The 1,153,433-nt window shown below is 38.5% G+C and overlaps 6 protein-coding genes across 17 annotated transcripts in view; 3 read left to right on the top strand and 3 right to left on the bottom strand.

Annotated features, from left to right (window-relative positions):
- Positions 1-67,067, top strand: part of LOC124167569 (protein jagged-1b) — a 508,514-nt gene extending 441,447 nt beyond the window's left edge. Inside the window, exons 7-19 of the mRNA XM_046545538.1 lie at positions 15,020-15,355; positions 53,947-54,060; positions 55,573-55,779; positions 57,518-57,645; positions 58,030-58,180; positions 60,121-60,306; positions 60,521-60,634; positions 61,539-61,766; positions 62,898-63,248; positions 64,157-64,362; positions 64,821-65,180; positions 65,297-65,438; positions 65,649-67,067. Coding sequence (XP_046401494.1) covers positions 15,020-15,355; positions 53,947-54,060; positions 55,573-55,779; positions 57,518-57,645; positions 58,030-58,180; positions 60,121-60,306; positions 60,521-60,634; positions 61,539-61,766; positions 62,898-63,248; positions 64,157-64,362; positions 64,821-65,180; positions 65,297-65,438; positions 65,649-66,472 — 3,347 coding nt within the window. The 3' untranslated portion in view covers positions 66,473-67,067. The remainder of the gene's footprint in view (positions 1-15,019; positions 15,356-53,946; positions 54,061-55,572; positions 55,780-57,517; positions 57,646-58,029; positions 58,181-60,120; positions 60,307-60,520; positions 60,635-61,538; positions 61,767-62,897; positions 63,249-64,156; positions 64,363-64,820; positions 65,181-65,296; positions 65,439-65,648) is intronic.
- Positions 67,068-68,229: 1,162 nt separating this feature from the next.
- On the bottom strand, positions 68,230-69,428 carry LOC124167571 (serine palmitoyltransferase small subunit A). The gene is made up of 2 exons (XM_046545543.1): positions 69,135-69,428; positions 68,230-69,026 (listed from the first exon to the last, which is right to left on the bottom strand). The coding sequence occupies exons 1-2, from the start codon at positions 69,232-69,234 to the stop codon at positions 68,884-68,886; spliced, it is 243 nt and encodes an 80-aa protein (XP_046401499.1). The 5' UTR covers positions 69,235-69,428; the 3' UTR covers positions 68,230-68,883.
- A 46-nt stretch (positions 69,429-69,474) lies between these two features.
- LOC124167570 (leucine-rich repeat-containing protein 74B-like) lies at positions 69,475-108,720 on the top strand. Of its 6 annotated transcripts, none has more exons than XR_006866721.1 (10): positions 69,475-69,698; positions 69,794-70,246; positions 77,500-77,621; positions 79,153-79,328; positions 91,615-91,883; positions 99,018-99,171; positions 101,532-101,724; positions 101,808-101,968; positions 105,556-105,873; positions 108,681-108,720. XR_006866721.1 is itself a non-coding variant. In XM_046545539.1 (9 exons), exons 2-9 carry the CDS (start codon positions 69,802-69,804, stop codon positions 105,809-105,811), a joined length of 1,776 nt encoding a protein of 591 aa, XP_046401495.1. In that variant the 5' UTR covers positions 69,475-69,698; positions 69,794-69,801; the 3' UTR covers positions 105,812-106,172. The 6 variants fall into 6 exon arrangements, 4 of the variants coding, with proteins under 4 accessions (XP_046401495.1, XP_046401498.1, XP_046401497.1 ...); XR_006866720.1 differs by lacking the exon at positions 108,681-108,720 and adding an exon at positions 106,195-106,365; XM_046545539.1 differs by lacking the exon at positions 108,681-108,720 and having other exon boundaries at positions 105,556-106,172.
- A 71,347-nt stretch (positions 108,721-180,067) lies between these two features.
- Positions 180,068-1,119,714, bottom strand: LOC124168443 (leucine-rich repeat and immunoglobulin-like domain containing-NOGO receptor-interacting protein 4). 7 transcript variants are annotated; one of them, XM_046546685.1, is made up of 14 exons: positions 1,119,663-1,119,714; positions 987,201-987,259; positions 854,560-854,607; positions 756,726-756,805; positions 656,191-656,285; positions 613,496-613,570; positions 527,868-527,914; positions 515,182-515,184; positions 389,763-389,876; positions 332,455-332,500; positions 213,065-213,117; positions 188,292-188,338; positions 186,029-187,397; positions 180,068-183,718 (listed from the first exon to the last, which is right to left on the bottom strand). In XM_046546685.1, the coding sequence occupies exons 13-14, from the start codon at positions 187,379-187,381 to the stop codon at positions 183,368-183,370; spliced, it is 1,704 nt and encodes a 567-aa protein (XP_046402641.1). In that variant the 5' UTR covers positions 187,382-187,397; positions 188,292-188,338; positions 213,065-213,117; positions 332,455-332,500; positions 389,763-389,876; positions 515,182-515,184; positions 527,868-527,914; positions 613,496-613,570; positions 656,191-656,285; positions 756,726-756,805; positions 854,560-854,607; positions 987,201-987,259; positions 1,119,663-1,119,714; the 3' UTR covers positions 180,068-183,367. The 7 variants fall into 7 exon arrangements, with proteins under 7 accessions (XP_046402641.1, XP_046402640.1, XP_046402639.1 ...); XM_046546684.1 differs by lacking the exons at positions 515,182-515,184; positions 527,868-527,914; positions 613,496-613,570; ... (3 more) ...; positions 987,201-987,259; positions 1,119,663-1,119,714 and adding exons at positions 281,525-281,582; positions 505,188-505,190; positions 507,292-507,753; XM_046546683.1 differs by lacking the exons at positions 515,182-515,184; positions 527,868-527,914; positions 613,496-613,570; ... (3 more) ...; positions 987,201-987,259; positions 1,119,663-1,119,714 and adding exons at positions 505,188-505,190; positions 507,292-507,753.
- LOC124168426 lies at positions 716,750-719,579 on the top strand. Its single transcript, XM_046546647.1, has 4 exons — positions 716,750-717,770; positions 717,858-718,670; positions 719,322-719,422; positions 719,511-719,579. Exons 1-4 carry the CDS (start codon positions 717,380-717,382, stop codon positions 719,577-719,579), a joined length of 1,374 nt encoding a protein of 457 aa, XP_046402603.1. The 5' UTR covers positions 716,750-717,379.
- Positions 1,041,457-1,046,849, bottom strand: LOC124168444. Its single transcript, XM_046546690.1, has 5 exons — positions 1,046,341-1,046,849; positions 1,045,991-1,046,204; positions 1,045,790-1,045,846; positions 1,045,387-1,045,449; positions 1,041,457-1,043,522 (listed from the first exon to the last, which is right to left on the bottom strand). Exons 1-5 carry the CDS (start codon positions 1,046,524-1,046,526, stop codon positions 1,043,269-1,043,271), a joined length of 774 nt encoding a protein of 257 aa, XP_046402646.1. The 5' UTR covers positions 1,046,527-1,046,849; the 3' UTR covers positions 1,041,457-1,043,268.
- Positions 1,119,715-1,153,433: the final 33,719 nt, after the last annotated feature.

Here is a 1,153,433-nt window from a genome sequence, read left to right as displayed (position 1 = left end):
TAGATAAGGTGAAATTTTCCTGCATGCTGTTCAAGGAAAGAAAGATTGCTTTGAATTCATTTCTCTATCGTCCGTAATCTTTTATAGAAAATTGATTCTTTGAAAAGATGGTCCCTGGTATCCAGAGGTTTATTGAACTTAATTTTGCCGCAAAGCTGAATTACCCAGAAGTTATGTATCGAATTTATCGTGAGTTAGACGTTATTTTAGCAATACATGGTCCCCCTTAGGTTTTCGGCCGTGAAGTAAAATTTAAGTTGGAAATACGGTTGTGAAATTAGATGCGGAGCCCTCTTCCATTTTTTTTTGCTACGTCGCACTAAAGTCGTTTTAATGGTGGTGGAGGGCTAATTCTCACTCAAAACCTTCAGCCTCTATAAATGGAAAATTGCGAAAGAGGGTATTTAATGATTTCTCTGAAAGTTGTCGGCTCTAGGTCGTAAGTTCCATGAAAATCGTCTGATGGTTAGCAAATTTACACTCATTATCTTCAGGAAAGCCTATTTTTTGCTAACTTTGGAGGAGGATTGATGAATTTAATGTCGCCATCAAGAATTTATCCCTAATCGCAGGATCTGGGTTTCCATATTTAGTGGTGGCTCTTAGAGAAAAAAAATCGAAGAAAAATCGGATATGATTGTCTGAAATGTGTGGCTGTTAAATACTTCAGAGTCATGATAGTATTGAATGCCTGTTCCCGCTTTCATTGACTTAACAGGTTTTGGAATTAGTTTATCAATACTTCTGTAATTTATTAAAAGTAAGCCTAAAATCACGCGTAGACATGTTGGCACGCCGTCAAAACGTTTTGCGAGTTAAATGCGTTAATATCTCCAAATTTTCTGTGCTTAAAATTATTGGAATATTCTTTTTTATAAAAAAATTATGTCCTTACTAATGAAAAGACTGACTAATACTAAGCACATTCCAGAAAAATATTACCCATTCAAGAAGAAAGCAGCACCATCGCAATTTTCAATCCGATAAAATTTAAAGTTTCACTCATGAGTAATTGGGGTGAGTAAGTGTGCGTTTTCTTGAGTAGCTGAATGAGTATTAGTAATTGAATTTTATCATTGACAGACACTTTACTTCCACAAAATATTTCTAAAAATTTCTATTTTATGACCGGTTTCGGCCGTTTCACCATAATCAAATACAGAAAATATTTAAAATATGGTGTATATAGTTCATATATGGTGCAATAATGGTATAACAGCCGAAACCGGTCATAAAACAGAATTTTATTTAAATATTTTGTGGAAATAGCAAAGTTTCCGTTATTGATAACATGGAGCCCTTCCGCCACTTACAGGCTTCAAGTTTTGATTTAATTAGTAATAGAAATTTATAATTGTGAAAAATGCTGCTTCCGATATCAGTCTCTTCTCTTATCAATCCTTCCTCGTAAAACGTGACAATTGCTTCCGTTGATATCTTGGCCTCTTGGTCGGCTCCTCTGGTTCATTCAGATTACGTCCCCACGGTTTGAGCCTTTGACTGCTCGCTATCAGTTTCTCCCACACCGAAACGGACACAAGGTTGAGTAAGTCATTGTCGGCGCTGGCCAGATGCTCAATTTTTATCTCATCCTCTCGCTGGACCGTCTAGATCGCTCCAGATACGGTTGGCTCCAAGGTTTGTTTTCGGCTTCTCCACGCCCGTTGCAGGGTCTTGCCCGGAGCGACCTCTGACGAGATGATAACGAAGCAAACCCTTGAGTACTATTTTTATCAATGAAGCGTAACTAGGCGGGATTTTCTTCGCGTCCTTGAGGACCCGTGACTATTGCTACTGCTTTGATTAGCCCATGAAACTCAAGTGTAGGTGCTGGTTAAAGTATCGCAGTCGCTCATTTTTGTAAACCTCTGCACAAAATGGCTAATTTGTAGCACAAACTGTCCTCGCTCTGCTCATACGGTACAAAATTTTTATACTTTTTCTCTTTGTTCATAGAGGCACAAATTATACTTCCTCGACAAAATTCTTTTAATAAAAAAACAGTATTACTTACACATATACACAATACGTATTGCATCCATAATATTTTACATATTTATCTATTATATTTACGCATTAAAAACATATTTTAATTGCATTTGACAAAATTCTTTTTGCTGCATTTAAAAAAATCTTGTATTATAGAAAAAAGAGCAAACTTCGCGATTTCGTTTTGTGTTCGCAAGCTGACGTAATATACCGAAGAACGTGGGGGTCTTCTTTTCAGCGTACCTGCATTTTCGTAAATTGTAAGAACTAATAATAAATGAATGATATCTACTAAGGACGTAAGGTGAGAAAAATTAACATTTTTGGTTAGTACAAATTTGTCTGATGTAGTTTCCCGAAGGTGAGCAGTACTCTCTCAAAAGGTGGTCCATTGGATGGTTTTTGTGAACGGGCGCATTGCCTGGAGGTAAGAACCCGGATTATGTCATGAGAATCGTTCCGCAGTTTTTTTTTAAACGATAAGTTCTCCAAATTTGATCGGATCCCTTTCATTTAGGGAGAAGATTGCGAATTCGTTCTCATCCAATCGGGGTGGCGGTTTTTCCTCGAGGCAAAAGTTCATTTCTGCCAAGTTCTCGCCCCTGAAGTTCGCAAAAACTCTCCAACCGTGTCCTCCCCACTCGAGGGAACATTTTGGAACGTGATATGTTTGCGAGTGGAAAGATTAAAAAAAAAAGAAAATTTTCGGTCTCGAGTTAGCATTCATGTGTTGGGTGCAGCCGGCGTTTTTAAGCGTGCAACCCCCGTCATTTGAACCGTAATTGCTCCTATAATGGCCACCTGCGCTCGCTTAAATTGCCTCGCCGATGAGATGCATCGAATTCAAAGATGTGACTCGGCCCCTTGGTAAACTGCATTTAAATCCCTTCGGTAATGTCATAATCGGTCGCTCGTATCCTTTTCACACGGCAAGCGATGGCACTAATATTCCTCAGCACCTGTAAGGATACAGTAGTGCGAGTAAACATAGGATCATTAAGTTTATACTACTCCTCACTATAATTCTAGGTCCAGCAGAGGATGTAATTGACTGTGCTTATCCGAACGAAAAGATACAAAAATTATTTCCAATGGCTATTTAATGGTTATAAAAACAAAATGGATCGTGACTGCGTAGGTTTCCGCGGTGTCGAGGTTCCAAAATCTCCATTGTTTCGGTGTTACCGCGTCGTTTGTTTCTTGATGACAACAGTTTCGCTGGTACTGCCACTGAAAGACGACGAGAAACAAACGACGCGGTAGCACCGAAAGAATGGAGATTTTGGAACAAATTGGATTGTACCGAAAACACTAGTGAAAGTTACCTCACCTTCTCCTCCCTTTGTTCGGCTGATGTCCTTACGCCGCTCCTAGAGTAGTGCCGAGATCCGAAAGACAATTCTTTTTTGAGGTTAAGTGAAACTCCACAGTCCAAAATGAAATATTTCGAAGAACTATTGAAAATTTTTGTAGATATCTTGTTAAATATAATATTTTTTTGCTTAAAACGCATTCTTTGCCATTCTTATTTTCAAACTAGACACTTTAGACTCGTCCGGTTGCAATACTCTTGCGTAATTCTCAGTTATTAGCAAGAATTGGTTTTTTACCTTTGCCAAATAATATCCGTGAACAGCAAATAGGGTGTACAAAATAATTACTCGTATTCCGGTGCCATAGTTGAAATTTATCGCTCTAAAAGTAATAATATCTCTTAATAACTTTGGTTTTTATCGAAGAAATTAATTATTTTTTTCGGAAGTCGTTCGTTGAAGGCAACTTAGAAGAATATATCGCCTGAAGTTTCATGCCTTCTCATGCTTGCTTCGGCGAAATTTTCGGCGCTTATTGGATCGCAATATTTTTAAATGATCGGTGAATATCACTATTCTCTCAATGCTCGCGACACGAAGACCAAGGCAAGTGGCTCGGTAGCACGGCCTAGTAACATCACTCTATCAACATAACGGATAACTGTTTCGGCTTAGCATGACAATTAAATACTTTCAGAACGAATTATAGAACGAAGAAAAGTAAAACGAAGAGGCTACTTTGAATTTTTTTGCATAACATTTCAAATGCGACGATAAAAAGTATTTGCGCCCAAGTCCATCGGAGGAATCATTGATTCCTATTGATGCGATGCTCACAATCGCACAACACTGGAAATCAACCCTGCTTCTTTCTCTGGTCACACTCTTCCGCCTTGTGCATCCGTCATAGTTTGAGCGCCGACAGTCGCTTTGACGTCCATGAGAAAACGTCGACCGAGAACTAATCGCAAAGACACGCCTCCTTGTCGTCGCTCCGAGGATCACGGCTGAGTATTTACGCCGCGCCGTGATTAATGATGCCGTCTCCTCCGCTGCTGGGTGTGCTGCACACCACCAACCTCCCTCCCTGTCTCCCCCTATCCTCAATAATGGGCATTCACTCGAGGGCGACCGTTGAGATGGTCTCAATCAGCCCGAACCCCCGTGCAGCGCCTCCAAAGCTATAGTCTGTTCACTTTATGTTTGCGGGTGAGCTTTCGTGAGAGCCGGATGGCTTCGCTGATGGGGAAGGGGTATCACCGAGAGAGAGAGAGAGGAGGAGCGAACATAACGTTGCCAAATGTACATAGCCGCCCTACTTTGTCACAGAAAACGTGTGAGTCATAGGTAGCCACCGGTATTTTGGCCCCGGTGCCGAGGCAATATACCTACTCATTTGGAAGGCATTGGGGATAATCCTTTCACAAAAGCCCATGACATTGTTAGCTAAAGTGTTTAATGAGGCACCATTGGTGGATTTCATGCTTACAATTAGTTACCTACAAGGATAACGCGTGAGGTTTGGCAACACTACTCCACGATCAAATTCACGATGCTCACACGGTTAAGGTCAGAGAAGACTCACAGACTGCTTGGTGCAAAGGCAAAGTGACATGTCGAGAAACTTTCCCTCCCCTCACCCCTTGTTTTGACCACGCCAGCCTACCCGCAGAGATAAAATGAACAGAGTATAACGTACCCGAATTCCGCGACACTTGTCCACGTCGAGCCGACCATTACGAGCTGGCGGGTCTCGTCTGGTGCAGATCGATTGGGTTTGATTGGCTGTTTGTGCGACAAGTTCGATTTGGAAGCACGCCCCCAGAGGACGTACATGTCGTTTGCTGCTCATCTTCCGGCATTGCTCAGTGCTTCGGAACCATTTTGCGATTTGAATGCGGATATGAGTGTCGTCGTTGACTGCAGGGAACATTCCTGGCGCAGATATTAATGGATGGGGAGGGGGTTGAAATTTCGGAGAGGATATTGCTAGAGAGCGTGGAGCCCTTTCATATTCCATCTCGTAAAATATGTCGTCGTCATCGGTGCATAGGTAGCACAAAAATGATTACAGATTCGGTAAAAATTAGTTGTAAATTAATAAGGTGAAATCATTTAAGTGATCATTTTCCCATTGCTATTACGCCGTATAAAAAAGCGTACAAGCTGTAGAAAATCCGTATGATTGAATTGCTGCTGCAAATAATACGAGACGTTAAAAAAATTCAAAGGCAGTTAGTTATAGTATATAATGTTAGCAAAAACGGGTGGGATATATGTTTTTAAAAAACACATCCATGTGATTACGATTGAATCTGTTAATTTCGTATTGTTACGAATTATCATGTCGCTTCGACGTGCCTGAGGTTTCAAGGGGAGGTCTATCTTGAACGCGGAGGTGCCGGCGGTTGCACGGGTGGGTGTAATCGTGGCCCGAGGGAATCAAAGCGTGCTGCTGCTCAAAGAAAAGAAACAAATGAAAGAGTTTTGCGTGCTACGTGAGTGTCATGTGCCTCCTCCACCGTCACGGTGCGGTAACCAGGCAACCCGTATTATGCGCCTCTTGGGGGGAAGGGGGGGTCAACGATCACGCCGCTGCGTCAATTCCACACCCCTGCACCCAGCGGCGTTACCAGTTTATTTCTGCGCTAAATCATCAATTTAGTGATTTAATTTTTTAGGGAAATTAGAAAACAGTGGACGTAGTTAGGGAAATCACAAATAAATCAGGACACAGAGTGATTTCGATTTTCATACTTCTTCCATCATTGAAGGCGAACCCAAACTTAGATGTCATTTTTTATGGGGAGGAATAGCCCTCATGGATGGAGCCAGGATTAAATACATAGCACTTTTCTGCCACATTAAAACTTAATTATTAGTGGTGATTCTGAGTAACTAAGTTCAGTTGGTGGTGTTTTTTGATACCATTCAATTGAAGTATTTATAGAATTTGTTGTTAATACTTGTCGTTGGTATGCTAGTGCTTCTGAAATAATAAATTATAATATAATAACTCCTATTATGGAAATTGATCTACCTAAATTAGATACAATATTTCATGCTGTATATGAATCAGGGTAGTCTTAATATCGTCGTGGTATTCCAGCTAATCCCATCTAATATCCAGCTAATCCTAATTCTATTCATCGTATCTCCGTCAATTATTTTGGCGTGAAGTTGCTTTCCTTCCGAGTTAAAGAACTTATTTCGGCACTCTTGTGTCTATTATAAAGATAGCGTATTTCCTATGACAGTTTTTTCTGTTATTCCAAGTTTAAAGTAGGGTATTTATTAATAATTAAAATTATACAATTTGTTTTTAGTGTGTGTATAATCTCTCAATTGCAATATTTCTCTCTGACCAATTATTTTTATGTTATTTTCCATATTCGACAAATATTTTCCGCATTATATCCCGTATTTTTATGTTTGGAAATGCCGGGCATTGTAATTAATCCTAGAGCGCATCGTCACTGTCAATCGGAACTCCTCGAATAGTGCGTCGCTAGTCTGCGTTCTTTGAGGACTGTCTGCTCCCCTCCTCTAAGGACGCTAACCCTCCTCTTACTCGTGTCTGCCTTGGCATGTATGTCGTCGTGCCTCGTCCTATCTCGCCGTTGTCGTGTGCTCTCCATTCTATTTGGCTCTCAGATAATCATTCTCTTCGGAGGTCTCACTCGTCTATAATGGTTCTTCGCTTCTCTCTCCTCATGGCTAACTCAAAATTAACTCCTCAGTCCTCACCTCCTCTCGACAAGTTCATTCATTAATCACTTTCGAACTTAAATCACACGATCATAGAACTTCATGTCTGCTTTTGAGTTTGCATTATTCTTCCTCATGTATTCACCCAGCTTTCGCATACTCTCGTCGTGTTTACTCGATTACCTTGCATTTCAAATCCTCGTGACTATTTAAGAACTGCGCGCTTATGAACATTGAAAAGAATTTAAGTGAGTAAAAGATGTATCTTTTGCGACTTTATCTTCGATTTCATTTTGGTGGTACTGAATCCCTTTTTAGGACCTATTGTCATATGATTTGATTCGAAACATATTTTCTTGTCGTTACATTGGCTCCCAAATATGTCACTTATGTCTTTAGCTGCATATCAAGAAAATTTGAGTAGTTTTATTTTCTTGTAGTGATGTTCTTTTGATTCATATGCTTCCATTTTATTAAATTATTCGATGAAAATGCCGGAACAGTAAAACTGGTATTTTGTCGGAATATATTTTAATTTTTAGCATTTCTAGGTGAGTAATTTCGATAGTTGATCATGTGTATTTGCTCCGCGATATGAACAACAAGCACGTCTTTGCAATATATTTTCTGAGGTAAATCGAAGATACAAGAAATAAACGCATGAAGTTTGAGAATGTACTTACAAAATTTCCTCTATTTTCTTTGAATAAGCACAAGAAAGATAATTATCGTTCCAACTATAATTAAAGTCTATGTGAATTTCAATGGTGTTTTTTGGGCAATGATTAATTATACTTGGGTCATTTTAATTAGCCTTCGCAATTACCTCTAGTTAAATGAACAGGTTATCGAAGTGAAAGAAAAACTCTTGAAAGTTATAAGTTATTTAAAAAAAGGTTGTTTTAATTACGTTTTACTGGTTAAGTTAACTCCTACCATAATTTTGCTTTGGGTGCATGTTGTGGTTTTTTCAAAAGCGAAACCACAAATCAGTAATTCCATTTCCTGCACACTCTTGCAATTCATATCATTTACACTTTGAAATCTAATTAGCCTCTCCGGAGTAAAAAACGTATATTTCTGCTTTTCTTGGCACAAAAAAACGCGAATGGTTAGTTGAGGACTGTTGTGGTGCAAAAGGTTGTATCTTTCATGAGCATAAATTTGTTGAGTCATCCATGGTCTGATACGATATCGTACTTTCCGTCGCAAATCGTCTGAAGCACTCAAAAATCTGGAAAGAGTTTGGGTTAAAATCATTGTGTGTAGATGCTAGAAATTTTTTTTTGCCGTCAGTAACTATGTGAGAAACAAAAGCACATTAAATGCACCCTCTGATTCCAATTAAAAGTAGCGGAAGCGCGACTTCCTCCACGTGAAGAGAAGTGGCCGAGACAGAACTAAGTATTTTGCCGACGAAGGTGACCGCACCTCAGACAATCCCTAGTTATGTGTCATTCACGCGTTTCCATGTTTTAAAATCTTTTCTCATCGCCTTCGCCAAAGTGTAAACTTCCAAAATTCATTCAAACAATATTGCGATTGCGAAATATTTGGCTGATTTCTGTTTTTTTTGCGTGTGCGGTATCTTTTTGGTCCATAAAAAAGCCTCCAACTAAACCTCTCGAGAGTTCATGGTGAAACCCAGTACTGGTCCACAAACTTTTTATTATTGGCTGTCAACTAGTTACGTCTTTACCGTCATTAAGACTAACAGTCTTGATGGTCCTGTTAGTCTTCATAATGACGGAATAGGCGTTGAAACTAGTTGACAGCTACTAATAAAAACCCAGTACTGTTCCACAAACTTTTTATTATTAGCTGTCAACTAGTTTCTACGTCTTTCCGTCAGCATCAAGACTAAGAGTCTTGATAGTCCTGTTAGTCTTGATAATGACGGAACAGGCGTTGAAACTAGTTGACAGCTAATAATAAAAAGTTTGTGGAATAGTTCTGGGTTTTGTTTCACCATGAACATTTTATCGTTCCACCAAGTAACGCCCAAATCAGTTGATTTTACTCTCGAGAGTTGATTGAGAGATGAGGGTTGGTATTTACCAGTCTTGTGGCTTCGTAGGAAAATTGAAAATGTGTAAAAATTTGTGTTATATCTCACAAATGTCAAATTGTCAAAGAATGTTTCCTTGATCACAAAGATTACCCATTGCGGCAAAAATTGAGAGATGGAGAAAATAGCATCTGTTAAGTCGCCTTCGCCACTGCTTAATTAAGCGTAACTTAGGATAGCATGACCATTAAGTGAAAAATTTCATTAATCTCTCATTCGTTTCGATAAGTTAATTTGTTGCGAATGAGGCTTTGGGCAAAACATACCACGTGAAATCATATCATCGATTGGCCGAATGGAAACAGCGTCTGAGGTTTGAGACCCTCTGCTGCTATCTTCTCCATTTGTCCTCTCCGGCATCGTCGGAAGTCCTCATTGAGATTCACCGGATCTCCCGCTCCTGAAGCGGACACCCTTTCTGCCTCGAACGCCTCCTATTACAATGGATGCGGAATCTTCAGTTCCTCTGTTTTTACCCATATAACTCGCGACGCCACCGCCTTTGTCGTGAATCCCATCGTCCGCCGACTTGCACTTGTCCTCCTCCCGACCATCGGCTCCTCAAAGGAACGCCGTGTATTGACTTGCAAAGTGATCCCTTTACTCAAGCAGCCTTCCCTTACTCAGATTTTTTCCTCATCTCCTCCACGGACCTGCGGAAATAGCTTCGCGTTCGTAAGGGTGTACGCGTGAGTTACAGAACCCAACTGCTCAAATGGCGGGCGATATCTATCGGCGATACCACCCTATTTCCCCGATCCCCACGATAGTAATACATGTGAGGTAATTCATGGACATCGAAGTTGTTTCGCCATTGAAACGGGTGCAAAAGTTAGCTAACGAAAGAACCATCGGGAGGCACCAGTTGAAATTAAACGCAAAGAGACGACAAAACATAAATCTGGAATACTGCTTGTTGTCAAAGTTAATTATTTATTATGTTTTTAACAATTTTTATGTAAAAGTTGAAAATTTTAGCTAACGAAAGAACTAGCGGGTGGTACCAGTCGAAATTAAACGCGAGGTGACGACAAAACATAAATCTGGAATAATCAATTCTGCATAGTGCCAAAATTAATTATTTATTATGCTTTTAACAATTTTTTGCGTGAAAGTTGAAAATTTTCGCCGCATATAACACGGTGCATTCTTCATCACGGAGAATACTCTCTGCGTCCTTCTAATTTATCACTATTCTCTCTTGCTCCTATTTCGCGAAATAAGTATCCATTCGATGATTTGGATGTTTTTAAGGATATATTCTTTATATGGCTCTATCAACCCAATTTTCCTTTCCTAGCGTCGAGTAAAATTGAAATTTTATGCCGTTAAACCACCGAATGCTTTATCTTCCAAAATCCTTTCGTGGTTTATGGTACTGAGTATGCATTTCTGCGGAACTTTACCAAGCTTTAGCTTCTGCAACTCAACTTTTCTAACCCGCGCTCAAACCCGAGAGAAGTTAATTCATTATGTCCGCCGGGAAAGTGTTAAATTATACTTAACAAATACTTTCTTATACATATCAAGTTTTATGTATTTTTATGCTTGAAGAAAGTTTTTATTTTAGCATGAAGGACCGTACGTTTCCTGGAGAGCTCATTGCTAATGTAAATGTCATTTGGTATCGGGTGGAGTAAATATGTATTTTTTCCCGAGGCTTGGCTTGGCTTTCTCTGAAAAATGCGTTAATTTTTCCACTTACATTCTTCGCGAGAGTAATTACTCAACCGTAAGGCGACTAATTTGTTACTTTACAAGTTTCTTAATAAAGCCATTGAAGAGAGGATGGTGTCGATATTCAAATTCTCCGCTGTGGCGCTTCGACTTTCGTTAAAACCCTTGAACGCTGTTTTCTCCTGGGCGGGCGGTTGAGAAGAGGTTTAGAAGTTGTGGCTATGCATATGAGCTCACACTCCTGCATTCATATGCTAATGTACAAATTTCCTTGCTAATTTTTTTGCGTCACCAAGCGTAAGCGTCTGGTACGGTGGCGAATTCTAAGAACGACCTTGGAATTGTGATTCGTGAAGGATGATTGTGGTGGAATATGCTTTGCGTGGCCCTTTCTTAAATGCTCTGGACTATAATTTTTTTGTGGGTTTTTTTTCATCATTATGATCAGATTTAGGTGTCGAGTGATATGTTAAAGTGGACATTTACTGCTAGCAATCCATCAGTTATTTCCGATCTTTGTGGTAACCATTTTGGTACATTCCAAGTTTAAGCGCTGCATACTTTTCATGAAATGGGAAGATTATATTTATCACTATTCGCAAAGGCTGTGGATATTTTTGCGATGACTTATATGGATCGGCAGTTGAAGTCCCCGCCTATACAATGAGAAGGTAGCGTACGTATACCGGTGAAGTTAGGCTTGAATTTTTTCACTAGCTCCCATCATTTGAGGAAAAAAATAGTCAATTGAAACTCATTTCCTCAATATCGCCAGTTGTTAAAATTTTCCAAAATGTTTAGTTACATTCCACGCTTTCCGACGAATTGCAGTATTGAACTCCTCTGGGGATCAGTACCGGGTAAGCAAATGTAAGGCAGAATTAAATTCACTCACCCGGCATATGGCCCGAGAAGTGTTTAATCTCTAACAAATTGTTCTCAAATGATGAGATTATCTTTCTCTTACACTGTGAAAAAGCCTTGGTGACAGATTCCGTCATTTTTGTGCAATTTAGATCCGCCGAAATTGGATTTATTATTTTTGATCGGGTGGGTTTTTTAAGCATCGAACGGCCTCTAGGAGGATCTGAGAAGGAATTCTGGAGATGTCTATTGACTCTCCTCTCTGACACATTTCCTCACACTTGAAAAGTCTTTTTACTCTCCCATTTAATTGACCTTTACTCTTGCGCGAACGATTTCATGAGGGAAATTTCGCGGAGCAGTGAGTCAAATCGTGTGAATGTTTGCCATAGTTTTTTTCAAGTATAGCTACTATATACTATATAGGTACTAGCCACGGTGGAAGCTTTGCGGAGTCACCTGCAATGGACAAATTGTGCGATTTGCACGTATTCCACAAGGGGAAAAGACATCTCGATAGCTTAACTGGCTGAAGCACTCGACCGGAAAGCGGGAGATCCGTGTTCGAACCCCGTTCAAGGCGAATGATTTTTTTTCTCTGGTGGAATTTCCGTACTGGTTGTCATAGCATCTGAATGAGTAGAAGAGGTATGGAACGTGTCCTTAATGTGTTCAGGCTACTTTTTAGTTTCGGATTTGATCACTGGCACCAAAGGTAGCGGCATATCAATCGTCTTTACGGCTGTTGAAACCTGTTTGAGCGATTCGTTCATTTGAATTCACAGGGATGACCCTATGCAAAATGTGTGTTCGGATTCAGGAGGTTGTGTGTTGGGTGTAGCCAGATGGATGGGGGAAAGGAGTGACAAGGGGCGCAAACGGCTCTATCTGTGCGGGTCCTTTCGTTGAACGTGATTGAAGCCGAGTCCACGTAGTTGGCAGTGGAAGATGAACAGGCTGCATGGGCGAGGAAGGACGAAGAGATAAATGGATAAGCCACGGCGATAAACTCGATTTTCATCTAATAGCATCCGATTGCCATGTATCGACTGTTACCGATCTGGTTTTTAGTGCTGCCATTACAATACATAATGTGAGAGGCATCTGGGATTCGACCGTGGCAGTAATTGCATCCGCAGTGGAGGGGATAAGGTTTTCAGCTCTGAATTAACAATCGATGGGGTGCTCAGGCGCTGCTGCGGGGGACTGTTTTCCCAATGAATGAGACTTAAAAGTCCCTGGGCCCTGTTTTTTTTTAACAGTCGATAGCTTAATAGGGGATTTTATTCCCGGGCTATTATCACCTACCGTGCCTAATGCGTACATATTTGATCGCGCCTCTTATGAATAAAATATAGCCGCGGCCACATTCATCATGTCGACGGATCGATGTTCCGAAGTTGCTCTCGCAAAGAATGAGCTCTGTTTCTGATATGGCGTTATCTAAGCTTTCATTGGCGATGATATACTCCTGTAAAGTGTGATTATGAAGTAGAATTGTATTGTTTGAACCGAAAAGTGTAAATTTGTGATAAGAAAATAGTAATAATTTTGTTCATAAATTGAATGTGAGCTTCATTCAATTCGTGATCCGATATTCAATCCTTCTGATCATTTATAGCTGATATTTCAGAACAATGATATCAATAGGGAGTAATTAAATTTTCCGAAATCTATAAATGATGTGAATTTTCTCTGCTTTACCAAAGCTTTTATCCGTCCTCTAACTCGTGAAAATGTTTTATGCGTGCTAAGGTATTTCTTTACGTCATGTAAAATTTACGCATGCAATTTTCAAAATATGTTATTACTAATTTTGGTGAAGCTGATTATATCTTTCGAGAATGATATCGTAATTTTTGGTAAATTTAATCGAATCCTCCGTTTTCCGACGAGGAATTTTATTAACAGAGGTGATTCTTGTACGTAATTCAAATACCTATTTAAGGTCATTAGAAAAAAAAATGGTCTAAAATGAAGAGAAAAAAATCTGTTTACCAAGGCAAAATTATAAGTTTACAATCATTGATTTTCAAATATAATTGATCCTCCTGTTTCATGGATTAAATTGTCAAAGGATAACCTCTTGGCGCTACTAGTATCTGGAGGATAGGAGTTTTTGTTTACTGGAAGTAATAAATATGTAATGCTGGATCTACTGGCTGTATTTTTTATTCGCGATTTGGGTTTTGGCACACCTGCTGTCATTTGTCAGATGGAGATGAGAGACATTCAGAGAATGGTGTCTTGAGTGAAAAAATTTCATGTAGAATTAAGAATTATTAATTAGGCAGCCAATGAATTTTATTCTCTCCTTTATTCTAAAATAGAAGATGGAAAGTCATTCCTTGTGCGAAGTAAAACCTCTTGAGTTTTATCATGGTCATTTTGTTTTCTAGCCACTGCAACTCATTATTTACCACCTCTGCTTTTTGGAGAGGCAGGAGATGTGAATATTTAGATAGTTTTTTGATAATTCAAGAATATTATTGAGGTCATAATGGAAATTAATTTAAATACGTTATCAATATGTTATGCCGGACTCAGTAGCGGCGAAGTAAAGCCCTCGCCTGCCGAATAAGAGGTCGCGGGTTCGTGTCCCGCCCGGGTAGACTTCCAGGGTTCGTGTACGTGTGATTGTTATCGTTGAAAATCCCGATTTAAGAGGCCAACATGTCCTTTCTTCGGTGGAATGGGAATAAATTAGGGATGGTCGGATCGGATACCTCGGATCCAAATATCCGCGGATATTGCCCTTCATCGGATACATCGGATCCAAAGTCGCAAAAGACATCGGATCTGGATCCAAAATTTTAAACGATAGCTTCAGTGAATGCAATGTCCCTTAAGGGTGGAAAGAGTTCCGATTCTATCTCCGAATGTGTCGTGGCATGCGATTATTGTCCTACGCCACTGGTCAGTGGTTTTTCCGAAGATTTTTCCTATATTCATTTCCAAACCCAAGCATAACAGTTTAGGTCCTGAGCATATAAATATGTTTGAATAAAAACAACTTGAAAGTCTATAAAAATGATTTTTAATTTATAAAAATATTAAATTGCGTATGAAAATCTACGTACCCAGAATAAACTTGAATAATTACTTCGCTTAATAGCAGGAATTGAAGGAAAATGCATTTGGATCCGAAAATATCCGATCCGAAAGATCCGGCTCCGAATTCAAGGATCCGATCCGAATCCAGATCCGAAAATAATCCTGGATCCGTCCATCCCGAAAATATCCGATGCGAAAGATCCGGCTCCGAAAATCAAGGACCCGATCCGAATCCGGATCCGAAAAAAATCCTGGATCCGTCCATCCCTAGAATAAATAAATAAATTTGTTTTTTTTTCGATCCTTATGACCTTCACTGATGTTCTTTTTTCCGTTCCTATTGCAGATCTCAACTACTGCGGCACGCACGAGCCGTGTCTGAACGGCGGCACGTGCGAGAACACGGCTCCCGACAAGCACAACTGCACGTGTCCCGAGGGCTTCTCTGGCCTCAACTGCGAGATCGTGGAGAACCCGTGCGCCACGGCGCCCTGCCGCAACGGAGGCACTTGCATCGAACACATGAGGGCCACCAACGCGTCCCTCGCCTCTGCGTCGGCGGGGCCCGAGTCGGGGGCCGCGGGGGGCGCCACGGGGCCAGGGACGACCGCCGTCGCCTCCTCCGTGGGCCAATTCAGCTGTGAGTGCGCACCCGGATGGACAGGACATACATGCTCCACAAGTAAGTACCTATCAATTTTAGTTGAACAAAAAATTGCAATATTATCTCAGGATTTATTCAAACACGACGTGTAACAACTAAACTCGTCGTGTTGATTTTTTTAAATCTCACAATCGACAACTTTAAAAAATTTGCTCGAAATTGAGTTGAATCGAAGACAAAAAAATACTTTTACGTATTTTCAACTGAAATTCTGTTTGGTTTGTGACAAATATGATGTAAGTATTCATCATTTGTGCACAAAGTCTTAATCCTTTTTACATTTCTCATCAAGAAATTAATTGGGATAAAAATTTTGCATCTTAATAATGTATCACCAAATGAACGAAAATAAATCCTGTGGAAATATTGCAATGTTTAATGTAACTAATGTTATGAACTTCCTCCAAATCGTCCCGAATATCGCACGACAAAAGTACCAATTGACATCATTAGACCGAGCGACGATTTTAAAAGGTATTTTCCATTTTGTTGTTTTAATGTGTTGGTGAATTTTCCTAATTTCTATATTGTTCATGGAAATAGACGCGGATGTTCAGTGACATACCATTATGGAGTCATCCGATTTTGAGTCTTGTAGCCTACTTGAATTTTTAATCGTGGTTGAAAGTAAATGAGTGCAATCGAAGGCAAAAAAAACGTGACATGTTTTCATCTTTAATTATCTTAGGTTTGTGAAAAATATTACATAGGCACATTTCAAATTGTGTACCTTTTGTAGACCTTATTACATTACTTATAATAAATTGATTAGGAGAATTTTTTCTCATCTTATTAAGAGACTTTAAGCAATGAATTACGGAAAAATGGTATTGAAAGCTTGAAACTATGAAAATAATAATTGCAATATTATTTTCAAAGGTAGATATCGGATATCAAATGCCAAAATAAAATGAAGAATAAATCTTTCCGCTTAGCCAGCGATCACGATTTTTTGCCTCATCTCTCGCCTTCGCTCCCGCTACCTCCGTCAATGCACTCCGAGTCCTCTTTACCTCCTGTTTCATTTTTCTCTTCTCGCCCGGCATCTATAGAATTTTTTTCCATCTCACCTTCCTCGGTTGCCATGGAATTATTCCTACCATTACATCAATTCCTCTCAATGGGATGGCAATTTTGTGCATATATATCGATATCTTTACTAAATTGAGTATCTTTACGTGGTATCTGGACAAAATAACTGCGCGACCATTCTCTGGAAATTAGGCTTACACGCATGTCTCCACCTCTCCTGCCAGAAGCATAATCTTTAACGTTTCTTCCGATGATAGGACATGTCTTTTAGTTCGCTTCCTTCGGACTTAAACCCAAGCGTGTCGTTTACTGCAGAAGGTGGTGTAAATGTATTAAGTTAAGAACGGATAAAGAGTTTCTCTCCAGCCTCGATGGGAGTGAAGGAGAAGAAGGAGGCGGCGTCTGAGATCGTCTCTCTTCTTGAGCTGAATTTGCATCGGACACTCACTTTCCATTTCGTCCGAAGCATGCATGGCCTGAAATTGAGTGACGCACTTACGTTCGAGTAAAAATTTGTATCCCCTCGTAATCTCTCCCCTCTCAGAATCGAAGATCGCCCCGCACCCGAGCACACAGTTTCATCAAGCGCAAGATGAAGGTCGTAGGTACAATCTCCCCCCCCCCCCCTCGACGCGGTCGAAAGTGTTTTATTTTCGAAATCCGAGGAAATATGTCGCGATTTTTTTCCTCCCGCCACTTTACAAGTCCCTTTCGGAATTAGAAGGCCTTCCCTTAATTAACAACGCTCGGGATATCTCCAAGCATCGTCCGCTTCCCAGATCGACGATCCATCGGTACCAACATTTTTATGAGATCATTCTTACTTCCTTTCACTCTCTCTCTCCATCCCCGGGAATTTTCCCTGCCTGTTTATTACTCTGGTAACAGCCCTCCGTGCCGAAGATACGATCCCCATTCCTACCAATACCACCTCTCCCACACCCCTCCACAACACCACCCAGTCTAATGGTACCAGTGCGTGGCGACCCGTGCTCCACCTTGTGACGAGGCGATAAACTAAAGAGTGATGTGGATGGGAGGGTTGGTGGCTGTGCACCCAGAGATCTCTTTTCCCCTACTTCTTCTTCCTTTTCTGTGCTTCCTCAACTCTTTATCGGCGCTCCCTTTTCTCGTCCTCTTCTTCTTCGCAACGCTCCGTGCTTTCCTCCCGCCCAGAAGAGGTCTTGGCGGGAAACGGTGAGTATAGATGTCGCGTCGGTCGGGGGTGTGCCATGCCTGCACGCCCGACGATCGTGATTAGTGAAATCCGTGAATTCGCCTCCCTGCACTGGCTTTCTTATCTTCACCTTCTTCCTCTCTTATTCAGCTCCCGATGACTTTTCTTTCCCTCACCTTTCCTCTTCCGAATCGGATCGTAAATTTCGGCGACTCCCGCGTAGCGTTTGCCGGCTTCCAAGGAGTCGATTCCACTAGATGCTTAACCGTATGAGATCGATATTCCTGTTGATAATCTGGGAATCAAATCTGGCTCAGAAATTAATCTTGGCTGGTATACAGAGTCCGCATCAAATCGAAAAGAACCCTATCAGTTGTTTGATCTAATTTGAGGATGTTCAATCAATCCACATTCGAACGAAATAGAGATTTGGGTGATATAAGTAAAAATATAGATTACCGTGTTCACTAGAAAGATATCTGAATACCTTGCGCTGGTTTAGTTTTTAAGAGCATGCAGTGAATAAATCTTTAGTCCGATCAAATGAGCAGTGGAATTTATCGATATTCCGGTCCCTCATTCGAGAGATGATGCGAGATAAATAGATAAATGGCCTCATAAATGAGACTTTGAAGTTTTATGAGCATTATCGTCCGGTAAATCTTAGATCTAATTCCGATTCTCATTTATTCTACATGTAATGGAAATCATTTTCTGTGACTTTTTGGCAATTCATACGGAAGATGGAATACGTATTTTAATAATGGTCCAGGTTTTGGGAATGATGATTTTGCACGCTTGCGAGGGATTTTTGTCTTTCTTAGCTCATCATGTCATATTCAGACGTTGAAATCTCCTTGAGTGAAGTCAGAGGGCCACAACTAGTCTTTCAGTCTGAAAATTGAGCGTCTCGCATTACGATATCATTCGTTCGCACTGAAAATGAAAATTCAACAAATTTAGGGAATTCAGCTTAAATTTTTTGCAAGTTGATGTAGAATATTTCTTTTTTCTTGTATGTATGAAGTTTTCTTCTTCCAAAAACTCTGCATTTCTACTTGTTACTGCATTTTTGTCAAAGAAATGATTTCTTATTACGTCTTCCTGCTTGCATTTGGTCTCGTGATACATTGTTGAGATAAGCTTAATTCATTCAAAAAAAAATTCCGCTTTTTTTTAAAGAGCACTTGATTTTCACTTTTTGAGAACGTCGAGTGCTTGCTAATTACTTACTGAAATTTCTCTCCTTTCTAATTAGAGAAGTGGGACGTAACCCTTGATCGTTTTCGTTCGGTAGCTCTCTTGAGAAAGCGAATTCGGGTTTAAAGCATATCACGACGCAGAAAAAGGCTTCTCCCTCACGAAATTGTTTTCTCTTCCCTCGTTAAGGAAACGCAGAGCCGCCTCTCTTGCGTTTGACCTTTGGGGTTCGGTTTCTTTTTCACGTTGGAAGGTTTAATTACAGAGGGCACCCTTTGAACCTTTTCGTCATTGTCGGAAGTGGGATTCGCAGTGCCTCCTAGTGTGTTTCTCTGGCAAGATTCGGGCATTTTTACCTGACCAGTGACCACGGTATAGGTATCCATGCCGCCTCGCTCCCGTAGTGATAAGTATTCGTGCCTCCAAACATGGACGTTGAAAGTTCAGCGTGGAAAGAATATTGCTCCACCTTTTTAGTTTGCAATCCACTATCATGATGTGGAATGTGAGATATATACATGCCTCGCTAATAATTTTACCCCGGTTAAATACACGTAAACAGCATGAGCCAATACTTGTTTTTGATTCGACACCTATTTAATTTATTTCGTTTCATTTTTTTTAAATCGAATGATAATCAGGGAAGATTCAGGGAAATTGAGAATGGGGAGTTGTTCAGTATTATTGGTTGACGGCTGCTGTCCTTAAACATCCCGCCACGTGCCTATTGATGAAGCATACGGGAAGAATGCATATTTTGATGGATCATGAATAACTAATCTCAGCATTTATAAAATAAAAAGTGGCATTTCGTAATGGGCATACCGAAGCAAAGCGATGGTGTGGCTCGTCGCTGCTCCCTTTTGAATGATAACAATTGTATTAACCTTCAATTTTACCACGCAAATTGTTAATTAAAGAGATGCATATTATAGCATTCATAAAAATTGATGTAATATACATATTTGGGTAATTTCAGTGCCAAGGCTTGCAGAATATCTAAAATACGAAAGCAGTCTCGTGATTTTCAAATTCATTTAATGAATAGAAAGACTTGTATGCATAGAATATTTTATGATAAAAATAATTTTTTACTATCATTCAGTATTTTGATTGAATCGGGTATCTTGCTGAAATAATATTGAATTCCATTGTACAGTAAACTTTTTTCATAAATTGTTAGATTTCTGTGATACATATTATTAAAATTATCAGGGTGTCTGGTTTAGTACATATGTTATCTTAGGTAGGGAGAGTTAAAATGATAATAATGATTTTTATTCGAGGTTAGATAAATAAAACTATTATTTTTTACAATGATTTTAGTGGAATATGGGTTTATGATTATGCATGTATTATTATATATGATTTTAGTGGAAGGCATCCTCGTTTTGGGGTCATCGACTCGGCCATCGCAAATGAAATGCTAAATAAAGACATAAGTAGCATGAGGGTGTTCCTACGACAAACACATAGATTCTATAATTGGTGCTGGAAAAATTATGTATTAACCGATGGTTTGAAATAAGTAACTAAAGCAAAGCTGTAAAATACATTATTGTAGTTGAAGACTTTGTGTTCGAGGTAACTGAGAATTTGAATCATTTTTAAAACTAAAATTATGACCATTTTTCACAAATGTTATTATGCTAAATATTAAAACGCTAGTAACAATTAGTATTTCATATTTTATGAAATGTTGGACGGGAGACGTGATATAAATTCCCGCCTCTGCCCCTCGGGAAGTGTGAAGGGCCTCCATTCGTCTTCGGTGGCGGAAGGGAGTTGGTGGCGGTGGGAGGGAGAACTGCTCGACGGATGCTACGCGCGGAGATGTTGTGAAAGCGGCGAGAAGAGACACGCAAGGGGCGATACACTTCGGATTTATTCTCGGGACAAGATAACGTGCCCTTGATTGTACGTTCCCCATAAGTTACCTGCCCACGGTTTGATTCGCGCTCTGCCCGTTCAGGGAAATGATTGTGTGCCGCGGCTTTCTCCTCTTCGGTTTTAATGCTCTCCGAAAAAAATCGTGGCATCCCTCGATTCCAATTCACTAATAGGAATAGAGGTATAAGAGGAATAGGATAGTATCCTTCATCAGAGAAAACGAAAGGCATTGATTGCGATTCCTTAACCACCATTAGTGTATTCATAATGTACAAATTATTTGGTTTTAGAAATCCTATTTTAGACGAATGTTAATGGTCAATTTTAACCTCATTTGAAAAAGGCCAGATTAGCGCCAATGCGATGCCACTCCACGTGACGTCACAGGGACTTAGATTCTATACGAGTAGATAGGAGTTTTACATCGTCTGAGATTACCAATGCATGCATGTGGCACAGAGCTCAGGGAAGCATTTCTTAATAATCACCTATTAAAATTGCCTATGGTCAGACATTTTCCTTCATTTGATTGTAAGAAATTTTCCTTCGTTTAATAGGGTGTTAATAATCCTTATTTAAGCCAAGCGGTACCTGATAGCAGGGTACTCTACGCTACCGCCATGCTCGGCAGCAAGCAGCCTGCATCGTAGCGGCGTTCATAGCCTCGCACCCAGGTGGCCTCACACAGCAGCCAGACGTCACACGGTCTTTTCCCAGCATTCATACTTAGCCGTCGTATTTTCGCGCGCCTCCTTTCCTCCTCCTTGCCTCCTTTCGTCAATAGTGCAAAACGTTGGCGACAGGCGTGTATTTTTCAATTTGCACTCCACTTAGACATGTTCGCCGAAAGCAATTATTCGGTGGCGTTGGCGTCGGAGTACCCTTTGAGCGTCGTGAGGCGTCCACAACGTTTGTCTCAACGACGCTAATTGGCCACAAATGACTAAAAATCAATTTCCAAGAGTTAAGGAGCGAAAAAATAACATTAAATATTTAATATTTATTCTATGAACGATTTTATTCTTGGATATTACCTATCTATTTTCCGTGGAGTCGGAATTTTAAACGGTTTCGGCAGCGCCCGCCTATGATTCCACCCTCCAAGTCAGAAATTATTTATTCCATAAGAATACTTCCATTGCGTCGACGCCACGAGAGCTCCCGCTCCCCCAGCAAATTTTGCCCTTCACAGCTCTGCGTTGCGAAACGTGGATTCAAATTCGCCGCGTAGCGTGCCTCTTGTAATCGGGGCTCGCTACATCAGCGCCGCTATTTGATGCGATCGGTGGGAATCACAGGAACCAAGGGAGTGTAGAATCCTGTGTAGAGTATTTATGAATACTTCACTGAAATAGTGGTAGAATTGAGGATTAGGGTGCGTCGACGGGGAGGTCAGTTTGCACGACTACCCAGTCATTTAATTAAAATCATATAAGAGGTTCAAAGCTGCGTCGAAAATATGAGTATATTTACTGTAATCGAATGTGAGGCCTTCATATGTTACACTAATTCCTCAACCCCACGAATACATTGTAGTCATTTTTTTAGTGAGAAATTGTTAGTTTTAAGTTTTAATCGATACACCTATTCGAATAGCTGGACAGATTCTGTAATCAGTCCAGCCCGTACTTAAGTAATCTAGAGTATCACCACAATACCGTTTTTCTCCATATGCCGTGAAATAATAGCAGTCACGCGAAGGACGTTATGTAGAACCACAGAACTCATTCTCAGGGAAGAGCGGGAACAGTGGTTTGGGGGAGATGGTGAAACATCGGGAGAGAAAAACGAGGTGGTAGTGGGGAAAAGGTGGGGAGGACGGAGTGAAAGAAAGAAAAAAAATTGAGCATCGCCGGGGCGAAGTCGTGGTGAGGTCGATCAATTCGGAGAGTGCTCTCCTTAATGAAGAAAGTCGGTTTTTGCGGCGGCGGCAATGGGATGTGCCCGTGTGCCTGCGTTGTTGGTTGTGGGTGGGGGTAGAGCTCGGGAGAGCGTGACGAAGGGCGGGGGTAGAGGTGGGGCACCCTCAGGAGGGTGGGTAGGGTCAGGAGGAGGTGGGGGGGGGAAGATTGCGGCCTCCCGAGGAAGCAGTGTTTAAGACGTGCCGATCGTGAGCATTTGGTTGTTGGGGATCGCGTCTTATTGCCTGCCCTTCCCACGATGCGTCCCTTCCTCTCTTTATACATACCTTCTTCGCCCATTCCCTCTTCATCTCGCTCCGTGCAGCATCGTTTCATCTTATTTTTCCCCTTCCCCTCCTCCCGCTGCTATCGGAGCGGCCGGAGCTCGGAGCGTGGGCTCCGGAATATCAAAAGCTGTTGTGGAGGCAGCTTCTCTCTCTCTCTCTCTAGTACGGTTTGTTTGCGCGCATGTTTTTTCCTCCATAAATGGAAAACTGAAGTTAAAGCCTTTGTTAACTTATACTTTTATGATATATCAACTTTCACTTGTTTCATTCATTTTGCCTTCTATCGGGTACTTGTAATCTCTTCTGTTTATGAGAACTATCGTGGCTTTCACGATCTGCACAGATCTCATTCAGTAAATTCACATTCAATTTTGACAGACGTCATGGTAAAAACGTAAAAAAAGGAAACATCTCACAAATTTCTCGTACATTGATATATTACACATTTTTTCAACATTTTATAGCAAGTACATACGATTTACTAATGCATGGAACTGCTCCCTTTAGAAAATTTTAAATGGTACTAGGAAATTGTTACGAATTTTAAAAATGGCTGTTGTAACAGCATCCTGATCATATTTGTAAACATATCCGCTCTTTTGCACCGTGCACTTGGGACCAACTTCGCCCAGCTCCGCTTAACGCACATATCGTCTGTATTTTCAACTGAGAAGCCCATTCATTGCGTCATTATCAGCTACTTTTTTTCGCATTGCGCATGCGCAGACTCATGAAGGGGAATGCGACGCTAGTGGTCCAGTTGAGCTCCTCATGAAAAAGTTTTCATGACGGGATCAACATTTTGCACCAGCATCGTATCTATTGTTCATGTGATCCAAGGATCTAAGCATTATATCCACTTTCTTTCTCCAATTTATTTTTTATAACATGTATACATTTTTTCTTTTTCATTTCACACTGGTTATGAAAATCAGGGAAATAAAAATTTGAGGTGGAAGTCAGGGAAATTATATTGTAGTCAGGAAAAAACTCCAGAGGCGCAGCAAAAAGTTGGCAGTTGTTGAAAATGCTGAGTAAGTGATTCTGTGTTTGAGCTGAGACGCATAGCGCGTCCCTTGGAAGACATAGCGTATCCTGATTTCATTTTTATTGTATTAATACGGGCGTGTTTAAGATGATATTTGCCTTTGAATGAGTTGGATTTGAGTGACGTATTGGTGAGCATGTTATTGACATCCTGGCTGGCTTCCTGGCTTTCACGGGATAGCGACGATTTGGAAATACTTGACTTTTTATCACACAGTACACCTTTCTGCGTTTTTCTATAGGGTCTCTTTGTAGGACTGCTTTTCTATCGAACTAAACTGAGGAAATTTTTTAAAAATTACTAACTGAATTTCTGAAAAAAAAATCTGAAATCCGAAAGTGAAAAAATCTGAAATCAGGGGAATTGAATGTTAGTGCGAACGCTGAAAGAGAAACTGAGTTTTCTTAATCGTGTTTTGCTCTTTGCTTCTGTTCTGCGAGGATAGTTTGTAGTGCAACTATTGCTGCAGTTACACTAACAACGGGATGAATAGACTCTCACACCCAGTTTGAGTGCATCCCCTGCCCCTCACCATCGGTATGCAGTGCGGCCGGTGGCCAACAGGGGGCACAACTACCTCTCGCAGGGTCACCCCTGGGTGGGGTTATACCCTCCCCTCCTCCCCGCAGCCCCCTCCCAACATGCACAAGAGGTCAGCTGTTGTTCGTTGAACTCTCCCCCTCCATCATGCAGCTCATCATCCAACTCCCCCTCCTCCTCCTTTGACCACCGAGAAATTTCACATTTCTCCCCTCACACTGTGCACCCACGGCTCCGTCTCCCTCCCTCTCATTACATACCCGTCCGTCCTCCATGTACCTGCGTACGTATCCCTCTCATGTCTGAACTCACTGGACGTGCCTCTCTTGATTGCGAACCGATCTTTTCTCTATCGCCTTGTTGTTGAGGTTCTCACTTCACAAAAATTTCCATCTTTCCTGCAATAGTATACATAATTATTCTTTTTTAAAAGTGTGTAGTGATTTATTTTTAATGCATTGTGAAGCCATTCCGTAAATTTACACCGAAAACTATTGTTTTTTCGTCAGCAAATATGCGCTAAAAATGCGGATTAAATCAATGGAATTGTCAAATACCGATTTCTTAACAGGTCATATGAATGAAATTGAAGCATTTTTTTACTCCCATGTCTTTACGATTCCAATTTTTTATGCAAGAGCATATTTATTCATATTTTATTGCATTATGCTCTTCGTGTAAGGATTAATGCAGGGTTTGTAGCCTAGCTGAAACACGTGTATCCATCATATTTATATCACGTGGCATTGGAAATTTAAACATCAAAGAGCCCGGAAGGGAAAATTGGGCACGTATCAATGTGAAGTGCAATAAATTAAAATATTTTTACCTTTCCTCGCCAATGGAAGGTCACTGAGCTCCCCCAATAATGATTTTCCCTTTCACCCTAATGCACAGAAATAATGCACCATTTCACTAAATGTAGGCAAGTCACGTGACGCAATACCAGATTGACATTGAGACGATCGAAGTATGTTGGGATCAAGGCAATTAATGAAGTCACTCGCCCTCTACCGATCATTAAGGCCGTTCTACGCGGGGCGCGGAATTGCGCAGGTTAGAACTGCATTAATATCTAAAATGGAGAGGAATTGCGCGAATGTATGAACGAAATTAGAACAGGGGCTATTTTTCCATCTCACGTCCACGCATTCTCGCATGTGTTCTAGCAATTCGCCGCTTTACACGACGCAATTTTGATTGCGCATTCGTGCACACGTCAGATTGTGCAAGTACGTGCTCCGTGTAAAACGGCCTTTACTCTAAGACTAGGATGCCATTTCTTAAAGTTACCAAGGAAGCCATTCATTCATTGTCCATGCAAACAAAGTAAAAATGCGAGATAGATCGGTGTGAGGCAACAATTATCGTTCCTTGAACGTGAGCATAGCATTATAAAAGCTACAAATTCGAAGTTTTCGCCTTGTAGTTTTGCCTGAAAACATTTTGGCACTCGCACCTTCGACTAAATGACCCTCCTTTTGCTTAAATTAATGACCATCTTGTCGTTCGCGTGAATTGGAGGATGCATGCGCCAACCTACACCATCGTCTTGATTGATCATTTCAGCAAGCGCGAACCCTTGTTACGTTTCCTCTGCCACTCCGCTTGCTTTCCTTTTGTCGTCGGGCTTCTCTCGAGTAACACGCGGGCAAGCGCCCGTCTCGTTGTTCCGACTCCTTGCATCCGGCTGCATGTGCTGTCGCACGCCAAAAAGTATTCGTTCTCGAGGGTTTACAATATGACGCATTCGTTTAACAGCAGTGGATTGTGGAACCGTTGAACAAGACCTCCATATCTTCCCCTCGTGAAGAAGACTGAAGAGCGGATTGCGTGCTGCTCTTTCATAACTTTGCCGAGACTGCTTCGATGTGCAACGTTTGCGGACCACTTCGTCGCACTGTCAATGATGAATCTGTCATCAGCTTCCGTTTTACGCTTCGGTAAAGCAACATTCTCACTTCCACTGGCTGCATCAACTTTGTATGTCAACGGTTCTTCCTCTCCTAAATAACTTTACCTGTGAACGCTTAGTTCTAGGTCTTTAATGCTCAGAATCCTCCCCGGTTTTTGGATTTTAATCAGTGCTTTCACACACATATATGGTATTTAAATTATAAGATTGGTATACTGCAGCCCTTCAACTCTCCGTATATATCCCAGCATAGTTCTTTTAACCTCCCTGAGGCTCCCCTTCTCCGTATCCTTCCTGATCTGTTCTAGGTATGTACTTGTCCCTTGGTTCTCCTAGGAGGACTTTTCCATCAATTTTCCATTTCATTGTGTTTCCCACGCAACTGCTGGGTCTAATTATTTGGCCAATACACCGTGCTCTACTTTGGCGTTCGCAGTGTCCTTTCTTCTCCTATTCTTCCGCATACCTCCTCATTTCCCACCCTTTCCGTCCATTTTAGCATATTCAGCATCCTCCTCCAACACCAGGTCTGGAGGGCCTCCATTCTTTTCTAATCACTTTCTCCAGTGGTCCAAGCCTCTGAACCGTTGAGTGCACCACTACCTATAGCGAATATTTTCCTGTATTCACGCAATTCTTTTAGCTCTCTCATGAATATATAATAAAATAAATTAGGAAAGGCCGCTAGCTTTCCGTTGCCTCCATCAACACTTTACGTACTTTTTTCTCTTCAGAGAATCGTTTTTTTTATTACAGTCAATAAATTTGGTGGTGATTTTTTAAATTTTCCATATCGCCTATATTTAATTCCATTTTTTTGAAAGTGTATGTCCTCATGATGCGTGGATGTGGCCGGTAAATATTTCTATTTAATCCTTATTCCTATTTTGTGTCCAGTAACGCTTGAGTTTTATGAGGTCAGTGATTCTACATAACTAGTGAATTGCTACGCTCGTTGGTTGCTGTAGAAGAGCACTTTAATCTCTCACTAAAATTAAATATTCTTCTTTTAATTTTTTAATAAAATCCTTGTCTTTTAGAATCGCGTATTCATACACTTATTGACCTGAAATATTGGCTTGCCTTAATTTACGAAATTGAGCACATACATTTGTGCTCTGAACGTCATACCGCGGCGTACTTAGTTATAGCGATCAACCCTGTTGATTGCTTCTAAGGTCGTTTTGTTATCTTTAGGCTTGAGCTCATTTCGTGATCAGTGGAGCGAAGCTTTAACGTGTGCATGGCATACTGGACCGACGATTTTTTTCTGGTTTAGGTCAAGCTATCGTTTCATTTTTTTACGCTGAGGAAACAGTAATGTGGGAATAGTCATAGAGACTCGTATCTTTCTTTTATTACCTATCACGATTGTGATTCCTGTACAGGTGTACTCATAATTTATGCACTTACTGACAATAAAAAGGATGAAAAACACTCGATGGCTGTACTTATTCGCAGCAATGGTGCATGGCACTATTGCTTCCTGCACTAATTTGTCGTTTTCCTTGGTGAAACTTGTAATATTTAATCATAAAATTAATTCTTTCGTATATTAAAAAATTAAATATCGTATAGAAAAAAGATAAAATACAAAGCTGGTTCTGCCGAGTAAAATTACCAGCATAAGCAAAAGTGGAACTCACTCAACCATATCACGAATATGTGTAGTGTGAACATTCAAAAGGACAGTGTGAACTTTCAAGAGGAGATTCGTTATGTGACTTAGTGGATTTCTATTTTCCTTATGTTTGTAATTATGTACGGCGGTACATTTTTTTGCGAATCAGAATTCTCACAAATTTCAATTAAGTATTTTTAACAACAGACCATTGATATTGTTCACAGTGAAATATTTTGTATCTTAAAAGTCGCTTCCTTATATTTTTTTCCGTTGCATAAGAATTGCTCACGCTATCTGTAGGAGGTATGCTTTAAATTAAATCATGTCAGCATCCATAGCGCGTCATCATTGAAGAATGTAGTGCCCGATGCCTTTGCGATAACTCGGGAGTGACATTCCACCGGACGCTTCCCAAATGCGCTGCTGTTCATTTTTTCCTCGGGGGTTGCTCCTTTACGCGTTCTCCTTCGTATTGTGCTCGCCATTATCCTTTGTTATATTTTTTATCCTGTCCGCAGGCTGGACTAATGTCCGAAATTTGCGTGTTTAATTTATATCTTTCACGTAGGCAGCTCCTGGCGCCTGCATAACTTATAGTTGTGGGTCCAGGCCGTAAATAAGAGATAAGAAAGGGTGAAAGTGTGACACCCTTTCAGCATTCCAACAAGGGCGAGCGTCGCCGTAGCTGTACGTACTGCTCCAACCCCTCAATCCGTTTCTTTTTTATCTTCGTCAATGGAATCCAGTTGAGGAAGTAATGCGCCCTGGTAATGGTAGGTTGGAAAGGAAAGTACTTCTAATTTCATATTAGAAATACCAATATTACGTCAGGGAATTGAAGTGAGATTTTAGAACTATGTAGGTATTTGTTTCAGTTTCATTTTTTAGATGTTAAAAAACCTGAATAAAATTTAAACGGCACCAATCTATGCTTTTTTGACCTGAAACATTAGCTTGTCTTTATAAACTTTACGCGCTAGGATGCAATAATCAGTGCAGAATATCGACAGTCAGTCGTTGGCAAAAAATATGTTGGTTGGAAGCTGAGTTTATTCTGATATCATTCTTGATAGTGACTTTTGAGTGATAAATTAAATTGCTACTCGTGTTTTAAAGAAAATGTCTAAATTATAGAGGAGAGTACGTAGAACGTAAAGAATATATGTGAAATGGCGACGATTTTATTCGGCAGAAATTATTTGACTACGATAAGGAAATAGTTCCTGAATTGTACGTTTCTGATTTTTTTATAAGGAGCCAATACGTGTATGAAACCTGGTGACTTCTTCAACGTTAAACAAATTGGATAAAATCGCTCTATTCGTTCAAATAAGAAATCGCCCAATGTTAGTTTTCAAAAGTGAAGCGTGTGAATAACACCAACGATGCATTGAGTAATTTACGAAATTACTTATTACTTTTTTATAGGGATTCTTGGCTACTCAGTTGTGATCGATTACATATTCTTGCCCTTATGTCGACAAACTTACCAGAATCAAACAAGCATTCCAATTGTCAAACAGCTCTGAATTATCGGCAAATTTATGCATTGAATGAAGTTAAATCGCGCAAATGAAGTCAAATTCTTTAATCGCCACAGTTTTTTTGTGTATGTATAAAATCGTATAGAAATGATCTAGGAGGCAAAGAGTTTGAGGGTCCAAGGCGGACCCTTCGAAGGATACAACACACCGGGGCCGGGAACCAAACCAGTGGCTTATACGCCCGATCACCCGGGGAGGGGGAGGAGAGGAAGGGAAAAGGATAGAGGCGCCGCCGCGATAGGAGCCCGCCGACGCCTCTGGGAAAGGATAGGAGGGGAAGGGACGGGACGAGGGAAAGCACCCCAACGCTATAGAAGCGAAAGGGGCCCTACTAATTAGCGAAACCAAGCGTGAGCTATTAATATTCTACCAATTCTAGTGGATTTTCCTATGAGGAAGAAAAATCCATCGATCGAATCGGTAGATGATCTAGGAGGCAGTTCAGTTAGGAAAATCGTCAACTATGCGAAATTTCGCCAAGTACGTATGATTTCAAATTGGCGCGCTTGCAGATTGTCGCTGGCGCGGTCCACGCCCAATTCAGATTTGGGTCCATGCGGAGATGGAGTGGAGAGATTCTCTTGTCGCTGCCGGCCTCCCGCTTGTGTCCTTCCCGCGCTGTCCTTCACCACGTCAGCGACACAGAGGGGGGTGGGGAGAGGAATGCGAAGCAATTGAATAGGGGCTAGGGATTAGATTTGTGGTGGAAAAAGGTCTCTTTATTGATTCGCAACTCATAACACAACATATTGATATAGCATAATGTAAATTTACATATAATCCCTGAAGCTGTGAAACTAATGTTTCCGTATAATTCATTCATATTTAAGCCCCAGAAAATATATATGAAAACAAATATAAAATAATTAGCTCGGACCGGACGCCGTCTATTATTCTTCTGTAGAAATGTAACAGCAAATCGCTGCACATAATGATGATGAAATCGAATAGAGCTTTTTCTTAGTCGCATCCTATTCTTTTCCGAAGTGTACTTCTCAATTCCATACTATGTCCATGTCATTTTCCTGTTCCGAAGTTCCGAGCGATGGTTACAGATAACAAAAAACCGCAGCAAATCGAATGAAAAAAATTAATGTGACACTGCGCGTGCCATAGTTTCTCGTCAAAATTCCCAAATCGCCCAAATCCCTCGCTATCTTTCGCGGTAGGCTTTCTCTGAACGTTTCAACATTGACGTTTCCATGGCTACTGAAATCTCACGCTAAGCGCTCCGTAAGGATAATCTATTCATAATTTGTTCTATATATGAATCGCTAACTGCAGAAAGGCACCATGACTAAGTCGCCCGATTTTTCTTTTTTCTACTTTAAGTTGTTGCAAGGTGCAAGGCTCAACGACTCCTACTAAAAGGAAGCATGTTATGGAAACATATTCTCGGTGTTAGTAGCGTGCAGTTTCCTTTTAGTAGGGAACATTCAGTCTTGCACCTAGTGTCAACTTAAATTTTAAAAAGATAATTCGCCCAATTTGGAAATGATGCCTTTCTGCAGTTAGCGATTCATATCTGTAGGCAGGAAGTTTGCATCATCTATCCTGTCCGTGGATACCTAATATCGTGCGTCGCAAATGTCGCCAAGTACAACAGATGTAAAATTCCAATGCAAAGGGGCTAAATATTTTTAACCCTGTATCATGTTTCGGTACTCCCAATCGCTAATTCCAAAATCCATTCCATTATGTTTATCCAATATAAATAGACTTTAAATGAGTGATTGAAATCCATTTCATTTAATGTATAGTTAACGCTTTGAAATGCATTTCGCAGCTCAAAAATGCGGTAAAATGAAATTTCTTTCTTTTATAAGAGAAAGTCATTCCATAAGATTCGTTCCTTGGCATGTTGGAAAAATGTTGTAGACATGTTTAGTATTCCTAGGTTAACCGGAAAACCCTGCAGAAAACCTTTCAACATTAATAAAACGCTTTATATAGCACTATACTTTAGAATTGCTTTCCTGTAAAAATTTCTGGTCTAGAAATCGCGTAATCGTGAACGTGATTTTTTCAGTTTCCCTGATTGCCGCCCTTAATAAAGAAGGCGCCATGTGTTATGGTCTTCCAGATAATTCTTTCCTAATCCTTTCTAGCCGCTGCTCATCTGAAATTCTATCCATAACATGGCCTTCCACTTTAACTTCCGCTCAACATGCGTGGCATTAATTTTTTTCCATCAACTTTGGGACAAGATTGCCGGGCGCCATTCAAAGAGTCGCCCTCGTTGCTGGGCAGTCCGGAGGCAGGAACGAGAGGGTTGAGGGGGAAGGTGGGGGGTTTGCGTCTGAGAGACAGAGATCTTTTTAGCTGCCAATTTGGTGGATCCGCACAGGATGCCAGAGGAATTTCACTCGCAGGGCGTGACGACGATACACCCCAGAGCATTGGTGGTCGTTGTCGTTGGAATATTTTTTAGATAAGGCACAAGTTGTTCGTGTATGCGATGGCCTCTCTCTGAAGATTATCGAGTCATGATTCAGACCATCGACGAGAAAGAAAGGTTTGGTCCTCCGAGCAATGTTGGCAGCGAAGGTTATTTTTTTTGCACAACTCTTCAAGTCAACTTTAGACAATCACTTATTTTAAAATGTGAGATAAAGTACTTCGATTGCAGTTAAAGATAGTTCATAAATGATGCTTTCAATAATCTGGCTGTGTAAATAAATTATAGGTATTTAGTTTTATTAAAGCATAGTTGGGACAGGTAATTATTTATTTATTTGTGATGTTCAGTCCAGTTTTATTAAAAGATTTTGTTTTAGTGCAGGACTTTTCCGTTCAAATTCTTTGAGAAGGTACTAGGCCATACATGAGGGCATTTAAAAATATATAAATGTGGTTGATCTTCAATGGTGATTTACAAATTAGTCTATTTTCACTTTCTGAGTGAAAATTTCATTTATTTACAGCCGTTTGAAAAAACACCATGAATGGCCCTTTAAGGCGAGCGTGGAAAAATGTTCAATTTTAAAATGTCTATCATTTGGAGTGCAATGAGACTAGGTTGTCAAAATTATATTTCTCTTGAATCGATAGCTCAACATTTTGGCTTTTTGATGAAATGGAAGTTATACTCAGCTCTGTGGTAAAATCCATGGATCAAGGGACAGCGGAATGACCGTGTGTTTAAAAAAGTAATGGGTCTAGCGATCACATTTTAGGTCACTGATTAGCTATTACTGTCACCCAGAAGAATGGAAACGAAATAGCCATGTGACTCAAGCTTAAAAGTTTATTCGTAAAGAAAAGGTTGCTCAGATTTGGGACCTAAGATTATTTAGTATCCATGTGTGCTGCCAATCAAAATCTACATTGCGAACGAAAGTTATTCTTATCATTTGACTTCGAAATACACGCGGCTCGGATTAAATCCCGGTTCATTCCGCGATATCTTTTATTGTTTGGCCAATTGTCGTCTTCGGCGGTCGTGTAGACATTCTCGCAGGAATGCATTAAAACAATGAAGCATCCTCCACTCAGCCTCGGAATCTTTCCGTCGTCACGGAACAAAGCAATCGGCGATGTCCTGATTCTTCAGGGGGAGAGAGAGGGGCTCGGAGCGGGCGAGACTCGCTTTAAAAGGGCCGACATTGAGGTGCTGCTGTCAATTGCACAGAGAGTTACAGGATGTGAACACTTAGCATCCGCGGACGTAACTAGACTCGCTGACCACTTGTGCAGCCATTCCGACGAGGGATGGGAGGGGGTTGGGTTGACTTCGTCCGACATTTCAAACCACCCCCGCGTTGTACCACAGCCTCTCTGGAATCCCGCCGCGCCGACGAGTCCAAGAGAACTCCACTGCAATGTTGATAATTCGTTAAAAACCTCGAAAGAAATAAATACTTGTAGAACACTATTTAAAGAACGCGAGGAATTCTACGAAAAGCGTCATCGGTTGTGTAGAACGCGTACCTATTCTAAAGGCCGTTTTATACGGGGCACGGAATTGCGCAGGTTAGAGCTGCATTTATTTCTAAAATGGCGTGGAATTGCACGAATGCATGAACGAAATTAGAACAGGGGCTATTTTGCCGTCTCGCATCCACGCTTTCTCGCATGTGTTCATGCATAATGTTTTGTGTCTTGTGCTGACGAGTGGTGCCAAATTTAACGGCCATTGGAGACGCTTATTTTCTTTTAACTCATGTTAATTTCATTCCCGAGAACATTCCCAAATACGCTCGAAATGTATTCTACCGACTATCGTTCAGACGAAGAATAATCTAACGATTTGATCGTTGGATTATTCTTCCTCATAGGCTAATCCTCCAAAATTGTTAGAATAGCAATGGCTGTTGCCTGGTTTCGCTGGTGTTAGGACCCGCCCGCTTCTGTGACGGTGCAGGATTTTTTCGTCCCATCCCTTCCTTTCCTATCTCGTCCCAGGAGGCGTCGCCAGGCTCCTATCGCGGCGGCGCCTCCTTCCTTTTTCCTTCCAGTCCTCCACTCTTCTGAAGTGCAGAGGTGATAAGCTAACGCTTCCAGACCCTGCCCCCAGAAGAGTAACCGGCGAGCCCGCCCTAGGGTTTCGTATCCACTGTCGTTCAGACACACAGGAAATTCTATGTTATAGTTCTTGGCAACTTCGATTGAAAATCCGCTTTGGTTCACTAACAATTATGCGTTCTCTGGCCAGCGCCCCGCTGACGCTTAGCACTCGAGCGAACTCATCGGTTTCTGCATTTCCTCCTTTTTCGCCTCATTCTGCCACTCAATTGGCGCTTCACGATCGAAGTAAAGTTTGGAATGGGGAGATTATTGCTCATAAATATCCTTGCTCCGTCCTTTTATTTCCACTTCCGTTTATAACTTTATTTATAACAGCATATATCTCCACTCATAAATCGAACCATTGGCCATTGGATATATGCTATGGGAGATGTTTTGAGACATATACAGTGCATTTTATACGTTAATTCATTCGTGCACGAGGCTTTAATTCAATGCTATCGTCCATATATTTAGAATTAATGTTTCCACCATAGGTTTTCTCCGTCACAGCCTGATATGATAAAATATCAAAAGGACATAGGTAATGTACTTTATTATGCGATCTTTATTTCATTCACCAAACTGCAGTTAGACGGAAGGCAATGAAAGGTGTGGGGAGGAATGATTTGCAAGTGTTCAAGTATTACCTTTGCTTGTAAAAGCAGCGATAAAAGCTTCCAGTAAATAATTTTGCTAAAATCAATTCATGTGATATAATTCTCTTGTCTTATCATTAGTACGGGGTGTCACGTTTGAAATTTTAACTCCATTATCAAACATTTTTATCAGCCATCGTAACCTTTGCAATTTTAAAAATGGCAGCCGTGCTCGCAGCTGCTAAAAAATGTTTTCCTCTTCAAATTCTCTTCCTTTAATACAATTGGATTCTAAAAATTTGCGAAAAAAATGGCTAAATAAGTGGTAAATTAGACGGCAATAATTGCTACTACATCGAGAAAAACACATTCGAGAAATAGGATTTAATTTTAATGTTTATTTACGGCTCCATAAATATGAAACAGAATTACCGTTTTTTTTTACGTGTTATGAGAGGATGGGAACATTTATTCAATAATAAATGCGTTGAACTTTATATACGCCTTGATAATCATTGAACGGTTTGGTAACTTACTATTGAATGTCGTCTCCACATCATAAATAGACTTCTTGTGAACATCATATTTTTCATTCGAATATGTTCACGAATTCTTCCTTATTACTTTTTTGCTTACGTTCAAGTTTATTTTCTGAGCATGGTAAAAATTAACCTGAAAGCTAATCATCCTTGTGACTGATCACGAACACGCCTACGGTTGTCAAGTATCTTCAATGAGCGTTCATAACGATCGGACAACTATCTCGATAAATAAGATTGAAATTTTTACACCGTAGAAAAAGAACAGCCATTATTGCCGGTTTAAGAGCGGCGGACGGGAGGGAGCAGCAAAAACTGAAATGGCTGGGTCGTGATTGATGCGCTATTAGCGGCCCAAAAAGGCCGTTCATAAACGCGTGAAATAGGGAATCTCTTAGCATATTACGTGCGTGAAGCGTTCGTCGCTTTTTTCGGAGCGCCTGTCGACCTTCCATTGCGAGAGAGGGCTGCTGCTGCTTGACTCTTTCCTTTTTTCGTGAACAACTGAAGCGGGTGAAAAAAATCTCGTCATGTTTCCATCACGTGCCTATCCTTTCCCAGAATGACCCAACACACTCACCTTCCTCATCTACCGAATGTCCTCCCCACCCTCCCATGTGCCTTCTAGTCCCACAGTCTTCGAAACCTGCAATTTTCTCGCTCTATCGAGGGCTTAAAATGCCTGTTCCAATGCATCCGCGTCTCTGCATGTAAAGAAATAGAATGATTCAGTGGGTTGCCAAGGTGATTCGGAAGAAACGGTCTTTTATTCTTTGAAGGGTCCTCGAAGCTACGGTGATGTTGGAAGAATCTTCAATGCAATGAAATTCTTTTAAGTTTTTTCTCTTGCTCTTTCACTGTCGTGATATGCATTCCATTTAGAAACGTTACGAGTATTTATTTTGCCGAAAGGGAGAGAAATGTTAGCTTATGCTTTGATTAACTGTTGACTTGAAACCGCGATTGTTGATATTTATGCCGCGATTACTTGAATTAATAATAAAATAAAAATAATATTAATATCAAAAACTACAGTTTTGGCTTGCCTATGCTAAGGTGCCAATCGATAGGATCGCCCCTTGCTGTTTTACTGTTGAAGTTGCTATTGTGAAATGGAATGATAAAATTTGTTATTCGCCCGATTTTTTTTGGTCATAACACTTCTGTCGGTCGAATCGGTCAATAGCAGAGCTAAGCTAGCAACAGTGGGAAGTTAATTCCTTCAAAAGTAATTTTTCATATCGAATTGATTCAAAATAATTTCAATATATTTTGAGATCATAGTCAACAGTAAATTCACGATAAATTTATGGATAAAGAATTACGCAAAATAATGTCTATTAAATATTTGCTGACTAAAGTATTACCACTACTCTTAGGAGAAATTTTAACTTGGAATAGTTTTTAAGTAACTTTACTTTTTTTACTCTCCAACGACTTGCAGTCATCTTTTCATCACAAAAAATCTCAGGACCTTTTCACTACCTCATATGAATAAAGGCGAAGATGTTAAATGTTATTTCCCTACTTCAGATCCGGGGGGCATGATGCCAATTCCTTTATCTGTTCAGTTTATGCATATTTTTCAACGTCGAACGCGCGCCGATAAGCTTGATTTCATCTCATTTGAATTTTGGGGCGACAGTTTAAACAAATCTTCTTTTAAACGATTGCTCATGTTCTAAAGTTTGATCTCATCGATTGAAAATTAGGAAAATTTCGTTAAAAAACTCGTGCCCAATGGGGTCGCTAACATAGGCTCAAAAATCGCATTTCAATAGGGTAGATGGATAGGAATGATAAGTTGCAACGAAAAAAAGTCTTCCTCATTCAGCTATTTTCTCATAACTTTAAAATGAAAAATTTGCTACCCATTTTTCATGAGCTAGAGACTTTAGAGTTGGAGCTCATCACAGTGTTAATGAAAAGCGAGCCACGTGAGACGGATGTGCCAAACGGAGGAGAAGAAACGCTCGACAAGAGTCAGTGACGTCATCAACTTATCAGCGAAAGGGTTAAACCGGTCTATATGTCGCCGCTAATAGCCCGAAAAGTAGGTGACGGATAGAAAAATGGAAAATGTAGGGGTTTTTACTATTCAAACTCAATGATAATCGAAAAAAATTTTAAAGTGGTGATCGAGCTCATTATTTTGATTCGGTGAGTGGACCATCGATGGCTATGGCGATTTTTGTGTTTGGTTGCATAGCAACGATCCCTTGGCCAGTCATCACATAGGGTCTCCACTCTCCTGCCTGTGGAATGCAGATGGCACGCCTCGTAGTTCACTGACAGCAGAGATAGAGAGTGTCCTCGTCTCTTGTGTTTCCGCAGCGCGTTCTTCTGCCCCTGCCGGGAGGGAGAGCTTACGCCGGGGATGGTGTACAGTGTACATTAATGACAAAATTCCGATGTTAGATAATATGCGTTCCCTGAAATGTCAAAAAAGCATTGGATATATTAGAAGAATATCATCGGAAGAATTAATAGCTCAATTAGTCGAACTACTTTTTAAATAGGAAACAAGATGATAATAATCCAGTGAAATGGGCCTCAAATACCCTCCTAATAAGTGAACCAGACAAGTAGATTCAAAATATGGAAGATATAAAATAACCTTAAAAATGGGCTCGTTCCTTATTTTTTTAATAATAATATTATCGATTGCGATAGAGTTTGAAAAATAAAGAGACACATAGTTTTCAGTTTTTCCATCCGTCACTTACTTCTCGAGCTATTAGCGGCGACATATCTACGGGATTAACCTTTTCGCTGATAAGTTGATGACGTCACTGACAATTGCCGTGCGGCTTATGACTAGTAAAAATGGTGGGAAATAATTTTTGATACGCCACGTGATGTTTAATGTAATTTTATATTTTTGCATATAGATACTGTTTGTAAAACATTTAGATACAAAATGTGATCACTTATTAGGAGGTTGTTTGAGGTCCATTTAACTGGATTATTATCATCTTGTTTCCTTTTTAAAAAGTAGTTCTACTAATTGAGCTATGTCACCAGCTATTTTCGTTAGTTCATTTTATCCTTCGAATAAACCGTCCGTGGCTAAATTATATGTACAGTTCATTGTTTATAATTATACAACCCTTATCCAGTTGTATTTCTTTTCATCTTTCACTTATATATTCACTACTTTCAATGGCGGAACAGAGGTGCTTGGCTTCGATTTTCCTTCGAATGCAGAAAGCTAACTTTATTTACTCTTTTCAAGAGGTAATTTTACATATATTCAATGCTAATCACACATTTAAATAATCGCGACGAACCCTAATCCATTTGTGTTTTTGGGTGAGTGTGGTTGGCTCTATGTAAACACAGGAAGGCCCTTTAAAAAGCTATACGCGCGTGGGAAAAATGTATCGGAACCTGCCCACTACATCAAGACGTCGAAACAATGGTATCGTCAAAAGTAATTGCCCGTCACCCGCCAAGGAGACACACTCACGTTCGGGAACATATTAATTCCTCCTCCTCTTATGCACACTAGTACGGCCATTAGTCGTGAAATCACCATTTCCACCCTCCCACACCGTGTAATTTCCCATGCACCCCTGAGTTCACCCCCCCTGGTCCCAACGGTGTGTCCATAGCAGGGGTGAGAGGGTGCGTTGGCCTCCCACGATGTCTCTGACAATGGCCAGCGTGCATGCGAGAAGGAAGATCATTCTCGGGAAGAGACCGACTTCATTATGGGCTGGCTCTCCTTATCCATCTTCCCCTATCCACTAGGGCCTGGCCCTTTCCATTCGAAATACGAGACGGGGACACGCCCTATATACACATATAACATATGAAGAGGGAATCCCTATGTATCCCTATTACCCATGCAGACTAAACCTTCCCGTTATGAAGTTCTCAATGTCGGATTCGTTATTAAGTTCTCATTATCGATTTATCGATATCGATTAATCTAAAGACGAAATTATAGTAACGTCGTCATAATAGTAATAGGCAATAATGTCGTTTCATTTGTTTTTTGGTTGCTTAGTAAAATTGTTACAATTAATTTGGCGTATAATACTATAATAAATTTACTAAAAAGCATAATGTCAGTTTCTTTATCGCAGCTGTTTTAGTATTTTAAGGAAAATATATTTCTTTTTGCATATTACCATCTTCGATATCGATAAGTCGATAGACGACATTATAATAACGTTGTCATAATAGTAATAATAATAATAGGCAATAATGTCGTTTTATTTGTTTTTTTTTCGTTGCTTAGTAACATGGTTACAATTGATTTGATGTATAAAACTATAATAAAAATTCACTAATAAGCATAATTTCAGCTCTTTTATCGCAGCTGTTTGTGTATTTAAAGTATAATATATTTCTTTGCATAACCCTTTGTAAAATAATGATTATAGTAATAGTTGCATCGTGGGGATATTCTTGGCTGATGAGATAATTTTACCGTATTTATTTTACTCAAAAAAATCCGGAAAAAACAAAATGCAAGTTGAAGTATAAATTTTATTATAAAATGAAAAAATAAAGCGAAAAGAGAAAAAAATTGTCCCAGTAGTTAACGTTTTAGTAATATCAAGCGTTATAAAAATAACTGGAATACTACGCCTTTGGTCATAGTTGAGATTTATAATTCCTTTTTTTCCAACTTTAAGTCAGTGGAGATTTTATCGTTCCTGTGATCGTATTCTCCTAATTGAGACTGTGAATTCGAAGAAAAACTTGATGAAACCTCACACATGCAGATTTTCTCTCCCGTCATCGGCGGTTGATGAATTTATGTCCTGTCGCTTTTGAAATGGCCCAATGAAAAATTGCTGCTAGCATCCCCCGTCTCCCTTTGAAAGGAAAAATAATTTGGAAACTTTTTAGAGTATTTGAAGCTTGAAAAAAATGTATAAAAAAGTAAAGCTCTTCCCATTCATAATGACTGACCCTATGGTTATTACCATATTCCGAAGATAATTGATTGTGGCCGAAATTGGTTGAAATCAATCTCTATCAGTTATTGCCGAAGCACCAGTTTCGTAAATGCTTGAGGTCTTTTTTTTTCGTTCCCTCGATCCCATAGCATCGAAACCGGGCGAGCCCCCTTGGATAATTCCCGCCTTCCTTTTACGTGGCCACTTACGACGTTTAGCGCTTATAAGCTCTCGGGAAAGGCAGAGCTCCGTAATGAATCTTATTAGCCATTCCTCTATCACGAGCTATTAATTAGCACCGTGCCTTTAATTCCAACCCTGTCCCATAGAGGGTGTTGTGATTGATCGCCGATCCTAGGGCCAATTTGCATCCTTAATAAGTTCCGCGACGCGTGTGTCCAGCGGAATACGTGTTTACTTTTCGTCGGATCAACACAGGGTATCATCCAAATTACTATTGTGACGCCGATTCACGACCTTTGGCAATCTGTGATGGTCCTCTTTCGAGTTCTGAAAGTGAAAAAAATAATTTCGTGGAAGATCGACGATAAAAGACTAATCAATGGACATTTGATTTCAATATTTATGGCTTCGGCCTGATGGAAGGAACCTCTTAAGGAGGCATTTGAACATCGTTACGTTTTTGTTATTTACCTTAGAGACGGTTACGGCCGAATTTTTATTGGATCGTAAAGTTCGAGACTTTGTTGTTTTATTTGTTCCTCTGCACTCCATACCTTATTAGGAAGATTTATGATCATATTGGGTCTTTCCAATAGCTTTGGCGAGATTTTTGTGGTGGTAAAATGCATAAAATGATTGAATCAGGATATTAGTTTTATACTTTCACTTCCAGTGGATAAAATTTTGATTTTTTTCTCACCAGTTAGGAATAATCAGAGCTTTCAGTATTCATGCCTCACTCATGTGTAGAGATGTTTTTACATCAACACGCCATTTATTTGTTCTCTCTAAACTATTAAAGCTGAAAAAGCTCAAAATCATTAATACTTAACCGCTCTGTTGTCATGCAGATTTCGGAATTTCCTTTCGTTAGATACATTAATGTCGGCTCTGTGAAGTTTAAGGTTGATACAGCGTAAATCTGAGGAGAATATAGGCTACTGTGGAGTCCCGGGGGAACTTGAGTATATATTTCGAAAACGTTTTCAACATGCGATGGAAATCTGCTGAATTTATAGGAATTGACGTTTGATAAATGGCTCACTCTCCTCAGCCCTGAGGTCGATTTGGTTTAATGTAAATGATTAGTAAAGATGTTAGAAAACTTCAATTGAAATAGTTCTCCTGGAGTTATGGGTACAAAATATCAAAGGATAGTGGAGGGTCGTTTACCAGTTTAGGCCGTTAGCTTCACAGTTTAATGCATGCAACTCAAAAAGAGCTTGTTTATATTAAGGAATATCTGCAGGATTTTTAATTCGTTTATTTTTATGAACTTCTAGGCCTAAACAAGGTCTTAAAGAGTTGGAGTTTTGACTTTCCAACTAATTGGTCCTGGTTCAAATCCCGGCGGTGGCTGATGTTTTCCAGAGACCCCCCCCGATCCCTGCTTGAGTTTTTTGGAGGGACTTCACGTTCAGAATCAAATCAATGGTTTGCGTGTTAACTTCATGGAATGGTGGCACGATTGAGTCAAAAAATAAACTTTGTTGTAGTAACAAACTCGGTTCCTGGACGATATAATTCTGCATCGTGTTGAAGCAATGACTTCCAAATTCGTGTTTTTCTGTAGAACTTAATTATTCCGCTAATATTTAAACACCTTTAGAAATATACTGCATATTCTATATTACCGTATCCCTTAGAAATACCTAAAATTTAATGGTAAAGGGGATTCCTGGGGAATCTCTTCAAAGTTTGCAAGTTATTGGTTTTCGCTTACAAAAAATATTCAATTAATTCTGGTATAGAGGTAGTTTATCATTAGCCTCGTGAATGCTATCGGCATCATCACCAATTAAATGATGGTAAGCAACATTGCCCAGCTCAACTCACCCTCAGCATCAACTCTTTTGGATATGGAAGATGAAAATTTTGCTTTTGCGAACGAATCTTCAGCATTGATAGCATACTTCAGATAATGTCCTTTTAGTTACTTCCTTCACAGTGTATTTAAGTAGTCTTCCTTTGCAGATATCTTAAGTAGTCTTTAGTAGTACATTATTGAAGTAATGTCTAACTCAGTAAATTGAGTATCTTGATTGCTCGCTTCGATTTCCGCTTGAGCCATTTCCTTTTTTCTTGATTCCTTTACATTCAGTGAACTAATATAGCTAGGTACTTGGAGGAGGCGACCGATAATTAAGGTCATTTGCGCCATGATAGAAGGCTTGGGACGAAAGCGTGGAGAGAAACCCGGTGTCAAAAAAGCCTGCTTTAAAAGAAAGACGCCAAGGGGAAGACGGTTTGACGTCTCATCCGACAGACAGACTGCTGTACTTGAAGTGATAGAATCAAAAATAAAAATTGTTATATTCCATACCGTATTTATAAAAAAAAACTCTACCGGTTTCAATATAATCAGATCATTATCAAGAGATGTCCTTTTACCTCTTGATAATGACCTGAAAGGTTGAAAACGCCATAGTTTTTAACAATAAATACGGTGTGAAATACAACAAAGTTTATTTTTTTACTCTATCGTGCCACCATTCCACGAAGTTAACACGCAAACCATTGATTTGATTCTGAACGTGAAGTCCCCCCAAAAAACTCAAGCAGGGATCGGGAGAGGGGGGGGTGTGTCTGGAAAACATCAGCCACCTCCGGGATTTGAACCCGGTCCAATTAGGTGGAAAGCCAAAACTCCAGCCACCACACCTGCCCGGTCCGTTCGAAGATTATGCATCTAACCGTCGCATCTTAGGCACTTGAATCAATCGCGGAGATTTTATGAGACTCTCTCCTCGAGGGGAAAAAATCCGCTGTCATCCGCCTTGAAAAGTGGCTCAATTAACCCCTTCAAGAATTTCCCTGGCGACCGGGGGGGATTCTCCGTCCGTTTCCCTTGGTGATGGGAGTGGGGGGGGGGGGGCGCGGCGGCAAGGTCAGGGGGTGGAGAAGGGGCGGCTGTGCGTTCCACCGCCCCCGCAACCGCCTCCTGCCCCCACCTGACCCTACCGAGCCTGGGACTCTGTTATTTCCCCGGCTTCAAATTAATTGGATTTTCGAGAAGGCATTCGGTATCCCCCCCCCCCCCCATACTCTCTCGTGGACGGGAAAGGTGAGGTGGGTGGGTGGGTAATCCTCGCCCGACCCAGCCTCCGTGGGCGGGGCACCTTGGGCCGACTGGTGCGGGGCGCCAAGGCTGCCTGCCCGGACGACGACGAAAGCTTTGGAGGCGAAATGTGCTCCTTCTTCGCCCTTTGCCAGGACCGCGGATTTCTGCGACGCGATGCTGCTCTTTATATTTTCAACCTGTCCATCCTTAACAGGGTGGTGAGAGAGTCAGGAAAAGCCGGGAATTTTGAAAATTTGGAAAAGTCTGGAAATAGGGTGGTTTCCTATTATTTTTTTACTGACTAAATCGAAAGATTATTACTCCTTGAGTACGCATTTCATGCTTTTTTTTTATTTTTAAATGACGATATCTATTTTTCGCGATTAAATGAAAAGTGAAAAATTTCAAGCGCGTGAAAACGCGACGGCTAAGTACGAATGCTGGGAAAAACCCGTGTGACGTCATTATCGTTCTCGCTGTCGCCGTGTGAAGTGACCTTGGAGCGAGGATATTGTGCGCCGCTGCGATGCTGGCTGCTAGTAGTTAGGAGAGTACCCTGCTAGCAGGTAGCGCTTGGCTTAATTAAGGATTATTAATACCTAATCAAACGAAAGAAACTTTCCGACCTTAGGCAGTTTTAACAGGTGATTATTAATAGATGTTTCCCTGAAGTACCTATGTGCCTCATGCATGCATTGGTAATCTCAGACGATGTAAAACTCCTATCTACTCGTATAGAAACTAGGTCCCTGTGACGTCACGTGGAGTGGCATCGCATGGTTGCCAATCTGGCCTTTTTCAAATGAGGTTAAAATTGACCTTTAACATTCGTCATAACTGCGATTTTTTTAAACCAAATAATTTGTATATTATGAATACACTCATGGTGGGTCACGAATCGCAATCAATGCCTTTCGTTTTCTCTGATGAAAGAAACTACCCTATTCTCACAAAAGTCGGGGAGGAACTTGTATAGGAAATTCACCTTCTGCTACAACCGATGTATTTACACGGCAGCCTCTCCCTTCCCTTAATTCACCTGCTTAAACTAAGTTTCATCATTTAGATCCATCTCTCTCTCTCTCTCGCTCTCTCTTTCAATTTTTTGGTATAATCACTTTTCATTATTAAATACACCAAAGGATGAAGTTCGCCATGAAAAAATATTTGAATTAGCCGGGATTCGAACGCGGATCTCCCGATTGCCGGTCACGTGTGTTGTGTAACTGGCCAACACACCTGATCGGCAACCGGGAGATCCGGGTTCGAATCCCGGCTAAGTCAAATATTTTTTCATGGCGAACTTCATCCGTCGGTGCATTAAACTTGCACCCGTCCGTTTGACTGCGTTCAAAGTTCCTGCAGTGCTTTGACATTTCATTATGTCCGTCAAAACGACGAATTTAGCTGCTACCATTATACAAACAAAATATATGGCAGGTATAAGGAAATTTATGATTTTCCAATTGTTGTGAATGGGCAACAAAATATCAGTCTAGGCAACACGAATTATACCCAAGCTCCCCCCAAGCGAATTTCTGGCTGTAGCCCTTGACGAATCAAGCCAGCAATTTCTAAAAACTAGGTTTATTCGCGAGTAAACTACTTCTCACCATCTTTTACGGTAGGGAACCAGTATCGTCAAGGCCCCTGTCTTTGTCCCATCTTTGTCCACGCATGAATGTTCCTTAAGCACTGTTTTCCACATGTGGTCGAGTCATTCTTATGTGTATCGCCTGCCCGAAGTAGGAGTCCTTTTAGCACACCACACTCGCAGAATGCACTAAAATACCAAGCTGTAGGATTTAAAAAATCTTTCAACATAATGGCAGACCTAGAAAAAAAACTCCACTTAATTTCTGTAGCACATTCACCATCAGCTGTGTTTTTGCTCCTAACTATGGTCTTTTTCATAAAATACTTTTAACGTGACTATCTAGTCTTAAATTATATCACGATATACATAATTAAATATTCTCTCTCTGAGTTAATAGCCAGAGATGACACACGAGTTGGGCACTTTAGGTCATCATCATTTTCATGTATTACTTTAGATAATGAACATGGCTTACAAGACATTATTTTGGTATTTATTTGGGAAATAGTCTTTTTATCAATGGAACTCCCTACTCCAGGCCAGGCTTATTCAATGAATATTTATAAACCGCTAGTCTACAGAGTTTTATTTTGTGCTCGCAGTTCATGGAAAATCTTTTTAACCAGAAGCACGGCAGAGGGATTGGAAGGATTCCTGAAGAGCAGGAATAATAAATTGTCTCTCTGGGAATTCATTTGGACGGGCTCTCGAATCTTCTTTTTCGTCAGCCTTCGCGAAGGTGAATACCAGCTCAGTTCTCCATTATCCACGACCTTGAAGAGGGCAGTTTTCGGCTCAGGGAAGCCGAGAAAGAACATCATACGGAATCCAGAAGGAAACCTGATTAAGCTGTATTGAAGGGTATGCGATGAAGGTATTATTGCCGGCGTTTATCTCGAATCGGTTGCGTTTTGCTAATTTTTCAGCCGGATTGCTTATGAAATGGAAAAATTAATTAATCAAATTGTTATTCTTATGATTCAGTATTAAAGTTTTACGAAATTTTGATGCAATGACTTTGTTTCATAAAATATCTTACTTGCAGAACCTTGCAATATCGCAAGTTACAAAAAACAATTTGGCTCAAAATTCACTGTTTAATGTCTTAAGGTCGTTTTACACGGGGCATGTCATTATGCTGGTTAGCATTGAAAAAAACTTTTGAAATTGCGAGAATGCGAGCTTGGAATTAGAGCAGGGGCATCTCGCATGCGTACTAAAATTCACCGATTTACACGACCCAATTTTACTGCGCCTTCGTGTCTACATCAGATTGCGCATTGACGTGCAGCGTGTAAAAAGGCCTTCAAAATGGACTGGCTCGAGGGCATAGTATGTTTTTTATGCGAACATCTTCTTCAGGCTAATATTTCGCAAAATAATTTATCAGCTACCACGCTGATTCCATCGTATCAAATTAACGTGTGGGGAACTTCACAGTCAATTTTCTCAATCATGAACCTCACAATTCGGTGAAACTTAAAAGTTATATACTTAGGTATATTTCGGAGAGCTCTCTTTAGAAACTAGGTTTCTCTTCGGCCGCAAGAGGAAGACGAGGAATGGGATCATTTGGAATGTGGAGATACAGGATATGACGAAGATCTGACAAAGGGATCAACGGACAGACAAAAGAAGTCTAGTGGAGCGATGAAACTAATTGTGAAATGGAGAAAGGCTTAACCTTACAGACACCTTTTAAGGCACATTTTCCCGCGGGTGAAAGCTGCACCAAACATAATGGCTTGAACTACTCTCAAAATTTTCCAAGATTATCTGATGAGTGGGTGATTTTAGCTTTTTAAATGGTTCACGTCGCATCGTTTTGGTTTGACTTTAGATGGGAAACTTGAGTGTAGGTCTCATCTTTTAGTGATCTCCACTCGTAGCGATAGAAAAAAATGTAATGGGGCACAATTCGTTCCACACACCATTGTAAAAAGTCAATTACGCGCGCTGTAAAAGGCCTAGGCGCCTAAATACTTCTGCTTACCGGACATTGAGGAGAGTTTGATATTCTCTCTAAGATTTAATAGTCCAAGATGACCGTTAGTTAAGCACTTTGGGTCCTATAGAAAATGAACATGACTTAGAATACTACACATTTATCTCTTACCCTAATAGTATTTACTATCACCAGGGAAGTTTCACCAATATAACTCCCAAATCCAGGCTAGTCATGCAAATTTTCGATTGATTTTTAGAAATCATTTTAATGCTGTTTAATCTACTTGTAACTTTGAAACCTTTCCTAACTTCAGAGAGAAAAAAAGTGTTAAAAATTATGTTATTTACGCCTTATGAATATTGGCGAATAATTTTCAACAGTATGTAATTTGACAAGTCTTTTTGGGTCCTCCAATGATTTCGTGACTCCATTTCTCTCGACGCCACCACTTTTTGATTGCTGACTCGATAATTGTGATCGGGAACTCAAGAATGCTTTAAAGTTAGTCCTCGATACGGCACCAAGGGGTTCCTAATGACAATTCACGAGTCGAAGCGTTGAAAAAAAGGAGTGATTCTCTAGGTGGAGGACCCGATAAATCCACAAAAAGGAAAATATGTTTTTCAAAACGTCGCTTCGGCATTATGCTTTTTCTATGGTCTGTGTTACTGGGACGCTGTGGTGCAGCGAGGGGGGGGGGCTTTGGGGGATAAAACCACCCAAGAGCTCGGAGAAATTTTTAAGTTTAATCCATTTTAATTAATTGGATTAGCTTTACTTATGGAATGGTGTTAGGATTAATCAAATATCCCTCAGAAAGCCATAAAACTTGCCATTTTGAACCATTAATCTTAAAATTTTTCTGGAGGGCCACCGAAACTCCCCCTTACCCTGGTGAGTATGCAATACCCTCATAACCCTTAGTATTAAGGCCTGGTTACACGATACATTAACACCTATGGGTTAATATCTAAATGTATGAATGCGAGAATGTACGCCAAAAAGCACCGTGTAACCACCCAACTTGTGCTAATGCATGCACAGAAAATAGAACCTGTTCTAATTTGGTTCATACATTCGTACATGTTCCGTCCACCAAAATAATTCACGCAAACGTACATTAACTTGTACGTGTTAATGTACCGTGTAACCAGGCCTTTAGTTGCGCCTAAAACCTCCCCCCAGCCTTAATTCTTAGCTGCGCCCCTGCTGGGACGTAACTTCAGTATCAACAAGTTTGCATTAAAATTAGTTCTTATTGTTAGTACTACGAGGGCCACATTTTGGTCAAGATGAATCCCCGACCTAGTGGGAGACCTCTTTGAAATGAAACTTTCTTCCTTAATGAAAAGACCGTCTCCCATCCGAAGACCCAATTTTCATCTCCGGCTGACCCCCCCCCCCCCCCCCACCTTCCCTCCGCCTTCTCCACATCCATCTTGTCCCAACCCTACCGTACAACAGCCTCCCACACCACGAAATCAGTGCAATCACCGAACGACGCAAGTATCAATTACGAACAAAGTTCAGGGCTCGGGGGCACGCCCATGGCGTGATTGCCTGCGGGCCAGGTGCACGAGGGAGAGAGGGATGGACCAATCCCCTCCCCACCCCTTGTCTTACCATCTTAAGTAGTGTTGCCAAACTTCCCGGAACCTCCGGGGATACTTCCGGGGTGGGGAACTCCCGGAGTCGGGCCTCGTCGATGGTGCAATCCACGAATATTACATTATTAAATTAGAAAATTCTCGAGTCCATCGCTAGAATCGTTGCCGCTCCGCACGCATCAAAATCAGATTTCAAAATCGCCACTCGCGGCGCTAACAGTCATCTATATCCACTATTCACGAGGAAATACACAGCAGTTATATGAAACTGAGCCACTGTATCAAATATACCGCAATTTTACGCATGCGAGACGATTTTAAACTAAAGAAAAAACACCACTTCCACTACGGTTAATGGCGAAAGTCGTACATAACGAGATACAGCAGACAAGTGGCGCCGCGAAACGGCAACAGATATAACGCTCAACCGCCATGTTCTTGGGCCTCCTTCAATAGATTCCCCATGACTAACGCAATAGAATAGATTCACTGGAGCTTTGCGATTTTCCGGTGCACCTCTTCAAAGGTTCCGTTTTATTCAGAACCGGCACTGCCCTTCTCTATGCTTTATACACATCAATACATGCAATCGTAGTATAAAATAATATTGAATAAACAACCCCCTCTCGCATATTGATAATTTATAATCTACACTTCAACTCAAATGAGCCCCAGTAATCGAATCGATCAACAATTTTTTAAACATGATTGGGCTACATCTCCCCACAATCTATTTAAGTTCGCTCGTCGTGTGATGATCTGTTTATGTTACAATGGTTGTTCGCAAATTTATCATGCTCTTGCTGAACAGATTGACTGTTTGTCCAGAAACCCTTTTATAAATCTCTCTGGTGTGTGCCTGACGGTGCCATGTGCCCAATCTATAGCCTCCCAGCGGAGGTATACGACCTGAAAGAGGCAGGGGAAATCATTCCTAACATCATCTCCCTTCGGGGGCGGTGAGTGTGTGCTTGCTCGACCTCTGGTGAGTTCGGCAGCAGTCTCGCAAGCGCCGATACACAGACCTTCATTTGTCTAAAATTTCGACTGTACACAGGAGATCGGGGGACGTTTGGAGAATCGTTATTTATGTCCGCGGGTGGTCCGCCCTTCCTTTCCATCTACCTCCGCGGTTCGTCCCGCGCACGAAACACCTCTGCCCCCGCGTGGCGGAGTCCGCAACCAAAAAGGCGCCGTTGGACCTCTCCGACGCTATTAGTCAAATGGCGCATCGGCGTGGGCCGCTTCTACGGACGTCTTCATGTCTCCGCAGCGGGAGGAGGCGCACGCAACCCCCCACGTATTAGAAAGGCAGGCCCAGCGAATGGTAGCAGCAGCATCGCCGGATCATCGTTTCATGTGCCTGGGAAATCTTGCGTTGGGGTGGATTGAATCCAACGACTGCTGTAAGGGCGGACCCCCCCTGATGGAGCCAACTCGAGACGCCGTCGGAACTTTTCAAAACCAGTCGCGGCGAAGATGTTCAGTTTCCCTCAGCGGAATCATCAATAACCCCGTGTGCGTTTGACAGATGGATCGGCGGATCTCTTCGGAACGCCTGGTTGTGCCCTGCGGTGTCCCTCCTCCCAAACCCCTTTCGCTGCTCCGCCTAACCCTTTCCTTTCGTCTCAGATTAAAGAGCCCATCTCTCTTCCATCATCACAGCAGTCTCGCAATGTCTTCCTCAATCCTCGTCTCCGACTCTGATTCCTCCTCTCCTGAAATTCGCGTCGGTCCCTGCAATGCATTCGCGACTTTTTCTTTTGCTTTGTTCCCGGGCAATTGCCATTTGGTGTTCTCTCTACCAAGCAAGTTCGAGAGAATAAGGTTCTCTTATCTAACGCGAAGTAGATAAAGCTGTTCCTATCCTTTTTGGCAGTGGAAAAATTGGTGGCAGTTGACGACAACCATGCCAATGAGTCTAGGGAGCAAGGGTGGTCAAGAAAAGAGTACAAGGTGTTGTAGCAGCCCAAATGGTGAAATAAAAATCGTTTTTCGAGGCGTTGACACTTTCGCATATCATCAGCCTGCATGATTTCTAAGAGACATTTTTAAATGAAGATAATGACGACAGACATGCCAATGAATCCAAGGAGCGAGATTAGTCAAGAAAAGAATATATGGCGAGCTATCTTTTGCATTCGTAGCATGGGCGTACCCAGCGAGGGGCAGGAGGGGGCAGGTCCCCCCCTCCCCCTAGAAGCAAAAATCGAAAATGTTGTTAAGGAAAGTAATATTTTTTTAAGCAAATAGTTTTAAAAAATAATGAAAAGCAATCACAGTTTCCTTAAAATTTTGGTTTCATTCACCTTTTCCATGCTTAAATCTTGCCTATAACCTGAACAACCATGGCTTGCCCACCTTAATTTTGATCTTTGATACGCCCTTGACTCATTGCTTCTACCGTCTTTATCACTAGCTTATGCACACCATCAAAGACATCTCGATTATTGAGTAAGAGAAATATTAAAATTAATTTTTATGCCGAGAATATCTGATGTAAAATAATTGCATGAAATATTTAAGGTTGATTTAAATATTGCGTGTATTTTTTTTCGAAAGAGATTTGGGCTACTGGACTCAATGAATTACGATTGATAAGTAAATATAGCGAGGAGATGGATAAAACCTTTCCCTTTGCCGTTCCAACGACGCCCGAGGGCATGGCTACCAGAGCAGCAGATGAGCCTCGTGTTTTCTCCTGCGGTTGTCGGCTTTCTTTCTTTCTTTCCTTCCTCCCACCTACGCCCGCCCTACAGGTCACGAATCGCTTGGGAGGCGGGGGCCCCCGACCCTTCTTCCCCCGCCTCCACTGCCCCCACGGCTGCCGCTCTTCTGCCCCCCTATCCCCACCCTCCATCTTTCATGCCATCGGCTGAAATTCTGATCCACCTCTTTCTCCTCCCTCGTATCAACTCAAATATTCTCTCGGAGCACCAATGTGATGGCTATGGAACTAGGAAAAAAAAACTTACAGTAGGTCCACGTAGGTTTAATTCTGATTCGATCCACCGAAGCAATAGGGTAGTTTCCTTCATCAAAGAAAAAGAAAGGCATTGACTGCGATTCGCTACCCATCATTAGTGTATTCATAATATAAAATTATTTGGTTTTAGAAATACCAGTTAGATGAATGTTAATGGTCAATTTTAACCTCATTTGAAAAAAGCCAGATTGGCGCCCATGCGATGCTAATCCACATTACGTCACAGGGACTTAGTTTCCATACGACCAGATAGGAGTTTTACATCGTCTGAGATTACCAATGCATGCGTGAGGCACAGAGCTCAGGGAAACATGTCTTAATAATCACCTATTTAAACTGGCTATGGTCGGAAAGTTTCCTTCGTTTAATAGGGTATTAATAATCCTTATTTAAGCCAAGCGCTACCTACTAGCAGGGTACTCTGCTAACTGCTAGCCGCCTGAATCGTAGCGGCGCTCAAAGCCTATCACCAAGGTGGCCACACATTGCGACAGCGGGAACCAGAATGACGCCACACGGGCGTTTCCCAACATTCATACTTCGGCGTCGCGTTTTCGCGCGCTTGAAATTTTTCACTTTCCATTTAATCGCGGAAAATAGATATCGTCTTTTTTAAATCTAAAGGCGTGAAATACGTACTCCAGAATTTATAATCTTTCGATTTAGGCAATAAAAATATAGGAGACCACCCAATTCAAAGATAAGCTGGTTTGCCATCGCGGAGGGTCCCGAGTTGATCGTCGTGAGACGTATATGGATGAGAAAGTAAAAGAAAGGTGCTATTTCGCACTCGTCCGACCGCACCTTGAATGTGCAGCGAGTGTATGGGATCCGGTGCAGAAACTTAATCCGCGAACTGAATAAAATACAAAGGAAGGCTGCGCGTTTCGTCAAAAACTGCTACGGGCGTACAGACAGTATTACCCAGATGTTAAGCAAATTAGGCTGGGAGCCGCTGGAGACTCGGAGGCTGCGCGCTAGGCTTAGATTGCTTGAACAATTGAGAATGGATGTCTTTAAGAGCGACACAGAGAACATAATATTAGAGCCCCACTATATTTCCAGGTCCGAAAGAAGCGATAAATTAAGAGAGATGTTTTGCCGAACGGATAGATATGAGAGTTCGTTTTTCCCCCGAACTATAAAGGATTTTAATAAATGCTAGTCCCAACTTCGTTAGAGTACTTTATTTTTTTTAAAGTTGTAAACGGCTGGTGTCCTAACACCCCCTGCCACACGCCTTTTAGGCGGTTTGCGGGGTATTATGTAGATGTAGATATGAAAGGTGTAATGAAAAAAAGACTCGGATTACTTGGACGTAAGTGTTTTTTTGCTATTAACAATTTCTACTTTTTCATTAGTTCCTTTGCAGCATACTCAGAGCAAAAATTATGTAATAAAGAATAAAATATAAAAAGGTTTCAGAAGAAAAAAGAATATCTGATGTCTTTTTGAAAGGGTTATTCGAAAAGGTTAAATTAGAGGTTTTTTAGATTTCAGTGATATTTCATGGAGATAATTAACTAAATATATAAAAGAACCATTCATTATACATTATTCAATTTAATAAGTTGTGTAATTATCACTTTTCATAGTATTTTTACTTACGAAATTGCGATTAAATTTTATCTACTTTTAAAGAGCTAGAATAGCATCAAAATCCATTTACAGACAAGAAATTTCTTAAAATTCATAAGTAGTATAATATAAAATAGATATATGATGCTAGAAATGAGGCTTTCTATTCATGGATGTACCTAGCGAGGGTCAGAAGGGGGCAGCTGTCCCCCCCCCCCCCCCTAGAAGCAAAAATTGCAAATATCTTCAAGGAAAATATGTAACATTTTTTCAAGCAAATAATTTTAAAAACTAATATAGAGCTGTTACAGTTTCCTTAAAATGTTGATTTCATTCACCTTTTCCATGTTTAAACCTTACCTACAACTTGAACAACCATGGCTTGCCCCCCCACCCTAGTTTTGATCCTGGGTACGCCCTTGTTTCTATTCCCAGGTTTAATATTTCCACCAGAAAAAGGACTATTATTTTTTCAAGGAACATTTAAATTCAGGCATTTTCTTAGGAAATGACCCCTGAACGGCCAGCGGTAAAGCTGAACCAAGAAATCTGCTAATGCATTCCTATCCCAAAAATGTCATGGTTAAATAAATATCCTCGCTTGGTCTGGAGTGAACTCTAGCCTTACCTCTTAAACAAATAAAATAGAATTTATTATCAAGACAATAATTTTGTTTTTGTTTCATTTTTATCCCAACAATGCTAATTCTCAGAATCATTGCTAGGTCATAAGACTCATTTATATTCAAAATCAATATGTACCTTAGTTGTCCCTGGGCACAAATGACCCTTGAATTAAGCACGCATTCCATGTCTAATGCTAAGGACTTTATTTTTTATATTCTCTGCTGGAGCATTGCGCAATCTCCTCCTCTACCTACTGTTGGTCTCACAATTGGTCCCCCTGCTCATCAATTGTGTTTATTCTTTTCAGATCTTGATGAGTGTGCCTCATCCCCTTGCACCAATGGAGGGACGTGTGTTGACCTTGTCAATGGATTTCGGTGCATCTGTCCTTCAGGGTGGGAGGGAAATTCATGTCAGTATGGTAAGTATACAAATACCTACTTCTTTTTTATCCAATATTTTCTCATGTAAATGCAGTATCAGCTGCATTACCTGTTCCCCAGTAATGAATCAACCATCATTTTCCAAATATCCATGTTATCTTTTATTGAGCAATCCAATACATCTGTATCTAACAACTAAATATATATGTAATATCAAATTTCAATTTTTTTATATTAAATTCTATCCAAGATTTGTGATTTTGGTACTCATATTATATATTTTTTAACCTAACCTCAGATATAATGTTTCCATTCTGAAAGAAAAAAATCTGTATTTTCCATTGATGTCCAGGAGAAATTAAATGCTTTTGATTAATTTAACTAATATTTAATCATTTAGGAATTTTTCTCTCTGGCTTTGCTGAAAAATCTGACAATGGATAACATACTCTGATTTTGCCACGAAGTCATAGTCCTCACTGCGCTAAAAATTATTTACCTTTTATGTTTTTAAAATTAAATTAGTAGTGCGAAAGATCCACAGAGAAAAAATCATTCGCCTTGACCGGGATTCGAACCCGGATCCCCCGATTTCCGGTCGAGTGCTTTAGCCAGTTAAGCTACCGAGGCGTCATTCTTCCCTGTGGATATTTTCGGACACTGGATATCTCCGGCTGTGGCACTGTGTGCACGATTTGGACTGCTTGTGGCATCATATGCTCTGCAGTCCAGCAACATCTTGTCCGGTAGTGTCCGAAAATATCCACAGGGAAGAATGACGCCTCGGTAGCTTAACTGGCTAAAGCACTCGACCGGAAATCGGGGGATCCGGGTTTGAATCCCAGTCAAGGCGAATGATTTTTTCTCTGTGGATCTTTCGCACGATTGTGCATTGCGGGTGACTCCCGTAAAAGTTATCACCGCGGCTAGTCCCGGTATACTTTGAACTATTAAATTAGTAGCTTTGAGGGTGAGTAATGAGTGGGAGTACATAGTATATATATTTAGGCTGACTTAATTTTTTTGCCTTGTAAGTCCATCTGTTTGACTTACCTACATTTATGTGACTCAAGAGTCACATAAATGTAGGTAAGTCAAAAGAGCTTATTTTACTAATGACTCTTTTTTTTAATTCTCACTTTCAGTGAGTTTTTAAAGGCAGTGTTGTTTTAAAGGTAGTTTTTGTTGCTCTAATATCCTTGTTTTGCAAAATGGGTATCCCTTGTCCCTTGCTCAATATTGCGTCTCATTTTGCCCTTAATTCAAGAAATGTGCCCAGGTTATGTGATTTGTTGTGTATTGTTAAATTTCTCTAATATGGTAAAATAAAAACCTAATCATGCACAATGTCAGTTTTACGACACTCACTGAAATGTGCACTGTAGAGCCTTCATGTTGTTTTATTGTCATCATAATATGTGGTTTTCCCTATTTTTTCCATGATGAACTCCAAGCTGTTTCTCTAAAATGTTCTTTTCATCAAAATTTACAGCAGAGGCTTGTTTTGCATTCATTCAGTGGCTTATTGGAGTATTTTCCTCTGTTTCCAGATGTTGATGAGTGCCAGAATAGCCCATGCATCAATGCCATAGCATGTCACAATTTGGTTGGTGGATTTCACTGTGAGTGCCAGAATGGATGGTCTGAGAAGACTTGTGACCGCAATATAAATGACTGTGTGGGCCAGTGTGAGAATGGCGCAACATGCATAGACCTAGTGAATGATTATCATTGTGCCTGTCAGCCTGGCTACACTGGTGAGTAGTTTGCCTAAGTTGCCGATGATTTAGGGTGATAATTTGCACTATTGCCCCTTTTCAGCTTAACAAATTCAGCGTGGAGCAAGTCAACTGAAGTGCCCTTTTTCTTGGCCAAGTATTCTTTTCTTCGTTTTCAGACAAGGATATTTATCCTTTATCAAGCTTCAGACTGCACCCAGGGGCAGATTCAGCATCAAATTTGATGGGTTCATGACCTGGATCCAGGAAGTATTGTATGCCCCCGAAGAGAGGGGTGTTCTCCCCCATAAAATCTTTTAAAGTGCCCAATCTTTATGTATTTTGGAGCCTAAAACTTCATTTTTATTCCAAAAATCAGATGAAATTGAACAATTTTAGACATTTAAGGATACAAAACTACTAAAGTAATACATATTAAAAAGCTTTGATAAAATTTGGGGGTGGGGACGTGATGACCCCTTTGAACCTCCCTCCCCCCCAAAATCCACCCCCTTCTGATCCCTCAGTTGTGACTACAACTGTGTTATCAACTGCGTGAAGTCCATTGTTTTTTTGGTTATCTGCTCTTGAGCCCTTGTGGAGTCTGCCTTTTCTTTGTCTTCAATTTCCAATCAAAAAATCAACCCAAATCCACTAAATCAATAATCCACTAAATCAGTTATCCACTATATCAGTTATCCATAAAATCGGTTCTGCATTGAATGCGTTAATGAAGGCTCACAGTCACTCACTATTTTCTTACATATGCTATGCAATGTTAGAATGGATGTTGATGCTGTGTCATAGAAATTGTGGGCCTCGCAGTGGGACTACTGAGAGCTTAAGTGGACCATATGTTTGAAAGAGAAGCGGAGATTTTAAAATATATGATAAATATATATATATATAATATAGATATGTGTATCTGTACATGATGCATACCAGAATCTTTAAAATATACAATTAATATCCTTATGGTGTAACCATGGATCATCAGACATGTATAAAATATGTATGATATACAGATTTGCAAATATGTATACCGATGTATTTCGAAATCTTAAAAATATACAGATATAATCCTTTTTGTGCTACTAGGGATGGCACACTTCTGCCATGCCCCCAACACTTGCTACCTCCCTCTCCCAATGCCTTCAAACCATACGGATTTCCCCCTAGCCCTCCCCTCTTGATCATCACTATGGAGTTAGAGGCCTTGCCTATCATCCTGAGGCATAGGGCATAAGTTTTTGAAGGTTAAGGCCCTGGAAAGAATTCAAATGCCTTGGTCTTTTATAGTACGTATTGTATTTCAAGTAAATACAATGGGAGGCAAAATAGATTTTAAAAATTATTTCCCTTTAATATATGATTGCTCTTAATTCAATCCATGCTTAAATTTTGGAGATGTTTTTTCAGTGTGTCTTGAGGAAATGATAGCAGGCATATAAGATACTTTTTGTGCAAAGTGAATCCTGAAAGTTTGTTCCCACTACCTGCTGGGGTTACTTCTAAAATCATGTTATTCTACATCAAAAATTCAATGTATTTTCATCCATTTCTGTTAATAATTTGTTTGATGTGAATATGGTAGAATGTTTATTTAGTGATTATTCATTTTTTAAAGTTATTTTTTCAGTTCTTGTAGAACTTTTCTTTTATTTCCTCTGAGGGCAAACTGAAATTGGGTTTATATATATGTAATTTCAATTAAATTATAATTTCCATTCTATAGATTATATCTTTCTTAGCTCATTTCTATGCTTATTTGTTCCAGGTCGTAACTGTCACATTGACACCAATGAATGTGAGAGTAGCCCATGCAGAAATGGAGGTGAATGTGTGGATTTGATTAATGGTTTCCGATGCATTTGCCCAGTTGGATACATGGGACCCATGTGTGAGGTAATGTCACCGAGACATAAAAATGATTTTTCTTGACTATCAGTGATTTATTCATTACAAATTCAGCCAATTATACTTTTTTCATTGATTCTTATAGTTTCCAATCCTTTACTCAGTCAATAATTTCAATGCATGTCTTATACTTTTTGGACATTTTTTAGACTGTGTTTCAAGTTTCAGACAATATTTTTGGGCTAAAAAAGTTGACACCTGTGCCTTTGAAAATGTATCAAAATTAGGAATAAAACTTCTTCTTATTCTTTACGTTAAATTTAATAGTATGAAAAAGCACATAAAAAGACTTAGTTTGTGTATTTTTAAATGAAATATACTGCAGTGTCTCAATAACTTCATGTTTAAAAATATAATTTGCTTATTTATCAGGTGGACCATGATCAATGCAACCCCAATCCTTGCAAAAATGATGCTCCATGCTTTAATACACAAGCTGACTATTACTGCCATTGTTCTGAAAATTGGGAAGGAAAGAACTGCAGCAGCCCTAGGATAACTTGTAATTCACCTCCATGTGATGGTAAGATTTCTCCTTTTCAATTTTTGCCTGGATACCTGATAGCTAGATTGGGATCTTAGTATTTATTGCTTTTGAAGTTAATACTTCCTAAAACCTTCTGTGCAGCACTGCATGTGATCTCCTCTGGCAATTCCAACTTCATTTATCTAACCATTGAAAAAATAGTCAAAAATAAGTAGGCATCTTGTTTCAATTATACTTAGTCAGAAAATAGTCCTGCTGGCTCTTACAAACCCGGAAAATTAGGGAAAGAAAAGGTGTCCATGTAATTATTGTTTTGTCTACCAGGTGTGGAGGATGAACCCTGCTCATATTTTTTTTCCTTCCATCACTAGGCCATATGCTAGTGTGTACGTGTTTGGGTTGTAGACATGTCATATTCGCATGTCAAGTTTTGTCACACCCACACTGTAGGTGAAGTGTGTGATTTCACTGCGGAAAAATTTATCGAATATTTTTATTTATTGATTATTCTTCTATTTCAGTAGAAACATAAAATCATGGTTTTACTAGTAGTGGCCCGCGTCACCCTGATGACGAAGTAGGGGTCTCCCTATCCTCACCCTCGAGGTGTCGGTGGCAGTGGCATAGCCAGGGGTCTGGACCCCCCCTGAAATATAAAAATACAATTATTTTCCTGCATAAAAGAAAACGAAATATGTTTTGGAAATCATTAAATAACAAAATATTTCTTTAACAAATGAAGTTTTTTTTTTTCGATTAATAAAAGTGTTAAAATAATTTTAAAACACATTGCTTAGTAACCTATTTTTTTTTATTTTCCCCCCTGGTTTTGGACTCCCCCCCCAAATGAAATTTCTGTCTACGCCACTGGTCGGCAGTCTCCTCATAGTGGCAGTGCTTCTTTCCTTTTTTTCTCTCCTCTCTCTTTTCTTTTCCTCTCCACTCCCCTCCTGATGATGACTGTGTGAATTAGTTTAAGGTACTTGGTTCCTGGCCCTCATGTGTTGTATTAACCTTCGAAGGACCCCACCGTGGGTCTTCATCGCCTGTGCGATTTCATTCATGTTTGATGTTTTGATTCCTGTGACAATGAATGTTTAATGAAGATGAACAAGCCAGGATAGAATTCTTAATGTACCCCTTTGCCATTTTTAAAATTATCATTGATTTCATTAGAGTGAAAAATCAAGAGATCCATATTTTTTTATCCATGTCTTATTTCTCCAGCTACGCACAGTGAAACGTTGATGGGCTTATTACCCCTTTCGCTGATGATTTCATGACATCACTGGCTCTTGCATATCAGCTCACTGCTCCTCCACTACTTCTTGGCCTTGCTCATCGATGCCATGCAGTTAGCTGTCATGAATTCTCTCTAAAGAGCAATCCTTTCCATCAAGGAACAACTTAATGAACCAGAACTTTAATGACATCTTTAACTTGAGGCACAACATCCGCCACAACACGCGTGGTGCTGGCATTCGCCGTTACTAGATAAACAAGCAAGCTTGGCCAACAATGATTCAGCCAGTTCAGTCTGTACTTTGAAGTGAGAATAAACGCTTCACAGCAGTAAAGACACAAGTGTGTTATTTAGCCTACTAAAGCATTATTTAGCGTAGTAAATCACTACATTGGTGACCCCGACCCGATTACTACTCGCTCCGGCCACACCATCCGTCCTCCTGACCATTTTGGGGTCGACCCTCTTCGACTTTCTCTCTCTTCCAAGGGGGGGAGTATGTGGCACAATATCCGCCACAAACTCATGAAAAATGAGTGGCAACTTTTGCCTTTTTTCACTTTCATGTCACTCAAACATGGCTGAATGAGACTTTTTTCATCATAACTATCAGTCTATGGATGAATTAATTTTTCCCTCTCTTGATATTGTTTAAGTTACTACAAAAGATAATGATGCATTAATTCTTTGATGTTTCATCTCAGTTTCAATCTTTACATTATTCTTTCTGCAGCAATGGTTAACAGCTGTGCTGGGCTAGGGGATCTGACGAATTCCACTGCATTGGTGGTGGCTCTGGGATCTAAAGACTTAGTCCCATCTGGAATCTGTGGAGAACATGGACGATGCATTAGCCAGCCAGGAGGGGGATTTCGGTGTGCCTGCGATCCTGGCTATACTGGCCAATACTGCCATGAGAGTGAGTGCTAATTCTCTACATTTATTTTTCCACACACTTGACTTCTCTTCAATTCCTTTATTGTTCATAGCTGAGACTGTTTATCAATTAGAAGGAGAGGTTAGATGTTTCATCATCAGTGTTATCTTATTACTTAGAAAATAATATTTTTTCTGGTGATTTGTAACGGTTTTTTTCCTTCCACTGAAGAATTTATTCCAACATTCCTTTTCAGATATCAATGACTGCAAGTTAAATCCTTGCCAAAATGGAGGAACTTGTGTGGATAAAGTGAATTCCTTTCAATGCATCTGTAAAGAAGGCTGGGAGGGGAACATTTGCAGCATAAGTAAGTACTATTCATTTTTTTTTAGAGATACATATTGCATTACTGCAGTGAAAGATTATGTATAAGAAACTATTCAATGCCCCAATGGTTCCTGAAATTTGTTTTATGGGCTGAAAATTCAGTCATCTATATAATGAGGCACTACTTAGTCTCCAACTTGTTGAGGACAATTTCCTGTTCAGCTCATTGCATTAAGAATTTTTTGCATTTAGCTTATTTTACCTGGAGAGTTGAGGATATAAATGGTATTTCTCAATTATATACCATTTTACAGGACATTTTTTGCAATGAACTTTATCCATCGCTACATTTAAAATTTTTGCATCATACCGTTTGCTCCAGATTAAATCCATGGATTTTGTCTGAATTACAACAGATGTATACAATCATACTTCCTCCTCTGAGATCAAGTTCATCATTTCACCTGGATTCTAAAATAAATTCCCTTGTAGATAAGTGGCTCCTAACCCATAAAAGCCTTTGGACCACTAGAACACCCAAATATGTATACATACTCCCTATTAATTGTAATCTTTCCTCAGGCCACTTCCCAAAACCAAAATTCAAAGGTGATTCAGTTTAACAGTTTTTTAAATCATGAAGCATTGATCAAGACTCATATTTGACCTATATAGATCATCATGTATACCTCTCAATATCAGCATTTATTGTTTTCATATTTATGTATTTATTTGTTCTTTGCACCTCTGTTGAGTCTACAAGGCAGCAGGCCATTGGTTGGGAACTGATGTAGATGTGTCTAGCTAGAATCCAGCTATGAATTTGAATGGCATTATCATTTTCATGGAGTTATATTGATGTATTAAATACTTGTCCTCCTGTAATTACTAAAATTATAGCTGTGTCTTGAACTATTTGTCTCACAATGATTTTTCTTTTTCAGACAAAAATGAATGTGAGCCAAATCCCTGCCGCAACAATGGCACATGCATTGATGGGATAGCAGACTTTGTTTGTTCTTGCCGGGATGGTTGGAAAGGAAAAACATGTAACTTGAAGGATAGTCACTGTGATCGCAGCACTTGCCGCAATGGAGGCACTTGTCAAGATTTGGGCGACACATATGTGTGTCGCTGTACTGAAGACTGGGAGGGCACAACATGTCACATTGGTAAGTAAAGATAGGTACTCCTTTCTCACTTAATTCCTTAACTCACTCATTTCACATGCTTTTGAAGAATTTAGTCTCTTTTTCTCAGCATTGGAGTGAAATAGTCTCTCTTACAATTATGTTCGTATATCCTTCATCATACCAATTTAGGGAGAGATTTTTACTCAGCTCTGGTCAAGGTCCTCAATATATAGCAATGTCCTCTCATGAGATAGTGAGACTATTTTATGGTAAAGATATGATTTTTTCCACAATCAAAATAGTTATATAATGGTGTTTTTTAATTAAACGATATGTCACTAGAGAAGTTTCTGAATCAATAATCAATTATGATGGATACGAGTGTAGGGTAGTCTCATGCAACTATTTGTGTGGGGAACTGTATTTCTATTGGCATGCCTGCACCTATTACTGTACCATCCAAAAATTGTTAACAGGGATTCAAGAAATTATTCAGCCAAAAAGCCAGGCATAAGCTCTTTTCTTATCTCATTACTGTCCTAACTATATGTATCTCAGTGTTATTTTTTCCCTTCTGTAGTCTGTCAGTTCATTTTATAGTTCTCTTTAAACCTTCCCAAATTACTGTCTCCTTTTATTGACATAGATTGAGATGCATGAAATTGAATTGGGTAGTTTATGCGGTAGAAGCTGATGCTAATCAATTACTCACTTTGAATGCATTCAGTACAATGGATGGAGGAAAAGTCAAGTTTTTTTTAGTCCTAAGACAACGTCTATTTTTTCTGTGCTACTATAAAGTTACTTTATCAATGAATTCAAATTTTAGCCTGTATTTTATGATAAACAGCACTTCATCATCATGAAAGAAATGCCAGAACCACAAATATGCATAAATTGCCTGCAATCATCAGAGTTCAGTAATTGAACATCCAATGCTATTAACATATCCTACATGTTTATTCCATTATAAATTTTTAATTACTGTCCATTAATTTATCTCACATTTTTCTGATTGGGAGGATGATAAGTCCTCGTAAGATGCTAAAAGTCATTCAAGTGATTTTTAATTTTGACTAATATTCATACGTGCTAATCTCAACTCAGAAGGTTATGGTGTGATGAGTGTGAAGTTTTGTATACTTTACATCACTTTTGTTTACCTTTCAGCTAAAACGCATGCATGTAAATCTGATCCATGCTTGAATGGAGCCACATGTGTCAACACCGGTGGAGGTGATCAATATTCATGCATTTGCAAGGAGGGCTTTGAAGGCAGTCACTGTGAGCAGAATGTAGATGACTGCAATCCGGCCCCCTGCTTCAATGGAGGTCGGTGCGTGGATGGGGTCAATTGGTTCCTCTGTGAATGTGCCCGAGGTTTCACTGGCCCAGACTGCCGAATAAACATCAATGAATGTGCCGCCAATCCCTGTGGTGCCGGCGGGACGTGCCTGGATGGCATTGGGGAGTTTCAGTGCATCTGTCCAACCGGTCTCAAAGGAGCGAGGTGTGAGGAAGGTATGTTGTGTAGGAAATAGCAGAAAAAAGGAATTTACTAGTAGGAAGTCAAGAGAGTTAAATAGATCATAAATTTTAAAGGATATTGAATTCGCCACCACAATGCTAGCGATGCGATTGGAGGGCAAATTACGCTTGGGGCTGGAGGGGAGGTGATATTCCTTCACAGCCTTGGTTGCTGAAAAAAAGAGCATATGTATTAGAATTTCCCTAGTCTCATTCCTAAAAGCGATATATGTACCATCATAAAGGAAAGCGAATGTCTAAAAGAGCAATTTCCGTAGTGCAAATTTTGTTGGGATACTTTTTCTCTAATAATACATACTTATCATCCTGCTTAACATCACAGTAATTGATAACTAGGTACCTGAAATTCAAAAATTCTAATCTAAATCCAAACTGAATAAATGACCATTTCACTTCCTAACCCCATGAGTTGCTGCATTCTTCAGAATGACTATTTTTCCATAAATTTTTCCAATGAAGATCCATATTTACATGATAATTTAGGCCTATCAAGGCCTCTTAAATGATAAGCATGTTGAATAGTCATGAACATCTATGATCTGAGTGGTGAAAAACCCACCCAGGCATGATTCCAGCCAGTTACCTGTGGTACCGCAGACCAAGACTTAAAGCCTTATTGCCCCAAGGCCAGTAAGAAGTTTACAAAAGAATTAAATGAAATAATGTCATCTAATATTTTGAAAATTTTAATGCAATTATGAAATATTAATTTCCTCTCTTCTGCAAAGAAACTTTAAAATGAGAGATAAAAATGTAAACTATATACATACATATGTGCATGAAATGCTCTTGATTTTGAATAAAAAATGTTACCTAAATCGTGCATGATTAAATATGTGCAAATGAGTAAATTCATGAAGTTTCTTATTATCTCTTTACAGTTGACGGAGCTAGCATCAACAATAAAGCTTGTTACAAGTCAGGCAAATATTATTTACACAACCAAACTTGGAATGATGGTTGCAACCAGTGCACTTGTCACTATTCCAAAGTTCAGTGCAGCAACGTTTGGTGCGGAATGGGAAACTGCTTGGGACAATCCAATCCAAACGAAATGGACAACTCTGTCACTTGTCAACCAAATGAGGTGAGCAGTTTGTTTCAGAGGGTCAAATGTTACTGCCTAAAGGATGTCTATATATTTCCCATAAATTTCATCAAATTTTGAAGCCCACATTGAAGAACTTCGACTTATGAGCCAGGAAAGCATCAAATATTACATTTTTTTACAATTTCTCAGATTTCTGCTCGTATGTTCACCATCAAGAGATTATTTATTTTTGTATTTCTGGGCAAACAATCTGAAAATATGTTTCTCTGATTTATTGAAAAATATGTGGGAAATAGAAGAGCCATACTATTTGTGGTAATGTGAATACACCGAAAAGTGTCATCACTTTATTTCCTCTGGGGAAAATTTTCTTGTTGTAAAAATTAGTTATCATTATCATATAGTTCAATAAAAAATAATAATGCACCTCAAGCCGAGAGGGAAAAATAGCAAGCCGTTGAGTTAATGTTGCTTCAATATTTCCAATTCCTCAGGTGTGCGTTCCCACGCCCCAGGAGTCTTGTTTGTCGCCTGGATGCATGCCGTGGGGAGAGTGCAGGGCCGTCGAGAGTGGGCGCAGAGTCGGTCCCCCAGTGGTGCCTGCACCATCCACGTGCTGGCCCAACCAAGCGCAGTTGAGCAACACGTGCTCCAGACTGGGTCTTCTCTTCGATCGATCAAAGCTGCAGCCTGGTCTCTCCGTCGAGGGACTATGCTCTCAGCTGAGGCAAATTGTAGCCCATCATCAAAGCATCATGCGGTCCTCTTATGAGGATCAATTCTTCGAAAATAAGAAACTGGTTATCCTATGTGACCTCAAAGCAGGTTATAATGACACAGTGGAAGTTACAGTGGTAAGTTTTATTTTTATCAATAAAATGAGGTTGATGTATTTCCATACATATGTTTAATGCTTCCATTCAATGGTATTTGCTGTGGTGATTAATAACTCGAATATTTAATGTTTCAGTCATCAGAGGATGGCCAGGCTGTTTCTAAATGGATTAAAATTCTTGGAGAGTACATAAGCAGAAAACAAACTAATGTCACTGCATTGACTGCTATTGTTGAGGTGAAACTAGAAACGGCTTTGATTAGTGAGGAGAAACAAGGTAAGGGTGTTCATGACTTGTATCTATTATTGATACATGAAAAGAAAACATATAATTTTAATTATCTGCAGTAATTGTTTTAAGTAATCATATGCTTATGATAAAATTTATCGTATTTAAAGGTAAAAGCCATTTTTCTGTAGATGTAGAAAAAATAAGAAATTTTTTCCATAAGAACGATTATTCACGATTCCATTCTTCACATTTTAGGTAATGGTTACCTCATTGCTCTCATCTGCATAATCCTGGCAATAATATTACTTGTCATTGGAGCCATCCTCTTCTATTGGCGGCAGAGGAGGTGCACTGTCTTGGAGGATACGTCCCGGGGCATTGACGATGGCACAGATTTGGAGAAATCAAATAACCTCCAGAATGAGGAGAATCTGAGGCGATACACAAACCCCCTCAAAGTGTCCACAGCATCCACAGAGGAAGGATCTGGAGGGAGCGGCAACCTTAGCGGAGGCGGTCGTTTGAGTATCCGAGGGATGGGCGGAGGGAGCAATTCTGTCGTCATGACAGGGGGCTCTGAGCACATAGGCCTCGGGGCTGGCTCCAGTCTGGGAGGGACGACGGGTGTGGTTGGTGGCAGCGGGGCAGTCTCCGTGGGAAGCAGTGTGAGCCCGTCCTATGGCACCGTCCATACCAATCCAAAGCCTTTGGAAGTGCAGGAACTGGTGGGCATTGCGGCGAGTGGATCGGGAGTTCGACCTGGTAGTCTGGGCCTCAACACGAGGGACAGTATGCGGGTCGTCTCTCCCCAGTCGCCTCAGAAAATGAGCGGGGGAGATTCGACCGAAATGATGGAGATCATCTCGGAGGCAGCAGCTGTATCAGCTGAAACCCCCTCCCAGGGCATCTCAAGTCAGATATTCAAGGCTCAGAGCCCTGACGTGAGAAAAAACACCCTTCCTCCCGTGGGAGACAGTGCGTCGCACAAAGACTTTGCCAAGCACATGAACTTGAAATCCCTTCCCCTGCAAAGGACACCACATCAAGACAGGGGTGATGTGCTCACGGTTATTGTATGAGGTTCACACCATCACCTTTAATTAAATTGATGGTGAAAGTGTTGATAATTACAGTGTTTCTGAGGTTAAACTAAATTCCCAATTTATGCTGAAGACTAGTGCAACGAGAGGGATACAAAAGTAGCTCGGTGTTCTTCAAATGATATTTTCTAGTGTGTTGGGAAAAGTGCAATGTTGGTCTCCTTTCAAGCACAAAAACTTAAACTTTTGTGTTCAAACACCATCTTGTAGCTCGAAAGTTGGCTCCTGAAAGTGAATTACTCAGTACTTTATATTTTGTCAACGATGGACAGGTAGTTCTATGCTAGCTGACGCTGAAATCGTAATTAGAGGTCTATAGGAGTTTCAGTTGTTATTTTGACGAGCATTGAGATCTCAGAGATATACTGTTTGGTGCTATTGGCATTCTAGAATTTGGAAAAGAAGAAATGCTAAATTGTGATATTGGGTGCAAGTGAATTGCATCTTTACTTTTAAATGAAGTTCAGCGTTAGAGTGAGACGTTGTTCACAACATCTAAATAAGTAAACAAGACTGTTTTTTTAGAGAGAAGCTGGATATACTTACCTTTTTCTTACTTTTAATACGTGCCACAGACTGATAAAAAAACTGCGTAATTTCTGAATGTTACTGTGCTTTCAGTTGGTAAAGCATACGCCAAACAAAGTGTACATAAATTCTTTATATTTATTTTGTTCCTATCACAGAGATTGTGTTTTTTGTGAGATGAAAATAGTTGTGAGTTAGTCTTGGATGTATTTTAAATTTTAAAGTTGTAAAATAGTGTGTGTGCAAAAGATATATTTTACTAAGAGAATTTCTCAGCTTTTAAATCATGACATGTCATACACCAAGTGTATATATGTAAATATTGTTTCTTGAGCTAGCAGTGAATGTATATGGAAATTTTAATTTATACTTGGGCATTTGGGGTGAAGACACCACAAAGCTTATTTTTTAAGAGCTTTTTTATTGACAGAAATTTATATCAATTGTATGAGAAAGCATTTCAAATAGCAACATTTAAAAAAATATTGGGTGATTCTAGTTTAAACACTGATACCTTATTATTTCCATGACATATTTTCTTTGACTAACTTGGGAAACCAGAAAGCATGGAAAACACCCAAATCTAACCACTGATTAACCAGAAAATTGACCCAATTTAAACAAATCATTTTATGCATCCCCCGATAGATATGCCCAAATTTTTTGCAGCAAACTTGGAAAGTTTCTTTCCATTCCAATGACTAAAATGGAGTGATAAAAGATGATTGAAAGGATGACGTCAAGAGCTGCCTCGGGGGTTAACCTGAGGCTGCATGTCATGCAGTTCACCTCTACTATGCTAAGTGACAACGTGATAACACTCTTGCCGGAAGTAACATTTACTTACTCAAACTTTTCAGCAGTATTGTACACTTGTTTGTTGCACCGTATTCAGTTGCATTTTTTTTCCTATTTTTCCAAGTGCTTTCAATATATCTTGCCAGGTATGTTCGTGCTAATAATTACTGTGAAATATATACTTCTGTCATGGTATCTATGTAGGGTTTTCAGTGCATTTGATTCTTCAAAGTGATTAAAGCGTGTGCCTCACCACCCTTAGTGCATGTCACATCTCTGGACTATGTTGCAAAGAACTATGCAAATTTTCTAGTGAATGTATCACATGTTCATGTAAATAAAATTATATTGTAAGTCACATTTTGGAATGGTTTCCCAGAGTAAATTTTATATTAATGCAAACAAACAAATTTGGCAGTAAATAAATTTATTCAGTTGGCCCAAAGTTGTGGTGCATATAACACTGTTAATAATTGAAATGAGTGTCTAGCATGAACATCATGTAAAAAGAAGTAAAACAGCTTATCATTGTAATCACTTTACTATTGTGTAAGATATGCTTGTGATTGTGGGAAAAATAAAAACAATGTTGACATGAAATAAATACTATTTGAGTTATTTTGTACAACTCTTGGAAGGAATCTTTAGAGTCAAATTCATTGGAACAGCCACAGAGGACGAATTAGATCAGGCTGCATGCTATTATTAGTGGCAATCAATGTCAGCCTTAGCAATAAAAAATATAAATGCAGATATCACACTTGATTAACACAGCAAAAAAAGTAAAAATATGCACTTCAGTCTTCTCTTCAAACGACATGTTCTTCCAGCTTTCACTAAACATTAATTGCATTAGCACATACGTCACTAACCACCAAAATAACAGCAGATAATGCACACACTAAGCTTGTACCAATTACAAGCCATAAAAGCACTACCAATAAACGCTTACAAAAATATATGTGCCCAAAGGTTACAACAGTAGAGGTTATTATAAACTATATCATATATACGAATAAGGTCTCTTAAGAACAATTATTTTCTCACAGCAGTCTAACAAATCACTACGACGGGTTGTCCCGGTGGAAGTCATTCCCTATTTCTGTCTTGAATATATCTACATATTGCAACAGAGACATAGTGTAGTGTGGTAAGTACACATAAGAGGAGTAAGTAACTAGCGCAAGGATGAACAAAATCATACTATCTAATATTTCATTAAGGAAAATAGGATTCTATTTAAAAAAACCTGGAAGTTAGAACTTACACTAAAATAGCACTATCATAAGGAAACTCAAATTATTTTAAAGGATACTCATCAGCTGCTTCTCCCATGGTTCAAACATGTGGATGCAAGTGATCAACTCATAGCGAAAGTACCAGTAATTCAACCACTTCCTCAATTTCTGAAACATTTTACATTGGCTTATTCCGAAAGCAATACCACTCTTTGAGCTGCTCGCTGGAGGATACTCCACCGGTTATGTACTCCGAGTTCACTTAACAACTCACACCACGGGGACCCACTTCAATATTTTAAAGGAAAATACGATATAAACAGAACAGGCAGCCAGCAGAATGACGCAAACAAAAGATAATAACAAGAAACAAGTGACGATATCTGTCATGCAATCAGCCACCGTTGCGATAGCGCCACTGCATATGGGAATTACGAATGGGGTAAATGACCCAGGTTATGTATGCACTCAGAAAAACGTTATTATATGGTATTTTTAAATTTATTATGGCTTTTCAAATTGATTATTCCTGAAATTCGTGGCTCAAAAGATAGGTTCTACGTAAATGAGTTATTTTCCACGTAAGTGTTGCTATGTTAGGTTGCTGTCAACTCGTTCTAGAGTGGAGAGGAGCCTGTGATGTAGGTATTATGTCTTCTCAGACCTTACCCTGGGGCATCCATTCACCGGCAAATTACCTATAAGTTTACTGTATAATGTTGAAACTACACTTCAGGATTAAATATGATGGAGGAGGATCAGGAAAGTCCCAATGGAGTCGTGGAAAGCGAGGATGGGAACACGCTAGATTCTGAAGGTGTTGAAAAATCGACCTCCATGGAGCAGACTAGCGTGGATAAAGTTTCTGAAACTTCGCACAATAGCGATTCTGCGGAATTGATTGTAAGTCCGGAAGGTTCGGCTGAGAAATCGCCAACCGTGAGTCAGACGACGGACATAAATGTTGACAATTCCGAGACTCAACTTCAGGACGAATCGCTTGAATTCATAGAAGGAAGCGAGAGAGACGATGCTGCTCCATCCATAAGTGCTGATAACAATATTTCCGCTCATGAGGAATCAAAGGAAGCGGTCGAGGAGGGATCTCCTTATTATATTATACCCGATGATCCTCAGTTCCCTGTCATTCATGACCCTGGATTAAGTACGATCTTCTCAAAATATGAAGGTATAATTTAATAAAAATAGTTTTAATCCTTATAACTATATCTTAGCTTGGATCGTTTATTGACGAATGCTAAATTACGTAGTCAATATATTTATTGACGCGCCTAAGTATGTTTAGGAATCTAGGCTGGAAGTAGTTGAACTGCAGGCTGTTTCATACCTTTCCCAATTTGCTACGTATGTACTCGTTGGCGTAAATGTTCATGCATAAAATCTCATTAGTTCATGTAGCGAACCTCTTTTTTTAATCATGGTTGTCACCTATATTTTAGGAAAGATAAAAGTTCTAGCCAAAAAATTTATGGGAACAATGAGTCACAAAATTTTTAAGCCTGCTCATACCCATTCTTTTTCATCTCACCCCCACCATTTTACCTCATGCTTGCATCTTGGTTGCCTCCAGTCTTTTCCCATCCTTGATCAGCGTTCACATTTCCACGGCATGAGCACACCCAGATAGACTACTCTCCTGCTGTTTCTTTTCATTCGTACATAATGATCCCCTCATCAGTCCTCATGTATTCAAAATTGCCTCTTGTGATAGCACTTTGTCATCCTCCTATCCTATCTCCTTTGTCCAACCAGTTTTCCTCATAAATACTTCCCAAATTTGCCTATGATTCTTTACAAAGCTGTGTGATATACTTAGGTCTTCTTGTGATTAATCCTCTTATTTTACTGTTTGCTCTTATTACAGAAACCAGCCTCAATGATTTCAAATGTCAGTCCCTAAACCTTAACCCCCACATCTAATTATTTGTCCCTCTCCCTCCCTATAACTTCTGAAACTTTATTTGCTTAGGTGAACAGCCTCATCTTGTGCCTCGGCCTATTCGTGTACAACCTGATTTTGCAATAGCTACCCTCACACTAGAGGTGGGAATTTCGATAATTCAATTCATGTGATTTGGTTCATGCCTAGGAATTACTCGTTTGAATTGTTGAAAAAGAACCAAATTAACTTAATGAGCCTTGAGATGAAAATGAACAATGGCGATCAAAATGAACGTTGCGAACCGAATGGTTGCATGATCCAAAAAAATATTACGCGAAATTAATCCATCAAAGAATGTGCTTTGTATTGCTGCCGGTGATGTGGATGGTGAATCACAATTTCAGAAATAGCTCATAGTTTTGAGTTGCAATTTTAAGTTTATTTGGTAGAGAAAAATATAGAATTGTTACTAATACAATAGTTAAAATTTCTAATGCTTCACATCAATTATTAATGCCCAAATTTTCCTGTAATATTATTTTTAACCCTTCTTTATGTCATATCATCCTTGAACATTTCCAATGGTATTATTATTTTTTAACTATTGATTTATGTTTACTAATGCAAGTATTTACAGACAATGGCATGTGTATAAAATTAGAAGGATGAATCTTTGAATCTTCTTCAAGCCATGTGCAACTTATTGAATAGTTGTTTCCAAAACTGATAGTACTGTGAGAACAGGCAGGTCAAAGTGTGATTTTCCATGATGCTACACATGGTATCACTGATGCCTTTTTTAGTTCCCCCAAAATAGGTAGTTATTCATTTATTGAATACAAAGAGTATGTGGGCATCAGCAATTTACTCATAGGCATAGAAGGCATTGGGTGTACGCCCAGTTTAATGAATGGCTTCATTGAACAGCACACCTAAAACACACCACTTTCTACCATCACACACTTTTAACCCCATCTATCAGAAGGAGAAATAATATCAAGGGAGAATTTAGTGAAGCTCAGGATTTAATTGGGCTCAGTATGGGTATATTGAGCTTTTAGTGCTAAAGTTTCTGCATTCTATGGGATTCTTATTTTTTGGCTGCAAAGCAAACCACTCAATAGGGTGGTTTCCTATTATTTTTTATTGCCTAAATCCAAAGATTATTACTCCTGGAGTGCACTTTTCACGCTCTTAGATTTTCGAATGACGATATCTATTTTTCGCGATTAAATGAAATTAGTGAAAAATTTCAAGCGCGCGAAAACCCGACGGCTAAGTAGGAATGATGGGAAAAGTCTGTGTGATGTATTTCTTGTTCCAGCTGTCGGCGTGTGAGGTGACCTTGGGGCGAGGCTTGAGCACTGATACGACGCAGGCTGCTAGCAGGTAGCTGAGTACCCTGCTAGCAGGTAGCACTTGGCTTAAATAAGGATTATTATTCCCCTATCAAACGAAGGAAACTTTCCGAACTTAGGTATTTTTAATGTGTGATTATTATGAGATGTTTTCCTGAGCTCTGTGCCTCAGGCATGCATTGGTAATCTCAGACGATGTATAACTCCTATCTACTTGTATAGAAACTAATTCCCTGTCACGTGGAGTGGAATCGCATGGGTGCCAATCCGGTCTTTTTCAAATGAGGTTTAAATTGATGGTGGCCATTCATCTAAACTGGATTTGTAAAACCAAATAATTTGTAGATTATGAATACACTAATGGTGGGTAAGGAATCGCAATCAATGCATTTCGTTTTCTTTGAATAAGGAAAGTACCCTATTGTCACGAAATCATCCAGCGTAGACCGTCCCCTCATACACTGAGAAATGATTTTGAATAGAAATCTCCTCCTGAGCCAAAGGGCGTTTTCATATGCAGAAGACCTAACGTAGGGTATAGCTGGCACGGGTTTTTCTACACAAACGACCGAATGTCGGCTATAGCTGGCACGGGGGAAAGGTGCAATGCTGGCTGGTGGCACTGGTGGCTTTGGTTGGATGTATTCAGGCCCTGTCGGAGACCCAGCTTAGGGAGGCCTTAGGGCCACTCCTCGGCAATTTAGCCTGACTCCCACACTCATTTGTGATCCTCCTCACTGCTGGAGTCTGTTGTTAATGGATTATATTGTCAATGATTCTTGCAAAGAAATATTTTGTTGCATGCTCCCATTTTTCCAAACTTTGAAATGGATTCTTTGTTTTGTCCTGCGCATAAGCAATTTTTAAATGAAATTTTAGTGTTACTATTAACATGCATCTTGAGTCTTAGCACCTTTGTAGCCTTAGTACATCTGGATTTAGAGTCTTAATAATGCTAAAAATCCCTTTAACCTTCTAGCTGTGTGGGTGCATGATTTTAGCTACCAGCCTGTGCAAGAGAAAATCAATAAATATTTTTCCCTCTGGCCTGGCCGTGTGTCTTCCAAGGATTGAACCTTTATAATCCGAGGCAACCATTCTTCCTTTCTTACCAACAGATGGGCCTAAATTTGGGCACTTGTCAGAGGAATATTAACCGTGTGGAGCGGGAAGGAAACAAACAAAACAGGCAGTATGATAAGAAATTCCCAGAGGCACTCCCTGGCGTGAGGGATGGCTGGGCAGAGTTAAGCTGCAACCCTACAGTGAGGGAAATGCACTTATGCTCTACCTGGGTAGAAATCAAAATCTTGGGACTCCCGTAGGTAGTCAAGCAATGGTCAAACATTTAAAAACGTTTTTCCCGGAGTCAGGGTTCAGAACGTAGAAAAACGTTCCCATGGTCTAAGGGTTAAGATTCCACAGTGCTTCAAAAAATTTTAGTTATGCTTAGAGAAGAGTTACTCTTATTCTTACCTGAAAATCAAAAGCACTATTTGGTTTAAGAAATTGGTTTGGTTTGGTAATGCAAAAAATTGAATAAATTAAATGTGGACTTGTGCTAAGATAGAGTTGGAGGGCAATGGCTGGGTTTGATTTGGGTCCCTAATCGGAGGGACAAGAATAGCAGGGCAACTCCACCCCAAAAAATAGGTATCTCCGTACGGAGAGGTTTAAAATATTCTTATGCTACTTGTAGCACGGAAAATATTTTCCTCTCACAGGCGCCAGCAGGAAAGTCATTCCCATGTCAATGGAGGAAGGGAAAATTGCTTGGGTGAAGGAATAATAGAGACCATTTCAACTTTTATTTGTGTGTTCTGATTTCTGGGATACTTGACTGAATATGTAACCTGTGCGAGCTGTTCAACCTTTTCTAAACACTATTTAAATGAACAAATTTTTTTATTTTACTTGGAATAAATCATCAAATGTGAGTTTCTACCCCATAATTTATATTTATTTCAAAATAAATGATTGTTTACCCTTCATCATAGGAATGACTTCCCTCTAAGGGATCATTGAGAAATTTATAAAAGGGATAATGTTAGGAAAAAAAAATTTCTGCAAATTAAGCTGCCAAAAGGCAAGGTGAACTGATGCTACACGCAGCAAGACAATTTATTTGGTGTGCGGGTTGCCTACACTAAACATTTGATCATCATTACTTACACATTGCAAAATCATAACATTCTTAAGATAAACTTTTAACTTCGTAGATATAATGCTGTAAGTGATATTCATCATTTCCAAATGGACTTGGTTGCGGTGATTCCTTCTCCACAGCCGTGGTCTCCATCTTCAGCCTAAATTTTCGCAAAATTTTAAACGATAGTGCTCGGACGGCAGTGGTTCGTATCAGCCGACTTTTGAAAAATTACGAATCTGAGACCCTATGTAGGTGGACAGCTTTCCAGCACGGTGCTTTGACCCCGGATAAAGTTATTTTTCTGTCCACTTTAATACACAGGACATCCTTGAGCTAGTAAGTGTACAAAAGAAAGCTTTTCCTCATACAAGCTATTCAGTTGCGCCTTTGTTTTTATCGAATTACTGCATCTCCCTCATCTTGTTAATTACCGCTTTCTTTTACATTTACCAGTTCGGATAGGGTTTTGATATTGATAGCGCTTCCCGTATTTTTTTCCGAATTTCAGTAACCCCGTATTTTGCCCTTTATTTGGATGGTAATGTAACTTGTTTTTTCTTACCAGACGCTAACTTATCGATATGTCAGCCGCAAGACATGCAGGTTTCTCCCCCAGTTCCTCGCGGATTGGGGAAGTTTTACGGTGGCACATATCGAACACATAAATCGACATTATCAATATACATTTTCCTTCGAGTGACTTGAGCAACATATTCTTTGTACATTATTTTTTTATGACTGAGGGACCGAATGCTGGAGAAAATTTTGGCAAATCTTTATTTTCCATTATTTTACGTATTACATCGCGATAGCATGGAGGTAAATGACCCCTTCGCCGTTTCGAGTGCGTGATTCTCGTTATATAGAGGCATATGCCTTAGCAAATTTTAATACTTTATTGGAGAAAGCAAGTCGTTCTATTTATTTCCATGGATTTGACTATGAATTAAAGAAATTTCGGTCAATTTTGCAACTGACTTTTTCATCTGGAGAGAGTTCCGAGGTGCGCGATAGTTTCTACTCTACTCTACCTAAGCCAGTCTCGGCTGTGGGCGCGTGAAGACCTTCACACGCCAAGTTGTTGCAGCCTGCAGTTGTCTGCGGCCAAGTTTTTGCTTATTTTGTCCGCATTGTTATCGCACTGCACCAATCAGCTTAAGCATAAGAAGCTGTTTTAATTTTTGACTCAAATGACGCGATTTTTAACGTGAAATGGCATAAAAATCACGATTCCGTTTAATTTGCTTAATTCACGTTATTTAGCGTTTTTCGAGAAATACAATCTAAATCAATTCAATGATTATGGAAACAGTGAAAGAAAATTTGAAAAATCAAACAAAGAAAATATCGTGATAAGATTAAAAGAAAATAGTTATGAAAAATGATGGTAGTAATGAACCTCTATGTTTGGCTACAAAGATACAATCAGTGGGTCCAAGTTGATGACCAATCGCTGAAAGGGGAAATAGAGTATGATGGTAATTTTGGGTCATCGGCTGTTGACTTACATTTTTTATTCCATGGGCTGTATCCATAGAGATATTGTGTATCCACCAGCCCACTATCTTTTTCCTTCTCTTCTTTTCATCATTCGATATTAGATCTTGCCATTACTGCTGCACCTTTGGCAAAAAAAAGATAATGAGATGATTCCCAAAATACTGAATTCCAGTATTTGATACTGTTCAGAAAATATAGTTAACATATTCATATATGAGGTTTCAAGTATAAATGGACCACTTCTGGACAAATGCTGATGCTCCGAAAAAGGATTGAGGAAATGGGTTTCATGGGGTTGGACATGGTGAAAGAATATTTGTAGTATACTTTGGAGTGCTTCATCCTGTCAAGTGGTGGGTGTTGTTTTTCATTACTATGTGATACCTATCCATAGAGAGGAGTTGCATTGAATGGGTTAGTGCTCTTACACCAATTTTTTTGTCAGACCCATCCATCTTCTGCAGTTGTTCCTGCTCCCCGGGTGATTCAGTGTAATTATTTGATTAATTTATTTAACCTTGATCAACTGTAGTACTTCCTGCATCCCATCTCATGAACCACTGAGACCACTGTCTGAGGGAGCCATCTGGGGTGCACCACCCAGGCCTGGTGGCTGTTCTTCTGTTTTGCAACAGTCTGTTCTACTCTGCTTTCTAAAAGGTTGGCTGATGCGGAGACTCATGTAGTTGTTCAGCTTGTCACAACTTATTTACTGCTTTCCTCAGTTTCTTGAATTTTAGGTGGCATTTTTTTTATCACTTACTCATGGTTACTGTTGATACCTGGCCTAGGGTAGAAGAAAAACATAGCTGTGAATCAGCGTGGACCCTAAAAATACTCAGCTACAGAGATCTGTGAAATTGAGTTGCTTACAACAGATTCTAAGTGCAGTTCCTGATCGAACTGACTTAACCATCAACTGTTAATTAAATAGTCAAAGCCAATCATGATCATAATCTCAAGAAGGGATTATGATTAATCGGCTGGCTGGTGATAAAATTAATGTGTGTGCTATAGAGTTCTAGATTTGAGCTTTGACCTCTGCAATGTTTTTTCTTCTTGAGTCCCTACAGAATCATTGTAAAATTCCCAATTATGTATAAGTGAAGCTGTAATTACAAAGAGTTGATGACCCCTGAAAGAGTTTCATAGTCTGGTGATTTAAATCCAGATCTATTGGTGTCTTACAGTAAAGCAATCCTCTTATGTAGTTTCTTATAGAAGTCATGTGCATATTAAATTATTGCATGACTATTTTTTATCAACTCTAGATTTTTCATCATCATTGCTGTGAGACAAAAAAGAAATTTTCACTTCAGGATATTTATCGATATGATAACTGTTCCATACTTGCCTACAATACTTTGATAGATATTTTTCTTCAATTTATCTATAAAAAATTCTAACCAAAGGCCTTCACTTTATCCAAGTGCTTCATTAAGCCATGCCATTACTAATCTTTGCATAACAGGACTAAAGAGCAGAGCAACAGTCTGATATTTATTGGCATTTTTAACCCTCCAATTCAATAGCCCTGAAGCAGAAGCCTCCTCAAAGCGATGAAGAAAAGTACCTAGAGATTTGTAAAATTAGTGGAGTTGCTCCTATTGAGTCATTCTACAAGTCTCTCGCCAAGGAAGATATTGATTTATCGGTTAGTTCTAATTATATAGGATTTAAGTTTCTCTTTCTCCCTCTTACAGTTACTTTTTCTGAGAAAAGGTATTGATGCATTTTGTGGTCAGATGATATATTTTAATTCATAGGAGTGTTTAGATAGGTCCAGATAAAATAGACTGAAAATTGTTCAGACAAAAAAGTACAAACATTATAACGCTACCAAAAGTACTCTTCCACACTATAAAAAGCAATCATTTGAATACAGATGCTGCAGGAATGATTTGAAATGCATAGGGATATTGTAAAATTTTATCTATGCAATTCTGCAACCTGACAAAGAGTTATATAACATGTCATTATTATTTGGCATGAGGCAATTTTCATGTGAAAAATTTTAACAGATACACATTATCCCATTCAAAAAATGTGCACTGCGACTGTACTAAAGCTGCACTGTGGCTGTGCTAAAGGGACTGTACTGTGACTCTACTTAGACTGCACTTAAATTTAGACATCACAGTGCAGTTATAGCACAGTCACAGTGCAGTTGCCATAGCATAGTCACAGTGCAGCCACAGCACAGTTTGTACTATAATACTCTTTCCTTGAATCAATAATTGACAGCCTAGATGTAGCTATTGCATTCCCTGGAGATCTTATTGAAAACAAGAAGCAGAATTAAATCAAGATAGGCCAATTAATAAAGGGAAATGTATAAATTAATAAAGGGAAGGGTATGTAGTTGCAAAGATGGTGACTAGTGAGCTTTGACACACTCAATGCGGATGACTTGAATTCAAGGCATCGGTCCCCTTATGTTTCATGGCCTGCCATCTGTCTCCGCGTCTTCTGCTAGACGCTGCAATTGTGCCCAGCGTCTCAGAGTGTCTTTCGCAGTGATCGGAAACAGCAGAATTTTTGCCTCCACACTGAATATGATATTATTGCAAAAAAGTAGTGGTTTGATAATTTTTTCAGCATTGAGTGTGTTAAGGCTTTGTGTTTCATAGTTTGCAAAGATTGAATCTGTAGTTATTGTGCAACATGCATTCCATGCATTACTTGTGATCCTCCAGATGATAATTACCTATATCCGTCCCTCCACTACCAGCTGACCTTAACGAATTAAGGAACAGAATTGAAGCAGCTTTTGCAGCAGATACTTGTGAGACACTTATAATCGTTCGGGAAGAACTTGCATATCATCTTGACTTGTGCCATGTGAGGAATGGTGCTCACGTTGAACACTGGTTGGCTACTATGTGTAAATTTTTGAGTTTCTCTTTCATTTTATTTGTGATTTACAGCTATAAGTTTAGTTTAATTAATATTAGAAAGTAGTGAAACCCCGCGGTTCATTTTGAAACACCCGGTATCATGGCTCTTAGAGAACCATGGGCAATAATTATGAAGGCATAGGTGTATTTGGAACTATGTATGTGGTTCAAAAAATTTAGCATTTTTGTCAGTTATTACATGCCCTTGTGATCTAGCTCTTTCAATTCTTTGAAAGATCAAATATGTCACTCAAAGTCATGCTAAATAATGTCCTCCTTCAATTACAGTTTTATGGTGTTGATCCTAAGGGAGTGCGAGCCATTTCCAAGACATTATTTTACAACGTTGATGTGTCCAAATTGAATCTGGAGAGTAATTACCTAACATGCGATGCTATGTATCATTTGGGTGAAATGTTAAATGTTAATGGAGCACTGACGGAGCTTAATCTAAAGGGTTGCAGGTAAGAGTTGCTCTTCAACTGCTTACAATCTTCCAACATAAAGAATATGTTCTCTTGACTGCCTTTATTTTTGGTGTATTAGTTGTTACAGCCCTGTTGTGTTCATGCTTTTCATAATCTAGTAGGTTCCACCATACATAGCTCATAAGAAATTATTTTAGGCATTACAAAGTGTAGTAGAAGTTGTTTATCGTCACAATGATATACTATAGCAAATTCCATACTTAATTTATTTATGATAGACCTGTAATTTTTTTGTTTTTTCCCGGCGAACAATTGCAGTGAAGTTTTCTCGGGTTTCACACCGGGTCAGGTCCTCCATTTCTCCTTCCAACGTTTCGATGGACAACTCGCCCATCGTCTTCAGGGATTCAGGAATCCAATACCAATTCCTCAAAGTCTCGGGGTATATATACAAAATTCTGTGGTTGAGGGCGGTTCAGCGTCTCCTGATTAGCTGCCAGTCCCCTCGTATTTTTAGGAGGTGGTCCCATATATGGCTTAAATTATAGCCGCAGCCTCTGTTGATGTTATTGCTGTTTTTCCGAATCTGAATAGATTCTTTTATTATGCGGTCCCAGTATCCATTAGATCGACAGAGCAGCTTCCCAGTGAATCATCAGTATTTTTATTCTTGCTCCATGTAATAAGGCCACAAAAAATTTCAATTCATGCTGGAATTGTTTTTAATAAAACGTTAAAATTTCCTTATAGTTTATGTATCATAAAAAAAACAACTGTCATCCTTCACCGGACTATTTTTTTAAATATTTTGTTATGCATTGCGAAGTTCAAGTCAAATCACGTTAATTGCATGAATATGATGCAAAGGCCGGATCGATACCAAAACTTAATGCAATAAGAGTAGATAAAAAACAACAATGTCAGTATGTACGCCTTCTGCACCATAGTGTTGCCATTTAACCTCGATCGATGTCGTCTGTAATGCAAAAAAAAACTTTTTAAATGACAAGTGAAAAAAAATGTTTTGACATGCACAGTCTCACAGGTGATTTTGGCGATAAGATAAGAATAATGGTGAGCGTTTTATCAATCTGGACCGAGGCGACAGTGGAAAGGTACGAACTAGATAATGAATCAAAGTCGCAAGGATTGCTGCAGCTGTCAGTGCAAGCGAGCAATATCCGTCCTCTCCCGCCGAGGCGTTTCCAAGAGCACATGAAAAAAATTGATAAATAAAAATGATAGACCTGGGTTTTGCTTTAGGCCTAGAAAATGGCCCTGAAGAGCTGAAACCCAGATCGGTCACTATTAAATTAAATATGGAGTCTGCTATGTATTGTGTTTCATTATGAATATAAAGTATAGTGGAAGCTTGGTTTAACAAGTGCTCATAATACCCAGAATATTTCTCGCTGTATGAGGCTCTCATTACACCCGAATGTGGAGGGTGAAGCCCTTCAATTCCCATGTTCACCTTAATTACCCCTTTTATGTTGTATTGGTGCTATTTCATTGAGGCATAAGATTTCTCTTTTTGTTAAATCGCATATTCGTACATAATTTTGCGAATGAAATATCGCAAAACATGTAATGGCACTTGTTTACAAACACCATGCATCGCTGATTGTGAGTGTGTGGCGATGTGATCATGGATCTGGTGTCATCAGGGATTGGCATGTTGTGTCAAAACACTGTGCAAAGGCAGGAATCATGTTGCATATACCCAAGCCATAATCCAAAGATTTGCATTGCACAAAGTTGCGGGAGTGGGAGTCATTGTAGGGGACGGTTTGGTGAGCATGCAGCACAGTCTTGCCATCCGCAATACTTGTGAACAATAAACAACTTCTTGTGATGGCGAGTAACATGCGTTTGTGCCAAGACTGGGACAAGTTGTTGGTACTGAGGCAATGTTCGTACTGTTAAAAATGTAGACGTGGCACATCTTGCATTCTACCTTGTAGTTGACTAATGATATTGCTAGAAAGCGCATTAGTCTGTGGCAAAATCTCTCCCCAGCTCTGGTGTAGTATTGATCAGCCTGGTGTGGTCGTGGCACCAATCAGCCGAGCACACTACCTTGGTAAGCTCTCGGTGCAGCTCCTGATCAATCATCTATGTGCAGACTGAGGCTTGTCCCTGCATGGAGCTATGCTGCCCTTAACCCCTCGACGCCGTCATGCGTACCCAGTACGCACCCTTTAAATTTCGTTTGCCGCCATCATGCGTACCCAGCACGCTTCCTGACCTATTGTATATAATATTTTTTCTTCGCTATATATTGTTTTTTAAATTAAAATTAATTGCTCTATCTTTTGAAGAAATGTTTTTCCTCTCCTATAAAATATTCATAGTGACTTTATGTCTTCAGGATATTTTTAAATGTTTCGATGAAATTCCATTTTAAACCAGTGCATTGACGAATTCGGTCCAAAAACTCGACGCCTTCCTTCAACTCTACTATCTTGAAAACTGCCACCTATTCTGCTTGTGGGACGTCAAGAAGGGGCAGCTACTATAGCTTGAGATACGGTATCTTCTAACAGTGGTGCAGCGAGGGGGGGGTTTTGGGGGATAAAACCCCCCCCATAGCTCACAGAAATTTTTAAGTTAAATCTATTTTAGTTAATTAGATTAATAATGGTGATAGAATAGTGTGAGGATTAATAAAATATCACTCAGAAGGCCATAAAAATCACCATTTGAACCATCTATCTTAATTTTTTTCCGGCGGAAGGCCTCTGAACTTCCCGCTTACCCTAGGCGGGTGTGCAATACCCCTAAGCCCCCCAGTATTAGTTGCATCCGAAACCCCCCCTAGCCTTATTCCTGACTGCGCCCCTGTCTTCTAAGCTCACTGCCTTCGCTCCATCTTCTCCTTGTGTGTCGTCACCTCGAGCCCCAAGTGTTTGGTTCGCCTCATTAGTCCTAAGCAAAGGGGCCATGTGCCTCGTTCCGCATTTATTTTTTTCTTTTTTTTTTCTGGACAGTAATCAACGAAGTCAGCGAATACCAGGACCCCTTCGACATATTTTCTCGTCTCTTGATAGAGCTCCCAAATCACGCGCTTTCGTCCACTAGGGTCATTCATGCTGTGTGGTGTTCTTTCAGGCAGTGTGTTGAAATTCTCATCGCGTGTACTTCCTGTGTGTGGTATTTTTATTTATAATTGGGGATCCTACGAAATGGGAATAGTATTTAAAGGCAAAAAAGAGGCTCGGAACTATGTTTGTGTGTTAGGTTATAGTAAATTCATTGGTGGGGTGAATTTCAAGGACCTGTTATTGAATTCATACCTAATGGAAAGAAAACGCCATTACAAGTGGTGTATGAAGTTATTTAGGAGACTATTGAATGCCGCATTCCTAAATTCATATGTTGTTCACAGAGAAAACACGTATAAAAAATTGACTTATCATTTTGCGTGCCATTGGTCGAGGTAATATTTTTAATATATCCAACTTCATACGGACTGCTTGGACATGGCCGTCACTCCTTACACAATTTAGCACCAAGACTCACAGAAAAACATTTCATAAGGACAATTCCTGCAGCTGGGAAGAAATCAAAGTCTCAAAGGAGGTGTGCAGTTTGTGCCTAATATGGGAAATGAAGAGACTGCGTGTTCTGGTGTGAAAAATGTGCAGTGGGATTATGCTTGGATTGCTTCAAATCGTGTAACACAAAGCAGATTTTCTTAGGTAAAATCATTTGAATATTAACACATTGACGTTTGAAACATTAGCACGTGATTACCTATATGAAATGATACGGTAGTAATAGAACAAAGTCAGAGAAATGGGCGAAGTGATAAATTTTCAAGTAGGCGAAACGGGTAATCCTATTGAAAGTATCCAATCTGTTATGAAATTTTCAACCCCAAATAACTAAAATACATAATGTAATTGTATTTAAAAAATGCATGGAATGTTAGAGATCTCACAGCTTATTCTAAATGAAATTGGAATCTTTCAAAACTGAAAATTTATACATTAGTTCATAGAAGCTTCTATGAACTAATGTATAAATTTGTTTTTTTTTCAATCTCCTAGGAGATACCTAAAACAATAAATATTTATTTAAATTGCTCAAAAAATTATTATATAGTAGTGCAATATATAACGTCATCATCATCATCATCACTGGTCAACAATCCTAGGATTGGTTTGACGCAGCTCTCCACTCAGTTCTCCTATCAGCTAATCGTTTCACACCTACGTATTTCTTCTCTTTCACATCTCTCTTTACTTGTTCCATATATTTTGTTCGGGGTCTTCCTTTTCCATTCTTGCCTTCCACTTGTCCTTGGACGATTGTCTTCATCAGGCCATCATGTCTCAAGATGTGGCCTATAAGGTTGTTCCGTCTTCTTATTAAGGTTTTCATGAGGCTTCTCTTCTCTCCTACCCTTCTTAGGACTTCCTCGTTACTAACTCGGTCGATCCATTTGATTTTCATCATTCTTCTGTAGCACTACATTTCAGAGGCCTCTATCCTTGCTTTCTCCGCTGCGGTCATTGTCCATGCCTCACTTCCATATAGGAGCATACTCCAGATGTAGGTTCTTAATGTATAAGGTAAGTTTAGAAAAATTTTCAACGATACTGATAGCATATTACGAAAGATATAAATCATTGAACCATTGTATGCCAAAAAGGCGAAGTCATTTTAATCTCATCTGGCCGCTGGGATGGGATTTAATTAAATGCCCGCCGCACTTGAGGGGTTAAAAGATCTTTCATAAAGATCTGTGCCGGCAAGTTGGAGAGTCATTCAGTTGAGTTGTGCCTAGCAATTTAATCAGTGCAGTGATGTATTTTTGATTCTTCAACATAGAATGCACATGATACTTCAAATCGACTTTCTGAAAAAATAATAGCCTTATGGAGTTTGGAGGACGAACCTTGGTACGCAAATTTCCCTACACCAAGAAAATAAAAATATGTATTTAATTAACGACTTACCTATTAATAATTCAATCAAAGAGGTTTTCTCACAATTTATCCTTCCAAAAAGGTATATTGATGGCTAAGTTCTAACAACACGTATCTCAAATTTAGCTACTTTTCATGAGACCAAAAAAACTATTAATTTTTTCTAGTTGTACGCTAAAATTAAAAACAAAAAATTCATAAAACTGAAAAAGAAGCATACATTTGTCAACAAAGAGTTGTTTTTTGGTTGAATTTAATTTTTTTAATGTTATTACACTTTGTTTAAGATACCTATGTCAAACCAGCCAAATTTTGAGACACACGTTGTTAGAACTTAGCCATCGATATGTATCTTTTTCTTTTCATGTATAAGATGCTGGAAACGCAACACTTCATCTTCCACCAATGGCTGATTCAGGGCCTCTCTTCAGTTTTCCTGTAGTATGAAAATGTTTTCAAACTATTTAGTTTTAGCAGCAGCCAGCACCCAGGAATTTTTGCTGAATTAATCTGGTTTGTAGGGGATGAATTGAGTAATCTAGAATCTACTTCTGACCAGATATAGCACATTTATTCAGAGCAATGAAAAATCCAAAAGGTTGATGAATTGCTGTGGGGTTTGCAGCTGACTCAGGCTCTCCATAATTGCCGGCCTGGCATTTCGATAGCCTAGTTTTCCACCATCCTCAAGGCTGGATAGCGTGTCATTGTATTTTCTGGTATCTACGTATACAGTCAGATGTCGGATCATGCTTATATTTCGGTGGTATGAATACTGGACAATTCCATATTGCAACATCTAGCTGTTAGGGCGATGGACAACTTGGGCATCTAAATTCTGGCTATAATGGAGACCCTGACCCAGATGCAAAGTCGACAGTAATGTATCGCAATTAGAATGGCCTTCCTGCTGCTCTTGCAAGACTGCAAGCATCTCCTCTATGGAGTGAAGTGGCCTAGGAGCCATCACTGACGAATGCTATATGCTTGACATTTGGGTCAAAACCAGATATGATGTGAATGATATGTGTAGCACAAGTCCATTTTGGGAAAGGGTAAAGAAGCACTTGTTTTCAAGAGGGCTCAAGTGGAAATTGTATATTTCTAGCTCTTCTTACATAAATCCACCTCCATGGTGTAGGGAGCTATAAATGCCTCCCCTCTTCCATAGTTTGGGACAGGGGTGCAATTAGGAATCAAGGCTGGAGGGGGGGTTTAGGTGCAACTAATACCAGGGTGTGTGGGGGTATGGAATACCCACCAGGATAAGTGGTAGGTGCAACATTAATAAATTGCAGAATTTTAAGATAAATGGTTCAAAATGGTGAGTTTAACGGCTTTCTGAGGGATATTTTATTAATCCTTACACTATTCTATTGGTAATATCAATCCAATTAAGTAAAATGGATTAAACTTAAAAATATCTCCGAGCTCGGGGGGGATGTTTTATCCCCTTAAACTCCCCCTCGCTGCACCATTGGTTTGGGAAAACTTAAGGTGGGGTTTAGGGTCTTATGGTGTGCGTAAAAGATGTTTACATCCCACCACTTGGTAGGAATCTTATGAAAGGACACGTGTGGCAAAAGGAGTTGACTTAGAAATGTGGAGATGGGGCTTTGGATAATGCAGCCATAAATTCAATGATATAAAAATATGGATTGGAAAAAGCTATGGGTTCCTCTTCTATTACATCACAAACTTTTGACCACTCTTATGAATCACACCTATCAATTTTTCTTGTTTGATGAAAAGAGGAAATCGGAAAGGATTTTTTCAAGTCGGGATAAGCACAACCTGTACCCATGGCTTTGAGAAGTGGCTTGCCAACACTAAGGGGATGCAAGGGTCATACATATGTATTTCTGGTGAGAGGTTTATTCAGCAAAAGACTATCTTTTTAGATTTTGTCATTTCTTGGCCACTAGGTATGGAAATGAAGGACAAGATGCTTATATTCCTGTCGAATAGCTTTCAAATTTTGTGATACATATTTCACCACTCGTGTAATGGTCAAATGAAGTCGAAATATGTTTAACATTCTTCCATGGCCTTCTCCAAATGCATGTAAGAATAGTTGAGTTTGATGATGAACATGAGTTATAAGTCTAATTCTGTCATCCCATCTTTTAAGACTCGTTTCATTTTATCTTTGCTGGTGAGGAGGTAGGGCTGAAGCTTGAGGAGAGGGAAATTTTCTCGACATGTGACTATCCATTCCCCTTCTGCCAATCGAAGGAAAGTAGGCATGGCATAGCGCTTTGGTAATTCAGTTGCTTTCAGGCCTCCATTGTGTTAACAATGTGGATCCGCTCGTGGAGCAATGTTGCCTAACTTCATGTGTCCTCCATGTATGTCTTTTAAGTATGCTTTTCACCAATGCTGTCGCATTCAGCATGGTAGCTGACGATGTCATTGGCTTCTGTGAGGGGATTATCCTCAATACCTTCGGAATGAGTAGGTATATTGTCTTGGCACTGGGCCCAAAATACCTGTTGCCAACCAAGACTCATACCTTTTCAGTGAAAAAACAGGCGACAATATACCGTATTCCTCCGAATATAGTCCCCCTCTGAATATAGTCCCCCCCCCCCCTAATTTTAAGGCTTGAGTTTCGGGGAAAAATTAAAAAAATGGATCTGTATGTAGTCCCCCCTTAGCATTTACCACTGGCAATTTGGAAAAAAAGGGGGGGGACTATATTCAGACAAATACGGTATGTACCGTATTTATCTGAATATAATCCCCCTTTTTTCCAAAAATGCCCATGGAAAAAGTGGACTATATTCAAACACATTTTTTTTTTAATTTTCCAGAAACTGAAGCCTCAAAATTAAGGGGGGGACTGCATTAAGAGAAATACCTACAGAATATGCATTTGGCAACGTTAAGTTCACTCGACTTGCTCTCTCTCTTGGTACTACCCCTACATCATTAGCGAAACCCTGTGAGAATGTCCGGGCTCTGATGAAAGCTCACCCGCAAAAATTTAAGTTAGCAGATTATAGTTTTTATCATAGGACTACTATCGCTACACTATGAAGCCCTCATTATAATGAGATTCTTCCCATATGCCATACTCACTAAAATGAGTGTCCACTGCATACGTAGCAGTATGTACATATTTCTAAATACAGGGCCGGTTCTTGACATTTTTCTGGTGAAAGTGGACAACATTCCGGTGCCCACCTCCCTTCCCCCTCAAAAATGACCTAAGAAGTAGTAGGGATTCTTCCTGGATGAATTTTAAAATAAATACTAATACTTTAGGAAAAAAGGTTAAGACTTAAATGTCAGCGTGAACCTATAACGTCCTTGCTCTTATATATTGAATGTGATATTTTCAGAGCGTAAAAAAACCTATTATGCATAAAAATTCATAGTACTGTCATGCAGTGGTGCAGCGAGGGGGGGATTTTGGGGGTTAAAAACCCACCCAGAGCTCAGATAAATTTTTAAGCGTAATCCATTTTACTTAATTGGATTGATATTATTAATAGAATAGTGTAAGAATTAATAAAATATCCCTCAGAAAGCCGTAAAACTCACCATTTTTGAACCGTGTATCTTAAAATCTCGCACCTACCACTTATCCTGATGGGTATTCCATACCCCCACACACCCCAGTAATTGTTGCACCTAGACCCCCCCCCAGCCTTAATTCCTAGCTGCGCCCCTGCTGTCATGAATGAGTCTGTAGGTGACAGAGGGACAGACAACTGGAAGAGTCCATTTGGGAATGGCAATAACCCAAGTAGTGAGAGCATGGATATCCACTGTATGTTATATCCTTTCTTCTACAGTAATTTTGTGTAGTAAATCAACCTTTAAACTCCATGTTTGATTACTCCTTAGCTTTGCGAGTGGTAATAAAATAATTTTTTTTCCTGCTATACATATTTTTGGAAATTTTATCAGAAAATCAGATTTTTATATGGGCTCTAATGACACCATTAGCCCCAAGTATTGGAAAAATGTTTTTTGACCCTTGCCTGCTGGTGCCAATGAGAGGAAAACGTTTTCTGTGTAATTAGTAGCGTAAGAATATTTTAAACCTCTCTGTACAGAACTGTTTTTTTTCTGGGGAGTTGCCCAAGCATTCTTCTCCCTCTGATTGGGGACACAACTCAATGGGGTACCCGACCACTGGACTAGACCCTCTAACCCCACCATAGCACGAATCCTGGGTAAACTTATTGTGTTACTGGTGTTTTTTAAACCAAATATTGCTTTTGATTTTCAATAACTTACTCTTCTGTAAGTACAACTAACATTTTTTTAAGCATTATGGAATTTTAAATGGATTTTTGTCATTGATAATAACAAATTGGTGAACGCAAGGTACTAAGACTCTAAATCCAGAAGTCTGATATTAGTAGTGCTAAAATTTTGTTTTAAACTTGCTTACTCGCAGAAAAAATGAAAGATTCATTTCAAAGTATAAAAAATTACTGTATGCAACCAATTTTTCTTTGCAAAAATCACTGCCTATTCAAGCAGTTCACTGAGGATTCCTGCTGTGAGGAGGATCATAAATGAGTGAAAGGGCCAGGCTTAATTGCCAAGGAGTGGCACTAGGGTCTCGCTTAGCTGGGTCTCAGGCAGGGCCTGAATACCACTGACCATGGCTACCTCAGCGATCACTTCCCTTCCCCTGCAAGGTTCCATCATTTGCGTTGAAAAAGTCACGCCCTCTATACCCAATGTTAGGTCTTCTGCATATGTAAATGCTTGTCAGCTCCACCTGACATCATGGAAGGGTTAAATCAATCTGTACTACTTTACGAGGGACGTTTTTTTTTCAAGCTCCGATAGGCCATGAACAGAAGACGAAATGATTGATTAAACATTTTTTCTTAGGTAAATCTTGAGTACACTTATGGTGTCCTTTTGACATAATCGCCTCGGCAATTGAGGATTTTATTGTGCCTGTGGACAAGCTTTACTATACCTTCTTCATTGGATATTGCTGCTAATGCTGCCAAAATGTTGCCTTTGTCCTGAAGCTCATTGTCCATTTGAAAAAGCTTACATCCTAGCCACATCTTCATTTCAGTGGTTAGATGGGAGTCACACGGCACTAGGTCAGCATTGCACGGCTGGTGATTGAAAATGTCCCATTGAAACTGCTCAAAGAGCAAGTTGGGCTGCATCAGCACGAAGATGAGGGGTGTTGCCATGGATCAGAACCCTTCCAAAAGTCAGCATGTCTCTTCTTGTGTTGATGGAGACTTCTGCGGGGTGGTGCAGCATGCGTAGCAAGGTTTTCGGGTTGACCTCCGCGTCGTTTCATCTTCATGGCGACAGTTTCGCTGGCGTTGTGTCGTTGTTCCTTCCTATACGTGCTCGGTGGCATTGGCCAAACATCAAGAGCCATGAAATTCAGAATGCAAGAACACCTAAGGGCCACCAAAAATAGACAGTTTCGGTTATCCGCTATCTCCGAGCACATATGGGAAGGACCAGCACACAATGTGGACTTTGAAAGGGTGAAAATTATCGCTAGAGAAAAGCATTACTTTCCCCGACTCATACGAGAGGCTATCGAAATAGCAAAAACATCCACTTTCAACAGGGAGGACAGCTATTCGCTCTCAAACACCTGGAAGAGACTCTTACCCAAACGGCCCAAACCAAGGCCTATATGAGACGGGTAAAAACCTGCATCAAACACTTCATACCTGAAGACGCCAGCTACAACGCCAGCGAAACTGTCGTCATGAAGATGAAACGACGTGGAGGTCAACCCGAAAACCTTGATATGCAGCATTTCTCTTCGTTTGTTTTGAATGGGAATGGGTATAATGTTTCACTCTGTTTTACACTCTAGCCTCAGTGCATTAAAAAATTCTCTTTTATCGGTATAAATGTGAAGACATGTCAATGCTGAAAATGGTCGGCGAGTTTTCTGGCTGTCGCTCTGCAGTGCACACTTGGCAGGAGAATCAATTGACGCAGTGTTGTTGATGAGATTGCCACTAACCTTAAACTAACAACATACGGTCAGAAATGACTTGGGCATGTGGTGCGGAGAATGGGTTGCCCTATGCGTGCAGTACTCGCCTGTCGCTTGTATGGTATTTTTGCTTAGTTATCGGAGGTTGAAAAAAAACGTACCTTGTATAATTCAACCTGGCCGATTTAAAATTAATTATACAGTTATATGATCCTCAAGAAATTTAGTATCCCATTCCTTGCTATGTTTAGTGGTACATATTGTGTCAATGAAAACATTTCGGCTTTCGGGGTAATATTCAGTTTCTGAAAGTGATGATGCAGCTACAGTGAGCACATTTTCCTGACTTACCTATAGAACACTATTTTTGGCATAATCCTGAAGAATAGCAAAAGTCATAAATTAGTTGAGTGACAACATTCAAAAATATGGAATGAAGGTTAGAATTTGGAAAATAATAACTTGAACTGAGAAAATTCAATTATGATGATAACCATTTGAAGTATGACGTAGGGATACTAAAACGATAGCTTAAAACTATTGAATCAAAAGCTTTGTAAGACATGAAGTCTTTACTAATGAGCAATTTTAATGCAAAAAAAGTGTTAAGCAAGTTTAAAAAGTACGTATGTAATGAGTTAACCGGTATTGTAAAAAAATTTTTTTTTTCATTCTGTCTGCAAATTTAACACTTTCAAAATGCCATTGCCTGGAAAACAGTAAGGTAGCCTGAAACTATGTCATCATCAACTACACACAATTCTGTATTTGATAGGTAAATAATATTACTGTTGTTACATATCAGGCAAAAAATGGAAATGTGAGTGCTATGTTACTGAGTGGCGGATTGTAAGTTGTACCATACTTTATGGTTGTACCTACTGCAGTTGTAATAATTTTTAATTTTTATCCTACAATAAGAGTGAATAAAGTTAGTAGCATTTCAAGTAATTCCATGTTCTAATCACTAAACTTAGTGTATGCTCAGCCATTTCACTTACAATTGCCTTCTTTGACGTCCTTAACCATTTTCGTCAGGAGTTTTTTGTACGTAATTTTTCTATACATCCAACCAATTCCTTGCATTGCATGAACCCAATAGCAGTGGCTGTGCTGCAGTCCATGATCCCAGTGCAGAGACAGGTTTTCGAATAAAATACCTCAAAGAGATCAATCATGATACCAGCCTGTTGTCCTAAAAAAGGTCGTTTATTGCCCTTGCCCTATGCTTTTTGGGACAAGTTCAACCTTTCTCAGCACCAAGGTGGCTCATTTCTTTGTACGGGACTTCACCATAGTACTTTCAGCTCTTCTGCACATCCTTTTCATAATAAATATAAAAAAATTAAACTTATTTACTGTGTAACTTCTAAAATATTTATGTACTTGTTGACGAGTCAATAATCATACAGTTTAATTGTTCATTGTTATTTAGAATTGGACCTAGAGGTGCAGAAGCATTGGCTGAAGGTCTGCATGCAAATGCATCATTGTTGACCTTGAACTTGACAGGCAATGCCCTCACAGATGAAGGTCTGAAGTTTTTGATTCTGCCAATTACAGAACATGAGTCACTGACTTATGTTATTTTGAGAGATAATGCCTTGACTCAAAGATCAGCTCAGCGTTTGAGTAAACCCTTGGAAGGAAGTAGTGTGCTTCAGAAATTGGATTTGAGTTGGAATTATCTCAATTCTACTGATGGTAACATCATGTAACTTTATCTTAATAGAAGTAAGATTATCCATGTAGAGATGCTAAGGGAATAAGGTGGATATTTACATGTAGTCTTTTGACTTCCTAAGGCCTTACATTACATATGTCCTTTTAGGAATGATTCAAGCTTGGTTTTTATATTCAAGATCTTCTACTGTCGTTCCAATACAAATAGTAAATTTCTGAAAGATTTATGCTACAAAGAATTAAATTCCCATCTGTTTGGGATACATTTTTATGTTGGCAGGAGGGTTCTCCTTGTGTCATTTGATTTGATGGGAATTAAACATTAATTTTATTCTCTCATTAAAATCAGATCATATTTGCTGCTCCCCAGATCAGCCTGTAATTATTGGCGTAAGTTGCTTGGAAAATATTCCATGGAGACGGAAGTACCCAGCTAAAGAAAAGAAAGGAACCAGAAATTCAATTTAATGGTGGCACTCACACTGAGAGTGGCAATAGACTATAGAACACTATTTTTAGCACAATCCTGAAGAATAGCAAATAGTCATAAATTCGTTGAGTGACAACATTCAAAAATATGGAATGAAGGTTAGAATTTGGAAATTAATAACTTGGGCTGAGAAAATTCACTAATGATGATAACCATTTGAAGTATGACGTAGGGATACTAAAACGATAGCTTAAAACTATTGAATCAAAAGCTTTGTAAGATATGAAGTCTCTACTAATGAGCTATTTTCATGCAAATGAAGTGTTGAGCAAGTTTAAAAAGTACATATGTAATGAGTTAACCGGTATTGTAAAAAAAAATAGGTATTGATGTTGTTGTTGCTATGAGAGGTGTTTTGCTAGGCTCTTGCGGTGTGAAGATAAAATGTTTAATGTTCTCCTAAGAAAAGAAATCATCCATCAGCTTCACTGGTTAAGGTATAGCTTACTCCAGATTTAGCCGCAGAAATGTAATTTTAGAAATTCAGGGTAGGGGACCAGTTCCCTTCTTTGTGCCTCCTTGCATTTGGAAATGTTTTTGTATGGTATGGTATTTGGAGGAGGCGACCGACAGCTTAGGTCATTTGCGCCTTGAGGGAAGGGTATGGAAGGAAGGGTGGAGAGAAACTCACCGTTGGCATTAGCCTGCTCTGAACGAAAGGCGCCAAGGGGACCACAGCTTAACGTCCCATCCGACGGATGGAGTGCAGCGCTTGAAATGTCCTCTACACATCATTCAAGCAGGGATTGGGCAGTCTATGCAAACTCTCTGCCACCACCAGGATTTGAACCCAAGCTCACAGGGTGGGAAGCCAACACTTTAGCCACCACATCAACCCGATCCCCTTCTGCAATGATTTTGTGTTGGTCTGTCCTAAAGCTTGACCAGAGATTTGAGCCTTGTACCCATTGAACAGTTGCTTTATCTCAGGGCTGTAACTAGGAGTGTTGTCAGGGGGGCAAAGATCACTTTGCCGCCCTCCTCCCCTGATCCCCCTTACTCCCTCTTTACCCCTTCCCCCACCACTATAATAAATGATGTTTAAGAGGAATGTACGAGGTGGTGACGGAGGCAATTTTAAGCTTTTTTCGTCCTATTAACATGGGTTCACAATTCCTTAGTTACTTAGCTATGGCAATGCAAACATTTCTCTAAATGCACTTTTCAGTATCCATGAAAATGGTTTTTCTTGCGTATCCAGTCTTTTTGATATTTTATTTAATACTCTGGCTTTTTTAAGGGCATTAAATAATTTAGGTTGGACAAATACGTGAATATACCTAATTGTTTGATATAATTAATCTCAACATGGGTGAGATTGCACAATCATATTGTTGGTACTTGCTCAAAGCTATTGTTTAATTAAGTTCAAAGATTAATCATGTCAGACAATAATATTAGCATATTTTTGTCCATCCATATTTGTTGAAAGATCTTAAGAATCCAAAGTATTAAATAAAATATCAAAAAGTCTGGATACCTTAGAAAAAACGTTTTCATGGTAACTGAAAAGTGCATCCAAAAAATGTTTGCATTTGTTCAGTAACTAAGGAGTTGCGACCCCATTATTATAGGACTAAAAATTCTAAATATTGTCTCCCCTACGACCTGAAGTATTGCAGATTCCTCCTGATACACCCTCTATAATACATCAGTAAGCTTTTTTTTAGATGCAGTAATTGAAATTACAAACTCTAAATTTCCTATTAAGAAGTTTTATTAAAATTATTCTTTTACAATTTATAAATTTTGATATTTTTAAATATTGCCATTAGAAAAATTAAATATCTATTTCAAATAAATTTAAAATATTGCTGCCCCCTGAAATCTGCCGCCCACGGCATGTGACCCCTCTGCCCCACCCTATTTCTGGTCCTGCTCTCTATACTTGGTTATCATGCTCCCCTATTTTGTAAGGAATCAGTTGTAATTTTTCCGGTATTCCTACTGGTCCTGGCAGCTAGATCTGAAAATATGGAAACGCCGATGAAAAATTTTCATTGCTTATCTATTAAGGTGTGTTTTTTTGGAGGTTGTGTAAGAACTAAGATAGGTTTACATGAAACATGTATTTAGTGCATTATTTCCTGTTTACCTGTGTTCATTGATGACTGAACAAAGTAATTAGGCTCAATTTCAGTTACTTTTACTGAAAGTTTATAGATTACAAGTAGGTATCAGTTACTTATCTAAAAGCTTTCCAAGAAGTATCATTTCAATGTCAAATTTCCTGGAATTTAAACTTTCTAATTTTGATAACCACTTTCCTTTGTTTCATGGCAATTTAAAATGCTTTTAAGATAAGATTTTCATTTAAGCCTTCAGTCTACATTTTCTCATGGCTATGATCTTCCTTTGTTCTTGTGCCGATAATTCAAAAAGGGGCCACTTCTTTGTAATATTACTTGTACATAATTTATTCTAAGTTTCCAGACTACAGATATCCTCCAGGACTTGCATGTATATGCAGAACTTTCCTGGAACATTAATGGGTTATAATTCTCAAAAAATAGGCTTTTGAAAGTAATTTGGCACTATGTTTATGAGATTCCTCTCCCAAGTTATATGATGTCCTCCACGCTGACATAAAAATTTTCCTTCCAATTCGCAGCTCACAGAGAATGGACCTGTGCGAGTTGGTACAATTCTCCTGCAATTCAAAGAAATTGCCCAGATAAGGAAATGGAGATACCCTATCACTGGCGATGGTTGAATTTCTCTGCCCCCTGAAGTTTCCTCATTATTCTGCCCTCTTGAAAATCACAATTTTTTCCACATTGTGATTGAAAAGAATGACAATGGTGACCAATGATTACAACTCCCTGGTGACAGCACATATAACCTTGGGTAATACTCAGCTGAACAATTTAGAAGAATTCACGTATTTAGGAAGCAAGATCACCACGGATGCCAGAAGCAAAAGGGAAATTAGCAGTAGAATACAACAGGCAAAAATAGCTTTCAACAAGAAGAGAAAGATATACGTTTCAAAAAACATGAGTATCAAGATTAGGATGAATCTACTCAAAACTTTTGTATGGAGCATAATGCTTTATGGTAGTGAAACTTGGACAATTGGAGCAGCAGAGAAAAAAAGAATTGATGCTTTTCAATAAATGCAATGGTGGTTGGCGTAACATGGTGAAACTCCTTCATGATGCACAAAGGTTAAGAAAAGACTTAGCTGTTTCACAAAATAAAATATATTTGCGACCGGTTTCAATACAGCGTATCATCATCTGGCCTGTTGATACGCTGTATCGAAACCGGTCGCAAATATATTTTATTTTGTGAAACAGCTAAGTCTTTTCTTAACCTTGTGCATGATGCTTTTGAACTATGGTGCTACCGTAGAATGTTAAAAGTTTCATGGGTAGACCGGGTTACTAATGAAGAAATACTAGACAGACTGGGAGTGAAAGCAGACCTGTGGAATATTTTAACTGCCAGGAGAAATAAATGGGTTGGTCATTTACTGAGACATGATGGATTGGTAAAGACAGTTTTAGAGGGCACCGTGGAGGGGAATAGCGGCAGAGGAAGGCCGAGGTTGAGTTACATTACCCAAGTAATGAAGGACGGGGGCTGCAACAGCTACCTGGAGCTGAAGAGGCTGGCGGAGGACAGACGGAGATGGATGACTGCTGCAAACCAACCCAAGGGTTGACTACTTAGAAGAAGAAGGTGACAGTCACGAGAAGGATAAATTCATGAAATCAATCAAAACCACAAAAAATTATCTTTACCATGTGAGACATCAACATATTGCTGAACCCGAACCCTGAGTGGACACATTGCCATTGGACAAAGGCACACAAATTATGTCATGACAGTGGGATCTCAAATCTTGAATGAATTCTTTTTTTTCTCAAAAAACTCAAAAAAAAAATACTGCAAAAAAAAGAACTTACTTAAGAAGAATTACTTTAGGAATCACTCAGAGTCAGGGGCACAGCTAGGAATTAAGGCTAGGGGGGTTCAGGTGCAATTAATACCAGGATGTGTGGGGGTATGGTATACCCATCAGGGCAAGCGGTAGGTGTGAGATTAATAAATTGCAGAATTTTAAGATAAATGGTTGAAAATGGTGAGTTTTACGGCTTTCTTAGGGATACTTTTTTAATCCTTACACTATTCTATTAGTAATATCAATCCAATTAAGTAAAATGGATTAAACTTAAAAATTTCTCTGAGCTCTGGGGGGGAGGGGTTTATCCCTCAAAACCTCCCCCTTACTGTGCCTCTGCTGAGAGTACTTCAGGAATAGATTACAAGTACAATTACTTTTCTTTTAAAAGTAGCAAGTTAAAAAAATCACCAAAAAGTAATTGTTACCTTTAATTGGATCACTTTCACTTGATTACGGTGGTATGGTATGGTATTTGGAGGAGGCGACCGACAGCTGAGGTCATTTGCGCCATGAGGGAAGGGTATGGAAGGAAGGGTGGAGAGAAACCCGGCGTCGGCGTTAGCCTGCTCTTAACGAAATGCGCCAAGGGGACCACGGCTTAACGTCCCATTCGACGGACGGAGTGTTGCGCTTGAAATGTCCTCCACACAACATTCAAGCCGGGATCGGACAGTCTCTGAAAATTCTCTGCCACTGCCGGGATTTGAACCCGAGCCCACCGGGTGGGAAGCCAACACTTTAGCCACCACACCAACCCGATCCCCCCACTCAATTACCAGCCATCACTGCTAGTGAGTCATTCTCAAGGGCATAATCTCGGAGAACCAGTATTTTGAGATTTTGCCCTTGAGTATGATACATTAGCACCAAATGTAGAGGAATGTAAAACAAATAATAGTGGAAGGTTACAAAAGACATCCTTTCCTTATGGTACGACGGAAGGGTTTCCCAGGTCCATTTCAATGTTTTCCATGTGGTATCATGATGTAGACCTTTTGTCTGGCTGCTACCCATCAGTCCAAGCAGCATTGAAAATCCCATTGGAAATAATATCAGTTATCACCACCAATCCGATTTAGGGGCCTTGGGAATGTGTTAGTCTTTCCAACTCAACAAGGCAGTACCTCAAGGGAGAGACCAGTTGAAAAGAGGATTTCTAATGGAGATGGGATTAGGAGCCAAAGATTTCATCAATTACCATGGATCATGGACTTGAGATTCATTTGAAACCTAAACTTGAGATGCCATTTCTAGATATCAGATGGACAGTTTAAATACGAGAGAACTCACCACTCTGTTTTGTATTGTGCTGCTCTTTATTCTAGTTTGGTACGAGTTATAATAGGGTGGTTTCCTATTAATTTTTTATTGCCTAAATCGAAAGATTATTACTCCTGGAATACATATTTCTATTTCTTTATTCTAGTTTGGAACGAGTTATAATGGGGTGGTTTCCTATTATTTTTTTATTGCCTAAATCGAAAGATTATTACTCCTGGAATACATATTTCAATTTATACATTATTATGCATATATACATTAAGAATACATTTATATTTTTAAATGATATGTATTTTTCGTGATTAAATGAAAAGTGAAAATTTTCAAGTGCGCGAGAATGCGACGGCTAAGTATGAATGTTGGGAAAAGTCCGCTTGACGTCATTCTGATTCCGGCTGCCGCCATGTGAGGCCAGCTTGGTGCAAAGCAGGCTGCTAGCAGGTAGCAGAGTACCCAGCTAGCAGGTAGGGTTTGTCTTAAATATATTAGATTATTAATACCTTATCCAACAAAGGAAACTTCCCGCCCTTAGGCAATTTTAATAGGTGATTACATATTAAGACATGTTTCCCTGAGCTCTGTGCCTCATACATGCATTGGTAATGTCTGATGATATAAACTCCCGACTACTTAGCATCTAGGTCCCTGGAGTGGCATCTCATGGTCGCCAATCTGACCTTTTCCAAATGAGGTTAAAATTGTGGTTAAAATTCGTCTAAACTGGGATTTCTAAAACCAAATAATTTGTATATTATGAATACATTACTGTGGGTAACGAATCCCAATCAAAACCTTAAATTTTCTTTGATTAAGGAAACTACTCTATTGGCATTTTTCATAAAGGAGATACAATTTTTCCTTATAAACAGGAATACATTCAAAATGGAGAGATGGTAGGATTATTATTAGAGCCTCTAAGTGAGATCAGCAAGATTTCATATTTAACTTTTATCTACTAAGTTATGGACTATCACCCTTCATTTTGCTTCTACACATAGTAGAAGGGTGTTAGCATGTCTTTGAGTTTCTTCATGGTCTAAACATGACTGTCCTATAAACTGTCCTCCTGCATGCATGTGTTGTATTCGCCATTATTGGTTAAGGACGTGAATCAGAATGCCTATATTTGTGGAAGAATTCAATATAATTTTTTTCTTAATTAATATGATGTTGAAGGAAAAGGTGCATACCGTATTTTTCTGAATATAGTCTCCCCTTTTTTTCCAAAAAATTCCTGTAGTAAAAGTAAAGGGTTTCAGGATTCAAACATTTAAAGGCATTTTTAAAATGTTTTTCCTGAAACTGAAGCCTCAAAATAAGGGGGGTGATTATGTTCAGAGGGGGACTATATTTGGTGAAATATGGTAATTTTTTTCACCTCTAAGCCTTTAACTATTGGGACATGCTCATAATAGTATTTGTCATAAATTTTGACCAATTAGCATTTCTTGATGGGCGTCATTTACTTTTCTAGGATGTAAAAAGCTTTTTGGAGGAATCTTGAAGAGTAAATCAATAGAATCAGTAAACTTATCTTGGAATGGACTGAATGAATATACTGCCAGACATATTGCCCTTTGCCTTGGCAGAAGTACCACTCTGGAGACGCTTGACCTCAGCAACAACAGGTAAACTAACATTACCAAAAAACGGGACTACATATTTGTATTTCTATGATAAAGGTACCTAACAGCTTTTATCAATGAGAAATGTCCATAGTTGATTTTCTACCGTTTTATGGCATTTCAGTTATTGTCTTCACTATTTGCTCGTGAAAAATATCCTCTTTGCCTATGAGATCATTTCATTCAGGGGTTAGATTTGGGGAGCCATAGGAATCAGGCCACCCCAAAAGAGCAAAAATTAATAAAAAAATTAGTATCCTCTTATGAATATGGTTAATTAATGTGTAAGGACATGGTGGCTGTATGCCATAAACTCTGTTGTTACTAGCGAAAGGTACCCATTGAAAACTCTTGCAGTTTCATGGTTGTGTCCTTAGTGGTTAGCATTTTTACATAAATTATGAGTGTTAATTACTGTATTCAAAACAAGCCTAACATTTTTTCTCACAAAAATCATTCCCTTTTTTTCTGTTGACTGTAATGGGAAAGTATTTTGAAAATTGCTCCAATGAAATTTTCAAAATACTTTCCAATCGTTTGAATTTTCAAAAAATTGGTGATACTCCAATGAAATTTCTTGAATTTTGAGTAAACTCAAATGGGCTTTAATTGATGAGCTTGGTTTTAAACTTTAAAATCGAGCTCAAATATCATTTCCCGAAAATATCCTCTCTTATTGCACTTGTACATGGCACATGTAATATACCTGGAAAATGTCATGGCTCTCTCTCAAGTAGTTGTGGGTATGTGTTGATATGTGAATGAATGAATCAGTCAGTCTAGACACCTTGCTGTATAAAACATATTATAATTTGTATATGTTTAAATACAATACATATATTATGAGGTGTCCTTATTTAACGAGAGTTAACTTAAGTTATGGTGAATGTGTTTAAGATTAATTTTGGGTAATATTGATCGTGGACCCATACTGTTATCTAGCCTTCATCTTAGGTTACTGCTAAGCATTATTAGCCTGGGCAAGATCATTCCTTTTGCCACCTATGGCTTTGCTCTGCTTTGGGGTCTTACCATTGTTTACAGTTGCTAATGGTAGTCTATTTAATGGAGTGAATGTAAGGCAGGGGGCTCCCCTCACTTGGGGATCTATTTACGCCATTCATTATTGTATTTGCTCCAAGTAGTCTGTCCCTCATCTGTCCTGGTTGAAGGATGTATTAAAACTCATCACAACTAATGCCTATTGGTATATGTGCATGATCTGTTTTTGCTAAGTTCCCCTTCCTCATCAATACAGTAGATGAAAGTGGGGCAAAACCGACCGGTTAACCTTTTTTCATTTAAAACTTGATCCTTCTGATGCTAATATTCGTTTAAATGTGGTTAATAGTAACATTTATGTTAATGTAAATGCATTTCATGATAGTAATTAAATATAGTTATGATTTTTTTTCAACCATTGACAAAATGACGATTTTGCCCCATAGGTGGGGCAAAACAGACACCCATTGAATTTGCATTTACAAAAACCTTTATTGTACAATTTTGAAAGATTTATTTTACAAACACTCTTTTAACACGTGTGTGATATTTCTCAACATGAAATAGTAAATTAACAATATGTGAGGTTGGATATGAACTTACGTACATAAATCGCAAATGACATTGTCATCTTCTTCTTCACAATTTGAACACGCCTCGTGAGCCCATCCTTTGCAGTTCAAACATTGTATTCAACCCACTTTATTCTTGGAACTGGAATACAACTAAATGCAAAATTTGCAAGCCTCCTCGTCTCCTTCGTTGCAATCATCCCTATCTTTAAGAGTATCCAATCTCTGTCGGTCCTGCCCCACTCTCCAGTGACGGTTTTGCCATTCGACACACAACATCAGAAATATGGCAATACAAGCGTATCCATAATCAACTACTCGGCTACATGGGCTTAAAACACAAATAAAGACACTAAATTATCATATCAACTTACCGTTGGTAAATCAGATCGGCGTTATAGCTGTCAGATCCAAAACAAACATAATAAAAATCCTTAAGAAAACTGTATCCAAGTTTCAAAATTCACAGAAACTAAACGGCGGCCACTACGCAAACGGAAACAAGCTCTATCTGCTGGCAGCCACTTCAACTAATTTATAATGTTGCTGCTTGAAAGCAAAAACTACTGGGTGATTTTAAAGGGGTCGGTTTGACCTGCCCAGTCGGTTTTGCCAAACTCTCCCCTACTTTTAATGCATCGTGTATGAGAAGTTTAAATTTAGTATTTGTTTTTAATCGCATAATTGTGGTAGAACCTCGTATACCAAAGTTAATATGCATTAATATCAAGTTTAGAGTATCTTGTATAGATAACCATGTATGTTTTGTTTTATTTTTTGTACTTACAGCTTGAATGACAGTTGTGTTTTGACAATTTCAAATGGATTGAAGAAAAATGGGTTCCTAAAATGTTTGATATTGAGCATGAACCCTTTCACAAATGAAGGTGCCATATCTTTGGTGGAGAAGCTGGTTAACCCTAAGCCAGTACTTGAAGTCCTTGATATGGGAAATAAAATGCTTGAGAAAGACTTCAAAGAGGTGCAGTTATTAATAGAATCAGCAATTTAAACGTATTTTTGGTGTTATAGTTTTATTTACTAACTTACCACTTGTGATTTTAGCTACTTAATAAAGTGCAAAAGGTCAGGAATGTTCAAATTATATTTGGTGGATATCGCAGTAATTACAATATAAAAGGTCCAAACGTAAAAGAACTACTATTAAAAAGGGCCAAATATGTGGCTAAAAAGAGTAAACAGAAGAAGAATAGAAAGGATTTTGGGTAAGTTTTCATTGTTTGCAGTTGTGATTCACACTTTTATAAGAGTTAGGATATTCAAATCCTAGTGGAAAACATCTCTCACATCTAATCTGTCATGTCTAATTCTTAAGTATATAGAAGGTGACCAGCTTAATCTGGAAAGGCCCTCCTCTTTAGATGTTTGTCTGTTGTCCAGGCAGATTTTTTTAACACGTTGCGTACGGATGGCGAGAATTCTCATAATTTTTTTCCCGAACGTTCCGGACGGATGACGAAGATTCTCGTCATTTAGGCACGAAAACCTGAACAATTTTAAAGCATACGATACATATTTGTCAGTACGTTTTCAGTTGTTGTTCGTTATTCATAATAAATTGATGCATCATAACGTTTGATTGGATAAAGTTGTATTCTGAAAATTAGCTTTTTAACCATGTTTAAAACAAAGGCATTACACCCTAATAGGCACATATTTCCAATCTCGGCGTTCCTAGGAATTTAAATACCCGGTACGCAACGTGTTAATACTAGAAAAGCCCTCCTTTTTGGTTATCATGATAGTAAATCTGTTGATAGCCCTTCCGAACTTCTCAAAATGTCTTAATATTTCTTCAGCATACCAGGCTAATGCAGACAGGGTATTTCCTCTTAATGAGTTCAGTGTATTTAGAAGGCTAAGTTATTAAACGTTAATAATCGAACAGGTGTAGGTAGAGTGGGAAGAGACGTGCGTTACTTTCGTGATTTTTACAGGATTCTGGCGATCAAGACAAATCTTACAAATATTCTGGGAGTTTATATCCTGTAATTAATAAAAAAAGTCCTCTGGGTTTTGAAATATAAAGGATATGAGATAATAAGTGACGTGTCTAAGAACCCAACGCCGCTTTGGAGGTAAAGCAAGAAGAGCCGCTATTTTTTTCCTACCGTGGAGCCCCATTCCCTCACTGAGGGCATTTCCTTAGAGGTGAACTGGTAAATGTGATGCGTGGGAGTGCACCAGATGAGGTTTTACTCCTGGATTGGTGGGAAATCAAAAAAAATAACTTCTTAGAAATATGGGTTATAGGTGTTAGGGGAGAAGGAACAGGTGCCTATTTTCTTTCGTCCAGCTCTGCATGAGGGACTGAAGGAAGAATGTTCTGGGGTGACAAAAATACACTCACGCTGGAAGGATATCCCTAACCTTTTCTTTCCGTGGCGTTTCACTGACCCAAACATTGAAACTATCCATACCTTCCCACTAAGCTTCCTTATTCGTCATTCACCGCCTTCTTCCCCCCTCCCACAAAACGTGGTTGAACTTCTCTCCACCCTAATGACCCACAATAGCTGGACCTTCTAAGAATGAAGGGAGGGCCAGGGCGGGGCGTTTTGACATGGCTATTGTTCCCTGTCCCTCATACAGGGATGGAAGAATAAGGAAAGAGCAGGCTTTTGTGTCTAATTGCCTCCATGCACTCCCAACCTTTTTCACTATATGGGTTTTCTACGCTTACCTGGCCTAACGATCTGGGTATTCCCTGATCCTTGGCATTCAACACTCTACCACGTATTATCTTCACCCCTTCACCTCCAAACAGCCTACCTGGCATTCCTACTCCTTTCTCCTCCTCCACTCTGTCACGTTAGTAAAAACCCCGATGAATAAAATATCTGTGCATTGGAGTACACAAAGAAACGAGAAATACATTTACAAATTCTCACTTCACAGTAAATTGTCTTTTCTCCTATTCATCATCAAACGATTTTTATCACGTAAATGCTAAACTATTTGTCAGGAAAAAGAAATTATTTTCTATCACACAATTAGGTAGTAATCTTGATTTCACCCCAATGGTTATCTGTAATTATATGAATGCCAACAATTTTGTGTTGACTATCGCAGCTGCAAAGGAATATTTCGAATGAGAGGTACAAGACATATAACAGTAGCCATGGGATATGTTCTTCATGGTGATCGGTGAAACCTCTGAATCTCCAGGCAAGTTACAGTTACTCATTCAACGAGATTTATTCACACGACGGCAAGGAGCATTATTCTACAAATTCAGAAAACATATTATGTTAATATTTTCTAAGAAATGCAGCTTGGTGTAATTCTAAACATAGTAACCATGGGATTTGCCCAAAGGTGACTATAACCACGGCAAGTGCGTAGACGCGGAGCAGAGAGGGTGCCCAAGCAAAACTAAGATGGAAGCCGACGAAAGAAAAAACGACCTTGGCTAGCCATGAGTTTCTATAAATAATTCTTGCATAAAGATGAAGTTTTGTCAATGAACATTATAATGAGGCAAACATAATGATTCTTAGCTAAAGAGAAAGAAAAATTAGTATTGTAATATTTTCCTTTTTTAACAATATATTTTGTTTATAAAGCTTAAAAAATTAAATAATATGATTAGAAATGGATTATATCATTTCATACGAAACATAATTGCTTTGACTTTAACATAGAGAGTGCAGTCCCAGACGTAGCGACGAGGAAATTCTCGGTGCCGCAGCGGCGCCGTAAATCCAACGACAACTTTTTTCATTATAGGCCAATAAAATGTAAACTATCAACACTATGCAAAGGAATTATATCTGTAGACGAAGAAAGAAGAAAAAATAGACTACTGAAAATTTCAAAATGGTCCATCGGAATGGAAAATTTTTACACCACTTTTAAAACGACTAGCGCCACTAAGGCGCAGCTAATCCATATGAGGGTTAATGGTCAACTTCAACCTCATTTGAAAAAGGCCAGATTGGCGCCCATGCGATGCCACTCCATGTGACGTCACTGGGACCTAGTTTCTATACGAGTAGATAGGAGTTTTACATCGTCTGAGATTACCAATGAATGCATGAGGCACAGAACTCAGGGAAACATCTCTTAAAAATCACCCATTAAAATTACCTAAGTTCGGAAAGTTTCCTTCGTTTCATAGGGTATTAATAATCCTTATTTAAGACAAGCGCTACCTGCTAACTGGGTACTTTGCTACCTGCTAATAGCCTGCATCGTAGTGGCGGCTCATAGCCTTGCACCAAGGTCACCTCACAAGGGGAAGAGAGAACCAGAATGACGTCACACGGGGTTTTCCCAGCATTCATACTTAGCTGTCTTGTTTTTGCGTGCCTGAAAATTTTCACTTTTCATTTAATGGCGAAAAATAGATATTGTCATTTAAAAATCTAAAAGCGTGAAATGCATACTACAGGAGTAATAATCTTTCGATTTAGGCAATAAAAAATAATAGGAAACCATCTATTGCTAGAGAAAATTAGATCTGCAGGAAAATATATGTAACCTTAGAGCTAATTAATTTTTGTCATTTTTAATTATGGAAATGTCCCTATTTTTCTGGTGTCCTACTTTTTCCCCCTTTGTTACCTTCTGCACAGGGTGCTGTCCTCTTTTTCATCCCCTGGCATTTGGCCACCTGGGCATCTGGTCAACCTAAGTATAAATTATCTAGTCTATTTATTGAGGATAATATCACTGGGCTCATGATCATGCTATTGGAGTTTTGGTGCATAAAGCATAAGGGAAGATTATTTTGGGAGCAGAAAGCTTTATTTATGATATAGTAATGTATAGTATTTTTATCATTTTGTAGACAATTCATTCTGAAGCTTGGAGAGAAACCTGTTGGCAGAGATGACTTTGAAGAAAACTTAAAGGGAGCCAAAATAAAATTGGATAATGATTTAAGTGAGGAAATCATGAATGCGTTTAAGATTAAGAAGAAGGTGGCTGTTCAAGAAATGAAGGATGAGTACATGAAAATATTCCCGGAGACAACTCTTGTGGAAGAAAAGAAAAAGAAAGGAAAGAAAGGCAAAGCAAAAAAGGGAAAGAAAAACAAAAAATGATTTTTCTATTTTTCGTCAAAAACCATTTTGAAAGAAAAATTGTTAGTCACTGAGTCAAAAATGTGAGCTATCCGATTATTTCACCTACATTTTTTCTATTTCAAGCCATAGAATTCTCTCAGCTTTTTGTCCATGAAATTACAGTTTAGACCGGTATGATCACTACACACCGTTTTACGTACGGCTTAGGAATATGATAATCTCATAAAATAAGCATAAAGTAGTTTTCTTGTGTTCTTCATTATAATAAGAGACTTAACTGTGGAAGTACTTATCTTTTATTAGTCAGTAGTAACCTTTACCCAATTGTCAAGGTTGGCCTCTGTGATTCATTGTACTAAATCAATGTTCATTTTTTTCTCTTTGCACATTGGGTCAAATAGATTCAATGCTGTGTACTGCTTTTAGGGGTAAGGCAGTACATATTAAGAGTGTGAAATAGTGAATGGTGAGACTTGTGAAGGCTAGAGAATGGTGAGAGTTGAAATATTTATCTGATTTAATTGGTTTTCTCCCCCAATATGTAACAAGGAATTTCATTTCCAAATCACAATTCAATTTTTTCACTCTTCGTAGTGAAATCGCGTTTATAACAAGGATTTTCATATCCAAAAAACATTTTAAATTTTTTCACCCTTCGCAGTGATATCACGTGTAAATCAAGGATGTCCATATACAAATCACATTTATAACTTTTTAAATCTTCCGAGGGAATTCGCGTTTATAACAAAGTTTTTCATTTCAAAATCACATTGTTAATTTTTCACTCTCCGCAGTGAAATCGCGTTTCTAACGAGGATGTTCATTTCCTAATCACTTTTTTAATAATTCACAATTCGCATTGAAATCGCGTTTATAACAAAGATTGTCATTCCCAAATCACATTTTTAATTTTTTCAATTCCTTCGAATAAAAATCGCGATTAAAACAAGGATTTTCATTTCCAAATCACATTATGAATAATTTCACTATTCGCAGTGAATTCGCGTTTATAACAAGGATGTTCATTTCCTAATCACTTTTTTAATATTTCACTATTCGCATTGAAATCACGTTTATAACAAAGATTGTCATTCCCAAATCACATTTTCGATTTTTTCAATTCCTTCGAATAAAAATCGCGATTAAAACAAGGATTTTCATTTCCAAATCACATTATGAATAATTTCACTGTTCGCAGTGAATTCGCGTTTATAACAAGTACTTTCATATCCAAATAACATTTTAAATTTTTTCACTCTTCGCAGTGAAATCGCGTATAAAACAAGGATGCCTATATCCAAATCACATTTTTAATTTTTCACTCTTCGCAGTGAATGAGGAACTTGCATGGGTCGTAGATTGCTCTAAAAACTATTTTGAATAAGTCAAATGGATACATTAGCTCGCAAAAATACCTTCAGTTTCTCCATTCAACATCAAAAGAAATAAAAAAATTGCATTTAAAATCGAGAAAAATTTTTCTGAGCCGACCACTGCGCGAAGACACCCGAACGTTGCCGAGGCCAGGCGTGACGCCATAGGTGCCTAACCGTAGGGAGTAGGGAAATACGCTGAGCGCATGGTGTAAAATTTGTTTTGAGGGAGTATTTACATATCTCTTCGCAGTGTAATCGCGTTTATAACAAATATTTTCATGTCGAAAACACATTTTTAATTATTTCATTCTTCGCAGTGAAATCGCTTTTATAACGAGGATTTTCATTTCGAAATCAAATTTTTAACATTTTCACTCTTCGCAGTGAATTCACCATAACAACAACGATTTTCATGTCTAATTTTATTTTTTATTTTTTTCAATGTTGAAAGTGAATTCGTGCTTGTAACAACGATTTTGATATCAAATACACTTTTTTTTAAATTTTTTCACTCTTCGTTGTGAATTCGCGTTTACATCAAGGATTTTCATTTCCGAATCACTTCTTCATTTTTTCACTCTTTCCAAATCACATTTTCAATTTTTTCACTCTTCGCAGCAAATTCGCGTTTATAACAAGGATTTTAAATTTAAAAAATTAAATATGTGATTTGGAATTGAATATTCTGTTATAAACGCGAATTCACTGCGAAGAGTGAAAAAAAATTAAAATTGAATTAAATATGAATATTCTTGTCATAAACGTGAATTCAATGCGAAGAGTGAAAAAATAAAAACGTGCATTACATATGAAAACTGTTGTTAAAATCGCGAATTCACTGCGAAGAGTAAAAAATTAAAAAATTGAACTAGAAATTCAAATCGTTTTTATCATCGCAAATTCATTGCGAAGAAAGAAAAAATTAAAAAAGTAATTAAGATATATAAATCTTGGTAATAATCCCGAATTCACTGCGAAGAGTGAGTTAAATTCTAGTATTTAATTTTTTAAATTTTATTTGATTTTAAAGAAAAAAAATTAAAACATGGTGTTTCTATTCACCCCGCAAATGGGGGTGAATAGAAACAGTACTTCAATTTCATGTTTTTTTCTATTGAAACGAATCCGGGGTGAATGGAAACAGTTAAATATGGTATTTATTAATTTGTAATGGATAAATACAAATTTATTTCTCAACATAATGATTTAATTCAGTACATAAACAAAACAAGTTACATAACTGTAAGTAAACAAATTGAATAGGTAGACAATTACCGTATTTACTAGATTTAATTTTGATAAATAAATTGTGAGATCAGACCGGTCATCTTTGAAAAAAATTTCTTGCGGGGTGAATAAAACATTAAAAATGATTTGTTTCTGTTCACCCCATAAATTCTGAAAACCTAACCTAAAAAATATGTATAATTTTTGGAAATAATATTGTTAAAGTTTAAGTATAAAATAAGCCTGAATCTTTCATATGAATAATTAAACTATGTTTTTTACAGCTATTTACTTTTAAGAACACAGCGTATTCTGACTTACCTGGAAAGTTCAAAGTGGATAAAAAAAAAGAATCACGTGGTAAAATTCAACATGACAAGGAAACAGGAACCAGTGCTGCCAACCAAACAAACCATTATTTCACTTTCAGCCAAAAGTGTACCAACCTAAAAAAAATAATAGTTGCCGCTATTTACCCATAGTTATGTAGGAAATAGATTATACATAAAAAAAAAGAATTTTCGTTTCTATTCACCCCAATGTTTTTTTCACCCCGTTTTACGGTAGTGAATTCACGTTTTGCAACAAGAATATTCGTATCAAAGTAGCATTTTTAATTTTTTTTTACATTTTGTAGTGAATTCGCGTTTGTAACAAGAATATTCGTATCTAAGGCACATTTTTAGATTTTACACTCTGATTAGTGAATTCGCGGTTTGTAACAAGAATATTCGTATCAAAGTCACATTTTTAAATGTTTTTGCTTTAAATATTGAATTCGCGTTTGAAACAAGAATATTCCTATCCAGGTCACATTTCTTATTTTTTCAATTTGGGTAGTGAATTCGAGTTTGTAACAAGAATATTCATATCCAACTAACATTTTTATTTTTTTTTCACTTTGAGTAGTTAATTCGTGTTTGCAATAAGATTATTCCTATCCATGTAACATTTTTAATTTTTTCACTCTGGATAGTGAATTCGCGTTTGCTGCAAAAATATTCATACCAAAGTAACATTTTAAATTTTTTCCCTCTGAAAAGTGAATTCGCGTTCGTAACAAGAATATCCGTATCAAAATCACATTTTTAACTTTTTCACTTTAAGTATTGAATTCGCGTTTGCAGCAAGAATATTCGTATCCAAATCACTTTCTAATTTTTTTACTCTTGGTAGTGAATTCGCGATTGTAACAAGAATATTCGTATCTAAGTCATATTTTTTATTTTTTTACTTTAAATAATGAATTCGCGGTTGTAAAACGAATATTATTAAAATCCAAGTTAGATATTTATTTTTTCACTCTGAGAAGTGAATCCGCGTCTGCAACAATGATATTCATATCAAAGTCTCAATTTTAATTTTTTCTCTCTGAGTAGTGAATACGCGTTTGCAACAAAAATTTCAAATCAAAATCACAGTTTTAATTTTTTTCACTCTGAGTAGTGAATTCGCGTTTTGCAACAAGATTATTCGTATCAAAGTCACATTTCTTATTTTTCCAATTTGGGTAGTGAAGTCGCGTTTGTAACAAGAATATTCATATCCACCTAACATTTTCAATTTTTTCAATTTGAGTAGTGAATTTGTAGTTGCAAAATGATTATTCATATCCAAGTCACATTTTTAATTTTTTCAGTTTGGGTAGTGAATTCGCGTATGCTGCAAGTATATTCATACCAAAGTAACATTTTTAATTTTTTCCCTCTGAAAAGTGAATTCGCGTTCGTAACAAGAATGAATGAATGCTTTATTTTGATGCTCTGGGAAACCCATAAGAGCAAAAAACCTAAATACAATTAAACATTCTGCTCAAAAATACAATAATTATGAAATAGCCCAACATAAACAAAAACAAAATTAATCAGCTCAAAGATTTGTACAACTCAAAACAATACATTCACGGTTTTAAATATTCATACAGTTTACTCTTGAAAGATTCCTGGGTGGAGGAGCGTTTTATTAAGGGGGGTAATGAATTCCAAAACTTAGAAGCAGTGATCTGGAAGGAATTTAGGTATAGGTTGGTACGGGCTTGGGGTATGTGGAGAAGGTTAAGGTCTGACCGGGTTCTTCGGAGGGAAACACTAGTCCTGTAAGTGAATAAGTTATACAGGTATTCAGGCGTTTGAGTACGAAATAGGGAGAACAGAAGAGACACCAGGAAGTACTTCCTTCGCGAGCCAATAGGCAGCCATTTCAAGGCAACAAAGTGCTCAGAAACATGATCGTCTCTGCGAAGGTCGAATATAAATCTAATGCAGCTGTTAATTAGTCGCTGGACACGTATTTCAAGAACATTTGTTAAATCACAATACACTAGTATACAATAGTCCATAATTGGAAAAATTAAAGAGGTTACAAGTGCTATTCTCGTGTGGACAGGTAAATTTTTCTTTTGAAGTTTCAATACATAGAGAATTTTATTTCCCTTATTGCACATTTCCAATACATGCTGATCCCAATTTAAAGTAGTGGAAAGAGTGATGCCAAGCTATCGAACAGTTTTTTTGAATTTAACAATGCTCGTGTGAACACGAATAGGTGGAAGACTATCATGATGGATGCTATTTAAAAGTCTTGAATTTCCGAAAATGATTGCTTGAGTTTTTAAGGGGTTTAATTGTAGGCAGTTGATATTGGCCCAAGAGATATCGCTGTTAATTGTTTCGATAAAAAACAGAAGTTCGTCACGAGAGCAGTGAATATAGATTTGCAGATCATCTGCATAGAGCATATAGTTGGCGTGACTAATGGACTTAGCCAGGTCCAGGGTGTACAAAGTAAAGAGGAGAGGTCCAAGGACGGATCCTTGAGGTACGCCGCATGAAGTCGGGAGCCATGGGGATAACTCGTCACCTGAGCCCTTGACAGCTTGACTTCTGCCCGTCAAGTAGGAGTGAAACCAGTTTAGGGCAGAGCTGGAAAAATCGAGGGACTTTAATTTGCGTAAGAGAACTACGTGATTAACTCGATCTAAGGCCTTACTAAAATCGAATAGAACCATAATGGTTACCAATTTCTTGTCGGTGGCGAGACGAATATCGTTAGTGACTTTAAGCAGGGCAGTCTGTGTGCTAAAACCCTTGCGGAAGCCAGATTGGAAAGGGTCTAGTTTACCAGATGATGTTAGAAATTCCATGACTTGAGAGTGCACAATCCTCTCCAGTGTTTTAGAGAGGGCACAGAGAATAGAAATGGGCCTGAAATCAGATGGGTTTTCGGGCTTGTTAACCTTTCTGACGGGCGTGATAAGTCCTTTTTTCCAGGCAGCTGGAAATCGAGCGTAGGATAAGGAATAATTAAAGATTTCAAGGATAAATGGAAGTAGGAACTGAGTGGCTTTATGAACAAACATAATAGAAATATTATCGTGACCTGGGGAATTAGATTTCGTCTTCTTAAGGTACTTCAGGGCAACATCCGGAGTGATGTGTTGAAAAAAGAAATTATTGGCATCAAACGGAACATGAAGGTCGTCAATGGTCGGTGCATCTGTTGCAGTGTCGCTGGTACTACTCGACAGAGAGGTAAAAAATTGATTTATTTGATCAATGTCAATATGACCTGATTCCTCAATTCACGCCATATGGACTTTTGGTCACCGAATTTTGAGAGTTTTGATGTATAGTAATGGTGTTTAACTTCCGTTATGCGGGCTTTGACCATATTGCGATAATCCTTAAATGATTGGAAGTCTGCAGGCTTTCTGGTGCGAATATATATTCTACGAAGATGATTACGTTCGCCTATTAGATTACGGATTTCTTCATTAAACCACGGTGCGTGAACGCGATTAGGATAGCACGTCACTAGAGGTGCCAGAGCATTGATACATTTCAGTAAATGAGAATTAAAGCAATCGACCTTAAGGTCAATACAGTCGGACTTAAAGATATCGCTCCAATCCAAAGCCGCAAGTTCATTCTGGAAAATACATTCGTCAAAGTTTTTAAGTTTACGGAATTTAAAAGGCTTTGGGGGTGTAGTATAGAGTTTAAATCGATAGGAAATGTGAATGAGATCATGAGCTGACAAAAAGGGGACAGGCATTTGAGAGTATGAGATCACCTTATCAGGGTCATCAACAATAAACAGATCGAGTAAAGTATGACTGGTTGCTGTATGATGAGTTGCAGTAAACGGAACTAAATGAAGATTGTTACACAAGGTAAAATTCCTAATATACTGACTATCAGATTTGACTTGGAGGAGATCAGAGTTAAAATCTCCAGTTATCACAACGTTGTTGTAGGTGGGAAGAAAACGAAGAAGGTCGTTTTCGAAAACACTCATGAACTCAATTTTGGGAGGACGATAAACAACACATAATAATAGCTTTAAAGTATTTGGGCTGATGATGTCGACAAAAAGATACTGCGGTCGGGAACAGTAAGTTGAGGGAGAAGAGGCAACGACTGAGACCTGAAGATCCTGGCGAATAAATAGTCCAACACCACCTCCCACTTTACCGAGACGATCATGCCTCAGAAGATTGAAGTTGGGCAAAGACACTAGGACATCAGGGATGTCTGGTTTAAGCCAAGTTTCAGTGAGGCATATGATATCAAAAGAACATTGGGAAAAGTAAAGTCTGAATTCGTCAATATGGGCATACAAAGATTGGCAATTAACACAACATATCATAATGCAGTTAGATTGAAGAACTCTTTGAGCCAGATGGCAGCCATTGGGTTGGCAAGTTGGTTGCTAATCCACCAATGAAGAAAGTTTATCAGTATCCTCAGTCGAAGAAATGGTGAGGCGCTCGAAACCGTCTTCTTTGCGAGCGTAAATCCTTCCATTGCGCACGCAAACATACTTGATTTTGCCATTTTTCTTCAAGTCGCGAACCAATGAGTACAGTTTACGATTGAAAGGCGTAAGGGATTCATTTACGTACACTGGGGCCGCTGGAGAGAGGCTGAAGCCTATATCTTTGGTAGTGAAATTTCTCTTCCTACTACGGGCGGCGACAACCTTAGAGGCGAGTGAATGCCGAAGAAAACGGACTATCACTGGGTTAGGTGAATCAGACCCTTTGCCATGCAATTTAAGGCGATAGCAATAATCAAGGTCGGACACACTGATGTCCACACCAAGCGCTTGCCCTACGATACAGACGATAGAGTCAAGGGATTCACCATCTACGAAGGGAACACCACGAAATTCAACAACATTTCGTAGCCACTCTTGCTCAGCCCTATTGAACTGAACTTGAAGACTCGAAACACGATTTGAAATTTGGATATTGTCTTCAGATAGGTTGTCAAGGCGTTGGTTAAGGCTAGTGAGAGAAGCCGAAATACCTTTGAGGGCGTCCGCATGATCAGTGATGCACTTTTGGATGAAGAATATCTGTATCAAAGTCACATTTTTAATTTTTTCACTCTGAAGAGTGAATTCGCGTTTGTAACAAATATTCGTATTAACAAATATTCGCATTCAAATGACATTTAAAAATTTTCACTCTGTATAGAGAATTAGCGATTGTAACAATAATATTCATATCAAGATCTAATATTATATTTTTTACTTTGGGTAGTGAATTCGCGTTTGTAACAAGAATATTCATATCGAAGTCACATTTTTTTTAATTCTTTCACTTTAAAGAGTGAATTTGCATTTGAGCTGGAATAATCCTAACCAAATCACATTTCCAATTTTTTCAGTCTGAGTAGCGAATTCGCGTTTGTAAATACATTATTCATATTCAACTAAAATAATTAATTATGTATTTCACTTTGAGTACTGAATTCGCGATTGCAACAAAAATATTCACATCAAAGTCAAGTAGTGAATTGGCAACTGCATCAAGAATATTCATACAAAAGTAACATTTTAAATATTTTCACTCTGAGTAGTGAATTTTCGTTTGTAACAAGTATATTCATATCAAAGTCACATTTTTAATTTTTTTTCACTCTGAGCAGTGAATTCCTGATTGCAATAAGAATATTCATACCCAACTCACATTTATAATTTTTTTTCTCTGAGTAGTGAATTCGCGTTAGTAAAAAGTAATATTCATATCCAAGTCATATTTTTAATTTTTTTCACTTATAACAGTGCACTCGCTTTTGCAACAAAAACATTCATATCCAGTTTAAATTTTTAATTTTTTCACTCTGAGTAGTGAATTAGCGATTATAACAAGAATATTTGTATCCAAGTCACATTTTTAATTTTTTTACTCTGAGTGGTGAATTCGTGTTTGTAACAAGAACATTCGTATCCAAGTCACAATTTTCATCTTTTCACTATGAGTAAAGAATTCGCGATTGCAACAAGAATATTCGTATCCAAGTCACAGTTTTCATCTTTTCACTATGAGTAGAGAATTCGCGATTGCAACAAGTATATTCATACCTAAGTCAGATTTTTAATTTTTTCACTCAGAAAAGTGAATTCACGTTTGGAACAAGAATATTCAAATCCAAATTTCTTTTCAAGTTTTTTTACTCTTTGTAGTGTATTCGCGAAAATGGAATATGAATATCCGTATCAAAGTCAAATATTTTTTACTTTGAGTAAGAATTCGCGTTTGTGCCAAGAATATTCGTGTTCAAGTCACATTTTTATATTTTACACTGAGAAGTGAATTTGCGTTTTGCAACAAGAATATTCCTATCCAAGTCACATTTCTAATTCTTCAATATGGGTAGTTAATTCGCGTTTGCAGCATGAATATTCGTATCCAATTCACATTTTCAATTTTTTCACTGTGAGTAGTTAATTCGCGTTTGCAACAAAAATATTCATATCGAAGTCACATTTTTACTTTTTTAACTTTGAGTAGATTAATTCGCGAATGCGACAAAATTTTTTATATCAAAGTCACATTTTTTATTTTTTCACTGTGTGATGTAAATTCTCGTTTGCAACAACATTATTCGTATTCAAGTCACATTTTTAAATTTTCACTCTGAGTAGTGAATTCGCGTTTGCAATAAGAATATTCATTCCCAACTAACATTTTTAATTTTTTTACTTTGAGTAGTGAATTCGCGTTCCAACAAGAATATTTGTATCCAAGTCACATTTTTAATGTTTACACTTTGAGTAATGAATTCTCTTTTTTTGCAAGATATTAATATCAAACTGAAATTTTTTATTTTTTCACTTTGAGTAGTGAATGGGGTGTTTGCATGGATTTTTTTAGCGATATATGCGGAAACTTCACTTCATCCTAGATACGGAAATGCTATTTAAACTTAAATTAGGGTAATTTTGGCCATTTCTGGCTGCGTAAAAAATTACCCGGTTCGAACGTCCGCGAAAACAAGAAAAAATGAACATGGCCGCCTGTGACATCACGTGCCCGTAACTTCGAGTACTTGCCGCACGGGTATGCTGTAGTTAATGGTTACGCGCTCTCTTGAACGAAAGTCAGAGATAAACTGTGCGCAATGTCGGCATATAAATGGTGTTTTGTACCAGAGTGTACAAATACAAGCAGCAGGAACCCTAGCAAAGTGTTTTTCGCGGTTCCGAAGGAAGAGAAACGGAGGAAGAAATGGTTTAGAGCTGCAAAAAGGGACTTCAATGTCTCTCTGAAATCAACCCTTTATTGCTGCGAGGACCATTTTAAGGTATTTTAATATTTATTACTGACGCTTATTGAATAGATGCTAATGTAAGTATATGACACGTAAATTATTCATGATGAAGAGCCTTTAACATCTGCTGAATGAATCCATTAATCGTACAAAATAGCCAACGTAATGAAATGGAAAATAGATGCTTCCAAAAAACTGCAATTCAAAGGATGTAATTTATTGACGAAGAAAACCTTGGAAGAAGCATCTAGTAGATCAGAAGTAAACAGTTTGAGCTATGATTTTGGCATGTACAGTTAAAAATATATACCTAATGCTTTTGTTCCTTTCCCTTGGGCTACAACCTTGTCGCGGTGGAAAGGCTTGCGCGTTCCTATGACCCCTATAGCTGCACTGGCGGGATTAATTCTAAATTATTCCCGTTAGGGCCACCCATGCCAGATAGGTCGAAGGGTAGGAGCCAGACGAAAGGTAGTCCACGTGATGGTGTCACGTAAAAAACACTGTTGGAATGGAAGCGGGAAACCCTACCAACTATCTCTTCCCTGAACACATGGAGTACAACCAAATGAGCCTTGGAATCTCATCGCCCGGGACCCGTCCGCAAAGGGCGGGTGTCGGGCACGGCAGCGAGGTCGGCAAGGTCCTCGGGGTCGCCAACATGCGAAATCCTTGCAGAGACTTATCATCATCATCATCAGCTGCAGCAGCAATGGAGAAGGAAGAAAAGAAGACCAAGAAGATGGAGAAGAAGAAGTCGGCTATAAATGTGGGGACGTGGAATGTGAGGACTATGATGAGGGCGGGAAAGTTAGAAAATATCAAAAGGGAAATGGATAAAGGGAGGATAGATATATTAGGATTATGCGAGGTGAGGTGGAGGGATGGCGGGGACTATTGGAGTGATGGGTATAGGGTTATATATAGTGGAGGGGAAGAGAGCCAGCGAGGGGTAGCTTTAGTATTAAACGGGAAGATGGGTAAGCGTGTGGTAGGTATAGACCAGGTAAGCGATAGGATTCTGGTGGTAGAAATTGAGGCGCGGCCCACCAACCTGGTGGTGGTCCAAGTTTACATGCCCACTAGCAACGATAGGGAAGAAGAAGTAGATGAGGTGTATGAACAGCTCGAGGAAATAATTAGAGACACACCGGGTAAGAAAAATCTGGTAGTGATGGGGGACTGGAATGCCTCAGTGGGGGAAGGGAGGGATGGGCACGAAATAGGAGATTTTGGTCTAGGAATACGAAACGACAGGGGAGAGAAAGCAGCAGAATTTTGTAGGAGAAACAAATTATTCATCACTAACACGTGGTTCAATCATCATAAAGGGCGAAGGTACACGTGGAAAAGTCCAGGGGATGTGGGGAGATATCAAATAGACTACATTATGGTAAGACAGAGGTTTAGGAATAGTGTGAAAAACTCGCGCAGCTTCCCCGCAGCGGATGCGGATTCGGACCACAATCTAGTACTCATGAAATGCAATGTAAGATTCAAAAGACTTATGAAAGTTAGGAAGGCGAAGAAATGGAACGTAGAAGCCCTGAAGGGCTTCTAGGAGGAGAGAATGAGGAGAGAATATCAGGAACTAGTGGACATTAGTATACGGGAGATTGAAAGTACTAAGACTGTTGAGGAAAGATGGGATAATATTAAAACGGGAATAGTCAAAGCGGCGGAGAAGTCAATTGGTTACGTTGACAGTAGAAGGATAAGGAAGCCGTGGATAACGGAGGCAATGGTAAATGAAATGGAGGAGAGGAGGAAGTGGAAGAACGTGGACACGGAACAGGGAAAAAGAATGTATAGGGAACTGAATAATCGATTACGACGTGAAACTAAGAGGGCAAGGGAGGCTTGGTGGAAAAGACAGTGTGAGGAAATGGAAAAGTTCCAGAAGGATGGAGAAATAGGCGCGTTGTACGCCAAAGTTAAGTCGCTATCGGGCGGCAAAAGAGGACAAGCCATGTCTAAAATTAAGGCTAAAGATGGGAGGATGCTAACCGAGCGAGAAGAGGTACAGAGTAGATGGAAGGAATACGTGGAGGACCTGTATGACGGAATGAACAGACCAGAGAGATTGACTCTAGAGGAGGAAAGTGCAGTGGAGGAGGATAATCTTGGGCCGGGGATATTAGATTCGGAAATAGAGAGAGCACTTCGTGATATGAAGGCTAGGAAAGCAGTTGGCGTGGACAATATCCCGTGTGAGCTTCTGAAGAATCTAGGGAAGGAAGGTAAGAATAGGTTTTTCGAACTAGTGCGCAGGATCTATGAGGAGGGATGCTGGCCGGAAGATTTCGTGAAGACGGTTTTAATTCCGCTTCCGAAAAAGAAGAAATCTGTGGAATGCGGAGATTATAGGACTATCAGCTTAATATCGCATGCGGCGAAAGTGGTGCTGAGGATATTGAACAGACGAATGGAGGCGAGGGCAAACGAGTATTTGGGCGAAGATCAATTTGGTTTCAGAAAGGGGAAGTCAACTCGTGATGCAATAGCAATAATGAGGTCCCTCGTGGAGAGGAACCTAGAATACGACCAGGACGTATATGCGTGTTTCGTGGATTTTGAAAAAGCGTTTGATAGAGTGAACTGGGTAAAGTTAATGGATATTCTGAAGAGAATAGGTGTAGATTGGAGGGATAGACGACTGATTCGTAATCTGTATATGGCCCAGACTGCGCAAGTGAGGGTAGCGGACGGAGAATCCGGGTGGGCAAGCATTGGCCGAGGTGTGAGGCAAGGCTGTCCTCTATCGCCGCTGCTCTTTAACGTGTACGCTGAAGAGATGGTAAGGGAAGCATGGGATGAGTTAGAAGCTGGAATAAAAGTGGGAGGAATGATGTTCAAATCAGTGAGATTCGCGGATGATCAGGCGCTGATTAGCCAGTCAGCAAGGGGGCTTCAGGCTCTAGTGGATGCGTTATACGAGCGTTGCGAGGAATATGGGATGAGGATTAATCACAAGAAAACTAAGGTAATGCGGTTTTGTAAAGCATCACGAGCGAGGAATGTGAGACTTAAGATAAAGATGGGTGGTGAAAAACTTGAGCAGGTTGAGCAATTCAACTATTTAGGCAGTACGTTAGAGGAAAACGGATACAGTAGTAAGGACATTAGGAAGAGAATTGCATTAGCGAAGGAGGCGTTCATGAACCGGAAGGAGCTTCTAAGAGGATCGTTATGTAAGAGTTTAAAGAAAAGGTTAGTGAAGAGTTTGATCTGGAGTGTAGCTCTCTACGGTGCGGAAACGTGGACACTAAGGAAAGAAGACGAGAGAAGATTGGAGGCATTCGAGATGTTGGTATGGAGAAGAATGGAGAGGGTGAAATGGACGGAGAGGAAACGGAACGACGAAGTGCTGGATATGGTTGGCGAGGAGAGGCAGCTTTTAGATGAGATACGGAGGAGACAGAAGGTATGGATGGAGTTAGTGCTTAGTGGTGAGGGGATGTTGAAAATGGTGCTAGAGGGTAGAATGTTAGGGAAACGAGGGAGGGGAAGGAGAAGAATAGGATTTTTAGATAGATTGAAAGAGAGTAGGCCTTACTGTGAGTTAAAGAAGGCAGTGCTGGAAGGAAAGGGAGGCTCCCAGATCACTTCTTGCGTACTCCATGGAAACCTACCTTAATCGGTAGAATACTATAATAATAATAATAATAATGCTTTTGTTCATAGATGGAGGACGACATGGAAAATTTCATGAGGTGCAAAATAGTAGGAGGGCATAAGCTATTGAAAAAATGTGCTTTTCCCCACGTATTTGGCTGCCAGGAAGATCGGCAGAGAGCATTTGCATCAACCACCTTTGTATTTGCCCTTTAAATAAATTAATACTTTAATTAATGAATAAAATAAATGATAATCACTAAATAGAAACAGTTACAAAGACAAATGTGTTCTACAGTTATAGACTGACTAATATATGATATGCTGCCACATCATAAGCGGATCCAGGGGGGGAGGGCACGGGGGCACGTGCCCCCCAGACCCTTAAAAATGAGCTAGATTTTTAATGGATCCGCCCCTGTGCAACATTGAAGCCTAAAGGCAACAGAGCAGTTAATATTTCTGAAAAATATTTCATATTAAAATGTGGCATCCATACTCTTGGCTTCTAACTATTGGCTATACTTGGATTCTAACCCCATCATATCTGAAATAAAATGGGCAAAATAATAAGCTTGAAAGTGAAATAAAATGGTGTTAATCATACATTTAATTCTATACTTATATGCCCAGTAGGACTTTGAATATTTTCATATAAGCTCAAGTGATTATTGAAAATTTGAAGTGAAGAGTTTGGTGCTGCTCAGGTACTCAAATTTAAAAAAAAATCAACTTGGTACTATGGAGATAAGGGTCTCGTTAAATGTATGTCAGTTACTTGCAAATTATTGCCTGAATTATACAACTCATAAAACATATGCTTTTCTTTTAGGTTGATAAACATATCCCTCCCCATATAACCAGTCATGATTTGGATGAGGAGTCAGTGGACATAGAACTAGACTGCTCTGAAGCTCATGACGGTGGAAATGCTGCATCCAACTATGAGCAATTGACTCTTACTATGACATTTAGTGATGCTAGTGTCCAAACTTCTGTTTCTCACAGGAGTAAGGGTATTAATTGCAATATGACAAAAAAGGAAGAACTTAACATTGCCACATCACCCATCAAGTTACAGAGAGATGTGTCGACATCTCCACTGAAGAGAATAGGTGAGGCTGTGGATGAAGAGGAATTGGAGTCTGTCAAAACAACTGAGGGTGTGGAAAATGGCAGTGGGAGTGAACATGAGCCATGCTCATCTGAGAGTGATGAGTCTGCTCATGAATTTCAGGACCCTGATGCAATTCTCTCTTGTGTAAATAGGAAATCCAAAATGTATATTGGCGTGCCAGATGAGTGGTTTCCTCATGCAATGTCTTTGATAATGAAATACACTAAACTTGGCCAGAGAGACATTGTATTTACTCTCATGAAAATCAAGGTAAATGATTCTTTTGGAAGGCTCGCGGATCAATTTTGCATATCATGTGGCCATGCATGTAAAAATTTTAACAGAACTGTGCCAATCCTGGCACACACATTGAAGGAACTGATCTATTGGCCTGATAGGGTGACTATAAAAAGGCAGCTTCCCATACCTTTCATTGTACTAAAAAATCATCAGGTAACTTACCGAAGTGCCTTCGTTCCTCTAACTTCCGGAATGCTGTAGCACTCATTTCCCTTCAAATAGCCGCCAGCAAAAATATATCTACTTTTGGTAGATTATTTGTATTTCCTTTATCAAAATTTACCTCTAATGCCATGTTTTCGACAATTTTCCAGTCACAATGTGGCCTCATACGGGTAACTACGGGCAAGTGACGTCACCAACCGTATCCTCTCCCGCTGATTTCCTTGGCATTTTAGCGATTTTATTATTCATTTAATAATATATTTCTCCATTTTACTGCATTAAAACCTATGTTTTCTTCATCTACTTCCTTTCCTCTATACGATGAAGAAATATTTACGCACAAAAAATTTTTATGCAAACACCCCATTGGCGTTTGTAAAATTAATATTCGTATCCTAGTGGCATTTTTTATTTTTTCACTTTGAGTCGAGAATTCGTGATTGCAACAAGAATATTCATACCAAAGTCACATTTTTAATTTTTTCACTCTAGAAAGTAAATTCGCGTTTGGAGCAGGAATATACGTATCCAATTCCCATTTCTAATGTTTTCACTCTGCGTAGTGAATTCACGTTTGCATTAGAATATTCGTATCTGATTCGAATCAAAGTCACATTTTTGAATTTTTTCCTTCAAATAGTGAGTTCGCGTATAAAACAATAATATACCTATCCAAATCCCATTTATAATTTATCACTCTGCGTAGTGAATTAGCGATGGTAACAAGAATATTCGTATCCAAGTCATGATTTTTATTTTTTTCACATTAAATAGTGAATTGCCGTTTGTAAGAAAAATATTCATATCCAAGTTAAATTTTTAATTTTTTCACTATGAGTAGTGAATTTGCGTTTGAAGCAAGAATATTCGTATCCAAAACCCTTTTCTAATTTTTTCACTCTGGGTAGTGAATTCTCGAAATTGAAACAAGAATATTCGTTGTAAAGTCACATTTTTTATTTTTTTACTTTGAGTAATGAATTCGCGTTTTCAACAAAAATATTCGTATCCAAGTCACATTTTTAAATACATATTTCACTCTGAGTAGTGAATTCGTGTTTTGGAACAAGAATATTCATATGGAAGTCACATTTTTTTTCATTTTGTCACTCTAAATAGTGAATTCGCGTTTGAAGCAAGAATATTCCTAACCAAGTCGTATTTCTAATTTTTTCAGTCTGATTAGTGAATTCGCGTTTGTAAATACATTACTCATATTCTACTAAAATAATTAATTATTTCACTTTGAATAGTGAATTCGCGATTGCAACAAGAATATTCGTATCAAAGTCACATTTTTAATTTTTTCAATCTGGGTAGTGAATTCGCGTATGCTGCAAGTATATTCATACCAAACTAACGTTTTCAATTTTTTCCCTCTGAAAAGTGAATTCGCGTTCGTAACAAGAATATCTGTATCAAAGTCACATTTTTAATTTTTTCACTCTGTCGTGTTTGTCACATTCGTGTTTGTAACAAGAACATTCGTATCCAAGTCACAATTTTAATTTTTTCACTCTGAGTAGTGAATTCGCGTTTAGCAACAAGGGTATTCGTATCAAAGTCATATTTTTAATTTTTTTAACTTTAAATAGTGAATTCGCGTTTGAAACAAGAATATTCTTATCCAAGTCATATTCTTATTTTTTCAGTTTGGTTAGTGAATTCGCGATTGTAAGAAGAATATTAGTATCCACGTCACATTTTTAATTTGTTCACTCTGAAAAGTAGATTCGAGTTTGCAACAATAATATTCATATTAAAGTCACATTTTTTATTTTTTCTCTCTTAGTACTGAACTCACGATTGTAACAAGAATATTCGTATCCAAGTCTCATTTTTCATCTTTTCACTATGAGGAAATAATTTACGATTGCAACAAGAATATTCGTTTCCAAGTCTCATTTTTCATCTTTTCACTAGGAGTAAAGAATTCGCGATTGCAACAAGAATATTCGTATCCAAGTCACAGTTTTCATCTTTTCACTATGAGTAGAGAATTCGCGATTGCAACAAGTATATTCATACCTAAGTCAGATTTTTAATTTTTTCACTCAGAAAAGTGAATTCACGTTTGGAACAAGAATATTCATATCCAAATTACATTTTGAATTTTTTCACTTTGAGTAGTAAATTCTCGTTTGAAGCAAGAATATTCGTATCCAAATTTCTTTTCTATTTTTTTACTCTATGTAGTGTATTCGCGAAAATGGAATATGAATATTCGTATCAAAGTCAAATATTTTATACTTTGAGTAAGAATTCGCGTTTGTGCCAAGAATATTCGTGTCCAAGTCACATTTTTATATTTTACACTGAGAAGTGAATTTGCGTTTTGCAACAAGAATTCTATCCAAGTCACATTTCTAATTCTTCAATATGGGTAGTTAATTCGCGTTTGCAGCATGAATATTCGTATCCAAATCACATTTTCATTTTTTTCACTCTGAGTAGTTAATTCGCGTTTGCAACAAAAATATTCATATCGAAGTCACATTTTTACTTTTTTAAACTTGAGTAGTTTAATTCGCGAATGCGACAAAATTTTTTATATCAAAGTCACATTTTTTATTTTTTCACTGTGTGATATAAAATTCTCGTTTGCAACAACATTATTCGTATTCAAGTCACATTTTTAAATATTAACTCTGAGTAGTGAATTCGCGTTTGCAATAAGAATATTCATTCCCAACTAACATTTTTAATTTTTTTACTTTGAGTAGTGAATTCGCGTTCCAACAAGAATTATTGTATCCAAGTCACATTTTTAATGTTTACACTTTGAGTAATGAATTCTCTTTTTTTGCAAGATATTAATATCAAACTGAAATTTTTTATTTTTTCACTTTGAGTCGAGAATTCGTGATTGCAACAAGAATATTCATACCAAAGTCACATTTTTCATTTTTTCACTCTAGAAAGTAAATTCGCGTTTGGAGCAGGAATATACGTATCCAATTCCCATTTCTAATGTTTTCACTCTGCGTAGTGAATTCGCGTTTGCATTAGAATATTCGTATCTGAGTCGAATCAAAGTCATATTTTTATATTTTTTCCTTCAAATAGTGAGTTCGCGTATGAAACAATAATATACCTATCCAAATCCCATTTATAATTTATCACTCTGCGTAGTGAATTAGCGATGGTAACAAGAATATTCTCCTCCAAGTCATGATATTTATTTTTTTAATTTGAGTAATGAATTCGTGTTAATAACAAAAATATTCGTATCCGAATCCCATTTCTAATTTTTTCACTCTGCGTAGTGAATTAGCGATTGTAACAAGAATATTCGCCTCCAAGTCATGATTTTTATTTTTTTAAGATTAAATAGTGAATTCGCGTTTGCAAGAAAAATATTCATATCCAAGTTAAATTTTTAATTTTTTCACTATGAGTAGTGATTTTGCGTTTGAAGCAAGAATATTCGTTTCTAAAACCCTTTTCCAATTTTTTCACTCTGGGTAGTGAATTATCGAAATTGAAACAAGAATATTCTTATCAAAGTCACATTTTTAAATATTTCACTCTGAGTACTGAATTCGTGTTTTGGAACAAGAATATCATATCGAAGTCACATTTTTTTTTCTTTCACTTTAAAGAGTGAATTCGCGTTTGAGGAGGAATATTCCTAACCAAGTCACATTTCCAATTTTTTCAGTCTGAGTAGCGAATTCGCGTTTGTAAATACATTATTCATATTGAACTAAAATAATTAATTATTTCACTTTGAGTAGTGAATTCGCGATTGCAACAAAAATATTCACATCCTAAGTCAAGTAGTGAATTGGTAACTGCATCAAGAATATTCATACAAAAGTAACATTTTAAATTTTTTCACTCTCAGTAGTGAATTAGCGATTACAACAAGAATGTTCGTATCCAAGTCACATTTTTAATTTTTTTACTTTGAGTAGTGAATTCGTGTTTGTAACAAGAATATTCGTATCCAAGTCACAATTATAATTTTTTCACTCTGAGTAGTGAATTCGCGATTAGCAACAAGGGTATTCGTATCAAAGTCATATTCTTATTTTTTCAGTTTGGTTTGTGAATTCGCGATTGTAACAAGAATATTCGTATCCATGACACATTTTTAATTTTTTCACTCTGAAAATTAGATTCGAGTTTGCAACAATAATATTCATATTAAAGTCACATTTTTTATTTTTTCACTCTTAGTACTGAACTCGCGATTGTAACAAGAATATTCGTATCCAAGTCTCATTTTTCATCTTTTCACTATGAGTAAAGAATTCGCGATTGCAACAAGAATATTCATATCAAAGTCACTTTTTTAATTTTTTCACTCTGATAAATGAATTCACGTTTGTTACAAGAATATTCGTATACAAAACACATTTTCAAATTTTTCACTCTGGATAGTGAATTAGCGATTGTAACAATAATATTCGTATCTAAGTCTATTATTACATTTTTTTACTTTGGGTAGTGAATACGCGTTTGTAACAAGAATATACCTATCCAGGTCACAAATCTTATTTTTTTTTCACTCTAATTAGTGATTTAGCGACTGTAACAAGAATATTTGCCTCCAAGTCATGATATTTATTTTTTAAATTTGAGTAGTGAATTCGTGTTAATAACAAAAATAATATTCGTATCCCAGTCACATTTTTAATTTTTTCACTCTAAAAAGTGAATTCGCGTTTCAAGCAAGAATATTCGTATCCAAATCCCATTTCTAATTTTTTCACTCTGCGTAGTGAATTAGCGATTGTAACAAGAATATTCGTATCCAAGTCATGATTTTTATTTTTTTAACATTAAATGGTGAATTCGCGTTTGAAAGAAAAATATTCATATCCAAGTTAAATTTTTAATTTTTTCACTATGAGTAGTGAATTTGCGTTTGAAGCAAGAATATTCGTATCCAAATCCCATTTCTAATTTTTTCACTCTGCGTAGTGAATTCGCGTTTGTAACAAGAATATTCGTATCCAAGTCACATTTTTAATTTTTTTGATTGAGTAGTGAATTCGCGTTTGCAATAAGAATATTCATATCCCAGTCTTTTTTTTATTCTTTTCACATTAAATAGTGAATTTACGTTTGAAGCAAGAATATTCGTAACCAAAACCCTTTTCTAATTTTTTCACTCTGGGTAGTGAATTATCGAAATTGAAACAAGATTATTCTTATCAAAGTCACATTTTTAAATATTTCATCTGAGTACTGAATTCGTGTTTTGGAACAAGAATATTCATATCGAAGTCACATTTTTTTTATTCTTTCACTTTAAAGAGTGAATTCGCGTTTGAGGAGGAATACTCCTGACCAAGTCACATTTCTAATTTTTTCGGTCTGAGTAGCGAATTCGCGTTTGTAAATACATTATTCATATTGAACTAAAATAATTAATTATTTCACTTTGAGTAGTGAATTAGGGATTATAACAAGAATGTTCGTATCCAAGTCACATTTTTAATTTTTTTACTTTGAGTAGTGAATTCGTGTATGTAACAAGAATATTCGTATCCAAGTCACAATTTTAATTTTTTCACTCTGAGTAGTGAATTCTCGTTTAGCAACAAGAATATTCGTATCAATGTTCTATTTTTAAAATTTTTAACTTTAAATAGTAAATTCGCGTTTGAAACAAGAATATTCCTATCCAAGTAATATTCTTATTTTTTCAGTTTGGTTAGTGAATTCGCAATTGCAACAAGAATATTCGTATCCAAGTCACAGTTTTCATCTTTTCACTATGAGTAGAGAATTCGCGATTGCAACAAGTATATTCATACCAAAGTCACATTTTTAATTTTTTCACTCAGAAAAGTTAATTCATGTTTGGAACAAGAATATTCATATCCAAATGACATTTTTAATTTTTTCACTTTGAGTAGTAAATTCTCGTTTGAAGCAAGAATATTCTTATCCCAAAACCTTTTCTAATTATTTCACTATGGGTTGTGAATTCTCGAAATTGAAACAAGAATATTCGTATCAAAGTCACATTTTTTATTTTTTCAACTTTGAGTAATGCATTCGCGTTTGCAACAAAAAAATTCGTATGCAAGTCACATTTTTAAATATTCTACTCTGAGTATTGAATTCGTGTTTTGCAACAAGAATATTCATATCGAAGTCACATTTTTTTCATTTTTTAACTCTAAATAGTGAATTCGCGTTTGAAGGAAGAATATTCCTAACCAAGTCGTATTTCTAATTTTTTCACTCTGATAAGTGAATTCACGTTTGTTACAAGAATATTCGTATACAAAACACATTTTCTAATTTTTCACTCTGGATAGTGAATTAGCGATTGTAACAATAATATTCGTATCTAAGTCTATTATTACATTTTTTTACTTTGGGTAGTGAATTCGCGTTTGTAACAAGAATATTCGTATAGAAGTCACATTTTTAAATTTTTTCCTTTAAATAGTGAATTCGCGTTTGAAACAATAATATACCTATCCAAGTCACAAATCTTATTTTTTTCACTCTAATTAGTGATTTAGCGATTGTAACAAGAATATTCGCCTCCAAGTCATGATATTTATTTTTTTACTTTCAGTAGTGAATTCGTGTTAATAACAAAAATATTCGTATCCCAGTCACAATTTTAATTTTTTCACCCCAAAAAGTTAATTCGCGTTTCAAGCAAGAATATTCGTATCCAAATCCCATTTCTAATTTTTTCACTCTGCGTAGTGAATTAGTGATTGTAACTAGAATATTCGTATCCAAGTCACATTTTTAATTTTTTTGACTCTGAGTAGTGAATTTGCGTTTGCAATAAGAATATTAATATCCAAGTCATATTTTTTTTCACATTAAATAGTAAATTTACGTTTGATGCAAGAATATTCGTATCCAAAACCCTTTTCTAATTTTTTCACTCTGGGTAGTGAATTCTCGAAATTGAGGCAAGAATAATCGTATCAGTCAAATTTTTATTTTTTTTTACTTCTAGTAATGATCTCGCGTTTGCAACAAAAATATTCGTATCCAAGTCACATTTTTAAATATTTAACTCTGAGTACTGAATTCGTGTTTTGGGACAAGAATATTCATATCGAAGTCACATTTTTTTTATTCTTTCACTTTACAGAGTGAATTCGCGTTTGAAGCAGAAATATTAGTAGCTAGTTCGCGTTTGTAAATACATTATTAATATTCAACTAAAATAATTTATAATTTCACTTTGAGTAGTGAATTCGCGATTGCAACAAAAATATTCACATCAAAGTCAAGTAGTGAATTGGCAACTGCATCAAGAATATTCATACTAAAGTAACATATAAATTTTTTTCACTTTGAGTAGTGAATTTTCGATTGTAACAAATATGTTCATATCAAATTCACATTATTAATTTTTTCACTCAGAGCAGTGAATTTGCGTTTGCAATAAGAATATTCATACCCAACTCACATTTATAATTTTTTTACTCTAGGTAGTGAATTCGCGTTAGTAAAAGGAATATTCATATCCAGGTCATATTTTTCATTTTTTTCACTTTTAATGGTGAATTCGTTTTTGCAACAAAAACATTAATATCGAGTTTAAATTTTTATTTTTTTCACTCTGAGTATTGATTTAGCTATTCGAACAAGAATATTCGTATCCAAGTCACATTTTTAATTTTATCTCTCTGAGTAGTGAAATCGCGTTTGCAAAAAAAACATTCAAATCCAACAATCATTTTTAATTTTCAACACGGATTTTCATACCCTTGTCACATTTTAATTTTTTTCGGCTTTCGCAATGAAATCGCGTTTTTAACAAGAACATTCATATCGAAAACAAATTTTTTATTATTTATTTCTCCGCAGTGAATTCGGTATAAGAACATCGATTATCAAATCTTAATCAATTATATATTTTTTTCACTCTACGCAGTGAAATCGGGATGTTGTTGAAAATGTTGTTGAAAATGTTGTTGTTGAAAATGTCAAGAAAATGTTGTTGTTAAAATGTTGTTGAAAATGTTGATGAAAATGTTGTTCAAAATGTTGTTGTTGAAAATGTTGTCGAAAATGTTGTTGAATATGTTGTTGATGAAAATGTTGTTTAGAATGTTGTTGAAAATATTGTTGTTGTTGTTGTTGAAAATGTTGTTGTTATTGAAAATGTTGTTGTTGCTGTTGTTAAAAATTCTGTTGTTGTTGAAAATGTTGTTAAAAATGTAGTTGTTGAAAATGTTGCTAAAAATGTAATTGAGAATGTTGTTGTTGAAAATGTTGTTGAAAATATTGTTGTTGATAATGTTGTTGAAAATATTGTTGCAAAATGTTGTTGTTGACAATGTATTGTTTGAAAATGTTGTTAAAAATGTTGTTGAAAATGTTGTTTCTGAAATTGTTGTTGAAAATGTTGTTGTTGAAAATGATGTTGTAAATATTGTTGAAAATGTTGTTGAAAATGTTATTGAAAATGTTGTTTAAATTGTTGTTGAAAATGTTGTGGTTGAAAATGTGGTTGTTAAAAATGTTATTGAAAATGTTTTTGTTGAAAATGTTGTTGATTATGTTGTTGAAATTGTTGTTGAAAATATTGTTGAGAATGTTGTTGTTGAAAATGTTGTTGAAAATATTGTTGAAAATGTTGTTGTTGTAAATGTTGTTGAAAACACTTGAAAATGTTGATGAAAATGTTGTAAAATGTTATTTTTGAAAATAATGTTGTAAATGTTGTTGAAAATGTTTTTGTTAAAAATGTTATTGAAAATGTTGTTGTCGAAAATGTTGTTGAAAATGTTGTTGCTGAAAATGTTTTTGAAAATGTCGTTGTTGAAAATGTTCTTGTTGAAAATGTTGTTATTTTCAAAACAGATATGTTCAACAAAAACATTTAAAACAACATAATTTTCAACAACACTTTTAACAACAACATTTTCAACAACATTTTCAACAACAACATTTTCAACAACAATATTTTCAACAACATTTTCAACAACAACATTTTTAACAACATTTTCAACAACATTCTCAACAAAAACATTTTCAACAACATTTTCAACAACAAATGTTCATCAACATTTCCACAATATTTTCAACAATATTTCAACAACAACATTAAAAAATATTTCAACAAAAATAATTTTCAACAACATTTTCAACAATATTTTCAAGAACAACATTTTCAATGACATCACTTTCAGCAACAACATTTTCAATGAAATATTTTCAACGCATACATTTTCAAAAATTTTAAACAACATTTTCAACAACAATCACAACAATATTTCAACAACAACATTTTCAACAACATATCCGACAACATTTTCAACAACTTTTTCAACAACATTTTCAACAACAACATTTTCAATAACAACATTTTCAGCAACAAAATTTTCAACATTTTCATTAAAAATTTTCAACAACAACATTAAACAAAATTTTTAACTACATTTTCACCAACATTTTAAACAACAACATTTTCAACAACATTTTCAACATTATTTTCAGTAATATTTCAACAACAACATTTCCGACATCATTTTCAAAAACAACATTTTCCACTATGAGTAGTGAATTTGCTTTTGAAGCAAGAATATTCGTATCCAAAACCCTTTTCTAATTTTTTCACTCTGGGTTGTGAAAAATCGAAATGGAAACAAGAACATTCTTATCAAAGTCACATTTTTAATTTTTTTGACTCTGAGTAGTGCATTTGCGTTTGCAATAAGAATATTCATATCCAAATCATATTTTTTTTCACATTAAATAGTGAATTTACGTTTGAAGCAAGAATATTCGTATCCCAAACCCTTTTCTAATTTTTTCACTGAGTAGTGAATTCTCGAAATTGAAGCAAGAATATTCTTATCAAAGTCACATTTTTTATTTTTTTTACTTTGAGTTATGAATTCGCGTTTGCAACAAAAATATTCGTATCCAAGTCACATTTTTACATATTTCACTCGGAGTACTGAATTCGTGTTTTGGAACAAGAATATTCATATCAAAGTTACATTTTTTTATTCTTTCACTTTAAAGAGTGAATTCGCGATTGCAACAATAATATTCACATCAAAGTCAAATGGTGAATTGGCAACTTCATCAAGAATATTCATACAAAAGTAACATTTTAAAATTTTTCACTCTGAGTAGTGAATTTTCGATTGTTACAAGTATATACATATCAAAGTCACATTTTTAATTTTCTTCACTTTTAATATTGAATTCGCTTTAGCAACAAAAACATTAATATCCATTTTAAATTTTTATTTTTTTCAATCTGAGTATTGAATTAGCTATTCCAACAAGAATATTCGTATCCAAGTCATATTTTTAATTTTTTACTTTGAGTAGTGAATTCGTTTTTGTAACAAGAATATTCGTGTCCAAGTCACAATTTTAATTTTTTTACTCTGAGTAGTCAATTTGCGTTGAGCAACTAGAGTATTCGTATCAAATTCATATTTTTAAATTTTTAAACTTTAAAAAGTGTATTCGCGTTTGCATCAAAAACATTCAAATCCAACTAACTTTTTTTATTTTTTCACTTTGAGTCGAGAATTCGCGATTGCAACAAGAATATTCATACCAAAGTCACATTTTTAATTTTTTCACTCTAGAAACTGAATTCGCGTTTAGAGCAGCAATATTCGTATCTGATTCGTATCAATGTCACATTTTTAATTTTTTTTACTTTGAGTAATGAATTCGCGTTTGTAAAAGAATATTCGAATCCTAGTCAAATTTTCACTCTGAGTAGTGAATTTGCGTTTCGTAACAAGAATATTCATATCCAAGTCATTTTTCTTATTTTTCATTTTTGGTAGTGAATTCGCGTTTGTAAATACACTATCATATTCAACTAAAATTTTTCAATTTTTTAACTTTGAGTAGTAAATTCGCGTTTGCAACAAAAATATTCGTATCGAAGTCACATTTTTTCCTTTTTTACTCTAAGTAGAGCATTCACTTTTGAAACAAAAATATTCATATCAAAGTCAATTTTTTTATTTTTTCACTCTGAATATTGAATTAGCTTTGCTAACAAGAATATTCGTATCCAAGTCACATTTTTCATTTTATCTCTCTGAGAATTGAAATCGCGTTTGCAACAAAAACATTCAAATCCAACAATCATTTTTATTATTTAACACGGATTTTCATACCCTTGTCACATTTTAATTTTTTTCGGCTTTCGCAATTAATCGCGTTTGTAACAAGAACTTTCATATCGAAAACAAATTTTATATTATTTGTTTCTTCGCAGTTAATTCGGTCTAAGAACAACGATTATCATATCTAATTCAATTTTATATTATTTTCACTCTACGCAGTGAAAAAGGGATGTTTTTGAAAATGTTGTTGCTGAAAACGTTGTTGTTGAAAATGTTGTTGAAAATGTTGTTGTTGAAAATGTTGTCGAAAATGTTGTTGAAGATGATGTTTAATGAAAATGTTGTTGAAAATGTTGTTGAAAATGTTGTTGTTGAAAATGTTGTTGATAAAAATGTTGTTGAGAATGTTGTTGAAAATGTTGTTGTTGTTGTTGAAAATGTTGTTGTTGTTGAAAATGATGTTGTTGTTGAAAATGTTGTTAAAAATGTAGTTGTTGAAAATGTTGTTGTTGAAAATGTTGTTTTTGATAACGTTGCTGAAAATGTTGCTTTTGAAAATATTGTTGCAAAATGCTGTTGTTGATAATATTGTTGTTGAAATTATGCTAAAATGTTGTTTCTGAAAATGTTGTTGTTGAATATGATGTAGAAAATGTTGTTGAAAATGTTTTTGTTGAAAATGTTTTTGAAAATGTTGTTTAAAATTTTGTTGAAAATCTTGTCGCTGAAAATATTGTTAAAAATGTTGTTGTTGAAAATGTTGTTGAAAATTTGGATGAAAATGTTGTTGTTGAAAATGTTGTTGAAAATATTTTTGGGAATGTTGTAGTAAATAATTTTGAAAAAAAATTGAAAATGTCGTTGTTGTAAATGTTGTTGAAAAAACTTGAAATTCCTGTTGTTTAAAATGTTGTTGAAAATGCTGTTGCTGAATTTGTTGTATAAAATGTTTTTTTTTTTAATGTTGAAAAAGTTGTGGTTGAAAATGTTGTTGAACATGTTGTTTAAAACATTGTTAAAAGTGTTGTTGTTGTTAATGTTGTAGAAAACACATGAAAATGTTTTTGTCGAAAATGTTGTTGAAAATGTTGTTGCTGAAAATGTTGTTGAAAACGTTTTTTGAAAATGTTGTTGAAGATGTTGCTGAAAATGTTATTGATAAAAATGTTGATGAAAATATTATTAAAAATGCTGTTTAAAATGTTGTTGTTGAAAATGTTGTTGTTGAAAATGTTGTTGACAATGTTGTTGAAAATACTTTTGACAATGTTGTTGTTGAAAATTTTGTTGAAAATGTTTCATGTAAATGTAGTCGTTGAAAATTTTGTTGATAATGTTGTTGTTGAAATTTTTGTTGAAAATGTTGCTGTTGAAAATTTTGTTGTTAAAAATGTTGTTGTTGAAATTGTTGTTGAAAATGTTGTTGTTGAAAATGTTGTTGTTGAAAATGTTCATGAAAATGTTGTTGAAAATGTTGTTGTTGAAACTGTTGTTGAAAATGTTGTTGTTGAAAATATTCATCAAAATGTTGTTGAATTGTTGTTGAAAATGTTGTTGTTGAAAATATTGTCGAAAATATTGTTGAAAATGTTGTTGATGAAAATGTTGTTTAGAATGTTGTTGAAAATGTTGTTGTTGTTGAAAATGTTGTTGTTATTGTCGTTGAAAATTCTGTTATTGTTGAAAATGTTGTTTAAAATGTAGTTGCTGAAAATATTGTTGAAAATCTAATTGAAAATGTTGTTGTTGTAAATGTTGTTGAAAATTTTGTTGCAAAATGTTGTTGCTGATGATGTTGTTGTTGACAATGTTGTTGTTGAAAATATTGTTCAAAACGTTGTTGAAAATGTTGTTGTTGAAAATATTGTTGTTGAAAATGTTGATGAAAATGTTGTTGTTGAAAATAATGTCGAAAATGTTGTTGAGAATGTTGTTGTAAATGTTGTTGAAAATATTTTTATTGAAAATGTTGTTGAAAATGTTGTTGAAAATGTTGTTGAAAATGCCGTTGAAAATGTTGTTGTTGAAAATGTTGTTGAAAATATTGTTGAAAATGTTGTTGTTGATAATGTTGTTGTAAATGTTGTTGAAAATGTTTTTGTTAAAAATGTTGTTGAAAATGTTGGTGTCGAAAATATTGTTGAAGGTGTTTTTGTTAAAAATGTTGTTGAAAATGATGTTGTTGAAAATGTTCTTGTTGAAATCGTTGTTATGTTCAAAACACACATTTTCAACAATAACATTTTCAACATCAACATTCTAAACAACATAATTTTCAACAATTATTTTTACAACAACATTTTCAATAATATTTTCAACAACAACATTTTCAACAACAACATTTTCAAAAACAACATTTTTCACATTATTTTCAACAACATTCTTAACAAAAACATTTTCAACAACATTTTCAACTATATTTTCAACAACATTTTCAACAACATTTTCTTCAACATTTTCAGCAACATTCTCAAAAACATTTTCAACAACAACAACATTAACAACAACATTTTCATCATTATTTTCAACAACAAATTTTCATCAACATTTCGAAAATATTTTCAACAATATTTCATCAACAACATTTTCAACATTATTTCAACAACAACATTTTCAACAACATTTCCGATTATATTTTCAACAACAACATTTTCAATAACATTTTCAACAACATTTTCAACAACATTTTCAACGAAATATTTTCAACGCATCTATTTTCAAAATTTTTAAACAACATTTTCGACAGCATTCACAACAATATTTTAACAATATTTCAAGAAAAACATTTTCAACAGCATTTCCGACAACATTTTAACAACTTTTTTCAACAAACTTTTCAACAACAACATTTTCAATAACAATATTTTCAGCAACAACATTTTCAACAACATTTTCAGCAACATTTTCAACAAAAACATTTCCAACAACATTTAAACAACATTTTCATCAAAAATTTTCAACAACAACACATTAAACAACATTTTATTCAACAACATTTTCAACAATATTTTTAACTACATTTTCAACAGCAACATTTTCAACAACAAATTCAACAACATTTTCAACAACATTTTCAACAATATTTTCAACAATATTTCAATAATATTTCAACAACATTTCCGACATCATTTTCTACCACAACATTTTCCACTATGAGTAGTGAATTTGCGTTTGAAGCAAAATATTCGTATCCAAAACCCTTTCCTAATGTATTCACTCTGGGTAGTGAATTCTCGAAATTGAAGCAAGAATATTCTTATCAAAGAGTCATTTATTATTATTTTTTATACTTTGAGTAATGAATTCGCGTTTGCAAGAAAAATATTCGTATCCTAGTCACATTTTTAAATATTTCACTCGGAGTACTGAATTCGTGTTTTGGAACAAGTATTCATATCGAAGTTACTTTTTTTATTCTTTCACTTTAAAGAGTGATTTCGCGTTTGAAGCAGAAATATTCCTAGCCATGTCACATTTCTAATTTTTTCAGTCTGAGTAGCGAATTCGCGTTTGTAAATACATTATTCATATTCAACTGAAATAATTAATTATTTCACTTTGAGTAGTGAATTCGCGATTGCAACAAAAATATTCACATCAAAGTCAAGTAGTGAGTTGGCAACTGCATCAAGAGTATTAATTCAAAAGTAACATTTTAAATTTTTTCAATCTGAGTAGTGAATTTTTGTTTGTAACAAGTATATACATATCAAAGTCACATTTTTAATTTTTTTCACTTTTAATATTGAATTCGCTTTGGCAACAGAAACATTAATATACAGTTTAAATTTTTATTTTTTTACTCTGAGTATTGAATTAGCTCTTCTAACAAGAATATTCGTATCCAGGTCACATTTTTGTTGTTGTTGTTGTTGTTTTTCAATTAAATGTTGTTGTTGTTGTTGTTGTTCATCTAATTTGTTGTTGTTGTCGTTGCTGTTCATCAAAATTGTTGTCGTTGTTGTTCATCTAAATTGTTCTTGTTGTTCATTTAATTTTTTTTGTTGTTCATTTAAATTTTCGTTGTTGTTGCTATTGTTATTGTTCATCGAATTTGTTGTTGTTGTTGTTCATCTAAATTTTTGTTGTGTTTCATCTTAAATGTTGTTGTTCTTGTTGTTGTTGTTCATCCAAATTGCTGTTAATGTTGTTTACTTTAATTGTTGTTGTTGTCGTTGTTGTTCATCAAAATTGTTGTCGTTGTTGTTCATCTAAATTGTTGTTGTTGTTGTTGTTGTTCATCTAAATTGTATTGTTGTTCATTAAAATTTTTTTTTGTTGTTCATTTAAATTTTTGTTGTTATTGTTGTTGTTCATCTAAATTGTTGTTGTTGTTGTTTTCATCTAAATGTTGTTGTTGTTGTTCATCTACATTGTTGTTGTCGTCGTTGTTTGTAATCTAAATTGTTGTTGTTGTTGTTGTTTTTTGTTTTGTTGTTGTTGTTCATCTAAATTGGTGTTGTTGTTGTTGTTGTTGAACATCTAAATTGTTTTTGTTGTTTGTTGTTGTTCATCTACATTGTTGTTGTTGTTGTTCATCTTAATTATTGTTGTTGTTGTTATTAATCTAAATTGTTGTTGTTCATCTAAATTGTTGTTGTTTTGTTGTTCCTCTAAATTTTTGTTGTTGACGTTGTTCATCTAAATTGTTGTTGTTGTTTTCGTTGTTGTTCACCTAAATTGTTGTTGTTGTCGTTGTTGTTCATCTAAGTTGTTGTTGTTGTAGTTCTTGTTGTTGTTCATCTAATTTGTGTTTGTTGTTGTTGTTCATCTTAATTGTTGTTGTTGTTGTTGTTCATCTAAATGTTGTTGTTGTTGTTGTTGTTCATCTAAAATGTTGTGTTTTGTTGTTCCTCTAAATTTTTGTTGTTGGCGTTGTTCATCTAAATTGTTGTTGTTGTTGTTTTCGTTTTTGTTCACCTAAATTGTTGTTGTTGTCGTTGTTGTTCATCTAAGTTGTTGTTGTTTTCGTTGTTGTGGTTCATCTAAATGGTTTTTATTGTCGTTGTTTTTCATCTAAATTGCTTTTGTTGTTGTTGTTGTTCTTCTTAATTGTTGTTGTTGTCGTTGTTGTTCATCTAAATTGTTGTTGTTGTCGTTGTTGTTCATCTAATTTGTTGTAATTGTAGTTGTTGTTCATCAAAATTGTTGTTGTTGTTCATCTAAATTGCTGTTGTTGTTTCTGTTGTTCATCTAAATTGTTGTTATTGTTGTTGTTCATCTAAATTGTTGTTGTTGTTCATTTAAATTTTTAATTTTGTCGTTGTTGTTGTTCATCTAAATTGTTGTTGTTGTTATCATCTAAATTGTTTTTGTTGTTCATCTTAATTGTTGTTGTTGTTGTTGTTGAGTTTGTTCATCTAAATTGCTGTTGTTGTTATTCATCTAAATTGTTGTGATCGTTGTTGTTGTCGTTCATCTAAATTATTGTTGTTGTTGCTGAAGTTCATCTTAATATTTGTTGTTGTTCATCTTAAAAGTTGTTGTTGTTGATCAAAATTGTTGTTGTTGTCGTCGTTGTTCATCTAATTAGTTGTTGTTGTGATTGTTGTTCATCTAAACTGTTGTTGGTGTCGTTGTTGCTCATCTACATTGTTGTTGTTGTCGTTGTATTTCATCTAAATTGTTGCTGTTGTCCTTGTTGTTCATATTAATTTTTGTTGTCTTTGTTGTTCATCTAAATTGTTGTTGTTGTCGTTGTTGTTCATCTAACTTGTTGTAGTTGTCGTTGTTGTTCATCTAAATTGCTGTTGTTGTCGTTGTTGTTCATCTAAATTGTTATTGTAGTCGTTTTTGTTCATCTCAATTTTTGTTGTTGTCGTTGATGTTCATTTTAATTGTTGTAATTGTTGTTGTTATCGTTGTTTTCATCTAAATTGTTGTTGCTGTCGATGTTGTTCATCTAAATTGTTGTTGTTTTTGTTGTTGTTCATCTAAATTTTTGTTGTTGTTCATCTAAATGTTGTTGTTGTTTTTGCTCATCTAAATGTTGTTGTTGTTGTTGTTGTGATAGTCCATCAAAATTGTTATTGTTGTTGTTCTCCATCTAAATTAATGTTGTTCATCTAAATTGTTGTTGTTTTTGTTCATTTAAATTTTTGTTGTTGTCGTTGTTGTTGTTCACTAAGTTGTTGTTGTTGTAGGTGTTGTTTTTTTCATCTAAATTGTTGTTGTTATTATTCTTAATTGTTGTTGTTGTTGTTCACCTAAATGTTGTTGTTGTTGTTCATTTAAATTGTTGTTTATTGTCGTTGTTGGTCATCTAAATTGTTGTTGTTGTCGTTGTTGGTCATCTAAATTGCTGTTGTTGTTGTTAATCTAAATTGTTGTGATTGTTGTTGTTGTCGTTCATCTAAATTGCTGTTGTTGTTGTTCATTTAAATATTTGTTGTTTTCGTTGTTGTTGTTCATCTAAATTGTTGTTGTTGTTGCTGTTGTTCATCTTAATAATCGTTGTTGTTCATTTTAAAAGTTGTTGTTGTTGTTGTTCATCTAAATTGTGGATTTGTCGTTGTTGTTCATCTAAATTGTCGTTGTTGTCGTTGTGATTATCTAATTTGTTGTTAATGTCGTTGAGGTTCATCAAAATTGTTGTTTGTGTCGTTGTTGTTCATCTAAATTGTTGATATTGTCGTTGTTGTTCATCTAAATAGTTTTTGTTTTTGTCTTTGTTTATCATCTAAATTAATGTTGTTGTCGTTGTTGTTCATCTAAATTGTTGTTGTTGTCGTTGTTGTTCATCTAAATTGTTGTTTTTGTCGTTGTTGTTCATCTAAATTTTTGTTGTCGTCGTTGATCATCTAAATAGTTGTTGTTGTCGTTGCTGTTCATCTAAATTTTTTTTGTTGTCGTTGTTGTTCATCTAAATTGTTATTGCTGTCGTTGTTAATCATCTAAATTGTTGTAGTTGTCGTTGTTGTTCATCCAAATTTTTGTTGTTGTTGTTGTAGTTGTTGTTGTTGTTCATCTAAATTGTGTTTGTTGTTGTTGTTCATCTTAATTGTTGTTGTTGTTCATCTAAATTGTTGTTGTCGTTGTTGTTGCTGTTGTTCATCGTAATTGTTGTTGTTGTTTTTCATTTTAATTGTTGTTGTTGTTGTTGTTGTTGTTATTGTTGTTCATGTAAATGTTGTTGTTGTTGTTGTTTTTTATATAATTTGTTGTTGTTTTCGTTGTTGTTCATCAAAATTGTTGTCGTTGTAGTTCATCTAAATTGTTGTGTTTGTTGTTGTTCATCTAAATTGTTGTTGTTCTTCATTTAAATTTTTTTTTGTTCATTTAAATTTTTGTTGTTGTTGTTGTTGTTGTTCATCTAAATTGTTGTTAATGTTGTTTACTTTAATTGTTGTTGTTGTCGTTGTTGTTCATCAAAATTGTTGTCGTTGTTGTTCATATAAATTTTTGTAGTTATCGTTGTAGTTCATCTAAATTGTTGTTGTCGCTGTTGTTCATCTAAATTGTTGTTCCTGTCGTTGTTTATCATCTAAATTGTTGTTGTTGTCGTTGTTGTTCATCATAATTGTTGTTGTTGTCGTTGTTGTTCATCAAAATTGTTGTCGTTGTTGTTCATCTAAATTGTTGTTGTTGTTGTTGTTCATGTAAATTGTATTGTTGTTCATTTAAATTTTTTTGTTGTTCATTTAAATTTTTGTTGTTGTTGTTGTTGTTCATCTAAATTGTTGTTGTTGTTGTTGTTTTCATCTAAATGTTGTTGTTGTTGTTCATCTATATTGTTGTTGTCGTCGTTGTTTGTAGTCTAAATTGTTGTTGTTGTTGTTGTTCATCTAGAAGTTGTTGTTGTTGTTTTTTGTTTTGTTGTTGTTGTTCATCTAAATTGGTGTTGTTGTTGTTGTTGTTGAACATCTAAATTGTTTTTGTTGTTTGTTGTTGTTCATCTACATGGTTGATGTTGTTATTCATCTTAATTATTGTTGTTGTTGTTATTAATCTAAATTGTTGTTGTTGTTGTTCATCTAAATTGTTGTTGTTATCGTTGTTGTTCATCTAATTTGTTGTAATTGTAGTTGTTGTTCATCTAAATTGTTGTTGTTGTTCATCTAAATTGCTGTTGTTGTTTCTGTTGTTCATCTAAATTGTTGTTATTGTTGTTGTTCATCTAAATTGTTGTTGTTGTTCATTTAAATTTTTAATTTTGTCGTTGTTGTTGTTCATCTAAATTGTTGTAGTTGTTTTTCATCTTAATTGTTTTTGTTGTTCATCTTAATTGTTGTTGTTGTTGTTGTTGTGTTTGTTCATCTAAATTGCTGTTGTTGTTATTCATCTAAATTGTTGTGATCGTTGTTGTTGTCGTTCATCTAAATTATTGTTGTTGTTGCTGTAGTTCATCTCAATATTTGTTGTTGTTCATCTTAAAAGTTGTTGTTGTTGATCAAAATTGTTGTTGTTGTCGTCGTTGTTCATCTAATCAGTTGTTGTTGTGATTGTTGTTCATCTAAACTGTTGTTGGTGTCGTTGTTGTTCATCTAAATTGTTGTTGTTGTCGTTGTATTTCATCTAAATTGTTGTTGTTGTCCTTGTTGTTCATCTAAATTTTTGTTGTCTTTGTTGTTCATCTAATTTGTTTTGTAGTCGTTGTTGTTCATCTAACTTGTTGTAGTTGTCGTTGTTGTTCATCTAAATTGCTGTTGTTGTCGTTGTTATTCATCTAGATTGTTATTGTAGTCGTTGTTGTTCATCTAAATTGTTGTTGTTGTCGTTGTATTTCATCTAAATTGTTGTTGTTGTCCTTGTTGTTCATCTAAATTTTTGTTGTCTTTGTTGTTCATCTAATTTGTTGTTGTAGTCGTTGTTGTTCATCTAACTTGTTGTATTTGTCGTTGTTGTTCATCTAAATTGCTGTTGTTGTCGTTGTTGTTCATCTAAATTGTTATTGTAGTCGTTGTTGTTCATCTCAATTTTTGTTGTTGTCGTTGATGTTCATTTTAATTGTTGTAATTGTTGTTGTTATCGTTGTTTTCATCTAAATTGTTGTTGCTGTCGATGTTGTTCATCTAAATTGTTGTAGTTGTCGTTGTTGTTCATCTAATTAATTTTTGTTGACGTTGTTCATCTAAATTGTTGTTGTCGTTGTTGTTCATCTAAATTGTTGTTGTTTTTGTTGTTGTTAATCTAAATTGTTGTTGTTGTTCATCTAAATGTTGTTGTTGTTTTTGCTCATCTAAATGTTGTTGTTGTTGTTGTTGTGATAGTCCATCAAAATTGTTATTGTTGTTGTTCTCCTTCTAAATTGTCGTTGTTGTTGTTGTTCATCTACATTGTTGTTGTTGTTTTCCATCTTAATTGTTGTTTTTGTCGTTGTTGTTCATCTAAATTGTTGTTGTTGTCGTTGTTGTTCATCTTAAATGTTGTTGTTGTAGTTGTTGTTCATCTAAATTGTTGTTATTGTTATCGTTGAACATCTAAATTGTTGTTGTTGTTGTTCATCTAAATTGTTGTTGTTGTTCATCTAAATTGTTGTGTTTGTTGTTCATCTAAATTGATGATGTTGTTGTTGTTGTTCACTAAAATGTTGTTGTTGTTGCTCATATAAATTATTCTTGTTGTTCATCTAAATATTGTTGTTGTTGTGGTCCATCTAAATTGTTGTTGTTGTTGTTATTCATCTACATTGTTGTTGTTGTTGTTATTCATCTACATTGTTGTTGTTGTTGTTGTTTTTCATCTAAATTGTTGTTGTTGTTCATCTAAATTGTTGTTGTTGTTGTTCAACTAAATTGTTGTTGTTTTTGTTGTTCATCTGAATTTTTGTTGTTGTTTTCGTTGTTGTTCATCTAAATTGTTGTTTTTGTTGTTGTTGTTGTTGTTCATCTAAATTGTTGTTGTTTTTGTTGTTCATGTGAATTGTTGTTGTTGTTGTTTTCGTTGTTGTTCATCTAAATTATAGTTGTTGTCTTTTTTGTTCATCTAAATTGTTGTTGTTGTCGTTGTTCATCTAAATTGTTGTTGTTGTTGTGCATCTTAATTGTTGTTGTTGTTGTTCTAAATTGATGTTGTTGTTATTGTTGTCCATCTTAATTGTTGTTGTTTTTGTTGTTGTTCATCTAAATTGCTGTTGCTGTTGTGTATCTAAATTGTGTTCGTTGTCGTTGTTGTTCATCAAAATTGTTGTACTTGTCGTTGTTGTTCATCTAAATGGTTGATGTTGTCGTAGTTGTCCATCTTCATTGTTGTTGTTGTTATTCATCTTAATTATTGTTGTTGTTGTTGTGTCTCATCTAAATTTTTGTTGTTGTTCATCTAAATTGTAGTTGTTGTTGTTGTCCATCTAAAGTGATGATGTTGTTGTTATTCATCTAAATTGTTGTTGTTGTTGTTGTTCATCGAAATTGTTGTTGTTGTTCATCTAAATTGTTGTTGTTGTTTTCGTTGTTGTTCATCTAAATTGTTGTTGTTGTCGTTGTTGTTCATCTAAATTGTTGTTGTTTTCGTTGTTGTTCATCTAAATTGTTGTTTTCGTTTTTGTTCATCTAAATTGTTGTTGTCGTTGTTATTCTTCATAATTGCTGTTTTTGTCGTTGTTGTTCATCAAAATTGTAGTTGTTGTCGTTGTTGTTCACCAAAATATTTGTTGTTGTAGTTGTTGTTTATCTAAATTGTTGTTGTTGTTCATCGAAATTGTTGTTTTTTTGTTTTTGTTCATCTAAATTTTTGTTGTTGTTGTTCATCTAAATTATCGTTGTTGTTCTTCTAAATTGTTGTTGTTGTCGTTGTTGTTCATCTTAATTTTTGTTGTTGTCATTGATCATCTAAATAGTTGTTCATGTCGTTGTTGTTCATCTAAATTTTTGTTGTTGTCGTTGTTGTTCATCTAAATTGTTGTTGTTGTCGTTGTCATTCATCTAAATTGTTGTAGTTGTCTTTGTTGTTCATCTAAATTGTTGTTGTTGTCGTTGTTGTTCATCCTAATTGTTGTTTTTGTCGTAGTTGTTCATCTAAATTGTTGTTGTTGTCGTTGTTGTTCATGTAAATTGTTGTAGTTGTCGTTGTTGTTCATCTAAATTGTTGTTGTTGTTGTTCATCTAAATTGTTGTTGTTGTTGTTGTTGTTGTTGTCGTTGTTATTCATCTAAATTGCTGTTGTTGTCCTTGTTGTTCATCTAAATTGTTGTTGTTGTCGTTGTGGTTCATCTAAATTGTTGTTGTTGTGGTTGATGTTCATCTAAATTGTTGTTATTGTCGTTGTTGCTCATCTAAATTGTTGTTGTTTTCGTTGTTGTTCATCTTAATTGTTGTACTTGTCGTTTTTGTTCATCTAATTAGTTGTTGTTGTGGTTGTTGTTCATCTAAATTGTTGTTGTTGTCGTTGTTGTTCATCTTAATTGTTGTTGTTGTCGTTGTTGTTCATCTTAATTGCTGTTGTTGTTGTTCATCTAAATTGTTGTTGTCGTTGTTGTTCATCAAAATTGTTGTCGTTGTTGTTCATCTAAATTGTTGTATTTGTCATTGTTGTTCATCTAAATTGTTGTTGTTGTCGTTGTTGTTCATCTAAATTGTTGTTGCTGTCGTCTTTTTTCATCTAAACTGTTGTTGAAAATATTGTTGAGAATTTTGTTGTTGAAAATGTTGTTGAAAATGTTGTTGTTGGAAATGATGTTGCAAATGTTGTTGAAAAAGTTGTTGCTGAAAATGTTGTTGAAAATATTGTTTTGAATTGTTTTGAAAATGTTTTCGTTGAAAATGATGTTAAAAATGTTGTTGTTGAAAAATTTGTTGAAATTTTTGATGAAAATGTTGTTGTTGAAAATGTTGTTGAAAATATTGTTGAGAATGTTGTTGGAAATGTTGTTGAAAATATTGTTGAAAATTTTGTTGTTGTTAATGTTGTTGAAAAAAAAATTAAAAATTCTGTTTTTTTTTTTAATGTTGTTGAAAATGTTGTAGCTGAAAATGTTGTAATAAATGTTTTTTTAAATGTTGAAAATGTTGTGGTTGAAAATGATGTTGAAAATGATGTCGTTAAAAATGTTGTTGAAAAATTTGTTGTTGAAAATGTTGTTGAAAATATTGTTGAGAATGTTTGTGTTGAAAATGTTGTTGAAAATATTGTTGAAAATGTCGTTTAAAATGTTGTTGAAAATGTTTTTGAAAATGTTTTTTTAAAAAGTGGTTGTTGAAACTGTTTATGAAAATGCTGTTGAAAATGTTGTTGTTGAAATATTGTAAAAATGTTATTGTTGAAAGTGTTGTCGAAAATGTTGTTGAAGATGTTGTTGAAAATGTTTTTGAAAATTTTTTTGTTGAGAATGTTGTTGAAAATGTAATTATTGAAAATGTTGTTGAAATTGCCGTTGAAAATGTTGTTTTTTAAAATGTTGTTCAAAATGTTGTTGTTGAAAATGTTGTATTAAATGTTGTTGAAAATGTTTTTGTTGAAAATGTTGTTGAAAATATTGTTGTCGAAAATGTTGTTGAAAATGTAGTTGCTGAAAATGTTGCTGAAAATGTTGTTGTTGAAAATGTTCTTGTTAAAAATGTTATTTTCAAAACAGACATTTTCAACAACATCATTTTCAACAACATTTTCAACAACATTTTCATCAACATTATCGACAACAATTTCAAAAACATTTTCAACAACAACAACATTTACAACAATATTTTCAACAACATTTTCAACAACAAATTTTCATCAACATTTCCACAATATTTTCAACAATATTTCGAAACAACATTTTCAACATTATTTCAATGACAACATTTTCAACAACACTTCCGACAATATTTTCAACTAAAACATTTTCAACAACATTTTTAACAACATTTTCAACAACATTTTCAACAACAACATTTTCAATACCAACATTTTCAGCAACAATATTTTCAATAACATTTTCAACGAAACATTTTCAACGCATACATTTTCAAAATTTTTAAACAAAATTTTCAACAACATTCACAACAATATTTTGCAATATTTCAACAACAACATTTTCAACAAAATTTCCGACATTTTCAATAACCTTTTCAACAACATTTTCAACAACAACATTTTCAATAACAACATTTTCAGCAACACTTCCGACAATATTTTCCTCTAAAACATTTTCAACAACATTTTTAACAACATTTTCAACAACATTTTCAACAACAACATTTTCAATGACAACATTTTCAGCAACAATATTTTCAATAACATTTTCAACGAAACATTTTCAACGCATACATTTTCAAAATTTTTAAACAACATTTTTAACAACATTCACAACAATATTTTGCAATATTTCAACAACATCATTTTCAACAAAATTTCCGACATTTTCAATAACCTTTTCAACAACATTTTTAATAACAACATTTTCAGCAACAACATTTTCAACAACATTTTCAACAATATTTTCAACTCATACATTTTCAACATTTTTAAACAACATTTTCAACAACAACATTTTCAACAACTTTTCAACAACATTTTCAACAACATTTTCAACAACAACATATTAAACAACATTTTATCCAAAAACATTTTCCACAATTTTTTCAGAAACATTTTTAATTACATTTTCAACAATAACATTTTCAACAAAATTTTCAACATCAGTATTATCCAAAATATTTTCAACATCTTTTTTAACAACAACATTTTCAACAACATTTTCAACAACTTTTTCAACATTATTTTCAATAATATTTCAACAACATTTCCGACATCAATTTCAACAACAACATTTTTCACTATGAGTAGTGAATTTGCTTTTGAAGCAAGAATATTAAAATCCAAAACCCTTTTCTAATTTTTACACTCTGGGTTGTGAAAAATCGAAATAGAAACAAGAAAAATCTTATCAAAGTCACATTTTTAATTTTTTTGACTCTGAGTAGTGCATTCCCGTTTGCAATTATAATATTCATATCCAAATCATATGTTTACTTATTTCACATTAAATAGTGAATTTACGTTTGAAGCAATGTTTTCACTCTGGGTAGTGAATTCTCGAAAGTGAAGCAAGAATATTCTTATCAAAGTCACATTTTTAATTTTTTTTTACTTTGAGTATTGAATTCGCCTTTGCAACAAAAATATTCGTATCCAAGTCACATTTTTACATATTTCACTCGGAGTACTGAATTCGTGTTTTGGAACAAGAATTTTCATATCGAAGTTACATTTTTTTTATTCTTTCACTTTAAAGAGTGAATTCGCGTTTGAAGCAGGAATATTGCTAACCATGTCACATTTCTAATTTTTTCGGCCTGAGTAGCGAATTCGCGTTAGTAAAAAGAAAATTCATATCCAAGTCATATTTTTAATTTTTTTAACTTTTTCACTTTGCAACAAAAACATTAATATCCAGTTTAAATTTTTATTTTTTCACTCTCAGTATTGAATTAGCTATTCTAACATTCTAACATTCGTATCCAAGTCACATTTTTAATTTTTTACTTTGAGTAGTGAATTCGTGGTTGTAACATGAATATTCGTATCCACGTCACAATTTTAATTTTATTTACTCTGAGTAGTGAATTAGCGTTTAGCAACAAGAGTATACGTATCAAATTCATATTTTTAAATTTTTTAACTTTAAATAATGAATACCGCGTTTGCAACAAAAACATTCAAATCCAAATAGCTTTTTTTATTTTTTCACTTTGAGTCGAGAATTTGCGATTGCAACAAGAATATTCATACCAAAGTCACATTTTTAATTTTTTCACTCTAGAAACTGAATTCGCGTTTGGAGCAAGAATATTCGTATCTGATTCGTATCAATGTCACATTTTTTTATTTTTTTTACTTTGAGTAATGAATTCGCATTTGTAACAAAAATATTCGAATCCTAGTCAAATTTTTAAAATTTTCACTCTGAGTAGTGAATTTGCGTTTCGTAACAAGAATATTCATATCCAAATGACATTTTTATCTTTTATACTTTGAGTAGTGAATTCGCATTCCAACAAGAATATTCGTATCCCAGTCATTTTTCTTATTTTTCATTTTTGGTAGTGAATTCGCGTTTGTAAATACACTATCATATTCAACTAAAATTTTTCAATTTTTTAACTTTTAGTAGTAAATTCGCGTTTGCAACAAAAATATTCGTATCGAAGTCACATTTTTTCCTTTTTTACTCTAAGTAGTGCATTAACTTTTGCAACAAAAATATTCATATCAAAGTCAATTTTTTTATTTTTTCACTCTGAGTATTGAATTAGCTATTCTAACAAGAATATCCAAGTCACATTTTTAATATTATCTCTCTGAGTAGTGAAATCGCGTTTGCAACAAAAACATTCAAATCCAACAATCATTTTTAATTTTTAACAAGGATTTTCATACCCTTGTCACATTTTAATTTTTTTCGGCTTTCGGAATGAAATCGCGTTTGTTTCAAGAACATTCACACAATGTTGTTGTTGAAAATCTTGTCGTTGAAAATGTTGTTTAAAAATGTTGAAAATGTTGTTGAAATAGTTGTTGTTGTATAAAATGTTGTTTATATATTGTTGTTGAAAATGTTTTTGAAAATGTGTTTGAAAATGTTGTTGCTGAAAATGTTGTTTTTGAAAATGTTGTTGAAAATGTTGTTGTAAATGTTGTTGAAAATGTTGTCAAAATGTTTTTGAAAATATTGTTTCTGATAATGTTGTTGAAAATGTTGTTGCTGAAAATGTTGTTGAAAATGTTGTTGAAAATGTTTTTAAAATGTTGTTAAAAATGTTGTCGCTGAAAATGTTGTTGAAAATGTTGTCGCTGAAAATGTTGTTGAAAATGTTGAAAATTTTGTTGAAAATATTGTTGTTAAAATTGTTGTTGAAAATATTTTTGAGAATGTTGTTGTTGAAAATGTTGAAAATATTGTTGAAAGTGATGTTGTTGTAAATATTGTTGAAAACACTTGAAAATGTTGTTGAAAATGTTTTTGCTGAAAATGTTGTTGAAAATGTTGTTGCTGAAAATGTTGTTGAAAATGTTTTTTGAAAATGTTGTTGAAAATTTTGTTGTTTAAAATGTTGTTGAAAATGTTGTTTGTTAAATTTGCTGTCGAAAATGTTGTTGAAAAGGTTGTTGAAAATGTTGTTGAAAATTTTGCGATTTTAACAAGAATATTCCTGTCCAAGTAACATTTTCATCTTTTTTCACTTTGATTAGTTAAATGGTTTGCAATAATTCATAACTTTTTTCACTCTAGATAGTGAATTCGCATTCGCAACAAGAATATTCGTATCAAAGTCACATTTATAATTTTATTTTCCTTTCAATAGTGAATTCGCGATTGAAACAAGAATATTCCAATCCAAGTGACATTTCCTATTTTACCAGTTTGGGTAGTGATATTGCGTTTGCAGCAAAGTTTTCATATCGAAGACTTATATTTAAATTTTTCTCTCTGAGAATTTGCGGTTGCAACAAAAATATTCATATCAAAAGCTCATTCTTAATTTTTTCACGTTGAGTAGTGAATTCGCGTTTGAAAAAAGAATATTCATACCAAAGTCACATTTTTAATTTTTTCACTCTAGAAACTGAATTCGCGTTTGGAGCAGGAATATTCGTATCTGATTCGTATCAATGTCACATTTTTTATTTTTTTTACTTTGAGTAATGAATTCGCATTTGTAACAAGAATATTCGAATCCTAGTAAAATTTTTAAAACTTTCACTCTGAGTAGTGAATTTGCGTTTCGTAACAAGAATATTCATATCCAAATGACATTTTTATCTTTTATACTTTGAGTAGTGAATTCGCATTCCAACAAGAATATTCGTATCCCAGTCATTTTTCTTATTTTTCATTTTTGGCAGTGAATTCGCGTTTGTAAATACACTATCATATCCAACTATTATTTTTAAGTATTTCACTTTAAGTAGTGAATAGGGAAGTGCACTAATTTTTTTTTATTGCTGAATTTGAAAGTTTAGCCTAAAAAAGAAACATTAGTATAGTCACTTTTATTTTCTGCATCTGGGGTATGCACTTTAAAACGTTTTGAAAGTCGGAAAATTTTATGTTGCGCTGAAACACAGTGCCTCCATCTTGATTGAGATGTGACGTCACAAGGCAGTAGTCACCAGTGGAGTATCGCTGTATTCCGTCGCCTTCTTTAGCGCGGCGAGAGTTTCCGGGAATCGGTGGAGTTTGCTTCCTAAAAATGTCGTCTAGTACCGAAAACATGAATTCAAAATAGAATTATAAATGATTTTTTGTTCCAAATTTCATCTCGACGTCGAAAGAAAACCCTGGAGAAGATATTCATTCCCGTGCCTTAAGCACAAGCTATACGGAATAAATGGTTCAAGGCTGCTCCTGACTCTTACCTATCGATGATATTCTGTTTTGAAGATCATTTGAAGGTATTGTAAGATCAAATTGATATTTATATTATAATAATTTACTTAATAGGTACCTCAGTCACATCAGAAAGTGTGTTGAGTCAAAATATAGCATCTTCCGCGTAGACCTACGTAATTTATAAACTGAAAGTAGTTTGGTTAAAGAATTATGGCGCGACTGTTTTTTTACACTACCGGGCAAAATGCGTACTTTGCCCATGATATGTGCATATATGATAACAAACGATTATTGTTAAAGTTAATCTTTATTTGTTGAAATTAGTACATTTATAGGTGATACAGATATAAAGGTACACGGCAGGTCGCGCGGCGTAATTTGTACTCCACTGGTGACGGGTTCATCTTGCTGATCTAAAAAATTAGCTACAATACCTCGAACTTTGAAAACTCGCAATATAGGCAATCAAAGTACATTATAAGAATACACGAGACCATTATAGCCCAGAATGTACGTACAATGTCGAAATCCTTGGTTTTCAAAGATTGACGTATTTTATACGCCAGCGCGCCCGTTCCAGGGTTATCAACTTTTATTTCATCCTATTTGTTAGTTGAAATTATATTTCAGAATGGTTCTTTTAGCACTGCTACTGAGGTAAACTGGTAGGTACTGAGTACAAAGTACTGAGGTATGTACTGAGTAAGTAAACTCCCTTTGGAGTATTGTGAATTACAAGTGTTCGAGATATATGGCATTTTATATTCGCTTTGTGTTCTTATTAATTATGCCTGTACGCATATTGTTGCTTGCCGCGAGCCTTTAATGGTATGTGCTCTTGCAAGTGTGGTTTTCATTTTTAATGTGGAAGTTGGTCGGTATAAGCAAAGAAAAAATTAACATTTTAGCGCACACCAACCCTTGTAGTCATCGTATCTCGGCGTTTGTAATGACACTGCTAAAATACCTAAACGCCATAATGACGATAAAAAAATTGTCTCATGTCAATGATTGCTGCAATTATAAATAATGATAAACTTGATGTCGTATGATCACAATGAAGACAACAAAAAATAATGCCGTGACGTAGTCTTGAACCACGGTCTTTCGGGTCAAATCTTTCCTTTGAATTGTGCACGCTACCACTACCCCAACCGACCCACTAAGAAATTGAGGATATTTTGGTTTTATATATATAACTTGTAAAAAGTAACGCATGAAAATTAATTAATTGCAGCCTAACTAACGCCCCAATTGAAAAAGATGCAGCAAGGTACGAGGTCTCCCCTTGTTAGACTTAACGTCTCGCATTTCTATGGAGCGTTGAACCTGTCCTCCTTATTCAAAAATTCAGTAACCATAAATACATCAAAGTTTGGTATACCATTTATAAATCGTTGGAATTTTCCTTCTCCAAACCAAGATTATCTTTTCTTGAACCCATCCTGGACAGCGAACCATTGCAACAACCAGCCAGCTCGGAAATAAGGCTAACATCCCATGATTCTAGTTGCGAAGGGCGAACGTTCCGGCCGGCGTGAATACATACGCAACGAATAAGTCTTGCAGCAAACGTCTGAAATAGGTTTATTAGTTTGACTCGGTTCTCACAAAAAAAGTTTTGGCATGATAAACGGCATTGTGCCAAAATATACCCAGTGAAAAATAAATGCCATCATGCATTTATTAAAGATTCAATGTGCTATTCGTACTACTCTTTCCAAACTTGAAGTTGACACGTAAATGAATATTAATATATTACGCAATGATGAAGTCGTTTACTTAAAAGAGAAGCAGCCACATATATATTCTGAAGATATTTTATGACAGCAAAAAACCGATACCTTCTAATTCTGAAATTTTTCAATGCAATAATAGTGGTAGAACTAAACGGTGTGGAAGCTGCCTTCTGCTACTGCCTTGTGACGTCACGGCCAATATTCAACATGGACACCCGTTTTAGCGGCCTTTGAATTTTTCCATATTTCAGACGGTCATCTCGAATCAAGTATTCACTATTAGGATTTAAACTGTGGTTTTACGACATTATGTTATTCTGAACTCTAATTTAAAAAATGTGTTTGGTGCATTTGAAACACTAGTGCACTTCCCTATTCACCTAAAAAACAAAAATATTGATAAAGTCATTTTTTAATTTTTAAATCTGAGTATTAAATTTGCGATTGTTTAAAGAATATTCGTATCCAAGTCGCATTTTTCTTATTTTTCATTTTTGGTAGTGAATTCGCGTTTGTAAATACACTATCATATTCAACTAAAATTTTTCAATTTTTTAACTTTTAGTGGTAAATTCGCGTTTGCAACAAAAATATTCGTATCGAAGTCACATTTTTTCCTTTTTTACTCTAAGTAGTGCATTAACTTTTGCAACAAAAATATTCATATCAAAGTCAATTTTTTTATTTTTTCACTCTGAGTATTGAATTAGTTATTCTAACAAGAATATCCAAGTCACATTTTTAATATTATCTCTCTGAATAGTGAAATCGCGTTTAAAAAAAACATTCAAATCCAACAATCATTTTTAATTTTTAACAAGGATTTTCATACCCTTGTCACATTTTAAGTTTTTTCGGCTTTCGCAATGAAATCGCGTTTGTTTCAAGAACATTCACACAATGTTGTTGTTGAAAATCTTGTCGTTGAAAATGTTGTTTAAAAATGTTGAAAATGTTGTTGAAATAGTTGTTGTTGTATAAAATGTTGTTTATATATTGTTGTTGAAAATGTTTTTGAAAATGTGTTTGAAAATGTTGTTGCTGAAAATGTTGTTTTTGAAAATGTTGTTGAAAATGTTGTTGTAAATGTTGTAGAAAATGTTGTCAAAATGTTTTTGAAAATGTTGTTTCTGATAATGTTGTTGAAAATGTTGTTGCTGAAAATGTTGTTGAAAATGTTATTGAAAATGTTTTTAAAATGTTGTTGAAAATGTTGTCGCTGAAAATGTTGTTGAAAATGTTGAAAATTTTGTTGAAAATGTTGTTGTTGAAATTGTTGTTGAAAATATTTTTGAGAATGTTGTTGTTGAAAATGTTGAAAATATTGTTGAAAGTGATGTTGTTGTAAATATTGTTGAAAACACTTGAAAATGTTGTTGCTGATAATGTTGTTGAAAATGTTGTTGCTGAAAATGTTGTTGAAAATGTTTTTTGAAAATGTTGTTGAAAATTTTGTTGTTGAAAATGTTGTTGAAAAGGTTGTTGAAAATGTTGTTGAAAATTTTGCGATTTTAACAAGAATATTCCTGTCCAAGTAACATTTTCATCTTTTTTCACTTTGATTAGTTAAATGGTGTTTGCAATAATTCATAACTTTTTTCACTCTAGATAGTGAATTCGCATTCGCAACAAGAATATTCGTATCAAAGTCGCATTTATAATTTTATTTTCCTTTCAATAGTGAATTCGCGATTGAAACAAGAATATTCCAATCCAAGTGACATTTCCTATTTTACCAGTTTGGGTAGTGATATTGCGTTTGCAGCAAAGTTTTCATATCGAAGACTTATATTTAAATTTTTCTCTCTGAGAATTTGCGGTTGCAACAAAAATATTCATATCAAAAGCTCATTCTTAATTTTTTCACGTTGAGTAGTGAATTCGCGTTTGAAAAAAGAATATTCATACCAAAGTCACATTTTTAATTTTTTCACTCTAGAAACTGAATTCGCGTTTGGAGCAGGAATATTCGTATCTGATTCGTATCAATGTCACATTTTTTATTTTTTTTACTTTGTGTAATGAATTCGCATTTGTAACAAGAATATTCGAATCCTAGTAAAATTTTTAAAATTTTCACTCTGAGTAGTGAATTTGCGTTTCGTAACAAGAATATTCATATCCAAATGACATTTTTATCTTTTATACTTTGAGTAGTGAATTCGCATTCCAACAAGAATATTCGTATCCCAGTCATTTTTCTTATTTTTCATTTTTGGTAGTGAATTCGCGTTTGTAAATACACTATCATATCCAACTATTATTTTTAAGTATTTCACTTTAAGTAGTGAATTCACCTAAAAAACAAAAATATTGATAACAAAGTCATTTTTTAATTTTTAAATCTGAGTATTAAATTTGCGATTGTTTAAAGAATATTCGTATCCAAGTCGCATTTTTCTTATTTTTCATTTTTGGTAGTGAATTCGCGTTTGTAAATACACTATCATATTCATCTAAAATTTTTCAATTTTTTAACTTTTAGTAGTAAATTCGCATTTGCAACAAAAATATTCGTATCGAAGTCACATTTTTTCCTTTTTTACTCTAAGTAGTGCATTAACTTTCGCAACAAAAATATTCATATCAAAGTCAATTTTTTTATTTTTTCACTCTGAGTATTGAATTAGTTATTCTAACAAGAATATCCAAGTCACATTTTTAATATTATCTCTCTGAGTAGTGAAATCGCGTTTGCAAAAAAAACATTCAAATCCAACAATCATTTTTAATTTTTAACAAGGATTTTCATACCCTTGTCACATTTTAATTTTTTTCGGCTTTCGCAATGAAATCGCGTTTGTTTCAAGAACATTCACACAATGTTGTTGTTGAAAATCTTGTCGTTGAAAATGTTGTTTAAAAATGTTGAAAATGTTGTTGAAATAGTTGTTGTTGTATAAAATGTTGTTTATATATTGTTGTTGAAAATGTTTTTGAAAATGTGTTTGAAAATGTTGTTGCTGAAAATGTTGTTTTTGAAAATGTTTTTTTTTAAATGTTGTTGAAAATGTTGTTGAAAATGTTGTTGTAAATGTTGTAGAAAATGTTGTCATAATGTTTTTGAAAATGTTGTTTCTGATAATGTTGTTGAAAATGTTGTTGCTGAAAATGTTGTTGAAAATGTTGTTGAAAATGTTTTTAAAATGTTGTTGAAAATGTTGTCGCTGAAAATGTTGTTGAAAATGTTGTCGCTGAAAATGTTGAAAATGTTGAAAATTTTGTTGAAAATGTTGTTGTTGAAATTGTTGTTGAAAATATTTTTGAGAATGTTGTTGTTGAAAATGTTGAAAATATTGTTGAAAGTGATGTTGTTGTAAATATTGTTGAAAACACTTGAAAATGTTGTTGAAAATGTTGCTGAAAATGTTGTTGAAAATGTTGTTGCTGAAAATGTTGTTGAAAATGTTTTTTGAAAATGTTGTTGAAAATGTTGTTGTTGAAAATGTTGTTTGTTAAATTTGCTGTTGAAAATGTTGTTGAAAAGGTTGTTGAAAATGTTGTTGAAAATTTTGCGATTTTAACAAGAATATTCCTGTCCAAGTAACATTTCATCTTTTTTCACTTTGATTAGTTAAATGGTGTTTGCAATAATTCATAACTTTTTTCACTCTAGATAGTGAATTCGCATTCGCAACAAGAATATTCGTATCAAAGTCACATTTATAACTTTATTTTCCTTTCAATAGTGAATCCGCGATTGAAACAAGAATATTCCAATCCAAGTGACATTTCCTATTTTTCCAGTTTGGGTAGTGATATTGCGTTTGCAGCAAAGTTTTCATATCGAAGACTTATATTTAAATTTTTCTCTCTGAGAATTTGCGGTTGCAACAAAAATATTCATATCAAAAGCTCATTCTTAATTTTTTCACGTTGAGTAGTGAATTCGCGTTTGAAAAAAGAATATTCATATCAAAGTCACATTTTTAAATTTTTTCACTCTGAGTAGTGAATTCGCCTTTGCAACAAGAATAATCTTATCCAAGTAAAATTTTTTATTTTTTCACTTTGAGGAGTGAATTAGTGATTGTAAGAAAATATTCGTATCCAAGACACACTTTTAATTTTTTTCACGTTGAGTAGTGAATTCGCGTTTGAAAAAATAATATTCATATCAAAGTCACATTTTTAAAATTTTTCACTCTGAGTAGTGAATTCGCCTTTGCAACAAGAATAATCTTATCCAAGTAAAATTTTTTATTTTTTCACTTTGAGGAGTGAATTAGTGATTGTAAGAAAATATTCGTATCCAAGACACACTTTTAATTTTTTTACTTTGAGTAGTGAATTCGCGTTTTGCAACAAGAATATTCGTGTCAAAGTCACATTTTTAAATTTTTTTACTTTAAATATTGAATTCGCGACTGTAACAAGAATATTCGTATCCAAGTCAGGTTTTTCATCTTTTCACTCATAGTAGCGAATTCGCGATTGAAACAAAAATATTCATACCAAAGTCACATTTTTAATTTTTTCCACTTTGAGTGGTGAATTCGCAATTAAAAGAAAAATAATCATATCGAAGTAACCTTTTTACTTCTTTAACTCTGAGTAGTGAATTTGCGTTAGCAACAAAAATATTCATATTCAAGTCGATTTTTTAATTTTTTAACTCTTAGTAGAGAATACGCGTTTGCTACAAAAATATCATATCAAAATCACATTTTTAATTTTTTCCCTCCGAGTAGTGAATTCGTGATTGTAACAAGAATATTCGCATCATAGTCATATTTTTCATTTAACCGAATTCGCGTTTGAAAAAAAATATTGTAACCTAAGTCACATTTTTAATTTTTTTCGCTTTAGAGAAGTGAATTCCAGTTTGTAGCGATATTATTCATATCCAACTATTACTTTAAGTAGTGAATTCACCTAAAAAACAAAAATATTCATAACAAAGTCATTTTTTATTATTTAAATCTGAGTATTAAATTTGCGATTGTTTAAAGAATATTCGTATCCAAGTCGCATTTTTATTTTTTTCACTCTAAAAAGTTATTTCGCGTTCGTAACAAGATTAAACATATGCACATGACATTTATAATTTTTTCACTTTGAGTAGTAAATTCGCGTTTAACAACAAATCTAAGTATTTAATTTGCGACTGTTAAAAGAAAATTCGTATCCAAGTCACATTTTTAATTTTTTCACTCTATCAAAGTCACATTGTAATTTTTTTTACGTTAAATAGTGAAATCGCGATTGTAACAAGAATATTCGTATCCAAGTAACATTTCTCTTCTTTTCACTCTGAGTAGTGAATTCAAGATGGAAACAAAAATATTCGTACCAAAGTCACATTTCAATTTTTTCACTCTGAGTAGCGAATTCGCGTTTGAAACAAAAAAATTCAAATCCAAGTCAAATTTTTATTTTTTTTAACTCTGAGTAGTTAATTCGCGATTGTAAAACATGTCAATTGCTGCAAAGGCGAATTCACTACCCAAAGTGAAAAAGTAAGAAATGTGACATGGTTACGAATATTGTTGTTACAAACACGAATTCACTACTCAAAGTGAAAAAATTAAAAATGTGACTTAGGAATGTATTTTCTAGTTGCAATCGCGAATTTACCACTCAGAGTGAAAAAATTAAAAATGTGGCTTTGAATGTTATATACTTGTTGCAAACGCGAATTCACTACCTAGAGTTAAAAAAAGTGACTTCACAATGAATATTTTTTTTGCAATATTCATATCAAAAGCTCATTCTTAATTTTTTCACGTTGAGTAGTGAATTCGCGTTTGAAAAAAGAATATTCATATCAAAGTCACATTTTTAAATTTTTTCCCTCCGAGTAGTGAATTCGTGATTGTAACAAGAATATTCGCATCATAGTCATATTTTTCATTTAACCGAATTCGCGTTTGAAAAAAAATATTGTAACCTAAGTCACATTTTTAATTTTTTTCGCTTTAGAGAAGTGAATTCCAGTTTGTAGCAATATTATTCATATCCAACTATTATTTTTAAGTATTTCACTTTAAGTAGTGAATTCACCTAAAAAACAAAAATATTCATAACAAAGTCATTTTTTATTTTTTAAATCTGAGTATTAAATTTGCGATTGTTTAAAGAATATTCGTATCCAAGTCGATTTTTTTATTTTTTTCACTCTAAAAAGTTATTTCGCGTTCGTAACAAGATTATACATATGCACATGACATTTATAATTTTTTCACTTTGAGTAGTAAATTCGCGTTTAACAACAAATCTAAGTATTTAATTTGCGACTGTTAAAAGAAAATTCGTATCCAAGTCACATTTTTAATTTTTTCACTCTATCAAAGTCACATTGTAATTTTTTTTACGTTAAATAGTGAAATCGCGATTGTAACAAGAATATTCGTATCCAAGTAACATTTCTCTTCTTTTCACTCTGAGTAGTGAATTCAAGATGGAAACAAAAATATTCGTACCAAAGTCACATTTCAATTTTTTCACTCTGAGTAGCGAATTCGCGTTTGAAACAAAAAAATTCATATCCAAGTCAAATTTTTATTTTTTTTAACTCTTGAGTAGTTAATTCGCGATTGTAAAACATGTCAATTGCTGCAAAGGCGAATTCACTACCCAAAGTGAAAAAGTAAGAAATGTGACATGGTTACGAATATTGTTGTTACAAACACGAATTCACTACTCAAAGTGAAAAAAATTAAAAATAATAGTTGGATGTGAATATTCATGTTACAAACGCGAATTCACTACTTAAAAAAAAATTAAAAATGAGACTTTGGAATGTATGTTCTAGTTGCAATCGCGATTTACCACTCAGAGTGAAAAAATAAAAAATGTGGCTTTGAATGAAATATCCTTGTTGCAAATGCGAATTCACTACTCAGAGTTAAAAAAAAGTGACTTCAAAATGAATATTGCTTTTGGAATCTCGAATTCACTACTCAAAGTAAAGAAAAATTAAAAATTCTAGTTGGATAAGAGTATTCTTGTTAGAAACGCGAATTCACTGCTCAGAGTAACAAAAATGAAAAATGTTAGTTGGATATGAATATTCTCGTTATCATCGCGAATTCAACACCCATTCAATTTCCATTTATTATCACCAATTCACTACTCAGGATGAAAAAATTGAAAACGTGATTTGGATACGAATATACCCTCTGCAATCGCGAATTCACTACCCAAAGTCAAAAACTTAAAAACGACTTTGATACGAGTATTCTTGTATTAAACGCGAATCACTACTCTGAATGATAAAATTTAATATATGACCTGGATACAAATATTCTTGTTGGAACGCAAATTCACTACCATTTGTAAGAGTGAAAAAATTAAAAATGTGACTTCGAAACGATTTATTCTTGCTGTAAACGCGAATTTACTGCCAAAAGTGAAAAAGTTAAAAATGTGACTTTGATATCAATATTTTTGTTGCAAACGTAAATTCACTCCTCAGTGTGAAAAAAGTGAAAATGTCAATTCGTAATGAATATTTATATTGCAAACTCGAATTCACAACTCAGAGTGAAAAAATTAAAAAAGTGACTTGGATACGAATATTTTTGTTGCAAACACGTATTCACTACTCAAAGTGAAAAAAATTTAAAATGCTAGTTGTATATGTATATTTTTGTTACATACGCGAAGTGTCTACTCAGAGTGAAAAAATTAAAAATGTGACCTTTGTATGAATATTTTCGTTCAATCGCCAATTCCCTTCTCAGAATGAAAATCTCTCACTCCTCAGAGTAAAAAAAGTGAAAATGTCAATTCCTAATGAATAATTTTGTTGTATACACGAATTCCCTTCTCAGAGTGAAAAAGTTAAAAATATGACTTGGATATGAATAATCTTATTGCAAACGCGAATTTACAACTCACATTAAAAAAACTAAAAATTTGACTACGATACGAATATTCTTGATACAATCGCTAATTCACTTCTAAGAATGAAAAAATTAAAAATGTGACTTTGATATGAATATTTTTGTTGCAAACACACAAGTCACTACTCAGATTGAAAATATTAAAAATGTAACTTTTGTATGAATATATATTTTTTTCAATCGCCTATTTCCTCCTCAGAGTGAAGAAATTAAAAATGTGACTTGGATACGAATATTGTTGTTACAATCACGAATTCACTGCTGCAAGTGAAAAATTGAAAATTTAATTTGGATGCGAATATTCTTGCTGCAAACGCGAATTCGCAACTCAATGTGAAAAAAATTAAAAATATTATTTGGATATAAATATTCTTGTTACAAACGCGAATTCAGAACTCAAAGTGAAAAAAAATTATATGTTACTTTGAATTGAATATCCTTGTTTATAAGAGTATTCACTACTCACTACTATTCTACTAAGTAGAGTGAAAAAAATTAACATTTGGCTTGGATATGATTTTTTTTGTTATAACCGCGAATTCACTAATAAGGGTGAAAAAATTAAAAACTTGATTTCTATACAATTATTTTTTATGAAAACGCGAATTCACTACCCAAAGTGAAAAAATTAAAAATGTGACTTGGATAAGAATATTTATGTTGCAAACGCGTTTTCAATTCAATTTAAATTTACCGCTAAATCAATACTCAAGGTGAAAAAATTAAAAATGTGACTTTGATACGAATATTCATGTTACGATCACGATTAATTACTCCGGTTAAAAAAATTGTAAATGTTATTTGGATACGAATATTGTTGCTGCAAAGGCAAATTAAAAATGCTGCAAACGCGAATTCGCAACTCAATGTGAAAAAAATTAAAAATATTATTTGGATATAAATATTCTTGTTACAAACGCGAATTCAGAACTCAAAGTGAAAAAAAAGTAACTACCCAAAGTGAAAAAGTAAGAAATGTGACTTGGTTACGAATAATGTTGTTGCAAACACGAATTCACTACTCAAAGTGAAAAAAATTAAAAATAATAGTTGGATGTGAATATTCATGTTACAAACGCGAATTCACTACTCAAAGTGAAAAAATTCAAAATGTGACTTTGGAATGTTTTTTCTAGTTGCAATCGCGAATTTACCACTCAGAGTGAAAAAATTAAAAATGTGGCTTTGAATGAAATATACTTGTTGAAAACGCGAATTCACCACCCAGAGTTAAAAAAAAGTGACTTCAAAATGAATATTTTTTTGCAATCTCGAATTTACTACTCAAAGTAAAGAAAAATATAAAATTCCAGTTGGATTCGAGTATTCTTGTTAGAAACGCGAATTCACTACCCAGAGTGACCAAAATTAAAAATGTTAGTTGGATATGAATATTCCTTTTATCATCGCGAATTCACTACTGAGAATGAAAAAATTAAAATCTTCATTTTGATACCAACCCAAGTAGCAAAATCTTATGTAAAAATTATTTTAAAATATATTGCGAGAACATTTTAAAATGATTTTAACATAATTTTGAAAACATATTAGTTTTCTCTGTTTCAACGTTACAAATCTTTTTTTCACCATTTCAAAATGATTTTAACATAAGTTTAAAATATGTCCTATTCTTGTATGAGCTATGAAATATAGATTTTAAAATAGTTTTAAAATATGTTGTAACTAATTCAGCCTCTTTTTAAAATGATTAATTGCTATGTTAATATGATATAAGTAAACACATTTGAAATTTTGAACTGAGCCAGGAACAGTAAAAAACAAATTTCCCACCTAACAATTATTCTAGCGTCAACAGATATTAATGTTTTGAAGGAAGTGGTACATGAATCGATAGAATTAGAGAATCTCCTTATCCATAAGCTTTCACGGAAATCCCACCATTACCATGACCTCTTTGACAACTTGGAAATCATACGTCAGTGATTAGCTTAGAAACTAATTTCTATAATGTATCTATTTACTCAGGTCTTATCCCTTTTCAGTATGCAATAAAGCACATATTGGGAGTGTATTCAGGTGTTCCTTGATTGCATTCTCGTATCGTTCAATGTCCAGTTTTTGATGATATGCCTTCATATTGGGATATTTTTCCCGGAAATTCATTATTTTATATTTCTAGAAATATTATGGAAAACTGCCAAAAAGTACAGTTTTGTGGATTTCAAGATGGCGAAATTCAAACTCACTTTTGAAAAAAGGGATTCATTTTTGGTAGACAAAGTCTCCAAAATCATCTGTATTACTTGTTTTTTGTAAAGCTACTTGTCAGTTATCCACAATCACCTCCAAGGAATGAGAATTTTTTTACTGGTTAATTTTATCACACTGGTATGACTAAGATTACATGTACCAATGTAAATTTATATGAGCGTTTTAAAATGATTTCAAAATAATGATCTAATTAATTCAAAATTATGTTAAAATGATTTTACTATTATGTTAAGATGATTAGAAAATAATTATCAAATTATTTCAAAATTATTTTTAAATTATTTTAAAATGTGTGTAAAATAATTTTGAAATTGTTTTAAAATAATGTTCACATAATTATTTTTCTGTGAAATTAAAAAAGGAGCATTTTTGGCAAAAATAAGCCATTACTTACTGCATATCCAAGAATATACTATCAACAAAGTGAGATCAAATGGTACAAGACTTAAAAAGATCAACGCCTAATACATTATTTTAAAATTATTTTAAAATCTTGAAAAAGTCATGAATTTAGCCATCTTATGATATTTTGATTTTAAAATCATTTGAAATAATTTTTAAATCATTTTTCAATATTCTTTTGCTACTTGGGAATATTCCCTCTGCAAACAAGTGAAAAAGTTAAATATGTGTCTTATACATGAATTATCTTATTGCAAATGCGAATTTGCAACTCACAGTGAAAAAATGCAAAATGTGACTTGGATACGAATATTGCTGTTACAAACGTGAATTTACTACTCCGAGTAAAAAAAATTACAAATATAATTTGGATACGAATATTCATGCAGCAAACGCGAATTCAGTACTCCGGTTGAAAAAATTAAAAATGTGACTTGGATAGGAATATTCGTGCTGTAAACGCGATTTCACTACAAAAAGTGAAAAAGTTGAAAATGTGACTTTGATATGAATAATTTTGTTGCAAACGCGAATTTACTACGCAGAGTGAAAAAAGTAGAAATATGACTCATTTACGAATATTCTTGTTATAATCGCGAATTCACTGCTGCAAGTGAAAAATTGAAAATTTAATTTGGATACGAATATCTTGCTGCAAACGCGAATTCACAACTCAAAGTGAAAAAAATTTAAATGTCACCTCAAATTGAATATCCTTGTTTCTAAAAACGTATCCACTTCTCAGAGTGAAAATATTAAAAATTTGGTATGGATATGAATATTCTTGTTAAAATCGCGTATTGACTTATAAGAGTGAAAAAATTAAGAAATTGATTTGTATGCGAATATTCATGCTGCAAACGCGAATTCACTACCCAGAGTGAAAAAATTAAAAATGAATTGATAATGAATAATCATATTGCAAACGCGAAGTCGCTCTCGAAATTAAAAAATTAAAAAAAACAAATATTTGTGTATCAAACGCGAATTAACTTTTCAAAGTGAAAAAATTATAAACGTGCCTTTAATAGAATATCCTAGTTGTAAAAAACGAATTCACTACTCAAAGTGAAAAAATTGTTAATGTGTCTTGAAATCGAATATTGCTGTAACAAACGCGAATTCACTATTCAAAGTGAAAAATAAAAAATGTGACTTGGATAAGAATATTCTTGTTTTAATCGCGAATTTACAGCTGTAAAGGAAAAAATTGAAAATTTAATTTAGATACGAATATTCTTGCTTCTAACTTGAATTCACTACCGATAGTGAAAAAATAAGAAATGTGACTTGGAATGAATATTCTCGTATCAATCGCCAATTCACTCTCATAGTGAAAAAATTAAAAATTTGACTTGGATGTTAATATACTTGTTTATAACGCGAATTCACTACTCAGAGTGAAAAAATTTAAAATGTGATTTGGATACAAATATTCTTGGTGCAAACATGAATTCTCTACCCAAAGTGCAACAAATTAAAAATGTGATATGGAAATGAATAATCTTATTGCAAACGTGAATTTTGAACTCGCTGTGAAAAAAATAAAAATTTGACTTGGATATTAATATTCTTGTTTATAACGCAAATTCACTACTCAGAGTGAAAAAATTGAAAACGTGATTTGGATACCAATATTTCTGATGCATACACGAATTCACTACCCAAAGTCAAAAAATTAAAAATGACTTTGATACGAATATTCTTGTAGCAAACGCGAATCACTACTCTGAGTGAAAAAATTAAAAGCGTGACCTGGATGTTGGGACGCGAATTCCCTACTAATTGTAACAGTGAAAAAATTAAAAATGTGACTTCGAAACGATTTATTCTTGCTGCACACGCGAATTATCTACAAAAAGTGAAAAAGTTAAAAATGTGACTTTGATATGAATATTTTTGTTGCAAACGCGAATTCACTCCTCAGAGTGAAAAAAGTGAAAATGTCATTTCGTAATGAATAATTTTATTGCAAACGCGAATTTACTACTCAATAGTGAAAATATTAAAAATGTTATTTGGATACGATAATTCTTGCTGCAAATGTGAATTCACTACCCAGAGTTAAACAAATTAAAAATGTGACTTCCATATGAAAAATTTTATTGCAAACGAGAATTCACCTCTCGAAGTGAAAAAAAAATATGACTTGAATATGAAATTTCCTGTTACAATCGTGAATACACTACTTAGGTTGAAAAAATTGAAAATATGATTTGGATACGAAATCGCTACTCAAAGTGAAAAAAATTCAATATGTAAATATAATATGTATATTTTTGTTACAAACGCTCACTACTCAGAGTGAAAAAACTGAAATTGTGACTTTTGTATGAAAATTTTTATTTCAATCGCCAATTCCCTACTCAGAGTGAAAAAGTTAAAAATGTGACTTGGATACGAATATTGATGTTACAAACGTGTTTTCAATTCAATTTCAATTTACCGCGAAATCAATACTCAAGGTGAAAAAATTAAAAATGTGACCTGGATACGAATATTGATGTTACAATCACGATTAATTACTCCGGATAAAAAAATTATAAATGTTATTTGGATACGAATATTGTTGCTGCAAAGGCGAATTCACTACCCAAAGTCAAAAAGTAAGAAATGTGACTTGGTTACGAATATTGTTGTTGCAAACACGAATTCACTACTCAAAGTGAAAAAAATTAAAAATATTAGTTGGATGTTAGATATTAAAATATTAGTTAGATGATGGTGAAAAAGTTAAAAATGTGACTTTGGTATGTATTTTCTATTTGCAATCGCGAATTTATCACTCAGAGTGAAAAAAATTAAAAATAATAGTTGGATGCGAATATTCATGTTATAAACGCGAATTCACTACTCAAAGTGAAAAAATTAAAAATGTGACTTTGGAATGTATTTTCTTGTTGCAATCGCGAATTTACCACTCAAAGTGAAAAAATGAAAAATCTGGCTTTGAATGTAATATACTTGTTGCAAACGTGAATTCACTACCCAGAGTTAAAAAAAAGTGACTTCAAAATGAATGTTTTTTTGCAATCTCGAATTCACTACTCAATGTGAAGAAAAATATAAAATTCCAGTTGGATACGAGTATTCTTGTTAGAAACGCGAATTCAAAATTAAAAATGTTAGTTGGATATGAATATTCCTTTTATCATCACGAATTCACTACTGAGAATGAAAAAATTAAAATCTTCATTTGGCTACGAATATTGATGTTACAATCACAATTAATTACTACGGTAAAAAAAATTGTAAATGTTAAAAATGTGACTAAGATATGAATAATCTAATTGCAAATGCGAATTTGCAACTCACAGTGAAAAAAAGCGAAATGTGACTTGGATACGAATATTGCTGTCACAAACGTGAATTTACTACTCCGAGTGAAAAAAATTAAATATATAATTTGGATACGAAAATTCATGCTGCAAAAGCGAATTCAGTACTCCGGTTGATAAAATTGAAAATTTTATTTGGATACGAATATTCATGCTGCAAACGCGAATTCACTACCAAGAGTGAAAAAATTAAAAATGACTTGATAATGAATTGATTTGGATACGAAACGAATTTTTGATATTGCAAACGCGAAGTCACTTGTCGAAAATAAAAAATTAAAAAAATAACTTTGATACGAATTTTCTTGTTCGAATCGCGAATTCAAAACTCAGATTGAAAAAATTGAAAATGTGATTTGGATACAAATATTCTTGTTTCAAACGCGAATTAACTTTTCAAAGTGAAAAAATTATAAACGTGCCTTTAATAGAAAATCCTAGTTGTAAAAAACGAAATCACTACTCAGAGTGAAAAAATTATAAATGTGTCTTGAAATCGAATATTGCTGTAACAAACGCGAAATAACTATTCAAAGTGAAAAACTAAAAAATGTGACTTGGATAAGAATATTCTTGTTTTAATCGCGAATTCACAACTGCAAGTGAAAAAATTGAAAATTTAACTTGGATACGAATATTCTTGTTTCTAACGCGAATTCACCAGCAATAGTGAAAAAATAAGAAATGTGCCTTGGAATGAATATTCTCGTATCAATCGCCAATTCACTCTCATAGTGAAAAAATTAAAAATTTGACTTGGATATTAATATTCTTGTTTATAACGCGAATTCACTACTCAGAGTGAAAAAATTTTAAATGTGATTTGGATACGAATATTTTTGGTGTAAACATGAGTTTTCTACCCAAAGTGCAAAAAATAAAAAATGTGATATGGAAATGAATAATCTTATTGCAAACGCGAATTTTGAACTCGCTGTGAAAAAAATAAAAATTTGACTTGGATATTAATATTCTTGTTTATAACGCAAATTCACTACTCAGAGTGAAAAAATTGAAAACGTGATTTGGATACCAATATTTCTGATGCATACACGAATTCACTACCCAAAGTCAAAAAATTAAAAATGACTTTGATACGAATATTCTTGTAGCAAACGCGAATCACTACTCTGAGTGAAAAAATTAAAAGCGTGACCTGGATGTTCTTGTTGGGACGCGAATTCCCTACTAATTGTAACAGTGAAAAAATTAAAAATGTGACTTCGAAACGATTTATTCTTGCTGCACACGCGAATTATCTACAAAAAGTGAAAAAGTTAAAAATGTGACTTTGATATGAATATTTTTGTAGCAAACGTGAATTCACTCCTCAGAGTGAAAAAGGTGAAAATGTCAATTCGTAATGAATATTTATGTTGCAAATTCGAATTCACAACTCAGAGTGAAAAAATTTAAAAAGTGACTTGGATACGAATATTTTTGTTGCAAACACGAATTCACTACTCAGAGTGAAAAAATTAAAAATGTGACTTTTGTATGAATATTTTCGTTCAATCGCCATTTCCCTTCTCAGAGTGAAAAAATTAAAAATGTAACTTTAGCATGAATATTTTTGTTAAATTAAAATGTGACTTGGATACGATATTTCCATTACTGAAAAGGAAAAATTAAAAATATGACTTGTATACGAATATTCTTGTCACAATCGCGAATTCACTACTCAGAGTGAAAATGTTAAAAATGTGACTTTGATACGAATATTGATGTTACAAACGCGTTTTCAATTCAATTTCAATTTACCGCGAAATCAATACTCAAGGTAAAAAAATTAAAAAAGTGACTTGGAAACGAATGTTCATGTTACAATCACGATTAATTACTCCGGTTAAAAAAATTGTAAATGTTATTTTGATACGAATATTGTTGCTGCAAAGGCGAGTTCACTACCCAGAGTGAAAAAATTAAAAATGTGACTTGGATACGAATATTCCTTCTGTAAACGCGAATTCACTACCAAAAGTGAAAAAGTTAAAAATGTGACTTCGATATTTGCGTTTGCAGCAAGAATATTCGAATCCAAATCACATTATTAATTTTAAATCACTGATATAAGGGAAAGAATTAAACATTCGATTTGGAAATGGAAATACTTTTAATAAACGTGAATTCACTGTGAAGGGTGATAAAATTAAAAATGTGATTTGGATATGAAAATCCGTGTTATAATCGAGAATTCAATGTGAAGAGTGAAAAATGAAAATTTGATTTGTATATGAAAATCCTTCTTATAAACGCAAATTCACTTCGAATACTGAAGAAATGATGCGGTGATTTAGAGACAAAACCGTTGCTACAATCACGATTTCACTGCGAAGAGTGAAATAATGAAACAATTGAACTTGATATGAAAATCGTTGTTTATATAGCGAATTCACAGGGAAGAGTGAAAAAATAAAATATGCGTTTTGGAAATGAAAATCCTTGTTCTTAACGCGTTTTTACTGTGTAGAATGAAATAATTAAATATTTGTTTACGATATGAAAAACCTTTTTAAAACGCAATTGCACTGCTAGGAGTGAATAAATTAAAAATGTGAATTAGATCTCAAAATCGTTGTGACAATCACGAATTCACTGCCAAGATTGGAAATAATAAAAAATTAAATTGGATATGAAAATCTTTGTTAGTAGGGCGAATTGACTGCGGAGAGTGAAAGAAATAAAAATGGTAATTGGGTATGAAAGTCCTTGTTAGAAACGCTTACTCAATGCGAAGACTGAAAAAATTAAATAATTGAATTAGTTATGAAAATCGTTTTTACTATCACGAATTCACTACGAAGAGTGATAAAATTAAAATACGATTTGGAAATAAAAATCCCTGTTATAAACGCGATTTCACTGCGAAGAGGGAAAAAATAAAAATTGATTTGTTTATGAGAATCCTTGTTATAAACGCGAATTCACTGCGAATAATGAAAAATATTAAAAATTAAATTAGATAAGAAAACCGGAGTTATTATCGCGAATTCACTGCGAAGAGTGAAATAATTAAAAATGTGTTTCAGTTATGAAAATCTTTGTTATAACCTCGATTTTACTGAATAAAATGAAAAAAATAAAAATGTGATTTGGATATAAAAATCTTAGTTTTAAACGCGAATTCACTGCGATGACTGAAAAAAATAAAAGGTAAATTAGATATCAAAATTGTTGTTACAATCACGAATTCACAGCGAAAACTGAAAATATTAACAATTCGATTTGAAAATGAAAATCCTTCTTATAAACGCGAATTCACTGCGAAGAGCGAAAAAATTAAAAATGAGGATTAGATATCACAATCGTTGTTATAATCACGAATTCACTTTGAAGAGTGTAAATTATAAAAATGCGATTTGGAATTGAAGGATAGAAGGATATAAATACCAAATCGCATTTTTAATTTTTTCACTCTTCACAGTGAATTCGCGTTTATAACATGGATTTTCATATCTATATCACACTATCAATTTTTCACTCTTCGCATTGAATTCGCGTTTGTAAAAAGGATTTTCATATCTAAATCACATTTCTTATTTTTTTCACTAATCGCAAAGAAAAGCGTTTTATAACATGCATTTTCATTGCCAAATCACATTTTTAATTTTATCACTCTTGGAAGTGAAATCGTATTTGTAACAACGATTTTCATATCCAAATGCATTTTAAAACTTTTTCCCTCCTCGTATTGGTATCGCGTTTATAACAAGAATTTTCATTTCCAAAATTCATTTTTAACTTTTTCACTCTTCACAGCGAAAAAGCGAAGGAGGATTTTCATTACCAAATCATGTTTTGAATTTTTTCATTCTTCGCAGTGAATTGGCGATTATAACAAAGATATTAATTTCCCTAATGGCATTTTTTATTTTTTCAATCTTCTCAGTGATTTCGCCTTTATAACAAGGTTTTTCATTTCCAAATTATATTTTAAATTTTTTCACTCGTCGCAGTGAATCCGCGATTATAACAAGGTTTCTCATTTCCAAATCGCAGTTTAAATTTTTTCACTCTTCGTGGTGAATTCTTGTTTAAAGCAAGGATTTTTATATCCAAATCACATTTTAAATTTCTTTACTCTTCGTAGTGAAATCGCGTTTATAACTAGGATTTTCATATTCAAATCATATTTTTAATTTCTTTACTCTTCGTAGTGAAATCGCGTTTAAAGTAAGGATTTTCATTGCCAAATCTCATTTTTAATTTTTCTCTCTTCGCAGTCAATTCTCGTTTATGATAAGGATTTCCATTTCCAAATCACATTTTCAACTTTTTCACTCTTCGATGTGATTTCGCGCTTAAAACAAGTAATTTCATATCTAAATCAAAATTTAATTTTTTCACTCTTTGCAGCAATTTCGCATTTATAACAAGGATATTCATATAAAATTTAGAGTTTTTAACTTTTTCACTCTTCGCAGTGAATACGCGATTATAACAAGGATTTTCCTTTCCAATTCGCATTTTTATTTTTTTCACTCTTCGCAGTGAAATAGCGTTGTTAAGAAGGATTTTCATTCCAAGGTCACATTTTCAATTTTTAACTCTTCGCAGCGATTTCACGTTTATTACCAGGATTTTCATGTCCAAATCACATTTTTAATATTTTCACTCTTTGCAGTGAATTCGCTTTTAGAAAATTTCAATTTTTTTACCCTTCGATGTGAATTCGCGTTTATAACAAGATTTTTTATATCAAAATCACATTTTTAATTATTTCACTCTTCGCAGTGAATTTGCGTTTTTAACAAGGATATTCATATCTTAATCGCTTTTTTTAATTTTTTCACTCTTGCCAGTGAAATAGCGTTTATAAGAAGGATTTTCATTTCTAAATCATATTTTCAATCTTTTCACACTTCGCAGTGATTTAAGGTTTATAACAAAGGGTTTTCTTATCCACATCACATTTTCTTAGGAACTGACATTATCATTCACATATCCCAAATTGCCTACATTGAAAAAGTGCTAGCAAGGTTTAATATAAATGAATGGAAAGCCCTATTAATAGGTTATAATATATATATAAATAATAATAGGTTATTAATACATATAATTAAATATAGAAATTGAAATAAAAGTTAAAGAAAGAATTAATAAATAGATATTAATATCATAAATATACATTCACACGGCGCCTTAAGCGCAAACATACATATAAATTCAGAGGTAAGGAAAGAAAGGGATAGGAACATGGAAAGAAAAAGGACGAGGACAATGGTGCTGTGGTAGATGGAAAAAGCCAGAAATCAGAGGGTAAAAATACTTATATATATTTAATTATTTATTATATTATTATTATTTATTATATATATATAATTTAATTATAAATTATATATATAATTAAATATTACGTAATAAGAATTTGATGTTGTTAAAATTATTTATCTATTAATAGGTTATAATATATAATTAAATAATAATAGGCTATTAATATGTAATTAAATATAGAAATTGAAATAAAATTTAAAGAAAGAATTAATATTAGATAATAATAATAGATATTAATATAATAATTATTTATATATATAATTAAATATTATAGAATAAGAATTTAATGTTGTTATAATTATATTTCTATTTATAGGTTATAATAGGTTATTAATATATAATTAATTATAGAAATTGAAATAAAATTTATCTTTAAAAAAATGAATCTACTTCTATTATCCTAATATTCGCCTATTCCCATGTATCACACGACACATGACACCCATCTTGACTGCATGCGCAATAACTAAAGCGCACATTCCCCCATCATTACTCTGAGGCATAGTAGCAGTCAAGAATATTACATTAATGTAGTCACCTTGGTGATTTTAGTAGTGGGTAGAAGTTTCAAACAATCATTTGCAAAAATTTTACGCACATGATCATTCATCATGTTGAAACGATATTTACATTTTGGCATGAACGATAATTACATACACAGCTTGCAGAATGCTTCCAGGTCATCTGTAACAGCCTAACGTCAGACAGGGATGTGATCGGTTTCAATAGGCACTGCAGCTATAATGATCTCCATGCCAGTTACTAAGTGAAATAGAAGAGAATTGATTCCAGAACTTGACGTGGAGTTTATGTAGGAATTTTCACAACGGAATCATCAGATACACACAAACATCAACCAGATGAAACAGCATAATTAACTGAAAACACTACCTAGGGAATAACATTTACAACTCCTCTCATAGATTTGTACTATTGCAAAACTGTTTGATAAAACACTGTCAAAATTGTCATCATGTTTTCATAATAGGGAAAACATGATTCCTCATTGTAACTTTTAAAAGAAGCTTAAAAACATCCGAAGTTTTAGGGGTGGCGCATTACATTTGAAAATTGTGTGTGGGTATGAATTAAGGAACCTAAATTTTCAGAAATTAAGTATTGTTCTGAAGTAATGTACTAAATATTGTACCATTAAATAACGGTTCACACAACAAAACCAATCAGAAACATATTCCTAGGCTGAACTGAAGACTTAAGTTTCTTTTGTTTGTCTACCATATATACCCATGTATGACTACACAATGGATGACTACACAGGCCAACAAAAAAAATTTTTTTTGGTGCTGGGAGTTTTTGAGCTGATATTAACAATATGTGTGGTGCTGAATCCAAATATGATATCAGTTTTTATGTAACAGCTCTATTTTTTTGGGTACGGCGCATTTTATGATTAGATTCTTTTAAATATTTAATATATTTCAGAAAATATTTTTCAAATTTAAATCAATCTATAAATAAAGTAATTCATAACCACTCTGCAGTATTTACTTTGAAAATCACCTTTATACATTTGAGATAGGGGATGGGGAGGATTTGGCGTGTTTGAAGAAGGTGGAGACAGGCGTAAAGAGTGGAGACAGTGGGAAAAGAAAGGGTGTGGGAAACCACTGTGGAAAAAGACCCTAGTCATAACTATAGATAAACGACAAGTGGGAAGAATCACAGAAAAGTGGAGAAGAGTAAAACATGGGGGATAGGGTAAAAAGAGAGAATGTCTTTGAAAATGGAGAGGTGGGAGTAAGTAAGGAGTAAGGGGATTTCCGAAAACAAATGGTCAAATTCTCAAAGTTTTTGTAAAGCAACCTCTAAAAATGAGCTCAATTCGAAGAAGCTGTGTAAATCATTGTGATGTGTTTTGTTACATTTGTTACATTTTGCATACTTTAAAATAAAATAGAAAAAACATTAGACTTTGTGAAACGTGCATACCTAGGATATTTTGGTGTTCAACTTGGAGACCAAGGTAAAAAGTGGGCACCGCATGTTGTGTGTAAAACATGTACAGAACATCAGAGGTAGTGGACTTCAGGAAATAGGAAAAGTTTAAAGTTTGGTGTGACAATGGTTTGGAGAGAACCTACAAACCATATTGATGTCTGTTATTTTTGCATGGTAAATGTTTCAGGAATTAATCGAAACAATCGCCACAATTGGAAATATCCAGATTTGCCTTTAGCTAGACCCCCGGTACTCCATTCAGAAGAAATCCCGATCCTAATATTTCAGACATTACCAGATGTATGTGAGGATGAATATGAGCTATGTGAACACATTCCTAATTCTATTGACGATAGTGACAGTGACTACGAGGCAGTATCAACAAATCCTCAACTATTTAATCAAGATGAACTAAGCGACCTTGTTAGAGAATTGAACTTATCGAAGGAAGCATCTGAACTACTAGCTTCAAGGATGCATGAAAAGAATTTAATGGAACAAGGTACAAAAATTAATTTTTATCGCACAAGGGAAAAGGATCTGCTACCCTTCTTTACTCAAGAAGACAATCTTACATTTTGTTTACACGTTAGAGGTCTTCTGAAAGGAATGGGACTACCGCAATATGAAGTTAGTGATTGGCGTTTGTTCATTGATAGCTCCAAGCATAGTTTAAAATGTGTTCTTCACGATGTTTTCACGATGTTAACAAGTTTGGCTCAATACCAATCGGTCATTCAACTGAAATGAAAGAAGAATATGATACAATAGTATTGGTCTTACAGAAGATAAAATACCTGGGACATCGCTTGGTGATTTGTGTAGATTTAAAAATGGTGAACTTTCTTCTTGGGCAGCAATTTAGCAACACAAAATATCCTTGTTTCTTGTGCCTCTGTGCTAGCAGGGACAGACAAACCACTGGGTTAAGAAGGAGTGGTCAAAGAGAGAAAACTTAATTGTTGGGTAAAAACATTGTTGCTGAGTCTTTAGTTGAACGGGAGAAAATCACCTTACCACCCCTTCATGTTAAACTAGGCCTAATGAAGCAATTTGTACAGGCTCTTGTCAAGGATGGACCATGCTTTGGCTACATAAGAATGAAAATGCCACAGATAAGTATAGAAAAACTTAAAGCTGGTATTTTAGATTGGCCACAAATCAGACAACTTACAAAGGATCCTGCTTTTGTCAAGTCAATGAATGAGATTGAGAAAAACAGTTGGCTTTCATTTATTCAGGCAATAAAAATTTTTCTGGGAAATCACAAACGAGAGAATTATCTTGAGCTGGTTAACAATATGCTCACTAACTTTAAATCACTTGGATGCAACATGAGCATAAAAGTTCTCTAACTACACAATAAAAACACTGTTTTCCTGAAAATTTAGGCAACATAAGGGAAAAACAAGGTGAAAGATTGCACCAGGAAATCAAAACAATGGAAGATCGCTACAAAGGAAGATGGGATAACCATATGATGGCAGATTACTGCTGGTGCTTAAAACGAGACTGTTTTAACAAAGGGCACGCAAGAAAATCATGCAAAAGAAGCTTTCGAAATGTTGAGTGACGTTTTTATGTCTTTTTTTTTCTAAAAAGTGTGTTATTTCAGTAAAAAATGTTACTATTTGTATTCAATTGTATTGTAAAGCTATTGTAATTGTAGGTGATTTAACATTCCTAAAAATAAATCAAGTCTTTTATGTATTTTGTGGGTTTTATCATTTACGTAATTATCCCATATCATCATATTGAACATTTTTTTACGTAAGTAAAAACATATCTGTATCTTGAAAACTAGAGCTGATAGGAAAAAACTAATATCATATTTGAATTCAGCACCTCAAGTATACTTGAAATCAGTTTTAAAAGCTCCGGCACCAAAACCACTGTTGACCTGAGCTATTGAAATAAAACAGGGAAAAAGAAAGTAGCACCACAGTTCCAGTTTCTTCTAAGGGAAGCAGGAACCAGAAGCAGCTCTAACATACACAGGAGTCTTCAAAATTTTATCATTGCAAAATTTAAAAACGGCTGGATGGGGCAAGTAAGCTGATATCTTTTGGTACAGTAGTAGGAGTTGCTTGGGAAACTGGGAGAGATTAAAATGGGAAGTGCCAAAGTTAACAATGTGTATTTGAAAGGAGGGATAGATAGAAATGTAATTTTTTTCTTAACCTTAGATGATGTTAAAAATTATTGCTTTAGAAAAAATATTTCCTCGTAATTGTAAATATAGAATTTTCACACTAAGTTCAACAAGTGGTTAACATAAAATAAATCTAATGGAATAAAGGACTATAGTCTATGTGGATTAATGACTTTCATTGTTTCTTTGTCCACATTAAAATTTCTAGTGTATAACCTTTGTAAAAACAGTGTAGTCCAAATAACCATATTTTAGTTCACACACTTCAACTTCCTGAGTGGGAATAAATTTTGCTTTGGATTAAACAGTAAATTTATAAATTCAAGTTTAAAATGAAAGCAAAAATTTCAAATACACACAGAAAAAAATTCTACCAATGCTGGCAAATGGGGCACTACCCTTAGTAAGCTATTATTTCATTTTCAACAGGGTGTGGTGTTACGTCACCAAACATTGGTAATTCATAACGTAAGCCCAGTCAGCTCCTTTCATCTGTCACTGACTAGGTGAGGGAAAAAACTCCACAAAAACGAATAATAACCACCACGAGAAACAATTGTATCAAAATTTAGAGGTCATGCTCAATTAAACTAGCAAGTCAAAGTGAAAATATACAATGTACATAACAAGTATTTCGATAATAACCATTAATAACTAATAATCTCTAGAACGAACCTTGACCAATACAAAAATAAGTTGAGAATCGCCGTCAGAGGTTGAGCAATCCTTCTGCGTCGAAGGCCAGTACACAAGAGAGAGGCTGCGACAGGGCAGAGGGAGAGAGTGGAGTTAAGAGAAGGGGGAAGGGGGTTACTTCAATGTCCAGGTCAGCTCCAACGGTCCAAATTTCCTGAGAAGTGCCCGTGTTGAAAGGAAAACTCTGGGACACTTCTTGTCCTCCAAGCAGGGGTTTGGGGAGAACAGCATACCGCCGGGTTTCCTCTCCTCTATCTTCTGGATGGGAGAGACAGCCAAGTGGTGTGATGAACAGTGCAGGCAAGCCATTGTAAGTCAAGGAGGGGAAAGGCATAGTAGGATGAGGTGTTGGAGGGAGAGAGAGTTTTGATTGGACAAAGTGGAGTACATACTTCTCACTCCAAACTGCGGTCTTATGCCTCAGCCTCAACTTCCCCTGGATTTCCCAGTGCGGGCATTCTTCCGCCATACTTGCTTTATAAGTCGTGATCTCAAGGTATGAATGGTTCAGAGAGCAGAGTTCGGGGACCTAGTTCCGAGACTTAGTCTCTCCAAGCCTTTGAGTCGAAGGTCTTAGTGTGAAAACCCTTAGAGTGAAAAACCTTAGTGGGAGAAGTTCTGTGGATAGGTTCGGAGAAATTTTGGAGGTATTTCTGGGGGGGTCAAGCAATACCACAAGGGGTCAAACATACAGGCTAACCTGAAGTCAAGTGGATGATGAGATGGTCAAAACTTTATTTTCTCTCAAGTAATTTGATATTTCTATTTTTATCTGAATATAACCCCCTTTTTTCCAAAAATGCCCACAGTAAAAGTAAAAAGGGGGCTACAATCAAAATGCATTTTTTTTAAATTTCCCGACACTGAAGCTTAAAAATAAGGGAGGACTATATTCTCAGGGGGACTATAATTGGAGAATTAATGTAATAACCCTACCAATGCTAGAATGCCAGTGTTTGCAGAGTAAGATTACATGTCATATGGATTTACTTCATACCAGGGGAGCAGCTAGGAATTAAGACTAGGGGGGGTTATAGGTGCAAGTAGACCTGGGGTGTGAGGTGCATTTTTTTTAAGATAAATGGGTCAAAATGGTGAGTTGTATGGCTTTCTGAGGGATATTTTATTAATCCTTACGTCCTTCCAAAAGTATATTAATCAAATGAAGTAAAATGGATTTAAGTTAAAAGTTTCTCTGAGCTCTGGGGGGGTTTTTATCCCCCAAAACCACCCCCTCACTGCACCACGTTGCTTCATACACTCCCATCTCATTGACTTCAAGTGCAGCTAAAAAAAAGCTATGTACCTTAAAAAACAATTAGAGACCACGGTTCATTCTGTTCATTAGCAACGTACTGGATTTTACAGTTGAAAGAAAACATAGAAGAAGAAAGAAGCATCAAGTTCCTCCTGTTTGGTCTTTTAGAGAAGGAACTACAAGCAGCTCTAATATATGTACTCTTCTTGAAGTCCACACCCCACTTCTCATTTTTCGACTCATTTTAGTTTAATGTGGTTTACTTATTTCCATCAGGTCTGGTTGGCAGGAAAGCATCCAAAATGCATTTCAATATCTCCACAGGATATTAATTAAGTGAATATGTATGTAATAAAAAATTTGATCAAAAATTAAGTTTGCCAACTATAGTCAAAGTTAATTAATGATTACAATTGTTATCTTGCCCACACATTAAAATTTTTACACATGTAATCTATTTTTAAAATCATTGAAATCCGTATTATCACACTTTAGTAAAAACATCTCTTCTTTAAACAGGAATAACTTTTTTGTGAATTTCTCAGTAATGAGAACCTTAGTATTCCTCATGGGAAGATCAATAAACCTTGCTGACATTCATCCCACGCTACAACACCCATAGCATATTCTTATCAGATTTAGTATGACCATAAGCAATGGAAGATGAGAAACATCCTAAATATTACCTGGAAAGTTGTTTACAATGGATTATTGATCAGTGATGCTACCTAGAAGCTGAAATAATCCCCAGCAATCACTGGCAACCAGGTCTGTAGGCTGTCCATTAGTATTGTTACCAATAATACATAATTATTATTAGACATGGATATATCTTCCCAGGAGTAATCGAAAGCTTTTTTTACAAACATTTAAGAAGGTCACTGAACGATAAAATTGAAGTTTACAGTTAAGAATTAAGTAAAGAAGATGACACCCCAAGTACAAAATTTGAAAATGTACCAATTTTTGCCTGCTGCACAGATTTTTTTAAGTGTAAACATTTATAAAGCCTTGCCGTTTTTGTACTTTGCAAACAAAGACTCAACTTCATATAGGGGTGGAACATAACACACCTTCATCAGAGTGGAAGATGTGCTTTTTTTGCCCAACCCAAAGATATGGTTATCTCAGATCTATGTTAATGCTTATTGAATTACGTACTTTAGTAACTTGAATGAAAAATGAAAAACTTAGAATGTAAATCCTTTGGGCCTTTCCCACCAATTTTGTTTTCAATTGCAATGGAGATTTAAAAAATTAAAGAAGACCCATATTTTTCAGTTCCTTGATCCATCACCTCCTCCTTATTCCACTCTTATTTGCAGAGAAAAAATTATGGCCTTTTGAAGACTAGCTGATGGGATCATAAATTCATGTAGAGTGGTTTTGCACTACTCCTCACAGCATGCAGCATGAGAGGCAAGTGAGGTGTGTAGTTGTGTACATTCCCTCCTCCATAGAGTTCTCCTCTCTCTCTACGAGTAAATGAGCCAAAATGCCAATAGCATAACCACATCAGGAAAATAAGTAGGTGCCAATGATTACATTTTTTCACCATCAAAATTATGGAAATTGACTAATTTGAGAAGATTGAATTTTTACACTAATCTTTCCCTCCCTTATGACTATTTAAAAAAAAATGAATCATGATTTCAGGCCTGAAGGCCTGTTTACACAATACATTGAAATGCACAAGTTAATGTCCGTTTGCATAAACGATATTTGTGGACCAGAACTGAACGTGTACGAATGCATGAACAAAATAGAACAGGTTCCGTTTTCTGTGTGTGCATTTGTACATGTTGGATGGTTACACGGCACACTATGGCGTTCATTCACATGGTCATACATTTATACGGTCTCCTTGCGAGATGAACAAACCAATAAATACCCTCAGGAGAGGAAAATTCATCAATTGCTTAGTTGGTTAGCACGTTCACTGAGGAATAGGGTGGTTTCCTATTATTTTTTTATTTGACTAAATCGAAAAATTATTACTCCTTAAGTACGTATTTCACCCTTTTAGATTTTTAAATGAGGATATCTATTTTTCTCGATTAAATAAAAAGTGAAAATTTTCAAGGGCGCGAAAATGCGACGGCTAAGTATGAATGCTGGGAAAACTCTGTGTGACGTCATTTTGGTTACCGCTGCCGCAAGTGAGGTGACCTTGAGGCGAGGCTTTGAGCGCTGATACGGCGAAGGATGCTAGCAGGTAGTAGAGTACCCTGCTAGCTGGTAGCGATTGGCTTCAATAAGGATTATTAATACCCTATCAAACGAAGGAAACTTTCCGACCTTAGGCATTTTTAATACGTGATTCTTAAGACATGTTTCCCTGAGCTCTGTGCCTCATGGATGCATTGGTAATCTCAGACGATGTAAAACTCCTATCTACTCATATAGAAACTAGGTCCCTGTGATTTTCATGCAGAGTGGAATCGCATGGGCATCTGGCCTTTTTGAAATGAGGTTAAAATTGACCATTGTCATTAATCTAAACCGGTATTTCTAAAACCAAATAATTTCTATACTATGAATGCACTAACGGTGGGAAACGAATCGCAATCAATGCATTTCATTTTTTTTGATGAAGGAAACTACCCTATTGTCATTGCAAAATGAATGAAGTATGAGAGCTATTGAATATCCAAAGAGGCCATCGAGCCAACTCATTTGCAAAAGTTCCCTTAATAGTCTATACAGACAATCACCCTCATCAAAGGGCGGGCTTGGCATTGATTGGGTTCAAGCACTCAACATACATTCAGGGTCTCAGATTCGAATATGGATCACTACATAAGATTTCTTCTCTTGGGAAAGCAGCAGACCCCTGATAATCCAGCTGCGGTTTATCTGGGTTGCGGATTATCCGTGCATGATTTTAACTGTCACTCAATTTGATCGCGATCTTTATAAAAAAATAAAATCGCACACAAAATCATCGGAATTACTGCATTAATGCTGGGATAAACCAGGCTTATTATTTCTGTTAGAATCCCTTTTGTAAAATGGAAGCGATCGCGTGCTGGCTGCATTCACGGGAGCAACTTGTTCCTGTTTTACAAGCTTCGCAACTGCTGCGCGACCGCACTCCGTGATCACGGATACACGTCGCGCAGCAGCTACAACCCGGGCAACTTGTGCGAGAGGCGACCGTGGCATGGCGTGGTGCCTGAGAGGACGTCGAGCAGTGGTTTTGAAGCATTCATGCAAACCACTTTTCTGTATCCGTGATCACACAGCCACGGATGTGTGGTTTTCGAAACCAGGACCTACATAAAGCATTAATAATACGAGTACAACCACGTAATTGCCGCTAAAAAGATCATGAACTGGCAATGAAAGCTTTCAATGAGTCCGGGAAGCACTCTAAAATAACAGAATAACGGCATTATTAATAAAATTTTGTTTGTTTTACGTAAATTATGAACATTTCAAGACATTTACGTGAAAGTTTGGGTTATCCGTGTTTTCCAATTATTCGTGCCGTCTCATCATTAGCCCGGATTATCGGGAGTGTACTGTATATTCAAATCAACAATTTAATAAAAAATCACCCTAGGTAACCACTAATTCTTAGATTAACATGCCTTAAAACTGACCAGTATTGGTAACACAAATTTCCTGGGTTGAAAAGCTGCCAAATCACAACCACGTTTCATCACCAATTGTCACAGAAATGCTTGAGGATTACAACACTTTCAAAGAAAGCAAAGAAGAAGCACTTTTCCAAGGTTTTTATTGAATTCTTCACTGGATTTTAATAACATTATGTATGTACAAATTAAAACAATGTATGTACATATATTACCTCGGAGTGAACATTATGTTAAATATTTTGGTTTTATTTTAGATTTCATGATATTGATGGAGACATAATGAAGAAGGAAATCATTACGACTGTACTCCAGTCAGCCTGATTGAAGCCTTTAGAAATTGATTCACCCAAACAACATCATTAATGATCACTGATGCATGAAATGCATAGATACAATTAAATATACACACTTCTTGGTAATAGAAAAAGCTATGTTATCCATAGGGAAATATTAAAGGGGGTATTGCTTTGTATTTAAGGCAAATGTATAGAAGAAAACACCTCCATATTTTTTACCCAGGTGTTTAGCCTAAAACTGTAGTGAAGGCAATGTTTGAGTACGAGTAACTTGCACCAAAACTGAAATGAATGTGATTCTTGTATCTGTAAACTCACAAACAGAAATAAATTCCAATTTAAAGTTGCCAATTCAGCCTTAAAATGCCGTCAAAATAATATTTCACTCAATTAGCATTCTAACCACAATTGTATGCATTTGTATCTAATTTAAAGAACTTTTGGCAGAGGTAAATAAATTTTTAACTCTGTAAAGAAATGCAAACCTTCACAAAGAGGCACCAGCACATTATGGAAGAGAAAATTGATTACAAATGACAGACTGTCACAGACATCACAATCATTCTTTGATTTATGCAGGAGGAGTCAGGTATATGAAATAACATACAGTTTTGGCAGAATTGCCAGGCAGAAAATCACAAAGAATTAAAAAACTCATTCTAACATCCTATTATCATTGAAAGACTGCACACCTTCAGAAGTTGAGTTTCAATGAATGACGATTCCCATTCACACAAGCTTCCTCAATGAAAAGAAGAGTTTTTCAAGACACATCCAACATACTTTCTTTGGGCCACTTGTATCGTAGAAAAATCTTCGGCAACACTCTTCAAGTTAACTAGGCTGACAATCACAGAATCCATTTCAGCCAATCATTGCTAAAAACTCTTGCATTAACAATAATAACTCATACGATGAATCGTTGGTTGATATTTCCATTCGCTCACTTAATTCCCATGGAGCACTACCTACCTTCACAGTCTCTAATATTGTGCAATTCAAATTGTATCAATGACCCTGAACTTTTTCAGCACTCAGTCTAGAACCTCGGCACTGTACGTTTCCAGCAGAAAGTTGATAAACTAAACACCTCTGTGCATGTGGAACTCTCTTGCTTTCAAATATGGCCAACCATATCAACGTTTTTAGGTTTCAGCTGAGCCCATGATGTTATTTGATATATATTTGAGGAACGTATGCTTCACTTTGCTTCAAATAATAGATTTTTATCACTAGACTTTCTTGCACTCCCCTAACACAACAGCATTAAAAGCGCACAACTAAGGTTAATGACCATTACTTCACTCTGAAGATTCATAAGCAGACAATCAACCTTTGCATGTTAGCATTGTGAACGTGTATAAAAATACACATTAGCCTACAAACTTATAATGCTGTAATTACCGCAGATTCAGGACAAAATATATTTAGAATGAAAAAAACACTTCAATCATTTATCCATTCATTTCATACGTCTTTAGAATCTTTCACTTGATAATATTTAGATGTACACTGCTGAACAAAGATTTTTCATTATACAAAATCCCAGCAAATTAATTATATATATTTTGTCAGCTATGTCCAATATGCCAGGGACATATTAATGTCAATACATGACCTATATGTACACATCCATACGACTTAGAAAAATACTTGTAAAAGACAATAAATATATAAAATCAGTCCAATTATATTCAGTTATTCTAAATCCATTTTTTACAACTGTACACACAAGCTAAAAGATAAACTAATGACTGTCAGACTATGGGCAACTGCAGAAAAAATCATAGCAAAACAACAGTGTTTTGGGATTTAAGGCTGAAAATAATGCATTCTCCACATCTTAAATGTTTAAAAAAATGGGAATAGCATCCTATAAGGCTCAAAAATGATTAAACAAAGGCAAAAACCAAGGATGCCTTTTCAAGGATGAGCATAATTAATTTGACACTACAAATGGTGGTAAACAAATGATTATTAAATTTTGCGCCAAAAAACTGAAGCCCTAATATATGCATGACAGTAAACTGGCTCTGTGCTTCTGCCAAAAGAATAACTTATACTGGAAATAAAAATTTCCAGGATGTAATCCGTAAAAGATGCTTCATTTAAGATTCTGAGAATTAAAAGTGAAAATAAAATTGGGCGTAATAACTAAAAACCATATGCAATTACCTATTGAAACATTAATTAACTGACTTTTGGATCAATTCTAATTGAAAAAAAACTTCAATTAAAAAGATCATGTGAAGAAAAAATAACCCTGTAATACTGGATATGTCACTCGGAGTGACTTAATGGGCTCCCTTCAAAAGAAATTACTAAACAGTGAAACTATTTAAATAAGAAACTGTATCACTATCCCAGTGAATAGTATATGCTTCAAGAAATCAGATTAACACATGAAATTATAATCTACTGTATAAGCAGCTACAATCACTTTCATCAAATCAGAATAACACGTAAACAACTAATGACTATATCCTGGGGAATGAGAAATTAATTTACATATATTGCCCTTAGTTTTGATGCATTGCTAAGCATTTACCCTCTATGCAAACACATATATGACGCATTTGAAACCTTTATAACATCAAATTGTTAAATTCAGACTCGGACTTCTTATTGCACTAGATACCTTCATAAATTCGAAATTCTCAATTTTACACGAGCTTCATCGACTTCTGCTTGAAATATTTGAGCGTTTCTCAGGAAAATATAACTGGAAAATGGAAAATGTCTCCCAAATGAACGTCTTTGATCACTGGTGTTGCCTCCCATAGGTGCCATCATTTCTTTGAAACAACAAGGATTGCATCAAGGCAGCTTACGATTTGTCCCGTGAAGTCAACACGTACCATGAAAAAAACACTTTCTTTTTCATTTACTCTGATGAAAAACGTACCAGAAGAAGAAGAAGGAGAGATCGTTAGGCCCATGAAAAAAATTTAAGGCCGTGCCTCTTTTTTTGAAAGAACGACAAAAGCTTGACTTAGCTAGTCCATTGTCTCTAGGTACCTTGCTCAATGACGCCACAGACGGTCCCAACCATTGGACGAACACTGCTTCTGCCAGTGGGGCGGGGGGCCCTTCCACGGCCCCTGCGGGCCCCCGCCCCTTGCCGCCACTAGAGTTCCGTCACGGGGATGGGCTTGAGGGCTGGAGGAGGGGGGACCATGCCGGAGGGGCGGAACGCCGTCCCCCCCGACAAGTGGGGGGGTGGAGCGATGGGGGCCCCCAGTCCGTGCAGGTGATTGGGCGGCAGGATGTGATTGTTGTGGTGTTGCTGAGGGGCCCTTATCACATAGTCCTCGTCTCCAAAAGTCTTCTGGTACTCGTGCTCCTTGCGCGATATGGCACGGTTGTTCCAGCGGTAGTCTTTGAGGGCGTCTTGCACCCGTCTCCTGTAGCGGTACAGGAGGACGACTAGCGTGATGATCAACACCAGGACCACGGCACAAATTGCCCCAATCACGGCCTGCAATAGACACAAGCACATGATGCTTGATATGGTGGAAATTCTTCACATCCAAAGGAATGAAGCTCTTTTGGGCTTGTTTTATTACACATACACAAATGAAATTTGATATTTTAAATGTTTTCAATTATGCATGTATATGTATCTGGAGGGTATGAATATTTGAATTGTAGGCTTGTACCATAAACCGAATTATAATGAACCATGTAAATTTAAGCAAGCAATAACAGTGCAAGAATATACACTGTATAAAAATTGTAAATCATAAGCATTGTAATAATTCAAATAAAGATTTAGGAAGGATAAATTCAGTAAAATCCTCAAGAAAGGGAACTTGCCCATTCCTGATTATGGGGGCTGGTGCGAGGAAGGAGGAGGAATGCACAATGTGAAGTGAGGGGCAAAGATACCCTCAGTGAAGGGACTAACTTCCTCAGCATTCCATTTTCTTCTTCTTTTTAATAAAAAAAAATGTCTTGTTACGGTCAACTGCAACATGATTATGCTGTACCCTTAAATTGAGAAAATTTTAAAGCTACAGTAAAGGAAAGTAGTTCTGAATTACGTTTAGTTAAACTAGAGGCCTAGCATGGAGGTGCTTAGTTACTGCAGCATTCGAAGTTAGTAAAATTTTAACTAGACATCATAAAAAAATAGCCTTAAATAGTGACTATCGTTTTTGCAAATAGTGCCATTATCAGGGTAAAGAATATTATTTTTTAATTTCACCATATTTGAACAGGAAGGAGAATGAAAATATTTGGTGGCTAAATATGGTGAATATTTGGGTCATTGGTGGTGATGGTCACTCAATGTAGGCATAAAACAAAATAGGTGACTGGTTTAAAAAGACAGTAATTTACTGGCAAGGCAACCCTAGCCTTACATCAAAACAGCACTGAATCCATTAATTAGTTCCACATTTTCTCTCTCTTTTCAACAATGTCTATCACACAAAAAAAGAGGGTAGAGCAAGCCATCAAAAGCACGCCATGGTGGCTTAGTCACCCAGCTGTTGTGTCCAGACAAATTTTGATGTTCAACCACACTTAGGTTCCACCAATCCTTGAATAATGAGAAAATTTGAAAGCTACAGTAAGGGAGAGTAGTTATGAATCACATTAATTTTAATTTTTTTTTAATTTTAAAAATTAATGTAATTTAGTAAAACTAGAGGCCCAGCGTGGAGACGCTTAGTTACTCCTCCATTCGAAGTTTGTAAAAGTTTAACTAGACATCATAAAAAGCCTTAAATAGTACATAAATAACACACAACATAATAATCTTAATCATTAGTCTTAAATAAAAATAATTATGGATTTTACATTTTGTTGTAAAAAATTCCAACATAATCAAGCACAGATTAACTTGACTTAGCCATAACCTTTTGCAAGAAATGGTTAGTAAAATAGTAGCTGCTTTATTATTCTGATTCCACCTCTACTATGCATATAAACATTTCATGAATAACTCAAATCTCTGATTTTCTTCATATTCTTCTAAAATTATGTTTTGCTTAAGAGTTTTGTTGGTAACTTGATAATGTTTGTATAACCTTGCTTATTGCCATACTTTACCTATGTAATATTTTTTATATGTTATTTTGTTTACATATTATTGTAAATTTGATTCATGATGGTTATTGGTAATTTGATATATTAATGTGAGAAACCTGCAGAAAATTGCAAATTGTTCTGGTTTTTCCTTTGCATTTTATTCTCTCATTATTTTGACCACATTGTACTTTCGTGTTATTGTTCATTTTAACTCATTAACATCCTTTGCTAGTGTAATAATTTAATGTGTAGCATTTTATAATGTTTAATTATATATTCAGTTATCATGTAAAATGACCGTCAAAACACATGGGCTTTAATTAACATATTTACGCAAATAACACATATTTGGAAAGGTATCCCCATCATCCACTAATGACAATGGGAAGAAAGAGGGTAAAATATTACCATGACATTAATGGTATCAGGGGCACAGCTAGGAATTAAGACTGGGGGGGTTTCAGGTGCAAAACACTGGGGCGTCTGAGGGTGTGGAATACCCACCAGGGTAAGCGAGAGGTGAAGAGTACCTCCCCTAGAAACTTTTTCAGATAAATGGTTCAAAATGGTGAGTTTTACGGCCTTCTGAGGGATATTTTATTAATATTTACACTTTTCTATAAGTAATATTAATCCAATTAATTGAAATAGAATAAATTTAAAAAATTCTCTGGTGGGGGGTTTATCCCCCAAAACCCCCCCCTCGCTGTGGCACTGAATGGTATTGTAGATAACTCCCTATGACGAATCTCACCTGCTTTTGCGTGGAGTCCCATGCTACAGCACAACCCATTTCTTCATCGGACAAGGCCCTCAGGGCCCGGCCCCTCACCGTCGATGGTGCATCACACAGCGCTTCCCCACCAATGCCACCCACAACATCCTCTGACGCCTCATCCACACCCAAGCTGCCTGCCTCTGGGTGCCGCGCCAACATGTCCCTCAGCCACCGCACCCCACAACCACACTCCAACGGGTTCTCAGACACATCCACAGAGCGCAGCGCTCCCCATGCAGCCAGAGTCCTAGGCACCTCCCGCAAAGAGTTTCCCCGCAGGGACAACCTCCTGAGCCTCGGCAAGCCGACAAAAACACCCTCACCCAGTTCCGTGAGTCTCCTGTTTGCGTTCATGGCTATTGCTTCCAAGTTGAGGTTTTCGGAGAAGGCATCTGGCGCCACAACCGTGAGCTCCCTCGAACCAGACAAATCCAGCACCCTGAGGTTCGTCAGACCTTTCAAGGCCTTCGATCCTATCTCCTGGAAATCATTCTGACCCAAAGAGAGCTCTTCAAGTCTTCCCAGGAGGGACAAAGGACCGGTCGGCACTGAGCTCAGCCTGTTGTCGGCCAGGGAGAGGCGTCTCAAGGCCTGGTTCAGACCGCGGAACGAATTCTCTCCCAGCGACGTCAGCTCCGCCCCTGAAATGTCCAGGGCCGAGAGGCGACCGAGTGCCGAGAAGGCATCGTCGGGAAGGGCGGGTCCCAACGCGTTCAGACCCAGGTGGAGCTCCGCCAGGGCCGGCAGCGGCGCGAGGGCCGGAGAGGGCACGGAAGATAGCTGGTTGTCGTCCAGCTGGAGTATCCTCAGGGCCGGCAGCCCCACGAACGCGTTGGGCGCCAGTCGGGAGATGCGGTTGCCGCCCAAGTCCAGCTCTTGCAGCTTGGGCAGGGCCGCGAAGGGCCCCGCGGGGACCTCCTCCAGGAAGTTACCCCTGAGGCCCAGCACGGAGAGGGAGCGGAGGCCGGCGAAGGTCCGGTTGTGCAGAGCGGAGATGCGGTTGTGGTCCAGGAGCAGCCTGGCCAGCTGCCGCTGCGCCTCGAACGACCCGGCCGGCACCGAGACGAGGTGGTTGTAGGAGAGGTCGGCGTGGGCCAGCTCGCCGTAGAAGTGGAAGGCGGCGTCCACGGCTCGCACCTTGTTGTGCTTGAGGACGAGTCGTCGTATGGAGGGGTTGAGGGTGATGGGGACCACGTCGAGGTTGGCCTCGACGCAGGAGGCGACCAGGGTCTGGTCGTCGCAGGCGCATCCGCTGGGGCAGAAGGCTTGCGAGGGAGAGGCCAGCTGCAGCAGGGACAGGACGACGGGGAGCATCTTCAGGGCCGCCATCACCACTCAGGACATTCTGCAGAAAGAAGAGCAGACATCTGGATTAATATTAATACTACACTAAGTAATAGGGTAGTTTCCTTCATCAAAGAAAACGAAAGGCATTGATGGCGATTCGTTACCCAACATTAGTGTATTCATGACATGCAAATTATTTGGTTTTAGAAATCCCAGTTTAGACGAATGGCAATGGTCAATTTTATCCTCATTTGAAAAAGGCCATAATGGCGCCCATGCGATTTAGGCATGCGAAAGCGCTTGACTTAAATAAGGATTATTAATACCTTATCAAACGAGGGAAACTTTCCGAACATAAGCAATTTTAATAGGTGATTATTAAGAGATGTTTCCCTGAGCTCTGTGCCTCATGCATGCATTGATAAGGAAACTACCCTATTGTTATGATCCATGACAACGGCCGTTCTCACAGTGCTGATGAAACCCAACAGCTCCTCGAGTGCTTTCAGTGTGACATTTTCGATCATCTGCCCCGGAATCCCGACCTAGTGTCGAATGACTACAATCTTTTACCCGAGATGAAAAAATAGCTAGTAAAACAGTGTTTGCAAACGGTCGATGCGGTTCCGCATGGCGGTAAAACTTATTGAAAGTTATTATCGGCAACATTAAATAAAAAGGGTATTGTGTAGCTTGTCACAGGCACGACAAATTTTTTAATCGTAGAGGCGATTATGTCGAAGAGCAGTAACAAGTGTGCATAAGTTTTGGCTATGAAATGCTTTTAATCGTTCACTTTGCCTTCTATTTACGGAGCGTTATAGGTTGATGAATAAACTGCCATCGAACTTCACTCGCGTTGCCTTTTTAATTAAATGTAAATATTAATCGAGTCACAGGGTTAAGAAACTAGCCTTCACTTAGATAGGGAACGGTTGATTGATACACTTACCTCGCCCTTCCTTAAAATCCGACCACAATGGATGTCCCGCTCAAGACCTGCGAAAGACAGAGAGGAAAATATGAGTGACAAAATCAAAAGCATCACGACAGAGCAAGATTAAAAATCAGAGCAGTACACGTGTTGTCAACCACCACGCAATTCAATGGTTATAGCCATTAAAATAACTTTACAACCAGTAATTCAAAATATTGATAATTGATTTAATTATTTTTCATCAGTGAAAGGTATGAATCCCCCCGGACATACAGGGAGACGAAGATACACTTTAAATAATTTTCTAGTCTATGATGTTCCTCCAATTCTATACTTAAACTACCATTGCTTCTACATAAGTATTGAGCAACTATCACTACATTGCTGATGCATAATGCCACAATTATTTCTGGTTTAGAGGCACGACGAGGTTAATTTAATATATCTGTCGACATTTTGTTAAAGTAATTCGCTAATGTCTTTGTGGACCAAATTTCACAATATACTAAACAATTCTAACAGTCATCTTCCTCATAGACACGATTTAAGTCCCTCCTAATTTTATTGCTTAAATCTGGGAATGATGCTATGGAATATCCAAAGTTTATAAGTATACGAGCGTGATGCGCCCGCTCCCAGCGGGCTTCCCCCGCTCTTTTCAATACAGGTCCGCAAAAAATATAATAATATGTATCTGAAACTAAATTGGCATCAATTAAATATCCTGAAATAAAGGTTTGCTCTGCACCATGGAGCAAGTGCGTGACGTCATGATGGCGGATCGCCTCATCCCCTGAGAGAAATATCAAGGGCCATTTTTTTAAACCAATTTTAGGAAACAATAGCAATATTTAGGAAGTAAGATATGACGTCGCATGCTCTCTGATAAATTATGTGCATTTTTGTACCTCATTTGTAGAGTTCGGTTGCGTATAAATTGAGAAAAAGGAATCTATACAGTAGAAATAATATAAGTATATTGTATCGTGTTCTTTTTTCGTGAGTGTTATTACCAAACCTGGGTGCCGCGGTTTTATTTAGCAAACAACGGAGAAATAATCAAACCCTAATCGATTCTCCCAAAGATTCATGTCTAAATCTGGGGATCCAAAGAGACCACATCCTTTTACTGCGAGGGTTTGTAGTGCAAACTTTGAAAGGGCCGATGGCCGATACGGCACAAGCAGCTTCCCCGACGCCAGAAGATATATCAGCACCGAGTCTAGTCGCGCACCCGGGAATATCCGTCGACAAGAAATTTTCTCTTTCCGTAGCAGGAGACAAAAGAAGGGATTTGTCCGCTGCTGCGATAATAATGGCTTCTGTGGATGAGGATACGTACTACAACCGTGTGTGTAGTATCTACCTGGAGCTTCCTGCTTCCACGTTGCCATGGAGATCGATCCGGAAACGATGAGCAAGCGAGAGTAAACAAACGTCCCTCGGCGATTGCGACGTCGGTGCAAATGCAGGTCAGTCGAGTTTAATCCGCCGCGCATTCCGACGACGGAACAGAAATGAGTACATACACATATATTCATACATAGGGCATACAGGCCCTTCTGGATCGGCTTTTGAGATGGCCACTCGGTCCACGGCAACGGATGACCCACCTTCAAGGCGAACGAATAGTCGGGGCATATCTATTTAACAAAAAAATTCGTTCACTATGCGACATTCAGTTCGTTAACTAGAACAAATTAGCTATTAATTATACTCAAGGAACAATTAACAAGTGAGATTCCGGTGACGATACCTCAATGGCGTCGCCCGTAGAAAATTAAATAGCACGGAACCCGATGAAATTAGCGTGAGAATTTGCGCGGAGTTCGATCGATTGCAAATTAATGGCCAAATTAATTTATGACACTTTTTCTAACCTGGTGTGCGCGCGAGCGTCCAAGATTTTCGACTTGAACTTTTAAACTTCCTTTGAATTGCAAGCAGATTAAATGAAAAGTGAAAAATTTCAAGTGCGCGAAAACGCGGCGGGCTAAGTACGGATGCTGGGAAAAGCCCGTGTGACGTCATTCTGGTTCCCGCTCCGCCCTGTGAGGTGACCTTGGGCGAGGGTATGTGCTTCACTGCGATGCAGACTGCTAGCAGGTAGCAGAGTACCCTGGTAGCGGGTAGCGATTGGCTTAAATAAGAATTAATACCTTATCAAACGAAGGAAACTTTCCGACCATAGGCAGTTTTAATAGGTGATTATTAAGAGATGTTTCCCTGAGCTCTGTGCCTAATGCATGCATTGATAATCTCAAACGATGTAAAACTGCTATCTACTCGTGTAGAAACTAGGTCCCTGTGACGTCACGTGGAGTGGCATCGCATGGGCGCCAATCTGACCTTTTTCAAACGAGATTAAATTGGCCATTGCCATTCGTCTAAACTGGGATTTCTAAAACCAAATAATTTTTATGTCATGAATACACTAATGGTGGGTAACGAATCGCCATCAATTCCTTTCGTTTTCTTTGATGAAGGAAACTACCCTATTTTGCACAAATCGCTAATTTTACCCATAAATGCCACGCAAGCCCAACAGCAAAACATAGCTCTGACGGATTCGTGTTGTTTTACAGTTCATTGACAGCCGCATCGGTTCGTGAGGGCTTTGGTCGTACGAGCTTACTTTCCCGTTTGCCATTGCAACCCTTAGATACTTAAGTCATTAAATGGTATGCACTAAGGTGTTTTATACAGACTGCAATGCACTCAGATCCGAAATCACGGTTGAAGAATATTATAGGGTACATGGATGGGAAAGGTATGTTGAGACGAAAAATAAGTCCTCATTCAGGCATTTACTCATAACTGTAAAATAATGAAAAACGAAAGTTTTAGCCCAGTTTTCATGATTTGGTGACATCATTAAGTTCTCCCTTCATTAAATCATTCTAGAGGGCGTAACCTTGACGGAAAGTATCGCTCACTAGAGTTTAAATGACAACGAACCACGTCATATGGATGCGAAAGGCTGAGAAGCAGCGGAGAGGAGATGAGCTGCTCGCAAAGATTCAGTGACGTATGGTCTGGTATTAGGAGGACGCGACCGACAGCTGAGGTCATTAGCGCCATGAGGGAAGGGTATGGAAGGAAGGGTGGAGAGAAACCCGGCGTCGGCATTAGCCTGCTCTCAACGAAAGGCGCCGAGGGGACCACGGCTTAACGTCCCATCCGACGGACGTAGTGTTGCACTTGAAATGTCCGCCACACAGCATTCAACATTCAGATCGGGCAGTCTCTGAAAATTCTCTGCCACCACCGCCGGGATTTGAACCCGAGGCCACGTGGTGGGAAGCCAACACTCTAGTCAACACACCAACGCGATCGCTGTCAGTGACGTCATTAACCCGTTAACGCCTAGCGGTACCAAATGGTACCGGCTGGTAGTGCAGTGCTAAACGTAACTTTTTTGTCATTTATCGTAATGTATTAGGGTTTTTGAGAGTTTTCAATTGATATGAATATTTTTAATAACATTTTTCCGAAAGGTTTGCCATTTAAAGCCGTAATTAACGCATTTAGAGCCGTTCGAAATTTGTGAATTATCAACTAGCCTGAAAAAACGGAATTTTTATACCAAGCATTTCGATTTTCTTTACTTACGCCTTAAGTACTGTTAATACAAAGGTTATATTATGAAATTACGATTGTTATAACATGTATATCTCATATAAAGTATGGTTATTTGGTGTGAGTCTAATATTTGGGATGTAATGGTGCAAAACATTTTGGTGGTAGCACAGTTACCACTTATAGCGGTACCATAAGGCGTAACTATTATTAGTGGTAAGAGAATAAATTTTGCACCTAATGACTCCGAATTTCAATGATAATTAGATACATGATCACCACAAAAATCGCAGAAACTTTTTAATTCAGGCGTTACCGGGTTAACTTCTCCATTGGCGTCGTCAGCATCAACACTTTGGGGGGGGGGGGATAAATGAGGAGTCTGGGGGTCCTCCCCCGGAAAATTTTAAATATTGGGGGGGACGCGTCCCCCATGTCCCGTATGGCGGCGACGCCCGTTAACTTCTCAGCGAAAGAGGTAAGCCCGTCGATATTTTGCCGCTAATAGCTCGAGAAGTAGGTAGCGAAATAAAGACAGAAAAATTAAAGTATTTATTTTTATTTTTCTACCTCTTTCGCACTAAACGATTATTTTAAAATATGTTGAACGAGCCCCTTCGGCACAAATACTGGTCCCGTTTTCTCAATAGGCACTACCCTAACTTTAAATGCTGTGCATGACCCTTGAGTAGTTTGCAGGGCATACAGTGTGCCTCCTGTTGATTAAGGAGACAACGCCAGGGCCTATCGGATACGGTCTGAACCCTTGGCCATTTGACCCCCGAGCAATTTCGACCCTATCTTCGTCCACTGTCCCTGGGGGATAAGACCTTGGGCCTCGCGCCCTTTGACCTAGGATGGGAGCCGTGGTTGAGAATATCAAGGGACATCTCTAGATAGACGAGAAGAGGAGAGGCTTCAGCGAGCGTATCTACCACTACGGATGGACCGAGTCCGGGGTCCCGCGGGGCTAGCGTGACGTGGAACTCGAATGTGGACGAATCAGGAAGAGAAGCGAATTGGAAATTTCACATTCGCCGCTGCGGCCTTGCATTCTTTTTCACTCGGACTGCGGTTTTTTTTTCGCCATCCACTTCCGTCGACCTGGCGAGGGAGTAGCCAAAATCCTCCGCAAGAATCATCACCAAAAGTATTCACGAATGCAAACCCTTTGAGTACCAACCGATCTTCTAGGTGCTAAAAGTGCAGAGGCATTTTTTATTATTTTGCAGTAGGTTAGGGAAAAAATTAGGTCTCAAAAACAAGTAAAGGTAAATGTTCAAAAACTTAAGGAAATCTTTATTATATGTGGTTACACCTTTTCATTATATTATTTGACGAATTTTTTGTAATATGAGTTAATTTTTATAATTTAAAGAAAATAGTCAATGTTAAAATAAAATGAATATTGACAAATGTATGATTAGTTGTGTAATATTTCAAACCCTGCCGCGTGAACGGCGGTGAAATATACAAGAATTGCCATCAGAAAAAAAAATTGCCATGTATAATTGTATAATTGCCATGGGAATTAAGGAACCTGGATAGCGTAGTGCTCTGCGCATTGGCCCGGAAAGCCAAAGGTCCGTGATTCGATTCCCGGTCCAGGGGAATTTTTTCTCATGGCAATTCTTGTATGTATGATTAGTTAATTGTCAGCATCTAAGAGTGACATTGCATGAGGACCGCGATAGCGCTCCTGGCACTTTTCGCGAGAGATATGCACTCTAAGGGTTAAAACAAAGGATTCTCCAGTTTGCCACAAAGCGTGCTGGTTAATTCCTGAACTGCTACTAGCATTGGTTGGAGAGAATCGCGTGCGATAAAAATGTGTTAGCGAGGACATAGAATATGTGACACGGCAGGTCAATGTATTCCAAATTTTGCGCTGAATGAGACAACAATCCCACCTGTTCCCTCATACTTTTATTCTTTTTATACACAGTCAGACAACACGAAGTATCCATTCATTAAAAGAATCCGGAATATCACCGAGCTAATTGAGCGGCTGAATGTGTAATTTGACTCGTTTGGAGAAAAGTGCTTGAAAAATTGCGGGAAAAATAGGCAATCGTTCGTGAAAGAGTAAATTTGAACGGAACTCGGCGAGGCCCTCGCACAAAGTTGCTGAGAAGTTGTGATCAGCCCGGCAACAGTTGATGACGTCAACAACTTACGTGCGAAATGGTTAATGGTTATGGAAATGGTTGTGATTTTTCGCCGCGAGTAGCTCGAGAAGAAGATGATAGATCGAGAAACGGAAAATACTGGTCTATTCATATTCCAAACTCTATCGATAGTAACATGACATTGATTTACCTGCCTTAATAATTTCCCTTGATCCTTGGCGCACACAGCAAGCAAAAGGAATACAGCATCTGCGAAGTGGACAGAGGTCGAAGGTCAGAATATGAGGACGAAAGCAGCACTCTAAGCGATGAATGATTAGAATTGATGTGAGGGGCTGACAGCACGAAGCCATTCTTAGCGACGGACGTCAATCTGTTAATATTCCATTCGAACGATGATGTCGCGACAGTCGGCGGCGAGTCTTCTCCAATGCCAAGTCACATTGTGATGTGACATACTGTGAAACACATTCAAATATAACCTAATTAAGGGTAAATTGAAAAAAATCATGCTCGCACATCGTGTATCATGGATGGAAGAGTCTTTTAAAGCTATAAGCCCATATTTCTCACGATTGCACGAATTGAACAAATATCCAAACTACTTAAAACAACTAAGCTTTCGAACTATTTAAGATACTTGACCTACATTCAAACTACCGTAGATTTAATGATATTTTTTTCAGGAACACACTATCCAGAGCCCAATTAAAATAATGCATTCCAATCGCACTTAAAAAAGTCTCGTGAGACTCATTTTTAACTGTATGGAAAATCCTTCGAATGCAATACACCAATTCCTCAAGACCAAATCCCAAGCTAATTTTCACGCTAATTTTTCTTTGAATCTTGAAACTGACGAAATAGTACTGAAATTTCACGGTAATTCATCTACATCTGCATAGTACCCCGCAAACCGCCTAATAAGGCGTGTGGAAGGGGGTGTTAGGAAATTAGCCGTTTACATATAGAAAAAAAAATTCTCAAGAGAAAATTACGAAAAGAATTTTTAAAACCCTATATGGTTCGGGGGAAAAACGAATTCCCATTCCTTTCCCTTCGGAAAATCTCTCTCTTAATTTATCGCTTCTGTCGGACCTGGAAATGTAGAGGGGCTCTAATATTATGTTCTCCGTGTCGCTCTTAAAGATATTCTATTCTCAATCGTTCAGGCATTCTAAGCCCGTAATTTCTCCGTACGGTAACTTTATTGTTAATTCTTTTCAATAAGCCGGCCTTAATTTAGCTTGGGCGGCTGAGAATTCTGACAAATTCGCAGATGAGAAATTAGTGCACCGCGCGCTGAGCTCGAGAATGGCTAATATATAGCAGGTAGGAAGTACACTCTCGAAACGTCGTATTAGTCGAAGCCCCCAGATTACAGCCGTAGTCGGGAGATAAGAAATTAGTTCGACACAAGTGAATCTCGCCAGCTTCCGTCTTGGAAAGAGGTGATTTTTTTCCAGTTCTCTAGGTGGGATCCGTTACAGATAAAGTCACCAGTAGGTCGATCCGGCGTCTCGAAGATTACTCTCCGTTTATCACAGAGAGCCGAGACATTTCTGGCACCACGTATGTACTCTCTGCAATGTATGTACCTATATACTTCCTCCAGGGAGCCATACCCACATACAGCACCCAAGACATCAGGGCCTTGCAAAGAGGGGATGACCCCATCTCCCCTTCTAACCCTTACAGTATATAGAACCCCTGACCCCCGCTCCACCCCCCCCCCCCAAAAACTCCACTTTTGCAACATTCATGCCTTATCGCTCACACGTGTCCGGAATCCGACGACGCTCCTGCCATCTCGCGGCCAACTCCCGTATCACCTGAGCGCAATCTACATTTCCCCGAGGGGCTGAGGAAGAATAGATAGAAGGAGGAGATGAAGATAACGAGGAGGCAGAGGAACAGAACGGAGGAGCAGAGATAAAAAAAGTAAGAAAACGATCGTGGAGCCAAAGCAAGAGGACTACAATGAGAAGGTCCCACTCCGTCGCATAGGAGCTTAATTGTTGCTACCACTTAGGGTGCACTAAAATCGGCTTTCAAAAATGTCCGCAGAGCGACGCTGAGTTCAAATTCATTCCATTCATTCTCAATATTTACTACATAATATTTGAAATCGCGAGTAATAGCAATTACTAGTCATGAAATTAGTATAAAACAATATTCACCTTAAGAAAAAAATACCAATCAAGATGATGACGTGTCTCGTCGAATCCTATGTCCTACTTTAAATTATTTATGTGGAACAACAAAGTTTTCTACTCTTCATTACACCCATTAGTTCTTGTGCAGCCAATGGCTCGACAGCAGGAGCTTTTTTATGCCTTTTACACCCATTGGTTTTTTCCAAAATCTAAATTCACCCAAATATGTATTCAAATCCTAGAATTTATTTATGTGAATACTGTTTATAGATTCCTGATTATTTGCCAGAAAATAGCTCTAAATATAATGTAAATGAATAAAGATTAACAATATGTAATGAAAAACTATTGACAAAGTCGAAACACGGTTGAAGAATTATTCTTTCAAAACATAAAACAATATCAGTTTCACAAATATATGTAGCACTGCTCTGTGTGATAACACATAGAAATGACTAAAGATAGGGATTTAAAAATAAGTATTTAATAAATGCATAAAATCGCGAGGAATAGCGTTGAAAAATTATGGATTTCAAGAACCACATAAACAATGGTTTTCAGTCATTTCGGTTAATAGTCATTATTATGCCTAATTGCTCCATGCAGGTAAGACCGCTTCCCCCGTCAGCGGCGGCGAGTAGTGACTTAAGTAAACAAAATTGAATGCGCAGAACAACATATTTGGAGGCCGATTGGATGTCTTCTTTTGTGATATTCGTGTGCCAAAGCCTATGCGGCTCTTTATCATATTTGCGCAAAAATATGATCCACACATAGCATAGCAATCTTGCGCAAGAAAGAAGACTTAACAAGTGATGATATTAAAAAAAAAACATAGTCGGTTCCCAGCGATTTACTCTGGGGGAAGGAGTTGGAAAACTTATGAGACGGGAGAGACCAGCCAGTCCTTTATGGCATTATGTTAGCTAAATGAGGGCCGTATTTTATTTTACGCATATACGGCAACATTTAGCGAAACTTTTATACAAGGAAGTATTGTGGAACACTTGGTTCCATATTGATGTTAATCTCTATCATTGAAAGCTAGAATCTCTATACATTCATTTTATAACATGAAAAGTAAATAAAAGGTAAAACAATAAGTTGATATTGAGCAAACAGAAATCGTGAATCACGGGAATACTAAATATGATATATATCTGATATATATTATATAAATCTGATTTCCATCTGATTTCCCCGTGGTTTTCGAAAGATTGAAATCACCGTGTTTAATTCAGCTTACGGGGAGGAAGGCTAAAAGAAGAAAAATAGTTAGCCTAAGTTAGTTAAAGAAAAATAGTTAAAAATATATAGACAGCCCCCAATAATGGCTCCAGATATGCGATTATCAAATGAGTGATAACCTCTTGGCTCTAGAACTGCTTCAGGGGTCGAAATGTTTTGAGTATCCATTCATGGGACTTCGATAATATTTGCACACCGTGAGGCGCCTCGGAAAATGACCTTTCTCTTCCTCATCGCCTTATTCTCTCACCTTAGCAATGCCCCCTCATTCATAAGTTGAAATGTGATGATGGTCGCCCGAAATGAATTCTTTCCCTCCCGAAGCTTACTCCACAGCGGCCCATGGACAGATTAGCAATGGGCTGGTTGGGAGAAATAACTTGCGAACAATTTTGTACACATGTTCTGCTGACTTCAATTTTTGACCTGCTACATGCTAAAATAGGCATGCTGATTACAAAACCATACCATTTGATAGATAACCTACAAATTTCCTGTATGGACAGCATATCAGGTAAGATTTCCCATTACATTCCTTCAGTTGCACATTTTTTACTACGTAGGAGACAAAAAAGAAGGTATCCTGTAACTTAAAAAAAGTGACGGGATAGACAAAAACTGAGGTAATTTTCTTATTCAGAAGCCAAAAGTTAGTCAAAAACGAGTCTCATATAAAAAAACAAAATAGCTGTTCCCCATTGTAATTAAACACCAAAACGATGTTTCTTGCGATGCAAAAAATATTAATCTAAATATATAACGATATAACAATAATCGAAATAAATAACGATTAATCTAAACATGCCACTGCTTCATGTTCTGAGGTTTTACCTCCATTACTGTTGTTCACGCGCGGAATGAATGGTGTAAGATTTGAGGATGGCATTCTTCCGTCAACGCACGGAAATATGTCTGCCATTTCGAACGCATAAACACCGATAACATATGCATTTTTAATTCTCTTGATCCACATGCATTGACAGTTATTGTGCAACCGGCGTGAATAATGGAATTCCCCTGCACGTGGTACCCCACGCGCTACACGTTCCGAGTTATTTTTTCCGACGTTCATTCATTTTTAACGAGAGTCAGTTGGTGTTTTTTTGTTTACATACATGATTGATAATTCATAAAACTCCGCGGTACCTGAATTCTTGAAGCGTAGTTCTTGTGTTGGGGTGACGGATGATTGCGTATCTATTGAAACTAAACTCAGTTAAGCATTGATTTTTTCGCTGGGCTGGTTCTATAGTTACTATATTACACGAAACTTCAATTTTTTTTCGGCAGTAACACATTATTGCATCCTTTGAGAATTATTCTCCTCTGTAGATCCTCTCATTTGCCAGTGACCTGCATAAACTCCATCAGTATTGCGGTTATCGCTATGAATTGTAACAATACTACCTCCAAACTCAGGGCTAACCTCTGGTTCTCTGGAGTTTCAGTCACCAATTCAATCCTGGTCAGTGCACTGGTCCTTTGGTGTACATGTATTCTCCGACGATAATAATAATAATAATATATATACCCGTTTTATTTAATAGAAAAAGAAATTCTATTCAAAATTCTAGTCTTAGTCTATTCTAATTTAAGTATACCGGGACTGGCCACGGTGATAACTTTACGGAAGTCACCCGCAATGCCCACTTGTGCGAAAATTCCACAGAGAAAAAATCATTCGCCTTGACCGGGATTCGAACCCGGATCCCTCGATTTCCGGCCGAGTCGAGTTTCCGGAAATCGAGGGATCCGGGTTCGAATCCCGGTCAAGGCGAATGATTTTTTTCTCTGTGGAATTTTCGCACAATTAGTCTATTCTATTCAAAAAGACGCGGCTAACCCGGAAAATATATAGAGAACTTATATTATATAGGTACTTCAATCCTTCACGAGCGGCTTATTAAGATTACACATTTCGTTGAAAGCATGGGCTAATCTTATAAAGAATCATTTCCGATGTTTCCGCCAATAAGCCCCCCGATGGGTTGTAGCCAAATCATATAAACAGAAAATTGCGCTATCCAACAATGTCTTAGGTGCATAAACTTACGCTAAATCACTGGAGGAAATATCTTTCCCATAAAATAAATTATAAAAATTATAATAAATATTTTCGTTGTCATCCGCGAGTAACTTTTAACTTAATCCCGTTCTATTTCTAATCACTCTATTTCTGTCAACTGATTCCTTGCATTAGCTTTAAACTTTTAAAGAACGTCTTTTTTTTACTTTCTTCTCCACGATGAAGTGCGTAACTTCACGATAAATTGATTCATGATTCCGCTATGGGTAACTAAATTACTTTGGAACCAAAATTTCGTAATTTTTATTCGACTGAAATTCAAACCGCAATTTAATTTTTCCCCCCTGATACAGTAATCTGGCTGTCGCTCATAGCATCTGGATGGGGATTTCGCTAATCGACCTGCAGATTAAGGTCCTCGTCTCGGCATTCCTGGTTTTGCATAATCGGCTCCGTGTTAAGATAATCACTCGGAGGTGTTCCGCTTCCCTGCCGATCACAGCTGACGTGCGAAGGAACGAATGTGTCTCTGTATTGGAAGGATTGAGGAAAGTCTAGAGGGGAAGGGGGATGACTTTCCCTACACCCCCTGTAATTGGCCGGGACGATTCCGTCAAACGGGGCAATTAAATGGGGCACCGAGAGATGGCTCTGGCGGCGACGTATGAGTCAAAAGGGACCCGCACGTAGCGGCCGTAACGGAGGTCACAAGATGACTCCCAGTCGAATTCCACGTGGAAAGGGTATGCGTGCCACACGGTATCCCTTAGGGCCAGGTACCTTCTCTGTCATTGATGATCTGCACGGCATTATTCTAATTGCTAATTTTGCCAACGCCGCGCAGTTACGATGGGCTCGTTCTGCATTTTTAAATTGATCGCTCTTGCAAGCATTAGGAAGGTAAGATTGACCTTTGGCTCCTCAGTCATAAGTGCCAGTTATACGAAAGATCGGCTGTGATTTGAAATGTATACGATCCTTTTTTCAATATTCAATCTTGAAATAAACACCAGAAATATCTCACCCTTCCCTAGGCTACAGCAAAGAAAAATATTTGACGAGGTAAAAAAGCTTTTAAAATTCATTGCAAAGCATTCAAAGTATTTTCGTGAATTTTATCTGGACCTCCACCGGTTCAAATCGTTAAATATCACCAAGGTTTCGTCATCGTCTCTCATCAATCACTCATCGTCATCAAGGTGAATGAATTATTTTTTGTTTGTTTCATAAACTGTTCACGTTTCCAAACGAAACATTCAAAGCGCATTCATCCACTCGCTATGCTCGATGAATTTATTAATTGAAATAATTGAGTAGAAATCCAGTATTTTTCTAAATTTGTATTTTATACCAAGATTTGCAGTACATTAATGAATAGAGCTATATACGTTAAAAATTGTGCGTAGGTGAATAAAGTCTTGTGACATGGTACGATTTTGAGGCCTACTTCTGGATTTATTTTAATTTTCACTAGAAATATTTATGAGTAAAATACATTATTCATCTTGTGTTCAAATTATTTTCACTATAAAATACTTTACATATAAACATTCGATGTGAAATTATCGACCGGTTTAATATGCTTGGACGTTACGCAGCAAATCTGTTCACGAACTACTTGCGCTGGAATTTACGTAAAATGTTATATTATTCATATTATAAATATTCACGATGGAATTTTGGTTATCAATAACGTTTATATTTATGAGTTATTTATGGTCTTGTAATTGATTCTCATCGCAAATAGTAATTATTTTCCTTGAGAAAGTAGTTTTTATACACCGAAACTTTGGCAAAACTAGTGTAATATATTATTTCAACGGAGAGCAACGTATCGACACTGAACATTTAATCATTAATCTTGTGTTCATGAATACTTCATGGATATTTAAATTTTCGATACGAAAACATCGACGCGTCGCCAGGGCTTCGCTTTGAAACTATTCATCTTTTTTTTTACTAATAATGAACTTTATCTAAACTGCATGTATATTTAAAAATAATATTATTTTATATTATTATTTGATTTACAAAAAAAATTTCTATATGAAAACATCGACGCGTCTTCCGGGCTCCTATCTTTGAACCTATCCACATTCCTACTGGAGCTGAAATTTAAGTGAACTGTATGTATCGTAATGTCATATTAGTATCTTTCGTAAGATTCACATTAAATTTTCGATATGAAAACACCGTCACACCGCCTTCAGCGCATAGCTTTGAACCTGGGCACGTTCCGTCGTATGTATCTCTCAGTGGGGACTCATTCTCTTGCTTCCGTGCGGCCATTTAGGCTTGAGGGGTGGGAAGGTTTGATGCCTCAACCCCTCCACACCCTCCCCCTCCCTGGGGATGAGGCAGGCCTTCCCTCCCGCTAGCAATTTTCCCGGGGATCTTGAGAGAGGCGGGAGATTGAAGATTTCTGAGGAACGCACACTCTGCCTCAGTTGAGTTTTGCCGCCGCCGCCGCGCGCGAAATGACGAACTAACGCCCTCGTCCCCCTCCATCCCCGAACTTCTACATCCCGCCGCTAGAGCTCACCACCTCGTCTTTCCTCGCCGAATACAAACAGAGCAGAAGGCGGTTGCGTAGTAACCATGATCTAGGAGCAACCCACCACCTTATTAACCCATTTCCGGCCAGGAAACTTTCTGCTTGTGATTGCGAAGATATTTTTAGGTAAGTTGCTCTTTATGTATTTTTAAATGAAGTGAAATATTTTGGTGATACATTAATTCTTTCTTCAGAATAATGATAGATACAGTCGATGATAGACAACAGATGCAAAGGTTATTCCATTAATATTTATCCATTATAAACGAGGTTATCCATTATGTAACGAGGTTAGAATCTAATTATGCCCAATTCCTACGAAAGACCTAGATAGAGAGGACGAATCTTCAGGGAAAGAGAATACTTTAGTGTGAAGGACAGTTGAAATAATATATACAATGCCATTCTGTTTCCTTGTAGGTTTTAGTGTGTTAAATTATAACAAGGGCAGAATCGTGTGCTTTAACATTTGTTTACGGATATATTTCTGGATTGAGGGCACTTAGACTACTAACTAATCTTCTAACTATATCTAACATAAAACTGTAACCCATTCTTAAGAACGTAGTGAATGCTGAACTCGAGTTTGGCCACAAATAAGATGTACGTAACTTACCATTTATTACGCGCTGGAAGCGGGAATTAGAGTGGGGGAAAAGATGTTTAAATCAGTGAGGTTCACGGATGATCAGTCGTTAATTAGCCATTCAGGGAAAGGGCTGCAGGTTCCAGAGGATGCTTTGGACGAGCGTTGCGAGGAATGAGGCATGAATGAGGATTAAGCAAACGAAGCCCAAATTTAGGCGGTTTTTGGAAAGCATCGCGAGCAAGGAATTTGAGATTCAAGATGGGTAGCTGGGCAAATCTTGAGAAGGTAGAGCAATTCAACTGTTTAGGCAACACAAGATGAAGACTCATGCAACAGCATGGGCATAAGAGAGAGAATTGCGTTAGCAAAGGAGGCCTTCGTGAACAGGAAGGAGCTTATGAGAGGATCGTTACGTAAAATTTTAGAGAAAATTCAAGGGAAGATCCTGGTCCGTAGTGTAGCGCTTTACGGTGCGGAAACGTGGACACTTATGATGAAGGATAAGAAAAGGTTGGTGGCGTTCGAGATGTGGGTATGGAGAGGGTGAAGTGGATGGGGAGGAGTAAGAACGACGAAGTGCTGGACATGGTGGGTGAGGAGAGGCAGCTACTAGATGAGATAATGAGGAAACAAAAGGTACGGATGGGGGGAGTACTAAGCGGGGAGAGGATGTTGAAAACAGCATTCGAGGGAAGTGCGTTGAAAAAACCAGGGACAATAGGAATTTAGGAATGAAATGGAGTAGGCTACACTGTCAATAGGGTGGTTTCCTATTATTTTTCTATTGCCTAAATCGAAAGATTATAACTCCTGTGGTACGTATTTCACGCTTCAAGATTTGTAAATTACGATATTTATTTTTCGCGATTAAATGAAAAGTGAAAATTTACAAGAGCGCTAAAAGTGACGGCTAAGTATGAATATTGGGAAAACTCCGTGTGACGTCGTTCTGGTTCCCGCTGCCGCAAGTGAGGTGACCTTGGGGCGATGCTTTGAGCGCTGATACGGCGAAGGATGCTAGCAGGTAGCAGAGTACCCAGCTAGCTGGTAGCGCTAGGCTTAAATAAGGATTATTAATACCTTATCAAACGAAGAAAACTTTCCGACCTTAGCCAGTTTTAATAGGTGATTATTAAGACAAGTTTCCCTGAGCTCTGTGCCTTATGCATGCATTGGTTATCTCAGACGATGTAAAACTCCTATCTACTCGTATAGAAACTAGGTCCCTGTGACGTCACGTGGAGTGGCATCGCATGGGTGCCATTCTGGCCTTTTTCAAATGAGGATAAAATTGAACATTGCCATTCATCTAAACCGGTATTTCTAAAACCAAATAATTTGTATATTAGGAATACACTAATGGTGGGTAACGAATCGCAATCAATGTCTTTCGTTTTCTTTGATGAAGGAAACTACCATATTGAAGAAGGAACCCCACTTTTTGGAGAGGATTCTTCTACATCAACATCTACATGCTCCCTCGCAAGCCGCCTCAAAAGGCGTGCGGCAGGGGGTGTTAGGGTACCCCCTGTCTACAAATAAAAAGCAAATTCTCAAACAAAATTACGCCTAGCATTTATTTAAGTCCTTTAAGGTTCCGGGGAAAAAGAAATTCCCATATCTATCCGTTCGGAAAAATATCTCTCTCTTAATTTATCGCTTCTGTCGGAAATGGAAATACAGTGGGGCTCTAAGATAATGTTATCCGTGTCGCTCCTAAAGATAATTATTCTCAATTGTTAAAGCAATCTAAGCCTAGCGCGCAACCTCAGATTAGGCCGGGGTGATCGGTAAATGTTCCCAGTAAATTTACCTCGACCAGTATAATACCTAAATTTAAAAAAATAGAGACAACCACGGATCGCGGAAAAGCAGATGCATGCAGTGGCGCAGCGAGGGAGGGGGGGTTTTGGGGGTTAAAACCCCCCCAGATCTCAGAGAAATTTTTAAGTTTAATCCATTTTGCTCATTTGAATCAGTATTACTTATAGAATAGTGTTAGGATTAATCAAATATCCCTCAGAAGGCCGTAAAACTCGCCATTTTGAACCGTTATTCTTACAATTTTTCTAAAGGAGGGCAACTCCTGCTTACCCTTGCGGGTATGCAATACCCAACACCCCTAAGTATTATTTGTGACTAAAACCCCCCCTAGCCTTAATTCTTCGCTGCGCCCCTGGATGCATTCACATATCTAACCTCTTCGTTGGGTAGTCTGCACCTAATTTCAATGCCCATCGTCCGCTCGGAGCTTTGTGTCCGTCCGCGTGTTTTGCACCCTCGCAAGAAAACGAAATTGGGCACGAGAAAGATATGCTTTTCAGTTTTAACGGCCGTTCGGAGAGTTTAGCGAGCGAAAGGGAATTGCTTTTAGCGGCCGCCGACAACTTTCCACCTCTGCCGCTGCGGAGGATCAAGCACGTGAGAGCCGAAAAGGGAATAATAATTACGGGACCAACCAACCAACCCTTTCTTAACTTTTTGCCAACCCACATCGACCGAAATTAACGCGCTCTCCGTGCAAAAAAGCGGAGAGCGTTGGGATGCAGATGAGCAACCCTTTCGACACGAAGGCTCGGGAAGGAAGGTTCCGCAAGAAAATTGGCATTTCAAACGCTGCGAGGTTTGCGTCATGAGAGGGAATAGAGAAGGACAGCGAAATACAGATAAACCCTCAACTTCTGCGGACATTAAGCCCAAACATTTCCCAACTCACCCAACTCATAACAAATTTTCCATTTTCCGGTTACATCTACATCTACATAATTCCCTGCGAGCCACCTCTGGATTGTTTGGCAGGGGGAGATAAATTACAAGCATCCAGCATGCAATCGCCACCTCTAGGGTGTTTGGCAGGGGGTGATCAATCACCAGCATGTAGGATGCAATTGGACTCTCACATTGGACTCCCCTCTGATCATTTGCCAGAAAACAGCTCTAAATATAATGTAAATGAAAACAGATTTAAACTATGCAATGTAAAACTATTAACAAAGTCAAAGCACAGTTGCAGAATTATTCTTTCAAAACATAAAACAATTTCAGTTTCACATATATATATAGCACTGCGGTGTGATAACACATAGAAATGACTATAGATAGGGATTTGAAAATAAGTATTTAATAAATGCATAAAATCGCGAGGAATAGCGTTGAAAAGTTATGGATTTCAAGAGCCACATAAACAATGGTTTTCAGTCATTTCGGTCAACAGTCATTATTATGCCTAATTGCACATTGCCTCCCACATGCACAGCACACAGTCCAAAAAACGTCACGCATACTAACAAATTATACTACCATATGCTGTTGGAAATAATAATAATAAAATTAAGAAAAATGCATTAAGTTTTACATAGGTTAGTAGGCTACACTACAAGTCATCTAATGTATTTACGAGTTCTATCGGTGCCGTTATAATCTCTTATTGATCGCGGAAAAAAGACATACTGAATCTGTCTGTTCTAAAGTCTGTCTTATTTTATTTATATGATTTGGGTTGGGTTACAACCGCGTTGGCTGCTATGTAGGAAAAGGTGCCATTAAGGAGCCCGCCTGCACCACGGGACACAGCGTGAAATTTGACCAAGCCAGGATTATTATAGTGAAAGAAGGCAGACATTACCCCAGACTTATCAGAGAATCGCTTGAGATAGCCAAGAAGGGCAATTTCGAAGGAGACAATGGATACCACCTATACCCTAGTTGGAGCATGCTTCTTTAAAATGACCAATGGGAGAGCGGCAACAAGAACTGGCGGGAAAGAGACCTACAACGAGAGCCAAGATCGTCTTTCGTATGTCTTAAACCTTCTTCTAATCATAGGTTAATAATTAGTAATGTCAATGTATTACATTTTTTAAATTGGTAAAAATACTATGATAAACAAAAAATAGGATTGATTTTTTTTTAATCTGCAAGAAATTCGCAGCCACTATTTCAAGTAAAATAAATAAAAATATCCAAAGCAAGTTACCAGTTTGGTAACAAATAATAGAAATGAAAAATAACTACAAATATCGATCATAGCATTACGTTGCCATTTGTTCAATAATTTCATGTTTTTGTTCAAAATTATTAATTTTAAGTTTCGTTTTCACACAAAAATCATTTTAAAACCGACAGCGCAAACACATGCGAATAAATTAACTTAAATATTTTGTAAACTGGCTGATTGGGGTGAGTTTTTGATTCACTGGTGCAGCATGGAAACGCGCCTTTGACGTGGAAAATTGCCGTGAGGTGGACCTGAAGAAGCTGGTAGCTGTGTCGCCAAAACTGTTGTATTTTACTGTAACACGTAACTGTTGTATTTTACTGTAACATTTACAGCAACCGACGCGGTAGCAACGGAAAAGTGAACAGTTTGGAACCACAGCAAAGCGGCAACCTTCGTTATCACATGACTAAGTAAAAAGAAGGTGCTATTTCGTACTCGTCCGACCACACCTTGAATATGCAGCGAGTGTATGGGATCCGGTGCAGAAAGACTTAATCCGCGAACTGAATAAATTACAAAGGAAGGCTGCGCTGTTCGTCAAAAACCGGTACGGGCGTACAGACAGCGTTACCCATATGTTAAGCGAATTGGGCTGGGAGCCGCTGGAGACTCGGAGGCTGCGCGTTAGGCTGAGATTGTTTGCAAGATTGAGAATGGATCTTTAAGAGCGACACAGAGAACATAATATCAGAGCCCCACTAAATTTGCGGGTCCGACAGAAGCGATAAATTAAGAGAGATATTTTGCCGAGCGGATAGATATGCGAATTCCTTTTTCCCCCGAACCATAAAGGACTTTGATAAATGCCAGTCATAATTTGGTTTTATCATTTCTTCTTAAAGACAAATGGCTGGTGTCCTAACACCCACTACCACACGCCTTTTAGGCGGCTTGCGGGGTATTATGCAGATGTGGATCACTCATCATATTTACCTTTTCTTCATTACGGTTCACTTGGATTGAAATTTATTTATTTATTGGTTTTTATTGTTTTCCCAACAATATAATTACAGGAAAAACACAATTGGTAGAAATGGATACCAAACTTTCAAAAGTTTTGAGAAAGAACAAGGCGGGCAGTGAGATATGGATTAACTCTGATTTATGTGGACATTATACTGAAATATTTTCCATCTTACTTAGCATACTGCTTCTTTTAGGCTCGCTTGAATAAAAACGGAATTCAAAATTGTAACATTATTTCCATTTTTCATGTCAGTGAAATACTTTCCTATTTGATGTACTTGCCTTCGCTGTTTGCATTTGCAGAGAAGGGAGGTGAAAGCTGCTGTGGTCACAACGCGTGTAAAATAAGAAAATAATTTTCATAATATCTGCCGGGAGAATCTCCTAAAAGTTGCCAATCGGTCTGAGAAAGAGATTGGAAAACTTTCGGCTGAGTATGATAACGTTGGCCCTTGCCGAGACGAGGGTAAACTTGGGAAATAAGGGCGAATTTTAGCAAAAAAATATTCCGTAAACAAAAACTATGCGTTACCCAAAGGGAGTCATTATTTCATTGAGTAACATAATTCATTTTAAGTTTTATTTCTGTACGGCTTTTCATAAAACTGATAGATTTTAAAACATCTAGCATTTTCTTGGTTAATCCTTGATGCATGACTCTCCAGGTTGACTTTATATACTTGTGCCTAATAGCATCTCCAATTTCATTCACAACTAATTTCCAACATTTGACTTCCCAATTATCTCTCCACCTTTCGAGTTCTCGCCGCATAGTGAGCCATACGGTGACAACAGTTTCTCCTGGGTTTTATTTTTCGTATGGATATTCATGATTAGTAAAATTATTAAGCAGCGTTTGGCATTATTTCGGATCGGGCGGTGAACATCCTCCCAAATAAAGTCAACTTTCTTAGGAGAGATGTCGTTGAACATAAATAATGATAATGGTAAACGAAGATATCGTACTGTCCACATTTAATTAACCAAGTACTACACGAGTTTCAATTGTTATAAAATCATCCTCAGGTACTAATAGAAACTAACAAAAAATTCCGTTTCCAAAAATAAGGGGGGAGGAGGGGTATACAGGGTGTCCCATTTATCTTGGCCACCCGAAATAACTTTTTGTCCAGATGCAAATTCAAAAATGTGTCAAGCAAATGTTCATTAGCCGTCAGGGGGACACTAATCAGCATAATTGCCTTCCTTGTAGCTTTGTTATTTACAAAGATATGAACAGCGGTATGTCTTTTTTAAATGGCACCCTACATTTTTTATTCGGCAATTCATTTCATCTCCTAAAGACTTATTCAAAAATGTAGCTCAGTGGACCATTAACATAAAAACAACGTTATGAAAACATAAGAAACTCGTCCATTTACCGGAGTTAGCAGTAAATAAATGAAAACCAAGTCAAAACATGGTCAGTTCATAGTTCAGTTCATGTCATAGGTTCAGTGACATAATACTGAAGTCCAGAGCACAAACAGATCTGCTACTAAGCTCCCAAATGTAAGCTGTAACTATATGTATACGTAAATATTTAAAATCAAGTATACTTATCGAAACATAAAATTCTTGAGATGGAAAGTTACTGTCAAAGGAGTTTTCATTGATGATATTAAGATTTCTGGGAAAATTATTATCTGTATAAATTAGATCCAGTGAAAATTATGTCATTCTTCGCTTCGGGCGCAAGTTTCGGGCAAGTAGCGAGAACTCAGCGCATAGCACTACTTTTAAGTGGACGCTGCATGCATAATAAACAGATTTTTCCATGGCGATCACCGAATTCTCTGAGCTATTGCAGATTACCGAGATTCCATTGTTCCAGATTTTCCCGGTTATCAATATTAGCGGTCACCCTGGTTTAAAAAATTCCGTCCACCTTCCATAAAAATTTTCCGATGGATTTAGGAAATTGAAAAAGTTTGTAAAAAAAAGTCTTAGCAAAATGAACTTAAACTTACTTAACGCATAGCGGGACAGAGCGCATTAACTTTGTAGGATAGAGGAATTTGGATTCATAGGGCCGAGTAATCAAATCTGATTGATGGTCCTTACCAGCCCCCATGCACCCGCACAATCCCACGGAAGCATAAACAATGGCGAGGGGAGGATTGGCCCGGCAAGCCAATTTTCAGGATGCCTGATCCGCCTGGGAAACCACAGGCGACAGGGAGATAAGAACAGACCAGCCCAATCCGATGACATGGGGATTACCATTAGCGCCACGCGACTTCCACCACAGCCAATCAGAAACACCAACCTATCGCATCATGCAAGAGACGGACGGATTTTTAGGAATCGCTTCCAATAAGTAAGAATCGTAACCGTAAGGAAAAAATAAACAACTTATTTTCTCCATACGGTTCAGAATAGATGTAGCTTCTTTACATCAAAACTGCAAATTATTGGAACGAAATTAATGGAAATGTCAAGCGCTCAAAGTTGGTCAGCCTGATTTTTCGTTCAAAAAGGGTTAGCTTTTTCTACAAGAAATTTATTATAAGAAATGCCACGAAGCAAAGAGTTTTATAAAGCATATGATCTAACGGGGAAATAAAGGGTCTCTCTCTTATGCGTCTCAGGAGTCGCTTAGAAATTGGATGATCAGTTTAGAGCTCCTCCATAGAGAGGTTGTACCCTCGAATGAAGTCTACTAATTTTCATAAAACTGCCAAAATATTTCTCATCTATATGCTATAAAGCCCCTAAACAACTACTCACGCATACATATGTTTGGGGCGAACGAGACGAGATATGACAAATAGTCCTATGAAGACCCCGTCTAAAATTGTCTGAAACCCCAGGAAAAATTATGTAAACACTAAATTTCCAATTATTTATCTGTCTATTCAATTAAAATTGAGTACGGGAATTAGTTCAAAAAATGGCCACCAAAATCCACAGGGAACATAACAGGCCGCAGGCCTTTTCTGTAGGGGTCTGGTGCGAGCAAAAGCGATTTATTGTATACTTACGCCTGATGACCACAGAAAAGGCTATCCGCGATATATTTTCCAGAAATAGTATTTGAAAATGCGAATTTTCGCGCAGGTTATCATTCCCGATGAAAATTGGTAAATTTCAAGAGGTTTCTGAAAATTTCTACTCGGCGATCGAAGAGGTTTTGCGAATGTTAATGCAAACCTCTGTACAGAACAAATTGTAATACGAAGTGTTTTTCTTAAGTCTCTTAAAATCCGTGTCCCAAGGTTAATTCATTCGTTAGTTTTTTTTCACGAATGTTCAAGGAGTCACACTGCACATGCGCACAGAGATGTTCGGTAAATAATGTCGAAGGAAGTCACTTATTGAACTTACAAACAATGCCAGCATTCGGTTAACTTTTGACGTCATCCAAAATACGAAACCAAAGTCGGAAATAAAGAATAAACCGCCGAGGGCAAAATAAGCATACAAAGCCCAGGGGCCGGATTCCGTATCACGTTCGTTCGTGAGTAAAACGTGCAAGCCAAGTACGCCACGAGTCGCACACCTAGTAATAGGTTAATGGTCAAAAATCTACGAACCGCCGATGCATAATTGGGGCGCGCACGACTCGAGTCGCTTGTTTGGCAGCATTCCTATGGCAACCCCATCGGCAGTTGCGAGTTGGGATTCTCCTGTAGATTTGAGCAACTTCCACCTCGAGGCCATGGACGTCCGGAACATTAAAGACACTGGCGCCATTCCCACGAGAATATACGGTACTTGTTTGTTCCTCATCATTTCATGCCTCAGTAGTAAGAATTTTAGGCTTAACGTTAATAGGTACTACCAGTAAAGCATATCCAGTCATATCATCACATGGCTATTTAATAAAGAAGAACATACTTTCGCCATACTAACAATTTTTCCCATTGCATAAGCCAAATAATCATATTCCTTCATTCATAAATAGGGATTTTACTTGGGGATTATACACCAAAGCATGGGATCGATATGGTCATTGAATTATTCCTATAAAAGCATTTGGTCAATCTTGCTAGGCGAAGAAAAATCAATATCCTTGTGCTCAAATATAAATAAATATCGTTCAATATTGGACATACTACTTACTTATATTCAACCTCAGTACTCAAGGTACCTGTGTTCAGTATACTTTACATCACCCAACGTTACCAAGCGATGTTCAATTGAGCCATGTAGATCCGAAGTTAGCAGAGGTTTTTTTGTTTACATTAACTTTTATTGTTATAGTATAATCCATTTATTTTCTCCATACGGTTAAGAATAGATGTCGCTTTCTTATATCAAAACTGCAAATTATTGGAACGAAATTAATGGATATGCCAAGCGCCCAAAGTTGGTCAACGTGATTTTTCGCTCAAAAAGGGGTTACCTTTTTTCTAGAAGAAATTCATTATAAGAAATGCTACGTAGCATAGGATTTTATAAAGCATATGGTCTAACGAGGAAATAAAGGGTCTCTCTCTTATGCGTCTCAAGAGTCGCTTAGAAATTGGATGCTTCGTTTAGAGCTTCTCTAACAATAAGTAGGACGTCTTGCTTTTTTTTTAGACACAGTAGGACCTCCAGTCACAGAATGTGACACATGGTCCAAAGGACAGAACATTATCATGATGCGATATTAATTTCTTTTCCCATTCTGGAGACTTAAAGCATCACGAGTGAGGAATGTTAAGCTTAAGGTAAAGGTGGATGGTGAAAAACTTGCGTAGGTTGAGCAGCTCAACTATTTAGGCAGTAGTATGTTAGAGGAAAACGGATACAGTAGTAAGGACATCATGAAGAGAATTGCATTGGCAAAGGAGGCGTTCACGAACAGGAAGGATCTTCCGAGGGGTTCGCTACGTAAGAATTTAAAGAAAAGGTTAATGAAGAGTTAGATCTGGAGTGCAGCGCTTTACGGCGCAGAAACGTGGACTGGAAGATGGACGAGAGAAGACAGTAGGCATTCGAGATGTGGAGGTGACGAAGAATGGAGAAGGTTAAGTGGACGGATAGGAGGAGGAACGAAGAAGTGCTGGACGTGGTGGGTGAGGAGAGGCAGCTTTTAGATGAGATACGGAGGAGACAGAAGGTATGGATGTAGCGAGTACTTAGCGGGAAGGGGATGTTGAAAACAGTGTTAGAGGGTATCTAGAATGTGAGGTAAATGAGGGAGAGGAAGGAAATGAATAGGATTTTTAGATAGAATGAAAGGGAGTAGGCCTTATTGTGAATTGAAGAGGGAAGTGGTTGATGGGGAGGAATTCTTCTCAAGTACTCCATGGAAACCTACCTTAATCGGTAGAATACTTTAATAAAAAATTCTGAAGACCTTCGAGATGTGGGTCTAGGGAAGAATGGAGAAGGTGAAGTTGACGGAGAGGAGGTGGAACGACTAAGTCCTCAATTCTAATATTCGTCCGTATTAATAAACAAAACCACAGCCTAGAGAAAAAAATGAAAGCATCGCCAAGGTAAGAGGAACAGGTCGAGAGGGTTGAAGAGATGGCGGACTTGGACAAGTACATTCTGAAGCAGGCAGATGTGTGTCAAGGGGCGGTCGGTGAAGAAGAAGGCACTTACTGGGCAATCCTTGAAGACATGGACCCTCGACTCCACCCAACGGTCACCGAATCCTGCAACAGAAGAGAAAAAAGGAGACTATAAATTAAACGGTCAACGAAAAACAAGAGGGACTCGACATAAGAGATTCCCAGTATAAATAATTCACAAGCACAAATTTTAAATATCAAAACAAATAAACAAATGTTACCCCTGTCACAGAGCCAATCGCTATCAATTGTCCATAAACAATAGGTGTGAGATAAATTGAAATTTGCTCACTTTACAGAAGGACCGAAAATATCACTGGGGGTTGTGAAAAATGCTGTCCTTTTAAAAGGCATGAACGACAACTTTGTAGCAGATTCATAGTATTTGGTGAAAGTCTTCTCCTACGAATTTGCGTTGAAAGAGGTTTGATATTCGCGACATTTAAAATTCACAATGCATATAAGAATAGAAATAAATAAGGTTTGAAGTCAGTCAGCTTAAAAAACTACTAAAAAAACCTTACCTCCCAACCTAAAATAATCTTTAAAATATTTCTTCACGCTATTCCCCTGAAATTGATAATAAGAAGTGAAAATTACAATTAGGATCGTTGTTTTCCTGGTGCAACGTATTACTGAAAGCTTCGAGACGAATGTAATTATTTAAGGAGAGGAGAGGAGCCAGTCGTTTTCCAATCACGCTTGACCTATCACACTTTCTAATAAAAAATAAACCGTGCCATTTATGAAAGACTATTCTTCAATATCTTAAAAAAACACGATACTATCCTTGATTAATAAAAGGTTCGTTTACTTCAATAAAAAGTGATTAATGTGCGTGTTGAAAATAATATCATTGCATAAATTATTGTTTTGAACTTCTTATTACTCCGTTGCATTAAATTATATTCAAATAATATTTTGAGGCGTAACTTGGGGAAATTGCTTCACTGCAAATTAAAAAAAAAAACTTGGTCACTTCCTCAAGGGCATATAAGTCTTTATCACCATTTGAATGACGAAGAAAGTTGAATCTTAAACACTTAAACACTCATGTATGTTACTCTTTAGTCATCATGAGCCACGATAGCTTAAATCAAGAAGCGCATTCAAGAAAGAAAAATCTTTCGCCGCGCAACGCCGCCGTAAAGCTTTGTTTAGGGCTGTATTCATCCGATACTTACTCCTTCCGTTAGCTGAGACGCATTTCCACCAGAAACCTGTCCCGGGCGAAAGGAGGTGACAAGGGAACATCATGGATCCATGGCCAATAACCACAGGCTCCGTGAAATGCGGTTCGCGTCACGCCCAGCGCACTCAAGAGGTGGGGAAACAACCGAATGTTTTGACGATGATTCGGGCGGAGTGATGTGGGGAAGTAAGTTGGTAGCGCGGCGGAGTTGAGGTCAGGCGATGAGACAAGATGCGGGCCTGGAATCATGGGATATATTCCATTCCGACGAATCAGGACGCACGACCGCACTTCCAGGTATTGCTGGCAAGAGAGTAATCCGGTTGACGTGTGGTTCTGAAGATGTTTCATTGCGGTGGCTGTTGAAGGAAGCGTGAGGCGCAAAAAAAACTCATACTAAAAAATGCGGATGAAATTGATACGAACAAAAGCGAAAATGTGGACGATTCCAGTAGCGTAACTAGGAATTTGCTCATGGGGGGAGGGATCGGGGGTTCTGGGGGAGAGACCCCCCCCCCAGGCAACTGGGGTCCGGGATACTTTTTGAAAAATGACATGTCTGGACATTCATTTCGCATCATTTTGGAAATTAAAAATTAACTTTAACGAGATGCAGTTATTATGTGACAAAACTAGACAATAGGGTAGTTTCCTTCATCAAAGAAAACGAAATTCCTTACCCACCTTTAGTGTATTCATAATATACAAATTATTTGGTTTTAGAAATACCGGTTTAGACGAATGGCAATGGTGAATATTATCCTCATTTGAAAAAGGCCAGAATGGCGTCCATGCGATGCCACTCCACGTGACGTCACCGGGACCCAGTTTCTATACGAGTAGATAGGAGTTTTACACCGTTTGAGATAACCAATGCATGCACGAGGCACAGAGCTCAGAGAAACATCTCTTTACAATCACCTATTAAAACTGGCTAAGGTCGGAAAATTTTCTTCGTTTGATAAGGTATTAATAATCCTTATTTAAGCCAAGCGCTACCAGCTAGCATGGTACTCTGCTACCTGCTAGCATCCTGCGTCGTATCAGCGCTCAAAGCCTCGCCCCAAGGTCACATCACTTGCGGCAGCGGGAACCAGAACGTCACACGGAGTATTCCCAGTATTCATACTTAGCCGTCGCGTTTTCGCGCGCTTGAAATTTTTCACTTTTCATTTAATCGAGAAAAATCGATATCTTCATTTAAAAATCTAAAAGCGTGAAATACGTCCTTCAGGAGTAATAATTTTTCGATTTAGGCAATTAAAAAATAATAGGAAACCACCCTATTGTTTTAAAGATTTTTTTAAATTCCTCGGAGGCTTTGGGGAGGGGATATATATCCCCTTCATCCCTGGTTCCGCCACTGGATGAATCACGTCGTTGGAGCTGGAATCCAGGGAGTTGGAAAGGTATTTTCCGATATTTTATTTTCCGATAGCTTTTGTTATAATTTTTATCGAAAAACTATTGACGCCAATGAATGCAGCATCTTTTTCTACATTAGAATGCAATTTTTAATCAGTGCATAGCGCAACATTAATTTTCGTGCTGTTATTGACAACACCGCGCTCCCGGCCTTATGGAGATTAACATGGGAAACGATTCTCCATAAGCCCATACGGTCAACTAATTGTGGAACGCTCTATAGAACTGCATTAATTTCTAAAATGGCGTGGAATAGCGCGAATGTATGAACGAAATTAGAACAGGGGCTCGCGCCATCTCACGTCCACGCATTTTCTCATGTGTTCTAGCAATTCACCGCTTTACTCGACGCAATTTTGACTGCGCCTTCGTACACACGTAAGGTCGTGCAAGTACGTGCCCCGTGTGAAACGGCCTTTATAAGTCTGACACCGGCCCAGGGGCTGTGATTCGTCAGCTACAGCACCCCTACTATTCCTTCGTTTATTTAAACGCTTTTGCCTCAGGCATGATTTCGTGGAGTTGTTTAAAATTTCAAATAGACGCAATATCTTTATTCCGCATGGATTCATGGACTTAAGGCTACAACGAGTAATATCAACAGGCAGATTGTGCATAAAAAACTTTAATACGTGAGGAAACTTTTGCTAAACCACAAAAATAAAACTAGAACATGACCCGGGTTTCAACGTCTTCGCGTCATCACCTGATGACCCGGGTCGTGTTCTAGTTTTATTTATGTGGTTTAATAAAAGTTTCCTCACGTAATAAAGTCTGTGATGGAATACCACTAAGTTTCCCAAGTTGTGTTCCCGGTCATGTTTTATTCTTATATTATGCATCACCCAAACCTTAAAAATAAATTAATTATTCGTGGAGCTGTTCCCGCGAGCCTGCAAATGCTTACATTTTGGACCAAAACCTGGCCATTGGAAAAAAAATGCATTAAAAATTCGTCGCCTATCATACTAACAACAAAAGCACCAACGCTAAAGGAACTCGCGCTTATCTATTATACTAAATAGATGCAGAAGCTACAACGAAACATCTTGGGGTAATAGCTCGTTCTCTTAGCGTTTACCACGATGGAAAAGAACTAGTAGGACACTTTTGCACCGAAACAATTCCGCAACATTTATTTACTTCCAAGGAAACTCAGGGGGGGGGGGGTCTCGTCGAGTTTGGGATGTCGTCCCCCCTGTGTGTGAAACGAGGCAAACTTTAACAACGGCCTCCGAACACACGACTCGCAACCTTCCCCAAAAGAACTTCTCATTTATTTCCCAATTAGACTAGCGACCCTGCCGGCTGAAGGCCCGCCCCATTCAACCCCCCACTTGATTGTGGCCGGCGCAATAAAATGCCCCTGTTCCTTCGCTACTCCTTAATGCTTGCCGCGGCAAGGGCCAGCCGACCCTTACCGCAGTGGGCACGCGCGAGTGTGAAGGCATCTGGCGGAGACCCCGAGAACGAGAAGGCGCCTGAGCGTTGCCTCCGCGATGTAAAGGCCAGAATAATACCAATTACGGTTGTCATATGTTTGAAATTAGTAAGCCTGTTTTCGTGTACGTCGTCAGGTGACACTATGAAAATGTTCTGGTATAACGTTAATAATTGGTTAGTACGGTGAATGTCTAGTCTAAATAATGCTTATCATAGTTGCCAAGTAATCACAAGTAATGTGCCATAAAGCGTTTCATTGTAATTTATCCTATACAATAACAAGTTCAAAGAAACTGTTAGAATGTGAGATATTCTTTATATTGCATTCATATGATTCATAATGATGCCACGTAAATTGTCTTTTCGGATTATTGCCTTCTTTTTCTTTAAAAGCACAGCTGTATATTGATATTTCTTAGTATTGTGCTCGGTTGTTAATGTTATGTGAACGCATAAGTGTAACTATGTTCTTTAACGTCTAATAGTTGTTGTTTCGTGTTATACCCTCCGATGTAAAAGGCCTTAAGTGAGCTGTTTTCGGGGCGATGAAAATAAATAAATAAATAAATAAATAAAAGTCGGCAACGAAGTATTACACCTGTTTTTTTCTTAAGCTCTGCTCCGCAAGAAATTAGTTGATAAGAAAAAATGAAGCAAGAATTGCAACAGAAACACCTCGATCGGAATGTTATAATGCAGCGATTGTCATTAATTGCTATTTTTTCCTTAATCCGCAGGGAATAATACTAGTTATATTTTTGCTGCTTTAATGTTTTAAATGAAGGAGAAGTGGATCACAAAATACCACGTACCGTTACGGTTACTAAGCATAATTATTTACGTTAATCGAACTCTGCCGTAAGAATACTGAAGGAAGCGAAAAACTTTTCCTTGTTTTCTGGTTATTACTGCCTAAAAGTACGCATTGAATAATTTTAATGCTTTCCCTAGTGCACGGATGTTATATATTATAGTAAAATTGAACTGCCACACAAAATGATGCGTGCGACGAGATAATTATTAAACTTCATTGAACTCTGCCTTAGCAATACGATTGGATGGGCATTACCAGCGATTAATATAATTGGGGGAAGTATTTTTAATACAAAAAAACTTCTTCCGGTCTAACAGCGTGATCAGAAAAAATCTTGTTATTCAGGCTTGCCTGTCACGTAACCATACTGCAAAATAGATGCAGAAGCCACAACAAAGAATTTAGCTATAGTAGGTCATTCCCGCATTGTTTAGGTACCTTCAGGGAAGAGACAACTTGGGGAAACTTATGTATTGAAAAAAAGTAAGCTCGTAAGCCTGTAAAATTTAAAACGGGTGATACGGAAATAAGATTTTAAAAGGTCAAGGGACAAGGTATTTTGAATTTTTTTAAATCTCTCGCGAAATAATTCAATACATGCAGCTTTACATACGTTACGCCTAAGTTATTGCTTAGTTCTTGCGCCTCAGAGAAATTCGCATGACAGGATAAAATGATTACTTCAATATTTATATCTATAATTTCATTAATAATTTACGTCTTAAATGCATGATTTGACAAATTGTGAGACATATGCTAGGAGGTATATGATTTAGGACGCATTCATAACGAAAGAGAAATGAGAAAATGAGATAATATTCCTTGAAACTTCTGCACTCCCAGCGTGAAATTTCGCCTTTTTTAATCCTTTCCATTGGCCACGGCTTCCACTATTCGCAGTATAAAAAAGAAAATGGAGATTTTTTTAACGAGATTCTCGTTAATTTCGGCGCGCGCCTCATTAGCACCGTGACACAAAATCAGGCCCACAAATAATAAATTACAAGGCTACCGAATTAGTGTTAATTTGTCTGCATCAACTGAAACTGAGAAATATCTTGTAAACATCAGGGGGGGGGGGCAGGAGCGTCATTAGTAGGACCTGGATGAATAAACAAGACGCGCTGCTGTCACAAAAAGACGAAAAGACCTTTTATATCATCATTTTCGTCTTTTAACTTATAAGAAATCCAAACTTCAAAGACCCTCGGGTCCATCCTGACTGTGTGTTCGTATCACTTAGCTTTTTTCCTTTGAGAACACATCCTTTGAGCGTGGAGCGACGCCAAACATTAATAACAACCGAATATCCACGCTTCAAGGGGAAATATCAAGAGAGTAAACGCGAGGGGTCAATGACTTCATCTCAAAGGAAATGGCTCGAGAATAATTCGAAGACCTTTAGACCTAAAGTGAATAATTTCATTAGCATTACAGTAAAGGCATTTGCGATATAACGAAACATCGAAGTACCGAAAGGTCTCACGTTATAATTCAATATTCTCGTCACAAGAAACCCAAAGGAATACGATATATAGAATAAATACCACTTAGTGTCATTGGTATGCGAATAATCGGACATGAGACAATTTTAACACTGACAATGAGAGAATATTATTTATATTCTTTTTTCCATTGACCACGACTCAAACTCCGAATTATCCGAACTACTAATCACCCAAGATCACCGATTAAAAATATGGAAGAAGATGCCTTGCCGCAATTGAGCGAATACCTGATCTGTACTATTCAGAGTTCCAGTATGTTCAAGAAAAAAATGCGTTTTTCTATTATTCACAAGATTTCTTCAGGGGTCAACAGATTAGCGAGCAACGTTGAAGCAAATAAGAATCAGCTTACGTCATCAAAATGATTTTTTTCGAAAATACCCCAGGTCAGCAGTACTAAGATTAGTTAGACACAACCCTACTCTAAATTATCCTGTCAGTTAATCTTTTTGATCTACGAATTTCCCTTCTTTCACAACCTTCTTAATCAGCTCCATATATTTAATTCTAGGCCTACCTTTTTCCGTTCTTGGCATCTACTTGTTCCTCAACAATGGTCAACATCAAGCCATCATGTCTCAAAATATGGTCGATTAAGCTGTTCCGTCTTCTTAGCAAGGATTTGACGAGGCTTCCTTTCCCTCCTACTCTTCTTAAGATATCCTCGTTACTTACTCGATCGAACCATTTGATTCTCATCATTTTTCTGTAGCACCACCCTTCCGAATACCTCCACCCTTCACCTCTCCTCCGTTGTCGTAGTCCATGCCTCACTTCCGTATAGGAGCATACTCAAGATGTAAGTTACGATAAATTGTTTCCTTACTTCTGTGCAGGGATGCCGACTTACAAAAAATATTGGGGGGCGGCCCAAACCGGGGATCTTACCTCGGGAAATTTTATAAGTAGTGAGTTTTAAGTTTTTTAAGCATTTTAGAAGGGTCATGTGATCAACATTAGAACCCTAATAACTGGAATCTCGATATCTGCACACTCAGGGGAAAATCGAAAAGCCAGACACATTTTCTCCTCACACTCATCACGAATTTTTGGGGGGGCTCGGGCCCCCTCAGGCCCCATGGAGTCAGCGCCACTGCTTCTGTGTTTATGTTTCCCACTGGGTGTAGATATTTCTGAATCGGAAACACCACATACCGTTATCAGAACCCATGGTGATTTCCTGTGAGATACGTAAGGTCACAACCAAAAAAGGAGTGAAAGAATTGTTGGCCCAGGTGGACATGATTCACCATCGTGTTTTTCTAATTCACGAAATAGCTAATTCACTTCCCCCGTTTAAAGATAGGAATGGTTTCCCCGAAATCTTTCCTTCATTGCTTATCTCTGGCCACGAGCGATAACGATCGACTAGAACTACGTAATCGCCATAAAATTTCAATTATTCAGCGCATTCCAAGTCAAGCTTTGGAAAGATATTTTCATAACCTAAAAATGATGATGAATGGTCGAAATTACCAGCATAACGGAGTATTTAACTCTTTCTTCGACACATCCCTAAGTTTACAAGCGAATTGAACGGGAGGCTCAAACATGCATTATAAGAGTGAAAAAGAGAAACGGGAAATTTTAAAATACCTAGCCGGAAAAGTTTTTGAAGGAAATTTCATGAATCAATTTAATGCTCTTCATATGGTCTTAGATGTTGAAGTCATATTCTATGATTGGGCAGTGTGTTCGGGGGTCCAAGGGCGGGCCCCCGCAAGGATACGCTCTCGAGGACCGGGAACCAAGTCAGAGACTTATACGCCCGAGCCTCTCGAGAGGGGGAGGACAGATAGGAATAAAGGATTAGAGGCATCGCCGCGATTTCTATGATTGGGCAGTCATATTCTCCATTGGAGACGATTGCGATAAAGTTTGAAGAGTAAAGATATCCGTATTTTTGCTCCGCCAAGATTTTGGAAGCGCCCGAAATGTGGTAGCACCTTAGAATGATGAACATAATCGACCATAGATCGAACGAGTATGCAAAAATAAAATGCAGAGAAGAGTAGAATGGCAGAAACGTCTTCTCAAATTCCTCAAGAGCAGACGGGATAACTCAGCACTTTTCAATTATGAGGGTCAATAAAATAATTGGTTTTGAAAAAATATTTAAATTCTTTTTAAAACGTATTTAAGTGAAAACGTATGTTGCTTATGTAAAATGTATGTTTAATATTTGTCAAAATATATGCCAACGTATTAGTAACACTTTAAAGGAACCAAAAATAACGAAAAAATGAACTTAAAAAAGCAGTAACTCAATTTATTTTGCAAACTTCGTTGCTGCAGGGCAGTATCACAAAATCAAGCTATCCTAGTAGGTACGAACAGATAATATGTCCGAAGTCACGCAACATAAACCATTAGAATGAGAAAACATTAGCACATTGGATGGCATATTTCGACAATTATTTGGGAAATTCGAGAAAACCTAATTTGTCTTAACAAAGTTAACTTCATCAGTCATCTAGTCATCTACAGAAAACGTTAAGTGCTTCTTAAGATAATATTTAACTATATTCAGGAAATAAAAATTCATTTAACACACACAAAAGTTAACACGGAGTAATCTTGGAGAGATTTTGCTATGACATTCTGAGTAGTTACATGGCAACGTGAAGTTTTAAAGATTTGGAAATTTGAAAAAACATATTTCTTCCAAATAGATGACTAAAAACTTCAACGAGTTTTTACATGCAATAAAAGCTAGCTTTTAGTGATATTTTAATGCAATTCTGAGTAGCTATTTTTTCACGTGCAGTCCCTCGCCGAGTAAAAGAAAAACGCAGTACATTTCCGCCATCCGATTTTAATTTTTAACGTGGAATGGATAAAAGCAGCTTCAATGAGCCTTCGGCACTCAGTTATCCACGAGATTATTTAAATTTTCCCGTGAACACTTGCTGTCAAGCTCAAAGTGAGCTTAACGCGAGTAAATATACTGTTTCCCTTTGATATGTTTCATATGACGAACCGCACCACATATGGATCACAGTTCACGTTTTCAATATTTGGCATTTAAAATATAAAATTTTATTTGCGAACCGATAATTTCCTTTTATATCCAGAAAAAAATTGCTATTCAAAAACGCAAAACCAATACATGACAAAAAAAAAAAGAAAACATGTATTACTGGACGAAAACTCAGCATAAAAAAGCTGTGCACGTCAAAAAACAAGGGAAGCCAAAGAACACTGTGCGAACGGATATCACATGAAAAAAATTCATAAATTTTGAAAATAATTCAGCAAATACTGGGGTAAACCTTTTGGAAATACGTTAATAATTAAATCATATTTATAAATGACAAAATAAATACCATAAGATCAAGCTTTTTCCCTTTCATCCGTGATAAACAGTTGAAAGAAGAACAATGCATTTTCACAAATACAAAAGTTCACATAACACTACATAAGCCTAATCAATAAACTCAATGAATATTCCAATGCAAATTGGATAAAAAAAGAGAATACACCACAGCATTTATTTGCTCATATTTCAAGAACAAACGGCATTGAACAGAACCAAACGTTTAAATTCATTGTAGATATGCAGCAAAAGCTAGTATGGGAGATAGAACTCTAATGCATATTATTGAAAGAATATTTAAAACTTCAACGCTTAAGCACACATGCTCATTGAATTAAAATTCCGACTTCGAAACTACTGAAACAAAACTCAACACTTAAGTAAAAAAAAATCTAAGTAATCGTCATTTAAAATTTATTCCTACAGTTACAGCGGAAAGGTAAAATATATTATAGTAATATGAAGCGGTTCACTTAGGTTTTTGTTTACATCAAAAGTTATATTTTATGCGAAGAACAAAATTAAAGAAATATTACTTTTTAAGAAAGTATTCTCAAGAAAGAATAACTTTTCCGCGGTTAGAATTCGCGAGGATAAACGAATTTAAGAGACTGAATTTTTGCACTCTATGAAACATGGATGATTTAAAGACAAATAGTTAATTTCCACTACCCAACATATGTATTTTTTCCACAGCTACGACTGAAGGTAAATTCTAACAGAATTCATTTGCGAACTTACAGAGAAGATGGAGATATTTTTTTTGTAAAACCGTTATATGGCGACATAATGAAAGAAAAGGCGTTTGTAAGTTTTGTTTCCTCACCTCTGCTGGCGTGTCTCTTCAACTTCAACCGAACACATCAATTGTTTTTCCATGAGAATGTTGTCCTATACTCCTTATTCCTCCCTCCCCCAATTTCCAAGAAATGTTTATATTATATTATTTCTACGATTTCCCTCAGTTCTTCACGTCCTGATTCGCATAAATCTGTTAGACGTCACTGCGAGGGGAGATGCAATGTATGCATTTATTTATCAGACAATTCTTGACAACAATACATTGCCATGGAGTACTGTTGTTGTTTACCCCGCGAGAAATAAAATCACGTGTGAGATCTTATATTTGGTTATTTCAATGAAATGTACCACAGATAATCAAGGATATTCTATGGTTAATCGCTAGATACCCACCCAGAAGTACAATTTAGATGCCATGTCCCTCGTCCACCTCCAAAACAATTGCAAAAATTTGTTCCCATCATGTTTAGTTCCACCTTCAAAATGACGCAGCTTGTTGACATCTAAGTAAGATTATAATTTAAAAAATCTGAGGCGCAAAGAAGCGTTTTTCTGTCCTTATGTTGCCCGAATTCAATTAAAATAAATTTCACGCAAAAGTGAGACTGCGAAGGTCCCCAACCACTTTCTTCCTCTTATAAAAACGAGCATTGACTTCGCTGCAAATAAAGACATTACTCACTTCTGGGAATCAAGAGACGAAGGGATCGATTCGTGCGGAAAGCATCCCGGGGCGACGATGAGAGTCCGAAAGTGCGACCTTGATCTTTGACGTGTGTCCTCACGTCTCCAATTACCGGGAGAGCAGTCTCATCGGCTCGAGCAAAGAGAAGAAGTTTCTCTGGAGGGAGGCAAACACACCAAATTCCAATTGAACACTCCTTCCGCGGCAAAAATGTCTCCCTCAGACATGGCCGCGTCTCAAACATTCAAAGGCCTCCTTCACCAATTTCATACGTGTCATGTGTTCATGTCTTTGCCTTATTTACTGCTTTTAACTTGTATCATGGGCGTAACCATCGAGGGGAAGTGGGGGTGGGGCCGCTGCCCCCCCCCCAGAAGCAAAAATAGCAAGTCTGTAAGCAAAATCAGTACTGAATTGAAACGAAAATATTCAACAAATTTTCTTTAAACCCACTGAAAATGATATATATTAGTATAAGATATGTAACTAAAATAAAACTATTTTTTCAAGGAAATAATCTCATAAGTCCATGGCTTGGCCCCCCTCTAGACTATGGCTTGCCCCCCCCCCCCCCTAGTTATGATCCTGGGTACGCCCTTGGCTTGCAGTCTTTGCTTTGATTTTTTACGCTTAATTTTAAATTTTTGTCACTGCATCAGAATTTAGCAGATATCCTTCATGTGAGTGATTACTCAAATAAATACGATTTACGACGGTATATCCACATATATATACTTTATTTAGCAATATCAATGGAACACTTCCATTTGTGTCCCATGAATTTGTGTCAGTTCGAACATGCGGTCTAAAGGTGATATTTTCTCTTCGCTTTGATTGTTCACGCTTATATTCCATATTTGTCACTGCATCACTATAATTTAGCAGAAATGCTTCATGTGAGTAATTACTCAAATAAATAAATACGAATTATTTAATGGTACATCTACAAATATATACTTTCTTTATTAATATAAATGGAGCACTTCTATTTGTTTCCCATAAATTTGTGTCAGTTTTAAAATGCGGTCTGAAGGTAATATGTATAAGGATATCTTATCCTATTATAAGCCTCAGCGTCATCTAGTACCAAAATCAATATGCACATAAAATGAACGAAAAAGAGAGCACTACAATTATGTCGTTGTTTAAGGATATATACTCAAGAGCAACAATATATTGAAAAAACCATTGCACAAAAGTAACTGTTCTCCATCTATTTTAGCCTCGTACATTCGAAAATGATATTCATAGCATTGCATCACCCAGGGTTTTGGCGCAAATCAAATACTCAAAATATCGTTGACATACCTGTACATAAACGTAAATAGTGCCTAAATGGCAAAATAATAATAATATTGAAATCGAATATAAGTGTAAACCAACAAAACATTAAAATGTGCACACAGCAAACAGATGCATTCAGAGAATGTTGACCCAAACATCCACTAACATCTTTCACACCGTGGTCTCTTAGTTACCATGGCACAGCCATCTACACAGGACACTTCTGCGTATTAACGGTGAAGAATCCAGCTAAACTATAGCCCCCCATTTTTCGAGCAGCAAAAATTTTCTGGAATCGTTGTTCCATTCCCTTGAAATTCTGTTAGTCTTTCGACCTGATCCACACATGCAGTTTATAGCCATCTTATTTCACAGAAATATTTCAGATTTCACACTCAATTTAACATTGTCCCAATAAACCAATTTCAAACAATCCATTAAAAACATTCATTCTAATATAATACAACCCACCAATGAACATTTACCCAATCAACCCAATTTCACACTCTCTCTTTTAAACCACTATGCAATTAACCAATGAGTGATGAGTACTTCTCCCTAAAATTTTTCGTATAATATATAGGGTGGGTGGCATATAAGTGGGAGATAAAAATAGGAATAAATTCTATTTTAACACCACAAATTTATTGAAATTTATATCATATATATAAGTCTTGGTGCATACTTAAAAATTCTATGTAATCGCCATTGGCATCGGCCAGGTACATATTTTATAGTACCTAGCTACATACCGGCCACCCTGAATTATAATATTACTTTATATTGAATTTCATTATATATTATGAATTGGATAGACATAATATATTGCAAATAATGCTATTAATTTCAATTTGAGCTATTTGTGCAAAAAAAACGTGGGTGATACGGTGATTTGAGTATCATTTTCGTACTCAGGAGGTCGATATACATTAAGTAATTCGACTTTTAAAAAAAGTTTCGTGACCTTGTAATATGTTGCAAATTTAATTAACGGGTGGCCACCGAAATTACCAGGAGAAGGTAATGACTCCATTATGTACATCCCGAAGGGTGCAATTACCTTCCTTCCCATCTCGATCAAGGCCCAGGCGCCAGTGTCTCTATCGGGGGTGAGCGGAGGAATTCGTTTGGACGGCCGTGGCTGAAGGGAATTCGGCCCACACAGCAGGAAGGGCCGACCAACACCTGCCCGCCCATACACCTGCCGCTCAAGGGACACGCCCCTTCCCCGTGCAGCAGCCAAGGGAGCGGACCTTTATGTGCGGTCCTTCAATGGCCCAACCCAACCCAAAAGGGGTCTCCTGCACGGAAAATAACTGGTGAGGCCACACGAGCCATGAATTCCTCCCGCAGCAGCGAAATCATTCCGGCAATTTCCATTGAAGAGGGTGGGGAGAAGAGAATGGCTTTCGAAATGTGGTGTTTCAGAAGGATGATGAAGATCAAAGATATACGCTGAAATAGAATAGAATTTGCGCTTTTACCCATGTATTTAAATGGAGCGCAATTCTAGACGTTCTTTTCAAGATGGCCTGAGGCGCAATTTATGGGCTTCACCACGGGATGGGGTGTCAGCAATCCATTCAAGCCCGCAAGCGATGTTCGTATGAGAGGACTAAGGATGACGGAGATCCTGTGAGTTATGCAGCAACTCTAAGATCAGTCTGACAATGAGAAAAGAGTAGCCTTTAGGAAGGGTAACCTTGGGTAGATGATTATGTCATCATGAGACGCGATAGACTAATTAAAATTATCGTAAAGGAAAGGTGGAAGGGCAGCAGATGATGGCCATGGATGAGATATTTAGAGTAGGTGATGAAGGTTTTAAAGAAGAAGAATTAGGTAGGTGTGAATAAAGTAGCTGATAGGGCAATAGAGTGGACAGATGCATCAACCAATCTTAGGATTAATGACTATTGATGATAATTTAATCATCCCAAATACCCCTGATGTACTTTCCAATTTTCGCCATTTCAACTCCTTTCTTTAATCAAGCATCTAGATACTTTCTTTCTTGATGACGATTCTTAGTACTTGTGATTCTTATCGTTCATGACAATCACGAAGCGCACGGCGCCACGAGTTTGAGCCCCGGCTTCTCATTCAAAGTGTTCTCCAGTCCTTCGTAATTAATATTAAATCAAAAATTATTTAGGCTCCGTAATACTCTAAATAAAATGAACGTAATGATAACCGTATTAAAAATCTTGCCTATTATTTAGCATGTGGGGGGAGGGGGCACATACCCCCGTGTCCACCCATGATGTAGAGTGCTTGCAAGAAATAGCATTTAAAAGTTATGAACTCAATAGACAACACAATCAAGAACATAAAATTAGTTTAAAGGCCGTGTTACACGGGGCGCATCATTGCGCAATCTGACGTACGTGCGAAGGCGCAATCAAAATTGCGTCGTGGATAGCGGTGAATTGCTAGAACACATGCGAGAATGCATGGATGCGAGACGGCAAAATAGCCCCTGTTCTAGTTTCGTTTATGCATTCGCGCAATTCCACGCCGTTTTAGAAATTCATGCAGTTCTAATGAGGGTTCCACATTTAGTTGACAGTATAGGCTTATGGAGAATCGTTTCCCATGTTAATCTCCATAAGGCCGGGAGCGCGGTGTTGTCAATAACAGCACGAAAATTAATGCTGCGCTATGCACTGATTAAAAATTGCATTCTAATGTAGAAAGAGATGCTACATTCATTGGCGTCAATAGTTTTTCGATAAAAATTATAACAAAAGCTATAAAAAACATAAAACCTGCACAATTTCATGATTCTTCTCGTAATTCCGTGCCCCGTGTAAAACGGCCTTAAAGCGGTAAATGGCTAGAACGCATGCGAGAATGCGTGGATGCGAGACGGCAAAATAGCCCGTTCTAATTTCGTTCATGCATTCGCGCGATTCCACGCCATTTTAGAAATTAATGCAGCTCTAACCTGCGCAATTCCGTGCCCCTTGTAAAACGGTCTTAAAGCGGTAAAATGCTAGAACGCATGCGAGAATGCGTGGATGAGGGACGGAAAAATAGCCCATGCTCTAATTCTGAGCTCGTATTCTCGCAATTTCAACAAATGTTTTAAGTGCTAACCTACGCAGTACTTGCACCGCGTAAAACGGCCTCCACAGCTTAATTATAGCTTCTTCTCCGTGAAATTCGGATCGATTAGCCTGTCGACGCGAGTGGCTACTTTTGTAAACTCATTATGATTCGCGATACGTGTCAACAATGGTAGAGGCCGAGAGAAGAATCTTCTCCTGTAATATTCATGGTTACACCTCACGAAAATAAGAATTGGATAGTAAATATGAAAGTCAATTGATCGCTCCCTCGTCATCGCCACACTGAGGGCAATTTTGAAACATCAAATATATCTGATGTTGGTTTTGATGATGTTCCCTCAGTTCATGTTGCCCCGAATCATATAACTCTGTTTGATGTAACTGCGAGGAAAGATGTCGTGTATGAATTTATCTATCGGACAATGCCAGACAAAAATGCATTGCCACGGAGTATTGCTGTTGTTTACTCCACGAAAAAGAAAATCAGGAACGGTCTGAAGTGCTATTTTGAATTTGGTGCTTTCCATCTAATGTTCCACAGATAGTCAAGGATGCTCTAAGATTATTCACTACGTATTTAAATTTCATAGACATGTATAAGTGCGCCCGAAGTAGTAACGAAAGTCAAGCTTCAATGGGACGGATACGAATATTATAAAAGATGATCCTCAAGTCGGCCTCTAAATGTGTTGTCACTCATTACGCAATTAAATGGGTTTACAAAAGACGCCACTCGCGTCGCTGACGGACAAAGATATCCGAGTTTCACGGGGAAATGAGTTATAATTATGGGTATTAACCGAAAACTATATTCATGAAAATGTGATCTATCAAATTTATTACTTTTCCATAACATTTCTCGCAATTAAAAACGATATTTTGCAAAGTATTGGAATAAAACGGATCGCATTGCACTCATCACCGCGCCGCGGACATTTTTGGAAATCGATTAAAATGCGACCGCAGTGGCAACATAAATGAGCCTTCAATGGGATGGAATTGGGCCTCCTCTATGCAGTCCCCATGGGGACGGTCTTCCTCTTAACAAAGTCCCCTCGGTCTCGCGAATCGAAAAGCGATACATGAAAATTTCCTCGACCGCCTTCGCAGAGCAATAAAGAAAAGGAAAATTCCTCAAGTAGACCAAGATCACTCCGGCAAGATTAGGCAAACTTTTCTCCCGCCCTGAGTCATAATAAACCGGGCAAGGAGAGTGAACATACGGCTGGCTCGTAAAACGCCGTTTTTTAAGTCCGCCCCTAACTTGCGATCGTGTTACTGCCGGCGTAAAACACAACGGACGGGGGGTGGGACGCAGAGTGGAACAGCCGATCGGCGTGCTCTCGAAGAGGCGGGCAAAGATTGGTGAGCTCGGGGGGAAAATGAGAAAGAAAAACTTGCTTCCCTCCACCACGATGCCCAGAGAATCCGAACTCTCTTAAAACTCCATGTTTCTCGTCTTACCGGATTATACAATCGTCTACGGAATGTTTCCTACGACCAAGTCAAGGGGTTTTAAGCAGAGGGAACGAATTTATGTTTTTTTTCACGAACGACCTTCCGAAATGAATCTTGACGGAACTAAGAGACCAAGATTGCACCGCGTATAAAAGGCAGTCAGACATTTTTTTTAACGACCAATCGCTACGTTTAGCACGTGATCAAAGTTACCTGTCTTATTAAGACATGAAAACTTTCGCCGATGGAAAAAAAAATGGTACGGAATAGGTTCTTGCAGAGCACGATCGTACACCATGAACAGTAGGGAAGACTGGATAACAAGTCATTCATGGCTAATTGGGTGCAGAGACAAAAAATGCCACGCAGTAAAGAAACTGGACAACGCACCTCCCAGTCTTTCCTCAAGCCGCTACAGGTGTTACACGATGTAAAAATGCCTGCATAGAAAAAAGTTGGATGATGCCAATAGATTATGATTCCCAAGTTTTGTGACGTAAGTTATCAAATATTTACAAGAGCGGAAAAAATAAAACATTCGAGCTTAAAGAAACATAAATTGAAGACAGAAAATAGTGTTAGAGGGAAGACTGTTGAGTAAACAAAGGGGAGGAAGAAAGTGAATCAAATTTATAGGCAGAATAAAAAGGGACATACAGGACACCTTATGGAGAATTGAAGAGGAAAGTCCATGGAAGGGAAGACTATCTGAATATCTAGTAAATACTCCATGCAAACCTATCTTAATCGGAAGAATAATTCAATAATAAAAAATCCAAGACATATCTTCACTTTAGAGAAATTTTGACACAACAGCTGTGCATGAGAGAGTCCTCCTTTGGAATTATAACGTCTATTTACACAACCGCAACCATGAACAACTTCACATTTCCATTTAGAGCGCATTGCAAATATTACATAATCCAGTGGATAGCACCATAATTATCAGGTAAGACTGTTTGAGATTATCGAGCGGAAACCTCTGTCTTGCAAACTTAAATTTTCATTCCACTAATTAGTTAGGGTAGTCGATTTTCAGAACGAATTATTGGAGTCGAGGAAAATATTTTACGCTGAATTGAAGTTTTGAGAATTACGGCTTAAAAGGAAACAAAGTCAAAATAAACTAGATGCGGACTGATTAGCCCCGAGTTTTAGCTAAGATGGATGTTATTAGGTAGAGAAGATTATAACTTTTGAGCCAAAAGACGGGCTGAAGATGGATACAAGTTTTAATAGAGCTCCAGGATGGAAATCCATAAAACATTTGTTGAAGTCGTTCAGAGGATTACCATACGATAGATAATCAAATAATGATTACCAGATGCACGTTGTAAAATGGAAAACATAACATCTAAAACAGTTGAGTATTAGACGAAAATTGCGAATGGCGTATTATTGAGGATACTTTTTTGTAATATTCGTGGGTGGTTTACAGAAGGCGCCACTTGCATTGCTGAAGCGCAGAGCAGTCCGAATTTCACGGAGAAATAATTTATTATCACGGATGTTAACAGCAATTCACATTGAAATGATGTGATCTATCACATTTAAGGCTTTTCAATGAAGTATCTCACGATTTTAAATATAAATTATCAAACCTCCTCCCCTGGTATTTAATCCTAGGATTGGCTGGCATCATATACGCAGATTAAACAAAATATAAACAGAAAAACGCATACAAAAATATTTAATTTCCTTTAAATAACGACAAAATAACAGCAAAAATATAAAACTAAATAAAATATCATATTTGATACTAAGAACTTACATTTGGAGTCAACTTCTTCATGTACGTGAGGCATTGGCGATGATAGCGGCGGGAAAAGCAAGGATAGAGAGGCCTTAGAAATGTAGTGTTCCAGAAGAATGGTGAGGATCAAATGTATCTACCGCGTAAGTAATGAGGGAATTCTAAGAAGAGTAGGAGAGAAGAGAAGCCTCGTGAAAACCTTTTCATTGAATTCTTGTAGGTCACATCTTGAGACATGATAGCCTGATGAAGACAATAGAGTAGTTTCCTTCATCAAAGAAAACGAAAGGCATTGATTTCGGTTCGTTACCCACCATTAGTGTATTCATAATATACAAATTATTTGGTTTTAGAAATACCGGTTTAGACGAATGGCAATGGTCAATTTTAACCCCATTTGAAAAAGGCCAGATTGTCGCCCATGCGATTCCACTCCACTTGACGTCACAGGGACCTAGTTTCTATACGAGTAGATAGGAGTTTTACATCCTCTGAGATTACCAATGCATGCATGAGGCACAGAGCTCAGGGAAACATCTCTTAATAATCACCCATTAAAATTACCTAAGTTCGGAAAGTTTCCTTCTTTTGATAAGGCAATAATAATCCTTATTTATGCCAAGCGCTACCTGCTAGCAGGATACTCTGCTACCTGCAGGCAGTCTGCGTCGTATCATCGCTCAAAGCCTCGCACTAAGGTCACCTCACACGGCTACAGCTGGAACCAGAAATACGTCACACGGACTTTTCCCAGCAGTCCTACTTAGCCGTAGTGTTTTCGCGCGCTTGAAAATTTTCACTTTTCGTTTAATCACCAAAAATAGATATCGTCATTCGAAAATCTAAGAGCGTGAAATACATATTCCGAGAGTAATAATCTTTCGATTTACGGAATAAAAAAATAATAGGAAACCACCGTATTGTCGAGGTACAAGTTGATAGCAAGAACGAAAAGGAACACCTCGAATGAAATAAATGGAGCAGGTAAAGAATGATGTGAAAGAGAAGAAGTATATAGGTGTTAAAAGATTAGCTGATAGGAGAATTGAGGGGAGAGCTGCTTCAAACCTAGTATTTTTCATCAGTGATTATCATGATGACGATAATTTTTTTAGACAATCTTACGTTCTAAAATCGCATCGTCAGTGGAGAAATGTGTTCTTCAGGCCCCTAATTGCATACGCCAAAAGGTTAGAGAGACCAACTAAAAATGTGTAACAATTTTTATTCTGCATTTTTGTGCTTTAAAACGGTAATTACATCGATATCGCAATGCGTTCCGAGGTTTAAAAGATTCAACTACAAGTAACAACAAATAAGAATGAAAAATACACGGTATAATAGGTGCAACTACTTAGTTGGAATAACCCTGAGTATAAACACCACGAAATACTTCAACAGCTAAAAAACTCAGTACGCAAGCTTCTAGCCATTATAACATTATGATAGAAAAATAGAAACGATAGATAGCGATAGAAAATCATGCTTTTGGTTGGCTGAAAATTCATGTGAAGGCCATTTTGCCGTAAAAAAATTCTAATGCCATTCATGACACAGTTTTATCAGGACTTTTTTGCGTGGTATTATTATCTCAAATCATTAAAGTGGACTTAATAACGGTGTATATCTAGTATAAATTTAGAGCATGTATTCCTACGCTTTCAATCTATAAACATGTAAAGTTTTTTCGGTGGATACCTGAGAAAGATTGTGGGTAGTTCTTAGAATCGGACGATCTCATTAATTCAGCGAAAGGAAAAAAAAAACGAAACTTGCCCCCAGGGTAGAAGGATGAGGTAAGGGTCGGGCACGATAACCATGGCGGTTTTGTAATTCCGTGCTGCGAAGTGCTGTTGTTGTTGCGGGACAGGTGAAAGCGAAATCTTTTTACGAGCGTGCAAACGAGGGGACGTGAGAGAAACACAACCCCCACAGGCAAAGCGGCGGCGTCCGCTGAAATGGCGGCGAGAATTCAAACGCTCGTAAAAACTGTACGCACGAATATTACAACTCTCGAGTCGGCCTCCATAGATGTGTCTGTCACCCAGAGGTGGTTTACAGAAGTAGCCACTCGCGTCGCTGACGGTCAAAACGATCCGAATTAAACGGAGAAATAATCTATAATTACGTATGTTAACCGAAATTAATAATAATAATCATGGTGATAAAATAGTAATTGCAAATGGCCGTAATACTTTCGACTTGCCACATAAATTTCTCAACGCCATAGAACATTAAAGAATTACGCCGGTGATAAACCGTACTCTCTATATGATGATACATGAGTAAAATCTGAAGAAAATTTAGTGAAAAAGGCGATGATAACAACAATCTAAGTTATCATTCCAAAAGACTTAAATTTACAGCTTTGTTAACAAAAAAATAAAGGAGCTTTGGGTAGCTCCAGTGGTCAATAATAGTGTAGAAGCTACCATTTTCGTTCAAATACTATGCTATTCACAAAAATTATTTTTTTAAATACTTTATAAATATCTCATTAAATGACACGTGGCATAAACATACAAATCATGTGAACTAAATGTAAGTATAAAAAGAAAAAAATTACAAATTATAAATTGAAATGATGTGATCGATCACGTTTAAGGCTTGAGTAATTCACGATTATACATATCTAATAGTAAATACTCCTCCTCCTCTGGGATTAAATCCTAAGATTGATTATCAGCAGCATGAATGAAATATTATATGATGCTTTCCCGGCGAATATTGTGGGTAAACTCTTCCCGGGATTTCTACCGGGTTAAATTATTCATATTAGCCAACGTCCTTCTCGGACGGAAAAAAGTTTGTAAAACTCCCATCGCTCAATCTTTTCTTGGTTTTCTCCAAGCAAAGAAGAATATGGACTGAAGGAAAATTATAAGTTAAATACACGTTGAACACAGTAATATCTTGACCCTGCATACCTCAACAGCTTTGCTAACCGTCAATTTCTCGTTCACTTTAGATTTCAGCACTGGAGGGCAGCACAGGTTTTAACCATCGTTGCGTGAATGCACGATAGTTCCAACGATCGCTTGAAAAATCGTAATCTGAACGAGGAATAAAGGGACCACAACTTAATGTCCCATTAAACGGACGTAGTGTTGTATTTTGAAGTGGCATCCACAAAGGACTTAAGCCGTGATCGGGCAATCTCTGAAAAATCTCTGCCACCGCCGGGATTCGAATCCGAACCGTCTGGGTAGGAAACTAGCAAATTGAAATTGGAGCACTCAATCTATCGTTTTGAGCAAGTTCGCACAGCGAAAACATCAGTCATAGCTGTCTTTCAGAAATGTCCACCTCTGATGTACACAAGAAGGGAACTATAGTAGCATTGTTATAGGGATAGTGAGTGATCTAACGCATATGTTCTTCTTAATCTTCTCCACAAATCTTTTGTTTGTTTTCAGCGATTATATCTCAGTTCCATTTCCTGAACAGCTATCATATGTTCTCCACGTGCACAGCTGGCCCCATGCACTCCTTATAATCCCGCAGAACTTCGAAGGGGGCTCGCTCTGTTTGCATCTTTCGCTTTTCACGGTGCTTTGGCCAAGGGGGCAATAGGCGTTAATGCGTTTGGCCTGCTTCAGGCGTCCTCATAATAAAATGATAATCCCTTGACATATGGTCCTCAATTCGGCAAGCACACACTACTGTGCACGCGTTCCTTATACCACGACCACTCTCTACGCATTGCCTCAACGGGACTTGTATCTTTTCCTTTCCCATCTCACTTTTTCCACACACAAACACCAGTCGGGTCATTGTCATGCATCGCGTGCAATGTTTTTGGCACGGATAAACGGGCCCTTTGGCTTACACGAGCCTTGCGAGCACGAATATTACGAAAGAAAATCTCCAAATCGGCCTCTAAACGTGTTGTCACCCTCCGCGCATTTAAATGGATTTACAAAAGTCGCCACTCGTGTCGCTACCGGACAAACTGGTCCGAGTTTCACGGGTTATATTTTTTAGTATAATATATAGTTATAATTTTTAATAAAAGTTTATGGTATAATTAGGGGATGATGTGATTTATCAAATTAATAAGGTTTTAGTGCCATTCCTCGTAAAACAAAAATATTTCACCGCAAAATATTGGGGAAAAAAGTGGATCGCATTGCACTCAACACCGCGCCCGGACATTTTTGAATGCCGATTAAAATGCGACCGAAACGGCAACAGAAATCGGCCTTCTGTCGGCCTCCACAACGCAGTCCCATAGCTTGCGAGCACAAATATCACAAAAGGGGATCTTCAAATCGGCCTCTAAATGTGTTATCGCTCAGAGTCCTCCATATTGCACTCTCAACACTACTATGTCCCCAAGTCTAGTCTCCGCATACGCCTCCGATATGGGGAATGCGGTGTCCGCCATTGTTGCTGGCCCCTTAACATTTACAGTGGAACTTGGACAATTCGAACAGCACGGGACCAGTTAAAATTAGGGATGGACGGAGCCAGGATTTTTTCGGATCAGGATTCAGATCGGATCCTCGATTTTCGGAGCCGGATCTTTCGGATCGGATATTTTCGGATTCAAATGCATTTTCATATTTCTGCTATTAAACGAAGTAACTATTCAAGTACTTTCCTTCATAAAAGGAAACAAAATATTGAAAAATCATGAATTTACAACAGATTTCTTTGAAAAATGAAGTTTTTTTCGATTATGAAGGGTGTTCAAATTAGTTTGAAACCCTCTACTTTGCACCCTGTTGTTTAAAAATTCCCCCCCTCCTGGTTTTGGACCCCCCTGGCTTGAACCCCCCCTAACGAAGACAATTTTTTATGGTCCGTGTGATTTCGAAAAAAAACAATAGAAGCACGGGCTGATGGACGGCCGTGGGTGGTTTTCTGAAATCTGCGGCGTAGTTATTATCCTGCGACGCTGAGATTCCATCGATGACTGTTCAATCTTTTGAGAAGAGTCACACTATGTGCCAGCCGTATTTTGCCTTTTTTATTTTCCACGGCTGGAATTCTGCCACGTAACTTCGGATCCAGATCCGATGTCTTCCGCGACTTTGGATCCGATGAAGGGCAATATCCGCGGATATTTGGATCCGAGGTATCCGATCCGACCATCCCTAGTTAAAACCTTCGAATTATCCAAAAAAATCCAATTGAAGAAGTCCTTAATAAATAGGTCTAAAACAATATAATCCATATTTACAACCAAAACTCTATATTAAATTGACACTTTTGGAATACAAATACTTTGATTAACGCCTATTAACAAGGTTAAAGCAACCTTAAGACATGACTCTTTAATTCAGCAAACTACGGAGTTGGTTTAGAATAGTCGGCGCGGCGGGCGGGAGGGGAAGGTTGAGTCATCAGGCTCTACGCTGGCACGCATTTTGTCTAACACAAACCTTTTGACAATAGCGTTAATAAAGCATATTTTAAAATGCGTTAGTAAAGCATATTTTTTCGATTGGATTCACAATTATTTTGAGCCGCAGAATACGATTTATACCTGAAATTGACACACCAAAAATTCGAATTAAAGAATATTTCGAATTATAGAAGTTGGAATTATCCAGGTTCCACCGTATAACATAACACGTTCTAGCATTTACCTACTGTTCCAACTTCAATTTTTTATTATTCTCAAAGGTTTACAGAAAATTGCAATTCTAATTTTAGTTTTATTTACTTCATAAGTTTTATGGTACGTGTAAATTTTTAATTATTGTTCTTAATTATTAAATTTTTCCTAGATGATTGAATTTTTAGAGATAATACGCATTATTTAAACTTTTTACAGCACGATGCACCATCTGACGAGTCAATGGACTCAGTGCCCTTGTGTTTAAAAGTATCTTACCTGTATTGACCACGGCCTGTATAAATTCTGCCATTTTTTCTTGAATTTCTTGATTGTATTTTACAACTTTAAAATAATTATTATAAAAATTCTTTAAAATTTCCATTTCCACTGATCGCTATTTCTTTGTGTCGCAATCTACAATTCAAAGTCGTTTCGTAAAATTCCCCGAGGACTCACAGCGAGTCGGCAAATCTCCAAAGAGAGAAACACTGAACATTTCACAAACACTTGGCGAGGATAATAAAAACGATTCTTCGCAACCAAAGTCCTCGTCGATAGCTGCGCTTGACAGATGACATTCGTTATGCAAACAAAACACTTACGACACACAATTTACATACTGGAACGTACTTGTTGGCAATATGGAAGGAGTTAGTGCTGTTGCTCATGAGTGAATAGAATTGTAAAGAGATCATGGCCATGAACCATATGAATTGAATCGCAGTATCTGCTTTAAATGGATCATAACGAAGCAAATCGCTCCTGGGGAACGAGTCGATCATGGGTTTCAGGGAGAATTGTCGCATAAAGGTAAATGGAAGCACACGATAAAAAAGTTGGTCCATTGTAATCTCCCGCAATAAGGATTCTGTAAAGGGACTAATTCTGGTGGTTGTAAAAAAATAATAACGGAAACATTTATGACATTTGGAGGACTTCAATGATGGTATGACATCATTAAAGAAGGTTAAAAATAATACTTGAATCAACTTTTGGAAAAAGTTATTGAAGATAAACATTAAAAATTGAAGCAATAGCATAAGATGAAATTTTTCATTTGTATCTTGAAAATGCATTTCACCAATTCCAATAAAAAATTCCGTTATTTCCAATACTCTGGTTATTCACCAATCCCCAGCAATACCAATCTCAATCTTTGATGGATTTATTGCTTGAAAAAAAAGTTTGATGGTGAAATCCTTTTGCCAACAGTGTTCATTTTCATGGTCAATGTTCATTTTGTTCTCATTGTTCTTTGAGTTAATTTTGAACGATTTGAAAGAACTATTTATAGGCATTAATAGAATCAGATGAGTCAAATCATCTAAATCATCATTCCAGGCAACGGGGTCCGAGAAAAATTTTGAAAATGACATGCCTGGAAATCATTACATCATTTTGGCACTAAAATTTTAAACTTAAAGCAGATGCAGATATTATATACCATAACTAGAAAAAAGTTTTAATCTTCTATATTATTTGTACTGTATAGATACCTTTTTCTCAACTTAAACACAACCAAGCTCTACAAATGAGGCACCAAAATGCACAGAATTTATCAGAGAACATGCGACGGCATATCTTACTTCCTAAATATTGCTATTGTTTCCTAAAATTGGTTTTCAAATAATTAAAAAAACGGTAAATATTCCTGACGTTAACGGCGGACAAACTGATACATTTGTTCATTTACAACAATATCTCGCATTCTTTAAATAACTTTTATCAAAATGCGGCTGATTCCACATTCAAGTCTCCTATTGATACGTAAGTATGAGTCATCATGTGCGTTTAACAGAAGATAGTGTAATTACTTCCAATGTTGTGTTTAAAGAGGCCCTCTGACCTCAATTTGTACATGAACATTGCGATTAAATTTGTACATAAGACCCTGCCTTTTTTTCTACATTCTAAATTTAAAAACGCGCCTATCCCTCTGTGGACCTGCATTGAACAGAGCGGGGGAAGCCCGTTGGGAGCGGGCGCATCACGCTCGTATTTTTTAATTTCTCTGACGCTTTGTGGGGGTGGATCTATCCCCTTATCCCCCCCATAGTTACGCCACTGTAAATGCCCATATTTAGCAGGGAATGATATTCAGACTGCTGGAGTCACACCCGGGCAGGGATATAACCAACTCGAGTCACCCTCCCACTAGTAGGCCTTCGTATCTTCTTATCTGTCGCCTACCTCAGCTCGAGTCTGCTTTTCCGAGTACGGCACCACGCGTGTTTGCATTGGCAGGAGATAACGGGAAGCAGCAGACGCCTCCCCAGCGAACTCGCGCACTTCCAACAACACCACCTCTGCTGTTGCTGCTTGGAGAATCGTTTCTATACTAGTTGCGGACTAGTATTGGGCTCTCCTGATACTTTTCGGTAGTACTCGGTCTTACCCTGATAAGTAAATTAAACGCAAAATTTGCTACACACCTTTCGTGAGTTGGTGACGTCATCAGAGCTCCTGTTAATTTACTCGCTCCGGGAGAATGAATCGCAGTTTTGAGTGAAGGCAACAATGAATCACGTGAGATTGATAGGAGTGGCCTAAGAGTAGCGGAGGAGCTAAGTGTGAAGGCTCGTGTCGTCATCAACTTACTGCTAAAATAGAACAAATAAAAACAAAATTTAAGTACAGGAGAGGTTCCGAGCACATCAAATTTTACATGGGTTTAAATAAAATTTGAGAAAACCTTTCCTTTCTTTCCACTTTTTTAAATGCGAGATGAAAATTTTGTGTAATTCGCTGACTGAAACTTCTTGAATTATTAAGTAATGTCTATAGTACAATACAGGAATTATTTACTCTAATTACGAATAATGGAGAAAGTGAAGTGGACGGAGAGGAGGAGGAACGACGAAGTGCTGGACATGGTGGGTGAGGAGAGATAGCTTTTATTTGGGCTACGGAGGCAGAAGGCGTTGATGGAACAAACACTGAGCGGAGAGGGGATGTTGAAAATAGTGTTTGAGGGTATAATGTTGGGCAAACGAGGGAGAGGAAGGAAGAGAATAGGATTTAATGATAGAATGAAAAGAATTAGGCCTTCTTGTGAATTTAAGAGGGAAGTCCAAGAAGGAAGGCAAGGCAGGCGGGATATTCTGTAAAATTCTCCATGTCAGTGGCGTAACTAAGAATAGGCTTTGAGGGGGGATGAGGGGACTTAGGGGGGGATGAAGGGGGTTAGTCCCCCGGGAAACGGCAAGTTCAGGAAAAATTTTGAAAAATAACAGGCCTGAAAATGCATTCTACATCATTTTGGCTCTTAGAATTCAACTTTTAGTAGATGCAGTTATATATCAAATCCAGACAAGATTTTTAAATATTTTTTTGATTTCTCTGAGGCTTTGAGGGGGGGGTTATACATCCCCTCACCCCCCATCCCCATAGTTACGCCACTGCTCCTTGTAAACCCTCCTTGGTCGGAAAAATAGTTAATAAAAACTATCTCGTAAAAGTATCACGGAGGAAATAGCTATACAATTCCGTACCGAATTTGTTCGATCACATGTAAGATAACGGCGTAGGAAATAGAATAGGACCTATGAAGCCATGTGCAGTTCAGCCGCGCGTCCCCCGATTTGCATTTTAACGTTACGTTCCGAACCAGGAATCGCTGATCGCCAGATTTGAATCAAGTTATTCAAGCGTCCATGCATTTCCAAGCGGATTCAACGGACCAATCTACCCCATGGTAAAACACGAGATTAAAATTCTCGCACGAGGCATTCAATATACAGACTGCCGACTAGCGTTGAAGCCAATATTGTAAGCTTAATCCGGCATATTGATTCTATTATGGCCAACAGGGACCAAAATCCCACTCTGAGAAGTAAAATGCATGTGAATAATTACGGAAAATTGTCTGCATGAAAGTATAATAAGCATTAGCAGATGAGCAAATAGTTGGTTGGGATAAATCATTATCTAATGCCTTTCAGGAAGACGTTTAAAAGTTGCTTAAAAAAATCCGATATCCTATTCAGACATAGGAAACAAATCCTCAACGTAGTCACCCCTGATAAAAATATGCTCAAAATAAATCCAGCTCACTTTTTCATGCAAGAAATATGTTTAACTTTCTATTAATGGCATCTGTAAACATTTAACCACAGCTGTTTCGGAAAAAATACATCTGAAAAGTTCTGACAGTGATTCACCATTTCGTGATCTGTTTTCATATTTTCAATAGTGTATATCTAGCAGTGTCCACATCATACTAAATATATGGTACTATGGTACAAACGAACCCAATATCACTGAGATCATATTTCGTGATAGACAAAGGCAGCCAACTTCAAAAAGTGACGTACCCATTGAAGAATAAAAGGTAAATGGGTGTTGATAATGAAATGAAGTAAGAGCGTGGTGAAATTCATGAGGGCCACTTTCTCTGCCACCTATTCAATGGAGCCGGGCCATTACAAATTGTGATCGAGGGCTTCCAAAACCTGTCCAAAGCGGACGACATAATACGACAAATATAACAAATGGCTAATTCTCGCGACCTCAACCGCACCAAATGACCTTTTCCACATAAATATCTTTCGAAAATGAAACCCTAGGTTAAAAAAAGAAGACGATCAGGGTAGCAGGACCCCACTAGACCCTTGCCCAACCCCTACGTAAGTGCATAAAAAAGGCGGAACAAAAGAGAATCGAAGGAGCGGTCCTTTTCGCAAACAAATGCGCGTGATCAGCGTGGCCAAATGTAATGCGATACGATATCCACCCAACCCAACCATGCTGGTTTAAAAGGGAGGATATATCTTAATCCATTCCACACCCTATGCGTAGGGGTGTAAAAAAAACTTCCACCCTCATCAGAATATTGACCTCAAGTACCTTTTCCATCACTGCCATACCCGCTGCCAACAATACCGCGCGAACAATAGGAACCGCCCCGCGTAAGTGCGGCAACATCGCAATGGGACAACACTACGGCAGCAAGCAGCCTATCCCACTTCCCCTATAAAGGCGGAACACAATAGCACAGCCCACGCATATGCAAGTAACTCACACCGCCATGCCAGCCAGTCAGTTTCCCCCTTTGGACCGAGAGAGGCCGCCACCGCCGGCTGCAATCCTCACGGGCGGAACGGTGCATTGATAAAAAAAAAGAACAACAGCACGCCCGCACACATCGGGACCAATATGAACGGTCGGGTAGATCAAATTATCACGCGGATCCGTAAGGGAGGAATTTATGGGCGGAAGACGCTTTGAAGCGGTGGCGAGTGAGAGAAAAAAATGGCACATTTCAATCGTTTGAAACGGAAATAATTTCTGTTCGATTTCTGCATGGCACGCGCCGATATGAATCGAGGCTCCCTCTACGATTCGGCGGATGCACTGCAGAGACACCATCCGCTCGGCGATGCAACTACGATGGTACGATGGTGAAGGCATGGCCTCCGAGATGTATACTACTCGCTGGACAATAATACCTCTCACAAATTTATGTATAGACGGCCTACGTGAAGCGCGGATAATGAACGTTTTATGGCACGTTTATGGCATGGGTTGGAGGCTGCCTTCATTCTTCGAGCATAACTTTCGCATCTGCAAAACTTCAGCGCGTTATCGAACATGGATTTTTAAAGTAAAACTTTGGAAAACAAGTTTTCCTGGATGTCACACAGTTACTTATACCGCTTATTTTTTTACAGAGCGCGACCCGGGTTTCAATGAATTATCATCATATTCCGGCGCAAATTATGATTTGTTTATCTTATTATTGTTACCTAGTTAAACGATGAATTTTAAAACGGACGCCAGAATAAACACTAAATAAACAACTCTTAAACAAACACTAAACATGGAACTGCCATAGGAGCGATTTTAAAATGAATATTTCAAAAGTTTGCAATGACTGCCGTGAATTGGACTCTGGGGAACAGTTAGAAATATTAAAAATTATTGAAAGCCAGGACAGTACTCTTATAAATGAATATCTTTACCCATCCTTTTCCCCTATTCTGGCGTCCGTTTTAAAATTCACCAAGTAACTAGGTAGCAATAATAAGATTAACAAATCATAATTAGCGCCGGAAGATGATAATTCATTGAAACCCGGGTCGCGCTCTGTAAAAAAGAAGTGGTATACGTAATTGTGTGATATCCAGGACAACTTATAATGGAATAAGTACCACAAACTTAATCAAGAGTTAGTGAATTTTCTTTGGCAAACAACCTGATTTAGCTGTTTCGCTGTCCGAAAAATCGTACACTACTTTCCCTCACGTGTTTACATTCCACTTTCGGTACTAATTGTTCTCGTTTATTTATAACAAAATATTAAAACACGAAATTGACGCATGGTAAATACCACATTATGAAATATAAATACTTACTGCTTCTGTTTCTAGTCTTCAGACCTCAGATTGGAGTGATAGCTGTGATAACAATAAAATAGCCTTCTCAAGTGGAGTCTTACATATGAGGAATATACCAACAGTCTCGAGTGAGCTCACTTTCAAACTGACCTGTACTGACTAATGTATTCACAGGCATCTGTTACTATCTTTACTAGAAGTAGAAGATATTTACCTAGGACTCCTATCCCGTCAAATAGTCAAGAAAGGAAGCCAGAATGTTCTATGCCTGATTTTCGGATCTGAATAATTGATTGATATGGACCACTGTCTGATTGGACGCAAGAGTAATAATATTCGCACGATATCATGTCTTCCTAAAAATGAAGCTATTATCGTTAAAACTAGCTGAAAATAATGCAGAGTCTGAGGAACCGCACATTTATGTTTATTTTGAGCATTATTTCGCCCCACCCAGTAACGCCGAAATCAGACGACAAAGAGAGTAACGAAATAAAAAATAAACAGGGGCTGCTTATGTCTACTGATTGTTCCCACGCAAGTGGTCACGATTGCAGGGTGCATTTGGAGAAAAATACATTCAATATGAGCACACAGTAACACCTGAGCTCAAGTGGCGAGCCAGGTGGCCACGAAAAGACTCGCAATCAAGTGTCAACCGTAAAAGTGCACAGGAAACGGATAGGTACGTGGGTATCTACTATTGTAATATGCACACAAAGGAGACGCGGAAGTGAATGCAAAGAAGCAGAGGCGAGAGTGGGATGGGATTATAGGAGTAGGTAGCTACCCCAGCAGTGTCTGCAAGAGAATTTTCAAAAGTTTATGCCGCGACTCCGCGGTTCGAAACAGACTCCGAATACAAGGGTGTATTTATTATTATAGTATTCTACCGATTAAGGTAGGTTTCCATGGAGTCCGCAAGAAGTGATCTGGGAGCTTCCCTTTCCTTCCAGCACTGCCTTCTTTAATTCACTGTAAGGCCTACTCTCTTTCAATCTATTAAAAATCCTGTTCTTTTCCTTCCCCTCCCTCGTTTCCCTAACATTCTACCAGCGACAAGGTTGTAGTCCAAGAGGAAGCCAAGTGTGCACCCAGGAACAAAACTAATGGGGGAAAAGCCGTGGTCGTTCAAGTCATAACAAAGAAAAGGTAATGAAACCAAAATTTCAAGAAAATTATAACAGCGCTGTATTAGTTTTTAAAATTATTTGATCCGAAAAAAAGTTTTTATTTTAATTACATGTTTTATATTAATATCTCTTTTCTAGGGTTTAAAGAATCCCTGTTCAAAATTTTCGGTTTGAACTAAATTTACCTTTGCCTCTACAGGGTGGGGGGCAATTGTCCCCTCCTGCCCCCCCCCCCCCGCTGGGTACCCTCATGTCCAAATAATATTATATATTAAAATAACATTGGCACTTTTCCGCAACTATTGTGATCTGTGCGACGCGATTAGGCACACAGAGCCATCATAATTCATGAGAGCATAACATTTTTAGGATGAAAGGAGGAGGATTTGAAAAGTTAGAGGAAGGGGTGGGCAACAGAAGTAAGGTGAAGAATCCGCGAGGTAACGGAAAACTAAGCTGTTATTATTATCACTAAGCAAAGGTTAATTAACGTTTATACTAATTTCTCACTCCCGAGTTAATATAATTACCTACCAGGGGTTATGTTGGGATCATAAAAGAAGCTACTCCAAGATATGGAAACACAAAAGTAGTACACGTTTCCATAAATAACTCGCAAAAAAATCGCCACATTGAAACCATAACAAACCAAAGAAAGCTAATGACTTTTGAATCTAACTCAATCTGATCTACCCGAATGACTTTTGCAACTGAATATATAAATACAATAGGGATTAAGGGGATACACAAGAAATGTCCCTCAAAAGGCATTTCAGAAGTTTATGCGATTCAAAACACTCTTAAAACTTATTTGAAGCTCATATTTTATTTCATCCCAGGAATACAGCGTTTATAGCTTAAATCATACGTGTCTATGGTAAAGCGATGTATATAGTTAACAATAGATTTTCCGCTAACTTGTACAGAATTCTATTTCACCTAACGAACGTACTCTGAAAATACTAGAAGACATAATTCCCTACTAACTCAAGAGCTTACAATAGTTAGGTCCTAATGATTAATTTTTTCACGGTTCAGTGCACTTCGCATACGCGTGGGTCTAAAATGACATTTTATTTTAAAAGAAAAAGGCTGAGTAATATAAGCAATACATTGGTAATATAGACACATTTCGTACTCCCAATTACACTATGCAAACCAAACATGTACATTACCATTTTCCGTAACAATGTACAGAATACAGAACCTCCTAAAATGCTTTCCAAACAAAATTAAGGGTGAATTCATTCGAACTTGGGTAATTCATTAATACATTAAGTTTGAGATATATATAATATAAAAATTAATTTAACGAATTCCCGCAGAGAAGGTTCTATCCGACAATTAATTTACATCACTGGTTTTTCGCGAATAGCGAGAGCCACAAATTATGGTTTAAACCAAGGACATAGAAAAAATACCTACAAATTATCCGAACGGAACACTGAAGTGGTCTACGGAGTGCTCTGTTCAAAGCGCGGAGCAATGGAGCGTGAGATTCCAGCACCCTTAAGTCAACGTTCGTAGAAAACATTGGCGCGGAACCTGGAGAAATAAGAGCTAATATTAGCATTTCGGAGTTTGGTCGATTTTGTACTATCGGGGAAAATAGTGAAATTCTTAGGTACGCCCAGACTCGTATTCTCTCTCGCATACTTTTCGCGCGTTTTGCAACGTTTTTCTTAGTTATAAGCGTAAATCGTGAAATAAGGTACTTCGAAATGAAATATACCTTGGATATAACATGGAATTGAGAAGTTAACTCCGGAAAAGACATCGATGCTGCTGAGAAAAATTTCAATATCCACATTATGTGATGCATTTTACTGTTTTAGTTCTGCAGAAGGATGATAGATGGCGCCTAGTCCATACAAATGTTTTCTACGCACGCCCCATCGTAATTGTGACGCTAATTTATTCGCTAATTCCAATTCATGTACATACTGCTTATAATTTTTTTTTAGATAAACCGGCTTTAAGATAATACGAAGCTAAAGTTAAACCCTTCACACTAAAGAGTCCTAGCGTGTGAAGTTCACCTAGGAAAACGGCGGTTAAAACACCGACAAAGCAAGAGATTCACCTGTCACCACTTCCGCTACATGCATCACCCCCAACTTACAATGTCTCCCCCTTATTGTTGAAATCAATCGGTCCGCCCGTCCGCGGAGGATGTTAGTAAATATCAGAGGGGTGAGCTGTAAGGGTGAAGGATACTCAAGGCGCAAGGACAAAACAGGCGCAATATCGTCTCAACGTGGGAGAGAAATACTCGGCAGAGGAGAAGGAAGAAAATGAGCCATTTTTCCATCGAGCAATGCCGCGAAGAAGAATCCCTTTTGTGCTCACGAGAGGGAGACACTGTACGAGGGGCTTGGCGAAAGAGCAGGAAACGGCTCTCGCTCGCGCTGGGTACGAGACTTCAAGGGGGAGGGGGGCGGCAACAATGCACGGCATGCACCAATCGGCTGGCTAAGAGGGAAGGGGGTTTTGGAGACCTCGCGGCTGTATGAGGGGTCTCGCCAAGTACGCGTCAAGTAAGCCGAGAGGCACCGAAAGAGAGGCAGAAGGAGTGAATTGCTTTACGTAAGAGAGCTGGTGAATGGGGCGGAAAGGATTGAATGGGGCGAGGAAGGAGGAGGAGGGGGAAAAAAAAGTTGAAGGTAGGGTGGCGCGGGACAAAAGGTTTCCTTTCCCCCCACGCCCGCCCGCGAAACCACTTACGCAGGGAGGTTGGGGGCGGGGGGGAGTTGAAGTTGCACGGGGTTGATTCCGTCAAAGAGTTCGCCGAGAGATCACGTTCTAGAGGCGAGAGGAGAACGACAGAAGAGAATAAAAAAATGATCCCGATCGTCACGCCCCAATTGGCGCGTAAACACAGAAATCAAAAGGGGTCGCGCGCTGCGGTCCCTTCTGCTCTGCGTTAAGATTCCCTTTTGTTTTATATCCCTGACCCTAAATTGAGTATTATCAGGAGCTTCAGAGATTGGTTGGCGAACGAAGAAAAATTCCGTACTTCATTACAGGGCAAGCAAAAGGACATTGCGTAATTGCTTAAAAGCAAAGGAGGGGTTCATGATAAGGAAAGAACTGATGAGAAGGTAGTTGTTATGCAAGAGTTCGAACCGGGTGATGCAGGTCATATGGTCGCCAGGGTTTCATGATCAGGAGCATAACACATAATAATTTCATAAATATGGTTAAATAAATAAAGGATTTATAGTGGGTGCAAGTGACGTGACGGAATAAATAAAAGGAACTGAGATATATTCGGGAAATACAGTAACAGCTATTCAACAGTGGGATATGGGCTATGCAAGAAAACCGCAAGGGAAAGGCTGGTGAAGAGTTTCATTTGCAGTTTGGCGCTATATGGTGCGGATACATGGACACTTAGGAAGGAGGAAGAGAAAAAGCTAAAGGCTTTCGAGATATGAGTTTGGAGAAGATGAAGTAAACGGAGAGGAGGATGAACGACGAAGTGCTGGATATGGTGGGTGAGGAGATGCATCTTATATTTTGGATGAGAAGGAGAAAGAAAAGTTTGAATAGAGCGAGTGGTTAGCGGGGAGGGGATGTTAAAAGCAGTGTTAGAGGGTAGAATGTTGGGTAAGCGAGGGTGGGGAGGAAAGAGAACCGGATTTATTAATGGAATGAAAGGGAGTAAGCCGTATTGTGAATTGAAATAGGAATTACAATTTGCGAGGGGAGAGACCGCGGAAATCTGCGAAATACCTCAATAAGGTAGTTTCCTTCATCAAAGGAAACGAAATGCAATGATTGCGATTACTTACCCACCATTAGTGTATTCATAATATAAAAATTATTTGGTATTATTAAATCCCAGTTTAGACGAATGGCAACGGTCAATTTTAACCTCATTTGAAAAAGGCCAGGTTGGCGCCCATGCGATGCCACTCCACGTGGCGTCACAGGGACCTAGATTCTACACGAAAGGATAGGAATTTTACATCGTCTGAGATTACCAATGCATGCATGAGTCACAGAGCTCAGGGAAACATCTCTTAATAATCACACATTAAAAATACCTAATTTCGGAAAGTTTCCTTCGTTTGATAGGGGAATAATAATCCTTATTTAAGCCAAGCGCTACCAGCTAGCAGGGTACTCAGCAACCTGCTAGCAGCCTGCGTCGTATCAGCGCTCAAGCCTCGCCCCAGGGTCACCTCACAAGGCGGCAGGGGGAACCAGAAATACGTCACACGGACTTTTTCCCATCATTCCTACTTAGCCATCGCGTTTTCGCGCGCTTGAAAATTTACACTTTTCGTTTAATCGCGAAAAATAGATATCGTCATTTAAAAATCTGAAAGTGTCAAATTCGTACTCCAGGAGTAATAATCTTTCGATTTAGGCAATAAAAAAATAATAGGAAACCATCCTATTAAACCTACCTAAACCGTTTGAATAGGTACTTGAACACCACTAACACGTTATAATTTAGTCCCTTCGGGAAAAATATTGCAACTCAAATCCAACCCACTTTCCGTTAGCTATCTACTAACAATTTTCAGTGCCTATCAGAGCCAGATGACAGTGTATTCTTACGCTATTTCTAGTTCTGCAGAAGCAGTATGAACTGTTATTTCGCACAGTTAACGTTTGCTTCAATCTCTCAGCCGCATCATAAATTTTAGCGATGCGATACTTCGCAAACTTATAAATTAATTTAAAATAACCACGTCGTTTTTATTCGTTTTTTAATTCTTTTTTAAAGAAAAGGTTAGCGAAGAGTTTTATCGGGAGTGTAGCGAGATACGGTGCGGAAACGTGGACACTGAGGAAAGAAGACGAGAGAAGATTGGAGGCATTCGAGATGTGGGTATGGAGAAGAATGGAGAAGGTGAAGTGGACGGAGAGGAAAAGGAACGACGAAGTGCTGGATATGGTTGACGAGGAGAGGCAGCTCTTAGATGAGGTACGGAGGAGACAGAATGGAGCGAATACTTAGCGGGGAGGGGATGTTGAAAATGATGTTAGAGGGTAGAATGTTTGGGAAACGAGGGAGGGGAAGGAAAAGAATAGCATTTTAGATAGATTGAAAGGGAGTAGGCCTTACAGTGAATTGAAGAAGGTAGCGCTGGAAGGAAAGGGAGGCTGCCAGATCAATTCTTTAGTACTCCATGGAAACCTACCTTAATCGGTAGAATACTGTAATGTTTTATGGCTTATGTTTTTGTATAAAAATGCTATTTGGAAAAATGGTTGGAATATAATCGATAAGGCAAAAATAAGGCTCTGCTATGAAACACGTTTAAATTAAAATATTTAATTTTCTGTGCCGGCGAATCCACGATGAAATTTTAAAATATCATCAATGCTCGTGACGCACCGAGATTAGACACGGCTTAAATGTTCATGAGAATGTGTCTACTGCGACGCTTTTACTGCCAATGCTAAAAGTCCCTGACTGACGGAACGAAATGAGGGCGAATCACTACTTGCTAACATAAAACTGGAAAACGATTCAACCACGATAAAACGGCGGCCATATAAAACTTTATGGCTTTTCTAATGTCTATTTGTGACTACATCCATCGTCTTATCTTCCTTTCCACTTCTCCATGAAGATAACGCGGGATACTTAAGCATTATCCACGGCTATTTTTGGAACTTTGAATTGACGATGGAGGAGCAAATAATAAATCTACATCTACATCGAAATACTAAAGCGAAAGCAGCCTGAATTGGTGGGTGAGGGGGCGAAAATTAGCTGCGGGACCATCCGACCCGGTGCAATACCCGAAAATAATTCTCTCAAGCCATCCGTCGGGAAAAACTGAAATCTTACATTAATGTTCCATTGTTCCAGTTCCCAAAAAAAGGGTACAATGGTTACATCATACCTAACAGTCAAATTATCTTCAATTAAAAGCCCACGATGACATTTTCCAAGTTCAAACCAATTAGAAAAAGATATCGTTTTAAGTATTATAACAGTTTCCGTAAAAATTTACTCACTAGATTAATTTAAAGTCTGAAACAGATCACTAGAATACTTCATAAGCATTAAGCACTGAAAAGCCTTCTCAATGATTCTTTTTTTTAATTTCAACAGTTTAAAACCACATAAAATATTTTTTTTTAATATAACTTAAGGCAATAAGGTCGAAGCACCAAACTAAACTTTTTTTTAAACTAGTATTATATGCTCTGAGAGTCTACTAATCCCTTTGATCTCTTCTTTATAAGTGAAGTAATGCCGGTCGGAGTAGGTTTTCGCTACGCTGTGCATTATGAGCCGTGTCTTTTTCCCAGCTTCTTTATGCTATAAGTGTTCCGGAGATCCGTCTGAGACCCCGACGTAAATCGGACCAGCGACCATAAAATCCGCCTCGCCCGGCGTTCTCAGCGCGGGGATCTAATGGAGGATGCATTCCTTTGTGGATGCGAAGAAGTAGGACGTGTTAGGCGGGAGAGTGGCCAGCAAACAGAAGCTCCTTGCAACTGCACAATGCGGACCAGCTAAACTCCCTATCCATAATCCTCCGAATACCCTTCGAAGGATACCCTCACGAAAATATTACTGAACTGAGGATTCCGCAGTCGACCAATAATGCGCCGTCACCAACGGCGCTTTTACATTACGGTGACACTCGCTTATAACGATCGCGCATATAACGAAATCCCGCCTTTTAACGGGGTGAGTTCCTGGTCCCTTGGAATTTCTCATGATCGCCAATGTTAATTTCTCCGCATGAAACGAGTTCACATGATACGAAATCCCCAAAATATTCGTTATGACGGAGCAGTGGCTTAACTATGGGAGGAGGGATGAGGGGATGTATCCCACCCCTCCCCCCCCAAAGCCTCAGAGAAATTAAAAAAGTATTTGAAAATCTTGTCTGGACTTGATATCTAATAACTGCACCTGCTAAAAGTTGTATTTTAAGTGACAAAATGATGTAGAATACATTTTCAGTCTTGTTTTTTTTCAAAATTTTTCCTGAACTCGCCGTTTCCTGGGGGGATAGCCCCCACTAACCCCCCCATATTTCCCCCCCAAAGCCCCCTCATCCCCCCAAAAGCTCCCTCATCCCCCCAAAGCATATTCCTAGTTACGCCACTGTGACAGATTTTTGCCGTAGTTTACAAAATTCTCACCCGCATCGCTAAGGATCAGAGCGATACGAATTTCATGTAGAAATAAGCTATAATTGTGGCTCAAAATTCTCCAGTTTTGGGTTAGTACTACCTCGTTGGTTGCCGTATAGTAAAAACAACAGTTTCTCTGGCAGTAATTCCAGCGTCTTAGGTCGCGATCATGGCCCTCCTAAAATTCAAGCTTTTTACCACTAGTTCTTGATGCCGCTCTCCCATTGGTCCTTTTAAGAAGGAAGGAAAAGATCATGGATCGGCATCTTCGATCTGTACACGCTGGTAGTAGTCCCAGCGAAAGTGAAGTCTATTTACTATACAATATATAGCAAATAGACTTCAAATAGACCGCGATATAACAGCAAAATGTAGAATTTGGAATGACAACATGGCGGAAACCATCTTTATCACATTATAGTCACGGCTGTTAGGCATATTTATGTACTCTGGACCTCTCAGTGATAATGCGTCTACTTATAGACAGTTTGTATTTAGACTGTCTCCCATGATATTTAAACATACCTTGTTAGGGAGGTGAAATTTTTTTTCTTCGCTAACAATATAAAGGGTTCACTGGTGCCTGACACTTCAATCGCCACGTTTCACTCACTATTAGTTCGCATTCTCAAAATCATTACCGCTGAAAGTAGCCCACTCCATAGTAGAAACCTTTTCCCCGATATGTAAGCAGGGTAGGATTTCAATCAGGCTCTATTCAAGCATCAATCGCCCGGTGGTACTGTACGCATGTAAAATTTACGCCATCAATACCATTAAGAAAGAAAAATGTTAGGAGGTGGCTGGAGTAGTCTCATCTGGAGTGTAGCGTTTTACGGTGCGAAACGTGTAAAAAATAAAGGGGGACTATAATAGATTGGAGACCTTTGCGGCTTGGGAATGGAGAAGCTTGGAGAAGGTGAATCGGACGGAGAGGAGGAGGAACGACGAAGTGCTGGACATGGTGGGTGAGGAGAGGCAGCTTTTAAATGAGATACGGAGGAGACAGGAAGTATAGATGGAGTGAGTGTTTAGCAGGGAGGGGATGTTGAAAACAGTGTTAGAGGGTAGAATGTTCAGTGAACGAGGGAGAGGAAGGAAGAGAATAAGATATTTAGATAGAATGAAAGGGAGTAGGCCTAATTGTGAATTGAAGAGGTAAGGTTAATTGAAGTATGGAGAGGCTTCCAGATTATTTCGAAAATACTCCTACCTTAATCGGTAAAATTAAAAAAAAAAAACTTTAATAAAATGAAATATTGATGTTTGATCCTTCACTGCACGTCTATCCTATTCGATTCCTATCACTATACGTCTTCCACCGATCACATTCGCAATAATTCTAAGTCTCAAGAAGAACAACTTGAAGCTACGAACCTTGTAGAGTCATTCTTTCGACATGTTCGACAACTTAAGCACACCACAGCCATATTCTCAAAGATATGCAACCCACTTTCACCACAGTTTAAGTGGTTATAAGGTTCTTTACGGAGTGAAAATGCCATAATGTCTGCTGAAGTCATTTGTTTCCCACCACAGATGTTCTGCACTTTAAGCGTGGAGTATGGAAACGTATTATTCCTTTTTTATTCGGAGTGAGGCCGGCATGAAAAGTTGAACCCTTTTAAAGCCATTAGACACATTTCTGAGCACTTAAGCGACGAAAGGAAAAATAGGTTAAAGCAGAGTTTCAGATAAACTCAGTCACTTGTTATTGATCCAATATTTTCATGCCGAGAGAAAAACTCCCTTCAGTGAGTTTAAATGCGAATGGGCCGCGTCGAAAAATGCATTCCTCCAAGATCCAGGCATATTTATAGCGAAAAAACCTGCGAGGATAAACGTTTTAAAATCCCAAAAACATGGCCCCAATGTTAGCAACGCTTTGGAAATATTAAGGTATGATGTTAAGAGATGGCCAACGGCAGATGAGGTCATTTAAGCCATGAAGAGAGAAACCCCGCGTCGGCATTAGCCTGCTCTATACGAAAGGCGCCAAGGGGACCACGGCTTAACGTCGCATCCGACGGACTGAGTGCTGAACTAGAAATGCCCTCTCCACAAAGCACTCAGGCAGGGATCGGGTAACATCTGAAAAGTTTCTCTCATCGACGGGATTTGAACCCAGGTTCACCGGATGGGAAACCAACACTCCAGCTTACACACCAACCTGATCCTCCCAAATACTTAAGGCTTAATGACAACGCCGCAAAGCTTGCTTCAAAGCAATTTATTATTTTTCTGCCGTCATTACAACGCAATCCCGAGACGTTGCGTCAATGAGCTGATCTCAGGATAGAAACATGTGTCTGTATCATGGACGTACCCAGCGGGGGGGCAACTACCCCCCTAGTAGCGAAAATAAATTTTGTTCGAAACAAAAGTTATGAACAAATTTTCCTCTTCAAGAAAAATGATATTAGTATAAGACATGGAACTAAAAAAAATCATTATTTTTTCAAGCGAGCAATTATAAAAACTAATAAATTGCTGTCATAATTTCCTTAACTTTTTGGTTTCATTAGACTGTGCAAAAAAGTTACAACTTGAACGACCGCAGCTAGTTTTGCCCCCCCAGTGACAATTCTTGCGTATTACGGGCAGTTAGGAAATTCTACGGACTGATTCATTTATTCACCGACAGTTTTTTTTTTACTGTTTGAAATTCCACTGACTTGTACAAGGATCCCAAAAATTGACAGATATTTCAAGGTTTTTTAAAAGACGTACAAACTCTGTGCTCCATTAAAGACTATTAGATGCTTGAGAACAAAACTTATTTTTTTGAAAGAAATTCTGCGAAATGATATAGAATATATTGTGTCTTCTTATATTTACGGTATTTTTCTCCACGTGGAAATGTAATGCATGTTGTTTTTTAAATCAATTTAAAATTAAATTATCTCAATTAATGAAAGTAAATATTGAGATGCGAAAACATCTCACAGGAGAAATAAAATGAAATTTACTAGAATAGAATTTAAAGGAATAAAACAATTATATAAACAGGTGTTTTTAAATCGAATCATAATTAATGGACGAGAGTTGTTGTTGTTGAGGAAAAAGGTCAGAGGCAAATATTGATACAGATGTGAGGGCCAGCAGTTCATATTTTCGTTTCCATAAAAATTGCATATTTGACACTCTTCACCTTTGAATGACAGAAGTCAATATTCTTGGATAAACTTGCAGCGAACACACCCTGACACAGAGCAACGGTTAAGCAAATGCAAAAAGGGATTCCAATGTCCACTAATAAAATCAATAAAGCACCGCTACGGGAAGGAAGAAGATACTTCCATTGTAAACATATATACGTTTTTGTTTGCTGTTTCCCACAGTATGATCGCACATAACCAGTTACATAATTAATTCAAAAATGTGATTCCCGTCACATGACCTACATAACTTGTTCCAGCCATCTATGCTAGTTGCTGGTTTATCCATGCATTATTCTTATATATCTTCCACTCATATAAATATGCAATAAAAATAAAACAAAACAAAACTGCGTAATCAACAAACGGTTAGTCAAATGCAGTTCGATTCAAAGTGTTAAGCATACCAGAAGGGGCTTTATATTCAAGCATACGTAACCAACACAACAAAACAGATTGACATTTTGCATGGATCTAATTCGTTAAAAGGTAAATAATTGGTGGTTAGCTTTAATATAAAATCTTCAAAGAACTTTGTTTGCGTGGAATTGAAAGGAAGGGATTGAACCAAAAATATAAATGATAATATTGACATTTATTTCCTTCAAAAATAAAATTGACATAACGCAAAGAGCCACATAAACTTAATTCGTTAAACAGGTAGTCACTTTTAATTATATTTATAGAGCAGTGATCGACGAAGAATAATGATTTCGCATTCATCGAGACAGATTCCACTTCCATACATACTTTTAACTCAGGTAGTTTAAAGGCACCATTTTCACATGACTTCCATGTGAAATCAGTGGGAAAGAATTAATTCTGCAAATGCATGCCTGTTTCGTGGATTTTGAAAAAAAAAACATTTGAGAGTGGATTAGGTGAAGCTAAAGGACATTCATGAAAAAATAAGCAGAAATTGGACCTATAGGCGAAATATGTTGGAGAATAAATACATTACTAAGAAAAGACTAGAAGATAGGATAGCGGAATGGATAGCTGCATCAAACAAATCTCACGATTGTTGCCTTATGACTATGATGTTACATATTTTGGGAGGCTAAATCCGAATCCGAGGTAAGTTAACAAAGTGCCGTGACACAATATTGCAAAAAAAGGTCAAAAGTTTTCAAATTTTCAGCTTCTTTTTTATAACTCGGAATCTTAGAAATAATTTTCGGCCTTTTTGATTTTTTTGGAGTGATGTGTCACAAAATTATGTTAACAAACCTCATATTCTGATTAGGTACGCCAAAAATACGCAAAAGAAAATAAAAACTACCCCAAAAATATCTTCCCGATACCCTCCTTTTGATGATATCTTGACAGGACTAGAAAGGAAGAAACCGATCCCAAATTGGTTTGTTTAATTACCCGTGGATCCGCCTAGGGGTTACCAGGGGCAGCAATTAACAGGCTCCATATTCACCTACCTGCAAAAGGAAAACAAAAGGTGGTTAAGAAAAGAGAAACATACTGATTTAAACAAGCGTCAAAGCGTTAAATATACATATATAAATTCAAATAAATACCCCAATTAAAGTTAAGAAATAATTTTTATTATTATATAACATAACAAAGCGATTTCAAGTTAGAATATCCGACAAAAACTTCATCGGATTCTCTCTAAATACATAAATGAGTTTATTTTTTACATTTTATTTTTTTGATGGAAATGTCCATCAAGAGGAAGAAATGTCCATCAGACGCATTTCTGGGAACGTGGATAAAATCTATCTATTTCTGACTCAAGGCGGCATGGCTAATAATAGCCAAAAATAAGAAATTATTATTTATTTTTTTATTCCAAAAAATCGTAAACAAACAGCATGAGTGTCAGGTATAACAATAAAAACTAAACAACCAAGTTAAAAAAATAACACACCAAACAGTAAGAAAATAAAAAAAAATACTGAAAAGCCATCAATCGTTTCCAACTACTGATGACAAATAGGAGTTCCTAAGTTTCGGTTCGCCTTATAATACCTATACAATATCTAATGTCCTAAAATAAATAAGTTTTGACCTGTAACAGAAGACCAGTAATCAGTCACGGTAAAATTTGGCCAATCATTCCTTAGTAGTATTTTTTTCACGATTCAAATTTCAGCGATCAGGACAAAAACATAAAAACTCGTCATTTGAATAGAAAGTGCGGGGGAAATTCGGATGAAATTGCGAGAGACGTCATCACTGATCGCGAGTCAATTTCGGAGGCATTGGGACATTTTAGTTTCAACAGATACCAAAATAGGCTTCGAAACATTTTCAATTCAAATCAGATAAAAAAAATGTGATACGGGACCCAGTCGTTAATGAAGTGGGCGATGAAATATACTCTGCGTCGTAAAAATTGACTGAAAAACACAAGTTCTGATGATACGGTTGTTTGCGAATTTTACCTTTGAAACCGGCGCGAAGCACGACGGCAAATCATTGGACTGCACTCCGCAACACCTTTTTTTTCTCAAATTACCCTCGGAATATAACGCCCTATGAATTCCTGGAAAAAACTCCGCTCTCGATGCGAAATTGAGGCCTATCAGTAAGGAGTATTCACGAGTGACAACGTGGACTATTTTTTCAACCAATAAACGCTTTATAAGTACTCTCGTCAAGTGAAACAGGCACATGCAAGTTATGCGAAAATTGCATCCACTGAAGCACGAACGTTGGAAGCGTTAACCTAGATTGGCGGTTGGATACGAGAGGAAAATAAAAGCTTTGAGGAAAATAACTAGGTGCCAAATAATTCGCTAATAGAGTACCAAAACGTAACACGGCGGTCAAATTCCACCACATAGTAATGGAAATTGAGGAAAGTGGAATGGAAGTTATTGAATTTGTAAACATAGAGTCATGATTTCCATTCTATGGATTTTATGCCATTTAAATTGGCGACAGAAACTAACGAAGTAAGCTAATAAAAAAGTCACACTAAGGGAACCACATAGAAGAGCTGTTTCTTCTTTCTGAAGCTTCACTAAAGCTGCCACTTATAATAAGGGCCCAATTTAATTTACATACGCCACCGCTAATGACGTTCTACAATTTTCGATTCCTAGTTGCCATGCCCACCGATCATGACACAGCTCCTCATCCAAACCTCTTTCAGCCATTTCTTTTGGCACTCATATTTTTCTTGGCCTACCTTCCCGTCGCCTTCCTTCAGAGTTCCACCGCAACATCATCTATTTAGGTAATCTCCATTACCTATTCGTTTCAAGCGCCCATATAGCTTCATTTGCAGTGATTTCAATTCGCGTACAGTTGAATTACTTACATTCGTCATTTCGCATCTCCTTTAATTTCCTATTATTTGTTTTCTTTTGTTGATTAACCGGCTACTCTTCGTTATGCTCACAAGGGGAGTGTCCAAAATCCGGGTCCCGGAATTAAATTGAACTTTGTAGTCCATCGGGTGCTGTCCTCGAATGAACCCCAACGTGGAGCTATGCAATCAATATTTTTTACAAAGCAACGCATTTAAACATATTCAGGTGAAGTGTATGCCGTAGTCCAGTGGTAACAGTGTATGACCCGGGATCTAATGACTTCAGCGACCATTTTTTCATCATTTCGCTATACTTTTCCTTTAACAGAAGCCTTCAATTCACCAATATTTCCGCGAATATTACGAAAGAGGATCCTCAAGTCGGCCTCTGAATGTGCTGTTGTCACCCACCGCGCATTTTAATTGGTTTACAGAAGTCGCCACTCGCGTCGCTGACGGACAAATTGATCCGAGTTTCGCGGAGAAATAAGGTGTAATTAGAGGTGTTAACCAACACATTCATGATGATGTTATTTATCAAAGTCGTAACTGTTCAATGCTATTCCTCGCAATAACAAACATTATACTACAGAATATAGGAAACATGGATTATATTGCCTTCATCACTGCGCTACGAAATTTTTTGAAAACCGATTAAAAAGTGACTGAAGTGGCGACAGAAATCAACCTTCTGTGGGATGACATTGGGTCTTCTCTGCAGGCCGCAGTCCCCTTGAATATTTCAATGGATTTCGCTGAAATCTTTATTTTTCTGCGCCAAAAAATTTAAATGCACATGCAATGTTTTCCCATTTATCACACGGAAGATTCCTTTGAATTATGTTATGTCCGTGTCGCAACACGACAACATATTTTTACGACACGCATGCACTCGGTTTCCTTTTATGCTGCGATATGATATAATGGACTCATATTCTTACATTTCAATTCTAGTTCACTTCGCGAGCACGAGCATCACTGCAAGTGATGAGCAAAAGACTCGAGGGTCGATCGCGAAATGTCAAATCGTGCAGAGGTCGGCGTCCGTCGCGACATGTGCTCCGATCAAAGAAACGGCCAGACGCAATCCAGCCACACATACCCTTCTCCATGGATCGCATACATATATATACATTCCCAAAGGGATGTGGACCACGCGGGGTCAAGACAAACTGAAGGAGAGGTCAACTCTATCGCACAACGGGGCACACCCGCTGTTACACGCATCGGCCTATTCTGCGGTGACACACCGAAGGCAAATGTTTACGTAATTTGGACCCACTGTCGCTCCCTCCACAATATTCGCGACGAACTCAAACAGAAGAGACCTCCGGAACCGTAGACTCAACGCGCCGAATGCACGAGAAAACTTGCCAAAAGGGAAAGGTGGAGTTTTCGCAATTAAAATTTCTGGCGCTGCTCCCAGAGAGGGACAACAATATGAACGTGGGATCTACACGCCCTGACTCTCCCGATAGCAATTTAATATTGCAATAAGCAATTTTACGACCTGTTTTATTATTGAACGTCGAACATTTTTGCGTTACCAAAATATTCTATATACTACCACGCTTCCGCCGGGGCCCAAGGGTATCCAGTCTGCCCCAGTAACTAGTAGCTAAATTGAATTAAATAACGCTCCTTCAATGTAGGCCGTAGAATGAAGTCCAGCCACATAAGCTTAGAGCTGCATTCTAGAAAGTAACTCAAGTCTTGATCCAAGGTTGCCACCTTAGTATTGAGACACCTCACTCAAGTCCCAACACAAATTGAGTCACCAAGTTCAAAAATGTCCGCCGCCATCACCTCAAGTTTTTCACATTAAATATCTATCGTAATAATACTTCCACGTTATAGATTTTACCCCCGTGATGCCAGTTTTTAATGAGCAGTAGACCATTAATGAAAATAGTTTAGGTAAAGTAATATTTTGTGAATGTTACCAACGTTAATATACGAGAATCCAGACAAGTGATACGCCACCTATCGGCCGAATACGGAAGTATAGCTCCGAGGATACCAAGCAATTACTTTAGAAAAAGACGTCGAGAAACAGCAATTACCTTAGGAAACCACGTCGGCATTGATGGGTATTTTCTGATTTCTCTTGATATTTTTGGCATAAAGCTAACATCGTAAGTAATATATTTTATGCATTCATATCCATGTGGATTGCCTTTTAGTAGTCATTCATTGCTTCAATTAATTATTTACTGTGACGCTGGTTTGTAGGTTTAAGGCGTTTAAATTAATCAACGAATAACACTCTTTTTCTTTTCTACCATGCTAAGAATATTGTTTTATATCGGAGTCACGCATTGGTGGCCATTAGGAACCTTTTGAGTACACGCCTTGAGCTAGTAGCGGGTATTTTAGCTATAATTATTTAAAATCTGAATATTTATTGTTATTTTTCGGTGCTCCTAAGTGACGAAATACCTCCTAAAAAGTCAATAAAAATCTTCGTCGAAATTTTATTCTTTATTTTCCGCAGTGGCTCGATGATTAATCCTATTACACCAATATTATCATCACAACGTTATCCTCGAACAGTCGGCCATACTGGCAAATTACATCTTCGCCTTCAGCGCCACCATCGGTGATGAATCAGGAATAGCTCAAGTGATTTCAATTGAAGTTAATATCCGAAATACGAACTCTAAATCAAACTAAACTTGAGGTAGAGTGAAGATTGAGTGGTATTGGAAAATGGTATTGTGACGCCTCACTTAAGTCCTACTCAATTACCAAGTTCAAAAATGTCCGCCACCATCACATCACGTTTTTAACATGAAATATATATCGTAAAACACTTTCAGGTGAGAAATTTCACTCCAGCATGCCAGTTTTTGATGAGCAGTAGACTAAAAATAAAAATAGTTAAGGCAACGAATAAAATAATTTCAGGCTTCACTTGGTGGAAAAAGGATATATCTATGATGAAAACTACCAATCGTAATTTCCACTCTTTAGTACAACCTAATACACTACCAACCATGGTTTCGATATTCTATTAACTTGAAAATGACATAAATGTCATAAACATGGTCGGTAGAGAAAATGTTCATATTAAAGTGTGGACATTACCATTTGGAATTGTTATCATGGATAGTTTAAGTAAATTAATATTTTGACCTCAATATTACCACAATTAATATAGCTTAAGGGAGTTAAGTTGAAGGTACTTTCTAAAATACGAACTCAAAATCACTACGGCGAATGATTTCATTCGCATGATCATTCAGCATGATCATTCACCGTGTATGACTGATCAATTCGCGAATGAACCTTCATGCGCATGATCACTCAGTGAAAATTAGAACATGTTCTATTTTTCTCGCATGATCCTGTGAAAGATTCATTCAGCATGATCATTCACCGTGTATGACTGAACAATTCGCGAATGAACCTTCATGCGCAAGATCATTCAGTGAAAATTAGAAAATGTTCTATTTTGCTCACATGATCCTGGGAATGATCATTCGCATGATCATTCACCGTGTGTAGCGGCCTTTAGAGAAGATTGAGTTAGGTTCTGGAATACGGCCTTTTAATGACAGAACGCATTCCATCGCAATGAGAACTCAACGATGGGGTAACGACCTCGCAGTGAAAGCACATGGGGAAGGGTCAAGGGGAGAGGAGTACGATGACACGATAGGAGTGGGTGGAAGGGGAGAAAGGGGCCGGAAATTTAAAAAGAAAAAGAACAATTAAAAAATCGTTTGCGCACTCCAGCACGGGGTCGCGGCGACGCGAAAAGCGTGTCCACACGCGCACGACTCTTCGCATCACGGTGGACAACGTCGTTGCTAGGGCCATCAAATATTTACCGGAGCCGTGTAGGAGTCAACATCAGGAGACTGCTTTCCCGGGACCACTTTCCCCAGGGTTTATAGCAGCAAATATATTTGTCTGACTCGGCGCAAAACTGAAAACGATGCCAGCTCTCGGAAAGGCTATTTGGCTCGAGTATTTACTTAAAAAACCACGGGAAATTTCCTTCACAGAATACGGAACGATATATTGTGAATCGCCACGATTTCCATCAATTTAAATCGATGCTATATCACATTCATGTCGATATGTATCAAGATTTACAGGTCAAGGGAGGTATACAAGGAGAATTTTTCCTATCACCACAGTCTGTCTCCCTTCCAAAATTGGAGTTCCATCTCCACTTCACTCCAAGGCCTACTCCCTTTCTTTCAATCTAAAAATCCTATTTTCTTCCTTCCTCTCCCTCGTTTACCCAACATCCTGCCCTCTAACACTGTTTTCAACATCCCCTCCCTGCTCAGTACTCGCTCCATCCAATCCTCTGTCTCCTGTCTCATCTAGAAGCAGCATCTCTTCGCCCACCATACACAACACTTCGTATTTCCTCCTCTTCTCCGTCCACTTCACCTTCTCCATTCTTCTCCACACCTGCATCTAGTACGCCTCCAGTATTTATTCGTCCTCCTGCCTAATTGCATGTATCCATGTTTCCGCGCCCGCGCCGTAAAGCGAAACACTCCGGATCAGACACTTCATTAGCCTATTCTTTGATGCTCATGAACGTCTCCTTTGCTGACGCAATTCTATTCCTGAAATAACTGAACTGAAATTTAATTTTTCAACCCCATAAACTGGCTCGATATCCTACATGCCCTCGCCCAAGAACGTAACTGGCTGGTTGGAGAAGAAATGAAATTTCATAGGCAATACCTATTGAGTAATAAATACTAAGATTCATCTAATTTAAAAGATAAAGTTGCATTTTGTCGTTCTGAACTTTTTTTTAAATTGCTCTAAACATAAAACTAGTCTTTCTCACAATAAGGTATATTTAAATGTGTGTCGGGCGTGCTAAACTTGTAGTTAGTTAAGACAATATTAGGTTACGTGCGAAAAGGAGCAGTTATAAAGGACATAGCTATCCATTAGGAGATTATTCAACCATAGTGGAAAATTTTGGAGATTCCTTTGATAACTCGAGCGTTTATTCTTACGCCAGAAGGGCCTCCGCGGAATCAATTTTAAGTGAGTAGGAAATTAAAAATATTCATTAAACCTGAGGAAATTAAACTTCTACGACAGCATAGACTGATCGTGCCGAAGGCGTGACACAAAGCGGCACCGATGGGTTCAAAGTTACCCTAACCACGCAATTGAAAGTTGCAATAAAAAATGCCGTATATTCCGTAGTCAGCGAAATGTTTCCATGAAATAAGAAAACACGTGAGAACAGTTTTGAAAATTGATTAATTGATCAAATAAAACAGTAATTTGAACTTGCTTTAAGGTAATAGCACTTTGTATTTTTCTTCTTTTTTTCAATCATTATTTCATTTCTTGTGGAATTATTTTGGCCCAAAAGGCATATTATTTCCTTTTTGACTTTCCACAATACTCACTTCCCGATCAATTTGGAAAGGAAATGCACCATTTTAAAGGGGAAGCCAACTGATTAATTAAAAAGCTGATAGTAAATTACGAATTCGTTTCAATTAACATTTTAAACGTACGGAAATTCCACTAATTGTAAGTGGAGCCTTCATCCATTAATTATCAAACGTTATCATTTCAGTTACTCTTACTATAATACACACCAAATATACACCAGACCGGCAATCGGGAGATCCTAGGTTCGAATCTCTGTTAAGTGAAATTCACCCTTGGTGTATATAACTTTGCCCCCTTGCGCGCGAATGCGTACAAAGTCACTAGTTTCATGCAATGCTTCACCCTCATTATTGTTTCCACTGTAATATCTCAATCGCGCCGAAAGACGTCAGGGTGGCTGTCTTCCTAGGGAATGGGTTCAAGAGAGACGTGATGTTCTTTATCCAGAATGGCCATCTAAGCCTGGAAAGAGACGTCATATCCCCCGTGACCGTTCATCCCGTTTGAGACCCTTCCGAGAAATACTCCGCCTTGCGAGCCTTGATGCGCTGGTCTCCCTTCACTTGTTCTTTCGATTAGCCACTCGGCATGCAAGTCACGAATCGGATGAAGGGGGCTCCAATTTGTCCCACACAATGTCCCTCCGCCCCATTTGTATCTAGGGGACCCTTCTTCTTAGGCCGTCTTGGAAGGGGAACGCTGAGGAGCTACACCACCATCTTGGATTGCGTTCCGTATCGACCACGTCAATAAAGTGGACCCCCAGGCTACTACATACACTCTATCAAGGAGACGGAGAACCTCTGCGTGACCTTAGTTGCTGAAAATAATTTATCAAACAACTTAGAGTCATTTGAATAAATTTTTATCACCGAAAAGTAATTCTAATTCGAAAAATTCCACTCAAAATTAACAATTTACTGCAGTAGAGATGTTGCAACTGCACTGCAACAACACCAGAATAGGGTACATAGGGTATAATAGGCTTTGACCAGGCCAGCCTCGGTGGCAGCGAGATTAAGTCCTCGCCTGCCAAAACCGATGGTCGCAGGTTCGAGTCCCGCTCGCGCACGGGTGCTTATAAATGTGTTGTCAAAATATACAAAAAATATTGTAATAAGGAGAACCTTTGATCATTGCAAACATCATTATCATTACATCTTACAATCAGTCAATAACGGGGATTAGGAAATGACTCACTAGCCGCCGACAAAATGTGGCTTAGTACGGAAGCGGTTTTGTAGAACTCTATTCACGATCAACGGCTGCATGAGGGGTTATTTTTTAAAATCGATTCGCAAAAAAATTGTTTACCACCAAGTTCCCCGCTGTGGCTCGCAGATGGCTCTGGCTTATCGCGCTTATCAGTAAGCACAACCTTTTTCTCATGCGCCGATGCGTGTAATGTTCCCACAACTTCGCAGAAACACACGACGGATCAACAAAGCAATCGCGGTCTGCAAGCTTGAGTCATACCGCATGGGGGTGGTAAAAAACGGGCCAGGATATCGCGCCCTTATCAGCTCTTTTTTTTCCTCACGACGTCTTTGTCCCCACGGCCGAGAACTATGCACGCTTTATTCCGGAGTCAAGACAACCCTTTTCCCACGGGTTCCTATGACTATCGCAGTTTTCAAAGGGACTCTTTCTCCCTGGTTTGCGACTTCGACCGCAGCTGGAGTGACAGAAACAATCGAAGTATCGAATCACACATGGAAGCGCACTTAAGATGCTTCGACGTAACCACAACCTGAAATAACATCTGAACTGTTATTTATGAATATTACAATGAATTTTCCACACTCGGTCATCAAAATTGCTTTGCCAGCCCAAACAGGGGCGTAGGCAAGACGATTGCTGGCTGGGGAGGGGAGGGCACGACTCGGGGGGTCAGGGGAGTGGAATTCTCCCCCCTCTAAGCAAAATGTCAACATTTTATCTATAAGAATCACATTTTTTTCCATTTTGGCACTTAAAATTACACAATTTATGGATCTCCGGGAAGCTCTTTTGATTTTAATTAATTTTAATTTATTTCAATTACATAAGTATTAAAAGAAAATAGAGATTGCACTTTTATACAGGTTTATTTAAAGTACCTACGAAACGTTTTAACCGTTAGATCATTATCAAGTACAATACTACTTTGTATTATACTTGTACTTGATTAAGACCTAACGGTTGAAACGCCTCGTACTTTAAATTAACCTGTGGAAAGGTGGCATCTCTATTTTCTTTTAATACTTACAGGATGTCATACCACTACATTTCGCCTACTTCTGTTACTTTTATTTAAATTACCCCCGGAAACAGCACAATGAGGCCTTTACATCGGGAGCTTAAACAATCAACAGCAGACGATAAGGCACACCCATGTCCTGGAAGGAACAACCTATCCAGGCAGGAATCGAACCCGCGATCTTCGATATGGTAGACGTGGACTTACCCCCACCGCCTCCGAGACCGACAATGCCTTAACATAGTGGAGGAGTAAAATAAATTTGTTTTATAGGCCAACATATTTATGCTAAAAATTTTATTAATTTGGGGGGTGCGTGTCCCCTGTGCCCCCATGGCTGCGCCAATACACCTGGCACTTACCTCCATGGGTTTACGGAAGTCGGCACTCGCGTCGCTGACGGCAGAGTGGTCCAAATTTCACGGATATATTAACTTAAAGTTATGCCAGAAATAATTTGAGGGATGAATGTGGAAACCCAACATTAAATTGAATTTTTCATAAAGAGGAGAAAAAAATATTTCTCCCACGCAACCGCCTTGTCCTTAACATGTAGGGGGCGCATTTACGTAGTAGCCAAAGTAGTGATTATAGAGGCTTAAACACCCCCCAGAAATTCTTCCAGCCCTTTTCTTGCCTTAAATCTCTCATTCATTTGGTCTATACAAAAGAGATGATTGAATTATAGGGGGATCGGGTTGGTGTGGTGGCTAGAGTCTTGGCTTCCCACCCGGTGGGCCCGGGTTCAAATCCCGGCAGTGGCAGAGAATTTTCAGAGACTGCCCGATTCCTGCCTGAATGTTGTGTGGAGGACATTTCAAGCGCAACACTCCGCCCGTCGGATGGGACGTTAAGCCGTGGTCCCCTTGTCGCCTTTCAATAAGAGCAGGCTAATGCCGACGCTGGGTTTCTCTCCACCCTTCCTCACCTACCCTTTCCCTCATGGCGCAAATGACCTCAAATGTCGGTCGCCTCCTGAAAATACCACACCAAACCTGGTTGAATTATAATGAACTTACAATTACCCCACTCCAACCTCCGAAATAAATTTCAGGCTATGTGACTGTAGCGTGGTTACGGTGGATGAAATAAAGGTAGTACCCACTCAACACCCCCTAATACTAGTTTCTGCCCGTCCCTATCTATCAGTCGCAGGAGGGCAATCGGAAAGTACTGATGCAGCGCGCAAATCCAATTACGATTCCGAGATGACTGTTCAATGGTGATTAATCTGCTGCCTATCGAGCTCCGCTCCGCTAAAAGGCGATGGGAAGGCGAAAATTTCAAAGCGTTCGTCGCCGCAGACAGAAGCGTCATTGGCGAGCACCACTCATGCAACAAACGGGACCGCCTTCTCCTATTTCCGGAGCGATGAAAACGATTCGTGAAAATGAGACTCGAGCCTGGTTTCGCGAATATCACAATAGAGGACTCGAAATGTGTTGTCGCCACCCGAGAATTTAAATTGGTTCAAAGAAGTAGCCACTCGTGTAGCTGACGGGCAAGGCGATCCGATATAAGACACGGTCTCAGGCGTTATTTCGTGGAATTGCTTCATTATTGAATTAAATAAAATAACTTTGTTTTATTCCACACTTTATTTTAAATAGCACGACCCGGGTTTCAACATCTAGTGTTATCATCAGATGGGTGGCATGCTCTTAAATAGGTAATCGTGGGTGGAAAGGGGGGGGGACCGAAATTCACACAAATATCCAACGATTTGATCGCGGTGTTTTTCTCTTCAATACGAAAATCCTCCAAAATCGTTGGCACATTAATGGCCGATGCATGGTTTCGCTATTTAGTGGGCCCATTCCACTTCTATAGCGGAGAGGTGTTTACCCCGTCCCTTCCCTTCCAAATCCATCCCTATCCCAGAGGCGTCTACGGGCTCCCATCGCGGCGGCGCCTCTTTCCTTGTTCCTTCCCATCCAAAGGCCTCCCCGGGAGCGCGGGCGTATAAGTCTCCGACTTGGTTCCCGGCCCCGGTGTGTTGTATCCTTCAGAGGACCCACCTAGGAGTCCTGATCTCTTCCACAAAATTCTTAACTTTTCAACGACATTCCTCGAGATTTGTAAATACGTACTGCACAGTAACTACAGAGAATTCATGGATCGCTCTCGTCTCATCATCATTATTGAAAACAGTTTGAAATGAGTGAAAATTGGCAAATTAGGTCATATTTCTTCGGGACGGATCGGGACCTCCTCTACGTTGCCTGGTTTCCTTGTCGACGCAGACTCCATCACTTTTGCTCCAAAACGATATCTCGCACATATTATCAATAGGAAAGGATCCGAAAAGTACGAATACACTTCTTGAAGGCAAAGATTTAAACGGATGAAGTGAAGGTTGCGAAAGAGAAATAACTCCACCTTCTCTTCCATGCGAGAATACTAAAATGAACTTAAGTCTTCAATCGGTTAGAAAAGTGGGCGTAGTTCAGAGGCCATGCGATTCGAACGCAGTGTAAGGGAACGGCTTGTGAGCGTGCGAAAAGATTAAGCAGAGATATCCATGTAACGTGAAAATATCACCAACCAATAAAACCATTCAGTAGACAATAGTTACATCTTACGGCGATTTACAAGGACAGCAGATAATGGAAATGATTGTGTGTAGAAGATTCGCAATTTGGGAATCTTTAAGAGCCATTGAACAGCGGCGAGGAGCAAAGATTGGTGACGAACTCATGAAACTCATTTGGCAGTAAAATATTTAAACTTATCAAAAAATAGGGGATCATAACGAGTTAAAACGACAAATAAAATAAAAAAAGAAACCTAAAAACATCAATCGTATATATTTATTCGATAGCTATATATCGTTATTATCATCCTTTTCACTATCGAAAGACATATCGAAGAATGTAATTCGATAAATATGAATATATACTGTGAAAGCCAATGCTGAGTAACTCGCCAGTCGCTGGGCCCACCTGTAAATCTGAATAAAATGTTTGGATTTATCAAAATACCTTTGGGCGGTGGTTATTACTAATTATTACAACCAGGGACGCCGACTAACAAAAAATATTGAAGGGACCCAAACCGGGGATCTTGCCCCGGGAAATTTTATAAGTAGTGAGTTTTTAGTTTTTTAAGCATTTTAGAGGAGTCATATGATCAACATTAGAACCCTGATAACTCCAATCTCGATATCTGGACACTCCGGGGAAAATCGAAAAGCCTGACACATTTTTTCCTCACACCCATAACAAATTTTTGAGGGGGCTCGGGCCTCCTCAGGACCCATGGAGTCGGCGCCACTGATTACAACAAAAAATAACAAAAAAGAAGAACAATTAAAAAGGAATGGTACTTTTTCACATAATCTACTTAAGACGACCGGTTTCGTCGCAGAGGCGATATCTTCAGGTACAGAAATCGTTATTTTTATTGTTTCTTTGTTGTTTATTTGGTTGCTATTACGCGTTGGTAGGGGAGGGTTGTGATGGGGTTGGAGCGTTACTCAACATCAGAGGAATTTCCAAGAGTTTGACAAAAATAGAAATCTAACGAGGATATTTTTTTATGATGTTTCTTGGAGTATAGGTCAATTGAAACCAAGTTATAGCCAACGTTTCGATTTATGTAAAATCATCCTCGGGGCTATGAAAGTGAAAACATAAGCAGTATAAAATACAAAGATGACAACGATATACAATATTTTTACATAAAAATTTTACGATCGCGTTTTTTATACAGTAATATAATTTAAAGTATACACATATATATATATATAAGAAGAACAGAATAGAATATACAAAAAATTTTGACATACCTCTTAACTTAAAAGTTAACCTATACTCCAAGAAACATCATAAAAAGTTATTAAACAAGGTCAAGAATAGAAGAGGAAAAGTAGTGAGGATATTTTTGTCAGCCATTGGAAATTCTCCTGAAGTTGAGTAACGCTCCAACCCCATCACAACCCTCCCCTACCAACGCGTAATAGCAACCAGATAAACAACAAAATAACAATAAAAATTACGATTTCTGTACCTGAAGATGTCGCCTCTGCGACTAAACCGGTCCTCTTAAATAAATTGTGTGAAAAAATACCATACCATTTTATTAATATTTTACAATGGATTTTCACAAAGTTAAGCCTGAAACAACAGAGTTTATCAAAAAAGAAGAAAATTGCACAAATTGACCAGACGTACGATCGAAGTAAATTTCTTTTTTAACCCTTTCGATAATTTTATCGAATCGACCGATATATATCGAGGAATTCAGCAGTTCGCGGATCGTTGGGCTCACCTGTAAATCTGGACTGTTCTTCAAACAAACGGTGCATAGGGATCCACTGAGTGATGGGCGAAAAACCTCGACGGAAGAAGATTAAACCGAGTGTTGGATTATTTGTAACACTGAGCGATAGAAAACGCCGCCAAGAGCACTTCTTTTATTTTATTTAATCTCGCCGAAATGCAGGCGAGGGTTCGTTCCCCAGTAATTAACCCCCGCGGCCGTCAATCAATGTCAGTATTAAATCATGGCATGGAATTGTTTTCAACCCTCTAGCGACCCCTGCAATTTTAATTCATTTACAATTGCCCGAAAACCCCTCCTGCCTTATTCGCTAAGTTTCATCAAATGGAGGTTTTAATCAATAATGCACTCTGGCAGACCACAATGGATAGCTCGGCTCCGCTGAAAAAATAAATTCACAACGAAGCCTCGAAGCCTTAATCCGAATCTCGATTGAATTCATGCATATCTAATTCACATGCATTGTACATGTGAATATGCAATGCAATATAAAAAATACGTTCTTGGATTAATATTTTCACCAGCGTATATTTACTTTATAACAAGGCCATAGGAATCTACCAGGCCAAGCTGAAGAGCGAATTTAGACAGTCCCCACAGTTTTTCCAAGAAAGGTAAACATGAGCAGAAAAACAAATGAATCCGGGAAAATGACCCGAACAATAAGGGAAAATAAGAAAATACAGTTTCCCGTACAACACATTTCTTTGGCCACCATATTCACTGAAAACACGAAAATACCTTTAAAAAATACAGGTACCCACGCATGAATATTATGAAATAACGCATAGTCTAACTTACACAGTTTATTTAACTCCAACTGCTGCTAACAACTTTTAACTAGCTAATTTATCAATAAGTCAACAGTGTCAGTATTTAATTAAAACGTAAAATTGCACCAAACTAGCCAAGATAAGCTCCTCTTTTCATTCATATCACTATTATTTTCCTTTGCTGATATAGAAATAGAGTAATAAATAGATAGCTTTCAAATGCTGAGTACGTGGGGACTAATTCGCGTCCCATGGTAATAGCAAGTATCATTTGGAAGAAGATTCGTTCCCATTGAACAATGTTTCAATGTATTTTATCTATCTACGTAGAGCACACTCTTCATGACTCCAGGGATGCCGACTTACAAAAAATATTAGGGGGCCTGAATCGGGGATCTTGCCCCGGGAAATTTTTTAAGTAGTGAGTTTTAAGTATTTTAAGCATTTTAGAAGAGCCATATGATCAAAATTAGAACCCTGATAACTCGAATCTCGATATCGTGGCACTCCGGGGAAAATCGACAAACCTGACACATTTTTTCCTGGACCCATAACGAATTTTTAAGGGGGCTTGGGCCCCCTCAAGCCCCATGGAGTCGGCACCACTGCATGACTCCTCCAAACATGATGATGTCGCTGGATGAATAGCATTTGTAAAAGTATTTGGAATAAAATCAGCAGTTTATAGAGTTACTATGCAATGCAGGCCACACTTGAGTTAGTTCAATAGTCACGCTACCTGCCCCATATGGAAGAGAAGGAGATAAAAAAAGTGTCCTTTAATTCATCACGTTATTTTTGAACAAACGTTCATACCAATACTTTAAGTATTATCTCAGCTAATATAGGTTTAAATGCTGTGTTAAAAGAGTTAGCAGAGCCATCCCAGAAAACCTCTCTCAAGTTAACAGTAACACCCACACGATTTATTTTATCAATAAATCCTATTCTCTTCCTTCCTCTCCCTCGTTTACTGAACTCTCTACCCTCTAAAACTGTTTTCAACATCCCCTCCCCGCTCCATCTATACCTTCTGTCTCCTCCGTATCAATAAAAAAAGCTGCCTCTCCTCACCCACCATGTCCGGCACTTCGTCGTTCCTCCTCTCCGTCCACTTCACCTTCTCCATGCCAAAATCGCAACGGACTCAAGTTTTTCTAGCCCTCCTTCCTAAGTGTTCATGTTTCAACACAGCAAAGCGTTACACTCCAGATCAGACTGTTCACTAGCCTTGATGTGTGCCCTGAAATTCATCACGTGATTCGTAAACTCACCCTCGTACCGTATAAGAGGTTGACAAATATCCCAAACAGATACAACATATTGAGCGAATTTTACTAAATATGGCAAGATAGGGTGAAACAGAATTTCCGAATACGATATACTAAACGTTTTTCATTTTTCAATATCCAAAATATACGTATTATGTCTTGAATGCACGTGTTTCAAAGTTTCCGCTTCATCAGCAGGTCTAGTCTACTAAAAAGTGAAAGAAATGGGGCGATATACATAGCGAAACGTGGATAGAGAAATAAAAATAGCTCTGTCCCACATACAGCGATAAGTATCGTGTTAGAAAAAAGTTGAAATAGTGTTTCACTTGAAAGAGAAAATACGATATCTGAGATCATCTACCGACATGACTAAAACGCATTTCCCATTCATACCCACTGAACGTATGCATAAACACTCAGTCTACAGGACCTGATGATTAAGCGAAAGCCTTTTAGCACATGTAGCCGAACCTTTAGTAAATTGCGGATAGATCAAAATCAAAAAAAGTATGCTTTATTCCGTAGAGAACATTTGATTTGGTCTAAGTCTTCACTTTATAGAGATACTGGGACATTTTCCTCATTAGTTGCACTAGTATTAGGGAATTCATCACTGATTCCGTAAAATATAGTGTATGAAAGAAATTTCGTCACTGGGGCTCGAACCCTGGGTCCTCCGTGGCGTAAGTATCAGGCGGCGAGATTCAACGAAACCGGCCACGACTTATGTCGATTCTGAGATGAACTTTAATTGCATTTCCTATCAAACCCAAGCAACTTTTCCAGAACAAAATCAAAATGATATTACCTACTTTATTCTATAAAACACATTGGATTTGGCCAAAGTGCTCACTTTCTCCTTGATGTGTATCACCCTGGATGGGTAAATTTAAACAGGTCGAAGGGTAAGGACACACGGAGGGGTTACGAAGCTTGGACATCGGGTCCACTCGCTTCATTTGAAATTAATTGTCCCTTCCTCCTCCAGCCCTGACGCCACCCCTTTCACTGAAACGAGTAATCCAGTAAGCCCACTCAACTGAAAACACCCCCACGCGTCAAAGGGAATTCTCCCGCCCCTGAATTAAGTTGGAACGGGCAATGAGAGGATAACATATTAATAACAAAAAAATTAAAAAAAAAACATTTCATTAAGGCTAAAACGACGACGAGAGAAATTACGGCTTACGAGCTTTTCCGGATCTCCGATAAAAGTTTTATTACTCTTTCCGCAACGACAGGGGCGATCTGAAATTGAAACCCCTTCAAATTACGCCTACATATATACATTCATGCCAATCCGCGTGGAGTTACGGCCGACGGAATGAATATCTAAATTTTGCAGAGGATAAATTCGCCGGTTAAAGCTTTGCTTCCGCCCACCCGAATTCCAATGGGCACAATTAATACGATATCGAGGTGGATTTTAAAAAAATAGAGGAAATACCGTGAATAAAACATCGATTCAACCTTTCCTGAGCAGCTGTGATGGTATTTCGAGGAGGAAATAACCACTGATGCGGAAATGATAGGGTAAGTAGGTATCGATGGATGGAAACAAGATAGGTCTGCACTTAATGAAAACTTGAAATCGAAAGCGTATGATACGGTGAAGATTGTGGCGACTTCCATTCGAGTTGATAAAAAGGAAAAAAAAGTACACTTTCAGACCGAGTAGATATCCGTTTACACGGAAAATTATTTCATAGGATTACATACTTTTTTCACGTCGGGTGCATTAATACTTGGGCATCTATCAGCGATTCTGTAAAATATAATATACTTTTTGAAAGAATTGTCGTCACTGGAAATCGAACTCCTGCTTTCTCGTGGAAAAATTGACAGTCGGCGCATTTCAATGTAACCGGCAGTGGCGACTTCTGGCAATACTAAAAAGCCAAACTTTTACTTTCGTTTTCCCCTCGAACCCGGGAGTTTATGGGGAGTAAAGACTTGCAACTTTTTCTACACTTCCCCTGGGCTTCACCAAAGTGTACTTGGGTAAATTACTTCATCAAATGATTTCCGAACATCACTAAGACGATGTCTTACTGCCAGTGACAATATTACTAAAGAGGACTGCATTATAAATATGAAAGTAACAATTGTAAAGAAATGATATTATATGTGCCATTAAAAATATATTTCATATTCCATCATACAATAAAATCATATTTAAATAATAATAATATATCTTTATTTCCCCATCCATGCACTTAATTTCTTCAATGAATAATGACTTTGGGGTAAAGTCATGGGAGCACCCAGCGAGGGGTAGGGGGGGGGGGGACAGCTGCCCCCCCCCCCCCCCGAGAAGCAAAAGTCACAAAAGTCTTTAATCAAAATTAGTACTGAATTGAAACGAAAGCATTCAACAAATTTTCCTTAAACTCACGAAAATGATATGTATTAGTACGTACATATAAGATATGCAACTAAAGTAAAACTATTTTTCAAGGAAATATTCTCATAAACTCTTGTCGCAACTTGGTTTGCCCCCCCCCCCCCCCAGTTATGATCCTGGGCACGCCCTTGAGTAAAATGAAAGATACCGTTGCCAAAATCTAAAGGTACACACGGATTCGATGTGTAACAGGAGCGCGCGGATAAAATACGCATGCTGTGAGCCAAACACGTCCATCGAGTATCTGCCAACTGGATTCCACGGAATAATCTGGTCGCCACACATCGATGAGTAAAAACATCAATCCATTGTCTGCATAATGCTGATTTCCACGCATTAGGATACGAACAGCAGTGACGGGGACGAGCGGGACGAAATTGGGTCAGAACACAACTTGACGATTCACGATTGACTATTCATGACGTCGCAAATCGATATCGCCGATCCAACATTAACGCCGATTATAATTATTCAAAGCGATAACCAAGAGCTCATTTGCATGGCTAAGTACGGAAGGAGGAGGGGATAATGGCGGGCGAGGAAGGTTACAGAATGGCATCGTCACTGCAGGCACAGCGCGATGGAGGATTGACGTAGGTGCACTGCTTGCGACGGGACAAGAGCGATACCCGGTAATCTGAACAGAAGGTACCACTATCAATAGATATGGGGGGTCCGGACCCTTCAAAATAAAAACAAATATAAAAAAATATTGAAAAATCATGATTTCACAAAATATTTCTTTGAAAAATGAAGTTTTTTCGATTATGAAAAGTTTTAAAATTAGTTTAAAACCCTGTACACAGTACCCTGTTATTCAAAAAATTTTCCCCCTCGCTTTGGAACCTTCCCGTACGAAATTCCTGGCTACCCCACTGGGAGGGGAGGCAGGCCTGGGAGATCATAAAAATGTTCCATAAAAGTACTATAACGAGTAGAACACTTTAATTGCTAATAATAAAAATAACAATGTTAATCAGCCATGCTGGAGAGAAATCAGAACAAAAAAAAACAAAAACTGTTCCAAGACTAAAACAAAAGTACTAAAAGTAACTGGAATCTTTGTTTACATGCACTGATAATGTTATAGTTGAAGGAAATTCATTCCTGAGACGCAAAATTGATGTGTATGCAGAAACTGACGCGGACAATGTGTTGACATTGTAAAATCTAAGTTGTATTTTTACATTCCTTCGGTAGATTTTGTACTCTATTTGGATAAGTTTATCTTTTTACTTTTCATTTTTCGGTGGAATCAAGATATATTTATGTCCACAAATGAAGTTCAATTTGAAATACAATATGATAGTGTCTTTTCGATACAAACTCCATAATTTAATGTATATATGATTATCGACAGTACAATGAACGATTCGCAATGGAAGAAAAAATAATTTTTCAGGTGAAAATTAGTTAAATACGAGCGTGCTGCGCCCGCTCCCAGCGGGCTTCCCCGCTCTTTTCAATGCAGGTCCACAGAGGGATAGGCGCGTTTCTAATTTTAAAATGTAGAAAAAAAGGCAGGGTCTTATGTACAAATTTAATTGGAATGTTCTTGTACAAATTGAGGTCAGAGGGCCTCTTTAAACACAACATTGGAAGTAATTACACTATCCTCTGTTAAACGCTCATGATGACTCATAATTACGTATCAACAGGAGACATGAATGTGAAAGCAGCCGCATTTTGATAAAAGTTATTTATAGAATGCGAGATATTGTTGCAAATGAACAAATGTAACAGTTTGTGCGCCATTAACGTCAGGAATACTTACCGTTTTTTTGTTTTTTTAATTATTTAAAACCAATTTTAGGTAACAATAGCAACATTTAGGAAGTAAGATATGCCGTCGCATGTTCTCTGATAAATTATGCGCATTTTGGTACTTCATTTGTAGAGTTTGGTTGCGTATTAAGTCGAGAAAAAGGTATCTATGCTGTAGAAATAATATAGAAGATTGCTAATGAACGTCGGTAATGCCTTCAGTATCACAGCAAATATATACATGAAGTACTCCGACATTTTAACTCTCAGGTGAGAGCAGTTTGGACGCCTATTCGGAACCTTTCAGATTGCCACGCGCTTCAAATAAGGTCCCGTTATTGCGCGAATGCACCTTTATGGTTCACGCAGACGCAACGATGGCAAACACAAGGCACAGATCACCCACGTACGTATCCCGGCATGATTCACGTTTCACCTACGATCTAATATTGATAACCCCTGAGAGTGACCGCACGAAGCGAATTTCACCTCTCTATGGAGAGCGATTATCGTTTTCCGATGGGGCAATCGTCAAGAGGGACAGAGACAATGCACGCATTTGACTGCGAAAGGAACAAATGAACCCGAAGAACAAACGCGGCGGGATTTCCCCCTGGTGGAGAGGGGACGAATTACTGCTCAATTCATTAAAAGGGGTTTAATGCCGAATTGATTAAGTCTAAACTCCTCGCTTCTGAAAGGGGACTGAAATTAAACTGTTTCCTCAGGATCACTTTGTTCGCAAACACTGGGATATTGGTGCGTGAGTGATTTCCGGCACGGGTCGAACGAATATCATCCCCGTTGCGGCGCGACGGGACCGGATCTGTCCGCAAACAAATGCACTAGAGCTGGTACATCAAAAGATTAACGGATGACGAAACGGATATCGCCGAAATGTTCCATTTAATGACTTTAAGCACACATTGAAGAGAGATTGACACTTTGGGATTTTCCTTTCGAAAAGCATTGAAGTGAAAACGTCACACATCAGTCTTTCGTTACCATTAGAGCAGTCATTTTGATAAAAGATAAAAAAAAAGTAATCAAACAATTAAACATGCTTTGCCCCCTACATCAGGACATTGGCCTCAACTGATAGGAAGAAATATTGAAATACTGCTTACATTTCAATACAATTATGTATTTCTGAAGAATATCGAAATGTTTGCCCAAGTTCATTAGCAAAAGTCAACTCTGAACACTTAATTTTTCCGTAGAGAATCAATAATTGTATTTTCGATAGTTTAAAGCATAATAAATTGGGGAGTTTGCATTAAAATTACACTATCGTACCGTATTTGAAATTGAAATTCATAAATGTGCAAAAGGTAATAATTTGATCACATCGGAAAATTAATAATATAAAGATGAACTTTGACGCTATAAATTACAAGGAAATATTAGGACTGTAAAAATACACTTTATAAAAAGACTCTAGAATGATTAATAAATGAGTAATGTTTAAAAATAATGAAAATTCATAAAAAAAAGTTCGGTAAACGAAAGGAAAAGATAAGTTGAAAAAAGAATCTTCCTCAGTGAGCATTCCTTTCTTCAGGTGAAAATAAGAAAACGCCAAAGTTGCCGTCCACATTTCTTGAATTGGTGACCCCGTTAGAGATTTGGTTCATTTACTGGTTCCGGGAAAAATCTTCCATTGAAGAAAGGAATTGCCTTTAAGAGTGGAAATAGTGACGAATCGCATTACTGAGGGTAATACGAGGAACGGCTGAGGAGAGGTTACGCACTCGAAATGAGCTTGTGACGTCATAAACTTAAGTGTGAAAGGGTTAATGCAGAAGATTTCCCAATGGTAGGACTCGAGAATTAGACAAAAAATGTGACCTTTATCAAAGAAAGGTGGAACAATAATAATTATCTATTACTATGAATTCCCATAAAGTTAAATCGTCAATAATCAATCTATGCATACTCAATGTCAACTTATTTTCAAACTCCAAGGAAACAGTCGACATTAACAAATCACTGGACAGCAAAAAATGGAATTATTTATCTCCTTCCCAAGAAATTGCGCATCTGGCCATCTTGAGGAGGATCTCTAGAATTGAACTCCATTTAAATATTTGAGGAATCGCGCAACTTTAAAATTTTCTTCTCAGTTCCTTTAATTTGGATGAGATTGTGAATAGCTTGGCAGATACATTACTTGGATCTATATCAACAGTTTTAGCACCTCAAAATGAACTATTTTTTCATTCCAATTTTGTGCATTTAAAATAATACATGGGAGTCAGCCATATTTGTAGTGCCCGAACGTGCTTCAACAGCTCCCTTGTGCGATGCATAGCAACCAGCATACCATTGTTTTCAGTTCTCCAACATACTGTCGAGCGAAGCTAACATTTAGGTAATCTCTGAGGGTTACTCGTAAGTGGTTTAGATCCTATATCGATGTGCCCTGATATCTGCGCCTGTACCAAGCCTCTTAAGTCCCGAATTTGGGGATTCTCTTTCACTGGCGTTAAAGGCGATGGAAAGAGCGGATTCCTTAGCACCCTTCCCGGCGTGATTCTCTCCCCTTGCTTGAGGAATTCCGGCCGAGGGTCGTCGTTTACCCCCGTTCGCCTCACCTTGTCTGCTCGCCTTCCAACAGGTGAGGAAAACACGCCTTTGACGCATCGCTCACGTGATTTCAGGAAACTTAAAGCCTTCAACTATTTCGGGCGCGTCTTTAATTAAAAGAGGATGACATGGAATAACTTAAAGCTGAAGAAATGATCTACGAACTATAAGTACAAACACCCGTACCGCCTCCAATAGAACACAGTGATTTAGACACGTTGATGGGACATTTATGGTGACCTGAACTTAATTGGTAACGAAAATCTTTATGGTTTACGGTAACATATCGGTCCGCTTTAACACTGGAGCCGCGGACGGGACTTTTTTGTCCCATCGCCCTTTGCAAATGTTTGTCATTCATGTGCTAGAGGTTTGATCCCTTTGAAATTGACTGACTTCAACTCATTTTTTATGCTATTTCAAATGGTTATATTGATAATATTGTACCATGTTTGGTTCGCGAGAAAAACGACGATTTACCTAGAACCGCGGGATGGGACTTTTTTGTCCCATATGGGGAAAACATACAATTTCAGTTTTTTTTGTACACTTATTTTCTATTTAGCATAATGACAGTTTATTACGGAGGGGATCGATGCACAGATACCGTTATTCTGCCAGTTAGAAGCACAGAAGGGAATAATCTGTGCACTACGCCGGCCGCCTACTCACGCAGCGCCGGCCGCGTCAACTCTACCCGGCGCGTCTGCAGGTCTGAGCTTGCAACCAACACGTCAAAGTAAGTTTACTGTATTCCTAGTTGCACTTAATAAAACGTTTTAAACATTACATAAACACGTGCTTTGTTAACACAAACCACAAAAAACCGTCAATTGTACTTAAACCTGACAGGATCAACGTATTTTGTCAATGGGACAAAAAAGTCCAATGCCGCGGTTTTGGTGGGGTTGGAAAGTTCAGCAATTCCAGTGTTAACAGCATCCAGTTATGCATAATGCTGTACATTTCGACATTACTCTTAAGGTACGGAATTTTATAATGACTGTTTCACGTCACGCCTGAGTCAACGTCACACGTAAACATGCTAGTCCAAAGCATGCTCTGACGATTCGGACATGGGGCATTAAAGCAGACCGGGTGCGTAAAACGTCCACTTTTATAAGATTTTCCTGGATAAAAAACTCGAATTATATGCCGTAATATGCGGTAATTTCTGCATGATGAGAAAGTTGGTGACTTTAATTCCCGAGTTCAACAAAATGATTCCGAGGCAATGACATCAATAAAATAAACAAAGCACAAACAAGCTCAAGTTAGAAATCTATCACTCCTCTTGGCTCGTTCTTTTCCCACGGAAAACTGGTTCCTTTTGCGTATTCCTTATCGGAATTGGAATAACTGGAAACTAGAACAGGAAAAAATGGAGAGCTTTCTAAATATAGACTCACCGATAAATACGGAAAAGAAATTACCTGATTCTTTGATACATTTTATAAGTCTGTGTTCAACCACATTCAAGGAGAACTAATTAATCAAAGAAAGTAGTTCTTTAATGCGAATATGTACAGTTTTTGTAGAATCCCGAAATGAATGAAATAGCAGTTGATTACTCTCAGCTTTCATCACCGGTCGCTAATCCTAAGATTGGTTTAACGCCCAGCTCTCGCTTCACAAGGGTGGTTTCCTATTATTTATTTATTGCCTAAATCGAAATATTATTACTCCTGGAGTACGTATTTCACGCATTTAGACTTTTACATGACGATATCTATTTTTCGCGATTAAATGAAGAGTGAAAATTTTCAAGCGCGCGAAAACGCGACAGGTAAGTATGAATGCTGGGAAAAGCCCGTGTGACGTCATTCTGGTTCAATCTACCACCGTGGGAGGTACCTTTGGGACGAGGATATGTGCGCCGCTGCGATGCAGGCTGCTAGCAGGTAGCAGAGTACCCTGCTAGCAAGTAGCGCTTGGCTTCAATAAGGATCATTAATACCTTATCAAACGAAGGAAAATTTCCGACCATATACAGTTTTAGTAGGTGATTGATTATTAAGAGATCTTTTCCCTGAGCTCTGAGCCTCATACATGCATTGGTAATCTCAGACGACGTATAACTCCTATCTACTCGTATAGAAACTAGGTCCCTGTGACGTCACGTGGAGTGGCATCGCATGGGCGCCAATCTGGCCTTTTTCAAATGAGGTTAAAATTGACCATTAACATTCTTAATTTCAACATATTTAATTACGCATCAGAAAAAAATTCTTAGAGAATAAAATGTGGCCCAAATCAATGAATTTTGAAAGATTAAGCGCTTCTCTATTAGGCGTGACGCAATAGAAAATTTGAGGCACTAAAGTTTTGAAATTGATTTGACCCTGATATTTTCTTTTCCTTTGAAAATGAACAAGACATTGGAAGTAATGTCAAACCCCTTTTCAAATTTCTAGCGCTAGCAATAGAACGTGTCATTAGAGGACACTCACCATTTCAGTTGATAAGATAGCAAAGGCATTCAAAGTCCAGTATATCCGGAGAAATTACCTAAAAAGAAAGAGAAAACGGTTATAATTATTTATTCATTGAATTTTTGCAGTACACAATGAAATGTATATACTTATGATACTTATGGAGGAGTTGCACACATTTATCAAGTGTTATCCGACCATTTTGTGAATGTGTTTGATGAAAGAAGGCACTGGCATGGATTAAACATAGTTCGGATAAAACCTATTTTCTACGGTTAACCTGTAAAATTAACAAATTAGGACATGAAAATGTCGAAACCGGTATAGTTTTTTAAAGAATATTTACTGAGTGGAATTTAAAAAAGTTTATTTTTGAATCTACTGAACTTGGAATAGTTCGCAAACTGTCGATAGACATAACTAACTTAAAACTGTAAAAATTTCAGAGGAATAGGTGATTTTCTCTGCTAATGACAACTCCCGGTATAGTTGCCGCTTCAGTAGTTATGAACCAGGAGACACTATCCAAGATTTAAATTATATTGTTGCTCCAATTTGAGCCAAGTTGAGCTGTTGCAGCGATACTTGAGCATAACGTGAACGTGTTTACTAGCAAGCAACATTTAACAAGGTTTTTGCTTGAATTTGTTTTGTTTTTTCTAAGTATATGCGCGTTTACATAACCACCCTATCCGCCTTGGGTGGAAGGTAGCAAGCGAAGCACGTCATCTTAGTGCTGCTTAGTGCTCAAGTCGCACGCTCTTTATAGAGCTCGCGGAAGTGCTCGATCGTGATCTGAGTGAGCTTTTCCGTTCTCTCTTTATGGAGGTTGACCCGCGACTATTCAAGTTGTACAAGGAAGCTCACTTTATTTAATTAAAGTACAGGTATACCAGTTATATGATGCTTAATTGGAACGTAGTAATACCCAACCTGACAAAATCATAAATATGGCAATGAAAAAAATTTAAGGTTGGAGTTCTATGATTTAATAATAATTTGATTTACCTCAACAATGGAATCACTTCCGTATTTATTTTTCAGAAATATATCCATTTTGTCAGTACAAAGAAAAATTTTTATCACCAGGAAATTATTTACCAACATTATTTTACCACATTTCATAGAAGATTAACTATTTAGTATCTCCGCTTTGATGAGATAATTTTTACGCCTAACAATAAGGCAGAATTGTAGTAAGAGACTTCTTCCGTTGCCATTATTTCGCGTTTACATTCGTTGCTATTGATTGCGTACGGAGACCTGTGTTAACGGAGCCTTAGTATAAAAAATGCAGCAGATAGCTAGTCATTCAAATCAAATACTTACGACGCGCATCGACAAAATTCGCGAATGAAACGTTTATCTCAATCAAGGAGAACGTTTGATCAAGTCTAAAACCGACCGCAGCACCACATAAAGCCAACTAACGAGTTGCGTCTGAGATAAGTTCAGATATTGGTTAATATCTGAAAAAAACGATGGGTTGCGATATATTTTACACAACATATTATGTAAGATGAAATTGATCATCACATATTAATTTTTCTCAATATTAAGATAAAATTTTGTATTTTTACACTGTTTTCCCGTGTTTTGGCAATTCTTGCTATGTATATTCATACGAAATTTATGTTAAAGTGGTGTGGGTTGACATAACTATTTTCTCACCATTAGATGAATGGAATTTTATTCTATAAGCGCTGAAAATATAAGAAAATAACCAGGCTTTCACTCTCCGAGCCTACCTCTTTATGAAAACACCAAACACGCGGCGCAACGAAGGTCCAAGCACATGGAATGCGGGCAGCGACACATTGATGGAGACCACGACGTAATGAGAGGGTTAAAAAGTGAACGGCGACGTCCTCTTCTCCGCCATTTTTGTCTCCGGGCAATGAGATAGTTTTTCAAGATTCTATCAGGAAGGGAGGGGAGAAATGTTGGCCGAGGAACACGCTAGCGAAATGGATGACGACGACCTGAAGATAGGGGATGAGAAAGGAACTCGTGTATCTGCGATGGGAAGTAATAAATCGAGATGAATGAAAGAAGTTACTACTTCGTGATTCTGGGGAAGAGGACGTCGTTGCCAACGGATATACAAATGTGTTTACGCTGAGACCCATTCGCCATTCTCTTGAAACACGATGGGGTCATTTCTGCGATCTTCTCAAGTCCTACTTCTATCTTCCATAGTCCTAGAACTTTCTGCGCATTGTCCATTTATTTCAATTTCGAGGTCAGAGATGAAATGAGAACACAATCACACGGTTCAAGATATCTTATCGCATTTGTCGCGAAGGACGTTCTCCAAATTCATCGATTATCAATACCACCACAGGAAAGGCATAACACTCTTTCATATTTGATTAACATGAACAGGCTGTGTCATGCAATGTGCGTAAGGAGTAATTCGGTACTTATGACTCTAAAGGCCGTTTTACACGGTACACGGAATTGCGCAATCTGACGTACGTGCGAGGGCGCAATCAAAATTGCGATGTGTAAAGCGGTGCATTGCTAGAACACATGCGAGAATGCGTGGATGCGAGACGGCAAAATAGCCCCCGTTTTAATTTCGTTCATGCATTCGCGCAATTCCACGCCATTTTAGAAATTAATGCTCTAACCTGCGCAATTCCGTGCCCCGTGTAAAACGGCCTTAAGAAGGCATAAAATTATTTTATGATCGGTAAACTTGAACAACCTGTATCAAGTAATGTTTTTAAGGAGTAATTTGGGACTCAATCCTGAAAATGCTCGGAAAATTTGAAAGGGATATTTCAGAACGTTAAGATTCTGTAAAATTATGAAGTGGTACCACGAATGCGCCATATTTTTTTTTTAAATCGTTTTCACTGAAGGAGTATGTTGTAAAATGCGACTGTTCCAACTGAACGACATATACCTACCCAGTAAAATAATGTTTCATTTCACAAAATGCAACGATGCAAATCAAAAGAAATTGAATGATTCCAATATTTTGAACTACAGGTGAAGTTGTAACATGTTCATGAAAAAGCTGACGGGAAATTTTCCTAGGCAAAAAGTCGACTCGAGACTATCATGGTTGACATGTTACAAAAGTTGAAAAATGATACCATTGACGCACGGACGACGATCCGAGGATTGAGAACAACAAATGAAGAATTGACTACTTCTGGCTTGAGGATGCTGGCAGGATAGATGGTGAAACTACCACCATCAGGCAAACTGTATTCTTTAAAATGTAACCGTGATGAAGAAAAGCTATCTAGTCGACTTATTTCGATTGTCCCCTCTAAAATATGTATCGCAATCACAGAGCAGAAAAACAGCCCCTCCATCAAAACCGGAGATAATTGAAGGGAAATGACAAGAAATCGCAGCAAGAAAATGGAAACTCCGCCGTCATAGAAGCCCTGCTATCACTTAGCTTCCTACACATTTTTGTTTCCGATTCCACGGAGCGCATCAAATATTTCCAACGATTCCCACAAATTTGGAATATTTTTTTTCCCTGCTCTTGGCAGATACAACTATGTGCACGTCTAAGTCTTTTCCCACGATCTCGGAGGTTTGGCCGGTGTGTAGTACACGCCAAGTTCCGGAAAGAGAGAAAAAAGACAAAAAAAAGGGTCCTTGGCAGTCAAATGCACCCGGGAGAGAGAGAGACGCTCATTTGTTTATTTCCCGTCCTGCCGGCCCATTCGATCTGCGCCGCAGCCTTCATAATTTCGGGTGGTCGCAGCGGCTCCGTTCGGGGCTACTATTAATCGCCACTTGCCCGGCGGAAATTGCCACGACGAGAATTCGTCTCCTCTCTAGGGTACATTTTTTTCGCAGAGGCGAAGCGATGTGTATTCCCGTAAAATCGGAAAACACTCCTGCTGCGGCCACGGGCGGCCTTGGGCACTCGTCCAACTCGTACACGGGCTGGAGGTGCCAACAGGATGAGACAGACGCAAGGTCACCCGAATCTCCCGAACTTGGTGCAATGGACATCGATATATGTGTACACTTAGGCGTGCGCTGCCAACATTGATTTTTGTACGCAAGCACAAAATCCGAATAATCTAAAGCCACAAATTACTGGAAAATTGCTATCAATTCAAATAATTTCTCTCAAAATTTATAACTTACTATACCGCTATAATTTGCAAATGATAGAAAATTACAAACAACGCGGCGGATGCCCGGAAAACATGATAGAACTAACCATTTATCGCGAAAGCCTTCGTAAGAACCTTCTCCTGTTAGTTGTTATCCACCTAGTCCTATCGGCTACCAACTAAACAAACTTCCCGTATAATTCGTACATTAATGTAACCGTTTTAAATTGTGGATGATTGAACATATGTATTATTTTACGTATTCACCCCTCGAAGAGTATGTCAATGTATATGATCAATATTACCACCACTTTGTCTGATAGCAACGTAACTAAAATGTGTTCAAAAGTAAGGGAGCTAAAAAATTAGGAGATACAAATGAATAGAGATGTACTAATATTTTACTATTTCCGATTTCGATAGCGTTTGAAAAATACATAGACACGTATTTTTCCGTTTTCCGATCTATCGTCTACTTCTCGAACTGTTCGATGCGAAAAATCGACGGCCTTAACCCTTTCACAGATAAGTTAATGACGTCACTGACTCTAGTAACAACGCACCTAGGCCAACGCCATTTTTATTTACTTTATTTCACTATATTTAGTTCGTGAATTGAGATTTTGATTGTATTAATTTATATGTTACTGTAAGTTTTGCTAGATTGATGTTTTAGATTGTTTATTGTTTGTTTAAAATAACTTTGCTATGAGTTGTTGATAAAACGAAGGAAATTGTTGGAAAGAAAGTTTAAGACAGAAGACGTGCAATGTCTATGTGAGATTTCAAGGTAGTTCATAATACTTGAGGGAACCCGACGTCACGCACTATAATGACCGAATCTCTCTGTCAAGGATCTCTCAGAAAGAGTAAATGAGCCAAATCGCTAATGACGTCACCAACCCATGAAAATTGGGTGGCAGGTATTCAAGTACATACCAAATAGTTTAAATATCAACAAATCCCTGAGAGTGACACTAAAATTGTCGAAATGTTTGCGAGGAACTAACATAACTCTTACATTGACCAACCTTGAACAACGACATTACGATAAACTTGGTGGCCAAGGAATACATCCATTCGATTATATTACCACTTTTGGAAGCACTTCCGTTGACATAGAAACCAAGAGCACGCACCAAAATGAAATGAAGTTGTATGTGTTAGGGGGACCACCAGCTGAGCTCTTTGAAGAGAATGAATGGTGCTTCGGAGTTAGGTCACCAAATACGGCCATACGAATTCAACACGGACCAAGTTTTCGACGAGATTCTACTCAAAGTTGAGCCAAGAAGTTCCGGACGGAAGTGCTGGCAACGAGGAAGTCTACAACGAGCGGCGGGGCTGATGGCGTAAACAGTGCTGAGTGGTTACAGTTTTCATACGAACTCTTTGCCGACACAAAACCCGCGAAATATGCTACACATAGCATGCGGTTGTAGAGAGAAGAATAAAGAGGCTGCATTGCTGCGACTGAACTAATGGAAATGTTATGTAGTAGGAAGTGGGTCAGGCAGACCATTTCAATTATTCGACTGTGGAGCATACTCTTCATAATAGCCCTCACATTCCAATCATAGGTCTCAATGCTTCTCTTTTTGATATACACGAACTCTTACAGGTTACATCTCTTCTTTTACTTTTAAGTATAACGTATCTAAAGCCTCAATCACACCGATTATTTTTCACGTGCAAGATCAGGGATGGAGGCAATGACAGCTAAAATGATCACAGGCGTGCCCAGGATGAAAACTAGGGGGGGAGGGTGAACAATGGTTGTTAAAGTTGTAGGTAAGATTTAAGCATGGAATAGGCGAATGAAATCAACATTTTAAGGAAGCTGTAACAGCTCTTTATTAGTTTTTAAAATAATTTGCTTCAAAAAATATTATTTTCCCTAAAGACATTTGCGATTTCTGCTTCTAAAGGGGGGGGGGGGGCAGCTGCAGTCATCCTTTAAAAACTTTTCAATTAGCTACCTATCATTTGCAATAAAAAGCGAAGAAAAATGGTTATTTCAATGTTTTTTAAAAGTTGTTTTTTTAATTTTCACCCCCTAAATCTTTTCAACCCCAGTCAAGTTTGTCTCTCTCGTGATCTCGATAGCCTTAAAAACGTCAGTTTTTTCATTAGGAAGCAGATAAAATTAGTAAAAGTCCCTTGAAAAGCGATAAGTTTAGATATGGGGTTGTTTTCCCTAATTTAGGGGTTGCTCGTAAGAATGGAGGGTGATAGAAAAAAACGGAGGTCATTTTCGGATTCAGAAACCCAAAATTAGCAAGAAACACTAAATTGTAGCCGGGCATTTTTTTTTTACCTTTTTTGCAGAACAGTGTAGTTAACGTCACGAACGGTAACACTTGATTCACCAAACTTAACAAATACATGAGACAAAAATATATTTTAGAGTCAGTGTCATAAGAGTACCTATAGTTAACTGATCAAACATTACGCTATAAATATTCTGAAAACATCCACACAAATCCTATCATTTGATTGAATAACCTATGGCTGGAAATCCTCTTCTGAAAACCAAACATGCAGGTAATAAATCAAGCGTGGAGTGGTCGACCCAAAAGCGAGGATGTCTGAATACAAAAGTACTTCATAAGGAATGATAACTGCTACGTTATAACTTAGTCGTCACGCGCAAATCATACTACAATCCCATAGAATGCTCTGACAATAGGGTGGATTCCTATTATTTTTTATTGCCAAAATCGGAAGATTATTACTCCTGGAGTACGCATTTCACGCTATTAGATATTTAAATGACGATATCTATTTTTCGCGATTAAATGAAAAGTGAAAATTTTCAAGCGCGCGAAAACGCGACGGGTAAGTTGGAATGATGGGGAAAAAACCGTGTGACGTATTTCTGGTTCCCGCTGCCGCCCTGTGAGGTGATCTTGAGGCGAGGCTTGAGCGCTGATACGACGCAGGCTGCTAGCAGGTTGATGAGTACCCTGCTAGCAGGTAGTGCTTGGCTTAAATATGGATTATTACTACCCTGCGAATTATCAAGCGAAGGAAACTTTCCGACCTTAGAAAATTTTAATAAGTGATTATTAAGATATGTTTCCCTGAAGTCTGTGCCTCATGCATGCATTGGTAATCTCAGGCGATGTAAAACTCCTATCTACTCGTATAGAAACTAGGTCCCTGTGACGTCACGTGGAGTGGCATCGCATGGGCGCCAATCTGGCCTTTTTCAAATGAGGTTAAAATTGACCCTTGCCATTCGTCTAAACCGGTATTTCTAAAACCAAATAATTTGTATACTATGAGTACACTAATGGTGGGTAACTAATCGCAATCAATGCCTTTCGTTTTCTTTGATGAAGGAAACTACTCTATTACGATGCCGCCACTGCTTTGCTTCAACGCCGGCCGAGCACAAAGTGACCACCGACGAGCGTTGACGGACATTGCGTGTCTTGAGAGGATTTGGTCGCGCCTGAGAGGACCGTTTTCTTTCCTTCCCGTTTGTCGCGGTGAAAAAGCAGCGATACTTATCCGCCTCAATAATACGGCAATGCGGGAAATAACAAAAGAGGAAATAACAAAGAGGAAAATGTTAATTCGGGTATTACAAAATACCCAGACAAGACCCGCCGCAATCAAAATTACCATAATAATTAAGTAATTTCAAGAAAACCATGCAAGAAAATAATTGGCCGTGCAGAGATCAAATCAAGAAAATAATAACACGTGAAATAGCAGGGAGAAAATCAGACTTCGTTGCAAGAGAAGATTCAAGATATTGCATTATGTGATACTCGTTTGGTCTTTGCCCTTCATTGTTCCGTTCCTCTGAAAGGGAGACCTAAGAAGGGTATCTGGGTCTATTAGTGAAATTAGCTCCCTCTGTGCACCAAAGAAAACTGTAATTTAATATTCTTAAGATTGGCTATCTTCAACGGAAATTAAAAGTCGGACAATAGCAGCGAAATTTTCAAGAATATAAAACGTGGTCACTCACGAACGTATTAAATGGCATATCGATACGTTGCTGTACGTCGAGAAATAAGAGAATAAGCAATAAGACAAGCATAAATAATCTGCTCAATAGTATGGAGTATATGAAGCCAAAAATATAATAAGACTGCGAGTGAGTCTTCAAATATGATACGTTAAATAAAAGTCTGTGAAAGTATTTAAGGCCATATATTCATTAGGTTTCTGTATCTCCGAGGAAAATTAGGATGCTGGTCTTTTTTGAAGGAAGGCAAAGGAGTGAGATGGATCTCTTGATTTGGTAAGAAAATTAAAACATATTTCAATTAAACATTACAGCATAACTCTCTCCTCATAGGAGTAACTTTCAATGCAATTTGATCTCTGCTTAGCCAATAGAAGATCGTGAATGCCTATTGTTACCTTTTTCTTGATTGAAGCTTTCGCGGCTCATGATGATTAAAAATAAGTCACATACGGGTGTATGCCGCGTGTCGTGATGGAGATAGCCCCGACGTTTCGCGACCGACTGCTGGTCACTTTTTCAAGGGAATAATGCTGGGATTGGGTTTTTGCTGCCTTTTTATATTTTAAAACCAGACTCATCCGCGAGGCCATAGAAATAAAGAAAAACAAGAACAACTACAATAGAGATACCGGATTAAGAATCAGCAACACTTGGAACCCAGTCATCCGCAACATTTCGTTATCTTCCCCCTCCAGTCCTAACTCCCCACACCCTCCGCCCACCCCTCCCACCTGAAATATAAAAAGGCAGCAAAAACCCAATCCTAACATTATTCCCTTGAAAAAGTGACCAGCAGTCGGTCGCGAAACGTCGGGGCTATCTCCATCACGACACGCGGCATACACCCGTATGTGACTTATTTTTAATTATTGTTACCTTGTTACAAAACCCCGATGTATAAACCCAAGGTAGTGTTGTCTTCGGTGGTGGAGAAATAATTTTTAAATAAATACAATAAAAACAAATAACAATTTAAAGATAAGTCCTATTCAAGATGTCTCCAAGCAGAAACTATCAATATTTTCAACATATTCATCGGCAAATTGCATATATCATTCTGATTAATCGATGAATTTTAAAAGAGAAAAATGCACGGAAAGCAAGCATGGAAAAATAACCTGATTTTGATGAACAAGGGATTACTAACGTATCCTTAAGTAGAAGTAATGATGGTAAATCCGACCAATATGCTTTCGCATAGGTAGTTTTTTTTCAAATACAGTTTTATGCCGGGTATCTAATTACTCACTCAACATGAAGAAGAAAGTGAACGCAATATAGAGGAGAGCTAAAGGTAGGAAGACGATGACGGCTGGAGAAACCGGAGACAACCCACCAACCACTTTCTTCTGTAGGTTTCTCCATCTCCTACCCCACTCCAGTTAAAAAAAATGTATAATCAGGGTTTCCACTCCAATTGCATTATAAAATTCACGGTTTATTCCAGGTTTTCACGGTCTACATGTCATCAAATTCACGGTTTGTAGAGGAGGCATTTCAGGCAGAAATATTGATCACGTAACAATCATCGGCCGCACGTTAACTAAAAATGTAACAAACGCAACAGATGCCTTGTATGCAAACGCAGCAATGGATGTGCTATCTCTCGTGACGTCACCTATCGTTAGCAAAAATTAGGTCCGGCTAAAGGTTGTGAGTGGGAAAATGGAGAGAGCGGGGTGGCAGGGAAGAGAAGAAGTGTCTGATTTTATGCCAGGGTTAATGTCTTCCAATCACATCCATCCACATTATTGTCTCCTAATTCCCTATTGGTCAATGTGCTGTCCTGGCACACGGGCCAATTAATAATTGCGCTTCGAATACACGTGCGCAGATATATGCGTGAACAGTATCTGCACGTGAATCGGCTTTGAAACATGATCGAAAGATAGATGCACTGAATAGTAGAGGCCTTCACGTTGTAGAAATCCATCTTACTGATTTGTGAATGAAAAACTTTGCTGTTTCTACAAATTGTAGAAACAGCAAAGTTTTTCATTCACAAATCAGAAAGATAGATTTTTCTTTTAATCCGCCAATCGTAGTTCCATAATCAAGTTTGAGAGATTTCTAAGGTTTCATTACGAAATTCACGGCTTTCTCCAGGTTTTTTTCACAGTGGACGAAATACATGGCTTATTCACGGTTTTAAGGTCTTCACGGTTGAGTGGGAACCCTGATATAAGTACACTGAATGCAGTACATACCATTTGTACCTCGAAGATGATGTAGCAACATTGAAACTTATGTCATAATACATGTTACAACCGTAGAAAATTGCACTATTGCATTATAGAAAAATTCTACTCCATCACGCTTGAATCTTAGGATTTTATTAATAAACTTAATTTACCATTATAATTTATTTTTTGCGATTGAAAAATTTGAGCGATCTCTTTGTAACTCGTCAAAAACGTTCTTTAAACAAGAGGAATACGTCGAGTATTTGTGAGCTCAGGAACGCAGGGTGAAATTTCTCCCTATTACGGTGAGCAAGCGTGTAAAGTTTTAGTTTCCGCCGCATCCTGGGCATCGTTCGTTGGGAGGCGTGTCACCGCGTCGCACTGCGAATTTCCTCCGTTGTCCGCGCTATGCGTGTGAGTTCTTCCGCGAGCATAGTTTTTGTACCTCCCAAGCGAATAACTTCTCTCTGTCGTTAAGGAAGTAGCTATACAACTTCAACAAAGCTATAAACAACGCAGGTACGTACTTCCGGGAAAAAGGAACCGTCCGAGAAATTTTTTTGGTGGGCGGGTTGAAATTTAAATGAGACGCGTGGCTCTTTTTCTTTTTTATTCGTAACCTTGAAACGGTTACGGAGCATATATATGGAGTGAATACATATAACAGCCAGGGAAGGGTGTGAAAGTAAACACTATAATCCTGTTTAAAAGAAATTTATGTTTCTCCAGTTATCTGCTGCGATGAATTTGTCAAGGGCTTCCAATCTTGTTAGGCTTTACATTTCTTTCGATGCTTCAAAGGCTAACATGAGATATAATTTATAGTAATATTTATCATTAAAAGTATTCCGTTTAAACGAATGCAGAAACGGACAGAGTAATACGGTCAGAATCCCGAAAATAATCAATCGCATAATATTCTTACTTGATTCCTGACGCCAAATATATTAGTCAACTAAAAAATACATTTTTTAAGATTTTTTCGTCGGTCCCTTTGGAAATTCCTCCCGGAATGATGGAGGACTGTGACAAATGTCATATGTTCGAAAAATGCTAAATTCCACAGTAGTCACCCATTCTAATTTCTCGAGGAATTTTCTATGATCTTTAAAATGAATTTCAAACTTAAAAAAATGAGAAAGTATGGAGGCAGCAGTATATGGATAAGAATTGAATGATGAATAGCCCGTTTAATAAAAAATGACAATAAGCATAAATAATGATAATAACACATATATGAGTAAAAATCCATTAATAATAACCCTGCTCATTGTATTTACTAAGGATCGCAAAAAAATTGATTTTTGCCGCTGATATTTTCACAAAAAAATTTGTACTTCAAAATGTTTTCCACTCCTCCTTAGTCTCCCCTACACGTGATTATTCCTTCTCCACCAGTATCGAATTTCCTCTGACTTCGTCAGATTCGATCGCGAATCCACTTCCGTGAGGCCATTTCCGAATGTAGCACAGTAGTCTCGAATACGAACAGAAAAATTAGCTCTCTGAAGCCATATCGAAGTTTATTTGTCCGTAAAGTCTCTTTAGATTGTGTGCTGACGTCGGAAAAATTGAGCTTCATTCCCGATGATCAATGGCGAGGATTTTATTCTTTTTTCTTTAATCTATCGCAGTTTACTCTCCCGTACATATATACCTTTCTAGTTGATGCTTGAAACGGCCTTTTCATCTTCGCCTTTCGTTTATAATTTTCCATCGGCTTTCTAAGCGCAATATCCCTCGCAGTGGCTCTCATAGGCGGAATAATACCAGCGCCCTCTCTCCAAATGCAATTCTCTTCCTACGAATGCGTGGTCTGAAAGCGCAGTTGTTAATAGAAGGAACAAAAAGTTTGCTCGATTATATTTTTTGCATTTCCATTTATCTCCCTCACTATAGGCAAAAAAATTCTCCAATAATTGTTGAATAATGCTCGTAATCATCCTCGTGCAAGAAATTTCTGAATAAGAGGAAATGCATATAGCGTTTAGAATTATCAGCATAGCATTAGGAAGGAATCATGCCATCGTGCATTAAATAAATGAATATTATTCTCTTTAAATGTTTTTCGCATATCAGTTTTCGATTTACCACAACAAGTTTTCGCTTCGCCGGCCTCGGTGGCGGCGGGGTAAAGTCCTCGCCTGCCAAACCGAAGGTCGCGGGTTCGAGTCCCGCCTGGGTAAGTTACCCCTATCCAGGGCATGGATGTTTGTGATTGTTAAATGTTATCAACCCCGATGTAAAGGCCGAACAGTGCTGTTTTCGGTGGTGTGTGAAATAAATAAAAAATAAATAAAATAAAAGAAGTGCGAGGAAAAAATATATTTACTTTATGTTGAATCATGTAACCATATAACCCTTTTTGAATAACATAGAATGAAATCTAACTTTTGCCAATTGGTGTTTGAATGTCTATCGAATGTTCATTGAATCGATAGATCAAAGGTTTAAGCCACGGGTCTTCAACCTTTTTGAATGCAAGGGCTAAAAATCTAGTTCTCATTTCCCGGAGGGACACAATGCTCTACGTAGCTTTACTACCACATCGATAAAATAAAAAAACATATAATTTCAAAGTGTAATAATCTCAATCGGTTAAAAAGATCAATCAATCAATGTGATTTTTGGTACTCTTTATTTTTGACGAGTGCGTTTATATGCAGTGGTACCTGGATAATTCCAACTACTTTATTTCACAATATTCTTTAATTCGAATATTTCTCTTGCTCCCTAGCATTTTGTATTCAAATAATGCTAAAAAAAATCGTGGATAATTCGAATTTTTATCGTGTCAAATTTAAGGTGTAAATTATAATCTGCGCCTCAAAATAATTGTGAATCCACCGGAAAATAAGCTTTACTATCGCTATTGTCAAAATGTTTGTTTTAAGCAAGCCAGGGACAAAAAAATCCTTTCAATAGTCCACTAATTAGAGTCAAGGCCGAGCAATTCGCGAAAGAATTGGGAAATGAAAATTTCAAAGTTAGCACTGGGTGGCAGGATGGTTTCAAAGAATATAATACAATTACGTTTAAAGCAGTCTGTGGTGAAAGTAAATCACCTGGAAGCCAACCAGTGTAAGCAAGATACAATCCAATGCGAACGTATACGATTACGAGTTATGTTGATATTGCACAGCGGTTAAGGTGTTGGTGAGGACTTTTTAAGTTAAAATAAAAATGTCCCTATACTTTACATCGTAGTTCGTTGAAATAAATATTCCTGTTTTAAGGCTACTTTAATCTTGATAGCAGACGTTAATCAAAGTATTTATTTGTATTCGAAGTGTCCATTTAAATATATAAGTGTCCATTTATATATGTATTCCAAGTGTCCATGGAAATATGATTCTATTGTTTTGGGCCTATTTATTAATGACTTCTTTAGTTCGAAGTTTTCAAATGGTCACTTGATGTTCGAATTACCCAAGTTACACTGTATATTTTATATTGTGTGGCGCGATATAATATTTTCTTTAGCCTCTAGGGGCCACAATAAATTCTAATGATAATTAGTCTTCAACCCAGGGGCCGCTGATTGAAGAACCTTGGTATTTGTATTTGGTGGAATAATTTTCTAATGGGTCTGGGGAGTATAACAAGTCAAGTAACGGCGAGGTAAGTAGTAGTGAACGCTACTTATCTTCCCTAAGGTCTGCGAAATTACGTTCTGTGCATATTTAATGCCGCTGACGAAGATACATTGTTAGCATTCCGCTGGGACAGGACAGCTGTGTCTTACGCCGCGCATCTCAGAGCCAAGTTCCCCTTTTCCACGCAATCCCTGACCCGTCCCAACACATTTTTCATTCCGTCCCATCTTACAGCTTTAATGGACAGCTTAGCCTACTTTCCCATTTCCTCCCATCACAAAATTCCTTCTCATTATGTATCCCCACTCGCTTTGACGTCAATTCATTTCAATGTTTTAATGAACCCCGTCTCTATTTGGACTCCTTCGGAAATATTCGAGTGATATAAATAAACAGTTCCTGAGAAAATGGCAGCAATTCATTCAATGGGTTGTAACCAGACCATTCAATTCTCGCATCGAAATATTTTTGGTTCCTTGACTTAAGAAAATCTCTCATCTTTTAAAAGTAACTACGTACGCTGAAATACTGCTCACAAACTGTAAAATATAATATTTTTGTGGTAAATATTCTGGATTTAGATACTAGGTCCTAAAAATACACATTTAAGATTTGCCGATGATACAGATGTCATAGCGGTGTCTGAGAAGGATTTGAATAAGATACTGGTAGATATGAGTAGGATAATGGGTAGACATCAGCTGGAAATAAGCACAAAGAAAACTGAGATGCAGTAGAAGAGAAGAAGGGAATATGAACATTGAAATAGGGAAACAAAAACTGGAAGATATAAATGAATTGGGAATAATTCCAGAAACAGAATAACTAGCAATCGAAGAAGGAAGAAAGAAATCGTTTGCAGAATAGCCCAGGCGCATAGAGCATTCCCCGAAAGGAAAGATCCCCTCGCAGCGGGAAATTTGAGCATAGAAGTAAGGAAACAATTTATCAAAACTTAATTTTTAAATATGCTTCTCTATGGAAGCGGGCCTTTGACAATGACAGCAGCGGAGATATAAAAAGTGGAGGCTCTATAAATATGGTGTTACATAAAAATATTCGATAAAATGGATCGATCGAGTATATATCGAGTTAGTTTTATGAAGGGCAGAGGAGATGAGATGCCCCTTGCACACCTTGATAAGAAGACGGAATAACTTATTCGGGCATACCTCGAGACATGATGACATGAAGGAGTGATGAAGACAATCGTCGATAGATAAGTGGAAGGCAAGAATGGAAAAGGAAGACCTCGGATAAAATGCATGGAAACGGTTAAAACTCATGTGAAAGAGAATAAATCGTGTGTGTGAATAGATAAGCTGATAGGAGAATTGAGTGGAGAGTAACGAATCTTAGGACTGTTGACCGGTGATGAAGATGGCCCACATTTCCCTGCTCACATCTCCTTATTAATGAACGCCTAAAACCACCATGCTAATGTTTGCGACACGACTTCCGCGGATTAGCATTAAAATGTAGATATGTTACCTCCGCTTGTGCCCTAAAAGATTTCTTTAAAGATGTATTTGGTGGCAGGCCGAATTCTTAGAGAAACCTTTGAAACTTTAAGAATCCCCTCGTTCACTGAAGAACACAAATGGAGTGGAGTGAGTCCTTACCAGAACTTATTTCGACTATATTTTAAGGTGACACACAAGATAACTAAGGCGCAGAATTTGCCAAGAGGAAAATGTTAACTATTTCGGTCTGCCCTTAGTTTTCCATGTTTTCTCGCCAAATGAATGTACCTTAACCGTTTTAAGGTAACAAAAGAAAAACGGAGCCACGCGTCGCATTTACTTTTCAATCCAAAAATAACGGATTGAATCACATAGTTGGAGATTAAGATAGCATTCCATTACTAAAGGAATATACAACACCTCCCTAAGACAAGTAAAACTATAAACACTCGCAGGTGCACTAATGACTTCATTTCCGTGACATGGTGGTATCATTTTACAATGATATCGGCGCGTGAATGATTCTTCAGCAGCAAAGAAATTTATTGCGCACTGCAGCAGTCACTTTTTTGAACGCTATTTCGAAAATATAGATTGCATATCACATATGTATTTTCAAACTCTCCTTTCTTGTGGCACATCAATAACCATTTTACACACTGAATGAAAGCATATATTACCGTGGCTATACTCGCTCGCCGCTAGGAGCGCTGCGCACAAAATGGATCCGACTCTTCGCGCCTGTACAGACAGTGGCCGTGTCCTCTTGCCTCACAGAAGGACTTTAGAAATTTTTAGCATTTACCTTTTCACATCCGCGTCCGGTTCCGCATCACCAAGTGGCTGTGTTGTTAAGTACGACTGTCCAGACAGCATACACAGTACGGTCGCCGGGCGATGGTAAGCACAATAGTAGTGTGAAGCGAGGATGAACCCGTGCGTACAAGATGCAAGAGAAAAGTAATGCAGTCCAAGAAACGCTTCTTCCCGAAACCCACACTCGAGCAAAAGCACAAGGCGTTAACTTTGGATTCGCAATAGCTGAGCTGGCATCGCAATGCATGGTTGGGGGTTAAAGGTGCTAACAATGTACGTCACCGCTCAAACAAAAACGAATCGAAAAGCGCTGTCGTCACTTAGCACGACGCCATTCTACGCTCGGAAATGGCTTATTCCCCACAATTCAGTGCCTCTTACTAGTTAGAGGTGCTAGGACGCCGCCGAGCCGAGACGGTTAGTGGAAGAGTCAACAATGATTTAGAAATTCAAAGTGGACCAAACAGAGGATGCCGTCCCGTAGCAGAGTCCTCTAGACTACAATCTCAACACTACACATCAAGGAGAGTCGTCGCATACGGTAAGGACTTCCACTATGGGCAGGACAGCGACAGCCATAGTTTTATTTTATTTTATTTAACGTACATCCAACATATAAATACAACAACAGGATGAACGGTTATAATAAAATAAATACAAACTATACAGAATAGAGTCAGAATGGTCATGTACACACATTATTTTGATTTACAAGTTCATTTCATACAAAAATGTCCATCAACTGCGGGCCTAACAGTAACTCCTGATAATTTGAAGGCTCGTAAAGAGATGTTTCCAGGTTAAACCAGATCAGTCAGTTTCGACGTATCAGGAAATTTGAATTACCGACAATTTTCCACAAATATCGATTTATTGATAAACATACATTTTAATTTACTGAGAATTCCACCACATTTATCCTGAAACATATCTCTATACTTTCCATGCAATAAATTTTTCACGAAGAATAAAAGCCTATAGATTCAAACTGTTATTACGGTTTCAATATGCTAACTTTTTCAGTTCCCATCATAACAGCGGCATTTTTCTGAAGCCACGTTTTAATGCGGTCTCAACAAGTGAACTGCGCCACCAAGAGGAAGATATCATTCAGCTCACGAGGTTAGCACGAGGAGATTTCTAGTCCACAACAACAGTAAAGAGTGATGCATACTTTTCCTTGTCATTATGCAAGGAAAATGTGAAGAAATGCCGAGAAATCCAAGGCTGGAACAAAAAAACCATCGCATGTACAAACACACGGACATTTCAAGGTTTATGCCGTCGTCGAGAAGAATGACGGCGCGTCGGCTGTTTTCAATCTTCGCCGATATATTTTTTTAATAGAAAACGTTCCATGAAGGATTTAAAGGCCGTTATGCCTATGTCTTTAAGTATTGCGCCATGTAACAAAGAAGCGACATGTAGCGAAACAACGGGTAAAAGGCACCAAAGAATCTAAAAGCTACCGTTACCAGAGTACCGTTCAGTAAAAAATGCCTTGAAAAATATTTTTCTAGCAAGAAAGATCTCAAGTACATGGGTGCCGTTAGAGAAATAGTCGGTGGGATGCATTCAGTGCTGCCCCTGTGGGGTTATATTTCCAGGTGTGGCGAGGAAGCTTTTGCCAGAGCAGTAAAACAATCGCAGTTTTAAATAAAATCCGAAATAAAGAGGAATTTTTCTATATTGAAATAAATGCATGCAATTTTACACGATAATAAAATTGTCTACGACATAGGTTTCAATGTTACTACTTACTCTTAAAGGTGACGTAGTAACAAAACAGACAAGAAAGAAATCACCTTGCAGATGATGTAGTGACATTGAAACATATATCGTAATAAATTATATGATCGTGGAAAATTGCAAGTATTTATTTCAAAATGGTAGTTTTGTTAAAAAGGCCTTATTTTAGTCGCTCATATTTATCATGCTTTTCTAGTCTAAATATTCTACTTTTTACACAATAATCCTATTCAATTTACAAAGTTGACCGGCACATTCACACCCCCAAATTTTTTCTTGAGTATGGGGAGGTTCAAGTGCTTCTTTTCACGGCATTCACGAATAGAATATTTATGATCATAAGTATCTTGGAGTTTAGGTCAAAATGATGCTAAACTATTATGTCGACGTTTCGGTTTATTTATATACCATCTTCAGGGCTTATTATTTCACAGGGTTGTTTAAAATAAGCCGTGAAGATGGTTTATAAACAAACCGAAACGTCGACATAATAGTTTTGCATCATTTTGACCTAAATTCCAAGATACTTATGATCATAAAAAATATATGTCAAAGCGAGGAGAAAAAAATCTGAATAGAATATTTTTAAAAAATCACACAAAACATTGCTCTTTTAAAGAATAATTTCCAACTTCCATCACAGAACCTATGTTATAATTCGTAGTTTCAACACGCCAGGGACCATTCACCACTTCGAGAACTCTTCAATTTCCATCATCGACTTCAATATAGACACGGTGAAAAACAGACGGAATATTATGAAATAGTAGGATATTTTTAATCACATCAAGACACAGCCATTACAAAGAATACTTTTTTGTCCCCCGTCAAAGATCTAACGTTAAAATTCGTAGCTTCAACACACCAGCAATTACTCACATTTTACAGAACTCCCCAATTTCTTATCACTGACTTAATCATAGACATCTACAGTGAATAACATGCAGAGTATTCTGCAAGAAAGAACGATAGGCGTATAGTGACTTTCGAGGTCCATTAGAATAATTTACTTTTTCACAGGACACACGCAAACAATAACATGGATACTCAATCATATTAGAAGTAACTCACTCAGTTTCATTTTTACACTGACTTTATAAATAACAATTTACTCTGATTAGTTACAGTCGAGGAGTTTTAAATTTTTGAATAATTATAACGCTACGAACATTTCCTTTTGCAAGGCTAGAAATAGACGAATAATAATCGCGCCGTGAATATTTATAATACATATTTTTCGATAAATTTTAAACAACCAAAATTAGGATTTAAGCTAAAATATTTCACCAAAGTGTCAAAATGAAAGAGTTCAAGGCTTACAAGATTCTACGTAGTAACTTAACATTTAGAGCCAAAGCATTGAAATTTTTATCTCAGGCTTCATCACGCTTTCCAACTTTAAGGTAACCTTGACGTGTGACCTCTTAAATGCCAAGGTTCCATCTCAACAGGGTCTTCAAGAATACACTTTCTATATCATAAGAATGCGCCCACAGTGGACGGAAAAGATGAATCTCAGCCATAAGGAAGCGAAGGAATAAGATATTCCACGAAGTATATAGCTGATTATTTCCTCACGTGATAAAGGGAAGTAGTTTTCAGCAAAGTCATATTAACAAAGATCAATTAAAATAGATCAAATTGTTCATTTCAAAACTCACCCTTATATTCGAATTAAAGAGAAGAAAATAAACCAACCAGTATTGTGTTAAGGTTCCACATTTAAGCTTCACCGATTGAAGGCTAAATGTTCAAAACCAAAACCGTGGTAGCACATTTGACACTGGAGTGATATAAATTCAGCAACATATATTTGGGATTTTCTTTTAAGTACCGTAATAAAAAATAATATTTCCAGAGATTTAGTTTGATGTTGAAATAGATGCGTGTAGGAGATTGGCTACTTTGGATAACCTGAATGTTTACAAATTAATATTAAGTTGAAAACGAGTAATTCGTTGCCAAGAAAGACCGGTCCGTCCGGTGGAGGTCACGAGTCCTCTTGGGAAACCACACGCAAGCGTCAAAGGTTTCATCTCGACATTACGTCGGACTTCGACGTAACTGAGAAATGTCTATCGGCTTACTCAACAAGACGATTAGCGCACTGCTCCTCGGTTTGTCAGAAATTATCGCGTTACCTCCAGAAGGCGAATTCAATTATTGGCAGCGGCGAAATTTAATAACGATTCATTAGCGATCCAACTGGTTGTAGATGGAATTACGAGTCGATCTCTATACGCATGGAAGCTAGTGTTAAACAATTTTTAAATTCTCTTACTCCTCCCTGAAAATTAACCGATTTCTCTGACCAATCGCCAAAAGTATACACATCACTGGATTATAAAACTTTTCCTTGTTTCGTGAAACTCGACAGAAAATGTTGAAAGAGGAAACCCATAAATTAAAATCTACAAGAATATCTTAATGGCAAATGCAATCAACCTTCATTGAGTTAAACATCCGTTCTGCGTCTATTTTCCATAATAACTTCCCAGTACAAGGTAGCGTAGCGGCTTCTTGTTAGTGGCACGATTGAATGTCCAAATCGCGCAATTTTGATAGTCGAATTATTCTGAATGTTTCAAGAATTGCATGTAACCAACGCAAATTGATTAGTTTTAGAAGGTGAAATAAGAGACAGGAGTGGCTGAAATACATACTGCAGTAAAACAAGGAAAATTTCCGAGCCAAGTTTCTCCCTGACTTTTCCAGAATATTTAAATTCCCAGGTTTACCCTGAAGCCCGCCACCCTGATAAAGATCGCAGCGTTTGGCGTGTGAAGATTTTTTCCGCGTGGGTTACAAAAGATGCAATGCGTGCCTCACAAATAAATTAATCCTCGTAAATGAATGGATACGAAATTAGTTTCGTACTGAATAAAAATAATTTCATAAATAATTTTTTCTTCATTTCAATTCGCCATTCATAAATTAAGATACTAATTAATTTTTTTCTTCTTATCTTGACCTCATTCATTAATGGTAAAATAATTCTTGGAGTGTAGGTCAAATATATATGATGCAAAAAAGTTGTTAGCCAACGGTTCAGTTTATTTTGAACTATCATCAGGGCTAAGAATGAAACCATGAGAACAATATAAAATACAATGAGACAACATTTTGACATAAATAAATGTTATGAAAGACTTTTTTAGCAATAATATATTTTTTTAATATATAAGAAGAAAACACAAAAAAACTTTGGACATACCTTAGCTTTGCACATATTTATTGATATTACGTTACTAAACTATTACCAAACCTAGTTACCCTTAATTTTTATTTATCATTTGACCTACACTCCAAGAACTATTTTACCATTAAATTAAGACACTGATTTTCAATCTAAACATCACGAGTTATATTAGTTTATGACTAAGAAAAAGTTTTTTTAAGCCACGAGTGGTTATTGAACGCATTTCTAAATGTAAAGATACCTTGCGTTTTCGCGAGTGTATTTGCGCCCCTAGCGCGAGGCTGACATCTACATCTACATAATACCTTGCGACCCACCCCTAAGGTGTTTGGCAGGGGGTGATCAATCACCAGCATGCAGCATGCAATTGGACTCCCACATGCACACCACACGGTCCAAAAAACGTCACGTATACTAACAAATTATACTACCGTATGCTGTTAGAAATAATAATAAAATTAAGAAACATGCATTAAATTTTACATAGGTTAGTAGGCTACACTACAAGTCATGCAATCTATTTATGAGTTCTATCGCTGCCGTTATAATCTCTTATTGATCGTGGAAAAAAAGATATTCTGAAATGGCTGTTCTACAATCTATCTCTCTTATTTTATTTATATGATCTGATCTTCCGTAGTACGTTGGCGTCCGTAAGATATGGTTAACTTCGTTAGAAAAGTCACTGCTCTTGAATTTATCAAAACGGTTTACTCTAATTGGGTACCCCGAATTATATAGCTACGTTGTAGCTAGTTATTCTTCCTCCGGAAATTCATTACGACGCATTTTTTCAAATTTAATTCCATACTGCCATGCATCGCACCACGCTTGGATAGCAGCAAGGTCATTCGTTAGTTCATCTATATCTTTGCTGGAACGGATTTCTCTGTAAACTAAAGCGTTGTCTGCAAATAAACGTAACTTACTGTGTCCTACTTCGCCAATGTCGTTTATATAAAGAAGGAATAGGAGTGGGCCTATGACACTGCCCAGTCAATGTGGAGGAGACCTCAGTCCGGAATAGAATGACGACTTCTCAATACATTCCCTTCGAACTACACTCAATTTAAAAATGGTTTATTTCCGAGCTGAGGAAACAAATAGCTTATTGAGCAAGTCGTGTTCCGCACGAGGCAAAGCGGACGCTTGCGAAGAATGGCGTGACTCAGCCCACAGAGAGGCCTCACGTCTAGTCACGGAACGTGATAAAGAGCGGCTCGCACGATTCGATTCGCTAAAAGGCAGTCAACAGGGCAGCCGCCGCCAAGCAACCGTGGCGATAAGGAACAGGGCAGGCGCTGGATGCCTCGGTCGTGAGTGGCCAGCCAAAGAGTGTGACGAGGCACTTCAATTCACGCCCATTATCTCACGTTAGAACAACAGAAGGGGGCGATAGCGCAACCACAGCCTACGCAGATATTATCTCCACTTAAAGTTCTGCGAATAATCAAATTAGTAACGCCGATAAGAATGACGGCGCCAGACGGCACGATGAGTTTCCGTCACTCAAACTAACGTGAAATGCCTATTAGCGTACATCCGCCGTATCTGTACGCAGCATCACAACGCTCTTGTATCATACGCAGAGCAAACTGTTACATCCACTCAGTTATTCAACCGGAAGGTTGGTTTAGTTAGGTGAGGGTAGAGCTCGCCCAGAACTAAGCCACAGGCGCGGGAAATCTGCACATTCTGAGTAGGGGGTGGCCAGTTCTAGGGCTATCTTGAACTTCGAGGATTTCTTTTCAGGGTCTCCGAAGGCCTAGGACTCCTCAATCAACAGTGAAGCATTTTGCACAATGCCTTACCTCGCACCCCCAAGAGCAAACTTGGCGAAATAACTTTAATTCTTGAGCGGAAAAAAATAGCTCGCGACTGATGATATGAACAATCTCTTCCACAGTGCACCCTTTGTATTCGTTCAGATTCACTGGAAAAAATGTCCATAGAATTTTGTTCTATATTTCGTTTTCATTCGCTATTTTATTTACTTTGCAACGCTGTAGAGTGTTTTTACTTGTATGCATTAGTTGGCGTCGACGGCTTTCTGGATTACAATATTTATTGATATTGAAATCTCAAATGATCATCGATACTTAACTTTCATATTATTTTCCTGGTCACGCTTATGAAATGGAACAATGCCTTTATCTGTGAAGTTCCTCGAATAAATTAGCGATAAATATAAATTATAATCAACAAAAAAATAAGCTTCTCATCGCTGGGGAATTTATACAAAAAAAAACCCTGGTCCAGACGCTTTCCTTTCATATGACTTGGCTGAACTACATATAGCAGTAAACTTCCACACACATGGTACTGAAAGTGAGCAGTTATGACATCTTATAAAAACTTACTATACTTACCAAGAACCTTGCATAGAACGATTCAGAAGGTTACACTGTCATAACTGCCCTCATCGATTGCATTGGATATTCCATTTGGAGACGAAGAGACGGAGTATAGAAATTACTGTCGTATTACGATGACAACATAAACCGGTAGAGAATTAAAGATTTATGTTTAATGATATATCGTTAGATATGATTTTCTAATTATGTTTACAACAAAATCACAGATCAAAGGGATGCTTCGTGAGAAACTAAACTAATGCAAATTTCTATTTTAATTTTTCCATTCCAAATTTTAATTTTTAATTTTACTATTCTTATATAAATTTTCAACAGTTAAACCACGCCTTCACATTCTGATGAATGCCCACATGCATATGAGAAAGATGTACCCCTTTGATAAAAAAATGAGAAGCATATTTCGAGCTCCTTCGAGAGAGCCAAAATGAAAGAAAGCAGGGAGAGCCCAACAAAAAATACTCGAGTGGGCCAAGATGCAATTTACGTACGAAACTCTTTCTTCCTTCATTCATTCAAATGGAAGAGCACGGACGACTCAAAAGATTCCCTTATTAAATGCACCGTGATTTCCATCTTGGCAAAACAGCACCTTTTAAGAAAGAGGTCTTGAATGCAACATGCCCCTATTATCCTTCCATACATATTTCGGGGAAATATGAAACTCGCTTCAAGCAATCGCGATAAGACTTTTGGATCATTTCCCGATCTAGCGTTTCCAGCGCCACCCGCGCTATCAACCACACATCCTTCCTTTCGAGGGAGGCTTGCTGAGCTCGACGAATTCTTCGAGACTACGGCGATAACCTAAAAACAGACACACAAGAAACCCGGCGATGCGTCAAATATTCTCTCCGCTAGCCGCATTTCGCTCCAGAGATGTCAACGTCAGCAAAGCATATAGTCGAGAGATGGGAAACATCTGTAAAAACTGTATAAAAAGAGACTCAGAAAGACTGCGTAGGTTTCCGCGGTGTCGAGGTTCCAAAATCTCCATTCTTCCGGTGCTACCGCGTCTGGTTGTTTGTTGATGACAACAGTTTCCCTAGAACTGCTGTTAGCGAAACTGTTGTCATCAACAAACAACCAGACACGGTAGCACCGGAAGAATGGAGATTTTGGAGACTCAGAAAGACTTTACAATTCATCCAAACCTCATTTTACGCTCATGCTAAGTTCAAAATGTAGACAACTCGACCGACATACAAATATACCGAGTGTCCCATTTATCTTGACCACCCGTAATAACTTTTTTCCAGATGCAAATTCAAAAATTTGTCAAGTAAATGTTCACTAGCCGTCAGGGGGACATTAATCAGCATGATTGCCTTCCTTGTAGCTTTGTTATTTGCAAAGATACGAACAGCGCTAAGTACGTCATTTTTAAATGGCACCCTATAATTTTTATTTGGCACTTCATTTCCTCTCCTAAAGACTTATTCAAAAATGTTGCAAAGTGGACCATTAACATAAACGTAACGTTAGGAAAACATAAGAAACTCGTCCACTTACTGGATTTAGCTGTAAAAAAATAAAAACCAAGTCAAAACATGACACATAAGTCACTTTGAGCCCGGAACCACAGCCGCGTCCACTTACTGGAGTTAGCAGTAAACAAATGACAACCAAGTTGAAACATAACACAAAAGTCACGTGGACTCTCCTATACTACAGTACTGTACATGACACATTTTTAAATTTGCATCTGGACACAAAGTTATTACGGGTGGTCAAGATAAATGGGACACACTGCATTCTAAGTAATTATCATCATCTGACGAATATTTCTCGGGTTCTCAGCCAGGTTAATGCTTTCATATAAGCCGACGTTTCGGGAGACGACTTGTCTCCCATCCTCAAGGATGTGTTACTTTATGGAAGTCCAATTTCCATTTGAGTGTGAAATTGGACTTCCATAAAGTAACACGGCCTTGAGGATGGGCGACAAGTCGTCTCCCGAAACGTCGGTTTGTATAAAAGCATTAACCTGGCTGAGAACCCGAGAAATATTCGTCAGAAGTATTCACCAGGAAAGATTTAAATCGTTTAAAAATCATCATATTTACCAAGCAATCTCAACTGATGGATCGTGAAGAATTATATACCCTTTAAACTATTGTAGTAGCACATCGTTCAAAATAAACGGATTCGATGGAAATGTTATTTATTCACCATTTTCCTCATCATTTTTCCATTTCATTCATTTCGAAAATGTTTTTTTTTGTTACACTAGAAAATTTCACCTTTATCATAATAATTCTTTCTCTTTTGCATAAGTATTTCAAATGATTTACAATTGCCACATAAAATGAGGCGGGGGACATTATATGAATGTTAAACTTCTTTGAAATGTGTCTACAATACCATTGAAAGAGAATTTTCCGTGCTTCGCGTCCGCCGCCTAAACAATAGTATCCCGGCCTGCATATCTAGGAGGCTGCGTATCCTTAGCATGGCGTTTGCATGCAACTCCGCGTCGTGCTATAGGTGGCGGCCGGAGGCGTAGATGATTGGTCAGGGGAGACGGTGGGGTTGGGGGCTTGGTCTGCGAGCGGGGGGATGCTAAGACGTTGAGTCATCTGGAGGGTGCGTGCGACGGTGACGACACGAGAGGAATATGCCGAGGTGCGGTGCGAAGGAAAGCAAACACTGCAAAAAGGTCAGTTTACACAAAAGAATGGCGATAAATTATCCGTAGGGAGCATTGAGCGTGAGATTCCACTACCCATGATTCAATGTTCATTGGCATGCCGCATTGTTCATTGGAAAAAAAAAATTAAAGCGGAACTCGGCGAAATTAGTGCGAATATAATTTATTTATAAAATGCAGTCCAAAATCAACTCAAGGACAACAACAAAGGACTCACAATAGCGAAGAAATCAATTAGCAAATAGTAAGCAAAAGGTAGGCAACAATGAACAATATAATATTCAACAGTATTAGCAAATAAAGAACAAAATATGGTAGTATTCATAAGGTGGTTCCAGGAGTAGAGGGAAAATTACAATGGAGATGGTCTAACGTAGTCGAGTGACGAAAAAATGGATCAAAATTTGGAACATACATTGAATAAGGATTAGTGGAATAAGGGAGTCTGAATATTAAAGAACGTTTAGAGAAAGACAGGCGGGGGTTGAAACAGTGAAATAGATCTCTCTTCCTCGTCTTGCGCGAAGGTAAACGAAGCGAAAAAATATGGAGGTCGATGATCTTTATTTGCCATTAATAACGATTTATTAATGGAAAATACAGATGAAAAAATTATTACGGAGGCTTCCGCGGAGATTAAATGGATATTTGGTATCCCGTTAAATTCCGCATCGACACATTTTATTTTATTTTACTATTCCAAGAATCAAAAATCATCGCAAGAGAGAATAAATATTTCCCTCGGCTGATAAGGGAAGCGATAGAAATGGCGAATCATGAAAAGAGCTTCAACAAGGAGGTTCCTTTAGCTTCATCATTCAAACGGCTCTTCCAACAATGGAATTCAAATCAACGGCCGCCTGGCTAGCCTTAATTAAAATTAAAAAGCGAACAAAGGATTGCAGCTCTGCAGATCATATCCACTGTCTAAACATATAACATTGTCTTTCCTTCATCAATTATTTTTTTTAATATTTAAAATTCTTTAAAAAAATCAAAAGTAACGTTAAAAAAAAGGAAAAATTCAAAAAGCTTCAAAAATCCGCAAAAATAACTAAAAAATACAAAAATGAACAGCACTATAATCTAAACAAAAAAAAATTAAAAGGCTGTTAAAAAGAAAAAAAAATAGTTACGCCATACTTCAATTGTTCCAGCAATTTTTTTACTTATTTTTCTTAGTTTTAGTTGTTCAAGTTTTACGAACAGTCACCTAGATTTTAAGCTTCCTCTTCTCACAAACAACACACTACATTAGCCACGCAAACAACAGTCATTTCTATTTTTATTATTTTTGACAACATTGGTACTGGTGGCCATTGGTTACCGGAACAATCTGTCAAGCGCCTTCGTCGCATCATTCCGTCTACTTGCTCTGCTGATCATTTGGACCAGAAGACGGGAGCTGGAACGCACCCGAATTTGCCGTCCGCCAAAAATTGAGTCGACGTGGAATTAACCCGAAAAACAATCATCAACAGATCAATATTAATTAGCGGTGGGGTTAAGTCGATTTCGAATAAAAGGGAATTATTACTGTGATACTTTGAAACGCGCAGTATTGTAGTAATGCTTTCATGCGCTTTGCATACTTGATTTGTTTTTTTCTAACGAGAATCGAGGAAGAAGATACCTCGGCATGAAGAATAACGTGGACAAAATATGGATTTGAGAAGTTAACTCAAAGGACAATGCCACGAAAAATCGGCTAAGAAACGATTCGAATCGATTTCAATATCACAGGTGTGCCGCGTTTTACTGTAATAATTTTGAAAAGGAATAAAAGATAGCGTTAAGATCACACTATTTTTTTCTATGATCTCCTCAACAATGTGAATAAATTTTTTTCGTTAATGATATTTCATATTTCTTGCTAATTTTACCAAAAAAACGGCCTCAAATCTGTACAACGTGAATTGGCAGTACACACCATAGATGAAGGCATTGCTCCATTCCAATAGTGTAGACAGAAAAATAATATGAGGGTGAAATATTGATGATAATTTGAGATTTCGAAAACAATAATTTAATATTCTAATGAATACAAGAAACACCACTTACTTACGGTGTAACGAAGTAAATAAGAAAATATAGCAATGTCCTGTGACATTTTTACAGTAATCGAAGCTGGTAAAACATATTTAGGCGATGAAAACACTCTTAATTATGGAAATTCCATAAAAATTTCCTAACAGTAATTTGAAGTAAGAATTATAAGATTAGCTAAAGAAGCTTTCAAGAAACAAGAATGACGATGTTCGCTGAGAAGGAAATGTTCACTTGGAGCGAGTTGGATCATGCTTATGAGTCGCACGTAGGAGGTTTCCTCGACCGGGCATTGAACCGTGGACCTACGGCATCACTTGCCAGCAGAGTAGACCATTACGATAGAAATTCCCTACACGCACAAACGCAGGAATTCCATGGAGAATTTCCTTCGGCTAGTCCAAACGACTTCTTAGCAACTTCCCGCGGCGAAGGAAACTTCGCAACAATGCCACGATAAAAAAAAGCAAGGGCAAACGGCCCTTTACTTTTAATCAAGACGATTTTTTTATTTTTAATCATCACGATAATTAACGTCTAACTGCAAATAAGACAGTAATTGGACGATAATAGGATCATAACAGAATTCATCCCGATTAAAAAACCTGCTTTCAAGAACTGATTAGTCGTTACTTTCATTCAACGTTACCGTATAATATGTCCAGTAATACCAACAGGTCGATGAGTAAGTAGGCTTTGTTGCTTGTCCTTAGTACTTAAGCATGTAGATCTGGATGTGATTATAGTTTCACCGAAATAATACAATTTTGGAGAGAGCTAACGCAATTGAACGTGTGGTATTATTCATATGTAGCAGAGGGTACCTTGGGGAGAGAGACACCCCATGCCAAATACCCTGCCTTCTCGCTGAGTATCAATGTGAATATGTTGCCCTCTGCGTTTCACTTAGGAAGATAAGTTTTTCACTTTCAATGGTTTTTCCTTCAACATAATCTTTCCTCTATGATTAATCTTAATCAGGTTAAACTGCTTAACACAATACAATATAATACACAACCGCTAACATCAGGTCTCCTGAAACAAAACTGTCATATCAGACGTCTGTCCGCCGTGTATGAACATCAGAAGCAATAGCGAATTAGTCTTTCTGGATATCACGGTAGAAGCTGGTGTAATTGTTTCAAACTCTTGTCGCTTAATACTCATGGTGAAATTTATTATATTTAGCGGTAAATATTATTAGGTATTAAATGCAGCAGATTAATTTTGAAACACTCTTTTGAGCCCAATTTTGAAACGCTTTGCGTAAGCGAGGAGCAAAATATCGTATTGCATCATAAATTGTTTACAAAAGAACATTGTCGTGGGAGTTTATTACTGTTAGAAACATTCCAAAATGCTATACGCAAAACCAAAACAACGACTCAACTTCTCATTGTCAACTGCAACATTTCTCTTCCAATAGGGTGGTTTCCTTCATCAAAGAAAACGAAAGGCATTGATTGCGATTCGTTACCCACCATTAGTGTATTCATAATATACAAATTATTTGGTTTTAGAATTACCGGGTTAGACGAATGGCAATGGTCCATTTTTATCCTCATTTGAAAAGGGCCAGATTGGCGCCCATGCGATGCCACTCCACGTGACGTCACAGGGACCTAGTTTCTATACGAGAAGATAGGAGTTATACGTCGTCTGAGGTTACCATTGCATGCATGAGGCGCAGAGCTCAGGGAAACATGTCTTAACAATCACTTATTAAAACTGGCTAAGGTCGGAAAGTTTTCCTCGTTTGATAAGTTATTAATAATCCTTATTTAAGCCAAGCGCTACCAGCCAGCAGGGTACTAGGCTAGCCGCTAGCAGCCTGCGTCGTATCAGCGCTAAGCCTCGCCTCAAGGTCACCTCGCAGGGCGGGAGGGGGAACCAGAAATACGTCACGCGGAGAGACTTCCCGACATTCATACTTAAGCGTCGCGTTTTCGCGCGCTTGAAAATTTTCACTTTTCATTTAATCGCGAAAAATATATATCGTCATTTAAAAATCTAAAAGCGTGAAATACGTACTCCAGGAGTAATAATCTTTCGATTTAGGCAATAAAAAAATAATAGGAAACCACCCTATTGAGTATTCGTAAATATAGGTTCGAACTTTCCTAAAACTTAAGTCTTTTCCTTGACCAATAATTAGAATATTTCTCAAATGGGCACATAGAAGTTACTGCATACACCAAAAAGGATCTGAGGCTATTGCTTAAACAATATGAATACGTAAAAATATTATAAAGGGGAAGTATCAGCAGAAACGCAGAGAAAACAGTTATCGCAATGAATAATTTCCTTCGCACGACGCGACGGCTAGTCACTTCAAAAAACTCGGAAGCGACTACTCGCAACTTAAATGCTCTTTTCCGCTCCGAGATAGCGGCAATACCTTGACTCATCATTCCCACTCGAAGAGATAAGGAGCGTAAAAATATACCTCGAGCTATCTCCGCGAATTGTGCCCTTATATATCATTTCTGTTGCGCTAAACTTCCCAAGATATTCTTGGTGAAGCACCTCTTCAACTCTAGCACTAAGGAGACAGTCTCAAAACTCACGACAGCTTCAAGAACGGCTCTTGGCGAGCACGGATTTTTCCCGTCTCCGACTTGAGGTCTGGCACTTCGACCGCAACAATTATATACGTACGAGATCGTCACGTTAAACCACGAGGTCTTTTATAGTTTGTACGGTATTATTTGCGCTACACACCAACAAAAAATTAGTAAGAATTCCTTCTTTTTCATCTTCAAAATTTAACACTAAGTTGGACAGGAGATTCGGTATTATAACAATAACTTTTACAATTCACTATGACCAAAGAAAAAACTTGCGCAATCCGGATTTCAAAGCTTTATCATCATCACCAGGTGCTACATTTCAAATGAAGTAATTTGAAATGTAGTACCTTATGATAATTCTCCAGAGTTGAAATCCGGATTGAGCAAGTTTTTTTCTTTGATCACAGTGGATTGTTAAAGTTACTGTTATAATAAATGGAATTCGAAAAAGTGAGCAATATTTCCATTTTATTCGTAGAAGATTTACATTTTATGCACGATGCTTATTTCGGATCTGAACATTGAAATGAATACATCCAATTTAAAATGGTACCTACCACGTAATGGATTTAGCACAATGGATGGACACAAAGGATGGACAATAGAGTCGATTTCCGGTATTTCTAATACAAAATTCTAATCAAGTCTAGCAAAGATAAAAGTATAGAAATCCGTTTTTCCTCCTAATGATAACAGACTATAATAAATGCATGGCGGAGCTTCTTACGCGCATTCACTTTGTATTGTAAACGGCTGGTGTTCAAACAACCCCTGCCACACGCCCATTGAGGCGGCTTGCGGGTTAGTATGTAAGCGCAGACGCTGAAGCATGGCGTCCTCCACTGCACCCTCCAGGCGGTGACGTCACGCCTCACAAGAGAGACCGCTTGCTCCAGCGGTCACCTTATCCCCTTTGTCGGTTGCCTGATTTCCATTTTCATTGTCAAAACAATTGAAGGCGGGGGAGCGCCATTCAGTCCCTTTCCCGGCCCTTCGCCATCCCGCTCCCCACAGCCACCCCTGGCGTCCCTTTAAGGGGCGGGCAGAACACCATCCCCTACTTCTCGCAAGCAACAACATCCATCCACACCTATCTGGCCCGTCTCCAACTCCCTCCGTCGGAAGTTAGTTACTTGGCCCGACGGCAGAGGGGGTGGGGAAATGTCGGCGCCCGTATGACGTCACCCTCTCCATTTCCCGGCATCTCCTGCCCCTCCTTAATCTACTCCGCCCATTCCATTTGGCTCCGGGTGAAGGAGGAGAGGCAATGGAATGGAGGCAGGCGGAGGAAGGGATCTCCTGGCATGAGCCACAGAGCCATCGTCCGTGAAATACCACTCTCCCAAATCGTGTACGACACGGTCGCATTTTTGAAGCAATTATGGTACAGTTAATATGATAAGTACGGTTCCACGAGTTACGGAAGGGCCTCAGAATATCAGTTTGCGGTTGAGAACAGGCATCCGATCGATGGGTATTAAAGAATAATAAAATTTATTAGGAATTTTGAAATTAGCTCTAATTTTCTGGAGGACTCCCTGAATCTACATCTACACACTACCCCGAAAGCCGTCGCAATAGGAGTAATGCGTGGGGTGTTAGGCAACTATTCCGTAAGCAAAAAAAGAACAGGATACGTGCACAGTAATTTCCGCCTAGTATTTCATAAAGCCTTTTATTGTTTGGGGGAAATATGAATTGCCATACCTATCTGTATGGTAAAATATTACTCTTACTTCATGAAATTGTATAATATGGTACTTAGAGGAGGCGAACTTGCCTAGACAGGAGTTCCATCAAATTTTTATCAATGAAATTTTACTTAGTAACAACTTATGACCGAATAACACATTCTTAAGATGTTAACAAGTTAAGTTTCATAAACTCATTTTTTTCCTTTTATTTCTTATTAATTTTTAATTATTATTAATTTTTTCCTAAATTTTCCCAACACGCACTAATACATTCTTAACCAAATATACAAATTAAATTATCATTTTTTTTATATTATTCTTGTATTTTATAATTCACTTCTTCGTTAAGATAAGGTAACTACAGTCTAATTGAAAGATGAATTTCAGTCGTCAAAATTAAGGAACCTTTCAGCTCTCCCCGAATTCCAAAATAATTTAACCTTCTCCGAGAGGATAAAAGCACCTGCGCTCACGGCTTTGAAAGGTTTTTCCGGGCCTTTGACATCGGAAAAAAACACACGGAACTTGTATTATGGTAATGCAACCAAGTTACGGGTGACGTGAGCACTTTTCTGTGCATTAATAGTTTCGAAAGAACGCGTAACTGCGCTCAATACGGCACGTGGTGTGTTTGGCGTGTATTATTTATCGTGCGAGCGACGGTCCCTTTGAAGATAATGCGAAAAAAATCGACGCACCATATGGAAATGTGCAAAGAGAAATATGAAAGCTGCTTCACATACAGTTCCGTGAACGCGACATATGCGATGGAGGTCTGTACATGAATTGTGCAGTTGGAGAGAGAGAAAAAAATAACTAAAATATATTATTAAGTGTACGCTGCGAAAAAAATATACCTAGACAGGAGTTCCACTCACGTTTCGCAAGTGTCAGTTGCGAGTTATTGGATCAATTAGTATTCGCGTCTTGCGCCTTGTAGCACGCTTCTTTTTTCTCGCTACACGCGGACACCAAAGTGCTGGTTTTTTGAACGACAGCCACAAATTTTTACGAACAATTCCCGTTATTCCGGCGGAACGTGCACAAAAATTGAAGGCTCAAACTATTCCGGGCGGCACATGCACGGTGGAATTAATTTTTTTCGAACGACTATAACGCCCGAAAACGACCATGCGGTGGAAACGCCCCCAGCGCACTCCTCGCAAGGAACGGCCGCACGAGGAACTATTTTTCTCGATGATGGAGCGTTCCACAGAATTAGGTACAAGACCTACACAAATTAAAATAACCAAATTGCCAACATAACTAAAAATTTTCCTTCCAGTATGAATGTAAAATACAGAACTTAACTAAATTTCGATATTATTCGACAATAGTTCACTGCAATTTGATTTAATAAATTAATTCATTTCCGAATGACTTTTAAGCTACTTATATGTCAGCGCAATGATAATTTATTTTCCTATTTTTTGTTTAAGATGTAAATTCTCAATACATTCAACCCATTACAAGTCTTAATGATGATCAATACTGTGGTAACCAGTTTTTACAAAAGAAGTTACATTAATCTAAAAAATTAAGATATAAAACGGCCACTTTATTCAGACAGCACAATACGAATATACAGCGTAATATTCACGATTATTAAAAAATAGGATCGTCAAGTCTTCCTCTAATTGTGCCGCCGTGCATTTGAAAGGGTTTACAAAAGTCGCTACCCGCGTCGCTGACGGACAGAGTGATCCGAGTTTCACGGGGATATTAGGCATGATTCGCAATTTTAACCGAAATTCATCCACACGGTGGTATGATCTATAAAATTCATAAAAGCTCAAAGCTATTCCTCAAAATTACAAACACTGTACCGCAAAATATTGTAACAAATTGGATGGCACTGCACTTATCACCGTGCCGCCAATATTTTTGAAAACCTATTCAAATGCTACCGAAGTAGAAATAGAAATCAACCTTCTATGCGATGGAATTGAGTCTCCTCTATGCAGCCTTCTTGATTATGATTTTGATGTGAATTTCGCCTGGCGGCCATCTTGAAAATAAGTCAAATGTGCCCCGAATTTGAAATCACTCAAACGTCATTATCATAGCTTAGCTAAATATTCTCTGCGCCCTTGCCTTACTTGCTGTCCATCCTACATGGTAACGCGAGGGAGAAAGGACTTCCAGGAAGCCACAACTGGTTGAGAGTCTCAAAGCTGCGCCAAAACCTCGCATGGCGGTGACGTAAAATATTTCAACCCTTCCGCGTTAACGAAAGTGAAATTTACATGATTTGCCAATGCATAAAGAAATTCTCATAAAAATCATGTCACTGATGAAGAGAGACAAAATGAACAAGGTAATAATGTGTACCAGGAAATGGTTCTACGGCTGTAGGAAATGGTTCTGAAAGGAAAACCTTTGCAGACACGGATATCGAAGAAGGAAAGTCTCACTGAACTAAAGGAAGGGCAGACTTAGGTCATTTCTCTATCGGGCGATGTTTAAGACTTCGAACACACCTTCACTTGAATCATTTCTTCGTCATTGTATTCTACCGACCATTTTCCGGTCCTTGAAATATCAAAACTCAGACTTTCCCGATGATGTCGAAACATTTAGCACTGTAAACTATTTTCTGTCGCAATTTCAACACAAACGGGAAATAAATGAGATGCCGCTAACCCTTTAGCCTTAGTCTCCGAGATGCTAAGGTCAGAACATCCGAATTTTGATTGCTATCTGTCTGAAATTAGTAGGACCATTTTTCATGAGATAAAATGGAGATAAAATGAAAATTTTCTAAAACGACGTCATTGGCGCTGCTTATATTTGGTTATTACCGAAAATATCTGCATAAAAATTGTCATAGATATCAAGTGACCGCGACTGATGTCTCATGACTGTTTCTACACCATCTTATGCAATAAATTACCACGTTGTTCAAACAAACACGTCGATATTTATATTTACAATTTTTCTGGCTATTATTTCCCTAAGGATAGCATAACTCATTGATAAAAGAGAAGTAGCTGATAAAATAAGCCGTGAGAATATGTATAATTATTTAAGTTTCTTTAATAATTCCATAAGAATACTACAAGAAGGTAAAATTTTTTTTATTGTTTTCTGATAGTAAATAACTATAATTTCGTCTTAAATGATTATAACGTTTTCCATATTGCATATATAATTGAAGAGACATCGAATTGACACATAAAATGTGGGGCGCGACAAGAATTAAATGCTAAAATATATTGAAACGTGCCACAAGAATACCATTTGAATTCGTTCAGATACACCCGATACTTGACGGAAATAACGGCTCATAACAGAGTTAATAAGAACGAACCACGTGAGACGCAAGCACGAGGTCGAGGAGTAAGGGGAGAAGCGGTGAGCCGCACGGCAATAGTCAGTGACGTCACTAACTTATCTAAAAAATGTGTAAACCCGTAGATTTTTCACCGCGAATAGCTCCTTAAGTAATCGTGGGATAGAAAAACGGAAAAATTTGGATTTATTTATTTTTTTTACTCTATTAAAATCAATTACGAAAGAATGTAGGTGAAGGAGCCCATTCCGGAATTGCCGAGGCGAGAATGGTAAGGTAGCCGATTGAGATGGGCTTGGCACTCCGCTACCCGCGAGTCGCACAAAAGAACCGCTCTGCCTCATTGCGCTCGAGATCGTCGCTGACCTCACCTCGCTCACATTATCGCCCGACTCGACGCTACGAAAAAAAAAGCAAAACAAAACACGGCAGCCCACACTCCCGCGAATTTCTTCCGCGCGCTCAAGGATGAAGGCGACAACATCAACATTTTGCGCGGCAAGTCTTCAGCTCATGAGGTTCCCACCGAGTAGAAAGGAGAGTATATTCGCGTGACTTAAGGTGGGTTTTTTTTCCAGATTCATTACAACAGCAAAAATAACATTTTGGTTGCGATAAATCTAGTAAATTTCGCCACTTTCACACACAGTCACCAAGTAACATTTTTGACACTCAGTTTTTACTTCTGAATGAGCATATTAACAGTGAACGTTTCGAAAGAACACGCAGGCGAATCTTGTCCTGCACTACCGACTGCAATCTCCAAAGATCCATGCTTTTGCTTGTAAAAAAATAGAAAAATTCTGAAATATCCTCATCCTACCAAGTAAATAATTGCCAACACGTATAAAAAGTCATCAATTGTCATCAATCCTATGACTGGTGTGAAGAAGCTCTCCACTCAATTTTCTCATCGGCCAATCTATTAACACCCACTTAATTATTCTGCTATATATCCTTAAAAGAGGGGGAAATGATTATCAAATCAGTGAGATTCGCGGATGACCAGGCGTTGATTAGCCAGTTGGCGAGGGGACTTCAGGGTTTAGTTGATGCGTTATTCAAGCGTTGCGAGGAGTATGGGATGAGGATTAGTCAAAAAATGATCAGGATTAATGCGGTTTCGTAAAACATCACGGACCAGGAATGTGAGATTTAAGATAAAGGTGGGTGGTGAAAAACTTGAGAAGGTTGAGCAGTTAAACTATTAAGGCAGCACGTTATAGGAAAACAGATACAGTATTAAGGGCATCAGGAAGAGAATTACATTAGCAATTACATTGCCTTCATGAACAGGAAGGAGCTCATGAGAGGTTCGGTACGTAAGAATTTAAATAAAAGGTTGGTGAAGAGTTTGATCTGGAGTGTAGCGCTTTACGGTACGGAAACGTGGACACTTAGGAAAGAGGACGAGAGAAACTTGGAGGCATTCGAGATTTAGGTGTGGAGAAGAATGAAGAAGGTGAAGTGGACAGAAAGGAGGAGGAACGATGAAGTGCTGGACATGGTGGGTGAGGAGAGGCAGCTTTTAGATCAGATACGAAGGATACAGAAGGTATGGATGGAGCGAGTACTTAGCGGGAAGAGGATGTTGAAAACAGTTTTAGAGGGTAGAATGCTAGGTAAACGAGGGAGAGGAAAGAAAACAATAGGATTTTTTTAATATTATGAAAGGCCTTTCTGTGAATTGCAGAGGGAAGCACATGAAGGAAGGCTTCTTAAGTACTCCATGGAAACCAACCTTAATCGGTAGAATACTTTAATAATGATATATTTCATCACCTGTTCCATGTATCTCATTGGCGAACTACCTCTGCAGTACTTCCCTACCACCTATCTTCTAAGGATAGTCTTCTTTAGACCACCGTGTCTCATGACGTGGCCAATAAAATAGACCTGCCATCTTACCAAAGTTTTGAAAAGACTTCTCTCCCACTGTTCTAAGAACTTCTGCGTTATTCCTCCAAGGTTCCTTTCAAATGAGATTTCCTTTAACCAACCATATATTTTTTAAATTAACTTTCCACGAGTACTTATTTCGGTGAAGTGTGATTATCTCTGAAATGAGAACTCGGTACACTGAACTATAGATGCTTAATTGAGGTTCTTATGAGAAGCACATATTAATCAAGGTTTAATTTTATGAAAGTTTAATTGAATAAACGGTTTCGACGTGAGGTTGAGAGATATTTGTTATATTCCAGCGAAATGAAGACGATATTTCCCCGTGAAAACTTAGCGTTTCCACAGAAACTTTTTAAATGCCACATTAAAATAAAGCCCAGAATTTAATTGAGGGCAATTGGATGTGTTTTCCGTGAAATGGAGACACTTACCATGAGTGGAAGAAAGATGATTGCATTTTGTGCATAAAAATGAACAGCGCCTGGTAACATTGGGACCTAGAACACAGCCGCCACCCACATAAATATAGTAATATACTTAATAGGCGGCAGCCATTGCAAGTTCAACCATTAGGGAAGAATAAATTATTGGTAACCCGACGGAAACACACCCCTCAGCAGCTGCATCATCCCATATAATGATATAATTACCCACGGTACCCATTTTAAATACCACGAAAGGCAGTTTAAGTTTCCGGAAGGGTTCTAAAACCCGACCCCCCTGATCACCTATCTACCTCAGCATACCACGGAAGGCAGTAAACAACTAGGACCACAACCCTTTCAACCACGGGAGCGACCAATAAAGCTATTTTCGTCACATAATTTCGGGAGGGCGGACTGATTTATAACCGCGGGGACCGCCTGCATACATCTACATAACAAAAATAACGGTGCATTCCCTGATCAGGCGGCGGCACTTTACAGGGGGAGCAGCTTACATAGCCAAGCGACAGGTTCATGGGGAGGAGCTAAGGGGACATTCCTTCCAGTGGCGTGGTCACACGTTTTCCGAAGATGACAAGGAGAAAAGATGTTAAAAAAGGACAGTCTACACAGTGTGTCCTTATCCCCGAGGGTAAGGCGTTCTCCCGAGCACTCCATGAAAATAGAATGAACCCCAACACACAAGAGTGCAAGGCGCACAAGACACACGAGGAGAGGAATACCAATGGTATCCCTCATGAGGTGAGTCACACATTTCACGCATATCTTTAGAATTCCCTCCCACTTTCAAGGCGGTTTCGTGTCTCGTTACATTCGTTGCCAAGAGGGTCTAGTAATGCAATTGTTTACGGCTCTTGAGGGGTTTGTTACATTGTTTAAATGTTTGTCAAGTATTCAGTCCGCAATGGAACGGCCTAAGAGCTATTGACGGGTCAAATACGTTCGTTTCAGTGATTTCAATCGCCGTTCACCATTCACTACACTGAGTCATTCGCGAATTGTCTGTTGCCGGTCACACTTGATTTGTACACCATTTTTATCTTCGCACACATGTATATTTGATTAACATGATTGGAAAAATATACTTACTCAACTCTGTATCTATAACTACGAAAATTGGATAAAGATTAAAACATAACGTATATTTTGTTAATTATGCGTCACGATTTGTATTTATGAAACAAGAGTTACCATTTCTTATCACATTTATGGCGCCTATTAATGACCAGAATAAGTCAATTATAGTGATACGAGAAAATGAGTGATAAATAATAGACTAGAAATAAATGAAGTGCCTCCAATATATTTTCTGGATAGACCTACAACATTTGTCGCCGAATACTGTAATAGGAAGGACTACGTTTGTCCAAGGATTTGCTTAATGGAGAATTTCATCCTTGAGCCACCGTTGATGGGTGGAAAAAAGTGATCCCTCCAACCATCATTTTCAAAATCACACGGTCATTCCGCCGTCCATTTTTCTATAACTTCTTCTGCCGCTTTTCGTATTCGCAGCCAGACGGAATAATGCCTCTCAGCAGCTCCAACATTCCATATTATGATATAATAGGGAAGTTTCCTTCATCAAAGAAAACGAAACGCATTGATTGCGATTCGTTACCCACCATTAGTGTATTCATATTATACAAATTATTTGGTTTTAGAAATACCGGTTTAGACGAATGTTAATGGTCAATTTTAACCTCATTTGAAAAAGGATAGATTGGCGCCCATGCGATTCCAATCCACGTGACGTCAAAGGGACCTAGTTTCTACACGAGAGGATAGGAGTTTTACATCGTCTGAGATTACCAATGCATGGATGAGTCACAGAGCTCAGGGAAACATCTCTTAATAATCACTTATTGAAATTGTCTAAGGTCGAAAGTTTCCTTCTTTTTCTTGGTCGAAAGACGGTATCGGTGATTGCTTCAGCGATGTGCCTAGCAAGGGCGTATCCAGGATGAAACAAAATGGGGGCAGGCCGAGGTCGTTCGGGTGTTATGGAAACCAAATTTAAAAAAATATATAACAGCGCTTTTTTAGATTTTATAATTATTTGCTCGGGAAAAAATATTTTTATTTTAATTACATTTTTAATACTAATATAAATTTTCTTGGATTTAAAAAAAAAATTGAAAACTTTCTTTGAACCAAATTTAATTTTGCTTCTAGGGGGAGGGGTAAGCGGCCCCCTCCTGCCCCCCGCTGGGGACGCTCATGGGGCCTTCCGATAAGGTGGAGTGGGACTTCGTATCCTCGGAGACATCCCTGAAAATGATGGCGTTACACGATCATTTTTCTGCAATCACTGCAGATATCGCACCAAAGGAACGCAAAAAAATAGTCGTGTGATTCAGGCTCGAGTGAAGACGGTACGAAAAAAATTATAAAACAAAAAAATTATAAAAGAACAGCACGCCAGGTGACCGACGCAGTTGACCCTATGCATTGTTAGCGGCGCACTTGGGTCGACGGCCGCTCACACATGGCGCCCGCGTCGCCACCTTTCAAAAATTCTCTCGAACGACCGAAGAGGGGAAAAGTTGAGCCAAGTCCTTCCCATTTGATGGCTTTGGTCGCAAAGACTTGGAGCACTTCCTCACGTGCGCCGTGAAAATGCCGGCTATTTATGCACCCACACGCGGACGAAGCGAGGGCCGCAGCAACGTGGCGGTAAATCACGCGAAATGTGCATACCTAAACCCTTCACGGAGCCCTCTGCACGTTATGCACATATTACCACGGAAAGAGCGGAGAACAATGATGAAAAGTTCCTTCGCGCCAGCTTGATATTTATTACGACGACAGCAAAGGATAGAGATTTGCACGCGCCACGAAATTCTAAAGGTTTTAAAAAAGGAAGATCAAAGAGAGAAATTCTAAAACAAAAGAACGTACGCCAGGTGACCGACGCATGGTTAGCGGCGTAATTCGGTCGACGGCCGCTCATACAAGGATGGCGCCCGCCGCGCAAGTTAACAATAGGGTGGTTTCCTATCATTTTTTTACTGCCTAAATTGAAAGATTATTACTCCTGGAGTACGCATTTCACGCTTTTAGATTTTTAAATAACGATATCTATTTTTCGTGATAAAATGAAAAGTGAAAATTTTCAAGCGCGCGAAAACGCGACGGCTAAGTATGAATGCTGGGAAAACCCCGCGTGACGTCATTCTGGTTCCCGCTGTCGCCGTGTGAGGTAACCTTGAGGCGAGGGTATGTGCTTCGCTTCGATGCAGGCTGCCGGCAGGTAACAGAGTCCCCTGCTAGCGGGTAGAGCTTGGCTTAAATAAGGATTATTAATACCTTATCAAACGAAAGAAACTTTCCGACCATAGGCAGTTTTAATAGGTGATTATTAAGAAATGTTTCCTTGAGCTCTGCGCCTCATGCATGCATTGGTAATCTCAGACGATGTAAAACTACTATCCACTCTTTTAGAAACTAGGTCCCTGTGACGTCACGTGGAGTGGCATCGCATGGGCGCCAATCTGCCCTTTTTAAAATGCGGTTAAAATTGATCATTGCCATTCGTCTAAACTGGGATTTGTGAAACCATATAATTTGTATATTATGAATACACTAATGGTGGGTAACAAATCGCAGTCAATGCCTTTCGTTTTCTTTGATGAAGGAAACTACCCTATTTTTTATCGTATGACGACTCCAATGAGAACTCTAGATTGACACGTCATTGTTTATAACAATTTCTAAAGCTTAAACATTTTTAACAATAACGGCAGTAAAGTTTACAACTTTTGAAGCTTTTGGTTCAATAGCAACAATGATGGACTAGTATCGATATTGTCTACGAAATGGTTTAAAAAGGAAGATGAATCAAAACGTGCATTGCTTATAAAAATGAAGAAGTGGCCCCTACTTGATATCTGTGGTGAAACATATTAAAAGACCATCCGTGCATAGATAGGACATCTGATAAAAGGCATATGCGACACTTACATCAGTCAAAATATTCAAAGTAAGTGCAACCAACATTGTTCGAACTATCGCTGCTATATTAGGCGGGTTACGACGTAACCCGGTTACGTATTGCTGGAGTCATAAAAAATAGGGTATTGCTCTTTTTAAAAACAGTAGGCAGAGAGAACACCCCCAGTGAGCATTCAGTCCCCGAAATTTTGTTAGCCAAACCGTGGTTAGGAAGGAGGGGCATAGATTACTATCATTTGTACGCTAGTACATATTTATCTCGAGGTGCATGACTGCCAACAAGTATTACAGCATGTAACACTTCGAGCATTTATAGTTCTTCCTCTGGGCTCGTAATATACCATACTAAATATTATGAAATGGAAGATGATAAAATTTCAGAGAAAAGTCAATGTGAGTGATAATATAACATAATTTAAATAATTTAAAAAATATCTTTAAAAAAATTGAGCGATATCCACGTAAATTAATTGAAATATCCCAGAGTTATTTTGTTGTTGTTGATCTATCACATTGTTACAAATTCATCAAAAATTACAACTGATTTTACATTAATTCTTTATAAAAGTTATTCCGTTATAAAAAATTACATTTTTTGATAAACAGACCATTTATTTAAATAAGCTTACAGTATTATTTTGTGCCGTATCTAGAATTTTAGCATCTTCAAAATATCGTAGATAGCATGTTTGCGAAATATAACGAGATTTGATAGGGCACATATCTAACTCTTAATGTTTGATTGAAATTTAATGTTGAAAAATTCTATTTTTTACAGAGGGGTGTTTGCCCTATTTTACTTTTATCACAGTCTGAGCATAGTATTAAATACAATACAAGGCTTCTTAGAGTTATTGGGGTGTCAGATTTGAGTCCGCAGGCCTACAAATATGTTTACAAATATATTAATAAAAAAGTGAAGAGAAATTAACAATCTATTACTTGTATTAACATAATGGCTACGTGGTACCAAATAACCTCTCCTAAAATTCAATTTTCTCCATAAAAAGCATGCCAACTCATCAAAATGATCATTAAGGGAAGTTATGCTAAACAGAATAGCCGACGTGCGACGATCGAAGCTATTTCAACTGGCTCGCACAATTAACAAACCCATCAACAATTTCATGCTTGGAATAATGAGATGTATTAAGTGTTCATTACCTAAGCTCGCCATATACCATAAATATACAGCGCTATCTCGGTAAAATACTATTGTTAGTGACCCTAACGGTTTCGCCAATTTCAGAATATGCGGCCCGCAGGCATTAGGCGGTTACCGATCCATGCTGAAGGGCAGAATTAAGGCCACTTCATAGAAATATTAGCAATACATATAATTTACGATTAGCTAAATAAAAGCTTTTCAGTTTCGGGGTGTATATAGAAAATAATAAGCGTGGACTGGACGCCATCTACACTTATTCCGCAGAAACATAACATTAAACTAACACAAAATATTGAAACTGAGTCAAATGGTTTTTTTTTCGGCAACGATTTACTTTCGCGGAGTTAACTTCTCTATTCCCTATCACATCTAAGTTATTTTTCAATCAAACGTGTCTTCTACCACGATTTCTGCTTTCAACTAACAAAACAAGGTTGCAAAGCGCGAGAATCAAATGAATACGACAGTGGGCTTACCAAATTTCCACGCAATTTTCCCTTACATTCAAAATCGACAAAACTACACGTTAATTTCACGAGGTTCCTGACTAATTTTCTGTGAAAGACTCCATTGACGTATGGGTAGTACTGAAATCTCACGCTGACCGCTGTGCATGGATAATTTATTGCCGATCATTTCGACAAATGGGCCTTGAGCAATAAAAATTGAGCATCTTCCGGTACAGTACAAATGTTATTTCTCCCAATGTAAAAATGACGAGATAATTTAAGGGAGGTCGAAGTGACAAAAGGTGGTTGGTACTAAAAAACAAAAGAAGGTATTAAAACGAGGACTTTCTTCGCCTTCGCCTCGAACCCGGTCGTTGTGAGAGGAAAGCGTCACGAAAGTGGAAGACATGACAACGTCGTCGCGGCTATCAGCTCCGGGGGATCAACAGAACTGGAATGGGCAGCCAAATAAAACAAATGAAAGCGGAGAATGCGGGAGGGAAACGTCTTGGCCCGCATCCGAGATAAGAGGCAAACATGAGAGTGGACGGGCAGCGAGCGATGCACATATCTGATCAACGGACGCCCTCTTTCAAATAAAGATACGACACGAGAGAGATGGAATAAAAATGGGAGAGGCACGATAAGAATGAGTGATGGACCAATCAAACCACGAGACCACCCCAAAATCATTTTCTCTTCCATCTCATCCGTGCCTTTAACTCCATCTTCGCTGACTGTCTCGTCCAAGTCAGTTGTTATAATGACTGTGCAGTTTTCCGGTTCAGCGGATCACTTGGTTTTCTTCAACACCATCAGGCCAGAGGAAGAGTTGTCGGGTTTCCAGCCGGGTCCAAGGGTTTTTCAGCACTGAAGTTTCGAGGACGAAATCGTTCTCCATTCACCCTGAAGACGGTGGCAGACTTCGCCCTCGAAACGTCGCGTCGGTGCTGAAAAACCCTTGGACTCGGCTGGTAACCCGGAAATTCTTCCTCCAGTCTATTCGCCGGGAAAATCTTAGATCCTTCACCATCAGGCCATTTCACCTTCCGAGAAAAACCGGTGCACAGGTTCGAACGGGTGTGCTTACAGGTTTTTTCAGCAATAAGGTTATGAACCGCAGCACCGGTTTTTTTCAAAAAGGTTTTGAGCATCACATTGGAGATAACTTGTATCTACAAAGGTTTCATTTGTGCTGCGATTCCGATTTCTCCATCTCCTGCTAATTGACGCGTCGGTTTCTCAGTGATGACAACAGTTTGTCAGAGTTCTCAGATCTTCGGCCTGAAAGACGCGGGCAGCAGTTCCAGCGAAACTGTTGTTGTCACATAGCAACCGACGCTGCAGCAACAGGAAGATAGGGGAATTGGAATTCCGCACTAGCGGACGAAAATCCTCTCTGTAACGGAAATACTTCTAGTACCTGATGATGACTGCAAGCCAGTTGAAACACGTGTTGCACCTTCTGTGCCTTCATATTCACGAATCCGCGGAAACCTGCGTAAGAACAGCATCTAAATTGTTCACCACAGTCGATCGAAGGAATTTTTTTTTCCATAAAAGAGGATCGAGATATCTATTTCCTGATGACAAAGGTCATAGACTTCTGTTATGGGAGACCAACGGGTTTGGTCTCGATTTTGTTAGCTGATCGCAATGAAATACAGTTAATGCTGTAAGCCAATGGGAGCTCTAAGAGCTCTTGCTAACATAAAGGAAGGTAAAAGATGTGACTAAGCAAGTTCACATTGTTTCACTTTCGTAACTCTACGGGAGTGATGAATGGACAGTGAATCTGCATCGGAGAATTCAAGAGTGGAGGCTTTAGACGAGTGGGGTCACGGAAGAATGACGAAGATCATAACTTGGATTGACCTAGTAAGTAACGAGGAAGTCCCTGTAAGAGTTGGAGAGAATGCTAGTGACAGCCAAGAACCATGCACGGCCCACGCCACAAGACCGAGGAGTGGCTGAAAAAGCGGAGACGCGCTCGGAATGAGTTCGTGACGTCATCAACTTCACCACGAAAGGGTCGATTTTTCTTCGAAAATCGATCGAAAAGTTAGCGACGAATCAAAACAAAAGAACAATTCTCTTCGTCATTCTAAATCAATGTAAAGTATGGAAAATGAAAGAATAAACATTGTTAGGGTCACTAATATATTTGAAAAAGCGCGACCTGGGTTTCATAATGTAGTAACATCGCCAGATGCATCTATCATGCATGCATATCCTTTTATATCAAAGTCCGGTGCAACAGTAAAGACATCTATATGTCGGGAAAAAGTGCCTTTTCATATACATATTAGTGAAACCAACAAAGTTAATTCTTTCATTTGCCATAGCGAAAAGGTTTCACGCAGTCAACCTTAAAATCAAACCAGCTATACCAAGGTAAATCGATAATGAACAAAAATTGTGAAAGAGGTCATTGACTTTTACACTTTTATCCACTGCGTGGGTTCAACGATTAATTTCAGATATTGAAATTCGACGCCTAATATTATCCTCCAAGTAAAAACTCGAAAGTCACTCCGCTAAACAAATAAACAGAAAGATCTTATCTCCTCTCTTGTTTCTTGGCAAACACACATTTCATTCGCCTGGCTCCTTCACTCGGCATTTCTACCCACACATAAACTCTCTTTCCCTGGCACACATGAGCAGAAACCACTTCCACTGCTCCCCCTCCTCCGCCCCTAAAAAACAGGCCTCCATACGCACCCCCTATTCGCCTCATTCATACACCATACCCGACTCCCCCTCCCCCCCCCCCCGCTCCCTCCCCCAACACTCAACGCAAGCCACAGGGCGAATACGTTTCAGAGCAAACGTGCGATGCAGCGTTGCCGCTCAGTCCACAGCAGCTGCCAACGACGACAGCCAATAATCACAATAAATAAAACAAGGGATGAGAAGAATTTCATCGCAAACATTACTGTAAACAATTCGGCCAATACCAGAAGTTTGCGTTGTTTACAACAAATCCATCAATTTTATTGGCATAAACAATTTGTTTTCTGCAAAATGTTAATACTAGATCTGGTCTCCTGGTATCAAAATTTCAAGTAATTGGAACGAAAATTACAGAAATATCAAACGCTCAAAGTTCGACAGCTTGAAAAATTATTAATTATTAAATAGGGTAGTTTCCTTCATCAAAGAAAACGAAAGGCATTGATTGCGAGTCGTTACCCACCATTAGTGTATTCATAATATACAAATTATTTGGTTTTAGAAATACCCGGTTTAGACGAATGTTAATGGTAATTTTTAACCTAATTTGAAAAAAGCCAGATTAGCGTCCATGCGATGCCACTCCACTTGACGTCACAGGGACCTAGTTTCTATACGAGTAGATAGGAGTTATACATCGTCTGTGGTTACCAATGCATGCATGAGGCACAGAGCTGTCTTAATAATACATGTCTTAATAATCACCTATTAAAACTGCCTAAGGTCGGAAAGTTTCCTTCGTTTGATAAGATATTCATAATCATTATTTAAGCCAAGCGCTACCAGCTAGCACGGTACTCTGCTACCTGCTAGCATCCTGCCTCGTATCAGCGCTCAAAGCCTCCCCTCAAGGTCACCTCACTTGCGGCAGCGGGAACCAGAACGACGTCACACGGAGTTTTCCCGGCATTCATACTTGCCTGTCGCGTTTTCGCGCGCTTGAAAATTTTCGCTTTTCATTTAACCGCGAAAAATAATATCGTTATTTAAAAATATAAAAGCGTGAAATGCGTACTTCAGGAGTAATAATCTATCGATTTAGGCAATAAAAAAATAATAGGAAACAACCCTATTGGTAAACAAAAGTCGTCACTCGTGTCGTTGATTGAAGAGCGATCTGAGTTTTAAGCAGACATGAGCTATAATTAGGGCTGTAAACCGAGCTTAAGAGTATTCTTCTCAACGGATGTGAGGACTTGACAATGACAATAGCAGAGAAATCACGAGTAGAGGCCGTCGAAATGAGGTGCTACAGAAGAGAGATGAGGATTAAATGGATCGACCGAGTTAATAATGGGGAAGTCCTTAGAAGAGTAAGAGAGAAGATAAGCCTCATGTAAACCTTTACAAGAATACGAAGCAATATAATCGGCCGAGCAACCTTATAGGCACTATCTCTCTCAAAGGGAACCCAAAATAAGCAAGTGTGAATACATTGAGGGATGTGAGAACGAAGGTTTCCGAGGCTGTTTGATTCCAAATTCTTCATTTTTAGATTGCTTCAGTGTCGGTTGTTGCGTAATAAAATATAACAGTTTTGCTGACACTACTACTAGCGTCTTATGGACGAAGATGCTGGCACACTTTTTCGAAGTACTAAGCTGAAAACAATGGTCGTAGTGCCACCAAAGCTGAAAACAATGGTCGTAGTGCCACCGAAGCTGTTGCCTTTTTTTATACAACAACCGACGAGATAGCAATGGAGAAATGGAGAATTTGGAACTGCAACACAGCAGAAACATTCTCTCTCACACTTTAAGGTGTTGCTTGTTTCAATGCACAAAAAATGAACGAATTAATGATGAATGCAGCACTAAAACCGCAATACCCGTGGTTTTTATGCATCTATAAGGCTAAAATTTCAGAACATTTGAAAAAATTTGAAACAAAGAAAGATAAATTATTTGCTTTGAAATTTTGAAAGGGAAAGTTAAAGACTTTGCCCTTTCGGATGAAATATTTCTTTCCGCGGGAAAAGTCAATTGCTTTGTTTGAAAATGAGACAGGTGAAGAGATCAACCTTCTTGAATCTTTAAATGTCAAGCACGCTCCCTCATTAATATCATTTGTTATATCACAAGCAATCCTATCTAAATAATTAAAAAAAAACTTCAAATTTCACAACGATGATTCTTATTGGTCCACAAAATTAAAAAAGAGGCAGGAAAAGTGACAACCACCGTTGGGAGTCAGTCAAGGCAGAGGAAAGTTTCGCAATGGCATTGTTTCAAAAAAGTGGGTAACAGGATTATTTTATAATGATAACATTCATCTTGAAAATATCACGTCAAACGCACTAAATTTTCCATCACCAAGGCTATACTTATACGAGGACTAGTAACTACATCCCGTCGCGAAGAACTGACTAGAATAACCTCCTCCTGACAAGGAAAATCACCGATGGATTTTATTGGTAATGATAATTAGTGTCAGAAAATTAGAAAAAACTGAACGAAGAGAGATAAATGTTAAAAGGGAAAGTTGAAGAGGATGCCCTTTAGGAGTAAAGACTTCATTCCAAGAGGGAACTCAAATAAAAAATTAAATATATTTGGTAATATCTTTAAAAAATATAGCTTCATCAAATATTGCGTTACTGCCAATAAATGATTGTAATATAATAATTAATTCAATAGATTTAACAAATAGAGTTCATATAACAAATAAAATTCATAAACAATAATTCAATTCAGAAACTATAAATTAATGGAGGTAAATTGAATTAAAGACGAATACTAGTGACCTCATCCAGACACGAAGAACTGACTAAAGTAACCTCTTTTGGACAAGACAAGGTACCTGAAACTTAGCTATCTCGGACGATATGATTTTGGCCACTGATTTCGATTACTTGCCCAGATAAGTTAAAATAGTAAATGTCTGTATTTGCCTCATCACAATCTTAAAACGAAACAGTGGCGCAACTATGGGGGGATGAAGGGGATAGATCCCCCCCCCCCCCCAAAGCCTCGGAGAAACAAATAAAATATTTAAAGCTATTTTCTAGTTTTGCCATATAATAACTGCATCTGCTTTAAGTTATATTTTAAGTGACAAAATGATATGAAATTTATTTCCAGGCATACCATTTTTCAAAAACTTTTTCGCCCTCCCAGGCTCCCCATCCTCCCCTCCCCCAAAGCTTATTCCTAGTTACGCCACTTAAACGTAAGACTAAGACGACATCACGTCATGAAGCTAAGTACAGTATATAAATGATCAATAGAAATTGCTGAGGTAGGTTTCACTCTTATGGTGCATGCCTAAAAATCAAATGAATCCAGCCAAAGAAAGAGGCGCCCTACCATTTGGGGTGGTCGATAGTATTCTTGAGATTTCGTCAGCGGTCTGGGCAAGAAGGATGCTTAACACTCTAACTATAGAAATAGGTTACATTAAACGGGATGTTAGGCACAGATTTCGGAAGCTAGGGTCGTGAACCATGCGCAATCACTGAGGCTGATGGTGAGTACTTACACCGCGTCAGGAGATACCACAACAAAATCAAAGCCCCAAACAGGAGAAACAAAGTCATTCGGTTAAATAAAGCATATCGATGGCTAAGTTCTAACAACACGTATCTCAAAAATAGCAACTTTTCAGGAGAGCAAAAATAAACGATTTATTTTTTAAATTATATATAACTTTAATAGAAATTAAAAACCAAAATCACACAAAACTGAAAAAGAAGCATACATTTGCAAACGAAGAGTTGTTTTTTCCTTGAATTTTATTTTTTAGTAACAGAATTAGCACTATTTTCTCAGACCGGCCAAATTTTGAGAACGTGTAGTTAGAACCTAGTCATCGATATCTATCAAGTAGTATGATGCTCAGAATAATAGTAGACGGACATAAACTTGCTTTGTTGGAGGAGTTATACAATCTTGGCTGTACAAGAGAGGAAATTGATGGCTGTTGTAATGTTATATGATGGAAAATCGCATTAAAAATAGGCGTATATGAATATGAAATAGATGATCAAAAGAAATTTACATAAGAGTTAAGGAAAAGACTAGTGAATAGTCCGATTTGGAGTGAAAATGAACCGCAAAAAGGAGGTTTTTCTAGTCATGGAAGGAACTCTAACGTGGAGGAGGGTGAAGAAGATGAAGTGGACGGAGGAGAAACTTCAAGACAAAATATGGAGAAGACAGATGATTTTCAAGGAGCGAGTACTGAGCGGTGGGGGGATGCTAAAAACGCCGTTAAGAAGGAAGAATTGTGGGTAAAATAATATGATTTATAGATACCTACAGTGTATAAGAATTGAAGAGGGAAGATGTACCTTCGTATGAGAACAAACCGAGGTATTCCGTAAAACGCTCGATGTAAACCTAATTCCACCAATATAACATCTTTATTACAATAATCAGGAGTACCATATTAAATTGCCTATGGATTATTCTGAGGATGCGCACATATTGGACACAAACATTCGGGTGGCATCTTTTTCAATGCTGGCTGCACTGGTTTTGCGGCTTGTAAGAAAAAACGAAAGAGCTTCTTTTGACAATTGAGGGTGAATGAACTCATCTCTCTCTATCACATTTAATCATTTTTAGTTCAAGTCAAACTCACCTGATGGCTTTTCGGAGAGTGTTCCAGAAGTTCTGATGGTAGGGATCTGAAATTAAAAGAATGATTTCTGATTTAATATGACGAAAACAACACCTAAGGAAGACATGTGTTAAGCATTCAAGACTAAATATTGCAAATACTTGACTACGTTTTTAATATAGCTAGATATAGAAAAGTATATTTAATTTAATTCATAAAAATCCTCTTATATAAACATTCGTAAGATAAAAACTACTTGAAGTTTACGACAATCAGTGAAAATGCATAGATATATACGTTTATCTTGTCAGCTTCTGAACTGTAATAGTACCAAAATATAATACGATAAAAATTGAAATCAGAGGAAACCACGGGTAATTTCTTCATAGAACACAAACGGAAAAGAAAACATTATATTCCATTCATTGAATGATGACTAATCAGCATTACCAGGCATCACGGCCTGATGATGAAACAGGTGGGAGGGAAGAAGGGCAAGGATCAGCCCCGAATGAATTACGTAAAGGGACTAGCTATTTAGGTTGTAAAAAAGAAGAAATACGTCGTTATGAAAAGGCTGGCGGATAGGAGAGAGGAATGGAGAGTTGCGTCAAACCAATCTTAGGATTGTTGATTTCTTTGATGGCTATAGAAGTACGTGACACGCGAAATACTAATGTTAAGTGAGGACAAAAGAGAATGTTACCGCGATATGAATCAAATGATGCTTTCATAACTAAAAGAAAAAAGTTATTGGACGCAAAGGAGGCAACAAAGAAATAAAAAGTACCAGTATAAATTTGACAAATTGCTTTTAACAACGATATAAAGTGATTTTCTCGAGAATTGTGTAAAAAACCAACAATATTCCGAATATAGTTTTTCCAGGTTGAAATTGGTGGAATTCTAACACATTAGTAAATTAAAATTTAAACGACGACTAAAAACTTGCGACGAAGCCCACACTATAATACAGAATTTATTGAAACGGTTGAGAAGGGAATATTAAATTATTTGAGGAAAATTGCGAGTACGTCATAATTTACCAACGATATTCCATTTATTTGTCTGCCATTTAAAGAAAATGTATTCAACAGCTGTACTTGAAATTAACGATTTTTTTCTTTACAAGATATCCACGTCAACTTCAGTAAAAAAATAAGTAAAACTGCTATTCGAAACCGCGCCACTGAAAGTTTTATGAGGACTTAAAAAATATGTGACACACTTGAGGATTACTTATGTAAATATATGCGGTATGTTCGAGTTATATATCTTGGCATGCCTCCTTTAAGAGCCTCCTACGCAATAATCTCATGCTAGAATAAAATTAAGGACATATAAATAAACCACTTAACCGCGGATCAATAGGAGTTAAAGTGATAAATAAACCAAACATATTATAAAAGAGATGTGTTAGAAACATGAGAGTAAAATGATTCAAATATTCCTCAATGACCTAAGATAAAGCCTATATTGCTTCACGATTCCCCCGAAGACACCCATCGTCACATTTTTTAGCTACAGATTTCCTTAAATGCATTCATCCTAATAGTAATACAGAATTCATTGCGAAGTATTGGCCATTTATAATACCAGTCCTTACATTGGAACCAATTTTTAAAAGTTCTCCGGTTAGTAAAAATTAGAAAACATGTTGCTCGATGCCAGAGAATTTTTTTTTGCAAATATCAAGCTTAAAGACAGAAGACACGAAATATGTAAAGTAAACGAGAGAAAATACAAAGAAGGGGAATAATATAATGATGCACCGAAAAAATTATCGTAATAGATTGCTACGTTCGATAAACTAAAAAAATCTTCACAAACTTTACCAAAATACGTACGTTCATCCAAACATAATAATATCTCAATTATACTAATCGTAGGTAGTAACAATTTCGACGAAAAATAACAGTAAAGGCTACGTACCGATCACTGCATATGACGGTTCGTTTTGCATAACGAATCGATGTGGTATGGTGTTTGTCGGTGACCGGCAGCTTTGGTCATTTGTGCCATGAGGAAGTGGTAAGGAAATGGAGGTTGGAAAGAAACCCGGCGTCGGTATTAGCCAACTCCAAGCGAAAGGCACCAATGGGACCACGGCTTAACGTTCTATTCGACGAACGAAGCCCTATACTTGAAGTGAATAGGGTAGTTTCCTTCGTCAAAGAAAACGAAAGTCATTGATTGCGATTAGTTACCCACCATTAGTGTACTCATAATATACAAATTATTTGGTTTTAGAAATCCCAGTTTAGACAAATGACAATGGTCAATTTTAACCGAATTTTAAAAAGGGCAGATTGGCGCCCATGCGATGCCACTCCACGTGACGTCACAGGGACCAAGTTTCTATACGAGTTGATAGGAGTTTTACATCGTCTGAGATTACCAATGCATGCATGAGGCACAGAGCTCAGGGAAACACCCCTTAATCACCTATTAAAACTGCCTATGGTCGGAAAGTTTCCTGCGTTTGATAAGGTATTAATAATCCTTATTTAAGCCAAGCGCTATCTGCTAGCAGGGTACTCTGCTACCTGCTAGTAGCATGCATCGCAACGAAGTGCATACCCTCGCCCCAAGGTCACCTCACTTGCGGCAGAGGAAACCAGAACGACGTCACACGGAGTTTTCCCGGCATTCTTACTTAGCCGTTGCGTTTTCGCGCGCTTGAAAATTATCACTTTTCATTTAATCGCGAAAAATAGATATCGTCATTTAAAAATCTAAAAGCGTGAAATACGTACTCCAGGAGTAATAATCTTTTGATTTAGGCAATAAAAAAATAATAGGTAACCACCCTATTCCTCAATGCACTCAAGTAGGGATCGAGCAGCCACTGAAAAATCTCTGCCACCCTATCCACACTACCTTCACATGATTTACTGAATATTCGAGTCGTATTAGCTCGAAATTATTATTTTATCCCGGTTGTAAGCAATATCTAAAATGTAAGGACTATTTGTTATCGGATACAAAAAATAAAGATGTTTGGGGAATGTTAAAGGACGCTGGAAGTGTAAAATGTTTACCTACTCTGTATATTGGTTGTATTCCACCTGATTCTGTTGATGCCCTTAATATATCCAATTTTTTAAAAGTTTCTGTAAGATATAAAGTAGCGTATGTAATGAATTTTGCCTTCTGTGGGAGAAATATAGAGAATCACATGTAATTTCAGGTGTTTTTCATTTGTACAAAACCCGGAAATCCCTACCACCATGTCGACGACCCAAGGATGCCACTTACCAGCAGAGGAAAGGCAACCCGAACCCGGTTTGTACCTTTTTATACAACTCTGTGCCCTGCCTGTTAACATAGAGGTGCAAATGGAAAGAGTGCTGGGTTTGCAAACGGCACGAGTGGCGTGATTCCTTCAGATGCCAAGGCGTTCGTTGCTTAGACTCATTGGCAGAGCGTCTGGAAGACCTGTGCATCTCTGCCCTACCTATTCGCACGATTTGCTTTGCTGCAAACAATTTAACCCTAAGTGGGCAGACAAAGTCTATTTATTTTTTCGGGGAAACGGAATGAGTGTGGACTTGCTTATTGCATATCTTTTAAGGTTGAGAAGGTCTGAGTGGAATATAAGAATGTTTATAATTTTCTGTGTTCAAATTGCCGCGCATTTGGAAAAGCGCGTCATGGTTTTATTTTGATTTGAGAAAAAATTCAACGTGTCGTAACTGGTCGTAAAATCCCCGCTGTCCCGCGAATAATGGACTCACTCAAGTGAACAGAGTGACATGACATGACTAAAAAGACCAACTTGGCTCATCACTAAACACGACGTAGTTTAGTTAACAAGACTTACTATAGAAACCAGTTACGGGATGCATCTTGAATAGACACTACAATTTGGTATCAACTTGCAAGTTTTGTGGCAATATTTTAGAAATCACACTGCCTATTTCCTTAACTATTTTCAAATTATATGTTTGGTTTGTCTGGAGTCGTAGTTCCAATGATCGTATGACTATTTCGACTGATATTCCAGCAATTTTATGTTTCAACCATTAGGTGATTAAGTTTTTTCAATAATTTTAGTTACACTTTAATGATATCTCAATGCCTGATAAAATAAAATGTACATTACAAAGCTATCTGTGACTACTGTAATCGCCAGATGCATTATTCTGCATGACAGTGGACGGTTTTTTGGACCATCCACGCCGATAAGTCCCTCAAGATTTCAATTGGATCTTAGCCTTCAATTTCAAATCATCCCTTTCGCGTATAATCGAAGCACCGAAAAAGAATGAAAACTTCACCAAGCCTTCCTCTCGTCAAAGTTCCATTTATTCATTCCTGACAGAACTTGTCAATGCTTCTTCCGCTGTCGAATCTCATTACCGACGAATTCCGATGAAATTTTGTCCCTTGCGAGAATTTTATAACAACCTACTTTCACGTAAAAACTACCACCTTGGATTTTTCTCGAAAAATATATCATTCCCCGAAGATTGGGGAAGAAGAGCGAGCGATTCTTCATCCCATATCGTTGGAATTCATGGAACGGCTCAGTTCTCATGCATATCCACCTCTCAGACGAAATGCTAGTTAAAATTCTCACTCCCCAAAGGGCTGCGTGGAAATATTTTCCATTCCAAAACTTAGGGCGCCATTTCCAAAGGAAAAAGTTCGCCACATTTCCACCAGAGCGCTCGCACCTTCCGCAATTCCCATATTCCAGCGATAAAATAGCAGAGGGCGACGTTTGTCATGACATTTCGGCTTGGGGACATTTTTTGAACCGAGTCACCCAAAATATCGAAGAACCAGCCTCAAGGGTATGTGTTGCTATCTTTTATGAATTTTTAACCTTTCAGGTCCCAAACTGAACAACTTCATATTAAATTTCTCCTTAAACTAATATATATATATTGAGGCCAAAATCGATATATTTTTAAGAATCAGTTATTTAAAATTTCTCCTCTTTGCATAAGATATGTGGGAGCGATTAATGTTTTTTTCTGCAAATTGATGCCAAAATCGATATGTTTCCAAGCATCAATTATTTTAAACTTCCTAGGTTAGCATAAACAGTGTGAGAGCAGTAAATGTTTTTTTTTCTGAAACTATTATATTGAAGCCAAAATTGATATAATTCCAAGCATCAGTAACTTGAAACTTCTTCTGATAGCATAATAAAATTTGAGAGCAACAAAAAGTTAATTCGATACGGACAAAATAAAAGAATATAAAAACGATGCAATAAAAATTTCTTAATAAAGGATTGGATGGGTGAGAGGTACGGAGGAACCCACAAATATACAGCAGCCTAAGAAAAGGTTTGCCTCGGCGCTGTTCGGGGGGCGCTGTGAGGTATGGTCGTGGACAATGGGAAGAAAGGTGGGCTCGGGAGCGGTGGGAAAAACTTTCGAGATGTGGTCAGGGAGAGAGTGAATAATGAGGAGAAGTTAGGAAGGACTGAAGCAGAAGTGGGAACTCCCGATGAAAACGACGATGAAAACAAAAATACCCTCGTAGGAGCACACATTTCGAAGGATGTGTCCCAGCGGAGGGTAATTGACGAGCGTAAGACGAAGAGGAGAGAGAGGATTGAGCATAATGGACTGAAAAGGTGAAACGTATGTCAGCGACGGGAAAAGTTGCAAACTGATAAAAGGAAAGCGGAAAGGTCCAGGAAGCAGACCATCTTTTCTTCCTGAAACGAGACGAATAAAAGGCAAAGGATACGAGGAGTGATAGCATAAACTTAGGATGAAGATGAAATTATACTGTTTTTAGTGTTTTCCACTACTTTCACAACGGAAGCGTACTTAGCCTGTAAGTGTTGTATTTTATCATAATAGTTCTGGAATTCAATACATGTTGATAACAACAGTCTTGAATTTCACATCCCGTTATTTATTCCTTACCATTATTAGTCGTAGCAAAAATGAGGACAGAGCTCCCAGTGGCCACTCCATCAACTATTCTAGAGGTAATGTATGTTAATTAAAGATATGCAGGAAGTAAATTTTCACACGAAACATAACAAAGATAGACTGCTGTATGTTCTACAGAAGTTATAATAACCGACCCTGGTTTCCCGATCCTTGAAAATGACATAGTGTATTGTCGAAACCTGGGTCGGTTATTAAAACTTCTGCGGAACAAACAACAGTTTATCTTTATCATGTTTCCTGTCACCAAGTACCACCAAATATCGCCGTCCAGCCTTAAGTTAAATGTTCCCACCTCAAATCGGATCCTATGTATGAGGAATCGATATGCATCAACCAGGAATGAATGAGCACATTGACCAATTTCATTAGATTGGTGTTTTATATTGTTTGAAAAAGAAAAGCATCCGTGTATTTCTAATATTCGATTCGTCGTCAATATTTCGAGCTCATCCTTATCTATAGAATTCTACACAATTCACCTCCATTCCTCACGATTACAAATATTACAATGAGCAGCTTGACTAAAGGGTGGATGGCGATATCTAATGGAGATGTGTAACGCGAAACATAATCACAGATATATTAATAATGTACCTTCCACAAATATTTTTAATGGTGTGACGCAGGTTTCGACACTATACACTAAGGAATTCTCAAATAATACACTGTAAACACTGAGAATAAATGGATAGCACTGTACTACCCAACGCCACGCTGCGGAAAATTTTGCCAATCGATTTAATTACGCTCACACAGGCGGCATAAATCAAATTTCACGGGACGGTCTGGGGGTCTACTCTTGTGTAATCCCCTTTGGCAAAAAACATAGACCACTGGAACCCCGAACTAGCACCCTAGGAGCAAAAACAATTTTTATTTTACATCCCCCTTTTCAATGCACCTCGGCGTATTATTTTTTTCTAGTCGTAATAAATAAAAGAATACTCCTCGCATCATATTTTTGTTGTATTTGCCACAGTGACGACGACGCGTTCAACATTTTCAACTCTAAAAATTACTCCCGCTGCGGTCACGGGTGTTGCGGCGAAGGGGCCTTTTTTGTCGAAACGCAGCGCACTTCAATTCAGGGGCGGCGTTAGCATTCATCGCGATGGAAAGAGGAGTTGCCAGGGTACAAGAAAAAGGCAGGCAGGGATGCAGGCAGGCAAGGTCCCACCTGACCCGCTCGTCCGATGCCCAGCTCGCTGACCCACATTCGCGGTGACTCGGCAGGGCATGCATTATTTTCGTTGACGGAACCGTAAAAAGATATCCGGGGCACAAGGGAAATGCATGTACCTACTACTCTCTTCCATTTTTTCAGGTTGTTTCCTTATCTTTTTATAAAGATGCATCCAGCACGGGATGAAATGGGACTGTGTCACGTCAACCACAGGCCAAGGTCCCACGCAAATGAAGATGAATTTTTGGTGGAGAACGAAGATGTTCTTGGATTAAAAAGTTTGCTTACTCAGACCGACTTAAAGGCTCATATCTAGGTTCATACTATGAGGTAAATAACGCTGTATTTATTAATGGAATAAATGGCGCCTCTCGCCACGACGGATCTCTGTATGCCCATCTTTTCCAACGGCAATATTTATTTTTCATTCTCACTGCATTTGGTAACTCTTTTTCTTCGTTTTATTATTTTTTTAGTATTGTCTGCCCTGTTTCCTTACACGGTAGGTAACTAATTTGCATTTTTCACCTTGGTGGGAGCTCATAGTATTACGCACGTATATTTTTTGCAATTGCCGTATTTGCACGATTCTAAGACGAGTTTTTCCCCACCCAACTTTTACAGAGAAGAGGTTTCGTTTTACAATCAAATTCTTCAATGGTGGGTTGTATTATCTAACTTATGGAAACTCGAGTTTGCCGCCTCATAAGCTACACGACATAAACGACGTTTAAATATACTCTGATCACAATTTACGATATTAAATAATTAAAAAATGAGGTCATTATAAATGTGACCCTTAGCTGCTTATATTAAGGATATTTCGGGCACAAAAAGTAGGAATATAGTGGGGGATATGCGGTAATCACTTTTAAAAATTAACTTTTTTATCTTAGTCCAGTTTCAAGAAAATTTAATATTTATTTCTCTACTAAATACTTGTAACAGCGGCCCAAGTGTCTAAAAGACAACTGCATGACGAAACTACTGTTTTTTTTTTGCAAACAGTTATGCAATGATTGTTCGCTGATCCTGAAGCCTGGATGTTTAGAATGGAGATGTGATGAGGACGAAGATGTTCCTGAGCACGACGGCGAAGTTAGGCATTGAAGAATACATCACCTCATCGTCAGCGACGCGAGTGGCGACTTATGGAAACATTCAAATTCGCGGAGGGTGACAACCTGTACAGAGTTCGACTGAGGAATCTTCCATTGTTTAATATTCGTGGTCTTGCCCTCACTTGGGGGAGGGGGAGGGCGAGTTCAGCGCTGCCTGTCGATTGTTCTGAGAGGCTGAGCGGCGCATATATGTAGTGTGGGATGGAGAGGTCATTCTAAATGCGAGAGTGCCCTCGTGTGTGAGGGGTGGGAAGTGTGTTTTCGCGGGTCTCCGCCAAGAGGGCGTCCCACTCGAGCGAATGTGCGGATTCCCACGGCCGATCGTCACTTGTCAAAAAAGAGAGGATTGACCACGCACACCTCTCTTCAACACCATCCGTCCCTTCAGCACTCTTCATCATCGACTCTGCATTCGAATCATCTCGACGTCAGGAACAGCGGACATCCATCACATCCAAAAAAAATGACAAAATCGTCATCATCCCATTGTCTTTTAGATTCAAGTGCTGCAGCAAAAAATTGTGAACGGAGGAATAAAAATTTCACTTCTTATCTCTCCACTTCCACTCTTCAATGTATATTTATTCATCACATCTCTATTTTAACCATCCCGGCGCCAGGACCAGCGAATAATTATTGTATTAACGTTCGTAAAAAAAATAAAAATCGTTTCGTTATCCAGTAGTATTTTAGACTCGAGAGTCACAGTAAGTTGTGAATGGAGAAAAAAAAATTCACAACCGATATCTATAATTTTAATCTCCAATTATATGCCTTAATCAGATCTCCATGCTAATGATTTAGGTGTCAAGAGCAGCGGACAGTCCTTATCTAGACGACAGTGAAAAAATATTTTATTTAAATTTCAATTCATACGCAACTATATTATGAGGAATCCAGTGGAGCAACGGATAACACGTCCAAATATAGATCAGAAGAACCCAGGTGCGAATCCTAGGAGCGTTGTCATTTTTTACAAATATTTTTTCATGATTTTTTTACAAGCTGGGTTTTCGAGTCTTCCTACGTTTCAGGATTTTTTATTTCGCTCTTTGGTAGCATCATTAGCCCAGCTTTTATAAAACACAGTTGAAAAATAATATTACGATAACTTTTAAAAAATAATTAATAAATTCACGTTTTTATTCGTAATCCCAAAGAAGCTAACACACCACCCTGCCATGGCCTAAGGCCCTACGTTTAATTTTTACCGATATAATACCACATCCCAAAAATAGTAACCTCCCAAATAAAATTCTTTCTTTGCAAATATCCTCCGCAACACTACAAATAAAATATGTAACATATGAAAATGATTTAAAATCACTCCAGAGTCAAAATTACAGCGAATACGAACCAAGTTTTTGGTTTTGAGCAGGTAGTGTTTTTTTAATCTGTAACTTATAAACGTAGGACCTTGGGTGAGCGCACGGCGGTTTATGCTTCGAATTTCATCACAATCAGAGAGGATAAAAGAAAATTGGCCAACGTGTTCATTTTTCACAGCTCGCCTGAGTTATGCATGACGAAATCAATTGCGCATTGCTCTCGTCCACTTGCCTACCCGCCCACTCGATGGCAACCGACAAGAGCGCCTCTCTCGGAGACCAATCTGTCGCGACTCACACACGAGCACTTCGGAAGTCTCTGGGGCGTTCCAACACTTCAATGAAACCGCATGCTTGCATTCCAGTGAACTTACAAGGGTTTTCCTAGACGTACGACTCAGGAAAGTAGGTTACATACGCCTATCAATAGAAAAACTAGCACAGAAAAACTGCAAAAAAGTACCGACTCTCTGAACGAAGCTATTCTAAAGCAGCGGGTCTGAGAGTTTTACCATAAATTGCAGTTCTTCAAAATTATATGAGCATTGCCAATAAATGCCAGCTAGAGTCACAACCAGCCAGATACAATTAGCCAGAGATAAATTGGCGAAATTATAAACAGCGAAGAATGGAAGGGAATCGATGAGAGAACGACCCTTGCCATATATATCCTCAGTTATTCCATTTTTCGTGAACGGTCCCTGTAGCACATAAATTACTAGCAAATGGTACTCGCTGAAATTCAAAGGGTAGTCAAGGCTAAAATAAACGAGGAGGAAGTCTCACATAAAAAACAGAGGTTAAATGTTTGCAATAACTTAAGGTAATGGCAGCATTACCCACCAACTATCTCATGCCCACATTTCAAACCTCCGGTACGTTTTACACGTAAGATTTACCTAGGAAAATATGTATGTCATGGAGAAACAAGTTATACTTTGGGCTTTTAACTAAAATTTATATTCCTTAAGTAATTTATCTCATTTATAACTTTTCAACGCTATTCCCCAGCATTATAAACATATTATGGAAAATATTGAGAAAGAGTGGACCGGTTTGTGCTCAGCGACGTGCTGTGGACATCTTTGAAAACAGATTAAAATTAAAGAAAGCGGCAACACAAAACTTACTCCATATTAACGGACAACTCCCTCTCCCATGGAGACGCCTTGGTTGACATGATCGAGGGTCAGGAAACAAAAGACGACCGATGCCTCCCCTTTCGATAGGTCGACATAAAACCCGTCGTAGCCATACGACCGCGAACGATTTCCTCCGCGCCGATTGTCATTTCCTCCGTTTAGTTACACATTTTTACGTCCCCGTTCGGCGAGGGCTCTGCCGCACCCTGCAGCCGAGCGGCTGGGCCGACCGGGAGGCGCCGGCGCCCACAGCGAAAGAAACAAAACAGGCGCCACTGAAGTTTCCCGCCCGGGGCTCGGATTCGACAGGGGAGGGGATCGCATTTCATCGGCTTGGATGGTGGTCCACAGATGGAGAGCCTCCCGCTAATGAGCCATGAGCACGAATCTTCCGCGCACAAATGTCTTACTTCTGTCCCTTGCCTATGCCTGGATTGATTTAAGAAAATCAAGATTCACGAGCGCTCGATTCGAAACGAAAAATCGTCGCTGATGCCAAGAGCAGAGTACGCAAAACTTTTATTATAACAATTAAGAACTACTGCAAATGTACCTTTGTCAAAGAGCGAGCTGTTTTATATCGTATTATACGTGTGTGATTTTAACCCTATTTTAATAATCATAAAGAAAACTAATTGTATGGCTATCTGAAATTGATGTCGTTAAGATTGAATTGATCCAGTTTCAATTTCACTAGGCCTACAGAGACACATTCCAGGGGCTTAAGGAAACTTAAGACTTCAAGTATCAAATACATAACGTTAAGATTCACAATTATTTTTAAATTCAGCCAGAAGAGCTACAAATGGAGGGAAAAAGTGAATGCAGTGACACTTTACAAACTTCAACTCCCACCGTTTGGTTAAACCTTGTAAATACAGCCCAGCAAAAAATTACGCTACGGAGGGCAATGCGCTACGAAGGAAATAAGAAAACCGAAGAAATATTCGCCGCCACCATCAGTCAACCAGTAAATCAGTAACCTATCTGACGAAGTATTTAAAGTGTCCCTAATGTATCAATTAAAACATTCCCTGAGATATTCAGGTTTTCAAGGCAAATTGATTTGTTGTCCATGCTGCTATCCAATCCTGAAAGTTTTTGTTGTTAAGACTTCTCCTACGGTAGAAATTACAGACCAAAGAGTTTAGTCATGTTGATGCTGTGTGTTGTTCAATGCTCCATTAAAAGTTTCTGTCAATTAGCGATGGAGGAAACTTTGAATGGAACGCTTACGCATGTTAACCAAATATGATAAGGCTCAATAAATCGTCAAGATGTTCTAAAACACTTCCATTTGATAATCTATCCCTTCCATTAAAGATTAACATTATTATGATTAAGGTTAAACATGTGGACATAATAGATTCCATTAAAGCGATTACGAGTACTGGAAATTTAACGCAAATGTCCAATAAAAGTTATTACATTTTTTTCTTTGCTTCGAGTGCATCCCAAGAATTGGGCTTGATTATATTTCGGACACAGCATGCGATAGAAGGTATATATCGTTATTCTGCAGATCTAATACTTCTGCGGCACGTAAGGTGTAGAAATTGTGCTGTTACTTAGCCACATCGATGTATTTCCCAGAGTTTACTTCCCAATTCTATACTTAATTCGTGTCATTTATCATCCTGGGGTGTATTCATCAAGGATTCACGATTAAAATTAAGAAAATACGTTCGCAGAGCACATAAAAAATGAACACGACACTGCACGTTCCTAAATTTCACGCCAATTTTGCCGTGATTTCATAATCGACCAAACCCCTCACAAATATCAACATGTTCTGCGCTATTATTTTTCTGTGAACGCGGCCATTGAAGAACGTAAACTGGAGTATCACGCTAAGCGCTGCGTTTGGATAATATATCGATAATATTTTCTACAAAATGGTCTTCACGCATGGGTTCCACCCGAAGTCCCCGACGGGTTATTCCCGATAGGAGAGGGGGGGGGGTATATATTTGACGAATTCTGTGGCCATGCCCTCGTTTCAAAAGGTTTCCGATCATTTGTTTCCATTGAAAAGGCATTGCTGCTGTCGCACGCCGTGAATCACGTGATTCGGAAATTGGACCTCCTCATCGACACCAGTGCGAATGCGACACCCTCCATAACAAACTTCCCGATCAAACGCTTTTCGAAACAAAATTCTCCCTCGGAATCTGATTTGATTTATTCGCTATATCAACCGATCCAAATTTCATGAAATTTCGTGCATTGCTTAATCTTTTTTTTAACAGTTTGCGTAATTTATGTCACTTCTGTGTGGAAATCAAAAAATTCTATTTCCTCATCCATAGTTTCGGATCGGATATTAGATCCATATTTCATAAACCATCTAAGTTTCGGAACGAAAATACATTAATGTGGTGGTGCAATGCTTTTGTTTGCACGCTTGCATGAGGTAGTAATTTAGAAAAGAGTGGGTACCAAAACCAGTCATTCCAATTTTTCTCTCAAGTTATTCTACTTTCACGGTCATGTCTTTCGAAAAGTAAGGGAAAAATTAGGGCAATCATAAAGAGAAGAAGTATAAGAATACGGAATTTGCATTTACAGACATTTAATCTCATGATGTAGTGAAATGTATTTCGGCTTAAGTGTTAATTATTTGGTTTTTATATGCAACAGTTTCGATGACAGACGTAAAGCAGAGGAATTACGAAGGTATTAAAAGATTATCCGATGGACGAATTGATTGGAGAGCTGCGTCAAACCCATCTTTGATGGCTGTTGATGATGAAACGTATTTTTAAGCAGACCGTATTTTAATATACCGGCGAATATTATCACGAGTAAGATCGAATAAATACACAAGAGGAATGACTTTTGGTGCCGAATTCCAACTATGAATGAAATTATTTATTTCTAAGAGTAGAAAATAGTTTTATGAAGACAAATAAAACGTATTTTATGTAAGCCCGTTTGCGATTGAAATATCGCACAAACTTCCATTAAGTACTGCTCATGTCAGCGCAGAGGATCACAAAATCAGGTACCTTTTGGTGAATTTTTTCCCACATCTAAATACCCAAATCAGTGAATGCCATCATCACTGCTTTTACGGTTTTCTTTCTGGCTCAAAAGCATGGCCGATTTAGTATCCCCGCCTTCAAATGAAGGTTTTCCATTGAGTGCCATCCTGACTTAATCAACATTCTGCCATCACTTAACGAAAATTACAATGAACTAGGGTTTTTATTATGGTCATTGTAACAGTCACGTTACTTAAATTAGCGAATAAAGTAGAGACACTCGCAATAATTCTTGCATTACCTTATTATGACTGGCCAATACAAGCTGTAAATAAATCTATGTGAGGGAAAAAACCTAATAAATGACAAGGTGTAAACCCTTACAATTCAACACGCACCTTAAAGTTCAAGCACACCTGGGTGCAATGCCTGACCTCACGACAAATCGGCACACGCCGACGAAAAACCTCTGTCAGCGAATGGGTATTCATTCATCGCGGAGAAAAAACGCGGGTAGTACAATTATAGAGTGCCGGCCCTGACAGAGAGGGGCACAAGAAAAGGGATCTGCCCCTGGGCACCCCCCGCCCCTTACCCACCATCTCAATCCCGGAAAACCCACAATGCAACGCATTAAATACAACGGATGTGGAGTGGAGAGAGCAGAAGGGGAGTCGGTCCATCCCTATATATGAGCCGTTCCGCACCCCACCTTCCCCAGGACCGCTCCGATCCTGCTTCCCTCTGTCGGAATGGGGACCGAACGAAAAAGATCGATACCAAACAATACAAGGGCGGCGCGGCGCTCTTCCCTTGCATTCCGGGCGCGGACGGCGTTGAGGGCACTCGGGCAAGCCACGATCCAACCACATCTCATTATCTTCTTTCCTTTCACAAGCTACTGGCACACAATAATGGCTATCAATAGCAACAAGAGAATATTCGCTGAACTAAGGACACTGTTTCCGGTTTATCTTTGAGAAAATTCTTTTTGATTCGAGGTATATCTTTGAATAAGAGAATTACATTTTCCTATTTTCCAATAATTAATGAAACTTAAGACTAAAAGAGGTAAAAAAAACTACGGTTTCGGGGCAACTTGCATCACTGGCAACGGACTTAAAAGGTCAAAAAATGATTACTAACTAAAGTAAAAACCCACAGCAAGAGGATGATCTATCTAAAAAAAAATCACACAGTGCGATCTAGACTGGCAATTATTACCAATCAAGATGTCGAATGTTTTATCATTATCATTACCTTGACATTAGTGCTGAAATCATGGTCAATGATACACAATCAGAGTGTAGGTTAGAATTTGAATTTTATTTCCCTTTAATTAAGGAAAGTAACAGAGGCAAAGAACTACTTTTTCGTGGCAACTTAAATCACTGGCAACGAACCTTAAGATCAAAGATGATTACTAAGTAAATTAAAAACTAGCAGCAATTGTTGTCCTACATTCTTATAATCTCCGATAGTTTTAAGTTTACAATCAATATTGACGTTACGATTCATATCTGATTGTTTCCCGAGGTTGCAAACATAAGATTCAATTTTGAATTATGTCAGGAAACTGAAATCAATACTTATTTGTTAAAAGCTCCCTCAAACGATTTACGAAACGAAGTAAATGTAGGCATAACGTATCAGCAGAAATAAAATAATTGGCGACGATTTGTGTGCTGTAGCGACTGATGAATCGTGAAAAATTCAAAAGAGCAGTTTTTCAGGAAAACATCGAATCCTTCGACTAATTCAACACAGAATAATTCAAGTGCAAAACGGGCGATTCTCCAAAACTTAGATTCGAAATACCAACAGCCATTTTCAAATAGCTTTCTTCGAGAAAAGGAAAATTTTGTACACCCATTTGACCCTCTAGAATTACATTTGACCCTCTATTACAATACAAATTGCGAGATACGATAAAATATTAATGAATAGAATTTATGGTAATAACACGCTTACATTACAGGCCGAACTAAGGAAGCTATATTTCGTCTTTCTCGATGAACAACTCTTCGCTAGGTCCAAAAAGGATGACTATTCATTAAAGAATTTTAATTCTACAATTGACACCGCGGATCGTTGGCATCAATCGCTTTTACGATCATTATTCCAATTCCTTCCAACATTCCCCGCCGAAAAGCCCGAACATAAATCTCAGAGCTATCACGAAGTGCGCGCTTTCATTCATTCTGGAAACGTCTTTCTCTGAGAGCCTAATAATTCTTCTCAGCCCTCCGCCCCCTACGGTCGCCATGAATTTCGCGAATAAATCGAACTAATCTCAAACAAGCCTTAATCACGCTATCCCCACCGTCAAACCCTGAAATACTCTCCGAAACGGATTGAGCGGTTTTATAGGCTGAGGTTTTTTGAACATAAAAACCAAGAAAAATCATTTTAAAAACTATTAAAAATAAGCATTAGGTAAACTGATATGCAGTTCCATATTTATTAATACAGCTACGGCGTCCTATCTTCATTATTTTCATAGTTTATGGAGATTATAATGTTATACTTACTTATTAATTTTTATACTTTTATTACGCTAAGGAATTTGTTTGTAAAAAAATAAACACTCATTCTGGCTTTGACAACAATACAGTGGACATCGCTTTCAGAATTGCGTTTCGAGTGGAGTTTTGGTCTTCTTATTTCGGGCTTATATTTTTAATCAAGTCTAAGAACCCTTACAGTAAATAAAATATGAAATAATCCGCGTTTTTTATACCAACTAAATAAAATTAAAATAATCTACCTCGCCAAGGCCGTACATCCCACGTTTAAATTATAAATAATAATGAAAGACTACATAATCAAAAGAATAAATGTGGAGCGGAACTATTTCAACATTTTAAATAAAATACTTATCCAGCTAATATTCGTTACAATAATGCAAACAACTAAAATCTCAAATAAATGACGATGAATTTACATCACTCCGGTGTCAAATGCAAAGTGGATGGATGAAATCAATTAAGGGTTTATGATCATTCAAAGATACGACCAAATTCTAAAAAAAAATAATTTTTGAAAAATCCCGAAAATTTCTTATGCAACGTCAATAGGTTGGCTCATTTCAACGACAGTGAATCACTTTATCATATGCTTTAATTCGTTATTAATATTCTTCCAGTAATACTGAAAGGACCGTGCGTAAATGGTACGAGTACTACATACAGCATATCTTAAGTCAGTTAGCACAACACCGTTTTAGGCTAGATCATTATCTGTACATCATTTGATACTTGTACTGTACAGGCTCGTCATTTCTGACTTTCGACCAAGCCGACCTACATCATATTTATTCTCCAGAACGTGCTCCGATTGCAAGTCTGGGATTATCTGAAACGCAAAAGAGAGCCACATATACTTTAAACCCACATTAGTTATGAGGGATCAAATATTTTCTTAGAGTAAAACCATATTCGGTTGACTTTAAATGAAAGCGAAAAGTGTTGCATTACCTGCAAATCTCTTATGAAACGTTAGCATACGCACTCAGTGAGAACGTGAAAACTATCCTTAAAAGTTTCCACCGCCAACAAAGACCTGTGAGAAAATCGGTATTAAATACATTTTTCGCAAGGACCGCAGTGTATTGCAGTAAATTAAACTGTTTGCATCATTCTATACTATTACTAATGGCGAAAGTCACTAACAACGCTTAAATTTACATACTTATCAATCGGTCTTAAAGAACTATTTTTCGCTCTGCGGATTCGGCTAGCAGCTACGCAGCTTTGGCAACCCAACAAACCAAGAAAAACTCAACTGGATTTGGATCCATCGCTTATTATGAACCATTTCGTTCCGCATGATTTCACCAGTGAATCACGATTCAATACATTCGGTTCATGACAGTAAAATCGTTCACTTTTTAACGATTCGTTCACGAACACGCCTCTGTCGGGTAGTGTGTGTTGGATAGAGGTCAAAGGGCACAGTCACGAAATCCTTTAGAGAGATGACTGGAAGGGCGGATATTCGGATATACATACATATATCTCCTCTCTTGAATTCTTTCGCCATTCACCTCTCTCCTTCGCACTAGTCATCGATTTACACGGCAGAATCAAGCATAAAATTGAACTCGCCGCCGTCGGCGTCCGATTTTAAAGGTGAGATCTCGAAATGGGAGCTGGAAATCCGGGATCCGCCCGCAAGCCATTCCGACGCGGTTCACCGGACAACGACGGAAATCTGTCGCGAAGGCAACAGAGAGGATGGGGGGGGGGGGGGGGTTGTCTTTTATGGGTGACCAAGGGGCTGTGACCACAAGCCATTCCAAAAGCGTTTGGCCGTCGCACTAAAAAATATGCCATTCTCGTCGAGGAAGAGACAAAACGCAGGTTCTTTTTACGCACTACCTTCGGCCTTAATTGCTCCATTAAAGATTCCAGTGCCCGGAAATACATTAGGGTGGACCGAAAAATTACTCATTTTCTAAATTAAATTTGCTAATTTTTTTAATCGGATAAATTAATATTAATCACTGTCACCCGATCCCTTGAGTTAAAAAATGTGAAATTCACATTGAATTTGGTGACAAATGCCTACTGAGAAGATATCACTGCAACTTAACCAATTCTGGTCTTCACCAATGATGAACATACCTCATTTACGATATGAAGGATTTGGCGGAAAGAATTGTTAAGGCGGACCAGTCATAGAAACCAAGTAAACCATTTCTTTGAGCTGAGAAAATTCACCACAAAGCTTATGAAGGGATACTAACGTGCGATTGCTGTTCAAGCCTTTAATGATATCTTAATGAACAAAGTATTAGTAATAAAACTATGAATCGCATAAATATCCCGAACGATTGGCATAGAAATCCTTAAATTCGTCTCAAAATACGAACAGAAGTAATCTTTTGGTGTAAATTGAAACAAAATTTCTTTACAAATATACATGCTGAGGATAATGTATGACTTTTTTCTAACTATCTATAATGATTATATTGCTAATTGTAAGTACATATAATGGGGAACCTCTTACGTCAAGAGTTGACTTCGATGGCTTACTTCCAAGACTGTTTTGGTAATGGACATATCCCTAGTAATACATCCACGATTGAATTTCTTTTGGGCAATACAAAAAAATAAAATATCACATTAATTTTTTTGATAATAACAGATGATGTAGCACCACGTGGAAACCGGTTGTCAAAAATAATTGTAGATGGGTGTAATTTAAAAACTATCTTATTTAAAAATAAAGCAATTTCACATCTCCAACTATTGATCATACTGCTAAGTGCGTTTCCTGGCGAACCTCGTACGTCAAGAATCGAATTCGATCGCTTACTTCCAAGACGTTTTTGTACACGGACAACAAGCTCAGTTGGGGTGTTTCCACCCCCAACAGCAATAATGGCCGCATTTCCAAGCAGAGACGAACTTATATAGAAGCAGAAACGAGCATATGCCAACCAGAATGTCTTCTTCGCCCGAAGTCAATGAAGAAGAAAACGATTCGAGGGAAGAATCTCTTATCTTGGCCATTACTCTCGCCATTTTATTCGAAGGGACGGAAGGCACAGGGGTGGGAGGGGAGAAAGGGGCGGCGATCGCTTATCAACGAGAAACTTTCAACTCATCTTGGGACGACCAAATCAACAGTACACGAAAGTTGAGGGTAGCTATCAGCTGAAGAGGAACTTTTTATTAGGTCCTCCTCGCTCTGCCTCCATCACATGCACAGATATTAATATTGAGAGCTCTTTAGTCGGCCTCGAGGTAAGTTGGCACCAAAACCCTGCAGAGCGACTTCCGTACTCGGCCACAATCGGTCGGCTAATAGTTGGCCTCAGAAGATTCTCCCCTTTCCCCCAGTATCTTAGTCTCAATCCTGCTCTAAGAATTAAACTAAAAATATCCAGCATGGTATTACACTCATTCATATCGAAAAAGATTCAGGTAATGAATAATTCCAGCCTTTGCATAATACAAGACGAGTATTACAATAATTTTATTCCTGTGATTATGAAGTAGGAGTAAGCATTATCCTGAGTTTCTCATTAACTTCCACCAACATCTCCCACGGAATAAGGCCTCAGAAACTTACCCCATTTCTCCACTTATCTGACTCATTGAGCCTTATTCCAGCTCCCAGAATTCAACTGACAAAAAGGCCTGCATAGTATTAGATTCATTCTTTAAAATTCAAGCACTATGTCCAGTTCAACCCCATCCAGTCCGCCATAAGAAGACTTTCCCCCACAACATCTATCTTAATATCTCAATTCTTCCACTTAAGCAGCTTTCGGAGGCATAGGGTCACTAACATTTTACTGGAAAAATTCAAAGTTCCGGACTTATGTCTCACCCCTCCTCAGCGGTGCAATAGCAAGTCATTGCGTGAAAGTGCCTTTCATAAACATTCATTGAGAGCGATGCGGGTTGAGTACCCAGGGAGTAGGGTAATGCAATTATGTGCTCTGACCCATGACCTCGGCACCTAATATGATAGTATATCTAATTTTATGAGCAGAAGTATTTATATGCAAAAGCAACATAATGAATACAAAATAAAATTGAATATTTGGAGTGAAAAAAGTTCTTAAGTACTTGTATTACTTTTTCGAAAACAAAACAATGTCAAGTGTTTTTTGGATTAATAACTATTACTTACACCACTTCTTTTTTGGATAAAGCGTCACGGGTTCCGATTAATAATCTTCATCGTCAGGCATAAATTAGTATCTATGTACCTCATTATTGTAAACGGAAGAAGGGATGAGTTTTGAACGGACGCCATCATATGTCAATAGCAAACAATATTTATAAAACAATGTCAATCATGAATGACAGTAGAAAATATCATGCATTCGCACAGTAGTGGTTTGATACTCAACGCTTAACTTCACACCATTTCATTTAAGGGCCTGTTATAGTTGATCAAGGCCGGATCCAGGTTTTTTTTCTTTGGGGGGGGGGGGGGAGGGGAGGGGTCACAAGGGTTGACAAGCAAATAGTCTTCTCATATTAAAACAACAATCAATAATTGCAGTACGAAACATTACCTTTACTTTAAAATGAAAGTCAATAATATGAAATTAAGTGATTGAGGTTCCGTAATGCACAAAAGAAAACGAACGTAATGATATAACCGTATTAAAAAACCGTCTTGTCGACATTTTAAGCGTCTTTGGGGGGGGGGGGCGTGCTCCCGTCCCCCCACCCTCGCCTAAATCCGCCAATGTAGTTGAAAGTTGTGACTTAAATCATACGTTACCCAATATTTGATAATGGTATTCGGTTACACTACCCGGGTATTTAAACTGAGCTAAAAAACACAAGCGTATTTTTCTCTACCAATAGCGTTGCATATTTTAAATCATAACATTTCTTCCGTAGTTTACAAGTCAAAAATGAAGTGCAATTTCCACAAATACTATAAATTTTCTTTTACGACCGTTTACCATACACTTATCTTTATCGTCAGCTTTCAATACATTTTTTCATATCCTGGTGAAAACACAAAATATATTGAAACCGGTTGTAAAAGGAAAATTAAGAATTTGTGGAAAATTAACAGTAACTTTAAACTTACAACCTAATACGTTAGATCACCACCACCAGATTAACCCAGAAACAACTCGATAAACTGTATTCTTATTTGCTCCCCAGCTCATCCGTCACAACTCCGCATCAGAAGTATAGATATCCGAGTGATGGACTGTACTGGTTCGACTACAACGTAATTTGCATCAAAATAAAGGTAATTATATCCTACGCTATATGTTGGCGATGAAAACGTAGAATTAGTTTTTCGAAGGTGTGTACATAAACCGAGAAGAGAATAAGTATTTATAATACAAAATATGTATACTTTTTCGGAACTTTCCGCGCGATCATGGAGTTTGCACCCTCGTAAAACCGAAGCCATGCCTTACTATGCCACGCATTTTATAGCCAAAGTACAATAAAGAGGACAATTTTCTTTACTTTGATGCAGATCACGTAGTAATTAATCCAGCCGTTACTTCAATACAGCCCATCAAACTCGCGCATCTATACTTTTGAAGTCGAAAGTGGGAACTCTTTCTAACAAGGCATTTATTTTCTTGATTCTCTCCCGCTAGAAATGCATCATTCATCATATTCCATCTCTCAGCTTCCAAATGATAATACGTACTGAATAGAACGAAACTCTTTTCAGAAAAATTTTCAACTTTCTAGGGCATTTAGTGAACCCCTTCATTAATGAGAGTCGTGAAAATATCAATGGGATATGAGGGACGTCAAATCCCCGGCCAGCGTCGCCGCAATTGAGTCTGGCCCGCGTGAATGGTCATTCTCCTGACGGACATTCATGGCAAAATAAGAACCTTCGGACAACAAAACGGATGCCCACACATGCGCGTGGACCGAGGTCCTTGCAAGGGTTTTTGTTGATGCCAGCAGTGCTGGACTAGGGGTGTCTCTTTTCGTCCCGAATGCTCGCGGCTTTCCCTCGCCCACCCCTTAGAGGCAGCCTAGGGTTAAACAGGGACGTCATTCGGAGGGGGTTGACAGGATGGGATGGTTGGGGGAATGCGGTGATTGATGGTGGAAGGTTCCATGGCAAAGCGAGCGCCATATAGAGGGAGACCCTCGTCTTCTTACAACCACCAAGGTCCCCGCCCACTCTAGTGAGACCATTCCCCCATATAGACCCCCCCCCCCCCTCAGAACCCATTGCCCAGACAGGGGTCTCTGAAAGGGAGCAGGAAGTGCCCAGAGAGCCGAAATGATGGGGGAAGGTGGGATAGACCCCCAGAGGGCAGCGGCAAGCAGCTGCAGTCGCCTGCATTGTGTGTCGCCGCCTTTGTACTCAGCCAGGGGTACCTCTTCCCCCCCCCACAATTCTATTTCGTCCACCATCCATCCATCCCCCAACACAGACCATGCCTGGGCCAGTCCGTGCCTCTCTCACTATCCAGAGAGAGGACGTAGTAGCACTGACAACCAGAGCCATCCATATTTAGGATTTCGTGGTCCCTCATGCCTTGTTTCCACTTAGTATTACTAGCATTTTTACTCTAATATTCAAGGGATTTTTACTTTAACAGGATATTCATTTCTATAGGTTAGTGAAACTGTTACTTATTTCTATTCATCATGTTTCTTTGGCATTTTTATTGTATTTCATTGCGATGAATCTGTCATTAGGAAAATATCTCTAGTTTTTAAATAAACTGTTATTTAAATACATCATGATTTATTTGAATAATACATACCTTGCCACCGAAAAAAGTTAAAAAAAAATAGTTTTACGGTAAAAATTGAGTAGAAATGCATTTCAATGACATCAGTTGACAAGCCTGACAACAGTTGACAAGTAGAGGCTTAGCTGAGCCAAAATGAGTTTGTTATACTCTTGTGTTGACAAGGCTATGAAGCTGTGAAATTTTGTGTTCCCTATGCACATGTTTAGGAATTTTTTTCAATGCATTACATGAACGCATAATGCAAGTACGTTAAGTTTTTCAGAGGAACTTACTAGATTTCTCCTATTCATAATACAACGGTTCAACCATATCCTTCCTGAAACTACCAGTTTACCTCTGAACTTATTTATTTTCTCGACCTCGATTTCGACAACTTTAGTCTAAAATGTCTTCTAAAAATATTTATATTCACATCCGCAGCTAAAAAAAGAATCTGGATGAGATAAAAAAAGGAGTAGGATTCGATGAAACTTTCGATTCAACCCATTACAAAAATGAACCTATGGATAAATTGCAGTTATTAAATTCCGAAGGTCGAAAGAGTATCGAAACAGTCCAGATAAACATTTTGGAATTCAGTTACGGATTACAAGAGAGAGGGCGGCCGCAATTTCTGAAGAGTTGAAAATAATGTAATCTTAAAGGCGAATCTCCAATCAAAATTTTCATTTTACAAGCTCAAAAAAAGTGTGACAGAAGCTAAAAAACAGCAAATAATTGACAAATATATTATTGGCTACTCCCAAGCTCATCATTGCATCGGAATAAGGTTAGACAGGAGCGGGAGAGTTTGGTTTATCAGCAAGGATACCTTTAAAACCCTACTCTTTGGCACGACGCATCTCAGCACGTGCAGGTCGGCTACGGGACCCTTGGTGACTTTGTCCTGGCGTTTCCCCGTCATAAAAACATACTGGAATGGAATACTTGCACAAAACGCACGCGCTAGGGAACCCTCCTTCACGCTTCATTATGGGACCTGGACATGACGTGAAATATTGAGAGGAGCTCCGAGCAAGAAAAACCAACGGCGCTGACATCACAATGTAACGTCAAAAGTTCAAGGAAACACACTGGTTTTCTTTCTTTCCTGGCGACTATTATAGCGCCACTACGACAAAACAGTCAAAAAGTCCAGGGGCAGGAATAAATAATGGTTACAAGTTGCGCCAGTGTGCATGATAATACGTAATAAGAGTCATTGACGTTATCAACTTATCCGCGAAAGTGTCGAGGCTGTCGATTTTTCGGAAGTAGTTCGAGGAGTATGGGACAGATCAAACGCTATCGAATCCGATAATATATAGAAATTGTTGATCGAGCTCTTTTTTATTCCTTAGCAGCCTTTTCTGGGATACTTCAAAGGTTCTCTTTATATTCAGGCACAAAAAAGCCAAGGTCAAACTGACGTTATTTAAACAGATCATACATCAAGCAATGATTACATCATACTCCTATGATACGATTCGTCATCTACCGTATTAAGCATACGATTGTGGAAGGCTACACGGGATTTCCACCGGGTCAGGTTCTCCAACTACATCTCGGCCGACGTTTCGATGAACGGGTTGTCCGTCGTCATCAGGGCATCATGCCCACAATTCCATACGCCGGGAAAGCCTGCGATAATTCTGTATCATACGATGTTTATTCTCCGGACGAATGAAAATACACTTTTCCGCCGGTTTTTGGGTACACCGAATCACATTATTCATTTTTCAGACGTTTCAACAGCCATCCAATAATACACACGAGAGAAATTATCACTGCCCTGAGTACTCACCTCAGTTTGGGTACGACACTCAACTAATGTCCGCGCAAAAAGTCGATATACGCGAGTTTGAAATTGGTTTATCCCGGTAACAACTAAATCGAATGAACTGAAATAAACTGGAAATTAAATGGAATTTATTCCTACGTTTCCTCAATATCATCAGAAATGTATGCTTATTTTAGCAAACTTTTTTCAGGCTTTATATGAAAAAGACACGGGGTAAACGGTAGCTCCACTTTGGACCCTATTTTCTTAATATCTCCTCCATTTATTGACACGAGGTTTCGTTACAACGGAGGAACGAATATTGTTAAATTCTGGCCCAGGGAAGAAATTTATAATAATGGTAATAGCTAAATACTGTGGCTGAATAAAAAAGCTTAGCTATTTTGATTATTTCAACTCTTACAGAAATTTTAAAAGCAATATCCGCACCGCATACATTAAACGAAATTTGGATTTAAAACGACAAAAATTCATACTCGGGTATCAAGAATATTCGCAAGGACAACGTGTCATCGTGCGTAGTGTAAAAGCGTCAGCAAAATGGATATTATGACCCAAGGTACCCGAAGACCTGTGGTCACAGTTTCAGTTATCAGAAGGCCCTAAATTCTTACATAAAAACACACGCATGCTCTTCAGAGCATATAACCTAACTTTCAAAAACCATAATGAACACAAAAATTTAATCCACATCTACGTCCTATGAATATGTACGCAATAAATAAGTCGTTTACGTCAGTATTTGCGATATCTTCTGCCAATATATACAGCAAAAGCATCACGGCAAACATTCTCCCCCGAGTGGTTAATCACGTCACAAGTTAAAAATTAGTCATAGCCATCTATCGTGATCCTATGACGGTCACTCTGTCGTGGCACAACTTTTGCAGCTCACCATGTACTTCATCCGTAACATTTTCCTGCACACAAGGATTTACACTCTTTCACGGACAAGAAAATAAACTGCCACGGATTCTCCACGCATAAGGTAATCGGACCGAGACTGATATGTGACGGATGCAGCTGGTTCACTCATGACTGCAGTTTCCGTCCCCCGACGACCAGAAAAAAAAATCAACGCTTCAGAGTGTTAATCACTTCCACACGGGCCAATCATTACGAGAGGAAGCTTAGATGAGACAAAGATGAGAGTCTCGTATCCTAAGAGAGAAAGTACCTCATTAAGCATTGCATAGATAGAGGTAAACATTATTCATTAATAAAAGAACCTGTCACCAAACACTATTTAAGCCGAAAAACTTCTTTAAAAAAACTTCTATCTTATTTCAGAAGCTCTTTTAAACTGAAAGCAACTAGGTGGCTGAGAAGAAAAAAAATATTATAAGAGTAAGGTTAGACCAGAAGCAGAAATAAGCAAAAATAAAAAGATTCAGGTTTTTTTGGCCTTACAATCTTGGACTGAATTATCTGTAGGCATTAAATAATTATTTAATTTTTATTACAAATATATTTGGAAGAAATTCAGTAAAATTAGAAGAATTTTAAATTTGCGTTGATCTTATGCACAGTACACCGAAATTTCTCATCACATTTGCCAGCATTAAAGGTGGATACAAAATTTAGGTAAGATTTAGCTGCTTTTGAAGAATTAATGGTGACCATGTGTAGAAAACAGAAAATAAATGTCTTTCTCAATCACAAGATACGAGGGGTTCGCATTTGTGTGGAGACTAATGGGTAAGTTTCCCACCCGTGGGTTCGGATTCAATTCCCGCGATGACGGAGATATTTCATAGACTGTCCGATCTCTACTTGAGCACTTCACGGAGGGCATTTCAAGCACAACACTCCATCCGTCGGGTGTGAGGTTAAGCCATGATCCCCTTGACACCTTTCGTTAAGAGCAGGCTAACGCCAACGCCGGGTTTCTCTCCACCCTTTTCCCCTTACCCTTCCCTAATGGCACAAAGGACCTCATCTGCCAGTTACCTTATCCTAACATCATACCTTACCGTTTCCAAAATGTTACACATATTGGGTCCATGTTTAGAGATTTAAAAGCGTTTAGCCTCTCGGGAATTTTATCCATAAAAATACCCGAACATTTTTTTCGATGCGGAAGGCAATTCAAGTACAACACTCAATCTGTCGGACGGGAGGATAAATCATGATCCTCATTATGCCTATTGTAAAGAGCAGGCTAATGTCAACCCCAGGTTTCCTCCAACCTTGCCTAACCTACCCTTCCAAATGGTGTCAATGACGACTTAAAATCGGTCGCCTCATCTAACGCCATTATGATGATAAAAAAATGTCTCACGTCTATGCTTGTCGCAATTAAAATTAATGAAAAAGTTAACGCCGTATGATCACAATGACGACAACAAAATATACAGCTATCATGAAGCCCCGAACCCTGGTCCCCTGGGTGGCGGCCATAAACTCTATCACTACCCCACCTGACCCGTCTACTCAGTAGTGCGATATTATGGAACTATACGCGGATTGTGAAAAGTACCGCATGAAAATTAATTAATTACAGCCAAACTAAGGCCCATTCAACGGAACCACTACTAGTTCAGGGATGTGTTCACCATTCCGAATGCCATAAAAAATACGGCATTGAAAAAGGCGGAGCAAGTTTCGTGGTCTCCCCTTGTTAAGTATCATGCTACATGATACATCTTCTCCGCACGGAATCAAGACGCTACCGTTGCTCCCTCTGACGGGAGCGCGGATCTGTGTGAGCGAGGTCCTAAAACTACATTAAGTAGCCATAACAGTTAAGAGGGGGTCGTTCTCTTTTTGCTTTCGAGCGGAGGCCGTGACCGCAGATGACCGCTGTGCGGACCCTCTCAGTCAATTAAGAGACTTCTTCTCCCGTCCCGCCCGACCAGCATCTTACCCCAATAACACCCAAACTTCTTCCCCCCCTCACCCACAGCCATCGGCATCAATTAAACCTCAACTCGCCTAGTCTCCGTCTCTTTCCCGGCAGATGTTTCCGCTGGATACAGACCCCGCAGGAACCATTAAAATCGACATGCTTAAAAATTTTATTCCACAGTGAATTACCAGTTTTAATTACGCAATTTCAAAGCGTGACTTCTATTGTTCGATAGTTTCAGTCAAATATGATAGTCATCATGTGTGCTCCTCAAGCAAATTAATAAATACATGGGAAGGAATGATCCAATATTCAAAATATAACTCAGGAAGCTGAAAACGGACCTTTCGAAGGAATCCGACCTGTACTTGGGAGTAGTGGAATGACTTACCTTAAGAAATTTTTAAGATCCCCCAAAAAACGTTAATTTTTTATAAGATTACATATTCCTCGATTCTCTGCTGATACCATTGTCGTTCTTTATGAACATTGGGAACTGAAAACTTTTGCGTGATTTTGGTTCATAGCTCACATGTTCCATACTTCACACAGTTCACATCCCATAAATATTTTCTTATGAACGGTTATGATAACCTATAATTGAAGGGAATACCCATGAATACATATTACGTTTACAGGCTCCACTTAGTGGAACCAAAAAAACGATATACTTATACACAAAAAATCAGTCGGTAAGTTCCAAATTTCCGACCAGGTCTGTACAATTCGTTTCTCTGCAACTTAAAAAGTTGATTATATTCCTATTCCTATGTTTCCGGGTCCGTTTATTTCCAAATCAATAAATAATATGTATGCTCTTTGAAAGATATGCCTATGAACGCTAAATAAAATTGGGATGGAAGAAACATTCGGTAACGTTGCCTTGAAATATGATATGGTGTAAATAATTTCCTCAGTGTACCTGCCGCATTGAAAAATGACTTGCTCAACCTTGAAGAAGACACATTTGATGGATGAGAAGGAAGTTGAGAACAGATTTAGGTCAAGTCGATGAAAGGTTTTGTGGAGGACAAAAGTAAATAGGGTGAACATAAGGATAAGACCAACGAAAAACCGAAACCTGAGCGCACGGATGGAAAAAACGTAATACAACGCGGAAAAATGGCAGTAATCTAAAGTCCTCTTGCGCGTGTATGTCGTAGAAGAGACAGCTCAAGCAAGTGCCGAATGGTGGCTCAACCCAAGATGGAATACATCAAGTGCAACCACTCAAACATAACTCAAAAGATGGCACATTCGGAGAGCAAAGGGCTAAAACCATGTCTGTCTCCAATCGCGGCTATACAGCAGTACACGCGCAAGGATTGTTTTTATTTCGTTTCCATTAGTTGAAACTTTCAGACTAACCTTAGAAAAAGTAAAATTTTCAAAAGCGGAAGACAGACTTCTTCAAAGACAAAAAATCTCTAAATATATGTGACGACACTAAATTTATCGTAAATATTCTCTCAAAAGCAGTATTTACCAAACGCATCATTACCTTTTAATCGAAAATAACTCTCATTAATGGAACAAAAGAATATTCTGACTAATAAACATAAAAAACAAGAGTATTACAGCACATTAACATTGCTACTAGATGTGGAAACATGAAAGAAGGATTCCGAGCGCGAATTTCATCTCGACGGGCCTCAAATAATGTTTTTCAACCTTCCAAATCTGTCGAATGCCGGGGATCTCAGATTTTCAGGATTCACTTAGTGGAACTAAAAATCGATTAATAGAAATAAAATCACTCTGTAAATTTTTCCGCTGTTACGACCTGCGTTTCAACATAAGATGACACCTTACTTTGAGAAATGAATTTCTCTGGAACTTAAATAAAAGTGATTATCTTCTCATAAATCTAAATTCTGTCCATTTATTAAAAAAAACAAATATTATCATTAAAAAAATGCCAACGAGTGCTAAAACAGTACAACCAATTCTCACCCAATTTAATGGTCAAAAGGGGCATTCTTTAGCGAGGAAAAAATTGAGTCTAAAAATACTTCGATTGTAAATAATACTGCGAAACATAATTACCAACAGTTATTGTTAATAACAGTGACCTTTATAATGTGGGTTCCCCATCACTCCGGACCTACCCTAAGCAGAAGCATGCCATTATAACTGAAAGAGGAAAAATGTAGGGATAATGAGGGCCTACATATTTTTAACAGCCGGAAAAAATCTCGTAGACCCATACTTTGTCCAGTTAATGGGCAACGCCGGGGTGGTCCTTCCACGGACGGCGCCTCCATGGTCAGCCGACAAGGAACGCCCCCAAAAGGGCAGTTAACTAACTACCACCGCGACCCCGGAAAAAATTTTCAAAATCACCTTCCCGTCCAACGCTGAGCAGTTGGAAGGAACAGCAATGAGATGCTTACCTAACCGAGTGGATTTTGATGTTTTTCGGCCCATATCTCCCTTTAACGAGTCTATTTTGAAAATTGCCCTGACGTCAGCGCCTGCAAGATCACCGGGAAAATGTTGCCGAGCGCCTACCAAACACAGAACAAGCTTCTGCCGACTAAACTCCCTCGTCGTCCGGGCCCAGCGTCTGCCTGTTTCAAACAAGCGGCGAGAAAACAACCGACCGTGAAATGGACTGCTCCTCAAGCGAAGCCACAACACGCTCCATTGTCGCCACTCAATTACAGAAATAAAGTCCCCGAGTTTTTCCACGTACATCGCTTCAAGCATTTTATTCATCTGGATATTTCACCATGGCCCTATACGCTTTCTATGCGATGTAACACTGGGTGAATCATCATGAAATGCCAAAATAAACACGTGAATATTACATACCATTCTACTTAAACCTTAAACTCGAAGGGAATGGATAGGGTTGAAAAATAACGCGTACCATAACATCAGATTAAGTACAAACAAGATTCATTTCAGGCTGATGAACACGCAATAACGGAAGATTGAAATTGCAAAATCACTTATCACGTGATCCCTGATAGGTGTCATAGGCTGATTTCGATTATACACAGCCCTTGCTCACGTATGCAATTTGCATCCATTGAAATATTTTTCTCCGAAATTTAATGCTTACAAATAAGGAAAAGTGACACGCTTTTATTATATGAATTTATAGGTGCTTATCACACGATTTTTACCCATTTCCCGTAATAATATGCACTGAATTTGGAGTTTCAACGTTATCGATAGCCTTTAGTTACCACGCAACTACACTGCAGCGCTCTGTTTTTATTTACTAGGATTCAAGAACAGTAATCCTTGAACTTTTTACAATGTTACTCATGGGCAGTGGTAATATAAGGGTCCCCAACAGCATGCAATGCGGGCAGTATGCGTTTAGGGGGGCAATCAGCCGCCAGTTAAGTTATTTGTTTTTTTATTATATTATTATTCCGAGGGTTCCTAATTCCAGAGTTTTTCCTTTACTTCCTGAATGAGCGGCCCCTGACGGTCTAGCGATGCTTTCGATTCATCGACTTCAGCGTTCGATACATCGGCTGGTCCTACATGGACCATTTTCTTTCCGTTGGCCACTCATAATGTACGCTCGGAAGTTCTCGGTCATTTTCTCGATGCAACGAATCGGAGGAAAAATTAGAGCGACGGCCATTATGCAACAACACTGGCACAGTCATTCTCTGAATTTACGCCATACGCGAAGCGATTTCCATTGCGCCTAGGCACCTACGCGAAAATGCACGCGCGTGTAATTAAGTGGCTCACGAAACTATCCTGTACGGTATAATAGTGCATAATGCATCGGAATTTCCATATGATTTATAGCAATTCTAGTGCATTTACAATTCATGCCGCGAAAAGCAATGGGTAGTACGGACCTCCGCCTAGTAAGTGAATTGTCAAGAGATTATTTCAGTAATGAGCAGTTTTCAGGGCCGGTTCTAGACATTTTTCTAGTTTTCTCAAGGAGGTTGTGAATATCTGGAGGCACTGTATTCGAGTTTCAAGCGTGGTAAGAATTCCACCATCTTGATTTGACAATTTTCGGACTTAGTCTCAAACAGTGTACGTATATATTGTGTATTTCATTTTATTGAGTATTACGTAGTGTTATTTCATGCTATTGGAAGTGAATTTTAATCCTCTGGTGCATGTTGGTGATGATTCATCCCCCTGCCAAACACCTCAGCGGGTAGCTTGCAAGGTAATATGAAGATGTACACGAGACACTATAGTGGAGGTGAGGAGTGGCAAAAGGTCATTTACAACAATTACTTTTTTGTTTCGACGTGCCATAAAAATTCCAATCTGCTCCAAAAATTCCAAATTTTTCCTTAGGCATTGCTTGTGAAGAATTAATAAGTTACTTAACATAAATTCAAGGTCAAGGACCAAGGTGTATGTAACTTGAGCTGCAACACACCCAATTGTAAACATGTGTTCGTGGGTCAAACAGGGCGTGCATATAAAACAATGGTGGTGGAGCATAAGAAGAGGTGGGTAAGAGGTGACGCGACTTCAATTTTCGCTTAGCATTTTCTACACTCTAAACACACGAGTGGTATTTATGTCAAGGTTCTTCTAATGAGTAAGTTATCCAATAATCCTTTTACCCCTTTCCCATTTTCTAACCACCTCCAAAAACTGTAAATTGGCTCGCATTTTATATACGTCAACCTTGAAAATGACCTAACTTGACGAAACATCGGCCAGTTAACAATAAAAATCAATGGAAAATATAAACGTTTTCCGTCATCATGGGAACTGTTGCACTTTCCACAATATATCACCATCCACTCTCTTCAAGTTCGCTATAACCCAGAAGACTAGTCTGAAAACTAACCAACATAGGCTGAATTATACAATGTGACAGCAAAACACGGTATATGGACCAGGTTAGAGAGAAAAATATCGATTCGAGGCTTTGGACTCATCACAAAAGGCCTAATTTCTGGGGTGGTCTCAGTACACACGGCGTCTTATTTGCTTTCCAGCACGCCCTCATGGCCGTGGTCCCAAAGGGGGCGTTCTTTTCGTCAAGGGGGCCCTGGGGGGAAGGGAGCCACCCTACCTCCTCTTTGGCAACTCAAACACGGGCCGACCATGATCATCCGGGACCTTCCTCGCAATCTGGACCCCGCAAGCCCGTCAACAATGCCGGGGGGGGAAGTGTGGTCGGACCACGTTGGTGGCTTACAATTGTGTTCAGGGGTTGGAGCAAATGGACCAAGATTTATACAGGGAAAATTCGCGTTCGCACCCACCTTGTAAATGTTTTCTCCTCAGATTGATCTATTACTCTGTTTCCGAGACATATCGAAGACCATCAATGTCATCGATATCGTAAATGCTTGTTTGCACGCAGATTTTGAATCCTATAAGAGTACGTCTGGACAAGAATACAAAGCCCGGCGAAAGCATGAAATAGTGGCAGCTCCGAAGCTATACCTCGCTAATACAATCAGCACAATTAGGAATGCCAAAGCGCTCCATGACGGCCGAGGTAGAAAAACAAACGAAATGACAGTTGCGCAGGAAAAATAATTTAATATCCCCTCCTTTATGAGAAATTTGGATTAATTTCGGATTACCAATAACCCCTGATGACATATAAATTTAAAAAAGCTCTTTAATTCAATTCTTTGTCTACGAATATCCATCGCTATCGACTCCTACCGCTACCAAATTTAACAGCTTTAAGTTCTCTTATACATGGAGTGAAGACCTCAATCGATTCGAGCTAGCTACGCAGTACTCCGTGAGCTCTGTCCACATGTACGACTCAAATCTTACATTCCACAGCTGTAGCAGTCAACTTCAACGGGAGCAGTCAACTTCAACTTTTTTAGACACTGTTATTTAGGTATATGCGAAATATACATTTTTTACTTGCTTCAAAGTGATATTTTAAAAAATTCCACAACTTTGCACGCATTCAAAATAACATTATTATTGCCATTTGTAAGTAATTCATATAAAGCTCATTTTTTATTCTTATAACCCTTCCGTGACAGGCAAAAAAGTGTCAAATTTGACGACATTTTGTGATTTTAATACCTTGTTTCACATTTAACTTAAAACGTTTTTCCAAACTAATAAGTAAAAAATAAACAATCACTCTATAGATTAAAGAAATTTCGATATTATAGCCCAATTATTGTCCAAGTTAAAGACATTTTAAAATTGGCATTTTCCCAATCTCACCTCAATGTCCTTATTTTTTAATTGCTGTAACTTCATGAAAAATTAACTATGACAGTTAAAAGTGGTCAATTTATAAACCATTCACATAGGTCTAAGTATATCCTTTTATATTTCAAACGGTGAAATTGAACTTCTAATAGGAGCCTCCGTGCATTTGAATCAAATAGCCGTACATTAAACAATTTCATTTCAGCTCTAGAACCAAATAGGGACTTAAATAGTTGTACATAAAGTAGTCCTACATAGTTTTCCTATCAATAATTTGACCTATTTTAGGTGCTTATCTAGAAATTTGGCTCCTGAATTGCATTCGACTTCATTTTCAAAAGGGAGCTCATCGCATTAGCAAATTGACCCCTTAGGGGTCCGCAAACCACAGTTTTGGAACGGCTGCCCTGGAGTGAATAGCTAATGACGAAGGCCTGCCAATATTTGCACCTCTATATATCATCTGCCAAACTCCAAACCCCTCCGCTTATAGCAATCGCTCCAACCCCATCACGAGTCAGTGAGGCTTGCCCAACATATGCTGTTCATTGCATTCATCTATACACTTCGATTAAACCCCTTCACGCGTGTTTTCCCATACATCTGATCCCTTTCATCACACCATTTTCCATCGACAACCCCTTACAACAATCACAAGACATATCAATATGGCAACCAAAAATTTTCAATCAACGTCCTGAACATATTTAAAACTTCACAATAGGGTGGTTTCCTACTATTTTTTATTGCCTAAATCGAAAGATTATTACTTACTCCTGGAGTACGCATTTAACGCTTTCAGATTTTAAATTACGATATCTATTTTTGCGATTAACTGAAAAGTGAAAATTTTCAAGCGCGCGAAAACGCGACGGCTAAGTATGAATGCTGGGAAAATCCCGTGTGACGTCATTCTGGCTCCCGCTGTCGCCGAGTGAGGTGACCTTTGGGCGAGGATATGTGCGCAGCTGCGATGTAGGCTGCTAGCAGGTAGCAGAGTACCCTGCTAGCAGGTAGCGCTTGGCTTAAATATGGATTATTAATACCCTATCAAACGAAGGAAACTTTCTGACTATAGGCAGTTTTAATAGGTGATTATTAAGATACGTTTCCCTGAGCTCTGTTCCTCATGCTTGCCCTGATAATCTCAGACGATGTAAAACTCCTATCTACTCGTATAGCATTTAGGTCCCTATGACTTCACGTGGAGTGGCATCGCACTGGCGCCAATCTGGCATTTGTCAAATGCTGTTAAAATCGACCATTGCTATTTGTCTAAACTGGGATTTCTAAAACCAAATAATTGGTATATTAAGAATACACTAATGGTGGGTAACGAATCGCAATGAATACCTTTCGTGTTCCTTTATAAAGGAAACTACCCTATTCTAATTTATACATGATACAACTACTCCCTACCCAACAGTTATTATGTCATATACCCGGCAATTTATAGCTGGGAGCTAAATTCCAAAAATTCATAACTACTCGGTGCTAAAGTATACTATTAAAATGGGATTTCCATACTATACTCCCGGATATTTCATTTCATAATATGATAATATCCGTGAGCTCAAAAGGCTTGCATGTTTGCTGAAAAATTTTCAGTTACTCGCACAATGTGCATAAGCCGACGAGCAGAAAAATGTAATTTAAGCCAAAGAAAAACGATGCAAGGCCATTCATAATATGCGAGTCGTGGTAATGAAGAAATAAATAATCACGTTGCGAGGTGGCTCACGGAGAGAAATTGGCCTCCCTTCTCTGAATTTGTGAAAAAAAGCCCGTAGTTTAGTCTGGATTGATCTTTACACTCGTTTTTTAATGTCTGATGTCCTAAAACCCTCCGCTACACGCCTGTAGGAGCGGCTTAACAACGGGGAAGTAGGTAGATATAGATTTCTAAATAAAGCAACCTTTGATTTTTGTCCACAGGTGAGTGAAAAGCGAGATAAAAAAGTTCTACAATTTTGATTTTTCGTACAGCAGGATATGATCCGAGTAAGCATACTATTTAAACAATGCATTGGGAAAGTTGAATATTGCAGTCAAGATGAAGCTTCCTCGCTACAGAAACTAGTCACCAAATGAAAACAATTTTTAAAAATTCAAAGGTTCTTCACACATTAGCACTTATTCTGTATTTGTTCATGATGCTTCGGTGATACCATGGCAAAATTAGCAGTGCACCGGAACGCACTTTCCTTAACTTTTACCTTTAGAAGGGAAATAATACTGTGTGTTTTTATTACAAGTTATTAATATTTTTGTTACGAATGTAAACATTAGAAATTTTGAAGAACGAAAATTGATAAAAGTTATTTGACTGTTATGTCCTTGTTAACCAATGCCGGAAAGATGACACCACTGATTTGCTTATAATTGGATTAAAATCTTACGACTGCAGCAACACCAGTAATTTTGTGGATTTAAAAAAAATTTAATCTACACTATTAATTTTAATTTTGTTGAATATAACACGAATATTCATCGGAATGAATCGAAACTGTTTAATAACAAGCATAGTCAGCAGGTATTTTTATCTTTATTTAAATATTTTTTCGAGTTCTAGCTAACCTGGAAGTTAGTTCAAAATCGATTGCAAAATTCCGCCGTGATAGACAGACGTCGAGGCACGTTAAGAGAAACGTCGAAAAAAGTACGAAGCGCGGAGAATATGAGAAATGAATGCTTCCAACATGAAAGGTAAGCATGGAGGAAAAGTCGGAACAATGACAGTGCTGTTGCAATGAGAGGTAATGACGCATGAGTAAGGTCAGAAGGCAGGGGAGGGAAGCAGAAGGAAAGGAATAACGAGGTGCGGGATGCGCAAATGTTCAGCAACCCTCGCAATGTGCGCTTCAAAAGTGGGTCACATCGCGGAAAGAACTTCTACACTCTTGACCAACGAAATATCCACCCACGGAAGGCACCTACAGCACAGTCTCTCTCATAACAGTGGCAATATAGATAGAAAAAATTGAAATACTATTCCCTCGCGTTGTCCCGGTGTAGCGCGTCTTATGAGGCAGTTCGGGTTAGCAACCTGGTAATTGTTGACAAGGCTGCCGGCGCAGGGTGGGCTGATATCGAAAAAAGCTGGCCAAAACCTCAGAGGATTTTTTTGAGCAAGGAAGTTGGAACTTATCACAAATATTGGCAACTGATATTCACTAAATCAAGCAAAGGTATCATAAAATAAAAATACTTTGTTCTATTCCACACTTTATTTTAATTAGTACGACCTGGGTTTCTGCATATCGTGCTATCATCAGGTGATGGTATCTATCTATCACCTGATCTTTCTATCAACTTATGATAGCATGATATGCAGAGACCCGGGTCGTACTATTTAGAATAAAGTGTTGAAAAGAACAAAGTATTTTTATTTATGATGAAGCAGTTCCAAGAAGTAACGCCTGAGATCGTGTCTTATATTACAAGGCAAAGGTAATTTTGAACTAGCTACGCCCAAAATATTAAACCAAAAGCCAAATGTTTCCGAACTGTGAGCACAAAAATAGAAGCCAAAACAAGCACAGAGGAGTCGTCGCTACTTTAACAAATATTTGCGTTTAAACAAAATTTTTGACAAATTTTAATTTAGAATAAGTGTTTTAATGCACATGAATGTACAATTTGCTTAAAACAATTGTATGCTCACTTATTTAAACTGAGTATTCTATTTTTTTATATCACGGAAAGACGAATAGCCTTTATGGTAAACTGTTTGCCAACGATCTCTGAATAATAATTGACCCGCTTACAAGATTTGCAAAAATTGAACTGAGCAAGGTCAGTTGGTGGTTTCAGGATTGAAATGTTTCTGGGCATCTATTTTGTATTCGATTGTTAAGTGAATCCCATCCCTTTTTCCATAACTCGGTACGTCCACCGTATCCATGTGCGCAGTGTGGCTCAAATCCAGGAAGAAAACTTTTCCGCAGCTCTCAAGGAAATGGTGGGAATAATGGGAGCATGAGTCGGAGGTATCGGATGACGACACTTAAACGACGGATAATTAATTCACTCACGACAAACCTCAGCTGCGGAACAAAACACTATCATGAACTTACGAGCGTGGCGACCACAACGACAGCGGACAGCTCGACTCTTTCACGCAAAGGATTAGCTGTATTTAATCGTGGGCGCAGGCGTAAGAAATCTTGTAATAAATATTTTCCGCAGTAAACTATAGTATTTATTTCTAACGTGATAATTGGGTGCAGGTAGCTCCATACATAGCGAATTAAAGACGGCTAGAGTCAATCAATCAAAATCCTAACGAAGAAGGAAGCATTACTAGAGCTTTATTTTTTTCCGTTTCACGGTCCATCACCTACTTCTTTAGCAGTTTGCGGACAAAATACCGACCGAGTTAACCCTCTAAAAAAAGTTGATGACATCACGATCTACTGCCGCGCGGGTAGCCGCTTTTTCGCGATAATTCGTTCAAATGTGGTTAGCTTTTATTTACACAGCAAAGAGCGATTCCTTAACTCAGTGAGCTGTTCTCCCTTAGTGAATTAAGACAACTCAACCCTAATGACGTCACCAACTCATGAAAAGTGGGGAGAAACTTTCGTGCATTTTTTAATTTCGAACTTTCGAGAGAATGAGGAAGGGTTTTATCATCGTAACTCGTCCTTCCCTTTCATAGAGCGGATTCTTACAATTTATTGTGATTATGGGTCTCAGTGAACCATTATGTACCTATATGTGACCAACCTGCACGACGCTCCAAGCATTTGGGCTCCGAGGGAATCAGTTTCGACAGGATTGGAATGTGGAATTTGGTAGAAACTTCCCACCGAGCCACAGATATAATAGAGACAGTACACAAATTAATCATAAATGATATGGCTAACAAAGAATAAAAATCACTAATAACGAACAAATGAATGGCGACGGAAAATTTTCAGCTAACTAGGGAGATAAACCTTTCACGGCACAAAACTGTTTTTTTCAATGACAAAATTTTTAAAAAATTCAGAACGAAAACAAATTTACAGAACTTATAGAGGGCAGCACAGTGACCATCGGCCTTGACTTCCTTGCCATACGAGAACTTCGGCGATATTTCGTAGAATACACAGAAAAAGTGTTTGCCTCATTTTACTTACGAAGCCGAGCCCAAGGAAACCTTGAACCAAGATGAGGAAAATGCTGGCAAGCGAGGAGAGTCATTAGCATACAAACTGAGCCAAGCGCGTAAACGCCACAACTTTTTTCCACGAAAAAAAAAGAACGTCTACTACGGCTTTCCCACCCCAAATTCAAGGAGCTAACAACCACGCCTATAAATGAGGTAGGACTGATATGTAATTTAATAGAGTACTGCGCAGGGCGGCAATATTCGCGAAAGTTTATTACTATAACAATAGCAGCGTTACTAACGTGTTTCACGAGTTAGGATGGGAATCTTTACGGGAGCGCAGAGTACAATATAGACCAAATTTACAAGACAAATTCGGATAGAAGTTTTACGCAAATGGTTTGAAAAATATACTCCGTTCACCGTCGTACAATGGTATTGGAAAGCGAAGTGGACGGAGAGGAGGAGGAATAACGAAGTGCTGGACATAGTGGGTGAGGAGAGGCAACTTTTAGATTTTGAGATACGGATGAGAGAAGGTTTGCATGGAGCGAGTACTTGGCGGGGTGGTGATATTGGAAAGGGTGTTAGAGGGAAGAATGTTAGGTAAACGAGGGAGGGGAAGGAAAAGAATAGGATTTTTAGATAGAATGAAAGGGAGTAGGCCTTATTGTTCATTGAAGAGGGAAGTGCATGATGGAAGGGGAGGCTCCCAGAATTCTTGTTAGTGTTCCATGGAAACCTATCTTAATCGGTAGAATACTTTAATAATAAAAGTACTTCCCATTGTTCTAATCTTCATGGATGTTCGTACTCCATTAGTTACAAAAGGCTGGCAAGTTTTGGATTTCCATGTAAGTTTACTGTTGTGATTCGGCCGTGGCCAGTCCACCCCTGTGGTTCACACACACATCACAAATTTCAAGGGATCATACAATTCAATGGCTAGAATATTGGATGTGATTTCACAGTGCATCACAGGAAGCTCACCATCTCTATATACGTTAAGCTCACATATTTATACTTGCCCACACGTTCACAGATGGCGCAAGGATCGCGGGAAAGCGAAATTTCCTGTAATTCACACTGCCCGAAAAGAAATAAAAAATAACTTTCCTCCCCAAACATTCGAGTGTGCCAAGATGGGCCTTTCAAATTTCATCGGGGCCACCTATTTTCTGCGGTAATGGTCCACGGGGGGAATCCCACCAGCCACGCCCTCGCAGCGGCAACACTCGGAAATACCCTTGCTAACGGCAAGATCGTTTTGTTATACGACGTCATCATCATCCCCTTGAAAGATGAAAGGGGTGGGGTGGTGGGGGAAACGGGGCTCTCGCCGAAAAAAATCACCGATGAATTTTAAAGAGCTGGCCGATACGAAAGGCAGAAAAAAAATTATTTCGGGGGATGTTGGAATAGTTGACGACGCACTCACTAGAGGCGCTTTCTCCCCCCCCCTCTAAGCACCTCCGACCGTGCCATCCACACGCGCGTAAGCCACGGGAATAGCTGGGAGGCCGGAATACTAAAACGCGAAAATTTCCTCCATCAGTTGGCATGCGGTGGTTCACGGCATTCATTTTTTTCTCTCCAATGGATTCGAGTCGGCTGGAATGTCAATCGATGCTTATACGAGAGATCCAGCGATTTGTTTCATCTGTAGGGCGAGTAGAAAAAAAAAACTACGCAAAATCTCATAGCAGGGAAAATTGGGGCAAGCTGGTAAAATGCATGGATCTCTCTTATGATGGATAATGAAGAGACTTACACGTAAGTGCATTTGTGGGCTATTTCAAACTTTCAACCATTACCTGTCCACTCCTCTTACCCTACAACACCAAACCCATCGACCTAAAAGATTATTTTACATACCTGTCCACAAGAGAATGCACTACCATTTCCCCTGAAGAAGCGACCAGCAGGGGCCTCGAAACGTCAGACTACTCTGATCACGCGGCAAGACCCGAAAAAGTTTCTTCTATCATTGCTTTGAAACCTCAAAAGTCTCAACGACGAATTAGTGCATTTTTTTATATTCTTGCGTTGAATGGAATCTACTCCTGTGTTCATCTAGTAGGGTAAGGCTCTACGTTCCATACATCAGTACTGGCTGGAAAATAGTTTTTTATACGACGAAAGATGATGTGGAGCGGCTCGCTCAGAATAGGAGGGAGTTTAGAAAGTGGTTGTTGGAACCCGACGCCTAACAGCAAAAGGGGATTAGAGAAAGAAGAAGAAGAAGAAGTGTTGAATGGAGGGATGCATGCATGGTTAATGACCCAGGCATTACGCTTAATGACCAAGGATACGTACGCGTTACTTTTACTATCAATTATTATTATTTTTAAATAAAGTATAGCGCATACTGGAGGTGATTAGTCACCCCCTGCCAAAAAACTTAGAGGAATTAGCTTAGGAATTCCATGCATAAAAGAAACTTTAAGAAAAAATTATGCAGGTATTCCCAGGCCTTTTTTAATATGACATAAGGTTCACACAACTTACAAGTACATAATTATTTAGTTACAGGCAAATAGTTTTTTTTTTCAAATAATAGCACAAATAGAGGAAACTTTAAGATAGTTGCGGAGCATAAAAAGTCGGGCATAGAAACAACGGAAATGAGAAAGAGCTGAAGGCCGAAGTCATTTCTTTAAATTCCGAACTAGTTATTATCAATATTTGCCTTCCAAAACTTAGACGGCGATATTAAACACGTCAAATATTAAATGAGAAACATCAATAGTAGCTGAGCTGTCCGAGGGTGCCATGCATAGGAGCAAACTAAAGATATTTACGATTTTTTCCATGAAGTGAATGGATTAAATAGGCACACATTTCTAGGAACCAAGACGAAGCCAGCGAACCCATCCTATGAGAAATCGTAGAGCATAAGCTTTCGACATTCAACGGGAGTATAAAGGTCTCGTGGAAGAAATGAGAATCTATGACTGGCACGAGGAATGCTACCGAATGGTACAAAATCATTTTAAGGTGTCGCGACGATGACACTGGCGCGAATACATGCCTCTGTCAAGCTCAAATGAAGGGCGACATTTTTTATTCGTATTTCGAGGCGATTTTTTAACCCTGAAGTTCCCACGTAGCAACACGCGCCTCAGTATTACTGAGTCAGTATTACTGAGTCAGTAACCCCACGGTCGAAGAAAAAAAACACTCTTTAACGGCTTCAATACCGCTGCGAGAAAAGTAACGGGAAACGGACTCATTATTATGCCTAAGGGCAGAGGCCAACGGCAGCTTTCCTGTTTTATTGACTCAATAACAAAATGTTGGGGCCGCCTGGGGTAATGTACTACATTGAGACCCAGGTGATCGTTCAAAGTCGCTTCCGTAAATTCGACCACCAGTAGCCATTAACACCAAACACTAATCGGGAATTATACGTCATGTTACCCAACCATGTCGAGGGAAGATAAGAAGCATTGTGTTTGATCAGGCATTTTGAAACTATCACACTGTATAAAAGTTTTCCGGGTTAGGATTATTTTATTAAACTCACGAAATCGTAAATATACTGCGAGCTTGATGATAGAACTACCGGGGTGTAACCTAGATGGACCAATATTACAAGGGTAGTGACTATTAAAAATATGTCTTCGCTTATGTTAAAATTAATTGATGGCTCCAACACTCATAACCTCTTTCTTTATTTAGTAATACAACTGAGTTTATTACGATTAGTAACTAGTAAAAATATGTAGTAACTATTAAAAATATGTCTTCGCTTATACTAAAATTAATTGATGACTGCAACACTTATAACCTCTTTCTTTATTTAGTAATACAACTGAGTTTATTACGAATCATTTTATAATAAAATTATTTAATCGACAGCGGTCACGTCGCTCCTTCTTCCAACGCCTTGCCCTACCACACGCCCCTCGGTATGGCAGATAAGTATGCTGATTATTTCTATTCAAAATGTAATAAAGAATGTCACATGCATAAATAAGCTAACTATGACATAAAAATGGCCAGATGTAATATAGTGAAGTGATTTCCTGAATAAAACACGCGCTACCGTCACAAAATAAAACTGAAACGTCTAACACATCATTTAGACGGGTCTCCTAAGATAAAAAGGTGGTTTAACTCCATTTCTAAGCGAAAATAAATAAATTATACATTATAATTTAACAGAATACGTACCATAAAAATTAATAGAAGTTGGAAAAGTTAAGACGACAAAACATTCTAGGCAAATGATTATGCAAGAAGAAGTAACCGTTAAATTAACGGTATGATTCTTCTAGTGTTGATCACAAACAATCCGTTCTTTAAGGTGCTCAGAAAAACATCTAAGGAAAAGAAAGAGTTTTATAGTTAAAAATCCTGACAAAATCTCTAGCTACCCTGTACTTAGACAAAATTTTTGACCCAAATAAGAGACGGAGCTTAGCTCAAGGCTTCCAAAGAGCCGGGTTTATGCATACAGAGTCTACTGGAGAGCACACGGAAGTGATAATGAGCGTCAAAGGAGATGAAAAATAGAGGATAAATGCGATTGGAATGCGGTTATCGTTGGGAGGCGAGACATCTGACAAATAGGGATTGAGCGAGACGAGTTCCAAAAGGTTCATGGCCAACGAACCGCTTCAGCCTCACAACAAAACGTCACGCTGTTGACAGTCCTCTCAGCCGGCATCGGACACTGGCACGGCCGGGAAAAGGACAACACCATCCCAAGCGCCATACACGATCATAAAAGCATTGATTACTTAGAAGTACGTACGCACCATATTTTAACAAATTTTCGGCGGGAACAAAGAGAAAAATGAGAGAAACGTTGCCATAAAAAAACCAGAATGGGCTCGTTCGCCAAATTATTTTAATTGCTGATTTTGATAGGAACTGCAAGATAAAGAGACCGTTATTTCCGCTTTCGATCCGTGGTCTACTTATCGAGATATTTCCGGTGACCTACTTTATAAAAACCGACGGCCTCAACCCTTTCGCTGATGAGTTGATGACGTCGGGCGCTTCCTAGCAACTCCTCTCAATTTTGCATTGATATAGCATGGAGAGATATTGTTAACACTCTTGTGTTAGCGATTCATTTTGCAACAAAAGGTTCTCCTTAAACGAGTAAATGAACCTAAACTTCAAATGACGTCATGTATGTATCACCCTTCCGCGTATGAAAAAAATCATGTAAATGAATTGCGATTTCTGATTTGAGTGGTTGACCCGATATTCACCTCATTTATCGCAAAGTAAAACTAAGGAGCTAGAGAAATTTAAAACCCTCCATAGAAACATGGGATTTGATCTGATGCCAATTATTTCTACTGTCCTATAAACACTCATTTCACCCTCGACCTTGTGTAATAAGTGCCCTTTTTCCTTCAGCTCGCCGAGGAAGGCCACTTAGTGAGCCGAAATACGTATTCGACCCCTTCTGACCTTTGGCAACGCTCTTGTTGGAGCTATTTTCTCCCCAAGTGTAGAAGCCATCTGAATGTGCGAGCGATCCTGTGCGTGATTGTTATTTTTACGAGTTTTTGTGTGCGTTTACATCGACTAACAACTAGGAACCCTTTAGCAGGGTCTATACAGCCCTACGAAGTATACCAGGTCGTTGACCAGGAAGCCATAGTTTTGGTCCTTTCAACCCTCACAAAGGATAAAGTTCGGCAGCAAGGATAAGTGAGTGTGTGAAAATTCCAACGTTCTGGCCACCGTCCCGCGGCTACAAATGCGAACTTCTCGAGCTATTTTTGCGTGTTTTTGCTACATTTTCGATTTATGCGATTGAATCACTCACCTTAATTAACTTGTACGTGTTAATGTCCCGTGTAACCAGGCCTCATGAGGCCGTGGAGTTTAATTTTCCCCTTTCGTATTTAAGATAGTGTATTTACACAAAACTTCGTTAGCAAAATCAATTAGCTACACAGATCATATCCAATTTCTCCATAAAATAAATGCAATACTTCGCTATAATTACACGAAAATTTAAGAAAAATATTCTCAGCTACCCTTCCCGCCGTTTCCCTTTCTGGCTCGGACAATCTTTCTCATGACCTAACACTCATTAAAAACTTGTCCTAGAGAGTGGAAATTTTCAGGGTATAATAGAATAGTTCAATTTTTTACTATACCTCAAATGCGAATTTGTTTCCTTAGCACCTGTATAGGTGTAAAAAGCAACTAATTAAGATACACGCAAAAGTTGACAAGTGTCTACTCAATGCACCCTGGAATTATGTTGATAGCACGTAACTTAAAACTGAATTAACTTTTAACACGTTTAGGATATTTGTAACAGGTAATTCTTTTTTTGCCAATCATTTTCAAACTATTTTATCTCCAATAGACAAATGCATCATTTACTGAAATTTATGGGCAAGTCAAGTCACATCTTTACCCCAAAATTTGAAAAAAATATTTTTTTTAACAATTGTCATAGTGACCTCGAGTGAGAGGCTTCTTAGACATCATTTTGACAAACCAAATTGTTACATTTATAAAAACGCATTTCATATATGCACGTCAGACACTTAAACACAATTATGGGTACTTAATAAGTTTTGTAGCTTACCTCGAAATCATCTCGAGGACAAATTTCAGGAAGAAAAAGAAGCAACCAGTACGACAAAGGGATAATTGGACCACAGTAGTATATCCATTCAAAATTATTTTAAGGCTTATAAAATTCTGGAGTATTTAATAATAATAATAATAATAATATTTATTGTTCTTGGACAAATTGTCCATTATGAACATAAGATGAATATTACATACAAAAGAGATCACAAAATAAACTTGTACAAAATATATCAGATATTTCCGAATGGAATTCAGCACAACTAACACATCAGGGCATAGAAATGAAATCTTGAAGTTAATTCAAACAATCATAGCAAGAAAACCTAAGTATGCACATATACCCATCACAACATTTAGGGTAGAACATGAAAAAATAATTAAATAACTAAATAAGTAGAACATGAATAATGATAAATCATTTACTCCAACAAATATGGCATTCGATTTCAAACAGACCTGAGGTTAATGTTATAAAACATAAATTATGAATAGTTGAAATCTCAATGACGAATAAATAAATGCATACTTAACAAGTTTGAAAACCAGTAAATACTTTCCAATAGCATGGACATAAATTTTTCAACATGCTAATGGTATTGCAACTCGATATATTATGTATTTAACATTATTCAAGAGTTTGCAGGTGTTTTTTTTTAGCACCATCACTTATTGCTACCAAACCCACATCTTTACAAACTAAAAATATTTATAAATGGTAACCACAGGAGTACGCAGACACATTACAATGAAAAACAATACAAGAACGCAAAACGAGGTCATTTATTATAATTTATTCAGGGAATCAGAATTAAGAATGTCAGCATACGAAAGTTAACGAGCTCGAAGCACTCACCTTAATTAACTCCCATTAAGGGGATGGATGTTAGTGACTATTACTTGTTAGATATAATACCCAAAATATTTCAGACCGTAAGATAAGTTTTCGATGGCGACAAAGAAAAAAAACTATGGGCCCAAAGATATCCTCAGTGAAGGATCAAACAATTCAAGTGAAAGTGAACGGCCCTATTGGTTGGAGGAGATCGTCTTCCCGGAAGCAAACGAACATGAATACGTCGTTTAAATTCAATCCGATTGAGGCCTGCCAACAGAGAAAACGACTGGAGCTATGCCGTTCGAAAAGTGAGCGATTAATTGGAATGAACCGAACGATTTGAATCATGCCTCTTGATGAAGTCGTTCAAAATGAACGAAGAATCCAAATCCAGTAGAGTCGGTTGTGGTTGGTTGCGTTGCTATCTAATCAAATAGTGCAGCTGCTAGCTGAGTCAGCAGAGCATAAATTGTTCTAAATGGAAGATTTATATTCAGCGGATTACGTAATAAACCGAGAACAGGAAATTACTTGGGGTACTAGAGGTTTATCTTTGTTTCTCATCTTTGAAAGACGGATAGGATGTTGGTAATGAAGGTTGGTTACCGAAAGGAATCAAATTGCATTACCATGAACTAATATAGACTTAATTCGGTATATATTCGCCTTATTGTTAGATTGGAATGAAGTATGCTGATTATGTACCTTGAATTTTCACCCATGATGAAATCAAATATCACTTGGATCCACTGCGTATGCGACACGGATTTATGGATTTGGTTCAATACAAAACAGTGTATTTTGTTCATCAATCTCATGCGACCTAATATTGCTCAATTTGCTCATGGCTAAATAATTTAAGTAGTGCATAGATAAATTTCTCCATTCCACAAACTTAATTTGGTACAGATCAACCGGTTTCAACCACCCTGTTTGATTTTCTGTTATAGCTACAAATATTTCTAATAATGTTGGTCTGCCAAATAGAGTATGTGGAACATAGAAAGTTAATTAATTGACGAATCGTGAATTTCTGTGATTTCGTTCTTTGGAAACATAATAAGGATACACGGTTGTATGTTCCAGAGAAGTTTTAATAGCCGACCCAGGTTTCCACAATACACTATGTCATTTTCAAGGTGCCTATACGCAAATTTACGAGGTTATATACACCAGGGAGGGGGGGGGGGGTTAAGGCAGGGAGGTGGTGGTGATGATATAAGCTCGCAAATTCGTGTATAGTCACTTTAAAACGACATTGAGTATTGTCGAAACCTGGGTCGGTTATTAAAACTTCTGTGCAACATACAACAGTGTATCCTTATTATGTTTCCTGTCACCAAGTTCCACTAAATATCGCCGTCCAGCCTAAAGTTGATTTCGTTCTTTATTTATTTATTCCCATCTCACCGAAAACAGCTCTACATGGACATTTAAATCAGGGTTTTGAACATTTTAACACTCAGTTATAATGTACACAAACTACCTAGGCGGGAATCGAACCCGCGACCTCTTGTTTGGCAGACCGAGGCCGGCAGGCCGGCCGGCATAATGAACAATTCGAAGAATCGAATCATGGATCGAATCAGGTGAATCGAGTCCTCAAAAATGAACCGAAACACCCACCTCTACAAGCAACTCCACGGGACCAGTCGGTCGGCACGCCCACCTTCGAATGCATAGGTAGCAAAATGGCGGCCGTTAACCCGTCCGCGAACAAGGACACGGGTGGGCGAGAGAGCGCGCGTGGGCACGAGGCGACACCTGGGCCGAGCGACGCCTACACGCATGCGCACTCCTAGGCACGTGGGCGAGCATGCCTCGTTCAGATTACGATTGTTCCAGCAATCGTTGGAACTATCGTGCATGCACACGACGATTGTTAAAACCTGTGCTGTCATCTAGTGCTGACATCTGAAGTGAACGAGATTTGACGGTTAGCGAAGCTGTTGAGGTATGCAGGGTCAAGATATTACTGTGTTCAACGCGTATTTATCGAATTTTTTTTCCGCCCATATTCTTCCTTTCTCGGACAAACCCATGAAAAAAATAGAGCTTCACGAGCTTTTCGTCTTTCTCTAGTCACTTCCTCTTCCGGTCTCCCAGCGCCTAACCATCGTAAAGTGGCAACGTTCAGAACTACGTGAACTATTGTCAGGACATGCATTCACACGGCTAGTTCGGCCAACTATAGTTAGGACGATCGCTCGGACAATCGTAATGTGAACGAGGCATTACCCATCGCGTCTCTTATGTTAGAATCAGCTGCTATGCAGACCTGGGGCGGGGCAGTCGACGAGCAATACCCGCGAAAGATTACGACACGATTCGTAGACGGACCGGAAGTTTTATAAACTGTTTGTCGTGTCTGAATGGGTAACCCCTGAAGCAAAATGTTCACGTTTACGACTTGCCAAACACTTCCGTTTGACGTAAGTCTTCAATGAATGGATCTCTCACACCAGGAATCGGAACTCATTTAAGCAATTCAGTAGAACAAATACAAGTTCGCTGCGACAAAAAAAACTTGCCACCTGGAAACAAATTTTGTCATCATAGGTCACATTCCCACGAAAATATAAAATAAAAAAGTTGCCGCCCATTTTTCATTAGTTGGTGACATCATTATGAGTCCCTGTTCAGAAAGATTTTCTAACTAAAGGAATGAATAGATCACATGAGTGTAAGCAAAGACGAGCAACGGTAGGCGATGCGCGGGGACGAAGAGCACTGGAGAAGCGGTAACCCGCCTGGTCGGAATCCGTGACGTCCTCCACTTATATGAGAAAGGGTCAAAGCCAGTAATTTTGGCCGCAAAAATAGCAGGAGAATTAAGCGATAAATCACCACTGTGGTGTCCACCAACGTTGGGCTAAATGCCCCTTAGAATCTTGCGTGGACATGGTTGTATATCATGTTTTTTTTAAAGTTCTTTGTACATATGAAGATCATTAGACATTCAAAAATACATAGATTTAAGATCGTCCCTGCCTTTCCAACATAGGAAGCGTATGCGAAGACTGGCATTGGTGAAGGAGTAGTGTGGAGAGTGCCATCCAGAGGACTCTGCTGATCATGCAAACACTACTGCTACCTGGAAACAAATTTTTCACCAGCGACTTGTTTACATCACACGACCATTACATAAATCCTTAAGAAAGCTACAAAAAAGAGAGGTCCAATACAAGAAACGCCATTTTATTTCGTACATGCGAAATATTTTGTCATCATAGGTCACAAAGTATACGAGCACATAACTAACTCTAGGTTTAAATTGGGATAATTGAAGCGATGCAGAGAAGTTTCTCTTCAATATGCGAAAACACTCATCCGCGAACTGACGCAGTTTTATTTTCCTGAGTCCAGAGAGAGAGAGGCCGTCGTCGTAGGCCTCCGCAGCTTCCCCAACCCGCCGGAGCATCAAATATTAATTGAGTTATTTTGTAACGCGCGGAGATGCCCTCGACACTTGGCTCTCTCTCTCTCGAGTGCCCGTTGAATTTTTTAAAGGAAAAAGACTTTCCTTCGGACCACCGCGGCAAGTTCTCTCCTCGCGAGTGGAGGAGAAAACATGCGACCTACGCAGTCTAAAAATAGACACGCACAAAACAGGGGTTGAGGGGGAATTTAATAATCAAGGGGGGATCGTAAATGAAACGAAAAAACTTCGTTCCATTCCACCGATTTGTTTTCAAGTACAAAGAGTTTTGACGCAGCGGCGTCACGTTCAGGTACTTGAAACTAGTTATAACTGAAAATAAAATGGGGGAATATAACAAAGTTCTTCTCTTTACTGACTATACGCGCCTGAAGATGACGCCGCTGCGTCGAAACTAGAGGCAACTTGAAAAAAAAAATTGGTGGAATATGATAAAGTATTTTCTTTTCATTTACGATAAAATGAACTGCTATAAGGTTGAGCCAGAGAATAGAGAGTTAATATCAAGGAGAAAGGCTCATGAAAATGTGAGAAATAAATAAGAGAGTTTATGCTTCCGTATATCAAGCGTCGAGTTGCGCAGCCTAAGGCGGCGTTCATAACACAGAGGCCGCTACCATCCTCGAAGAGCATTTGAGTCGGTTCACAGAAAAATATAAATAAATATAAATTAGGATGAACGAACATATTAGCCTATCAGCTTCATAGAAAAAATAGCGTATTCTGGACACCATCTATCATACATCTGGAGAACTAAAAAAGCAAATAGTCGCGCACAAGGTATTTAAACCAAAAAAACAAGGAGTAGAGTTGTTTCTTAGCCGTATTGACGTCTTTTTCCGGAGTTTTTCCATATTGTATCCACATTATTTTTCGATCTGAGGTCCCTTCTTCCACAATGCTCTATCTTCCTTTCTTTAGTGAGTATGTGCAATACCCTTCCACGTTGCTGATTCTTACCTACTCTATTAAAAATAATTTTAGTTCGAATCCGTGAATTTGCAGTTTATTTGCCTTGTTCTTTATATTCAAACGGGTTTTTCTCTGAGTTCAATTATTGTATTATTAATGATTTTGATATGTCGTTTGTTTTATTTCTTATTATACTTTCCTCACTATTTTTCTCAAATATATTTCTCAAACGAATGTTTTCTCCAACGTTTTCCTGGTTAACACTTTTAAGAGCCTAGAGGGCTGCAGGTCTCTTGGTGCACTCCTTGCGTTAATAATTCGAGAATGTGGTCGGGATAACGATACGTCCGTAAGGTATTTAGGTAGGGAAACAGAAAACGTCGAACAAGTATTTACGCCGAATATAGAACTTTTAGATTACCGACTTTCGACCTTCCAGGAAGTTTCCCTGCATGTTTTAAAGAAGAAATTAATTCCCGCATTTCACGCATTTAAAACGCGCGTGAAGTCTTTTGTTTAGCGTTGATATTTCTCCACGCGTCTTGTCCTCCAGATGTCCTTTACGCATCTCGATGGCTGCGTTGGTGTGTCGAAACACAATACGTGGTAAGTCGTGGTCCCACTCAGTTCTCAGCGAAGGGCAACCCCACCCAACCAAGACTGAAATGAAGAACCCGGATGCCGACGAACATGCGTAGATTAAAAGGGGTAAGGAAGATCAGGTCCAGCTCTCGAGCATTTTATATTTACGATCACCGGCCGTTTTCCAGTACATTCGAACCTCGGTTGTACTCGGATACAGATGAAAAACCTCGCGTCGCACAAGTGAGTCTTTATTTATGAAGCGTATTTACTATTTTTTCAAGATAAATTCAAATTTAAAAAAGCCATTCCAGCTTAATAATAAGTTTATAATGTATAGGTTTTAGAAGTAAATCTACAGGATAAATCAAAAATATAAAAATTGATGTATTCTAAGACACTTTCTATTTTCCTGTCTTAAACAACAGTGATGGATTAATGCTTTTGTTTAAATTAACAAAACTTGTACAAAGGAGAGCGTCGAATTAATGAGAAGACTTAATTTAGAAAGCTTATTTACCATAATTTAAAGATAAATTCGCATAAAAAAACGTTAATTCATTTGAATATGTCTCAGTTTTAGGGAAAAATCTACCATATAAAAACAAATAATGATTATAAAATACACAGCATTCCAAGACACTACTTACTTTCTACCATAAAATACGCTGATTTATCACAACAAAAATTAGAAACAGAAATTAAATAAAGTAAAGAAGTTTTGCGCTGTTTTTCATATAGATTCATAAAATGAACCTAAATTTTGAACTTTTTAGTTAAATAAATACTTTACACCCCAAATCAGTGAATGTAAAACATAATCATCAGTCATTATTTTTCTATTTGATCAAACCATTAGGATAAGTAAGGCTGCTTAAAATAATCTTAGATTGGAGATTGTAGGCTTGAAACGACACTTGAGATAGTTCACCGCATTCCTACTTCATTGGATCCCAATGGAATTGATTTTTAAAGGTCAATTATTAGTAAATCAACGACTTTACAGGAAACTAAGTTACAGAAAACTAAATAAATTATTAATAAATCTGCATTTTTTTAAGGCAGGAAAATAAGTAGTGCCTTGGAATTCTGTGTTTTTTAATAATAAATATTTGTTTTATTACGATAGATTTTTCTCTGAAACCGAGACATCTTAAAATGAAATAGCATTGTTTTTTATCCAATGTAATATCTGATTTTTTTCCGGTGAGCAATCGAAGCGAAGATATCTAGTGTTCTACACCGGGTGTGATATTCCAAATCTATTTTCAAGGTTTCAGGAATCCAATGACTGCTACCTTGGATTCCTGAACCCTTGAGGAAAATATGCGAGTTGCACACAGACGATGAAAGGATACGGTATATGATATATAGTACACAGCGTAAAACCAGAAAAATCTTCACTGCCTATAGAATCCACTTTTTTCTTCTCATTTACCTATTATATTGAGTCTTGGTTTGCAGAATATAACTCCTTATACACATGTGTATTGACTTTTTTTACAAAAAGAAGATATCGCATAGCATTTCAAAGTTCATTGCTGAAAACGCGCGTCTATAATTGAGTACTAATCGCTCTAAACGATTTAGCGTCGACTATGATTGAAACTCAAATGCTTACTTCATATTAATGTTGGAACAATTAATTTAATTCCGAAAAGTATCCTAAATCCGAAATATAATTCCGAACGCGCCTCAGGAAAATTCTTGATGAGTTCACGAAAAAAAATTGCTGGTTAATTAGCGACCCACTTAAACGATCATAAATCCTAAATGCGTGAAAAAAAAACAATTGGGAGATCTTTAATTAACTGAATTAAAACGGTGGGATTCGATAATTTCATGTGGCCAGAGGCGATATTTTAATGCCTTTTATGGGACACTTAAAAGTTTTTTTTATTAATCGTTTGAAAACAGATTTTTTTGTGGAAATTTTTATCCATTTCCAGGAATGTCATTTGAAGTAAACGAAGTGGAAAGAGTTAACCGAACAAAAATAAAAAAACAGCTCCATTATTAAACACAAACAACTGATGTAATCGGAAGAGTTGAAGAATAACTAAGCATGGTAACTAAGTAACCAGTAACAATTCCATTTCATTTACTATTTATTGTAATGGAACCCCCGTTCTGCATAAAAGAAATGAAATATATTGGCTAGATTTTAAGTCCCACTCGGACCAAGAAGTCACTGTGCTCAACCGGAAATCGGGGAAACTTGGTAATTCCTTTGAATAGTAAAAATGTATAAATGTGACGATAAATGAAAACTACTTGTCGACGCGTACAGTAAAATTTAAATGAATCTTTCGCGAGAAGTAACGGCTAAACACAATAATGGCAGCCAAAAACTAATATTTTCAATATGTACATGAGATCGATGTGTAGTTTTCCGCGGCGTTGTCTAGATGATGTCTCCATGCTTCTGGGTTTCACCGCGTGGATTTTCTTTGCGACGACAGTTTCTCAGGAAGAGGGTCATTAGAGAAAATAAAGGTGGAGGACAAATCAGCCTCCAGCATGAAAAATTGGCGCCAAGAATGCACTACATAAGTCACCAAAAACTGAACCCCGACATCGACCTGAAGACGCCGGTTGGAATGCCGGAGAAACTGTCGTCGCAAAGAAAATCCACGCGGTGAAACCCAGGAGCATGGAGACATCATCTATACATGAGATCATTTGACTGCATTAATATCTGTCCATCGCCAAAAAGAAATGAAATGTTTGCGGTTTCTTGGAGAGAGGGAATTCGATTCCGTACGGAAGTTCTTTCGCGTCACCACACGCGACCTGAGACGGTGGTGAGGCATTGCGGTGCAAGTGGCGGCACGCAATTGACACTGGACACGGAGAGCACGCGACACCACCAATGGAAGACATTGACCAGAGTGCAATGCGGTCTCCGATCCATCGCATCCAAGGCAACGAAAGAAATAATAATACCTCGACTGAGTCCGGTCAACGATCGAGTCACGCCAAACTTGAAAAGTAGAAGACACGAATGAAAAGATGATCATTTGAATATTTCTATCGGATTCTTTTGCATGGTGGAGATTGATGCTTTGAGATATTCACGACAAAAGTTTATAGTCATTAACCTTGACGCTTGAAGCCTACAAATACGTATTTAATTGAAACCAAAATCACTTTAATGTGGTATCATGATAAAGATAAAACTGTAGTTTTACTTCCAAATATATTATTTCTAAGCTGACCTATGTTTCGAAAGTATACACTATTATTAGGTACTAAGTGTATATTGTCGGACCATATATCGGTTAAGAAATAAAATCTGTGGAAATAAAACAACTGTTTTATCTCTACCATGATATCGAAATTCTCAAGGTACCGCCAAAGACGTCAAACTCAATTCACTTAAATGTATAAATTCATTCATTTTTATAACTTTGAGTTTAATTTTGTGTTTGTTAATTTAAATTCTTAGCCATTCTTTTTGGGTTACTACTCCCATGGCGAAAAATAAAAAACTGGGCACCGCAGGGGTAGATATGAGAGGAACAGAGATGAGTAAATATAGAACCGTATTTTAAACTGTATGAGTAACGTAGTTAGGAGTAATTTTAAAGCTAATTGTAAGTGGAAAGTACGAAGTAGTTTCATTAAACAAGTTTAACAATGAATACGTTGAAGCAATCGAAAAGGTGGAATTTACGCATGTTGTCTTGACCAGGGGCGCAGCTAGGAATTAAGGTTAGGGGGGTTTAGGTGCAACTAATTCCAGGTTTTGTGGGGATATGGAATACCCACCAGGATAAGCAGTGTGTGCGAGGTTAATAAATTGCTGAATTTTAAGATAAAAGGTTCAAAATGGTGAGTTTTACGGCGCCCTGAGGGATATTTTATTAATTCTTATTCTATTATATAAGTAATATCAATCCAATTAAGTAAAATGCATTAAACTTAAAAATTTCTTTGAGCTCCGGGGGGGTTTTTTATCCCCCAAAACCCCCCCTCGCCTGGTCTTGACTCGTTTAGTCTTGTGGGGGCAGAGTCATGGCTGGGACAAGAGGTGGACTTCGCTCGGATAAGCCAGCTGGCTGGAGAAACAAGAACGTGCGATAATGATTGTGTGTACACGTGCGTGGGGAGACGGGACAGTTCCAAGTGTCTCTCTTCCCTGCGTTCGCTCCGTGAAAGAGAGAGAAGGCTACCCACGCTATCGCTTGATATCGCCCACGCCGATGGAGACAGCGGCTCAGCGCCAGCCGCCACGATGCCACGTTGTCCAGAATAAAAAAAAACGGACAACGACTTCACAAGACAAGTTCGAACGGATTTTCACCATTTCCTTCCACCGATAAAAGAAAGCAATACAATGAATCAAAACAATTAATTGGAAATCCACGTCTTTTTATTTTATTCGAACTAAAAAAAATAAGAAAATATGCCACTTTTCCTTGGCCCAAGGGCCAAGGTTTTAATTTTACTAATGAAAGACCAAAAACGCGTTTTTGTTTCTCCCACTTTATTCGTTGGCATAAACCCCGACTATTACAAATGAATTGGATGCATCTGGATTTAAAAAACGAAGATATATGCGACGTGTCGTATAAAATTATTCAAAATTTTAGTTGACTGATCTTTTTTGGGACATTATATTCGAACTTTAAACTTTTGAGTATAAAAATAGTACTGTAATAGTCTTAAATATTAACTTTGAACTCATTTACGTTGATCCAAATAACTCTAAAATTCTTTCTGAAATATGCAATGCTAGATAAATTCGAATTTTTTTTAAAGGTGAAGATATACTACGATAAATTAGAGCATTAATTTAAAACCAAAGTTTTCATTCAAACTAAAAAGAAGAATATAAATCATCCTTAATTTGACTAAGGTCCGACGTTGAAATTTGATAGAGAGAAAACAGTATACCTTCAACACATAAAACGTGGTATCCATTCGCTACAAATTTGACGATGGAGTGGCATAAATTCATCGTCATATTTGTCAGATGCTGAATGTCATTCGTACCACATTTTTGATTTTGAAAATATATAGTCTTATATCTGTAAAATTAACACTTCCGACATTTGACTAAGGCAATTTGGTTTGCTTTCCTCATTTATCTCGAATAAAAACGTGGGTTTTTACGTCGATTTTTTAAACTCATTATAATATTTTCTTATTTTCAGTATAGAAGTAACAACACGATTTTCAGATATATTCTTAAAATATATTTTAATATCATTATCAAACTTGATATGCATACATTCACTTAGCACCGAATAGCTGGAGACAGTTTTTTATTTATTTGATTTATTTTTCATCGCTAAAATTTATGCTGCAGATAAACTATCAATACAAATGTTAACTGTCGATAATGGTGACTCATGCTACATAGGTAGAACAAGAAATAGCGTAAGAATACAATGGCATCTTATTCCTATCTGTACGGATAATTTTAATTCAATAGCTCGTCGGGAAACAAATCTTCTATATTATTTCTACTGTAAAGATACCTTTTTCTCAACTTATACGCAACCAAATTCTATAAATGAGGTACCAAAATGCACAGAATTTATCAGAGAACATGCGATGGCATATCTTGCTTCCTAAATATTGCTATAGTTTCCTAAAATTGGTTTTTAAATAATAAAAAAAAACAAAAAAACGGTAAATATTCCTGACGTTAACGGCGCACAAACTGATACATTTGTTCATTTGCAACAATATCTCGCATTCTTTAAATAACTTTTATCAAAATGCGGCGGATTCCACATTCAAGTCTCCTGTTGATACGTAAGTATGAGTCATCATGTGCGTTTAACAGAGGATAGTGTAATTACTTCCAATGTTGTGTTTAAAGAGGCCCTCTGACCTCAATTTGTACATGAACATTTCAATTAAATTTGTTCATTAAACCCTGCCTTTTTTCTACATTTTAAAATTAGAAACACGCCTATCTCTAGATGGACCTGAATTGAAAAGAGCGGGGGAAGCCCGCTGGGAGCGGGCGCAGCATGCTTGTATTTCCTATTAGTGATCCCCACGATATGATTTGAGTTATTATTACTTTCGGTGAAGGCTAGAAGATTTTGAAAGCATGAAGTATCCAGTTAAAAAATTCTCAGATTTTCGTATAGAACTCCTTGAAATTTTCGCGGATCATAACTTTCACAGATAAAATTTCAAGGATGGACCTCAAGAAGTTGGCATGCAGAAGGAACTTTAAGACCGGTTACTTACCTTGAGCAACTTAGATGCATGTATTTAACTCGATGTTCAATCGTATAACGGGTCCTGTAAATTCCTCTTCGAAAACACGACACTAAAGTCCGTCAGCGCTGAATACTAAGCAACCTGAAACATAAAATGAAATGTCACATTAGAATAAAGGCACAGACGTTTGATACGATTTCCATAGACGCTATAACGGCGAATGCTTAAATTCTAATAAGAAATGCTGGCGATGTTCCGTAGTATACCGTTATAGTCTTTTCAATTAAATTAATTTGCAATTGTGATAACATTTTATGCTTTTATGTATCAAATTAATGCGATAATATTCATTAATAGCCCTGATGAAGGTATAAAATACACCGAAACCTTGGCAAAAAATTTACATTTCATTCTTAAAAACCTACACTCCAAAATACTATCCAACTCTAAATTATACCAGAAAATTATCTTCTATTCACTCTAACGAGAAGACAGGACGTAAGTAAGAATTATTTTTTTTTTCAAGAAATGCCATTTTAGAAAAACTGCTTAAATATCGTTTTTCAACTTCAAAGCAATGTGATTCATAATTTAAATACTAAAATTTAGGAATGCCAATAAAAACTAGCCTCACAATTATTTTACCACTAAATTCTATTTCATACAATTTCTCAGGAATTGATTAGCCAACGATTTCGACGTCCAAAGTATCATCAACCGAGAAGAACTTGCTTGCTGTGACTCGCTACATAGGCAAGTGCCGAACTAACTCATCATTATCAGAAAAAAAAATACGAAAGAATTCTCAATGGAGAAACCCCCAAGCGGGTGGGAATTCGCAGCTGAATGCGGTGTTAAATAGGTGGAAGGTGGTAGTGCGCTCGTACACGCGAATTTAAGACTTGAGCGAGGAAGACTCGGAAAGATAAACACGCAAAGCGTTTGAGAGGTCACGCTCCGGGAAGGAAGCCATGCAAGTACTCTCGAGGGAGCAGCGGCCTTTTCCTCACCGCCCGGTCACGTCAGGGCTTCCAGCGCGCAAATCGCCGCCACTTGCGACTCAATTTCCTTCAAAGTAATCCGGGTATCCAACAGGGACCACGTAACGGGAATCTTTCATTCCAGACAAACGTCTCATTTGCGGGCACCAATGAATAATCCACCTTACACACACACACACATATGAAACACTAGCAAATGGCACCCTTGTAAATTCAACGAGATGGACTTAAAGTTAGCTATTCGACCTGAACTTTAATTACTGCCGCCATCGGTAAAATTAGCTAATAACGAATTTCGGGGGACCATCGCCCTATTTCGTAATAACTATATTAAGGGAGTCCTTTATAACCACAACAATGGATTTTTCCTTATAAATCACAAGATTGCCGGCTAAAATTCCGCAAACCGTCTTTATTTAAGCAACAGATACGTAACAATTAACCATCGTCCCATCCTTTCCATCTAACGGCTGCAAAGGGAAGGATTTTAAGATCAACAGTAGGACTATGTGGAGAGAGCCACACGTGAGAACATCTGGTAATACAGTAAGGAACGTAGCGAAGATGGCCGTAATTCCTAAATTATTCTCCATAGTTCGTAATAACGGGGATTTCGTACCATCCGTACTCGGTACATGCGGGGAAATTAACATTCGTGATCATAAAAATGTCCGAAGGACCGGGAACTCGCCTCGTTATAGGCGGGATTACGTTACGTGCGTGATCGTTATAAGCGAGTAATACTGTATCATCTACAGCCTCTTCGGTTTATTTATGTTGATGAGATGGAAGAAAAATCGGTAAATTCGGATTTATTTACGTAATAATCGGCGGGGACGCGATGCGTATAGAAAAATTTAATTGAATAATTAACTACAGCATTCCTTTCCTCGTCCATTCAAATAAATTTTCATGTACACACACACATATGTACACACACAATAGTTCGAGTGGTGATTTGTTGTATAAAGCAATGTACCCTGAATGCTTGATTCACTATCTAATCAGCACATAGCCCAAACTTGCTTCGCTCCGCGATGCATCGAGGCGTTAGAAAGAAATTGGGCCGCTGGCCTGGCGCCATCCAAGGTCAGGCCCACCAAAGGCACACGCTCCGTGGATGTGAAACAGAGCGTCGAAGGAGGAAGCGCATCCTCCTACGAGGGAGGGAGCAATGCGCGGATCAGCGAAACTAGCGAGCTGAGAGGATTAAGAGCAGGAGACCTCGGTCGTCTCATCAAATCGTAGCCTCCGAAATGTGACAACGCTGCGCCGAAATATCGCTTAATTCTGATTGAAAACTCGAGTTCCCAGAATTGCAGCCGTCTGCCGAGAGTACCACATTTTATTAGTTGCTGGCAAGTAAATATTGAGGTGAAGTTATGGCATATATTCAGTTATATAGGAGTGGGAATGTAGGAAGGGTGAAGGGCGGTTTTGGGGACTTAGTCTTTGATTGAGGGTAATGAATGCAATACCAAAGAGATGTCCGCAATCCATTACCTATTTATGGAGTGAACATTTTTTTTTAACGTGTTAATAATGATTTCAAAGTGGTCAACAATGGGGATAACTTCAAGTCTTTTCTTGTTTTTATTCTTTTATTTATTTCCCATACCCCATAGACAGCACAATTACGGCCTTTACATGGGGAATTAAAAATTAACAATGAAGAGATTCACACACGCCCATACCCTGGATAAGGGTAACTTACCCAGGCGGGACTCGAACCCGCGACCTTCGGTTTGGCAGGCGACGACTTTACCCCACCGCCACCGAGGCCGGTTTTTGTTACCAATGAAACATGGGGCACCTAGGACTTTCCTAATGATTACGTTCTCTGTTGACTGAAGACGCTTAATGTGACTGGCCGCTGCGTGAAGCCAGGTGGGGGAGGCATATGATCGGTTTGATGCAGCTGATGAAGAGTAGCAGACTTGTTTTGACCCTCCGAAATGTACAATACTATATCCCACATTTTTATCTAGACGACCTATGCGAATAGCGGGAAATGCCCTTCTACTGGTATTCATACGGCAGAATTCATTAAAGCTTAACAAAAAATAACATTCACCGGAATTTTCCATGCACATGTTGAAAAGCCTTTAAAACTCACCATATCACATGGGAATAAAAATAAACAAAATCATTAGATAAAGGTTAAAAGCTTTGATGTAAACTGCATTAAAACATGTTATAAAAAATAAAAATATGCCAACCTTCAAGCGATAATATTCTTTAAAATATTTTGCTCCAGCATCAATAATCCTTGGGCTCCGAAAAAATTTGTTTATCATTGCTATTGCTGTTTTTTATATTGATATTATTTTTATTTTTGTTGGCATTGTTGTGGATGCTTTTGCTGTCATTACTTTTGTGAATAAATTAACCGAATGGAGTAAGTTTCAGTGGAGTTCTTAAGGAGTATCTGCCTGCCTCTCCTTACTTCCCTTCCAATTCACATATAGGCCTTTCCCTTTCATTCTTTCTAAAACAAACTTATTCTCTTCCTTCCTATCTCTCGTTTACTGAACATTCTACCCTCTAACACTTTTTCCATTAGCCCTCCCTGCTAAATACTCGCTCCATCTATACCTTCTCTCTTCTCCGTATCTCATCTAGAAGCTGCCTCTCCTCACCCACCATGTTCCTCATTCTCTACAACAAAAAGCGAAACAAAGTTGACGCCTGCTTCCCTCGTAAGAGGATTAAAAGCGAACTACAGGCAGAGAGGTAGCTAAAAACGTTGATATACTCGACATGAATCACTGACGTCAGCAACGTATCTGCAAAAGGGTTTAACATCCGTCCAAGCCGTCGTATTTCATCGCGAATAACCCCATAGGTACAGAAGTGTCGAGAAACTGAAAAATACGATCCAATTTATTTTAAAAACACTGTCACAATCGACAATTTAAAAATAGGCGAGTGATCCCATTTTTGCTCCTCGTATCAACTTTGACTGATTCGCTCGCCTTTACGTATTCTTGTGACGGCGTGCGTTTCCATATACCGAGACTTACATCCAATTACCAAGCGCCGTGTTTTATCATGTAAAATCCCAACGGGCTCAACCAATAACGCTGCGGGCGTGGGACGTGGTCAGAATTGATAATGCGATCCGAGACGTAAGCTCATTTCCAAGAGTCTCTTCAAAAATCGCGAGGTCTCTCAATGCGGAATATTTTCATTCAGTTCCTGCCGCTGTAATTCAGTGACTCAGCCGCCCTGCCAGAAGTCGCTGCCCTTGCGATCATCATTAACTGGCTGACTGAGGGGTGGGGTGGTTTTTTGGACGTACGTGACAATACTTTCAGCACGGATATGTCGAGTGATCGGAGTCACACTTTCAACTTCTCTAGTGAATGCGATATTTCAATCAGGAAAAGATGCTCCTGTAGCTCTTATTTTATACACTAGTCTTCCAATGCACCGCATACCCGAACTAATGTGGGCTGAAAGTAACCCAGATTAGTTAAATCTCCGGATTAGGAGTAAAATTAAGAAAAATTACGAGTTGTTATACATCTGGACTACATTAAATATTTACTTAACGCATTAAAATTTAAAAAAATCTAAAGCCGAAACTTCAACTATTCAAAAAAGGAACAAGGAAATAATTTTAAAAATGTGCTAGAAAACCTTGAATAAAATCTACCGCAGCGTTTGACGTACGGGTGTTCTCAATTCCAGTGGCACAGCGAGGGGGGAGGGGTTTGGGGAATAAACCCCCCCACAGAGCTCAGAGAAATTTTTAAGCTTAATCCATCTTCTATATTATTTCTACTGTATAGATACCTTTTTCTCACCTCACCTCTCTCCAACCAAACTCTACAAATGAGGTACCAAAATGCACATAATTTATCAGAGAACATGTGACGGCATATCTAACTTCCTAATTATTGCTATTGTTTCATCAAATTGGTTTTTAAATAATAAAAAAAAAAAACAAAAAAAAAATAAAACCGGTAAATATTCCTGACGTTAAACGGCGCACAAACTGATACATTTGTTCATTTGCAACAATATCTCGCATTCTTAAAATAACTTTTATCAAAATACGGCTGATTCCACATTCAAGTCTCCTGTTGATACGAGTATAAAGTATGAGTCATCATGTGCGTTTAACAGAGGATAGTGTAATTACTTCCAATGTTGTGTTTAAGGAGGTCCTCTGACCTCAAAATGAACATTCCAATTAAATTTGTACATAAGACCCTGCCTTTTTTCTACATTTTAAAATTAGAAACGCGCCTATCCCTCTGTGGACCTGCATTGATAAGAGCGGGGGAGGCCAACTGGGAGCGGGCGCAGCACGCTCGTTTTACTTAATTGGATTGATATTACTAATAGAATAGTGTAAGTATTAATAAAATATCCCTCAGAAAGCCGTAACACTCACCATTTTGAACCGCTTATCTTGAAATGCCGCAATTAATTAATCTCCTACCGCTTATTCTGGTGGGTATTCCATACCCACACAAACCCTGGTATTAGTTGCACCTAAACCCCCCCCCTCCAGCCGTAATACCTAGCTGCGCCTCTGCTCCGTTCTGCCAGCGTTTTCGGATTCTCCAGACAAAAAATCCGTGAACTTAATCGGTTGACCTTGAACTTTTGTGGAGTTCTCGGTCCTTCATGAAATTGAGTACCAGATTAATTTTAAGATTTATCTTCCATTTAAGAATAGTTGCCTCTTTAAGACACAATGAATGCGTTGGAACTGTTAGAGGTCAATCGAAACAAAGCGTGGAAAATGACGAAATACTTTAATCCATACTGAAAGTATTCAATTATACAGGATACCGACCCCAAAAACCAGCATTATTCCATCTGTTTTCAAAACCAAAGGTGTATCTATAAATATATCATTCAATTAGCCAACTATAGTCTTTGAAGATACAAGATGCGTCAAATCTACCACTCATTAGATTCCTCAGCCCCTCAACTCAACTCATAGTGCACATTTAATGAGGAAGTGATAGACCACTACACCAAAAGGATGATGACGGGGCATCCGATATTTTTTTCCGGAAACCTTCCTCCATCGCGACATCACAATTTAAAATGCACCCCGTGTAGTCTCGGTAAGGGTTGCTCCTCTGTGACTGATTAATCCCCGCCAGTCAGTCGCCGCTAGGTCTCGTCTAGGTCCTAGTCTGAATCTATTCGTCTTCAAATGATAGAAGATTACCCTGCGTGTCAGGATGTCCCAGTGGGTGCCATTTGGGCCGAGTGGCTTCGTGGGGTGAATAATTAGCCTCCGCGAGTAATTGACGTCGTTCGCTTATGGTGCAGAGACACACGCTTTCAGAGTGGAGCCGAGGAAGAGGGCTTTTGGCTCCATCGCTGCACGCTTGGAGCAGGATAAATCACCACCATCAAAGTCCCCTCCTCGGAACGAAGATGTTATTAAGAAAGGTTAATATCACAATAAATTTTGAAAATCAATCTAAAAAAGCACATAAAGAAATGAAAATTGCCTTATAACTCCAGGAACATTTAATGCTCTACGTCCTAGATTTCGAAGTGGTGCGTCATCATAGAAGGCACAAATATTTTTTTTAAATAGAAGACGATGATTAAAAAAAATATATATATATGATGGCGTGCTGCGTCGAATAGGAGGTAGTACAGCATTAAATTGATATGGAATTATAAAGTTTTTTTTGCATTTCACTATGTCAAGTCGATCCCATGAACTCACGCCCAATACAACGAACTAAAACATCACATTTTTTTCCATCGAAAAATAATAAAATTAACCACCTAGCCTCGGTCCAAGGACCCACGTTTAAATGTTAAAGAAGAAATACTACATTTTCAAAACCAATAATTTAGCACGCATTCACTTGACCTTTGACACGAGTGATATATACTCACTATCACAAAATATGTACTTGGGATTTTAGTGATAGTATTGTAATGAATATTTAGCCCATATCACTCGTATAATTTCAACTTTGTTTAAAGAAAATCATTCCTAAACTCTATCAGTGAATCTATGAGTATTACAAAAGAGGATTCTCAATTTGGCCTCTATCCCCGCCTCCACCGAGGCCGACAATGGAGAGGAATGAAGAATCTTCCAATGTAATAACAGGACCGCATTAAAAATGTGTCTATTCCCGCTCCAGTGCAAGAACTGGAAACTTAATTGGACAATTCTTTGGTAGCTGACGGAGAGAAAATACTCACACATGATATAGGCACACAGACGATATTAAATCTACATGAAGATTAAAAAAACATCTTCTATCTTTGGTCTTCGGAATAGTAAAATCCTCTCTATTGTTATATTCGTGGTAGCCCCCAAAAAAGTGAATCTTTGGCTGCCGTGCCACTGACCGCGTCGTGGCTGTCGTGCCGCTGAGAACGGACGGATTAAATGTATGGAAGGTGGAAAGTAAGAGCGATCGAGTGCTGCCGAGAATATGAACCACTTGAAATATCTCCTCCGCTGCTCGAGGCGACCTAGTTTGCGAGGCGGAGGGTGGTATTTGCCTACGTAAGCCCATTTTGCGACTCGGCCGGAAATAATGGAACGGAGCGGCCTTGGAACTCAAAGGAAGAGAAGAGCAGCTTGAACTCTCATCCCTCGGCGCGCTCAAAGATAGACGATATTGCACTTTTTTGAGAAAAAACTATAAAAGTTTGTAAAAATATGTAAAATAGTGAATATAGTGAAGTCCGAATAAAATGTATTTAACACTAGAATGTCCGGCTGGGTCAATTTGACCCAAAAGAGAATATTTATGTTGATTTTTTTAAACGAAGAAAAATGTATACTAATATTTCATGACCATTATTTAGTTTGGTTTACCACTGCGCACAAGTTAGGCTTGATATTATTATTTTTTCTATTTTTTCTCATCACTTATACCTGCCATGCCCGGATGGGTCATTTTGACCCAGACTATCAAATTCATTTGGAGCCTTCCTACTGTGCCTTTGTATTGAATTAACGGTGTGATTTATACTGATTTTTTTGTCAAACTGTCACAGTAATTTTTTTTTTAACCTGATACCATTGAAATCATTGTACCTCCCAAACCCATCAGTGGAATAATGATAGGCATTCACAGATTGGTGGAAGCTAGTTTCCCATAACACAATAGAAATTGTTGAGCAACTACAATTTTAATATTTTTCGTCCAATTAAATTTTCTACCATCCTCTCGAATGCTTTATAAACAATATTATAAAATAAACTGGGGAGAAATTAAATATTTTGAGTAAAATATGCAAACATGATCATATTGGGTCAAATTGACCTACTATGGAATTATAGGGTGTGAGGAGTGGTCGGGCATGCTCGTGTTAATGGTAAAACAAAGCAGTGCTCCACAAATAATTTAATTATTATAAATAATTAAAGATAAAATTATTTTGCTTCATTTTGCTATCATTAATATTATTTTGTTCCATCAAGTAATTCAGAATCAGACGTTGTGATACGCTTTGGCCAGGCACCTAACGTCGTTCGCGGTGGTCATAGTCAATGAAACCAGCGCAGCGGCTCGTTCCCACAATAATCGGTTCTCCCTGAACGCCTTAATGAGTCGGAACTTCAATGACGTAACTGGCTGATGAAAAATGGTCGTCAAATTTAGCATTTTCTTCATTTTAAAGTTGTGGGAAAATGGCTAGGTGAGGAAGACTTTTTTTCGTCACAACCAATCTTTCCGATCCATTTACCAAATTTTAAAATTGGGAATTCGGAACGGAAGGAACCGATAGCACGCTTTCTTTGCTTTTATGATAGATAGGGTGTACTTCGGCATCGATTCAGGATTATCGAATTCCATTTTTACACTCCTGAAGACTAATATTAAGCGGATAGGGTGCGGATGTTGCATTTAGGTAGATGGCTATTTACCGATAGTCAGGGTGATTATCACAAATTAAGATAGGTAGGTATTCAGGATTGATTATGCTTTAGCCCTCCGACGTATTTTTAAGACATTTTCCTCTTTATATATAAAAAAAAATCATGCTAAAAAATTGAATGCTTCAGGTGAAATTTCGTGGAAATTTTATATCATATTGAAAAAAAATGTACGCGAAAACTTTTCATATTAAATGTATTTGCGACCGGTTTCGAATTATTAATATTACCTCATAAGTAATCAGATGACTTAATATGTCCAAACCGGTAGCAAATATAATTTATATGGATTGACGAAGTTTTCGCTTTAATTAATTGAAAATATTATGATGGGTGTTAGCTCCTACCTATCTGTGAAACATACAATCGGTTACCCCGCTGAACATGTTAAAAGGGTGGATATTAAACATCCTGCAATTCATAAAAACCGTAAAATTTATGAAATTTGGGTACTTATCAGGTTTGATGAGCATAGAGTACACCCTGAATTTGAAATATCCTGATTACTAATATCGGGGAAGCTAGGAGAGTTGCGTTGCTGGCGTCGTCTCCCTAGGCGACGGAGATCGTCGTTGACAAAGCCGTGAGCATACGAGACGCATATAATAGCCATGAGATCACACCTGTGCACCTTCTATGATTGATGAAGGGCTTCCGCAAGATTACCCAACAGTGCATCTATTTCATCTCCTGGAGCAACAGTGCGGTTATTTTATCAGACGATAAAAAATGTACATAACAAATTAAATGATCTCTCCGATTCAAAAAAAAGAACCCTGACACAAATTTTCATTACAAATCCAAGAATCTGAAAGCCAGGGGTAAGAAAAGGTCATTTGATGACCCTAGACGCAAATAATTAGCCGAAGAGCGACGCTACACTCTGCAAGAGTCTAATTTCTCACGAACTTTAAGTAGATGGCGATATTATGTGAAATCGCCGAACAAGTAATATAATGACAGCAAAAATTTTGTTTGATCCACATGATTTTATTATTATTCGATCTAGCTTTCGGCAGCTTGCGTCATTTTCAAGCTAGAGCTACACATGAAGAGAGAAAATTTATTAAACCATTAGCGGCGGAGGAAAGAGCTCATGGATTTCTCATGGGCAAAGAGCTAACGTGTTCGGTTTGAAGTTGAGTAGGACGAAAATGTAAGTATCAAACTCGAGGAGTCAAAAAAAAAGTATGCGTAAAATGACAAAAAAATGGAAAGGTTGAATCGGTCGATATATCTTCGAGAATATCTCGATGATTAGGCGACGGTTCGAAAAATGGAACAAATATGGTTCTTTGTTCTGTTTTTTTTTCAAACTGTCCCAATCGACACTAAAATGAAATTGTGAATCCCACGGCTGCATCAGAATGGATGTAGATAATCCCTGATGTTCCGATCCATCGTTCCCGAAGCCTCCGATTTTCATTGCATACAAAAATAACCTTTTCTCCACCCAGGGAGGGTTCGACGTGGGACTGTGAAAAGTGAGGCAGGAGCGGAATACCACGCCCTCTGGCTATAAAAAGCAATCAATTTTTTTCGGAGCGTTCCCCGCTCCGCCTGAAGCCTAGCTCCGCTGATTCATGTAGACAAGTGAATCGCTCTCAGCGCCAAGCCGACCCTTAAAGCAACAAGAGCGGCGAGCACCCAGCGGAGCCAGCAGGATAAAGCTGCCGATCCCACATTTGTCGCTCTCATGGCTTGCCTCGGACGTAGCCACCGTGATTTACAGGAATAAACATCTGAGTTTCGATTGTCATCTATTTGAACTAGTGGACCCAAGGAGGTTGTGAACATCTGGAGGCGCTGTTTCCGAGTTTAAGGCGTGGTCATAGTTCTGCCATCATAGTTTGGCAATAAAGTGGTTTCCTATTATTTTTTTATTGCCTAAATCGGAATATTATTACTCCTGGAGTACGTATTTCACGCATTTAGATTTTTAAATGACGATATCTATTTTTCGCGATTAAATGAAAAGTGAAAAATTTCAAGCGCGCGAAAACGCGACGGGTAAGTATGAATGCCGGGAAATCTCTCCGTGTGACGTATTTCTCGTTCCCGCTGCCGCCCTGTGAGGTGACCTTAAGGGAGGCTTGAGCGCTGATACGACGCAGGCTGCTAGCGGGTAGCTGAGTACCCTGCTATCTGGTAGCGCTTGGCTTAAATAAGGATTATTAATATCTTATCAAACGTAGAAAACTTTCCGACCTTAGCCAGTTTTAATAAGTGATTATTAAGACATGTTTCCCTGAGCTCTGCGCCTCATGCATGCATTGGTAATCTCAGACGATGTATAACTCCTATCTACTCGTATAGGAACTAGGTCCCTGTGACGTCACGTGGAGTGGCATCGCGTGGGCGCCAATCTGGCCGTTTTCAAATGAGGATAAAAATGGACCATTGCCATTCGTCTAAACCGGTATTTCTAAAACCAAATAATTTGTATATTACGAATACACTAATGGTGGGTAACGAATCGCAATCAATGCCTTCCGTTTTCTTTGATGAAGGAAACTACCCTATAATTGGACTCAGTCTCCGACTGTTATTTTGAGGTGGCTATGTTTTTTTTCTAAAAATCAACTAAATTGAGTGAAAAATGCTACAACAATCATTATCATTTCGCCGGTGATTGTCATCGGGTTTTTACCTTCTTCGCGATACTTCTATTAATGTGTAAACTTTGTGTCCGTAGGCCACTTTACTGGTAGGGATATCCTTGAAAATATACTTTATTACTTTGAGTGGGTTGGAAGCCAAGGGTTTTTTCCCCAGCAGAGTTAGGCAAAGTTAATTGTTTGAATAAATACACAAAAACCTGGTAGCCAAGGGAAACGAGTGGGTCTCTGTTCTGTGCTGACATCGAGTGGAAAATCAATAGCACTACTAACAAGGACACGTCGCCAAAGTGATGTTCAGGATCTGGATACGGATGTTATTTTCTGAAACTATATGTATAGGTAAGGTAGAAAAAGTGTCATAGCTTTCTTCCACATAGGCCCGGGTTCGATAGATATTCGCTTGTAAAGACTTCGCGTAACATGACATCCCTAGAGTGATCGCCGAGGTAAGGCACAATTCGGAGTTTCGTTTAAACTCCATAAATTGATATTAAATTTAAAAAAATCACGAAGTAACTAAATAAAACGAATAAGGATAAAATGTAACAGTGATTTCAAAAATAAGAAGAGAGAAAACACGGCCGTAGTTAAGAGGTTAGCGTTTACTCAAGGGATGCCATGCTGCGCGAAATCTTTACAAGAGAATATCTCTCGAACCCGAGTCTATTTGGAAGAAAGCCGTGACACTTTTTCTACCTTACCTATATAGTTTCAGTTAATAACATCCGCATGCAGATCCCGAACATCACTTTGGCGATGTCTCCTTGTTAGTATCTTGTTGATCTCGTTTGTTTTATATACCTAATTTCTGTACCTAACTCTGTATAGAAAAGAGAAATCACTTGTACCCCTTGGCTTCCAACCCACACAATTGTTAGTTTCCGTTGGCTTTTATAAAATTCAATACCTGCATAAGTGCAGGTAAATGACTAGTTTAATCTGTTAAAACTTTATTTTCAGCTGTGCTGGTTTTAGAACTTAACAGTGGTGATTGATAGTAATTTTTTTTCCTGGGAAAAGATGTTTGAGTCAGAAAATCGCGAAGCCTACCAATGGAGCAAGAAAAAAAGGTTTAAATTGTGCTTTCCAATAGTTTATTTTAATGTATTAACGAATTATGGACAAAAATTTCACCAAGTAGTAAGCATTGACCCTCATGGGATTGCCAATTTTTTGGTCAAAGTGGGCGTGGCTTGTCCTACCCAAGCACCCCCATGCCGGCCACACTTGGCTCCACGCTCGAAACCAGTGGTGCCCCCTCCAGTATATTTCCAAGCTCCTTGAGTGGACCTCTTTATGTACGCATCCTAATAGAGGAATACTTTTTTTACTAAGAAATTTTTACCAGGAAACTAATTTTTAATACTAATAAATTTTCTTTTATAACATTACTATCAGACCACCCTCCGTTGCTAGGGAAGGATCGTACCCATAGAAGTGGTAAACTTGGAACTTGGAATTCATGGTCACATGGCAGGATTTTTAGGAACAAAGCAGGTATAATGATGGAATAGCAAACAATGGAAAAACGATTTCCATTTACCGCGCACGGGATCAGCTAATATCCCGCTCATTGAGTGTTAAGGCCGTTTTACACGGGGCACGGAATTGCGCAGGTTAGAGCTGCATTAATTTCTAAATTGGCATGGAATTGCGCGAATGCATGAACGAAATTAGAACGGGCTATTTTTCCGTCTCGCATCCACGCATTCTCGCATGTGTTCTAGCAATTCACCGCTTTACACGACGCAATTTTGATTGCGCCTTCGCACGTACGTCAGATTGCGCAATTCCGTATACCGTGTAAAACGGCCTTTATGTGTGCCGGTACTTGTGCAGGCCAAAAATGTCGCGTGAACGCATACCCCAGGGGAAAGGTTTGCACCAAGAGGATAAATATTTGAGTTTAGAATCCTTTGAGTAATGTTCTCCCTTTGGGCATATCAAGAGGTAAGCCTACCCGGCAGGATGTCCAAAACAGATGACGTATGACGTGACGTAACAAACAAACACTAATGAAAAACCGATGCAAAGGACGCATCCCACACAACCAGAAGTATCATTAAAGGCTTTCGGAGTATGAAATGCTTACTTTGGTCGCAATCCGTGCAGCCGTATTGAAATGCATAGCGGACAAACGAACAGACATTTTCTTTTAAATATGCAGACTTGAGCTGCTAGTACATATTTGTTATTACCGTAAATTTCTATTCAAAAAATTATCGTACTAATGAAGCAATCGATACTGATTACTCACGTAATTAACATTTAATCCTACACTTTGGCTCGTCCTTCAAAGAAACATGTCGACTAGGAAAATTTTTATTTATCATTTGTGTGGCTAATTTTCCCCCTAGGATACAATAACGCCTTGATGTTAAAAAAGAAATAGAAGAGGTTCATCATATGATAAACTGTGCGATTATGTGAAATATTTTTTTCCTCGAACTCTGACAAAAGAGCATAATAAAGAGCTACTATTTTTTTTACTTTCAGGAAAAAATTGCCTCGACATTTCCGCCTTAAACAATACTAATTATTTCACTAGTACATTTACATTTGAAATGAAATTGAATCGGGACATAACATAAGGCGCGCGACACAATATTAATGCTGATGAAGTCTTCTCGGGAAATTTTGCCGGGTCGAAATGGCCACTGCTGTCAACGTTTCGATGGCTTTCTCCTCCGTCTTCATCAGGGCGAAATTTTCCAGCTCGAAAAATTCCAGGGTGAAAAATTCCCGGCTGATTTCCCGAAAAGACTTCATCGGCTATATATTCGCCGGGAATGCACCAAATCCTTCTCAATATTATAGTTAACCTTTATTGAACTCTGCCATGAGAATGCCATTGAAAGGGCAATTCCCGCGCTTAGCGTAGGCCGTCTAAATAAAATGGGGAGAGGTAATGAGTTCTACGACCCTTACATCACCGAAGTAAGCCGTGTGTTGGTGGTGGACTCAGGTTGGAGCGACGCGATAACTCATAGCGGGCAGAGCAGAGCTGGAAATAGCGCGGAAAAAGTCGACCCGTCGCTTCCGAATAGAAATTCTGAAATATTACCTCGATCAATTTAACCCCCCTCAACCCCTTTTTCTTTCGGGAGTGGAAAGTCTAATAAGGTAGTGCATGTAGGCGGGGGATGGAAGACTAAAAAAAAAGAGCGAAAAAAATCGCATTTTTCAAACAAAGAGAATTATGTAGGGACGGCCCTTCACAAAATGTAAATGATAGGTGACTAATTGCTGCAGGATAAAATTCTTCTCGAGGAAGGGACTAAAAAAAAAAAAGGCGCGGAATATATAAATCATTTCCGCGTCACTATAGCAACGCGAGTGTGTATCTGCTTGTTTTTCGAAAACCACCCCCTCCTCTCTCCTGCTGTTTCCTCCCCGGAATAAAAAATGAAAGCCTTATTTAAACTGGCGACCATTTTCTGGGCTCACTTCGCGGAAGGTTTGAATATTCATTTCCGTTTGACAACGCAGTTTTTCACTGATTCAAAACCGGTCCCGCTGGGATTCGCGCGGAGTTGAAATCTACGAACAATGAAGGAATTTACGTGCCTAAAAACGACGCGAAACGTTAAAAAAAAATTCTTTCAATTTTTCAAAATGCGCGAAGGTCATATTGCGCAATGAAATACTCCACAGGGCATGCGCTACATCATTGCAAAAAATTACATTGACATCCTCTACATTCAGTCTGAACCACACGATATTTTTTGCAACGTAAAAGTTCAGGAATGGCGGAATTAACAACTCAAAATATGACTAACAGACGTTAATGTTTTCAGGGACGGTAGAAATGACAGGCATCACCGTCTCTATATGCATCATTTTTTGCCGTCGCAATCTACATCATTATAAGTAAGTGAAATACAGCAGCAGCCAATCAGCGAACGAGACCAAAGGCGACTCATGTAGACACAGCTATTGATATTGTGGCAACTAAATTGATCTTGATGGTAACGAAAATAGTTTATAACAGTGGCGTAACTACGGGGGGGGAAGAGGGGATATATCCCCCCCAAAGGCTCAGAGAAATTTAAAAAAATATATAAAACTATAGCCTAGTTTTGACATTTAATGATTGCGTCTTCTTAAATTTAAATTCTTAGTGCCATAATGATGTAAAATGTATATCCAGGCATGTCATTTTTCAAAAAATTTCCTGGACCCCGGGATTTTCTCGAAGGGGGGGGGGGGGTCGCCACCCTAGACCACCCCCCCCAAAAGTATATTCCAGTTACGCCACTGGTTTATATAATGGGAATCTCAAATAACTGTGTTATATAAAAATGCTAGCTTAAGCAACCTTTTCCCTGCCATTGAAAAACATAGCTGAAATGATAGCAGGACTTGTGCATGGAAGAAGATCGTTTGATTAAGGCTTTAGGTAAGGATTCGGTAAGAGGTTGGAATAAAAGAAAACAGAGAAGGACTTAGTAAATTCACATCAGCATGTACGCTGTGTGGAAATGGAAACGAGGAATGTTCTTAAATCAATAAATTATTCGTCATAAAACAAACAGTGGAGGGAGTAACCTGTTTGAAAAGGTAGAAAAACCAGTGAAAAACTGGTAAAATTGTCCCTTAGGATGAACATCCGATTCTCGATTCAAAAGAGGCAAATTAAATTGCTCTTCTAAAAAGTGAATAATGTCGAAAAGGGTGGATTCATTCTTCAAAAAGTACGTAACATAGGCGATATGATTGAAATATTTAAAAAATAGCCATATAATGGTTAGAAATTTTTCTAAAAGGTGGTGTCAACTCAACACGATTTTCCACGTTTGGCCAAGTCCAGTCTTGAAGCTTAAAACCTAAGAGCCCTAGGAGAGAAAATATTAAAACTAAAAGAAAATTAATTACAACTTCGCATGCACTTTAGATCTGACATTGGAGTGATATCAATTCATATCATCATAAATTTAAGATTTAAGTTACAGTATAGTAATGGTTGTTTAAAGAGAGAGAATTTAATCTAAAATGCTGAAATTGATCTAATACACGTTTTAGGTTTCGTGCATGTAGTCTTATACCTGCGAATTTTAAACGTGAGACCTTTGGCCACAGCAGATTATTTTACTTTTTCCTTTCCAATTCGAAAAAACGTGAGCATTAAAATTATTTTTTTTTCATCTATTGTTATTTTTCTTAATTTTAGATAAAAAACGTGATTTTTTTACAAATTTTTAAATCTATTTTAATATTACTACCAAACTCGATTGCCTACATTCGCTTCGCCGATTAGCCCGAAAGAGTTTTGAACTATAATTTTGAAAATCGTTAAAATTTATTCTGCAGCTGAGCGATTAATAAAAAAGGTAAATGTCAAAAACGGGGTCTTTGAATAGTATTTATGTAAAACTAGAAATAGCGTAAGAATTATTGTCATCTGGCTCTGATATGCACCGAAAATTTTAAGTCGACAGCTAAACGGAAAGTGGGTTAGATAGGAGTAGCAACATTTTGCCCGGAAGTACTACAGCCCAACAAGAGAAGTGTATCAATACAAATGTGGTGATGCTGAGTTAGAAAGGCTCGTCGCTGTATAATGTCTTAACAGCTTTTCCCACACAATGGTAACCACACACTACACTCTACTGAGCATTCAACTTGGCGATCACAGGTGAAAGGGATTGTGGTTTAAAATGATAGCTAGTATTCTCATCACCACATGTAACAATACTAAAATTGGTTAGACAGAGCTCTCCACTCAATTTTCCTGTCATTTCATCCTTTTAAACTTGCGTATTCCTTCTCTTTGACATCCTTCTTTACCCGTTCCATATATGTCAATCGAATTCTTCCTTTTCCATTCCTGCCATCCACTTGACCCTCACGATTGTCTTCATCAGGTCATCATCTCTCAAAATATGGCCGACTATCGTTGTTTGGTCTCCTTGTCAAGGTTTTCACGAGGCTTCCTTTCTCTCGTACAAGACTTCCTCATCACAACACACGCGATCGATTCAATCGATTCTCATCATTCTTCTCTAGCACTACATTCAGAACGACTCAAACCTTGATTTCTCCTCCACATATCGTGATATTTCACGATGCAACGCCAGTGCCAACATGAATCCTTAAAATGAAAACTTGAAAAAAGCTCCCCTGGCCATATTGTGGATCTAATTGTTTCCGTATTTAATCGCTCCGTTGCCGTTTCCGTGGCATAGCGACAGCTCTCCACGCCGATGAAAGCAATTCAAGGTCTTTCCCGTCGCCAAGCAGACTGAGCAAGACTACGATGCGACCTCCATGCTTCAAGGACCAATCGAAGGAAAACGCTACGAAACATCACTCTACACCGGAAAAACTTGAAAACTGTAATTAGACAACCATGGGCATCAATCCGATGTCTAGAAATTGGACGACGTGAAGAAAATGAGGGATATACATTAAAGAATTTGAGAGATTGAAAAATGCTCTCTCCACTAGAAGGTCAAAAGATAACAACTTATTTCACTGCGATTTAAAAGTTGGTCTTTTTTTAGCAGCGTAGTAATTAAGTTGATTTATACCTCAATATCTTCGCATAATATGCCCAATAGTGCCTAATAACCGGTCGATATGTACGTTCTCTCATGCACTTATTACTGATGCATGTAGATCTGGACCAGAGTTCTGTCGTAAGAAGTGGTATGAATGGTACCAACATGTTGGGTGAAATTAATTTTTTCAATCACTTAATTGTAAACTCATATTTTTAAAACTAATTACGTGCGTCTTTGTAATAGCAACTACATGAAAATCATAACGCGTTCCAGAGGGACATACGAAGCACTTGCCAAATATCCTAGGATTGGCTCTCAGGATATCACATCAGAGATACGATTGGCAGTTGCTTTTGACTGCATAATCAATATTTAAGGACAACACCCAATAGAGAAATCACTGATTTCATGCTACAGAATCACTTTATTCTTCCCGATGTTGCCAGTTGTTATCCACGCGTATGATTTCCAAGGTCGTGACGAGAAGAAATTAACTGCGAAGTTTATACGGTGACGTAATGCTAAAGGCAAGAGCTATCCAGCAAGAGGAATAATAAACCCATACGGCTAGGAGCATCAACTTATTTTACCCCAACAACGCCATTTCAGTCCAGCTTCTGTGGCCTCGTCTCCATTGCCATTAAATTGAGGAGACATTTTGCACATTTTTTACAGAAAATCCAATGCTATTAATTAAAATTATTAACTTAAAAGTATTTAATTTGCTAGCACCGACTTTCAAAGTTCTCTTCAAGCACGCCTCTGCTATCGATTATTCCATCCGCTTACCAAATCCAAGTAACTATCTAATAGAGAGGATGATATTTTGATTCTTTGCAATGATGTAACAAATAGTTGGTGCAGTATGTCATCGGCGACAATAGCATTTCCATACATTCACAATTCACTTTTGCGCATAACAATGAAGAAATATTCCCACACTGGAAAAGTGATTTACGTAAACATATGTCTACTCGAGACGGTACTGAAAGTCTTTCCTATCGTGAGAAAGCAGCCTGGACGTCTGAAACTTCCCACGAAATGGTCAAGAACTGATGTTTCGTGATTGATAGCTTTAAAAGGAGGCAGCGGATCGCAGATAGGATGAACGCCGGTAAAATTCCGCTCCTCTTTATTAATGCAAGGGAGAAAACCACGTTTGCAAACAGAACCCATCCTCTCACCAGAGAATGACAGAAGTGAAAAATTTCACATAATAAAAAAAATTCGTGAATTGATTTGAAATTGATTGAGAGGTCAGAGTTTTTGCCGCGGCTAAGAATACGAATTTCGTAGCCAGTTAAAGAAAACATACCTTCTCAGAACACAAGCAAAGAAATGAGTAAGTAAAATAATTTAGAGGTATTTTTCATGGTATTAATAGTGTCTAAGTTCTGTTAATTGCAGTTGCAGATAACGTAAATAAATCCCACACTTAATAGGCCACTTTGTTATAATTTATGCGTTTTTCCCTGAAATGATGAAAAATATTTGTGATGCCCTGGTTTCATCTGCAAATTTATTGCATTCGATCCTGGTGATTGCTTAATTTCAGAAATCGATTGTAAGATGGCCAATCATTCTGTCAGCTTTAAATGTTGTGAGTTTTTCAAATTTAGGCGTTTTTGGACTAAGTTAGCCCGTTGTTCATATAGACTACCCAAATTTTCAATCTGTGCCAACGCGGCATATAATGCCAAAAACGCTGCATGTTAATTGGTTCGATAAGTTTGCTTAGATAGGAATAATTTTTATCGTTGGTTAACAAAGATGCCATGAATGGTCACGAGGTTGAAACAAAATTATCATTCGAAGCATACCAATTTAAAGGTGCATTAGATGGAGAAATTCAATAAATTGAGATTAAATAAATTCAAAATAAAAAATTACACACGCCATAACTATTTCATCTTATGCTTTATATTCGTCCGTTTATTCCACGTCCAATGTTGTTCTCTCTAACTGCTAATTGTATTAATACTCACCCCTGCTGCCATTTTAAAATTTAAATTATTCGGTCTGAATATTCTCGTTTAACCCAAGCACCTTTATTTAATGCCGAACTAAATTGATTGAAACTAGATTTATTTTTGTTATTTTTCCCTCAGGAGAGATACAATTGTTAACGGCATGAGTAATTATCGTTTCTCGCTCACGTCAGGAGCTCACAGTACTGTAGTAGTGAAATGATCCTGCAATAATAGCTCTATATGCAAAATGAATAGAATAAAAGACGAGCCAAAGATTAGTAGAGTGATACATAAGCAAATACGATTAAAAAGTGTACACATTTAAGAAAGAGAAGAAGGACGGACCCCAAACAGAGAAACGGTCGAGGAGAGCATTTTCGGATTAATATGGACGTCCTGTATTGCTTAGGAAAAACCAATATTTCAGAAAACTACCGGGCTAGGCAGGGAAAACCTTCGCAAGAAGTTCGCCGTTCATCTTAAGGCCGAAAAATCTAACCGAGTTTCGAAGCCTTCGGACCCTATGCTGCGAGCAAAAAGAGAACAATATCTTTCGATCGAACCCATTCCAATCGTGAGAGGAAGGAAGTAGAACAAAGGGGAAAAAAAGGGTGCAAAGGGACACAACGACCCCGTCCCCAACTCTCGCATCGATCGGGTGGCAATGTGGAAAGAAGACATTGCGATAGGAAGGACAAAGGGGCATGGGAGGGGCCTTGTGCTACACCTCCCAAAAGCATCCAATCCTGGTCTCAATTGTGGCCAAACAATCGTCTCCTCCAAACCACGGACCACCACAAATAACACGAAGTCCTAGTGCACCTCAACCCCCCCCCCCCCCCCCCCACACACACACACACACACACACACACACACACACAGGGACAAAGGGTCACTAATTTGACCGCGCGGTCACGTAGCTCGGTGCAAGATAGCTCCGGCCCCAAAGGAGAGAGACTCCTGGGAGACAACATAACAATTAAAGCTGGACAAGGTACTAACGCCACGCGGTTGCCTGGAAGACGGCGCAAAGATAAGACTCGCTCAGCACCATTGCTAGCAGGCGAATCGCCAGTAAACCAGAGATTATCCCAGAGTCATCCCATTATTCAAATACACGCCCAACGACAAACAAAACACATGCCAAGCACACCACATGCTACACTATACTTGTAGCGCTGACGACACTGCAATCGCAGCCACATCTAGGAAGGAGGACACTTATATCACTAAACTCAATACACATTTAAAACTTTTACATATGTGAACAATAAGACAATGCGTCAAAAATCATATCTTCAGCATTTTTCTCTACGTAAAAACCACCAATAACACCAAACATAAGCAGACACAAAATACCATGAGCAACTTCCAAAGAATTCCTCAGCAATGTATTCCAATGACCTCTTCGAATGTGCTATTCTGCTCATGATTTCTTTCTTACTTCTAGCATCGCTAGTTATCCGGCTTCCGAAATAATAGAATTCATGTATCCACAAGTTCTTCTTTCCCCATATTAAAACTGGTCTTTACATATACTGATAATAGGTTTGAAATTACAAGAGCACATGCAAACCTATAATAATAACAATGACTGAAATTAAAAACATCTTGAATTTATCAGGAAATACTACTACGGATTTTAAATAAATAAAAGCTAAAAACTTCGTTAAAAATACGCTTTGTGTGGAAAAAAGATTTCTCTCTCATTTATTTGAAATGAAAACGTTTTTTTATGAACCGTCGAGGAATTTCATAGTAAAGAAGAGGTATGACGATTCAAAGTACCAAATATTAATGCATTGAAAATCGATAAATCATCGATGAAGACACTCCAACCATTCATTACGTACGTAAGTAAGGCGCTAGAAAATGGTCTCCCACTTTAAAAAAAGTAGAGCGGTTCAATCTGGAAATAAGAGGAACAAGAAGGAGCCCCACTAGTAAGTGGCAGATCGTGGAAAAAAGGCATACTTACAACCGATGAGAGAGGAAGGAGTTCTTCAGGAAGATGAACGCGCTTTTAAGAGCCCATTTTTACTACTTGGTTCCCCTTAGATACGACCAGCTCACAATAATAATAAATTCCCCACAACCTCGCCTCGCACCAGAAGGAATCTTGTCTCCAAGATTTACTTCCCCTGGAATGATTTAAGAAAACACAAAAAAAAACTACCATAAAGGAAAAAAACAAGCGATGCGTATCTTCGCATCCGATCGCACACGAACGGCAGATGGAAATTAAAGCGATCGAAAATCAAATTAAGGACGAGAGGGTGCTTACGAATGTATGTATGTATCATGAAGTGTGGGTGGGCCCAGCGAGGAATGACAAAACTGCTCCCGAGATTCATGAATGCATCGCAAGGGCCGTCGCAAAAGCGGTCACGAGGCCCTGGCCCCAAAAAGGAAAATGAAAACAACCCATTACCATAAAACTTGGGAATTTTTTATTGGCGCCCGTTAAAATGGGTCCTCGCTATATTCCACCCGTTCTTATTGGCTGTCCCACAAAAGGAAAAGATTTATCTGCCCAATGGTGGGATGAGACGTTGGATGACGCTAAATAAGTGAAAGTTTAATTTACATTTTTATCCGTCCCAGCGACGCGGAAACTTCCACCGACTTTCGTGTTTTCCGGAACCATGACTCGAAGATATATGGGCATGATGTTATACTTCCGAGAATTCGCATTAATAACGACTCTTAATTTTAGATAACACCCCCTTGGAAGACCGGAAATCATATTACGTACTGTTTAATCCTTAACAAGCTTCCACTGATAATTCCCACGAATTGCGGCGGCAGATGAAGTTCCCGAGACTCAACAATACCTCTTCACACGAATAGCTTATCAGCTTCGTGGAACACCCGCAACACCAGCCTAATTCATCCCCTCACTTATGCTCTACCCATTTGTCAATCATTCACCCAATCAGCGCGGCTCCACAATCAAGGCTAAACGAAATTAACTCGGAGGGGAACCCATTGAACAATTCCTTAATGGCCACAACATTACTACATCCGCTTGAACGCAAAGATATTCTTTAGAAACATTTCTACTCATTCTCTCTAACTACTCGTAAAATGCTGACATACTGACATTCTGCCTGTAAAATAAAATAAGAAAGACATCCGAGTTTCAGGAACTCTATTCTTCACACGATGCAAAAACTTTTTATGCAACTATAAGCACAAGGAAGACCGTTAATTTCTACGTAGGATCATATAGTGTAAAGCATTCTCTATCGCATTATTAATTGTACTTATTTTTTTCTAAAAAACTATCCTTTTTGCAAAAAAGTACGTTACCCAACGATGTGCGCTTGGTATTACCGAAATTTTTGTTCCAATAACTTGCAGTTTTGATATATGGAAGATACAACTATTCCTGTTTGCAGAAACTGATTGATTACACCACTGAAATTAAATAAATTGTTGTAAACAACGCAAACCTCTTTTGACTTAAAACCAATGGAGGAAATGAAAATCCTTTGGTACAGTAGCGTGCTGTAGAATTTATGCAAGGCAGGTAATTAGAAAAATTATATTAAATACTAAAAATGGTAAATATCGTTTGTTACATATACGTATGTTTTTCTAAGAACACTACATATTTCCTTGGGCTGAACACTAGCGTGTCATCCACGATTATGATTCGGGGTAGTAGTTACACAAATTAAGCCAAACTTGGCCGATTATGGCATTGATGAATCATTCAAATGCCGCCTCAGCAGCCCATTCTCACTGTTCTGCAACCATTGCCCAGAAAACTCACGAATGTGAAAAAAATTATGACTCATCAAAGCAATGTACTGTCGATTTTACACTGATTTGTAGTCTCCGACTTGATATTTTTTGCTCGTCTATGCGATGGCAACACGCATCAAAGGTTTTTATTCTTCAAAAGAGCCTGTTGACGACTTTTCGATGGGCGAATGGCAACCTTCGCTTCGTAATGCTCCATCGGCTGTGATCCGCAGCATGACACAAATGCTCAGTAGCTCAGTGAGCCCAACAGGGGAATAAACCGCGCTCCGATGATCACAGCCGCGAATGACTCTTCTCCGCCGTTTCACTGGAACTTGAGTCAGACCTTCTCCCAACCAATACCCGCAATATAGTCCCATCTTTGGAAACTTATGAGCTACCTACTCATACATACGGATTTATTATACATAGTGTGTATACCGTAAGGGTGCCTTCATAGCTCGGCGCTGCGTAATTGGGGGCTGAGCTAACTCATCGCAGCAAGTTGGAGCCCTTAACAGCGAAAACAAATGAAAGGCAAAAAGCGTTGGCTCCTAAAAATCGGTCTGGGAGCATATCATCTTATGATTTCGAGCCAAACGCACAATACATATGTTGTTTTGTGCATTTTTACGCAATTTCATTTCTTAAAATATTCTTCGTAACTATAAATAGCATTTGAAGTTAATATGACGAACATAATGTCGATAATCATGCATGCAATGATGGCCCTTGCCTATGCATTATTATGATCTTTAAATTTTATTTCCTAACTCGGAATATTCGAGAAATAGCTAATTACATACACTCAGTGAACATGAGTAACGTGGAATGTGATCAGGAATATTTATTAATGATAACTGTTGTTCAAACAGATTGTCCTATTCATGTTATCTAAATGGCTCTAACTGAGTAGATCATGAGGGAACAATTATTAGATATCAATTGGAATTTAAACGACCGTATTCACCAACAAGGAGCTCTCACGCTGTATTTAGCTTGTGACATCATTGACCTACATGTTATGTTAACCTACGCTGCTCGGTGATTGTATTCTAATTTAGGGCTAACATTTATCCTATGTTTAAGAAAGATACGAAATATCTATGCTTAACACTTCAAAATAAGAGTAAGTAAATAATGAAATAAACAGCATTTACCACTCCCATTAGAGCTAATCTTGCATATTTGTATACCTAAGCTTCCCATAAATAAACACCAATTCGAAATCACGAGAAGAAAATCTGACAGGTTCAGTTTTTCTGCGACGACGCAGCGAGCTGGAGACGTGACGTCATCTTTTCTCAAAGACGGGCTCTGATTGGCTCGCTAGCCGCGGCGTCAACGCAACGCCGAACTGTGAAGGCACCCTAAGTTGGCGCACGGGCCCGCGAAGTACCTGAGCCGTGAGCAAAGAAGGGTAGTGCAGGACCGACAAAAAAACTGTATGGGACCGACACAGGTAGCTGGCGGGTCCGTTCTCCCATCCCTTTCCTCCCCCCGACGAAGGCAACTAACACCTCTAATAGAATAATTAACTTTTTTTACTTTCTCATTGAATCTCAATCTTATCTAGCGATTTGATAGATGGATTTTTCTTCCTCATAGGAAAACCCACAAAAAATCGCTGGCACATTAATTGCGTATGCTTGGTTTCGCTTATAGTAGGGCCCTCTTCGCTTCTATAGCGTTGGGGTGTTTTTCCCTCGTCCCGTCCCTTCCGTCCCTTTCCCTTCCCAGAGGCGTCGACGGGCTCCTATCGCGGCGGCGCCTCTTTCCTTTTCCCTTCCTCTCCTCCCCCTCCCCGGGTGATCGGGCGTATAAGCCACGGGCTTGGTTCCCGGCGCCGGTGCGTTGTATCCTTCGAAGGGTTCGCCCAGAACCCTCATACCATTGCATCTCAATCTAAATAGCATATTTGTAAAGGACTGAAAAAGCTAAGAAGAATTATAAAAAACACGAAGTGCTCCGATCATAAATAACGAAATGGTCGAAAGTTAAAACAAAATATACAGTATAACGGCTAAAAAATAACGGACCCGCCAGCTACCTGTGTCGGTCCCAAACAGTTCTTGTCCGTCCTTTGCTCTCCTTCTTTGCTCGCGGATCAGATACTTCGCGGGCCCCTTGCGCCAACTTACGGCGCCACTATAGATATCCATTACGACAGGTTTGTATGGAGTATTTCAGTCTGCTCTCCCTTCATGAACTTACCTCTTCAATTAAAAATAAGACCAATTCCCTTTAATTCTATGTAAAAATCCTATTCTATTCCTTCCTCTCCCTCGTTTATCCAACATTCTACCTTCTAACACCGTTTTCAACTACCCATTCCAACGTGGCGCCAATGTAAACATTTGTAAATATTTTTGGTTGCTGTTCGATTTGTTAATTTATTAGCTCTTTTGTTTCATTTTTTATTTCAAAAAATTCACTTCAATGTTGGAAATCATGCTGTTGCGTACAATTTTATTTAAAATAAAATAAAAATTGCCACAGTGACAACATGAAGTGGACACTTACTCTGAGTTCGAACAAAGTTTTCTGAACCACTCATAAAACGTCATCACCACAATGTACATGGCCATACATCCTGCATCCATTACGAATATTTTTCAGCGAATATGAGATTCGACCTCAAGTACGTAGATTGTTTACGCAGTAAGCTTTATTTATAAGTCCTGTACTGATTTATATGTACATTATTTTGCTCACTAATCAACGTCCGAGACACTAATAAACGTTAAATTAATTTCGCAACTTATTGGAGGAGTAGCACGATATTTCAGTACAAACACGTAATTAATTGAGGATATGGTCCAATGAAAACGATTTCGTGCATATGCATAAATAAGAAGCAGGTGAATTATCGTATCAGCTTCCTCTGCGAGAAACCTGTGACGAAAAGAGACAAGAAACCAGTTGACCACATTAATCATTAGGTTTTATTAAAAGCTTCTTCTCTTTTCATTAAAACTAAAAATTAGATGCACACTCACAAGGCAGCGTCTAATTTAGGAATCCCCATCTCCTCGTGGAACTAGACAAGTGACAGCACATGGTGCGTTAGATTCCACTTTTAGAAACGTCAGCTGCCCGGGAGGCGAGGGGGAACGGAAGCAAAGATATTTCACATTAGCACATGCTCCTGCGATGACGATTCTCCCTAGTCGCACTCAGCCAAGACTCCTCTACACGACGCTATCAGCGATTCCTTAATCATTCGCTGAGATTTTCGCGGTTCACAAGTATTATCAAGGGGACTCCACTATGTATAGGAGGCCCAGGAACATGGCGTTTAAGCGTTGCCGTTTCGCGCGCATTGTAATAGGCAGCACCACTAGGCAAGAGTATCTCGTTCAGTGTTACGTTCGCCATTAACCGTAGCGGAAGTGGTCTCTTTTAGTTGACGATCATCTCGAATGCATTAAATAAGTGTTCTGTATGATTTATTGGCTCAGTTACACATTACTGCCGTGTATTTCTTCGTGAAAAGTGAATATAAATGACCGGTAGCGCCGCGAGTGACGATTTAGAAATCTGATTATCATGCGCGCGGAGCGATAACAATGCTAGCAGCGGACTTGATAATCCAATATTGTAATATTCGCGGCTATAATGAAACCGATTCCCCCAACCGCACCCAACCCAACGATCTGAAGATTAGGCATACAAGCTCAAACCGACATTCATAAACAATTGCCCATGGAGAAGCGAATGGCAGAGGTCGCGAAACGCCATGCCAACCTAATCACGCGGTAAGACCCGAAAACGTTTAAGCTACAATAATTTCTAATTACCACGAACCGTGACCATTACCGTTAAGGTAGCCAAAAACACTAACAAGCCTCTCTATCGAATCCAACCTTGTACAATCTGTACAACGCTATGAAATATTTTCAGTAAAGACATGATTGATTACACACATCACTTTCGTTGAATCAGTGATTCAATCCAAAGGTTGGCTTGGTTGTGGGAAGGCGAAGTCCTCTAAATTGTCTTATCATAACTACGAGTTATCTCACCGTAACTATGAGTAGAGTCGTTGCAGCCCTAAACCTACCCCGCCTTCTACGAGTGCCTGATATCCTTTCTGCTCACAAGCTGCCCAAGGCAAACGAGTTCATCTCAAAGTTTGTCACCAACTTCTAGTCCAGGCTTGGGGCAACCCAGAACACGCCTCTCACGAACATCTGGAATTATAACCCAGCAATTACAACTACATACAAATTGACTCAGTAAATTACTCGTCTATGACTCTTTCCTATGCCTTTTCTTATTGCAGAATTAGCAAGTAAATTAATAATGCTTGATTTAAAGAAAAAATATCTAAAATAAAGAAAACTGCTACTTGCAATCATAAAATAATAATAATAAATGAATCAAAAAAAAAACCTTTTTTCTTGAGAATATCCATTAACTTGACCCAGTTCACTCTCTGAAATGCTTTTTTCAAAATTTTAGTACATTGATTGGCAAAATTTGAAATGTTGAAATCAAGAACCTGAATTTTTTTTTAATTTAGCCACACCCTAAATAGTGGCCCCCACAAGGGCTAGGCCCTTGTCGCCTCATTGTATTGTACCCGTCTTGAGGAGCAGCGCGAGATCCCGCCGAAGAGTCAACGACCCGCGTTTGATGCTCGGCGGGGTTTGCTTAGTGCAGCGGCGCGACAGGGGCAGACGCCCCGCGGCTCCGCTGAGAAAGGCAAACGATCGAGATAAGAGGGGGTGGGGAGAGGGATCTAAGGGGGCGCACCAATCTGGACCGAGGCACGCGCGTTCACACAGGCTGGAGGACACTCACGAAAGCCTCGTCCAACTCCGTGCGAGGTAAAGAATTCATTCCACGACAGAAACTCTAAAGCAGTAAAACTTCATCATAACAGGGTCCATAGCAACTTCCCATGTTCTTTTTCACGGATTTTCCCCTGATTTCCATTCTGAATGTTTTCATATCCCAAATTTTATTTACAATTCCAACTGACTTCATTAAAAAAACTAGCAGGCCACTAGGGTGTTGATCGGGAAGGACAGTACCCAGAGAAGTAGGAAACTTGGGCCTTTGATTTTTAGGAAAAAGAACAAAGCAGGTTTAATTCTGGTAAACAATTGTAACAGCAATCAATAGAAAAAAAGATTTCCGTATACCGCGCACGGGATCAGCTTTTGCCCCGCTCCGCAACATTGACCGTTATGTGTGTCCGTACGTGTGCAAACCAAAAACGTTATGTGAGCGCACACCCCAGCAAAAAAATTTGCAAAAAGGGTATTAATAGTCAAGTGCAGAATCCTTTGAGTTATGTTTTCCTTATGAGCATGTCGATAGGTGTGCCTACCACAGAAGGATAATAATAATAAAATGCCTTTATTCGGGCGAGGTTGAGACTAAAAAGTCCCCTCTTCCACCTAACCCCTCGATAACGTCAATGCAAGCATATTAAAAATGGTGGACAAACGTTTACAATACAAAGAATATACAATATACACTGTTTGTGAAATGTCAAAAATATAAACAACTATATGTGAAATTTTTGTGTGAGAAAGATTTCTGTTTGTGGGAAAAAAACATGAGGATAAGGGTGTAATATCCTTCAGCGAAAAAACCCACTGCAGGAAAACGGCGCAAAGGCGGCTGAAAACGGCGCATAGGATGGATGAAGGATACGTATGACGTCCAACCGCAGAAGTTGTATGACGTGACGTAACGAACAGTAATGAGAAATCGACGCAAAGGACGCATCGGACGCAATTGCAAGTAGCACTACGGGGTTTGATAGCAGGAGATGGACCTATGTACTAACTCGGGTGGCAATCCGTGCAGCCTTATGGAAATGCATAGTGGACGGACAAACAGACATCCTCTTTTAAAGATAATAATATATGAAGATATTTAGGAAGCAGCCCGATACGAACAAAAATAGTTATTGAGAATCAAGTCTTGGAGCAAGTGTCGCACTTCCAGTACTTAGGATGCGATGCACGTTGAACACAGTAATATCTTGACCCTGCATGCCTCAACAGCTCTGCTAACCGTCAAATTCTCGTTCACTTCAGATGTCAGCACTAGAGGACAGCACAGGTTTTAACTATCGTTGTGTGAATGCACGATAGTTCCAACGATTGCTGGAACAATCGTAATCTGAACGAGGCATACCTACCGCATTACCAGCGTAACATTCCCATCGTGAAATACCAGGTTGACTTCGCTGATTAGGTTCAGGGGAATATCAACGCCACATTCCACCCTCAAAATTTTCCCGCTTGAGTGAATTAATGGATTGGTCCAGAAAGTACTCTTGGAGTTCACAACACCACCACTCCCTCCACAAAATGGATTCCCGGCGATCCTCTTTTCCACTTTGGCTAATGTCTCCGACTTTCACTGACAGCATCAAGGTCAACGAAGACAAGTCACACAAGTTTCAACGGAAGATCTCGGTCCAGAAATCACCATTCGCAAAAAAATGAAACACTATATCTGACCTCATAGTGCCCATGAAAAGAGAGATATAAAAATAAAAACGTTGACGTGATAAAAAATACCTTAAAAACCCACGTTTTTATTCGATTAATAAAAATAAACCACCTAGCCTTGGCCAAAGGTGTAGCGTTAAAATTTTACAGATAAAAGGCTACATGTTCGAATAAAATATCGTGAAAATCATTCGCTCATATCAATTTTAAAATAAAAAATCAAATCATTTTAAGTTTAAATAAACCCTTGATTTTTTAAAAACTTCAACGCATTGTTATCCATGGATAAAATATATCCACACCTCTGGTATACAAAATCATTCCGAAAGACGAGATACTTTGAACGACTAGCTAATATATTGGATAAAATAACGTAAACCGTTTCATTAGCCATCAATAACGATCACGTGATAGCTATGATATTATATATGCTATGATATTATATTAACAATCTAACTATGATATCTATTATACCGAAACTTAAGATACTAACCAAATATGATCAGGCCAAATAACGCTGCAAAAAAATGTCATACTATTCACAAAAGGACGCACACAAAAACAAACAGACTTACTTCAAACAGCTGACGATAAGAATTCGGATTTTCGTCTAATACTCTACAGCTTAGTTTAGTATGTTCGGTATTCTACTATGGGCATCTGGTAATCATTGTTTGGTCATCGTTTGGTAATCCTTCGAACGACTCCGGCAAATGTTTCTATTCTAAAGTTCTATTATAACTATTATCCGTTTTCCTTTCCTTTGGTTTCCAACAGTCATATCCACCTTACCATACTCAAGTTGCCTAATCAGTCTGCATCAAGTTTAATTTGGCCTTGTATCATTTCAAGCCGTAATTCACAAAGCATATGGTGTAAAATATTTACTCAGCTCGAATTTCCGATAATTGGTACCGCGAGCTCATCAGAGTAATGAAGATTTAATCACAGTTTGCAACACTGAAGTTTTCGCTCGATCATCTCATACAGCCATAACTTTTGATGATAGTGGAGCCCCTTGCTTGAGTGGATTTTGTTAATGGCAATGATGTACAGTGTACGGCGGCGGAAAAAATTAACGCCAAGCCTATTGGTGACTGAAAGCGGCCAGCTCAGGAACTAATTGAAGACGTCCGTCTTCCAAAATTTTGTCCTCGTAATGCTCTCATACAACCGGGAATTTAAAAAAAAACTATGTTCCCCATACACGCAGAAAAATCAAATATCCTTCGCATTATGACAACGCGTAAAAGACTACGGACTAAGAATTCTTCCCAATATTCTCCGAGGTATGCTCCGCGTCTCATCTAGAATAGAGTTTACAACCGTTGGGACATCTACATCTACATAATACCCCGCAAGCCGCCTAAAAAGACGTGTGGCAGGAGGTGATATGACACTAGCCGTTTACACTTAAAAATGAAGTCCTCGAACGAAGTTAGGACTAGCGAATATTAAAGTCCTTTATGGTTCGGGGGAAAAACGAATTCCCATATCTATCCGTTCGGCAAAACACCTCTCTTAATTTATCGCTTCTATTGGACCTGGAAATATAGTGGGGCTCTAATATTATGTTCAGACATCTGTGAACACATCTGACGCACTTGGAATTGAAACTGATAAAGGACGTTTTACACTGGGCACGGAATTGCGTAGGTCAGAACTGCATTAATTTCTAAAATGGCGTGGAATAGCGCGAATACATGAACGAAATTGGAAAAGGCTATTTTGCCATCTCACGTCCACGCATTCTCGAATGTGTTCTAGCAATTCACGGCTTTACACGACGCAATTTTGACTGCACCTTCGTACACACGTCAGATTGTGCAAGTACGTGCCCCGTGTAAAACGGCCTAAGGGCACAATCGTTCCGGTGGTGTACTGGGTGAAGTATTATACAACGCTGTAGAGTGAGTTGGCCGCTTTCAGACGTCAATGAGCTTTGCACTTATTTTTTCCGCCTCCGTACATCTACGAAGTTATGGGCAGGGCCACCCATTAAGTCATAGTCTTTGAGGCACTAGAGATGGCGGTGGCTATGCTCAGCTATCAGGGATGGTGAAGTCGAATGGTCTTAATATTCCACCACATTGAGTGACCGTGGTTTTCCTTTGGCGTAAAACTTCATACGCTGTCTATTCAAAAATTTTCTGCTTATAAAATATCGAATATATAAGATGTGATTATTGTCGGTAAAATGTATTTTGGGCGGATTTTAGTATTATAAGACTAGTATTATAGATCAGTATTATTAAGAGTGATAATTTAGGTCTAATCAGACACAGTGGCGTAACTAGGAATATGCTTTGGGGGGGGGGGTGGATGGTAGGGTCTGGGGGTGAGGCCCTCCTCCGATCAACAGGGGGTCCGGGAAAATTTTTGAACAATTACATACCTGGAAATACATTTTACATCATCTTTGGCACTTAAAATTTCACTTTGAGTCAATTCAGTAATTATACGTCAAAACTAGACGATACTTTAAAATAATTTTTTTAATTCCTCTGAGGCTTTGGTGGGGAGGATCTATCCCCCTCTTCTCCCCATAGTGACGCCACGGATCGGACAATTACGGATAATTTCGCGCGCTAAATCCTATTTTCATTTGCTATCTCTTCATACATCATTTTTGTTATAATGCTGGAGTTTTACACTATTCAACTACTGCCAATAGTGAACTACTCAGATGACTGCCAGTTCTAAACGGATTCCAGGGACATTCAATATGGCGGCCCTAGCTTCACCCAGAATACGTCCAGGGGCGTAGCCAGAGGGGGGGGGGGAGGGTCCGGGAGGTCCAGACCCCCCCCCCCCCGAAATATAAGAACAAAATCATTTTCCTTCATAAAAGAAAACAAAATATAGAAAAATCATGAAATAACAAAATATTTCTTTTACAAATGAAGTTTTTTCGATTTTGAAGTGTTAAAATTAGTTTAAAACCCTCTACTTAGTACGCTGTTTTTTTTATTTACCCCCCCCCCCCCAGTTTTGGACCCTCCCCGAACGAAATTCCTGGCTACGCCACTGAATACGTCACGCCATCTCCGCTGAACTACATACTGCAAGGGGCCACCCATTCCGTCAGCGGAAGGACCCTCAGCTCACTGGGTTGAATAAGGGCTGGAGTCGACAATTTTCCCATCAGACGACTCGATATGACCGACGCGACGGTTTCAACCAGATCCGAGTGGATAATGAGTGGAGGAGGCAACGAGAAGACGCGGCCATCAATGGCTAAGGCCTTCTCCTTCGTCTCGCGACCGACGAGTGGGCTAACAATGATGATGGGATGATCTGTGCGAGGACTCCTTTTCAACGGGCCAAGACGGTCGCGTCGCGTCGATGCATTGCGTAGCGCTCTCCTCATCCATCCATCCATCCGAACGCAGCGAACCGGCAAATTTATTCTCCCGGGAATTCAGCGGAGTGAATCAGCGCTACCAACTTGAGAGACTATGAAGAAGTGTGGTATGTGCAGGAGGCAAGGAGGTTGCAAATACATATCTGGAGGCGCTGTTTCCGAGTTTTTAGCGTGGTCACAGTTCCGCCATCTTGGTTTGACAATTTTTGGACTTAAGTCTCCTGCTGATATTTTGAGGTGGCTAAGTTTTGTTCTGAAAAATGAACTATATTAAGTGAAAATGCTACCATAATAAACCTAAGGCTGGAAGGCGATACTAGGTGGAACTTGGTGACAGGAAACATAATGAAGATACACTTTTGTATGTTCCACAGGATTTTTAATTACCGACCCAGGTTTCGACAGTACAGGAACCCATTTCCTCGTTAGCTCTTCCCCCTCCCACCATCACCACCTCCTCCCTGTCTTAACCCCCCCCCCCCCCCAATCCCTAAGGTATGTATAAGCTCGCAAATTTGCGTATATTCACCTTGATAATGACATAGTGTACTGTCGAAACCTGGGTCGGTAATTGAAACTCCTGTGGAACATACAAAAGTGTCTTCATTATGTTTCCTGCTACCATAATCATTATTATTTCGCCTGTGATTGTCATCGGATTCTTCCCATCATTCGCGATACTTCTATTAATATATTATAAATAAACTGTGTCTGTTAACTACTTTACTGGCGGGGATATCCTTAAAAATATACTTAATTACAGTCACCGTTAAATTTCCGCAGGCTATAATAAAATTCTATACCAGTATAAGCGCAAGTAAATGACTAGTTTACTCTCGTAAAATTTTATTTTCAGCTGAGCTGGTTGTAGAACGTAACAGTGGTGATTGATAGAAAATTTTCCCCGGGAAAAGATGTTTGAGTCATAACTTCGCTATGCCTACAAATGAAGTAAGAAAAAAAATTAACATTGTGCGTTCCACAAGTTATTTTAATGTATTAAAGAGTTATGACCAAAAATTTAAGCAAATTGTAAGCATTGGCCCTTATGGGATTGTCAATGTTTTGGTCAAAGTGGGCGTGGATTGTCCTACCCAAGCACTCCCATTCCGGCCACACTTCGCTCCACGCTCGAAACCAGTGGTGCCCCCTCCAGATATTTACAACCTCCTTGGCCGGAGGCGACACACAGCTGAAGCCAATATGGTAGTTTCCTTCATCAAAGAAAACGAAAGGCATTGATTGCGATTCGTTACCCACCATTAGTGTATTCATGATATAAAAATTATTGGGTTCTAGAAATCCCAGTTAAGACGAATGGTATTGGTCAAGTTTAACCGCCTTTTAAAAAGGCCAGATTGGCGCCCATGCGATGCCACTCCACGTGACGTACAGGGACCTAGTTTCTATACAAGTAGATAGGAGTTTTACATCGTCTGAGATTACTAATGTATGCATGAGGCACAGAGCTCAGGGAAACATGTCTTAATAATCACCTATTAAAATTGCCTAAAGTCGGAGAGTTTTCTTCTTTTGATAAGGTATTAATAATCCTTATTTAAGCCAAGCGCTACCAGCTAGCATGGTACTCTACTACCTGCAAGCATCCTGCGTCGTATCAGCGCTCAAAGCCTCGCCCCAAGTTCACCTCACTTGCGGCAGCGGGAACCAGAACGACGTCACACGGATATTCTCCCAGCATTCATACTTAGCCGTCACATTTTCGCGCGCTTGAAAATGTTTACTTTTCATTTAATCGAGAAAAACAGATATCTTCATTTAAAAATGTAAAAGCGTGAAATAAGTACTCCAGGAGTAATAATCTTTCGATTTAGGCAAATAAAAAATAATATGAAACCACCCTATTGCGCCGTGAGGGAAGGATGGAGAGAAACCCGGCGTCGGCATTACCATGCTCTTAACGAAAGGTGCCAAGGGGACCACGAATTAACATCTCATCCGACGGACGGAGTGTATTAATTAACGTGTCATCCAAAAAGCAGCTGAGTAGGTATCACCTAGCTAAACATTTATTTCATTCCAGGTTCTTATACTGTATTGCTCGGTGATGTATTGGAAGGAGGCGCTTGAAAGATTAGGGCAATTTTATTTTACCTAAATATTATTTTCTTCAATACCCAATTTTATTTTATGAGGAAGAAACCAGAGGCAGGGTTTTGACAACATAAAACTATTTTTCCCCAATGGAATTATAATTTTGTAATGGCATACCCTATGACCAATCTTTTGAATATAATGAAAATTGAAGTGAGATACCAAATATTCAATTGAAACAGAAACTACAAATGAAACAACAACTTTAATTAATTAATTTAGCATCACTTTTCTTAGATAAAAACGAAAAGGGGCACTAATTTAAGTATATTCAACGTTACTTCTGCGGCAGATAAAGACTTTTAGATGAAGAATAACAAATGAATTCATAAGATCACAATATGCTACACACCGATATCACTCCACAAACGCTGCCTCTCACTGAACGATCCGACTGTCACTCACCATTGTCACTTTAAATTCCGTCCATGTACCCTGTTCTCTCATCGCCCATCCGGACTACCAAATACATATATATATCCCTCCCACTCCACGTGTTTCATCTTTCCTTGCCCAAGCTTTTCTGGCTTCCCGACATTAAACACCAGGATATGGTATATTAACGAGTGCAATAAAGGAAGATCTGGTTGGTGTGGTGGGTGCAGTGTTGGCTTCCCACCCAGTGGGACTAGGTTCACTTCCCGGCGGTGGCAGAGATTATTCGAACACCTGCTTGAGTGCTTTGAGGAGGGAAATTCAAGTATAGCATTCCGTCCGTCGCAAGGGACGTTAAGCGGTGGTCCCTTTGACGTCTTTTGTTAAGATCAAGCTAATTTCGACACCGGGTTTCCCTCCACACTTCCATTCCCCTATGGCGCCAATGACCTAAGCTGTCGGTTGCCACCTCCAAAAACCACGCCATGCAATAAAGCAAACAAACTTGGAGTGAAATAAAGGTCTCCAAAGCTATCGTAAATTAAGGGATTCCAAACAATAAAATCTCGTAATTAAAGTCAAAGAAAAAGTTCGCCTCAATAAGAATTCAACCCGAAAGTTGTTTTGTATATGAGGGTACAGCTCATCCCAAAATAACCCAAAGGTGTGTGAAATTTATACATTCAGGTTAGAGGGGTCAGTTCCTCACAGTTCGAGGATTTTGTTGGGGGTGTCCCAAGGGATTCAAATCCGGGCCCCTCGATCAATAACCAATCACGATACCCATTAGGTTACTATACTGACCAGAAGGGGCGTTTAAATTCGCACTCATTAACACTTTTAAGTAAAGATACAATTAAATGTATGATTCTGTTTTTTTCCTTTCCACCCATGGTGGCAGCCTAAGTCCGCAAAATTTCCAAGTTGCATTTACTAGGACTTCAGGACGTAACACGGGTCAAGAATACGCAGAACAGGACTAATTATTGTTCTTCGTAAGCACATGTAAGGACAAAACGATCCCTACGAAACTCGAGAAACACTGTCGCATGCATTTGAAGTCGGAAAGGGTTTTTTCAAGGCTCATTGCCGCTGCAATTAACAGGGCGTAACGGAATTCGGAATAGGAATAATTCCGCCTTTAAACCCAATCGCAAAGGCAGGGCTTTAAGGCTCATTAGTCTAGGGCTCCAATTTGGAAAGCAAGGGGGGCCATTAGCTTCAGCGATGGCTGCGGAAGTAACAATTCATTCGCATTATCCGTTAATTCATCGGACATATGCATAAGCTTGCCTCTTCGTATTAGAGTAATGCTTTACGAAAAATACCCAGAGAAGATACATATTCTATTCGCCTTGAGACCATTTAACAGTTCCATTATCAAACGGAGACATATTTCTTGCTTACGCAACACTAGGGAGCCGAGCATAAACTTAATGAGAGTGGGGATTGCGTAAAACCTACAAGTAACGAGGGTTACCTCGAAGCAGTTCCAATCCACCAGCTTACTTATCTTATGATCTATTTACAGAAAAAATACCAATATGTAAAAATTAGGATTAATGAAAAATATTAGATTCACATCTTATAAAAATATTATTAGCACTGGAAGCCATCTTCTGCAGAATTAAAAAAAGCAAACTGCGGCACAAAGTCAAGTATTACTAAATATAATGAAGTGTAAAAAATATTTTATTACAAATAAATTCAAAATTACAAGGATTTTTAAATTTTATAATGTAACGTGGAATCCATGAAGTTACGCCAGAGACAACTAATTATGCAAGCATAGAGCCGCATCTATATCTTTTCCGGAATTTACTTCTTCATTCCCAATTACATTCGCGTTATTTTCAGATGAGATTTCTTCCATAATTCGCGTTTATGATTCATTCATAAATACTGTCACGCAAGAATACATTAGATATTTTTTAAAATAGAACTATTTCACAAGCTGCAAAATAACTGTCCATACACCAAGGATAACATTTGTCCATAAAATAATCATACCGCTTAACCGGGACCAGAAACCGGATCCCCCCATTGATAGTCTGATAACCTACCAATTGCATTGTTGAGCCATGTTTGCCCAGTGCGATTCTCTTACTACGTTTCACCGAAAAAGCTGTTTACTAAGTCAATTGTTACTGCAGTGTATTGGATATCGATCCCTACAGAAAAGGGGACGAAAAGATCCGGAAAAACACTGCGGTCGTCCGGAAATTACAATCAATGTATCATTGAAATCCTGACGTGGCGGCAGACACGGAAAAAGTCCCTATAATCGTTCCCCCGGGACAGCACAACATCAGCAATCCTATTGAAGGCTTCCGGGGCCAGTTGAAACTGAAGACGAATTACTTCCGCTTTTTCAACCGTCTACGCCCAAACACGACAGCGCCGCCATCGAAAACCGACGGGCACTGTCAGTAAATAAATCGCGATAAAATACCATATGACACACCACCCCAAACTCCTGAAGAAATGACAAAATGTGAGTCTCCATTTAATAAATTCTGGCTTTTGGACTATTTCATTGCTTCACATCATGAAAGTAACACAAGAACCGAACCACCAAATTCATTGAAGATTAATGCACCAATCGGTTGACATGAGGTATCCTTGAACACGCGGTCCGATAGAAAACAACCCCGAATAAAAAATGATTACGAAAATCGCCCACATTTCCTGACTCTTCAAGGCTGAAAGAATATCAAGGTCACATTAATAAGAAATTGGAAGAAAACTGTTCCGAATTCTCACATCAACACTTGTGATCGAAATTGATTCATCGTTGAAATTCTGAAGGGGGTAGGTATAACTTCCTCGTCCGAACGCATATCACAGAGGTCCAGAGACCCCAAAAATGGGCGTAATTTCCCCATTCGTACATAGTCGGCGGATCGTTAATTACACCCGACAGGTTCTGAATCAGGATTATTTATTACGTTTATCATGACGGGATGATTAGCGAATGGAGAAGGCTAATTGATTTCTTTGACACGTCATCGACCAGAGATTTGAATCAACCCGAATTTATCAGCCAACTAGTGACCTTAATGAGGGGTCGAATAGATTGCATCCACGCATAAATAAATAACGGCCCTTTGCGAGAATCAAGAACTGTAACGGAACCAAAATAAAGAAATAACCCACATTCTCCCACACTAAGAATTAAAAAAAAACTAATAAATGTCTCCCCTGAACAATTCATGCGATATTCTACGTCCTGCGAGACTAATTACCGCATAAAACAACATCATCTTCGTTTAAACGGGGGCAAATGTGTCGTCATCAGTCTCAGCCACGATATACCGAAATATGAGATCCAAAATAGGTTATTTATCCCAACGCATAAAGAGGGACACTAACAAGGATGATAAAATTAATCATCTTCCCGAGTTGATGAATTTTGACTCCGCAAATATTTAGAAAGAAGTGTACAGTGTACAATCCAACTGTCGTTGCTTCAAATCATCAAAGCAACAAGAAAACTGCACCACCAAATTAATGAAAGATTACTTCACCAATAGGATGACATAGGGCGTCTTCGAACATGCGGCTATTTTTCCCGATAGGGAACACCTCCATACTCTCAGTTTACTATTTTATTATTGCGATAATAATACGTCGCTCAAATGTCTTACATTAAGTATAAAATAATTTTTTTTAAAGTATTAAATTTTCACTTCGTCAACATTTTTTACTTCTCTGCGACTGCGTCATCGGGACTACCTTAACAATCAACCAATATAGAAAGAACAGAGAGAATTAGCGTAAAGCAAGATATTCTCATGCTTCGAATGATACGAGTAAGTACTTCATTACGTAACAGAAAAATATAAGAACGGTTTTATGTCCACTGACAGACTTCAAGATTATTTCCATACCAAGTAAAGATCACAAGAAAAATATAAATTAAACCAATGTGCATGCCTACCTCTGATATTAATAACCTTTCAGACATCTCGAGTTTGGGCCCTATTATCTAGGACCCAACAGCGTTACCCAGATATTAAGCGAATTAGGCTAGGAGCCGCTGGAGACTCGGAGGCTGCGTGCTACGCTTTGATTGTTAGAACAATTAAGAATGGATATCTTTAAGAGCGACACGGAAAACATAATATTAGAGCCGCACTATATTTACAGGTCCGACAGAAGCGATAAATTAGGAGAGATGTTTTGCCGAACGGCTAGATATGGGAATTCGTTTCTCCCCCGAACCATAAAGGACTTTAATAAATATGCTAGTCCCAACTTCGTTAGAGCACTTCATTTTTATGCGTAAACGGCTGGTGTCCTAACACCCCCTGCCACACGCCTTTTAGGCGGCTTGCGGGGTATCAAGTAGATGTATCCATCCATTTTATCTTCGCCTTCCTCCTCCAGCACCAGGTCTCGAAGACCTCTCTTTTCTGACCAGTTTTCCCAATGGTCCATCACATTTGATTTAATGTCTTATATGTAACACACACAGATAAAGCCACGTAGCGGATAATGTTGGCTGAAAAATGCTCGTAAAGTCTAACAGGAGATATCGAACACGTCGCTAAGTGAAAATTCACGATGGAAGGACTTCACCCGAATAAAACTTTCCTTCTTGTCTTCAGGGCTCTTTAATGTTGTAAGAATGCCCCGGAGGTTCGTGGAAAACTAGTCTCAAGCGGCTATGCGATACACTCGCTAACATTCTTTGCCGAGTTAAACGTTAATTTGTGATGATCGCTGGAGGGGGACCTTCACTCCAGCCGGTTTTTCCGCGTTGAGCAATTTCCTCAATCACACACTCTCTCTTTTAACGTCCAGCAAAAAAAGAACAACTTGATGATCAATTTCCCTCGGAAATTTGCACCGAAGAAGTTCATTTGGATTCCCGGCTTAATTGAGGAAAAGCAATTCTTCCTCCTCCTCGTAGGGGAACCTAATGTATGCTTCTCAACGACAACAAATTAAGCGTGGTCGCGTGCTTTAGGGGAATTTCAGGATCTGAGGATAATTCGATGCCTTTAAGAGAGAAATACGAAAGCCTTGATCTAATTCAGACATAAGAGTGTTAAAAAACGACGCAGTGTGAGAGAAATTTTGCCCAAAGGACAGGTATAAAAATTCGCTTTTCCCCCGAACAGTAAAGGACTCTGACAAATGGTAGAAGGGACTCAAAACGCCCATTTGCTTTTTTAATTCTTGTTTTTTTATTTTATTTTAGCAGCGGATGACCAATCACCCCCCACCAGATATTTACATGCAAGGGTGGTACTAACGATTATTCAAGGAAATACCGCAGACTGGCCAGCAACGTATCTTTACTGATTCACCCGCAATAGAGCTTCAGGTTAGACAACTCTGCAGACCTTAGAAAAATCATTTGCCCTGACCAGGATGCGAAACCAAATCTTCCGAATACACGCCAGGTACCTACTCTAGCCTTGGTATAAGGTTAAACACCTAGTTCCCATTCGGGAGATTAAGGCAAATGATTTTTCTCATACCCGCGACTCTGACTGTTGCTAAATATAGAGATGAACCTTCAACCTGGCTTCGCAGTGAGCGAAATCTGAGGTCAGCCTCCCCACTGCCTGAATAGATAAAAATTAACGATGTTTTGATAGGTTAATGTTCGCAAGGTCGCAAGAAAATAACAATAAATCTCAAAGACTGTAATTTATTCTTCGATAAGAGACATATAAAGTAGATTCCGTTTTAATGGGTCCACCGGTTACTTGGGGCAGCCGCTTAATTGGGGCAGATCTAGAAGAACAGAACTCAATAGAGGAGTACCCCAGAGTATTTTCCGCTTAATTGGGACAGCATGCCGCTTTATTGGGCCATAAGTCAGCGACATAGACTCTATACTCGCGACGAAATTAAATTTTTTTTTCAGAATACTATTTTTTTATTTTCCTCCTTTGTTTTACTCTTATTTTTCACAAATTTTCTTATTCTTTCCCTATTTTGAAAGCTCTTGTTGTTATACTATCCGTAATAGGATAGAACTTTTCTTTGATTGGACTTAATAAAAGACAGTCATTTAGCGTGGCCCGAGGCTGTGAAAAATATTTTAAACTAAATCGTTATTATTCTTAAAAATGACAATAAATTAACTAAACTCGCTGATTTATTAATCAAATTAATAGTTAAATAAACTTATGTTGCATTATAAACATTCTTTAATCTTCTTCCTATCACTTCAACGTTTGTTTATGCCCATATACAGGATAGTTCGCCAAATTCGGGGCAGCCGCTTAATTGGGGCAAAGTGCACAAGTCCCGATATGTCCCAATTAACCGGAATCTACTGTACTACTAAACTACAAGCTGACGTAGCTAACAACGAATACACCAACGTATTAATGAGTCAACAACGAGCATCCGAGAAGTAAACTTTTATTTGTATTGCAACTTAATCCCCAGGAAAAAAAAATCTGATCATCAGGAGTTCATATTGAAATGAGAGGCCAAAACCGTGTATTCAAAGTCCATACGCCAACTCCTGCGCCAGGAAACAGTTTTGACTTATATACATAATAATTTAGCGTTTTTTTATTGTACTCATTATATGCATAAATAAAGTAAATGAATAAATATACTTTAGTTGATAACTGCCCCCAATCCTTTCTGCCCTTGCGTACAACATGTTTTCCAGAGAAGATATGGGAGGATAGTTCTATCTTAATCTGTGCCACAGCGGCTGAGAGTTTTATATATTTTCCAAGATTCCCGATATTTCGGCGATGACAGCTGGCTTTGTAAACGTTTATTTTGTCTAGCCCCCACTAGGTCGTATATGATCCACAACTCGGGTATATTTTTTTTCCAGCCACTTGCCTCGTACAGGGCAATTTATGGAAGAAACATGTGGAAGTAATTTTTTTAATATAAACCAGAGACTGGTCCAGCTTCTCGAGCATGAAGAGACCTCGGCCGAAATCAGTTCTTCGTTACGAGCGCCTGTCGTTGCGTCATCCTGAACAGCGGAGGCAAAAAAATCTGGAAAAAACCGATAGGCGCGCACACGCCCATGTTCCAAAGGATGGTTTCTTTTGGTCCTCAGGCTACACGAGTGTCGATTGTTTGAAACATCGAAGAAAGAATATAAAAAACCATCCGTACATATAAACCTCTCTTCAAACTGAAAACAATCATGTGACTCGGTGGGAAACCCGAAAAAAAACTCTGCCCTAAGTTGAATTCGTTCATTCCCTTATACAACTGAGCCCTAACAGCTACCATCGGGAAATTTGAGTGGAAATTGCTATCCTTAAAAAGTATATTCACATCCAAGATGTCGTGAGATCTCGGGACACATTGTAGGACTTAGCCATGACGAGCCCGGATTCGTGAATCAGAAGTAAAGCCTCAATGTTGCCACCTCTCTATGAAGGCAGACTGTGGAAGAACGATTGTACATCAAGACGATCAAGACCTTAGCTAACATGGCAACGCTGGGATAGAAGATCCACCATGGAGACCTAGGAACAAATTTAGTTACATTTGAATAATTACAAATATGTACCAATATATGTTACTTCGATTTTTTTGAGATAAATACATTGCAAAAGGTGAATTTTATACATAAAGAGTTTATTGATATACTGCTGATGAAATACATGGATAACGGCAATCCTTAGTTTTTATATAAAGAAACCTAGAAAATGCAGAACAATAACCAATATAAAGTGACCAAAAACAGTTCACTTGCATCAGATGGATGACGAGCAATTATTTCGAAAATACTGCTTTAAGATTTCAGCCGCGGACGAGCGCTAATTTTCAAAACTACTTAAAGGTATTACAGCGGCATCCCACCAACTATTGAGAAAGTGGATAAGTAATTGTACGAAATCTGTTCTCTTAAATTTCAATAATAAACGCAAAGCTCAAAAATTTTCACAAACTACAGCAGTCCTTATCGTTATCGCATTCTATACTCTAAAAGAATATGCACAATTTTTTTTCAAAGACTGCATTTTAAAGGATCTACTAGGAATATAGGAAAATACGTGGTATAAGAAAAAATATAATTTCTCCAACATCCACCCTCCTCCATATTTCACGCCGAGTAATTTTTAAAAGGTCAGCAGGTGAGGAAAGATTTAGTCAATCACATCAGAGGATACACTACGTTCTCCCAGGAGTCGTTTAGAATATTAATTAAACGGCATTTTTAAATAATTCCCCCTGAGGCTGACTTGAATCTTAATTCGTTAGTGGAAGAGTACCGCATAAAAAAACAAAGAGAAATATTGGCAGTCATGGCGTGTCGTAACTCCTCCGTGGAGTTGGAAGTTGTGAGTTTATACGATGCGAAAAAAAAGAAACATTTTATTTTTTTGTTGCTTTTAGTTCCCGCCGCGGGAGGCGTGGTTGTCGCTGGAGTGGGGGGTAGCAGTCCAGCACCCTTTTTCCGAGATCTCCCGTCATGCATCATCCCGAGCGATCGCAGATAACTTGCCGGGTGGGAAGCGAAATTTGCGGCCGCATTTAGCGAAACACGAGTGCCTCTTGCGGCGGAAGGGGAAATTAAATTAATCGGCTCCTCCTTGCAGCGGCGATGTGGGTGGGTAGTTTTGGGCCGGGGATTTCTGGAAACGGAAGCAGGCCACAAGACCATTAATTGGTCAGACGGAGGCGACTATCATATCCACGGTTTTTATTGCTCGAATAATACCGCTTGTCTCAGAGCGACAGCATTATATCGTAGTTGTTATTATTATTATTTTAGGCGCATCTTAGAATAAAGGTTCGCAGTAGGGTAGATTTCCGTGTTCATTCCACGTCGTCATTTTGTTTGCGAACTTTCACCTACTGAGCTATAGGCGTCCACAGGCCAGGCTGAAGTCACTTGCATCAGAAACTTACGAAAGAAACTTAGAATAAAAGTATTTCAGCACAACCCAGAATGAAATCCAGTCACTGCGGTGGTCTGAGGAATTATCTTGCACAGAAAGTCTTTGCTAAAATTTGTTTTGGGATCACTGAATGACATTTTATATTTAAGTCACTTCAGCCTGACCTGAGGACGCCAACAACACAACAGACAAAAAGTCGCCATCAAAATGACAACGCGGACGGAACCCGGAAATCTACCCATCAGGGAACCAGTCCCAATATGATTTATATTCTTTGTGATCTAATGCATCCTGCGAGGTATACTCGCAGGGTGGTTTGCTATTTAGTAGGGATGGTCGGATCGGATACCTCGGATCCAAATATCCGCGGATATTGCCCTTCATCGGATACATCGGATCCAAAGTCGCGGAAGACATCGGATCTGGATTCGAAATTTTGAATAATAGCTTCAGTGAATGCAACGCCCCATAAGGGTGGAAAGATTTCCGATTCTATCTTCGAATGCGCCGTCGCATGCGATTCTTGTCCTACTCATGAACCGCTTTGTTTGAAAGCTCTCGCAGATGTTACGTAGGAGAATTTCAGCCGTGGAAAATAAAAATAGCCAAATACGACTGGCACATAGTGTGACTCTTCCCAAGAGATTGAACAACCATCGGGGGAATCTAAGCGTCAGGAATTTGAAAATGCATTTGGATCCGAAAATATCCTATCCGAAATCCGGCTCCTAAAATCAAGGATCCGATCCGAATCCAGATCCGAAAAAAATCCTGGGTCCGTCCATCCCTACTATTTAGTACTTTTTGGATTCTGCTTGGTGTATTGTTTTTAGCTGCGTCATTCTGGCGTTCGGAGTAATCTTTTCATGCCAGTGATGAAAATCCTCCAGTTATGCAGTCAATGATTTCTTATTAGGATGTACATTTTTTACTAATATTATTTGAAAATGTTTCAAGTGGCCACGCGGTAACATGGAAATTCATTATAACATGAAATCAAAATACATCTTTTCCAATATAAATATGATTGGCATTGTAACCCTGTTCGGCTGGCAAGTTGTCATAAAGAGTTTGTGAAGAATGTTACAATTGTATGATTTGACTCTGATGCTTCGGCGGATCATTTCTTTTACTCATACATATAAATAAGTAGCCTTGAGGAAATATTTACCTGGGCTGTTAATCAGAACATCGGTATAAATAGCAGAGCAGATTGCAACACAGGACACTTAGTTCCAGTGAGGAACGACGATACAGTGGAACCATGATAAACATAGCCGATGACTTCATAGGCACTTACAATCTGAAATGAGAAAAAAACATACCGTGAATAGATTGCCGAGACTACGATGGAAAACAGAAAGCAATCAGTGCATTGAAATTTCAAAATATTTAGTATACTGTCTAAATTTCTATAAGTTTAACGAGAATTTTCAAATTAAAATAATATGAAGATAAATCTAACGAGTAGATTACCTCATTGTCCTTTACTTTTAGGCAATTTGTGATTTCCCCTTTCGCTAAATATATGATTTTGGAAACTATCATATCATAGACGAATCTAGGCATAACCTACGAAGTGTTAATAATGGGGAGAGTATACATACTACACATCTAGCATTCATAGATTTCAAGTTAAGATAAAAAAGTTCTTGGCTGGTATTTTTCGCATCGCTTGCATTATTTAGTACTTATTTTCGAATCCGTCTTGCTAGGAGCCAATTTAGTGCGTTTGATATAAATGAAAAATGGTGTTCAGTGGTTCCATTCAGCAGTAAAAGTTTCCTCTTGAAATCACATAATCATGTGGGACTTCCATCGGCATAAGACTGGGCAATAGGTTGGAAGCTATACTGAGAATGGCCTATCTCTCTTTAACCAAAGAAAAACTCCATTTTTCACAAAATACTGGATAGAAATTGTGTACTTAAATCATTTCCGTGCATAATTGCTACAATAGCTAATGCATACTATGTGCTTTAGAAATAATAAATATAATTATACCTTTTCCACATATAAGCCTTAGACAATACAATCCATAAGGCCTTTAAGTAGATATATTCTATTTTCTTTTTTAATGCAATATTTCAGGTAACAAAACACTTAAACATGACTCTTCAACTAAAACAGCAATTGCTAATTGTAAACTGATCGCGCAATATCTATGAATGCAGTATTTATAATCGTAGATTCCTCCTTGACTCAAGCATCCAGTTTCGGATCTTAATAATTATTATCAAATCATTCTACCCGTCAAAGTAGGTTGAAATGGAGTGTTTTATACATAAACAATTGCCTATTTCCCCTCCCTACTTGAACTTGCTTCTTCATTTCACGATAAGGCCTACTCCCTTTCATTCTATCTAAAATTCCGATTCTTTTCCTTCCTATCCCTCCTTTACCCAACATTCTACCCTCTAACGCTGTTTTCATCATCTCCTTCCCGCTCAGTACTCGCTTCATCCATACCTTCTGTGTCCTCCGTATCTCATCTAGAAGCTGCCTCTCCTCACCCACCATATCCAGAACTTTTTTGTTTCTCCTCCTCTCCGTCCACTTTACCTTCTCTATTCTTCTCCACACCCACATCTCGTAGGCCTCTAGTTCAAAGCGTCCACGTTCACGAACTTAAAAGCGCTACACTCTAGCTCCAACTCTTTACAAGCCTTTTCCGTAACTCTAACAAAACGAAACTCTAACAAGCTCCTTCGAGTTCATGATACTCTATTTACTAACACAAATGCCTTCTTGTCTATACTGGCATACCATAATAAAGGGGAAAAGTCAATATAGTTGCCATGGGTTTCGCAAATCTGATTCCAAGCAGCCAACTCCAAAAACCAAACGTCATATCACAAGAATCTACAAGAGCACCTTTCATCGCTGGGCTTAAAAATGATTCCTTCATTTCTAAACACGTTCTAAAAATGGGGATGGGAACCTTCATGATTCTAAAAAATCTAAGCCAATGTGACATTGTAAATTGTATTCAGTTTTCAAGAGGAAACCCCGAAAAGGACGATAATGGCATAAATTTGTCGAGCCTTTCGCAGAGGATGGTGCTTGGGTTTGAGGAGGCAATTCCAGTCGAAAAAAGTTTTTGGCCCCACCCTAATGGAATAAAAAAACATGAGCTGCTCTTCCTCGTTCCCATTGTGTCAGTCTTATTATACAACAGCGGACGTGAAAAAAATATATACATTCAGCGAGAATAATGGACGCCCGGGGCGGTCTGTCACATATTTATAACTGCTCCTTAACTTTTTCGGTTAGGAAGGCTTTTCACATTTTTTTCTCGTTGTTCTAACCTTGTTGGGCACAATACATTCATCGAATGGCAAAGTTGTTACGCGCTATTCTACGTAAACGAACCCAAAGTTCTAGCTCAGAATTGCGAAAGTTACCAAAAATAATTTTCTGATCAAAGTTAAAGCTAATCTTACAAAAAAGTAACTGGTTAAAATTCAAAGTTATTTTTTACCGCGTAGTAAAAGCTATCTCCAGACGTTAGTGTTGTCCATAAACGCCGGGAGATAAGCCTGTAGTACTCGGTAAGACGCGAGAAATTATATGTCATCAGCCATGAACCGCGATAGCCTCAACGAATATATATTAAAGATAAGTCAAAGATATATTAAAGTTGAAGTCAAAGGTGAAAAGTAAAGCTAAAGTTAAATTTCTAAAAAAATAACAAATTAAAGTTAAAATAATCGCTTATTTCCCTCTTTTAATATTGCTGACTGATGGATCAAAAAAACGTTACGCGGGAGATTGAAAACGAGACGTGATGAATCAATATGATCCCGTGCAACGGACGTCAGGAATTGGGTTTTCACTACGACTCCTTCCGCCTTTCTCCTCTCTTCAAAACAGGCATCAGGCAACCGCACAGAAAGCGAACGACCAAAATGTCTAAACATATTGAGGGGGCCCCATTTCGTCCAGTTTGGGCTTGGTTCATTGTTGACATTCTGGGCGCATTTTAATCAGTTATTAATAATGAAAATTTTTGCAAAAAATTACAAAAACAAAGTTCTTATCGTGAACTAAAAATAGAACAAGTAAATCTTTGTTCGTTCAATTTTTGAATGAATTTTGATGTAAACAAATTTGTTGTTATGACTTCCTATCATTCTCGTCCCTTTAAATGATCGCAGCGCCGCCATTGAATTTTGGTGGTCATCTTTTGAACTAATCTCCATTTTTAACTTTGAATTCTGAATAACTATCGATATACAGTTAAAATCACAACAAAATAGGGTAGTTTCCTTCATCAAAGAAAACGATAGGCATTGATTGCGATTCTTTACCCACCATTAGTGTATTCATAATACACAAATTATTTGGTTATAGAAATACCGGTTTAGACGAATGGCAAGGGTCAAATTTTATCCTCATTTGAAAAAGGCCAGATTGGCGCCCATGCGATTCCAATCCGCGTGACGTCATAGGGACCTAGTTTCTACACGAGAGGATAGGAGTTATACATCGTCTGAGGTTACCAATGCATGCATGAGGCACAGAGCTCAGGGAAACATGTCTTAATAATCACCTATTAAAACTGCCTAAGGTCGGAAAGTTTTCTTCGTTTGATAAGGTATTAGTAATCCTTTTTTAAGCCAAGCGCTACCATTCAGCAAGGTACTCAGCTATCCCCTAGCATCCTGCGTCCTACCAGCGCTCAGAGCCTCGATCAAGGTCACTTCACAAGGAGAGAGGGGGAACCAGAAATGCGTCGCACGGACTTTCCTACTTACGCGTCGCGTTTTTGCGCGCTTGAAAATTTTCACTTTTCATTTGATCGCGAAAAATAGATATCGTCATTTAAAAATCTAAAAGCGCGAAATACGTACTCCAGGAGTAATAATCTTTTGATTTAGGCAATAAGAAAATAATAGGAAACCACCCTATTGTCAGTATATTGCATTATCATCTGGTTCCGAGTTATCCAGCCATTTACAGCTTATTTCTCCGAAAAATTCGGATCGTACGTGTTTCAAGATCAGTAGCAACTTATGTACCGAAGAAATGTGGACCACAATGGATTTCAGAGCATGCAATTTTTTATTTCCCATAAAGCCAAAAGCCATGCATCAAAAACTTTTACATGAGTAAAAAAGAACTGACGTAAGTATACATTTTCCAAAGAACTGTTCTATCATATGTGATTTATTAACAAACTTTTAAGATATATAAGTAACATCAAGTTTATGATAACTTATTCATATTTATGTACATAATAGTCTTTTTTATGTAAGATTTGGTCGATTCACTGCCCTCAAAATGATTTAAAATGAACAACGATTTCTTCGTGAGGAAATACCTGGTTTCCAAAATAACGCCGTTCTTCAACAGCATGGATACAATGAAATCAGCCCACAACACGTGACCTGCGGCGGTCAAATTATTGTAAGCCCACTACGGGCCATTATCATCGAACCAAATGTATGATCACGGGCAGTATCACATATATTCCAATATAAACGATGAATATCAAATATTTAAGATGCCGTTATGGATTCCAGTCAAATTTTATCAGTTACACGCATATTCTTGCAAGCACATCTTCATAACTTCTTTATCCATATTCCGCTTGAAGGTCACCACTATGAATTTGCAGCGGTCAATATTGTAATAAGGTGAATAAGACTTTTTATCTTCAAACTCTGCAAAGGAACAACGTTCCATTCCTCCTACTACAGGGAGTGCAAAGGTGAGCCATTCCAGTACCCTTTAAAGTGAGAATTATGCGTGCCAGCCCGCATTGAAATGAGCCTTTCCAAAAAGATTTCAAATTCCAAAAGGAAATCGAGCTCTCATAGGGGACGCGGGCGAGGAATCCACTTGAAAGGAACGTTTTCTTGCCTTTACGTCAGAGGAAGCAAATACACTTAAGATCCTTCTTATATTTTCCTTGATTAATTCCACGGAACTTTAATTTCTTGACGGAAAAAAGTCATACTTACTCGATGACGTCACCAAGGAAACGAGTGACTAACCAAGAAATAGAAAGTTGAAAGGCACACGAAAAAGTTCAAGTAAATCAGACAACACTCCGTCGAGAGTTTGAAAGAGGGTGGTAAAAAGAAAATACGCAGTACCTGGAGCAGCAGGCAGATAAATAATTATGGGGGGGGGGGCGGTAACGATAACAATTCAGGTAATCTAAACTGGTATCCGTTACATTACCATAAATGTCACTCTTAATTGCAATCCACTCAAATGCTGTCCGTAAGTTATTAAAACTACTGAAACTACAACCGTACTTTCAAACAAAAGGTTTAAAAAGAAGTCGTGAAAGTAAATCAATAACAAAAAAAATTATAAAGTACGAAAAAACACAGTGCAAGTGAAAAAAAGAACTCAAAATACAAATGGAAAAATACAGCCATGGTCCTTGATAATGGCATAGTTGGGCAGTTCAACATTAATATTGACACAGTTCGTCGAAACCTCGGTCTGTTCATTTAAAATCAGTGGATCTTACTAATTATTGTCTGTGTCAGACTATTGGCGAGTTCACTTAGTGGAAATTCATTGTGATTAGATACAATAAGCTGTGGTAATTTACCACGCTATTTTATACGATTTATCAGTTTACACGTCATTACACACGTCACGAGACAGTTCTTGATCATGACGTGTAAACGAGCGGATGTAATAGCGTGGAAAATTACTACAGGTTGTTTGTGTCTTATTTCTTTTGTCTGTGACTTTGTTACTTGCCTCACGTTTTCAAATAATATCGCAATGAAGCCTTGGGTTGGTTACATTCAGCTGTTACACTGAGTAGCGTCTATCGATCGTAATTCCATTGTATTCAGTGGTACGTCACATTCTCAGGGGAAGCTATAGGATTGCGCCGCCGCAAGAATGATGGAATAACAAAGTGGACACACGGTGAAGAATTGATGAAAAACGGCGCGCCGAGGATGATAGTAGGAGTCAAAGGAAGTGGATGAACGGAGCGATTGGACGGAGATACGAGTGGCAGACAGCCCTCGGACAGAGGGGGGCGGGGGGAAATGAAGGCATCGCGTATTCTGCGATATAAAAAAGGAAACTACACGACTCAATGGAGGGGCCCCAAATGGAGTATGATGCTTGCTGTAACCTCAAGGCTGTTAGCTAAGACATGATACTAGTAGAGTAATGTAGACCTTACCGACGATTTTCCGCAAACACTTCAGTTTTCATTTTTGTTATTTAATTAAGACATTACAATGTTTACAAATTTTAATGGATGATAGCTAAGACATGATGCTACTAAAGTAAATTGGATTTACCGGCAATTTTCCGAAAACACTTTAGTTTTCATTTCTGTTAGTTAATTAAGACATTGCAATATTTACTAACTCTCATGACTGATAGCTAAGATATGTTACTAGCAAATTCATATAAATCAAACCTTATCAGCAGTTAACCGTAAATACTTTAGTTTAGTTTTCTAAAATACTTCCTTAAGTTTTCATTTTTGTAAGTTAATTAAGACATTGCATTATTTTACTAACTCTCCTGACAGCCAGCTAAGACATGATGCTACTAAAGTAAATTAGACTTCACCGGCAATTTTCCGCAAACACTTTAGTTTTCATTTCTGTTAGTTAATTAAGACATTGCAATATTTACTAACTCTCATGACTGATAGCTAAGACATGTTACTAGGAAATTTATACAAATCAAACCTTATCAGCAATTATCCGTAAATACTTTAGTTTAAAAAAAAAACAATTTGTGCATTGCGGGTGACTCCGTAGAAGTTATCACCGTGGCTAGTCCCGGTATACTTAAATACTTTAGTTTTCATTATTACTAGAAAATATGACATTACAGTATTTCCAAAGAATTTATTTTCGCACGACGCGTTTTCAAGGGCATCAAGTGCACCGAAGTTCTTCTTCAAATACGTATGTCCTACTGCAAATCGAGAGGGGATAAGGGGAAGGACCTATAGCATGTTCATATTTCTCCATTTCTATTTTGCTTTTTGTTTAGCATTTTTACAGTATTTTTTTCGTATTTTATCATGTTTATTATCTTATTTCTAAATATCTTCGTATTAAACCTTTTGTTTGATTTTAACCTCGCATGGATAGAATAATTTCATAACTAGCCGCAGGAAGACTTCAGCTTACTATGGAAGTGTGGGTATTTGGGTTACAATATTATGTTCTCTGAAGTTTTCCCCTTATCAGTATGCAATTTCCCGGACATTATACTCCCAATTTCTATTTCGCGGTCTGACATGAACCTTGTGAATGAAAGAAGCCATATCGGCTTGGGAAGAACATTACCAGGAATTTAGTCGGGCGGAAGTAGAGAAAATAAACTGATGAAGAAACTTTGAGCTCACGGAGAGCGAATCATTCTGAGGTGAATGACTGGTGCGCTTATAAATACCAGCAGCACGCGTGCATCAAGTCGTGAGTAACACGACGGCGGTTCAAGTACAGTTGCCGGTGGGCTCGCAACCGCAAGACACTGCATCCGCTTTCCAGGGAATTCACTCCTTGAATCACATAACAGCGGAAACATTGACTCAAGATTCTATTCCACTCTCGACGACAGCAGATCGTTGATGAGTCGCCACAACTCCGAACACGTACAAAGTATGTGTGTCGCTAATATTAGGCAAAATGACAATTCGCTTCAGCGCTCGAATATACGTGTCACGCCACTGAAACATAAATCCATTCAAATACTACGTATTGCGAATATCATAAAATAGAGGATTCTCCACTTTGAAACTAGATGTCATTACTCTGCATTCAAATGAGTTTACAAAAGGCTTCAACTGGTGTCGCTGAAGTTCAAAGCGACCCGAATTTCATGGGGAAATAAATTATAACATTAGGGTTGTTAATTGAAAAATACATTCCGGATGTTATCGCGCCGCGTATAAATATTGTGCAAAAGTGCTACAACCTTTCATTTCAATAAGTCGAACTTCCACTATATCACGCCTGAATCGGTTGAACTTATAAAAGAAAACAATTTCAAATCTTTTCAAATTTACACTTCGAAATTTCAAATACTCAATTACATATACTGAGAAAGAATGTATTGTTCTGCACTCATTGCTAGGCAGCGGAAATTAAATAATACGTATGAAAATGCCGCTAACGTGGCAACGTGAAGACGATTTTTTAAACCCTCCGTAGGCTCACTGGAAGTGAACAGTCGAAACATCCTTCAAAGCTTGCATACAAGCTATATTGACTGCATCCAGGATCCGTGGTTACCTAGCATGAATGCATCGCAGCGATCCTCAAGCGTTCCTACAGCCGTGATCTAGCCCAGCAGACTCTTTTTTTCTCTTCCCCTAATTGAAAAGCCGCCCTCAAAGGACGCCGACACGTGACCCTGGGTGCTGTCAAAGTGGCTTACTCGCGTGCTCTGAAGGATGTTTCGCTTGTTCACTTCCAGGTGGCGTGCGAAGCGTGAAAAACTCGACTGCAAAAGTGTGCTGATGCTGGAGGAGAATATTTTGGAGACTACTTCATCTACGAAGTTCTGAGCAAGTCACTACCAGGTTATTTGGTACGGGGTGATCCCACACTAGGCATGCAGCACTCATCCTAGCCTTAATCAGAAACGCGCTCGCTTGCCGGACACATGCCAAGCACACAGGACAACGATTCCAAGTCAGTCCAGAAACTAGGAGAGTGCTATAGAGCGTTCCACATTTAGTTGACAGTACGGGCCTTATGGATAACAGTGTTGCCAAGCTTCCGCTCCGCCGGCAGGCATCCTAACAGCGTATGCAACCACACATAATATGGCGCCAAAACGGTTTAGTTCAAAAAGGAGTTAGGGATCGCACGAAAGACGGCGTAAATTAAGGAATTGTTTAGCGTATATTACAATACCTTTGCGGCAGTATAAAGGGAAAAGTCTTTTGTTATTTCATGTACGTACTTATTCAATGCACAAACTGAATAATGAATAATCTGTAATGTAAAAAATAACAATAAATTGAAGGATAATAAAAATTATAGCCGCTCCTGAATGAGACAAAATTTCTATTCTTTCCATATTATGCAATATTTGTTGGCTCTAGCTAGTATTACATGAAAGGCGAATTTGTATAAGACATCATCAATCTTTAATTTTTCTAAATTTTCCCGTACTTGGTTTATTGTTAATTAAAGATCTCTTTTCAAGCTGACATCTTCAAAGCTAATTTCCTTAATGTTCTCTTTCTTTCACCTTGTAGTAGGCAAGGATTCCAATTTCCTTGAGTAATAAGAGGCATTATCTACCACTATAATTGATCCTTCGGGTAAGTTTGCAAGAAGTGAGTGCTCAAACCATCTCTCGTAACACTCGCCACCCACTTCTTCATGCTCATCCATTGAGTTCTTTTTGTACAGAAACACATGCGATGCTCCTTTTATGAACCCATTTTCCGTTCCTGCGTGTATAATTGCAAATCGTCCTCCTCGGGAAGTGGGGGCCAAGCCCAGTATTTAGTCCAGCAAGGAAAGCTTGACGCGGATTTTCTAATTGTTTGTTTCGCAAACTAATGTTCACTATTTGTCCAACATTAATCCAACTTTCGCCTGTTAATACTCTCGTCCTGTGTTCGCGACGATATTTTTTTAGCTGCCTTAAATAATAATTAATTGTGCCACCAACGAATAATATCATCCCTTTCGATAAGGATGATTCTTTTCCCCCTGCGTTCGTACACGAAGCCTATGTCCAAAAGAAGACGATATAGTGTTGTCCTTTTGTAATCTGGGAGAATACTATCCATATTCACCGGGTTTCAGATGGATTTTAAAGTCGGAGGAATAATTTTCACGAAGGATTCATGTACCTTCCTTCTAATTCCCGATCTCACCAAACCGTCGAAAATCACTGCCCTCGAATTTTTGTAAGGCTGTCTAATTTCTTTAGTTTTTGAAGGAGTTACCAATGGACCACGGGAGCTTTCCTTTCTCACTCTGTAAATAGTGAACTCCTAGCACCCAGTAGCCTTCGAAGCTTCTCGGCAGGCCTCACTAATGCTGAGAGATTTCCTTATGTACGAGAAGACTTTGAGCACCAACTGTCTTTCGTGGCTTATGAGCTTCTCACCTTTTCTCCTCTTCTTTGTATCGGACATATTGATTGGGCGTGTTACAGCAGAGATAAGTGTAAAACACACTTCACAATTCTCAAGTTCAATACACCACACAACACTTGTTCACTCCAAAAAAATGCAATGACAAACTGAACGCCTTCGTAAATTCTTCCCTCGGCCCCTTCGGCCTGGGTCGCTTTTGGGGCAGGTTTTATGGTACCCTATGAAAGGAACTCAGAAAAAACCCAAGCCCCCTTTTGTAAATGCGTGCACTGGATGGGGTAGTGTTTGGTACGGATTATGAGATATTCTTTTTCTTGGTTTCCCCGATGGGACCTAAACACCCTAGGTGAAAGAGTCTTACTTCCAAGCCGCTTGCTTACTTTCGTGTATCAATGTATTCAGATAAAAACACTGCTGTTACGACGTATAAGTAGGTATTCTCTGTTTAGGATATCAAACGAATACATAAATACATTTCATAGTATGCATTGACAAAAAACTCCTTTTCCGCCCGAGAATTTTCCCTCTGCGCGCAAGAAAAAGCAAGAAGCCCGCCCAGCGGCACCGTAATATTTTTTCTTAAGATCAAAACCTTGTAACTCGCTTCAGAATTGATGTAAGTCAATGATTTTTTCACCAAAAATAACCTTGTAGTTTTCTCCACATTTGGTACGCAGCATATAGGGACCTACGACGTAAGAAACGTAAGTTAGTAAGCGACTACTTTTTACCTTGCAAAAATCAAAATTTTCTTGTCCTAAAGTGTGTTACGTCGGCATAACAACATTAAAACTCAATATTTGTACAATTGGTGAAGATCTTCAAGCAGAAAATAGTGTGAAGAATTTTTTGCAAAAAAATTCAATTCAATACAGTCAACGGTCAGGCAGAAATTGCGAGAAGAAGATAAAGTAAAAAAATACACGTTTCTGACGGAAATTTACGGAAATGTTTTTTATAGCTTTTGTTATAATTTTTATCGAAAAACTATTGGCGCCAATGAATGCAGCACCTTTTTCTACATTAGAATAAAATTTTTAATCAGTGCATAACGCAACTTTAATTTTCGTGCTGTTGTTGACAACACCGCGCTCCTGGCCTTATGGAGATTAACATGGGAAACGATTCTCCATAAGAGCCCATACTGTCAACTAAATGTGGAACGCTCTATACGGACAAGAACGAGCTACCATGCAAATAAAACTATTAGTTAGCAATAGAAAACGAAAAGTTGGCGTGGCAAGTGACTCATGCATGAGTTATGATATGCATTACTGTTTACTAGAGTTGCGTAACGATATCTCTCATAAATTTCATGGGCAAATCCGGGCATGGCAGGTATAAGTGATAAGAAAAAAATAGAAAAAATAATAATATCAGGCCTAACTTTTGCACAGTGGTAAACCGAACAAAATAATTAAATGTCATGAAGAATGAGTCAAAAATGTTTCTTCCTTTCAAATTAAATCAACATGAATATTCTCTTTTGGGTCAAATTGACCCAGCCGGACATTCTAGTGTTAATGATTATGACGACTTGAAATGTACAGCCTGCACTCTATACACTCCTTGCCACAAGACTCTCAAGCGAGTCATAACCGCGGAAACTGCATCCGATTCACCGCGGGAGGCACGTCTTACGACAGCGGCGGAAAGAGCGACTCGCAGACCGCAGCGGCGTGCACTTGGCGGCATAGCATACCTTGGCACGTGAGAGGTTTTTCGAGGTGAAGGGGAGGAGGAGACGGAAATGACCGGAGGCAGGGGTCACGTGCCTGCAGAGGAGGCGGGGGGGGGAAGGAGGGGAGGAACAGGGGAAGGGGAGGATACGATGAACAGCTGCGGTCGGAAATATATTTTTTTCAGTAGGCAGCGGAGTGAGTGTAAGATACATATTTCTTCTTCTGCTGTGAATGCCGCGAGTTGAAGGCAGGATAGATAGAGAGACACCGCAGCGGTCATATCCCGAGAGCCGGTTCTAAGGCTACGAAGAATAAGAGGTGAATGTGCTAGACTTGTTCGATGGAAAATTTTTCCCAATCGACTCAGACGGATAAGATTTGTGTGGAATTCGGAGGCACGGCTTCAAACAGCACCTGAGGCAGTCAAGTAAAGGCGCACTCTCGACTCGAGCGCTATCTGGTGAGGTAAAATACAGACGGAGGCAAGAGGAACTGAAAATGTTCAATGTCTACGATGCATAAAAAAATAGATCAGTATTCACTGCAGTGGGTGACGTACAGCGCATTTTTTCCTGCAATGATTAGTTTTTTTACTGCGATTAGTATATCAAACTGCGATTAGTTAATTACTCTACGATTGGTATAATGTTAAAATTGAAAAAAAAATTTCAATCAAAATTAGTTATATCTCAAAAACAATTCACAATGTCTAACCAAACCAAGTGACGTACAGCGCATTTTTTCCTGCAATGATTAGTTTTTTTTACTGCGATTAGTATATCAAACTGCGATTAGTTAATTACTCTACGATTGGTATAATGTTAAAATTGAAAAAAAATTTCAATCAAAACATATCTCAAAAACAATTCACAATGTCTAACCAAACCAAACCCTCAAACTAAGGTTGTTGATTCGAGACCTGGGCATCATCATTAGAGATACGTGAAAATCTCACTTTCATTTTTATTTTATCGCACTTTCAATAACAGTTTATCGCATTTTGTAGCGTCTATTTTTTATTTTCATAATGAGGTAGATGACGATAAAATGAGGTGAAACACAGTTGCATGACAAATTACAGAATATTTAAAATAATTATGCTGTAGAACAATAAATTAAGGAATAAGACATATAGTGGCGGAGGTGTAGCTTGCCCGCGCCCACTTGTAGTTCGCGGCCGCGTAGAGTCCCAGCCAACTAGCAGCTGGCCAGTCAGCTTTAAGCGGTGAGTGTCGGCGGAGCATTTAAACTGCGCTCGGTACAAAATGTACGAATTTTGCCGTCGAAAAGCAAATTTGCGTAAAAATATCATAGGAGTCCAGTCATCGCATCTATGTCGCATTTATTTGCGCACATCGCATCTATATCGCATTTATCGCATTTGCGATTTTCACGCATCTCCAGTCATCATATGTTTTTGGAAAAGGCATTACATACCGAACCTAGGGCCATCATCGATATAACGTTACATTGCATGGTGTTCTGTACATTGACGTGAAACTGAGGACAGATCTATGCATACAAACAAACCGAAAATACAATAGCGCCTTTTTTCCCATACTTGAGAAAATGCGCTAAAATACTTTTCAAGCAAAACATTGCTATCTGTGAGTGATGCAGATTATAATCTATTTCGTTTGCCATTTATCCTTTAAAAAGGGTCTACAATCGAAGATTTGCCTGACTTTTCGATCGCGGAGAACAAGAGGATTCTACGGCAAACGGAGCACTAATTAATAATTAAAATTGACAGTTTATGATATAATGATCGATAACTATGAAACAAAGAATTTGAAATGAACTCTCCATGGCCAAAAATGAAACTAAAAATTCGCTTAATGAAAGCAAGCCATTCACATCAGTTCACAAAAGACTAATCACGTTATAAATTACAATTTATATGCTTTATGGAACCGCAAATAAGTGACAGTCACTAGGTTCCAGGATTGAAATATATCTAGTTCTGTAATTGAAAAAAATTACTAAGGTTCCGTAATTGGTTTGTTTTACCTACGGTATCCCATACGGCGTAATCTGTGCTTAAATTCTACAGGGATTGGACCGGTAGAATTTTACGAAACATATGTACTCAATTATGGAAAACCTACTCTGGCGGGACGCGAACCCGCGACCCTAAGATTAGTAGACGAAAACTTCCCCCGCCGCCACAATGACCGACGTACAAACACATTTTTAAGCTATCACTCGCAATTTACGTCACACAAAATTTTTTTTCTCCGCGATAAACGTCATGTTTTTTTTTGCTGTTTCGAATGTTTGCCATTCGGACGAGGAATATCACGGCGAGCACGGATACCTACTTTTAAACGGGGAAAATTTAATTTGCGCTCGGATACCACGGAGTGTAATCATCTACGGCCATCAACGTTTGTTTGCACAATATATTTGCACGGCAGTCATCTCGTAATAACTGTTTCGCTTCAGCGATCGCCATCAGATAGAGAGAGCGAGAGAACAAAAATCAATTGACGAAGCTATATGCACTTCATCGTGTTGACTTGGCGCAATCGGGTCTGGTCACGCATTGTGCGGTATAGCGGACGATAGGCGAATTGGGACAGCCGACTATGTGGCCCCTTGTAAACACAGATTCGTCCATTGCGGAGGACATACACCAAATGGGAAATCTAGCGAAGGGAGATAACTGAAATTTCTATCATCCGCAACAGCCGGAGGGGCGAGCCTTCCTAAGGGTGGGCGGGGCTAGTGGTGTTATGACAGCGGCCTCTAGTGTTGGGCAATTTTGGCGAATTCAGCCGCGCTTGCGAACGGAATGACATGCGGCAGTAATTGAAAACATAATTAATTCCCCGGGTAAATTGGGAAACACACCTTCCGCAATTGTGCACCGAATTAGGAAAGAAAAGAGTATTATCTAATTTTTCTGAGATTTTTTAAAACTCCATTAAGGCCAATTGATACAAATGATTAGCAATAATTATAATTAGTATTAACTAAAAAATCAACATCAAATATTGAAATATTTTCGTGATATGGACTCCATCTATAATTCTTCCGTAGAATTATAATAGTATTTAGCCACAAATGGGATACTGAATTAGAGTTTAGCCGTTTACTTCTCAATAACATATCCTATCTACATTATATTTCATTTCGAGGTGTCTTCTTCCAAGAGCCGCGGATGGAACTAACAAAACATATTCGTAAAGCCTAAACGAAACAAATGACTACGACACAGCGCGTTCCAAAGTTTCACGCTAATTTCCACTTAATTCAAAATCGAATAAATCCCAATCTAATTTCTCCAGGTCCTCCGTTAATAATTCAATGAACGTAGCCATTGGCGCATTAGTATGTCACGCGCTCCGTACGGATAAATTATGACAAATTATTTCTATAAACCTGCCTTTGCTTTCACTTCTCACCACAAAGCACTTCAGTAGAGATTGGAAAGCCTGAAAAATATATATCAAGTGTTCAGGCTTCACTTGGTAGAACCACACTTCTATTGTGCGAAATATCTCGCTTCAGTGGCGTAACTATGGGGGATGACTAGTGGGGGGATGAAGGGATGTATCCCCCCAAAGCCTCAGAGAAATCAAAAAAATATTTAAAGATATTGTCCGGATTTGATATATAATAACTGCATCTGCTTAAAGCTAATTTTTTGTGCCAAAATGATGTAAAATGCATTTTCAACCATGTTATTTTTCAAACCTTTTCCTGAAATCCCCGTTTTCTGGAGGGGGTAGCCCCCAGTAACCCCTCTATTTCCCCCCCAAGCCCCCACATCCCCCCACAGCTCCCTCTTAACCCTCCAAAACCTATTCCTAGTTACGCCACAGTCTCGCTTAGTGATGTTCCACAAAACTATATTATTCCGATCCTGGGTTTCAGCTACTACACCTCGATAATGACCATCTGGTACTTGAAACCCAAGGTCGGAATAATAAATTTTTGTGGAACATAGCAACGTGAGTAATTTTGCGGTATAGTCTAAAAGTTTCTGCAAGCGCCCGGGCTTTGAACACTGGGTGAATTGTATGAGATGCCAACACTCAAGCCAACATACCAACCAGATCCTCAACCTTCGTTTTATTCCACATAGAGTCACTCTTGGTGAACTTTCTTCGGAAATATTTTATAAGTGTGATGGAGAGACATTAACTGTCAACGGCATATACTATATCTTAGCTCTTTACGGCCTTACAAGCCATTTCCCCATTTCCCACGATGTGCAGAAAGGCACAGTTCAACGATAGTGGGTATCTTTCTCTGATTGATGTCTACAGTTAAGCGACATCATTCTACAAGAAAAAAATATGATTTACTCGATATTACAGATTACCCGTATCAGAATTTCATCCCAACCACTGCTGAACTCTACCGTCAACTTCTATTCTGTCTGATGCGTCGGTTCGTTCTCAACAAATTGAAATGGTATCAAACCACTTGACCCAGTAGAGAATTGGTAAAATATTTTCAGGGGCAACATTTTGGAAGACCATTATGAAATAAATGAAGTACCGAATATGTAGAAGTGGATTGAAACGTAGTTTCTTCTATCATTTATTCATTGTATCTTTTTTGTAAATTCGCTTTGTCGTTTGTCATCTTGTCCGGGTCAAATCTTTCAACTCAATTTTCACCCATTTTTCGATTCCGATCAAGCTGAAATTTTCATGATACCTCAAAACCAGATCACAATGGAATATTCTAATACTTTCATCATGAATTGTATGTCTGAAAACTGTATTTCGATTGTTATTCATAATTTAAACTTAAATAGGTATGGAAATTAGCTCAAAAAATGGCCACCAAAATCCTACGATGGCGCTGCGATCATGTAAAGGAACGAGAATGAATGTTATCACAACACATTTTTTGGCATCAATATTCATTCAAATATTGATTGAACAAAATTTAACTTGAATTCTTTTTTGTTAGCGATAAAAAATATTATTAAAAAATATTTTTATTTTGCATCATTTGAATGATATCACCAATAATGCACACTTGAAATAGCATCGTTCTCCACGATGTAGCCTTGGAATTCCATGGTGAAGCTGTTGATCGGTCACCAAGCAGCAACAGGAAGCAACACGATAGAGGGCAGGGTAACAAGTACCCATGGAAATGCTTGCCTAGTGCTTCCCGAAGGCGGACGTCCCGACGGCCCATCGACTCACCCCGAGGCGACGACTTGTAAATCATTCGGCTCAGCTCTTCCGCAGGGAATCCGCGGTGCGTACAAGAGAAAACCGGTCTTTCGGGTTTCACGCGAAGATGAGAACAGGTTCGCCTGTACACAAGTGGCGGCGGCTTCCCTCCGACGACAGAGCTTATAGCGAGGATCCTACTTCGCCTGTCTCTTGTTACGCGTGCGACGCAGGAAAAAAAAAAGTCGGGAAGGAGGAGAATACGCGAGCAAGGTTTTCCGACTCCATTCAAGGTTCGGCCAAACAAGCACCGTATACGCGTGGGAAATACAACACTGGTGACCGATTCGCCCCGATTCTTCCGAAACACTCGCTCCAAAATAAAAAATAAAAACAAAACAAAAGCGTCACCGCACACCGCAACACAGACCTCGGAAGGAAAATGTGTGTCGCCAGGTTTATACCGCCACACGCATCAAGGACATTTTTATTTTCAGGAAGAAACTTACACAGCCCACACTATAAATTTACAGGAATTACTGGCCGTTGCTTATGTAAGTCCTATTGTTCAGAAAAGTGTCCCAAAAATCGAGTGGCGCCACTTATGCTTGCGGGACCATTTGTGATTTCCTCCACTGCTGTAAGTAAATCAATTCCACTCGATAATCGATTACCAGAATGCCATATTTCCCTAAACGAGAGCCCTGACGTACACCGCTAAAAATTGGGTGATTAATAAAATATTTAGATATAAAATAAGGAGGCATACTTCCTCAGTACCCTACACTTTAGGTGAAAAGTAAAAAAATGCCTTCCTCGTATCTAAGTAATCATGATACGAGCACAAACTCATTGAAAACCTATCGTGAATTGGTTATAAGTGAGAGGGAGATAAAGGCAAACAAACTGCTTCATATTTCAAAAGTTTTTAAAAATTAATTAACTGCACACAATAATCCTTCAGTTATAATTCTTGCTCGTTTTTTCCACCGTCTCAACGTTATTTAGGATATATGAATCCATCGTGAACAACTGGCTAATAAGATAATCAATCAATTTTGAGATTTAGAACATATAATGATCATCATAGGGATAATGTGCAAAATTAGTTCAAATCAAAGATCGAGATAAAGGAACAACTGATGGAAAATGCCTCGCAACACAACAGCCTAGGGAAGAGTATGGGATATAATCAAACAATCTGACAATGAGAATCGCGCAAGCGTTGAATCTCCAAGTCCCGTGAGGATCATAAAACGCATATCGGCCTAGCGCTGAAGTATAGGCCGGTCGAATGACCCCCTACCCCATTCGACTAAACCAATAAACAGTTCGGAATGCTCGCGACCGCAAAACAAGGATTCACAGCGGCAGTGCAGCGACTTCTCGCGGGGACCATAATTAGTTCGGAGCAATCTAGGAGAAGGCGGGTCATCGCAGAAAGGCTGGAGCGTAATTACAACGGCAGGCGCAGAGGGATGAGGCCTGGCATATACACAGAGGAAACAAAACAATTTCCCGCTGACGCTAGATTTTGTTATCACTTTGAGCGCAATCTGCGGCTGACTCCCGATTATCCGGTTGTGGTTTATCCGGGTTTCGGATTATCCGTGCATGATTTTCACTCTCGCTCAATTTTTTCCACGATCTTTATAAAAAACATCGGATGCAAAATCATCGGAATTACTGCATTAATGCAAGGGTACTACGGGATTATTATTGCCGTAAGAATCGCCTTCGTAAAACGGAAGCGATGACGCGCTAGATGCATTCATGGCAGCACCGTGTTCCTATTTTCCAAGCCTCGCAGTGCACGACCGCGCTCCTTGATCACGGATACACGTCGCGCAGCAGTTGCCACCGGGGCAACTTGTGAGAGACGCGACTACTTGGCGTGGTGACTGACAGTGTAGTTTACGACGTCGGGCAGTGGTTTTGAAGCATTCTTGCTAACCATTTTTCAGTATCCGTAATCACACAGCCACGGAAGTGTGGTTTACGAAACCAGACCTTACATGGAGCGTTAATAATACGAGTGCAACCATGTTATCGCCGCTAAAAAGATCGCGAACAGGCGAAGAGAGCCCACAATGAGTCCGGGAAGCACTCTTAAATAACAGAATAACTGCATTAATAATATATTGTTTGTTTTACCTAAACTATGAATATTGCAAGACATTTAAGTGAAAGTTTGGATTATCCGTGTTTCCCGATTATTCGTGCCGTCTCTCCTCATCATTAGCCAGGATAATCGGGAGTGTACCATAATCGGTTTTAAGAAATATCCGCAGCACGTCGATGGCGTGAGACCGATCCATTTATTCAAAATGTCTACGATATAGTATTCGCACTCATGAGGAATGGCATTGAAAACTGATGAATACGACAAATCACATCATCAGGATTATAACTTCGTGTTAACACGCCAGTTTATTTCCCCTTGAGTGAGTGGCGACTTTGGTAAACCCATCGAAATGAGCGGTGGCTGTCAACACATCTACAGGCTGAATGAAGAAACTTCCTCTGTGAAGCTGCTGTCCTTCAGTTATTTTTTTCGAAAATGTTTTCATGAATATTTCATCAAATGCTGCCAGAGCCACACTGCTCAAGCGCACGGCGATATTCGGAAAATTCCTGTAAATACGAAAACTCTGCGAACTCTACATGAAGCTCGATGACCAATTGTCTTCTTCCTGCGCATGCGCTTCGTTCAATAGGGTTGCTTCCTATTATTTTAAGAATCGATGAAGAAAGGAGTACGCATTTCACCCTATTATATTTTTAAATGACGATATCTATTTAACGCGATTAAATTAAAAGTGAAAATTTTCAAGCGCGTGAAAACGCGACGACTAAGTATGAATGCTGGGAAAAGCACGTGTGACGTAATTCTGGTTACCGTTGTCGCCGTGTGAGGTGACCTTGGGGCGAGGATGTGTGCACCACTGCGATTCAGGCTGCCGGCAGGTAGCAGAGTACCCTGCTAGCAGGCAGTGCTTGGGTTAAATAAGGATTATTAATACCTTATCAAACGAAGGAAACTTTCCGACCATAAGCAGTTTTAGTAGGTGATTTTAAGAGATGTTTCAGGGGGGAAAATAAGCAGGGGGGAAATTAAAAAAAAAAACAGGTTACTTAGTAGAGGGTTTTTAACTAATTTCAACAATTTACATAATTGAAAATACATCATTTGTTAAAGAAATATTTGGTTAATTCATGGTTTTTCAATATTTTGTTTTCTTATATGAAGGAAAATAATTGCGCTTTTACATTTCGGGGGGGAGGGGGGTCCGGATCCGCCGGACCCACCCCTGGCTACGCCACTGTTTGATAAATGAGATAAAAGAGAAATTTAGATTTTTACAGGGGTCACTTGACGGCGTGCGTCACACTGGTAGAAGTGAATGGGAGAGAGGGGATTGCCCAAAGAGGATTGGGAACGGATTCACTCTGGGGAACGCGATAATGAGCGCTGCACGGCGTCAAAACTTTGCGCTCAAATCCCAACCTCATTCCGCCACTGACAATGAGATACGCGGCATCTGTAACAATATGGAGGACAGTGAGCACTACAGCAAAACAGAGGAGAGTCGACCCTTCACACCTGAAGAATACAACCGTCTCTGCTACGCACAACGGATGAATTGAAAGGATACATGATGAGGGATGAGTCGATTACACATTTTTTCTATTCCAATTATAATTACAATTCATTCCAATTAATTCCCGATTCTATTGATTATTATTCGTACTAACAGGTGGAATATTGATTTTTCAGTAGTATCGGTGACCTTAAAATTCAAGAATTGAATTAACAAGTTAAATAACATAGTTAAGTAGCCCAAAAAGTATATGCATTAAAATCAGCGATTTGGTACTATAGTGATATATCTTCAGATTTAATAAAACAATAAACGCTTTAAATGTTTCACACATAAATTGTTAACTTATTAATGCACAGAGCACAGTGGCTCAGGTGTGTGGTGGCCTATATTATTATATTATTATTATAATTAAAATTGTTACAAGTAGGCATTTAGCCTGGTGGTAACATGTACATATGATGAAAAAAACAATAGAAAACACTGAAAAAAACAATAGAAAAATTGAAAAAAACAATAGAAAACATTTGAAAGAACAATAGAAAACATTATACAAAGCCCTTGGTCCCTACTTCTTCAGCCGCTTTTTAAAACTATGTAAATTTTTCGGGAAGGACTCAAATAGTTCTGCTGGTAGGTCGTTCCAGTCCCTTATGGTCCTATTTAAGAAGGAGAACTGCTTCGCATTTGTCCTCTGTGATCGGCACTTTATCTTGAACTGGTGATCGTTTTTACCAACAAAGCTGGGTTTTGATATGTCCTTCCCAAATTCTTTCCATACTTTTTCCCCACTCATAATTTTAAACATGCCACATAGCCTGCTTCTTTTCCTCCTCTCTTGTAAACTCTCCCACCTTAGAACTCCGAGCATTTCTGAAACACTTTCCGTTTTTTTGTGCTTTCCCAAAACATACCTAGCAGCTTTTCTCTGCACCTTCTCCAATTTCTTGACCTCTCCTTTGAAATGAGGGTCCCAAACAAGAGATGCGTACTCTAAAGTGGGTCGTACTAGAGTTGTATAGGCCATTTCTTTCGTGGCTCTGGTGCTTCCTCTGAGGTTTCTCATCACCCAGTGCAATACTTTAAAAGATTTTTTGGTCGTGTGCTCGACATTTAAACCCCATCCCAAATTCTTTGATAAATGGACTCCTAAATATTTAAAGCTGTTAGATTTTGGAATTAAACTACCCGAAAATTCATAATTTCTATTTACGCATTTCCTTCTTTTGCTGAAGTTAACATATTTGCATTTATTTGGATTTATTTCCATCCCGTTACTAGATACCCAATCCATTAATTTGTTTAAGTCATCCTGAAGACTTTCCTGATCAATTTTATTTTCTATTTTCCTATAAATAATACAGTCATCCGCAAAAAGCCTTATATTAGAATTTATTTTTTCCGGGAGGTCATTTAGGTATACTAAGAACAATAAAGGTCCTAAGACGCTTCCTTGAGGAACACCGGACGTTACCCTCGCTGTCTCTGAGCATTCATCCCCTACCTTAACTCTTTGCGTCCTGCCCTTGAGGAATTCATCGATCCACAAGATGACTCTTCCATCTATTTCCATTGGCAACTGCCTCATCTTAAGCATAAGCCGTTCGTGATCAACTTTATCAAAGGCCTTAGAAAAATCTACTATTACCGCGTCTAATTCTTTTCCCGCATCTATTAAGTCGGCAATTTCATGGCAAAACCCTAACAGTTGGGTTTCAGGTGAGTGGCCTTTTCTATATCCATGTTGGCGGTTATACAACCAATTCTCGCATTCCCATAAATTCCAAAGGTAATTTGCTATGATCTTTTCTAACAATTTGCATACTACAGAAGTTAGGCTTACCGGTCTATAATTTTCCACTAGATCTTTATCTCCACCTTTGAATATTGGTATTACTCTGGCCTTCTTCCAGTCACTTGGTAAGGCATTGTTGTTCATTGTAACATTGAATAAATGGTATATGTAATTTGAAACGGCCAAGCCACCCAATTTCAATAAATCGATAGAAACTCCGTCGGGTCCCACTGACTTATTTTTTCTCATTTTTCTAATGTTTGTCTAACCCAAGCTTATAGCCTATTTTCAAAATAATTATCTTCCTGAATCAATGATATCGAAATCGATAACTTCAGGTGATCGAATCTCGATTTCTACTCAGTGCCCGAGAATAGGAGGAATCGAGAATCGGCACTTGAAATCAACTCGAACCAAATTATGATAGAATTTGCTTCGGATAGGCAAGGGGAGTCTATTTGTCAAAGCTCTTTTTTGCTAATGGAGGGATCTTGGATTCAAATCCCTCGCACATCCTTTCTTCTCCCTTTTTCTATCTCTACCACGATAGAGCGAGTTGCCACTCGGCGCTGTATGTAGAAGCGACATATCACTTAGCAGTTGCAGCTACAGCATTCTAATACGCCGCGTAAACTCGGCTCAAAGTGGATTTGGACTGTAACGACATCAACCACAACAATCAATACGTCAGGCGGCAAAATTCGACCTTGAATCACAAAATATCGCTTCGCCGTGTTGCATACGGATCCATCAAGAGCATCTATAAGCGTTTCACACATCAAGCGATATTCAGAATATTTTTTTCCTCCCATTGGGAGAGCGACAAGTGTGAATCAATTCCTATTTTCACGTCGCGTTGCCTTGATCGAGATACTTGGAAGAGAAATCCCCACATTTAAAGCGCGAATCCACGTCCTTTAAGCGAGGAGTGCCAGACATATCTTAAGTCTCGTTCACAACAGCCAAACTTGGCGTACTTTGACATATCATCAACCAGAAGTTTAAGTGAAATACTCCAAAAGTATGCTTTCAAGCCACTATAGTAATAAATTCTCAATGCACACCGTTTATTTCGTATACTTACTAGTTAAATAGGAGATTATAATGTATCCATTTAAAATGAGGAATTTCAGCGGAATAATTTCCATGCATTTTTAAACTAATATCAATAACTTCCAGTCCACTGTGCCTCATATCATACAAGACATTTCGTTTACCTTTCATTGGCATAAATATTGGTTGCATGTGACTTTTCTCCACAAACTTTACCCAGAAGTTGGCATAATCTTAGGCTTAATGCCTTATTGTCTTGCTTCCAAGTCATAACCTGAATGTATGCATTAACTGCATTACTACTTGTACGGAGTAATAAATATAATATCATACTTTATTTTTTTCACCAGCTCATAATTTGCATTTATGAGTACTATATCGATTTTAGACAACATTCAAATGTTCGTTTGATTGCCGATAAGATTTGCAATCTTAATTGCAACTGGCTTCTTTTACGAAAAATTAGTGCTTTTCTCCACCAATGACCACACCAAGTCGAGTTAAGCCGATTTAAGTTTTCGTGCACAGGCAGACACACTTCTCAAGTTTTACGTTCACGAATAAATTTGGATTTAAAAATACAATAATCAGTGGAAAAAGAAAAAAAGCAGTCTCACATTTGAATACGTTCGTGAAAAAATATGTTTAAGCCTGTTTTATACGGTTAATACTTATGAAAAAGGATAATTTTGGATATAAAAATATAATAATCAGTGAAAAAACGAACTGGGTATATATTTAGAACTAACGTATATTTACGATGACTGCTAATGTCAGGGAAGCAATTGAAATTCACAAAAGACAAAATATCAACACGGACAACGGCTACCTAATCAGCAACGTTTGGAAGAGAGTTCTGACCAATCAGCGCACAGGAGGAGATCGGCCAGTGCTATATAAAACGGCAAAAAATGAAAACTTCTCACCTTCGACCTGAAGACGGAAGCAGGATGGCTTCCGAAACTGAAGTCAACCATAAACGACAGACGCGGCTGGAGAACCCGGAAATTACTACGCACGAATTTAACGTATATTTATAAACCCACTACACTAGTATTATACTTATTTTTCAACATTTTTTGCCTATAAATTCTGACCAGATTCCTAAAACATCTATTTAACGGGAGGGAATATTTATGGTACGGATAAAAAACACACGGTATGGTTTAATTTTCCAATTTCAAAAACAATCTTGATCGAACATGATTGAATGAAGTATATTTAACCCATGTTCGCTCAAAGAGAGAAGAAAACTCGCTCAAAAACCCTTGCATTAGTTAATTTTAAAGGGCACCTATATTTCAGTTTTTCCCCACATTTTCTATGCCTGGATAAGACCACCAGTCCAGCACTTCGTCGTTCCTCCTCCTCTTCGTACACCTCACCTTCTCCATTCTTCTACGCAACTAAATTTCATACGCATCCAGTCTCCTGTCATCCTCCTTCCTAAAGGCCCACGTTCTCGCACCTTAAAGCGCTATACTCCTAATCACACTCTTCACAACTCTTTTCTCTAAATTCTTACATACTGAATGATCATCTCTTCGGCTAATTCCTATTCATTATTTTTATATTATTATACAAATTATTTATATATTATTTTACAAATAACATGACTTTAACTTTAACTCAGTAGGTTTTTGCAGGTTTTTCACGCCCCCCTTCTTGTGTGGGCGTTTTCCTGCAGTGGGTTTTGTCGCTGAAGGATACTACACACTTATCCTCATGTTTTTTTCCCACAAACAGAAATCTTTTCTACCAAAAAATTACATATACTTGTTTATATTTTTGACATTTCACAAATAGTGTATATTGTATATATTTTGTATAGTTAACGTTTATTTACCATTTTTTAACATGTTCGCATTGACGCTATCGAGGAGTTAGGAGGAATAGGGGACATCTAGACTCAACCTCGCCCGAATAAACACATCTTATTATTATTATTCATTTGCGCATCTAATGCCGACGCAATTCTGTTGCTGACGTCTTTATTGCTGTATCCATTTTCCTTTAGAGCGTTCCCCAAACAGTTGAACTGATTCCCGCCTCCACATCGCGTAAATGTATGCATCCATTCAAGATTTGGTTCTTCTCCGGCCACGTTTCTTGTCAATGATAATCGGATGCACTCTGTGAATGATAATATGTTGGCACGGATCCAGCTGGAAGAGATACACGCAGGGAGTGGATGCTGCAACAACTCAAAGGCAGAGAGAGAGAGGGGATGGTGGTTGGGGGTGGTCGCAGGTGCAGTTGGGATGGAGGGGGCATTGAATGCTCCACAGACGACGACGCCACGTGCAATTGGCACTTATCCCGCTCTCTCTCTCTCTGGTCGCTTCCGTCACCGCATCCGCTCCTCAGCTATTCTCTGTAACGCCGTTCCATGGAAAGATTACTCGCAACTCATCATCGATGTTTTTCATCCACGCCATTCGGTCGATAAACAGCTGACATATCGCAGTTTTTTTTTTAATTTCTCCTTCACCTCAAGTAAAGAAGGGGCAAATGTGAACCCTGCTGCATAAAAGGCGGTGGGATAGGGTGGTATCCTATTATTTTTTTATTGCCTTAATCGAAAGATTATTACTCCTGTAGTACGTATTTCACGCTTTTACATTTTTAAATGACGATATCTACTTTTCGCGATTAGATGAAAAGTGAAAATTTTCAAGCGCGCGAAAATGCGACGGGTAAGTATGAATGCCGGGAAAACTCCCGTGTGACGTCGTTCTGGTTCCCGCTGCCGCAAGTGAGGTGACCTTGGGGCGAGGCTTTGAGCGCTGATACGACGCAGTATGCTAGCAGGTAGCAGAGTACCATGCTGGCTGGTAGCGCTTGGCTTAAATAAGGATTATTAATACCTACCTTATCAAACGAAGGAAACTTTCCGACCTTAGCCAGTTTTAATAGGTGATTATTAAGACACGTTTCCCTGAGCTCTGTGCCTTATGCATGCATTGGTAACCTCAGACGATGTAAAACTCATATCTACTCGTACAGAAACTAGGTCCCTGTGACGTCACGTGGAGTGGCATCGAATGGGCGCCAATCTGGCCTTTTTCAAATGAGGAAAAAATTGACCCTTGCCATTCGTCTAAACCGGTATTTCTAAAACCAAATAATTTGTATATTATGAATACACTATTGGTGGGTAAAGAATCGCAATCAATGCCTTCCGTTTTCTTTGATGAAGGAAACTAGCCTATTCCCATTAATTACCATGGGAAAAATTCCCCTCGATCGGGAATTGAATCACTCAACATATTTTAAATATACGACAACAGCGCTAACTCCGCCATGTGCCAAATTTGCGCTGGAATGGGGTTCATCTTAAGATAGTGGCTTCTTGGAAGCCCATATTCTCTAGCGTTGGGATGCCTTGATAGACCGCTAAGGGCCCTACAGCCAGCACCATTGAATCTCGGTAAAGTTACAATTGGAACCTGAATAGCGTAGAGGATTGCTTGGCAGCCCGGGAAGTCTTGTCTAGAAAGTCCGTGGTTCTAATTCCTTTCCTTGACATTTAATCTCAAATTAAGAGTAGGGTTTTTTTCCATCAGGAAGAGAACTGCGTTAGCCAAGGAGGCGTTCATGAACAGGAAGGAGCTTCTGAGAGGATCGCTATGTAAGAATTTAAAGAAAAGGTTAGTGAAGAGTCTGATCTGGGGTGTAGCGCTTTACGGCGCATAAACGTGGACACGAGGACGAGAGATGACTGGAGGCATTCCAGATGTGGGTGTGGCGAAGAATGGAGAAGGTGAAATGGACGGAGAGGAAAAGGAACGATGAAGTGCTGAATATAGTTGGCGAGGAGAGGCAGCTTTTAGATGAGATCCGGAGGCGACAGAAGATATGGATGTAGAGAGTATTTAGTGGGGAGGGGATGAACAAAACAGTGTTAGAGGGAAGAATGTTAGGTAAACGAGGGAGGGGAAGGAAAAGAATAGGATTTTTAGATAGAGTGAAAGGGAGTAGGTCTTATTGTGAGTTGAAGAGGCAAGTGCATGATGGAAGGGGAGGCTCCCGGAATTCTTCTTAAGTACTCCATGGAAACCTAACTTGATCGGTAGAATACTTTAATAATGATTATTTACATTTTATAACATTTTTTTGTTTTGGTTACGAATGTTTATATTAGAAATTTTGAAGCACAAAAATTGTTAATAGTGTTATTTGACTAATATGTCTTTTGTTAACTGGTGCCGGAACGGCGATTCGGCGCATTCCGGACACCACTGGATTCTAGGCCTTGCAACTGACTATATCTATGGCGGAGTAGCATCGCATCGGATACCATCACGACTACCGACTCTACGCACTCCCCAATACGTCGAGCGTTATCTCTCTATCTCTCTCTATCTGTGGCCATGAGGAAATGAATAGGTGGGGAGTTGAACTTTCTAAGCGCAGCGGCGAATCAAGGGGAAGCTGTTCACGTCCAAGCAGCACTTCTTTCTCCTACTTTTCAGCGATCTGGCCGTAACCAAATTTCATGGCTAGTCGTCAATTTCCAATATCGCTACGTAATGCCACAGAGTGAAGCCTAAAAACGCGCTATGCATATATTCGTGAAGCTATTATTGCAGAAACTACAGCAAAATTATATCGGAAACTCATCCATCAATTTCCGCAACGCGAGCCTGAACATATTTTTCAACAGCTATATCAGGCGGGTCGCGGTGAATAATTCTGTTAAGTTGAAACCCATGCCGGTGAAATTAATTCTGTGGAGATTTACGAAGTGGTTTACCTCGTTAGGTGATCCTACCACTTAAATGAAGCCTTAAGACGTGTTTTATTATCATGGGCATTCTCTTAGACTACAGCTCATCTAAAATAAAAGATAGTTTGACTTCAAATCACAAACTTTTATTGAATTCAGTGGCGTAGCCAGTTTAACTAATTTTAACACTTTTCACAATCAAAAAAACTTCATTTGTCAAAAACATCTTTTATAAATTCATGATTTTTAAATATTTTGCCTTCATTTATGAAGCAAAGTAATTGTGTTATTATATTTCGGGGAGGCTGGAAGGGTCCGGACCCTCCGGATCTCCCCCTGGCTACGCCCCTGACTGAATTCCATAAAAAAATCAATGAAAATGCTAGTGATGAGTGTAATGCATAGAGAAAGACCTTACGTTACGGAAACGTAGGCGTTGAGGATGCGCTATATAACGTGTTTAAACACTCTTGAGTTGGCTAATAGGCTATTATGTAGGTGTAGATTAGTCTTAAACCTTTTCATGCCAACGGCACTCCTATCTCAATAATCAGATTGACTTTGTAGGATGGTTACCTTGAAATAGGTTTAATCCTGACCTACAATGAGGTAAATGCCAAATAGAATCACGTGGGTACCACTTCTCATAAGGCCTACGCTGACTACTATTAGTTTGGTTCAAATGAAATATACGAAAAGCATCTGCCGCAAAATCTGTTGAGCCAAAGAAGCAATGTCTGTACTCTTTCACTAGTAACCATCTCCTCTTCAATATTTCTTTCTTTCTAGTAGATGGTCTATTTAGCTAAGCGACCGTTGATAAGGAACCACCAATTACATTTATTGTTGACCTTCAATCCAGAGGTTTATTTAACGAAACTCTATCAACCTACGTATCCTTTTACTCACCTGTTCCAAATTTAAATACTTCTACATTTAAGATTAACCGATTCTAACAATGTCATTCTAGAGGCCTTTCCTTTGCCACTCTCATAGTCCAACAAAATATCTCGTCTTCATCAGGTTATCGTGTCCCATAATTTTGCAGTCTTCTAAGGACTCGATTCATCAACGTTATCGGAGGAATGCGGGAAAAATTCCGATTGCCTTCGATTGAGGCGTATTTTCCATTGCGTAAATTTCGTAATTAAATGTTTGATGGTCGCTCTTCGGATGGCATGTCAGTTTAAGATTGTTGGCTCAGTTGCGGGAAGAAATACCTACTGCGTAAATAATCTTAGTCACCTTTAAACTCTAACCCTATCTGTGATACATTCCATCGGGTCATGTCACGTCTCATGACTCTACGGCTGTTAAAGCTTGACATGAGTTGAGTTTTATGCTTTCTTGCATTTCATTTCTATGATCTAATCATCAATTTGGATCACAATAGGATTAATGTAAATATATTTTATGCCTATCGAATGCAGTAATATGTATGCACTTCTATTGTTATGTTTCTGAATCATTATTGAGTATCGGTGGATATTTCTTCAATGCACATATCTTAAATAAACCTCCTATTAAATTCACCTATATCCTCTAGGTAATTGACGTAAAAACGGCGTAAATTCAGTTCCAGAGTAATTAGGATTAATTAGTGGTACACAGAGAGTGAAGATTGTATCGTCAAATATAGAAATAATTATCATAAAATGTTTGCATTAATCCCAAGGTATTGCTGAAAAAGATATTTTGTTGTGGCAACTTTTATGAGATGCGTATGTCCATAGAGTAAGTCTATACTTATAAGCCGTACTTTTAGTATTCTGTTTGTACTTACACTAATTTCAAGCTGCATTTGATGTAAATCATTTCAGTTCAATTTAATCAATAAGTCAATCACCTTGTCACCTTTTACATCCCATCGAAGAGACTTAACTTAGTTCATAGTATTTTAGAGAGTTTACTACATGAATAATTAGGCTTTGAGTCGATGAGGGAATAGCAACGAAGTAATCTCTCATAGTACTAAAATCATAAGATTTGTGTACTTCCATTCATCCCTTTCCATTGGCTAGTTTCTTCAGCGATGAAAGATCGCCGAGTCGACCATAGGCTTACAGTTTTCAGGAATGACGTCATGCAGGGCGTCAATATTCTTGGGTTTTAGCCCGCTTTTATCCCTCTCAAAGACGGCTTTTAATCTACGCGTGGGAGAAACTCATATTACGTTCATGCTCTGGTTATGCGGGCAGATAGGAACGTTGGAAAGTTCAGGAATCTTTTGACCTTCCATAGCTGGCACACAACTCTCTCCTGGGATGGGATTGGACGGCATTCCTATGACTTTCCTGTTGCCTAGTAATTGATTTCAGTTCCAATTTTGTCCCGAGATTAAAGTTTGGCATATTTCTATCACATGAAAATATTCCTATGAATAAAAAATCATATGCTATAATTTTGTTTTATCAACACTTCTTTGCCATTTTTATCGCGCAAAGAACAATAATTTTATGCGGCTACTTCACCAGTATATAGCTAGTGAAAGGGACGTAATCTTCCCCTTCAAACATACTAATGAATTGCAGTAATAATAAAAATAATAATGATAAATTCCTTTATTTCGTGGGCCTTGTGGCCCATGAGAAAATAGGGTGGTTTCCTATTATTTTTTATTGCCTATATCGGAAGATTATTACTCCTGGAGTACGTATTTCACGCTTTTAGATTTTTAAATGACGATATCTATTTTTCGCGATTAAATGAAAAGTGAAAAATTTCAAGCGCGCGAAAACGCGACGGGTAAGGAAATCTCTCCGTGTGACGTATTTCTGGTTCCCCCTCCCGCCTTGTGAGGTGACCTTGATCGAGGCTCTGAGCGCTGATAGGACGCAGGATGCTGGCGGGTAGCTGAGTACCTTGCTGGCTGGTAGCGCTTGGTTTAAAAAAGGTTAATTAATACCTTATCAAACGAAGAAAACTTTCCGACCTTAGCCAGTTTTAATAAGTGATTATTAAGACATGTTTCCCTGAGCTCTGCGCCTCATGCATGCATTGGTAATCTCAGACGATGTATAACTCCTATCTTCTCCTATAGAAACTAGGTCCCTGTGACGTCACGTGGAGTGGCATCACATGGGCGCCAATCTGGCCCTTTTCAAATGAGGATAAAAATGGACCATTGCCATTCGTCTAAACCAGTATTTCTAAAACGAAATAATTTGTATATTATGAATACAGTAATGGTGGGTAACAAATCGCAATCAATGCCTTTCGGTTTCTTTGATGAAGGAAACTACCCTATTATTGTATAACTTTTACAAGTTCCGCATGACATTAAGTACATTCATAAAATAAAAGACGTTAAATGGAAATGTCACTTCTATAGCCGTCAGCTTGCTTTCATGATGACCGTAAAATTTGCAATTAGTTTCACAGGTCACACGCTGCGTCATTCCCATCATAATTTTTGATATTCAACCGTGGAGAAACTTTCGCGAGAATCCGAGATTTAGGATAGGGTCGACAAGGTTTTACTCTCTAATCGCTGGTTATTTCCAGATGATAGAATAATTCGTGTTATTTCAGACGCGTTTCTTTTGACTATGATATAATCAACCTCAGTCAGATGCTGATATTGACCTCATCGGGGAGTGGCTACGATGGAAAGTCATTTAAGATAATGATTAGAAATTTCCAACATGCATCTCATGCGTAAATGAACAATTACCTTACGGTTTACTAAGGCTGAGCCACGCGAACATTTTTCACGCAGTGGAGGCTGAAATAAGTACGTGTGAGTATTATTTACAAGTCGGTAAATAATCCCTGAAATGGTACGTGAAAAAATGATAGCGTGATACAGGCTTAACCATGTCAGCTGGCAGTAGCGAAAGAAGAGGAGCTCCCTGCTTCTGTTTCATATCGTCGCCTGTGAGAGGATCACGAAGAGAGGGGTCATGTGGTGGGCGATCTTTGAGAAGACGAGAATGCACTCCCAAGACAGACACCTCGGAGAGATAGACCTCTAAAGACGACCGCGAAAAACCCGAAAGAAAAACGCAGCGCACAAGTAGACGAAGACGAAAGAAAAAAAAGGTATTCGAAGGAGAGGAGTGCAGCTGCCAACTAGGAGGCGTCTCGTCCATCCAATGGGAGGGTGGGGCGGGGAGAAGAGGGAGGGGGAAGGTTGAGGGCGCACTCACACTTCAGCTATACTCTCACTCAGCACCGGTCGTCCACTTTTTCCGTGCTGCACTTCTCCACTAAAATTTTCAGGGTACATAGTGTAAACCACCATGGTGTAAACTACGGATGAGTCGATTCCGAATCTCGACACTTGATTCCACCGATGGCTCATTCACACTACGATTGTTCCAGCGATTGTCGGAACTATCGTGCATTCACACGACGATGGTTGAAACCTTTGCTGCCCTCTAGTGCTGACATCTGAAGTGAACGAGAATTTGACGGTTAGCGAAGCTGTTGAGGCATGCAGGGTCAAGATATTACTGTGTTCAACGTGTATTTACAGAATAATTTTTCTTCCGCCCATATTCTTCCTTCCTGGACAAATCCTTGTAGAAAAATAGAGCGAAGGGAGCTTCACGAACTTTTCGTCTTTCTCTTGTCATTTCCTTTTCCGGTCTCCCAGCGCCTAACCACCGTAAAATGGCAACGTTCGGAACTACATTAACTATTGTCAGGACATGCATTCACACGGCTAGTTCGGCCAACTATTGTTAGGACGATCGCTAGGACAATCGTAATGTGAACGAGGCACGATTCTAGAGCACGGAATCGAGAAAATAACACCTAGAGTCGATTCCGATTCCATATTTTCCAGGAAAGATAAATATTTTGAAAATGGAATATAAGCTTGGGACATAAAAGCCGCCACACGCCTGCGCCATTGTTGGCTGTACATTATTAAGTTGACAATTTAAGTCTGAAACAGAGTGTTTTTATTTTATTAGGCATGAGTCGATTTAAAGTGTCGATTATCGATTCCACCGATTCTCAGGCTCGAAATCGATAACCTCAACTCGATTCCGATTCCAGGAAGATAAATAGTTTGTAAATCGAGTATAAGCTTGGGGCATAAAGGCTACCACACACCTGAGCCATTGTATACTATATATACTTAGCAGTTATGTTTATTATTATAGTATTACTACTATACTATTACACAATTATTACTATACATAGTCAACAATTCCTGTTTAAACAAGTTAAAGATATTATTATTTTACTAAAGCTGACGATATATTACCGTAAAAGTAATTTGCTTTTTTCAATAAATATACTTTTTCGGGTACTTATTTGTCTTTGTAAACATATTCCATTCAATCCATGGATTTTCATGACAGTAATTCTACTGAAAAATCAATTTCCCTTCTTTTAGAATGAATAGAAATCGATAATACCGGAATCGAGAATTCATTTGAAAGAATCGGAGTCGAAAAAAATGGATTCGACTCATCTCTAAAACCCAAGGAAAAACTTGCTTCTACTATCTAGTATTCAAATGTTAATATTTATTTTCTCCGAGGTAAAATTTTCATATGTGAGACACCGATAATAGTTGAGAAGGGTCTACTCAATTAAAGCTGAAAACTTATCTACGATGCCTAAAGTTTTCCTCCATTATAACCCAATGCTGATACCAAGTAACATAAAACATATACACATTCTCAGCTCTATTCAGGAAAGATTTTAACTACGTGTTCTTTTATGCTGTGAAGTTTAACGGCGAAATATGTAGCTGCCACAATAATTATGATTGAGCAGAAAATTTTCATTTTTTAAATTGAAAAGTCTTGAAATTTAATTTCTCCCTGAAGCAGCTCTGGCTTAGAAAGCGTTAAAGATGCAATATGTATTTTTTTCATAAATTACTAACTCGAAACCAATACGGCCATTTAGAAATTCCCAGGTTAATTATGAGAGACTTTTGCCAAGGTTAGCTTTTATATTAACCATAAACATTTTCAGCTCCAGTACGGTTTTATGGGATTTCCATGTTTTTTTCGGAAGTAGAATAAAGAAAGAATGAACGAATACGTGAGAAAACAAGACAAAAACAGGACCGCAGGAGGGGAGGAGCCCTCTTTAACAACACACTCCCCTTTCCACCTCCCCCCTGACAACCATAGGGGTCGTCAGTCTCTGGGCGGGCGCCCTCGGCCACCACTCAGCAGTACACTTGGCAACAGCGCAAGGCGGCCACCACTGTCCCAGACGAAGAGGCCTCGGAAGGGGAAGGAATCATGCGTGAGAGTGTTATAGTTGGATGGAGCGAGCCAGCGGCCTTGCTTGCTTTTGGGAGGATTACAAACAAGAGGACTTTTCCACCGAGGCAATTCCACGAAGAAGAAGAAAACTGAGGACAGAAATGTAGAGGAAACAACCGATATTTATGTACGGGCCAGAATACTAGACCCCGCAGTGTTATTTAGGCGGTCCACGCGAATCGAGGGAAATGCTCTTTCAATACCATTCCTAAAATAATGATGCCGTCTTTATTACAAACGAATTTAGGACTAGATGGTCCATTTTTACAATTGATAGGTTGAGAAGTCAAGGGATACATGTGATTTTTTTTCTCAACAAAGTTAGGTGAAGTTAATTGTTTGAAGAAATACACAAACATTGGCTGCCAAGGGATACGAGAGGGTCTCAGTTCTGTGCTGACATCGAGTTGAAAATCAAATGCACTACTAACAATAAGTATCTCGTTGATCTCGTTTATTTTCTATACCTAATTTCTGTACCTAACTCAGTATAGAAAAATAAATCACTTGTACCCCTTCGCTTCCAACCCACTCAATTTACCTATTAGGCATTCACATACATCCACGCCCTGGATGGTGGTAAATCCACCCGGGCGGGATTCGAACCTGCAACCCTTAGGTGAGGACTTAGATATCGTTTACGACATTGTAATAATAACATTCCATTTGAAATAATGACATTTAGCTGATAGCAACAAATTTTTCATCCCCCCTTAAGAAATCCATTACATTCTAATTTCATTGCATGAAGTTCCATGAATGTCGAAGACAAAATGAGATTGAATCATTAACGTCATCAATACTTTCATCTTTCACTTGCTTCATTCTCCACTGTAAACTGGCCCAAACCCTTCGCTTTTTTTATACCGCACCATCCATCAAACTGCCTCCATGCCACGTGTAGCGAAACCTCAGGGCACAGACAGGGTGACGTGGTGCAAGCCTTTTGATTAATAGATTTGTGCGATGACAAACTGAAGTAGATGCTGAAGGCTGGAAAGAAATGGCTGAAGATGTAAAGAAATGAACTCCTGTTGCTTGGCCGAGTACTCCACAAAATATGCACTCTCAAACACTTTCAACTAAATATTACAAAACCTAATCCAATTGGTTCAAAATATTGTTATTCTAGTATGGGCTTGCTGACATGTATTAATTTCGATGTCATCTTTACACCCACACACTACCAGCAAGCCTCCTCAATAGGCGTGAGGCGGGATGAGTTAAGACAAAGAGAATTTTCTAAATAATGGTGCACATTGGAGTGATTTGCTCACTGAGTCCCATCTAGCATTTGTTAAAATCATTTATTCATTACGCGTTCGGCAAAATACCTCTCTTCTTTGATATTTTCTTCGGACTTAAAAACATGGTGAGGTTCCAAGTTATATGAATGATTTAAAGGTAATGTTTCTTTGTGTCTTTCTGAATGATATCTCCTCTTAATGCTTCGAGCAATCTGAACACGTAACCTACAAGCCGCTTACAGCATTTTAAATCACATCTTACAATCGTAACGTAATGACGGTGAAAGCAACAGACATTCAGCAAAAAATTGCTAAACACTACATTATGAAAATGCAATCCGCAGTGATAATGAATGTGATTCATATCGCTCTCATTCCCCCGTTTAAATCATAAACCGTAGAGTAGAGTAAATAGTTGCGGTGGTTAACATTATTATTCGAATAATTCCATTTCATATTCCACGTCAGTCCTCAATAAGATTCGTTACACTATAACCCCAAAATTACATTTTAGTAAATGACGGGGAATCCTTCCGTGTCGGATTCGTATCTATATGAACCGATATGAATCTCAAATGCAGGTGACGACTTCAGACGCGGCCTGGTGATCACTATAGCAGCGCTTTATCTCCCGGGCGACGGAATTTCCTGAGAAACCGAGTCGGCGTGAAAAACCCGGTTCCCTCAAGGTGCGAGTGGGTGAAACACATGCATGGTGGCAGCTCAAGGAGAAGAGGAGATCAAGTCAGCGAAACCAAACCGGTTGCGAAGTGAAGAAGGCGCACAGTTGAGCACATACAGACATATCGCTAATTTCAGTGCAGCCGATGCATTCCATTACAATTGATTAAAGAAAATGATACAAAACCTTATCCAATTGGTAAAAATTATCTTGTTTAAAACCTTTTGCTTTGGAAATACGTTTCCTGTTGAGAAATGTCAGGAAAAAACTTACGCCGAAGTAATGTGTGTCCAAATTGAAGGGGCAATCAAGTGCAAAACAGTCTTGGAGAATACAACAGGAATCATTGGCACTTTATTATTCATTGCTAGAATAAAATATACGACTGCCCGACCTTTATCATGTGATACCGCAAGAGCATACCGATTTAATTCATAGAAATTGTCCAACAATATTTTCAGGAAATTAGCACTCATGGTTTAAATATAGCATTCAAGAACTTATTGTGGACATTGATATATCCAACGTATATCAAGCATTAACAACCAAGAAGGTAGGAGAGAAGAGCCTTGTGAAAAATCTTAATAACTGGGCAAAACAACTTCATCCGCCATATCTTGAGGCATGATGATAATGTGAAGGCAATCTACGAGGGACAAGTTGATGGCAAGAACGGTCGAGGAAGACTTGGAATAGAATATACAAATATATATAACAGATAAAAAAGGATGTAAGAGAGAAGATATACGCGGATGTGAAAAAAATGGTGATAGGAGAATTGAGTGGAGAGCTGCGTCAAACCCATCTTAGGATTGTTGGTGGTTGCTTTCGGGAAATGCCGCGTAATGGCACAAAATATACTACCGAAGTCGGCCTCATTGAGTTAGTTGATATATTGATACCCAGAGTCAAGCGTGAAGTTACCAGTTATATTTTGGCGTGAATAAGGTTTCGAAGTCCTTCCTTCGAAGATCGGAAGATGGTAATTTTTATATTTCGCAGCATTTCTCGAAAGCAACCACTAACATTGATGAAGAAGCTGTAAAAATCTTCAAACAATCTTAGGAAAATTGACCAGTGATGATGATGATGATCAAGTATTAAAAACATATATTTTCATTCCATTGTTAAGATAGCAGAAAGCAAAGAATAAAACATGCACAAGTCGTTTTTCATTATTTCCGAGATTTTTTACTAATTACCTCTTCGTGTTTACTTGGTAATTCACCACTTATTAACAGACTCAAACTTGAGTTCGCAGTATTTAATATGGACCGTAAAAATTGAGCTTAGCATCCTCACACGACAACATTTCAACAAATCGAGGCGACTCTTTCTATAATCCAACAAACCTACTTTCTACCCCTTTTCATACGATTTAAATGTCAATTCTGTCCCATCCTCTTCGCCGACAACCGAACTTTCCCTCGCCTAGGATAGACAACGACCTCCCAACTCATCTCCTAGTCCCTATTCCACTTTCTCTTTCTCGTGAACACCATGCATAATATCCCGTAACATTTTTCGGTTTCTTCGGAGGCAAAGAGATCCGGCCATGGCTATTTCGTCGGCAAACGTAACACTTAAAAAATAGGGCCACAGAAGACGGAACCGGAGGCTTTAGATGTCAAGTGATTAAAATGAGGTGGGGTGAATAAGGAAATAAAAGAATAAAACTTTTTACGGTTCACTTGTATATTTAAATAGGCACGACCGGGTTTCGTAACGTAGTTACATCTTAAGGTGACTGATATTTCATGCATACGATTACATGCCTGTTAAAATATACAATTGAACCTTACAAATTTATATTCTTTTATGTCCAATACGGAGAGGTTTCACAGAGTTAAGCCTAAAGTTAACAGCTATATTTTGGCATGAATAAGGTTTCGAAGTACTTCCTCCCTTTGAATATCGGCTGCTTTGTTGCAACGCTATGGAATTAGTCGAACCCAACTACAGCAGATTACGTTATTTTCGACGTCAGAGGATCTAAGAACGATTAGTATTAGTGGGTACTGAAAAATAGTGTAGGGGACGTTCTTGGAGTGACAAAATATTAAAATACTTAAAAATCTTCAAAAACCCGCGTTGTTATTCGAACTGAAAAGAAGAAAATAAACCACTCTGTCTTGTCCTATGACTTCACGTTTAAATTTTAAAATAAAAGACATGTTCAAAACCAAAAACGTTGAGCCCATACGCTTCATATAATAGGGTGGTTTCCAATTATTTTTTTATTGCCTAAATCGAAAGATTATTTCTCCTGGAGTAAGCATATCACGCTTTTAGATTTTTAAATGACGATATCTATTTTTCGAGATTAAATGAAAAGTGAACATTTTCAAGTACGTGAAAACGCGACGGCTAAGTATGAATACTGGGAAAAGGCCGTGTAACGTCATTCTGGTTCCGACTGCCGCCGTGTGAGGCCATCTTGGAGCGAGGCTATGTGAGCCGCTGCGATGCAGGCTGCTAGCAGGCAGCAGAGTACCCTGCTGGCAGGTAGCGCTTGGCTTAAATAAGGATTATTGATACCTTGTCAAACGAAGGAAACTTTCCGACCTTTTAGCAATTTTAATAGGTGATTCTTAAGTCATGTTTCCCTGAGCTCTGGGTCTCAAGCATGCATCTCAGACGATGTAATACTCCTGACTATTCGCATAGCATCTAGTGGAGTGGCATCGCATGGGCGCCAATCTGGCCTTTTTCAAAAGAGGTTAAAATTGACAATTAACATTCGTCTAAACTGGGATTTCTAAAACCAAATAATTTGAATATAATGAATACCCTAAGGGTGGGTAACGAATTGCAATCAATGCCTTTCGTTTTCTTTGATGAAGGAAACTACCCTATTAGAGTGATAAATATATTCAGCGTTATATATTTGAGATTTCATCCCATAGTTAAGTAGTAATGCAATTAATATTTACAGAGAAAGACCTTGATTTGAGATGCTCAAATCCATGCGCACCAAGATATTTGCTTCTCTACGGAAATGAGGCATGGTCAGTGGCAGCAGCGGGCGGAGGCTTCCGAAATGTGGCGTAATGGAGGAATGATGAGGATCAAACGAGAGTAATGCGGAAGTTCTAACAATAGTAGATGAGAAGAGAAGTCACTTGAAAACCTAGGGTGGAAGGCAGAAAAATTAAAACGAGTACATCACGGGTACGCCAATACGAAGGATTTTTGTAGTATATGACAAAACTTTCAACGATCTAGACTTGTATCAAAAGAAAGACTGCTTTGTAAAAGATGTTAAGAATATGGTTATGGTTTTTCGGGTTTACACCGCGTTGATACATGTTTTGCGGACGACAGTTTCGGGCGCGTTCCAGCTCCCGTCTTCGGGTCCAAATGATTTGCAGATCTGTGATCCTTATTTATTATCGCGGAAGCCTCCGTAATAATGTTAAGAATATGTTTCGCGACTGTTATAATATTTAGTTAATATTTTTCAGCATTTGTTGTCATGATTTTTACCATTTTTGTGGCTGTGACCAACTTATTTTCAATTTTTGTTGTTGTTACATTCTTGGATTGTTCACCCTATTATTGTGTATATGTTGGACGAACATAAAACATGATAAATAAATAAATCACGAGACGCGATGATTAAATGAAAGTTGTCGAGTAAGAACAGGTGGAAGGGGAAATCGACAGAGGCAGATCTCACGTGGAATGAGAGCAAGCGATAAAGGATGTAAATCAAAAGAATTATGTAGGTTTACAAGATTATTGAATAGGAGAATCGAGTGGAGGACTGAATATAACTTTTCTTAGGATTGAGGACTGTTGATGACGCGTTACCCAGATGTTAAGCGAATCAGGCTGGCAGCCGCTGGAGACTCGGAGGTTACGCGCTAGGCTTAGATTGCTTGAACAATTGAGAATAGATATCTTAATGATCGACACGGAGAACACCATATTAGAGCCAAAGTATATTTCCAAGTCCGACAGAAACGATAACTTAATAGAGATATTTAGTCTAACGGATAGATAGGCGAATTCGTTTTTCTCCGAAGAATAAATGACTCAATAAATGTTACTCGTAATTTTGTTTGAAAATTGGCTTTTTAGATTAAGCCGCTGGTGTTCAAAAACCCCATTCCACACGCCATTTTAGGCGGCTTGTAGTGTGTAGATGTAAATACTGACGACAATGTTTAAAAAGAAATACTTCGCAGAATTTGTTAACGGTACTGGCTCCGAAGTTTACCACACACATCAATTCCTATTATCAATTGCTCACAACCAGAGCGATCCCGATTTACATTCCTGTGCCTTGCAATTAAATTCAGAGGGGTAGGTAGGTTTCATTGAATCGACTTCGCATTCACTTAGTAATGAGACGCTTTTCCTGAAGTGCTCCATGACGCCATTCGGAAGGTTGAAAGGGAATAGCTAACGCCTAGCAACGCAGTGAAAAGAGACCCTCAACCACTTGCACTGACAGGGGTACCAACCACCCAACCCGAGCATCAAGTGCATTCGCAAAGTGTCGCAAATGGAGTGAGTGAATTGCGTTTATCTCGAGGGTCGGTTGCCGCGCACGAGGAGAGCTCCCCTTCGGGGCGGGGTGCGGATCTTTGACCCGCGCGGAAAAAAATGGCCTTCAGAAGCTAAACAAGCAAAGCGGAGGGGGCGGATAAAATGAATGTATACGAAAGGAAGTACACGCTCTCCGACCGGCGTGGAAATAAATCCAGAGGTCTCGATGATGAAAGAGATTCCAGGCCTAAAGGACAAAAGAGAGGCCGCCGTCTGGGCCGCCATCATAAAATATTCAGCTCCCGAGAAAAAATTCTCTCTCTCTCTCTCCTTCTCAAACACACAAGCTTCTCTCTCTCTCCCTCTGCCTCGAAAAAATTCGACGCTGAATGTTGACGTCGAGTAATTACGAGCTCGGAACATTAATATAAATGACACGAGAGGACTCTCTCTCTCTTACGGAGGGAAAAAAAAGGGTTGAGAGAGAAAAAAAGGCAGTCCCCGGGGTACGTGGAAACGCAGATAGCCAAAAAGATTTGCGTAAAAAGAGCGACGCGACGCTGCAAGGGGGGGGGGTTACTATTGAATAGAAGGACCATAGGTGAGATTGAGTGCAGCGCCGTTCGTCGGCGGAAAACACAAACGCCGGCGGCGTGGGTGCCCCGCAGGCAGCGCCGGAGAATTTTTAATTTTCCACACGTCATTCACGGCATCGTGTGTGTGGAGCTAAGAAATAAAAACGTCAATTACGCCACCTCTTTCTCAATTCTAGCGGACAATTGCCATAGGAACTCCGGCGCGGAACTCTTAATTAAGTAGATGCAAGCAAGACCCGAAGGCACATACCTTCATTAACTTTTCACGCGAAGTCCTGGAAGGAGATGTCAAGAGGATAGGGTTTCACGAAAGGAAGCCTAGAAGGGCCGGCAAAAGGGTCATAAACAGTTCCCATAAAAAAATTGGGATATCAAATTTAGATTTTGCTTGACTTCCCTTATTTAGGGTTAGATGCGGCGTGAACCAGCCATATTGCTCTAGCTCCTCGAATAAAAATTTAATCAGTCACAAAATCACACAAGACAGAGCACTAACTTTAACTACAATTAAAGATGAAAAAGACATATTTTATGTAAGTATTCATAAGTTCTGCTCCCAAAGTCTTTACTTTTTGGAGAGAGGAGATAAACCATAAATAATGTCTACAATCACCGAATTTTGGCAGATGACAAATTCTCGTAGTTAAATGACCTATGTTCGAATGGTTGTGATATAAATTACATGAAAATGTTAATCATAATCTGTAGGCATATTTTATAAGTTTTTTTTTCAGTTATGTGAACGAATATCGTCAACATAAATAGCATGTGAAATTGATATTAGCGAAAATTCGGTGGCTGTAATAATGACTAGAATTATGTAGGCTGTGTTGTCCATGAATTCAAAGAATGCGAATGAAAGGAAATTATTATCCCACATGTTGCATTTTAAACAAGAACATAAAAATTCATACATAGTGAATAGAATTGTGCTATATTTTAAGAGTTCCGATGTGAGAATGTTAATTTACGAAATGGATTCGATAGATGTTGTTAGATGGATTAGATAGCAACGAGTGCTAAAACACGTCACAACTGAAATTACCAAAGTGCAGCTCGCCGAAGGATCCTCCAACTACAGCCTTATTCCATCCAGTGGCGGCGATAAGGGTTTCGCAGACCCCGCGGCGCGGGGGTCTCATGGCGAGCAGGGAAAAAATAATAACCAGTAAATAATGCCGTAAACTACACCTTCTTAATCATGAAATCACACGTAAGTTTTTATATCAAATACTTAGGAAGCCTCTGATTAATTTCCATTTACACAAACATAGCTTATTCAGGGGCCCCACAAATCTTTTCTAAGGGGGTAGAATCCATAGCGCCGCCACTGATTCTATCGTAAAGGATAATTTTTAATTCAATTAAGCTTCGATATGAATGACTTAAAGTTTCCCTTGTGGATGCTAATTATGAAAACTCTTCATTTCGATGCTTTCAGCTGGTTTAGATTTGGCTCACTGCCGACGATTCGACAGCTTACCCTGCTGTCTTTCGTTGTGCGTCGCCTTCTCCAAACGAATTCATGAATATGAGCGGAAAGAGAGGAACATTAGGACCCTTTTTTTTAAACTCACATCCGAGGCGGAAATCCGAGATAAGCCTCGACTACGTTTTACGAGCATTTGATTTACGACGACGGCATCGTTCAATTTAATTTTTATGATTTCGCGGGGACTTTTAAGCGCCATTTTTTCCACGCGCGCATTCGTCACTCCGATAACAGACGGATACACTCCATTTACGCCGACTCCGATGTATATAGGAAACACACACACTGGCGAAAAGCGTTCTTCTTTTGTTTTGCCTTACCGTCCTCCTTAAGTCGTCGAGAAATGGGATATAGATAAGGAGGAGACACGATTCTTTTAAAAGTATCTCTTGCCGGCAATCTGGAATTGCCATCGAGTTCGAGAAACGGCTGTTGACGGAGCTGCGAGACGATTCGTACCCGTGTATGAATGAGCTTCCCGACGGAACAATGGCGGGACACAAAAAACAATTGCAGCGCGGCAGGAGTATTGTCGTCGAAGTAACTACATACATCCAACGAATGCAGAACGCACGGCATCAGTACACCGTTGGTGCTTGATATAAAGGGAGCATAGAAAGAGAAAGAGAGGCAGCGCCATGGCTCGAGGGTGGCAGAGAAGAGAAACAAAAATTTTAATCCTTGGGGGAATCGCTTTTCATGAAGAACGTCAACCCAGTGACATATTTCTACGCGGAACAAATATCGGCGAAGCTTCCTGGTTTGGGGAGACGAAATAAGGTTAGTTTGAAAGAATCACAGCGAGCAAGGAATGGGGAACACGCTAAGTACACGGAAATATACCGCGAGGGACTATAAACGCCTTCAGGCGGGCTCTCAGAAAGGAAGCTTCAAATACAGAAGAGGGAAAGGAAAAAAAAAGACGGAAAACCTCGACGACGTATTCAATAGACAGAGAGGGAAGGGGTCTTCCATTAATTACGCAGCATTCTTGCGTGGAAAAGGGGTTGCTCTTGCCTCGACGCTGGTTTTCAGTTACAAAGGGGTGCGTGGTTGATGATTAGCCCAGTTACGGGGAAGAGAGGTTAAAAGAAAAAAAAAAACAAATTAATTTGCGCACCACATCATGACGGCGACTTCCAGGCAGAAATATGCGTGCCAGTTCATTCCACACTTCCCAATCGTAGTCATCCCATCGTCACTACACTTTGTTACGTTTAAAATATCTTAAAAATATAAAACGAATCTCAGAACTATAAATCTCTATAATTGTAACGACGAGTCCATGATGTTTGTCGTAATTAATTATGCACTGACGTTTAAATTGTATTTTTTTTATTTGTATGCATATTTGTATTTATTTGGGTGTTTTGGAGTTGAGGGCGGTGATGAGGAGTAAACAGGGGATTGTTAGAGAGAATCCATTTTGGATGGAGGGTAATGAAATAAAGCGCATTTGAGTATAAACGATTATTATTGTCTCAGAGGAAGAAGGTTGCGACATCACAAATGTGAATGTACTAGCTGATGTTTTAGACAATAAGTACAGCCATCGCATTTTCGTGAACAACAATTTCAAGCAATGTTTTTTCAACACTATTCGTATAGATAATTTCAAAAAAAACTTTTAAAATATGCCTAAATTGTATGCATTACATTTACGTGCTTACGTCACAATGATGCAAAGAAAAACTGCTTAACTGAGCCCAAAGATTTTGCTTTTCGCGAAATTTTGATACCTCTAAAAATACGATATTGGAAATTCTGAGGACATGCGGACGACGCCGAAGACAACATTAGAAGTTGTTGTTGTAAGATCGATAAGAGTATTTATTCCTATACTAGTAGAATGATCGCAGGCTTTCCTGGCATATAGAATCGTGGAAGGTTACTCGGGAGTTCCACCGCGTAAGGTTCTCTAACTCCATCTCAGCCGACGTTTCGACGAAACAGTTCTCCATCGTCATCAGGGCATCCTATACCTATACCTATCGCAGTTTGTAAAACAGTGTTCAAGGATTTTGTACTTTTCTGACGATTAGTGTCATTGAAGTTCTCTCACGCTTCGCAAAAGGGTAATGCGTATGAAATGGAGAAGTTGGTGTTTGGTTAATTGTGGGGCTATATCTAACTTATTCTCTAAACCGACCAAAAATTAAAAAAGGAATTCCGGAAAAATGGAACCTATATACTAAAAATTTTCAAGCTCTCCCGAAACAAAGCATGTCCGATCACAAACAAATAATTTACTTGCGAGTCATAAAACATTTCCCTTGATATTACCACGGAGATACAAAATGTTGGGCGATGACACGCACTCGACGACACCGATATGACAGGAGGAAAAAAAACATTTATCGATTTTCCATCAATGTCCTGGAATTGTTCGGGGCTTGAAAAGTGCACTGATTTCCTGGTTAGAATCGCAACGTGTGAAAATGCACCCGAATTGCAATAAAAAAAACAAGAATTACTACTTTTATCATCTAATCCGATTTCTCTTGTGTTTTGCATCCGTATCCGCCTCTTAAAGCTTTTGAGTGCACAGACTACGGTTTGAATGACACGCCACCAACACCTAGCACAACACCACACATGTACGTATTGTAAGTCCAGGCTCGGTGCAACTATTAACGCACATGGAACTATGATCTAAATATTCAAACTACATACACACAGCCACACAAAATTAAGCTATAATTTATCGTATTACTAACACTAAATTCGATTGTTTACCTGAACAAATGCGCCCAATTTTAAAATATTCTGTAAACTGACTGGTTAGGGTGAACTACGGTTCACTGGAACGTGTATTATTAACGGCTTTTGGACGCACCTGCAGGGCACCCAATAAAGTGTTTACGCCCTTTAAAACCCTACTTTGTAATGATAAAAACAGCCTCTTACATAATCATTACAGAATAAATTTAAATATGTTATGTAATACGTAAAATATATCTAATAACGAAATTCTCGTTCACCTGTAAAAATCAGTTAATCAATTTTTCCTGCGGGAGGTTTGTGGCAAAGAAAACAGAGCTAAATCTACCCTCAGTCAGCAAAATACTGCTTGAAAAGTTAGGTAAGTAAATTTCATAAGGCAGTTGTTAACAAATTAAAAATACTCTGCTTTAATTGCCATCCCTGCTGTTTAATATTCGTTCTAGTTTAAAAAGGTATCGAATACTATTAGAATCGAAGGTCTGCATGATATAAATGAAAATACCAGATTAAATTCATCACCTTTTCTCAATAATTCTTTGCGTTTTGCCAAAAGACCTTTGGTATCATGGTTTATTCTACCTGGAGCCTTTTTAATGTGTCTTATTCGAAGGATATGTCTTTTCAAACATTCATTCTCAATAAAGCCAATCACTACATACTGAACAAGGTTAGTGTTCGTTTCGCGTAGAATTAGTCCAGATTTTTGGGTCAGAACAGGAAACACTTGAATCCACTCGATGCATTAACAGAGTTGGGAAATTTAACAAAAATAATTAACGGATAAAAGTTAACGTCAATCTAGGAAAACCAGTAAGTGCTAAAATTTTCTGAAAAATAACATATTTAAGTAAAAGTTTTCAGTTACTCTGAAAATAATCATGTAATCTTTAAAATCTGCAGTGCTTGCTACTCTTAAAAAAGATCATACTGCTACCATATCTTGGATTAAAAGTGCCTCCTGGCTGACAGTAGCCGGCTGGTACCTAAATTTTGAAAAAAATTCATCCATCTTAGGAAACCTCTCTTTTTTCGTCTTATTTATGGAGGCGAAATATTTTTGGTTGCACTTTTATTTACCCTTTTCCTATTCGTAGAACTTAGTGCCCCATTTCGAACAGATCGACATTACGTAAAATTTAACAAATAAAATTTAATGAAGTTAGTTTTGAATCAGTTCATGCAAAAATTGAACGAATAATGGTTGAAACTTATTTTTTTAAATTTACAATTAAATTCAAGGCTTAACTAAATTTTTAACGATTAATTTTAATAGTTAATTTTTCAAATCGTTAATACTAAATACGATGGCTTAAAAGCGGAAGTGTATACTACCGGGAACCCATCAGTCATCTGCCGCCGTCATAAAGACTTTTTTACCATCCAGAGAGAGAGAGAGATATCTTTACGTGCGTCTGAAGAATGCGAAATGCGTTGAGCGATACTGTCTCCTCGTGTCCTCCGAATACAGATTAGCAAAGGAGGAGAGTGAATCGTTTTATTCCGAACGGTATTTCCTCCCCGGAAGTATCGGAAGGTGGGAACAGAGGCTAAAGAGTTGCAGGTGAGGTCTTTGGTTTGTGGACCTCCTTCTCCTATGGGAACGTGAGAGAGTAATGCTAGGTTCAGACGCGCGTGTTGGCTATTTTTACTTTCACCTTTGAACACAACGAGCTGGGTCACCAAATTAATTTCTTTTGTCGACTACGACAGCCCGGAAGCAATGAAGAAACTTTTTATTTTCCTTCTTACGATCTGTCGCCTACCTTTCGAGTTATCTGCGAAGAATGACAAATGCCTTAGTTCAAAGCAACTTCACTTGGATTAATATCATCCACATTTAATTAAATAAAAATGATAAATCATAGGTGAACGATAGCTATTTGGAAGCACACCTTCCGCTTAATTGTTAGAAATAGTTTTCATAAAGAGTTATTACAAGGTCAATGATTGAGAAATTGTATTTTCTGAAGCTCAAATGCATAAATGCTTTTAGGAGATCCATGAATTTATATGTACGTATAATTTATGTTGAATAGATTTGAGTTACATAGGACAGGTTATATAGGATGCAAAATAGAAGAAATACGTCACTATGAAAAGGTTAACGGATATGATAGATAGGAATGGAGAGTTTTGTCAAACCAACCTCAGAATTGTTGACGTATAACGATGGTAAATCAATTATTTTTATAGCTCATATTGAAAGCACGCTTTTGACTTCAAATGCAACGATAAAATTTTTATATTTATAGCCCTGGAATCCTTAAGTTAAGAAAATTCTATTCCTTGCGACGGATGAATTCGTACGGAGGGCAGCGAATGTCAATTATGTTAAGTGATGACGACCGATTGCGTAACACAGTTTTTGCGTCATGCCAACCCTCGCCTTCTATTGTTGCAAAAAATGCCTTCACTCTCCCCTCATGCCGTTGCGAAACGCCAAAGTTTTCCCCATTGGTTGGTAATGACCCAGCCGGCCGTCAATACGGTCGAAGGTCCCAAAAACCGTAGCAGCTCGCAGTACATATTGGGAGAGGCTCAGTCGCTTTCGAAAGTTGTTCCGGTGAACTACAACCACACAGTTCAACCTCACCAGAGATTACAATATATTTGTTTTTGGAAGATTTTTATGCTGTCAAAGCAGTGTGCAGCGTTAGCATGAAACTTAAAATTGAACATCGATCAAATTGAATCTAGACATAATTAAAGTTTGACATATTCTGTAGTCATAACTGATTATTTTTCGCATCAACCCTTTCAGTCATAACGACAATTGACACGACGTTGAGGGGATTTTGACCTTCCAATATGTGCACCCGTCCATAAATATAAACATAGACCACAAACTTTATCTCGTGAAAAATATCAAACCTTTTATCATCAGTGTTCATGAAAACGGCATAAAAGTTAAGTAGCAAAAAAAAACATTCATCAAAAAGGAAAAAAGAATATCTGACTGAAAAGGTTACTTTATTTTTTTTTCTTTTTATTAGCTACGTCTTCTTATCTTCATTTTTAAATTATCATTTCTCTCTTAGTTTGCAAGCAATAAATTTTGTTATCATTCCACTTTTTCTCTTTTTAATTTTTCCTCATGTAATTGACATCATTTACCAAGTAAAATAACTAAAACTTGTAAGAAGTTAAAGGGCATACGATAGAATTATAGAGGAGTATTTTTTAGTGACGTATTAATACAATTCATCTATTTCAATGGAAAATGTGAAGTTGGTGGAGCAAGAATGGAGAAACCAATCCGTGCATTACGGACTGATGGCAATAAATCGATAAATATGGCAACGCGTTCCATCAGCTGAAAAGTTTTGGGGAGAGACTTTTTTCAATAAACCTATACCCACGCCCTATTTCGCTTCATCTCACGGACTAGAAATCGCTCATCCATTATCAGTTGGCCATTGGTATCGGCGCGTGGGCATCCCATTCCCTTAATATTGCATCGAGATTTTACGCCCCACGTCAACCAAAACTCAAGTTATCTGCCGTCGACTCATCTTATTTCATTTATTTGGAGCGATATCATACAATGGGGGCTGCTGGGGTCCCTCTTCTCTTTGCGATCATACTTCTCGTCAGTATTAATATTTTGAAACCGCAGGTTCGATTTCGTTATTGGAGATATATCAGTTCTTTCCATGAAAGATAAACGTCGTAAATATTGATAACCTTTTAAGAGTTCACTCACATATTTTTAAACCCATGAGGATATATTTGTTTTTGTCGAAATGAGTCAAGTTAAGCATTCAACGTTTCCAGTATTATCCATTACTCAATGGCAGCGTTCACAGTTGCCAGTTGACTAGATTCTTGCCGAGTGCACTAAAATTTATCGTCAACACAACGTTTATATAATACACGCAATAAGTATTGTTTCACTGGAAGGTTAATGCATATAATTTAAACAATAAAGCCTTTATACTCATTTTATAAGGGAATAGATGAATGCGGAATTGTATGCATCGTGCGAACTACCGAATGTACCTAAGTACGTGGGTAAACTTATTAGCTATTGAATATCCACACCTAATTCACCTTTAACTCATGGGTTATATAATTATATTACGTTGAAATTTTCGTCAATTGTATGCGCTATGGTCTCCTGCGTAAGTTAAACAAGTAATACATAATATAAAAGTGATTGATAACTACGACTACATGTTTCCTGATACAAATTGCTAGTTCAATATTTACTTCATAACCTTTTATTACACCTTGGGTTTCAATCTTATCCGTAAAAAATAATAAGTTTAAAATCATAATAATGAATTTATTCTTCAAAAACTACCACTAAAATTCAAATAAAATGTTTCTAAAATATTCATGAAAAAATTACCGTTAATTAATGCTACAAATAGTATTTCTTTCGACCTGTGGATTATTTTCCATAAGTTATGTGATCACATTCCTGAAAGTAAGCAAAAGTAACGGATGGAATGAAACGACTCTGCTATATACTTTTACCTCTAAGGCATCCAATAAACACCATTTTTCTTGGCCAATACTTAGCAATGTACTCGGTGATATTTCATGACCGGAAATGACAGTGTTATCTTTTTTGGCGACTCTCTTCCTCACATTAATGTTTCAGTTAACGAGCCGCTGTCCTTGAGGACAGGAAAGACCGTTCGACCGGAAAAAAAGCTTCATAAACTCCCTTTTTTAAGAGTGGTAAACGGTGCCCTTGGGCGCTTGTCGTAAAGATACAGGAGATATGGGTTAGAATTGCGATGGCACAATGGGAGCCAGGGGGGAGAGGGGCAGGGCCACCGAGGATATTAATTGCATATCAAGATGTGAAAAACGCGAGTGTATTTGCGCCGTGGTCTCCTGCAGGGACTTCCCATTTGTCCTTCCCGCATCCATAGGTCATACTACGGCAAAATGCGACGTTTTATGCTCCTCGGGGTTATTTATGTTCCACGGATAAATATACAATGCAGCGGAATGGAGAAATATAATTGCATTTTCAGGCAAACGCCACAATAGAATAAAATACTCCAATATCGACATTTCAATTGCAAAAAAAACAATACCAGTGAGCATTGCTGGCAAGTTTCGATTATTCCAAATTCAGAGAAAAATTTAATCAAATATATTGATGATTCCTTTGTCTATTTGCCAACACAATTACAACCTAAACAGATTTCAACACTCCTGTGTCATTATCAGGAGGAAATAATAACATAATATTAAATAAATAGAAAAGTATTTCCTCTTGAAAATGAGACAAGACCGTTGAAACCGTTCCCGGTTGTCCAAATAAAGTGTGAAATCGACAAAGGCATCAATATATTTATTCAATCATTAAAAAAATTCCAGGAAATGAGATCGCGTGTAAATGAAGATATAGTGCAAAGTTAATCCATTCAAGTAAGTACTGGAAGGAAAATTAATCAATAACAAATACACTTTCACTACTAAATATTCGAAAATGGAACGCAGCTGAGGAATATTGCACGAATTTAAACATCGAGACGTTCCACGAATATATAATCAATTTAAGTAATATTATTTTGGACTGACTATATGAATGGCAGTATTGCTATGGTAAATGGAGGTGTCAATCGATAGATGGGGTTATTTGTGCCATGAGAAAAGGGTGGAAATGAAGGCTCAGAGTGAAACCACCCGGTATTGCAATATCGCAGGCAGCTTGAAGAATATCAGTAATAACCATTATAAAAATATGGCTATTTTACATAAAGTCACATAGGTAGTTCATAGAAACAGTTAGCATCAGCTATGGTGGAATGAAATGAGGTAGTCCAGAAGAGCACTTTTTTGGTAGGATTGCCATCCGATATGTATGGCACAACAGACAAAAATATCTAAGCATAAAGGAAATTCCATGATCATAAAAGTGTCCATTATTACAAAATTATAAAAATCAGTAAACAACAGCGACATTATAAATATCATGAAAACAAAAAAGTTCATGAATACATGAATTGCTTATCCCTAACCAATAGTTTTGAAAACACTTTCAATATTCTCCTGGAAAAACAACCGGGGGGATCGGGTTGGTGTGGTTGCTAGAGTGTTGGCTTCCCACCCGGTGGGCCCGGGTTCAAATCCCGGCAGCGGCAGAGAATTTTCAGAGACTGCCCGATCCCTGCTTGAATGTTGTGTGGAGGATATTTCAAGCGCAACACTTCGTCCGTCGGATGGGACGTGGTCCCCTTGGCGCCTTTCGTTAAGAGCAGGCTAATGCCGACGCCGGGTTTCACTCCACCCTTCCTTACCTACCCCTTCCCTCATGGCGCAAATGACCTCAGCTGTCGGTCGCCTACTCCAAATACCATACACAAAACAACCGGGATCTCAATTAGACGAGAAAAATGGAACACGAGTATTGACAACCCGCCAAAATAGTGACATCATATTTACTGAGTTCGAACAAAAAATATAAATCAATTATGAAAGAAACAATAATCTATACGGAGGAAGGAAGAAATCATGGGATTGCCGGCCATAATGCGTCACCATAGTTTCAGAGACAGTTGGAGGGAATATTACGAAGATAAACACCTCGTTAAACCATCTCAACTGTAGCCCTCATATGTACCAATTTCAATTCAAAGGACAATTACACGAGCGTATTTCACTGCCACGATCCCTTATTTAGCACCAATCAAATGCAGACATCATGCACACGTACGTATCTTTATAACCTGCCTTCGTTCATCATTCGTTTAGGGTGAAAGGTATCTTGACCCCATCGCCCTACCCTCGCAATGGAGACGATTCACCCCTACACTATCAGCGAACCTTCTCGCATGACGCTGGCCCTCGCTCTAAAGGGTTGTTCGCCAGAGTGAGACGCCACACGACACCCAGAACAGCGAACGATAGGGGCGATAGGGTCCTTAATAAGGCAGGGGGGAGCCCTCCCCCCCCCCCCCCAAGCGTACGTGCCCATCCATCGGACAGACTGGCCCTTGGAGTGATCCCTACCAAACAAGTTCAATGGCTGCACAACTCTATCCAAGCAACTTTAACTACATATAATAAACTATAAAGAATACAATATCTATCCATAAATGCTACCATTACCAACTGCCCCAGGGTACAAATACGCTTCTTGATACTGAGGCATAAAATCAAAAGAAATGACGAATGAGAAATATTTTCATTTACTTTTTGAGATCATTCGAGGCTTCACGTGGTGTAAATGCGATATATTCATGATTAAACAAGCACAACAATTGGTGATTTCCACACTTACATTTTAAAGTCCACCAGATACCATTTATTTTCCTTGAAAATGACATAGTGAGTTGAAACCACACTCGGTTGTGGATTTATGTATTACAGTGTGGAAATTACCAATTGCTGATTACAGGGACGGATCCAGGATTTCTTTCTGGGGGGGCACAAGCAAGGTCGTATCCAGGATTTTGTTTTGGGGGGGCACAAGGATACCTCGTAATACAAAACGAACACAATGATAATGGAATCGTATTAAAATTCTTGCATATTTTTTAAGTGTCTAAGGGGGGGGGGGCACGTGCTCCCGTGCCCCCCCCCAGACCCTAGATCCGCCTATGGCAGATTACATTTTATCATGAATATTTTCATTTACTCGAAAATAAATAAACAAATATTCACTAAACCAACGATCCCTCAGAGCAAAATTGAAGAAAAGCAAGACGTAAAGTTCTATAACCTCTAATACCATAGTTACATCAACGTTTGCCGCTTAGTACTGCGATTAGTACGGCAAAGTCGAACTGCTACATGTTCATTAATAGAACGAATCAAGATCGATCACGAACTCAATCGACTCCAAATCTCTTCGTAGTCACTGTCCACATACATGAGGCGAGCGTAAAGGCCTGGTTACACGAAACACGTACGAGTTAATGTCTACATGCATGAACGCGAGAATGAAGGCCCAAATGCGCTGTGCCACCACCCAAATTGTACGAATGCATGGAACAGAAAATAGAACCTGCTCTAATTTGCTTCATGCATTCGTACTTGTTCCATTAGGCTCCAACGCCACCGTTCATGCCGTTTAGACATTAACTCCTACGGGTTTATCCATCGTGTAACCAAGCCTTAACACTAGACTGCTATAAAAGTCAACTTCTTTGAATGAACAATAGTTAAAAAAATGTAGATAATCATTTCTTTTCCACTTGTCACTTGGATTTATTATTTCCGATCGTCATGAAATCACACGGTATCAATAAATCTTCGACGATAAACTGATGAATGATAATAGATCATTAGCGACTTTCGGAGGGCGTATTAGACTAACACTAGAGGACCACGCGTGGTGTAGAAAACCATTGTGCGATAAAAATCCACAACCAGGGACCAACCCTTTTAGAGATCGAATCTCGAACCCTTCAAACAACGTCTACAACGAAATCCGCGCGACCTCGCTAGTCGGTGTGAGCGTCCAGAGATGGCAGCACACTCGACTGGAAGCCGCCCGGCAAGACGGGTCTGCAGAGAACTCAGGGGTCAAGGGGCTCGGATCAATTCAATTCGCGCGGTCTTCCAACGCGGACGTTATTTACCGGAATACATTTCACAACTTCCATTAATGACGCGATCATTGAAAAACAGGTCACCATTTTCATACATGAATGCGTAAGAATGAAAAAGGAATGGGATTATTAAAAGTCCCCCTTTGAGTTCTGGGTTTGAAACCCGGCCAAAGAATATTATATTTACCCTGTGGATTTAAGCGCTTCATGCTCACATTCGGGCGACTCCGTAAAGGTACACCGCTTGATAATACGGTGACATCTCCACAAATAATTTGATACATTATTCCCGAATGAAGTCTTCTGGGAAAACTTCTTCATGATTAATTACTGTTAAAATTGACCACTGCTGCCGGGCTTCGAAAAATCTGTTGGAAACAAGAGGTTTGGAAATTTTGAGTAGGTATCGTAAGAAAGGCACAAAAAAGGGAAAATTGGTTCAAATAGTATTTCTTGCATACTTTTCCGATTTATCGCATATTATACTTAAATTTGCATGGCTAGTAACATAACTTTTCTGCTAACAAAAGAAAAACATCCTGGAAAGAAATAGCTATCTTCAAATTTAAGCAATTAATTCGTCTCATGCATTTTCCGTCGTTAAAAAAACACTTCCCGCCCTGCCTCTATTCATAAATGAAATAAAGGTATGACGTAAGAAAATAAATTCAGAGCTTCCTTTAAATACCATACACAGCATATATGTATCCTAAATCGAAAGATACTCAAGTTAGCAAGCGACTACTACTGATCGATTAAATAGAATTTTTCCATATCGAAATAAATACCTGCAATTTCTAAGTTTATAAAATTTAGAACAACCAAGGTTTCAATGTTACTACATCATCTTCAAAGGATGTAGTAACCTTGAAGAAGTAACGTAAGTAGTAGCATTAAAATCTAGGTCGTAAAAATGTTATCACCGTAGAAAATTACAGGTATAAATTTCAAAGCAAAAGTTATTTAGTAACATCATATGCCAGAAATTGGGCGAAGAAGATGGAAGTTCAAAAGGCAGTATAAAAAGCGAAAAATAACGAAAATAGTTTTTATAATTTTATTACACATGCTTCATGGAAAAATATTTCCTTCAGTTATGTGGCGAATGTTTGTGAATTGGGAGATATCTTTAGATAGCGCAAGTTGCTGTTTTTATGATTTGGCAACAAAGAATCCGGCAGCATATGAGGAAAAACATGGGAAAGGAATAGCCATAAGGTATAAGCTCACACTGTCTACCCAATGTGGGACGTTCTAGTATGTAGTTGTATACAACGTCACCGCCACACAAATCACAGGTCGTAACCTTTTAGATCCCTCCAAGGTCACGATGCAGAGACACGTGCTTGAAGAGCAATAGAGCGATCCGCCGATGGCAAACGACTAAACACTTGGACGCATGTTTTCTGTAGTCACGCCGAGCGAATTTTCTTCCAATTTAGCGATAACAACGATACAGGTAGGTAAAGAAAACAAGCAACGAAGCATTCTGTCATCATTATCGGAAAGAATCGACTTCCAAAGATGATCAACATGGGATGCATTATTATAGGCGGAATACAGGACAAGCTACACACAGGGAACTGATCGAATGCTGTCCCAAAGATCGTGTCACAACGCAAAACATCCGGGAAAAAAGTCATATTTTTTTTAATCGTCTTCAAATTTGGGGGGATTTTTAAAGGTCCCTGGGCTATACACTCACAGACCGTAATCAGAGCGGTTTGACATAGACATAAATTTTGGGGCTTCTCAAAGTTTGAATCCGATTGCGAAAGCTTTTTTATTCGACGTGGGAAGACGTCAGAACTATTTGGCCACTGATAATTTAAAACTACCACTAGATTTGTTTGAAACACAAATACAAATATTACAAACCGCTGACACACTCAGTGCTCAGGTGATCGGAAAATAAAAATCAAAGCAACCCATTATATTAAAAAGTGGAAATCCACGATATCAAGAAATGCATGAGATAATAATGAAATCCGACGCTGTAAAAATAAAACTGCTCCAAAATTTTCACAGATCCTTACAGGGAAAATACCTTTTTTTCTGAGCACAAAAAATACTGTAAGTAAATATTTTGGTTTCTTTACAGTACGCGAAGTAGAGAAAAAATTACTTTTCCATGATGTAGGCAAATACGTTTATTATTTTCGTAATGAAGTATCCGATTTTCCCTTTCAAATATTAAATGAATGTAAAATTCAATATTACTTTTAAACGAGGCCTAAGTAACAGAATTTTAGCGGACTAATATATAGTTGCGTAATATAAGTCTGCTTTCGGTAAGCTTTAGAGGTAAATATATTTTCGTACGCATCAAAATATATTACATTTCAGGTTAAGGTGATACATTACGACAGTGTGGTAGCTTAGTGGTTAGATCGAGGGGTCCCGGGTTGAAATCCCAGCTGAATATAATACAACGCCCCGAAATAAAATCACACGCCACACTGCGAGGTGGTCCAGGAAAAGGAACTGGTAAATTCTACCTTCGAGATTCACAGATACATTAAGCACAAAAAGACATTATATGGAGACTCTATTATCTTTTTATCAGGATTTATCCTAGTAGGGTGGTTTCCTATCATTTTTTTATTGCCTAAATTGAAAGATTATTACTCCTGGAGTACGCATTTCACACTTTTAGATTTTTAAATGACGATGTCTATTTGTCGCGATTAAATGAAAGTGAAAATTTTCAAGCGCGCGAAAACGCGACGACTAAGTATGAATGCTGGGAATAGCCCGGGTGACGTCACTCTGGTTCCCGCTATGTGAGGTGACCTTGGGGTGAGGATATGTGCGCCGCTGCGATTGGCTTAAATAAGGATTATAAATACCTTATCAAACGAAGGAAACTTTCCGACCATAGACACTTTTAATAGGTGATTATTAAGAGATCTTTTCCCTGAGCTCTATGCCTCATACATGCATTGGTAATCCCAGACGATGTAAAAATCCTATCTACTCGTACCGAGACTAGGTCCCTGTGACGTCACGTGGAGTGGAATCGCATGGGCGCCAATCTGGCCTTTTTTCAAATGAGGATAAAATTGACCCTTGCCATTCGTCTAAACAGGTATTTTTAAAACCAAATAATTTGTATATTATGAATACACAAATGGTGGTAAACGAATCGCAATCAATGCCTTTCGTTTTCCTTGATGAAGGAAACTACCCCAGTAATATGTGTTTTATGTCAAATAAAAACTTTAGGGCTATGTCGCCGCGCCAATTTTTGGGTGGCCCCAACGTTTCCCGACCGACGCTGGTCGCTTCATTAAGGGAATCATATTCCCTGACATGACGAGTAACCGCGAAAGTTGTAACGAAGAATTATCATTATAACAATTTATGTCATTATGCTTATGTCATTGATGATTGATACCTATCCCTATTCAAAAAAATCTACTAACTCGCATTGCATTCGCTCTTGCCGCCGCATACGAGAGGTTAACGAACGTTTATCACGTCACAAATACCCAGGTAATTAACTTTTAAGGAACAGCCATTTTTACGTCAAATTACCTCAGCTTGAAACTTCCATGGGATCAATTTCAGCGACGAGTACGATGATAAGTCTTTAAGTAATCAGAGTTGGAAGCTTAAACCCCACGGTCCCATCTTGATTGCTTTCATATCTCGACCAAAATTCTGCCGACGCGACGAAGATGCAGCCAGGGTGTGTACCCTGAGGGAACTCTTTTCTTCCTCAGTCCCTGCCAACCCACTTGAGCGATCCCCGCGACAAGATAAAGTCGTTTGAAAAAGGAGAATTGCAGTCTCGACGGGCTAGAAGTATAGCAGTGAAGAGCACAACTGCAAACCTGGAGAACGGTCTAAAAGATTTTGCAAGAGGTATACCAAAAGAATTTATGATAACTTATTTACGCCGATCTTATCAAGTTGGGACTAGGGCACAAGATGCAGGACGACGATGTCAGTCATTGCAAGAATATATAAATCTTCAAACTACCCCGCAAGCCGCCTACAAAAGGCGTGTGGCAGGGTGTGTTAAGACATCAGTCGTTTACGTATAAAAAGCAAAATCTTAAATAACAATACGACAACAATTTACTTACTTAAGTCCTTTATGGTTTTGGGGAAAAGCAAACTCCCATATCTATCCGTTCGGAAAAATATCTAATTCTCTTAATTTATCGCTTCTGTCAGACCTGGAAGCATAGTGGGGATCTAGTTCGATATTCTCCAGGTCACCATGAAATAAAATCTGCGTATTATACACGGCCATTTAGAGAGGACGTCAAGATTTCTGAACTACCGGTAAATTCTTAAAGGGATGATGGCAATCATTACAGCAGGGTGCGGAAAAAAATCACAAAATCTGGGTGTGGAGATCATCACTCCACACATTTTCTATTTTACTCATAATATTAATTTTTTATGCATTGGATATTTTTTTTAAATACAAAACGATAATGATGTTTTCAGACAGCACGTCCAAAAATAAGTTATCAATCTCATTCAGTGTTCTGAGGACTTAAACAGCAGTAGGAACGAAACATTGAAAGAGCATTCCAAGCAGCAGTAAATAGAAAAATGGATTACAGAAGTTAATCTGGTTGCTGCGAAATTCTAAAAACAAAAATTAGTAAATTGTAAAACTTTGATTCTGATTGCCTGGAGATAAATGTAAAAGATTTTGCAAAATGCATACAAAGGAGTGTATGTCATTACTTTTCCAATTTGCATTAACAGTGGATTGGGATATAAATTAGCTTACGTATTCCTTAAATTTTGTGACTATTTGCATATGAATATTTACGCAAATACAGACCGTCTGAAGAAGGTGTAACACACTTTGCCTTACATTTAGAAGCTGAAAATATTCCTAATTCAGTATTAACTCGGCAAAAACCAAATTTGCACTGAATTTGCAATAAATTTAAAATTACCAGAACCCTAAAAACTAGCCCAATATAACCTAAATTTAGAAGGGGATGCTATTATTATCAAAATTATGCAGTTTTTGTTCATTCCAAAGATACTTTACGAACACTTCTGATTGTTTTTCAATGCTCTTGAATCTAATTCTGCGACGGTAAAATCAAAATAAATGATCTTGGGATAAGGTTCACAAAAACTCAATTCTCTAAAATTTTTGACCATAACATTCAACTCAATAGCTGAAGGCATCTTCCGAATGACCAATCTTAATACGAATCTCGTAAGGAATGCGGTAATATCGGAGTCCAGGGCGACAAGCGAAGATCTCATCCAGAATCTCGTAATCTCATTTCCGATTCACAAAAGCATGGACGCGCACGGATGCCGTAAATGACATGTAAGAGCAAACCGCAAGAGGTTGGACATAACATAAACGCCACGCCGCGGGATGCAATAACAAAGACTGGGTTACGGAGTCCCTGTATAATGGCACGTCGCTGGGATAATCCCGTTTCCAAAGCGCGCGCGGCGTTATAGGCAAGATCGCAATAGGCCTCAGGCTCGCTGGCGATGACTCGACGGTGCAGTGCAACGCTTACAACCCATTCTATACTTACGCAGAAGAGAGTACCACAGCATTCCTTGGCCAAGATATACCCCGTCGAGAAGAATTTGTAATAATCTTGTCCAGACACATGATAGACTGAAAGAAAATGCTTTTGACGAACTGAAATTTCCTGAACCGGTTCCGCGATCTGCTAAATTAGCAGTCTATCATGAAAATATAATATAAATCCTGAACCGGTTCACGGATCTAAAAAAAAGGAATTTGCCTAATCTCCTAACTAAAATGATGCTCCTCCACTCCGGATTCATCTAAGAGGAAATTGTACGAATATTTGAAACAGTAGCACTGTTGTTTTGAAATGTCAGAATCTGTGCTAAGATTGATTTTATTTTTGATTGATACTTTGTACTCAATTGCTCTTGTTTTTAAGTTGCGCTTATACCACATTGATTTTATTTCGAGCAGAATTTGAAAATGCACTCGTGTGTTTTTCCCGTATTGGTTTCCCAGGGCAAATCTTTGATTCATTCAGTAAACTGAACCGGTTTTTTCTTCTGAAATTTTTTTTTGGACTGAAACGATTTTCTTACACAGAATCTTTTTTCTTTGGCCGAGCATTCAATTCATATATGTATATTTTTTATTTGACTCCAACAGAGGAAAAATAGTATTAATTTAATGCACTATTTGTATATTGAAGATGATGCGTTAATATTGAAATCTAAGTCGTAATAAATTCCATGGCCGTGGAAAATTGCAAAAATAATTTTTTCAATATGAATTCAATATTCAAAACGGCTTTTTTCTAAAGAATATTTTTTTCGATCAATGTTAAAGGATAGAATTACATTTAACAAAATTGTCCCACCGAACGTGTGAATAAGTAACTAATGGCTACACAAAAGTGAGAATTTTGACATATATCCCCATATGCTAATGTTCAATACCTTTTCAAGAAAAAAAAAGCCGGTGCGGTGAATCGAACCGCAGCACCGGAGAGGAACAGATGGAACTTCTCTATTTTGAACTCTTGGATAAATGGAAATTTCTACTTCATACAAAAATAAATAAAGAGACGACAAGTTTTGAAACGCTGAGTCATTTTATATTCCGAAAGATACAGTGTATCTGAAAGTGAATCGATTGAGATAATAAAGTACAAAATATGATTTTATTGAAGAATACACAATGGTACATTAATTCACCTACTAGCAATCTTTTATCTTAAATTCATAAAAAAAAATTTATCATAAAAATAATTTAAAAAATCCATTGCTAATTAATATCATATTGACAATTTGGGAGCAAAATTAATTGAATGAGTATTACTTGTAACATTAATTCCAATTTTTAAACGATAATCAAATATCTCACGCATGGCTTTTGGGGCCACTGTACAGGATGATACAATATTTTGGTCCCATTTCCCCAAGCGAAGTCCATAGATCGATTCCCGTGTAAAGGATATTTCAATTTTCATGTAAAGAAAAATCTAAAGACTTTTATGTACTTAGATAAGTGTAGGTAAAAGAGCTTTGATTGTACTTAAAGAAACGAAAACCCTATCAAACGTAACGAGTTGTAGTCGGACACTTCTTAAGAGATAATTTATCATCACTATCACGATAAACCTAGGTTTGAAACAATAACAGCAACATTTCATTTTACACTCAAAATTTATACTTTATTACCTTACTTAAGTATAACTATTTTTATCATCATTCTGGTAGTTAATGACGCATAAATTCTGCCTTTCAAGAAAATTTACGAGAGAAATATGAATATTATGAACTAAACTTACAGCCATTCCTTGGAGTCGATAAAGTACCTGGAATGGGATTTTTAAGCAAAACAAGCGAAGTAAGCGCCATAAACGGAAATGAGCACGGATCTTCAACAGAGATCATTAAACGGGAGTCATCAAAGAAACTTTTATCGTGGGCAGACACGTGGCATTAAATCTTGGAATAACCAGCTCGCTACGAGTCATCACCCGAGAATTCATATCAAGGGGCATACTTAACAACCGAAATCAACTTGAAGACAAAATAATATTAAATCTTCGCTAATTAAAAGCAAGGAAGTTTTGACGGATGAAAATTCCCCGAGAAAAGCGGATTATAGATGCAACTTTAAAGAATGCAACATACGAATGTTTTTTATCCCTTTAAATAACAACGAAAATTGTGCAAATTTATTACGATGTTTTTTTTACCAGTTTCGGCAAGAGTAAGAGAGACGAAAGTAATTGGCTATCTTTTACGAAACTCGAAAGAAATTTTGCTCTCTAAGAACGGATAAAAGGAGTTTACTTTACTTTGGAGAAAATTGTATTCCTGGTAATACCTCTATATCTTTAAAAACCGCACTTTCTACTTAACTGTGTTTTAATTTCTGAAGCACATATATAAAATTAAATATTAGTAGTAACATGAGATGTAATACGATTTATACGAGTGATATTAGTTGCTGAAAATTGTATTGGGAGATCTAACACCGCATAACAGAAAACAGGAATAATTGAAACAGCTGAGGAACTTTATTCCATCCGCATTTCATCATGTATTCATCAATTTATTTCATAATGTGTTTATAAACTGTCTTCCATTTCAATTATTAGGAGGTGGAATGGAAGAAAGCGTATAAATACGTTCAATTTTCAAAAATCCTTGATATTTTTACTCCATTCACCAGCGTGCAAATTTGTTCACCGAAACAATGTTGCCTGAAACAATACGGAGCAAAATATAGTATTTAAAAAAAGCTGAATAGATGCTCATGCTTTGAAATTTTATGTCCATGAGCACAACGACTTTGTCGATATTTAGGCGACGAAATATTTTTTTAAACATTTATATTGTTTTTGAGAACTTTTTGAATGTACAGTAACAATAGCAGAGTATATAAGATTCATGTCACTTCGCACAAAATCAACGTAAAAACCTAAATTTAGCCTACAAAGTATTTATAAATTATACAAAACAAGGTATTATATCATTAAAAAAGAGCCATGGTGTTGAATTCCAGGAAAGAATAAAATACAATACTTAAATTAAGAATTAGAAATCGGGTACCTTAGTTACTTCACACATTCGATCGCGCAAGTTTTCTGGGCACAGTGGCGGAGGGGTTAATAATAGGGATGGACGGATCCAGGATTTTTTTCGGATCCGGATCGAATGCTTGATTTTCGGAGCCGGATCTTTCGGATCGCATATTTTCGGACCCAAATGTATTTTCAAATTCCCGCTATTAAACGAAGTAATTATTCAAGTTTATTCTGGGTACGTACAATCGAAGGAATGCTTTTTAGATTTTCATACACATTTTTATATTTTCATAAATTAAAAATCACTTTTATAGGCTTGCTTCAAGTTGTTTTTATAAAAATTTTTTATCTTGAACTACCGTGAACACTTTTCGTCACGAAGGAAAACATTATTGGATGAATATAGGATTATATTCCATTAGTTCAAAGCGATTTTCACACAATGAGAGCTATCTCACATTCGACAATTGCATCTTGTGTACACCTTCATCGCCACTTTCATCAAAAATGGGACTTTACTCTTCAACTTTCGCATGCTCACATGCTCAGGACCTAAACTGTTACGCTTGGGTTTGGAAATGAAAATAGGAAAAATCTTCGGATAAACCACTAACCAGTGGCGTAGGACAAGAATCGCATGCGACAGCACATTCGAAGAGAGAATCGGAACTCTTTCCACCCTGATGAGGCGTTACATTCACCGAAGCTATCATTTAAAATTTCGGATTCAGATCCGATGTCATCCGCGACTTTGGATCCGATGAAGGGTAATATCAGCGGATATTTGGATCCGAGGTATACGATCCGACCATCCCTAGTAAATAATATCACTTAGTGTCGCGACTATGAGCATTTCGAAAAATACATTTTCTTCTCTGAAACGTATATTCAGAATATAAATTGGGATCGAAAATGTTTGTACAGTCGACATTTTTTCCATCGTGAAATTCACCTTCTATAGATCTCTTTTTTTTAATGGATGCCTAATTTAAAAATACGGTCCTTCGAATGCTACAATGAAGTCATACTGCATTCAGCCTAAGGCGAATATTCCATTCATCTCGAAAAAACGAGGCGCTTGTCAACCTACTAAAGGCACTCACTACTTAGAAATCTGTCTGATGTTTTCTACACTCAGTTTAAGCATAAATTATCCTTACAGAGAGTGTAATAAAATCAGTTCCCCCCCTCTTGTTTCGAGAATTATATTTGAAACCGATCCCCGGTGAGAAACTATACACTGTAAAAACGTTTTCGTAAAATACAATAAGAATAATTTGTACTATATTTGCCAATTTTATGCGTCGTGTCTATACTATATTGATCCCTATACAATGCTTGCTTGTGATAGTTTATTACTGCATAAATCCGAAAAAATTCCTTGGCAATTATAGTGCCAATAATTCTTGACGTTTTTTCCGAAAATGTTTTGTAGTGTACACTCATGCGCGTAGCATCTGACAAGGTGTAGTGCGAAACTTTGATTTCCATTAAAAAAATACCAATTACCCACCAGGACTTTCCGCATTTGACCACCAAAATAACTGCCTTGGTAGGTGGCGCCGCCTTCTCTCATCGCCGAACAAAAGAAGAACGTTTTTCGAAAGAATCGCTCCTGGCCTGGATGTAATCGGAGCGTCGAATCTTTCCGGATTGTCTCGTAGGGCTTCACCGAGAGAGGACAAATAATAAACACGAACTCACTCACCCCTTCGGCTTCTTCCGACAATTTTTTTTCCGGCCCACGGGGACTCTGTAAGGAAGTCCCGTCATGAAAACGAAGCCTCAGCACAATTGATTTTTTTTCTCAATTTTTTTGATTGAGACGAATTTATCACGGGAACATTGTTGACGCTGGGAGCTCCTCCGCGTTAACGCTATTTAATTCCACGATTACTTCTTGAAAGCCACGACAGAAAAGATAATTTTGTCACCGTGAACACTTTTCGTCACGAAGGAAAACATTATTGGATGAATATAGGATTAAATGCTATAAGTTCAAAGCGATTTTCATACAATGAGAGCTATCTCACATCCGACAATTGCATCTTGTCTACACCTTCATCGCCACTTTCATCAAAAATGGAACTTTACTCTTCGACTTTCGCATCAATTCAGGATTAAATTAATTAAAAAAATGGTGAACAAAGGATAAACCAATATTATTTTCACACAATCGACATTCTATGGCGCGAACATTTTTTGCATCTAATTCAGTGCAAAACTCCAGATTTATCATCACATTGAAAACCTAATTCATCACGTTCGGCTTTCCCTTTGTTAAATCAAACGTCAAAAGCAAGCTCCGGCATTCACAGAATAATTAGGATTGAATTAACGGGAAATAAGGCCCAGCCTACAGCAATTATCACTTCGGCCCACACAAGCATTTGCTATAAAAATTAGGTACAACCCGTTAGCTTAAAGCGCCGTCATTAGTAAATGATAGCAAAAAAATAAATACGAACTTTAATACACTAGATTAATTATGTGGAGCTAAGATGCGAAAAGCAGTGACCTATCCACTCAGCCCCATAAATCTATGAATTAAAATGTCACTTAATAAGGGATCCAATCGTTAAAAGAAAAACATCTTGCAATGAAAATATTATCACACGATTCACATGGAATTACACATAAACCGGCCTCGGGGGCCTGCTAAGGGAAAGGTCGCGTGTTTGAGTCCCGCCCCTCTCCAGGGCATGACTATTCATGCACGTGTAGTTGAAAAGGTAGTAAACCCCTGGCTAGGCTAATATGTAAAAGGATAATGTGTGTTTTCGACTGTAGGGAAATAATTAAAAGTAATTAAAAAAAATAAGACACACAGAGTTGCAGCTTCAATTGTGTAATATGCTATTGGTTATATTAATATATAATTAGTTGTTTCAGGCGTGACTTTATGGAATCTACTTAACATAATGAAAAGTAAAGATAACTTTGTTTTTCCACAACATATCTATTGTACGAGCTAGTACTAAATGTACACCCAGGTCGTACATTAAATATTTATGTGGAATTACGAAGTTTCTTCACTTTTCATTATGTTACATAAAAATGGATACTTCAGGAGATTCCCATCAGGGGTGAATATTATGTGTCCCGAAATTGGAACCCATGGAAAGCGCAGGCTTCTCCAAGAATGATGCCACGAAGTCATCGATAGAATCGGTCCGGTCCTTAAACGTTGCCCGGCCCACCCCGACGGCTTTAAAAGCTCTTCTCTCTCTCAAAGCAGCAGCGAGGCAGCGGCAGGCAGTCAGCTAGCGGCTTTTACGAACCCTCGCGCCGAGAGAGGAGACGCAGCTGTTACGCAAACAAATCGCCGCAGAGCAAGGAACAAACGAAAACGTTCACGCGAGGGCCGGGAACCATTCCGTCGCAGCGAACACAAAACCGAGAGCGGTACCAACACGAACCACGCGAGACCAAAAATTGAATATAGACCCGCGTGGCACACCAAAAATACCCACCATTTTTTATATCAAGTACACGAATACACCCACCTGGCGTTATGCATCTCTAAATATTTCGATTAAAGGTTTCTACCGGTCAAGGTAAATTTAATTTGTTACCTGAAAAGCCGATTACCAAAGACGGACGAAGCAAGAAAGAAATAGTCAGAAGTAGCAGCGTAGCGAGGGGGTCCGGACCCTCCCCCCCCCCCCCCAATTATTTGAACACTGTGCTTGATAAAAGAAAACAAAATTTTGAAATATCATTGATTAAAAGATTTATTTGTAAAATGAAGTTCCTTCGATTATGAAAAGTGTTAAAATTGGTTTAAAACCCTCTACTTGGTACCCTGTTTTTAAAAAATTGCCTCCCTTGCTTTTGCCCCCCCCCCTCCCCCCAACGAAATTCCTGGCTACGCCACTGGTCAGTAGAGCAGTGCAGGCGGAGAGGACTTTCCACAAAAAGGAGAATCTTCTTACAGCTTAAAGTATAAGCATAGAAGTCAGGAAACAATTCATCAGAGGCCACATATGAAGCTTGTTTCTCGAAGGAAGCGAGGCTTGGACGTTAACAGCAGCAGAGAAGTCGAGAGTGGAAGCATTCGAAACATGGTGCCACCTATTCAAATGATAGCGGATAGGAGAGAGGAATAGAGAGCTGCGTCAAACCAATCTTAGGATTGGTGACTAATTATGAAGGTATGCTTGAATGGAGCATTTGAGAACTACACTTGACGTCTCCACTCCCAACATGGACATTTCCATGTCCGACAGAAGCAATAAATTAAGAGAGATACTTTGCCGAATAGATACGTTATGCGAATTCCTTTTTCCCCCGCAGACAATAAAGGACTTTAGTGAATGCCTGTCGTATTTCGTTTGAGCATTTCCTTTTTATGTGCAAATGGCTGGTGTCCTAACACCCTATGCCACACGACTTGCGGGGTAGTATGTTGATGTAGATGGACTTAAAATCAGAGTACGGCCTACTCACTTTCATCCACTCTTTCAATTCTATTCTCTTCCTCCCTATCACTCGCCTATCGAGCATTCCTCCACGGCCTCCACCACGGTTTTTAACATTCCCTTTCCGGAGGGGCGTTTTTCTGCACTTGGACTTTTCAACAAGGACGAAAGTCATTATCCTTAGGTTTTTCACACGTTATTTCACATCTTCGTAGACTTCGCAAATATAACCTGTTCACTTTGCATTTTTTTGTTTTTAAAAATCATTCATTTGCGTCACTTTCGCCCTAATTTTACTCTATCAAATTTTAAGAGTAACCTAACAACGTATTCTTCCGAAATATTCAATTTTTGACGAGGAGTTCGATGAAGGTGGGACTTACTAGTCCCAATCTCGCCCAATAAAGACGAATTATTATATTTATTGTTCCCCATTACTACTCAAACAATCCCTACTTTGAATTCCCACCAAGTGACAAAAGATCGCGGTCCCCTCATGCTGTGGTGACTAGCGTGGGCCTAGCGGGTTAGATTTTATCGGAGACTGCCCAATCCCTGGTTGACAGCTTTGTGGAGGACGCTTCATTCAAAGCACTCCATCTGCGTGATGTCTTCGAAGAACGGGTTATTAGAGGGCTAAATGATTACCTACAAATCCTAATCCACTTAATACCTTCAATAGGTCCTTCCTAGTAACTGGTAGCAAATTTTGGAGTGCCATATCTATTGAAATGAGAGAGAAATGATAAGACAAGTGTTAAGAGGCAAGCCAGAGGGTAGGAGACCGCTAGGAAGACCAAGGATGCGATGGATTGACGAGGTGACGAAGGACTTGAGAAGAATGGGAGCAGACATAGAGCTGGCAGAAGACAGAAGTGCATGGAGGCGCATGGTTGGTGAGGCCAAAGACCACTTAGGCTTACAATGGCCATAGGAGTAAGAGTAAATGTATCTTTTGAAATACTTCGTTCCAATAATAGCCGAACATTTAGGCAAAGACACTTCAACTACCTGTTTCTAAAACGAAGTTCGCGCTCTAATCTAGGTTCACCATAGTAAAAGTAATTTAATGAAATGTTCAATATGCGTATATAGCGCAAAATTACGTTTCAGCATAAGTTTACATATCGTCTAGTTGAATTGCACACATCACTTCTCTTGTGCTGCTTGTATTGCATACTTAAAATAAATGGTCCGCTAGATACTGCTAGAATATTTGCACAATACGTACGATTATTCTCTTGTAAATTTATAGAATGTTCATTTGAGGCTTAGTAGCCTCAGATCAAGTTTCAAATTCTTGTTAAAAAAAAAACGTGGTATTAGTATAACGGTATAAAATATTTTCTCTCTCTCTCTCTATCGGATGGGATGTTAGGCAGTGATTCCCTTGGTACCTTTCGTTACGACGAAGATAATGCCGACGCCGGGTTTCTCTCCACTTTCCTTCAGTGCTCTTCCGAAATGGCGCAAATGACCTAAGCCGTCGATCGCCTACAATATATACCATGCCATAAATTGAACCCCTCACGGTAAGTGATCCACAAACAAGCGAACTCTCCGTCTTTGCATGAAATGGTTTGACTGTTAGAGACTCAACCATACACTATGAAAGCCCATTTCGGCTTCTGAGCCTGAAGTCGACTCAAAAGAGGGTGGAATGGCGGAGACGAAGAACTTCTGAAGCTGGGAAACGAATTGGGTCAGCGACACGATAAAGCCATTGGGAGAGCGCCCTCTTGATGCTCATGAATAAAAACACCCAGAAGGAAACAGCCACCGGGGATATTGGATAAAAAATCGTATTCCACCAGCGCGAGAATAAGAAATAATATAAATAATTCCGTTCAGGTAGCGATTTAAACAATCCATCTTTATATGTTACTGATAAAAATTACAAGGTGAGCCTATTTCAGGCGAAGCGTCTCTCAATACTTTCCGGGAGATACGATCCTGAGGTAAGTGGATGATCACAAAATATAAAGGAAAAAATTGAAAACTGCGAGGCTAAAAAAAACTCGTTTTTACCAAGAATTATGTTTTCAGAAACATATGATTCACCGATTGCTATTTAAAAGCTGGCACTAAAGGAAGTGAAGATATTTACTAATTATTTCAAATTCAATGAATTCCTATTTACATACTGATGGTACAAGCACGAGCCGCACGAATTTTTTTTCGCGTCATCAGCTGCGAGCTCTGTACGTAGCGCGGTTCATTACTATTGTAGCGGAATGAATGATACACGCTCTGTTATAGCAAAACCCTAAAATACACACATGTTCTAGCGGTAGCCCATAAAATAATACAACGGAGCTTAAAGCTGCTAGGGTGTGAAACCTCGACCCCCGTGGCATACCTTCGCGATGGCAGGCACGGTAACATTTACGAGGAGATACACCGTGCGATTGACTGAAAAATCCCTAGACCCAAGGACCGATCAAGAAGTTTGCCGGAAGAGAACAACCTCAGGGAGCTAAAAGAACTCGCTTGATATAGGAAAAAATGAAGGTCTGCAGTATAACAATCTTAGGATTGCGATACTATTTACGCCGTTCGTAGAAGCTGAAGGGGAGAGGACAAAGGAACAGCGTCAAGCGTATTCCGGGTATAAAAATCAAATTCCACGCTGAACGCAGCCAAGAATGGCTCTGGATGGAGTGTATAGAATCTACCGCGGTGAGGGAAGAGAAATTTCTTTCCCAGCTAAGCGGGAAGACGAAAAAAAACAAGTGGAAATGGGCGCAAATACGCAGGGCCGAAAGCGGGAGGGGTCAGAGGAAGGGTTATCGGGAGGCGAGGGCAGGAGTCCCGGGGAAGGAGTCGGCCTGTCCTCCCCTCGACTTGCAACGCATCTAAATCGGGGATTCCTGGGACAGAGGAGGCTGGGAAAACAACTCAAGTGGGAACAGAAGCGGAAAAGCCGGCGAAAACCTTTTCTTCTCTCCAACATAGACCACGGCGGAGGCTTCAGACAATGTATACGACATCCTCTGCATATGCCATCGCAAAGAGTACATGAAAGTTTAACGCTGCACTTCCTCTCACTGAAATGTCAAAACGAATTACCATTCCACACGCAGAGTTGACAGCAAATTTTGAGCAGGCAGAGAGCTTCGTTTAAAATATCTATGAGGGAATTTCTGCATTGCATAGCTCATGTAGGGAGTATGACTAATAGTTGATATAGAGTCAGGGGATAGACGCTTGTAGAATTAAATATGAAGTAAATGTTTTCTAATTGCTATTCTACGGGCAATTTTCGACATGAGAGGGAAAATATGCACAATTGTGAGGCCTTCCTATTATATATTTCATTTCCAAAGAAGGAATTATGCATTACACAATGCGAAAGAAGCTATGACCACGAACATATCTATGTAAGAAATCGTTTGAGATTACGCACAAGACCATTGTGAAATTTGAACTACAATTAATACTATCACAGCAAGCAGTTGACTTCATCGAATACATATCTGCGCTTTATATCAGAAGATACATATCTTTTGAAGGCGGAAAGCACGGAAGTTAACTTCCAAGGATTAAATAAAAAAAGTTCCAATTCTCCTTCGCCGTTATAACGCAAACAGCGCTAAGTAGAGCAACGCAATGCAGGCCGGAGGAGCGAGCCCACGAGTCAGGCCCACGCCAGACATAAACAAGACTCATCTTCGAAGCCCGCTATCACTACGTCGCTTGCACCATCAAGCCGTCAAAATCAACAAAGCTATGGCGACGCATTGCGCTGGAGAAAGCAAGTATGGAATGCAAATAATCACGACAGAATTCGAAAGGAAATCCCTGACATTCCTTCACCCACTTTGATTTTCCGTCTGTTTCCGATTATTTCAATCTGTCCGAGGAGTCTAAAATCATTAATTCTATGCGGGCCAATGAAACATTTTCAGCCTAAAGAGCTGGCCAAGTTTGTTCACGAGCCAGCTCAAACTTTTCTCTTCAAAAAAGTTTATTGGAATATAACCACCAATACAGATAGTGAGAAATGACAGTCTAAACGGTCCCTGTACTCCGTCGCAAGCATTCACAACAATTCCGAGCTTGAAAACTTATAATGCAATACCAACTAAAATTATTTCCATCAGGTAGGATAATTATTACAAAAACACAACTGGACTCGGGAACAATTGTCATGGAAACTCAAGGGTGGAAAAAAACGCGTGCCGGAAAGATATTGAAGTGGAATTTAGAGTCAAATTCTCAACCACGTAGGCAAGGAAGACTCTAGCCTAGATTGAAAAAACTATAATAATTACACCTGAGGTTGCGTTGCTCAAACCCGAAATGAATTGCAAACGAGAGGATAAAATAGAAAAATGGTAGTTTCCTTGAAACTTTTGATGATTACGAGTATTTACGACTATCATCAATCCTCGATTAAGATATAGAAGTCGAGGTAGCCGTTATTACTTTGAGTTAACCTGTCTTTTTACCTTTCCAACCATTTAACTTTAAAAGCAACCTTAATCTTCGCCCCTGAGTCACTACTTCCGACTTAAACACACCGCTAGGGCACTTTGCAACGCATAGATTCACAATGGAACGCAGTCGTCGGACTGCTTTCTTTTTTATGACTCCACCGGGGGCGGGGGAAGACAGCAGTTTACTCACCGCTGACGGAGGCCTCCCTATCCCGGTCGCTGGGCGTCGCGCAGTCCGTGACTGATAGAAGCAGCGGGGACGCCTCAGGGTCTGACGAAGAAGCTGCTCCGCGGGGAATTATCCAAGTTTCGTCGACCCGGGAGAAGTAGGAACTAACCGAGACGACGAAGAATTGCTCGCGGAAAGTGCGGAAAACTTGACGGAACACACTCCTCGTCGAGCACCCGTCGTCATGAGATGGGTGGCCAACAACAAACATCCCTGCGAGGGAACAACACAGGTAATCTCCACGTTAAAACGAGGGAGGAAGAAATATATATATCCCAAAAAAGCGAAATTCAGACGCACAAAAATCACACGCACAATCTCACTCACAACACTACAACACTGTTACATCCGTCAAGAAGACATCCACGACATCACTGCGTTGAAGTTGGATGAGGAAAGCATGCGAGGCATGGAGCATAGGTGCATCCCTGTCGAAAAGGAAGCGTTCGGGGAAGTGTCCGGGTAGTGTTGCGGGAGTGTTCAGGAAGCGTTTAACGGTACGTGAACGCTTCCCGGCAGCTTCCCGAACACTTCCTCAACACTACCTGACTGTCGACCCTTCGCTTGCCGAACACTTCCTCGCCACTTCGTGGTTGAAACACTTCCCGGACGTTTCCCCGACACTCCCGGAACGCTTCCGAAGCGTGGGAAACACTTCCTCGACGCTCGCTGGACGTTTCCCCGACACTCGACCGCGACCGTTGTCGACACTCCCCGAACGCTTCCGAAACACTTCCGCGGAAGCGTTCCAAGTGGGCCATAATCTGCTTCCCGAACACTTCCGCGACACCTCCTCAACGCTACCCCAACACTTGCCCGCCACTTCCCGAACACTCCGTCCGACGCTTCCCCAACACTTCCTCAACACTTCCGTTTCGCCTGGGATGCCAGCAGAACGAAGCCTTTGAGAAGCGAACGCCTTCAACTCAGACCACCTTCTCAACACGACGAGGATATGACGATGATAACAACATGAGGAGAGAAGCACGAAGAAGGAGATAGGTGATGGAATGGATGGATGGAAGTTGCCGTGAAGGAAAGGCGAGAAGGAGGAAGGAACACTTCGGGTATATTTCCCTCGGGAAGGGCAACGGGGGTGGGGAGGAAAGAATTTTCTCTCTCTTGCACTGAAAAGAAGCGAGGGTCTCTTTCTCTCTTCTTCAGGATCGGGGTTATGAGGCGGGGGTTCCGGTTAGGGAGAAAGCAGGGGTCTCGTCACGTGGTTCCCTAAAGGCACGGAATGTTTCGTGTGAGCAGTGGTGAATAATAGGACCGAAGCGGCGGGCACGTCGACTGTTGGTTTCCCAACTGCTCCTTCAACGTCCAGGGCAACATGAAAACACTACTTCCCCGATAGAAAATAAACAAAGCGACACACGAGGTGATAATTCGTGAGAATAATAAAAACGCGATGGACACTCGAGACCAGGGCCCCTTTTGCAGATGGATGTTTGCAACTGGGTGGGGTTTCGGTCCGCTGTCCGGTCACTAGAGATCGCGCTAATGCCTCGCGCGCTCCCTTCGGTTACTTCCTATCCCGAACACGGTCACTCGTTGACTGAACTCGGGAGAGGCAACTCGAAAACCCCGTAGCCGCGCAACTTCACCCTCCCCACCGCGTCTCCACAGGAGGGCAGGCAACAGGGGCGCCGGAGGGGAGGGAGAGAGTAGGGGAGGTGAGAATCCCCTCCCCTACTCCCCCTCCTTAAAACGCGCACGCGCAGTGGAGAGAAGGAGCAGAATCCGAGTGAGAAGGGGATAAACTAAAATAGACCCAGAGAGAGAGAATTGAAGATGACTTCAACTCACTGCTCGAGGTGCGGTCGTATCCCTCGGATGGGACGCCGCGGCGCCGCCGCGCTCCCATTCAAGAATGGATTTACAGGAGTCCTTCATCGCTTGGGAACTCACGTCAACAAATGGAGAAGTCATGGAGAACGTAGAGCTGCTGTTTTCCGAGCGTCTAAAACCATGCCTTTATCTACATCTACATAATACCCTGCGAACCACCTCTAGGGATTCCACCAATCGTGGAATGAACATATTCGAGAAATAACCGGTCAAACTAATCGTAAAATGGGTTTTGTTAAAAGAATATTAGGGAAGTGCGACGAAAATGTGAGAGAAATTAGCTACTCCTCCCTCGTTAGACCACATTTGGAATACGCTGCCAGTGTTTGGGACTCTCATGAAAAAGGCAACAGAGCTAGAACGCGTGCAAAGAAGAGCTGCCAAGTATGTGAAAGGTCGTTACGATAGTCTTGTTAGTGTAACTGACCTCTTAGATAAACTCGGATGGGAATCTCTGTCGGATCGTAGATTGAAAAATAGACTAAACCTTTTAGACAAATTCAAAAACAGTGTCTATTCTATCGAAGTTAACCATATCTTACGGACGCCAACATGCTACGGAAGATCAGATCATATAAATAAAATAAGAGAGATAGATTGTTGAACAAACAGATTCAGAATGTCATTTTTTCCACGATCGATAAGATATTATAACGGCAGCGATAGAACTCATAAATAGATTGCATGACTTGTGGTGTAGCCAACTAACCTATGTAAAACTTAATGCATGTTTCTTAATTTTATTATTTTTTCTAACAGCATATGGTAGCATAATTTGTTAGTATGCTTGACGGTTTTTGTACTGTGTGTTTTGAATGCTGGTGATTGATCACCCCCTGCTAAACACCCTAGAGGTGGCTCGCAGGGTATTATGTAGATGTAGATGTAGGGTGTTTGGCAGGGGGTGATCAATCACCAGCATACAGCATGCAATTGGACTCCCACATGCACACCATCTACTCCAACATGACTGTTCTACAGTCTCTCTTATTTTATTTATATGATCTGAGCTTGACCGGTTATTTCCCGAATATGTTTATTCCATGATAGATCATTATTGAGTCTAACTCCTAGATATTTCAAGGATTCAACTGCCTTTAATGGGGTGCCCCGAATGATATGGCTACGTTGTAGGGAGTTCTTCTTCTTCCAGAAATTCATTAATATGCATTTTTTCAAATTTAATTCTAACTGCCATGCATCGCACCTCGCTTGGATAGCAGCAAGGACATTCGGTTGTTCATCTCTATCTTTGCTGGAACGGATTTCTCTGTAAACTACGGCGTCGTCTCCAAATAATCGTAACTCTAATCGTAAAATTATCATTTAAAGCAAGAGAAAAATTTGCTAAAAATATGAATAAATATCTGATGATATTGAGTGAAAGATGGAATGTATTCCCTTTAATTTTCAGTTAATTTCAGTGACACGGATGAAGTTATTTTTGAAGTTTTCTACCGATTAAATTAAGTTTCCATGAAGTCCTTACGATGCTGGAAGAAAGGAAATAAAACTTTGTAAGGTTCACTGTTATTTAATTATGGGCACGACCCCTTCCCCCTTACCACCCCCTCCCCCTCTCACTATTCCATTCCGTGTTTAACCCTCACCTCCACCCTTTCAACCAGTCCTTTTCCTTGCCGATAGATGTCCTCACTGTTACTTGTGTACTTTCTGTATAAATGTATGATGCATGCAAGATCAGTCACCTGACGATGTAACCAAGTTACGAAACCCGGGTCGTGCCCATAATTAAATAACAGTGAACCTTACAAAATTTTATTTCCTTACTTCCAATATGGAGAGGTTTCACAAAGTAAAGCCTGAAGTTATTAGTTATCCTTACGATGCATTCTGTCAGTCTCCCTCTGTGTACTTTCCTCTTCAATTTACAGTAACGTCTAACCACTTTTATTGCAACGAAAAATCTTGTTCTATTTCCTCCTCGGTTATTCAACATTCTACCCTCTAACACTGTTTTCAAAATTACCCCTACCCCACGTTCTATACACACTCCGCTCATACCCTCTGTCTCTCCTCACCCACCAAGTCCAGCATTCCGTCGTTCCTTCTCCTCTCCGTCCACTTCACCTTATCCATTTTACTCCATATCCACATCTCAAACGCCTCAAGTCTTTTATCGTCCTCTCTTGAAAATTCGAACGTAAGTAGTCACTGAAATCTCATCCTCCTTCCTTATAAGTCACAGTCTGACGGAAAGTTATCGCTAGACTGGAAAATTGCAAGCGTTAAAACGATATTCAAATAAGGAAACAGACTTAACTCAGGCGACCATCGTCCAATTTCATTAACAGCGATTATAGGCAAGATACTCGAGTATATCGTCCTTAGCAATATCATGACTTTCTTGAACAATTGTAACTTCCTCCATGCATGGGCGTACCCATGGAGGGTAGAGGGGAGGGGGTACTGCCCCCCTAGAAGCGAAAATATATTTAATTCAAAACAAAAGTTATGAACAATTTTCCTTTATAAGAAAAATGATATAGTACAAGACATGGATTGAAATAAAAATCATTATTTTTTCAAGCAAATCATTATAAAAACTAATAATATTCTGTCATAATTTCCTCAAAATTTTGGTTTCATTAACCTTTTCCGAGCAAAAAAAGTTACAACTTGAACGAACACAGCTAGTGTTGCCCCCTCCCCTAGTTATGATTCTGGGTACGCCCATGTCTCCATGGCTGTCAGCGCTACTTCCGAAAATGTAAATCACGCGAAACACAGCTCGCGCTCTTCTTCACGACGTTCTCAAATCTGGTGAATGATGAAGACAAGTTGACTCATTATTTCTAGATTTTAAGAAAGCTTTCGGCACGGTACCTCACAATAAACTTTCATTCAAATTACAGTCATGCAGAATAAGCGCAAAAATGGTAAACTGGATAAACGACTTTCTGAGTGATCGAAAATTAAAAACAGGATCCCTCCACTGTACAAACGCTCAACAATCGCCCACCGAATCAAATTAGGTTCGATTCGGTGGTCGATTGCTGAGCGTTAGAACAGTGGAGGGATAGAAAAAGTAGTTCTTCCAACGGAATTATCTCTGATGTAGTTAAAACGACAACTGGAGTTCCCCAAGGAAGCGTAATCGGGCCCCTTTCGTTCATTACATTCATTAATGACCTCTGAACCCGAATTAGCAGTAAAATTCGTTTATCTGCCGAAGAAGCTGTCATCTATCGTGAAATTAGTGATAACTCCATGAAATTCTATCATCGGATTTAAACAACGTTGTGTGGAGCCAGGAGTGGGGACTCGAACTTTATCTGACGGTAAATGCACGCTTTTGTTGCAGAGTTCGCCCAACGATAACCATGTTTATGCGGTGGACGTATTTAAATAAAGGCAACAGACGAAGTGAAATACCTGGGAGTTAGGATAACCTCGTACCTTTCCACAGCATTCCGAAGGCGCGAATAAAAAGCTGTAGGTACCGCTGAGCCTTGGCTCACCCCAACCAACCAGTTGAAAATAATATTTACAATGACGCACGTGTTCTGTAGTGTATAATGTATTTGTGAGAAAGAGAAACTTAAAACTAGATTTTATAGAACTTAATATTATTAAAATTCATAGTAGGATACGAAATATACCGAATTTTTTATATCATTTGTTTATATTTTTTTATTTTATCATTTTTTGCTTTTTTATTCAAGAATTAGCCACACGTATTATTTTTTTACGAATTTATTTCCTTTTTTATGACTTTTTTGCTTTATTAAATAAGTGTAATTAGTTGAAATAAAATGTAATGAAGAAACCTTTGATTAGGAGGTTAAGACATAGAAAAGACTCGTAGAAGAGTGACTTGGTGACGCAGTGTATGTGTAGTTAAAATACTTGGATCGTAATCCCAGGTGTCTGTGATAAGAGTATTATTTGTGCCCTTCGGGCTTGACTTAAAATTTTGGACTAATTAAGAGTGACCGTAACCAATCTATCTTATTAAGATGTGCTATCAATGCCCTTCCAAAGTGTTGGAAAACTTAATTTTGAAGAACTGATACTTAGGGAGACTGTGATGAAACATTATGTGCAATGGTTGTTCCTAATTATGTCCAGAAAAAATTATTATATCTTTAATGAGTTAAAAAATTACTTTCAAACATATTTATTTCTTGGAGGGAATTCCTAGAAAAGGGTCTATCTCGGGCGATGTAATCGCCCTCAATACGTGATTCATGCAGTGTACCTAACTTTATTAGAAAGCATTATCAGATAATACCAAGTAAATACGAAATATTATGAGAAGAAAATACATGAATCACAAATTTAAAAAAATTAGGCGTAAAATTAATAAACAACAATAACTTGAATTCCTCGAAATTCAAATAATACAAGAAATTCGTCAAAACTGTTTGGAATTAGACATCCCTTGAGACTTTTGCCTCGCTGTAGGGTTGTCAAGTCATTGAATAAATTTTAAATTGGTCTGTGCTGCATATTTTTTTAATGACTGATTATGAATAAACTTTAATTTCTACGCTAGCAGGAAGTATAAGGTAACACGACGCGTGCCTCGTTTGTGTGATGGTCTTTTTTTAAAGATTCGGACGAGAGGAGTCGGCTATTATTATTTCATCACGAAAAATATTTAAAAAATAGAGGAAATGATTGAAAATTCAAGTTATTTCGATTGCCGTCTATGTTATTTGCGATGAAGCAGCCAGCGAACTAATAACTATAAAGCGAAAGCGAAAAAAAAATATATATAAAGCAAAAAATAAGAGCGAAATAATAATGTCAACAGAAATTATTCGATATTGACGGTATCTTTATTTATTCGATCATTCACGTATATTATCAACTTACATTTGAAAAAATAAAATTTATGAATGCTTCAATACGAAACAAATCATCCATTATTTATCAAATTGTATATTTAAATATAAATGAAAAAAATATTCTCTCAGATATTTTGCGGTGCAATTCTTGAAGTACGAGCTTATATAAAAATTCAAATTCCCCGGATCAAATGATATCCAAAGTACTTATAATACACATCACCAGAAAGATTCACAATAAAGCATTTCCCACTAGCTGACATGAATAAGGGCAGCAGTTTCTTTAATTCAGTAAATATTTAATAAAATTCATTTTCCTCTATCACTTTCTTTAATTCAGTAAGTATTTAATAAAATTCATTTTCCTCTATCACTCAGTGCAGAGAAAAAAGCTAAGAAAAGTATATAGCCTTTTAGATGAAAAACCACTGGATCAAATTTTCTATTAAGTGCACGTAAGGAGCACATTGAATCGGGAAAAGCAGGACCAGTGAAGTACATTTCCCTCCTGACTGGTTATGTAAGCTGAATAAATACCAAATCCGCAGATTCAGCACTAAACACAATATCAACTAAAATATTCACGAACAAAAGTATTCAGTAAATATTGGAAAATACTAATTTTAATGCTCACTATCATAAGAATTAAAATTTGACTTTCATTCGTTTGATTGATTCATTATCTGATAAAATAAACACTGATAGAATTATAATCTTTAAAATTTAGACAACCATGAGCTCCTCTATATTAGGATGTATATTTCATAAAGTTAGCGAAATAAAGTATCAGGGTTAAAGTAAAATCAATTGTGGAAATCTTATGAGACTGAAAAATGGATCACAGACACGTTTAGAAAGCTTTTTTTCAATACTATTCATGGTTCAAGACCAAAAAATCTAAACAAACCTTATACCATAGCAAATAGAAGCCGAGAAATAAGTTAAAAGACGATAAAGGATAAATATGAAGTGACAAGTCCTAAAGTAACCTTTGACGTAAAATTTATTGCTTTTTACTTCAACTTCAATCTATTACTCATTAAGGAAAATGGATTCTCATTTTAAAAAAGTAAGTCGAATCATTAAAAGTCAAACTTGAAATAACAATTAGATCAGATAAAATTATGTTAATTCTACCCACTATCTCAACTTTATGCTGTGCCTCTGAAGTTTCATCTATGGCCACAATCTAACACTAAAGTATAAAATTACTTTTCCACGACTTCGCTGATTTTCCTGATTAGTATGATCCTTGTTATATAATGCAAATATCTAAGGCATACACCATGAACAAAAAAACTTGCAAGTATGGTCGATCATTATCGCCGGATTCCCGCTCGACGGTATATTTTTATGAAATAATTAAACGTTTTTTCAAGTTTTCAAATTGTGGAAAAAAGTTAAAAGTATTACATTAAAATTGTTTTCGCGAGGATATGGCGAAATAAAAATGTAAGAAAGTAGCGACCTCGACAGGATTAAAAACGGAATTACTGATGCGTAGGTAGACGCATTATCCGTTGCACCACAGGACTTCATAATGAGTTGCAAATACTTAAAATCTTCAAATACCGCGTTTGAGAGATAAATGCAAAAGTAAACAGTCGAAAGTCACGGCTCATACTGCATTCGAAGAACTAGAAATAGCGGAAGAATGCATTGTTATCTGCCTCCAATCTGTGCTTAAAATTTGAAGTCGACAGCTAAAAGGGAAGTGGGTTAAAGTTGAGTTTGCAAAGTTTTTCTCCGAAGGAAAAAGACATAAATAGATAAAAAAAACGACTTCATAAAAACGTGGAAATAAGAAGGCAGGAGGGAAAGCATATGATCTTCTAAAAGTTAGAGACATAAATGCATCACGGTAAAAATATAATCACTTGTGGAAAAGAGCAATCGTTATTTGTATTATATGCTCTAAAAAGTTTCGGAAAATGAAATACGAATCCGTTGCACATAGCGATGAGAAGTTTTGTGAAAGCCTTGATAAGAATGAGGATTAAACTGATAGCCATATCTCGAGATGTGATGGCCTGGTGAAGACAATCGTAGAGGGATAAGTATATGGTAAAAACGTAGCAGAAAAACCGCAAATTAAATATATGGAGCTGGTAAAGAGGGGTGTGAAAGAGAAGAAATACGTAGGTGTGAAAAGATTAGCTGACGGAAGTATTGAGTGGAGAGCTGCGTCAAACCAATCTTAGGATTGTTAACCAGTGATGATGTTCGGATCAATGTCAAAAATTATATTGACCTGAAGAAAAATTTTTTCACAAAAAAAAAAACGATTTCTTTTAATTAGACATGAGTTCCAATAGGTTTAAATACCCATAAAATAATTTTGAAACAATGGTAATTCAATTAAACTGGTCCGAAACACTGTTTTTTCCAATTGTTGTATATAAATTTTACATTTCCCTCAACCCATGGATGATTTTCTTGAAGTTGAGATTAACAGAAAAAAATGCACTACGTAGTTTGATGACTTTGGTGTTGTTGGATTTATCCCAAAAGTGTTTCAAATTTTCGATTTACATCACGTAAAGCCAAGTTTTGCGCCGAGAATTGAATTCAGGCAGGCCAAATTAGAACGAAACATTTGTGAACCATCATTTATGGATATCTTTATCCAGCAACTCGCTTACGTAAATGCCATACGTCCCTCATAACTGGAATTACGACGCTTACGTCAGTACATTGACGTCCGTGTGATTGGAGCGATTCTGCAACTTCCGACCGAGTTCAATAACAATCCCACCCTATCGATTCATAGCGAAGCAGAGAGAGCTTGTCATAACTGAGTCACGCAAAGGCTCCACAATGTTAAACAATGAATTAGTGTCATTAGTGCTTGGTTCTAGTGCTTGCACATCTACCACATCACATAAATACTGTAAATGAATATAATAAACCATAAACATGATAAACTACGCGCCCATTAAGACAATTTTCAAGAGAAAAATCAAAATCTTATGAACTTAGCCCCCAGAGACGACTCAAAATTAGAAACATATCCCACGATAAAGTCTCTTAGACAATCCATCGTAGATAGGCTTACTTTTATATTACTTGTTACGTAAGCAGAAAAGCTAATTATAGTAATGAATTTCCCGAGAGAAAATAAATTGCGCGATACAATTAATTACGATGTCACTCACATCATTCAATTGCATTACTTTTTCCGAGAAATATCACTTCCTTTGTTTAGGCTAATAATAAACGGGAAATTTTGTCTTTCGCTAAGTTGGAATAAAGCGGAAATCTCAGCAAGTATATCGAAAGCGAATATTTTGATAAGAATATCATGGAAATCACAGATGGTACGCATTCTATTGACGTAATAGTTTTCTATTGTGTAATATTATTTTTGATGAAAAAGGATAAAATTTTTGAAAAATTCAGCAAAATTACTTTTCAGGACTAAAGCGAATCTTAAATACGAGGGCCGTTTTTTTCAATCTGCGATGGGTCATGAGAAAAAGACGAAGTGATTGATTAAAAATTATTTCATTACTAAATGTTGGGTGCACTTGTGGTATCCGTTCGACAATCACCTCGGCGATTGAGGAATTAGTCGCTCCTGTGGACAAATTTTACAATACTTTTTCATAGGATGTTTCCGACAATTACTTCCAATGAATTCTGTCTATATCCTGAGGCTCATCGCCCGTTTGAAAATGCTTCTCTCCTAGCCACTTCTAAAGATGGAAGTCACACGGCACTATGTCGACATTGCACGGCGGATTATTGAAAATGTCCCATTGAAATTGTAGTTGGGCTGCATCAACGCTGAGATGACCGGCGTTGTCATGGATAAGAACACTTCCAGAAGTCCACATGTCTCTTCTTTTGTTTTGAATGGGAATGGACGTAATGTTTCACACCCTAGCCGCCACACTTAAAAGAAAAAAAGTCGCCCTCGTATAATGAAAGAGGTTCCGCTAGCGATAATTCTGGATCTATTAATAAGTATATGGTGACTTCATGCTACATAAGTCACGCCATCGGGACAATTGAGTAGTATTTCTGATAATATTCATTCAATAATAACATCTGCAATTATTCGTTTTCCCTCACATATCTCCAAATACTTGAGGGGTATAAACTAATTTGACTGAGGTAAGATGTAAGTTAACGTTGATGAAAAGACACGCAAAATTGTGTAGGAGGTTTCCATAGGTACACCGTACTTCATAACGGCTACTAACATGACTAGACAATTTTTTCACAGCACTTAACAGCCCGTTACAAGCTTCGTGACGCTTGTTCGGAGAAGCCCTCGAACACACAAGGTGTAAATTTTCCCCTGTGGATCCTGGTAGCCGTCACACACAGACGACATTTACAGAATCGAGGTGTAACCGTACGATAACACGAAATGTATTGAAGCCAGTCGCGCGAATAAAACTGTATGCGGAAAACTCCTCGTAAGTTTTAATTTACGTAATGAGGCAAATATTTAATATTCGGTTCGTCCGGTGGAATCCGTGGAATAATGAGGGAATGTTACGTTCAGCGCGAGTTGGAAGGCGGCTCAGCAGCAGGGGAACGAGCGATACATATATGCGGCCTCCCAAGGAGAGAAAGGCTTTTGCACAAAACGCTTGGACTTCGTTAACTCTACTCTTTTTTTTCTCTTACTTTTCCAGCGCTCAGAGCGGGCGCAAATGTTGCTGGACCCTCGGGAGGTTTGTTTGAGCAAGAGAAAGATAAAAAAAGAGGTACGTAGCAGCATTTTCGTCCCACCATGGTGTGTGGCGGGGGGTGCAACGGAATGTAATTATGATAATTTCGGGCGCCTACAGAGGGCGCCAGCCGGGACCACCCTCCACCCCCATTTCCAAGGGGCGTGGTTCGCATTTCATCCGTGTCGTTCATGAATGAATCGTTCAAATGAACGATATATTGACCCTAATAAAATTGGAACATGATTCTCTGGTGAAGTTGGGGGAATAGGCTCGGAATGGTGGCCACCTAATCGGGGAATCCGGGTTCGAATCCCGGCTGAGTCAAATATTTTTTCTTGGCAAACTTCATCCTTATTTTTAAAAATTTAAATTAATATTTCCCCCAACATTAAAGTACTTAAATAAATACAATTCGTAATATTGTTGGATCATTTGCGCTTTGAACGTAGACGGCTGGTGTCCTAACACCCAATACTACACGCCCTTTTAGGTGGCTTGCGGAGCAGAAATTAGATGTAAATGTAAATTTGCACCCGTGCGCGTGACTGCGAACCAAGTAACTCGTTTCATGCAGTGCTTTGAAATTCGCCGTCGCTGAATAGCGACAAGGTAGGACTTATTTCTCCGACAGTAGCTTAGTAAGCACCAGGGGCGCAGCTAGGAATTAAGGCTGAGGGGTGGGTTTTGGTGCAACTAATACCGGGTTGTATTGGGGCATGGAATACCCACCAGGATAAGGGGTAGGCGCGAGATTAATAAATTGCGAAATTATAAGATAAATTGTACAAAATGCTGAGTTTTACGGCTTTTTGAAGGATATTTTATCAATTCTAACACTATTCTATTAGTAATATCAATCCAGTTAAGTAAATGGATTTAACTTAAAAATTCCTCTCAGCTCTGGGGGGGGGGTTTATCCCCCAAAACCCCTCCCCCTCGCTGCGCCACTGGTAAGCTCGGTCTGCGTCACATTGGCCACGCAGTACACTTGTGACGTCAACACTTTGTTCGGTTTAACCCATCCCGAACTTCTCTCTGAGAAGATGGCCTGGTGGCTAACTGGCTAGCACGCCCAATCGGCAATCGGGGAATCCGGGTTCGAATCCCGACTATTATTTTTTCATTGCGAACTTTATCCTTGGCGTTTGGACATATTTTACCACCCACCTCATGGACTCGGGTTCAAATCTAGACGGTGGCAGACACGTTAATGCTTGAATGTTTATGTGGAAAAATTTTATTAATCCCGAAAAAACCTTAATTTTCTGTCCATCCTTCCTTACTAACCTCCACGACCTTTTTCACCGGCTTTTCCAAGCATCATCATCTTCTCCTCTTTTTTTCTCTCCTTTCAATTCCAATCACTTTCATCTTCAGATTGTTCTATTTCCTTCCCCCCTTTCTCACCTTATTTTTCCCCAATTTAGTTTTAAAATTGCATAAATTGAATGCACCACGTACCATTAGTATCTTGAAGAGATTATCCCATTGACAGCTAGGAGGTTGTAATGAATTTTATAATCAAGATAAACTGTAGGTATTCTTTTCAACAAAGGAAAAATCCACGCTTGAGTCTTCTGATTTTATTTATCAGAGGTTTCCCGTCCCAGCTGAAGTGCTTTCATCTACATCCACATCTAAATACTACCCCGTAAGCCGCCTACAAGGCGTGTGGCAGGGGGTGTTAGGACACCAGCAATTTGCACATGAAAAGGAAACGCTCCAACGAAATTACGACAAAATATCTCTCTTAATTTATCCCTTCGGTCGGACCTGGAAATATAGTGGGGCTCTAATGCTATGTTCTCCGTGTCGCCCTTAAAGATATCCATTCTCAATAGGATAGTTTCCTTCATCAAAAAAAACGAAATTCATAGATCGCGATTCGTTACCCGACATAAGTGTATTCATAATATATAAATTATTTGGTTTTAGAAATCCTAGTTTAGACGAATGGCAGCGGTCAATTTAATCTTCATTTGAAAAAGGTCTGATTGGTGCTTATGCGATGCCACTCTACGTGACGTCACAGGGACCTAGTTTCTACACGAGTAGATAGGAGTTTTACATCGTCTGAGGTTACCAATGCATGCATGTGGAACAGAGCTCAGGGAAACATGTCTAAATAATCACCTATTAAAACTGGCTAAGGTCGGAAAGTTTTCTTCGTTTGATAAGGTATTAATAATCCTTATTTAAGCCCAGCGCTACCAGCTAGCATGGTACTCTGCTACCTGCTAGCATCCTGCGTCGTATCAGCGTTCAGAGCCTCGCCGCAAGGTCACCTCACTTGCGGCAGCGGGAACCAGAACGGCGTCACGCGGAGATTTCCCGGCATTCATACTTAGCCGTCGCGTTTTCACGCGCTTGAAAATTTTCACTTTTCATTTAATCGCGAAAAATAGATATCGTCATTTAAAAATCTAAAAGCGTGAAGTACGTACTCCAGGAGTAATAATATTTCGATTTCGGCAATAAAAAAATAATAGGAAACCACCTCATTGTTCAAGCAATCTAAGCCTAGTGCGCAGCCTCCGAGTCTCCAGCGGCTCCCAGCCCAATTCGCTTAACATCTGGGTAATGCTTTATGGAGGACTCTTCATGCAAACACTCCGTCCGTCGGATGGAACGTTAACACGTGGTCCTCTTGGAACCTTTCGTTGAGAGCAGGCTAATACCGACGCCGGGTTTCTCTCCTCTCTTCCCTCCCTATCCTTCCCGTGGTGACAATGACCTTAGCTGTAGGTCAACTTCTCCAAATACCTTGCTCTGATTGGACATCTTAAAATTAACGAAATCGTTCGTAATGAACGATAAATACAAATACAGTTGAGTTGGTTGTGGTTGGTTGCAATGATAAAGATTCAAATAATGCTGCCGCTAAACGAACCCGCCGAGCCTAAATCGTTCTCAATTCGCAATTTAAATTCAACAGATCTACAGTGTAGTAGATTTGGACTTTCCGTGAACCGGAAATTTCCAGAGGAACTGAAGGTTTATCTTTGTTCACCATTTTTGAAAGGCGGGTTGGATGTTGACAACGTAGGTTGGTAGCCGAAAGGAAACAGTTATTATCGCCGTGAAATGATTTTAACTTAGTTCGGACTTTGATTGAAATAATATATATTCATTTCTTTGAAAGTGCATCTAAGATGAAATCAAAAAACGACTTGGATCTACTACGCTTGTGCCAAGGATTCATGCATTGGCTCAATCCAAAGAATCGTGTTTATCTATGATTCCGAAAATTAAAGAGTAGAATAGCCTTATTACCCCGGAGTTGTATGTCCTTTGAGAGATATAATTTATAGCAAAATTTGAATTAATTGTAACTGAAACATTCATAATCATGAAATACAATAAAATAAAAGTGATACAACGATTAATTTTTTGAAGCCATAAAGGTATAACAAATATGACAAATAAGTACCAAATAATACAATAGTTCAAAAAATAACTACAGTTATAACTTGTTCAATAAATATATAATAAGACGACGCATAGGCAGTTTTGCCTAATATCTACATTGAAAAACCAAAATACTCCCGCTTTAATTTGTTCATTAAATTGCGTATTCCGCATATCTTTCGGTATTTTAAGTATTTCAATTACTAAATACTCGCATTCTAGTGTATTTTAAATGCAAATACAAAATACATCACAGAGTTCCTTCGAAAATACAAAATATTAAATGCAAATGTATTTGATATACGTATTCAAAGTATATGTATTAGAAATACTGTCCGATACTGGTTACAAGTATAGCTCAAAATGTAAATAATACAACATGTGGCAACAGCAAGCATGGTGAAATTACACAGCAAAAAGAACTGATCATGAACAATTTGAAGAATCGAATCATTGTCATGAATCATATCGCGCGAATCGAAACTCCAAAATGAACCGAAACTGCGAGCTCTGATTCGCACTATGCGGTCACTATCTCCGCAGGAACTCCGCGAAAGAGGAGACGGGGAAGCGGGGAAAAATGCTCCCGCTGTGACGCCCTCCGTCCATCAAAATTTAGGCGAAAATTCCGCTAAATTCGTCCCCCCACCCCTCAGCCAACAGGGGTTGAGGACCGAAATAATCGCGTTATTAAAAAAAAGGTCGGTGTGTAACCAAGTTTGTGCGGCAGCAGGAAAGGCAGAGGTGGAATGGGCGAAAGGTTAAGCAGTTTGCATCGGGAGCGGCACAAAAAATGATGTAAATTTTTTATCAAGGCATAAAAATGCCTGTGGGACAAGGTGTTCTCAAACTATGAGTTTTTAAGACGCTGCGGTAGGCAATGTGCGACTAAGGATAGATTGAAAGGCCACGAATAATGCAACGAGGCTAAGAAGCCGCGTTGTATCTAAAATATTCTACTGGTTAATGCAGGTATATGGTTTATATGGGTAGGGTATTGGGTAAATATTAGCTAACAATAATCACAAAGAAAGCCAAGATATTTGTATGCAAAAGAAGAAGAGAAGCGAAGACTAAGTTTAACATAGAAACACAAAAAGTGGTAAAAGTGGATGAATTCTGTTATTAGGGAAGCAGAATGACTAGCTATGGGTGAAGAAAGAAAGAAATTGTCAGCAGAATAGCCCAGTCGAAGAGAGCATTCCACCAAAAGAAATATCTACTTACAGAGGGGAATTTAAAAATTAAAGACACAGTTTATCAGAACTTACATTTGGGGTATGATTCTCTATCGGAGTGAGGCATGGACAATGACAGCGGCGGAGAAATCAAGGGTAGATCCATCTGATCCTCATCTTTCATCCGTAGCTCCACAATACGAATGCCTCTAACCTTGCTTTCTCCGCTGCTGCCATTGTCCATGCCTCACTTCCGTAGAGAAGCATCCTCCAAATGTACTTCTGATGAATGATTTCATTACTACTAATTGAAAGTTTAAATTTCCGATTTAAGCTGATTTCTATTTTTGTGGAATGCTCTTTTCCCCAGGGATATTTTAATGAGAAGTTCTTTCTAACTTCTTCCATCGCGATTTATTCTGCATCCCAAATAGCATAATTCATTCACCGCTTCCAGTATTTGTTTCCCTAACGTCATTTTGTCTTGAATTTTTTTCTTACGTTTAATATATTTGGATAATTTTCATGCGTGGAGATACAAACACTCGTTATCACAATCATGTTTAAACACGTTTCGTACGGATGGCGAGAATTCTCGTCATTTAGGTGCGTCAACCTAAACAATTTTTAAGCGTGCAATACGTATTCGTCAGTACCTTTTCAGTTGTTGTTCGTTATTCATAATGAATTGATGCATCATAACATTTGATTGGGTAAAGTTATATTCTAAACATTAGCTTTTTAACCATGTTTAAACCAAAGGCATTACGCCCTAATTACACCTCCACCCAGAATCGGCGTTCCTAGGGATTTAAATACCCCGGTACGCATCGTGTTAAGGTACAAACGGGGAGCGGTAAAAGACGAAAATAAAATCACTTCACCCATACCGCACCAATAAAGTATACTCTGAGCGATATAAATCAAGTAGTTGAAAACGGTTCCTCAGTCCACGTTTTGATCAGAGAAATTACTAATGGAACACGCCCAAGAATTGATCTACATGTTAATTGTGTCGGTAGTGTAGCTCTTCCGTATTTCTTGCCGCCAAGTAGACTAAACAGTATACCATTCGAGCGGTAAAGGTTTAAAAAAAAGGTGAGATATATCATAGTTTTCGATTCATGCGATCGTGAAGCAACCACCCTGAGGCAACACACGTCCACGTTTTTCTCTCCATTGTGGGCACGTCGGCGCGAGTCGTCGCTATGGTAATTTCCAGGTGTGCGGCAAAGAGCAGGATTCGTGGAACGCAGGGTCGCATCACCTGGCGGTGGAAGGGGGGAAGTTTGAGGGGGGGGGGTGAGGAAGGGGGGTCTGCAATTAGAGGAAGTGGGAATACAATAAAATGAAAAATAAAGCCCAAAGTAGGAGTTGTTGTGAAGATCAGCTGCTCCCGGCGCTTTCAAAATGAACTTCGGATTCGCTATCGGGAGGCATTTCCTTCGCGTTTTTTTCACCTCAATTTATGATCAAGCTCCGCCTTCACTGTTTCATGCATAATTTCGAAACTAGTCAAGAGTTATTATCCGTCTCATTGTCCATGCATCGCTTCCGTTGAGAAGCTTACTTCAAATGTAAGTTCTGATATTTTTTTTCCTAACGTCTATACTTATATTTCCTTCCGCAATTAGATCTTTCTTTTTGTGGAATGAATCGACTAAGTGGTGAACAAAAAATGTCCCGCACTCAATAAGTGAATGAAGAGTAAGGGCATTTTAATATGTAGCCCAACCAAGTAGAAAATTTACAAATCGATTTTCATGGAAAATACCACGAAAAGTACAATTAAAAACCATAAATGACCTTATTAATATAGTTATCACCAAATTCTGCATCTCATTCGGTTCCAAGGAAATTTTTTTGTCCTGAAAAGCCATAGTTATATCAGCTACTACTTTGGCAATATCAAAACTCGCATCAAGGTCCTCGTAATGGGAAATCATGCCTTCTTTAGTGCTCATTTGGAAAGCTTGGCTCTCATTAATAGGTCGCACACATTTTTTCATGATTCAAAATAGCGTCGACAACTTTTACAAGTGTTGTCATTGGAAAAAATTTCCTGGCCTGTAAATCGAACTGCGGTCCTTAAGCTGTCAGAGCCACTGAGCAGTCCAGGTAACTGATCTCCTTAAGAAATTGTAATTTTCTCATCGCAATGTATGAAAATTTTACCGCCGCCATTCACGAGGCAGGACTGAAATATTACACAATGCCTACAACCAGTACGTGTGGCCATATTGCAGATTAAATCCGTAAATGACATTGTCGGCATGAGAAATCATTTTTCTCGCATTTCTTTCCCAACCATTTGACATAAATGGTGTTATTGTTCTGAAATAATTGCCCAAAAATAATTATATCTCAAGTTTCATAAACGGAAGAGGCAAGTATGCAAGTTTAACACTCTCAATAGACTACTTTAACGCCATAACATCGCATGGCAACTAAGTAGCATCAAAATTCCAAGCTTACACTTAAGAAATCCCATGATTTGGAGTTTGTCAAAATGTAAGGCTTTGCATTACCAATTTAGGGTCACCAGCCACCAATTTAGGTTACAAATGGCAAATACCACTCCATAAACAGGGGTTTCTACAAATATGCTATTCCTGAGCATCAGAAATTTGTGTAATCTATGGAATTTCGGACTCTGGTCCCCTATTATGTCGAGAAAGCGATTAACCGAGAAAGATGGGAGTGGTTTACGCAATAATGAAGTGGTAATCAACGTGAACACAAATTCAACGCCGTTTCATGGATATATGGGAGTCAGTGTACCATTAGTTTAAGATTAAAAATTACTGTGTCTACTTCTTGTACCATGGTGATCATATTGCGGGTCATATCCTCTAATTACAAGATTTTTACTGTTAATTTCGCATTAGAACCCGTCTATAAATAGTTCCGAGTCCGGAAAAAACGTTAAAAAATGTCCTATATTACGGAAGGAATAGGTATTGGATCTCCTTATTTCACCAAAAAATTAAGGACTACAATGAATGCTAATCTAAACTCTGCAGTCAACTAAATCCTAGGAGTACCTATTTTTTTGTGGCTGTTCTGCACAATTGTGGGGAAGTATATAGATGAAGATGAAAAGGAATTCACCACGCATTTACAATTTGTGAATAGAGTCATGGTTTTTTATGAGCTTTTCCTATCCTTAGTATAAAAATGCAGAGAGAAAAAATGTCTGTATGTTATACAATGAACAAATGTAAAGAAATTCAAGAAGGTATCATTGAAATTCGAAGGGTGGTACCATGGAGTAAAACTCTCTGCTATTACTCTGTGGTAGTACTAAATAAGCAATCAACTAAAATTTGTCAACCAATTAGGCATTCGTTAAATATTAAAAGTAATGTTCACATATACTGCCATAGTGACCATATCACAAGATTTTCACCGTCATAACAGGAATTTTTTTTCGTACATTTCCTTCCCAACTAACTAGTATATTTACATATGCTGAGAAATGATAACCCAAAAATAAGAATCAACATGGTTTCTAGGCCTAAGTAACCGTGCGTGTTCCTCAAAATAAAGCAGAAAAACGATTATACCGATTTTCACAAAAATTGGTTCTATTTTTTAAAGCCCTGAAAAGGTTAATAAAAAATCATATTTATATATCTCCCTCAGCTTACTAATGAAAGGCACGTAAGTATTTTAACAATTAGCAATAATTAGTCTGCTTCTTTAGAGTCAAATGAAAAATGCTTAGATGCACATATTCTTGAATCTAATAGACAGATATTAAAGATAATATTTTAATTTACAAATGGCCCAAAGGTATACAGATAGTCCATCACAGGTTTCCTCCGCTGTTCTTGCTTGCAATAACACTGGCAGCAATGCAGGTATGCATCTAAAGATAATATACCAGGACTGGGTCATTCTATGTTGAATCAACAAATAGTCGTTGCCGGGCCATCCCATATTTCCACGATATTTGTTGTAAGAGGAATGCCACCACATCTGTGGCACCAAATACGAATTCACAAAAAATAATATGCAAAATAATATACATACTCTGCTAAGTTACTCAAAACAGTTCATTTTACGTCGTTTTATTTTAAGCTTATTTTACTTCATGCAGAAATTATAAAAGTATTGTTGAAGATCGCCAGGGCTACAATTATTCCGTATGCACTGAATGTGTAACTCAAAGTTATATTAACTGTTCTAATATGAAAATTGTAAAAAGTTGAACTACTTATTTGACTACGATGAATATAATAAGAATTCTAGTTCTTAATACTAATGGTGTAACTCAAAATTTGCAGCAAAACCATCAACATGGTGACTATATTTTCTGTTAAAAAATCAAAAATAAATGTTGCTCTGCAAAAAAACCATGAAAGCGATAAAATGAAGTATGTATTTATAGATTAAATTGAGTGAAATGCCTAGCTTGGGCATGACCGTTAAGGTAGGACCATTTTTTTCTATTCCACGCTTTTCTATTAGGTTTCTATTCCTCATGAAAAATTAGATTAGATTTGATCTTATTTTTACTTTATCCATAAATACGGAAAATATTCACAAATATCCACAAGTTTCCAAAATAGTTAGAAGCGTGTTTTGAGATGTCTTACCTTCAGGAACTGGAAGTAATTGGCGCCATCCTTGAAGAAGAATCCTCCTGCAAAAATAGAAAATTGCGAATGTTAATAGCCATTATATGGTGATCTAAATATTAAATATGCATCAAAATATTTTTTAAGAAGTGCAATAGGTTTCTTAATAAAAATTAGCTCATCGTTACTTTCTGGAGCTGAATAATTGGTACAGCATTTAACATTCAACTTCCGAATAATTAAACGAGCTAATTCAAGTTTTCCTTAAGATATTTTGCACGCTATTGTACTGCAAATCCCATAAGCACATGATTGGTTCAATGGCCATTTTAATTTATGTATAGTTTAGGTACACGAGTAATCCACTGAAGCTGTAGGCCAAATGAACTTTGATATACCTCGTACTCTGCATCATGATTAGAAGGTCTTCAGTGCATTACCAATTTAGAGCACTTCATTATTCAAAGGATAGCTCAAGGCGATTAGGCAACAGATAAACATTAGTGTGGACAGTAATTATTTGTTACCACACAGGTACACGGTCCGAAGCATTAAAATGCCGTGGGCGTGATTAACACGTGCGGAGCGTATAGACGTGCATTTATCAGACAAATAACATCCACCTGTGCAATACACCTTCCTTAAGCGAGTTGTTTATTCCACATAATACTGATAAATGAGTTCACGCCCAAATTCTAGGAGAAATGGACGCTTGGGATGCCTGCCCGATGTCCTTCATCATTGGCTGTAAAAATATCGCGTTTTCGGAGCTAAAAATCTAGGTCTTGCATGCATATATCGACGATAGGTTAATTAGCATGCATTAAAAACAAATATAATTTGAATGAGAGATCAAGCCGTGCCTTCTCTCTGAAATTCGGAATTTTTGAAAAGGGAAAAGTTTATTAATGGTGGTGAAAATTGCTATAAATTGTACACGAATTATATTCACAGTACATCCACTGCCGCAGGTCATATTTTAGCAGGTAACTCAAATATTAACAGTTGACACCTGTGGGATTGCTAACATAAAATTATTCATATTTCATAATGATAAAATAATTCTTGGAGTATAGGTCAAACAACCGCTACTTATACTCCAAGAATTATTTTATCATTAATTAAATGAGGTAAAGATAAGAAGAAAAAAATTAATATTTCATTATCTGGTAACAGCTGACTAGCGCCTTCTGTATACCTACACAATTTGCCTATCAATATGGTAGTGTACGAATAGGATAGTGGTCGACTAGCCCATCGAAAGGTATGCACAGTTAGGTAAAATAGAAAAAAAAACTGTCAGAAACCTCAAAAATATTTTTTTTAAAGCTAGAAATTAACCTTCAAAAATTTAAATCGGACGAATGCAGCACTTAAATAGTAGTCATGGAAACACCAACAAAGACGCCTGTAGCATGTCTTGGGTTAATTCGGAACTTTTATTTTGTCTCGTTCGTAACGTTTCCGTCGTAGGCAGCGAAAATTAGGCCACAGTTGACGGAGGAGGGCAGAATTTTTCTTTTTAATGCTGGCCATAATGGTACTCGACTCATCTGACTCCTGGCCTAATTTTCAGACACAATGACAAAGACTCTTTTCATAAGTCTCCCGCGGATCGAAGTTTTGTTTTTTCATTTCGCTGTCACCCATTCCGCCGAAAAATTTTGAAAATCTTAGGCTTTACGCATTATTTCCACTCCAGAAGTCTGTTTTCACCTCGCACTATTAGTTTAAAAATCATACTATCCTCAACAAATTGCTGCCGGGTTTGCAACCGGGTCAGAATCTCTAAAGTTGCCGACGTATCAATGAACGTTTCGGCAATCGAAACGTCGCTTCGTAGAGTAGGATGAAATCGAAACAAAATCTGGCCAAAACCTCAAAAATGTTTCTTGTCAGCTAGTAATATTAATCAAACTCCCCATAAATATTTTTAATTGTTTTAGCATAACATGGTGTAATAATTTTTTCCTATTACCGCGCCTTCGCAAAATATACGGGGTCAAATTTGAACAAATTTCGTGAACAATGAATACCCAACATGAAAATTACCTACCTTAGCCATTTACTGCGGCTTGAATGAATTGCCATTGGGAAAAAAATATATTAACACCGTTTTTAAGTACAATTCTTCGTCTTTCATTTGATGGTTTTCTAAGTTTCTTACAGCGTATACGACTTACAAAGAGTTACACGGCAGAGCAATTCTTGCGGGGGACGACAACTATCACTATGCCCAAAACAACCTTACCTGGTGCCAAGCCCGGGGAGATTTTATCAATAGTATTCGCCGGAAAGCTTACGATCTTTTAAACTATCCCTATGCGCACGCTGTTGATGGAGTTGACAGAAAGGCGACAAATACCTGGGAGTTATGACGCTTCAAACCTATCGCGGGAAAATCATGCGGAAAACTTTTGCGGCAGAGCCTTAAAGAAAATAGTATTCGAAAATCGTATTGTGGAAAGATTTCAGGAGAAAAAATTAAAAGAGAGATACTACTTCGCACTCGTCTGGTCAAAACTCGAAACTGTGCCAAGTAAATAGGATTCGGCGCGGAAATATTTTATCTATGTACCTACCAAACAAAATGCAAGGGAAATGAGCGCCATTCGTCAAACACTGCTACTAATGAACGAAAAGCGTTAATATAAAGATTTTACACGAATTAGGATGGGAGGCGCTCATGATTCAGAGGCTGCGCGCAAGGCTTAGATCGCTTGGACAATTAAGAACAAGTTATCTTTCAGAGCGACATGGAGAAAATCATATTAGATCCTCTCTTTACTTTCAGGTCCAGCAGAAAGGAGAAAATAAGAGAAAAATTAAAGAAAAAATAAGAAAAAATATAAAAAAAAAATAAGAAAAAAAATAAGAAAATAATTTGATGCGTAGTTTTCCGCGGCGTTGTCTAGATGATAAATCAATCAAAACACCAATGAGAAGGAGGATCAGACGGAAGCAAGGACACACGCAGTGATTCCGTTTGTATCTGGCACCTCAGAGAAGATTGCTAGGATTCTACGACAGCACAACGTCGTAACAAGATTCTCTTGTGTCACCAAGACTGGCGATGTCCTACCGGGTCCAAAAGACGTTTTGCCGCACGACATTCAAGAAGGTGTCTATAAGGTGCCATGTTCATGTGGCAAAGACTATATAGGAGAGACGTGTAGATCAATGAAAATGCGCATCCAGGAACACAGAAGAGCCACAAGAAATAAGCAATTTCAGCTCTCCGCCATTGCGGAACATGCATAGAGTGAACCCGGACACCAGATACTGTTTGACGAAGCAAAAGTTGTTGCAAAAGAAAAGAGATATTTTCCCAGACTAATAAAGGAGGCTATCGAAATATTCAAGACACCGGAAAACATGAATAGAGAAGACGGCTACCCTCTCCACAGCTCGTGGAAGAGGGTCATACGAGAGAAAAGAAGGTGGACCAATCAGCATCCAGCATGTAAAAATTGGCGCCAAAAATGAACTATAAAAGTCAACAAAAATTGAATCCCGACATCGACCTGAAGACGGCGGTTGGAATACCGGAGAGACTGTCGTCACAAAGAAAATCCACGCGGTAAACCCAGAAACACGGAGACATCATCAAAGAGAGTAATTTTACCGAATGGAGGTTTTGGGGATTTGTTTTTTCAACCTAACAATAAAAAAGAACTTCAATATATTCTATGAAGGATTCAGACGTCAAATCACTCCAAAGTGGATCTTTAAAAATTAAAAAAAAAAACTGCTGGTGTTCCAGCACCCCTGGCCACACGCCTATTTTATCTGTTTGCAGGGTAGTATGTAAAAATTTTATTTTAATTAATGCTTATAGTCCTAACTGTCGCGCAAAAGCTCAAAATTGCTTTCACCTAACCCTACTATGTGATAACAACCGCCCATCACCATCCCAGTGGGTGGGGTTAAAATACAGGCGACGGATGGAAGAAAAATACTCGAAAATCACGATCACTATCGAGAGGAATACATTCTAGAAACATCTCCGTCGATGCCAGAAAAATTACAACAGCCTACGATGGTATCGTCCCGTTGACAAGCGAGTAATATTCGAGCGTATTATTTCTTACAAACGCGAACGAGGATATATAACGCGTTTAGAGGATCGCTAAGGATTATAACATTCCGGACCCCATAGAAATCCTAGTTGGCTCATTCGTCCCGTCTATTCAGCAGCGATCGGATTACTGTGGAATCGCTCTGGCTATCGCTAGGGCGTTGGAGCGATAACAGTTTAATATCCCCCCCCCCCCTCCGCCTCTCGACGTCGGATTCACGCCAACGATTTGATCGGTCGATTTGAGTGAGCCATGGGAATGTCCCCGGACCGCGATAAGCGATTAAAATCGGTTCGCACGAATAGTTTACTGGCACGCCTCGGGCGACTGACCTATTCACCAGATAATATTTAAAAAAGGGAGTAATTGGAGCTTACAAAAATGACAGAGAACACTTTCACGCTGGATGGATTTGCGAGGAGTTGAAAGCGTACAGTATGGACGCGGGATATTGCGAAAGATAAAAAATTATTTGTGTCAAAGTAAAAATATAATATTTATGGACACTAGTGGTGTCGTGAGAAGTCCATATCGTTTTCCAGGAATAGAGCAATGCCAAATGTTCAAAATGGATCATTTAGAGCACGAATATTGCTATGGAGAATTCTTCCCTCGGCTGTTAGATACGTTGTATCCATTACAGAATGGGAACTAGTGTGTTGGAATTGAATGGAAAAGTCGAAAAATATGGCAGAATGAGTGATAGAATTTCAGTCTTCATGGGCGTGGCCCTGGATCAGCGTATAACAGGAGATGACTTAAAAACAGTTCACAAGCATATGTGGCTCCAATCCACTTTTGGGGAAACATTTTGACCCATAGTACCGTGGAGGTGCTTCTCTCTGATAGCACCTATAGTAAAAACAAATTGCTGCTGCAAGTTTTTGGGGCGGCACCTTGCAATTTTTTACCAGATACTAAAATAGACCTGATTATATCAAAGAAAAATAGAAATACCAAAGGATGTTTTAGGAGAACTAGCATCATAAGAACAAAATTCCGCTTCAATTGTTTCGGGCATTACCTTGAATTGTTTAATTAACACCTACAATTGATAAGTTTATGCCACAAAAAAGTGAACTCCTAACATAGATACACCTACTCCGAGCTTGATAAGAAACCAGCCATCCACCCCAAACCAGTCCTCGCTAACATCAGGCCTTATTACCTGGAATTCGATAAAATAAACGTTTCGCATGAATTCCAGGGGCCTGTAAAAGGTCAGCGGGCTCAGCCTCCCTGGTATCGCATTGATCACACACGAGCTAAACGCGTGGATAATTCATCTCCCTTCGGCGGATTGGCTCCGACGCAGTTCGAGGTATTTACTGCGCATTAGTTATTCAAGAACCTCAAGGCAATGAAAGCACTTTCTCGCCGAGGCAATTTCTTCAAAGATTGGTTCCCATCGAAGCGCGAAATTGCGTCCATCCTGTTTCTCTGGGGCCTCGATGCTCGCGGGTGATCAGGGATCTCCTTGCCTAAACTGTCCGGCTGAGAGAAGACTGCTCCCTCGATGATAGATGCAGGGCAGTGGTTGAGAGGAGCACTTCGTTGGGTGAATGTAATGATAAGGGGAGACCAAAAAGGTTGATTAATAATGGCACTACTTCATCATCATGCGTCAACAATCCTAAGATTGGTTTGACGCAGCTCTCCATTCCTCTCTACTACCCGCTAGTCTTTTCTTAGCAACGTATTTCTTCTCTTTCACATCCGTCCGACCAATGGCCATCCCGGAAGAAAAGGCTTCCAGGCTTTTGATTTTTACCATACCCGGTGCAAGCTCACAAACAATGTTGAAAAATTGCGACATTCCCTGAAGAGAAAATATTTTACTACCACGGGGACCTCTTTGTATATACCTACTATATATCACTACGTAAATACATATGGAAAACTGTTGCATGGAAATAAACCTTTTAATTATGGAAAAAATTCATTAATTCTGTATCTTTGATAACCTCTCTCATGTAACTCATTCGGGGCCGTCCCTTGCCCTTCTTCCCTAGCACCTGTCCTTCTACGATTGTTTTCAACAGGCCATTATATCTCATAATGTGGCCAACTTTGTTGTCCCGTCTTCTGCTTAAGGTTTTTAGAAGACTTCTCTTTTCTCCCACTCTTCTTAGCACTTCGTCATTAGGTACTTACTCGGTTGTGCCCTTTTATCTTCATCGATCTTCGGTGGCACCGCATTTTGAATAGTTCCACTCTTGACTTCTCTGCTGCTGCCAACGTTCAAGTTTCTCTCCGTATCGTCACCACTAAATGAGTCAAAAATTATTTTCATTGGAATGAATCTCAACACGCATAGATAGAAATATGAAGTTTAAACGATCTGAGTGTCAACAAATATTTTCGCTCGTACGGAAGACTACTACATGTATCTCTCTATTTATTCTTTAGAATAGTATCTCATTAGAATATTTAGGCTCTTCCCTTTGATGTTGTATCCATACAAGTTAATTATCCATCCTAAATCAATGACTGCACCGGCACATACTTTTAAGTATTCCGAGTATAAACGTTGTCTAAACCTTCCACTGGTAATTAATATGATTACAGCCAATGGAAATCTTACCATAGCGGACCGGTCGCAATAATAGTGTGAAAGTATGTTCACGACGATATATTATCACCACGATATGACTATATGGACAGTGTAATATGCACAGTAGTATGAAGAACGATCGGAAAACTCCGACGAAAATTAAGAAGTAATTGTTGCATTTTCATTTTATGAATCAGAGGCGATATAAGGAATAGAATACTTGGTTATATACGAAAACTGTTTGAGACTAAGTCCGAAAATGGTCAAACCAAGATGGCGGAATTCTGACCACGCTTAAAACTCGAATGCAGCGCCCCAAGTGTATTTACAATCTCCTTGATTTTAAGGAAATCGATTTTTTCATCACTACGGTGAGCCGTTAGTATTGCCCCGTTCAGATTACGGTTATCCGAGCGATCGTCCAAACTGTAGTTGACAGAACTAGTCGTGTGAATGCATGTCCGGACAATAGTTCAAGTAGTTCCTAACGTTGCCACTTGACGATCGTTAGGCGCTGTAAAACCGGAAAAGGAAGCGACAAGAGAAGGACGAAAAGTTCGTGAAGCTCCCTTCGCTGAATTTTTGAAAAGGATTTGCTCAAGGAAGGAAGTATATAGGCGGAAGAAAAATTATTCGTTAAATACACGTTGAACACAGTAGTATCTTGAACCTCACAAAGTAATAACTCAACAGCTTTGATAACCCTCAATTTCTCGTCCACTTTAGACGTCATCACTTGAGGGCAGCACAGGTTTTAACCATCGTCGTGTGAATGCACGATAGTTCCAACGATTGCTGGAACAATCGTAATCTGAACGAGGCGTAAGCAACCGTTAAGACCTGCTTACACGGTACATTAACACGTGCGTGCTAACGTCTAAATGTATGGACGCGAGAATAAACGCCAAAATGCACCGTGTAACCACCCAACTTGTGCGAATGCGTGCACAGAAAATAGAACCTGGTCTAATTAGGTTCATGCATTCGTACATGTTCCGTTCCGGTCCACAAAAATCATTCATGTAAACAGACATTAACTCGTACGTGTTAATGATTCGTGTAAACAGGCCTTCGGACATGAAAAGCAGTCGGTGGTGCACATTTGAAGGAAGGCCCAAACGCGGCTTCCAGTTGAGCAGGAGCTAGGCGGTCTCGTAAGGATTAAATTAAGGTTTAGTCCCTCGGGATAGGATTGGAAGAGAACACGAAGACAGAATAGGTACCGCAGGTTCATTCAGCACTAAAACTACTCACACTGGCAACCCTTATTCCTACTCCTTAATACTGCTATTTATCACTATGGATGCCATATAACCGGATTCCAAAGCAAGGTGGCGGTGCCAGCATTGAACCTCCCGAAGAGATTTATATAGTTCGCCGCATACAAATGGGCAAGATGTCTTGGAGAAAAAACGGTGTTATCTCTTCAGGGTCCCCCCTAAGCAAGACGGTGTAAGCATTCCAACTAAGCTACTCGGAACTGTAAAGGATTGTACAGATGTACAGATTCTTTGGGTGCTAAGGAGAGAAGAAAAAAATCATTTGATTTGATGGTCCTGCCATGACAATAAGATTGGAGTATGGGGTCCTTATGGTAACATATGGACGATAAAACCATAAAACTAGAATAAAACTTATTCGAACTACTCAAGACATTGTTTGGTGTCTTCAAAATAATATCTTGTAATTTTAAATAAATTATTAAATTTCAAATAGGTTTCCATATGTTCAAGTAATCTGGTTATCATCATATGCCGTCGACATAAAGTTTCGAAGCCCGTATAGTTTACAATTAAGTCAGAGATCATAATTCATGATTTCCGAAAAAAATACTTTATAGCGGAGGAAATTTTCGGAGGAAAAGAATTTATAGAAAAATGGAAATATGGGAGAATTTTCGGCGGGATATTTAAACGGAACGTCAGCAATAGTGGCTTGAATAAGTATTATCTGACGCCTCAACACACAGGTGACAAATTACATTATTCTCTGTTCCCGAATGAAAATTTACACTTACGGAGTGTTGTAGGATCTTCAAATGAACCGTTCAATAAGTCACTCATATCTCGCGGCAAAAATCATGGAGTCGTAGCGACTGGAGGGAGAGGTCCCTAACCTATAAAGATAAATAATGGATTGCTGGGCATTTGCAGGAGAAAAAATTGTTACAATACTCATTAATTTATTTAAATAGGCATTATATGCTGTTGCGCCTACTTTCTTCTTACAACTGCTTCGGATCATAGCCGATCTTAGGTCTTCTATGACTCTGTTTTCTTTTTCCCATTGAGTGGGTCAACTAACCAACAATTCACACAGGATGTTAAAGAGTAGAACAGAGGCACAACCTTATTCCAAATGACGAAAATAAGCCTTAAAAGTTATTGGACGAATTACTGGATGAGTTGAACTACCGCAAGGCAGCTTGCTTTTTTAATGTTTTTTTCATCACAGATAAACGAAAATCGGGAACAAAAATGCCAATTTAACATTTTATCAATCGATGAATCTTGTACTTATAGTTGTTAATAGAATACTTATATGAATCTGGGCTTTTAGTAATGTAATGTTTGCACATCCTAGGCGTGGAGATATTTTTCAACCCTTTTGTAATTAATGCTTTTATTGTGCCTCTTAATTATGCAATCATTTTTATAATTATATATGTAAATTTGCAAAACGTAGTATGAGTATAAATAAACGCTAGGAATGATTTCAATCGACTTTATATCCATTTATAGCCACAAAAGTCACGGGGAAACGCTCAACGAATTACAAAAAATTCAATTAAAATCGAAAATCGTGTTTTAATAGTCAAAAATCGAGAACATTGAGATCGAGCCACGATATTCGAGTTTCGATCCAAACTCGAATTTACAACTTCGATTTAGACCATTTCAGTAGATTTCAGCAGGGTCACTGCCGTGCTACGTTAACGTCATCCGTCCCATGTAAAAGATTTTTGTCTAGGGACGGTAAAATTGGGAAGGCACGCCCGCGATCATCAAGAAAGCATTCCATTCAGCTGATCTTCCATAAAATTTTTAGTGAATTAGAAATATTCCAAGCGGTGATTACAAAACTTATATGCGTGCGTGTTTTTAAAAAATTGTTACTACCAATAATAGGGTAGTTTCCTTCATCAAAGAAAACGATAGGCATTGATTGCGATTCGTTACCCACCATTAGTGTATTCATAATACACAAATTATTTGGTTTTTGAAATACCGGTTTAGACGAATGGCAAGGGTCAAATTTTATCCTCATTTGAAAAAGGCCAGATTGGCGCCCATGCGATTCCACTCCGCGTGACGTCACAGGGACCTAGTTTCTACAGGAGAGGATAGGAGTTATACATCGTCTGAGGTTACCAATGCATGCATGAGGCAAGGAGCTCAGGGAAACATGTCTTAATAATCACCTATTAAAACTGGCTAAGGTCGGAAAGTTTTCTTCGTTTGATAAGGTATTAATAAACCTTTTTTAAGCCAAGCGCTACCATTCAGCAAGGTACTCAGCTATCCGCTAGCATCCTGCGTCCTATCAGCGCTCAGAGCCTCGATCAAGGTCACTTCACAAGGAGAGAGGGGGAACCAGAAATGCGTCGCACGGACTTTCCTACTTACGCGTCGCGTTTTTGCGCGCTTGAAATTTTTCACTTTTCATTTAATCGCGAAAAATAGATATCGTCATTTTAAAATCTTAAAGCGCGAAATACGTACTCCAGGAGTAATTTTAATCGATTTCGATTTAGGCAATAAAAAAATAATAGGAAACCACCCTATTGAAGCATGTATTCTAAGCACATTTTTTTCTGCTACGGGATATGCATAGGGGATCACCCGAAAATAAATTCAAATTCCCTGTCTTATACGAAAGATATCACAATACTGGCAAAAGAAACCTCAACATTCAATATATGCATAATATTAAATACATAGCCAAGTATCAAAAATAAAAAGGAAAAAATCGCATTTACTGAAGACACTTCGCCATTTTTCCTCTTTTGCCGCCTTGAACAGAGTGAGTAAGGATACCTATCGTCCCACAGTCAACTGCTGGTATAAATGCTGACCGTAAACACACTAACCGATTATAGTGATACATTGTAATCATTTCTGTCACAGACAGTATGCTCTACAATGCTTGGGTCGGAATTTATACGTAATTCTTTAGAACATTTCAGGTAGCATTGCGCACGCTAACCGCTCAAGGGATAAATTTGTATTCTTGAGTTTTTTAAGAGCAAATAATAAACACATTTTTACAAATTGTTTTTTTTAATAAAGAACATTCGATTTTTTCGATTAACCGATCCTTCGGCTCAAATTTCGATTTTTGTTGAAAAGTCGAACTTATCATTCGATTACAGAGCAATTTCTCGAAAAAATCGATTTCGACCGACATTTTCTCTGTCACTACTTTAGTTCGCACTGGTAATCTCTTCAACTTGATTTTTTTTTTTGTAAAATCGTTTTTCCGCGAATTTTGTGGCTATAAATTGATATAAGGTCGAATATGAATCGTTATTTAGACTTGTAAGAACGCTTTTTCGTTGAGAGTGATAATAATGTAAAGTTTACATTTGGAAGCATGACAGAGATTGCGGTGAGATATCGATCACCGGCCTGGGAAAGATAAATGCTCGGTCCTTTTCGAGCGAGTCATTTTCCCCTCGTAATTACTTCGCCGTATGCCATGCCGTGTGTGTCTGAGTCTCGTCAAAGTCTCGAGAAATAATGGCTCCCTCGATTCGGTTCGTGTCTTAAAATGCTGGAATTATTCCCTTCTCGTTCCGATACACATCTTCAGAAACTTTGAATTCTTCGCTCGCTATCGACAGACTGACTAGACGTCACCAGTCGAGCGATCTCATTGTCGTGAGAGATAACCTACATTTCGCATCGAGCCTTTTGTCAGGCGGAACAACTGCTTATGACACTTTCTCAGCGATAACATACCTCACGCAACTTCTCCATAAGATAACTCTAGAAAGGCATTTTCACGTTGCAAGGCATATTTCTGGGAAAATCGCAGCGATTTTCAAAAGGATAGTGCCCATCGGGAAAATTTAACACACACTTGAGTTTCCCTCAGCGGCGTTTAATTAAGACGGTCGAGGAGGCGCTCGCAATTATCAGTTCGAGTGATTAATGGAAATTCCAGGAAATTACTGGAACCAATTAAACTTTTAAAGATACCCTGCAGTCCTTGAGGTATTTTTTTCTGTCAGTGTGACGTTTCTACCAGGTTGTTCCGACTTATTTTCTCAGGAACTGCGTGCCATGCAGTATGACGCATTGTAATTACCTTGAGGCTTACAGTATTTTATACTAAGATATCACTCGTGTTTGAAAACTTGTATAAGTGAGGAATTGAGAGAGTTGCGATTGCGAGTTTGAATATGAAATGTAGAACTGTAAAATAGGTAAGCTCAACTACGATATTTTTGGAGTAGGTAAACGTTCAAATGAAATGTTTCACTCTAAAATTTAATTGTTGTTTAGTGTAATGCTAGCGTGAGAAAATTATATATCTAAAAATGATTGAATGGTCTAGATCAGCGGTTCCCAAAGTGGGGGTCGCGACCCCCAAGGGGGTCGTAGGCCGTTCGGAAAGGGGTCGCGAGATACTAATAATATGGTGAACAACGTACTTAAACTTGGACGACCATTTTTAGGGGGTCGCGGCTAAAAAGAATGAGCTAAAATGGGTCGCGGAAAGAAAAAGTTTGGGAACCGCTGGTCTAGATGAATGAGGAAGCGCTCTATGTTTTGGGATATGATAGAAACTAAGTGGTTTAGAAGATATAGATTAGAGTATGTGGTTTTAGGATAAATGTTGGTGAGGTGGTGGGATATTCGCAGTAGACATCGGGTGGTCGAGGCAGGAACGAGAGTAAAATAGACTTGATGTCTGAAAGGCAGTACATTTGAAGAAGAATACCTACAGTTACCTAGGATGCCTATAGATTACCTATCGATATATAGTTGTACTGATTCCAAATAAGCTCTTATAAAAATTTTTTTTTTTTAAACCAGCCTTTATATTTAGATTACAGGGGATGAGCAACGTTTATATATGACACAAAGCAAAAAAACTCAGTGACCCCGAAAAACCAAAAGTGACGTATTAAAAAAGTCACTATATTTATTAAATTTTCAGTGAATGGTAAGCCCCCTATGTTTCAAAATGCCACCCCTATGCTTTTAAATGCCTACCATGTGGATATGCCTAAAGTGGATAACTTTTACTGTGGTCGCAAAACACGAAAATCGACCATTTGGAACTTCTTAGATCAAAAACATGTTTTGGGGGGCTATAGGTTGACTGGGGGGTGGTTCAAGGGGGGTTGGAGAGAAAAAGTTATATTTTCATGTATTGTCATTGGAAATGAAGAAGTGTGCAAAATTTCAGCGTTTTTGCTTCACAGGAAGTGAGTCAAATTTGAGTTACAAGATTTGTACCAGACAAACAGACAAACAAACAGACAGGTTGGTGAGTTGATATAAAGGCTGGAAAAATACATGAAAGGGATTAAAATAATTCAAAAGAATTTCTTTGGGTACTTACATTATAACGATTTAAATATCTACCCTATTTGTTTTCAAGAAAGAAACAAATTTTGTAAATTTCCGATGTTATTTATGGGATATGAATAAATCCGATGTATTTAAGAGATTATTAATAGACAGGGACTGTATATCCACGAGTATTTACTTTACATGAATTGAAAATTTCTAGTAAACATGTTGGAGAAACTATAAAATCAATAAATAAATAGAGTGGGCAAAGTTTTCATAAGGTGGAGGATTTCTTATCACATAAATGCGTGCAAAGGATAAGAAAGTATCCCAGCAAAGTTCCAATCGCCACTATACGTCGGTCTGTGAGGAAAATCTGCATCTTTTCTGATTGAATATTATTCCTAAGGAAATTTCTTTCGAGCGCAATTCAGACTCCTTTTCAGCGCGTATGTCGGAGGCGGAAAGCTTGCAAACCCTGGTGGAATATTAAGTATTTCCTGATTGTAGTAATGCATTCTGTATTCAGTGTTCATAAGTAATCGATTAAAAGTATTCGGATTACTTGTAACGAGCACTTTTTCAATTACTTTTACTTATAACGATTACCTTTCACGAAATTCTTACTTTACTCCTTAAGGTGAAAGATGAATCGTTACTTCCTCGTTATCGAACATAACTGATTTCACTGATTTACCTAGGCCTACAGATAACTTTAAATCCCTGAGTACCATACTTTGAATGTTCATGTTAGGCCACCCTTATGTTTAGCCTACTTATGATGCGTACAAAATATTAACACACCTTGAGTTGTCACACCAGTTATGAGTAGCAAGTGTAATTCAATTAGCCATTTCTATGACTCAATTATTCCACATTTTTACCCCAGTATTCGACAGTTACCAGGTGTCTCTGGAGTGGACAATATTCAAAGAAATAACTGTAATTGTATCTGTAATTTTACTGTTTGTTTTTTAAAATCAGTTGATTGTGCCCGTATTTGATTACTTTTTGTGCGACGTAACTGTAATTGAGCGCAGTTACGTTTTCTCTGTGAATTCGGATGACGTTACATATTTAGCCAATTACGGTCTTTGTTTTGAAGTTCAATGGGTGACCGCCAGCGGCGCGCGATTAGCCTCCCAATTATGGGGCTCACTTCTCACGGGAGCGGTTCATTTTCATCGTTGAGCCATCATTATTATAAGGTTTTAGAGATGGGTAATTAGCGTAAATTCAAGGAACTATCAGTGAACTGTGGTAAGTATAAGTATTGTTAACATAAACATATTAAAATCACATTTTTATTATGTAAAATGAACCGAGTATCACGCAATACGAATGAGAAACTTTTGCAGTTTGTAATTTTAAATTAAGGAAGATTACTTCATTGAATCGTAATGACTTCGTATAATTTGATTGACACCCTTGGTTTTCTAAACTTAGATTTAGATAATTGAAATGTTTAAAATAATATTTATTCGTCTTCCAATTTGCAATATTCAGCTTTATGTCGCATTTTCAAATTGAATCAAAGTATTTACACGTTCATTATGCTTAAAGTTCAGTGGTAATTTTACTGAATGCCGCTTTGAGGCGCTGTTGACGTTGTACATATATGCCAGATTAGCGAGATCACATTTAATTATAAGGGGTGTTTTAAAGGGGAAATCTGCAATACCTCAGAAGGTTGTAGGAAAGACAATTTTGTCCTATAAAGATGGGGTCACAACTTCTTAGTTACTGATTTATGGCAAGGCAATTTTTTATACAGATGCCTAAGCATTTTATGTCCATAAATATCGGGTCTGAACTCCGCATATTCTGAGCAAGAGTAGCGTGATTATTTTGGGATCCAGTTACCATGATAACGGTTTTTCTTAGGTATTTTTTGACATTTTATTTAATGCTCTGGATTTTTAAGGACATTAAATAATTAAGATTGGACGATAAGGAGCGATTATAATAATGTCTGAAACAATCCCAAAATGAGTGAGATTGCACAATCGCTTTGTTGATACCAGCTCAAACTCTCGTTTAATTAAGCCCAAAGATTAATTGCTTCAAACAATCGTAATCCTAAATTTCCGTCCAACCTTACTTCTTTAATATCCTTAAAGATCCAGAGAGTTAAAAAGAATGTGTAAAAAAGCTACGCAGATGAGAAAAACCGTTTTAATGGTAAGTGCTTAGTACATTCAAAAAAATGCTTACGTTGCCATAGTTCAGTAACTAAGAATTTGCGACCCAATGTTTATGTAACAAAAATACTTAAAATTGCCTTTCTTACCTCCTCCTGAAGTATTGCAACGACCTCCTGTAGGCCACTGTACTTATTCCAGATTTTCACAAATCATTTGCACTCCCGAAGTAACCAGAATCGTTCCTGAAAGTATCGTAGTGAGTTTATGGGATCTCGTCCCTCGCTATCGCGGGCATCACTTATCTGAACGCAGCGAGAGCCAGGTTGTCGAGTGTTGCCTTGGGTGAGGCATGCATGTTTGCCGCGAGGCAGAGAAGGAAATTACGAAAAGAAAGAGGAAAAATGGGAACAGGTCCGATATGGACGACCTGCCAGAGTTCCATGATCGATGGATTCCGTGAAAATTTAAACACACGAAAAATGCTCCAAAATCAAAGATTGGATCAATAACACAGAAACTGGTTTCCATACTCCCTCCCAACCATCAGTTACGGTGCCCAAGTGGGCAATAGTTACGTTCAGAAACTGATGGCTGATCTCAGGTGAACTTAAAGAGTAGATGGCTATATGTTTGTGGCATCGTGTAACTGGTAACATATTGACAGAAACAAGTTTGTAGAGCCCACAGATTTTTATCATTGACCAGCCCAAGTTTCAACAAACTATACCATCTTCAAGTAGAGAGAAATGATTCCCCAAGGCCATGTTCTTCAGTGATCAAGGAAAGGGATTGATAACAGAAAAGTGCTTTGTAGGAAAATACAAAGAAGCGATTGAAATTCGAAGAACAAAAGGCTCTTAAAAAGAGGGAAATAAAATGAAATTGGACAACATTCACATAAATTTACTCATTCACCTATCCTCTGTTCATTTAATCGTGACGGGTGAGCTGGTGTGGCTAAAGCAAGTGGAAGGGGTGAGCGGAGGGAAATTCTCACGACACGTGACTATCCGTTTGCCTTTCAGCAAACAGCAGGCGTGACCTCTTACGGTGCGGTAGCTTGGAAACTTAGGAAGGAGGACGATAGAGGACTGGAGGTGCTCGAGATGTGGGTATGGCGAAGACTGGAGAAGGTGAGGTGGACGGAGAGGAGGAACGACGAAGTGCTGGACATGGAGTGTGAAGAGAGGCAGCTTTTAGATGAAATACGGAGGAGACAGAAGGCAAGGATGGAGCGAGTATTTAGCTGAGGGGGAATGTTGAAAACAGTGTTAGAGGGTAGTTGGGTAAACGAGGGAGAGGAAGGAAGAGAATAAGATTTTTAGATAGAATGAAAGGGAGTAGGCTTGAATATGAATTGAAGATGGAAATACATGAAGGAAGGGGAAGCTGCTGGCTGACAGAATGCTCCTTAAGACCCCTATGGAAACTTACCCTATTCGGTAGAATACCTTACCAATAGTAATGACAGAAAAAGTAACAACAACAATGCCAACAACAATAAAAATAATGTCAACATAACAAAAACAACAGTAGCAATTATAACATATTTTAACGCAACCCAAGGATGAAATATGTTGGAACTTCAACCTCCCTAAAACGACATTGAATGTCCTCCCGTAAGTAATAACATCGCCGTGACAGTTTTTCATCCGATATTTGAGAGCTTCGCTCATGGAGTCACTCCTCATGGAGGGAAAATTATAAAATGAAAAAAAAACAAAAGATAACCGCGTCGAACGATTTTCGGTGGGTGGGAAATGGATTGGATATTATGTCATGAGCTGCGCCGTAAATCAAAAAGTGCGTCGCTTTGATCTGTGTACCGAATCGTTTTAATGGTGAAGAGCTGCGACGGAAAAAAGCCTTTTAAAACGATCCTTCTGCAAGCGGTGTCGTTCCGGCGAGGGGAAAATAACATTATTTACGGAAATATCTAAAAATTGGTTCGATGCAATAAATAGATTGTAAATAAAATGGGTCGGAGAATTGGAAAGGTTAGAGGTATTTAAAAAATTCCTAGAAACTTCAATGCGATAAGCCACGTCGCTCTACGGAACGAAAGACCTTGACGAAAAGACTGATGTATAATATGAGCTGCCGCCAATACACTAAGAGTGATACAGGGATAATATGAAGGGAAGTACTTTTTCTTTCTTCCCATAATTTCCATTTTCGGGCACTGTATTATCCGTATGTATTTTGTGCGCCCATGAATAAGGACTCAGAATTAGGCTAGCGATACTATGACGACTGACGTGGATTCGTTCTTCGATGTACAAAAAACTTTTTCTTTTCATTTATAAACATTAAAAGACATTATGTATATATAAACATTAAAAGGACATTATAACTTATAAATCAAAGAAAAATTGCTGGTTAGAATGTACTGATAGGAACACATTGGCACAATGTGCGTGCATATTCGTGATTAAGACTGTAGAAATTGTTTTTGCACACTAATATTTCATAACAGCTGCCAATACACGTAGAGTGATGCAGGGATAATTTGAAGAGGCTTATTTTTATCTATTTGTGTAGCTTATATATTTTGGAACTGCATTATCTTCATGTATTTTATGTGCCAATTTTACAAATAATATTTTGTTTTTGCTCTCCAGCAGTTAAGTGCCAGTTAAAAAAATGAATGCATCAGAGGTATTTTTTATAATTTATTTGTAAATGAGTGAGTCGAAAACTTTGAAGTCTCAAAGGGTTTCTAATTCCAAATTTTTGTTTATCCATACTTCAAGTATTATTTTTATTATTTGGAATACAATCGTTGTTATAGTTAGTTATAATAGGTAACTATTACTACAGATTTCTCATGATAATTTTTGTTTAACGTTCGCATAATCGTAAGTAGGACGGAGGTAAATCGAGAAAAAGTATGTGTTTGAGTTATAAGTAATTGTACATGAACAAAATATGTAGTTATGAAAGAGGTGCTAACATTATAACTCATATTCTGGAAATTTCCGCTCCGATATTGCGTTGCAGCGTACGCGACACCAACTAAACGACCTCTCGGACGAATAGGGAGCCCCCTCGCGGTAGCAGTCCCGAACCCAATCGATCCTGGCCCCATCAGGGAATACATACAACACTTACTGATACAAGATCGGATTAGATGTGCGGCCTCAGAGATGTAATATACTGGAACACAGCCTCTCCCACTTTCATTTAGACAACCTATGCGAAGCGCGGGAAATGTGTTTCCAATGGTTTTCTTATGGCTCAGTTTAATGAAGTTTTAACTATTATATCATGCCGCATGCATCATATTATGCACCAGTTAAATCCCATTCAAAATGTGTATGCACTATAGAATGAATTTTTATAAATAAGACGGAATTTAATGTTATTATTAATAGAACAGAATTAATGAAACTTTTCGTTGCTTCCGACAATATTCCTGTGGCAGAGCTGGAGACATTTTTACACGGCTTACTTTTTTGCCACTGCTCTTTCATTTAAAACTTCGATGAAATATTGTAACCTTGGTAAAAAATATAAACAGGCAAATGGAAAATGAAATATATTCTTATCGACGCATTTCTTTGAAAGAGGTACTGATATATTTGAAAAAATAATATAAAAGTTTTCATGAGCCATTAGTAATGAGCCATAATTATCACACTTAATGAGGGATTGCTTATTGGCGGTACTAACTAAAATATTAGGATGGAAAATGACGTGATGCAAGAAAACCTTCATGGTACCTTCATACGGACACAAACAAAAACAAGCATTCTAATTTCAAACAGATGACAATCGATATTCGGATGTTCCCGTCTGTACATCTCGGAGACTATGCCCATAAATACTCTGTCCCCGTTGAGGTCGTGAGGCAGTGGCGCACCCAGGGAGGTGTCCGGGGGTTCCGAACCCCCCCCCCCCCCCGAAATATTAAAAAAAATGAAATACATGGAATAGAGTACCTATTCCAAAACCGAATAACGAAGCTTTTAGAAGGTTTTATTTATATTGTGCTACTAAGATGTTCAAACTCCTGCCATTTCATATCACCTCTATAAAGTCCTTCAAATTGTTTTTACGTGAATTGAAAATATGGTTGTTCTCCATAGACAATATTGAAGATTACTTGTAAATACTATTTTTGCACATTATTTTAACATTGTATGTTATTAGCCTGATTTCTGTACAGTGTATGGAATATTTCAATGTATCATAGTAATTAATGTATTTGTTTTCATTTATTTTTCATAATATTCTCAAGGGAACACACGTTAAAGAAAAGCGTACTTTGACTCATTACTTATGGTAAATTCTTTCGTTTTTGGCCGCACCAGCCATATGTCAGCTTGTTTATTTAAGAGATGGCAACCCCAACACTGGTTCTTACCACAGGGGTGCCTATATTCCACCTTGTAAAAACTCATGCTTGAGTAAGCTGTTTTAATTTCATGTACCATAATGTATATATATATAATAAAATTATTTTCCTTCATAAAAGAAAACAAATATTGAAAAATCAGGAATTTAAAAATTTATCTTAAACAAATTAAGTTTTTTCGATCATGAAAAGTGTTAAAATTAGTTTAAAACCAATTACTTAGTGCCCGGTTTTTCAAAAAATTTCCCCCACGGTTTTGGACCCCCCCCCCCCCCCAACGAAATTCCTGGTTACGCCACTAGCGTGAGGACCACCATTTGCTAAATAAATGAAATGAGTGAGAGATAGTTGCCATCGTGACAACAATCGCACACTCGTCGACAGAGAAAAAAGTCAAGGAAGGTTTCATCCCACAGTATGCATACTATCGGATAAATTTTGAAACTTCTTTAATGCTTTCTTTTACCAACATTAAAACATTTTTACAGCTCTTCACTTAATAATCATATCATCTAATCCATTCTACGTGTTTATTCGCTTTCACATCACTGTTTACCTGTCAAATACATTTCAGTCGAAGTATTCCTTTTCCGTTCTTGCCATCTACTCTTGCCTTCGACGATTTTCTTCATCAGGCCATAAGAAATGGCCAATTGTTCCGTCTCCTTAACAAAGTTTTCATGAGGCTTCTCTTTTCTCCTACTTTTCTTAGGTCTTCCTCATTACTAACTCGGAAAATCTACGACTGTCCTTTCCGATGTAACAGCTATTGGTAGAGTATTATGGCGAGCGAAATGGATGGATGTTCAGATGAAGAAGTCTCATTCTGATCTCAGTCTGATCTCAGTCTGATTCACAGTGTGTAATGTTATATAATATTTTATATGAGAAATGTCATTCTAATGAGAACAAATGGATATTTGAAGTAATAAAGAGATGATCACATAAAATTAACCTTAAAATAATAATACCCTATGATAAAGCTCTTTCATTCACCCGAATCATTTGCGATAGCCAGGCAAACCACGGTTATATTTTCGAGTAAGTGTGTTCGAGTGTCCATCATAAATATCCAAGTCTCTGGTTATATCATTGGCCCAAATCACTTTTCCTACCGCGAGGTAAGGAATGGTGGTCATAGAGGAATATAGAAGCCGACATTATCCCGCGCTCCACGAAATATGGCTGGTCGACAATGGCTCCCCACCTCACGTAAGGAATGTGGTAAGTAAGTCGGCTCCCTCAAAGCTACCATGGAAATGTCGGATTAGTCCTTAACATATTTTTCAGTCACTACGATTTGAAAGCGAGCCACCCGCGTAGAAATCCAATACTCAGCTTCGGCCACAATCAAATATGCATTTCAAAGAGTGAGCGATTACGTCCACTTCTCTCCAAATCGAATGTTTTTTTCAATGCTATCAGCATATTTATACAACCGCATTCAATATTCTTTTTCCCAATTACGTGTCAGCCTGTGATTAAGTATGCGAGAGCTAACTAACCATATCATGGAATAAAAATAGACAAAAATACTATAAAAATTTCAAGTATGAAAAAAATAGATCCAATCACTATTCACCGAAAACGGTTTCAACAATTTTTGCTTGAAGCTGGGTTGTGTTGCTCTGTGCCGAGAAATGTATCAAGACCTTTATAAAAATCATAAATAATAATTTCATATCAACGGATTTAATTTTATTGATTTTGATCTTGTTACGTTGCACCCACAACTAAGCCCTAGCATAACATTAATAGGAAATCTTTTCCGAAGCCCTTTATTGTGGATGCTTCCAACACGTGTGCAATTATTGTCTCGTCGAACTGAAATTCATACTGGATTGACTTTTTTTGATGAAGATTCTTTTCAGCAGGTGGCGATCCACATAAGAATGAAAAGCCACACTTGGACACATGAGAAAATACATACAGTTAACCATCGCATAAGTGAGGACGGAAGACTTTTTGTTTTCGCAAATGATTTGGGGCAGAGATTGAAGGGTTTTCAGAGGCAGTTTCCACATTCTGAACATGGAAGCGATTCAGGACACATTAGCGAGGAACAATGGCGGATCGAAAACTGTCATGAGGACGAAATTCGAAAAACAATCTCACGCGAATGACCAACCCTAGCTACCGCCAAAGCCGACAGTGCCAATTTATTATGGTTACCGATGTTATTTCTTCCCATTCGTCACGACATCCGGGATAATATCCAAGCATTCGTTTGACGTGATAGACGGATCGGGGTGACCCCACGCAAAAAATACGAGGGACCGCAATAAAAATGAATAAAGAAAAACGAACGGGAAGAGATGGGTGCTGTACTGTTTTTTTTGCATTAAAAAAACCGGACGTGATCGGCGTTAAAAACGACGACTTAATTCACGCCGTCCACTATGTCGGGACATAGCTAGTTAATGCGATGCAAGCGTAGTTGGCGCTAGTCATTTTAATCACTAATTTCAGATGAGATCGGGGTTAATCATTTTAAGCCCTCATTACGAACGGAGCGAAGATAGAAGGAAAATAATTCCGGATCATTAAATTTGCGCGACACGAATGCGTGAGTCACGCCCCCTTCCCGGCGGAATTAATTATTTTCCGCGCTGTCACGGATCTCCAGAAAATTGAGCGGATTACAAATGTCAGGCGCCTGAATATTTTACCTCGCGTGCACGCGGAAGGAGATATTCGGGGTCATTACGTCGAGTGGTCGAGGTTACCTGCCCTCATCCATTGCGGTGGCAGGTCATCTTGCGCACTGCGGATTAGTTAAGCAGGTGAAAAAAAGCCAAGATATGTAAACAGGCCTTTGCTTTTATCAAAATTGATGCACGATGAGCAGATGGCTGCTGGCGTCATTCTGCTCATGGCACCGACGCGATCTCGGAAATACACGGCGGAGAAAAACACCGTCACGAAATTTTTAGCCCTAGATAGCTGATGCGAGTGGGAACCAAAATTATTAGTAATGTTCAGGTCGAAATCGCACAATTTTTAAACCACAGAAACTTTGAGTCGAGAACTCCGGTTGGTCGACAGTTTGCCATGTTGCCGGGTGCTCTGGACAAATCATGACTTCGAATGCAAGAATTCGCGATGTATCCTTCGCATCATTGGTTATTTGGGTTCCTATTGGCTCAGATATCCAATGATTAATAGTAGCGGGCGTAACTTGGTGGAAATCCATAATCGTATGAATGGAAGGAATAATAAATTTGCTATTTCCGCATGGTGATTTATTGAGACCGACCATGGTTTCGTTGCAGCGTAACATTATCAAGGTGAAGAAAGGCCGTTGGCGCCCGAAAATTTCCCTACCCAACCTTCTGCTATATTTACTTGTCAATTACCTGCAATTCTTCACCTTGATAATGTTACGCTGTAACGAAATTATGGTCCTTCTCAATAAATCACCATGTGGAAATAGCCAAGTTATTTTTCCTTCTATTCCTCAGCTATTCAAGGTTAAAATTTCGCGACACAATTTTTCCACAACCTGTATGTTTTCCACAACATGTATGTATGTAGTGCTAAGCAGTGGCGTAACTATGGGGATATGAGGGGATAGATTAACCCCCCCCCCCAAAGCCCCAGAGATATTAAAAATTATTTAAAACTTTTGTCTAATTTTGACGTATCATAACTGCCTCTGCTTAAAGTTCGTAGAAATGTGTAACTCTTCACAAAAATTAAAATACCAAAGGATTAAACAATTCTGCGCGGAAAAATTGATTTGGCTAATCCGAGGTTAGAAAAAGCACCAGGAACTCCACCAGTTGCATTACCAAGACTTGGAAGTGCGTGCTGAAGTCAGAAATCTATATTAAACTATTCACTTAGAGCTTTGCTGGTGTTTATGGATATCCTCCGTTAAGAATCTTTTATTGCATGTGGCACTATTACGCACGCATTCCACTGTCTTCTAGACTGCAGTAGCACATCTACCTTTCAGCCATGGCTGACTGCACCAACCCTTTTCCATTACCTAACATGTTTCAGGAAATATTTCGCCTGTGCAAGTACAACCTGCATTCCCATGAAAATTTATTTCCGTTAGCCACTGGCTCTTTTCGTTCATCAATGAAAATATTTGTTTGTACTTGTATGTATAAGTATAAAAAATGGAATTGAGGCACTGATGATGTAATCAAACTGAAGGGGGTCAGGTGAAATAATATCATTGCAATTTTTGGATCTAAAGTAATATTTTATCTCTAATAAACTGCAAGCGGATGAGGAAATAGTCAGTTATTCAACGTTTCAAGGTTTCGTTGCAGCGTAACATTATCAAGGTGAAGAAAGGCCGTTGGCGCCCGAAAATTTCCCTACCCAACCTTCTGCTATATTTACTTGTCAATTACCTGCAATTCTTCACCTTGATAATGTTACGCTGTAACGACATTATGGTCGTTCTCAATAAATCACCATGTGGAAATAGCCAAGTTATTTTTCCTTCTATTCCTCAGCTATTCAAGGTTAAAATTTCGCGACACAATTTTTCCACAACCTGTATGTTTTCCACAACATGTATGTATGTAGTGCTAAGCAGTGGCGTAACTATGGGGATATGAGGGGATAGATTAACCCCCCCCCCCCAAAGCCCCAGAGATATTAAAAATTATTTAAAACTTTTGTCTAATTTTGACGTATCATAACTGCCTCTGCTTAAAGTTCGTAGAAATGTGTAACTCTTCACAAAAATTAAAATACCAAAGGATTAAACAATTCTGCGCGGAAAACTTGATTTGGCTAATCCGAGGTTAGAAAAAGCACCAGGAACTCCACCAGTTGCATTACCAAGACTTGGAAGTACGTGCTGAAGTCAGAAATCTATATTAAACTATTCACTTAGAGCTTTGCTGGTGTTTATGGATATCCTCCGTTAAGAATCTTTTATTGCATGTGGCACTATTACGCACGCATTCCACTGTCTTCTAGACTGCAGTAGCACATCTACCTTTCAGCCATGGCTGACTGCACCAACCCTTTTCCATTACCTAACATGTTTCAGGAAATATTTCGCCTGTGCAAGTACAACCTGCATTCCCATGAAAATTTATTTCCGTTAGCCACTGGCTCTTTTCGTTCATCAATGAAAATATTTGTTTGTACTTGTATGTATAAGTATAAAAAATGGAATTGAGGCACTGATGATGTAATCAAACTGAAGGGGGTCAGGTGAAATAATATCATTGCAATTTTTGGATCTAAAGTAATATTTTATCTCTAATAAACTGCAAGCGGATGAGGAAATAGTCAGTTATTCAACGTTTCAAGGTTTCGTTGCAGCGTAACATTATCAAGGTGAAGAAAGGCCGTTGGCGCCCGAAAATTTCCCTACCCAACCTTCTGCTATATTTACTTGTCAATTACCTGCAATTCTTCACCTTGATAATGTTACGCTGTAACGACATTATGGTCGTTCTCAATAAATCACCATGTGGAAATAGCCAAGTTATTTTTCCTTCTATTCCTCAGCTATTCAAGGTTAAAATTTCGCGACACAATTTTTCCACAACCTGTATGTTTTCCACAACATGTATGTATGTAGTGCTAAGCAGTGGCGTAACTATGGGGATATGAGGGGATAGATTAACCCCCCCCCCCCCAAAGCCCCAGAGATATTAAAAATTATTTAAAACTTTTGTCGAATTTTGACGTATCATAACTGCCTCTGCTTAAAGTTCGTAGAAATGTGTAACTCTTCACAAAAATTAAAATACCAAAGGATTAAACAATTCTGCGCGGAAAACTTGATTTGGCTAATCCGAGGTTAGAAAAAGCACCAGGAACTCCACCAGTTGCATTACCAAGACTTGGAAGTACGTGCTGAAGTCAGAAATCTATATTAAACTATTCACTTAGAGCTTTGCTGGTGTTTATGGATATCCTCCGTTAAGAATCTTTTATTGCATGTGGCACTATTACGCACGCATTCCACTGTCTTCTAGACTGCAGTAGCACATCTACCTTTCAGCCATGGCTGACTGCACCAACCCTTTTCCATTACCTAACATGTTTCAGGAAATATTTCGCCTGTGCAAGTACAACCTGCATTCCCATGAAAATTTATTTCCGTTAGCCACTGGCTCTTTTCGTTCATCAATGAAAATATTTGTTTGTACTTGTATGTATAAGTATAAAAAATGGAATTGAGGCACTGATGATGTAATCAAACTGAAGGGGGTCAGGTGAAATAATATCATTGCAATTTTTGGATCTAAAGTAATATTTTGTCTCTAATAAACTGCAAGCGGATGAGGAAATAGTCAGTTATTCAACCAATAAATTCACGGTTGAGATGCAATACCTGGGGCCATGTGTCAAGTAGTCAAGAGTTGGGTGTGGCCCGCCCTCGAAAGGATTGCAAACCCTAGACTCGCCCACCCGCGCTGGCCTACCTCCACGACCCTCCGAGCGGCGCGCCGCGGCGGGCCCCCTCACAAAAAACTGATTGATCGAATCGTACCATCACCGATCATACGATCAAGTACATCTTTGAAATTTCAAATGCAACGCCTCGTTCAAATTTAACTCTTCTTAAAGGCGCGACACACGTTCCGACCAAACCACCCAACTGTCGTGACCAACTACGCTGGCACCGACGCACAGTGGGCTAGAATCGAAAAAGCTGACCAAAAACCTCAAAAACGACTTTTTTGAGCTAGGAAGTTGACTCTTCGCATACATATTCTCAAATACATTGTGCATAAATTTCCAGATTATTTATTACCTGTGTTTTCAAGTTAGCAATACATGTGAGGTCAAAGTCGAACAAATTTAGCGAAAAACGACCACCCTAGATTTTATCTGAAAATTGCCAACTTTATCCTCGTGCAGTGATTTCATGAATAGTTTACAGACAAAAATGTTATACTATCTTAATTGACACTTCTTTTTCTTTCATTTGATGGGTTTTTAAAGACCTTGTTTCATCAATAAACATAGATATATAACAAAATGACGGAGCCTGTTTTCAGCCATTTTTTTTAAATAAACGTAGAGAAAAAGTAGATATTACTCCGGACTTCCGCCAAGTGACTGATATCACGTCGTTTTATGAAGATTCTTAATTGTGGATCTAAAATAAAACCTTGCACCAACTTGCAACCCCGAATTTTAAATCGTTTTTTCGAGCTTGCGGTCGACTCCGGTTCTGGGCGGCGGCGGCGGAGAACACGTCGACGCGGCAAGCGTGTGGATGCAATATGGTCTCATTCACTTTTAAATGTGGATAGCAGATAAAATTTGTGATAGAAAATAATCACCAGAAAGTAAAATTAATAAATATTGCTACGAATGACTCTCATTATGCCGTGGCGACGGTTGGAGGGTGTGTAGGCCTGTCGCCCGACGAAACAGTCGGACCCGACACGACGGTCGCGCGGTTGGTCCTGTCAGACCATCCAACCGACCGTCCTTCCTCGATTTCTGTTACGTCGCAACGTCTGTACCATTATCGGCTATTTTTTCTATCGATTTTTGGTTTGACTTTGCCAAGCAACTCCATGAGACACATGTTGATGGAGATTTTCGCGGGGTGGTGCAGCATGCGTAGCAAGGTTTTCGGGTTGACCTCCGCGTCGTTTCATCTTCATGACGAAAGTTTCGCCGGCGTTGCAGCTGGCGTCTGAAGGTTCGTTCTGATCGCACCTAGCCCAAACCAAGGCCTATATAAGACGGGCAAAAACCTGCATCAAACACTTCAAACCTGAAGACGCCAGCTGCAACGCCGGCGAAACTTTCGTCATGATGATGAAACGACGCGGAGGTCAACCCGAAAACCTTGCTACGCATCCATGAAACACACTTCGCCCAACCACAAGTAATTTCGGAAATCATTTCCATCCAGTTCACGAAGTAAGTTCATGTGGGTGAAACTTCAAGCAGTCACTTCTTCCCCCATACTCTTCTCTTTTTTTCTGATTTTATCGATGAGAACCTACTTGGCTAAAGCCAAGCCCATTTTCTCATTTTTCGAAAATTACGTAGCCATTGACAGCAAAAGCCGAAACCAACTTTACTCCACGCGATCACGTTGTGTACTGAGGAATATTTGGTAAATTGGTCCGGTAGGTCGGGTGGATTGGTTTCGACGTCTGTAGAGCTGGCCCCGACAGGGATGATCGTGGAGATCGGCCGTGTCACAAGGTCGGGTCGGAACGTGTGTAGCGCCTTTTAAACTCTGCTACAGGTATGGCTGTGGATTGCCGGAAAAATGCCAGCATATGCTTAAGAATATGCCAAAACATGCTTAGGAATATGACAGAAAATTATCATTTTTCCAGCAAATGCTTAGAAATGATTGAGTAAGCGGATTATTTTAATGAGCGTGATTTGGCTTTCTCATAATTTTCATTTCCACCATTCGAGGAGAAGGTTGCGGATTAGCGAACCCTCAGAGGGCGGGCCACCCCCGACTCGACTTGCTCCATGACCAAATTCACTGTTGATTGAAGCAGAAAATAAATATTTCCTCGTTAGAAAATATCCATATGATCATTTATAACACACACAACAATGTAAAAATAGGATTACGCGAGGAATTGGCTCCTTTGCATAATTTTCAGTATTGTTGTCGATTGCGAAAGAATTTGAAAAATAAATATTGCCGTATATTTCCGTTTTTCGATCCATCGCTTCGCCAACTCTTGGAGCTGTTCGCGGTGAAAAATCGATTGGTTTAACGCTTTCGCTGATACGTTTATGACATCCCTGATTCCTGCACCAACATTATGCTAGAAGTTCATTATTTTGAATGAAGTTATTATATGCATGTATATTATTGCAATCGTAACTTTTCAGCTATCTCACTTTAGACCTTAATATGCTTAAATAAATAAACAAAATATTGGCTCAAGGAACACAATTTGTCTGGACCTCCATATCAATAAACTGTATGGTAATTTTTTCAATAGTTTCCCGCATTATAATAGTTTTAAAACGTTTAAATACACGATAATGGTGGCTGCATCCGTGAATATTTCAAAGCTCTCAGTCTCGCAAAATAAATTCACTTTGGCGCATTCGGTTGAGCATAACTTTTAGTAGAGTCAAAAAGCTCAAAAGTATTTATGCAAATGAGTGAACGAATTACATTAATATCACTCATGCTACCGTATACCTCTAGATTGTTTCAGTGCACAATTATCTGCACGCGATAAAAACTGGACTAGTCATTACGAACGTGCGAATTAAATAAGCATTTTTAATACGAAAGTCGGGAAAATAACTCTTCCCGAGAGATATATATTTTTTTTCCCCGCTAAATATTTATCCCGGACGCTCCGAATGCAGGCCGTTGCAATTTATCCGACCACGGGGAAACTGTAATTAACTGTCATTTCTCATGAAATTAGCTTCCAACACCGCCGCGCGAACATTGGGATTTCGCAGCAAAAGAATCTCGAAGTACCCTGTGCATTCCCGCTCTTAATAACCATTGCATTTGTTAGGCACATTAAATCATAAAACTGAAACATTAATACCATTTTGACCAATTATTTTTTATGCGGAAATGTAAGTGCATCTGAACAACGATGTGTGGACGCTTCCAAAACATGTCTGGATGGTACAGGAATTTTTTACACTGGCGAGAATAAAATGAATTTATTAATAGGAACTGGTGTGCTATGAGGGTTGACCAATGAGTGACAGTTTCAATGCTATACCATTCTTATGGGGGTGAAACGATTCAGGGTAGTTCAACACAAGGCTCCTTTTCCAGGTAAGTAATTACCCAAGTTTCAAAAGTGTAATTCACGTTTGTATTTATTGTGTAAACCAAATTAAAAATAGATTTTTTTCTTTTTCTTGGCCTGAATTTTTAACGTTTAGGATTATAGGTCTAAGGATGATAAGCACAATTATTTTCCCACGCTCATGTTATTCTAATTATCTTCTTCGGGGCTATGAATGAATATGATTACAATAAATTGAAGGCATAAAATATTGTAAAAAAGTTTTTTTTAACAATAATAAAATAAAATGTAAAAAGAATTCAATGGTACATAAATTAAAAAGAAGAGACAAGAATTTTTACGTACCTTTTTTTACATAGATTTGCAACTAAGCTATTAAAATATCATCGTTACCATCAATTTGGCTGTATTAAACAAAAATAAATATTACATATATTGGCAACAAACGACCTTTTATTTCAGCTGTCTTTATTTTTACATGTATGAATGATTTCTTAAAATAATACTTTTTAAAAATTACTTTCTCAGCCTAAAATTTCTATAAGATCGAAGTTAAAGGAATGTTTAATTCTATACTATGGTTTGCATGAGCATATAGTGTAATTCTATTGTTTAGGGATGATTTGTGTTGGGAAATCCTCTTCTTTAAAGAATAGTCTTTCCATTGTAATAATCTTTCAAGCCTTCATTTATCAATTTCATGTAACGATCTTCGTTCATAGCCCTGAATAAGATATAAAAATATATTGAAACATTGGCAAATAACTTTGCATATTATTCTTAGACCCATACTCTGGGACGTTATCCAACATATAAGTCATAATCATAAAAAAATTCCTTGCCTCAATATTAAGGACTTGCATTCCCCCTTTAGCACAAATAAAATCGAATCGTTGTATTCTAGAGGATTATGAGTTTTCTCTATCGATATATACCTATGAAAAACAGATTTGTGATGTAGTCAAACCACCGTCTGTAACCATGTAGCGCCTGTAACCATGGCAACAATGTACATTTTTTCTTTAAAATTCTGCTATTAGTTTTGACGGATAATTATTTTTGGTATACTTTTCGAGTATTAGCATTGTTCCATAAACCATGAAAGCTTCTTCTCACGGAAAGAGAATTTGCTAGCGATCACTTGTACAACTAATTAATAGGCCAAAATCTTTTCACCATTAAAAATAAATTCAAACTATTTAAGCGTGATGAAGCGGAAGTGCGTAAATTTATAAAATTAAGGAATGCAAACAAATATTATCTTAATGCAACATTAAAAATGCGAAACAGTTATTGCATTGCCAACAGAAGTTGCACGCATCAAATAAAAAAATCACTCACTGATCATAAAAGAAAGAACTCCATCTGAGTGTGGATTTGAACCATTCAATGCTGCACGAATTCTATATTTACTAAAAAATCTAAAAGAACTAGTTTCAATTCCATTAATTATAAATTTTACTCATCCTTTCTCACCCAAAAAAGCAATTACTGAAATCGCTTCAAATTTAAGCCCGCTATAACATGAGTAGTCACAGAAAATATACATCTTTTCAGTAAATACTACCTACATTTTTTACAACTTATCATCCATGCTTGTTAATTCCACGACTTTTAATGAAAATCGATATACGCAAAAATGGATATATGCAATGCTTTTGCGCGCGTCTTTGATCCATCTAATGCGCTGCGTTCCAATTCGTGACCTCGACAATACTTTATTTTTATGAACCGCTAATTTGATAAAATTTCAATGGGGCAAGCAAAGATTACGTACGATCTCGGTATAATTAATGCGAGCAAATAACAAGACCAAAGTTTATGAGGATGTAATATTTACTTGCTACTTTTCCGTTCTAATATCTGCATTTATTTAACACTGCTGAGGAGAACCGATAATTTGGGAGATCAATAAAAATTATAGCAGTGGCTTAACCCCAATATCATCTGGCAAATTTATAATAAGAGCTCTTCTAATATGATATAAATGCCACTGGAGTGGTTAATTGATTAAATATAATTAAATTAATTTTTGACAAACTGATATTTTATAATACATTTCCTAAAATGATGTCTATTATCATTTTTTTTTCCTTTTCTTTATATATAAACATATATATATATATAAGAACAGAATGGAATATACAAAACATTTTGACATACCTCTGAACTTTGAACATATTTATTGATGTTTCGTTTCTAAGGTATTGCCACAACCTAGGTTACCAATAATTTTGATATAAGATGATATCTTGATAGAACTTCCCCGCTTTCTGTCTGTTACCGCATCAAAGGTGGTGTCTTTAACTCAAGGCAACATACCCGGATAATCATCTCTCTCGGTATTCGCGGTGATATTTTGCATTGAGTGCAACAAAAAACATAAAATTAGCATGCCATAAGGCTCTCTGTTTTTACCGTCTAAATATGTCTTCAGCAGGGAGAAAGAAAAGTTTTACTTTCCACTTGGCAAATTTTTACTGATATCAACAATTTGCTTTTATTGCAAACTTTTACTCATCGCATTTATTCCCGCTTCTATCATCACAAAAAATCCATGTTAAGTGATATGCTTTTACACACATTTTCAGCATTGAGTGTGTTAACCTTAATTTAGCTACACCAGAAACGAAAGCTCAATTTGACAGAAATGTTTACTCCTTAACACCCCCAGCGACGATGGTACCAATATTAATTTTTCTATTTTCTGTAATTACTATCGGACTAAACTTATTATTTTTACAGCATTCCTAGATTAGTTTTTTATATAAAACATAAAAGTGTCTTTGAAAATGCTCTCGGCAAGAGCATTTGATAGGGAAACGTTGGTATGGAATGAGGGTCATATGAAGAGGGCTGTGTCCACTCACTCCACGTGTAGAGGTCAGTTGTGGTGTGGGGTACGTAAGGGCCGGCCGGCCGGCCGCCCCTTGTTCAAAGCGGGATATTTATAGAGATAAAGGACGTCACGGCGATGCCCTGCAAGTACATATTATTTATGCCTGCGATAAAATGAGTAGGGCGTATAATATTTCATCGCAGTAATTCACCAACTTTTCTCTAGCAGACCTCAGCGCATGTTCTTGCAAGTGCTAAAATTAAAAAAACAAAAACATAAAAACCGGCTGCTGAAAAACTTATGATTTATTATTTAGAATGCCATTCAATTATATTAAATCGCCTCTGGAGAGTTAGATATCTAGATTTTTATGACTTATAGGAAAATATCTTTTTAGTTGGAGAATTCTAGGAAGGATGGGGTTTCTTTGAAGTATCCTGGGTTTATCTTGTAAGGTTTCCGATCCAAATCAAAACTTCTACTGTTTACTGAATTTAAATATGCACCCCAATATCGGCATCTTAAATTCAAATTCTTTCTCTTTAAATGCGTGTTATAAAACTTTAAATTATCTTTAATATATTACGATGAATTTGAATCACTTCAGGTTCAAATGTGAGGTGAGTGCACACCAAGGTTTTTACTTTGAACATGTAGTCTTCTATCTGTAAAATTTAAACGTGCCAAGTTAGGTTGGTTTATTTTCTTAATTTTAGTTCGAACACAAACTTGGATTTTTAGAGTAGTTTTTCATTTTATTGAGACATTTTCTTCTTTTTCCTAAAATAAAAAGTGTAGTTTTTTGAAAATAGCTTTTTTATCACTCGTAATTTAGTCCCGAATCAGTGGTGAATATTGCTACATGCTAACTGCCCAATGGATTGGACAATTTTTCGGATATTCTTTTATTTACTTCTAACTTACCCGAAAACAGAACACAGAGACCTTTACAACGGAGAAATAAACTAATCACGACACAAACAGTCATGCCCTGGATAGGGACCACCTACCCAGGTGGGATTCGAACCCGCGACCTACGATTTAGCAGGAAAGAAGTTTACCCCAACGCCACCGAGGCCGGCAAAGGAGTTTTTCACGCAGTAAGGAGTTTATCATGAAATGGACTTTTGATAATTGATTTATCTCATGTGTTGAAATATTTATTTATAACATTTGTATGCGACGAGATGAAGGTCATAGATATTAGTAACGGGTAAAGTGGCATGCAAAAAATTGCCATTTCGGTGTGGGTACATATAGGATCTCTGAGCCTACCAACAAGATAAACCAAACACGGCCCTCAATTGAGTTGAAATCAATATGATGGTGCTATACCTCTATAAATCATGCCCCAATTACCGAAGAGCCCATTATTGATATGAAATTTAAAAATATGATGAAATTTGAATTCGAATTGATGAAAATTGATGAAATATAATGAAATTAAATTGAAAAATAAACTGTGCTGGCTAACTAATCATTGAGAACTCTTCCCAATCCCGAAAGAATAGTGACTGCATTATTAAAACATCATTATATTGTGCGGAATCGTATGGCTGGGAGTACATTTCTAAATGTAGTTGGCTTTCGAGAAAAAAAGTGAGAGCAGAGAGTTCTATTGAAAAAGGCCAAGAAGGAGGAAACTCCTTAACGGAGTTGGACCTCCGCTCTCTTGACGCTTCCTGTGAGAATTACAATCGATTTCGGATAATCTCCAACCAGAGCCTATTACTGCTACGTCCCAAATGCCCTCTCCCAATATATTTTCCCTATGGGATACAACTTGGGCCGTTTTTAAACAGTAGGTCTTTCTTCATCTGCAACATGAAATTAAGCTGGCTTGTTTTATAATGTCCAGAAGAATAAGTGCATTAAATTTTAGTACGATGAGGTTAGAGGTAGTATTTAAGCATAAAAACAATTATAAAGTTTTTAATACGAAAATAAACCTGCAGCTACATAACACACAGCAAGTTATTAGACACGTGGCGGGGATTGTTTTGACTCTATCCGTTATTAAGTTATCCCTAATTTATAGTTTAGATATAAATTAGGGATAACTTAATAACGGATCTCTTCTCAAGCCTAAAAAACCACACAGCCTTGCTAGAAAAAAATTAATCTTGCATTTAATCAATTTATAGTTGATCTACGGATAATTTTTATCTCGTTGCTCGCGTTTTCTCGTAATATTAAAGACCACGCCCTGGGTATGATAAATATATTAATACGACTATCATAGGAGATATTCGCTGCAGTTATTTATTATGAGCGTGTTCATATATCAAGTAATTAGTCTTATCTTCAAGTATTTCTCCTAATCATTTAGTCATCATCATCATAAGTAAAGAATCCTCAGATTGGTTTGACGCAGCTGTCCATTCCTCTCTCCTACCCGCTAACCTTTTCATAGTGACGCATTTCTTCTCTTTAACAGCCTCAATCAACTGTCTTATGTAACTCATTTGGAGACATCCCTTACCCTTCTTCCCTTCGCCTCGTCCTTCAACGATTGTCTTCATCAGGCCATGATGTGATCAGCTAAATTTTTCCGTCTTATCCTCAGGGTTTTTAGAAAACTTCTCTTCTCTCCTTAGCATTTCCTCATTGCTTCCTCGGTCGATGCATTTAATGTTTACCATTCTACGGTATCACCACAATTCTAATGTTTCCACTACTGACTTCGATTCGTGTAGGTACTTCTTCAAGTGGATGGCTTTTGAGTGGCGAGAGCACAAAGTGGTTCTCCAAAAACAAGACCAGAGGAGGTAGAAAGCCCTTCGCCCTCGCCTTCTCTTGACGCTTCCCGCGAGAAAAACATCGATTTCGGATAGTGGCCCAATCAGTGTTGATTACCCTTAACAAGTTGCCTCGCCCGCCCCACCTGTCTTCTTGGCGCGAGGGAAGCCAGCTAGGGCCCAGCGGCGGAGCTAAAATGCCTCCGATATGTTTGTCTGCCTCCTTACCACTTGAAGCCGACTTTACCACCAACCTGTGCCCTTAAACCTTGTTTAAATGTCAAAGTTGATTGCTATAGGAGTCAATCACGCTCGTCTTACGCTTATAAAGCCTGGTGCTATGCCAGTGTCTCTTGGAGTGCTGCGGCGCTTAATACTGACAGAGACAAAAAAAATGAGAAAGATAGAAAATGTACTTCATGAGAAGAATAGAATGACTTTTGGCTTACTATTGAGTCATAAATTGAAAAAAGCAATTTGTGATAATGTTCCTTGCCTGCGCACTTAGATCAGCACTCTCCGCTTGCAATGCATCCATTCCTACCGCATTCAAAGTTGAAGCAGTTCAAATTTGAACGCAGTGTGAGCCGAAGACTATGATCATGTCGCTTAAGGCAGCGTTGATTTAACTTTGCAGGCGCAGAATATAGCTACAGTTTGCTTTTTTCAACTTCTAATTTAGGATGAAGAAATAGTGAGCCAAAACATAATTATTTATCCTCTATAACCGGAGGAGATTAAAAGTATTCCTCTTCGTCATCGTGATTTCATTCGTATTCCCATTTCCACCATAACGAAGTACATTGACATTCTGTGAATACTTTCGTGCTGATAGCAATGGAAAGACATGGTTTTTCAGCTAATATCCCCGCAGTCAACTTTGACGTATCAACCCAGCCTTAGAGAAACTTCTGGGCGAATCGGGGTTAGTTAAAATCGATATTGGCTTCACGTTGCTTCTTTTTCTTCGGCAATCTAAACGACACCTTGCTTGCGTCTCCGAAAAGTCCCCGAACAAAGCTCTTCACGCAAGGCAATTACTGGGCGATGGTTACAGCACTTGAAATAAGGATTATCAACCCTAAACCAGCGTGCAGGGAAGGTGAAACTAGTGTAGGCTGGTTAACCATTTATAACCCAATGTTGCTTCTAAGCAATGTTTAAACTTTCAGCTCTATTTACGAGATATCTAAAATAAATATTACTTTGCAGTGTAAACTTTAATGACGAAATATTTATCTGCCAGGATAGTTATCATTGAGTGTAAAATTTTCACGTGTTCAAAATGAAAAATCTTGAAATTTGATTTCTCCCAGAAACAGCTCTGGGTTAGAAAGGGTTAAATAGAATTTCTAGGTACGTAAAGCGTATCTTCATTTCACTTAAAAATGTAATTTACCATTAAACGATTGGAGGCGTTCAGTTAACAGAGGATGGACTTTAAAGAGCGGAGGATGCTGCAAGAGAAAAATGGAAAACGCTTCATTAAGTTTGCGTCTGATTTCACCATCATTCAAAGTAAAAAATCCTAAGATTGGTCTGACGCAGCTCTCCACTGAATGTTCAAAATTTCAATTGCTCTCAACTCTTTCCTTCTACCTGCTTATCTTTTCACACCTATAAATATATATAGCCATGGTCGGGTAGCCGTAGTTGGTACAAAGATTTTGTTTGCAGTTTTCACCGATGTATTTTTGACGTGGATGTGAAAATTAAATACGGAATACATGCTGATAGGTTTAAAATTTTACGTGAAACACTACAGATAATACGATCCTAAACGAAAAATCAAATAATAACGAAACGGATGATTCGGAATAGTGATGCGAAAAAAAGGGAATAAATTAAAAACCGTATTGCCATGTGGTTCGCTGATAATTCCGAATCGTACTTGAATGGATACTTGGGTTGATATTCTTCGGGCACTCGGCGATTAAACCCGAAGGTTGGATTGGATAGATTTGAATAATAGGGACACAAAAACTGGAAATGGTGGATGAATTCTGTCATTTGATTGTCATTTTTTATTATTAAACTATAAAAGTTATCTACAGTTCGAACGTTTTCTCATACTAATCAAGTTAAATTGGCAGAGAAACACTTCAAAGATTGAACAAAATATATAGTTTTCCTCACCCGATTCTCTTCTATTCACTTACATTTAAGCAAAGAAGTAAAGAAATAAATTATCAGAAATTACGTCTGGAGTACGCTGTGACGAGGAAGCTAGGCATAGCCAATGGCAGCAGAGGATAAATGAAGAGTGGGGGCTTTTGAAATGTGATGCAACAAAATAAAATGAGTATCAAATGGATGGACCGAGTTAGTAATGAATAAGTCTGAGGAAGAGAAGAAGAAAATAGAAACCTCGTGAAAACCTTGTCAATAAGATGAAACAGCCTGATTGGAAATATCTTGAGACGTTACGTGATGATGAAGACAATCGTCGTGAGACACTTAGATGTCAAGAATCCAAAAGGAGAAACGTGAACGAAAATGTATGGAACAGGTAGAGAAGGAAGTGAGCGAGGAGAAATACTTAGGTATGAAAAGATTGCTGGTGAAGTTAGTAGAGAGGTGATGTGTCAAACCAATCCTATCATTATCGCCCAGTGATGATGATAAATCTGTCAGATGAAATTTTTCTTTTATGAATTATTATTAACCTGTCTATTATTATTAACCTTCCACTTCGATTTATTTTCCGAATCGCGCTCCTATTCTCTATTAATTTTTTTCTGTGGTTCTCTTTAAAAGGGTAGGTAATAAAGTGATATTTTGTAATTTGCAATCAATGTAAAACAGTGAAATAAAATGTGATTATTAAACATGGAGAACACCGCTATCGCTACTCGATTAAAATAATTTTAATCCTTCCAATGCCTCATGTTTCATGAAATATGAATTATTTCTGTATACTATGTATGTTTTAACATTGTTAAGCTTTCAAAATAATTATATTGTTCCTCTAAATAGTGCTAAACTTAGGAAAATCCGATGACGATATACACTCGTCATTGCGCGGTTTGGCGTCGAAGGTTCATGACGAGCTAGACTCGTCATTACAGCGCAAGGGGTTAAAATAGTTTGACTTGTTAAATTAATTTCTAAAATCTTATTTAGTTTTACACATTCATTAATTAACGCGCCGAAGGCGCTGTCTCGCTGTCCCGGTGAATTCCTTCACCCTAACCAGCCAGATTACAGGAGATTTCAATTTTTTTGCGCAATTTTCTATGTTGTGTGGGTAGTGTTTTGTTTGTGTGAGCAGAAGCTTATAACTAATATGGAATTTGACATTTACATATTGAAATTAAATTTAAAAAAATGATACATAATTAAACCTTTAAATAACAGGTTTTCTTTACCTTGGTAATTGGGGGTATTTACCTTTAAATTTGGATGATGAGTGTGGAGTTACTTTACTCTCTTTTTATAATGAGTTTATTATTTATTTATATATTTTTATTTATTTTTATATATATATTTTTTTTAAGTTCTTTTTCTTTTGATTTTATTTTTTTTTATTCAGTTTTACGACATATGTTGACTTTTGATTGCAAAACCCCTCCAAGTAACCCACTATGACGCTGTACGTTGGGAGAGTTAACTCTTAAAACATACATGAGCGATTACATTGGCTATCCGACGCCTCTACCACTTAACTCTTCCACTTAGCGTCATTCGGGGCCACGGGGAGGATAATCGTTCGTCAAGCTACACTCCGCAGGCGCGATCGAATTTGTATTCAAATTAGTTCTGGAAACAAGATTAGCCAAGTAGGTACCTGCGCTCTTAATCTCCCGAGGACGTAGAACAGACCTTTCGTCGAAATAACGGATATTTAGGGAGGCGACCATTAATGACTTTCAGATAGCATCGACGTTTAGCAAATTGCACAGCGCCTCGATATAGCGAGCGATATATATAGCGAGTTATACCCACTCAGGCGCTGATGGTTCGTTCAGCAGCGACAAAATAATCAGGTTGTGATTGTATCAGAGCCTAACACGGAGCGTGTCTCGTGGTGGGCATTAATTGTGACAACGCTTTATGAGAGGCTGTTGCCTAGTGACATATTTTTGAGTCGATAAAAAAAGAGGAGGGAAGATGGTACGGTGATTTGACACGGTTTTCACGCCGTGAAAACATTCTGCCTAAAACGCTAATAGATACGTAGGAGTCATTGAAAGCGTGGGACATTGAATTTGACCTGTGTACATTCGAGTCTCTCTCTCGAATCCATCGTACTAATAACATAATTCCTATACATACCTATATTACATTTATTATTATATATTCCTACCTAACTCTGAGGAAGGTGGTATGTGCCACCGAAAATTTAGTACTGTGAGTGTTTTTTACATTTTTATGTGTCCTGTGATTCTGCCCAACCTGGGGTATTTTTATGTTATTATATATTCCTATACATACATATATACAATCGTCCAAGGAATGAGATATAGAAATTTGAAAAGTAGTGAGCAATTTATTTTAGAAGTAAAATTATTTATAAAAGAATGAGGGCAGCTAACAGAATAACTACAGAATTAAAAAAGCCTATAATGTAATTATTTCGCGGCAAATTATTTTCGTGAAGACTTTTAGGGAATTCCAATGAGTTAAATCGTTGAATATCACCAATGTTCCAACACACGAGTCGTCCATCATCATCATGGTGAATTGGAATAAATGGTTTGAGCGAATAAAAAACCGTTACGAAGTAACTGTAAAGAGTCACAACAATCAGTTTAATCCGGATTGGCACAAAAGACCTTGGGAAGTCAGAAAAAAAGGCGAAGCTATATCATTTTTTAATGTCTTTAAAATGGTATTCCACGCATTGATGAGTTCATAACCCGTGTCTAGATTGTAATTATTTTTCCGAAGCCGGGTATCAATTACCTTTTAGGCAGCCTGACCAGGGTGTTGGAATAGCAGATAAATTTGGCGGTATCCTTTTTTCAGCCACATTGTCAAGTTTCAAATTGCAATAATTTAGTCAATTTTTTCAACGTTGGTGATATAAAACGATTTAAACCAATGGAAATCTCTAAAAGATTCCCCGAAAAAATGAAAAAAATAATTTAGAATCAGTTGCAATATGAAACCACAAGGAAAAAAAAGTCAATAGTTGCGTTCCCATGATATCTTGAGACGTAATTCCTGAAATTGTGTTAATAAGCTGCGTTAAGGCGAAGCGTATCTCCCACTATATCGGTGAATTGCGGAACGAATTACTCACATTAGTTTAAAGGCAACACCTTGACTTATTAAGGGTAGATAACCCATGCTCTATTCAACAATTGATTGTACGTTAATGCCTCTATCAATGATGACTGCTATTAAGCGATCACCGTTTGGAAACCCTTTACCTAAAATATGAAAATTTGTCGTAATTCAATGCGCATTTATCAAGAAGTGAGTCTTATATTCCTTATAAATGGATAAATTAGGACAAAATTCTTAAGAAGAAATAATTCTTCCGATGGCTCATCTGATGGCTTGCTTGCTAAACATGATTCTCTATGGAAGCGAGGCTTGGACGTTGACAGCAACAAAGAAGTCTGGAGTGGGAGCATGGGCGCCGACTTTCATTCGAAATGTGGTGCTACCGAAGAATGATGAAGATAATATGGATAGGCAGAGCAATTAATAAGAAAAAGCTTCGAAGAACGGAAGAACAGAGAAGTCTTCTAAATACCTTTAGCAGAAAACGGGAAAACTTACTTGGTAACATTATGAGTCATAATGATCTGATGAAAACAATCGTAGAAGGACAGGCGGAAGGGAAGAAGGGCAAGGGATGGCCCCGAATCAGTTACACAGGGCAGGTTATAAAGGATATAAAATAGAAGAAAAACATTACTATGAAAAGGCTAGCGGTTATGAGATAGGAATGGAGAGCTGCGTCAAACCGATTATGGGACGTTGACTTACGATGATGATGAATTGGGTAAATACATCATCATGGAAGATATAAGAAAGATTTTCCGTTTAGCTGATAATTTTACGAAAAATAAATGCTAGGCGCTTAGCGGCGTACACCAGAGCGAGGCTTTCATGATTAAGGTCAATTAGATTGAGGGCCAATTGACTCGATTCCCGCGAAAATAAACCTTCCCGACCTCTTAGGTCGAGAATAGTTACCTCATTTCATAACACTCATGCCGTTTCGTAGAGCCCTCAGATGAGGGGGAAATTCTTCATTGAATGAAGCCACTATTTCCAAGTGCGCATCTGCGAGGGAAAATCTTAATTGGAGATTGCCCTATTTCAATAGACCGTTTTTCGTACCGTGAAATCCAAATAGGCGACTATATGGAGAAAAAGAAAAGCAAAACGTGAAATTCAGCAGTAAATAACACACCTCCTTCTCTTACAAGAATCTCAAGAAAATTTTCTTCATTCTGAACATCATTCATTGCTGCGTGAAAATCAAACTGGTATTCCTGATAATTTGATGATACCTTTGTGGAAATGAATGAAACAGTTTCTTGATGCGATTTATCCATTATGGAGAGAGAATAAATTAAAATTACTTCAATTCCACATAAATATACTTGGGTAACTTGGTTTTCACTACACCGACATGGTAATAATGCTACTCTGCAGAGGAAAACGGGTAATGCAGTATAATATTTGCATGGAATTATAGTATTTCCTTTACTATGTCAATGATATTCTACGCAAATATTAACTGTAACGTAAAATATCCTTGAAACACAACTCTAATGAGTTCCCACTATGAAAAATACAATCAAATGAGTCCGATGATTACCTTTAATTACTAAATGATAGCAATTCAAATGATAGTCTTGGTTAAGAACTAGTATCATCGATTTTTCATTACCACGAAGCAACGCTAATTAGATATAAGATAGAAATGTACATTCTTACTGATTTCCTGCAGAGTTATTTTTATCCATCACATGAATAAAGTAAATAAAATCGCATGCAAGTATAATACGTAATTTCAAAAAAGTCAAAATCGTGACCTTCACTTCTGTGGTGAGCCTAACCTTTTTTGTAACGTAAAAAAAAACCCTCGGCTTAACTTGTTTTCCGACTGATGTTTATTTCGAAATTAAATCTTATCGCCCAAAATTCATGCTTATCACCGAATCAAATTTGTAAGATCGTTTTCAACACTGCGCAGGTCAGCCGAGAGAGCCGATAGAGGTGATTGTAAAGCTTTGGAGAAAAATCAATGGAAGCGCTTTGATTTGGCCGGTAACATTCCGTCGGGGAATTGTATTACCAACGCTCGGATGCTCTAACCGCTGAGCCAACCAAGACTCACGTAGCCATCCGGCTGTTCTCCGAAGCACAATTAAGGCCCAAGGTAATCTAGGAATAGCTGAGGTAGATTATTGAATCGTCCGCAGCGATTTCAACCGCGCAGAATTGGATGCTTCCTTTCTGCCACTGGTTCATTTCGGACCCACATACGCACTGGGCACGTGCTTTATCTGCAACGGTCATCTGCAAGGGTGGCGTCAAAGGTGTTGCCTTTGAAATCAACTCCCCCCCCCCCCCTGGAAATAGTGCATAAAGGTGATGCGATCGAGGAATCGAAGCCAGTTAAATTAGAAGATTGCTGATAGCCCCTTCCTGCTAAGTGCCGCATAACCTGTGGTCCACGATTGAGGAATACAAGAGGAGAAACTCATCTGGCAGAGGAGAATCCCGTAATAATAGATATTCAATCAAACCCGTCGTAAGACGATGATGATTTCTATTGTGAAAGTACCCATGCATCCATTACCCTGCGTAATTACCCAAAATCTATTCTGGCCTCGACTCAATTATTATTTCAGCAATAAAGATTGAAATGAAGCCAGCATTGAAAACGAGGATGATCTGATGAAAAGAATCAGATTTATAACTGAGAATTAGGGATGGACGGATCAAGAATTTTTTTTCGGATCCGGATGCGAATCGGATCCTTGATTTTCGAAGCCGGATCTTTCGGATTGGATATTTTCGGATCCAAATGCAATTCCTGCTATTACAAGAAGTAATTATTTAAGTTTATTCTAGGTACGTACAATTGAAGGAATGCTTTTTAGATTTTCATACACATTTTAATATTTTTATAAATTAAAAATCATTTTTATAGGCTTACAAGTTGTCTTTTTAGACATCTTTACATGCTCAGGACCTAAAGTGTTACGCTTGGGTTTGGAAATGAAAATAGGAAAAATCTTCGGATAAACCACTGACCAGTGGCGTAGGACAAGAATCGCATGCAACGGCACATTCGAAGAGAGAATCGGAACTCTTTCCACCCTTATTATACGGGGCGTTGCATTAACTAAAGCTATTATTTAAAATTTCGGATCCGGATCCGATGTCTTCCGCGACTTTGGATCCGATGTATCCGATGAAGGGCAATATCCGCGGATATTTGGATCCGAGGTATCCGATCCGACCATGCCTACTGAGAATACAAGCCCAAACTCCATAAATACTTTATTAATTAGCATAATATAAAGTATCAATGGGATTTGTGTTTATTATACCTAGAGCCGAACCTCACTGCAACGGAAGGCTCACGTCGTAGTCATTTTTTTCATTCGCGTTTTTTGTAATTTACAACCAAGGATCGTGGATGAAAACCCCTATAAATGAAAAATTAAGTGGCTATAACATGGACTAATGACGTACACTCAGGAAAATAGTTCGGCGCTGCTAATAAAAAACATTCATCTCAATCTCGATACGATGTATGTGGCAGTTTGCAATTATAGTTATTCAGAGGAACGATAGATGTCGGCTAGTTCAGGCTTATTTATTTAATTATGCATTTTTGTTTTTTGATGAAGCTGTGATCATAATTTTACCATAGGTGCTAAATTAAATCAATTACTATTGATTTCTATCAAGCGGCCCTAAGTTTGGCGTTTGGTGATCCACATTTCCCTTTCTTCCACCGTACATACGTTCAGATAGAACTTAACCTTATATGTATATATTAAAAGTACTGGGAATTGGGTCGATGTGGTGGTTGTTGACTTCCCACCCTGTGGACCCGAGTACGAATCCCAGCAGTAGTAGAGTTTTTTTTGGAAACTATCCGATCCATGATGAAGTGATTCATGGATAGCATTCTAAGTAAAAAACCTCCGTCCGTCGGATGAGACGTTAAACCCTGGTCCCTTTGGTGGCTTTTGTTAAAAGCAGGCTAAAGCCGACGAAGAGATTCTCTCCACTCTTCTGTCCTTAGCCTTCCCACAGGACACAAATTGTCTCATCTGTCGGTCACCTCCTTAAAATGCCATACCACACTATACCTTTAAAAGTATCCAGTGCTTTGTGAAGATAACTTCAATCAAGTAAGCTAATAGAGTTGAATCGAATACAGAATATTTTTTCCGTCTGATACATTTAATATTTGAGCGCTTCACCAGAAGATGAGGAGTAGATCAACAGTTTAGTTAACGAAGCGCAACGGTTACTTTGCCACAAAAAGGTGTTTCATTATCTGATAGGATGGGAAATGACTTTTATTGCCATAGTAGTGGCGAAAAAACTAACTCGATTTTACCGAACAAGTCCACATTCCCAATATCAAAACCAGATGGAATGAGTTGTTACTCAAAAAACCAAATTCAAACACAGCCATGATTAAGTGTATGACCACTAAAATATTGACTTGCATAGATATTTTTGAAGGAATTGCTCTCCATCGATAAAGCATATCACAAAAATTAGGTTTCAGATTTTTAAATTTGCACCAAAAAGTGAATAAAAGTTATATTAAACGAGAAAAAAAAACCGCCACCTTCTTGCTAGGCAGAAACTCACCTGCCGTGATGATTTTCTAAAAAATAACAACTTCGTCGAGAATTATATAATGCGATCTCGTTATTTTTTTAATGGGGGGATAAGCAATAAATGATGTGCTGAAATGAGGGCTTAATCAATCCTAATTCATGCATTTGACCAACGAAAAATTTCCATCTCTCAAAAAAAAAAAAAGAAACCTTTCCGATATGACTGGACAAGTATTTTTTTCCTCCCAATTCTGATGAATACGGCGACGTTAAACGACAAATATGAGTTAAAATGAGAAAATTAGTCCACAGACCCATAACTAACAGGTGCTCCGGCCAAATTTTCCGTAGTCCCATTATCGGTCAGATTGAGAGTCGTAATTGAAAGCGAGCGGTAGAGAATTGATAAAAAAAAGTGGAATGGATTCAATGTACGATCGATTTGAAAGCTAATGGCCTTTAATCATTGGCCCTGTTCGTACCCTCCGCAGGGAAAAGTTATCCCAACAAATCAAGCATTTCAAAAACAGGACTGGCATGGCGTGTCGAGAAAATTCAGGATTAAAAAAATATCCATGATGAAGCTGTTACATGACGACATTCGGAGCATTCAGCCATTCCGGGAATCGGTTGTTGAATATTGGAGCGGTTAAGTGGAAAATCTATCATCACATTGGATAACAAAGTTCTTGAAATCGTTGAAAGAAAAATCATTTCCCATATAATTATAGGATTCTCCTCACGCATTAGAAAAGAATTCTTTATATCCTATATTAATTCTCTCCCCTTCGATTAGTCAAATCTTCTTAAAACTACCTCTATTGTGTTTTTTAGTCTCCAGATGTACAAAATGCCTTCGAACTCTAATTAAAAATTTTCAATCATAAAATACAGCAGGCTATAATTAATCCAAATTCGTGCATTGAGCAAAAAAAAAACCTTTTCATCCCTCCAAAAAACCAATCAAATCAGTCGATTATGTATTTTCCCCAACACCGGTGAATTCACTGACGTTAAACGATAGATATGAGTTAAAATTAGGAAATTCGGAGTTAGTAACAGTCTGCTCTGCTCTACCTGACGAAGCTGCATATTTGAAGACATGCGGAAAATTCGGCCATTTCGGCAACATATAATAGGTTGTTGAGTATAGGAGGTGTTCGGTGGAAAATCTTCCACAAAATCAGAGAAAATAATTCAAAGCGTCGAAAGCATTTTCACCAGGCAGTCATGGATATAATTTCACTCACCAACTACTTATAAATACAAGTATTTCCAAATGAAGTAACTTACACGCATCCAAAAAAATTGCATAAACTGCACAATTCTGAAATTAATTTCATTGCGAAGTCACTTGATCAATATCAACCAGTAAAGTTATCAATTTTTCAGCCAGTGAGGCACCGATGGCGAGAGGGTATTTGACTTAATAGGATTTTTTTTTAAACTTTGAAATAAAGTCATATCTCCACCCGAAAATTTGCCAGAAAGGTGAATTCAGAGATTATTTCAGACTTCGCCAGTTTAATTTCAATGATTACGGGATGCTAATTTTTTTCCTGAAAAAAACCACCACAAAGGTATTTATTTTGGTATTTGCAAGGTTTGACGCTTATTTGAGCCCGTGTCTCTAGAGCCATTAGCAAAGTGACACACCAACTAGGACACCATGATGCCGAATTAACGTTATGCGTCATTCCACCGCAATTCAGCAAACTTTGGACCCTGAGGATTCAGATTTTGATGAAAATTTATTTCTACACACAAATGAAAATAAATACCCCGAAACCATTTGCGAAAAAAATGAGCATTTTAATTGAATTCGCATTTTTTCGTATTTTGCCAAAGAAGCTTACCGTGTATCACATAACACCTTTAATCATTTTATATAATTGCTGCAGAGCAATTTTTAATGATATATTTTTTGCCTTTTTTCTTTTCTTGACACATTAAATGGTTAAAAATTTGATGCAATACCTTTTTGCTGTTATCGCTATCTATAAATATAAAAAATAAAAATTTTTCTTTAACTTTTTTTTTCAAATCATCGATATCAGAAGAGCCTCTCAATTAATATTTTTATCTAGAAATCTACCTTATCATTCCAAAGATAGATCTTAGTGGCAACTCATTAATGGATTAAATGAGTATATTAAGACATTAGCATATTTCTCCCTCGCTCCTCCAGTAGAGATATATACGATATGGGCGCTTATTTGAGTGAGGCACCGATGCAAGCCTTTGGATGTGATGACTGCTCCAGGCCATAGTGATATGACCCATATACTCTTATCACTTTCATGTTACAGGGACAAGGGTACCCACAAAAAAAATCCACGGGAAAACCCTATTTAGGGATAACAGATGTCTCGCCAGGGAGTGGCCCAGCGAATGACCCTTCATTGACGTGTTTTTCTTCGGTGAGGACAGTGAAACGCAGCGAAAGGCTCCTTGTCGTGACTCTCTGACATTACTGCCCGCCGGCGACAGCTCGTATCTTGCGGAAAACATTTCATTAATTCTGGGAAAAAATAAACAAGAGTCTAATAAACTTTGAATTACCTGCTACTACCGCTAATTTTGCTTTCCTCGATAACATGAACAGTAGATATCCAGCGTTTCTATTTGACCCATTTCCTCATTACATCACTCGTAGTTTTTCCAAATATTAGCTTTACGAAAAATCCCAACTCTTTAGAATAGCACAAATAATGGATAAAAACGTTGAAACCAAGTAAAAACGGGATAAAAATGAAAAATATAGTCGCGATGACTACCGATACGTGTATTACGATTAACAAGTTGTGAAAATTCAGAAATGGAATGCTGATCCCAAGTGCAGGCGAGAAATTGCGCATTTGACCATCTTGACTAGGATCTCTGGAATTGTGCTCCAATCAAATACAAGGGAAATCGCTTAACTTATAATTTTTTCTCTGGCCACATACCTCGGATGGGGTTGCGATTTGGAAGATTATATAATACATATACTACTGTTACTATACTATACCACAAGACTTGAATCCCAGACATAAGTTTTTTCACCTCAAAATGAATAATATCCTCAAGAACAGGAACTTTTGAGGATAGTAAATATATCGCTGCTGTAACTCCTGATTATGATTTTAAAACTGCCAGTGAAAAGTTTATTATATGAAAATAAAATTACGTCATAGTGATACATCTAAAATACAAAAAAAAAACATTCAGCGAAATATATCAGACGGTGGGTTAATATTCAGAATCATACGCTACCTAAAGGGTTTTCATGTTGCTGATTTTAAAGAGGATAATGTATATATTGTTGTCGGAGGTGCTAAATAGGATTTAATTAAGAATTTAAAATCATAGGATACACCAAGCTGTCCGATAGAATTATGCTAAATCACCTTATAACATCATGTCACATTATGAGTATATTTACTTAATTATTTCCTGCCTTTGAAAAGTTCTATTCGAGTCTCTTGGTAGAAGTATATAAGTTGAGTATAAGCCCCTACCTTTTCCCTCTAAGAGTTGCTTTTTCTTCATACCTGGCGCCTAAACACCTGGCACTTTCTATTGCTCTCAAGCAGGGTCAAACGACTAGGTCGGAGATATGTTTCAATTTCCATAGTCCTGAATTAGGCCCGCAAGTAGCAAGCCATTGGAGAGGATTTTCCCGCAGAACGATAAGGGCACCATCAACTTTTACGAGACACTTTTTACCTCAATCACGTATCTTCCGAGATGTACAGGCCATAAAATCCTAATTTCAATTTTCATCTGTTTGAAATCAGTTGGCCTAGTTGCGTGCATGTCTTTACGGGCATAATATAAAATTTTCTTACACAACGTTACTTGGGATGATAATATTTGGTTGATACCGAAAATTGCTATGCAATAATTACTATCACCATCAATTATTTACTTCTGACTGAATCTTTGCCTCTGAATGGCTGAAGCGTTTCACCTCATTTTATCCATACATTTGCAAGTCGTTCTAAGAAACACTTCGATTGGAATGATTTTTAATTGCCAATAGTCTCGCTATTTTTTCTATACTATACAATATTGATTTTATGTTTTAAATGCAAGATTAGAGCTTGACCCATAGAATAGGCTGTGCGGATGGACGTAATGCTTCATGTTTCTCGAACCCTGGCATGAAAATATTGGAAGATGAGAGGAAACTCATAATTGTTTTCTGGTAATAATTGCTTGAAATCCCATTTAATACTAGATCTAATGTTTTAACCAGTGCATGAATACTTTACATGAAAATGAATTGGTGCATTGGATGAGGATTACTACAAGGTATAAAAGTTAAACTCTGTTTGACTATGCCATAAGAATACCATTATAGGTGTATTTCCGTCGCTTCGCGTAGGCTATATAAATAGCGTAGTGTACTAGTCTGCACACCTCGGAAGGCTATGGTCTTTCACAAGGTGTGCTCTAAAGATTTAAAAAAAGAAAAAAGACGACTAAAAAAAATGTTCAGCTCATCATGATTAAAATTAATAGGTACCGACAAATTCCTGTCAACTCATTCCCACACACATTCCACAGTATTTGGCGACATATGGTGCAGAACTATACTAAAATGAAGTAAATAAAGCTGTCTGCATCTTCCTACACTATTTTCAATGGCGAAAATTACTACTTATCAATGCGTTTAGAAGCAAGGTGTCATCATCAAGTCAAATTAATAAATTGAAAATCAGATCAAATTCATCAATTTGTTTTCATATATCAACTAGCGAATGGCACTTATTGAATGACAACGGGTAGTGGAAACTAAAATATGAATTTGAAATTATAAAGGCTGATTTTTTTACTGTTTACCGTAGATTAAGTCAAAAGAAACTTGCTGCCTTACACATGATTTTCAAGGATATTTACCTAGTTGTAACGGTTAATTTATATCGGGGAAATGGAAGAAAAATGGATAAAGTTAGACATGAAACACAATTACCCTAGGGAGATGGAGATTATAGCAAATTTGAATGAAAGAATTGAATTCATTATTGCTTATCACCACACAATTGCATAAATTTCTACCTATTATTTCGAGACTAAGTAACCAATGGAAACCAAAAGAAAAAGTTTGTGCCGAATTCCAAGCTTTTCTCATCGGAGTCAAAGAGTTCAACGTAAAGTGATAAAAACACCAAAAATTTGTTTTAATGTAAAAATCTTTTCCTAGTGTGACTATATATGACAGAACAAATACACACTGAAAAGTCTGTAATTGTTGTTGGCGGTACGTGGATAAGTAGATCAACGAGGCATAGGCGACATACGGTGGAACAACACAGTGAGTAGAAGAAAATAAAGCTTTGTGGAAAAGAGAATGCTACCATTACATTTATTCTACCCACAGGCTGTTTACCTGTCCCACATTACTGAGTCCCGGAACTTTTTAAGTGCATTTCGTATTCATTCACCCCTTGTGAATGAAACACACACTTCGTGAAGGGTTCGCAAGGTGGAGGGTTTGCGTGAACAGTACTTTTAAGGACACGTAATCTTAAAATAAGTCCGAAGACACGGTTCTTTGCGAAAGGATTCTCTCGCCCGGCGAAAGAGGGCGTCACTAATGAACAAGGCAAAGTCTCCAGCGAGAGAATTCCGGAGAAGCTCCGAGAAGCCGGAACATTCGCGGAGTAGGTACAAACAGGGATGCTGTCGAGTGTTGGTGCAAGTACAATGCGAGTGTCTATGTGTTTTGTACGGGCCATTCCGCGAGGCACACAACGCGAAAGAATACTGCAAACTTCAGGGCCCGAAACAAAAGAAGTAGGACCTCCTCCGGGGCGAACCAACCAGACACCCTTTGCCCCACGCCCCCCTCTCTCTCATACACACACGGCAACGCCATCCGACGAGCGCGCGAAGACACAAAGGATTGAAACAAAAGAAGGCGAGCCATAGCAAGATGGGAAAAAGTGGGTGCAGTAGTCTCGGAGAGAGGCGGTGATGCTTTCACTTATGTATCCTTCCGAAACGAGCGCAATATGCACTCTCTACGATATCCTTCGGGTAAAATTTCAGCTTAAGGCCGATATAGAGAAAAATTAGAAAATTATTATCCTTAAGCCCGTATGACACTTTCCAATTTCTTGGCCAATAAATAGACGCGCAATATTGTCTAAAATATTGGGCGTTACGTACAGTATGGCACATCAATATTTGCACCGATATTGGCCGAAGTAGTGGTCTAATGTCCCGCTAGAAAACGCCATTGTATTTCGATGATTTTTACGTACCACAAGCGTTCGTGTGATTTGTACGCTTCAATCAGTATTGAAACAACTTCTTTCGTCCATATTTGAGAAACTTCAAGTGAATTTTCGGAACAAATCCAATATTTTACTGCAAAACCTGATGTTTTGCGAAGAGCTTCTTGTTTTTGCCACTAGGAGTCGACATAACTGACTTCTGATTGGAGATTGGCCGCGAGAAAATAGAACCTGTTCTAAATTACAAATTGGACAATAAATTGTGTCCAATATTGTGAAAAGGATATTGGACTAGAAATTGGTGCGTGTCTGTAGGACCACAATCCAATATATGTACAATGAATTGGCCAATAAATTGGGAAGTGCAAGTGAAGTTTCTGCATGATGTCATCAACAAGGGCCTATGTTATGAGTTACTGAAAGAAATAAAAATAATTGTTCCAAATGTTAATAGCCGATTTAAAAGAACATTTTACATATCAAAGGTTAAAACTAATTATTGTTCCAATACGCCAATACGAAGGATTTGTGTACTATACAACAGAAATTTCAACGATCTAGACTTGTATCAAAAGAAATACTGTTTTGTAAAAGATGTTAAGAATATGTTTCGCGACTGTGATAGTATTTAGTTAATATTTTTCAGCATTTCTTATCATGATTGTTACTATTTTGTGGCTGTGACCGATTTATTTTCAATTTTTTTGTAGTTACATTCCTGTAATGTTCGCCCTATAATTATGTATATGTTGGGCGAACATTAAACATAATAAATAAATAAATAAAGTGTCATACGGGCTTTACGGAGAATCATTTGCTAATTTGCGAATGAAATCATAGAAAAAATTTGCGCGGAAAACAAACTGTGTAATTATCACGAATATTAGCGTGAAGCTCGGACGATTTTTGAATTAAAAGGAAAATTAGCGTGAAACTTGTGAGCGCGTAAAATCGTAATCGAGGGGTTAATGCATGGGGAGGTCAAATTCCACCCCATAGGAGGTTGGTTTCTGTTGAAAAATGGGTCTCCTTTTAATCTGTTTTCAAAAAAGTTCGCAGCACGGCGATGATTCCTATCCACTATGCTATCCACTTTATTATACTCGATATTTTGCAGTAAGTGTGTGTGCAATTGCGGGTAATCGCAATAAAAAATATGAATTCGATAGATTACACCATCAATCTTACTAGCCTAATTTTAATTTATCCTCAGTGTTATGCCTAGTTATAATTTATCTCCCTGAAAGTCGGTTCGCTTTGTTCGTCAGCGACGCGAGTGGCAAATTAAACAAACCCAATTGAATGTGCGGTGACAGACAACACATCTAGAGACCGATTTGTAATATTCTAGGTCGTGATCCTTCATTTTCAACCGTGTTTTGTTATTCCTCACCATGAATCGTGGCTAAAGACATATCGGGAAGTACATTAATAATCCTCCTAATTAATTCTCCGGATAAGGCTGAACATAGCCTATCTGCCATGCCTAGGATTCTGTCGAGACAATGTGACAAAACCATTCATAAAATCTACCCAGAAAGCTGAAAGATACCGTTTAAATACAAAACAATATTTCAAGGCGTTTCTTGACAAAACAAATTTCTCAGTAGACGCTCAAGATCAGGTGATTGATTGTATCTACTGTCTGAATATGTTTTCAGCTGTCTCCATTAATGTGGATACACTTTGTCACCCACTTTTCATGAGTTAGTGACGACATCGGGGTATCAGTTCATTATCTTGGACAGCGTCAACCCTTCAATGAGGTCAGGAATCCCCAACGAGAGTGAAAACAACAATGCACCACAAGAAACCGAGGAGTACCTGAGAAGCGGTCTTGACGTCACGAATTCTTGATTCAGCTTTCTGAAACACCGTTTATCTGCGAATGAGTTGAGGCCGTCGATATTTCTACATGAACAGCTCTAGAAGGATAAGAAGCATAGAAAAACGGAAGAACACGCGTCTCTTAAGTTTTTAATCTCTTTTGAAATAGATAATGAATGAAACAGGGGAATACGCCCTTTTCTGCGCTCATATGAAACACCGGTTAATAGAAAAAAAGCATTAAATTATCCATACGGAGCACTTAGCGTCAGATTCCAGCACCTATACTTCAATAGCGGCATTTATAGACAAATTAGCGGGAAACATAGAGATATAAGTGTGGACTTATTAATAAACGGGAAAATTACCTTGGAACTTTGGAACGTACACTGTGATTTGTGATTAGTATCATGCGCTTTTCCACTGTGATTTGTTATTTAACCCTGAATCCTGTTGTTAACCCTGAATAGTGGAAGAAGACTCATCGGATTAAAAAGTAATGCGAAGATGACATTTAATTGATGAGTAAACTCTGCGGCGAATTAATTGGTCATTTCAATATCAATCCTTTATGTTCCGCAGTTTGATGTTTTAAGTCTGCCAAAGAATGGTGAACACAAATTTTTCCTATGAATTTTTTCCCCGAAGCTTAGAAGCTAATTTAAGTCTAGCCTATGTCTCCCCTGCACCATCCAATGGGCAGGCCAGCATCTCGTGGACAGGTAGGGGGGTTAGTGATGCAGATGGTGGCGCCGAGGGCGAGGGATATGCGGAGGAAGGGGGAAAGAGAGTTATGAGCAGGTATGACGCCTTTTCAAATGCTCTGCAAACACACGAAGGAAGAAGAGTCAGCCGGGCGGCGATAACCAGCCGTAGCGGCAGGAGCAAGCGGCAGCCTTCCCCCGGTGGTGGTGGTGCCCGAGACGAGAGGGCGTGTTACGTAATGAAAGCACGCCCGGCAGGCGAACGTGAGGACATGATGTCTTAATTGCTGTCCAAACATAATCTAGATTTGAGAGAGACCGAGGCACGCCGTTTCGTCATCACAGGAAGGAGAAAAACAAATGAGGGGCGGGGGCAGGAAACACTCTTAAGGGTCAGTGGGGCGACGAGCTACAGCAGCGAGCGTTATCCATTTCCTCACTCTCCCGTGTCCATTTATAGGATGGAGGCTGAGAGGGGAAAAAATAAGTAAAAACATCAATGGGTCTCCTCGTAGTGTTCTGGATTCGTATAAAAATAAAATATGCCCTCACCCTTCATTGTTTATATTCCCCTCAGTTTTCTCCACTCTCTTGTTTGGAGGAAAACAGAAGAGTGGAGAAATAGGATTAGGCGTTTTCCCGATGTATCTGCTTTAATAACCTTTCTCGGGTAATCCAGCAGGCCAGGCTCTGTATCAGGCCGAATATTTGGGATTTTGTCAAGACATTACGTTCACAATCATACGGGAAAGCTGAGATTTATCGTTGACATAAACAAGAACCCTTTCGGCTTAACGAATCCAATACTGATGTCTTGAATTCGAGGCAATATTTCAAGGTGAATTTTGATCAAACGTCCGCCTAAGTATTCGCTCCTAGATCTGGTGATTGTATCAACTGTCTAAATACGTTTTCATCTGGATGAGTGGAAAGTTTTAATTTCAATGTGGAAAATTTTACTGATTTCATCTATCTCCTTTTCTGCAAACGATTATATCAATGGAGTCTCCTCTTTGTGCTATGGATTTAAAAAATAAAATATGCCCTCACACTTCATTGTTTATATTCCCCTCAGTTTTCTCCACTCTCTTGTTTGGAGGAAAACAGAGGAGTGGAGAAATAGGAATAGGCGTTTTCCCGGTGAATCTGCTTTGATAACTTTTATCGGGAAATCCACCAGGCTAGGCTCTGTAACTGGCCGAATCTTTGGGATTCTTTCAAGACATTACGTCAAAACCCTTCACAACCATACGGGGAAGCTGAGAGATGTCGTTGTCATAAACAAGAACCCTTTCGGCTTAACGCATCCAATGCTGATGTCTTGAATTAAAGGCAAAATTTCAAGGTGAATTTTAATAACAGGTCTGCCTCACTATTCACTGCTAGATCTGGTGATTGTATCTTATGCCTAAATACGTCTTAAACTGGATGATTGGAAAGTTTTAATTTCAATGTGGAAAAATTTTACTGATCTAACCCATCTCATTTTCTGCAAATGAGAATATCAATGGATTCTCCTCGGTGCGTTCAGGATTTAAAAAATAAAATATGCCTGCACACTTCATCCTTTATATTCTCCTCATCCCCTCAGTTTTCTCCTCTCTCTTGTTTGGAGGTAAACAGAGGAGTGGAGAAATAGGATTAGGTGTTTTCGCGACGTATCCGCTTCAGGAAGTTTTCTCGGGTCGTCCACCGGATAAGGCTGAAAATAGCCTATATGTCTTGCATACGATTCTGTCGAGACGATGCGTCAAAACCATTCATATAATATACCTGAAAGCTGAGAGATACCGCTTAAATACAAGGCATTGTTTCAAGGTGTTTCTTGACAAAACATCTGTCTCAGTATACGCTGCTAAATCTGGTGATTGTACCGACTGTCTAAATATATTTTCCGCTGGATGTGTGGAAAATTTTTAATTTACATGTTTATTTTTCATTCTACTGATTAAAATAATATGTAAATGTTCAAATATTAATTTGAAATAAATATAAAAATTGCATTTATCTTACCCATATCCTTTTCTGCAAATGAGAACATCAGTGGAGTCTCCTCTTACCGTTCTGGCTTTAAAAAAATAGAATTGGCTTAGAATTCCGTCAAGACATTATGTCCAAGCCCTTCACAAGCCTTCCGGAAAGCTGAGAGACGACGTTGTCAGAACCAAGACCCAATTTCGGAGGCTGCCATAACATTCATTCCTCCAATAACCAATCAATCATGAGTAACTTGACACAAGAGGGCACCTACACAGACTGTCCTAAGGGTCGTGCGTCATTTTTGACCTGTAATTTTAGTAACTTTCCATAGAGCAATGTTCATGAAAATTGGCACATTTATGGGGAGAGATCCTAAGTTATTTTTGAATGTAAACATTCAACAAAACTTAAACCTTCTTCAACTTTACACCTAGGCTGTCATGATGGCCCGACGTTTAACTCTATGACCTTTGACCACCATTGTGACCCTCGGAGGTCAACTAGTGAATTACACGGGTATTTGGACAATACCAATGACTTGGACACCCTATAAAACCCATGGATTGACACCTTTGTTGGTGTGCCATCTTTTTGTCACCCTTATGACCTTGACGGTGACCTTACTGGGTCGACGGTTGGATTTTCGTAAATAAAAGTGTTATTTTCGGGTTTCTCGGGTCCGAAACCCTAAGAATTGACATCTTGGTCAATGAAATTCAGACATTTTTCTATCTCGATATTTTTTAACATTGAAACCCCATGAGGCAAATTCAAATTTTTGGTTTGGACCCAAATTGTGAGGTTAAAACGTCAAAATTGGAAAATTTTGCTTACATTCAACAAAACTTAGGGCCTTTTCCCATAAATGTGCCAATTTTCATGAACATTGTTCTATGGAAAGTTACTAAAATTACAGGTCAAAAATGACACACGACCCTTGGGACAGTCTGTATAGCACGCATTAATTCTCGGATTGAGAGTCATCTCGCCTTGAAAATTATTGTAGATTCGAAGATCTAAACGTCGACTCAAATGACACCCTGATTCGGTGGACGAGCCCAGAATACTCCTTGAATAGCTGTGGATCAGCTATATCAATAAAACACATGGGTGGACCTCTTAATACAGTGGTATAGTACAGACTGAATTTGTTTGTCGCATAATCGCGTATTTTTCAAATCATTAATCAGTGCTGCAATTCTGTGTCAATAAAAACAAGAACTGCCGAAAGTATAATCTGGAAGAAATGGGTAAATCTCCTCATTGTGTGCAGCATGCAAATCTGCATCTACATCTACATAATACCCCGCAAGCCGCCTAAAAGGCGTGTGGCAGGGGGTGTTAGGACACCAGCCGTTTACAGCTAAAAAAATATGAAGTACTCTAACGAAGTTGGGACTAGCGTGTATTAAAGTCCTTTATGGTTCGGGGGAAAAACGAATTCCCATATCTATCCTTTCGGAAAAACATCTCTCTATTAATTTATCGCTTCTATCGGACCTGGAAATATAGCGTGGCTCTAATATTATGCTCTCCGTGTCGCTCTTGAAGATATCCATTCTCAATTGTTCAAGCAATCTAAGCCCAGCGCGCAGCCTCCGAGTCTCCAGCGGCTCCCAGCCTAATTCGCTTAACATCTGGGTAACACTCTGTACGCCCGTAGCAGTTTTTGACGAAACGCGCAGCCTTCCTTTGCATTTTATTCAGTTCGCGGATTTAGTCTTTCTGCACCGAATCCCATACTCTCGCTGCAAATAATGACCTTCATTCACGTGCATACATCCCGTTTTTTACTCAGCATTGCACTGTTTATATTGGAAGATAAAGAGAAGCTGAGAGGTTTAACCGTGAACGTATCCACTCATTGGTTGCAGAATTAAGAAATGACTTGACTGCCGAGAAACATTCAATTTTTTAAACGCGGATGTATCCAGCAAAACAAAACATTTGTGGAGCGAATTGCTGAAGTATATGAATGAATCTCGTCGCAGTCCACTGAAACAAGAAAGAAACGTTTCCCTTGTAGTTTATTTTGCTCTTATTGGCCCATGTCATGAGAACAACATGGGCCAATGAGCGATTCATTGATTTTACCTAAGTGGGAATACTCAATCTCCGTTTTAAACAGCTAAGAATTATACACAAAATATTTAGATATTACGAGTAGCCATTGAGAAGGTCAGCCGAAATACCAACAATGAAATTTTATCGAGGATATTCTCACACTCAAAAAATGTGCCTCAGCGTATAAAAAATTAATTTTTGTAGCACATGAGTGTTTTGGTTGAGGCGATTGTCGTAGAAGTCTATAATATCGAATATTTGGCACATGTGACTGAATAGAGTAATCGTGAAAATTAACTACTGATTAAAAAATTAAATTTTGAATATATGCGCTCAATTATGACTCATGATCTGAATAGCAGATTTTAAATATTTTTATAGCACATTAGTGCTTTTTCAATTAATAATCCATTTTGTTAGTATGTAAATCATGGCCACAGGTTAAAACAATAATTTAATTTGCTACTGTTCTCCCATGCTTTGAGATGTATTTGGATAAAAATCACTCTTATTATTCTCTTCAAGGTGAGTAAAACATGATTTGTTCTCGCGTTATGCTTCATACTTAGTTTCTGCTCCTTCATTTGGTCTTCCTCCTGGTAAAAAAGCTGTGCGCAAAGTAAAAAGCAGTCTAATTTAGCATTTTTAACGTACGGAATTTCCACGTCGCCTTCACAGATGAATTTTAATTGTGACTGCTACTTCAAACCCCTTCTTGACTACGCCTCAGGGATCATCTGTAAAAAGTAATGATATGGTATTTTGGGAGGCGAATGGCAGCTAAGATAATTTGTGCCATTGATATGGGTGAAGAAGGATGGGTCAAGTGAAACCCGGCGTCAGCACCAGACTGCTCTCGACGAAAAGTACCAAGGGGACGATGGCTTAACGTCCCATCCGACGGACGGAGTGTCGCGCTTGAGATTTCCTCTAAAAAGCAATAAAGTTGGGATCGTGCAATCTCTCAACAATCGGAATTTGAACCCAGGCCTACACTTTCCCTCCGTTGAGATCCTTTGTCGCCAGTAATAACACCAAGGAAAACAGTAGTTCTCCGGAGACGTCTGTTGTGAGACGAGGAAGCACCTCAAGCCCGGATGGTTAAATGATTAAAAATGCCCTCTCTACAGGGAAGCCCACCCACTCCACGTAAAAAAATAATATTAAACTGAAAAATAATTTATTAGCCTAGCACCACTAGGAAATATATTTCTAGCTATCTATCTTTTATATTATTTCTACTGTATAGATACCTTTTTATCAACTAATACGCAACCAAACTCTAAAAACGAGGTACCAAAATGCACAGAATTTATCAGAGAACATGCGACGGCATACCTTACTTCCTAAATATTGCTATTGTTTCCTAAAATTGGTTTTTAAATAAATAAAAAAAACAAAAAAATAATGAAAAAACAAAAAAAAAGAAAAAAAATCGGTAAAAATTCCTGACGTTAACGGCGCACAAACTGATACATTTGTTCATTTGTAACAATATCTCGCATTCTTTAAATAACTTTTACCAAAATGCGGCTGATTCCACATTCAAGTCTCCTGTTGATACGTAAGTATGAGTCATCATGTGCATTTAACAGAGGATAGTGTAATTACTTCCAATGTTAAGTTTTAATAGGTCCTCTGACCGCAATTTGTACATGAACATTCCAATTAAATTTGTACATAAGACCCTGCCTTTTTTTCTACATTTTAAAATTAGAAACCTGACTACTATAAAATCAACAACACTGCTGTATGTGGTCTTTCATCTTTAAAATAAAAATCAAATAAATAAACTGACATTGGCGATGGATTTGGAGGGACAGTCACTTCAAACACCCCTTGAGCTGCGAGCGTCAGGTGGGCAGTGGAAGTTTTCTCGTGAGCGGATAAGCTTGTAATTTTTCCCAGGTGAGGGCGTTGGTGTATTTAAGGGCGTGGCGTGGCGGGGGTGGGCCAAAACAAACCCTCCACACCAAAGTTTCAAAAGCAAAATCCGCCGCGCCTCCCACGACCAACTTCCCAAAGAGCGTTCGGAGAGTTTGGGTAAGGGCGGATAGAACACAACACGGGGGGAAAGGAAGGCGGTGTTTGGCCTTTTATCAATTCCCTTTCATTGAGAGATCCTTTGTCGTCGTCCCCGTCATAAAACCGTGGCAAGCCGGAATTCTCCAGGGGCCTCTCTTTCTCTCTCCGTTGGGAGCCGTGGATGCTCCTCGTGTCGAAGGTCGAAAGGGTATTAAATTGCCCTCTCTTGCCCCGCCGCCACCTTGAAGAAAAGGTGACAAGCCACCACCACCTTTATTTTTGTATTGAAAACGTCGATTTTTGCAGAATTCCAAAATTAAGGAGATTAAAATTACTCCGTTCGCCGAATTCTCGAGCTCTTCGCGGAGAAATGTCCAAGACCTTAAAACAGACCGCATGAAAATACTTATAAAAATTCCTTATCTCAAAAGTGTGGTATCCTTCTTCAAAGAAAACGAAAAGCATTGATTACGAATCGTTACCCACCATCAGTGTATTCATAATATACAAATTATTTGGTTTTAGAAAAACCGGTTTAGACGAAAGGCAAGGGTCAATTTTATCCTCATTTGAAAAAGGCGAGATTGGCGCCCATGCGATTCCACTCCACGTGACGTCACAGGAACCTAGTTTCTATACGAATAGAAAGGAGTTTTACATCGTATGAGGTTACCAATGCATGCATGAGGCACAGAGCTCAGGGAAACATGTCTTAATAATCACCTATTAAAACTGGCTAAGGTCGGAATGTTTCCCTCGTTTGATAAGGTATTAATAATCCTTATTTAATCCAAGCGCTACCAGCTAGCATGGTACTCTGCTACCTGCTAGCATCCTGCGTCGTATCAGCGCTCAGAGCCTCGCCCCAAGGTCACCTCACTTGCGGCAGCGGGAACCAGAACGTCGTCACACGGGAGTTTTCCCGGCATTCGGCACCCGTCGCGTTTTCGCGCGCTTGAAAATTTTCACTTTTCATTTAATCGCGAAAAATAGATATCGTCTTTTAAAAATCTAAAAGCGTGAAATACGTACTTCAGGAGTAATAATCTTTCGTTTTCGGCAATAAAAAATAATAGGAAACCACCCTATTCTGTTCTCATATCTAGTAGTGATCTCTGGTATTTCCAGCCGTAATTCATAAAATGATAGCAGGCTACCCGGCGTTGCTCAGGATAGATAGTACCCTGATAAGAGGGAAACTTGGGACTTGGAATTCATGGTCAAATGGCAGGATTTTTAGGCACGCTATATCTACAGCAAACAGTGGAATAAAAAACGTTTTCCGTAAAATGCGCTCGGAATCTGCATATAATGGTAGTATTACTTGAGTTATGATTTTTCCTCAGAGAGTGAATAGTTGTGCCTAACCGGCAGGATGTCCGACCTCAGAAGTTTATGATGTGACGTAACAAATGGTAATGAGAAAACGACGCAAAGGACGCGTCGGACGCAACCAAAAGTAGCACTACGGGCTTAGGGATCATGAGATGCACCTACGTGCCAACTGAAATCTATCCAGCCGTATAAAAACGCATGGTGGGCAGATAAACAGACGCTTTTTTTCATATACATAGATTCCTCTTGTTTATCCATTGTCAAAAAAAATATTTTAAATTATTACTTCGTAGAGAACTTACGACAGTAAATTAGATTTTTTGTGGTGTGCTATCACAAGTTATCTGCAGTTTTTTTCTGATTTTTCACTTACTTTTCGTTTCTTTATGCTACATTGTTTACTTGGAGCCAATTATCCTTCGGTGTATTTTATTCTTTTTTTTTGTCGCCAAGGAAATTGTGAAATATGTATTTTTATTTTTGCTGTTTGAGCACTAATTAATGTACGCGTTTGTATCTTCTCTTGTGAGGAAAACGAGAGCATTAATCAACTCTCATCCCTTCATAGCGATACCTATATACATTTATTTATTTATTTATTTCTACACCTCCAAAAACAGCACAATTCGGCCTTTACATTGGGGTTTATGATAACGTTTAACATTCAAACGAGCACAAATATCCATTTCCTGGATAAGTTTAACTTACCCAGGCAGGACTCGAACCCGCGACCTTTGGTTTGGCATGCCACCGAGGCAGGCAAAAATACATCACTATGGACATTTAAAACATGAGTGGAAATAGTTATGAAAAATGAGTGCGGGGTATACTAGTTGACGGATCTGTCACTAGGTGGCTTGGAATGCAAAGCTGTTCCTGGGATACGAGTTCACGTTCACTCATCCGTCAGCCAGCATACCCCGCAATTGTATCCATGACTATCCAATATGTTAACTTACATCGGGCTTGAGTTATAATTATTTTACATACTATCTCATGTCCCAACAAAAATATTAATAATGATAATTAACAATTGTTGTTAATAAACAATTAACTGAAACTGTAACAGCTCTGGATTAGTTTTTAAAATTATTTACTTGAAAAAATATTATTTTCCTTGAAGACATTTGTGATTTTTGCTTCTGGAGGAGGCAGCTGCCCCCTCCTGCCTCTCGCTGGGTAAGCCCATGAACAGTGGCGCCGACTCCATGGGTCCCGAGCCCTCTCGAAAACTCGTTATGGGTGTGGGGAAAAAAGGTGTCAGGCTTGTCGATTTTCCCCGCAGTGTCCAGATATCGAGATTCGAGTTATCAGGGTTCTAATTTTGATCATATGACTCTTAAAAAATGCTTAAAAAACTTAAAACTCACTACTTATAAAATTTTCCGGAGCAATATATCCAGCTTGCAATCCGGGGCAATATCCCCCCCCCCCCCCCGATATTTTTTGTGAGTCGGCATCCCTGCCAATGAAGGAGCCTGCTTAGAAACGGGTGATGTGCGGCTCAATCCTTGAAGACAGTATTGCGCACGTAATAAGTAAGTATTGCGCACGAGATCACTTCGCGGTGAGTCACGCGATGCACCTTAAGAGACGTGCATACTACGCACGGCATAGGAGCGCGAATCTTTTGCGGAACACGAAACACCAATCTACCGACCTCTTCGAAGGGCACTCAACGACCTTCCTACTTGACCCTTGACAGGAACGATTAGGTGACCACGTTGTAAGCGTGCAGTCAATCTTTCTCTCATGATCTGAATCGAGCCAATGCTTAAAGCGGCAGCCATCAATGAAAGCGGCAGCCATCAATGAAAGCGGCCGCCCTCAATCAATAATGTGAGGTAAATTCAAATATTAGCCCATTACAGCCTGACTTGATTATGAAAGAGGAAAACAAGAGTTTTTTTTACATTGTGCACAGGCAAAGGCGTAATGTAAACATGAATCTGTTGTATCTACCAAAATTGTATCAAGATCAATAGCTTTCATAAACATCCATAATCCAGATGATTGGTTCTCAGGGTAACGATATTTTCCAAGGAAAGGACGACTCAAAAAATTTCGACTGCCGAAACACTGCATTTGATGAAATTATTCAAGTGAAATTAGTTCAGGCATGAAATGTCAGTATGTTTAAAACTATCCATCCTATTAAGCCTATTCACGCGCGGTGATTGCTCTTGATAATAAAAAAAACGCCCATGATGACTGTGTTAAGGAGAATCTCATACCACCATCCTAGAAACCAATGTATAAGATATTTATGCAATCTATTGGCTGCATTTGGAACTTCCTGCATCACTATGCACACCACACTTTAATTTTGGCCACCAGTGTAGTGACAAGTCAGTATTACGTATTGAAGTGTCTCTTCTGCTATTTCTTTCGTCTTTTTACAAGAATATTGAAAACACATAAGTTTTATGATGTAAATTTTATTTACAATATTTTAATTTATTTATAATTACATTTATTTATAATTATGTAAAGTTTTACTATGCAAGTTTTAGCTAACTATCATAGTTTTGAAGTCTTTTTTTTCATTTAGCGCTGTTAACAGCGTAGTATGATCACGTGTTTAGGCAATGGAAAGGATTTCATATAAAATGGCGATCGCTCCCAAATCGCACCGCGTGTCTCTATACCTGTTCTATGTAAGAAGTCTTAAAAATGCTACTATGAGAAGACTATTCCAAAGCATAAACACTTCTACAAAAGGCTTGTAAATTTTGTTTCAATTATTGCAGATTTTTTCCAAGCAAAAAACTAAATCTATTATTTATGTCAAAGATATGACTTATTAAACTTATTTCGTTCCTTATGTTACTTGTATTTTAATGCACATGTTTGCTCAGATAAAAGATCTAAAAAATAACTTTAAATAACTTGGCTCTCCGCCTTTCATTGTCGTTGAAACATCATTTCCTACTATTGGCCTCCAGTGGTGCGATTTGGGAAATCAATTGCCTAAATAGCACCGTTTGCAGAGGTTTGAAATCGAATTTTTATACACGCGTTCAACTTGGAATTAATGGTCCCCAAAAATTGTGAGAGAAGTAGACATTCCTCGTCATATTAAGCGGGGTTAAAAACTTATATTTTGTCGATTATTTTTGAGTTAATTCGTATTTTTCCAAAATTGGTGCGATTTAGGCAACCTTCCCCTATATCTTAACACTAGAACCGCTGAACTTTCCAACCCCACCAAAACCGCGGCATGGGACTTTTTTGTCCCATTGACAAAATACGTGATTCCTGTCATAATCAAGTATAATTGACGGTTTTTTTTGTGGTTTTTGTGAACAAAACACGCGTTTAGGTAATGCTTAAAATGTTTTATTAAGTATAACTAGGAATAAAGTAAACTTATTTTGACAGCAAAAGTGTTGTTGACAGCAAGCTCAGACCTGCAGACGCGCCGGGCAGAGGTGACGCGGCCGGCGCAGTGCACAGATTATTCCCTTCTGCGCTCCTTACTGGCAGAATAACGGTATCTGTGCATCGATCCCCTTAGTAATAAACTGCTATTATGCTCAATACAAAATAAGTGTACAATAAAACCCTGAAATTGTATGTTTTCCCCATATTGGACAAAAAAGTCCCATCCCGCGGTTCTAGGTAAATCGTCTTTTTCTCGCGAACCAAACATCGTACAATATGTTCGATATGACCATTCGAAATAACATAAAAAATGAGTGAAATTCAGTAAATTTCAAAGGGATCAAACTACTAGTACATGAATGGCAAACATTTGCAAAGGTTTTAGTGTTAAGCCGGTGACTCATCATTTTTAACTTCGCAGGACAGTTTATTCACACAAGGTAAGACACGTCAATATAATTAAATGCTTTCAGGAAACATAATTATACCGTGGAGAATATAAAATTTAGATTTCTGCTGGGAATCTTAATATTAGTAACATGTACATCCTTACTCCCTTGTGAGTGAATTTGATTTCTCACATCATTAGAGAAACGCTGAAGGTATCTAAGACTTTGAAGACACGCTTTGCATACATGAAGAACAAATTACAGTTTCCTAGGTCCACTCCGAGCAGAACATGGTTTTGTTGAGATGAGACGCTCCATATAAAAGTAATCGTCCTCCTTTCTTTTACAGTTTTTCGGTAAGTTTCACTCATCATATCACCACCGATGATGACGCATAAAAATAAATCTACAATTCGTGGAAGAGTCGAAAATGAACTGTTGAGTGTGGCTCATTTTTTTTACTTTTCTCGGATTCTTGATTTAAAATTTTTAGAATGTGATATGGGGAATGCTGAAAATATCATGTCGGTGTTTCAATATTTAGAGATCGCTTAAGAGCATTTAATAGAATAAAAATTCATTTTCTTTAACACTATAACCGCTGAACTTTCCAACCCCACCAAAACTGCGGCATGGTACTTTTTTGTCCCATTGACAAAATACGGTGAATTCTGAATTCGGTGAAAAAAACTCAGGTTCTACAACATACGGTGATCCTGTCATGTTTAAGTATAATTGACGGTTCTTTTGTGGTTTGTGTGAACAAAACACGTGTTTACGTAATATTATAAAACGTTTTATTAAGTATAACTAGGAATACAGTAAACTTATGCTGCAAGGCGAAGCGGGTTGGTTGCAAGCTCAGACCTGCAGACGCGCCGGGTAGAGGTGACGCGGCCGGCGCTGCGTGAGTAGGCGGTGAGTAGGACAAAAAAACTGAAATTGTATGTTTTCCCCATATGGGACAAGAAAGTCCCATCCCGCGGTTCTAGGTAAATCGTCGTTTTTCTCGCGAACCAAACATCGTACAATATTTTCGATATAACCTTTCGAAAGAGCATAAAAAATAAGTGAAAGTCAGTAAATTTCAAAGGGATCAAACCTCTAGTACATGAATGGCAAACATTTGCAAAGGGAAATGAGACAAGAAAGTCCCGTCCGCGGTTCTAGTTTTAATAGGCCAAGGTACGTCTTTTCTAGGATTAGAATTAAAAGTTTCACTTCTTAATCATCATCATTAGTCAGCAATACTATTAGGTGCGCAACTAAGTTCCCGCTGTTTGTCAATAGATGGCTCTAGCAGTGATTGCAGATTTTGACTTATCGGAAACGTCATGAACTTAGACATTTGGTAAACAAACCGCTTCACGACAATGGTGAGTTTGTGTTGACGTCAAATGCTTATTGTTGCGTGAAAATGTCCGAGTTATTGCCAAGTAACTGCCATTTGCAGGAAGAGTTGATTTTCTTCTTTAATTCGAATGAAACGGCGGTCGAAGCGCATCGAGAGCTCCAAAAAATTTCGAAGATGCTGCTATAAGTTAAACAACGTGCCGTGATTGGTTCCGTCGCTTCAAAGACAGTCATTTCGACGTTGATGACCGTCCGCGTGAAGGAAGACCAAAAACCACTGAAATGGAGGCATTTCTCCATGAAGATCCATGCTAAACTAAAGAAAAGCTTTCTTTAGCATTAGGAGTTACTCGCATAGCCATTTCCAAGCGGAAATAAGGAAATAAAAACTTTGTAAGGTTCACTGTTATTTAATTATGGACACGACCCGGGTTTCGTAACTTGGTTACATCGGCAGGTGACTGATCTTGCATGCATCTTATATTTATACACACAGTACACAAATATGACAGTGAGGACATCTATCGGAAAAGAAAAGGACTGGTTGAGAGGGCGGGGGTGAGGGTTAAGCACGGAATGGAATGGGGGGAGGGGGGGGGGGTTGTGTACAATTTGTGTACTTTGTGTATAAATATGAGATGCATGCAAGATCAGTCACCTGACGATGTAACCAAGTTACGAAACCCGGGTCTTACCCATAATTAAATAACAGTGAACCTTACAAAGTTTTTATTTCTATTTACAACTAGCTGACCCGACAGACTTCGTCCTGTCAAAAAAATTTGTAATGTGGCAGTGTTTTGTTCCTACCTTTTTTATATTCTTTGCAAAAATTATCCTGAACAGAACCGTCACCCCGGTAATAATTCGGTGTGAATTAAAAATAATTAAATAAAACACTATAAGCATTTAAAAGTAAGTAATTTTAATCATGTAAATCATAATTATTAACAAAAATAAAATCAGTTCTATTTTCATTGTAGTGCTTTGTGATAAACGATGTTTTTTGTTTGATTACCTGGCGCATAGACAAACAAATCTGATGGTTTTCCAATACGGGAACAGGCAACATACAATTGACCATGTGAGAAACATGGGTTTTCCAAATTAATACCACAAACACTTAATGATTGCCCCTGGGACTTGTTTATGGTCATAGCAAAAGCAAGCCGCACTGGAAACTGTAGTCGTTTAAACTCAAATGGCACATCAGTCGGAATCATTGGGATGCGCGGTATGAGAACATCTTCTCCTTTATACTTTCCTTTCAATATAGTTGCTTCTATCACGTTGTTTAGTAGTTTTTTTTTATCGCTAACCGTGTGCCGTTGCAAAGGCGCGGTTGGTTGATATTTCGCAACATTATAATTACCGATCCAACCTTTAATTGAAGATTGTGAGGTGGCAATCCTGGCATATCCAGCGAGTTTAAAAATTCCGGTGGATAGTTAACTACATCGTCTTGGTTAGTTGCCGAATCAACTGATTTATATATCCTCGATTCGCCTGTAATTTGTTCTTGAATTTTGAAATTTAATTCATTTACATCAATGTTTTTGGCTTCCAATATAGCTCGTTCGCTTAACCAATCATGGTTTCTGTAATTTTGAGCAACATCTGGAAATACCTTCTGAATGACTTCTTCTTTTGATTGAGTTAAATGACAAAAACTTTGAGGAAAGTTAATGCATCCAGTCAACATGTCAATAGGAAAATTGCCATTACCAATGTCAATGAGTTGTTTAGAGAATATGTTTCCAGATTGGTCATTTTGCAACTCAACACGCATATTCTTGCTTAAATGAAGTACTTTGACATATTTCCACAAATTGGATGACTTTAGACATGCCTTGAGTTCATCAGCTGGCGTTGATCGTGGAATCACTGGCAATGTTTGACGAAAATCTCCTGCTAATAAAATCATTGCACCACAAAATCGGTTCTGATTAATCCGTAGATCTTTTAAGGTTCTGTCTAAAGCCTCCAAAAATTTTTTATGTGCCATCGTGCATTCATCCCAAATGATCAATTGACATTGCTGCAAAACCTTTGCCATTGCAGAGTTCTTCGAAATGTTGCAGGTTGGAGTTTCATTGCTTTGCATATTTAATGGAAATTTTAGTGCTGAATGGGCTGTTCGACCACCTTCAAGCAAAGTTGCTGCGATTCCCGACGAAGCGAGTGCAAGTGCAATTTTATTTTGTGGATTCAATGGTATTAATTTCACTTTACCATTTGCGCAACACAATCCATTGGCTTCGTTTTTGTATTTTAATGCTTTACAATGTGAGCAAACCGAGTTCATAGAACCAATAACAACACATTGGTAGTTACTGTAGTCAATTGACACATCGTAACTGAAAGCAGCTCGATTCAAATTTGCGCGATTATTACTTGAAAGTCGTGCTCGCGCTTCACGTGTTTGTGATATCCTAATTCTTTCATGTTCATTTCGGTCGTCACGTTCTTGTGCAGTACGATTAGATCGGTAATTAGCTTGGTTTGTAGCATTTCGTGTTCTTCTACTTAAATTGCCTCGTCTTATAGGAGGCATTATTAAAATATTGTGTCACATGCAATAACTTTTTTTCATAGGTAGATAACAAAACACTGCAAACAAAACAAAAGCACACTCAGTAGAGTATAACAGAAAATCCAAGAAAAACAACACCGGCAAAGGCGGCAAATCGACATTGACAGTTGTTTTTTTAATTTGTTTTTTTTTTTAAATCTGATATGACTTGAAGTCAAATCCTTTAAAGCCATACCAATGTTTTTTTTTTGTCGCCTGCCGAAAGTAAAACAAAAGAAATAATATCGCGAATCCAACCAAGTTGTTATTATTATATTTTGTGACTATTCAATTTGGTCGGGTCCGCGATCACTTTTTTTTAGTTTCGGAACGCGACATTAAATCCTCCAACGACGTATTCTGTGCTCCAACGCACACACGCACACTGTTTTGATAGATATGATTGAATTTGAACTTTGTATAGCGGTAAGAAAGTGCAAATTTACTTTTTGACGTTAGGAACACACCTACATTTCTTAGATAACAGTGAGTTCTTGTAATTTAATATGAACTTTATATAATAATAGCAATAAAGCTCAAATTGATTCTACGTTTTAGTTAGAAAACGTTTGTATGTGAAAAAGAAAAGGGCTGTTTTTAGGGTTTTCCCGGCAATTATTCGATTTTTTCTCGCCGTAAGAACCATCCTTGGACTTCAACGAACATTTTAAAAAAAGAATTGGCCAAATTGGTCCAGGCGTTGTTGAGTTATGCGCTTACCAACACATTTTGCGATTCATTTTTATATATAAGATATGGAGAGGTTTCACAAAGTAAAGCCTGAAGTTATTAGTTACATTTCCAAGCGGTTGCATGCGATAGGAATGGTTCAAAAGTAAGGAACTTGGGTATCTTATGATTTAAAGCCAAGGGACGTTGAGCGACGTTTTATCACCTGTGAAAAACAGCTCCATCGTCAAAAATAGAAATGTTTTATTCATTGCATCATGAATAGTGATGAAAAATGGATTTATTACAGAAACTTAAAAGAGAAGAAAGTCTTCGGTACTGCGTGGTCATAGCTCTATGTCGTCGGCTCGGCTGATATTCTCGCTGCGAAGGTTATGGTGTGTTTAGTGGCACGAGCTCGGTATTATTTACTATGAACTGTCGAAACCAAACAAAACCATTACTGGGGAACGATATGGACTCCAATTGATGCGATTGAGCTGAGTACCGTGCGAAAAACGGCCACAATACGAGCAGAGGCACGACAAAGTGATTCTATAGCATGACAACGCCCGACCTGATTTTGCCAAACCCATTAAAACCTACCTGGAAACACTCGATTGAGAAGTCCTAACCCACCTGCTATATTCATTAGATATTGCACCGACCGATTATCACTTGTTTGGTTTGATAGCTCCCCGATTGGTAGGCACCCCGGTTAATAGTACATTTTAAAAGGCAGTGATCAAAAATCCGGGAAGAATTAAGAAATAAGCCGCACTGCAATGGACAGCACAGAAAAAAGTAGTCAACCGCAAGTTCCAGACATCTAGGAACAAAGATTCCAATCTCCGCTAACAGGAATGGGGTACAAAATTTCGATGACATTTCGATGGCATGGAACATGGCAACTAACCGATCGTGACGAAGTTGACCAGGGGAGGGAGGGACAGCAATCGATTTGATGAATAGTTATCCGTCAAAATTGGAACCAATACAAAACGAAAACCTGCCAATTACCAAAGGAGTGTGGCTACGTGGTGGAGAGATATAGTGTGTCCCATTGAGATAACACGGTGAAAACATTTTTCCAGGGGAAACTGGTTTGAAAAGGCTTTTGTACACGAGGAATGAATTCGAAAATGTTAATGAAGATAAAAGATATCAAATATGTCACCGTTAAACATGCTACGTGGAAAAAACATCTCTGTATAACAAGATTTCGAAGAATAGCATTCCATTGAGAGGCAAAAGCGAGGCAAACCATGAAGCGACAATTTCATTACTTCTAATTCATACTAAATTTCTCATACAGCAACATATAACCGAGAATGTAAGCTTCTTTCAGTATAAAACATTCATCTAAACGTTTGAAAGTTAATCCGCAGCATTAATAACTAGATAACACTATTATTTTTTATTTATCCCTAGTCTATAGGTATTGCAAAGTAAGGGAGTTGACTAAATTAAAAATTCATCGGCACAATTTCCAAAAAGTGAGCCCGGCCTTAAGAAGATTTTTCTTTCCGTATGTAGCTACTGCCTTTGAATGAGTAGAGTTAATGGTTTTTTCCACCAAAAAGCTATTTGAACACGCCTAGCAGAATCCCTGTAATCACTAATTACATTTGCGTTCATTTCGTATTCCTCTACAGTGCATTTATGTAATTATTCACATAAATTAATCAAAGAACCTCAATCACGATTAGCTTTCATGAAAGACCGCTGACTATAGTTTTGTCGCTCATAGCGCCATTGGAATCGCAAGATCAAGAAAGCCAAGGAAAGTTTTTTACTTGCGAGAATTTAAAATGTTTAAGACAGTTCCTGAACCCGCCGGCAGTGAAATCAATCATATTATTCGAAAAAAGCATAAATTCTCCCATAATTCACCGTCAAATGCAAGGCGATTAACGCGAATTTTCTACGAGTGATGGAAAAGTGAATAACGGGTAAATATTTAAACATAAGAAAAGAAAGAATGTTCAAGATGAAGGTAGGACTAGTCGGCCTTCGACTGTCAATCATGATCTCCCAAAGAGTGTCTTTGACAGATCTCGTGGGGCAGAGATTTTACGATGACAAAGCATTCTGAGGATTTTAATGAAATTTAAAAATCCACTATCGCAAAATCACTATCAGAAATTTAGAACAACAATATTTGATACGTTTTAAATATTAATTCATTTCCTGAAGCCTCGTGTATTGTATTAAAAAGAGGGACAATTCTCACCTCGTTGAGGGGTGACTTTGGGTCTTAGGGTAAAACCTTCAATTAGTGTCACGAATGGAAAACTAGTAAGTAAAATAACGCTATTTTTTGGTCAATGAGATATTCATGGAGTATTAAGTCGTGGTAAAATAGCTAAAAGTTAAATACTTTTAAATTGAGTATATAAAAATCAAATTTTTTATGACAACAATAATAATAATAACACAGGCAATAGTCGCGTCTGTTATCACGTAGGGTGGCGACCTGTTCAGTGTCAGTTTCCATTTTAAGAGACGGCTGCAAATATGCCTGGCAGCGGCATAATTCAGCCCCAGCAGCAACCCAACACCTACGCTGTCTGACACCAATTCAAAATGCTCAGATTCCTCTTTTACTGAGGCTGGCCGAAAGAATGCACGCATGAATTGGAAAAAATACTTCAACTTCCTCATCATACGCGCGTACCACCAAATCCGGGAACATAGGACAGATATTTATAGCGCCAATTGTCATCTCTGCTACTGGTATCATTTCAAAACAAATACAAAATAGTTTTGTCATATTTATTTTAAATTCAAATACATGCATCAAACTAAAAAGCTAACATAATTTCAACTAGCCATTTCACGAGAATATTTCTCCACTAAACTGAACAGTAAAATAGTTATTTTGGTCGGAACCCGCGCTCTTTACAAAAAAAACTTCGGCAAACGGAGCGAATAAATAAAGATTCCGGTTATTGAGATGCCAAAATAATTAAAAATCATATTGTCTTTATAACGGCTTACGGCTTTATATGAATGTTTCATTCATATTAACAATTTCCTCAAATTTTATTTTTATCATAATAGGCATTGAAAGGAATTACATTTTATTTAGATAAAGATTTCTATTAAATAAAAACAGCGTTGGGCGAAAGGCAGAACTCGAATACATTTGATAGATTGGACCGTTTGGTGAAAACGACGAACACAATGGCAAAAGCATCACGATTCCCAGAGAATCTCTGACGAAACAATCCGCATGAGGTATTATTCCAGCTTATTACTAGTCCCAATCCACTTCTTCAGTGAGCGCGTTAATTTTTTCTTCATAAGAAACACATTCTTTGGGGATTAATAAAATTTATACTTCTGGCCTTTCGTAGCTTGTTTCAGGAGAAAGATGTTTTAATAATTTCAGAAGCTTTTGAGCTATTCATTCCCAGTGGCTGTTTGACACGCTGGCGTTACCGACGTTTATCCAACGAATCCTTTGTACTGAGTGAAGGGGAAATATTCAACTGTGGACGGGGGAGAAAAATCCATTATTTCAGCCATTGTAACACTCATTAGTTCTCCGATTCCAAACTCGTTCCGTAAGACGTTATTAAATAAAAATAAAAATTCGCGGAGGAAAGAAAAGCTCCCTGCGCGAATTGCTATATCATGATACTGCGAAAAGAAAAGGCCCTTGATTCAGAAAACCGGAAACCTTTGTCCCATGCAATTTTCTTACAACTCTCGGGGGTTCTTTTTATTTCTTTATTTTTTCAGGAACGTTCTAGCTCAGATTGCGAAGTTAGTGCCCTTATTTAACATCATTCTTGGAAATCCAAGAGCAAGGGCTAATCGAATTTCAAGCTCCCTTTGATGCATTATACTCAAACAAAATAGAAAGAGTCATAATCAAATTTTTAACGGGATTCTTAATCCCTCGTTTCTCACAGAAGGCCAATCCATTCGTAAAAAAAACTGGAGCAATTCTCAATCACTTTTTGGTAAAAATAGTATTTTGGCGTATGAAAAAAAACTTTCGTAAAGTGCACGTAATTTCATGCACGGATTTTCAGATAAATAAAAATTCCGATGGCGCACATGCTTGAATTACGAGAAATAAATGAGTTAAAAAGATTTGCCAAAATTAAATTGCATGGACCGTGTTCCTAAATGTCACTCAAGTCTTGACTGCTACTCAAACTCGACTTATAGGCCATGTTGGTTTAACGAGGACTCACTCGAGTTATAAATGAGTTGCAACTAAAATTGCGTAATCATTTTCAAATATGCCCCCGCCGCTGTTTTTCATATTTTATTTAACGAAATATCTCTCGTGTGTATACTTCCACGTGTGATACTGAACTACAGAAATGGTATGTTTTCAACTCATGAATGGATGGCGATATATGATGGAACTATGAAACAGGAAACATAATCACAGATACACTAATATTGTATGTTCCATATATTTTTTAATGTTCTGGCTTAGGTTTCGACAATATACACCATATCATTCTCCATGAGGTAAAATTATCAATTAAAGAATAAAATACGATATTAGTCAGTCTGAGATTATGCAGACTGTCCCACAGGTCAAGCGTGATTTTTTACCTCTAATTTTAGTGCCCTTTGTAAGGCCCTTGTAGTGCCCTTATTTTAGTAACTTTGCATCGAGCAATATTCATGAAATTGGCACACTTCCCAGGCGAGACGGAAGCGTTGAGGAAGTGTTGGGGAAGTGTCGGACGGAGTGTTCGGGAAGTGGCGGGCGAGTGTTGAGGTAGCGTTGAGGAAGTGTCGCGGAAGTGTCCGGGAAGCAGATTATGGCCCACTTGGAACGCTTCCGGAAGCGTTTCGGAAGTGTTCAGGAAGTGTCCATCCGACACCTGACGCTGCCACATTGCAAAAAAAGATTTCCATATGGAAAAATAAAATTTTAATTGTAAATCATGGTAATAATAATGAACAGCAGGTTTTTTCTTAATGGAAGGTAAAAATTTATGAAAAAAAATGCCTCGCTCAAGAATCGAACCTAAGACCTACGGGTACGAGTCGGGCTTGGTAACCACCTGTCTACCGCTCTCGGATAGTGACATGGTAATTCTAAGGCATTATAACAACTGCGACCCTCGCTGGCGGGGGTGGGACTTAGGAAATCTACGGCGGTACGACCATCCTCTTCACTACCATGGATTGCACTGTGTAAAGCCGTAGCTGTTTTTAGTGTACTACCGAGATAACATTTAAAATGCTCCTTAATATCCCACACAGCACTCAACCGCTATTTCCACTCCCGCAATACTTCATCGATGCTCCCGTTTCACGTGGGTTGTTTGCGAATTCTCTCAAATGCAACTTCAACTGTTATTTACCCTTTCAATCATACTTTATTAATTACAAATTAGCAATCCTTTGAGGAAGTCCGTTTCAACCCGAGAGTGGCGAGGAAGCGTCCGCGAAACCGAAGTGTCGAGAGCCGGGAAGTGTTGAGGAAGTGTTCGGGAAGCGTTTCATCCCGGGAGTTGCGAGGAAGCGTCCACGAAGCCGAAGTTTCGGGAGACGGGAAGTGTTGAGGAAGCGTCCGGGAAGTGTTTCAACCACGAAGTGGCGAGGAAGCGTTCGGCAAGTGAAGGGCCGACAGTCAGGTAGTGTTGAGGAAGTGTTCGGGAAGCTGCCGGGAAGCGTCCACATACCGTTAAACGCTTCCTGAACACTCCCGCAACACTTCCCGGACACTTCCGCGAACGCTTCCGTTTCGACTGGGTTGTGGGGAAAAATCCTAAGTTTTGTTTAGTGCAAGCAAAATTTTACAATTTTGATCTTTTTACCTCACAATATGGGTCCAAACCAAAAATTTGAATTTGCCTTATGGGGTTTCGATGTTTAAAAAAATCGATAGGGAAAAAAGTCTGAATTTCATTGACAAAGATGTTAATTCTTAGATTTTCGGACACGAAAAAAGCGAAAATAAAAATTTTATTTACGAAAATTCAACCGTTGACCCATTAAGGTCACCGTCAAGGCCATAAGGGTGGCAAAAAGAAGAGGATACCAACAAAGGTGTCGATCCAAGGATTTTAAAGGGTTCCCAATTCAATGGTATTGTCGCAATACCCGTATTATTCACTATTTGACCTCCAAGGTTAATACGGAGGTCAAAGGTCACAGAGTTAAATGACCGGCCATCATGACAACCAACGTGTCGAATCATAGGTTTTAAAGGGTGCCAAAGTCGGTTTTTCAGTTCATAGGTCCGTATTGCTGATTTTTTACCTTGTATTTGTTTTACCTTGATTGTATTGTTTGTTGTATTTCATTGTATGTTTTAATGACAAGGATGCCATAAGTGCAAAAATTAACATAATTATATTATGTTGTATATTTTACGAAGGAACTTTTACACAATTGTTCTTCCTCAATTGAGCCGAGTCGAATTCAGGTCCTCAAATACGAGATCTGGCTCAAACGTAACTTTTGAGCGACTTATGTGAACGACTGAGTTGGAGAGAGGAATCAGGTGATGAAAGACGGCCCTGTTGCATATCTACGCATGAAGGCCCTGAAAAAAGCATATCGGCGAAAATGTCTGCGGTTTAAAAAAAATATTTCGCTGCGTCGGGAAGCAAAAAATTCAAATATTCAAGTAATGTCAGGAGATTCATGAGATAATTAAAAGAAATTCAAATTTCAAAATTTTCCACAGGGCTTGCAAACGTCTGATTATTTTAGTGCAACTGCTTTTTACTGATTTGCTTCGGATTGTAGGAAGGCAATCAAGAAAATTATGCGGGTTGAATTAACGAAAATCGCAGCTAATATCATAGCTAATATTATCCATACATCATTATTACCCAGTAAAATTTATTATCTCTTACCGATGGATTTTTGTAGGATATAAATCAATCCATAGATAAAATCGAAAAGAAATATGCAGTAAAAAGGGATCGTACGGCTTCAAACTGAATCTAATCGTGAGACTAAATCAGCATATGTAATGTCCATACTTACTGATCAAATAAATGCTCCTTACTTTTTTTGCCTTCAGGATATACGTTTAGTGCGTTGCACGGCATTAAAACATCGGTCTATCACGAAAACCGATTACAAATGGATTCAGAAATTCGAGATATGAACAAGAAGGATAAAGTTGAAAGAGAGATGGACAGAGGAGAAAATTAACAATGAAACGATTAAATGGTGGGTTGAGAGACATGACTGCCTTCAATCAGACAAAGGAATTGAATGGAACCTATTCAAAGAAAAGAAGATACTGACATCCCCGATATGAGAAGAAAACATAGCAGGTATGATAGAATATAGGAAATGGAAAAATTATTAGTTTCAAATAAATGCTCAGCTCGTTCAAAAAAAACTGAGCACCCGAAAATGTACTCTTACAACGACGCATTCTGTAAAAAAGCGTGACAGAGGTTAAAAATCTTTACACGTGAAAATGTTTACCACTGTTAAAGCCAAGTTAGCGTAATATCTAGAGCATTCTTTGTTTTAAAATCTTAAAGAATTTAAAGTCACTGAAATAATTACAATAACGAAACACATCCTTGGCTTGCCATTATAGCAGCCACAATCTGGTCATCGTTTGCACTTATTATTGCCGACTTCTCAGCTGCTTCCTTAGCCCTCTTGGTCTTCAGGTAGCCAAAAATTAGCGCAAATGACCTCATATTCGCCCTTTTCTCTTGTTCCGTCTGAACGGAAACAAGTAAAAACGAATCGACTCGCCGCTCGAATTGAATGCAATGCTCCATGTGTTCGACTACTATTTAAGCCTTTAGACTGTGTGACCGAAGTTTTTTCTTAATCTAAGTTCTCTGAATTCCAATACCAATTTTTATTTCGCCTACACTTGATTGACTACCCTGACCGGTATGAACATTGAAATTACATGAGACATGAAGGTCTAATGACGAAAATTGTCCAAGAGTAAGAGGAATGAAAGAACTGTATAGGAAGGAATCATTTATGATATATGAGATGAAGATAAAAGTAGTTGAAGAATGTTAAAGATGAAAAGGTCAGCTGATTAAAGTAAATGTGAAAAGCTGATGGAGGAATTGAACGGAAATCTCAGTTATACAAATCCACGATTTATTGAATTATTACGATAATGATCTAAAACGACATAGAATCATTATTTAAGTATTTAACTGGCAAAGGTATGTTTACATGCAGCACTTTGCAGTTTACCCCGGCCATTACAACATCCCAACTTTGAGTTCTCTCTTCAATTCACGGTAAGGCCCATCCTCTTACACCCTACCTCAAAAACCCAGTTCACACAAAATTCTCCCCTCTAGCACTATTTCCAACATCCCCATCAGCTTTAAAATATTCTCTACTTAAAGTTACGGCTAACTCATGCTCCAGACAACGCTCACCAGACATTATAAAACCGTCTCTTTGAAAATCAGTTCTCCAAGAAGGTTTTCACGGATTTTTTTAGAAGGGCAAATTTAAAAAATGTCCGCACTAAACTCTGCGTCGTTTACGTTAATACATCCGGCCAAATATGCACAACTTTTTAGTCAATGAAATTACCCCTCTATGGAACGTCTAACTAACTTCTGCAATTTCACTTGTTCTTTTCTAGGCTTATTTGATGATCTGTAATATTCAATCCAAGGAGGATCGAAGTAATTTGTTCTTGTTTCAACATTGATCCGTTTTCTAAAGTATCTTTTTTGTGGTTAATTTCCTCCTCCACTTCCTCCAGATGCAGGGATTTCTATTCAAAATCTACTTTCTGGGAAGTGTTTGGAACATTTATTAGGGGTAAAAAAATCTATGGCTTACCCATAGCTATATTTAATCGTTGATTTGGCCAGACTTAACGAAAACGAAGAGATCTCCCAACGAAATAGTTTTGTGCCATAAATAGACAGAATTAAGGGATTTAGGCACCACATAACAGCAAGAGCGGGCAGTTCTTGAGAGGAAATGATGAAAATGTATCCAAATTACTACTTTGAGAAAACCTAGGAATCAGTGTGCATCGAAACCATTTTCCTCAAAAATAGGTGGTCAGGTTTCCGTTCTAGACGGATGCACTTGCATTCACCATTGTGTTTTAACAATAAACAAAGTAACCTGTAGCTTTATTAACGATGCACAGTTGCCGTATTTTGAGATACTAGTGAGGTAGAGGACCATGAATTAGCTCTTTAAGCTCATTAGAGTTATCAATATACACAAGGCTACTTAACACGCTGCATGATGGCTGCCAAGCCCTGGTCCAGAGGAGGAGGGGCCGGATTGTGGCCTCATCTGGGCCAGGTAAAAGAAATAAATCAAATATAAAATACAAATACAAGCGAAAAAGTCTTATGACTGGTACGAAGGAAATTGAGGGCATGCCAGTTTACAAATCAAAGACTTTCAAGGAACTTTCCTCTCCGATTCTGCGCAAATTTGATGGGATGGTAATTTACCATAAATTATGAAGAAGTATAAAATTTACCGTATCCTCGTGACCTGATATTTGAGCAATTAGCTTCCCAAATTCAGCCCTTTTTAGGTGAGGGGCCCCTCACTTTGGGGCCAGGCCCTGGTTAAGGACCAAGTTTATACTCACGAAAGAGATTGCGATGCGCTGTATGCTCCAAGGCCCAAATTACAGTTGTTTTCGTAAGTTTCGTGGTGTACATTATACGTAAGTCTCTCTGAAATTTCTATCACTTTAATAAAAACGGGAGTATTCAATGCATTTTCCGGCCGACCATGGAGATGGACATATGCTGTTAGGTAAAGAATGGACACTCACGGAAATTTATGCGAGCCTTATTGTCGCCGTCACCAATAGCACCCGCTGGGATCGGCTTGTCTCTAGTTAATCGTCTATCCTTATGGTATGGTATTTGGAGGAGGAAACCGACATATAGTCTTTTGAGCAATGAGGGGAGGGAGTTGGAAAGAAGGAGAGAAAATCAGTGTCGGCATTAGCCTGCGATTGAATTTTTTTAATTCTTCCCATCTGCTACAAGCTCGCATACAATGTGTACATAATGCCAGTGAAATTTTTCAATGAGGAAATATTTTCCTCTACCGGGGACCTTACTGTATCTATCTATATATATAAAAGAAAGTCGAAAATCGTGTTAGTTAGAACACTTATAACTCGAGAACGGCTGCACCGATTTCAATGAGATTTGGTTCTTTGGATTCGTCTCAGGCGGGGTTAACATATAGGCCATTAAAAAAAGGATAATTTCACACAAAAAATTCATCTCTTTCCTATGGACATGCTTTTAGGAGTTATAGTAACACAACAATTGATAAGTCGGTCAAAACTACAAATTAAATACTTTGTTTTGTTTTTACCACTTTAATAACTGAATTTAGTAACAATATAACATTTTAATTACTAAATATATTCAAAATATTAATTAAATTGAAATTACATTTTTAAAATTTAATTCGAGCTGATTGTAAGCCCAGCCGTAGCCCAGCTCGAGTTGACACTTCACTACCGTGTTTGTAAACAAATCTCCAAGCAATTGTTGACAAACGGTAATGTCCGTGTTCCGAATCAAAGATGGTTGATTTAGCGAGCAAGAACGAAGATGTGGATGACTAAAACGAGGTAAATTCAAATAGTTCGTACTCTGCATGGATTCGAATCTTTTAAATGTGTAACAAACGAAGACGAAATCACCAACTATCTATCTGAATATTTTAAGTCCTTGGACGTACCTGGCTTACCAAGGCACGATTTACAGAAAAATGTAGTTTCTGTGCTCATGATCTTTCGAAGCCTAAACCAACCATAACTATCCAACGGAACGAGTGTGATCATTAAAAAATTGGTGATGAATGTGATTCACGCAACTTTACTCAAAGGAAAATTCAAAGGTTAGGAAGTCCTCATTCCGTAGATTCCATGATCTCAACTCATATGCCCTTTTGAGCTTAAACGTATCCAATTTCAAATTCGTTATGCATTCGTGATAACGATTAAAAAATCGCATGGTCATTCTTTCAATTTTTGTGTTGTTTGTGATCATGTGCTAATGAAAACCCATGATTTTCTCATGGTCAATTTAGCGTGCTATGTTCACGAGTCGATAAACCATCCTCTGTTTTTCTTCCTTCGCTTCAAGTGCGTAGCTAGGATAGGGGGTTTTGGGCGCAGCTAATACCACGGGTCTGTAGGGTATAGAAAACTCGCTAAGGTAAGCGGGAAGTGTGGGGGCACTTCTCCCAGACATTTTTTAAGATAAATGGTTCAAAATAGTGGGTTTTGTGGCTGTGTGAATAGTTAAATATGTTTTGTTTGTTAGTCATCCGTCCCCCTAATATTAATAACAAAATCTTTCATAAAAAAATTCTCTAAGCTCTTGGGAGGGGGGGGTTTATCCCCCAAAGCCTCCCCTCGCTGCGTCACTGCTTTGCTACGCTATATTTATTTAGCTTCATCCGCTTCATCTTGCGCCTGATACAAAACAAAAACTGTTGTTTATCAGAAGGTGCTTGACATTAAACCCGAATGTGTAGGGCTCACCGTGGTGCGTTTACGCATGCAGTACGTTTACGCAGTGCATTTTTTCCAAATAGAGATACTAAAAATGGCGCGCCTTAAGTCATTTAATGCGAATGCTGCTTCATAGGGGCTTTTCTTGCACGATTTTGAGCATCAGTCAAGCGTTGGTCTGGGGTTGTGTCAACCTGCCCTCTGAAAGGGCCAAGTGTATGCAACAGACTTGGACCTAAAAACATTTTTTTTACATCTAATAACGCAAATAGCCAACAACTGAATGCGTATATTTTTTATTTCATAAACTGCTTTATTAAACCACAATGCCCAAAATTTCTTAAGCCAAAACGTAAGAAAATTTGTTGAAAAAAACCCGCGTAAACGTGCTCCGATCCACCATATGTAGATTCAATAAAGAAAATGTCTTTCTGACAAGCAATTTTGGTACTCATTTACGTAGTTTTATTGAATTTGTATCCTTATTTTATTATAATAAATTAAACATGATTAAAAACGATACAGCCGCTCTTGATTTATAAATGGTGTAAGTAAACTGTAAGTTCATTGATTGTTAGGCGGTACGAAGTTCGCCGGGTCAGCTAGTATATTATAAAGCCCACTTTCGACCACCCACTCACTCATACAAATGTTCGGGGTGAACGGGATGAGATACGACAAAAAGTCTTATAACGAACCCCTCTAAAATTGTTTGAAACCTCAGGAAAAATTGTGAAAACACTAAATTTCCCATTTCTCTTTATTCATTTAAATTTGAGTATGGGGATTAGTTCGAAAAATGGCCGCCAAAATCCAATGGCGGCGCGGCGATCATTGGAAGGAAGATACAATCAAATAATCATAGCAAAATATTTGTTTACGCAAACAAAAGGAGCACAGTGGGAAAAGAATATAGAGGAATCGTAATTTTGTTTGAGGATTTGCTTATAACGCGCAGACGGCTGGTGTCCTAACATCCCCTGCCACACGCCGGCTTGCTGTGAAGTATGTAGATGTAGCTCTTCGATTTTACTGAAAACTTCCGATATATATCGCATCAAAAATCACCTCGGCGGCGTACCCTTTCCCTTACTGCGAGCCAGAGCCAGGATCTGGGGACATTAGCTGATTCCCAGGCATCCCTGAAGAGAAGGGATTACAACTTCGTCCAACAGAAATGAGCCCGACTCAAGAGCAGGAGGATGGGGGGAGGCTCTCGTGAGGCACGAGTCAAGATTCCAGGGCCCCATTCGACGATAAAGAGATTAGAAACTTGCGCAAGGGGAGGGTCGAATGGGGCCGTGAGGGGAATCCTAAAGGGACGCGACAGTGTACGATGGAAATTACCCAGACGGCAACGCGGCCCCCAGCGCAATGAGCGGAAATGGATTCTGGGTATTCATTCGGGCGGCATGGAGGAGAGGGAGGGATTATTTAATTTTTTTTCTTGTTCAAAAACGGAACTTCATTGCATAAACGAAATTAACTTCCGTTTCCTTCAACTTCCGTATCCTCGAGTTGGAAGGATGGGCACGGCATCCTACACGGGGGTGTCTTGATCTTATCTCGGGCGAAAAATAACCCGCGCGCTATGTCACATGGAATTCCGAGTGGAAAATTGATAAAGAGAGAGGTTTGTGATGTTTTGGTATTCTGCGCGTGTCGAAGGTACGACGACAAATGAATGCCGGTGATCGAATTTGTCCATTTCTCCAATGAAGTAATGTAACCTACTCGGGGACTGGATATTCTAGAATAATACCTCCTTATATTTATACCTACCTTGAGTACCCTTCGAGACTCTACGTGGATAAAAATATAGATGAAAACAAGCGAGCGAGACCAAGCGAGACCTGAGGGAGTGATCTCCCTCTGTTAACACTCGCAAAATATGACTAATATCGGTCAATGTCTGCTCCCACTAATCCTGTCACCCTTAACAGTGTTACAACTTTTTTAGCAAAAATTGTAAAATTTAGAAACCCAAATCTCCGCGAGTCACCTACTAGAGCAGTTTTATCCTCTTTATCCGTCCCTAGTATCTCCCTTCTCCGACTTCAATCAGACATCAAATTCATTTATAATACCCTTAACTCCCTCTTCGATATTCCTGACATTGTTTCCTACCTCAACATTAGAGTACCTTCCCGCCACACCCGATCTACCTCTTTACTCCACATTCCTACACCAAGGCTATCTGTAATTAAGCGCTCACTTTTCCATAGACTTTCCTTTTTAATAAATTCTCTCCCCGGTGATATTGATCCGTTTGCTCTGACACTTAAAAATTTCACTCATCGCGCATTAACACATTTATCGCGTAAATGACTAGAAAGCCGGATAAATGTTTGTTGTTTTCTTTTTTATTCTACTTAAATTTGTGATGAATAATTATTATTTAATTATGTAAGATTTGTTGTTATAAGTGCACTTTAAATTGGCAGTCTTACTGTATGTGTACATCTTTATTAAAATAAAATAAAATAAAATACTAGGGTGGTTTCCTATTATTTATTTAATTGCCAAAATCGAAATATTATTACTCCTGGAGTGCGAATTTCACTGTTTATCGCGATTAAACGAAAAGTGAAAAATTTCAACCGCGCGAAAACGCGATGCGAGCGCCGCTACGATGCAGGCTGCTGGCAGGTAGCAGAGTACCCTGCTAGTAGATAGTGCTTGGCTTAAATAAGGATTATTAATACATTATCAAACGTACGAAACTTTCCGAAGTTAGGTATTTTTAATGTGTGATTATTATGAGATGTTTCCCTGAGCTCTGTGCCTCATGCATGCATTGGTAATCTCAGACGATGTAAAACTCCAATCTATTCGTATAGAAACTAGGTCCCTGTGACGTCACGTGTAGCGGAATCGCATTTGCGCCAATCTGGCCTTTTTCAAATGCGGTTAAAATTGACCATTGCCATTCGTCTCCACTGGGCTTTCTAAAACCAAATAATTTGTATATTATGAATATAATAATGGTGGGTAACGAATCGCAATCAATGCTTTTCGTTTTCTTTGATGAAGGAAACTACCCTATTCACGTAATCGTTCCAACCAAACTGGATTGAAAGAAAAATCCAATGGCGGATTGTGTACAGCTCCTAGTTCAGCAATCGGCATACACTATGAAATGGCGCTCACGTGGACTCACTCACTGGTAGAAAACTAATTACATTGGCATGCTATAATATTCAATATTTGATAAGATTTCGTGCAGGGGACAATCAGCGGCAATCACATAAAAATAATGGCCCTAAATTAGAATACTTTTGTGTCCATTCGTGAGTTCTCAAGATAAAAAGCTTTTAAAGGCTCGGAATCAATTTAAATTTATCAGATAACAGGGCCATTTTATGACTCACTGTTCCAAAAATCTAAATAAATGTGAGGGAACTATGAGTCTCAGGTGAAAAACACTTTAAGATAATATACGTCCGTCCGTATATGTAGTATAATGTAAACCGTAAATAGGATAAAGATCAGGTGTAATATGCCATTTAAATTTTCTTCGAGGACATTAAACAAGGTATTGCAAACATATCTTTGTCCAGCTCGAAGAAGTGATGGAAAAAGAAATTAATCGACAACTGAGAATGAATTTGCAAAAAAAATGACTTCAGAAAAGAATCCCGCGAAAGATACGTACATAGGTAGCTATCGTAGAATGTTTTAAACCACTAGTAGATATTCTCCAATATGTGGAACTAAATATTGAAATGCTGTGTATTTATCTTTGGAACATATTTTCAATGAAAAATTGTAACTTTTTTTTTAAACTTAAATTGTTCTTGTTGTTGGAGGACGAGAGAAGAATTGAGGCGTTGGAAATGTGGGTGTGGACAAGAATGGAGAATGTGAAGTGGACGGAGAGGGTGAGGAACGACGAAGTGCTGGACATGGTGGGTGAGGAAAGACAGCTTATAGACGATATACGGAGGAGACAGAAGTTATGGATGGAGGGAGTACTTAGCGGGGAGGGGATGTTGAAAACGGTGTTAGAGGGTAGAATGTAAGTGAAACGAGGGAGAGGAAGGAAGAGAATAGGATTTTTAGATACGATGAAAGATGGTGGGCTTCCTAGTTGATAAAATGTTCCTTGTAAACTACCTTAGCCGATATAAAACTGAGACAAAGACACATTAATCTCTACGATTCATGGATTTTAATTCATTTGGTAATTACTACATAATCTACGACAGTTATTCCTAATTGTTTGTTTTTTCATCACTGTGCAGTAAATAGGATCTTTAGATAGAATGAAAGAGAAAAGGCCTAAAAATAAAATTGTTGGAACTCCATGAAGGGAGGAGAGAATACTAGAATTCTTCTTAAATGCACCATGGAAACGTACATCGTATCGACAGAATAATTAGATAGTAAAAAACCAAATGTGGTGGCCAGTAAACGCCCAAGTTGCGCATCTTTAGTCAAAATAACATAGTGTATACCAGGAATTAAGGAGTAGAGAATTCGCAAGTCCTTATTTGCACGCGGGCGTAATCCTAATTTCGGGAGAAAAATATAATTAAAAATAATTAAGCGAGTGGCGGAAAAACCTCGGCTTAAATCTCCCCTCTCCACCCTCTTTTTATATTTTCCTGTGTCATGGGAGACAAAATCTCCCGTAGAGCCTGATCCAGGACTCGGAGGAGAGACACGGCGTTCGTATCAGAGGCCGAAAAAGGCCTCGTCGTTGTCCCGGCTAGGATGAGCTGTCCAATTTGGAAGCAGCGCGCTAATTTGTTATACGGCGGACAATTTTTTAACACACGACATTTTATTTTTTTTCAACTCGGATGCAAACGCTAGGGCCCGAACCACAGACGTAATGGTCGCCTTCGCAATGGAAGGATTGGCTCACTAGCGACAAAAGGGAGGCGCCGGAGGAAAAGGGAAATAATAAAAAAAGGAGGAAATCAAAGCGTCACTCACATTTTAAAGCGCTCGGGGAGCACCCATCGTGTCCCAGGCGACCATGGACCACGGCCGTCGCTGTCGGGAATTGGCCTGCGGGAAGAAAAAAAAGGAGAGAATGCATTCATATGTAAACGCAAGCACATGCGGCTGGTACAAGTAATTACATCTTGAAGGGAAAGTAACGAGAGGTGCAATACTCGAGGAAAGAAAGAGGCCCAAAATATTATGTATACCTCCACAGATATACTTAAAAGCGTACTTGGAGTTGGTATGAATAATTCAACCATCCAGCCAACTCACCAACTTTTTTAAAGTTAGGAATTCAAAGAACACTTTGCAAATGCTGTGACGCGTTTTTGGGGCAACCAAGATAGTAATTGCAGAATTTAAAGTATTAATATGTTACAAATTCAAAGCGCAGTATGATAGTAGCATATTCCATCATATTTGCCTCACTCAGCAGCATTCTATAGACATTATAATTGAAGATATTATTTATGCTCTTACATTAATCTATTTTTTCATTCCCGTAAGACATACACGAATAATTGATTTTGGAGTTCGATTCGAATAAAAAAGTAGGAAAAGTTTGACTGAAGCATATATAAAATTCATATGAAATTTATATTCACGACGTTTTTCTGGATGAAACTAACATAGGAGTTAAACACCATTGATTATAATTGTGGAGTATTTATCAATACGTGCTTTCTTCGGTACTCAAGTGAGCTTCGATTAAATACAACCACAGAATCCCAAAAATGTTAATGGAAAAACACTAAAATTACTTCAGAAACAGTAGAATACGCTCCACGGATAAGTAAATACGATGGAACTTAACAAGAGAGCTCTAGGACACATCTCGGAATGATTCCCCGGATTTTGTTGGGACATAATAGTCACTTGTATACGACGGAGGATAATGGCGACCATAGCACCGTTGACGGAGATCCAAGCGAGAGGCAAAGAGAGAATAGTAGAGAGAAGTTTGGGAAAGCAGCGGGAAGACCTTCCACCCCAATGGTTCCGAATCGTCGACGACGAAGAGTAGGAACCTCTTTTAGTTCGAACGAGCCCGCTGAGTGGAGCCGTAGTCGCTTTAAGTAGGCGAAGTGAGGGGTTGAGGGGGGGGGGGGGAGAAATTTGCCGAGCAGTTTCTTTTACATTCGCGGAAAAGCAACTCTACTCTAGCGGGCGCGTGACCACGTCTTCTTGCCGACCCGAGCGTGTAACTCGCATTGGTGAAGCCACCAAGCAAAGAAGGTGCGCGAAAGAATGTCTATTCTGAAGAAGAGAAAAAAAAGAAGTCTCGAGCGAGAGACGAAAATAATCGTGGCGAAGTACCCGTGACCTATGTTACGAGTCGCGGTTTTCTTATTTCACTTTTTTGCATTATTATTATTATTATTCTCTTTTTGCCTCTCTCTTAAGGATTGTTATCCACTACCGACTCCATCCACTTCTCTCGCAAGCAAAGCGCGCACGCCACGAGCGAATATATCCAGGTCAGGTGCCTTTGCTCTCTCCTCATCCTCTCGCGTAGAAATGAACCCGACTACAGCACACCTTTTCCCCTCCTTTTTTTTACTGCGGAAATACAGAAACTACAGAAATGTAGAGAGAGAGAGAGAGAGAGAAAGGGAGATCTTTTGTTGTTCACTCAAAGAGTGATTAAATTACCGACATCTCCTCCAAGTGTTTCGTAGCCGTGGAGGACAAAGGAGTGATGCGGTCTAATTGCCCATTGTTGCTTCTCCACACATCGCCCCACCCCTCGACCCCCATCCAGGGCATGCCCCACGGTGCTCCTTAACCCTAAAGGGACTCAAGTACTGCAAACTGCCCCGTGTATTGCTGTGCGGCTAAGGAAACCCTGAACCGGTTCTTGGTTACGTCAAAAAAAAAAAAACAATTGGTATCACCAGTGCATCGGTTTAATATACCGATCCGGTTTTTCCCCACCAAACCTTTTTTTAATTATAACATATAAATACTAATCTATTTCACAGAGATTTATTCAAAATATCCTCAAACTTTTCCAACATTCCCGTGTCATTATCAAGAAAAGATACCAAGAGGAACTTTTTTCTCTTTTTTCCTCCAAAACTTTTTTTTTTAAATTACAAATAAAAATTAATGGGGTTAATGACATCAATATATTCCTGCTAGAATTCTTCCTAAATTTCATTGTAATGTTACCAACGGTTCGCATTTTACTTCAAGGTATGTTGCAGGTAAACTTTTATGGTGCAAAATGCTCACGCTATGTTGCTAAAGGGTTTTTCAAATGTACCTATTGAACTGTTTGGGAAAAAACCGTTGCACAGGTTCGAACCAATGCACAGGTTTTAAAAGTAATAATAATCATTAAATCCAGCATAAATGTAAAGAGAATTATACACATGCAAGTAATTTCTCCCTCTGGGTGCCTCTTCTTCACGCGCAAACGAAATATTTGCGGTGCGTAGCCAATGGCAACCAAGGTAGTTAGGGAAACTCAATTTCCTCGAGGAGCTGAAGTGGCGCAAAAGAACTAGGCCCTAAAACTTTTGAAAATGACCGTACATCGTATGTTATGAAATATTTTTTTTATATTTTTACAAAACATCAACTAAGTTAATGAGCCAAAAAGACCGTAAAACCAATGGAGTCAACGAGTACATACTTTTAAATATAATTAGACCTTAACGATATTTCACAATTTCTTCTTTTGAATTACTATTCAAGCCTGATTCACACATTCTATTTTCACGCACAAGTCCAGTGGCCACTTCAGCTATGCTTTTCAACTATGGGGAAAATTATTGCTCAAGCCATAATTTTTTATATCTCATTGCCATTTGAGGCGACCTATTCGTTTCCTACGCTCGTAACTGGCGTCGCCACAATATGCGTTTGGTTTCGGACGCTGACTGAGCGCTGTATTTCACGTAGTACTTACGTGGTCAGTGAAGGTAAGGGCGACGAGCTATCATTGCTGGGATGCTTAAAAATGATGACATCATCATTTGATCTGTCATTGGCGCTATCCCTGACATTGTGGGTGAAGAAAGATCGCGTAGTTAATTGTGAAGTTACGAACGAAATTTATCACGCATCATTAAGGCTTATTTACGGAATAGGATTGATTTCATTAGTCCATTAATAAGCCAAAATCTCTCCCATCGATCGGCATTTATGAATGCACTTTACACGGGCTTTCCACCGGGTAAGAATTCCTGTATATTTCTCACTCGTTAAATGGCAAAGAAAATCACATTCTAGATATTAGACCATGTCTTAAATTTCCGTGTTACAATTCGGTTATAAATGATTTTAAAACTGAAAACACTTTTGGTGATAGATGATGACCTCAGTCTAGATAGGCCACAGTGAGTAACCTAGCTAGTCAATGGTGATACATTTTTCTGCAAGTCTGAATTAGCTTTTCACAATTTACAATATATAGTAATAATTCATCTTTTGCTGCGTAAGCACAACCTTTGACGAAAACTGAGAATAAAATAATTAGATAAATTTGAAGACAAATATTTAAAAATATACATAATATGACACACGTTTGAAATAAAGTCACACGAGCATTATAAATAATGTAAAGGAACTTCTTCTTGCCCTGGGGTGGGCACACAAAAAAACTTAGACTTCTCACTTGAGAAAGATGGTCTGCGTCCCATCGAAAATTTGTAAAAACAACCTTTCCCCGTAAGTTCCTCACTTTTATTTTATTTTTCGTTTTTCTGTCAATTTCTATATAATATGACATTAAGACACAAATAGATATTTCCATAGAAATAGCAAAGGCATGAGAAATAGAATAAACGGATATTATTTCAACAAAAAGTGGTACTGAGGAGTGACAAAGTTTATAGATACATTATTCCACCGTGAGCCTTTCTAGAAGAAAAAGCGACCCATTTTGGTCCAGTCACCGTGGAAAAAGGGTGGATGCGAACAGTAAGGAGCTGAAAGACAAAAATAGAGCGTCTATTCTTTAAGATCCCTCGAAGGGATTCCATTACGAAATGAGACATCTCAGTGTGAGAAGAAGAAAAGGTAATTTTATCCACATTCAAGCTGCTTGCGGCTGCAGTCAAAATGATAGAAGCAGCAGTCTGAAGCACATTCACAGCCGCAATGTCAATATACATGCTCAGTCGAACTGTGCTCCAATAATCCAAAATTACGCTTCTAGAATAAAGTGACCATACGTCCCGGTTTACCCGGGACAGTCCCGTTTTCAGGACGCTTGTCCCGGTGTCCCCGCGATGTTCCCCGGGACAGGCAAATGTCCTGGTTTTTTACTTGCATCTGTGTGAAATACTGAAACTTTTATTTTGCGTCCTTAAAGAAATCTGTTGCCCTCAGAAAAACAACAATAAATAATAAATAATTATGCCACTAATGGTGCAAATATCTTACTGTCTCAGTAAGATACTTGCACCATTCTCACTTTACAACAGGATTTCTAAAATATTTCATTTGCGCTCGAGGAACAGACGAGTGCTGAAAAATGTTTACTCTACAAGCTGAGAAAATTTCAAGATGATGACATTAAGTTTACAGTGAGCAATAAGCGCTACAAGGGACAAAAAGTACTTCAATCCTCCGATCGCTGTATTTGAAGCGATGTTTTGTTACGGTTTATGACTGTCGTGTAGGTAATAGCGACACTAGGATTATCATTAGATTGGTTTACTTCATTGGATTAAAAGTATCCAGGAATCGCACAGAATCTTAGAAAATGTCCAAATATTTACAGGTGACGTTGAGAGCTTATCGCAGCAGCTTACTGTGTAATAATTTACCAATTGACTTTCTCTGTTTCCAGAACGCGGACTAGGGCTGGACGCGGACGCGGACTTTTTAGTGAAATAATATCAGCTAAAAGATGGAAGGATGAGGTGTTGTTTGATATGGGGAGAATGGGAGTCAGCGTGGAGGATATAGAAGATAGGAAGAATTGGAGGCAGACAGTTGGCGAATGCCATCTAGGGTATAAATGGCCGAGGCAGTAAGTTAGTAAGCAAGTAATTTATAGATTTCGCTAATGTTATACAATATTTTTTTTTGCTTTTAAACCCTAAATTCAATTTCACGGCCAATCAATCACTGATTCGATGGAAAGTTCTTGAAGTCATTAATAACGTCTACCCTATATTTGTGTCATTGTCTAAGGCCATTGTTAACTAACCATTTATAAAGCACTAGCCGGCCACCAGGCATTCCTCGAGGACAGTACTGAGTACCCAGAGAAGTGGGAAACTTGAAATAGGGTAGTTTCCTTCATCAAAGAAAACGAAAGGCGTTGATTGCGATTCGCTACCCACCATGAGTGTATTCATAATATGCAAATTATTTGGTTTTAGAAATCCCAGTTCACACGAGTGTTCATGGTCAATTTTAACCTCATTTGAAAAAGGCCAGATTGGCGCCCATGCGATGCCACTCCACGTGACGTCACAAGGACCTAGATTTCGCGCGCTTGAAAATTTTCACTTTCATTTAAAAATCTAAAAGCGTGAAATACGTACTCTAGGAGTAGTAATCTTTCGATTTAGGCAGAAAAAAATTATAGGAAACCACCCTATTTATGGTCATATGGCTGAATTTTTAGATAGAGGAACAAAGCAGAATGGAATATATGGAATGTAACAGTTAACAGTCGAAAAAACGATTTCCGAATAACGCATACGGAATCAGCCTTTATCCCGATCGACAACATTGATCGCTATGTGTATCCGTAAGTGTTTAGACCAATAACGTCGAGTTTACGCATACTCAAGGATAAAGTTTCAGTTATAAGGCAGGTAAGTAAAGTTTTAGTTTTAATATAAAGTTTTTATCCTCTGATTTTCTGGTTTTTTCCATCTACCACAGCACCGTCTTCCTTTTTCTATTATATGTTCCTATCCCTTTCTTTCCTTACCTCTGAATTTATTTGAATGTTCACGCTTAAGGCGTCGTGTGAATGAATGAAGTAGTGTTGTGGAAGGTTACACGGGATTTCTGCCGGGTCAGGTTCTCCATCTCCATCTCGGCCGACGTTTCGATGGGCGAGTTGTCCATCGTCTTCAGGGCATGTCGAGTCTTGAAAATCGTCCTCCTTATATATGGATGACATAGTGTAGCAGCCATATTGGCTTATTTCTCTTGGGCTCAGCGTGCCCCGAAACGCATGTTCCTGTCTCTTTCAGCTATCGTGGGAGTGTGTATCTTTCCTTTCATCCTTGTGTCCTTGTCCGTTTCTTCTGTTGGTGAGTGGTGAGCTGCCCCAGTGCCATCTATTGGTGAATCTTGCGGGCCAAAAGCAAAGGGAGTTTTCTGTGTGTATAAAACCCCGCCGAAATCACGGTAAATCTAACAAACTCGGCCCTCGTCAATACATATACATCGATCATGCAACGCTTCTTCAATGGATAGAGCATCAACTTCGTGGTCAGGAATTTCGGGCCCCAGCTGAATAGGGTCATAAATATCCCGCCTTGTCTTCGTTTGCCGCTTTTCTCTCGCTTCTGTTCCATTTGGATCACGTGCCAACCGCCTCGCGAGAATTCCCACTCACTTCGTTCTTCACAAATCCATTTAATGTCTGCACTTAATCCGATTGGCCCTTCCTCTAACCTTTTGTTCCAATTCCCCTCCTTCCTCATTGTGTACCTATTCTCTCCTATCTAATTTTGTTTTCCCCGTTAATGTAGACAATTCGCCACCAACTCCGCCTGTGGAAGCTTCCTTTGCTTTTCACTTTTCACCGATGCCAGTTTATCCCCGAATGCCTTCGAACAAGCTCGCGTGTGTTTCGAACCCCTCCCGAGTCATGCACCTGTGAAATTTCCTCATACAGGAATCATACGCAATAGGCAGGAAACAATCCAAAATGAAATCCTCAGTGTTTTACTTCAAATTTCTTGCCGCGCAAAAATTCCCTACAATACATAATTTCATCATTCACTTAGCCAATAATTTTAAGCCCAGGATCGGGACAACCAATAATACTCTATTTACAAACTTATGGTACTACGATCCAACCGTTCAAAATACATATACAACCCCAAAAAGTTTCTTTTTTGTGAGTCTTTTCTCTGTCTTTTAACTCTATTAGTTTGAGTGATTTCAAATGTCAAAAAGATACCAAATAATCATGGGGAAAAAAGTAAAGGAAAAAACCTCAAAACATTAAAATTGCAAAATTGCGAATTGCAAAAAAAGAGATATATGACGTAAACACTTCGGGTTTTCATCAGGATTGCATGCTCCATCTCTATCCGTTGGCATAGTTTCGATGAATAACGTATTCATTGTAATCAGGGCCGTTGACACCGGTTCTACACATCACATTATTTGTCACGCCGTAGACGCATTAAAGCTGTCCGGTAAAACATGTTCATCCTAACCAGCCAGTTAACAATTTAACTATTTTTTTTATATTGTGATTGTAGTGTTATGTTTGAGTTGAATTAAAAAACAGTAAGTTTTCACATTCTAAAAACAGATTTTTTCACTATGTATTAATCAACTTTTTTTCTATTATTGATAAATATTTTATTTTTAATTATTTCATTCGGCGTCATTTTCATGTTTATAATATTTTTTCTGCCCTCAAGAGTAAGAATTAGAGACAATTTTATTGGTATTTCACTACTTATTAGAAATTCAAGTAGTCAGACGAATTTATAAGTACATGTCTGAGTTCTTGAATAGCAATAACAATACTCGAGTACATTTTACTCGCTCTTACCCGAGAAATACTGATTGCCCCTCTCGATTTTCTTGCACTTCTGATCGCACTTGAAATAATTCGCCCCGAATGACTCGCTCGCAGAACTTAGTGGCAACACACGCTGTGACTGCGACGTAGGTGCATATATCTCCACCAGATTCTCCGTCCTACAACTAGCAACACTATTAATATCCCAGCTGCCGAAAGTCTTACCCCTCTGCCAACTAAATGACTGATCACCCCCTACACATCTCCGCTTCGATAAAGGCAATCGTAATGAGATTTGAACGCCGTGGAATTGTGCGAAAGGGGGATGAAGATACAGAGGGGTCTTGGCAGTTTGCGGTGCGTGCGCCGACCTCATCAGCGCCAGTTGCGTAAAGTGGAGGAAGTTGGGGTGTAGCGAAGGAGGGTTTGGTTCTCTCCGCGATGTCAGGTGGCAATGGATGGCTTAAAGAGAAAATTTGATTCCATTCAATCAGCTAAGACAGTGCGACTGCAGGTCAAGGAATCTTTAACCTCTATTAACGATTGTAAATTACTTAGCAACGACTGGTATACAGAGATAAACATAGTATTTAATTCCTAAGATTGATACACTGCATCCCTCTATCTATTCCTGTCCCAAGCAATTTCTTTTCTTTCTTGAGGCTCTTCTTCCTCGTATCCTTCCTGATCTGTCCTGGGTACTTGTCCCTTCGTCTACCTATTGGAGCTTTTATGAGAAGTTTTCCTGCCATTGTGTTTCCCACGTGATTAATGCTTGTCATTACGTGGTCAATCGAAAATGTTTTTTGAACACTAATTCTATACCAATTAAGAACACAGTCTCAAACTAACAAGCCTTGACACTCACTCATACGCACATAATCACATTCAAACAAAACATGCCCACGGCGGATAGATTGCCGGGAGGAAAAGCTAAAACGGAACAGGTCAAGATGCAAATTACGACAAGTGAAGAGCGAATAGCGCTATTTCGACCTCCACAATACCCTTTTCAACGCGTGACGTTGAAGATCTTCAACTGATCAGCTCAAAATTCGATCACTTCAACCGTGTGTTGTTGCGGAGATCTTTAACTTCATGCTTAGAAAAGAGCCTCTTGGAGTGAATAGCCCTATCCGCTCTTTACTTGTCTTGATTTGGATCTTGACCTGCTCCACCTGGGCTTATTCTCAAGGGTCGATCCAAAAAGGGAGAGTTTAACAGGTTGTGTCTTAAGGAACAATTTCATATTCTATTCCGTATACAAGTCCGTAGAGCTCATATCCCTGTTTCAGAGAAAAATTTTTTTTAGAGAAAGTTTTAGTAAAGAGGATTGTTTTTAATTCGCGCAAAAATGTTTAGAGAAAGCCTGTCTATATTGTGCAACATAAATTATGGGCGAAATTTCCATTGGGGTATTCACATCGCGAAAGTCCACTTTCATGATTACCTTCGCACATCAATAAAAGGATGCGGTAGATGAAAGCGAAAGATAATTCACGACGTAAAAAAAACAATCTTCCCGATTCAACAATTGTCTCCTAATATTATAGCATACAAACGCGAAAATTTCCACGTCATTAGAAGAAACGTTAGTGACGTCACTAGTATTTTGGTTCTTTTACTGGATCAGGGAGAACCTTCAAATGAGAGATTGATTAGCCAAAAAGAGTGTAAATAACAATGATCCATATGAGACCGATGCACAGGGTTAAAGAATAGCTGGAAAGCGGTGACCTGCACGTCATAAATTCATGACGTCATCAACTCTCCCGTGAAAGGGTTTTTTGGCCGTAGATTTTTCGTATAAAATAGCTCAAGAAGTAAGAAGTGTTTCAAAAAGAGGAGAAAATACAATTATTCCTTTTAAAAAATACATAAACATCTTTTATACTTAAACTAGCACAATGTTCGCATATCAGGCAAATGCTGATAGTGCAAAGACAAGTTTCATAAAGCATTTTAATTTCATCACCCATCATTTTAAAACAAACTTTAACAAAAAGTCGGTCTGAATTACGCTTACGTAACCTGTTGTCGAAGTGTACAGAGGATTATTTGATTGCCACAACGTGGGTGATGTGACTTACAAGGATAGTAGGAATTACCACTTTTCGGACGCATCAGATGAAGGGGCAAAAAATTCGAAGCGCTTCGAAAAGGGAGTATCCGAAAGTTTGATTGACCACAGCGCTAACGATTCAAGTAAATGTATCGCGAGAGTGGATTAATATTTAGCGGTGAATTAGCAATCTAAAGGCTTATTAGCTCTGAAATAGCTCGTTTAAGTTGATACGGTTTTGAATGCGAGCTTCCATATGATTTGGGAGATGAATTAAGCGATGCTGCCAACCAACATAAATTCATCAGCCGAGCGGCAAATATTTATCATCCTCAAACGGCAATTTATGAGGTTTATTCGTCATTCACGAGGGTAATTTCAAGAGGCAGTCAAACACTGCAGTTAATTCTACAGCGTGTTTCCTATTTTCATTTCCCGACGGTATGAAATGGAGTCCAAGTTTGATTTTTTCAACAAAACGCGATCTATTACGCCGAACATTTGCCGATACAAACAAGTAATCATCACATTTCTCAGAATTCCTGTTCCCGAATGTTTGTCGGCAAACAAAATTTTAAACACACTCCGATTCGGTATAATGACATGGCTTCAATCAACTACCTAATGAGTACGTCGGAAAATATACTTAGAAAATAACGAAACAATAAAAAACTAGGCTTACACGAGGCGTCATTCTAAAAATGCATGCAATAGGGTCGTTTCCTATTATTTTTTTATTGCCTAAATCGAAAGATTAATACTCCTGGAGTGCGTATTTCACGCTCTTAGATTTTCGAATGACGATATCTATTTTTCGCAATTAAACGAAAAGTGAAAAATTTCAAGCGTGCGAAAACGCACGGCTAATAGGAATGATGGGAAAAGTCCGTGTGACGTATTTCTGGCTCCAGTTGTCGGCGTGTAGGGTGACCTTGGGGCGAGGCTTGAGCGCTGATACGACGCAGGATGCTAGCAGGTAGCTGAGTACCCTGCTAGGAGGTAGCGCTTGGCTTAAATAAGGATTATTATTCCCCTATCAAACGAAGGAAACTTTCCGAACTTAGGTATTTTTAATGTGTGATTATTAAGAGATATTTCCCTGAGGTCTGTGCCTCATGTATGCATTAGTAATCTCAGACAATGTAAAACTCCTATCTACTCGTATAGAAACTAGTTTCCTGTGACGTCACTTGGAGTGGAATCGCATGGGCGCCAATCTGGCCTTTTTCAGATTAGGTTAAAATTGACCGTTGCCATTCGTCTCAACTGGGATTTCTAAAACCAAATAATTTGTATATTATGAATGCACTAATGGTGGGTAAGGAATCGCAATCAATGCATTTCGTTTTCTATGATGATGGAAAGTCCCCTCTTATGAGCATTTCCCTATGATACTTTTCAGTCTCTTTCGACCGAATTCAATGATTACTGGTTTAAGTAGCGCTCGCAGCCCAGAATGTCAGGTTCTTCCTTTTATTTTGCCTCTCCATTAAAGACGCCTGTACGATAGAAACCTACAGTATACATGCTCACCCATTAATTAGGTATATCATACGAAACACAGCTCGCGCTCTTTTTTCACGACGTTCTTAAATCTGGTGAATCGAAAAGACAAGTTGATGCATTATTTCTAGAGTTGAAGATATCTTTCAGCACGGAACCTCACAATAAACTTTTATACAAAATACAGTCATGCGGATTAAACGGAACAGTGGTAAACTGGATAGACGATTTTCTGAATGATCGTAAACAAAAAAAAGTTCTTGACGGAATAGCTCTGATGTAGTTGAAGTGACATCAGGTGTTCCACAAGAAAGAATTACTGGCCCCCTTTTGTTCATTATATACATTAAGGACCTCTGCTCCCGAATTAGCAGTAAAATACGTTAATTTGCTGACGACGCTATCATCTATCGCGAAATTAGTGATAACTCTATGAAATTCTGCTGCGCGCTGAAAATGAGAAAAAAGCTGCGTGCTAGGCTTAGATTGCTGAACAATTGAGAATGGATATCTTCAAGAGCGACACGGAGAACATAATATTAAAGGCCCACTATATTCCCAGGTCCGACAGAAGCGATAAATTAAGAGAGATATTTTGCCGAAGGGATAGATATGCGAATTCCTTTTTCCCCGAACCATGAAGGACGTTAATAAATGCCGGTCGTAATTTCTTTAGAGCCTTTCCTTTTCATGAGCAAATGGCTGGTGTCCTAACTACCCCTGTCTTTTAGGCGACTTGCGGGATGGTATGCAGATGTAGATTAATCGTGTGTCATTTTTTACCCCCAATTTCAGCGCTTACAGTGGTACGATTTTCATGAAATTTGGCGCACACGTCGGAAAAGACTGTATGTTCGGTTTAGCGTGAATAACAGTTTACAAGTTTGTCATATTGACCCCACAATGTTGATCAAAACGCCATTGGCGCAGCGAGGTGGGTTTTGGCGGTTAAACCCCCCCCCCCCCCCCAGAGCGCAGAGAAGTTTTTAAGTTTAATCCATTTCACTTATTTGGATCAGTATTGCTTAGAGAATAGTGTAATGTTTAATTAAATATCCATCAGAAGGCCGTAAAACTCGCCATTTTGAACCATTATTCTTATTGAATTATTTTTCTTAAGGAGGGCCCTCGCAACTCCTGCTTACCCTGGCGGGTGTGCAATACCCCCACATCCCTAAGTATTATTTGTGCCTAAAACCCCCCCTAACCTTAATTCTTCGCTGCGCCCCTGCCAAACGCAATATTTGATTGCGCCTTAAGGGATTCCAATGCCACAAATTTCAAGATGGAAAAAAGTCTTAATTTATAGGTGAAAATGTCATTTCCTAGGTTTTTGGGCAAAGGAAAAACAATTGAACTACTTTTTCAGGCAAGAAAAGCCGACCTTGGCCCTTGTGAAGCGACAAGAGTGGTCACTAAGGAGGTCAAATGGGACGCGAAAGAGAAGCTTGGCTGACTAGGTGCCGAACCTTGTGAGTTTCCAAAGATGCCCAAGTCGGTGCAGTCCACATACCCGTATGTTCAACTTGTTGGGACATGCGTGGGCCAAACGTCACCGAGGATTTTCCGTACAATGTGGAAATCTATCATGCCTGATGATAGGTTTTTAGGTCTTCTAAAATAATTGAAGAGGTCTCCAGATCCCTTTTGTCAAACAATTGACAGTCAACGGTCATACGGAGGACCAAAATCACTGAAGTATTGGGCGGAGTATTCGGAACACTAAGGAGTCGAACCTTCGCTTTGGAAGGATGAAAATATCAATGACTATGTCCTTAGATCGCTGTGGGAACTATTTCACCAACAAAGGTCGTGGGTTGGTCAATGGTCACCGAGGTATGATACATTATGCTATAAGCCATTTCTACAGCCCCGCGCGATGTCAATTTTCCTGCGATACATAGCACAAGTACAGTACACTTCCGATTACCCGGGCTAATGATGGAGAGAGACGGCACGAATAATCTAGAAACACGGATAATCCAAACTTTCACTTATATGTCTTGCAATGTTCATAATTTACCTAAAAGAAACAATATATTATTATATATGCAGTTATTATGCTATTTAAGTGTGCTTCCCGGACTCAATGAGAGCTTTCTTGGCCAGTTCGCGATTTTTTTAAGCGGCATTTTTTTTAACATGGTTGTGCTCGTTTTATTAATGTTCCGTGTAAGGCCTGGTTTCGTAAACCAGACATCCGTGGCTGTGTGATCACGGGTACAGAAAATGGTTTGCACGAGTGCTTAAAAACCACTGCTCGACGTCCGAAACTACGCTGTCAGGCACCACGGCACGTAGTCGCGTCTTGCACAAGTTGCCCGGGTTGCAACTGCTGCGCGACGTGTATCCGTGATCAAGGAGCGCGGTCGCGCACTGCGAGGCTTGGAAAACAGGAACACAGTGCTACCGTGAATGCTAGCGCGTCATCGCTTCCACTTTACGAAGGGGATTTTAACAAAAATTATAAGCCCGGTGTATCCTAGCATTAATGCTGCAATTCGGATGATTTTGCGTCCGATTTTTTTATAAAGATCGCGGAATAAATTGAGCGAGAGTAAAAATCATACACGGATAATCCGCAACCCGGATTAACAGCAGCCGGATAATCGGTAGTCTGCAGTATCTATGATCAACGAGACGTCCGGGAGGTTATCTAAATTGGATCTCTTTTACATCACAATAACACTCACAACAAATATTATTTTCTACCAAAAAGAGCCATTATTTAGCCGCCTTTTTCGTTCCTTTTGTTCAACCGGATGAAAATGGTGATGGATGGGAAATGTTTTGGTCATATTATGTGGGTAAAAGAAAATCGAAGGCGGCCCTGCAAGGCATCGGAAACGACGAGTACCAAAAGTGTTTCGCGTTGTGAAAAAAAAACGTTTTAACCAATGTATCAGTGTAAATGGAGAGCACTTCGAAGGTGAATAACGTTTGTAAGATAATAAATCAAATTTTGATTTAAAAAAATGTGTCCGGTTATTTTTGGGTCCCCCCTCGTGTATTAAAATATTTGTAGCTTCACCCATCCATTAAAAGTCAATGTGTTCACCTTGAATAATTTTTCTTGGCAACAAAGTGCTCATTAAAAGTGTACCATTGTGAAAATCGTAGGCATGTCAGGTGACACGACACCACGTTACCGTATGCCGGGTCTACACTAGTACCTTAAGTGACCACTTAAGTTGGCTCTCTATTTAAGGTGGTAGTGTAGGTGTCACCAGCTTCCTTTAAGTACACCACCACTTAAGTCACTTATAACCCATACTTAAATTGCGTAGGAAACTGTTTCCGCACGGTTGACGCTCTTCAACTGTTGTAAATGGCACATGATAATACCCATCCCACCCCTGACTCATCCCGTTGATTAGGTATGTTCTAAGTTGTGCTGTATTCCATGATGTGGTCATTAAGCGTTCTATTTCGTTAGTTAACATTCTATTGTTGGGGCTATTAAATCGAAGAATTTATTTTGTGGAGTTTCTCATCTTATTGTTGGTTTTACTTCTGTGAAAACAAATTGCTATTCCTGTTGCTCACGGTGAAACCCGTTTTATAAAACTTAGAAACATTTTAAGGAATTTTAATACTGAGACGACTGCTGAGGATCCGGTGAAACAGTTAAGTTTCCATGGTGTCATAATCGAAAATAACGTAAACGAATGCACTTAGTAAAATCCCACACACTGCTATTGAAACCATTGCATAGGGCTTCAATTTTAGTCCTGGGGACGCCGAGGGGGATAAGATATGGCGAATTAATTGGACGTGGGAGGAATTGAAGGTTAAAATTTAACATCAATGATTTTAATAAAGGAGTGGAATTTGACTAAGTGTTTTCGTTTACGTTATGAATATGCCATTCCACGAAGTCAAGCTTGTTAGTAATTCTAATTTCCTCTGGCCTCCTGGCGCCATCACCTCTCGCCATATAGCGTTCGCTCAGGGACTGAAATTGGTCTTTCCTTTTAACCTTCTAAATCCAAAATGGTTAATTCACGGAGTTTTGACGTATATTTCAAATAGCCGTGGCATTGGATCACAGAATCACTAATTGCTCTCCTAGATACAGACGTTACATTACGGAATCAATGTTATTTATCTATTTTGTTTTACCAAATTACGGTGAACAATGATGAGTTCTACTAATTTTTCTGATAGGATGAGCTAGATAATAGTCATATCTGTATTTGATGGGATGGAATAGACGCAGATGCCTCTGATAGTACAGCTATACTCACACCGGTGCCCTCCACAAGAAACCGTTTTAACTGTCTAAAAAAGTTAAAAATCCGCCAATTAACCTCAAGCGTACGAAAAAATCAAGGAAGAAAATCGATAAATGAATTAATACACAAGAAATTCGCAGCACGCAAGATTGTTTTGCAGGTGATCTGTCAACATAATCATTTCCAGATATAGACAATCACGGCGCTGAAGTCGAGTTAAAGCTGAAGTGTAGATACCCCACCACACTTAAGATTAGACTTAAGTGAAGTCACGAAAGTTAAGTCTGTAGAGTAGACAAGGTAGTAGAGACGGTTGGGGTATGTTGGGACGAGGTCGCCCTCTCTTTCACTAATCCTTTCCGTAAGAGGACATATAGGGCGTGGAGTGAGCGCTTTCCGCAGTTTCTTTCGAGTCGTCCTTGGGTCGAAGCGCGGCGGCATGACGTTGAGAAAGTGATGCTGGAAGTTCTTAAAGGAGGGATTACGAGGGTAAGCGCAGTTACGAGCTGGAGCTGGAGGTAGGGAAGAAAAAGTCAAGGCCCCACTCCTAAAAACCTCCACCTCTCCTTCGAACTCCCATCCGGAACTTCCTCGATGAAACGCAATGGTGATTTCATTCTTTCTGAGAATCTGCTGGAGGTCGGTGCTCGGATGCCGAGGCAAATAAATAACTATCGTGCGGTGATGAATATCGCGGGAAGGACGTTTAAAAAGTGTTTTTCTTTCAAGAATAATGTCCCTCATCAAAGTGGAAAACGTATTCTTGATTAAAATACAAGTCCATAAAGAAAGAAAACGAAAAAAATCGTCAAATGAAGTTTTTCACATGCTAGCAGTAGAATAGCACTTTATTTCTTAATATAGGTTTTATCTATCTATTCCTATACTTATGCATAAATAACTTGATAAAATTTTATCAATCATTTCGACAGTTCAATTCTCTATTTGTTTGTAATTGGATTAAAAGTTCTCGACTCTAGCTTTACCATAATGTGCGGCACTTTTTGAAACTAATATCCACATTTAACACAATTCTGTTAATAATTCGAGAAATATTGATCGGAATGCGATGAAACTATTTAAAATATGAACTGTCTCCGGGAAATGACGTTTCTTTAAAATTTCAGATAGTTACTGCTTACCGGGAAATTAGAGTAAAACGATTGCAAAATTTTACCGCAACGAATGTACATCTAGTAGAGTTAAGTGATACGCAGTAATATTACTACCGTTCAAGGGTGATTTCAACGGGTCACGGGCGAACGAAATAATAGATCATGGATACCAGGATCTCATTTTCCACTCCTTACTTCCATTTTGACAGGGAAGCGTGTTGGTCCAGAGGGTAGAGCGATTGGCTACTGGCCTAACGGTTCCGAGATCGAGTCCGCGAAAGGCCTAAAGACATTCCAGAACATGTCTATTCAATTCATTCAATTCAATATATGTCTATTCAATTGCGAGGTTCCGCCGAGACCAACCCATCTACGCTTACTGCATAGACGAGTTTTCCGACGCCGAAAAATTCACAAACACTTTCTTCCTTAGTTAGAATATGAACATGTAAAATCTCGGAAAATATCATCACCATGGCAATCATCTCCGGTAAACAATCCTTACATTTTTTGACGCAGTTCACCACTTAATTCTCCTGTCGAGTAATCTTTTCACATCTGCCGACTTCTTCTTTCTCACAGTCTTCTTCAACTTTTCCATATATTTTATTCGAGGTCTCTTTTTTCCGTTCTTGCCACTTACTTCTACCTCGACGATTGTCTTCATCAGGCCATCATGTCTCAATTAGGTTGATCAGGTTGTTTCGTCTTCTTTTCAAAGTTTACGCGAGGCTTTTCTCCTCTCATACTCTTCTTAGGACTTCCTCATCACTCACTCAGTGGATCCATTCGATCCTCATCACTCTTCTGTAGTACCACATTTCGAAAGCTTCCACCCTTTACTCATCCGCTGATTTCATTGTCTATGCTTCACTTTCGTAGAGAAGTATCCCCCAAATGCATTCCTGATAAATTATTCCCTAACATAACTCCATAATTACTAAAATTTATTCCTTAAATTCCTCATGAATTGAACTAGTTCTACAATATTTAGTCTAACAAAATTTAATATTTATTATTTTACAATAGCTAGAGATCGATAACTGCACTTACCACGAGTATACTTTTAAATATGGAACGCACATAATCCCTTTCTTGGTATCCTGCAATTTAAAGAAGATGGTGAAAAAATATTTAGATAAATATCTTCATGGTGTGTATACTGTCTTTGGATTAAAGTATTCACATACGCAGAATATTCTTAAGACTCATTATTTCGATGCTTTTGGATGTTTACTATTCTAAGTAACCATTTATAACTTGAATCACAAGGATGATATATAAGCACCAGGGACACAGTGGAAACAAAAGGAAAAAATACACAAGCAACAGGAAAGCAAGTTCGTTTTAATGGGAATGATGAAAGACAATTGCCATAGCTACAGCCCTCCTGAAAGTCTTGGGAACAAAGGAATGAAAGTAGGCTTCAATCGAACGTTAAGTGTGCAGCTATGGAAAGAGATTAGAGCGCGGAATAATTAACGCAGTAGCAATGACGTCCGAGAAAGCCATCGCCATGGCAACCATCTAAAGGGAAACTACTAGCTGAGTCAGAGAGGCGACAAAAACTGCGAAAGAATTGTGTGCTCAGAATCTAGATGATGTTTTATGAAATCCAGGAAAATGGGAAGAAAGGTCACTGAAAATTAGATGATTTAAAGATGGGATGATTGCAAGCTGGCCATATCGTTACACGGCAAATCTAAGAATAGCGAACTTTATCACAATTATTTTATGTTAGGTACCCTTAAAGCAATGGTTTTGTTGTACCAAGCATCTCCCACGTTAACTCAACTTAATATGTAATTATTCGAATTAAAAAAATCACGCTTCACTTCAGTTAATGCGTACCTCAATCTATATTGCAAATCTGCTAGGAGTATGTGCTGATATTGCCATTAAAATAAATACATTCCCGAGAAATATAAAATTATCACTTGAAAACGTACGCTAAGGTGCAGTAGAAGAACGCTGGGCTGCTAAAACTATGAGTGAATAAATAATCTTAATCTTAAGGGAAGTTTAAGTTCATACAATAGAGTAGTTTCCTTCATCAAAGAAAACGATAGGCATTGATTGCGATTCTTTGCCCACCATTAGTGTATTCATAATATACAAATTATTTGGTTTTAGAAATACCGGTTTAGACGAATGGCAATGGTCAATTTTATCCTCATTTGAAAAAAGGCCAGATTGGCTCCCATGCGATGCCACTCCACGTGACGTCACAAGGACCTAGTTTCTATACGAGTAGATAGGAGTTTTACATCGTCTGAGGTTACCAATGCATGCATGAGGCAGAGACCTCAGGGAAACATCTCTTAATAACCACTTATTAAAACTGGCTAAGGTCGGAAAGTTTTCTTCGTTCGATAAGGTATTAATGATCCTTATTTAAGCCAAGCGCTACCAGATAGCAGGGTACTCTGCTACCTGCTAGCATCCTGCGTCGTATCAGCGCTCAAAGCCTCGCCCCAAGGTCACCTCACTGGCGACAGCGGGAACCAGAACGACGTCACACGGGGTTTTCCCGACATTCATACTTAGCCGTCGCGTTTTCGCGCGCTTGAAAATTTTCACTTTCCATTTAATCGCGAAAAATAGATATCGTCTTTTAAAAATCTAAAAGCGTGAAATACGTACTCCAGGAGTAATAATCTTTCGATTTAGGCTTTAAAAAAATAATAGGAAACCACCCTATGGAAGAGAACATCACTTCCCATAGAAAAATCATCGGTAATGTTTCTAAAAAATTTATGCACATGTATATTAGTACATGCGAAGGCGCAGTGCTAAGTTCTCCTTTATGCAAGATAATATGTGGAAAAATAATGTTTTTACAAGAACCACCCGAGGTATGAATTTTATTTCGAACGAAGAAAAAAATAGACTTGGAACGTGTTAAAACAGAGAGTTGTCTTACATGAGGTAGGGACTTGAGCGAAAATTTCCGTCACCACATACAGAGAAACCGCTTGACAGTATTTTTTTAAGCGCGGCACTTATTCTCTCGAATACAATGCACTCGGTCATGCACGCGGTACATTGAAAATAAAACTTTAGCTCGGGGCTGACTTAATAATATCCGACACGAACGCGTTCACTCAGGGCGTTGACCTCATGGAAGACAGCATCAACAAAGCGAATAATTAAAGGTATGAGGAATGCGGTGTACAAAGGAGTATATGTCCGGGATCGTGAAGAAGCACGAGAAATCACCAACAGATATTCCTCATTCACAGTCACGAAAATAATCAAATTATCTCTCTAAAAAGCAAGATATCCGAGAGGAAAATGAAGATAAATACCTTGTTTAAGAATAAAAAAACATGATGCTTTGAACCATAAGCTATCTGCTAATAGTTATTACCGGCCATAAGCATTAAATATAATTTTCTTACAGTTATTCCCGTTCGTTTCTTTATTCTATTTATTTTATTTTTATTTTATTTTTTTTATTCTCAAACCACCGGATACAGCTCTTATTGGCCATTTTACACCGGGGTGTTCAACAAATGTAACAAGTACAAACGTACACAAACGACCATGCCCTGGACCGGGGAAACCTACCCAGGCGGGACTCGGACCCGCAACCTCTTGTTTGGCAGGCGAGAACGTTACCCCGCCGCCACCGAGGCCGGCATTTCCCACTTCCCCGTAAACAGCACATTGCGGCATTTATAACGGGTTTTCAGCATTAACAAAGCACAACACAAACATCCATGCCCTGGTTAGGGATCACCTACCCAGGCGGGATTCGAACCCACGACCTACGGATTAGCAGGCAAGGACTTTACCCCACCGCCACCGAGGCCAGCGTGACCGCGTTTAGTTAGAAATAACTTTAATCTTAGATTTAATATATAAAAAAAAATTGAAAATTGACGAAGAAACTGTTTCAAAACCTTGCTTTTCATTCAAGTTACAATTATGTCATCCAATTTGAGAAAGAATAGAGAGAGAATTTTGCTTCGTTTTTCTCATTACAGTTTGTAATGTACGTCAACCACTTCTGCGGTGGATATTTCATTGACACTTGATATTGTAAATATCACTCAATTCACCAATGACTCTCCGTGGCATATGATCAGGACCCGTTTGGGAACTGAACTATGATTCAATAAACGGAATTCCCTACATACCTAACTCCACGGAGCGAAGGTTCAAGGTTTCTAGGATATTGCGAAGACCTTTCTTTAAACACAAGAACTGGCTCTGAGGATTCTCTGCTCTTTAGCATTAAGTCGAACCCTAAAGGGAAAGCACGATTATGGAGATTAATTCATCCGCGGCTGAACTCGGTCTGTTCTCTCGTGATCTCAGAGGCGCCGGGCGCTCTTGACCGGGATGAGCCGGGGGACTTACTCTGGCGTAGGGGTGAACATTGATGAAAAGGACGACCAAGATGGTGGAGGCGCGCACTCTAAAGGCCGTTTTACACGGTACACGGAGTTGCGCAATCTGACGTACGTGCGAAGGCGCAATCAAAATTGCGTCGTGTAAAGCGGTGAATTGCTAGAACACATGCGAGAATGCGTGAATTTGAGACGGCAAAATAGCCCCTGTTCTAATTCCGTCCATGCATTTGCGCAATTCCAAGCCATTTTAGAAATAAATGCAGCTCTAACCTGCGCAATTCCGAGCCCCGTGTAAAACGGCCTTAACGTAGCAAAGGGTTTGAACAGTGGTGAATGTAAGTAAAAACAAGAGACTCAGGTTTTATCCGGTGAAATATTTCTATGATGATGATGGGAAAAAACACCTATTTAAACAATGTGCCAAAACAAAAACACAGAAAATTCATTAGACTCACGCATTAGGTTTGTTTTTGCTAGACCCTGTATTCTTCAGTAACAGATTTTCCAGAGTGTTCGTCGAGTTTTTCCAGAAAAGCATTAGTACCAGAGTATTTTCCTGGGTTACCAGGCTACCTGACACCATGGGTTAAGCATTAGGTACTTCATAAGGAGGTCGTATAATTGTTTACCTCATTCTAACGCTATTTCCCGATCTTGCTTGCATTTTTTAAATCAAATATACCCAAGGATTGACTGGTACAGTTGATAGTTATACCAAAGCGTATCTTTTGTTTAATCTGGTATAACCTCTGGAAATCCCTGTAGTTAGCGATAAAATCTTCTCCGTTTTCAAAGAAAAGCTATTTTATTATTAGACCAGTGGGCATTTACGTCAATAAATAATATTTATTTATTTTCGTATTTTATAACAAATTAAATGGAATTTCTTTTCTGATTTTTCTCTTCCTCCTAGTTATTACTATATGTTATCTTTTTGTACTTAGTGTAATTTTACTTCAGTGTAACGTGTTTGCTTCTTATTGCCAATTACCTGGTATATTTATATTTTTGATTGATCAGAAATTATTATATACATTTTTATATGCTTTTATGGTGACAGCAGAGCATAAATAAACTTCAATGAAAATGAACTTAAGAAGTATTCTGGGAGCCTACCTTTCCTTCAAGCACTTCCCTCTTAAATTCACTGTAAGGCCTACTCCCTTTCATTCCATCTAAAAATCTCTTCCTCTCCGTAGCTTACCTAACATTCTACTTTCTAACACTATTTTCAACATCCCCTTCCTGGTTAGTTCTCGCTCCATCCATACATTCTGTCTCCTCCGTATATCATGTAGAAATTTCTTTCTTCGCCCACCACGATAGCACTGCATCGTTCCTCCTCCTCTCCGTCCACTTCACCTTTTCCATTATAATCCTATAAGATCGCGAATTCCACGAAATTTATTCGCCATCCAATCCAGAATTCCTCATCCTGAAAAATCACTTGGGTGCACAAGGATTTTGCAATATTTCTCAAACTTTCGAGTGTAATATAAATAATGGAGTAAAAGTTTTAATTAGAGGACAAGGTAATTCATTCATTTGCGTCCCTAAAGGGTAGAAAAAGGAGACATGTTTAAGCTGCCAGGAAATTACCTCAAAAACAAACTTGGCTTCTGTAATTTTGAATCTTCCCAGTGTCTCCCTATCTTGTAATCCCTCCGAAGGCAATAATAGGTGCGTATCCATGGTACTAAAACAAACTTTCTCCATTTCCTCTCGCCTCCAAACATGTTTATCCTCTTCCTCCCACGCCGCAGCAAGTAGCATCCAAATTAGCCTCCATTCCCTTTAAGGCTTGCTCCCAGAGATAATCAATTCATTTTCAGATTCTGCATATGGCCAATGAAAAAGGAAATAAAAATAATTTAAGGAGAAAGTACAAAGAAATATTTAATTCTGTAACGCGACAACTCAAATGTATCAAGCATTTATATTGCTCGTATAATGACGATGAGGAATCATATCTTGATAAGGTTAAACATAAGTGCGTGTGCATAAACCATCGAAACAAGTCTTATTCTAACAGCATTAAAAAAATTCTTCGCACTCATTTCTCAGAGTTCAAAGAGAAAGACAGCTGGCAAAAAACATTTAAAATCACCCCTCATGTTTTTTCAATATTTTTAACGCCATCATCACGTCAATTCTATTAGAAAAATGCCTTTCATTCTTAATTACCATAAATCTTCCATTTAATAATGAAATTTAGAGCAACTGATTTCATATGCAGTCTCATTGTTGGAACTAAATTACCGTTAGAAAATAGCATTAGCCGACATTAGCGTGAAAAGTTGGCTTCATGCTATTGTCATCTCTTTGGCCAAGACGTGCATGAAAATTTTGATTAATGCCAATGGAAAAAAGAATAGGATGTTAAGGATGGAAAATTAATTTCCCCGAGAACAATGAAAAGCAATAATGGATAACGTAATAGTATTGGTACATTGACATAATAGTTGCAGCGGATGAATATCCTCGGACATGCATGATTCACTAATATGAATTTTTTAAAAGCTTTTACTTGATAAAGTGACCACGAAAGTTCTTACAGAATACCAGAAATATTCTTAATAGCACCTGTTTGCTTATTTCTGAATAAAAAATGTCATCCATTTAATGCAATCGCTTCTACGAATTTTCCACGCGCTCTATCCCCACTGAAAACGTCCACTTTATCTAGGCAACTAGTATATTGTGCGTAACAAAAATAGCCGAATCCATGGATGTATTTTAAGCAACACAGAGGAGTATATTTCCAGGGCATTCAGCACAATTTGTAAATATCTTGGAATTGCATGTATATATCGCGGAGTCGTAAAGACACGCACATTACCGTGGGTATCTACGAACACGTACGCTTTTTCTCAGAATGTTTCCTCAGGTTTTCACATCCCCTTTTTGTGAGAACCTTTTCCGTCCATGGGTTTTATTCCGAAAAAGAGTCTTAAGAGGCTTTCCCCGTAAATATACACTTGTTTTTATATATTTTATATCTATTTTTTGCAATTTCTGTAGATTTTTAGCTTATCTAACCTCGTTCTTCCCTGTATTACAATGTCCTTTGATGTGATGAATCAATTTTTGATCGATACTTTGATTAAGTATTTTTCGTGAGTAGTATTTCGCTGGAGATACCATACCCAGCATACATATTTGTCAGTGACGAAAATTGAGCGAAAATATAATAGAAACCTATCGCACTATAATAGCCATTTCATTTAAGTGGATTCATTTGATAAAAATGGCATATCTACCGAAGTATTTATATTAAAATTGGATCATTTCGACAAAATTCTTTGGCAATTTTTGTGCCAATTCTCATTGTTTTTTCCCAAAAACTTTTTCCAGCGGGCCACATTTTCGTGCCAATGAAGGCATTTTGTGAGAAGTCCTACTCGTTTTTTTTATCGAAGTTTGTGTGAATAGGTGAGAATGGAGCTCACAGACTAAGCCACAGGCGAGGATACATATCCAATATGGATCTACATTCCTCTATCCTATTCCTATCCAATATGGATCCTGTATTGCCAACATCACGAAGGATGAGGGGATGGAAAGGAAGGTAAAGGATTGCCCCGGCTGACTTACTTGTGAAAAGTTTTCGAGGATGTAAAATAGAAGAAATACGTAAGTAAATATATAAATAATAAGTAAATATGAGTACGTTGGAAGATAGGAGAGCGGAGTGGAGAGCAAAGTCAAACTAAGATTCTCGTCATTTATACGCGCCAAATCAAACAGTATTAAAGCATGCTATAGATTGAATAAAAAACCGTGTAGATTTCACATAAATAACTTCACTCTCGACGAATTTGTTGTAAATCGTCAGGTAAAAATACAGGAAAGGCTTGACTTTATATCAGTCAGCAGGGAGGGAGGGCTGGCTTAGGTGAGGAAGCTAGGGAGTAGGGTTGCTTGTCCTTTAAGGGTTACATGCAATGTCACAAAATGGGAGGCACACAATGTTAAAAAATTGGCGGTGGAGGATAAAGGGAACTGGTCGATGTTAAACTTATTTTGGTGAAATCTACTATGTTTTTTGATTCAACATGAAGCAATTTCACGAAGTCACGTCTCAAACTACCCATTCAATACTATAGGAATTTAGTAGTACGTTTTCCGTTGTTTATTTTTACTCAATATAAATGGAGGTATCGTAGTGTTTGATTAGCGACAGTTATATTTTGAACATCAGCTATTAACCTCATATAGACCAAAGCTTGTTCGCCAGAATTGGCACATATTTTCAATCTCAACATCTCTACCGTGTAACGTCGTTACTCTACATTTAAAGACATTGGTGCGCAAAGCGTTAAGGCCGGTTTATAGAAATAATTAGCATTGTATTATACGAACGGAGCGCGAGATTGGAGTAACCATAATTCAGTGGCGGCGTTCATAGAAAAAAATAGCAAACAAGCCTTTTAGTTAATTATTTCGTTAAGCTTTTCTTATTTTTACTACTGTTTTTCCCTATCAGCCGGCCTTTTTCGATGATCACAGGAGAGTATACATGTTTGCATCGGAAGTGGACACAGTGGCGTTGGGCCACAGGGGATGATTAGGGCGGTAAAGTGGGGGCGAGAGAAGAAAAGGGGATGGTTGACTGCTTCGCCTCATTCCAGGGTGAAAGGCTCTTGGCCAGGATATCCGATGAAAAGGGAAGGCGAGAAAGCCCCCCAAAGGATTCTGGGAAACAGATAGCGAGTTGAAATGCGGTAGTTTGGGAAGGGTGTGGTCACACTTGCTTCAGGCGGTAGGGATAGAGGCACCTCACCCTCGCACTACATTAACTAGGTGGTAGTAGAAGGCAAGTTATCGATCGTCCTGGCAACAGGCCCTTCAGAGCAAACATGCAACCGAATGAAACTCTATAATCATTCATTCATTAGGAATGGACGGATCCGCGATTATTTTCTTATCCGGATACAGACCGTATCCTTAAGTGATAAGAGATGGTGCTAAAAACTAGATAGTCTACATCTAGAGGTATACCTACCCACCATTCGCAACATGGTGGACGAACTCGGTGGCTTAAAGATCATCCACGAGGAAAACAGCTGATAAGGAAATGACACAACCGGTACACAGTAGGACTTTTCATAGACCATAGGCTCCTTTCCTGCGTTCTTGGATCCAAAAATATTTCATCACTTCTCTAAAAGTTAGTAACATCGATTTGTTTAACGCCGACGAGGCGCCTAATACGCTACGCTTCCTTTGTTACCTTCTACCATCTTCCGATTTATATTGTCAAAGATAAACGACCTCCTAGCAGCATGCACGGGGAGAATTTTGCTGTATTAGAGGCATGGGAGGGGGAGAAGCGAGCGTGGAGGGGAAGGGATCGGCTTACGGCTCTTGTATCCGCAACGCTGCGTGGGCGTTGGAATATTTTCTTCGCGGACGCGGACTAAAATTTGGCATTTTGTGGCTAAACGGTGGCAGATACGTCAAAATGCACGAAAAATCTATAGGGTATGACCATAAAATACTATTTTTTTCGAATTTCGACCCTCTCCCCCTGAATTGCATTTGAGCGAGGGTCAGGGGTTCACCTAGAGGTCTCAAATTTTTCAGGCCTTATTTTTGATCGGTACCACAACTTTTTTTCATTGGGCCAGATGGATTTGAAAAAAATCGATTTTTCTGACCCACCCTAGTACACACTCCTCTTTTCATTAAAGGAAAATGAGCAAAATGGATGAAAATCTCATGAAAGATCAATAATAAACCTGTTTTTCCGCCATATCGCGTAACTATCGGTGAATTGCCCACAAAAGAGTCAGTGGCGATAATCGAAAATATATTTAATGTATAATAATTCCTGTAAATTCAACGTTTAGGTGAACAATTATAACATTTTAAATAAATATAGAGAGGCAGAGCTAAGATTTTAGGATGCAGATTAATGGAAAATATTCTGTAGCGTGATTTAAGCACACGAAAAATATTAACTATAGGATCCGCAAACTGTATTCTGGTTGGCTTGCGTGACTAAAACGTCCATGAGCAACCCATATAAAAGTTTTTTTACCCACGTAATTAATAATTCAAAATCGCAAAGATACCCACACCCGAGCATTAAGAGAAATTTCACATAAGAAAAGTCTGTTAAAAACCATAGCTGTATTTACGGTTATTAGTGTAATATTTATAATATTATGTATAATTTAATGTACAGTTGAATGATTTTTCTTTTTTTACTTTTTTATAGTGAAAAAACATTGTAATAACCTATCATGCCATTTCGTAACCAATAAGTATAATCGTATTCATTCATAGCCCGGATGAAGGCATAAAAATATAGCGAAAAATTGGTCAAAAGTTTTGCATTTAACTCTTAAACTTCAAAGGAAAGGAAGAACTCTCTTTGACATGACTGTATTATAGGAAAATGGGCAGCGAAGGAAGACAAAGTGTTTCCTTTGCCATGGAATGATGTTTAAGGTTGACTAAAATATTGTTTTGGACATTTTAAACGAAATTTATAAAAAATGACTTTTGTTCTCGGGAAAGGGCAATTCAGGCCACAGTAGTCCGAGGTCAAAAGGTTTGCCTCACGCAGGAGAAGAGGGACGCCAGAAGGTTCAAAGGCATCTCCACTCCAGATTATGCGAGGAGGCGGTTGCCGCGTAGGTTGATGTGATGGCGAAGCGTAGAAAAGAGGCGAGGCGGGGCGGGGCTGGCTGCCCCGGCGAACTTCGTACCGCCTAACAATCAATGAACTTATAGTTTAGTTACACCATTTATAAATCAAGACCGGCTGCATCATTTTTAATCATATTTGATTTGTTATAATAAAATAAGGACAAAAATTCAATAAATCTACTTAAATGAGTATCAAAATTGCTTGTCAGAAAGACATTTTCTTGATTGAATCTACATAGGGTGGATCGGAGCACGCTTACGCGGATTTTTTTCATCAAATTCTCAAACGTTTTAACATAAGAAATTTCGGTTTTATAAAACAGTTAATGAAACCAAAATTATACGCATTCAGTTGTTGGTCATTTGTGTGATTAACCGTAAAAAGATGTTTTTAGGTCTAAGTCTATTGCGTAAACTTGGCTCGTTCACGGGGCAGGTTAACGCAACGCTAGACCTTAGCTTGACTGATGCTCAAAATCGTGTAAGAAAAGCCCCTATGAAGTAGCACTCGTATCATTTTCATTACGAGCGTTGCATCTCGTTAACACAAAGAAAATATCCAGCGTTTGATTTCTACGGGGTTTGGCAGAAGATGACTTATCACCAGCATGCAACACACAGTAGGCTTATCACATCCATACCACGTGGTCATCAAAAAGTGGCATTATAATAAAAATAAGACGCTAACATTCATGCGTGTGGTGTTAACTCCAGCTTATCATCAATCGCATCACAAAATTCTTACAGACATACCTACAAGAAATAGAATAGAAGATGCACAGTAGACTTAGGAGTCATGGAGCCCTCCCTAAGGTTGGCTTCACAGATCGGCGAAGCGTTGATGCCGCGTTTCGCGAGATAATCGGATACCGTCTACGAGACTTGATGAAATCAGGACAAAATCTTCGCAGAAATGCACAAAATGATGTAAATACTAAGGAAATGGCCTGAAATCATAAGATATTTCTCCTTGACCGATTTTTATGAGACGACGCCTATTGCCTTTCATTTGTTTTCGCAACGCAGAGCTGTGAAGGGAAAAGTTTGCCGATGAAGCGGTATCCCTCGTCGCGTCGATAAAACGCTTAGCTATGAAGCCACCCTAAGGCAGTATTCATATAAAAAAGCAACTATTCTGCTCCAAGAATATTAGAATGGACACAAGGAAACAATATATGAGGAAACTTGCGAGGGCAATACCACTCTACGGATCAGATATTTGGACGGTCGGGCACCTTTGCTGTCCCCTACAGCAACGATGTTTTGATTAATAAAATTAATGACGTTACTTGCTGGGAAGAAAAATTGCAAGTTTATCAATTTATAATATTTTAACCCATTGTTTGAAAGATATTAAACGTATCTTACGCTAATATGTGTATTTTTATGACCGTGTGGTGGGCGTGTGGGTATCCTGTTAAATGCTGCATGATGGTGATTTGTGTATGATTAGGTAATGAGGAAGTACTTAGAAGATAGGAAAAAAAGATTTCTGAAAACCCTAAGAAAAAGACGGCACCACTTGCATGGCGACGTAATGAGGCATAATGGTTTAATGAAAACAACCTTAGGAGGACAGATGGAAGGGAAGAAGGGCAAGGGACGGCCCCGAATGAGTTACATATAATAGGTTGTAAAGAATGCAAAAGAGGAGAAATGTGTATATCTGAAAAGGCTAGCAGATACGAAAGCGGCATTAGACAAATCTCACGATTGATGTCATATGATGATAATGATAATATTTTTTTATCAGACTTCGAGAGAAACAGAATATTTTTTACTGTAATTCAGTCTTTAATTCCATTAATGGAAACAATGCCAGAAAGTATAACTAATTTAATCTTGGATCCACTTGAATAGGGAAAGGATGAATTTATCTTCGAAGAAAAGCGGTCAATTTTGGATGAATAACTGTATCTTTTATATATTCCAATATAAAATTGAAAATCACAGTAATAATTACATTTCATGCATCTAAGGCATCTTTTCGTAGATTTTTCGAAATTAATTGAAACAGGTCCAATATTTCTTACTTATTTATCATAATTTTGTATTTGCACGTAGGTAATTTCAATGTCTGAAATGAAATCCTGAATTAAAACTCCACTATTAAAAGTATGATGATTGACATTGTTTAATGATTATTTTTACACACTGCATATATTCGTCAACTGTGCATGCATTGTAATGTTATATCGTTATATAGAAAGTTGTGTCCATTCACTGGAGTAAATAATATCTTTTCCGTGAGTGGGCTTGTTGACTACCCGTGTATTAGGGCGAAAAACTTTTTAATCAGGAAACAGTAGCATTCTGCTGTAGCGCGTCGTCAGAGTTTTCATTAAACCATCCCCACGTGGTATCGATTCCCACCTACGCTAGGGAAAACAGAAAGAGCACTAACCCAGTTTTCCCACGTGCAGGGTTCTCCAAGGGATTTCAATTTGCAGATACGCACGCTGAGATTGGCAGAGCTCAGAGTCGTTTTTTGCGTGAAAGTTAGTAAAGGGCTTAGCGGACGAAGATGCTAAGGGATAGAAACAGGAATGAGGGTTCATACCAGTTTTATATTTCTCTGTATTTTTCTTGATTTATAGCCCGAATTTTTTAATTTACCTACCCGACTTTATATGAACGGAAACGCACTCGTACTTAGAAATTTTGTGGAAAAATTCCGCAACACTGGTAGGTTTTGAAAAAAATCATTTATTCGAGGGGAGTTACGTATTCCAGTCGAAATAAAAACAAATGCAAAATATAAAATTTTAAATTAAAAACGAGGATAATTGAATTAGCTCGGATAATGTTCTCCAAAAACGGAGATATTACAACAATCGCGTTTCACCAGATGCATTAACTCGGTTTTGGGCTGTTATCTCGGTTTATACTTTAACTGTTGATATTCCTCCGTTCAAACCTTATTATCCGAGTTAATCTGAGGGCAGATGTAACGTGGCATGGCACGCATGCAGCTTCATCAGCTCTTGGAAAATACGAATGAAAGCGATGAAGAATATCGACATTGTATTCGGAGACCACGTTCATTATGGATAAATGAGCGTGCATATTACTTTAATATATGTGGTAAAGGACATTTATTTACTTATCCCAAAATGGCAAATGAAACTGCAAAGGCATTTCTCGCTCTCATTGAAGAAGACGAATTTTACTCATAAGGGGAGGTGGAGGTTTCCAATGCCGTATATTTTATAGCATTCGGAATGGCGAACACATCTCTAAACTGGTAGTGGTTCTAATGAATGGGCCTTTGTTTGGCTGTAATTAATTAATTTTCATGCGGTACTTTTAACGAGCGTTATACAATAAAAATGTATGATGCTAAAATAGCTAGATACCTTATGTGTCGGGCAGTTGGTATAGTGGTACCGTCGTCGACTCTCACCCAGGGAGCCAGGGTTCGAGCCTTCGCCATAAAAACTATTGCATAGCTTTTTTGTCGTCTTCATTTTGATCATACGGCTACAAGTGAATGAATAATTTTAATTGAAGCAAGCATAGACAAGAGGAAAATTTTTTATCATCATAACGGGGTACGTGATCTCCCCTTGTCAAAGCAATTTCACGTTTCTTTCTCTTAAACTTGAGCTTTTCCATGCCTATGCTCCTCTTGAGCCAATGATTCCGACAACTCTTGCCAAAATATGTTCGTATTCATAAATGTTACAAGCCTTTCTTTGAATTTTCTTACGTATATATACAAAAACCTTTAATCTCTGTCCTCTTCCTGAATATACTACTAATACCTATGTAACAGCATCGTTGTCTTCAAAATCGCAATTTTACCAATGTGAGACGTAATTAATTATTGCAGCACAAAATAACCAAGAACTGTGTTTATATAAATCTAGGAGTCTAGGTAAATTAAAAATTTTCATTTTTAAATAAAGATGCATTAAACAAAGGTGCTTACAAGTTTATACCGCACTATTCTCGCATTCCTTGCTCTTGCCAAACGCGGTTCCCCTATTTGTTGTTTATTTATTTTTTAAATACACCAAAGGATGAAGTTCGCCATGAAAAAATATTTGACATAGCCGGGATTCGAACCCGGATCTCCCGATTGCCGGTCAGGCGTATTACCCACCACCAAGCTATTTTCTCAGAGCGAACTTCGGGATGGGTTTTACCGAACAAGATGTTGAAGTCACAAGTCCACACTGTGGCACTTGTGGCGAGGGTCGTGCTTACTAAGCCACTGTGGGGATGAAAAACCCTTATTTTGCCGCTGGTCTACGACGACGAATTTCAAAGCCTGCAGGAACAAGTGACTCTTTGTACGCAGTCACGCGCACGGGTGCAAAGTTAAATACACCAAAGGATGAAGTTCGCCATGAAAAAATATTTGACTTAGCCGGGATTCGAACCCGGACCTCCTGATTGCCGGTCAGGCGAGCTACCAGTTACACCACCAAGCCATTTTCTCCTGACCGGCAATCGGAAGATCCGGGTTCGAATCCCGGCTAAATCAAATATTTTTCATGGCGAATGCAATAAACTAGTCTGCATCAAAACTTCTCCAGCCATGAATCCATTAACGCGGTCGAACACCCAAAAATAATGTATCATTGGCGTAAATACCAACAGTCAACAACCTGAAGATCAGTTTCTCTCTGTCAATTCTCCTATCAGTTTCCCTTAAGCTTCATTAATTCTTCCTCACTTGATACATATCTCATTAGAGGCTTTTCGTTTCTCTCTTCGGCTTGTTCTCCGATGATCAATATCATAATAGATCAGGTAATCAAGAAAATTAAGTCATTTGAAAACTCTTGGCCAACTTAAGGCTGGATGGCGAAACTTGGTGACTGGAAACATAATAAAAAATACACTGTTGTATGCTCCACAGAAGTTTACTTCACCGATCCAGGTTTCAACATTACACGATGTCATTATCAAAGGTTTTCTTGGGTCGGTCATTAAAACTTCGGTGGAACATACAACAGTGTATCATTTACTAAGCTTCACCTCTTGGCCAGACAAGAATAAGAGAACTATGTCCATTTTCGAGAAAATGTATCAAACAATGTTTGATTAGAGAGTTTGTCAAACCATTTACAGAACCGAGCGTGTATAGCAACTGTCCGAATGAGGTGAGAATACCTCCTCTATGCAATCCTTTTATGGGAAACCTTAAATTAAATTTTCGCTTAAAAGGAATTAATTGAAAACATCATACTTTAACAATATACTTTGCCCGCATAGTTAATTCAGTATTTGCGGTCGATTCTTACCGTGTTATAAGCCGAACTGCCTCAGCTTCGATGTTAGATCGAATCAAGATCGACCACGTACTCGAGAGATTCGTAATCTCTTCGACAGTGATGAGCGAGACTGTGATTTTCCAATCACTTCGATACCTGTGACTGATACTCATCAGTAACTGTGACTGCGATCACCGAGGAGAATCACTCGTAAAAGTAAGCGGTGATTTGTGGCGCTGCTATTCCTGCTACTTTGTCCAATTCCAAGGAATGAGCTCTCCTCAAAAGGAACAAATAAACTTATAAAAAATTGTAAAATTAGGCAAAATATTTTTTTTGAGGGAATAGTTCTGATTCTGACTTTATATTACTACGACAATTAAGAAATTCCATATGGTAAAGGAATTGACGCAATCATTAAAATCCCGTCGGCATATTTTTTTAACATATTTTATAATCATCATGATTCAAACCGTTACCTGTATATTCCGTACAGAATTCATATAGGATGAATAAGACATCCTTATTTTACTGTTGGTAGCATGCCGATGCTATTCCGTATCCACGGTCGCAGTGGTTTCGAGTATTTATTGATTTAGTCACTGGCAGTGATCGGCTACTTCTCTTCGATCACAGGCAGCGATATATCGCATATCACTACTCGTCGCAGTCACTTTTCCACGCTCACGGAACGAGCGTAATAAAGTCGACTGATATAGTGGTCAACTGAGATGAGTGAAGAAGACGTATTAAGTGTATCGTTGTCACCTGCCACTTATCCGGCATCTCAACCTTCACATTGATGGAGTTGTAAACGCTAAAAGGGTTGGGCGCAGTCATCAGGCTGCTCATCCGAAGACAAGGGAAGGGCTCTCATCCGAGCGAAAGGAAATACGACGCTTCTGACCCCACACGGAAAGAATCCAAACAAAGTGTAGCGATGGCAACACTTAAATGAAAAGCATGCTACGGATACACTTTCACGAACAACTGCTTATATGGTGATAGGGTATTGACATGGTCGATACATCCACATATTACACCGTAAACCGGCTCAATTGGCGTGTGGCGGGGGATGTTAACACCAGTCGTTAACACATAAATCGGAAATATTCCAACGAAGTTCTGCCGAGCATTTATAAAATGTCTTAATGAGAAGGATTTTGAAATTATATACGTTTAGCTGGATTCCGTAGCCAGTCTTCGCGCTATGAAACGCTTTAATAACTTCGAACAATGGTTATAAGCTCAAACTTATTTTTGCACTTATTTTTTAATAAGTTGTTAAGAATCATAACAGCAGAATAACTAGTGATGGAAGATGGAAGAGAAAAATTATCGGTGGAATAGACCCGCCGAAGATTATTCCATAAAAAGAAGGATCTACTGAAAGAAAGAAATTTAAATGGAGAAGTAAAGAAACAATTTATCAGAACTTTCCCTACTACGCTTATGACTATCTCATACTTATATACTTACAATGCAGTTCTAGTAATTTCTATGGAATCTCCGTTGTTGATGTTTTATAGTACTAGACGTTCGTAACAGAAAGTATGCTTCTCATTGGTAGTGAGGCATGGGCATACGGTGTTGGAATCAAATGGTGATGAAAGTAGGGACGGCGATCAGAACATATCATTGCCATCATCCATGAACTTTTGTGAAAACGTATCAGGTTTAGCGGTGAATCATCATCCTCTTGCGATGATTTCTAACACTATTTTATGCTGACTGCATTATTCACATTCATAAGGCTAACTGCTCATCGCTTATTGCACTGTGCCTCATTCAGTATTTGATCAGCTACTGACAGCTTCAATGCCTATAGTCTTATATGTTTGCACATTGCTCCAGTATGCGATTTCCTCACGTATTGCTATGATGTTTGCAGTAGCTAAAGTCATTTACGCAATAGAAAGGGACATGGAAGGGAGGGCGGACGTTAGCCTCTTTGTCACACATGCCTCGTCAATATGATTCTAAATTAGAATCTGTGGATAACAAATGAGCATCTTTTGAGGTATCTTTTGGAGGTGGCGACCGACAAGTAAGGTCATTTGCGCCGTGAGGGAAGGGTATGGAAGGAAGGGTGGAGATAAATCCGGCGTCGGCATTAGCCTGCACTTAACGAAAGGCGCCAAGGGGACCACGGCTTAACGTCCCATCCAACGGATACAGTGCTGTAATTATAGTGCAATCTACAAAGCAGGAAATGCGGGGGTCTCAGAAAAATCCTGTTCAGCCGGGATTTGAACCCGGCCCAGAAGGGTGGGAAGCCACTACTCTGACCACCACACCGACCTGAACCCCACCCTCCATGTCTTAACACATGCACTACTTGTAGGACATGACGATTCTATCAATGATATGCCACAATAATTATTATGACAGCGTTTCCAGACGAGAGCCCTCATAACTCCAGTTGCTCCACGTGTGAACATTTTTAATCGATGAAATAAAAAAATCCTTTTGACAAGATTTTTTCGATCAATTCCTCAAATAAAATTAATTTAATGAATTCCATGGCCCATTCAGGGAGGCACGTGGAAAAGGGGAAACGGAATTTACATAAATAGAGTAGGAAATGCTTATTGTTTTCGATCAGTAAAACACCGTTAGCCGAAATCAAAATTTATACTTCCTGTTACGCGTTAAACCTAGAATTGTCATCATCACTCATACCGAAAACATTAATTTCAAGGTAATAATCCCGTAGAGGCTTTTTTAAAATATGAATTTTGAGCAATAACTAATATCGAGAAGAATATTACTGAACAGAATTCGGTCGCTGCACACCACATTCGCGCTATAAATATTACCAAATTGGATTTTAAACAAATACACTCGGCTCGAAAAACAAGATACGCAGTTAGATAAATGCGTATAATATCGTATTCCGGTAACAAATATCATGAATTTCCGCCGTCCTATTGCATCCCTAAAAACAAATGTTACGAGCAGTACTCTTATTTCCATTTCTACGTAAAGTAACACACAATAGAAGAACTTCGCCAGGAAATTAAATATCTCTTCCCCTGTAATTTGGTTACGTACAATAATTGGTATTTAACACACGAATAGAACTTGATATTCTTACATAATAGATCATCAATTTCTTCATACCCTTACGTAGCAGTACGAAAACAAGTACCCACAGCATACATTATTGCATTACATTTATGCGATTCTATTTCGGTAATGGAAATTGGAGTTCGAACGTTGAATTACGTATGAAGGTCGAAGGTAAGGTTAAAATAAACGATATCCATTTTTGTAGGAATTTTTTTTTACCTGTGCACTGCTGATAATGCATATGAGAGCCGTATGAAAACAATACGGAAGAGAAAAAAAGTTAGTCAAATTCCTCCAATTCTTCTTCGGTTCTTGCGAAAAAAATGCAATTAAAAACAAAAATCATTTGTCGCCTTCATGGACTTTCGTTTTTTCTTCATCCCGGAAAAAACTTTCGCGCCACCGAAATCGTCCTCATTCTTTCACCTAATCGAGATTTCCTTCACAAATAATGAGATGCAAACCATTTTGGAACGTAAGGACGCAATTGACGACGCCAGCGGACTAAATAATTTTTTTGCCATTTTTACATTTTACAAAAACTTTTTCTTAGCATTACTATGCGGTGTCTGTTTACAACGGTGGAATTTTTCAATCGATCGAACTAAATTCCTAGTAGGATGAATTCCCGGTGATAATGCATATTTTTTATCGTTATAAAATCTACGTAATCCGATCAATGCATTTCGAATTTTCAACAAAACAAAATAAAACTTGGAGATCAGTTCCAAACATTGCTCCGAAAGTAATGATTGCGCTGTAGTAAAAAAATGGGGCTCCAAAGAGATTAAGAAACCAATAAGCATAGTGTATGAATGTATGTAGGTAAGTTAAAAATTGTATACAATGAGCAGTAATGAATCTTGCAGCATATATTCGAAAATTGATAACATTTTCATTTTTATTGTGACATCATAGATTTTGTGTTTAGGAAATAATTAAAAAAAAGGTTTGCAATTTGACTCAATCAGAAATAAAAAGGAGACATACGTTATGAAAAGCGTATAGTCCGAATACTTAAATTGAAAAACGTTGTTTTATGAATTATTTTTCTTTCGTGACTTCTTTTAAATTTTTTGCTAAGCGGCTCGGGAGTCCTGTTTTCCCTTCGGGGAAATTCGGGGGAAAAATCAGATTTATAACGCGGCGTACACCCGTGTGTCACTATTTAATCAATTTTTGAAGTGTCGATGAATTCCCCGTCCCTATAGATTTTGGAAAACTTGAAAACTTGACTGTAAAACCAGACAACGAGCATACGGTACGCCACAGGTCAGTTCGTCAGACAAGTTTTACTAAAAATGGCGGAAGATATAGAATATCTTGGGCATAGAATCCAGAAAAGGAATGTAATGCATGCGTACACATGAGGGACACATGCGTAAACATACAAGAATAATCCGTTATTCATGATATCAATGTGAAAAGTCCTTCTCTGCTAAGAGTATTCTTGTATTACACATGCGTACACATACAGGAATAATCCGTTATCCATGCTATCAATGAGAAAAGTCCTTCTGTTTTAAGAGTAATATTGTTGTACACATGCGTAAACATACAAAAATAATCCGTTATTCATGCTATCAATGTGAAAAGTCCATCTCTTTTAAGAGTAATATTGTTGAACACTTGCGTAAACATACAGGAATAATCCATTATTCATCCTATCAATGAGAAATGTCCTTCTATGCTAAGAGTAATATTGTTGTACACATGCGTAAACATACAGGAATAATCCGTTATCCATGCTATCAATGAGAATAGAAAAACAGGAGAGGGGGTGTGGGGAAACTTGTTCATATGGCATGAAAGATGTTATGACCAAGTTTCCGACCCCCGCTCTTCTCGGTTGTCCAATCCGTTCAACCTAATTACCTTCCTCCCTACCTCTTCTAGCCTTGTATAAAAGGATGTGATGGACCTCTGTAGAGTTAACCTGATGATGACGTCTAACATTGAAATCATGGTCGTGAATAAATATTTATGTGAAAGCACAAAGTTCTTCTTGTTAATTTAATTATGAATCCCTTTCACCAAGTTACGCATCAAACAATCAAAATATTACCCTCTCCATTAAAAATAAATTATTACATTAAAATTAATGAAATTTTTAAATTAAAAATTAAATTAAAATGTTAAAACAAGCAAAAGAATAGCTTTTTTTCAGGAGAAAAATTTAACATTTACTTTGATGCCATTTCATTGTAACAATACATATGTAATGGTTACTGCGTTTATATTTGTGACATACCTACATTTATGTATTTGCTGGTGGCACAATTCTGGTCTTATCAGCTTGACCACCTGAACCTACCTATCCTTTGCTATTACCAGTTAGCTTTATCAAACTTTTGGGAGTACATAAATTATCTTCATCATTATAACGTTAGTTATTATAAGTAAACGATATATCCCAACAGATAAGATTTGAAATTTAGCATTTTTGCCTGGAACAAATTCTTTTGTCGCAGTTTCCCAAAAGTGAGCAAATATCCTATTGATCCTGTGATTGATGGATATTCTTCTTTTTTTTCATAAATGTGTATATTTTATCGGCACCTCACCCCAGTTCTTTCCTCGACGATCGCCGAAGTTATTTTACGTCATGCCACGGCGGAAGGGAATAAAAACGAATTTATCCAAGCGGGAAGAGAAGGATATCAGATGCGAGATTTTTATGCACAGAATAAATATTTTTCCAGCACGAGGAACAGATCAGGAGCACTGGAGGCGAACTTAGCAGCACAACCATCGGTATATGGACGTATATACACGTATACGATTTCAAATAATTGCGAGAGGCAGCTATTTTCGCGGATTGATTCATTCTACCGAGAAGGAAAATCAAAGTGACGTTTGCATCTTTTGCAAAAGAGATAAATGGACGAAAACTTCCCGGAACGATTTGACTGATAAACGATTTGTAGCGTGCAGTGAATTAAAAAAAAACGAAATGATGATTCAAAAATTTTGAGAAGGAAGGAATATCCTCCAGTCAGTTTATTTCCTTAAAAGCAAAGCATTTTTTCCACTTTTTCTGCATCCAAATCACTTATTTCAAGTAAGCAACTATGCTGTCAGGAAATTCCTAAAATACAAAGTTATTGGAAAAGGTGCTTCAATCAAATTGGTGTAGTATGGCAAGTTCCCGGTAAGGAGGAACTTTCTGCAATATTAAAGGAACATTAATTTCGGATGACAATGCATTTTAAAATTCTTTATACTTTCTTTCGGGTTTCATTTTTTGAAATCGTTTCAGGCTTAGCATGGTGCAATTACGAATCTATGATAAAATATTCATGTTAAAAACTACACATGGTAATTTAAACACTTTAACACAACTCAACTACCAAACATGGTTTCGATATGTTATTGACCAAAAAAATGACATAATTTGTTGAAACCATGGTCGGTAGTTGAGTTGTGAATTAAACAGTGATGGGTCCAGGAATTTTTTTCTGGGGGGACACAAGGGTCTGACAGGTCTTCTCATAATTGAGGTTAGCAACAAAACACAACTGCTGTGGAAAATATTTTATCTCTTTATTTCGATATGAAAGTTATTAATATTGAATTAAATGACTGGGGCTCCATAATACACAAAATAAAGCGAAAGTAATGAAAATGGTAATAAAAATATTGTCTATTTTTAAGCATACACATGTGCTCCATGTCAAGTCAGTTACACAGGTCAAGTCAGAAATGATTTTAGACATTATAAACTATGCACAACTAATGATAATTTCCACAAATCAATAACAACTCCACTACCGACCATGGTCGGTAATTTATATGCTGGACTTACTTATATTTTAAAGCATGGAAATTACCATTTGCTTTTTGTATTTTATCATGTATGTTTATTTTTTCACTGAGCATCACCCTTAATTTTGTCACAATTTTTGGGAGTATTATCCATTTAAATTTTATTTTATCGAAACTGTTAGAAAAAAATTGATAGAATCGATTACGTTGGCATTGATAATGCATGTGTTAATGAAATTGTGGCTGCGGACAACCGGAAAATGGCCATTTCAGCAAAGTTAACAAAATCGTTATTGTTCATCACAGAAACACGGTTCAAAGACGTGCTTGATTGCTTGATTGGCAGGAGTGCGATGAAAACAATGATTTTTTGATGATCGTATTAATTGATTGATATTCAAATTGCAGTCAGAGCGGTCACTTTTCGGGAGGTAGGCCCCACGCTGGTAGGGTCGATGAGACGGCCCTGCGCGGGTGGGCTGGTCGAGGATAGGGTCGCGGATTAGCGAGCCTATTGGCTGACTGGAGAATTGGGTGGAGAGCTGCGTCAAACCAATCCTTGCATTCATGACTGCTTATGATGATGAGCTTGACTTCGGCTTTATCGCCTAATGCTTACCCGACTTACTTAGCTCTACCAAAACCTTGGATGTAAATAGAAAATTAGAACATTTCTTTGGGGTACACGAAGAGTAATTAAGACATTCTCATCACAGATGGTCGTTTTTGACACTGCGCTATCCTATCGAAGTTCTTATCGTCAGCTTGGAGTCGTTGGCTTAGGGTAGCTCGTGTGCCCATTATAGTCTTGGGCTCTACTGAAATGACTGCATACATTGTACACTAAATGACGTTGCAAATATCACAATGCCATACGCAAGGACCCAGTGCGATCAGAAATTTATTCATGAGAGTAACGTACCCGGGTCTCGTCTAACATTGAAGCACCTTACACGATGCTCCAGTCCCCGATGAAACAACAATGATAGCTTCCGTACGTTAGGATACCTAACGTTGAGCTGCAGATATGATCTCATAGCAGTCATTAGAAAAAAAGGCATCTCCTTACAATGCAAATTGGTATCGCCCATAATGAGATCTAAAAGTAGAGGACTAAGGAGAAGACCATTCGTTGTACTAGGTTTTCCCCAGCAAAGCTATAAGATTTCAATGTACTCGCAACGTTTACGACGTAGAGTACAACGTCGGCTGATGAAGTTCAGACGATCCGATTACGATTTTTGAACCTTACACCCATATTGGGCAACTAAGTGATATTTCAATATGGTGTCTTTAAGTTCTCGACACCCGAAATAACATTGAAACTTCGTTGGAAGAAAACAATTATGAACATTTTACGTCAATTAAGGTCACATTATACGTATAACCAATTAGTTTCGTCGTATTAAAAAAGTTATGCTTTTTTCTGGAAATATATATCTGTTTCTACTTTATGATCTTCTATATCATTTCTACGGTATCTACCTTTTTCTCAACGTATAGGCAACCAAACTCTACAAATAAGGTACGAAAATGCACAGAATTTATCAGAGAACATGCGACGGCATATCTTACTTCCTAAATATTGGTATTGTTTCCTAAAATTGGTTTTTAAATAAAAAAAAAAACAAAAAACAAACAAAAAGAAAAAAAATGCACCGGTAAATATTCCTGACGTTAACGGCGCACAAACTGATACATTTGTTCATTTGCAACAAAATATCGCATTCTTTAAGTAACTTTTATCAAAATGGGGCTGATTCCACATTCAAGTCTTCTGTTGATACGTAAGTATGAGTCATCATGTGCGTTTAACAGAGGATAGTGTAATAACTTCCAATGTTGTGTTTAAAAGGTCCTCTGACCTCAATTGGTGCATGAACATTCCAATTAAATTTGTACATAAGACCCTGCCTTTTTTCTACATTTTAAAATTAGAAACGCGCCTATCCCTCTGTGGACCTGCATCGAAAAGAGCGGGGGAAGCCCGCTGGGAGCGGGCGCATCACCCTCGTATTTCATATTTACGGATTAAGAAACATTTGATGGTTTCCGAAGATAGCAAAAAGTTCGCGCAAATTTCACAAAAATATAAAATTCATTACGTTTGGGTTGGTATTATTATTATTAAATAATTGGTAACAAGTCGACCATGAAGTCGGGTGGTAACATAAAGTTATTACACAATAATATACATAAACCAAAATGCAAAACAAAATACTTAGTACCACAAAAATTTTAAAAAGCCCTCAACAAAAACAATTTTTACACAATACATGTCCCCGCATACCTAGCACCAAATCAGCAAAAAAAGAATACATATCTACATTTATTGGTATATGGTGGCTAGGCTTCCCACCCCGTGAGTCCAGGTTCAAATCTCGGCGGCGGTGGCGGATATTTTTCAGAAACTGCCCTATTCCTTCTTCAGTGCTTTATGGTGGGCACTTCAAGTACAACACTCAGTCCGTCGGATGGGACGTTAATCCGTGCCCCCCTAGGCGCCTTTCGTTTGAAGCCGACTAATGTGAACGCAGTCAACCCTAGCTACACTTCCCTACGGCTCAAATGATCTTTCCTGTCGGTCGCCTCCTCCAATTAAAATACCGCACAATTAAAGCCATATTTACGTTTTATATGGGGAAATGAGTGCAATGTAATGTTTTCTCTGAATAAAATAGACTCCCCCGAAAAGTTCTGACCTCCAAAATCCATTTCCAGTTGGTAAAATATACCCGTTTCCTTTTTGAAGAGCCTCCGGCATTCCAGCGTGACTCCGAAATCTTTTTCTACCGTTAAATTTCTTAAAAACCTGCCACTTAATTTACCTCAATGGCAATTAGCACAAATTATACGCGATACTTGACTTAATGCGATATTATCGCAGAGTTAACACCATTTATATCTAGGCGTAGTGATAGCGGATGAGTAATAGTGAAATAGCACTCAATCTTACGGTCGATAAAAAAATAATGAATAAAAAACGCGCCACTCCGGCCATAGATATACTCACGTGATTTCTTGTCCGACCAAATGGAGCCGGTGTCGGAGGCGGAGAATTTCTAATGGAACTGTTGTTCGGTGCTCTTCAGTGAGTCAAGGCATAACCTGCAATAGAATAATTATTTTCATTAAAATTGAGTAAAGAAGAGTCACTAGGTATTATTGCAAATAAAGGGTCAATATTTTTGTATATTAATGTTGGATGACAGAAACCAAATCTGGCGATTGGAATGGATAAGAAAATATCAGAATAGCATACTTCTAGATGCAATAGAATAATTATTTTCACTAGAATAGGGTAGTTTCCTTCATCAAAGAAAACGAAAGGCATTGATTGCGATTCGTTACCCACCATTAGTGTATTCATAATACACAAATTATTTGGTTTTTGAAATACCGGTTTAGACGAATGGCAAGGGTCAAATTTTATCCTCATTTGAAAAAGGCCAGATTGGCGCCCATGCGATTCCACTCCGCATGACGTCACAGGGACCTAGTTTCTACACGAGAGGATAGGAGTTATGCATCGTCTGAGGTTACCAATGCATGCATGAGGCACAGAGCTCAGGGAAACATGTCTTAATAATCACCTATTAAAACTGGCTAAGGTCGGAAAGTTTTCTTCGTTTGATAAGGTATTAATAAACCTTTTTTAAGCCAAGCGCTACCGTTCAGCAAGGTACTCAGCTATCCGCTAGCATCCTGCGACGTATCAGAGCTAAGCCTCGCCTCAAGGTCATCTCACCGGGCGGGAGGGGGAACCAGAAATACGACGTACGGAGATATTTCCCGACATTCATACTTAAGCGTCGCGTTTTCGCGCGCTTGAAAATTTTCACTTTTCATTTAATCGCGAAAAATAGATGTTGTCATTTAAAAATCTAAAAGCGCGAAATACGTACTCCAGGAGTAATAATCTTTCGATTAAGGCAATAAAAAAATAATAGGAAACCACCCTATTGAGTAAAGAAGAGTCACTAGGTATTATTGCAAAAAAGCGTCAATATTTTTGTATATGAATGTTGGATGACAGAAACCAAATCCGGCGATTGGAATGGATAAGAAAATATCAGAATAGCAAACTTCTAGATGGGTTGATAAGCATATCGGTAAGTCGACGGATTGAATATTCGGATTGAATGTATACCTATCCCTATACAATCAGAACTGGTAGTCTCATAAGATGCTCATAATCAATCACTAATCCTAAGGTTGGTTTGACTTAGCTCTCCGATCGCATAACTTACACGATCAATATGTTCTTCGTCATTGTTCTGCATAGTACCACATTTTCAAAGCTTCCAATCATGATTTATCCGTCACTGACATCGTCTATGCCTCCCTTCCATTAAGGAGCAGGTTCCAAATGTAAGCTCTAATGACTGCTTTAATGTAAATTCGAAATCTTTACTAAAAACAGTCATCCCCTTCGGTCCTGGCTTCTTGTGTGTTATACATCGACGCTTGAATTTTTTACCGCCTGGCTTCGTGAAATGTCGTAATTGCAAATTTTTGTGCTTTCTGCCAGTTGACAGAATCATGCAGAAGCACATAAATCAGTAATGTTGTTTTTTAACATCTAATTTACCAGAAAACATGAAATTCACACTAAAATGACGGCATACGTCCCGGGACTGAGAAGGTTATATACTGAGCAGTTCAGAGACTCCACTGATTTAGAAATGCCCTATTCGCATGGGAAATTCTACTACTTCCTTGTTTCTTTGTCCATCGCTGGTCAATTAGCTATCCAAGTAGGGGAACTCCTTCATCTCCTCCATTCTATAGTTTTCTAGTTTCTGGTGGGTCCTCGACTCTTCTCTTCTAAGTAGTAATTCAAAAGATATAAAATATGATTTCATTATTTGAAATATTTTTCGATTTTAAAATTACATGTTTGCGCATAAAATGCTTCTTATTTTCCGAATTTCGAAGAATGTTTCCACTGCAGCACGACCAAACATATTGTCACGATTTCTGGAGCTAAACTCTATATTCAATTTTATTTTGTTGAAATTTCGAATAATATTAATCGGACTGAGCATAAACCATTTTCAAAAAATTCATTTTCGTCGAGAATTGATCTTTAAATGAGAATGCAGATTCCTAGCTTACCGGGAAATTCAAAACCATTTGCGAAATTAGACCGTAAATGGCAAACAGACATTAAGTGAAGTTAAAAGACGTTTCAATAATTCGCCGAAATTGTTTTAGATTTTCATACGAAAGGAATATAAATAACATAAAAAAGGAATGACCTATTTTTGTGGAAGCCAGTCTGAAATCTAGAAGCCAACATCGGGCAGCACAGATAAACTCTGGTTAACATAAAACATATATGTATACGACAAAAAAGGCTTTTAGACATTTTTTTACCTTTCCGAATGCCAAAAATTGTTGTCCGACATTGCCATAGGATTATTTTTCGTGATTAGGTGCTTCGGTTTTTGACCAACTAGAGCCGTCAATTGGTCGGGTCCGGCTGTGCATTTCATAGCGAGCCCATGATTAAGATTTGTGAGAAAACTACCCCTTTTCCGGATAACAGTACGAGAACAGTAGGTCAATCACATAGGATTATTTTTCATAATCCGGTGCTTCGGTTTTTGACCAACTAGAGCCGTGACTTGGTCGGGTCCGGCTGTGCATTTCATAGCGAGCCCTTGATTAAGATTTGTGAGAAAGCTACCCCTTTTTCCGGATAACAGTAAGAGAACAGTAGGTCAAAATCACTGCCCAATCCTTCATTTAACTCGCACCAGCATTGGGTATTGACCTACTTGGTCGTATTCTAGGCAACGGTAGGCCTGACCTTGAATTGGATTGGCTTGCCAGCATATATTGGTCCATATTACCTTACCCGGAAAAAAGAACTCAATATTAGGCAGCTGCGCTTTGTTTTTTTTGTTTTAGAATGGAAGAATATATCTCGATCCGGTCGAATGGTTTCAGTTTTCACGGGACGATGGTTTTCCATGAATTCGCGCCCGAGGTTTCTGACCCATCCCTCTATACAAGAATACACACGAAAAATGGAGATGGTCTGCGAAGGGGAAACGAGATATTCAAACTTGTATATTCGGAGATTCTCGCCTCGCAGTGCCCATTGAAAAGAGTGAATATAATGACAGGAGAGGCCCCGAACCACCACATCGACAGAAATACGTACACAAATATAACCTTTCCGCTCCTTTCTATTTTTTAAAATTTTTTTTGCAAAGTTGGGTGATCTCATTGTAGTTCCAAGTGTGATAAAGGACATGAAAAAAAACCTACAAAAATTAATAAAAGATCCCACAAATTCTTCCAGAAAACCTATCAGTGCCAAAAAATAGAATAAAAATCAATATTAAGCTAAACGAAAAATAAATCATCGTTTAATCGAATCAACTTTAATCAACTCGTTTATTCGTTTATCTAAGATTTTCTAACGTGTTTGTTTTTATATTTTCCATTGGATTTAACTGTTTCACCAATAACTTACACCTATTTTGTGTTAAAGGCCGCATGATTACGGCATTGAATGACTCGTTTATCCAAAAACGAATATGTAAGTTAATGGATAAAGAAATCTGCGAAAAAATAAAAGTCTTGTTTGGTGTTTTAGTAAAATATCGGAAAACACACTATCTGTTTCATACGTGATTCATACAATGAGCACAGAGTTGACTAGTGGACCTGAGCGGAAATATTCACACACTAAAAAGGTACAGCATTTTTAATTTCTCATATCACATAAGGGTGAAATGGATTGCTTCAAATATAATTCGGTGGAGTGATCAATTAATTTAATATTGTAATTTTCATAAATATATGTTTTTAATTATGTATGTAATATATTTGTGTGATATGTAAACTTTGTAATTTACACAAATATATGATAAGTTTAATAATTTTATCATAAATATTACATTAAAAATCTACTTAAGTAGCAAAGAGGGAACGAAATTCTAATTATGAAACAATATACATTTCAAGTTCGTAACTCCTCCATGACAAATTTTTACCTATTCCATTACCTTCCGCAATTAATTTTAATAAACGAAGGAATTGAGTTTTCGGTTAACCGATTAATACAATACTAATATTATTTTCAACGTAGTTTTGGCGATATCGAGTTCACGGCATTTAATTACAAATTAAAACATTTCTAACTATGCACAAACTATGACATATGTCCTCAAGTCCAGAATTAGAAAAAAAATCCAAGCCAAAAGCCTTCAAAGTCAAATTCATATCATTCAGTTGCATGTCAAAAGGTTTCATCCGATTACATTTTTTTTATTTCAATGAGAACTCACGAAAATTAAGAAGACAATGTAAACGACTTGAGCAGCATATGATAATAGAAATTACTTTCGTAATCACTGCGAGTCCGAATTGATTGCTTGCAATCTTACACTACATTGGAATCTCCGAAATAAGACTTTGCGATGAGGAGAAAAAGAAGGATATATTTAAGAAAATTATGAAAAATCCTTACTCAAATGAAATCGATTTGGGCATCGTGTTTTTATCAATAAAACGAAATTTTGTCTCGTTTTTCGCTCCGGGCATAAAATAGGGACTGGTCGATAAATTTCACCGTCGTGCATTTGAGCGTGCATCAATATCGATTCGAATAAAGACTTTTATTTCACGTTATGTATCCTTGATTTGTTTGAGTCAACTAAACCTATAGTTTCCACATCAGGCCTGTCATTTTGAGATACGAGCGATCGATTTTATTGCTTTAAAATATGATTCTCTCCGGACCATTTGAACCCACACCTAGAAATTTTCTTTGGCGATTGTATTCACGAACGATTTGGCGCCAGATAAGTGTGTTTGTTCAATGGTAATGAAAAGGGCTGCATTTATTCACTATGCAACATAAGCCAGCATAGCCTTCTGGATATACATATATTTCTTTGTCGTCATTTTGGAAAAAAAGCTATTGCGGTACGCATGGAATTAAATACAATGCAGTTTTTTTTTAGATATTTGCAAAGAGCCATTAAATCAAGTCTTTTAATTATCAATTTAGCTTTTACGCAAGTTTTTAAACATGATTACATTACCAAAAATATCAAAATTATCTCACTTGGAAGTAGATGTGAATCAATTTTAAAATACTTATTACTGTAGGAATAGCAAGGTAACCTCTACAAATTCCTTGTCACTAAAAACAAATACTATGACTCAAACTGTTTTTTTATGAACTTCGTTAACGATGGTGGAATGCCTGTGGAAGAATACTTGCTCTTACAGCCTGAATTTAATTACGAGATGGAATTTTGAGGCGAAAGGCGAAACTGGGGCATCAAGAACTTAATCCGTATTCGAGAAATTTCCTTATTTAGCCTTGCGTAAAAAAGCTGAACTTTCCTTGTGTTCATACTTCCCTAAGCGTGGGATAAATAAATTCTTCTACGAATAACCACTCTTATGTAGCACAAACATTGAACAGAGACTTGTAATCGCGCTAAACCATGCATCATTTTCCGAGGCAAGGGGTGGCTTATTCTTTCATCATCCAATCTCTATAAGTGCTCCGTGGGTCAATGCAAATTCAGAGATAGGGAGCAAGGATGATACGCTCCCGTCAATATTGGATTTCCAAAGTTTACTACATTTCCTTCTCAATATTCTTTTCTTGAGATACTTTTATCAACTCATGAAGGGTGTAAATAAATTCTTCATTAAGCTAAGTAATTATTAAGCTAAGTAATGACACTTCAACACGGCATTCAAATCATTATTGGATGAACAACTAAGTACATGTAATAGACAAAATGAAAACGTAAATTCCATATTTCATAACGTTATTCATGTCTAGATCGTCGCTCAAAGTCAACTCAGTAGCCACGTTGGTATTACAAGACTTCAAAGCCTTCAGGAGTCCCAAAGCTCGGTTAATAATATACTCCACAGTTAATATGGCGAGTCCAAACTCAAATTGAGTCGTCAAATTGCAAAATGTTTGCCGTCGTCGTGCAGCATTTTTGAAATGAAATATTTCTCATAGAATACTTCCACGTGTGATACTGCTAATACTCCAATAGAGCTAGTTTTCGGTGATATGGAGTCCATGAGCGACAGCAGTTTAGGAAAATGCATTTTCTTTTAAATCTTACGACTGAACATTGCCGCAATTAGTTTAGATAAAGTGGCAAGAGTCTAAAAGTAAGTTTCTATATTAGAGCTCTAACTCACACTCAACTTTAGTCTGAGATCCAACCGGTCGAGGTGGAGTGAAGATTGCAGAATATTGAGTCACGTTCTGGAATGCGGTCGTAGCTCTCAATCTTAATCTAAAATTTATGAAGCTTATCTCTCGTTGCTAAGCAAACGATTCCGACAATCAATACCTACAATGGGATTGCAGAGCTGCTCGGGAAACCTATCCTTATTAGATAAAATGTGATTTTTTTCGTAAAATAATAAACACCGAAACAACAGAACCAGACTGTCGTGAGGTTTGAATTTGCCAGCTCGACGAATTCCGTCTATATTATTTTTATCACCGCAGATATGGATAATTATAGGTGGAAACTCTCATCAAAGCTTTTTCTTTTTTTTTCAGATGTGTAACCTGATCGCGTTCGCTGGATTGAATCGGTTCGGTTGAGTTGACACGCATAGTGACCGTCGGGTGAGCATTATCCTCACCGCGAGCGAGATGTTAATCGCCCGCCCACCTCACGCGCTCCACCGAGCATAAGCGACGGCTTTCTTGCCCACCAAAGATATATGGGGGCGCAGAAATCCTATTTTGGGGAAATAACACTCTGATTCCATCTCAAGTGATCTCCACTTTGCTGATCGATGGCCCGAGCATGTAAAGCAATGTTATGTCCAGCAAATGTATGTACTGAAGACGTTCGCATCGTTTTGGGTATTTTCGGTATTGGAAATCAAAGAGAAAACGAGCGAAAAAAATATCTGTTCGCGAGTAATGAGGCCCTACCACCATATAGATAGTTCGAGGACGGTTGTTTGGATTCAATATTTAAATTGAAAATGGCTGAAATCTTGGTCTGCGTGACAATAACCAACAGAAATCATCAATTATGCCATTGATTTGCTAACTTTTATCACTCAAGTCTCTTTTGAATCAAATAGTGGGTTGCAACAATCTCAGGCCTTAAAGAAAATTTATATTGAAGACAAAGAATACGATATTGGGCGTTTCCATCATTTTAAGGTAAAAAATAGCAAACCAACCATGCCCAACTTGAAGACGACAAGCTAACTGTCGGAAACAGGGTTTTCGAATGCATGTTCGTGAAATTTACATAGATAAACCCCAATTTCAGTGATTTGACGAAGTTTACTTCCACTTCCGTCCACATCAATGAAATACCCATTACCGAGTTGAAACAGGTCAGGCAAACGTATTAGATGAAGAGAACACGAAAAAGGACCTGCTGGATAAAAAAGAAACTTGTTTCGAATGAATATTTAGTATATTTGAGCACTGTAGGCCTTTCTTAGAGTAAGTAATAGGCCAGTATGTAGATCTTAAAGACGGTTGATAAAGAAGGGGGTATATTCAAAAGTTTTCAGCAACAAAATCTCATCCAGAAAACAGAATAGAATTTCAGAAAGAAAACACAGCGTCTCAGACTCAGTATTCAATTCCCAATAATACAAGCGATGCAGTGCTGTACAGGGATATACACATCATGTCCGACAGAATTGCGCTTAAGAGAAATCTCAATGCTTTCAACGACTGGTGTGATGCTTGGCAAAAGAAGTAAGATCTTAACAAATATGTAATAATCAATTGTTGAAAAAAGAAAGTCATGCCCAACAAAACGCATTCCATAAAACGTGTTTAGGAGCAACTCCTACCCAGCACTTTAGCGAAGGAGAGCGAATTTAGGATTTTTCCGGACAGGAAATCGTAAATTATGATTTTTTTCAGTCTTGGAAAATGCGATGAATAAGAAAAATAAAGATGTTAATTTTCTTTGTGAGATACCATTTGGAGTACGTCGATAGTGTATGTTATAATTGTTTGTTTATAATGTGTGTTTCTTGTGAGTCCTATGTAATTGGCGTCGTGCTGTTTTTGGAATGCATTCAATAAATAAATAAAATAAATAAATATGCAATTTTATTTGCATGGTAGCATGCCTTGTAATAAGATTTGGAAAATGGACTGCTGAACCGATAGGTATGAGATCCGTGTACCGCAAGGTACCCATAACATTTGCGATAGGTTATCTCTATGGTAGCCTTAGTTGGACTAGGTAAAATATGCTCTAAATGTACAGTTAATAAATTATTATATTTGTTAATAAATATTGCATAATTATGCAACTATCTGAATAATTTTTTTTGGCATGCATGAATCACTTGGTATGCTAACTTTTTTTTACTCGTTTAATTATCTAACTCGTTTTCCAGTTACTGACTTACTTGCAACTTGGTATTGTAACTTCAGCCTGGGCTGGGGCAGAGTGGGACACTTTTCAACGAAGAAGGAGCTTGAGTATTTCAACTATTTTAAGTTAGTTACATTACTTGCGAATTTTTTCAAACGTTTTAGAATATTCTCATCAAGCAATGGCACCAAAATGTTCCATTTTCCAATAATTCTGTGGGAAATAAAAATGAAATGCTAAAACTGTCCCCCTGTGCCCCAGTCTCCCCTACTTCCGACGGAAAAATAGCGATTCAAATGAAAGATTTTGTAATAGAATATAATAAATATTTACGAATGAAATCTATGCACTTTACAAGCAAAGGTCACTTCTAAGATCTCCTCCTACAAGAATGCGAACTTGTCGACTTTCCATCGGAGAGATATAGGTTGCTGAGGTCATTTGCGTCGAGAGGGAAGAGAAGAAAATGAAGGATGGAGAGAAACCCGGCGTCGGCATAATAAAAAGCGCCAAGGAGACCTCGGCTTATCGATCTATCCGACGGACGGATTGTTGCACTTGAATTGTCCTCCACATAGCTGCCAAGCAAGAGCCTCTGAAAATTCTATGCCACCGCCTGGATTTGAACCCAGACCAACGTGGTGGGAAGCCAGCACTGTAGCTACCTCACCAATCCGATCCTTCTAATCGAGAGAGAAGTATATGATACAATTGCAGAGAGAACGTCTGCCCAGCGTCGGAAAGGGCATTTCGGAATCGGTGAGTATGTAATCGTTTTCATCTATATCAAAAAGATATCATCATGCGACTGAGTCCCTGAACAAACGAAATCAAGTTATTTCTTTTGTCATTTTTTCTCCAAGATAGCTTGAGGCAATCATATCAATTATGGAATACATTTCCGACAGCACGTGGATGACCTGCTTGACTTTGCTAGGATTCTTTATGGATGGACAAAACCCATTTTCTAGGGGCTTAAAAAAATCGTGCAGGACCTCTCCACTGCCTCGAGAATTTCTTTACATCGGCGAAGTGCCGTTACCATGGTAACATAACAGCGTGGACTCGCGAATATAAGTTTTTTTATATAATAAGAGAATAAAGGAAATCACTTCTTTCAAATTTTATTATTTCCTCCACACGAATGTCCTCGAGCAATGCAGAACTCTGCGCAACTATAAGAATGCTTGCATTACTTCTATACTTTCCAACAGATATTCAAACCACGTAAGACCATCAAGTATTGAATCGCTAATGGGCAGCTACATAAAATATTACTCCTTATCAGAGAAAAAATATTGGTATAATACTTGTATATCTACGTAAACCACGAAAAAAATCCCACTTTAAAAGATTTTGCTATGCATGGGACCTAGTGTACGTATATTCAACTTGTTACAGGTGAATTTAAAGGCCAAAAATTATATTGCAATTGAATTTCTCCGATTGACAACTGAATGGCCAAATTACTAAATCAGCCAATTTTTCTTTGCATTGATCATATTCCCGTTTGGTTCATTGTACTTACAGGATAGGATAAGTATTTTTTGTTATTACTACTGCGTGTTTATTAAAAAAAATACCAGCTAAGATTTCTGGATGGACAGTCTCAACACATATTTTTCCCTAAAGGCTACCTAAAGCTTCCTCTCGTTTTTGTACGAAAACTCTGTATATTTATTTTTTGTGGACATCGATTTTTAAGAGGAACTAAAACATTAAACAAAACAGCTATAGTAGTAACAATTAAAGATGTTATAGAATCATTAATAACAGGATCCACAAAATCACTAGTTCAATGTAACGAGCTACGATAAATTATCATTATCACCCGACGAGCGTGCTGCGCCCGCTCCCAGCGGGCGTCCCCCGCTCTTTTCAATGCAGGTCCACAGAGGGATAGGCGCGTTTCTAATTTTAAAATGTAGAAAAAAGGCAGGGTCTCATGTAAAAATTTAATTGGAATGTTCATGTACAAATTGAGGTCAGAGGACCTCTTTAAACACAACATTGGAAGTAATTGCATTATCCTCTGTTAAACGCACATGATGACTTATACTTACGTATCAGCAGGAGACTTGAATGTGGAATCAGACGCATTATGATAAAAGTTATTTAAAGAATGCGAGATATTTTTGCAAATGAAAAAATGTATCAGTTTGTGCGCCGTAAACGTCAGGAATATTTACCGTTTTTTTTTGTTTGTTTTTTAACTATTTAAAAACCAATTTTAGGGAACCATAGCAATATTTAGGAAGTAAGATATGCCGTCGCATGTTCTCTGATAAATTCTGTGCATTTTGGTACCTCATTTGTAGAGTTTGGTTGCGTATAAGTTGAGGAAAAGGTATCTATACAGTAGAAATAATATAGAAGATGGTCCTAGAATCGATAGGCAAATGGCTTGAAGAGGGAATAGAGGTTGTCCAGAATCGCGATATAACATGAACACTGTGCTGTGATTCGAATACACCTCTTTTGGATGTCCCCCTGAAGCTATGAGTGCAAATTCGAGAGCTGAATACATGCTCGGTCCAGTCGCACGGGTTTAGACGTGGCCCGAAAGGGTTTTGCGGCGATCAAAAGTGTTAAGAGTGTGAGAGGGTGCGGATTTACACGAGGTCCGTTCCAGAGTTCGATTTGCCTAATTGGTCGCCCTCAGGGATGCATGCAGCTGGACAGATATTGTCGCCCCGCACTCATTATTCCCAGCTTTCAACCCATCTGTGGGTTAATGCACACTCTCGTAATCACATGACCCCAAGGGGGCGAATCACACAGCTGTAGGGTCGCACCAAAGCCTACGAGAACTGAACACTCCCTCCCTCACTATTATTCAGACGGTCTGCGCGCCTGCAATGACAATTTTATGGAATAGTTCGATAAAGTTTAATCTTATTTCTTTTCAAACGTCTCGTTATTAATGCAAATTCAAATAAAAAAATAATTGTGTACCAGGGAAGTTATTAGCGGTATTTAATACGGACTTTTAGGAAATTGTTTCCAGGATACAATATACAACTATATTCAGCGATAGTAATATGCATAATATATTCTACGATATTGCTTCGCCGCCCCCTGCAGTATTCTTATGGTACAGTTCCAGAAACATGAAAAATCACGTGTGGTAACACGGCTTTTTGCATGGGCCAATTTCCGATCACTGTAAAGATCAATGAATCATTGCATCTCAGGGAAAAAATAATCAGACAAATGGCATATCAAAAACATCCCATTCGACGCGTATATTTGAACGACGAGCTAATATATTGCAAATAATCACATAAAAAACTCATACAAGAGCCATCGCTAGTGATAGATTTATAACTGCACTAATAACTATACAGGCGCTCGAATTATTCCAGGCTTCCAAGAATGGGCCAGTCGCAAATATGTGTGAAATATATCATTGAATACCTGGAGTCAAACAGCAGACCCGTAGCCTCTATGGAAGGAATTTGAAAGTGAGGAAACTCGCGTCCAAGCTCTCACCGATCAAAGTTTTATCTTCGGGGATGTCAGTCCCGGAGACGGCAATACCTGCCTCTCAAGGTTGAGATTTAAGGCTGCCTTTTTCAGGAATTAGTCAGAAGTAATTGGCGTCATAACCTAGGCGGCTATGACGTCAATTACATTCCATTCGATGCGTATATTTGAACGACGAGCTAATATATTGCAAATAATCACAGAAAAAACTCATACAAGAGCCATCACTAGCGATAGATTTATAATGATACGAATAACACGAAATCGTTGTAGTAGCAACATCATAATAATTAAATTTTCTTTTTTCTCTTATTTTGACCTCATTTAATCAATGGTTTAATAATTCCTGGAGTATAGTTCATAAAATGCAAAAGGTTATTTGCCAACGTTTCAATTTATTTTAAAACATTCATCAGGGCTTTTAATTAAAAAATGATAGTAGGTACAATTAAATACAATAATATTATTTTATTGTACTATAATTATTTCATTCATAGCCCTGATGAAGGTTTTAAAATAAACCGAAACGTTGGCAGACAACTTTTTGCATTATATGACATGAACTATATTCCAGGAATTATTTAATAATTTTTTTGTATATGAAGTTGTAACTTGTAATGTAATATAAATGCTTTCTATGTTGCCACTGTGTAGGATAAATGGAACCTTCGGACAAGCCATATGGCTTATAAGAACCAAGTTTGTGTATGCCATCCGCCATTTCAGAAGAAATAAATATGGTGTCATAACAGTAATCTGAGACACGCGTAACTTTTCTGCGCCGTGTATAGTCGTATTTGAGTAAAGTATCTCAGGGGATTGCATTTACTGATGGGATGATTTATGAAATGACGGCGATTCAAACTAAGAATTGTTACAAATAAGACCGTGACCTTGAACCAATAATTCTTAAACACAAAGGTAACATTGTTAGTAATTGGAATCCATAGCTGCAAACCTGCGTCCGAATAATTACTTAGCAACCCCAAATGATAAGCATGGAATTGAAAATGGTCACCATTCTGAGGAGCACAAAATAACAAGTACCAACAAGTAAGAACTATTGGATGTATTCCCAGTGAACTAATGCGAAGCATATATTTATCAGGCTTTCGAAAGGATATGGTTTGAATTTCTGCCATTGACGTTGAATCAACCTCAGAGATGCAGGAAAAGTATCCGATCTAAACGTCAGCAGAAATGAAGGGTTTAACCCGGACGGAAGCTCGAGAGAAGTTCACCACACCAACAAGCAAATTTTAAGTCCATAATTAATTTATGCAAAAGATAGTTAGAAGAGTTCGGTACCTATTGTTTTAGAGCAAATCATTTGGTCTCTAACTTTCCTTCCAAAGCATTCAAACATCTATAAGTGGAGAACGTGAAAAACAATTTCGCGCCAATGTATATTTCCTCCAAAATTAATAACGCATGCGTATATGGGCCAGAGACAGGGGTTCCTACCATACGCGCTCGAATTTGATATCGGATAACAGAATATTTCCGCTTTTCATAACATATTACGATTGTTATTTTCACAGAAAGAAAACTGCGGTCCGTTCGTCATTGACTGCCATAAAAAATCCGCCATTTTCTTCATCTGGAGAGCCATAATTGCGAACGGGGTTGATGCAATCGGATTATTAACACTTGTCACCCTCTTTGCCACACACATTTTAAACAGCCATTGGCGAACGTGCTAAGGTTTAATTCGATCACCTGCCACTCTAAAACCACGTATAAAAAAGAGGTATAAAAAACACACGCTTTTCCACTATTTGAGCTCATCATCATCATCAAATTACTTTTTTTACGAAACAGATAACTTTTCCCCCATCCCTCTCTCTCTCTCTCCCTCTCTCTCTCTCCAAGCTCGTTTTTTAGATCGTAAAAATATGCATAAAATATTTTGGGCAAAATGGAGTTGAATGGATTGGAGCCGTCGCTTTTTCACGGATCACGATAATAAAATAAATAAATAAATCCATTCCCAACTGCGCGTGCGGAATCAAAAATGTATCGAAACTTTCTCTCCCATTAATGGAATTCCAATGTATCAATAAACGGGGAGGCGAGGGACAATGCCGTCGTCATGGATCGCAAACGGACAATAATTATCGGAGGGTGTCGTCATCGGGAGGCTGGGGCAGGGGTAGTGTTTGTATCCGATTCGATAACAATTGAAGGCGACCTCCCGAGCCGCCCATTAAAAACGCCCGCTTATGCGCCTCAATATTTCGGTCCCCGCTGCTCCTTTGTTTGTCCTCGCATCTGCCGTATCGGAAACTTTGATGCGACGAGCATTTTAGGACTTTATGCATAGAAAAGGATTCCAGTCAGGGCATATAAATGATTCGAAAGAATTCCAAATCATCAAATCTGATTCTTGAAATCCCCGATTTGATGTGACGAAGCAGAAAAATAATTAATTCGTTTTCGGAGAATTTCATACCATTTCAAACACGACGTTAAGAGTAGTGTCGAAATCTATTAGAATGATAGATATATTTCGAATTTAGCTGCGAGTATATCGCCAATGAAATTGGTCAGTAAAACGTAGGTACTTACATAGAAACCTGCCCGCCATTATTTTCGACACAATTCCACAGCTAAAATAATGTAGGTCGAATAATATTTATTAGGAGAATACTTACCATATCAGACACAATACCCCATTTTGCCCCATAGCAACAGGGTAAATTAATGAATGAAAACTTTAATTGTGTTCTGGGGTAACACATCGAGTGAAAAACTGTACGAATTGCATGTTCTGCTCAACAAACGTAGCACATAAATACGAAAGAAAAGTCAGTCTACCCATCAATTAGTAATTCATAAACATATAATTAGACATAGTTTGAAGTTTCACACATTTGTTCCCGTGTTTTTAAATAATTTTTACTTTTATTTTATTCTCAAACCACCGGATACAGCTCCTATTGGCCATTTTGTACCGGGGTATTCAACAAATGTAACAAGTAAACGTACACGAACAACCATGCCGTGGACCGGGGAAACTTACCCAGGCGGGCCTCGAACCCGCGACCTCTTGCTTGGCATGCGAGGACGTTACACCGCCGCCACCGAGGCCGGCATAATAAAATACTTTGACTTAAAGCAACTGAATGGATAAATATTTGGATCTGCAGGGGAGTAAATTCCAAAGCTTGGAAGCAGTGGTTAGTAAAGAATTGAAGAAGATGTTGGCACTGGCATTGGGAATGAGAAAAAGGGCGAGGTCTGATCGGGTTGACGTGTGGGAAAACCCTTTTCTGGGGTAAATGGATAATAGAATTAAGGAAAGATTCCCAGTATGGAAGAAAGTGAAAAGGAGATACCCCAAAAGTATCGGTTTGAGGGTTTCTCCAGCGATTAGATGCACTATTAGATTCCATTTTTCGGGTGTACGTCTGCGTGCTTAATATTTAACTCGACGTTTCGTTCCTCCTGATGTGAACGTCGTCAGGAGGCTGAAGATGTAAATGTTTTTCTCTCGTACTTTTCTTAAAACATAGAGCCTTTGCCGTATCTGATGAAGATAGTACGGAAAGTGAAATGTGAAATGCAACATCTTTTTTCGATTTTAAGAGGAAACGGGTATACTACTTCATTCATAAGGAGAGCTTTCAGAGAAGTCCAGGCCCTGAAGGATTAAAAAAAAACCATGTGCTTTTGCAGTTCTGCCTTATATATCAGGAACAACGGACCGGATTGCTCGCATCTCAGGAAAATCCAACGTTGAAACCAGGTTCGGCACGTTGAGGAAAATCAAAGACCTACTTCCATCCGCCATAGATGCTATTCCTCCGTTACAAATGGAAGGGATATACGAGATTCCTTGTTCGCGTGGGTCTAGTTATATTGGACAGACCAAACGGAAGATGATGACAAGGCTGAAAGAGCATGAAAAGGCACTGAAGGCAAGACAATGGGAGACTTCAGCTATCGCCGATGATTTCATGTCGGGATCAGGACACAAGATCCTCATGGATGAGGCCAAATCCATTGCAAGAACATATGCATGTTAGCCAAGGGTAATGAGAGAGGCGATAGAAATTTCTAAACGGGCTATACATTTTAATAAGGATAATGGATATAATTTAAGGCATGAGTGTAAGAGATACCTTTCAAAAAATTGAATTAAAATATTCCAATACTCTCACCCGTTTTCATAGTTGACGTTTTAAAAGAAACGAGCGTGCTGCGCCCGCTCCCAGCGGGGCTTCCCCCGCTCTATTCAATGCAGGTACACAGAGGCGTAGGCGCGTTTCTAATTTTAAAATGTAGAAAAAGAGGCAGGGTCTTATGTTCAAATTTAATTGGAATGTTCATGTACAAATTGAGGTCAGAGGACCTCTTAAATCACAACATTGGAAGTAATTACACTATCCTCTGTTAAACGCACATGATGACTCATTCTTACTTATCAACAGGAGACTTGAATGTAGGATCAGCCGCATTTTGATAAAAGTTATTTAAAGAATGCGAGATATTGTTGCAAATGAACAAATGTATCAGTTTGTGCGCCGTTAACGTCAGGAATATTTACCGGTTTTTGTTTTATTTGTTTTTTTTAACCAATTTTAGGAAACAATAGCAAAATTTAGGAAGTAAGATATGCCGTCGCATGCTTTCTGATAAATTCTGTGCATTTTCGTACCTCATTTGTAGAGTTTGATTGCGTATAAGTCGAGAAAAAGGCATCTATACAGTAGAAATAATATACTTAGAAGATTTTTTCTTTTATTTTTTATTTACTTTTTTAAACCCTTGACAACAATGGACCAGTTTTCCAACGGTACGACACGAAAATATTTACATATTCAGCCTCCTGACGACGTTCCTAGCAGGAGGAACGAAACGTCGATTTTAAATATTAAGCACGCAAACTTACACCCGAAAAATGGAATGTAATACCCCAAAAGTGCGAGGGTGGTTAAATAAGTAATACCCCACATTTTTTAAAAAGCCATTGACATACATCGATCAATGTCCTTTTCGATGCTTCACAATCGATGTTTGTTCTCTGCGGTGATGAAGTTTGACACTGTTCTAGAGCTTAGCAGAACCGTAGTACAGCGTTAAAATGGCGTCTAAATACGACTCACGTTAAAAGCAGCGTGCTGTTATTGAATTTTTGTGTACAGAAAAAGAAACCGTGGTGAAGATCCATAAACGTCTGTATGCAGTGCATGGCGACGCTTCAGTTGGTAGGAATGAAGTTAGGTGATGGGTAAAGAAAGTTACAGTTTCAACAAGACATGTTGATGCATATTGTCACCAAATTCTGACTCCCTTCTTATTCTTCCTTCCAGGATTAGGCTACTAAGCCTGTTCCGGCTCCACATTAATATCTTTTCCTTACCAAGGTCTTCCTATACTTCTCTTGCCAAATAGTTGACATTCCATCGCTTGTTTTGGAATTCTTTCATTTGGCATTCGAAGTAAATGTCCTTTCCATTTATGTTTGTAGTCTTGTAGTTAGTCAGTGACTGCCTCGACACTCAGTTCATCTCTTGTTTGGGTGTTTCTTATTTTATCCAATCTTGTGCAGTCTTTTACTGATCTTAAAAATTTCATTTCTGATGATTCTATCTGCCTTAATTCATTCTTTTTTGGTTCTCAACATTCTGATCCGTAGAGTAGGGACAGCCATCACTTTGTAAAATTTTATTTGTGTTTCTTTTCTTGTTTTGTTTTTTAGAGTTCTTCTAGTTGTGCCACATATTCTCTGGAAAGTGTTGACCTTATTCTTAATATCTTTTTCCTCGTCATGTGTTATATCGCATCCTCAAGTACTGGAAGTGCGACACTTGCTCCAAGAATTCTGATTCTTTACAATAAATATGTTCAGAGAAACAAATAAGGGGCATTACTTATTGAGTGACCCTCGTATTTCCTTAAAGAACTATAAGGTAAAATTTTAGGTCAGTGCAATAGTTTGGCACATGTTCATCTCTTTTTAATCAAATATATGTTGAGCACTGTGTCTAAATTCCATCCCTTCAAAAATCAAGCCATTTAAAGGGTGGCAGAACAATTCGGGACGCTCAGAAAGCAGCATTCCTTATCTCAGCCCTCTCACTCGGCTTGAGCTGCTCGTAATTTCTAAAAATCCATCACTCGCCGCTGCAAAAGGACATAAAAGGCAAACAAACACTGCAGCGCTGAAATCCTTTTCCCTCGAAGGGCTCGGAAACATACGAACGCGATGCGATGGGCCTCCAGCCCGCCCTGATTAGATGTCCCGCCCAGCCGAACGGGAGATGCCTCACACATTAAAATGCTATTAAGTTTTACGGACTTGGCTCTTGCCCGAGGAAAAATGGCGGGGAAGGCTATCAATCATACACCCACTCGGAATCATCCCTCATTCAGTCGACTGAATTCCACAGAATGGCGTATTCCAATGAAAAAATGTAACACAAATAAACGCTCCTATCACTGTGAAACGGATTATCAGAACGAAATTATGTGTCAAAACCAGAATAGATTTAGCATATCTACATATTTAACATTGGGAATCTTTTGAACACCCACGTTTCAGAAAGGACGCAGCAGAATAAATCGACGACAATATCACAAAATGTACGTCTGTGCTGCATAGGCAGGATTTACAAGAAGAGTACAAGGGAAAGAATCGAATTTGCCTAGAAGGTAGAGCTTCTGACATAATGGCCCCGGGTTCGAAGTCTGAGAAATACTTATAAATCCTCGCAAGATGAATTGCACCAGGGGAATACACTAGCTTCTTTGCCAGGAATGCCTTTGGCTCATTCCTGCCCTGTGTCTAACTTTAGCCTTAGCTTTATCCAAACCTTTCCGAAGAACCTCAAGCTTTTCACAGTAAATGACACAAATTCGAGGGCATTTGGTGAGATATGGTGGAACAGCATGCCGAATAGGATAAAATCAAACTCTTTTATTTTATACTATCCACAATTTATTAATGTGCTCACTACAAGTGCTTCAAACCTTCCGTAACTTCATAATCAGGCAAAGTTATCTTCATCATCACCAGACCTAATAATGAAGTGAAGGCTTTGAAATACGTTTAGTAACGGCATTTATAAATTGCGTACGGCACATGAGTAATCAAACTTAAAAAAATAAATGCATTCTGTACTTTTCACACTAATAAGTGTGGAAAGTACTAAGTAATAATAGTTTTTAACTGCATTCTATTCATGAAAGAAACACTGGAAGAGAGGTTTTCAGGAAAAAAGTAGATGAGCGACTAGCCTGAATGACTATCAGGTTATGACTTACTCTCACAACCAAATGAAATAAGGAAAACTATCGAGAAAAGTTTGGCGAGGTACCGATAAGGAAAACGCTTTGATAAGGAATGAAGGGTAAATTTTGACAAATGACCCCCTAGTAAAATAAACTAGCATCAAAGATGAAAGTCAATGAAACACAATAGAAATCGAGAACCAACATTACATCAACGATAAAAGTTTAAATTCTATTTGCTGATATCTATGCAAATATTTAGGCACAGAATTGATAACGAAAATTTCCCAAATAAAAAGCATAGGCACTCCAGATCCACCAATTCGATTGATTAGTTTTAACTAGAGGCACTTCACTTATGCCGAAAATAACTTTTGCCTAATATAGGCTGTTTATGATTTCAAACTCAGTTTCACTTGATATAGGCTAGAGGTATTTTCTTCCAGAATGGGCGGAAATATTGATCAAATTCTTTCAGCCAAGATTTACGATAGCAAGCTATATAACGTTTAAAAGAATGGGGAGTAGCAAAGATATCCTCTCCCTCCACATTTATTGCGGTGGGAGGAATTCCCTAGGTCCAGAAATCGAACCACGGACGAATATATTATAAATAGTAACATTTGTTCTTGGAATAAAAAAATCCTTTGTAGCATTAAGAACGCTAAAATTTTACATGAAGCTAACAATTACGAGCTAAAAGGTACGGGAAACGAAATAAAGAAATAAATGTCTACTTATTTCAGAAAATTTCATGAGCATACACTTTCAAAAGCAACTACTTTAACGTGATATTAATTCAAGAGTTCGTCAGCCATTTTGATTGGACGTTAGCTATACAATTGTACTAAATCAATATCTACCTCATAAATAAATTGTAATATAAAGGAAAAATCATCCTACATGAAATATCAATTTCAAGCTTCGCATTCGAATCCAAAATGGTGTCTTGATGAAAAATCTTTTACGTAATGGCGAATCAAACAGAATAATATGGTTTAAATAATTAAATTTAACCCTTGAAATCCAGTTGCTACAAAAAATGTTGACCCATGTACTGAATCTGCACTTTTAAATGGTGCCTCAATACATACATATGCTTGTGGAATGGTAAAGTAAGCACCCGACACAATTAAGTATAATCCATGTATTTTTTATGAAAGATTATTTTCCATTAAACCGTGATACATTCATGATACTGCTACCCGAGATGTAAACAGCACTTAAGTATTTAATATTGGAATTTATAATGGGCCAAAAAGTGAAATTCCTTTTTGGAGGTCAAATACTACCTAACTCCACTTCCAGTGATGGTCTTCTAAGAAAATACGGCAACAACAAATAAAGTAAGGAATAATCCTATGGCTTCCGGAGCAACAGTGCAGACCACTACGCTATCCAGGTTGTTTGTTTTCCATGCCAAACTCAACGAGGTTCAACGGTGCTACAATTAAACACAGACGTAAGGCCCTTAAGGTCGGTCAAGGATGAACAATGATGAAAGGATGAATGATCAAAGAACCTTGGTAATGTAGTGGTCTGCTCAGCGCCCCGGAAAGCCAAAGTTCTGTGGTTCAATTTCTCGTTCAGGAGAATTTGTTTCCATGACAATTAATGTGATTTTCACCACCGCTAACCGGCTGATATATTTCACACACTCTCCACTCTCCACCTCAACGGTGGCACAGCTGTAAGGGACCAGATATGGGTATTCTTCAACAGTTAGGAGTATGCGAGAATGGAGAATCTCCCCATTATTTTTCCGAGCGTTTCGGACTGATGACGAAGATTCTCGTCATTTAGGCGTGAACTAATACAATTTTAATGCAAAATGTAGGTATTTGGAACTAATATTTCAGCTATTGCTTGTTGAGTGGACGGATTGTCACATTGATTCATCATCATCACTTGTGAACAGTCCTAAGACATGTTTGATGCAGCTCTTCACTCAGTTCTCCTATCAGCTAATTTTTTTTAACATTTACGTATTTCTTCCATCGTCCTTGCATGTACTTGTCCAACGACAATAGGGTGGTTCATATTTCTTTTTTATTGCCATAATCGAAATGTTATTACTCCTGGAGTACATATTTCACGCTTTTAGATTTTTAAATGACGATATCTATTTCTCGCGATTAAAGGAAAAGTGAAAATTTTCAACAGCGCGAAAACGCGACTGCTAAGTATGAATGCTGGGAAAAGCCCATGTAACGTCATTCTGGTTCCGCGTGTGAGGCCACCTTGGTGCGAGGCTATGAGCGCCGCTACGATGCAGGCTGCTAGCCGGTGGCGGAGTACCCTGCTAGCAGGTAGCGCTTGGCTTAAATAAGGATTATTAATACCCTATCAAACGAAGGAGACTTTATGACCACAGGCAATTATTATAGGTGATTATCAAGAGATGTTTCCCGGAGCTCTGTGCCTCATGCATGCATTGGTAATTTCAGAGGATGTAAAACTCCTGAATACTCGTATACTCCCTGTGACGTCATGTGGAGTGGCATCGCATGGCCGCCAATCTGGCCTTTTTAAAATGAGGTTAAAATTGACCATTAACATTCGTCTAAACTGGTATTTCTAAAACCAAATAATTTGTATATTATGAATACACTAATGGTGGGCAACGAATCGCAATCAATACCTTTCGCTTTCTTTGATGAAGGAAAATACCCTATTGTCTTCATGAGGCTATCACGTATTAAGATATGGCCTATAACTATGTTCCGTCTTCTAATCGAGGTTTTCAGGAGGCTTCTCTTCTCTCCTATTCTTCTTACGACTCTCTCATTACTTACTCGGTGGATCCAATTGATCCTCATCATTCTTCTGTAGAACCACATTTTGAAGGACCTTCATTTCTTCGCAGCTCTCAATGTCCATGCTTCACTTCCTTAAAGAATCATGCGGCAAATGTAAGTTCTGATAAATTGTTTCCTTTCTTTTAAGTTTGATTTGGTACCGTTAATTTTAAACACTAGCTTTTTAACCAAAGGGATTTCGCCCAAAGTGTCACATATTTTGGGGCACACGCAGTCATGGCATTTCTTCTGATTGAAGGTTTGCTCAGCTATGGAAGCTTAAAAAACCGCCGGAACAGAGAGTTGAAAGGAGAGTTTAAAGGATCATTAGACAAATATCACCGTAGCCGGTGTTAAGGATGACTGCGTCGGAAGAGCTGTTCATCACAAGGTATTACACAAGCTATTCCAGAACCCGTGAACACATATTTTAACTACTTACAGTGTCTAGTTTCTATCAACGAGTCATTGAAAATATTCACCTCCGAATTCTTTTAGACTAAAGTGATTAGCTTAATATGCTGTGCTTAGTAAGAGAACGTGTTACCAAACATTAGAGATATGGCGATAATTGACGCTTCCACCGTGAATTATTTTCTCAAATTAGCCAAAGAAATAAATAGAAGATTGAATTGTAAGCAGAAAAGTGTGAAATGATTTTTTTAATAAAAAAAATTAAGAACCGTTCATAGGAGAATTAGTAAGATGAATAAAAAACGAGATCAGCTTTCATTAGAAAGTTCTATTAAATCACTATGCAAAAAATTCATGTTAATTATGCTTGTGGAATCATTCCTTTTTCCGTTGTTTGACATCGAATACATCGATTCGAGCATTCACTAAAAAAATCCCTTCCACCAACCATACTTCGCTATCTAAGTCATGAAGCGCTATACAGGGAAGTTCCCAAGGAGATTAAATATACTATGTTGCACTAAGTATGCTGTTTATCTGTGTGCAATAGAATTTCAGCTTAGTATATTATCTGAGCTCACCCTTGTGATGGTTAACGTATTGTTACCACCTGCGGGTCTTGAAGATGGATATTGATACTCTGTGAATACATCATCCGCAGGAACCGCCCGACATCCCCTTGCAGTGAAGTATGCACAAGGGGGATCGGGTTCTTGTGGTGGCTGGAGTTCTACATCAACGAGGTACCGTGCAAGCCATCGACGGGGGGTGTGTCACGGGGTGATTCCACTCAAGGTATATTCCACACTAGGTATGCAGCGCTCATCCTAGCCCTCAATAAGAAACGAGCTCCTTCGTAGGATGAAGACCAAGCAGCAAGCACTCAGGACAGCGACACACGGTCAGACCAGACACTAGGAGAGTGCTAACAAAGCTACTAGTAAATAATAGAAGTGATTCATGGATGTGTCATAATATCCCCAGGGCGATCTGGGGTGATTGGGCGAATTCGGCTGAGACTCCTTACCGAGGGATTCAGGGGTACTTGCACCGAAAATTTTAGGAAATTACATTCTCGGAATCGGATTATGTTGCTATTCTTGCTATTCTAAAAATTGATGAATATTCTTAGAAAATATCAATTTCGCAAGAAAAAATACCATTTAAGCTGATAATTCCAGAGTTTATAAATTTTAATGCTGTATTTCGGTTCTATTTTCTATTAAGTGAAGTTTTTCCTTGAAACTGTGCTGAAATCTAAAGAAATCTTAAACAACCTTTTCGAATAGCCCTTAAAAAAGCATCATGTTCTCTTTTATCTTCTGATACCTTTATTTTATTGATTTTGAATGCCATTTTACTTAGGTATATACCGGTCGCAAATATATTTTATTTTGTGGAACAGCGAAGTCTTTTTCTTAACCTTTGTGCATTAGGTATATACTGTAAATAAAGCAACTAGTGAAAACGTAGAACTTTAAAATTGCAAAAGAACTTGTGTTCGAGTAATCCGAGTCTTTTTTCTATTACAGCTTTCGTAAGCTTAAGCTTACCCAACACTTAAGTTCGGGACCGTCGGCAATTGCCGAACAGCCGACCTGGCCAGACCGCCCCTCAGCATCCCAAAAGTTCATGAAGATAGTTTTTATAAATATAATAAGCCATTTAATACACGTGCAGAGCCTATTTTACCAAGCCCGAGACACATTATCCTAGACACAAGTGTCGAGAGTATTTTAGTCCCTCATGGTAAGCATAAAACACGGCATCTTAAGGGGGCGCCACAGCATTTGAATTTCCCAATTTAACAGCTCACGAAGCCCTCTAGCCGCAGCGCCGAGACATGGAGACCGAAGCCGAAGCGCCTCGAGGGAGAAAAAGGGGGGGAAAAAGCAACTCCCCTCCCAACTTCACCCTTGATGACTCCGGGGAGAAATTTGATACTCATGAAAAATATGATACGGGTCACTCGATCAGGGGTCTCAGTCGGAGTTGATACGTGACACCTAAATGCCGGCGAGCCAATTAAAAATAGCAGAAGCCAATTTATGGCAGCCGTGTTCCTCTCTCAGGCGCTGAAAAAATAGGCCTGTGGATGCTAAGGTCCATTTGAGTGACACCTTTTCCGATATTGCTGACGATATTATTTACATTATATAAGCAGGCATTTCGTCAAAATCATGTTATAGATTTAGGTGGCGGCTGGGTGAAGTCCTCGCCTGCCATACAAGAAATCGCGGATTCGAGTCCCGCCTGGTTAGGGTTCCCTTATCCAGAGGTTGGTTGTTCGTAGAATTAATTTTTTAAATTTTCACCACAACTAGTTTTCATTTGCATTCAAGGGAAGAGTTGACCCCGTGATCATCACTTAATCTTGGCATTGATGCTATGATGCGCGAGGCTGTGGTTCGGAAGCCCTCGAAGGTCCACTTTAATTTTTTCTTCCACTGATATCCCCTCTGGATACGAGGATTTTTTTTGCTTCTAGCCCTTTCTTAACAGGGATAAAGTTCGTGGCAACAGATATTGGTAGTCTAACGAATAATTTTGTATAGAAGTGTTGATAAATTGCAATCGACAATCGGCGATGGAGCTTCTTCTGAGTCTATAGATTCTGCTGTCTATTTCCCTAATATCATCCATTTGATCGTTTACACCATAATAATTAGTTTCCTTAAAAATATATTGAACATCAGGGGAAAACTCTTATGCTGAAATTTACGCAAAAAATTAAATTTGAAATTTTCCCTTCCGACTAACCGACTTTCCCATTCAGCATTACTAATTTATTTATTTTTATTTATTTATTTCCATACCACCGAAAACAGCTCTACATGTTCTTTTACATCGGGGCTATCAACATGTTAACAATTAAGTGTATGCGAACAACCATGCCCTGAATAGTGGTAACTTGCCTGGGCGGGACTCGAACTCGCGACCTCTTGTTTTACAGGCGAGGACTTTACCCCACCGCCACCGATGCCGGCAAATTAATTAATAATTTCATATACTCTCAGTCATTAATACTGTGCGGTCTCTACATCCAATGCGATTGGGTTCAAATCTTAATGGTGGTGGAGACTTTTCTGGAGCTACCCGAACCCTGCTTGAATGTTGTGCGGAGGACAATTCTAGCCCAACAGTCCGTCCGTCGGATGGGCGTCAGGCTTGAGTCACACCCATACGGTTCCATTCGGTACGGCACGTATTCGATTCGTTATCGGCGGCGACCGATATGTGTGGACCCGTTTGAACGGAATATTTCGGTATCTATTCACAACGCATATCACCGAATAACCCCACGACAAGAATCGGTTTCATGCTGCTTCTAAATGGCGCGGATCAGTGGCGTAGCCAGGTTCCGGACCCCCCGAAATTTATAAATACACTTATTTTTCTTCATAAAAGAAAACAAAATATTGAAAAAAAATAAATTTCCAAAATATTTCTTTAACAAATGAAGTTTTTTTCTGTTCAATTGTATTAGGCTCAACTATGTGGAAGTTAAAACTCGAAAATGAAAAGGAGACTTTGTTGATTTCCACTGATTTATTTCGTCCGTAGGACATGTTTGGAACCATAGAGGTCATTATCAAGTACCATAATGTACGATAAAGTACCATAATAGTGATAATGACCTCTATGGTTCGAAACATGTCGTACGGACGAAATAAATCAGTGGAAATCAACGAAGTCTCCTTTTCATTTTCAAGTTTTTTTTTCTATTGGGAAAAGTGTTGAAATTAGTTTAAAACCCATTACTTAGTATCCTGTTTTTTTAAAAACTTTTCCGTCCTGGTTACGTTCTCCTCCCGAACGAAATTTCCTGGCTACGTCACTGGCGCGGATTCGTGTGCAGGGCATAGATGGTATGGATTGAAAAACATTTCTGCTCGATATATCGCATAAAACTCTTAAAATATATCTAAATGGACGATAAAAAATCAATAAAACATTTTCCTGAGGCTTGATGCGCATTACAGGGTAACATTAAAAAAATACGGGCGCACAATAGATACAGTCTAAATGATTACAATAAATTACGACCATATCAAAAAAATGAAAGGAAAAACTATGTATTTATCCACCAATTCATTCTCGTGGTATAACTAGTTTCGGCGCAGCGGGCTTTGTAAGCACAAAGGTCTTTGTACCTGATGATGACGCCGCTGCGTCGAAACTAGTTGTACCGCGAGAAGGAATTGGTGGATAGATACATAGTTTTTCCTTTCATTTGTTAGAATGAACTTCCACAAAGTTGAGCCGGAGACTATTGAGATTATTACATCTACATCTACATAATACCCTGCGAGCCACCTCTAGGGTGTTTGGCAGGGGGTGACCAATCACCAACATGCAGCATGCAAGAGGACCGCCACATGCACACCGCACGGTCATAGAAATATTACGTATGCTAGCAAAATATCCATGTATATTCATAAAAAAACTTGCTAATTGTTAGTAATTCCTAGAGTAAATACATGCAAGGTTAGAACTATGGAGTAAAAACATACAATGAGTCATCCTAGCGAGTGACGCCATTAATCCTATCAATTGAGACAACGTTGCTATCCTTAATAGTACGAGGGAAGAATGACGTTTTAAATCTCTCTGTTTTGCAGTCTATTTCTTTTATTTTCTCCTCATGATCACGTCTACCATTACGACCATATAGTTGTCTTTTAACAGGAATATAACAACAAGAAAGCAAATAAACATTGAAAAATAAGTTAGCGACCCGATCGTGGCTAATATGAACCACATTCGTGTGAAGTGTTTGATTCGCTCTCGACGGCTACCGAAATCGAATTGAAAACGGTTCCGAATGGAACCGCCTCATGTATGAAACGAGCCGTATGTCGTGGGCATTGATTCTCGTTCTCCTTTCGCCGGAGTCTTCGCTTCGCCAAGGCAACTTGAAGCGAAGCAAAAAACAAGCATGTTAATAATAATTAAACTCATTGGGATCAAAAATACAACATAATAATGATTCAAAGCGGTAGTAAAATCACGAGTCTGTATCTCGTCAATTCTTTCGCTAAACCGCTGGAGCGAGTTCATCTCCGTCGCTAGAGAAATTCGCTCTTTGCGAATTTTCACGTTCGCTAAATGCTCGCCAGACAGAGCGAGAATAGCTTTTTCGTCGCCAGAGGGACAAAGCGAAGCATTTCTTGGGAAATAGGTATCGAATTAAAATGAGAATACGAATGCATAAACAGTTCGCCAATCTTTTCGACAAATCGCGCAGGCTATAGCTAGAAAGAACCATAATCAGGCCCTTTGCCTCCTTGATGCCTTTCGCTAAGAGCAGGCATCAAGGAGACAAAGGGCCTCTCTTCACTGCTTCCTCCCTATCCTTACCACCTGTCGGTCACTTCCTCAAAATACCATACATAACATATCACCATAGAATACGCAGTATTCACAACCAGAGGCTGTGGAAAGGTTGGGGGAGGTGGATCTAACTGAGTCTAGCCTTATACTGGGTGAAATGGCTTCCGTTATTTCTTATACATTCTTGAATGCCTGACGATTTTGACAGTTTTTTTAATGTGGCATTATGATTGTGATAGCGAAGTTCATAGTATTCCTAATTCTCCGTTTCCTAGAAAGGTATCAATACCCCATCACCTGCCATTCAGTAAATCCTGGTCCGATTCATGATTCTGAAATGTATCGTTTTCGAATTCGGTGCAACGGTACAATAAACAGAAACGTTTTTGCCTGATAAATATTTTTCCACTAATGGCAAGTATTACGGAATCCATTTACACTGCTAATTTATACACATTTACACGTGCGTTTAGAAAATGCAGACGACAAAGAAATGAGGATTTCGATATTTATGCCCAAATATTCAAATCTTTCTGGAGGAACTACCCGGTTCACCGATTTTTTTCCAATGGTGAACGGCCGAATCCGAAGAAGACCGAACCGCTCACCCGGTTACCGGAAACACCGTACAATCCTACTCTTTGGACTGGCCTTTATCCCCAACTTGACAAGATGCTAGAACCGCCACTGTGCACAGCATTCCTTCCGCTCTGCTGCAAGTGACACCGCGCAATTCTTCGTCTGCTGCGGAGTGGTTCTCCTAGCAACCGGGAAGAGGGATGGGGAGGGGGGGGGGGGTATCTGAATTATGCATTCAACGAAGGAAACGCTCTTTGCCGCTCATCTTTCCCTCTTCCTCCGACCATTCTTCCACCGTTCTCTCTCTCCCTCCCTCTCTTGTGAGTCGCACTTTTCAGAGACGACGTAAATAATTCACGGGCAGAGAGAGAGAGAGAGAGTGTGTCTGTCGAGGAAAGAAAGATTTCGCCCAAGACCACTCGGCGCCACCTTTGTCTCAGGCCTCGCGACTGCAACCCACTCGCCTCCCCATCAACTCATTCGCAACATCTCGGCATAAATCTCGCATTATACAAAAACAAGAGGGACTTTCGACTTCTGCGCATGCGCAAAGCCTGAAGTGGGCGAATCCTAAAACAAGTGATGGGTCAGAATCGATGTCCGATTCAAAATAAGTATTATTGATGTCTGCCTATGCTAATGATTAGTTCATAAGTGTAAGTGATAGCCAGTATTGACAAACAAGACAAATTTTCGGCTTCTGCGCATGCGCGAAGATTGAGATGGATAAATCCTAGATCACGTGATGGGCCTGACTGGATGTTCGGTTCAAAATAAGTATTATCGATGCCGGCCTATGTTAATGATTAGTTCACAAGTGAAAGTGATAGCCAGTATTGACAAGCAAGACCAATTTTCGGCTTCTGCGCATGCGCAAAGTTTGAGATGGATAAATTCTAGATCACGTGATGGATCTGACTGGATGTCCGGTTCAAAATAAATATTGTTGATGCCGCCGTATTTTAATGATTAATTCTTAAGTTTAAGTGATCGCCAGTATTTCCAAGCAAGACCGATTTTCGGCTTCTGCGCATGTGCTAAGCTTGAGTTTGACAAATTCCAGATCACGTGATGGGTCTTAGTTGATGTTTGGCTCATAATATTATGCAGTCGGCCAATTTTAATGATAAATTCTTAAGTTTAAGTAGTGGCCAGTATTTCCAACCCCATCTGTAGCTGTAGATCCAACAAAACTAATTCGATTCTTTTATTTATTGAACATAGCCCACTTAGGTTTGGCAGGCGGGGTAAAGTCCTCGCCTGTCAAACCGAAGGTCGCGGGTTCGAGTCTTGCCTGAGTAAGTTACCGTTATCCATGTTTTTGCGCGTCTGATTGCTATAATTAATCAAAAACCCCGATGCAAAGGCCGGATAGTGCTTTTTTCGGAGGTGTGTGAATAAATAAATAAATAAAAGAGCGGCTCTTTTAGCTTTGCTCCTAGAATGGCTCCTTAATGCAGCAGATCAAATCACCAAAGGGAAAAGGCAACAGCCCAAGAAAAGCCCTGCATCTTTAATCGATTCAATGCTCTACGGCCAACTCTGAGAACATATACTGCTCCCAATTGGACAACTAATGGTCGTATATTTGAACGTTACTCAAGTCAGAAGGATACTACACCCTTATCCTCATGTTTTTCCCACAAACAGAATTCTTTTTTCCACAAACTTCTCAGTTGTTCATATTTTTGACATTTCACAAATATTGGTTATTGGATATCCATTGTATTGTAAACGTTTGTCTACTATTTTTTAATATGTTTGCATTGACGCTATGGAGGGGTTAGGTGGAAGAGGGGACTTCTTAGTCTTAACCTCGCCCGAATAAAGGCATTTTATTATTATTAGGTCTTCACCCCGACAAACTGTACCCGGTCGCCACATTGGTATTACGAGACCTCACTCGTGTCCAAGCTCAAAATTTTCGCGGACATTGCCTCATGTTTTTAAGATAAAATACCTCTCGTAAAAACACTTCCACGTGTGATATTGTTCTCCAGCAACACTAGCTTTTGATGAATAGGAGACTATGAATTAAAATAGCTGAGGTAGATACATCATTTTGTGAATTCTACCATACCTAACTCAAGTGAGTCGAGTTGAAGAATGATTCGTTCCTCTTCCGGCGAATGGTTTCGCTGTGGGACATCCACTCATCAATTCGTTTCTCTCTCGGGCTTCCCACCGGGTTGGGCACCTCTTTTCTGCCGACGCCGATGTTTCAATTAAAAAGTATTTGTACTTAAGACAGATACTTTTTCATTACATATCTATATGCAGTATTAAGTAAATCAAGTAAAAGTAATTTAGTAAAAGTATTTGTCTCATATATTATGCAAAGAAGACAAATACTTTTTCTTTGAAACGTCGGGAGATATGGAGTGCCTAACCCGGTGGGGAACCCAGAGAGACATTCGCAGCCGAGTTGAGTTGAATTTCGTTTCTAAAATACAAACTCTTAACTCTGAATCGCCATGTTAGCATGGGAAATCACGATTGAGTCAGGTTCTGGAGTAGGTCCTAAGCCTCTGTGTCAGCAGCAGAATAAGCCTATCCTCCCCTAATTACTATCTATTGGAGTACGGAGTCGTCTTTCCGAAGGCTTTCTGGATTAAGTGAGCTTAGCGAAGGTTGGGGCTCGCCGGCGAAAGTACCTTTGATCGTCCCCCGAACGAGATGGAGTCGACATGGGATTTGAGACGAGTATCGGAAATGCAACACAGCGAAAGACTAGCCCCTTCCTCCTCAACTTGCTTCTTACTTCAAAGGGATCAGTTATCCGCTCCCAAACGCTTTCAATTCCCCCGACCCGAAGGAAACTCTGAGGAGCTGACTGGCCGTCTCGCCCGCGCGAGACCTGCATCCCTAATGAGCGCCCCGGCTTCGATTCCCCGAGAGAATAGCCCGCCCTTCCATACTCGGCCAACCCCAGTGCATTCTACGGCATTATGCAGCGCGCGTCCGGGCCCTCTCTATTCTTCCCTCGTCTCCGCAAACGCGAAAAACCAGAACTCCATTCTTCTCTGTCGCTTTGGTTACTTTCGCACCGACGACGATGCTATCATGTTTTGCTTTTCGATCGTCAGCTGCGCTCATATGCTCCCTTGGCCGTCATGACGAAATCCCTTCTCGCGTATATAAAGAACTAGCCTCAGAACTTGCCCCCTACTTGCAGTTAATATTCAGTAAATCCATCAAGCAACACGAAGTACCTAACGACTGGAAAATCGCTAATGTAACGCCTATATTTAAAAGTGGAGACAAGGAACAGCCATCTAATTACAGGCCGATATCTTTAACGTCCATCTCTTGCAAAGTCCTTGAACACATCGTAGTCAGCTCGGTAATGAAACACCTAGACGCGCAAAACTTATTAATGGGAAATCAACATGGATTCAGGAAAAGCAGATCGTGCGAAACTCAGTTAGCGCTTTTCGCCCACGATATTTTAGTCTCCGGGGAAGACAACATTCCAGTAGACGCGATTTTTCTTGATTTCAAAAAGGCATTTGATAAAGTACCCCACGGAAAGTTAATATTAAAACTGAAATCTTATGGTCTAGACGAAGATGTCATTTCCTGGATTAGAGAATTTTTGAGCGACCGCGTCCAAAGAGTAGTATTAGACGGTGCAGTCTCCAATGAGGTTAGAGTGACTTCTGGCGTTCCTCAGGGTAGTGTCATTGGCCCACTCCTATTCCTTCTTTATATAAACGACATTGGCGAAGTAGTGCAGAGTAAGTTACGATTATTTGCAGACGACGCTGTAGTTTACAGAGAAATTCGTTCCAGCAAAGATATAGATGAACTAACGAATGACCTTGCTGCTATCCAAGCTTGGTGCGATGCTTGGCAGTTAGAATTAAATTTGGAAAAATGCGTCGTAATGAATTTCTGGAAGAAGAATAACTCCCTACAGCGTAACTATGTCATTCGGGGCGCGCAGTTAAAGGCAGTTGAATCTGTGAAATATCTAGGGGTTAGACTCAATAATGATCTATCGTGGAATAAACATATTCGAGAAATAACCGGTCAAGCTAATCGTAAAATGGGTTTTGTTAAAAGAATATTAGGAAAGTGCGACGACAAAGTGAGAGAAATTAGCTACTTTTCCCTCGTTAGACCACATTTGGAATACGCTGCCAGTGTTTGGGACCCTCATGAAAAAGGCTTAATAACAGAGTTAGAACGCGTGCAAAGAAGAGCTGCCAGGTATGTGAAAGGTCGTTACGATAGTCTTGTTAGTGTAACTGACCTCTTACATAAACTCGGATGGGAATCTCTGTCGGACCGTAGATTGAAAGATAGACTAAACCTTTTAGATAAATTCAAGAGCAGTGTCTTTTCTGACGAGGTTAACCATATCTTGCGGACGCCAACGTACTACGGAAGATCAGATCATATAAATAAAATAAGAGAGATAGATTGCAGAACAGACAGATTCCGAATGTCATTTTTTCCACGATCAATAAGAGATTATAACGGCAGCAATAGAACGCGTAAATAGATTGCATGACTTGTAGTGTAGCCTACTAACCTATGTAAAACTTACTGCATGTTTCTGAATTTCTATTCTATATTCTATTTCTAACAGCATGTAGTGGTATAGTTTTGTTGTTATACGGGACGTTTCTTGGACGGTGTGGTGTGCATGTGGGAGTCCAAATGCATGCTGCATGCTGGTGATTGATCACCCCCTGCCAAACACCCTAGAGGTGGCTCGCAGGGTAATTTGTAGATGTAGATGTAGATGTAGATGACCTTGGGCCTGAATGAAAACTCCACGAATATTACAAAAGAGGATCCTCATGTCGGACAGTGAAAGTGTTGCCACCCTCCGCGGATTTAAAATAGGTTAAAAAAAAGTTGCCAATGTCGAGTCTCTGACGGTTAGAAAGATCCAAATTTAACTGAGAAATATGTAATGAATAGGGCTGTTAACCGTAATTTTGTTCCTGATGATGATATCCTTAAAAATAGACATTTTCCATGTTCTTTATCACGATTACAAATATTGAGAATGAAAGCATCGCTCCACCCTTATCTACTACCGTTCTATGGACATCTGGAAAAAGATTAAAATGCGCCCAAAATTGCAATATAAATCAAGCTTCTATGGGACGCTTTGAACGTAGGTTTTCGCAGCGAGGGGCATCGTTGCTAGTGGCTTCCTGCTGCACCCGGAGGCCATTAGCAACTTCTATGGGACGGCCTGGGACCACCTCTATCCTGAGCCTCTTTCTAGTATCGTCGCAATTTTTCCTGTCTTCTCCATTGTTTTATCTACATATTTTCGAACCGTCGCGACGATTCTCATATTTTTCTTTTCATATCATTAATCATTAATCAATTCAAATCTTTCATCTGCGCTCATAAGTAGGTACCCTCTGCCGTCTTCATTAAATACGTCGAATCTCAATGAAAATACATAGCAGCAGTGTAGATTTCAGTTTTAAAAAGCAAGGATTGGCATGTCAACAAATGCCCTTGCGCAATTTTCCCGCGAATGTGCGAAATCTAAATCACTCAAATTTTTATCCTTATATCATATTTTGATCATAAGATAATATACACTTCTTACAGGAGTACTTTTCACATCGAAGTAATAGTCTAGTCACACCGCATTTTTACCAGGGATGGCAAGTGAAACGAAACGAAAATGTTTCGATTTGACCCGGAGGGAAACGAAAATACGAGGCCTGGGTTTAGTTTCGTTCCCGTGTGAAATTTAGATGATATAAAATATACTATCAACGATAAAATACTCTATCAACGACGATTACGTCCGTTAATAGCGGTGTAATAAACAGATAAAGCTATGTTATATCCCTGAAAATTTTTATTTGTGAAACCCCTCCCAATTTAAAAAAATACACGTCATTCTCAAAGAAAATATTTCATACGTTCATACTCAAGTGTATTAAATATCCTTTATCCCAATAAAAAGTTGTGTTGAATTATCTAACTTTTAATTGATTTATTTACCTACGAATTCACGGGTCTGCAAAATAACGAAGACGTTCCATTGAAAAATCTATGCAGTATAATGGTTTAATATTTTAGACCGAAGTCGGGTATTTAAGCTGAAGTCATCAGGCGCCTGTAACTTCTATAAGCAGGTAGATGAAGCGGAGTTTTAATTTTCTTTCGGACAGTACGCCATTTTCCTTTCATTCCTTTTCCTTGCGCATTTCAGTTTCCAATGCCACTCGCGAGCAGAAATTTTAAAATTCATGACGTCACTTCCATGTGAGGGACTATCTACCTTCACGGCGGAGCCGCGCGCCAAACTGGTTAGACCGGGTTAAAAAACAAACGCACTCCATCGTCCGAAGGTCGCAGATTCAAATATGTCATCGAAGAGATGAAACTACGGCATCGGAAGAGATGTTTTTTCATCAACACGACCAAGTTGAACAGCAGAGTGACCTCAAAACGACCAGAGAACGACCTCAGCTGACCGAATAGGCGGAACAAAAAGTATATTTTTTTACCATTATCACCGACTCACTTTTGAGTCCGACTTGGAGAAACGAGTGGCGTATTAATTATTCTCGACCCTGAACGTGGACGGTTTGATTTTGAGTGATTATGCCTTGCGGGTTATGATCAGGGTTAAAACTACAATTATTTATAGCATAAATGCGTGATCTTCTATGAAAGGCAACTATTGAGCAAGTAAATATGCGTGTACCGGAATTGAAGGCGACACCCGCATAATGCCAGTCATTTTTCACTCCACTCTTGCCCACCAGGGGTTCCGGAAGACAGTAGAAAATGTGTCAACACCAAATGGAGGCTTCATAGCTCGGCATTGCGTTTGCGCGATGATATTTCCCTCTCTATCGGCAAAGTTTGCCTCCGTTGCGAAAAAAAAATGAAAGGCAGGAAGCGTCAACTCCTAAAGATCGACCTTGGAGCATGCCACTTTTTGATTTCAAGCCTAGTGCTCTATGTTTATGTATATTTGTATTCTTCTGCGCAGACTCTACTTATCGTAATACGCTTCTTAACTATTTATTGCATTGAAAGCAAATATAGCGATCATATAATCGTTAATCGTGTACACAGTGATAGTACTCGCCAATGCATCATTATTGCCTATGAATTTTCAGTTCTACTGTTATCCACTGCTTTAATCTAAGTTCTACTGCTCTGGGTAAGCTAATTTTTAACGAAGGTCGTCATCGAAGTGAAATATTTTTGTCGAACCATAAAAATATGCTAAAAGCACGTGTTTGCGATAGCGCAGCCGTGAGAGAAGAATCTATCGCGAATTTTTCACGACTCTTGACTGCGTCTCCGCATAGGAAGACGTGAGAGAATTCAGCAAATCAAATCTCCTTATTATTAGTTCTCCTAATCCTTAATTCTCTTGAACCTCTACTGATAAATTCTCCTAATAATTAATGATTGATTATAATTTATGAACTTACCTCTTCCTATACAAGATTAAAATAGAAAGCACTGTGTAATGCTCAGACACAGTGAACACTGTTTTTTTTTAGATCAGAAGTCATTTATTACACCCGTGCGCAAGAAAATTAAAATTTGAGAAATATAGTTATGTACTCCAAGGCGCTCGTGACAATTCGACTAACGAGAAAAATTGAAAATGCTGACACTTCACTTGTTCTGAATTTTTATCAATATACACCTCGTAAAAATACGAAAGCCAACTTAAAGTTATGTTTAAAGGTTTAATTGTAAATCATACATAGGAAAAATGAAGTAAAAAGGAAAATATGAATAAGGCTTATTGAGTTAAGAAACAACATGCGAGGCTAAGCGCCGCGAATTCTTGCCTATGAAATTCACGACGGATTTTAGGGTCCTTCAAGAAAGAAAGCACATTCAATGTTTAAATAAATCCGGTAAATAATCACGGTGACTAAAAATAAGTTGTGGGGTTGATTGTAAGTTTTTTTCAGAGATTGCGGGAGCATGAAGCAATTAGTTGACACTCAGAGAAATACTAAGGATATTTTGAAGTGAGAGTAACGGCATCTTGGCTTCTCAAATTTTGGAGCTGAAGACTTATAATTAGTTAAAAAAAGGATCTAATGCAAATTTGAATACATTCATCATGAGGGTGCAATCAAAATACGGATTTCTCACATACAAATATTTTGGTGTGAAAAAATCAGAACTAAGGAGACTTAGTAGCGGCTTTGAACTAGAAACCTACATAAACTAAGTTTCGCTGAACAAAGAAATGTGTTGCCTTGGGAGAGGGAAACATATTTTTTGTTCAGATAAATTTACTGGGTAAAGGAAAATCGGAAAACTACACCTACACAATACCTTGCGAGACACCTCAAGGGTGTTTGGCAGAAGGTGAGTATACACCAACATGCTAAAAGAAATAAATACGCTACGTGTTCGTAGTAATTGAAAAAAATAGTATATTCGTATGCTAGCAGGCGGTGCGAGCTTTCACCGATCATGGATTGCTCCACACAAGTTGACATACCATGCAAAAAATACGGAATTAATGACAGGATTAATATCCATGCATCTGCATAAATGTGGTTAGATTCCGAAAAGTAAAACAAGGACCAAAACATCCAGACCAGAAAAGGGAAAATAGAAAAGTAAATAACATGCATTTGGTCGACCTATCGAGTGCAGCGATTAATTACATTCATGGCACATCAGTTACAATCCATGATAATCCAAGGAAAGATCGACATATTCAATTTCTCTGATATGCAGACTATTTATTTCATTTTCCTCTAGCGATTTCTTCTACCATAATACGACGGTAATTGAAGTACGTTTTTCATGTTCTCTGCGAACACCTACATTATTTGTTACAAAGATAGGTAGGACATCGGTCTCAATATACTAACTAACATTTATTATTATTTAATCAGACGATTCAGTTTCTTATTTGCCCCTGGAATCCATAGGTACGTGATACGAGTACCATTACCAGAAATGGTGAAATTGAATTGCTTAAAAATTATTGGAAGTAAGGAAATAAAACTTTGTAATGTTCACTGTTATTTAAGACCCGGGTTTCGTAACTTGGTTACATCGTCAGGTGGGATGACACCTGACGATGTAACCAAGTTACGAAACCCGGGTCTTAAATAACAGTGAACCTTACAAAGTTTTATTTCCTTACTTCCAATATGGAGAGGTTTCACAAAGTAAAGCCTGAAGTTATTAGTTATAGCTTAAAAATTAGTTTCTGCTCAGGTAAACCTTAACCTTATCAATAAATTTAAAGTCCTTCTGAGCCAGCATTCGCTCCTCAGGAGGTGCTCGTGTAGCCAAAAAAAAAAAAGGTTGACCATGACCGCTTAACCATGAACTTCCAGAGAAACGGTCATCTGTTCCAAGGGACATTGGGTCGGTAGGGGAAGCGAATTTCGCAAGGGATATGGCATTGGGTACATTTTATCCTGAGGAATGGCCATGCATCAGCTCCGCTGGTTCAAGGCTGGCTGTCGAGGCAAGAGAACTCGTCCGCAGCATTAAGTGCATTCCTTAGTACAGGGGATGGCGGGGGGGAAAGCAGCCGGTTTCCAAGGACAACGCGACCAGGTGGTCGTGGAGGGGGGCAGCAGAGCGTCGTCCAAAGATTTTCCACACCCCCGACCCCTCCCGTTCTGAGGGGGAAAAAGACTCGAAAACACATCCTTCAAGTAAAGAACATCGCCTCGACCAAAGTGATAAATACGAGAATAAAAGCACTGAGGGGGAATATTCAACGTTGGAATGATGAAAAAAAAAGAAAGAAGGCAGCATTGAGCAATAAACCTTGAGAGATTGGAGAGGCAAGCTGACAATCTTTGTCCGAATTCGTCAAGAAACGGCTGCGAAGTGGTCTTGAGACGACTGGAGAATGAAGAAAAATAAAAAAAAGGCTGTCGTAGCGAATGAACACGGGAGACAAGTTGAGGAGTGGGGGCTCGCGAAATAACAAAGCGAAAAATGAGGAGGTCAAAAAAGTCGAACAAAAGGTGGAAGAATCTAAAGAGTGTGTAGCACGGGGACGAAAGTAAAAGAACACTTTCTAAAATGAAGAGGAAATGAAAACAAATCGCGGGAGAGCGTGCAATACCAGGTTTCGCGAAGCACGGATTAAGGTCAGTTAGCTAATGCTATCCTTATGAATGAGGAGGCAAGCTCATGTTGGATAAAACCAGTGAAGCAATATAGATTTAACTTAATTAATTGTTAGAAAATGGTACACATGGAGCAAGATTGCTAATTTGGAGTTCACTTGCAGCAATGGAAATGGAAAAATTGGTCATGAAATTGCAAATAAAACAGTAATAGATAAAAAAAAGCAATACGAAGACCACATCCTGAATATTTTTAAAGTGTATTTCGTTATTTCAAATCAAATAAGTTAATATGAAGTTAAATTGATAAAGAAAAGGAGTGAATATCAGTCGGGAGAGATTTTCTTAGAGCGGCAAAACAACAATAAGCAGAACGTGTAATTATTGATGGTCTGGGTACTGGAATGTGGAGTCGGGCGTTCGAACAGCTGTTCGGGAAGGCACTGCCGTATTGATGCTTTATTTCAACCCAACACTAAAATACAACCTCACACAAGAATTAGAATCAACTTTCGCGCGGCGTTAACCATAGCCATCGCTACCGTTTATTTACAAGTCTCACGGTCGTGACCTTGGAAGGAATATGTTGAGAATCTCACATCCGAAGCATATAATATACGTTTTAGGAGTGAAATAAGTATCTGCATTGTTGCAACTATTTAGAGCACTTGTAGCCAAATAAATGAATCAGCGAAAGTTGGGTATAAGCTAACCATTACAACATTCTCACGGTTTCGATAGGTTTACATTAGGGATGGTCGGATCGGATACCTCGGATTCAAATATCCGCGGATATTGCCCTTCATCGGATACATCGGATCCAAAGTCGCGGAAGAGATAGGATATGGATCCGAATTTTTGAATAATAGCTTCAGTGAATGCAACTCCCCAAAAGGGTGGAAAGAGTTCCGATTCTATCTTCGAATGCGCCGTCGCATGCGATTCTTGTCCTACTCATGAACCGTTTTGTTGGACAGCTTTTGCAGAGGTTGCGTAGGAGAATTTCAGTCGTGGAAAATAAAAAAGGCAAAATACGACTGGCAGATAGTGTGACTCTTCCCAAGAGATTGAACAGTCATCGGGGGAATCTCAGCGACAGGAATTTGAAAATGCATTTGGATCCGAAAATATCCGATCCGAAAGATCCAGCTACGAAAAATCAAGGATCCGATCCGAATCCGGATCCGACAAAAATCCCGGATCCGTCCATTCCTAGTTTACATGGATAATATGTATGCAATATGTTACAGCACAATGAAAGAACACTTCATTCAATGGTTTCCGGTTCAACCTTGTGGAAGTTGAATTTCACAACTGACAAAACGCCTTCGTTTTCTTCCACGGATTTATTTTCTCCTCACTTGAAAATGACCTCTTGAGCTTGAAGCATGTCGTACCGAGAAAACCGTGGAAGAAAACGAAGTCGTTTGTCATTTGTGAAAAGAAAACCTTTTTTAAATGAAGGCGAAACGATCAACGAATAGCAAAAGTGTATTTTCCAGTTAAACCGTAGATATGTAGAACCATTGATAGATGGATACCACAGTGCATTTTATTGGCCTTCCAAAAGTCACTACTTAGGTCGCGGACAGGCAAAGTAATCCGAATTTTTTGTAGAATAGGATGGTTTCCTATTATATTTTTACTGCCTGAATCGAAGATTATTACTCCTGGAGTATGTATTTCACGCTCTTAGATTTTCGAATGACGATATCTATTTTTTGCGATCAAATGAAAAGTGAAAATTTTCAAGCGCGCGAAAACGCGACGGCTAAGTAGCAATGCCGGGAAAACTCCGTGTGACGTCATTCTGCTTCCCGCTGCCGCAAGTGAGGTGATCTTGGGGCGAGGCTCTGAGCGCTGATACGACGCAGGATACTAGGAGGTAGCAGAGTACCATGCTAGCTGGTAGCGCTTGGCTTAAATAAGGATTTTTAATACCTTATCAAACGAAGAAAACTTTCCGACCTTAGCCAGTTTTAATAGGTGATTATTTTTTAAGGACAAGTTTCCCTGAGCTCTGTGCCTCATGCATGCATTAGTAATCTCAGACAATGCAAAACTCCTATCTACTCGTATAGAAACTAGGTCCCTATGACGTCACGTGGAGTGGAATCGCATGGACGCCAATCTGGCCTTTTTCAAATGAGGATAAAATTGACCCTTGCCATTCGTCTAAACCGGTATTTCTAAAACCAAATAATTTGTATATTATGAATACACTAATGGTGGGTAAGGAATTGTAATCAATGCCTGTCGTTTTCTTTGATGAAGGAAACTACCCTCTTAAGCTACAATGAAGGCCGGTAACCGAGATTCATACTTGTGATGACGTGATATATCAAACTTATAAATTTCCAATGATATTTCTCGCGTATTATATGGTAAATTCTGTAGTTGAAAGGGTTAGAACCAGCGTGGTAGCCTGGTGGATAGAGTGCTTGACTGCTGATCACAGCGTCCTGGGTTCTATCATTGGATAAAGCATGCGGACAATCCCAAATAAAATCCTCGAATGAGCGAGTAGGCCAAGGGAAAGGAACAAGCCACCCTACTTCCAATTTTTTGCAAAAGCAATGTATCATAGAGATCTATTAGTCAGAAAACGATTCAAAGTTCCTCAATGTAGAACAACTGTATACCAATTGTCCACCATTAAGTCATGTATAAGGGTGTGGAATGATATTCCTGAATTCATATCGAAAGCTAAAACTAAAAATCAATTCAAAATAAAAATTTTTGCGTACCTGATTAATGAATGTTATGGAGATTGAGCGTGTACCTCTACCGTTCAATCATTTATTGATTTTTTTTCTTCCTTTCAAAGAATCTACGTTAATTTCATAAAGGTTCTGGGGTGCCTCCCCTTCCTTCATGTACTCCCTCTTCAATCCACAGTAAGGACTACACCTTTTCATTCTATATAAAAAATCCTATTCCCTTCCTTCCTCTCCCTCGTTTGCCCAACATTTTACCCTCTAACACAATTTTCAACATCCCCTCCCCACTAAGTACTCCCTCCATTCATACTTTCTGTCTCCTCCGTATCTCATCAACAAGCTGCCTCTCCTCACCCACCATTTCCAGCACTTCGTTGTTCCTCCTCCTCTCCGTCCACTTCACCTTATCCATCCTCCACGCCGATACCTCGAATGCCTCCAATCTTCTCTCGTCCTCCTTCCTTAGTGTCCAATTTTCCGCGCCGTGAAGCGCTGCACTCCATAGAAGACTCTTCCTTTTCTTTAAACTCTTTGATAGCGAACCTCTCACAAGATTCTTCCTGTTCATGAACGCCTCCTTTGCTAACGCTCCTGATGTCCTCCCTACTGTATCCGTTTTTCTCTAATGTTCTGACCCAATAATGGAATTGCTCCACCTGCTTAAGTTTTTCACCACCTACTTTTACCTTGAGTCTCTAATTGTGAATGGTAATTGGTTATACATAAGGAACTTATTTTTTAAGAACGCAAAGAGTTGCATTTTAAGAGATTAAATTTCTTATTTCCATTTGCTTTGGCAAAAAATAAATAAAAAATTAACACAGTAAAGTGCGGGAGTAAAGATGAAGGGGAAAACTCGATAAAAATATTTTCCCAACGGTAAATCATCGGTTCTCGTACTTCATTCTTTTTATTTAACGTCTTTACAATCAGTATCAAGTGACATAAAAATGAAGTGTGCATCAAGTACCACCGCATTTGAAGAATCACTACTACGCGTTCCTTCTCGCGGTAAAACATTTCTTTCTCGAGCGAAGGAAAATTCGACAGTTACGCCTCTTTATCACATCTATACTGAGCCAAACATCTCTTCAAGCTCGCACCTCAAAAGTTTCGTCTCGCCGACTCGTTCTTCATACAGCGATCTATTTAAGCTTCTTTCCAACGTCTTCGTTTAAGGACTCATTCATTAACTCCCACAGAAGATGCTTTAACTTTGGCGTCATTAAACATAAATATGTATCTAAATCTTGATGGATCTTTTAACATTTCCTCGCTACTCATCACTTCTCGTTCACCTCAAGGAGCATAAAAGTTGACTAGAATCTTTCCAGACGATCGTCTCGTAACTGGGTTAAGTGCTGAGTTTACGAGGATTTAGAGAGCATATCCGTCATCCATGCAGTGAGAAGGTTCATTAAAATAATAGCAGAACCCTTTCTGTACGTAATATTGCATAACAAGGTGGATCTAATTGTACACACCGAAGGGACGATACAGTCAATGTGGCAATAAAAGGCATGGGAAAAATAAGGGGAGAATATTATCAGCTTATTTGAATAAACCAAGAAAAGGTTAGTGAAGAGTTTGATCTGGAGTGTAGCTCTCTAAGGTGCGGAAACGTGGACACTGAGGAAGGAGGACGAGAGAAGATTGGAGGAATTCGAGATGTGGGTATGGAGTAGAATAGAGAAGGTGAAATGGATAGAGAGGAGGAGAAACGACGAAGTGCTGGATATGGTTGCTGAGGAGAGGCAACTTTTAGATGAGATACGGAGGAGACGGAAGGTTTGGATGGAGCGAGTACTTAGCGGGCAGGGGATGTTGAATATGTTGTTAGAGGGTAGAATGTTAGGGAAACGAGTGAGGGGAAGGAAAATAATAGGAATTTTAGATAGATTGAAAGGGAGTAGGCCTTACAGTGAATTGAAGAAGGCAGTGCTGGAAGGATAGGGAGGCTACCAGATTACTTCTTTAGTACTACATGGAAACCTACCTTAATCGGTAGAATACTATAATAATAATAATATATGTAACAAGATATGAACAGACTGGAACATAATTTTCTCTGTAAAGGCTTAACTTCACTCATGTCAATTTCTCTCTTTGAAGGCGCGGGGCTGTACAAAATTGAGATCTGTCACAAAGTTGACGAAATGGAAAATGAGCCATAATTTTTAAAGGGGTACAATTCTATGCTTTGAAGAGGAGAGACGAGCATATTATAATTTTCTTCGAGACGTTTTCTGGGGTCATATCGTCTATTTGTGCCATTATCTCGCCTTATAAATGATGCGAGGATCGCAACTTCACGTTAAATTCATGCAAAGGGATCCCTTGTACTATCGCCATTACGTTCAGCGATCGTTAAAGCCTTGCGAACAAAAAATAAACAGGAAAGTTTCGTTGCCATGACGGCAGTTGGTGCGTTAGCCACGTTTTTCACACGCAGCGATCATCGGATATGGGAAGTTCTCCACTTTCGCCCGTTCCTCTCGCGTCGGAAAATCGAATTCCATCCCCGATAAACATGCCGAAGTTGGCGACTGAATGTCAATCTGGGGAATCAAAGCGAACATCGCCAAAAGTCGACACTCAAAAGTTATCTCCTTATTTTTTTTCCAGCCTACGCACATTCTGGCGCCACCTATCTTTTGGTGTTCGAAAGTCACGAGAGACAGCTTTCACTCGAGTTAGGGACAGATGCGTGAGACTCGCAAAACTTTGGAGGCGAAAATTTTGAAGGCGTGTGCCTGGAGCCTTTCAACTCGCAATCTGTCATCCGAACCAGACGCAGATTGCCCATCCAGCCATCGGACAATCCCCTTAAAAGATAAGAGCGAAATATTTTCGTGAACTCTTCGTACGTAGTGTTAAATGTGGTAGGTAGACATAGTAACGGCCAATATTGGGGGAGTTGTATAAACGGGAAACTAGGTATATGATGAGATCATACATGCTATGCCAATGACCGCTAATTTTCGGGTTCTCCAGCCGCGTCTGTCGTTTATGGCTGACAACGGTTTCGAAAGCCATCCTGCTTTCGTCTTCAGGTCGAAGGTGAAAAGTTTTCCTTTTTTGCCGTCTTATATAGCACTCGCCGATCTCCCCCTGTGCGCTGATTGGTCAGCACTCTCTTCCACACGTTGCTGATTGGGTAGCCGTTGTCCCTGTTAATATTTTGTGTTTTGTGAATTTCAATGGCTTCCCTGATTTGTCTAGGGTAATAGCAACTCTCTTTTGCCACTATCTTCGCTTTTTCGAAATCAATTTTATAGCCCGCCTCACTCCAAACATGCTCTGCAATGGCTGACAAGCGCAGTTGTTTTTTATTAGTGGCTCTCACATGCTCCTTCATCCTCGTCGCCATTCCTCGGCATGTTTCACCAACATATGATTTTCAAGCGTAGCTTTTATCACGACTGCTGGTGATTTTTCGCGTCAAATATTCGAGTATACCGTATTGCGCAACTTATTAACAACTGTGATATTTCTCGAGTGAAATACAATCTTAAAGAGAATTAATGATTGGATACTTAACCCGTAAACGCCTAGCGGTACCATAAGGTACCAGCTGGTAGTGCAATACTATGCGTACCTTTATTGTTTTTTATTGTAATTTGCTAGGAATTTTGGAGAGTTTTAAACGGTTAACCACATTTATAATTACGTTTTTCAGAAAAGCTTGCTTTTTTGAAGCAAGATTCGAAATTTTTGAGTAAATTTGGATGAATATGAATCTTTCTTTTCGCAAAAAAAGAAAATAATTAACGTTTTTGGCATTAAAATGTGAAACTCGAAATGCTTATTTAATTTCGATTTTTTACCCCTAAGGGGCCCAGCGGCACCACATGGTAACTGACTGTATCCTCAAGACTACTAGTGATAAAAGTATAAAATGTGGACCTAATTAATCGGAATTCAATTGTTTTTAAAAGTAAATATTACGAAAAAGTTCGGATGAAATTTTTTATTCAATCGTTACCGGGTTAATCGGAATTCTCAAGGTAAGCAATATAACAACACTTAGTGCTCATAATTTCACCACCTTTTGTACTAATGAAAGTAATATTTTTCAAAGAGTGTTCAAGTTTAAAAAGGACTTCATGTACTCATAAAGAACTTTTTCTTCCTATAAAACATGAAAAAATTTTATCCTAGAATTATATCTGGCCTTTGGTAATCGCTGCGTCATGAAACCCGCATTGCTTACTCCTCCCCTAAAAAATTTAAGGGCTTTGTTCATCAATATTATCATGATAATCTAGAAAAAAATGATCTACGGCAGAGAACAACTGAAGGTCTAAATGAGGACGATCAAAGTGATTTAAGACGCTGGCATATCTAAGCGAGGGAAGATTTTTCGCCCATCCTTCATCCGGGAAAGTCCTTCATTCCATCCATCCACTTCGTAGTCTATTCAAACGGAGCTCCCGTGGCTAGGACAGGAGAGGAGTAGCGAAGGTCCCTTAGGATGGCATCCATCTCAAGGAAACATCCACCTGCCCTACCCTCCCACGAATACAAATCCACGGCCACAGCGCCTCCCCAGTCTCCAAAGGAGAAAAAAAGAATCATACCAGAACCCCACTTCATTTCCAGGTCCGACACAAACGATAAATTAAAAGAGATATTCTGCCAAACGGATAGATATGGGAATTCGTTTTTCCACCGAACACTTAAGGCCTTTAATAAATGCTAGCCGCAATTTTATTTGAGCATTTCCTTTTTATGTGTAAGCGGCTGGTGCCCTAACACCCCCTGCCACACACCTTTTTAGGCGAATTGGGGATTAGTTGGTAGATGTAGATGTAGAAGAGTATCCGCAGCTAAAGCCCCGCAAAACGGCCCCTGTACTCGACAGCAATCGGCAGGGGCGATATGGGTTGGTTGGGGGCCCTCGTCAGGGGCTCATCGTGGGGCCCTCCTTACTGAGGATTCGGGGGTCTACCCCCTGATTTGAATGATGGATGGATTTTACTCTATTCTGGCTATTGAAAAAGTACAAATTCCAATGAAAAATTGGAATTTCGTGGGAAAAATACAATGAAAAGTGAGAATTTCACAGATTTAAAAATTTAATGCGTTACGGTTCCATTCTCTATTTACTAAATTTTTTTCCTAGAAACTGCTCTGAAATATCCAAAGAAAACCCCTGAAATAACCTTTTCGAATAACCATTTCAAAATATATCAGGTTCTCTCTTATCTTGTGACACCTTTATTTTATTATTTTCATGTAATCTTTTTATGCACTGTGAATGTTAAATAAATCAACTAATGAAAACGTAAAATTTTATAATAGCAAAAAGTTTGCTTCAACTAATGTATTTTTTATTACACCTTTCATATACACTTCACGATGGACGCGAGCGTTGTGGGGGTCCCCTAAGCTTGGGGCCCTCGGCGATCGCCGACCAGCTGACCTACCAGACCGCCCCTTGCAATCGGTAGGATGCTTTTGTGTCACTTACCATTACACGTTTAAGGGTGGTATTCTAAGTCGGCCCTACATATCCGTCCCTGCATAACAAAAGTCCCCTACATGCGTTTCTTAGTCGACCCTACATAGTGGTGGCGTGTAATTCCGTCGTCAAGCAGAGTCCTCTATATTGCCATACAATAACTTTAGCGTTGAGAGAGCAATCTAGAAGACTCTGGTCGTCAAGTTCTCTGAGATGACGTAGTTGATGGCGCAGCGCCAATTTCCCACTCTGGTGGCGTAATGGGAACTAACTATGAAACAAAGAAAAGACGTCCGATAATTTTCGGGCGTATTGTTACGGCCAAGAACCCTGTATAAGGACGATTGTCTTCGTGCGCTTCGATCGTCATTTGTCCAAAATTCGTGTCGCAAGTTAATATGGTTCCTAATCCCGCCGATGGCAGCGACGACCAACAATTAGAGGCAGCGTCACAGCCATTTTGCCATTACCTCTTATGGGAGATAAGTGAGCGTCTCTTCTAAAATCGAAGATTACACAGGAAGAAATGGGTTTACGTAATTTTTGGTAGCCAGGATTCTTTTGCGGAAATTCATCTGCGAATGTGAATAATAAACTTCAGAGTGTGAAGATCAGGAGGTTGTTTAAAGACAAAGTAAGTACGCGTGAGTCATTGTCGTCCGCCATTGCGGTTGCATGAAAATTTGAAGTCATTTTGCTCCTAATTTTGTGCGTTAAGTCTCATTATTCTCATTATTTTAATAAATACCGAAATTTAAAAGGGTATTACGATACTTTTGCAGATGGAGTCCGAGCTTGAGAAATGGATGAAGGCTATTCCAAGGAAGGATTGCGCTTTAGCACTTACCGTGTTTGCAAATGTGTTTTTAAATATGTGACCTACACTTTCGCCCTGAAGACATCACATAATTAATTATTTAGGCGTATAATTATTTTATTTTGTGGTTAGTAGTGACAGCATTGATTTTATTGTGTTGGTGTGTATCTTTTAGCGTGACTTGTTTACATCGATTGCTTTAGTGTTCGCTACGAATCTACGACTTCCGCAGAAGTTTTTATGTTGTAAGATAACATTTCTGTTGCTTGAAATCACATGTGGGACGATTAAAAGGTAATTCGTAGAGAAAAAATGATCGAGTGTTGTGATTGTGAGTTCGTGTGATACAATTCTCTGCTGATTATAATTTCAGTGTTGTAAGAAACGATTGTTGAAGTGTAAATGTTTGCCTTTTGATATTATTCGTATGTTACTTCAACTGCCTTTGCAAGGATAAGACTCTGAATTACTGAATAGACTGGATCAGGGTAAAATTGTGATATATCGCTGCAAGTATGAAGACTTTGCCTTGTTCTACTGCAATGTATGCTGTTTCAAGATGAGTAATTCATTAAATTTCTTTTTGTCTCGAGCAATCATTCTGTTTATTGCCCGTTTATTCCGTTGGAATGCAAGGTACGTATTCGGTGATCTTAAAATGAAGAAAATCTTTTAAAGTCGTTTTAGGTGTTCGGTTAGTACCTGTGGTGAAAGAAATAGTATTGCTTGATACAAAATCCGTGCGCACGATATCGGCATCAGTGAGGGCGAGAGTGTTGTATTTTCAATGGGCGATGCTGTCTGTGTACGTGAAAGAATGCCCGCTAAGGTATTTTTAGTGCAATGACGGTAAGAAAGTTTAAGGTTTTGTCGTTTTAATTCTATGTTCTGCCGGTCACAGCAATTATTGAAGTTACGTAGAAAGTGAACTGAATGCATGAAAATTTGTCAACAACAATTGCATTAATGCATCGATCTTGCATAGCGGAGCAGTTGTTTAAGTATACTTTGATTTCAGAACCATTTACTTATTCAATCGTGGATACCTATGGACCGTGTTTACCTCTTTTTTAATGAGTGATATCGAAGCAATTTGTTTCAATCGTGAAATGAAGGAATAAATATAAATTCGTAATGCATTCATATGACGTAGTGTAATGTGAGTGTAAAATTAGCAATTAGTAAAGTTAATCACTGCTCCCACAGCGTAAATATTATATTTCGAGGGTTAAATCAATCATTTACTGTACAAACCTAAAATGTGAGCGCTTCCATGACTGTATAGCGTCCGAGATAATGGTTTAAAGTCATCAGCTAGTACCGAAAAATTGTAAACAAAGATCCGCCATGTTTCAAATGTGTCGGTAGGCTGCACTATCACCTGAGCTTTTCTCGAAATAGACTGTCAAGATAGATGGCTAACAGACTTGCATGCTGCAAATTTCTTGTATATTCATTCATTTATCGATTTCCTTCCTTGATTATATCGTGCACCTGAGATTCATTGGCGGATTTTCGACCTTTTCAGACAGTTAAAACAGTTTCTTACGGATGGCACCGGTGCGAATATAATTTCACTTCGCTGTACTATCACAGACATCTGGGTTTATTCCATCCCATCCAATAGAGATATGAGTATTATCTAACTCATCCTATCAGAAAAATTGGTAAAACTCATCATTGTTCGCCGTAATTTGGTTAAACAAAATTGAAAAATAACATTGTTTCCCTATTGTAGCGTCTGCTACATGCCTCGAATGCGGTTGGCGACGCCATAGCGGCCAAAGTAGGAACTTGAATTACTTGCGCAGCCATTGATAACATCTTTCAGATAGGACATTACCGTCCTTATGTAGGGTTCTTGGTTACGGCAACGGCTCAAGGTAAATAAACAATCGATGTCGTCCACCAGGTCGTGTCGGTACCTTAATTATCGCTCCAAATACTCTCATATCGAGCCAAAAGTAGAACCTTATTGTCTTTAAATTACTTCAAAAGCGGTCTGTACAAGATAGTAATAAGTACGGAGCAGATATGATCATTGACGTGGGAACTTACGTTGCATCGTCAAGGTTCGTCATTCGTTTTTACCTTCCTTAGTTAAGTTTATTATGTGGCAAATAGTGGCATAAAAATACATTTTCTACGGTTATACGTAAACGAAGTATTGGTTTACCAAAAGTATACCAAGTGCCAAACGTGAAAAATATTATTAAACGTATTCAGGGTCGGTTGGCCCTATAGGGTCGACTGAGAATACGAGCGTTGACGCGAATAGCCCGCTTTCTGGCCAAGCAATTGGAAACCAGCGGCCAAGTACGACTACGCCGGTAGAAATTACCAATAAAATAGCCCAGGTCAATTGAGTATTCCACAAAATGAAAGAAATTCAAGCTTGGGAGTAAGACAGCAATTCGTCTGAAAAATTTCCTGGATTATGCTTCCCTATGGCAGATGAGGCACGATCGATGACAACAGCAGAGAAATCGAGGTTTAAACCAATTGAATTGTGGTGCGAAGGAAGGATGATAAAAATTAAAAGGATTGACGGAGTGAGAAAAGAGAAAACGCTAAAAAGAGTGGAAACAGGTTTTGAAGGATGTGTTGGGGAAGAACAGAGTGATTAACGCATATGAGAACTGAGTTGAAGTCGGTATGAAACCAATTTTGTGGTTGTTGACGAGGGACGTTGCTAATGATTATGAAGATTTTATTCAAAAGTTTTGGTACTTGCCAATGAACTACCATTAAGAACAATATTCATGAATATATGGAAACTTGGCCTCAAAGGAAAACGCTATAGTAGTAGCTTAAGCACAGAAGTTATTTGAGCGACATAGGATTCGCTACAAAATGTGCCTCAGTCAAGTAAATAGGAAGAATGTTGTGACAATACTTAGATGGGTTTTACGAATTTTATCATAGCGATACTACTAAAATCTCATTCATTAACATGAAATACTTATTATTATTTTAAAATTTTAAATAAACCAATTGACCGCAACAATGAGAAAGATATGTGGAAAACAAAACTGGTCAGCAATGTTAGTTAATGCTGGTATCATGGTATATAGTTGTAACCGACATAAATTTTGGTGGATTAGATATTGGAATGGTAATTCATACAACAATAAAATAGATTTTTATGGACATATTTTAGCATATTTAAAATAATACAAATGCTCCTCTGATCTATGCGTGCGCGAGAATCAATATTAACATTAAATTTCCATTGCATACATACATACTGGATACATGCAGGCATTGCGGGATGTACTGAGAGAAGTCTTATCTCTAAAGAAATATATATAAAGGAATTCATTACACCCCTCCACTATGACCGAGGCAAACTGAGCATAAATTAACTTTTTATAAATGAATTAATTTGATGAGTGCGAATTAATATTGCGCAGGTAAATTTGTTATATCTTCCGTTTAAGACCGAAGAATTTCGGAAATTCAAAAGGTCAAAGTTCGCAACCGAGAAAATCAATCGTACTCTTGAAATTCATAACAAAAAACGTCTAATCTCCGCACTGATGCTACACCCTTTTTACCCCCGTATTTTACAGCTATAATGGTAGAGAATTTCCAGTTTATTGCATCATCTATATGATGGACCAGGACAGCATCACAACATTGAGTAGAGATTATTGCCACCACTTCAACATTCATTTATTTATTCATGCGCTCATTTATCATGGTAAGTGGACAGATTTTTCCCAGGCTATTAAAAACAGAATTCAAATGAAAATTCTCCGAAATGCCTCAATTATCGTTTCCTTCAATGGCTGCCATCCTGAGGGAGAATTTTAGATTATGCCACGGCATTCACTCGCGCGGGTTAAGCAAATTAGACGCATTCAATATTAATAGATGCCATAAGTCCCTCGGAGATAATGGCACTTGTAAGCATTGTTTGTTTGTACTTCAATTTCAATTAACGGGATTCTCCTTACTCCTAAACAAAGACACGCGATTCAATAAGCTAACACGCTACAGCCATTCATTAGAATTTTCACCACATTGTTATGAAATGGAAAAATAAGTGCTTAATTTTATATCAAGATTGTTAAAGATTTTTAATTTCACTACTATCACTTGGGAAATGGAGTCACAGCAATCAATATATATGCAATAAAAAAATGGAGGTCGTATTGAGCCGATCACACGATGAGTAGAATTGGCAACGGAAATCTTCCAAGTCAATTCGTCTAAAAGCTTTATGGAATCAGGCTTCATTGAGTATTCGCGGGTCAGAATACGTTTAAGAGAGCAGTTTATCTCCAGTCATTAACGCGTTAAGAAAAAACTTGGACACAAAGTAAACAGTTACTCTTATTTTCCAAAATCAATGGCTTCAAAACGAAGCATGGCTTCTACTGTAGATAAATTAAAACATTTCACCAGATTATCAGGTATTACACGGGAATTGCTTTTTTATTACCGGGGTGCTATTAAGCCCAAAAAATGATCATTATTGAGTAAATGATATTCATGGGGAAACATTACTGGCCACAATAATCGCTGTTAAGCATTTGAATGCTATGGTTGACGTCTTTAGTGATATTAAATTATCCACACTTACCCCGAATTCATAAGGTTATATATATACCGTCAAGACATTTCGTAAAACTTCCGGTTAGATATTAGAACACGAGTAAAAAACAGCATGGGTATTATCGCATTGCACTGATCATAAAAAAATACCGCTGAGAACACTGTTTACTACCTCTTCCAAAAGATGTATACCTTAAATTTTCTCAACATGACAGTGAGTGTAACACATTGAAATAACCTAGATAGAAAATGCGGCGACCTATAACTGCATCGCAATGCATCAACAGTTCCGCAAACTAGGTTCCAAAGATGAGCTGTACGTTGGAATATAACGTTCGCAACTATTTCAACAGAAATAATGCGCTATTTATGAAAAAAGCGATGCAGCCTAGGAAAGGAATAATAATATTTATTAGATATTTTTTCCAATGTATATACATCTCTTAAATGGAGGCTATTCTCCGAATAACTTTCTATTCCAAGAATGTTTTGTCGTAACATTTTTTTGTACTCTTTTAAATTTGATAATAAGCCACCTCGATCATTCTTTCGTCGATTTCTTCAAGCGACCAAATTTTTCGACGGTTAGCTTTGTTTACAAATCGGGAGTAACCCCATTAATTGAAATTGAAATTCGAGAAATACCTAGAAGTCCCATTATCTCTAAAGCACTCATGTCTCCTTTCAATGGGAGATCGTCAGAGGAAGCGATACCAAAATATGCGGAATACACCCAAATAAAAAATTTACTCATAATCTTCTAACACTGCACGAGTCTAATTTGCTTGCCAGCGCCAGCGAATGAAATAAGGCAAAATAAATAAAACAACAAAATTATTATAACAGAGAATTCTTGGAATAAAAAGTAATTAGACGAATAATATTCATTGAACAGATTTATATTCATGGGAAAATAATTACAAATTTATGCTGGAAAATTCAATGCAGAGGACTATATTTCGCTTTCAGCTGCGTACGAAAAAAGACGATTTTTCCAAGACACTCACCAAATACCCTAAATCGAAATTTCCTAGTTATAGAAGGTTTTGCAGATTAGCTGAAACCCTGCGGAGTAAATTTACCAGACATCTCTGCGCACATTCCGCGTTTTTCTGCAAGTACATTGGTGTCATCTTTCCTTTTTGGCCATTTTTGCGTTAATATGATATAGAAGAGCGAATGCTTCACTTACAGCGTGAAAATGAATTGGCCTTCCCGCTGGTAGGGCTATTTTCCCACTCAACAACTGCATTAGCATAACTGATATTCGTATCTCAAAGAAAAATTTTGGTTTATCCTTCCATAAAATCAATTAACATATTAACCCTACAACGGGAAAGGTGAGTCTCTTGGACTCATCGCATCACATTTTTAAGAATTTTATTATGTAATCGAAATGTCAGCATGTTGTAAATTTTTTACTTCTTCTAATGGTATATTTCCTATAAATTAGAGTAATTCAAACTTCTTTCGGAATCAAAGTAACTTAGAAATATTTTTTTTCCCAGAATTCCTACAAATCCGGGAAAGGTGAGTCTGTTTGCACGAAATGTAAAAAGTAATGTGCATATTACAAATACTTATTTTGAATTGTCAAATAATGTAAAATTATCACTATGTGTATAACGATAAATATTTGGTGTTTTATGTAGTGAAAGCAGAAACTATTAGTCAAAAGAGTCCACTGTACTCGCTGTTTGACTATGTATGAAATTAATAAGTAATGTAAAACCTTTGCTAAACAAAAAATAATAAATTTTATGTTAAATGATTCTAAGGTACACATTGCACTGCACAATATGTACAAATTGATGTGAAAAGTAATATTTTTCACTGTTTAATACTTTAAATTAAAAGCAAAAGTTAAAAGAGTCCATTGGACTCACCTTGCCAGATTACGTCAGAAAAATATGTTGCCCGTATTAGGGTTAATGATGAGTTTTCTTGATTTGATACCGTAATATAAAACTAGGTCGCTATGAAAAATGTAACTGAACCGTTTCAGATCGATTTCATGAAAAAATTATTTGAATAATTTACCCTAAGCAAGAGGCATAAGGGTATTATTTATTATTAATGCATTGTAGCGACTACGAATACGATGGAAGACACGATTTCTAAAAATAAAGCACAATGTCTTTTCCCGGTAGTATGGTATGAGAAATTGCAAGACAAGCCCATGAAACAAGCTTTACGAAAAATCATCAGGAAGTCCTTTCCTACAGAAATGACTCCGTTATGTCCCCAACCATAAAAAGTAACCGGGCCATACTAAAAGTCAGTAAACATCAGTAAAGGAACATGACCGCAAGTCGGAAATATTTCGTCACACTATAATATCACGCCTACGGCCAGCTGTATGAAATGACGAAGCTCCGGAAAACTAAACACGTGCGCGTGCGTGCTCAAAGAAAAAAACGACATCAAGAATATCTGCGGAGAATTAGTTTTCGACATTGACGCTTGCATCGAAGCTGACACAGAAAAAATAATCGTAAAATTTCACTTCAATTCACAAATCAATAATAATTTTACTTAATATAATAATATATAACTTTATTCCATTTACAATCAAATATATTACATTTTAGAACATACTTAAATAATTATGGAATATATACGTACCCCTTTGAATAGTTATGGGGCTACCATCTTAAACTTTTTTCATAGGTCTGGTGCTAGCACACATGAGAAGAAAAATTTCTTTGCATTCAGTTATTTGTTCTATTGCCGATTGCATTCATTGTTACAAAATGTATTTCAAATATTTGCACAAGGATAACTATTTTTCTTATATAAACGCATAATTACATACATAGAATATTCAATATACCTTTTATTGTAAACTTTTTACGCCACCTTTCTCAGTAGAAATTCTACTTCCTCACACCTCATAAGCCATTTTTTTTTTACAGCGGATGCAAATCCCCATCTTTTTTCCGAGTTTGCTACATTACTCGGAAACATACTAAACAATTTAGGCCCTAAGTAATTGTATGACTGTCGATAAATTTCAGTCGTCGGCCTAGGTATATGGAAGTTTCTCCAAGATCTGATGTCATAAGTTTGTGGTCTGGCCTCTGGACTTAAACAATTATCGCATCCTTAGAAGTCATTAAATTACAACTTCATGCAAAAATATCATCATTTACGCTGTTAAAGGAAGAATTCAAACATGTTGATGCAAGCAAGTCACTATCACTAATATTTATCACAATTACCTCCCATATCGTAATTAATGTATTAGGAGCGTCTGTTCATTTTTACGTAGCTGGGGATTCATTGTAATACCTTGAAACCAATCACATTAAGAAATAAAATTTACAGGCCATTTTCCAAACATGCTTAAATTTTCATTCCTCGAGCGGTTTTACTACATTTTATAGAGATGTCAGATGATAACAGTATTGTATGTAAGTGTTTTTAGAAAATTGCAAGTAAGTTTTAATTTACTAACATGCTAGAATTCCACCAGATTGAGTCTGAAACATATATCTGCTAAAAAAAAACATTAGTGGTACTTCTTACCAGTACGGTAAATTCCTAAAAGTTTATTCAACCGTTTGAAAAGAGCGAAGTTACTTCGATTTCGCACCTTTAAAAGAGAAATGAGCTTACTCCGGAGGTCGCCGCGGAAACCAAATCCTCCATTCAACAGTTTTCTTCGTTGGAGCGAAGCGAATATTCGGTAGCGATAAAAATTCGCGTCGCTCGTAAGTTCATTTCTTCGCTCCGTCTTGCATCTGCGAATAGCATTTGAGTGGCTGGAAATCCTTTAGGCGATCGGGACGACGCAAAAAGCGACGGATTTCGGCTCTCTCCGACGCCGATCGGCCAATTCGCGAAAGCAAAAAAAAAAAGCGTTCGGACGTCGCCAGTCGGGAGGAATGCATTCTTGCGTGTGAAAGGCACACGCGGAGTGATGGAATAATCGATCTCACAAGCAAAGGCTTCCGCCATCCCTTAAAAAAAAAACCCACTCTTGGGAAGAATTGCCACTCCAAGTCTGACTCTGAAAATGGTGTCGTTTGCTCTGATCCGAAAACGCATGTCTGTAAAAAGAATTCGGTAAATGGAAGGGGAGTATAATGACCGATTACGATAAAAAGATCTTGCCCATTTTCTCTCTCTCTCTCTTATATTGTAAATACTTAAGTAAATTAATAAAAAAATGCGAAACTTACTGCCCAATTTTCATGAGTTGATGACGTCATAAAAGATATAGCATATTTGCACGTTCAGGGCAAAAATCTAATCGAAGGAAAGAATTGCTCGGATGAACTCCCATCCTTCCCTCCCTACCTTCTACATGGGCCCGGACGGTCCGCGCTACGCGCGCGGATAAAGTTCCATTGACGTTAATGGAAGGTTACACATTCGGATGAGAAAGTGAAAGAAAGGTGCTATTTCGCACTCTTCCGTCCGCACCTTGAATATGCAGCAAGCGTATGGGATCCGGTGCGAAAAGACGTAATCCGCGAACTGAACAAAATACAAAGGAGGGCTGCGCGGTTCGTCAAAAACCGCTACGGGCGTACGGGAAGTGTTACCCAGATGCTGAGCGACTTAAGCTGGGAGCCGCTGGAGACTCGGAGACTGCGCGCTAGGCTTAGATTGCTTGAGCAATAGAGAATGAATATCTTTAAGAGCGACACGGAGAACATAATATTAGAGCCACACTATATTTCCAGGTCCGAGAGAAGCGATAAATTAAGAGACATGTTTTGCCGAAAGGGTAGATATGGGAATTCGTTTTTCCCCCGAACCATAAAGGATTTCAATAAACGCTAGTTCAAACTTCGTAGAGCACTTTATCTTTTATGCTTAGACGGCTGGTGTCCTAACACCCCCTGCCACACGCCTTTTAGGCGGCTCGCGGGGTATTATGTAGATGTATATGAGCGCGGACCGTCCGCACGCGGAGGAGCCATCTCGGTTTGACCATTTTCGGACTTGGTCTCAAACAGTATACGTATAAAATCAAGTATTCTATTCCTTATATCGCCTTTGATATAAATATATAAAATGAAAATGCAGCAATTACTTCTTGATTGTCGTAGGAGTTTCGTCATACTACAGTGTATATTAAACTGTTCATATAGCCATATTGTGGTGATAATATATCGACGTGAACATACTTTCTTACTATTACTGCCATAAAGGATTTCATTAAATGCTGGACGTGACTTCCTTGGAGCACTTCCTCTTTATTTGTAAACGGCTGGTGTCATAACACGCCACACGCCTTTTAGGCGGCTTGCGGGGTATAATGTAGATGTAGATGTATGAGAACAACTGCGACCCCTCTCAGCGCCTCGCGCGCGTAGCGCGGAACGCGGATCGTCCGTGTCCATGTACGGGACTTTAACTGCCGGTCGCCTCCTCCAAATACCATACCATTCCTTATGTTAGTGAGGAAAAATCACACATATTTTCAGATGAAAAATATTCAAGGTTTATTCCTTGCAGATATAACGCTTAGCTAGAAAGATTTAAGAGAATATGACAGTATCCACTTACACATTCCTTAATTATTTAATTTTTTTTAATCTGATGAAATGAAAGTCTTGATTTGAGAGCCGAAAGGATTACAATCCTTTCAATTATTCCAGAAATTACGGTCTCTTGTAATCGGACATGAACCAATCCACAATGCTTATCTGGACTGTCTCGGCAATAGATTTTGACCTCTGGCAACCGGTGAACATAATTCATCAATATGTCGATATGTTCTGTTCAGTGATGTGTTGTATCCGAAATTTCATTGACGCGGTCAAACCGACCCTCATTGGGAGGACATCCTTCCTCCGTCGAATCTCCGTCTCATCCGGTATCTGAACCCGAGTCCCCGTAGTGGAGGGCCCAAAACACTCTCCGCACAGTAGGTACATCCGATCCTTGCGCTTTTTGAGATTCTTTTTTTGTTTCCCGGGGAGCAAGAAGATTAAGTGAGCCGCCAGGTGCAGCTCTGGGTCTTCCTTCGGGACGAAGCGGCTCTTATATATTTTTTTACGAGGCACGGCGGCGGAGAGCACAGTTTTATGTCCCCACTCCATCACGTGAACACCGTGGACTGCGACGAAAATGGATCGAGAGGGTCTTCCCTTCGGGTCGGAAGGGAAGTGATTGTTGGAGTGGGACGGTAGCTAAGTGACTCCGACAGGAGATGCGGGGTGGGGAGAATGATTCCCGTTAAGTGAAACTGGAAATCACTTTCGCCCGAAGGAAGTGTCTCGTCTCATATTTCTCATACATCTCATACATCGGCGACGAAAGAAAAACAGCATAAAAGGCATGGTACTTGGGGGAAGAGACGATTAGGCAATTTCCGCCATTAGTGAAGGGTGGAGAGAAACCCAGCGGTTATCAACCTACTCTTAAACGAAAGTTGAATTTAGTGCTGTACTTAAAGTGCCCTCCACTCAGCACTCGGGATCGGGAAGTCTCCAAAAAAGTATCCGTCATCACAAGGATTTGAACCTGGACCCACTGGGTGGGTAGACATCAATCTGGCCACCACATCAACCCGAACACCAAAAACTTAATACTACAAGCGTACATTGGTATAAGGGATCGTTCAAACATTACATACTAGCATGCACAAATAGTATGCCATCCTTAGATTGGTATACAGCAGCCCTCCATTTCTCTGCATCCCAATAAGTTCTTTTTATCTACCTAAGGCTCTTCTTCTCCGTATCCTTCTTGATCTGTCCTAGGCACTCATCCCGTGATCGCCTTCTGGCGGCTTTTCTATAAATTTTTCCCTCTATAATATTTCCCACCTAACTAATGTGTCTCCTAACGTGGCCACTACACCGTGTCCTCCTTTAGCTCACAGCGCTCCATAGTATTCTTTTTTCTCCAATCCTCAACGCAAAGTAATGGGGAAAAACCTCAAATCCTTCTCCATGCGATATGAGCGAGATGAACAAAATTTTAAGGATATAGTCCTTATCTGGGAGGTCACATTTGGCAATGATGGACGCTCCAAATGACCAATTTTTCTGCGAGTAAGATCAAATCGATTTTCTCTTTCATTACGTAAATCCTTCAACTCAAATAACGATCCTTCGAAGCTTTTATCATCGTGGTTACAAAGGCGATATAGAGTGTTGTTAAGGGCGAAAGAGTGCACTCTCCGTCTATTTCATTGATTTAAATGACTCTGTGAGTGTATTTTCCATATTTAAACCACTTCTGGACACAATACACGAAATAACGTGACACCACAATGTCTCCACCATCCAATCAAACCCACTTGAAGAATTCAAGCGATAACTTAATAATCGTCCTTCTATATACCTCATTATTTCTCATCCTAACCGTCCATTTTATCTTCAGCTCCTCGTCCAGAACTAGGTACAGAAATCCTCTTTAATTTATTTCCTATAAGTATTACGTAACGGTCTCCGTCGGGTGAAACTGTAAGAAGAAAATCATTTTCTACCCACGGAAGTGCCTCGTCTCATATTCCTGAAATACCAATGTCACGGGCGAAAGGAAAACGACATATGAAGGGTTTCTCGCAAAGTAGACGAATTGAAGACCACTTCCCCCTGTTAATCACTAAAGCGAACCGCTCGTCTATGTTTCACGGTCGAATTTCGATCAATAAAATGTGAGACTAGAGTCGCAAACCTTACGAAGACCTTTCAAGGGGCGCAACCAGGGATTTTTTTTATGCTCTGCCTGTTGCAAGGTTATATGAAATATTTCTTTTGTTAAAGCATACACATTGCATAAATGCTCACAAGGGTGGCCACAAAAAATCATTGCTCCATTTTTTTCCGGAAGACCGTGATAAAAGTTGCCAAATTGTATAAAAATTTTATTGGCATATTTTAAAATCAAATCGACAAGGTTAACACCTGCCTTATTGAGGGTAAAGAAAACCAAGTTTAATAGGAAAAATAGTTTTTCCTTCATAAGATGAAAACCATTCAGTAGTAAAGTTGGTTGTATTTAAGTTTATTTTCAGGGTAGATTTTATGTAACTGATATATTTGGCTACATTTTAACATTTTTTAGGTAATACCTTTGCTAGTTGGTCGCGTACCCTCCAGGATGGCATTTCATTTTTGGGAACAGAGTCATCTCAAAATTGATTTGGTTTATAGAATTTTTCTTCCCATTCAATCAATCGATAAGATATCAGGAGAGGACTAATAATTGATGTAAAATCATTTGTTATCCATTAAGGGTTCAAATTTTATTTTTTAAGTTCTTATTGCATATCATGCTGAGTTGGAACAGTGCTTACCAGTATCTTCATTGGGCCACATAAGGACATTTAGGGGTTTCCCGCCAATTATAATGATAATCACGCATGGTGACAAGTTAGCTTATCAGGGAAACTTCGTATTACGAGGATATTGTTTTTTTGGGGGATGTGAGCAGGCTTCACCTTGGAACCTTGATTTTAAGATAAATAAACCAAAAATATTTTTTTAGGCATGATGAACGAAATTTTACCCCAAAATATATTAATTGATATATTTTGCATTCAATAGCAAAAATTGCGCGACTAAATGCAAAACAAACTGTGCGGTATTGAGAATAGGAGTGGGAAACGAAAAGTGCATTTATGATTTAAAGTTAAAAAATAGTGGATTTGTGGAGATGTGCAACTTAGTTATGCACGGCGCAAGTATCGTAACTTTTTTTCACATCCATTTACGAAAAAATGAGGTATGAATTTTTAGAGCTTTAACACTAGAAGGCCGAAGGGGTCAAATTTGACCCCTCGGCGTTTTTAAATTGCTGACGATTTCTTAATTTTTTTCTGATTGAATTGAATTTTTGTGACTTTTCATCTTTTATGACAAGACGTGAACACGGTGAATTTCATAAAAAACGGTTGAACGGTTAATTTGGAAATTTAACTTTTACCTTCGAGCCCGGAGGGGTCAAATTTGACCCCCTCCCTGTGATAGAGTTTTCAACGTTCCCATTTCTTTGCATCATAGCTATTATACTATAAATGTGTTTTTGAACTGTTTGAAAATACTCTAATGAAACACGATCTCATCTCTCTATACCTTCTAAGTCGTAAAAGTCCATATTTTACTCCTTAGCCACATCAACATGCTTGTTTTGCATTTCCTCTCTGATGTTTACTTGAAATATCAGTCACCGTGGTGTTTGAATTGAAACTTGATATTCGTTGAGTGTGTTCATACTTTCAATGTGTCTATTCCTTCAATTTGAAGCTTACTCATTCACAAGTCCGCGTCGTTGATTTTGAAATCTGATAGTTTTTTACTTGGCAGGCGGAGTGTTGACTGGCGAAGTTTTTTGATGCTTAGTGAGCGTCGATTTGAAACTTTGTCTCTGCGTGGTGATGGTGATTACATTTTCTCACATCATTTGTTCTCATATTTCTACTACCTACCATTCAGTGTTTGTTTCAAAAGCCAGTCGAAGACGAGCACTGTTGGAAGGTGGACTTGTCGACAGCGAACTTCACTCGTTGTCCGTGTTCTTAGCTATGGCTCGGAAAGGATTATCCCACGAGGAGCTTCTCGCAGCCTTACAGGACATAAGTGGAAATGAATCGGGTTCTGATTGTGGTTTAGGGGAAGATAGTGATTCGAGTAGCGACGAAGAACCTTTTTTGCTGACAAACCATTCCATCCCATCTTCCGAATCGGATTCAGATGTCCCCGATACAAGGTTGGAAGACAGCAGTGCACCCCCTCAGCAAGATCTAAGGAAAAATACTATTGAGCATGGTAAGTAATTTGAAATAACATGAGAATGTGATGTACTAAAAATAGTACTGGTAGATATTTATTTCTTTCCTTGAAATTATTTTTCAGAGAAAAGGAAGCTTTTAGAAGGAAGCAGGGGCCGTGCGGTTCGAGGAAGTAGGGGCCGCCGAGGGATCGGAGCTGTTCGGAGAGCAACGAGCCTACGAGGACATCTAAAAAGTCGTGGGAGTCGTGGAGGTTATGTCATGACGACAGCTTTAGATACCACGGATTCGCAAATGTGTCTCCCAAGAGGTAAAGAATCGGAGGGAGAAAATGGCATAGGTACTATTCTATATGCCGCAGATGGTAGTGAGTGGAGAGTAGTGCCCCCAAATGAAGGTCTTCCTGGGAGGCTTGCGAGACAAAATGTGTTCGTGGATAGGGCAGGACCCACAGCGCATGCCAAGCGCTTTATAAATGAAACTTGCTCGAGCGCCTGGAGGCTGATTATAGACGAAAAAATTCTCAGGATAATAAAAAATTGTACCGAAACAGAAGCTCGAATGAAGCTTGGAGATCAAAATTGGTCTGTGACATTAGAGGAGCTAGATGCTTTTTTAGGAATTTTCTATTTGAGAGGAGTCCTCGGGGCCAAATCTCTTCCCATAAAATCATTATGGTCAGTGAAGTGGGGTTTGCCCTTATGCAAAGCCGCAATGTCTAGAGACCGTTTTCAAGAAATTTTGCGTTTTCTTAGATTTGACATAAAATCAACAAGGCCAAGTAGACTGGCTACAGACAAATTTGCGCTTATATCCGAGGTGTGGAGCAATTTCATTGAAAATAGTCAGGCATGCTACATTCCAGGGCCCTACGTAACACTAGATGAACAACTTTTCCCCACAAAAGCCCGTTGTCCATTTTTGCAATTTATGTCAAGTAAGCCGGATAAGTACGGGCAAAAATTTTGGCTAGCTGTGGATAAGGATAAAAAGTATATCATAAATGCTTTTCCCTATCTAGGAAAAGATGATTCCAGGCCAAATGATATGCGTCTCGGAGATCACGTGGTGCTACAGTTGATTTCCCCCTACTTAGGAAAAGGAAGGAATATAACTTGTGATAGTTTCTTTACTTCTCTTTACCTCGCAGAGACTCTGAGGAGTAAGAACACTAGTGTAGTTGGAACTATCAACAGATCTCGAAGGGAGATCCCTTCTGAAATCAAAACCTGTCGCATGCAGCTGCACGAAACTAGAGTTCTGAAAAAGGATAATGTCACACTCACCGTATATCAAGGCAAGAAAAATAAAAATGTTCTTATAGTAAGTACTATGCACCCAAATGTGACCGTTAATTTAGGTTCTAAACATAAACCAGAGACAGTTTTATTTTATAATGAAAACAAATACGGCGTAGATATAGTAGACCAAATGGGGAGGCTTTATTCAGTAAAGCCTGCAGCTCGACGTTGGCCTCTTCACACTTTTAGCAACATTCTGGATCTCGCTGGGATAAATGCTTGGATTCTCTTTAGAGAGGTAAACAATTGTAAGATCTCTCGCCGTAAGTTCCTTCTTACTCTCGTAGAGGAGCTAACAGCTGCTAACACCCTCGCACGTCAGGGGCCATCGCAGATCGAGGACGATGATAATCTGTGTGAAGCAAGCGCGAAGCGCAAGAAATGTCAAGTGCGTTTGAAATGTAAAAAGGATGCTAAGGGATTCCTAATTTGTAAAACTTGTAGGAAACATGTGTGCAACAAATGTATTTTTTTAGAGCGAAAGGTTGTTACATGTGTGGGCTGTCAAAGTAATTGATTCTCTTCTAAGGATGCACAGCAGCTGAATTTAGTTCCGTGATGTATGGTTCCCCTTGAATGTAATCATGGCTTATAAAAATAAAAAATTGTAAAAAAGTATGATTTTTATTGTCATTTGAAATAATACTCAGTTAACCAATATAAAATATGTTTTTCTGTACTTGTAGTCTAAAAAGCGGTTAATAGTCTTGACAAATAACTGAAAAAAAAATTAAAATGAGGACCTGCTGGCATTCATGAGAAATAGGTTCTCACAAGAATAGTTTAAAAAAGAGAAAATGTTATAATAATACATCTGATTGGAGAATAAAGTCGTTATTTACAAGTATTATGTAATCCCTAATGAATAGCATAGCATAAATCCCATGAAATAAATGGATGAGTCAGAAAAAAATAAGGGGGTCAAATTTGACCCCTCCGGCCACCAAGGTTGAGCGAAATTGCCGTCCTCCTAGTGTTAAAAAGTTTGCCAAAGAAGACCCGAAACATAAAGAAAAACATTTGATTTTTCAGTTTTAAGAATTTTGACACTTGGTTCGGACACTGCTAATTTTTGAAGTCATGAAAGGCGAAGAAGTAGTAAATGTATTTTTCATGTTAAACCGACACAAAAATTAAAAACATTCTTCAGGGAGAAGAAAAAAGTATTTTTATCACAGTATTTTAAGCTGCAACTTAACGAAGAAGATAGCTATTCAACCGCGCGACGATGTACTCGTTGTTCACGTAAATTAAGATCGACTAACTCCAATTTACAGTATTCAGGGCTAAAATCAATTTCATAATTGAATGTTGCGATTTTTAGTTCCGTTAACAGCCTAAGCATCTGACAGCAATTATTTTGAACTTCTCATAAAAATGCTGCATTAATAAACCATGTTGCTTACAACACAGTGACGTTGATTATTTTAAGTTCCTTTCATTAAACCAATCTTTTCAATCCTTTCCCCTCAAGTCGCAAATGACCGCAACTATCGGAAGCATACATGAAATATCAATGCCGAACTTGAATTTAACAAATTATAGAAACAAGTTCCTGACCCCGGCCAGTTTAAAATAAAATTAAATATTTTTTAAAACTGACAAAAGGATTATCGGATGCGACCCTTTCCTGGTACGATGGTAATATCAAAAGATGGTGAAATATTAAAAAAAAAAATTAGCAATGGCATAACTCATTTATTAAACGCCATGAAATATAGCCACAGAGGTGTTTCAGTAATCATGTTAAATGCAACATGTGAAGTCCTAGTGACTACTGTAAACGAAAAAATCAATAAAGAGCCAGCCGTGGATGCTCATATTGTTCGCTTTCATGTGTTTTTGAACTTTGAAAAAGTTCGTTTAGAGTGCTAAAAGTAATCAAATTTCTCTGGGCTCGAGTTTTCTCCTCCAGTTTAATGCTCGTTTTTCAAACAATGTCCCTAAGGCCGGAGTCGTAAAATGATTTTCACGGCGAAATAATATACACCAGCATGTGCACCTAACTTACCTAATTAAAAGACTAAGTCGATAAAGTCTGGTATCGGTTTCCAACCTAGGAATTAAAGGCGGAGCACTCATAATGGAAGTTTGAACTAAGTTTTTATCTCGTTAAACCTTACTTTAACGGCTGATTGAAAGAATGATACGCATTAGCAGAGGTATTTTCCATAAACCAAAGTCTTCATCCAATCGTTTTAGAGTAACGGTAAAGGGAAAACACTTTTCCCAAAAATAGGCAGATAATAATTCGAAGATTATCAATTCTCTGACAAGCAATCACAATTTTTTAAAACGAAAATCGACAGAAAATATTGTTTACAACGTATATTTAAGGAGTAAATAAATATTCCCCATGTTTACTTTATGAAATAAGTGATTAAATTGCTAGGTTGGTTAGGATAGGCTAGTGTAGAGCTCATCCCAGACTAAGCCTTAGGCGTATAATAGTTGAGGGGCCAATTCCTTTCCCTGAGCCATCGAGTATTTTTGCTTGTGGTTGTCCGAAGTCTTCACTCGGATTTTGAGGCTGGGGCGTACAGATCAGAGGTAAAACGCTATAACGACTAACGAAGCGCACTACCCTGCCTTACTACAACTATCCTTGGTCGCCAAACTCCCATTGATTACCTACGTATTTCAAAAAGTAATTTTGTGGCTTTGAAACTATGGTTATTTAGAGGGAAGCATTAAACCGCACTTACTGCTAAAAGAGGCATGCCAGGCACTTACGTGTAAACATTTAGGAGTACTTCCTGATCTAGCGCATCCAGCCTGGTTTAGAGGAATGAAAATTATAAAAAGCTATGGAATAGGATGGATCAAACGTTAGTGGTCTGCAAACTAATGATTAACCCTTTTGAGGAATTTTTTTAAACGTAAAAAAATATTAAATATTCCTCACCGGTCATTAAACTATTTTTCTCCACATTCTAAATGATATAAGCGCATTGATTTAGCCAAAGAGTAACTCTATGGTTCCGCAAAGTTGATTTCGCTGGCAATTGTAAATATACACATTGGGCGCGAGAAAGTACGATGTACTACTCCTTTCTAATTAAGAAGTAATATTAAAAATAGGGACACAAGTTGACACCGGTCCTTTTGAGACTGAAATATAACGTTTTGAATGCATCAGCAAACTATCAATCAGCTAATCTATTCAGATTCCATATCACTTTCAATGTTCATGAAAAACACATCAAATCGACGAATATTCATGTAAATAGAATATTTCACTTAAAATAATAATAGCATTCCCGCGATTAAGAGCCTAACTACATAAAATACCCGATTCACTGGAAAATAAGTTCTCAATTTAAGAGAAGACAAAACCTTCACTGGACCGGTCTTTTTTGGAAGCGTATCACACGCTTAAAAATGTGCTCATGATATTCTCTGGCCAATGAAACAATTGCAATAATTCACGCGTATGGGGAGCACTTTGAGTGAGGGCCGTGTATCCATTCGTCAATGACGGCGCGGTTGATGGCGCGGAACCTGGTGAATTTAGCGTGAGGTATGGTCGAATTTGAAATAACGTGAAAATTAAAGATTGAACATTAGAATAGCGCATTGTTGCAGCAATTTTTCAAAAGTATTTCATGCGCTTTTTACCCGAATTTCGACAATTTTCACCACGAATCGTGGAGTTGGACAACTCTGGATGAAAAATAATATGAATATCGTAGTGGAGTAGAGACGTAAGCTCGAGAAAAGACACAGAGAAACCATCAACTCGATTTCAACACATTGGGTGCTTGTCTTTTCCTTCTGTCTTCCTATATAAAATGAAAAACTGCTTTCGGAACTCTTTCTTCCCCCATCTTTCGGACGTGTCCAAATAATCTTAATCTCCCATCTTTTTTAAAAAAAGGTGTAGCGATTCCTTCTGAAAAACGATATATGTCGTCCAGTCCAAGCTAATTTTTCTAAAATTGCTGGTTTATGGCGATACTTTTTTGAATTTTTTGAACATTTTGAATGAATAATTTAAACTTTGTTTTTCTACAGATATTTTTATCGAATCCCCACCATTACAGGAAGATGAAAAGCTGTCCCTATAGTGGTCAATTAAATGGTCTTATAACGACGTTAATCGTCGAAACCATGACAGTGATTTAATAAAAAATTCTGTGGAAAAAGTAAAGTTTAAGTTATCAAAAAATAATAATTTTCCTCTATAAATTTAATTTTAGAGCTTTAATATTTCAGCTCAATTTAAATTTACAGCTTATTTGATTGTATATATCGGCCTTTACACGGATTGGTACGACCGGAAAGCATTTGGTGAAGGGAATAGAAGATCCGTCTTCCGTCCGTGTCTTTCTATTTTTCTTCTCTCGCCTCTCTTGAGAGGAGGGAATCGCCTTTTACCCTGGAGGCTTTTTCGGAAAGAGGGATGGATAGCTCTTAGCCAACACCCGGGCGCGCTCTCTCCTTTGGAGATGTGATTGAGCGCCTCCTGCCTTCAGTTTTGAGCGGGGATAAGTGGGGCGGGGATGGTGGTCACGTGGTCTCCTGCCCCCCGCGTGGAAATGGGTTGCCAGGGCAGAGACAGTGAGTGTCCCAGAGGAGCGGATGCAGCGGAGGCGACCGTTTATCTCAAACGAGCGCCCCCCCAGTAGCGCACCTGGGAACTAGGGCAAGTCGATCCTCCGATATATCGAGGGCGACAATCGATACTCATGCATAATTCGGACTCATCGGTCGAACCTCCCTGAGAAAATGCTTTCCAAGAAGAAGAAAAAAAAGTCTCTACAGAGGTCTTCTCAGCGTAAATTCTCTTAAATATTTACATCTACATCTACACAATACCCTGCGAGACACCTCTCTGGTGTTTGGCAGGGGGTGATCAATCACCACCATGCAGCATGCAAGAGGACCGCCACATGCCCACCGTGAGTTCAAAGAAATATTAAGCATACTTAATAGCAAAACATTCGTGCATATTCATGAAAATTGTCAATGGTTATTAAATCCTATAGCATATCCATGCAAGGTTACGACGGTGGAAATAAAGGACTTGCAATGAGTTTGGGATTTCACTGGGGATAGGGCTACAATCAAATTATTACTGTGACATATTAAGATACATATGCTCAGTTGTTATTGTAAATTTCCTAAGAAACACACACATTTTACACATTTTTTTAATGATGGGGGATTAATACTATCATTTGGACACGTCCGAGAGATGGGGGAAGAAAGAGTTCAAAAGGCTATTTTCAAATTTTTATCGGAAGACAAACGGAAAAGACAAAGAACCAAGAAGTCATGGTTGGATGGTGTAGGGAAGGAAATAGATAGGAGAGGGTCAGATTTGTGTGAGTTAATTCAAATATGGGATGGGTGGAGCGTTGGAGTGGGGGTTGAAATGATGGAAAATATGAAGAAATTCTTACTTTGGAAGATGGTTGATATTAGCTTATTTTCGGCAAACTGTGGTAAAGTGGAATGTCCCAATCAAGAACTAAATGTTTAAGAGTAATGAAAATGTAAATTCAAATTGATTTAACTTCCAAAATCGGAATAAATTACGCAAATAATTCTACTGGAAAACATTCTTTCGCGGACGAAAAACGCAGTTTCTGCTCGTAGCGTCTTCAATCAATTTTCGCAATGCCTCAAGAAATTCATGAAATGCATTCCCAACAGCAGCTCACCAATGAAATATTTAGTTTCAATTTAGCCTCAGCAGTAGTATTTCCGGGTCATTTCGTGCAAAACTGAATTTAAATATAGTTGGCTCCAAGCTGAGCTAGATGTTTACAACCTAACTTATTCGAACTACAATAGTAACTACGGAAGCACCACGTGCAAAAAGAAAAAAAAAGAAAAAAGCAGGTAAGGTATTCGGTATTGTACGCATCGTAACAGCGATGCTGGAAATGACTATGAATAACAATAACGCCAGAGGCACCCTGGGGTCAAGGACGCGAGAACGAACGTACACAGCAATTGTCGCCAAGGAAATAGAATTCCGGGGGAACATTCCAATAGGACTTTTTGATTCTGTGAAATCGGAATCACGCCGCAGGAAAGCTCTCGCGGATGGAAACGGATTCTTTCAATTACGAGCGCAGTGAGCAGCGGCCTGGAATTTCAATGCTTGCGAGTTCATTTCCCGAAAAATTGAATATCCACGAGTATTTTATTTGTTCCCCGTCTCTATTGCGGCTCTCAAGTAACACGAACGTGCTTCACTTCCAAATGACATCCTTCCACCGCTACTAGTCAACACGAAATGAAGTTACACTGGGAAGGTAATAGGGTGGTTTCCTATTATTTTTTTATTGCCTAAATCGAAAGATTATTACTTCTGGAGTACGCATTTCACGATCTTAGAATTTCGAATGACGATATCTATTTTTCGCGATTAAACGAAAAGTAAAAAATTTCAAGCGCGCGAAAACGCGACGGCTAAGTAGGAATGCTGGGAAAAGTCCGTGTGACGTATTTATGGTTCCCCCTGCCGCCTTGTGAGGTGACCTTAGGGCGAGGCTTGAACGCTGATACGACGCAGGCTCCTAGCAGGTAGCAGAGTACCCTGCTAGCAGGTAGCGCTTGGCTTAAATAAGGATTATTATGGCCCTATCAAACGAAGGAAACTTTTCGCACTTAGGAATTTTAAAAGGTGACTTTTAAGAAATGTTGCCCTGAGCTCTGTGCCTCATGCATGCATTTGTAATCTCAGACGATGTAAAACTCCTGACTACTCGGATAGCATCTAGGTCCCTTTGACGTCACGTGGAGTGGCATCGAATGGGAGCCAGTCTGGCCTTTTCCAAATGAGGTTAAAATTGACTATTAACATTCGTCTAAACCTGGATTTCTAAAACCAAATAATTTGTATATTATGAATACACTAGTGGTGGGTAACGAATCGCAATCAATGCCTTTCGTTTTCTTTGATGAAGGAAACTACCCTATTTCTCTGTAAGGATATTAGTATTGGTCTCAATACTTGGCCAAATTTATTTTCCCACAAAGGCAAGTAGTAGCAAGAAAGAGAAGGAGATATTTTACAGACTCCCGTAAATCAAGCGAAATTTTTATCAGCATTTGATGCACTGTCAGTTGTGCCATTTTGATGAAGTTTGGTCGACAATAGGGTAGTTATTTCATCAAAGAAAACGAAAGGCATTAATTGCGATTCGTTACCCACCATTAGTGTATTTATGATATACAAATTGGTTTTAGAAATCCCAGTTAAAACGAGTGTTAATGATAAATTTCAACCTCATTTGAAAAAGGCCGGATTGGCGCCCATGCGATGCCACTCTACGTGACGTCAAAAGGACCTAGATGCTATCACCTAAAATCACGTATTAAAGTTGCCTAAGGCTGAAAAGTTTCCTTCGTTTGGTAGGGTATTAATAATCCTTATTTAAGCCAAGGGCTACCTGTTAGCAGGGTACGCGGTGCGAGGTTATGAGCGCCGCGGCGTTACTTACTTAGCCGTCAAGTTTTCGTGCACTTGAAAGTTATCACTCTTTATTTAATCGCGAAAAATAGATATCGTCAATTAAAAATATAAAAGCGTGAAATGCGTACTCCAGGAGTATTAATCTTTCTATTTAGGCAATGAAAATGTAATAGGAAACCACCTTATTCCGAAAAGGTTGTAGGTTTTGCCTGATGGAAATCAAATTATATAATCTTTAACGTTTGAAGTTAGAAAGCAGTTCTAAGCGCAACATTTTAGTTGAATTCTATAGAATTTTCATTTATGTACACTCCTTTTATTTAAAAATAATTTCTTGAAAGAAAATAAAATTTCCTAAGTTTTCGGGCGCGGTGAAAACTGTGGTACTACTTTTATTTGAAAAATAATTCTATCGTGACCCTGGCAAGGTTACCGGGGTGGTCACCACCGAGGTCATAGGGATATTAAAAGAGAATCTTAGTTATTAAGATGCCGAACCTTGGGTAACCAAGCGTGCCAAGGTCAATGGTACACTCTATATACCCGTATCATCAACTTATTCTCCTCTGGAGGCTGTGAACGGGTAAAAAGCAAATAGGGTTTTCTCCGCACTATCTGGAAGACAAGCATGCCGAACAATAGGTTATTTGAGGCTGAAAACGCCATTGAAGATGTTCTTAAATCCCTACAGACGACCATTGACCCCAAAATTCTGTACGGAAGTTAAAAGCCACTAGAAGCGGAGCGGGTCTTATATCAATATTGGCGGACATTTGATCGACAGGGGTCATGGGTACTCAAATAGATTGAGTATGCGCATTAATTGGTTGAATACGATTGTAATAGACTGATTAAATTCATCATTATATTCCGTTTCCATACACTTGAATTTCCAATCCTGCAAAAGGTTTGTGAATACATTTCAGGCCTCATATTAAAACCCATTTCCTCTACTGCTTGTAACGCAATGCCCGCTAAGCTATGCACAGGAATTTTGTAAAATGTTCAAATTAACAGGCTTAGGTGCCTCTAGAAAACATCAACAGAAGCATTGAGTTTCGACCACCATAAAAGAATTGCCAATTTTAATTTAAATTGCTTTAATTAAAAAATATTAATCACTACCGCGTAAGTTTATAACTTTCCCATTCAACGTCGAAACTATCCCTTAACACTATAGACTGATATATCTATAGTGTTGTACATAAAGGTTAAAAATTAAATTTGGTATATTTTACCCGAGGTGCCGAAAAATACGTCATTTTCATAAAAGTGAAGTTTTTATTTTTTTGCTCTCGATTAATAAATCTATAGCTTAAACTTAAAAATAAGGTGATATGGAGGATGTTCTCCGTGAGATTATGCGTAGTTACAGCATCAATTTGCTTTTTGAAGGCATTATACCCGTTCTTCCTTTAAATACCCCGAGTATTAATATTTAGGTAAGCGTAAAATGGAATATTATATGAAAGAAAATGGAAATAATTCAATAGGCATTTCCTTAATTTAAAATTAACTTTAACGCACTTAAGCCAAAGACACGAAAGAAAAATTGATGCAAGTTGTGCTATTGGTTGACGACAAAAGTTATTTTTCCTAATTGGTTGCAAGATGCGGTCAAAAACCATAATATCAACGACACCTAATGTTCAGGAATTTGATACTGAATTTAAAAAATACTAACGGAAAATGATAAAATGAAAAAATAATAACAGATACTAATAATAGCGTTTTTAGAGAACAGAATTATTCGCCAATAAATGCAGTATTCATGACACGGATGGGAAAATGTTCAGGCAGGCAGGGCGGATTAATATTTCTGAAATCAAACCTTCAGTTTGTAAAATAAAAATCAATGATGAAATGGTCATTAAACTATTTGAGCCATTTTTGCTAATGAAAAAAAACTCGAATTCGATTTAACGCTAGGTTTGGCAACCTACGGCTGTCTTTAGACATCAAAGAATTCAGTATGAGATATTTTCAGACCATTTTAAATCGTTATCAAACAAATTGGTAATCCTATGTGTAGCTTTCGGAATAAAACGCTAGATATTAACTTAATTCTAAGGACATAACCACGATAAAGCTATCCAAAGCTTTGCCATAAAATGGAATACGTTAGTCCTCGAAATCATTGAATAACTTATGCAACAAAATTACCAATGGATACTGCATTCAAAATTGATTTCGCATGGATACGTTCAAATTTAGCTATCCAAACTATGACCTCATTACAAAGATAAAACCATCGTATTTCACCTCAATTCATGCACAAAATATTCCTCAATGACGATTATTGTAACTACTGAAAAAATTCAAACACTTTGTATTTTTACAGAAAATATAAACGAAAAAGAATTTAAAAAGTTACCTGCAAACACAGGTGATAATTAGTAAATTATTAATGACTGTTGTAGTATGTAGTTAAGGGATTTATAATCCACTTCATCCAATAAAAAAGGAATTAGGTATATTATCATCCACTATACGTAAATATTTATGAGACCAACAGAAACGTACCTATCCGCAACGGTTAAAAGGAATCTAATGAAAACAATGTAGCATCCATTGGGTAAGTTTAATCAAATGGATAGATCGTATGAGAAATAAGAGTGTTATGAGAAGATTCATCTATATCTACATCTACATAATACCCCGCGAGCCGCCTAAAAGGCGTGTGGCAGGGGGTGTTAGGACACCAGCCGTTTACAACTGAAAAAAATGAAGTGCTCTAACGAGGTTGGGACTAGCGTTTATTAAAGTCCTTTATGGTTCGGGGGAAAAAAGAATTCCCACATCTATCCGTTCGGAAAAACATCTCTCTTAATTTATCGCTTCTATCGGACCTAGAAATATAGTGTGGCTCTAATATTATGTTCACTGTGTCGCTCTTAAAGATATCCATTCTCAATTGTTCAAGCAATCTAATCCTAGCGCGCAGCCTCCGAGTCTCCAACGGCTCCCTACCTAATTCGCTTAACATCTGGGTAACACTGTCTGAGGGGAAAGATGGTTGGAAAGAGGTTGAGATTGAGAGGGGAAAGAAAAACTTTTAAAATACCTTGGGTGGAAGACGGGACAATTTAATGTGACACGAAGTCCAATGAGAATCACCGTCGAAGAACAAGTGGAAGGAAGAACAGAAGAAGTAGCCCTCGGATTAAATACAAAAAGAATGTGATGGAGGATGTAAGGAAGAATAATTATGTAGGTGTTAAAAGATTGGCCGAGAACTGCGTCGAACCAATCCCAGGATTGATGACTGCTGATGATGTTCTAGGTGGACCGTTCCACCAAGGGCGCAGCTAGGAATTAAGTCTGTGGGGGTTAGGAGCAACTAATACCGGGGTGTGTGGGGGTATGGAATACCCACCATGATAAGTGGTAGGTGCGAGATTAATAAATTGCGGAATTTTAAGATAAATGGTTCAAAACGGCAAGTTTTACGGATTTCTGAGGGATATTTTATTAATCCTTACACTATTCTATTAGTAATATCAATCCAATTACGTAAAATGGATTAAACTTAAAAATTTCTCTGAGCTTTGGGGGGGTAGGGTTTTATCCCCCAAAACCCCCCCTCGCTGCGCCACTGCGTTCCACAACTTACAAAACAGATGTTGGAACGCAGAGAATGACCATATGCCTTGTTGAAGTTCTGGCCTAACGCATTAATTGATGCGCCGAAGGCGCGATTATAGCTGTACCGGTGAACCCAATTCACCCTAACCAGCCAGGTTACATTAGAACAATTTTTGTGCGCAGTTGTTTGTGTTGTGAGGGTAGTGATTTGTTTGTGTGAGCAGAAACTTAAAACTATTGAGGAGGTAGATATTTACATTGGGATTAATTTAATACAATATTACATAATAGCAGGTTATCTTTACCTTGATGATAAGGAGTTTGTTACATTTTGCTATGGATGATGAGGGTGGAGTTACTTTACTCTCTTTTTATACATCTTTATATATTTTTTTTTTTTTTTTGATTTTATGTTTTCTTTTATAATTTTTTATTTTTGTTTTCCATATTTTATCATTTTTTTTTTCCTTTCTTTTCTTTTTATATTATTTATTTTTTTTATTATTTTATTTTATATTTATTTTTTATTTTTATTTTTATTTTTTTTCTTTTCTTTTCGTTTTATAATATCATCATTAATTGTTAGATTAGATATGACATTTTTTTTTAATTAAACTTTCTATTGAGAATTACATATTGTAATGTCTTTTTATAGTATTACTATAAACCGTTATACGAGGTGACTAAATCTACAAGAAGGAAAGATACAAGATAGACTCATAGGCGAGTAACTAGGAATAGGCTTGGGGGGGGGGGGGGGGGGGGGGGGGAGGGTGGGGGCGATGACGGGCCTAGGGGGCGACTACCCCTCAGCAATTGGGGTCCGAGAAAATTTTCGAAAATTGACATTCCTGGATATGCATTTTACATCATTTTTGTACTTAAAATTTAACTTCAAGTAGATGCAGTTATTATATATCATAACTAGGCAATAGTTTTATAATATTTTTTTTCTCTGAGGCTTTGGAGGGGGGGCTATCTAATTGATCCCCCCCCCCTTAGTTACGCCACTTAACTGATCTTAGGATTCACAGTCATTGGTGAAGATTCCATGCGTTAAAAATATTAGCAAATATTTTTTTCTCGTAAAAATGAAAGTTCGGAACGCCATTCGTAGCCGATTTACGAAAATCAATCAGCACCCTATATAATGATACATTCCAGTATCATCAGCTATTCGACAGGTGAATACCGGGGGCCTACATCAGACTCGGTAGGATTTTTCTCTACCCTTAAATCAATTCGCCTAACCTTGGATGCTTTGTGCTATTATCCGTACCTTTAAATTCTAGTCTTACCCTTTATATCCAGATGGTGCAAGAAGGCGGGGAGTATTCCCACGAAAGGGAATATTTTCCCCTTCACAGTCTTTTGTCGGCCCTCGCCAATCGCCACTTTCCTCCGAAAGGCGATTAATTGAAGCGAAGCAATTAACAGGTCTCGCGCACGGTCGAAGGAATATTCAAAGTTGGGGAAAAAAATAAAAACGAAAGTTGAGTCCTAATAGGAAATTCGAAGTTCTTCGTCGCCGAACTTTGAAACGAGGAGAACGGCTACGTGCGCACTTCCCGAGTTGGTTTTTAGTTTTAGCCGGAGAAAGACACACCTCCTCTAAGAGCTGACAGGATAGGGTTTGACATCACAGGTAAGTAAACATCCCAGGCAGGTATTCATGTACATGCAATGAAATTCTCCGTCCTCAAACTGGTGGATTGCATGTTTTCCCGTTCTTCTATCACCTCCTATAAATAGACTGTCCCATTTATCGTGTGTCATTCTTCATCTCTAATATAATAATCATTAAAATAAATTGTAACAATAATAAATTAAAGTCGTGCGAATTTGATGAAATCCGGCACCGAAATCAGAAAAAGTTGTGTATATTGTAGAGTGCAAACCAAATTTTAAAATTTTTATCTTTTTATCCCAAAATGTGGGTCCAACGGCAAGATAGAAAAAAAGTAATCTTCTATTTCAAAATACCTGTGATATTTTGGTGAAAATTCATTTCCTACGTTTGTGGGCACGGGAAAAACAATAATACAACTATCATTAGCAAAAAATCCTACTGTTACCCCAGAAATTTCACTTGGGTGGTCACCCTCATGGCCCAAGCGATGGAAAAACAGGAAAATTGTCAAAAAATAGGTTAGAAATGTAGCCCTATTCATTGATTACATCCAATCTTCAAAAACTGCTAAGGGCGCGCAGACAGCGTTACGGAGATGTTAAGCAAATTAGGCTGGGAGTCGCTGGAGACTCGGAGGCTGCGCGCTAGGCTTAGATTGCCTGAACAATTGAGAATGGATATCTTTAAGAGCGACACGGTGAACATAATATTAGAGCTGCACTATATTTACAGATCCAACAGAAGCGATAAATTAAGAGAGATGTTTTTCCGAACAGATAGATATGGGAATTCGTTTTTTCCCCGAACGATAAAGGAGATCAATAAATTCTAGTCGTAATATCGTAAGAGAATCTCCTTTTTTTGTGCAAACGGCTGGTGTCCTAACACCCCCTGCCACACGCCTTTTAGGCGGCTCGCGGGGTATTATGTAGATGTAGATGTAGAAGACCAGCAAATTATTCAATGGAATTCTGCGCATTCTCACGTACTCAAATCGACTATGCTTGAACGGTCGGAAAAGACTTTCAGCCTTGCTTCAACTTTCCTAGTGCACTGCGGTGCATACCTACTCGTATTCAAATATTGTTTTCCATTTCATTGGGTGTCAGTGATTATCAACAAGCGCTCTCGATATATCAACATCCAAAACGCTTCCTCTTCGAGGAAATTTAACTCGCATGTGTTTGGAAGTGTGACAATCACGATAAAAATGAAGCCTTACTTACAATCTTTAATCCTGAATAACATGGTTATTATTTTAATCACTCTTTGGCATCTTTCGAGGAACCAATGATCTGATCGCTCGACCCATAATATTCTGAATAACACGGTAATTCTCCGTCCACCTTTTCCACCATTTCGCCCATCGCTATCCATCTCGAACTCGCGCGTAAGTATATCTCTTGCTTTGGTATTCCGCATTTCCCAACCAAAACTGGCTGTCTCCTTGGTGTTTCGCTTTTTTAGATGGTTTCAGAGAGCAAAAAATCACTCGATTATATTTTAAATTGAGTCATGGCTTAGTGGTCAGAGATAATTAGGGATTGGGAATATGGTAGGGGTTTAGGGTGATTTGGGAATCTGTATTTAGGTTTTATTGGAGGTTAGTAGTCCCAGAGATTTTTCAATGAAGGATTATCAGTGACTGCAAAGGATTATTCAATTTGCGTAGCCATTTAGCAAGCGCGCGTGGAGCGCCACGAGTTTTAGAATTATATAACAGTAATTTAGTCTTGACTCCAAGTGGTGAATTTTTCTTTAGAAGAGGGTGTAGAGCTAGGTGTACCCATAATCAAAACTAAGGGGGGCAAAACTAGCCGTGATCATTCAAGATGTAACTTTCTAGCACAGAAAAGGTTAATGAAACCAAATTTTGAAGGAAATTATAACAGCAATTTATTAGTTTTTATAATTATTTAACTTAAAAAAAATAATTTTTATTTTATTTTCATAGTTTTCTTCTAAAGAAAATATTTTCATAACTTTTAAATTTATTTTCGCTTCCAGGTGGGAGGCGGGCAATAGGGTGGTTTCCTATTATTTTTTTATTGCCTAAATCGAAAGATTATTACTCCTGGAGTGTGTATTTCACGCATTTAGATTTTTAAATGACGATATCTATTTTTCGCGATAAAATGAAAAGTGAAAATTTTCAAGCGCGCGAAAACGCATCGGGTAAGTATGAATGCCGGAAAAACTCCGTGTGACGTCGTTCTGGTTCCCGCTGCCGCAACTGAGGTGACCTTTGGGCGAGGCTTTGAGCGCTGATAGGACGCAGGATGCTAGCAGGTAGCAGAGTACCCTGCCAGCTGGTAGCGCTTGTCTTAAATAAGATTATTAATACCTTATCAAACGAAGAAAACTTTCCGACCTTAGCTAGTTTTAATAGGTGATTATTAAGACATGTTTCCCTGAGCTCTGTGCCTCATGCATGCATTGGTAATCTCAGGCGATGTAAAACTCCTATCTACTCGTGTAGAAACTAGGTCCCTGTGACGACACGTGTAGTGGCATCGCATGGGCCTTTTTCAAATGAGGATAAAATTCACCATTGCCATTCGTCTAAACCGGTATATCTATAACCAAATAATTTGTATATTATGAATACACTAATGGTGGGTAACGAATCGTAATCAATGCCTTTCGTTTTTTTTATGAAGGAAACTACCCTATTGCCCTCTTCTGGGTACGCCCATGTAGAGCTGTGCTGATTCCTGCGGCCTCTGGGACTGCGGATGACTTATGGGTGGACGTAGTGAGTTTGTTATCTATCAACTGTCCCAAATATTTGGTTGGTGGGAAATTTGGGATTGTTTTGTTACGAAAATAGATGCGATGTCCTTCTCCGACTTTTTCGTTATCCATCTTCATACCATTTAAGACAAACTTTGCGCGGTTATCGGCCGCGCTTTTTGATTGGATGAAAGGCGGTGCCGGCTATGGTTTCAGCGACGGGAAAAGTGATGAGGGATTTCCATCCATGGAACCATCGCAGGAAATGATAGCATGATGCATTCATTGGAGCGATCACTGGAGCCACGAATATTACAAAAGAGGATTCTCAAGTTGGCCTCTAAAAGTACTGTGGCCCATCGCGCACTTAAATGGGTTTACAAAACTTGCCACTCGAGTCGCGACGTTGACGGACGAAGTGATCTGAGTTTCACGGGGAAATAAGTTATAATTAGGGGTATTAAACGAAAGTTGTATACATGATGACGTGATCCATATAATTTATTACTTTTCAATGCTTTTCCTTGCAATTACAAACATTACAATGCAAAATATTAGAAACATGGATCGCGATGCACTAATCACGCCGCCGCGGACATTTTTGAAAACCTATTCATAAAATGCGACTTAAGTGGCAACAGAAATTAGCCCTCTGTAGGATGGAATTGGGCCTCCTCTATGCAATCCCCTTGACTAGAGCTATGCTTCGTAAAGGCCGTTTTACACGGGGCACGTACTCGCACAATCTGACGTGTGTGCGAAGGCGCAGTCAAAATTGCGTCGTGTAAAGCGGTGAATTGCTAGGACACATGCGAGAATGCATGGATGCGAGACGGCAAAATAGCCCCTGTTCTAATTTCGTTCATGCATACGCGCAATTCCACGCCATTTTAAGGCTGTTTTACACGGGGCACGTACTTCCACAATCTGACGTGTTTACGAAGGCACAGTCAAAATTGCGTCGTGAAAAGCGGTGAATTGCTAGAAGATATGCGAGGATGTGAGATGAAAAAATTGTCCCCGTTCTAAATTCGTTCATGCGTTCGCGAAATTCCACGCAATTTTAGAAATTATTGCAGTTCTAACCTGCGCAATTGCGTGCCCCGTGAAAAACGGCCTGGAACGAGATGGAAAAAAATGGCCGTGTGATTCAAGCTTCAGTGAGAATGCAAGTCCATTAGTGGCGACTGCTATTCCTCTCCTTGGGTCGACAAGGTAAGCTTCGGCCCCCTTTGAGCCACCGCCGCGGAAGAAGGATAATGGGACCTGGGAATGGCGCCGTTTGACCGGTCAAATGGGGCTCGCCAATGAGAGGGTGGGGTGAGTATTTTTCGAGAGCGCCCTTTCCGAGGGAGCACTCTCGTCCACGAGGAGTCAGCGTGTAATCGATGAGTGGAGAGGAGTTGGGTGGCACAAAGGTCCTTCTCAGGGCCTTCCGCAAAAGTGGCGACGGGGAGGGCTCGTTAATCATCGAGTCTGGAGACGCCAAGGAAAGATTAGAGATTAGCTGCATCTCCTGGACCGGAAATCGGTCACTCGGCTGCGGTATCCCCCACGAGTCTCAGCCGCTCCCGTGGCGCGCGGCTGCAAAGGGGGTCCACGAAGCTATAATTTAAGGGTGGGTCCGCCCCTTTCGCGACTACTCAAATTTCAACTCTCAGTGGACACGGACTCAAAAATAGGGTTATTCAGTTAAATGTGATGGAGTGATGGAAAAATATTTCTCGAAATCGATTTTTCGAGCCTTTGATTTTTAAGCGGAATGAAAAGATACAACAAACCAACAAACATCGAAATTTAAACAAAGAAAAACAGATTAGCCGAACAAATCGACGGTTCTTTAAAACATCATTGGTATAAAACATGACTATTATTCCGACGAAAAAAACTCAAAATAGACATTTAGGTGGCAGGAAAAAATCGACTAAAAATAAATGCTTGACTAGTAGTGGTAAACATTCACAAATTGACGCACATTAAAGTCTTTGGAATACCGCTTGGAACAATGCGGCTTTACATAATATTTTAAGAAAGATATTGATAACTGAGGGCATGCCCTTCCGGCCTTTTACCAGCCGAAGAGTTTGAGCAGTCTCAAAGAGAGCAGTGTTTTCATATGGGACGGATGGCATTATCATAGCCTTGTGGTAACGCTGTCGAGATGAAGAGAAAAGTTCAAGTTCGAAGTTGAGAAATCGAGTTTGGATCGAAACTCGAATATAATGTCTCGATTTCCTCCCATTATAACTGTTTAAACCTGATTTTCCACTATTCGAAATCGATTTTCCCATCACTCTATTGGCACGGCCTAATCATGCTCATCTCAATGACACCATATGGCAGTGTACTGGTTTACTGTCTATTATTTACCCAACGTCGTTGATTTGATTAATTTAACGTGTACTTTCTTTGTTTACATTATCTTTGTCTAGAAAAGTTGATATCATTTCATCATTGTCCACATCATAAAAATAACAATGTCTACAATGATTATTGCCTTGTATTGAATTGATCTAGTTGCTTGATTTGCTTTTTTAAGAAGTAATTTTTTGTTTCCTAATTCCTCATTTAGGATCTGGAAATTATTATGTTCACGAAAATAAAGCTTTTTCCTGATGTTTGTATCAAGTTTGAAGGATTATTTCCACTACTTTTAAAACCATGTAAATTTATTACGATGTTGCCATATGCCAACAATAGGCCCTTAAAGGGTATTTCACTGTAAATTTCCAATAACAATTTATCTTTGCCTCATTTTGATATTTCGATATATATTTTATGATTGCAAATTAAAATCGATATCCCATCACCGTATCTGAAATTAATGGAACTATTTGTTCTCATTATTTAGATAAAAAAGTGACGTACCCTTAGTGCTATTCCAAATTATTACAATACCGCTTGATGAAAAGATAACTTGCCAAGGAACTGAGTCCTTCGAAAAAATGACATTTATTTCGTGGTACGTATTGTGATGAGACCTTTGTTGGTGGAGGAAAAGATGAGTCCCGAAATATGTTGTCGTAATAATACCATCGCAAATATCAGAGCTGAGTAATTGGTCAGTGATAATGATGGGCACACAACATTCATGCGATAATGAAATCCAGCAGCTTCGGGAATAGGCATGCTCAAGGGTATCGTAAAACTGCCACGTTATTGAATGAATTGGGCCGCTAGAACAAGGTTTTCCACTACTGAGGCTTTATATGACCAAAATAGACTTAAAAAAGAGAAAGTCACTCATCTAACTAATAACCGTAAATTTATGAACAATGGAAAACATCCAGCTTATGACGAGCTTCATACTGTAAGGCCGTTTTTGGGTTTCCCATTATAAAATATGAAAAATTAGACCGGAAAAATTTATCTATTGAATAAGTACCTACCATACTAAAGTTAATTACGTCTGGAACAAGTAAAAATGGAAAAATATCCGTTATAATTATGGCATGGAATAGGCCATAATTATAAAATTTTGAAAAAGATTTATAAATGAAAGACCTAAAGGCTTGTAAAAGCCTTAGTCTAAGTAATTTTTTCCATGCCATAATTATTAGGCTATAATTTAATTATATAGATTATAGGCTATCAGATATACTTTTTTGATAAAAACGAAACCTTGAAGATAATGTAGACTACAAAATTACAACTACTAAGTGGTGTTAAGTATAATTTTCAATTTAATAAGGGAAAGGAAACCTTGAAAATGAGGGTAGCCTACAAAACTGCATAGTTTGTGTATTAACCACCTAACCTTGGTCGGAAATCCCCAAAAACTCCAACAAATCAGCGATCAACAGGAAACAAGTGAAAAATTGATATTTCCATTAAATTAGATGGTAATGGGGAGAATGCATTTTAGATATGCTAAGAACGATTCCGAAGAAGGTTTTATGCAAAATGCATGCATGCATGTTTATGCATGTTTTGAAAATTGTATTTAATCGTGTCACCTAATGCTATACAATTATGTTTCTCGTATTCGTTGATGTAGGCATAACCAGTGACGATTGGCTGTATGCAAATTCAAAATGGACTTAAATATTGAAATAGAAAGTTCAGGGAGACATAGACTCGTTTTACGGCGCAACATAAGCAGCAATGAAAAGGTATGGCATTTTAGATGTGACTTTGCATCAATTTACGCTGGATTCTATCCTGTAGACATGGCGCGGAGAGGGTCAAAGTCACATTGTCATTCTCATCCCAGCTAACGTTCAGGAATTCTTTCTTCATATTGGTGGTATTTTCTTTCATCATGAGAAGGTAGGCTAATGTGTTAAGAGCTTATCCACATAATGCTTGATGGCGAAATTTGGTGGAACTTGGTGACAGGAAACATAATAAAAGATGCCCTGAGTTGTATGTACCACAAAAGTTTAATTAACCGACCCAGGTTTCGACATTACACTATATCGTTTTCAAGGTGGTCTCATCCAGAGGCCATTTACGAGGTTGAAACCTTGAAAAATGTTTACTTTATGCTTTGACTTGATACGATAGTTTCATACGTGATACGGTAATTTCAACGACTTCCATAGAAGAGCCCTAAAAAGTGCCTTCTGAACTAGCGTACTTTCACTCGGTTGGCGTTGGAATTGAATATACACACTCTACTCACAAATGTACAAATGTACGTTACATTTGGGCAGTATAACTTGGAAAATGTAAAATATTTCAGCTACCTCGGTACTAATTTAAATTGTAAGAACTCAATGACAGAAGAGATCAACAAGAGGATAATGGCTGGAAATAGGGCTTACTTTGCTAATATTAAGCTCCTGAAGTCAACTCTTCTATCTAAGGAGATGAAATTCAAGATCTATAAGACACTTATCGGACCGGTCGTGACACATGGAGCAGAAACGTGGAGCATCTCCGCTGGAAACGAGCAAGCTCTGCGGATATTTGAACGGAAGGTTTTGCGAAAGATATATGGTCCCGTGACAGATGGGGTAACTTGGAGGATAAGAACAAACAAGGAAATAGAAAATATTATCCGAGGCGAAGACATAGTGAGATTTGTGAAGACCCAACGGCTAGCTTGGCTAGGTCATGTAAAAAGAATGGGTGAAGAAAGGATGCCTAAGAAGATTCTACATGGAAATATGGATGGAAAGAGAAAAAGAGGAAGACCGAGGAAAAGATGGATGCAGGATATGGAAGAAGACGTAAAGGCTATGAGGATTGTCCGATGGCGGGAAAAAGTGCAGAACAGGAGAGAATGGACAGGCGTCTTGAGGGAGGCCAAAGCCCATACCGGGCTGTAGTGCCGAGGAAGTAAGTACTCACAAATGTATGTAGGAATGATTAAATAACACTTCGCATTTAAGGGTTATCTAATTCTTCACGAAGCAATTTTGTAGAGACTTTCTGTGTTCAAAGGCATGTACAGACACTTACTATGTATAGTGAAGAGCTCATTGATACAGCCCGGAGGTTGGATTGAATGGGTGATGGTTGAGCTCACCCTTCACAAAGCCACGGTCGTGTGAAATTCCCACATTCATGATTGGAAAGCCAGTTTCTTACCTTGGGCCAATTCTCGATACTTTCTGAGCACACCTAGGTTAGTGTTTCGGTACTATATGAATTAATTAAAAATTCCCAAACCACAAAATATATGCGGAACGTATAAGTAACCTGATTATATCCTTATTGAAATCCTGATTGAATCTCACACGCAGACTCCATAGGAAGGATAAAATTTACCTCTGGATGTGACCACCTCATATTTTTGCACAAAGTTCTAGCATATTTTTTTATGTTAACACTAAACGGGATAAAAGTGAAATGACTTTAAAGTTCCGAAATCTAGGGGTCCGGGTTCGATACCCTGGTGAAACCTTCGGACAAACATTATCCTCGAAATTCGAAGATTCACAGGGAAAGGGAACCTGCCCCTCTACCCCGTTTGCTATACACTCACACGCTTAGTCTGGGGTGAGCTCTACTCTCAACAATCAAAAGCAACCATCGGGTTGAATCATTGAGTGAGTGAGCTCGAAAAAAAATAATAGCGAATACAAGCCATACTCAAAAATTATATCCGTTTGGAACATATTTAAAATTAACTTGGTGTTATAGAAATCTTTATGCGTACCTACATTGCAATTATAATTTTTTTCATAATTTGGCAATGTATGAATAGTACTTTTTCTGAAAAAACTGCGAATTTCGGAATTTTAAAGTCATTCCACTTTCATCATGTTCAGTGTTAATATTAAAAATATGCTAGAACTTTGTGCAAAAATATAAGGTGGTAATACCCAGAGGTAAATTTTATCCCTCCTATTGAGTCTGCGTGTGAGATCCAAACAGAATTTCAATAAGGATATAATCAGGTTACTTATACGTTCCGCATATATTTTGTGGTTTGGGAATTTTTAATTAATTCATATAGTACCGAAACACTAACCTAGGTGTGCTCAGAAAGTATCGAGAATTGGCCCAAGGTAAGAAACTGGCTTTCCAATCATGAATGTGGGAATTTCACACGACCGTGGCTTTGTGAAGGGTGAGCTCAACCATAACCCATTCATCCCAACCTCCGTGCTGCATCACTAAGCGCTTGATGACACACAATAAGTGTCTGTACATGCCTTTTAACACAGAAAGGCTCTACAAAACTGCTTCATGAAGAATTAGGTAACCCTAAAATGCCAAGTGTTACTTAATCATTCCTACAATCATTCGTGAATCAATAGGGTGCTTTCCATTCCAACGACATCTGAGTGAAAGTTAGCAAGTTTAATAGCCGCTTTTTCGGGCTCTAATATTTAAATTTAAATTTATTTTCATTACCCCATAAACAGCACATTTATGGCCTTTACAATAGGGAATTAACAGTCAACAAAGAAGGACATTCACCTACGCCCATGCCCTGGATAAGGGTAACATACCCAGGCGGGACTCGAACCCGCGACCTTCGGTTAGGCAGGCAATAACTTTACCCCGCCGCCACCGAGGTCGGCAAATGGACCATTATAGAGTTAATTGTTGAAATTACTACTGTAACAAGTAAAAGTATAAAGAAGCATGTGGTATTCATGATAAGATATGAACTAAAATTGTTAGTTTCCACACTTCAGCATGGAACTCCACTACCGACCATGGTTTCGACATTCTATGTAACTTTCAAGGTTTGAAATTGACACCTTGAAAAGGCATAGAATGTCCAAAAAATGGTCGGTAGAGAAATTTAATATTAAAGTGAGGAAATTGCCAGTTGTAGTTTAATTTTTATCATATATACCGCATTTCCACCAAGCCTGAAAAGATTTCTAATGTGGTATTTGTTTCGACCGTGAAATAGAAAATAAATACACGTTTATCCTTAAAATTCCTTATGCGTGCAATTATTTCCGCGAGCGGCTTTTCTTGCTGCCATCTAGCGAACGATAGTTTCAGAGGCGAGAATGAGTCGGACAAGTTTCAAAAACAGCTGCTATTGGTTAAGTCGGTCGGTCCCATTACGAAGTTCAGCGCCATTCTTGTCTAAGGCGAATAATCCAGCCCATCTAGATAACTGCAGTGCAGTAATAGCTTTAAGCGGTAGAGTGGAGATGAAGTGGCCCGTTCTATGCTCGGAGAATAATTACAAGGTATGACTCTCGGGCGATTAATGAGAGGTGAGGTAGCAAGTAGGAAAGAAACGCGGGGCGCATGCGCAGAGGCTCCATGGCCTTAATGATACGTATGCACGACCTTTTAAAATGACCACTCCTTTAATCACAAATCCACTTACAACCACCGCTTCTTTAGGCCAAGTCCGACCTCTCAAATGGGAGACGAGCCCGGGTCTTTGACAAGGGAGGAATGCAATTGGGCCACTGATGGCATCATGACACTCCTAAGTACGAAGAGAGGTCGATCCATGGTAAAATATAAAAACTACAAATGACAATTTCCACAGTTTTCCATGTGACTCCACCAGGGGCGCAGCTAGGAATTAAGGCCATGGGGGTATTTTAGTTTGATGTAATACTGGGGGGTCTGGAGGGTATGGAATACCCGCTATGGTAAGCCTGAGGTGCGGAGGCCCTCCCACAGAAAAAGTTTAAGATAAATGGTTCAAAAACGATGAGTGTTTACGGCTTTCGGAGGGATATTCTATTAATCTTTACACTATTCAGTAAGTAATATTCAATTAAGTTTTTTTCTTTTTTCCTTGTTTTAACCTCTATTTTTTTAATGATCATATGTATCTTGGAGTTTAGGTCAAAATGATGCAAACATTTTACGCCGACGTTTCGATTTATTTATAAACCTTCAAGGCTTATTTTTGCACAGGGTTGTTAATTATAAAGAATATAATATTAATACAATGTGTTAACCGTGTTGAAACCAGAATTATTTTTTTTTAATTATTCCCATACCACCGAAAACAGAACGTGCATATTGTCCTTTTACCTCGGGGCTTATCCAAATTTTAACCATTATATTTGCACAAACAACCATGCCCTGCCCAACCCACAACCCACCCAGGCGAGACTCGAAGCCGCGATCTCTTGTTTGGCGTGCAAGGACATTTCCCCTCCTCTAAAGAGACCGGCGATTAAATTCCGGAAAGAAGAATTTACAATTTTGACACTCAGTGTCATTTCATGACATTGTGTCGAAACTATGGTAGGCGGTGGAGTTATATATTAAAGATTTGGAAATTACCATTTTTAGTCCATATTCTACCATGGGTATATCGAATTTCCACCATGCAAAGCCTGAAACGATTCCATGCGAAGGAGGGTCAATTTGAATGACTCCTGAGCGAAAGAAAACAAAAATATTTGCTGAAAAAATAAACTAAATTTGAACGATAAACGAATCACGAGGGATGAACGTGTAACTCAACACAATCGATCAGCTAGAAAAATCAATTAACCACATTCAATTACATTCAAAATTGGCTACCCGGAAATTCAAGGAAAAACATGTTACCGACGGAAAATAAAAAGGAATTGCGCGAAAGTAAGGCGCCAGGTGCGATTCATACATTCGACACTGAAGGCGTAATTTTTCCTTCGAGTAAACCATTAATCTAATCCATCATTATGATTGAATTTCATAATTTCTCAATTAGTATGATATGATTCATAATTTAACTTATGCATATTCCAAATTTTTCTATAGACTTCATGATTGTTCCACTTATTTTGTTAGTTATATAAAAATTAAATTTTCTTGGATATTACGCAATTAATTTTACCGCTTATTTTAAAAGTAAGTGGTATAAGTAACTGTTCATCCAAGAAAACTTATAATGGAATACCAAAAGTTTAATCATGAGTAAGTGAATTTTATATAAAAAGTGACATTTTTATCCACAATTCGTATGCATATCCTTCAGCAAAACGCAGTGTTGAGCGATTCGTTCTGATCTATAGTTCGTAGACGATCTCAACGGTGTACGAACGATTAGGACGCGCGTAGATGCTTTCCTGTTTGCTGGTACAACCTGGAGACGTACTTGGAGTGCGGTTTATAGCTATCGCCCTTGCCAGAAATCTCCTGTGGCTTGGAGGGACAAAAAGAAGGGTTACCGAGAAGGCGAGTTGGTGGGGACGTCCCTGGTAGGGAAAAGAGGAGAGGCCCCTTAAAGCACAGCCGTGGATTCCGTAGTGAAAGGGAGGGTGGAAGGGGGGGTGGGGGAGAGAGGCGCCAAAGTTGAGTGTGTTTTGATGATGGGGCGCCAGGTGGCCCACTGCGACGACAAAAGAATGGTTTGGTAGGATGGGGTGCAAATGACATTCCTCTCGCCAGGGACGGACGACACTCAACATGAGACAAAACTAAAAGCCGCTTTATGCATAAAAATCTATTTATTTATAACAATGACCATGGCAATTGCCGGCTTCAATGGCGGCGGGGTAACGTCCTCGTCTGCCAAACAGGAGGTCGCGGGTTCGAGTGCTGCCTGGGTAGGTTTCCCTGGTCCACGGCATGGTTATTCGTGAACGTTACATGTTAAATTTGTTGAATACTCCGATGAAAATTGGCCAATATGAGCTGTATTCGATGGTTTGAGAATAAAATAAAAAATAAAATAAGTAATTGTTTGGCCAGAAAGTAATGCACCATAATATTTTCTTCGACATTTATTTCTCGCACATTACGAAAATTACATACACGAAAGCATGATGTTTCTTTTACACACCCTATTTTTTCACGCTGCCTCCGTCCAAATTAATGTCCTTCCTCCAGCGCGAAACAAGGGCGTGTGTGCCCTGTTGGTAGCAATCCTTGTTCTGGTCACGGAACCATTTCTTCACGATTGTAAGTGAATCACGCCCTCGTCGTCCTCAAAATGTCTTACACGAATGGCATCTTTATGCCCCAAACAAGTGGAAGTCCGAGGGTGCCAGATCAGGGCTATTGGGGTGGATGAGGTAGTACTGTCCAACCCTATTTTGCCATGTGTTCAGGAGTCCTCAAAATTATGAGGGGCCGGGGGTTATCGTGTTGAATCAATACATCTTTTCGGTTGGTTTGGCGACGGAGTTGCTGGGAGCGCGTCATGAGGTTTGTTATTGTGTTGACATATGCTTCCGAATGAAAGGTTCCACCCCTTGGCATCAATGGCATGATGATGGCAACATTAGCTCACTACAACATGTCAGGTGAGAGCGGCCGCGGATAGTCTCCCAGACCGCTGCAAATCCTATAGCACCGCAGCGTCAACTTCTAATGTCCTCTTTCGCTGAGACCAGCAGCTATCACTGCTCCTGTTGACAGCACATGCGCCATAGGCTTTGCACAAACGTAGGTGAATATTCTCCACAGTTACTATCTCTGCAATGAGAAATTCAATGACGGCACGCAGCTTGCGAAGTACATCATTTACAGACACCATTTTGAAACGGTCGTGCAGCTAAGCCATCAGTCGGAAAAAGCAGAAATTTTGCGTGCGCACCAATGAAACTTCAGGTAATGCATACGTCACGTTTTAAATTCGCACCGTTGATGTTGGCTGAGAAAAAAAATTAGTGCATTACTTCCTCAGCAACACTCATTTTTATTTATTCAAAACTTTCTTAAATTAACGCGATAATTATCGTGCTTTGTTTGATTTTGAAATAGAAAGAAATTGAAGGAACACACAGTGCCGTATTCATCTGCTTCGTGCGCTTATCTTCCATGTTTTGCTATATCAAACCGTGAATCATGGAAAAATGCACAGTCAACATCAATAGTTATAAGGAAAGGAAAAATCACACCGAGTCTGACATATGCCCCTGGTATTTATTTGACGAATATCTGATGATACAGGAATGTAACATTACGAAGGGTGCGGATTGCTTCTCGAAAATCGGAAAAGAATGGATGTTCCGTCAGTCCAGATGTTCATTTAAACGGGTAAAAATATTTGAAAATATTTCTGACGCATAATATCATCACCAACAGTCATAAATTCCAAGATTGATTTGACGCAGCTCTCCACTCAATTCTCTTATCAGCCAATCTTTTTATACTTATATAATTCAACTGCTCAACATCCCTCTTCAACATATATCGTATGTATTCCATCATTGGCCTCCCTCTGCCATTCTTCCCTTTCACCAATACTTCAAAAATATTACGATCGTAGAACATATATCGGGATAAAAAATATCTCGTATACATTAGCGAAACAGAAAATAAGCTTTGGAGCAGACATCTAGGCAGTTCTGAAACCAAGTAACCCAAGTTCAATACAGTGTGTGAGGCATTTAGAGAAAGTTCTAAGATTAATGATAGATTGCTTCCAGGAGGAGTTATTTTTTTACAAGCACCCCAGAGGCATAAAGATAATTTTTTGAGAAGTACTTAATTAACTTATTCACTATTTCTTTATACCGGCCTTAATTTAACGAAATATCGAATGTAGTACTAACTATTACAGCACAGCGTTCATAAATATGGAACATGGAATCCGGTACCTTATAGATAATTGATTTAATTTTGGAGAATAAATGTAACTTACTGCTAGCTGGAAATTGGCAAGATTGGGTTCATTTTCAACTATGTTTTGATACAGTTGGAATAATAATCAGGAAATTATTTTTAGCAGCAGATGAAAATGATGTTAATATCTTCAAGAATAATTTTAACCTTACACAATAACTAGCGTTGATAGCAATTTGAATATTAATTTAAAAAAATTAGATTAAAAAAAATAAAGGCCGACTGGTAAATACCTGTAGTAATTGGCAGTAATGCACTAACCTACATTTCATTGCGACCGGAAAATGATCGATGGCATTATTGCAGAAACTATGATAAAATTTCAATTTAAATATATCAGAACGATAACTGCTTAACGGTAACGGATGTCTAACTAATCCTAACACGCTTTATTGATGAACAATTTCATTAATGGATATTTCAGTCGCAATTATCGCATTAATGTGTTACCACCACGTCAAATATTATTTTCATTAGCAAAATGAGTAATATCAAATTAAGATTGAATAAAGATAGACAGAAATCCAAATACCTACACATCCATGAGTCCAAAAATTATCGATAAGCTCTTTAGCGATAATGGATATGCAACTCATCACATCTGGCTTCAATGAGACAAGGAAATTAGATACTACAATATAATCGCGCTTTTATTGAGCAACAGTTCTATAATTTGTATTCAGAGGTAAATAGTGAGCCTGATTAGACGATATTCAAGAATATATTCCCGTCTATATCTAAGTACCATCAACTCGTGGGACATCTGACTTACTTCTTCGATAGTACAGCAGATACCTAAAAAAATATATCTTGTCCTGTGATTCTTGAGATGTAAACAACACACAACGAGGTAAACTTGCTATCGGAAACATATTTTCAACCTGCGAGTTCAATCTCCTCCTCCATTACACGGCTCCAAATTCGTCACAATATTTCCATTTACTCAATCAATAAATCGCGATTCATTCAATGAGTTCCATGCATGACAGAGAAAGATAGATTACAGCGAAAAAAAAAATGATCTTCCTGAATTAGCCGCTCTCTTAATCATCAAGAGTAATGAATCTTAAGATTACTTTGACGCATCTCAATTCTCCTATCGACTAAACTTTTAACAAATAAAATTGTCCTTTAAATGAAATTAAAAAGGCCTCTGATATGTCATCGTGAATTGGCCGATAAATGAGCGACGAATTGAAAAAGAAAAATTTACTTTTTCCTTCACCATATTTTTCAAACTACATTTTAGAACTACCTTTCTCAAATTCTATCACAATATATATTTTAAAATATTTTGAACAGGCCCAGTAGACATATATCGATGACTAAGTTCTAACAACAAGTATCTATATATTTGGACGGTTTGAGACGGGTATCTTAAAAAAGTGTAATGACATTTAAAAAATAAAATTCAACCAAAAACAACTCTTGGTTTTCAAATGTATGCTTCTATTTCAGTTTTATGAGTTTTTAATTTTTATGATTATAGAGGAAATTAAAAAAAAATCGTTTTTTTTTATCTTCTGAAAAGTTGCAATTTTTGAGATACGTGTTGTTAAAACTTAGCCATCGATATGCAAATGGAATTCATCAGCGGTATAAAAAGAATTGATGGATATATTCACTTGAATAGATACAAGTTTTATTGAACCAAGCTAAATATGCCCAAAATTATCACCATATCTACGAAACCATGCCTCCAATATATCTCCAATAGCCAATAATAAAAGGAACTAATGTATGCAAAAAAGGTATATCGGTTGCATTGGAAACCATCATTGGGCAGAAGAATGAATCTTAACTTCTCCGATGATTCGAATAAACGAATCCAATTTTACAACTATAACCACGTCTTCGGAGAGATGAAGACACAAACTCTCCCCAATAATGGTTGCCATTCCAACCGAAAACCGGTCCCAGAGATATTGAGATAGGGTGGTTGCCTATTATTATTTTATTGCCTAAATCGAAAGATTATTACTCCTGGAGTACGTATTTCACGCTTTTAGATTTTTTAATGACGATATCTATTTTCCGCGATTAAATGAAAAGTGAAAAATTTCAAGCGCGCGAAAACGCGACGGCTAAGTATGAATGCTGGGAAAACGCCGTGTGACGTCGTTCTGGTTCCCGCTGCCGCATGTGAGGTGACCTTGAGGCGAGGATATGAGCTCCGCTACAATGCAGGCTGCTAGCAGGTAGCAGAGTACCCTGCTGGCAGGTAGCGCTTGGCTTAAATAAGGATTATTAATTCCCTATCAAACGAAGGAAATTTTCCGACCTTAGACAGTTTTAATAGGTGATTATTAAGACATCTTTCCCTGAGCTCTCTACCTCATGCATGCATTGATAATCTCAGGCGATGTAATACTCCTATCAACTCGTATAGAATCTAGGCCCCTGTGACGTCACGTGTAGTGGCATCGCATGGCCGCCAATCAGGCCTTTTTCAAATGATGTTAAAATGGGCCATTGCCATTTGTCTAAACTGGGATTTCTAAAACAAAAATAGTTTGTACATTTTGAATACACCAATGGTGGGTAAGAGATCGCAATCAATGCCTTTCGTTTTCTTTGATGAACGAAACTACCCTATTCCCATTTTTATTCACTTTTTGAGGTACAATTCTCAATTTCGTTTTAGTCAATTAGCTTCTAAACATAATTTTGTTTTAAATATGGGTATATCTTATATTAAATGTTAGTGATGACATTAGAGAATTAATTTCAGCATCAAATCAAGAGCAGCGAGCGATCACCAGTGGTGCCGACTCCATGGGGCCTGATGGGGCCCAAGCCCCCTCAAAAATTCGTTATGGGTGTGAGGACGAAGAAAACCAAGATCTTAGTACGCAGCAGAAGAGAAGAAGTCAAGACCAACATTAAAATAGGGAGGCAAAAACTGATAGAGGTGGATGAATTCTGTTATTTGGGAAGCAAGATAACTAGTGACGGGAGAAGCAAGAAAGAAATTATCAGCAGAATAGTCCAGGCAAAGAGAGAATTCCACCAAAAGAGAGACCCGCTTACAGCGGGAAACTTAAATATGGAAGTAAAGAAACAATTTATAAGAACCTACATCTGGAGTATACTCGGAAGTGAGGCATGTACAATGACCGCAGTGGAGAAAGCAAGGATAGAGGCCTTCGAAATGTGGTGCTACAGAAGAATAATGAAAATCAAGTGGATCGACCGAGTTAGTAACGAGGAAGTCCTAAGAAGGGTAGGAGAGAAGAGAAGCCTCATGAAAACCTTATTAAGAAGACGGAACAACCTTATAGGCCACATCTTGAGACATGATGGCCTGATGAAGACAATCGTCGAAGGACAAGTGGAAGGCAAGAATGGAAAATGAAGACCTCAAACAAAATATATGGAACAAGTAAAGAGAGATGTGAAAGAGAAGAAAAACGTAGGTGTAAAAAGATTAGCTGATAGGAGAACTGAGTGTAGAGCTGCGTCAAACCAATCCTAGGATTGTTGTAGTGATAATATATAGATAGTAAATAGATATTATTACATATTATTTTCAATAGTGATGATGATGATGGGTGTGAGGAAAAAATGTGTCAGGCTTGTCGATTTTCCCCGGTGTGTCCAGATATCATGATTCGAGTTCTCAGGGATCTAATGTTGATCATATGACTCTTCTAAAATACTTAAAAAACTTAAAACTCACTACTTATAAAATTTCGCGGGACAAGATCCCCGGTTTGGGCCCCCCCAATATTTTTTGCAAGTCGGCATCCCTGGTGATCACGTTCATTAATGCAACGCCAGTGCACTTAGGTGAGGCAGGAGCCATGCTGGCGTGAGGTGGTTGTGCAGAAACGCAAAGAGACGGTATTTTTCGGCGCTAATGACCTCTTGCACGGCGTCTTCCCCTCGGCAACTTGCAACATCGATCTTCCTCATGTCCCGAATTTTCCTCATTACCTCTTGAAACGCGTTCTTCCAGCCCGTGCGTAGGGCTACAGCGTCCCAAAAGAGTAAAAGTACATTTTTTCGAGCCGTTCCTATTCGGTACTCCGGCGAGGCAGAAAAATTTCGATACCCAGGTCGACCCGATTAGCCAAAGTTCGTGCACGGCGATCGAATGTTTAATCTAGTGTAGCATGGAAATGAGACCAATTTTGCGCATTCAGTGACCGAAATATAGGTCAGACAGAAAATTTCAAAAATAGAATATTTGCATGTCTACTTAATGGTTACAAATTAAAACAAATTCGTATTTCAAAGCATTATAACGATTTTGTCAATTAAATGAATAAAAAATGTGCAGATATTTTTCAACGGCGAAAAATTTCAGCGTAAAATTCACCTAAGACAAAAGATCAAAGAGAATTTGCATTCCAAATTCTTGAAAATTTTAAGAGGAGCAATTGACGTTGATCTTCATCACCATTCCAATTAATACCCTCCGGAAATTTTGTTATGGATTGGACGACGGAGGCTCCTACTCGCGAGAGAATAATAATCTCTCTAAATCAAGGATTAAAAAGCAATCGGTTAATAAAAGAGGGTGAAGATGTTCACCAACAGGGTCGTTTACTGTTACGCTGGGTTTATGCATTGAAGTTGACTAATATAGCAGTGGATTGTATGGGTGAACAACTGCACAGGAACTGCAAAGCAATGTAAAGAAGACTCGAATCGAATGAGGTCTTGATTCGATCTATTAGTGAAGTTGAAGCAGCTCAACTTTAAACGCAATAAGAGTAGTATGGGGGAGTACGCCAAATATTCCAACAATATAATATAAGACTGAATAGAATACAGGTCTCGAAACGTATTTTCAATGAGATATACGGCGTACATGTAGGTATGACATATGTCATTGAGACGACTGAGTATTGAGGTGTGAATCAGATATACGGCGTGAGCTATTAATTCGCTTTCTCTTGGTTAGCTTAAGATTGGTTGCTATCCCATGATAATATAAATGTTCTTTTTTATGTGTTTGTGAATAAATACATATTACTACTTACATATTATTTTCTATATTTCTTGTGAAAGGTGAAAAAAGAAATATATTTTATTTTGTCCATAAGTTTACTTTGTTCTTGTATATTGTAAGTTGTTGTCACATAATCTTCAGAAAATTATGTATACTTTCTTTTGTTTTCTGGCCTGCCTTGAATTAATTTTTTTTAAGGATGGTAGCTTCAACGCTGGTTTTTTTACCGTTGAAACTACCTAAAGCTCCTCTATATTTTGTGTTGTTAAAACAAAGTGTACATTTAAGTTGGAGTAATAAATTCATTCGTTCATTCATTCTTCGCCGTGCTTCGCAGTCACTGTGCAGTTGTGCACACACATAGCCCACTGTTATAGTAGTCAACTTCAACGTATAAATCCAGTGAATGGCCCTGTTCGTGAACATAACGTTTCACCCTCTTGTGTTGATAGATTGCTTTTTAATCCTTGATTTAGAGAGGATATCATTCTCCTGCGATTAGGATACTTCATTGTACAATCAGAAACAAAATTTGTGAAGGGCATTAATTGGAATGGTAATGAAGATCAACGTCAATTGCTCCTCTTAAAAATTTTCTAGTAGTTGGAATGTGAATTATCTTTGACCTGGTGTCGTAGGTGAATTATTCGCGGAAAGCTTTCGCCCTTGAAAAATAGGCTGTACATTTTTATTCATTTATTTGACTAGATCTTTGTAACGTTTTTAAATACGAACTTTGTTTATATAAATATATATCTCGCATAAATAGCCCCATTATGATGCAGTAGTAACAATAATTCGGGAGATGAGAATGTTGGCCAAATTTCCCTCCTACGTCTACGATAATAGCAGTAAATGAAGCTCAATTTCTCTGAGGAGCAGAAGTGGCGCCCCTCAAGTTTTGGAGAAAATATTTGAAAACCTCTGTACATCTTGGGGAGTCACTATTAAGAAACTAAAGAAGAAACAGAAGGAAGGTGTTTATTACATTTAAACACTAGCATGCCCGACCTATCCATACACCCTATTATGCCCGAGTGGGTCAATTTGACCCAATATGACCATGTTTGCATATTTTACTCAAAATACTTAATTACTTCCCAGTTTATCTTTTAAAATTGTTTATAAATCATTTGGGAGTGTATTAGAAAATTTAGCTATACGAAAAATATGAAAATTGTAGTTGTTCAACAATTTCTATGGTGCTATGGGACACTAGCCTCCACAAATTTGTGAATACCTATCACTTTTCCTCTGATGGGTTTTGGAGGTACAATGAATTTCAATGATATTAAGTTAAAAATAAATTAGGGTAAAATTTTGACAAAAAATCACACCGTCACAATGAACACGAAGGAACCGTAGAAAGGCTTCAAATGGATTTGATAGTCTGGGTTAAATTGAGCCATCCGGGCATGGCAGGTATAAGTGATGAGAAAAAATAGAAAAAAAATTAATATCAGGCCTAAATTTTCCACAGTGGTAAACGAAACTAAATAATTAAAAGTCATGAACTATTTGTCTAAAATTTTTCTTCCTTTCAAAATAAGCAACATAAATATTTCCTTTTGGGTTCAATTGACCCAGCCACGCATTCTAATGTTAAAGGTTTGAAATATATGACAATTAGACTCAGGGCTTTAAATTAATAGAATGAAAAGAGCAATCTATCACTTTACTGAAAAAAATGACGTGCAAAGTGTTTAACGTAAAGTTTCGTTTTTCTGGAGTCACCTATCTTTAATTGAACTCCCCTTGAAGGACGAGATAATACCTTTAACGTCCGACGTGTCTCCATGCATGGAGAACTTGTTGAAGTAAAGTAACACGCCGGGTTTGGCACATATTTCGTCGTGGGGAGTTATTTAATGACCCGACAATAAAGCGCTGTAAGCGCTGCTCCATCGCTTCATTCAAGCCGAGATAGCGCCACCACATCCCTTCCTAAGATGCTCCACTTGTTATGCAGTTCCTTAATACTGAACCGACCAAGTTTCGCGAACTCATAACGGAAAACGACTTCGCAGCAGCTACGTTTCCCGCAATTTTCGAAGCCAGGGCCGCGTTCATTAATTTCCCGAACGAGAGATGGAGAGAGAGGAGCGAAATTTAGACTCCCGGCAGACTCGCGCTGAAACCGTGGCCAATACCTCGTTACCTGGCCGAGTTTTATCTAATTATGCGAAGGTGTGCGCCCGCGGAGACGCTTTCTGTTTACAGTCTGGAGCAAGACTTGCAGCGAAGGGAACGGGTTTATATAAACTTTCCCGCGCTCGCTAAACCTCCGAAATGATTCCGAACGTTCAGCGGTGCATTAAACGGAGGCCGTTTTTAAACGATTGCACCAGAATACGAGTTCGCAGTCTCTTCATGAGCGGGGGGCGATGATTCATCATCCGAATTCGCGAATTCAATGAGTTTCCGAAGTAAATTCTCAAATGATCGAAATGTTGACGCGACTCTTTCGCTAGCAAAACTTACTGCCGATAAATAGTGGATGAAAGGAGGAATTTGCATTTTCGTTTCCATTATTCGTATAAGAAATGAAAAAAAAACGTTCCTTCCGCTGTTACTAATGCTATTCTACGCCGTCCAACGTGAAGCACAAGTTTTAGCCAAAAGTTTTGGAATATATATATGGAAGTCGCACGGGAGATACCATAAGGTTCTAAAGATTTAATTATCTACAGCGATTTACCTGCACAGCGTGTCATATTTTGCCACCCTGATTGTTCACTGTCAAACCATTTCATCTATCTTCCTCCGCCATGGAATAAGTGTCGAGAAAATACAACGAGAATTATTATCACATTTATTGCCATTGATAATATTCGTATTTATCCAATAATTTTTAGAATTTTGTAGTTTATTTTAATATATTGGTGCATCAATATGGCATGTGTTTCAAAGCGTATTCAGGCCATTGTTCGACATGTCTATTCGATAAGATAATCAATGGGTATTTCATATTATCATTCTTCCTATTCCAAATAATGTGAATGAAATTCTAAAACATTATGTTTATACAAGTAAGTTAATTGTATTTCGACATCCTTACCACAAAAAGGATTTTCTGAATCCTCGCAGCTGATTGGCACTCTCAAAAGTAAGGTTATCAACGGGAAAGAGACTAATGAGACCATAGATTCATAAGAGAACGAATCATAAAACCCAATAGTTTCCCCTTTTAATGATGAATTGTAACGCATCTCATGAAAAGAGCAAGAAAATTACTACAGGTAAAAAGTTAAATCTGCAGCTACTCTTTGTAATTTTGCGAAGCCATAAGAGCCTATCTATCGTTCGTGGATTCAACGGAAGACATATTAGTATTCGTGACTAGAAGATAGCAACAACTTAGACGAGAGGGCGAAAGAAAAAATCTACACTCTTATAAATATACTGTGGCCTTGGAGCGTACTGTATAAATTCATTGAAAGTAATAATCAGAGAATATGTCGAGAGAAAATGAAGTATCATCCTGTGATAACATTCTCCTTAGATTATAGATACCGCTGAAGAACGCCCACGAATTAACAGGGAAACGACAAGTGGACGTCGCAGTTTGCAATGTGATTGAAGCCATTGAAGGGCTTAGCAATTAGGAAATGGAATGCGACGCACGGGGCATTAAGGGAGTGTGTTCTCCAAATGCAACGCCGACTTCCATTTTGCAAGCCGTCAAATTCTCATCCGCGATTTTATAATTAGCGCGCAGATTCGGGGAGAGTGCTGCAATTTATCTGAGCTAAAGGTTTAAAGCGCAAAGGCAGGATAGAAACCAGAAACCGTGAGGGATTAAGCATTTCTCCATCACTGAAAATCAAATGAAGTGTAGTTTGTCGACATTGGTGCGTGCCACTGATATGCCTTAAGGCCGTTTTACACGAGGTACGGAATTGCGCAGGTTAGAGCTGCATTAATTTCTAAAATGGCGCGGAATTGCGCGAATGCATGAACGAAATTAAAACAGTGGCTATTTTGCCGTCTCGCATTCACGCATTCTCGCATGTGTTCTAGCAATTCACCGCTTTACACGACGCAATTTTGATTGCGCCTTCGCACGTACGTCAGATTGCGCAATTCCGTGTACCGTGTAAAACGGCCTTTAAAGAATGCCCGAAAATGAAAACTAATTGAATATGCTGACAGAATGGAAAACACAAAAATGTACATGAAAAAATAATTTTTTAATTTCAAGTTGATGATGCACTTCAAGAGTTATGACGTTCGAGTAATTATAGCTGATAAGCAATGAAATACATCAATGTAAGTATGAGGAAATAAATAAAATGTGGAAGTAATAAGTACTTTGCAAATTCCGCTAAAAACACTATCGGAGTCTAAATGTCTCACTGCCTTAAATCATCATCAGAAATTTATCATAATATTTTTATTTTTTTTTAAGTGAAATTTGAAAAGTTTGTTTACTTCCTGATATAATTGAGTTCCACAAAGTCGATTGCAACCATCACTTTCAATGCATCAGTGTGCATGTTACTAGTGTGAGGACTTATGATAGGCATTTTCAAAATATACATATTTAGCCTCTAATTTGCTGCAAAAATACTAATATCACTCGCACATAGTACTTCCTACAATGAAATATACGCTCAAAATTGCAAATCCAGTATGTAAAAATGAAACCACGTATTTAAAATAGCCTAAAAAGTAAGAGATCAGTCAAAAATTCATAAAATTAAATAAAAAATTCAACAACCATCCGTCGCTAAGTTGAAGGTGATATGAATGCTAATAGTAAGTGTAGCAAAAAAATTGATTCGTGGAAGTTGCGAAGGAATGACTTTTGTTTTTATTGCCAAAGTTAATTACTAGTAAGGAATCAGAGGGCTGAACAGATAAATTAGAGATACTTTGTCACAAATGAATAATCTAAAGTAAGGACTGAAATGTTTTGCAGTAGAGGAAAAAAAACTTTATTTTTCACTCGAATGTGATATTAATTTGGGACATAATTCACATCGATATTGTATTCAGCGTTGTTGGCACTCAACGAAAGTCTTGTATTTGGTCGAGATAGCCGCATCAAAATGAATCCAATTTTTATTGTAACAGCGGTTAGAGTGAGTTTTACAGTTCTTGAAGTTACCTTCATGGATATTAGATAAGAGCATCAAAGCTGAGTCAGGTAAAATCGAGCCAGCGAGAACTTCTGCAGCTGACCTATTAGGGAAACGCTTGATGTGACGACAATCGTCTCACGTACTCCTAGAAGGACTTCTACCACGGCATTGCTGAGACAGAGAGCGCTTTTGAAGAGCAAACGAAAGCGGTCCACATCAAAAAGTATAAAAAGGAGCGATTTCTCCGCGGACGCAAGAGTTTTAAAGCCAAAGCTCCAGAACCTTGGCAAAGACACCCGTGGGATATGAAATTCAAATGCAATTACTCACCCTCAGGTTCACAGCGAGGCCAAGGACTTGGTCGGAGAACCGCGGGCAGCGAAGTCCAGAGTTTTCAGTCCGACTTGAGCCTGTGAAGTGAGAAGAAGGCTATGAGTTCGCTATGATGACGTCACTTTATCTATCCTACCCTTCCCCATCAACTAATCCGCCCGCCCCTCTTTATAAACCCTATATATCCAACCGTGCGATGCCGACGACAGATGCAAAAACTTTTTTTAGATAATTTTTATCCCATTTCCTTAAATATTTTTTAAAAAGTCTCAACGGAAAGTCATTAAAATGCTAATAAAAATAGTATGAAAAGTAGGACATGACGAATTTATGCAATTAAAATTCTCTCGTCGGAGGTCAGAAACGAGGTCAATTGATTCACGGTCACCTAACTCGTTCGAGACTTTGGCGAATTTCCCCCCGGCGCCACGGCAAAGCGACATCCTTAAAGGGAGGAAATGGGATATAGCAGTTGCAAACTTGAAATTGCGGTGTATTCAACCGCTTTGTCCCATTAGGCTGATGATGAGTTGAGCAAGATGGTTATTCTAACCATTTCAATGAAAGATCCGATGTCGCAGTCTTAATAGAGTATGAAATTCCATGTAATAGATTTCTTCCACTTAAACGTAAGTATTCAAAAACGTTGGTGAAGATCAAATGGATCGACCGAGTTAGTAACGAAGAAGTCCTAAGAGGAGTAGGGGAGAGGAGAAGCCTCATGAAAACCTTAACAAGAAGACTGAACAACCTTATAGGCCACATCTTGAGACATGATGGCCTGATGGAGACAATCGTCGAGGGACAAGTGGAAGGCAAGAACGGAAAAGGAAGACCTCGAACAAAATACATGGAACAAGTAAAGAAGGACGTGATAGAGAAGAAATACATAGGTGTGAAAAGATTAGCTGATAGGAGAACTGAGTGGAGAGCTGCGTCAAACCAATGCTAGGATTGTTGACCAGTGATGATGATGATGAATCGAAAATGATCACATTCCTACGAGACATATGAACCTAGCGATTTTGCTTATCCAATCGTGACACGTGGAAATGAAGAAGTAACAGCTAAAGGAACAGAGAGCCGCGTAAAACTAACTGAATACATTTATTTTTTCATGACAAAAAACCGGCCTTTAAATGTTAAAGAGTAAAAGGGTATACCCGGAAATCTAGATGGCTAGTTCTGGATTAAATAACACTCGTTTTCTCCGCATCTATTTTCATAAATGATGCCTAAAGCAATCAATTCAAGTATAACTAATTTCTAACAGACACCAAAAGAGAAGTACGGATTTTCTTAACCCAAAAGACTGATAAATAAAACTCGTGCGCAATAAATATCAACAACAGTAAATTCAACTCTTTAAATGCTACATATATAGACCATTAAAATGTAATTCTAGTGATTTTAATGAAAGCTCCGTTGTTTCAGCTTCTAAGGGTTAGAAATTCGTTATAAAAAGTTTGCTTGAAAACGGAAGTGAGGCATGGACATGGACAGTAGCGGAGAAATCACACGATTTATTTTCACGTGCATGTCGTTTAAAATACGCTTTTCAATGATAGAGAATAGGGGGAATAGAGAATTACAGCTGCAGAGAAAACAAGGTTGTAGACGTTCGAAATGTGGTGCTAGAGGAGAATGATGGCATAAGATGAATCGGCCGATTAAGTAACGAGGAAGTCTTAACAGTAGAAGGAGAAAAGACAAAAATCTTGAATAAGAAGACAATACAACCAAATCGGCCATTATCTTTTAGACATGATTGCCTGATGAGGACAATTTTTAGGGGCATGTAGATGGGAAGAATGGAAAAGGATCACCTCGTACAAAATAAATGCAACAAGTAAGGAAGAACGTAAAGCAGAAGAAATGTAAGCGAGTGTTAAAAGATTAGATGATAGGAGAATTCAGTGGATAACTGAGCCAAATCAGTCTCAGAATTACTGACCTGTATTTATGAACCTGTGTATGCTAAACAACCCCCTCAAAAGTAAAAAAATCTCATTCACAATACGATTGAGGATGACTAAGGTGAACAACAACATATAGCCTAAGCTTTGAATTGCCATTTCCAGAGAAAATGTACGGCTAGAGACCTTATGTACTTCGTTCAAAATTCAGATAAAATTTTTCTTTGCGAACGAGAGCAGGAAAATAATGAGATCGGATTGGTACGGTGGTGGATGAAAATCTGAATTAAATGGGTAATGGCTTAAAATAAAAGAGGCAAATATATAGAGAGGCCACTCAGAAAATATCCAAATGTGATAATTTCGGAATCAGAAAGGTTATAAACTGTTGAAAAGCGGTAAAAATTCCAATGAAGTTTGAAAAAAGGTAATTTTAAAGAAACAATTTTGAACATCAACAATGAAACAATTACAACTGACAATTTTTGTGCATATTTTTCAAACAAGTTCCTTTCAAAATTCTCAGAAAAAATATTTTTGAAATATATTCGAGAATTTCATCAAACAAGTTCCTTTCAAAATTCTCAGAAAAAATATTTTTGAAATCTACTCGAGAATGTCCCTTTGGACTCGAAACTTTTTGTCAGACTGAGAACCCTTGGTAAGATCTTTCAAATTCCAGCTTCAAATCCACGAGCTTCTCGGAAAGAAACCGTGACCTGAAGAAACTGTCTTCAACACCTTCAGTTTCAGCCTCAAGCCTTATTCCCAAGTGGTGCAAGAAGAGTGTTACTTGAGAGACATATCTTTATAAGGTGCGAATATGTATTCGCGGAGAGGAGAACACATTGTGTGAAAACAGAAACGAGAGAGTGGGGTATTTTTGCCCTCGTCTAGAGTGTCACGCAAGAAAGGTTGTCTGTCGAAGAGTGTTTGACGATTCGCGGGAGGAACGGAGGCTTGCCGGGAAGAGAAGATACTTCAAGATGCCCGTCGTAGCGATGAGATACGACCCAAGTGCGCAAGTCGACACTCATCTTTTTCCTCTCCTCAATTTTTCGACGACCGCGAAAAGCCACCATCGTCCTCCGCATGTAAGTACTGCAGAAGGACAGGGGGGAATTTGAGCACTCATTTTTATCTCGTGGACAAAAGGTACAGAAAAATTGTTCCACGAAATTTCAACCCATGAAAACCGATGCCAACAGGAACCAAATTTACTAACGATGTTTTTGTCGAAAACGTACCATTTATAAACCGCAGGAACTTAGAGCCAAGCGTTCCTATTGACCTCGAGTTTTCCCTGTTGCCGGATGCTCTGGACAACTCATGACTTCGAATGCTTTGCCTGCATGAGATCGCGATGTATCCCAGGCATCTGGCAACAGGGAAAACTCGCGGCCAATCGGAGCACTCGGCTCAAAGTTTCTGTAGTGTAAAAATTGTGCGTTTTCGACCAAAACATCGTTGGCAAATTCGATTCCTACTGGCATCAGACATATCTAACGATTTGATCATTGGGTCCTTCTTCCTCACAGAATGAACCTCCAAGATCGTTAGAACATTAATGGCTTTGCCTGGTTTCACTGATGGTAGGACCTGCCCGCCTTTGTGACGGTGCGGGATTCCTCGTCCCTTCCCTTCTTCCCTATCCCGTCCCAGGAGAGTTCGTCGGGCTCCAATCGCGGCGGCGCCTCCTTCCTCTCTCCTTCCTGTCCACCTCCTTCTGGGTGCAGAGGTAAAAAGCTCGCGCTTACAGACCCTGGCCCCGGGAGAGTATCCTCGCGAGCCCGCCCTAGGAGTCTCGTTCCAGTTGGCATCAGGCATATCTACCGATTTGATCGTTGGATTATTCTTCCTCATAGAATAATCCTCTAAAAATCGCTGGCACAGTAATGGTTTTCTTGGTTTCGCTAGTGGTAGGACCCGCCCGCCTTTGTGACTCGGTGTGGGATTCCTCGTCCCATCCCTTCCTTCCCTATCCCGTCCCAGGAGGCGTCGTCGGGCTCCTATCGCGGCGGCGGCGCCTCCTTCCTCTCTCCTTCCTGTCCCCCTCCTTCTGCGGTGCAGAGGTGAAAAGCTCGCGCTTACAGACCCTGGCCCCGGGAGAGTATCCTCGCGAACCCGCCCTGGTGTCTCGTTCCAATTGCCATCAGGCATCCAGGGTTATAATGTCGTGACAATTTTTCTCCACTCAATAGAGGAAGCAAAAAACGATAGGAAAGGATTGATCACAGATACTACAAGAGAGGATTCTACATTCATGGCGCAATAGTAGAAACTTTCCATTTGCAAATAATTGTTAAATTTACTCGCACTAGGACCTTTCAGCGCTCCTGGGTTTAGTGAAAGTATTTAGCCACGCATGGGCAAAAATCAAAGTCCGACAGAGTTTATTTCTTCATTTTATGAGGTCTTTGTTCCTGACTAAAAAATATTCAAAAAAACTTCGCGTTCAGGAAGAATGACTTTTTCCTGAGAGTTCTTACGTATTGATTACTCCAACTCAAATTACCGGTATGGTATGGTATATTGAGGAGGCGACCGACAGCTGAGGTCATTTGCGCCATGAGGAAAGGGTATGGAAGGAAGGGTGGAGAGAAACCCGGCGTCGGCATAAGCCTGATCCTAATGAAAGGCGCCAAGGGGACCACGGCTTAACGTCCCATTCGACGGACGGAGCGTTGCGCTTGAAATGGGGCAGTCTCTGAAAATTCGCTGCCGGGATTTGAACCCGAGCCTGCCGGGTGGGATGCCAACGCTCTAGCCACCACACCAACCAGATCTCCCTCAAATTATTCCGTCGCTGAGAGGTCAAAGTTTACATTCCTGCCTTCAGATAAGGATTAAACGAACCATAGAATTTACAGCAATCCACGAAATGGAATCCTAATTATTCCTGTAAAGTATATTTACCGTACTTAATGGATGTATCTTGATTTGCATTTTGGATTTGGTGTTACTGTTTTACATAAAAATCTCCTATGAGTTCTAGTGATGTAATAAATATGACGATTGGAACAATACTTTGATAACAAATAAAACGAATGAATTATGCAACAATCGATCGGGAGGCATTTCACCGCAACGGAGTAATAATCTCAACCCCACGACGGTTGGACGAGTCTTCCAATTAACGCTCTCATTTGCGATGTCGTTCATAATTCATTCATAGCAATCGGCTTTAAAGGTAGATAATTAATGTTGGTTAAAGACCGTGCACACTCTAAAATTGCTTTCCTTAAAGTGCAACACGTGCAACAAAAGTTCTGGTTTATTATTATTCTGGTATTCTACCGATTAAGGCAGGTTTCCATGGAGTGTTCAAGAAGCGACCTGGAAGCCTCCCTTTCCTTCCAGCACTGCCTTCTTTAATTCACTGTAAGGCCTACTCTCTTTCAATCTATCTAAAAATCCTATTCTTTTCCTTCCCTCCCTCGTTTCCCTAACATTCTACCCTCTAACACCATTTTCAACATCCCCTCCCCGCTAAGTACTCGAGTTCTAGTTTAAGTCATTAAAAAAATCGAAGAAAATCAAAAATATATTACATTTTCTGATTGTTGATTTCATTAAATAAATGAACAATGATGACAGAATTTTTGAGCCTCCTATAAAAATATTAAAAAGAACCTTTTTCAGGAGGCCTCACAAAGCAAACGGAGCAAATTATGCATATTTTATAGTTTTCCTCAGGGAGCAAGACTTATCCGGTTTGTCGGTATTGATGGATTCACATTTTGACTGACAGGATGGGCTATTCACAAATTGTAAGCACGTGACGTGGACGTCTTAGATTCTTTGAATCGATATATTCAAACCACGGGGGGAAAAAAGCAAACATTCGCCGCGTAACGATGGAAAATAAAGGTCAATAGATAATTTCAATGGCAAAAATGCAATGGGAATACTTTCAAGCAGATTTTAGCATGCATGAAACAACAAAAAAGTATTGGGAATGCCACAATTATCGAGATGTAATTAAATCGTGTAATAAAATGCGTGACATGATGAGGGGTAATTAGTCAACGCATTTGATCTCAGGGTTAAATTAGTGCAAGGAAAAATATTCCGATGCGAAGTTTTGGTTATGATTTACTTTGGAAATTAAAGCAAAGTCATAGATAAAAGTTTTGTACTATCGATAAAAGTTGTATTAAATATAACCGACCTAAGTGTTCAAGGTAAAATTACACATGATACCTACGAGCTAATTCAAATGAATATTTGGAAGTGGAAATCGTATGTATTAATATTTTAATCTCAATGCTGCAGATCTGCATGATATTTATATCACCCCTAACTACATCTACGCTGTCTTACCACTTTTCTTCTCTTATTTTTGCAGTTGTTTACTTTGATGGGCTTCTGCGCTAGACAGAGAAACGTTTAAATTATTATGACTTTTTGTCGACTTTTTGGTGGGTAATTAACACCATTATCAGCGCCACAATCGCAACTACAACAACACCATTACTTCATCAACATAAATCAATGCTATCAATTACACCTACAAGATCAAAATATCGTAACACGTCATGGCGATACCCAAATAGAACTACCTCAGTTTTAATTATTAACATCATGTTTCAAGAAGGAACACCACCTGCTAACATTGTATTCTACATATCCAAATTAGGAAGTAATAAAATGGTTCTGTTTACACCTATTCTGGGAAAGAAATGTTCAGTTTTAGCGGAAGATGTTCATGTTTTTCAAACAATGATATTCCTAGCTTAGTCTGAGACAGTTCTGCATTGTTTATTCCAAAGATAATTTGAGTTTCAAGATGAAACTATTGAGATTATTTTCTTTTAATTTAGCAATGTTCTCGTAGCTGCGATTGTAGCTCTGATGGATTTAATTACACGTCGAGAAGTAGTAAGTCATCGTTATTTACTTTTAATCTTGTGACCTATCCTTGAGATTTATACTGACATTCCATGAAGAGGTCGAGATAAAATCTTTGTATAATAGATATGTAATTTTATTATTGACCTTCCTTGGTCAAGACCAATTATGTCATAATCATGGTACAATTGCACATGGTGCGACCAAATTCAAAAGATTTTTAAAAATTGGAAATCGTACAAATTTTCTCTCATATTTCGTGGTTCTACCTATAGAAAGGAATTATTTGTCGAAACTACGTAGGTTAACAATAACATTCTGTTCAATATGCAACCTTTTTTTGTCATTAGGTTACCTGTTACACGGATTCATACTGCATCACCAACTACTCTTTAAGTTCGTGGGTAAGCAGTTTATTGTCGGAAGGAAAAAAAAGGTTGAGATTTTTTAATTTCCTATGTATTCCACCCATTTTCATCCAAATTGCAGTCCATTCCATCGTATAAATATAAATATAGGATCAGAAAAGCCTCATTTTCTCACGACGTGATTCTTAGAGAAGCGCAGACCGCTTCGACGCAGAGCTGTTCCTTCTCATCTGCATATGAACCAGAGTTCTGTGGACGCAGATGGTCTTGAGCCAAAACGGGAAATTTTTCCTCTTCGGTCTCCCACGAGAACCCTTGCAACTCGCCATGAAAACCAGAGCACTTGCTACCAGCTCCATCTAGACGAAATTAATTCCTAGGAGTGGATCGAGTTGGTTTGTTGGCTAGAGAGATGGCTTCCCACCCCGTGGGTCCGAGTTCACATCCAGGCAGTGGTGGGCACTTTTCAGAGACTGCCCAATCCCTACTTGATTGGTCCCCGTGGCCCCTTGGAGCCTTTCGTTAAGTACAAGGCGTGACTACTAGGGGGGATGAGGGGATAGATCCCCCCTCACCAAAGCCACAAAGAAATTTTTAAAAATATTTAAAATCGGTGATTGTTTTTAGGGTTCATTCCGCGTTGACTCATATTTTACGGACGACAGTTTCGGGCGCGTTCCAGCTCCCGTCTTCGGGTCCAAAAAATTTTCTAGTTTTGAACTTTAATAAGTGCATCTTCTAAAAGTTCATTTTTTATTCCAAAAATGATGTAAAATGTATATTCAGGCAAGTCATTTTTAAAGAAAACTTTCCGAAAAAGTGGCCGGAGGGGGGGGGGGGGGAGCGGTTGCCACCCTAGGCCATCCCATCCCCCTCCCCCCAAGTACAGTCCTAGTTACGCCACTTGTACAAATGAACTCAACTGTGGGTCACCTTCTCCAAATACCAACCATAAATTTGCCGCCACAATGCTGTGCTCTAGATATTAGACAGTCGGTGAGGCACAATTTCAAACATTTGATAAAAAAAGAAATTCCACTCTGGAAGGCGGTTGGAAATAGTTGAATGGGTTACCTGATTTTATATGATAGGTTATCACGAAAAATGATTTTTTCCAATAGTTCAGTCATGTTAGCCAAAATTATGATTTGAATATCTGATTTCCAGATTTAATTCCGATTCTGACTTAACTGTGTGCAAACGTGGAATTTGCGGAATGAAAACGAAAAGAGACTAGAAGAGTTCGAAATGTGGCTGTGAAGAATGATGGAGAGGGTGACGAATAGGAAAAGGAATGACGAAGTGCTGGACATGGAGGGCGAAGAGAGAAAGACTTTAGATGTAATCCGGAGGTAACAAAGAGTTTGGATCAAGCGAATAATAATTGGGGAGGGTATGTTGAAAACTGTGCTGGAGTGAAGACTGGATGTTAGGCGGGGGAGGCAGAAAAAATGACGGGGATTACAACGTATTCTGATTTGAAGAGGGAAATCTAAGACGAGATTGGGGATTGCCACGGTAATTCTCAAATGCTCCACGCAAGTCTACCTTAACAGGTAAGAATGCTTAAGTGATAACAATAATAATAGTCGCGTATCCTCAGAAATATCATTGTAAGTGATTGAAATTCGAAGTCATTTTCGGACGAAAGCATAGGTAAATGTAGGCAAAGCATTCGAAGACATGAGTTGTGCAGTGCAGTGGCGTAACTATGGGGGCTGGGAGGAGGGGATAGATATCCACCCCAAAGTCTTAGAGAATTAAAAAATACGAGCGTGATGCACCCGCTCCCAGCGGGCTTTCCCCGCTCTTTTCAATGCAGGTCCACAGTGGGATTGGCGCGTTTCTAATTAAAAAAAAGACAGGGTCTTATGTACAAATTTAATTTGAATATTCATGTACACATTAAGGTCAGAGGACCTTTTTAAACACAACATTGGAAGTAATTAAACGATCATCTGTTAAACGCACATGATGACTCATACTTACGTATCAACAGGAGACTTGAATGTGGAATCAGCCGCATTTTGATAACAGTTATTTAAAGAATGAGAGATATTGTTGCAAATGAACAAATGTAACAGTTTGTGCGCCGTTAACGTCAGGAATATTTACAGTTTTTTGTTTTTTTTAATTATTTAAAAACCAATTTTAGGAAACTATAGCAATATTTAGGAAGTAAGATATGCCGTCGCATGTTCTCTGATAAATTCTGTGCTTTTTGGTACCTTATTTGTAGAGTTTGGTTGCGTATAAGTTGAGAAAAAGGTATCTATACAGTAGAAATAATATAGAAGATTTTAAACTATTGTATAGTTTTGAACTTTAATAACTGCGTCTGCTTAAAGTTAATTTTTTAGTGCCAAAAATATGTAAAAAGTATATTCAGGCATACCATTTTGCAAAAATTTTCCCGAAAAAGTGAACCGAAGGGGGGAGGGGGGGGTCACCACCCCGGCCATCCCATCCCCCTCCCCACCAAAGCATATCCCTAGTTACGCCACTGGTCCAGAGCGTTCGGCGGCGGAGAAAATTCGCTGTCAATCAGAGCCCTTGACTCAAAGTTACTGTAGTTAGTTTAAAATTGGTGCGTTGTCGACCAAGACATCTCCACCAATTTTGATTCCTACTGGGATCAACTATTCAGGGTTTAAATTTCCTGACTCAATTTTTATCCTGCCCGCATAGTTTCCTTGCGAAAATGACTCACTATACAGGGTGTCCCATTTATTTTGACCACCCGAAACAACTTTTTGTCAAGATGCAAATTCAAAAATGTGCCAAGCAAATGTTCATTAGCCGTCAGGGGGACATTAATCAGCATGATTGCCTTCCTTGTATCTTTGTTAATTACAAAGATATGGACAGCGGTACGTTTTTTTAAATGGCACCCTATATTTTTTATTCGGCAATTCATTTCCTCTCCTATAACTCCTCCTGTTCATATCTTTGTAAATAACAAAGCTAAAAGGAAGGCAATCATGCTGATTAATGTCCCTCTGACGGCTAATGAACATTTGCTTGACACATTTTTGAACTTGCATCTGGACAAAAAGTTATTTCGGGTGGTCAAGATAATTGGGACACCCTGTATAGCAGCCGACCAATTGCAGCCAAGTACGGAAACTCCTTTTCAAGGTTGGGCTGGATATTATGAAGTACTAATTAGGAAAAAAGGAGGTTTTTAAGAGAAGCTTTAGCCTGTGGAGAAACCGCGACGCATTACACCTACCTACGCTATGAAAGAACACACGGTAGTCAGCCCAAAACTTCTCAAATAGTAGGTTAGGATCGCAAGTTTCATCGAATTGCTCTTTCAGCGAACGACAGGATTCGCTTGGAGAGAGCCTTAATGCACGCCTATGTGATAGAAGTGGTGCAGAAAACTGAAGACAGTACATAGGAATTCACTCTAGTAGGCGAGAGGGGAAGAGTTGGACTCAACAAATGCTAGTTTTTAGAAACATTTCATAGTAGTTACGAAATTTTATATTCACGGTTTTCTAGGATTATTTTGGAAATGACATTTTTAGTTATTCTTCGGAAATTCTGCTTATTCAGTTCTGCCACGGCAAATATGTTCGTAAATTCAAGAATAACAGCCGTTCGGCGTCGTCCTTTATTTATTCACTTTAAAAAAATACCTTTCGTTCATGACAAGCTATTCTATTGAACGCATTAAAATGTCATACATATAAATCCCACCACTCCACAGCCGTTTCATCGACGTATCTAGCCCATAGGCGAGAATGTGAATGAATGTTACAGGAAAACCAGGGCATAGCATGTTGTTCCTTCCAGGCGGCTGAGCGAGCGGTCTGCCGTGACGTCATCGCCGAAACGTAAACAGCGAAGTGAGACCACCTTACTTTCTATCACCTTGGATGCACGCAGCGAATGGGTCTCAATGCACATTCCATGTGATAATGAAGGAGGCATGCTAGAGGACCACAGAGGCACAGCACATACCCCTATGAAAAAATTGTATAAACCTGTTTCAAAATTTTATACAATCTTATACATTGCCATGGCAATTGTATAAATTGTATAAAATTTTGAAACAGGTTTATACAATTTTTTCGTAGGGGTACATAATAAGGGGGGCGCTTTCCCCCAACCCTTGCGTGGCTTCCCGCATTGCCGAAGAACATTGCAGAACTACAATTGTAACTTTTTTATATTATAAGACAGCATTGTCTTGTACATGCGTATAATCAGTTGGAATAAAATTCTTAAATTTTGCATTTAACTCTATTAATTTTCATTACGATAAAAGTATAGGTACTTAGCTGAAAATATCTTTTGCGCCCAACCCCTTGAGCTTTTTCTATATCCGTTACTGGGGGGACAATCAAAACAAGCGATTTTTTATTGTAGAAAACTCAAGATCTTCAATAATTCAAAATATTTTCACGAAATCCGTCCGCTACATAATATTTATATAGTAAAACATAATTTTATATTATTTTTATAATGCTTTACTTACTTGAAATGCGAACAAAACTTTTCTTATATTACTTAGGATTCATGGTATCCTTTTTCACTAAATTAAGACATTTAATTTCATATTTTGGAATATGTTGTACAGAGAGACATGGGAAGGCTAACAAAGAAAAGATGAAGTAGCAATAATATTTCTGCTCATACAAATAAAGTGAAGTCTGGTACTCACGTTAGCTCACAAAAATTATCTCAATTAGGTATCATGAAAATGATGTCGTTACTCAACACGAAGTAAATAAATAAATGTAGAAGATGATTAACACTGAAATACTTTACACCTATAAATTGAAAAAAAATTTTCAAACGCTTAAACAACATTCGTATCTCGTAGTTGATGCAAAACGCTAGATATTCATGATAAAGAGAACATGGTCTACTGAATCACTTTTAATCCATAATCTAACACTTCCATTCTGAGCTACACGTAATTCATCACGTTATTATCCAGCGAAACGATGGGGGATGATAATGGCTGAATAATTAGGGAAGAATCTTACTTTAAATTCACCGATACGTCAACGCATATGCAAAGAACAAAAGGTCAACGATTTTTCCCGCAGTAGGCCTTGTGAAGATGCCAGCCTTAATGGGAAGAAACATAATGAATGCATGCTAGAGAGTAGTCACTAAGGATAACTACGTTGATGCACGTAGCGTATGGATCTCAATATTCTTCGAAATAATGAAGAGAAAATGTTAGGGGACCATCAAAATAAGTAAGAGCCGATTTTACGCACTGAACTATATATCGACTATCACTCAAAATATTTTCACGACACCCGTCGGCTACAAAATTTAATTGAAGCATAACAAAAATACTCCGAATTACTTTTTGTGTTGGGTTACATTTGCAAATGTGCTGGTGGTATGGATGTGGAACAATTATCCCTCTGTAAATCGTATCAGATTACTTTCCGTATTGGTTTACATTCGTAGAGGCGTTGATGAATTGGAGCTAAATTTCCCTTTCAAAAACGTATCACGTTACTTTTCCGTATTGAGTTACATACACGAGACTCTGGGAATCGGTAGAGCTCCATGTTTTCTTCTAAATTGGTTTCGTATTACCTTTCTGTGTCGCATTTTATTTTGAGAGAGGCAGGTGGCCGTTTATTTTTAGAGTAATGAGGGCGAAGTATTCGAAACGTCATTGGTAGGTGCACAACCAATTAGGGCCAATTTTGTCTACTTTGTGTCTATCCCAGAGGGAAATCGGGAGTCTTCTCAACCCTATCAAAATATTTCTTATACTGTCTTATCCTTGATGGATGTTGTCTGCAAGCATGTAAGTGGTACGTTAGCTCGAGATCATGCTTATATGTGATCGATTGCTCGAGAATGCCATATTCATTGTGTTTACGGTGTCAGTGGCGTAGCCACAGGGGTAGGGAGGTTTACAGGCGAGGAAGAATCAAATCAATCCATTGTAATCAACCAAATTTTTGCATTGCTTAGTGACATTTTTATCAGGGTAGTATTTCTGCTGACATTTAATTAAATGAAAATATGATAAATTTTATTACATGTGTATTTAAGGAATATCAACAGAACACCAATGATTTTACTCCGTCTCGGATTTCGATAACCTTGCCATTTGTTAAGGAAATGTTTTTATCCTCTTTTCCAGTTGTCTTCGTTTTTACTCAAGAATTTACCCTATAAGTATCGTTAAAATGTGGTGGTCATGTTCGAACGCGTGTCTTATATAGCACTAAAACTTTCTAACGAAATATAATTGAACTTACGGATAAATAGCAATATTGATAATTTACTCTGTATTAATCGTGATTATGATTTCAATGGAAGTCTAAGCGTTTTCTTGAAAGAAAAATATAAAATAAAAAAAGCTGACACTGTTTCGGCAAAAGTTGCGATAAAAACATTCAAGAGTGAGAGATCTTAATCACTGGAGTATTATGTCACCCCTCTTTCCCTAGATACCGTGTGGCCCCTATATAAAGTTAAGTATATCAGGAACTAATTTTCATAATTAGCTACCAAGCAGAGAACGTTTATCAAAGTTTTAATATAAAAAAACACGGATTCCTATTCATCGTTTACAACAGAAAAGATTGTCCATTGCCCTCCCCTTGAGCCCAGAGGCGCCAAAAACGAGTACGATCAAATGAATAACTTCATGAATACTCGTATAAAATTACTGTTTATGAGTCCTAAAAGCTTGTTTTCAGCATCAAAAATACCATAATTTTCCGGGAGAGGTCCCCATTTGCCCTGGGGTGTTCCCTCGGAAGGGCCACGTAATCTCCGGTAAAAATCTTTCTAAACCCTGGCTACACCACTGTGCGGTGTGGCCATGACTCCATAGGGATCGGGTCCAAATGGAATAATTTCTGAGCTTTACTGGATTCCACGCAAATCGCTAATAAATTTAATATTTGTGACAATGGATAGGGTGATTACATTGCGGAAGACATGTACTTACAGCTGGAAGCATTATATTTCATGATTTTCAATCAATTATGCTTTAGCATCATGAAATTAGTTTGCCGTTTAAAACCACGAGACACTGGAGTTTTCTTGTATTTCATTTCGTTAAGTAATTGACCTGCTGTTTTGTACCATTTCAAGAAAAATTGCTTCACAGAAGTGCCAATTGATCTTTGCACTCAAAGTATAATATCCATTAGATTCTCTGAAAAATTATGGAGCACAAATAAGTAATCCACATGCGTTGATTAATTGCAGTAAATTTTAGCGTTGCTTAAATTTCAGACCGTAACTAAAGTAAGGGATGAGGTGTAGAGGAGAATGAACGAGAAAAACTATAATTTCAATCAGAAAAAGCAAGGTAGAAAGTCACGCGATGATGACCGCGGTATAAAAAATGGTGTATTAAAATATTTTTTTATCATCACTATAGGAAAGGTTTTTCTGGTGAATGAAGCAACATTGAGAAATTACTTGACTAGCATCGTAAAGTATACGGAGCCCATAGATTCCCTGCAAAGGTGGAACCTGCATATCGAATACACACCGCGAAAGCCCCTACAGCAAAGTCATGATTTTTCCGCTTCCAACAAATTTTTTTCATGGAAGTTTAACTGTCTATCTTCCGAGATATACACCATTGAATCTAATTTCCATAGATCCTCTGAGCATTACTTCCCTTCCCTATCTCTAACTATTTAAATTAAGGCTGCTTATCTCACAATTCATTATTAGTACCAAATACATGAGAATATAATTAGGTTAAAGATGCGCGAATTAGATAGAGCATGCCGCATCACACAATATCACAACACAATAGGTGTATTCAGAGGTAGAAAGGTTATCCTCGGTCAAAGTTTTTGCCATCATTTTGCATTCTCGAATGTCATTTTAATTATAATCGCTACAATTTCCTTAACCAAACTAATACAACATTAAAGTGTAGGTAAAATATTATACCAATGAGTCAAATGAATTAAAATCTGTCAAGTCACACGACTATACCGAATTTAAGCGTAAATAATGGCCTTCATTAAGTCTAGCTAGGATTAAATATTGTCAATTAAGCAATGCAATAATAATTAAATTTACGTAATAAGTTTGGCTTGACTTCAAATGTTACACAAAAGAAGTCATACTAATATGTGCGACCAAAAACATCACCGAGAAAAAGTGAATCAATAAGCATCACAACGATTCCGATATTCAATTTTCTCACCGTAATTAACTGTCTAATCTGTACTTAACGTTCATCAATATCATATAATTTACGTGACAATTTCCGGGTTAAGGTATTTATGGGAATTTGAGGCTATTTTGGAATAATTACATCTCTGCACTCTTCTAATCCCATAATGACGAGGCTAACAAGGCATTGACATGTTTATACAATAAAAATATCATTATTACCTTCGCAAACATCCTACGGTTTTATGCAAAGTGGCTGTAACTATAAGTTCTGTAAATAAATGAACGATGAATTTCCTCGTCTGTGCAACGATTAATTAAATTTATCCGAGGTAAGTATATAAATTATCTTTTTCGCGTCTTTTTTCGTGTGCCAGAAAACGATACTCTTGCATACCAAGCCGCTATCATGAAACACATGTCGATACAAATTTGTAAATGCACTCCGTTTCGTAACTACGGAAACAATGATAGATAGACAGATAAAAACATTGTGCCTGATGAAGGTGGTTATTCACTAATACCACGATCGACTATTTTAAAGTAAAAGTAGTTTTAGTAAATTATTTTTTGTCTGAAGGTGATTATAAGCAGTGAAACGTTATATGCATATGAACTCGCATGGCTCGCTGGGGGGGCTCTGCCCCCCCTAGGCCCCCCCGAAAAAGGCCTGCGGCCTGTTATGCTCACTGTGGGAGGTCTTACACTTTTTGTTTGCTACTTGTTACTTAAGGATCGTTTACTTTTAAGCTGGCTAGCTTAGGTATAAGCAATATTTCCACTTTCACGTAAAACGAGCGCATGGTACGTAGGCTACAATATGAATGTAAATATTTATAAAGAGAAACGTTTTTCTGAGGGGCTAAAAAGGTAAAATAAATATTCAATTCAACTACAAAAAACGTTGAGACCACGTTCCACTGTAACACCCAATGCATACGTAATATCATAACATAACGACTTTACGAATTACAATGAAAAACACGTTTATTAATTATTTTCCACAAAACTCAACCAAATCCTTGATATACGAATAAGATGTAACAGCTGTTCCCCTTCGTAAGCGAATTACGGAGGGACTGAATATCAATATCTAGAACAAATGCGCCTTAGCATGAATTGGGGCTAGTATGACGAATTTTATCGAAATGTTATTTATCGTGATCGCGAATGACTTCACTTCAGAAATACCTCTATTTAAAGTTTTAATGATTCGGGATACATCAAATATCTCAGCATAAATATCTCACGCAATGCGCAATAAATCTGGTGAGTAACGGATCAGAGCCTTTGGTGTACAAGACATTGTGAATGTCAAGATTTCGATAATTTTCACAGTTGAATAACTTAGTCACTCAAGGAAACGTGATTTTCGCAAGACAAATAATTGAATAAGAAATACCTTTATTTGCACTTATCTTCCATATTGTATTATTCACTGCCTATTCACTCCTGCAGCTCACGGATAAAATTGTACATTAAAAAGGAAATTAACGGAAAAAAGAACGTAAACAAAAATAAAACGTTATCACCATCACAAAACACGATAATACAATCATTTTTACCAACCTATATTATGTAAGACTTGTTTAAAAGCCTTTCTACTACAATCGTGTATCGCCAACAAGATACGAACTATCGTCAACAGCACGAATCATATTTCTAATATGGCATTTAGAGCACTTGTTAACTTTGAAATTAATAACCACCACACTCTTGATGTAATATACCAAAAACAACAACTAATTTCTTACCTTACATTTCTCCGCTTTTCATTTGAATGCGCTTTGATTTAAACAGGTGTTTGTTCTTGCAGAAAGAAGACGCAAAGAAATAGACACTTCAATTATTACTTTCTTAATTTCCTACCTTATATTTATCAGTTTTTCGTTTCATTTCCTTTATCTTCTTTCCCAGTTTAGCTCCTCTTGTTTGCATAAACAAATATGTTGCTATGATTGTTGTTTGCTTGTATGACTTCCGCGCCGCCATTGAAATTTGGTGGCCATTTTTTAAACTAATCCCTATACTCACTTTTAATTGAATAGACGGATAAATAATTGTAAATTTAGTGTTTTCATAATTTTTCCTGGGGTTTCAGACAATTTTAGAGGGGGTCTTCATTAGACTTTTTGCCGTATCTCGTCTCGTTCACCCCAAACATTTGTATACGTGAATGAATGAGTGGTCGTAAGTGGTCTTTATAGTAGATAGATAAAAAAATACAAATAAAAGATAAGTTATCTTAGATAACAGATGTATCTAGCAGTACCTACAATACGCTATTCATGGAAAAGAGATAATGACCTGATTAACCATTCTTAATCCATAATCCAACACTTCTATTCTAAGCTATATACACAATACAACATGTTATTCTCTAGGGGAACGATTTAGCATGATAATGGCTGGGAAATTAGCGAATAATTTTACTTCAAACTCACTCATACGGTAAGGGTTAGGCAAAGAACAAAGGGCCAACTATAGCTCCCACAGTAGATCTTGTGGAGACGCCACTCATACTGCGGAGAAACCTAATGCTTTCGGAATGCACGCTTGATTGATGATTTCAGTCACAGTCGACAGCTTGATGAAGATTAATTGGCTTTTCTCAGTATTGAAAAAAAACTTTTTATTCAATGAAGAAGGTAATTACAGGACCAACATTACGTATTATTACACATTTCATCTTAAATTATTTTTACATCCTAATTCGCCGAATATTGATGTTAGGTAATGCGGTAAAATTCGTTTACTTTGTTAAGCTGCGTGAAATGTGAAGTAACCCTAATTATTTCGGATGGAAATGTAACGTAAGGTATTCCAGGGAAATTTTGTGGCCAGGAGCATCACTTTATATTGCATCAACTGCAGAAAAAATGGCGATATAACCAATACTCAATGAAACGTATTCTATTTTATAACTGATGACTTCCGGCTTTACTTTGTGAAACCTCTCCATATTGGAAATGTATTTACAGTATTCTATTTTATTATATCCCTAACGTTTCTACGAACATTAATACCAGGAATTTCTTAAGAAGCAAACTAAAGTGTTATGGAAGCCTTTTTCCGCCAACAATCCATAACTTGCAAGGGTGAATGTTCACTGTTTGTCATTCACATTATCACTACACTGTAGTTTAGTACGATCGCTACGGATCGATTACTCTCCTTCTCTCAATTCACACTGGTGGGACCCTCAGGTGGGTTTCGCGTTGACTCTAACCCCTAACTTGTAGCTACTGCCTTGCGGTGGTGCCGCACTGCCGCATTTGGAGGCCTTAGACCGAAGAAAGCGGTAGGCGGGAAGTGGAGGAAGTCTGCGCGATTCGAAAAAACTGCAACGGGCGCAGGTACACAAAATGTTACGGAGGTGTTAAAGCCGTTTCGCACGGGGCACTTAATTGCGCAGGTTAGAATTGCATTAATTAGGTACTAAAATGGCGTGGAATTGCGCGAATGCATGAACGTAATTAGAACAGGGGCTATTTTACCATCTCAGGGAGATACGCATCGCGGACAACATGTGTGAAGATCTCTTGGTCTTCAAAACTGATAACCTTCTTTTCTCATTGCAGCGTTTAGACTAGCGACTCTTCCATCATCTTCAGGAATCGAGGAATCTAGGAGTAAAAGTGGGATCTATGCAGAAAGTTTTAGCTGCATGCCACTTCGAAGTATTTTGCGAGTCACGTGGTGCGGAGGATTAGGCATCCTCGAGCTCAGCGCTCGCCGCGCCGGGCGCTCCTGTGGTTGACTGCGATCAAACGCATGGCATTCGCGTCATTGTTAGATGTTCTTTTTTTTTCTCAAATCTCACCATCTTCATTGTGCTAACGTAATGCCCATGACTCTATGGGGATCGGGTCCAAATGGAATAATTTCTGTTCTTTAATGGATTCCACATCAATCGCCAATAAAGGGTCAGGCAGGTTAAGATGGTGAAAAGTGCCCCGGGATATTTTGAAAAATTAAAAATGCATACTTGAAGTGCATAAAAAATTATGTGTTTCCCCAAATTTTCGGGCCTTAACAATGGGAATAGCACCAAAAAAATTGAAACACGAGTTTTAGTTTTTTAACCATATCTCCAGTTTTAATTTTTGAAAAATCGCTTTCTTTATTACTGGAGATATGGTAAAAAAAACTAAAAATCATGTTTCAATTTAAAAAAATGCTAATTTCCATTGTTAAGGCCTGAAAATTTGGGGGAACACATAATTTTTGATGCACTTCAAGTGTGCTCACTTACATGTACTGTATGTATGTAATATACATGTATTTTTTATTTTTCAAAATACCCGAGGGCGCTTTCCACCATCTTAACCTGATAGGCCCTTTGATATCTGTGACAACGGATAGGATGAACACGTTAGACTGGTATAACTGAAAGCATTCCATTTGATCATCCTCTACCAATTATGCTACAGCATCAAGAATTTATTTTGCAGTTAGAAATCACGTGGCACTGGAGTTTTGAAGCACTGGATTAAGTTAAGTAATCGATCTGCTGATATTTGCTCCTTTGAGCAGCATTGTTGCATAGAAGTACCAATTGATATCTTAAATGTTTGCACTCAAAGAAAAATATTAACTAAGTACTCTGCTATCCTGAAAAACTATGAAGCATTTTAAAAATATGTAATCCTAAGGCATTCATTTTGGCGTCGCTTGAATTTCAGACCGTAACTAATGAATTTTTTCTCAGTCAGATGTGATTCTTTAATTTTTGAGATGAAGGCAGATGCTGCTACTCTGGAAATTTCAAAGTGATAGCAGGAGTATTACGCAAGCTCTCCGTCACCAAAGAAGATCGGGTTCGATTGAGTCATTATTCTTACAAAGCCTTGATCAGACGATCATTTTTCCCATCCTTTACGAGGAACATCCACAGCAATCGCCCCAATGACGGTGGAAACCCTTTAACGCAATCATTTTCCGCGATGGCTCAAGGGATGGAAACTGCATCCCTTTTTCTTTCACTCAGCACGTCTCTTTTTCCGTCACTGAAACTATCGTTTGCGCCGTTCTTCAGCTTATCAGAACGCACTGCCGCTAAAAGGGATTGTAACGGCACGCTTGGATTTTAATTATTTGACATTTCTAAACAACGAAAGTGACGAAATAAGCAATGTAAAAAGCGACGGTGTGAATGACCGAGTGATTCAGAAAATGATGGGTCGAGCGATCATTTTTTCGGTCCCTGTAAACCTATCCTTTGAGTGATCATTATAAGGGATGGAAAAAATATTCCCCGAGGAGTCGTGTCCATGATGTTTGGCGTAATTAATTATGCACTGATGTTTAAATTATTTTTTGTTATTGTATACATATTTGTACTTATTTTAGTGCTTAGGTCACTAGGGTGATGAAGAGTAAACAGGGGATTGTTAGGGAGAGAGCCATTTTGGATGGAGGGGAAGAAATAAAGCGCTTAAGAGTATAAGTGATTATTTATTTATTCAAACACAGCCAAAATGGCCTTTACATTGAATACAAAACATAAAATCTGCAGCTTTAACAGATATGGACTATAAACTATAGAAAGGATATATAAAAAAAGGGATTCAGAAGATGGCTTTTCGAAGCTGCCTCTTGAATAATCTGATGGGCATTGAAAGATCCAGGGAAGGGTGAGTACTCGAAATGATATTGAAGGAGGTAGGGAGTCTGTAAAAAAGTGATCTCTGAGAGAGAGAAAGACGGAATTTGGGTTGGTGTAGTAGGTGGTTATTACGGAAGGAGCAGGTGGGAATGTGGAGTGAAAAGAAAGGCAGCATATCTGAGGATCGGAACTTGCCATTTAAGGCATTGTAAATGAAGAAAATATCATGGAAATTCCTACGGGAGGATATTGGGACCAATGATAGGGCAGACATTACTTCAGAGCGAGAAGAATTACGGAGGTGAGGAACACGGTGCCTGAGAAGAAAAAGGCTGCGACATCACACGAATCCCGAGACGAAATGCTGGATGGAGAAAGGCAAAACCCAACTGGGTGGGAAACCAGATAGATCTTCTCCGAGAATTCAAGTGCCTCTAAACCCAGGCAACCATCGTCGGGGTCCTAGTCGGTGACTTCGGCACGGCGGACGCAGCGCGGGGCCATTGGACCATAGTAGGGCCCCAAGTTCTTTCTCGGGCAGCAAAAGAATGGGTATCAGCGAGGGACGCGAAAAATTATTTTTCGGCCCCGCGTTGGAAAACTACCAAAAGTTCACGGAGTTCGACGTCAAAATTTGTAATTAGTTTGCATGTCGCCGTCTTAAAATCGAATCGTCCTAATTGGCGAGAGGGTCTTGAGACGGAGGGAGCGTAGATGGCATCTTATTTTTCCTCAGATACAATCTTCCCTTCCTTCTCCCTCCCTTCGTTCACGCCATCTCACACTGTGCCCTTCTCACTCCACATACTTACCATTTGTCATCCTGCCAACGTTAAATGCGGAATGACAAATGGAAGGTACAGAATAGGAATAATATCAGAGCCCGGAAAACTAAAATTTGGAAGTTTGCATCATAATTTTACCCAACTGGTCGCATCACCCAACCGGTGGAGGGGGCTAAACTGAGAAGTCGTCATATTGTAGAAGTGAATAAGCATAGGTGAACTTGGCTAAAAGGATAACAACTGGTGAATACCATCGTATAAACCGTAAAATAAAAAAAATTACGCTTGGATGTTTAGATTTTTTTCATATGGACCAAACCCCTTCGCTAATTTTCTCGCTAATTTCACGAAATTCCGCCCTCATTTTTTTTTCTATCCCATCATAGGTGCATATATCCCACTTTAATTGCTCATTTCGGATAACTTATTGCTATTTTTTGTTGCTTACAACGCCATTAAGGCTAGACCTAGAGAGTTGTCTCGATTTGGCGGTGAGAGATCTTCCCGCATCAACTTCTGGGAATCGGGAGAAGTTCGGCGAAGCGATGCAGGGGTTTTGTTTGCCGTACGTACACTCAAGGTATCCACTTTACAGTGTTTCCTCCTCAAGCGCATTGGGCGGTCGCCGCTCCGCACGCAAGCAAGGAGCATCCAGTACTAAGGACGAAGGGAAAATGTCGTGGAAGTAGGTAACCACCTCCAGACAAGAAAGCCGCAATGGGGTCGTTCAATAGGGTAGTTTCCTTCATCTAGGAAAACGAAAGGCATTGATTGCGATTCCTTACCCACCATTAGTGTATTCATAATATACAAATTATCTGGTTTTAGAAATCCCAGTTTAGACGAATAGCAATGGTCAATTTTAACCGCATTTGAAAAAGGCCAGATTGGCGCCCATGCGATGACACTCCACGTGACGTCACAGGGATCTAGTTTCTATACGAATAGATAGGAGTTTTACATCGTCTGAGATTACCAATGCATGCATGAGGCACAGAGAAACATGTCTTAAAAAATCACCTATTAAAACTGCCTAAGGTCGGAAAGCTTCCTTCGCTTGATAGGATATTAATAATCTTTATTTAAGTCTAGCGCTACCTGCTAGCATGGTACTTTGCTACCTTCATACTTAGCCGTCGCGTTTTCGCGCGCTTGAAAATTTTCACTTTTCATTTAATCGGGGAAAATAGATATCGTCATTAAAAACTCTAAAAGCGTGAAATACGTACTCTAGGAATAATAATCTTTCGATTTAGGCAATAAAAAAATAATAGGAAACCACCCTATTGGACCAGAAAATGCATTTTATAAAAAGAATTGCATAGATATGGCAGGAAAAATATAGTAACTTCATAACAATCTTCCAAAAAAACAAATGGATTCATACAACATTAACACACAAGTCTGAAAGTCAGGTTCCCTAAAAGGCAAAAAGGTTTGTTTTTAGGGTACTCAAAGGTTTTCGCATGACTTTCTCAAGTCATGGAAGGATATTTCATAATATGAAAGATTATTTTTTACAATTACACAAAGATAATATCTTTTATCACAACTTTACTCTGGCAAAAAAAGAAAAGGAAAAATATTTTAGCGAAGCATATTTTCAAAGTTTATGCGCGACAACCATTGTTTAGATGATCTTCCAAGAATCGAATTTCCTATATGAACCTGACAATTGTACCGAATCGTATTTTACTTATTTAAACCATTTAGCACGCGAATATCTCCATAAATTATGTCCCGAATATAGAGGGATTGTTGACAGGGATCTTTTGCGTCCCTCCAAATCAGCAATGTGTCCTTAAAGCAGTCCAATAGCCCTTTCGACCCAGCTAAAACTGTTTACTGTCCCTCATTATTTTCGCTTTTCGGTCCCTTTCGCTTTACGTCCCATTCATAGTCTGCAAATTGGCCATTCTCCTCCACTTATATCCCACCCCAATTGCGCTTCTCAGCGCCCCCCTCTATATTGCTTCCATTCACCCTTTCGCTTCCCTCTATATCCTCATTTTCACACGAAAAACGACCATGTTAACGCGAAATCAGACAGCGAGCAGAAAAGTAAAGACAGCAAGACTAACCAGAATAAATGAACATAATAGCTTTAAAGGGTGAAATTTTTCTGCATGCTTAAAGAAGGGTTATAAAACACGTTGATTCACCGTAGTCTCCTTGTTTGCATCGTTGAACTATTGTTGGCAAGTTAAGCGTCAAGAGCCGTGGACACTAAAATATTCGAGACGTATAATGTATATTTATATATACATTATACGTCTCTATATTATTGTTAAACATAATTACTCTATATATATCTATGTTCAATATTTGTATATTTTATCAGGAATAAATATCTTTGTTAAATAACAAACTATGTAATGAACGACAAATAAATACGTATTTTTGCAGTTAGTTAACTTTTCTCAAAATTTAACTAGGCTTGATCACAAAAAAATGTACAGTTTTACATCATACTGTAAAATTCAAGCAAAAAATATATACTTATCATGCTCAGAAAGCGTGTCAAATACCCAGCACTTAAAAAAACTAAATATTTCGACAGAAGAAGAAGTTCGTAATATCGCTCACTTCCTTTCTTCCCATCGACTTGAATTTGACTCGCAGGTATGAAAGAGAAAAACTGCCTGTGAAATGAGCATCAAAAATTACATACCAGGAAAAAATAAGTATACAACTTTATTGTGCCCTTTCTCTAAAGCTTAGGTTTTTTAAAGGTTTATCTTATCGTGTTTCTTTTGTAATTTATCGCATCATAGAATGCATGCGATTTTATATATGAAGACATTTATTTCCGTCCTATGTGAGCAATGGATTTCTTGAGTCTTCACGCTGAGGTTAAAAAACGCCATCGACTCCAAAGTATCGAAGAACGCGTCGTCTTCATGGTAGACTGCCGATAGGTGTGAGAATACAAGATAGATGTGAAATTCATTCTCTGAGCAACACCTTTCTTTATGCTGTGTCAGAGTTCCGCAAAAATCCGCCAAAATTAAGGTTTCCAGACAAACTTTTTCCGGAGATTTAATTTCAAAATTCAAAATATGCCGGGGAGCTCGCGCGGAACAGAGCAATTCAAATTCAGATTGTCTTTTCCCAACAGTAGGTATTGGTGAGCTATTGAGCCATTAAATATATTTAGCCCGTATTGAGAGAAGTTTAAAAATTGAAAAAATGCAATGGTATAAATCTACCTCACGGGTTGAGGTAGATGAATTCTGATATTTAGACAGCTGGGTCACCAGCGACGGGAGAAGCAAGAAAGAAATTATCAGCGGAATATCCCTAGCCAAGAGAGCATTCCACCAAAAGAGAAACCTGCTTACTGTGGGAAACTTTATACGAAAGCAAAGAAACAATTTATAAGAATCTACATTTTGAGTATGATCCTGTATGGAAGTGAGGCACGGACAATGACAGCAGCGGAGAAAGCAAGGTTAGAGGCCTTCGAAATGTGGTGCTACAGAACTAAGGGAATAAGTAAAAGTATGCTAATATTATGCGCTTAAGACTCATACATCAGTGATAAAAATTCCATCTCATTTACAGGAAAATATAAACGTGTATACTATCTTGACGATCGGATGAAAAGAATAGACATGCATAGAGTATGAAGAGAAATGAATTCGTTATAACGAAGATAAAATAAAGTGTGTGTGCAAGGAGGTAGAAGTCTTCAATGACAGGGCTACATAAGGAGGCTGCACTTAGGCTGGAAAGGGCCCTCCTTTTTCAAAGACGAATTGCAGCGAGTGTGGAGGGGTCTTAAGATGTTTCCGTGAGAAGTGTCGAGAGGGAGAGGCTTTGAAAATGAGCGCAGGTGAGCTTCCGAAGCAACCGCCCCTCCCTTCCACGGCCCTCCAGCGAAACTAACTCGAGCAAGAACTTCTCCGACTCGCGGAACGAGCACTTCCCTCCTTCTCATCCTTCCGCGCTCTATGAACCATTCCATCCAACCTTAAAACCATCTCAGTTCCTCCGCACATAACGCTCACACTCCCCACTATCGCCCTCAACACTACCGTTTCCATGGCACTGCACAAGCGTTTTAAATCCTTTTGCCGCATTAAAGATACCACTCACCCCAGAGACCTTCGATTCCACCTACACTATTCGTCTGCTCCTCCTTAAGGTTTCTCTAGCATACTATTTACTCACCGCAAATTTGAGCTTTCTACATACATGATGTCTCCATGCTTCTGGGTTTCACCGCGTGGATTTTCTTTGCAACGACAGTTTCTCCGGTATTTACACCGTCGTCTTCTGGTCGATGTCGGGATTCAGTTTTTGGTGACTTATATAGTGCCTCCTATATTATCCCAGGCTAATGAAGGAGGCTATCGAAATATCCAAGACACCTGAAAATATGATTAGAGAAGACGGCTACCCTCTCCACAACTCGTGGAAGAGGGTCATACGAGAAAAAAGGAGGTGGACCAATCAGCCTCCAGCATGGAATATTGGCGCCAAGAATGCACTATACAAGTCACCAAAAATTGAATCCCGACATCGACCTGAAGACGCCGGTTGGAATACCGGAGAAACTGTCGTCGCAAAGAAAATCCACGCGGTGAAACCCAGAAGCATCATCTAGACAACGCTGCGGAAAACTACGCATCAACTTCTACTTATATACATGGTGTGTTTTCAATCCTAATATTGGTATACTGCATCCCCACAATTCTCTCAATCTAGCCAATTATCTCCTTGTCCCATATCTTTTTTCTACCGCATTACTTCTGTGTTAAACTCACTCCCTCCACACATCGACCCCTTTGCACTTCCATTGAAATCTTTCATAAGTATTTCCCTATCCTATCTGTCACCGAAGTAGGCTGTACCTGCAGATTCTTGTCGTCCTTTTGTTTTTGTAAATTTAATTCTTGTTTTCTGCTTGTTATATTGCTTCTTCGTCCTCAAATTTATGTATTGTTACCTGGCCACTATAAATTAGCAACTGTATGCTGTATGTGGTTCTCTTTATTTAAAATAAAAAAAATATCCTTCAAGATCTGTTCTACGTACTAGTCCCTTCTTCCTTCTCTTGGGACTTGCGCATCAATTTTTCCGTCTGCCAAGTTTCCCACATAACTGCTGTGTCTCATTGTGTGGTCAATACGCCGTGTTCTTCTTCGGCGTGCAGATGAAAAGAATTTGGCTTCTTCTGAGGTAGCTGATTACTTGAATAGCATCGCCTTCTTGAAAGTAGAATTTGGCGGAGAAGAAACATTTCTGTAAATCCCCACATATATAGATAGTATTGCCACTTCCCTCTATCCTTGTTGATCTATCCTCGGTACTCATCCCTTAGTCCACCCTCCGATGAATTTTCAGTCAATTTTTCCTTCCATTACATATCCCACGCAACTTTTTGTGTCTCATTACGTACCCAATTCACTGCGTTCTTCTTTGGCTTACGGTGGATACACATTTAATTTCACTGCTTACACCGCAAAGCCAGCTCCTTAAATGTCACCACGTGGAAGTTTACATACTCATAGAGAGCGGATAGATTTATGTGCGGGAATTTGAGAACCTCGTTTTTTTCAAATTATAAAATGTACATACATAAGACATATACATTACATACATTACATAAGACATTTAACCTACTATTTATTCGAATGTTAATAACCCGTGTGATCATGCAAAAACTAGCCCAAATTTATATTAACCTAACTTTTTTTCATGTTGGACCTTTAGTGTTCAAATTTGTTCCCGACTACTTCATACTTTAATATTAATTCAGTCACTTCAATATTGAATAATGTATATTCTTGATATTAAATCAAAAAATATAGAACTTATATTATTTTAATGACATCGATTTTGTTAGTTAAGTTTTAAGCCCTGATAAATTTATGCAAATATTTGGTGTGCCTTTTGACTTTTTCAATTGTTTAATTTAACGTAAAACTGCTAATTAAAATGACGGTAGTGAAAAAAGAGAGGTCTTCATTTTGGTTGACAATCCGACTTTGCATATGTTAGAATGAGTAATGAATATTGAATTTTGTTGTTAAGCAATATTAAATATCGTTATAACAATTTGTATGATTCACGTGCAAGATACAGTACGTATAACTTCCTTGGAATGTTGAATATTTGACTTTTAAAAAAGATAATAGAAATACTTCTCTTTAAAGGTACATTTCGCAAGGCGGTCGCATGAGGCATACAAGCTTCACTCTTTTAGCACAACGACACTGCAAGGAAAAGGGAGCACTCAGAGCTTGTTAATATGTTCGAGGAAGCAAAAAAATGGAGATGGCGCCCCGTTTTTAATTCAAACATCAGCCCGCATCATGTTAGGGTCGAGTTCTCTCAAGACACAAATTCCAGTGATGAAATTAAACACGCCTATTCATTATTCATGAAAGAAGTCCCTGACTGTGGAAGTTTTCACTTTGGCTCAAGAGAGGAGAGAGGAAAAAAAAGTTAAGCGCGGGTAACTGAAGACATTGGAAGTTAAAGCCACGAGAAAAGTTCTCTCGAATAAATAATGATGATAATAGAAGTTCCTGCTTCTGAACGTGCGGCTTGCCACAACTTGATTCATTCACCACACATGGAGTCGCCCTTTGCATTCAGCGGCCTCTTACGAAAAGGTTTATGACTCGTGGATGACCAACATAACCGCATTACGACCTCTAAATGATGTTTCCACCCAATGTGAATGCTAGGAATCTTTGTACTTAGAATAAAATCCCAACAAATATAGCCATGCGAATGAAATAATGGAACAATATGGCATCAAAAAATAGCTGTGTAACATTATTTTGTAACTTAACAAAAAAAACCTTATACTTATTACATTAGTGTCGGGGGACGATCAATAACGGTATTACCGGCAACCCGCGTTGTTACGGAGAAATTCTTGGAAAGCTAAGAAAAAACCTTTTATGCAAAATATTTACACAAATTTTTAATGATGTTTAATGGTCTAAGCTATTTCCCGTTATCTTCTTTATCGGGAGAATAATGTGATATTTATTTCATTTTCGCGCGGGAGTGAATAGCCTTTCTTTAATCTTAATAATTTTTTAACTTTGAGGTGAAACAATATCTTAACTGAATTAATCTTTGCAGCCGGTAGAAATAAGACATTTAAATTGCCGCTGTAGTGAGTACATGCATAATACTGGTTCAGGTCTATTCCGTAGGTATGCAATTCACACTTCCGATATTCTGCTCGAGTTCAAAATAAATAAATACAGGCTTCTTGAGCTATAAGCTACGGCGAGAATTCAAGCAAGCACACCACTACATATTACATAATCGAAATCACGGCAACGCGGTTGGTGTCTTCGAATACGTAACTTGATACAACAGTAAAGCAACGGCGACGGCGTTTGAGCCAAAAAAAATGCTTAAAAATTGTTGGCTTAAACGCTGTAGCCGTTACCTTGCTGTCGCATCTAATTACGTATTCGAAGTCGCCAAACGCGTTGCCATGATTTCGATGATTGCTTACACAGTGGAATGCCTGCCTAAAGGAGTGTCGTATCGACGCGTGGGGTTCATATTTACAATGGATATAATGAAAATAGTGAATGTGATAACTATGGGAGGCATAGCGACACAATATGTATTATGTTTCCGATCAAGTTGATAGCTTGATGCTACGCAAAATATCGCCATACACCCTTGAGTTCGGCGGAGCAGTGGTGCAGCGAGGGGGGGGAGGGTTAGGGGGATAAAACCACCCCCCGCAGAGCTCAGAGAAATATTTAAGTTTAACCCATTTTACTTAATTGGATTAGTAGTACTTACAGTATAGTGCTATGATTAATAAAATATCCCTCTGAAAGCCGTAAAACTCGCCGGTTTGAACCATTATTCTTAAAACAATTTCTGGAGGAGGGCCCCCACATCTCCTGCTTACCCTGGTGGGTATACAATACCCTCATACCCCTAAGTATTAGTTGCCCCTAAAACACTCTAGCTAAAAATTCTTAGCTGCGCCCCTGCGACGGGTTAAATACTGTGTAATAATGTGTTTCATTATGAAAATAAACATCTATAGAAACTCGTGTCATTTTAGACCATGAAAATTGCCGTGTAATTTTCACATATTTAAATGAACTTTCATAACTCTAGCTATTTTAATAACAGGTGAAAATACAGAATACACTCCCTGTATCCAGTGTTTGCACTCGAGAATATCGCACAGCAACGAAAACGATTGTTACCGAAACTTATTCATTTATGCGAAATTTACGAGGTTTTTTTTATTCAAAACTAAGTAATTTCAACAACTCACGCCTCAAACTATCAATTTCGTGAAAATTACGTTGTCGAAATCTAGGTCGGTGAATAATGGAATTCTTTGAACCACAAAAGGCTTCTCTGGTACTATACCACCTGCTACACGGTTCCTCAAAATATCGTCATCCACTCCTGAGTTTGGCGGAGCATCCACTGCTGCGTTTCATTTTGAAACTAAACAGGCACAATAAAATGGCCAACGAGAGAGGTGCACGCCATAGGTTCGCCACCAATGATCTTAAGCGAGGCACACCTGGAATCCAAGGAATTCTCTCGCTTTCTGAGAATTCCGAAATGCGCTGTGAAGATTCGAATGGAGATGAATCCAAACGGGAGACTGAGGGGGGTGTGAGGGGGGGGGGGAGTTCGGGATGCCGGTGGCTGTGGGTGCTCTTCGGGGGGGAAGAGAGAGGAAGACGGTCTCGCTTTCCTTGAAGACGGCTTGTTCCACGCGTGAAGGGATTGGAACAATTGGGGTAATGGCGGGCTCCTCAGTGGAAGAGGTAGGGGTCCCATCCAACTCCGCTGGTGCTCACTCGAGTGTTCAAAGCAGTCCTTTAAATGTGGAACACGCCAACCCTGTCGAGTCTTCCTCGATCTTCACAATGCCATTCCACTCCCGATATTCAGAAACTGTTAGAAAAGTCCACAGAATATTTTAATCGTACTCGCAAGTTTCAATCATACCACTCGGAACCATTAAGTCAACTAACCGTACCCTCCGAAATGTAAGTTCAGGCCAGAAATAAAAATCAATTTCGCATTTTTCCATATTTTTGCGTTAACATAGTTACGCATGATTTATTCAAATAAATAACATTAATTTTTAATATGTGTATGCCATTCTATAATTTTTGTGGTTCAAATTCAACACAACCCGCTTCACCATTTCTGGTATCATCCGGTGCACTAAAGTTTGTTGACATTAGTAGGTCAATATTTAATGAATATTTAATGTACTGAATTTGCGTAACAAAAGCAACAATAACCGACTAATGTCAACAAACTGTAGTGCACCTGATGATGTCAGCGTAGCCTCCGAGGCATGGTACTACTAGTTATAGGGCGTTCCTGTGACCACAATGTGACACGTTCTATGCACGAAGCCAATGAAATGCAATTCGCGCAAAAGGTAAACAAAATGTAAAAAAATACTCCAAATATGTTGGTCGACTCGAGCACTGGCCTTGAAGTCGTGGATGAGGACGCGAGATGATTATTATTCAACTAACGGGGACAAATAAAACAGTAAGTCGTTTATAAGAGTAATGCACTTAGTTGCTTGCTAGTAAAAACATTTTACGTGGATTTTATTTCTGGTGTGCGGGTTATTTCAGTATCCTTCCTAGCAATGAGTGCATCACCCTTATCCTAGCATTGCAATCTGCTTAAAAGTGCAATGGTACACAGGTTCTGAATTTAACCTTTCTCACTAAAATTTCCGCTCAGCATCTGATGTGCCGGCTGGATTTTGGGTACTAAAAATATACGAAGGTTGAAAATAATTTAGAATACAATATACTCCAGGAAGTTTTCAAATCAAAATTTAGGGGTTAGCGGTTTCATATTCTGTAAAATAAATATTTTGATTCTCATATAATTATTGTTTTTATGACAAGGTACCTAAAACCTCTGTAGAATCAATGAAGTGATACCATATGAAATGATACATATATTTTAATATCTACATGATTACTGCTAACTTCCGTGAACCCTCTGGATAATTACATAATTTTTTATCTCACACTGCCTATTTGTAGTGGATAATATAATGATTAAGTCCGAGATGTGAGACAAAGATATAGCTTCACACAGTATCACACGACAATAGATGTATTCAGAAGTAGGAAAAATAGACTAGGACAAACTATTGGCTATCAATTGGCGTGCACGAATGTCACTTGTATTGCATAACAATTGCTTTCGCTCCTCAATCAAAATAATAATGCATGAAAAATGAATATCATAACGTCTAGAAATACACTGAATTAAATGTGCTTGCTGAACTGTACGGACTTCCGGCTTAAATAATTGCCTCCATTAAGCCTAAATAGGATGAGATATTTTCAATTGTGCAATGCTATAATAATTAAATTTACGTAATAAGTTTCACAACAATTCAAATGCTACATAAAGGAAGTCAATATTAGTAGGTGCGACGAGGAAAAAAACCACACTGAAAAGGTAAACGAATTAGCGTCATGATTCCGACATTCAATATTCTCATCATAATAAACAGTCTAATCTAGACTTAACGTTCTTCAATATCATGTAATTTACGTATCAATTTCCGGATTAAGGTATTAGTGGCAATATGAGGCTTTTTAGGGATAATTTCATTTCTGCATTCCTCTTATTCCGTAATGATTCGAGGATAACATGGTATTATCATGTTTATTCCCTTCGCATACATCCTATGGTACCTTGCATCCAACGTAGCTGTCACTATTAGTTCTGAACATAAAATAATGTGTAACAACAATTAATTCTTCGTCAGTTCAATTATTGGATTAGATTGATTCGAGAGAAATATAAATAAATTCCCTTTTTCGTGCATTTTACATGCGAAAGTAAAAAACACACCTTGGATGCAAAGCCGTTGATATTAACCCCAATTAATACAAAATTTTAAATACACTCCCTAGAAATCAACGCTATATGCGCAAAGACTAACATTTTACTCGTATTATCATGCTCAGAGATCTACCGTAACTACGCATCTTTTGACAGAAACATCTGAATTACGACAGGCGTTTGCCAAAAGCTATTTACTTTTGTGTGTGTCCTCATACAGAGAAAATGTTCTCATAGAAAGTAATTTGGGTTGTTTACATTAAGTTGGTACCCTAAATTTCCATATAATAATATTCATGGTTATCAAGCAAACGCTACTGATGATTCATAAAGTATTGTACACTTTTTGTAATATTTTTCAAATTGTATGTAATATTGAAGCACGTCGCTCTAAGATACACAACGATCGGAATGATTTTCCATTTATCTGGTTATTTTTTTCCCAAGGATACTATATTGCATTGATGTTTTACATAGAAAAGAACTGGCCTATTAGCCGAGCGAATACGTATAATCGTCTATGACTCTAAATGAACTATTAAAAGCGTAGTTTTAGTTGCCTTGATCTAGGCATACGACAAAAAACTCTTCAAAAAAGAAAATTATCACGCATTATTAATTATTAAATTATCATGATTCTAATTTAGCTGCGACAAATATGTTTTCCAAATGATGGTGAAGGATTTACTAACTGCGGACAAAACGTATAGGTTTTGCTTGAAAAAAAAAAAAGAATTTTTTTGAAATCAGTTAAATGAGCACAGTCTTTATTGAAAAGTGCCTTTATGTATTATTGATATTAAAGACTTCCATCAGATGGATTAATTTTTTCCTTTTTTGCCTCATTTTTTCATTTTTTTAGAACTGCTGATATTACTGTCAATTCTATATTGCTCTTTTCTGTACCATTGATGTCCTATACGTTTAGTATTTCCTCTAATAATTCCTTTTCCATTCTTAAACATCAATAAACAATCAATATCGTACGTTTTTTCATTCAATCTTAGCTCGAAGCACATACATTTTTCCACAGTCATCTTCCATTCTGCTGACTTTAGTAAACACCCCATCACTCCGTCGAATTAGCCAGGGTGCAAGCCCTACTCCGAGGGAATACTTTGCTCATAAACCTCACAAAACCTGCATGAGTTTTAAGCGCCGCTACGCAGGATATTGAGATTTTAATCTAGACTTCTTTTTTAACATTGGGGCAAAAAGTATGCACATGTATTCATAGAACAAACTTCATCATCGTAAGAAATTAGTTTTAATCATCTGCCTTAGGAGTACGGTATTGAAGATCTTATTCGATTCGAGTAGAAGAAGACGAAACGTGCCTGTAACTTATTGTAATATGATAGAATTTCATTATATAAAACCCAAAAAAGCTCTCTGACGCTTAGCGGGGGTTGAGCTCTATCTTCAGCTACACAAACCAAACTTCTGGCGACTTAGTGGTTGAGTTAATACGATTAAGTGCATTTTCAGAAAGTATTTTTGTTTCCGTAGTGTTCAATTTATAAGGTATAAGCCAATAAGACAGACGTTTCCTAAGTTACCTCCATTCGTCCAAAAATCTTGGAAACATCTTCCATGATATTATTCAATTTATTATTTATTTTCTTCTTGCGCCATTATTACGATAAGGAAATTACGGGATAAATCATTGGATTGGAAATAATCGCTTCAGGCAAACAGTTTTTCTTCTCCTTCAACGCCGGAGGCAATCAAAATATTTCAGTAATCCAATTTCGCTGGTAGCGCTCAAATGTCATAACGCTAAAGTGCAAACAAAATCGGTTTCCTATAATGCGCAATAAAAAAATTCCAAGCAGCATGCCGGAACGTCAAACATTTATGGTCTCCGAAGCCTGTTTTCAGATATTGGTTCAAGTTAATGGGTGAAATATTGAATAATTTTCTAATAAAGGCTATAGGTTTCTGAAAAATATAAGTAGTTAAACTTTTTTCACCATGGTAACGGCTAGAGATTGTTGAAAGGTTAACATTTTTGCAATGGCTCATCTAATTGGTCACTAAAACGCAATGCTGCATTCAATATACAGTGTACTTCGGCGTAAAAAGTGACTTCTTAAGCCAGAAAATTCTTCTCAAAAGTCGAGACGAGATAGGGACATGACCTAAAGAAAATTCTACGAGGGTGGTTTGATAAGTCCGTGACTTTTTGAATATAATATATTTTTTCGGCAAGAAAGTGTTTTATTTCTCTACATATTCTCCTTTTAGCTCGATACAGTTAGTCTAACGATTTTACAAATACATTTTTCCTTCTAAATAATAGCTTTTATCAAGGCACTCAAAATAAGCGTTCGTATCAATGATAACCTCTTGGTTCGACCCAAATCTCTGGCCGTTTAGCTATTTCTTCATATTTTGAGATAGCTGGTAGTCGCAGGGAACCATATCGGTAGACTATGCAGGATGAGGTAGCAGTTCGAAGCTTGTTTTATGGATTTTTGCCATGACGATTACACACGTGTGCACACTTGCATTGTCTTGATGAAACAAAACTTTTTTCTTCTTCGAAAACGGTCTTTTTTCCTTGGAATTGATATAGAATCTATCCAAAATCTCCGAATAATGTTCTCCGGTGATCCTTTTACCCTTATCAAGGTATTTTATGAGAATGACACCGCGTGCATCCCAGAAAACTGTGGCCATGACCTTGCTGGCATTCTTTGGTGCACGTTCACCCACAGAAAACAATGGTCTTGAATTCTCTTTGGTTCTGGTGTGTGGATCCATGTTTCATTTACGGTTAAGAAACGGCGCAAAAACTCGCTCGAATTGCAAGTTAAAATCGCCAAACACTCCTTTTAAGTGGTCATACGGTTGCGCTCATGCTAGCGTGTGTGCAAACGCGGCACTCACCGCGCGGATAGCTTTTTCACGTCAAAATATTCATTTAAAATGTGATGTACCCGCTCATTTGAGATGCCTACATCATCAGTCATCTCACACACTCATTATTTGATTTCCCAGTATCATTCCATGGAATTAATCCACGATTTCTAACGTGGCGATATCTTTCGGGCGTCATGAAAGTTCGACGTCACTTGTGCTGGTACGACCCAACGTAATTCAGTGAACCACTTCTTCACGATTGAAATTGATGGTGCAGAGTTTCCCTAGTATTTACAAAGTCTTTCCTTGGTTTATGTGACAGTTTTTTGCTAAAAAAATAATGTTTAGTTAGCAAGCAAAATTAGATTATTTCCGTTATTGTTAAAATTTACAAGGTTGCCTGTTTCAATGGCTGTCAAACGCGAACTAAACGACGGAACTAGCTCAAAATTTCACAGCTGTTTATTAATAGAAGGTAACCAACGGGATAATTGTTTGTTTACGTTAACTATGTGGGAAATTCAAAAAGTAACAGACTTATCAAACAACCCTCGTATTCACTGTCTAGAGCAAAATACAAGGCTTTAATGATAATTGTTATACCATCATCAATAGTCACCAGTTCTTAGATTGGTCTGACGCAGTAGTCCACTTAATTCTTCTACGGCCTCCTTTTAGCACCTACATAATTTTTATGCTCCACATCCCTTATCACCTGCACAATGTACCACTTTCATCAGGCCTTCGTGTCTTAAAATTGGTCCGAATTAATTTCCCGGCTTCTACCCAAGGTTATCCAAATAATTCTCTTCACACCTACCCTCCCAAGAACTACGACTATTATGCCACATGATACATAATTCGATTCGTGCCGCTCTGAAAGATATCCATTCTTAATTGCTCAAGCAGTCTTGAGAGCCAAGCGAGTTCTCTCCTAGTCTCTAGCAGCACACAGCCTCATTTGTTTAAAATATGTGCTACGCTTTCAGTACACACGGAACAGTTTTTAAGGAATCGCGCCTTTTCCTTTGGATTTTAATAAAATCATTTTACTAAGTTTAGGGATTGTGTCTTAACCAATGTGGTTCGGCTTGAGAAAAGTTTCTTACAGAGAAGTTTTATTGAAGAAACGAGGTTGTTCAACATTATGAAATTATAAAACTCCCTCACATTTCCAGATTTTCCAAATGTTTGTTCATTTTTCCAGAGGACACAGAGATGCTATAAATTAGAAATATGAATCAATATTTTTAAAATGAAGCGACTTGTTTTCTAAGGTTATCTTATAGGATGGATAAAAATGTGCAGAAACAAAATTTTACTTCCGGAATTTGCAATACACCAGGCAATAGAAAGATTTCGAATACAAAATTCGATTATTTTCCTCAAAACACGTTATTTGAAGGCTTAGTCAATGCCATCACTTATCTCCATTATTTACCGCTAAAAGTTCTAATGGCTGGTATGTGCCGAAAATTTAAGCCTCTTTAATTACTAACCACATTACGCCACTCAGGGAAAATGTATGAATCATGTCTTAGCCTCCGGAACGAAAGCCATACATACTAATGGGGCCTCTTACACTAGGGGGATTGGAACAAGGCCTGAGATGAGGCTATAGTTCACTTGGCGTGCCGTAGACTGACAGATCTATGATTGCAGCGGGTCATTGAGAATTTTAGGTGCACCACGTCCTTGATGAACGCCATCCAGCAGACCCCGATTGCTCTCTCTCCTAAGCTTTGTCGTGTCGCGTGCGTTGACTGAGGGGTCCCATTTCTCGTCCCTCGTTTCCGTTCATTGCGATTCCTCCCCGCACTTCGCTCTCATTCCCAAGATGCACCGCCCTCTAATCCCGACAAGTCCTCTCCACCCACCAATTCCCCCCAAAACGACGCATGTACACGTCACCCTCAAACGCACCCCGGAAATGGGGCTTTATATAAATTAGCGAAGGAGAGGAAGTCTATAGTGGAGTTATAAAAAGTATCTGCGGAAAAGAAACCATGGACTAGTTCATTCAATGTTTCATTGTTGTTGATAAATTATTGATAGCGTGCAGCAAATTTTTATCGGGTTTTCCAGCGGTTGATGTCGTCCATGTCTTTCGATGTTTCGAGCAGGGAATGATCCGGAAGATTCCCTGAGGATGATCAGCAAGTCGCTGTTCGAAACGTCGGGAGACATGGACGACATCAACCGATGGAAAACCCGAGAAACTTTTCTGCAACTGATACGCCGGGTAAACCTAAGATCGTACATTATTGATAGCGTTTGAAATATAAAGAATTGCATGATAAAAGTTCCAATGATGCATATATCCACTTCAATGCTTAACGGGCAACTGGTTTTGATGCAAGCATGTGTCGAATGCATGATACCGTCGAAACTAGAGGTAAGTACCCGTAAACATTAAAGTGAATATTTACTACATTATTTATGTATTTCACTTCGATCAACCGCCTACTCCTCGAGCTACTCGCGGCGAAAAACCAACAGCCACCGATTCATAAAAATTGGGCAGTGGCAACTTACGCGTTTTTTTTGTAGCTTACCAGAGAATGAACGGACAAGGAGACATTTTCTAGCTCTATAATTTAACTTTCTGTTTCATCAAAAGATTTTTTTTAGCAAGAATAAGTGAAGAGGACGAAAAAATAAATTCCAAACATAAAGGCACTTCAGCGAGAATTTACAACGCCATAACAATTTATAAGAGAAGTTCCCTGTGATGACGAATAAAAAAAACAAAAATACGTACCTAAGCGTGAAGTGAAACGATTTTACAAAGGCAATGTTTGATTCAGAATTCAGAATGTGGTGCTACCGAAGAATGATAAAGAAAAATGCGTCAAGAAAAAAAAAGATCTATTGCGTAAGTAATGAACAAGTGTTAAGAAAGAAGTTGGGAGAAAAGAGATGTGTTCTAAAAATCATAAAAAGAAGACGGGAAAACTTAAAAAACCACATCATGAGACATGATTTCCTGATGAAAATAATCGTAGAGAGACAAGTGGACGGAAAAAAAGTGGAAGGGACGGAACCGAATCAATTTCATAGGACAGGTCATGAAGGATGTCAAAGAGAAGAAATACATCTAATTCTACATAATACCCTGCGAACCACCTCTCGGGTGTTCGGCAGGAGGTGATCAATCACCAACATGCAGCATGGAGGATTCTAACATGCACACCACACGATCTAAAAAAATATTACGCATACCAACTAACTACACCTCCGCTATCATGCAAATGCAAAAATTTCCAAATACTCATGAAGGCAACCTGCCAATGAAGCTGCAACATACTGAATATACGTCACTATTATAAGACTAGTACATGGGAGTTCGGATTAAATGATAATATTTGTATAATAATAATAATAAAATTTAAATTATTTCAGATGAATAAAATTAAACTTTATTTTTTCCACGGAATTTTTATTGAAACACTACCATTGTTTCGACGGTTCACGTAATCTTCTGGTCATGGACGGATAACGCCATCTTCGTCATCTCAACACAAATTCTGTGGAAAAAAAGTATAATTTTACTCATCCAAAATGTTCAGCAAATTACACAAATTATCGCCGGAAACCAGCAAAAAAATAATTATTATACATGCTTAGCAATAAATAACTATAAATAATTAATCTATATATATAAAAGAAAGTCGAAAATCGTGTTAGTTAGAACACTTATAACTCGAGAACGGCTGCACCGATTTCAATGAGATTTGGTTCTTTGGATTCGTCTCAGGCGGGGTTAACATATAGGCCATTAAAAAAAGGATAATTTCACAAAAAAATTCATCTCTTTCTAACAATATGTTTTTAGGAGTTAGCAACGCAACAGCAATTGATAAGTCGGTCAAAACTACCAATTAAATTATTTGTTTTGTTTTTACCCATTTAATAACTGAACTTCGGAACAATATAATATTTTAATTACTAAATATATTCAAAATATTGAAATTGCATTTAAAATATTTAATTCTAGCTAATTTTAAGCCCAGCTCGAGTTGACTCTTCACTACCGTGTTTGTAAACAAATCTCCAAGCAATTGTTGACAAAAGGTTATGTCCGTGTTCCTGTCGAGGAATCGAGCAGTTTGATTACACTTTCTCCGAATATTTGCAATTTTTTTTGGAAGGTGAGCTCATCAACAAAGAGTTCCAGAATATGATTGATCACCACAAAAATCAAAAATGATTGATTGAGTGAGCAATTTCGACGGCCTAGAACGAAGATGTGGATCACTCAAACTAGGTAAATCAGGATCAAATAATTGGTACTCTGCATGAATTCAAATCTTTTAACTGAGTAATAAACGAAGACGAAGTCACCAACCATCTAACTGAATATATAAAGTCCTTGGACGTACCTTGCTTACCACGGCACGATTAACAGCTAAAGGAAGGCTCTGTGTTCATGATATTTCGAAACCTAAACTCACCATAGCTATCCAACGGAACGCGTTTGGTGATTTAAAAAATTGATAATGAATGTGACTCACGCGACTTTACTCAAAGGAAAACTCAAAGATGAGGAAGTTCTCATTCCTCATCTTTCCATGATCCCAACATATATGCCCTTTTGAGCTTAAATGTATTCAATTTCCAAGTAGTGTTGCATTCGCGATAACGATTTACAAATCGCATGGTCAGTCTTTCAGTTTTAGTGATGTTTGTGCTCATGTGCTAATGAAAACCCATGATTTTCCCATGGTAAATTAAACCTGCTATGTTTACGAGTCGGTAAACCATCCGCTGTATTTCTTCCTTCGCTTCAAGGGCGCAGCTAATACTACGGGTCTTTAGGGTATGGAAAACTCGCTAAGGTAAGCGAGAGGTGTGGGGGCCCTCCCCCAGACATTTTTTCAAGATAAATGGTTAAAAATAGCGGATTTTGCGGCTGTGTGAATAGTTAAATACCTATGTTTTGTTTGTTACCTATCCGTCCCCCTAATATAAGGAACAAAGTTTTTTATAAATAAGTTCTCTGAGCTCTTGGGGAGGTTTTACCCCCAAAAACCCCCCTCGCTGCGTCACTGCTTCGCTTCGCCATATTTATTTAGCGTCATCTGTTTTATATTGCACCTGATAAAAGAAAAACTGTTGTTTATCATAAGGTGCTTGACGCACTACATTAAACCCGAATGTGTAGGACACACCGAAGTGCGTTTACGCAGTGCATTTTTTCCAAACAGAGATACTGTAACTGGCGCGCCTAAAGTCATTTGATACGAATGCTGCTGCTTCATAGGGGCTTTTCTTACACGATTTTGAGCATCAGTCAAGCGTCGGTCTGGCGTTGTGTTAACCTGCCCCGTGAACGGGCTGAGTTTACGCAACAGACTTGGACTTAAAAACTTTTTTTTACGGTTAAAAGCCAGCATCAAATAGCCAGAAAGTGAATGCGTATAATTTTTATTTCATTAACTGCTTTATAAAACTACAATGCCCAAAATTTCTTAAGCTATTTTCATGCTCATTTACGTCCTTTTATTGAATTAGTATCTTATTTTATTATAATAAACATGGTTATAAACGATACAGCCGCTCTTGATTTATAAATGTGTAACTAAACTGTTAGTTCATTGATTGTTAGGGGGTACGAAGTCCGCCGGGTCAGCTAGTTACAAATAAATATAAAAATCGAAATATCTACAAAAATACATAATTATCAAAATACTATAACATACATTTACATCTACATAATAACCCGCAAGTCGCCTAAAAGGCGTGTCGCGGGGGGTGTTAGGACACCAGCCGTCTACGCATAAAAAATGAAGTGCTCTAGCGAAGTTGGGACTAGCATTTATTAAAGTCCTTTATGGTTCGGGGGAAAAATGAATTCCCATATCTATCCGTTCGGAAAAATATCTCTCTTAATTTATCGCTTCTATCGGGCCTGGTAATATAGTGTGGCTCTAATATTATTTTCTCTGTGTCGCTCTTAAAGATACCATTCTCGATTGTTCAAGCAATCTAAGCCTAGCGCGCAGCTTCCGAGTCTCCAGCGGCTCCCAGCCTAATTCGCTTAACACCTGGGAAACGCTGTCTGTACGCCCGTAGCAGTTTTTGACGTAACGCGGAGCCTTCCTTTGTATTTTGTTCAGTTCGCGGATTAAGTCTTTCTTCACCGGATCCCATACGCTCGCTGCATATTCAAGGTGCGGACGGACGAGTGCGAAATAGCACCTTTCTTTCACTTTCTTATCCGAAAATCTTCCCACAATACGCTTGACGAATCCTAATTTCTTCAGGGCTATGCCACAGATATTCCTTCTATGTGTTCCCCACGAGAGGTTCAAGGTTATCGTGACTCCCAGGTACTTCACTTCGTCTGTTGCCTTTATGATAACACCATCCACAGAATAAAGATGGTTATAGTTGGACGAATTCCGCAAGAAATGTACCGACATGCATTTTCTCAGATTAAGTTCGAGTCCCCACTCTTTGCTCCGCAATAAGAGATCGGAATCGGGGAGCTGCGTCCAGCTAACCTATGGATTGTTGACTGATGATGGTGACGAAAAATTCTATGCAGCTTAACGTGAAACCCTAAGCCTGAAGATGTCCTGCCATATCCCAAATGATCAGACTCTTGTCACCCCTGAGTTTTCCCTTCCTTTGCTACCATCCCTTCTACCAATTCACCCCCTTCCTGCACCAAGGGAGGGAGAGATGGGGATTAATGCGAGGGGTCTTTCGTCAGGCGAAGGAAACCCCCCTCCATTCAGAACGAGAGCATTCGCCCGTTTCGGATGCGGACTTCATTTCTAGCGCGCGTATCAAGCCGTGGGCGGAGCCTGACGGCGAAACCTAATCACACTAAAGGCGAGGAGCGAGTCTGCTATGGTTCAGCTCAACGGGATTGACGAATTTTGGAAGTAGAGAATGAGGAAGTTGTACTCACAGATATATACACTATATATCTGTGGTTGTACTCAAGAGCATAGCCAGAAAGCGGACTCAAGTCCGAGGGAGGCCGCACTGTGGGTGAGTAGCGGGTAGTTAGGTGGGAAAGGGTACAGGGTTCAGGGTACGAATGGGTAGAACCTGGCCTATCTGCGGGAGCATACTTGGGTTATGAGTAGTTTGGAGGATAAAGGGTTGTGCGTTGATTAACTATCGTGAACAAATTGAATTTTTATTTCTTCCTCTCGACCTCAATTTTTAACGTTGATTATAGTCTGTTCACTTTATGTCTGCGTGTGAGCTTTCGTGAGAGCCCGGACACTCTCGAATGGCTTCGCTGATAGGGGAGGGGTAGTACCGAGAGGGAGAGGTGCGAACATAACGTTGCCAAATGTGCATTGCCGCCTTACTTTGTCACTGAAAACGTGCGAGTCATAGGTGGCCACAGGTATTTTGGTCCCGGCGCCGAGACAATATACCTACTCATTTGGAAGGCATTGGAGATAATACTTTCACAGAAGCCCATGTCATTGTCAGCTACCGCGCTGAATGAGGCACCGTTGGTGGAAGGAATACTTACTGTTAGTCACATACAAGGAGAACGCGTGAGGTTTGGCAACACTGCTCCACGAGCAGATTTGTTTGCTTATTGGCAAAGGCTAAGTCACATGTCCAGAAACTTTCCCTCCTCTCATCTCCACTTGCTTTTGCCACACCAGCTGACCCGCAGAGATAAAACGAACAGAGTATAGTTTCGTGGAGTGTAGATGTTAAAGAATTGAATGCAACATTTTTGGCCAGTTTCGGTATTTGGTGTACTTTATACCGTCATCGAGGCTTTATTTAATGAGTACGATTTTTTGTTGATTTTAACTCTAAATAAAGACTTTTATAAATAAGTGATTCGGAGATGCTATGCATATTTTTTCGCACAGAGTGAAACTTGTCCACACACTGTATTCTCCACCTCCCAGGAAATTGACTTCCTGACGCGCAGATGAATATTTGTTGAGAATTTTTTCATTACCAATTAAAGGATAGTGATGAAATTTATAATACATACATTTTAAGTCTAAATAAGTTACAACCAATAAATAAATCATATTAATTGCAAAAAAGCCCTCCTTAAGGTATTAAAATATGTGGAAACGTTGACCAAAAATTTGCATTTAATCATTAAAGACCTGCACTACAAGGCACTCTGATCATCATGAAGAAATCTATTCCCTGATTCGGAAACTGTTGCTGGTTATGTTGAGAAAATCTTACCTTATTTTTACAAAATACCCGAGATATTATTTAAAAAAAACAGAACACCCTATTTCTTTATCCATGACAAAGAAAACATGCGCGTTATCTACCTCTTTTACGCACCGAAAGGCTTACAATGTTGAGCGATAATACATCGAAACTTTTACATGACAAAAATGTTCATCAGTATGCAGTAACTAGTAATTAAAAACTTTTTGACAGTTATATAAAACCTGCGCGTCGAGAAATTAGTTTCCAGGAGGTGGGATATTCAGTGCGTAAACAAGTTCGTCGTAAGGAAAAAACGTGCATAGTCCCTGCGAACCACTTATTTATAAAGCTAAAATTAGTTTCTGAGAGAGTTTCAATGCTACACTCGCCACCATTTCTGAGTAACGATCATTTAATTACAGAGTTGCTCTCCGTGAACTGAGCGCAAGGATTTTAGTTCAGTGCGGATCCGTTTCAAAGTTAAAGTGACTCAAGTTTGAAAGCTTATATTTCTGTATCAAGTCAAGCACGAACACAGAAATTGCAGAAATTAAATTCAAATTTTGTTGTACGTTACAACACTGATACCATTTTTTGCAATCTTAGGTAATGCGTTTTGAAAAAAGTGCTCCGGTTTTGAATTCGTGGCAGAAAGTGAATTGTCGGTGACATGTCACTTCATACTCGTCTTTTGTAGCACAATGTTATTTTCATGGTTGAAATCTTTTCAATTAAATGATAAATATTCGATAGAAAAGTCAGTATATTTAGATGTTTTACATTTGGAAAGATAACCATTATTATTCACTCATGCTACAAAATTTTTCGCCTGCATCATAGTCTTAAACTTTATTACAGTTGGGAAAATGTAAGCATATGTTCATCTACATTTTTATAATGCAAAGAAGCGTAGAAATGAGATTTCTGATTGAAGCAAAGACTTAATAACACTATTTCTAAATATCTGCATGACGTTTCTCTTTCAGCCTCAAATGCGTTGAGGTTTTCTCCATGACCAGAAAATTAAGCCGAGGTGATAGCATAAAAAATCTATGGAATACGGGAGCAAGCCATTAAAGAAAAATTGCGAAAATTCTCGTAGTCGTAACAGGCAAGGTTATTTTTTATTCAGCAGTTGTATATAATTTTATATGAGTGTGAATCAAATAGTAACCACTTCGTGTATTCTGAGTTGATAAAGAATTCTCAAACTTTACTCACCCTACGCGTAAGAAATCTACGCACAGTTTTTGTTAGAATGCATTCATAACCTATTTGGCGAGTGCTATTCGTTCACGCAACAATACCAGTTTATAAATATTTTAGTCTGTTAGTTTATGAGTGAAATAATATCTAATGAAGGTTTTCATAAAAAAAGATCCACTTGAGCATTTATAATTGCAATTAAAATACATTTTGCCGGCATCGGTGGCGGCACGGTAAAGTCGTTGCTTGCCTAACCGAAGATCGCGGGCACAATCATTAATGAGAAATGGGATTTTCACAAATTTCAATCAAAATTCAATCGATAATTTTTGTCAGTCGCCCATTGAATTTGGCTCAAACAGCACTAAAAACTCAAAATATATCGACAGCTACGAAGTATCCAACAATAACAACAAAGACAGGCCACAACGAGTTTCTTCACATTTTACCGTATTACAGAGAATGTACGCATATCAATCTTACTTGGCCAGATCTCGAAGGCCAGGTCAAGAACTCGAAGACCAGAGTTCAAGAGAACTTCAAGAGGTGACACAAATGGAGCAAAAATTAATGAATGATTCATGCTGAAGGTCAATGTTCGCATAATGGCATTGACATGATTAAAAATTTAAAATGTCGAAAGAAAATTTAATTCCGCGATTACCGAACATAAATACACCGAGCAAGTTTAGCAATATGTTTAGCCTAACGTAAATCTATTTTTTTAACGTTGGCTTAAATGAATACTTTAACTTGATGGGAATCTCGAGAAGGGTTTAACCATATTAGTGTAGCAGTTTTCGGATCTAGAATACGCGAAAAGTATATGGGATACGGCAGAAAAAGATTAAACGCGTGAAATAAATACGATACCAAGGAAAGCAACGCGATTCTTCATAAGCTGCTACGAGCAAACGGGTAGTGTTACAGATTTTGCTTGCATTAGGCTGGAAACCGATTGGGCCAACACCACATACCTATTGATGAAGCTTACGGGTAAGTATGTAGATGTTTTGAAGGCGGCCTTGGCCTCAAATAGATTTTTGAGAGTTAACCAATACCTCCCAAGCGTTTTTCACACTTCGATCAAATACGTATGGATGTTCGCACTCAGTATTTATCTTATCCCAGCACCACTCCTGCACGGTGCGATAGAGAAGTTTTTATTTCTCTAGAGCTCAGTCACGTGACTCAATCACGCTGGCGCGAAAGCCAAGACCCGGATTCGCAAGCTCCCGAAGTTTCCACACAACTCACACGCGCCCCTCAATCGAAAAAAAATCTGCAATTCTGGAAAAAGTGGGATTCGCGTCCCCCCCAGGGGCATCCCGGGGAAATGTTCATCTCTCTCTCTCTCTCTCGGCTTGCGCGCGCCAGCCATCTTTCTCTCCCCCATCCAGCACGCCCGCGCAGCCCTCTGGCGGCAAATCCGACGGATAAGCGCCTTCTCGAAAGCCCACAGACTGAAGTTGATCCCTTCCAGATCATCCCTCGAGCAAGGGTGCGCCCATAGTCGATGCTCTTTTTTTTCATTCCCACCGAGGTTGTGGGCGAAAAAAATAATATGGGATATGTGGCGTTGCACTTCCAACGCCAGGGCCCGAGCAATCAACAAGAGAGTTACAAAGGGAGAGAAAGAGAGAGAGAGAGAGAGAGAGAGAGAGAGAGAGAGAGAGAAAGAGAGAGAGAAACGTCCCCAATCCCACAATTCAATCGGATCGCCAGAATCCGCCGGGAAAAAGTTTCGCGAGATTCAGTTTTCATAACGGCGGCGAGGCGCCGGCGCCAAGGTTGGTGTTGGGTGATAGGAAACCTGAGAGAGGCAAGGGGAATATATTTCTCGAGATTCGCGCTTTCAGAGTCCTAAAACTTGATGATTCACGGCGAAAAATGAATGGGGAAAGGGGCAAACGCCAAAGTAGGCGAGCGATGATAAATATTCCATTATTCATGTTCGTAAAAATAGAAGTTTACTCTCTGTGGTCTCGAAAGAAATAAATAACTCCTCTTGCGATTGTCATGTAGGAGAAATAACTTACAGGGAGTTGATTTAAATTTAGGTTAGTCAATGATCGATTACCCGTGATGTTATACGACTACTATCATCACTTACTTATAGCCCTCAGTTTAAATGGTGCACATATTCAGTGCAATCAGAGTGGCAGAATTTATTTAGCTTGTGGAATATACCCCAATCCAACTTTTAATGATTAATGCGCAAGAAATATAGCACGTGGCATGTAATTAATTCAAAATTGTTACTCAATATAGTCAAAGTAAGAAAATGTTAACAGAGCACCCCGGCCACCTTAATAAATAATATCTACAACCGTACAAGATTCGCTGCTTTGACAACCCAAGCAGTAGGTATAGGTTTTGGATCCATATTCCTGGGAAAATGAACAGTATTTTTTGGCAGAGAAAATTTGATTCCATTGCTTCCACAATATATCTGAAGTGTAGCATTTGATATCTCCATATATGCATAGTAACTTCATATTTTTTCATCGGAAAACTCATCAATGGGATATAAAACTATCGATTTAAAGTAAAATGTATTCTCTGATATCCGTAGTTAAAAGTCGACACATCTTTGAGCGTAAACGATGTACTTCTGCCCGCTTCATCTTTCTGCAATTAGAGACGATACCAAATCGTTATTCGGAAACTCAAAAACTTGGCAAAGAAATGCAATCTGCTTCCAAGCAATAGTTCGAGGCTACGTCTTATAAGCTAGTCAATTTTTCGGCCGTTTTTATACATCTTTTTGTTTGTCGCATCGAAACTCTAGAAAAAAACTCGGCATTCCAAAATATATTGGCAGTTTATTGAGCAAATGCCACAGTCATAATCATCCGTTCTTGAAATTACTGGAACCGAACGCCCACGTTCAAAATTTTCTGATAGCTATGCAAAATGTAAATTATGCCATGGGTGCTAATGGAAATTATTATATTATATCGATTAATCTTCATTAGGGAACGGAGTAGTAAATAATTAAAAATATCTGTACTTTTCAGCTGCATGCCTGCGTTTGCCTTAAGTAATCTATCAAATGAAGATGGCGAAATTATATATACAACTTTCTTAATGAACGGTTAATAGCAAACATGCTGTTAACTTGATAAAACTCGTCAAAATTAAAGCTAAGAACTGGTTGCATGGTCTATTCATGCATCGTTGTATTCGTTCCAGTAAAAGGTGATACATTGGGAGTTATCGATAGCATGCAATTCTGTATTAATTCTTTTAAAGACGTTTCAGAAGGAAGAGTCCTTAAATAGATATTGGATTGTCTGGCACTGGTTTTTATATCTCTCTCAAAAGGAATCGATGAATGCATACTACCCATAAAACTACGCATTATCTTGGATAATACAACCTTAATACACATCGCGTCGACAAATTGAAGGATAACCGCTATATGGTTATGATTAGAGGCAACTAATTTTGGCGAGTAACAATTAAGTACAGTTTAATTTAAAAAAATCGCACCTAAAATTGGAATAGATCGTTAAAACAGTATCTATAAGGTATGATCAACATTTTCACATTGTCTGTATTACATGACGTAAACAAAACACTTTCACCTCTACTCGTGAAATTTTGATAGTCGTGAAAATTCGGTTCTTCTAGCTACGATTATCATTTAAGTCATAAAAGCCCAAGTATACTTCCAATTAACTTTCCATATTTATTATATAATAAATATGATTGATACATATGCCAGGGTTTTCTACACGGAGTTATAAAGTCTCAAGTGAATATATTAAAATATATATATTATATAAATATATTAAAACTCAAGTGAATACATTACATCGCTCGTGTTACATTTATTTATTTTTAAGCGCAAAGCACATGTAATACGCACTATAGACTCGGATGTTTAATTCACCGATTTCACGAGTTACTCACCGTTTCTAATCCATTAACAACAGCCGACTACGGAGGAAATTCTTGAAAGGCATGATTTTTCGGATGGTAGGGTATGTGCAGATGGGTCTGGGATGAGTGGAGACGGCAGCTGTGCGAGACTCGTGGAGGGGGTTGATGATGGCCTCTCTCACCGCCAATGGGGGGGGGGGGGGGGGGTAGAGAAGAAGGGGGAAATAAGAGGGGGGTAGAGACCCTCTGCTGCTGTGTGAGTCACGCGTGTGGCCGCGACGACGATCCTAGAGAGAGTGGATTTGCCCTCTGGTGGGAAGTGCCAGGTTGGCTGGGGAAAGCTTCAGGGGGGAGTCTGATCATACGCTCTCTATATACAAGAGATCTAAATGATGGAACGCTGTGCACATCAATTGATACTTATATCTCACTCATTCGCACAGGAGAGAATAAAAATATTGTGGCCTTAAATAAACAACAGAATTTAAAACTGTTAAATCTTCTCTTACAATTAAGCCCTGGGATTGGGGGAAACTCACCCAAGCGAGATTCGATCCCGCGATCTCTAGGTTGGTAAGCGAGGGCTTGAACCCGCCGCCACTAAGCCCGGTGATACCTTAAGCCTTATCCTGGATAACATTTAACTTTTGAGATGTTCAGTAAATATATAATTTATATCACCCATGATATTTATAAGAACTTACATTCGGAGTGTGCCTCTCTACGGAGGTGATGCACGGACAATGTTCATTGGACAATGACAGCAGCGGAGAAATCAAGGGCCAATCATTCGCATTGTGATGTATCAGAACAGTGAAGAGGATCAAATGGATCGACCGAGTAATTAGCGAGGAAGTCCTAAGAAGAGCCGGAGAGAAGAGCTAATCCTAATGGAAACTTCGACAAGAAGACGTGACAACCTAATTGGGTTGAGGAATGATGGCCTGATGAAGACAATCGTCGAGGGTAGATTGGAAAACGGGAAAGGAAGACCCCAACTAAAATATATATAGAACAGGAAACGCAGTATGGCAAAGCGAAGAAATGCGTGGTTGTGAAAAGATTAGGTGATGGGATAATTGAGTCGGGAGCAGCGTTAAATCAGTATAAGGATTGTTGACCAGTGATGGTGATCACGACAGGTGGCATAGTGGATTAAGCGCGCTTGACAGCTGATTGCGGGATCACGCATTCAAACTACAGGCTTGCAAAAACCGATATCTACCCGTAATTACCGGACTCAGTAATGCCGAACTTCGTGTTCGCTGCAATAGCCAAACGGATAATGGAAAAATAAGGAAAACCCCTCATCAGGTCTTCATAGCTGCTGCCCTATCGGTTCGAAGGGGCCTTTTGAGGCAGTGATAGTGATCCCTTCGCTCGGCTAGTAGAAATTTGAATGCGAGGTGAATGGTCACGGACGAGCACCTCCATGATCCGGGCGACTCCCACCGCGAGCTCAGCCAGTCCAAGGTGCTTAGATATTTTGCGTTAAATTGCAGGCCTCCAAGTCAAACCCCGAACGTAGCAATCGGATGGCCCAAACCGAAGCTTACGAGGTTCCCATGGGAAAGAAACCTTCTTCCATTCCTTGAATGCGTGAAATTAACACGGCTGTAGCTAAAAGCTAGCCGTGGTAACCTTTATCCTGGAGCGGACTGATTATCCACAGGCCCTGGAGGAAATGTGGTCAAAGGACCCAAACACGCATATCCCCACCCTCGACAAAGAAGGAAAGGTTAGGTGAGAATCTTTTTATACATTTTTTAAAGTAAAAAAACACAAGAACATTTGCAGCTCAAAGGAAGTCGCTCAAGTTCTTCTGATGCATGAGCAAGCATGTCAATACTTTTATTTTTGTCCACCTTAAACAGATATATTTCAGATCGTCATACAGAGCATCAACTTAGAACCTCACCATTTATCCACGTCCAACAGAATCGATCAAAAAAGAGAGTTGTTTAATGAACGGTAGGGATTGAGAACTGCTTTCCTCCTTAAGAGTTCAATACGTGCTAGCTGGGAGTAACTGGCAGCATTAAAATATCTCACAATATGGTCGATAGGATCTTGGGAGATTCCGCGGATTCCTTAGTTCTTCTAAGAGACCGAGCATAGAGAACGCGTAACAATTTAAACTCCTAATTAACACACAACATGGACCACGGATGTTTTAAATCAACAATCTCGCAAAATGCGTACCTTATTTGCTGCAAACGGTTGGTGTCTAAACACCAACAGACACTAGCCTAATGAGGTACTCACTGTAGGAAAGATAACACTTAGATGCAGATGAGTGCATTGTGGATTTATTCTTGGGGCTGTGAGAGGCATTGAAAGGTTTTTGGGTGTTAGTCTAGGGGACGAACGCGTGCCGCGGAAGTCAGTGCTGGGGCATGAAAGGACATGAAAGGACCGATAGGACCAGAACGAGCGACATGGGACGAATCCGGAGAATCGGAACTGCATTAGCTTTTCTCTGTCTTCCCCCGATGCCGACCATTGAATACTGCCTCCTGCGCCTCACGTCCCCTCTCGTCGATAACCCACGAATGGCCCAAAATTCGAAGCGACCGCCGCATTCATCGTTCAAAAGTGAACAATGAATCTCCTTTGCACACTACCGATCGAAAATATTCACGGATAATGCGATTGCTACAGTGAACCGCTTCCATTCAGAAAAGGAGAGATCCCACAAAGGAGCGGCGATTTCTCCGTTTTCGTGAAAATCACACGTGCAGGCTCAATTACATGCAACTGAAATCTAATAACGAAATTAGTAATTTGGAAGTGCTTCACAGATGGAGCGGTTTTCGGAATAGCCTAGTATGTAATGCATAGATTCACACATGTAAATAGAATAAGAGAGATAGACTGTAGAACAGACAGATTCAGAATGTCTTTTTTTCCACGATCAATAAGAGATTATAACGGCAGCGTTAGAACTCATAAATAGATTGGATGACTTTGTAGTGTAGCCTACTAACTTATGTATACTTTAATTCATGTTTCCGAATTATATTATTACTTCTAACAGCATATGGTAGTATGATTTTTTAAGTATGCGTGACGCTTTTTGGACAATGTGGTGCGCATGTGGAAATCCAATAGCATGCTGCAAACTGGTGATTGATCACCCCCTGCCAAACTTCCTAGAGGTGGCTCGCAGGGTGTTATGTAGATGTAGATGAAAATACATAGTCTAGTATGTAGAGGTTTCATTAAATGTACATGTCATTGAGGATAACTCAAGTTTCACGTAACAGTTTGTCATAGCATGCAACGAATATTTATCTAACGCTTTTGTTGTAGTAGATTAACATTTTACGATTTCTAGTAAGGCGCTAGATATTTAAAACGTATAAACCTTAAAAGACGTTACAAAGAGTCTTTTTATAGGGAATGTTTTTCATAACGATTTGAAATAGATCAAGAATTATCCAAATGCAAACACATTATTACGTAGATTTTTGTGATTATTTTCCCTTAAATGCATTGTAAGAGGTATTTGAAAGAATAAAGACCAAATAAAATAACATCGTTGTGATCTCTCAATTTAAGGAAATAAATTATACACGTCTAACGTAAACTGACAAAAAATAAAAGAGGTAAAATAAATGCAATTTTTTAAACCAGTTTATGTGGCACTTTACGATAAAATATGAAAAAAACCTACACAGTGAGGGAAAACCAAATCAACATTAAAATCACCTCGCTTTTAGACGCATATTTCATGTCATACTAGATGAAAAATTTTTAAGGATAGGATTTCATGCAATTTTTATCACGCAATATTCCGTGGACAAGCCATAGAAAATCACGGAAAAAATAGCTCAAAGATCACACCCATTGATTCTTTTGACATCTCTTCTTCTACAGAATGGAATCACGCTAGACATATGATTCCCAATTCGGAAGACACCAGCTCAGAGCGTCTTGCAAAGTGGGATTCTTCCCTCGGTTCTAAGTGCTCCACTCCATTTTAACTCACATCCACCCGAAGAGAGAGCAATTACACTTTTTCATTCCATAGGAACCATTTCGTGGGCTCATCCCGGACCGAATCCGGCAATTCCCCTCCCTAACTGTAACCCGGGACCATTTTCAAATGGGCATAAAGAGACCCAAGAAAGGGAAGAATCTGTGAGAGTGTGGGACAATGGAAGGAAGCTTCGAATCATCGTCTTCACTTCCCTCCCCTCCGCACTTCGATTGACATTTCTTTTCCCCCTTTCCCACTTCCACCAATACCAATATTCGCAAATTGGTTGAGTGCCTTTCATTTGTGGCACAAGGACCGTTTGGCCAAAGAGAGGCGTGTCAAATGGCGCGGATAGAAAGGGGCCGTTGAATGGGGCACACACGTGACATCGCGCCTTCAGCGATTGGCGCCGACAATGACCTGGCGATGCGCACACGCACGCAAGCACACTATGGCACGGCTGTAAAACATCAAATGATAGACGCTTCCATGCCTTGAATTGTAAGTACTGACCTCCTTTTGTACGACCTCGGAGTTACTACAATGTTGCTATTAAAATGTAAACCAATCGGCGAAGACCTTAGATGCTTGTGGGATGAAGTGAGATGAGGTATCGGAGGAAAAAAATGACGGCTATTGCTTATAACGGGTGATTGGGGCGAAATTATTAAGTTCTCATTGATATATTAATTATATTGATTCACATTAGGATTAGCATTTACTGCAGGTACCGTCCTCAAGATTGGGAATTATATTAGCTTTTGCAATCATATGACACTTAACCTACATTTTCTGATATTTCATTAATATTCAATGTCCTAGGAGTAGCGTGAACATCTCTGAAACTCTGTTTTTCTTCCTATACTATCTTAAGTGCCATGAATGCACTCACTACCGGTGAAATTAATCTTAAGTACTCTCACGTATCAATAATACATATCCCACGCTGTTTGTCATTATCAGACAAATTTAACGTAGAAAACACATGGCTTTTACTCATAATTATCGTAAATGTGTTACAACAGCGACAGAGCACACGAACTGTATCAGAAGAATGATTAGAATATATTAGAAGGGAGGAATATCAATCTCTAATCTTAACTATTTTGTTTTCATTCAACAGCACAAAGAGGAGATGCCTGAAAACTAAGGTCATACGATTCCAAAATTACGTCTCCATGTAAGAATAATGCTAAATGCAAAATTGAATGAAAAAATGTATTCGAACTAGATAAATTTGCTGGAAACTGCCACAGTTGGACTTATGAGTTCTCCGGGAATGATGAGCGTTGAGGGGAAGTAGAACGAGACGGATATCCCGAATAAAAAAAGTGCTTCGCGAATCCCAGTAGAACCGTGATCAATCGCTCGACCAGGACAATTCATTCAATAGCACCACCCATTCAGTTGGCGCGCGATTGACACGTTTCACAGCGTGACCCGGTTATATTCCAATAAAATATTCAAGTGAGTTTCTTTTTCCGAGTCACGGCCGTCCCTTGTCAACGATGAATCACGGATGGTTTAAAACCCTTTAACTGTGGCTAGAGCTTCCTCGCATGAGCTAATTTCGCGGCTGACTCAGCTTAGAGCACAAACGGAATAACAGAATTATACGGCAGACGAAAATACATCATCTACCTTGACAGTGATGGCATTCCAACGCACATAGGCGTAAATTAATAAGGCCTAAGCTTGGAAAAGTCCAGGATGCAACACAAGTAAATTTTAACTGAGTATGCGACATTGAATATTGTTGAGGTAGTCCGTGATGGAAATATCGAGTAAGTATGCGCAGATATATACATGACGAAAGGAATGGCTTGGAAATCTGACACGCCGAAATTGATAGGGCGAAATACTTTACATTCCTTTGATAGGATTTGTTGACATTCCATTTCGTAATGATTTTTATTTAAGTCTTAACTGCCTTGCTTATGAAATTGAAGAAACCTCGCAGAGATTTAATGTAGTTAATTATCGTTTCCTTAACGATACTCAATGCAGATCCATCCTGTGTCACTGATGTAGGATCGCTTCCACGCTCTGACTTTGCAGAATTTTTTTCACAGATATGTCACGATGTCAAACCGGGAAAACAACGTTAAGAGAACCCGAAGAAAATTCGATCATTAAGTAACCTCGCAAGCTACGCACCAATGCTGAGGATAGATGCCTAATAATTTATCTCAACTATGATACGAAATACAGGGCTGTAAAACTGGGAACAGTACATGCAAATTTCGTTTGATATTGTCCTCATTTGTGTACTAACTCCACCCAAAAAGAATTTTCACTTAATGAAGTTGTTTTAGTGGCATATTTATTAGTTGGTGCTGACTAAATTCAAAACCAAACGATCTTTATTTCCCTAATCATTTTCAGTTCAGGTTCCATCTAATATTATTCATATGAAACAGTTTTTACTCATTCTAAGAAAGACGCAAACATCTACGACTAGTACCCAGTAATTTTATTTGAAGAAATGGCATAGGCGTTGAATCGGCACCCAATGATCGATTTTGGCAAATATAAGTAGGTACATGAAAGTTGTAGTAAGGCAGATTTTTATTGGTCACGACACGAGTTTCATTACACTCTTACATCTTTATGTGTTTCATCTCGATGGGTGTATAAAGCCAGAAGTGATAGGTATCATAATTAATTTTTAAGGGTAAACAAGTAGTCCAGCAACTAATACTATTTGGTTGAGCTCTAGTGCAGTAGCTTTTAATGGATCTTCGATTTACATCTACAAACCTCGACTTATTCCGTCTCTAGCGAGCCCTCCCTAAACTCAGCGTCCATTTCCATTCCCACAAAATTACATAACAATTACTCTCCCCCTTTTCAAGTGTCATAGGTTGCTTGCCATCAATTAATGATCGATAAACCGCGTTAGAGGAATGATAAATGGTCATATAAAATCAAAAAGGGGTTCAGGCCGGCCCTGAAGTAATCCCGTTACCATAATTTTTCCTGCTCTTCTCTAATACTCATCCTATTGTCCCCGCTCATTCACGCACACTTTCCCTCTTCCAAATTGCGTGATTGGCCCTGAAGAAAACCTAGGGACTTAACCCCATAGCTCCCCGCGTGATTTGAGCGTCAAAGCGGAATATGTGGCAGAGCCTTTTGCGCTAGGGCATAGGGTACATCTTGGTTCAAAAAGAAATTTGCCCTCTTCAAGGGCGGGAGAGGCCGAAAGGATGCGGACCTAATTAGAAAGGCGTTGACTTGGACGTCGTGCCTTTAAATGGGAGCAAACAAGAAAGCTGCCGCCGCATTGAATCCAAAGGTCTTTTCTTCTGTGCGCGGAGGCCAGGATGGCGGGAAAACAGCGATTTTTGGCGTGTCAATGAATACCTCATCGGCGCGGACGAGGATATCCGGAAATTCCCGCCAAAATTTCCGAGGCTCATCGGAACCGCTCACCTGGTCTGCATTATCAAAGCATTCGACGAGTCATCACTTCTTCCCGACGAAAATTGAACCATACTAATTCGAAAGAATCACATGGGCACAAACTGCCTCCTTTTTAATAGCGGCAGCGGTGAAATTTTTGTTTCCTTCCATGTGAGGAATGTGACGGTAGAAGCGCGACAGACATCTAGCGTCGAATAGCTCAAGATTAGGCGGCGTTCATAGCAAAGAGGCCACTGTTATTCTCAAAGTGCGTAAGATCAGGAATTAGTAAATGAAAACATTCACGTAGACAGTGGCGCACAGTGGCTCAGACGCTTGGACAATCGGAAAAAGAGATCAGAAAAGCATTGAAGCCTTCGAAACCTGGTGCTGGAGGAGAATGAGGAAGATAAAATGGATGGACAGGTTTAGAATCGGGGATGTATGTAATAGAATAGGAAAGGTTATGGCACTATGAATACAGTACGCTAAAGAAGAGTATGGTACATTGGCCTTGTAATCAGAACACAGGTGCTACTTGGGAGACATAGTATAAAGAAAAAAATAATAAAAAGTCCCCAGAGGAAGACCAAGTACCTAGGACAGATCAAGAAGGACACGGGGAAGAAGAACCGCAGGAAAGTATAAGAACAAGGTTGGGATTTAAAAAAATGGTGGGTACAGTGATTCAATCTTAGGATTGCAATACTCTCTATGGATGTGGGTATTGACAGAAATTTTGCTTCTTGACCAAAATATAATTTAAGGAAGGCGAGACTTTTCTATGCCCTTACTACAGTCCAGCCCTTGAGAGTTGCCCGATGACATTTTAGAGTTAGAACGCGTACAAAGAAGAGCTGCCAGGTATGTGAAAGGTCGTTACGATAGTCTTGTTAGTGTAACTGACCTCTTAGATAAACTCGGATGGGAATCTCTGTCGGACCGTAGATTGAAAAATAGACTAAACCTTTTTGATAAATTCAAGAGCAGTGTCTTTTCTGACGAAGTTTACCATATCTTACGGATGCCAACATACTACGGAAAATCATATCATATAAATAAAGTAAGAGAGATAGATTGTAGAACAGACAGATTCCGAATGTCATTTTCTCCACGATCAATAAGACATTATAACGGCAGCAATAGAACTCGTAAATAGATTGCATGACTTGTAGTGTAGCCTACTAACATATGTAAAAATTAATGCATGTTTCTTAATTCAATTATTATTTCTAACAGAATATAGTAGTATAGTTTGTTAGTATACGGGACGTTTTTTGGTCGGTGTGGTGTGCATTAGGCCGGCCCTTATTTTTCAGAATTGCGAAAAGTTATGTTTTCCTAGTCTCAAAATGATCCAAATGAAGTTTATATTCACATCTTAAAATTTGGTTACTTTAAAATAACGGCAACCCGTGCCCCAAGGGCCCTAAGTACTGAGGACCCTCAATTGGGTTTTTTGGAGCAGAAAAAGTGCTATCCCTATGTAAAACGTAAAAGTTAAGTTCTTCAGGGCCGATTTTCTTTTTGTTTATACCTATCTCTAAGCGTTTACGAGATATCGTCCGTCGTAATACAATCCACCCCCCAGGGCGCCACTCCGCAGCGCGGCGCCGCTTAATATATCACGTGACGTGGGAAATTTGAACATCAATGAGACATGGCGACAAAAGTATGCACACATGAAAATGAAATACAATGCATTAAAATATTTTTAAGTGCAGTCACCAAAGTATGATCACTGAGCTTCCCTCAAGTGGTATTTCTTGACACCCAAATGCACGAATTAATGCACCATTTCGCTAATCGTACGCATGTCACGTGACACAATAGCACGTTACCACTGAGAAGCTCGAGTTATGCCGGGCTCTAGTTAATGACGTCACACGTTCTATCCTCATCCTTAATCTGCTAGCGAAGCATTTTGACTGTAAAAAATTATTAATTTTTAATGGAACAATCAAAGTACGTATTAAAAATCAATTACTTTTCGGCGATAATACAGAGTTTTTGAATTCCATACGATGTAATACTAATTTACAACGGATAAATATTGTATTTTATGATATTCACGATACTTTTTTTTTTAAACTATTAGTCTATTCAATATGAATTTTCGCCCTATTGTCAACAAGTACCTATTTTACACCTTTTTGCCCATATAAGTCAACAGCACTGTAATTGGAAAATGATAGAAACGACGAAATCTGTCGCTAGATGGGAGGTATGCTTGTCCCAGTGGATTCTTACGAGACAAGTAACGGATGGATTTAGCGTCGGAAACGCCGCCAAGGCACTAGGGACACCACGCGGCGAAAAGCGTTGAATATTTGCACCGATGGGATTTGGCCTCGTTATGGCATCGCATCACATTCAAAATGGATTACACGTTCCGGAAAACCCCGCGAGGCAGCGCCGACATCAGTTAGCGCGCGCGGCGGATGTTTTAAAATTCGCTTTTGAAGCTAAGTGCGCCAACCTACCTCTAGTCCCGGCAAACATTAACCGCCATTTATCAGACTTAGACGTCCCATAATCCACTCTTAACTACCTAGTATTCCTCCGCCAGAGAGGCGCGCATCGTTGCTCACCCAATTTCAAACAAAGCCCCGCTGAACAAGTATCACGCGTGTATAACACAAGGCCTCCTTCACATAGAAATGTCTCGTTTTGGACGTAGTCTTCAAAACGACCATTCCTTTTAATGCAACGAGCAATCTCTTCGTCGGAACAATCATATTCCTACCGCGAAAATCCGAGAGGACGTATTTTAAAGCACCAAAATGGAGATAAATCGTTGAAATTCCCGTAATTGGTGGTGATATTCCTGTAAATGTACAGGATTTACTATTATACGGAGGCGGTCTCCATATCAACCGCTGCAAATCGTATGCTCCTCCAGGAATGGTCGTTATACTCGAACCAAGGCCATATTCAAATCAAATTTTCGCCTACAATTTCAATTCCCTATACTCCGGCCTAAATTAAGTATCGGCTGATTCATTCTAGATAAGAATTACTTATACGTATTATAGCATTTATTACAAGGAAAGGTTGAAATATAGCAATGTGACAGAATTGAGAAGTGTATTGTTGAGTGAATCCTTATGCTGTCTACCGTGAATCTTTGGGCTTCCGCAAAATTAGTACAGAAATCATAATATTTTAAAGGAAAGGAAGCTACACAATATCAATCATGTTAAAAAAAATTATTTCTTCCTCATGACCAGGAAGCAATAATTTTCGTTCGTGAAAAGAATTAAATCATTGTGTGCACGCATTCTCATGCAAATCCTATTACAGTTTCTGAAATTAGTTAGTTATTCACGTGAGCAAACTGAATTGTATGCCGCTTTATGATATTATAAATTCTATTTTCACATTTGTTCGAAATACAATCTATATTTAGTTATATTTATTAGTACTGCATTGCGTATTTTACATTCTATGACAAAACCCAATTTTTCTGCAAACATTTTTGGCGCTCATAACTTAACTAAGCTTAAGGTTAATAAAAGAAATGATTAGAATTCATTTTCTTAAGTAATCCGGGACAAAAATTACCTCTAATTAACAATTTAGCTTATTTAGCAAGTGTATTACACGTAGAACTTTGCATTCCTTGTCATTATAAAAAAAAGTAATGCATAAATTGAAATGCTTCAGTTTAAAATATGTAATTATCTAATGGGAAATATGAGGCACGTTAATATAAATTAAAACAATATCTAAAGCGTTTTTTCCGCTTACGTGGACTTTTGCTTGCATCAGTTTTATTGCAAAGCAAATAGAGTTATTTATGGAATGCATTTACACCTTGTTTGATGCCATGACCCCTGATAAACGAGGCAGAACGAGTGGACATATAATAAAAAAATGAAAAATAATGCGTGTTTATTCTATGAAATACCTTTTTGCTTAATTAATTTAATTGCACACCCCATATAACTAAATTAAACAGACAAAGTCGCTTTCCGGTTGAAAATAAAATTAAATGCATTTGCAAAGTAAAGCAAAGTTTCGCACGAAAATTAATTAAAGTACACTAAGTACATTCATCGAGTGCATGTACCATTTACTCGGTGGTCTATGGTTTTCTGTCCTCTTCTGTATCATGCACCTAATAGTATAGCGCATAGCTTCATTTGAATTGATTTAATAACACATGTAAACCTTTCGAAAAAAAGCTTAGACGTTCCTCTGCAACGGTAAATGAAAATAACATTTTGGGGATCGTGTTGGTTTGGTGACTAGAGTGTTGGCTTTCCACCCTGAGGGCTCGGGTTCAAATCCCGGCGTGGCAGAGAATTTTCAGGGACTGCCCGATCCCTGCTTGAATGATGTGTGGAGGACATTTCAAACGCAACACTCCGTCCGTCGGATGGGACGTTAAGCCGTGGTCGCCTTGGCGCCTTTCGTTAAGAGCAGGCTAATGCCGACGCCGGGTTTCACTCCACCCTTCCTTACCTACCCCTTCCCTCAAAGTCGTAAATTACCTCAGCTGTCGGTCGCCTCCTCCAAATACCATTCCATGGACATTTCCTCAAAAAGTTCTCGTCTCTGAGAACTAGACAAAATATTTTACTACTTTTTTCGCAGAAAACTATCGCTAAACGTGGGATATGCTACTAATGATACCATCAGTTCGACCAGAGTCAATCGATAGGAGCGCATGCCTTATAGTAAATGATAATCTTAAAAAACCAAGGAAGGATTGAAATTCTGCGTAAATGGAACAATTCCTTCTCGAAAGAGCTTGCTCGTCTAGTATAAATGTTTAGCCCAACTCATCTTGGATAATGTAGGCATGAGGGTGTGGGGGTAATGAAAGCGTACGCTGAGTATTTCACGAAATATAATTATGCGTTCCATTCAAAGAACTTTCTCGCTCGTTAGCTGTAAGAGGCGTATTAACTTGCTTGGCTCGTAAACGTTTCAGCCGAGAGAATTTTCCCAGCAACGCCGCTATGCGAACTTATTTCTACCAGCGAGCCAGTCCTGATTATTTCACTCCATAGATATATAAAGAGAGACATGAAATGAATGCAAGAGCACTAATCAAGGGCACCGTAGTACACTAAGGACATGATTTCTATAATGCGGCGTAAGGGCTCGTAGCACTATTAAATACATTAGTAACAATAGAGTTCAGGAAATTAAGCTCAATAAAGCGAAAACCCTTGAAATGTTTTCAAACTGAATCGATTTGTATAAAAATTTGGGAGGAGGCTAGTCATACCCTCTACTTTAAAGTCTATACTATCCCAATATGTGCTTTTTATTTCCTTGGGGGTGAAAAGTAACCCAAAATGCCAAAAGTTAAAAAAATTCAAGCTCTATACGCGTAAAATGTAGAATGGATTAGTTGAATAATTCTTGTTTTATGGCTTGGAAGATACTTTTAGAATATTTGAACACTTAAAAATCAACCCTTATCCGGGGTTAATGTAAAAAAAAAAACATTTTCACAGATGTTAAAATAAATTGACCTTATAGCGATATGAGAAGGTATTATGCTAAAGGATTTGTTTTTTTACTGAAGGGTTTCTACCATCTTTTAAATTTCAATTTCCCTGACTTCTCCTCAATGTCCAGTCCAATTTAAAAAATTTCTCTGATGTTATATCAAAAGTAAAGCAGTCATGCATAAGGATATGAAAATGATAAAAAAGAAAGAATGCATCAAGGTATACACGTGTACATATTGCCTTGCAGGCCGCCTCAAAGATATGCGCGTGAATGAGGTGTAAAGACACCAGCTATTTACAAAGAAATTACACGTCAAGGAGATAAAAAGATATGCGTTGGAGTGATTAGACTCATAAGTCCCACCTATCTTATCATTTAGTCCCTTAATTGTTACGGGGATATGCGAATTTCTTTACTGTTCCATTGGGCAAAACTCTTCCCATATTATCGCTTCTGTCGGGCTTAGAAACACAAGGGGATTCCACGATGATGTTCCTTGGGAAGCTTAGAAAGATAATTATCTTAATGGCTCAAGCAATAAAAGTCTAACATGTAGCTTCTGAGTCCGTAGCGGTGCCAAGGCTAATCTCCCAAGAGTTTCAAACGATTTAAATGACTTTCCTTTCTAGTATATTACATTCACGGATTTAGTCTTTCTGAATCCGACAGAAAAGGTATTATGTGAAATAAAGTCAAGCAGTGCCATGTCGGCGGTAACCTGTTTTGTAATTATCACTTTTGCCACTGCCAGTCAACAATGGCAACATAAAACTCACCTCCCGCCGTCTCACATTCGGCATTTGAGCATTCAATCACTTTGTCTACCTCTTAATAAGACCCGATTTCCAATCAATGTGCCTCTGAAATTACGTCAAAATGCACGTCAATAATTGATGGTGTCAATTTATCAAAGGTGTCTCTCAGTTAGCTCTTCAATGGGAATAAATATCTTAATTGCAGAATTGAAAACGCTGAAAATAACATAATGATGCCAAGATTCTTCTTCCAGTCTGTCCCACGTATACACCATTCCAATCGCTGCATTTCAATGAATATACTCCACATCTATCCAATTGGTCTATCTGATCCTTACATTTAACGATCTGTCTCCATAGAGTGGTATTTTTCGGAAACCCTGTTATACCGATCATGTCATCCCAGCAAGTTCAAGACGCCATTACTCACACAAACTTATGGCTTTTCATTCCATGATTCATCGCCTGTAAACCATACAACTATCAAAAGAAGACTTTAAGAAAGAAATCATCATCATTAAACAAATTGCTTCAGCCAACGGTTATTCTCAAAATTTAATAGACAGACTGATTTTTAGAAAACAGAGAAGATTGGCTATCGACCAACTGTTTGCGGCGGACGAGGATAAAAAGAAGCAGTGGTGCACAGTGACGTACTTCGATGCACTTTCTCTGAAAATGGCTCATAATTTACCCAAGGGCATATTCCGCATGACTTTTAAACCTTATGCCACTCTAAGGAGACTGATCGTTAAATGAAAGGATCAGACAGACCAATTGGATAGATGTGGAGAGTATTCATTGAAATGCAGCGATTGCAATGGTGTACACGTGGGACAGACAGGAAGAAGTTTTGAAATCAGGAAGAAAGAACATTTAAGTACTTAAAAATATAGCAAAGGTGAAAAAAGTAATTTTGCTAAACACTTAATATGTAACTGCCATACTTAAGAGCAATTTTAAAATGAATATTTTAAAAATTTGCAATGACCGCCGTGAATTAGACTCTTGGGAGCAGTTGGAAATTTTGAAAATTATTGAAATTCATGACAATACTCTTATAAATGAATATCTCTACCCATCCTTTTCCCCTATTCTAGCGTCCGTTTTAAAATTCATCAAGTAACTAGGTAACAATAATGAGATAAATAAATAATAATTTGCGCCTGAAGATGATGATAATTCATTGAAACCCGGGTCGCGCACTGCAAAAAATAAGTGGTATAAGTAGTAACTGTGTGACATCCAGGAAAACTTATAATGGAATACCACAAAGTAAATGAAGAGTTAGAGAATTTTAATCTAAAACGATTGATACTCATTCAATGCCTACAACTTCCGCAAACTATTTTGTCGTTAACATTTCCTCCGTGAGCTTCCTTCAAGGCCCTGAAAGAAGTATAGGCCGCCGGCTTACCTAATGTTGTGGATAAGACACCGCGTGAAGACCTGGGGCGCTAGTGAAAATTCATCAAGTTCAGCATCCTATTCGATATCCTTCATGCTATTACCAACATAATCCTTTTAGTGTGAATTACTTTTCATTGGCAAAATAAAGAGCAGTGCAGCGGAAGAAACATATTTTAATATTGTTTAATGTTATCTGCGGATACATATGAACGATATTTTATACGGATTAATGCATATTGTGCAAAAGTAACCTACGCCACTGTACTATGCGAACATTGTGCAGTTGCTTTACCTGCCTATGTTTTTGTTGACAGAAACATTCGTTTTGCTCGAGGTATTACCAGTATTACTCAGTTATCTCGTTATCTGGACAATTAAAACATGAAAATAAGTGGAAATAATTATGGATGTTCGATATTTGAGTAAGGAAGGATGTGCCCTTGAATTGAATTTCTATCATGTTGAGGTGTGTATGTTGGACGTGGTCAACTCTATGGAATAGGTAATTATTTTAATTAAATTCTATGACTAGAACCTCTTTGATTGTGCACCTTATCCCATTTGCTTTTTTTCTTCATAGTGTAATATATGCTATTATTCATCAATCACATATAGCATGAGACATTGGACGTGTATGGTGTATTTTGTTAAGTGAAAATTGGCGTATTCTATTGAAAAAAGCTCTTCAATTTCTATCACGTTGAGGTGTGAATGTTGGATAAAGATCAACTCAATGAAATAGGTAAGAACTCTAATTACATTCTATGAATATGACCTCTTCGAATGGGAACCTATCTTATTTTTTTTCTTCACAGTGAAATTTATGCTATCATCGGTCGCGTATAGCATGAGACATTGGCTTTGTATGCTGGACATGGTTAAGTGAATATTGGCAAGATCTGTTGTAAAATGCTCTTGGATTTCTATCATGTTGGGGTGTGATTTTTGGATAAATTTCAACGCAATGGAATAGGTAATGATCTTTGAAATTTAATTTTACGATTACATCCCCTTTGATCTGAACTGGAGTCTTTCTCTAGTAGAACTTTTTTTCTTCGCTGTGTAGTCAATGGTTTCATTCATTATCCTCTTCTATCGTGAGACATTGGATTTGTATGATTGAGGTTCTGAACTGTTGGGTGCCCTTTACTGTTGAAAAATCGTAATTTTAATATTGTTCAAAAGTGGTACACCCATAGCTGGTTCTGATACTAAATATCTACCAAATTTTAAAATTGATATAAGTTTCTTTATGGAATAAGAATTCTTATGTTTGGAAAAACTGGCTCATACATTAATGGTGTTGTTTCAGCTATACTTGTGGCAGTCCTAATGGAGGTAGAGAGCTGGTTGCCTAATGGAGGCCATGTTGCAGGTTATTTTATGCTTATTCCAGTTTTACAGATCACATTAAATGATCTAGTCTGAGTAAGGTTACAGTAATGAACTGAATTTTACAGTCAGAGTGGAACATGTTAAATTTAAATTTACTTCAAGGGAGTCTTGCAAAGTTTTAGGTGTAACAGTTTCTCAAGGGCAATATTCAGAATTATGTACGTATGTTTCAATCAATTGGTGATCAGTTGAAATGCTATTTTACACTGCATTGCTTGTTATTACTTAAGTTATTTTCTATGCCACATTTTGCTTGGCATTGTCACTCATTCATTTTATGATTTGTTGAGTTGAATATTCACAAGTGGGGTGTGGCCACTCAGTCCAGCTAATAATTAAGCTCATAAATGAATCACTCAACAGATTTGATCATCATCATGACATAATGTAATAGCTTAGCCATGTGGTACTTAATTTTATCTTCAATAAAAATGTAAGGAAAAAGTCTTACCAACAGAGAAACAAGATAGTCGTTCATTATCTGGTTGTAGATTAAGTCTTGTGAAGTACGGACTCAGAAAGCCTCAGATAGGCCCTTAGTCATGTGCATCTATTTTATCATCAGAGGTTCTATTGCATTATGTCTCAAACTCCTAAGTTATGACTTAATTTAGATGTTCCACCTGTCAAAAGAATATTCTTTAAATGTCGAGAGTCATCAAATTTGAAACATCTCACTCTCCAAATTTTCAAGTTCCCCCACTTTAGGTGTTTCTGAATAGGCACTTGTCCATTTTATTTATGTCAACTCAAGCTGATTTTTTAATTCAGTTGACATTTTTTTTCATTTGAACCTTGACTTCCAGCCTGAAGAAGCAGACTGGAATGCCTGCTATACATGCCATCTTCAGATGGATAAATACAGCAGAGAACTTGAAAGAATGTTGCATAACCCTTCTGCAAAACTTTCTATCTAATACTTGTATCTCACTGGAAATAGTGTACAAAATGTTGGTATATGACACCTTTCCCATCTCTGCAGCTCAATTAAGACAGCACAAAGAGTGATGAAAAATATTTGTTCTCCCTTTTTTGTCAGTTTATGAAAATATTACTTAGCCATATTTCTGTAACTGCTTCAGATAAAAAATTGAAAATTTGGTAATTATTGCTCCAGCACTTGCAATCATCGTAACAAATTTCCACAAAATCTAAAATGGTGAGGTAAACACTTTATTTTGCATTGATATGGAATGGCTCGTGTTGAACTTGATGGAATTGACTATGTACTTTGATATTCATATCTATGGCCATCTCTCTTTTACCAGGTAACATATTGTCATTTATCTTTTTTTTTACCTTGACAGTATCTGAATTGATGTCATTCATCACCCAAGTACAATGTGAAACCTTAGATCAGGATAATGGAGCAGTTAAACTGATGAATGGGATTGAATATTGAAAAATTCCATTGGATTTCTAACATTCCAAGGCATGGAGCTTAGAGGTATGTAATCAACTTGATGGGATTGCTAATGTACTTTCGCATTCATCTTTATGAGTACCTGCTTTTTATTGGGTGACATATTTTTATATATTTTTTGTTTGCTCTGACAGTATCTTGAAACTGAAGTTGCTGAAGTGGTTCAACCTGCAGATTTCTCCTGCGGCAATGGACATGGAAATGAAGCTTTGCTCTTAACCAAATTAATAACCTTGATAGGAAAATATGCAAAAGTAAAATTTTTGACATTGCCATGGTGTACATCTAAGGTATTCCTTATCTTTGCCTACAGGCCATCTTATAGTCAGTGTTTTTATATCAATGGTGTAGCTGTATGTATTTGGAATTACAATGATGCGTAACCAATTGGGATCATGACCACTTAATTGTGCCATTAGATTTTTAAGAAATCTTTGTATTTCATTTACATTTTTATTTATTATGTTATGCAGTGCCATACAAAGTGTTTTTGGGGTAAAAAAGCATTTAAGGGTGCGATTCATAGAGACACTAAAATTCCTCACTTTACAAAGTCTCTTTACGGTAAAGTGAGAGTTTAGCTAAAGTTCACTTCAAAGGCATCCCCAGGATCTCACTTTATAAAGTGGAACTGTAGCTGCTTAAGTCTCGATCAGGCATTGAAATTTTGAGTGTTGGCAATGAACGCTTCATAAAGGTTAACAAAAAGTTGACTCAGGATATGAATTGCTAAGTTGTTTACAGGTTTTTGGGGACTAGGTTTCCATGTTGTATTGTGCAAAGATTTTATTAAGCTACATTTTCTCGTTCTCTCATTTTGTGTGCAGATGTAAATTAATACTGCGTTGTCCGAAGCTTTTCCCCACTAACTTTTTTGTATAATAATGACTGAGTTAGGTGAATAAAAGCTCACTTTTAATTAGCTTCCTGCATTGGAAATGCACTTCGATGTTTTCAGCAAAGTAAAGATACAAATGCTGATATTTTCACATCATTTTATGATAATCTTGCCTGTTTAACTGCACACGGTTGTTTGGACTACATGTTAGTCGAAGTTTGATGGTATAAGTTCATTGAAGGTGGGTGAAATAGTGAAATTCTCTCACGTTAACTTGAAACTGTAGTAATCAATTTGAAGATTTTCCAATCAGTGGTTGTCTCAGGTGGACGCATATTTTGAAGTAGGTATTGGTGTTTATTGAATTTTTTTGTTCTTACCAGTATTTTAATTCTTGGGATGTTGATGTATGGGGCTGTATGTATATACATCCTCGATAAAATATTGCTTAGCTGCAGATAATATGACTATGAAGGAAAGTATGTTTTACTTATTTATTGCTGCCTTTCATGGCAAGATACTATTTCATCATTGTAAACATTCAAATGACTAATCGAAAAACGAAACAAAAACTCTCTAGTTTCAAAATGACAGAAACAAGAAAATGTTAACATAATATGGAGGCATGTGGAAAGAGTACATAAAGCAATTATGGAATGAAAACGCTTAAAATACAATGAAACGTTTAGAAAATAGCATTTGGTTTGCCAAACGATATGAAAATCAAGTCTGCTTAAGAGGACCATTGGCTCCAATATAAACAGAAATTTGCTATCATTTCTAGGGGGGAAATTCTAGAATATAAACACATGCATAACCTAAGAACATAATTAGCTTGTTTTAAAAATCAACACAAATTATGCCAACCTATTCAACCACTTACTGTGCTGTAATTATCACATAATCGTAAAAATGTCCTAGGTAGTATAACAACTAATAGAGTTCAACTGCAGAAGTAATGGGTCATCTCCAGCATTACTGACTCGATATATTTTCCGGAAAGAGAGACACATTACGTGTCTGGTTATTTCTTGAAATATGCCTGTCTTCTGCTGAGTCTCACCAAAGAATTAATTCCTATTAATTTCCGTAACCCAAATATCTTCATATTTCAACTTCAAAAGCAGCCATATTTATTCATCCGTAAAGAACACTTTACCCTAAGTGAGCTCCGGTTGGGCACTTTACGGTAAAGTGACAATTCTGCCATTTTTCTTCTAAAGTGGTGTTTATGAAACAGAGAAAGCAGACTTTAGCCTGGCTAAAGTAGACTTTAGCCCAGCTAATGTATACTTTAGCTTAAAGTGCCGTCTACGAATAGCACCCTTAGGGATTCATTTCATTATTAATGTTGAGGTGCAGTTCTCAAACTTTTCTGTTGCACATTTGATTGTTACTTCACATTTGTGGATATAATCCCATCTTTTTGTATAATTGTTTTGCATCATTTTATTGTTCTGTGTCAAAGGCTACTGCAGTGTGATCACAATGTAATATGCAAGAAATCTTAATAAATGTGCTTTGTATTACTCAATTATTTTTTTTAGTGTTTTCACCCTAGCGAACCGTAATGGATATCAACTATGATAACGGGTCATTGGCCCGAGTTTTTAATAAGTAGTAATATTGGTAATCCCATGGAAAGGGGGGCGGGGAAAAAGGCTGTTCAATTTGAATTTCGCGCTCTAGCATAGCCGAAGTTACTTTTTTGGCCGCTGCAAAAGTAGGATGGCGCTACAGTAGGCGGTCAAAACTTGCTACGTCATTTTTAACACGTACATACACATCTTTCTAGAGTATATAATCTTTGGCTTCCTTCTCCTCGCGAGTGCACACTTCCCACTCGATACTTAGATTAAGTGGCACAGTGGCGCGTTCAGGAGGTGCAGAGAGAAAGAGAAGGACCCCCCTCCACCCTGCGACGGCTCAGACGCGTCCTTTTTCCACGCGGAGACGGCGCGCCGTTAAACTCGGCAGCCACGGTGAAAAGCGGCGGCGAACGATTTATGTCCGTAAACAGCAGGCGCTAAGTAGGCATCGCACGCTCACCGTTTGGGGGCTCACAGTCACACAACTCGAGGGAGGATGAATATCGTATTTTACGGCATTATCACGACGGGAACCTTTAAGAGCCGTTATTCACAGGTGCTAAAACGGGGATAAACCTCGCCCCGAGAATTACCTTCGGCGACCGAAGAAGGAGCCGGAGAAATTGATGTCCCATTACAATCTGCTGCGGAGATGAGCGGGCTAAATATCGGAAAGAATTCCAGGAAACTATACAGAGGAGAATCATATAGGAGAGACGTATATCATACCGAAGGCTCTGAAAACCGCCGAGTAAAAGAACAAAGAAGACAAAGCCACTGAATGGTAGACTTTGGTATTTGGAGGAGGCAACCGACGCCATCCATGAGGGTAGGGTGGGAAAGGAAGGGCGGAGAGAAACCCGGCGTCGTCATTAGCCTTTTCTTCAAGAAAGGCGCCAAGGGGTCAACGGCTTAACGTCCCATCCGATGGACGGAGTGTTGCACTTTAGATGTCCTCCACACATTATTCAAGCGAGAAACTGAAGATATTCGAATATCTTACCCGCGCGGAACCCTTCTTGATATATTATTCTCGCGTTTTCAGCTAAGATGTATTGCTATGGTGATCGCCGTTATCACCGGCGATAGCTAAACTCTTCATGGAAGATTTTGATGGAAACCTGGAATCAGCTGCATAAAAACATAGGGGAAGAACATGAAGAATTTCAAAAGACCTACAGCAAATCGGATGATACCTCAGCCGTATTGCTGTCCTCTGTAAACCCGTCGTATGGGTTCAGAGTGAAATTGGTCATTCAAAGGGTAGCACGGCCTTGTAGGTGGGAGACAAGTCGTCTCTCGAAACATCGGATTATACGACAGATTTAATCTGGCTGAAAACCCGAGAATATTTCATCAATAGCATTCACCAGAATAAATCAAAATCATTTAAATAATCTGTTCGCCGGGAATGTGTAAAATCATTCATGTGAAACTGAAGGTCTCTGAAAATTCTATAGCATCGCCAGGATTTGAACTCGGACTCACAAGGTGGGAAGCCACCACGCCAACCCAATCCCCTCAAAGCTATTGAATGAAGCAATTCTGTGCCATCACCAAGTGAGAAGGATTGGAAACAAATTATAGTGGAAAAGTAACAACTATTTTTTTCGGTAAAGGAATGCCAGGACTGTGATCAGGGATTGTAGGGCGGATCACAGTTGACGAACGCTGGAGGAACGACGGAAACAGGCCCTCAAACGGTTTCCATTCTGGGCATTACTGAAACTCTACGTGGCCATTCAATATCTTTATCTACATCTTCATAAGACCCGATTCTCACTTTATCTCAGCAATTGCGTCAAAATGCACGTCAAAAATTGCTGATACCAATTTGTTTTAGGCTTCTCTCAGTCATCATAGCAATGGGAAAAATAACTGAACCAAAGTGTAGATAACGGTGAATAAACATAGAAATGCCTAGAAATCAAAATTAAGCATGAATTATGTAAATAAATAAAAGATCGTAGCACTTTTCTACAAAATGTTTTACTGCAAACAACGCGTTTCGGCTGGCTATCGGATGATGGCTCAGTGAGCCGAAACGCGTTGTACGCAGTAAAAAGTTTTGTGGAAAAGTGCTACGATCTTTTATTTATTTTAATATGTCTAACTTCCACCAATTGAAGCCTGGATATGTTGAAATTATTAAGCCTGAAAATAATAAACCGCAACAAGAAAACATCGGATTTTAGTGAATGCATTTGGATCTTCTTTGAATGTGCCTGGCTGAATTTCATTTCGGTAACTAGACGATGCACAAAACGGGGAATCGAAATAGGAGAAAAAGCTGAGACGGATGTTTCTGCACTGGATAGGTTCCAAGTTAGCTGCGTATTCAAGGTTCGACTTGACGAGAGCGAAACAGCACCACTCCTTTACTATTTCACCCGAAAAAATTCCCGCAACACGCTTTGGGCACACTTATTTCTTGGGGGCCTGCCACAAATAGCCATATATATCGTGGAACTGAGGATGACCGCCGACGACACACCTTCGGCGTGAAATTATTTCCCAGTTCTACGAGGCCCCAGAACGAATGACGGCGAGGGTTCGCAAATTGGCCGCCATTCTTAAGGGAGAATGAATGATATGCACACTTAGGAATGTTTTTAAGGTCCCAGGAATGCGCAAAAGTAATGCCATTGAAACCGACGAACGCGGATACAGTCGAAAGCAATCCATGGCAATTACTACCTGCAGTCCACCAGAATTTATGGAACACAACGCCGCTAATGCCATCTATTGCCGAAAGAGTCGACCCCGCTAGCCCTATTACCCGTGCGAGGTTATTAAGTCAAAGGCAAGCCAAGGAAATTTACTCTTAAAAAGATTAAAAGTAAAGCATAAAATAAAAATATCTCTGTCCCAACTAGTGCGTTCCTTAGAGGCATGCTAGGTAGGCGTTCAGATAAATAGAGAAAAGCAATAAAGAACAACTTGGCTATCCAAATTCATGTTGCAGGTAATACGTAGGGATTATTCAAATTTACGCGTCGTCATTCCAAGGTGTGGCGTATTCTTCGAAAATCTGCGAGGAAAAAAATTCCAACCTGCCGAACGAAAGTTATAATTTCTCTACGATCCTCAATTAAACTCACACACAAGGGAACCGAGATCACAGAATATGCACTTACAGTGAGAGCGTAAGAAAGTATTTAGTTACGTAGTAAGTATTCGCTAAACAGAGGTCTGATAACTACTTCTCTTTGGATATGATGGCCAATTTTAATTTGAAGAAACCACTGTTTGCGGTAGCTTGGATCATCGAAAATTTATCTTAGTATTTAATTTCTGTTTCCACTTGCCCTGGTCTAGATTAATGATGGAAAAATCATTTTCGATTAAAATAAAAAATCGAGTTTTAAATCCCAAAGATCGAGGAAATCAATATCGAGCTTTGATCTTCGAGTTTCAATCAAAAATCGATTTTAATGCTGCGTCACTATTGACCTATGATCAGGGGCGTGTCCAGGACATTTTTTCTGGGGGGGGGGGGCACAAGGATCTGATAGGTTCTCATATTTGAAATTAAAAAATACAACAATTACTGTAGAAGATATTCTCTATGTATATAACATGAAAGTTAGTAATATTAAATAGAGGATTGACGCTCCCTAGTACACAAAATAAAACGAAATTAATGATAACCGTATGAAAAAATCTTGCCTATTTTTAAGCGTCTTGGGGGCAGGTGTCCCCGTGACGCTCCCTAAATCCGCCAAAGCCTATGACAACGCCATCTGTCTCTAGTGAAAGACTAGTTTCGAATCGTGTGTGCGTGCATTTGTGAATTTTTACCACTAATAATTCACGCATGTGTTCTAAACAGATTTTTTTGGGATTTTTCTCTCGTACCTACATCTCAAATGTGCATTTTGAGTGTTTTCCGAGTGAATTATATTTTTTTTGTGCAAACTACATTTAAAAAAGATAACCGTTGAGTTTTTCTATTAATCGATCTTTATGTCTCAATTTCGATCATTCTCGAAAAGTCGAGCTTTCAATTTCGATTTCAAATCGATTTTGACCGACATTTTTCCATCACTAGCCCCGAATGACATAGGTGGTCGTCGTCGACCGACCATTCGCGATTGATTAACTCGAGTGTATGGCGAACGGTGATCGACTTCACTGGATCGTTCGACTTGACCTACCGCTGGCCGCTGCCCTTCCATTTTCAGCGGTCAAATAGGTATATATTTTCGCCATTGGGATTTTCTGCTGTATTTCTTTATAGAGGTAGGATTGATTGCAACAGCTCTTGGTATTGCCATGTTTGCTCACCGCGATTCGAATTCACTGCCCTCTGGCGTAACGGCATACAGGCCTTTAAATCTGGACACCGGGGGAGCTCAAATCGAGCGATCAAAGGTTTGGATTAAAAAAAAAAAATTGGCGGCCGATCGGAACATCAGAGGATACGATCGTTCGTCTGTTATTTTCCGCAGACGATGTTTATTTTAATGCGTAAAACGCACTTCGGATCCCGTTCGGATAAACGCATGGCTTTGAAAGTATTGCCTTCAGTGCCACTACGATTCGGGTTTGCATATATGGCTGGGAGATGCGGCCAAAAAAAAAATTCCCGCGAATCAAAATATTTTGCTTTAAAACGAACATATATGCACAAAGATTGCACTTAGCATATATTGCAGTGAATACTATTTTTACGATATATTTTAAAAGAATCACTTTTTAACCCGTTAGCGCCTAGCGGTACCATATGGTACCAGCTGGTAGGCTGGTAGTGCAATATTATACGTACCTTTTTTTTGTTTTTTATTGTAATTTGTTTGGCAGTTTGAGAGTTTTAAACGGTTAGCCACATTTATAATTATGTTTTTCAGAAAAGCTTACTTTTTTAAAGCAAGATTCCACATTTTTGAGTAAATTTGGATGAAAATGAATATTTCTTTTCTTGAAAAAAGAAAATATTTAACGTTTTTGGCATTAAACAGTGAAACTCGAATTGCTTATTTAATTTCGATTTTTTACCCCTTAAGGGCCCAGCGGTACCACATGGTAACAGACTCTATCCTACTTGTGATAAAATGTGGACCTAATTAATCTGAATTAAATAGTTTTTAAAATTAAATATAATGAAAAAGTTCGGATGAAATTTTTAATTTTGGCGTTACCGGGTTAACATAAATTTGATGGTTCGTGGACCACCTTTGAATTATTAGCAACTGTGTGGAATTGTTTCCAGTAAATGTATTATTTTGCTCATCTAAATCTTCATACTACCCAGCAAGTAGCCTCAATAGGTCACTGGCCCAGTGGTGTAATTGCAAAATTAGAAATACCGGAACGCACTTTCCTTAACTTTTTTTGCAAATTAAATATTACTCTGCGTGTTTTTATCACAAGTTACGTCTGCAAATTTTAAAATAAACTTTGGTTTTGGTTACGAATGTGTTTATTAGAAATTTTGAGGAGACAAAATTGATAAAAGTGCTATTTTACTATTACGTATTTTCTTAACCAGTACCTGCACAGCGTTCCGACCCCATGACACCATCAATAAATAAAAATGATATTCTCTAACGAAGTCTCGCCCAGCGTTTATTAAAGTCAATTATTGTTCGGGGGAAAAACCCATTCTCATTGCTATCCTTTCAAAAAAATATCTTTTTTATTTATCGTCTCAGTCGGACCTAGAAAATGTACGGTGCTCTAATATGATGTTCTGCTTGTCGCTTTGAAAGATATCTATTCTAAATTGCTCTAGAAGTCTAAGCCTAATGCGAAAGGCCTCGAGTCTCTAGCGGCTCCCAGCTTAATTCGTTTAACATCTGTGTAACGCTTTACGTACGCACGTATTAGTTTTTTTTACGAATCGTGCAGCTTTCATTTTTATTTTATTAAGTTGACGGATTACGTCTTTCTACACCGTGTCTCATATTTATATTGTTGTGTATTCAAAACGTGGCCGGACGAATGTGAAATAGCACTTCTCTTCTACTTTGCTATGCGAAAATCTTCACACAACTCTCTTGACAAATGCTAGTTTCTTCATGAATCTTCCACAATTATTTCTTATATGTATTCCCCTCCATAGGTTCGAAGATATAGTTACGCCAAGATACTTCACTTCATCTGTCGCCTAGATATAGATATCCTCCGAAATATAACATGGGGATAGTAAGGCGGCCTATGAAAGAAATGTACCGCCTAGCATTTGTTCAGATTAAGTTCTAGTCCCCATTATTGTTTCCACACATGTTCTTCAAACCCGATGGTAGAATTTTATCATTAGTTTTAGTTTATATTGGTATATATGAGTTTATATTATACATATTTATCATTATGTTCGCGATAGATGACAGTGTCGTCGGCAAAACAACGTGTTTTACAGCTAATTCGAGAGCAGAGGTCATTTACGTATATAAAGAGAGAAAGGGGGCCGATTACGCTTCCTTGTGGAACACCTGATGTCACTTTAACTACATCAGAGCTAATTACGTCAAAAACTGCTTTTTGTTTACGATCACTGAGGATCGCGTATCCAGCTTACCACTGTTTCGTTTAACCCGTACGGCATTAATTTGTATAAAAGTTTGTTTTGATGTACCGTGTCGAAGGCTTTCTTGAAATCTAGAAATACTGCGTCGACTTGTCCTTTCGATTCACAAGTTTTGGGAACGTCGTGAAGAAAGATGGCGAGCTGTGTTTTGCATGAACGCCATGCATGATGTTACGACTGTCCACGAAAGTTATGCTATTGCTTACAACGGTATGTCCCAGCATCTTGCCTATATTCGATGTTAATGAAATTGGTCGATGGTTCCATGGGGGTTCCATGGGTTATGTCTTTTTCTCTTTGTGAATATTGGTGAAAGATTAGAAATGTAGAGTCTCTATGTATCTTTCCTTCAAACAATGGCTCCTTGAAAATTACATCGAAGAACGGTGCAATATGATGCGATACTCCTTTAGGATGCTATTCCATCCGCACCCAGAGATTTATTATTTTATTATTTATTGAAGCTGTTTAGTTATGTCATCGCGTTGAATAGTGATCGCTTTCATCCGTTCCTCATTGGATGGAATGACTAAATTACACGCAGCAAGGTCTCTTGGATATACGCTTTCGAATTGGGAGTGTGCATATTCTATACGTTGCATACATATTCACGTTGCATACGAAGTATTGTAGTCTGTAACGCCCATCATTGAAGTTTCCGCGCCGAATGAAATTCTCTCGCAAAGTCAATAACTAATGTGGCGCCGATGAAATAAATGAGGTCCTGGGCGATGTTTAAGCCAGATGAATTTCTGAGCGAGATATCCGAACCGAGTGCCTTAAAAATCAGTCTTCATTGGATGTGTGCAACCCATCCTTGAATATTGCTCTCCCATTTGGTCAACTAATCCTCTCACCACACTAAAATTAATCAACCGTCCTCTCAATTTCTTCTTAGCAATTGTTCAAAATCGCACACCTCACCTCAGATTCTCTTCACGTGCCGAAATACTTCATTCACTAGGATTATTACACCCCAACCACCGCCGATTGACATCAGACATAAAATTTCTTTACCGCATCATGAATGGGTCCTTCAGATGCATTGATCTCCTAACATTCTTCTCACTCCGCATTCCAGCTCGCAAAACCCGCAATACTGAAGCTCTACACCAGCCCAATTTCCATCTAGGAATATCTCATAGATCCCTCTTTACTTTTTGACACCGACCTTTTGTATGTATTGTATATGTTGAAAATGGTTGTCAATCATGATATTATTTTTATACATGTTTATTATTTATATTTACATAATTTAATTTGTTTATAGACCCAATATAAAGGCCTTAGTGATGTTTTTGGTGTGATATAAATAAATAATTTTTTTTAACCGCTGCGGCGAGTCCGCGTGTAGGAATTGAATCCGGCGGCTTAATCACTTCATGCGCCTGATCAATGGTTGTATAGCGAGAGTAAAATAACAAAGTATCTGCATACTACGTGTATGCTAAAAATTTTGGATCATCAACAGGTTTAACGTAAATTTCTCAAGTATTCATCGGTGCTGCTCACCCATTTTATGCTGGATAATATTAATTTAATCTATCCCTGAACCTTTTTGTAGAATATGATAGACTGAAACACGATAAAATTGATTGTTTGAGGCGTAACTTGTTGAAAGCGATGCATAATTAAATTAAAAAGAAGAACTTTGGGCTTTCACATTAATATTTATTCACGACCATGGTTTCAACGTTAGACATCATCATCAGGTGAACTCTACAGAGGTCCATCACATCCTCCTAACCTGGTATAAAAGGATGTGATGGACCTCTGTAGAGTTCACCCGATGATGACGTCTAACGTTGAAACCATGGTCGTGAATAAATATTAATGTGAAAGCATGAAGTTCTTCTTTTTAATTTAATGACTGAAACCCGATTTTGGTATAATTCATACCCAACGCCTCAGCAATAAATGCGGAGCGCTCACGTTCGCATTCGCAGGTGCAAGTCATTCGCGAAATCTGTCTCAGAAAAATTAAGACTAGCGTCGCCATTTTTCCGTATCTAATTTACGCGCTATTGAATTAACTTGTGAGATTTTTCGCCCAAGACGATGATGTATTCTTCTATGATAAGTACGCGGCACGGTGTAGAGGAAGTTCTTACTATTAGTTACATGAGGCATTGAAATATTTCCATTGGATTTATTTGAACACGACGACTTTGATTGTTACTCTTTTCATTGCACTCGATAAAGTTGTTGTAGCAACGAAACGTGTCTGGTTCAAATAAATCCTGTGGAAACATTGCAATATCTCATTTAACTAATATGGTGATATTTTCACTGCTCTTCGGTGCACATCAAAATCTGCATGTGCGATGCATATTACCTCGTTTGAAGCTGCCTGGTGTGAAAAATACCAGCGATATTTCGATCTAAATCACGAGGTAGGTTTCGACGCGTTTTGAGGGATATGTACCTGTGGAGAGGTTTATATTTAATGCAATCCATTATAGCATTTAATTCGCTGATGTGTTAAACGCCCTCTAGACTCGTTGCTGCATGGTCCTCTTGGGATTACGCGGAGCGTGGATTTTCCGCGTCGGTGATTTCAGCAAGGGGCAGACAGCGAGACCATTGCTCACGCCGGTCATTTTGTTTTTATTTCGACCGTTCGCCAGAGGCCAGCATCGTCGCATTGGCAAATAGGAACAAAACTCAATAAACGCAAGTAGTCGGGAAATATACGGGAACACAAAAAAATAAACATCGTCGGATTTCGGACTAACGGGACGAGGTAAGAATTAAGGATGCAAACCCGATGGCAGACGAAGTTTTCTTACGATCCAATTTAACATTGGTTTCAATGCGTTTTCCCGGAGTCTCTTATTTATTATCTCGTGGCACTCAATTACGTTATTCCACTACATTTTTATTCCCTAAAGTAATTAAAATTGATAGTTTTCTTAACCATGCACACAGCATACCTAGCATCTAATGACATGGGATTTTTCAGTACAAGATGATATATATGATCCTCTTCTCTGTATCTAAACTCAGGTAGCAGTAACTAGCAGCATAATTTTATTTCCATTTGCATTTTCATCCCAATGGAATAAGTAGTCCATGCCTCTTAGGTGAGAGTTTGCATTTAGAATACTATTCAGACAGATGGATTAAAATTTGTCACGATTATTCTATGAATATAATAAATACAAATGAAAAAATTGTTAAATTAGAGAGAGAAAGACCCCCTAAACTCATGTAGCAGTAACTAGTATGAATTTAACATTGCATTTACATTCACGATCCCAGCTCGATTGCTTTTTGAAGGGCACTTAAAGTATAACACTGTCCGTCGGCTGGGATGTTAAGCCTTTGTCCGCATGGCGCCTTTCGATTTGACTGTGCTGACGACCACGCCGGGTTTTTCTCCATCCTTCCTCATCAACCATATGACCAATCAGTCGGTCCAATTCTCAAAATACCAAACCATGCATTCACGAGCAAGTATTTGACAATACATGTGTGTCATCTACTACACATAAACATTGAAAGAAAGTGCCAAAAACTTTCGACAAAGATTTTGATGCTTGTTGACCCAGGATATGATGGTGGGTACTCTATTGCAGCAATGATTAAATTGCAAATCTCTAATTATTTCCAAAGCAACTTACATTAACATAAATTCAAAATAAAGTGTCCATCCCAGTCAAGAGTGTGACTTCCATTAAAATAGGGTTAATATTCGGAAGTGTTTCCATTAGTTAATGTTCAGATGCATGTGAAATATTTGTTACATTCCTTTGGCCAACTTTGAGATGTATTTTTTCTTCTAATGCTCCATCGGCTAGACATCCTCTGAAGTTAGTACGACTGAACCCAACTGATACCATCATTTTAAACGTAATAGAAGCGTTTAAGGGTCCTATCGCCTGATTAGGGTGGCCTGACGTTGCGCGACCCACGCTGGGAGCTCCTTTTGAGGCAATGGTTGTCTCAATGATCAATGCCGTTGATGAAGTGACCAACAGGGTCAACAAATAAAAATTTTGCGTTAACTTGCGTCTTATGCTTGAAAGCCGACGTTTCTTCCCCTCCGTCGGAGACCTCTTCAGGACTATACTCTGTTCATTTTATCTCTGCGGGTGAGCTGGTGTGGCGAAAGCAAGTGGAGATGAGGGAAGGGAGAGTTTCTCGACACGTGAATTTGCCTTTGCCAATCAGCAAACAGTAGGCGTGGCCTCAATGAGTCACTCTCAGACTTCCACCGAGTAAACATCGTGAATCTGCTCGTGGAGCAGTGTTGCCAAACCTTACGCGTTCTCCTTGTATGTGACTAAGTAAGCCTTCCACCAACGGTGCCTCATTCAGCGCGATAGCTGGCAATGTCGTGGGCTTCTGTGAAAGGATAATCGTCAATGCCTTCCAAATGAGTAGGTATATTGTCTCGGCCAAAATACCTGTGTCCACCTATGATTCACACATTTTCAGCGACAAAGTAAGGCGGCTATGTACATTTGGCAACGTTATGTTCGCTCCTCCTCTCTCTCTCGGTACTACCCCTTCCATATCAGCGAAATCATCCGAGAGCGTCCGGACTCTCACGAAAGCTTACCCGCAAACATAAAGTGAACAGACTATAAACGTAACCGATAGAGAGGAAGAAACGTCGACTTTTAAGCCACAAGACGCGGGTTACCCAAAGCGTTTTATCTATATACTATAAAGCCCTCTTCGACCCCTCACTCACTCATACAAATGTTTGGGGTGAACGAACCGAGATACGACAAAAAGTCTCATGACTATACCGAGCGAGCGAAAGCGAGTCAAAAACAATTGGACCGCGAAAATGTTCGTTAACTTCGTCGACCAGCAGTGGTCCAGAAACGTCATACCAGCCTGATCGCGCAGCATGACCCGAAAAACTATCGTTTCCTATACATATGAAGCGCAAAAGACTTAACGGAGTATTATTTTACCCGTACTTAAAAAAAATCTTTTTGTTTATTAGAGACGTTTAAAACGATTTATGGGAAAAAGAGTTCGCTTGGGGTGAAAATCTTAAATGGATTTTTTATCCCATGTTTTTTTTTTGCCGCTTCTTCCAAAAACTGTATACCTGCTCCACTGCAGCAAACGACTTCAACCTATTGCTGGACATGACGACCGGTGACTCTCAATGTTGACTTTCACTCAACTTTTCATCATGAAGCGGTATGAATTAAAGACAAATCTAGGAAGTATTGTTTTTTTCAATATATCCCTATCGCTGTGCCTCAGCCACAGAGAGGCTTTTCAATCTTGTTTATACGCATCTGCTACCGCTTCGGACGGCTGTCTCCACCTAATTGTGTTTGACATCATGCCATGGCCCAGGGCGATCGCATGATTTGACGATGGAATCATATTCAGGACCATATTGATTGTTGCGCACAGACCGTAGAGGAACCACGACGATGAAGCTGCATGTACCTTCACCCATCAATTAACTATCTAGCGCCTGCACCTCGTTTCGTCGCCATCCAGCCGCTCCGCGTCCCGTTTCAAAACGTTTCATTTTTTTGCCTGATTCATTTAGCCCCGCGATGAAATGAAGTCCTGCAGTAGTGAGGACACCATACATGTGAGGTTATCGCGGGAGCAAACAAAAAGCACAGGGACACTGGTCCCGTCCGCGCAAAGGCTAACACTGGATGAACGGGACCCTGGCAAAGTATTTATATTTCATCAAGCAATAACAATCGAGCATCTCCTGAAATCACACGCGTCAGTTTAATTAACTCGAACAAGAGCGAGGGCCGAACCAATTATCTCCTCGTTCGCGGGGTTAGGACACGTTTTATTTATTTATTTACTTATTCTTTTAATAGAAGGCCTATTCGACCGAGCAGGCCTTTTGACGGCGGTGAAAACAGTTGCGAGGTGTTCCCACGAGCGGTACATTTGGCTCCGTAACATATCCGGCGGAGGCTTGAGAAGTAAAATACAATCCCTAATGGAAGAGCCGCCCTGATAACTTCAGCAGCTATATTGCCGTAAGCACTTTGCGGTGTTTACCTGTTTGATGACAATCAAATCGAGAAACAATTGCTGCATGCGCTGTGAGTAATAACTATGTTTTCCCCCTGATTTTTCACAATTTGTGTATAGCTTTCTATTCTGGCAATGAAGTGCTTTGTGCCAGAGACCATATTGCATCTTTGTTTACAAGTATCCGTATAAGGAAAACAAATATTTACCTATTTAATAAAAAATGCACTTTTTACAATAATTTTAAAGGTTACGACGCTATTTGTGTAACAGAGGCATCATATAGTACAAGACAATTATGGCTTGATCGTATTCACCGTTAAAAACTACCCTCGTCAAGAATGAAATTACCTCATAAAACGCTATAAACTGCTTATATAACCATCTGCCAATCATAAATCCATAGATTCATTAGCCGCGTTGTTTTGTCTTTTTTTCATTTAAAATTCCTTTATATTTTCCTTCATAACTGTACCCTTCAAATAAATGTATTCCTTTCTCAAAGTTTGACCATTCATATATCGACGAAATGTTTGCATGCTCACGGTAATTTTATCAATTGCCAGAAAAAGATAGTCCATGAAGTTCGGCTGAATATTTCACGCCGATTACATCTTTCATCTAAACACAACCGAAATTAATATTTTATCCTTCAGGAGAGAAAAAGATAAGTAGATATTGCTTGGTTGTTTTTTAGAATAATTTATGCGCAAAAGCAAAGTGATTTTAACAGAAGAATTGCGAGAGTGATGAATTATTTATAACGATAAAATAAAAAAATTTTCCCCCAGGTAAAACACTTTATAGACTTCCATTATTAGACAACATTGATAATTCAATTATTTCGAAGAAAATGCACTATGCTGAGATATTAAGTTCAAAACCATTTTGACAAATATTTCCCAAATAAAATCATGAAAAACTCACTTATCACGGATACCCAGGACTCATATATGATTGACTGATGAACCGTCTTGATGCTTAGAGAAAAGTTAATAAAGAATGGCCCATATTGTTTATTGTAAGTATCTTTGATGGAAAATTTGGAAAGGCTCTCTCTTCATTTGACCTAGCGAACACACCCTCCCTTGCCCTAATAGACTGCGATTCATTTCTTTCGTAAACCAAAACACCTGACAGCTTCTCTCTTAATCACGACGAAACAAAATTTTTATTATTTATATTAATTGCTATGGGAAAAAATTCGCTTCAACCGGCAATGGAACCATTGACCTCGCACCACACTGTAATGCTGCGAGGAACAACTTTCCACGGTGGTCTCAGAGACTGACTCTTTCAGGATGTTGATATAATTAGTAAACGCGACGAAGTATAATACTTTTAATTTCTACAAGGTGAGGGAATCACAGAACACATCTCAAGTTATCAGTAATATTATTTGAATAAATTATAAAAATGTTTAAAAATAATATAACCTAATCTATGTCAAAGCGATTAATTTTTTCACATTTACCGTTTTCCCTTACGCACAAAAAGGTGACTACGTGGGTTCTTAATGTATGAATTTCCGTAGTTTAAAAAAAATAAAATACATCAGCCCATCGAATAGAAACAGAGGAAAGCGTCAGCTAAATGAACATTGGGCTTGTGATACGGTCAAAAATATATCCAAGCCCAAATCTGCTTGGAAAGAGCACTGAGCCCAACATTTGGGCTCCAGGAATGGCTTCGAGCAGAAGATCCTCCATTCCACTCGGGATATAAAAGGAAAACGAGAGAAAGATTCACCCAGGAAATCAAGATTATTCAATTAGGTCGCAAGGGGGTGGGGGGCAGGTCGTAACAAGGGAAGGGTGGGAATAAAAACCTTCTTTTGTGGAGCACTTGAAAAAGTAATCAGCACTACGACGCCCTCATTGCCCGGGATTACTTATTCATAAAGCTCTCTCCTTTTGTCTCTCGCGTCGCGATCCCAATGCGCCCCGCACACAACTCGCGGAGCTCACAGACGCATTCGCGGGGGAAGAAACGGAATGGGGAAATGAGGAGGAGGTGCGAGAATAATACTTGTGAGGGGGGGGTAGGGATTGGGGGGTCGTGCGTGCGCAATGGTGGAAGGGTCCTGGGGCAAAGGTTAAGGCCTTATTCATGGCTTTTGGTGGGGAAGAAATCGAAGGTGACACTCAGCAACGTGAATTAAAAAGGATTGATCCATTAAATTGATCCATCTTAAACAAAATAAATTAAATAAACTGATCCATCTTAAACAAAACTGGATGGAGTTGCTTGTTGACTGAAATGAAATTTGGAAGTGTATACAGAAAAGGCAATTATAATAAGAATTAATGTCTCCGAAATCGGTTTTTCGGTTTTCTAGGCAACCATCGTCGAGGAGTAGAATCGATACCTGCACTGCATAAACGCTCAACAATCGCCCACCGAATCAAATCCGCTCATCTAGTACTGTAAGGGCTATCTACATGAGCGGATTCTATTCGGTGGGTGATTGTTGAGCGTTTATGCAGAGGAGGTATCGGAATGTGTCTTACCCTGTCCGAGAACTTGGTCAGTGATGGAAAAATATCGGTAAAAAATGAAAAGCTGAAAGTTTTAGCAAAAATCGAAATTTGTATCAAAGATCCATTTAGCGAGAAAATGAACAGTTCTCTTTTGGAAAAAAAAGCAAATTTCGTACAAAAACATGTTCTTTAATAATTCAAAAGGCACTCAAAATTTGTATCTATATATATAAAAGAAAGTCGAAAATCGTGTTAGTTAGAACACTTATAACTCGAGAACGGCTGCACCGATTTTAGTGACATTAGGCTCTTTGGATTCGTCTCAGCCCCGGATAACATATAGGACATTAAAAAATAGGAAAGTTCACACAAAAAATTCAACTTTATCTTAAGAGATATGTTTTTAGGAATTGATTGTTGAGACGGTCAAAAAAATAAGACTTTTTTCGTTTTCACTAATGTAGTGACTGATCTTTTTAACAATATTAAAAAAAAATTTAATGTTCAAACATGTTAAAAATATTAAAGTAATAGTAAAATAGTATTAAAATAATTGAATTAAATATAAGCTCAGCTCGAATTGAGTTGTCAACAAACACATAACTACCGTGTGTGTAAACAAATCCCCAAGCAATTGTTGATTATCAGTAATGTCCATGTACTCTGCAAGAATTCAAATCTTTTAACTTTGTAATAAACGAAGACGAAGTCACCAACTATCTATCTGAATATTTAAAGTCCTTGGACGCACCTGGCTTACCACGGCACGATTTACAGCTAAAGGTAGGCACTGTGTTCATGATCTTTCGAAACCTAAACCAACCAAAACTATCCAAGGGAACGTGTTTGGTTCTTAGAAAACTGATAATGAAAGTGATTCACGCCACTATACTCAAAGGAAAATTCAAAGATGAGGAAGTTCTCAATCCGAAGATTCCAGGATCCCACCTTATATGCCCTTTTGAGCTTAAACGTATTCAATTTCCAATTCGTGTTGCATTCGTGATAACGATTAACAAATCGCATGGTCAGCCTTTCAGTTTTTGTGATGTTTGTTCTCATGTGTCAGTGAAAACCCATGATTTTCTCATGGTAAATAATATGTGGTATGTTTGCGAGTCGGTAAACCATCCGCTGTATTTCTTCCTTCGCTTCAAGGGCGCAGCTAGGAATTAAGGATAGGCGCAGCTAATACTGGCGGGTCTGTAGGGTATAGAAAACTCGCCAAGGTAAGCGAGAGGTGTGGGCGCCCTCCCCAGACATTTTTTAGGATAAAAGGTTCAAAATGGTAAGTTTTGCGGCTTTGTTAACAGTTAAATATTTTGTGGCTCATCCGTCCCCCTAATATTAATAACCAAATGTTTTATAAAAAGATCCTCTGAGCTTTTGGGGGTGGGGGTTTAACCCCCAAAACCCCCCTCGCTGCGTCCCTGCTTCGCTTCGCTATTTTTATTTAGCTTCATTCGCTTTATCTTGCGCCTGATAACAAAACAAAAACTGTTGTTTATCAGAAGGCGCTTGACGCAAGACATTAAACCCGAATGCGTAGGGCACACCATGGTGGGTTTACGCATGCAGCACGTTTACGCAATGCATTTTTTCCAAACAGAGATACAATAACTGGCGCGCCTAAAGCCATTTGATACGAATGCGGATTCATAGGGGCTTTTCTTTCACTATTTTGAGCATCAGTCAAGCGTCGGTCTAGCGTTGCGTTAACCTGCCCCGTGAACGAGCCAAGTTTACCCAACGGAATTAGACCTAAAAACATTTTTTTACGGTTAATAACACAAATAGCCAACAACTGAATGCATATAATTTTTATTTCATCAATATTTGCTCATTTAATTTATAATAAATCAAATATGACTAAAACGTGTTACAGCCGCTCTTTATTTATAAATGGTGCAACTAAACTATAGTTCATTGGATGGTAGGCGGTACGAAGTTCGCCGGGTCAGCTAGTTTATATATATATAGAAGAAGAAAAAAATCCGAAGAAGGCTTTCTCAGATTACATGATTGAATAATTAGTAGCAAAAATTTAAAAACGCTCGCACACTGAAGTTTTAGAATCTCCGCTTGGAACCACTCGGGTTCGCTAACATTTTTAAGACAGATCAACTAATTGAGATGCTTTCATGACAATAGAATCCTTTGCGGCTTTTTTACACAACTTAGAGAAAATTCTTTCAGTCAAGTGGAATGACGTTTTCATAGTCCATTAGTGACGCTACTAAGATCAAGCGAAATGTTCAAGATCTGAGATCGAAGTTAGAAATCGAGTTTGTACTGAAAATCCAAGGCCATGACTCGATCTCGATTTCTCCTATCTTTGACCATAGAAACTCGATTTTCGATTTTTTGCGAAATCGATTTTACCATTTCTAGACGTGGTCATGAAGAAATGATAAAATAAGTGATAAGTTTATGCGACACTATTTTCTGGTACGAATGTTCATTCATTCACTATTTAAAATAACAATAATTTCGGAAAATAGAATTATAACGATTCGTAAGATTCACTAAATATGTTTGCTGTGCACGACAAGGTTTTCGTAACGTAGTTACATTTTACTTAATATATAAGACGGACTCTTGCCACGGCCTCGGGCATGTTGAGACACATATTCTCCTCTACGATTACGACATTCCGTTCAACAGTGTTTCCATACTCATTTTCATTAATTTTTGACTTCATCACCAATTTCTAAAAAGAGCTTCAACACCAATGTTAAATGCACGCTATCCTTTTCACCCGACAGCACAAGATACTAGTCATACAAAATTTTCTGTATCCTATTCGGGGATACAAGGATAGTTTCAACAATATGGGATCACTATCCTGGGGATCCAGTGAGAGGAAGGTTCCACCAAGGATCGCTCTTGAGTACGCTGGGAATAGCTGCAAAATGAATGTCTAATTAAGAAAGGATCGCAAAATTATATAATGGGGTAAAGAAGGATATGGTGACGACGTAGCACCAAATTTTTCATTGCTCATTGGTTTATGCTCACCCTAATGACCGATTGATTTAATGCCAGCGGACTTTAGAAGAACTGCTTGAAGCTGATATTCAATATGGCCACTTTAAATGATAGCGTTTACTAAGGTTAATAGAACGATGTCATTTACGATCCTTCGACGTCACAATTACTCCACTTTTAACCCTATGCATTTAATCAGATATTTATATCATAAGTAATGCTCAACATGAGCGCTTAGAAGTCTCTGCCATTGAATATTTAGTATTTAAAAACGTCAGCCTGATACGATTCATAGGTTAAGAAAAAGTTTGCCACGATGGCAGTTGAGAGCTTAGTATAAAACGTGCGCTTTACGAAGGAAATAACTCTAGATAATTATGATAATGTAACGGCATATTAAGCAAGTATTACGCTATAAAAACAATGAACTAGAAAGACTGATAATTACTTTGGCTTCATGCACTGAATTGTTGAGACCCTAACCTTATAGAGTGCCATTTTAATTTAGGAAAAATAACAAAATTTACTTTGTACAAACTTTTAACCGTCGATTATTTTCAACACTAGTGGTGCAAAACATTGGTACTTGGTAATGCATATCCAAAAATTTTATAATATTTCTTGGAGTTTAGGTCAATGTAAAAAATAATAACCAAGCACTAATACGTGGTTATATGTAACCAAGTAACAGTTTTTTATTTTTGTTAAGTTAGGCTTTGGTCTAAAATTTTGAGCGCTACTTAGATTTTACTGATATCCGTGCTATCTTCGGGAAGTCCTTCCGGTACTTCAAAAAATTCCGCATCCCTTTTGCTAGCTGTGTCCCCTGCCATTCCACTGCGTGAGTGGTCCTTTCCCACAAGGCCTAGCGGCGGCGTGTATCGCCGGGTGCCTCAGTGTCCGTGCCCGTAGGATTTGGGGGGGAGGGGTGGACGGTGCGGTTGAATCGCAATCCGGAATTAAACCCCCACCCCTCAAAACGCTAATTCATCCCAAATGCAACCCACCACACCCTACCTCCCCACAACCTTAATTCCCCCCCTTCAACCCTGGGGGCTAAACTCCTGAACGCCACGTCCCTCTCCACCACGAAATGCAATTCCACCCTCGCGTAAAGACTTGTTCACAACAACTTAAATTGACATAACTTGGCGTAAAGATGAAGTTGGAAACGGAAAAAAAGCTTGGGTTGGTTCCCAAAAACTTAACACTAGAAGTAAGTAATAGTAACGGGCGTAACTTGTTGGACATCCTCTATCGTAGGAGATTGATGGAATAGCACCAAACCTAATCCCTACCACTTTACCTTTATTCTTCAACCACCAACCCCTCTACACCCGGAATATTTCCCTCTCTATTTTTCAACGCAAAGGTGAACTCACCTTCGGCACCGAAGATAGCGGGTCATCCCGTTGAAACGTCTGCTAGTCTTTGTGTTACTTTTTTTATGTTTCTGTGCTTGTACAGCTCATTTTACCTCCTCACGTTGAAAATGTAACGCGGTAGCGAAACCATGGTCGTAGAAAATAATTTACCATGAGGAATAAGCAAAGGTTCCTTCAACTTCTACGATACTTTTATTCCTTCAACTCCTAAGATAACACTCTCCAAGACGGACGGGATCGGTACTCAAACTCATATCTGATTCTCCACCGTAAACCCCTCCTTGAAATCAGATCTATTTTCATCTCCTGCACACCCAAGGTCAATTACGGATCAATAAGTAGTCTAATGCGAGTTTCGAAAGCATGCGAAACGTATGAATGAAGTAAAGTAACAATTTTGGATTCATGATGACGAATAGTTGAAAACATTTAAATGCCACTCTTTGATATCTTATTTTAATATATAAACGTTAACCTTCTTATCGAGCTGTTTAAATCACATTAATTTTTAAATGTTATTTGTTCCACTAAAAAAATTATAATCAACTGAAATTTGATTCATAGGAAGTTATTTTTCGCGATATAATGGCCTTATCCAGTCAGCATCACGAAGCCATTCTTTATGGGTCAAAATGACTCAAGCCAGTCCGTATAGGCAGAGCAGAACTCTCGTCTTCCCAATATTAAAATTGCTTGGGTAAGAAAAGCTCAAGTATGTCATGAATCATTGAATCGCCAGTTGACTTCGTGGAATGGTGACGTAATAGAGTCAAAAAATATCTTTGCTATATTCAACGCAGTTTTTATTAAATACTGTACCGGTTTTGACCTTATCAAGAGGTAAAATAATGTAAAAACACTTATCTCTGCTACCTCTTGATAATAACCTGAAAAGGTCGAAACCGTAAGTTATCAATAAATACTATGTGGAATACAATAAAGTTAATTTTTATCCTATTATTATGCCATAAAATTTACCTTTCCACGTAATATACTTTTATGTATCGAGGTGCATTCAAACTATCCTAGGTTAAAAACAGATTTCACGATTGGTGCCACCATTAAACGTATAGGCAATTTATTGGTCTGGTTCATAACAAGTTAAGTTTTGCCGCCTTAAGTAGTTGTTAATGGGACTTAACTCGTACGCCCCACGCTGCAGCACTCCAAAAACCAAACCCCACCCACACACAACCCCATCGCTTCATCCCCCCCGCCTGTAATCCATTTATACCTACGTCCCTTTACTACCCACCCCCACTTCATGTGGGGACTAACTCACCCCGGTCCGCACGGAACCCACCCTCCCCCCAACAGTAGTGCCAACTAAAGAAAAAAAAAGCCAAAGGACCCTCTGTTGTACCACACGCTCAAATCCCCACACGCGAACACTCGCACAAAAGAGTTTGCATTTAACTTGGGAGTCGATATTTATCACGTTACATAAACCCACCCACCACCCTCCCCTGCGGCCCTGCGCCGGCCCTGCCCTAATGAATCATTAACGAGTCGTGTGGCTCACACATAGTCAGAGAGAGAGAGAGAGAGAGAGAGAGAACTTTCCGACAGTTTTTTTTTGTTTTCAAATCTTATTCCGAAGGGGCTTCTCTACTTGTTTCCCTTGGCCCGTTCCGCCTCGTTATGCAAGGGCATGATGGAATAAGATGATGATAGGAAAGGAAAGTGGAGGAACGAGATCTTCACAGCAGACGAAAGAATAGAAGTAGATGTAGGTGCAAAGTTTGTAACAAGAGTATATTCGTTGTAGATTAAGAGCGCTAACAGCATCATACGTCATACATCGTTTAGGTGATGCAACAATGATATCATTTTAATATCAATTCAGATATTTAAATTTGATCATCATCATCATCACTGGTCAGCAATCCTGAGATCGGTTTGACGCAGCTCTCCACTCAGTTCTCCTATCAGCTAACCTTTTCACACACATTTTCTTCTCTTTCAAATAATTCTTTAATTGTTCCATATATTTTATGATAGGCCTTCCTTTTTCGTTGTTGCAATCTACTTGTCCCTCAACAATCGTCTTCACCTGGCCATTATGTCTAAAACTGTGGCTTATAAGGTTTTTCCATCTTCTTATTAAGGGTTCCATGAGGCTTCTCTTCTCTCTTACTCTTCTTAGGACTCCATAATTACTTACTCGGTCGATTCATTTGCTCCTCATCATTTTTCCACAGTACCACATTTCGAAAGCCTCCACCCTAAATATCTCCGCAGTTATCATTGTTCATGCCTCTGTTCCATATAGGAGCATACTCCAAATATTAGTTATGATAAATTGCTTTCTTACTTCTGCGATTAACTTCCCCACCTTAAGTAATTCTATCTTTTAGTAGAATGTGCTTTTTTCCAGGGTTATTCTTCTGATAATTTCTTTCTTACATCATACTTGCAAGCTATTATATAAAAATTTGATAACAGGAAATATGATGAAAAAGTGATGCAAAAAAATTGCCCTCGATGTAAGTACATGATATCAATGCCAACGATGAAAAAGTGATACCGATAAAATATTACCTGGTACGGTAGCTCAATAAGATACGGTATTTATAAATTACACACTCAAAAATATATCTCAGCAAACGTTATTTTCGAACGCCAATCAAATAGCAAACACGTCTTGTGCAGCAAGCAAAATTCTTGTTTGAGATCTTGGCAGAGAGGAAGTAAAAAAAAGACCTTTAGTCGGAAGTTTCGCTTGATTGAAATTAGATTTCAAACTGTCAGATAAAGTTTTAATTAATTAGATCACAGGGCATCAAGCCACAATCCACGAGGCTCTGAGAGAGGTTGCTCACATTCGTGGAAGGCGCTTGGACCAAGATACGATTCCTCGGTCGCTCTCCCCGAAACTAAATGTAAGACCTCGGAAACTGCAGGAGAAAGAAAACAGAAGAGTAACATGGTATAAAGCGTATTGGATACGAAGAAAACAATCGTCATCATAATCATGGTTAGTAAACAACCCGAAAATTGGTTAGGCGTAGATATATTCTCAATTCCCTTATTGGTTTATCTTGAAATACGACGGTGAACTTAAAACTGAGGTCTCCAATTTTTTATCATTGAATTTGAATTTGAAATTTATTTGATTTGTTGGATACTTCGTTCGAAAGTTCATGTTTTCAGCTATTTTTCGATGTAGTATCCCTGGCGGCAGTGGCGTAGCCAGGTGGGGGTCAGGGGGTACGGATACCCCCCGAAATATAAAAACAAAATCATTTTAATTCATAAAAGAAAACAAAATATTGAAAAAAACATGAATTTAATATTTCTTTGAGAAATGAAGTTTTTCGATTATGTTAAATGTTAAATTGAGTTTAAAAGGCATTACTTAGAACCCTGTTTTTCAAAAATTTTCCCCCCTGGTTTTGGACCCCCCTCCCGAACGAAATTCCTGGCTACGCCTCTGCCTGGCACTCGATTACTTTCCTCATTCGCACGATGAACTTATGAATCCGGTCGTAATACCAGCACCCGGTTGAGTACCCGGTAGTAGTTTGAGAGGACGTTTACTTTGCTTTACAATCCTTATCACCAGCTCCATGTACATCCATGTAGGCTTCCTGTTGCTGTCATGTGCTTCCATTAGTCCTTATACCATTTATGTGATGATATTGTCCATAAAGTTAATTGTAAGAGTGTGTAATGTTGTCCTAAATTCACTTGAAAAATAAAGACGAAATTATTATTAGTACCATTTTTTTCATCAGACCATCACATCTCCTGATGTGGCCAATTAATTTGTCCCACCTTCATTCCGAGGCGTTTTGGAAACCCCTATTATCTCTTATAAACCTCAAAGCTTACCCATTGATCACATCGATTTGATCTATATAATGTTTCTACTAAGCCACATTTCGAATGATTCCCATGTCCACTACTACTGTAATACGAAAGTCCATGACACACTACTAAGAGGAAGAATTCTCCAAATGTAAGTCTTACTGAAACACTTCCTTACCTCAACATACATTCATAGATTTAAGGAGACTCCGTTTAGAGAACCTAACGTCCCACGGCCATGATCCGGCCGATACTAACATATGGCTATCCAGCGTGGGGATCCATAGCCAAAACACACTCACACAAACTCACAGTAATACAGAACAAAACACTAAGAACAATCACGGGAGCCCCCTGGTTCGTTCGCAACTCTTACATTCACGACAACTTAAAAATAAAAACAATGACACAATGCTTCAATGAGATGGCAAAATCATTCCAACAGTCACTCCACAAAACACTCTACTAACTCCACTATGGAACTACACAGACAATCCACACTTCAAATACCCACGATCCAAATCAGCAATTACACGCCCAATGCAATAGAATCATAACATAGCCACTTAACTCAAAAACGCCATTTTCGAAAAAACAAAGCCACATCGTCGATTACTAGCAACGGCTGAATATCGCAAAAATAACTGCAATGCAGTTACCCGACATAGCGTAGCGTAGCGTAGAACCTAACGTTGGAGTGTTTCTTTAAGAATTTCTTCATGCAGGGCCACAGCGCATAAATAATGAGCAGGGGCGGATCCAGGATTTATTTCTGAGGGGTGGCATAAGCAAGGTCGTATCCAGGATCTTTGCATTTCTTCAGGGTTTCTTCCGCGTCAGCTTGTTTGTAGACAACAGTTTCGCTGGCTATCCTGCCAGAGTCTTCAGGTCGAAGGTGTCGGCTGTTGGTTTCTGCCTCGCTTATATACCGTAGGCTGGATGGGAGCTGCACTGTGATTGGCTGTCTGACTGGGAGACGCTGGCAGGATAGCCAGCGAAACTGTTGTCCACAAACAAGCTGACGCGGAAGGAATCCCTGAAGAAATGCAGAGATCAAACCATCGCCGCGGAAACCAACGTTCTAACATTAGTCGTATCCAGGATTTTGTTCTGGGGGGGGGGGGGGGGGGGCACATGGATACCTCGTAATACAAAACGAATGCAATGATAATAGGACCGTATAAAAAATCTTGCATGTTTTTTAGGTGTATATGGGGTGGGATGGGGGGACGGAGCACGTTCCCCCGTGCTCCCCTCCTAGATCCGCGTATGTGTGATGGAGTCTCCTTTTGTGATCAATTCAGTCTTGCACTCACGAAGAAGGACGTATTTAATTGTGTGTATTTCATAAAACTATTTTTAACAAGATTATAAAGAGATGTTTCCCTGAGCTCTGTGCCTCATGCATGCATTGGTCATCTCAGACAATGTAAAACTCCTGACTACTCGTATAGTATCTAGGTCCCTGTGACGTCACGTGGAGTGGAATCGCATGGGCGCCAATCTGGCCTTTTTCAAATGAGGTAAAAATTGACCATTAACATTCGTCCAAACTGTGATTTCTGAAACCAAATAATTTGAATATCATGAAAACAGTAATGGTGGGTAACGAATCACAATCAATGTTCCAAGTTCCGCGCGTATTGTATGGGTACAATTTCCTGTAATTCACTTAAATTGGCTTGAGGAAAAATTCCCCTGAGCCGGAAATCGAACCACGGACCTTCCGAGCCAATGCGCAGGTCACTACGCTCTCTAGATTCCTGATTTCCCATGGCAATTGGATTGATTAATTGTTCCAACTGAAACTCTTCGCTTTTGCATTAATATTTGCACCCTATCATTATCTCCACGTGGATAATTATAACACGCAGATATTAGGTGAAGTAAGACATCAATATGGCACGTTACAAATTATTAAAAAACACTCTCGATATTGTTTTATCGGCCTTTCATAATATTTTTTGCTGAACACCATCATCCCAAATAATTATTTCTACAAAATGTTTTCCCTCTATTTATTAATTTTCGCGTTTGACAAGCCTCTCCTCCAGTAAAGATTATTTATGTTTCTAGACATATACACGTACATCTTTAGCGGATATAGCGGTGTACTTGTAAAAATTTTAAACAAATAGATCTAAATTTAATTCCCGGCGAACAAAGGCAGTAAAGATTTCTCGGGTTTCATAATCCGTGAAATTTTCCCCGCCATGGGAAATCAGGAACCTTGATAGCATAATGGTCCGCAGAACGGCCCGGGAAGCCAATAGCCGTGGTTCGATTACCGGTCCACGGGGCTTTTTTTCTCATAGCAATTCACATGAATTTCACCGCCGAATATTTAGCGTCTTTTTATAATATTTTTGCTAAAAACCATCAGCTCAAAGAATCATTCCAACAAAATTGCATTAATTTTTGTGAATACGTACACACTGCCCCATAAAAAAACTTGAATTCCCTTTCAGGACAGCAAGTCTTATACAATAATAGCTATATCATATAATCTCCGACAATTTCTATGCATTTGAAGGCGAACCGATAATCATTAAGCGAAAATATAAATTGAAGTGAACGCATAAAAGAAATTCGGAAAAGGAATACTTATAAACGCTTTCTTATGGAAATTAATAACTAAAAGTTAAGCTCCTGGAGATGAAAAAGTAAATAAAGAACAATGTGAATAAGCTGTATCAAATATCTCTCGAAAATAATGAACCTTCAGGAAAATCTGTCATCTTTTGTAAAATTTCAACTCAAATGTTTTATTCAGCAAATGGCTCCATCCTAACGACACTACTTTATCAGTTATAAAGCAAAATGGCAAGGATGATCGCATCACTTGAATAATTGGGTACGACTGAGCCTTAGGATGGCTTAAGTTGAAATAACACAGAGCCGAAATACCATGCGTGTGTTTGTTTGTGTGTGGCTAGGATCAGGAAAGCAATTTGAAATTATGAAAGGTCACGACAAATCCCGTCGTGCCCTTTGATGGATTCACAACCAAAGTGTTCTCTTTGTAACTCGCGAAACGCACTCAATTCACTACTTGAAAGCTAGTAATCCACAGGCACTCTGCACTAGCTTCTCCCAAAGCGGTAATCTTTTTCCGTTTCTCATATTCAAAAAAGGATGGGATATTCGCAATGTGGTCCCTTGGAAATACATAGTACCGAGAGATGAAAAAAAAACAAATGAAAAAATAACATGATCGAACCCTACCTACCGCCTCTCATCCCACGATGAACTTTGAGTATCTAGACTCGCGATATTTTTTTCCGGGAACTTCAAAAGCCGACGACTTGTTTTAGGGGACCCATCAAAAGGAAATCTGGAGAGGGAACATGGAGCGATTTTAGCATTTCAAATTACGGGAATCGCCCACAAACTGGGGAAGCAAATTATTGATTAACACGTCCCATTCAGATGTTCTCTAGGATTCTAAGACGGTATTTTTTGGCAAAGAGGAAGAGCGATGCAGAGTTTGAGGGTTTATCATTTTTTTCTCGGAAGGGAAGAGGAAACCGATACGAGAAGTTTGGAAAAAAAGGAATGAAACAAAAGCCTTTGCAAAAAAAATTAGGGGGTACGAGGAAAGGTCTCCTTGTGTTTAATTCATTCCGTCGCATAGAGCGCCGCTCTTACAATCCTTTGGGACGGGATAATAAGTTATGAGGGTGGAATGGCGGGAAATATCTTAATTCAGCTCCTTGGCAAAGAAGCACCTTTTGTGCCACAGGCGGGCCTAAATAAAGCAACGGCGGTGGTTGGAAATGAATTGAATGAAACGACAATCTTGCACGTCGTAATGGCGGGAGAAAGATAAAGAGTGAGAGAGAGAGAGAGAGGGAAGACGCGAGGGGGATTAAATTTGCAAGTGGTGTGGGCGAGGGGCGTGGTTAATTCCAGCTATTTCAATCTGAATCCGTCCGGAGATATCCCGAAGTACGTATGCACACACAAAAGCACTCTCGAATAATTTACAAAGGGGGAACACCGCAATATGAACCAGAGCAGATATTACACCTTTATTGCACTGTGAAAAATATTTGTGAATATCTACCTGGAATCATTAGCACCATACTTGCAAATGATTCTGTAGTACTGATACAATAAGAAATTCGCATGGTATACAGAATAATAATAATGTATCAATACTGTGTAATAAATTGGCAATAATAGTGCCAACAAATCTCATTGTCTTTCCCCAAAATCATTTTACTATATTTGTAACTCCAGTGCATAAATTGTTTGAACGCTAAGTGTATCATGTCGAATGAATCTAAAATAATTGAATGACCTACGCCTGAAACTGATAAATGGATCACTTGAAACATAATAAGAAAGATAGTCGCCAGGACTGAGAATCGAAATTCCAACCTTTCATTTAGGGAACTAGATGCCTTTCCATGTCCTTAATTGTCACAGTCATTTTTAAAACTTTCACTGAGTCAGCTTTTTCAAGGTTCCAAACCTTAAAAAGCTAGGGAGGTACCGGGAAACATGGCGGGTGCTCTTACGCCCGCGTGTGCTAGATTTTTTCAAGAGTTTTTATAAAGTATCTTAATGAATGAAACATTTTTTTTCGAATAAATACTAAAATATGCTTCTTAACGCCGAAATTTTTATTTAATTCGAAGTTAAGGTTACGCGCCATTATGAGAATTATTTTCCTCTAGCGGATCAATGAGACATATGATAAAGGTTGAAAAGTAGTCGATTTTCCACAAATTCGGCTTCTAAAAGTGAAAATGTGGAGATGTCCCACACGCCGCAAGATTTTTTGAGCGGTACGCGGGTTGCATAAAGTCGAAAAATGTTGTTCACTAACACCCATCGTAAAGCCATAAAATTGTTATGACAAACTTTAAACTACGTCATTAAAATTGAATGCTCAATTCATGATTGCTTCTTACCGAAACAAGCATAGTTACAGTGATTTATTCTCCAAATTATGTTTGTCTCCAAATTAAGTCTGAGTTTTCGTAACATTTTAAACTTTTAGGCACGGGCGACAGTGGTTAATATTATCTGATTTTGAAAAGTAATCCGGATCTGAAACCGTGGTATAAGATCGCAGCTATACGCACAGGGTGAATTCGATCCTTAAGAAAAGTCATTTTTCGGCTCACTCTATCCGTCAATGCCACCAGAGTAGAGATAGGGAAGATAGGAGTTTGGGATGGAAGAATCCCACGCCGTAAACAGGGCAACGTGGGTAACCATTAGCGAAACATTCACTCGTGTTGCTATAGAAATGAAAGAATATTCTATGTCTAAGAATATTCCACAGGTTTTCTGCAGATATGTTTCAATGGCCACTAAATTTCAACGCCTTTCACGGAAAAGGTTGGAAAAAAACCATACAAAAAGTAGCCAAAATATAGTTCTAAAATCCTATCACTGCGCCAAGGGTCAAGGATCGAATTATACCTACGCTCTGCGTTAGGGCATAGTCTACAGTCTTCTCTATAGCATAATGAAATGACCTCCGAGGTATTTAAAGCTGTCTTATTATAAAAATAGCAAATCCTAGTCCTTACGCCAACATAGTATCACTGAAACGTTTCATTTTCCTGGAAGCATGAATAAATATCTTCACAGAATTTTATATCTTTAAGGCTAGCAAGTAAGCACTGCGTTAATAAGGAAATAGCCGAAAATAATGAAAACATAACACTTCATGACGTCGGCGCGCCGAAAAGGAGTAAAGAGAGGGGCTATTACAAATAATTATAAACTCACGTCAATTTCCAGTAGAACCTCCACTAGTAGAATCTCCAATGCAACCATCTGAAATAAAGAGATATAATGACCAAAAATTAATTAATGCTCTTATAGGAAGTAAAACAGATATTTTCGTTTGCCAAACCACACATTATTTGAAAATGCAAAGAATGACTTCATCTCATGACAACGTTTACCAATGGCCATATTGCTATGCATGAAAGACAGAAATTTTCTTCCGTTTACACAGTGAACTGATTTACTCCAAGAAAGCTTTTCAATAACGTGGAGTTGGAAAACCACAGTTAATGCGAAGGTAATGTAACTGCCGAACACCTTTTACTGTCGTTAAATTATTTCTTCCCCATACTATTTTGTTACGTCTATTGACTTGTAACGTAAACTCACATACATCGCGCATTTATTAAAAAAAAATATCTATCAATTAAAGAAATCTAGGCGTTTTCTTTTTAAAGTTGGAAATATTATCGCAGTAGAAGCCGGCTTCAAACGCCTCATACTATACAGAAGTGAGGGCTGTAGAATACTATACTATTTCTATATTGGGAAAGAGAATAAAACATTAAATTAACATCCCTATAAAAGTTATTAATATCCTCAAAAAATTATCTCACTGTATAAGAAACACCCGTGACAATGTACCATATTACCAGAAGCGTTTTTGGGAGGGTAGCTCTTAAATAGTGTCTTTAACAAGTCACAATATTCGGCGTAGATCGTCAGGCACAAATAAATTCGTGTTTAGGTAATCCTATCCTCGTGTTTTGCGCTTTTACGCTTGCCAATGTGCTCCAAATCATATGCCCACGTGGTTCGAGACACGGCCTGGGGTTGAAAGGTCCCTGAATAAATCATTTTAGGGCCGATTTGAGGAGAAACACCTAGGATTGAGGTTTTGACTTCCGATTGCAAAGATTTCTTGTCCGTCTATGATTGAGTGCTTTTAGCCCGCTCGCATGAAAGGGAAGATCACAGAGGCACTCCCGTCCGTCTTCCGTGAATGCAGGCGGTGAGCATGGATTTGACTAAACCGCTTGGTAAACATGCATTCCCTTTACCGTTCCACATCGCGTAAATCCCTTCAATTATGCATGGTGTTTATCTCCCAGAGAACCCTACGGGGGTGAAGAGCCATTGGCTTGACTGGGCGTGGTCAAGCAAATGCAAAGAGCGCGGACCAAAACCTACAAAAAGCGTAAGTGAGAGAAATAAATAACGGAGATGTTAATACGAGGAATGGACGAGAAAAAAAAAGAGGAGCCACAGTCGATGGATTTAAATGAAAGTCCATCGACGCATGATGGTAAGCCCCATGATTGATAATTTCTATTTTTCGTGGTTAATTCCAACTTGCGTAAACGTGATTAACTAGCCGAGGTAACTAGAGTATGATTTGCCTCTAATATCTTTCATTACTTCCAGCAAACAAAATAGACAAAGCGTTGCAAGTCGCGAGATGTCTTAAGGCCAATTTAAACAGGAATTAAAGTCTCCGAAACCGGATTTTAGGTTGACTAGGCAACCGCCCATCCAAATAGCAGATCCCGCCATTTTTATTTAGCCGAAACGTGGACATGAGCAAATCGTACACTGCTAACTGAAAAACCGTTAAATTTTAAGCTATTAGGCTTATGCAGAGGATAGATTAAAACATGAACTACTAGAATAACTTATGTGGGTACCCCTATTATTAATTTGCAAGTTGACATGAATTCGGTAACTATAGAGCTTCCTAATGTATTACCAAGAAATGATACGTTATGCCTTTAAACGTTTTGAGATTATCCTTAGCTGAAGTAGATTAATAGATGTAGGTGAAAATAATGTTATCTTATCTGACAAAAAATTATTTAGGATTGGATAGATCCGTAAATATGGAATTATGCATGACCTTAGAACATCCATTAGTGGCATGTTGATCATAAGTACAAAAAAATATAATCCTGAAAGTGAAAACATTACAAAGTAGTATACTTTCCATGTAATTGTAAGTACATATATGACCAAGTAAAATACAAAAGAATTTAATTATTAGAAATTACGACAAAACAGGGTCAGGTCACACCATCAGGAAAAATTAATTAAAAACAAGAAAAGCTGTACCAAAGTTTACGACTGATTGTGAGAAATGAAACTTGTAGCGCAGGGTATCTGTGGAGAAAACTAAATACTATTTTATATTATTTTATACTAAATATATTAAATTAGTTTTCCCCTTAACTTCGGCCCAGTAATTATTACAATATTAAAAACAAATAATGACAAGAAATATTGATACATATTATGTCGCTCTAACAGGTGAACAGGCTCTATTTTTTAAGATAATAACCGATCTTCTACCGACGTTTCACAAAATTAATTTTATGTTCAGGGATTGAGAATTATTTTACAAATTGAAAATTAACTGAAACTCTTCCAACCGCTCACTAAACTTAAAGTATTTATAATGGAGATGTTCCGATTTTTTCATTCTAATTTATAGTTGACGATTGATACCAAGAATTTGTCCTTCCCGAACAATGCCCTTTACCCATTATAAGAAAAGTACTTCTAAATGAAGTAAAATATGCCCCTAACGTGTTTCTTGTTTGGCCAACAAGCAATATATGTCCTAATTAAAAAGTTGGAATAAAAAAGGATCTTAAAGTAGATTTCTAAATGTGTTTTCAACCATCAAGCATTTAAATGGGTTTACAAAAGTCACCACACGCGCCGCTGACGGATGCTATAAAAATGGCAGTAAAGGACATGTTTCTCAACATATTAAATTAAATAATTTACAAAACGTGATTTAAAAAGAAATTGGGCAATTTTGAAGGGAAAATCGTTCTCTTTCCAAAATAATTTGATAAATCCCTTAATATTTCAACCCGTATTTGGTTTCTATGTGTAGATAAATGCATTGCTAATCTCGGAATAATTTAATGCCGTGTGAACATGTGTCTGTGCAGGGGACCGGATTCTTTTAATGCATCGGGTTTGGCTCGACAAATTTTAAATGACGGTGCTAAGGCTGAAACGGGAGTCGAAACCGGATTCATTTATTGAGCAGACAATCGTTCCACCCACGCGGCTGCAACGTTACCTTAAATATTTAGATATTGCATCAATTAAATTTATAAGAACTCAAAAGGGCAGGTGGCAATCATGGGCGGAATTTTGAGGGTGTCAGGGGGACCTCCCCCCCGAACTTAAATGGTAATTTGTCCGAAAAATGTGCGACAACTGTGTGTTCTAGTACAACGAAAATAAAAACATCAAAAGTCAAAATAAAGTTTAATTTTTGATAGTACTTAAAATTCTGTTTTCAGAAGCTAATTTAAGCAAATTTTCCAGGAACACTCAGCGACTATGGTATACTCCCCGTTTTACTGTTTTTTTTTAATGGCACTAAAACCCCCGGCAGGACTGCTGGCTCCCCCAACGTAAAACTATGCTCTTCGCCCATGGTTCATTCTACTGCAGAAACGAGAAATAAGTGTATAGTGAAACATCTCAGCGACAAATTGTGGATTCACACAAAAGAAGACGTAGGAGAAAATACACAATTTAATCTTTCCCTGGAGAAAAAAGGGAGCTCGCGACTGATGACAGGAAAGTGAGCATATCCGTTGATTTACCGCACTTATGAAGCAACCCATCGCCTTCCTTTAGAGTCAGACCGCACGTGTCTCAATATTACAACGCCACCGCCAAGAGGGCTGATCAAGGACAATTAGAGCAAGCCATACTTAACTTAGCAGTCAAAGCTAGTGCTGCTATGGAAAAGGGTGGAGAATTAACTATACGAACCCTTAATCAAAAGATTGACTCATTAAATTCTACACCTCATGATATGTTTCCTCCAGACAAGGAAGTGATTGTACATGGAAATTATTTCGTGATTGAAGTAATTAATACAGGATGTGGGATGACGAGTGATACATCTGAAAAGATCGTTGATCCATTTTTTTCTACTAAAGATATTGCTTCCGGCACAGGCCTTGGTCTCTCTACTGAATATGGCATTATTAAAAAAACTGAAGGATACATCTATGTTGCTAGCAAAGTAAATCATGGAACTAAATTTAGCATATTTTTGCCCATGGTTTACATATCAGATGAAAATCTGAAGAGACCACACGTGAGATTGTTTTTTCTCTCCAGAAAATATATAGCGGCTGAGAGGCGAGTTTATTTTTAAACACTTCCACCAACGGCACTCCGTTTTACCCCACACTCCAGAGTTCCCTGGAGGGAGGAAGGAGAAGTTAAAATTATAATACTGAAATTAATGGACGCACTGAGTTGGAACAGGGTACGTGGGAAAGAGGTGGGCGCTTTTACATTGAGATACATTGAGAGTGAAAGGTGCGCAAGGGTTTAGACTATTACTCTCGGGCTGTAATTCTGGCGCCCCCTCCCTGAACCCTTTTCGCTAATTTAATTTTTTCGACCCGAGCATTTTTCGCTTTATAAATAATTGATTCATTCCGCCAAACATAAACTTTTTTTTTATCCAAAAAACTAATTGTAACTCTTTCTCTTTTATTTCGCAATTTTTTCTTAAAATTGCAAACATGGTCGCCTGTATCATCATCACCTGCTTTACTATCAAAATACTATCTTCCGGCAACCCACCTTATCTGTTCGAAATATTTGTTTAAAAAAGAAATATTCGTTTAATACCCATCAGGCATCACAATGTTGACATTCATATCCCCAAAAAAGAATTCGATAGCCTCCTTTATTAGCCTGGGATAATATCAAGATATATTCAAGACACTTGAAAACATGAATAGAGAAACGGCTACCCTCTCCACAACTCCTGGAAGAGGGTCATACGAGAAAAAAGGAGGTGGACCAATCAGCCTCCAGCATGGAATATTGGCGCCAAGAATGCACTATAAACGTCACCAAAAAATTGAACCCCGACCTGAAAATACCGGTTGGAAGGCCGGAGAAACTGTCGTCGCAAAGAAAATCCACGCGGTGAAACCCAGATGCATGGAGACATCATCTAGACAACGCCACGGAAAACTACGCATCAACGAGGTCATGGATAGTTAACATTTTTTTTAAATGGTGGTGACCTTTAGAATAAATTTTGAAGGGAAAAAATCGTATCAAATGAAACACGCAAAGGATGTAGTACTATATTTCCACTTAAATGTTGACTCGTACAGCTATTTTCCACACATTCATGCGCAATCTTCGTGTACTACAAATTATTCCGGGTTGTAGGAGCTTTTATGCGTGGTCTGAGCATAGTAGGTCGGACAGTGGTCGGTTTAAGGCAAGAGGGATGATAGTATCGTAGAATGGGTTTGTTACTCGACGTCATTCATCAGCCTTTTTCCTTTCTTTCTGTATTTGGTAATTTGAAGCGTCACGGAAAATTATTAAATAAATTTTAAAGGGAAAATGTTTTCCTTCCCACATATTTCGATGACTCACTCAGTGCTTTAAATCGACAGTTTCAATTGATATGAAGATAGGTGTTTAGCTAACCGCGGACTTATCTACTAGCGTGTGAAATTCACGAATTCAGAGTAGGGTGTCGAATCCTTTTTCTGTGTCGCCTCTAGTTTCGAAGATTTTCAAATGATGGTGTTCCAAGACTTACCATTGAACCTGGAACCCTTCGTTACGCAAAAAAGCGCCTCTAAGCTACTACGCTCTCCTTTATCTTCAGATATTGCATTTATATTATTGCATTTTCATGAAGAAAGGTGAAAGATGCGAATCGTAGCGAAATGAAATGTCCAGCATCAAATTACTGATTGAAAGAAACAACTGTGATCCCAAGTCTCGTAAGCTTTCAACCTTTCATGGGGTTCTAATTGAAAATTACCTTCACTGCAAGTAAAATTATGAGATAAATCTTCAAGTTGTTACGGCAACTCACCTGGAGTATCGTTTAACTTTTATTTTAGAATATTTATCAGATATTACATTCTCGATATACCTAAAACTAACCAGTATTATCGTAGGGATTTACAGTTAGATTTAAAGAATATTTATTTGACATATTCCCAGAAAAAGCTCATATCATTGGGAAGATCTACAAAAATAATGCTCTGCTTATCAACTCAATGCTATAACATGAAAACATACGGCTGTAGCTAAGTAAATCTCCAAGTTTCCAGGATACCCAGTCCATTTTACTATTCTTCTCCACCTATGGCCATCAAATTTCCACCCGTTGTCTCTCCATAATTCCCTTTACCGTGAATCCAGCATTGAACGCTGGGATGCAGCGCAACCCCAGCAGGGGAGTGCTAACGCTTTAATCTTTAATATTCCGACGGGATGGAAAAGGTGCCTGAGGCTCTTTGTAGTTTGCCCCTACCACTGCACTTATCTGAAAAAAAAAACAAATGCAGTTCCGTTTCCAAGGTAACCCGGGCCTCTTGGCCCTTATGTCCTTGCGAACAAAGAAAAACGTAAAGGTTTAAAGCTCTTTATCTCTGTCCCAATCCCCGTCTTCGAAGAGCGGTACTGAATTATTCGAAACAGGCAATAATAAAACGAATGAACTTATTCTGTTGTAGTTTGTGGCGAAAATAACTGTATTTCCCTAACAAGGTCCTCCTAATCCGTCTCGTAGTTTTTATACTCTTAATTCGGAACCCATCAAACACAGTAAAATTCTGCACGCTATGCAATATATTTTTATTCGATATTTATTTATATTCTTGTTCATTAAACGGTATTTAGCATAAGATATTCTCTAATCCACGTGTTCGTAAATTTAGAATTTATGGTGAATACAGTCTTCAACATCCTCGCTATTATTACAGTCATGGACTAAAACTGACAAAAATGAGAAATTTAGATAGCCTGTATAAAGAATTGATATTTGTGGGAAAAATGCCTCGGTGGCGGCGGGGTAAAGTCCTCGCCTGCCAAACCGAAGGTCGCGGGTTCGAGTAGCGAGGATGTTGAAGACTTATCCAGGGCATGGAGGTTTGTGATTCTTAAATGTTATCAGCCCCGATGTAAAGGCCGAACAGTGCTGTTTTCGTTGGTGTATGAAATAAATAAATAAATAAATGAAAAAAAGTTCTGTTTGAAACAGTCAAACTTTTACTTATGGGAAAGGCATTATTTGCCGCGCAGGTGATCGTTATATTACATTCTTTACTTGCTTTCATTCAAAACATTTCATAATTTCAATTATTTCCGGATATCTTAAAGCATTAACAGCTTTTCAGTATTAAATAATTTTTTGCGATATGTTTTCGTTAAATTCGCGCTTTTGGCCTCAAACAGATGATTTACTTTTGGCTATGGAAAAATTTCTAAAGACACTAACTAAATAATGATGATGGATGGCGCCATTTATGTTTGCGTAGAGTTAATCTCGTTTTTTGACCTAACTATAGGGTATTTATCCCTCTAATGGAGGTGATTCGTAAATGACTCGTCGATCGCTACCTGTCTGCCAAGTTTCATCAATATCCAAGACCTGATTGGTTGGCGCTCCCCTTGCGAGACAAATAATAAAAGACGGCAAACATGAAAAGGTACATATATCCAGGGGACATTACAACGGTAACGTGCCTTGCGATATCAGAGCCAAAAAGCATGACGGTGATTTTCAACGGTCGGAAGTTGAACTGAACTGATAAGATAGGTGAATGTGTAGTAGAGAGTTCCTAATTTGGATTAAAAAATTCTACCATCATTAAAAATATTCCGTCACTTTTAAGTTTTATAGCATTTTTTCCTGATTTTCTCGCCTTCTGTACTCACTTCACCACTAAATGTACATTCCTTGGAACAATTTCCAATTGGTACACTGGAGTTGCTAGCCGAATACGATCTAAAAAAGTTAAAGCTACGAATGGAGTGACCGATATTTAGACTCCCTTCGCCTGAGGGCACCAGCGCTCTTAGGCGCAAGAATATCTCGACATGTTTTTCGCGTTCGATTTGGCACGGGTATGAACGTTCCGGTCTCATTAATTTAATTTTCTGAGGCATCGCGACACAATTAGTGGCTGGCAAATTAGCTTTAAAATCGGAAAATAAGGAACACTCTAATGTGCAGTTATCGATGGCTAAGTTCTAACAACACGCACCTATCTCAAAAATAGCATCTTTTCAGGAGAGCAAAAAAAAACAATTTATATTTTTTACTTGTACACTGAAATTAAAAACCAAAAGTTCATAAAACTGAAAAAGAAGGATTCATTTGCAAGCGAAAAGTTGTGTTTTGCTTGCATTTTATTTTTTTAAATGTTATAACACTTTGTTTAAGATACCTGTCTCAAACCGGCTGAATTTAAGATACGTGCTGTTAGAACTTCGTCATCGTTATGCTGTTTTGACTCCAAGCGTGTTGCTATTACGGCGCGGGGGAAAAATGCAATTGATTGAGGAGATGAAATAATCAATGTGATACGAATTTCTCGACTTTTATAATTTATGAAGATGATTATATTTATGAAAATTGATGTAGGTAATCTTGAATGAAACAAAAAAAAAACTTTTTGCAACCAAAATATAAAGTATGCCTTGGCGGCTCGCTGATTTTAATAGCTCCGTACTTTTCTCACGTCCATTATGTTTTTTATTTCAACAAGGCAACCACTCTTTCTGAGGAGATCACGTACGATATATTTTTGCAAGCAAGAGCTGTGGAATAAAAGAAGTATCAATATAGAAATCGGGCAGGGCGGTAAAATTTTTGACAAATGACATTCCTGAATATACATTTTACATCATTTTAGCCCTAAAAATTTAAATTTAAGCAGATGCAGTTATTGTATTTCAAAACTAGGCAATATTTTTCAATAACTTTTTTTTTCTCTGATGCTTTGGGGGGGCATCTATCCCCTAATCCCCCCCATAGTTACGCCACTGGCCTACTGAAGTGCCAGTATGAAAAACTTAAGCGTAGTTTTTCAGGTACTAAACATGTTACTGCATTGAATGAGATGACGGCGATCTACTCCACAGTAATCCGTCGTCAACATGCGAGCTTAGCATTGCAATAAGTTTGCCCAAGATACTCATCGTTTGAACTTCAAGAAAGTGTTAATACTAACTGCGTCAGTTAAACTTGGTGAGGAACCTCTATTAGCATTGTTGCAAGATAAAGGAGGAAGAAGGAATCAAAGGGACTTAATAGAAGAGCCCCCGGCCTTTCCCGTGGAAACTTGATTTATGTTGCTTGTTTTAGGGCACATCTTAATCAGTTTCCAAAAATGTCCGCATCGCGGCGATGAGCACAGCAATGCATTTATTCTTAATATTTGTCATATAATATTAATAACCTTGAGTAATGGCACAGACATTTTATGAACTAGTTCAATCACTTGGTCTTGAATACAAATTTAGGTCAACAGCCGTGATTGTGCCTTATTTCGCGGTGGAATTCGGATCACTTTGTCCGTCAGCGGCGCGAACGGCGACTGCTGTAAATCCATTTAAACGTTCGATTGGGTGACAACACATTTAGAGGCCGACTGACGGACCCTATGTTGTAATATTCGCGGTTGAAATATTGGGTGATGTTAACGCTGAAAGGAGTGTAATCTGGGATTTCAAGAATCAAACATTTGACAGTGGATTTTCCCCCGAGGCCATTTTTAATTCACAGCAAGCGAGGAACAAAAAAAGCCGTAAGTACGGATGAGGATCACTTTGTCTTGTCGGTGAAAAATACGGAGAAAAAAAGAGGAAAGGACGCGATCGTGTCGGACAAGGCACACTGGGCGGCTTTGCTTCCGTCCGACTCGGCGGTGGTCACTACCTTCCGGACATTTGGACCCGGCAATCAATGACGGCCAGAAGGCCAAGGACGTAGAACACAGTGTCTCGGCCCTTCACTCGCAGCCGCGAGGCAACTCACTGCCGACCGTGAGCTTTATTCCACATTATACCCTCAGGCAGACTTCACACACGGTCAAGAAAAAAAATCACTTCTTCCCTTTTTTAATGTTCTCCGTAAATGGACCACCTGGCAAGGCCATTCATCGCGGGTGGCACATGAAGCCGATGTCAGAACTAAAAAAGCAAAGACCTGAAGATCGTAATGCGCGGCTTAGTTACAGATAATTTTTGCGACGGATAGTTGCGTACTAGGCTTGGATTGCTTGAACAATTGAAAAAAGATATCTTTAAGAGCGGTTTGGAGAACATCATCTTAACCCTCTCTAGCCCACAGCTACTTCTGGGAGAAATTAAATTTCAAGACTTCTCATTCTAACAATGTGAAAATTTTCCTCTCAATCATAATTATTGTGGCAGCTACATATTTCGCCATTAAACTTTACAGCACATAAGAACACGTAGTTTATAACTTTCCTGTGTAGAGCTGAAAATTTATACATTTTTGATGTTACTTAGAAGCAGCATTGGGTTATAATGGGTTAATGCCTTACTATATTTCCAGATCTGGCTGAGGCGATAAGTTAGGAGAGATATATTTTGCTCGACAGATAGATATGGGCTTTTACCGCGAACCATACGGGACTTTAAAAGATGCTAGTAGTATTTTAGGTTGAGAGCACGCCTCTTTAGGGGGCTTGCGGGGTAGTATGTAGATAACTCTTGCGTTAAGGCTTCTCTGCCGACGCCTCAAGAAGATGAATACTTCCCTCACGACTGGATTCATTTGGTGACGGATTAATTACTTTAAATTTTTTAAATTTATCATTTAATCGTCATGAAATGTGTAAGGATTAGTGCCCAAAGGCGGGCTTATAGCTCTGAGAATCATTTTACAAATCGTATGCGAAAAAAGATAACAATCTTAATCATGCATTTAGCTATTCATTCATTAATTTTGTTACACATGTTTTAATTTTTCTATTGCTCCAACCTAGTATGTATTAGCTGTAGGAATTGCTCTCCGTTGGCATGTTTTATCTTTGCATTAACGTGGACGTATATTTCGCTATTATGCACAATACTATTATGACTTTGCTATGTGCATGTTGCATGCTGGTGATTGACAACTCCCTGCTAAATACCCCAGGGGTGGCTCGCTGATTATTAGGTAGATGTAGATTTAGTTTCAGAATGGCTCACAATTTTATGAATTTTGATTTATTTCCATGACGATTTTTCCATCATTGCTGGGAAGGGCACATATATGGGTTTTTACGGATGGAGCCTCTTATTTAAACGCATGCACGACCACTCCAAAGAGTACTTAAAGGTTTAGAAAAGAAGTTTCAAACCAAGAGTCAGCTATAAGCCGCCTGTCACAATCGTATTACACCAGGATCATAATATGGAAGGCGTTCTAAAGTGGCTATAGCGATAAATGGCCTCTTCAGGTGGTTGATCTATAGAGGAGGTTAATTTTCAGAAGGGGAGAAAAAGTTTTAATATTCAACTGGGAGAGAAATCAGCAGTGTGTGAACAAAATTGTGTGTGGTGGAGTATATATGCTCAGGTGGCTTTTGAAGTTGTTGCTCACATTAATTTGCAAACACAATGTCATGCGAAGGTGATATAACCTTAACATGATAAAAAACGTAGAATCCCGGGTTATTTTATACTTAAAATTCATTTAGTGATTTTAGAAAGTTTTATTTATTTCAACCACTGCCATTCTTGTAAAATCGATCGCCTGGTGCGGCCATTATGTCCGGTCCGGCATTTTATAATATTACCAGTAGCAAATTCAAATCGTAATCGTGATACTTCACAGCTTACTCTTGGATTGGCACTTAGTTATCAACGGAATACTGCCACCTCAACGAAGATTCGTTGAAGAAGTTACACCAGAGATGAAATTGTGGTGTGACTGAGATATTATTAAAACTTCCCCACTAATACGGTGTCAACAAGAATGGTCTGGTAAAACATTAGTGTCTAATAAAACTCATGCTTTTTATGAGAAATCAGCGTTAAATTATTTAAGACAATGGAACTTTAGATACAGTGCACAAAAAGTTCAAGAAATAAGTACCGTATAAAATACAGTGAAATTTATAAAACAACTAATGAAACACATAGCCACTTGAAAATAACACGTTGTGACCACCAGAGTGACTGTATATAAGCAAGTGAAAATTCTCACTCGACACTCACAGCCCTGAGGACGATGACCGAGTCGGACATTGAAACGTCGGCAGATATGCAGTTCCTGACGTGGTGGCGATCCCGAGAGCTCTTTACTTTTAACCATTCACCGGGAAAGCACGAAATCTTTCAACACTTTGTAGTTGAAATCGATCAGGATATTATATAAGCTGTGTGGAAAGAACAAAGTAGTTTCATTTCACATTTTAACGTACAGAAATTCTGCAAAATCGCCTTTATCCAAAAATTGAATACAAAATTAGGCGTACATAATCGTTAAATTAGTCAAATATACACCCAGGTTTATGCTTGTGTTCCTTATGTCAATGAAATAAAATAGCTGTGCGAACGTAATGAATTAGGTTTTTCCAAGAATGTGAATTTTTCCAAGAAAATTCCTTAGGATAGTTCTAAAAAATTTTTCTAATCTAAGCAAGAGAGGCAATGACTCGTAGCGATGGCAAGATATGCAATTTACAAATTTATCAGGCAGTAAACGTCCGGGCAACGTGAAAATGTTCAACTCCACGGAACGTCGGCCACTCTCTTCCTGGCCATCTAATGAGCTGTTGGGTCTCCACCCTTCGCATGACGGGGAAAACAGAGAGGAACAAAGTCTCAAGGTGGTCATAAACATAATAATGATGATGAAATGGCACATAGCGACGCCCTAAGATGAGAATTCGACCTCTCGTCGAATGAACACGCGTCGTTGCCACGCACGTTTGGCACGTCACGCAACGGCGAAAAGACACGAGGGGAAACGCCCTCTTCTATATTGACGGACGAAACAGCTGTCCTCTGATGTTCAAGCAGAATCTGGTCTTGCCGACGCCCATATTTGGCGTAGTAATGGAAACAAGAGTAATACAAAGTAAAAATAAATATTTATGAAAACCAACGTTTTTATCGCGAACTGAAGAGAATTATTATTATAGTATTCTACCGATTAAGGTAGGTTTCCATGGAGTACCAAAGAGGTGATCTGGGAGCCTCCCTTTCCTTCCAGCACTGCCTTCTTTAATTCACTGTAAGGCCTACTCTCTTTCAATCTATCTAAAAATCCTATTCTTTTCCTTCCCCTCCCTCGTTTCCCTAACATTCTACCCTCCAACACCATTTTCAACATCCCCTCACCGCTAAGCACTAACTCCATCCAAACCTTCTGTCTCCTGCGTATCTCATCTAAAAGCTTTCTCTCCTCGCCAACTATATCCAGCACTTCGTCGTTCCTTTTCCTCTCCATCCATTTCACCCTCTCCATTCTTCTCCATTACCACATCTCGAACGCCTCCAATCTTCTCTCGTCTTCTTTCCTCAGAGTCCACGTTTCCGCACCGTAGAGAGCTACACTCCAAACCAAACTCTTCACTAACCTTTTCTTTAAACTCTTACACAACGATCCTCTCAGAAGCTCCTTCCTGCTCATGAACGCCTCCTTCGCTAATGCTATTCTCTTCCTGATGTCCTTACTACTGTATCCGTTTTCCTCTAACGTACTGCCTAAATAGTTGAATTGATCAACCTGCTCAAGTTTTTCACCACCCACCTTTATCTTGAGTCTCACATTCCTCGCTCGTGATGCTTTACAAAACCGCATTACCTTAGTTTTCTTGCGATTAATCCTCATCCCAAACTCCTCGCAACGTTCGTATAACGCATCCACTAGGGCCTGAAGCCCCCTTGCTGACTGACTGATCAACGCCCGGTCATCCGCGAATCTCACTGATTTGAACATCATTCCTCCCACTTTTATCCCAGCTTCTAACTCATCCCACGCTTCCCTTACCATCTCTTCAGCATACACGTTAAAGAGCAGTGGCGATAGAGGACAGCCTTGCCTCACACCTCGGCCAATGCTTGCCCACCCAGATTCTCCGTCCGCTACCCTCACTTGCGCAGTCTGGGCCATATACAGATTACAAATCAGTCGTCTATCCCTCCAGTCTACACCTATTCTCTTGAGAATATCCATTAACTTTACCCAGTTCACCCTATCAAACGCTTTTTCAAAATCCACGAAACACACATATACGTCCTGCTCATATTCTAGGTTCCTCTCCACGAGGGCCCTCATTATTGCTATTGCATCACGAGTTGACTTCCCTTTTCTGAAACCAAACTGATCTTCGCCCAAATACTCGTTTGCCCTCGCCTCCATTCGTCTGTTCAATATCCTCAGCACTACTTTAGCCGCATGGGATATTAGGCTGATAGTCCTATAATCTCCGCATTCCACAGCTTTCTTCTTTTTCGGAAGCGGAATTAAAACCGTCTTCACGAAATCCTCCGGCCAACATCCCTCCTCATAGATCTTGCGCACTAGTTCGAAAAACCTTTTCTTACCTTCCTTCCCTAGATTCTTCAGAAGCTCACACGGGATGTTGTCCACGCCTACTGCTTTCCTAGCCTTCATATCACGGAGTGATCTCTCTATTTCTGAATCTAATATCTCCGGCCCAAGATTATCCTCCTCCACTGCACTTTCCTCCTCTAGAGTCAATCTCTCTGGTCTGTTCGTTCCGTCATACAGGTCCTCCACGTATTCCTTCCACCTACCCTGTACCTCTTCTCGCTCGGTTAGCATCCTCCCATCTTTAGCCTTAATTTTAGACATGGCTTGTCCTCTTTTGCCGCCCGATAGCGACTTAACTTTGGCGTACAACGCGCCTACTTCTCCATCCTTCTGGAACTTTTCCATTTCCTCGCACTGTCTTTTCCACCAAGCCTCCCTTGCCCTCTTAGTTTCACGTCGTAATCGATTATTCAATTCCCTATACATTCTTTTGCCCTGTTCTGTGTCCACGTTCTTCCACTTCCTCCTCTCCTCCATTTCATTTACCATAACTGAAGAGAAAAGAAGTAAATTTTTGTTCGATCAATTTTTCAATGAACTGTGGCGTAAACAAAATTGTTGCTATGACCACCATTCTCGTATCGTTTCTTAAAATTATCGGAGCGCCGCCATCGAATTTTGATGGCAATTTTTTGAACTAATTTCCATATTTAATTTTCAATTCTGAATAACAAACGAGATACACTAAAAATCATGATAAAGGTGTTAGGATAATTCATAGTAATCTGGTTATGAGTTATGCTGAGAATTTCAGCTTGATAGATAATCGGAAAGTGGATTAACATTTAGCTGCAAGATTTGACCTGGACAAGATGGCAAACAATAAAGCGAGTTTATAAAACCGTTATGAAATCGATTTCGATTAAAATCGATATCGAGTTTTAAATTCCGAAATTCAAGGAAATCGAGATCGAGCCTTGATCTTCGAGTTTCAATTCAAAGTCGTTTCTTTGACTTCGATCTTGACCATTTCGTTTGATCTCAGTAGCGTCACTACCGGCCTATGATAAAGTCATCTCTCCACACCTCCCTCACAACCCTTCGATCAACGGAGCAAAAATTGACCTTAGCTGTCGATCGCCTCTTCCAAATACCATGGTATGCCATAACAGGTTAATTAAAAAATATAACAAGTATCAGAATGTATGGTTACTAAGTATTAAACGCTATCAGGCTTTTTGTGATTTTTATTCCTTTCCGGTCCAAAATAGGGCACAAAAAATTTGAACTCCATCGAAAAATGCTAAGGGATCGTTCAACGCCATCAAATTGTGAACTTTAATGATTTTCCGAGTATAATTCCGGCATTCGACATATTAAAATTCACTAATTCTTGATTAACTTTGTGGTATTCCATTGTAAGTTTTCCTGTATATCACACAATTACTTATGCCACTTTTTTTAACAGAGCGCGACCCGGGTTTCAATGAATTATCATCATCTTCAGGCCCAAATTATGATTTGTTTATCTTATTTATTCTTTATTATTTACTTTAATAAGATAAACCAGTCGCGCTCTGTAAAAAGGAAGTGGTATAAGTAATTGTGTTATATACAGGATAACTTATTTGACATATTTACTTGGACACATACCATTTACTTTTTCATTATTGTGCAGCGAAAGTTCTTGCGCTCTTCCCCTAAGGAGAAGCAGTTACGAAATTAACCAATACGAGCCTCACCTCTAAAAGTATTTAAGGAAAGCATAACATATTTCTACACTGCTAGTTAACTAGAGTTAATACCTATAAAGTACAGACCTTCGCATGAATAACAATATTCGTAATATATTTCTTTAAAGGAAAATTGTTTATGAAACGAGTACCAAGTCATATAATAATTCGGGCTACACTTGATGGAACGCACTGATCCTCTTTCACTTTCAAGACAGTACACCACACGTATCCACGCAATACCTTAACACCAAGGTTAGCAAGAGGGTCTCGCGTATCTTTATTACTCCCCTGGACTTCCGAGGTCTTGAGGTCAAAACTGGATTTAGCTGACCTGTTGGGCCTTCATGAGGAGATAACCCTACCGCTCACCGCAAGTATACGGTCAAGAAAAAGGTAAAATATATTAACAGTGGAACGGCCGGAGCGGGCTTACCCGCTTCAACGGCCAAGGGGATGACATTGATGCCCTCTAAGTTAGCTGCACATTGTAGCAGTAATAACGCACTAAGTGACAATTCACTTCCTGATTTACAGTTCCACCTAGGAGATCCTAAAAGTTTAATTTGTAATAGATGCAACGTCATAGAAGATCCATCCATTTTTCAAAATACGTACCATCTTTCTTGCTGAGGGATCAATTCAATCCTCGCGCCTATTTAAGGTAAATTTGATATTTCCATAAGTACAAAGTAGTAAACATCCATGTTCCTGCTCTTAGCGGGCATCCACACGTGAGGTGTTTACATCTACATCTACATAATACCCCGCAAGCCGCCTAAAAGGCGTGTGGCAGGGGGTGTTAGGACACCAGCCGTTTACAGCTAAAAAAAAAAAAAAAAATTAAGTGCTCAAGCGAAGTTGGGACTAGCGTTTATTAAAGTCCTTTATGGCTCGGGGGAAAAACGAATTCGCATATCTATCCGTTCGGCAAAACATCTCTCTTAATTTATCACTTCTGTCGGACCTGGAAATATAGTGTGGCTCTAATATTATGTTCTCTGTGTCGCTCTTAAAGATATCCATTCTCAATTGTTCAAGCAATCTAAGCCTAGCGCGCAGCCTCCGAGTCTCCAACGGCTCCCAGCCTAATTCGCTTAACATCTGGGTAACACTGTCTGTACGCCCGTAGCAGTTTTTGACGAAACGCGCAGCCTTCCTTTGAATTTTATTCAGTTCGCGGATTAAGTCTTTCTGCACCGGATCCCATATGCTCGCTGCATATTCAAGGTGCGGTCGGACGAGAGCGAAATAGCACCTTTCTTTTACTTTCTCATCCGAAAATCTTCCCACAATACGCTTGACGAATCCTAATTTCTTCAAGGCGGGAAGGGGGGCGGGTTTAGGGGGGAAGGGGGTCAGGCCGAATCTCACGTGGTATCAGGGGGGGTCCTGGCAAGTGTAACGTAATTTATTTTCCGCAAGAAACAATGTAAAATGTTATTCTAGACTACGATCTAAGCAATCTTAAATACTAGTCTTAACTAATGATAGATAAAAATAAATTTTATTTTAAAAACTCAAACTCAATGAAGTATAGAGTATTTACGCGTAATGCGTATTTACACTGGAAATACACATTATGAACAACCTCACGTGAGATTTGAGGGAGGGGGTTGAGGTAAATCTCATGATATCTGACTGAGGGGATAGAAGGGGTCCGCCGCAATTTCCTCACGTAATCAATGGACGCTCATGTTTGAACTACAAAATGATATAATGCCACGGAATAAAATCACTCTTTCATCGTTTTCAAATGGGATTCATGTCCAATCAAAAAAGGATGAAATTGATCCCCATGCGGTTCTGATTTTATAAGATGTTATTCTGATGTTAGGCCGCCCTCGGTGGCGGTGGGGTAAAGTCTTCGCTTGCCAAACCTTAGATGGTGGGTTCGAATCCAGCCTGGGTAGGTGGTCCCTAAACAGGGCATGGATTTTAATGTCGTGCTTTGTTAATCCTAAGTTGCAAAGGCCTTTATATGCTGGTTACGGGGAAGTTGAAATAAATACATAAATGTGAAGGGGAGTTGCGTGTAATTTTATTATTATTTGCGGTCCAGTTTACCTCGAAATACATGCGACGATATAAAACGACAGAACTGAAGGAAACCAATTCCAGCTCCGACAGACGCAAGCCCACCCTGTGTTGCCGCTTCACTTGCGATCATTCTTTACGTTCGGCCCAAGCGATCGTCAACCGACCCCGTTCGGTCCAGAAAACGGACTGACCGTGGGGGAGAGAGATGACGGTAGAAAAATCTTTGTTTCCACGGTGGTGCCGTGTGAGTGGGGCTTTTTTTCCCCTCCTTCGCAGGTCTTTCTCCTTCAATGCCCCCAATCGGGTTCATTCAATGCCAGGAGGCCAAAGTGCACAAGGTTCACGGCACATGCAGCCAGTGGGAAGGGTTGGAAAGGCAAGACAAGAGGGCAGAAGGAATAAGAAGAGCGAGGTGGAATGGCAAGACGACCGAATAGGGAAAGACTGCAGTAGGACGGAGTGGAAAAATCGCCTCTCTTTTGGGGAAACCTATCTCGTTAAAATAATGTTCTGAAACTAACTCAGAATAAGGCCCAAAATATTTGAGACCTCTAGGTCAATCCTTGACCCTCGCTCCGTGATCTTTCATGGGGATGGGACGGTAGGGTATCCAGGAATTTCGTTACGGGAGGTCTAAAACCAGGGGGAAAACTTTTTGAAAAACAGGGAACGAAGTAGAGGGTTTTAAACTAATTGTAGCACTTTCCATAATCGAAAAACCCTCATTTTTCAAAGAAATATTTTGTAAATTCATGATTTGTCAATATTTTGTTTTCTTTTATGAAGGAAAATAATTGTGTTTCTATATTTCGGGGGGGATCTGGACCCCCCGGACGCCCTTCCTGGCTACGCCACTGGGATGGGAGTTGGAATGTTAAACTTTCTAACGCTATAATTATTCCCAGTCGATTTTTTTCGAGTTAGGGACGATGTGCGGGCGAAAATTTTGTCTATTTCACACTTATCTGTTCATGCCTTCAGTGGTATAATCAATTTAAACTACCCTATTTAATGGACTTGGGTCCTTTTTACCATCACTGGTTAACTGTTTATTTTACTATTGCTATCTATGTTTTTATGGAACTTATCTTATATACAGTTTTTAATGCTATTTATTAATTTTATTCAGCATTTGGAAGTTCCGAATTTTGAGCAATTTCACTTTTACTGTCTACTTGTTTATTTATCTATTGATGCATTTATTATTATTTAATATAATTATTAATTTATCTATTTATTCATTATCATGATTTGTATGGCCGTGGTTCCTGCCGAGTTTTGCGGTGGTGAATCAATGGAGGCTGCTAGACAAACATCGGTGGATGAACTAACTGAAACCAACAGCCTCCTGAGTTGACGCCTGACTGAAAGAAATATTTGGCCTGCGTGTCAATGTATCTGGATTATAAAATTAACTATCTAATGAAATATTTGAAACTAACTCTGTGAAAGAGCCCTGGCCCCGGGGAAGAGGGGGCCGGATTGTGGCCTCACCCGGGCGAGGTTAAATAAATCACAAGTCAAGTCAAGTCGTATCTACGATCGTTAGGCCATTGATTGCATTACAGAGCGCGCAAGTGGGGGACCCTAGCAACCCTAGACAGCGCCTTATGGTCAACTTAGCTACAAAAAGTCAATTTGTGGCTCATCAGATGAACAAATTTTAGGTCCTCTAAAAGAACATAAAGGATCGATTTTTGCCTGCATGGCGGCAAATCATCCAAAAAGTAATAATGAATACAATGTGAATATAGTTAGCACAACTTCCACGTCGAGGGAAATATCAAAGACGCACTTTGAAAGCTGTCATCAGGACGATCATTTTCCAGTCTTCAAAACCTGCGAACGATGAAAACGTAATTCCATTTGTTTCTAAAAATAAAGGTTGCAGCTTATATGATAATCATAGACAGAGAAGGAAAATTCATTTCAAGACAAACGAAAATCACTTCATACATATCGAAAAACGCCAGCATGTGATGTGGGCTTTCTAATAGACTGTCGCCAATGACGGAAAAGAAAAGAGCTCACACTGACAAGCCATCGAATTTGATCGTTAACTCTCCAATCAAATTACTCACATGCCAACCATCCGACAAACGCAAAGATAAATCATGAGATTAGCAAATGCACGAAGCACTCTTAGCATGTTCTCAGAAAGCGCTCAGACACAACGGTATCTCGTTGAATGTCTTCTTCATTAGGGAATGTGTTTTCAAAAAAAAGAGCAGCTGCACTGTTTTTCTCTTCGGGCTACCTCGGAAACACACCAGCGACTGGCGGAATCAACTGAGAAACTATTCCTACAGGGAAGCAATTTTCCTTCGCGTCATTTTCGTTATGACCCCGTTAAAGTAAGGTTATAAAACTGGATGGCTAGTTGGAGTAATACAGGAAAGTGACCCTACAGCCCGTCGGACGAAATTACACGTAATGACACGAGAACCGTAAATTAGGACCATAAATGATGGGGCCTCCGTGAAATTTAGATTCAGAGCTCCGGGAGGGGTGGCAATTGGTGTAAATTCCATGTGGCCTTGGAATACTCGTGTCTTATCATCGATACTGACGTTTTTCGCAAGCATTACAATGGTGTTAGCACCAAAATACGGAACTAAATATAAAAACTCTGGTTTAAGTTGTTACACAACCTCCATTTTTACCCTTAGAGGGCTGAAAATTAACCAATCAGTCTCCATTGAATGTACCCCTCTGGTACAACCAGCAATGGAGTGTACATTTCAATCCACTATATTCCCTTTCCTTAAATATTTATTAACTTGCGGTGGTTCTGACCTTCAGCTTCCCAACAATCCTCAAATAACCCTTTGATTTTATATTTCTATTCTCATATACCTAATATTGCCACGCCAACAAAAAACATGTTGATTTTCATTTTTACCGCATTTGCAAGACGACAAAGGCTAAAATAGATTTTGTATAGAGATAGGAGGGAGCATAATTTTAAGGTGGCTTGGAAGAAATGGAAAGGTCTAGCAATTTAAATGAGAGACAGCGAATTGAAAAAACTGGGAATATAAAAAAATTGGGATTATGCTATTTTGGTAAAAAGGAAGTCATGTAAATTTACTTTATTTACGTACGAACCTTGAAGAACACTGACTTTTTCGGTGGCTGAGATGTTACCTTTTGATATTCCTACTACTCACCACCATCAATATCTCTATTGCTTTCAGGGAAAAAACAAATCAGGTTTAGAGAAAGCACTACGTTTTAAGTGGCTTGGAAAACCTGGGCATGACGGTAACTTAAAGTTTGTCAGGCCACTTGAAGAAGTGGGAGTATTTGAAGGCACTTGTTTAGGATATTCTGAGATAAATTCCCGTTAATTTTCTTATTCTGCCTGTAAACTCTGGAAATCATTTCCAATTCTGGAAGCTGAAGCAGTTTTCTTTGTTGCAACTCGGCCTCTCTCTTATAGATTGATTATAGGGAGAAAACAAATCGAGTTTGTGTCGAAGTAATTTATTATCTCGGCCTTCGGGTGGATCGGTGGGTATTCTGCGATGTGTTTCAGGGGCCACATGTGCGCCGGGTTGCACGAGGGTGCGTATCCAGGGGTTTTTGTGGTCAGGGTAGGGCCGCGTGGGCGTAAGGAAACCCTTGCGACGACGACGTCCCAATTGGGGCTGTTTTAATTCCATTTGCGTCCAACGCCGCTCCAACTTCCTCTCCCATTTACTTTCTCCCTTTCCTGTTGTTCCATATTTATCTCTCCCACTCTCCTTACCTTCTACCCTTCTGCTTCATTGCGTGGAACTTCTCTACGTTCTGTCTGACCATTCAACGCATGCACAGCCACCCGTTCTTGAAGGGTATAGCACACTGTGTTTCACCCTCTAACATCTAACGTGACTTTGTGATTATGAATGGAAAACGGTAACTAAAATATTGATATTAACAGTGAAACTGAACGTTTTGGCAATATAATTACGTTAGGGTATTTCATTGAAGTCTACGATCAAATATTTCCCTAAATTTTTATTTTCTTCTCGATGGCTATGAATGCAAAGGTAAAAAATATAAAACACTAACAACAATTTTTCTCAGCACAGTATTGCCAGAAGCGTAATAAATATTAAGAAAACTACTATATCGTAACTTCAATTCTTAAAACTTCACATTTAAAGCCTTGATGAACAGTCTCAAGAATTTTCCTTAAGATAGTATTGTCTGAAGTGGAATGACTTTAGAGAAAACTTCTTTAGCGTGCTTTACATCCTCAAGTGCTCTCTGAGCCTTCATGATGAAACAAATACTTTTAAACTTCGTCCCGAGTGACTAAAAGTGGCTCGAATTATTTTTTAAAACAAAATACTTAAACTTTATAAGTCGTAAATAATAAGCAATAATAATGAACCATAAGCATAGAAGTCATATTAACATTTTTATCTGCTTCATGCAGCAATCGTAATATAAGGTGATGTTTTTTTCGCAGTGGATTGGATGCATCAGTAACCCTGGGGCCCATGAAAGCCATCACCGGGCATTCATGCGATCATTTAGTCTTTGAAAGTGGTAATCTGTGCTTTACAGAGTTTTTTGAAAGCACTAATAAAATTGGCTGACCACTGCATGGTGTGCCAGATATGGAACGGCAACTTTTTTGCGACTTTAGTACTCAAAATTTTGGAAAAAAATTTGTTCATTATTTTTTCCATGAATATAAGCTTAATGTACATACCTATGATTTATTTCGCGAATTTTGAAAAAAACATGCAATGCAGGGTTAAAGTATATTTTCTTATAAGCACATTAGTTTTTTATTCCAAAGATTATTAAAATTACGAAAAACAGACAAATAGAGGCAAATTATGTGTTCAGATGTTTGCGATGGATAGATGCATCCATTACGCCAGTTAAAAAAATATTTATATCACTTTCCACGAATCACCATAGCATCTTCAGCAGAATATTAAGTTATGCAAATAATGTGGCAAGTAATATTTGCTAGGGGAGCATAGGTATGCTTACGTTGAAGTAGCTTGGTTACGAGTTCCACAGTTTGCATGATAAGACCGTTAATTTTGGCTCATTCACGCGGCTACTCTTCCATTTGTTCATCTTAATTTCGAAACGGAATTTGCTCAAATTTTTACGATCCTCCGTCCGTGCATTACTGCTTAAGCTTTTCGGTGCGGATGGGAAAACAGCTTTCCCTTAATTGGCTCCATGTTCTCGCAATCACCCTTTAACATGCCAACAGGGATCTTTCCCCAGACACACCGCCGTAACGGCGTCGAGTCACGAACCTCCACGCCCAACCTTGACGACTGCGACCTTAGGACTGCTTGCTTAAGGCCAGTTTGTAGAAAGTAATAGCAATAAATATTAATTAAGGCCAGTACTTCTCTAGTACAACACTCCTATTAGTGATTGGGATGTTATGGTGTGGTCTCTTTGGCGCATTTCTTTATAAACAAGCTAATGCCGAAGCCGCATTTCTCTCCATCCTTCTTTCCCTAAGGCGCAAATGTCCCCAGCAGTCGGTCGCCTCCTCCGAATAGTAAATAAAGCTAGGAACTTGAGTTATTATAAAAATACAGCGATATTTCAGCGTAGCGTAGCGTACAAATACTATACCATAACGATATCCAACTTGCATTGAACTAATATTACACTGAAGTTTTCTTGAATATTTCGCTCTTACTTGTACCACCACTTTTTAACATAACGCGACCCTGGTTTTTATGATTTATCATCATCATTAGGCGTAAATTAGTGTTCACTCATCGAAACCCAGGTCGCTTTATGTAGAAAACTAGTGCTGTAAGTAATAGTGAAATATCCAAGAAAAATTATACTGGAATGCCACAAAGTTAATAATGAGTTAGTGAAATTATGATCGTCAAGGAACTACGAAACCAACCAAATATTCTTGAAACTGGGGTGGATATTAAACTTCAGTAAAATGTAGGATTTTTCATTGTCGATGCAAACATTTGAAAATACTTTTTTAAACCCTCTTCACTTCAAAGAAACCTTATCCTTATTCCTCGCTAAATATATATTTTTCCCTAAGTCATACACATCTAGATAACTCCCCTAAAAGCGATCAGTTTCAACAGAATGACATTATAAATAATAAGTTTTTCAGAAAACGTTTTTATGTTTTTTGTCACTTGTAAGAATATGCACTGAGGTCTACAGGAGAAAAGTAGGGGAACTAATGCGAATACTCCTCCAAATACCGCTCTGATGACAGCAAACGGAGTCAAAATCATGGTCAACTCCAGTTCCTCTTCTACGAGTCTTTCTTATGCCTTCTTTTAACCATAGTTTATCAATTTGAAATGTTATTGTTTTTTAATTAAAAAAATCAAAAAAGAAAACACTACATCATCACTAAATATACTAGAAATTCGCAGCAGCAAATACAAATGCATTAAAAGGCCAATTCTCTATAAAAAGGCACAATGTATTTATCAAATTTTTTGTGCCATCTACTGATTGAATCACGAGCATATACATTCAACTTTAAAAGTATTAAGATTCGCAGTAAGAATGTAAGTGAGTATGGGAGATGGAAAACGAGATCAGCGCTCCTTGTAAAAGGCACACCTTCCACGTATTACGGCGGCAAAGTGTAAAGAGGAGTAGCGAAGGAGCTGGACCACCTCTCTCTCTCTTTCCCTCCCTCCCGCCACTTAGCAACGCCCTGCCTCTCTCTCCAAAAAGCACTTCTTCCTGCCCTTTGAATTTCTCTGCCGTGCGCACAATTTGCCCGGAAAGTGCAATTAAAACTCGCCCAGCAAACGACACTATGGAGCGTTCGCACCGGAGCGCAGCAGTGATGCTGACGATGCACTTCTCTTATTCCCAAGAAAGAAACGCGTCCGGAAAATAATAACCCGTCGCAAAGAAGAAAAATAGTTTCTAAATTTTTCCAGGCATATTCACAGGAAAATTAACATCGTACAGCATGGAGGAATGTTGAAGTTGTTTCGGGTTTCCCACCGGATGAAACTCTCCATGTCTGCTGACGTTTCGATAGCCGTCTTGTCCATCGTCATCAGGGCTTGTCTATTAGTTGAGTGATCCTACTCATATAGTGGGATTTTTATACTTACAAATTCGGATCACTCAACTCGAAGACAAGCCCTAATTACGATGGACGATACGGCCATCGAAGCTTATAGAAATGGAGAGCCTCACCCGGTGGGAAACCCGAAACAAATTCAACATCATCATACGTTGGGGAAGCCTTGCTTTTCTTTCTTTTTTTTCTTCAATTTTCTTCAATTCCCTCATGTTATGCTTCCTTGTGTCCTTCATCTGACCAAATTCATGCAATGGAATATTGGGAGGATGGGGTCGAAACAATGGCTACGGTTTAGACATCCACCCCGTGGGCCAGGTTACAAATCCCTTTTGTGACGGAGATTTTTCATAGGTTTCGCGATCACTGCATTAATGTCGTGTGATAGGCACTTCCAATACTCCGTCTTTCGGATAAGGTGTTAAGACATGGTCCCCTTTGTCGCCTTTCGTTAAGATCAGGTTTATGCCGACGAGTGAATGGCCTAGTGAAGAAAATAGTAGAAGGACAGGTGGAAATGGAAGAAGAGTAAGGCACGGCCCCAAAGTAGTTACTCAACAAGTAATTAAGGAGACAAAAGAGAATAAATACATGACTATGAAAAGGTTAGCAGACTGGAGAGCGGAATGGAGAGCTGTGTTAAAGCAATCAAACAACTGTTGATCTATGACAATAATAACATCAGTCCGAAATTTAGCCAGACAAAAGATGTGACCTTGAAGATTTTCCGTGCCTGGATAATGCCTGTATATGTTTCCGTGCCTGCGTAATATATATGTGCCTGTCAGTGGCGGATCCAGGATAGGAACAAAGGGGGGTTAAAATTCCAGCGGTAGTGGGGGTCGGAAAAAAATTATCATTTTATCTAGTGTAAATTGGATACCCAAGGGGGGCTAGAAACCCCTTAGCCCCCGCCCCCCCCCCAATAGATCCACCACTGGTGCCTGTTATAGCATGTGACGTTTTCTAAATATGTTTTCTAAATTTTTCCAAGTTTTTAAAAATTTTAATACACAGATCACGAGACAATGACTCAAACCATTTTTTACCTACTTGAGGCTTACATTTGTGATTAATTGGGAAGGCTATACTAGGAAGAAATAAAAAAAATCACAAAAATATTTATTGGTGCACATTCGTTGTGTCGTGTTTGTGGTTACTATGCTACATCAATATACTTCTTGGAATGTCAGAACAGGAATCACATTTGCTATAACTTTAGTATTCATTCATACATTGGGTGTGCAAGTATGGCTACAATCTTAATTATTGGAGTTATTTCTACTTTTACTCCATAAATAACTATTAGCCATAGTATTGACAACAATAATGATCTTGTTAATTTCAAATTATACAAGTCGTTGTTATCTATTTGACTGATTCATCTTATCCTGTAACTAATCAACAACTTTAATCCCTTTGCTTATTTATTTTAATTTAAATTAGCAATTGATCATTTAATTCATTAACTTCAACATTAATAAGCACCACTTAGGGCACTTTTGGAGATGAGTCGCCAATATAGCAGTCAAAGGCATCGAAAGATATTATTTCTACTTGAGCCTTAAGATATTTAAGGTAGAGTATCTTAAGAAAAACGATTAACTTAAACTTCTTTCCATATCCCTCATGCTTCAATGACCTTGAACACACAGTGGAATTACCCACTAATTGTAATTATTATTATCCCTTTGAAAACTTTTCAGATGAACCATGCTCCTTCCATTACTCAAAAGATTTTAAAATTCAATGAGGTAAAATATATACATTCTACTGTAATTTAAGGCATTTATTTTTTAGGGCATCAAATTTTTTTATCAATTTCAACGCTGAAAAAATTAACCAGCCTTCAGGCCGGAGCTTCGATGCTTCAGACGGGAGCAGGCATGTTTTTTGTTTTGGCCCTTTTTATACTTTTGAGACGAGCAAATGATACCATATCATTTAACGACGGCCATTAAAACCCTCCGGCGTTCATTTCACGGAAACGTAGAGGCGAGATAAAATGAGGAAGCAGGAAGCAAGGCAGCACGAGGCGGAATTCCCGCGCAAACATTTTAGAATTACATATCTCGTCGTCCGTCCGTTTCCCTTTTGTTTTTCGCACGGCCAAAAATGCAGACGAGAGAGAGAGAGAGGGAGAGGGAGAGAAAACAGGTAGCGTAGAGAATAGCAAATGGAGTAAGCAGTGGGGAGCGAATTTCAGGAATTAACCAAGGCGTTTTCCTTTAATCAGCGGACAATTTTTCTCGCCATCCACGCGAGGCTGGCCACTCGGGCGCCTCCTTTCATCGTTAACGACCTCCAGGAGAGGGGAGCTGCAGTCGCACGGCAACACTTGGAAGGGCCGTGTTGTGTTTGGACATGAGGCGAAAGACGGAATGGGATCTGGTACGCTTCGGGTGAATTCGTCGGTCCCTGGATCATTCCTGAAAGAGAAGGCAAGTTACCCCAGGAAAGGCGGTGCGTAGAACACATAAATATTCCGGTTAACACCCAAGTCTATCCCTTGAGAGAGATAAGTAGCGTGGTAATTGCGCAGTTACTTAAGCTATACTATCGTTTGTTAACGAACGCGGAATAGGTAATAAACGTGACTCTGGTGCATTAGATCGTAACTCGGAGGTAATTGGCAATCATTCAATATTAGTGAAGCTCATTTAAGGCATTTTGCGGAGTATTATATGGATTTGGAAACCAAAATTTCAACTTCAACATTAAAAAATGCTTTGCCAAACCTATTTAAGTAGAAATAAGATAAACTCTGTTCAAACTCAATTGGACGAGATAATTATTGAAAGGGTGGGCGAAATAAGAGATTTGGCCGTTATTTTGAGCTATAAATTGATCTTTGTTCATAATATATTATATTTACCTATGTCTTCTAATAATTCAAATAGCTCTAGTAATTTTCCACGCTTTTATTGGTTTTTTTATGGTAAAAATGCCGAAAATTACTTCAGCTGTTTGAATTATTAGTATCCATTAACTTCCATGAAGTCAACTCGTCAACAATCGATCTGTTACTATGTCTGCTTGCAAGCTGCAGGGTCCTCTCTTCCGCAAGTCAAAGTACTTATAAATGAATGTGTGCTAAAATCAATGTATTTATCTCTTGGAATGAATCCCTTGGAATATTTTACTGAAATATGAGACCCTTATGCAAAAAAGTACATTGAAATTATGTAGAGAATTCAAAAGTTTTTTTTATGGGTACTATAATCGGTTTTGCGTTTATCCAACAATGGAGAATCATATTACAGGTATAAAACAAATATAGTGGAGTGATCACTTCACTATATTTGTATTTTAAGCACTTGAACCGAATTAGCAATCAAATTCAAATAATTCGCTAGATGAAAGGGATAGATGAGTTACGACGAGAAACTCTTCCCAATACGGATATTCTCTTTTAATTCTAACATAAGAAAATGCGGAAATTGCCCCTTACTTTTCATGAGTCGGTGTTGTCAGAATATTTCAAGTTATTTACTCGTTCAAGATCCTTTTCCTGGTTTTACAACATCTAGTTGAAGAAAGGAAGGAACCATTTGAGTGTACACGCAATCCTATTTTCAACCTCCATATTCTTATCTCCTTTATCTGTTTTTTTTTCTCTCCTTATAAAATTCAAAGAGGCCGATTTGTAAATCATTCTATTTATTTTTTATGTATTTCCATATGGTATGCCGGTGTTAGCCCAGTGGTTACGGCGATCGACTGCGAAAGTAAAGACGACGCGTTTCATCCTCACCCGCGGAGACTTTTTTGCCCTGGTGCAGAGGAAGAGGGGGCCGGATTGTGGCTTCATCTGGGCCATGTAAAAGAAATAAATCAGATCAAATACCACCGAAAACAGCTCTATACGGCTTTTCATTATTTATAGTGATTTTAAATGGAGGTTATTGATATTTTAACCATTTAACGTACACAAGCAACCATGCCCTGGATATGAGTTACTTACCCAGGCGGGAGTTACTTACTCCTGTTTGGCAGGCAAGGGGGACATTTATGTATGTCCATCGCATGTATACTTTTGAGAAAAATTCTTTTCCATCGTGAATATAAATGAAATGGTCCAAATGCAAATTTCTAGATATTTACCTCCGCCTAAAACATACATGAATTTTTAGTATTACTACCGGTACATTTCATTTGGCACTACAGACGTCAGAAATCATTAGTCGTATGCCCCAAACTAAGATGGCACTTTGTGGCAATAAAGCCGCTGCTCTCTCCGCTCCCTCCAAGAGTTTAAGATTGTAGAAATGCACTCTACGGATCAGAAACTTGGTCAAGTGGTAAACATGACCAAAGAATACTTGTAGCCTTTGAGACCTAGTGCTGGCGGCGGGTGCTGGATATCAAATGAACGGATAGGATGAGGAACGAGGTGAAGTAAATGATATAATAGGAGAAAAAAGGACTAAGGATTACGATGCCGGGGGTAATAGACGGAAAAAACCGCCTTATTTAACTATTTATGTGAAGAGCCTGGGACATATGTTGTGCAATATTGATATATATGGAATATAATGACATCGGCTATGGGAAATGCTGTAAAATATCGTTACTAAATATCGGGCCAAAAATAGCGGTTTTCGCAAGTATCGATACCGACGCTGGAATTTCAAACGCCTTTTATCCCTAATACTTTATTTATAAGCCCAATATTTTACTCATTCTCTTCAATCGTATACTTTCGCATTCACGTGAATCAAGCTATACAATCTATCCAGACCTCTCAATTCCATTCAAATGACCTCACCCCATAACGACCAATATTCATTAGAACCGTCGGAGGTCGCTTGTGACAAGTTACACTGCACAATAGATACGTGGCAATCGTAAAATTAGTTTATTATACTCCTCAAATTCCCTCTATCCAATGCCATCATCTTTACCTCCCTGAGGTTATCTGTTCCAGTATACTTCTAGATCTGTCAAGAATACTTGTCCCTTAGTCTTCCTCTGAGGACTTCTCCATCTAGTTTTTCTTCTATTGTGTTTCCCATTGCAATTGCTGTGTGTCATTACGTAGACAATCCATAGTGTTCTTCATAGGCGCACAGTAACCCACAGTGGCCTTTCTTCTTCGATCAATTTTTCCATGTATCTCCTCATTTCTCATCCCATTCGTCCTTTTTATTTTTGACATGCTTCTTCTGCACCAGCTATAAAAGGCCACTACTATTTTATGACCACATTTTCCGATGGTTCTGAATTTTTCTAGGAAGCCACTGCCCACAAGAATATTTTCACGTATTGTTCCCTGCACTCCAGACATATGCTCTTTGAGCATATTAACGGCCTCTTAGTCATGAACGCCGCCTCAGCTTAAGATTTTCGACGCTTGATGTCTACAGTGTTTCAACCGTCCCAGGTGATACTGTTCCCAAGGTAAATGAATGACTCCCCTAGCTCCAATTTTTCTACCTTTTGCGGCGAATATAGGCCACAGTTTTCTCTCATCCTCGTACATTTATCAAATCCTTTAGGCCTGCATCGTTGCCTGCGATGGTTATAATGCTATCTGCGAATCGCTGAATGTTAATTTCTTTTCTGTTCACCTCGATATCCTTGTTTCTTTCTTCTTCTGAGCCTTTTATTGCTTCCTCCATACACATATTAAAACGCTGGTGATATATTACATCCTTGTCGCACCCCATTGTTAATTTTTGCCTCTGTACAGTGTTGAGAAAATTGTGTCACGAAATTTTATCGCCGGATATCTAATGCTAGTAGCAATCAAAATTACCACTGATGTTTAGATCGAAAACGCAGCATTTTTAAACTACAGAAAGTTTTAGCCAAGCGTTCTGATTGGCGGCGAGCTTGTCCTGTTGCAGGATGCTCTGGACAAAGTCAAAGGCAAATACAGGCAAGGCATTCGAATTAATGAGTTTTCCTGAGCATCTAGTAACAGGGCTAACTCGCGGCCAATCGGAGCACTTGTCTTAAATACCTGCAGTTTATAACTGGTACATTTTCGACCAAAACATCAAGGGCATTTTTCGTTCCTAACGGCATCAGCTATACAAGATTAAAATTTCGCGACACAATTTTTCTCAACCCTCTATAGACTAATCTCTGCATTCTCTTCGGGTTTTCACCGCGTCCGTTGGGTTTTGGCGACAACAGTTTTGCTGACATTGCAGTCAGCGTCTTCAGGTCAAAGGCCAAACTGTTGTCGCCAAAACCCAACGGACGCGGTGAAAACCCGAAGAGAATGCAGAGATCATCTGATCAACGCCACGAAAATCTTCGAACCTACCTCTAGAGACTGTACCATAACAACTACCTGCACTGCAAAAGGAATAGTTAACAATTATAGCCGACTACCGCCCTTACTTAAGGAATACTACTCCGCTGTTATTTCGGCACTATCCGGACCTAAATCCCTTCCAATCTTGTCCGACACGGCTCCTCAACAGCTTCCCTACACCTTTCTTCTTCGCTGCCAACTCCACAGCACTCTTCATCCACGCTCCTACCCGACCGTTGTGTCCTCAGGGCTGAAAACTCATTTATCCCCTCTCACGACCGGCCGGCCGGCCCTGGCTCACACAAGGGGCGGCTCCCCATCGCCGTATCCGCTCTTTCACTCGCACTAGGGGCGGCTGCCCCCCCTCATCCTTCTTTGAGGGCCCTCACGTCGCTGGCGCCACTTAAAAACGAACGACGACGAAACGGACGGAAACTAAATTGAAATGAAAAGGAGGGTAGCCGGACAATACGAGCTGCTGCTGCGATCGCTCCATGAAGTTGCTCCCTTCTCGTGTTTTATTCGGAGCGCAATAAAAGGAGTCCATAGAGGAATTAGGATGGGGAAAGTTGGGGAAAATTAGTCAGGAGAGAAAAAGTAGAGAACGAGAGCCATCACGAACCGCTCGGCATGGCACGACTCAGCACGGCAACGTATCGGTACGATTGTTAACGGTTGGCACGGCACTTTTCGGTGCAAAAAGGATGTATATCAAACGCCTCTGCTACGGAACGAGTGTGATGATGGGCACTTAATTTGGGGATGGACTCAAAGATGAGCTGCCACATCTGATGAGAGGCGATACAAAGGCATTAAGTTGAGGGTGGCAACATGTAGAACTGAAAAACCTCTTTCAAGATCCACTCTAGGTGCAACATCGATCAGGAAAGTCATGGAGGAAGATCTTACCTTGATCAGGGGAAAAGCTTCTCTTAAACTGTCAATTTATCTGTGCACAATAAATACATGTAGGAAGGAAGGCAAGTAGTGAAACTTAAGATTCGCGCGGTAGGTACTAAATCGTACTAAATTGTCGCTTCCTTGCCGTTCACCATGGGTTTCGTTCTTAAGCCGAAGGTTTCACGCCACTCTCGCAAAAATTTGACTTAACTTGAAGTAACTATGGAGATACTCAAAAAGAGCATCTTTTAGTTGACAACTTAAAATGATGTAATTTGACTTTTGATAATTATAAGTCGAGAAGAGCTCAAAACCCTCCTGAAACGAACCCTTAAGCGATGAAGGTACTCATGCTCCATTGAGAGACATAAAAATTAACGTATGTCCTCAAAACTCTATTCCGCAATTGACGCGCGGCTTGTGCTGCATATTTAAAGAATTGTAACTGGTATAGCAAATAATAAGTCACTTTACGGAAAGTAAAGTTGCAGTAAACGGGGCTTGTGAGTTAAAAAAGGAACTAATATAGGGGCTCATTCTTCTCGAAAGTTTTTATCTTCACAGGCCCTCACTAAAACAGCCGATTGCCGAGTTAAAATCAGGACATCGGCAACAACCGACTCCCATTGAGTGCACAGGCTTAGGGAAAAAATACCAGCTAACATCCATGTGTTCCAATATGGCACCAAGAAATCAATTGTAAGCGCAATTTCATGGAAAGTTTCCACAAAAGCTCTTCCATGATCTCCATCACCATTTTTATAAAATCACATTGGTTGGTGAAGTCAGTGTAGTCATGGTTATTAACTTGTTTGAAGAGAATATTTAAGAGAAGTAAAGAATGGATCATATGGGTGTAAGCAGCAACGAACCATGTGAATCCCACGTAAAAGCCCGAGTAACAGTGAATCGGTAACCCGGTCGCTATGAGTTTGTGACGTCGTCCACTTAAATGCGAAAGGAATAAAGGAGTTGAACTTTCGTCACGAAAAGTAGGCAACGCGAACGATAAAAATATTTAATGAATAAGACTCTCTTTGTTCTTCAAACTCTATCACAATCGTCTGTAAAACAAATTTTTTGTTGGAGTTAATTGGAGCCGAAACCTGTTGGTAAAGAGAAAATGACGCCACAGTCAGCTTAAATAACTTGAAGTAGTGTTAACTACAAAATATTGGGATTGAATAATTCCGTGAAAAGGGTAATGGGTCGATCTCGGATAAAAATGAGCACAAAGAAAACTATGACATTATTATGTAGCAAAAGAGGAGGCTAAAATTAAAATAGGGAAACAAAAGCAAGAATACATGAATGAATTTGTTTTTTGGGACGTAAGATTACTAGCGGTGGAAGGAGCAAGAAATAAATCATCGAATGAATCATTATTAGTCCTGGGGAGTAGAGCGTTCCACCAAAAGAAATATGAACTTGCACTTTTACTTCCTTGGATGCTGCCAATAATGGCAAAACCTTTTCCTAAAAGCAAACACGAAAAATAAAATGTTTTGAAATGCGCAGTCGTGGCCCCATTCCATTAAAACAACTTGAGGGCTCAAGATTTGGTTAAAAATAAATCAAACGAAATTTATAGTTCAATATGTCTCTGTAAACTTAAAGGAATTGCTTTGTATCAAGATCATATTTATAAGAGCATCGAAGTATCTGAGCTCATTCTTTCCTAAATGCTTTATCACAATGCTTGTCGGGGTTCAGCGACAATTTACACCATTCTCAACGACCCCTCATGAAGGGCAATCGTATGGCACGCACTCATCTAGGGTACATTTGACAGAATCCAGCACTATGTTGGGAGACGAATGATACAGGACAGTATGTATTCAGCGACTGCCTGTCGGAAAGAAGGCTTGGGTTCCCGCATTACTCTTGTGTCGTGCGCACACATAGGCCTTGTAGGATACACCCAGTCGCCACCAGGACTAGAAAAAAAATAGCAATCAATACAAATTTACACTTAACGAAAAAATTATCTTCACAAATTCAGTGTTTTTACAGCAAAACGATTAGAGAGGATAAACGCCATGTATCATCCGTCGATAGAACTATGGCAGCAAACTGCCGCACAGAAGGTATACAAATGAGTTGTTTCTTAGCTGTTTCGATGCCTTTTTCGGAGTCTAATTATCATTTCCATTTTATATGCACACCAGTAGTGTCATGGCGCCGGAACGCCGTTCCGGCACTGGTTTATAAAAGACATAATTGTCAAATAACACTTTTATAAATTTTGTTTCCTCCAAGTTTCTAATATATACATTCGTATCAAAAACAAAAAATCTAATATAATGTAAATAACTTATTTGTAATAAAAAACACAAAGAGTAATATTTCACATCTAAAAAAAGTTAAGGACAGTTCGTTCCGGCACTGTTAATATTGAACTGAAGCGCACCATTATTTGTTCCGAAGATTATTGTTCGCGGTTAGAAATAACATAAGACCGCTACAGAGGGCACTAAAAAAATTAATGCGACAAAGCTCAATCCAAAGTTAATTTTCCTGTTAATTCTAAATCGATAAATCCTCACTCATTTTCACGCACATTTCACAATTTTACGCGATACCATTTCTATTACGGACACTTAATTCACTGTCGATATGTGGGTACTGGAATCGATAGGTGGTCCTCACTGCTAATTTGTTATTTTTTTCTATAAAACGGCCCAAAAACGTCTGATAAATTGCTTCCTTAATTCTAAGCTAAAATTTCCCGCTGCATGTACATATTTCTTTCGGTGGAACGCTCTCCTCCCCTGGACTAATAATGATTCATTCGATGATTTATTTCTTGCTCCTTCCACCGCTAGTAATCTTACGTCCCAAAAACAAATTCATTAATGTATTCTTGCTTTTGTTTCCCTGTTTTAATTTCAGCCTCCTCTTTTGCTACATAAATATGTCATAGTTTTATTTGTGCTCATTTTTATCTGAGATATCTACCCATTACCCTAATCAATCTTGCCAGAATCTTCTTCAATTTCTTTCACAATGCTATGGCAGCTATGTCGTACGCAAATCGTATCATGCTACTTTTTCACTTTTTTGTAATTTAGCGATCCTGAGTGAATCTTGCAATAGCTTGCACTCCAAAGACATTGACTGCAGTTTCAACAGTAAATAATAACCAACATAACTTGCAGTAGATACATTTTCTTCCCCTTTGTGTCTGAAAACAGGAGAATGCAAGACTAAGAGTAGAGAATAATTTGAACACATCTAAAATTCTACCACTATCCTAATCATGATTAAAAAACACCCAAATCCTTAATTGGCAAACTCTTAAAGGGCGGACATAAATTTTTACACCTCCAAGTGGCCATTACAATTAGCATTCATTTGAAAAGATCCCGGAATGACGTCGGGAAGCGAAAATTCATCAGATTAACAAAAAAATAATAAGAGAGAAAGAGAAAATGGGCCCCTCGCGAAGGGGAGATGAAGATAATAATGAGGGAGGCTTATCATAACTTAAAATAATAGAAGGGGGCGTGGCAACAGGATGAAAATCCCTCCCGAAAAGTCTGAACGGCCAACTGCTAAACACTCTCCCGGAGAGAAAGAGAGAGATAAGCGGGGCCCGGCAGAGGGCGTCTTCTTCAGATTACGCGCTTAGATAGCGAGGTGAAGGAAATCTCCTGCGCGAGGGAGGAAGAAGATAGCAGGGGGAGATAGGCCGGAGAGAAAGGGTGGATTTGTGCAGAGACAAGGGAGATGGCTCAGCAAAAGATGGTTACACACTCACGTAGTTTAGAGGATTAAGCTTAGATCTCTCCGCACACGCGCTGGAAAAAAGAACGGACCGGCTCTCTTTTAACCAGCAACCCCCGCGCGATACTTACTTCTCTTTCCGTACACCCGGTTCCCAACACATTCCCTACCCTTAGGCTCCCCTTAATACGCCTCTCGGACGACCTACGCCTCTCTCCTACGCACCATTCCGCTAATCTAATATCCTCCTCGCAACTTCCTCCACACTCCACCAACTCTCTCCGCCCGCCTGTCGGCATCGAGTTCCCCAAAACCCTCACCCACATTTCTCTCCCAAACTGACTCTTTCTTTCTCCCTTCACATTTCCACGGTCACTTCATTGCAACACTACGCCGGCACGGTAGCGTGAAGGAACTTGCGAAGAAAGCGGTGCGAAGATCTAGGGTTAAGCAATGATGGTCACGATAAAGGAAATATATTACAAATAGTTACAAGAAAATCGGCGTTCTGAATCGAACCAAAAATAAGAAGAACTATCACATTTGCGCAGAAAATATTGTGTTAACTGCAGAAAAAAAACATTTTATTGGGAAAATATTATAAAATAGCATAAAGTCCTTGTAGAAGCATACAATGCATGTCAAAACTAAATTCACCTGTATTTTTAACATATAGATGTCGCAATTAATATTGTAAAAAAATCAACTAAAGGCTGGATGGCGATACCTGGTGGAACATGGTGACGGGAAACATAATAAATCTGTTGTGTGTTCCACAGAAGTTAACCGACCCAGGTTTCAACATTAAACCATGTTTAGACCACATTACCATATTACACTATGCTATTACACATGTACACCTTTGAAAATTACATAGTGTAATGTAGAAACCTGGGTCGATTAAGTAAACATCTGTGGAAAAACCAACATAGTTTCTTTTATTATCGTAAAAAATAGCAAAATAAAATGTAGCTCATACTTTTAATGGGATACCCAAATATCTTGGTCATATTTGAGGGATGGCAGAAGTAAATTACGAGGAACGTGCTTGGTTACTTGAGGATATTCAAATTTTTAACCGAAAACGTTAGATATATTTGGCATGAATGCCTGTGTATGTGTAATATATAACTTTATTAGATATATTCAATTTTCTGAAGCCGTGATTTTATAATTTTTGTCATTTTTAAGTGTTTTTTGCATGCAACTTCTGCCGAATTTTATTCATATGGGTGGAACCCTTTCGCTAGTCATGGGATTGGAGGAAAATTGTTTGCGTTAATGTAATAAGTGGATATAAAAGGCATCGAAGATGAAATCCGACAATTTCAACCAATTCCCACATTAGCTAAATAAAAAGGTCTTGCCACTTTCTTTAGGAATCGGCCCGGGACGGTAATGCTCGCCCAAGCGTAACGGCGGTGGCCCTGTCTCTTATCTCAGGGAAAACTGCGGGAGCGGAGACATGAAGACGGTTAGCACATCGTCGGGGTGGAAGTTTACACCAAAGAGGGTGGATTCAAACGCCCCCATTACCCAAGGGGCTGCACTCATTTCACTCCACACCAAATCCTTGAGATAAATGAAATGGGGAAAGACAGCTGATACAGTTGATCAGCACGTAAACGTATGGGTCTAAAGAAAAGAAATATTATTCATTACAAATAATAAAATAACTACTTCAACAGTTTTCGCATGGTGCAAGCATGACGCAAAAAAGTGAATTCAATAAGTAATTTCAGACGCTTCATATTAAAAATCCAACTGATTTCAAGTCAATTGTTACAAGCAAGAAAAACTTTAAAATCTTTGAAACGCAATGCTACATTCTTTACATTCACGAATGGCTTTTATTATTTCACGAATCAGCCGATGTAGAATGCTATAATTTCTATTTAGTTGTAACAACTAGTTATATCGAGACGGCAATGGTCAATGAAAAAATATTATATATTCAGCGAAAACAAAATTAATAAGACATCGAAGCGACATCTATGAGCCATAGATTATTTACTACTACTGTGGTGGCTATAGGGCTCTAACATGAGGCACTTTCCACTTTTTTTTATTCCAAGAATGCGATTTTCTTGAATCTGATATCGGCCTTGGACGCAACATGACCTGCTTGATGAACGAAGATGAAGATGAACTGCTAGATATTCCAAAGCATGTGTAGCAGTAAGGTGTTTCGAATGCGAAACATATTACTGGAAAAAGATAATTAAAATAATAGGCCACAAATATTTTCTGCGACACAGAATAATTCAATTATTACTGCAGAAACTGATCAGTTGTGCTAGACATGGAATCTTCCCGGACGACAGGCGATCAATCACGAAGTAAAATCGATTCGCGATGATTTTTTGGGTCAGTTAAGATAGATAATGCTATTTAAATAAATGTAAAGGTGATTAAATACGCGATAGCAGCATTAACGTGGTCTTTTCTGATTGAAGGTTCACAAAATTTGCTTATTACAGTCCCGGAACTGGTGAAATAATCAGCGCGTAGGTTAACGCCATGGGAAAGGAACGAAGACATCCCGTCGCAGCGGGCGAAAAAATAATTTGTCCCACCGGATGCAATGGCAATGGCAACTGCTAACTCAGTTCCGCTCCCAATTCGCATAATTTCATTTTAGAGCCTAAATTAACCCCCAGTATAGGTCCCAACTTCTCGACAGGCAATGCACGTGGTGTGCATATTTTACGGGAATTTTTATTGGCCCTATGGATCTGTTAGCGCAGTCTTTCTCATAAAATAATGAAAGGAGGTGACAATCAAATCAATCCCAATAACCAATTGAATTTAGTATTTTAACCCAGTTTAGGATGACTTCTGACAAGAATCAAAGGATTAAAATTGGCCAAATTATAGCGGAACAGAAATTTAAGTTTTGCACTAATGACTACAAGAGCCGGTACTTAAATATAACCTGAATATCAATACTCAAGCATAAGAATGAAAATATCAAAAGGCAGGATTGAAAAACGAAGTTGAAATTTCGAAAAGTACATCAGGTGTGCTAGGAATGAATACTTTAGTTTCGCGAAAAAAGAAATACGGAAGATACTGCACTGATAATGTGCCATGCTCTATCTCACTACTTGAATATCATATGCTAAAATTTGCTCCAACGAATCCCATACAACTGCACCTATTAACGGTTACATTAATATTTTAGCGTCGTACAAATTCTTTCAGGCCTTCGAGATGTGTCTACCACAACAAGGAAGATAATTGCGTTTGCAAAGCAGGCGTTCTTGAACAAGGAATCTCACCCTTATTATTCTACTCCATGTACCTAGATGACCCATTATGACAATAGAACAATCAACTGCCATTAAAGGGCTCGCACTATGTGAATTGTTTCAGCAAAGCAGGAGTTCATATACATGACGGAACTGATGAGAGATTATTTATGCAAGAGTTTAAAGAAACGGGCGCTGAAGAGTCTGATCTAGAGTGAAGCGCTTTACGGTGAGGAAACGTGGACACTTCGAAAAGAGGACGAGAGATGACTGGAGGCATTCGAGATGTGGGCGTGGTGAAGAATGGAGAAGGTGAAGTGGACGGAGAGGAGGAGGAACGATGAAGTACTGGACATGGTGGTTATGGATAGACAGCTCTAAATGAGAAACGGAAAAGACAAAGTTTGAACAAAGGGTGTGCTAAGCGGGGAGGGGATGTTGAAAATAGGTCCAGGGTAAAGAATGTTGGGTAAACTAGGTAGAGGAAGGAAGAGAATGAAATTTGAAAGTATAGAATTAAAGTGTATATTGTAGAAGGAAGTTCTGTAAGGGAGGGTAGACGGACCGGCGTAATAGGCAAAGTGCCAAACTTAAACGGAAGAATGCTTTTAAAAAATCAATTGTTTCATGATTTAAACATAAGTTTATGTTGAAAGAAATTTTCCTGCCAAACGATCTATTCCACTAAAACCTCCGTTCTCTTCAAATAAGTCGTTCATTAAAACTCAGCCTGAAATCAATGGCTCAAGATCTTTTGGGTATACCTAGCTCATTAACTCTGACAAACATTATAGCACAAAAGTCATTTTGGCAAATTCTGTTTTTCTATCAAAGCCTTAAGTTGATAACATAAATAAACAGAAGCAAAATCAGAATTCTTCTTTCCTGATGTAACGTAATGCGTAACTTGATGTCGACCAGCGGAAATCGAATGAAACAGGCGCCACAGCCTCTACGCACTTCGAGGGAAAGAGTAACTTCACCAAAAACTATATTCATCGGATTACCTACCTGATATACTATAATGATATAAATAAAAACATGCCAGAAACGAATTTTCCTGAAACGCACTGGAGACAGCCAGTAGGCTGGGACTAGTGACCACAATCAAAACCAGAAATTCCGGCGAGGCGAGGCATCGGATTATCAAAATGCAAGTTTTCACATAAAATATGCAGCTATGTAGCCGGATTTTGCATGTAAAGAATCTTCGCATGACAACAGTGCTTTAAGAGCAGAATCAACTTCAACTCATAATGTAGTACTTGTTTTGAATCGCTACACCGAGGTAGAATTTCCCGAAAGAACTGCAAAGGAATTTTACTCTTTCCGTTCCGAAGGTTCATCGAAAAGAGGAAACAGGTGAAGCAATAAAAACTCGCGATTCAATTCAAAGAGCCCGCGTCCCGGCACTCAAGAAGTGGCCAGGGGCGTAACTTGGATGGCACAGGGCCTGCGGCAGCTGGGAAAGGGCCCTTGATGGACGAAGGCTGTCGGGTTCTCTACTGAAGCCAGGGAAAAAAGCAGAGTCCGTCTCCATGGCTACCACCACTCTCCCTTTACGAACCAAGCTTCCCTTTCAGGAACCCTAGAAACCCCTGCCGACATCTTTCCCTTTTAAACACCCCTGCGCTCTGCCAGGGTTGCAAGGGGTGGTGATGGGGGAGGAGACAGCATAGGTGTTCGCTCGCATGGATCGGACAAGGAAACCGTTTTCGAAAAAATGATGAAAGCTTGTCCTCGTCCTCTGAAAATGTGGGAGGACGCAGTCGTTGGCAAGCGCTTCCGCCTAAGGCGATGATCCATGAAATGCACTCAAAAAGTTTGACTGATACACGCAGGTACAAAAAAGTTGGCTTTTTCATTTCAAGACACTCAAAGAGCTCGATGCACCCCCGTAAGTAATAAAAAATAAAATTGAAAATATAAAAAAAAGGAACGAAGAAGTCGCCTTTGCTTCGGCCCCAAAATTCTTGCGTCTTCGACTCGGTTTTGGAAGTTTGGGGCACATTCAAAAGGAGATTCAACATTTCACTCAAAAAGATACTTCGACGATATTATCCTAATTTTCGAAACGGTTGCTAAAGCAACCTGGAGCACTGTTAACGGCAAAATGAGCTGTACTCAATTCTTCCCTTTATATGACTTATTGAGTGACTTTTACCCTATTTTAACCGCTCATGGACGCAATAGTTGAAAAAACGTGTCACAATGATATTTGGTGATTTTTCCGGGTATTCCTCCGCGTTTATCCATTTTGTAGGACAATATTTCGCCAACATTCCAGTTGACTTCTTCAGGTCCACTTAAGTGTCGATGCAGAAAGTTGTTCATCTAATATACTCCCCGTTTGCCGCCTTTTTTGTGGAGGTGTGCCCTGATTGCTCAGGATCTTTGAAGACCCTTTTCCACGCGCTGGCGAGATTGTAGTCGTCTTCACGGTTGAAGTTCTTTGTTGTTTTGGCGATTTCAATTGCCTCCCTGATTATTCTCGGCTAGTAGAGGCAAACGGGGTGTATATAAGATGAACAACTTTCTGCATCGACACTTCAGTGGACCTGAGGAAGCCAACTGGAAAGTTGGCGAAATATTGTCCTACAAAATGGATAAACGCGGAAGAATACCCGGAAAAATCACCAAATGTCATCATAATCTCCGCGGAAGCCTACTTGTAAACGTGTCACAACTACGCTCCTTTATCCCTTTATCAATTATAATTCGCTTGAAGAGTTCAAGCACAAAGAGTTTTCGTCTTCAACTCCGTTTTGGGACGGGAGTAGGGTATTTGGTTGGGTCAAACGTGGAAGGAAGTGGTATTTAACCCGATAAGTATGAATTGAGAGGGCTAGCGGGAAAAGACATCCGGTATACCCCTGTAGGACTCGATTACGTGCGAAATTCCACAAATTTTCATAGAAATTTATTTTGGAGTATAATACATACCGCCATGAAAGATTATCTCATGAATATTCCACAGAGAAAAAAATTATTCGCCTTGACCAAGATTCGAACCCGGATTCACAAACTTCCGGCAGAGTGCCTCATTCAGTTTTACTTCATAGGCGTCATTTTCCCCTTTGTAAATTTGTGGACTATACCGGACAAGATGGTCTGGACTGCTGAGCATATTATTCGACTAGCAGTCCAAGTTGTGCGCATTGCTCCACAGCCGGAGAGGAAAGCCCGAACTTTGAATACTAGAGGTGTTCCCTCTTGAATAAAAAAGTTCATTTTGTTCCAAAATCGGGGATTTATGTCACATCGTAGTTTTTGATCGAATTCATGCCCAGTCTGAGAGTCCTGGGTTCATATTTTCACAATGCCTTAGAGATGTACTCTCTAATTCTTCTTCTTCTATAAACTATAGTTATATCCCTCTAAAATCCTGTTCAAGCAGCATTAGGGACGCGAAGTATTCACGTTTGGAGGTATTAGGCGAGGGTAGGTCTGAGCGAATCTCATTGTATCTTACGTGGTGATCTGGGCAAATGTCTCGTAATTTTTCTTGCGGAAGAAAAAAGTAAAAGCGCGATATCTAGTGTATAAGAGTTTAAATGGCATTTCCCCACTGTGATTTAAAACTCCATTTGTCGTAGTCTTAAACACATTCATTAAATTATAATCATCATCAGCTAAAGATCGTAAAATTGGTTTAACGCAGCTCTCCTACCCGCTAACCTTTTCATAGTGACGTATTCCTTCACTTTTAGATCCTTTACAACCTGTCCTATGCAACTCGTTCGGGGCCGTCCCTTGCCCTTCTTCCCTTCCTCCTGTCCTTCTACTATTGCTAACATCAGGCCGTCATACGAGGTGTGTTCAAAAAGTATCGCGAATTTTGAATTTTTCGCGGGTTACGTATAATCGAATTTCGATTTTTTTGTGGCGTTATGTTGGTACTCATGTCTGTCACTTATGCCGACAAGCTCGGCCATTTTGAATGTTTACTTAATTGTTGACTGCTGCTTTGCTTGCACGTGTTTTGGATCGTCTTCGATTTTTACCATGGATCAAAGAACCTGTATCAAATTTTGTGTGAAAAACGAAATTAAGTGCGCGGATGCATTCCGAATGTTGACTGTGGCATACGGAGAAGCTACCTTGGACCGAAGCAACGTTTATCGGTGGTACAAAATGTTCTCAGAAGGCCGAGAAGATGTGAACGACGAAGAGCGTGCCGGACGCCCGAGCACTTCAACAACAGACGAAAAAATTAATGAAGTGAAGAAAATGGTATTGGCCAATCGTCGAATCACCGTTAGAGAAGTTGCTGAGGACCTAAACATATCGATTGACTCGTGCCATTCGATTTTTATCAATGATTTGGGCATGAGACGGGTCGGGTTGGGTTGGGTTTGGGTCCGCGACGACCCAAATTTGCTGCAGAGGGTCATAACTGGTGACGAATCGTGGGTTTATGGTTATGACGTGGAAACCAAAGCTCAATCATCTCAATGGAAGCTGCCGCACGAACCAAGACCGAAAAAAGCGCGCCAAGTTCGGTCGAATGTGAAAGTTTTGCTGACAGTTTTCTTCAATTTCAGGGGCGTGGTGCATCATGAGTTCTTGCCACAGGGTAGAACGGTCAATAAGGAATATTACCTGCAAGTTATGCGCAATTTGCGCGAAGCAATCCGACAGAATCCGCCCGGATTTGTGGAAGAACAAAAATTGGCTTTTGCACCACGATAACGCCCCTGCTCACACATCGTTGCTTGTGCGCGACTTTTTGGCCAAAAACAACACACTAATGATGCCGCAGCCACCGTATTCCCCAGATCTGGCCCCCTGTGACTTTTTCTTGTTCCCTAAACTGAAGAGACCCATGAAAGGACGACGTTACGCTACGATTGACGAGATAAAGACGGCATCGAAGGAGGAGCTGAACAAGATAAAAAAAATGATTTTTTGAAGTGCTTCGAAGATTGGAAAAACCGTTGGCACAAGTGTATAATATCTCATGGGGATTACTTTGAAGGGGACAAAATAGATATTCATGAATAAATAAATAATTTTTGAAAAAACACAAAAGTCACGATATTTTTTGAACACACCTCGTATCTCATACTGTGGCCAACTAAGTTGTCCCGTCCCCTCCTCAAGGTTTTATTGGATTCCTTTTCTTTTCTTCCACACTTCTCATAGTCAGAACTTCCACATTACTTGCTAGACCAATTTTATCTTCATCATTCTTCGGTACAATCTCATTTCGAATGCTTCAACTCTTCCGCAGATGTCAACGTCCACGCCTTGCCACCATAGAGAAACTGGTTGTTATCTTGCTTCTATGCTTGAGATCTCGACTGTAAGAAGATTTTTCTTTCCGTAGAAAGCCCTCTTCGCCTGCGCATTTCCACTATGTCTTCCTAGCTAGACCCAAATAAAGCTAATATAAATAGGAGTTGAATACAAGGAACATAAATAATTATTTTCTTCGTTAGCAGTTATCATTCTTACAAATTTTTCTAACAAAATTCTCTATCTTTCTTTAAATTCATGGTTTATTTTGTATTTTCATTGTTATTTTTATTATTCTTGAAATTTATTTTCTCTACTCTGATCTCGTACAGCACACACATATTTTATTATCCAAATTGTTTTTTGCCCTATTATGTTTTTTTATGCTTATAAATCAGTACCAGCCGCTGCTTTCAGAAATGATGGTAACCACTATTCAGGCATACCTAAAGGGTACCTATATTCTACTTTACTGTTTTATATATTGCGTAAATATATTTTGGAATTTATCAATAAGTAGAATAAATATTATGATATAATAAATATTATCTCCGCAACCGATTTTCAATTGGCTAGTCAACCATCATCTGGATGAAGACTACGCCTTAAGTTGTCCGCGGACGAGGCAAGAGCAAATTTAACGTTAAGGCATATTGCAGCCTGAATCCTCGTGGCTATGACGTCATAATACCAACACCACACGCTTCTCACCACCATTCGAGCCACGCCCTCCGATAGGTCAAGGTACATTGTCACCCCCATTGATGGTTGCCAAGCCAACCAAAAAACCTGTTTTGGAGATGTTAATTTACATGGCTATTTCATTCCTTGCAGTACATGAGTACGCCAGTGCCACTCTGGATATAAAAATGAAAGTTCTCGGATTGAACACCCCACAATTTAAAAATCTCAGATGATATATTCCACATGAACCAATGATCACATGAAACAATGCTATCACTACGGAATGCACGGCAAAGTGTCAGAAAATATACTCATTATAAGTCACCATAATATTCACGCCCACAATAGCCATACATTGACGCGTGACACAAGTACTTTTTTAAATAAAGCGATTCGGCGTAATTATGAGATGCTCTTTTTGAAATTTTCATTAAATTGAGAGTATGACCGTTGCTATATAATGAACTGCGGTTTAGAGCGTATTGACACAGGCACACTCATTAACCCGGCTTGATCAACGACACTGATTAATATTGCAACGAAAATACGACAATAATTAAAAAGAGTCAAAACGGCTCTTGCAGTGGACACATTGGTATCAAAATAATTCATACATCGATTGAAGTTAATTATCCCCGAAATGGAATATAGAAGTTTGAATTCAGCGCTAATTAAATTAAGCATAAATTATAACGAAGGCGCAATGTTTTCATTGTACGTTTTATTCTCGTTCATCCAATCGCTTCGTATTGGTGACACCGGGTCAATCACACCATCCCGTTTGCAATTAAAGCGCGCTTCATGCAACATTTATATCTGAGTGCGAATAAATATGCTTTAATGATGCATGTCGCGAAAAATGAATGCCTGTCACGCAATGGCATTCACGTTCGCAGAGTTCGCTTTAATCTCTTTTCTATTACGAATTTAAGCGCTCATTAATGGCACAATATTCCTCAATTGTTGCGCAGAAGCTATGAATAAGAGAAAAATACGTTAATTGTGGAAAGAATTAGGGTATCGGTCGAAAAATTTACAGCGTTTATTTCTGCATTGAAATAAATATTTAAATAAATGCTATTAAAAATTTGATATGACCATCTGCTGTAATTATTTACGTATTTATTATGACAAAGACATGTGTGATAATGCAGAGGATGGTGGTAAACAACGTGACATGTGTTTCATACAAACTTGCCTGCTAGTTCCGAAACCACATAAAACTTTATCGATGAGGATACGCAATTAAGAACAGGGAATTGCCTATTATGTGAAACAGCGTACAAAGAAAATTTTTGGGACCAAACATACGCACGGGTGAAAAGATAGAATCAAGAAAGGCTTTAATTTGCCTCGAAAAAATAATTTGGCCGAATACTACAAAATCTGGAATTGGCCTACCCCCTACAGCGGAGGACTTAATGAATTATATTTCCTTTTATTTTAGATGCACATACATGATGTGACAACGAACTTCGAAACAATTCTATTCATGCGGTGAAATTCCACAGAATTCAATTCAATTCAATGCAGTTCCACAGAACCTAGGACTTCATTTTGTAACAGAAATGAATTCACATAAAAGCCCTACATTCTTCGACGCATTATCTTTCTTTAAAGGGATCAATTTGATCACCGCGGTCGTTTCAGGAAGATTTAACATTTTCCTAAAAAGTGGTAAGAATTAGTGGAGCTACTTTGACGCCCATATATGAACTAAAAATGATAAACAAAAAATAACGAAATTAAATGAGTCTTGAGACACAACGTTTTCAAATGTCATTAATATCATATCTGATAGGGATATAATTGATCCCCGTAGTCGTTAAAGTTATATCTGATAATTCCATAATAAGAAGTAAAAATTGATGGCTATGATTTTAGACCTACACATGAACAACAAAAATATAAGAATTTACGAAAGCAAATCACTCTAAGACCCACCGCTTTCAAATAGAGTTCATCTCGAATCGAAAATTTATGAAATTGATCCCCAAGGCACCATTAACCGGTAACAGTAACCGGTATTCGAACATTCGAACTCTTCTGACGATTTCCGTCCAGAAAAGGTACACCACTTACGCATCCAAGCCAACATTGATCGATATAACAGCCACAAGTGTAACTGATCATATAACGGAGTATATTGGAAGACAGAAAATCCGAAATCCAATTAAAGGAACTAGTGATAAACGAAAAAACGTTCATAAAAAACGTTATCACTTATGAGCATTAGAACCATATTCTCTCTCATAATTAAGATACTTTTTAATTTGCAATTGAGTCATATTGAAATAAAATTTAAATTATTTCCCGAAAATGAAATTCATGAAGCCGCGATAAAAACAAAACATTATTAATTTTCAAATACATGCAATAAAACCTATTTTCATTCAACATTTTTCGATTTTAAACTTACATTTATGGGTATAAGCATAGACTTACTCTATGGTATAAGCGGCCGGCATCGGTAGCGACGGGATAAAATTACTCGCCTCATAATCCAAAACGTCGTAGATGCGAGTCCCATTTGGGTAATTTACCTCTAATATGGGCATGGGCGTTCATGCTTGTACAGTTGTTGATTGTTGTGATCCTCGATGCAAGACTATAGGGAGCTGCTATCTGGGTATTTAGAAAATAAATACCACACTTCTTGGCTTCCCATTTTCTAGATATATTCACGACTGTAATGTAAATTGAGTGGAAAGTTTAAGAACTAATCTCTATGCTTAATTTTTTTTTCTTTGATAATTTGATAAATATTGATCGTAGGGAGCTAAAACTATTTAAAGGATGTACTGTCATCTGTATACGGTCTTTCTTAACGGTTATGAATGAGTTCTAGTTTACTGAGAAGTTAGCTAAAATAGATTGAAAAATTCCAAAGTGATTGAGAGACCCAAAGTGAAGCTAGGAAAAACGTTGTAAAAGTGCTCCAAAATTGGTTTCTCGATACCTAGTGTTGGACTACGTAAATGGTTGCGTAAAATCGGTGTTGGAGATTTTTTCCTTCCTACTTTGTTTGGCATTTGGATTAACTGTAGTTTATATAATCACTTTATTTCCCTGGGTGACAAAACTTACCCACAACAACACTACGTTCCTAGTTCCAATGTATTGCCCGTCCCGTAATTTCATACAGCTCCCCAAATCGGTCCATGTCAGCCCCGACTAATTTAATATCCCTTGATTGTATCCCTCACTTATTTGGCAATGTAGTGAGACATATGGTTCCATATTTATAAAATATGTTCTCTTATGCAGTAAAAATGTTAAACCTAATTTCACTGTCCAGTTTTTTCATATTACTTACATCGCCTTTCGACGATTAGCGTCATCATCAGGTCAAATAGATCTAACAAGTATAAGTTTTATTATCAGTAAACCAGTGGACAGCGCTATAAGTTTTATTCGTTTCATTCAGCATGCTGTTCCATCATGCCTCTTCAAACACAGTTGAAACCCTGAGATGATGTGCTATCTTCTCTCTCCTTAACTCTATAGCGCCTTCTTCGTTGGCAGTTACGTTCCTAGTCGGTCATTTCAGTGATTTAGATCACTGTCCACCATTCACATGAGTGCGTCGAACTGGACTCGTCCGGTAGGTCGCCAATCACTACTCATGTCAATCACGCGATACTTAAATCATGACCGGTGTCACTTACGACTGATGTCTATCGCGACGAAGGTAACAGTATCATCGGTCATGACCGATATCAATAACACGACTGACCGACATCGGTCGTAAATGATTGTCGAACGGCTTCGATCGCGAACGGCCGTAAAGATTATGTCGTTCGTCGGAGTTTTTCCGTTCATCAATCGAACGGAAAAAGATCCAGATCGCGCATGTTGATTGCTCGTGACCGACCCATCGCTGCTTGAGGGAATCAGTATTATTGCTGCAAATTGAAGTATTTATAAGAGAAATAATAAATGTGATTCGAGCAAAATATGTTAAACACATAATTAATGCCCATCTCTGTCCTCTTGATAAATGCATGGACTGACAGAACATGATAAAAGTTGACATATATGTAGTAATTACTCAACGCTCAGTTGATTCTAATATTAAGCAATGCGACCGAATTGAATTTCGTAAAAAAATGACCTCGCGGATTGAATGCTTCCGTACTGGATTAAATGAAAGCTAATAAAGGAAATGTGGCAGAGGAAATTGCATTAAATTTTCATTTCTAATGCAATAACGGCAGACATTAATTTCGTTGAACAGTTCGCAAATTGAAATACGCGGATAGCACGTCCATTTTTTTTAACGCAGCGAAACGATAAGCGCCTATTATTAAAATTCCGTCCATTGTGCTTCCCCATCAACTTAATCGCCCTCTCAGCAAAGAACGAAATTACGCCATGCTAATTTCATCTAAGGGAAAAATAATTTTGCGGCCCGAGGATTAAAAATATTCGGAATCGCATCTAGAGAAACGGCTGGCATTTTTAATATCCCCCGTAACTCTGAAAATGACTCAAGACAGGTCCGGTATTTGAACGGAGGAAACTCATTATTTAATGCTCAATCTAATAAATGTATTTCCATTAGGTACCTCATCCACGAGTATTACGAAAGAGTATCCTCAAGTCGGTCTCTAAATGTATTTCCAACCACCGCGCATTAAAATGGGTTTACTAAAGTCACCACAAGCGTCGCTGAAGGACAAAGTGATCCGAATTTCACAAGGTTAAATGGCATAATTATCTAGAGGTATAAACCGAAATTTATACACATAATGATGTTATCAATCACATTATTTGCATTTCAATAATATTCTTCGCAACTACAAGCATTAAAGAACAAAATATTGGAAAAAAGTAGATCGCATTTCTCTCATCACCGTGCCGCGGACATTTTTGAAAACTGATTAAAATGCGACCGAAGGGGCAACAGATAATTAGCCTACTGTGGGATGGAATTGGACCTCCTCTATGAAGTCCAGTTGACCTCATCACAAGCTTTTTCAAATAAAAATACAATTCATACACTCGTAATGTTAGGTACACACTATTTAACCTTCAAATGTTATCATTAGGCTTTAATGCTTTGAAAGAGGAATATTCAAAGCACTTGGATTGTAATTAAGCTCGTTGAATTCACCCATCCAATTATTTAGCTGCCGAACGAACAGCATTTACTTCGAACACGAAAGCGAGAATATCCTTCGCAGGCTCAATTTTTAAAAGTGCGACATTAGTGAGACAGCCGTTGTGCCATATGTTTCCACGATATCTGGAAAATTTTCGGAGTTTCTGAAGAAATTGATATAGGCACCATTCACAGAGCAATGGCCAATTAAAAGGATCTCCTCTTGGGAGTGAAGGACCCTGTCGGCCTCACGAATCTGGGGTCTATAAAATACCCTGGGATTGTGGCGAGGTCTATATGGGAGAGACAGGTCGAAATACATCCCCTCGACTGAAGGAAAAGTGAAGGCATTTTCCACTTGGACAGCTGGAGAAAGCAGCGGTTGAATATAACCTCAGTCTCAGCCATAGGATCAATTTTTTTGATGTGAATGTTTTCATTTGCAAAGTCAATTCTAAAAAAAATACATAAAAGGTCCAGTAAAAAAATTTAACCAATTAAAGTAATATGGGAGGGAATTTTGAAACACTAGTTAAGTATTTAAATAATTCCCTCTAGATGAAAACTATATGCTTTTCGTATAATGCTCTCCTATAGACTACTATAGAATGTCCTCATATTAATTTCACTTACTTAAATAATTTTTTCACTTAAAGCCGTGACATTAATTTAAAGTGAAAACGGCGAGTATCACACGCTGGGTTCTATGAGTGAGAAAGCTAGAAAGAATGCAAAGGAATAAACCATGAATGACAAACTGCTGGCTTAGTTCATGAAGCGTTTGAAGTCAAGACAGATGTCATCAAGTTGATTAGAGTTGTCCATTGCATTTACGGCGTGATCCGTTCGTTGGGAAGATTCATTAGGCATGATATCCATGGTAAGAAACCGCTCTGCTGGGTGTATAAAAAAGGAGAGGTGAAATAATAAATCCAATTTAGAACTATGCGCTCAGAGACGGAAGAAAGTATTGGAGTAAATGATATGGGACGATAGTGTGAGATGTCATTTCTGCTACCTCTTTTCAGAATAGCAATAACGTTGGCGCATTATCATTGAGGAAGGAAGGACCCTAATGAAAAGCAACGGTTGAACTAGAGGAAAGACGCGCAGTTGCGAATGAATTTAGGATTGAGACCATATGGGCCAGGTGAGTTGTGATTGGATATTTTACTGCGATATTAATAAACCTTCCGTAAATCTGTCAGTATGTACGAGGGTTATTTCAATAGTAAGGTTCCCAACTCTGTGACTTTTCCGCACGTGGTGCTGGGCAAACTCTGGCTACACTGCCGTGTTCGCCGGATCCTCCGCCACCGATTCAAACAATTAGCGTGGCTGTGCAATGCTCATTACCGGCCTGACAGCCAAACGCGATGGTGTCCGTCATCTCCGTCACCACCAGGTGCGAAATTCGTGCGGTTATCCGATTTTTCACGCAAGAAAGTTAACACCTGTGGAGATTCATCGAAAATTAATTGAAATGTATGGGGAAACGTGCATGAGCATTCAGCATGTCCGCAAATGATGTAGGGAGTTTGCCGACGGCCGCACGGACGTCCACGACGAACAACGAAGCGGGAGGCCGTCGATCTCCGACGAAGTTGTGGCGAAAATTGAGAAAATCCTGCTTGAAGATCGGCGAATCATCATTCGGCACCTGGATGGTCAAATTATTGAGGTTTATGAAGCTTCAACTGTCAGGATTTTGAATGAAAAGCTGGGGTAGGACGAGGAGTTACAAGACGAAGTTTTCAAGATTTTCAACGGGTTGGCGGCCGACTTCTTTGAGGCGGGAATGCGAAAGTAGATTAGTCGACAAAAAAATGCAGAGAAAGAATGGCAACTCTGTAGGAAAATAGCTGGAAGATCAATGTTAACAATGGTGCAATCGTTTTTTATAGAATAAAAATTTCCTTGTGTCTGAAAAAAATATGGGTACCTTATTTTTGAAACGACCCTCGTAGGATAGAGAACGATTTGACATGGGAAGGTGGAAATGGGAGAGGTTAATTTGTGGTCTCCCTGCACCCGCGGAATTTATCGTGGAAGACTGCTGCAGAAATCTGAGGACGGTTACGGCGTTGATTGATAAAGTGCCTTCAGTTGTTTCGGGGCTGGAGGAAATTTTGGAGGAGCAAGCCCGCGCGTTGTTTTCGTAATCACGGCGAATGACTAATTTGGAATATCGGCGGCGGTCAAGAAAGCAACGTTCCTCATTTGAGCCGGCCTTGTGGAAGTACCAAGCGCGATTTTTAGTACCGAGAATGTGTAAAGTTTCTGGTTTAAACCATTGGGAAAACTTTTTTGTCTTCGGTTTCTCTGAGGGAACAAAATATTTTATAATAGCATCGACTATACGAAGGAGGAAGTCCAATCCTTTTTCAGGGGACAATGAGGATAATAGACCTCAAGGAATTAGGTTTAGGAAACGGTTGACGTCCCCCGAAAGAGCCTTTGTCCACGCATGGAAGGGTTTAGGAGGAGTGGGGTATTAACGGACCAAGGAAGAGGAAATGAGCGTCAATGGATTGACAGTCCTACTCGAAAATATTTCGTCCTGGGTTGAGGCACATGCATTAGAAATTGAAATATATTAACAACACTGACCATGCACATCAAGCAAATGACATTGATTTCAACAATGTCTAACTATTGGAGAGTAAGTCCAGGTATCTATTTGTTGGGGCAATTAGTACACCCGTGTGCCAGGCAGCAAACCATCTGCGCAGGTTGAATAAATATATACTTTCCAGGGTAAATTCTCACTATTTAACACAGATAATAATATTCCATAGTGTAGATGAATTTTAAAATATTAACATACCTTCAAAGTGCTTCGACTGCCTCAGATTACAGAAAAGTAGGCGATTTACAAAGCGTGCACGATTACGAAAAACCGATATGGCAATATGGTGGACGAACAAATGCGCATAGGTGAACAGGTATCTGCTGGCTTCACGTTTATGAACTAACTACCTCTCCAGAACCACTATCGTGATCGTCTGTATTAGAGCAGGTAGTCTAGGGTTACCGTATTGCGGATGCTCTGAAGACAATGTCGGGGAAGTCGGAGCGCATTTGTGAAATATTCAATGAAATATTTATCATCGGATTAAAGTGGATAGCCGAAAGTGAGAGGTTCCTATTGAATAAAGAGATTGAAATCACTATTCAGAATCACAGAGAACAGGTTTATGGCCCGTAGCACAATTATAAGTCAACTTTCCAAAAAGTTTTTGCCATATGCAGGGGGACGGTAAAAACGACCAACGAGTATTTTGGTGATGTTAGAGGATTTATCACGAGGTATTGATATTTCACTCCTCACAATTTCACAGCTAGTTCCTTAGTAAATTTCTTAGTGGTTAATTGCAAAGAACGAAATATAATGTAATGAAAAAATTATATGTACTACACCGAATAAAACTAAAAGCATGCCTCTTTAAAAGTTCATGGCTGCACATGGAATCAAAACGTTTATTACTAACCCACATTTATCCTGATCAACCTGCATAATCTACAAAAAAACTAATACAATCCGTATTGATCCAACATTACAAAATTTTCCAGCATTTCGAATCCGTTCCGCAGGGCAGCCAACCGACTAACAGCAGTACCATCAGGGCCAGGCGCTCGGCGCCGTGACGCCACGGTTCGTATTCGTATTTGACGACGTGGGTGCTGAGTTACCGCGCTTCGCTGCGCACCCGCTGCCGCGCTTCTCTCCCGCTCCCGTTGTCCCGGGGAGAATCGCGGAGATGCAGGAATGCATCGAAAAAGAATGAATGAAAAATATGAGGACGTAAGCATAACACAAGAGATGGCACCTGGGGCAACTGTTGTTGATTTACATCTCGCGTACATTTTGTGCTCTGAAAAGCCATCCAAGCTTTCTTCGAGGGAGTTACAGCATTGTTAATTTTTGAATCCTGCAAAAGGTAGGAGGTATTATTACAAAAAAATACTTTTAGTGATGAAAAATAACAAAATATGGGAATAAAATTACTTCGCCATTATTTCACCTGGAAAATATATTTTCATGTATCGCTCTGTATCACCTCAAGTTGACACCAAAAATAGTACTAATTTATATTACTGTATTAGCTCACATCCATGTGTCGCATCCAAATTAAAGACATGAGGTTAGTTTGTAAGTTAAATTCATATAATCTTATTTTTTAAATTTTTAGTAAGTAGCTAAGGTCATTGTTTTTCGTCCAAAATATCAGATTAAACATAATTAAGACGAGTTGCGCCAGTTATACTTGATTTACTAAGGACAGGAAATCATTACAGGTAGTAAAAAAGTTATCTAGGGATCCAAATTCGAATTCTTGTGAATAAAAATGAATTACTAATGGCGCATTACATCTGCTGGTCTACACCATGAACCTATAAAGTTCAGCTCACAAATAAGATGATGGCGTTACAAACTCCTCCGCGCGTTTCCTCGCCTCACCGAGACTCCTTGGCCTTGTGCGTAGGTCTCGCGTGGTTCTTTGTCGCTTACACACTTGTGAGCGATTCATTTCCTCAATGAACGTTTCCCCTTGAACGAGTTGATGATGCAGGTCCCTAATGACGTCTCCAAATCAAGGACATAAAGGACGCATATTTTGCGTTTTATTATCCGGCATGAACAAGCGACTTGCTTGATGGAGAAGATTTATTTTCTTAACTAATATTTATTAGGTACTGTATCTATCGAATGCAGTGAAACCTATGTTCATGGATACCTCTGACATAAGGACAGTATGCAAATCCCCGGCAGAAGGATATGCATTTGCATAAGCATAGATCGTATAGTATACTTACTCTCTCAATTGCGGAAACGAACATTTTTTAGGCACAATTATACTTTTTTACGGATACTAACGCCACGGGTTTTCTAACCGATCTCTCAAAAATTGAGATTTATTTCAATAAAAGGATTTCTACAACTACATCTACATAACAGCCCGCGAGCCACCTAAAAGGCGTGTGGCATGGGGTGTTAGGACACCAGCCAGTTACAAATAAAGAGGAAGTGCCCTAAGGAAAATACGTCTAGCATTTATTGAAATCTTTTATGGTTTGGGGAAGAAAACGAACTCCACATCTATCCGTTCGGCAAAACATCTCTCTTAATTTATCGCATCTGTCGGACCTGGGAATATAGTGTGGCTCTAATATTATATACTCCGTGTCGCTCTTAACACTAGAACCGCTGAACTTTCCAACCCCACGAAAACCGCGGCATGGGACTTTTTTTGTCCCATTGACAAAATACGTTGATCCTGTCATGTTTAAGTATAATTGACGGTTTCTTTGTGAACAAAACACGTGTTTAGGTAATGTTTAAAACGTTTTATTAAGTATAGCAAGGAACAAAGTAAACTTATTTAGACATGTTGGTTGCAAGCTCAGACCTGCAGACGCGCCGGGCAGAGGTGACGCGGCCGGCGCTGCGTGAGGAGGCGGCCGGCGCAGTGCACAGATTATTCCCTTCTGCGCTTCTAACTGGCAGAATAACGGTATCTGTGCTTCGCTCCCCTTCGTAATTTACTGTTATTATGCTAAATACAAAATAAGTGTAAAAAAAATGAAATTGTATGTTTTCCCCATATGGGGCAAAAAAGTCCCATCCCGCGGTTCTAGGTAAATCGACGTTTTTCTCTCGAAGCAAACATCGTACAATATTTTCAATATGACCATTCAAAAGAGCATAAAAAAATAGTAAAAGTCAGCAAATTTCAAAGGGATCAAACCACTAGTACATGAATGGAAACATTTGCAAAGGGCGATGGGACAAGAAAGTCCCGTCCGCGGTTCTAGTGTTAAAGGTATCCATTCTCAAATTTTCAAGCAATCAAAGTCTAGCGAGTGATTTCATTCGGTTGCTTTAATTCTTAAGCTATAACACTTGCGGAGATATATTAAGTGTAAAATTGAAATTTTCTTTAGGCCACCCCCGACTTACAGACACCCCTCACTCACATATTTTAGAACTGATAGTGCGCGTAAATGAGTGGTTTCACTGTAATTATCATACATGCGCAGAGATATCGGGTCTGAGTGAAAGATACCATTCCCGAAAAGCCCTCTAATTTTCATTGTGCAGTTGCAACCAATCAGAGCTGTCCGTGGAGATAGCACACGGAGTCCAACAACCAAATATACGACTGAAAACGCCAGCTTCGTGACAAGCAGTCAACGATATGGTCCGGTCGGCGGCCTTCTTCTGTTATCCTCCGGGCCCACTCAAGCCCACGGGTCATTACTGTCATCTGGCCCCTACTGTTCTGTGGATACATCAGCAGCGCGGCCCCAATTCCCTTCATGAACACCACAGGGGCCCAGAAGAGGCTAGGGAGGGAGGGAGGGGCCATCAAACACACGACAAAGCATCCCTAAAATCCTAAAACCCCTCCGAAGTCTTACTGAACCGAAAGACCGCCCCGAGTCCCCTGCTTCCAACTTCCTCCTCTTCCTTAAAAACCCCTCGCACAGCCGCTGCGGTCGCATCCGATAACCTTTGCGGTTTCTGCACTTCAATTGTCGGCCACTCCGGAGGCGGAAAAGGCCCGGCCCCCTCCCTCAGTATTTCTTTCTTCCTGCTAGGAATTGCCGACGAAGTTCGGGGGTGGGGGAGGTGGGATGGGTAAGAAACGGGGGTAGGGGGTGGTGATGTGATGTAGGGTGGTCAAGTTGCAGCTGCCTTGGGGAGCACTGGTGCATTCTGCGAAGGTTTTCTTCTGCTCAAGGCTACAGCCAGTAGCTCCAGACACATTTTTCTAACAATGAGTAATATCTTAAATTTAAAGCAATTAATTCCAACATGCTAAAATTAAAAGATAAATAGATTTTTGTACATTTTGTATTGTTGTATCATCTATTCATTCTGTGTGTACATATTATTCAGAATTGTGAGATATATTTTTTTATTATGTACTATTTTTGTTGTCTTTTATCAATGTTTAAAGGCTCCCGGACCCCTACTACACCTGAGAGGTTAGGACCCCTACTATTAGACCCCCAACTAGCCCCCCCTATCCTGGTTACGCCACTGATTAATCAAACACTTTTGTCCTTCGTTCATCAAAAATGAGTTATTTTTTTCAAACGATAATACGCCTTCACATTGCAATGGCGATTCAAATTGCGATCGAACCACATATGATTCTGAGCGACGTGAATCCAGGAATTATAAGCAGAAAATATGCAATTGGCCCCTGAGGACTATGGAAAAGTATTCCAATGAAATGTCGGCAGAGGTGAAGTGCCAGACCCGGTCGGAAGCATATGAAAGGTTCATTGCATACCTTTTTTACCGCTTCGTTTCATAACTAGAAAGCATTTATCCTACGTGCAAAACCAAATGGTCTTGGACGTTCTTTTATAAATACGAACAACTCATTGGCGTTGAAATGACGATTTAGGCTGTGATTAAACTTCTGCATTTCAACAGACAATATCCGGTTTCCATGAATTAAAGCGTCGAAGTGTTTTATGCAAAGAACGAAACCTATGTAATTTAAGAAATATTTTTTATGCTCATCCGAACGCAAAAAACCGTTCTTTAGAAGATCATTCTTGTACATGGAACCCAAGGTATACCTACGGTCCTATGAACAAGAATGATCTTGTAATCTTATAACTTGCTACCTGAGGACTTGAAAGCCAAAACTTACGCTAAAAATAAAAATCTTCAACAGATTGGGGATTGGATACTAGCTCAGCTAAGCGTAGGTATTTTATTTACTATTATTATGAGAATGTTTTTGTGTATTTTTGGTATTACATTTGGTTCATTGTAATACTACTGTAAAATTACTTTGAAATCATAATTGTTTGTAATTGTTCTGTTAAAAAGAAATAACAGCAATAAATTCTAGGATAACTACCTAGCCAAAGATATTTCTTAGAGGCTAACTAAAGCTTCCCTCGAATGTATAAAAGCCGGAAAATTATTTGTGAAGATTGTTTTACTATTTTGTTGCTCATATGTGCTGACGTTTAATAAAACTAATTGGACTTTTATGTGAGGCTCACTAGAAGTACATAAAATGATAATGATTAATTTTTTTGCTTACTCCCAACATTTTTATTCTGATAATAACTAAGAAGAGGGAGCTTTTGGTGGTCGCCAAGGTCACAAGACTAGTATTGAGCCACCATCCAATAACAAAAGTCAAAAAACAATACAATTATTATTACATATGTAAGTGTTGTTAAAGAAATGACATCAAAATAAATGTTCAATCACTTATTGAGAAAAAAACCAGTGTTTGGCAACTCTTAAAATTTTATTTGAGAATTTAGTTTGTTTAATTTCACCGGCAGTGAATTAAATATCTTCACTAATTCCACATATAAAAAATATGCTCGCTGCGTCACCGGTGACCCTAGGAGAGCCGCCCTAGCTAATACTATTCCATCTATAACACGTCTCATAAATAGTTTTTTAGAATATATCTGACTATCACCTCTATAATCATTCAAACTACTTATTGTTAGATGACAATACGTTACGCAGGCAACATGGTTATAGAGTGAGCATACGTAAACAACTTAAGTGCGTCGCTAACCTTGTTGTTTAAACTGGGCATAAACGCACTAGTTGATCGTGATGGCAAAAAATCAGTTTTTTGATCACCACTGACCAAGTAAAAAATAACGGTGGAAAGGTAATGTCGCATACTCTTAAAATAGCTCCTTCCCATCCCGACTGTTGAGTGTATGCATGCGTTGTTTGAGCATGACGTTAATACCTTTGCCCATCCCCCGAACTGAGTCCCATACCTGCGGCCTAACCCAAAGGAGCTCGCCAAACCGTAATCTCAGCCGTCCTCCGCCCATGCCTTTCAAAGGCAAGCGCGATCCTGCTCAGAGGCCATGAATTCCTTAAGCCGCCTACCAACCCTCAGCCATTTCTTTCGCGGTCCTTACCGGTAAACCACCTCCATATAGAACAACCCCACCTCGGCGTTCCCCGAACCCTGTTACCGAAAACCCTTACGTATTAGGGGGTTTTAGGCCGCGGAATAAGTGGGAATTATCGTTTTCCGAAGCGGAAGTCCTTGGAGTGAAAAGGGATCCCCAGAACCCACAAATTTCAATCGATCCATAGTCATTTCCTCGCTAAAGGGATCTACATCTACCGTCTACTACATAACCCTACAGGCCGCCTCAATAGGCGTGTGGCGGGGGTTGTCAGGACAACAGCCATTAACGAAAACAAGCATGCGAGGTACCACCTAGCAATTACTAAGTTGGGTGGTATGACGTCGTCGAGTGACTTATTTTATTGTTTAATTACTTTCGCCTTTTCGCCCGCCTTTCTGTCTCTAAGCGCTCTTTTCTACTAAGAATTCCTTCTTCTAATTCAAGAGTCTGCAATTTACGTTCAAGCAACAATTATCCATATAGCTGATTCATATCAACGAAGCATGATTGACCGCGAACCAATGCGGCTGGTAGGGTTGTAAACTCCGAAATGAGGGAGTCCGAGTCCGAGTCCGACCCTCGGAGTCCGAGATAATGCGGAGCCCCGCTGGGAAGGGTCGGAGAAGGTTGGTGCTGAGAGAGCGTGATTATCAGCGGGACCTTTCTTAACAGTTCGAGTGCCGGACGCTAATTTTAAAGCCCTACTGAAAAATCCAGCCATTTTTACTATATTCCCAAATTTTTTTAAAACGTTAGCATCAAAAATATATTTATATCGATGTGTATTTCAATAAAAATGAACTTTGCTCTTCTTTATGAATGAGCTGAATTACATTTATTGCTAACTTTTAAATATATATTTTAATGATGAAATCCTACTTTTTTGAAAGATAAAAAAGTTGCAACAAATGATGTACCGCCATTAAATGCATAATATTTTTTATTACGCTCAATTTAAACCATTTAAACCATGGAAATCATACAAAATCCTGGATGACAAAAAGGGTCACTGCACCCTCTACGAACGGTCTTTTCCTCCAAAGAATTTTCACACAAAGTAGGCTGAAATAAGGGTGCCGGTAGCTACAGAGGACTTTTGGTCCTCAAGTCATTAAAATAACTCTTTTTCCATCGAGGAGCTGATTTTTGAAATAACAGAACCACTAAGCAGTAAATTGGAAAAGTACCATGGGCGAAATATTACAGCTTCACGCAAACAAAGTCAATAAAATAGATAGACGTAATATTACGTCCATGGCATCCTCAGAAGTATTAGCAGGACGTAATATTACACCCATGGCACGCAAAGTGTTAACGAATGTCCTGCAAAAATGCTCCGGGACGCCGGGACGTGATGCTCTCAGTACAGCAGTCATGCTAAGGAGAGAACTCCACCGTCTCGAAATGGTTAATTACCATTCAAAATATGTTACTAATTTTGATCCCTTTTTTTTTCATCCCTCATCCATCTTGCACCATCTCTATCGTAATTTTCCCCCTACACCTCGCATTACCCGATGAAGTCTACTATTCTTTGTTTTTTATTTGTAAATATCGTTGACTATTATTTTGCTCAATGTTGGTTACATTTTGCTTAATATCATTTGATTGTTTTCTTTGTTACTGTAAATCCTCTTGAATTGACCTCGAGTTGTTTTTAGACTGAATTAAATAAATAAATAAAGTTCTTTATTGTTCGAAGGAAAACGAAGTCTACCTATCCGTCCGACAAAATATCTCTCTTAATTTATCGTTTCTTTCGTACCTCAAAGTAAACGGAGGTTGTAATATGATGTTCACCGTGTCCCTCTGACATAAATGTATACTTTATTACTTAGAAAGTAAGCTTACACACTTGATGAATCCTAGATTCTTCCGGGCCAAAAATCCATTCACAGTCCATATATCGATCCAATCGAACCATACATTACATGTGTCCACTACGATGGGTTTCAAGTTAACGTAGCTCCCGGATATTTCACTTCATCTGTCGCTTTCACGCCATGTGAAATTTAAAGTGAAACATTTTAATCAGGCGCTCTAAACCCCCTTGTAAAAATGTAGCTCAAATTTCATCAGTATATTGAGAATTCTGGAACTCACTAATCCGATTTGACAAGATGGAAAATTTGATTCCCAAATACATTTACAAGTAGGGATCAGCATTATTGTCAACGTCATTCCTTCAAATTCACATTCAAGATTCCCCGTAAGATTTTATATAGCTGTTTTCCTGTGTTGTCAAGCAAGACGGACATTTTTAAAAACTATTATCCCTGAATAAACACCTTAAATTACTTTATAACATATTACCGTAATTTTAGGTTGAATTAAAAATTATTATTTAAAACGATTCCAATATCTCCCTTGTCTACATATTCACCTGATACCAGCATAATTAATGCTATGAAAGTCTTAATAATTGATCTTAAAGGAACCGAAAGATGCTGTAAAGACATTTCTTGTACGCAAATCTTTCACACATGAAGCAATTATGAATACCAAGAAAAATAATTATTCAATATTATACATAGCAATTTCAGGGAGTTCGCATTAGGGCCAGTAGTCTAAAATGAAATGACACCGTCTTGAAATAGGTACTTAGTTTTAATTATCCCTCATTTTTAGCGTTTTTCTGATAAGCCTTGTGATTGACAATAATTTCGTACAACTCCATGCAAATAAATCTCTGCTAATTTAACGCCGCTAAATTATTTTCTCTTTATTTATAAAATATCCCATTTTCACTTAAACAAGTACAAATGCGAAAGAATCGCTGTTGAATTGCTACAATGAAATCTCCTACATTTTATCGCATTGATCCAGTCTCTCTTCATTCAATGAAATAGGAAAGGCTCCCTCTATCACGATGGAATGGAGTCAAGAGTGCGTTCAATCATCGCTTGATAATAGTTTAACAGGTCTTTCTCAGCACCCTGCACCTCAGAGCCCTGCAGCAGGCAAGACTTGAAAGACGTGGCATTTCATTTTATCCTATCTCAAAGATCATCCCTGTTAATCGCATTCATTTATATTGTATGCGGCGCACGTCAATTTTATTAACCGTGCCTCACTATTTTTCCCCATTCCTTCGAGCGCCTAACGTCTTTCCGATTTTTGAGCCTTTTTCATCAGATGTAAGAGAAGTTTTTGACATTAGCTTCATGAAAATATCAAAAGAATTCCTGATTTAAAAAATAATCACGTCATCTAAAGGCTTTAGTTTCCTTCCATCTAACAATGAAAACTCAGAAAATCAATACATCGAGTTTTGATAATTCGCCATTACATTTGGTATCGAAGCATTTTAACTGGATGTAACTATGAGTACACTCTCATACGGTGTTTATCGGTGGCGTAGTTAGGTTTTAAACTGGACAGGGATGTAATAAATTCTTGATTTAGTCAGGTGCGTTTCATGATGACTTTTATAGAGTTTCCGAACACAAAGGCGTTGATATGAAACGATTCCGGTAGTAAATAGTTTATTTATTTTCGATTTAGATATTATGAGTACAAGTGAGAAAATGTTAATTCTATGAACCGAAACTGATAACACTCATCCATTCTGATTCGTTAAATTTCACTTAATCACAAATATCGTTTTTTAATAATTTATAAACAAGTACCTAATAATTTTTATGAACTAAAACTGATAATACCTAAATAGATTTGGTGATTCCAAATATTGCAGATATCGTTTATTAACAATATTTAACAGAAATAATAACTTTTCTGAATTAAAAATTATAACACCTTCATAAAGCTGGCAAGACTTATTTATGACTATTTAATTCCGGTGTCGGTTTTTACCGAATCAATATAGGTAAAATCAGTTTTAGTTCAGAAATATTACTGTCTGTAAACTGAAACTAGGATTTCGTAAACAAATACTCCATGTGTTTCACAAAAAAGTCTGTTTAGGGCGAAAGACTGTTTAGAAAGGTTCAACACAATGAATGAATATGCTGGGCCCGTACGGTTGAACAACGTGAGAAGAAAGACAGCAACAGCTCGCCGAAAACACTCAAAACGTTTCCCTTGACAACAGGAGATGTTTTCGGCACGGCAGGGGGGGTTCCTTGCCTGCCCTCATGTCTCGGGGAAAAAGGAGTGCCTTCAACCGCAAGGGCCAACAAGCCTACAAACAGCCACATTGGCCTGGATTTTTCCCAGGGATCATAACACGAACTGATTTATATCTCGGAGGCGCTACTGCGAATAACAAAATAGACCATCGGATACTCGGAGAGGAAGTATGTATCGACGCGAGAAAAATGAACAGGACAGGGAAACAAAACGCTTTGGCCTGCTGGAGGGAGGGGATGCTTTACATCAGCATGCAGCCTTTCGCATTTCCGTTTTGCGGACCGCCTTCGAGGAGCTTTCATTCTTGTCTCACAAATCTAGCGGCATCTGCTTCAAATATACGGACTGAAGATCGCTTATCTCCACACATCTGGTGACAAACATTCTCATCACCACTGTCGATCTGCCTGCAGTATCTTGGTGGAAAAGCGTTTACACTACAATGTTAAACAAATCTTTATACATTTTACAAATAAACTGTTGAATTTTCCCTCAGACCGAATGTGCCACCACACGCGTTTATTGTTAATCCCACGCATGATGGCATAATACTAATAGAGATGAATGATGTTTGAAATTGAAGGAAAACGCGAAATGTCTTTGGTTCCCTAGAACCTCAATTTGGTGTTTTATTACGGTACAGCAAACAAAAGGATAACGTTGGCTAAGTTTTAACAGCACGTATCTCAAATTCGGCCGGTTTGAGACAGTTATCTTAGACAAAGCGTATAACATTAAAAAAAACAAAATACAAGCAAAAACAACTCTTTGTTTGCAACTGAATGGCTCTTTTTCAGTTTTATGAACTGTTGGTTTTTAATTTCAGTGAACAATTAAACAAATCAATTGTTTTATTTGCTCTCCTGAAAAGTTTCTCTATTTGAGATACGTTTTGGTAAAACTTAGCCCTCGATAATCAATACGCTAACCTGACGTGGTCACAGGGTTTTGTCATTAAATAGTAAAAAATAACTACCCCACTTTCCAAACGAAGGTGTGTATACATTATTTACTATACATTATTAAACTTTAATTTGAAAACTATTTAAGACACTCGTATTTTAGACCAATAAAGGAAATTGTTCTCTACAGGTAAGATATAATGCATAGTGAAATAAACTGGTAGTTTCAGGTGAGATGATGTGGAACCTATGCATTATTAATAAATGAAATGTTGCGAGTTCCATTTCACTTTATTCACTGGCACTTAGCGTTTCAACCATTTCAAGTCTTGAAAGTGACAACTACACCGCGCCTGAAAACAAGGCAAAAGCATCGAAACGTTTAAGTAACTAAAATTTTTCATTGTGACTTGCAAGATTTCTTTTTAGTGCATTTATAACGCATTTTCCTGTGTGTATAACTGAGTCCGAGTGCGAACATATTCCGAGTCCGAAAGTGTTGTTTTCCAGAATTTCGAGAGTGGAGGCCGAAATCACCACTTATACCGTACAGCCGCGTACGTCACTACTGTAGGTCTAAAAACCGATGCATGGGAAGGCATAGCATGTCAATGGAGGAACCCACCCGTAATGGGCAGCTTACCTCCACAATATTACGCATGCGAGGACATGTTCACGACTCAATAGCCATGACAACACGATTGGCCTCAGAAATACCGTTCGAGGGGAAAACACGACAACCAGAGGATTTGCGAAAAGTTCTGAGGGGACAGGAGAGAGCCTTGCACCTTGACACTAACCGTCAAAACGAACCAGGCGACACATGTGCAGACATCGGAATTTGATTCAAAAGGGAGCATTGTGGGTAACCTTCAAAAGGTAGGTATCGGCTGATTGGGAATCCTGGTAGACCACGGCGGCTTGCTCAACACCTTAATATTAGTCACGCAGGTCAGGTTCGCATCGATTTATGACTCGATGTAATGCATGTCTACGGTTGGAAGCAGGGGCGGTCTGGGGTGCTTAGGGCCCCTCGGCTGCAGCTAACGGTGGGGCCCTCCCTCTGGGGGGATTTGGAGGTGCTCCCCCGGAAAAGTTTGCGAAATTCAATGCCCGGAAATGGATTTTGTCGCTATTCTGGCTCTCAAAACACGAGATTAAAGTTAATAAAAATAGCCTATTTCGTAAGAAAAAATAATCCTACTACGAAAAGTGAGAACTTCTCAGTTTATAAAATTTAAATATTCAGTATGCCTCTGTTTAGAATATTTGTTCCATAAAACTGCACTGAAAGCTATAAAATAACCTTCTCGAATAACTCTTTCAAAAAGCATCAGAATCGCTTTATTCTTCTGACACCTTTATTTTATTTATTTTTCGTACAATATTTTACACTTTACACACATTTTAAATAAAGCAACTAATGAAAACATAGAATTTTAATAATTGCAATACCAGGCACAGGTCTCGGAGCACGTCTGGTCGGAACCTGACCACACTGTGGATTTCGATAAGCCTTAAGTCTCGCGCAATGAAAGCCGTTGCTATCCTAGGCTAATCTGAGAAGCTATAGCGATAACTAAGCATCCTGAGAACTGCAAAAGAGTAGATGGCTACACATTAGCCATCACATGGAAAAGGATCTTCAAAATCCATGACCAGTCAGAACCCACCAGAGATCCAACCAATCAGAACCGACCTCCGTTCCCCCTAAGTACCTACATAAGACGGCCAAGTTTATGCATCGCTATCAGTGACCAAAGCTTGTTGGCTTCAATATGACTATAAGACCTGTGCTTATTAAATGTTATGAATATTAAACCCTATTTCCGACATTGCAGAACTGCAAACAAAGCATAACCACAAGACCGGATACACCAGCAATGCAAGGACACCGAGATAACAGCGGGCGACATCACCGCGAGCACTTCATCAACCAACAACAACAACAGCATCATTTTACACGGCGGTCTACGTGGGCTTTTGCCGGTTTCCCTCACGTCTTGGACAAATGTCGGACCAATAGCCATCCCGGAGGAAAAGAGTTCCAGCATTTTGACTTTTACCATATCTGTACAAGCTCACAAACAATGTATAAATAATAACCATGTGACATGCCCTGAAGAGGAATATTTCCTATTACGGGGACCTACTGTAAATAACTATAACTTTACCTTACTATGTAAATATGTTCGTGTACACTGCAGTATGGAAATAAACCTTTTTGAATTGAATTGAAAAAAAAAAATTTATCGCTACTCCAGGTCAGAAGTAGCGATGCATAAAGACTGGATGCATAATGCATGCATCCAGTAGGATGGCTGGAGAAACTGTCATCATCTATGGACAACTCAACGCGGAGGAACACCCGGAAGCCGAGACTCATATACGCGAGCCTTGTGGGGCCCCCCAAAGCTCGGGCCCCTCGGCGATCACCGACCAGCCGACGTGGCCAGACCGTCCCTTGTTGGAGGGACTCCCTCAGGCGCGTGGTTTTGCGGCAATAAGGTAAAGCGGACTATGTGACGGACGACAGAGGGAGGATTTTCAAGGAAGGTGAAAGAGGAGGTGTGGTTGAGGGCAGAGTGAGCTAGTACCTGAAGTAGAGGGTGAGGAGCGGGCCCGCCTCCTTTGTTCTTGTCGGCAGTCCCCCGAAGGAAGTTGTGCGCGCCATTTTTTCCTCCCCAACACAAGCGCTTGATGGGATCTTCATTGTAGTCGTAGCCAGGGAGGAGGGACCGCTGTGCTGGCCTTCCCTGACAACTAAAGTGTCCCACCCCAGACTTACTACTCGGCCCTGGGTTGCCCATACCCATAGAGGAGCCTCTGTGCCCATACCAACTCAACCTCCATCGCGTCCTCATGAAACACGAGCTAACACCTCCTGCGCCGACACCTTGGCCCCACTCCGCACTCCTCGGCGAATATTCAACTGTTTGCGAGCTAACTATGTGGACCGTGCTCATGGTTAAATAAATATGCCAATTAAATAATTCTATGTCTATTCCATTAGCTGTATTTGCATATGGGGCCCTGATATAGTATATAGGCCCTGGTATAGTTGTTGCGATATAAAGAGCAGCACCTCCAAGTTAGGCGAGTTAGGATATGAATCTTTACAGGAGCGCAGATCAAATTATAGACTAAAATTACTTACCAAATTCGGAAAAGATTTTTTCTCCGACGACGTGAAACACGTCATTCGTTTACCGCTGTACTAAAGTTAACGTGGCCACGAGAAGGAAGTAAAACAATTATCGAACAACAAACAATGCTCAAAATGTAAAACAGAGAGTTACAAAATGTCATTCCTTCCTCTAAATATCAGGTACAGCAACGGCGTCTGGATTAATAAAATTGATGGAGCCACTCGCTAGGACTAGAATGTTTTCATATTTCTATTTTACTAACCTCCCATGGATTTGCTATCAAAACGTAGATTTACAAACCAAAGGAAGAAATTATACTGCTCGAAGTACGCATAAAATAATATAATCTTAAGACAATAATATATTTTTTTACAGGGAAAGGTATTTAATTATGATAATAGAATTACTTTTGAGTCAACCCAATCGAAAAATTGGTCCCAGTAAACAAACCACGTACCAAATTGTTCAATTGAACTCGCACGGATCAAAATAGGTTTTCACTAGTGGTCATAATTAATGGAGGATTAACTCTTTCGCGATAGCGGAAAATTTTCCTATGCGTGCTTGCTGTACAGATTGCGAAGAGACTCTTCAGGTTTCTCTGTACGGAGCATTTTTAAATGCATTGGAGGAGTATGCAACCGCAGGTATATTCTCACTAACTCTACCTTATTTTACTCCTTCTCCCGGGGACCATGTCATTATCTCGGACTCCAAGGGGCCTAAAGCTTAGCCCTTCTCAGGGATATGCCCTTCCCGAAGGCATGGGATTGCTCAGTCAAGGTATTGCCAATGCACTATAATATTAACACTTATACACTTTAACACTCTATTATAATTTGACGAAATCTGTATTTCCTGAGCTATCAGGAATTGCTGATTTGGAAATAGTTTGACGAAATCTGTATTTCCTGAGTTATCAGAAACTGCTGATTTGGAAATTGATTCTGTGTTAAAATGAGCGTTTCCAAATTTTAAATGGAAATCCACTAAAGATATTACCGAATTCAATTATCTATATCATTTGCATTTGCAATGCATGCGCTGATAAAATTCGCTTTGATTCCACGAACGCCCTCGGCAAACTACATTTCCTTGAAATGCATTAGTTGAGAAAAAAATTTGTTTTTTTTTTCAGAAGAACTCATTATCTATCAGAACCATGGACTCCAAGCATACGGTTCTCGCTTGAGGCTTCTCTCGGATTACATCATTCTGTGCATTTTGAATCAACGTTTCTTTCGAAGTATCCATATTCTCATTCCCGTTCAAATTTCAAAAATACTTAGTGCTTTAAAATTTAGTTGCTCTCCATTTCAGTCTCAGTAGCTTATGCCTTCGGTTTGGTTGTCGTACTGTGCTTGAATACCTCTTAAGCCAGTGCTGAGAAATATTTGGATTTCACTGAATTCAGAAAATATGTGATTTGCGAGACGTTGCTCTTTGTGTTACGCCGTGCATCAAGGTATTTCACACTCAAAAGAACTATTAGCGGGAAAAACAAAATAAAAAGTTGAAAATTAAAAAAATCTTGAAATATAAAGGAGCAGTAATAAAAAACACAAAACATATGAACATATTTTTCATTTCGCTAATACCGGTCCAAAACCGGGATGTAAATAAAAAGGGTGGGAAATATTATCTTACGGCCATAAAAGTAAAATTAAACCAATCAAAATAATATGAAACGGAATTTCAAAACATACTTGTTAAAAATTAAAATAATGCATTATGAATGTAAATTATAAACTTTTAGTAAAATTTTCACATTTAAATTAGAATATAAGTTAACATTGATGCAAGAAACTCACTCAAAATTCTTAATCTCTCACCGAAAGACAAGAGTTCTATTCCTGTTTAATGCTTTTTGTACAAGATAAGAATAAATATTTAGCAAAAGAACTAAATTAAAAGTATTATGAGCCCTGGTCTTTGTCTCCAAGAGGATGCCAATGAGAAGAAGAGCTTATATACCTGAGCCCTGCTTGCGAGTGAAAGGCCCGACCCCTGCTTTTTTGGCTCCCGAAACCTAGCAGCTCTGCAAATGGAAGGGGGACACACAGATGGATCCATGGTTCGTTCGCTTACATAGAAAAATCTTCGACAGATACATAAATCGATTTACTCTAACTTTTAATGAGACGCAGGCCATCTTTCTAAGGAGGAGAAGTACAGGAATGACTGAAGGAACAAATGAGGAAAGAAGGAAGGGTGCAAATAGAGGCTAAAGACGAGGGGAGGAAAAAAGGTATGCGAGGATTGGTGGTGCTTCAGTGAGTGTGGTTGATTCCTAGTGTAGAAAAAGCACGAAAAGGCCCAAGGCACGTCTGCTCCTAGTCCGGCTGCATAGGGGAAGCAGATATGTTTAATATCAAGGGAATAAATTATTAGCTGTTCTCAGTTTAAAATATGTTTTTGGTGCCTAGCGCAAGTATATTTCGGATACTTATTCCCGACACTTCTCAAGAATGAAGCATGAGATATTCGAACACTTCATCCCCCAAACTTCAAGCGACCAACTGTATGATTCAATTTCCGATGTACCGAAGGACCCTTCAACTGATTTCATGCCTCCGATGCTGGCAAGAGGGGTTCTTTTCATGCACCGAACGTGCCGAAGGAAAAAGAAACAAAGGGTAAACAGAGGGAATGAAGCGCGCCCCACTTGTGAGGGGATAAATTCGGAGGGGGGGGGGCACCGGGGGAGCATTCCGTCCTCCCTTTTTTATTATAGCGAATGGAGGTAAATTACGTCGGTTGTTTGCGCTGAGGGACCCTGCGGAGAGAAGAAAGGAAACGAAGCAAGCAGGGAGGATGGAATTGAGGAGTTTAGACATTCCCCTCACGTCCTTTGATGAGAAGGAATGAAAATGTGCTCTGGGGGTTGGAAACTAGGCTTGCTCGACAGGTCGATTAAGCTAAACCATCGCCGATAGTTAGGGCTAGGGCTAAGAGGTTCCCCGGTACGGTTCAGCGTTTCGGATTTCTTCACAACCGAGGTAAGATGAGTTTCGGTAAATTCTTAGCTTACCGATATTACATAAGCTTACCGTTAACATTACCGTCACTATGATTAATTTCCGTCATTGTTGCAACATCTAGGACCCTAAACAGGTGAAAAATTGTCTTGAAATTTAAATCCTAAATAGCTTTTGTGAAAATTAAAAATAATTACTGGTGATTTTTGCGTCGAAAACACTTCATTTTTTAACAATATAAACTGTGAGCCAAGCGCTCCGATTGGCCGCGAGTTTGCTCTGCAGCCGGATTCTCTGGATAACTCATGACTTTTAATAATTTTTAATAATTTGGGTGCATAGCCATCTCAGCCAAAGCATTCTAGGCCATGAGTTGTCTGGAGCATCTGGCAACAGGAAAAAACTCGAGGCCAATCGGAGCGCTTGGCTCAAAGTGTCAATAGTTAAGGATGGTGCGTTTTCGACCTAAACGTCACTGATAATTATAGTTCCAACTGGCATCAGCTTTCTAAGGTTAAAATTTCATAGTACAATTTCTCGCCCCTGCAAATATATCACGAGATATTAATGTGGATTTTCAATTATAGCGATTGTAGTGTCACTGTTTTCATTGGGAAATTTTTTGATCCATACTACGTGCATCGTTTGTCTTCGGAGATATGTGGAGAAAAGGATAGCCTGTCTTCAACTTCCTCAGTCTCCCTGTTAACAAGGTTCTCAGTTAATGCCGACAAAGGATCCCTTCTCACCCTTGTTCACCCCAACCCCTTTGTCGTCCATTCCACTGCTCTTCTGGCAAGGCGGAACGGCGTCCTCAGGCGGCGTAAATGTTCCGAAAAATTAGGTAGGAGCGTTCCTGTGCGCGTTAGGCAGCTTCAAACTGGGTCAGCGTCTCATTGTCAGTCTTCCAAGGCCGAGGAAGGGTCAGGGTTTTGCGAGGGTGAGAAACAACCCTCGTTTCTTCCTAAAAATGGCCAGCTTTCTGAAATCATTGCAGAAGTTCTTATTTAAGTTATCTTCATCGCCCAGAATTGAGCCCACAGAGAATTTTTTCAGAAGATATAGTACACATGTCTTGAAGATTGCAAGGAGGTACTATTTATTTTCCCTTCAGGGTAATGTTTGCTCACATTTTTTGAAGGATGTTTTATTTTGTGATCATATTTTGTGTAAAACCAGCCAAGCAATGAGAGAAAGTCACCCCAGTTAATGGTACCTCTAAACATTCGTTTACTACAGATGAAGGAACTCCATAAACCCTGGAACAAAGACTTCAGTTCTTAGAATTTCATTCTTTAGTTCCTCATTCACAAATGAATCCATTTTTACAACAGGGTCTTTTTGGGCTTGAAACAATTTCCACGTACTCCGATAACAGCTTGTAATAGGCTCGCAGCGATGATCCCAATAATTAACAATATCACCATCACGAATACGATATCCCTGTATAGAGGTAGCTTATCCACGCGGGACTCGAACGCATGACCTTCGGATTAGCAGGCGAGAACTTTTCCCACCCGCCACCGAGTTCGGCAACTTAACATCAATGCTCTAAACCCGGATTATTTTTGTATAACTCGATTCTCATCGAGTAATTGGTGTCTGTTACCTAGTATAAAACTTCCAGTTTATAATGGAAATCGAACATACTAATTTATTTTTTTGATATTTGGTGAGTAAAATTTAAACCGCACATTTGTTTCATTGTAATGAATTCAATTACGAAGAGCCGAACATGAGTCTGATCCAACTATCCACTTAATATCTGCCCTTTCCGAAGGTAATTTCTATGGAGGCGGATTCTATAAGGGCAAACATAAGTGGAGAGAATGCTAATGTATACCCAGCCTAAACCACAAAGCAATCGGCGAAAAGTATGCTTAAAGAAACGAAGTGATGGGAAATGAAATCCTGGAGAATAGGCAGTGAAAAACCCATAGGCAACATGAAAATTAATACATCTGCTGAAAGAAGCATTAGCGTGTAGAACTGTGGTCATCCAATCACACATAAGTAATGCTCACAATGATGGCAGCGAACAGGTTAATGTTACAGAAGTGTCGATGTAGACATTGCCAACTAATTGATTTAAAATGTCTAAATTAGGTGAACCCACAACAGAAATTAACTACGACAAAAAATAAAATCGTTGGTATATTATATTCGCAAGCAATTTTATTAATAAAAGGCACAATACCAAAGGTAACACGGAATATAATATGAGAGTATGCATAATTAAATATTTCAAAGACGAAAAACTGGATATAAAACAGGAAGAAAGTTACGTAGCGATGGAAATTATGTAAATAGATATAAAATATGACAGGGTACCTCACCGATAAGGCAGGAAAAACCCGGATGAAGGGGAGATAAACTTAATTAATCCAATCCATAATATTAGTCCAGAAAGGAAGCCGGAAAAATGAGAGAAATAACATCAACGCGAGGCAAAATTACAAAGAGTGGATAGAGGTATTGTGACGTAGATTTAGTGAAAGAGAATAGAAAATTATGAAGAAACTAAAAAAAAATGACTTTTTAGAATTAAATAGCGAGGAAACGAGTTTTTTCGTGGAGACGAAGAGTTTAAAAGGGGTCTTCTAAGATCTAGAAGTAAATAAGCTCAGGAATGAGGACAGCGTCCATAAGAAGGGATGGCATGTCAGAGCAAGAAAGAACACGCAGGGAAAATTATAAGACAGCGGAAAATGCTGGAACTGTAGATGACAGGAGGTAATGGGATGATGACAGCCCCTAAGACATGGCGGAGTTATAAGCCCGTGTGGGAAGACAAGGGAAGAACCTAAGAGCTTTTTTTTACACTAAAGTTCCGAGATAGAAAAGTGGATATTCTGATTCGTACTAGCCATAGAGGCATTGGAAGTCGCTAAAAAAACCGGCCAAGATGAAAATATAAAATATTAGTTAAAGAGGAGGCAGTCTACACCAGTTGTTCTCCAAATCTTTTAATTCTATTTTGATTGCATCTGCACCTACATACTACCCCGCAACCCCTCTAAATAGACGTGTGGCGGTTTTTTTTTGGACAAGAGCAGTTTGAAAATAAAATGTGGGCGTCGGAAATATTTGACTATGTCCTACCAAAAAACTCCCCACCATGATTTATTTTATTACCTACCTAGTTTTCAACTTTAGTTCCAGTCTGAAGGGCACAAATAATTTGTAATATTGTAATTGTCAATGATAATATTGTAATTACAGATATCTGAGATTACAATCCATGCACGCCAACTATACTTACACTGCCTCATCAGGTTACTCTTATTCGAGTCTTCTGTTTCTTTAACTCCTTTTAATCAAAGGTGTTCTTTTATCAAATTATGGCTCTATTCATTATACAAAGAAATAAACAAAAAAGCACAACAATAATAAAAGTGGCGAAATTGGAAAAAGAAGAAGATAATATTCTTCAAACTGTTCATAATTATTTGAATTAAAAAAAAGAAAAAAGTGAAAAAATAATAATATACAATTACTTATTACTAGATTGGTAATTCGAAAAAAAATGATAATAAAATAATCCCATAAAAAGAAAAAAAATATATTTCGTATCCTGTTCTGAATATTTAGTTTCTTCTAGTTTTTTCACGTAGGGAACACTTTACACACACAACGGTACAAAGGCGCTATTCTTAAATTGTTTATTGTAAACTGGCTGCTTGGCTGTTTAGCCAAGGCTCACCGGTACAGGACGAATTTCGCGCCTTCGGCGAGGTTATCCCGTGAAAGCATTGATTGTAGTCCTCTTTTGTTTTGGGGGAAACCAATTCCTACACCTATCCGTCCGGGAATCTATCACTTTAATTTCATCTCTTCTGTGGGGCATGTAATTATAGTGAGGTCGTTGTTTGATATTATCCGTGTCGCCCCAAAAAAAAAATCAATTCATGACTGCTAAACTGATCGGAGCTCAGCACTTCGCCTCCTGGTTGCCATTCGTTCCCCGGCTAACTCATGCCATAGTGTATCTCTCTCGACAGTATTTTGACAATTTATAGTTTAAATCACATATGCGGCTAAAAATGGTTACTGAAATGAACAAGTGCAGACAATATAATACAGAAACCACATAATTCATTGTAATTGTTCGAGCAATCAGAATCTAGCACTTAGCCTCCTAGTTCAAGCTCCATGTTCACATGTCAAAGTTGTGTTTCGCTTTCTGTTCGTCAGTATATCATTAGTTAGTCAGTATTATAGTAGTCATATTTAGACGATCTCTTGTTTATGTTACTTAGTACGTGGGTGAATATGAAACGTTGCTGAGACGCAAACAATGTATTTTAATAGAAAGTGTGATTTAAAACAAATATTTTAAAATATTGCTGAAAATGACTGCAGCTGTTTGTACCTTATTACAATGAATTTCAACATAGTGTACTCGTCAACAGTCGATCTTGTTGCTGAGATGAACTAGTGCAAGCAGCATAATTTTACGGAGACCGCAGAGGTTACCTAATATTAGGTTATCACATACAAACGGTACAGAACTGAGGAGAGCAGAGTGAATCTAAGCAGGCGCGGAGGAGGAAGAGGTGAGGAGGTTGCAGGTGAGGTCGGTGTGGTTGGAAGTGGTTTGGGGGCAGACCCTTTCTAAAAGGCCAACGGGTCCAATTGGAAAGCGTCTCGTGCCCTTCATTTCTTTCTTATGGGGATGGAGAGGGAGGGGCGGTTAGACGCGTTGTCATGAGGATGGGAGCTGCTGCGGTCCGACTGAAGAAAGGTCCGAAAAGAGACGGGAGGCGCCCGAGGGGTATGGGGGGCAGGTGGAAGGCGATTCTCCAGACCCACGGCCATTTATTTTTTTCTCCTTCCATTTCCTTTCCTAAAGACGGGACACAAAAAAGGAGGAAGGCCCTCTCTTCAACAACCACTCACACTTGAGCTGAAGGCGACCCTTTGAAGGACAGGGGCTGAGAGAAAAGGAAAGGGCCAAGCAGAGTTGGACGAATGCTTTAGTAAGGAGCATTGAAATATAAACACTTACGATTTAGTACTATTATTAATTCGTTTCGTTAACGCTCACAAACCGGTTTTAAGTATTTTTATCATTACCAAATGGCTCTTTTTACCACGTGGATATTTATTTCCACGCCACCGCAAGCATTACTGTTCTTGGCATTTACTCAAATCACAAGGGACTTAATGAATCTCAAGAGTTTTGTCACGAATTAACAAACAAATATTCGTTCCCTGAATAGGAGCAGCATATCCAGGAGGGAATCAAACCCTCGACTTTTGGTTTGGCAGGCGAGGAGCTAACCCCGCCGCCAAGTATGATATGAAAAAGTAGCTAGTAGCGTTGAACTTTAAACTGAGCAACAGGGGAACACTGATAAGGGTTTTTGCTTTTTACTTTTCCACCACACTCCTTTCCTTACACTTTTTCATTTAAGACACCAAGTGCAAATAAAGTGTCAAAAATCAAACTTATGAACTATACATGACCGCATCACTTCGTTGCTTTACTGCAATAACGATGAGTGTTTTCAAAAACCACTCACACCTAAGCTTAGGGCGACCCAAGATGGAATGAAGAGGAAAGGAGATATGTAAGAAGAGTTATACGAATATTTTATTAAGGCACTGGAATATAAACACTGACAATTTACTAGTATAGCTCCTTTTATTAATGTTCGGTTTTAATATCTTTGAATCGCTGCCAATTGGCACTTGTACCACGTGAATACAGCTTCTCATTTTAATACATATTTAGATTAAAGGATTGTGCGTGAGAAATACATGTACTTCACCGAATGAATCCTCGTCTGTTGACACAGAAATGTTTTAGGCAATAATTTGATCTATAGAGCATTAAATACTTGTACACGCATATATATTTTTTGACTTACGACCAATCCTACCCTCGAAGAAGTCTTATGAACGTATCCTAATCCTAAGTCACAGTTGAAATTCATTGTATCGATGACTTAGAGCAGGTTACATAATGGCAGTAAAATGTTAGTATGGTCCGCAGAATTTTTTTTACTAACCGACCTACGAGTCGACAATTTGTCATTTTCAAGGACAAATATGGCATACTTTGACGAAACATAACTCGGTTAATAATACAATTCGGTAGATCGCACTATCGTTTTCCTGTCACTTTGTTACTTGCTGTATGTTCCTAGAGTATTTTCAATTGCTATTAATTTGGTTGAATATGGCAAAATGAGTTGCACCACAATAAAGAGAAAATTAAATTTATTTATTTTTTTTTATATCATTTTGGTTTTGAAAAACATAGTAAGCGAAGAAAGATGTGAGACTCAAGATAAAAGTAGGAGGGAAGTAAAACTTGAGCAGGCAGCAACTATTTGGGCAGCACATTAGTGGAAAACGGATACATTAGTAAGGGCATTAAACAAATAATTGCGCTAGCACAGCAGGCGGTCGTGAACAGGATGCAGCTTATGAGAGGATCGTTATGCAAGACTTCAGTTAAGGAAAATAGGTTAGTGAAAGGTCTGATCAGTAGTGTAGCGCTCTACGGTGCGGAAACGTGGACAGTATGAAGGAGGACGACAGAAGGCTGGAGGAATTCGAAATTTGGGCGTGGCGAAAAATCAAGAAGGTGAAGTGGACGGAGAGGAGGAGGAACAACGAAGTGCTGGACATGGTGGGTGAGAAGAGGCAGCTTGTTGATGAGATACGGAGGAGACAGAAGGTATGGATGGAGCAAGTACTTAGCGGAGAGGGTATGTTGAACACAATGCTAGAGGGTCGAATATTAGGTGACCGTGGTAGAGGAAGGAAGAAAATAGGATTTTAGATAGAATGAAAGGGAGTAGGCTTTATTGTGAGGTGAAGAAGGAAGTGCTTGACGGATAGGGAGACTCCCAGAATTTTTCTTAAGTACTCCATGGAAACCTACATTAATCGGTAGAATACCGGGTGTTTATAAATGAATATCGGGGTTTTAACGCTTTATAATGCCACACAAAATGTTTTAATTAGTTATTGTTACTGGGAGGATCACAACCATATTTAATTCAGAACGCACGTTGCACAGATTCAGTCTTTGCAAACTGTAACACACATATCGGTTTCTGTTCACTAGTCGCCATCTTTTCTACTACCGCTTTCTACATTTCAAAGAGCGCGGAAGTTTAAGTTCAGTTAGAACGAAGAGCAACTCAAACATAACTGTTTGAGTTGCTCTTTCATTTGATATATAATTTATAACTGTAAGTATAATGTAATAACTATTATAAAGCGCCAAAACCCCGATATTCATTTATAAACACCCTTTACTTTAATAATAATATTACATTTATGATGACGCATGCTTCATGAGAATTCATATAGGTGATTATGCATATAAGGGATGGGGAGAGCGCTCAAATCACTCTTGGAACACAGGTAGAGGAAAAATCGTAAACAGGCCCGTGCACCTGTGTACATAAAGCGTGCGACCGCAGACGGACGCCAGCGGCTCCATAGATACCCCGCCAACGTCCTCATAAGAGCGTTTATCCCCAGCTCGCTCCGTTCGGCCTCCTCCCAACAGAAGAGCGCCCCCACTCAAGGCGTTCATCCGCGTGACATGATTCGAATCGACCGGAGTCCCTGGAATTACCTCACCACATCCTGTACCAGGGCTCGTGGCAAAAAAATATATAACCGAATAATATTTCCTACTCGGCATTCCGCTTCACTTCGCCCCTCATCAACGAAATTCAGAGCAAAATCATACGGAGTTGTGAAGAGGGCGATTATGGGACAGGCATTGTCTATTTCTATAAAGCCGAGAGAAGAAAAAAATCAATATATAAAAAGGAGGAGTACTGAGGAGACGGAAGGAAATAACTGCATTAGGGATGTGCGAGTACTCGAAATTTCGAGTCGAGTATTCGAGTAGCATTTCGAATGCCGAGTCGAGTAGTTTCGGTAACAGAACTGTAAAGGCCAGTAAGTTCAGAAATCTGCCGACAGGAGGAGCTATCATGAAACTCATGAAATAATGTCCGTATTTAAAGTCGATGAGTGGTTCAAATGCCTTAGCCTAAGAGTTTCAGCCTATATGTATGTAGCAGTCAACCGCTACAGTAGTCGACGTGGGTGCCGAATACCTTTTCCGTCTTCCGACCTGGCGGTGTAATTGGACTGGACCGCTCCATCGCGCACACTTTCTTATGCGATACTTATATACCCTAGCATACTTTCTTAACCCAAACGACGAGAGAATACGTAATAATTGTTAGAATTGTACGGACAATGCTGGTTTTTCCCGTAATTTGAGTTCACAAGTGAAGCCATCCATTACCACGTACGTCCGTAGTTTTCGTTAATTTCTTTGTTGAGTTTAGTTTCCTTCTTGAACTAACAAAAAAAGAGTTGCTATGATTGATTAATCGAAGTAAGAAAGAAATAAAAACATTTTTTGGCTAATGCTAAGTTCTATAGTTCGTTTGCTTCGTACAAATCCCTTCACTGAGGGCTCTTGTGAGTAGTTTGAATCAGTGGCGTAAGTATAGGGGGGGGATTGAGGGGGATAGATCCCCCCAAAGCCTCAGAGAAATAAAAATAATACTACTATTGTCTAGTTTTGACTTATAGTAAATTTTACGTAAGCTTTTAATGAAACCCAATTTATAAGCGCTAAAATTATGTAAACTGCATTTGCAGGCATGTCATTTTTCCAAAATATTCCCAAACGGGGGGGGTTTCCAAATTCAAGGTAACGCAGAATCAGCTCAATTGGCGACGGGTTAACTTGGTGGAAATTCATGTTACAATAAAAATGGAGACAACACGGTTAATTTTCCACATTTAATTTCCACGTTAATTTCCACATTTCCACGGTTAATTTCCTACGTTTATTAAAACTTCTAACCCCGCTTCGACGTGTCTCACGTCATTATCCTGAGTTCTCTATCTAATTTTAGTGAAAACAGAACTCAGTACGATTAGGGATTAACATAAATTTGATTTTATAAAATCAACTATGACAATTATGAGATGCTAAAGAGCGTATTGGATTATCGAGGTGCGATCTCTTAATCCCTGACAGGAGCACGAAACTTGCATTCTCCATACACTGGTGATTTCATTATTGAAAGACTCCGAAATGCAGGTTTAAAAGCGTTTTCTCTCACCCTCCCGAGCAGAATGACGCACGGCTGCGATTTTCATAAGTCGACCGGCGTAGACGGGGCACCCGCAGCCGGCCCTGAATAAGCGATCGCTCGGGCGGACAGCCAGGGCCGGCCGTTATGATTATACTCGGTTGAGCCGAGTGGGATCGGCAATGAAGTCATTTCAGCGTCGACATGAGCGATTATAAGGAAAGCCGGAGATAGGAGAAGGCAGGGAGTGGATGTGAAGTGCTGGCCGAAAGCGGGAGGGAGTTAAGCCTGTCATGATTTTGATGCTCAAATGTGGACGAGGTTTAAAAAAGGAAGGATTATATAATAAAACCCACCAAAATGCTTCAAAATGAAACGTTGACAGGGAAGGATATGAAAAAGTTAACTCTTCATCCCTCACAACCTGACGAGAGCAACCCCCCCGAGTGAAAAAAAACATTTGAAGATAAAAGGACGACCTTTTATTTTTGCTGGATTAAGAAATTGTTCTGATTGCTCAGATGTGTTTAAAACTCAGACTGAAATGAGATTTTTTTATTCACAACTTGGTATTACTCGATAAATAAGTCATTGGAGAAAAATTATAATATAAGCATGTTTATACTTCATAAAATTTTATTGATCACAGAGCAAAGTTGAATAAATAATTTCGCATAAATCTGTAGCTACCAAATAATATATAAGAAATTGAGTACCAACTGTTTTTTGATATCAACGTATAGAAATATACTCTAGCAGAAAAAAATACTTTCCACTACATTTCTACGCTCCCACGTTAAAGTCGAGGTAACAATACTGTATCGCCAAGCAGGGATCACTTACTAATTTATGTGTCATTCATGAAGTTGTTAACTGAAGGTTGCCGAACGAGGGAGAAATAAGCCAATTTTTTAAACTGTCAAATAAAAAGTTCTTTTTACATTTCACCCAAAAATCATTCCATCACACTTCCATTTGTATTGTTTTCCTCATACGCTATCGTTATGTTTAAGAGAGAGTTCAGTGGTTTCAATATTAACGATATCTTACACTTATCATGGACATTCCATATACAGCACTGTGGTATTTTAAAACATTTTAAAAGTAATAGTATCGAAGAACTGCGCTTGCCGGGAATTGAACGGCAGATTTGGTTATTAAATGGAGACGAAAGTGTTCTATAAATCATTCCACGAAAAAAAATTAAATAACTACCAATCCAGGGTTAATTTGAGGCTATGGATCCAGGTGTTAAATAATACATCATGCAACAAGCAACATAGGTGCCTCTTTTATCGGGCACATTCCAGATGAATTATCCTCCAACACAGGTGAGAAACATGTGTACATCTTTAATTTGCAATCATCGGCGGGCATGAAATTTTTTTTGGATAACTCTCACATTCATTCTTGAACGAATAATTTCCCCCCGAAACCCTTGAGGGGAAAACGCTGCCACTTTGGTACCCTTTTCAGGGATAAAATCTCGTTTAAAAGGTTCACTAATGGCCTCGTGCACATAATTGGCCACCTTCGGAAAAGGTTACCTGCGATAAGAATCGAGAGAAGGGAGGGGTCAAATAAAACATTAAGTGTACTCTATTCATCTCGAGAAATCATTATTTCTCCACGACCGCCGCCTCTCATGAATGGGTGGATTGGCTTTTTTTACATTCAGGTGGATGGGAAGGGGAGATATACCCAACCCTATCGTGAAGAGTGAATAACCCTCAATTAGAGTCTTTTAGCGGAGGGGAAACGATCACGCTTGAGAAAATAGGCCCCACCAACCACGAATATTCCCTCCCAACTCCAAGCATCTGCGATCAGTCGGACACAATTTCCGACCCTACCAGTACACAAATAAAAACGACAGACTCAGCTTCTTCTGTTTGGTTGAATTTTTTAATGATGATGAAGGAAGAACAAACAAAATTAAGTAATTTCCCCCTCTTTAATCGAACTTACAATGTCCTAGGTTTCAACGGGTAACGGTCATTCTTGACGAGTAAGGCCTGGTTCAAAATGAGACATAGGCCGTAAGAAGTAAGAGGTCCAATATGCTTTTCTAACGTAGACATAAACCGTTATACATAAGCTGAGAGAAAAGGTGGTCAATATTCATCATTTTGCTTTACGGACTACGGATAGCCAATCAGAGAGCGTCGCTAGCACGACTGCTTTCATCGCATCATCTCGCCAAACAGGAAGTGGGTGGTACGTAATTCAGTTGACCTTAAGTTGCCGTATGAATGTGTAGAAAAATAAAAATTTTGGATTATAGATAATAAAGATCGACTTATTTGCGAAAGAGAGATTTTTTTGGTATTCAAAGATTTCGGAGCAGAAAATTTGCCCATAAAACTCAATTTTTTACCTTTGTGAAACAGCAAAATCCATCGAAAGATGAACAGAGGAAACGGAGTACCAACACCTAACCATACGACCCTGCTTCCGTCTTGCCATCGCAGATCGAAATAAGCCTCTGGGACGACCAATACCTTTTCATAAGGACGGCTTAGCTTCCTTCCACGTCTCCGAATATATGGCGGGCGGAGGGATGGCTGCGCCGTGGTCAGTGAGAAGGGACAGGGTGGTCATAAGTAAGCGAGGATTGGGGTCCAGCGGCTCACCTGTCAGCAAGGAGTTGCCATCGGGTGGATCTTCAGGGGCGACAATGGAGCCTTGGGGCGCATAATGGAGGCCTCTATTCACATGGGCAGGTGCCAATGCCAGGGGAAAGGGCCCAATGCATATTTCAACGTGAAAATTAGACCAAACGTTTGCATTGATGAAGGGCGGTTTAGGCAGTCTGTTCTTCAAGAGGTGATAATTGAACCCCGAAGGACACGGCTTAGAATTTTGACTATCACGAAAATCGATTTAGAAAAGGATAGATTCATGAGAAAACGCACGGTAATTGTGTGTAACTTCGCCGTATTTATTCACGCCGTCCTGCTTTAACAATAACATGTCGGAAAAAGTATATACTAGTAAAAACAGCTAGGGATGGTCAGATCGAATACCTCGGATCCAAATATCCGCGGATTTTGCCCTTCATCGGATACATCGGATCGAAAGTCGCGGAAGACATCGGATCTGGATCCGAAATTTTAAAGGATAGCTTAAGTGAAAGCAACGCCCAATAAGGGTGGAAAGAGTTCCGATTCTCTCTTCGAATGTGCCGTCGCAAGCGATTCTTGTCCTACGCCACTGGTCAGTGGTTTATCCGAAGATTTTTCCTATTTTCATTTACAAACCCAAGCGTAACAGTTTAGGTCCTGAGCATGTAAAAACGTAAAAAAAAAACAACTTGAAAGCCTATAAAAATTATTTTTAATTTATAAAAATATAAAAATGTGTATGAAAATCTAAAAAGCATTCCTTCGATTGTACGTACCCAGAATAAACTTGAATAATTACTAAGTTTAATAGCATGAATTGCAGGAAAATGCATTTGGATCCGAAAATATCCGATCCAAAAGATCCGGCTCCGAAAATCAAGGATACGATCCGAATCCGGACCCGAAAAATATCCTGGATCCGTACATCCCTAAAAACAACCATTCAGTTGCTAAAAGATTAGATGATAAGATAATTATAATTTATTCGTAGAAGCTCTGGTGGGTCTCAGTAGCTTTTGATGATGTTCTTTCGGATGTGCTTCTTGTTCTTATTCGGTGTGCTGCACGAAGTTTCGTGGCCAATACTCGTCACTTTTTATTTGAGAATCTTCCTAAGAAATAGTGTCCAGCAACGGCCAGGAAACGCCTGGCAACAAACCGAATAAGTACGCATATCCGGAAAAACATCGTAAACAGCGAAAAGTGAATTGTGCAGAAAGCTGCGTCAAACCTATCCCAGGACTGATGACTGCTGATGATAATAAAGTATCTATAACAAAAACGAAACGTTCCAGGAACCTATAACATAAGCGATTATCCTTATCTGTAATCAACAATCACATCAACTGTAGCAGCGAGGGGTCATTTAAAAGGTCTTGAATTGAATTTTATTGTTTATAAAAAAGGTCGACAATGGTACTTTTTAAGAAGATATTTATTTAGACCGCTGAGAAATCCGCGTATTAGAATAAATACCACTTGGTGTCATGTATGACTAAAATTTACTGTAACTGTGGATACTCAGTCAGTGCATGGACGAAAACAAAATTAAAAACCTACAAAAGCATTTAAAAAATATATATTCCGTCTCCACTTATCGATATAAAGACACTAAACGGCCTCTCAGACTGAAAGCTCTTAAGAACGTTAAGAAAATTCAAACACTTTGAGCTATATAATAATCTGTCCTCTCGTGTTTCAAACTCAAGGAATCAAGGGACTCACATTTAACGTTCTCCGTCTCCAAAATGACGCTGTGTATTGACAAATGACCTAAATAAGAATAAAATCTGTTTTTTTTTCATAGATACATTTCGTAATTGATATCTGAAAAATAACCCTAGGGAGTTGAAATATGCTATTGCTGACCATAGTCACAAAACCTTTGATTTACATGAAAATTTAACCGAACAAGTGATAGCCCAGGGTGATCGCTCTATTATCGAACCAGAGCTATGACGCTGAAGGCTTCATCGGAGTCAATCTCCCAGCTTCATCACTGAAGTGAAGCTTTCCCGCAGCAGTGGTTTCCCGCCGTAATCGCGAGGGCTTTAGGAAGTGGTGGATGCAATTAACGCCTCGCACTGGCTTCAGAAGTGACAATTGGGAGTCCACTGTCGGTTTCACAAGAGGCTGAAAAAGGCTTTCGCTTGAGCAGCCATTCCCGTGAACACAACACGTCCCCTCTCCCCTTCTCAACGGCCAACATCTGCTGTTCTTCACGGAGGAGATTTCGTGATGTAACAGACCCAGACAGCAGTGTGGTGACTGGAATGAAGATTGGACGGAGAGAATGTGGCAGATGGCTCGAAATGGTCGCGTGATATACCATTCAAGTATTTCACGATGGAGATAAGGGCTGGAGGTGATTTCATAATGGGATATGAGAACTTTTAAAGAGTGATCGATCAAAAGCAAGCATAGGAAATATCACGGTGAACGCAACTGAATTAGTTTCTCCTGATAAGCACCCATATTGACCAAATTTTACCAGTGAAATACCCTTTTCGAAAATTCACGGACACTCGATCTCCTCTGAAAAGTACCAGCGCAGCGTGAAAATAAGGAAGCTATATTTGAAATAATACCCAATGTTACACAGTTACCATATCTTTAAATTTCTCTGGGTGCTATAATTTTATATGTTCAATTTTTTTTTCACTTAACGATGATAGGGGAAGGGCAATTTACGTAAGACAATACAACAATAAGAACTGACTATGCGCGAAGATAAGGTTTTGGTACATACCTGATGTTGTCATTGCTTGGCGCATTAATGATAGAATGACGGGAAATACAAATTCGTCAACTCATTTTTCATCCGCACAGTCGTCTTGTGATCCTAGTTTTAATTTCTGCGGTAAGTATAATAAAGAAGACTGTGATTGTAATTTAGTAGCATCTTCTTCTTCTCCTCTAAAGAATACCATATTCGTTGCAGCCACGGCTTCCTATAAACTATTTTGCTAAGCCTTTCTCTTTCTATCATTGAAAAGAGTGCATACCATATCCAAGTAATTTGAAGTAAGAATTTTTCAGTTATCCTGTGTGTATTTTATCAAGAGTATATCCTTTCAAAATATACTGAACGAAGTTGCTGGCTGCTTCAGTTCAGTGAATGCAATGCCGTCGAAACTGTCTACAAAGATGGACACACGATGTATATCCCGTAAATCTCTCCGATGAATCTTTACCCAACCACGAAAGCCTCCACGAAATAAAGTGTTCCTTTCCATATTTTAACTGCTTTCAATGTAATCTATAGATTAATATTTAACCCTTAAGTGGTAACGTTAAAATCTTACATTGAGTTAAATGTTTTATTAATTTGCGTCCCATTTAACCTCAAAACGCAATTTTATCTCACTTTCATACTATTTTTTTGTTCGGATATTTGCATCATATAACAAAATTTAGAGTTTTGGATCGACGAGAGTGTTTGCATCTTGAATAGTACCGCTCCAAGATTCGTCATGAGCTTATGTGATACCATTCTGATACACGTAGACTGTACTCGTAAATTGTCAATAAAACTTTGCATTGAATTTATTGAAAAACGATATAAAATTCTTTAAGTAGTTTCAGTTTCTTATTACTAAAACCCAGATTTATCATCAATCATGTGTCCATTCTTACTTTAAAGGCATACATTCTGGGTCAATAAGACCCGAAGTAAGCAACGTAACTTTACCTCAGGCGACAACTTGAAGGCCAATGCCATTCATCTACAAAATTTCACCTTTTAATTTTAACAAAAGTATAACAATTTATCAAATTAAGAATTTTTTCGTTTTTTCTTCAATGAATATAATTTATCATTAAAATCACAATCAAAAGCTAACGTAAAATTTCTCCAGCATATCAAAGAGAGATGCAATAATTTCATGAATTAACTGAATTGAACTAAGCTCAAGGGTATAGACGCTCATTTGAGCTTAAAAACTTAGTAAAATGTGCCTGTCGAGGAGATTTTATTTAAGAAAACTAAAGAAAACTACACATTTTCCCCCTCAAACAATTGAAGGATGGCACGAAAACGAATCCATCGCAGCCAACATAAATATTCCCGCAGGGAATCGACAGCGGATAGCGAGGCGAGGAAGGCGATCAAATTATAGGAGATATTGGAGCGGAGGCGACCGTCTCTTCACTACGACGGAGCAATTCCAGGAAGCTATTACAGCGTCGCGCTCTCAGCATAGGAAACGTTCCGCTGCCATAATTTACGGCGATAATGGCACATAGGAACGAAAGAGGTTGATTAACGGAGTGGGCAACTTTCGGCAGCATCGATTCCCACAAGGGCGGAGAAGAAGATGCAATTGAAATTCGAATTGGAAATAAGGGCAGAGTGTCGCCAAAGTTTGGGAGGAAGTTGAGCTCGCAAATCCATGGATAGGGCCTAATCCCAAAAGGGATGGAAGGGAAAAGTTCGGAGCAGAAGTGAGGGAGAAATAGTGCCACCGTTCACACCAGATGGCATCGACCTCGGACCTATAATAATCGGAGAGCGATAGGTTCAACTATGAGTAGTACATGAAATAATGGAGAACTGTTAAGGAATACCATTTGAACAATTCCCCGGCGACTAAAATCAACGAACTTCTCTCGGCTTGCGCGAGGGCCAGAAAAATACTTGATAATAAACACCTTGAATGAATGAATGAATAGTGGCTTTGAGAATGGACAACAAGACAAAACTCCATTCACATAATTCAACAAAAATAGTGCCTTGAAAATGTCAAATGTTTTCGGCCAATCAGGGCCATTGCTGACTTCCGATGTCGGTTAGGTTTATGTAATGAAATGAGTAAATATGAAGATATGAAGGACGTGGAATCGGTAAATGTCGGAGATGAAGAGAGTTTGGAGAGTAATATTGATGAAAAAGACTAATATTCCGCGGTTCACTTTCTGTGGAAACGACTTTATGTTTAAATCCTGTGTTTAGGAGTATATTTTTGGCTTAATTAGTCCATTAAATTAAAAAAGCGCATTTCTATAGAATTTTAATGATTTTATGCATATTTTTCTAACACTTGAGTGACATGAAATTATTTTGTCAATTAAATTTGAAATTTTTCATAAAAACCACCTTGAAAAGACCTATGGTAGTGTTATTTTAGGTTTTTTGTCTATAATTTGGCAATTCTGAATGTTTTCACGACAAAATATCTGAGTTTTTTGGGAAAAATAACTTTGTCCCGCTAGATTCGCAATTGGAACCACTGTGCGCTCTCTAGAAGCCTCTCTTCCTCATTCTCCTTCACTCACACTGGAAAGGTTACACTGGCACTAATACTCTTGTATTCCCATTTTTCCCCGCGTGAGCATTTTACGTACTATTCTCGCGGCTGAAGAGGTGGCATACATACTCACCAGTATGCTGCTGGCCCCTTAACAACCGTATGAGCTGGGCCAAATTTTCGTGGTCGGACGGTCGGAACCCGAAACGTCGCGACTCTATAGGTTTTTTGTATGCGTGGTGTAAATATCTCGAGGTATCTCGGTGATCCTTTTTCCATAGTCGTACATGGACACAAAATTTCGCCAGAAAACAGGGTCCACAATTTTGTATCGTATCGACGGTAAATATCGAAAGAAAGTGAAGAAATTAAGTCGTATGAAATGGTAATGAAATTTGGCACTAACATATTAAAGGTTTTATACAATTAATTTAAAAGATTCCAGGTCAAACATCTGTCAAGCACGATATTCCCCGTGGCCCGAACTGTGCGGCACGTTCGAAAAAAATCGATCTTAATTTCTGCGTCGGTGGTGGTCGCAATTCTCCTTCAAGTATCATACTCTATCGGTTTTGTTGTGTATGTGGTGTAAATATCTCGAGGTAATTCGGTTTTTCTTTTTCTATAATCTCACATGAACACAAAATTTCGACGAAAAACAGTGTCCGCCATTTTGTATCGTATCGGCCACAAATAATGTAACTGAGCCGTGAAAGTTGCCAAGAATTAACAGTAACAAACCGCATTATAATTTTGTAAATTCATGTTTCTATTGAATTACAACAGAAACTGTGGAATTAGTTTTGATATGCTGAATTTCGAAAAAAAATTTTAGGCCAAGTAATTTGTTTAAAAAGGTAACCCACGAAAAAGAGTTTGTGTAAAAAAATGCAGTAATGTATTGTCAACTACTGTGCACAGTTTCAAATTCCGCACCCAAAAGAATCGTTTTTGAGGTTTTGTCCAGCTTTTTTCGATTTCAGCCCACTGTGCGTCGGCTGCATTAATTTTTCTGACCCGCGTGCAAACCCAAGAGAAGTTTATTCGAATACTACCGACGTTTAACTCACGTGCTCGTACTTAAAATACATTTTCGGGATGTAGTAGAAGGTATATTCCCTTTCAATCCGGTCGACTTGGTTTTTATTACTGTTCAAAATACATTAATATGCAAATGTGTCGTTAGACAAGAGCGAGCTGAAATTTTGAGAGGCTTCGGGTGCACTTCGAAACAACGAACGGCTTCGCGCTCATAGTTGAAGTATGCAAGCTCCGTAAAGAATGCAGTTCGGACACCGCTCCTGCCTTGAGATGGGCACACTTAAGCAAACTTCAACAGCTTAAATCTTTATAACAACTAGTGACGGCAAAGCTTCACCTAAGGATGGATCAGTACCCAAGAAAGCTATCCTTGGATGCCGACTGCGACAATATCTATTGGTCAAAGAAATAGCGAATACTTGTCGCGTCATACCACACACAAGCTTTCCAATCAAAGTTGCCGCCTATTTTTTCCAAGCCTGTTCAAATGCTAAGAAATCCCTATTGTACCTCATCTTGAGAAGGGAAAATACTTATTGAATAGCCCTCAGAGGCATGAGTGCTGTCTCAAGGTTAGCCAGAAGCAAACAGAAGTCCCTTTGTCACATAAGGGTCACTCAGACCGCCAGCTGGGGAAACAGCTTCAGATGGAATATGGCGAGAAAGACCACGAGAGAGAACCTCACCTTACAAAAAATGACAAGAAACTGGCACGTAACCAACATCTTCAATGCCAGGTTGAACGGTTTTGGAGGCGCAAGTTCCACTAAGATGTTTCACTAAGTTCCACTAAGTGCTCACCTGTCATTTTAGAAAAAAAAACTCAACAAGAAAATTTTATCCTTTAAACTCAAGAAATATTCTTCAAAATATTAACAATATTATTAACAGCTTCATTGCCCAACATTCATGAGACGTGATAGTCAGATGAAGACCATCGCTGAAGGGAAAAAGGAACTAATTTGGAAGGGGTTAAGGATAATCCCATCACCGAGGCCCAGGGAATATTTGCTATCAGGTTAGGTAACACTACTGGCCGAATCACGCTATTAACGCGACAGAGACCTTAGAGCGACTGAATTATCGAAGCGCTAGGCCAAGCTTGCTGACTTATGATTAGCAGAGGGAAAGTTACTTTCCGAGAAACATCCACTTGGCCGCATAGATAAATCGAACCAATTTTAACTTACGAGTGCGTCAAGATAATGTGTATGAAATAGTTTCAGGCCTGACTCGGTGGAAATACGATATATCCGTGATAAAACACAAACTGCAGATGGTAATTTTCACACTTAAATATAAAACTGCATTACCGACCACGCCTTCGTCATTCAATGCCTTTTCAATTTCTAGGCAAGGTGACCTTGAAAATTACATTTATTTATTTATTTAATCACCAAAAACGGCACAATAGCTTTTACATTGGCTGTTCCTTAAATAAATAATATCTAAAAGATGAAAAACAATAGCACAATAAATAAGCACTAACAGAAAGCAAAATTTTCAAACATAAAGGGGCACTATTGATTAGACATAGAATGACGAAATCATGGTCGGTAGCGGAGTTTCATATTGAAGTTTGAAAATTACCATTTTTTGTTCGTATTTTATCATAGATAAAGAAAATGTAAGTCTCCTTGGGCATGAACTATCCGCGCTAGTATGTACCCTTGGGTCTTCGTGAGCTAAGAGTGGTGAACTTATTCGTTTCGACTAGAACGTGGGGAGCAGGAAGGATATTAGAAGACATGCGAGTAGAGGTGGGAGCTGTGAATTCGTATCGGGAAAAACAGAACGGGTCACGTTTCCGCTCCTTTTGGAAGTTCGGGGGAAAGTGAAAGACATAAAAAAAGGATAGAAGGGAGTACACACACCAGATGGAGAGGTGGGGGGGGGGCGCGTATCGGAAGGGCTCGAACCATCGCGTGGGGGAAAGAAAAGGCTCTTTGGGTTTGGGGTTGCGCAGAGGAGAGAGAGAGAAAAAACACGAAGAGAATTGAGCTCCGTCTCTTAAGGGTGGCGTCGGAGAAAAAAGGGTTCGTGAGGGTTTGCGTGGAGAGAGAGTGAGAGAGTTGACTTCTGGGAAAGGGTATGCGATTGGTGAGAGCCTCGAGACGCATAAAGGGTATGAAAATAAAGGGAATTCACCCGACACCTTTTCCACCGTCGGAGGAGTGACCCACGAGTGGGCAGAGAGTACTTTTAACACTTCCCGGAGCTCTCTTACCGGGAAATTTATTCATATCCTCCGCGGAGTTGAAGCACCGCGGATGAAATATCCTGCCATCCAACTCCGTTGGGGTGGATTCTTCTTCGTAACGCCACGATGGCTCTCAGGAAGAATATAATTACCATCCTACATCACGGACAGGTGTGAAAAAGGAATGAAACGTGAGTACACTAGGAATATTTTCCACCTTATAGCGCAAAGGAATACCTTTATACAATAATTTTAGCATAAATATTGAATAATTTATTCACCATTTCTTTCACTGGGAGAAAAATTCGATAAATTAAGTCACCCAAAAAACTGAAATGAATATACTGGCAAAAGGTAAAACTGGTCATGACTGTTGCAGTAATGCAGGGCCCTTTGAGTGAGCGGGGTCATCCCCATGGATATTTCGCAAAAAAATATTTGATGTAGACTTTGAATACGAATGATTAATAAATTGGCCACTTTTAATTTACTGGGTTAATTTTTGATGAAGTAAAAGCCATTAAAATATATTTAGACAGTAATTTAGTCAATAAACAAGCTGGAATGTTGAAAATGTCTCCGTTTTAGAGTAACTTATTAGTAGTTTCACGAATGAATAAGAACAAGTTTTGATCTAAACGGGAAAAGCTTAAAATAAATTTCACCTTTGTTTAAAAAATAACAAAATTTCAACTTTGACATTGTTTACACGGCGATGGAAAGAACTAAGAGTCTAAACGAAGTTATGAACTTGCTAAAAAAAAATACATCGTATAGCATTGAGCGCTACACAATTTTATAGACTGTTGCACCTCGAAAATGTCATCTTTTCGTTCCAGAGTGGTCTTGTTTTCTCTATCTTCCGTAAAGATCATCCTGCCATTAAACAACCGTCTCGCATAAATAAGCACTCGGCATAAAAAAGGACATTAGAAGGCAAACAAAAAGATCTGGTAAGCCGCCACATGAATCAAATAAAAGGAGAGAGATAGCAAATAAAACAACCAATTCCCATCCATCTCTGCCGAAATGGATAAGTATCTTAATTTTTCATTTCGCTCTTAAAATATGACCTTACGATAGATATAGCGTCAATGCTTTTTGGTCCCAAAACATTTCCTTTACGTTACTACAGAGTCGGGATATCTTCTTATGGACCATATTACATTATCGATTTTATTATTTACGTGGTCTACCGGTGAAGGTAGGTTTATATGGAGCATTTTGCATCCCCACGACTTAACATTCCCTCTTCAACTCACAGCAAGGCCTACTCCCTACATCCACAAATCTCATTCTCTTCATTCCAATGCCTCGTTTCCCAAACATTCTACCCTCTACCGTTGATTTCAACACCATCTCCCCGCTCAGTGCTCGCTCCATCCATACCTCCTGTCTCCTCCGTATCTCATCTAGAAGCTGCCTCTCCACACCCACCATGCCCAGCACTTCGTCCTTCCTCTCCGTCAAATTCAGCTCCTGTATTCTTCTATGAAGTCACATCGTGACTGCTTCCACTATTTTCTAATCTTTCTTTGTTAGTCCCCAAGTTTCCGCACCGCAAAGTGCTATAATCCCGATCAGACTCTTTACTAGCCTTTTCTTTAAACTTTAACATAAATATCCTCCCAATAGTTCTATCATGTACATGAACACCACATATTTTAACAATTTTTTTCATGACGACCTTTAACGATAGTTGAATATCCTGTTGACATTGAGAGTCATATAAGAACTAGAATGACAAGGGTTAGTGGGGTATTCCCTGTTCATGAACGCCTCCTTTGCTATTTCCTTCCTCATCTGCATTCATACTGATGTATCTCTTGCCCTCCAGTGAGCTCAATCGCTCAATCTACTACCGATAAGTCCTGAAAATTTATTCCATATTTTTCAAAGTTTTCCTCTTAAATATGTCAACGCTTAAGCGGCGCAATGGAATACAATACTTTTACTGGAATAACAATTACTTTTCCTTAATTAAAACGAGGATATTGTCAATGCTCCGCAAAGAATTTTTCTGATGCCTCAAGAGGTATGAATTTGACTTTTGACGGTGCAAAAGGGTATGTGTGATGGGTATGACCGCTGCGCTACTTTTTTTCACAACCTGAGCGAAGGCAAGGAAGCTATACTCAATCTTCAGGTCCATAAATCACACGATGGTTCCGCGACAAAGATCGAGTTTGCAGAATTTGCCCCTCGCGAGGGTCCGCAAGGCTTTGAACGAAGGCCTACCGCGCAGAAAGCGTAATGTCCGATATTCCATGTCTATTCAGGGGACGCACGTATGAACCAGAATGGAAGTAATCAAACGGAAGGTAACTCAACCGAGCTCAAAGAAACACACACAGGAGCCGTGGAAATATGAGAGAATATCGCGTTTCAAATATTGAAGGGCCCATCGATGGACTTCACGCACAGACGTCGTCGTATCGAACCGGGTGAGAGGCCTTTGCCAATATACCCTTTGGAAATAAAGGGAGCATCGGGAGAGCGCGCTGCTTGCTCATGACTGGCCTTTTCCTGGGCGAGATATAAAGCCATTAAAGTCTTTCTTTGATCACCTGATGTGTAAAAAAAGAAGAAAAAGGACACACACAAGCGCCAATATCCGATAGTTCTCCATCGTTCAATGTTTCAAGGTGGGGCCCTTTTATAAGCATTTTTTTTAACGCCCCCTCCTACCCCCCCCCCCCCCCCGTCCCAAATAAAGCTCGCCTCGAACGAGAAACGTACTTTGAGCGGGGCGGTGCCTTTGTGGCAAGGATATGATCAGCCTGATGGAAACTGGACCGTCCGATACACGGGGAAGATTGACGAAGGTCCTACCTTCGGAGCGACGCGAAATAATGAAACTAAAGCTCATCTACTGTGGGATTAAGCCTTGCTGGGCAGATCGGGCCTCGTGATACAACCACTGAGTAACAAGATACACACTGGGTAGGACATAAAACACTTCTCGAAGCGAAACAGAGTGGAATGTCAAATATTACTACAGTAAGGGCGAATTCCTTAAATGCCACCGATCGTTCTGCTTCTCTTTACTGTCACTGAGTGTATTTATGAATGTATATTATTTGAACCTATGCACAAGTACATTAGCTCTTTCCAAGCAGGTTTTCGCAGGTTTTTCACATCCCCTATCTCGTGTGGGTGTTTACCTGCAGTGATTATTATCCGTAAAGGATGTATCAAAACAAAACCCATAGGTTTTTCCATGTAAAAGCATAATTATTTTGACGCATTGCATCACTATTTTGTGGTGTATCAGCACATTGCCATCTTTCGTATGTTCGTGGTTAACTTCACCGCCATTTTTAATAATGCTATCAATCGTTTTCACCTGTGACTGTCTTTAAAAGAATATGCATTCTTTCAATGAATTAGGCAAATCGCTGTAAATATTCAGTTTGATGAAAAGGGGTGCAGATGGAAAAACCAAATTCTCATTCTCAATTGCGCCTTAATTAAGACTTTTATTGTTAATGTCACTCATAAATAAACTTCTTTGACTTAATGCGTAAACATTGAAGTACTAGCATAAATGTGATAGTTCAGCTATGAGTAATTATGCGTCAGTAAATGATAGTTATGTGAATAGTATCTCCCTATGAAATGTTTTACCATTAAGCATTTGAATTATTTCACTTAAATTTTAGATAACACAGCGCTATACTTATGAATACATCTCCTATATGAATACCGGTCACCCGTGAGAATTGAAGTCTCATTTGGAAATTCATTAAATTTTATGCTAAAACTTTCTCTTCACATTTCCTCACGTATGTTTTCGGGTGCATTTTTTTCTAATTGGACACAGTTATTAATATTCTACTGACAATATTAAGCTAAATAACAATCTCAAAACGGTGTCGGCCCATTATTTATCTAGTGCACCATAACAGAACAGATGTTACGACAAAAAATATTCCTACTTTAACTGGAACATATGTTTAATCAATTAAACTTTAAATGACCAAAAATAGATATTGTAGACCAAGCCATGAATAAATCATGTATCTACCACACCTTGCAGACGCAAGTCACGCCGAATAGTAATTCCATAATTAATTCTAGCAAAAAGTGCATTTATCTCGCCAAAACTACGTCAGGCTTTGTAATCGCTCATTAATGCAATAGTTTGAAATCGCCCAATTTAAGCCATAAACATCCAACTGAATCAGAAACACGACTAAACGAGTGAGCATGGAGTTTAAGATTGTAAGTTTAGAATTGAAAAGTTATCAATCCGACAGTTCCGAGCAATAATGTCAGAGTTACTCCGAAAACAAAATCTTAATTTGCACCTACATTTGCATTGTCCTCGAGATAAGGACTGAGCGTGGAGACCAAAATGCAGACTTCGTCGAGAGCACATTCATAGGCGCGAGCGGGAAAATGACGACGTTAAACAATTTTCCCCAAAGATGGAATCGGATAATGCAATATCCGCGGATTAAGCAAAAGTTTCTGCCGCGGCGGCCAAGGAAGGACGACGACTCGGCGTGGGGGCCGAAATCACGGCAAGGCGGAGGTTCATCTAGCCTAGATTAATAGTTTTGTTGCATTTGCGAAAGTTTTGCCAAACTGCCGCGAGGGGGTTGTGTACTCGCCTGCGCGAACTGCAGCGACGTAGGAGAAGTCATACTGAAATCCAGCGAATGAATAATGCATGCGGAACCCCGGGAAGGAATTATTCTACGCGATGGCAAGGGTCCTTCTGTTTGGAGGTTCTGTGGGAGAAGTCTCGCCAAGTCACGAGAGATTAATCATCTTGTGGCAGATAAAATTCGCGGACAATAGAAATCGAACCCCCTCGCCCACAGAGGTGAACCAAACTTGCTACCAGTATGGGAATAATAGGGTATTTGGGCCACATTGACAATAACATCACATCTCAACAAGTATCTCACAGTAACAGCGGCTAAAATATGGAATTCCTCGCCCCTTCAGTTCAGTACACTGAAGTCCAACATCAATATTACTCAACCTGCTACGTAAGAAAATTTGGCCGTTTCCTGTGTAAATACTCACGCTGAAATTTTAGTGAAGGGAGGTCTATAATGTAACCTTGCATTTTTACAATGTACTCATGAGCTCATTTTTGCAATTAAACTCCTATAATTTTGATGATTTCGATCCAATTGTTACTCTTTCCTTTCTTAAAATTCCATGACATTTTTTCTTTTTTTCCTCAGCGTTCAAAATATTTCTATATTCACTAATGATTTTCATAATTTTTCTTTATATTGCTTTTTTTTCGCATTACCTGCTCCGATTGTTTGCTGTGATTATAATTTTGTATAGTTTTATCGTATATTACGCTATTCTGTTTATAGGGTCCTGTAAGACTTTCGGAAATAGCGTGAATTGAATTCAATATTGTAATTTTTCAACGACTGAAACGCTATAAAGTAACTATAAACCTCGGGTCTAATGGGAAAACTCGATGGTGGGCCCCTCTCATCCGTGCCGCACAAAATTCGTTCGCTCTAATGATCTTTCGTGAAGTGAATTCACTGATTAAGTCGTCGAAGTTCATAGTTTGCGTTATACCTTTTATAGACTGAATTGACCCTTCTAAGTCCTTCCAAATCATTTTATCATAAAGATATCCCATGAGTGTAAGCCAAATAGGGAAGAAACGTTCAATATTGAGTGTCTGCATTACACGCTGCACAAGTATCAAGAAACTTAATGAAAAGAGGGTAGGGATTTATTTCATTACCATAAAAACTTTTAATGATGAGTTTGAGTCGTTCGCGCCTGGTAACGCTGTTGGTCTACCAGGGAGCCGCGAGGGGCGCTGACGCACCGATCGCACGAGACGAGCGATGATGTGTTGTCCAGGCACTTTGATCGGGAGCAGTCATTCAGTCAGTCGCCAAGTCGCCAGGAAGCCCCGTCTGCCTGCCAGTCTCTGTAAAGTCGCCCGGGAGCCCCGTCTCCTTGCCAGTCGTTGTAATCATTATTTATCCAAGAAAATAAACGCAAGTTATTCAAACCAGTCTTTTCGGTAACTAAATCCTGGAAGGTTCATCGAGCAGTATCGTCCGAATATGATGCCTATAAATACTAATATGAGACTAATTATAGCTCAGATGTCACTGTCTCTCACTGTCAAAAATCCTAGGATTGGTTTGACGCAGCTTTCCACTCAATTATTCTACCATCTAATCTTTGCACATCTAAATATTTTTTCTTTTTTGCATCCCTCTTTAACTTTTCCATATATTTCAATCGTATTTCTTCTACTCTATTCTATAAACGTATTTCTCTCCTTTACGTCCTTCTTTAGCTGCTCGATAAATTTTAATCATAGCTGTGACGATGGCAATTCGTGAGCCAATTATATAGATTCTTAAAATCTAATATTTGAACCAGTCATTTCAAAATAAAATGGCTCGGCAAAAAACTGAAGCCATTTTAATCCGAGATATAACCACGCTTGTCCCAACCTCGTTAGAGCACTTCATTTTTTTTTAATAGCTGTAAACGGCTGGTGTCCTAACACCCCCTGCCACACGCCTTTTAGGCGGCTTGCGGGGTATTATGTAGATGTAAGAAAAGTAATATTAAATTTGCAATATCATCCATGCAGAGAAAATAGAGACGGGTACGGCTGGAAGCGATGTCACGCTTGAAATAATTTATTATATGATAGTCTCAATTGCCAAAAATGGTGCATTAAATAAACCATGTAATCACCTCATCCTTCGGCACTAAGTCATATAAAATAGTAATTTCAAAACAATTTCCACTAAGGTGTGAATTTATTTCGCCAGACTATGTAAGCGTTCTTTAATCCCATAGTTTGTAATCACTAGATTTAAGCCGAAAACCACCGATTGTATGAGAAGTACGACTAAACGAGCATGAGTTAAAACTTGTAGTGTACTAATAACGAATACGAATGTTTCCAGGAAGAGTCAAGTTTCCGTCGAGATCAAACTCAGGAACTTGCACGGGAAAATTACGAAGTTGAAGTCTCTCGGGTCCTCGATAAACATCAGCGGCGTTCCCAATCGACGAATTAACAAGTTTTTTTGCCGTAATTTCACAGTTTAATCGACAGTAATTCAAAGCATCTAGATTTTTTCAAATAAATGCAGCTATCGATTAAATAGACAATACTTAACAATTAAAAAAATACGTGAGGTAACAGTAGATAATGCATGAATGGAGAAACGTAATATCACCCTCGATTCTTGGTTTCACACCCCAGGTGAACAGGTGAAATTACTACACACGTAAAAAATACATAAGCCCTGCATACGGGACGACGGGAAACGAAGAAAATTACAACTGAAATTCAAGTGCTAACAATATTAAACGCACTGCTAGAGAAATGGAAAAGAATCCAGTGTTCTAACTGTCCCTCAGCAGAAAAACAAGCAGGATGAACATCAATTGAGCATGGTTTAAATTTACAAATACGAGTGATACAATGCTTAAATGCCTACTTTGATGCATTTTACGATATTTATGCTTTAGTAAAATTTCCATTTTAAAAACGTAAATTTTTTTAGAGAAAAATTTTGAATTGTTTCCTGAACAAATGACAAATTTTAATAACAAAAATTATACCAATCATCTCCAATGCATCCATTAAAAATAAAAATTAAACAATCGAAAGATTCACGTGCTAGTGTTCTTCAACACAAGGTTAAAGAAAGGGAGATGCATCGTCATTCTAATTGCCTCAACCGTAGACCAATAGGTGGGATAAACACTAATTTCGTTTAATTGTATAATTGAAAACGGGAGAAAACGAAGATTTAAATACATAATACGATGAATTTAACGATATTTTGGATGTAGGATAAGTTGGATCTTGAAAAATTCCAAATTTTAAAGGTTAACAGTTGTGCATGAGAAAGACTCCTGAAGTATTATAATCAGAACTAGACCTGATGATGAAGTGAATTATTTCAAATACATGCAGTAAAGACATGAACAAAATGTGGACAGTAAAAAATCATTAAGTTTTAATTTATTCTATTCGGCGTGATTTTCCATCATATCTTGCCAAATAAATTTGGATTTATCAGCGATTAAAAATCACAACAACACAAAGGAAAGGTTTTCAGCACAAGGTTTGAGAAAGGGTGAGCCATTCCTCATTCAAGTTTCCTCAATTCCAGAATGATAGGCGGTATGAACAGTAGCATATCTTAGTTTAAAAATGAAAAATAGTAAAAATCCAAGGTAAGCATGCACAATACGATGTCCTCAATGATATTTTTGTTATATCATAATTTACACCTAAAAAAATCCAAATTCTGAAGTTTGACAGTTGCGACTGAAAAGGACTTCAGTAGTATTATTGATATAATGAAAAGATAAGGTTGATCGTAGGCTTTCCCGGCATATTGAATTGTGGAAGGCTACACGGGATTTCCAATGAAAAATTATGAATGGAGTTGGAGAACCTGACCCGGTGGAAATCCCGCGTAGCCTTCCACAAAAGATAAGGTTTATTTTCTGCGTTTATGCTGAAAATGCGCGTAAACTATATCTATTTAATTTTCATGAAAGAGAAACAATGGTATTGTCAATTCTTCAGGCTGTATCATAGCATACAGTAAATGATTTTTAATAAATTTTTGTTTGATTCTGTAGATTTATTTATAAACCGCAGGCATACTTAAATGTAATGAGAACCAATATCTATATATATATAAAAGAAAGTCGAAAATCGTGTTAGTTAGAACACTTATAACTCGAGAACGGCTGCACCGATTTCAATGAGATTTGGTTCTTTGGATTCGTCTCAGGCGGGTTTAACATATAGGCTATTAAAAAAAGGATAATTTCACAAAAAAAATTCATCTCTTTCCTATGGATATGCTTTTAGGAGTTATAGTAACACAACAATTGATAAGTCGGTCAAAACTACAAATTAAATAAATTGTTTTGTTTTTACCACTTTAATAACTGAATTTAGTAACAATATAACATTTTAATTACTAAATATATTCAAAATATTAATTAAATTGAAATTACATTTTTTGGTTAATGTCGCTCTCGTGGGGACTACCGACGGTCAGTTGCGCTAATGAGGGTTCAACCTCGACTTCGAGCCTAATCCGACCCTTTTCAGGGACCCGAGCTCGCGAGGGATGGACCCAAAACACCGGGAGGGCCCCCACCCATCTGGGCCACGTGTACTACATTTTGCATTTTAAAATACTTTTAGTGCTATCTACAATTTATTGGCTTTATCGTCTTCTTGATCACACCAGGAATACGGGCGTTTTTTGATCGTCTTTCTACGATGATTTTTAAGAATTTTATCCAATCTGCGATAAAAGTCCCCTTCTGACTTGGCAACGCTGCATCCAGCAACTTTGGGGTGGGGTAGGAAAGGCCTCTCGCTCCACGCTGAACAATGGCATTCTCAATTCATGCAAAGGAAAAACTTGCCCACTGCTCATGCAGGCATGATGAGAGGGCATAAGAGAAGAGGTTCTACATCTATCTGCTTTGCAGTCTATTTCTTTTAGTTTCTTCTCGTGATCACGTCATAGTGCGTTGGTAAACGTAACATCTACATAATACCCTGCGAGCCATTTCTAGGGTGTTTGGCAGGGGGTGATCAATAACCAGCATGCATTTGGACTCCAACATGCAACAAATTATACTACTATATGCTGTTAGAAATAAAAATAAAATTAAGAAACATGCATTAAGTTTTACATAGGTTAGTTGGCTACACCACAAGTCATTCAATCTATTTATGAGTTCTATCGCTGCTGTTATAATCTCTTATCGATCCTGGAAAAAATGACATTCTGAATCTGTCTGTTCTACAATCTATCTCTCTTATTTTATTTATATGATCTGATCTTCCGTAGTATGTTGGCGACCGTAAGATATGATTAACTTCGTCAGAAAAGACACTGCTTTTGAATTTGTCTAAAAGATTTAGCCTATATTCCAATCATGAGGGTCCCAAACACTGGCAGCGTATTCCAAATGTGGTCTAACGAGGGAAAAGTACCTAATTTCTCTCACTTTGTCGTCGCAATTTCCTAATATTCTTTTAACAAAACCCATTTTACAATAAGCTTGACCGGTTATTTCTCGAATATGTTTATTCCACGATAGATCATTATTGAGTCTAACTCCTAGATATTTCAGGGATTCAACAGTCTCTACTTGGGTACCCCGAATTATATAGCTACGTTGTAGGAAGTTATTCTTCTTCGAGAAATTCATTACGACGCATTTTTTTCCAAATTTAATTCTAACTGCCAAGCATCGCACCACGCTTGGATAGCAGCAAGGTCATTCGTTAGTTCATCTAAATATATATCTCTGATGGGACGGATGATTTGTTACACGTCGTCTGAGGAAACATTTCCTCCAAATTTACTAATGCATTTATGCATATACTTCGATCTACGCTCCCGTAAAGAATGAGTAACTCTGTTAAGCCTTGAGATTTTGCAGCTATTGGCAGCGATGAAGCACGGAGGAATTGCACTTCCTTGCATGAAAAACAAAAGCATTCCATAGAACCTTCACCCTCATACGACGAAAAAATGAACAGAATAACACTTTCTAAGGGGTGCTAATATTACTCTAATGAGAGAAAAACCAGGAATAGTAAAGGACACAAATTAATGGGAAAAGGAATTAGAAACATTTACGTTGTAGGGAGTTACTCTTCTTCCAGAAATTCATTACAACGCATTTTTCCAAATTTAATTCTAACTGCCAAGCATCGCATCAAGCTTGGATAGGAGCAAGGTCATTCGTTAGTTCATCAATATCTTTGCTGGAACGGATTTCTCTGTAAACTACAGCGTCGTCTGCAAATAATCGTAACTTACTGTGTACTACTTCGCCAATGTCGTTTATATAAAGAAGGAATAGGAGTGGGCCAATGACACTACCCTGAGAACGCCAGAGGTGACTCTAACCTCATTGGAGACTGCACCGTCTAATACTACTCTTTGGACGCGGTCGCTCAAAAATTCACTAATCCAGGAAATGACATCTTCGTCTAGACCATAAGATTTCAGTTTTATTATTAACTTTCCGTGGGGTATTTTATCAAATGCCTTTTTGAAATCAAGATAAATCGTGTCTACTGGAACGTTGTCTTACCCGGAGACTAAAATATCGTGGGCGAAAAGCGCTAGCTGAGTTTCGCACGATCTGCTTTTCCTGAATCCATGTTGAGTTCCCATTAATTCGTTTTGTGCGTCAAGGTGTTTCATTAACGAGCTGACTACGATGTGTTCAAGGGTATCGGCCTGTAATTCGATGGCTGTTCCTTGTCTCCACTTTTAAATATTGGCGTTACATTAGCGATTTTCCAGTCCTTAGGTACTTCGTGTTGCTTGATGGGTTTACTGAATATTAACTGCAAGTAGGGGCAATTTCTGAGGCTAGTTCTTTATATACGCGAGAAGGTATTTCGTCTGGAACAGGTGATTTATTTGGACTAAGCGATTTCAATATATTTTCTATTCCGACCGTACTAATGTCAATAGCTGGCATCTTATGTATACAGGGATTGTTATCGGTCTCGGGTGAGTTCTCGAAAGGTTCGGTGAACATGCTCTTGAAGTAGGAATTTAATAAATTGGTTTTATCGTAACTGCTTGTCAACACTTCTCCATTGTAGTTTCTCAGCGAACATGCGGTAGATCGTTTACCTTGAACTTCCCTAACATATGACCAAAATGCTTTTGGGTTATCCTGTAACTGCTCTACTAGTGTTTTTCTTTTAAAATTCGTGAATGCATTCATGAACGCTTCCTTCGTGGCAGCTTTAGTCATCCTATATATTTTAATTATTAGCTCGCGTTCATTAGCGGATAAATCCTTGCTGACTTTTTTCATTTTAGCATGACACGCTCTCTGTCGCCTCAATGATTTTTTCACTTCCGCGTCATACCATCTCGGTTCGCTGCCTTCTTTTACTGTTTTATTAGGGATGTAGCTATTTATTCCCGAAGTTACGAGCGAAAGAAAAGCTTTCCAAGTATTCTCTACATTTAACTTTAATATTGAGTCATGAAACTCGGGGAAAGCATTTTTCAGATGACTCTTAAACCCATCAAAATCAGCTCTTTTAAAAATGAAAACTTTACTCTCTTTTTTAAAGTTTGCAGCGGTATTTAGAGAAAACTTTGCAGCTACTACCCTATGGTCACTTATTCCTTCGACAGTGCCAACGTTTATTACCTGATGTGGTATATTTGTCGCTAATAAATCAAGAATACTTTCTCCTCTGTTTGGTGCGGATGCTATTTGAAACAGTTATGCTACATTTTGCTCTACTTTCTGCTTACTACTACTAAATTACCAAGATTAGTATTTTATTTCATACGCCTTCAATAACAGATGAAACATTTCGTTTTACTTTTTACTCATATTTGAACTTGACTAATATTGCTGTAATATTAAAGCCTGTGGTAGTTCTAAAAGCCCCACGCTTACACAAAACAAAACATTTCTACTATATAACCTGCCAATGCAAATAAAAAAGGAATACTTGGCTTTATATCAGCTACTCAAACGCGGGACGGCTGTATTTATTCCGTGCGACCACCTTCTGGGTAGAGTAAAGTGCTTATCTCATGACTTCTCACCTGAGTTACTTATTTCATAGCATAGTTGTGATCTCATAATAATAGGTGGGATCATTTTTCTTTAAATGGTAGTGAGCAAAGGGTTGTTTTCGCCGTTAGCTAACCCCCATAGTGGAACCGTTGAGTACTTTAGTCTGCTATCAACATTGATATGCATGGCCATTGATTGAAAGCCAAGCAAATCAATACCGGTAGCAGCTCTAAAAAGAGCTTTGTCATCGTCACACTTCTAACCAAGAAGCCTCGTCCCGTTGCCCACTCTACCCTCCATCCTCACCTATCTACCTCTCAGTGTAAAAGCAGTTATGCCCCGCAACGAAGTCGTAGAGCAACTCTTCCTCACACCGAGCCCTGCTTCTCCAAACATATTCTAGTAGATATGTCTCCAGGGACCCCACGGCAATTCTCCCTCTTCTCCTCCTCATATCCCTTTTACACCAGCGTTGAATCTGTGTGGTGTTTAATTAAATATCCAAAATTCAAAACTATTTTATTATGTTCGTATTACAGACCACCTAACTCAGATATAACGTCAAAGTTGGATTTTCAAAATCAAATAAACAGCGTAGCATCCAAGTATCCTGAAAGAAACTTGATTGTGGGTAGAGATTTCAACGTACCTTCTATAGATTGGGAGACTTATAGCTTCATTCCTGGTGGGAGGGATAAAGTGATCTGCGAGGCTTTATTACACACTTTTACATCTAATTCATTGTTTCAAATAGCATCCGCACCAAACAGAGGAGAAAATATTCTTGATTTATTAGCGACAAATATACCACATCAGGTAATAAACGTTGGCACTGTCGAAGGAATAAGTGACCATAATGTAGTAACTGCAAAGTTTTCTCAAAATGCCGCTGTAAACTTTAAAAAAGAGCGTAAAGTTTTCATATTTAAAACAGCTGATTTTGATGGGTTTAAGAGTCATCTGAAAAATGCTTTCCCCGAGTTTCAAGAATCAGTATTAAAGTTAAATGTAGAGAATACTTGGAAAGCTTTTCTTTCGCTCGTAACTTCGGGAATAAATAGCTACATCCCTAGTAAAATAGTAAAAGAAGGCAGCGAACCGAGATGGTACGACGCGGAAGTGAAAAAATCATTGAGGCGACAGAGAGCGTGTCATGCTAAAATGAAAAAAGTCAGCACGGATTTATCCGCTAATGAACGCGAGCTATTAATTAAAAAATATAGGATGACTAAAGCCGCCACGAAGGAAGCGTTCAGGAATGCGTTCACGAATTTTAAAAGAAAAACACTAGTAGAGCAGTTACAGGATAACCCAAAAGCATTTTGGTCATATGTTAGGGAAGTTCAAGGTAAACGATCTACCGCATGTTCGCTGAGAAACGACAATGGAGATGTGTTGACAAGCAGTTACGATAAAGCCAATTTATTAAATTCCTACTTTAAGAGCGTGTTCACGGAGCCTTCCGAAAACTCACCCGAGACCGATGACAATCCCTGTATACATAAGATGCCAGCTATTGACATTAGTACGCTCGGAATAGAAAATATATTGAAATCGCTTAGTCCAAATAAATCACCTGGTCCAGACGAAATCCCTTCTCGCGTATATAAATAACTAGCCTCAGAAATTGCCCATTACTTGCAGTTAATATTCAGTAAATCCATCAAGCAACACGAAGTACCTAATGACTGGAAAATCGCTAATGTAACGCCAATATTTAAAAGTGGAGACAAGGAACAGCCATCTAATTACAGGCCGATATCTTTAACGTCCATCTCTTGCAAAGTCCTTGAACACATCGTAGTCAGCTCGGTAATGAAACACCTAGACGCGCAAAACTTAACTCAACAACTTGGGAAGTCAACATGGATTCAGGAAAAGCAGATCGTGCGAAACTCAGTTAGCGCTTTTCGCCCACGATATTTTAGTCTCCGGGGAAGACAACATTCCAGTAGACGCGATTTTTCTTGATTTCCAAAAGGCATTTGATAAAGTATCCCACGGAAAGTTAATGATAAAACTGAAATCTTATGGTCTAGACGAAGACGTCACCTGGTCCAGAAAATAAATCACCTGGTCCAGACGAAATCCCTTCTCGAGTATATAAAGAACTAGCCTCAGAACTTGCCCCCTACTTGCAGTTAATATTCAGTAAATCCATCAAGCAACACGAAGTACCTAATGACTGGAAAATCGCTAACGTAACGCCTATATTTAAAAGTGGAGACAAGGAACAGCCATCTAATTACAGGCCGATATCTTTAACGTCCATCTCTTGCAAAGTCCTTGAACACATCGTAGTCAGCTCGGTAATGAAACACCTAGACGCGCAAAACTTATTAATGGGAAATCAACATGGATTCAGGAAAAGCAGATCGTGCGAAACTCAGTTAGCGCTTTTCGCCCACGATATTTTAGTCTCCGGGGAAGACAACATTCCAGTAGACGCGATTTTTCTTGATTTCAAAAAGGCATTTGATAAAGTACCCCACGGAAAGTTAATAATAAAACTGAAATCTTATGGTCTAGACGAAGATGTCATTTCCTGGATTAGAGAATTTTTGAGCGACCGCGTCCAAAGAGTAGTATTAGACGGTGCAGTCTCCAATGAGGTTAGAGTCACTTCTGGCGTTCCTCAGGGTAGTGTCATTGGCCCACTCCTATTCCTACTTTATATAAACGACATTGGCGAAGTAGTGCAGAGTAAGTTACGATTATTTGCAGACGACGCTGTAGTTTACAGAGAAATTCGTTCCAGCAAAGATATAGATGAACTAACGAATGACCTTGCTGCTATCCAAGCTTGGTGCGATGCTTGGCAGTTAGAATTAAATTTGAAAAAAATGCGTCGTAATGAATTTCTGGAAGAAGAATAATTCCCTACAGCGTAACTATGTCATTCGGGGCACGCAGTTAAAGGCAGTTGAATCTGTGAAATATCTAGGGGTTAGACTCAATAATGATCTATCGTGGAATAAACATATTCGAGAAATAACCGGTCAAGCTAATCGTAAAATGGGTTTTGTTAAAAGAATATTAGGAAAGTGCGACGACAAAGTGAGAGAAATTAGCTACTTTTCCCTCGTTAGACCACATTTGGAATACGCTGCCAGTGTTTGGGACCCTCATGAAAAAGGCTTAATAACAGAGTTAGAACGCGTGCAAAGAAGAGCTGCCAGGTATGTGAAAGGTCGTCACGATAGTCTTGTTAGTGTAACTGACCTCTTAGATAAACTCGGATGGAAATCTCTGTCGGACCGTAGATTGAAAAATAGACTAAACCTTTTAGATAAATTCAAGAGCAGTGTCTTTTCTGACGAAGTTAACCATATCTTGCGAACGCCAACGTACTACGGAAGATCAGATCATATAAATAAAATAAGAGAGATAGATTGCAGAACTGACAGATTTCGAATGTCATTTTTTCCACGATCAATAAGAGATTATAACGGCAGCAATAGAACGCGTAAATAGATTGCATGACTTGTAGTGTAGCCTACTAACCTATGTAAAACTTACTGCATGTTTCTGAATTTCTATTCTATATTCTATTTCTAACAGCATATAGTAGTATAGTTTGTTATTATACGGGACGTTTCTTGGACGGTGTGGTGTGCATGTGGGAGTCCAAATGCATGCTGCATGCTGGTGATTGATCACCCCCTGCCAAACACCCTAGAGGTGGCTCGCAGGGTAATTTGTAGATGTAGATGTCATTTCCTGGATTAGAGAATTTTTGAGCGACCGCGTCCAAAGAGTAGTATTAGACGGTGCAGTCTCCAATGAGGTTAGAGTCACTTCTGGCGTTCCTCAGGGTAGTGTCATTGGCCCACTCCTATTCCTTCTTTATATAAACGACATTGGCGAAGTAGTGCAGAGTAAGTTACGATTATTTGCAGACGACGCTGTAGTTTACAGAGAAATCCGTTCCAGCAAAGATATTGATGAACTAACAAATGACCTTGCTGCTATCCAAGCTTGGTGCGATGCTTGGCAGTTAGAATTAAATTTGAAAAAAATGCGTCGTAATAAATTTCTGGAAGAAGAACAACTCCCTACAACGTAACTATATCATTCGGGGCACCCAGTTAAAGGCAGTTGAATCCGTGAAATATCTAGGGGTTAGACTCAATAATGATCTATCGTGGAATAAACATATTCGAGAAATAACCGGTCAAGCTAATCGTAAAATGGGTTTTGTTAAAAGAATATTAGGAAAGTGCGACGACAAAGTGAGAGAAATTAGCTACTTTTCCCTCGTTAGACCACATTTGGAATACGCTGCCAGTGTTTGGGACCCTCATGAAAAAGGCTTAATAACAGAGTTAGAACGCGTGCAAAGGAGAGCTGCCAGGTATGTGAAAGGTCGTTACGATAGTCTTGTTAGTGTAACTGACCTCTTAGATAAACTCGGATGGGAATCTCTGTCGGACCGTAGATTGAAAAATAGACTAAACCTTTTAGATAAATTCAAGAGCAGTGTGTTTTCTGACGAAGTTAACCATATCTTGCGGACGCCAACGTACTACGGAAGATCAGATCATATAAATAAAATAAGAGAGATAGATTGCAGAACAGACAGATTCCGAATGTCATTTTTTCCTCTATCAATAAGAGATTATAACGGCAGCAATAGACCTCGTAAATAGGCTGCATGACTTTTAGTGTAGCCTACTAACCTATGTAAAACTTAAAGCATGTTTCTGAATTTCTATTCTATTTCTAACAGCATATAGTAGTATAGTTTGTTATTATACGGGACGTTTTTTGGACGGTGTGGTGTGCATGTGGGAGTCCAAATGCATGCTGCATGCTGGTGATTGATCACCCCCTGCCAAACACCCTAGATGTGGCTCGCAGGGTATTATGTAGATGTAGATGTAATGATGGACCACAAATTTTCAATATTTTGGGTGTGGGTGCTCCTATCCCCAGGTGCAACAAAATTGGTTGAGTGGTTAGAAACAATTGAAAAATTGAAAAAAAACTCACTAGAACGACTCACTGGAATTTTTTGTTTTTCTTTTTTGTTATAAACTTGCATGGATTCGCCATAGGAATTGCTAACCATTGGCAAGTTATGCCTTTGCATGAATGTGCAGAATATTTCTATGAAATTGCGGCATGAAATGCGTCGGTCATCTTGCATGCTACATGTTGAAGATTGGTTACCCCCTGCCAAGCACCCTGGAGGTGGCTCGCATGGTATTACATAGGTGTAGATACAGAACTTACTATAAGGGTTTGTTGACTTTTCTATCTATCTATATCTACATAATACCCCGCAAGCCGCCTAGAAGGCGTGTGGCAGGGGGGGGCTTTTGATAGGTTGTATCCTATTGACTTATGTATTCCTTAGTTCATGTTTCAGAAATTTCCCTTTTTTTCTCATACCTTCTCATCATGCCTGCATGAGCAGTTGGCATGATTTTCTTTTGCGTGAAAGTGGAAGTATACTTTGTTAGCATAGCATTTTCCAATTCCCAGGTCAGAAAAGGGTTCGTCGTTCTTGGGCGTCTAGTGCTTTAGGCCCGAGAGAACTTTCACTACCCAGTCCACAGTTGATGGTTGCAGCGTTGCCAAGTCAAAAGGGGACTTTTGTCACAGATTGGACAAAATTCTTAAAAATCATCGTAGAAAGACGATCGAAAAACGCCCGTATTTCTGGTATGATCAAGAAGACGATAAATCCAATAAATTGTTGATAGCACTAAAACAATTGTAAAAGGCAAAATGTACGACACGTGGCCCAGTTGGGTGGGGGCCCTCCCGGTGTTTTGGGTCAGTCCGTCGTGAGCTTGGGTCCCTGAGAAAGGGTCGGATTAGGCTCGGAGTCGAGGGTGAACCCTCATTAGGGCGACTGACCATCGGTAGTCCCCACGAGAGCGACATTAACCCATTTTTTAAATTTAATTCGAGCTGATTGTAAGCCCAGCCGTGGCCCAGCTCGAGTTGATACTTCACTACCGTGTTTGTAAACAAATCTCCAAGCAATTGTTGACAAACGGTAATGTCCGCGTTCCTGTCGAGGAATCGAGTAGTTTTAACTCATTTCCTTGGAATGATTGCAAATTAGTTTCAGTGAGCTCATCAACAAAGAGTTCCAGAATATGATTGATCACCAAAAGAATCAAAGATGGTTGATTTAGCGAGCAAGAACGAAGATGTGGATGACTAAAACGAGGAAAATTCAAATAGTTCGTACTCTGCATGGATTCGAATCTTTTAAATGTGTAACAAACGAAGACGAAATCACCAACTATCTATCTGAATATTTTAAGTCCTTGGACGTACCTGGCTTACCAAGGCACGATTTACAGAAAAATGTAGTTTCTGTGCTCATGATCTTTCGAAGCCCAAACCAACCATAACTATCCAACGGAACGTGTTTGATCATTAAAAAAATTGGTGATGAATGTGATTCACGCAACTTTACTCAAAGGAAAATTCAAAGGTTAGGAAGTCCTCATTCCGTAGATTCCATGATCTCAACTCATATGCCCTTTTGAGCTTAAACGTATTCAATTTTCAATTCGTGTTGCATTCGTGATAACGATTAAAAAATCGCATGGTCATTCTTCCAGTTTTTGTGTTTTTTGTGCTCATGTGCTAATGAAAACCCATGATTTTCTCATGGTCAATTTAGCGTGCTATGTTCACGAGTCGATAAACCATCCTCTGTATTTCTTCCTTCGCTTCAAGTGCGTAGCTAGGATAGGGGGTTTTGGGCGCAGCTAATACCACGGGTCTGTAGGGTATAGAAAACTCGCTAAGGTAAGCGGGAAGTGTGGGGGCACTTCCCCCAGACATTTTTTAAGATAAATGGTTCAAAATAGTGGGTTTTGTGGCTGTGTGAATAGTTAAATATGTTTTGTTTGTTAGTCATCCGTCCCCCTAATATTAATAACAAAATCTTTCATTAAAAAATTCTCTAAGCTCTCGGGGGGGGGGGGGGGGGGGGGGTTTATCCCCCAAAACCTCCCCTCGCTGCGTCACTGCTTTGCTTCGCTATATTTATTTGGCTTCATCCGCTTCATCTTGCGCCTGATAACAAAACAAAAACTGTTGTTTCTCAGAAGGTGCTTGACGCAAGACATTAAACCCGAATGTGTAGGGCTCACCGTGGTGCGTTTACGTATGCAGTACGTTTACGCAGTGCATTTTTTCCAAACAGATATGCTAAAACTGGCGCGCCTTAAGTCATTTAATGCGAATGCTGCTTCATAGGGGCTTTTCTTGCACGATTTTGAGCATCAGTCAAGCGTCGGTCTGGGGTCGTGTCAACCTGCCCCCTGAATGGGCCAAGTGTATGCAACAGACTTGGACCTAAAAACATTTTTTTACAGCTAATAACGCAAATAGCCAACAACTGAAAGCGTATAATTTTTATTTCATGAACTGCTTTATTAAACCACAATGCCCAAAACTTCTTAAGCTAAAACGTAAGAAAATTTGTTGAAAAAAATCCGCGTAAACGTAATCCGATTCACCCTATATAGATTCAATAAAGAAAATGTCTTTCTGACAAGCAATTTTGGTACTCATTTACGTAGTTTTATTGAATTTGTATCCTTATTATATTATAATAAATTAAACATGATTAAAAACGATACAGGCGTTATTGATTTATAAATGGTGTAAGTAAACTGTAAGTTCATTGATTGTTAGGCGGTACGAAGTTCGCCGGGTCAGCTAGTATACATATAAATGGTTCAAGTCAATACCACTAAACATAGAAACACAAAAAGAAACACTAACACGGGAAAATAAAACTGGGAGCTTTCGAAGTAGTGACTTCTTCCTCAGTCTTAGCCGGAATATTGATATTGTAGTAGATTTAGTAGTATTAATAGTGGTTGTAGAACTGGACTTGATGATGAAGTGAAAGCTAAGAATCGTGCAGTCAACACATTGTGGATAACAAAAAAATCATGAAGTTTTAATTAATCCTATTCGACATGATTTTCGATAATATCTCACCAAATAAAGTAGAATTTATCAGCGATTAAAAATTACATCAACATAAAGGAAAGGTTCACGTTATAGTATTCATCAACGCAAGAGTAGAGGTTCATCCGCGGTCCGTCTAGTTTCAACCATTCCAGGGAAACAGGCGGGACGAACACTAAATTAGCACACTTGAAAAAAAGAACCAAGAGGCCGCAGACAACAACGCTCTCATGCTCGATCTGGTGCGTTTCACGGCATTAATCTCTGCGAGGGAATTCGCATCTTGGGAGGATGGCAAAGCGACGAGTTTGCAGGTCTTTGACGCGATCGCGGCGTTGAATTCAACGCGCTCCGAAAGCCGCTTCCTCTTGGATGATCCCCTCACTGCAAGCACACAAGTGAATTCTCTGGATGACTGGAGAACAGATTGGAAGTGCCGGGGCACGTGAACGCCGCCCGCATCTGGTCTCTTTTGTACGGCGGCAGATGGCAGCGGTGTACGGCAGGTCACGATTCCTTGATCTAGAAGTTATCCCGAAGGCATGAACCGTGATGGAACAGCGTTTGCTCCGACGACGCCACGATCGGCGCTGAGTATCGGTGGAGGTGAGGTGCGGGGAAGAGCGATCGCCGATGCATTCAACGATTCGATTAAAAAAAAAAGAGAATCAAGGCAGGTATCGCACAGAACGGCCTGCACGTCGCTACCCTAGTTTGGGTAACACTGCCACGTGTCGTTGAACTGAGGGGCACAAAATAAAGGAATACACAGGAGTTTCAGTTGTACGATGCTCCAAATCCGAAGAAAAAACACGATACAAGTGAGAGCGTGGTAAACGTGAGAAGTCTTGCTTGTAGAGGGCTATTTTCCATTATATCAAATTGAACTCAAATGACTTGAGGTTCTCATTGCATTTAAATATGTCTGCGGTTTAGAAATTAATCTACAGAATCAAACAAATATTTATTTAAAAACATGTATTGTATCCTACGATAACACCTGAAAAATTTACAGTCCCGATATTTCTATTTAAAGAATATTAAATAAAAGTAGTTTGCGCGCTTCTTCGGCATGAACGTAGAAGTTAAACCTTATCTTGTGCTTTCCGTTAAAATAAATTATTCCACTGAAAGTCAATAAATGTAAACCAAAATCATTACAGTCATTCTTTTTAATTGAAGAATAAGTGAGGGGCTAGGCTGTTTAAAATAACCCTTCATTGAAACTTAATTGCTGTCTTGAAATAAACTAATTAGTGCGCATACTTCATGGGATGGCGATCATACTTCAATGGCGATACTTCTGTCAGCAGATTCGCAGAGTCGTGTGACTTAACTGGAATTATTTGTAAATAGATAAGCGTGGTTTTGCTTTTTGCGTTATGCAACTTGGAAAGTCGCACAAATGAAAATTGCACAATTTATAGTGACATCCCATAAAAATGAATGTATTTACGACGGGAAAATCCACATTCGTGGTACAACCGAGAGAGTCGTACAACTGAGTGTCTTTCAACTGAGGTTATACTCTAAAGTGATACAGAAAATACAGGAAATTCCCACCCACCTTGATTAAAGAATACAAAGGAAATACGGCGCATGCCTCACACTTGACCAATCTGATTTGGGGACCGGTCACTAGCTCAAACCATAAGCTACTCACTGATAGGAAATTTTCAAAATATGCGATGATGACCTTAGTCAATATCTTCCTGTATCTGAAATTTGAAAATTTTCCTTTTTTATTATTATATATTATTATTTTTAAATGTTATCAGATACGAATATTTCATAACTTTCATTTCACTATAATCAATAGAAAGTCGAAAATTATTCAGCCACACCTTAAGAGTAACGAAATTTGGGAAAAAGGCGGTGCTCTTTTTCCGTTTTCAACTCCATATCAATGCAAAATTAGAGATATCATGACTAGAGATGCGTGAAAATCGCAAATTCGATAAATGCGATATAGATGCGATGTGCTCAAATAAATGCAACGTAATTGCGATGACTGGACTATTAAAATATTTTTATGCAAATTTGCCTTTTCGACGGCAAAATTCGTATATTATGTGTCGAGCGCAGTTTAAATGCTCCGCCGACACTCACCGCTTAAAGCATGTGAGCGACTGGCCAGCTGCTAGTTGGCTGGGACTCTACGTGGCCGCGAACTACAAGTGGGCGCGGGCAAGCTACACCTCCGCCACTATTTGCCTTATTCCTTCATTTATTATTGTTCTACAATATAATTATTTAAAATATTCTGTATTTTTTCATATAACAGTGTTTCACTACATTTTATCGTCATCTATATCATCATGAAAATAAAAAATAGACGCTACAAAATGCGATTAACTGTTATTGAAAGTGCGTTAAAATAAAAATGAAAGTGCGATTTTCACGTATCTCTAATCATGGCATATATATTTGCTCAGGGATATACCCCTACAGCAACAGAATTTACAGACCATTTATAGGAGGCTTCACTCAAACTTTCGTAATTTTATTTCTAACACAATAATAAAAAAAATGAACAAAATATTGAGGCGAGTGAAATAACAGCAGCATAAAAAAATCAATAACGAATGCAATAATTGACCTCGGAGATAAAACCTGGATGTGTGCAAAGATCTAGGCAAAGAAAGTGTAAAATCACGGATTCAAAGAATTTTGGAGCTATCTTACAAAATCATATTTTTATGGAGCAAGCATACAAAAAGTGCCGATTATTAAATGTCTGTATATTCTAACTTCGCCTTCGATTTGCTAGGAAGGAATTGAATAGTTTAGTGTAACGAAGAAATAGTAACTAAGGAGGAGTGATGATAATTAGTGGAATTATGCGAGGGACAGTACAGATCCTTGGCGCACTCCTTGTGTGAATAGTTCGAGAGGGTGGGTCAAACTTTTCGTGGCTTTAAACAGCGAGGCCTCGGGTTTCCTCCGTATTGATCCTCATGCTCTGTATTTCTGAAACAAGCATTCCGTTGTGCCCGGTGCGTTTTGCAGGTCTTCCCCACTTCCGGCTAAGATAGCGATATCTTTAGGAGGGAAGGCGGGAGTCTGAAATTGACCGTGGGTCGATGGGACGCAGCTTAGGGGAGGCCGGAGGATGCCAAGACGCGGACTATGAGCGGACCGGGTTGAAAGCACAAACGCAGAGGAAGGAAGGGGGGTAATTGGAGAGGGGGAGGTGCGGGAGAGAACAATAGACTTGAGTTCATGGACATTTGGGCGGGAAAATAAAGGCTCTCTCAAAAGTGCGATCCCGTGTATCCCAGGGCCGGATGTCCCTCGATGACGTCCATGCTTACAAAATTTACACGTTTGCAAACGATGAGGGACTAAAATGCAAAACATGGGGTGCAAAAAATAGGACACCCCATAAGAGGAAAACTACAGCATATCTACAATAAAATGTCACCTTGCTAAGTAAAGTTTTTTAAAATTTTATTTTTGAAACGAAATTTACACGTTTACAAACGATGAGGGACTGCATGGGGTGCTAAAAATAGGACACCCCATCAGTGGAAAAAGCATTTCCATAATAAAAAGTCACCTTGCAAAGTAAAATAAAGTCGTCCAAAAATTAACTTTTAAACTAAAAAACGATTAGGGGTCGCGAAATTAGGACACCACCGGTAAGAGAAAAACTATACTGTATCTACACTCAAAAGCCACATTGCTAAGCAGAATAAAGTTCCTTAAAAAGAGTATAGCTGCAAAAAAATATGGCTGTAAAACTATAAATAAGTAGTCTGCAGGGTAAGTTGCCAATGCTCAGGCGTTACAGTTGGGAATTTCACGCGAATGACACTTTAATAACTCAAAATAAATCTATTATACCATTGGAATCGTCTATAGACTTAATTATGACCCATATTTAAAAACTATATTAATTACTTACAGGTGATATAAACACAAAGAGTTTCTCAAAAGTGGGATCCCGTGTATTTCAGGGACGGATGTCCCTCGTTAAGATCCTATGCCCATGTTTACAAAATTTACACGTTTACAAACGATGATAGACTACATGGGGAGCAAAAATAGGACACCCGGCAAGAGAATAAATGCAGCATATGTTCACTAATAAGGCCTCATGCTAAATACAATGAAATTGCTTGAAAATAGTACAGTTGTAGAGAGTAGAGAAAAGAGGAAAAGTATAGTCATACTGCCTCAAACCTAACAACGCATCAATCAACCACCAGGCTTCACAATAGGGAATTTCACACGATTGACTCTTTAACACTCAAAATAAATGCATTAAACAATTGGAATCGTCGAAAGATTAACTTATAACCTATATTTAAAAACTATATTTATTACTTATAGGCCATCTAAACACAAAGAGTTTCTCAAAAGTTGGTTTCCGTGTATAGTATGGTCGGATATCTCTCGAATATGCGACGCCCACGTTTACAAAATTCACGCGTTTACGAAGAATGAGAGGCTACATGGGGTGCAAAAATAGGACACCCCAAAAGGGGAAAACACAAGACACTAAAAAGCTCCACGCTAAGTAAAATAAAGTTACTTAAAAATGGAACAATTTTAAGAGAAATGATATAGCTATAGAATACCTTAAACCTAACTACACATCAAACACTAAATCACTCGCTAAAGTAAATCTACATAGGATGTTTTAGGGTAATTTGTTAATGATAAGGTTTTATAGTAAGGAATTTCACACCAATGACCCTTTACAAACTCAAAATTAATCCATTTTACAGTTGAAAGTTATAAATACTTATTTATGACCTATATTTGAAAATAATATTTAACATTTTTAGGTGATCTGAAGACAAAGAGTTTCTCATAAGTGGGGTCCTGTTTAAGCTACGGCCAGATACCTCTTCATAAGAAGTGAAACATACGTTTCAAAACTACATTGGGCACAAAAATAGGCCACACAAAAAGAAAAACAATAGCATATCTAGGCCATAAAGGCACCTTGCAGTGTAAAAATGTATTTGCTCAAAAAGAAGATGGTAATAAGTGACAAATTTACATAAAAAACGTCCACCAACTTGAATTATACATAGCTAGATAAAAATGGGGTTGTATTCTAATTCATAGGCATTGTATCCAAGAATTTCAAACAAAAAGAACTCATATCTCAAAAGTAAAGTTACCAAAAATGAAAATTTTAAAATAATTAACACCTAGGTTTAAAAATATCTGTTTTTCAGGTCACCTAAAGATTAAGGTTTCTTAAAAATAGAATCCTGTGTATGGGGATTACTATGGCAGAAAGTTTCTACGAGGGAAGCGATGGCCATTGACTAAAATAGGTCGTAGGACGACAGCACGTCAAGAGGACGAAAAGGTGAATTTCAAGCAATAAGACAATTGAGCGTGAATTTTTAATGCCATAACGCTAATTTTCTGAGAGAAATTTCCTTTAATTAGGGATAAAAAAAACACCATTAAAAACGTACCAATCAACGAGCCAAAGCTATTTTTCTACAGCAACGTTTGATTAATCATCATTCAAAATATGGTGATACTGAATTTTTGAAAATCTATTTCAATTTACGTGGATCAACCGCGTAAGTAATGACGATGTGCTAAGAACTATTGGAGAAAGGAGAATTTATCTAAAACACTTAACGAGAGGACGAGGCAATTCAGTCGGCAACATCATTAGGAATGAATGAAAGCAATACTCGAAAGACAGGTGGACGAGAAGAATGGAAAGGGGTGGCCCCGAATGAATTACTTAGGAGAGGTTACCTAGGATGTAAAAGAAGAAATATTTTACTCTGGATGGGCTAGCGGATAGGAGAGCTGCTTCAAACCAATCTTAAGATTTTTGTTAAAGAATAATACTGTAGACTTATAATGGTGATGGTTTCACGCAAAACAATGTCAGTCCAACATATAGCGGCTAAAGGAAGTTTGGCACTAACTATGATTATCTTTAATTTTTGGTATTATGTAACTAACGTATCACAACGATTAAATTCAATGTAAATATCACTTGACACTGTTTTATTCTCAATCCTATTTTACATCCACTTCAAGACGGCACTCTCCTTAACAATTCATTGTTTATCTTTTATCACCATAGCATCGTCTCAAACAAAGAAATAAAAGAAATCAAAATTAAAACAAACATGCTCACAAATAAACAAAACAGACAACTGTAGTGATCCGGAAATGGAAGATTTCCATTTCCAAAATGTGCATAAATATGTTGTTGTGTGACGTCTCAGAATAGCCAGCTGTGACAAACTATGCCTTGGGATTTGCACCTTTTCACTTTCAAGAACGCCTAACCTTCCTCTTCCCCTTCCTTTCCCCTTCCTCTTGGACGAAAACATCCTGGTTCCTCTTACCTATATAATGGCACGGTGTAGATGCAATTGGTACTCAACAGGGACGCACTCAGTAACTCACACTTGGAGTCGAAGCACGGGCCGTGTGGCCCGTGCGACCTAAGCGCCTCGCTATCCACCCGTGCCATCACCAGCAGCTCCTCTCCTTCCCGAGACTTTTGGTAATGTTATAAATTTTGGCTATTCTGGACGCAAAAATTCATAATTACTTCATGCCTTTTGCTTGAATGGATTTTGATATTGGGTTTTTTGAATGGAAATAAACTTTGGGTCAAAAACTTCATTGTGATTATTCGCTTCCCGACACCAAGGGCAAGAACCCGCACCCTTACACAACAAATGAACTTAAAAGCAGAAAATAAACTAAACAAATACAACAGTGATATTGGTCATAAACACACATGCATCATAACTTTGAAGAGGAATATTAAGCCATTATATTTAAATCTTAAGACAATACGAACAATGAAATCTAAATTTAAATTTGATTAAAAATGAGTGACATACGGGTGTATGCCGCGTGTCTTAGTGGGGATTGCCCCGACGTTTCGCGACCGACTGCTGGTTACTTTTTCAAGGGAAATTTGCTAGTGTTACACTGAGGCGCGAAAAACTTGATGTCATTGGGCAGTGCTTAATAATACGAATATATGGGTGAAGTAATACTTCCAAGAATCACATCAGTTACAACTGTAGCAAGAGAATACCAAGACTCAAGTATGCTACATCTCGTGAAAATGGTCCGCCACGAGGTCCTAGAGCCCTTCTCACTGAATCAATTCCGCTAAAGTTGGATTCCACGCTCTCTGCAGAGCTTACAAGTCAATCGAATACGAGGGTGAGCTGACTCGCGAAGTTTTTGAAAAGGGAATTCATCACGCCTCGGACTAGGATTGGCCCGACGGAACGGCGCGCTTCAAACTTATATAACTCCGTACCACCATCGCAGCGGGGGGAATTTGGCCAAATTCATTGCGTCCGCCGCATTAGCCCTTCCGGGGTCCCAAGTCGACAAGATGGCAAACTTAATGTTCCCATTGCTTTGGAAACTCATTTGCGCAATTCACGAAAGTTACGGGCACTGTATCCTAGCGAGGCGGTGGTCCCTGCTGACGGACATAACTGGACGTCGAACCATAACTGTGGTGCAGGAAACGACCGATGAATTCCCACCTCCGATACTACCTCCAAGTATTTAACTGCATTTTCTTCCACGATAAACTACAAATCGTAATTGCCACACTTTTTAATTACCTACTCTAATACCGACCACGGATTCGACATCCCATGTTATCTTCAAGGTGACATAGAGTGTTGAAACTATGGTCGGTAGTGGGGTTATATATTGAAGTATGGAAATAACCATTTGCAGTTTATATTGTACCACGAATAATATATCGTTTGTCCACCACATGAATCCTGAAAGGATTTCTAGCATTTTTTCCCTCGATGAGTACTTACTATACAATTATTTTTCCAGTGCCACCATTTAAATATTCTTATCAGTGTACCGCATTCATAATGTTTATTTCGGCCATTAACACTTCACTCTAAAACAAAAATTTTCGTACATTTGGCACAAAGTGATATCCATAAATAGTGAATATTCACATCGGTAATGATATATATGCAAATTTACAGCCAGTAGCGGATATAGCAAAAACTCATGGGGGGCGCAAAATATATCTTGAGTTGTCTTCACTTTTATCGTAATAAAAGATGATCAAGTCACAGGCAAATTATTAGAAAATTTTATTTAAAGTGATTCTACACATGTAAAAGACAATGCCATCTTAAGATATGAAAAAGTTACAATTGTGATTTTGCAATGCTCGGCAGCATGGGCAGACCCGCAAGGGGGGAGGGCGCACCCCCTGCGCCCCCCATCTGTATTCGCCTCTGTTTACAGCATTTTATAAAGTGTCATATACCATTTTTACCTCCTGAGGTAAATCGAAAAGTTAACAATGGCCTAAGTGGTAATGCAATGTTCACGGATATGCACCACACGCCAATTCCTAATTAAATACAACCGCATACCGGTAAGATACGTACCATTTCTGAATTATAATAACATGCTTTCATGTACAAGGCTATTTATTAAGAGACTTAAGAAATAAAGTAGACGTATTTTATTAGCATAACATATTCATTCACTTTCAGCGTAAGCGTCGCTAAGCTCGCACGGCGCACTTGTCAGCAAACCAGAGCTCGTTTACTGAGTTACTGAGCAAAAATATTTATTGCACGTAGGAATAGGATGGTTCAGGCAGACCTAAAACATTAATTCATGTTAATAATTCGGTAGATGGGAGGAAAAGATAGATGAACACGTAAGAAAAATCTTCCCTTGAAGGTTTAAAGTAGAAAGAGAACGCCCATTACAAAGGAAGCCCATTATATTCATGAGTTGGTGAGGTCTTTACAAGTCTGCTTGGTTTAGTTTTTCATGAAGAAAATTTTATTTTGAGAAAAAAATGCTCAAGAGGACGTTAACAATGACAAACCACATGACACCCATTCACAAGGACGAGAAGTAGCTGAGATCCACCACGCATTAACTCGTGACATCATCAACTTTCCTGCGCAAGGGACATTGATTTTTCGTCTCGAATATCCCGAAAAGTAGGAGACGGATTGAAATTGGTGAATGAGTGCATTACCATTAAATAATAAATGTAAATACTGATACTGGTGAGATAAAAGACCACGTAATAGCAAAAGTATTTAATAAAAAATGAAAGTTCGAACTGAATATTCAGCTATAAGTAACCAGTGATTTGATGGTAGTGGAGGAAGAAATTTTATTTCAACATGCGTGACAGTCGCTAGCATACGCAGTGGTTTAAAATACAGAATGAAAGCCTTGTTCGACAGAATTCCCACGCAAAGAATCTTGATATCGAAAACAGACGACTAGAGAGACACGGTGTTGATTTAATGGAATGAAGGCAATATTTACACTGGTAACATAAAGGAGGCAGGGGGGGTGGGGAAGAAAATAGGATTTTTGGGTGGGCCTCATTGTGAATTTAAGAGAGAAGTCTAACATAGGAGCTGAGACACCCGACATAATTCTCAAATGCTCTATGCAAACCTACATTCGCCGTTAGAATACTTAAATTATAATGGCAAATTCTCAAAGATTTCTTTTATGAAAAGATGAATAGAGTTTGATAGCCTGACGTTCCTATGAGATTCCAAATAATATTATTTAATACAGATTAATAGAATTAAATAGAAGTTGCACGATGCTCTACCACTGGAATATAATATTTTATCGTAGAATGATAAGTTATTAAGGAACCTTTTTATGAACACTCCAGTTAGTTTTCTCAACGGCCCCCATGTTACTTTTTCGATAATGTTTCATTTCGGCGCCGAGGTTTCGCTTTAGAGAAGTCATTTTTACAAGTCTGTGCTCAGGAGACGACCCAAGTGATCTTGGCAAGATGGGATTAATCTACGTCGACCGAGCTCAACCTCGCAAAAATCCTCGGTTATTGGTTCCGCGTCGTTATGGGAGACATGAGCGGGGACTTCTCTTTTTTTATTCCCGTCTTGCATCAATCATCCCCGACAGCGCAATAAGTCTAGAGTTCAAGGGCGCACAAGACACCCAGGGACAGGTGCAGCCAGGGATATCGGCAGGAAGGAAATCGAATTACCCCAGTACTACGAGGGGCATAGCATATTGCGTTTCAATCCTCCCACCCGGCAGACGGTATTACTACGGCTGCTGCGAAATGGTCATCGATGCAAATTGGAGCTTCGATCCCCGGCCAAGGGACGAGACTTTGATTGCAATTACGCGACGCAAGTGCCCCCCTCCCTTTCAACCCCTGCGCCCAAGGTATAGGAGGCAATTGCAACCCCTCACATCGAATCGCTTCCAGCCGGGGCACGAAAAAACGTGACGGTTCGACTCTCTGGGAGCATCTACGTCATGAGAACGTTGGGTTCACACCAACCCATCCATTCGCCTTGGGATACCTCCGACAGGAAAGGTAAAATAAGTACAGTCCTCTATATTATTTCTACTGTATAGATACCTGATTCTCAACTTATACGCAACCAAACTCTATAAATGAGGTACCAAAATGCACAAAATTTATCAGGGAACATGCGACGGAATATCTTACCTCCTAAATATTGCTATTTTTTCCTAAAATTGGTTTTTAAAAATTAAAAAAAATAATCGATAAAAAAATAATCGATTCCGGAAAGAATGTCCTCATCCCAAGAATACAGTTAACGCCGTTGGATCCCACCATGCCTTTTAATTTGACTCGCAGACAATTTCCCATTAAGGTTTCCTATGCGATGACTATTAACAAGGCTCAGGGTCAGACTTTGCAAAGAGCTGGCTTATTCCTACCTGACCCTGTATTCTTTCATGGCCAACTTTATGTAGTATTCTCTAGGGTAAGATCTTTTCAAAATATTTTTTTAAATACTAAGGAAATCGCTAAGCAAGTATTAAAAGAGGATAGTGTAATTACTTCCAATGTTGTGTTTAAAGAGGTCCTCTGACCTTAATTTGTACATGAACATTCCAATTAAATTTTTACAAAAGACCCTGCCTTTTTTTCTATATTTTAAAATTAGAAACGCGCCTATCCCTCTGTGGACCTGCATTGAAAAGAGCGGGGGAAGCCCGCTGGGAGCGGGCGCAGCACGCTCGTCTTTATTATTGGTATTCGTTTTTCCCTCGCATAATAACATCGTGCTGAACTTAGTACCTACTGAAGATATGTATCCCCGGGCTGACAATTTAAATTACTTATGAGCTATATATTAACAATCAGTCTTTGATGCGAGGAATAGGTGTTTGGCACCATTAAAAAAAGGAATTTCGCATTTGCTTTTCATGTGTTTATATAGAGGTTAATACGCCCATACCACATAAATTGATATACTATTCTAAGAAATCCTGCGTCGAACTCGGTCAAATATCTCTCAACGCGTAACTATTTTTTTAACAATCTAAATTTTCTCCAAGTCAACAGCAGACATTCTAACACCCACCGCATGCCTATTGAGATGGTTAGCGAGGCAGTGTGTACAAGTGGCTGAATTTAGCGGGGAAAAAAAGATATATTACGTGAATTGGAAATGTTTCTCATAACCATTGGCCAATTGCATTTCTGCAGCTGATTCTTATCTAAAAAAATATTTTCGCTCGGTCATAGTTTCGGATACGAAAATAAAAATGACACTAGCGCAACTTTTTAAGGGTCTCGACGGTGAATATGTTAAAATAAAGGTCAAAGGGACGTAATAGAGTATATCCCAGTCCAACCTCATGCTAAATCTATGCAACAGGAGCTTATTTAGTCCAAACTTACGATAGATCAAGAAAATATGAGGTAGGAAGGCCGGTTCCCGAAAAGTAACTAATTTGCCTTCAAAAAGCAAACAGGATATTATATAAAAAAACACACCATAGCTCTAACAACGTCAAAGGAACGTCGCAACCCACCATTTGCCTAAGTAATCCTTACTGCGAACCAACGATTTATCAAGGCTTAAGAAGTCTTTACTCCGATTCTTCGATCGATCAAGGCTAGACTGGTACTAAGACCGACTTCCATAGAGCCAACAATGCTGTCTTCACCACGTCAATAGAGCATTATAAAAACATTTCGTCATAATTAACAGTGTAAGAGGAAAGCTGATGCGCGTAATTCGCCCTATCTGACTAACAATAAGCCCCAACTTTAGATTGCACATTAAGGATGCGAAACTAAGGTCATTTTCGAAAAAGATAGAGATAAACTGTTACCTGCTCAAACCGAACAGTACGTCAAAGTAAATAAATAACAATGCAAACCTTAGAATCAAGTTCAATTATATCTTTAAACCGCTGAATTCAATGGATACCAAGCTACTTCTGAGATATCAATAAGTTGATATTTAAGGCACGATTTCAATTCATTAATAAGTGTGATTTAATTTTCGTATCGCTTTTATAGTGAAGACAGCACCGCTGGCAATCACGTATACGGCGTGATAAAAAATATCCGTTATATATTCAATCAGGATTTCAAAGCCATTGTACTTATAAGAAACTTAAGAGCATAAGGATCTTGAAATACAAGACAATAGTTCAGGAATTCATCACGAATTGATACATCAACGTTTACCCTGACGAATATTATGAACCGATAGGATACTGATGTTATCGAGAGGAATTTGAGTAAATTTTTTTCATCAAAATCACCTCATAAACTTATTGAAGACGACTACAAAGGTTTTGTACGACATTTGAAAACCCCATTGCACTCCTTAATTAATTACACCTCTGCCATAACCAAACAAATTGCTTTTGTAGTATCAGAAGCTCTCATTGAAATAATCTCTCAATCGAAACCTGTGCAAATCACAGCCAACACATTTATAGAGGGAACAGCTGAAAAAAAACCTCAAGAAAATCCGCGAAGAGTTCTCTCGCGATTTCCATCGGGTTAGAATTTTTGCCTACGCTTTGAACTTCGACTCGGGGATGTTCTTCAGGGCTGCTGAATGCCGTGCGTGGGCTATTGGCCTTCTTATCGTCGTGTTATTTGTTATTTGGTTGCTGTTTCTAATTTTTACAATTCATTTGATGGAGTTTCTAAATCATTGAGTAACTAGAGAAAAGTTTACCCACATAATTCGTCGTGAAAGCATCAATTCTTTTTTTAGATAACCTCATTGCGTTGCAATTTGTTTTTTTTACAGTTTCTATTCGACCTCGAAATAGAAATTTTAGGAAACCTCTTGAAATCTACTTATTTATGTTAACGTTATAACTAATCGGAGGATCAATGAACACAGGGCAGCTTGTGACGTATACTACGAAAATATAATGCATATAACAACATACGAGCTTGGTCCGAATTATGGATGTCTTATGTTTACACCTGATTGCTATCAGAAAGATGAATCATAAAAGTGTAGTATCCTTCGAGCTACACGGGGCAACACATAAGCGTAAAAAATATTTGATGTTAAATAATCGGGTCAAGAAGAAGCAAATGCAATTTAAAGTATTTTCCACATTGAAAAAAGTGATCGATCAAGAAAACGTGATTCACTCACTCAGTGATTCAACCAAAATGTTGGTTTGGATCGGTGAGGGCAGAGCTCACCCCAGACTAAGCCACAAGCAAATGAATATCGCTCATTCAGGGTAGGGGAACGGTTCCTTTCCTTAAGCAACCTCCCACTACGAGGATTTTATTTGAAAATGTCCAAGTTAATGTTAACTGGAGTTAGGATCCGGGACCTTCTATCAGCAGTCAAGAGTTCTACCACCCACCAGGCTATTACACACCCCCAAAAACATGGATACGACACAGTTATGGTGGCATTCAAGATATGGAGTGATTTTTGGACCAACTGTCTCTACGAAGGAAGACACGAATAACCCATCAAAATCACGTACCTACATACATGATCGAACTCCCAAGCCAACGAAGTAATCCGCAAGTGCTCTCATAGAGCGAAAATTCCGAAAGAAAAAAATCTCTCACCTTGACCTAGATATCGGCAACCTTTTCCCAGAGGAATTTCCACTCCCTGAAAAACGGCTTCAATTCGAAGCTTGATGAAAAAAAGACGTCTGTGATACTCGAGGACTGGTGTCACATCACGATAAAAAGTTTCCATATTACGCCACATAATCCTCGCGACAGGATTTTCTGACCGTAAAATTTCGATCCAAATACAGGTAGCGCAGAGATAGGACATGGCTTCCAAAGTCCTGATTGTGTATAGTTCAGATACAAACGGTTACAGCGTGGTCAGTTCTACAGTAAACCATTAAAATTAACTTAGTTTTTAACGTGATGAGCGATTAATAGTGGTAAATAAACTTATTCCGTCAAATGGGATAGAATAAACTGAATACAACATAAGGCATATTCTGGTACACATTGAAAAGTCAAATTAAAAGGTTACTTCAATGGCAAATTAGAAGAGATAAAAAACTAACAGAAGGTTAATGGATTGACCCAGAGAGCAAGGAGCACGTCCTGAGAACAGTGCGAAACAAGAGAAGCCTTATGAAAACCTTATTAAAGACGAATGACTTTTTCGGCCGCATGAGAGTCTGAAGAAGTCAATCGTCGAGGGAAAAGTAGATGGCAATAACCTTGTACGAAAAATTTGGATCAGGAATTTTAAGATGTGAATCAGAAAATATACTTAGCTGAGAAAATATCAGCTGATATCAGGATTGAGTGGGAAGCTGCGGAAACAAACCTTAGGATCGTTTACAAGTGATGATGATAATGAAGTAAGAATCAAGATGCAAATTGCGATATAACTGATATATGATCATAAAGGTTTTACCGTAATCACATCGGAGACGATATACATCCTCGATAGGTTTGAACAATGTCCATTATAATTTCCTCAAGATTCTATGAGAGCTGTTGCATACTCCACAACCACATGAGTAGCTAAACTAAACGAGAATATGCAGATACGATGTGAAGTAAGAATATTATACTCTTCAGTAACTCAAGGATGCAGCAAAATAGTTGGTAATAACGTCACACCACTTCGTTGCCAATTATGACGATGCGATATTTTCATTCATGAGATTCAATGCGCGGAAAGCCAACCAATGTATGCTAAAAAGGAAGCCTTAGAAAATACGACCTTAATCTACGAATCCGAGTTTTACGATCGTTATTACTAACCTCGACTATTCCTTGTTTCATTTTCCCCATCTCTCGCATTTACAGTTGAAATGTGTTTTTATGACTCAAGTTTCCGCCGCCAGATGGAAACGACCCGGCGCACGCCGTCGCCATAAGCTCGTCACGTCACGGCTATGGTCCCCGTGGGTGGCGTAACTCACGCCTCGGCCGCGCGGAGGCGCACCAATCAAACCTGAAAATGCCGGCATGCATAACTAGTGACCAGGGTTATAGAGCAGTCCCTGTGCCGCCATAATCTTTCTCGCTACACTAGGAGTGGCTAAGGGCGGAGATGGTGGAGAGAGAGACAGAGGCCGGGCATGTATGCGAGTGTTAGAGCGCCGAAGGGGTCATCGGTTGCCGTAACAGATGTTTGGTGACGCCCTAGCATGCTCGCGAGGCCTGTGTGGCAGATTGAGAGACTCCTGGTGGAAGCGAAGATAACTACGGGATATGGCCCCACAAATACAAAATATTTTGGAGCCTCATCGAATGTAGATGAGGAATGATTTCCTGATTTTACGAGGTAACCATGTGGAACATAAAATATATGTGTAATATTTCTAACCCTGCCGCGTGAACGGCGGTGAAATATACAAGAATTGCGATGAGAAAAAGTTACCCTGGACCGGGACCTAGACACGGACCTTTGGATTTTTCGGGCCACTGCGCAGACCACTACGCTATCCAGTTCCTTTAATTCCCATGGCAATTATACTCGCTACCGAATTTTTTCTCATCGCATTTCTTGTATAAAATATATGCATGGTTAAAAAATTGATAAAACTTTGTTGATTCCACATAGCTTGTATAAGCAAAGTGCCAATCTATAGCAGTTCAAAAAACATCCTCAGATTTCCAAATTTTCCAGGGGAATTGCTTTTTTTTCCAGGTACTATCGAATCGTGAGCATGAGCATTTTTGGCTAAACATTGCTTATGGAGCATAAAATACCGACCACAGGAATAGCGATCAAGTCATTTTAATGAAAATATGAACATCAGAAGACACTCATTACTTCCTCCTCCAAAAAGTGCCTACCTTATGCCCTCTCAACATGATAGTAAATTTAACACTTTAACACCTTCGTATCGATATCAGAAAGAAAAAGATATTTTCGCCCAGATATTTGATATTTTTTAGCGACATTTTTACTGTACTTCCGACTATAGATGTCATGATATTCAATATTTATCAATATCTCTCAATCCAACTTATTACATCGTAGGCTCATAACATAAATCAGGTATGTAAGATCTTTGTTATTTGTAGTATATTCCTCCCTCCGTATACTTCAGCCTGACATGAGATAAAGGGTATGACACCCAGAATCCTCAGCAGAATTTGTGCGCGGTTCGCTTATACAACTTTACTCTAGAACAAACAAAATAAAATCAATAATGAACAGGAGCAGGAATCATTCAGAGCCTGACGCACGGTAAAATACGTTCAACTTACTTGCCACTTATAAACATACCGGGATTTGACTTACAACAACTCTGTGATTTCGCGTGATTGGGCCGAAAAGTACACTAAATTCTGAACCTATAATTCACGCATGGTATGGTATTTGGAGGAGGTGACCGACAGCAGAAGTCATTTTCGCCATAAGGGAAGGGTAGGTGAGGATGGGTGGAGAGAAACCCGGCTTCGGAATTAGCCTGCTCTTAACGAAAGGCGCCATGGGGACCACGGCTTAACGTCCCATCCGACTGACGGAGTGTTGCGCTTGAAATGTCCTCAACATAACATTCAAGCAGGGATCGTGTAGTCTCTGAAAATTCTCTGCCACCGTCGGGATTTGAACCCGAGCCCACGGGGTGGGAAGCTAACTTTCTAGCCACCAAACCAATCCGAACCTCGATCCATAATTCAATCGGTAATAAATAATATACAAGCACTATGCAGTGCACAGTATGCACTATTTGGCACATAGCCACAAAACCTCCCGTAAAATTGCCAATTAGGCAGCTATAACCGCAGAAAAACCGAAGGAATCGGATAGAAACAACCGCATCACCCTACAGGAGCGCAGCTAGGAATTAAGGCTGGGGGGGGGGGGGGGGTTAGGTGCAACTAATACCGGGGTGTGTGGCGCTATGGAATAACCACCAGGATAATCGGTAGGTGCGGGATAAATTACGGAATTTTGAGATAAACGGTTCAAAATGGTGAGTTTTACGGCTTTCAGAGGAATATTTCATTAATACTTACACTATTCTATCAGTAATATCAAACCAATTAAGTAAAATGGATTAATCTCTCTGAGCTCTGGGGGGGTTGAAACCCCAAAACCCCCCCATCGCTGCGCCACTGTCACCCTATATACTTACTATATTTACTCCATATCCAGCACTGTTTCCCCTCGTTACCTTTACTGTGAAGTAATGAAAGGCATACGAATAACAAAATAATTCCGTGCATCAAACTCTAACCTCATTTCCCAAATTTCCTTGCCGCAGAGCAATGAGGATAGAAACATCGGAGAGCACAGTGCTAAGCAATTCGCCTCACGTAGAGCCAGGAATCCCTCGCATGCAGGTGTCCCTTGCGGCTCAGAAGCTAATGTGATATGAAACCCAACGTGCGGTCCACGACTTAAACTCCTCCGCGAAGTGTCGCTGTGAAATATGATTGAGGCGGGTTAAACTGTCAATTTCCATCCTATACAGTAAAAAGAACAGTTTTAAATATCTATTCTTGACGAAAGTCATGGCATATTTGGAATATTGTATGTTTCCATATTATTTCCTCTCTTTTTAAGCCTCTGCTTGTACGTACGATGGAGGTCGATGCTAATCTTCTATTTCAGTATGACGAGTATGACACATGGTGAATTAGTCTTCCTCCTTAAATATTTTCCGTATTCAGTGTTAGAAATAAGACACTCCAGATACTATCGCTATTATTAGCATATGTGATTCAAATCCGTAGTTCTCACACGTTCCAAAATTGTGTTCATTACGATACTAGGTACAATAAACTAATTTGAAAGGAAAATGATTCCACTATTTCATTACAGCTGTTATAATTTCCTTAAACTCTGTTATGTAGGGAGGCTGGTCGAAACGTTTAAAATTAGTCTTAAGGTATCTTTAAATACTTCTCCAAGGTAATATTGTATTTGCTGACGCCAAATTGTACCAATGTTTAATCGAAACATAATTTCGGCGAAATGTAATTCTCTCCAAAAAGCAATACGAATGCGCCGCCAAAAATATAACCGTAGACTAAGCGCCATCCACCATTTTTCTGTAAAACTACAACAGCCAACTTCCGCACGCATGGTATTGAAATGTATTTGAGATATTTCTAAGCTACATCGATTTATTTTTTGGAGTTTACTTCTAAATTCCACAACATATCCAGTCTATTTTTTATTCAGAGGCGTCTTCCTCCACGAATATGCAATGGGAGTGCACAGAAGAGGCCCAATTCCATCCCATTCAACGCTGGCTTCTGTTGTCACTTCGCTCGCATTTTAATCGCCTTTCGAAAATGTCCGCGGCGCGTTGATGCGTGCAATGCGATCAACGTTTTCTAATATTTTGCAGTGTAATGTTTGCAGTTTCTAGGAATGGCTTTGGAAAGTAATGAATTCGATAGATCATCGTGTGTATGAATTTCCGTTAATTGGTACCCTTTATTATACCATATTTCCCAGTGAAAAGTGGGTCAATTTGTCCATCTGTAATGTGAGTGGCGACTTTTGTAAACCCATTTAAACACGCGGCGGGTGACACAACACAACTTGAGGATTGTGTCCTGTAATATTCGTAGAATCGTGGTCAGAGCAAAAAAAAAAAAAAAAATACGGCTGGAAAGCACATGAAAAATATGAACATCACACTCTACCTTCCAAAGTTTCACTATAGTTTTTGCACCAATTTCACCAGGCTCCTCGTTGATTTTTTCGATGACGCCGCCATTGACATGTTGCTAGTAGGAGCTCACGCTAAGTGCTGCCTAAGGATAATTTACTGCTTAATATTTTTTTATAAAGCGGCCTGAAGGTAGTACATTTTTAAACTGAAGGGTCAGCTGCGGGAAAATTGAAGACTTAAAAGGCACTTCCCTCGAATCAGAGATTTTCATTACAGCTCGAACCCAACTGGATTACTTATATAAATTGAAAAGAAACAAGTGCTCTAAAATTTCCTAAGAGAACTAAGGAATAATTAATGATTCTTTTATTATATGTGCTACACGAAACCTATCGCAGATAAGGATATTAATTGTTTGGGAAAGAAAATTTTCCCGAACGGAATGTAACTACTTATGACTTAAAATTAAATTTTTAAGGCTATTGTTTGGAAAAGAATCCTGCATAGTCGAATTAATCGAGATTTATTAGATCGAATTGAGGAATCTCACATTGCTGGCAGAGAAGTACATGTTAAACGTAAGGTATTTACCCAATTTTGAAGCTTTTGCAGAGCCGTAGCAAAGATCTGATGCCTCCTCTTTGGTGTGGAATAAGGAAAAAGACACCTATTCATTTGCATGACTCTTGTATAAATCAAGACTCATTTATTCTCATTTCGTCCTATATTGCATCTTTACCCTAAACGCAAAAGAAGGCAATTAAGGCAAATCAAATAACTCGCAATTAGAATTATCACCCAAGCACACTACAATCAATGACAAAGTCGATGATATATTTTTTTCAGCAAACTATTTGTAAAGAAATAGTAAAAAATGCAGTATTTTTATTTTACTCGAACTAAAAGGAGGAAAATAAACCACCACGCCTTGAGCCAATGTCCAGCGTAAAAAAAGTATAGATGAACGACAAAATATTCAAAATCAAAAACGAAGTGCACGTTTCTTTACGTTCGACACTGTAGTGATATTAATTTATCATCATATACTTGAAATTTTAGCTATGGTATTGTAATAAATATTTGCAGAGTTATGGTCTGATTTCAGATGCTGTAATTGATTTACGTCACGCTTTGGCTTTGAAAATGTAGTTTAACATACATAAGCAGGAGGAGGAAAAAAGAGACAGCATCTAAGATGTGGAGCTAGCCAAATAAGGAAACTTGGCGTCTGAATCATAAAGCAACCACGCTTGTCGCCAAACTTCATCACCTTTCAATATCTACGGGTATTTTAGGTAAGTTTCAATGCAGCTCTCATGTGGCGAGATTACGACGCATGGCATAGGAAAACGGTCTCACCATTTTGCGAGCAAAATCCATTTAGCGGGGCGCTGCGTCTTTGACTACGGTGAGCTGCATCTCTTCGGCTCATTTCCCAGGAGCGCGGCTTGCTTTCAAGCCGAACCGCTCGACAGCGACGGCGCGGCGGTTTCACGCTGCTAAGCCATCCATCCGAGTTCCAAAACTCGGAACAGGCAAGGACGCACTCTTCCCAGACGACTGACTACTGCTGGGAAGACTGAGCTCCGATCCATTGTGCCTCCATCCCAGACGTCTCTCCTCACTGGTTTTCAGGCTTAATTACCTCAATCACCGGCGTACACTAAAACCACGGCGGCATTACCTCCAACTCTCATAGGAATGATGGGGGAGAATTTATTTCAGAACGGGATAACTACATATTCATAATTATTTAGTTAATATACTAGGTGCGCGCCGAAAATCCATATCACTGATAAGATCTGGATTAATGGTCAAAGTGATGGAATCATATTCTTTGCCGAGCTATTTTTCCCAAAAAGTCGTACGATAAGTTCCAAGTTAAAACACATATACCTTGCACAAACACATATACATACCTTGATGTTTTGCTATTCTAAGCGAACCTCCAATGAGTAAATCAAGGGTTACTATTGCTTATTTAAAATTGTTGAGAGGACTTTCGCATGTTGAACTCTTACGGCAAATATTGTTCCCACTGACCTTATCAGCAAGATTATGGAAATGTTATTTTAATCAATAAATTTAGTGAAAGTATTCTATTTCTTCATTCAAGATAAATATTTAGCATTCAGTCTTTTACTGTATGATAAATATAATAGAATACTCTACTCACCTCTATCAAGTGAACGGTTATTATTACTTGAGATATCCTAATATGATTTCATATCTATTCAAGGAAGACAAAACTTGCATTTGTTAGGCAACTACGAAGAAAAATAGAAATAAGTTGTAGTTATAAGATCTACATAATATTTTTTATCTCAGCTATTTCAACTTTTATTTTCAAACGGAGATTGATTAATGAGATGCCATTGGATTATTTAAGGCATCTTGGAAACTTATGACTGAGAGCAGATGGAAACAAAAATATGTGCTCATTCAAATGATGTGTCACACGAAAGCATTGGTAATCAGTGATTCAAGGGCACCTTGATTGCCTTGGGCCTGACAAAGCTAGACTTGATTAATGACGATGACTGAGGAGAGATTATTTATCTACCACAATTTCAGAAACCATCGATTGACGGAAATGATAAGGGAACCAATTCGGAAGAAATCATTTTATAAAACAAACTAATAATGGATTTAATTTTACTAAATAAATACAAAAGTCACAATACCTTCATGTCAATTCAGCTACCGTAGTTGGTTCATGCAGGGAATAGGTAGAGGTATCCAACTGGAAAGAAAAAAATACAGCAGTTAAGTAGAGAAGCCACATCACATTATATGCGCAGCAAAATTCATAGCAGGCATCCTTGGTCAGCGAAAGTAATTGTAAATTTTGTGATTACATATATAGAAATGACCATCAAGGCATACTAAAATTCATCTAGCATTTGGGAAATAAACATTTATTGTGCATTTAACTCAGTAATGATTCACTAAAAATACATAAAAATAATAAATGGGAAGGTTATCCCATTACCTGTGAGAGAAAATTCTCTTCTAATGTGATTTAGCATACGGTAAACTAAGACTTAGAATTTTTAGCAGACTTCTTATTCTTGCGACGGTTTCAAATTTCGTATTGTCACCTGACCGTAGTACGAAGTGAATTGAAACCGGTCGTGTGAATAAAAGTGCTTTCTGAAAATTGCCAGCAAGTTATGATTTACAATATTAACCTGCCGGGGCAAATACGATGCCACAATATTACTTCTTCGCCTACTAAGCCGAAGGTCGCGGGTTCGCGTCCCGCCTGTGGAAGTTGCCTCTTCCAGGGCATGTATGCATGTGATCGTTCCTCATTGCTGTCTTATTTTGGGTTATCTATATTATTGTGTCTTAAATGTGCTGTTTTCGAGGCAGTGAAGGTAAATATGTAAATTAACAAACATGTTACAATTTTACCAAATCAAACCTGAATCAACTCACTACATGTGCTTTTAAAAGCAATCAAATAACTCTATCTAGCGAGAATTGCATGGATAAACAGATTTATGACCCTCATCATCTGAACGGTGCCCGTCGCGGCGTTTTTACATTTTTTCCACCCATCAGGTCATAAATTACCTCGAGAGAAGTTTTGTTGCTTCACATATCTCTCCTCTCCGTGATTCAACGAAGCAAACCGCATTCTCGGTTTCCTAACTAGATAAGTAAGCTCTTTACCCTACGTCTCAAATCAGACGTTTCTTTCATCCCTAATGATGGAGGAGTGCGACCCGAACCTCAAAACGCCATTTATCAAACGTCCGATTACCATCCAAAGGAACACCTTACCCCCTCAAACCCACCCTTCTTCACAAATTCCCCTTCTCGCTTCCCTCCTTTCATTTGTCTTCGTGATACGGTATGTCCCACGTCATCTTACACGTATGATACTTCCTTTCACAAACATCCGGCGAACTTCTATGTCAGGTTGTGCCTATTTCGTGGCGCGGGAAAGGTTGCATCAAGGTCATAGATAATTTAATATTTAACTCTTTCAATGCCAGCCTATTTTCCCAGGTATACTGAAGAAGGCCAAGGCTTTTTTTATGACGAATCTCTAGGTTTGCGCTTAAAAATTTACATAAAGCCTAAATTGCATTTTCAGAAACTATTTTTTTGATTTCGATCCCAAAACTTGCGGGTAAGTTAAAGCATGACAGATAGTAAAAAAAATAATTTCTAAAGCTACATGAGGTACAAAAAATAAAAGGCGTGAGTGTAAAAAAAAACCGACCAACAGATCGGCCCTTGTCACTCTTCGCACATACCCCCCGTGCCGATGGATTATCCTGCTAGCACTACATGGGTTATGATACTTAATTTAGAATTAATGGCTTCTCATAAGTCGGGAGGAATAACAAAGTTTCCTTTCTACAACTTAAATTTTGATCGACCACTAGTTTCAATTCAGTGTATAATTTTTAAAGCTAGTGTAAAATGATACGGTCGTTCGAGGCTAGCCGATGATTAAAAGCTGAGCTGTAGAAAGCAAAGTTTGTTATTTTTCTTACTTAAAATGGAATTCTATGAAGTTATGACCTCAAAAAGGCAGTGCAGAGATTCTGATACCCTTAAAACTTTCATGATTATTACCTTTAAAGGAAAAAAAATATTTTTTTACACGACTTTCACTTAAAATTTTGGCCAATTGATGTCTGCTGCTAGATGATACAAGTGGTACATTAAAAACACTTTTAACAAATATCCATGAGCAAATTTTGATTCTCAAATCAACAATTAAGTTTCAAAAAATCAATGTCGAAAGAATGCAATATTTTTGATTTATTCGATTTTTGTTTGGCTTCTTTTATGGTACAAAAGGTCGAATTATTTACGGAATAACTCTTATCCTACAAAAAATAAGACAGATATCTACCAACGTGTCAAATTTCATCGACGTTCTTTCAAAAGAAGCTATTAAAATTGATGGTCGAAAAATAAAAATTAGAATGAATTAATATGTTAACCTTTCAGAGAAGAAACAAACATACCACCTGGTTTTAATACTTTTGTTGCATAGCGCATATATTTCACAACTAATTAAGAGATATTATGAAAGAAAACCCGAACAAAAATTTTTACGTGCATTTTCAAGCACGTTCCGAAATAGGAACACTCCAAAACATTTTGCTATTGCTTGAAAAATAAATACACGCTTGACTAAAAAAACTAAGTTTAACAAAGTAACATATATTTATCTTTTGAATAAAGGAGAATTTGTTACTGTAGAGCGAGTTTAGGAAAAAATATGGAATAAACCGCATAATCACTACAGAGGCGATGAAAATAAATAATTTTGAACAGGTTTAATTAGCAATAAATGTGTACGCAAGTCATGCGATTCACTATAAAAAATACTTCCACTCTTGACTTACATAACAAAAGCTATAAAATTAATCACGGATACGAAATATAATATTCATGAATTTTTATAAACCTATTCCCAAATATGAACATTGGACAGTGAACGGTCAGTATACTCCAGGTACCAAACTAGCGGCTGCTAGTGGTCTTTTTTGAGTCATTCAGCTCGATTACGAATAAAATCAATGAATACACTCCCAGCAGATTATAATTTGGCTCACTGTTAACCTTTCATCAGGCTCAATATTGGAATTGATGATTTCAGGCGAAATGTGCCTAGCAGGCGCAGATGTGACATAAAACATTGTTAAATCTTAGCATGGCTTAGTGGTACACCTTCAAAGTTTAAATCACCATAATTAGTGTAAGAGAACACTTACATGATGTCTTTCGTGCTATCCATAGACCTCTTTACATGCCGTCATCCTGCCCCGACTGATCCAGCAAGGTGCAATTTAACGTGGTCTTTAGGCTATTACGTATCATTATATGTCATGTTTTTTAGCATGTGTATCCTATAACAGGGGTGCCGACTTACAAAAAATATTGGGGGGCCCAAACCGGGGATCCTGCCCCGCAAAATATTATAAGCAGTGAGTTCTAAGTTTTTAAGCATTTTAGAAGAGCCATATGATCAACATTAGAGCCCTGATAACTAGAATCTGGATATCTGGACACACTGGGGAAAATTGACAAGCCGGACACATTTTTTCCTCACACCCATAACGTATTTTTGACGGGGCTCGGGCCCCCTCAAGCCCCATGGAGTCGGCGCCACTGTCCTATAATAATCATAATAATAAATAATAGTAATATATTTTTACTCCACATTATGGTACAGTAATATCAGTGTTTTTTGTTTTGCTATCTTATTTATCTTGTAATGCTTTTATTTTACCTTATTGTGCCATTATTTTGCTTAATTATGCTGAATTAACCGCCACTAATCAGTCAACATAAATGCGGAAGAGAAAGGCTGCATACACCGCGTCAAAAAAAACCCTACTACAAGCGCTAAGGGTCAATGCCGCCAAGTGGCACGGATAAATGAAGAAAACCTGGCGCTTTGTCTGTCAGATCCATTGCGGCCGACGGAAGGTTAAGTAACTACTCATGTTTATCCAATCTTATCAAGATCATCAAAAACGAAAAATCTCGATAACCAGGTGGTTTGCCCATGCATAGCTGGTAATTTTACTGGCTGGCAAGAAAATTACCAGCTATGCATGTACTTGACGTGCATTTGAAAATTTCAAACGCGATTCGACATGTTATGATTGCGTGATCAAGCTTATTTATTCCTGGGGTTAGTTTTCCAATAAAACTAAAAAATCAGTTGACCTCGCAATTTAACCCTTTGAGCAACACATTTTTCCCCCGTTGGTATGAATAATATATCTGCTATTTTAATGAACATGTGGTCTTGTAAAGACTTAATCCAACACGTTTTGCTATTTTTTATACCGTAAGTTTTGTAGCCTATGTTCTTTATTACGGACAGATGTACTTATAATGAAATAAGAAACCCTTAAAGGTCATGTCCATTTTTATAGACATTATTACCGAAAGGGTTAAGAAAAAATATATGTTGAGACCACAGAGTGACCTGACCCGGTAGAAAATTGTACTGAAAGCATCTTGGAAATTCAGAAGAACTATATGTGCATCTACATACTACCCCGTAAGCCGCCTATAAAGGCGTGTGGCAGGGGGTGTATCTCTCGGAGGACAGATAATTTATGGTTTCTCTAATTGCTAGAAGATACTATCTTCTCATAAAGTTAAGAGAATTGCCTACGCATGGTTTCAGGTCATCAAAAGCGCGGGTTACCAGAGACTGCGGATGGCCATTGGGATCCAAGGGAGTGAAATGAGACTGGAATTCCTATCAGGGCCCACCCCTTACTAACAAAGCCAAACGGAGGCCACCACAAGGGGTGGCGGAACAGACCACAGACGGTAAAACCACATGGCCCCCACCAATGGGGAAGAAAGACAAAGAATCAAAGCACATTACAAGCGGGGAGGGACACAATCAGGGCAGGGAACCCCCCTCTCCTAACCCCTCCATTTCCACCTCAAGGAACATATCTGGGTTGGGTGGGGGGGGGGGGTAAAAAGGAACAGAAAGGACCCCCACCTTCCCCAAAGCGCCCAGAATACCAAAGATGAATTTATTATTCGTGCGAGTGGTTGTGGAAGTACAACCTTTCCACCCACATGTCCTGTAAAGTGCCCGAGGCCACCATCTCACGTTGTTAAGCCTAACAATGGGGCTGGAGAATCCCCTAAGGGATGGAAAAAGGCAGGGGGGAGGGTGGAGAAGGGACAAAATTAGGCAGGCAGGAAGTTTGTATTCCTCCCCTCTTTAGCCTAAGGTTCATTTTGGCAGGGCCCATAAAGTATTCCACAAAGCCAACGGAGAAGGCATTGATCCATATTTAATGCCTCTTGATTAGAGAGAGGGGTATCGGAGGGCCATAAGGCAGGCTGCAGGCAGAGGTGGGTGTGTTTATAAAGGAAGGGAAAGGGTAAGATCCTATCGGCGAAAAGGTAAATACGGTATGGAGATACATCGACGCCCGGACGATATGTTTTCCATATCGATTAGACTCGAAAATAATGCGTAAACAGTGTAATTAGTGATCAAAATGGAATAGATGCCTTCAAGACCTGGTGCTGAAGGATGATGTTGAAGATAAAATGGACGATTAGGGTGAGAAATGAGGAGGTACAGAGCAGAATAAGAGCACTAAGGGCGCTATGAATTACTATAAGCCTATGAAGAAGAGTGGTCACGTAACGAGAGGCAGCAGTTACGTGGTAATCATAATGGAAGGAAAATTTGATGGAAAAGTCCCCAGAGGGAGACAAAAAAGGCAAGGACGTACCCAGGATGAAATTCCAGAGGAAGGTAAGCCGCGGTCGTACGAGTCGGAACAAAGAAAATTTAATTAAACCAAAATTTCAAGAAAATTATGACAGCGCTTCGTTAGATTTTATAATTATTTGCTCGAAAATATTATTTTAATTAAATGTTTTATTCTAATATAACTTTTCTTGTATTTAAAGAAAATTTGTTCAAAAGTTTCATTTTGAACAAAATATTCTTTTGCTTCTGGGGGGGGGGGGGGTAGAAACCCCATTTAGTCCCCCGCTGGGTACGTCCGTGTAGAAAGGGACAAGTACAAAGGACAGATCAAGAAGGATACGAGGTACAGAAGCCCCAGGGAGGTAAAAGAGCTGCAGGCAGTTAGGGAGAAATGGAGTCTTAGAACTGCGAAACTAATTTGTATGTATGTGGGTACGTAACTAATGATAAATAGGGGTCCTGAAATCACTTGGGGGCAATATGCTAGGGTAATATTCCGAATTAGTAAAGTTGGAAAAACAAATTTTTGAAATCAATACAAACAGGAGGAAATGAAATTAAGAGAGTTTTGGTCTGAGATCATTCAAGGTGGAGGATAAAATGGTAACAGAAAACATCATGGAGAAAACGTCTGCAAATCAACGTCGTCATACTTACTTACTATCACTACTATTACTAACCAACAAGATTCACATGGCTTGATCATAATTTTTATTGTAAAATATATTCTACCGGTAAAGTTTACCTCAAGCATTTTTCACGAATAACCCTGGCCTGCTTCCACCGTTTCCGCATTGAATTTTACTTTTAAATTCACAATAAAACCTATTCGCTTTCTCTCCATCTCCATTTCCTTTTCTCTACCTTTCCACCCGTAAAACGTTCTTCCTTATAGCATAGTCTATTACATCCCTTCCCCGCTCAGTACCCCCTGCGTCCATATTTTATTTCTCCTCTGTATCTCATCTATAAGCTGCTTCTCCTCACCCACCATGTCCAGCAATTTGTCTTTCCCCCTCTCCGTCCATTCACCTCCATTCTTCGCCACACTCACATCTCGAACTCCTCCAGCCTTTTTTCGTCCTCCTTCCAAAGTGTCCAACTTTCCGCACCGTGAGTCAACCTATACTCTAGATCAGACTCAACACTAAGCGTTTCCAACAAATCTTACCCTATCGTTGTGATCTTGCCACTTACTATTCCCTATTTACTTTATTGCCATGGCTTATCATCCTGATGTCCCTACTTCTGTGTCCACTTTCTTCTAAATAGCTGAACTGACTCACACTATCTAGTTTTCACTCATCAACTTTTTAATAAGCCTCACATCGATGCTCGTAACGCTTCACTTTTGAAAATTCGAAACTTGGCGCTGGGTATTGACTCTAAAGTCAACATTCATGATAATATCAAAAATATTTCGCATAATGATACAAAATAAGGGTCGCATTAATTGTATTACGGCTTAATTGGTCCATAATTTTATCTAGCTCCCTACGATAAGTATTTTCTTTAATAAAAATGAAGTAAAGGAGTGTGTTCCTTGAGTGAAAAAGAAATGGCAATATATGGCTGGGTGAATATCGCTTATATCCAATCCGTACCCACCGTTGCATAATTGGAGGAGGAGAGTCTAATCCCAGACAAAGTCCCGAGAAGTCTGATTACTTACCTAGATAAAAGCAGATAAAATTTTTATATGGAGAAACAAGGCATTATGATAAAAAGCTAAAACAACTCCTATTTATTATTAAAGCACAACATAGTTTATACGATAGGCAAACTTATACATATATGCTCAGTAAGAAAATGCAAAAGATATCAATTAGCATCAATACCTGCTTATTTTACCGTTCTTTCTTCTTTTTACTCTCATGAATTTATTGAGTTATTTCAATAATGAGAGCTGTCTTAGCCGAGATTCAAACCCGGATTTCTCGAATGCCCAACTCAGTTTTCAGCGACGGGCGTTTTTCAAAGGACGAAATAGTCCCATCCATTTGACTCTTAAAATTCAACTCCACATAAAATGTAATTCAGGGTAACTAGGCACTCAAGCGTGTTCATCAGGCCTGCCTGAATCCATATTGAGTTTGACTGCGCCTGCGACGCAGTAAGGAGGAAACTAGCAGTGGTCAGCACGGGGAGACATTCGGGTGGGTTAATGAGATTACGACGGAGAGCTCCGTCGACAGTAAGGACACGAATTGGGAGCCTGGGGGCGCTAGAATGAACCAGGTAAGCTGCGGGGATGCTGTTGCCAGGTCTTATTGGAAGTCCTGGTATGGTGCGGTATTTGGGGAAGGCTAGCGACAGCTAAAGTCATTTGCGCCGTAAGGGAAGGGTAGGCAAGGAAGGATAGGCAAGGAAGGGTAGTCAAGGATGGGTGCGGAAACACCTGGCATCCGTATAAGCAACCTCCCAACGAAAGGGTAGACTTAACGTTCCATCCGATGGACGGAGAGCTATACTAGAAGTAGCCCTCCACTAAGAACTCTGAAAATTTTCTGCCACCGCCATGATATAAACCCAGACCCATGGATAGGGAAGCCTGCACCCCCAGTACCACAACCACCAGGACCCTTGAAGAGTTCTTAAGAGAGTACGGGAAATAATCACTTTGGTCGCTCCACTCCAAATGATAATTTTTACTATCATTTCTAACAGCATGTGGTAGTATAATTTGTGACAATTTTTGGATCGTGTGGTGAGCGTGTGGGAGTCCAATTGCATGCTGCATGCTGGTGATTGATGACCCCCTGCCAAACACGCTAGAGGTGGCTAGCAGGGTATTATGCAGGTGTAGATTCCCAGAGAAATAAGTAAAATAAAATACACACCACACATTGGCAGGAAAAGACAACGGATGATTACCTATGATATTCTATCGCGAAGAGCTCACTGGTAGGGACACTCGTCGTCAACCGAGCGTATAAAGCATGCGACTCGGATTCAATTGCCGCCGAGAAAAAGCACCTGGCCCTCCAAACCTCACAATGAAATGGGTACAGTAGTGATGTGGTCCTAAACAAATCCCGAGAAGTCGGAGAATATAAGGTAAAGAACCGCTGATCCGCGAGGGCTGCAAAGAAGCATGATGTGATTCAACTGCGTCACCAAGGTAGCCGACATCATTCCCGGGCCATAGAAAAAATTTCGCCGTCTCTCAGGGGGTATTCCAAGTGCCATTCTCTTGTGGCAACTGGTATTTTGGTGAATATACAATATATTTCAACGCTCTGGATGTTTCACCAATATTATTATGCATTATTATATTGGTGTAACATGTAGAGCGCTGAGAACACGTCCAAATGAACATCGGAGAGCGACTAAAAACAAACAGTTCAAAGCATTGGCCTTCGGAGAGCACGCTTAAAGTGAACCAGGACACACGGTTATATTTGACGACGCTAAAATACTAGCGAAAGAAGAAAAAAAAAACACCCAGGACAATGATATAGACAATATAAATCGTCATAACACCAAATAATTTTAACAGAGAAGATGGGTATCCATTCCACAGCGTGAGGAAAAGAATATTCCGAGAAGATTTGAGGGCTATCCCTGATAATTATTAAAGAATTCTAACGATTAAGGTAGGTTTCAATGGAGTACTTAGAAAGCATTCAGGGAGCCTCCCTTTCCTTCAAGCACTTCCCTCTTCAATTCACAATAAGGCCTACTCCCTTTCATTCTACCAAAAAATCCCATTCTTTTCCTTCCTCTCCCCCGTTTACCTAACATTCTGCCCTCTAATATTGTTTTCAATATCCCCTCCCCGCTAAGTACTCCCTCCATTAAAGCTGCCTCTCCTCGCCCACCATATCCAGCTCTTCGTCTTTCCTCCTCCTCTCCGTCCATTTCACCTTCTCCATTCTTCGCCACCCCCAAATCTCGAATCGGCCGATGAAAATTACTGGTTTTGACGTCTAAAATCCCCTAAACTTGAGGACCACGGAGCTTCTTGCCACCCTGCACCTGAGTACACCAGCAGGATAGCTGGCGAAACTATTGTGGATATTTGCCAATATGCGCGGACGGAGCCCGAAACTCTTGACTTCTTCCCCACAGAGCACTAAACCTGTAAAGCCACTGACTACCAGAACAATTATTCAATATTTCTATGCTTTTAAGTTAAGACTACTATGCTTAGTTGATAGTTAAAATAACTCTGTTTTATTTCACAAAAATATTGTTCACGCACTGGCCGGGGTTTCAACGCTTACTCTCTACTGATTGTGAGCCATACTGCTTTTAATTGATAACGTGTAACTTGTTATAAGGAAAGATTTTGTAATGGCAATAAATCCGTGAGTCCGTAGAAGCTTAAATTTTTTTTCTAGCGTTCAATCATTAACGTTGTCGCTCGTCAGCCAGCATATGACACAACGTGTTGAAACCAGGGTCGGAGTGTATGTTGAACTTTTGTGGACTAAAAATTGGTTATTATAATTATGAATATTTCAAAATTCTGCAAATTTAAGCCTAAATTTATTTCTTAGGTCAACCTTCAGAAATTCAGGACAGGCTACCAAAGGCACATCACTTAAACTGGATCAGAGTGCATTCATGCTGCGTATTAACCGAGACGTTTCACGCCATTATCTTTTCTCTACCTTCGGATTCCTGTCTTTTTGAAAGAGGATATTTTTAGCACTCCAATTCTAACACCTACAACTTGAAATTACACTCCGTCCGTGCGAGGATAAACTCTTCGAGTACTGCAGGAGCTTTTAACTGGGGATAATTCAACGTTGCCGGCAAGGAGTAGGTAGGTACTTGTAATTAGACGCCACCCGCTTGTGGAAGAGTTCACGTCATTAAAGCATGCGACGAACGAACGAAAGAGCCCTTTCCTTTCGAAGACGGGGTTGGACGGAAACTTCTCCTTTGCTTCCGGGACAAGAAGATGATGTGAGTCACGTAAAGGACTCTTTTCGCCTGATCAACAAGGATATAAGGAAGGGGAACAGGTAGCCGGACCAATTTTTTTCCACAGGAATGATTCATCTGCATTCACAAGAGGGTCTGGGAAGCCTTTTTTTTTTTAAAGAGGCGGCCGGGGAAGATGAAGAACGTTCACCGTGGGAAAAATGCATGAAAATGAAGGGAGGAGGTAAGAAGGAGGCATATAAAAGAGGATGAAACACGAAAGGAAAGGCAAAAAAGGAGCTTTTAAATTTGGAAATCAATTCCTTTTGAAGTCTACCGACTCTAAGTTTATACGTTTTAAGTAACATTGATGCACTAAACGACAATTTCCAAAGTAATCGACAGTAAAACAGTACATTCGCAAAAAAAATCTCTTTATTATGCATTTAAAAATAAACTTTGTAAAAATTAGATGCTCAGTTACCCCTTAATAATGACCTGAAAAGGTCCAAGCCGATAGAAATTTTAATAAGCAGTGTGGAATATAACAATGTTCATTTTTTAATCTATCATGTCACCATTCCACGAGGTGAACTCGTAAATCATTAATTTGATAATTCTTCTTCTTTAAACAAGTCTATTTATTTGTCTAAGTTGTCTAAGTTGTCTAAGTCTAGTCAAATTTATTGTGGTTCATCTTAATTTTTCATTGCTACAATGGTTTAGTATCGCTAAAAAATTTGCTCACTGTTTTCATACTCTTTTTATACTGACTGGACGTGCCAAAATTATCCTATATCTATAGCGTATCGCGTATCTCGCAAAAAATTTTTACGGAAAGTAGTTGTAAGTATAGCTGGTCAACATTCTTACCCTTAGTTGCAAAAAACGTATACACTATGCCTTGAGAGTATGATTAACATTTCCATGTAATCTGTGTGACAACCATGTAAACACAAATAGTATAAATGGACTCCAAGATTTCGCTTTTTGGGGAAAATTGGATGCCTTTGGTTATAAATAAACGAGCATCGCAAATAAGAAAACTTTTAACGTTACCCTTAACCACAATCGCAAAACATTTTTCTTTGAAAAAAATATTTCCTCCTTAGATATAATTATTCCATTTTCAATAAAGAATAAATGATTTTGAAATTTCTTCATAAATTGAGCATTAATAGAGTGGTGTAGAAAAGAAAGACAAATCTTCCATGAATGAATATGCATGCTGATATCGACAAACAGTAGTAGATATTTCAATGGGTAACTTGTCATATAAACGGTCTGGACTAATAATAAATGAAATACCACCATTAATTTCTCTATTGGAATTTGATACAAAAAATGAAATTGGCTTGGTACTGAAATATATAGGTTGGAAATCAATCTAGTTATAAAAGCTCAATTGGTTTAATCAAATTAGATGTAAAACATCACGTCAAGTATGATTCTTATTCCTCATACATTTCACTAAAAAGACAAATTTTAACGACCGCTCATAGACATCAATGGTGATTTAGGATTTACGCACGAAATGAAAGCATGCCCATAAAAAAGACCTTCCAACGCTCTACGATTCAAATCGAGTAGCACAAAGTGGATTAACAAATGCATAATTCTTTTAACGGAATTTATTGAGGGGTACCCAAGCGGCTGGAATAAAAGCATCTCCATATAGGAATCGACGTGAAAAGGAAAATCGGAAATAAATTCACAATTTACACCTTAAACTCATCCGATTCGTTATAACATCCCTCAAAAAATTCGCTACATATTTTAAAAGCATGTGAAATAGTACGGTATTTGAAAAACAATTATTCCCATAAATTCTTTTTGTGAATACATTTACGCGAATTTCAATGCAAAATCCTTCTAAACTCAATACTAGAAACGAAGAATAAGCTCCCGATAAGCTAAAAACACAGCTGAATGATTAGGTGTACCTATTTGTAAAAAAATAGGCAAAAGCATTATTACATTCCATTGGATAAGCAACCAATTAAGAATGCAATTTTTGTTTCCCTAATAGCAGTTAAATCCATAATGGGGTAGTTTCCTATTAATTTATTATTGCCTAAATCGAAAGATTATTACTCCTGGAGTACGTATTTCACGCTCTTAGATTTTCGAGTGACGATATCTATTTTTCGCGATTTAACGAAAAGTGAAAATTTTCAAGCGCGCGAAAACGCGACGGGTAAGTATGAATGCTAGGAAAAAGTCCATGAGACGCATTTCTGGTTCCAGCTGTCGGTGAGTGAGGTGACCTTGGGGTGAGGCTTGAGCGCTGACACGACGCAGGCTGCTAGCAGGCAGCAGAGTACACTGCTAGCAGGTAGCGCTTGGCTTAAATAAGGATCCTTAATACCTCATCAAACGAAGAACACTTTCCGAACTTAGGTAATTTTAATGGATGATTATTAAGAGATGCTTCCCTGAGATCTGTGCCACATACACTTTGGTACTCTCAGACGATGTAAAACTCCTATGTACTCGTATAGAAACTAGGCCCCTGTGACGTCACGTGGAGTGGCATCGCATGGGCGCCAATCTGGCCTTTTTCAAATGCGGTTACGAATTTACCATTGCCATTCGTCTAAACCGGTATTTCTAAAACCAAATAATTTGCATATTATGGTGGGTAACGAATCGCAATCAATGCCTTTCGTTTTCTTTGATGAAGGAATCTACCCTATTAACATTCCGTTATAAGAAGTACTTCCTTGAACTGCAAAAAAATCATTCAAATTGAGGAAAATATCAGATATTTATATAAATTTTAAAATGCCTAATGTCATTGTATACTGCGTTTCGCTCAACCTTTTCTTCATGCCAAAGTGTTACATCAATAGGTACAATTGTATAGAATTACAAATTTCGGTAAATGAAAATTCGACAAAATTAAAATAAATTACATAACAATATATTTTAAAATTATTAGTACACTAACCAAACAAATACTACTAATAACGGCCACGGACTATCACTACTACTGTTCAAATTCAAAGCAGTAGGTATATTTTAAAGGTATTTCCGAATTAAAAAAAAAACTGAATGGTGTGTTGGCGTCCGCATGGGAAATTCCTCAGACCATAGTTAGGATTAACGATTAAAATTAATAGATTTAAATGTGTCAATTATTCAATTTCATCTCGCTCGCGTTCCCGTTCTTGCCTTCCACTTGTCCCTCGACGATCATCTTCATCAGGCCATCATGTCTCAAGATGTAGCCTTTAAAGTTGTTCCGTCTCCTTACTTAGGTTTTCAATAGGCCTAACCTCTCTACTACTCTTCTTAGAAATTCCTCATTACTAACTCAGTCGATGTATTAGATCATCATTATTCTCCTGCAACACCACATTTCGAAGGCCTCCATCGTTGCTTTCTACGCTGCAGTCATTCTTCATGCCTCACTTCCATATAGGAGTATACTCCAAAAGTAAGTTCTTAGAAATATTTTCCTTACTTATCTGTTCAAATTTACCGCTGTAAATAGATCTTTCTTTTTGCGGAATATATTTGAAGTATTGCTTATCTACGGAAGTGATGCATGCACAATTAAGTATTTAGCTTTCATTTATAATATTACAATTGCGAAACATAGGTGTTAAAGAATACTTTATGATTATATTTTTAAAGGAACTAAAAGAGTAACTCTTAGGTAAAATTAGTTTTTTTTAACTTAAACTTATATGTATCAGTTACTTTCTCAAAATACAAACTTTTTACTTTAAATTTTTAATTTTCATCATGTTTTACCATTCGTTACTTTTTACTATTTACTTTACAGTTACCTTTTATCGGGACTAACCTTACCTTTATTTAGTTTATTATTTTTGGTAACTTTCCTTACTCAGTGCCACACCAGTGCAAAACCTCTAAGGGTGATCCTGTGACCTTAAACATTCCAACTATATGATGCAAAGAAAGAGCGCAATAATGCCCCTGAGACGGATGAAGCAAAAGTTCCGGGGAATATTTAAGAAAAGAAGTCGGGAGAGATGCAAAAACTCGAGAGATATGGGAGTCTGGAGATGCAAACGTTGGGGAATGTGGACTATTCGGGGCACGGAGCGGTTGGAATAGACCCCACGGGAGGATAAGGGAGGTCGGGGCTAGTGGGAGAGGCCTCGTCCAAAGGAATATGGACTGGGCCCGCTCAAAGGCGATGGAGATTGCTGTCTGCGAATATATTTCAGCAAGAAAACCAAGAAACAAAGTAGCATACAACCACATTCTATACAGTCTCATCATCTGAAGTAATATTCCCTATATCGAGTTGCACTGCGCCAATCCCAGCGCCTCTGGCGGTGAGCGATTATAACTGCATATCTATCTCATGTTAATTTGGGCTTCATCAAGGAAAAAAATGAACCTTTAAAAGTTTATTTCCGTTAGCTATGATTATTCAAATATAATTTTGAATATCTCATTGCGATCGACAATATTTCTTCAGCTGTAGGAGAATTGATATGCCAGGCTACTTATTTAAAATGAATGAGAACAATTTACCTCAAGTATTTACTTAAAATATTGGTTTTTATATTTTATAAAAATTATTGCTATCTGAATCATATTATTAATCAATTAATAACCATTTATTAATTAATAAATTTTTCCATTGCACTACATTATATTTAGCACTTATTAAATTTTTTCAACGCACCAAGAGTCATTGTCAAGAAGTCCTGAAATTCAATGTACCTGATATGTACATGAATTCAAAATGAATTAAAATACGAAATAATTTAAGCCTCATTATTGTCCGACGACAGTTGAACGGGGAAAATGGTTAAGTAGGATCTCGAATAAGTTATGAGATAAAAATGAAAGGTACTACATGTAAATACGTGAGCTGATGCCATGTAAAGATATAAAGATGCCATGCAGTCCAGGCGTTTAAAGATGCCATGAAAAACTAATCAATGGATCGTTAAAAAAATTCCGCATAAACAGATAAATATTTCAAAAATGCAGGTTACGGTATAATTGTGCATTATAAAAACCACATTGCCGACAGTGCTTTAAAATTTTCTGTTAGCCTAGAAATAACAAAAATGGTGGAATATACTTCATCTAGATATTTTAGCGCTAATGCAAGTATTATAACGTTCATTTCCGCTGTATACATATATCATAGTTATTTCCTTCAGTATACGAAACCACAGTGATTATACGTGGAGAAGTTATTGAGATAATAGTGTTAAAAGTGAAGCCATCGTTTTCCTTGCGTCAAAAACCGTATCTTTTTTCGTAGAAAGAAAAATGAAAAAAAATGTATGTAAGCATGCATTTTTGATAATATTGAGGCAGAGTAGCAATAAATTCGCTTTCATTAACAGTTCACTTCAATGAAATCGATCGGGCAGTTAGTGAAATACAAAACTCAAACATGGGTATCTTGACCTATTACAAGGACAGTAGGCCTAATACCCCGCTAATGAACACTATACTCATGATGGCCTGATGAAGACAATAGTAGATGGATAAGCAGATGGCAACAACGGATAAGAAGACCTTGAGTATAATACATGGAACATCGCATGGTATTTGGAGGATGCGACTGGCAGCTAGTGTTATTTGCGCCTTGAGGGGAGGGTAAGGGGGAATGGTGGAGAGAAACCTGGTATCGGCATTAGCCCACTCCTAACAAAAGGCGCCTAGGGGACCATGCATTAACGTCCCATCCGACGGACGGAATACTGCACTTGAATTGCCCTCCACAAAGCACTCGAGCAAGGATCGGGTAGTCTATGAATAATCTTTGCCCTCACCTGTAAATGAACCCGGATCATCTGAGTGGGAAACCAGCACCATAGCCACCACACCAACCCGATCCCAAAATGCACACGTAAAGAAGGATGTGAAGGAGAAAAAAATCCTTTGGCGTGAAAAAATTAACTTATAGGAAAATTAAGCGGGGAGCTGCGTCAAACCTTTGTTAAGATTGTTGAACAGTGAAGAGGAACATTAAGCTATTCCACTTTTTGAAACGAAAAAAAAAATGAAGTGCTCCTTTTGAACCGAGTCTGGATTCCCGCACATGGGGAAGAAAGGCGCGGCCCTTTCAAGGGAATAGACGTTACGATGGGGAGGGGATGGAGCTAATCTTGAGCGTAGAAGGCCAGCTGATTTCGGGATCGCATCAAAGGACGGCCATTTGCGAGACAGGACTGCAAGGCAGTTAACTCGAAGGCGCGCGGAATATTGCGGACGGCTGCAAGACGCCCAAGGCGCACAAGGGATGCACACACTCACTCACTAACACACAGTGAGCATACGATCTCCTAGGTTTCCAGTCGAGGGAACACTACGAGAGAATGCTAACCGTAACTGTCGGGGCCCTCGCCGACCGCTGATGACTCGGTCCGGTTAATTGGGTCACTATTTACGTTTCCTCCGAAGATATCACTCGGGAGGGACGTCCCTTTGAGGGCGGGATTAAGTTTTAGTGTTGCGAGCGGCAGGACTTCTATCCTCAATGGACATACACGGTGGATGAACGATCGTACAAGCGTGGCTGGGTACCGCAAGTAAGGGGTAAGTCTTGGTGGGGTATTTAAAGAGGGACTCCGAGCCCAAGTAGGATCAAACACAGATGAAAAAGAAATCACAATGCAGAGAAATTTATTCCGCGTCTTAAGCAACACTAAAAACAGGCTGATAAGCAGCCTAAGACGCATCATCATATGTCGTTGCTTTTCAGCTAATTCCTCCTCGAACTACTGTTTTTCTAGTAGTTTATGACCTATAGCACAAATATAAACCACCCAGCGCTTTTTTAAAGCTTAAGAAAGACAAAAAAATATAAGGCTGAGAGATAGAAACAAAACATAGCATTTTATGTGACTATTAAGTTCAGTTGCAAAAGGTATATTTTGAAATGTATCTTCTTATTTCTTTTTATCATCAAAATCCTGATCAATTGGTGACTATATGTCCACTACCACCAAGGTGAGAAATTTAAAACCGATTTTATAACTGAGGAAAGCAAATATGATACACTAAAAGGTAGTTGGAAACATGCTGCTGATGTCACTGATTTTCAAGGTTTTCGCAAGAAAATAAAATTGGCTATTTATGCATTCTTATATTATACTTATATTTATACATATTTATAAATACATTCATTGAACATTAGCCACGAACATCTTTTGTTGGGCAATCTAATCGTCAGTAACACTCTCATAAAAAATGTAAATCTGCATATCTTTTTCTGAACAACATAACCCGCACTACGGTACATTCTAGGCTGATACTAATTAACCTTTAATGAAGTGCTTACAACTTTCAATTATTATAATATAATTACATACACATTCTGTCACATAAAAGTGAAAATTCGGATTCGAAGTTCGGACTGGGATTTTTTCAGCTATGCGTACGTTACTTACCGAAGTTCCGTTAGGAATAGAGAGGTTAGAACTTACTTCGAGCTAACTAAGCCGCAAGCGTGTGAGCTTCACATCGTCAGGGTAAGGGTAACAGTTGCTTTCCCTGTGCCAATGCGCTCGAGGAATTTATTTGGGGGTGCCTGAATGCTTCAGCCGGGTATTAAACCCGAAAATACTCGATCATGAGCAAAGCCCTACACCCACAAGACTGCTATGTTCCCCGTTTTTTAGCTCCCTGTTCCTTGAGGTGACTTAGTGGACCATTTCGTATGGATGCATTTAGATCTTGCATTAAAAACGTGCCACATTATATATGTTTTAGTTCCGACACCAGGGCATTTGCGGTCATTCGTTAAGTGGCCTATCTTCCCTCCACGCTGCTGTTGGTTGCCCTGAGCAATCTGGACCACACATCTCCAAGGGGCCATTTCCCATTCTTTACCCTTAATTAGCATTACTCTTCCCCTTCCTTATCAGCAATTCAATTTTTCTTAACTTCAGCTGATAGGAGGTTGGCGAAAGCGTTTTCACTAAGGTAATTTCCAGTGGAGGCTTCCGTCTTGCGACGCCGGCGGCTTGGAGAAAAATATAGCGGGGGTGAAAGTGAAAATCCTACCCTTGCCACTGCCAAAATAAATACGGGAACAAAAGTGTTCGCCCTCGGTTGAATTCGATGACAATCAGATAATACTGCGAGGGTTTTTTTTGCATTCAGGGTTCAGTGAGGAGGGTCTAGGAGGGGTTATGATGACATTGGGAGAGCTGGGAAAATTACCAATAAAAATTATTCATTTAAATTAAAAGATGGTCTTGGCAAAAACTAAACTAAGTAAAGTTAAATATTATTTTTTTGAAAAATTGAATGGTTAACGCTAAAAAGTAATTAATTACGTCGAAGGTTATTTTTCCATCTACCATATATATTTATTTCGTTTTAAAAATGTAATTAATGCAAACACCATGGTCAAGGATGATTTCTTTAACTCCAACTTTCAAAGTCATTATACTTAAATAAATTTAACTCATTTCAAAATTTGTATCTGGCATCCGTTATCTCTTAGCCGAAATAGATGTATCCTTTAGCACCAAACACATTATGTTGCTGACTACCACTACTATATTTGAAAAATATATTTCGAGTACTGCTTAAGACCTTGCCTACACTGCTATATCTTACCCCATGCTACATTTCTTTTGCTTGAAAATACCTCACTCTGCGTTTATTTTTTCCGAAATCTGGACGGCCACTTTTTTATTTGAATGTATTTGACTGAGCCTATTCATTACATTCTTGCGAAAATACCCTGATATATTCGTTTTTCCCTTATATTCTAGTATATTTTTTCCTTTGTCTGCCAGACAAACTTTGTGCCTGAATTCGAACAGATCGATAATAACCAAAATTTCATGGACGAAATTCACTGAAGATAGTTTTAAAGCAATAACTAAAAGTCAAAATTTACTTTAAAAATTCACGATTTAATTTACTGGCAAACTACATTTTTAACGTTTAATTCTACTTGCTAATGTTTTAAATCGTTAATTCTAACTATGTGTATCCAAATAATGTTTTTCTATTGCTACATGATTCATGTTCGATATGCTACCGTACCTCTCCTGTTAATTTTCATTGACTCTTTTCATATTGTAAGTGATGGCAATCCTTTCATATTATTATAGATAAAGATGCTTTATATTCTCAAACCGTCCAAAAAAGTGAAAACTCATGGCCAATTTAAAAGTCTTAAACCATGCGGAATTTCTATTTTCACGGCATTTTGTACCGCACAGTGACTGAAGTTAGTTTAGAATTAGGTTGCATAAATTTTAACGAAGAAAAGTTAAATTTAAGAAAAAATAGTATAACTTTTTTCTCGCAAACTTCACCAATATGGTTAATACACTTTTTATAAGTAAAGGTAACGTACCTCTCAGCGAAAAAGTCGGGAGCAAAGACACACCCGCACGCCAAAACTTTTACTCCCATATTCTCTCCTGCGCCGTCAACAACAATTGATCCATTCCATTTTGCTGATCATTATCGCCTGCTTCATTGTCTTTCTCCCATCAATTGTCACATTAACATTTAACTCAAAATAATTCAAAATTAAGTGTTCCAATATTCAAAATTAAAAAGAAGAACCTTGTGCTTTCACATTAATATATATTCACACATTTACGACCATGGTTTCAACGTTAGACATCATCAGGTGAACTCTACAGAGGTCCATCACATCCATTTATACCAGGCTAGGATGTGATGGACCTCAGTAGAGTTCACCTAATGATGACGTCTAACGTTGAAACCGTGGTCGTAAATGTGTGAATAAATATTAATGAGAAAGCACAAAGTTCTCCTTTTTAATTTTAGTAATGAATCGCTTTTACCAAGTTACGCCTCAAGTAATCAATTTCATCAAGTGTTAAAATAGTTATAAAAAGTAGCGATTAAATGAAATAGTTAACTGCAATTTTGAAATTGATACCAATCGTTGATTTCTTTGATCGTTAATCGCAGCCATGGCCAAGGGTGTTGATGGACCGGAGCCAATTACGGTACTTCACCTTGGGTCTCCCACATAGCTCACATGCGGGCAAGCTCGTTACCCGCATTCAACATTTCCGGCGTTTCTTCCTTTTTTGTCACCGTACCAGTTAATCAGTCTCCTGCTCACGCTCCATCCATGGGAACCAGATTTAATTTCAGAATACAACCCCCTCCAATCACCAATGAGTCCACATACTCTCAAACACTAATTGAATTGTTGGATCAAGCTTAAGATACCGCGATGCTGCCAATTTCTTTTCATTACTACCACCAACGTGAAGGATTTAAAATTAAATTTTAGGGTGGGCCTTCATTCTACATTGCGTCAAAGTTGTTTAAGGGACCCGAAGTGGGGTTGGAGGCCAGGAAAAAATTATTGCGCTAAATTGTAGATTACAGTTTCGAGAGTAAAAGTGAAAAAGTAAGCGCGACCCCCCATTGAGCCTATATATGTCCCGGGAAACTTACAAATATTTTAGAAAAATCTTCTCGGGATACCGCGCGGGTTAGTTCATAATTACTGAAGTATCGTATACAGATACGTAGGAAACTTGCCCTTCAGGATAGGTGGCGCCCCTACCGGCCTCAACGGGAAACGGCTTCATTAAATGACCATGCCTGAACGGAGAGTGTCCAGACCTTCTCATATTCTAAGACCGTGGTTCCAATATTAAAATTAAAAAGAAGAACTTGTGCTTTCACATTAATATTTATTCACAACCATGGTTTCAACGTTAGACGTCATCATCAGGTGAACTCTACAGAGGTCCATCACGTCCATTTATAACAGGCTAGGCGCTCTTAAATAATCTAACCCGCGCGGTATCCCGAGAAGGTTTTTCTAAAGTTGTTCGCCGGGAAAGTGTAAATTCATATATTACAAATGTTAATTTAACGTCAGAAATGGTATTTCACGCATTTTTTTAATAAACAACCTCAATTTGAAATGCAGTGATCGTTCAAGTAAAAACATTTTTCGATAAAGATACATAAAATCTTCTCACGCATCTCAAGCTTTCTCCTGGCTTTGAAACTGTTTCCACTGTCGGAATGTCTGTTCTTCACAGCATAGCACACAAATGGACGTAAAAATAAATGTCCTGCTGACTCAATGTGCGGAACATGTGTTCGAAATACTATCAGTAAGCGAAAGCAATATATTCTAAGCATTTGTAATTGCTAAATAAGCCACTAACAAAAATGACATCATTTGATGCTAAAAACCTGCACATGGAATGGGTGGCAATGATCCAACGAATGATCATGAAATCAACATATTTTTTACGGATTAATCATAGAACCAATATCCATAAACTATCGAAATTATACCAAATGAAATGAAGGCTAATGGGTATTCCTAATTTTGATATGATAAATAGATGATTAAAATTTACAACGGCACGTGTCTGAGAATGTAAAAAAATATACGTAATCAGTGGGCATCAAAATTGTGCTTAGAATTATTTTGTATAGAAATGAATCCTATTTAAAAAATGAAACTTCTCTCATGTGCAAAAAATTAATTCAGCCAATGCTATAAAAATTATGTTTTTAGCATGGAAGGTCTAATTGAGAGACGTAAACATTTGGAATGGTAAAAGAAGATCATGCGTACATTCAGAGATGTCATACCAACCACTCAAAATCAAGTATCTTCGTATAACAAGTTGGAGAAATGGCATGGAAATATCACAAGGCAACGAGTTTTAAGGCTGAACAAAATAAATAAAGATACCACGGGCCTAAATTTCCACTCTACAGATGAACAAGGCAATTTTACGCATGATGAAATCAATGATGAAAACAAAAAGGAAGTAAGGGCTTATTACCTTCACAATTTCCAAGCAAGGACTATCAAAAGTTTTTTATAGAATTGAGATTACAACATGTACTGGAGTGATATTTTAAAAAATATTTACTCCTATTCTACGTGAGGAAGTAAAATTTGCAGGCATTTTGGAAAATAAAAAAATGACTTGTCACTGTGAAGCAACTCAGTTGAGCCAGTCCTTGGATTTCATTCACTGCAAAGAGAATAGTTATTAAATACTCATTCGTGCGCAATGTATTCAAGAGAATCTTATCACGTAGTTAAAAATGATACCCTTACAGCATCGACACAATTGCACCACTCACGAGAAGAATAGGATAGCTTCAATGCCATAAAACGCAAACGCAACTGCCTTACAGCACAGTTCCAATTAAGTGATATAGCTTAAATTACTTGTTTTGTAAATAAAGGGCTCTTTCAGTTAATGTTAATCTGAATATGGGTTAGATGGAAGATGGGAGTTTCTAGTCCCAATCTCGAAAAATAAAGGCGATTTATTATTATTAATATTATTATTATATCAGACAAAACTAAAATCATAAAACTACGTAAATTTTGAAAGTTAATTGTACCAATCCCAGCAATGAACTACCTATTTAATTTATTCAGTTATGATAATTAAAGGATCCAAAATCACGCAATAAGTTATTCAGCCTTAATTTTCTTCTAATTCCATTCCGAATAGAGCTTCCGTGAAAATCAGCCCCTAAAAAAGTTCACTAACTTAAATGTGGTGGATGATATCTAACAATTACATTACTCGTGGCGAGACAGGGATGTAAGACTCGAGATAAAAGTAGTGGGGTAAAAGCTGAGCAGAGGGAGCAATAGGGTGGTTTCCTATTATTTTTTATTGCCATAATCGAAAGATTATTACTCCTGGATTACGTATTTCACGCTTTTAGATTTTAATGACGATATCTATTTTTCGCGATTAAATAAAAAGTGAAAATTTTCGAGCGCGCGAAAACGCGACGGCTAAGTATGAATGATGGGAAAATGTCGTGTAACGTCGTTCTGGTTCCCGCTGCAGCAAGTGAGGTGAGCTTGGGGAGAGACTTTGAGCGCTGATACGACGCAGGATGCTAGCAGGTAGCAGAGTACCCTGCTAGCTGGTAGCGCTTGGCTTAAATAAGGATAATTATGAATACCCTATCAAACGAAGGAAACTTTCCAACCATCTGCCTTTTTCAAATGAGGATAAAATTGATCATTTCCATTCGCCTAAACCGGTATTTATAAAAACAAATAATTTGTATATTATGAATACACTAATGTTGGGTAACGATTCGCAATCAATGCCTTTCGTTTTCTTTGATGGAGGAAACTACCCTATTCAAATATTTCAGCAGTACATCGGAGTAAAAAGGATGTAAAAGTAAGGACACCGGGGAGAGAATTGCGTAAGATAAGGAGGCGTTCATGAACAGGAAGGAGCTTATGAGAGGCCTGTTATGTAGCACTTTAAAGAAAAGGTTAGTGAAGTGTTTGTTCTGCAGTGCATCGCTTTACGGTGCGGAAACGTGGATAGTTAGGAAGGAAGACAAGAGAAGACTGGAGGCGTTCGAGATGTGGGTGTGGCGAAGAATGGAGATGGTGAAGCGGACGGAAAGGAGGAGGAACGACGAAGTGCTGGACATGGTGGGTAAGGAGAGGAAACTTCTAGGTGTTACACGGAGGCGACAGAAGGTATAGATGGAGCGGATAATTAGCTGGGAAGGGATGTTAAAAACTGAGCTATGAGGAAGAAGAGTGAGAAGGTAGAGAATAGGAAGGAGAGATAGAATGGAACTAGACAGGTCTTATTGTGAATTTAAGAGGAAAATTCAACGTGGTAACGGTGGAAGCAGGCAAGGGTTACTCGTGAAAAATGCTTTCGATAAACTTTACCCGTAGAATATATCTTACGAAGACGAGAAGACACTGGATGCGTTCGAGATGTGGGTATGGAGGAGAATGAAGAAGGTAAAGTGGACGTAGAGGAGGAAGAGCGAAGAAGTGCTGGACATGGTGGGTGAGGAGAGGCAGCTTGGGGGTTGGGTCTGCCAGTGAATGGAAGAGGGAAGTTCAAAAAATTAAGGTTGGATGCAAATATTTGGTAGAACTTTGCAACGTAAAACATAATCACAGATACAATGCTGCATGTTCCACAAGTATTTTTATTAGTCTGACCCAGATTTTCAAAATTGACACTATTCCAGTCTCAAGAATTTGATTTGAGGATGATTTGATCAAAGATTTGAGAATGACAGTGTATAGCGTCGAAACCAAGGTCAGACAAATAAAAAAAAAATGAGGAACATACAACATTAGTGTATCTGTGATTAAGTTTCCAAGTTAGGAGGGGAGGCAGACCGGGGAGATGGGCCTAATTCTCAGCAGGTAAATCTATCTTGCTGGGATAAAATGCTTTGATAATGACATCATAACATATGTACGTGCGACAATGTTTCCAGGAGGGATATATTTCGGACAAGTTCCTTTCAATCCCCCCACATGATCATCCAACGTTATTCGTTATTTAATAATTATATTATTCACAAATCTACCAGCGTCCATGAGTTTCCACTGTTTCTATGAGGAATATACTTGGGACACAACTTCCTTACCATTCCCATTCCCTGGTCATCCAGATGGTCACCTAGAGAGGACCAAACTTCCGTCCGAAAACCACACGAGCCCGCACCCCGCTTTCATTTGGGAGCGTCATCGAATTTGCGACCCATACAGAGACACTCTGGCCCTGGCACAATTGGATCGGACACAGAATGGGCCCGGCCCTGGGAGAGAGGGAGAAGGACGCTTTTTGGCGCCGTCCGAGAGGCGACCAGGGCCGGCCGCAAGTTTCCCCTTGCCCGTCCATTAATCGCACCTCTGTTCCCTCAAAGGGCCTTCCTCACACGCCTCTCGCAAATTGACGCCCTGGACAAACCCAACCATTTCCAGGGCCAGGGCCGGCTCGGGTTTGAAGGGAGAGAGAGCCCATTCAATATTGCATGAGGAATTTGCATGAACTTCGACAGGGGTGGCATGGGGAATCCACGCAGTATATATTCGCCAAAAACCCCCTGATGTACCAACGGGAGTCTAAGGGGGATAGGTGGGAAAAATAAATGTAGAAACGGCAACAATCGAACTCATAGGCGGGTTGGAATACATTACGTGAACTCACAATTGAACTTGCGTCTATTCAATAACGCAAAACTAGAGGCACACAGATTCAGTAACAACTGGGGATGAGAAAGAGACTAGTTAAGTGTTACTCATGGTGTGAATTAATGAATGGATATGAAGCGTGGACATAAGGTCAGGGGGAAATAAAAATAATAGATGCTTATGAAATGTAGGCGTGGAAAAGGATGGGGAAAGTTAAATGGGTACATAAGATGAAAAATGAGGTGGCCTTGACAAATTATATCATTCTGATAACATACGAAGTATTTAATAATTAAATAAAAATAATTTACGCTGAAAAATATAGATAAACGCGACCATTCAGTAACATTCCAAGCTATTACAATAGTCAGCCTAAAAAAGAAGTCAGCTAAAAGAACGAAGATAAATCCGTATTTTATCGTTGCTGGAATTGAAATGATATGCCCGCATGGTTTGAAATTTATGGAATGTTCACGACTTTGCATTGCCGTGGATTATTTAATAATTGAAAGGGAGGTCATCACTCATTATATGCAAAGAGCCAACGAAAAATGATAGCACTGCAATGAGTTCCGGGGACCTATCGAACGTAGGTCTGCTAATAATAGAAACACATACTTTGGAACCATAGTATGGATTGAAGATTAGGAATGCTTAACGATTAAAACTATTCGTTAAAATGTGGTAAACTATTTTAATGATTCGTTGGTTTTTATAACATTTAACTGTTTCTAGATTAAATGTTACATTATATGATTCAATACTGACTTCAGTTAGTAAGGCTTGTTAAATTTTACTGAATGCTTGTTCTAATTTTGCCACGAAGTTATTCAACAAACAAAGGGGAAAATATAACGGCATCTAAAAGTCTAATAGCTGGGTGGTCGTGAAAGAATGCTATCAATAGGCCAAGATGAGTATGCAAATCAAAAGAAAAGCGGAATTGAGTTTTCCTATCTCTTTATAACATCTTCTATTAGAATTTATGTTGGTACATATATATACATGGAGATATAGATAGTGACCGCTATAGGTAGTGACAGTTATCGGCCGTGACCGAAGATCGCCCATTTGCGATTGACTCACTATAGTGAACAGTGGCGGCTACTGATGTGGGGCACAGGGGACGCACCCCCCCTCCTCCCTTGCGGGGCTGCTAGCTGAACCATTGCTGAACCACAATATTAATTTTTTAGATCTTAAGATAGCAATGTCATCGATATGCGTGAAATAAGTTTAAATAAAACTTATTATCTTAAATTTTGCATGTAACTTGATTATTTTTATTACGATAAAAGTATAGGTAGTTCAAGTTATCTTTATCGTCCCCTCCCCTTGAGTTTTTTCAGTATCCGCTACCGATAGCTATACTGTAACTACCGCTGACTATAGTGGATTGTCAGCGGTGAACGACATCAATTGAACGACCAAATTGGCCCATGTTAAACACTCGTATTGAAATGCTCGGTCGCACAAACAGAGCCGAAAGGGATGCCATCTGGAGGGTCATATGGTCATGAAGAAATGAAGCCGGCCCAGTCGGGTGTCCATACGTATATATCTTGAGGGCGGACGACTTGTGGAACTGCCGTCTCGTATTTCACGGACTCGAATAAAGCAACGCGGGGGGGAGGCGAAATTATATTCATGTTAAGGGAAGACGGAGTGCCCCATAACTCTCTTCGCAAAGGAAACTATACACACTTTCATCTCACTCTCTCGCTCTCTCCCACTGCTTTAATATTAGACCTCTCACTATCATGATTCATCCCAAGGAATATTTATGATCTGATCACGTTCGCAAAAATATAAAAGTGAACGCAATGGAGTGAATGTCGCTTTACATAAAAAATGGCTATAAATAGGGCGGTTTCCTATTTTATTTATTGCCTTAATTGAAAGATTATTACTCCTGGAGTGCGCATTTCACGCTTTTATATTTTTAAATGACGGTATCTATTTTTCGCGATTAAATGAAAGGTGAACATTTTCGAGCGCGCGAAAACGCGACGCCGAAGTATGAATCCTGGGAAAAACCCGTATGAAATCATTGTGGTTCCGGCTGCCACCGTGTGAGGTCACCTTGGTGCGGGGCTATGAGCGACGCTACGATGCAGGCTGCTAGCAGGTATCGCTTGGCTTAAATAAGGATTATTATTATTATTAATACCTTATCAAAAGAAGGAAACTCTCCGACCATAAGCAGTTTTAATAGGTGATTATTAAGAGATATTTCCCTGAGCTCTGTGCCTCATGTATGCATCTCAGACGATGTAAAACTCCTGACTACTCGTATAGAAACTAGGCCTCTGTGACGTCACGTGGAATGGCATCGTATGGGCGCCAATCTGGCCTTTTTGAAATGCAGTTATAATTGACCATTGCTATTCGTCTAAACTGGGATTTCTAAAACCAAATAATTTGTATATTATGAATATACTAATGGTGGGTAACGAATCGCGATCAATGCCTTTTGTTTTCTTTGATGAAGGAAACTACCCTATTCTCCGTACAAAAGAATTTGCGAGAGATTATAGTGCGCATGCGTCAATAGCTGCGTTCGGAGAACACTTTGTACCGTGTTTTGTTAGTTTTATCCGCGAATCGTGAATATTACAAAAGAAGATCCTCATGTCGGCCTCATAATGTGTTGTCGCCCACCGCGCATTTAAATGAGTTTATAAAAGTCGCCACTCGCGTCGCTGACGGACAAAGTGATCCTAGTATCACGGGGAATTAAGGTATACTTGGTGTTATCCGAAATTTACTTTCACGATGATATAATTTATCGAATCCATAACTTTTCGATGCTATTCCTCGCGACTAGAAACATAATACGGCAAAATAGTAGAAAATAAGTGGGTCGCATTGCAATCATCACCGCGCCGCGGACATTTTTCAAATCAGATTAGATTGCGACCGACGTTGAAACAGAAATCGGCCCTCCATGGGATGTAATTGGACCTGGGCGTTGATTCTCGTTCTCCTTTCGCGTGGGTCTTCGCTTCGCCAAGGCAACTCGAAGAGAAGCGAAAATTTTCTCCGCGATTAATGTCGTTTTTTTCGCCCCGCATATCGCTTCAGTTCGGGTAACTTCGTTCTCTTAGCGAAATATTGTGACGTAAGAAATACCGAATTACCCATAATTCAATGGGCATAGGATAATTTCAGCGAAACAATCGAGCAGCGCGAGGCACGTTGATAAGTTCAAAGCATATTTCTGAAATATATAAAGCCACGTTTTGTTTATTGCAAGAAACTATCAAATTGCTACATTTAGTATTGTTGTGCAATATTGCCAATTCATCAATCATTTTACGTAGTTGAACATAAAGGCACCCTCTTTGTTTTCCAAATTTTTGTAGACCTAAACTATGAGTGCAAAAGTCTCTCCGGTGAAACTAATGGGTTAGTATTTTCAATTTTAACCTAACAAAGATTGCACAAAATGAGATAGTTATCTGTTTCTAGTGGTTTCCTTACGGAAGAAAGTGATGAACAGCTTATCGTGCGCCAAGGAACATATGAAAGGCAAGTATAAGGTTTTAGGGAGTAATAGTTATGGAATACAATCAAATTTCTCATATTGACATCATTTGCTTATGTTGGATGAACACAAAGGCGGCATAAAAGCAAACAAAACATCTTATGCTGCCTACTACACAGCCTATGCTCTATACAGTCCCCTTGTCGTGAATCATGGATGAACACACCTCGGAATGAAAAGAACGTGGATATAAAATGGAAATGTAAAGTAAACCCCGGGAGAGACATCGATGCACTGCTCAACTCAGCTTCAATACCTTTGTGTGCGGCAGTTCTCTGTTATAATTCTGCAGAAGAAAGATAGACGGCGGTTAATTCACGCCAATACTTTCTAAGAACGCCCCAAAGCTGTGAAGCTTACTTTTTTTAAATCAAAATTTCTATCAATTGCTATTTTTTGTATTTATCGTTTTTAAGTTTTAAACCGGTTGTACGCCAAGATAAGACAAAATATCACCGGAAACACGAACCGGATGACGCCGAGGCAGACGGGATTGATGCGTGCATCTGCCTTCAAACGACTCCACGACGAATCACGAAGCCTATTGCAATCAAACTGGAGCAGATATCTACTTACTATCGCCCGCAGTACTCGGAGAAGGGCATTATAGCCGCTTACGTAAGCAGATGGCGCAGCGGAAGGAGAGAATGGGCTTCTACTTTTGATTATCCATCTCGTTAGTAATCAACTTCGTTCCGCGGGTATCAATACGTTCTCGGTAATGTGTGCAGCATACCGCTGCCGTTACTTGATTTTGTGAATGTTGTGAAAGTATGGAAAATAGTCATATAAAATCATAGGGGAATTTTTGTAATATTTTTACCATACTTTCGCTGGACTTCATGGATTATTTTATAGAACAGAAAATACATAGTTTCGTAATCAACTAGGCATTATGTTAACAAGAATTTATTAATTGCTTTTTATTATGCGTTCTTAATTCTAGATGATTTTTTCCGTCATTATATTTTGGCCAAGAAGCATTTTTACCACATTTTATCCTTTTCTATTGTCAAATTAAAACTCATTGACAATTTTTCTCAAATGCCTTTATTCCCACGATAGGTTTCAATAAACATTACGATCTGACGATAAAATGACGATCCGAAAAGAAACCAGTGGTGCGAATAAAGTGTTCGTGGAAAATTGCCCGTGCTTTTTAATTTACAATACGTCCCTATTTCCCTAAACAGTCAGTCATCCACCCAGATTAAGCCTGAATGAAGTCTCTTTATCCCGCTTTATGCTATATCTAATTTACATACAGAATAAAGTTTCGTTGCAAGATTGATATAAAAACTGGGTTCGGAATGCTGAACGCTTTCCAGTTAATATTGTCTCCATTTTTTAATTTCTATTTATTTTTCACAATTTTGTAACGCTAAATGACAGAGCAAATTTTAGCCCCATCTCTGCATTAGTTATTTAAGGTGCCTCCGTATAGTCTGGTCGGGTCCCTTTTCAACCTTGCTAAGAGTACCTCCGGGATAACATTCGAGGGAGGCGTCCTTTTCCTCCGCACTCTTCTTAATTGTCTGGCGCTGGGACGCGCATTGACGCCGACATTTCCCTAAACAAGGGACACATTTCCGGCCATTCCAACCCGGCTGCGCTTATCTCTCTCCCACCCCCACTGACCCCTGCAGCCACCCTAACACAATATCATCCCACAGATCACCCCTCTCACTCCATATGGAAAGCACCCCACACTCAGGGATGACACCAACGTGTCTCCAAGGATTCACACCCTACATTTAAAAAAATATTTATTTCAATCCGTGATATCAGCTTGCATTCGTAACACAAATACATGGATTTAAAGCTATATTCATACAAAAAATTCCAGATTGAAGAGGAAATATTCTCATAGAGGAGAGATATGTTAATCATCGAATGATACAAGCGAGAGGACGCAGTATATTTTTTGGGGGAGCAGGTAAGATGATTACCATGCAACATATTGTTTTCTTCTGAGGGATCAGGAGAAGATCAGGGGAAAAAATTCTCTTCGAAATTTGTTTATTTATGTTGCGAGGTGATTAACGATCCTTTTGAATACTCAAATTCTGATGTGAAATATTGAAATAAAAGGCAGTTACTTTTTTCCACAACGATGACGCGTTTCGGCTCTCAGAGCCATAATCTGTTGTAAGATATTGAAATGCATGAGAACATTATACCTTTGAGGAAAGTGTGGGAAACAGACGGGCAGTAGGGAGAAAGTGAGAAAACATACAAGTAAACGGATACGGAAAATCCCAGTGGTTGAGGGTGGACTCTAGTGATAACTGTAGAAGAAAGACACTGGGGAAAGAACCACAGAAACGGGAAGACCAAAGGTATGAACAATATAGATGGGGCATAGTAAATATTGTATATCGTTGTTATCTTTGTATTTTATATTGTTCATGTTTTTTCTTTCATAGCCCTGAGGATGATTTTAAATAAATCGAAACGTTGGCTATAACTTGTTTTACATTGACCTAAACTCCAGGAAATATTATCACATGTATTAAACAAGGTCGAGATAAGAAGAGAAAAAAAAAAATAATTATCACATGGATAACTACACTGTAGGACTCTCGAGGCGACATTTCACTGGAGATTTGATTTCTGATGGTGCTTAAATGCTGCTTAAATGATAAATGTCAATCACAAATGGAAAAATAATCGAAATAAAGACAAATTCGCGCCAAAATTCATCCTACCCATCTGAGCATAGGCAGCCGTAATATTAATCTAGGGGATTGGGTCGGTGTGGTGGCTAGGAGTGGCTAGGACTTCTCACCCTGTGCGTCCGGGTTCAAGTCCCGGCAGTGGCAGAGAATTTACAATGGTCACCCGATCCCTATTTAAGTGCTTAGTGGAGGACACTTGAAGTGCAAAACTCCGTTCGTTGGGTTGGACGTTAAGCCGTGGTCTCCTTGGCACCTTTTGTTAAGATCAGGGAAATGCGAAAGCCGGGTTTCTCTCCACCCTTCCTTCAAGGCGAAATGACCTAAGCTATCGGTCTACTCCTCCAAATACCATACCATTCCACCAATATTACACTACCTTGCCTTACCCTGTTCACCAAAACTTCAAAAATACAATAAATGGTTACATTTATAGTAAAGTTAGCGTATGTAGAGTTAGCTGAATAAGTAATTAAAGTTAGGTGTAGTAATAATCCAATAATGGCCTATATTTTGAGCAAAATTTGTTCAAATGAGACAGTTTATGAATACCATAGTAATAACACTAGTTCTTGGGGTTGTCCGTTCCTCCAGTCTCTGAATTCCCACCGCTGCTCACTCCCCTCCCAATAGGAAGTGTCGCATTCAACTCTAACGCTCAGCCAAGGAATATCGCCCTTTACCCTATGTTCCACCCCCACAACTAGTCAAACCTACGCTAAACATTTTAAATGAATCTATCGTGTCCTATCCAAACAGTTTTTAAATTACCTCGATCGATTTTAACGGCGATATAACATTTTCAAGGGGAGATTCACTTAGAAAAAATGCTTTGTGCAAGCCTTCCATGCGGATATTTCCATGGAGAGTAGAGAAAAGCTCAAGCCGAGTCAATTCCCCTGCTTCTCACCCCCCGAATATCTCGTGATACCTCCGAAAATTGAATGTAAAAAGCCTTGGTACCAAAACTCCATGGACGCAACGGTTTCATTTCTTCTTGCGATTGTTGAAAGAGAAAAAGTCTAAATTAAGAATAAAAGCCTATTTTTTTTTAAAAAGGTAGGCATCCAATCGGGCGGAGACGTATTCATTTGCTCAAATTGTACGAGTGACAATGCTAGAATCATTAGGTGCACTGACGATACCACCACGCCAATCTACATCAATAATTGTCCCATATTAACTTCCCCGTGTAGAATACTACCACCTAGGAAATGGATTTATAAACTCAAATACATTCAACCTATTACAATGGGTGTCGCAGCCATCAAAAGGGCGCGGTAAAACATAAATTATCGTAAAAATTTTAAATAAAAAAATTGCGGTGCAACTTCATCTGGTATGAATACAGGAAATACCAGCTTTTTATGCCTATTAAAACTAACATACTTACTTAACATCTATGAGTTGTTATTTTCTGTATCTATACCAGATGATATTGCAGCGTGATGAAACCAGTCGTCCAAAATTATTTACACTTATATTTACTGAGTTTTTTTAATTGTAAATGGAGCTATTTCACTAAGCAAGTGAATCCTATGACAATTGATATTAATCCAGTGTTTTATTATAACCCATTACTTATAAATATTGCGGTGAATATTTTCGAGTTGAAGTGAAAATAGTTATTAATGAAAGAAATGCATGCATAGATTATGAAGTAGATAATTTTAAACGATTATTTGATTTTTCCCATCAACGCTGTTTCTTGGAATTATTCTGTGTTTCAAAGGGAACAATCACGTATCTCTTAGTAAATATATATATTATGCACCTTTATCGTGGATTCGGTTCGAAGGATATTTAATTTCTCTTCCAACTACACCTAGCACATGCCTCAATTCCTCTTAGTTCAAAGTTCAAGAGAACAAATTTATAGCGCTGCAATATCATTAGTCAAGAAATTGAGAGTCATCTACCTCAATTCTGACCCCCATTTAACACTTAAATATTAATACCATTGTGGAGGGGGGGGGGCTAATTAATCGGGCTATTGCCACTGACAGCTCATTTGTGTGGGTTCTTCGAGGCGAGGATTGCGTGGGTTGAAGAGAAACACATTCTGGGAACGGTCAGCTCTCTCAAAAAGGGGCAATAAACGGCCTCCTCGGCGAGCCAATTAAAATTGCGATCATGGATGTGCGCGCCTCTGGGTGAAATACACCTGAGGGCGGAAGTAATTAGACAGGGCCGTTGAATGGATTAACTGTTGCGCACTTGGAATATGGAAGGGAGATCGGAAAACGCTTAATAAAGCAGCGGCAGTGGCGAAGTCGATGCTGCGAGACAACTTCACTGCCTCCCTGCCTGTGTTCCGGGGAGCTCTGATTCACGAGCTACCGCAGGGCCACGCTGAATGGCCGAAGCAAACTCAGCATTGATAATCGACACACCCACTTCGTTTGAAATATAATTTGTGGAGCATGTATTAAGAGTAAAGATACGTGAAAACAGCAATTTCATTTTAACGTTAAAGCACTTTCAATTATAGTTTATAGCATTTTGTAGCATCTATTTTTTTTTTGTTTTCATAATGAAGCACAAGTAGGTTACGACAAAGTGTGACGAAATGCAGTTATTTGAAAATATACGGAATAGTTTAAATGATTATGAGGTATAACTATTGTAAATTAAGGAATAAGACATGAAATAAATAATAAAAAATGATATTCATGGCCTGAATATCATTTAAACCACACAGAGAAAAATGTTCAGGCGGTACGCCTAAACGTTCGGCCCTCACGACCAAATACTTTAATCGGTATGGGGCTGACTGAACTTTTCAGTGAATTCAACAGAAAAGTCCAGTCACACCAGTTTAGATACTCCCACCAAAGTGTTTCCTTCGGGTGACAAAATGATGCAATTGTTGCACAGGAACAATCTAAGTAATATGACTAAATGAAACTTCATCATAATGTCTGAATTGAGTCAGTGCTATTAGTCAAAGACGACCAGATCCATAATCTCAACTACCATCTGTGATGGAGTTGGGTAAAACCAAGGATATTGATAGAGGGTTTAGTCACCTTGATAATAAAAGAATAGGCACTGTCTTTATAGAATTTGATTAAATTGACTAAATTGTTTAATTAGCCTGTTTGAAATTTTTTAATTAAATTGGTCAAATGCTTTACTCATTTGTCTTTTCTTTAACCCCCTTGCGGTTGGTGTAAAAGTTAACGTACAAGCTGGTATTTTGATTAATTTATCTCCCCATAAATAAGGTAGACAATAACTGGACCTTTTTTTCGCATGAAGTTTATTTATTAAATATCTTCAGTACATACAACAATATTTTGTTCATTCTCAAGTATTCGTGAAAACGGACAGCTTAACATTTTGCATTCAAAGCATGAAACATTTTCAGTTAAATCAACACAAAATGATGACAGATGATAACTCCATGATATTGTAGTAAGTTGAGAATAAAAAAGGAGACTTCATTAGAAGTATTGACTATAATTTAATTTTACATTTCCAAAATTGGGAGATCCTAACTCATTGGCATCCACCACAATAAAAGAATTGTCTTTAAATTTGATACCGTTTAAAATGACATTTGTGGATGCTCTACACAAGCCTTGGAAAAAATTTGGCATCTTACTCTTAACTATAGGAAAACAATGCATTTTATCTGCTTGAATGACATTGCAGTTTGAACTGAAAGTTATCCTTTTATGAAATCCTTTTTGAGATAGAAAGCGGTAGGCTAAAATTAACCAAGTTTTAATACAAATAGACATTGGAGTGTCGATACGACTAGAAATAACAGTAGCATTTCGTTGTAACATTCTATGCCTTCTTTCAAAGCGCATACACCACGTATGAATTAGTGGTCCGCAGTTCGAACACAGCAGTAATGAAGCATGAAGCGAAACTTGGGTTTAAAGGAATAACCAAATAACCTAATATATGTATAGAGAATGATGTTGAACAATAAGGTAATGAAACTGATCGATTAACTCAACTTGAATTGATGTTAAACACAGGATTTCAACAATATCACGTAACATTAAGAAAAGTCTCCTAGATGGGTAGTCTTCAGGTACTAAATTTCCTATCATACGGGCAAGGCATAAAACGAAATTGATCATTTCACTGGCTGATTTTCTAATAGACCCACTACATAGTTCCTCTTTAGCAATAGCGACAGGTTTATTAGAAACCGTATCTCCATATTTAAAAATAATAATTCTAAAGCTAAGCTGATCTAAGGTGCAATATTTCTTGGAAATTAAGTCTGGCATAATATTTATAAGGCCATATTTGGCTACAAACTATGACTAGCATAACCAACTAGAACTATGACTATGACGACTTCTAAGATATCATGCATCAAGACGAGGCTTCCCCCTTCTAGTACGTTGAACCCTTCTACCTTATTCCATATACATTTTTCCATCATTCCAGTAAGAGAACAGTTACGTACTTCAACATCAGCATTGTAGGTTTCAACAGTTCTCAATAGTTTCTTTTTTTCTTCAGTGCATGAGCAGGACTCAGATTTAGTAAGTTTAAAATTTTTACAGATATAAGTAGCACTAAAGCTCTCTATAAATCCAAGAATACAATCAAAACCAAGATTGTCACCGATAATCGATCCCAATGCAAAATACACTTGAACATTTCCATGCTCTGTCACAACAAAAATACCTTGATAACTAAGGAAATTTAACCCTTCAATGAACTTACCAGAAATAATATGGTTGCTTGAAGAATCAAAAAAAGGATTATCGGGCTTCCAGTAATTAGAATGGAAAAACATAGTCAGAACTCTAAACTAGACATAAATTCAGAGGGGAGACATGGACAATACAGATAAACTGCTCCTAGTTTGTATAGTCCACTATGAGAGCCTAAAACAAATTCCAATTTCAATATCATCAAGAAATAATAATACGACAATTACCAAACATAACTAATTAGGACTAACAGTCTTTCCTAGGCTTCTTGTTCAAAGGAGGCTCGTCTCGCACAGAGTCAATGTTAGCACGGAATTTCTTGCAAAATTTTAGAAACTGGCCTGGCGTCAGTAATCTTTGTAGAGTATCTCATCTACTAGCTGAAAGGCTACTTTGTCGATTTCTGCTCCTTCAAAGAAGTACAATGGTTAAAACTTGATAATTAAATTTAAATCAAATTAAAATTGAATTAAAACCATAAATTAGGTACTAATTGTAAGTTTCTGCAAAACAAATACAATAAATAGGAGAAAAATACGCCTGCAAGAAGGATTGAACGTGGCCCCCCCGCGTTGTAACAACGGTCTCTAACAACTAGTCTAAATCGGTTACCATAATAAATATTTACAAAAACGCCGCAATATATTATTATTGTAAATAATGAATCTTTGTTTTGAAATGTGAATAAAATGAGACTACAGTCTCCATTTGTAAGTTTAAGAGGATTACTAAATGCACACAGTTACATTACGTAGTTATATATCAATATCAAACGTAGATGCATAATAAAACTTAATTTGCAGGCTTTTTTCTATCAATATGGGTTAACTGTAACAATTGACTAAATTATGAAATATCAAAAAGTTCGATGAAATCTATCAAAAGCGTTTGATAAAATAAATCAAGTGCTTAATAATTTACTCCAAACTTGAAGTATATTTAACAAAAATACTCCCTATCACACCAGTTTGTTCGTTTCAATCAAATCTTATTTTCCTTGTACGCTGTGCCATCTTACGCAAGTAGAACCACAGCACAAGAAACGTCATGATTTAAAGAAAAAATGCTACACTAACCTTTGAAAAGTGCGATGAGGTGAGAAAACCCCCATTTCTTTAAAATGTTTTCAATTTCTGAGTCCATTACTTGAGGAAGTCCGCCGGCTTCGAGAAACGAAGTTGAATTAAACGAGACTGAGGTTGAAAGTGCGCACCACACGCGCCCTGCTCTTACGCACTAACTGGCAGAGCTTCGGTAACTATGTACGGAGAGCTTCAAGCATACCGACAGAAGATGAGTAGTGATGACTTCTGAACAGGGTTGAATAGACGTGTTCCATGTTATTTGTTGGAGATACTCTGGGCAATGTGACTAGACTAAGCTAGAGGGGCAGCGCAAAGCGTTTAGACAATCTACCAAAATACCTCGGATTACGTGGCAGAGTGTCCAATAATTTCCATAGAGGGGGCGGACTGGATAGCGTTTAGTTGTAACACCCAAAGTTGTTTTCTCCGTGCAGTTGGAAATCAACATTGAACAAGTTTCAAACCTTTCTTCCTTCCACCGGTTGCGTCTGTCACAACTATATTGTACTTTCTGAAAAACCTCCCTGCATCCACAATGCTAACTGGTGTATTTGCGTACCATCGCAGAAGATACCACGGTTCTCTCTCAACCTCTCCAGTAGCTGCGAAAATGCATGTAACCGTCTATGAGGCAGTATGGCCCAACGCCTAGTGGCGCAGCGAGGGGCGGACTCGGCACCAAATTTAAGAATTTTGCCATCGAAAAGGTAAATTTGTGGTTTAAATATCATGAAAGTCCTGTCATCATGCCTATGTCGCATTTATTAACGTGTACCGCATCAATATCGAATTTATCGCATATGCGATTCTCACGTTTCACTAATTATGAGTCATCACTGGTCAAAAGTCCTAATATAGTTCTGTCGCCGCTCTCTACTCAAGTCTCTTGTCAGCAAATCATTTCACACCCACGTATTCCTTCTCTTTCACGTTCATCTTCATTCGCCCAATATATTCAATTCCTTCTCAGCATCATCACATGTCAGCAACACTAAGAGTGTTTTGTCGAAGCTCACCACTCAATTCTTCTATCAGCTAATCCATTCACACTTACGTATTTTTTCTTTTTCACGTCCTTTACCTGTTCCATATATTTTATTTCAGGCCTTTTTTTCTGCCCTTGACATCCACTTGTCCCTCGAAGATTGCCTCCATGATTCCATTATGCCACAAGACATGGCCAATAAGGTTGTTTCGTCTCCTTATCAAGGTATCTCCTGATGAAGCTTGTCTCCTACTCTTCTTTTGACATCCTCATTAATTACTCGGTCGATCATCATTCTCTACTGCTCCGAATTTCGAAAGTCTCCTCTCTTGATTTCTCCGCTGTTGTTATATGCCCATGCCTCACTTCCATACAAATGCATACCTACTCTAAAAAAATTTCCAGATAAATATTTTCCTTTATTTGTGCTAAAAGTTTTGCCGAAAGAAGATCTTTCTTTTGATGGAATTCTGTTTCACCTGGGCTATTCTACTGATGATTTCAATCTTTCTTCTTTCATCGCCTGTTATTCTGCTTCCCAAATAATAGAGTTCATTCATATCTTCCAGTTTCTGTTTCTCCATTTCGATGTTATAATTAACGCGCTCTCCTCAGCTGCATACTATTTTATACTAAACTTCAGCATAGTTTTCTTTGTCATAATTTTCTGCCGATGTAAACCCAACACCCCACTTGAATAAGCCAGAATCTTTCTTAAATCCTTCTCTTCAAATACAGATCCATGTAAAGGATTAAACGTGACAATATGTCGAAACTGTGAAATAAGGTGAGGAATCCTCTCTGCATCACAGTTTTCGGTAATGAAACGAACATTAAACACAATAATCAACCTACTTTGGAAATAATATGATTACAATACAAATAATGGACTAACAATAGTAATGCATACGGAGATACACTAAGTTAAAACTTTACATAGGTATCACTGCGAATGAAAAAAGGAAAATATAAAAATAATGCGGTAACATCAACAATGGAATGATCATCCCGCAAAATGTAATAATAACAATTCTTATTCTAAAAATACGACAAGCGCGATTTTTTCATTAACGACATATGGCGGTCGCATTGCGTGTAAGCGGTGGTACCCATTAACTACTTGCTAAGAGAACCCGAGTAAAATATATGCATAAACTGTTGTCAAATAATGGCGAAAAAATTATGCATGCTCAAAAAACAATTATTTTGAGCAATTATAGCTAATTTTTATTCGTTTTTCAATAAAAGCGCTCACATTATAATGGACGAAATCTATATACCCGCGTGCAAAGTCAGTAAAGTTAAAAAAAAAACTGATTAAATGATAATGCTACTTTCGATAAAGACTATCTAGTTTAAATTAAAATTTAAGTTTCCGAAAAAGTAAATGATTTCAGTTAAATTTAAAAGAAGTAACTTTGATTTACACACGTACGTTACATTAAAAATTGCTACACTGACTTTTAATTAAAAATTAAACCGTGCAGCGAACATTTACTTTTCAAGTGAGTGAATTCGTGTCCTACTTTCTTCGTAAGGTTCTCATGTCTCACGGAGGTAATATTAGTACATGCTAAGATTTCATGGAAGGACATATTCGTAACAGAGAATCTGGAAAGAGAATGCAAAACAAGAAAAGAGAGAAATATCCCCTGGATTCGTTTGACGCCAGTTCGGTTGCCATGGTGACTTATCTTCGCCTCATTTTCGCCGTCCTTCCAAAAGCGGACTCCATCAAAAACAAAACACGGGCTCTCAGCGAAATCCTATCCCATCAAAACTCGTTGTCCTCCTTCCAAAGGCAAAACCTTCTCCTCCGCCTCTTCCGAATGTGAAACCACAGAGCCTCAACCAAATCCCACTTTTTGCCCGCGCTACTCACTTCTCGACCCTCGTTACAAAAAATATAAAAAAATAAAGAAACCTGAGACGACCTCCGTGTGATATGATATCGTATGAATCCGTAGACCGAGAAATGGCCGCTTCCGTTGACGAGGGTTAAACACCTAAGGTGACGAATATAACATAGTTCGTAAGTTCCAAAGCTGGGATGAATAAACGTAGCGTCTGGAAAACCACTGACGTAACAGCTAGAAGTTTAAACGTCACAAAACAAGGTCAACAATAAATTTTGTTTCGCAGTTATTACAAGCACCGATTCGGAAAATTTCTAATAGTCCTACTTTTTTCTTTCCTCTGTTCACGTATGGTATTGTATTTTGAGACAACCGACAGTCGAAGACATTTAAAAGAGAGAAAAAATTACATATCGTAATCCCAGCACAGAATTTTTCATCAAAAATTTGAAACATACTTGAAGACCACTGAGCCTCATGTGAGCTTTTTATAAATTTACAAGAGAATAATCGCCCGTTATGAGTAGATATTCCAGTATTTATCGGACCATTTTTTAAGTAACAAATACAAGACAAGAAAACAATACATAGGCAACTCAGCAAGGTAATTTCAAACAAATACAGAAACAATGTTTTGTGCAAATTTTCCATTTGAAAGTTGCATTAAATTACATATATTATGGTGAGGCTAGGTCAGAGCGTGAAATTTGTTTTATAAACAGTTAGTGAAAGAGCCTTTTCCGATGTATTCGGCTAGTTTTGAAACCGAAGACTTCTCTAGATAAGGCATCCCATAATTTTCTACCATTCACTACGAAGAACCTATAGAAGGCACAAGTCCGGTAAATAGGGATTAATGGGTTATTTCCTCGGCTTCCAGTAACTCGTTCTTGAAAGCTCTCTTTGAAAAGAAATCGAGAGTACTAGCAAACTTTAATAATTGTGCCATGAGGTATGAGTAAATAATGTAAAAAGAATAGAGAGAAACCCGGTGTAGGCGTCAACCTCCTCTTAGCAGAAGGCTTCAATCACCAAGACCAGGGATTAACGTCCCATTCGACGGATGGTGTACTGTGCCTGAAATGCCCTCCACAAAACACTCGAGCGCGCATTGGCCAGTCCCTGAAAAATCTATGCCATCGTCGGGATTTGAACCGTGGCCCACGGGGTGTGAAGTCAACATTATAGCAATAAACTCACCCCAATACACTCTCTGCTCTATCACCTGTCTCTTGCGTATACCCAATTTTTACGACGAAATAATCATATTAATCATCCATAATGTAAAAGCAAAAAATTTAACCATAACCGTAAACACATTTACCCATGCCGTTGGGAATTTAAAAAAGATGATATACATATAAAGTAATGGGCAACTGCGTTTAAGATTCATTTTCTTGATGGAAATAAAAACACGCGTTCTCCAGAATTGAAGCCTGAAACATTAATGGGCATGAGCGTCGGTAGAAAAAATGCCAAGGGAGCTTGTATTCAGTGCCGCCCCTGGTGCGTTATGCTGCCTGGTGTGGCTATGAAGCTTTAGTTTTAACATTAACACAATAATAGTTTTGTTGTGAAGGAATTCTTCAGTTTTTCTTGTTCGTAATGTTTTCTTTTACTAAATACTCGGAGCCTATTTAAATTAGAAAAGTAGTCGGTGCAATTAATTCCCACAGTTTTTCATGAGCCCAAGAGGGACAGGTGTACTACCAGTGCGCACGGAAACGGGAATTTCAGAGAATAAATAAATCATATTCATTGCAAAAATAAATCATATTCATTGCAAAAATAAATCATATTCATTGCAAAAATAAATCATATTCATTCATTGTCCCGATAAAGGTGCAAAAATATAACAGAACGTTGGCCAAATATTTTGCATTTAATTAATAAAGTCTTAAACTACAAGACACTATTTAACGTTAAAAATTGAGTCCAAGAGAAAGAAAAAAAGGTCAATTTATCATCTTGAATAAAAACTTTTGGGCTATGTCGCCGCGTCAATTCTTGGGTGGCCCCAACGTTTCCCGACCGATGCTGGTCGCTTTTTCAAGGGATTCTGAAGAGTTGGGTATTTAATTTTTTCTATTCAATATGTCGAGCACCCGCGAAAGTTTTAACTAAGAATCAATTTAACATGTCTATACAGGCACATTGGTACATCAAGCAAATCTTACAAGAATCAAGTCTCAAGAATTGGTACATCAAGAAGGTTAACAAGCTTCTATAAATCGGATGGATGGTCCAAGGAAATAAAAGGACGATTGTGGAAAAGATAAAACGATTCACCAAACTTTATGTTTATGCTGACACTAGATTCCTGTATTGCTAAAGGCAGGAGGAAGATTGATTAATCCCTTGCAGTGGGAGAAATCGCCATTTATGTTAACATTCATTCCCGTTAACTCACTAACCATAATTGTTCGATAGCATTGAAAAAAGGCATATGGTTGACACATCTCTTGAACGCAATATTATAACTTTTCCGTCTTTCAGCAACCAAATGTTCGACATGAGATAGATGAAATATTATTAAAACTTCAAATTTCAAACTGAAAACGGGTAAGGTGAAGTGTGAAATCTGAAATGCTGAGATAAACACGGAAAAAAGGGGAAGCGAGTCGTTTTCCGAAGCTTTGACGGAATTGAAGCCGATTACCTGGTGCAGGGCCTGAAAAGAATTACTAAATATTTTTACAATATTTAGGAATTTTTATAATAAATATTTTTATAATATTTAGGAATTTTTATAATAAATATTTTTATAATATTTAAGAATTTTAATGCATAATTAGGAATAAGGTAATTAAATACACCGTGAAAAACTTGAATGATATGTTTGAAGAAGGGGTTTCCTCACAAACTCCGACGTGGTGAGGCCCTTACTCGGTGCTCTCCACTTAGCGAGCCGTCCATCAAGTGAGCGGCAAATGACTTCGCTCAGCAGCGCATCGCATTACAACCAATCAGCACGCTCCCTCCAGCGTCAACCTTGGAAACCGAGACACGAAGCTTTTTTTCTCCCTCTCTGTAGAGCTCTCACCTCTGGATAATGGGCTCTAAGCAATAATCGATAATTTGACCTACTCGAAGCTTTACCCAAACTAGTGAATGCGCGATATTCTTTATAAATGCAAGTACCCTCACACTGGAATAGGGCTAGATGAAACAGATTATGCATTGTGACCATTCAGTCAGATAAAAAAATACGGAATTATTTAGAACTTGCCGTTTTCCTATGAAAAATCTATGCACCCATAATAATGCAGGATATATATGGGATTCAGGGAACAAGTATACCGTATCGGTCTGAGAATTTATCGAAGTAGTGCGTTAATAAATTGATTCCTTATTCCATCAAGTAAATGTTTTAAGTAATTTTGTCAAATTAATCCATTTAACATGGATATTACACAGATAACAGGAGTTGAAATATTGATTGAAGAAACTACATCAATTTGAATACATTCTAGAGCTGCTAATAGAATTACACTTCCAAGCAATGCGATAGTAAAGCAAATGAAGAGCTTGTAGCGCTATCAACTCAAGCTTTAGAGTCGTGTCAAAAGAACAAGATTATTATTTCCGCATATTGCTTGACTATTTCATATTCCTACTGCACATACCCATTTACCGGAAAATTATTGAATTCTTCTTTAGCATGCTATACACGAAAAAAACTTCATATTTATTTATTTTCAACCAAAATATCTTTAGAGGTTACAGTGTGATGTAGTACAAACTTGGAAAATGACGATTTTTTGCATCAGTTGCGACAAAAACTACTTTGCAAATTTTTTTATTGGTGAGACATCTAAGGCAACGAACGAAAATGAGCAAAATGTCAATATAAGCTCGTAATGAACACATTTACCTTCAGAGCCGCTCTACAGAGCTACCACTTCTAAATTAAATATGGAATACTTCACACCTTCCACAGGTGACACGACAGTGGAACTGTTGCGTATTATTCAACCCTTTTCCTTTCAAGATCACTCCGTAACATTTTGAATAGCATTCACATAAAATTTATTAATATAAATATAAATTTTTCAAGAGCTTACATTGAAAAGCACTCAAGTTTTTTTTAACACGAACACACGATTAGCTTAATGGAAAATGCCGCAGATACGTCGTGCACATACACCAATGGAAGAAAATGATACGATATATTTCAACGAGAGGTTGCGAGATTTTCATGAATGATGCAGTGACATTTAAATCTCAGCTTATATCATCCATTATGAATTCATAATTGCGCGGTTTGTAAGTTGAGGTATATTTATGAAATGGTGAACCTATCGGATAATAATTAAATTAACACTAAAATATCTGCAAGAAGGCACGTAATCAGAAATACGCTTCGGGGGTGGGGGTCATCATGCAATCATTTCTCACGTTTGTGTTATAACACACTCATCTTGAAAAATATTTTGAATTGTGTTCGAAAGTAAAAATATTTTAAGTCTTTTTTCGTGCATAGCTTGCTCAATAAAGGTACTAGGGTGGTATGCGGGCTGCTCACATTAATTATTTTAGTCATTTCGCGCGCATCAGAAAACTATGCATTTCTTTGGATCAGATAAATATTTCGTATCCAAATTTTCCATTTTTAGGTTCATCTACATCTACATATTACCCCGCAAGCCACCTAAAAGGCGTGTGGCAAGGAGTGTTAGGACACCAGCCGTATACAAAGAAAAGGAAACACTCAAACGAAACTAAGATTAGCATTTATTAAAGTCCTTTATGGTTCGGGGGGAAAAAGAAATCCTATATCTATCCGTTCGGAAAAATATCTCTCTTAATTTATCGCTTCTGTTGGACCTGGAAATATAGTGGGGCTCTAATATTATGTTCTCTGTGTCGCTCTTAAAAATATCTATTCCTAATTTTTTAAGCGATCTAAGCCTAGCGCGCAGCCTCCGAATCTCCAGCGGCTCCCAGCTTAATTCACTTAACATCTGGGTTACGCTGTCTGTACGCCCGTAGCAGTTTTGACGAAACGCGCAGCCGTCCTTTGCATTTTATTCAGTTCGCGGATTAAGTCTTTCTGCACGGAATCGGATATGCTCACTGAATATTCAAGGTGCGGTCGGACGAGTGCAAAATAGCACCTTTCTTTTACTTTCTCACCCGAAAATCATCCCAAAATGTGCTTGACGAATCTTAACTTCTTCAGGGCTCAGCCAAAACTATTCCTTATAAGTGTCCCACACGAGAGGATCGAAATTAACGTGATTCCCAGGTACTTCACTTCGTCTGTTGCCTTTATGTTAACACCATCCACAATATAAACATGGTTATAGTTAGTTCAACATATTCAGGCTTCAACTGGTGGAAGTTAGACGTGGTCTTGAACCAGATGATAGCTCAGTGAGCTAAAACTCATTGTACGCAGTAAAACATTTTGTGGAAAAGTGCTACGATATTTTATTTATTTAAATATGGTTATAGTTGGGCGAACTCCACAAAAAATGTACCGCCGAGTATTTTCACAGATTAAGTTCGAGTCCCCACTCTTGTCTCGACAAATGAACGTTGTTTAAATCCGATGATGACACTCAAAGGCAGTGGCTAGCATTGAGTGCCGGCAAGGTTTACGCAAGTCACCGAATGGAGAAGATGGCGACAGTTCGTTTCACTCAAGGTCTGAAGTACGAAATTTCTGCCTGTTATCACTGAATGAGTAGGTACTTAATATAAATGGGAAGCCATTGTAGTGACGACTGAATTAATTCACCTCTCCCTATGAGCACAATATTAATAATAAATAACGAATTTTCATGTTTCTATTCATCCTTTATCTTTTTTGCCGCTATTAGACGCATTAGAGACCGGAGTGAATTATGCCCCATAGAATTGAGAGATAACAGACTGGCATAACAATTACTTATTTCCTTAATATATTCATCTGTCAGGCTATTACGTAATAAATAATATCTTGTTTTAGTACTAATCAGATACTAAAAAAAGTATTTGAGGAAGGATCCCCATTTAGAATCCTCAAAATAAATTTTATCTGGGTAATGCGGTCAAATAAATCCAACTACCGTGACTACGAAAAAGAAAAAAAAACTTTAAATGACCAAGTTACATTCATTTGAACATAGTATGGAGTTGTAAACAGAGTTACATTTCGTTTATAATGATAACAAAACAAATAAAGAGATGGTAACGATATCATGATATTAACACAATATATATGGAAATCTTATAACATTTATATCAACAAGATATGACAGTATCGACAGAGGATTAAGTGTCTTTCAGACGAGCAAGATCATAATGTCATAAAATTTAACTGACAACGTCATATTCATACAACACTTCGTGTTCAAGGAGAAAAGTTTAATGTAAAATGAACAAACGATATAGAAAAAACTCAAGACAGAGCAAAGGAGCTATTTAAAAGCTTAATAATTCCTGAAGGATCCAAGGTGTTCCCGGCGAATAGACTGGAGGAAGAGTTTTCGGGTTTACAGCCGGGTCCAAGGGTTTTTCAGCACCGACGTTTCGAAGGCTAAGTCTGCCATCGTCTTCAGGGTGAATGCTGAAGGGTGAATGAAAAACGATGGCAGACTTAGCCTTCGAAACGTCGGTGCTCAAAAGCCCTTGGACCCGGCTGGAAACCCAAGAACTCTACTTCCAGTTTATAATTCTTATATATTACTCCCGCTTATATTTTATATCTCTTCAATTGTGCATTCATATATTTTTTGTATATTTAAATTTAGAAGGTGCATTTCATTTCTCAATATGAGCACCATGCAAACGACGAACTTGGATTTAAAGGCCTTTCCATTCGATGCATACCTGGGTCACTCCACTTAAACGTGACCAGGTGATTAGGTCATCGATTTCGACCAACTTTGGCGACGTTCATTAGAAGAAACTAACCCCAGCATGGAGAAGATCGACGAAAATTCGAGGGATGCTAGAATGTGGAAACCACATCCAACGACTCACATGCAGCCAACGGTTATGAAGAGGATGCAAACATTGGCCAAATTAATTTGAAGGGTAATAACCAGGGAAATCACGAGTCTAAGGAACGAAGTAATCACGGTCACCCGTCTCAACCGCGGGGACGTCCGGCAATTTCCCCCGCGACACACCCCACCTTTGATTCGGGGCTAATTAACACCCCCCACACGCACCCTTGAGCCGCGGGGAAAGCTGCGAAGACTCAGGGTCGCGTGTTGCCAGGGCGACCGAGACCTCTCCCCCCTCCCCATCCCCCCGGCCACAACCGGCCGCCCTGGCGTCCTCTTAACGAGTTTAACTAAGGAGTTCCCATAGTGCACCGCGCCTTCACTTTTCAAAGCACGGCGACTCGGCTTAATTAACATTTCTCACTCTCCCCAATTCAAACGCTCAAGTAATCAGCCCGTCCGCCCCGCCGTCCACCGCTGCGACACGGCGTCTATTTCTGACCTGCCCTTGACGGAAAGGTGACACTTTAATACGATTGCGAGAGAGAGTCCGTCGAAACCACAGAAATGATAAAATAATTCAAAAATGTCTCTAATTGTTCAAACTGCGTTCAAATTTGTGGATACTTTGTTTTGACGGTGGTGCTGATTTATGTTGATATCTATTTAGAGGTTCACAATGTTTATAATTTTTTTGATTTCGAGAAATTGGGAATTATAATTAGGTTCCGATATATTATTTACATGCACAATCAAGAATCATTAAGGTTTTATTGCTTAAATTCCTTCAAAATTTGCTAGGAGATCCGTACCTAAACTACTCCAGTTGATGATCAAACTATATAAAATTACTAGCTCTAAAAGGAAGGCTTCCGCGGTTAAAATTAATAATTGCACTATCAGGGTCTTCGGGGTGAAGCCGCGTCGAGTTGTCACAGTTCACACACCTGGCCGACGTTACGGAGGCGATGCAGTACTTAACTGATTCCGCCTAGATATAAAACCTCCAGATCTTGGTCCTTGGGATCGAACCAACCTCCTTATGTTGCAACAAATGTAATATCAACTGAAAATTAAATCGGAATCCTATTTATTCTGGATTTCAAACTTATAGGTTGCCCTTCCTAAGAAGTTACAAACAAAAAGAGAGGATACTGTAGTATGTTCCCGTGTATAAGACGAATTATTAACGGAAGAAACGAATTTTTCAACGAGACGGAATATTTAGGCTTGTTTTGTACGCCCATTCGTTTTTCACGCGATAGTATTATTTCATAATATTTTTATTTCAATTTCACGAAGTTTTATTGACTTACGAGCAAAAATTAACAGTAAAATGTAAATAACCTTGAGGATTAAAAGGAATACCTGTGGCTGGGTTTCCAGCAAAATAATGATATGCCATTATGAAAGTTTTGTCTGCAGTGGTTGAGCTCAATGCAAAAATACATTGTGAAATAGAAAAGAAGCTATCAATTAACTATTTTTTACAATAAAATCTGTTACACTCAGTAGTATTGAACCACATCACAATAGCAAAAACAAAATGGAGTAAGACACTGTAATACGTTCACATGTAGAATATAAGGCATGTTGAGTACACATTTATAACTATCTTCCACAATTTTGAGAATAGAGAAATTAATCTAAGGGGAAAGCCAAACCTAAGAATGGCACGATAGGATTACTTAAAAGAATTTCATGAAAGTAACCGAATGAAACGACTACCTACTATTGTTCCTCACTATTTACTTTGATAACTCGAATTTCTCAAATTTAACGGCACCCGGAAGTTCTTTTTGAATATCTAAGCTTCCTCTTCCAATAATGGCTAGCTTGGAGCTCGAAACGCGAAAATAATTCGAGAGATAAACTTAGCGACCATCTCCCTTGATAAGAATACCATCCCAATCCGAGGGAAAATTTTCTTAAGATTTTTAGACGAATCCATACAAAGAGAATTTAAATATCACTTTAGTGAACTGTGAAAAATTTCCCCTCCCACTCAAATTCCGATCAACAAAATATGAACTTTAGACAAAGAAATGTAGCAAGTGATACATATGCGTCAATTAATAGAACACTAATGTTATTTCAGCAATTATAAAATCACTATAACAATAATTAAGTCACGATCACGCAGACACGTTATCATATTACCCTTTCAATAATTAAAAAGTGAAGTCAAAATCAGCATTCGACAGTTTCAAAGTAATTCTGAGATAGGTTCGCAGCAGTTTTTTCCAATCACCATTTCTTTAGCTCAGCTTCCAAGTTCACGTATTCTCATCCCATTGTATTCATCTTAATACGATCTTTAAATTCCATACGAGGTATCTTTCCCCATGTTACAGTCCAAGAACGATTGTCCTCCTCAGACTATCACATCCAAGTCACTATACCTTAGTAAAATGAAAATTTCATGTAAGCCTCAAAACGAGGATACATTCAAAAATCAAAGATAAAAAGAAATCATGCGGTCTCTATGGCACTTTTACGCTCTTAATATTATTTTTATTGATAATGAATGATACTACAGAAACTACCGCATTTTATTGCATGGATTTCTACATCATCACATCTGAAACAATTAGTTTTATTCAAAGACCTAATCACCGACTTATCAGCATGGTTTAAATACAAATCTATGTCACTGGCATCTAAAGGTGATAGCTTCTTAAGAGGTATTTTTAAGCTGTATCTTCTGTAGGAAATAGATTGAAAACGCGCAATGGCGGCGGACCAGCTTAGATTCTCGCCAATCTACGAGGTTTATAATGCAGATTTATTCTCTTCCTGCCCACAGAGGGCGCAGTTTGAGAGCTTTCCTTGTTCTTGGAGACACTCACACACTCACGGAGAGCCTTCTACGCTCTGTCATCTCCACCGTCGCAGAGTCTGCCATAGATCACCAATGATTCCTGAAGAACCCCGCCCATTCCCCCTCAATTTCAACTCTCCCACCCCGTCAACCACCCCCTGCTCTTTCTTTTATTCCCAACCCTCGAAGACCAACCAAAAGACACCCCCTCCCACTCCACCCCCACGTCATCAACCGACCAACTTCCGAAAATCAACCCCCCTCCCCCAAAGCTCTCTCCTTTCCCCGATCCTTTCTCTCTTCGCCATTAATCTTTCAAAACTCTCTCTCCATCTCTTTAAACTCTCATTCCCCTCTCTATAATTCCTCCCCCTCCATTCCTCCGCCTTCTCCTACCCATATTCGCGAGACGTTTCCATCGGCAGAGAGGTAGTTCCATAGCGCATGAAATAAAAACCAGGTGTGCCCAAGACCGCTTGGGAAAAGTGTAAAGTTCTATGGCAATATCCTGAATAATACTTGAGACCCGATAGCCTGATGAAGATAATTGTTGGACAAAGAAATGGCAGGGAAGGAAAAGGAAGAGCTCGAATAAAATATATGGAAAAAATAGAGAAGTCTGTGTCAAATCAATCTTAGGATTATTGAAATAAAAGGTAGTTCCAGTTTTCCACAGTAATTTAATCCGTACGACGAGTTTCGGCTCACAGAGCCATCAACTGGCACAAGGATTTGTAGTACATGTAACAAAGAGACACCGTGAGCCGAAATGCGCCGTAAAAATTAAATTATTGTGGAAAAATACTACTACCTATCATTTAAATATGACAAACTTCCATTATATTACGTCTGAATCAGTTGCACTAATCTTAGGATTGTTGACCAATGATAATGATGATAAAATTTACTAAGAAAGTATATTTGTTAATAAAAATATAATGCATAAATGTAGCCCTGTCCGTCTCTCTAACATAAAGAACAGTAATAATGTTCAACAATAAATATACAAGGTGTGAAAAAAAATGGACCGATCTGATTTAATTCTGCGCAAACCGTTAAACGGATCGAAATGAAACAAAGTGCGCCATCTTACGACATATCTAACGACTGAAACGAAAGGTGTTGCGTTTGTTTGCGTGGAGTCGTTGCTTAGCAGCAGCGGTACGTGTCTTAACCTGTTCGTAGCCACGTCCAACGGCAGAAATGAAGGAGCTATAGGCAAAGCGTGTGTGCGTGAAAATTTATTTAAAACTTGGCTAAAATGCTTCGTAGACGTTTCGAATGATTCAGCAGGCCTTTGTTAATAAAGTTATGAGTGGGAGCCAGTTTTTTGAGTGGGATAGTCGTTTTAAATGGAACAGAGGCTCAACAGATCGGGTCCTACCGCATCGACGGACCCTGATAATGTCAAATTGTTGAACGCTTTGGTGCGGGAAAATCACCGTTTAAATTCAAAATTCGTCTCTCACGATGGCGTTTCAACCACGATAACGCGCCAGCTCATAAGTGATCGCGACAGAGATTTTCGCCGAAACAAAAACTTCCAAATGAAAAGCAAGTAAGAAATAAAATTTAAATGCACTGTGAAAAAATGCGATCTCAGTACCTTATACTTTTTGTGAAAAGTAAAAACGTTACTAATATTCTATTTGTTACTAATATACCGTGATACGTGTGCAAAGCCGTGTGTCGGAGAGAGCATTTTAGAGACAAAAAAATTGTTTCATATTTTGTTTTGAAAAGTCGATCAACTTCATTAAACAATCATATCGCTATCATTACTGCGTGCTATTTCCGTCATAGCAACGAGACCTAGGAATAATATACCACGAGGGAACAAGCTAAATTTTGAACGATAGCGATTGTGATCTCCCTTTAGTTTTTGGGATACTGTATAGACTCACAGTACATTCGATATGGACACGAGAAGAAAGGAGAAAAGGCCAAGTAATCACCATCCACAATGACGTTAATTTTCAACGACGGTTTCAACACAGTAATGCCACTGAGCGGAGATAATCCTTTTCGTTACTGGGTTGATAATAATATTAAAGGGTCTAAGGCCCGTATTCATAGTCGCGTCTTGAGCATTTGCTTGATGAAGATCGCCTCAAGCACGAGCTTATTCGCTATTTCCGTTTCATAGTCGCCAAACAAGACGGTCTCAAGTCATTGTTGAATGAGACGAGCTTCATCAAGCTCGCCTTGTAATAAGGCGAGCTTGTCCGCTTTCATAGTCGCGCCTTATTGTAAACAAGCAAATGCTCAAGCGCGCCTGTATTCATAGTCGTCAAAGCAAGGGGGCGACAAAACTGCGATATATCGTATGGAAAACCTCTTTTGTTTTGATTTTTCCGGAGCCCCAGTGGTCCAACGGCCTACCCAACATAGAGGCGCTGGTGTAGCCTATTTTTCTGAGCAGTAACGAACTGGGGGCTGCCATATTCAATCTCGCTGTAAACAAACGTGATATTGAGGCTTATTGATAGTCATTAGTGTTAACTGCAGACTTTTTTTATTGCTTACAGTGTCCCTTACGATTTTGGAATGTGCTCGATGAAGGATACGAGTCTCAATGATCTTGGTTATTGCTAAATTGCGTGGGTATGAAATGTATTTGGTGATGAAAGTGTGAGTAATTCTGTTTCCTTCATTATTCCATTTTTATTTCAACCTGTGATTAGCTAACCTTTTCTCATGTTTTGAAAATTTTATGGTGTCTTGTATTCCTTATATTTCAATATGTTTTTCATTGTACTTGCAGTTTTTCTAGTGTTCAAACTACTCATTTATCGCTAGTGCTATTCTTAGGTTTGTTTAATGCTAACCATTTTGTTGGTTATGTATGTAATTTGCTATTTCAACTCTGTCCTTTCAACTGTTTAATTGTCATTAATTGAGCATTATTCATTAAGTGTTCTACGATGTTTACATTTCTTAGAACTTTAATCTCTTTCCCTTTGAAGTAAGAACTTAATTTCTACTACATTGGTATAAAATATTCTTCACTTTTCTTGTTTTCTTCTTTTGGGATACTTTCTTTCGTATAAGTGATGGATATTAACTTACAAGAACCTTTCATTTTAAGACTCCTCTGCCGACATATGCTATCTTAATGGGTACTCGTCATGAACTACTTCCTACGAAATAATGTCCTTCTCCTTTCATAATGAAATAATTATCTTCCATGAAATGATATTCATAATTGCATGCTTATTTCTAGTGAAGTAATGTTATGGTCTATGGTTTCAGGATTAGCATTATTTTCCCTGTCCCAGAGGTGTTGCAAGATACATCTACCTCAAGGAATACTGGGTCACCCTCTTTGTCTGTAACTGTGGAGTGTTTACTTAAGTAATGGAATCTTTCTCCTATTACGCAAAGGCTGCTATCTCATGTTGTAATTGATATTTGTTGCTTGTGCATCTCATGTGCTTGTAGAATTGTTAACTTCCACAGATTTCATCTCTAGTATGTCATATTGAAATTGTTATTGTTGTATTTCTTTTACCAGTTATTGTATCAATAAATACCAATGTCCACTGAAGTAAGTTTCCGAGATCATTATTCTTACCAACCACCAGATCGCCAGTTGACTTTGTACATGAATCTTGTATTATGGTTACTAGTTAAGTAACCTGGGGAAGTTCATCAGGAAGATTTTCCTACATTCATTGCTTTTAAGTTTCTCGCAATCGCAGTAGCATTATTAAGCCTGAATAGCACGCCCTATCGTGACGCGTAAAAGAACAGGCGCCGAGATGTCCATTCAAATTTCGCGGCAGTCTTGGACCACTGGCATAGATGGCACTGATGTATCAAAACCTATACGCATTATCCTTATGGGTATGTCGCCCCCTTGGTCAAAGGTGGTCTTGTTTATCAAATAAGACAACGAATAAGATCGCCTTCGTCAAGTCGACGTCGACCCCGTCTTGAGCAAATGCTCATTCAAGTTTGTGTTACGTTACCCGCTGGCATCCGGACAAATTACAGTTTTCTTATGTTATTACGTGAATTTTATTGCTAATTATGGAAATTATTAGTATATTGCTTCGAAATTCGGCGAGTTGTGAAGTGTTTCGAAGAATAGATTAGGCTGGAAGGTATTGGAAAGGAGTGGTAAATATATTCCTAAAAAGAAGGTTTAAGGACGTATAATTGTGGCTGATTCGTATCCTGCGGGTTATGCCGTAAATTCTAATGTAATCTGTGCCAACTTCCCTGACGACTTGAGTTACTTTATTGCTGTCACAAAATGGGAAGTGGACAATCAGTAAAGTGTGTGTAAAACATTGTTTTTCAATGCAAGAAGACGATACCTCGCCTTATATGCTTCAGTAATTACATTTCGAATATCAGTGAGTCTTATTTGACGTGGATTACGTGTTTGAGTAGAAAATTTGATAGATAAAGTGATGTCTGAAAGTGCGAGTAACATACCATTACCTACAGTTCGTGATTGTGCTACTGTGCACATCTTTGATGACATAAATTTTTCCATTTTAATTGTTTTACACAATATTAACCTTGTCATTTTGCGTATCTGATTATTCATGACAGAAATATTCTCCTCGTTTACCCAATGTAAACAAAGTCAGTGTTCTGGAATTCTTCTCAATCAGTTATAAATTTTTTTGTGTCTTTGGAAAAGAAATATATCCTTTAGTTGCACTGTGTAATTGCTGTTCTTTCAGTTATTTCTAACTTCTCGAATTAGGGGAATTCATGTCTGTTCGTGCCAACGTGTATTTTGTGGATCTTTGAATTAAAGTAAGTAGCCGCTGCTTCGAAGAGTATCGTGTAACAGTTTTTGATGGGACTGTTATGGCAGTGTAGAAGTATGTACTGATATTTTAGTAGTATTGTGGTGAAATGTTTTGTGCTCTCTAAATGTGAAAATTTAAAAAAATGCTGTTCTAATAACAAATTAAGCTGCGGCTTGATATTGGCCATAGCGTTAAATATATGTTTGCTTTGTGTTGATGTCTGATTTGAGAGAGCAGATGAGATTTTCTAGTGTATTACATCTTTTGAGTATAAGTAGTAGAGTAAGTTACGATAACCAAGTGATCCCTGCCTATGCTTACTCAATTTTCCAACCCAGAGATGGAGGCACAGCTACTGTACATATTTGAGCCAGTGGCATAATCTCTTAATTATTATTATCTTCAGGTCATGCTACCAGCATGGGGTCTTTGATTTAGCAAAAGTTGCCATGCTAATATATGTATTCTTTACACTAACAATCACTTAAATGCCCATTTTGAAATGCATGCTTTCAATATTAATCATGACTCTAAAATCAGAGAAACACAAGAGTAAGTACTGCCTGTGGTATTCGAATTACTATAGCATAAATGTGAGTGGTAACCAATTAATTTGAAGTTTTAAGTGAACATAAGACAATTGTTCTTGACTCATTTATCACATTAGAGACCCTACTTCCTCAAAGTATATTCTTTAGTTAATGTTGAGTATTTGCCACTCTAGTTTCATCATAGAATCAACAATTGTTAGATAAAAGTCCTGTAGGGCTGAGGTTCTCAACCTACCATGGGCTATATATGATATTATAATACTTTTCTTGCTGCCATTACCACCAAGTATAAGAAGTATAAAATTATATTGATTGCTACTTCTTCATTGTAATTTTAAATATTTTTTTTCAATGGTTTCTGAAAACTCTTGTGGAAGGGTCAGTCCACATCCCAATTGGTCATAACAGACAGGTGGAGAACCTAAGCGTTAAAGGACTTTTGCTCTTTTAATGTAATGCAATGCTATTAAAACCCAAACTGATTTCCAGGAAATGTTTTAGAATGATGTCAGGCTCCCATTTAAGCATTTATTCCTGCAAAGTTGTCAGAAAAGGAGATCTAAATGAAATGATATTCGTGAAATTTTTGGCATTGTAATATATTTTTACCTTATTGCATTTTTTAAAACATTGTAACACAAATACTTTTGCACAAAGCAAAAACAATGCATAACATAAAACAATATTACAATCAATGGAACACAGGAAACAATATTAAAATCAATGGAACACAAAAACAATAATACAATCAGTGAAAGTCATAACATAGTAAATAATCTGGTATAATGAACGAAGCAATTAATGAGTCAAACTTTATTTTTTTCTTTTTGAAGGAGGAGTTCCTCCAATTCTGCTTTTGCAGTTGCAGCCCTCACCTGCAGTTCATTCATGATATTTGCATGCCTTATTTGTATGCAACCCAATTCCTTTTCAGTCTTCAGACGCACCATAGCCAACTCTTCATCATACTTCATCAGTCTTCGGTAGCGCTCCCTTTTTAATGCTAACTCTGTTTTAGGGTAGCCTTTTTCCTTTCCCTCAATTGTTGATGATGCAGGAGCTGAAATAATTTCATTAATCGTTAGGAAAATTTACTGTGTCATAATTAGAATTATAAAATGTAAAACTGATTAGGTAATTTAATTTAAAGCTCATTGTGGGCTCTGAAATCAGGATATAAATTACTGAAAAAGATTATTTATTAATTGTGAAAATCTGTGATTTAATTGCCAAAGATTTTGTAAAAGTAAGGTATCCATTAATGTGATTATAGATATCTGAGGCCGTTAAATATTTTATGTTTAATTCATTCTGATCAGTTAATCTATTCATACAGATTCTAATTGTATTTATTTGCTGCCTTACAAAGGACTTAATTAAATAGAAAAATTTAGAAGATGCATTCCTTAAACCTCAATATTTTTATTGACAACATGAGGCTGTTTGAGAAGTTCTGGGGTTTGTTTGTGAAATCACATAGGTAATATAATCCAAAAATGGCCTAATATGGGGGTCATATTGGAACCACCTCGGATAGTCTGTTGCACTTAAATTGGAATGCCTGAAGATAATAGGTACATACTTGAGTACATACAAGAAACTAATATAGCTTCATATCACTTCAAAATCTCATATTTAATGTAAATGGAATAGAATGTTATTTTGAATCGTATTGGCAATCACTGTCAAGCCTGCAACATATTTACAAATGTATATTTATTTTGTTCAATCTAAAAAAATTAAATTGTCTTTGGCCTCCCTTTACAGACTAATTGCTTTTATTTTGGACTACAGTTATTAATAGATCCACTGAAAATGGCCTGGATACTTTCAAAATGAGACATAGTAAGACTCTATTGATTATAAGCCAACTATAGATTGTATTATTAATTTCACTATTAAAAACCAATATTTACACACCTTACACTAATTATGATGTCCATATTCTAAATTGGCTTCATTAAATGTATAGGTGCAAAGAAATTCATACAAGAACTAGATTAATTGTGGAAAGGGTGTTAGGCATTAGGAAAAGGAGTTCAACATCCTTGATCCACAAAACTTGTTTGCTCAGAAAGTGTCATTGTGGCCTCCACTGTGCTGAACAATTTGAGCCTAATATTGCACAATGATCTTGTAGAAGATGATCATGTTAAAGATGAAGTGGTTCCAATGAACCATCTAACTGACTGCCAGAAGACGGTTTTGCTATGCGACAAGCATTTATTGATCAAATTTCCATTTTATTTGTGGGAAAAACATAATGCCTTAAAAGGTTTAATTTATTCAATTCATTTATATTTTCTAGCAATTAAAATATGTTGATGGATCATTAAATAATCATCAACTAAAGCATTCCTAAATTTGGATTGATTAACAGATAATGTTTGAGTGTAACTTAGTGAAATATTGTGTATTAGTTTGTTTATTGAGTTAGTAGTTTAGGCTAGTGAGTAGGAGCTAATGGACACCAACCTCAATACTGACTGCACCAGCCTAAAGGTCATGTATTACAAGTTCATAGCTCATTTTTTATAATTCTATCTCTAAAATGTACAAATCTAATCAAAGTCATCTCTTCACTGGAAACAACTCGTGATTTTTAGGGCAATAAATGCTACAGTCAGGGAGTCATAGGCTAAAATTATAAAAAAATTAAAGGATAGTCCCTATATGTGAGTGTGCCGCTGAATGGCTTAGGTTTTGAATAAGGCATAGTTATCATGAATAACCACTCTAGCTTCCATAAAATTAAGTATTTATCCATAAATGATAATATATACTCTCTTATTCATTATGTAATTTCATATTTGCTTACTCATTGTCCCAAAAATATGTCTAATTTGTGCAGCTACAAAAATTCTGATCAGAAGTAATTTGTAATTAAAATATATGTTCACATATATTAGAATTAATCCACCCACCTTGATCTGATGATGTATCACCCGAGTGGGTGTCCAGTATCTCCACCACCATCTCATTCATGTCTGCAATTATAAAAAAGTAAATAAAATATGACACTGATTACTTAACCTAACTTTATTTCTTTGTCTTCAAAGAAGACTGATTTAGTTGCTTGTTTATCTCGTTTTAAATTTTCTAGTTCAAAAAAATACTTGATAATGGTAGGTACATGATAGTCCATTGATTCTAGCCTTGTTTGCATTAGCAATAGGAGAAATATGACACTATAAAAGGACATAAATTTCAATTAACTTATTTGAGGTATCATAAAATATGGTTACGAATAAAAGTAAAAATGTAAGTATGAATAAATGGCATCTATATCCATCACTGAGACCTTTCTATTGTAAGCATGTATCTCACCTGTGGATATTGCCTCATCACCTTCACCAACATCGTCTGCTACGAAGTCTGCTTTTTCTATCAAATTAAAAAAGTCAGGTTAAAAGTATTTTTAGGTGACTTTCATGTTGAAAATTTTACCGAAACAAATAAAAAGTTAATTAAAAAATAAAAATTTCATTTATCTCTTTTTATCTAACTATACAACACTAAAAAATTTACCTGCGATTTCTTCTGGAGCCATGTTGGAGGTGAATATTGTAGGGGCTGTTGCCATTAAATCGGGCACAATACAATGAACTTCCGGGTCAATTTCAGGGGATTTAGGAGGCCTGCCTCCCCCAGTTTTCATTTTATTTTGTTTTTCGGTGGTTAATGCACTCCTCTGATGCTGCTTGATGTTAGACCACCATTTCTTAAGTTGAGCTACCGTTCGCTGCAACATAATGATAATTTATTACTTCTCTGAAGGCCAATGAAAGTCATGACTTTTTCGTGCACTCACAGTTTACCGGCAAAACCAATTATCACAAATATATTCCATACCGTAGAATTATAAAATGTTACCGTACCTCCTGCGTAATGACACTCGACGTGTTGTACATCTGAGTTATTTTTCTCCAAGCATCTTCTTTTTCGCGAAGTGTCGCTCCATCTCCTTTTTTGTCCTCTATTTTCTTGTTTTTTCCTAGAATGTCCAGGAAAACTTTTCTTTCCAGAACAGTATAATGCCTGTATTTGGTCGATGTGGATGCCATAATTAAACTTCCGTGAACTTCACTTCGCTTTACTCGAAATAACCGCCAACGATCATAATACCCTTTCACCGCGTTATGGCGCTGGTTGTCAAGTAAACAAATGTAACGACGTCGGTGATTGGTCGATTTCAATAAGCATTTGCTTGAGCATTTGCTTGACGAAGCTCGCCTTGTTTCAAATAAGGCCAGCTTGATCAAGACCAGCTTCGTCAAGACGAGCTTATTCGTTGACTATGAAAGCGGCAACCAAATAAGCTCGCCTTGACCAATAAGGCGGTCTTCATGAAGGCGGTCTCAAGTAAGCAATCAAGACGCGACTATGAATACGGCCCTAAACCATTGTTGTTGTTTGAGTGGACTATACCAAACCAATTTTCTTTTTCATATTTCGCGGTTCCACAAAGTCAGGCAAAAAAGGTTTTTTAATACTCAAAAGGTGAAAAGTGGACCGAGTAGTACTTGCCAACAACTGTCCCCTCGTCTCGAGGATCAAAAAAAGAGAACCTCTTGCCCGCTTACGGCGAAAACACACAAAAAAAAACAAAAGTAAAACAAAATGCACCACTCGGCGGCAAATACGAAAAAGAAGTTTACCGAACAAAGGTTATTGAGTGGATCAACGAAAAATCTATATAGCATTTTGTATCCAAGTTCTATGATACGAAATTCATTAATTCATTTTTAGTTTAAGGTATTCCATTATTTTTTGGCTGAGTAACTATTACTTATACCTTTTCTTTTTTTAAATAAAGCGACGCGAACTTCGATGAATAATCATCACAATCATCATGATTCCTCATCGTAACCTGCGTCGCTATATTTAAAATGAAGTGGTATAAGTAATAGTTATCCAGCTAAGAAACCTCATAATGATAGGACTCTCGGAAGATGGATTTCGCTTTGAGCGAAACGTATGCAGAATAATTTTATTTAACTAATAATAAAAAAAAACGATTTCAAATTACTGATAATTGAAAAAAATATGCATCTTTATCGAGGCTTAAGTATGAGACATTATTACGTAGCACCAGTACCACAATTGTCCGATTATTTCGTCAAAGACTGTTGCCAGGGAGAGATCTCTGTGAAGATTAATTCGTTCCTCAGAGAACGTTCAGCTGCACACCTTGCCTCTGCAACCTCCGCTGCCCCGTTCCCGCATATCATGGAGTCTCCTCACTCTTTATCCCACTCTTGAGGGACACATCTTCGCGAGTCCTTTTGACTGCTCCACAAAGGACAGGACTCCTTTGTGCCCACAACCACGCTCGCGTAGATTCGCCCTCCGAAACCCGGCAGCCGCTCGCATAACGATGCATTAATTCCACGGATGTTGCTCTGCTGAGCCCTATCGACGTCACCCGTGTAATTATTAACCTCCCTTCCTTCTCGAAAGGCCCCGCAAAAGGTCATTTCCCTGCGTCCATTCGCGGGATGGGCAAGTTGGAGTGGAGATGAGTCGGACACAGGGGTACCTCCATCTCCATAAGACATGATGATGCATCGGACGGAACGTCGCAAAAGGCCCACAAATGCTAAAGCGCTAACTCTATGCCATCAAGAAAGCTTGAATCATTTAAGTTCGAACCGTACCTTTCTATTACGCCAGGTATGGTGTACTTTTTGAAGGAGGCGACTGAAAGCTAAAGTCATTTGCACCATAGGGAATGAGCTGGGAAGGTAGGATAAAGAGAAACCCGGCTGTGGCATTAGGAAACTCTTAATAAAAGGGAACCACGGCTTAACGTCCAATCCAAATGACTTAATGCTGCGCATGAAGTGCCCCCACATAGCACTCAGTCAGGGTTCGGGCGGTCAATGAAAAATCTCCATCACAACCGGGATTTGAACCCGGTCCTATAAGTAGGGAAGCCATAGCCACCACATCGACCCGATCATCTCCTGGTAAAGACACACCGTTCACTGACCATCCACTTGTAACCAGAAAATTTAAGTCTAAGGCATTACCGAGTGACGCCGATGGTGATTTTTTTTAAACTCTTCTATTGCATTACTTTTTACTTGATTACGAAACAAACTATTTAGCCAGCAATGATGAAATATATTATTAAATTATTTTACCCAGAATTTTTGCTCCACCATTTTTTGCTATGCATCGCCATTTTGACATTGCAATTCATGCATGGATAGATGCATACTTTAACATATAAGAAAGCCTACGTTCTCCAGAAACTGACGACGCGAGGAAAGTGGACGAACTTACTGAAATACTAGATAGTAGCAAAACAATGCTCTGCTTGAAAATTGTTTTTTTTTTTGTAAATAATTCTTACCTTACATTATGTTTACCTGTTTTAAATTTACGCTTAAATGACTTATAGATTTTAAAGAACATTATTATTCAGTTTACGACATACTTGTTGGCAGTGAATGAAATATTCCAAAATTAGTAGAGCGAATCGGTATGCCTCACAATTGCTTTAAAACTCAGCCCATAACTAACCCAACAGCATGAGCATACGATTCCTTGGAAAGTCCAAGGTAGTTAAAATTGAAATCAATAATTATTTTGAATCTTTTTCTGGATTTTTGGTCTAGGAGAGCAGTTTACACTCAGATTATTTAAGTGTTTTGCCATAAAGAGCGCATCGAGTCATGAAAATGGCGGATTAACTCTCAAAAAAACAGTGGTCTTTCTCTGAATATAAATGTCCTTCCTCGATCAAAGCTAAGAGAATTGATAATTATCGGCAAAGGAAGAATATTATGAATGAAAAAACAGTTTTAAAAAATGGAGTAAAATTGATAGTAAGTACACAAGAAACTTAATGATATTTTTTCTACAAACTTCGAAAAGTCGTCGATAACCTATTCACTAGAAATAAACAAGAACATAATATTAGAATGGGAACATTATTTTGAATACATTTGATTTGATAGAGTTCAAAGAAGACACAGTAGGTACTAACTGTAATGCACGGAAACGCAATGCCGCTCTCAACCTTATGTACCTTATAATAAATATCTCTTAATCTTGAGGAAAGCGCACTAAGCGATAATGTATGTATATGGCCGATCGAGGAGAACGGACAAAAATTGACAGTTGAAAAACACAGAAACACATAAAAAGGGACACTCACAAAAAACTAGCAGACGTTTCAACGGGTTGACCCGCTATCTTCGGTGCCGAAGGTTCAGCCATATTCATACATTATATTAAATATACGTTGACATACTTTGTCCTCTGCAAGATGAGCTCTTACTTCTAAAGAACAAAGTGCAATACTGCCAACATTTGGCACACATCAGAGCATTTCAAGGATTTTCCCAGCGTAGTATGAAACACACTGGAGCTTTGTGCCGAATCCGAGGTTTACCTGAGCGGGGCACGTGTCCCTTTTCTGGCGTCCAAACCTCTCTCCTCCCTTCTGCACCTCCAGGACTTTCATCCGTCCCAAAAATGCTTTTCCATGCGGGGCGGCTATCCCAGACCACGAGGAAAATCAAAGGACCCCCAACGGAGGCCTCTGTGTTCTCCGTCCATCGCGCGAAATAATTAAGACCCATCCTACTCTCGCACACACAAGGCAGAAAGATCCTTCCTTTTCACGTACGCCAAAGGCAGGGCACTTTGTGGCTCTATTGTGAGCTACCCTGCACCGGGATTTGCTTTCCGGGCGAGCGAGAGGTGCTGGGGATTCGACAATGTTTTCGTCAATCCCACCGATTAAAGGAACACGCGCAATATGGCTTCCGCCCGCATTCCCCTTAACGATATCCAATCAAGCCCCTTTTCGACTGTTGAATGCCTCGCCGTCATGACGATCACTAATCCTCCCTTTGGCCTGTGGGTTTCTCGTCTCGGTCCGAAGTGAAAGTAGCCCGTAGGCGTATCTATGTATCCTTGGGACCTTGATTACTCTCGCACGGGACCCTTAATGACGATAAAGGGCCGAGGGGAGCATCACAATGCGACCGCGAGTTCGGAAATTCCACCTTTGATAGCGGACGAGAGAAAAATACAAAGGCCGGACTCTTCGACCGGGCACCTCTTAAATTTAGCCCTCATTGCATATTAATCAAATTGAAATTAAAGTTCATCTTAATTAAATTCGCGAAATTATGACTAAGATTTCTCTATTACATGTGACTAGTCGGAAATTATACACACGCCCTATTTTTTTTGTTTTTTAGCTGTAGTTTTGGTGTATACAACTTCTTTTGGAATCGCATATGTTAGTAAAATCAGACACTGTAATATTTCCACTGAGTTGCAATGTCTAATTTTACTAGTATCAAGAACTTCCACCATATCGTGCTTCACATAATACAAGATATGTCGCATATACGTTGGGAATTTTGTCGAAATCCTGGCCAAAACCCCAAAAATGGTACTAACAAAAATGGTACTAGCGGAGAAAACAACAGGAATACTAACGAAGCAATGGTTTTAGTTTGGAGAATATACCAAAATAAAAACATAAATTTAAGTTATCCACATAAACCATCTACCATAGTAAATGTAGCAGGTAAATCTGCATCCAGTTTAAACGCCGTACATTGGGCTAGAATCGAAAAATACTGGCCAAAACCTCAAACACGATTTTTTTGTGCTAGAAGATCGAAACTTTGCATACGAATTTTCAAATAATTTTTGCATAACTTGCAATATTATTTATTCCCTATGCTTTCACGTTATCAATATATTTGAGGTCAAAGTTTAACAAATTTAGCGAAAAACGACCAATGAAACCACTGAACGAAGATAAAGTTGGCTATTTGCAGAATAAAATCGATAGTGGTCGTTTTTCACTAAATTTGCTCAACTTTGACCTCAAATATATTTTTAACGTGAAGGCACAGGAAAGAAGAAATTTGGAAGGTTATGGAGAATTTATTTGTAAATATGTATGCAAAGTTTCAATCTCCGAGGTCAAAATAATCGTTTTTGAGGCTAAAAGTGCTAAGATATGCACCTTAGGTCCTTGCAATGTATTGGGGGTAAAGACCAGTTTATAGGAATTATTGTCAATAACTATAAATTAGGATTTACGAAAAAATTAGCTACACAGCTTCAAGGACCCCATCTATCAATTTTATGCGGAACTGGCTTGAACAATTGAGAATGGATATCTTTAAGAGCGACACAGTGAACATAATATTAGAGCCACACTATATTTCCAGGTCCGATAGAAGCGACAAATTACGAGAGATGTTTTGCCGAACTGATAGATATGGGAATTCGTTTTTCCCCCGAATCATAAAGGACTTCAATAAACACTAGTCCCAACCTCGATAGAGCACTTCATTTTTTTTCAGTTTTAAACGGCTGGTGTCCTAACACCCCCTGCCACACGCCTTTTAGGCGGCTCGCGGGGTATTACGTAGATGTAGATGTAGATGAACTGTAAGTGCGAATAACAGCACAAAAGGCATTGAAGTTGAATGAAATCAGAAGAACCAATCGTGATGGGGATAAACTAAATAAAATAAAATTCAATATTGAGATAAACACTTGGAAATTTCCACGATAATGAAATTTATTCCACCCTAGGTCTCGAATCATCCATTATGAATGAACGAAGATACTAATTTCCACACTTTTAAATTCCAAAACACAATAACCGACCACGGTTGACCGAGGTTCTTTGGAGGAAATTCATTGATAGTAACGGCAAATACAATTGTAGTAATTTTCCTAGCTATTTTTTTGCCCAACCGGGTTCAATGCATACACATCAGCTCTTGATGACGATGCGTTAACATTGAAATCGGTTGAGCGAATAAAATATTGTGGAAAATTGCTACAGCTGTTTGTACCATTTTAAATTCGGTTCACGCCAACGATCGTTCACGTTTCTTCATTTCGAACGATTCATTAGCATGAACGACACACTTCTACGCTTGTGCAGTTCCAGTCGCATACGGGGGGCACTTCTACAGCCGGGACGTGTCGTATTTGAGTTTGGAATTTGGAAACCCACGCCGCTGCTCTCAGTTCAAACTGAGGAGAGGCGACCGCAGAAAGCGACCGCGCCTCTTGAGGTTCCGCTCAACTCCTTCCAAACAGCGGAGCGCTCCTCTTTGTCACCGACCAACTCTCCCTTCCAACAATCTTTGCGTGGGAAAGAACTCCTTTCTCCGTACTATTCCCACATCGCATGTCCCCCCTCCTCTCGGTAAACTCAAGCAATGGCAGCAGCGCTGCAGCGGCGCCAGAATAAAATGGTACATACTTACGGTCTGGATACGAATCGCATTTTACTTTTAATTCAAAATAAAAGAAACCTCTTACTATTTTTCCACCAGCATTAGACGAAGTTATTAAAAGGAATAGGAAATGGAGAATGCAAATTAACGCGGCTAAGACAAAAGCAATTATGTTTCGGAGGATGGCCACTACAGAAGATAATAGACGGGAGAGAATAAGAATAAAACAGCAAGCATTGTGCTAGGAAGAACACGTAGCATATCCGGGCGAAGAGTTTGACAGGAAATTAAACATGTGACGCCAACTAAACAATACATTAGCTAAATACATAGGCGCGAGCGTGTCCCTTAACCTCATTTTAAAAAGCACCCCTCGCCGGTAGCAACAAAAACAATACTATACAAATCATTCATACAATCAACATTACTGTAAGCAGCACCGACGTGGTGGGGTTCACTAACTAAAGAGAAAATCGATAAAATCGATCGAATGGAAAGACGACACCTGCGCTATATTTTTAAAATAAGACAACGTTTGGGTAATGGAGCGGTGTACACGATTAGTCAAGTGACTGCGGCCAAAGAGTGGTGCGGAAATTAGCTAAAAAGTTTTTTGACGAACTGGAAGGAAAAGACAACGAAGCTATTCAAGAAATTCTATCCTATAAAGACACCTTGAGAGATAAATTTCGAATACCAGAAAATATCTTTGACATATAAACAATAAATAAAACAAATGACGAACGCAAGGGCGTTATACTAATACTTCAAGGATGAAAAGAAGTCAGAAGAAATAAAGACCACATGCCTCCCACCAGTGGCATAATTAGGAATACGCTTTTGGGGATGAGGGGGTTGGGGAGGGGGGCGATTCACCCCTCAGGCAACGGGGGCCCCGGGGGTTAGTCACCGGGCGGTATTCAGTGACTCGTCTCACTGCCATCCGCGCTATAATGACGAGTCTTAACTCGTCATGACCTTTCGATGCCAAACCGCTCAATGACGAGTGTGTCTCGTCATCGTATTTTCATAATTTTAGCACTATTTAGAAGAACAATGTAATTATTTTAAAAGCTTAACAATGTTAAAACATTCATAGTATACAAGAATAATTCATATTTCATGAAACATGATGCATTGGAAGGATTAAAATGATGTCATTCGAGTAGCGATAGCTGTGTTCTCCATGTTTAATAATCACATTATATTTCATGGTTCTAAGTTGATTACAAAATATCATTTCATTACCTATCATTTAAAAGAGAACCACAGAAAAAATAAATAGAGAATAGGAGCACGATATTCAGAAAATTAATCGAAGTGGATGTGGTTAATAAATGATCTTTAGCTTAAAGCAGATGCAATTATTATACGTGAAAACTAGACATTAGTTTTAAATATTTTTTCGATAGGCAACGGTTCTTCCGGGTTTCCTTCCGCGTTTATACATTTTGCTGGACATTTGTGGAATCTCCGCTACAATCTCCGCGGAAGTCTTCTTAACACCTAAATATTTTTTTATATTAGTCTCAGGCTTTGGGGGGTATATCTCCTCATCCCCCCCACCCCCATAGCTACGCCACTGATTTCCACTATATTGTCCGAATTCCGTGCAAATGTTTTCTAGGAATGCAGCCAGTGGCGTATGAGTATTGGTACTCCACGCTAAGTGCTCCGTACGGATAATTAATTGCTAATTAGTCCTATAAACCGGGCTTAAACAGCTTCAGTATTATTTCATTATGACGAATGTTACAAAATCAAAGAATATATCTCATTATAATCAGCGAGGAAGCCATTAAGGGACGCAGAATATTAGCTCGCTTGAACAGAGGTAGAACATTTCCACTCCATATTTCCTTCCTTATTCCATAGAAAGTTTTGACCTATCTTCGATATCCTTTGATACTGCACACGATGATTACAGCATAAAGGTGGTTTTATGGAACAATGGAAGGTTGTGAATTTCCGAAATTCAAATTCTTATTTCAAAATTCTCGTCTCGACACAGGGAAATTCATAAAAAACGATATTTTACTGCGAAAATAGTGTTTAATATAATAATTTGATAGATACTTTCATGCGATGCATCCATAATTTATGTGGTTTTATAGAACAATGAAATGTTGTGAATTTCCGAGTATTGGAATCCCATTTTCAAAGTCTCGTCGCGGCATGGAGAAAATCATCAAAAAACTGTTATTTTCCTGCGAAAATACTGTTTAACACAATAATTTAGGAGGCAAGGTTAAGAAGCGCGAGTGAAAGTTAAGCAGACTACCCACTTTGCTCGCTAATTACTTTAATGAGAGACGTAGACCACTTTGGCTGGTTTGACTGTGACATAAAAAAAATGAAAAATATGAAACACAAAATTCATTGGCCGGACAAAAACACTAAAACATTACTTAAGGTTATGCATGTACGATTTATTCAGCATCACGAATATGGGCTCATATTCGTGCGACGTCACAGATTTCTATAAATACGGGGATTGTTGGGTTCAATAAGTGACCGGCAACGGCGCGCGAATAATTATTCACTTGAAAGGGCTCACTACCACGGGAATAGTTCATTTCCATGGCGTCATGGTTGTCACCTCGAGCAATGAAAGACTCATTATTGAACAATTCATTTGAAGATCCACCAGTTTTCCAAATTAAGTAATTTCTACAAGGAAATACAAAATACCCCCCGAAGTTCGCACAGCAATTAATTTCGTTTCATTTTCTAATCTCGAATAATTTAGGTGAGGAAGAGATTTCACCCTATCCTACACTGTCCGATTTTTATTGGTTCAGGAATTTCCAAAAAATGCGGCAAGTATGAAGCATCGCTGTCTTTTTTCTCGAGGTAAATTGTAACTTATTCAATTCCCAGCTTCTCAATTTCTCGCTGAAATTTATGTGACACTGCACCGTCCGCATATACTTCTGACAGCTTAGTGTGAACACAATTCAATTTCCATATTTTATTTTATTAATTATCATTATTAATGTTACTAATTGTCTTAAAAGAGGTATTTCATCTCGAAAGCGTCACAGGAGTTTTGGAAGTTGGAACTGGTCGATGCTGCAACAAACACAGCTGTGCGAAGTAGAAAAATTTATCAATATGTACCTATATTTTATCACGAAAGAGGGTGGTGATTCTCATTTAAACCTCATCTCTTACCATCTCCCTTTGGAAAAATGTTCTTCCAAAATATAACACGGAAAATCATCCCCTTGTACGACATCCCTTCCATCTATCAAAGCGCACCTTTCTTCTCCTCCACGGGTCCCTCATCTATCTTCCTTCAGCTGCATTTCCTTAGGGTCACACCCCGCCTGAACCTGACCACTCCTCATTCCCGTCAACGCCAAAGGCTCTCTCCCTCGAACCTAGGGTTACCACGCTCAAGTCGCCACCTTCTAAATCTTTCCTGGGCCTCCGGGCGAGGCTGAGGAATATGGAGATACATCGCAGGGTTGTCTACACTTACATTCACACTGTCAACATCCCCAAACCGAAAAAATGATGTATCGATAGCATCTTGCGATGGCAGAAACCAAGATCAGGTGCGATAAAAAACTTTCGACGGACCATAACATTAACCTTAAGTATCGTTTACCTAGTTGGGCGAGAAATCTGAACGCTGGGGAAAGAAAATTGATGCATGGGAGATGATGAAGAAAGGAGTAACTAAAGCATAAACGATGAAAAGATGGAATATTTGAGGCTGCAACTAGGTAATGGATGGATAGGCAAAAAAGGCATAGGTACATAAAATTTGGCAACTACCCTCTACTCCTTGTACCTAATGTTGAAAAACTTGAATTTAAACGCCGGAATTGGCTGTCTTGTATCGGTTCGATTATAAAAATTCATCGGCCAGATCCATACCATAGCAAATTCCCTATCATGGTAAATCGACAGGGCAGAGATAAAAGTGTCGAAAAAAGATTACGGAATAGAAATACGAAATCACCGAAGTTCGGACAGCATTATAGCGTAGTCATTTTTACGCATAGTGTAGGATAAGTTCAATTATAATAATTACTGTTCCCTTATTACCACAGTTTCAACCCACCCCTTGATACTTTTTCTCCTCATCCCTGCCTGCTTCACAAAGACCTTATTCTCTTCATTTCGTGGGAGCCTTTCTCGGAATCAACGAAGTTAATTAATGCACGCGCAATTCCAGGAAGACAAATTACTTAACAGTTCAGCCATTTTGGTGGGCTGGCCTTCGGGAGCTGGCCCCGGGGGCAATTATCGACCGAATATCCGAATATGCTCCGTGTCGATTCTTTTGCATACATTTCCTCTCAGGCTCTAAGAGATGAGTATTATGATACATTCTTTTATGATCCAAAATGAATCACATCAACGCAAGCCATTTCGAACATGCCATTCATAAATGCTAAGGTGTATCGATACTATACATCTTTTATGAAGCTCCACAGCAATTACCTGGCGGGGAAACTCTTCGGAAGAAATTTGATCTTGAATACAGTATCGAGAACGGATTGGTATTTTATTTTTAAATTTTAAGTAATTTTATTGATTTATTGTGCAACGTTTTGCATTCAAGTTATCATAGCCTGTCTTGCGTTGAAAAAGTTTTTAGATACCTAGAGTTATTCTAGCCTAATAAGCCGAGCGTAAGCAGTTTTTTCTTACTTTTTTTGGCCGCTAGGTGCGCATTAGTTTTCGAAGGTCTTGAAAATGATTACGCTAATATCGAAATTTAAGGAAATTGGTTCGGGAGATGAACAGCTCGTCACTGTACAAATTAAAGCACTATGAAGCATGGGGTAGAAGAGGTTCATCTTATCTGTAAATGGATGAAACTAAAAGTTCCAATTCCTGAAACAAAATGTGTGTCAGTAAAAGAGTCGGGGCTGAGAGAGTATTCCACCAAAATAAAGATCTACTCACAGCGGGAAATTAAATAATAATTAGGCTCGTCATCGGACAACTTTGTGAGTTATTGGCGAATGAATGCTATTGTTGAAAACAAACCACGTTATTAACTTCTATTATTTCAATGCTAAGGTATTACGACTTCCATAGGAGTGAACTAGTCTGCAGCGGACTGGCTATTTTAAAAGGGGAATTGATGCAATTTTCCCTTTTTTCCTAGTATTTCTGAAAGATTTATTTTAAATTGATATTTTGAAATGATATTTCAGCCAAATGAGACGCGGTTAGAGGCCAGGGCCGTTGACCGCTCACACTCTGCACGAAGACTCGTTCGACATGGTCTCACTTCCAATATCGTCGCATTCAAACCTGCTCCATTCCCTGCCAAGAGCGAGAGGGAAGTGGGCAGCGCAGCGGTCAAAGGAAAACGGCGCCCGCAGAGTAGATGGGCAAAGGCAGTTGAGCAGACCGATTCCAACTTGCTCAGTGCATACGTGAGTGGCCAGTGAAATCTCTACGCGTCCACAGATCTGGAGATCTGTTGGTCACGATCACTGGATCGAAAACACATCAAACGGTTCATCTCACGGAAAACTAAACTCTGCTTCCGACTCAGATTAATTGACAAAAGCGGACGCCGCCGGAAACGCTAAGGAATTTATAAAAGTGAAAGTTTTATAACGTGAAACTACTCGAAATTTGTTTTAGGTGTCTTTTGTAGATAATTTTGTATTCGCGAACAATATTACAACAATTTAAGTCCCCAAAAGACAATGTACCCTTTGGTAATTAAATGAGGAGAAAAGCCAAGCCACATCTTCAACCGAAAATTTTTAACAAATATCTAAGTAAACCAGATTGAGGGGCTTCTTTGACACCATTTTGACAAAGACTATTATCAAAATTATTGGATAAACATTTCACAAATAAATATCATACGCTTTGAATACTATTGCAGACACTGAAGTCTGATAATTAACACTGACAATGAGATTAAAGTCATATGGAGTTTCCGATTGGAGACAGATTACAAAAAAGTTTTACTCCGTCTTTTCAACCTCGCACTGGTCGATCCTTTCAGCAATTTGATTGCATGATGCCTCATAATATATTAGAGGCGATGGTTCCGTTACATTGATTTCGAAGAGAAGCTTAAGCTATAATACACACACAGGGTGACCGGGTGACTCTTTATGCTAACGTCGGTATTAGTGGATTGTATTACTAGTACTTTTGGCACTCTGTCAAAGTTGGCCTTAATGCTAAGGCAACCCCCTGTTTAATGGCAGTTACATCCGACAATATTGCACCCAAATTTCACAGTATACTTCCATTTTATATACAAGTGGCAAATAAAATTTAAGCAATTTTTTCATCAAATACACCGGATTAAATTTTTTCGGTACGATTGCCTTCAGCAAATGGAAGTATATGACAGAAGTAAATTTAACGCACGATGTATAACAAAGGGCAAAAAATCCAATCAGCTCACGAGAAATTACAAAAAAATATTAATTCACAAAAGACAACCTTCAGCTGATGAAAAAACGCTAGCCAAGGTGTGACAAATAGATTAGATCAGATAAGTTAGGTACTCCTTCAGTATCCTCCTACAGTTAAGAATTGATTTAATTGATTCGAAGCAAAATGGAAATCCAAATGATCTATACGTTCGTAAATACAATGGTAGAGAGATAAAATACGATTTCACAACGCCTATGAATTAATAGGATATATATTACAAACAATTTACTCAACAAGTCTAAATATGGCTTTATTAGAAAATATTATATTTCAAATAATGTTTCGCGTTCTGGAACCATAGGATGAACCATATACTAAAAATTTTAGTCACGCATACGACTAACGGCAAAAATATTCAAAGATTCAGGAAAGATTTGTATGAATCACGCTAAATCATTTCATTTATTGAAGATGAAATCGCGCATTTACACTGCACCGTGAGAAAATTTTATTCGCCCAAATTTAACAAATGAGAATCTTCCTACCAAATACGCACGTGGATTTTCAGAAAAAAAAGTCTCAAATCTCCTTTAACAACCACCCACACATTCGCATTGAAATAAACTGCAAAGCGTGAATTTATTTCAACAGTCCTCACCTTAGGTTTCAATTTTTCCGCCGGAACATTCGGCAGGCAATGAAAACCGAATGCATTCAGGCATATTTTAAATTGATTTTTCTTGCGTTCCTCTTGAAATTACATTTCACTCCTCACGGCATTTTTCATTTCACTTCCAGATTAAAGTTCCCCCATTTTCAGCTAGTTATTCATTATTAAAAAAGTTTTTAACTTTTCAAGCGCCGGATAAAACTTCATTTCCGGTCACGAGATTTTTAAAACGTGCACCGCCAAGTCCTCCGGACAAAATTCTGAAATAGTTTCCACTCTAAGTCGAAATAAGGTCCCAAATGTACAATATTCCATCTTTTTAATATTCCAGTTGCTAATAACTGAAAGGCATGAAACACTGCACCTGCTTTGCATAACTCATTAAGATAGACTTTATTAAGCCCATCTTAATGAGTTAAGCAAAGCCTTCACTTTTTTGTCTTGATTAACTTCTCACTCAATATACTGCAAGCTCCGTAGTCACATGAAAAATGCTGGCTCTCCCATTCCCAAATAGAATTCGTTCTGTAACTTCAAAATGAATTTTTAAAGAATCATATTGCAACCTGGAAATATGGATTTAATTTTTTTAAAGCAAAATGGAAATTGCAAGTGAATAATACTTATAGGAATAAGATTATGGGGAGACTAAATACGATATCAAAATGATAAAACATTAAATTATATTCAATTAAGTCAAAACCGATTTGGAGAACGGAGATGAAACTGGTCGTGGACTAAAATCGTTTGTTGAAAGTTTTTAGTGCGTTTTAATTCAAAACAACCACGTTAGCACCAGGCTAGACTAGTTTTAAACAATTTGGTTCTCAAGGTAACATATTTATTTCCTCAGGTTTTCTAATTAAGTTAAAAAATTACATTTCTCTGGAATAGTAAGCGGAGCAAGTTCATCCCTTCCCTCACCTAGTAAAGGTAGCTTCGGTACAGTGAAGGTCAAGCAGGGTCATATGTAAAAAAAATGCTATTTCTCGTAAAAAAAATTAAGTAATCCATCGGGAATGAGTAAATGGAAGGTGACCGACGGCGGTGAGTTATGCTTGCGAGCATCGCATCTTGTTGCCACGTTATTTACCGCCGAGTTAGAAAATGGATATGGAACGGGGATCACAGACGCACCTCACTTCTTCCACCCGCCGGCGGGGGCGCCATAATTTTGAAAACCAATAATATGGCCATCGGCTTTCCGTCTCAACCTCCGCTCACACAGAATTTCCATTCTTTCCGACCGCTCTCTCAATTTACAAGCCCCCCTTTTATTTATTCATCCCCCCATTTCCCTTACCAAACAACAACAACAAATTTCCCACCGAGGCCTATACAGGTGACCTCTCACGCGTCACCGCGGAACTAACGGCAGAGGCGCGCGCGGGACATGAAATACTGCATCGGCGTCGTAAGCGTTGAAAAGGCGTTGAGCCCTACGTCGAGTCTTCTTCCTCTTCTGATTTATGGCGCGGAGTCCATTTCGTGAAGGCTGGCGCCCTGCTGAAAACGGTCGAGGAGAAGGGAAAAAATGTATGTAAAGGTGTATAGAGGTCTCTTCACTCGAAGGGAGCAGTTTTCCTTTCAGGTCGCTGAGGAGAATTAACTCCGCTGGGCTCACGAGTGGGTGTGGAGCCCGTGAACTCGCCGGAAGGGACCGTAAGATAAAAAGATATTTCCCCGATTGGGGCGGAGTTTACCACAAAAATAAGAGACAGCTCATTATCGGAAGACATGGGCCCACCGTCGTTCAGACATGTTTATTTTCATTGGAAGACTCAAAATTGCACCGACTCATTCCCATAACTCGTTCATATAAACGGAGGTGTACGGCCATATTTATTAGTTTACGTTTTTATGCTGGAAATGGTGGTTGCTTGATTATTTAGTGGTCGGAACGGACATTGGATGTCATCCAAGCTGTTTACGAAATGCGAGTATGGGCTAAAATAATTGATATAGGGAATAAAAGAAGACATCCACTTAACCTGAAAATAAGAAATAGAGAAAGAAAATAAAAATAAGTACAACGTTTCCTCCTACGGTCGGGGTGCTACGACAGCGCTATCTATCATCTACATAGGGCACACAATTATGGATCAGAGCATAAGTACAGCTCGAATATACGAAATTCTTTTCACGGCTTTGAGCTTTTCCAAGATAGCAATACTAGCCCTCAAGCCAATGCGGGAAATTATTTGAGGATGAAAAGGCATAAATGTGTGTAAGAAGACTGTTACGTTGTACAGTTAAGACGAGTGTGGCACTGAAGTTAACTCGGCACTTAATTATGAAGTTCACCTGTGTTTGCATGCAAGTCCGTCTCAAGAATAAGAAATAGCTAGTTTATTGATAAAAACTTTTGCATGCTGTAATTTTCAACCAAAACGAATCGCTTAGAAATAATGAGATTCTGTACAGTATGGGAATCAATGTAAAATCCAGCATCCTTTCTGATAAGTTAACCGTGAATGGCAATAATACCCCATATTTATGCGAAAACTAATATCCCGATATGATTTGGCGAAAAGTGAAAATATGCACTAAATTTGAAACGAGGAATTGGTATCATCCTGAACCATTTCTAAGGTTCATGCAAACAAAAAGAGAGTGGCGGCTCGTTGCCTTTGTGGGTGGGCGAAGGACTGGAAACACTTCATTGATAGTATATACTTCGCTGACCTCTACTTCCCCGCACCCCCAAAATGTTAAATGAAAATGAAGTGAAAGTCATCCAGTCAAAATATTTGATAATATCAATCTGTTCTGACCAAATAGGTACTGCGTCTTGATGGCCGAATATTCTCTATCCAATATCCAAAAAAGATGATACAATTAGAGCATGCCGATATGGTCTTAAATTTTGGGTAAAAAGTCACTAAAAACTCACTAACGTTTCCAAGTGGCTCGACAGTTCAAAAACACCTGAATTAGGTCTCTAAAAAAAGTCCGACGTGCTCTCGATACTATTCCGAGTTACATTATCAATAGAACCTTAGGGATATAAAGTTTTGCTTTCGTAAGTTTTGACAAGGATTTTGAAAGTTGAATCTCGGTAATATCACAAAAAGCTATTTGCATTTAGAACAATACTCCAATTGATTGCTACTACTTCTGCAGAAATAATTGATAAATATTACGTTTATTATTAGAACAGTACCTGATAATAATCAAACTTGTTTGGTTGAGAAAATGAGTTTCAAAAATAGGTGTTAAATACAAGATATCATCATCCCAAGACTTCCTTATTTGAGGAGCCTCTCTTAGGCGACAAAGAAAGTAACATTTAGAGAATGAGGAGGACTAATGGGGAGAATTGCTCGAGATACTGAAACTAAATAATAATGATTTATTACTGAATGAATCATCTGCATTTATGATACCGAATACTAAGAAGTTTAGGTACGGGTAACATATTGGAACGCTGAAGAAGATATTACCCTCGTGAACATCGAGCTACCAAATTCACATGCTATATTAAACAACTATGCCAAAAACCTAATGTGAATTAATTAATATTACAAATTATGTGATAATTGACATTTTCATATATTCTCTTAAAGTAATAAACCATGCCTCGTGCCTTAGGTATACCGCATGAAAGCTGCTGAACATCACTCAACAAGTCCAATAAGCAAACTGTTTAGCTGAATCGATCCTGTGAAAGTCATCATTTCAATTATAATGCGATCAATCTTTCGTAACAGAGCAATTAAAGGTCGCACATGTGGGTTTCCTCTCTTTGAGGTCCCTTTTATGGATGCCTACCTATTTCATTCCCTTTCGTCCACATTTGTGAATGCCATTCGACCTCTGGCCAGTAGAGACGCTAGTGCTCACTTGATCCTAGCTCGTTGGACATCCGTAAGGCCATTTGGGAGTCCCTGAACAAACACAACCTCCTCTGATCTCCCCTGTGCATTCCAGCCTCTTGATCTGATGTTTTTCCCTCTCCCCGGTCGACCGACTGTATGGCTTCGCTTCCCGTTTGCCTTTTGCTTTGCCTCCACCTGTGTGGCTGCCGACCCACGCCTTGATGCACGACCTCTCGCAATTCGCGATTCAACCGACCACAAATCGTCATCACATCATCAACATCATCATTAGAGATACCAGATCGTATCGTGAATCGTATTTGATTTCTTGTATTACAATTTTTGGAGGAGTTCTAGTCAGTCTTATTTGTTTACGTCAAATTGTTTTAAAATCTTTAATTGCTTATTCTTCTGTTGCTCATATAGGTATTATGATTGGAGGATTAATAACAATAAGTTAATGGGGGTTAACTGGTACATACACATTAATGATCGCTCATGGGCTTTGTCCCTCTGGTATATTTTGTTTGGCTAATATTTCTTATGAACGTGTTGTTTGACGAAGATTGTTTTAAAATAAGGGACTAATAAATCTTAAACCTAGGATAACCCTTTGATGATTTTTATTAAGATCTTTTAATATGGCGGCTCCCCCAACTCTAAATTTACTTGGAGAAATTAGATTATTTAATAGACTTATCAGCTGAAGATGAGTCTTGATATTTGGGTTAGATACTTGGTATTTGACCCGTATTTGATCGTATCGTAAGATATTTGGGATATCATCGTGAAAATCAAACTTTCATTTTTATTTTATCGCACTTTCAATAACAGTTTATCGCATTTTGTAGCGTCTATTTTTTATTTTCATAATGAGGTAGATGACGATAAAATGTAGTGAAACATAGTTATATGACAAAATAGAGAATATTTTGAATAATTATGTTGTAAACAATAATAAATTAACGAATAAGATACATAATGGCGGAGGTGTAGCTTGCCCACGCCCACTTGTAGTTCGCGGCCACGTAGAGTCCCAGCCAACTAGCAGCTGGCCAGTCGCTCACATACTTTAAGCGGTGAGTGTCGGCGGAGCATTTAAACTGCGCTCGGCACAAAATGATCGAATTTTGCCGTCGAAAAGGTAAATTTGCGTAAAAATATCATAAAAGTCCAGTTATCGCACCTATGTTGCTCTTCAATCCGTCTTTAGAATTTCTTCAATTCTGCGTCCCTATATCTGGCAGCCGCTGGAGACTCGAAGGCTGCGCGCAAGGCTTAGATTGCTTGAACAATTGAGAATGGATATCTTTAAGAGCGACGCAAAGAACATGATATCATAGCCACACTATATTTCCAGGTCAGATAGAAGCGATAAATTAAGAGAGATGTTTTTCCGAACGGATAGATATGGGAATACGTTTTTTCGCCCGAACCATGAAGGACTTAAATAAACGCTAGTCCCAACTTCGTTAGAGCACTTCATTTTTTATGTGTATACAGCTGGTGTCCTAACACCCCCCTGCCACACGCCTTTTAGGCGGCTTGCGGGGTATTAAGTAGATGTAGATATCCACCCTAATTTTTTTTTAATTGACCCATATTACCCATATGGTAGGTGGAAGAGGCAACTGGCATCTGAGGTCATTTGCGTCAAGTGAGAAGATTAGGGAAGGAAGGATTTAAAGAAACCCGGCGTCGATATAAGCCGGCTCTTGTGGAAAAGGCTTGACGTCCTTTTCGACGGACTGAGTGCTGCCCTTGAGATGTCCTCCGAACGATATTCACACAGGGATCAGCCAGTTAATGAAAAATCTCTCCGGGATTTGAACCCAGACCAAAGGCGTGTTTCATAGTTATCAAAGACTGAATCGGTAGTTATTATGCAACGTGTGTTGTACAGTAACCCCAGATCCGCACATTATGTGTGTTTACATGACCACTGAAATGAAAGGTCGACTAATCACTGAAGACTACATGATCCAGAAAATCATCATCGTCATGAAACAACATTTCCATGGTGAAGTTGGCAGGTAAACCGTGGTCTGTAGGCTTTAGAGTCTGTAATAACTGTAAACGGTAAGGGCGTAGTCGTAAGCGTTTCCTTACAACTTTCCAAGCAGTCGACACAGGAATTTATAATTCACGACTAGACTCTCGGACTGATTGGAATACTGAAATTTTAAATATGGTTATTTCTAACAGCGTACCATTAGAAATTATGGATTAATAAATAAACGCAAGTAGAAATCCGAGAATGGGTGACACAATCTAAGAGAAACTAAATTAATAATATGGTAGTTTCCTTCATCAAAGAAAACGAAAGGCATTGATTGCGTTTCGTTACCCACCAATAGTGTATTCATAATATACAATTTATTTGGTTTTAGAAATACCGGTTTAGACGAATGGCAATGGTCAATTGTAACTGCATTTCAAAAAGGTCAGATTGGCGCCCATGCGATGCCACTCCACGTGACGTCACAGGGGCCTAGTTTCTATACGAGTAGATAAGAGTTTTACATCGTTTGAGATTACCAATGCATGCATGAGGCACAGAGCTCAGGGAAACATTCCTTAGTTCACCTATTAAAACTGACTATGGTCAAGAAAGTTTCCTGCGTTTGATAAGGTATTAATAATCCTTATTTAAGCCAAGCGCTACCTGCTAGCAGGGCACTCTGCTACCTCCTAGCAGCCTGCACCGCAGTGGCGTACATATTCTCGCCCCAAGGTCATCTCACTCGGCGGCAGTGGCAACCAGAATGACGTCACACGGGATTTTCCCATCATTCATACTTAGCCGCCGCGTTTTTGCGCTCTCGAAAATGTTCACTTTTCATTTAATCGCGAAAAATAGGTTTCGTCATTTAAAAATCTGAAAGCGTTAAATGCGTACTCCAGGAGTAATAATATTTCGATTTAGGCAATAAAAATATGATAGGAAACCACCCTATTATTACAATTTTAATTTATTATCAAACACTATAAATGCCTCAAAGACGGACGGAGAGGATCCCAGCCAGGGGGCATACGGAAGCGGAAAAATGGCATAATTCATGGAAGGATAAATGTGTACACAGAGTGGCGCGCATAGGCATGGGACAGCTCGTCCATAACGCAGTCCGTTAGCCTTCCGCTGCGTGGCTTGGACCGCAAACAGAGGCTGCGAGGGTGTTTGCAGTCCTTCCAGTCCCCGGGCCACCATAACTCAGAAATACACGCAAACAGGCGAGAAAGGAGAACACAAAATAGAGGCCCGGCAGAGGAGGAGAAATTTCAACTGCGGAGGGGTCAATGAATAAAGTGACCACTCTGACCTCATGAACTCACACACGCATTCGTTTCCGTGTCGTAAATTATTTCTTGCGCGCCCATTTCAATGCTCCCCCTCCTCCCAGGAAAACTATGAAATTAGAAAACTCACCTTTTCCCATGCATTAAAACTGAGATTCATTTCCTTTCCAATGCTGTTTAATTTTTTCAAATTTAAAGTAAGGAAGACACACGACGCGACCGAATGACCCCACTTGAACTGCGATGGAAGAATGAACTGTCTCATTGATAAAGAATACTATCTACGCTGTTTTCCAAAATATGGATCATTAATGCATTTTAAGCATCAGTAATTAAAGCCTGGTAAATCGTAGAGCACTAGTTGACCTATTTTTCATTTTAGTTTTTTATCCATTTAGACCAATTAGTTTCACACAATATCAAAAATTGAGATAGAAATTCTTCTCAGAAAAAAATGACCAGATAGCGTCTTATGAATTATTATATTATTAGGGAGAGAATAATTGACTGAAAATAGTGTCAAAGAGAGAAATGTGACTCGGAAATTTGAAAAGATCTTTTAAATAATGAGCAATACCGTGTGATTAATACAAACAGGAAATAAATAGATATCAAAGCTGTTAAAAGAAAGTATTTAGTACTTGCCATGCAGCTTTTTAACCATTCCGATCGATTTCAACAATAATCTGTCATTCCAATGGGGAGAGACAACTAACAGTAATATTTCATGGATGGGTTTTTTATGCTACATTTCCATGAGGAGTGAGGGAAGTCTCCGGGCTGGAGGGAGGGAGCAATTAGGAAAGAGGGGGTTTGGGAGAGGAGGCGAGGGAGGGGAGAGGGAGTTTGGTCCCATTCAGGACAACGGTGGAAGTACGAGTATAGTTGGAATTAGGACACTAGTAAAATCATAAAACGGTTGAAACCATCTGGGAAGATTCGAAAGCTGTCAAATCATTTTAATTACCTACACTTGGTGAAAGCAAATGTTATGAAATTTCGACACTTCCTGTATAATTCAATGTCGACTTCAACTGAATTATTTATATATTGTGGATATTTTAAGACTTTTGACCTTACCAAATGTATCAATTTCAAAAAATTTCGTCAATTTTAATTCTTCCCAGATATTTGCAGCGGTTTTAAAATCGGACTTGTATCCAAATGCCAACTATGCCGTCCTTGAAGGAGCTCAACTTAAGTTCAAGCTTACTAATCTTAAATTACTTCTATTATTAAATTTACCGCTGTAAGCAAATCTTTCTTTGATAGAATGATTTTTTTGCCAACGAAAAAACGGTGAATTGAAGTCGGGCCATTTTCCTCATAGTAATTTATTTCAACACAAGATCAGGGACTTATTTATTAAATACATGCGGGCGCCTCCGTTCGCTAAGGATAATATTGTAAGCAATATATATCACATCCACTCAGTATACCATACATCTACATTTTTAGCATCCATAAATGATATTAAGTCTCTGGAAAAAATATTTACATGATAAAAAGAAAAAAAATTAGAAAACATATATTAGATAATCCCGCCAGTTATGAATGTTTCCTAACGAGACGATAGTTTACCCATGTAGATACGCAGTAAAAGTAATGTTTTTACAAGCTGTAGATTCTAGATTTTTGAAGGGTTATGCTGCCAATTCGATGAATAATTACGCTTCCATATCTTACTTGCTTTTTGTCGGTTAAGGGAACGCCATTGAAGAACTAGTTGTCGACAATAGAGTACATTGATAAAAATGGTCGAAAACACTTTATCAAGCACTATAGTGGAAATGAGAAATATATTACGATATGATAAGCTTATTGCATCAACGTATAGGTGCACCAGAATAAAAACGACATTTGTTGAATTACCAAGAGAAGAGATCGTACCAACTCTACGTCACTCAACTGTATAGGTGATGGGGGCATATGATGCTTCACTGCAAACTAAGAGACAGGTAAAATAAATGGGGAATGGGATTTTGCCATATCGGAAATTTTGACAAGGGAATATATATGTCTACGTCACTACCACTCCAATGGAGGATGAGAATTTAAAAGCACTTCCCAGCTGGGCACATGGATGTAAACTCTAAACCCTAGAAATAATATTTTCACCATCCACAGACACACTGCAATATTTTATCAAATGTTCTCACTCCGCGCGGTTGAGAGTTGCAGGTTGTGAGCCATTTAGTTTTCATATGTATGAGTGAAAATATTGCCTTCATTCTTCATTGAGAGGAAGACTTATTTGTTTTAATCAAAGTGCGCTACAATTAGCGTATAGGAGTTCTGTCCGCCAGACTTACTGCATCTTTCTTGCATGAGTTCCTATGGGGAGTGCAAGAATTCTACACGAAATACAACTTCCATCAAGTACGATTCCTGCCGTTAGACTCATGGATTTTGTCTACAGGGGTAGCTTATTAAGGGAGACCTCGATGGAATTGAAGCAAGTGGACAATCTTGGAAATGTGTGGACGGAAAAAATTTAGTAAAGGCATCCCGGATAAACAGAAGTAAACCGATAGGTAAATCCATTCAGGAAATCTTAGATATATTCCAAGAGGTTAAAAAGCGAACAATAAATCGCTCAAAAACCTATGGGATACTATTGATAAGTTAAAAAAGATGATGGTTATAGATATCCATCATTGATTAGGCGAAAGAGCTTCTAAAAATAGGGTGCCTTGCTTTTTTTAGAGGCAATAAATAAACTCATTGGACAAATTCGTCAGTGCAGAAGAAGCATCGGGAGTACTGCAAACAAGTGGTGTAACTATGAGGGGGATGAGGAGATGTATCCCTCACAAAGCCTCAGAGAAATAAGAAAATTATTTTAAACTATAGTCTAGTTTTGACGTATAATATAATAACTGCATCTGCTGAAAGTTAAATTTTAAGCGCCAAAATGATGTAAAATGCATTTTCAGGCATGCTATTTTTTTTTAATTTTCCTGAAATCCTCGTTTCCTGGGGGGGGGGGGCAGTCCCCACAAACCCCCTCAAAAACCCCCAAAGCTCGGTCATCCCCCCCAGGGCATACTCCTAGTTACGCCACAGCTGAAAACCGTTGGCAATGACTTGTTTGTTTGAGCGACATGGAAAGTGCAGAGGAAGGGGGAGGGAATCATTTTTGCAGTTAGCGGCAACGCAGGCCGGAATGCAATTTCGCCGAATCCTCTCACTCCGCCCATAATTATTTCGAATAGCATCGCTGTCGCTCTAAAAGTGAGAATCGACACGGCAATCGCGCGGATGGCGCCAGTCCTTTGTTTCGCTCGGAGTGTTAATTGACGTTATTAATGAGAAAGCCATACTCGCCCTTTTGCCCCGTAATTCCATTTCGCGGGATGAGTAACTAATTATTAGCGATGGAAAAGAGAGTGGACGTGGAATATGGACTAGGAAAGAGGCATCGCACATTCAAACGACACTATTTCCGCGCTCCATATTTACATTTTTTTAATTAATTGGTAAATTAAAATTTTAATTAACAACAATACGAGAGGATTTCGGAACGACGGAATTATTATTTCGGTTTTCACAGAGTTATTTTTAAGATTCGCAAGTGACAGTTTAATGTGATTCAAATAAATGAAAATGTTCCGACGGATTAATTACCCTCGCGATGATATTCCCTGACTTTTATGGCTACATCGATTCGAAAATTTGAAAAAATTCCGATAACTAGTCCCAGACGCGAATGTGTAAGGTGTAAAAACCCATTGAAAATGTTGACACATCAATTAAAACGTATCATCGCAGGAAAATCTCGTGGGATAAAGAGCAATTTTCATCACAAACTCAGTCATGTAATACTATGAACACTTGTTACAACGGCGATTTGAATCAATTTATTATAAAATTATACACAAGCAAGTTACGATGAATACCTGATAAAAAGACGAAATAAGTCTGTTAGTAAGAAATTTTCCAAATACCAAGGTGCATTCCACACTGGCTAAGTTGTTCGCCCTTGGACTCATAACCAGCATCACAATTGATTGGTATATGTTTCCCGAAGCTCGATGAGTTAAAAAGATGGTAGCTTTCGTTGAGATACTTTTTCAGCCATTTTATGATCAATTTCTACTTTTATGGATACTGAGAAGGATACAAACTGAGCAACTACTCTCGGCTTATTAGATGCATTACAGCAAGATAAGAACTACGCGTAATAAGGCTATAAATGTAATAATAGATTTAAAATATGTGCGCTGGCAGGTTTAATTGAATTTTAACGAGTCATTATAAATGTAAGACGAAGAACTATCCCAATTTTCCGTAAATTAATAACATAAAAAATACATCCCCTACTACATTAATAAAAAAAATATCTTCAAACAGAAAAAATAAGGATAAAATTATTAGCTCACTTTCTTCTCAAAGATTTTACAATTACTGATCACCACATTTAAACTTGCTGCGATCAGATATGCTAAAACAATGCCTGTCTGAATTAGGTAGGAATTTGAGACACTGATACGACATTCACGATTTTATCCAACTTGATAGGCAATTAATGTAATTACCTCACACTGGGGGAGAAAATGTTTGACCGTTATGGCATTTTACTCAGAGGATAAGCAACGTGAACGCCATTAAGTAAATGCATAAAACGGTCAACAACGAAAAACTAAAAGAGCGCTGCTCGGATTCAAAAGTCAAACATAAAAGAATAAACATTGATCAGTCGGAAACAAATAATACTGAGATATATAAAAAAAATCTTACCCTTGTTTGAGCAGTTTGATATCAAATAATATGACCGAGAATGACGGTACTTAATGCAATTATGAAAAAACATTAACACGGCAGAGATGATTATCAAACTCACATCTCCTCAAAAAGAGGATTTTTAAAGTTAAATTATTAATTGGCTAGCCTAGAATCAGGATGAATTATTTTCAGTCGGTTTTCAGACGAATAGCCGAATTCTTTTTTCTGTAAGCTCATTTATATTATTAGAGTATAAATGGAAAGGGACTAAAACTTGCTCCATATAAAGGTCAAGGTAACAAGCGAATATAACTCACTCAGACAACACTTTCCTTCGGTAAATCTTTGAAGAAGGAACTCGAAGAATGGAATTTGGCTCACAAGGAAATAAATCGACGAGAGATAATAAAGCATTACATGCAGTACCGCACAAATATGGCCAGGATCCAAATATCAAGTCTAAAACCACATGGTGCAAATTTGAGAAGTTAACTGACCACTATGGTAATGTTTCCAGCGATACTTATGTTGTTGATAACGGCCAGAGAACAGGTTAAAGCAATACGGAATACATGACGAGACCCGTCCCAAAGGGTGGGTGTCGTTCACGGCAGCGAGGTCAACATCAGGCTAATTCTTGCCGAGACTTACCAGCATCATTCAAGAAAGAAGAAAGAATTTAAAGGACATGTGATCCATAGGGAAGGACGTGTGGAGAGAAACCTGGCGTCGGAATTGCCTGCCCTTAACGAAAGATACTTAGGGGACCACGGCTTCGCGTCTCTTCACACGGGCTGAGTGCTATGCTTCTAGAGCCCTACACACAGCACTCAAGCAGTGCAACCTCTGATGAATCTCTACCACCTCCGGGATTAAAACCCGGTCCCACGGGGTGTGGAGCCAACACTCTAGCCTCCATTCCTACCCAAGCGCTTAGGAAAAAATAATGGAGGCAAAATCTTCAACAGGGCCATCGCCGTGTTTCTCATTCCGGCGCCACACTCCCCCTCTTCGCCATGGCTACGCCTCGGAAGACCATTATGTGTATCTGACGGCGGAGCCAGAAGATGAAACACCCAGCACACAGCAAAATGCTAACGTCATAATAGCGGCAAGGGGGAAACTAACTCCACTGCCATAAAAGAGCGAAGGAAACACTTTATCCTCGCCTCGATTCTGCAAGAACGAAAAGGTGAAAGGGAAAAGGTGAATCCCACAACCCCCGGCCACAATATTTGCTTCGCTCACTGAAGTTATACACATGCAAGCGTACAACGTGATTTTTCATGCCATATAACATTAGGCATATGCTCATTGGCGTAGCCAGGAGGGGTTCAGGGGGTCCAGAACCCCCCGAAATATAAAAACACAATTATTTTCCTTCATAAAAGAAAAGAAAATTTGAAAAATCATGAGTTTATAAAATATTTCTTTAAAAAATGAAGTTTTTTCAATTATGAAAAGTGTTGAAATTAGTTTAAAACCCATTGATTCATACCTGCCCTGTTTTTCATAAATTCTCCCCTCCCCTGGTTTTAAACCCCTCCCCCTGAACGAAATACTTGGCTACGCCAATGCATATGCTCACTTTTAAATCATAGAAACAAACGTTTACACGCGAGTCCGTGAAGTATTTGGTTATTTAAAAATGTAAAAATAACAGAGAACACTTTCAACGAATCTGAATAATTCTATTTTTAGGTACGATAGAATCAAAATGATTTGATCTTTTTCAATTAATTACCACGAGAAAAAAATGCCCTGGACCTGGAATCGAAGAACGGACCTTTGGCTTTCTGGGCCATTGTGCATTTTTTCTATGCCTCGATAAAAAATTCCATGAAAATTAAGGAAAATGGGCAAAGGACCCGGAAAGTCTAAGGTATTTAAACGTTCTGCGGTCGTTGAAAATTTTTAAGTCTAGTTGCTGTAAAATGCTCCTTACATAGAGTTTTCAAGGTTTGGCCCTTTTCCCCAATATACACTTTATTAAATATTTGGCATTTCATTTCATAAACCTCTGTTTCCAGTGGATCAAGTTTTTCTACACTCCATATAATGGCAAGGCCATGAATTGACTTGCTATTTTATGCCCCACAGTGGAGATCAAGATCCAACAGAAAATTCGACCTGCCCTGCCTTTTACATTGAAATATTTATTTGAATTCGCAGAGGTGCCTGTAAGCAGGAGGGTTATTCTTTTTTAAGGTTTGATTGATCATAAAATTAAAGCTGCAATGAAAATTTAAAAAATGAATGCAATATTTAGCTATGCCATCTACCTACTTAACTACATTAACGTCTTTCGGACTTAGACATTTTACGTTGCATGGTAACGGTTCCACAATGTCTTCGTCATAGAAAGGTAGCCTTTTGTGCTCTCGGACAATTCTCTTCGCTGATCTGATGATCGTTGCCTGTGAAAAAATGTTTACAGGCCGTGTTCCATGTGAGAAAAAAGATGAAAATTAAGAGGAAGCCTAGGCCTCATTACAGAAATTGGGAATCGACGACATCCACTCCCAGAACAAGAACATCGGTTGACACTCGTATCCTTCCATGACCGCCTGCATCACGAACGCTTCTAACAAGTTTTTGAACAAGTGCCGCGCGTTTCTGTCACTAGCAAAAATTACACGGTACACATTACTCATTAGTGGACGAACTTCGGCCGCAATGTACTCCTCAGTAAGAAAAAATCAGCTACAGGACGCAATTCACACTTGGCGGGAGACATTGTTGCTGTAGGCATACGAGGTGTGTTTACAGAATAACGGGAATTTTATTTCGTGATTTTGGAGAGTCGATTTGTCAAATGTTTTTCAATTCTGTTGAGAAAATTTATGTTGTACAAGCCCTTGACGGATGATAAGATTTTCAGCTTTAACCATTATTTACTATGCCTGTGGCAGCCACTGAAGTAAGATGTGCTTCTATGAGTTCGGCGATTTTCGTTTCTTAAAAGAAATGGATCAGAGAATTATTGCAAAGCAAATTATTATCAGGAAATAAAGAATAATAAAGTGTCTGAAATTTTAACAAAGGTCTATGGCGAGTCTGCTACGAGTAAAACAAGAATTAACTAGTGCAGAAGCGTTTCTAAGATGACCGTGAAGACGTTGAAGACGTTTTCCGCCCCAGCACAGCAACAACCGAAGAAAACATGGAAAAAATTAAAGAAATTATAATGAAAACCTACTCTAACGAATATCTAGTGGGAAATATTAATTTGGACGATTAAATACATATTTATTTCACAAAACTATAATTCCTTTAAAATTCTGAACACACTACTGTATGTGTAAGTGCTCATTGGGCACCCAGCACTAACAATTGCGACGTGTCGTGACGCGGTCGACGGACATTCTACAGATACTGCGCAGCACTCTTCTTCGCAGAGAATTATGGGACTGTCACTGCGGTCTTAATTTTATGACCGATCAGACCTTGACAAAAGAATAACCATAGTTTCATTAATCTACAGTTTTTCCTCCTCAAAAAAATATCTCGTGCGAGCGAGGTCGAGGCTCCTTCAGATGAATTCCTGCTCCGAGCGAATGAACCGCAGAACAAGGACACTGCGGCCGAGAGAAATGTTACTGGCAATGCGCGCTATACATTACCGCCACTACCCTAGAAATTTTCGTGGCTTAATGGAATTGCGTGATCCCGTGGAATTTGAAAATCCTCTTTTCGCTACACGTTAACGGAGGGAAGATAAATTAAGAATTTTTTTGCCGCGCCGTAAATTTTAACGTCCCGCTCGACGTTGAGAAAGAAAAAAAAGGAACATTGGAATATCTCCAAAGTCTAGGGCCCCTTATCCTGCGAAGGAAAGACTCGTTTACTCCGCTAATTCAATTTTATACCCGGGCAAAAAAAAGAAAGAGGAGAAGAAGGGAGGTGGGTGGTTGGTTGAAAGCGCGGTTATCAATATTCAATATCGGCGAGGCAAAAAATCACGAAACAGATCGGCGGCGGTCGCGTCTAAATTACCTCCCACGCAAAAGAGAAAGGCTAAGAAAGGAGGAGGCTGGATACTAGCATTTCCAGTAATCTCCAGTTTTCTCAGAGAGCAGATTTCTTCTTGGCATTCAGAGGAGGGACAGAAAAGCCATTCTCTTATGCTTCTCCTTCGACCATTTATCTGTCTCCTTCCTCACGCATCGTCAATTCCTTTATCCTCCCAGAAGTGAAAGATCTCACTGTTGGCCATAAGATAATTTAATTCGATACCATGGTTACAACAATATGTATTTGGCCCAAAGAACTTGTCTCTTGGCTTTACTTGGTGTTACTCGGCTTTAATCTTGACTGTTCTTGTAAAAAATTGAGATACGCGAGTGCTTTATATCGGTAAATAACCAATAGGTTGCATAGAAATAAACTGAAAATGAAAGGAAATAAAGTTTCTCGTTTTCTCAATATCACCATAAGTTTTTCCTCTCATTTAAAATGTTTTATATGACTTAGTATTAAAAGACTTGGTTTTTGGTGGTAGTGCCAATTGGAACACTATTCTCTCAATAATGTTTCCATTTCTTGACATTGTGGTTTGAATCAACGAAAGAAGAGATTTAAAGAGATTGTTAGATACCCCATGGATGAAATTTATACTTCTTTTACTTGGGCTGAAAATGTTTACTGAGTGAAACTCTGGTATTTTTGAGATTTCATGGCAGCATTCAAGGTACAAAATTAAGGTAAAATTCAATTTTTTTCCAAAATTCTATTTCGGCTGTCTAGTATTATATGATCTGTCTGAAGAACTAAATATTAAGCTACAGTAGCTTACGTGCTCCACTGTAAGATTTATCAATAAACTCCGAAAAGATGACCATACCACCCCATACTCAGGTAGGAATTAAAACCAGGTGAAGATTTACATTGGCGTGTTTCATATAGTCCTTCCTTAAATATTATGTCCCTCAGCACTACTAATTTTTTCCTCAAGAGCGGCATACTGCCAAACATGGTTACCAAGGCTGATACTATTTACCTAAATATCGTGCATAACCGAAATTTCACACTTCAAAATCTTTAACTGTTGTGGAATATGGAACCACATACCTCATTCCCCGCCACGCGCACAGTTTAAAAATAAATTATATAGCTATGAAACCAATCCTTATAGTCAGACACTTATGTATTTTATATTCGTATTTCTTCATTAATGGGTGCATATGTCAACTCTGCTGTTATCATCGTAGTGAATGAACTATTGTGTTTTTATATTTCTATACAAATATGATATATTATAATTTTTTACTTTGAAAATGATTGAGCTCTACCACGAGCTCTAGCTCTTTATTCTATTTTAAAAGCAGATGCAAATTTTGTGGAAAATTAATTTCAATTAGTCTTAGATATTTTGGTTAATTAATCGATGTCTCTTTCCTTCGATGCTGCCTTCCTTCACCTCTCACTGGAACCGAGTCACTGTATCTCATAAACCCATCTTTAAACTGAAAAGTAAAACCCTCTCCCTGGTATTAGATAATAAATGGCGTTATGAAAATTCTATTTTAAGTGGTAAACTGCTGAATGGAAAGAAATGCGAACATGTTCTTTACCTATGTACCAGCCATGTCATTCTTCAATTCCATCCAGTAATTAATTTTCTCTGGTCTGAATGCGCTCTGCTTATTTCATTCTCCACCCTTCTTTCCTGCTTAACCGTTCACAGTTCAATGTTCCTATTTGGGAACAGAATTATAAAAATTTATGAAAATAATATTTCGTATCTGTGATTACTTTTATGGCTTTCATTATGTTAATCATATTTTTTCAAAATTGATTATTTTCATCACCTTTTATAGTAAGTATGCGGTTTATTCCATATTTTTTCCTACACTCACTCTCCAGTAACATATGTTCATTTATTCAAAAAATCAATATATATTACATTATTAAACTTAGTTTTTTGGTAAATTTTATATTAATTTTTATTGCAATAGCAAAATTATTTGACGTGTTCCCATGTGAGAACATGCTTGAAAACGCATTTAAAAAATTTTGTTCGGGTTTTCTTTCATAATATCTGGTAAGTAATTGTAAAATGAATATGATATGCAAAAAAATAAAAATCAGTTGGTAATTTAGTTCGGTCTTTAAAGGGTTAACACCCTCACTCTATAACTAAACACACACTAAATCACTCCTTGGACAATTCTCCAACCAATTTCCTTCTTCATAAGTATTTTCCTCTCAATGGACATGCTGCTTATCATTCTCTCGGCGCAAAACAAACTTTACAACCAGCATTTCATTCTCCGTCAACGTGTTCTCATCTGATATCAAGTGCCCAAATTAACAGCGAGGAAATACCATTCACTCCCGATTGATTTCCAACTACAATCCTCGAATTTTCCCACGAATACCGGGATTGGTAGCTGAAATAAATACAGTGTGTGGGAGATCACAGTGCAGGCTGGCAAGAGTCGTGATGAGTTGCTACTGTAAAAAGTGCAGCGTTTTCAATATTTTAGGTGAGTTAGGATGGGATTCCGTCCAGTAGCATAGAGACAAATATTAATTAAATTTACTAAGTGTATTCGGAGAAATTATTTTCTCAGACGATGTGAAAAATATACTTTGTTCACCGTCGTAACACAATAGACGGGATCACAAGAAGAGGTAAAGGAAATATACTGCAAAACAGCGAGATTTTAAGTGTCATTTCGTTAGTTTGGATTTTTATTCATTTGAATACGGCAAGAAAATGGCAATAAGGAAATTAGTCCTCAAGAATTCAGTCTCTCCGTCATTTAATCACAAAATCGATCGATTCCTTTGAGAACGAGGGCATCAAATACACCAGGCTTCGACAGCTTTTACGGAAACGGCGAGTTTACAGGCGTAGACTTACAAACGAGACACCTGCGGACCCAGCAATTGCTTCATTTTTCAAATCCCTTTTTACAGAGATGCAAGCTTTCAAAATGAAGCCGCGTTCATTTTTAAAGGAATCGGCAAGGCGCACTGTATCTAAAGGCCCCGTACTCACGGTACCCCCGTCACGTAACTCGAAAACGGTAGCAAGTACAGCATTGAAACTTTCTCAGGAATTAATGAAAAGCTGTATGAATATACCACATGCAGATATCATGGAATTTTTCCCATGAGACGAAACTTCACTCGCTGTAAGTCCACTTCTCAAAATACGAATTTCCCGATGCGGGAGGTTTTAATAATGTTAAGAAAACATGCATGAACAAAGAATGCATTTCGATGAACATATTCGTCATTAAAAAGCTCTAATGCATCTTTTCGCAAATATTGAAGCCTATTGGAGTGTAAAGAAGGTAGATATCGTAGCTTTATCATTTATTTTCTTTGCTCTATGTAAAGAATTTGGCTATTAATATTTTTGGAATTTTCTCTAAGGTCGCTCATAAATGTATTGAGATTATCTCAATACGTCGACTGATACTCTCAGAGTTCATGATATTCTGGTAAACCCTGTACCTTCTTTCTTCCCTCCCCATCTACCCATTACCTCCCCAAGTACCCAACCACATTGCGGCCAGGTAAAACACACGCGAAACCCACGAGTCTCTACTCATTCCCGTGATACCTAATCACACCCAATCGTGTAGCCAGAAGGTGGCCCAACGGGAACGTGCCACCCTCACCCCCAAACCAATTAACTTCAGCTAAAACTATTTATCTATAAAACAAGTTTCTTTTATTCCACCAATGCCAGAATACAAAACTAATATTGATTACTATGGCTTATGCTAGCCCTATTCAACATTCACTAGCAGGTGCCGCTTAGTGCTGAAGAAGTGGTGGAGAGATTTTCAAACTGTTTCAAGAGAATAAACGATTTGGTATTTTAGATAGGCCTATAGTAATTTGTCTTAAGTAAATGGATTTCATAAATTCGTTGAATTTGTTTATAGGATTGAGCAAATAATTCAGAACTCTGTTAACAAATAAATAATGTATGCACATATTTCATAAAGCAAGAGTAATTTATTTATATTCTATTATTATTTTCTTTGAGCAAAAGTTATAAACTATAGTTATAAGATTTCTAAAAAATCTTTTTGTTGCATGACATGCTTTTTAGCCTAGTATTTTTTAGCAAAACAGCTTCCCGGCGACTCATTCATTGTGTAATTTAGCTATTGCAATAACAATGTGCAACAATAACATAAAGTGTGATTTTTAGAGATAAAAATGTTCATATTTTCCTCACAGGGGGGTTCCACCCCCCTGATCCCCTGGGTGGTGCTCCCCACCACATCGTCCTGGCTACGCCCTTGACCACACCCTACCCGCCGGCAGCGCCGCCTCGGGTTTTCTGTGGCCCAGTTGGTAGAGGCACGGCTAATGAATCGAGCCCATCAATAAGGTCGAGCAGAGTGTTGGGCAGGGGTCTCAAAAGAGGAACCAAGTGATGGAAGGTAAGGATTGAAGGCCTGAAGCATTCTCCTCAATTTCTCGAGAATTGATTAAGTGTTTCTCAAACACTACCTCATTAATTGGCATGTAAAAACCCCTAAATAAACTGAAGTGTAGATATTTGGCATTTTCTATTAATATGTGTAACCTAGATTCATTTTTAATATTTAAATCAATTTATTGTAATCCATCAGTTTAATCATCATCATCAAAAATCACCTATTCTCAGATTGGTTTGACGCTTCTCTCAACTCAATTTTCCTGTCTTTTCCAACCTTTCAAAACTTAAATAATTTTGCTGCGTCACATAAATTATCACCTGCTCTAGGCTTCTCATCCGAGGCCTGCGACTGCTGTTTTTCCCTTCCATTCGTTCAACATTTATTCACCTTAGTGACCATTGTGATGTGGCCGATTAATTTTCCCCGTTCTTTTAATATCGTAATATAATAATTTAATAATTTAATTTCCCGTGCTGTACCTAAGTTTTTCAATAGACTTCTCATCCCTCATACTTTCCTTTGAAATTTCACGTTATATACACGATGTAACCATTTGATCTTCATCACTATTCTATAACTTAACTTTTAGAAAACTTCGGAAAGAAGAAAGGAACGCCTTTTCCACTTGTTTTTTTTTATACAGACTATTTCCTTCTTGCTTATTCCATCCTCATCATGGTCATTCATTTATGGAAACTGGGCTCCCCATGTAGCACAATGTCTTCACCAACGTTTTCTATGTCACCTGTGTTATGTTTTTCATACATTATAGAATTTTCTCCAGGTATCTCTGTCTCAGCAATGACTGCAATATCATTGGCAGATCTCAGCGTGCTAATTTTTTCACCGTGGATTATCACAGCTGGCTCTCACTTACTCTGGCTAATTCGTTGATAGCTTAATAGGTGAGCACTTTAAAATTACGGGGAACAGCGCACATCCTTGTCGCACTCCTTATCTCATTCTTGCTTCTTTGTAGCTGGATCCAGTTTCAATCAGAGCTACTTGATTTTTAATGGTAGGCAGTTGTGGGGATACTAGTCCTCTAAATGCATAAGCGAGAGACAAAACAATTCGTGCTGCATGGCTGCTGATTCGTTTGTTTGTGGATTAGAATTATAAATAATAAGCAATCATTAAACCTTTGCAACATTTCAGCACACCGCTTTCATTTACATCCACTGCTTCACCACTAAATGCTGAAACAAGAGCACAAAATATTGGAATGAATCGATATGATAAAAATCATATGAATATCAAAAATGTACAGAAGACATTTCTCTTGCTTATTAATATTAAAAATTCATCTATTAAACAGTTGTTATCACCGCTTTCTCAAATTTAATTGTTAAGTTCTAAAAAAGTTTCTCTCTCTGTAACGAAATAAATTTATTCCCAACTCCTTCTTGGCAAATTTCGTACTCCTCAAAGAAAGGTCTCGTGGTGTTTAAAAATCTCTAGTTCCGTAAGGAATCCAGCAATAATGAGAACCAACCACTAAAAACGAATATCCGAAAACATTATTTGCTGATTTACACTCTTCTAAATTTACGATTTCCCAAATCAAGATGAAACATCTTGGCTAACATTTTGGCAAGCTGATTCTGATATTAAATACACACAAATAGGATAATATGACTTGTGCTGTCCTCTGAATAAATCCCTTTATCATTGCAAACACCATACCTTCACCAAATTCGACACGGAAAGTTTTACACCATTATATACAGATAAAACTCAAACGACGCGGTTGGTAGAAGAGGACGTAGAAGCCACGACGAATGAGATGAGCTTCTGAAGGCGGGAGGTGTATGGCAGGGGATGCGGTTGAGAAGGAGGGTGCCTAATGAGGAGGGTGAAACCACCGCGCAACCACTTCTTCTCGAGGGAGACACCCCTTCCATAAAACCAGGGTCTGGCACACCCTCAACTTTTCCCTCAACCCCAAGCAACCGTGACCATCTTCCCACTTACTTCCTTAGAGGCCGTTTTACACGGCACACGGAATTGCACAATCTGACGTGCGTGCGAAGGCGCAATCAAAATTGCGTCGTGTAAAGCGGTGAATTGCTAGAACACATGCGAGGATGCGTGGACGTGAGATGGTAAAATAGGCCCTGTTCTAATTTCGTTCATGCATTCGCGCAATTCCACGCCATTTTAGAAATAAATGCAGCTCTAACCTGCGCAATTCCGTGCCCCGTGTAAAACAGCCTTAAGAGACGATTAAAATGCCTCCAGCACATTTTCTTCCAGAACGGTGATACACGCAGGGTGATAAAACCATTCAAGCCGTTGCTGTTTTTATGATTAAATACCAGAGACGGGCGGATGTATTCGCGAATAAACATCTTTATTTTATGTTTATCAAAAAAAATATAAAATATATGAGAAATTCCTATAATTTATAGCAAGTATTACTTCGAAATAGAATTTTTGAAATCCATTTGAAAATGGTATAAAAATAATTACTGCGCATAGCTACTTCGATGCTTTGTTCCTGTCCATCAATCCGAGGTGCGTGTGAAGCAGAATGCTCTGGTGGCGTTAGCAAACAAGGGAAGGTACCCGCCTGGCTCTAACACGTGCCCAACTTGTCGGTGGGAAGTTGGAAAGGGTTGAGACGCAAATATTGGAGCGGGAACGCAGCAGAGGGTGGAACTCTCACGGAGAAAGGTCTTGGGTTGGTTAGCGCCTCCGTTAGAAGCACGCGCGCCACAAACTTAACTTCCCTACGCAACCCTACTACACACACACGACTGGGCGCTTCAGGAAATCCCGAAATGCATCCCCGTTCCGAGCGAAAAACTACTTGCGACGGTTTCTAAGGATAACACGTGTTTTCAACTCAAATGGTTGATTTGTAGAAATGTTTTAGAATGAAATTTTGTCTCGTTACGTATTTCGTTTGTTACGGCCTCGCGTTCTTTGATTATTAAGGCACATAACTTCAAGGCCTTAAATTTATGTTTGACATGCTTTTACGAATTTTTCGGAGACATGGTTACTTAGGAAGTGGATGAAAGACAGGAGGCGTTTGGGATGAGGATATGAAGAGGAAAAATAATGATTATTTCCATCAAACCAATGCGTCCATACTCACGGAAGAACACACGGTTCAAATATCAACAAGGATCAAATTCTGTGATCATTGTGCAATATATTCGTCAATTAATTATGATGTTTTGAGGAAAATTTGCGCTTTGTTTTTTTAATCCATGCTGAAAACCCCTTAAGGAACTAAAGAAAACATTTCCTGATATCATCATTTACATCAGTTCATTGAAAGTCACTGAGGGCAGCCAATTCAGAAATATAAATGGTATAAGATACATTATTATATTTCCAACCTCTTCAAACGAATACGATCTTATAGTTAAAATTTTTACTTTATCAAAAACGAAAAAAATGTAAAATCGTTTCATTCATCCCTGAATTGTACGTCTACTAAGCATGGTTTATGAACTCTGAACGTGTTTTAAGTACATTACGAATTGAATTTTCGAATTATGCACAGCGAAAATCTCTTTCCATCCAGAGAAATACCTTGCGTGACTTTCAATACAAACTATTTCATTGCTTGCAGGAAAACGGAACGCGATTGGCTTCATAATACTGACGCTCGAAATACACTCATTCCCAATTTTTAGACTTTAAAAGCAGCGGAGGAACGCATGCATTCAGGAAATGACTGAATATCGATCGCCAGAGGGATTCATTTTTAATCAAAGTACAATTCAATTGAAAAAAAACATCGTGCAATGCTTTTCAAAGGGAAGGGCTAGGTCATTAACCCCGCGGACATTTTTCTTTTTCGGTTCGATTAAAACGACACAAATTGACTTTAGGGGGAGGGGAAGCTGATCGGTACGATGGCTCAATTCTAAAAGGGGGAAAAAATAATCCCAAAATTTCATCGGCAAAGTTAACTTCCTGCTCAATTCACTTTTCCGCACGCCCGCCCCTGCTGCAGCCTCTCTTTCTCTAATTTTCCTCCGAAAAACAAAAAAAAAATGCTTCCTCCGCAAAAATAGACAAGCAGCCCGGGCATAAATAATAATTTTCCATTCCAATTTCGGCTTCCGTGCTTCGCCTACGCGCGCAACGAACGAAACGCAAACGCTTTAAAAACTCTTCACTCTCTGGAGCGAGAGGAAACCGATTTCCAAAGCATTCAATTGCTTCACGGAGTTTTAATGAGTCATATTCTTTTTTTGTTATTGCTCTGATTGGTATCTTCCTGTCCCAAGGCTCTGGTTTATCAGCCAAACAATCGGCAAAGGCGACAATGCACTTGTGTAATGGCGGTGGAGTCTCGCCTGACGACCACTTCATCTGGACGTGGCGCGGTACGAAGATTGAATCCACGTTCTAGCCCACACTATATATCTACATCCACACCTACATACTACACCGCAAACCGCCTCGATAGCTGTGTGGCAGGGGTTGTTAGATCACCACCCGTTAACACACAAAAAGAAAATACTCTAACGAAGTTCCACGTGACATTTATTAAAGTTCTCTATTGTTCGGCGGAAAAACAAATTCCTATACCTTTCCGCTCCGAAAATATCTCTCTTATATTATCGTTTTTATGGGGCCTGGAAATATATTTAATATGTTGCTCTCCGAGTCGCTCCTAATGATGTTTATTTTCAATTGCGGAAGGAGTATAAGTGCGCAGCCTCCGAGTCTCTAGCGGCTCTCAGCCTAATTCGTTTATCGTCTGTGTAACGCTATTGTACGCCGGTAGAGGTTTTTGACGAAACTCGTAGCTTTCCTTTGTATTTTATTCAGTTCACGGATCAAGTCTTTCTGTGCCGAATCCCATGATATTTAGAATCGATAGCTAAGGGTATATTTAATATTATCAATAATAACAATTCGTCTTTATTGGGCGAGATTGGGACAAGAAAGTGCCATAATCCATCTAACCCTCGTGAAACATTGAATATCATTGAATGCGGTCAAATCATAACAATAGAGGCATAGAAGTATGCTATAAAATAAATAAATAAAAGGAAAGTGAACAAAGTAGCATTTACCAAGTTTAAAAATAGGTGAACCAGCGAAGGAAATATCAAAGTATACCGATTTTATTCCTTATTGGAAAAAAACACTATAGGAAAGCGCACCCACAAGAAAGGGGCGAGAAAAACCTGCGAAAATCTATACACGAAGTCTGTGAGAAATGTACTAAGCATTGGAAATACAATCAGCAGCTATGTCAATTTAATACGTAATCGTTTGTTCCACTCAAGTAGTCATGGTATCTTTGTGCTCACTCTGCCTAAAGGGAATTTCGAAGGCAGAGCAAAGACATGAATGCAACATTGGGAAAAATTAAATATTCCCAGCTCAGTTATGCACATTCTCAGCTCCTTCTCGTCTCTTACAGATTCTCAAACAGCCATTTTTAAACGAACGCAGCTTACTTCTCTTACTCTGTAGAATTAGCGCTCGAGCAAGCGTAAAAACAGTCGCGATGAGCACGGAAAATGGCCGAGGGAAAATAATATCTAAGCAATTCAACTTGAAAGGCAGTTTTATGAACGGAATGGCAACGAACGACGCATTGTAGTCGTGACAATTGCAATGCATCCACTTAAGCCGAGTTGTTACCCGCACTTGAAAAATGCCACGGCGAAATCTGTTGAGCTTCAAAACAATAGCAACGAGCGTGAAAAAAAATAGAAAAACGTTTTCAGAGGAGTTAGGCCGAGTTGCATTTGGATGAAATGCAAGACTACGTGGGAGAGAATGGGTTTTTAGAAAAATCCACGGAATGAAACGTGTTACGCCTTTTCTGAGTTGACTTCAAAACAGCCCAGGCAGCTACTCAATTGTATGTTAAGCACTGGATGCAAATTAAAAGGAGCCGGGCTCGATTTCAGCGACCGGCAGATGATTTTATCTCAAATATATCTTTACTACCCGAAAATGATTTCAGGTAAAACATTTTCTGCAAGTTCGTCTTTTTGTATTTCTTAAGGGCGTTGGGAATTCAAATTCCATCTCCACGAAACTGGAAATATTGTCTTTCTGACATGATCGCATTTAGATATTCCTTCCTGCGTACCTTCCTACCCTTTCCATCATCGGCCATTACTCCTTCTTAGAGATACTGATGCACCAATAGAAATGCAATTAAGATGCTTGCGAGATAACTTTGGGGAACTTGCTCATGGTTAAATAACAATTATGACAACTTTTCCGATTTTACACAGCCTTCCTTGTTATACTATATGTTAAAATGCTCCATGTAAACATTTATAATCATCATTACCATCACTGGTCAACAAGTCTTTGACGTTTAACGCAGTTCAACTCAATTCTCCTGTTCTCTAATTTTTTCACAGCTAGGTATTTCTTCTCTTTCACATCCTCCTTCAACGTTTACCTGTCACCAGTATTTTAACATATATACACCATATTTGTATTCTTTTTTATAACTTTAAGCACACAGGGCTGTAATTTTTTATGTTTGACAAACGTGACGCAGGTCTAGTGCAAGAATAGCAAAAAATTTCAAATCTGTTATCAGTCATGACTAAAAATATGTTTTCGCAAATAATTTATTAAATTTTGATTACGTTTATGATTTTAAAGAGGATATTATACATGTCTTTGAGAACGGTGCTGAACTGGACTTAATTCAGAATTTTTAAATTATAACATGTGGCAAGCTGCTCTGCAAACATCTTTTAAATGACCTGATACCATATTAATTGTTTGTTCAGAAGCCTTCCCATGGAAGTTCATGACTCATCCGAAAATGTCGATTGTCCTAAGGGGCAGAGATGAAGGATTGGGCCACATGATCTCTGCCTCCCATTCCCACTACCATTGGCCGCTGACGGAGTACTTCCGGTGGACTAAAACCCAGGGAGTGTTTCATCAAAGAGGGAAGCATATACGTATCCTTCCCGTAAGTTAAAGTGCTCCAGTCCTATCTCTCTTTCCCCTGATGAAAATCCTCTACGTGGTCATAGCAATAAAAAAACACTTCGTTACTTCCAAAATTTATTTAAAAATTAATACCGGTTTCGGCTGTTACGCCATTATCAACTACATAAATCTTGTACTTTATACGGTGTATATATATTATTTATGTACTTGGTATACTTGGCAGAACAGCCGAAACTGGAGGTCATTTTTAATTACATTGCGGACGAATCGAAGTGTTTTTAATTGCTAATATGAAGCCCTTCCACCACGTACAAGCACGTAGTTTCGATTTAAACGTCTTATTTTGTTTACGTGGTGTAGACCAGTGGCATTATGACGGCACTATTGCGTTTATGTGAATAGGTTTAAAATATATATCCTAGTATTGAATATGCACTAGATAAAGTATCTTACTCACAAAAAATATAATATGCATTTGAGGAAAGTATACCATAGCAAATAACATGTTATATGTACTATGAAGATGAGATGAATAGGGACTGAGAAGACTCTGAGAATATGAGCGGTTTTTTGACATTAAACATTTACAAAAAAATATCTTAGGTCACTTATGCAAAAATGAAAGAAAGGAATCGGTAGAACATTTTTATCGCAGTGATCGTAAGAATGTGCGCTTATCAGTAAACTACAGTAATATTCCGCGCGCAAAATAAGAACATGCCTCAGAGAAAATTTCCCAAAACTTTTGTTTTATTTTCTCAAGATCTTAACGGAACTGTAATCTCGGTATCTTTTCCATTTCAACTAAGGGATATTTTGATGAAATAAAAACATTTTTATCAGAATTTTATGACCAAAGCGATTGAATAAATGTTTTATTTGCCTAAGTCCATAATGATGGAAAAATTGAATTCTGAAATAACATTTCATGCTTACACGATTACTCTAACTTGCTCCGACCAAATATGGACTGAAAAATTGGTAATTTGCGTCATAAATTCAATAAAAAGTATTTACAAAAGTTGGAAATACAAAATTATATGCTACAAAAATACCTTTTAGACTTTTTCTTACATCACCGCACTAAAATAGTCGTCCCAAATGCCCATTACAATTTAATTGCATTAATTACGGAAATCGACGAAATTTTAACATGCTCGGAGTCTCCAATTAAGTTCTAGTGATATGAAGAGCTCATCAAAAATTAATAAATCCCCTCCTCCCAATAGTATTATAATTTTAAAAATCTTTGTATCAAATATTTTAATTTATCGTTGGCCATTAGCTGTAGGTGAAAAACCGATGGTGGAGTGTACTAAATAACGATATGCCGATTTTCATAGGAGCTAAACTGGATTTTATTAAGAATTTTGAAATTAACCGCATGCTAATCTGTCCGATAAACCTCTGTTAAAAATGAAAATAGTATCATTCTCCCTTATAACCAAATACCTCATCTCTCCTCCAAGAAAATATTTGGCCACGTCGAACACTAGTCGTAAGATTAGCCTTTGAACTCCATACCTTTGTCATACAATTCCTCTACAGCCCTCTGTAACATTAGACCTATTTTTCTTCCAAAGACCTCATTATTCTTTCGAAATTACAACTTTTTTTTCGCGTCTCCCTCCTTCAAGCTACTTTTTTAATGTCTTCCCTCTCAACAATCCCCTCTCTCCTCTCAACAACTCCTTGGCAACATCCCATCAGTAATCATTAAAAATCCACATCAAATCAATAACAACATTCATTAAACATAAATATCAAACGTTACACCTCCTTCCCCTCATCTCCATATTACCCCACCCCCTAAGAATAGCTTTATTAATAACTTACCATGAGAGATAAAAGTTATATTTCTTGTTGAAAATGAGACGTGATAGTTGAAACCGGTCAGAGGTCGAAGCAATACAGCCATGTGGAATAGAGGGTGCAGAACAACAGGTTACGATGATGCGTTTCAGCACTAAATTCCCCTCAACACGTATTTTTAATATGAAAGGGGAGGATGGGTAAATTCACGTGACCAATTCGAGTAACAAGAGACATTATTTCAACCGCAACGGACCACGGGAGGGGAACAGGGTTCACGGAATCGAATACATGGCCGTCGGGTTGTTGACGGCCAACCTTAGGATAACATTGGTAGGGGGCGCTGAAGCCAAGGTTTTGATTTTGCATAGGGGGTGTGGATACCACACACATAAAATAACCGGGAGGGCTGACGCGGGGTCATCTGATAAGTAAAGTGGAGCCTAGTGGGTTTATTTTTTTTGTTTTCATTTTTTTCCAGTCGAGTTAAGAGGGGATGGGGGAAGCGATGGCCGCGAGATTGATGGCTCCAGGCGAGGGGAGGGGTTATACTGGAAAAGGGCCTGGAAGGAGAGTGATGGCTGGAAGGCCTACCGTTCGCTACCAAATGGAGGACATCCGTGTTTTCTTTATTGATGAATGCATTAATAGGGAATGAAGGAGTCGGTTGAAAAAGGTACCTAATGTTATTGATTCAAATTAAACTAATGCATTTCGGTGATCTCGTGGTTTGGCACCATTGCACGATTGGAAGAGAGCTGAAGTGAGAAGTATGAGAAAGCGAACCATTCGTATTATACCATGCGTGAAGATTTAATGCGATCAAATAATCTCAATTGCCCATTAATGGAATTGAGTGCTAAAATACAATTCTAGATTCGTTCCGATGTAGCACAGAATGGTATGCATGGCCTAAATAGCTATAGATTACATTAAAGGGAATGATGTAGGTACATTACTATATGAATTATATAGTGAGACTCATTTGGAAATCCCGGTTGGTATTTTTACGGTACAAGAAAACCTATTCCGAGATGCGCACTATGCAAGATTGCAAAGGCCGGACCATTGAGAATTTCGGTTCGAGTATTTTTTGAAATTATTGGGCCTGTTTTTTCGTAGGGGAGAACGTTATACCCCGGAACACTTTTTCATCATTTTTATATAAATCAGAATATATTTACTGAAGATTCTGTCTAATAGTGGCAATTCGATCAATCAGGATTACTTCACATAAGTTTTCAGTTTTATACATGTACCTTTACTATAAATGGATATAATTAGAACTTCTAAAAATGTTTGCAGTTGCTCCTAGGTACATCACGTTCATGTGCCTCGGAAAACTACCTATTATACCAAGGAACACAAGTTAGATTGGAGGGAACAGCGACAAAACTCGTGAAAAGTGAAATCAATTTTTATTGTTTATTAAATTTAAAAATAAATGAAAATGCTACATAAAGAAAATTAATGTAGTTGGTTAAAAGTCAATTTTAAAATATAACTCCTTTCAAGAACAAGAAAAGATATCTTCCGTTGAAGGGGCCGATTACTAACATATGGTGGCATAAAGTCGTCGTCTATATCTACACCACGACCCAGAGGGAAAATTCCAGGAGCCTTAAATCCACTGGTAATGTATTTGATTGTATATTTAACGGATATCTCCTATGAAAATATGTTCCTAGGTACATCATGTGCTCGTGTTCATTGGTACAAGAGCTGTTTTAAGGAATGTTTTATATAAACATAGCCATTTTGACTTCCGGCTGATTTTTCAGGTTAATATTGCATCTAAAATACCAGACAAGTACCTAATAATACTCACCATTATATGTCAATTTCACCCGTGCTTCAATAACCACTGCTGGTTGTTACCGAATATATTTCTGAACAGTAATTATCTTAGTTATCAAATAATTGCTATTGATGGCTCATGGAGCTTTTTATATGATTAGCTACATTCAATGCATCAGCACGTCGTTCAAAGTAACATATCAATCGGAATGCTTTTTTATACACTTTTTCCGATAATGCCTTGTGTAAACTTTTGAATTAATATCTTAAACAACAGAGATGTGGCCTGTAATATAATCTATGAGTTACATTGTTGCTTAGTTTCTCTAAATCTATTATAGAAATACTGTAGGAATCGACAAAACTATTTAGTGTTTTTTGGTTAGTACCTAATTGTGAAAAAGTCAGCAATAAATTATGAAAATGCTTTCTTTGTGCTCGTATTTAAAATGAAATTGAATTGGAACATTAAATGAGGCTAGCCAAAAGATATAAAAGTTGAACCGCCTTGAACCCTGCATACACATCTCGGAGGCTACGATTGAAACAATCACTGACAGCACTCGTTGCTGTGATAAAATGGGAATGGTGAAGTATTTACCGAAGCAACGCCAAACTACCGTTTCACCAATTTCATAAATCTAGAAGTCTTTTTTTAATAAAATAGGAACTATTACCAACAATAGTGTAATTTGTAAATATTTCCAGAGCACAATTCACCATTTGTTCACAGAGATAAGATACGTAAAACACTAAAAAAATGTAAAAATTGTCGCCAAAGTTCAGCGGAAATCATCAAGTACACCTTTTTCCATCCCGCTGTTACTTCTTCAAAAACTCCTGCGAGATCATGGGAATGGGAAAATTACCTGGGTAAAATTCATAACTAACATCTTGAGCCAAAATAAAATAGAATCCAGTTTGGTTAAATTCGTGAAAACTCTATCATGATTTACAAAATAGTGATTTTAGTCACGAGAACGGTAAGAAGTATTAACCATTGTAGGAAAAATTCTTTGATTAATGTCTAATATACATTTAAATTAACTAAAAACAACAAGATTAATATCTCGGGAAAAATGTAGTAAAAAGAATTAAAAATGCATTCATATAACGAATAATTTTCACTTATGGAGCCTGCTTTTGATATTTATTAAAAACAGTTGTTAAATACCTTCGTAATATGTAGCAAAATGGAAATGAATAAGCTACTAAGTTTAAAAATATTCCTTAAATCTAAGCAGAGAATTACATGTCATTTTTAGAATTGACAAATATAATGAGTTATTACCTACGCATGCAGAGCCGAATTTACCAAGTCTGAGGCAAGTTATCCAGGAGCTAAACTATCAACAGGTATTGTGGTGCCTTATTGTGCATGGGATAAACGACCTTAAATCTATCGATTCTACAGTCATTAAAATTAAGTACATACAATCCACTTCTATACAACGCGGTCTCAATATATCTTGATTTTAAAAATCAATTTACCTACGTACCTCATAAGTGAGTAAAACCACACTCGATATCTGCCATTAGGTAGATATATATAAGAGAAAATCATGGTATTCGCTGGCGTAACTAGGAATATGCCTTGGGAGGGATGAAGGCGCATAGGGGGTAATCCCCCCTCCAGGTAACGGGGGTTCCGGAAAAAAATGAGATGCCTGGAAATAATCTTTATATCATTTTTGCACTTAAAATTCAACTTGCATGAGATGCAGTTATTATACGTCAAAACTATATAATAGTTTTAAATAATTTTCTTATTTCTCTGAAGCTTTGGGGGGGAATCTATCCTCTCATCCCCCCCATGGTTACGCCACTGATGGTATCCAAAACGCCACGTAAAATGAACGTCTCCTCAATTTCAACATAGCTCATTAAAATTCAACCATTTGGGTCCGGGAACTGCGCCAATAACACTCCGCTACTCGATCTGGAGGCTTCCTTTTGAAGATGGGACAAAGAAAGATATTTGGCGGACTCCTCGACTACGGCAAGCAGCTTTTCAGTGACGCCGTCCTTGCAATTGCCAACTGGGGCGTCTCCCACCACTCCACAAACAGCAGATTTTCCTGCGATTCACTCGCCTCCTAGGTGCTGCTCCTCTGCCAACACGAACGAACGAACGAACGAATGAATGAATGAAGTATGCATGTGCATATATATGTGTGCGCGCTTCTCTTCCGAAACGGGAACTTGGCGAGCCGGTAACGTCGTCTCCGCCTCGCGGACTTGGACGAGTATAAAAGCGGGGAAACCAGATGAAATGCTCTTTGTGATGCGCGCGCTCCTGCCAAAAGCTCTCTCGACTGCACGCACACTTACATACAGGTGATCCTCCCGCTGCCGGATTCGCGGTGCACCGGTGCGTGAAACGGTGCGCGCTTCCGACGTTTCCACAGTCGGCGCATTCCAACTCTCAGGGATCGGTCGACGCCGATGCACAGAATGGCGGGAACATGCCTTCACCGAACTTCATGCCTTGAAGCTCAACTACGGCTGTCCACGGAGAAGAGACAACTTGAAACTATCTGCGAAATGTAGCCTACCCGGAGATTTTTTATTAAAAGCAGGCAAATGTGGACGTCGGGTTTTTCTCCACCCTTCCCTCATAGGAAAATCTCCTCGCCGAGCTTCACGCCTTGAAGGTATACGCTACACAACGCTAAAAACGGTAACTGCCATCACTTATGTTTTCGATGTTCAGGCGTTGCTGGTAATCGACGTTTTGGCTTTTTATTTTACGTGTGGCGTTATTGTTTTATGTGGCTATGTTTTTTGTTTTACTGTATTCGGCGTGTAATTGCATGACTACTGCTGTCCACGTATAAGAGACAAATTGAAACTGTATTCGGCGTGTAATTGCATGACTACGGCTGTCCACTATTTGCGAAATGTAGCCCACCCGGAGATTTTTGTTGAAATCAGGTTAACAAGGACGCGGGGTTTTTCTCTACATTTAACGTCCTTCACTACCCCTCACTTTGGGCGCAAATCGCCTCAACTGTCGGCCACCTCCTCCAAGTACAATAATATTTAGTAGGGTAGTCCAAAATAAAACATTTTTAAAAAGTTACAAGACGGAATCGGTAACGAAGAAAATGATTAACTAGTATAACGACTGATACATTCGCTATATTCAACAAGAAAGAGCTTATTAGTGACCATTATTATTAGCAAATATGTTTTCAAATAATCCATAGAGTATCCTAAATTCTCATGAAAACTTAAGAAAAGTTAATAAAGAAGTTTTTTAGGAGGGTGGAGATCAAAATGGAGAATGACATCTACAATGAAAAAATGAGACGAAAAGGACAAAGTCAGGAGCCCCAAAAAGCAAAGAATAGAAATAGAAAAATAGATAGAATAAGTGGAAAGAGTGAAATAAGAATGAGAAAGGAAGTGCAGGGGTAGAAAGGAGAATAGAGATCGCAGTTGAATTTCAGAACAACGCTACAAATCTTGAGTATATAGATTTCGAAAGTTCGTGTAATTTTATATTTCACAGTAAACACACGTAACCATAAACGTTTTAACGACCAGATGGATAACGTAATTCTTCCCTCGACATACGTTATTTGACCAGTTGTATTTGTTTAAATTGATTTTAAGGATGACAGTACATAAAGCACAAATTAAGAGATGACGCAGTATAATAGTGCCTAAATTGTTAAACGTTTATGTATAAGCCAAATAATTACTAAGCATGTCAAAAATCTCAAAAGATAGTGTAAAAAATGTTATCACATCGTCTTTTCTGTCACTAATCAGAAAATAATTATATTTTTACTTAATAATCTCATTTTTCCATTAAAATATGTACACTGGATTAAGTGCTCATCAGGATGAAGTTTTTCCTATCGCTATTAGTTTCATAATTTCACTTCGTAATTATTTTTATATGTGTCAAATAAATTAACCTGTATGAACTTTACATAATATTTTCAACTATTACAGATAATGTGACTGCGAGAATTATGTAATGTTTACTATGTAAGCATAATTATATGTTACCACTGATACTCATAATGACGTCCTTTAATTATTTATTTCATAAAAAACTAACGATTTTAAAAGAAAGAAGGGGGGATAAGTTCTTCCCAAGGGTTTTGAGAAAGGAATTTACAAGAGCGTTTTATTAATTTGATAGATATTATCAATAAAAGACTTTTCATTTGCATAAAAATATTTTGCATTGTGGAAGTAACAAAGTGTTTTTTATTGATAATATAGAGCCCGTCCACCACGTACAAGCTTCAAGTTTCGATTTAACATTGATATATATCAAGGCCTAAAATAGATTCATATAGTAAGGCCAGGACGCGAGATATCCTATGCTTGGAAAAGTCGAATTTCTTCGAATACTGATAAATATTTATGATACCAATAACGATGCTGAACGAGGATGAAAGCAATGGCTTTAGAGAGCCGCCAATTCCCCAAAAAAAGGGCGTTCTAAGCATCTCCGTGAAATTAAACCGTCATCTCAAGTTGTAAAAAATATATACATATATAGGGTATCTTGTCACATTCTGCATGCTGGTAATTATTCATCCCCTGCCAGACACCCTTAGGGGTTTCTCGCATGGCATCATGCAGTTGTAGATATAAAAATGACCAATCTGCATGTAAATACCTCCACAGCCTTTCGAAAAATCAGGGCGGACAGTTACCAGCAATTAAACAATAATTACCACTAAGATAATGACTGCCACAATTTTTTTCCGCAAAAAAATTGCAGCGGAAAGGATGAAACTCCAGACGTACGGGAAAGACCACAAATCGATTTAAAAATCTACAAAGGGAGCAATAACCGAAGACAAGTGGCCCCCCTTCTGCAAGCAGGAATTAAGAAAAAGATTCTTTCTCGTCTTTTTTTAGCATTGCAAGCTGATCACCAAGGTGCAACCCATTAATTCGCAAACTTCATCCCCCTTTTCCACTCGGATGGGGTGGAAACAATCGAGGATTTAATTGCAAGTGGCCCAGCATACGAGTAGGTACAGGGGGCTGGGGAAAAATTACCAGAGAGTCGGTCGGTTATTCATCACTCGGGACCGATAACGAGTCTTGTTACCGGAGAATTACAAGTGGACGAGTTGGAAGAAGAGTAGGACCGATTTAGGCCACCGCCGATTCCAACGCCGAACTTTTCCTCCACAAGGGAAGTGGTGTTGATCAAACTAAATTGATGGACCATTTATTAGTTTCTAGTATCCAATTATTACCATCAGGAAATTATTTTACCACCAGACCATAATTAAAATTGAATAAATCTTAAACTGGGTCAAAAACGTGGCCTTCGAAATCGCAATTTATAAAAAAGTGCTTTTCCGATAGTTGAGCATATTGAACACCCATAAAATAATGTACACGCAGTACAATTACAATGCTAGGAGCTTATTTATGGATTAGAATTTTTGGAATACATTTGACGATAGTTTAATAGCTTTATCATATTATTAAAAAACATCACGCGTTGCACAGCTGGATAATTGCCAGTAAACTCGACGATTATCGTATAGAGCACTGTGATAACTACAATGTGATGAGAATTAAAATGCGTGCTAGTCAACCTTGGCGGTTTATGGGACAAAATTGGGGTAAACATTATCAACTTATTTAAGGGTGGAAAAGTTTTTCCAATTTCGAAATTCTCTGACTTTTTCCAGACAATTTTACAATTCCCCTGACAGATTACCAAAATACAAACTATTATTGGAATGTTTTATTTTTCCTCAATAATAGTTTGATGACACATGTGAATTGTTAAAAGGGGAAACCAATACATTCATAGATATAAGTAAATCCCAATTTAAATATGCCGAAACCTTCATAAGTTAAGGTATCATCCACTTAGCGCGTATGTTTCGTAATTCGGTAAAGGGGAGCATTGCGGCTTCGTTTTGGTCGTACGTTTGAATTCCCAGGGGCATAATACTGATGCCAAAGTATAGGAATAAAGTCTGAATGTTCCACTGATTGATGAGGCATATTCGATTCATTTTAGCAAAGAATATTAGTTTCAGTTGATGAAATAAAAGAAAAACTGACCTACAATCCTCATCGGCATTGTAATAAGTACATAAGTACATTTTCTAGCCAAATTACTCCCTGCCTTATGAGAAAATCAAGACAAATAAAAAACATACAAAATAAAAATCCAAGAAACATTTGCTTAATGCGTGAGATTATAAAAAAATTGCTTAATCTCAAAAAATAATAGGTACCTATTATTGGCTTTCCGTTATTACAGCAATTTGGTAATTTTTTTCGTTGGCGTTTTCTTTTATTCCAGCTGTCTTCTCAATTGTTATCTTGAGCCCTCTTGCCCTTCAGGTCAGCCAAATTGTGCGCAAATGACCTCATCTTCGGCTTCTTCTCCCTCTTCTTTCGAACGAACTCAAAATAAAACGCCGACATCACCACTTGAACTAAGAAATAATATGCCCACTATTATTATCGACTTCGTGCTGCGCCTCATAAGTTTTTCCCTAACCTGTATCTAATTTTTTTGATTTCCAGTCCCCATTTTTATTTCTCCAACATTTCTCTAAGACTTCCCTAATTTCCATGATCGTTAAGAATCCTCATAGCCTACCTGACACAATTGAATTTAGAAGAAGCAGCCTCTTTAATGTTAACACCGCATCAAGACAATTAAACAGAGAAATACTGTTGCAATTAGTTATCTGAATACGCAACAGACTACAGGAGAAGACCAGCTGAGTTTTGCCTAAAGAAACCATCTCACTTACTCATTTAGGAGTTCATATGGTTAGAAATGGAAAATATGATTCCATGTTTACTTAGTATGAGTTGGCGACAGCGAATGTCAATTTAAACTTACCGCCATTATTTTCGATAATTAAGGCACTTAAATCCATCAATCTTGGCAGAGAACTGCGTCAAACATTTCAGTGGAGAATAACTTGATTCGAAAATTCCATGGAGTGGTGGTGGTAGGGTTGAAAGGGGTGGGAGTTTGGTGGGGTCGCAATAGGAGGGGGAATAGGTCTGACTCGAGGGAAAATAGGACAAAGCCAGCTCTTTCCGCCGCTTCATTAAGCAACTTCAATTTTCCTAGGTCCTCAAAATGGGTCGTCACGGCTCCTAAATCCCTCCCCTCCCCCCTCGGGAGTGTGACTTCTCTAATGAGTGTCCACGCTCCGCTGCGAGGGCTCATTCTTGCCTCCTCGCGCGAACTTCGCATCCGTTTTTCTTGAAGCCGTCGCCTGGATACCCACGAAAGATATTAAAATAAATTAAATAATAAATTTTAAAACCGAATTTTACTTTAAATGTGAAGTGAAAAGGAAGAAAATAGACCACCCTGTCTTGGACCAAGGTCCCAAGTTTAAATTTTACTGAGAAAGACAACACATATTCAAAACAAAAAAACTTAAAAATCTTTCGCATTAAATTTTACACTCGATATATATGAATTCACATCATATGCTTGAGATTTTAGCTGTAGTATAGCAATGAATTTTTACAGAGAAATGATTTGATTTAAGATGATGAAATTAACGTACACTGGGCGGGCAAAATGTTTTGGCGATCGATAACGTGATGTAATGGAGATATGACCTCCTAAGTCTTCTACGAAAATGCTACGGTGGGGTTTTAAGGCAATTGGGGGGGGGGGGGGAAGACCAGTTAGCTGACTGTTAAGAGTGGCTCACTTGCACCTGGCGCAGCGCTTAGGGGAATAGGGAGCCGCCGTGTTGAACGCTATAATAAAAATGGCGGCGGAAATTATACACGAAATTTTAATCCTGAATAGCTGATGCCAGAATGAACGAAAATTACGGACGATGTTTATGTCGAAAAAGTATAGTTTTTACACCACTGAAACTTTGAGCCAAGCGCTCCGGTTGGACACGAGTTTGCCCTGTTGCCGGATACCCTAGGCAACTCATGACTTCGAATATTTTTCCTGCCGGATATCGCAATGTTTCCAAAACATCTGGATCAAGGAAAAATACGCGGGCAATATTTAATTGAAAATTTCTCTTCATTCACAGCTGGATGTGAATTTTTTCCTTGATTAAGATAGCATTTATGATCGTAGAATGGCTTAAAGTTCCGAGGCATATGTTGACGTTCTGGGGAGGTAAATATATTAAAAATCATACGGTGATCGTTTCAATATTGTTTTTATTCCTCCGTTTGACGAGGAACATCAGCGATTCTTAAATGTCTTCCGCGTGCTTTTTTGATCAAATGTTAGAGTCATCGCGTTTCTCATGAACATAGCACTTTTTTACCCCTTTTGTAGTCCGACTGGTCAATTGAAGGTGCTAGTTTTCTAAGCGCAGTTCCTTCCCTTACCTCTAGTTGAAACAGACTGCTCATGAATAGAGACTGTAGATGCGGAGCGTTGGGTTCTATGTGGATTGAGATTGGCTCAGGGAAGGATGGATTGGAGGTTGGAGAGAAGGAAAGGCGGGAGGTTTGGGAGCGAAAGAGGTGATATTGATGGATCCCAAGGAAAGGCGAACACCGTGGCTCCAACGAAGATTAACGGGAAGATATACTGCTTCGCCAGAATAGCCACATACTGACTCCAAAGAAAAAATACAGATCTTGCTGTAAGTTTTAAAATTGAAGTGACCCTAGTTTAACCCATTATATCCCTATTTTGCTCCTAAGTAACATCAAAAATATTTATATAATCATCCCTACTCAGGAAAAATGTAAACTACGTGTTCTTTTGTGCTGTAAAGTTTGACATTGAAATATGTAGCTGACACAATAGTTATAATTGAGTAGAAAATTTTCACGTTTTTGTAATAAGAAGTCTTGAAATTTAGTATCTCCCAGAATCAGCTCTGGGTTAGGAAGGGTTAAAATCGAGCACAACCTTAATGAAATGCTGAAACGGGGGATGACTGGTTACTCAAGGACACCGACGGCAAAAACTAGCATTTTTTAAGACAAAAAACGAAGTAAAGAGAGTATAGTCTCCCAAGGCCGTAACGTAGTTTCATGCAACACAGTTCACACTGAAGTTACGTACTCAAACGACTACAAGCTCAAAAAAACTTCTAAATGAAATTACAGTGTATATCAGATTCATTTTAATGCATGCCAAGCTTCCTATACTGATCAAACATAGCGCAGCATAATCACTAGATAAAAATAACACATTTCGCGCTACAAAAAAAACAAAGCAGAGAAATATATCATAGCACAATGCTTGACAGGCATAGGGCACCAAGTTACCCAAGAGAATCCAAATCTTTTGAAATAAAATTCTAATCAAATTAGGTAAAAAACTACGTTACCACCATTTTGTGACATTTTCTGTCTCACGATTGAGGCCTCACGTTATCTAAAACAACTCAATCCACAATTCTACGCAAAAGTCTTTTCAGTTATCAAGGCGACTGAGGAAACAAGTCAACAATTTTATTCTCTTCCAGCTTAAAAGCTGATAGCCTTTCAAAACTCATAAGAACAGAGGTCTCAATATTTCCTTTAGACAAAGCAATGTGCGCTGACGAGAGCGAGAAGAATGATAGACTGGCCGAGAGGACTGCAGGGGTCTTTCGTGCTCTTTCATTTGACAGCTCAACTACGGGTCCTAGGGAAAATGATTGGTGCTGAAAGTGCACACGGCTCCTAGAAGCCGACCGGGGCCTTTGGTGAGTGGTCGAAAATGCGATTCTTAAATGTCAAAGATGCACGTAGGCAGACATGGACTATCTGACCTGTTGCAATACCGAGAGAAATTCATCCAACCCACGGAAAAGCCTCATATTCCTCATGTGCAGGAGGATGAGAGAAAAATCACTGCTTGACTAGTACATCAACGACAATTTTTACTTATTTTTTTGCCTTCATCCATAAAATTCCTTGTCTGTCCAAGCTTCGCCAAAAAGTCACCACCTAGATTTGAGGATATTATTGCCGATATATATTTTAATTGTCAATTTTTGTCATATATATATATTCATTTTAGTACATATTCATTCTTACTGAGGTTGAGAAAGAAGTTAGTGCTTCGAAAGCTTCCGAGTTTATTTTCCCGTGTGAGTATTTATTTTTTGTGTTTCTATGATTATTGATATTTTCTTTAACTATATATGGTTGCCAGTTTTTGTGAGTGTCACATTTTTATGTGTTTTTCTGTGCTTTTTTAACTGTCAAATATGATGAAGGTTTTAAATAAACTGAAACGTTGGTTAACAACTTTTTTGCATTATGTATATATAACCTATACTCCAAGAATTATTTAATCATTGATTAAATGAGGTCCAGATAAGAGGAAAAAGAAAATCTGATATTATTGTCATTGAAAATCGGGCAGTTCGCATTTCATCAACTCGCTGCGAGATAAACCCGGGGGCAATAGGAAAATCCCTGCTTCTGCTGATAGTGACACTAACAGGTGCTTGTGAATACACTAGTTGACAAAGGCCTGTCTGAATGTGAGCGCACTCGAGGCTACCAGCATAATACTAGGGCATGGCTAAATTAGTCTCATTTTCTGAAGGCTTCATCATCACTGATTTTATTCCCATTTGAAAACTGTAAAATTTCAACGGACGAAAAAATATTTTTTTTGAATTTTGATGTAAATAAAACGCATACTTCAATAGAAATTGCATGCGTAATTTTTTGTATTTTAATAAAATTTCTACAATAAAACAAGAAATATAGAACCGAAATGGAAATGAAATCAGTAGGGAAAAAAAGCTACGCGGCTTTATCTTGTGCGATATATCTATATCATCCTTTGAAAAACTACTAATTTAGGGTATCATCAAAAGCTTACGCTATTAAGGAACGTTCGACACTGTGAAGGATGAGGAAAAAGTATCATTTGGCTTTTTCATCAACGATGATTATTCACAATAATTTTTGTTTTCATCTATATCTTTTGTGTTTGCAGATTTCCCAAGAGTTACCAACTGGATTTGAGGACTTAATTATCATTGAAAATCGTACAGACCCTTATCAAAGACACGACCACTCCCACACTTTTTTGGCGGAATCCAAACCCCTTCTCGCCGCGTCAATGACAGGAGACGGAGGAGAAGCAGGAGACGAAAGAGGTTATTTGAGGTCCTGGGCTGGAGGGAGGGAGCCTCTCTCCTGGAGCTGGAATCCGCGGCATTCGCGATGAAGGGACTCCCTCCCTCGCCTCGTAGCAAGGCGTAATCAAGACGCGCGCTTTCAGGGCCGTCACGGAACGCTAGAAGGAATTCAGGGCCTCGATGGACGAGATACGGTCTTGGTCTCTTTTTTTCGAAGGGTGAAATGGAGAAAGAGGGATAAGGCTAGACGTCGTCTGCTGCGAAGGCTGCATGGATTCCTCGTTAACACAAGTCCAAGGACCATATCCGTAATAAACACGCTCAAACTTTACTTAATTGATATTATTACGGTAGAGCGCCTCGGTAAAAGTAACAAGAATTATATGAAACTGTGTCAAATAATGAAATTAATGTCACATGTACTTTGAAATACGCACTTTAAATGATCCAAAGAGAGGTCATTCTTGCCGCTTAGGATTTCCACATCATTGGAGAGGATCACTGAGAAGTGAAAAAGCGCCTGATAAAAATACCATTATGGCAGTAGCAGTTTATTCACTTTATAACCTTTTAAAAACAAATACCTTGAATCCATGCATTAATCACTTTTTCTTTATCGGTATTAATCAATATGACATCACGAAGGCTTCTTCATCAGAGGTATAACCTCAGTGGGGGTGAGAAAGAAAAATAAAGGTGTTTTAAAAATCGACTGAACGCATTCCACGCTTTGACCGATATTTACCCGATATTAATCTCGTGTCGACACTCGATATGACATTGAGAAAGCCTTTTCCTAAGAGCTTTCGCAGGCTGAGGCATTACGAAAGACTCTTCCCAAAAGGTATAGCCCCAGGGAGGGGTAAGCAAGGATAAAGACAGGTTTTTAAAAAAACGAACTGCCCTTGAGTCTAGGCTTTGACCTATATTTACTCGATATCAATCTCGTATCGACACTCGATATGGCATCTTGAAAGCCTCTCTCTTAGAGCTATAGCTTCTCGGAGGGTGGGCGAGGGTGAGAGGTTTTCTGAAACCAACTATTCTTAGTCTACACGTTGACCGACATTTACTCGTTTTTAATTTCGCATCGACACTCGATATGGCATTGAGAAAGCCTTTTCCTAAGTGCCTTCAGAGGGTGAGGCATTACGAAAGACTCTTCCCAAAAGGTTTAGCCTCTGGGAGGGGTAAACAAGGATAAAGAAAGGTTTTTAAAAAACGAACTGTCCTTGAGTCTACGCTTTGACCGATATTTACTCGATATCAATCTCGTATCGACACTCGATATGGCATCTCGAAGCCTCTATCTCAGAGCTATAGCCTCTGGGATGGCTGGCGAGGGTGAAGAGAGGTTTTTAAAAGGGAGGTTAGTTCGGGTGGTGAGAAGGAATAGGAGGAGGCGGTTGGCCCATCTCCCGAGAGTTATGGTCGTGGAGATAAGAAGGCGGAGGGGAGTGGGGGGAGGTTAACCAACCAAGATGGAGGCCGGAGATTTATTCTTAAGAGGAGTGAGGGGGTGAAGGAAATTATCTTCCACGGGGGACTCCTCAGAGGGTGTGGTGTGGGTTGGGTTTTGAGCGTCCGGAACCCACTCCGCCATTTAAAACCTTCCCATCATGCTCCGCAAGGGGGTTGGATAGTGCGGGCACGAAAATTAATTCAATGGAGAAAGAAGAAGTTAAAAGAGGGGAGGTTTTTATGTAAATGGGAGGCCCTGACATTAGATGCGAGAGGAAGATATCGGGAGATTGATTGAGCCGTTCCGCCGCAAGGGCGGCGCTGCTGACGGTGGGAGGGGCCAACGGCGAAGAGTTTTATCGGCACTGACCGACAAAGCCTTTCCCCTTTCCATGCTAAAAGCGCGCCCGTGTTGAAATTTATCACGTTTGAAGGAAGAGCAGGTGAATTTTGACACTAATAGGTAAGTTTCCACCACATTTGCTTGATATCAAATTAAGAATACATAAGAATAGGGAGGTTTCCTATTATTTTTTTACTGTCTAAATCGAAAGATTATTACACCTGGAGTGCGTACTTCACACTTTTCAATTTGTAAATGGCAGTATCAATTTTTCGCGATTTAAACTCTTCAAGCAAGCGGAAACGCGACGGCTAAGTATGAATTCTGGGAAAACCCCGTGTGACGTAATTCTGGTTCCCTCTGCTGCCCTGTGTGGTGACCTTGGGGCGAGACTTTGAGCGACGCTACGATAGAGGCTGCTAGCAGGTAGCGCTTGGCTTAAATAAGGATTATTACTACTCTATCATATGAAGGAAACTTTACGATCTTAGACAATTTTAATAGGTGATTATTAAGAAATGTTACCCCCTGCTATGTGCCTCATGCATAAATTGGTATTGTCAGATGATGTAAAACTCCTATCTACTCGTATAGAAACTAGGTCCCCATAACGTCACGTGGAGTGGCATCGCATGGGCGCCAATATTGCCTTTTTCAAATGAGGTTAAATTTGACCTTTAACTTTCGTCTGAACTGGGATTCCTAAAATCAAATAATTTATGTATTATGAATGTACTAATGGTGGGTAACGAATTGCAATCAATACCTTTCGTTTACTTTGATGAAGGCTACTACCCTATTCATTTCAGTGGCTCCCAGCCTAATTCGCCCAACATCTGGGTAACGCTGTCTCTACCCCCAAAGCGGTTTTAAGGAGGATCTTATGTGAAAACCAAAAAATTTGTACCACCATTTTACCATGATTCTCTGATATTTCTGCACATTTTTCTAAGTTTATTGCATATCAATGTTCAAACGATGCAAAAGCCCATGTGCTGTTTTTTGTGATCAGAAACAGTTTAATAACTCACTAGATTATTTTTATGGTTGCAAAACTTGGATGACAAACAGGAAGGAAGAAAGAAGATTTGTTAATTTACAAAAGAATGTCCTCAGTAAGATCAAAGGTCCCACACCAAATATGGACAATAAAGAGCAATAAGGAGAATAAGTATTTGTATCGATATCATGCATGACTTTGCGACACGATATGGTTAGTATTACATAACGGTTAGTTCAAAAATACATAGAAAATCGATAGGAAAATATTTGCTATGCCGTCTTTGGATGAATTATGGCAATAACCTCAGGTACGACACAGTAAAATATTAGTAAAAATTAAAATGAGGTAATGTTCTATGGCAGTATTCGCGTTGGGTCATATTGGCCCGACTGAATGTTTGAGATGATATTTTAAATAAAATCGTCCGAATCGTCCGAAAAATATCGTCCGAAATTGGAATTTTTCGTTTTGATCTGACGAGACCGTGAGCGTATCATATTTTTTCGCTTTTGACCTGACCATTTATTCCGTTCTACCTTATATAAGTCTGTTTTTATAGCGGGATAACTTCTTAAAATGTTGTGAAACTCAATGCATTTCCCTCTTTATATAAAATTCATTTTTCCATGTATGTACTCTGCATAAGTACCGTTTTCTATGCATCGGCCATGGTTTATGCAATGTTTATTGTGCATTTATCTGCAAATTTAACAATAAATATGTATAAATCTTATTCTAAAAACTAACTTACTGTTAGTGAGAAGCAGTAAAATTAAAACTAAATATATTCCTAGAAACGTTTATAAATGGCAATTAGCTCCACTCGGGTAACAATGACACGACGCGACGCGACTAGTTGCGTCAGTTTTGGAGTGCGACGTATTAGGGGTTAAAAACACCTTTTCCATTTTTTCTTTGAGAAGGCGAAGTTCTACAAACTAATAATAAATGCGTTAAAAATTTAAATGCATCCTACATACACTTATAACAAGCCGAAGAAAGAGCATGCGAAAAAAACTGAATGAAAAATTCATCAATTCGCTCTTGCATGGATGGCCTAGTCTGGGATAACTTGTATGATTAAGCGCATAACTCAGTAAAACCCACATCGTTAGCATTGTTACTTCAAATGAATCGAAAATAGAGATACTGCCATGGGGCACACGATAATTTATCCCAGAAAATTCATGAATACAGCGGAGCGGAGAAGATAAGAAAGCCAAAACGACTTTTAATTACTCCTTTGTGTTCCGCAGATTGGAGAATGTACCCAGCAGTCGGATTTTGGAAGCGTCCTCAATTTCTCAGAGAGAGAAATATCGCTTCGGGTGGAGCTTAAAAATGTTTAAACGTTAAATGGGATGGCAATTTATTGTGAGGAATATGTCTGCGAAGTGGGCGGGGCGTGGAAGAGACAAAAACGGTGATGCATTGGATCAAGATCGGGCGCCGCCGCAGAAAATGCCATCAATTTTTGCCGCTGATAAATTTGATCGGTCTAACCGGGCGAAAAAATAAACAATGTGTACGTAATGTTGTGTGCGCGGGAGGAACGACGAGTCACCGCGATGCGATGGCATAAATTCTTCCAGCGACAACCAAGCGCCCACGGTCTACGAAATCCAAGGCGAGGGTCAAGCGAAAATGCCACGTGGCCCCTGCAAAATTGCGTCGTGTAAAGCGGTGAATTGCTGGAACACATGCGAGAATGCTTGGACGTGAGATGGTAAAATAGCCCCTGTTGTAATTTCGTTCATGCATTCGCGCAATTCCTCGTCATTTTAGAAATCAATGCAGCTCTAACCTGCGCAATTCCGTGCCCCGTGTAAAACGGCCTATAGTACATACATTCACGAGAGAATTTTAAATTGACTCGTGGATTAATTCGGTCGAAAAGGAATCTTTCAAAACAAATCCGTTAAGACAGGTTGCAAAATGGAGAAATAGAATGAGATGGAGGTTAGATGACAGCGGAAATATGATAGCGTAGTAAGTGACATTCTATTTGACAAAACCTCCCGACTGCTACTAAATTTTACTCAATGTGACAAAGGTATTCCTAGAGGGACTCTACTCAGTGACTTTTTATTAGGATGGCAACTAAGGTCGCGCCGTTTTTTTGTATTTTTACATCTATATTCCATTAAATATTTGTGAAAAATGTTTCAAGTCATTCGAAAGAGAATATTTTCATCTACCAGAATCTTTATTTTGTTTTTTTTTTAAGATGTAAATTTCTGTTACTTTTCATATCATTAAAATGGAATGTCAAGTTAACTGTGGAGGAATTAGCTTACGCCATCCCGGTCATAGGCGACAGGAATATGTATATGTTCCCTTGTGCGATTTATCTTCAATGGAAGTTTGGGAAGGTGGGCTTAATATTCGTGATGGGTCGGTCGTACGCGACCGATATGTGTGAACGTGATCTTTTGAGTGATTGATTGATGAACCGGATCACTCCGACGAACAACACTATTTTTCTGGCCGTTCGCCACTGATTTCGCTCGGCAATAATTAGCGACATATATTGGTCGTAAGCATTTGGACACGAATATGGTAGTCGATCATTCGTGACCGAAGTGTATGGTTGTCATTCACAATCGACGTCAGTATTCGCCTTTCGTGATCGAGAAAAAATTACCAGTCATTCACAGGGACTAATTTCATAGTTTAATTTAGAAAATATCATAGGAGCAAATTAATTTTAATTATATTCTAATTCGCTATCAAATATCTTTTAGAAATTTCTAAGTTAGGCATAATTTCATTTTTTGGTGCCAAAAACATGAAAAAAGAGCAGTGACCGACACAGGAAGAGTCCTTCAGCGCTCGTGATTGTCTTAGTCAGTGACCGATGATTGATCATTTGCGATTGACTCATTTAAGTGAATGGTGAACGGTGAACGACATTACTAAAACGACCGACTACTGCAATGCATCACTACGTACACCGTGTGACTCAACCCCACTGTTCACACTTATAATTAAAAGGAATTATAGTTTCATTCCCGGGGTGAAACATTTCACGAACCCACCACCCTTACACCTTTCTTTCCAGAATGAACAGAATCCCCTCCCTAAAATCCATCCCCCTCCCTCCAACCAGTACACCCGTAGCGTAGCCAAGAGGGCTTACGGGGGAACCGTAAACATAAAATATATAAAAACACAATTATTTTCCTTCAAAATAGAAAACAAAATACTGAAAAGTCAGGAATTTATGAATCATTTTCTTTGACAAATGAAGTTTTTCGATTATGAAAAGTGCTAAAATTAGGTAGTTTAAAACCCTTTACTTTGCACCCTGCTTTTAAACAATTCTCCCCCCTGGTTTTGGACCCCCCTGAACGAAATTCCTGGCTACGTCCCTGCCGTACACAGGCCAGGAGGCTTTAGTTTTTTCAAGTTTGTGCCTAATGATGACGGAGAGGCATCGATAATAGTACTGCCACATAAAAACCATTGGTTGAAAAAAAATGCTTCTATCATAATTTCATTATGATGTTCTTTCACAAGATTTTGCCTGAAAATCCGTTCCACAAACCCGTTCCCTCTTCCTAGATTGATTAATAAGTTTTATCTGTCGTCCACAAAGCTCATTAACTCCAATGAATGAATGATATCATTTCCTATCTGGTCATTTATTTCAAATCCAGGCTGAAGGGCTCTAATAACACGCTTATCACAGCGATAAATTATAACGATCCTACTATCATAACTGCATATATACCTCCACATTAAGTTACTCTCTATGAGTCAGTCCTATGCCCCAATAAGAGACTTTTGGACTTTTTAATGGAAAAAAAGAGAATATAATATGACTTATTATCAACAATTCTAATAGGAATAGAAAATAAATATAGTAGATAAATACCCTTTTGGTATAAAAAAGAGATAAAATATTTATAAACAAAGGAAGAAACATATAAATAATTCTATACTCCATTTGAGAAGGATTTCTGTAACTCATGTAAGGATAAATTGCTTAATATGAGTCGGAAGTTGTTAGTTATAAGTTTCCTTTTCCACGTAAACCACTCTAAACACCCACAACTCAAAGAACTGCGCAAAAAATAATTAAATCTGAAAACTCCGCGGGTGTAATGAGTCACTTGGCCTACCAGCGCAGCTAACACACCCGACATCACTGAACTCATGGAATGCTTAGCATGGATGAGAGTCACTCGGTTGTTAAAATAAAATTGAACTCTTAATCCTCAATAAAAGCGATTTACAATCTCAAAATCAACAGTGGGAGGCACTTTGCAGGGCTTTAAACACAGTCTACAATAAATAAACTATAATTAGTTAAAATGCCCATTTTCCCCATTCGTTTCTGGCGAAGAGCTAGTTTTCCGATGTTAGTGTAGCGGCCGTGGGCAGGGAAGAAAGGAAAACTAATAAACGAAAAAGAAGCGATATTTCAAGAAAAGACGTAAGTTGGGGCAGCTAACCTGGAGGGTTGGATGGATAGAAGGCCCTGTGGGGCTATGAGCACGGCCCATTAGAGACATTTCCGGCGCCCATGCAGCTTCAGTCACGTGAGTGAGGGCGATGGAAGATCCTATGGAAACGGTGATCGATACTGCGAAGTGTGGGAGTCAATTATTGCGGGGAGAATGGAAGGATAGAGGGGGCGTGAAGCGGCGAGGGATGTCCGCTTGCAAAGAAGACTATTGTGGGAGAAACCAAGGGAACGGAAGGAAGGTATTTTGATGGACGATGAAAGACGATGCAAGGATATCGGACCGGAAATGTGGCACTAAAACCCCGATCAATATGAACCTTCTGGTGCTAATATATAAAAAATGTATGTGAAAGCGAAGCTAGTGCAAGAGCACATCCGTGGACTGCTTTATGAAAAGAAATGACTGAGAAAGTGACACTCAAAAATATAATATTTCTTTATCAAATCTTGAATGATATGAGTTCGAGTTTACTCATACAAGTAATGAGAGAAAATTTGATTGGATATTCAATAGAGCGGATCGGTTTCTTTCAAATCGATATGGCCCAATGACTTCTTTATAGCCACTCGAGAGGCCTCTTCATAGACCGTAGGCTCCTTTCCTGCATTGTCGGGATGTGAAAAGAATTTCATCAATTCTCTAAAAGTTGGTAACATCGTTTTTTTCAACGCCGACGAGGCGCCAAATAAGAGACAAGTCGTCTCACTACGAATCCTTTTTTACATTCCACCATCTTCCGATTTGTATTATCAAAGATGAACACCCTCCTAGAAGCACTCGCGGGATGAATTTAGCTGTATTCGAGGCGTGGGAGGGGGAGAAGCGATCGGGGAGGGGACGGGATCGGCCTGTCGCTCTTGTATCCGCGACACTGCGTGGGCGTTGGAATATTTTCTTCGCGGACGCGGACTCAAATTAGGCATTTTGTGGCTAAACGATGGCAAATACGTCAAAATGCACGAAAGTTTGGCCAAGGTCTCAAGTCTTTCAGGCCTTATGTTTGATCGGTCCCACAACTTTTTTCATGGGGCCAGATCGATTTGAAAAAAATCGATTTTTCCGTTCCGCCCTAATATTCCATCCTCCAGGTTCATATATTCACCAAACATAAATTAGTTCATTCCAACATCACATTTACCTTCAATTTAAACAGCATTTACATCGTCATTATACAAGTAATCCCATAAAAGATACTTGATTTCTAATTAACGAAACGCGGACTTAGCGGTATCAATGCCTCTTCCTATATTACAAAGGGATTGCACCGAGATTACTGTGCGATTTTAAGCGAATGCATAGTCAATTCAATTCACCTACCTACTTTGACTTCAAATAGAAGTATTCGTTTTCTAATTGCCCTAGAGGTAGACGTGTAAAGACTCACTTTAGTCGTGAATATTTCGTCACACCGCACTCCATGCCAATTTAAGGCCAAAATTAAAAGCATTCCTTAATTTTACGTAGTAGATTCGTAAGGCCAAGAATCGAGTTGGGTGTTTACTCAAATATCTGAATTCTTACCAACAGTTATTTCCATTGAATTGTACACAATATATAATACTTATTTTAAGGTGCTCTTTTCAATGTGGTGAAACTCATGCATAACAGATTCCCTTACAATTTCCAAATTTTACTAAACAAATTCCTTACAATGCAATGAGCATTATTTGCAGTAAATGTATTTTCGAGTGTGAAATAACTAGAATTAAAAATGCAATACAGTAACAAAACATATCGTAACGAAATTTTTTTTATAGAAGTAGAAAAATGGTAGTTCTGCAGTACATGATGCAATATTTAAAAACAGCAATATTTTGAAAGTAGTATAGCCACAGCTAAAAAACCGTTAGTGTAAGCAACATTTAAAATAAGGATTGAAGTTAAGTTGAATGGGTATATTTTGTTTTTTTCCATGAAATGAACTTCACTTCGCTTCCCATCATAACTTTCAGACATGCCTACAGTTATAAATCCTTTACTGCCCGTGGCTGACTGACAAGTGGAAGCGAAGCTTGTGCAAGAGAACATCCGTGGACTGTTTAATGAAAAGACATGTAAGTCAGATCCATCCAATCCAATGTGGGGTAAGAGGGGTTAACATTCCAGCAGTAGTAGGGGTCGGAAAAAATTACCATTCTATCTGGTGTAAATTGGATACCCAAGGGTGGGGGCTATAGCCTCCTTAGCCACCGCACATAGATCCGCCACTGCTCACTGCTATGATATAAACACTGCGATTGACTAGTTTTGATACATAGTATCAGAGAGATAGTACCATGTGTAATATTTCAAATCCAGCCGCGGTGAAGTATATATGATTGGCCATAAGAAAAAATATCTCTCGACTGGGAATCTAACCACGGTCATTCCTGGCCACTACGCAGTCGTTATGCTATCCAGGTTCCTTGATTCCTAATTAAGAATGTTTCTCATGGCAATACATACGTAGTATCATGTTCCAGTGTGATAGACCAACATTCAAAAATGCAAAAGAGTATGGAAGTTCATCGTTGTGAAATAGTTTTATAAAAGTAGAAAAATGGTCGTTCGCTAGTACACGATGACTTATCTAAAAACAGCCATTATTTATAATTAGCATAGCCTCAACTAAATAACATATAATTCCAGCTACATTTAAATTAAGGCTTGAAGTCAAGTTGAATGTGTCATTATATCGTGTTCATTCCACTAGATGAAATTCACTTCGCCTTGCATCCGAACTTTCAGGCTTACCTACAGTTATATTTCCTTCACTGCTTGAATATAAAACTGCATGAATCAAAACTTTATCGCAAATAACTAAAATCGTATTAGCATTCTTTGGAGAGCGTACTCGATCGATCCGTTTGAGGTCCAATACAGTCCTCCAAAGTTGTCAGCCAGGAATTCGGTGAGATTCCTGCGCGGCATTTGTTGTTTTATTTGGTCCCAGATACTCAAAGGGCTTAGCCCGTAAGTAAACGCGGACTTGGAAGTGGGTCGAAGCTGCTTCCGTGTATCTCTCCGCTTTGTGGAAGAGCATTTCCCGAATTCCTCGAACTTCTACAGTCATTCTTAAAGAAAGAAGACATCAACGTGAAGGAGTACTTCCCACAGACAAAAGTCCGGTCTTCTGGTATTCCCTTTTTAAAAGCAAATCGAGGTTATTTAGAATGGCAGCAGCAACATCTCGGCTTGTGGACCAGACTACACAAGAGGAAATCGGAAACTCCCTTCCGTGGTTTGCCGACAACGGCGCCCTATACTCGAGAATACACACAAATGACTCATTCCATGACAGACGAAACTCGCTTATATGTTATATAAATACATGTACATGTTTGCATTATACGCATAAATAGCATGCAGATTTTACACTTGTGTATGTTTATTTTTTGTATCATCATTTTTGTGGCCTCTCTAGGCATTTATTATATTTATCGCCAATAGTGCCTTTCCAGAGTTATAAATTTATTTGTTAATACTACTTTATTCATTCACACGATGCCTTTAGCGCAAGCATGCTAATAAATTGATTGGTAGGGAAAAAAGGGATAGGAAAATATAGTATAAAAGACGCGGATAACATTGCTGTGTAACTGGAAAAAGCCAGAAATCAGAGGCTAAAAATTAGGAAATAATTTTAAATTTAAATGGTATTATATTTCTATCCCTTTCCTTCCTTACCTAGGAAAATATTTGTCTATTTATTTACATATTTGCACACTTACAGAGCAAATACTGGAGAAAAATGGATCATAAGCAAATGGAATTGCCAACGGAAGAGATTTTGTGAATTAATGCCATCACCTTATTCACCCAGAGTTGAAATGGTTTCCAATAAACATGTCATTAAATTTATGTTCAATCGAAGAAATCACAAAAGTTCTCAAACCCATTATTCAGTACACATTAGTTCATTTTAATTAATTTAAAGACAGTCGCTTTCGAAAGGCTTTAAACAGATAATTAGTTGCAGTTGAAAAGGGAATTTTCATCACTTTCCTAACGTTTAGAAAGGAAAGAGAGTGGAATATCTTTCTTGAATAATATTAATCTCTTTCAAAATACCAAACAAACAACCCTTATAGCTTCGACCCATCACCGCTATATCTTAGAGCGCGGGTATAACCAAACGTGTAAGTAGCAAACAAATTATGATAAAGATAAATATTTTTTGGGTTGTAAGTATTTTACGAGTATTTATACCTATCCTAGTATTTAATGTGAGATATAAATACTAAGGTAAAAAACTCTTTTCCCGTATAATAGCAAAATTTCAACCCAGGCACCCTTGGTTTCTTCCCTAGCCAACTATCTCCCAGCTTCATGCGTATAAGAAGCGTCAACGATTTATCATTTTGCCAGCTTAAGAATCGGTCCCCGTGTTTTTTTGCTTTTGCTAATTCGCCATATATGAGCGATATCGCTGCGAATTTTTTTTGCGTCTTGGCGGGAAAGACTTTTTTTCATCGTCGGCCGACACGCTATTTTTCAAGCCATATTTCCGAGACTTGATCCGGAATTCTCTTCCGCTATCTCTCGCTATTTCCACTTTATTCTTCTTAAAGCCTATTTTGCACTCCGAGTACTAAATGGTAGTTATGTACATGATACAAATGATAAGTGCTTAAATATAATTAAATAATTGTATTGGTTCAAGCTAAGCAATCTCCAAGCATAGCTTTAATTGGTTTATTATGCAACTCAACAAAAAATGTAAAATATAAGAAGTATGCAGTATTAAAAAAAAGGCACCTATCAGAACTTCATGCTCTCTACACTAAAAAAATAAGAAGGTGTAGCTATGAAATTAACTAGCCATGATAAATCACTGTAATATATTGTGTACATATATATTGCTTCAAATTACATATGGGTAACGTTATAGTTGAGAATATATTTCATACCATATCCCTGAAATATTTTAACAGATATTTCCATGGTTTGAGAGGATTGCTTCAAAATGTGAAATATGATTGTTCCTTAGTTCACGAAAGGCGCACAATTTTCACCTGAATTTATAAAGAAGATCTTTAAAGCACACGACAGTGAAGAAGGAAAAATGACGCCTCAGATGTATTTGCAACGCATCATCCTGCCATCTTCAGGATATTGCGAATCGAAATATTCCTACGAACTCATATTGGCGATTTCCCGATACCTGCCAAGGACATTCCTTGTTATATTATCATCTACCCAGAAAGTAACTCTCTTTATGAGACCGCAATTTCTCATTGCAAAATGAAGGATAGCGCATAGATAGGACACCGTTAAGAATTTTTCATGAGGCGCTAGCTTCAAAGCTACGAAAAAAATCCCATTTTTATTTGTTTCCCATGTATGGTACGTGGAGGAGAGGTCAAACCATCCTACTCCAAAGGTAATATTTATCTACTCTGATATTAATGTAATAACTGTATAACACGCAACAATAAAAATTCACTTGCAATTTAAATATTTCTCTCTATAATAACTCAAATGAATTATGCCGAAGCTTTTGCAGAATGCTTACTAATTAAAAAAAACTTGGTTAAGATAAAAATGTATTGCATACTATCGAGCCGGAATATTGATGAAATCAAAACTAAAACCTTGTCGTAATGGTCCCCATAGTTGTCAGTGCCACAAGCAATCCATGTGTAACCGATCCATCACTTTTTAATCCGACCAAGTGTTCAGGACGCATAGGGAAAAATAAAAAAATAAATAAAATTGACAAAGCAAAATAGAAAAAAATAATTTATTTATTAATATTCCAACGCGTCAGCGCAACACCTAATTGATTAATAAGCACGATATTATGCTAGATAAAGACGAGAAACAGTAAATGAACTATGAAAAATAGGCAATGCTTATCTAAACAAGCTCATTATCCATGTAATTGAGAAAAATGAGGACCAAGAAATTGGTAAAAAAATTTCACCTATTTAAATCTACGCCGGCAACATAAGACAGATGTTCTTCTTGCGGCATTTACAATTTATTTATGCGGGATTAAGATGCACATCCATACTTCGCTAAGTAAACATTTTATATAAATACCCTATTAGTTGAAAATAGGAATAGTATTCCACATGTTGCAATTCTCTGCATAACTGTATGATTCAAGGATTGGGTTGGTGAAGTGGATGGAGTGCTGGCTAGAAAATTCCAGCGTTGGTAGGAACTTTTCATAGGCTTTCCGAGGGAAGGCCTGATTGAGTACTTTATGAAGGCCACCTAAAGTACAGCACTCCGTCCGTCAGATGGGACGTTAAGCCGTGGTCCTCTTGGTGCCTTTCTATACTAGGATGCTAATGATGAAGGATTTCACCGACGCTAGAGCAATAACTAAATGAAAAACATTGCAAAGATCTATTGCATAATTAAAAAAAGTTGTTGGTGTAGGTACCAATTAGGTGTAATTTTTCACAATTCCTTGGCTTTCATCTTTCACGTGAAATAGATAATGAAATTGATTAATCGAGGCACCGGAATAGCGAAATCTCAGAGTCCAGTTGGACCAAATGGAAGTAGTAACCACACACTGTAGGCATAGCTTGTACGTTTCATTACAATGATGTCTTGGAATATAGTTGAAATATAATGCAATTAAAATTTCTTTTCCTGAAAATTTTGTTGCCACAGCACAATTTATTCACGAAAATACATTCCACTAACAGTAACAAATCGAGACAAATGCGCTTCTGGTGCACAAGGCAATTTATTTACCGTCTTCTGAATTTATGACCAGGGAAGAGGAGGTTGCAACGAAGATGAGAAACAAGCCATGTCCCCTTGTCCCCAAACTAAGGGGTTGGTTTGCTCCTGTGCAAGAAAGGGGGGGTTCTAATGGAAATGAGCATTTTCTTGCCACTTCCTTCCTTCCTGACCCCTCCTACCTCCTTCCCCTCCTCCTCAACGGGTCTCCAAGCAACATTCGGGGCCCCTTGTTGGCGAGGCTCGACTCGGAAACGCACTCTGATTCCTTACAGAAGACCAGAGTTTCCGCCCAAGTGGGTGGGGAAAGAAAACACAGACGGAGACAGAGCAGCTTCCGGGCGAAGCGAGACGTCTGACCGCTAGATATTCGGAGCAAAATGCCATATCACTCCTATCTTTCTCACGGGATTGAAAACCACTGTTGACTGAATTCGGACGACCACGGCGCGGTTGAATAAACCTCATAGACATAGTCAGTAAACTAGCAGACCACCCGGCAATGTTCGGGAAGGGGAGTACCCAGAGAAGGGGGAAACTTGGATTTCATGATCATATAGTATTTTTATGTTTTCCCCTTTGAGATAGTCAAGATGTGTGCCTACCCGCCATGTTGTCCAACCTCAGAAGTTGTATGGCGTGACCTAACAATCGGTAATAATCAAGGAGATTGTGTATTCGAGTGCATTTTCAGCGTACCCCTGTTTTCACTGTTGGGTATTTTATGAGTTATAAGAATCTATAGTTGCGGTGTCCTGGTGGAGTAAACGTGCTACTGTGAAGATAAAGATTGATAGAAACTTTTTAATCACATCTCAAAATACTTAGAATACTAACCAACATTGAAAATAGGGGCAAGTGTGCAGAAAATGCACACGAAATAATAATGAAATTTGACATAAATCGAAACAATGATAAATTTGCGAGTAATTTCTACCACTTAGTCTTCCCGCAAACTATATCTTCACGGGAAAACTAAATTTTTGCGGTGCGTAGCCAATGACAACCAAAATAGTTAAGGAAACAAAATTTCCTCGTGGAGCACAAGTTGCGCCACAAAAGTTGTCCTAAAACTTTCGAAAATGACTGTACATTTTTAGTAATTTGAGTTTTCGAGGGTCTCCTGCCCCTAATTATTCGACAACTGAACAATATACCATTTTATATAATTGGATACCCTAATGGGGGCTATAGCCTTCCCTAACACCTCCCTGGATCCGCCATAAGTCAATCTGCATACCTCCCCGCAAGCCGCCTCAAAAGGCGTGGGGTGCTACGACATCAGTCACAAAGAGATAATTATCATATCAAGTGAGCATTATAATTAAGAAGTGTTAAGTATAAATGAGTATCGTATTATAAGTAATAAGCAAAATGACGAATCTTACGACGAGCTTTTGGGTCTCCAACCAGTTACAAGGGTAAAGCTATTCCGAAATTTAGAGCGCGTAGCTTACCATAGTCTTCAGGGTATAGATGTTGACACATTGTTAAAACGTCGGACGAAATCAATTCCCGGGCACGGTGGGAAACTCGAAAACTCTTCCAACTATGAACTATCCTGGAGATAAATAGGTTCTTCGAAGTAATGAAAACTATTTCTTGACCTTGGAATTAAAGTATATATTTTGTTATTTTTGGAGTTCGGTCAGTTAATTAAAAAAAACAGCCAATATTCTTGCTGACATTTCTAAGACTACATTTTTTCATCATCAAATTATAAGGTTCTTTGTAGTAATGGTAAATATATCTTGACCTTTGTGAAATATATTTTTTTGGAGTTAGTTAAGTGAGCGAGTTAAGAAGCAGCCAATACTCATGCTGATGTTTCGAAGAGTTCATTTTTGCGTCATCACAGCAAGAGAGGTGGTATACGTTGATACACAACTGCACCAATAATAACTAGAAGACCAGGGTGACAGTCTTCGGGCGAATTCCAAAGCAAGTGTATCTTCTTAGTACACACATAGGTCATGCACTAACTGAAGTCCGTCATCGTGACGAACAAAGGAACCAGGGCGTACCTAACGGTCGTAAACCGATGCTGCCGTCAACGAAATACAAAAGAAACCATTAACTCAAGCGCTGCAAAGTGCTAAAGTCTACCTTATAGTTAATGAAACAGATATATGGATAATAAAATGTCTAGGAGAAGAAATGTATTAACGAAAAGTTTTTATTCTCCTTCGATCCGTAACATTGTATGCGTTAAAAACAAAACGGCTACATAAATCTATCTTATATTTAATTTTGAAACAATATATCAAATATGCGTGAAGTTCACCTAAAACAACTTATCTCCAGCCAAAAATTTGAACGCGTTCGCATTCATATACCAAGTTTATCAGTCGATAATGAAGGGACGGGTTTTATACTTTGGTCCATTTCAGAACATTTATTGGAGAAAAGGAGAGAACACTACTTTTAAAAACTGACTTTCTTCCTTTCGCACACAGAAGAAATATGTTTCATGGCAATGATTTTGAACGAATTTTTTTAGATAAAAACGAGCGTAAAAGTACGAAATCCCGTTAAAAGAGATGAGGCTTGAAGTCATTGAACGTAGTGGAATTGGATTTCATTCTAGTATTAAGCATACTTGACTTTTGGAAATTCCACGAAGTATGGAAAATTCATCCATTTGCTTAGTTAGCCGTGAAGTTTTCCTGAGGATTTCATCATAGATATTCCGTTTTGGTGTAATGTGCGATAAGAATGTGTTTCATCGTCTCGAAAATATGTGGTAACTTTGATGCACGCTTGTTTCCTCTTTATTTGGGGTTGCTTTGTTTTATTGAAGCCTAATGCAAGCATTCATTTAAGGAAACTACTTCGTTCCTACCACACAGCTTTCAATAACCAAGAGAAAATATATGGCGTTACAAAGTACCTTTTCTCGGCCATATTTCCCACCAAATTCGCTCTCACATTACAAAGAGCGAGTATCAAGTGTGTTTTTATCAACCTAAATTCGAAGGGAAAATGCTTCATCGCTTAAAAGACCCAGTGAGTGGATTAGATGGAAGTGGAGTATGCGTGCTTCGCTGTGGTGAGTGCGATGGAGTGAATGTGTGAGGCAGCAGACGAGGAGAATATTATAAACCCGAAAGAGGAAGCCCTAACTCAGTGAGTATCAAAGCGAGTGCAAATCATATTTTACTAAGAATCTTTTAATCTTATTGAGACTGGTCATTGGAATGGTTTTAACCCGAAAGTTTAATCCATGCATACGATGGAATTAGTTCCTCAAATCATTTAGAATTCGTTACAATTTAAAGACAGTTGATTTTACCTTATGTGTATATTTTAAATGATGTGTGAAAATATTGAAAGAAACACTAGCGATTTTCCACGATGATAAACTTTCATTCTCAACATAGGTATTGATGTCACTACATTATAAAATGGTTCATTCCTTGGAATAGTTCCTTCAAAAAGGAACCGTTTCGTATCTTGAAGATGATGTAGTGACGTCACATAGGTCGGGAATGAAAGTTTATAATCTTGAAAAATTTCAAGTGCTTCTTTCAATGTGGAAAAGTTCCACTGTATCGCGCTTAGTTCTTGTGATTTTACCAGATGTGTGACAATTTTTAAATCTTCCCAGATTTTTTCAACCGTTTCAATATCTTACTTGTGCCTTAATGACAATTTTGCCCCCACTGATATCCACCCTACTTCCTTTCACCCTACCTCGCCTCTTCCCACAAACCAGTCTCTATCCTAATTCTTCCTCTCTCTCGCCTATAGACTTTCCCCAACTATTTACGAAAATATAACATGGAAAAGCCGAATTGCGCGATATATATATACTAGTTACCCCTCCCCGCTTCCTTGAAAACGATTTATTGTTTCTTATATCAATCGGGGTAATTATGAAGCTGTATGAAAAGCACAAAGTAGTTATATTTAACGTGTTTTGGTCACCCATGAGTGAGCCTTCTAATACCCAACTTCATGCAGGTTGTCCCTACAACCATTCAGCACTGATATTGAGATCAAAGAACTTCTATAAATCTCACCAATTACGGAAACGAGTGAGTAAACGTTTGGCAGATGTTGCTTTACGTCAACGCAAAGTTTTAGTACATTGGAATATGAGCCGAAGCATTGCAAAGACATAGCAAACGTCTCTTGACTTACCTAAAGAAGACAGATGGCTCATTCTCCGCGGAAGAAGATAACAAACACCGTGCTTCAAACCCTGAAAAAAAATAACAGAAACTTAGATATCTATGAGAAACGGACGCAATAATGCATATAGTGCTACATTATCAATATTAAGACTCGTCATTGACTTCCTAAAAGCAAACTCATTTCATTCAAAAAGTTTTTTTTTGTTAAAAAAATTAAATTTACTGACTTAAAAAAATTATATCGAGTATTTGCTTTCAAGCAATTGCCTTTAAAAGCACGTACTTCAACCTCATGTGGGGAAAATTCCCTGATCTTTAGTATCCACTATGATAAATAAAATGCATAGAAATGAGAAATGTTACGTACATGATCATGAAAAGTGAAATTAAGATTACTCAAAAACTCCTGAGCATTAGCATCAAAAACAAATCAATGGTAATGGACACGTATACTGCAAAATAGACCTCCTCCTCAAGTCGGCCTCTAAGTGTGTTGTAACCCACCGCGCTTTTAAATGGGTTTACTAAGTCGCCACTCGCGTCGCTAACGGACAAATTATTACGAGTTTCACGAGTAAATGAGTTATAATTATGGGTGTGAACTGAAGTTATATAAATGATGTGATTTGTAAAATCTTTATTTTTTCATTGCTATTCTTTGAAATAAAAAAATGTACTTCAAAACATTGGAAAAAGTGGATCGAACTGCACTCACCACTGCGCCGTGGACATTTTTAAAAGGAACCAATTAAAATCCGGTCGAAGTGGCAACAGAAATCTACCTCCTATGTGATAGAATCGGGCTGCATTTATGCAGCCCCTTGGTAATGGATATAAACAAGCCTTTTCTTGCTTAGATCACGTTGAATGTGCCACCCAGCTAATATTTCAGAACCGAAATCGAGATTGAGATAGCATCAGCATCAACAGGAATGAAAATTTACGAAAGCCGGCGAAATTGAAATTTTACGAATCATAAATATTAGGGAAAAAATAATAAAATAAAATTATATTGTACAACTGTGAAGAGCAAATAATACCCTCCTTGTTTTCGAAATATATATTAAACATTATCCGTAGTCAAAATATCTATTTTCCTCCACTTACAACATTGGCAAATAAAAATTTCCTCATTTCCAGGAAAGTGAGACAGATAATATGGAAAGTTAATTATTAAAACATTTAAACTCAATAGCTGTAGAAATTAGAATACTTCCTGCTAGGCGTAGAAATTTAAAGTTTGAATGAAGGAAAGAATTGATTGGAATGAGGGATTTTTAACGTACGATCGGGACAAAATTGATCCAATTTAACGAATTCCCGAAGCACTTATAATTCTTATAATTACTTATAATTCATCAGGATTTTGGGAGGAGAAAAAAAGCAGGCGAACAACGATCTCTTCACTCTAATGTAAGTAAAAAAAATTAATTTTTCTAATCTCATTCCGCCTGCTAAAAAAATATTGCTGATTCCCTCAGGCCCCTTAATAACGACTCAATCCTCTCATTTCTATAATAAAAAAGAGAGCCACTAAGCATATTAATTCCTCCCTGTGCAGCCTGCGCAACGTCAAATGCAACCTAGTGCTATATTATTCCCTTTCGAGCGTCCCCTCGCCATTAAAAGTCGGCAGCGTTTGGGGCCCACTCTACAGGCCCATCCACCAACGAACGAACTTCACTACGCAGCGAACGGGGATCGTTTCATTAATCATCTAATTGCGAAAGTTTTTTTCCCTTCTTTTTCGAGTTACCAGCTGTAAGAGTGCGAATGGACAAGAGGTTAGGAATGTGCGGAGAGGACCCAAGGGATAGGAAAGGAAAAAGACTGAAAAAAATTATCCGGTCACAGACAAAAAAATTGAAACGTTTCGTCTCGTCTTCCTCCTTCCATTGCTCGTCTCGTCGCCCAGGGATTATATGGACCAATCTCCCTTGGCGACGCTCATCTGTTTTCGTCACGAGGACGCTCAAAATTGGATGCAAAAAATGACGAGGGGAACTCCGACGAGGCAAGCGAATATCTTGCTACCATGCAAAGAGAACACTACTTCCCAGAGGAGACGGACATTGTTTAACTCCAAAGGACGCAGGGAAATATTCCCAGCCAAAGTTGAAGCAGTACTTCATCGAGAAAACACTGCGTCGATTACATTGCCCACAGACCGACAAAACAAATTATTTTCAAATGAATTGTAAATGTATTTTATTACACGATTACCATACTTCAAAGTCACAATAATAGCGAAACCCAGTTGTATTTCTTTAGATATTTTAATTGACGGAAAGTGGTAATCAAATACTCAACAAATGCCTGTCAGAAAATAAAAGACATTTAAATTTTACAATAGAATTTAAATATATAAAAACACCAAAATATTGCACAAAAGAAATCAAATTAAGGTAAAACTTAAAGAATTCTTAAACATAGTTTCTTAACATACTTAAATGATGAAATCTTATTCTCTAACGCTACTGAATTAAAGAGTTGTCATCTATTGTCTACACAATTATACAGAATTGAAAAATTACTTCTTTTAGATCCTTAACTGTGCAGAATTCTTTTAATTATTCAGAAGCTTCAACAAAGGAACTCTTAAAAAGCTCGGTAAAGAATGGGAATTCTTCCTTGTTCTTATAAGTTTTTTATAACACTCTACCAAAAGTAATTTTGTGTGCAGAAGTTCCAAAGATTCTTGAAGGACATATTTCGTTTCAAGGAAGCCTCTATTGCGTTCTTTTTAATCAGAAAAGACGAGAGAGATATTTTTTAGCAGCGATGCTGAAAGAAAATGGGTGAGGGATAGCAGTGTCATGGACGAACTTTTTTTTTTTGAGTGCTTCAGCGACAAATGACACGTGATACTATCGTTTAATTCATCTTTCGCAGTAGTTTAATATCATTATCATTCGTTAGAAAAACATTTTCATATTATCAGTCAGCCATTACGACTGCGAGTTCATTTACCGTTATGGCATTAAAACTAAATCACAGGCTCATAGAAGTAACGTTTCACAACCTTGATTTGTCTTCTCCAAGAGAAGAAAACTATGAATAAAACAATATGCACGAGTCCAGCCCCCTTATAATGTTAAATAAGAGCAAATGAAGACCTCAAATGGTTTACAATTGGCCCGATTCGTCTTATTTCCAATACCTTATCATCAAAATGTAATATTTTCCCTATGAACAGTAAGACGCGGGCATTGGTTCCGTCCCTGATGGGATAAAATTCTTTCCCTCCATTTCAAATTTCCTTCATTTAGTATCTCACATTCAACCACTAAATATTCCGTTTATCGCTGACCTCGTTCATTCTTTATACGCTCAGTCATCAATATTTCCAAAATTCAATTTGGCTGATCTCAGCATTGAATAAAGTTTCAAAACACCAATTAAGCTTAAAAGTATTGATATTACATTACTAAGTAATTTTAATATCATTACCATGGGTAATAATTACATTTTCATGTTAACAGCCAGTCGCTACCGCTGTTAATTCATTCACCGTATAAACACGAATTTAAGACCTTTTCACCTCCACTTCAACTTACATGCATTTAAAATCTCACAATATTTCAAATTCATTTTCCACTCATTGTTGTCTTCTTCCTTAATATACTTCTTATTCTTTAATTTAATTTTTAATGTGCAATGCAGAATTCAAATTGGCAATTCCCGGCAATAATTACAGTTTCTATGCACCAAAAATAATAACACTTTCTTAGCTGACGGTTGCCTCCTTCAAAGAACATGCCATACCGAGATTTGTTAAACGGTTTTCAATCCGGAAATTTAATAAAGTGCACGTTATTATATCATGATCCAAAACAATAAACGGGATAATTTTTTATTGGATATGGCATATTGTTTTAAGGGAAACTATAGAATACTTTAAAGATGAGCGCAATGTTTCATGATCATGTACGGAGGTATTTATCCGAAAGTCATAAGGTGCGCAAAGTCATTCTCTCCGTGATAAATTATTCGAAAATAGCCACCACCCTTGACATCAATCAATCCCTCGGAGTCTCTGAGTGTTACAGCAACGAATACTACGGAAGAGGAGTCTACAATCCTCTACATGTGTTGTAACTACGGATTTAAAGTTAAACGAAAATATTTCGTTTCGACCCAGAGGGGAACGAATACCAGGCCTAAGTTCAGTTCCGTTCCCGCACGAAATTAATATCACTAAGAAGTTTAGTTTGAGCGCGAGACGAAACTTTACTCCCGGGAACGAAACTAAATTAATCGAAACTCCGCTGTCCATGGTAAAGTTTCGATCCCAGAAGTTGAGTGAAGGGATAAGAGGGGATAGTTTCAACCCATTACATTTGACATGCGTGTTGAGAGCTTAAAACATTGAGCTTAAAAATTGAGTGGCCAGTTTCCGCTCACCATTCTGTCTGTGGTAAAAATATGAGTGACCCATGCATCTGATGGCAGTAGGCCGAACCCCTACATCATTCAACCATATTTCGTACTCGGTGTGTGGGTCGAAACTAAACTGTTCGAATGTGAAGCACGTGGTCACTCCGGAGCGAAACATTATCTGTGTTTTGTTTCGCACCAGATTAGTTAAGTTTCGACCTGAAGTAGTTTTGACTCCGATTTCGTTTCGATCCTGAGTTTACCTCCCCGGGTTTAATTCTTTTTCGTTTCGTTTCTACATTTCGCTTCCGGGAACGAAACTATTGAAGTCTTACTGGCTTTGACTTTCGTTTAGTATCGATTGGTATCCCTGCTTGTAATCCTCAGCACATTTTAATTAGTACATTCAAAGCCTCCAGCACTAGCGGTGGGGTTGGGTGTTCTGTGAAAAATCCCTGCCACTGTAGGGATTTGAACTCGGAACCTCAAGGTGGGAACCCGGCACTCTCTCTTAAACACCAACTCGATCGACTACAAACCTGGAATTGTTACAAAAGCACTTAAAACATGTATTTTGTAGCAAGTTGGCGCACAAACTGGCGTGATCCCATACCTAGCGCATGAAAAGTCACCGATTACATCAGAAAGGAGCCCGCTTCCTCAAACATGCTTTTAACCATTCAATAAAAATTCATCGCGGTCCGGCGTTGAAACTCACTGGCAGCGAGAAACGGAATCGCAAAATGCGGACTAAGTGGCCGGTGTGTGAATTAAGGATGGGCGGAGGACGAGACGGCATTCGAAAATGGTCAGTGCATAGCGCTCGCTAAAGGACGACGACGGCGGGTGACGACCCAAGGCTGCTATGCCTCAAATCCACAAGGGCGAAAGATATAGTGAAGACCGAGTGAAACTGAGAGAACTTTCATCAGATTCTGTAGCATCCCTTCTACAGTATTCTTTAACGTGCTCCACCATGATGCTTATGTATTTATAATCAGATATTTACTAGCCAGCCGGCGAAAGGGCTGCAGGCACTGGTGGATGTGATAAAAAGACGGTGCGATGAATACGACATGAAAATTAATCATAAGACCAAAGTTACTTCGTTTTGCAAAGAACCGCGGGCTACGAATGCGAGGCTGAAGATACTTATAAGTAGGGTATCAAAGATTTGATCGTTTGATTCAGTTCAACAATTTAGGTAGCGCCAAAACGGACACAGTTGTAAAAAAAACCAGGAAAAGAGTTGCGTTAGTAAAGGATGTCATTGTGAATAGGAAGGAGATAATGAGAGGATCTTTATGTAAGACTTTAAAGAAAACACTAGTGACGTGTCTTATTTGAAGTGCAGCCCTCTCTGATGCGGAAATGTGAAAGCTGAGGAAGGAGGGAGAAAAGAGACTAGACGCGCTAGAAATGTGGGTGTGAAGAAGAATGGAGAAAGTGAAGAGGACGAATAGGACGAACAGTGACGAAGAGTTGGACATGGTGGGCGAGGATAGAACGATTTTAGATGGAATATGGAGGAGACAAAGATTTTGAATTGAGTGAGCACTGATCGGGGAGGGGATGTTAAAAACTGTGCTAAAGGGAAGAATGCTTGGCATACGGAGGAGGGAAGAGAATAGGATTTATTGACAGAATGTAAGGGGGTGAGCGTGATTGTTAATTGAAGACGGGGTCCAATATGGGAGCGGAGACGGCCAGGGTGATTCTCAATTGGTCCATGCAAACCTACCTTAACGGATAGAATACTTGAAGTACGCCGCGATGCTTAATTGTGTTCGCACATAACATTCTTTTTGTTTTTTGGGCGATTTACTCCTGTTAGGTTGTTGATAACGTTCCTATTTCTTCTCTAATGCCTATAACTAAGAGAGAATGCTCGAAGTGTTCGAGAAAGATTCCTATGCCTAATGATCTCGAACGCTCATCCCATGCATAGTCACGAGCAGAAGTCAATCTGAAACAATTCAAGCGTACACCCCTCTGACTTTAAGCTTTTCTCAATATCTTTGTAAGACGCAGAGAATACCTACTACCTGCGAGGCTTGGAAAACTTTCTAGCTCCCGCGAACAACTAGATGATCAGATTTAAAATCTAAACAATAAACAAAGAATCGTAGCATACATTTCACTGCGCCAACTAAAATTGCGGTGCGTTGTATATTTTATTTCTTTCATAGTCCGCTTTCATGGTTTGTCTAACGCTTAAATTTAATCACTGCTACTTCTGTTTCTAATTCTTGATGCGAGACCTTTTGTGTACCTACCTTTTAACTATTTGAAATAGAGGTACGAATTATCCGTGTCACGTAGGATTGGCTACGTAGTGAGACACAGTGGTTACTTGGGATACGTAGTGGAAGAGATTTTTGAAGGAAAATACACAATAGGATGACCAATGGACAAATACCTAGGACAGATCAAAAAGGATACGGGGAAGAGTGGTTAAGGGAGGTTAAAAATAGCTTGGGACTAGTGGAACTGGAGGGCTGCTGGATGTAAACCAACTGAGTATTACAATACTATGCATATGTGTATGTAGATACAAAATACCGCAAATAATGGGTTGAGGCTCAGTAATTAGATGACATATTTAACTATCGCAAACCGATATTTTATTCGCAAATCAGTCTTAGCGTGTTGCACGATGAGTAATTTTTCTTCCTTTTACCGTCTCGTGGATTTAGCATTTTCCTCCACAGAATATAAGTCAATGTAGTTTACTACAACGCAATTCCCGTTTGCAAGATAAATACATGACTGGAGGGGGATATTAGGTCGCCTTCTTACACTTGAGAACTTTCACTGTTTATTAATATTAATGTATCATTGGAAGCGATCGGTGGTGAGGCGCATGAGAAAGTCCGAAGAAGAGTAGGAAAGAAGAAAAGCCTTTTGAAAACCTTGATAATGAGGCATTAAACCTAATGGGCCTTATCTTGAGACATGCTGACCCGATGAAGAGAATCGCTGAAGAAAAAGAGATGGTAGGAATGGTTAAGGAAAACCTCGGATGAAATATATGAAACAGGTAAATAGGGATGTGAACGAGAAGAAAAACGTAGGCGTAAAAAAATAGCATACAGAAGAATAGGGTGGTTTCATTTTATTTATTTATTGCCTAAATCGAAAGATCAAGTACTCCTGGAGTACGTATTTCACACTTTTAGATTTTTAAATGACGGTATCTATTTTTCGCGATTAGGTGAAGTGTGAAAATTTTCAAGCGCGCGAAAATGCGACGGCTAAGTATGAATGCTTGGAAAAGCCCATGTGTCGTCATTCTGGTTCCAGATGCCACCGTGTGAGGTAACCTTGGGGCAAGGCTGTGAGCGCCGCTGCGATGTAGGATGCTAGCAGGTAGCAGAGTACCATGCTAGCAGGTAGCGCTTGGCTTAAATAAGGATTATTAGTACCCTATCAAACGAAGGAAACTTAGGCAATTTTAATGGGTGATGATAAAGAGATATTTCCCTGAGCTCTGTGCCTCATGCATGCATTGGTAATCTCAGGCGATGTTAAACTCCTATCTACTCGTATAGAAACTAACTAACGTGGAGTGGCATGAATGAGGTTAAAATTGACCATCAACATTCCTCTAAACTGGGATTTCTAAAACCGAATAATTTATATATTATGAATGTACTAATGGTGGGTAACGAATCGTAATCAATGCCTTTCGTTTTCTTTGATGAAGGAAACTACCCTATAGAATGGAGAACTGCGTCTAAGTAATAGGTAAAATTTTAGAAAAAAAAGGCAGGATCTTATATACAAATTTAATTGGAATGTTCATGTATAAATTGAGGTCAGAGGACCTCTTTAAATACAACATTGGAAGTAATTACACTATCGTCTGTTAAACGCACATGATGACTCATACTTACGTATCAACAGGAGACTTGAGTGTGGAATCAGCCGCATTTTGATAAAAGTTATTTAAAGAATGCGAGATATTGTTGCAAATGAACAAATGAATCAGTTTATGCGCCGTTAACGTCAGGAATATTTACCTTTTTTTTGTTTTTTTTTCAATTATTTAAAAACCAATTATAGGAAACAATAGCAATATTTAGGAAGTAAGATATGCCGTGGCATGATCTCTGATAAATTCTGTGCATTTTGGTACCTCATTTGTAGAGTTTGGTTCCGTATAAGTTGAGAAAAAGGTACGTATACATTAGAAATAATATAGAAGATTGTTCACCTGTGATGATAATCAAATAGACTTAGCCAAAACCGTCCTGATATAAAGCACCTATTTATCAATTACTTCATGCTTTTTATTTATTTCATTAAATTGCCATCGGAGGTAAACATATAACAGAATTCTTTCTATCGATAAACCATGATGAACTATTCACTCACTGATTCTCCCACGTCTTCTCAAGTATTTTATCTGGGCGTTAAAAAAATAGGACAAGATACGACTGCTTTTTTCGCGGCTTAGAAACCCTTACCTACCGCGCGCAGCTAAGTAATCCGTCCAAAATCCAGGTCCATCAACTAGCCTCTCCGCCTGGATCTGACCTGCATCCAGGACTTACCCCGGGGACTTCAAGTATTCTCGCGTCCTTGAGAGGAGAAGGATTCCCGGGAAATGCATCGTGGGGCGCGGGCTGGGAAGACAGCGAGTGATTGATGGCCCTGCCCAGGGGGACTGCATACAAGAGCCACTAGTCCGTCTCGTAGAAGTTCGATTTATACATCGCCACTTAGGGTGCATTTTAATCGGTTTCCAAAAATGTACGCATCGTGGCGATGAATGCGGAGATAAACATTGTTTAAACTAATTTCCGCACTATAGTGTTTGCACTAGTGAGGAAAAGCAATAAAAAGGAATTACTTCGATAGAAAATAATATTATAACGAGCAAAAATTTTGGTCGACTACCACTACTACTACTACTACTACTCATTCAGTATTTCAGCCTAAAAGTTTCTTTGGATATGGTTTTAAATTTGGCTTTTCAAAATCTATAAAGTCGACTCTTGAATTGCAACGTATAAAAACAGGGGCGGCTTGGCCAGGTCGGCTGGCCGGCGATTGCCGAGGGCCCCAAGGTCAGGGGTCCCGAGTACTCTGGATTGTCGACAATACCTTACGTAGTTCATAACCCTTTGAGGGATTAGGGTAGAGAACTGCCATTCAGAGGACTCCGCTGTGGGGGCCCCCGAGCTTCGGGCGCTGGTCGCTTCTCTTCTCTCTCTCTCTCTCTCTCCTGTCCCACATTTAGGCCAAACACGACGACGATTTAATGTGAATCTACCTCATGAAATGAAACCACGATGGCAAACGCAAGGGCGAACGTGTATACATAAATATTTTTTTGGGGAACTACAACGGATCATTTGACATTCCATTTTTTCCCTCGTCCACTCTTCCCAAAGTCTCCAGTTCCGTAGCGAAACCCGATATCCCCGCAGGTGTTTCTGGGTATTCGATACCCCGATTAATTAATCGAGAAATAATATCAGGTTACAATGTTTCCGTATAGTTACACATCTAATTTGTCTGAGTTTTTGACCAAGGGGTATCTATTACCATTGGACTTACAATTAGTGCCACGGATGGCAAGAAAGGGGGGAAGTTGCGCGCGCACAGAACAACTATTCTCTAATTTTCCTCACACGGATCGCACGGAAATTCTGAGTAGTTCAGTGAATGCTGGTTATTGAGAGTTTCGTTATCTTTAAAGTGTTTATAAGAAACGTGTTTCCAAAAGCGTTGCGCAGAGAAAAAATGAGAAGAAGAAAAAACTCTTTTATGTTAATAATATCTCTGTAATTTCTGAGTGAGCTGAACAAGAGCAGTGGTTTCTGTATCGTTTTACTACACAATGAGAGTTTACATACATATTGGGATACGTTGGAATATTCGCATTTTCATTTTAATAGTTTACAAAATACCGTCTTGCGACGCGCTTTTAGTCAACTTCCTGTGGGATTCTTCCTTCTATCCATAATCATGTGTATTATTTAGTTCGTTTTGTACATGTATTTTAATTGTTTGAGCGCTTAGTTTCTTTTTGCAATATATTGCGCCAAACGCAAACAAAGAGAAGAAACGGTCTACAATGGCAAAACCTGCAGTGATACGCTTGGTAGCAGAGGCGGATCTAAGTTCGGACCGAAGGGGGGTGGGGGGCCGGGGATTCCTCACTGCCGAAGGGGGGTTCGGGGATAATTATAGCATATTTGGGATTTTCAAACGGCGGTAATTGGCCGATTCTTTGATAAAGAAACACACTACTGTGCAAATGTAGTAGACCGTTTTTTTAGTGAAAATTTTATGGTGGTTATCTACATCTACATACTACCCCGCAAAGTGCCTCAATAGGCTAGAGGCGGGGGATGTCAGGACGCCCGCCGAATTCATATAATAAGGAAATGTTATAACGAAATAACGCCTAGAATTTATTTAAGTCCTTTTTCGTGCGGGGTAAAGTAACGAATTCCTGCACTTTTCCGTTCGCCATAAAATTCGTATCGCTCTGTCCGTCAGCGATGCGGCGATTTGTGAACACAACTTTGAAGTGAACTCATCACCATCATAAGCCAACAATTCTAAGACTGGTTTGACGCAGCTCTCCATTCCCCTCTCCTATCCACTAGCCTATTCATAGCGAAGTATTTCTTCCCTTTTACATCCTTTATAACCGGTCCGATTTAACTCATTTCCTACCCTTCTCCCCTTCCACGTGCCCTTCTACGATTTTTTCATCAGGCCATCGAGCAATAATATGGCCGAGATGTGGCTAACTTGTTCCGTATTCTCAATAAGGTTTTTAGGAGACTTCTCCTTTCTCCCACTCTTCTTAGCCCTTCCCAATTACATACTCGGTTGATCCATTTCATCGTCTTCATTCTTCGGAAACACACACACAACTACGTAACTAACTCGAGGCCATCCCTTGCCTTTTTTACCTTCCACCTGTCCTTCTACGATTGTTTCCATCAGGCCATCATGTAGCATAATGTGGAAAATGCCGTCTTCTTCTTGGGGTTTTAATAAGAGTACTTTTTTCTCCCACACATATTGGCACTTCCTCATTACTTTCTCGTTCGATCCATTTTATCTTCATCATTGTTCGGTAGTACCACATTTCAAACGCTCTCCCGACTCCTGATTATAGCTTATTTCTCGGTTAAAATTCGGATAGCTCAGTCCGTCATCGACGCTGGGGGTAACTCTTTTTTTTAGCCCATTACAACGCGGGGTGGAAAACAGCACATCTACTGTCCTTGCAAAAAGTCGGGATATCCAAGTTTGAAGCGTGTTGTTGTGCGTCTCGGTATTTACACAATAGGCCAATGGCAGATCCAGAGGCTATATTCTCCACCTTGGGTATCCAATTTACAATAAAAAATTGGGAATTTTGCTCAGATCCCCCCTACTGCTGGGAGGTTACCCTCCATGGCCACCACCTAGCCCCATCCTCGTCCCTAACCTAGATCCGCCACTGCAATCGGTTACAATGAAATAAACTGGATGGAAATACATTATTAGTATCATTAAAAAATTCATTCATAGAGTCTGAATTTTTATTTAGCAATGTATGAAACAATTCATGGTTTCTGACGCTCGGAAAACTCACATTCGCTCCGCTTTGAAGTAGTGGTAGCGTCTGACTGGAGAGTTCTGTTTGATATTCGTGAAATCACCCTCCGAGTGGCGTCGCTAGGCGCTTGTCTATAGGCGTGATTCATTGCTGCTTTACGAATACAACAACGCAGCCTAGCATCATTCTACCCTGAAGACAATAGCTGACTCAGCCTTCGAAACGCTGGGACCAACTACCCAAAACCAAACCCAATTGGAAACCTGAGAATCATTCTTAGAAACTATACGCCGGGAAAAAAACTCAAATTTAATACATTTTATGTCCTAGAATAATTTTTTTTCAAGGTTGAAAGTTTGTGCCTCGGTAAAGACACTACAGGTTGCGTTGAAATAAACTGTTAACGAATGGAAATTTAATAATCAGGAATATCAAAAATCCATCCTTAGGTTAGCAAATTTCATCCGGTTTAGCATGAAAAAAATTTATCATTTTTGACGCTTTGAAGTAGTAGCAGATATCGACTGGAGATCAAATCCGAAGATTCAAGTGTGATTGAGTTTTTCCATTTTGAAATAAATACTTGCAGTATTTCACAGTTGTATTCTATATTGTTATAATATTTAATTATCTCTTCCTCCAATATTTAGTTAGATTATCATTGTTATTGTCCCGACGATTATATAATCGTGGAAAATCGCAAGTATTTCTTTCAATATTGCAATAAGACAGGATAATCCTTAGTGATATTCGTGATATCACCCTTCGCGTCGCCTGGGTAGGTGCACGGAGGGTGGAGTGATTCATTGCCGCTTTATGAATGCAACAGTGACGCCTAACATCAGCTCTCCGTCCGAGACCGCTTGGCTTATCGCGAGGGGTTAAGTTGGGTGCCGCCGCGAGGCGCGGGCACGGGAGCATCGGCACCTGCCCCGGGTGCGGCTCCTCCTCCGCCATTCCCTTGAATCCACAATTTATATTCGCCGGCTGTTGTTCCACACACATCCAACCATCCCGGGCAAACTTAAAAACCCCTCCCCCGACCCTCTTGGGCCATTCATCACCGTCCCGGCGAGAAATAAACGCAGAGGAGGGCCGTCCGTCCTCTTTTGCTTGATGCGAGGGTTAATAAAACACGGGTGCGGGGGGACAGGGTGTGGGGAACCGCGCGCGGTGGAACTCCCTGCATTTGTGAACGGAGAATAATTTATCCCTTCCTCTCTTAAAACACACCCCGGCCGCGTCTAGGTGTTGGCATTCCTGCGTGAATAATTAGCGGAATATGTGGTGTCGGGGATCAAAATGTGGGCTCGGAAAGGGGAGGAATTCGCGCGCCGTGACGGTGAGGGAGACGGGACGCGAGAATTTCGACGAGGTGCACGAAAACCTGTGAAAAAGTGGGAAATAACATGCTCAAAACTTAAAAAAATTAATTCCGCTTTAAATAAATAAAAAAATAAACATAAATTAATATTAACGAAAAAATTAGAATTAAATTAAAAAAGAAGAAATTTTTGCTTTCACATTAATATTTATTCACGACCATGGTTTCAACGTTAGACGTCATCATCAGGTGAACTCTACAGAGGTTCATCACATCCTTTTATACCAGGCTAGGAGGATGTGATGGACCTCTGTAGAGTTCACCTGATGATGACGTCTAACGTTGAAACCATGATCGTGAATAAATATTAATGTGAAAGCACAAAGTTCTTCTTTTTTAATTTAAATATGAATCGCTTTCACCAAGTTACGCCTCAAACAATCAATTTTTGAAAAATTAGACTCAAACCTTATGGGAGTTCGTAGTAAAAAAGTACCTTGGACTATAAGTCATCAATCACTACTGTACTGTAAAACTGTAATAGCAAACCGCGACACATGAGGTATTTGGGAATAAGTTGTTTTTCAGCAGCATCGAAGTCTTTTACGTACTTAACTTCTCAATTCCCAATTATATTCACGTAATTTTTCATTCATTGTCGTCTTCTTCCACAATAAAAGGCTATAAATAGCAAATCACGGTTGCAAAGCGAATTAAAGAAATAAATACGAAACTGCCCGTTCCAAATTTTCACGCTAATATTCTCGTAGACTCAGAATTAACCAAAAACCACGCTAATTTTAAAGCTAATTACACTAGATACCGAACTTATTCTTTCTCTAAATGCCGCCATTTACTTATGGGTACCTGAATCTTACGCTAAGAGTTCTTTGAGGACAATTCTTTCCAAAATCATTCCATAAACTGGTTTTACCAACACTAAGTTGTGGCTATCCTTTCATCTGAAGGTTTTTCAGCGAATAAATAATACGTGACAAGAACAGAGGATGTCTTTATATATTTTAATTATCATACGTCTAACCAAAGTAGCAGGGTAGATAGAAACAATTGGTAATACTAGTTTATGTATTAAAAATAGTCGATATATATATATGGATTTGTTATACACACAAAGGATTAAATTAGAATTAGATTCCACAGAACAACGTGTGGCCTAGCCTGAGTCTCGTCTTCGAAGAGGTTAGCTTGGTGGTATAACACGCAGCATACCTGAGTCAATCGGGAAATCCTGGTTCGAATCTCGGCTAAGCCATTTTGTTATTTCATGAATAATTTCTTTTTTGTTGGACATGACTTTCCACCCGTGACTGCGAATAAATCTTCATGCAGCGCTTCTTTTATATACGTATGTAGCGGATCTCTCTGGATAAAAGGCTGTCGGGGCCGAATGTACCAAAATGCCTACCACCGTGGAAATGGGGGTTTCGGGTAGGTGCAAACATGAAGACGCGAGACTTTAGACGAGGTAAACACGAAAAATGATCAGGTAGATACTAATTTTATCCTAGACATCGTACTAAAATAAAACATCAGGAGTGTTAGCATGGTTAATGAAAGCCTTTGATTAAATCGAATTCCTTAGAAGAATTAATCGTCATCAGGAAAAAAGAGCTGTGTGTTGAAAAAAGTTTAAGGTCGTCCTTTGCAATCGTGTTTATTGTACCTTAATTTAAGTTGAAAATGCTTATTAGTAGATAACAGTAAAGTTGAAATTATAAATACAATGGTAGGAGTTTCGCAAGAATCTAATAAGGATCCAATGTCATTGTGATTATATGCCAACAAATACACATAATGTAGAGAATAATGAAGGGAAAATAATATCTATTGGCAAATAAATTTATTATTGGGTAAAATAAAAATATTGCCCATGTGCATATTGTAAATATTTCAATATGATCAATCGAAAAAAAGGATGCAAGAGTATTCGAGTATTTCAACATTTTGGTTGCAAAACTATAAACAGACTCCTAGCCGTAAAGAAGTAATAGTGGTAAATTATAATAACGACGGGACAATCTAAGTAGTCTTACTCACGCCTACGGTCAAGTATTCTTCTCTCCCCATGTGAATAATAAATATGCAGCGGGTCGAAAGGAAGGGGTACCGCGAGTGTGGGGATGCGCAACGCATCGCATGGGCGCGAATATTCCGGGGACGAGGAGTGCGAAATTAAAGCGCCGGCGATGAGAGCAAAATGTTGGCGACCCACGCGAGGCCTCCACTTCACAGACCTTAATCAGATGAACGCAGGGTCCCTATCACATGGCCGGCTGAAGTGCGTTCCCGTGACGCTGCTTGCGCTCAACGAATTTGAGAGCTCAACGAAGATTCCATGATAGAAATAAGTTGGATTGTAAGTGCAACAATGACATACAAATGAAGCAATGGCATGAATGGCATCAGATACTGAATATCAAGGATATTATTAAAGAAATGAAGGATTGAGAATGTTTTAGCATGAAATACGAGAGTAAATTCGTGAAATTATCCAAATAAAGGAAATAATTATTTACACAAAATATAAAACACAGTACTTATATTGAATAAAAAATGGTATAAAATAGAGCCTACAGAACATTTTATCTCTCTTTCCTACAAACGATAATGGCTATTATCAATATCAGAGTACTCGCGAATCATAAAAGTAAATGCAAGCATAAATGCTAAAATAATTTATGCTAAAACTACGGCTTTATTCCTAAACGGAACAATAGAAAAATGCGAGGAACTGAAAATTACAAGAACAAATAGTATTCTGGACTAAAATTGACATAAAGTCGCTACTGTTAATTTTAAATCATCCTCATTATGAAATGCATTCCTGAGTCAATAGTATTTAAAAGAGTCTGATGTGTGTAATCGGTTTGCGGATGCTAGAACACAGACGAGACAACAAAAAAAATTCGTCTGTAATTTATGAAACCTGCTGGCGACTCATCCAGTCTAAAGTCAATAGACTTTGATCGGCTGGCTGTGACACACATATCCGCTGTCGAGAGTTGAAATTGGAAAACACAACCACGAGAGTGCTAATCAAGTCCCAGACGGATGATTACGGATTCATAGCGATTCACAGGCGAGTTGGAAATAACGTGCAATAAAAAAGCAAATACTAGAAAACTGCTACGGTAAACTTCTCTTTTGAACAACTATTGAGAATAGATTAGTGCTGCAAATAAATTTGAAGGATGAACAAACTTACAACTACATAATAGCTTGACATGTACGACATACCAAGGAAGTGGTGAAAACATACGAATGTAATAAACATGAGTGCACGCAAAATATTGATTCGACTCATGACTTGGATTGCAGATATAAATTAAAATGTCAACATTAAGTTTTATGATGAAGGGATAACTATGGTTATTCTCTCGCTTTCACCAAATACCATGCCGGGTTAAAAGTAAAGAAAAAGCAGTCATATTTCGATGTCCAACGAAAAAAGTGAAGTATTTGTACGTGGACTAAGTTGATGGAAAAAAGTAATTCTTTATGAACTGGTGTAAATTCATTCCCAAGGGTAAAGCACTTTCTTTGTCGTTCACGTTTAAAGGGGTTTTCAACGCTAAGGCCAGAAAAAAGGAATAGAGAGAAAACATGACGAACTCCGCCGTAACTCTGACGGGATAGGAGAAAATAGAGCATCGTAACCCGCAAACGTAATCCAGGTTCTACTTCACTACTCGGACCTCATCAAGCTGGAAACTCAGGATGCTCCGTTTTCAAGAGAAGCATCCAATGCGTATCGGCGAGAGATTACCAAGTTTCAGTAGTTTGATTAAACATCTTTCATTACTTTCGGGAGGACTGGGAATAGCTTGTAACAAAACTACAAAAATCAAACTAGGGTATAAATTTTACGTACTTAGATAAAAAAGGCATTTTTCACGGCAATAGAGAATAAGATACACTTGTATGATGTTCTAAATAAGAACGGAAAAACTGAATTTCAGCGTAAAATAGTCAAAAATAAGTGAAAAAGTAGCGGAATTAAAAAAATTAGCTGACTTTGCGAGTGTAACAATAAGAAATTCATCGTGTAATCAAATGAAAAATGAAATAATGGAGTATATGATTAATGATTAAAAATAACTCACATACGGGTGTATGTCGCGTGTCGTTGGTACTGGTGAGTCATCGCGAGGATAAAACATTTTAAAACCCGACTCATCCGTGAGGCCATAGACATAAAGAAAAACAAGAACAACTACAATAGAGATACCAGATTAAGAATCAGCAATACTTGGAACCCAGTCATCCACAGCATTTCGTTATCTTCCCCCCTCCAGTCCTAACTCCTCACACCCTCCGCCTACCCCTCCCCCCTGAAATATATAAAAAGGCAGCAAAAACCAATCCCAACATTATTCCTTTGGAAAAGTGACCAGCAGTCAGTCGCGAAACGTCGGGGCAATCTCCAGTACGACACGCGGTATACAACCGTATGTGAGTTATTTTTAATCATCATGAGCTGCGAAAGCTTCGATCAAGATATATGAGTAATATTTATTTTTAACCATAGGGTATAACTTGGAAAAGGGGTATAATGTATTGAAGTAAACACACAAATGTGGCGATTACTTCTAAAATGACCGCGATAATTATAGATGAACACTCTGTTATCGGTAAACTGAAAGAATGTAAATAAATTTCTATAAGTGATTCATGTTTCTGACATTATCGAAACGTAATGAGTTCCTTTACTGTTCTCGCATTAGGATACTTATACCAGCCTAGGAATGAAATTGGTTGGAAATGTATTTGTGGACGCTCTGTGGAGGAGACAGACGAAAATAAAGCACTAAGGTTCCCACTAACTGACCCATCGCCACTCTACGGAACTTAATTAGGCGTCAGGAATAGCGCATTGAATTCCCTTTCGCCTGAAAGCTTCTGATTATCTTTGTGTCCAATTACCACGTCTCATAGAGTATGGCACCCTATTTCCAATTTCTCTAAAAAAAGGGTCCCTAAATAGCTGAGTACTTAATCATTATGTAGCTATCATAATGATTAAGTACTCCATAATGATCAGCCACAATACTGGTCTTTATTACAACACATTATCGCGAACCCATGAAAATATTTCCAACAAAATTTTATCGTAAAACCAAGTAACGACCTTATAATACAAGAATATGTTGAATAATACCACGCTTCACTTTGTGGAAGTAAATTGTATTTGTAATATTATTTAATATAATTTTAGTACAGCAAGTTTCACCGCTAACAATAAGCCAAAACAATAGGTACATTTTTATTTTACAGAAACTGTGCTAATGAAATGTGCCTTATGATGCCGGATGCCGGCTAACGGATAAATATACTAAACTAAAAACTGAAATTTAATGGAAACGAACGATTATCAAATTATGAATTGAACTTCAGGAATAAGAAAAAGAATGATGCAGTGGAATTTTTCCATATCGAAGTGCAATACCTGCAATTTTCCACGATTATAAAATCTATTTAGACCTGAGATTCAATGTTCTTACTACTTTGAAGCTGATTTCGTAGCATTGCAACCTAAGTTGTAATAAATATTGCAACGAACATGCTGCTCCCGCTCCCAGCTTTCACTTTTCATTTAATCGTGAAAATATATATCGTCATTTAAAAATCTAAAAGCATGAAATACGTAATCCAGGAGTAATAATCTTTAGTTTAAGACAATAAAATGGGAAACCACCCTTTTCACCGCTTTACACTACGTAACTTTGATTGCGCCTTCGTACAAACGTCAGGTCGCGCAATGACGTGTCCCGCGTAAAACGGCCGTGAAAGATGTTTCCTACTCGATGGAGAAACCCCCTTCGCTGACGGTAACAAATCTAATTAAAAGGAACAGCATTATCCGTCAATGGATTGAGGGCGTAAGGGGAGCCCTCCAAGGATACAACGTACCGGAGCCGGGAACCAAGCAAGTGGCTTATACGCCCGATCACCCGGGGAGGGGGAGGAGAGGAAGGGAAAAGGATAGAGGCGCCGCCGCGATAGGAGCCCGACGACGCCTCTGGGAGAGGAAAGGTGCAGAGGGAAAGACACCTCAACGCTATAGAAGCGAAGAGGGCCCTACTAATTAGCGAAAACAGGCAAAGCCATTAATGTTCTAACGATCTTGGAGGATTTTTCTGTGAGGAAGAATAATTATAATTATGGATTATAATCCAACGATCAGATTGTTAGATAGCGTCATCCGTCACTTAGCATAAAGCGTACCAGGGCTATACACGGATTTATATACATGGACGAAGTATTTATTTAACGAACATGAAACTATGATCCCGTAGGGTACACGCCAAAAATCGCAACTGAAGATAGTTGACAGTATACCTTTAAATTGCCTTAAAGCTTGGAAGTTTTTCGCCCCTGTGTCTCTACGAGTGAAATCCCTCAAAACAAAGCAAACAGACGAAAGCGGCTCGTAATCCGCCGAGTCCAGAGCTCTGCACCCTCGCTCGTCGGCCGAATGGAATTATTCGGATTTGCCCACTCTCCCTAATAAACATCCCCTTGACAAAAACGCACAACCCAATTATTTTCATTGGAGTCCTCACTGAGGGATTTGCCCCCAGAATATACTTCAGCTGGCGGTCATCGCGGGTGGTACCAACACCACCAGCGTCTCTACGAATGCCTACTGCCCCCTTTCGTTTCTATTCAAACAGAACCCTTTTACACATAAAAAAAAACTATTCAAACAGAACCATGGATTGATTTTAAGCGCTGAAATATTCTGAAATTATGTCCCAAAGCCTTAAAAAATGTCATTATTCAAATAATTAAAAATAAATTTCACCCATATAAACTTTAAAATATAGGTTTCGAACTTATGGCATGTAGGGGAAGTTTTCACCCCTTAAATATAAATAATTTGGCATAATTTAATAGATTTTGAAGTAGAGGTAAGTTAATCATTTTTATTGTTAATTAACAATTTGAAGTGGGATTAGCCTTATCCCAAATTTTTATACAAATCGATTCAGTTTGAAAAAATTGCAAGGTTTTGCAATTTTTTGAGGTTTATTTCCTAGACTTATGACGTTTTGTAAACCTGCATTGTTGAGTCGTCATCTTGACCGTGTCAGATCTTGCAACTCAATGTTAACCAACCTTCCGATTAGCTACAAAACTGAAATTTTCTTGATAATTAAGAACCAGATGGCATTCCAATAGTCTAACAATTTTATTAAGATTTTAAAGCTAGCTTGATGTTTATTCAAAATTTAAAATTTAATGTGGAGAGTAGTTCAAAATATGGCCACCAAAATCCGATGGCAGCGTTGTGATCATTTTAAAGAAAGAAGATATTGTGAGGCATAACACTAATTTTTTTCACACCAAAGTTCTTGAAAAACTTATTGGGCAAAATTTACTTCATTCTTTTTCGTTCGCAATGCGCGTTATTTTTTTATTTATAAAAAAACAACGCGCTGACGGTCGTGACGTGGCATAGTGAATGGGTCAATGGTCATTCCAGTGATGACGATCACTGTTCACCGTTCACTTGATTGATTCAATCGCGAATCGCCGATCGTCGGTCACCACCTAAATCATTCAGGATCGATGTCAGTCACCACCGATGTCATTTTCTCAGCCAATGAAAACCTTTCTCGATCACTGACCACCGACACTGATTTCGATCGCGAATGGCCGAAGAAAGACATCGATCCTGAGTGACCAACTACCGATCTATATCGGATATGACGTCAAGCGACATCGGTCGCGATTGATCCGCGAACGATCTCGGTCGTGAACGACCAAAAAGGCTGCTTGGGTGTTCCACCGGGCAATCTACTCCTTGGCTGCCGACGTTTCGGGGTTCGGGTTGTACTCCAACCTCATGGCTGAATATCTGGCTGTAAAGGCCGTATTCTCATTCGATCCTGTAGGGCCAACCGACCCTGGATACCTCATCAGATCCTATATAAACCAATCTCGCCCTACATACGCCACATGAAGGCCGTTTTTGGAACTAAACGGGCCCTACTTGATGTTAGGGTACCTGAAATAGCCTTATAAACCTACAAAAACATGGCGGCCTAATTTCGTCTGCTGATTACTTCGATTAAATAATCTACGTTATAATGCATATTAAGGGAGACGAGCTCACACGAATTATTTTAAATTGCACATAAACACAGCGAAAAGGCAATAATACTACCACATCATACGAATCGGCTGAAGAGTAATAAGTAAAATACAGTGGTGTATATCACCTTACTCGCTTGGCTCGCTGGGCCCCCCCGAAAAAGGCCTGCGGCCTGTTATGCTCACTGTGGGAGGTCTTACACCTTTTGTTTGCTAGCTTAGGTACAAGCAATATTTCCACTTTCACGTAAAACGAGCGCATGGTACGCAGGCTACAATTTGAATGTAAATATTTATAAAGAGAAACGTTTTTCTGAGGGGCTAAAAAAGTAAAATAAATTTCTACGAGTTTCTCTAACTTATTCAATTCAAATACAAAAAACGTTGAGACCACGTTCCACTGTAATACCCAATGCATACGTAATATCTTAACATAACGACTTTACGAATTACAATGAAAAACACGATTATTAACTATTTTCCACAAAACTCAACCAAATTCTTGATATACGAATAAGATGTAATAGCTGTTCCCCTTCGTAAGCGAATTACGTAGGGACTGAATATCAATATCTAGAAACAAATGCGCCGTAGCATGAATTGGGGCTAGTGTGACAATTTATTCAAATATTATTTATCGTGATCGCGAATGATTTCACTTCAGAAATACCTCTATTTAAAGTCTTAATGAATCGATATACACAAATATTTCAGCTTAAATATCCAACGCAATGCGCAATAAATCTGGTGAGTAACGGATCACAGCCTTTGGTGTACAAGACATTGTGAATGTCAAGATTTCGATAATTTTCACAGTTGAATAACTTAGTCACTCAAGGAAACGTGATTTTCGCATGACAAATAATTGAATAATAAATACCTTTATTTGCACTTATCTTCCATATTGTAATATTCACTGCCTATTAACTCCTGCAGCTCACAGATAACATTGTTCAGTAAAAAGGACATTAAAGGAAAAAAGAACGTAAACAAAAATAAAAAGTTATCACCATCACAAAAAATGAAAAAATAAAATCATTAAACCTACCTATATTATGTAAGAATGGTTTAAAAGTCTTTCTACTACAATCGTGTATCGCCAACAAGATACGAACTATAGTCAACAGCACGAATCATATTTCTAAACTGGCATTTAGTGCACTTGTTAACTTTGAAATTAATAACCACCACACTTTCGATGTAATATACCAAAAACAACAACTAATTTCCTACCGTATATTTCTCCGATTTTCATTTGAATGCGCTTTGATTTAAACAGATGTTTGTTCTTGCGGAAAGAAGACGCAAAGAAATAGACACTTCAAATATTACTTTCCTAATTTCCTTCCTTATATTTAACAGTTTTTCGTTTTAATTCCTTTATCTTCTTTCCCAATTTAGCTCCTCTTGTTTGCATAAACAAATATGTTGCTATGATTGTTCGTTTGTATGACTGCCGCGCCGCCATTGGAATTTGGTGGCCATTTTTTGAACTAATCCCCATACTCAATTTTAGATGAATAGACAGATAAATAATTGTAAATTTAGTGTTTTCATAATTTTTCCTGGGATTTCAGACAATTTTAGAGGGGGTCTTCATTAGACTTTTTGCCGTATCTCGTCTCGTTCACCCCAAACATTTGTATAGGTGAGTGAATGAATGAGTGGTCGTTAGGGGATTTTATTATATATAGATTTCTGCAAATATGTATTTATATTGTTCACGTTTGGATCTTGGTACACTTTTGAGAAACTAATTGTTCGTTTACGTACAGCCATAGATACATATTTTCATGCCGCTATTTGTCACATAATAAATTTAACTACGGAAGGTTAAAGCGAATGAGGAACCTTGATGAAGCAACGTAGGTTCCCACGTCAATGATCATATTTGCCCCGTACTTATAACTATCTTGTACAGACCGCTGTCGAAGTAATTTAAAGACAATATGATTCTAATTTTGGCTCGATATGAAAGTATTTGTAGCAATAATTAACGTACCGAAACGACCTGGTGGACGACACCTATTGTTTATTTACCTTGAGCCGTTGCCCCAACAATACGCCCGAAAATTTTCGGACGTCTTTTCTTTGTTTCATAGTTGGGTCCCATTACGCAACCAGAGAGGAGAATTGAAGCTGTGCCATCATCTACGTCATTTCAGAGAACTTGACGACGGAATCATCCCCCCAACACTTCGTTAGGGTCGACTGAGAAACGCATGTAGGAACCTCTTGTTACGTAGGGACGGATATGTAGGGCCGACTAAGAATACAGGCCTTAGCCCTGAGGATGGGGGACAACTTGCTCCCCGAAATGTCGGCAGCCATAAAAGAAATTATCCGATGGGCACCAGTCTTCACTACCAGTACTTATACGACAGGAAAGCGTCAGGTATTTTTTCTTGTCCCAAAAGATTGCGTTGTTCGCCGTAGTGATTATCTTCATCAATCTATCACACAAAAGATCTCATACGTATTTGCCTATCGATCATGACCGACCTATCACTAGGCATATATGATTTCAAGGAAAAACTGGTTGTTTGCGTCCATTCTTATTTGCTATAGGTTTCCATGGGATATCCGCTTAATCACAGCCGTATTTTAATTCCGTTCGATGATTGACAAAAAAAGAAAGACGTAACCCCCCGATAATAATCAAAACACGGTCGCGAGGCGACTAATTTTGAGCAATTTATAATTGATTCAACGGTGGGAATTATTTCAATAAACGTCACGCGCAAATAAACCTCTGAAGCTGAATCACTCTTTCCCATCCAGTGATATGAAAAGTTTTCGGCTAATTTGGCGAAAAAACTAGCGCGTACACATAAAATTAACAGCGATGGCTTTAAAAATAGCGGACGTTAATTAAATGACAACGGATCATAAGATATCACAAAGGGTTTAATTATACAATTTAAATATACATACGTAGGCAAGCAGGCAGTGCGTTTTTTTTAACAGATTACAAATAGTTCGCTAAATTACCATAAATATGAAGGCAAATACAACGATATTTAAATGTGTCGCCTCCCGTGGCAAATATATTAAAAGTAAAAATAAAATAAACTTTTTTTTTCACATTGTAAAATCTAATTTTCAACAGCCGTGTCCGAACTTAAGCATGCTTTGAGCTAGCAATCTTAGACGCGACGTAGCAATGATGTGGGGGTGAATATTCTAGAAAAATTCGTGAATGAGTTGACCTGATATTTGCATCGATTTAAAATATCCGAATCAAATTATCTGGTATATATTTTTCTGTTATATGTATTTACTACGTTTTTAATCGAGTGTTTGAGTAGTATTGTTAGGGTCTTTATTATAATGCTGCCTTTTTTAAAAAATCACATGTTGTAAACTTACTTCACTGGCCATAATTTCGTTATGTACATAATAAGTACTCAGCTGTATTAAGTTCGTACGCGGTTTATAATTGGGAGTTACCCACTCCAAGGTGCTCATCATGCATACTCCGACGGTTGCTGCGTATGGTTGCTTCAGGGTAGACGGTTAAGATCATGACTGCGATTCGTGGCGAGGATTTGGGTACATTCAGAAACAATTGAACGGTCTCACACGCAAGGTTGAAGCATGCTAGCACAGTGAAGCACGCTATTCGGACTCTGCTAATGTCTCGTTACAGCATGAGTTTTATTTTACGAGCATCAATTCACTTAATTGCAATCATCATTCACCACGGTTACTGATCACAATCATTCATCGTAACATCGATTTCCTCATCGTTAGCGTTCATATCCATAGGGTAAATGAACATTTAAAATAATGCAACAAATCATACGAAGTATAAGCATACAAACATTTATGATAGCAATTGGTCATGAAGGGATGGTAATTAGTGATTGTAAGGGCCATACACATATTAGGAGGAGAATTATTTGCATTTCTAGCCAACTGAGTAAGAAACCACTACGTTTTAATATAAAAACTCAATAGTCATCCACTGCTAGTTTCGAGGAATAATGAGAGGGGCTCTTGGAACTGAACAGCCTTGAAAACTTTTCACACCCTAAAATTAATCGACTCTAAGTAATCGTGGAACATTTTATGAACGTGGTGAACGTCGTTACGCTTTCGAAATGAAATAGTAATGATGATCATACATCAAATTGAATATTATATTCAATCTCAAGCGAAAATTAAAGATGAAAATTATGAATATTATTTTGAAATGGTAAAATGGGAAATATTTTTAAATAGAGTCTAGATACTCAATTTGTGCGTGGTTAGTCCTATTACGATAATATCCCTGGTGCTTTACCACTGAATAGTGTATATGCAACGGGTAATCTCAGAATACACGACAGTTATTCCATTAAAACCGAAAGATGAGACATAAGAGCAAATTGTATGACATGGAAATACTTTTTGCTACATAATGTCGATTACTGTGGACAAAAAGCTACGACCCTTCTCAACTCCAAAAGCAAAGGGAAGGCATAATGAAATTCCGATTCACTCACAAAAGAGATCATTTTATCCCAAAATATCCGCCCCAAAATCTCTGGATCTCGGAATTTCGCTCGCATCCGAAAACATTTATCCCACTCAGACCCGTAATCCGTTCCTCTGCTGGCCATCGGTCCCCATTAATCCGAAGGGTATATAATTTAGAGAGTAAAATCCACAGAATGACAGCGGCCATTAGAAGAGAATAAATACCCCTTTGGTTCAGAAATTTTCATTCAAATTCTAAATTTAAAATCGTTAATTTTACTAGGGATGTTCAAAAAGTAATGCTAACAGAGATTCAGAGGGAAAATGTGTTGCTAAGGGTAGCAGCATTGAATACCATCGTGTTTCCTATTCTCTTAGCCATCAATACCGTTAGAGGCTATGTCTGGTTTCTCCCGGTAGACCATAGCAGTGAAGATATGTCGGGTCCAATGAATCAAATTAGATTCTCGAATACATGAGAACGATGGGCAAGTTGTGTATCGAAACGTCGCACAGTGGGTTAGAATCGAAAAAAGCTGGCCAAAACCTCAAAAATGACTTTTTGAGCCAGGATTTTGATACTACGCATACATATTCTGAACTTAATTTTGCATAACTTGCCCGATAATTTCTTTCCTGTGTCTTTACGCTAACAATACCTTTGAGGTCAAATTTGAAAAAAAAATAGCGAAAAACGATGACCCTCGATTTTATCTGAAAATTGCTACTTTTTTCCTCGTGCAGTGGTGTAATGAGTACTTTTATTGATAAAACCGTGGTATTATCTTAGTTAACACTTTTTTCTTCCATTTGGAGGGTTTTCAAAGATTTTGTTTCATCAATAACCATAGATATATAACAAAATGATGGAGCCTGTTTTCAGTCTTTTTTTTCACATAAACGTAGAGAGAAAAAGTGGATTCCTCCGCTGACTTACGCCAAGTGACTTACACCACGTCCTTTTATGAAGATTCTACATTGTGAATTTAAAGTAAAATCCTGCACCAACTTGCAACCCTGAATTTTACATCGTCTTTTCGAGCGTGCGGTCAACCCCGGTTCTTGCCCCTGGCTGTGGAGAGTACGGCAAGGGTATGGGTTAGATATGGCCACGTTCACTTTTATATCAGACAATAGAAATGATAGTGATAGAAAATACCCACCATAAAGTAAAATGAATAGATATTGCTACGAGTGACTCTTATTAAGCAATCGCTGGGCACTGCAAGAGTTACACTGGAAGGCTTCTTTCTTCGTGTCGGAAGGAAATATGGATGACCTTAACCGGTGTGAGACCCGAAAAATGTTCTCTGTCAATACAGTTGGTTTCAAACTGAGAGGTGTATTGAGTAAATGGACGTGGTGAACGAATGAATGTTTACAGCACCATGGCAACGCGAGGTCGGACGTCACTCGCCCTGAAGTGGATTTATTATACGCTCGAGGCATCGTAACTGTTCCCCCTCCAACGGTACACACTGTGCACTGCACAGTCCATATCAAGGCTAACAAAAACTTAGAGAACATAGCCACTGCGAAATAGCATAGCCTTAAACGATGAAAAATTTTGAAAGCCAACTTTCAAAAATATTTTTAAAAATGTAATAAAATAGCAACGACGTTCATGGTGAAAACAAAACCCAGTACAGTTCCACAAACTTTTTATTAAGAGCTGCCAATTAGTTTCGACGTTTATACCATATTAATCAAGACTAACAGCTGTAATGACGGTATAAACGTAAAGAAAGCGTAAAAATGCTAATATCAAAAAGTTTCTGGAAGGGTACTGGTTTTGTTTTCACCATGAACATTTCATCGTTCCACCAAGTAACGCTCAAATCCGTTGATTTTAAATAGAAACGACCCTGCCAGGATTCGAACCAGGATTCTTGTCATCCGTAATAAGACGCGTAACCCGTTGAGCCAGAAAAAATCAAATATTAAAATCGTTACAATCATGCTGAAGAAGGGAGATAGTTACAGATGTTAATTGCCGAAATTGTAGTTTTGACTGCCTCTGAGGCACTAGAAATAGCGTGAAAAATTTATTGCCATCTGTTTACTGTAAGTACGGAAAAGTTTAATTCAATAGCTAATCGGGAAATGGGTTGTATTTGAACTGCAGGAATATTCCCGGAAGAACGATCAAATGAACAAACAGACAGGAAAGTGACTTCATAAAAACCCGGTTAAAATCAACGACTTAGAATATAAATCGCGATGACACCGCCTAGGTGAAAGTAGGTGCATCAAGTGAAATGATACCCTCGGGAATAGAGTGGGGAATCGGACCAAAACCAAACATCAAACATTTACGATGCAGATCGGAGAAGGAGGGATATCGATAGCAGACAGTTGACTGTGCGGCGGCGACGTCTACATATATTTCCAGCCTCCCACGCGCGCATATATACCGAATACGCGACGCTATCCCAGCTAGGCCTCATGAAATATTAATGTCGGGAGAAGTTTCGATGAGGGAAATCGCACACACTGTAGACGGGAATCCAACACACAACTGGGGGATGGGGGAAAGGTCTCCGAACGCAGAGGTCGGCCGGCGGAGATTCGCGGAGTGTCAAAGCAGGGATGTGGAAACCTCTCCTAGAGGGATAGGCAAATTTCCGGTGCATCCCAGAGAAATACGATATCAAAGCCATATTGAGTTACGAACGCGGTATGTTAAGAAGCAAAATGTAAATTCATTCACCCTTACGAATGAGCCAAAATGAAAAGTGAATTCGAGTATGGATTAGACTTTCATCATATATTGATGCGATAAGGGATCTACACGTACAGAATATATACATACTACCCCGAAAGCGGCCGAAAAAGGCGTGTGGCAGGGGATGTTAGGACACCAGTGGTTTACGTATAATAAGCAAATGCTCAAATAAGATTACGACTACCATTTATTAAGGTCCTTTATAGTTTGGAGGGGTTTTAGTTTATAGTTTCGAGTTATCATATCTATCCGTTCGGAAAAAATATCTCTCTTAATTCATCGGTTTTGCCAGACCTGGAAATATAGTGGGGATCTAAGATGATGTTCTCCGAGTCACTCTTATATATATCTATCCTCAATTGTTCAAGCAATCTAAGCCTAGCGCGCGGCCTCCTAGTCTTCAGCGACTCTCTAATTCCCTTAACGTCTGGGTAACGCTGTCTGCACGCCCAAAATGCAGGGTTGAAGATTACTGTGACGCAATATGGTCGATTATTCAGACCCGAAACCTCATATTTCAAAATTAGAAAAAAAGGCGAAAAGCCAACACATATCGAGTCTATAAAAAGGGCTCTGGGGTCATACATTCTTTACCGTCCAAACGAAACGGCAAAGGAGCCATTCTGTCGGTTTGGAAGACACACCGACAAATGGATACTACCGCGCGATTCTGTACACACTAGATCGGTAAGGCGCACAGCGAAGTGTTTGAATCCGAAACCTGGCCAAGAAAGTATTTGAGACTCGGGAATGCGAAATTATTTTTGCTGTCCTCAAACTTTGATTTTAAGATCATAAAAAAGCAAAAAAATAACTAAATTAAAACATAAAAGTTTGGTACTCCATGATTAATGTACTCACTTCATTTGAGAATCACTTCGGCAGCCATTAATGTTTGACAAACCTGCTTCGGTGCGTGACTTTTGGGAGAAAAATTTGATACATAATGGGGAAGAAATACAGAATACGACCCCTGAACGCAAAATTTGTTCGGTGGAGATCCACAGAGAGTCAAAGCTGGAATATCGAAACTTCTCGTTAGGGGTGTTTAAAATTCCAGTGCATCCCGAAGGTATTCAAATATCGAATCAACATTGAGCTAAAAACACGCAATGTTAAGCGACGAAATGCAATTCTTTTAACCTAAATTTATGAGAACAATGATACGTGGAATCGAGTATGGATTAGACTGTCATTCCAATGAACTTAAAAGATTTGGCGGTGATATTTTGTGCAACCGTATAACAAGCAACATAATGAAAGGAAAGCGTTTGTATGCTCCTCGGCATTATTATTACTACCCGAAACGGTGAGCAATAAAATTTTGTGTGTCACGTAAACGTTTAACTGTCATTATGTTAACTGTCTTTCTATGCTGATGTGATTAGAGAGCAAATATGGATGAAGATTACTGGAACGCAATGGCGTCCATAATTCACTGTCAGTAACTAACGTACAAAGACTCGAGTTTGAACGCTTATAAAAAATATACCCTTTAAGCTATTTTCATGAAATTGGTGCCATTAATTTTCTTGTTTTTTTGATCATTAATTAATAAGGTTGAAAAATTTTCTCCTCTAGTCAAATGTTGATATTTTTTGTATAAACTAAAAATGTAGCGGGTTTTTAAGCCTTTATTAGTAAACCTCAATTTGCCAACTTTAAGTAATTGACAAATCTCAATTTTACTACGTTAAGCGCACATTAATCACTTTATCAAATTTATATATGTCATGGAATAAAGCTCCTTTGATGGAGTAATTTTCCATACATCTCCCGCGATTGCAAAAATTGTAATTGTATTCATTATGAAACAATATTTTCTAAGCAACGATTGCCCTTCGAGGTGAATTTTGACACTTTTTTCAATGGCAAGTCTTGCATATCTTGGTACATACGTTGCCAATTATTAAAACATATGCATCGATAACGATTTTGAAACTCATAGCAGGGAAAATTCAGGCTCTTCCCAAAACCACCATGGGAAAGGCAGTGCGTGCAGCAAGGACTATTATTACCCGTTCTTTTTAACGATTGGCGCTCATCACCACGCGTAAAAAATATAAGACGTTATAAAATCAACAGGTTTGGTAGATGGGGGAACAGGAGGAAGAGAATAGGAGATATATACAGAATGAAAGAGGGTAGGAATTACTGTGAATTGAATGGGGAAGTAAAAAATGGGAGCGGAGGCGATCGTGTGATTGTCAAATGCTGCATGCAAGGATACATAAACGTATCGAATACTTATATGAAAAATTTGGGTCCTGGCCAACTTATTGGGTTTAATTTCGCGGGTATTAATATATATTATTACAGAAAGGTCTTTTTCTGTCTTTCCGTATATGATCTGTTAACACTGCACCAGTAGTGATGAATGAAATATCATTTTAAACGTTGAATCACCGGCTTCTTACAAAAATACAATCTCAATAACAAATTGCAATATTTACCCATTAATTTCACTTGAAAATTTCGATTTTTTTCGCGTCGATTCTTAGCTCGAGGTATATCGACTCCACGCATTTTTTTAAATTCAAAACTCCAAAAAAAAGTTAAAAAAACGATGAATCCACAACTAAACAAAATAAACGTAACATACGCAGGAAAAAATAAAATCTAAGTGAAAGTGCAAAATTTTCGCACAGGTTACCCAATTGGTTTCATAAAACCGAACTCACTGGCAATTACGATGAAGTAGCTGGGTACTCTGAACATAATCTCGGAAAGCAGAAGGTCCGTGATTCGACATCCGGTCGAGGTGAAATTTTTCCATTTGTTTTTGGCCATCACCTCCACCCAACCGCTCTGTCAACCTCATTTGTTTCTTCATATTTCTACCTTATATTTATATTTATGCTTGCTCATTCGCTCATAGCGACCGAGTGGTTGAAAATATAGTGTTAATAATAATTTTTATATTCCTATCCACCAATATCGGCCTCTATCACTATCGGTAAGAGCGTAATCTCTAGGCATTAATGCGATGAAAACCGACTCCTTTCCATCTATTGGAGGTCACAAGGAGAATTTTAACAAGGGAAAGGCGAGGGAGAAAGGCGAGGGATTTGAAAGGGCACTCGCCACGGGATGGACCGAAGAGAAGGTCGTCCCTTCATTGCCATGCGGGAACTCTTAGTGGGAGGGGACAGATTATAACAAGGCTCAGCGGATCGAGGGGTGTGAGTGAGGTGGTCCTTTCGCGAGATGTACCCAACGAATCCAAAGGCGAAAAGAGTGCCTCTAGTGAGGCCGTTACCATGGAAGTGGGATATTGTTATCCACACAGTTCCTTCAAGAGGACAAATCAAAACACCAATTAGGGTAATGCAAGAGGAACTTGTGGGAGTAGAGATGAATTCAACAAGGAGCCAAGAAGAAGATAACAAAATTCCGTTGAGAAATATTATTATTATTATTATTAAAATCGTTACAAGTAGGCCATTGGCCTGGTGGTTACATGTACATATGATGAAAAAGCAATAGAAAACATGGAAAAACAATAGAAAACATTTGAAAAAAACAATAGAAAACATTATAAAGAGCCCTTGGTCCCTACTTCTTCAACCGCTTTTTTAAACTATGTACATTTTTCGGGAAGGACTCAAACGGCCGTATTCATAGATTTCCGCTAAAACACGCTAGTAGGGCGACTAACTTAGTCGGCTACTAAGACCTTTTAGTCGCCTACTAAGATATGGTATTCATGGATTGTATTACCTGAGCTACTAAGAGCTACTAACTTAGTATGCTACTAGCCAGCTCGGCAGCCGATACTCGGTAGCGATTTGGGTTCAACCCGCTAGGCTACGCTTGACAACACTGCATCTGACTCCTCCGCGGCGCGGAAAATTCGTAACACTATCAAACAAAAGAAATTTATTCAGCAAAATGCATTGAAATTCTTACTTCATAATGGATAATTCGATGTGATATCGCATCGCAGACATATTTTTTGATTGCTGTACACAAAAATTATGCAATACCTTTGGGAAAGGGTAGATTTATGAGTAATACCGAAGCATTTGTATGTTTGAGATGCAGTTATTGCTTGACAAACGGCCGTATATTTATTGATCATATACATTGCATATTGTTTGCACTTCCGATATTTGTTTCCATTAGTGTATGCGTGATTAGTATGGAAAAACATAACTAGCAACGTCAGTATTATACATATCTGTATTCGGAAAGCAGAAATACACCTCAACGTCGGAGTAGAAATGAAAACTTTTGCAATGCAGAAATGAATCGTTAAGAAAATAACGTTGAGATAAATGTGTGAATGATACACATTTATTACGTTACAAACACCTACGTGCGAGCAATTAGTAACATATGTTTGCAACTCCTAAAATGTTAGTCAAGGAAACAACAATCTGCTTCGCTACATTTAAATATTTCAAATATTGACAGCGTGCGGAAATATACGGCATATAGTTTACTAGAGGTGGTTAATTTAAAAAACAAAGCATAATTAACGTAACTTGTTTTACTTATTTATTGCTGATCATATCACAAATAGCACTGAAACGCACACAACATTTCACTTCACATTTCACTTCACATTTCACGAACTGTCTTTATGGCACTTATAATCCGTACATTCTGAATCAACTGGTTCAATGAAAAGCTTGACTCACACTTAATTTAAAACACTATAACGTAACTCTAGTAAACAATGATAATCAGTTTTCCAATCACTCTGCACACACCAAAAGAATTTGCACTCGTTGACGTTCGAAAGAATTCTTCACATCTCACTTCCCACTCATCACTAATGATTTAGAATCAGTTGATGTTATTTCACATTACCATTACGTAGACAATGAAATAAATAGGCTGACACAAATTTTTATACCAGAAATTGTAACATCCACAAACTTCCAATCTCACTCTCCACTATCACTCGTACCGTAACCAAAACAAAAACAACAGCGCAACGAAATACGCGAAATGTAAACACTGCCGAAAGCTCACGATAAAGTGACTAGAATAAGTAATATAATCAAACACAAATTATAAGCGTACAAACGAATGAAAATTTATAAGCGTTTGCTGTACCCCTAAAGAACAACTGCTTCAAATATGAAACATATCCCCTTTGCAACCTTTGATCGAAATGGTTAAACCAGTATGAAAGAAATAAATAATTTTGTCGAAGCTCATACACTCACAAATCACTTCACTTGTCGCTTCACTC

The sequence above is a fragment of the Ischnura elegans genome, chromosome 11, assembly GCF_921293095.1.
Source record: "Ischnura elegans chromosome 11, ioIscEleg1.1, whole genome shotgun sequence".
NCBI lineage: Eukaryota > Metazoa > Arthropoda > Insecta > Odonata > Coenagrionidae > Ischnura > Ischnura elegans.
Note: the sequence above shows the minus strand (reverse complement) of the source record. Positions and strands in the feature narration are given on the sequence as shown.

Excerpts from the sequence above, each read along its gene's own strand:
- LOC124168443 (XM_046546685.1), bottom strand. The coding sequence starts at position 187,381 with ATGGCGGCCCTGAAGATGCTCCCCGTCGTCCTGTCCCTGCTGCAGCTG. Across the intron at positions 183,719-186,028 it reads GGGACTCCACGCAAAAGCAG|GCCGTGATTGGGGCAATTTG; the intron begins GTGAGATTCGTC and ends TGTCTATTGCAG.
- LOC124168444 (XM_046546690.1), bottom strand. The coding sequence starts at position 1,046,526 with ATGGCATCCACATCGACCAAATACAGGCATTATACTGTTCTGGAAAGA. Across the intron at positions 1,046,205-1,046,340 it reads CGAGTGTCATTACGCAGGAG|CGAACGGTAGCTCAACTTAA; the intron begins GTACGGTAACAT and ends ATTATGTTGCAG. Across the intron at positions 1,045,847-1,045,990 it reads GGCTCCAGAAGAAATCGCAG|AAAAAGCAGACTTCGTAGCA; the intron begins GTAAATTTTTTA and ends TTAATTTGATAG.
- LOC124167571 (XM_046545543.1), bottom strand. The coding sequence starts at position 69,234 with ATGTTTCAGAAATTGAGGAAGTGGTTGAATTACTGGTACTTTCGCTAT. Across the intron at positions 69,027-69,134 it reads ATGGGAGAAGCAGCTGATGA|ATAGTATGATTTTGTTCATC; the intron begins GTATCCTTTAAA and ends ATGAAATATTAG.
- LOC124167570 (XM_046545540.1), top strand. The coding sequence starts at position 69,802 with ATGATGGAGGAGGATCAGGAAAGTCCCAATGGAGTCGTGGAAAGCGAG. Across the intron at positions 70,247-77,499 it reads GATCTTCTCAAAATATGAAG|CCCTGAAGCAGAAGCCTCCT; the intron begins GTATAATTTAAT and ends CCAATTCAATAG. Across the intron at positions 101,725-101,807 it reads TTGAGAAAGACTTCAAAGAG|CTACTTAATAAAGTGCAAAA; the intron begins GTGCAGTTATTA and ends TTGTGATTTTAG.
- LOC124168426 (XM_046546647.1), top strand. The coding sequence starts at position 717,380 with ATGGTGATTACATTTTCTCACATCATTTGTTCTCATATTTCTACTACC. Across the intron at positions 717,771-717,857 it reads GAAAAATACTATTGAGCATG|AGAAAAGGAAGCTTTTAGAA; the intron begins GTAAGTAATTTG and ends ATTATTTTTCAG. Across the intron at positions 719,423-719,510 it reads CGAAGCGCAAGAAATGTCAA|AGCGAAAGGTTGTTACATGT; the intron begins GTGCGTTTGAAA and ends GTATTTTTTTAG.